Source organism: Felis catus, chromosome C1 (assembly GCF_018350175.1).
Source record: "Felis catus isolate Fca126 chromosome C1, F.catus_Fca126_mat1.0, whole genome shotgun sequence".
Taxonomy (NCBI): Eukaryota; Metazoa; Chordata; class Mammalia; order Carnivora; family Felidae; genus Felis; species Felis catus.
Genome location: NC_058375.1, coordinates 148,446,017 through 149,591,803, shown reverse-complemented (window position 1 = coordinate 149,591,803; position 1,145,787 = coordinate 148,446,017). Strand labels below are relative to the sequence as shown.

The window sequence follows — 1,145,787 nt, the reverse complement described above, 5'->3', positions numbered from 1 at the left end:
CCCTGGACACTACCAGTCACTTCCAGAGACTGGGCTCCGGAAAGCACAGATTTGACCCAAACACACTCTTTGGTGTCATTATCAACTTCAAGACTTCAGAAATCCCATGGAAATTCAAATTCAGTTTGAAATTTCAATCTGATCTTTGTAATATCTAGGTATGTGTTTTATGAGGAAACTTACTGCTCAAATAGTTTTGTTTTTTCAGCCTGAAATGTATTTACATTCATGGTCCTTGCATAGCAGCCAATCTTGTTTCAGGTCAACATCTAAAGATGGTACATCATGAAACTCCCTTATTTGTCAATAACTGATTGGGGGAAAAGTCACTAGGCTAATTTTTTCATCCAGTTGGCTTTGCTATACCTAATACAGGGGTGTGTGTGTGTATTAAAAAACAACTTCCTATTAAATAATTTTTATTTGTGTGTTGTGTGTATATATACACACACACATATAGTACATATATAAATACAAACACATATTTCTTATTTTAATAGATATATCTACTAGATTTATTTGTATATATTACTTATTGTTTATATGTATTACTATTTAAGATGTATCTATTGTTTCCAATTTTAATAGAGGTGTCTTATTATCATGAAATAGTTTGCACTGTTAATAAAAATAAGTAACCCCTACTGTTCAAGGACTTTATATACACTAACTTATTCAGAGCTCACAACCACCCAATGGGATGGTATTATTAGCTTCTCCTATTTTATAAATGAGGAAACTGAGGCACAGGATCAGAAGTAGCATAAACACTGCAGTGACATCATGAAAATTTAAATTAAGCTGTTACATGTATTTTATAGAGTGTTAGTGTATTGAATGTCTATCGCATTGATTTCAAGAAATGTTTCATATTTTTGAAACTTTTTTATTAAGAAGATGGAATTGGAGAAGAAAAAGATAAATAAGATTTAAAACGCTGAGCATAATAAAATATATGAATCTGTCATAGAGGCAGAAAAGAAAATGTAAAATGTTTTTCTCTGGGGCTTTTTTGATCATGTTCACTCATTGTTTGATTTAATCAAATCTATTCATTTTAAGAGATAACTAATTCATGCTTTAATAGAATTCTATGATTCATTCAAAAATCTGAAAATGACTTCAGTTCCAGATGGACACAAGAAAGCACACATTATCATTTTTATCCTTTCTTAGCACACAAAGCCACCATTTAATATCCCAGGCTTAGATTTAGGCACCAACAGGATGTGAATATTTGTGTCTTAACTTTACCTGCTGAGAAGTTCATAGGGAAGAGATAACAATCTGATAGATACTCCTGTCTTCAACCTGGTTCTGTGTTGTAAATTTAGTACATATATTCCCCGTATTTTCTAGGGCTCTTGTGAGAATTAAATGAAATAACATATTAAAAAGTTTGACATATTTGCTTAATATATGTTCAGTAAATGGTAGTTGTTTTTCATTAACTGAGTTCTGCCATCCAATAACTGCCCACTTAGTAAAAGAGCAGAGTATCCAAGGTTGGGGTCTAGATATGACTGGAAAACTAACGACAAATTTCAAGGAAGAATCATGAAGTTATGAAGAAGAATAACAAAGAAAGTCCTCTGATATCATGAGTTAGAATAAGAATAACCCAGAATAAGGGTCAAATCATAAGAGGAGAATGCTATTTCTGGGTATATGTGGTAACAGCTTCTTAGCCCTTAAAAGAATTCTATAGAAATTGAAGTCTAAACCTGTTAAACTCTTGGGGCCCACGCCATTCTATTGTGGTGCTGTGAAAGAGTGGAACACAGAAGAGAGGAGCTGCTTGCAAATGGCAAAGAAATATGGGCTCTGAAGGCAGAGCCTAAGGCTCTCGAGTAGAGGTGAGTGACAGCAACTGACCAGGTACCTGCCAGGGCTGTAGGTCGAGCAGAAGCCTAGAGATAGGCAGCAGCAGGGAACTTAGTGGGTGACAGGAGCCCCAGGTGGGGCCTGGAGGCAGATGCTCTGCTCAGGCAGTGGAATGTGAAGTGTTCTGGGCCAAGGCATGATTCCACGGAAACACCAAGTTGCCATAGGGTATGTAAGGCGCCCCCTAAAGATTCCAGATACCAGACATGAGTTTAAACCTCCGAAAGGGTCCATTAAGTCTTCCAGGTACCATAGTGAGGAATATAGCCAACAAAATTTAGGTCTAAATGTTAAAAAGACTTATTCATACCTTCTGGGTGCTAACATTTCACAAGTGTTAAGTGTTAACACTCAAAGGATAGACATATTTGATAAGGATGTAGATGAAAGAAAAGCCACTTGAAGCAACATTTCTCAAATTAACATTTGTGGCCCTTAGAGGACATTACTCAGTTCTAAGAATAATTTCACAATAATGTATCTTAGTCCTTTCCCTAACCCATCCTCCCAGAGGGATAGCCCACAAAAACAAATCACAGGCTTTTCTTAGAAATAGGAAAGTGGTGGGAAAACTGGGGGAAGGAGTGGAAGAATAATGTAGGTCATGAGGACCTCCAGGCAAAATTAACAATATTAATGGAAATAAGGCCACAACTATTTAATGGCAAACAACAAACACACAAGTGACAGATTTCAGATTTTGTTTTTAAGAAACTTGAGCTAACAAGCTAAAACCAGCTCAGATTTGGGCCCAGCCTTTTTTGAAAATAATTGCTCTTACTAACAAGCAGGAATTTGCCTGAATAGAAATTGCAAGTCAAAACATAGGAAGATCTAGTAAAAAGAGATGCACAGGTTTTCTGCATCTCACATAGGTTAGTCACACAATCCTTCAGGGAATACAATACAATTAAAGTCAAAGGACTAGGGAAAATCCAGGAGGATTTTCATCAAATGGGGAGTAGTATGGTATACAAAGTATGGCCATGCCACCTGGGTGATCCAGTTTAAGCACAGCATACCTTTAGTCAGCCCATAGACAGGAAGCGTGCCATCCCCAGAGTTGAAAATTAAATAGCTCTGAAAATGAAACTAGTAAAAATCAGCACAAATGGAGATGATTAACCCCTTGTAAAAAATAATCCAAGAGACTATCATGAAATAAATGATTCAGGAAGATGTGAATATCTACAAATAGAAGTGAGACAACTAGAATGGGGCTGGCATGTGATTTCTGTAAAAAAGCCATAAGATGACATTTGATGGTATTTTCTACTGTATGGTGTGAGGAAAGACAGTGTTAATGGAAACAACGATCATCATGGAGTCTAGGAACAGAAAGGTGAAGGAAAGACCCAGTCACTGTTTTTCTTATATTGCCTAAAATGAATAGGAAGCTTCGAACACAGGTGTGCCCTGCCCTGGAAATGGATAGCTGCTGGAGTGCAGAGATTGCTAACCAAGATTCTCAGTGAGAATGCCTAGTCAAATATCTTTTCTGTGCATTTGGATTAACACCTTATACCCCATTGTTAGAATCATTTATAATGTAAGAGTGTGGGTCTGAAGCATTCTTCTCAACTAAAACACAGACATTTTAGCCCAGAGACTTCAGTAACATGCTTCTAAGATTTTGTATCTAATTTGGCTACTCAGATTTGATTTGTTTTTTAAGTTTACTTTTTGGTTCTGAAATGTGGTCTAGCTAAATATGAAATGTATTTATGTACTAACAGTACACACACACACAAACACACACACCACAAACACTCCTTGGGAAAAACCAAGCAGAGTCATGAGCTATTGAAAAAAGTGTTACAGTACAAATTTCCAGAGTTCCTTATGCTTCTTCCCTTTCCTCATCAAAAGCAAGTTTGAAGATAAAATGCAGATGTGATTAAAAAAAATCCCTAAAAAATGAATAGGAGATTTCTGCTTCCAAAAAAGATGAAGTAATAGGAACCAAATTTGTTCCCCCACCTGTAACAACAACACAAACAAACAAAATACATAGAACAATAGTTTTCAAGACACTGGACATCAGGCATTAAAGGACAGTCATCCCTGAGACACAGAAAACAAAAAGGTGAGTCCTACATAGTCCCAGCTTATCTAATTGACAGTTGTAGAACATTCTACCCAACAATGGCAAAAGCAATTATCTTTTCAAGGACATACAAAATATTTAGCAAAACAGGCCATGGTCCAGGCCAATAAAACAAATCCCAATGCATTTAGAAAACCTCAAGTCATACAGAGTATATTCTTTGACCATAATGGAATTTTATTAGAAATCAATAGCAAAAAGATATCTGGTCAATTCCCAAATATTTGGAAACTAAATAACACACTTCTAAGTAACCCATAGGTAAAAGAAGAACTCAAAATGAAAATCAGAAAACATTTAAAACTGAATAAAAGCACAATACATCAGAATATGAGAGATGCCACTAAAGCAGTACATAGGGGTAAATTTGTAGCAATAAATGCCTATGTTAGAAAACAAGAAAAGTCACAAATCAATGACCTCAGCTTCTACTTTAAGACACCAGAAAAAGAAGAGAAAAAAAAAACCTCCAAGTAAGTAGAAGAAATAAATAATAAATAATAATTTAATAAATTAATTTAATTAATAAATAATAATAAATAATAAATAATAACAAATAATAATAATTATTATTATAAAATAAAGTAAATATATTTGTAATAATAATAATAAATAATAAATAATAATAATAAATTTCTATAAAGTAGAAATCAATGATAAAGAATACAGAAAAACAAGAGAAGATCAATGACACCCAAATTTTCTTTAAGGTAAATACAATAGGTAAACCTTTAGCCAGACTGACCAGCAAAAGAAAAATAGAAAACACAAGTTATCAATATCAGGAATGAGACAGGTGACATTACTATAGAGTCTACAGATATTAAATAGATAAATAAGGGAATATTATGAACAACTTTATGCCTATAAGTTTGAAAACCTATATGAAATGGACAAATTCCTGGAAAGACAAAAGAAATTGTTCAAAAAAATAGGTAATCTGAATTTTCCTATATCTGCAAAAGAAACTGAAGCATAGTGAAAAACCTTCCCACAAAGAAAACCCCAGGCCCAGATCGCTTCAGAGATAAATTCTATCAAATGCTTAATGAAGAAATAATACCTACAAATTCTACATAAACTCTTGCAAAAAAGTGAAAAAGGCATACTTCCCAATGCAATGTTTGAGGCCAGCATTAAGCTAACAAAACAAAAGACATTACAAGAAAACTAAAGACCAAAATCCCTCATGAAAACATAGATGGAAAAATTTTTAAACAAAACATTAGCAAATCAAATCCAATGCATAAAAGGAAAATACATCATAGCTAAATGGGGTTTATCCCAGTAATGCAGAGTTCATCTAATATACAAAAATCAATGAAGTTATCCACCACATAAACAAACTACAAAGAAAATCATGATCACCTCATAAATGCAGAAAAAATGTTTGACTAAATGCAACACCCCTTTCTGATAAAACCTTTCATCAAATTGAAAATAGAAGAGATCCTCCTTAAGCTGATAAAAGACACCTACAAAACCCCTATATTTAACATGAAACTTAATGGTAAAAGACTGAATGCTTTCCACTCATAACATTTCTATTAAACATATACTTTTAGTGTATGTCTTTATTCACAAATGACATCATTATCTATGCAGAAAAATCTATGAAATGTATGAAAAGTTAGTAGAGCCAATAAATGAGCTTAGCAAGGTTGCAGGATACAAGATCAATATACAAAACCAATTGTAATTTTATATACTGGCAAAAAACAATGACAGATTGAAAAATAATTTTAAATGCTATTTACAACAGCATCAAAAATATGAAACATTTAGGGATGAATCTGATGAAAGATGTAAAAGAACTTTACATTAAAAGCTATAAAACATTGCTGAGAAAAATTAAAGATCTAAATAAATGAATAGATATTGATTGTTCATGAGTCATAAGACTCTGTATTATTATGATGTCTATTCTCCCCAAATTGACTTATAGATTCAATGCAATCTCAGTTAAAATCCCAGCAGGATTTTTGTAGAAGTTAAAAATCTATTTTCAAAATTCAAACAAGAATGCAAAGTGTCGAGTACTCAAAATAACTTTGAAAAAGAAGGACAAAATTGGAAGGTTAAAATACCTGATTTCAATACTTATAACACTACCATAATTAAAACAGCGTGGAGGTACTGGTGTAAATATAAACAAATAATTAAATGGAACAAAAGAGAAAGTCTACAAATAGACATAATGTAGAAAACTCATTTTTGACCAAGGTGCAAAGGCAATTTAGTGGAGAAAGGATAATCTGTTCAATAAATGTGCTGGAAAAATTGATTATTCACACATTAAAAAAATGAACCTCCCAGTTTAAACAAATATTAACTCAAAATGAACCACAGACCTAAAAGTAAAATCTTAAAATATGAAGCATTTAGAAGAAAACATAGACTATCATTGTAACCCTGAGTTAGGGAAAGATTTCTAGATTTCAAAAGCATAATCCATAAAAGAACAAATTGATAAAGTAGATGTCACCAAAATCTAAAACTTCTGCTCTTAAAAGACAGTATTAACACAATGAAAAAATAAGCTACAGACTGGGAGAGTAAATTTGCAAATTATATATCTGATAAGAAATTTGTATACAGAATATATAAAGAACTCTCAAAACTCAGTAATAATAAAACAGTTTTTAATTTTTAAAAATGTTTAAAAAGTTTATTTATTTTTTTTAAGAGACAGAGAGAGAGAGAGAGTGTGCGCACAAGCGGGAGGTGGGCAGAGAGCAGACAGAATCCAAAGCAGGCTCCACACCATCAGCACAGAGCCTGATGTGGGGCTTGAACTTACGAACTATGAGATCATGACCTGAACCGAGATCAACAGTCAGATGCTCAACCAACTGAGCCACCCAGGTGCCCCAAAACAGTCAATTGTTTTAAATGAACAAAAGATTTAAACAGATACTTCACCAAAGAAGATATATGGATATCAGACAAGTATATGACGATTTTCAATACCATTAGTCATTAGAGAAAAGTAAATTTATTTATTTTTCTTTTTTTGGTGAAGTATAATTGATGAAATTATATCTATTTTAAGTACACAAAATGATGTTTTTATATACATATATATTGTGAAATGACTTGCATAATCAAATTAATTCACACAGCCAACACCTTATAGTTGCATTTTTTTTCTTTTCTTTTTTTTCCTTTGATAAAAATACTTAAGATCTACTCTTAGGAAATTTCAAGTATATAATATATATACTTATTAATTATAGCCACCATGCTGTATGAAAAATGCACATTTAAACCACAATAGAATACCACTATACACTATTAGAATGACTAAAGTTTAAAAGACTGACCCCACCAAGTGTTGGCCAATATATTAGTTTCCTAGGGCTCCCAGAACAAAGTACCATAAAGTAGGTGGCTTGAACAACAGTAATTTAATGTCTCACAGTTCTGAAAACTAGGAGTCCAAAATCAGTGTCAGAAGGGTTGATTGGCTCCTTCTGAGGGCTGAAAGGGAGAATCTCTTCCATGCTTCTCTCCTGAGTTGTGGTGATTTGCTGGCAATCTTTGGCATTCTTTGGCTTATAGATGCATCACTTCAGTCTCTGTCCTCTTTTTCATATGGTGTTTTCCCTGTCTGTGTGTCTGTCTCTGTGTCCCAATGTCCACTTTTCATAAAGGTACCAGTCATGATAACCTCATCTTAATTTGATTGTCTGCAAATACCTTATTTCCAAATAAGGTCACATTCACAAGTACTGAGGGTTAGAACTTCGAGATCTTTGGGGGATCTTTGAGGGAGAGAATACAATTCCAACCATAATGATATCTGGAGGAACTGAAATTCTCACATATGACTGGTGGGAATGTCAAGTGGTACAACCACTTTAGAAAACAATTTGGTAGTTTCTTTAAAAGTGAAACATATAACTACAATATCATCCAGTTATTCTACTTAGAGATATTTACCCAAGAAAAATGAAAAGATTTGCCCACACAGGGATTTGTACACAAATGTTCATAGCAATTTTATTTACAATAGCATAAAATTGGAAACAACCCAAATATCCATCAACAGGTAAATGGATAAACAGATTATCGTATAGCTGTGCAATGGAAAATTACTCAGCATTTTTTAAAATGAACTATTAATGCATGCAACCACATGGCAGTATTTCAAAATAATTATTCTGAGTGAAAGAAGCCAGACAAGAAAAGAGCATATACTATACAATTTCATTTATATAAATGCTGGGAATTTCAAACTAATCTATCATGACAGAAAGCAGAGCAGTAGCTGATTGGGGTCTGGAATGAGGAAGGATGGCAAAGAAGGTTTACCAAGGAACACAGTGAAATTTGTAGGGATTATAGATATGTTCACTACCTTGATTATAACAACGGTTTCATGGATATACAGATATGTCAAAAATTCTCAAATTGCACATTTTAAATTTATGCAGTTTATTGTTTTTCAATTTTATTTCAATGAAAGTACAGCAAAGGCCTTTTATAATTTTATAACTGGGGTATTCACTAGGAATGTACTTAAAATGTTATTTAACCCATCAGTCTTAGTTAGGTTTCTGGCCTTGTATTAATAAATTGCTCTTTTCAAGTAACAGAATGCCAGTAAACCCATTATGCAAGAATAAAACTATATGTTGATTTATAAATAAATGCAGGAAAAAATTAAGGTATATCATGGATTCCTGGTCATTTAACCATCCATATCTTTCCTGGTTACAAAAATCCATACATTTAACAACACTATGATTCCTGTTTCAAGCTAGAAAAGTAGTTAAGCTATGGAAAAGTCAAGTAGCATGCTTCGGATGACTCCTAGAAGAACTAGCAAGATCAGATTTTCCAATTTCCTAGTGTTCTATTCACTGAGCTTTTCAGGCTTTCTTCTTTGAAAGTTGCACTAAAGTCTAATATTTAAGCAATTAAACCTAAAAAGGGTAGGTGAAGACCTTTGTCAACAAGTTTATTTTCATAGCCCCATGACTATATCCTGTCTAATCCCAGTGATCTTGTCTTTTCTACCCTGAGGTTTAGCATTTTAAATTGGCTTAGAAATAAAACTTGACGATCTCCAACCCTACGCGTGTACATGATAGGGCAAGTATGAACATACCAGAGACTTCTTTGTCCCTGATCCATTAGGATCATTTTCCCCACCTCAGAATGCCTGCTGTGGCTATACTTCCGGAGGCCCTGTTGTGCCTGGCACTTGGCTCACATTCTCACAACAATCCTGTAAGGTAGGTTTTTATTGTTCCACATTTAGAGACGAAACTCAGCAAGATTATGTAATTTGACCAAAGTAACACAACCAAGAAATAATGGAAGAAGGATTTTTAACCCATCAGTTCCACCCTGCTCTCTAGCTGCCTCCTTCTCCCCTTACCTACTCCTTCAGGATGAGAACACACTCACAGACTCTGCCTGGATTTATCTGGGGAGTCTTTGGATAAAATTAAAAGGTGCAGCAACCCTCTTTTTGTTATTATCTTTGTTTAAAAGGAGCATTGGTGATGACAAAAACTATCTTATATACATTTCAGAATATCTAAATTACCAGAAAATGATTAACAGATGTTAAATAAACATTGATCACTCGCCAGCCTTTCTGCCAAAGTTCTAGGAAAGTTATAGCCCACAGGGTGACAACCAGAGCTTCAAGGCTTTGAGAAAGTCCTTCGGTAGTTCTGGTTCCCAAATGGGAGCTCCTAGGGTCAGGAAGTAGAATTCCCCATTCTCACATGACAGCCAGGCCATATCTGCTAAAGCTTCCTCATGCCTTGCTCCTCCCTTCCTTTGATTACAATTGGAAATTTTACCTTAAAAACCAGCCTCTTCTCCCCCAGCTGAGAAGTTTATTATAGATTTCGCTTCCTTTTTGTATCCCAAACATTACCTCCTGCCCTCCTCCATTCAGAACCCAACAGCAGTTTAGAACACAAACCCAGAAGTTCTCTACCCTAGCTGCACAATACAAAAACTTGGGAACTTAAAAACAAACAAACAAACAAACAAACAAACAAAATAGATGTTGTGGTCCCACCGCAGACCACTTGTATCAGAATCTCTGGGGATGGGGCCTGCATATTGGTTTTTAAAAACTCTAGGGGCACCTGGGTGGCTCAGTTCGTTAAGTATCGTACTTTGGCTCAGGTCATGATCTCCCAGTTCGTGAGTTCAAGCCCCGCTTCAGGCTCTGTGCTGACAGCTCAGAGCCTGGAGCCTACTTCGGATTCTGTCTCCCTTTCTCTCTGCCCCTCCCCTGCTCGTGCTCTGTCTCTCTCTCTATCTCTCAAAAATAAATTTAAAATGTTAACAATTTTAAAACAACAACAACTCTCTAGGTGGCCCTGACCACCATGAGAGCTGAGCACTCCTGGACAAGCTAGGTTGCAGAAAACATGTGCTGCTCATGAACATTCTTTCTAGAGGGTTCTCCTCCTGTTTCTACGAATGTACATCCCTTTGCCTGCTTTCTCTGCACATCCTCTCCAAGGTTACATGCAGGAGGCAGAAGGAAAGCATGAGCATGCAGAAACCAGGCTATGCACTGATAGGGCAGATTTCAGACACCCTGTGCAGACCTCATGGAGACAGACACTCAGTGGAAACTTCCACACGAGTGGAACTTCCTTTCTGGCTAAATACCACACACTGGGAAAGCCATTAATTGAATTAAATTGATACAAATTGTTGCCTGGACTAAGGTGAAAAACTAGTTCATTAACTCACTCCTGAAATTGGCCCTTAGCCCAGTGAATTTTCACTTATTTTCCCCCCTTAGTACTCCAGCCACTGCGCATGTTATTAGTTAAAATACCATGCTGCTGCTAAATCACAACATAAAGTGATATTTTGGACACATCCAGAAGACTTTAATAAATAACTCGGGGAAAGCTGCTAAAAATATATATTAAATAAAGTTAGAAAACTTCTGCCTTATATAAACCGATATTCCCTTTCATCCACAGTGTGGTTTCCTCTTAATGAGATAGGGTCTCACATGAAGTTAATGAGTAGCTCAGGGTAGGGCTTTAACAATAAGTCACTTAAACTCTCTCAGTGTCCTCATCTGTATATAATGACCATAATAATGGCTACCTTGTGATGTAACTGTTGTGGGTATTATCTAATAATTGTAGTTACATTTTATGAGGATTCATTACTTGCTAGATTATGGGTGCTTTCCACATATTAGGTTATGGAGTGGACACTCTTATGACCTTATTTTACAGAAAAGACACAGAGGCTGGGTGAGGCACAATGACTTGGCATAGTCACAGAGCAGATTTCCACACAGGCAATGTGACCTCTCAACTACGACACCCCAAGCAAAACCTGGCACGTAGAAAACACGCCAGAAAGGACAGCTACTAAGAAGAAAGAAGGACAAGAATATGGCTCTTCTCTCCACCCAGCAAGAAACTGAATTAATACTCATTCTTGGCCCAAAAATATCTTTTATTTGTTTCGAGTAACAGTAATTAATAATAAAAATGACTTTGCTGGGTACTCTGTGACAGTCATTGTTCTAAGCACTTTTCAGTATTAACTCATTTAATCTCTTGATAAATCAATGATATGGTACTCTTTTTATGCCAATTGTGCAGATGAGGTAACTAGGCACGTAGGGTTCATCAAAGCCAGAATCCGAAACTAACAGTCTAGCCCCAGAATTGCTCCTGCATACCTCTGCTTGCCCATCATGAAGCCGAGTCCTGTGTGACCCCACCAGCATCATCAACCTTTCTCTTGCCAATGTCTTCAACTCCCTTGTATGCAACATCCTAATTGAGTAGCATCACTCTAGATGAAGCCCAGGGCCCACCTTCTCTCTGCATGTACCTAGGCTGCTGAGCATTGTTACAAAAATACATGGTCCGCTATAAATTCATGGTCCTTGGCCACATCTAGGTCCTTGGCGATGCCCCGATTTCCAGATATCTTTCCACAGCAGCTCTCTCTGTGGACACCAGAACTAGCCCCACCTCCTTTCTCTGACTTGAGCTCTCTCCTCATTCTCACAGATGAATTCCCCTACTACACCACGGAGAAACTAGAACCTAGCAGATGAGAGAACTCTCTACCCTCAGCTTTCAGACTTCAGACTTAACCTGTGTCTACAACTTAACCTGTGTCTACAACCAATTTCCGCTATGATGGGAGGCATTGCCTTACTTTCTAAAGTGAATCCTTTTACTTTTTGTTCTGGAAACTTCTGCCTTCTCAGGGACCTCACTCTTTTTCCAACAGTAGGTATCTTTGACTTCTCCCTCTCTACTGGATCCCTCCCACTAGCATTCAGACATGCTCAAGTCTCTCACCTAAAAACCAACATAATAACAACAATAACAACCGCATTTGCCCTCATCCCCAAGCATGTATCCATAGTCCATGCAGTTATCTCTCCTTCACCCAACAACCACAAACTGCTTGAAAGAATTGTCTATACTTGGTGTCTCTGTTCCTAGGGATCCCCAAACCACTAATGTGTCTTCTAGCTTCAACCACTAGAAGCACTCTCCCCAGGGTCATAATTTACCTCCTTATATGTAAATCAGGTGGACTTTTCTGTCCTTGCATCCTCTGACCTATCCAGAGCACATGAAGCTGTTGATGGTTCTCTCAGTGAAATACTCCTCCCCAGCTTCTAGACACCTAAGTCCTTCTCAGTCTGCTTCTGTAGCTGACCCTTAAATTAAATGTTCTTGTTCCCTGTGATTCTTTTCTGGCATCTCCACTTCTATCCCAATCTCCAACAATCATATCTATGCCCATGGCTTTAATTATCAACCACAGATAACCTCTAAATCTATGTTCCCATCCTATTCCTGACTTTAATACACATATTTGCAACTGCCCCCTGGACATTTCCACCTGGATTTCCCATAAGCCTCTCAACATATTGCAAATTGAAATCCTACTCCTTCCCCAAATTGGTTTCTCACTGGATTGAGCCAGCAGATTGGTCATGCCAGAATTGGGACATCATTCTTGATAATTCCTCTTTCTCCCCAGTACACCTGGTCTCTATGATTCTTCCTCTTAAACATCTTGCAACATGTGTTCACTTCTCTCAATCTTCCACTATCTCCTTTCTAGTCCAGACAAGAGCCATCTCTTTATCTAGACTCCTGCAGCAGCCTCCTCATCCTTATAAAGCACACTCATGTCCAATCCATTCTCCATTCTATAGCAGGGATGTTCTCTCCAAAATATAACATGTGAATCTGGTCACAGTGAAACCCCTTAATAGCTTCCTGTTGGCTTTAGCAGAAAGGTTTTTAACATGACTTTGGACCTAGCCCCAGCTTTCCTATTTAGCCCCAATGCTTCCAGAACCTCCCATCTCCACACCCATTCCCTCTGCTCCACAATTTTCTCAAATACTTTATGTCCACTCTTACCTCTATTCCTTCTGTCTAGAATACTTGTCCATTCCCTTTTAGTTCAGCTAAATATCTCTCACTAACCCCCTATTTCCATTCCCATCTCCAGACAATCACTAATCTGCTTTTTGCCACCACAGATCAGTTTGCATTTTCCAGAATTTTATAAATCCAATGATGGATGTCCTTATAAGAAGTCCATACAAAGACACAGAGAGATACACAGGAAAGAAGGCAATGGGACAATGGACGTAGACTTTACACTGATGCAGCTATAAGCCAAGAATGCCAAGGGTTGTCAGCAACCACCAGAGGCTAGGAAAGAGGCCTGGAAGTAATGCTCCTTCATACCCAAGAAACAACCAACCTTGCCAATACCTTGATTTTGGACTTCGAGCCTAAAAAACTGGGAGAGAATAATGCCTGCTGTTTTAAGCCATCTAATTGTGGCAATTTGTTATGGTAGCTCTAGGAAACTAAGTAGTTATGCATTTTTTAAGACTGCCAAACTATTTTCCAAAGTGATTGCACCATTTTACAGACCTATCAGCAGTGTGTAAGAGCTCCAGTTTCTCATTATCCTTGCTGACACTTAGTATGGTCAGCCTTTTTAACTTTCACCACTCTAATAGGTATAGTAGTACAGCATTGTGGTATATATTTTCATTTCCCTAATGCCTAATGGTCTTGAAAATCATTTCATATATTTATTTACTGTCTGTATATCTTCTTGGGTGCAGTGTCTGTTTAAAGCTTTTGCCTATTTGTTATTTGTTTGTTCCCTTGTTATTGAGGGTGACAGCTCTCTATATGTTCTAGATACAAGTTCTTTATAAGATATATGATTTGCCATGTTGAAAAAATATTTTTTAATTTTGACTTTCACTGTAACCCAAACATTAAGTGAGTTTTAAATCCCTGAATCTTCTCCCATGTTTTCATTCAACACAATTCAAGTTCTAATATTTTTCTTGAGTTTCAAATGACTCCAAAAGCTATATTCCTTTCAATCTCATTCCTACTTCCCTTCATTCATTCACTCATTCAGTGAAAACTTTTTGAGAACTTACTAAATGCCAGGACATGTGCTGCCCTGCAGATTCACAGAGAAGGAAAATATAGTCAACCCCCCAAGGAACTCACATTCAAGTGAGAGATATAATCAAATAACTAATTCTTTCTTTTTAAAAAAATTTTTTAAAGTTTGTTTATTTTTGAGAGAGAGGAGACAGAGTGTGGGTGGAGGAGGGCCAGAGAGAGAGGGAGACACAGAATCCGAAGCAGGCTCCAGACTCCGAGCTGTCAGCACAGAGTCCAACATGGGGCTCAAACCCACGAACCGGTAGATCATGACTTGAGCTAAAGTCAGATGCTTAACTGACTGAGCCACCCAGCGCCCCTCAAGTAACTAATTCTAATTCTAAATGATAAATTGAGCAATGGGAAGATGTACAAAGGCCTGCAGGCACAGAGCTCCAGCCACCCCATTCCTAGCTGGGGTCAGGACACAGGATTTTATATCATTACAACAGGATTGACTCTCCCACAAACGAACATTCTCAGGATGCCAGACTCTGTGCTAAGCACTGTACATACTTAGCTCATTAAATACAGCAACACCATGAGGCAAACATGACCATCTGCATTGTACACAGAAGAAAACTGAAGCTAAAGAAGGCGAAGTAACCTTCTGGTAAGTGGCAGAGCACCTTTTAACCATTACATTACCCTGCCTCATAGATCTAAACCACACGCAAGACTTGACTATGGGAAAGAATACTTTTCTCAAGGCTAAAAAGCTCTTTGCCACAGATTTCCACCTCAAAGCCACAATACTTCAGGAAGAGATGAAAAACTAGCTCTTTTCTGAGTCTTCTAATTGTTGAATAGGAAATGTGGTGTTGGTAGGCCAGGAAGCTGTCATCACCATTCTTCATTACACTAATTGCCCTTAGATGAAATATGGCTTATTTCCTCTCTGTAGCCTGCTCCCATTCATAGCTCTGCTACTTTGGAATATTGTCTGCATTGGGTCAGGGAAGGCTTTCTCCTTTTTTCATCACACAGAGAGTATAAATGAAGCCCATGGCGGGTCACTCTCCCACCTGGATCCCACAGCCAGTGGGGGGTAGCCCAATGTCCCAGTGACTGACCTCATTTGCCACGGTGCCCCGGGAGCTGCCCTTTGCCCCACCCAGGCCCACCTACTCACTGTTGCTAATGCAAGCATTTCTCACTCAAATCTTCGTATGTTCTCTCACTACTTCTTTCAGTCCTGGCATAGCCTCTTGCTCCACCCTATGTGAATACATCAAACCCTGTACAATCGCTCTAGCTCCTCCTGGTCTCTCTTCCGTTCAATCTCCCTGCACTGCCCTTCACCAAAGATTGACATCGGTGTTGCACTTTGATACCTGACTATGCATGTGGATTGCACTTGACTGCTGCAGGAGATGCCAGCCCACTCAGGCCTGAATCATCTACTTTGGAGATATTCCCATAGCACACAATGTAGTCCTGAGGCCACAGAAGAAATACTTCATGATAAAAGTCTCTATAGTCAGTATGCTGAAAGCATCCCTTTTCTGCATGTTTCAGGCAGAGATGCTAACTTTTACATATAATGATATGCTATTGACTCAGTACACACATTGGAACCTCTCACATTCTCTCAGCCTCACCTCAACCCAACTGCCTCTGCAGCAGCCAGCCCTGCCTAGGCTTCCTCCAGGTTCCTTGTGGGGCAATCTGACAGCGCCTCACCTCTAGCCATGCCATGCACCTGCTGCTGCCCGCCCCTGGGCCTCTTAGATGCCTCAGCATAGGACTGTGCTTAAAGCTCACCACTGCCAAGGAACTGTGCAGGGGAATTAATAACCCCAGAATCACCACAACCAGAGGGAATGGTGAGCCTACAGTTAAATGCTTTCTTCTTTTCCCCAGGACAAACAGATTGGAGACCTTCTGAGGTTCCTGCAGGACTGAACACATGTTGCCACTGCAGTTCCCTATTTCACTCTGGTCTTTAATCCCATTTCCTGCCAGGGATCTCATCCCAGGTTCTGCTTTCTGGGGAACCAGGCTAAAACAGTTTATTAGTCTAGTTGCGCCACAAGAACAAAAGTTGCGTCATAGACTGGGTGGTTTAAACAAGAGATACTTATTTCTCACAGTTCTGGAGGCTAGAGAGTCCAAGATCAAGGTCCAAAATTTCATTTTTTGATGAGGATTCTCTTCCTGGCTTGCACATGGTTACATTCTTGCTGTGTCCTCAAGTGGCCTTTCCTATGTCACTACAGGTGGAGAGATGGCTCCCTCTTCTTCTAAGACCACTGATCCTATCTAGGACCCCACCCTTAAGACCTCATTAAACTTAATTAACTCTTAAAAGCCCTATCTCCAAATACAATCGCATTGAGATGTGGGGCTTCAACATATGAACTGGGGGAGGGGGATACAGTTCAGTCTATAGCAGACACCGTTACTCAGAAATATTGGTTTGGTCTTTGTCAATAGACAGCGGAGAAAGGACCTCCAAGATCCCACCACCTTCCTTTTTTTTTTTTTTTTTTAAGCTCCCTCCCACCCCCCCCCCCCCCTTCTTATTTTTTAATGAGGAAGGTCAAGGTCCTATTTTGGAACCATCTTACGTTAGCTTGTTCTCACGGATATTAAATGTTTCTAGTGTTCTGCTGGTTATTTGAAAGACTACAGTTAGAAGAACTACATTCTAGGCTTTTCCTACTTACTAATTTAGCTAGATTAAGGGGTGACCTAGAGCAAATAATTTTGCCTTTCCCGACGGTTTTTCTCAGCTATAAAGTGGGATAACCCAGCTATTTTGCTGGGCTAGGGGATCCAAGGAGAAGGAAAGTGGGGGATGGCATTTTAAAAAGGAAAGGAGCTCAACAATGGAAGAACCTTGGGGTACTTGGAGGGAAGAGCCGGGCGCACCCCAGAGACCTCCAATGGTTAACATTCCAGAGGAGAGGAGGTCCAGCGTGCTCCCAAAGGGCCTGGGTTCACAGCACAGCTCGATTTATTCTAAGCTGCTAGCTGCCAAACCCGTGGCGTTTACCAGAATCCGGGAGGTTTGCAAACCCAGATGTCAGACTTCCTGTCCCAGGGATTCTCAACTGCTCACCCCCAACTCCTATTCGGCCTCCCCCAGGAAAGAGAGAGGCTGCTGGAAGCAGGAGGAGCGTGCACGGGGTAGCCTCACCCCTCCTCTCTCCCCACCCCAAAGGCAGGAATTTCTGGGATGGGCAGATGGTCCACCTCCTCTTCCTCCTCCTTGCCCTAGCCCGAGTGGGTAGGGCGGGGAAAACCTCCTCAACTTCCCTGTCTCCGGCCCAGAGCCCCGAGCTCCCGCATATGATCGCGGCAGGGACGACCGACTGGGTCGCCGGGACGCAGGGGCAGCGAGGCCCCCGGAGGGGTGGAGCACTTGGAGGGTGGGGGTTGCGGTCCCGCCCCCAGCGCCGCATCCCCGGGCTCCCGCTGTGGAGCTGGCCGCCGCGACCGTCACCCCGGGCGCCCGGCGAGTCCAGTGGTTAGGGATGCTGTTGCTGCGGTCGCTGCCGCTGCTGCTTCTGCTGGGGGCGCCACGGAGCTTCACCGAGGGCGCGGCGACGGCACTTACCCCCGACTCGGTCCTCGAGTGGCAGGGTGAGTGTCCCCAGAGCCGATGGGACCAGATCGGCACATCGGGGGGTGGGGTGGTTAAGGCAGAGGAGGGAGGGGTGAAGCTGGGGGCAGGGAGGCGTGAGCTGCTAAGGAGCTAAGGCGGCCGGATTTACACGGTAGCCGCGTCTCGGTAGTCCCGAGAAAGCCGTGTGGATGGGCCAGTCCTGCAGCCGGACGGGCTTTGCACCCCACTCTCGCCGCCCCACACCCCCCTCCTCTAGCCCCCGCATCCTCCTGGCGCTAGCGGGCGGCGAGGCGAGGGGCCTGGCCTGGGCTCTCAGGCAAAACTTGACTCCGCTCTGGCCCGGGACAGGCCGGGCACAGAGGGTTAGCAGATGTTTCAAAATATAGTCTCCGAGAGTTGTTTATTTGGAAGGATCACCTCTCAGATAAATGATGGCAGAAAGATGTCTCATTTCATCCCCTCCCAAAGCAAGCTTTCTGGATGTGTGCCACCACTTGCCCAGTGGCCCTAAGCCAAGGCCTCTACCCCTCTGCGTCTGGGGAAAAGAATACTAAAGTCTTTTCTATTAATACCTTGCAGACCAAATGGGGAAGTGGAGCCTCTGTAGCCCCCATGGACCGTGTAAGCTGAGCAAATAACCCTCTTGGCTTCTCAGTTCCTCTCATCAGAGAAATGGGGTCTGTGATATCCAGAGGACCACCAAGGATTAAATGAGATAGTTTGTAAGGCATTTGGTGTGCCAGTGAGCCAGAGTTCCTTCAAAGTCACCACCCCCCCCCCCCCCCCACCGCCCCGCCAGCACAAGTGCACACTGGATCAATTCACCAAACATTTATTCAGCACCTAATACACATACGACTCATAAAAGATGTGTAAAGAGTCATGAGGAGAGGTTGTCCTGCAGGAGGCCTACTCTGGAGAATAACTGCATGGGTGCTTCTGAGGCAGAGGGAAGCTAGCGTCCAAAAGTGGAAGCCCCTGTGTGAAAGGAGGCAGGCAGGGCGATAAATAAACCAGGAGAAGCCTCCAGACAGCCTCCATCCTCTCTGCCTTTGGCAATAAATTTGGAAAGGAGATAAAACAAGGTGTGGTCAATGCCTGTGTTTTTTGTTTTTGTTTTTTTCTTTCTCAACATACTTTGCATACGTTTTTGAGATAATCTCACCTGGACTGTATTCTCTCGTACTCCCACAAGGCTTTATCTGGGACAGATTGAGTAATTCTTATTCTAAAATGGCCAAAGATCAGAGACCTCTTAACCCTCTTGGGAAGTTCAAAAGAAATGGTCCTGTGGATGTACATCTGACCCCAGGTATGACCCATCTCCACGAAGAGTTTACCATACAGTGCTTATTACTTTACGTTTAAAATGTGCCTAGTGATAGGTATCTAGAACAGGGCAGTAGCCCATAGGACAGAAGCTGGACCCAAGCCACACAGAGAAAATGCACTGGTGATCCTCTGAGCCAGCGTTAGCATAATGAGCTAATCCCTACTATATGTAGCAGACCCAAATCCTGGCCTGAGATAGTTTCTAATCAGCGCCTTCTTTTTAGTGGTCAAGGACACTCTGAAGTTAAAACTATCTGCTACCTCCTGGACACTCCAAGTGACAGTTTGCATATCTGAAGGCCTTTGACATAGTTGGCAGAGAGATTCTTCAGATATGAAAACGCTGCTACTGGTGTTCATGGAATGTGGGTCTTAGAGACTGTGTGGCAATGAATGTACCAAACCTTGCACAGGCTCCCCTCCCTGACTTCAATCCCCCACATCAGTGACATTTCAAGTATAATCGGGATCGGTTTGAAATCAAGTGTTTCCTGTTTATACAAAGATGGAAAAACAAAATTTTAGCATTGGAAGGGACCTGAGACATTGTCTACTCCAGCTTTCCATTTTTCAGATGTGGAAGCTTTTACACCATTTTTAAATCATGTTTTGGAGGTGCCTCAGTTTACTGTTGTGTTCCACACATGCACCAACCACACTGACTACTTCTAGCTATGATTGGTATCCACAAAGCAGCCAGGAGAAATATGCATGCATTTCAGTTTTATATTCACTAATAAGGGGTATGTAATAATGCAAGGCAGATTGTACATGTAGTACTTTTTCATCTGAGTTGTTTAATATGTATTACTGGTTGATCTGATATGTATTATAAGCATCTCAGCCTTGGGAGGCTATTGTATTGACTTTTCAATCATTTATCAAGAATTTTGTGTTCAAAAATCAGTAGATATAGTGTCATATAATAGTTAAGTTCATGGTCTCTATGCCAAACGGTATGGGTCCAAATCCTGTCTGTACCATTGTCACCTTGGGCAAATTACTTAACCTCTCTGTGCCTCAGTTTCCTCATATATAAAAATGGAGGTAATAACAGTACTCACTCAAGTGTTTTCCTTTGCTTTCAATATCACCACAACACCATCATCCTCTGGCCAATCCAGACTACTTTGACAGGTTGATAGTCCTTTAACGATTATATACTGCCCTGCACATGGCACTGTACTTGGCATGTCTGTGTTGGCTGTAACAGGGGCTTCACTGTGGTTCTAGAATCTGAGCTCTTCTAGTAAGTGCTGTGACTTGGTAACTTCATTCACTCAAGTACCCCCAACACTGGGAGGGCAGGTGGGAGAATGAAGAAGGGAGTAGGCACTCTGGGGAAAGGTGGACATAGTCTCTGTAGAGGTTGCTAAAGGAAATGAATGGGGGCAATAAAAGAATTTTAAAGCTATGTCGAGAATTGAAAATTATGTGAAATGGCCCCAACCAACCTAATAATAGGAGAGTTTTGTTGGCAGCACTTATCTTCCCAAGGACTGGAGGGGGCCCACAGCTGTGTTAGTCCTTGAGGACGGTCAGGGTAGGCTATTCCAAATGACCGGTGACCAGGGGAAGTGGGGGTGCTGTTGAGCCTGAGGTCAAAGTTCATGACCATGGAGCCTATTTGGAAGAAGGATGGGAACTGGGATAGAGGGGTAGGGTCAACTCTTGAAATCCTGTGCCAACAGGAAGAGGGGTAAGGTGCTGAAGGCTTCACCTGCTCATTCACTATTTGTCAAGCACTGTATGCTTTATCTCCCTTCCTGGTTTGGGTTCACCTGGAAGCAATCCCTGAAGCATGTATTTATCTCAATGTAAGTAGTTTATTTGGGAGATGATTGTAGAAGACATGATGAAGGAGTGAGGAAGTGAGACAGGGAAGGGAAGAAAACCATTATAGGCAACTGGGGCTCGATTTCACAGGAGCTCTTCTGAGTGACTGTGGAGAATGCAGTGGACCCAGTGAGGGGACGGAAACCGAGGTATTTCTCCTCCACCCTCCACTCCTTACTAATGGAAGGTCCTTCCTGGGGGACTAATCTCCTGGTCTTTGGCCTGCATGGAGCAATGTCAGGGTAGGCGGTGTGGGTAGGGAACCAATGGAATCTGCTACTCACCTCCAGACTGGAGAGATAAAAATATGAGTAGGATATGTCCCCAAGAGGCTGAGAGTCCAGAGACAGATACAGAAACACAAACAATTATAAAACAGTGCAGTAGATGTTAAAATAATAAGGAAGGAGCAAAATTCTAAAGGGATACAGCGAAAGGACTGGCTTGAGGAGCTGCAGACTCACAACAGGGCATTTATTTTCCTAAAGGATAAGTAGGTAGTTGCCACATGGGAAAAAGGAGATAGAGCATTCTGGAGAAAAGTACAGAATGTGTGCAAAGGCAGTAAGCTAAAAGTTCTTTCTTGGGCTTTTTTGGATGGAGGAAAAAGGGCCCACTGAAGGTCACTCAGGCAAGTGTGAGGCTCAGGCCTCTGGCAACTGAGAACTGACCGCTGAAATGAAGCAACTACTTTCTCTGTTTCTCTCTCAGGAGCTGCTTGTCCTGTTTGGTTCTCTTTCTGTGGACTGTTTTCTTCTGCTTCAACCTGCAGGACCTTTCACGTATAGCTCCCACAGCTTTTTTGGAAGAGTTGCCTAATTTTCTAGGAGAGGAATCTGGCCACATTCATCATAGCATGCTGGCCAGTCCCTGTGTTCTGCTCTTGAATTAGAGGCCTTCCCATGGCTAGTAGGATGTGATAGTGGTGTGAGATGCACACAGGGATCTGCCCTTCAAGGGCTGTGGATAGAGCAGATCCCCAGAATAGGGGTGTAGCAGGACAAGAAGCTGTGACATATCTGTATTTGGATGCATGCAAGAGATGAGGAAATGAAGAGTTTGGTTAGAGGCACTCTGCTGAAAGAAAATAAATTCTGGTTGGGTGAGTTGGTTGAGTAAATTCTCTGCTGAGAAGAGCCTCATGAGTCTGGACAAAGGGAATCAGGTCGCACTTTTACGTTTAGGAATGACATGGTCAGTTTGGGACTTGAAGAGGGTAATTCTGGAGGGTAGCAGAGACACCATCTGAGAGGTTAAAGTGATTGCCCATGAAGGAAGACATTGATGACCTGAGCTAAGCCAGTGGCAGCAAGAATGCTGAGGATGAAAAAGTTTGGATTCAAGAAATACAGGCTAAAAAGGAAGAAAAATAAAATTCATAAGCTTAGCAAAAGACACGGGAGAAATGGAAGAATAGGAGGGGCAGTGGTTATACAATGGGAATAACAAGTTTTGGAGATGGATCCATTCTTGGTATGACCAGGTCCATGGTGTGGTTGTAGGAGCAGTCGCTAAAGTGGAGAACAGGTGAGAGAAAGTTCTTGGAGCAGAGGAAGTTGAGGAACCCAGCATCCATGGCAGTACAGACATATGTGTCTGAAACAAAAGTTTAATTAAAAAAAAAATACCATTACCTAATACAACGTGCTGCTACTCATCTAGTCAGTTCCATTCCATTTCATTTTGTAATGTGGGTTATGACACACTACGCTGATATCATGACCCATTAATGAGCCATGATCTGTGGAGAAAACACTGGGTCAGAGTGTTGGAGCATCTGTATGGAAATTAAAAGCATTGAGGTGGAGAGGACAACAGGGAGCCCACTGGCATCAAAGTCATAGCAAATGCAAGGAAGAGATTCGGGGGTGCACCCTGGTGTTGAGGAAGGGAAGATGGAGTGCCATGTGAGAGAGGCTTCTGAAAGAGGATGATGAGAAGAGCCACCACCTAGAGACAGCAGTGGGGAGACACTGTGACCCTGAGATTTCCCCCATAGCTTTAATTTCTGATACAAAGGTAACAATGGCCCCCTTGACAACTCCTAATAGTATCTTACATTTGGAGGGTAACTACTGTGTGCTATTTTACATACATTAACACACTGAACCTTCACCATAGTGAGGTAGGTACTAATACCCTTACTATTACCCAACTATTCTAGGCAAATGTTCTAGGCAATTCCTACACCCCTGGGCAATGAGCCATTCTCCTAATCTGGAGATTTGGAATTTACATAAAAGCCTGATCAGATACTGGTTTAGCTGTCCTTCCCAGCCATCAGTCACTCCAACCCTCTGACTCTGTTTACCCATCTCCACTGTCTTCTCTCAGAATCTTTTCCACTTCATACTTTTCTCATTCTAGCTTCTCTGACTGGCTGTTTTCCTTACGAGTCTTTGAGAGTCAGCATAGACTTCCAGTTTTCCTGGTGCTTTACTTTTTCTCAGTAAGCTTCTAACAACCTCTTCCCATTCTTGGTTTCACAGTAACTGATATCACACAATGCAAGTTCCAAGCCAATGACCAGAACAGTTGAGTTGTGGAGAGCTCAGATATCTCCTCATTTCCCCGTCTTTTATCTAACAATTTGCTTATTTATATCCAGTTTTCTGAAGAAATGATTCCTTTGTTTTCCCTCTTCTAAACTCATCCCTATGCAATGAATCTTCATATGATCTATCAAAGTAATATAGTTGAGACATTTATAGATGCTTGCCTCCATTTTCGTTTAGAAATTATCCTTGAGGCACCTGGGTGGCTCAGTCAGTTTAAGTGTCCGACTTGACTCTTGGTTTTTGCTCTGGTCATGATCTCACAGTTTGTGAGTTTGAACCCTGAGTCAGGCTCTATGCTGACAGAGTGGAGCCTGCTTGGGAGTCAGTCTCTCCCTCTCTTTCTGCCCCTCCCTTGTGTATGCTCTCTCTCTCTCTCTTTCAGAAATAAATAAATAAACATTAAAAAAAAAAGAAGAAGAAATTATCTTTGAAAGCCTTTTAGGCTTTCAGGAGATGTTCCAATACAAAGCTAGGAACATAAATTATATTTCTTTAATTATTCAGAGTGAAAGGACATACAGTTCATAAAAGAAACAAAAGAATGAATGCCTTATAAATACTGTATTAAGTCATTTAGGGAAAAATATTTTATAAAGCTATTCAAGAAAAATGGAGGAATATTATTAAAATTTCTGTAAATTCAGTCTGTGATACAGAGCTAAACAAAACAAACAAGAAGTTTCTGCTTTCATGTGTGGCTATGTGATTTTTAAATTTATGATACTTTCCAGGCTACCACAGTTCCAAAGAAATATGTTAGCATGCAAAGCGAAATAAGTGAGTCAGAGAAAGACAAATACTGTATGATTTCATTCATATGTAGAATTTAAGGAACAAAACAAATAAGCACAGGGAGAAAGAGAGAGGCAAGAAACAGATTCTTAATTATAGAGTACAAACTGATGGTTACTAGAGAGGAGGCGGGTGGGGGTATGGGTGAAGTAGGTGATGAGGATTCAGCAGGGCCCATGTCGTGATGAGCACTGGGTGTTGAATATAAGTATCGAATCACTAAATTGTACACCAGAAACTAATATTACACAGTATGTTAACTAACTGGAATTTAAATGAAAACTTAATTAGGAAAAAAAAAAGTAAATGATTCACCTAAAAACATATTCAGCCTCCCAGGTAATAAACTAAACACACACACACACACACACACACACACACACACACACACACACACACAAAACAAGAAATATGCTAGTAAAAATGTTTTACTATTTCTGGCTTTTGGCATTCTGTTCTTGAGAACTTCCTTTTAATTATGAAAACATAAAGAGGAAATTCAAAGTGGTTATCTAACTGACAACATTGTCTTATTTGGCACTATCCATGCTCAACATCAAGATTTGCTTTGCTTTTCTTAGCATTTAGAAAGTGATCATAGTGACTGCGGTAATCCTTATCAGGATCCTATGAAGCCAGTGCTATTATTACACCCATTGTACAGATGGCACTTTAGCTTCAAGCAGTTCTACCCTAAAAGAAATGCTCTGTAGTTTGCCAAAGTCTTTCCCCCATGGTGTCAGCGTTTTTCAAGTAAGAACAGGGTGGGCTTCATAGGCAAGTAGCCAGTGAAGACACAGAGCCCCATGTTCAGCAGGGCAACATACTTGGAGTTCAATGTTCTGTGGCTTTGGGTCTTGGAATTCTTAATAATTTTAACCTTTGAATTTGTGCTTTGGGCCTGAAGTCTCATAGGACAGTAGACCATGAGCCAGAAGCTAGAAGCCTCAGCTTAGGCTCAGTTCCACCTGTGTCAGCTCCCTAGATCCCCTGGATGGGTTCTAAGCTGCCTGCACACTCCTACCCTCCACCCACTGTGCCAACCAGATGGTGTTTGGGTGACAGGAGGCCCAGGGATTGGTAGTGAACAGCCAGTATCATCTCAGGGAAGGGCAAGGCAGCAGCTGTCCCCACTGGGCTGACAGCACCCGGCGAGGACTGAGTGGGGAGCCTGTCATCTATTCCCAGTCCAAGGACTGAGTGTGATTCCAGCACTTTCTGGCACAGATGTTGCAATCCCTCCTGAACTCATGGGAAGTGGAGATTGACTTGACTTCCTTGCCCCAGGCAAGGCCCCACATTGTTATTTTACTCTTGGCCCTGCAAAGTAGGTAGTCAGCCTGAATCAGAAGCATGGGGACTACTATGGTTTTAATTGTATATTTTGAAAATTTGTATGTTGAAGTCCTAACCCCCATTACCTCAGAATGAGACATTATTTGCAGACAGGGCCTTTACGGAGGTAATTAAGTTAAAATGAGGTGATTAGAGTAGACCCTAATTTAATATGACTGGTAACCTCATAAGAAGGGGAAATTGGGACACAGAAAAATGCCCAGAGAGTAGATGATATGAAGAGGCACAGGGAGAAGACACCCATCTATAAGACGGAGGGAGCTTGGACCAGATCCTTCTCTCACAGACTCAGAGGGAGCCATTCCTGCTGACACTTTGATTTTTTACTTCTAGCCTCCAAATCTATGAGCCAATAAATTTCTATTAAGTCACTCAGTTTGTGGTACTTTGTTATCACAGCCCTAGCAAACCAGTACAGGGACTAACAGTATATCTACCATTAAAAGTTGCTTTTGTTTTTGTGTTAATTTCTGTCTCCCAGTTAAGTAAATGTATTTTTTTCCCCTAAATGGGTGTATTCTTAAAGCACCTAAGATGGAAATTCTTCTGATTCAGTAATGCCACATCATTTCCAGGGTTGTTTTGATTGTTGGTGGAGTTGTTTTCTGTTTCTGTTTGTTCTGATGACCTAGTCTTTGAATCATATCCCCAGGGCTTCAACATGCAGGCCTTTTTTTTTTTTTTTTTAACATGTATTTATTATTGAGAGACCAAGAGAAACAGAGCATGAGCATGGGAAGGGTCAGAGAGAGGGGGAGACACAGAATCTGAAGCAGGTTCCAGGCTCTGAGCTGTCAGCACAGAGCCCGACGTGGGGCTCAAACTCACAAACCGGGAGATCATGACCTGAGCCAAAGTCGGATGCTTAACCGACTGAGCCACCCAGGTGCCCCCAAATGCAGGATTTTTTGAGGAAAGTTTAACTATGTTCTTACTGTGTCTTGCCTTAACTTGCTCTTTGTAGTGAGGCTCCCCAGTTACTGAGGTGGTATATTTTCAACACCATATATAAGATGATAACAGAGCTGCTGTGAATAAGGATTTTTATACCAGCAACGTCTGTTAGGTACTTTTGAGTTAAAGACAAAATGATGGAGGAATAGACTAAAAGCTAAAAAGAAAAAAAAAAATGTTTTCAATTCAGTTGAAAAACTCATTGGTAACATACAGAGAGATACAGCGAAAAACTTCAGAAGAGATGAGATTTTTCTGTAAGGGTCAGCTACAGTTAGAGGAAGGGGCAGGAGGGAACCAGGGGAAGCAGGGAGTGGCAAAGACAATCTAAAAGGGTTAATCCACTTCACACAGGGGTTGGTAACAGGCAATTTGAATCCCCACAAAACTGGAGCCAAGCCAGAGGAGCTGATTAGCAGAGTTTCATGTTTCCCGCATGTGAGAAAGAGTATTATGTGCCCCATGGAATGGGAAGTGGTGATTTGGGAAGATTAGAGAGAAAGGGGGAGAGGACAAGTAAAAAGATTTAGGAAGTGGGATCCCATGGGCCTGTGGAGGTGGTGATTATCCAGGTTCAGAAGCTGCAGGAGAAATAAAGAACGCTGAAAATCAAGGACAGTGCTAGGGCAGAGAAAGAGACAGAAGTTCCGAGACAGGATAAGGCGATATTTTAAAATACATTTTACCTTTTGGTTGATTAATAGAAGGTTGATTAATAGAAGGTGGCTACAGGCTTTGTTAGGTGCTGTCAGATTAAGAGACCAACACCAAATCTCAGATGATTTGGGCTAAAATGCAATGTGCATGCAGAGAGAGCCAGGAAGGGCAGACACACCCTTAACTTTGTTCTCTGGGACTCTTTTTTCAAGTACAATGCACATGCTGCAAGCATCAGAAATTCCTTGCTTATTGGTTTGCAAAGTCATATTAAGAATCCAGATTTTCTGCACCATTCAGCCATGAACAGGACTGGATTCAGCTGCTTACCACATCCTTTCGTGCTACAGAGTAATCTAAGTAAGGAACATAATCAGATCTGAATCCATTGTTCACTGGACAGGACAAACCCATATTTGTGTAGCTGGAAAAGGTCAATACATCTCAAGAGAGAAGATGCTTACCTTCAGATTGGTTACAGGGGAGAAATGCCCTCCCCACTACCTTCTGGATCCCTTCCATGTCCAAACTGAAATAGAATAGGCCCCCTCTTATTCACGGGGGATACATTCCGAGACCCCCAATGGATGCCTGAAACTGCAGATAGTACCAAACCCTATATATATTATGGTTTTCCCTATACATATTTATGATAAAATTTAATTTATAAATCAGGCACAGTAAGAGATTAACCACAATAATAATAAAATAAAACAATTATAATAAACTATAATAAAAGTTATGTGAATGTGGTTTCTCTCTCAAACTACCTCATTGTACTGTACTTACCCTTCTTCTTGTGATGATGTGAGATGATAAAATAACCCGTGTGATGAGATGAAATGAGGTGAATGTCGTGGGTATTACAACACAGTGTTAGGCTACCTATGACCTTCTGTTGATACCTCAGAAGGAGGATCGTCTGTTGCCTGGGCACGGTTGAGCTTGGGTAAATTGAAACTGCGGAAAGCAAAACGGAAGATAAGGGAGGAGGGGGGCTGCTGTACTGTCAGAACAGAAAGGGACTAAACAGATTCAAGAGATGATACAGGGCAGGGAGTGCATGAGCCCGGCACCAGCTGTGTGGGTGGATACAGCAGAAGAGCTTTAAACCCAGGGAAATGGGGTGGGAGATTGAAACTGGATTGCATTTGGCAACCTGTGGCTTCCCAATAGCTAGTTGTCAGCATTGCACTTGATGTGAACCATGTATGTGAACTTTTCCTTCCAGTTCCCTTGACATGGAGGAGCATTGAAACCAACTTTCTATGTGTAGAAGGTTGGATTAGGTGACCGCTATCATGGTGGGCTTTATTGAATACCAGAAAGCCCTTTGCTTGCCTAAAATCCACCAGAAAAAGAGCTTCATTTTAGGAATTGTTGTTTTATTGCTTGTTTCAAGTGTTTTTGTGTGAAAAGTACAGAAACCTCATGAAGTCTTAACACTTCAAACCTTATCTTATTCACGTACTACTTCAAACCTTCAGCCATTTCTAAGAGCTGCCTAAAGCCAAAAGGGCACCACAAGGCAGGTGGAGGTCACGGGAAGGGGTGCTGAAAATGAAGTGGGGGGCCTCAAGAGAAATGTCCTACAGGTACCCTCAATCAGCACCGTTCAAACAGACAGATCAGATTATAATAGTAGCCCCAGGCTGTAGACTCCAAACTCATAGTGTCATAGAAATTGGCAGGCCTCTGCCAGCCACCTGAACACCTGAGCTAGAAAACAAGTCATTGCAACTACCTTTTCCAGAATCCTCCCATTCCATCTATTGCCAAATCTTGTCATTTCTTCCCTCCGTGAATTAGTTTTATAGTGACTGGAGTCTCACTACTCCCTCCTTTCCTTTCTCGCCACAACCAGCTGAATTGACACCTCGGTCCCCTTGCTGGATCATAGCAAAAGTCCCCAGATTGTGCACTGGTTCCATTCATGGACTGTCTCATCCCACCTAAAGGAGAATTCCTCCAGGCCAGGAATTTGGACATTTGCCTCACACCTATATTCTTAGCACCTGAAACAAGGCTGGGTACACAGTAAATGCTCAGTAAGTGTTTTTGCTGAATGATTCACCATGCTAATTCATCTACACCACAGCCTCAGTCATGCTTTCTATTATTCCCAATGCTCCCTCTCATCTGAAGAATAAAAGACAAATTTTTGAATAAAATTCAAGTTCTTCATAAAATGACCCCAACCACCTCTTTCCAACTTTATATTCTATAACCACCAGAGTCTTTTACATAGGTAGGCTCTCATCACCCTAGAGCTGATTATTTTTGTCACTTCTGAACTTTGGTGACATTCGCTCTGTGCCCCTTTGTCCCACTTAACCAGCTGTGCATCTATAGACCTCCTCCACTATTTGGAACTTTCTGTCTCTGCAGTGAGAACAGGTTACCATGTCTGGCCAGTTCACCAAGGTACCTCCGTGTGTGACAAATGTTACATCCCTAATAAATGACTGGTGAATGAAAATGCGTGTGTGTGTGTGTGTGTGTGTGTGTGTGTGTGTGTGTGTGTGAGAGAGAGAGAGAGAGAGAGAGAGAGACAGAGACAGAGAGACAGAGAGAGAGAGAAATTGAGAGAGATAGAGGGGGGGAGAGAGAGAGAGAGAGAATGAGAGAGAGAGAGAGAGAGAGAGAGAGAGAGAGAGAGAGAGATTGAAAGAGATTTTTCTGATAGGCTAAACCTATCCCTTCTAGCTCTGGCTTCCATGTCATTGTGCTTCTCTATACCTCTGATGTCAAAATATATCTTGACATTGTTATAGTTCTTTCCATATATTTCATGATGTACTCCCAGGGATTACAGCAACTCCTTGAGGGCAAACACTATGACATTTATACCCTTTTTTCTGCAGGCTTCCTAACACATACCATACTAGGGACTGAAAAAAATGTTTGTTTGAAACTTTAAGTCTTCTACCTCAAATTGTTTGGCAACAATCTGCAGCAGTTTATTTTCTACTTTATAGGTTATAAATTAATGTATGTAAATAAAGCTAGACCTAGACCTATATGGTCCTCACTCTGCATATGGATATTAAACCTCTAAGACAAAATACATTTGGAAAAAAATGTAAAAGAATGATTTGATTAAATAACCCTTGCAGTCCCAGCCAGCCTTAAAGTTCATGATTCTGGGTTTATGGATAAAGTCAGTCTCCTCCAGGGGGAGCTGAGTGGCTTAGTCGGTTGAGTGTCCGAATTCAGCTCAGGTCATGATCTCACATTCGTGGGTTTGAGCCCCATATGGGGCTCTGTGCTGACAGCTCAGAGCCTGGAGCCTGCTTCAGACTCTGTGTGTGTGTGTGTCTCTCTCTGCCCCTCCCTCACTCATGCTCTGTCTCTCTCAAAAATTAAAATAAAATAAAATAAAATAAAATAAAATAAAATAAAATAAAATAAAATAAAATAAAATAAGAAAATTTAGTCTCCTCCAAAAGGCCTCATTCCTTCCGGTGTTGTTCTCAGTCTCCTCCCTGGAAAAGGGGCAAGTGTGTGCAAACACACACACTCTCCCCACTCCGAATGATCTGATGAAACTGAGGAGTCATGCCCACCTTACACATGACAATAGTTGAGGATCCAGTCAAGTATTCTGAATTCTGGGCTATTTTCTTGTTCTTATTTTTCACCACTTGCTTTAAAGGGCTATTATTATTTTTTTTTTTTTAATTTGAAAGAGAGAGAGAGAGCACGAATGGGAGAGGGGGCAGAGGGAGAGACAGAGGGAATCTTTAGCAGGCTCCACACTCAGCGGGGAGCCCAACACAGAGCTCTATCCCACGACCCTGGGATCATGACCTGAACTGAAATCAAGAGTCAGATACTCAATTGACTGAGCCATCTAGGTGCCCCAGGGCTATCTTAAATGTGGTTACAATGTTTTCTTTGGCACTGATGGAACCTCCTTCTTTTCATTAACTAGGAGTATTCTCATGATTTCAGAAGAAATAGGTATACTTTTAAGGGACAGATACTTAGGCAAATAATTTCTCTATCTCTAGTGCCCTACACAGTGCCTACCACATGGCTAGCACCCAATGAATGCTTGTGGAATGAAGTAATTTTCTATATGCAGTCAAAAAAGGATTACCTTAAACTTAAATTCCACACTTGATCAAGGAAGCATTCTCCTCCCATTCCTTCGAAAAGTACATGTTAGCCTGTGGGGCAAAGGGTGGGTCTAAAATGATCTCCTCAGAGGAACCCAGAAGTAGAAAGTAGAACTGTCTTCCATGGATTTTATCCCATGGAATAAAAAAGAATGAATATTAGCTTGTAAGTTACTTCTAGTAAATCAATCCTTTTTCCCCTCTTAAACTTATAATTATGAAGGGAAGTATAATAACATTTTACTGCAAAGAGATTTAGTAATTCTGGCAGTACTTCATTAATCACTTAATCAGTGTTCAAGCAGAACTGATGTCCTTGACATATATAATCAATCTTGATTCCTCCCACATTTGATTTTCATACTTTTTAAAACCTGACTATAGACACTAAGGATTGGTGGCTTTTTTTCACATTATGTGTTTGTTACAGACAGCCTATATATGCATATAATAATGATCAGAATATTGATACCCGTATTGGGTCTCCTCAGAGTTTATTTGAAGGCAATTGTTTTCTCTTCAGTGAATTTATGGAGATTAATGGTGCCAGGACCAGATTCTATTATAGTTTAATGGGAAAATGGGATTGGGTCATTTTTTAGCTTAGTGTGGCATAGTATTCTTTTGGAGATGGCATATTTATTGTTATTGGTAAGCCAGAGCTACTTGTTTATGATACATTCTGAGGAACTTTTCCAAAGCTACATTCTAAAGGCAGCTGGGCATGAAAACATAATAACACTCCAAAAGTGAACAGCATGGGATTAGGTGTGTCTAATATCTTCTGCTTCAGGAAGGTATTTTTATGATCACTAGTGCAACTACAGAAGTTCTGATTACACCACTCCTTTTCTCTTAACACTTAATAATTTGAACATTTAAAAATATTTATTCATCCAAAATGTTAGTAATATATAATGTCCATGTTGACTTAAAGACCATCCATTTGCCTATCCATACACTGCTTGTCAACATTATGTGTTTTTCTCTTTCTTATAAGAGAACTGCAGTATAGACTTTACAGGTAGATACTAGTTTGGAAGATGAACAGATGGAGACTCTTAATTCATGATTGCACGTATGTTTGAACAAACAAGAAAAATATTTTGTTATCTTGATTTTGAAGAGTATTTTTCCTCCATAAAAGGTGATCTCAGGATCATTTAACACTAAAAAGTCAACACACACTGTGTCCTACAGAAGCTAGAGTAAAATGCATTTTTCTGCTAATGATAGAAGTCTTTGGGGGATGCTCATATTAGCACTCTTCAGTGTTCAACCAGATCTGCAGTTGCATTTGCAGACCAAGAATCAGGAAGCCAGAGGGATAATAGTAACAATAATAATACTAACAACTTGCTGAAGTCTTCCCATGCCAAAGTGGTGTGTGATGTGCTTTGCATGGGTAACTTAATGGAATGCCCTTAACATCCCTATGAGATCAGTATCACACATGCTCCCAGTTCAAAAAGGAAAGGTGAGGCTTACTGAGATTAAAAAACTTGCCCAAAGTTCCAGACTGATCTGCCTGATTCGAGAGCCCTCAACCACTCGCCAGGTAGGCTGTCTACCCATCTTAGGTGTATAAACTGAGGCGCAGAGAGCTGAGGTCTAGCCAGTAAGTAGGTGGATATATTTGAACAAGTAAATGAGATAGAAGCTAAACTACAGAACAGTTATAGTAAAATGATTTTCCTTTAGTAAAAAATTAATGAAACTCCGAGCTAGCTAGAAAGTAATTAGGAGATCACAACAGAAATTAAGGTTAACGTTCTACCCAGGCGTGAAAAGGTGAAAAGAAGAGTTGGAGAGAAGGTTAATTATCAGAGTCTACATCACATTGGCAAGGGGCAGATTTGATCTTGAATGACTATTACTAATAACCATACAGACATGGTCTTCATTAGGAAAACAAATTTCCTGATCTAAATGAAATCTCCCTAAAACCATTCATTCTCTTCCCCCACCCAAACACACACTCCCTTCTCTTTTGCTCTGATATATGATGATCAAAGCAATTTTCTGACAACTAATTCAACTCCTCAAATATATGCTTATAAGTAAGGTTATCAATTATTAAATGAGGTATAGCTTTCATTAATACATTGACAATCTTTTTTTTAACAATGTCTTAAGTGATTTTGGTTACTGTAAATCAATTCTCAGCCTAAGTAACTTAGGAAAAAACAAAAGAACTTTCCCCTTGTCCCCATGCACAAGGAAGCCCGTTCCATGCTGTTCCAAATCCCTAGAAGGCCTCTGCCTGTCACTTCTATACCCCTGCCATAGGACACGACTTGCCCTGAATCAGTCATTTTAAAGGGAAATTGATAATGTCCCTTCAGGTTTTTAAAGAATGGACAGGAGGTAAACTACAAGAAGAGAGAATAAAAGAACTCTTGGGCCTGACCAGACATTCTGAGCTGCGTAACTCAGGAAGCCTAGGCCTGCCTGCCTACACAGGCAGACCTGTACAGCTGCTAGCACATCTAATCAACGTCAAGCATTTACTCAACTTCTAAAACATGTTCAGTACACTCTGTGCTTAGACTGAAGAAAGTAGACGTGATTTCTACCTTCAGAAAACCTATGAGAGAACAAGTTCATAATTGTATAACAGGTATCTTCCAGGCCAGTGATGAGGTGTAGTCAGATGGCAGGCAGGTAGCTAATACCCATTCCCTGGCTGGGCCCTTCCAGTTTTTCCACAGGAAATTCACCCAAATATCTTCAGGGCGTTGGAGGTTCAGAGGTGCATCACAAAAGCCTACTCTCTCCATATCTCCCTGTGGCCTGTGTGGTTTTGCCACTGCCATGGTGCTCCAGTACCTCCCATGTGAAAATACACATGATGGGGGGGGGGGCCCGAGCGGGGGTCCTGGGCATCCACTTGCTGCTGGTACCACTTAACAAGGCTTCTCTAGTGAATAGGCCATCCCCACAGCAAATGTCCCCACTTTTTTACTCCACCTGGACTCAGCACAGAGAGCAAATTGGAGAAGCTTTTCTTCCCCACCAGCTTTACACCTTGTATCAAGACATAAAGCAACACTTTGCTTCTATCCTTTCGGTTTTCTGTAGGAATTTGATGGTAGAAGTTTTCATTTCAGTGGCCCTTGATTTGGCTGCCATGTTACTAATATTCAGGCGCTTGTCTAAAGAAAACCAAAAGATCCCCATACCTCTGGGCATGCAATGTCCCTCCCATTTAGCCCTGAGTATTATTACCAATCCTTGCTCTCTCTCCAGTTGTGGTGAGCTCCTTCACCATAGTACCTCTCCCCTGTGGATTGATAGGCAGCCTTTGCTACTGGCCATGGAGGTCTTAGATCACTTTCTCATTAGTTCCAACAAGTCCATTTATATTTCCTAAGAAACGCTTCTGTTCTGTGCAAATAAAGCCCTTCTGGTGGATCCATCCATCACCTCAGATCTGTTCAAAATGGCTGTAAATTGTCACATACAACATCTTAGACATGCACACCAGGATCCTCATGACACTAGTTAATGATAAATGAAAGTTCCATGCCACGTTTCCTATTTTGTTGTTTCAGATAAAGGAATATTCGTTATCCAGAGTGAGAGCCTCAAGAAATGCATTCAAGCAGGCAAATCTGCACTGACCCTGGAGAACTGCAAACCAGCAAACAAGCACATGCTGTGGAAGTGGGTTTCAAACCACCGCCTTTTTAACATAGGAGGCAGTGGTTGCCTGGGTCTGAATTTATCGAATCCAGAGCAGCTACTAAGCACATATGAGTGTGATTCCACTCACATTTCCTTGAGATGGCGCTGTAACAGGAACATGATCACCGGCCCTCTCCAGTACACGGTCCAGGTGAATCACAACAACATGCTTGTGGCCTCATGGAAATATCTTCATAAGTGGATTTCCTACATGTCAGGTGGTGGAAGCATTTGTGAATATCTGCACAAAGGTAAAAAATAATTTAAATGAAAGTACTTATGAAATCACATACTTAGAAAGATTATCCCTAAGTAAAGATTTGTAAATTATATGACAGCACCCAGAGCCTCAAGGGACTTCTGCTAAATACATTTTAGTTGCTACTTGCTTATCATAAAAGGATTATTGGAATCTTAGAATGAACTTGCTAAATTCAGCTAATGAAGCAAACTCAGAATTTAAAGGTTTTAGAGGAGCAAACACTTAAATAACTCAATGGAAAGGGGACGAAAGAACAAGTATAGGAGACAAAGAGAAAATAAAGGTGGAAGATAAAGTCTGTGAAGTAAAGACTTGTCAGGATGAATAGAAGAACCTCCCCTGCCACGGTTTCTATTATTGTACAAACTCAGCCCCAGATATGAGCATGTCTACGGAGCACCTCAATGCCTCCTCATGCCTGCCTGGCATCCACATGATGGTCACGTACAAGGCATTGAAAGATAAACCACACACGACTGTCAGGAACAATTGGCAAGTGTCAAGTGGTGGGAAGAATGGTTTCAGGAGTGGGGGCTTTCATCCTCCATAGCTCTATAATACTTGACATGTTAAGCGGGAAAAAAAAAAAAAAAAACATAAAATGGCGTAAATTCTGAAACTGCAAACCTGTCTCTTAGATTCTGTTCTGTAGCTTTCCTCATTCATTCATCCATCCATCACATATTTATTGAGCAGTGACTGTTTCTCGGGTGTCGGGCTGGGCATTTAATTTATAAAAGCTAACAAGACAGATGTGGCTCCTGACCTCATGGTGCTCTGTAGAATTATGCCTTAACAAGAGCATAGTCCTGTTGAGTCATGCTTAAGGCCAAGGATGCCCCAACTCTAGGAAGGAGAGCAAGGAACTCCTACGATCCAAAGCAGGACTTTCTCCTGTACCTACAAGAAAAGAATAAGGAGAGACAGAGCCAAGAGCAGGCCATTAGCAGGACTCACTACGATAAGCAAGTGCTGCAGGCCAGCACTCTGAATAGTCTACAGTCCTAAGGAAGAACTTAATATTTTGCTTTGTGTTAATTTTTTAGGCAGATACTCACATTCCTATGCACTCAAGTGAAGACTGAGCAGAATTCAGAGCACTGAAACAAGGGGATGTGTCCTGAAACACCTGTAATTCCTCAACAGCCCAAACTTCTAGGGCCAACGATGTGGGGTGCTCTTGGTCTAGCCCCTGCCAATTGTGGGGAAGGAGTGGGAGTCTCCACAGCTGGCCCTTCCACTCCAGGACCTGTTAACTTAATCGAAGGCAGTCCTTATCCCCCTCACCATTGAAAGCCCCTGCTGAGTCATGCTTAAGGCCAAGGATGCCCAATTATTGTAATACTCTGAGAAGGCAGCCAACAGGCCACCTCTTCACACTCCTCTCTCCTTGACTACGATAGAGGTCTCCTAGCTAGTCATCCCATTTTCCCCTCTCGCCATGTAGGTTCTATTTGCTACCCTGCACCCTGAGTTAGTCTTTAAAAATGGAAATCTGATCATATCATTTTCCCATTCAAAACTCACTTGGTGACTTCCCACTACCCTCAGGGTAAAGGCCAAAACCCATAATGTGGCAGAGCTGGCCATTTGTGAGCTGACGCTCCAGTACTTCCCCAGTTGCACTTCCTCTTGCACCTCCTTGCTCTTTCCATTCGCCCCACACATGTTCTTGTTACAGGCCCTTTGTATCTGCTGTTCCTCCCACCAGAACAACTCTTCTGCAAAGACCTGCACCCTTACCTCCCCCAGTTCTTACTCAGAGAGGTCTTCACTCACAACTCTATCCAAAATAGGGCCCCTCCACCCTTCAAACACACACACAGTCATTCTGTCTTCCTACCCTGCTTTGTTTTTCTTCATGACACTTACTGCTACCTGAAATTATGTGTTTACTTGTGTATTTGCTTTCTCTTTGTCTCTCCCCAGTAGAACAGAAGCTTCATATGAAAGGGAACATCTGCAGGTTTGCTCATTAGTACATCCCCAGAGCTGGGCACATTAAATGCTCAATAAATATCTATTGAATGAAAAAAAGTAATAGATGCCTATAAAACTCCTGAGGTTCAGATGCTGATCTCTGATGTATTTGGGGAGTGGAAGGTACTGTAAAGTAAAACTCAGGGCGGCTCAGTCGATTGAGCATCTGACTATCGATTTTGGGTCAGGTCATGAACTCATTATTGTGGGATTGAGCCCCAGGTCGGGCTCTGCGCTGAGTGTTGAGCCTGCTTGGGATTCTCCCCCTGCCCCTCTCTAGCTCATGTGCTCTCTCGCTGGCTCTCTCTCAAAATAAACATTTTTCTTAAGTTAAGAAGTAAATCTCCATTTAATTTTCCTTCTCATCCATTAACAAATACGTGTGCTACTGTCACAGGGGCACCACAGTAAATAAACAAGTAGATAATTATGTAAACAAGCCACTTATCAGCATGCTCTCTGAACCCTTGTACTTTTACATACACTAGACAGTAGGTCCTGAGTGTTCTCAGTGATATAGCAAGGGCCTCACCCATTGTAGGTTTTCAGTCGATAAAAAAGTGTATTCACCGTATGACAGTTTCCAAAGATAAAGCTGACGTAATACTTATTTGACTTTGTCTTTATCTTTCTCCTAGATTTGTATACAATCAAAGGGAATGCCCATGGAACACCGTGCATGTTTCCCTTCCAGTATAACCATCAGTGGCATCATGAATGCACCCGGGAAGGGCGGGAAGACAACTTACTGTGGTGTGCCACGACAAGCCGATATGAAAGAGATGAGAAGTGGGGATTTTGCCCAGATCCCAGTAAGAACAAAATCTAGGCTTCTCCATATGTCATGAATGAATCAAGCATGATTAGAAAGTTATCTGTATCTAAAGACAAGCACCAGGATTGAAATATTGAAGTTTGAATAAGCACTCTGATTCCATTTATCCAGATTTTGATTTTGTGTTTGTTTTGCCTTGAAAAGACAATTCTGATGTATACTCTTTTTTTCCCTCCTGTGTTCAAAAGATGTTAATTAGCCTTTCTTCACTAAGCTCAGTGCATAAGGATGCTTTAACCAGAATGAAATTATAACACTCCGTATGCTCATTAATCCCAGCTTCCGGGCAGAATACGTCAAAACAAACCTAAATGTGCATAAAACTCATTCTTTATATCTACTTTCAGTCCACCCCCCTCTTATAAGCTGCCTTAATTTCTCCATGTCCAGACTGCTTGTCTTGCCCATTGTCAAGTCCAGGCATCAGCTAGCTCCTTGATGACCTTTCTAAAATCGCTGTTGCCCTCATTATTTCTCAACAATGAGTTCTCATCTTGATTCCCTTTCCTTATTACTCAATTTCTAGCTAGAACTTCAAAATCTGACAGCTGCAATGTTCCAATTTTTTTCTCATTTAGTACTTATTTTATTTTTATTTAGCTAAAAGTTTTCCAATAGCTCCTAAATACTGAAGAATATGTATATATACCTTTTACTTTCTATATTCAATGTCCTTCACCTTGGTTCCTGCAAGTCAGAGTATTGCTCCTACTATCTCATCTTCGGGCCCCTCTCCTTCATATATTTAACAAAATGCAACAAATAAATTTGAAGCAAAAGCACATTGAAGAGATGAATTCCAAAGAATGTGATTTATAAGTTATCTGTAGAATTGTTTTGTAATCTAAGAACCAGTATGGTTTAGTGAATAAAAGAGAATATAGGCTTTGAAGTCAGACAGACCAAGACTGGGGTCCTTTTCCTTTTCAACGATGAGATCTTGAGTCTCAGTTTCTTCACCATAAAGTGGAGATCATAACAGTACCTTTTAGAGTTATTGAGATCCAATTAGATGATGCATCTAAGGCAATTATACTATCTGGCACATGGTAAGCACTCACCATGATTAGCCATCACCATCAACATGTATCATCATCAAAGATAACTTATCTTTTCAGTATGCACTTCTGAATCAATGACCCCTTCTCTTTATTGTCTGTCAACAGCACTAAGCCAGGCATAGCAGTGAATACCAAGAGTGTTAGGACTTAGGACCCTGCCTTCAAAGAACTTGACCTCTAGTGTAATACAGTACAGATTTGCTCTATGCTGGAAAATGCAAGACTATATTTGATATGATATTCTAGAATCACCTATGGCATAGGTACAAATACATATCCTGGCCCCTCTCTCAGAGATGCAGTGAGTCCAGTGTCTGGGATCCAAGGATCTGCATTTTTTAAATTTAAACTCAAGCTAGTTAACATACCATGTAGTCTTGGCTTCAGGAGTAGAACCCAGTGACTCATCTCCTACATGTGGCACTCAGTGCTCATCCCAACAACTGCCCTCCTTAATGCCCATCACGCATTTAGCCCATCCCCCTGTCCACCTCCCCTCCAGCAACCCTCAGTTTGTTCTCTGTATTTAAGAGTCTCTTATGGTTTGCTTCCTTCTCTGTTTTTATCATATTTTTCATTCCCTTCCCCTATGTTCATCTGTTGTGTGTTTTAAATTCCACACATATGAGTGAAACCATATGACATCTGTCTTTCTCTGACTGACTTATTTTACTTAGCATACTCTCTAGTTCCATCCACACTGTTGCAAATGGCAAGATTTCATTCTTTTTCATCACCGAGTAGTATTCTATTGTATATAAATACCACATCTTCTTTATCCATTCATTAGTCAATGGACATTTGGGCTCTTTCCATAATTTGGCTATTGTTGATACTGCTGCTATAAACATCGGGGTGCATGTGCCCCTTCGAATCAGCATTTTTGTATCCTTTAGATAAATTCCTAGTAGTGCAATTGCTGGATCCTAGGGTAGTTCTATTTTTAATCTTTTGAGGAATCTCCATACTGTTTTCCAGAGTGGCTGCACCAGTTTGCATTCCCACCAACAGTGCAAAAGGGTTCCCCTTTCTCCACATCTTCGCCAAGATTTGTTGTTTCCTGAATAGTCCATTTTAGCCATTCTGACAGGTGGGAGGTGGTATCTCATTGTGGTTTTGATTTGTATTTCCCTGATGATGAGTGATGTTGAGCATCTTTTCATGTGTCTGTTAGTCATCTGGATATTTTCTTTGGAAAAGTCTCTATTCATGTCTTCTGCTAGTTTCTTCACTGGGTTATTTGTTTTTTGGGTGTTGAGTTTGGTAAGTTCTTTACAAATTTTAAATACTAACCCTTTATCGAGTATGTCATTTGCAAATATCATCTTCCATTCCATTGGTTGCCTTTTAGCTTTGTTGATTATTTCCTTTGCTGTGCAGAAGCTTTTTATCTTGATGAGGTCCCAATAGTTCACTTTCGCTTTTATTTTCCTTGCCTCCAGAGACATATCAAGAAGTAAGCATCTGCATTTTTGACAAGTACCCCAAATGATCCTGTTGCAGATAATTCTTCATCAGACAATTCATAGCATGCAGATAATCCTGTGCCACATAGATCCATATACATAGGTGATATTAAGACATTTAACCACTAATATGTTATGTGCTATTGACCAATCCAAGTAGAGACTTTAGCATGGAGGTTAGGAATCCCAAAGGCCCAGTGCTGGTATTAACCCCTCAGCTGCTGGAATGTGAGGAGGTGGGATGAAGGAAAAGATGCAGGAGAGACTGGCACAGCAAGGGGCCCTCAGGGAGCTCAGGATGGTAGCTATTCACCAACCAGCATGAAAGTGTTTCATTGTTTAATAACTGCTTAGTCATTAACCTTCTCTATCTGAATCTGAATATCTGTATGTAGGTAGATGTATTTATAATCCCTATGCTCCTTAGATTCTTGAGTCAGATGTCCTATCATTTGCATTGTCTTCTCTTTCCATTTCTATCTCTCATAGATGTCCTTATTAAAAGTACCTGAACCAACACCAACAGCATTAACATGTATTTCACTGTATTCTTGAGGTTCTGTGAAAAGCCCTTTACCATCCTCTGTCTCTTATGCAATTATTATTTCCCAGATGGAAGCCTGGATGTAGTGGTGCTTGGGGCTTTTCACCCCCTGTGCCACCCCAGTCTTCTGATAGCGCAGAAGCTGCTTCTGCTTCTGCTTGACAGCCTGCTAGTCAGCTCTCCTGACCTTTACCACAACCAGTAGTGCATGTATATTTGTAAAGTGCTAAATTACAGTTCCAGTTTTCTTCCTTTCTTGTTACTTTTAGTTCCTGGTGACCAACATAACTCAAAATGATGTGTCAGAGGGTGAAATCTGAGCAAGCTGATGGCTCTTTCCACAGGAGCAACAAGTGGATAGAATAGGGAGGAGTGAGTGGAATAAGATTTGTGCTTCTGTATATCATCTTTCTTAATGGAAGTTTTTAGTATCTCAATGTAAAATGATGCTTCCTTTAAAAAAAAAGTTGATTGTAAGTGAGCAAAATTTAAATTTAATATTACTACATATACAAACACACTGGCAGTGAAAGATGCAATAAAATACCTATCACTATAAATTTTCAGGAACAAGGAGATATATAGAAATCTCTCTGGGTTTGTTTAGAGGCAATTCTTTGCCATCCTAAGTACCTCTTAATTGTGTGTTTTATACAGCTGGACAGTCATGCTTAGTTAGTTTGAGATATTTTTAAGATACTAACCTCTGAAATAGCCTGAGGATTGCCCTTGAACCTTATTCAGCTGATACAGGTTTTTTTTACCACTAACTTCAATGGTATAACAGAGCAGATTGGTACTAACACGGATGTATGATTGCAAACCTCACCTAAGCCTTCAACACTGGTTGCAATGCTATAGTCTTTTGTCATGCTGCTCACTTGCTCACCACAGTGACACTACCAACCTCTCTATCCTCCTCTAACTTCTTATCCTACCCCCGATTCTCCTTCCTGATTCTCCTGAAATGACCTCAATTCCTACTCATAATGAAAACAGGATCTATCAGAGGGGAAGTTTTGACAACTTCCTGGTCCCTAACCTTTAAACCTACTTGGGTCTGCACCCATCTTTTTTCCTCCATCCTGTACAATGGTGTTCCTCCTTCTACCCTAAGGCAAATTCTCCCCCACCCTTGGACTCCAGAGCCCCACATTCATCCTTCTCCAACCTGTATCTAAGTGTTTCTCAATGTGTGATCCCCATTCTGGCAGGATCAGCATTCCCTGCAGGCTTGCTAGAAATGCAAATTATCAGCCATAGCCCCAAACAACTATATCAGAAATTCTAGAAGTGCAGCTCTGCAATCTGTTTTAACAAGTCTTCTAAGTAATTTCAGTGCACACCACTCTACTGGATCCTTCTTCATTAGCAGTCAAACATGCTCATGTCTTAAAATAACATCTTAAAAATAGTAGGACACCTTCATCCCCACTTATGCCTCCTGAAAACACCCATGTCTTTCACCACTCCCCAACAGACAGTTCAAAAGAATTGTCTATACCTCTTCACCTTGCTTTCATTTTCTCTGTCTCTCCTTTACTTCTATGACAATGCATGCCTGATCTCCACTTCCACAAATCATTCATTCATTCAGTCCCACAAATTTGTATTGAACACCTACTATGTGCCAAGCTCACTGCTGAGATTACAGCCATGAACATGAAAGATGAAAGCCATAGTGCCTAATGAAGTTCGCATTCGAGAATGATACCCAAATTAATATATAATTACAATTTTTGATAAGTACTACTTTAATAAGTACTACAAAATGTTGTTATCAGTAAGAAATCTAATTTAAATTTGTGAGTCAAGGAAGGCATTCCTGAGTGTGTTGTATTTAAACTCTAGTCCAAGAGATGAGTAAGCGTTATCAAGATAGAAAGTGAGGGGATGAGATATCCATTCACAGGTGCATGGTGCAGCAGTGTACCAAGGAGGCAAGCTGAAAAGAAGCCTATAGGCCTGGTCAGCACTGGGTGTACCGGCAATAAGGGAATATATTGTTTGAATAGAACTGAAAAGAAATAATAAAACCAACTACAGGTTAATCTGCTTTTGACTCACCGTGCACATGCACTGACAATTCTAAACAACGTCCGTGATAAAATACTGTTACCTGTCGAGGGTGACTGCTTCCCCACCATCACTCCCAGCATGCCACTAGCCATGTGTCTGAAGGCTTTGAGGAGGGAAAGAGGTGACTGGTACTATCTAGGAAAGGCAATGTGGCAAGAGCACAGTGAGTAAGGGAGAAAGGAACAAGACATTCTGGAGAGGTTGGCAGAGGTCAACTCATGCAGAGGCAAGATAATTCAAGGTGTCCTAGGGGTAAAGAGTTACCTAATTCTAACTATAAATGGAAGCTATAAAAGGATCTTAAGCAGTGATGTGATAATGATTTACAAAATTTTAAGGGCCATTCTGACTCTTTATGGCAAATAGCTTAGAAGGGAGTAAGAGAGAAATCCTGGAGATCAGTTATAAGGCCACATCAGTAGTTGACCCAGGGATAGTGGTGACTTGGGTTAGGTAGCAGAAAGGGGATTGGAGAATAGATGTATTGAAGATCTAATTTGGAGATAGACTGAATAGGATGTGATTGTCAGGAACACAGCTGAGCTGGAGAGAAGGAGCTGAGCTGTCGGGTGCCTGAGTAGTTGATTCAAGCAACAAGCCAAAAATGAAAGAGTTAAGCCTTTCATCACTTACTGTCAGATGTAAGCAAGAGCCTAAAGTGGGAGGAAGCATCAACTCCTCTTGTTCCATTTTTCCTTATGAAATGGCACACTGGTTGAGGGTCAAAAGGATCAGAGGGCCCTGAACAAAAGCTTCCTCAGTTTTGTGGACTCTGGGATCAAGGGTAAGGGGGGGAGAAAAGCTAGTAGTGGAAAAGGACTGAGTGAGAGTCAGAGTGAGTAAAAGTGTCTTCAGAAAGTTCCCCCTCCTCCACCCCCAACCTCAGCAGAGGTACATGAAGAGGATATCATCCCAAGGCCGCAGATAAAGAGGCCTAGAAATGAAGGTTCCAGGGCTAGGAATGCAAACAAGTGAAGAGCATGATGGGCCAGGGGACCTGAGTCTTTGACTAAAATTCCCTTCAGAGACTTCAGTGCACTGGCTATGAACCAAGTCTGATGTGGGAGTGCATCCTTCCCCCATGACGTCTGCCAGGTAAAACCTTTGTAATTGCCTATGGTCAGGCCTGAAAAATCATATATAGATTTTTAACCAGGAGGTGGGACTCCTCACTGGTAAGGAGAGACTTAAAGGAGATAAGGGAGAAAATGAGATGTTAATTAAGACCCCAGGTTTCTGATATGCATAGCTAAGTTAATGGAGATACAGATTTGGAAGAGACAATCAAGCATTCAGACTGGAACTTGTTACGTATCAGTCAATCATGTGAGATGTGGACTAAGCAGTTAGACGTAAAGGCCTCTAAATATCTGAGAGTTGTAGTAATGGATTAGATAGTCTAGAGTATGTGTAGAATAGAAAGAAAGGGGTTCAGGTCCAAGTCTTAAGACCTAAACACTCAGTTTGACCAGAGAAGAATGAACCAGCAAAGGAGACTGAGACTAGGCGGCCAAAGAGGTAGAAGTGTAACCAAGCATGTAAAGTCAAGAAAAGAGAGTATATCTGCCAAGAGAGAAAGCTCAACTTGCCAAATGTGGCTGATGGGCTTGATTTGACAAGATCTGAAACTTAAGTGTTTGCTGGACTTGGCAACATGGAGGTCATTGATGGGCTTAACAAGATGTGCTTTAGTGGCCAGACTGTGTGGGTTAGAGAGTAAATGGAAAAACAGAAGAGGAGAGAACACTTCCTAATTCATTCTGTGAGGCCAGTATTACCTTGATATTGAAACCAAAGAAAGGCATTATAATGAAAGAAAACTACAGACCAATATTTCTCATAATGTAGATGTATAAATCCTCAACAAAATACTGGCAAATAGAACTCAACAACATACAAGAAGAATTGTATACCATGATTTATCCCAAGAATGCAAAAGTGGTTTAAAATCTGAAAACCATTAATATAATACCCATATCAATAGGAAAAAGGGCAAAAGCCACATGATTATTTCAATGAATGCAGAAAAAAAATATTTGACAAAATTTAACATCCCTTCATGGAATTAAAACAAAACAAAACAAAACAAAACACTAAAAAACCAAGAGCAGAAGGGAATTTCCTTACCCTAATAGGAGCATCTATGAAAAACCCACAAACAACATAATTAATGGTGAAATACTGGATGCTTTCCTCATATGATCAGGAGTCAGATGAGAATGTCCACTGTCACCACCTCTATTCAACATTGTACTGGAGGTTCAAATCAGGGCAAGTAGGCAAGAAAATGAAATAAAAGGCATCCAGATTGGAAAGAGGAATTAAAACTATCTCTATTTGCAGATGACATGATCTTGTACATATAAAATTCTAACGAATCCATTAAAAAAAAACAATTACAAGTAATAAACACATTCATAGGATACAAGATCAATATACAAAAATCAATTGTATTTCAGTACAGTATCATTGAACAACCCAGAAATTAAATTAAGAAATCAATTCCATTTATAATAGCATCCAAAAGAATACATAAAATACTTTGGGAAACATTTAACAAAAGAAGTGAAAAACTTATACTCTTAAAACTACAAAATATAGTTGAAAGAAGTTCAAGAAGACCTAAAATAAAAACATATTCCATGCTCATGGGGCCAAAAGACTTAATATTGCTAAGGCAGTATTACCTCAATCTCTTTAAAATTCTGGCTGACTTCTTTGTAAAAAGTGAAAAATTTATCCTAAAATTCATATGGAAATTCAAAGAATCCAAGAGAGCCAAAATGAAATGAAAAAGAGAACAAAGTTGGAGGACTTATACTTCCCAATTTCAAAACTTATGCAGAGGTATAGTAATCAAGACAATGTAGTACTGTCAAAATTGACTAGGAGTGCCTGACTGGATCACTTGGAAGAGCATGCGACTCTTGATCTTGGGGTTGTAAGTCTGGGTCCCACGCTGGATGTAAAGATTACTAAAACATAAATAAATAAACTTTAAAAAACTGGAATAAAATTGCAAGTCCACATTTATGGTTCATTAACTTTGGATAAGGATGCCAAGATAATTTAATGGGGAAAGAATAGTCTTTCAGCAAATAGTAAGGGAAACTGGATATTCACATTCAAAAGAATGAAATGGAACTCCTATCTCTCTATCACCTTATAAAAAAATTAACCCCAGGGGCGCCTGGATGGTGCAGTCGGTTAAGCGTCCGACTTCAGCCAGGTCATGATCTCGCGGTCTGTGAGTTCGAGCCCCGCGTCAGGCTCTGGGCTGATGGCTCAGAGCCTGGAGCCTGTTTCCGATTCTGTGTCTCCCTCTCTCTGCTCCTCCCCCGTTCATGCTCTGTCTCTCTCTGTCCCAAAAATAAATAAACGTTGAAAAAAAATTTATAAAAAAAAAAAATTAATCCCAAATAGATCAAAGACTTAAATGGAAAAGATAAAACTGAAACTCTTAGAAAAATATATAGGGACATAGCTTCATGCTTTTGAATATGGCAATGCGTTCTTAGATACGACATCAGAATTCAAGGAACAAAAAAATAGATAAATTGGAGTCATCAATATTAAAAAAAATTGTGCTTCGGGGCGCCTGGGTGGCGCAGTCGGTTAAGCGTCCGGCTTCAGCCAGGTCACGATCTCGCGGTCCGTGAGTTCGAGCCCCGCGTCGGGCTCTGGGCTGACAGCTCAGAGCCTGGAGCCTGCTTCTGATTCTGTGTCTCCCTCTCTCTCTGCCCCTCCCCCATTCATGCTCTGTCTCTCTCTGTCCCAAAAATAAATAAAAAACGTTGAAAAAAAAATTAAAAAAAAAAATTGTGCTTCAAAGGACAGTATCAAGAACATGCGAAGACAACCCATGGAATGGAAGAAAATATTTGCAAATCATATATCTGATAAGGGACTTTATATCTAGAATATATAAAGAATTCTAATTAATTCAATAATCAAAGACAAGCCAATTCAAAAATGGGTAAAGTATCTGAATATACTTTTCTCCAGAAAAGATTTACAAATGGCCAATAAGCACATGAAAAGATGCTCATCTTTAGCCATCAGGGAAATTCAAACAGTAGCCACGACAAGATGCCACTTTACAACCAGCAGGATGGCTACAATCAGAAAGACAGATAACAAGTGCTGATGAAGATACAAACTGAAGCTCTCATCTGCCACTGGTAGAATTGTAAAAGGGTACAGCTGCTTTGGAAAACAGTCTGTCAGTTCTTCAAAAGGTTAAACATCGAGTTACATGATCCTGCAATTCCACTCCTAGGTATGTATCTAGGAGAAATGAAAACATGTACCCATACAATAATCTATAAACAGATGCTCATAGCAGCATTATTCATAAAAGCCCAAAAATGGAAACAACCCAAATGTCCATCAACTGATCAAGGCATAAATAACATGTAATATAGCCATACAGTGGGATATTTTTGGGCAATAAAAAGAAGTAAAGTGCTGGTACATGCTACAACATAGACAACTCCTAGGAACAGTATGCTAACTGAAAGAAGCCAGTCACAAAAGACCACATATTATACAATTCCATTTATATGAACTGTCCAGAATAAGCGACAGTCTATAAAGACAGAGACAAGATTAGTCTGATCAGCCTTGGACTGAAGGTGGGGATAGGGATTGAGGGGGAAATGGAGAGTGACTACTAATGGGTCCTGAGTGATGAAAATGTTCTAAATCTAATTGTGGTGATGGTTGCACAATTCTTTGAATATACTAGAAATCATTGAATTATATACTTTAAATGAGTTATATGTCATGTCAAGTATATCTCAATAAAACTTATTTTTTGAATGAGTAAATGGGAGATGAGTAATTGAAGATAGAGTGTGTATAAAAGGATTTGACTAATGGGGGTGGAGAAAAGGCAATGACTGGGATGGGGAGGTCAAGGGAGGAAGTATTTTTGTTTCTTATTGTTTGAGGATGAGAGACACTAGACCATCTTTGAATACATGTGGAAATGATCTAACAGAGAGAGGTTGAAGATACAGCAAAGTGAAAGCAATTGACTGTGTATATATGATCTCTCAGAAGACAGAGGAATTAGGCTCTAGAACATAGATGGACAGACTGGCCTTGCATAGATGTAAGGACAATTTCTGAAGAGGGAGAGGGTGGTACAGGTCCAAGAAGCTTGATTGATTAGGTCATAGGAGAAGATGAGGAGAAACTGGTCCAGTGGCTGTAGACTTTCTCTCTGAAGAAGGGGAAGAAGGAACAAAAAGTTTGGACAACAGAAAAAGTGTGAAATGAGTATTGTGGCTGCTGGAGAGCAAGCTTACTAGAAAAAACTAGCAGTGCTTCCAGGAAGTATTGAGGGTGGTTGATAATCAAATGATCAGAATGACTTTTCTGTGCTCCCCTGTTGGGTGCAGGCATACAGAAGGCAAATGATTGGGCTCCTCTGTTGAACAGGGCTCCATGCTCACTTATGGACTCAGTCCTCAACAAGATTTAGCAACATATAACAAAATTCACACCATCTCTTTTCTTGGGCTTCCAGGACCCACATCTACTAGCTCTCTTCTTTATTTTGTGGCCACCATTTCTCAGCTTCCTTTGATAGTATATTCTCCTCTACCCAATTCCCTCTAAATGCAGATGGGTATGCTTGGGAAATAGCATGAAAAAGATGGAACATGGTACCTACTTTCCTGATACTTACATTTTATCAGGAAAAACAGAGAACTAATGAGAAAAATTAAATACATCATTTAATTTCAGTTGTGATCAGGGCTACCAAGAAGCCCTGTAAGGCATTGGGAATGTACAGCAGGAGGTCCTGACTTGGTCTGATATTCTTTTTACATGAGATTTACCAACACTTTGCAGAGAGCAGATATCCACCAACTATATGATGAGTAAATGAAAGACTAGGGGCGCCTGGGTGGGTCAGTTGGTTGAGTGTCCGACTTCAGCTCAGGTCACGATCTCACAGTTTGTGAGCTTGAGCCCTGTGTTGAGGTCTGTGCTGACAGCTCAGAGCCTGGAGCCTGCTTCGGATTCTGTGTCTCCCTCTCTCTCTCTCTGTGCTCCTTCCCTGCTTGCACTCTCTCTCTCAAAAGTAAATAAATATTTTAAAATAATAATAATAATAATAAAGACAAAAGAGAGAGAAAATAATAACTTTATAGCTTGGAGTTGCTCTAATAATATGAGAATTAATTTTTTTGAAGAACTCAAAAATTTTTTAAAGTGGCAAGAGACAGTTGACTTGGGACAATGGCAAGGCTGTATCCTTAGGGAAGAAAAAACAGCCATGTTAACAGAGGAAAGGAATGGCTGCATCCCAGTCAAAATCCATAAAAAAATCAGCGTTGACATGAATAGACTTCAGTTCATTAGAAGAGAGGTATACTTGGGGGAGGGGGAGAATCACCTATTTATAACATGGTGCAAAAATATTTTGTACTCTTTCATCAAATAGTAGGAGATACAAAGATATATAGGACACAGTTGCTTTCCTTAAGGAGCTCATAATTTAGTGACAGAAGAAACAGTATAAAGACAACCATAGATGCAAAGAAAAATAACAATATGATTCCAGCCCTTAGAATTTTTCAAGAATAATTAAATGCACCTGAGACACCAGCCTTCAATCTTGTGATTTTCAGTGGCTTGGGAAGAGAGACTATGTACGAAGAAGCAAGAAAAATAAGAATAAGTAAATGTTAATGCTCCAGGCCAAGATGGGAGCCTATGCCAAGTGGGTTCCTGGGAAGCAGTCTCTGAGGCAGAGATGAACAGCAGGTCTCTTGGGGAATGTTCTCAGGATCAATACATGTGGAAAGCAAGGGAAGAAAGTAGCATTGTGCAGGACTGTGATGTAGGCCTGGTGACCCCTAGACTGACTCTATGAGAAGTTCTCAGCCTGGAATTACTCCCAGTTGAAGTGAGAGGAGGGACCTATAGCCCTGCACGGACCAGTCATAGTTTGCAGGCCGCTTTTGGAAAAGGAGATATTGGGCAAAGTGACTTCTGCAAAGGCAGTCCTTGAAAAACGTCTAATTAATACTGGAATGTGTCTGCTGACAGCCTCAGAAATAAGGCCTTCGATCCTGAAGGGAAATCAGGACAGCACATCCCAGTGCCCAGGCCCAGGGTAGCACTTTCATCCCATTTTTTACCATACGACCTTCAAATAAGATCCGTGGAGTGACACACAGTCTACCTAGAGAAGAAGAGAGAAGACTTGTGTCTGACTGCACAGAAGTACAAATTCTTAATATTTTAGTTAAAACCAAATTTCAGGGACACCTGGGTGGCTCAGTCAATTAAGCATCTGACTTTGGTTTCCTCTCAGGTCATGATCTCCTGGTTCATGAGTTCAGGGTTCATGAGTTTGAGCCCTACATTGGGCTTTCTGCTGTCAGCACAGAGCCTGTTTCAGATGCTCTGTCCCCCTCTCTCTCTGCCCCTCCTCCCTCTCAAAAAAAAATCAACATAAAAAAATTCAATGACAAATGAACTTACTTGTTAGAAGAATATAGGCATCTGTTGCAAACATTTGACTGGAAGTTTCCTTTTGATTAACCATAAGAATTGGCACAGATAATCCAAACCAAGGACAATCTAACAAAACTGGGCTGTGTAATTTGAGCAGAGACAGGATCACCTGTAAGCCTCCCATCTCAACTGTGCAATGTATGGAACTGATGCAGGTTACTGCAAAAAGCTGTGTCTGCACAGCTCAGTCTATGTCCATTGAAAGGGCAGGACCAACTCTTGGCAAAAATAGGAATGAGATCAATTGTAGTGTCCTTCAGACCTTTACATGTCATGATATGGCTGTGGCCTGAAGACTTATAATTAGGGTTTATTATCGAATCTTTCCCTATGGCAGGAGATGAGAGGCAGGTACCCTATGTCCAGATCTCTCTTCCTGACATCCTCCCCCAATTTCCCCTTCTGGTATCTTCTACCTACATCTCTCCTCTCTGACATCCTACTATCTTCTAGTAGTAAAGGGCTACTCAGACCTGCAGGCACTCCTTGGGAAGTGCTTTACTTTTTTTCTTCCAAGTCAATATTTGCTGGTGTTTGCTTTGTGAACCACCTGGATTAGAATCAGAAATATGTTTAAAATGCAGGTTCCTGAATCCCACCTCAGACCTAATTCAGAATCCCTGGGACTGAGAACAAGGAATCTACATTTTCTGTACAAGCTACTAGATGATTTTTATGCAAATTGAAACTGTAGACACCACCCCCTACCCTTCTCTCATGGCCTCATGAGAGATGAACACCAGATGGACAGGGCTGAGCTTATGTCTATTATTATGTCTATTAACACTTACTGTGTTGTTCATCTCAGGGATGATCTAACATTCTAACTGAAGACAATCTCTAAAAACCCATTCTCAATGGGGAAATTTCAGACACCAGAGAAGAATGATTACTGAAATATTCCTCCTTCCTTTCTTCTCCTTTCCTTAATTTTTACTTGATGATAGCTTTGTCTTCTGCCCCTACTTGATGACAGCTTTCTCTTCTGCCCTCCTTCAATCATGGATCCTTCTATAAACTCATGTATCAGTCAGAAAACTCTATAGACAGCTTCAGAGTTATATGTGGTTTAATAACTTCTACTTAACTAACTCAGTTCTGGGGAAAGCACATTGTAATCAGACATGAAAACAAATTTCCACATTCCCAAGGGAACCATCTAAGTATTATGGAGAAAAGAAACAAACAAAAAAGATTTCATTGTTAAGTAAGTTTGAGGTATAACCAAATTAAAATTGAGCTGTTTCTTTACTACAGACCTTCTCAGAGCCTTTTCTATGCTATTGTACATTTTGAACTTGGAGGTTATATATGCATTATGTCCCAGCTCTTCTTAAAGAGTTTGTGAAGTTGTATTACTCTGTGGATCATACTTTGGGAAATAATGTTCTAGATTTTAGCAGATTGCCTGTCCATCCGTTACACTCATGCTGTAACATGTTTTGCATTTTCTACATTTTCACATTTTCTTCAAATTCTTTGGCTGAATTTGATTTCAGGTCATCACTATGGCTGCTTAGTTCATCTTGGGGACTGATTTAAAATTTTAGCAAAATCACCCAAAGTAGGTCTTTATTTTCTGTTATTTCAATAAACTTTAGATTTCAGATCCGCATTTCACACTTCATTAAATTTACTTTTAAGCATACTATGCAATGTTTCACAAGTGGATTTTCCTTCTCTTCCTTTTGGCTGAAAGAGTTTTATCTTAAATTGAGTATCAGTGTTCCTGTTCTCAGGGTTCATTTAAAAACTATGTTCATTTCAGACTCATATTTCTGTATCTCTTTTATCCCACCTAGCATTTTGGTATTTGGGGGAAAAGGCTTTTTGATACAACATTTGCATGTGTCTCAAATAAACATTTAAATGCTTTCAGTATAAAGCTCTAAATGACTGCTTTTTAAGGAACTCAGATGTTATTTTCACAAATACTTCACATCTATTTCCTCCTTTTAAAAATGCCTTCTCTTATTTTCCCAGAAGGGATTGGACCTTTTTTATTGATAATTTCTTGAATTTCCTTAAATCTTGAAAGAGTTGAACCATAAAGTGCCAGTGGGATAACAATGCATATTTCATCATAAAGACCTAATGAAGAATCAATAAGGCACTGAAGTTTTAGAGGTTGAAGTTGGAATCATTCCATTCAAATTCATTTTAGAAAAATACCTTGTTGCTTATATAAAACAGGATTATAGTTAATGTTGTAATGGACTTTGTTTTCAGCATCTGCAGAAGTGGGTTGTGATGCTGTCTGGGAGAAGGATCTCAATTCACACATTTGCTACCAATTCAACCTGCTTTCCTCTCTTTCCTGGAGTGAGGCACATTCTTCATGCCAGATGCAAGGAGGAGCTTTACTAAGTATTGCAGATGAGAACGAAGAAAACTTCGTAAGGAGTAAGTAGGGGGATGATGCACACTGACATTAATGCAATTAAAATGACTTGTTAACAGTTATGTCCAGGTATGCAAAAATATATTCTGAATAAATAAAAAGTCCCTTAAAAATATTTTTTCTTTTTGTTAATATGGTGCTGACTCACACCCAGAATTGTGACCTGTTTGCTGGGACATTCCATTTGCACCTGGGCATATATTCTTTATTTTCTCTCCCTTGGAGAAGAGGAATTGAGGCCCCAGCAAGGGACCCCGGAGAATTTGCAGCTCTAAAAGTGGATCTGGGAGACTTCTAAACTTACGTACAGATTCCTGCTCTGCTGGAGATCTTAGCTATTCAGCTTCTGTTAATGAATACGTCCTTTATTAATTTTTTCAATTTTTTTAATGTTTTATTTATTTTTGAGACAGAGAGAGGCATAGCATGAGCAGGGGAGGGGCAGAGAGAGAGGGAAACACAGAATCCAAAGCCGGCTCCAGGCTCTGAGCTGTCAGCACAGAGCCCGACGCAGGGCTCGAACCCACGGACTGTGAGATCATGACCTGAGCTGAAGTCAGACACTCAACCGACTGAGCCACCCAAGCGCCCCTAAGTCCTTTATTAATTAAACAAAATCTCACCTGTCAGTCAGTATGCACAGGTACATAGGCCTTCTCTTACATGACAAAGAACTTAAATTTAGTTGGAAAAGCAAAAGCACACACATATTAACTAACAGTATAAGACAATAATATGTCAAAGAGTTATGCTAAAAGGCTGGATCTTGGGTTTTACCTATCACCTAAACTCTCCTCTTACTTCTCCTTTATAGGTTAAATATGTTTGTAGATGTATACACACAGCTTTTAAAAAAATTTTAGAAACATTTGAAAATATCACAAAATTAGTCACTCATAAGTTTCTGATGCTTTTTTTCAAATTTTATTGCACATGTAGTACATGTTTATTCTAGAATAACTGTTTTTTTTTTGAGAGAGAGAGAGAGAGAGAGCATGAGTGGGGCAGAGGGAAAGAGAATCCCAAGCAGGCTTCATATTTAGCGTGGAGTCATGACCCTGGGATCATGACCTGAGCTGAAATCAAGACTGAATGCTTAACTGACTGAGCTACCCAGGCACCCCTAGAATATTCTTCAAATTTCAAGTATAAAGATAGAAAAGTATCCCATAATTCCATAATCCAGGAGCAATCATGTTTTTCTAAAAAAAAAAAAAAAAAAACCCAAAACATGTAAAGGCATGCATGCATATACAGTGTCTATGGAAAATAGTACTGAATAAATACAGGAGGCAGTTATTTCATGGTGGTTAGGAGCAGGAACCAGAGAACCATATGCTTGAGTTTGACTCCTGCCTCTACCACTTACTAGCAGAGCTCCTCCTACAAGTGACCTAATCTCTCTGTACCTCAAATCCCCCCCTATCAAATGGAAATAATAGCCATGCTACTTGTTAGCAGTACAGATTACACGTTATGATGCAGATGAAGTCTTAGAAAATAACAAACACTCAATGTGTGTTAACCATTTAACACCTATGCACACGGTTTGATAATATGCTTGTTTCATGCACCAGCATATAATGAACATCTGCCCATGTCTATAAATATAGGTCTGTATCATGGTTTTTAATGGTTACCTAGTATTATAGGTTACCAAGAATATATTTATCTAACCCCCTACTATTAGATAGTGATAGATAGGTAAAATTATTTATTTTGTTTTTATTTATTTGTTGCTCTTATAAACCATCCCTGCACTTACCTTTGGGCATAGATCCCCAATTATTTCTCTACAAGTTTGTGGAAGTGGATTCACTGGGTGGAAGATGAAGCTTTTGAAAGTCATCAATACCTTCCAGAAGGAATGTAACAAATGCGTGAACAGGGCAGATTTGCCCCTTTTGCCCACAGACAGGCAAAAGTGGGAAATTACGATCAAAACTGATTTCAGTGAGTCATATTGCAGGGAAAACACCAGTTTCTAATATCATTATTAGCCTGTAATGGTTTTTACAGAAAAATTTTGCATACCATTTATGAATTATACTTGTTACCTATCTTGACTGTCAGAATTTCTAATAAGAAGGTTTGGACTTACTCATCAAACTTGAATAATGATTAAAGAAGTAAGATATGTCAGAGACTTTGATTTAAATACCACAATTCTATAATTAGACTTCGGGGATTGTTTAGGATAACAGAAGTCTATTCATAAAGACAGAACCCTGTTCTGACCATGGTATTTTTTTAATGATGAGAATAGTCTAGTTTTTTGCTAATTGCTGGTGAACATTAATAGTTATAAGGAATTATCTAAGCTGTCACAAATGCCAAGAAATATCCAAAAGAATTTAGGTTTGAGTTCATTATTACAGAACTGTGAGCCGATGTACTTGTAAAGCTAAATAAACAGCTCTTGTAACCTTAAACACACATTATAAATTACCCAATGATTTTTGTGTGTATTGTTAAAACAACTGCACAGAGGGTATTTGAAATACCTCTAAGATAAGAATAATTAATATTTTAATATTTTAATTAGGTTATTTGAAAATACTGCTTGGCATTTGCCCTGATATGAAATGGGAAAATTTCTCTCCCTTGTCAATCCATCTTCCATGCCGCCTCCTGTCATCACAATACCCACTATTTAATCCGATAGTGTTACTGAAAGGACTAATCAAAATGACGTTAGAAAGAGACTCTGTGTAAATGCCGCAGGAGTTTGGAAAGGTGGGACCAGTGAATGGTATGCTGTTTCTGTTTAGGGGTTTCTGGGGTCTCAGAATTACAACCCCAGTTTTTCTCTTTCCTAAGTGGGTTAAGTTCTTCCAGTTTTCTACCATGTAACTGAAATGTTCAATCACAGAGGATGCTGCTGACTCATTTATTATGTGAATACACTGGTGTTTATACTTGGGGTGGTCATACAGTTGATCATTCAAACTGAGACTCTTTTTAGAATAAAAGGGGATGCGATTAGTAATTATTCTGAAACTACCAGCATAAACCATGAGTTTTCCTGACACAAGTCTTACCTACCAGGGCCTCAGTCTCAGTCCCCTGCATCTGGTTCAAATATATTGGGTTCCGATACAGATGAACCATAAGACAAAGAGAAAAGTGCTCCCTTTTATATATTAAAAGATTAAGTGGCAACATTTGAGAGTGTCACAAAATTAGTCAGTTTCACTGAGTCTCTGTCTCTTCTATTTTTTTTACCTCCATGATCTGATGAGAAATCAACTTTTACTAAGTTTCTGAGACTTGTTTAAAATGTATCCTATAATAAATTTTGTTGGATTTTAAAGGAAGTTCTTTTATTTTTTTAAAGCAAAATAACTGAAATATAATCATAAACTATAATATACACTGTGTAGATGATTTTGAAATTATTGTGGCTTTCCTTTTGGCATTGTACATGATCAGTTTGGTGAATCCATTCTCTTTTTGGGGAGCCATAATCCCCAAATTCAGAAATATTATTAATATTTTAATTTAGTAGGTTGCATTTTACTCTCAATGTCAATAAAATCTCTAATTATTTTAAATACTTTAAAAGCATCATTTAAACAACTATATAATGTTTTTATGCAATCAAAAATATCCATCCCTTAATTTCCATTACATACTTCTCCCTGGTTCGCCTTGTACATTTTGGGCTGGCTTTTATTTATTTTTATTTCTTTTATTTTCTTTTATTCTAGAATGCTTTTTTTAATTCAGGTAACAAAAGAAAAACCAAAGAAAACTTTCCCCTAATTCTCTAATTTTGAACCATGTTTTTCAGCACAGGCATACCAATATACATGTTTATACATAGCATCTCTAACAAAAATGGGGTTAAATTAAAATGTGAGGAGCTATGGCACAGCGGTTGGGAGCAGGGGCCACAGAGGCAGCCTGACAGAAAGCCTTCTCCCAATCCCAGCTGAAGATGCAACATTGTATGGCTCCAGCTTGGATTATGCTTCTCCTCTTGGTCACACAACTCCTACTGGCTCTCACACTGGACAGCCGTCCCGCCCCCACCCCCATTGCTGCTTGCTTTGGCATACCTTCTTAAATTTGAGGACTCGTCTCCATTCACTAACAATAATTATGTTTTCTCTTCCTTGCTAGATCCTGGTAAAAAAAAAGTTCTTTACATTGTTTAATTTTTTAACTGTGAAATACTTCAAAAATATTGAAAAATACAGAAAATTTTATGTGCACACACATATACCCATTATACAGATTTAACATCACTTCTTCCTATTCCCCTTACTTGAAGCCTATGGTAACCTCAGCAAACTGCAGTCCTGAGCCTCCAAGCCAAAGCTGCTACCAGGAACACATAGCAAGAGAGGACAGACAGAGGGGCACTTTCTGGAGTGGACTTCCTGGACACTTCCTCCTCCCCCATCCAAAACCCTTAATTGCATGAGTTCATGCAAATCAGATGGTCTCAGATGTGCAACCATGCACTCTTGGGTGGATTGATGATCCTTTAAAGGCAGCACTTCTGGATGCTTAGATTAAGCTCTTCACAGCTCAAGAACTGCTGTTAGTGAGCCTTTATAAGAATGCGGTGTTTCTCAAGATGCCAGAGCCTGACTTTGTTACTCTGAAGCATCAGAGTGGGGTTTAGTAGCACTTAAAACCCTTCTCTGTCATTGACTGCAATTCATTTATGACTACATCCTTCAGGAATGAGAAAACAAGAAAGAATTGTATCATTGTGGGGAGGGGGGTGTTTGTTTCCTTGTGTTCAAACTCTTATTTTTCTCTTCATTTTAGAGCACTTGGGCAGTGAAGCGGTGGAAATGTGGATAGGTCTGAATCAACTGGATGAAAATGCTGGCTGGCAGTGGTCTGATAGAACGCCGCTCAACTATCTGAACTGGAACCCGGGTACCTGCAATGTTTTATGTGCCTTTGATGGGTAGCATTATTTCACAGCCTTACACAGCAGCTATGTCCCACACATATAGAAGTCATGTTATTTTAAAAGTGGTTTATAAACATTTTTAAGCTTGCCTGAATTCCTATAAGGCAAGCTTTTCCAGACAAGAAAATGGAGGTCAAGAAGGTAAGCTGTTTCTCCAAGGTTGCAGGAGGGTTGGTTTAGATCCAAGACTCTAGTCAGCTGTTTTAAAAAATAGCAACAAACTGCAAATATTTCTTTAAAACAAAATCAGCTATTGCTATCTTTGAAAAATCATTTCATTGTCATGTCTGGACTTCAACTGCAAAATCATAGATATAATATAGCATCTTCTAGGATTTGTCACACATGCCAGAGAAGAGCTATCTCCTTGATGCTAAAACACCACACTTACATATGTCAAATATATCATACTTGAATAAATAAAATGACATCAATATATTTTAAACTAACCACTTTTGCCTCTAACATTAAACACACACTGTATTTTCAGAAATAAGTTTTGAGCCATTTGTTGAGTATCATTGTGGAACATTGAATTCATTGATGCCAAATGCCTGGCAGAGTCGGGATTGTGGGTCCACCTTGCCTTATATATGTAAAAAGTATCTAAACCACAGTGATCAAGAAGTGACTGGTAAGTGATTTTACTTTAAGTTGGCTTTATGAGTTGCTTACTTGTCATCTCAATGTATTCAAGTTCGTTTACATTTTTGCTAGTAATTCACAATTTAAGCAGCTAGGGCTGGATTTTATAGTTACATGAATAAAAATATGTAAGCAGATAATATCTGTTATTCCAAAGGCACCATGAATTTAACAAATGCATTTAGGTTTTTACTAAAAACCAAAGCAAAGAACCTAAGCATAGAAGACAATTTCTGCTGCTTTTTCTTTAATTTCTTCTAATTTCTTTAATTGAGTTGTTCTGCATTAGAAAAACAAGATATACTTCCTTTTCTAGTCTAGTTTTGAGTTTTAATGATGGTTACCTTAGAAATTAAATATAAATTAGAACACAGTTTTATAAAATTCTTTACTTCATTGATCTCCTACCATACTCTGAGTCTCTTACAACCATCCTCCTCAAAATAACATACAAACTTTTATGTGCAACTAAGACTTAAATACTACCTAATTACAATCTAATACCTAAAGCCCAATTATTTGTTTTTAAGGTCTCCTGGCTCTTTTTAGTTTCTGTGGGAGTTAATGTCTTAACTCAGAAAGTAGACATAAAAACATAACCATATTTAGAAGAATCATGACCAGCATAATTAGGAACTCCAGATTTAAAATAAAGAGAATTATCATTTTTATTTATTTATAAATTTTTTTAATGTTTATTTATTTTTGCAGAGAGAGGGAGAGAGAGACAGAGCATGAGTGGGGGAGGGGCAGAGAGAGAGGGAGACACAGAATCTGAAACAGGCTTCAGGCCCTGAGTTGGAAGCACAGAGCCCCACGTGGGGCTCAAACTCGCTGACAGCGAGATCGTGACCTGAGCCGATGTTGGACGCTCAACCAACTGAGCCACCCAGGCGCCCCTAGAATTATCATTTTTAAATATTATTCCTTACAATCAGATGTTAACTTTCATTTTCCTTTAAGTGGCTAACCCTAAGTGAATGGTGGAATCAGGGTGTGGGGTGGGGGGGGGGAGAAGCATTGTGCCATTTTTTTATGTAGAGTTTTCATTATGTCAAGAACATGCTGAAATTGCTATCACTATTTATGTCCTTCCCTTCCATCTCTTCCTCTCTTACTCGTTTCTTTCTTATGCCCTCCTGCCATCCTTCTTTTCTTCTCTTTTATTTACTCTAAGGTTCTACTAATTGAAGCCCAAAGACCACAAATGAGGGTAATTAAGCTAAATTAGTTTGGATTATTTGCCGTTGCTTCAGGTTTAACAAATTCTTTCAATGACCTAGTCCAGTGTCTTCAAACTGTTTCTGGGATCTGAAGGTTCTTTGCTTGGCTCCACCCTGCTTCAATCAGAGAAATTTCTCTTTTATCTTTTTATCTCACCCATAGAGCAAAGTTTATGGTTTTAATTTCAAAAGGGGTTCTATGACCCCTTGGTTGAAAATCACTGGGATAGATGATACCTAAATATTTAGATATCATTTGCGCTCAGCATCCCAGAGCAATTTTAAAACAATGTCTCATTTCCCAAATAGCAGTGGAGCTATATCTAACTAAATTAGTGCTTAAGGGAGGCACTCAGCTGTAGTTAATAAAATAAAGTAAAAATGCTAATTACCAGGTTGGGGACAAGCTTCTGGAAAGGGAGAGCCAAAAGTTCATATGCATACCACTGCCTTCCCTATTAGTGCCAAAGCATCCTGGAACTGTTCTGTAAGTCTAACCCAGGGTCCATATGAACCCAGAAGGACAACACAGACACTCAGACATACCCTAAAGGTGAAAGCTATTTGTCAACTCTGCTTTGGAGGAAGTAACCAGAATTTCAGGCTTTTTTTCAGCTGAGGATAAATATCTACATATTGTACATAAAATCTTCGGAATACCATTTATATTGTGTGTCAGAATACTCATTTTTGGTGTAAAAAATTTTTCTAAATGCAGAACTCTGACTGCTAAATTTTACATCTAGCCCTGACGGTTCACTTTGGCTTATGACCTTCACCAAGTCTCCTTACCTCTTTGTACCTTAGCTCATCTGTAAAATAAAGCACTGAGATCCATTTAATCTAGATCTAGATCCTATAGTGAATCCTTCTCAACTCTGAAGATGTAGATGATTTATATGTTATTGTTTCATATGTCTCTATTTTTCAAATTTTTAAAATAATCATATATTGATGGCAATTTCTATTAAGGCTAACAAGTAACATGTTAAAAATTATGGAAAATGACATTGTTTTTCATTGTTTTAAAAAGAAAAAGATGCTTGGAAATATTACACTACCTACTGTGAGCCTGGCTGGAATCCCCATAATCGTAACTGCTATAAACTTCAGAAAGAAAAAAAGACCTGGAAGGAAGCTTTGCATTCTTGCCAGTCTGACAACAGCACATTAATAAACATTGCCTCATTAGCACAGGTGGAGTTTCTTATAACCCTCCTTGGAGATGGTAAGTGCCACATGTCTTTGAACTAAGAGGTATGAAATATAATGTAGTCACTCTCTTTATTAGTGGAGTTGAAAAGAAGTTAAGCTATGTAAAAGTGATGATTTATGGTATATATATCTGAAGTTTCAAAAACATTAAAAAAAAAAACATGAAACTTAAACCTGTAATTTAGCTTTATGGCCACTAGATAGCAGTCATGTGCTATGGTCATGTGATCTAAGTAGTAATGGAATTCCTTAGATAAATAATTGGATTTTAATAACTGTAGCCAGTGAAAGGTTTGGTGGTTTTCAAGCTGTGTGCCATGGTTCAGGAATTCTGAGCTCCTGGGCCTGCACCCACCTTCCGTGCATCAGAGCAGGCCTCCCCCTGTGTCTTGTATTTGACATGGAATTCTTCTGAAAAACATTGAAATCACTGAGTTAGAGTAAATTTTTTTTTAATGAAAAAAAAAAATCTCCAGAGTCTACACTGGTGACTTTTTGGAAGTTAGGTTTTAGTTTCGAGTAAAAACAAAAATCCTCTCTGTCACTTTTTCTCACCTTCTGCATTTGAGATTAAAAGAATCCTGTGGCTGCCTCTGTCTCAATAGGGGCACTTGAACGTTTCTCTCAGCCTCCTAGGGTCTTTTCACCTTACCTGGGCTGTCAAACTTTATTTACTTTTCTGGCAACCCCATTGCTCCCATTTTAATGCTTCTAAGAGTTTCTGCTCCTCTTTTTCCCATGGCAAAAAAAAAAAAAAAAAAAAAAAAAAAAAAAAAGAGAGAGAGAGAGAAAAGTCAAGAAAAAATATATTGTAAAGATTTTTCTTTTAAAGGTCCTTTTCCTAATCCAATTGACCTTCCTATTTTTCCTTTATCTAGGCAAAAGCAAAACCATACTGATCAAATATACTTTTCATACAGTAGCAGGAACTAATTAGAGTCCCAGCAATCTGACTTGCTTTTAAGCTTTGTCCTTGCATTGGCTTTAGCTCATACTCTGCCCCACTTACAAGGTCTGAGTCAAGCAGATGGGATAGTATAGGGGGAACAAGTTTAAGTAGATATTTTATACTGAGACTTAAAAGGTTTTATCACGTGAAAAAATAAAGAAGAAATCATTTATAACAGGCCTGGTGCATTATCTCCTTTGCATTAATAGGATTCCTGTAGTTTACATTTCTCTCTTACAGAAAATGCATCAGAAACATGGATTGGTTTGAGCAGCAATAAAATTCCAGTTTCCTTTGAATGGTCCAATGGCTCTTCAGTCACCTTTACTAATTGGCACGCACTTGAGCCCCAAATTCTTCCAAATAGAAGCCAACTATGTGTCTCAGCAGAGCAATCTGTAAGTTGATTTGTTTGTTTAGTGCTCACTTTGCTGGATTTGTATTGAGGGCCACCTGCATCAGGGACTTGGGCTGTGGCAGAGACCAAGGCACAGTCCCTACTCCTCCTGGGGCTTCTACGTTAGGCAGTAAACATGCACACACAGGAGAAACATGGTAATTATAGTTGCGATCATAGCTTTGAGGAGATAGGTGATGTGATGGTGAACAACCTGGGTTGGGGCTGCTACTTCATACAGAATGGTCAGGGGATGCTCTCCAAAGAGGTGATGTTTAAGCTAGAACTTAAAAAAAAAAAAAAAAAAAAAAAAAAAACAACCTCTGGAGGAGCAGGGGAAGAACATTCCAGCCAGGGGACAGCTGCTAGTGTAAGAGCTCAAAGGCCAACCAAGGCTTGCCATGTTTAATAATCAAAAAGGAGACCAGTGTGGCTTGAGGGGATCCTAGGAGAGGGGGCAGGAAGAATGCAAAAATGTGAAGCTTACAGTCCTGGTGTAGAATGACAAAAGGACTTCAAGGAGATGAAGGGCATTGTTTGATTTGCATTTTATTTTATTTTATTTTATTTTATTTTATTTTATTTTATTTTATTTTATTTTATTTTATTTTATTTTATTTTATTGTGGCTCAAACACACAAACCATGACCTGAGCCAAAGTCAGAAGCTCAACCAACTGAGCCACCCAGGTGCCCCCTGATTTAGATTTTAAAAAATAACTGTGGCTGCTACATAGAGAGTAGCTTAGAGAAAGACAGAAAATGGAAGCAGAGAAACCAGTTTGGGGGCTACTTCAGTGTTGAATTGGGGTAGTGAATATAGAGACAAGGAGAGAAATTCAAAGATCCCTTGGAGGATAGGAATTGTTGCTAGTAGATTGGGGTGAGAGAGGAATAGGTTTTTGGCTTGAGCAACCACCATGTTTGTGGATGATGGTGCCATTGACCACAGTGGTGAAGATGTAAGGGGAAGATCTGAGGTGTCAGGAAATTACTCTAGAGGCTGATGATTTTTAAGCTCCATTATCCTATTAACATAAAAGGATTTCTACAATGTGCGTAACCTCATTGAAAACTGTGAATCAGGGGCGCCTGGGTGGCGCAGTCGGTTAAGCGTCCGACTTCAGCCAGGTCACGATCTCGCGGTCTGTGAGTTCGAGCCCCGCGTCAGGCTCTGGGCTGATGGCTCAGAGCCTGGAGCCTGTTTCCGATTCTGTGTCTCCCTCTCTCTGCCCCTCCCCCGTTCATGCTCTGCCTCTCTCTGTCCCAAAAATAAATAAATGTTGAAAAAAAAATTTTTTTAAAAAAGAAAACTGTGAATCAATGGAAAATCTTGCTCTTTTCCTCACAAGAATGTAATGGTCCCGGTGGCCTTAACATCACACTTATTTCTATGCCCTAATCTCTCATTTATCTAAAACATCTGATTTAATCCGAAGTCATTTGAAGGGTTTATTATATGTTTAAAGTAGACTTAATCTCTTTGATCAGATAGTTACTAAACTCACTGGCTGAGTTTTAAGTCATTAGGATTTGGTAGGCATTCTCACTCTTTCTTACCACCAGGAGGACACCATGTCAAGTGCAGTTAATTAAATGTTACTTAAGTAGCTGGACAAAGTAATGGCACCAACCAAACATAGAAAATTTCTAAGCACTTACTTTGATGGCACATTTCATTGTTTCCTCTTTTAGGTTGTTATAGATATGCTCAGTTACAATTAAAATGCCAAGGTAGTTCTCAAGTCACATTTGAAAAGGGACAAACAATGACCTCTCTAAATGTTTATCTTGCGTCTAACTCTTCTGAAAGCCATCACTGTTTATTCTACAATATTTGACGCTTTATTGGTTCATTGGTTTTGAGATAATTAAGATGACCTTCATTTCCTACTGACATTCTCCTTTTACATTTGACAGACATTGGTTATTTACTTAGCAAGTTCACAGAACAGGAGCCAACATTTGAACATAAAAATTATTTTTAAGGGAGTAAGAACAGGTATTAATACTATAGGATGTGTCAGGACAATGCTGCTGTAAGTGTGATACTTTGGGTCCTCCTTTCTGGCAGCTTAGTGGCTCCTTAAATAGTAAATGCATAAAAAGTAACATTCATTCCCAGGAAGTAGAACTCAACATGAATATGATTATTGTAATTAACAAGTTACCTAAGCATGGTTGATGCCTAATTTGAATGTGAGAGCCTAGGAAACTTTCTCCATTCATCCATCCATCCAATTGTTATTAAGCAAATACAGTAGGCCTAACAGTATCCTTTAACTGGATGGCTTGCTAGAAGACTCCATGATGGTGGGCTATAGGGCTGCTCTGTAAAATGAAGGTGTCAGCCTCCTACCCAGTATGTATATTCCCCTAAAAACCTGAATGCCTGAATTGTGTGGTTTTAGCCTAAAGGTCTGATTTGTGTTAACAAATCCTTTGGGAGGATAAAATTTTAATCTGTTAGCAGTTATTGTATTTCATTATTAATGTAGGTTGTTAGAGCAGCTATCTGCAGAACTAGAAGACGTGAAAGTATCCACCTGTCATATAAAGAAGAAATGGGGTGGGGCTTTGGAAACTTAGTGATAAAGAAGGACATTATGGCTTGAGCACAAAGTTCATCTACGATAATGTTATCTAGGGTGATTCATGGTAGCTTCCAGGCATTTCCCCAGCATTAGGTTTATATATGTAAGTAGCAAACATTCCACTTAATATTTAGAAGTGGTTGAAGAAAGGAAGCAGCAGTCTCACTTGGTCACGAGGATAGTTTCCAAAGTGTGGTCCCCAGACCAGCAGCATCAATCAATTGAAACCTTGTCAGAAATGCAAATTCTTGTGTCCTACCTGACCTGTGAAATGAGACACACTGATCATGAGGCCCCATCATCTGCACTTTAGTAATCCTTTCAAATAATTCTGGTGCACAGTAAAGATTGAGAATCCCTGCTCTAACCTATCTTTTTAAAAGAAAAATTGAGAGCAGCTTAATGTAAATCTAGGCTGAGCCTGGTATTAAATCCTAGTTTCCAGTTTTACTGACTATAAAACTTGGCGCAAAGTATTAAACCTAACCTTTAAAATAGGAATGATAAAGCCTACCTCACAGAAACGTTGAAATTATACATGAAAATCACACAATATTAAGCCTGGCACACTATCAAGAAACATTAATGGCCCCTCCCCTCCTATCCACCTCTCTGGGATTGCGCATCTTGTAATTGTTCACATGCTGGAGAGAGCAGGGCCTCCCACTCTCATGTAGAGAAAGTATCAACTCTTCTAATGACAACACAAGGTCCTGACCCATTACCCCATACTGAAACACTTATTATTAATCATATTTTTTATTTAAATAACTGAAACAATCCAGTGAAGAAATGGGTAGAAGACATGAATAGACACTTCTCTAAAGAAGACATCCAGATGTCCAACAGACACATGAAAAGATGCTCAACATTACTCCTTGTCAGGGAAATACAAATCAAAACCACACTGAGATACCACCTCATGCCAGTCAGAGTGACTAAAATGAATAAATCAGGAGAGTATAGATGCTGGCAAGGATGTGGAGAAACGGGAACCCTCTTGCACTGTTGGTGGGAGTGCAAACTGGTACAGCCGCTCTGGAAAACAGTGTGGAGGTTCCTCAAAAAATTAAAAATAGATCTACCCTATGACCCAGCAATTGTGCTACTAGGCATTTACCCAAGGGATACAGGAGTGCTGATGCATAGGGGCACATGTACCCCAATGTTTATAGCAGCACTTTCAACAATAGCCAAATTATGGAAAGAGCCTAAATGTCCATCAACTGATGAATGGATAAAGAAGATGTGGTTTATATATACAATGGAATACTACTTGGCAATGAGAAAGAATGAAATCTGGCCATTTACAGCAACATGGATGGAACTGGAGGATATTATGCTAAATGAAATAAGTCAGGCAGAGAAAGACAGATACCATATGTTTTCACTCATATGTGGATACTGAGAAACTTAACAGAAGACCATGGGGGAGTGGAAGGGGGAAGAAAAAAGTTACAGAGAGGGAGGGAGGCAAACCATAAGAGACTCCTAAATATTGAGAACAAACTAAGGGTTGATGGGGGGTGGGGGAGAGGGGAAAGTGGGTGATGGGCATTGAGGAGGGCACCTGTTGGGATGAGCACTGGGTGTTGTATGGAAACAAATTTGACAATAAATTATACTTAAAAAAAAAGAAAATAACTGATGTTGCCTATCAGCATCAATAATGAAGTTAATTCATCCATCTTGTAACATGTTTCCCCTTAGGAGGGGCACTGGAAAGTTAAAAATTGTGAAGAAACACTTTTTTACGTTTGTAAGAAAGCAGGCCATGTCCTTTCTGACACTGAATCAGGCTGTCAAAAGGTAAGTGCTGTTAACATTGCATTTAGGTGTATTGAATGCATAGCTAGAATAATTTATGCAACAGCAATTTAAACAATGTCTCCCTCTCATACCTACTTTTGCTCCCTCCTCCCTCTCTTTCCCCTCCCTCCCTATCACTTTTCTTTCTTTCCTTCCCTCCCTTTTTTTTTGTTTTTTTTTTTTTTTTTTTTTTTTGACTGTGGGCTACTTTTAACAAACCAAGCAGTTATCAGCTGGGAGCATATGAAGGGTTTACAGCCCTGCAAAGGATTGTTGTCTTGCCATCCTCTTCAACCTAAACTACTTTTCTTTTGAAATAAAAAATATAAAGGTCCTGTTATCCCATCTGTACAAACAATGACTGTCATGTGATGCCCCATCTCACAGGTGGTTTTCATAGTCTCCCAGTGACGACTGTCAGAGTGAAAAAAAAATGCATTCCTTTGATGGAGAGTGAACTTCTTCACTCAGACTCCTGACTTCCTTTTCACTCATCTTAAACTTAAATATTTGAATAGAATACAATAATGGTGAGAAGTGCATGTTTGCAATATATTTATTAGTTGGGAAAGAGATAATAAAAATACTTTAATATTTTAAGTAATAAATTATTTTTGGTACTTAACATAATTATTCTCAGTACTTAAAGTAATAAAAAATACATAACACTTCAGGTTTAAAATTAAAAGGTAGAAAGTTATGTTTTAAATTTCTTCAAATACATTCAGTATCCTTGAGTAAAGTTCTCAACACATTCATTCCCTGACTCTCTCTCTCTCTCTCTCTCTCTCTCTCTCTCACACACACACACACACACACACTAAACAATTAAATTTAAATATTGGATATTTGTATGCATCTCAAAAATTTCCCAAACCTGGATTTTTATGCAATTCTTAAATATTTTCTCTTCTAATCCAGGTATTTATGTTTCGATGAGGCAATGACCCACCTTTCCAAGAAACTGCATTTTATTCAGTAATCAGTGTAAACATATGAATTACTCTTCCTACTTTAGGTCAACAATACCTATGCCATAGCTGACATACTACCAAACATTTTATCTAATGATTACAGTTCCTGAAGTTAGAGCTGATCACTGATCTATAGCTGATCAGAAATATTGAAAAAAAATATTTGTCTTATTGTGGTTTTCAAAGCAACTCAACATGTTGTATTTGTGTTGAAAAGGAAATTAACTCCTTACACAGCAAAAACAGAACGGATGTTCTATTCAAACTTTTGTCACAGCTTCCCTTTTCTGGCCAGCATTACTAGTATTTAAGGTTCAGAGTAAAACTGGAGTTCAGATCCCGTTCTCTAACTTTATGGTGAAACTCTCATTAAGTTCTTTATGAATCAATCTGTGAATGTGGTTTCAAAAGTTTCCTTTCCTTTAGCCCACTGCTTCACTGCACTTCTCTAAACAGTCTGTATGTGTAAAATCAACTTATAAAATATTTCTCACACCACGCACAAAAATAAATTTAAAATGGATTAATGAGCTACATATGAGACCTGAAATCATAAAAATAGTAGAAGAGAACAAAAGCAGTAATTTCTCTGACATCAGCAGTCGAAACATTTTTCTAGATATGTCTTTTAAGGCAAGGGAAACAAAATCAGAAATAAACTATTAAGACTACATCAAAATAAAAACCTTTTCCACAGTGAAAAAAAAACATCAAAAAAACAAAAAAGCAACCTACTGAGTGGGAAAAGATATTTGGAAATGGTACATCCAATAAGGAGTTAATATCCAAGATATATAAAGAATGTATACAAGTAAACACCAAAAAAACACCAAAAAACAAAACAAAACAAAAAAAGGCCTCCAAATAATCTGATTAAAAATGGGCAGAGGACCTGAATAGACATTTTTTCCAAAAAAGACATACAGATGGCCAACAGATACATGAAAAGATGTGTAGCATCACTCATCATCAGGGAAGTGCATATCAAAACCACAATGAGGTATCACCTTCACCTGTCAGAATGGCTAATATCAATAACACAAGAAATAACCAGTGTTCATGGGGATGTGGGAAAAAAAAGGAGCCCTCATGAACCCATGCACTCTTAGTGGGAATGTAAATTGGTACAGCCACTGTGGAAGACAGTATGGGGGTTCCTCAAAAATTAAAAATAGGAACACCACATGATCCAGTAATTCCAATACTGGTATATTTACCCAAAGAAAGCAAAAATGCTAATTTGAAAGGATATGTTTCTATGTTTATTGAAACATTATTTACAATAGCCAAGATATGGAAGCAACCTAAGTGTCTATCAATAGATGAATGGATAAGGAAGATGTGTTGTACACACACACACACACACACACATTACACAACCATAAAAAAGGATGAGATTGTGCCATTTACAATAACATGAATGGACCTAGAGGGTATGATGCTAAGTGAAATAAGCCTGAGAAAGACAAATACCATATGATTTCACTTATATGTAGAATCTAAAAGAGTAAATTAATAAACAAAAAGCAAATCAGACCTATAAACACAGAGAACTGATGGTTGTCTAGCAGAGGGGGTGGGGAATGGGCAAAATGAGTGATGGCTGTAGCCTTCAGTTATGGAATGAATAAGTCACAGGAGTAAAACGCACTACATAAGGAAGAAAACTTTCTTGATAATTTCAAAGCAAAAAAAAAACCCACCCCCCGCTCTGAGTCATTTTTTGGGGATTGTATAATATGAGCAATTGTTTCAGTACGGTCATCATCATCATTTCATTTAAAATGAAATGGCACCTCATGTACAAAAGATATTCACAGATACAATCAATTATTCTTCCCACTTTCATTGTGTGGACAAAGGCTTGTAGTAAGGAGCCTTTGTTTTTCTGGTTATTACTATGCCACATCCCCCACCCGCTTTCCTAGAGTCTGTTCAGTTCTCAGATTTTTGGTTTTACTAAGCAGCCTGTGATCTGAAAACTACTAATGAAGAAGGAATACTTTGTTAGAAAGGTCAAATTGTCAGCCTTCCTCCGCCTGTCCTTCCAAATACAAAAGCAGTCTAACCTCCCACCCCATCTGGAGTGATCCCGGGGTTCTGGCTGGAGCTGTCAATTACTCACACAGATGAGGTTATGGGGAGAAGATCAGGGAGTGAGTTCAGAGCACATCGTGGCTGGCTGGATGTGGAACTCCTGTGATCCACACCTCATTTAATAATATGTTTTGAAAAAAATAACTGAGTTCTAAAATAAGGTTTTCTTTAATTTACTGCAAGACAGAGACCTTTTCTAAGAAATATAGCAGAAGTCATTTTATAACTGATCAAAATCTGGCAAGTATTGGCATGACACAGACACAGAATAAAGTGTATTTTAAAACTGGCAAATACATAAAAATAGATGTAAGTGATGTGATTTTATAATATTGAAAGAAAAGGGACTAAAATAACTCAGTGAAAATATAGAAGACTAATGAATACATGTCTCCTGTACTGTATGATTTTAAAGAACAGAGATACCCTTCAATGCTCTCGGGGCGGAGGTATGGAACTACACATTTATCATTTTTGTCTAAGTGCCAAAGCTTGCTTTCTTTCTGTCTCAAAGGCTAGCCAGTTGGTTTAGGAATAATTTTTACAAATATATATATTTGTTTGTATATATATGCATATATTTATATATGTTTGTATTATTTATATTTAAAATATACATACAACATATTGTATATATACATATAAATATATACATAGATAAATACACATATATTTATATATTTATGTGTATGCATATATATGTGTATATATATACATATACAAATACATACATATATATTTATGTGTGTATATATAATATATAAATGTATATGTAATATATATATTTATATAATATACATTTATATATTGTATACATTTATTTAGCCAGTCTCTATTTGGAAACCTTATGATCTACCCAAGACCATCCCGGATTACACCAGAATTGGGTTCCAGACCAGCTTGTCCACTAGCTTGTGACTTCATCTAGGTCTCTAACCTCAGTGAATCTCAGTGAGATAACATGAAATAAGCAATATGAAACAAAGTTGAAAAGATGTATACACTATTATCTAGATACATATGTCCTCTTTGCTCATATTGAGTTCCTGGCTCTATTTAAGGCCTCTGCCTGCATTGTCTCCCTTTGATTCTCAGAACAACTCCATGGACACTATTATTATCTTCATTTTACAGAGGAGAAAATTAAGACATGTAGAGATTATATAAAGTTGCACACTAGTAGAGCCAGTACTCAAACCCATGCCTTCTGCCTTCAAACCCAACAGTCTTGGTTTCTACCATCCTGTAGGAAGCATTTGTATGAAACTCTGTAAGTCTGAACAGAGAGAGAGAAAGAGATCTTGAGTGAGTGCTCCTTTATTTCATTTTAGATTTTAAGATTTCAAGTTAATTAAAACTTCCAGGTTTTAATAATTAATTAAATAAATATAGAAGTGGCTGTAGCTAATGGCATTACCAGGTAGAATACAAAGATTTCAAGACAGAAACTCAAGTTTTGAGTTTTGAGTGGGTCAGAGAAAGAAGTTATGTACAAGTAGTAAATAAGAATACACAAAACACTATTTTGCCGTTTAAATCATTTATGTCTTTAATTTTCTATTTCCTTTTTGAAGGGATGGGAGAGACATGGGAGATTCTGTTACAAAATTGACACTGTCCTTCGAAGCTTTGACCATGCCTCCAGTGGTTATTACTGTCCTCCTGCACTTGTAACCATTACAAACAGGTAAGATAGAAATTTTCTGTCAGAGACATGACTGTACTTTTTTGACAGGAGGGCTCCTGGGATGATAAAATCTAGCCATAATCAGTAACTTGTCAAAATCTAAACTGTACAGTAGAATATTAAATTATTTAAACTATTGATTGAGATGAATTTAAATCACACAATGTTATTCCTAAATCAATTTTTGAGTAACCGAGTAAAATTTAAGATGACTCTTACTTTCCATAAAGATTTATTAATTATTTAGTTTTGAATATATATTCAGTCAGATTTTATCTAAATGCATGTAATGGAAAAGAAATATGTTATTTAAAAACTATGTTTTTAATGTAATGTGTGTGAGTTATGTGAGGTTATTTTGAAGAACAAAAGTAAGTATAGCTAAACTGTGGAGTATTTTCAAATGCTTCCCCATTGCTTCTTAGCTCTATATTTGTTTAGATATAGACTTCTCTGTTCACAGGTGTCTTCTCCATAGTAACAGAGAAACTGCCCTTTTGACACTCCACAGAATTTGCAATATGCTATAGATTTGTAATAGGGAATAAAAGTACCAACAGCGGAAGTGACCTCAGTGTCACTATCAATGCCAGGAGAACAATGAGGGCTGGGAAAATGACTCCTCCAAACTGAAGACAGAAACAAGGTAGAACCCTTCTGTGGTTGCTTGGGAAACTATACCTGCAAAGCTAGTCATTTGCTTTTCTACTGAGGCTATTGCCTTTAAAAATATACACCGAAGACCAGAAACAAGACAATTGATACTATAGTCTTACCTAGAGACTCTTACCACATAGGTCTAACCTGTAGGAGGAATTATGTGCTTTCTCTGCTCTCCCCCCAGAGGAAGTCAACATGCAAAGCCACTAGTATTTCCGTTTCCTCTTATTTTCTTTCCCAGTCTTTCCTCCAAACCATGCACAGAATGTGTGTGCATGCACATGCCGACACACACACCCACACCCCCACACACACACGCACACACACACACACACACACACACACACACACACACACACACTGGATTGACAGCAGTTTCAAAATAAATTGCCTGGCAAACATTTTGTGCTCAGGAGTCCCTTCCTTCAGCAGTAGTACCACCCTTGATGTATCCCAGTGTTGTTTTTAGTTCTACCTTCCTCCTTCCCAGAATAGCTGGCAGGCAGAAAGAAGCCTTTATCCTCAACTTGCTCACCCACCCAAAAGATTTCAAAAGCACCTTGGGGTAAAGGTCCTCCAGTAAGTGAGCCAACACTGGACTTTATTCAGGAGCCTGATCAGTGAAGCTATCTATGCTCTTTTGTTAATTATAACATAATTATGTTTTTCACTAAAGAAAATTGTCTAATTGTTTCACCTGTTTCTTATGTCTTATTCTTTCTTTCCTTTTTTTTGTGTGTAATATTCATTGAATACCTGTCACATACCTGGCACTGTGCTAATTACTTTTCAAATGCTATCTAGACAATGCAAAAAAAGCAACAGTCAAGCATTTATTAGAAAATTATTTATTAAATATCTATATTGTGAGAGGCACCATATTAAACACTGGCATGCTGTACAAAAGAAATAAAAGGCATGTTATTATTGTCCTGGTGCCACTTGCAGGCCAGCAGCTAAATAGGTAGAATATAGAAACATAGTGAAGAAGATGGAAGAACACACTAAATGGATAAATTCGAAGTGACATTACAGATAACCTATAATGCCATAGTGACCCAAGTAGGGCAGAAATCTGTTAACGTTCAAATGCTTCCTTTCCTTTCCTTTCCTTCCCTTCCCTTTTTTTTTTTTTTTTTTTTTTTGAGAGAGAGAGCGCGCGAAAGCAGGGGAGAGGGGCAGAGGGAGAGAGAGAGAATCTTAAATCTTTTTTTTTTTTATTTTTTTTCAACGTTTATTTATTTTTGGAACTGAGAGAGACAGAGCATGAACGGGGGAGGGGCAGAGAGAGAGGGAGACACAGAATCGGAAACAGGCTCCAGGCTCTGAGCCATCAGCCCAGAGCCTGACGCGGGGCTCGAACTCCCGGACCGTGAGATCGTGACCTGGCTGAAGTCGGACGCTTAACCGACTGCGCCACCCAGGCGCCCCGAGAATCTTAAATCTTAAGCAGGCTCCATACTCTGTGCACAGAGCCCAAGGCAGGGCTCCATCCCATAACCCTAAGATCATGACCTGAGCCAAAATCAAGAGTGGGATGCTCAACCAACTGAGCCAGCCAGGGGCCCCCAGATACTTCATTTTCTAAGAATCCTGGAGATCTCATACAAATAAAGTGTCTGGAAATAAATCTACTTGGTTCCATTTCCCCCAAAACTGGATACAAGATGTTATAAATAATTTGTTTCTTTGATAAACTATATTCAGTAGTCAATATTAATTGACTACTGTATGGTCTAACTCCACAACAGAGCTATAGGATGAATAAGTTTGTTTTCATTCTATCCACAACCTTGTAGGCCCACTCAGGTGACTTTGTGCCAGAATGCTACTCAATGAACAGTCAAGATCCTGCATTGCTACCATTAGCCCCAGTGAGGCATCTCTCCTAGACAGTTACCACACATGTACACGGCCCTGCAAACATGTCTATATCCAAAGCAGTGACTCCAACACAGGACATGCAAGTTGAGGAAAGGAAGGGGCCCATGCTCTTAACTGTTATTCATTCAGATTCCATCAGGTAAGAAATAAAGCCTCACACTATACCCTACTCTTTGAGTGACAATGCACCACAAAATTTTTCAACAGCATCTTTTGTCTGAGAAGGTTGGGCAGCAGATGGAAAGTCTCCTCAAATCCAGAAGTGTCCACCAGCAGCCTGGATAATCATTTTCTTCCATTACTGATTTCCTGTTTGAGTTAAGACACTCCTGTCACTCACCAGTGCCCAACCTTGTAGTTGCTAATTGATTTTCCACTCTTCTGCACAATTGAGCCACAGATTCGATGGGCACAATTAGAACCACCTGCTACAAATTACTTATTTCTTTTGTTATCGGGCAACTGCTCCTGGTATTGGACTTTTTAACACTTTGTGGAATAGAGAGGGAAAGAAAAATAGACCCTTATTTCTGAATAACAGAATGTTATTTTTTTCCTGTTACAAAATATTTTCAGGCCTGGACACTCTACTTCCAGATAGGGCATGACTATAAATCTTGAGTTCCAGAGTTACCATGGATAATTGTCTAAATGCATGTGTATCTAAATTTTAAATCAATCAGCCATGGAATATTTAGTACAAAATAATCCAGGGCACCTGGGTGGCTCAGTTGGTTAAGCGTCCAACTTCGGCTCAGGTCATGATCTCTCAGTTTGTGGGTTCGAGCCCTGCATCAGGCCCTGTGCTGACAGCTCAGAGCCTGGAGCCTGCTTCAGATTCTGTGTTTCCCTCTCTTTCTGCCCCTCCCCTGCTCTCACTCTGTCTCTCTCTCTCTCTCTCTCTATCTCTCTCTCTCCAAAAATAAATAAACATTAAAAAATAAATAATAATAATAATCCAAATTACATTCAATTTTGTGAATTTTACCAATAGTAAGAAATCCTACAATATCTCATTTTCTGCTAGATTTAAATCTGCATTATTTCCAAGCAATTTTACAGCTCTGCTATTTTCCTGCAACCCCCACACCCTCTAAATACATTTGCAGTTAATTTTTTATTGTGATAAAACATAAAATTTATCATTATAACCATTTTTAAGTGTATAGTTCAACAGCATTAAGTACAGTTTTAATAGTGCACAATCATCACCACCATCCATCTCCCTAAATTTTTGCATCTTTCCAAACTGAAATTCTGTGTCTGTTAAATAACCACTCCCCATTTCCCCTTGCCCCCAGCTTTGGGGATCCATCATTCTACTTTCTGTCTATGAGGTTGACTAAAGTTAACTCGTAAGTGGAATCACGTAGCAGTCATCTTATTGTGCCTCGCTTATTTCACTTAGTCCAATGTCCTCCAGGTTAATCGATGTGTCAGAATTTTAATATGTGTCAGAATTTCCTTCCTTTTTGAGGCTGAATAATATTCCATTATATGTATGTGTCACATTTTGTTCAGCCATTCATACAATAGACATGAGATACTTCCACCTTTTAGCTATTGTGAATAATGCTGCTATAAACATGAATGTACAAATATCTTTAGAGTCCCTGCTTTCAATTCTTTTGGGTCATATACCCAGAAGTGGAATTTCTGGATGATACGATAATTCTATTTTTAATTTTTTGAGGAACATACTGGTTTCCATATCAGCAGCACCATTTTACATTCCCACAAGCAGTGCACAAGGGTTCCAATTCCTCCAGGTCTTAGCCATCATCTGTAATTTTGTTTTTGTATAATAGCCATACTGATGGGTATGAAATGGTATCTCATTGTGGTTTCAACTTGCACTTCCCTAATGATTAGTAATGTTGAGTGTCTTTTCATGTGCTTATTGGCATCTGTATATCTTCTTTGGAGAAATGTCTATTCAAGTCCTTTACCTGTTTTTTAATTGGAGTGTTTATTCTTTGTTGTTGAGTTGTAGGAGTTCTTTATATATTCTGGATATTACTCCCTTATCAGATACATACTTTGCAAATACTTTCTCCTACTCCATGGGGTGCCTTTTCACTCTGTTGATGTCCTTGGATGCACAAAGTTTTTAATTCTGATTAAATCCAATATATCCATTCTTTTAATTTATTTTTTTAATTTACATCCAAGTTAGTTAGCATATAGTGCAACAATGATTTCAGGACTAGATTCCTTAATGCCCTTTACCCATTTAGCCCATCGCCCCTCCCATAACCCCTCCAGTAACCCTCTGTTGTTCTCCATATTTAAGAGTCTATCCATTCTTATTTGTTGCCTGTGTTTTTGGTGTCATATCCAAGAAATCATTGCCACATTCAATGTCATGAAACATTTCCCCTATGTTTTCTTCTAAGAGTTTTATAATTTTAGCTCTTGTGTTTGGTCTTTGATTCACTTTCAGTTAATTTTTGTAAATAGTATAAAGTAAGAAGAGTCCAGTTGCATTCTTCTGCATGTGGATATGCAGTTTTCCCAACATTAATGTTGAAAAGATTGTCCTTCTCCCATTGAACAGTCTTGGCACCCTTGTGGAAAATCATTGGACTATATCTACAAGGGTTTACTTCTGGGTTCTTTTCTCTATTCTATTAATACATGTCTGTCTTTATGCCAGTACCACACTGTTTTGATTTCTGTACTTTCAACAAGTTTTGAAATCAAAGTTGTGAGACCAACTTTCTCATTAGTATACATTCAAGCAAGCCAGAAGAATATAAACTAAAAAATGAGAGTGCCCCCTCACCTGCACTCTTTCTCCCTCCAAACAATCCCACTCTTCTCCCATTGACAGTTAACAAAGGTAACTGCCATTAACAGTTTGGAATTTGCTCTTCCAGGTGCATTTCTTGTGTGTACGTTAAGTATCTTTTCTATCTCTTCTGTCTCTTGCAATAAATAATATCCAAAAACTTAAGACTTCTAGTTCTTGAGGCATGCCACCAAAAACTTCTGGTAATAATAATCATGATACACATCTCCCATTTTAAAACAATGATATTCTATTTCTATTCTTGATTTAAAAGAAAGAGAAGGAATTTATCATTTTTATGTTCATTCAGCAATAGAGTCAGTTATTTGAATATGGTATTAAAAATGTTAACAGTCATGTTATTAGAAGAAATCCCATTGCAATCACTCAGTTAAAAACTGAATACCTCCTAACTGTATCACTATATGTAAAGACTACCACTGTTTTTTTTTTTTTAATTGTAGTAAGTTCTCTAGTGAAGTTACATCCAGTTCATTACTTTTTTCAATCTCTTGTTTTAGGTAATACAAACATAATCATTAAGTACTGCTGTCTGCTAAGTATAGTATTACTTATAGACAAGAAACATCTTTCTTTTCAAGTACATTGGCTAAATGGATGAAAAAATATTTTCAGAGACTCAAATATAAAATATCTCTTTTGGGGGCATTAAGGAATCTACTCCTGAAATCATTGTTGCACTATATGCTAATTAACTTGGATGTACATTAAAAAAATAAAATTAAAAAAACAAATTAAATAAAATCTTTTTTAAAAAATCTCATTTTGAAGTATGCATTTTTTGAAATGCAAAATTTATTTTGAAATGAAAAAAATCATCAGTGTATGTATCCCAAAAATATGTATTACTGTCTTCAAATTGCATTATTTATTTATTTATTTATTTATTTATTTATTTATTTATTTTTTAACGTTTATTTATTTTTTAGACAGAGAGAGACAGAGCATGAACAGGGGAGGGTCAGAGAGAGGGAGACACAGAATCTGAAACAGGCTCCAGGCTCTGAGCTGTCAGCACAGAGCCCGACACGGTGCTCGAACTCACGGACCGTGAAATCATGACCTGAGCCGAAGTCGGCCGCCCAACCGACTGAGCCACCCAGGTGCCCCAAATTGCATTTTTTAATTAAAATGTAATGTTTAGCACCATCAGTAACAATTTGTTAACAAACATGAAATTCAAGATATATTTTTCTTACTTACATTGAAAAATGCATATTTGGTTTCTTAACTTTTTTAAGGAGCTGACTGGAAAAAAATTTTTCCTGATTTTAAGAATTATTTCCCTAAAAATTTGATTTTATAAGTAGTTACACAAACGCAAAGTGTTTTATCATTTGCTTTTCTAAAAAACAACAATATTTACTTTACTAAACTCTTTGGATATAATATGTTATCCTGGTTCAAATAATAAACTAAAAATCTGTACTTTTTGTTCTTAAGTCGTAACATTTGAATTAAATAATCTAGTGAAACCAGGCAAAAAGGCCAGATATAAAAAACTCTGGAATATTCGCAAATGCAGAATTCTAAACACAAGGCCAAAAAAGACTTTAAAAGATCATCTGCTCTATTACTGTAAGCCAGAGTTTTCACAACCCTTTTAAGTGTTTGGAACCAAATAGTGAGTGGTAACAAGTATAAAATATCCTCTTGTTTCTTTATCGGTTAGAAACAGACACTCAAATGGCTGCATGCTGTGATCCAGAGTTAAGTTCTTAGAGCACATAATTTAAAAGAAAGACATATTTGCTGAATTTCTATATTAACAATGCTATCTTCTAAACAGTACCAAGAGAACTAGAGTTCTGATTTGAAGGTTTTAGGATCTAATGTATGAGTATTATATGCAACTACTTAAAAGATACTTGCCAGTTTAAAAAGCACAGGGTTTCTATTGTTTTAAGCAATCATAGTGATAAAATAGCAAATCAGAGTGGACTAAATAAATCCAAAACCAACAGGGAACAAAAGGAAAATGTTGTCATGAATAATGGTACCAGTGGCCAAGTTTACAGACAATGTTATATCTCTCCATTATCCAATAAATGCCATAGTACAAGGTCATGGAGGAACCAGCAATGTCCCCTGGGTTTAGAACCAGCACAGTGAATAGTAGTCGGGCCATAGCCTGAACGATGCAGTGCCATGCTAGCCTCCTAGGACAGCAGTTTAAGGCACCAGCTGGGCATGATAACAATGCTCCTCTGTCTCCGAGGGGAGAAGGAAAAGCAGATTCTAAATTATGAGAGTATGAACCATTGGAAGCATGAGGAAAATTACAATAGCATCTAGACAGTGTTTAGTTTTATGTACGGTCCTTTTGAAGGAGGTTCTTTTACATTTAAAACATTTTACATTTACATTTTTTTACATTTACATAAAATTCTGCCACTGCAATCTGGTTAAAAAAGAACTTCTCTAGTTTTAGATGTGTGCTATATAGATTATTAATAGAGCACCTACAGAAAATAGTAAAGCATAATAAAAATCTATATGTCCTGCAAAGATGAGTATCATAGATGCCTAAGATTACTAAATATTGCTAGTGATGTTTATAAGGCAGTTAAAAATTGTACGTCTCCCCCCATTTCCCTTGAAGCTTTTCTACTCTTGAATGACCCCATTGCTTTTGTTTCCTTTAGCAACTTAAAGATGCATGGTAATGAAAAACTTCCAGAACTGGATGAAAAAGTTTAATTTGCTTTCTTTTTAGGTTTTCTGGATGATTTCATCAGGCCTTCCCTTTCTCATTGACTCAGCAGTTCTGGCCAAAAGTCATCACTGTTTGAAATGTGTTTCTTCAAAACTTCATGTGTATTGAAAATAAATTTTTCAAGCTTAGCTTAAAATTTCAACGCTAGTTAAATTTTAATACTCACGTTTTTCTATTAGGTATTCATGTGGAAGCATATACACAAATTTTCCAGATTCCGCTTTTGATGCATTCATGTTGGGGAAGGAGCACTGCCACCAATCACTGAACACTAATTCATTCAGCTGTGTGGGGAAAATATTGGTGGGTGTACATCCTTGGATTAGTTCCTAGGGTTTTAAATCTATCTTCAGTGAACATGCCCATCTGAACACATTTGAATAAGCCACGGACTCCATGTGCTTATGAACAAACTGATTTGGGATACATAAAATTGCTACTCCAATCTCTGTTCCATTCTCACTAGGCAAGTGTGGCGGGGGAGGGGGGTGCGGTACATGTGAACTCCATGTTGGCAGACACTCATTTCTTCCCCCCACTGCCAGTTCCCCCCTGCACGCACATTATAAAGCAAGGTATGTGCTGTGTGGCCTAATTACAAAACAGGGCACTTGCTGTGCCAAGAAATATATTGCTAACTTTATGGGCTTTACCACATATACTCTGAAACTGGAGCTGGACTCTATTCCTTGAAAGAATTAAGCCTTGTCTTTGAGACTCAAATTCTCCTCACTCATCTAATTCTGAGCATTGCAGTGACATTTGGCATGTATTAGTAATGCTCAGGGTCTATGAGTATTTTTCTGCTCCATGTTCTGAAAAATTCGTCAGAAATGCTTATTCTGGTGCCATTCTGTGCACCTCATTATGCTTTAATGACAATTTTTTATTGCCCAGGAACTTACTATAACCATTTCCTTTTTCTGTTTTTAAGGTTTGAACAGGCTTTTATTACCAGTTTGATCAGTAGTGTGGTAAAAACGAAGGGCGGTTATTTTTGGATAGCTCTTCAAGATCAAAATGGCACAGGAGAATACACTTGGAAGACAGCAGAGGGTCAGAAGTCTGAGCCGGTGCAGTACACACACTGGAATGCATATCAGCCTCGTAAGTAGAGAGAACTATAACATCACCCCTCCCTCCTGTTTCCTTTGCTCAAAATTCCTTCCACCCCGTGATCCAGCTCCTCTGGTGCTTCCTTAATGTTTTCTTAATGCCTAAATCAATTAAAACAATTACCACAGGTTCTCAGGGGGTGAAATATGGCTGGTCTTTTTTAAAAGTATGATGCATGTGACATTTGACAGGTCCAAAGTGTAAATTCATTGCTCAAGACCACACATGCCTTTATTAGCAGGAAGTCCAGTTTCTTCCTCCTTAAAGGTTTTTCCCCCTCCCACTCCCCCTGCCCTTGATTGTCCAAGAATATCAGGGGCTTACTCAGCCCAGACTAGTCTGATATACTTCAAAGCACAGTGAATGGGCACATATAGGTACATCTAATCAGTCCACAGTCACAGCCACTTTGCCATGGAATGCTGACCCATTACTTAGGTAACACTCTTGTTAGTCCATCTCCTCCATGGGCTTCTGTTATCCTTAGCCAGGATTTCAGAGTTGCTCTATTAGTTCATCCTCATATGCTCAGCTCTGAATCCCAAAACGTGGAACTGTGCCAGGTTAGTCAGTTCCAGAGAAACAAATGGCTTCAGCCACAAACTACCCTAGAACTAGCCCCTTTGGAACAAGCTTTAGGCCCTTCTTAGGTGACCAGCCTAGACCCAACACACCTTTACATCAGCATGAATTCCTATTTGGATGCCTTGGTCCCTTTCTTACTTACGGGCCTCAATCAGGGCTACCCTAAGAGATGATAGGCAATAAGATACCTCTAAATGTGTTCCTGGAGGAAATGGGTTAGGGGGCCTCAGGCTCTTCCCTGAGGAGAGATAGGTATTATTATAATACTATCAAAATAATTTTCTTATATCAAATATATAATGATAATAATTAGTCAAAGGACCAAATATACCAATTAAAAGACAGAGATTGTCAGAGAAGATCAAAAAACAAGACCCAACTGTATGTTGACTACAAGAAACCCACTTTTTATTTTTATTTTTATTTTTTATTTATTTTTTTTTAATTTTTTTTAACATTTATTTATTTTTGAGACAGAGAGAGAGCATGAACAGGGGAGGGTCAGAGAAAGAGGGAGACACAGAATCTGAAACAGGCTCCAGGCTCTGAGCTGTCAGCACAGAGCCCAACGTGGGGCTCGAACCCACAGACCACGAGATCATGACCTGAGCCAAAGTCAGACGCTCAACCGACTGAGCCACCCAGGCTCCCCAAGAAACCCACTTTTTAAAAGAAAGAAAGAAAAAGAAACCCACTTTAAATATAAAGGCACAGGTAAATTGAAAGTAAAAGGATGGACAAAGATATACTGTCCAAATACTAATCAAAAGAGAACAGGAATAGCTATATTAATGTCACAGAGCAGACTTCAGAACCAGGAAAGTTTTCAAGGATTAAAAAAAGTGACATTACATTATGGTAATGGAGTAGTACTCTAAAAAGACATAACAGTCCTTAATGTGTATGCACCTAACAACAGAGCGTCAAAATACATGAGCAAAAAAAACTGATAGAATTGCAAAGAGAAATAGATGACGCTATTATACAGTTGGAGACTGTAACATCCCTCTATCAGAAATGGACAGGGGTGCCTGGGTGGATCAGTTAGTTAAGCGTCAACCTTGGCTCAGGTCATGATTTCACAGCTCATGGGTTTGAGTCCCGTGTCAGGCTCTATGTTGATAGCTCAGAGCCTGGAGCCTGTTTTGGATTCTGTGTCTCCATCTCTCTCTGCCCTTCCCTGCCCACATTCCCTCTCCCTCTCTCTCTCTCTCTCTTTCAAAAATAAATAAACATTAAAAAAAATTTAAAAAAAGAAAAGAAAAGAAATGGACAAATCCAAGAGACAGAAAATCAGTAAGGACAAAGTTGAATTCGATAGTACCGTCAATCAACAGGATATAATTGATATCTATAGGCTAGTTAACCCATCAATAGCAAATTACACATTCTTCTCAAGCTCACATGAAATGTTCACTAAGATAGACCACATATGGCCAAAAAACATACCTTAACAAATTTAAAAGAATAGAAATCATATAATGTCTTCTGTTGGTCCACAGTGAAATTAAACTAGAAACCAATAACAGAAGGATAGCTGGAAAATCCCAAAATATTTAGAGATTAAACAACACATGTCTAAATAACATGTGGGTCAAAGAAGAAATCTCAAGAGGAATCTTAAAATATTTTAAACTAAATGAAAATGGTAATCTAAAATCAGCAATCTCTGGGATGCCTGGGTGGCTCAGTAGGTTGAGTGTCCGACTTCAGCTCATGTCATGATCTCATGGTTCATGAGTTCGAGCCCCACATCAGGCTCTGTGCTGACAGCTGGGAGGCTGGAGCCTGCTTCGGATTCTGTGTCACCCTCTCTCTGCTCATCCCCTGCTCACACTTTGTCTCTCCCTCTCTCTCTCTAAAAAATAAATAAATATTAAAAAAAAAACCCAGCAATCTAAGTATTAGAAGAGAAAATTAAATCCAAAGTAAGCAGAAGAAAATAAATAATAATAATTAGAGCAGAAATCAATAAAATTGAAAACAGGAACTCCATAAAGAAAATCAACAAAACCAAAACCTGGTTCTTTGAAAAGATCAATGAAATTGATAAGTTTGTAGCCAGGCTCACTAAAAAAAGAGAGAAGACATGGGGCACCTGGGTGGCTCAGTCATTTAAGTGTCTGACTTTGGCTCAGGTCATGATCTCACAGTTTGTGAGTTCAAGCCCCACACCAGGCTCTGTGCTGACAGTTCAGGGCCTGGAACCTGTTTCGGATTCTGTGTCTCCTCTCTCACTGCTCTTCCTCCACTCATGCTCTGTCTCTCTCTCCTTCAAAAATAAATCATTAAAAATTTTTTAAATTAAAAATAAAAAAAGAGAGAAGACACAAATTACTAACATCACAAATAAAAGAGGAGGCATCACTACAGATGCCAGGGACATTAAAAGGATAATAAAAGAATATTATGAACAACTCTATATCCACACATTTGATGACCTAGATGAAATAGACCAATTCCTTTAAAGATATAATCAGCCAAAACACACACAAGAAGAAAGAGACTATCTGAATAGGCCTACAGCTATTAATAAAGAAATTGAAACAAAATTCATAACTTTTCCAAACAGAAAGCACCAGGTCCACATTGGTTCACTGGTGAATTCTACCACACATATAAAGAAGAAATTATGCCAGTTCTCTACAATTTCTTCCAGAAGACAGAAGCAGAGGGAATACTTCCTGTCTCATTCTGAGGCCAGCATTACCCTCATACCAAAATCAAAGATGTTGCAAGAAAAGAAAACTAATGACCAATGTCTCTCACAAACAAAATAGCAAAATCTTCAATAAAATAATAAATTGAATCCAACAATATAAAAAAGAATTATACACCACAACCAAATGGGACTTATCCCAGTTATACAAGGCTGGTTCAACATTCGAAAATCAATTAGTGTAATCCATCACATCACCAGGCTGTAAAACAAAAGTCACATTATCATATCAATGGATGCAGAAAAATATTTGACAAAATCCTATACCTATTTATTTTAAAAACTGTTAGCAAACTAGGAATAGAGGGGAACTTCTTCAACTTTATATATTTAATTTTTTTAACATTTATTTATTTTTGAGACAGAGACAGAGCATGAGTACAGGGGGGAAGCAGATTGAGAGGGGAGACACAGAATCTGAAGCAGACTCCAGGCTCTGAGCTGTCAGCATAGAGCCCGATGCAGAGCTTGAACTCACAAACTGTGAGATCATGACCTGAGCCGAAGCCAGATGCTCCCTGACTGAGCCACTCAGGTGCCCATCTTTATAAAGAACATCTACAAAACCTACAGATATCATAATTAATGGTGAGAAACTAAAAGCTTTCCCACTAAAATCAGAAACAAGGCAAGGATGTTCCCTGTCAACAGTTCTTTTAAACATTGTACTAGAAGGCCTAGCCAATGTAGTAGGATAAAATAAAATAAAATAAAATAAAATAAAATAAAATAAAATAAAATAAAATAAAATAAAATAAAATATATACAGATTGGGAAGAAAGAACTAAAACTTTGTTCACAGATGATAAGATTGTCTATGTAGAAAATCTGAAAAAATCAATAAAAAATCACTTGAACTAATAAGTGATTATGGCAAGATTGCAATATGAAAGATTAATGAACAAAAGTCAATTTCTTTCCTGTATAACAGCAATGAACAAATGGAGTTTAAACTTAAAAACATATTATCATCTACATTATCACCCCCAAAATGAAAAACTCATATATAAATCTAATGGAATATATATAAAATCTATATGAGGAAAACTATACACTTTAATGAAAGAAATCAAAGAACAAGTAAATAAATGGAGAGATATTCCAAGTTCATGGATAGAAAAACTCGGTATCATCAAGATATCAGTTTTTCACAAACTTCCCTATAGATTCAACACCATCCCAATCAAAATCCCAGGAAGTTATTTTGTGGATATTGAAAAAACTGATTCTGAAGTTTATATGGAAAGGCAACAGACCAAGAATAGCCAATTCAATATCGATGTAGAAGAACAAAGTCAGAGAACTGACACTACATGACTTTAAGACTTAAAGCTAGAGTAATCAAGACAGTGTGGTAAGACAAGTCAGTTGAACATAAGAGAGCCCAGAAATTGACTGACATAAAACATAGAGCTAAATGTGAGTCCCAAAGCTGTAAAACCCTAGAGGATAACGTAATAGAAAACCAGATGACCTTGGGCAAAACAATGACTTTTTAGATGTAACACCAAAGGCACAGTCCGTGAAAGAAACAGTTGATTTGCTGGACTTCATTAAAACTAAAGACTTCTGCTCTGAGAAAGCCAGTGCCAAGAGAATGAGAAGACAAGCCACACACTAAGAACAAATATTTGCAAAAACCACATCTGACAAAGGACTGTAATCCAAAATATACAAAGAATCCTTGAAACCCAACAATAAGAAAACGAAGGACAAGAATTAAAAATGGACAAAAGATCTTAAATAAAGATATATAGATGGCAAGCAAGCATATGAAAATATGTTCAACATCATATGTCATTAGGAAATTATAGATTGCAACAAGATACCACAGCACACCTATGAGAATGACCAAAATCCAAAACACGGGTGAGGATATAAAACAATGGGGACACTCATACATTGCTGGTGGGAAAACAAAATAGCATCCCACTTTCAAAGACAGTTTGATAGTTTCGTACAAAACTAAACATACTCTTACCATATAACCCAACAATCACACTCCTTGGTGTTTACCCAAATAAACTGAAAACTGATATTCACACAAAAATCTACACATGGATTTTTATCGAAGTTTTATTCATACTTGCCAAAACTTAAAATTAATCAAGATGTCCTTTAGCAGGTGAATGGATAAACAAAATATGGGACATCTAGACAATGGAATATTATTCACTGCTAAAAAGAAATGAGCTATCAAGCCGTTCAAAGACATGGAAGAAATTTAAATACATATTACTAAGTGGAAAAGGCCAGTTGAAAAGTCTACAAACTACGTGATTAAAACCATAGGACACTCTGGAAAAGGGAAAACTATGACACAGTAAAAAGATTACTAGTAAAAAGTGGTTTCCAGGGGTCAGGGGGAAGGGAGGGATTGATAGACCGAGCACAGAGGATTTGGGGGGCAGTGAAACTATTCTATATATACACAGTGGTGTATATATGTAATTATACATTTGTCCAAACCATAGCATGTACAACACCAAGAATGAAACCTAATGTAAATCATGGATTTGGGGTGGTAATGATGTGTCACTGTAGGCTTTAACAAATGTACCATTGTGGTATGAGATGTTAATAGTGGGGAAGGTTTTACCTATTTGAGGCAGGAGGTATAAAGGAAGTCAGTACTTTCCACTGTTTTGCTATGAATTCAAAATGCTCTAATATACATAGTTTATTATTCTTAAAAAAAACCTATGCTTTAAAAAGATGACTGCAAGGTGAAGTTAAGACAAATCAGATTTTTTGTGTGTAAGCATCGGTTTAGGAAATGTGTATAGAAACTGGTGACTTGCATGGCTGTAAACGAGAAACATCATAATTCACTCAGTAAACAACCTTCTTATTCTACAAATCTGTGAATATTATTAAAATGCAGACAATAGTGAAGTTCCATGTCACACTATTACTGAAAAATAAAAAAAACCTCAGGCTTCATTTCTAATATACCTCGGAATTTTGTTAGGAATGTCTATACCTGTCAAAATAAATTAATACATTTTGAATAGACAAAATCTTGGTTCTTAATGTTACCTTCCTTGGGGCATATTTGGATGTCTAAAATCTGGAACTGAAGCAGAGCTCCTTGTCATTCATAAGTTTCTACTATAATTTATTTGAGTGGCACTACTCTTTTCCTCTTCTCCCTGAAGCAAAAATAATATCATGATGCTCAGTTTGGCTGCTCATGCTGACTGACATTGAGTAAATTGTCTCTGAATAAGATGAAAATGTAAATCTTTTTTTGAAGAAAATAGCAATATAAAAGCCTCTGTGTTTCCTTTTTTCTTTTAAATTGCAGTTTGCAGAAATGCCATCCTAAATCACATTTTTTCCCTGCCTGTCACAAAAGTATCCATTAACTTTGTCCTCATGTCAGAATCTTAATCCAGCCCAGACTGACTATATAAATTGACCACTGAATAGGAAGCCTGCAGTTTTTTTATAAACTTAGCCAAGACTCTGTCTTTATGTCATATCATCAAAATATTCAATCTGTGGGGGAATCACAGTTCTGCCACTTTTTTCAACATTGTATTATGTTCACCAGATAGTGTAATGACCCACCATATACCCATCACCCAGTGTCATCAATTACCAACTCACAATCTATCTTGTTTCATCTATATACTCACCCACTCTCCCCAACACTTCTAATATTTTGTCATAGCAAATCCCAAACATCATATTGTTTCATCCACAAATATTTCAATATCATCTCTAAAAGATAAAGACTTCTTTTTAAAAAATGTGAATATAAGACAATTATTACAGCTAAAAGTAATTAACTATAATTTCATAATATCATAAGTCTTCAGTTAATGCTCACATTTCTAAATGATTCATAACATTATACAACAGATTTTACAGTTTGTCTGAATCAGGATCCAAAAAGGTTTATACATTTGCAGTTGGTTGATAGATCCCCTAAAGTCTATTTTAATCTCTACATTTCCTTCTTCTTTGCCCCCTCCTATTTTTAAAAAATTTTATTTGTTGATGCAAGTGGGTTGTTTGTCCTGCAGAGTTTCCTACAGTCTGGACTTTTTGATTGAATCCCCGTATGTTGTTTAATGCGTTACTCTATCCTCTTTATTTTCCATAAAATTGACATTTTTATTTTTAAGAAGGTAGAATCAAAGGCATTATATAATTCAGATTTTCTTTTCTTTTGGAAAACCATTTCATAAGTAGTTGTGTGTTCTATCTTAAGGCACATAATGTTCACTTTTCTCACTTTTTGCAATGTTAGAAGCCGCTAATTATCAATGCCTAGATCCATTGATTCCTTAGGGGTTACTTCATAGCTTCCTATCTGGGATATCTTTAATTTTTTTTTTCAACGTTTATTTATTTTTGGGACAGAGAGAGACAGAGCATGAACGGGGGAGGGGCAGAGAGAGAGGGAGACACAGAATCGGAAACAGGCTCCAGGCTCCGAGCCATCAGCCCAGAGCCTGACGCGGGGCTCGAACTCAGGGACCGCGAGATCGTGACCTGGCTGAAGTCGGACGCTTAACCGACTGCGCCACCCAGGCGCCCCTGGGATATCTTTATAAAGAGATAGTTTCCTGCTATTTTACTAAAACAACAACAGCAAAGAGACTGTGGCACTTGGTATTTTAAGAGAAGTAACTATTCAGGTAAAACAGGAAAACCAGTTTTGATACATACTAACTAGTACCAGTAATTAAAGGGAAAAAATGGGGACTTTCTTATTTAGGGACACTAAATGGGATAACTCCAGAACATTAATCCCAGTTGTCCCAAGTCAATAGAAATCTTCTGCCAGTGACAAAGAAAATGGGATGCCAGTAGAGTAAATCAGATCTCTTTTTCTTGAAAGTGCCCTCCACATAGCAAAGAAAAGTCTGTCCAGCAGGTGGATAGGCTGATCCATTTTAACGCTTCCCAGAGTTCTGAAATGAGGACAAACATATTCTCATTTCTGGGCACTCTTTGGGTATTTTCATATTTTTTTTGTAATGATGTAAGTAACTGTCATACAAGGTAAAAGTGGGATCAGAGATCTTTACGGAAATGCTGTGATCACACACAGAAAAGAAACATGACTATAGAAAAGGAGGAACATAATTGAGGGGAAGATTCAATCATTGATTCAACAGCTATGTATTGAATGCCTGCCTATTCTGTACCTTGGCATTGTCTCATAGTAGACATAGTTAAATCTGTTTTCAAATTCTGCATCAAACCCCTCACTGTGTGGCCTTAGGCAAGTTACCAAACCTCTGTGCCCCAATTTTTCCATTGGCAAACTGTAAATACTGATATGATATCCATCTCAGAGTTTTTGAAGTTAAATAAAGACCATATAAAATACCTAACAGCATTACACGGAAGCTACCCCCATTGCATCACTTTTCTGCATGAAGATGGAGAAAAGGACAGAGAAGAAAGGTGGGTAGATCATATGATCATATGATTTTTTTTCTTTTAGTCTATTGATATGGTGGATTACATTAATTGGTTTTCAAATGTGGAATTATGTTTGCACACCTGGAATAAATCTCACTTGGTCATAGTAAAAAAAAAAAAATGATGGGAAAGGGTTATTGCAAGGAATGGGAAAATAACGAAACAGACTAAAGAAAAATAATTGTCCAGAGGCTCTGAAGGCCCAGCTACAGTTACCTCCTACCCTGAGGCCACAAATAGATTTTGTTTGTCTGCTTTCAGATATTTGACCAGAGAGGTGAAAAATGGAGGCTTTCTCACCTCAGTTCAATTTATATGGTTAGATAGCTTTGTCAAATGGAAGGGGCTAGAGCAGTGAGTTGGAATTTCTTAATTGACCCAAAGTTATCCTCTTCGTGTTTTTTTTAATGTTTATTTATTTTTGAGAGAGAGAGAGAGAGAGAGAGTAAGTGCGCGAGCAGGGGAGGGGCAGAGAGATGAGGGACAGAGGATTTGAAGCAGGCTCTGTGCTGACAGCAGAGAGCCCAATGCAGGGCTCTAACTCACAAAACCATGAGATGTGACCTGAGCCAGAGTCAGATGCTTAACCGCCTGAGCCACTCATTCATGTTCCATGGACAGAGTGAAGGGGGATAGACGGAGGGTAAGGCAGATAAGGAGAATCAGTTTAAATGTGAGATTCACCACTGAGAAACAGAATGATAATTTTTCTCCAATGGGAGATGAATTATTGAATTTGAGAACAATATCTCTGGGAGAAAAACCCCCTCCACTCCCACCCATACCCTACCTTTATTATTTGGCTTTTGCAAGCATGTGTACAATTTAGGATTATAAATTTGGTTTATATCTCCCTTATCCCAGTCTCCCTTTATTACACTGCTTTACTGCTTCTTTGGGGCTGAGACTCCAAAATTCGGGTCAAATGTTCCATTAAGTTAACCACTTTAGAATCCCAGTAACATTCCCACAGCACTTTCACCTTCATAGTAGTTCACAAACATCTCCTTCTCTACTAATGAAGATGAGTTGAGTATCTATAGTATCTAAAACCAAAGCTATTTAATCATTGTCTGATGTGAAAAAGTAAGACAAAATGCAAGACCAACAACAAAAAAAGTATATTACATTTTAAATTTGCTGAATCGAGCTTTTTAAAAATTCCTTGAACGTGCAGGCAGAACTCATGCCACAAAATCCCAGCTTTTGTAATAAACAGTCAAAAAAGAATAGAAGCAACATCTTAGGGCTGGTTTTAGCCCTTCCTATCTTTCAGGGTGCTTTTAAATACATTATTCCATTTGATCTTCATGAAAACCACTGAGGAAAAAAAGGAATTCTTATCCCCACATTTCAGACAAGGGTTTTTTTGTGTGTGTGATTAATTAACCTGTTTGAATTTTGAGTTACTAAATATTTGTGCTGAGACTAGAAGCCCATACTTCAGGTTCCAAGTCAAGGATGCTGGGGAAGGATGATGGAATTGAGAGGGAATGCATGTACCCAGCTCTCTCAACTAGAGCAACTCCATTAGCATATTATGTTTGAGGCTTTCATGTGGATTTCCATAGCTCAATTTCATTACAATCTCATCACAGGGGAGTATGCAACATCCCCTCTATTGTTCAGGACCCAGCTAGATTGTGAGATGCATTCCAAAATTACATTGAACAGGACTGCAAAGCTCCTGTTCAATTATTATTGCAGTTGCATGCTATAATCTTTTCCCCTTGTGTGGCCCCCAATCTTTCATTCATCTTTAACACTACCTAGGTGTTCTGGCCAATGGAGTCGACTAACGGCTTTTGTATAGACCAACTCTCTTTTGACTTTCTTTGCTTCTATACAGGTCATACTAGTCATGTTTTCTTGTTTACTACTGGACATTTTCACCTTTGTGGGTCTCTCTGACATATCAGCACACACACACACACACACACACACACACACACACACACACACGACTGTAGGCTTCTTGTGGATGGCCATGATGCCTGGTGTCTAACACAGTGTGTACACTCAGGATTGCTGAAGACACAAACACGGTTCTGTAGCCCCCTTATTCTTTCTCCTTTTCCACAAACTCTTCCATTCCTTTAGGAGAGGCTCCTTGTATGTCCTCCTCTGTCTTCTTTCTTCTCTCTTCCCCTCTTCTTCAACCCTCTCTTTAGTCTTTCTGTGAGTGTAAAATAACCACCCATGGCTGACAAGGATAAGTCCAGTTACCATGTGTTTAAAAAAAAATTGAAGCCATTCTTTGTGATGGAAATTAAGTAAAACACATATATAGTTCCAAGTAACTACATTTTTAAAAGTGCCTTTAGGTCCAGAGTCATCAGAGTCCTCAAATGCTCCATCTCTAATTGCTTGCTTTTTTTTCACAAGCATCCCTTGAAAACTCTTTTTCTCCTTTTCAGCCCTCAAAACACAGCTAAAATGTCAGTTGCTGCAAATCCTTTACTGATATCCCGAGGCATACTCCATCACCCCTTCTGAAATCTTCCACAGAAATCTTACTATAGTACTTCACACATTATGTTCAATGCAATTAATGTGTCTATGCCTCACACTAAAATAAGGGCTGGGGTTGTTTGTTTTATTTTGTTTTGTCCTCCTTTCTCTAGTAGCTAATATACAGACTAGCCTGGTATGTAGATATAGATGCACAATTTTGTTGTGGTTGAATTTGATTTAGATAGATGAATGATCACTTTGGCTTCAAGAAAAAAGGTTCATTCTTACTCAATTTTTATTCTATTTTTCAAATGGGATTGTTTTCTATTATTCACTGAAAATTGAGGGGTATTTTTTTTAGCTATCCTACGAGTTGTATAGAGCTAACAACAAACTTGGCACCTTAACTCAACAAAGAAATTGTTTCTATGGAAAAACATGGTTAATTTTCCAAAATGTTCAAACATACACAAAAGAATAGAGCTTCATCCAGAACTAGATGGTCTTTCCCTTTCCCTTAATGTCTGCCTTTATTCCTGCCCCCAGTTTTACTCCATACGTAATTTAGCTCATTCTCTCCACTCTCCCATGGTTGGCAGTTTGGTTTTCTGTGGTGTATCTTGCAGTCTGCCTTGAATCCATAATTTATGTATTTTCCTGGTCAAATCTATTTCTCAGAGGGTAAGCACTATGCATTTTTCATTGTTGATTTTTCACAATGGGGTATGAGAGCATGATGTACAGAGTAAGTGCTCAGTAAATGGTGGGCTAAACTTTTCTCTGCTCAGTTAAAAAAAAAAGCGCAATAATTGGAAGTAGAGGAATGTTGGCATTTGATTGAATTAAATTCTTTTTTTTTCAACGTTTATTTATTTTTGGGACAGAGAGAGACAGAGCATGAACGGGGGAGGGGCAGAGAGAGAGGGAGACACAGAATCGGAAACAGGCACCAGGCTCCGAGCCATCAGCCCAGAGCCTGACGCGGGGCTCGAACTCACGGACCGCGAGATCGTGACCTGGCTGAAGTCGGACGCTTAACCGACTGCGCCACCCAGGCGCCCCGGCATTTGATTGAAATATTGGGGATTTGATTGGCTATGGGGGATATTTCAGTCCCAGGTTAAACAGTGCCTAGTTTTCTATCATTTATCATCTGAGCTCAAAATGTCTAAATTTCAGTCTTCACAGGCTCTCTTCCCTCACTTTTTAATCTATTCTTTTCTCCAAAGATGAAGAGAAGATAGTCCTGTTAGTAAAGCATTCTTTCTCATCTTTATTGTTCTTATGTGGTCTCTTCATTATGAGATGTCAGTTATGCAACACTCCAAAGACCAGTATTCCAAGAACAAAATGTTCTAGTCATTCTGGTATTAAAAAGTGCTGTTTTCAGGGTGCCTGGGTGACTCAGTCTGTTAAATGTCTGACTCTTGATTTTGGCTCAGGTCATGATCTCACAGCTGATGAGATTGAGCCCCACATTGGGCTCTGCGCTGACAGCGTGGAACCTGCTTGGGATCTCTCTCTCTATCCCTCCTCAACTCACGTTCATTCCCTCTCTCTCTCTCTCTCTCTTTCTCTCTCTGTCTCTCAAAATAAATAAACATTTTTTAAGTGTTGTTTTCTGCTTTTAGGCTACAGTGGTGGCTGTGTTGTCATGCGAGGAAGGAATCCACCTGGTCGCTGGGAAGTGAAGGACTGCAAACAATTTAAGGCGATGTCCCTGTGTAAGCAACCAGTGGGAAATCAGGAGAAAACAGAGCAGGAAGAGAGATGGCCCTTTCACCCCTGCTACTTGGACTGGGAATCAGAGCCTGGCTTGGCGAGCTGCTTCAAGGTGATGCCAAGGGTATCTAGACATTCTGAATGGAACAAACGTTATTTCAGTTTTGTCCATGTATCTCAAATTCCTTTATTCCAGAGCAGTGCCTGGCACACAGCAGATACTTAATATTTGTTGGCTGCCTCTATCTTTTCAATTATATTCCAAAATTTTAAGTTGAAAGACTGACATATCCCTGGTGATACTGAAGGCCTCTTCACGAAGATTGTTATCCAGGCCCCAGTCAATGTTATTTTTGTTGCAATGTACTCCTCACTGGGTATTGAAATGATACAATTCCATATTGTTTGTAAGAATAAAGTATTTATTATGGAATACTATCATTTTGCTGCTAAGAATAGCTTTTGCAGCTTGCCAGACATCTGAGGATCAAACAAATTAATACATATACTTGATATGTGTGTGTACCTGTGTGTATGAAAAAAGTGTGTGAAGAAATGTCTTTTTGCAAATGAGCTTTAGATCCTAGATATAAATCACTACCTACAATCCTCTTATCATGAAATATCTGTGAGTGCACTCAATTTAATGTACACATGCACAATCCTACACTGAATTCATTGGGTAACAGTGACCTCACAAAGCAGTAAGTTAAACTTTACAAATGAGTAAACTGAGGCAGCAGGATGAAGTGATTTTCCCAAGATCACAATTATTTGTTGACAGAATTGGAATAAATTCCTGGTCTTGGGAATCCCAGTTCAGTGCTTTTTCTACCATATATTACCCTGACGTGACAACAAATGTAAAGGTGTGTTTGATGGGCATGGTGGTAGGATTGATGAATTTTAAGTGATTCAAGAAAAGGTTCCCAGAGGAGCTGAGTTTTGACATATAATTTAAAAGATGGAAAGGCTGTGCTGTGGCCCAGAGAACTGGGAAAACCATTCATTCTGGTCTCAGCAAATCAGAGCTTGGCGAAGCCTGGCCGCAGGGTGCCTGCCTGGCGTCAGAAACTCGGGAGCAGTGTCAGGCAATTAAAAACAAGGAGGGCACAGAGGCCCAGGATTTGGAGTTCTGTGTTTTTGGGCCCTTACCCTTGATCTTAAATAAAGTCAGGACCAGACTCTCCATTTGACTGACTTCTTCCTGCTACTGCAAGGACAGCTGAGATACAGCAGAGAATTTAGGCACAGCTAAAACCCAAAGAACTTAGTAATATACCTGCCCTAGGTCCCAGGTCTCATTTCTCATTTCTTGCTGTGGGTCAGCCAGATTCATGATCCTTCAGCCAATTCTAATTTGTCAGAAGGCAATCTGGTGGGATGGAAATTCATGGGCTCCTGCAGGAAGGAGTGCTGGATGTAATCCTAGTCCTGCCTATTTGTAGCTCTGTGACTGGAAATTTGTAATCTCTCTTAGCCTGACTCTCATTGTCTCTTGACAAACATTTATTAAGGGACAAGTATATGCCAGTTACAGGAAATTTAGAGGAAAAAAAAAAGGAACTCAAGGAGTTCCTTTATAAAACTGAGCTGATTCCTTCTATCATTCTGATGAATTTGTTGTGAGAATAAAATGAGATAACAGTTTTACGATGAGTAGACACATTCTAGTTCAATAAATGTTATTTTCCCCTACTGGGTCAAGCTTTTAATATAGATTAATGACAATTATATTACTGTTATTTTCTTGTCGAGAATTAAACAACCTCACCTTATCCATGATAGTGTCAACTTTTCTTTGCTTCTTACTAAACCAGGTATTTCATAGTGAAAAAGTCCTGATGAAAAGAACATGGAGAGAAGCAGAAGCATTTTGTGAAGAATTTGGAGCTCATCTTGCAAGCTTTGCCCATATTGAGGAAGAGAATTTTGTGAATGAGCTTTTGCATTCAAAATTCAATAGGTAAATACTTGTTCATTTTGAAAAATGCAATCAAATATTCTGTCTCCCAGTTATGAGTTCTCAGGGAAGAGTATCCCAAATATTTGTTTAAAATCTCAAGTATTTAAGCCTAAAAGCAACTAGCCATTAGTTGTGAAAGAAAAATACGTACATATACAGTTTTATATTTATATTGCACCCAGTTCTCATTACATAAAACAAAGAACAAAGTGATGATTGTTTTGATATTTGAAATTTTTTCTGTGTACTTCAAATCAGAATTTTAGAGCTTCTCTGCCAAACTCAGTAATTATCTAGCCCCGTGATTTTCAAACTGTTGCCTGGGAATCCCAAGAGTCCTGGAACTCAGGACTAGGAAGGGAACAAGGGACAGAAGTCCCGCTTCTGTGCTCACTGACCTACGAGAGCAGCTCCCACCAGCTCCTCTTGTATTTATTTTGTTATAATAGAGTCCATGTAAGATTTTGCTTGGAAAAAAAAGAAAGCCCTATTGATTGATTCCCAATTTTACATTTGAGGAACCAGGCATTCACTTGTTGACATCTACCTCGCAAGTTTACAGAATCTTGAACTGCATGGAGTTAGAAAATCAATTTAGTTTAAACTTGAAGAAACGTAAAAGGCTTGTACTATTTTCTACCCAATACAAAAATTCGTTCTGCGGTATTCCTGTGGTCATCTTCTGTCTGCACAATTCCTTTCAGAGTGCTTCTTATTTGGGAGAATGCCCGTTCCATTACTGGAGGGTGATTTCAAAGATCAACTTTCTAGTAAGCCAGAGCAATACAGATCAAGTCTACTCTGTTTTTGGTTATTTGAGGACAGCCATTATGTTCTCTTTTAGTGAGCCTTCTTATCCATTGGCCTCTTTCTGTAAAATGTTCTTGTCAACTACCATACATGTTTGGAATATCTTCTATGGAAGGGGTACTTTTATATGCATAGTTGGCTGGAGCATGCAATAGATAGGATGGACAAAATCTCACCCCTGAGAATGTTGTAGTCTAAGGGGGCCTGACTCCATGGCTCCACACATTTATTTAGTAAAAACAAATGTAACACCAAGTACTATGCTCTAAGCTCTGGAAATCTGGAGTCTCAATGAAACACTTGCTTGAATCACAGAGAAAAATCCAGAACAACTTTTTGAGGAAAATCCTGGTCTTCCCATAAGTTTCCTTTAGGATATTCCACAAAAAGATTAATATGTAATATCTATCAAATTATTCATCTCCAACATCAACAGTAATGACCTTAATGGTAGGAGTCGTTGACAACATCTCCCAAGGTGAGTTTCACAGAGCACTGTTGGGGGGGGAAAAGTAAAATATGTTTGCAAAACAAGGCACAAACTTGGAAATCTGCCATATGCCTTAGCATTGTAAAGGCTTCTAGAAGGAAGCACTTTCTTTGACCACAAATCTCCCTCTTTTTTTTTTTTTTTTTTTTTTTTTTTTTCAGAATACTTATCAACATTCCATGGAACTGCTAGTGTCTATGGGAAATGCTGACCTAAAAATCATGCTTCCCAAATTTGGCTGATTACCACACTCACTTGGGACACCTTATAATACAGAGCCCTCTGGTCTCACACCAGAGCTGCTGAGTCAGATTCTCTCAGACTGAAGAAAAGTTCAAGAAGCTTCCTGATTAATTGGATTTAATTGGATTGTTAGTCTGGTTTGAGGCCACAGATCCAAGGGATATGGGATTATCTCCATCCTTCTAAATTGTAACTTTGCTTCATGACTTTAGCCCCTTGCAAAACATCCTTTCATACTTGAGTATAGTGAGGTTTGCTATGTGAAACAAACGTGTGCAAACTGCTTCCAAATTTGCTGTGAGATCAAATATCATTATGTCATTTCTATTTCTATAAGTTCTCACACTTGAAATTACTTTAATATTAAGCATCTATCAAATTATTAATCTTTGGCACTTAATCATAAAAGCTATATAATATCACTTTGTGCCCAGACTGCCAGGGAGTTCAATAAAATTTCATGTTTGCTTAGAGCAAATAAACCAAATCTCATAGTTAGCATATATTCTCCTCCTTATGACACTGATTTTCTATTTCTATTTTATTATTTATTATATTATTAAAAATCATACAATTTTAGGAAATGGATGAAGAGAAAATTAATGCCAGTTCATTACCTAAGAGCCAGGACATATCAGGAAAAATGTTGAACTCTGTGAGTAAAGGAACAAAAAGTTCTCAAGGCAGGAGAGTGATATGAATTCCCAGCCTAGACCATTGATGTTAAGGTATCTGGCTTAACCTTAAGGCAGCATCCTCTGCCTCCATAACCTTATAAATTGTAAATTGTAAACTGTAATCATGGCAGTTGCCAGCCAGGCCCAGTGACCTCTCGGATTTCTAAGTCACATTTTACTTTCATTTGTATTGTTCAGGCACAGTAGCTCTCATATTTGAGAAGTGGATGCTTCAGAATAGTCTTTCTTCTCTGTACTAACGAAAATAAAGCATCTGTCATGATTTCTGAATCTTTTAAATCTTTAATTCTCCAAATTATTCTCAGAAAATTGTCTTAGTGAGATGGGTTATTGTACAGTTAGAATTTATTGGTTGATTTATTGAGTACTCTGTGGTTTGATGTATTTTTCCTCCACCTAATAGGAGGGAAGATGGTTCTCTGTGGGGTTTCTCACCACATCCAACCCAGTGGTGACTGCTGAAGTTAATCTACTGTGCCTCAGACTGATTTGCTATGAAATTATTTATGCTGGGATCTGAAAAAAACAAAAAAAACAAAATCTACTGTGTACCTTCTATTAAAGGGGGTGATGGTAATTAACCTTCAGAGAATACATGAACATTTGACCAAAAAAAAAAAAAAAGCAACAAATCAAAGCATAGTAAAGTAATAAATACATAGTGAAATAGTAAAAAGTCCTCTAGGGAAAAGATGCTCCAAAATTTCTTACCAACTTGCTTTCATGTGTTCTTATCTTGATTGAAAGGTGTTGCCACTCCTAATGAACATGAGAAAGCAATGTTCTCAATATAGGTTGACTTTTCCCCCAACCGCACGTCACCAGTGAGCGCAATAAGCCAAGAGAAACGGGAAGCCAGGCTAATCTTCTCTACATTCATTTCATAGCTCAGGTTTTGCATAAAGGAAATGTTCAATAAATGTTTGTTTGACTTGATCCATCCTGCCAGTAGTATCAGCTGTTTCCTACACACATAATTACTTTAAAATATTTCTTGAACCTTTTACATAATGTTATGAATTCAATAGGAAGAGCCAAGTTTTTGTTTTTCTATTCACAGGACAGAAGAAAGGCAGTTCTGGATTGGATTTAATAAAAGAAACCCACTGAATGCTGGCTCCTGGGAGTGGTCTGATGGGACTCCTGTAAGTTTTTCCAAACTGAAGAAAAGGAAATGAATTCAAAACAGGTGGCCCTGGAACACCTTGGTAAACCAGCCAACAGAAACTGGAAATAATGACTATATTTCCTGTGACTCAGACCCAGATCGAAAACTGCACCAGATCTCAGTACCATTAGAGTAATTTCTGCAAAGTCCTGGGAAACCTTTACTAGCCACATAGATCTGAGGCCAACTGTAGGATCTTATCCTGGAAAGGGATCAAAGATCTCTGAAATGTCCCCAGACTATCTCCCATGTGAAGTCTCAAGAAAGAAGCAACCATTGTTTAAAATAATATGAGGCTTTCTTTACCCCACCCTCCCTCTCTGGCTTAGTACCTAATTATATGAATGTGGGACCCAAGTCCAGATTACAATGGAAAAAAAACATTTCAGTTTATCTCTAAAAGGACAGACATGCCACACTTAGAAATACCATCTCCTCAACCAGAGCAAGTTATTCAGAAAGAAAAAATAATACTTTGCTTTTCATTCAGCCTCATGCTTGTAAAATCCTCTGTGAAGGAAAGAAAGAAGAAACTCCTCCCTATTACATTTTTTTTCAGGCGCAATGAGGAAGTCTCACATTTCCCTCAAGATGATAGGGAAAAAATGGAAGCAGTATCCCAGATTGAAATGGGATTCATCTGAGGCCCATGCAAAATCAAGTTATTCAGTTTCACCTGTGAAATGGGGCTACTAGCAAGAGTCGGCAGTGAGCATTTAATGCAGCTGCTATTTACTGAACCTGAATTATGTTCCAAACACTGGGTTGAATGTGCCACAGCATGATCTCATTTCCCCTTATGATGATTCAGCGCAGTGGTTATTAGAATGCTTAAATAGTTTGCCTAAAATAATGCTTCAGAGAGCCAGGATTTGTACACACGTTGTCTGCCTCCAAAGCTATGATGTTATAATGTCTCCCAGTTGGCAAAATATCAGCAGCCAAACTTTGACGTAGTAAAGATCAATAGAGAAATAAGATCTCTAGCCCCACTAGAGAAAATCTGTGGCAAGGAAAGGATCTGTGGAAAACTCTATGTGGGAAACAAAAATAATAAGGCCATGCTAGTTAAACATATATATATAGTGTATTTTCACCTCAGTGCTGCTTCTCTGAGAAGGATATCGGGACCAGAGAGTAGGAAGAGATCTTAGAGATCACGCAGCCCCACCCATCTATTTTGCTGTCAAAGAAACTGAGGCTCAGAGAGTGGAAGGAACTTAGCAGAGTCCGCCTGCTACATAAATGGCAGCCACCATATGGCACACTTGGGTGATTAATGTCAATGTGGCACTTGAAAAATTAAATGTGCCATGTAGAGGTTGAGAATGCTTCCTTTTGTTTTAGTAAAACAGTCTTGTTAGTAATAGAGAGGAACAATTTGGTTCAGAATAAATGAGATAAAGCCATGAAGCAGTGCACTGAGTTCCTCACCACCACTCCCTACTAGACAAAACAAATATTCAAAAGCACACCGTTGCCTGAATCTGAGCTTACATACATGTAAGCTAGATGAGTTATTGTATGATTGTGTACATGTTTGAAGAGGAGTATTACGTTTCAAACATCCTCTTTTTCCCAAATTTTTGCTCCAGTTTTACTTGTGGTCCATCCATTTTTCTGTCAGGTAGCCATTAAATCATTGAGAAGAATGAATCTTTACTTCATATCCCTATACACGATCATTCATGAAAAGTGTGGATCGTTTCCCAATTAAAGCCAGTGATGAATTAAAATTTAGTGACTGACGGGGGCGCCTGGGTGGCGCAGTCGGTTAAGCGTCCGACTTCAGCCAGGTCACGATCTCGCGGTCCGGGAGTTCGAGCCCCGCGTGGGGCTCTGGGCTGATGGCTCAGAGCCTGGAGCCTGTTTCCGATTCTGTGTGTCTCTCTCTCTCTGCCCCTCCCCCGTTCATGCTCTGTCTCTCTCTGTCCCAAAAATAAATTAAAAAAAAAAAAAGTTGAAAAAAAAAAATTAAAAAAAAAAATTTAGTGACTGAAGACGAAAAGCTTGGCATACATGCAAAAGAATCTACATCACAGAAGGGACTCAAATCTGACAGATCAGAGCCTTTCAGAAGTTTACCCAGGGTCCCAGGACAAGCCTATTGCAGCCAGTGAGACAACAGTACAACCTCAGAAGGGAGCACGCACCTGATTGTTCTCTCTGGAGAAAGGAATAGCATGCTTCTTTTTAGGAAAAAAGCATCCTTAAGGAAAAATGCTAATTTGGTTAGCTTGTTCTTTGCAAATGTGGGACAATCTTTAAATGCAATCTTTTTTTTTTTAATTTGTTTTAACGTTTATTTATTTTTGAGGCAGAGAGAGACAGAGCATGAACGGGGAAGGGTCAGAGAGAGGGAGACACAGAATCTGAAACAGGCTCCAGGCTCTGAGCTGTCAGCACAGAGCCAACACGGGGCTCAAACTCACAGACCACAAGATCATGACCTGAGCCGAAGTTGGCCGCTTAACCGACTGAGCCACCCAGGCGCCCCTAAATGCAATCTTATCCAGACATTTCTTAAGCTTCCTCCAGAAGCCTATTGTGATTTATTTACAGAGAAACTTTTTGTGGGGGATCATCATTAAGAAATAATGAACTTGATCTGCTGCAGGTTGTCTCTTCATTTTTAGACAATACTTATTTTGGAGAAGATGCAAGAAATTGTGCTATTTATAAAGCAAATAAAACATTGCTGCCCTTGCACTGTGGTTCCAAACGTGAATGGATATGCAAGATTCCAAGAGGTAAAAATAGTAATAAGATATTTACTATGTGTTTGCTTTCTAATAATCCATAGCACTTTTCCAAGTGAAGAGTTACAGAAATCTAAAATGTATGGGGCGCCTGGGTGGCGCAGTCGGTTAAGCGTCCGACTTCAGCCAGGTCACGATCTCGCAGTCCGTGAGTTCGAGCCCCGCGTCGGGCTCTGGGCTGATGGCTCAGAGCCTGGAGCCTGTTTCCGATTCTGTGTCTCCCTCTCTCTCTGCCCCTCCCCTGTTCACGCTCTGTCTCTCTCTGTCCCAAAAATAAATAAATGTTGAAAAAAAAAATAAAAAAAAAAATAAAATAAAATAAAATGTAAGCATCCTGGTCTACAGTACCAACAACCCTCGTGATGAACCAAATTGCACGAGTTGAGCAAAGGATGCATCATAGGGGAATGAGAAAAGGTGACACCACGGCAGTACGCTAATTTAGTTAATGGGAAATAAAGATAACCAACTGTATTGTGGAATATGATATTTTTCAAGTACAGTCTGGAAGAAATGTCACTGTGACATGACAAGCAAACCAAATCACTTGTCAAATGAGTAAGAGAAAACACCCGCCACAGTGTGTGCCACACAGTAGGCCCTTGACAAGTGCTCACATCCTTTCTTCTTTAATCAGAGGCCTCTCTTGAGCCTCCTTTTCAGGTTTGAGAACTAACCATATTTCAGACAGCACAAAAGTACCTGGTTTTTAAATGCTCTTTTAAAGAGCAAAGTCCAAGATGTTGTGTTTAGAGCTGAAGTACTTCAGAGTTGGCGCACTTGTGAAGAAATGTCCCTCAAGGTGGCTTGTTTTCACTTTGCAGATGTGAGACCCAAGATTCCACCCTGGTACCAGTACGGTAAGAGCTATCCTGGCGGTTCTTCAATTTCTAACTACCCGCTATCATATACAATTACTGTATTATTACAGTCCTCCAATCGAGCCTCTCTTTTCTTATTTCAATCCAGAACTAATTTGCTCAAAGTAACTAATAATCAAATTAATAAAAGTCATTAAATATGATTAAAGATTAGTATTATAGCTTAACATTCTTTTCATGACATGTGACTTTAAAATATGCATTTATCCCAGACCTTGGAATACAAATGTAGTTTTCTTAGCTATACCAAGGAAATTAAGCAAATTATATGCTGAGTTATGTGTATGTAAAAATATTTATGTATATGTAAACGCACACATTGTTTTTAATGCTAAGCAACTGAATTACAAATTTGGGGTCGATCATAACATATCCTATTAAGTCTGCATTATATCAGTCAATAGTTTTTGCATGATTTGCATTGGTTTTTGTTTTTTTGGTCTTGTTTTTCAGATGCACCCTGGCTCTTTTATCAGGATGCAGAGTATCTTTTTCATACCTATGCTGCAGAATGGTCCTCCTTTGAGTTTGTCTGTGGCTGGCTACGTGGTGATCTTCTCACAATTCATTCTGCACATGAGCAAGAATTTATCCTCAGCAAAATAAGAGCGGTATTTCAGTATAATTAACCATGAGAGATTCAGAGCTTAGCCCCTTCTTCGGTCTTTGGGAGGATTTTTTTTTTTTTTTAATTTCAGACATTTATTTAAGTTTCATTAAAAGCCACAGGTTTTTTAAGAATTGTTTTTCTTTTTCGTATAGGGATTAAGAGAAAATAATGGAAACACAGGCTTACTATGTTGGTCATCATATCACTTTTCTTGATTCTTAGTAGCGTCAGTATGAGTAAGTAGGGCTTTATTGTTTTAGTGAGGGTCATTCAGTCATTCTGGACATATTTATTCGGAGTCTACTCTTTAAAGGACTTGGGCTCTATCAGTGATTAAAACAGACCAAAATTCCTGCCCTTGTGAAGCTTATAATCTAGTCTGAGAAGAAAGACCATAATCAATATAATCACATAGCATTAGAAAATAGTTTAGAAAAAGACAAATAGATAAATGGAATGGGAGAAAATAAAGCACAAATGAGAGACATGGTATACTGGGGAGAGGGTGGGGAGAGCACATGGCTGATTTAAAGTTCTGAATTTTACTTACAAGAGTACAATATTTATAAGACTCTAAAGACTCAATATTCAGAAAACGATAGGGAGTGGTTTTCCATTTCAATGTAAAACAAAGGCTTAGACAATCTTTGAGGAGCTAGGCTAATTGGAAAGGCATCCAAAACCTGTTAAATAATGAAACAGACTGCCAGGAATAGTATATGTTTTCCTTGTGTTTCTTCACCAAGCATTTATTAAGGTAAGTGTTTATTAAGTATTTTTTAAGTATTAAGTATTTATTAAGGTAAGTGTCGGGGATTGTGATATTTGTCAAAGACATAATGTCAAGAACACAAAAATGAGATACAGACTCTGTTTTTAAAAAAAAACTTGGGGCGCCTGGGTGGCTCAGTCGGTTAAGCGGCCGACTTCGGCTCAGGCCGTGATCTCGCGGTCCGTGAGTTCGAGCCCCGCGTCGGGCTCTGTGCTGACAGCTCAGAGCCTGGAGCATGTTTCAGATTCTGTGTCTCCCTCTCTCTGACCCTCCCCTGTTCATGCTCTGTCTCTCCCTGCCTCAAAAATAAATAAAACGTTAAAATAAATAAATAAATAAAACTGGAAGTAATAATAAGTGAAAAGGGAGCAATATGTAGAAATTACCAAGGGGACATTAAGGGGAGAAACCTCACTCCCAGTTTTCCTTAGGAAATCTTTGAAAGTAAGGAAAAGACTTTTTTTCTTTTCCATAATTTAACATTATTTCATGATCACCAGGAATCCTTTGTTGAGCTATCATCTTTTCATATGTTTGTAAGTTGATTGTTAAAATGAAGCTCTATATTTAAAGCATCCTTGGGTTGTAAGAGAAATGTCTTCCCTTACAGCTCATGGAGCTTTTCCATTTCTATAATCCTGTTTGATGCACAGGAGCCTGTGAGGTGTACGTAGGTCAAGACCACTACTGATTTGTGATGGAAAAAGCTGAACAACAGGGATATTCGATGACAACCTCATAGTCCCACAGACTCAGTGATAGACCAATTGCTAGAACATGATGTTCCCCACTATTTTGTGCACTATTTTTACCACCTTTCCTCTCCCACAAATGGAACACTCAAGCCAAAACCATAATGTTAAGTATTAACATGATGTCATAAAATATGTTTGTTTCTTTAACAAGACAGCAGATTCCTGGTGGCAATAACAAGACATCAGGTCAATGTCTGAAAACCAATCCATCCTCTGACATGACAAAGTGTATGTCTCAAAGGGAACTGATATTTGGCCAGTACTTACTGTAACAGTGTCAGGCACTGTGCTAAGTATTAATGTTTAATGGCATTTAATCTTTCCAAGGACTATCTATGGGAAGTCTATTATTAGTACATTTTACAGATGAGGAAGCTGAAACTCCAAAGAGGTGAAGTAACTTGGTTACTTGCACAGCAGCTGAGTGGTGGAATCTGAAAGTGAACCCAGGCCATCTGACTTACGGTGTCATTTTAAAACCCTCTGCTTGCAGCAGAGCAGCACCATGGGAGGGATATAAGCGCACAATGTCTTCATTATATTAAAATGCTAGTTCTAAAATCCCTCTCCAAAAGATGGTGCCAGCTCTGTCTCAGACATGAGCAATGAAAGACTTCTTTGATCTTTCCAATGAGCTTAGCTCTCCTGGAAACATCTGCAGGTCTTCTACCTTCACCTTTCCCTTAATTCAACCTCCCAATTATTAGTGTTTGGGAAGCCAGTGGGGATGGCAGAGTTAATACCTCCCATAGAAGGGAATAATAAAACCCATCGGTTTAGCTGTTTGAGAAGTCATACCTAGCTCTATGATACTAGTTGAGGGCTAAATCTAGTGTGATCTCAAATCACACAAACCTTATGGTATCTTATATGGCAAAACTGTTACCCAGCCTGAGACCATGTTGTTATAAATTGCCCTGTCAGTATCACGGGTGAGCGGCTGACTGATCTAACACCACAAAAGAAAATTACTGGATGGTATAAAATGTGCAGATTGAAAAAGGGGCAAGAGAGGTAAGGGGAAAGGGTATCAATTTAAAAAGAAGAAAACTATAGGTTTCCAAAACAGTTCTTATTATTGCATAATATTGTGGCTGTGTTAGGCACTTTTTGGTGGTGGTGAGAGTAGTGGTATTTATGGTGACCATTTACAGTTCATGAGCGAGAAACTCCATATCTACAAAGGTCCTACTAGAAGGAGTCAGTTCAGAAGCTACTTTACTCCAGGATGGTGAACAAAACATGTCGAGGTCATACCACTCACTTTTGTGGCACACTCATCCTATTAGTGCAGGAAGAATCACAATACTAATTAAATATTTTTAATATTCCATATGTGTTGTATAGTTTCCCTAAAAGAGTAGTAACTTAGAAATGTGAAGAACAAAAATAACAATTGGAAAAGTAAAAGAACTATTGAAAAAGAAAGCTGGATACAGTTTTTAAAATCTGAAGAATTTTTTTTTACAGTGTTTCTATCTTGGAAATGTGGTTAGTCAGTATTTTCTCTTTGAATAACGGAATACCACAGGCATGATGAGAGTGAATTTTTGAGTACTTCTTTTTTGAACCATCTTGTTGGGTTAAATTAATGCCAAAAAAGTAAAAAGCCATAGCACTGTGGGAATTGTTTAACATGAACTACTAGCCAAATAGTCCACTCAGCTAACATTTTATGCTGTGTTGTGCAATATTTGCATGTCAAAATTGAAATTTACTCTTATTTTTATAAGTTCATGTCTAAATACTTCTAACAAAAATATATCAAGTCCATTAGTCATCCACCAAAATATGATGTTTTAAAACCTTAAAATAACTTGGTTTTGGTATTTTTGATGGAAACATTTGAAGAGATGACAGGCTATTCTTCCTTGTATTATATTGTAGATTAATTACTTTGTAGATTATATTAGCTGGTGCTGTATTTTTTTATAAGTATTCTTCCCATATGATGCTATCTATAATGGCTGTCACAAAACATAGTTGATGTTATGAAATCTGTGGTCATATCACATTTCTTTATAGGAAAGAATATTAATAAGTCTTCTATTGTTGTGAATTTATACCTAAGCTAAAATTTAAAACATCTATTTTTCACCATGCATTTTTCACCCTAGCTTCTAGCTTGTCCTTCTTGCTTGCAGCTCTATTCCGTATCCCAACAGGTTGTGGTGTGCCATATAGAGGATTACCATGCTGTAATTGAAGTGGTAATAAATATGTCACTTAAGATGCAGTAGGTATAATTTCTCTTTAGAGGTCCCTAATTGGGGCAGTGAACAATCAGCCTGTGATTTCCACTGTTGTTGCACATGAGACCTCTTTAGATTGAATGAAATTGTTGTGGTTCTCCCACTGAGTTCACAGCCAGTCTCAATGGACCCATTCCAAAGCTTGACAAAAGGAAGCTAAATTCAGCATGTAAGAACATGTCCATGAAACAACACCTCAGGGACCCCAAATTATAGTTGCTCCATCTTACATTATTCTCAAATTGCTGATATAGCAGACAGCCACACTATTCAAGGAGTAAAAATACCTGTTTATAAATTAGAATGTTAGAGAGTTGTTAGGTTCTGTTGTATGATGACCCAAAATTCTGTGGGAAAAAAAATATATCTTAAAGTGTATTCTCCAATTTTTACAGAAGAAATGAAGTGCAAATTTAAATATGCAATGCCTTCAAATTAACAGGCTTTTAGCTTAAAAATTAAGTTACATTTCACACACACACACACACACACACACACACACACACACACACTGAGCACACACACAATACAGTATATTGATTTAGAAGTCTTAGAGAAATTCTTACTGCCTCTTCCTCTTTTATAGTTAAAGAGGGAATTTCAATTTCCAGGGTCATCAGTCCGGTATTACATTTGCCATAATGTATGTACATGTCCATGCACACATGTGTGAACATGGGGTTTCATTTTAGACTTTAGTGTACTGGGATCTGTCTGATAAATAATGGTACAATATCATTAAAATATAGAAATAATTTTCTGATTGTGAAACACTGGAAGTTCTGTCAGATTCCTTTGTCCTATATTGTGTCTTTTTAAATGGGGAGCATGCTATGACTCAGTTTAAAAGCTTAACAATCAGACTAATGTCAAAAATTCAAAATCTTTTTTACCATTGATGTCTTTGCGCCTTGATTGTTTTCAAACAGCATGGCACAGGCAGTAAACTTCTATAAACTGCTGAGATGATAAAACACTAAATTTTTAGGGAAAAAAAGGAGTCCTATTTTACTTTACAATATTACTTTTTAAAGCCCTATTATTAAAGTTAGAAAATGTACTTTTAAATACATAGGGAAAGTTGTAAGAAAGATTTTCAATATTTGATTCCAATTTCCCTTCATAATGAGGAGAGAATATTTTAAGATAATGAAGTTTCAGGTTCTCTGAAGATGCTAGGCCTAGTGTACTCTTCTTTAGATAATTGGGTAAAATACTAAAGAATAGAAAGCTATTAACAGCAACCCCATTAATCTTAATAGTGAAAAGGGAAAACAAGTAGAATAAACGCTGACATTTTCTTTCTTTTTTTTTTTTAATAGCTATCAAAGTATGGTATAAATTGGTGGATTGGACTTCAAGAAGAAAGAGCCAATGATGAATTTCGGTATGGACCTAGATCAATTTGCATTTTATTTTGTTTGACAGGTTTTATTTGCAGAATGATTGGACTAGATCTTAGTGATCAATTTGTTGAATAGCCTTCAAACATTATCTTTAACTCATAAATTTTCATTTCTCTAACCAAAGACATGAGTATTTTTTTAATTTAGTAAAACATTACGCCTTTAATCCATACCCCAGGACTTCAAGAATGGTGTTTGGAGACTGGACATACACAAAAAGAGAAGACCCTAAATTTTTCCATTTTCCTACAGCTGGAGAGATGGAACGCCAGTAACATACCAAAACTGGGACAAGGGAAGAGATGGATCTATGAATAATCAGAGCCAGAGATGTGGCTTCATTTCATCCCTAACAGGTTATTTTACTCATCCATTTTGGGGTTTATAATACAAACTGATAGTTTTCAGGAGGCTTGAAGTCTCCTTTTCATTGCATTAGTTCAGTGAAAAGGTTTTATTTGGCTAATTTGCTTTTTAGTTGAATGTGTTTCGTTTCATCAGTCTTAAGGTTTAAGGATGGTCATCCCTACAGTTAATTCCATGTGTTCATGTTCTTGAAAATGAATTACAACCAGATAAGTCATTCCTCATGAACCAAAATGGCACCAGAAATAGGCCCATTGACACTGATCAAAAATATACCTGACAAATACTATTCTCTATAAAATGTCAATATGGGCTCATTTTTAAAATCTCTTCTTAATATTCAGTTTATATTTGGCCAGAACTTTACCCTCTATGAAATTTACTTCCACTTTCCCATTTAAGAAAGATTTTCATTGAATTCAGTATTTTTTTAATGCCTGTCATTAACTGTTTCTTGCCATAGAAGACCAACTGTCTCCAAGTTGGATTTAGAAATACATGTACGTTTAAGATGGGTGGGTTTTTTTTTTAATTTATCAGTACAATGTTATTTGGGTTCATTGTCCACTCATATTCACCCCACTCTTTCTATCCTATAAAAGGTAATTATGTTCCTGACTCTTAACAGATTCATAGTGAACCTGTGCATCAAGGCAGGAGAGGGATAAGCACGGAAAGCAATCCTTGGTGGAAGGGTGTCTGCAGAGAAAGGAAAGGAAAAACCACGTTGTTAATCAGCTCTCTTTTGCCAGCAGGTGTCACAACAGCCTACAGAAAAGCTGTTTTGTGATTCTGGAAGACTAGCAGCTACTCTGCATTGAAAATAGCATGCCAGCCCCTCCTTCAAAATGCCTTTTTTTTTTTTTTTTTTTTTTTGGTTCATATCCCTCACTAGAAAACTGAAACCTGCCTTTGCAATTTACACGCATCCCTGCCCTATTCTGGGATTTATAACTTGAATGCTAATGAAATGCATTCTATAACCTTTACTCTGAAAATATAGCTCTTCTAAATTAAAATACATTTTACAGGAGGCTAAGGACTTTGGGATGTATCTTCCTGAGGGCATGTCTATGTGTGCCTGTTTTGTTTAAGGGTGCGTGTTGAAAAGTGCTTCTTTCTTAGAAGTTACAGAGTTAATTTTTCTACATTGTGTATTTTCTAAAGAATTAGAAATTAGAAATGATCATCTATTGTTTTAGAATCTTGTTTCTCTTTATATTGAAATTGAATATTTTAAAACAAAAATATTACTCTACATTCTTCTGTTAACCAAGTTAAATATTCTCAGCACTTTAAGCAGTTCTGTGATTTCAACTGTAATATTTCAGTTAGTTGGGGCATTTTTTCTTTTTTTTGGCATTTGTGAAATTCCTACATTCTTAAATTAGAATTACTGATTTAGCACCCTGACCAGTTTGCTCTTGCCACGAGAGAACTCTGTTAGCAGTTTAGTCCAATTTCTAGATTAAAAAAATTATGATAAACCATTAGCAGTCATAAAAATGTGATACACAGAGAATGCTTACAAAGAGTCACCATTATTTCAGGTCATCTCTAACTCATTTACTCCTCCAGGACTCTGGGCTAGTGAAGAGTGTTCAGTTTCTATGCCTAGCATCTGTAAGCGAAAGAAGGTTTGGCTCATAGAGAAAGAGAAAGATATCCCAAAACAACATGGAACATGTCCCAAAGGATGGCTATATATTAACTATAAGGTAAACTCATTTTCAAAAAGTTGCCTGTGTTTCTCTCTTGTAGACATTTTAGAACGTAATTTAAAAAGTAGGTATGGCTTTGAAAAACCAGGAGTTGTCCATTGGACCTGGAATTTTTTTGTCACAGCTTTCAAGAGATTTGAGGTTTTCAAGGTAGGGGCAATCTCTGGAATAAAGAAACAGCCTTGACACCACCCTTCATTTGTATACTGTTTTTGCTCACAATCCTTCATTGTGCTGTATAACTGTTTCATTAGGCGTGATGCATATGAGTGTGTGTAACTGGGCCCTGCCCCCAAATGAGCTGTCAACTCCAGAGGGCACAGACTCCATCTTCCCTTTCTTTTGTGTCTTCCCTGCCTGGAGCTGGCATAGAGCTCTGCCTGCTGTGTGAATTGACCCACTAATAATGTCATCTTGAGCCTCATAAAGCTGGTGCTTCCGTGCAGAATTGAAATTTAAAAAAAAAAAATTGCCAGTGGGGATATTGTAAACCAGATTTATTATTTCTGATAATGCCTCCAATTAAGGCCAAGAATTTTTCTCCACTCTATTATGTTTTATAATAAAATAACTTTATAGGCCTTAGGTGTGGAAGTAATTAAAATGCATCCCAAATTATAAAAGTTTAATTCTTTGATAATGGAAAAACCCAAACTGTGTCATAATTTTATATGTTAATATGAAATTGCTCTTTGTTGACAGCCAGTTTTCAATCTGTATATTCAGTTATATTGGCAGAGCCTTCTCTCCTTTATGATCTTCCGTTCACTGTTAATTTGTGATATGGGGCCACTGGGATTTTACACGTATTTGTTGAACACTTACTACATATTTGGCACTGATTTTTTTAATTGTGGTAAAATTCATATAATATAGAATTTACCATCTTAACCATATTTAAGCGTTTAGTGAGGTAGTGTTAAGTATATTCACATTGTTGTGCAATGAATCTGCTGACCTTTTTCATCTTGTAAAACTGAAACCCTAAATCCAATAAACAACAACCCCTCATTTCCCCTCTCCCAGCCCCTGGCAACCATAATTCAGCTTTCTGTTTCTATTAATTTGACTACTTCAGACACTGAGGATAAGTAGAGTTGTACGTTATTTGATCTTTTGTGAGTGGGTTATTTCACTAAGCAGAACGCCCTCCAAGTTCATCCATGTTAGAGCATGTGTCAGAATTTCCTTCCTTTTTGAGACAATAATATTCCATTTTATGTATGTACCACATTTTGTTTTTCCACTCACCCACTGATGACATTTGGGTTTCTTCCGCCTTGTGGCTAAGAGTTTTTGCTGGCTGATTTAAAAGATATATTTCTTATTTTGTTCAATTCTTTAAATACACAGAATTATTATCCCATCCTATACACAAGAAGACCAAGACTGGTAACATTGTGTGCTTTTTCTGGAAGTTCACAGCAAATAAGTGTCAGGTTGAGAATCAACCTCAGGTTTTCTGACCTTGAGTCAAGTAGTCTTGTCTCTTTCCTACAGTTGCCACTTCACATAAGAATTCTTAAATTACTAGATCAGTTTAGCCCCATGATACAGTCAATCTGGTGGCACTGAGATATCTTCTAAAATATAGTGGTTTTCTAAAACTTTATATGGTATTGAGGTACATTTTTAATAGTTAATACTTTCTGCCTGATTCCTATTTTCCCAAACTATAAAATCTACCAGTTACAAGTAATTTATACATTTCAATATAAGAAACGTAGCAAGTATTCATTAGAACACTGAGTATAACTAAGTCTTTAATCAAAACCTTTGACAATTAGTTCTTTTTATAGCTATTCTACCATGGTAAAATATATTTAAAATAAAATATGCCATTTTTACCATTTTAAATGTACAATTCAGTGGCAATAATTACATTCACAATGTTATCCAACCATCCCCTTTATTTCTAAAATTTATCATCATCCCAAACAGAAACCCTGTAACTATTAAGCAATGACTCCCAATTCCCCATTCCTCCAGCCATGGTAAATTCTAATCTGTTTCCTATCTCTATGAATTTGCCTGTCTAGATATTTCATGTAAGTGAATTTAGATAGTATTTGTCCTTTTTTTTCTGGTTTATTTCTCTTTGAATAATGTTTTCACTGTTTATCCATATTATAATGTGTATCAGAACTTCATTCCTCTTTATGACTAATATTCCACACCACATTTTGTTTTGCCATTCATCTGTTGATGGACTTGGGTTGTTTCCACGTTTTGGTTATTGTTAATAAATTTTCAATGACCACTGGCATACAGGTATTTGCTGAAGTCCCTGTTTTCACTTCTTTTGGATATACACCTAGGGATGGAATTGCTACATCATGTACTAATTCTGTGTTTAACTTTTTGAAGAACCAGCAAAATTTTTTCACATACATGGCTGAACCATTTTACAAGCCTGCTAGCAACGTATGCTAGCAATTTCTCCACATCCTTAACAACACTTGCTATTATCTATCTTTTTATTATTGCCATCCTAGTGCGTGTCTAGAGTTAATCTCATTATGGTTTGATTTACATTTGCCTAATGGCTAAGGATGTTGAGTGTCTTTTCATGTGCTTATTGACCATTTATATATTGCCTTTGGAAAACATGTCTATTCAAGTCCTTTGTCTGTTTTCATTTGGGTTGTCTTTTTATTGTTGAGTTGTAGGAGTTCTTTATATATTCTAGAAATTAAGCCCCTATCAGATACATGTTTTGCAAGTATTTTCTCCCATTCTGTAGGTTGCCTTTTCTAATGTCTTTTGATGCACAGCAGTTTTAATTTTAATGAAGTCCAATTTATCTAATTTCTCTTTTTACTCATGTTTTTGGTGTCATATCTAAGAATAGTTTGCCAAACCCAAGGTCATTAAAATTTACCTCTTATGTTTCTTCCTAGAACTTTATGGTTTTAGCTCTTAAGGTTTTGGTCCATTTTTAGTTAATTTTTCTGCCTTGCAACTGTTAAACCAGATGCATCCTGGAGTGCTCTATATGGGACAGACACAAAGGAATGCATATCTTGTCTCAAAGTCACATTTTCGATGCAGACAGTGAGCAACCCCAAAGCATGCGGACAACTGTTCCAGTTACTAATCATAACTTCTCCCATGTACAAAGGAGGGTATTTTAAGGAAATTAACAGCAAATCAAATCCTTGGCACTAGAGAAATAATTCTTAGAAACTCTCAATATTTGTTTTTGGTTCAGCCCTTGGCTATTATCCTCCCCCCAAACTTCTTTATCTGCACAGCTTAACTCTAGTCGATGTTTTCTCCTGTGTAAACATATTGAGTATATATGTACAGAGGCATGGTAGCAGTAACCGGGGAACAGACCCAGGGCAACAGAGTAAGTGAATACTTCCTTTGAAAGGAATAGAAGGGGAGTGAGTAAAGCACAAACACATACATGAGAGGAGAAAGGCTTTCTGAAGCAGGATTGGAGCAGGATTAAAACATCCCTGTGTAGCTCAAAGTTAAAAAAAAAAAAAAAACTTTATTGATAACCAGCAGATTAGTGGTTCACAGCCCTGATCAAATATTTAGAATTGCCATGTTAGCTTTTTAAAAATGTCAAGGTGCAGGTGACATCCTAAAGATTCTGATTTAATTGATCTGCATTGGATCTAAGCATCAGTGTTTTTTAGAAGTTCCCTTGGTTATTCTAATGCACAGCCAATATTTGCCTAGCAATAGGAGAGCTGCACGACTTAGTCTTTGAATCATTCAGAGGAATTGACTAATAAAGATAATGTCACAGCAGGCTTCCTAAGAAAGGATCTTTTACAGAGTAACGTTACAGGGTGCTCAACTGCCCCCACCCACCACACCTTCCTTTGCATAGTAATGTCTAAAATCACTGAAGTCTCACTCCTTTGCCTTGACTCTTTATTTTTTAATTTTCTTTATTTCTGAGATTGCCTCATTTGTCATGTATGCCTTGGAATAAGTGGGCTTATCAGATCATTAGAAAAGCTGGCAATAGGAGGATTGATAATGGAGAGGAGGAGAGCCCTGTGGGGATGGCTTCCCTGATTAACAAAGTTACAGAAGGAAAACTGGGAGACAGCAATGACAGACATTACTCACTTCACAGTTCTGAATGAGCATCGATGTGTTATATCTCATTAAATTTTGCTTCTTGTTTGTCAATTTTCTTTTTTTTTTAATTTTTTTTTCAACGTTTTTTATTTATTTTTGGGACAGAGAGAGACAGAGCATGAACGGGGGAGGGGCAGAGAGAGAGGGAGACACAGAATCGGAAACAGGCTCCAGGCTCCGAGCCATCAGCCCAGAGCCTGACGTGGGGCTCAAACTCACGGACCGCGAGATCGTGACCTGGCTGAAGTCGGACGCTTAACCGACTGTGCCACCCAGGCGCCCCTTGTTTGTCAATTTTCTATGGCTCATTTTTATTGGTTATCTCTAAGAAAAAAAATCTAGTTGTTGACTATCCACCTATAAGAGGCTTGTTTGTTTGTTTTACTTTTATTTGCATTTATTTTATGCAGAATTAACTCCCAGCCCATTAGTTTTTGTGTCTTCACTTTCTTCTGGGATATCTTTTTCTTTTGTGCAACCTCCTCTTCTGGTTTAGAAACAAACAATCTGCTCTTTTTCAATAAAGATCATCTCAGTGTGGCAGGGAGAGCTCATGTACGTGTTCATCCATGAGCCCTGTAAGTTCTATGCCACATCTTGGGGGCTTTGTTCGCCTGGATGTGCTCAATGACAAGAGAATCTACATCTAAACCCTTAAGTTCAGCATTCCTCTCTGCATTTTTAAGCATGTGCAGCAAAAATTCTTTTTTGGGCCACTGGCCCTGTGTCCAGCCCCACTGTTTGGCCTGGGCACACCTACCAACTCCACAACTGTAGCATCGGAATTGAACACATTGCTTCTGCAAATACTTTTCAGATACTTGGTGGCTTTTCAGATATGCATACCCTTGATGGGCTGGGCAGTTGCATGTGTGTTCTTAAAGTGAACATGAATATTTGAGCCTCTTAATTTGCATGATTTTGTCAGATTGTCTGGGTCAAGTGAATAGTCAACCATTTTCAAAGATCACCTCAGGCAGCTTACAGGAAGAGGAAGTCACCTTTAAGAGTTTTAAAACTGAGATACCAGAAGTTAAGCATCTTTTCTAATGTTTTATAAATTATTTTCTCTGTGTTTGATGATATATGAGTCCTGACCTGGGATTACTTCCAGAAGAGTCATCGAAGATACTTGTCACAGCAGAGCTATAGGCAGGAAAAATTCTAAGTGTGCATGTGCTTGTGTTTATATTAGATTAATTCTTATGCTTCCACTCACACATCTTTATCCAGGGATCTGGGTCGAGTACTAATGCCTGCTTTGCACCATCTACTTTGGAATTAGCCAAAATTTGATTTCATGCACAACATAGCTTTTCCTTTAAAAAAGCACTCTCTTAATTATTAATATTATTAGCACTTTATTCATTCATTCACTTAGCTATGTTGGATGTTGGTAATTTTATGGTGAGGAAAAACAAACAAAATCCCTTCTCTTTTGGATCTTACGGACTAGAGAGGAAACAAACATTAGTAAATCACTCAGGAAAAGACCTCTAATTTATAACTGTGACACATATGATGAAGAAGACTTACATGGTTCTATTAAAGTATATAACAGGAGAACATGACTGACGTAGTCAGAAGGACAGGAAGCATTAAAAGCAGGGGAGTATAGCATGTGCTAAGGTCCTGTGGTGAGAGGGGATGTAATCTATTGAAGAAACTAAAGGAAGCATAAAGAACTAGAATGTGAAAAGTGAAATAAAAAAGAGTTTCTGGTTTTTATCCTAAGAACAATGAGAAATGCCTCAAGGGTTTTACCTAAAGAAGGACAGGATCAGGAATGAGTTTTGAAAAAGAATCATTCATGCTGCAATGGCAAAGACAGACTGGAGAGAGGCAAGGATGATGAAGGTTCTAAGGGTGGTTGGGAAGCTATTGTAATAATCCAAGGTAAGATAGTGAAGGCAGAGACTGTGAGGCAGTAGGAATGGGGGAAGGACATTGAGAAATGGGATGTCCAAATGGTAGATTGAAGAGGGGCTGGGGTGGGAAGGTGAGGAGACTCCCAGGTTTCAGGCTTATATAAATGTATGACTGACTTTGCCATTCAATGTCAGTAAGAATACTGGAAAAGGACCAAGTTTGGGGGAAAGATCATAAATTCCATTTTCAAGTTTTGAACTGGAAATGATTTTAAGGTAAGAATTTTGTATTCGAAACTCATTTGGATTACAGAAGGGTATCCTTAATTCACAGTAAATAATAAGTGATGCCTTAACCTTGATCACATTTTGCAAATTAGTAAGTAAATAAACAATTTAAAAGTGCTGTACGTCTTCTTGCTGCTTTGCTTTAATTACTAATGACAACCATTTCAAAGTGTGGTAGTAATTTTTTTTGAAACAATGAAGTGTGGTAATAGGAGGCTACACTCTCACACTCAAGCCAGTAAATCTTGGCTGAGGCAAATGTGGGGGGTTGGATGAGTTGGGGGATGGGATGGGGGCATGTGTGTGTGTGTTTTCTAGAAAGATTTATTGAGCTAACTAAACCAATGAGGTTCATTGGTATTTATGAATGGTTCATTAGTGTGACTATCTGAACGCAAGGTGAATTCACATTAAATGATAAGACTGCCTAATAATTAGTGTGTGCCACTGTTTGGAATTTGTAATTAGAGAGAAGAGACAAAATGAAAGGAAATAGATAAAAGAATAGTTGCTATAAAATTAAAATCCTTTAAAGCCAATTCCATTTCTTTGTGAAGCAAACAAGGTGACGAGGACCAGAAGAATTGAAAATGTATTTCCTCTCTTATTTGGTAATTCAACTTCAGGCTACATCAGATTTCTGGTTTTTATCCTAAGAACAGTGGAAAATCCCTTATAGTTTTTAGATTTTGATTTTGATTTTTTTGGAAAATCCCTAATAGTTTTAAACTAAAGAGTGACACGATTAGGATCAAGTTCTGAAAGGAATTACCTGGGCACTATTGACATTTGGGGCTGAATAATTCTTTGTTATGAGGGGCTGACCTGTGCGTTACAGAATGCTTAATAGCATCCTTATACCCTACCCACCAGATTCCAATAGCAAAGCTCCCACATCAAGCTGTGACAATCAAAAATGTCTCCAGAGATTATTGAATGCTGCCCTTTGAGAACCATTGGACTAAATCTAGAATGCCTGAGAATGTTGTTTGACAACTATTTTGGGGTCTATTGGCTTTTATAATGTTCCATAAATATTTATTGGGGACCTTCTTTGTTGTGATGTTCAAAAAAAGCAACATTTAGTCTCTGCTTTTTAATGAGTTTATGATGATGGGGAAAGGATGGGGGACTGACAAATATAGAAATTAAAGAATGAGGAAGGATGTCATTCCAAAAGGGGATGAGGAAGGATGCTCTCTCAAGTGCAGGCTTCCACACTAGCCTAGAATTATCTTGTAACTGGGATTTTCTGGGTGGTGAAATCTTGAGATCTAACCTATCAATGACCAGGGTTGCCTATGTTCATTGACAAGAAAATATTCAACACAGAATATTCTTTGCATACAGTTTCTCCTGACGTCTCTGGAACATTGCCTGATCCACTATAGCCTTTCTTTTCTATCTCTCTCTCCCCCCGACTCCACCTGGCCCTATTAACATGTTTAAATTTCACTGAGCTTTGGTTGCGGATGGGTGGTGTCTTCAACACTACCTGACCTGTGCAGTGGTTATTGTTCCATTTCTCGCTCCATAATGAGTAGCCCTGCCATGCCACAGACATGATTCTCTCATGAGTAAAAATCAGCCCTCACTGCAAAATCCCATAGCCTTCTTTTTGTGTCCCATTGACAGTGTTGGCCACCGTCCCATCTATTTCTCCTCCCTAGGTTTCTTTGGTCCTGCCCTTGCTTCTTTCCCAACTGGGCTCATTTTTTTCTTTTCTGGCTCTTCCTCATGGACTTACAAACCACATAGCTAACTCAAGTAATTAGTGAATTTAAGTCCCTGTTGTGGTTTGATTTCCCAGTATTCCCCTCTCACTTAAAGTGAGGAAATGTATTTGTAAATAAAATTGAACTAAGCTATTAATTGCTACCTACAGGATTTTTAAAAATTAAATCTACCACACTACAGGCTGGCTCCTTTTTAAAAGGAATACTGTTTTTCATTGAGCAAAAGACATCATTCTGATACCTTACAGAACAAAACACATCCTTGTTTCTGTTTCTGCCTGATACAAATGCATGCAAGATATTGACTTACCCTAAAAGCTGGTCTTCTGTTTTACTCTCCTATCTTTGGAGCAGCTCAAAGAAAAAAAAATGAGTCATTTCTGCTCAAGAAAATTATAAAGAATTCTAAAGACTGATCCTCAGTGTCTTTGGAAGGTTTTTAACTCATTAAGAAAAATATGGAAATGAATGCTTTTTTGGACATTTTTTTTAAAGTGCCTTTTGGTGAAAATCCCCAAAGACCCAAGGGATTGGAAGAACTGGACATCAGCTCAAGATTTCTGTGTTGAAGAAGGGGGCACACTGGTCGCCATTGAAAATGAGGTGGAGCAAGGTAGAGTATTCAATATTCAGTCGGGCAAAAATAACCATTTTTATTTCAATATCTACTAAAATGGGGGCACCTGAGTGGCTCAGTTGGTTAAGCGTCCAACTCTTGATTTCAGCTCAGGTCATGATCTCACAGTTTGTAAGATAGAGCCCTGCATCTGGCTCTGTGCTAACAGTGCTTGGGATTCTCTCTCCCCCTGTCTCTCTACCCTTCCCCCACTCGCCTTTTCTCTCTCTCTCAAAATAAATAAATAAACTTTAAAAATGTCCCCCCAGGGGCGCCTGGGTGGCTCAGTCGGTTAAGCGGCTGACTTCGGCTCAGGTCATGATCTTGCGGTCCGTGAGTTCGAGCCCCACGTTGGGCTCTGTGCTGACAGCTCAAAGCCTGGAGCCTGTTTCAGATTCTGTGTCTCCCTCTCTCTCTGCCCCTCCCCTATTCATGCTCTGTCTCTCTCTGTCTCAAAAATAAATAAACGTTAAAAAAATTAAATAAAAAATAAAAAAAATAAAAAATAAAATAAAAATGTCCCCCCAAAATGCTAACATTTCCAAATCAACATCATATGTATTATATAGCTGATGACACATACATTTTCAGTTTGACCTATAAGGTTTATATCATGACATCTGTAAAAGTTAGTACATTGCATTGCTTATAAACTGCTGATTTTTGAAGACTTTTGTCTCCCCAGTAGTAGTGGAAAAAAATAGGGCAGATTTATGATCTTTATTGCAAAATGGCTGAAATAATCTGAGGTACACTCTATAATAACTGCATGGTATAATTTTTAGATCCCTTTAGATTTACCTGCACACCTTTATTTGATATTTAGGCAATTGTATACTTCAGTTTAAGTAGAGTTGATAAATCTTCTTTCGTTTAGAAAGGCATTGAATGAACACTGGAAATAGTTTTGTTAATGATACGATGAAATCCCAGGCTTAGCTAGCTAATGTCTATCAATTAAACTGAAACAAAAGTGAAAGAGACTGCATTACCTTAGTAAGAACAAATTCCTACAATTGATTCATAATTAAGTTTTGCTGTCATCTAAATAAAATCATAGCTACAAACAGAATTCGATGATTACCCAAATGGTTTATATGGTATTAAATTTGATAATGTATTTCTATTTTTTAGCTTTCATTACTATGAATCTTTTTGGCCAGACCACTAATGTGTGGATAGGGTTACAAAATGGTAATTACGAAAAATGGCTAAATGGAAAGTCTGTGGCATATTCTAACTGGTCTCCATTTGATATAAATGTAAGTTTTCAGATTTAATTTTTAGAAAAAACTTTAGCAAGAGATCCTATTTAATACTTACTTACTAAAGTGTTCTTTTACTTCCTATACTTTATAGGCATAAATTTTATTAGTCTGTTATTATATTAATTTTTAATAATGTAATTATGTCATTTTCATGTGTTCTATAAATGATATTACTTATCACAATAATTATTTACTTGTCAGGTTATGAAGTGATCTGTAAACAGGTTTATTAAATGCAAATAAAGGGATAATAGTGCTTGAATTTTTAAATTGTTCTTAATAAAAATTTCAGTGTTATAATAATGTTATATGTTTCCATTTTTTTTTGGAAAACATATGTATCTTTTTAAAGATTCCAAGTCATAACATCACTGAAGTTCAAAAACACATTCCTCTCTGTGCCTTGCTGTCAAGTAATCCTAATTTTCATTTCACTGGAAAATGGTATTTTGAAGACTGTGGAAAAGAAGGTCATGGTTTTGTTTGTGAAAAAATGCAGGGTAAGAAATATTTGCTTTTTTATTCCTTTCATCTCTATGACCCACTCTTCTCTTCCATATTTGTTTTACACACTGTATAACTGTCATTTTCATAGCTAACAGTGTCAGGCACTTACTTTTTGAGCTTTATATATATTTGCTCATTTAATCTCTACTACCCCAGGATTATGGCCTTTAGTGGGGTTCTAAAGACTACAGAGACCATCTGAGAGATGACCAAGTTTATGCATCCATTTTAGCCCTATTAAGTGGCGCGCCTAGTGGGGCGCCTGGGTGGCGCAGTCCGTTAAGCGTGCGACTTCAGCCAGGTCACGATCTCGCCGTCCGTGAGTTCGAGCCCCGCGTCGGGCTCTGGGCTGATGGCTCAGAGCCTGGAGCCTGTTTCGGATTCTGTGTCTCCCTCTCTCTCTGCCCCTCCCCCGTTCATGCTCTGTCTCTCTCTGTCCCAAAAAATAAAAAAATAAAAAAAAAACGTTGAAAAAAAAAAGTGGCTTTACTGCTTTCTTCTGAGTTTATGTGTGTGTTCAGGGAATAAAAAAGGCTTTAAGAAAATGTTGTTAAATAAAGAAATAAACAAACTAATATTTCCTACTTTCTTGGAAACCTAAAAATGCCCTCTGTGACTAAATATGACATGTAGCATGTCTCTAGAGCTAATGATCAGAACCCCCAGTAACTTTTGGTGTGAAATACAAAAGCCATACTATTACACGTATTCAGTGGGGTTGATGATCAGGTCAAATGCACTGTAAGTGACCTTGACTAATAAAAATAAAAATAGCGACAACAAAAAACAATAGCTCCAACTTGTGCTTTCACCAAGTGCAAGGTTTCCCTGTATGATGCTACTCTAGAAGACCACAGTTTGTGTTTGGAGCTGGGTGCAACTCTAGGCAGCCTATTGTTTATATACTTACTTGGAATATGATCTATACCTCTTAGTGTTGCATGTATGTGAACACTTAAATGCACTGAGTATCTATACATCCTCAGAATAGCCCAGGGAAGCTATTTCCCTATTCACAGTTATCACTTAAAAATAATAATATTCAGGAATTGAAAGAAGATAATCAATTATAGCAAGAGTATTATGAGAAGAGAAGAGTCTTGTAGGGAAAGAAATAATATCAATACACCATGTATTTGCATACTTATGATATACCTGGCCCTGTGCCTTGGCTTCATAAGCAATAAGGCATAAAAACCTCCCAACAATGCTAGGAAGTAGGTAGAAAGTGTTATTTTACAGATGAGAAACTTGAGGCTTAGAAAAAATAAATTACATATTCAAGGTCACTCAGTTAAATACAATGATTCTATTCTGTGACACTGATGTTGATCTCTTCTTAAAATGGACTGCTCTCTTACCACTTTCTCTCTTTGAAATCTTTTGGGCTAACATTGTATATGGTCTTTTGGACATAGTCTAAAGTAGGGGTGGTTGGGAGCATAGGCACTGGAATTCATACCCCACCTGGGTTCTTTCCCCATCTCTGTAATTAAGTGTCAATGAAGTTTCTTATCTTTTTACAGATGTGACTTCATATCTGTAAAATGGGATAATAACTATCTCACTCTATGCACACACAGAGTCTATGCATATATAATGCTTAGCAAGTTGCCAGCATATTAACAAATGACAGCTGTTTATATTATTATTTCCAAAAAATATTATTCAACTACACAAATTCTCTTAGCCTACAATAAATGACCAAATTCTGCTCCACTTCTTTATCTGCCATATAAACAGCTGCTTATATTGGGCATAGAGTGCAAACTCTCTTAACTGCCTGAAAGAATAAAGATACCTAAATAAAAGGGAGACAGGAACAAAATCAAGACCCCCAATATGGGGCTTGGTTTCCAACAGATCCTTCTTTTTCAGGTCAATGAGTGGCAAAATCATGTTGCTCAAAATCACGTATGTTTTGAAGTTTGATGGAATCAATTACATATGAAGAATTTTATGTGTGTAAAAATACAGATATGTAATATAATGGGGGTAAATAGTAAAATTGGTATTTACGTCACATATATGAAAATATTTAGTTGCCTTAATTTTACTAGTTATCATTTTTAAATATCTACTATGGTATTATATTGTTGTTGTTTTTTTTTAAATAACATTAGACTTGGTATATAGACTGGCAAGTGGCCAACAGACCTCTAGTAAAGAATAAACAAATGTAAAAGTGTAGTCCATCATAATTTACTTGGTAAATAGGTTAATTTCACTTTTGTTTTACAAAATGTGCTATTATTATATTGAGGTAACATTTTCAGGTAAGAGTCAAATTCCCACTTTACCATTTTTACTTGGCATAAAGAACCAACATTTATTGAGCACCTGCTTTGTTCTGGGTACTACATTCCAAGTACTGTGTTCCAGTAAGTGCTCTGTGTGTTATCTCTGAATTCTACCCACACCCCTCCAAGGAAAGCTTTACTTCTCTCTTAAAGACCAGAAATTTGAGGCTTGGAGAGATTACTTGTTTTTCCAAGGTCACTTAGCCATGCATAGTCAGGACTGGGGTTGATTCACAAGTCTTCTGACCTATTCACACCTCACCATGTTCCTTTTCAACCCCAATTGTAATAAAACCAGTAAATAGAAAAATATCCCAGCCACTTTGGATAAGACAGTTCAGAAATTCTTACCTTGTTTTTCTATTTTAGGTTTGCTAAATTTAGCCTATCATAGTACACGATATAGTACAGAACAAAAAGGCAGTGCACATTTTAAAGAGGAAATATCCTGGATGTAAAACAAGGGGTTGGCTGTCACATGACCTGTCGCTCATGAACAAGAAGGCACCAGTCATCATGTCTGGGAAAACCTTGCCTTTTAATTTGTAAATCTTGACTCTGACAGATGACATATTAATAGAAACTATTTATAGAATGTGTGTATTCTGTTTATTAATGTAGTTTTTAAGTTTCTATTTAGAATTTATACATGTAAACATTAAACATGATAGCAACTATCATACAATCTCAAGTTTAATAAAGGGTGGTATTCGATTTAAAAAAGGGGGGTGCCTGGGTGGCTCAGTTGGTTAAGTGACTGACTTTGGCTAAGGTCATGATCTCACAGTTGGTGGGTTCAAGCCCCTTACTGGGTTCTGTGCTCACAGCTCAAAGTCTGGAGCCTGCTTCATATTCTGTGTCTCCCTCTCTCTCTGCCCCTCACTTGCTCATGCTCTGTCTCTCAAAAATAAATAAACATTAAAAAAATTATTTAAAAAAGGGTAGTATTTGAGAATATATACTTGTAAAATTATGTTTGCAACACAATATATGACTCCATAATATATGTCAATATTCTCTTAGTAAGTATTAAGTTCTGCCAGAGCAATGTGTGTTGGGCCGGGTGTAACTAGTGGAATAAAACCTGTCTGGGGCATCCTAAAAGCGGGCATCTTTTGGGATGAGCACTGGGTGTTGTATGGAAACCAATCTGACAATAAATTTCATATATTAAAAAAAAAGGAAAAAAAAAGAATGAAATCTTGCCATTTGCAATGACATGGATGGAGCTAGAATGTATTATGCTAAGCGAAATAAGTCAATCAAAGAAAGACAAATACTGTATGATTTCACTCATATGTGGAATTTAAGAAACAGAACAGATGAACATATGGAAGGTGGGGGTAGGGGAACAAGAGGAGAGAGGGAAATAAACCACAAGAGACTCTTAATGATAGAGAACAAACTGAGGGTTGATGGAGTGATGTGGGTGGGAGATGGGCTAGATGGATTAAGGTATTAAGCTATATAAGGTATTAAGGAGGGACCTTGTTATGATGAGCACTGGGTGTTGTATGTAAATGATGAATTACTGAATTCTACTCCAGAAACCAATATTGTGCTCTATGTTAACTAAATTTAAATTTTTTAAAAAAGGAGAAAAAGGGAGTAAAAAATGGGAAATCTTCTAGAAATCTTTTCTATGTATGTATTTTTTTTTAAAGAAACTCATGCATTAAACTTCCTAAGTTCTCATTCTTTAGCATCACCTATGCTTTCAGGTATTACCCTCATTTTGAAATAGTTCTGGGAAGGAAAACTGATGTTCATCACAGCATGGATCATTATGACATGGATCCATGCTAAGCTTTGCCTCTCCCTTTCTCAACCGGATGCTAAAAATGATTGTTGTTGTTGTTCTTGTTCTAGATACCTCTGGACACAGTGTAAATACATCTGATATGTATCCAGTCCCCAATACCTTAGAATATGGAAACAGAACTTATAAGATAATTAATGCAAATATGACTTGGTATACAGCAATAAAAACCTGCCTAATGCATGGAGCAGAATTGGCCAGCATTACAGATCAGTATCACCAGTCCTTCCTCACTGTTATCCTCAACCGGTTAGGACATCCCCACTGGATTGGATTGTTCACTGCAGATGTAAGTATCTTAAATCTCTTGGAACATCCCTGCATAACTAAGTTTCACATCTACTTCCTTAGTGGTATGGACACTGAAATTAACACAGAGAAAAAAAATTCCAAGAAATAATAGCAAATGTAACATTTAAGTAATTGGTTTATACAACAACTATGACCAACCTTACGAATAGCTTATGACTACAAATTAAAGGTATACACCTTTTTTTAGAACAAACATCTACTTGCCTAATCTATGGAAAATAATGCCCTTCAAAGGTTCTCTGAAAATTTCTGAGTATCTCTAGATACTGCCTCATGTGGGCAGTGGAACACATCTTAAACTCAAGCACCTGCATTTGGGCAATCTGCATTTAAGAAATTATCAAGAAAAATGGATCATGCTTCCTGTCTAGAAATGTGGTTATTAATTAATTCAGTACCACCTTGGAATTTAACACGTGGGTTTTCTCTCCCTCTAGGGATGTATTTTGGAGAGTAAGATTTTTTTCTTAGTTTTCTTTTTTTTTTTAAATAAAACTCTTATACACTTGCAGTAGTAAGAAGTAAACTCTATTCTGTCTCAACCTCTGGTTCTGTACCCCAGAGATAATCACTGTAAATATTTCTTATGCATCATTTAAAAATTTCCTACACATATTTACATAATGGGTAAATATGTATATTGTTTTTTAAATACAAATGAGGTTATACTACTTGTGCTGTCCTTTAACTTGTTTTTTGTTTAATATGCCTTGTACAGCTTTCCATGTCAGCACATAAAAATCTAACACATTCTTTGCAGCACCACATAAAGATATACCATACCACGCTCCTGTGAATAGAAATTTGGGTTCTTCCCAGTTTTTCACAATTACAAGTAATACACAACAAACAACCCTGTGTAAGTTGGATAAATTCCTAGAAGTTAAATTGCTGAGCACACTTTACATTTTAAGAAATAGTGCCATACTGCCTGCCAAAAGTTTACACTAATTTACATGCAAACAACTATGATAACAGGTAGTTTTTCATATCCTTGTCAATACTGGACACTGTCAAAATTTTAATCCTTGTCATTGGGATAGGTGAGAGAATGGTGTCTTATGGTTGTTTATTATATTTGTGCATTACAGAATGATTTAACTTCACGTAGTCAATTTTGCATTATGGCCTCTGGATTTTGTATCAGACTTGAAAAGATATTCCCCGCACCAAGAGTATAAAATATTTAGCCAAGTTTTCTCTAGCACTTTTATGTTTCCAATTCATATGTATGAATCTTTGACCAATCTGAAATTCGTTTTGGTGTAAAGAACAAGATATTAATCCAACTTCATTCTGATTGCTTACTTGGAAATTGTGGTGGTAGGGAACAAAGGATTACCCAAAACTAAAAAAGATACTGTTGTGACAGCTATTTCTTTTTGTCAGGCCACATTCACAAGCTATCCTAGACCCCCTGAAATAGAAGTCTAGATGTGGAAATACAAATCAGTGCGTGAAGTAAGGGCTGCTCAAATAGCACTGGGTGATGCAGTGCTAGCAAAGAAATTATGGCTGCATTTCCCTCCACAGAATGGTCTTAATTTTGACTGGTCAGATGGCACCAAATCCTCCTTCACTTTTTGGAAAGACGATGAGTCATCCATCTTGGGTGACTGTGTTTTTGCCGACACCAGTGGACGCTGGAGTAGCACAGCCTGCGAGTCATTTCTGCAAGGAGCAATTTGTCATGTACCTACTGGTAGGTTCAATTCTATTCAACTCAACAAATATGTACTGGCACCTACTTTGTGTAAGGCACTGTGCTAAGCAGGAGCTTTGAGTAAGGGTAAGAAGTATCTGCCCTCAAGAAGCCTCTGGTCTGGTAGGTGATGTTCAGACAAATAACTGTTATACCAAGCAGAACTACCAAATGATGGAAAAGAGGTAGTTGTGGGGTTAGCAAGAAAAAAGAACGTAACACATCCACTTGAGGACAAGTAGAAAGACTTCTTGAAGGACATAACTGTGTGACTGGCCTTGAAGAATAGGTAGGATGTAGTGAGAAAATGATTGGACATGGAGAGGCAGTCTGAACAGAAAAGCTTGGACAGGGGCATCTGGGTGGCTTAGTCAGTTAAGCATCTGACTTCGGCTCAGGTCACCACCTGACCACCTGGTTCGTGAGTTAGAGCCCCACGTTGGGCTCTGTGCTGACAGCTCAGAGCATGGAGCCTTCTTCAGATTCTGTGTCTCCTTCTCTCTCTGCCCCTCCCGCACTCACTCTGTGTGTGTGTGTGTGTGTGTGTGTGTCAAAAATAAGTAAATGTTAAAAAAGAAAAGAAAAGAAAAGCTTGGACAAAGACATGGAAGGAAGAAAGGTGTAAAGCAAAGCTAGTGTTGAAATTTGCCTTCATGGCAGTGTACCAGTAAGGAGAGGTGGGAAATCAGAATAGAAACCTGCATTAAGAGCATGTGTGACCTTGAAGGCCAGACTGCAAATTCACGTTTAAGTCAAAGACTAATAAAATTCTAGAGATGATGACGATGACGATAGTAATAATATTTATATTATATGATAACAATGATAATAATACCTCATTACTCTTAAAGCTCACCTGGCTCTCCCAGTTGAGCCAGGTGAACTTTATTTTAAACAGAAAACAAACTCAGAGAATGAAATAGCTTACTGAAGATCTCACAGATGTCCACCAATAGGACCAGGAGGAGAAGCCAAGCTTCCTTGCTCTTTGATGTGATGTTCATCCCATTACACCAAGTCCCCCTTCCCTTGATTGCTACGTAGAGTTCTTTAACACCAGCTGGTGTCTTTTAAAATCTCTCATTTAGTAAAAGTGCACATATTTGCTTACATTCTGGATACTATAAGTTAAACAGCATACACACTATGTAACTTCAGATCAAAATAATTCAGGATAATAATGTAAATAATAGCCACATACACTGGAAAAGCTAATTCTGCTACTAAAACACCATAAAAATTATTCTTCCCTTTTCAATAGCACTGCATTTATTGAGTGCTTAAGAAGTGTCAGGCACTAGCTCATTTAAACTCCTCACGCAGCAGCACCTGACTAGGTCATTTGGTAGAGCATGTGACTTTAGACTTCATGGTCATGAGTTTGAGTCCCTTGTTGGGTGTAGAGATTACTTAGAAGGGAAAAATAAAAACAAATAAATAAACTTCTCATGTAAAAAAGATGTTGTTTAACTCTCTTTTATAACTTTTTAAAAAATGTTTATTTTGAGAGAGAGAAAGAAAGCACAAGTAGGGGAGGGGAAGAGGGGGGGTGCGCAGAGAGAGAAAATCTGAAGCAGGCTCTACCTCAAGAGTGGAGCCCAGTGCAGAACTTGATCTCACAACTGTAAGATCATGACCTGAGCTGAAATCAAGAGTCAGACACTTAACCAACTGAGCCACCCAGGTGTCCTATTGGCTCTCTTTTCATTGATAAAGAAACCAAAGTATGAATATGATAGGTAACATGCCCATAGCCATACACCTAGGATCTCATCATGGATGTGACCTCTAAAGAAAAGTCTACCTGATATTTCCCTTAGTTATGTGTTATGTTTTGCTATGCTATGTTACCTTACCAAATGCATTATTTTCTCTCACAGGTTGATTGGCAGGTAAGGATTTGCTAAATCTGTAATATTCAGCACTGCATAGAACACATTTTGTACATTTGGAAGTGCTTTTTGCCAACTTCATTCATTTCTATGAATCACATCTCACAGTTTTTCCAACCTTTAGGATACCAATTATAAACATGAAAGACAGCCACCCTCACCCATGCAGCACCCAAACTAAGCCTAAGAAGCTATGCATGAATATACCCTGTTATGTGTAAGTAAAGATTATTTCTGCCAGAAATGCTACAAACCAGATTTGGTTTTCTGATCATTTATATTAAACCCACTCTTTCAGAGTATTATCATGAAAATCTCATTACACTATTTATCTTAGTCTGTCATAGAATTTAATGCAATGTTTATCCCAATAAATGAACCCAGTCACCACCCTAAAATCATAACTGATTTTTGTTCACAGAAACAAAACCATTTGGACACCCAGAGTTGTGCTCAGAAACATCTATTCCCTGGATAAAATTCAAAAGTAATTGCTACAGTTTTTCTACAGTCCTAGACAGTACGAGTTTTGAGGCTGCTCATGAATTTTGCAAAAAGGAAGGTAATTCTTTTGTGATGGTAAAATGCTTTCAATGCATTCCTTCTTGACGTTTCAGTAAACAATGTGGTTTTCTTCATTTGTCTGATTATTTAGTGACTTTAGGAGCAACAACAAAAAAAAGTAAATACTTTTGAATTGCTTGTTTGGGGATGGACTATCTATGAAATTCAGTGTCTGGTATAGAATGTGAAAACCTAATATGATATCTCAGAATACTACACTTTCACAGAAAATGTTCCTTTTGAATGCACCTGAATTATAAACTTTTAATGTTCTCTAAAATTAATATTGTATCCTTTAGCTTCTTAAGTACATGCTTGTCTCTTTTAATAAATGTAGTATAATTTTTAAATTTTTAATCAAAAATCACTTATTCACAATAGAAATGTTTGCTCTGCAAAGACTGAGTTTTACAAATTATTGTAAAGGAGACATTTTTAAAATTGAATTTACCCATAAACACAAATACTTGTTTATTTATTGTTTGTGTCTTTTATAGGATCTAATCTTTTAACAATCAAGGATGAGACTGAAAATTCATTTCTCCTAGAAGAGCTTTTTGCTTTTGGTTCTTCTGTCCAGATGGTTTGGTTGAATGCTCACTTTGATGGTGACAGTAAGTGATTTGGGTAAAGAGGAGACAGGATAAATAAATACATGGTGGCCAAGGCTAATGAAAATGACATCTACAAACCAGAAGGCTCTCCTTAGATATATTTGCAGTGAAAAAATAACAGTAATCCGAAAGCCACTTCCTCCAAAGACAATATTGCTAACCCTTTTCTATACCCTTGTGTCCTTTGAAATAATCCCAGAATACCAAACATAAAAAACAAGCAAACAAGTTTATCTTATACTTACCCTCACATCATGAAGGTTCTTGGAGAGAAATTTGTGTTCACAGACTTAGTTATAGACAACAAAACCCTATTTGTTTGAAAATAGCCCAGATTCCTCGATGTTATAAAAGCACAACAGAGTTACAGAAACGTTTCAGTGATGAATTGTGCTTTTAGAATTATTTGCTTCTCATAAAAACCAGGGTCAGTGATCAAATGAGAACGTGGTATTCTTTTCTCTATGTAATTGGTGGTTATTGAAAGTACTTATAAAGAAAAATATTTTAATTGGTACGGAGAACTTCTTACACTGGTGCCCCAAGGTGGAGGGTGGGTTCACTCTGACAAGGAGGAGTGTTTCAATCACAGACATTGTTTAGAATTTCTAGCCCATTGTGGTAATAAAAAGCTGACCGACTTTTAGGTACTTTTATTGTTGGTTTTAAATCCTTTTCAGACAATGCGTCTCCTCTTATTGCTTACACCTGGAGGACTCTACCACTGTCCCCACCCCCTCAGTCCCCACTGGCTTGCTTCTTAAAGAAATTCATTGTAAAATTATTTTAGAAAGAGAGTCATTATGCAATGATATAGATGGTAGGACTTCAAATGATGTCTTTAAATTGATTACAATTATAGGGAATATTTCAAATTCAAACTATTACGTTAAAAAAAGATGATATTTGGGGCACCTGGGTGGCTCAGTTGGTTGGGCATCTGACTTTGGCTCAGGTCATGATCTCACAGTTCGTGGGTTCGGACCCCGCATCAGCACAGAGCCTGGAGCCTGCTTCACATTCTGGTCCTCCTTTCTCTCTCTGCCCCTTCCCTGCTTGTCCTCTCTCTCTCTCTCTCTCTCTCTCTGTCTCTGTCTCTCTCTCTCTCAAAAATAAATAAACATTAAAAAAATTTTTAAGATGATATTCTAAATGAACTAAATTAGAACAATGTATCTAAAATAAATAGAGAGCTGTTCACAAAGCAACTTTACTAATACCTACCTTTTGATAATGACTTCATGACTGTACCTACTGAGTCGAATGTATCAGATAAAGAGACAGTCTCATTAAATTTAGGAGCTGCTTTTTTCAGAAAGAGAGAGAGAGAGAGAGAGAGAGTGCACACGAGCAAATGGGGGAGGGGAGAGAGAGAGGATATTAAGCAGGCTCCACACCCAGCGCAGAGCCCAATGCAGGGCTCGATCTCACAACTGTGAGATCATGACCTCCGCTGAAATCAAGAGTTGGATGCTTAACCACCTGAGCCACCCAGATGCCCCAAGAACTGCTTTTTATGGTTCATTCCAGTCTTAGTATATTTGATAATCATACATATAAGTCATAGTAAGTCAACAATTTTTCTACAGATGAAACCATAAAGTGGTTTGATGGAACTCCCACAGACCAGTCGAACTGGGGCATTCGGAAGCCAGAGACGGACCATGTCAAACCCCATCTGTGTATTGCCCTGAGGATCCCCGAAGGAGTGTGGCAGTTATCTCCATGTCAAGAAAAAAAAGGATTTATATGCAAAATGGAAGCAGGTGGGTAAAGTCAGAGGATAATTCTTCATTTTGATTCTACCCTGACTAATGTTGACCCACCTCTTTAGCATTTCAAGCATTGAAAATGCAAGTATTCGGGGAATATTCAGATTCTGACATTATCATCTTGTTCTACATCAAACAAGTCAGAGGACATTTCAGCTCCTTCTTTCTCTGATATCAACAAAAAATCATTATAAAGACTATGACTTTCCTGTGTCATCCTCCTCGTTCAACTAATGTGCAAAAAGCAGTTTAACCTCAAACAAATGGAACTAGAAATGTTAAAAGCAACTGCTACTGGTACTGCTAGTACCATTCTGGCAACTGCTACTCAGAAATGTTAAGATTCATCTTTGGTCCCAGGAAATATAATCAAGGCCTAGGTATTCTTGTTGTGGATTAATGGATGTGATTCTCTGTTGCTAGCCATAATATGTTATAAAAGTCATATTTTAACTTCATTGCAAGCTACATAGTTTGTGGTGATAAAAAGAAATAATAATTTTAGAAATCTAAGCCAGAAAATTCTAGTCAGTTGCCAATAATACAGAGATTTCTAAGACAGGATGTTAACAATGAACACTAACAGTGGAAAGGTGTTTTTAATAATAATCACAACATTTCTAGATGCCAGTGTTGCAGAGAAGGAGGAACCTGCTGATGAAGATTTCAGAGAGGAGATAAGGTTTTGGAATCCCAAAAGATGAAGAGAATAGAGGAGGGAAGGCATATTAGACAAAAGTCCCAGCATGACTAAAGCCAGTGATTGAGAATGAGCTCAGATTGGAGCAAAAGGCTCATATTAGGTGGTGATGAGAATAAAACTGGACAGTAATGTAGGATCCATTCACAGAGAGTATCTCTCTGTGATACTGTAAGAGTATCAGTTTAGAGAGCTGAACTTCATGGTGAACCTGACAGGGAAGCCCTATGTGCTCTGTAGACACTTGCAGTGGAATCACACTCATCTGGATATAAAGGGAGGCAGTTGTGATTTGAGTGACAGAACAAGGAACATGAGGAAGAATAGAAATAGGAAAAGAGAATCATCAGGATTTGGTGATCTGATTAGAGACTGGGTGGGAATGAAGGAGAAAAAACTGGAAGATGTCGGCACCAACATTCAAGCCCTAATAGTGTGGAAAACAGGACTGAGCCTAATAAGTAGTGTGCCCAAGTGATCAATAGCATTTAAGTATCAAAAACAAATCAGAAACACCTTGCGTCTATATAAGACTTTAAAGCTTCCTGTAATATATAGGATACCTCTTTCATCCCTCATAGCAATTTTTTTTAATTTTTTTTTAATGTTTATTTTTGAGACAGAGGGAGACAGAGCATGAGTAGGGGAGGGGCAGAGAGAGAGGGAGACACAGAATCTGAAGCAGGCTCCAGGCTCTGAGCTGTCAGCACAGAGCCTGATGCAGGGCTCGAACCCACGAACCGTGAGATCATGACCTGAGCCGAAGTTGGACGCTCAGCCAACTGAGCCACCCAGGCGCCCCCCTCATAGCAATTTTTAAAGCAGTGAAGCAGATACAATATTCCCATTTTACAGATGAGAAATGTACTTGATCAAACTGAAGCCCACAGTCCAAGTTTTTTGACTCTACATGGTCCTTCCATATCTGCCTACTGCATGCATCTTGAGAATAAATATTCTTTTAACAGCTTCTCTTTAAAAAGTATCTTCACATGGGACACCTGGGTGGCTCAGTTGGTTAAGCATCTGATTTTGGTTCAGCTCATGATCTCACCGTTAGTGAATTAGAGTCCCATGTTGGGCTCTGTGCTGACAGCTCAGAGCCTGGAGCCTGCTTTGGATTCTGTGTCTTCCTCTCTCTGCCCCTCCCCTGCTCGCGCACGTGCCCACTCTCTCTCAAAAATAAACCAACATTAAAAGCTAAAAATAAAAAAATAACAATAACTCTAAAGTTTCTTCACACACATATAACATATGTTTTTAATAGTATGATGAAAAATTATATAGTATTATTTTTAAATTGCAAAACAGGTTTTGTTAATGTGGTTTTGCTGTTGGTGACAATGTTAATGTTTTAAGTGTGTAAGAATGAATGGGCCTAAGGACTGCACCAGGGCACTTTCTCCACTCACAAATCATTTACTGATCTTTCTCTGGGTCATTCTCTACCTATTTCTCTGGATCTTTACCTAGAGGAAAAATAGCAGCGTTCAAACTTGGAGACAGAGTCTACTTGAAAGAGATACATTTTTACTGTAGAAAGTCGTCAAATGGGAACCCTCCAACTTTTTGAGTGGAAGAGCTATTTTTTATTCATTTTTCAAGATTCTTAAGATTGCAAAGGTGAGAAAGTGCTGAGTTTAGAATCCTTCCCTGGAGGTAAAGAGATTATCATTGCTGGACAAACTCCATCTCATAGTTTAACAAAACTGAGTTCCTTGCAGGCAGGGACTATATTTTATTCATATTTTTATTGTAGCATAGTGCTGAGACTAGATGGAAAATTTTCAGCTTAAAAAAAAGAGCAGTGTATGTGTTTGTGAGCAATAATAATGATTATAATAAATCAGGGGTCAGCAAAATTTTCTTGTAAAGGGCCAGACAATAAATAGTTTAGACTTTGGGGGCCATATAGTCTCTGTCACGCTGCCACTGTAGCATGAAAGCCGCCAAAGACAATACATAAATGGATGAGTGTGACTGAGTTCCAATAAAACATTATTTATAAAAACAGGCACCAGATCTGATCCATGAGCCATAGTTTGTTGAACTCTGCTACAAATAATAACATAATTTTGCTGAATTAAAAGAAAATTTTAATCTCAGGTGGGGTTTTTTTGTATTTGTTTTTAGATATTCACACAATAAAGGAGCACTCAAGAAAAGGTAGGTTTGAACATTTTTTGATGTCTCTTAGAAATAATAAAATAGAAAGTAACTGTGTGGCAGTATCTATCTTAATTCATTGTCATTGAACCCTTCCTTTTTTTCATCTTCTTTCAGGACCAAGTCACAGCATTGTACCTCTTGCGGTAGCACTGACACTGATAGTAATTCTGGCAATTTCTGCACTTTCCTTCTGTATATACAAGCACAACAGAGGTATCTTCAGGAGACTTGCAGGGTTTGGGAATCCTTACTATCCTACAACCAACTTTAGTACAGTACATTTGGAAGAAAACATTCTCATTTCTGATCTTGAGAAGAATGACCAATAACAATGAGTCCAGAAAATGCCACAGCCATAAGGATAATAAGACTATAAGGGGAGTCTCCCCTCATTTTCCTTACAGACCAGATGCCGCTATAATGTAAATTGTGTCACTATTTAATCACTCTTAAAGTGATTACTGGTTTTGAACTGTAACCAAATCAGATGTGTGTTGAATTACTCATTTCCCCAAACTGTGATCTATTCTTAAAAAGGGGAAGTTATACAATGGCTACTATTCAGAAAACAAGAACTATTAAAAATAACTCCCTCTTCAAGACTCTCAAACCAATGTGAATGGCTTACTGAAACTTTAAAAGAATTTTTAGCCTAATCTGGCATCTATTCAGACATTTACCCATACTCATTCCATTAAAAGAGAGAGAGGGGAAGTAAAACAAATTTCAAAATTCTAGACCTTATACAAGACAAAAAGTTAAAGGCTTCTGAGAAGTTTTCTTGTTGGTTTTTTAATTCAATCATTTTAACACAGGATTTAGAAAACTAATTTCTAAGCTTAAGACTCACACATTCTGGGCTCTAAACTAATATTTACAGTGATATTTGTTTTTATTAATTCTGAGTTCTCAAACTAAAAAAGAAAAAATTACCTGTCTTTAAATAGGAAAGACCTTGGTTAGCAGCACACTTTCATAAGCAACCACATGATGTGGCTTAAAATCTTCAATTACTGAATGATGACTACCTTTGATGTTTAAATATATAGCTAAACTTAAAGGAATTTATCAAAATCTTACTATTGTTAAAACTCATGGTTTTTATTGAAAACTAAATGTTAAAATAATATATAACTCTCTTAACAATTGAAAGATATAAAACATAATTTGATTTTAAAGGGGAAAAAATGAAGATCTGAATTACAGTCCCATTAGAACCACAATATAGGATATATTGAGAAGTACTAAATAAATTACTCTCCAATCATAATCTAGATACCTTTGTTATATAAATGAGTTTATTTGGGGTATTCTATTTAGTAAATTATGGTTCTTAAGAACCATCTCTGTGTTGGACTAGTTAGTGTAGTTGATAAATTATGGTTAATAGCATAACACTGTAAATTAAATATCACAGATTTGACTTTCCTACATGAATTTATGATATGGAAAAGTGCCTTCATAATCAACATTTAAAAATTTACTGATTACATCAATGTTTATTGCATTCCTACTAAGAACCAAGTACCATTCTAGAAACTAGACATATTGTGCTGAGCAAATTAATGCGAACTCTTGTTTTTATGTCACTTATTTTCTGAGAAAAAAGTGAGAGCAAGCCAGTAAAGAAATGAATAAGTACAAAATTCCAGGTGGTTATGAAAATTAAGTAAGGTCTTGTGATAGAGAGGAACTGGGGGAATCTCAGGGCCTCCCCTGAAGGTGCATTTTAATTATAACATCCAGTTGCCTTGAAACTAACTAGTAGCCACTAGTCATGAGGTGGAGCTCCAGGAGAAAGTGTGAGTGAATTGCTAAGTGAAAAACCATCATCATTAGAAATGTAATTTAACGAGCATACCCTAAGAATGGAGTCCTTGTGGCCTGAAACAATTAATACAGCTTCCAAAAGCAGCTCTTTGTTACCGCTGTGTAACTTACACTTTCGGACAATCTACTTCCATAATTTTTTTAAGTTTTAAGACTTGATTTTTTTTTTTTTTAATTTTTTTTTCAACGTTTATTTATTTTTGGGACAGAGAGAGACAGAGCATGAACGGGGGAGGGGCAGAGAGAGAGGGAGACACAGAATCGGAAACAGGCTCCAGGCTCTGAGCCATCAGCCCAGAGCCTGACGCGGGGCTCGGCTCGAACTCCCAGACCGCGAGATCGTGACCTGGCTGAAGTCGGACGCTTAACCGACTGCGCCACCCAGGCGCCCCAAGACTTCATTTTTTAAAGGATATTATATTGTGTGGCGGTTGAATATTTATCACTCATAAGAATAATTGGCTTGAACTAACCAGGTGGTATAAAAGCCCGATTTAACAATCTGTCAAATGAAATTAAAGTTCTGTTCTTTTCAGTGGGATTGGTAAAAACTGCTAATCAATTATCCTTCTAGTTGAGTTACATTGAAGTAGAATAGTCACATGTAACAATTTGACAAAGTATGTCATTAATAAAGTAGTTTTGCAGAAAGAGACCATACTTCTTGTCAATGCTCTGTACTTTGCTATTTAGTATTGAACTGCATCTCTGGGGAATCTGTCCCCATGGACAAGATCATGCAGTCCTTCCCATTACTGAAATAGAAAGTATTGAAATATTATGTTTTATTTATATATGTGCACTTAAAAAAGGTTTTCCACATCTATTTTTAATCTGCACTAGATTTCATAGCTATGGCATGAAAAGCAAAGAAGCATTAGGGTCACAAACTCATTCACACATAATTAATGTGCCCCCCTCCAAAAAAATCAGTTGTTATCCATGACTCTGGGTAATGGAAATCTTAGATTTTACAATTAAACATATCTTACGCTTTTCTAATTCCAACAGTCTTCTTTGAGTTTAAATGCTTCTTCAATTGAAAGTTCCACTTCCTACCAGGGGTGGGTTAGATGGGGTCTTAGATAAACAGTATTTTGGAGTTTCCTTTTCCTCCTCAAAATGGTGATGGATATATGAGAATTTGTGTCATTGTAGTACTCGGGGAAGAAAGTGATAACTTATTGTAAATGTGTGTTATCTCTGTCCACTGAGGGTAGTTGTCTGGCCCCATTCCTGGGAACAATGCAGGCATCAGCTATGAAGTCTGTAGTTGGTGCAACCTGCCATCTATTCTCTTAGATTTGGCTACATCCTGGCTCACTCCAGCACCGCCTTGTCCCTGGAGTACCGGCTGTGACTCCCATTCAATTCTCTACCTGAGCACTGCTGTTATACAAGGCCACTTCACATCTACAGTAGTGAGACGTATATAGCACCATCAGTTACTCTATTAGGGGAGGCTAAATGCTCTAGCAAACAATCCCAAAACCTCAGTGGCTTAACACACCAAAGGTTTACTTCTCATCCATATCAACAATGGGTTTGCAGGAGACAGAGAGTGACAGAGCATGAGCGGGGACATTGAATATTTTTAAGGAGTTCAGTTTCCAGAATCTTTAGCCTTCATATATATTCTTTCTTAGAACTAACCTGCATGCGAACACCTGTGAGATCATAGTGTCATGCTGGTTCTTCCTTTCTACTTCTCTTGCACAATGCACAAATGCTTATCACTACCTAAATAATAATAATAATATAAAAAAAAAAAAAACATGGCTTTCACTCCAAATCTTGCTATGATGCTTTATCTTGGAGAAAATCCTCCATGGCACCAAACAAAGGGAAAAAAACTTAAAGTCAATGAAGCTTCTTTTAATAAAGGAATTATAAAACCAGTGTAGAGCCTCATATCTTTCCCTGTGTTCATACATTTTTCTGTGAAGGATGAAGTGATGAGTGAGAAATTCCATGTTGCAATATTCTAAATTAATATGCATTATATAGTGGAACAACAGGAATGATAACTACTTTTGTTTAAGACTTTATCTCACCCAGCCCCTAACTATTGTCAAAGAAGATATTTCTGGAAAGAAATTCTGGTGAAAGCAAAGAGAATGTCGATATATATAAGAACCTAACATCTTACTTTACCCTGATGAAAAGCTTATGACAAAGACGTGTGCTTTCTCTGTATTAGATTTCTAAGTGAAGGTAAGGTAGAGATATATATTTTTTTACTTTTAAATTTAAATCCAAGTTAGTTAGGGGCGACTGGGTGGCTCAGTCAGTTGAGTCTGACTTCAGCTCAGGTCATGATCTCATGGTTCATGAGTTCAAGCCCTGCGTCACGCTCTGTGCTGACAGTGCAGAGCCTGGAGCCTGCTTCAGATTCTGTGTCTCCCTTCCTTTGCCCGTCCCCCGCTCATATTCTGTCTCTCAAAGATGAATAAATGTTAAAAAACAAAAACGCAAACAAAACAAAACAAAAAACATGCTCATTGAATTGAAAAATGGAATCAGATTTTTTCTGAATATTTATTTGTCTTATTTGGCTCAGGGATTTGACCATGAAGATTGGCTCACCAATTAAGTTTTATGATGAATATTTTTCATTAACTAAATAATCTAATTTGCAACTCTAGTGTCATGATTAAATCACATATTAAGATAAAAACATTTTAATAGAAAAATAGTACTGACAAACCTATAATGATATTAACAGTATATCATTTTTCCTAACTTTACTTGGTATATCAGATGAAACAACAGTGCCTATGAATGAACAAACCCCCTTTAATTCCTATCTACTTATATGAAGTTTATATGAAGAAAGTTTTTATATTAGTCAAGATAAGTTATGGGATGCTATGGAAACAAGTAAACCCTCTAATGTTAATGGTTCAAAACAAAACTCAAAAATTAATTTTCTGGTCATAGAAAGCCTGCTATGGTTCCATGGGTTCTCCAGGGAAGTTCACATCCAAGCAATAACTCAGAGATCCAGACTGCATATTCCTGCCTCTGGAACATGGGGCTTTTTCATGGTAGGAAAAAGCAGTAGAACTGTTAAGTTTCTGGGTCCTTGAGCAATACATGGCACTTCCACTAATATATCACTGGCCATACTAGTCACATGGTCCCACCTAACTGCAAGAAAGTCTGACAGGTCTCCCAGCGTGCTCAAGAAGGAGAGGATAACCAACAACTATGAGCACCAATAATCTCTACCAGAGTTTCTCAGCATGTATAGCTAAAAAATAACAACAACAACAACAACAATAGAATTCATGCTAAACCCTGAGTTATGCTAGCAATTTTAAATTAATAATAATTAATTTCATTGTGATATATCCATTTCATTAAGAGATATATTACCTATAATATTTAGTTTGATATAGGCTCATTATTAACTGCTGTAAATATTTATGTTGTTCTAACCAATTGTGTACTAATAAAAATTGACATGACAGCTCAATATAGAAGAAAATGTATAACACATAGAGCCTATGTTCTCATGGAAATTTTAAAAATAATTTTAATTTATATACATATTTTTTACTATAGGCCAATATGACATGGTGATGAGTAAAATATTTTTCAATATTAAAAATATATTACATTAGGATAAAATTCTGTGGGTAGATTGGAATGGAAATATAAGACTAAGGAGAAAAACAAAACAATGTCTCTAACTGCCAAGAGCTCGTCTGTGTGTATTTCTATTTTTAAATAGATTCTGATGGAATTCAAATCATTAAGGAATCTTCAGTCAAAGGAATTAGTGCTCCCCAGAGAAGTGGCTGATTCCAGGTCTGGGGCAGGAAAAATGCAAGATGAAAGTGGATTATCTTGTGGTCCCAGAAAGTAAAAAAATGCTCACAAAAAGATAAGGTCATGTCCAAAGGGCACAGGAACTAACCTGACAGAGTTCCCAATGGCTAACATTAGAACAATTTGAGTATAAAAATATTGATAGTATTTGATTGTAACTCATAAAATATAAGTCCATATTGATAAAAATAAACAACTGAATGAATAAATAAATTAAGGGGAAAACGATTCTTTTCTTCAGAAGAAATACAACTCATAAGTGTAGTAGGAATAAGAGAAACAAAAATCACCATTAGGCAAACACAACAGTAATAATTTATATAGGCAAGATCCACCAGTGGGTGCTAGAATTAGTGGGTGACCGTTTGCGGAGAAACAGGAATTTGCATAGCCTTAAAGTATTACCCCCAAGATAGTCACTAATTATAATGGGAAAGTACTAACTTTACACTACAGAAACCGCTTTAATCAAGTGATCAAGGTTAACATAAGCAGTAATTAGCCATTTCAGCATCAAGTACTCCCTAATATGATGTCCTCAGAAGGGCACATGACTTCCTTGGTACCCTCTTCAATAATGCATAATCTTAATTTAATAATAAAAAACATCAGACAAATCCAAATTGAGGAACATTTTACAAAATAACTGACCACTTCCAAAGTGCCAGGTCATAAAAGTTAAGGAAGACTGAGAAAATGTCACAGCTTGGAGGAAAATAAGGAGACATGACAACTAAGTGCACGGTGGAATGCTGGATTTGATCATGGAACAGAAAATGGACATCATGGAAATGTGAAATTACAATAAAATGTATAGTTTAGTTAACACAGTATTACACTAGTACTAATGTCTTAGTTTTGATGATTGTAGTATGGTTATGTGAAATGTACCATTAGGGCAAGCTGGATGAATGGTATACAGGAATTCTCTGTATTAAATTGGCAACTTTTCCATAAACCTAAAATCATTCAAAATAAAAAGTGAAAAATCTGCTATGATATGAGAGCCCCTTGGAGTGTCATGACATTTTTACTTTTCAATGCCATTATTTATAATATGCTGTAAATTGCATCTTACTTAAAAAACATTTTTAGATGTCAACTTGGAAATGTGGGAAGAGATGTACATCTTTTTTTCAAAATTCTTTTAGGAAGTATGCAAACACAAACATTGGAGGACTGCTACTCTTTGACGTTCTTTCTCTCCTGTCCCAAATAAGAAACAAGCAAAATCCATCTTTTCTTCAATCTGTCTGATAACTCTCCTACTGGAGGTTTTGGACCGAGATATGTCTTGCTGTGGGCTACATTTACTTGCATTTGCTCTCTTTTCTCCACACTCTTCCTCACTCCAGGTCTTTTTAGGACTTCTCATTCTCTCTCTCTCTCTCTCTCTCTTTTTTTAAATTTTATTTATTTAATTAATTTATTTATTATTATTTTTTAATTTACATCTAAGTTAGTTAGCATATAGTGCAATAATGATTTCAGGAGTAGATTCCAGTGATTCATCCCTTATATATAACACCCAGTGCTCGTCCCAACAAGTGTGTTCCTTAATGCCCCTTACCCATTTATCCCATCCCCCCACCCACAACCCCTCCAGCAACCCTCAGTTTGTTCTCTGTATTTAAGAGTCTCTTATGGTTTGTCCCCCTCCATTTTTATATTATTTTTGCTTCCCTTCCCTTCTGTTCATCTCTTTTGTATCTTAAATTCCACAAATGAGTGAAGGACTTCTCATTCTCTTACTACTCCTTATCCACTACCACCTCATGGTTTAGTCTTAATGACAGATATTTCAAAAATGTTATGTCCATCATAATTCTCATTGTCAACATTTATAAGAAACTTGAAATACAGTATTTATTACAATACATGGTTGGAATCTCCAGTCCCTCTTCTTACACCTCTCAAAACAGTGATTGATAGCAGAGATGGGCAAGGCCAAATCCAGAATGATGCCTGTTGTTGTGAATAAAGTTATTAGAACACAGCCATCCTCCTTCATTTTCACACCATGTATGATCACTTCCAGGCTACCACAGCAGAGTTCAGTGGTTGTGACACAGACCGAGTGGCCCACAAAGTCTACATTTACCATCCGGCCCTTTATAGGAAAAGTTTGCTGACCCTAACTAATATAAAGAATCAAAAACCTAAAATAGGTGATCCAACATACTTTGACATGTCCTAGCAAGCACTATTATATATATGGGCAGCACTTCAGCATATCACTAAGCAATTCTGATCAGTAAACATTTATTGAGAGCCTACTGTGGCCCAGAGAGGGTCTTAGGCTCTGGCACTGGAAATATGAATAAAATTGTCTCTGTTCTCATCAGACCTTAGGGGCAGAGGAATACGTAAATAATAAGTGCAATACGACGTGATACAAATAGTAACAGGAGGACCAGAATCAGAAAAAAAGAACACTGATTAATTCTGTCAGATAAAGAGGCTTAACACGGAGAATAATGCCTATCGAATAGGAAATTTTAGATGAAAAAGCTTTCTTTGACATCTTTTTTGAATTAGGAAAAAAGTTTTCAGTTTGGGGCTAACAATGAAGAAAAAGTGGACCAAACTTCTGTATAGCTAACTTTTGAATCTTCAGAAAAAAGACAGTCACAAGAATGGCACAGGTTACTACCTCTGTATTGTGGCTAAAGCCAACTTGTTTATAGTGCTTCCAAGCTATTACAAGAGTGAATTGGAAGATGTGAGTAAATATTCATTGCCCATCATACCACAGCATTCAAATACTAAATTCTGTAAACAATTTCAGGTTAAAAATCTATATATCATGTGTTATATGAACAAAATAATACCTACTATGGCTCTCATAATTCTTAGGCATAAAATTCATGGCTTACACTAAAAAAACCCTAAAGCTTTTATAATTGAACTTTAGAAATAAACATTTAAAAGTAATATATATTTTAGAAATATTGACTTAGCTGTTAATGGTTCTCAAAAGCCTGATAAAACTTATGATATCTTGGATTATTTACAAGAATTTATAGCATTTAGAGTTTTGCATCTGATGTTTACAACTGAATATAGAATGACTGAAAACTCAGATTTGTTCATTCTTTGTGTTATAAGTTTGAAGTACAATAGGGTATGTGGTTTTTTAAAATTCAGCTATGTTTATTGCAGCATTATTTACAATAGCCAAACTATGGAAAGAACCCAAGTGCCTATCAATAGATGCATGCATAAAGATGTGGTACACACACACACACACACACACACACACACACACACACACTGGAATATTACTTAGCCATACAGAGAACAAACTTATGGGTCCCAGAGGGGGATTAACAGTACACTATCATGATGAGCACTGAGTAATGGATAGAATTATTGAATCACTATACCACTATATAACTATATAACACTATATAACACTAATATAACATATAGTATGTTAACTATACTGGAATTACAATTTTTTAAATAACAAAAAAATTCAGCCACATTATTTAGTCTTACACAAATGGCCAATATTTTAGGTATACTTATAAATATGTTGAACCATATGTTTCATTTAAGTCAATTCCATTATTGTTACATTTTAAATCTTGTAGAGAAAAATCAACAAATATTCCTAAATCTGAAATGCTAGATAAAAAAATTGAAAATCTACATGTGCTTATAATGCCTAATGAAGAATTATAATTGCAGAAGAAAATCCATAACTAAAATCTCAAAATGATTTCCATGTATACCAGTGACCTTCTTTACTCAGAGTTAATTAACACAAGCACTTGCTTCTTGCAGAGCACTTTACTGTAATTTAGAACAAATTAGGTAAAAAAAATCATTGAAATGCTGTTTTCTTCACACCATGAAGTGAACATGGTGGGCCCAAGTTAACTCATTTAAAATATTGTCATCCATTTCTTGTAATTATGAATAGCAATACTATTTTTTTGCAAAAAACAAAAAAAGACATTCTGATCTATGCTATTTTTAATTTGTTTCCTGTGCTTCTATTTAATAATGGAAATTGATTTTAAAAACTAATATAAAATGCCTTTCTCCATCTCTCCCATTAAGTGTCTCATTTACATTAAATTCAAGCATGTATGTTTTCCTAGGCATTTTTCAGATAAATGTATTATGAATTAATATGGCAAATTATAAAGAATTTGCCCCTCTCCTAATCCTAAAATTGTGACTTTATTATTGTTTCCACATGGCATTTTGTAAATTAACTTGAGCTTCTTTAGCTCCAATTTAGGAGATGATGTCCCCAGGAGGTTATTTAAACTTTACTCTTTACCTTCTCAGAGAGCAGACCTGGGTGAGCTGGAAACCCAACTCAGAGATGTAGGAATCAGTGGGATGTTTGCCCCTGTAGACTTTGAGAAGACAGTGAGACCCAGAGCCAGAAGGCAGAACCAGGGAAAACTCACGAAAAGGGGAAGGGAGGGCTAGGGATTTAAAAGGAAGCATTACCTCACTGTCACCAATGACTTTGGATTTCCTGATTCAAAATGCGGTTCTATGGAGACTAATGAGAAATTTGTTCAAGAATGAGCATATCTGAAAGGATAAATGCACCTCTATGTTTATCGCAGCATCATTTACAATAACCAAATTATGGAAACAGCTCAAGTGTCTATTGATAGATGAATGCATAAAGAAGATGTGGTACACAAAGCAATCTACATATTCAATTCAATCCCTATCAAAATAACACCAGCATTCTTCACAGAGCTAGAACAAAAAATCCTAAAATTTGTATGGAATGAGAAAAGACCCCGAATAGTCAAAGCAATCCTGAAAAAGAAAACCAAAGCTGGAGGCATCACAATTCCAGACTTCAAGATGTACCACAAAGCTGTAATCATTAAGACAGTATGGTATTGGCACAAAACAGACACTTAGATCAATGGAACAAAAGAGAGAACCCAGAAGTGGATCCACAAATGTATGGCCAACTAATCTTTGACAAAGCAGGAGAAAATATCCAATGGAATAAAGACAGCCTTTTGAGGAAATGGTGTTGGGAAACTGGGCAGCGATGTGCAGAAGAATGAACCTGGACCACCTTATACCATACACAAAAATAAATTCAAAATGGATGAAAGACCTAAACGTAAGACAGGAAGCCATCAAAATTCTAGAGGCGAAAGCAAGCAAAAACCTCTTTGACTTCACCCGCAGCAACTTCTTATTCAACACATCTCTGGAGGCAAGGGAAAACAAAAACAAAAATGAATTACTAGGACCTCATCAAGATAAAAAGCTTCTGCAAGGCAAAGGAAACAATCAACAAAGCTAAAAGGCAACCAAAGAAGATATTTGCAAAAGACATATCAGATAAAGTATACAAAATCTATAGGGAACTTATCAAACTCAGCACTCAAAAAACAAATAATCCACTGAATAAATGGGCAAAAGACATGAATAGACACTTTTCCAAAGAAGACATCCAAATGACTAACAGACACATGAAAAGATGCTCAACATCACTCATCCTCAGGGAAATACAAATCAAAACCACAATGAGCTACCACCTCACACCTGTCAGAATGGCTAAAATTAACAACTCAGGCAAGACTGATGCTGGAGAAGATGCAGAGAAAAAGGAACCCTCCTGCATTGCTGGTGGGAAGGCAAACTGGTGCAGCCACTCTAGAAAATAGTATGGAGATTCCTCAAAAAATTAAAAATATGGGAATGCAAGCTGGTGCAGCCACTCTGGAAAACAGTATGGAGGTTCCTCAAAAAACTAAAAATAGAACTACCCTACAACCCAAAAATTCCACTACTAGGCATTTATCCAAAGGATACAAGTGTGGGTTGTGGGGGTTATGGGCTAAATGGGTAAGGGGGACTAAGGAATCTACTCCTAAAATCATTGTTGCACTTATATGCTAACTAATTTGGATGTAAATTTTAAAAAATAAAAAATAAAACAAGTTAAAATAAAATAAAATAACAGTTCCATATGGTGCTTTTGGAAATAGAAAAAAAATTAAAAATAGAATTACCCTATGACCCAGCAATTGCACTACTAAGTACTTATCCAAAGGATACAGATGTGCTGTTTCGAAGGGGCACATGCACCCCAATATTTATAGCAGCCCTATCAACAATAGCCAAAGTATAGAAAGAGCCCAAATGTCTATCGATGGATGAATGGATAAAAAAGATGTGGTATATATATAAAATGGAGTATTACTCAGCAATCAAAAAGAATGAAATCTTGCCATTTGCAACTATGTGGATAGAACTGTAGGGTATTATGCTAAGTGAAATTAGAGAAAGACAGATATCATATGACTTCACTCATAGATGGAATTTAGGATACAAAACAGATGAACAGAAGGGAAGAGAAGCAAAAATAACATAAAAACAGGAAGGGGGACAAACCATAAGAGACTCTTAAATACAGAGAATAAACTGAGGGTTGCTGGAGGGGTTATGGGTGGGGGGATTGGCTAAATTGGCAAGGGGCATTAAGGAGAACACTTGTTGGGATGAGCACTGGGTGTTGCATGTAGGGGATGAATCACTGGAATCTACTCCTGAAATGATTATTGCACTATATGCTAACTTGGATCTAAATTTAAGATACACACATACATACATACATACATACATACATACATACATACATACATAAAAAGAAGATATGGTACACACATACACACACAGAATGTAATATCACTCGGCCATACAAAAGAATGAAATCTTGCCATTGCAACAACATGGATGGAGCTAGAGAGTATACTGCAAAGTGAAATAAGTCATTCAGAGAAACACAAATACCACATGATTTCACTCATATGCAGAATTTAAGAAACAAAACAAAGGAACAAAGGAAAAAAGAGACAAATAAGCCAGACTCTTACCTATAGAGCAGGATGATGTTTACCAGAAGGGAGGTCGGTGGGAGGATGGGTCAAATAGGTGAAGGGGATTAAGAGCACACTTAATCATGATGAATACTGAGTCATAGATAGAATTGAGTCACTATATCATGTACCTGAAACTAATAATACTGAATGTTAATTATACTGGAATTAATATTAAAAAGAAAGAACAAGAATAAACATGTCTGGATAAATGTAGTGTTTACCAAGGCCATAAGCACAAATAGTCCTCAAGCAAAAATTCATCTGCTCAGACAAGAAATCATTTTACTCCTGTTTTATTCCAGATGACAACTAAAAGTGCAAAGGAAAACCAGTGTCTCACATGTTGGCCAACAGGGGGTGATCCGAATGAAGTAGTGCCTCCTGGCCACAGAGAAGGATCAGAGAGCTAGTGACATTGGTACTCACAGTAGAAATTCCCTAGAGTTGATACTACAACTTACACTTCCCAAAGGAAGTTTAGAGAGAAATACTGAGAAAGAAGGCCTACTCGTTTATGTATTGCCTTAGAAGATAATCTGTTATTGAACTGCATATTAATAAGTAAATGCAATGTTACACTTCAGTAATAAACTGCATTTGTTAAGAAGTATACTTCCATGGATGGCAGCCATCATAATTATCCTATTGTTGTTATCATTACTCATAATCCATTGGAAGCATTCTCATCTAACTCGGTTGGGATTTAGTCAGGGAATCAAAAATATCAGTTAAAGCAAGGAATCACAGAAACTGATAGATGCACACTTAGCATAAACATTTTATTTTCTACTAGAATACATAAATACACATTTTCCACAGATCTTTTGGTGTAGAGACAGTATCATTCATTTCAATATGGCTTCCTGTTGGTCTCATGCATAAAGCATACCCATAGGATTTTGTCCACAATCTCTAGTTTCAGTGTCTTTAGTGCAGTGAAAATTTAAAGATAGCTATAGGCAAATCTGAGTGCAAAGCTTTAAATTTTTGTAACTTTCCACAATATTTATAATTGTCTTGTTCAACAACAGAATTAGCTATTCACCTATTTTGAGTCTCCTCAAAGCTTTAGCTGAGTTTTCATTAGAGAATTTTCTTTTTACACTCATATTTTATACTTTTAAACTTATTTAAACTATAAAATTACAATACCTAGCACCAATTGGCATAAAAAGATTTGGGAACAAGCACAACCAATTCATGTTAAGCCAATGAAGGAACTGGTGGGAACATCAACCTTGCCCCCACCCGCCTTAAACAGCACATTTCACAGATGGCTTGGCTGATCCAGCATGGCGGCAAAGTTGCTTCTTCAGTGGTTAGTGACTGAGGTTTACCGCAGGCATAGGAAGACTTTCTCTCAGAACTTAACTCTGGAATCTACACAGAATGGATCTGAGCATAAATAAGCAAGTCATCTTAAAAGAGAAAATATCTTCCTAGGTTATCTGTCTAGATTGTAACTTGATTAAACATGTATGAGGAAAGAAGGCAAGAAGGTGCTGAGGAAAGTGGTAGGGAGGGGAGTCCGTCCCCTGTGGAACCAAGCTCACAGACAGATCTTCAGCAGTTTTGGGGAGAAAGGGACTTGGGTATTAGACAACGTGTATTTCCACTTCCAATGGCAAGGCTCCTGGGGTATGGCCCAAGAATTTTAGGGTTACAAAGGCATCCCTGGGTGAGATGAATATATTATTAGACCATCTTACCTTGTGCTATACGCATAACTTACTTTATTCCATTTCCATGCCCAAAATCTCTAGTTAGGATTTGGGTCCTCAGTGTAGGTTTGCCTACTAAGGAGAGAATGTCTGATCTCCCAGACTTTGAGTATGTTAGGCCCTAGAAGAGGGGTTGCCTATGATAAAAGAAATGGCTTGTGACTATGAATAAATTCCCATGCACTTGAAAGAAGGTGCTAATTGTGCAAGTACTCATCTTAAATTTCTAATTGTAAATTAACACACTGGCATCGTGATAGCTACTTCAGTCTCCTGTATGATCTTGTAGGATCAATGATGGCTCCAGATTGTCACTGTTGGAGGTGTTCAGGTGTGGAAAGGGAATCTTGACCCAAAGGACTTATCCTGGTGCAATGATGGAAGGAACATGTGCACAGTGCTTACTTAGATGGCAGAACAACCCTAAATTGGTATTATGATTTCTATCTTGGTTTTTGTGGGTGTTTAGTTAGGGGGAACCAAGGCATGACATCCTCTGGTCCCAAACAAGAGTGAGTTTCTCTTAAAATCAAGAACCAGATCCTGGAACACAGTTGTGATCTTCAAGGTCCAACCCATCTCCACTTAGCCTCCATTTTCTGTGATGACAACTAGGCCTCTTCCACCAGCTCTCATTCCATTTATCTCATGGTAGTATTTGAAGGACCACAGACCAAATTCATGCACCTTGTTTACCCTGGTTTCCAAATGATGAAAATAGGTTTAGAAACATTCTTCTATTTGACCACTGAATGATACATGGCTAATTTGTGGCAAAGTTGGATTCAGAACCTGATCTCATGATTACTGGTTCTGAGCTCTTGTCAGTAGTTTGTGCTACCTGCAGTTTGATTAATTACAGAGTGCTACAAGAAAGGTGGAGGCTTAAAGGAACTGGGGGCATGGTAGACCAAGGACAACTAAAGAGGCCATGCTATTGGGCCGTAAAATCAGAGATGGGCAAATAGGCTTCTCAGCTAACTCAGACAACTGGGAAGGTGACAGATAGTCGCAATTCTGCTTTGGAATCCAAACAGGTCTGTGGAGCAAGGAAGGAGCCCCAAGGAGAGCTCTAACAGTGGGGAGCTGAAGGAAAGAAGTATAAAAGAGGGAGAGTTAGGAACCCCAGAGGAGCGCTACAGATTACCTGACAAACAATTAAAAGCAAAGTTACCTATTTGCTTTTTCTGATGAATCTGACAAATGGCAAGACTTCCTCCTGCAGTCCTGGATAGTAGCAGGAATTGGGTTGTTTCTATCTTGTTCCATGTTCCTAAAGACTAATGCATTCTGGTTAAAAGCTAGTAAGCTGCAATCCAAACTGATTAAAGATATCAGACAAGCAGCTCTGAAAGTCACATAGCCCCAGGAAACAAGAGAATTTTGGGAAAAGCCTTTTTATTCGTAATGACTGGAAAGCAGAAGAATGGGAACTGGAAGACCATTGAGTGTAGATTCTAATAGGTCACAACTATATCAGATACAAATGCAGTCTCTTAGCATCAGTCTTGTTCCAGTCTTGTATGTGTGCTGGATATTCCTCCAAATCCACACCCCACCTGTCTTCACCCTGCTCTGTGCCTAGATCACTCAGACTTCCTTGTCCTGTAGCTTCTATGGGGTCCAGTTCAGTGGGACACTCCAAAAGGAAACTCAAAGGTAAGAAAAAAGAAAGGTTTGCATTTTAATCTCCTTGGCTCCCTCTTGTCTTGATGTAACGTAACAGTGGCCACATTCCTCCACTGGGGCCATAGCCCTCATTGCACTCTGCCCTGCGCCCCTCACCCTCCTCCCCTACACACACACCTGTAGTGTTTTCCAGACCCAGGAATAGCAAAACTACTTGCTTCTCCAGGCCTCGGTAGTAGCAGCTCCCTGCTGCATGGAGTCCCTGGGTGCTTCCTTTAACCTTACCACACCTTTATAAATAGCCCCTTTGCTAAATTCTCTTCAATTCCACATCTCATGAGCCACCCATTTCCTGGAGGGCCCTGATACAGCAAACTTGCAAACATGGGCCATGCTTTTGATATTGTAGTGGCTCACACTTTAGCAGTCTTTATTCTCCACCTTTCAGTTTCATTTTTGTGTGAAGCTTTTCCAAGACAACAACATAAAATTCCAATTAAACACATGTTCAGCCCTACTAGACTCTAAAAGCAAGCATGGTAAATCACTCCCAAGTAAGCCATTCTTGGGCTAAAATAGGAGTGGACACTGTCAAGGGAAAAAGGGTTATTAGAAGCCCAAACTGTTAAATTATACTTTCATGACTGAACACAACTGTAATCCATATTATTATTTTAAATTACACTATAAAAAGCATTCATTTATCGCCTTTCCAAAACATAGTGATAATATATTACCAAATTATCAAGGGTCCTTTATTAAAGCTCTTGAATTTGATTTATAATGCATGAGGTAGCGTATCCTTGAGAAAGATCTACTAAAAGGTATACTTAGTCTTAAAGCTAGTGAAATAAAATCTCCCTCTAATCAGCCACCAGAAAGCTTCCGCTTCAATGCTTTGTTGATACTGGTGTCAGCAGGACATTAAAAGCTTGAAGCTTTTTATGTTTGATCAAACACCAACATTATGCTGAAGCAGAAATATTAATTCACAGAGTGAAGCTTCCAAAACTCTACAATTCTCCTTCATCCTTTCAGACCTTCCTCCCACCAAAAAAAAAAAAAAAAAAAAAAAAAAAAGGTCACATCAAATCAGAGGGTTTGGTAACAAAAAAGAGATGGACATTTTGTGAATGTTAGGTATACACAAAACCACTCTAGAACCCAAGGGAGAAACAAGCGCTAAAATATACTTTTTGAAAATGCCAATCATATCTAAGAAAGAGGAAAGTAACTGGTCCCGGGAAATAAGATGGTGACATGGTTATTATTCTCATCCCATAATGAGAACTGGAGTACCAGAAGGGGTCAGGCATTTGCCCCAAACTTTCAGCTAGTGTTTGGGGCATGTGGGATCACTGTCAATCAGATCGTAACACTACAGTCCCTTCCTGAATAAAATCTCTCTCAACAAATAAATAGGAAGCCTCAGAGGTTAAAGGAAAAAATTATTTTTTTCCTCACAACTTTATTTTTTTTTTCATCACTGTGATTCTGAGCCTTCCAAAGAAAGTTTTTTATTATGCTGCCACATTCACAAAAAAACACTCAAGGGAACAAATTGAATTTTAAGTGTGTCTTAGAAGCCTGCAGCAAAGTGTCAACAATAAAAACAACGTTCTCAGAAGATTATTTACACAGAAGAGCCCAAGAAGTATTTACACTGACATCTATGCAGTTGCTATAAATACTAATCTCAATAACTTCCAATGGTTCTCTCCCTCTCTTAAATACACATACATCCCAAAATGTAGAATTACTGTTCTTGCCATAGTATTTAGACACTGTACAACCTGTCATATGCCTACCATTACTGTAATACTACTAAGGCATGCACATCCTAACAGATTAATGGATTTTTTTTGACAGATTGGTTAGGAAAATAAGATTTGGCACCGTTATTTCTAACAGGCATACAGGTAAGCTGGTGAAATTAATTGCTGACATGGAGGTACACATATGCACTGGGGAAAAGGAAGGAGGTACAAAAGGACACTTTTGTTTGTTTGAAAATAAAATTTAAGGGAGTTGAAAAAACAGAAGTTGTCTACCTCTTATTGCACAAGTCCTTATTGCCATAAATCTATTGGACGAGGCTAGGCATCACAGGAGTACTATACATCAGACCCGATGAGAAATGGAATTCACCATGACATTATAACCAAACGTCATTCTTAATGAAATATTGGATCTAACTGAATTGTCAATATTAGGGTCCTGGGGCAGATTTTTCCTCTGATCAAAAAAGGATTACAGCCCCAAAACCATACCTGGTAATTTGTTTTGCCATGCCCCTCCCCAAGTCAAAGAAAATGGTTTTCTAAACAGATGGTTTTCCTAGTCAGTAGATGCAAGGCTTGAAATTCAGTGCCCAAAACAACCATCAATGAGTAGCATCTCTTAGCCTAAAGATTTTGGCCCAAAGTTCATTTTTATGAAGTTTTAGAGACTGGTTTTGTTGATAGTAGACAAATATTTTGGCCACCTCTCATCTCTGAACACCTTTCCTGACAAGCTCACTCCTAGCCTCCCTTGCAGCTCAGGAGCAGGCCTGTGATGTAGGCTCCACCAATGAGATGCACATGAGTGAGACTTCAATTCAGAAGCAAACACCATTGCCGTAGGCTGAATAATGACCTCCAAAGATGTCAGGTCCTAATTCCTGGAACCTGTGAATGTTACTGTGCATAGTAAAGAACTTGTAGATGTAATTCAATTAAAGGTATTGAGATGGGGAGATTAACCTGCATTATCTGGGGGGCCCTGCATGAGTCACCTGTATCCTTTAAGAGGAGGATGGAGGAAATTTGATATACACAAAGAGGAAAAGACAATGTGAAGACAGAGCAGAGGGGGATTCAAAGATGCTGACCTTGAAGACTAGAATTTTGCAGCCACAAGCCAAAAAATGCTGGTAACCATCGCAATCTATAAGGGACAGGAATGGATTCTTCCACAGAGCTCTGGGGTAAGCACTGCCAACACCTTTCCTGATTTCTACCAGTGATATTAATTTCAGACTTCTGGCCTCCAGAGTTGTGACAGAACAAATTTCTTCTCTTTTAAACCACTCAGTTTGTGTTAATTTGTTACACAACAGGAACTAACACCAACATGAAGGAACAGGCCCTACATGGAACCCATTGTGGTGAGACTGGGCAGACACAGAGAGCTTCCAGAAGCAGTAGCGTCTGAAGTTCCAGGACTACCTTCACGTACAGGGTAAACTGCAGAATCGATGCCCAAAGAAGTGTGGATGAGGAGTCCTTTGGTACAACTTATGCACTGTGTTGGCTGTGTAGTCTCTGACCCTCTCAACAAGTCTGTGAGCTGTTTAACATGCTTTCATAAATTCCTTTTCTGCTTGAACTAGAGTAGATTAGGTTGTTGGCACTTAAGAACCATAGATATAACAATAATTAAATGAGATTATCTTAAACATGCTGGGTTATCCTTACCTACAACAGATCACATATGAAGCACTCTCTTCTTTCCATGTATCTATCCATGTAAAATCCAGTTAAGCTAAGAAGTGAGGGGAACCACTGAGTAGAAAAGAAAAGAAGATAATACAAGGAGCACATTTACTTCAGTAAGAATAAATTGGTTGAGTTACTGTACTCAACCAAAATAATGAGGAGCTAAACCCAATCCTTGTCTTTGAGGAGGCAAAAGATGTAGTTTAAAGATTATGGAATATTGTAAGTGAAATAACAAATATACAGTTCCTGCCTTGGTATCTTGCCCTATGGTTTAGTTCAAAAACATGCTTCTCTCTAGGGCCCTGCTACCCCAAGGGTGGTCCAGTACCCTCCAGCATCAAGGAGGAACTTGTTAGAAATATCAAATCCCAGGAGCTCCTGGGTGGTTTAGTCAGTTAAGTGTCTGACTCTTGGTTTCAACTCAGGTCATCACCTCACGGTTCATGAGTTTGAGCCCTCCACATCGGGCTCTATGCTGGCAGACTGCTTGGGACATTCTCTTTCTCTCTCTCCCTCTCTCTGCTCCTCCCTTAGAATAAAAATAAACTTAAAAAAATACAGAAAGAAATATCAAATCCCAGACTTCAACCTTAAGCAGATTTAATGAGTCAGAATCTGCATTCTACAAGATGCCCAGGTGACTTATATGCATATTAAAGGTTGAGAAGTACTTCAAATGGGGACTAGGAGGAGGACTTCCTAGAGGAGGTGGCATTTGATTTGGTACTTAAGGTAATGCTTAGGTTGAACTATGGAGAAAGACACTTTGTATAAAGAAAACACGAGGCTTCAACGACATGGAACATGATTGTGGTCATTAAATGTTAAAAAAGAATCCCCCATAAATGGGATAAATAAAGGGGAAGTAGGTTAGAATCAGATTGTAGGTGGCTTGAGAGTCAAGTTCTAGGGTTTTCTCATTAGCCTGGAAGCACTGAAGGGACATGAAGGGGCAGGAGAGAGGGATGATATAAGCAAAAATGTGTTTTAGGAAATTTAATCTGACCACGTGTCAAGTTGATTCAGAAGAACAACTAGAGGTACGAGCTCAGTAGGGAGCATGTGACAATTGTTCAGGTGACAAGAAGGTAATGACAGCATCAGGGAAAGGAAGAATATGAAATACTGGTCTTGAAAAACAAGAACTTGGTACTGTTAATTTGGAGATGTGAGGGATGGCATAGATAGAAAAATACAAAGTCTGGGTGTTCAGCAAGAAAGAGAGAAATTTAGAGGAGAAATGGATTTAGTAGCAACATAAAAGTTGGTGAGTCTGAGTTTTACTCTTGTTCACTTTGATGCATTAGAAGGACGTGCGAGGGTGTGCATTTACAAATGTGAACTTAGATCAAAGCTCAGGAGAGAAGTTGAATCTGGAAAACAATTTAGGAGAAATTGGCATAAAGGTGATTACTGACACACAGGCAATAAATAGTTGAGCTTGCCAGCAGAAAGTATGGATGGTAAGAAAAGACAGACATGGAAAGAGCCAGGAGGAATACCTTCATTTAGGGGGTGGAAGGAGGAAGAAAAGAAAATGTACTCGCCACAGATCTGCAGAGCAAACCACAGAACCCAACGAACTCTGCCTCATCTAAGCAGAAAAGGAGTCTGTTGACAGGATATTGGGCTTGCTTTCAGAGAGCAGGAACAGGAGAACTAGCCTCAGAAAACAAAAAGGAACCAAAGGAGGCCAGCAGCTGCTAGCCAGGACAAGCTCACACAGGCCACAGCAGTAATCGGTAAGAACACCAACGCAGTGCTGCCCGCAGGGCATGTCCAGCAGTGTTTAGCTGCACCATTGCTCTGGGTAGGAGACTTTTAGTGCTACTTCCACCTGTAGAAATGATTTCTGACTGTTGCAGGCAGGAGCCTCTGATTGCCAAGGCACAGGCCATGAGCCAGCACGCTAGCAGCTGGAGGGGTAGGGAGGAAGGGGAGAGTTAGGGCTTCCACCCCACCCCTGGGTTCTGCCTGCTTCCATACCCCTGCCCCAGCGATTTCTCCAAACAGACAGGGGTCAGGATGCTAAGCAGCCAAAAGCTGATGGATGTTCACTAGAGCAACCAGGAAGGAAAGGCAGCAGAGGAATCAGAAGTGGAGTCTCATACGACAAGAGAGAGCAGTTTTCACGTGATCACCAGTGGCAAACAACCAGGGATGTCAAAGAGGATGCGGGCAAACGGTTCCCGGAACAGGCTACTGTGGTCACCTTGAAGAGGAAACAAGCCAGACTTTAAGAAAAAAGAGGAGAGAGACAAGAGTGAAGTGACAACATGGAGGCTACATATAAACATATAAATTATTTGTGTGTGTGTGTGTGTGTGTGTGTGTGTGTGTGTGTGTGTGTGTAAAGATGGAAGGAAAGATAAACAAGAAAGGTAGTTGTAGAACAGGGGATATTTGAGCATATTTCAGACCACTATGAAGAAATCTGTAAAGAGGGTGATTGAAAATTCCAGAAAAAATACAAGAGTCAAATAAGATCCTAGAGGATGTGGGAGGGGTTCGGATTGAAGACAAGCTGGTGGTGATGGAGGGAGGTGGTTAGAAGAGAGAATGGAAACAGGGACAAGCAAATCTTGGTGCAGTTCCTTTACTTCAAGTTAACATTTATGATGTGTCTATCGTTAAGTGAAGTGTCATTCTGGGCATTGTGGCTACAGAATATTGGGAAGGCAAGCCATGACCTCAAGAAGCGGATAAGCTACCCACATTAAATGAGCCGTTATGTTCATTCAATGTTAAATATGCTGTAACTTTAATAGTTTTAACTGCAAATATCAATGAAAACAAGCTGGAATTTAATAGAGTCAAACAAGATACAAATTGCTAGAGGAATTCAGGGCAGGAAGCAGACACTTCCAGCTGGGAAGGTTTCAAGGAGGAAGTTGGCTCCTAAAGAATAAGTACACACAGCAGGAACGATGAGCATTTGGTGGGTCTGCCAGGCCAAAAAAAAAAAAGGGGGTCTACACCATAGCACACAAAAAACTGGATGTCAGAGTAGACATTTACCAATTATGAGGCTTCCCAGCTTCTGAATTTCTTATTTGAGGTTCCTTCACCTTACAGACAGAGCTGTCACTCTAAAGCTGGAAGTCCAGAGCCTCATTTTCCCTGCCACCTTTATATCTAGGGCAGAGGAGCATGGATTCATCAGTTAGGCAAACTTGCCTCTGAGCTCAGCAATGGCACTGCACTCGACTTTGTGGCATAATTTTTCTTGTTTCCTCTCCACTGTCTAGATCGATTCCCAGAGCCTGGTTCTCCAGCCTTCCTAGCAAGTCCACAAGCTATCTGAAGTCTTTTAAAGAAATTTCTTTTCTTTTAAAAGTAGCTATATTTTCTTGGGGCACCTGGGTGGCTCAGTCGGTTAAGCGTCCAACTTTGGCTCAGGTCATGATCTTGCGGTTTGTGGGTTCGAGCCCCGCATCGGGCTCTGTGTTAACAACTCGGAGCCTGGAGCCTGCTTTGGATTCTGTCTCTGTCTCTCTCTGCCCCCCTGCCCCGCTCATGCTCTGTCACTCTCTCAAATATATATAAAACATTAAAAAAAGTAGCTATATTTCCTTTATGTTGCTTGCAACCAAGAATCCTAATCAACAGCTATGATAATCCTGACTAATATTGATACGATCATGAAAAAGCTCATAACCTAGATTAAATGAAGAATGGGGTGGGGTGACATATTAGCCTAGGTTATGTCAGGAAAACAGAAAGCTCTCTAGGCACAAGTAAAAGGGGATTTTATTTAAAAAAAATACTGGATTATACAATCTCTTATGGTCCAGCAGAACAAAGGAGAGAAAAGACACCGCTAGAATTTATGAAATTTAGAAATGCATACATTGTAGAAACCACCACTGAGGATGTCAGCACTCAAGTAGATGGTTCACAGGAGGATGTGTGCCTGGAAATCCTGGCAAGGCTGCCTAGATGTCTGCTATCTGCAGATGCTCATATGCTTGTCTGGAGCAGCAGCTGAAGAAAAATGGCTTCTCCTCTTCTATGTGCAAATCTCAGCCCAGTGCCTCTCACAGGATTCTGAATTGAAACTCCACAGGGAGTCTGAGAAATGTAATTTTCAAATTTCCAGTGCTGCCATGAAGGAGAGCATTTAGAAGGATGGTCATTGGGAGGATGGGAGCTAAGTGTCCCTGCTGTGAAGGTTCAAATGCCTAAGTGCAAGTCTTTTATCCCTTTGAGATTTGGAACTCTCCTACTCTCCTACATCCGTCAAGCCAGTAATCTCATTGAGACTTCCGGGACTCTGATCCCTCAATTTTCTTCAGTCTGTCAGGTCCCTCCACCTTTCTTGCAATCTTTGATTCCCTTGCCGCCTTGTCCACCTTGTCTTTGAATCCCTTGTCCGTCTTGTCCATCACTGTCTCTCTATACAGAATAAAATTCCAAAACTGTACTAGCTCCCATTCCCCACAGCTATTGCTTAAAGCTTAATAATAGTCCTATCAGGTCTGACCATTACCTGTTTTCTCTCCACCCTCCACATACTCTAAGCAATGGCCTTGTCTCCTACTTCACAGAGAAAATAAATAATGTGAACTTGGAATCTCCGCTGCCTATTCTTCCTCCTCCCCACATAAAGCCTCCATACTTATTTGCACCTTATTCCAATTCTTACCACTCTCCTCCCCCTGTAGCGGAGGCAACCTCCTGCTGCTGAACTTCCCCCCTGTGCTCTAGATGCTTAGGGGTTTTGTCATCCTTCTTATCTCTCTTGCCTAAATGCCTCAAATTCTCTTTCCTGCCTCATTCCCCTCACCATATAAAAATGCTCAATTCTCACCCTACACTTGGCCATTTATTTACTTTTCTTTCTGCTTTTATCCATAGGCAAGATACCTGGCTTCCTGCGACAGTAGTTCTTTGCCCTCAGACTCCATCTCCACTAATTTGCCTCATGCCAGGAGACATTATTGCATGTTATTTAAGAGCTCAGCTTTTAAAATGCTCAACATGGCTCATATTTTCCTAGGGCCACTCAACTGTGTGACCTGGTACAAGTCACTTAGATTCTACAAGTCTCTGATTATTGTCTTAAATTAGAGGCAATCATAACTTCTTCTCGGGATTGTCTGAGAAGTTCTTCATTAGCACAGTGTCTGGTATATACTGAGTGTGCGTTTAATGTCACCTGTTGTCACTTACTCCCTGAACTTCTGTGATCTGGCTGCCTCTTCCACTGTTGACACTGCCTCAGCAAAGCCTCCAGCGACCAGGTTGTTAAGAGTGATGAACATTTTCCCATTGTTTTAAGATAATATTTTCTTTAATCTGTTCAAGGTGTCCCACTCTATTGACCCCTCCCTCTTAATTTAATCCCAATTTCCAAAGTGGGGCACACAAGATGATTCACTTAGGTGATAGAAGCAAACATCACAACTTTTATTGTTTATAAAATGCATCATATTTCCTTCTGTGCATCATATGCATAGAAAGAGAGACATTGCCAATTAAATATGACACAACTGTTTTGTTATTTTGAAGTTCAGTTAATATTTATTACAAGAACTCTTTTAGATTTAAACTTAAGCATTTATTTAAACTTACAAATAATGGCAATATGATTTGTTGTGACTGAATTCATGTATGTATAGACAGTGATGTCATTTCAGCTCCCTGATAGATATTAAAATGGGGTGGGAGAAATACGCATCTTATTTTATGTACATATATGTATATGTATGCGTGTGTGTGTGTGTGTGTGTGTCTGTGTGTGTGTGCGCAATGGAATATTATTCAGCCACAAAAAAGAATGAAATCTTGCCATTTGCAACAACATAGATGGAGCTAGAGAATATAATACTAAGTGAAATAAGTCAATCAGAGAAAGACAAATACTGAAAGACCCCTGCTTAGCTTAATAACACACCCCCACCCTATCTTCAGTTCCGTAACGCCTCACTTGCAGGGCTTGCACTTCCACCAGTTGACAAACAGGATATCTGCAGTTAGACATCCGTACCCTGGGAGAGCTGTACCCCCACCTTTCCCTACGCAAGACAGGAACAGGTTGTCACATAAATAACGATGACCGCTTTCATCTCGCTTCTGTAAACCTGCTTACGCTCCCAAACCGGAGGTCCCCTGCCGCTTCGCACCCGGGCTCCAAGTTGCATCTGCCGAGAGAAACTCCATTTCCCAAGCTTTCCCAGGACGAAATTACCCCCAACCCTAACCACCACCGAGCAGAGAGCCTACCACCAGCCTGTATGCAAATGTAACTCAAAATGGTATAAAAGACCTGTAACCCCGTATATCGGGGCTCTCCCGCTTTCTAACACTGGGGAGCCCTGGTGCACCAGTAAAGACTCTCTGCCGAAATCGGAGTGCCGTGTGGTTCTTTGCGCCAACTCTCATTCCATAGGGCCTAGGAGCTTGGCTCCTAACACACACACACACCAAAGGCCCCAGAAATCAACTCTTTCCACTAAGAGCAATGTGAGGTTGAACCACATTTAAGAACCTTACGAGTATTTCCTTAGTTTTCTATTAACTCACAAGGGAAGTCTGAACGCCCATGAGGCAAAAACTGATTACAGCTATTTACAAGATAGGAAAGATACACCTTTATTTATGGTTGTATTGTTTTTAATTTTTGAATTGTTAGGTATCTATCTCACACCTTGTAAATTGCATACAGCAACTTGTTAGATAATTTACAGACTATATTATTTTACTGTAAGAATAATAAAACACTAAAACATCCCTTAGACTCAATAACTACTTGACTCACACAAATGTCACAATATAACAGTAACACTACAAAACAGCCATACAATGAATGAAATCACAGAACATATAAGGCACCTTCAAAGGAACTGGAAATAGAAATAGCCATAAACATTCTACCCAAACTTTTTTGTGGTAACCTCACAAAACACAGGGGTCCACACTCTATCCACAAAAGGGGGGGTGGAGCCTCAGTGTCCTTTATTAAACAAATGAAGGTTTTAAGTTTTATTCTTGAATTGTCACCCATTGTGGCCTGACAGGATTCTTTTCTTTGCCTTAAAAGGAATTGTATCAGAGAGTAGGGAATGCAAATCATTAAGACTTGGTACCTGCTGGGGGGGGGGGGGGGGGGATGATGGCATGAACATAATTATAATACAAAGGAAAACCTATCAAGCACTCTCATTCAAAGTGAGGGATTGGGGTTGGCTTCAAGGAAGAAACTGTTTGAACTATACTTCAGAGAACAATACAATTTCCAAAAGAAGAGGCAGGGAATAGGAAGCTCCAAGGACTTTTTGTTGTGATTGCCATTTTTCACTACTACGGGTTAAAGTAACCCCTGCAAGTCTTAGCATCTTTCTCTTTCACAGCTTCCTACTGTCTTTAAGAAGAGAAGCAAAGGGGGACGCCTGGGCGGCTCAGTCAGTTGAGCCTCCGACTTCAGCTCAGGTCATGATCTCACGGTCTGTGAGTTCAAGCCCTGCATCAGGCTCTGTGCTGACAGCTTAGAGCCTGGAGCCTGCTTCAGATTCTGTGTCTCCCTCTCTCTCTGCCCCTTCCCTGCTGGCCACTCTGTCTTTCTCTCTCTCTCTCAAAAGTAAATAATAAACATTAAAATTTATTTTTAATTTGATGTATACATTCTCTGTGACCAAGCAATTCTAATTCTTAGAGTATACTCAAATGCATGCATTTGTACATCAGAATATTTGTTCAGTGATCAAAGTACCTTATTTGTATTTGTCAAAAACTGTAAACATGATCAAATGGATAAATTGTGGTGTGCAGTGTGTTCATACAATAAGATATATATAGCAACGAAAATGAAAAAACACAGGCATGCACAACAATGTGAATAAATCTTAAAAGTATAACATCGAGCCAAAGAACTCAGATACAAAAGAATACACAGATCATGAATCCATCTGTATGTTGTTCAAAAACAGGCAACATTAAGGGGTCTACTTGTTAGAGGTCCAACTGTATGTAAAGCAAGGACATTATAACCATAAAAGTGCAAACAGTGGCTGTGTTTAGAGAGGATGAAGGGATGTGTGATAAAAAAGGGACACAGTCGGGGCTTTTGGAGTACTGGAAATGTTATATATTTTCTGCTTAGGAGGTGGTTACATAGATACTCACTTTGAAATTTTTTTACTACACATTTATGCTTTATAAGCTTTTTTCATATACATTGTAGTTCAAAATAAAATATATATATATATATATATATATATATATATATATATATATATATATATATGATATCTCTACTATCAACAATATGAAAGTATTCCTGGGGGACAAAAACATACATATGTGGAAAAATTATTGAAACAATACACAACATATGACCAAATACCAAAGATAAAAGGTACTACTATAGGAGGTGAAAGAGGATAGGCTTTGAAGAGTTAAAATCTGCACGGAAGAGAAAAGTCAGTCGTGGTTGGAGGAACAACATGAACAATACTCCATATTCAAATTTTTATTTGGATCCATACATTAACTAATGGATGATAAGGTCAAATAGGTAATGTTCAGAATGACTTGGATCAGATTATTGAGACCCCTCCACATGATAACATGCCTACATGTGTTAAAGAAAACATTAAATATCAATAGCTGCTATCTATTGGTTGCTCATTTTGTGCTAGGGAATTTAAGGCTTACAGTAATCTTAAGACTAAATGTTGTTATTTATTCTTTTTTCAGTGAGAAAGCTGAGGCTCAAATTAAGTGTCTTGCCTAAGAACCCAGCTAGCAAGAGGTGGGGTAAGGACTCAAACCCACATGTCTGATTTCAAAACCCCTGATGGAAATAAGGGCCAACCTATCAAGAAGAGTACTCCTAGTACCCAGTTGTGGTCTCCACCATTTCCTACTAAAAAGAAGCAAACATATTTAGAGAAGTGGCTGATTCCAGGTCTGGAACAGAAAATGTACATGTGGAGACTGAAACATCTTGTCATTCCAGATCACAAGGAAACTGTGAAGACTTCTATGGTCATGTCTCCCCTGGCCAAAGTGGAGCATCAATATATATAATAAATGAAAGGGATTGAAAAGCACCAAATAGTAATAAACCATAATTAAAAATTAAAATCTCATTGGTCACCTTCAGAGGATATTATGAACCACCTCCTTATACTTTCAAAACTGATCAATAAAGGAAGAATCAAGTTTCTTACATGATCTGTAGTTCTGGGTAACCAACTAGTTGATAAGGAAAAGTTTCTCTTTAAAGAAGCAACCAACTAATAAATGAAGAAAAAATGATAGAATAGCTTTATTTTCTAATGCTTAGTGATCCCAGGAATGATCAGCAATGGCTGATAACATCACCAAACAATGAGAAAAAAATATCACATTATGGGCCTCCAGACAGAAAAGCACAGCACATATGAAATAGTACCATCAAGAATAAATTGAATCTGAGTCTCATAAAGCCTACTATTAATTTATAAGAGCTACAAGGGATAATGGAACATGTGAACACAATAGTGATGCAATAATCAAAATTCAGACTGAGAAATTCTACAAACGAGCCAGTTTTTTCTCACACAATTACAAGGGGAAAAAGAACGAAAAGACAGGGTGCCTAGAGATTAAAAGATACTTAAGAGAAATCTCAACCTGTGTCAATGTAAAAACCGTATTTAGATTCTGACTCAAACACATGGTAAAAATAAAACAAAACAAAATTTATAAGATAACTGGGGAAATGTGAACGACGATTGGATATTTAACAGTATTAAGAAATTATTGTCAGTGTTTTTAGGTGAGATAATGTGTTGTGGTTATGTCTTTTATAAGATCTTATCTTTTAGAGATGCATATTGACATATTTACAGATGAAATATTTGATGTTCTGATATTTGCTTCAAAATAATCTGAAAGGAGTAGAGAGTGGGTCAAAATAGAGATGACACAAGACTGACCCTGTATTGGTAACTGTTGAAGAAGGTGATGGGACCTATAAATTCATTATACTATGTTCCCTACTCTGGGTGCAGTTTTTATATTCTATAGTAAAAAAATAAAAACAAAAAATTCAAACATGCTCAGAGTCTCTCTTACTCTGATTCATGGAGAGGGAGAGACTAAAAATACCAAGGAGGGGAAGATTATGGTCAGGAACACAGAAGAATTTATGTTAAGAAAAGGAGGTCTGGGGCACCTGGGTGGCTCAGTCAGTTATGTGCCTGAGTCTTGATTTCGGCTCAGGTCATAATCTCATGGTTTGTGGGATGGAGCCCCATGTGGGGCTCTGTGCTGACAGCATGGAGCCTGCTTGGGATCTTCCCTGTCTCTGTCTCTGTCTCTGTCTCTCTCTCTCTCTCTCTCCTCGCCCCTCTCAAAATAAATAAACTTAAGAAAAAAAGGTGGGGGGGTGCTCACTTTTCCTCCAAAACTGAGATAAAGGTGAGTAACAGGAAATACAGAGACATGGTAGACTCACATTAGGGAGCATTAGGTTTGCCTACCAGCAAAGAGGCACATTTTGCTCCCTGGAAGAAGTCTACAAGGACATGGAACTGGGTCCTAAAAAGTAAAAGTTTAAACCATCTGCATCATGGGGATATTAGTGAGTTGACAAAAGGTGAACAGATGGTACAGTACTACCTCTCAGTACTAAAAATAGCATCATATCTCTCAGTACCTAAAATTTTTTTAGAATTCTCTCCATTACACTTCAAAAATGTTTCTAAAAGTCAATCAGCCATCATTCTTAGCTTAACCAAGGTAGATATCTTAACCTTACCCTTAACTAACAAGTTAGGTGGTCCTGAGTTATGAGTCAGCTTTGATGGAGACTTACATCACACTCTGACTTCCAAAGCTGGAAAACTTGACATTCACCACCTTCTGCTAAAGTCAGGAAAATAATTGTTCCAAAGTGTAAACCTGACCAGTTTCCCCGAGGAGCAAGGACTCCTGGGCTTTGATTATTTATCATTTGAACTATTGTTTTCTTGGAACAGATTTTGGCAACAGATTTAGTTATTCTGAGGAAAGAACTTCCAATCACATAAGTAAAAAGCAAACATATCACCCTAATTCTTGCCTCTTTGACAAAACATAGTGAATGCATGCCGATATAAAAACCAAATCCTTCATCACATTTCCCACATCCATAAAGTCATCTGTACCATTAAAATTATTTCCTTATTTTCCAAAGAATGCACCGTTGACAAAAATGATTCCTAGAGAATTCCCACCATGCTTGAGGTGTTACACTCCTGCTCAGAACACATTACTGATCTTTGCAACCACCAACTACACAAGTCTTACCAACACCAGCATCGTCTTAACCCATGACCCACTTTTTCATCATCACCTAGCACCTAAATTTCGCCACAACCACCCCCGCCTTCTATCAGACGCAGGTAGCCAGCCCTAAGGTGTTCTCACTGATGTTTTGGGAGTCTTCCCATGAATCTCAAGGGTCCACATTGAACCTCACTTATGCTTTTTATATCCACAAAGGTCACTGAACCCTCTGAGCTCCAGTTTCCTCATCCAAAATGTGAGAGGGAAGATGATGGACTCCAAACTTCTCTGTGAACTCATAATTCCATAGTTTCTTGGTGTCTGTGAATGAGGCTAAGCTGAGTAAGTGAATGAGTCAGCCACTCTGGCTCCTTTCCAGTCCCATATGTCAATGTTCTGTAGACATACTGATAGAACATTTCCTTATCTGAGAATTCTACAGTTTAAAGCCTGGTGGGGGGAGTGCCTGGGTGGCTCAGTAGTTTAAGCGTACAACTCTTGATTTCAGCTCACGGCATGATCTCATGGTTCGTGGGATGGAGTCCCGTTGTCAGGCTCTGTGCTGACAGGGTGGAGCCTGCTTGGGATTCTCTCTCTCCCTCTCTCTCTCTGACCCTCCCCTGCTCACACTCATGCATGATCTCTCTCTCTCTCTCTCTCTCTCTCTCAAAATAAATAAATAAACCTAAAACAGAAGTCTGTGGGGTAAATTCAGTTTATTTTAACAAGAGGAGTTGTTTAATTTTGTTTTTTTGTTTTTTAAGTGGATGAATTACAACCTTATATTGGCCCTTTGAGATCTATGTCCATGATTATATAGACCTCACGAGTTTAGTTATAACCAGAAATAAATGCAGATCTTTATTATCACAGTGTCATGGGAATTGTTTAAAATTTATTCTTAGACCAAGCCCTCACTTGGGCCTCCTGAGTCCTCCTTACTACACCGGGGACCATCTGTGGGCATCATCAAAACTGCAGTTTAAATGCATCCCACACTGGCTTTCTTTATGTCGCAACTCCTCATGCAGTTGAATATGCTCCATTTGTAGTTTTTTTTTGTTCACATCTCACTCTGTTTTGAATGTTGTCTCAGGTACAGTTCTTTCACATGTGGAATCAGTATCACCCAGGCCCAGTAAGGAGAACAAAATCCATAGCAGAAAAAATCAATAGAAATAGAAATAGAAGAATAGAAATAGAAGAAAAAAAATCAATAGAAGAAATTTAATATAGGGAAATAACTAGTTACAGAGATGTTGAAAGACCTAAAAATAAGTGCCAATGAGGCTACTCAGAAAGTAGCAATTACAAGAAGCTACTACTACCCCTGGGACCTGAGGAGCAGAGAAGGACAGTGTTATCTGAATAAGAGCCCAGGCCACCCTGTGGGAGCTAGACCCTTGGAGAAAGAAGCACTCAACTATGCTGGAATCACAGCACAGTTGCCTGGTAGGAATTGGACCACAAAGAATGGGGCTTCCAGACAGGAACTGAAACCACAGAAGAGACATAGCCACTGCTTGGCATGCTCCCAAAGCAGAGAGGAGAGAAAAATCTTGGATTCTCCCCACCCAAACTTCCATGTCCTACTCCCAGTTACTCCCGTTGGCTGAACCTAACCAGAAGGCAAAGGGAGCCTGAGAATGCAAACTAGGCCCTGGAGATTCAAAGCAGGGGAGTGCAGGGAATGGATCCAAGAGAAAACAGGCAAATAAACAGGCTATACACAAACTGGAAAAGGAAATACAAATAACCAATAAACACAGGAAAATATGTTCAACTGCATTAGTAATCAGAAAAATGCAACTTTAACCCACCCATAACTTTAACCCACCAAAAATGTTAATATGCCAAGTGTTGAAGATGTTCAGCAGCAGGAATGCAAACCTGGGAGTGCAAACTGGAAAGCATACAGGCATTGTCTAATAATGCTGATGCTGAACATACCCTGTGTTCCAGGAATGCCACTTCTAAGAATGCACTCTCAGGAAAACCTAGCCATGTGCACCAGGAGACATGTACAACAATGTTCACAGAAGCATCGCTAAGTGCAGCAAATTACCCAGCTGGAACTTACTCCAATGTCCACCAGCAAGAGAATGGATAAAGTATGTTTTATTCTTATAATGGAATATTGCATAAAATGAATAAATTATAGCTACACACATCAATACAGATGAATATCACAGGCATAATCTTTTTTATTTATTTTGAGGAGGGGCAAACAGGGGGAGGGGGAGGAGGAAGAGAAGAGAGAGAATCCCAAGCAGGCTCCACTTGATCTCACAAACCATGAGATCATGACCTTAGCCAAAATCAAGACTTGGTTGCCTAAATGACTGAGGCACCCAGGTGCCCCTATCAGAGGCATAATTTTGAGCAAAAAAGATAAGTGCCCAAAAAACCTTGAACTGAATCTACTTACATAAAATCCTAAAACATGCACAGTTATATAGTCTGTTTAAGGCATGAACTATATATAAGGAAGCTGTAAAGAAAGGAATGAGAAACGACTCCAAAGAGGTGTTACCTTTGTCTGAGAATAAGGTGGACATGATCAGTAGGAAGCCCACAATCCTAGCTACTCTTTTTCAGGTATGATGCATTTTATAATTAAAAACTTCACTTTGGAGATACCAAAAGCTCATGTTCCCACTTCCTAATTGTAACTAAGAATAAAATAATATGAATACTCTCATATATTCATGCAAGTTCTATAGTTAGATTTCCATCTTGGTCATCCTCATTTATGGCTATTGACCTTGGCCTAGTTATCAGTCTTGTCTATGTTGTCTCAGTTTCCACATTTGTAAAATAAGGATAATAATAGTTCCTTCATAGAATGACTATCAAATAAAAGAGCACATTGGAAACTGTCAGCACGATGGCCTGGCACCCAGTGGGTGGCAGATGTCTGTGATTTTGCTCACATCATTCCCTCAGCAATGGAGTATCCTCCCACCACCTCTATCTACTGAATTTTACTCATCGAAGGACATTCAGCTTGGTGCCTGAAGACCCTCACCCACCCACCACAGTTGATTTCTCCCTTTTTTAAATGCCCAGACTCCTGTTGCCTGCACTAGGCATTTGCCATATATTTATTTATTTATTCATCCAGCAAATTAGGAGATATTTACCAGGTATTTATTTATTCATTCATCCTTTATGAGGCACTTACCATATATTTGTTCAGGCATTCATCCAGCAAATTGTGGGCCAGGTGCCAGGAACAGAGATGTGTCTAAACAGACAGAGTCAACGCCGTCAGGGGTCCTGCAGCCTAGAAAGGGAGACAGACATTCAGCAAGCGAGCAAGTGCATAATTGTTTAATCCAGCTATGCTAAATGCTATCAAGACAAAGTGTGGGATGTACTCTGACCCAATCACAGAGGAAGTTGACCTAGACTGCAGAGTCAAGAAAGATTTCTTTGAACAAGTGACATTCAAGGTAAGACTTGAAGGATACACTGCTTTCTACTGTCACCATAGACAATAAATAGTTATTTAAGACATATAACCTAGGTGGAGTATCAGTACACATGTAACTTCAGAGCTTAATTTATAACTTGTAACTGTAAAACATAATTTATAAATTAGGTACACTAAGAGATTAATAATAGTAACTAATAAAAAAACAATTATAACAATATACTGCAATAAAGTATGTGAATGTGGTTTCTCTTCTTTCTCTCTTTCTTCAAAATATTGTACTATACTCATCGTCCTATTGATAATGTGAGATTGTAAAATGCCTACATATGAGATGAAATGAGCCAAATGATGTAGTGATGTAGATTTAGGTTACTATTGACCTCCTGACCACACATCAGAAAAAGCATCATCCGCACTGTGGTTGACTGAGGGTAAATGAAACCACAGAAAGCAAAACCACAGATAAGGGGGGATTACTCAAACAGCAAGAGGCACTACGTGTTAAATATGAAGTGAACAGAATGCATATTATCCAGATGTTTGGAATCCCCAAGGGTTAGTGTCCTTCTTAGAAATGTTTTATATAAAATGTGAGATTTGAGCACGGCCTTAACTGGAAGGGTAGAACTGAACCAAGGGAGAAGGAAAAGAAGCATTCTACATTGGAGAAAATATGGATATATGGGCAGAGATAGGAAAAGGCAAGACAGATTCAGACAGGTTGACTGAACCAAGGAATGACATAGGAAGGTAAATAAACATAAAGGGTCAGATCATAGACGGGCTTGCTTTATCCTAGATGAGTTTTCCTTTTGTATCACAGGCTTCTTTGAGACTCTCAGGAAAGCCCTGGACCTCTTCTGCTCTTTCTCAAAAAAAAATTTTTTTTAAAGTGCATTCATAAAACTGTATATAATTTCAGGCATTCACAATCCTCCTGAACTCCCACTTAGCACTGAAAGGATGTGAGCAGAAGAAAGGTCATATGTTCCAAACAGTGTTTAAGATTCCTTTGCCTAAGAGGACAATTGTTGGCAGGGAGGTCAACTGAGAAACTACTGCAACATAATGCAAGCAAAAGCTCATATGGCCCTATGCTAAGGTGTGGCTCTAGGAATTCATTTAGTAAGTAAACTATTTTTTTTTTTGAGAGCTTACACTGGATCGGGTCTGTGCTCAGTGTAGGAAGGTAATAATGAGAAGATAAGAGCACAACTGTCAAGTAGCTCCAAGTTGGGCAGGATCAGAAAGGCAAGCAACCACAAATGCAGAGGGAATCAGGGCAGTAGCAGATAGTCTTACTCAGAACTTTCCATTGCCCAGTTCTAGAGAATCAAGTCAAAGTCTTTGACATCATATTCAAGGCACTTCACGAAACTTCCACAAGTTACTTCTCTGCTGTCATTTTTCACTTAGGCCTCCACCACAACTACTTTTAACACACACACACACACACACACACACACACACGCGCGCGCGCGCGCGCGCGCGCTTGCGCGTGCGCGCGCACCCGGAAGGGCGGTCATACTGGACTGCTGTCCTCTGACCATGCTTTGCAATTTTCCTGCCATTCTGTTACTATTTTTCTCCAACCAGCTATGCATGGTCAAATTCCTACCCACTACCCAAGACCCAGGTTGAGGTGCTGTCTTCCTTGAAGCTTTGTCCAGTCTCCCCATTCATTCTGCCCTAAGTTAACTGTGTGTGCCTCAGTCTCCCCTAGTACTCAGTAAGCTTGAGCCCGCAGGGATGTTGTCTCTTTATCTTATCCTGGGAGGAGCCCCTCCCCATAATAGCAAGTGCTTAATATATTTACTGAACCGAAGGCCCCAAGTCGGGGGAGAGACCAGAGTCAAGGTTAGGAGTCATCAGCAAAGCCTTGGCAGTTAGAATCAGGAGAGGCAACCTAGATGTTCTTCTCCTCCTGGAAGCATTCACTCTCAGAGGACAGGAATGAAGGTGTTTCTGGGTACACACCATGTGCTTTTATGGGGTTTAAGAATATAGGACATTCACATCCAGGCAACTTAGGTCAGCCTATTTATAATGATTGCAGTTCCCACAGGGAGAGGATAAGTATCATTCTCACATTGCTGGTTTGGGGTGCACACTTCCCATTTCCACTGGATTATTATCATTAATTTTTAAGAGAAGAGCTTACTTGCAAAGGTGAGATAGTTATAAGGCCTAAATCGTTGAAAGTATTGATTCACTCAAATAGCTCTTGCTTTTTCATTCTTTAACAATTGCGGGTGAAACTGCAGAGTGCGATTACCTTGCCTTTGTTTGCACTATCCGAAAACACAAGACGCAACTAAGGACACCTGAATTCCTTGGCTTGATAGCAGCAGCAACACTACGGATGCAGACTTCCGCCTTTGGGGTATGAGAGGATGTGGGTGCCTCTCCAGCCCAGCCCGCAGTCAAGAGGTCCTCCCAGACAGGTGCGCTAGGCAGAGAACAAAGTCCTAAACGAACCCAACCCACACACCAGGAAGTTGCCAAGTCCCGGCAACTGCCGCGTCTCCTCAACTTTACTGAAGAAGAGTGGGGGCCAGGACCCCCAAGCCCGGTAGTCGGAGCGACACTCTGCAGTCTAGCTCCGCGCTCACTTCCCGTCTCCTGGCGGGTCGGTCCTCTAGAAGGTGCGCGTAACTTCGTCTTCCCGCCAGAGTCCACTCACTTGCCCCGCCCCACCCCGCCTGATTGGCCGAGAGCGGAGGGGGCGGGGCCGGGATTCCCCGGAGGCTCGAGGCAAAAGCGCCGGCCCGGCCCCGCTGGGCGCAGCGGGAGGGGTGGGTCCCGCGTGCGCCCGAGGACCCGGTTGGACTGCTGGGGCCGGCTCAGGATGAGGACGCGCTGGGCGACCCTTCGCCGCGCGGCGGGGCTCCTCTTGCTACTTCTCAGGTGCTGCGGACTGGCGGAGCCCTCTGGCCGTGCAGGTAACCGCGGGCGGGCCAGGTCGGCGGCGACTAGGGCCCTCGAAGTTGTCAGGTCTGCCGACTTTCCTCGGTTGGGGTTAGGGCGGCGCCCCGGGTCTCGTCACCTCTGCTTTCCTCGGGGGTCTGGAGTTGAACATGTGAGCCGAAGGGGAATTCTGGGGTAGGAGGAGCTCCCTGGCCCTCGGGCGCCTGGAGGATGGAGGGGTGGCGGCGGGGGGGGGGGGGGGGGCGGGGGGCAGGGCCTTTGTGGTGCTGAGAGAGAACAGTCCACCTTAGGGAAGGCGCATGACCTTTTCTGTACCGGTCCCCCGTCCCTTCCTCGTCCTGAAGCCTCCAAAATCTTGCCTCCTTAGAGTAAAGGGCTCTTCAGCAATCCCCACACCCCATCCAGCGGGTCTCGCCCCTCCTTCACCTCCTGGTCACCTTGGCCACTCAGTGTCTAGAGGAACTTTCTACCCATAGCGCCCAGAATGATTAATGATGCCCCAACTTAGCTGCACGTCCGCTAACGTGCACGTCCAAAAGGAAGTCAGGTTAAGCCATGTCTTCTAAAGTGACAATGATCATAACTTCTTTATGATGCCCTCCCCTAAAGCCTTGAGTGGCGATCTTTTCCCCTAACTGCCTTATCAGCTCCAAAACACCCCTGCGAGGCTGACGGTCCCACGTTGAAGCGCAGGTGGCTTGTCCAGAGACCTTCCTGCCTCTAACTGCGGAAGCAGGACCAGGAATAGACTTCCTTCGCTGATGCTCTGGGTAGTGCCAGCCTCACCATGCCCCCTGGCAGCAATCGGAGTTTGCTTTTACTTTCTTTTTGCCTTGGCAAAAGATGCCCCCGAGGACTTTCTTAGTCGGGCTGCATAGCGAGTGGTCAGTGGGCCGTCACCACCTACCACTTCTGTTCACTTTTCCTGTATGAGGAAGTAAAAGATGGGTAAGAACTTTTTTGAAAACCGTAGGCTGCTTGTGGTTCTTATTTTCCTGTAAGAGCTAAACTAAGTTACTGCCAGATTTAGACTTTTTACAGAGAGTGATGTGAAGAAGCTTCCCAGAGTGTGAGTGACATCACCCTATCTACAACAAGGACCTTTTAGTGAATGCTGATCTGATTCACACTTCTCCATTCTCCTTTGACCCTCCCTATTGGAAACTGCCAAAAGTCCTTTACTGGCTGTGAGAATTCTATTCCACCTGCCCACAATCCAGGTAGAAATATTTCACTGCCACAACTAACCACAGTCAAAACACCCTGACCTTTCTGTCACCGAAGACTTGGTTACCATCTACTTCTGCTTTAGTCTTATCTGTTTTTGTCTCCCCCACAGAACTCAAGATTTCCTTAATTTTTGCAATCTCTGCAATCCCTGGCCTTTCTCATCACCCCAAAGCAAAGAGCATCAGCTTAACTCCATTCTTCCTGCACTAGGTCCTGACAGGTATTTGATTTCCTGAATCCTTCTTCACCCTTAGTAGCTGCTCTGGTCTGTTTACTACACCCTCAGACCAGACTTGTGGTCCCATTAAGGGAAGCACTGGAATTTTGAAACCCTAGCCATTTGAGTAATTTGTTTGGCAGTGTGTCAGCTTCACGATGCTGGTAATGGCATGCACTCTGTCACATGTATGCCGTTAGGTTTGTGCAGGAGGCCTGTGTTGCTCAGGTGCTGAAACACCTAATTTCAACACCTAGTAGTTGCTCTGTGCCCTTGGGGAAATCCCAATTGCTTGGTTTACTTTTTGGCCTCCTGGGAGAGCTAATAGCTTGAAGTAAACCAATCCTTCTAGGACTCCTGAGGTTCTCACCAGCCCATAACACCCAATCTGAATGCCATGACTTCCTGACTCCTAGTAGATTGTCATGGACCCAAGGTCACTTCAGGACCTGTTTTTGAACTGACAAACCCAAACTTCTGATTCTTTCCTACTCCACATGTATGATCTGTGTACATGGTGGTGACTCCATGAAATTCTTAACACTGTGGCCTCTAGAAGTTCCCCTGAAGCTAAAAATACTGCAGTCTTCATCCTTCTTGCCTCTATCTCCGCCTCCATTTGTCTGTGATTATAAAATGTTGATGTCCAACTTCTCTTTGGAATGTGCAGACCTCTTTTGTTTAGGTAAGACAAGAATTACCTAATGATTAGGCAATAGGAGATAGTTTTCCTTTGATGAATGTGGAATACTAAAAACTCATTTTCAATATATGATAATACTACTTAGTCATTTCCTCTCAGATACCACTAGAATATTTCTATGAAATGAAGCATATAAAAATGCTACTAGGGATGATGAGGCTTATTTTCATTAACCTCTGCCGTTTAGACTTGCCCAAATATTGTATGTGGAAGTAAACATTAAAATTCCATTTAGGATATATTATAAGATAACGTAAATAAGATGCAACATAAGGTTGTCAATAAAGAATCTTTTATAAGTTGCTGTGTAATTACCTTTTCAAAGTGTAATATATTTCTGAAATATTTTATTTACCCTTTAACACATTTTATAAATAAGGAATTATTTTCACACTTCCTCAGTCCTTCCCACCCTTCAGCTCTCTCTACCATCCCGATAGGGTCACAAGACTGAGGCAGACTGAACTGCTTCTGCGAAGGGTAAGGAATGATATGGGGAAACATCATAAAAAGACAACTCTCCCTACCTTATATATTATGTATGAATGCTTACACATACATTATGTATGAAGGCTAATGGCAAGTTTCCTTAAATCATATCAATAATTAATGTATGTGCTAAAGGAACTCTATGGATGTCAAACATTGGTTGTAAATAGTTAAAAGACAGATTTAAAATGAGGCAAGTATTTATGATCATAGATGTTACAATTAGGTAAGAAGCTTGGCAACTCCTCTTTTACATAGCTTTTCCATGCCATTCCATACCTCTCTCTCCTGTAGTCTTTCAGAGTTCCTACAAACTTCTTCAGTCTATGGGTGTCCCAGAAGTAAAACATACAGTAAATGGGAAAGGGTAATTTTTTTTTTTTTCACTTCCAAAGAGTATTTATAAAGCATCACTGTTATCTAAGTGCACATACCTGATGCTAATGGGATTAGGATGACCTAAAATGCTACTAGCATTAGCATGACATAATAAAGTTGTGGACATCTGTTTAAGAACAATACACAATGAACTTGGCAAAGACCAGTAAAACCTGAAAGGCTAGGAAAACTTATCTTGTGGAAGCATAGGATATTAGTACTGAAAGTGGCTAAGGTATCTTAAACTTCTCTGCTTTCATCTACATTTGGAGATACGAAGACCCTGGGGAGATTAAGTGACTTCCCCAACATCTCTACCAGCTAACTGGTAGTGGAGGTAGGTCTTCAACCTAGCACCCCTAACTCGTATTCCACTGCTTGTGCCACTATACTAAGAGCTATAGCTAATCTATTGGATTCTGCAAAGGCAACTTGAAAGAACTTTGAAACACTGCAAAGATAGCAAAACTCCTGCTGGCCCAGCTCATCTATCTGGGATCAAAGGGCACAGAGCAGAGTGCCCACGAAAGAAGGCAGTGAGACCACAGGGCAACAGAGGGAAATGTTCCAGCAAGGGAGGTGGCAGCCTATTCTCCTGTAGAAGCAGACTTCTTTTTTTTCTCCAGTAACTCCTGATACTTTGGAATATGAGATTTATCTTGGAGAAGTGAGAGAATAGTTTGGGAAAAAAGTACCTCATGGGTCTGCGTCGATATTGAATATGTAGGAGAAGCACACTGGAGAAATTGTGAGCGATAATCTTCTAAGACAGTATGTTTTCCTCTTTTTGTTAACTATCCTCCCAAATGGTGTCCATAAAGCAGAGAATGGCAGAGAAATGTCCAAGAAGGAAGGGTGAGGGATGGAAGTTGCTATGACCAAGACACCTAGCTGCAGCCTTACGTAATATTTTAAAATACAGAGTTGAAAGCAGAAGTAACTTAAAGTTTTACAGGATTTTGTAGTTGTTCCTATTCTTGTTGCTGCTGCTGCTGCTATTTAAAGCAAAAAATTCTGTCCGAAGTTCAAGCTGAGATTTGACTTAATGGTATAGTTATTATTTATATGGTGAAATTTCCCCTCAAGTCCTTCGTATAAGAATTTTTAACTCTGAAAGCCTGTGAATTATTATCAGAAAAGGTATGTAGCGTTAGTAAAATCAATGGTTGTGAAGCTGGCATCAAAATGAAAGTGCCTTTTGGGAACTAAAAATTTATAGGTCCTTCTGCTGAACCCTTTGGTTCACTGACAATGACTGTTTAACTGTCTTTCAGCTTTCCTCTCAGCAACATGAACTTTTGTGCTATAACTTCAAAAAATTTTTCTTTCTAAAGCACTGGCCACATTGTTCAACTGTAAGTTGTTGTAACAGATGTGAATCCTGTTCCACAAGCTCAGGTGTGCAAGAAACCATGCATTACTTTATTTTCATAGAATCAGATTAAATTTTATTCTGAGCTCCCATTCCACCAAGTTAGCAGAACTTCAGTTTTTGTCATTACTCAGGTCTTCCCCGACTTATGCAAAAGTGGCAGGGAAGCGTTCAGGGAGGTCCCTTCGTTCGCCTTCAGCTTATGCTCATTACTTTGGAGTTTCCCACTGTCCAAACCTCCTGACTGTTGAATTCTGAATCCCAGGTGATTTCTGGAGCTCAGGCTCAGCCTCAGCCTCCGTAGGTGATCCACACAGTCAGCACTCTCCCGACCCCTCTCCACGGCTTCTCATCACGTTCCTGTGGGTGCTAAGGTAGAGCTGATCACAGTCCCTCCTACCCTCAGAATCCAGATCTTCATTTCCTCTCATCCCTTTACCCCACTATTCTACTTCTGCCCCCTCAGAAATCTCTCCATCTCCTCTGAGACACGTTCATGCCATGTAATAATTTACCCTGCCATAGTAGCTAATATAAGCAAGACAGAACTGTGGTCCTGAATAGGTTCAGGATACTTTTCATTGATCGTAGACCACCTCTCTAAGGAAGATGAAAACGAAGGAGTTTCTTCATCTCATTAAATAAGGGGGGGGGCAGATATTTCACGGAACAACAATAAAAATATACATACCATTCTAAGTGCTTTACCTGTATAAGCTCATTTTAACCTAATATCTACCATATGGAAGTACTATTTTACAAAGGAGGAAACTGAGGCATAGTGGTTAGATAACTTGCCCTGATCACATGGGTAATAAGTAGCAGAGGCAGACTATGAACCTAGGCAGACTGGCTCATGCTCTTAATCCACACTATACTGTCTCTCTGACTACCACTGTCCTCTGACCTTGTGTAAGTGCATTGCAGTTTATAGATGTTGGAGGGAGGGAGTAATCCCGGAGTGCTCAGACTCCCCTCAGCAAGCAGGGGCCAAGGCACACTAACCACACAGTTCAGAATCCTGAAATGTCTTCTTTAACTGTCTGTCTTGACTCAGGCAATGATCCATTCACCGTTGTCAATGAAAACATGGGCAAGTGCATCAAGCCACTGAATGACTGGATAATAGCAACGGACTGTGATGGAAGTAGGGACATGTTATGGAAGTGGGTGTCCCAGCATCGCCTCTTTCATTTGCAATCCCAGAAGTGCTTGGGGCTAGATATTACTAAACCTACAGACTCCTTGAGAATGTTCAGCTGTGACTCCAGTGCCATGCTGTGGTGGAAATGTGAGCACTACTCTTTGTACGGAGCTGCCCAGTACAGATTGGCTCTGAAGAATGGACATGCTATAGCAAGTACAAATTCATCTGACGTCTGGAAGAAAGGAGGCACAGAGGAAAACCTCTGTGACCAGCCTTACCATGGTGAGTATTGGAGAGGGACTTTAGTCATTTGCTGTTGGGTTTGGTAAATGTGACATTGAACCTGCACAACTGATCACAAATAAAGTCATGCGTTGGTAAGGGCAGTGAGCTAGCATTCAGTTTCAGGCACAGTGCAGTAACATTGGGCTACCCATGTGAGGTTGGTGCTGTTTTTCCTATTTTACAGAAGAGGTTAGGTACCTCGTCAGAGGTCACACAGTCACTCTGTAGTAAACCTAGGATCTGAAATCTCTCTGATGCTTGAGTATATGTATTTCCTATGATTACATTCTGAACTCCAGAGGGAAAGAAATGGTAGAGTAACAGGAAATTCTTCATACAGGATAAAATTCAAATGACCTAGTAAAATCAAACTTTTTATAAGTTAAAAAAGAAGAAAGAAAAAGAAAAGAAAAGAAAGAAAAAAGAAAATGTATTTCTCCTTGGCAGATTTTTATGTAATGGAAAAACTTAAAGACCTCGTGTGAGTGAGTTTATTTCTATTTTTGGCATGGCGGTCACACTTTAATGTTTGTGTTTATGATTCAGCATTTTAAGAGTGGACTTTTTCTCAATTGCTTTCAAAAATAAATACAGTTCACCCTTGAACAATGTGGGGGTTAAGAGCACTGACCCCCGTGCAATTGAAAATTTGACTCACCCAAACTTAACTACTAATAACCTATTGTTGACTGGAAGCCTACCAACAACATACACAGTTAACACGTATTTTGTATATGTATTACATAATGTATTCTTACAATAAAGTAAGCTAGAGGAAAGAAAATGCTATTAAGAAAATAATAAAGAGGGGTGCTTCGGTGGCTCAGTCAGTTAAGCATCTGACTCTTGCTTTTGGCTCAGGTCATCATCTCACAGTTGGTGACATCCAGCCCCAAGTCGGAGCCTGCTTCGGATTCTCTCTCTCCTTCACTCTCAGCCCCTTCCCCACTCATGCTCTCTCTTTTTCTCTCTCTCAAAATAAGTAAATAAACTAAAAAAAAAGAAAAGAAAATCATAAGGAATAGAAATACATTTACAGTACTGTACCGTATTTATCAGAAAAAAATCCACATATAAGCGGACCTGTGCAGTTCAAACCCATGTTATTGGAAGGTCAACTGTATATGAATATTGCCTATGACATAGCTGATCATGAACTTTGTTCTGCATCTAGAAACTGGATTATAACAACTTTCCAAGTCAGAAGGAGTAGATTTATTTTTTTTAAACCTCTAACTGTAATTTGGTATCACCCAAGCAAATCTTTTTCATCATCTTGTTCTGAATTACATCAAATGTTTATATATAAATATATATTTAATTATCTTATCTAAGGCTTAACCCTTATCTCACCTTTGCTCTTCTTTGTAAATTTATATAGCTTCACAGGGATTTTTCTTTTCTCTTAAAGCTCACTTAAGCTAAATTTGGCTTTCTGTCCTTCCCATAACACACACAAATTTTTCTCCTGTGGTAACCTATTTCTATTTCCTACTGAAGATGCATCTGCTTCTGAGATGTCAGGTTCTGCTATTAACGGGAAAATATTGGAGAATTAGATATGGGGTTTTCCTTTTTTTAATCCTCGATCCTTGAGTCATTGAACAAGTCTGTTTTTGCTAGCCAGCTTCCTCCTAACATTAAAAAGCAATTGCTAGGGGCGCCTGGGTGGCTCAGTTGGTTAAGTGTCCAACTTCGGCTTAGGTCATGATCTCGTGGTTCGTGAGTTTGAGCCCCGCGTCGGGCTCTGTGCTGACAGCTCGGAGCCTGGAGCCTGCTTCGGATTCTGTGTCTCCCTCTCTCTCTGACCCTCCCCCCATTCATGCTCTGTGTCTCTCTGTCTCAAAAGTAAATAAACGTTAAAAAAAAAAAAAAAAAAGCAATTGCTATTTGGATACCACTTAATGGCAAGTTTAAATTTTGTACTTTGAAAGCGTTTATCCAGTTTGGCAACTAAGAGAAAACATGGAATGACACAAAATGCCTTTTGAACTGGATTTGACTTGTTTCATCGAATTTGTTCAAAGATCAGACAGTATTATTTTCTCGGCAGGGCTCTTTCTGTCTCCTGCTCCTGATTCTTTTGAGGGATGTAGTTGTAATCGTAAATTCCTTAAGTACCCCAAGACCTTAATTTCAGTCTAACTGATTTTCTTTGTAATCTTATGGGGTTTATTTTATGCATTTGTAATATTCTTCTGAGAAGGGCACCTGTGCATTTCATATAGCTGCCAAAGTTATCAGGAGCACAAAAAAAGTTTAAGAACCCACTTGGGGTACCAACCCAGAAAGAACTAAGCAGTGCCCACAGGCACAAAGTGTTTCTTGACCTTACCAAATACAATATTTGGAACACTGGATTTTCAAATAAGAACTTTAGAGATTTCTGAGAAAAGGCTCTCATAGTTCTGACTCATCAGCACACACCTCAAGTTTTAATCTGGACAGAAGCCAGGGTCAAACCTACCTCCTCTTTTCTATTCCTTTCCAGATGATTGGTACCATCCAAGTCGTGTGTGTCAGGAATCTACAAGTCACCCTGGAATTGTCCTGCTTTCCTCTCTTACTACATTAATCACATATTAAGTCCTGGCAGTTTTACTCTTTTAAATTTATGTAGTCCCTTCCTGCTCTTAGATTAGAGACTACTGTCTTAAGGGCTTTCTCTGGCACTACTCTGTCAGACTCTGCATATTGGTCTCTGCCCTGCCTTTTGTCTAGCTAGCTGTCTAGAGATAAGAAAGATAAGACTTAAGAGTCCCAATAGAGTGAAGTCCAAGGTTACCCAAACTTGTTACAGCAAAGCAGTGCCCAACACCATAATTGAATTCCTCAAATATAGCTTTTTTATTTCTCCCTTGTATTTGCAATATAAATGTTTTTACTTATAATATGAGAAAAATTATTCGTCATTGTTTCCTGGGTTGCCTTCCTCCAACTCCCATCCCGTGTGAGTCATGTTCATCTCAGAGAAAACTTTAGTTGTATAAACTTTATGAATGAATTGCCTTTGACCAGCCTCCAGATAAATGTGTATATTGTTAAGATATCTTGAGCTCACTAGCAGCCTTCAAATTTTGAATATTTGGTGAATCCAGAGGAAATTGAATTTAGTGGAGAACTGTCTGAATTTTGAACAACTCTTGCGAGCCTGCCAACCTCTTTAACCATTGAAGCTATTTTGCCTCATGTTGCAGAAGAAATTAATGTTAGTTTTCCATGTAAGTGATTCAACTCACCAATTTGTACCTATTTCAGAATAAGCTGTTGTTTTGAGAGTGCAATCATCATAAATTCACACATTCAGAGAAGATTCTTCTCAGGAAAAGGCTGTCTCTCTAGGGAAACCCATAGGATTTAAGAGGTCCAGCAGCAGTGAAAAATGTGTGAGAATAAACCTCTTTGTGAACATTTAGCATAAGTTAGCTGCTACTGATGTGGTGGTTGCTATATCCTTATCATTCTTCAAACGATATTGTGAATAGGAGAGTTTTTTAATTGAAACCCAGCTTTAAGGTATGAAACAGAACTTGAAACCTGAGAAGGCAGCCATTAAAGTCACAAGTTGTGCTTAACATGTCAAGGACTCTAATGAGGGAGCCAGTTCCCATCCTTGTCACTTACAGTTTAGTGAATATTTTATTTAACTACATTGCAAAAAATGGAGATTTCACAAAAAAGTGTAATACGTGCCCTATAGATCTCATAGGTTTATGGTAAAGAGCAAGTAAAAGAAATGTATGTGAAAGCACTCTGTATTACAGAAACACAAGACTTTTTAAAAAGGAAGAAACTGAGGGTTCTACAAGTAATAGTTGCTGTGTTCAGGGACTCCTTTTAAGTACTACAATGTTGGAAGAGAAATTGTCATGAACTATTGGGAGCTTTGGTATCATTAAAAATAGAACACAGGTAATAAGCAGATTCGTTATAAAATGTAAGGCCAAATTACTCTTTAACAGAAATATCCTGTCCAAAATCATTTATATGTCAGAGGAAAATAAAACCAGTGTCCCTTAAAAGATTGTAAATAAAAGCGTCTGGATTATTCTTACTTTTTGCTGTACTACTGCTTAATATATTCTAAACTGTTAAATCAAGTCTCATACTTCAGTTAACTGAATATTTGAGAATGATAAAGGACGTGGAATCAAATACTATCTTAAGTACACTTTTAAGCAAATCTGTGAGACATTTTGATGGACCCTAATAGCCTGGTAAAGGGTGATAAGATCTGACTATTATGCTTTACCTAATAGCCACTATTTGATCTGATAATGACCTTGGTTTTAAACAAATTGAGGGTATGGAAAAAGGTGACCAAAATAATTACATAGCTAGCTGTTCTATAAAAGCCCTTTTCCAAGAGAACTGTTATCCGCATAAATATTGAGCACTTTCTTTAGTATTTCCAGGCATATTTGTGGTTGAAATAATTTTTTAGTTTTTATCCATGCACCAGGGCAAATTATTAAAATGAAACTCAACAGATGAACATAGGGGAAGGGAAGGAAAAATAAGATAAAAACAGAGAAGGAGGCAAACCATAAGAGACTTTTAAATACAGAAAACAAACTGAGGGTTGCTGTAGGGGAGATAGGTAGGGGGATTGCTAAATAGGTGAGGGGCATTAAGGAGGGCACTTTTTAGGATGAGCACTGGGTGTCATATGTAAGGGATGAATCACTGGGTTCTACTCCTGAAGCCAAGACTCCACTGTATGACAACTAGCTTGAATTTAAATAAAACAAAATGAAAACCTGGTACTAATACCTCTCTGGCCACCAGCCAGCCCCATGACTTCCCAGACGAAGCTGGTTCTTCTTTTATAACATGAATTACCGTGCCCCGCTCTTCTCCAAGAACCATCTCAGAGATCCAGCTGTTCTTTCTCCAACTTCCTCAAAACCCACAACCTCAGTTCTACCACCAGTCTGTGAGCAATGGGGCTATGCGTCCATCTGCCTAACTACACCTGGTTCCAAAGTCCACACCCACCCTCAGTGACTCCAAGGTATTTTTCTGGCCCCACTCTTACTAAATAAAATAATTTAAAATGTAAATTTAGTCTCAGGCAGAGATCCCCTTCTGGTGAAGTAGTCTTCCACCCATGGTAATCAGTTGATCCCTGCAGGATCAAGCCAGGATCATTTAGCTCTTTATCACACCATAATAAATGATGCTTTACATGGATTATCTCATTGAATCCTCTTGAATATACCTATTAGCTAGATACTATTATTCCTAGTTTGCAGATACAGAAACTGAGGCTAATAGAAATTAGAGAGCTTGCTACAGCCACACAGTCAGTGGGGGAGCCAGCATTCAAGTACAGATCTGACCAGCCAGCTTCCATGCTCTGAATTTCCACGCTGTGCAACCTACTTAGATACTGTATTCTCTTTTTTTATTATTTGTTTTTTTAAGTTTATTTATTTTGAGAGAGAGAGAGAACACAAACAGGGGAGAGGCAGAGAGAGAGGGAGAGAGAGAATACCAAGCAACCTCCATGTTCAGCACAGAGCCCGATGCCAGGCTTGAGCTCAGTCTCACAACTGCGAGATCACGACCTGAGCCAATATCAAGAATCGAATGCTTACTTCACTGAGCTACCCAGGCACCCTGATAGTGTATTCTCTTAAGCTCAAACAACAATCTTTCTTTCACAGAAAATTTAGGAATTAGTTAAATGAAGGTGATTATCCAGTTTTTAACTTTCCTTTCCTTCCTCCCCACACCACAGAGATATATACCAGAGATGGGAACTCCTATGGAAGACCTTGTGAATTTCCATTCTTAGTTAATGGGACCTGGCATCATGAGTGCATTCGTGATGAAAATCATGGTGGGCCATGGTGTGCAACCACCTTAAATTATGAGTATGATCAAAAGTGGGGCATCTGCTTAATACCAGGTATGTATGGGCTAACAGGCTTTATATAGAGAGAAACAATGGATACCATTTCTGTGAAGCAAAAGGGACAAAGAAGAGTCCAAGATGACTCACAAATGACTGCAACAAATATTATCCTAGAGAAAAATATATATATTTGAGGGAAGAGGGAAATAATGTGTAGCTATGAGCTTGCTTTTAGGAGTTGGCCAAGAATAGAACCAAGACAGGATGGTATCATGGAAGACAAAGAAGGAGGGAGTATCTGTAGCATAGATACCTCAGGAATAGGAAGTGGAAAAAGCATGAGCAGTTAGGAAATTGCTGCTGACCTTCATTAGAGCAGTTTCAAAAGACCATTGGTCATAGAAGCTAAGTTATAGTGGACAGGCGTGAATAAGAGAGAAAGCCTCTTAAGGTTTATGAAATAGAAAAAGAGCAAAGATGGTGGTTTGTGGGGTAGATAGGTTAAAGAAACACTCTTAGAATGATAGACACTTAAGTATATTTATGGCCTGAAGTAGAGAGTAGGGGACAAAAGAGACCCATATCCCTGGCCCTCTCAAAATTGGTGACACTGTTCCTTCTGCTATTTGTGTGTGTGGAGCAGAGCATTTTTTCTAATTGCTTCTTACTAGAAGCAAACTATTCAGGACATGCTAAAGAGTTCACTGTTCTTTAGAAAGAGAGAGAGACCAAAGGAGCAGTTGATTCATTATCTGGCATATAACTGAGACATATTTTATCACCAGTCAGGTGAGAGTTACAGGTGATCACAATACCTGACATGTGATAAGTGCCCCAGAAATATTTTTAAGCGGTCAGTAGTTTGGAAGAATATATAACAAAGAGAAAGGAAAAATCTCCAGACCTAGATAATAATAGTTAATGCTTTTAGGGCCTTACCAAGTGTCAGATACCATTCTAAGCACTCAAACTATATCAACTCATTCAATCTTCACACAACCTTATAAGGTAGGCACCACTATTTATCCCCATTTCACAGATGACCAAAGTGAGGCACAGGGGAATTACAGCACTTGCCTAAGGTCACATAACAAATACATTTCAGAACTAGGATTCAAATCTAGGAAACCCAGTTCTGAATTCCTTGACCCAAATAACTATACTATATCATGCCTCATTCAGTAGCCAGTCTACTGGTATTAGTAATTCTGATTCCTCTTTAAGGAAGCTGAGCTTCAAAATGAAGAGTTCTAAGCAACTAGAAGAGGTTATACTGAGAAAATGGTTCTGCAGCAGAATCACTTGGAAAGTTTGTTAGAACAAAGATTTCTGGAGCCCATCTTCAGAAATTGTAATTTGGTAGCTTTGGAGTGGGGCCCAAGAATTCACAGTTCAATGAGTTCCCAGAGGATACTGGTCTGAGGACCACACTTTGAGAATTACTATTCCAGGTAGAGGCATAGGCTTTTCAACACCCAGAACCTACTAAAAGATAAATGCTGATGTTTGCTTCAATTATAACTGATATGAGGCAGAGTTTGGTCAACTAGGCACTGATTTCATTTAAACCTCATTATAGTCTGGATCAGAAATTTTAGGTGTGAAAGGGAGTGTAGAGGTTATCCAGTGCAATCCCTCAATTCTCAGGTGAGGGGCGGCAGACCCAGATTGATGACATGATCTGTCAGGATCAGACCACATTCATATGGAGTCTGGTGGAGATTCCAGGACTCCTGACACTCATTCCCCATGTATTTATTCCACTCCACCTTGCTTCCTTGACTGTTATGAGTATCAGTGTCTGTAGCTTCTTTTGGGTGGTGGGGTGAGAATGGGAGGTATTAATGCATTCATATACCTCTCAGAGTTCTTTTTAGGGACGAAGTAAGACTGTGAGTTTCTCAAAGCTGAGGATTCCTAAACCATGTAGATTATATTTTATAGCAGACATACTGCTATCCCCTGGAAGCTTCCGGATTTCAGGCATAGGGCTCCAGTGGTAATAAGGAGACTTGAGGCAATGTACTTGCATATCTACCTATTTTGTTTTCACCAAATGTCACAACCACCTATATTGCTATTTAGGCCATTCAAAAGTGACTGAAGAAGCAGCGTATGCTGTTCAAAAGATCAACAAGAGTAGATTTAGAGACCAGTGCTCTGATCACAGCTCTGCCACAAGCACCTCTAGATCTTTGTTCCCATCTGTGAAATGAGAGCATTAGACAAGATGACCTAGGAGGGCCCTTCCAGCTTGAAAGGCCATGAGTCTAACATGTGATATGTGACTGATGATGGGAGGCTCTTTGCAAAACCCCCAGAGTGGAGCCTGGGACACATGCGATACAGCCTATATTAGGTTTCCTCTTCTAGACAGTATATGGGAGTCTCTAAGTATGTTTTTGAACCAGCTGTATCAAGATCTATATATCTCATGTAAGAAATAATTTGAAGGGTCTTTGTCTGGAATTGTAACTGCTTTTAGATATTTGGGGTTTTTTTAACATTTATTTTGAGAGAGAGAGAGACAGAGAGAGAGAAAGCAGGGGGAGGGGCAGAGAGAGGAGAGGAAATCCCATGCAGGCTCCATGCTGTCAGCACAGAGCCCAACTCGGGGCTTAATCTCACAAATCATGAGATCGTGACCTAAGCCAAAATCAAGAATTGGATGCTTCACTGACTGAGCCACCCAGGTGCGCCTAAGTATTTGTTGAAGAAAATAACATGCACATTATACAACGAACATGTACGTCTGTATATGTATGCACACACGTGTACATATACATATGTAATATTGATTGTATAATATTAATTATATGTCATATATTAAATCCTCTGTTAATATATTAAGGAAAAATTCAGACTGAGTTTTTTTTTTTTTTTTTTTTTTTCAACGTTTATTTATTTTTGGGACAGAGAGAGACAGAGCATGAACGGGGGAGGGGCAGAGAGAGAGGGAGACACAGAATCAGAAACAGGCTCCAGGCTCCGAGCCATCAGCCCAGAGCCCGACGTGGGGCTCGAACTCACGGACCGCGAGATCGTGACCTGGCTGAAGTCGGACGCTTAACAGTCAGGCACCCCCAGACTGAGTTTTTCAAATAAGGTAGTCACTTGGGTTCTACATTATGGGCATTTAAGCAACATGTCTGCACACACACATACATACAGGAGTTTCACTGCAAACTGTGGCAAACCCCTCTGCCATCTGCCGCTATCTACAAGTGAACTTGTTTTTCATCAGCTCAGGAGTTTAACAATGTGAACACAGTTGAAGACTCCTACGTTTAGGCAGAGGGCAGGCAGGGGCTAAAATATGGCATTGTAATTGGTAGGGGATAATGGGAGAGTAGAGGATAGGAGAGTGGAAGCTTTCATCAGCCAAGGTCATTTGGTTCCTATGACTTCAAAATTTCTTTGTGTAACCAAAGAATCAAAACGTGGTCATTTGAACAATAAACTTCAATTTTAGTATATCCTAAGAAGATGGAAATTGAATTGCAGTATTGGTAAACATTCTTAGTAATATAAAACATTATGCCCTTACTTCATGATGGCTAACATATCTTTTTATCAACAGAAAATGGCTGTGAAGATAATTGGGAAAAGAATGAGCAGATTGGAAGTTGCTACCAATTTAATACTCAGGCATCTCTTTCTTGGAAGGAAGCTTATGTTTCATGTCAGAATCAAGGAGCTAACTTACTGAGCATCAGTGATGCTGATGAATTAACTTATCTTAAAGGTAGGTTTGCATGTGGTAGACCAAACTGCCGGGATTGTAAAGATGCCATCTGTCTACCTCTATTTTCATACCTGGGTATGTTGATTTGTGTATATATCTTTCTGTCTTTTCTTGGGATCTAAACATCAACACTGAAGCCCTCAAGCAAAAAGGTATTAATAGAATCACATTCTATCCATTGAAACTGCATTTCATGTTGGAGACCGAAAAGAAGTTATTGCTCAGAAAATGGAGTGAGGTAGCAAGATTAAACTGCTACCCTAAGCCTAAGAGAAAAGGTTTTGTAAAAGGTGAACATTAAACAGTTTGAACATTGAAAAGTGGAGAACTCAAGGAAGGTAACGAACATGGCTGAGTCACACTAGATGGCCTCAGTGAAACGTTCTTGTGGTTGGGTAGAGGAGTGCCATACTCAAAGGCAAGGAGAGAATTAAGAAATCTGCAAATGGTTTAATGAATGGACACATAGAGTGGATAGGAGATTTTGTTTTATTTTGTTTGTGGGGTGATGGTGGTAATTTAAGCATTTTTAATTGTGAAAACTTATACATACAAAAATAGAATATAACCTAAAAGAGACCTGTATAACCACAGCCCTGACTTTACACACTCGTTGTACACTAACATTTGTCATATTGCATTACATGGATTGATTCCGTCCCTCTTTCCTTGCTTCCCTCCCTTTAAAGAAATAAAATGTTAATAGAGTTGAAAACCCATGACCACGTCTCAAAATAACCATTCTTTGAGTGCTTTTATAACATATATATGTATAAATACAGCATATGTTTTCATTATATAGATCTATAATACACAGATATGAAAACATAGATTAAAACAGATATAAAAACATATCTAGGTTTTTAAATGATACAAATACTTATTTACCCATATGTAAGTTTATACGTTGTCAACTGCTGCTGTTACCTTGTATGAATAAACCACAATTTATCCATCCCCCTATTGAGAAACAGGTTGTTTTCAGCTTTTCCTATTACAAATACCACTGTAAGGAACATCCTCATATGTGTCTCATGGGGTGGACATGTATGAGATTTTTACTTGAGTAGGAATTGCTTAGTCATGGGGTACACATCTCTTCACCTCTAATCAAAATTCCAAATTACTTTCCAAAGTGGCTGTATTCATTTACACCTCTGCAAGCACTTGATGTTGTCAGACTTAGTTGGCCATTGTGATTAATGTGAAATGGTTATTTCATTTGTCTTTTATATTTTCCTGATAATTCATGTGGTTTTGTGCCTTGTGTTTATTAGGCATTCAGGTTTTCCGCTTATAATCTGCCAGGTGATATCCTTTGCCTTCTTTTTGAGTTGTTTGCCTCCTTTTTCTTATTGATCTATAGTAATTCTTTATATACACCTATCTTTTGCTGTAGGATTACAAATATCTTTTCCTAGTCTTTGGTCTTTTCACTTTTGTTGCTTCTTATTATTTAAAAATATGGTACTTTTAATTTGGTCAGTCAGTCTCTTCCGTAATGTTTTGTGCTTATTTATATTATTTAGCAAATTATTTCTTAGCCCTAGTATGATAAACATAACTTCTCATTTTTCTTCTAAAGTTTTTAATTTTGCTTTTCATGTTTACATCCATAATCCATTTGAAATAAAATTTGTAGAGGTGGGAATCTAATTTGTCTTTCTCCACATGGATGTTAGTTGATCAAGCACTATTTATTTTACATTTTTCCCTAAAATTATTCTACCTCTAATAAATATAAACTCCCCTATTACATGTGGGTTATTTCTAGGTTCTCCATTCTATTCCTTTGGTCTACTTGTCTGTCTATGTGTCTGTTCCACACTGTTTTAATTATGCCAGCTGCATGGTAAATATGGATGAGCAAGTCCTCTCATTTTTTTTTTTCTTGAATTGCCTTGGCTATTTTTTAACCACTTATTCTTTTCTATGAATTCAAGGATCAGCTTATTAATCTCAGTGAAAAACTTTATTGGGACTTTGGAATTGCATTAAATTATAGATTAAAGAGGCACCTTTGTCACTACATTATTTATTAAGTCAACTCATCCATGAATATGGTATGCCTTTCTATTTATTTGGGACATCTTTTATGTACTCAGTAAACTTCTCTAACTTTTTCCATCAGAGCATTGCACTTCTTTTACTGAAAGTTTATAAACAGAAACTTTTTGTATTATTTTTAAAAATCATGAAGCCAAAGTTATTAAGTTTCTGATGATTTGAATGAAAAAATAATCATAACATATGACAGCAATGATGTTTTAGACTGAGTACTAAATGCTTTTCATACATTATCTTATTTAATACTATATAACAATACTATGTAGGTATTTTTATTAATAAGCCTACTTTGCAGATAAGGAATGTGAGGATCAGAAAGGAAATGTAACTTGTTCAAGGTCACCCACAAGTAATTAACAGAGCCAAAATTGGAACACAGTCAATCTGACTTGAAAACAAGTTGTATCTGGCATGTGTCTGCATTTACCTTTTTTTTAATAAAGAGAATTTGTTTTTGTTTTTTTAAATTTTTTTTTTTAACGTTTATTTATTTTTGAGACAGAGAGAGACAGAGCATGAACGGGGGAGGGTCAGAGAGAGGGAGACACAGAATCCGAAATAGGCTCCAGGCTCCGAGCTGTCAGCATAGAGCCCAACGCAGGGCTTGAACTCACGGACCGCGAAATCATGACCTGAGCCGAAGTCGGCCGCTCAACCGACTGAGCCACCCAGGCGCCCCTGCATTTACCTTTTTTAAGACTAGTTAAGTTCTTTGCAGGTATAGGTGGGTCTCATGGGTTGTTTTTTCCCTTTTGCGCAAAACTCTAAGCATTATTCCTATATATGAAACAAATACCTATTGACTAATTCAGATAAATCCCATCACACTGCTTTATAATAAGTGTTAATATTTGGTAAATTCAAACTATGAGCAAAACCCTCATGTCTCCAGACAAATTAAATAATTTAATTATCATTACAACCTCATAAGGTAAGTATTTTTACCCCCATTTACAGATAAGGCAATTGATGCTTACTTAGAAATAACATACCCAACATCACACACCTCAGAAGTATCAGAACTGGGATTCAAATATCAACATATATGACTCCAGACCCCTTACTTTTTTACTATACTACTTAATCCTCTTATATATATTTTTTTCTCTTCATCATTTCTTTTCATCATTAAAAGTCTACTAGTCTTTTGTCATGCTCTTTAGCTAAAACTTTGTTCAGCCCTCCTTTCTTACTTCCTTAGCTTCACCCTTTTCCTGTTTTGTTTGATACTTGAATAATCAGAGCTCTAGAAAGGAAATCTATCAAATAAGCCTGATGGGCTAGTGGTTGTCAATGGAATTCCTTTTCAGACCTCAGTGAACCTTATAACAAATATTGTTGAAAGTGAAAAGTACCAATAAATTTAAGCCTCCTGGAATATTGACATTTGGAAACTGATGTTTTCGGTGAAGGAGAAAAGTGTCCAAGTATGACTATCAAAACCCTAACAATCTAATGATGCATTTGGAGGAGTGAATGTTGCATGATTTCTTTATCTATCACTTTTATGTTATAACTCATAAAAGTGAGATAACATATTAAATGACCCTGCTGTTTCCTAGGCCAGACTCTTCCCACATTTCATATATAGCAATAATTTTAGAGGTAAACCCTTCTCTTTCACTGTGAATGCTGTTTAAGCATAATATAATTATTATAGCCTAATTATAACTGATAGTTTCCCAAGATTCAAGCTGTACTTTAACATCTGAAACTCACAGTATCAAAATCTTGAAGTTTCTCTCTTCACTGAAAACTATCACATGTAAATATTAGGCTAGGAGAGGGAGGCCAACAAAAGTGACTCAGAGATTTTGTGATCCAAGTGCTTGATCTAATTGGGGAAAAGAATTGTACATATGCAGAGCATAATGGAGAATGTTATTCCCAAATGATTTCTAGTTTGGTAGCTAATGGTAGACTAGGGAATCTACTGCCAGAAAAAAAGCAGAAGCAGCCCCTTGAAAATAAGTCCCATGCAATCTAAAAGAGCTTTCTTTTTCCTTTCTGCTTGCCCTGCACTTAGTTTTGTTTTGATTTTGTTCTTTTGGGGATGGGGGATTCTGGATTTTGTTTGGGAATCAGATCTCCCATGGTTCTAGCCTTCCCAGGGAACCTCTAACCACAGATTCATCCCAGAGTTACAAAAGAAGACCCAACAGTCCATTCTTCCTCATTTGTCTCCACCCTGAGAGGTTGTTCACTTAGAGTGGCCTCAACAGGTGCCCCAAGGCTAGGCTACTTCTAAGTGAGGGCCCCTTGCTGGTTTGACCTTCCTTATACATTAGAAGAGGTTCTTTTCTGGCTCCTTCCACATGCAATTACCATTATCAGGCCTGTAGTCTCCCTTGTGGGGAGAGGAATAGAAATAGAAGGTCAAGTCTGAACAGGTTTTAAGGACAGTGACAAATATCGACTTCAGTGAACTCTCTTGTTTGATTTGATTAGGTATGGGGATTTATGCTATCAATCGTCTGTTTCTTGATGGCAAAGATGGGGTGAGCAAAGTCTCAAATTGGTCAGCTTCTTGCTTGGACAGTATGGAGAAAAAAATCTAGCTTCAGATTGTCCAAGCCATAAAAGAAATACCTGCCTTTCATATTTGACCAACCCAGATTTTTAGAATCTATTTCCCATTCACATTCACCTGGCATAAAACACATAAAGAACATTCCTGTTTGTCAACACAGTCAGTTTTAAAATCCTATAATTCTATTGAAGAATAAGTCACCAATACAGCTCACAAATAGGACAGTGTAATTAAGCAAATTATAGGAACTATCAGCTTCCAAAGTTCATTTAGTTTCTTCATAAATATGTACTTCCCATGTGCAGGTAAGCAATAGGATTATTCAAATATCCTCCTGGGGATATCTGAAAAGTCTTCATGGAAAGAAGGACATTGAACTTGGGAAGGATGGGAAGGATTGGTCCTCCATAGTATCCCCATTAAAAATTAATAAAGGGAATTTGGAATATCCTGTAATGGTTGAGTTGGAGTGCCATAAATATGTCATAGTTTCCAGGACTTCTTTAGGAAGGCTAGAAAACTAATTATCCTAATGAGAAATTTACATTGGATTAAATCCTCAGTTTGTTTGCCAGCACTTATGCTAACAAGGTGAAAGAAAAGGATGAATCCAAAGTTCCCTTCAGTATGCTCTTCAAGCCATCTACCCAAATACCCACCTTTTCCTCCCTTAGAGAGTATCCTTACCATCTACTTCCTTGAGAAAAGTGAAGCAAACCCTTAGTTTCCCATCCTAGTACTTACAAACTTATCTGTATCTGTCATCCCTCCAGTTTGTTCAAGGTTAACTCCTTCCCCAAAGCTGTTTGTATCCACATCAGGTGTTTCTTCTCCCTCTTATATTTTCATTGATTCTCACTTCTACTGACTCTTCTCCCAACAGGCCATAAACTTATTAAAATTTCTACCATTAAAAAATATAGTTAGATAGGTGTACATACAGATATAGATACAAATACGAATATAGATATGGATACAGATGTAGATACAGATATAGATGTAGATACAGATACAGATGTAGATACAGATATAGATACAGTTACAGATACAGATATAGATACAGATACAGATGTAGATACAGATATAGATGTAATACAGATTAAGATGTAGATACAGATATAGATACAGTTACAGATATAGATACAGGATACAGATACAAATAAAGATATAGATACAGATATAGACACAGATGCAGATTTAGATACAGATATAGATACAGTTATAGACATAGATACAGGATACAGATATAGATACAGATACAAATATAAGTATATCTCTCTTCTAGATCCCAAAGACCTGCCTCTGTCACAAATAAGCTCCTGGAAGACACAGGGTATCTTTGTAATTCACTGCTAACTTCACATCTCGTTCCCAGTGGAGTGGTAATTGGGCCTTTGTCCCTACCACCCTCTTTCCAGACTCCTGCCCATCCCTTTAATGCTGGTGTCTGGTTACTGCTCTTGGCCCCTTTCATCTTTGCTGTTGCTATTTCTGCTCTACACAGAGGATATTTTCCATTTCCTGAGTGTCAGTTCTAGTGAAGTCACGTGTTTTAGGTATTCACATTCTCAAGGCTGCAGTAAGACAAAAATTGTGTACGGTCAAAATTCCCTCAAAAAACCCTTAAAATATGGATATGCTTTTCTATATGCAAATCATACAGATATATCTGATATATGTAATGGAACAAAATGATACATATCAGGTATATCTGTTTGATTTGCATATAAAAATCCATATTAGGGCACCTAGGTGGCTCAGTCAGTTAAGCGTCCGACTCTTGATTTCAGCACAAGTCATGACCTCACCATCGTGAAATCAAGCCCCGCATCTGGCTCCACACTAGTCATGGAGCCTGCTAAGATTCTCTCTCTCCTTCTTCCTCTGCTCTTCCCCTGCTCACATTCTCTCTCTTACAAAAAAAAAAAGAAAAAAAATCCATATTTTAAGAACCATTTCTTTGTATATAATATACATACAAATCATATAAAATATAATTATATTAATATGCATTTAATTATTTTATACATTTATAAATATTTATAATTTAAATTAAATAAATTAAATGTAATTTGAAATTACATTTTATAATTTATAAATTTTACATTAAAATTAATATTTTATGAATATTATAATTATGAATATAATTATATTTCAAATCTATATATATATACAGAGAGATCATTTATATAATATAATAATGCATCATACATAATTCTCTGAGAGGAATTAAGAAATTGTTATCAAGTGTTTTACTGCTGAGAATATATCAAATTTATAGGGATTCCAACCTATTAACTCTTCCTGTTGGTCAGCATCATCCTTGTTTTCTGTAGACCATTACATCAGTTCTTCTGTCTGTTCTATCAGGCCCTCAATATCTTCAAATTCTTTTTTCATGATGTTGATGAAGCCTTACTAGGTTGTTGAATAATTTTATTGACTTTCTTGATACTGGCATAAAAAGCCTTATAATCTTTTCATTCAGTTTACCATATGTTTATGGGCATATGCATATTGAGTGGCATATTTACAACTAGCATCACTACTTAAATTATCTCTGCTTTTCTTTCCCTTTTTTGCTGATGGCTTCTGGTTGTCAAATAATGAATTTGAATGATATATCTCCACTGTCGTGTGGGGTGTGTGTGTGTGTGTGTGTGTGTGTGTATGTGTGTGTGTGTGTGTCCTGTTCTGTGTCTTCATCCTAAATGTCTCCTTTGGACTCTAGAACTACATATTCCATTGCCTACCAAACAGTTCCTCTACATATTTCTGAAACAGTATGGGTAACACTTTACCTTTTGAGGGATCCATATCTCTTCCTGTCTACTAAATTGAAATCCTCAGAGAGGCATGGACTTTGTATTTTTGGTTTTTATATTCTTAGTACCAGTTAAACAATATGTGCTTAATGAATTTACACTGTCAGTCTGGAATACAATCAGTTCTTCAAAACTGAGATATATAGTGGAAATTGTTTTCTTCTGTATTAGTACAAGAGGGCTAAAAATAGTGGAACATCTGTTCTGAGAAGATTCTGTCCTTACCTTAGTAGACAGGGACAAGCTAATGGGAAAGCAGAATTGACTTAACGCATCACCTGCCTTTGTTGGATAAACAGCCTCCTGCAGGATTCCTGCCTCACAATCAAGGCCTTCAGATAATTTTGCTATTAGTAGAAGCTGAAGTCTGACTTAGGTAATAATTTAGGTAATTTTGTCACTTGTTAAAATTATGTGATTCTTACAGAAAAAGAGGGCATTCCAAGAATTTTCTGGATTGGCTTAAATCAACTATACTCTGCTAGAGGCTGGGAATGGTCAGACCACAAGCCGTTAAACTTTCTCAACTGGGACCCAGGTAACTGCTCCTTCTTCCATCTATTATGCACAGAGCAAAATCTTCAAAAAAGTGAATAAACAAAAGCATCCCACTCACTGAGAGCTTATAAAAATTTCAAATCTTGGCAGCTGTTATTATGGTTAATTCTAAGAACAATTTTTTCCCCTCATTCCTTCTTTATTGTAATACCATGATAGCCAAGTTGAACCATACCATGGAGAAGTGAGAATTTGTCTGTAACGTTATGGCAACCCTACAATTTTAGATAACAGCAGAATGAGCCTCATCCCACGGCCTGGCAGCTGTTCTGTATCCTTTAGGGGACTTGACATGTCTATGACTGACCAATGGTATTTCATCTGCAGCTCAACTCCAATACAGAAATATTCTCTCATTTTAGAACTCTTGGGGTCTCCTATAGTAGTGCTCAAGTACTGACAACCTAATGGTTATATTATATTGCATATGTAAATACCTTAAAGAAAATTTTATAGTGAATAAAACAAACAAAACCCTAGTTAGCCAAAATATTTTTCTTCCCAAAAGAAGTTAGATACCTTTTTATTCTAATTAACTTTTTTGAGAGAGAAAAAGTACGAGCAAGCATGAGCAGAGGAGGGGCGAAGGAGAGAGAGAATCTTAAGCAGTCTCCATGCCCAGCGCAGAGCTTGACACAAGGTTTGGACACAGGACACTCAACTGACTCTTGATTTCAACTCAGGTCATGATCCCAGGGTTGTGGAATCGAGCCCCATGTCAGGCTCCACACTAAGCGTGGGCCTTGCTTAAGTTTGTCTTTCTCTCCATCTCTCTCTCTCTCTCTCTCTCTCTCTCTCTCTCTCTCTCTCTCAAATTAAAAAAAAAATTAAATTTCAGCTTCTGACAAGTGTAGAATCTAAAAGTTGACACTAGCTTCAGTATAAACGTATTCTATACACACATAAGAAAAATGAGTTAAGTGCAATACCAATAGGTCATTTTAGTTTAATGAAATTTCATTATCAGTGAGTAAATTCTCTATCACCTCAGTAAATAAAATCTTTAAAGATAATTTAACCTTTAATTCAAGGTCTTAAGGGCATTACTGAACCACAAATCAGTATATCTATTGTATAGAGTAGCAGATTAATAGCTACTGACCATAGAGTAAGACACAGATATTGATTAGGGATAGAGGTTTGGTTTTGGTTTTTGGGTTTGGTTTTTGAATTAACTATAGTGTATTAGAGTGTTTCACCCTGTATCCTGTATTTTAGAAGGGAGACAGATTTAAGCACATGAGTGTCCATGGAGGCTTTAGTAGAAGGTTTTAACTATTTTATGAGCTCCCATAAAAGCAGAAAATTAGGAATACAAATTATCTTTTCTAACCACCACTCTGGCTCTAACCTCCTCTTTCTAATCATTTAAGATATGCCTAGTGCACCTATGATAATAGGTGGATCAAGCTGTGCAAGAATGGATGCCAGGTCTGGTCTATGGCAGAGTTTTTCCTGTGAAGTTCAACTGCCCTATGTCTGCAAGAAACCATTAAATAACACAGCGGAGTTAACAGGTATCTTTCTCATTTTCTGTGCAAGTAGGTGCAAGTAAATCCATTTCAGATATCTATTTCCACCTTTCCTTCACCCTATACTGCCAATGCCAAAAACTACTTTATTTTGATGCAGTGGTTAGATGTCATCAACTATATATGCATAAAGCTTTGGTTTGATATATCCCCTTAAGATGGCAGAGATATCCTCAGTGAGAAATATATTTCTATTCACAGGTGGTTCTTTTTTCTTTAGAGCACTGTTTCTCAGAGTGTGCTTCCTTAGACTAAGAGTATCGATATCAACCATACCTGTTAGAAATCAAATTGTTAGGACCCACCCCAGATCTACTGAATTGAAAACTCTGTGGACATCAACAATGTGTGTTTTAAGAAGACTTCCTGGTGATGCTGATGCACACTCAGGTCTTATATTTTACCTGCCTCTGCGAGAACTAAAAATGATGGATGTGGGAACTCTCCTCAGGTTTCCAGTTCCTACCCCACGATGCCCACCCCTGATCTGTCTTTCTCTGCCGGGCTGCTTATTTAGTTTATTGTGTTGATAAATCAGGTAGAAAAGGTGGGGTGCAGAAGGACGAAATGTGTACAAGTATGGTTTTTTTCCAAGGGGTTTCAAGGATAAGAGAATTGCAGAACAGTTGAAATTTCTGAGGTGCAGAGAAATTTCAGAAGCCTTTGAAAGAATAAGAGGAGTGTCCTTACTGTCTTGCACAGGACCCATCGTTTACTGGTATTTGATTAAATCCTCCTGAATAGGAAAAAGTAATACTCAAAACTAGGAGGGGAAAAAAAGGAGGTTTTAAAATGTCTTGCTTAAAGAATGTTGGGGGAAGGGAATAAAATTGCTTATCCATATAGGAACAGAAAGCTATTTTTTAAGACTAGAAAATAAATATATAGAATAAAGATTGTTGGGAGATGTCTATAATCATAGATGAAAATGAATATTCATCTTCCAGGTTGATTCAAACCAAATTTAGTCCATACAACAAAAAGCGTAATAGAAAAGACAGCACAGATGAAAATAAAACAGAATGACTGATGATAGATCAAGTAAATACCCTGTAGCAGAGTAGAATTATTAAGTAAATCATGATGTTCCCACATGATTGAATAATATGCATTTATTAAAATAACTGTGCCAGCAGGAAAATACCATAGCAGAACAAAATGATATGCCTACTTACCATTTTAATCTTGTAAAAATATGTATTCATAGAGACAAAGACTAGAATAGGAAAACATTTGTTCTAAGTTCAATTATGGGTGTTTTTTTCCTCTGTTCCTTTATCATAATTGTAAAATATAATAATAATAATACCATGTCTTATTTCAGAAACTGAAAGTTAGTTCAGTTCTCCTGTGTTCTCTTGTTCTCAAGTGTGAGAAGCTAGCTTGACCTGAATTTTATCTATCAGTGAAGAACAAGCTGTTCACATTTTTTAAGATGCTGTGTTTTTATACAACAGACATTCCAAACAGTTCTGAATCCACAAAGTCCGAGTAATTCAACTTAATTTCTAATTCTATTAAGAGGAGTAGAATTATTTTGTATGGTTTTATACCTCAATCTTTTCTCCAATCTTTCTTGACTATCGTTTGAGTGCGTTTTAACATGGTGCAAACAAAGAATCACTAATTCTATGAGGATATAGGTCTAGTGGAGGGAAAGAAAGAAGAGGTCCAGAGAGGCCCTGTGCCCTTTCCCTCCAGTACTATCCTCTCTTTCATGTGGAGTTTATAAATGTTTTACTCTGTTTCTTAAATCTCTGTATGTCTTTGTTCAACAGTGAGCATTAATTCACATCCCCTTGCTAATCTGACCATACACGAAAGGAGATTGGACTAAATAACCTCTCAAATTCAGAGACTGGAGGGGAACCTAACAAATCCCATAGCAAGGAAGAGATTTGTCAGCAAATGGCTTATCCCACACCATTCTTCTGTCTACTAGGACTAAGGGCAGTCCCTCCTCAATGAGTCAGAGCCCAATCATGTAGCACATTTGTATCACAATAAAGTCATATCATTACCTGTATCCCTAATAGTCACTCTTATGATGCTATGTAGAATGAGGCACCACATAAATCCATGTTCTTGTACTATTTGACATCACGTTCCCCAGTTTTCCAGAATCCTGATGATGTGAGAAAGAATTTAAAATGTTACTGATGTATCTTTACTGGAATATATATGGATGCTTTTCCCCCAGATGTTTGGACATATTCAGATACACGCTGTGATGCAGGCTGGATGTCAAATAATGGGTTTTGCTATCTTCTGGTAAATGAAAGTGATTCCTGGGATAAGGCACATATGAAATGTAAAGCCTTAAGCAGTGACCTCATCAGCATTCATTCTTTAGCAGATGTGGAGGTGGTTGTCACAAAACTTCATCATGGGGGTAAGTTTTTAAAATATCCTATTTGAAAGGTTTAAAACATTCTAAGTCACCCCTAATTTTCAGACTCTTTTTTTTGTTTAATGTTTATTCATTATTTTTGAGAGAGAGAGAGAGAGAGACAGAGAGACAGAGTGTGAGCAGGGGAGGGGCAGAGACAGAGAGGGAGACACAGAATCCGAAGCAGGCTCCAGGCTCTGAGCTGTCAGCACAGAGCCCAACGTGAGGCTTGAACTCACAGACCGTGAGATCATGACCTGAGCCAAAGTCGGATGCTTAACCGACTGAGCCACCCAGGTGCCCCCTAATCTTCAGACTCTTAGTGGGAATGAAAAGCTTACAATCATCCCTACAGATCAGCACTGTCCAACAGAAATTTCTATGATGATGGAACTCTTTTATAATCTATGCTGACCAATACAGCAGCCAGCCACCAGCCATTTGTGGCTTTTGAGCCCTTGAAATGTAACTGAGGAACTGAATTTTTACTTTTATTTAATTTTAATTAATGTACAATTAGCAACATTAGCAAGTAGCTACCAATTTGACTGTACGGGCAGTGATTGAGTAATTTCCCTCTTCTCATAAGATAAATACTATTTAAGTTGTTCCAGATGCTTAAGTGATGATTATTTCACTTTTGTAATTATTTAAAAGCTAAACACTGAAGAACAAAAAATACACTAGACAGGCAATATTATATCCTTCTCTTAGGATTCACTAATCACAATAACTAATAATAGATACCTATTCTGTATCAGCATGGTGCTAATTGTTTTACCTGGGAAGGCAGCATAGTCATTCCAGGGCAGTGATGGACATCACTCCTATTCTAACTGGAGTATCTATGATTGTATTTGTAGAATTTCATTATAGGTTCCCTTGCTATCCAAAAGTAGACTGTTCTTATGAAACCTTTCATAAACCAAAATGGCATAAAACGAAGAAGCAAATACAATTTCATAGAAGTGAAAATCCTCTTCAGATTTCTTTCAATTAGTGAAAACATGTACATATGTTTTTTGTAAAAGCGAAGTTGTGGAAATCTGTATACCCCATAAAGCAAGGTTTATCTAAACCTGATATCAGGAGCTCCTAACCTACAGATTATACATGGCTGTTCCACCGTGTGCTCTGCCTGCATAAGTACCCTAAAAAGCACTTGACTCCTGGCCTTCCTAACATCAATATTTTAATAGATTAATTGCAAATACCATCGAGGCTCTTAAAAGCCCATTATCAGAATGTAAAAATCAGTAACAGTATACATACTGAAGTATGTAATTGAGTAAAACCAAATAAATAAAACATTTTTCTTTTAGATGCCAAAGAAGAAATATGGACAGGTCTTAAGAACGAAAATATACCAACTTTATTTCAGTGGTCAGATGATACTGAAGTTACTTTAACATATTGGAATAAGAATGAGCCAAATGTTCCCTACAATAAGACTCCGAACTGCGTTTCCTATTTAGGAAAGGTAGGAAAACTTCTGTGGTTTATTTATATTCTTATTATATACTAAATAATAATATTAAGATGACTTGGGTTAGGATATTTGTGTATAAGCTGGGAAAGAAAATAAAACGTAAGAGCCCTGTAGATTGTCTTTCCAGTAGCTACTGGAAAAAAGAGGTAAGTAAAACAAAGAATAAATAAGCAATCCTCTTCCTGTCTAAGAGTATCTGCTCTGGTCTGAAACAGATGAAGAAAATCCTTTTAGAATTCAATTCTTCTTGTGTCATATTGGTTCTAATAAGCTCTTTCTCTCTGGACCATCATTATGATATTTAACATAAAGTCACATCGCTTCTTGGCCTTTTGGCTAAGATCAAGTGTAGTAACATAAAGTCACAACTTAAGCTGAGAAATACCATCTTCTGAATTCATGTTCAGATTAAGTTTTACATTAATCCTACTTTGAGAGTGAAAAAATATTTTTATTTAAAAATTAGGTCTAGGGGTACCTGGCTAGCTCAGTCAGTAAAGCATGCAGCTCTTGATCTCAGTGTTGTGAGTTCAAGCCCCACATTGGGTATAGAGATTAGTTAAAAAAAAAAATCTTTACAATAAATAAATAAATGGATCAGTAAAATAAAAAATAAAAATTAGGTCTAATGTTTTTCAGAGAACATCTTCTGTAGAATGCTTAAATATTTATTGACCATGCTTTAGTTAAGAATCCAAAATAGATTGTGTGTTGAGAGAAAAGACATGTGTATCTCTATACTTTGTATCGCTTTCCTGGGGACTCCTAATTGTTTAAGAGGTTTGTGTCACCCAAACTTCTAGAGAGACTTAAGTAGAAACAATAAATGATATGTGTATTTAGAAGTGTTTCAAGAGTAAAGATGTATTGAGAAAGTTGTCAAAGATTAATTTAGAAGTGTGTCACATTTGGTGCTCTGTTTAAAAGGACATTTAAGATATCTTTGCTAGAGTATCAAAGATAGAAGTAAGGTTCCATAAGCAAGAGTAAACTGATAGCATATCTAGATAGCATTCCAGTGCTTAAAACTGACCCTTATCACAATTGATTTATTGAAATTTAATTTGAAGAAAGCAGCAACTTAATAATTAAGCAAAATTAATCAGAGTAGCATATTTGAAAGAGAACTTTGAAATCTAGGCTGAAGTAGAGTTGGAATAAAATTTTGATTCTGTAATTCTTGGGGAGTAGCTGTTCTAACTACCATTTTACACATGAGGAAACTGAGACAGCATGGGTGGTTGATATGTCCAAAAGTTTTTAACCCATGCGCAAACTTTGGCCATACATATGGAAGAAGACAAGAACACTGTCAACTGTGTGTAGGCTGAGTTCTTTCCTCAACTTCTGTATTAAATGTGCTTTGATGGTTTTATTGTTCATCTTAGAAGAAAATGGAATTCATCTCCACTATGAACTTGAGATGGTTCTGAAATAACAGACTGCAAGCCATAACCTTGCAGGCCTGTTCAGTAGCATTTCCTAGGAGTATGTTCTCAGATTTAGTCATTCATTTATAGTCCTCTTCTCTTTCCCTCCCTCTCTCCCACCCCACCCCTTGCTCACAGTTTTGTGAGAAGAAACTACCTTGATTTAAAATGAGTTAGATTTCTCAAATTCCACATATGAGTGAAATCATATTATATCTGTCTTTCTCTGGCTGACTTATTTTGCTTAGTATAATACCCTCCAGTTCCGTCTATGCTGTCGCAGATGGCAAGATTTCATTCTTTTTCATCACCGAGTAGTATTCCATTCATGTGGGTGTATGTATATATATATATATATACATACACCACATCTTCTATATCCATTAGGGAAGGGAAGGAAAAATCAGATAAAAACAGAGAAGGAGCCAAATCATAAGAGACTCTTAAATACAAAGAACAACTAAGGGTTGATGGGGTGGGGAGTTGAGGGGTGGGAGAAATAGGAGAAATAGGTGATGGGCATTGAGGAGGGCACCTGTTGGAATGAGCACTGGGTGTTGTATGTTATTGATGAATCACAAGAATTTACTCCTGAAGCCAAGACTACACTGTATGTTAGCTAACTTGAGAATAAATTAAATAAATAAATAAATTTAGAGTTCAACTCTAAACATATGGCAAATAATTTCTCTGTGGAATTTTTTTTCTATTTTTTAAAAGCTAGGTCAGTGGAGAGTCCAATCATGTGAAGAGAAACTTAAATATGTATGTAAAAAAAAGGGAGAACAAATGAATGATACCACTTCTGATAAGATATGCCCTCCAGATGAGGTATGTAAAATCCCTGTGTAAGTTTTTCTAAGCAATATTACAATTTCTTGGCTAAGGATGGTAGGTAAAACTGAAACAATTCAGACTTGGAAAAATAGAAGAAAGGACTACCTCTGTTCATTTATGTTAGAACAAATCAGAGGTCAGTGATTCATAACATTTTGGCATTCTTACAGAAGAAAAAACATTATAGGAAAAGGAGTTACCTACTCATGAATTTCTATAAAAATGTATGTGGTTACAATTTTTAATGCTGATATCTTTACTTTCCCCCCATTTATATTTATCCTGTTCAAAAATAATGCGACCAACAACATTATAGTATGATGAGCTATGCCCTAGAGGTAAAGAGAATTAAGACACACCGTCTGTCTGACACAGGCTCACACTCTTGTGGGAATTCTCTGTGAAGTTGTATCCTACCTTCATCATGTGAACGAGTTTACTGGCCATGCCCTTAATTTCTCTAAGTGTGAGATTTTATTAGTGCGGCAGAACCTTGCTTGTCAGAGCAGGGACATCAAGTCTGAAAGACAGTGTGATGATATTTCTCCTTTGATTTAGGACTGGAAAAGACATGGAGAAACCTGTTACAAGATTTACAAGGATGAGGTCCCTTTTGGAACCAAGTGCAATCTGACTATAACTAGCAGGTGTGACCATCAGGAAACATGTACTGGTGAAATTTTAACTCTGGGTCCCTTTGCTAAATAAACTTCCTAAGAAAAAGACGCATCTTCAATTTATATAGTAATTCAGTCGTAAAAAACACCTACTGGTTTGACTCCTGTTTTGTAGATTTGAGCAAGAATACCTGAATGATATGATTAAAAAGTATACTAACTCTCCAGGAAAATACTTCTGGACTGGCCTGAGAGATACAGATTCACATGGAGAGTATAGCTGGACAGGTGTTGGTGGAGTAAAGCAAGCTGTAACCTTTTCCAACTGGAATTTTCTTGAGCCAGGTGAGTGCCTTAGCCTTTAAAGTAATGGAATCTGACGACTAGTGAAATGCAGTATCCCTCCCAGATGTGTTCTTCACTTACCTTGGAAATGTGAGGAAAACGATAATCTTCAGGATGACAGTCTATCTGTGGAACTATAAATAGAAGGAGTGAATATGTCTTCCTTATTAAATTCTTGTGAATAATCTAGTAAAAGGAGCTAAAAAACTCAGTTCTTGGAAACTACCTCTAATGGCTCAAAGCTAGAACCATCAGTGTGAGTTTTTTTTTTTTTATCTTTTCCATGTAAGTCTCAAACAGAATCTAGAAGATTCATTTTGAAGTGTTTTACATTTTCATCTCTCTGCTTATTTCTTTCTCCAAGATTGAATTTATGTTTCATAAAAACAAAATTGTGTTTGTTTCTATTATTCCCAATGTGTGGGAATTAAGGAGGCAATATATTGTACTTATTCTGAAAGTTAGTTCATCCTTCTTTAACCAGCTCAAAGCATTGAGCATAATTAGCCGTAGAATCAAAATGTTTTGAACAACAAAGGACTTCGGAAGTCCCTTCTCATTTTATAGTTGAGAAGACAAGAGAATTAGAAAGGTGACTTACTTGACAAATGTTACCTGGTTATTGACTTGCTAAAATTCAGATCCCCTGATTTATAATCTAAAATACGTTTTTAAAATACTTTTTTAATGTTTGTTTTATTTTTTTATTTATTTTATTTTTTTATTTCTTAAATTTACGTCCAAATTAGCATATAGTGCAACAGTGATTTCAGGAGTAGATTCCTTAGTGCCCCTTACCCATTTAGCCCATCCCCCCCTCCCACAACCCCTCCAGTAACCCTCAGTTTGTGCTCCATATTTATGAGTCTCTTCTGTTTTGTCCCCCTCCCTGTTTTTATATTTTTGAGAGAGAGCGCAGGGGGGAAAGGCAGAGAGATTGGGGGACAGAGGATCTGAAGCAAGATCCGCACTGACAGCAGCAAGCCTGATGCTAGGCTCGAACTCACAAACTGTGAGATCATGACCTGAGCTTAAGTCTGTCGCTCAACCAACTGAGCCACCCAGGTGCCTCTAAAATCTTTTTTAGAGGATTTTGGCTTTCTATAAGACTGGAATTATAAAGCATCCAACTTTTCTCTCTTTGGATTATTTGTATTTTTTTTTTGTTTTTGTACAGTGTGATCACTAAGATCACTCTTTATAATGCAGTAATTTGAACATACGAGTGTATAATGACACACAAAATTTGAAATAGATTCTCGCCACCACAAATGTGAATGGTATGGATAGCAAAGTCATCTTTTCACTTCTAGAAAATGGAGGATACAGGTGCCAATCCTGGTTAAATATCACCTTAAATTATAATGTTCTAATATATAAAACACCTGGGATTTCTTTTATAGACATTCAGATATCTTAGGGTCAGTGTCATAATCATCATAGATAAGCCTTAATGATTGGAGAGATGTTTAGAAAGTAGTTTCAATGACATTCTCTCAGTCTTTTGGCCAGAAAGACTACCATTAAGCTCTCTTTACCATAATTACTCCCAGCTTCAGCCAGCTTGGTCCATCATGGAGAAGGCATGGGTAGTGGGCTGAACAGGGTGGGGAATAGCACATTCATTCAGGGCAACATAGCATTTTTCTCCCAGTCCCTTGTTCCAATTGCTGACCATGTATGGGACATTAGACAATGCCTGCTTCGTGGAATAGAAATTGGGCCTATTACTTTCCAAACTATGCTCTTCTTATCTTCTGCCCACTTCAGGCTGTATGGTGTAATGTAAAAGGGAGCATGGCACTTTTCAAGTGCTGACTCTACCACTCACTAACTATGGTTATGGCAAGTCACTTATTCTTTATTTGAAAAATGGATCTGATAATACAAATTGTTGCTTAATGTTGTGAATAAATAAAATTCTGGCTGCCATAAAATAAATAGTAAACAACTGTATGTTACCAAACACCTCCTCCTACCTTTATTATACCAGCTCTTCCTTTGGATCTGAATCTGAAAGAGTTTTGTTTTGAGGGTTACTAAGTTGCCTTAAAACTGTTCAAAGTTGTTAAGCTAATATGAATATGAGCCACTTAGGCTACCCTGAGCAGCATAGTGGTTTAGGGTACAGCTCCACATGCAGAACTCCTGGGCTTTAATTCTGGATCAACCACTTACTAACCATTTACTTGAACAAGTCACTAATCCTCACTGTACCTTAGTATGACAACAGAACCAATCCTGAGGTTTGTTGTGAGGACTGATTCATTTAATCCTCTTAGAATAGTACTTAGGAAGTAATATACACTTCTCTTTATTATCACCATTGTCATCATCATCATCATTATTATAAACAATACATTTCTTTCGCCCATTTTCTTTTATATTCTTTCTCCAAACCTTGGCTCAAATAAAGGGTAAGGACACTAGAAAATGTTTGGACTTTAATTTTCAAATGTAATGTTTAATTAAACTTTCTGTTAACCCTAGCTTCTCCAGGTGGGTGTGTGGCTATGGCTACTGGAAAGTCTCTTGGAAAGTGGGAGGTAAAAGACTGCAGAAAATTCAGAGCACTTTCAATCTGCAAGAAAATAAGTGGGCCCATTGAGCCTGAAGAGGTAGCTCCCAAGCCTGAAGCCCCCTGTCCTGAAGGCTGGCATAGTTTCCCCTCCAGTATTTCTTGTTATAAGGTAAAGTAACATTTTCATTCAATTCCTCAATGAGGTTATCTTTCTACTATCCTAGTCCATATCCTTGTAGAAATTATGCTCCTCCCCAGACACATATGTAACCTACCAAGATGTTTGGGAGCACCATTGAACCTTTGTTATGAGACAGCTCATCCCCACATAAACTCACATCCTACCCAAAAGAACAAGGCCTGGGTGCCTGGGTGGCCCAGTTGGTTAAGCTTCCGACTCTTGATTTCAGCTCAGGTCATGATCTCACAGTTCATGAGATCGAGCCCCATGTGGGGCTCTGTGTTGACAGCGCAGAGCCTGCTTGGGATTCTCTCTTCCTCTCTCTCTCCCCTCTCACATGCTCATGCCCTCTCTCTGTCAGAGACATTTGGAAACTGATGTTTTCGGTGAAGGAGAAAAGTGTAAAAGTATGACTATCAAAACCCTAACAATCTAATGATGCATTTGGAGGAGTGAATGTTGCATGATTTCTTTATCTATCATTTTTATGTTATAACTCATAAAAGTGAGATAACATATTAAATGACCCTGCTGTCAGTCAGAACTGGCTCTTTCCTAGTGTTCTTTTGTTCTGAGAAGTTGAGTAAGCTACATGCCACCCTGACGCTTTGCTTATGATTCTCCTATCTCTCTAATCCTTGCTGTCAAATGAAGAATTCTATCAGTTCTTACAATTAAAAAAAATTATTTTAGGGCCCGTATCAGTCAGCTGATGCCATCCCCAGTGACTATGACAACAAACATTTAGTCTCATGTTCACAGATCTCTGGGTCAAAAGGGATTGATTGTTTTGGTTTAGGCTTGAATGGTCGAGCTCTGCTTTCAACTGTCGGTCAGCTGTGCTAGGCTCCAGACTCTGAGCTGGATATGCTGCCCTTTGATCTGGGTCTCAGACTTGAAGGGGCAGCAGCTGTCAGGGGCTTGTTCTTCTTATAGTAAATGGCTGGAGCCTAAGAGGCAAGCCTAACCATGTAAGCACATTTCAGGCCTCTGTTCACCTTACCTCCACTAATATGCCATTGATCACTGCAAGTCACATGGCCGGGCCCCAAATCAAGGTATGGGGAAGTATTCTTCCCCAACCAGGAGGTCAAGGCAAGAATGTACAGTTATATCACAGGAATTGAGACTGAAGAATTAGGACTAATAATTCAATCTACCATTGTATCATCTCCGTCTCTTTTTTTTTTTTTTGAAACGACTGTGGTTACTTTGCCATAAAATTAGTCATCACAAACCAAAGAAATAGAAATGGCAAGTTTTGTTTTGCTGACTTCTGTCAATGTTAGACCAGTGCAGTCAGCCCTTTGATTCATCTTCATCAGAAAATAGGCCTGTACTTGGGCAGGTCTCAGTGTATTATGTTTATAATTATTATTTTTAGCACATTTCCCTGCAGAAGTCCACTCCCAAAGTATTCATATATACCCTTTATAGCCTTACCTGCTGGTTCAATTTATTTCTCAAGGTCCTAGCAAAGCAGGAGACTATGGTGTCTTGTTGGAGCTGTTCCCCATACTGGCTGAGGAAGGTCATCCATCTGGCACCTGGGCTGGCCTTTAGTTGACATTTTCAGCGGGTCCTATCTGTGTCACGGTGTATGTTTTTTACCTGTTTTTATCACAGGTAAAAATAAAAACATTTCCTTTTATTATTATGCCTATAAGAATCCATTTCATAAGCCTACACATTTGAATTTACAAAACATAATAAATGAGCAAAGGTAAAAAAAGAGACAAACCAAAAACGGACTCTTACCGATACAAGAACAAACTGACAGTCACCAGAGGGGAGGTGGATGGGGAGATGAGTGAAATAGGTGAAGAGAATTAAAGAGTGTACTTATCTTGAAGAACACTGAGTAATGTATTGAATTATTGAATCACTACATTGTACACCTGAAATTACTATAATACTGTATGCTAATTATATTTGAATTAAAAACTTAATAAAAAAAGCCTACCATTTGGCCATAATTAATTTTGAAATTATGAATACTTTATTATTATGCCACAAAACAAATTAACATTGTATTTTGTTAAGCTGTTTCATATAGAAAGAATTGTAAGAAAAAGGAACTGGGAAGAAGCTGAGAGGTTCTGCCAAGCTCTTGGAGGACACCTTCCTAGCTTCAGTCATATGGATGAAATAAAGGAATTTCTTCACTTTTTAATGGACCAGTTCAGGTAATACTTTTAGAATGAGATCTTCCATGCTAAATTTGATGTCCTCCAGTCAGAAGTGACATGTTTTATTTTCTAAAAGAGTCATTCAGTGCTTAGCAGTCATTCAGCATCAAACATTTTTATGTGCAAGACAGTGTGAATGATTCAAAGGTGAGGAAGATAGACTCCCCATCCTTTATGTAGCATGACCAAGTCCAATAGTGGGGATAAGAAAAGTGTGGTGAAAAATCTAGCACAAAGGTAAGGAGGGGCCATGGGAATGCTAAGGACAGATGAAGTGCTTTGGGGAGGTATAACTGGGAAAAATGTTATGAAGAAGGATGGATCTTGGAAGGTGAGACAGTATTTTGAAAAATAAGATAGGAGAAGGTGTCAGAGACAACAGAACATTAGCAAGCTTACTGAGACCAGAGTGTACAGATACAGTCAAGGAGAAATGAGCCATACCACTTAGTTGGAAAATGAGATTTGGATATTAAAATGGAGCATCCTTGTTCGCCAGGGAAGGAATTTGACCTTAAGTCAATAAGCAAAAAAACCAGACAACAATGTGTGTGTGTGTGTGTGTGTGTGTGTGTGTGATACATATGTGCAAAGAGAGGAAGAGAGAGAGAGATTGAGAGATGGTAGGTACATGCAGGGCAAGTAATTCAAAGGCTATTACAGCCCTCATGTGGAAAACTACTTTGAGGATAGACAGTAAGAATGTGAAAATAGGAAAGTAATCAGAGGTGTTATAAACACAGAATCAATAAACCATTGCAATTTTGATGTTACAATGGAAGGATTTCAGGATGATTTTTTCTGATATTCTAAGGATGATGTGGAGAAATATGGGCCAAGTGATGCTATCAAAGCAAAAAAAAAATTTCTCTGAAGCTTTGGGAGCAATCATGAATATGAGGGCCTTCAACTCCACAAATTTATTTTTTTCTTCCCTAAATTTATGAACTGAAAAGAAGACCCAAATCTGTAAATCAAGGATTTAGGGCATACCAGGCAGAACCATGTCAAGATTACCACTTGGACATACCTTAGTGAATACTTGCCTTATTATTTTGACTCAAAAACCTCAAAGAAAAACAGCAAATAAATATAAATAAACAAACAAACATACAAAACAGGTACCAAAACACAAAATCCAACTAGCTTTCTTCTCTAGGACATTAAATGTAAGAAGGCATTTTAAAACTGACGTCTATTGGGGCGCCTGGGTGGCTCGGTCGGTTAAGCGTCCGACATCGGTTCAGGTCATGATCTCACAGTCCGTGAGTTCGAGCCCCGCGTCGGGCTCTGTGCTGACCGCTCAGAGTCTGGAGCCTGTTTCAGATTCTGTGTCTCCCTCTCTCTCTGCCCCTCCCCTGTTCATGCTGTGTCTCTCTCTGTCTCAAAAATAAATAAACGTTAAAAAAAATTAAAAAAAAAACCTGACATCTATCCTGAAACTAACTTTATACTGTATGTTAACTAACTAGAATTTAAATAAAAACTTGAAAGAAAAATAAAAACAAAAAAACACCTGACCTTTAAAGAGTTTTGAGGTGGAAATGTTTGTAATATATTAATTTTAGTTCTCAACTACATTGCTTTTCATTTGTGAAGATTATAATTGATATAACACTATAGCTTCTTTCTTGAAAAAAAATTCAAAGATACATGCCAGCTGAGAGATGAAAAAAAAAATCAAGAACACATGAATAGGTAATTTATTTTAAAAGAATTTGAAAGGGGGCGCCTGGGTGGCGCAGTCGGTTAAGCGTCCGACTTCAGCCAGGTCACGATCTCGCGGTCCGTGAGTTCGAGCCCCGCATCAGGCTCTGGGCTGATGGCTCAGAGCCTGGAGCCTGCTTCCGATTCTGTGTCTCCCTCTCTCTCTGCCCCGCCCCCGTTCATGCTCTGTCTCTCTCTGTCCCAAAAATAAATAAACGTTGAAAAAAAAAATTAAAAAAATAAAATAAAATAAAATAATTTGAAGGAAGAATATATAATGTAAAAACAGCCCCAGTCTACATAATGCAATATATATATATATATATATATATATATATATATATATATATATAATTATAAAAATAGAAAGAAATTATTCTAAATTCTGAAAGAAACCTAAGAATATTTTAACAAGACCAGGTGTTTAACTCTATTTATAAATAAAAACTGGGATATGCTGAGATAAATGGTAGTAAAAAATGAAAGTATAATAAATTCCTCATTTACCTAGAAGTCATATTTAGAACCATAGATTATGTACATTTTTAAAACAAACTGTGTTCATCTACTGAATATGTAATGGATGAAAAAAGGTTTATATAGCAAACTGTAAAAAAATAAAATAACAAAGCATGAAATCCAATAAAGCAAGGTGACAGAAGACCAAATTTATCCATTATCAGTTATATTTATGTCCAAAACTGCAAATTTGCTCAATAATGATATGCGATAATATGCTGTTGAAAGATACCTCATGCAACTCTTGCCATTCTACCCAGCCCAAAGAGTATAATGTTATTTTCCTAGAAGGAAGAAGCTACAAAGTATTTCAAGATAGAAAATTTTGATAAAAATCTGTATTTTTAACACTTCTTTAAAAATTAAACAATAGGACATGTCTTCATATTATAACAGCAATTAGTTAGTCCTGAGTAGCCAGTGACCCACCAAGATAGGGCATCACTGTCCAATTTGTGGTGGTCCTTAATTTATTACTTCTTGACTTACTTTACTTATATTCTTGTCCCATTTTAACCTAAATAGCAATTTAGTTAATGATCACGAACTTAATACCACAAATAAAATGGGAAAATTAAAAGAATGAGCAAAATTATATTGTGTAAGTGTGAACAAAACCTAAAGTCACAGTATTTTTAAAAAATTTTTAACGTTTATTTTTGAAGGAGAGAGAGAGACAGAGCATGAGTGGTGGAGGGGCAGAGAGAGAGGGAGACACAGAATCCAAAGCAGGCTGCAGGCTCTGAGCCATCAGCACAGAGCCCGATGTGGGACTGGAACCCACGAACTGTGAGATCATGACCTGGGCCGAAGTCAGACACTCAACCGACTGAGCAACCCAGGTGCCCCCTAAAGTCACAGTATTAATATTAGATAAAATACACTTGAAGTAAAAATGCATTGAATGGGGAAATGAGATCTATTTCATCTTGAATAAAGGTACATTCTACAATGAAGTTGTAGCAGTCAAAAACCATTACACATTTAAAAATAATAGCATCAAGGGGCGCCTGGGTGGCTCAGTCGGTTGAGCATCTGACTTCAGCTCAGGTCACGATCTCACGTTCGTGAGTTCGAGCCCCGCGTCAGGCTCTGGGCTGATGGCTCGGAGCCTGGAGCCTGCTTCCAATTCTGTGTCTCCCTCTCTCTCTGACCCTCCCCCATTCATGCTCTGTCTCTCTCTGTCTCAAAAATAAATAAACATTAAAAAAATTTAAAAAAAAAATAAAAAATAAAAAATAAAATAATAGCATCAAAATATATAAAGCAAAAATATTATATTAGTGAAATTGTCCAACAGATAACAGTAATGGGAGACTTTAACATTTGTCTCATTCATTAACAAGTGAGACAGACAAAAAGGAAATAATGTAGAACATGTGAATAGTATAATTAAGGTTGATTTAATAATATCCTCTTTGTTCCTACATTACAAATTCCATATATACTTTCTCTTAGAGCTCGTTGACTGTATCACTTACAATAATTGATATAATAGGCTAAAAAGCAAACCTAAAATTACTAAGTGATGAAATTATATAGGTAAATAAGAAGTGAAGTCAAACCCTTTTGTGGCAAAAAAATAAAAACTGTATAAATGACAATGACAACACTCATTCTGAAATTCATGGGATAGAGCCAAAGCTATAGTTGTAGGTACATTAATAGCTTTAAGAGCTTTAATAATTGGGGTGCCTGGGTGGCTCAGCCAGTTGGGCATCTGACTCTTGATTCAGTTGGGCATCTGACTCTTGATTCAGGATGTGAGATTGAGCCCTGTGTCAAGCTCCCATGTCAAACTCTGCATTGGGCTTTGCTCTGAGCATGGAGCCTGCTTGAGATTCTCTCCTTCTCCCTTTTCCCCTGCTTGCACTCACTCTCTCTAAAATTAAATTTAAAAAAAGAGCTCTAATTATTAAATTAAAATAAAGAAAATAAGCATTCACCTAAAATTAAAAATAAATTTCAACATAAATACAAGGAAACCATAAGAACCAAATAAGTAAATAAATACATAAAGAGAGAGAGATTTAAAATGAAGCTTTAGTAAGGGATTATAAAACTTACTTCATGGAGAAATTTTTAATTGGTAAGACTATGCATAATTCTATGCTGTTACAAATGAAATTGTTAAAATAAATAGTCTCCAGGGAAATACAAATTAGTATACAATTGATTTGATAAGTAGAAACCCAATAATTCAATAGCCATGAAAGAAATGGAAAAAGCTGACAAAGAATTTCTTCTAAGAAAGATAGGAAGTATAACATATGGTTATATATATGAATTTCTTTACATTTTATTTTTTTATTTTTTTATTATATGAAATTTATTGTCAAATTAGTTGCCATACAACATCCAGTGGGCATCATCCCAAAAGATGCCCTCTTCAATGCCCATCACTGAATTTCTTTACATTTTAAAGCAGAGATCATTGCCTTGTATTTCAGGAGTACAAGCAAGAGCTTATATTCCATTACATAGAAACTGATGCAGGCATCAGGTTTATTTAACAAACTAGTCTAATTCTGATATCAAAGACTATCAACAACAGCACAAGGAATTACAGACCAACCTCATGACTAGACTTGGAGAAGTAAATACTGGGGCACCTGGGTGGCTCAGTGGGTTGAGCATCTCACTCATGGTTTCAGCTCACGTCATGATCTCACGGTTGGGGGGTTTGAGCCCCACATTGGGCTCTGCTCTGACAATGCAGAACTTGCTTGGGATTCTCTCACTCTCTCTCAAAATAAATAAATAAATAAATGTTAAAAAAAGAGAGGGGCACCTGGGTGGCTCAGTGGGTTAAGTGTCCAACTTCAGCTCAGGCCATGATCTCACGGTTTGTGGGATCAAGCCCTGCAAGGGGCTCTGTGCTGACAGCTCAGAGCCTGGATCCTGCTTCAGATTCTGTGTCTCCCTCTCTCTCTGCCCTTCCCCCTCTAGCACTCTGTTTCTCTCTGTATCTCAAAAATAAATAAATGTTTAAAAAAAAACTTTTTAAAAATCAAACAACAACAAAAACACACACTATTGTGTTTTTCTCATTAAAGAAAGGGAATTTTCACTACTATGAGCTGGAAACCTGATGTAAAATACAGTACATGTGTTCCATAAATACTCACTTATTAAGCATCTGTTGTAGAAGTTCAGGCATTCTGGACTTCGTTTTCCAGCATTAGGAATTAATATACAAGATTTCATTGCACACTAACCTGAGCTAATTGGGATATACAAACTCTTAGTTTCCTTTTGGGGTTAGTGCTTCTTAGCTACTTCCCACAACCTTGTGAGTAGATTTTAATGAATACAAAACTCAGACCAAATCTTTCCACATATATAAACATTTAGTAAATAAACATTCATTGGAGCAGGCACAAAACATTTCATAGAATCTGTTTTGTAACCTTCCAACATCCCATCCAGTCTGTCCTTGGTGTTCCACCCACCATCTTACAAGGAAAGTTCATTTGAGGTAGATTTGACAGTATTCCAGAGACAGAATCCTATTCCCATTAATAGCTGGCATCAGACAGTTCCAATCACTTGACCCAATGACTGGACATGGGACCATTTAGAGATCAAGCCCCAGGTCCATTTCTTTTTTTAAAAAAAAAGTTCATTTATTTATTTTGAGAGAGAGATAATGTGAGTTGGGGAGGGGTAGAGAGAGAGGGAGAGAGAGAATCCCAAGCAGGCTAAACACTGTCAGCACAGAGCCCCGCAGGAGGCTGAATCCCATGAACCATGAGATCATGACCTGAGCTGAAATCAAAAATCAGAGGCTCAACTGACTGAGACACCCAGGTACCTCAAGCCCCAGATCATTTGTCATGGTACTGGCTACCAGCCTCAGCAGAAAGTAATAACCTTTTATGAAGGGTGAGAGTGTCCCTAAACATTTTAGCTATTCCCTATATCTTACATAATTTAAATTTCACCAATGAGAGACCATTTCTAACATCATGCTGGTGAACAAGCTTCTAATTTCTAATCAGATATACACTCATTTATGATATTCACTCTGCTAATAACCAAAACCTCAGGTGTAGCTTCAGATACCACACATCCTTGCAGTGGCCACCTCTAGAACATACTCTAATACCCTGATGATCCTCCCTGAAGTGAGAATTTTGATCAGGGCAACTTACTGACCCCTATATCTCAAGCTTGACATATACAATATCATACTGTCTAAGCTAAAGTATTTTTAAAGCAAAATATTGACATAAACAAACTGGGTTTTGAATAACACCAAGTAAGAGGTTAGAAACCTTTAATTGGAACAGGGAGCCACGGATAAGTAATAAGCAATGAGGTTATAGATATTTATGGGAATCAGTTGATGGAAAATGGAATAACATGTGACATAAGAGCTTCTAAATACAGAATAGATTATACTAAAAAGCAAAACTAAAATGCCAGAGGTAATTAAGGAATTTTTTTGTTTCTGATCACACTTGCTGAGTTTCCTTTCAATTAAAATTAATACATGCTCATTATGTAAGATTTGGGGAATATAAAAAATAACACTGAAAAAAATAAAAATCATCTCAAATCCTAGCTCTGTAAACATAGTTAGCATTGAATGCTGAACATAGCATTTAATGTGAATCCTTTCTACTTTCTCTCATTCCCATGCATATAGCTTATTTTCCAAAGGATGTACAAGAATCAATGTGCAATTTTTTTCTGACCACAGAAGTAATGTATATTTAATTTAGAAAACAGAAGAGCACAAAGAAACCCCACAAATCACCATAATCCTTTTGTTCATAGGGACCGTATTTTATTTGTATTCTTAAGCCAGCAGCTAATACATGCCATATTAAGGCAGACTGTGTTGTCTGCTTAATACGTGCTCCATTAATAAAGAGATCATTTGCCCATGTTATATTTAAAAATGTAACATACTCTAAATCCAATTCTGTAACCATGGGTTGAAGGGAAGGAAGGAGGCAAACCCATTTATATCAGAAAATGATTCTAAAGCTTACTCCTCGAACGCCTTACCTTTTTATTGCAGAAATTGACCTTTCTCAGATGTCCATTGCTCATATTGTGTGTTGCATGCCAAGGAGTTAAGTCAGATTACTGCTATACTTCTCACAATCTAAGTTCCACATCTCTATTTGTATTTCAGTGAAAAGGATTCATGGTGCACCAAGTCATTAAGGCTCTAAGATCTTTGTAACTCTTAATGGCAGCCCACCAGGGAAAGCCATTGTAGAGCAAAAATAGTTTTAGGATTAAAGGGGAAAGCCTTGTTTGCAATGCTGTTGCTGCTGTGTGTGCTACCTCCTGTGATGTGGCATGAATGGATTTAGATATAAATCTAAGGCTTTGCAGACTAAGCGCCCTCATCAAATAGTATTTATTGTGGTTTATAGCTGAGATACTGTTTTCCTTAGAAACCAGATGCAGCAGGAAATTTGATTGAGTAAGAATTTTAACACAGATACACATATTAACCTTTTGTGCAATGTCTTCTTAACCTAATACCCTAAAACCATATACTTAGTGCTTGTAGTAGAAGAAATTTATAAAGAGAGAGAGAAATTTTCCATTTGATTTAATTCTCCAGTTATGATCCATTTTTTCCCTCAAATTTTCTTTTTTTATTTAATTTTTTTATTTTCTTTAAATATTTTTTTTCAACGTTTATTTATTTTTGGGACAGAGAGAGACAGAGCATGAACGGGGGAGGGGCAGAGAGAGAGGGAGACACAGAATCGGAAACAGGCTCCAGGCTCTGAGCCATCAGCCCAGAGCCTGACGCAGGGCTCGAACTCACGGACCGCGAGATCGTGACCTGGCTGAAGTCGGCCGCTTAACCGACTGCGCCACCCAGGCGCCCCTATTTAATTTTTTTAAATGTGTCTTTATTTTTGAGAGAGAGACAGAGTATGAGCAGGGGAGGGGCATAAGAGAGAGGGAGACACAGACCAAACCAGGCTCCAGGCTCCGAGCTGTCAGTACAGAGCCTGAAGTAGGGCTCGAACTCACGAACTGTAAGATCGTGACCTGAGCCAAAGTCAGATGCTCAACTGCTCAACTGACTGAGCCACCCAGATGCCCCTCCTTCAAGTTTTTGAAATCCACATTGAGGTGTGCAATAATTAATGTGATTTCCCATTTATTCTTCTCCTTATCTGCCTATGGATAAACCAGGTCAAACCAGGAATAAGTTACAATTGAGGAAATATGTTCCACCTCTTACCACACGTGGAAAAAAAAACCAAGTAGCTACTATTTTCTATATTTATAACACACTAATGAATCTCTTGAAGTGGTAGCTGAAAACTATAAATATCTGGGTTGAAATGAAATTCAGTCTCAGAAAGTAGTGAATATTAAAATTTTTGGACAATGGGGCAAATTGTGTTTTCTAGGAAACTGTTTTCTGAGATGCTACTGAGGAAGCAAAAAGGAGCTTGAAAGGTTTCTAAGTGTGAAAAGTTGGGGCTGAGAGAGGACTGGGTGGAAACGTTAGAGATAAGATGTCTAAAGAGGATTTCTATGGGAGCTGACTATACAGTAAATGCAGGTGCCAAGTGATCTTTGACCATCTTCCTGGTTGTACTGTTGATTGTGAAAAGAATATCTAAGGCTTACTTGAGGGAAACACAAAATTTTGCACAAATTCCCCAGCCTCAAATATATTATGTGCAAAAATTTGAAAGAAATAAAGTCACATCTTCAAGTAAATAACAAGGAAGCAAACTTGATCTTCTCTTTCTGTTACCTGTCTGACTTTAATTATGTTGTATATGGCAATTATCTAGTCTCTGTGTTTTAGAAATTCAACATTTGGTTGGGGTGGCTCAGTGGGTTAAGCACCCGACTCTTGATTTCAGCTCAGGGGTTCAGGTTATGATCTCACAGTTCGTGGGATTGATGCCCCCACCTCCACCCACTGTCGGGCTCTGTGAGCACAGAGCTTGCTTGAGATTTTCTCTCTCCCTCTCTCTGCCCCTCCCTTGCTCTCTCTCTCTCTTTCTCTCCCAAAATAAAGAAATAAACTTAAAAAAAAGAAATTATACTGTTGGGATGTATGATAAATTTGGAAGCCTGTTAGAAAGCTCTGAATAGTTGAAGAGACAACTACAAATTCTTCTTATAGCTGCTAAATTCAAATAGGACTTAATTGTCTCCACTGGATTATCTTAAGTCTACAAATGTCTGTATGAAAGAAAACAGTATAACAATAAAGACTAAGGGGATTGTCCTCATATTCCACTGCAATGAGTTTAAAAGCTTAAGGCTGAAATGATGCAAAGTATTTCTTTATATTAAAGTATGAGGGACTCCCATCAGACGAGAGTCCAGGGCCAGATGGCTTTCCAGGGGATTTCTACCAAACATTTAAAGAGGAGTTAACACCTATTCTTTTGAGGCTGTTCAAAAAAATAGAGACTGAAGGAAAACTTCCAAACTCATTCTGTGAGGCCAGCATTACCTTAATTCTAAAACCAAAGACTATACTAAAAAGGAGAACTACAGACCAATTTCCCTGATGAACATGGATGCAGAAATCCTCAACAAGATACTAGCCAACTGGATCCAACAATACATTAAAAGAATTATTCACCACAATCAAGTGGGATTTATTCCTGGGATGCAGGGCTGGTTCAATATCCACAAATCAATCAATGTGATACATCACATTAATAAAAGAAAGGATAAGAACCACATGATCTTCTCAAAAGATGCAGAGTCAGCATCTGACAAACTACAGCATCCTTGATAAAAACCCTCAAGAAAGTAGGGATAGAAGGATCATACTGCAAGATCATAAAAGCCATATATGAAAGACCCACTACTAATAACATCCTCAATGGGGAAAAACTAAGAGCTTCCCTGCTAAGGTCAGGAACAAGACAAGGATGTTCATTCTCACCACTGTTATACAACATAGTGTTGGAAGTCCTAGCCTCAGCAATCAGATAACACAAAGAAACAAAGGCATCCAAATCAGCAAGGAGGAAGTCAAACTTCCACTCTTCGCCGATAACATGATACTCTATGTGGAAAAGATTCTACTAAAAACTGCTAGAACTGATCCATGAATTCAGCATAGTCACAGAATATAAAATCAATGCACAGAAATTGGTTGCATTTCTATACATCAATAATGAAACAGCAGAAAGAGAAATCAAGGAATCGATCCCATTAACAATGGCACCAAACACCATAAAATGCCTAGAAATAAACCTAACCAAAGAGGCGAAAAATCTATGCACTGAAAACTATAGAAACCTTATGAAAGAAATTGAAGAGGACACACAAAAAAAGGAAAAATATTGCATGCTCCTGGATTGGAAGAACAAATATTGTTAAAATGTCAATACTACCCAAAGTAATCTACATATTCAATGCAATCCCTGTCAAAATAACACCAGTATTCTTCACAGAGCTAGAATAAACAATCCCAAAATTTGTATGGAACCAGAAAAGACCCTGAATAGCCAAAGCAATTCTGAAAAAGAAAAGGAAAGCTGGAGGCATCACAATTCCAGACTTGAAGCTATATTACAAAGCTGTAATCATCAAGAGAATATAGTACTGGCACAAAAACAGACACACAGATCAATGGAACAGAATAGAGAACCCAGAAATGGACCCACAAACGTATGACCAACTAATCTTAGACAAAGCAAGAAAGAATATCCAATGGAATAAAGACAGTCTCTTAAGCAAATGGTGCTGGGAAAACTGGACAGCAACATGCAGAAGAATGAACCTGAACCACTTTCTTACACCATACACAAAAATAAACTCAAAATGGATGAAAGACCTAAATGTAAGACAGGAAGTCATCAAAATCCTAGAGGAGAAAACAGGAAACAACCTCTTTGACCTCGGCCACAGCAACTTCTTACTTGACATGTCTCCGGAGGCAAAGGAAATAAAAGCAAAAATGAACTATTGGGACCTCATCAAGGTAAACTATTGGGACCTCATCATAGTGAAGGAAACAATCAGCAACCTAAAAGGCAAACAATGGAATGGGAGAAGGTGTTTGCAAATGACATATCAGATAAAGGGCTAGTATCCAAAATCTATGAAGAACGTATCAAACTCAACACCCAAAAAACAATCCAGTGAAGAATGAGCAAAAGACATAAATAGACAATTTTCCAAAGAAAATATCCAGATGGCTAACAGACACATGAAAAGATGCTCAACATCATCAGGGGAATACAAATCAAAACCACAATGAAATACCACCTCACACCTGTCAGAATGGCTAAAATTAACAACCCAGGCAACAACAGATGTTGGTGAGGATGTGGAGAAAGAGGAACCCTTATGCACTGCTGGTGGAAATGCAAACTAGTGCAGCCAGTCTGGAAAACAGTATGGAGGTTCATCAAAAAATTAAAAATAGAGCTACCCTATGACCCAGCAATTACACTACTAGGTGTTTATCCAAAAGATAAAAAAATGCTGATTAGAAGGGGCACATGCACCCCAATGTTTATAGCAGCACTATTAATAATAGCCAAAGTATGGAAAGACCAGAATGTCCATCAACTGATGAATAGATAAAATGTGGTCTATATATACAATGGAATACCAGTGTACAATCAAAAAGAATGAAATCTTGCCATTTGCAACAATGTAGATGGAACTAGAATATATTACGCTAAGTGAAATAAGTCAAACAATGACACGTATCATATGATTTCACTCATATGTGGAATTTACGATACAAAACAGATGAACATAAGGGAAGGGAAACAAAACTAATATAAAAACAGGGAGGGAAACAAAACACAAGAGACTCTTAAATGTAGAGAACAAACTGAGGATTGCTGGAGGGGTGTTGGGTGGAAGTATGGGCTAAATGGGTGATGGGCATTAAGGAGGGCACTTGTTGGGATGAGCACTGGGTGTTATATGTAAGTGATGAATCACTAAATTCTATTCCTGGTATCATTATTACACTGTATGTTAACTAACCTGGATTTAAATTTAAAAAAATAAAAAGTATGAGGGAATATTGAATAGAGGAAAGAGGTAAAGAAAAGCAATTAGTTTATTAAAAAGTGAGAAATTCGGGGCACCTGGGTGGCGCAGTCGGTTAAGCGTCCGACTTCAGCCAGGTCACGATCTCGCGGTCTGTGAGTTCGAGCCCCGCGTCGGGCTCTGGGCAGATGGCTCAGAGCCTGGAGCCTGTTTCCGAATCTGTGTCTCCCTCTCTCTCTGCCCCTCGCCCGTTCATGCTCTGTCTCTCTCTGTCCCAAAAATAAATAAACGTTGAAAAAAAAAAGTTTTAAAAAGTGAGAAATTACTTGTAAAATAGTTTGCTCTACACTAGGTATTGTATGGAAACCAATTTGACAATAAATTTCATATTAAAAAAATAAAAATAAATAAAATAGTTTGCTCTAGACTTGATTCACTAGCAAATTCTTTGAATTGCAGACTTATACTTTTTAGCTATATATTCCATATATTCCATACATTCTATTGAGTTTGAGAGTAAGAATTAATTTTAGATTTGGATCCTATCTCTTCTCTAATACGTGTTATATTTATATGTATCTAACATTTATATGTATTATTATGCACATATAACATACACACATATACTGATCATATATACTACATGCAGTTAGAAGGTTAAATTATAAGGAAAGTAAGTAACCAACATCACCAAAAAAATTATATGTTTAGATAATAGTCTATTTATTAAGGCCTAAAAAGTGTAACATACTTTAGATAATATTTTCAAGTGGGGTGAGAGGTGAAGAAAATGTTTTTATGGTTCTATCACTTCTATTTACATTGCCAATATCTTCCTAGCCAGAGAATAAGTTTAATTGAGGAAAAGGATATTTACAATGTATGTCCCTGCTTCTGTATATTATTGTATATATCCTTCCTTGGAATGTCTTTCCTTTCTCTTCTCAGTCAGTTGTAATATTCGTATGTGCTAAACACTCAGATTATGACTCAAAAGAAATGTTAGCCATCCTTTGAAGACTATCTTTTGTTCTACTGACCTCACAAAATGTATTGTGACTTGCTGCAGTCCACAATGACCCTCTTTTTCTGAACTTTCGTAATGCTTAAAATTTATACAGATTTTACATCACTTGGTATCTTTCTAAATGGCCATTATTTTCTTTGTTCATGTATATATCATCCTCCTGACTAGTTTCTATGCCATTTGAGGATAGATACTAGGTCTTGTACTTCTCTGTGTCACCATGGCACCTAGCTCAATACCTTGTACATAGAAGTATAATAGTAATGAGTGTTAAATATAACCATTTAAATGACTTTAATTATATTGCTCTGGTATATTCATGGGTATAACCCATGAAGTTTGGCACTTAGAAGATACTTATACTTGATCTTTAAAAAAAGCAGGGGGCACCTGGTTAGCTCAGTTGGTAGAGCATGCAACTCTTGATCTCAGAGTTGTAACTTTGAGCCCCACATTGAGTGTTGAGATTACTTAAAAATAAAATCTTTGAAAAAAAGGGGCACCTGGGTGGCTCAGTCAGTTAAGCATCCAACTTCGGCTCAGGTCATGATATCACAACTCATGAGTTTGAGTCCTATGTCAGGCTCAATGCTGACAGCTTAGAGCCTGGAGCCTGCTTCAGATTCTGTGTCTCCCTATTTCTCTGCCCTTCCCCTGCTCATGCTCTCTCTTTCTCTCTCTCTGTCTCTGTCTCTCTCCTCTCTCAAAGAAACATTTTTTTAATCTTTGAAAAAAAAAGATATTTATACTTGTTTACTCTAAACTTAATGGGCAGTGGGAATAAAAATTTTTTTTAATTTAAATTTAGCCAAATGATTTGCACTACATTAAAAAAAAAAGATATCTAAATGTGTTATAAACACTTTAAGCAAATGCTATTGCTATCTTTGACTGTATCTGAAAACATTATCTAATATTGAAGCTCTCCAGTAAAAGTTTTAGATTATCATGCATTTTTTTTCCTCTGAAGTTCAAAATGGAAAGTTTTTACCTTTCATATGAAGAACATAACTTAAAATTTAGTTTTAAGAAGTATGGTACTTTTCCCATATTTAGGGTTCGGTTTCATTTCAAAAGATGTCTTTATAGAGCTTAAAATGGTGCTTTTCAGTTAGTGACAAGACAAACTTCTATGTCTTAAGCATTTTACTTATTTTTTTTATTTTTAATTTTTTAATGTGTATTTATTTTTGACACAGAGGCAGCATGAGCGGGGGAGGGGCAGAGAGAGAGGGAGACATAGAATCCAAAGCAGGCTCCAGGCTCTGAGCTGTCAGCACAGAGCCTGATGTGGGGCTTGAACTCACAGACTGCGAGATCATGACCTGAGCCGAAGTCGGATGCTCAACCGACTGAGCCACCCAGGTGCCCCTATGTCTTAAGCATTTTAGACATGTGAATACTAAATATTTTTGCCAAATCTGTGCTCACATTGTTTTTTAATACTTTCTTTTTACATAGTGACCAGCGTTGGCTGTGGATAGGTTTGAATAAAAGGAGCCCAGATTTACAAGGATCCTGGGAGTGGAGTGATCATACACCAGTAAGTTTAAACTTTCTCGTTTGGGTTAATATAAAGGGATTATTTGTTTCAATATCAAGTGAATTGATAAATAATACACCCATAGACCATACAAGTGTTAAAGTTATGAAGAAGTATCTTTATTGAAATGGAAATCCGTTCACATATAAGAAGCGAGGGGAAAAGTTACTAATCTCATTTTTATTTTAAAAAATAACCATATAAAGGCACCTGGGTGGCTCAGTCAGTTAAGCACCCTGGCTCTTGATTTAGGATCAGGTCATGATCTCATGGTTCGTGAGAGCCAGCCCTGCTTGAAGGCTCCACACTAACAGCTCAGAGTCTGCTTGGGATTCTCTCTCCCTACCGCTCACTCTGCCCTTCCCCCACTCATACTTTTTTCTCTCTCTCTCAAAATAAATAAACTTAAAAAAATTAGAATTAAAATTAAAAAATAATTTAGTTTCTCTATAGTCCAAAAAATATGGATATATAGATATAGCGGTCATCTTTGGATAGTAAAGTTTTTTCTTTTTCTTTGTGCTGCTTTTTATGTTCTTTATTCACAATGAGAAGCTTCTATTTTTATTAGAGTTACATAAGAGTTATGTAAAAGAGTTTTACTAGAGTTATGTAAAAAAGAATATGTCTTTATTGGGGGAAATAATTTGTTTGGGGAAACCTTAAAAAGACCTTAAATACTATTTCAAATGTTTATATTATCTTAAAGAGAAGTTTTAGGTAACATTTATAGGAACAAATTATTCTCAAATGTATTGAATATTGACTCCACATTACCATTGTGTCAATTCATTGTATATTCTTTCCAAATGTAAAATCCCTTGACTTTCATTTTTAAATGGGTGCATGTCTGAAATTAGTTAACTGAATAACTAGCATTTCAACAGATGCCAAAAAGAAAAAAGGTCTTTTGTAAACTCCTGATTCTCTGTGATCCCAGATGCAAACTTAATACACCGCTAACCTCCACTTCTGTAACTATAGCTTCCTTCGTTGGGAAACTGACGACAGTACGATATTTTCTAAGTCATCTGATGATTTAACATCCTGATATTAAAAAAAAGAGAGAGATGAAAAGTTTTCCTTCCATGGCATGTGAATGTGTTTGAGTTATTAAAGCTTCCTAAATTACATCTAAATTGCAAATATATATACATCAGTCTTAAGTTCTCAAGCCTCTCTTGTTCTTTAAGGTGTCTACTATCATCATGGAAAATGAGTTTCAGCAGGATTATGATATCAGAGACTGTGCTGCTGTCAAGGTCGGTACAATGCTGGAAAATCTGCATATTTAAAAAATAAATTTGACATTGTGTTCAGTCAGGCAACAGATCCACAGAGTGCCTTTTGTGTGTGGAGCATGATATTGGGTGCAGTGGAAGGTAAGAACCAAGCTACCTAACTTACACTTCATTTGAGAAGATAAAATTCATATTCAGGAAAGATGGCTTTTATTACTGTACAGTAATAGGCTCCAAGTGAATGAGCTGAGGAGCACTAATGAAACTCAGAAGAAGTGATTCCTATGGCCTATTTCCAGAAGGAGGTGGGACTTGAACTGTTGCACAGGTAGGATAGGGTAAGCCTTTCCAATGGGGGATGACATGAGGAGGTGGCGTAAAATCACAAGAGAGTTGAAGGGAGAGGCTAAGGCAGTGAGAACAGAATACAGATCAAGAAGGTTTCTTTGGTGCCGTAGTTGAAAACAAAGTTGAGGGGGTTGGTGCCTGAGTGGCTCAGTCGGTTGAGCCTCTGACTCTTGATTTTTGCTCAGGTCATGATCTCACAGTTTGTGAGATCAAGCCCCACAATGGGCTCTTCATTGACAGTGTGGAGCCTGCTTGGGATTCTCTCTCTCCCTCTCTCTCTGCCCTCTCCCTGTACTCGAGCCCACTCACCCTCTCTCTATCTCTCTCTCAAAATAAATAAACCAAAAAAGAAAAAAAAGTTGGGAAATTAGATTGATGGTAAGCAACAGCATTATTAAGGATTTTTGACAAGAAACCAAGGAGGGTGAAGAAGATTCATATCAAGTCAGATTTCAAGATGCAGCAGATAGGATCAGAAGGCAATAAAAGACCAGTTAGGTATCTTCCTTTGCAAAATTCATTCACTTATTGATTCCACTAATGACAGTCCAAGCATTGGATTAGATGATTGACAGTGGTGATAGTGATGATGGTGGCAGCAGCTAATACTTGTGGACTCATGAGCCAGGCACAGTGCTAGGCACGTCACACTTATTATTTCATTTAATGCTTACATGACCTTGTGAGGTAGGTACTATTACCATATTCACCTTATGAGTTCTGAGAAATTTGAGTAAGTATACATGATTATAGAACTGAAATTTAACCCCCCGTGTCTGGGTCCACCCTGCTATATGACTAGGCATTTATAGAAACAGAAAGGATACTGGCTTATGGAGAAAATACTACATTTTAGTTTAGATATTTTGAATTCAAGCTAGTAGTAAGAAATATTCTATAGAAAGTTGAAGTTAAGAGACTGGAGTTGAAGGAAAAATGTATATTAAAAAAGTATAAAGGGCCAAAAGTGGATTTAGGGGAATCATCAACACATAGAATGTAAGATGAGGAAGTAGGAGACCTATAAATGATATCTTTGCTATGCACACCCAAGAAAGAGATTCAAGAAGGTGATTGCCCAGAAGTGCTGCAGGAAGGTTGAGAAAAGAACTGAAAATGTCATTGGAAAACACTATTTTCTAAGCACCTGTTCTAGTAATAAACTATATAGTATCATGCCATTTTTATAGAATTCTATTTAACACATGAGAAGATGAAAACTTCAGAGAAGCTTATAAAGTTTCCAGAACACTGATGCAATAAACTATGTTCTATGTAAGTAGAATCCCTATGTGTGAAGAGAGTCAAAAATCTACCAAAGAACTAAATAAAAGAGACACTGATGCTACTAGGCCAGCCAGGGCAGTGTTCTGGAAGGAGAATCTCACCTAACCTGCCACAGTACCCACCAGAATCTTGGTCATAAGAGAGAGCAGTCCAAAGAATGGTGGCGGTTCCTCCCAGGTCATGCCCTCTCCTTTCCTTTCTTCTCTGCTTGCTGGCTGGGGTTTGTAGAGAGCGATCTTGGATCACATAGAAGAAGCTCACATCCTGGCAGTGCAGAGCAACACCACAGCAGGAACCTAGGCCCTTGATGTCAGCCTCTAATGTCACATTTCACAGATCTGCTTTCATCACAGTCTGCTATTTGGAAGCCACGGAAATAAGCATCTTTTTCTAGCTTGACCTTTCTCAAATTTAAAGGTGCAACCTACAATTTCGTATCAACAAGAACAGGAAAAAAAAAAGCAATAATTTATATTTTGGACATAAACATGACCTTATCATAAACATGACCTTGTTTCCTTTATCAGCCCCTTTGAAGGTTCTTGATTAGGCTGTTAACCATTTAAACACTGTGTTCATTCATTAAACAAATAACTTAGGTGCTAGAGCTAAAATAGATTAAATGCTATAGGGCCTAAAGTTTAGTGTTTTATAAAGCTGCATTGACTTCAGAATAGTCTGCAATCCTCTTCCTCCTTTAGGTCATTCACAGGCCAGGGCGAAGAAGCTGGTATTTCTATGATGACAGAGAATTTATTTACTTACGACCTTTTGCTTGTGATACAAAACTTGAATGGGTATGCCAGATTCCAAAAGGTAAGTGGTAGTTATTCCTTTTCACAATCTTCTCATGTGAACATTGTAAATGCTGAGCCTAAAGTGCCTAAGAGAGCATTTTAGTCTATAATCAATTTTAAAAAGCCTATAAAGACACAGTTAATACATTAAGCTCCATCCTGCTAGACTCCTACCCTGAGTACAAGGTTGGCTTATGAGATTAGATGGTACCTTCCTCTTTGATCATGAAAGAATGTGTATAGAAAATAAAATTTAAGTTGAATTTAGAGAGATTAGATTTGGAAATGAAAGATTAATTCAACTAAAAGAAGATATATAGTGGAGGGAATCATTTCAATTTTTATTTTGATGCAAAATGAAGATAAACTTGGGAAGAACGAGGCAGGAATCAAGAAATCAAAATTTGGCAGGTCCCTGTAACATGTGGAAGCAATCTGCACTGAACTCCCATATTGCCAATAGTTTATGGAATTCAAGTTCAAATCTAGGAGACCAGTTAGCTTGATAGTAGAGGCTTTGGTGACAAAAAGGAGAGAAAGGGGAATAAAGAGATACCTTTTTATTTAGCTTGTTACTAGGAAAATGTTAAAGAATATTAAGGAAAGTGTTAAGCTTTTTAACACTCAAATTGTTTTTCAGTAATTTTAAAATAATTTTAAGTAGTTTTATTGGATATATTAAATTAAGTAGTGGTAAATGCACAGAAAGCTCTAAAGGAAATTTCTGAACTGAATGTAAATCATTGGAACTAAAGGTAGATCCTCTACTAAGCTCTCAAAGAACCCAGAGTGTCCCTTCATGCAACTATCTATTAGAACATTGTTCTTTTTCCCTAAGAAGGCCACCATATTGCCTTTAAAAGAGCTTCAGACATGATATCCAGTACAGTAACTGGAAAGTCTCTTTCACAAAAGCAATTAATGGCAGGCCATTAATAAAAGAAGGAACTGTGTGTGTGTTGACAGGGTTTTTCCAATAGAGAAATTATACCTGAGGTATTCCTGATTATTTGATTAAACCTGCAAAGGAACAAAGGGAAGCCAATTTGGATACCCTTTAAACAAGCAGAGAAGTAACTAACATATATGACTAATTTGGATAAGTCTCTGGTTTGAAGCAGGAGTGGTGATCTTCCCATTAATCTTTAGCATTTGCTAACGTGCCACAGACAGTGTCATTGCTCCCTCCAAACTGTGTCCTCACTGGTATCTACTACCCCACCCCTGTGCCTCCTATCTGAGTAGTGGGGCAAACCCAAGAGTTCACACCAGCATAACTAGAGAAATTACAAACCAGTAAGTACAGAAAATATTAGGAAGAGCATGTAGTTTCTTTTTGTCTTTTTTATAGATTTTTTTATTTTAAATAAAAAAGAAGGGAATTAACAAGCTTAGCAAACATAAATCAATTAACTAACTAAATAAATCTTCTGAATAACTGTACCCCTGCTCTCCTCATGTAGAAATAAATTTAAAAACTAAAGAACTTCCTTAGTCTATTCACAATTGTCTGAAGAAATTAGTGATTGTTTGATCCAGAAGTTTAAATGTTAGGGAAACTTCCCTTTGATAACCCCTAAATTCTAAGTTATAATGTGTCATATTCACCTAGCTGTATGTTTTCTCAGTTAGTAGAGCAGCTAAAGTCTGCTCAACTGGATATTTCTGTATCAATCTGTATTTTTCTGGTTTTGTTAAAGCAGTTTATAAACCTCAGTAGCCTAAATCATCATACCTTTGCTCTAGTTCCTGCCTTTTTTTTTTCCATAAAGAAGTTATCCTACCTATTTTTTTTTAATTAATTAATTTTTTTTATTTTGAGAGAGAAAGTGTGGGTTGGGGAGGGGCAGAGACAGAGAGGGAGAGAGAGAATCCCAAGCAGGCTCTTCACTGTCAGCATGGAGCCCAATGTGGGGCTCAAACTCACAAACCATGAAACTGTGACCTGAGCCAAAGTCAGATGCTTAACTGACTGAGCCACCCAGGTGCCCCTGTCCTTTTTTAAATGTTTATTTATTTATTTTGAGCGAGAGAGTGAGTGAGCACACAAGCACAAGCCAGAGAGGGGCAGAGAGAGAAGGGGAGAGAGAGAATTCCACGCAGGCTCCACCCTGTCAGTGCAGAGCCCCATGCAGGAACTTCAAGATCATGACCTGAACCGAGATCAAGAGCTCGGCACTTAAGTAACTGAGCCACCTGGGTGCCCTTTGCTCCTGCCTTTTTTAAAAAGGTAAAAGAGGGGCGCCTGGGTGGCGCAGTCGGTTAAGCGACCGACTTCAGCCAGGTCACGATCTCGCGGTCTGTGAGTTCGAGCCCCGCCTCAGGCTCTGGGCTGATGGTTCGGAGCCTGGAGCCTGTTTCCGATTCTGTGTCTCCCTCTCTCTCTGCCCCTCCCCCGTTCATGCTCTGTCTCTCTCTGTCCCAAAAAATAAATAAACGTTGAAAAAAAAATTTTTTTTAAAAGGTAAAAGATTTATATGATCTGAAGAGAAACCAGAGTATTTGCCTTTTTTATTACCTGATCCAATTGTTTCTAATTAGTCCCCCCTTCTCTAAAAGGGATACTTTGACAACCTAGAAATTTTAAATAGCCATAGCCACTATAGATATACATAATTTTAAAATATTCTTTTCTTTAAATTGAGCAAATAGTGTCAAAAATAAGACTCAGGGGCGCCTGGGTGGCGCAGTCGGTTAAGCGTCCGACTTCAGCCAGATCACCATCTCGCGGTCTGTGAGTTCGAGCCCCGCGTCAGGCTCTGGGCTGATGGCTCGGAGCCTGGAGCCTGTTTCCGATTCTGTGTCTCCCTCTCTCTCTCTGCCCCGCCCCCGTTCATGCTCTGTCTCTCTCTGTCCCAAAAATAAATAAAAAACGTTGAAAAAAAAATTAAAAAAAAAAACTCATAAAAATGTCTTTAGTAAAATCATCTATAATGCCACTACCCAAACACAACAAGTAGTATATTATACTTCTTGATAACTTGCACATACATACGTAATCTTGTGAAGAAAAAGAAAAATTTGCATTCTGCTTTTCTCACTAATTTAAAGAAATTTCAAGGTTAGACATAGCTTCCCCCAAGACACAAATGAACAGAACTTTTTGATGAGATTACAAACAAGAAACTATGTATATTTTTAACTGATTTGACCCATTGTTGATAGAAATTACCCAGGATGCAGAGAACAACTCACAGAGAGAAACCAAAGATGTTAGATACATAGACAGTCCTTTAAGTAGGGTCATCTGTCCATTAGGCCCAGATACAACAGCGAAATTAAGAATAGCTATTTTGCCCTGTAATTTATAAGATTCATCAAATTATGTCTTTGCCTTGGAACGGCATGACATATGACCAACTCTTGATCTCAGGGTCATGAGTTCAAGCCCCGTGTTGGGCTCCGAGCTGGGAGTGAAGCCTACTTAAAAAAAAAAAAGAAAAAAAGAAAGAAGTGGGGGAGAAGAAGGCAACAAGCATTCTGGGGAAGCTACTCTGCCCTATAACTGTCTGGGTACTTTTGAAGGCGTGGTCTTAAGCTGATTTTCACAGTCTTTGTGAGTATGGTAGCAGAATCCTGTTTTTTTATTTATAGAGTAGAGAGTTGAGGCTCAGGGAGTTAAACAGCTAATCCAAAGTCCCACAGCAGTGAAGGGTCTGAGGGCATTTGGAAACTGACGCGCTCAACTTCAAAGACGAAAATTCTTTGTAATGTACTGTATTTTCTCTGTTTCCAACTAGGAATTCTGGGTGATTTTTATTATTTTTCTCCCAGTTTTGTCTCTTAAAAAAGCTTCTTAAAAAGTTCAGTACTGGATTACTCTAAACTGTTTACAAGGATATCCTAAGACAATGAACTCAACCAACCCAGGTTTATGGAACAATTACTCAAATTGCGTTGGATGGAGAAGTAGTTAGCTCCTGAATAATCTCATCCTACAATGCTAGACTTGGTGCCTATTCCTTACTGCTCATATGTAATGTATATGATATACTCATTTGCTTATTTATACTTTCTAATTATTAACTGTATCTTATCCGTCTAGTCTTCCTTTGTGACTTAGTGATATAAGGTAGAGAACTGCTAGTAATACGTTAATAGTAATAGATCTGCTTTTTTGATTGCCACTAAAGCAGCTTTAGCTTAGGCCCCACGAAATTCAAACTGAAGCAATCATAATATGAAAGGTAATGGTTTGGCCATAAATGGTCAAACTCAGCAATTCTGCAAGTTCTCTTGAGTTAGATTAAAGGCACTTACTGACATGATCTCTAATTGGATACTAATTTTAAGCCTTTTGCTTTCTTTCTTATATAGGCTTTACTCCAAAAACACCAGACTGGTACAATCCAGGTAAGCTAAGAAAACTAAAATTTAGCCAAAGCTGCTTTTACCTTCTCAATAATGTATTTAGTTCATTATTTCAGCCATGGCCTAAGTGCCAGCTTTTCTATCACATCTTCAATGGAGGTGAAGTATCTCCAGGCAGGAAAGGTGATTGGCTGATGTGGAATGAGACTTTGAGGCTGGATTTGTGCTTCTCTGTGAGTACAGAAGGCTGGCTGTATCTCTCACTGGCTCAACAATCCTTGGTGCCTTGGAGACAGCACTGCCCTGGCCAGAGAGAGCCAATAATCTAAGTGGATTACTATTTATAAGTAGTTTTGAACATTAATTTGTGTTTAGAGGCTGCATTTTGATTTGTACATAATTCTGATATTCTTCTTCTTTAGAGCGTGCTGGAATTCATGGACCTCCAGTTGTCATTGAAGGGAGTGAATATTGGTTTGTTGCTGATCCTCACTTAAACTATGAAGAAGCTGTGCTGTATTGTGCTAGCAATCACAGCTCCCTGGCTACACTGACATCTTTGACAGGACTAAAAGCCATCAAAAACAAAATAGCAAACGTAATTTGAGATAATATATTAATTTTTTTTTCTTATTTTCATTATTTATTCCACTAAAAAATATTTCAGCTTATTGGGGCGCCTGGGTGGCTCAGTCGGTTGAACGTCCGACTTCGGCTCAGGTCATGATCTCACAGTCCAGGAGTTCGAGCCTCGCGTCGGGCCCTGGGCTGACAGCTCGGAGCCTGAAGCCTGCTTCTAATTCTGTGTCTCCCTCTCTCTCTGCCCCTCCTCCACTCATGCTCTATCTCTCTCACTCTCAAAAATGAATAAATGTTAAAAAAAATAAAACATATTTCAGAAATCTTGCCAAAATCTACAAAAGTTAAATGTTCCTTTCAAGTAAAATTTGCCTAACAGCATCCAAATTCATCATTTCATGTTAGAAAAGTTAAATAGAACTGTACCATGTTTTAAAATATTCAAGATTAAATATAAATGTCAATTTATAAGATGAACATCAATAGATAATATAAATTACTCTAATTCTTTTATTTTGTAGTAAAAGTTAATTTTATAGTTGTGTTTCTGTTTCTTCTAATAACTAACTTTGCAAAATATCTTTGTGGGAAAAATAATTTTTATATTTTTAAATGTATAATTCCTTGTAGTATATCCTCTATATCCGATTAACATATGTCTGTTATTACAGTGACCATATTTTCTGTATGCAAAATAGCACATAGTGAATATACAGAAGTTTTCATCTACTTCTTTGGTAAAAGGACCTGGTGTATATAATTTAGAGACCAAGGAATGTCTGGAAATTTTAGTGGTTGTGGTTATGGTAAGATAGGGTATGTAAATCAAAACTCTCTTAAAAAAGTCAACACATGTAAGGATGGGTGATTTTGTTGGTTGGTTGGTTTGTTTTTCAGATATCTGGTGATGAACAGAAGTGGTGGGTGAGAACTGGCGAACAGCCCATAGATCGTCACTTTCTTAAGTATGTGACACAATTGATGCTGCCTTTGTAAAGTCATTTTAAGAAGTCCCAAATTCCCTTTAGAAAAGGGATTGATGGGGCGCCTGGGTGGCGCAGTCGGTTAAGCGTCCGACTTCAGCCAGGTCACGATCTCGCAGTCCGGGAGTTCGAGCCCCGCGTCGGGCTCTGGGCTGATGGCTCAGAGCCTGGAGCCTGTTTCCGATTCTGTGTCTCCCTCTCTCTCTGCCCCTCCCCCGTTCATGCTCTGTCTCTCTCTGTCCCAAAAATAAATAAACATTGAAAAAAAAAAAAAAAAAGAAAAGGGATTGCTATTTACAATTTGTTTTGAACATTAATCTGTGAACTGTGTAGACTAGAGAAACCAAGTCTTTTTGCATATTAACATTAAGAAAAAAGTGGTATAAAATAATGGCATAACATTAAATTTAGAAGTAAAATTACAGTAAAAAACAGAATGGAACATGTAACTACGTTATGAGCTGTGCAATCTCTCCTTTTCTTTCAGCTCACGATATCTATGGCATCACTTTCCTATAACATTTCGGGAGGAATGCTTGTACATGTCTGCCAAGACTTGGTTTAGCGGTAAATTAATTCCAAATCCTTTAATGTTAATTATGTAATATGTGAACTTCAGGTTCAATTACTAGCTTAACCTTGTTTTCCTTTTGATTATATGTTTGGTTGCTTCATCTTGTTTTGGCTTATTGCTAATGACTATGGCTCAAATTCCAAATGCAGATAAAGGTGCTTTTCACTGTGAATATTTTGACTTTATCCTAAAGCAGTTACTTAGAAATAAACTTACCAATTTCATAACTGATAAGCTTATAAACAAATTTGCCAAGATAAACAGGTAACAAATTCTAAATATAGTTTAGGTCTCTTTCCCCTTCATTAGCCTTCGCTTTCAACCTATTTTCTCACCATCAGGAACTGTGGTAACAGAGGTCATTATACCAAATGTGTGCATTTTTATCGGCAACACTGGTATACTATAACCTACTGATAATTATAGAAGATAGAAATGGCTAGAGGAGAAAAGGAATATATTGTAACTGTTTGGGAAAGAATGATTTGAAGAGATTTTCTTTACTACTGGATTGTTTTTAAAATTTGCTGAACAGAAAATTCTCACTACAGTAATCCTGCTTTTCATTTCTCAGACTTAAATAAACCTGCAGACTGTAGTACCAAGTTGCCCTTCATCTGTGAAAAATATAATGTCTCTTCGTTAGAAAAATATAGTCCAGATTCTGCAGCTAAAATACAGTGCTCTGGGGATTGGATTGCTTTTCAGAATAAGGTAAAAAGAGAATTGCTACATTGTACAAATGATGATTGCTTTCATGCTGGTTGTATGGCCTGTGGCAGAATGGCAGCCCATCAGATAACTTCACTAAGATAGCCTCTGCATATTTCAGTAACTCACCTGATCCCTCTGCATTTCAGAAACCAAGTTGACTCTCAAGTTAGGCATGCCTACAGGTCTTTCCAAGTCCTGTGTTCCTATTCTGTTGCTACTAAACTTAAATTGCTGATATTGATCTGTCAATGGATTGTAATACTTTAAATAGACTCTCTCTATAGCATGAAGGAAACTGACAGTTTCTGGCTGATAAATTTTCCCCCTGAAAGAAAACATCCAAGCAGTATCTGTCAATTAAATTAGACCAGCATTCCCCAAACTACTTTTTGGGAACTACACATATGCTAACAAAATGCTCATCATTGATCTTGCTTCCAAAGGGGGCATTCTAGATCTGCCTCTTTTGAGATTCATAATCTGTATTGGTATATGTATCTCTTCGGAAATGCTAAGTAGAGAGATTGCTATAGTATGTTAAAACATCTATCTGTTCTGTTACATAAGAGAAGTTTGATGATAAGCAGGCTGGGGTTGGTGTGAGAGCCCATGACATCTTCAAAAATGGCTCCTTTTGTCTTTTTGCTCTGCCATCCTTAGTGTAATAAAACGTCCAAGCTCAAGTTCAAAGTGTTCTCTCTCAGGTCTTTTCTAGAAGCCACCCGATGATGATGATTTATATAGCTCATTGGCCACTGCAGTCTGTAAGGAAGATGAACGAAACCATTTTGTAGAATATTTCAAGGAACGCAATTTAGAGCATACTACTCCGTACTAATGTGATCATAGTATCAAAAAGAAAAAGGAAGCTATGTGTCTGACAACTGAAAGCTCTGTACTAAAGCTAAGATATTAATTTTAAAAGTAGTACAATCTTTTTTCCCCAAGGTACTGGGACTAAATTAATTTACATAGTTGGTGTAATTTTGAATTAAAATACCCTGCCAAAAGAAACAGGGATGATTTGTTTTAAAATATCTGTTTTTATATAAGGAGGTGATGATTTGGAATGCAGCCTTTGAAGTCAGATGGAACACAATCTAAATGCTGACCATACCACTGTCTGGCTATTTCACTCATTGGAGAAGTTACTTAACTGCCCTGTGCCTCAGTTTCCCCCCATTTGTTGTGAGAATTAAATGAGATAATATTATGCAAACTGTTTAGCACATGGGAAGCACTCAATAAATGGGAGGTTTTGGGGCACCTGGGGGGCTCAGTTGGTTAAGTGGCTGACTTTGGCTCAGGTCATGATCTCGCAGTCCATGAGTTTGAGCCCCATGTAGGGCTCTGTGCTGACAGCTCAGAGCCTGGAGCCTGTTTCAGATTCTGTGTCTCCCTCTCTCTGACCCTCCCCTGTTCATGCTCTGTCTCTCCCTGTCTCAAAAATAAATAAAATGTTAAATAAATAAATAAATAAATAAATAAATAAATAAATGGGAGGTTTAAAAAAAATAGTTTGACTAATAGACCACTCTAGTTGCTTATATTGAGAGCAGAGATCTGCATTCATATAGTACTACTTTGTAAATTTCCATCTCTCAGAGACCAAAAATTAGCAGCCCTCTAAAAGATGAGGTGTTTATGGGTCACCTCGGTGGCTCAATCAGTTAAGCCTCTGACCTTTGATTTCAGCTCATGTCATGATCCCAGAGTCATGGGATTGAGCCCCGCGTCAGGCTCTGCACTGAGCGTGGAGCCTGCTTAACACTCTCTCCTCTCCCTCTGTCCCTCTCCCTGGCTTGTGCTCTCTCTCTCTCTCTCTCTTATTCTCTCTCTTTAAAAAAAAATAAAGAAAAGATGAAGCGTTTACCTACTATGTGAGCTTTCCTGTGTCTGGAATCTTATTCTTCATAAGAATATTCTTCATGTTTTTTGTTTGCAGTGTTTTCTAAAAATCAAACCCAAGTCTCTCACATTTTCTCAAGCAAGTGATACTTGTCATACCTATGGTGGCACCCTTCCTTCAGTGTTGAGCCAGAGAGAACAAGGTAGCAGAATTGTTCTGAAAACATGTTTTATTCTGATCTGGGGAGCCAAGATAGTTTGGGGAGGCCATGGGGAATTAGCATATTAAAAAATCTTATTAGGGGCACCTGGGTGGCTCAGTCAATTAAGCATTTGACTCTTGGTTTTGGCTCAGGTTGTGAACTCACAGTTTGTGACTTCAAGCCCCACATCGGGTTCCTCAATGACATTGCAGAGCCTGCTTGGGATTCTCTCTCTCTCTCCCTCTCCCTCTCTGCCCCTCCCTTGCTCATTCTGTCTCTCGTTCTCTCTCAAAATAAATAAATAAACTTATTTTACAGAATAGGTAAAAGACTATCTTTGTAGATAAGCAAGAGAGATTCATTAACATTTTTAATATATCTTTAATTTTAATAAGTCAAATGCTTTAAAAAAAATCTCTTTCTGACAGATTTTATTACATCCTTGCTTCCGGATATGGAGGCTACCTTATGGATTGGTTTGCGCTGGACTGCCTATGAAAGGATAAACAAGTGGACAGATAACAGGGAGCTGACATACAGTAACTTTCACCCATTGCTGTCTGGTTGGAGGCTGAAAATACCAACAAATGTAAGTTTTTTTGAATCAGAAATCTATATAGGTTTGTGACATACCCAAGTATTCCATAAATTACTAGATTAAGATAATAACAAGGGTCTATTGGGACACCTGAGTGGCTCAGGTGGTTCAGTGTCCAACTTCGGCTCAGGTCATGTATGATCTCACGGTTCATGAGTTCAAGCCCTGCATTGGGCTCCATGCTGACAGTGTGGATCCTGCTTTGGATTCTCTCTCTCTCTTTCTCTGTCCCTTACCCATGTGCGCGCACTCTCTCTCTCTCAGTCTCTCAATATAAATAAATAAGCATATAAAAAAAGAATAAAGGTATATTTTATGAGTCCACTTATAGGAAATGTGCAGAGCAGGCACATCGTTAAAGATAAAATGTAGATTAGTGTTTGCCAGAGGCTAAGGAGGAAGGAAAGATTGGGGGTGATGCCCAAAGGCATGGCATTTCTTCTTGGAGTGGTAAAAATGTTCTAAAAATTGATTGGGGGTGATGGTTACATAATTGAATATACTAAGAACTATAGAATGTGTGCTTTAAATGGGTAAATTATATCACCTATGAGTAATACGTCAATAAAACTGTCACAAGAAGAACAGGAGCTCCCCAGCATTCAGGCAGATGCCCCTGTTTTTCACAGTAGCTTCAGACTCCATGACACTTATTTTACAACCACAATAAGCCATCAAGGAGTGAGATGCAAATAGAAGCAAATATAAATGTTTTATTAACATTTTGGGATTTGGGGGCTGTCTCCTGGGGCCAAAAGTACAAAATTGGTGATTAGTGATCATTCTTCCCAAATAGCTACACACAAAGAAGCTATAGAAGGGAAAAAAGCATTGTGTTAACAATAGTTACCTTATACCATGATTCTGCTGCCCCCTGCTTCTGTCTTCCCTATTTGCTGGATATAAACGACCCTTTGCACAATGGCAAAGATTAAGAAATTAACTTTAAAGTCAAATTCCAAAGGTATGCCTAGACAACAGTCAGTTGATGTTCCTGATGCAGTATAACTTTGCTCAAGGTAGATGTTGGTGGCAAAGGGAACTCTGAGTCATATGTAATTATGTACAAAGTAAATATTAAAGTAATGCTTGGTTATCATAAAAAATCTGAAAGTTGTAGAAGAGTAAATGCAATAAAGAAAACTGTCAACCTGATTCTACTTATACTTAGGCCAGTAGCTTTCAAGGTTTCAACCATAACCCCATAGTAAGAAATACATTTAAATTACCATTTAGTACATGAATATAAATATAATATTGAATTGAAACAGATGATTCAAGAAACAGTACTTACCCTTACAGCATATACCCACTGATATTTTCTTTCTATTTTATTCTAGTCTAGTCTAGTCTAAGCTATTCTCCTTCTCCTATCCAATCCTATTTCATTATCACATATATGAGTCAAGATCTACTGAATTGATGTCACAACCTACTAAATGAGTCACAGACTATATATGAACCCACATCTAGGAAATCACAATAAGTATTTCAGCATTTTTCCTTCTAGGGCTTTTTCATATATTATCCTTCTGACATAGATAAAATCACAGTCTGTTTACCACTGTATACATACTATTGTATTCTACTTCCCTTATTTAGTATTATATAACAGTTTCTTATACCATTAAAAAATATACTTGAGGCGCCTGGGTGGCGCAGTCGGTTAAGCGTCCGACTTCAGCCAGGTCACAATCTCGCGGTCCGGGAGTTCGAGCCCCGCGTCGGGCTCTGGGCTGATGGCTCAGAGCCTGGAGCCTGTTTCCGATTCTGTGTCTCCCTCTCTCTCTGCCCCTCCCCCGTTCATGCTCTGTCTCTCTCTGTCCCAAAAATAAATAAACGTTGAAAAAAAAAATTAAAAAAATATATATATACTTGATAAGCATTTTATAGTTGCACAACACTTCATGATAGATATGCGAGAATATTTAGGTTGTTTCCATTTTTGCACAATCATAAATAGTGCTATAGTGAACGTTTATGTGCATAATCTTTGGTTATATTTCAAATTACCTCCTTAAGATAGATTTTGGAAGTCATATAGCCAGATCAAAAGATGTAAGTAGTTATAAAGCTCTGATCACCAAATGCTTTCCAGAAAGGTTTATGAGTTTATATTCTTATTAGCAATATATTATGATTGCCATTTTATCCATAGCAGCATATTAACAATTTCTAACATTTGTTGAGCATCTAATATGTGTCAGGTACTTTGCTAATGCATCATATACATTATTTCATTTAATCTGCATGACAGATGTGAAAAAGACTATTACCCCACCTCTATCTTAGAAATGTAAAAACAGAAGGAATCCTGTAACTTACCCCCAGTTGTGCAGCCATGCACATTTAAATGTGTCAGAGTCACATTTAAATCTACGTTCAAGATTCCACAGAACCAGTGTTCTTAGGTACTTTACTACGTTGCTTGTAAGGGACATTGTCTTTTTTTTTTTTTTTTAATATTAAATGTATTGTCAAGTTGGTTTCCATACAACATCCAGTGTTCATCCCAACAGGTGCAAGGGGCATTGTCTTTTAAAAATTCTTGCTAATTTGGTAATTTAAATATGTCATATTTTTGTTTATATTTCTCTGATATCTAATAAATTGTATATAGTAAGTTCTATAAGTTCAGTAGTAATTTGAATTTCATCAAGTATAAATGTTATGTTTTGCCAATATTTATCAAAGCCTTCATATATTTCTTTTTTCTTTCTTGCCTTCATGTGTTTCTTATGATATTATAACTGTAAATATTAAACATGCTAACTCTGTATTTCCTGTGTTTACTAAAAATATTCCAGTACATTTTTAAACTCTGAATACCAAAAATATTCTAGAAATAAGTATTGATTTTTTGCATGTGTGTATATTCAAATCTGTTTATTTCCTTTTTTTCCTCCATTTCTATTAGATTACAAAGCTCATCATGTAAATGTTAGTGAAATATATGCTTATATTTTCTTTGCCTTTTTTTTCCTGACAGCATGGTACAGCCATGGTATGTTGTGTATGTTGTCAGTGAATACTTAAGGCGTTTCCCTAGTCCTGTCTAACATCGTTTATTGAATATACTTCCATTTGTTAAAGACAATATAGGATGCCTCCTTTATTATATATTAAATGTGTGTGTATGTGATATGCTCTTACATAGCTATAACACTGGTCTAAATACTATAATTTTGCCATATTTAAAAAAAATAATAAGAATAGTTATCCTTTATGTATACCTTTAAACAATAGTTTTAGCTATTCTTGTCCATTCTTGCAAACTATATTATTTAGTAAATTTCCAACTAAACTAATTAAATTAAAATAGTTCTGATGAGAATTTGACAATATTTTAGGGAGAATTAACATCTTTTTATTAACCTTTCAATTTAAAAATATGGTGTACTATATCTCTCCATTTACTCAAGTCTTCCTTCAGAGCCCTCAGTGAAGTTTTTGTAATTCTGTCTCATTGCCTCTGAGAATGGCAGGTTTTTTCTTGTTTTTCTCACTGACAGGCAGAAAGCTATTATTTGGGTATATTTATATATGTATTTCACAGGCATCCATCTTCCTAAAAGCCTCTTATTACTTCTCAGAGTTTTTCGCTAGATTTTTTGGGGGGTTTCCTGATCAGATAATCATAATCTTCAAATACCTGTCCATGCTTCACCACATATGGCTGGACTTCCAGAACTGTAGTACTACCAGAAGTAATAACCACCAACCTAGACTTGCTCTGTATTTTCTGGACTGTCTGAAGTCTCTCATTGTTATACATGATGCCTACTCTTTGTTTAAGTTTTATCGTTCTAGAACTAGCTTATTTAGAACTTCTATTCAAGAATAAGTACGGAATTTTCTGAAGCTCATTTCCAGCATCTGCTAAAATCGTGGTATAGCTATAGTAAACCATTTTCATTTTCTTATCATAAAATCTAGTTGCTCAGAATGGATTATTATTTTACTACTATACTGAATTGGATTTATTAGAATTTTATTTGAGAATGTTTTCATCTCTGTTCACAGAGTTAATTTTTTATGCTATGTGGTCGGATTTTTTTTCCGATTACGTCAGCTTCGTAAGATGAACTGGGTAGCTTTTTGCCTTTATGTTTTGAAATTATGACTCAGCCTGGAGAATTTTCTTTCCCTGAAAATTTGAAGGAATTACCTAAAAAATCATGTGATGTTACTTTTCAGAGATCATTCTTTAATAATAAAAGGATTTGGTGTAGTGGTTGAGTGCTTAAACTCCAGAGTCACATTGTCTGCGTTTGAATTCCATCCAGCCATTTAGTGTGCCTTTGTAAGTTCACTTAATTTTTCTTAAGCCTCAACTGTTCATCTGTAAATTCTGACACTGTTACACCTACAATACAATGTGAGGATTACATAGACAATTCATTTAAAGCTTTTAGCTCTCTGACACATAGTGTTTAAAATGAACTATTAATATTAATTTTCAGTTTCCTCCAAAGTTACTGGTACATTTTGGATTTTCTGTTTCTCCTTATAAAAATTATGCTAATTTGTAGTTTTCAAGAAAGTTGCCTACTTCCTTTAGATTTTTTTTTAAGTTTTTAAAATGTATTTAAGTATTCCCTACATCCCACGTGGGGCTCAAACTCATAACCCCAAGATCAAGAGTCTCATCCTCTTCCAACTGACACAGCCAGGTGCCCCTCATTTAGATTTTCTAATGTACTAGAATAAAATTGTGTATACTATTATCTTTTAAAATCTCCATATCTTAATTTGATTGTGTTTTTACTTTTTCTTATTCAGATTTTTACAAAATTGGTGTGTTAATGGCTTCCTCTTCCCTCTTCTCCCCTCTCTACTCCTATTGCTTAAGATACATTTACAAATATTACTACATTTTCTATCCTGTTTTTCTTGGAGTTATATTTTTATTCATTTTCTTTTTTTTTTTAATTTTTTTTTCAACGTTTTTATTTATTTTTGGGACAGAGAGAGACAGAGCATGAACGGGGGAGGGGCAGAGAGAGAGGGAGACACAGAATCGGAAACAGGCTCCAGGCTCCGAGCCATCAGCCCAGAGCCTGACGCGGGGCTCGAACTCACGGACCGCGAGATCGTGACCTGGCTGAAGTCGGACACTTAACCGACTGCGCCACCCAGGCGCCCCTTATTCATTTTCTAATCTCCTGTATTCAATTCTTAGTTCATCTTTCCTTTAAAAACCAGAATACATTTAATAATATATATTTGCAGAATTCCACTATTGGGTATTCACCCAAATACCAAAACACTAATTCAAAAAGATATATGCACCCCTATATCTATTGCTGCATTATTTACAATAGCCAAGATATGGAGGCAACCTAAGTATCCATTGATAGATGAATGGATAAGGAAAATGTGGTACACACACACACACACACACACACACACACACAGAAATACTACACAACCATAAGAATGGATGAGATCTTGCCATTTGTGACAACATGAATGGACATAGAGGGTATTATGCTAAGGGAAGTAAGTCAGACTGAGAAAGGCAAATACCATTTCACTCCTATGTGGAAAACACTCATGTGAAAAAAACAAAACAAATGAATAAGCAAATAAAAAAGATAGTCAGACCTATAAACACAGAGAACAAACTGAATGTTTGTTCAGAGAACAAACTGATAGTTGTCAGAGGAAGCGGAGTGGGAGGGTGGGCAAATGGGGTGAAGGGAAGAAGATATAGGCTTCCAGTTATGGGAATAAGTTACAGGAATAAAAGGCACAGTATAGGGATTATAGTCAATGATATTATAAGTGGATTATATAGTGACAGATGGTAGCTACACTTGTGGGGAGCATAGTATAACATATAGGGAAGCTAAATCACTATGCAGTATGCCTGAAACTAATGTACCTTTGTGTGTCAACTACTCTCAAATAAAACACTTAATAATTATACACATTTGCCTCTGTAAAAAAGTTTTACACATATCCCAGGTGATATTATTCTTTCCTATAATTATTTTATTTCAGTTTTAGTTCTGTGTTTATTGTGTAATGTGTGTATGTGTTTTTATAAAATTTGTAATTCCTGGGATAAGCCTACTTTTCTTATTTTTCTAAGTGTGTGATATGTTTCAAGCATACAAAAAATATAAGAACAATATACTTCGAAAAAATTTTCATACCTAGTATTATTGATTTGTGATCAGAGAATGAAATCTAAATAGATGTTTATGGATGTTTTTATAGTGACAGATACAGGATCAAAGCTTTAAGGTGAGTACTCTGTTGTAGTATACAGTTTGTCAACATAAAAAATTTAAAAACATCTAATAAATTAAATTCATCATCATTACTTTTTTTGCTTTGAAATATCAAGAATGATAGAGTGTTAAATATTACTATAATTGAGTTTTAATCTTGTACCAGTTTTTCTTGATCTGTTTAAAATTTTTTTTAATGTTTATTTATTTTTGAGAGAGACAGAGACAGAATGCGAGTGGGGTAGGGGCAGAAGGAGAGGGAGACAAAGAATCCGAAGCAAGCTCCAGCCTCCAAGCTGTCAGCACAGAGCCCGACGCGGGGCTCAAACCTACAAAACTCTTCATAGAAAGAGTTTGGAAGTTTTCCTTCCATTTCTAGTTTTTGAACAGTTTCAAGAGAATAGGTGTTAACTCTTCCTTAAATGTTTGGTAGAATTCCCCTGGAAAGCCATCTGGCTCTGGACTCCTGTTTTTTGGCAGATTTTTGATTACTAATTCGATTTCCTTACTGGTTGTGGGTCTGTTCAAATTTTCTGTATCTTCCTGTTTCAGTTTTGGTAGTGTATATGTTTCTAGGAATTTGTCCATTTCTTCCAGATTACCCATTTTATTGGCTTATAATTGCTCAAAATATTCTCTTACTATTGTTTTTATTTCTGTTGTGTTGGTCGTGATCTCCCTTCCATTCTTGATTTTACTTATTTGGGTCCTTTCCTTTTTTGTTTTATAATTTCTAAAGTTAATTGCCCTTTTCCCATTCTTTGGAAGTTTTGGAGGATTTTCTTGTGATTTCACAGTCAGCTCCTTAATGAAATTTTTATAGGACGAAAAATCCAATTTGGAATATAAAGTTCTCTTGCTGGGATCTTCAGACAGGTAGTTTCATGATTATTTGTACATATTTGCCTTTTCCTTTAGATTTTTGAGGAAGAGTCCCAATACCACTGTGCTCTAATGCTCAACCTCGAGAAGTCGCCTTATACTGGGACATGGAATTTTACTTCCTGCAGTGAGCACCACACTCTGTCTCTCTGTCAGAGATATTCAGGTATGAATTATCATCTAGATAACTATGGTACTTTATGCTGTTAGATATATACACTACTTTTTCATGAAAATCTTATAAATGAATTAATATTAATTTGTAAACATATAGCTTCCCTAAATTTTCAACATGGCTAAACTCATATTGGTTCAGTGAGTCAGATTATCTCAAATGGAATGTGATTTTTTTTCAAGTGTCATTGCTTTACCTAATTAAATATCAAAATTAAGTATTGGTGCTGACAGCTCTGAGCCTGGAACCTGCTTTAGATTCTGTGTCTCCCTCGCTCTCTGCCCCTCCCCGGCTTGTGCTCTGTCTCTGTCTCTCAAAAATAAATAAATGTTAAAAAAAATTTTTTTAAGAGGTCCATATTTTCAAAAAGATGTTTTTCAAAAGTATCACATTGTTTTCATTGATCACAATGTTCTTAATAAATGATTAAAAAAAAAAAACCTTTGGGGACGACTGGGTGGCTCAGCCACTTAAATGTTCAACTCTTGATTTGTTCTCTGGTCATGATCCCAGGGCCATGGGATTGATCCCTGCATTGGGCTCTGTGCTGAGCATGGAGGCTGCTTAAGATTCTTATTCTCTTTCCCTCTGCCCCTCCCTCTCTCTCTCTCAAAAATAAAAATAAATAAATAAACAAAAAAAATAAATAAAATTTCTAAAAAGCTTTATCACGTAATGAGAACCTCAAGTAGATAATCCACGTACTTCTAAGGAACTTTTTGTTTAATTAACCTATGGTCATTTGTCTCATACTGTTTAGTAACTGCTTTATTCAGGGAAGTACTGTAAAATAATAATTCAATATATCCTCTTGTGGGTTGTTTTGTACATTTTTTTCATGGGAGCTCTCCCAGATTAAAACTTTGTAAGGAAATACCTAACACCTCCTCTTGTTAAAGGAGTTCAAACAAAGGAGGTATTTGATACCAATCTGAAATGGTAATCTCATTGTAGCCTACTTTTACTTATACCTATTTTCCTTCCTAAATCAGATTAACAAAAACAATTTTGTTCCAATTTTAGAAAAAAAACAGATGCGGCTCAAACATATTTGCCTAAGGTATACACCAAGCCATACCTAGTTCTCCCAACGAAAATCTAAAATAAATGAATAGATAAGTAATATCTAAAGTACTTATGGAGAAATGAAGAAATGTCCCGTGCCTTGCAGAGTGGGTGGTTTTTGTGTTTTTTTTTTCTTTTACACACAGAAATTGAAAGCAGACAGACCTTGCAGAATACTTCAGACACTATAAAGTATCTAAATAATTTGTACAAAATAATCCCGAAGAGTCTGACTTGGTTTGATGCTCTGAAGGAGTGTCAGAAAGATAACATGCACCTGGTGAGCATCACAGACCCTTACCAGCAGGCGTTCCTAACTGTGCAGACGGTCCTTCATAACTCTTCTTTATGGATTGGACTCTCCAGTCGAGACGTAAGTTTTCAGTCCCAACTGCCAGGATTGACTGACGAAACGTGAAATTTTTGTTGCACACAGCGTTTCTCATACCAGACCAAAAGAACCCAGAGGTTGTAAAATCTTACTCCAGTGAGTAAATTTCATGAAGTGTATAATTTTTAGTGGTAGTCATCTTTCCACTGTTGAAAGATCTGGTGCTTAATTGTTTAGATTAAGAAGAAGTTCTAGTGGACATATGTAGATGAGCACTTCTTTTTATTCTAGTAAAAGACTGAGCTAAAAGCAGGAACTGCCATCTCTCCCCAGCCAATGAAAAGAAGAGAGGAAGAGAAGAATTAAATCAGATGAGGTCCAGTGTGTAGAAGTACTGTGGCTTCTGATGAAGAGTCTTTTTATCCTTTTCAGAATCAGCAGAGTACAATTAAGCCTCTTTAAAAGTGGATTAGAGTAGTGTTTCACCACAGTTCAAGGCCTGATCCTGGATAGATGTCTTAAGTACTTCTAGTTTATTTCACAGCCCAGCAAAAAATACTAGTCTCCTGCTAATTCCCAGTGCTAAGCTACAAACATGTTACATAAACAGGAACATATATGCTTCTGAAGCATTTAGCTATAATTAATAAATATTTTTCTAAATAAAGGTATAGTAAAAAAATAATAAATAAAGCTGTAGTATTTCTGTCAGCATTGTAGGTCATTTTTGTCTCTGTTCTAGGCTCTCTATGTATGCCCACTGAGATGTATTGAAGGGTAAAATATAGGGCTGGTATGTGAGGCTGCATATATTATGCTCTGCATAGGGGGTGCCATTTACAAAGATTGTGATGTGAACTCTGCCCCCTGCATCTGCACAGTGCATGACTGGTGAAGCCCTTGTTAGATAAATGTCCCCTAAACCAGTATTCTTCACTCTCAGAGAGAAGGCAATTGACAGAGTAGGACAGAAGAGTACCTTACATTGTGAAGTAAACCTAAGTTATATATACCTTGGGGAAACCCTCAATATACCAATGTGGTATATACCAAGATGGTTTTAGGGCTGCATGGAAAAAAATGTGATTGAAAGTGATTTAGTCCTAGCACACACCCAGAGTTGAACTGGAGAATGGGTGAAAAAAACTTAAAATAGACTCAGAAGTAAACATTACCTTTGACAAATTTTGGATTCATTACCACCAGCATGTACTAGAAGCTCAGTTAAAACTAGTATTTAGAAATTGCTTGAAGAATGTTTTCTCTGAGACTCTCAGAGCCAGATCGTCAGCTTGAACTAGTTTTTAAGACTTACTATATCAATTCTTTCATAACATTGCTTTTATTTATTTCCTCTTCAGTGTTTGGGTTTATGTGAAACCCATCATTGTGTCTCTTGTGAGGGTAGTAATAAGTTATTACATTTCCTAGTTTCAATCACCTTTAACCTTTTGAAACAAAAGCAATACCATCCCTGTGGAAAATCTGTAAATTTATAGTAAATATTTTTAAAAGAAAATTAAGATCACCTATAATCCCAGTAACTAGTGATAAATATGATTTAGTAATCTGGCATATATCCCTCAAGTTTTTTCTATGTACACATGTATTTTTTTTTTAATGTTTATTTATTTTTGAGACAGAGGGAGACAGAGTGCGAGTGGGGCAGGGACAGAGAGAGAGGGGGACACAGAATCTGAAACAGGCTCCAGGCTCCGAGCTGTCAGCACAGAGCCCGATGCGGGACTCAAACCCACAAACTGTGAGATCATGACCTGAGCCGAAGTCTGACACTTAACCAACTGACTCACCTAGGTGCCCGCACATGTATATTTTTAAGATAATTAGAATCATACCATTTTGTAACTTTTTATTCACCACTGAAGGATTTTGGCCTTATTTCGTATCCTATTTTCAGTCTGTTCCTATGTTTCTCTTTTTTCTTTCACTCTTTAACATATTCTATGTAGCTGTTTACTATGTATTTGCATAAGCTGCCTTAAATCTTTGGAGCATGGACAGGATACATTTTACACTGAAAGCAATGGAAGGGTATTGAAAGATTTTAAACCTGGTAGTGACAATATCAGGTTTTTACTTAAGAAGAATTATACTGGCAGAGGGTGGGTAAGGAAGCGAGCAGTCAGGAGATTTCTTACAGAAATTCATGCAGGAAATGATGTTGGCCTGAACTAAGGCTCACGGCAGTTCTGGTTTATATAAAGTTCAGACTGTGGCGGTGGCAGTGGGTCACTCAAGTACACAGAAGTGGAAATACATAGAAAGAGAGGAAGTCAAGAAGGCTTGGGAGCTGGATGAATTACCCACATGAACATTAATGTCTGTAAGTCGATGGTTGGACCAAGAGGACAGAGCAAGACATGGGGTATCTCCCCAGTGAATATCAGGGGGGAATAAGGAGGCAAGTCCTCAGTGAATGTCAGAGAGAGCAAAGAATCTGGAATCTTGCATAAACCTCAAAGGAAATGACTGAAGGAGATAAAAAATAACCTGCTATCCCATTCTCATAGCCCTGCGGTATCTGAGAATGGAAAAATAAACAGCCTTCCCTTGTGGGTGTTGAAAGGAACTTATTCCCTCGGGAAAGGCAGGTTTTGATTAAGATCAATTAAGGTCAAGAATTTAGTAAAGAGACGCTTATAGTCGTAATAAAGAGAGATCACATTCAGCAGAGAGATAGAAGGTGCGGTGATTTATCTACGAGGAATAGAAGTTCCAAAGACCTGCTGTGAGTGCAGCAAAGGTGAAGAAATCCAGGGTAATAACCAAGTGCAAGCAACATCCCATGGCCAAAGGGCACATTTGAGGTCAGAGGCTTAGGCCACAAGGTTACAACTGGAACTCTGGTGGAGAACAGTTTTCAGAATGAAACAGTTGGTGGTATTGAAGCCTGAACATGTTTGTTATTTATGGTTCACTAAGGATACTGTGTGTGGCCTTTGCCCAGTATTCCAAATAAACCAGGGATGCAGAATTATCTTGGGCCTCAGGACAGCTTAGTTCATTGGGTCAATGTATAAGGGCTGGTGCTCTGACAGCACCATGGGGAAGCCCAAACAGGTCTGTACCCTGGACTTTTGTACCTATTCTGTAAAGCCTCTCTCAAGATAGGTGGGTGGTCAGGCCCTTGTCAGGATGTAAAGACAGATGTTCATAGACTTTTAGTGCACAATAGAGTTTAGTGAATGAGGAAGCTTTTCTACAAAGACAAGTGTAAAAATAACAGTGTGAGAGCCATAAGGCCTGAGTCAGGGTTAGAGGGAGAGAGCCAACACTTATGTAGCTCTTCCTGTGCACCAGCTGGCCATTGAGTTACATGTTTTATACATTACCCCACGAATTCCAGCCCTGAGAGGTTAAGTGTCATATCCGTTTAATAGATGAGGGGATGGAAACTTGGCAAGGTAAACTCAAAATCAAAAACTAATATGGGACTGAGCCAGAATTCAAAACTAGATATGCGTAGCCCCAGAGCCCGTGTTCTTTACACTACCACATAATTGTTTTTCTGACTTGCAACAACCAACAGTTCCAACTATGTGTGAGGCAGCCTAGCATAATGACTCAGGCCATGGACTCTAGCACCTGATGGCCTGGATTGGAATCCCAGCACTGCAGTATACATTCTATGTGACTTCGGGCACACTACATGCCTTCAGTTTCCTCATCTGTGAAAGAAATATAAAAGTTCCTATCTCATATGGTTGTTAGGAAGATTAAATAAATTAATCTTTGCAAAGCACTTAGAACAGTGCCTGGCATGTGGTAAGTGCTGTATAACTATGTGCTAAATATAAGATAAAATTAAAAGTTATTAGATTGAGCATGAGGGTTGAAATAATACAAAGGAGATAACATGAAGTATTGCCACTTGAATTGTATTTCGGCTGCTTACAGGATGAACTCAACTATGGTTGGTCAGATGGGAAACATCTTCAATTTAGCCGCTGGATTGAAAATAATAATCAACTTGAAGACTGTGTAATCTTAGACACTGATGGTTTCTGGAAGACATCTGACTGTGAGCATCAGCAACCAGGTGCTATTTGCTACTATCCAGGAAGTATGCTAATTTTAAATATTTTAATTTATGGGGGGTGGTTTTGTAAAATCTGGTTTTGAAATTATAATCACGTTCTTTTTCTACAACAAAATTTGTTGTGAAAATTCAAGTAGAATTATTATATATTAAATACTTTGTCATTGATTTGTTATTTTAGACATGTTATATCTTTATTTTTGTCAGCTGACAATGGTACTTGACCTTTGAGTTTTAACTCCCATTGGTCTCATTTTGTATGTATTTTGTGTTTATGTTCTATAGAAAACTCATATTTGTGAGAATTATCTCTTTGTAATTCTTATGATCAACAACTAATCTTTCTTTTTAAGAGTCACTGTTAAGATTCATTTGTTTGCCAGTAACAGTAACCAGCTCAAGCCAGCTTAAGCCAAAAGGGACACTTAGATCCTCAAAAATGAGGATATCGCTGAGCCTCATGAAGAATGGGAATCAGAAACTGAATGGAATCTGGAACCCAGAGATACTGTGTCCCACCTATCCTTTCTGTTTCTCTCTGTAGACCTGCACTCTTCTTTTTATATACTTTATGCTTCTCTCTGCGCATGGTAAAACATGGCAGCTCTGTAGCTTTCAATGATAGCCATAACTGGAGATGGATTGACTATCCCTAAATTATACTTTCCAAATTCTTAGAATCTGATGTACCTCGCTAGAGTAAGGTATGCAATCTCTAGCTCAGAGTAAACTAGTTTTACAACTGCCAGAGGCCCACATGTGTGTGTTTGCAGTAGAAAGAAAAGACTACTTCCCAAAGGGAGTTGTTGCAACCTGGGAGACATGCTGGATGGTCTCTACTGCATATTAAATCTGTTTGTTGACTTTGAGTAGAGTATATCTATATTTGCATCTCCTGGAGTCTATGTCTTTTTCATAATAAAAGCCATAATCACATTTTCAACTATTTCTGTTTGCTTTCATTAAAGCAACAACTTAGAACATCACATATTTCATTAAAATGTACCTTTAATAAATAAATAAAAATTAAAATTTATCTTTAAAATTAGAGAAAAGGGGCACCTGGGTGGCTCAGTTGGTTAAGTGTCCAGCTTCAGCTTAGGTCATGATCTCACAGTTTGTGAGTTCAAGCCCTGCATTGGGCTCTCTGCTGATGGCACAGAGCCTGCTTGGGATTCTCTCTCTCTCTCTCTGTCTCTCTGTCTCTCTCTCTGTCTCTCTCTCTCTCTCTCTCTGCCCCTCCATCGCTTGTGCTCTTTCCCTCTCTCAAAAATAAATAAACAGTAAAAAAATTAAAATTAGAGAAATACCAGTAACCAGAAACTTAAAGATGAGTTCCCAAAGTTATAGTTAGGTGCCTATTAATATCCTTGTGTAGTCTGTGAGGTTGCCCCTTGTATTTGAGGTTTGGTGATACAAGAATACAGAAACAACATTTAACCTAATAGGACCTATTGTTTTATATTCTCCCACTCACTGCACAGCAGGGGAAAGAAATTATGTTAAATAAACTCCTTCCTACAGAAACCCAGTTAAGAGGTCACATTATATTTGAGTATAAACAGAACAAGCATCATTAAGCTATTATTTATTGGCTTCCTGAATATTCCCTACACATCAAGTCTAATTACTCTGAACAGGATTTAACATTTACATCTAAGATTAGAATCCTTACCATTGTCATTTTTTCAGATGAGACTGAAAAAGAGATCAAACCGGTTGACAGTGTTCAGTGTCCCTCTCCCGTTCTGTCAACTCCGTGGATACCATTTCAGAACTCTTGCTACAATTTCATGGTAGGAAAGACTAAATATCATGCGGTAACACCAGATGAAGTTCATTCTAAATGCCAGAATCTGAGTAAGTATCTTAAGTGTTCTAGATAAGTGATTATTAAAATTATTGACTATTTTTTATTTAACAGATCCAAAATCACATGTTCTGAGTATTTGAGATGAAAAAGAGAATGACTTTGTTCTTGAGCAACTTATGAGTAATCATTACATTTGTTCATTAAAAAAACAAGTCTCACCTGAGTGTGTTATAAATATTTTTAATTAGCACTAGCGACTAGATTTCAAAAATACTCATCTCCTAATTTCTACATTATCAACAAAAAATTAAAATTTGTGTTTAGTTAAAAGGGAGAATATAGGAGCTACTCCTTTACCTATCCATTAGAGAACCAGTCTGTCTTTACATGTATGAACAAAATGAGTTCTACTTTAAAAGACACAGAAATGATACCAGCAAGCAGAGAACTGGATGTTCAACCAAGCGAGGCTACAGGCGAAGTGAAAATAGGCAAATTTGCATAGTTGAAAGCTCAGGTGAGTAAATGAAAGCAAAGAAGAGCTCTGCATAAAAGAAATGCATATTTCACACTTGTAGCTCTCAGGACTCTCCAGATATTGTCGGTGAGATCCACTGAGGCTTTATGACTTCTCAGCAGTGGACCTGGCAACTGTGGGAAGTTCTTATGGAAAATATCAAACCATTATTCCCAAAAATGTAGAAACTAGTCTTGAGAGATAGTCTACAAAAAAGAATCCTTTGAAAAAGAGCAAGGTTGAGAAACACTACATGCCATTGTCTCCTGTTAGACATTATCAAATATATATTAGCATATACTTTAAGAAGTACAGGCACAAATGAAGTAGTTTAACTTTGTTTAATTAATGTTTGTGACATTTTTATCCATCTAGTCTTTTTCTGAGAAATTCCTGCTGATTTCCTGAGGGACACCCTTTGGGAAATATTAAACTTTTATAATCCAAATATCAGAGTGATCTCTAAAGAAAAAGATCTAGCATATAGACCATCCAAGAGGTTATATTTATTATAGTTTTTGACAGTGTATCTTTACCAGTGTAAATTTGTACCAATTTGAAACAAGATTTAAATGGAGGAAAAGTGAAGCAAATCAATGTTTTAAATTCTCTACTCAGCTATAATTTTATACTAGGCTATAGGACATCAAAATGTTTGACCTCAGAATGTCAAAATTTAACATCAAAATGTTTGAAAACTTATTAATCTATTCATTTTCATACAATGAGATAGTTTTAATTTACACATCTGTCTTATTTTTCAATATTGTTTTAGAGTTTATTAAACTAGGAAATAAAATTTTCTAAATCTATCAAAGTGTTCTAGATAAGTAATTATTAAAATTATTGGCTATTTTTTTTAACAGATCCAAAATCACATGTTCTGAGTATTCGAGATGAAAAAGAGAATAACTTTGTTCTTGAGCAACTTCTGCACTTGAATAATATGGCTTTATGGGTCACATTAGGTATAACTTATGAAAGTAAGTTATAAATCTACTGGTTTTCTTTATATTCATACTTCATTATAAATTAATTATCAATGGAGCGCCTGGGTGGCTCAGTCGGTTAAGCGTCCGACTTTGGCTCAGGTCATGATCTCGTGGTTTGTGGGTTCGAGCCCCGCATCGGGCTCTGTGCTGACAGCTCAGAGCTTGGAGCCTGCTTCAGATTCTGTGTCTCATCCTCTTTCTGCCCCTCCCATGCTCATGCTCTGTCACTCTCTGTCTCTCAATAATAAATAAATGTTAAAAAAAATTTTTTAAATAAATTAATAAATTACTTATCAAGCTACAAAGGTATAGTTCTTCAACATATGTGTTTATCGATATACAAAATTATAATTATGCACTTAGCAGAACTTACATAAATACCAGACAGTTTTTGTATCTCTAATCTGCCATTAAAATGCCTTTACCACCAAGCTTAGAGTCAAATGGTAGAAAATAATTTCCTTTCCCCACTATTCCTTCTAGCAATTTAAGACTAACTAAAAATGACCACACTGTTACAGAAACCTTCGATATTGACTTTATATCTCTCCTAAGAATATGGGATGAGTGAGAATGGAATTATACTTGTATTAATGTTGCACCTTTCGGTTGACAGCATTGGTTTAGAGTATACGTTAGAAAAATGAGAAACAGTCTGACAGTGGGATAGAATATTTGAAATTGGGACTGAATACCACAAGTCCAAGGTATAATTGCTATGAAATTTTTTAAAGCAGTTTTGCTTTAAAAAAGCAGTTTTGAACTGTGCCAATTTTGAAAAAGTACTTACTTACAGATGTCCTGAAAATCATAGAAGTTTGGAATTAGGAAAAAATGTCACTCTGGGACATAATATATCAAAAGCATACATTTACCCAATAAGGGGGTGGGGCTTACTAGGAGACAAGGGACAGTGATAGCCATAGGCAGAAGCTAAATTACTCAAATATGACCTTTTTTTTAAATTTTTTTTAACGTTTATTTATTTTTGAGACAGAGAGAGACAGAGCATGAACGGGGGAGGGTCAGAGAGAGAGACACACACAGAATCTGAAACAGGCTCCAGGCTCTGAGCTGTCAACACAGAGCCTGACGAGGGTCTCGAACTCACGGACTGCGAGATCATGACCCGAGCCAAAGTTGGCTGCTTAACCGACTGAGCCACCCAGGCGCCCCTCAAATATAACCATTTTAAAAATAGTCTTCGGGGGCGCCTGGGTGGCACAGTCGGTTAAGCGGCCGACTTCAGCCAGGTCACGATCTCGCGGTCCGTGAGTTCGAGCCCCGCGTCAGGCTCTGGGCTGATGGCTCAGAGCCTGGAGCCTGTTTCCGATTCTGTGTCTCCCTCTCTCTCTGCCCCTCCCCCGTTCATGCTCTGTCTCTCTCTGTCCCAAAAATAAATAAAAAAAAAAAAAAAAAAAAAAAAAAAAAGTCTTTGCCTTGCTATCTAACCTGACTCTTTCTTAGAGTTGCTAAAGTTTTTCTTAAATATTTATGGCTTGCAGATGAGTTAACAAAAATCAAGCTACCAAGCAATAGGTAAGACTTAGCTTGCCAGTTGAAGATGAATTCATCATAGTAGGACTTACGTGCCCAAATCTTTTCTCCAATGACACTTGAATATCCTTAAAATTAAGGAAGGGGGAAAAAATGGAGAGAAACTAGGTGGAAAGTTCCCAGCTGTACATGAAAATGACTGAGGAAACTGATGCCATAGGAACCAGTGGAGATCGTACCCAGGATACAGAGAGTTCAATTTTACCTTTTGATATACCTTATTAGTTATATTACCAGAAACAACTGAAAATGTATTCTTTATTCCAAAAGCATTTTCAGATCTATAAACTTCCTTTTAATCATCTTAACTTTTTTTATAAATTCTATGAGTAACAGGATTTCTGACTAAAATATGTAGAAATATGAGTGACATATAGAAAGATATTTCAAGCAAACAGCAAATTTAGTTTAAATTTAATTCTTACTGGCTTGATTCACACCCATAGATTTGTTAAATTACTTTAATCTTAAATAATATTTAATTATATATACCACCTATACAAAAGATTTTGTTTTTTAAAAAGTTTGGACTTTTCGAAAATAGGGCCATGAATAGAAATTACTAAAAGAAGCCACTTGTCAACTAAAAGATACTTCAAGCCAAGTGAAAATGTGGCCCTTTTGTATAACAACTTTAGAAATATATCACTGCCCATCATATTGTCCGGAAAATTGTAACTTTAACATTTGGGGAGAAGGAAAGGGTGACTGGGAGACAGGAGGTGATGGAAAGCAGCAAGCAAGAACCAATCATATGTACAGTATTTCTAGTGTATCTTTGCTGCAGGCAGATATTTAGGTATCTCTCCTCAGAAGATGGTAATCAGGAAAGCCACAAACAACCAGGACAACAACGGGTATGCGTACCTTATAATTTACTTCACTCTTTATGCCAATTTATGATTTTAATAGGCCTAGCAACTTGTTTTTCCAAAAGCTTTAATAAGATATATTCCCATATCATACAATTCAGCCATTTAAGATGTACAATTTAATGGCTTTTAAGACAGTCACAGAGTTGTGCAGGTATCACTACAGCAAAAAGAAACATCGTACCCATTAGAACTCCTTCCTCATTCCTTACCCCTCTCCCAATTCCCAGCAACTACTGATCTATTTTCAGTCTTTAGAGATTGCCTATTCTACACATTTCATATAAATGAGATCATACAATATGTGATTCTTTTTGTGACTAGCTTGTTCTACTTAGCATTTATGCGTGCAGTACTATAGTGTGTATCAGTATATCAGTCCTTTTTATGGCTGAATAATATTCTATTGTACGGATATACCATATTTATCCATTCATCAATTGATGGGCATCTAGGTTCTTTTCACTTTTTTGGTTATGAATAATGTCGCTATAAGCATTCATGTACAAGTTTCTCTGTAGATGTATATTTTCATTTATCTTGGGTATGTACCTAGAAGAGGAATTTCTGGGTCTTTTTTTAACCCTTTGAAGAACTGACAAACTGTTCTTCTAAGCTGCTATACCATTTTCCATACCTTCCCATTTTTTCCATACGTATGCCAACACTTCTTTTTATCTCTCTTTTTTATTGTAGCCACCCTAGTAGTTATGAAGTGGCATCTAATTGAGGTTTTTATTTCATTTCCCTGATAACTAATAATATTAAACATAATTTCATGTGTTTATTGGCTATTTGTATATCATCTTTGGAGAATACATTATTCAGATCATTTATCCATTGTTTATTTTTATTTGTTTTAATACTGTATTTTCTTAAGTTTATTTATTTATTTAGAGAGAGAGAGAGAAAGAGAGTGTGAGCAGGGGAGGGACAGAGGAGGGGGAGAGAGAAAGAGAGAGAGAGAATCCAAATCAGGCTCCATACTGTCAGCACAGAGCTAGACTTGGGGCTCAATCTCCCGAATCTTCAGAGATCATGACCTGAGCTGAAATCAAGAGACAGATGCTTAACCAACTGAGCCACTCAGGTGCCCCAGAACCTTTATCCATTTTTTAATTATTTGTCTTTTTTATTGATCAATAAACATTCTTTATATATTCTGGATATAAGTTCCTTGTCAAATAAATGATTTGTAAATATTTTCTCTCATCACTTTATTTCTTTGAAGTAATCTCTACTCTCAATGTGGGGCTCGAACTCACAATCCCAAGATCAAGAGTTGTAAGTTCTACCAACTGAGTCAGCCAGGTGCCTACTACTACATGTACTACTACTACGTCACTTTCTAGATAGTATAATCTGTAGCACAAAACTTTTTAATTTTAATGAAATCAAATTTATCTATTTTTTATCACTTGTGCATATCTAGAAGACTTTGCCTACCCTATGGTCATAAAGACACACGCCAATGTTTTATTCTAAGAGTTTTATAGTTTTAGCTCTTACCTTTAGATCTATGATCTATTTTGAGTTCATTTTGTATATGATGAAAGGAAAAGGTCAAATATATATTAGATTGACATAAATGTGCACAATTGTGTATGGCTTAGGTCCGGAGAAGAGATTTCTGTCACTAGTTTTATAATATATTAATTTTTTAAGTGAAATAATTATACTAATTTTCATTGCAATTAAACATATATACAGTAAAAATGAATATTTGGTTAAAAATAGTAAGCATAAAGTTATTGCAGGATGGTGAAATTATAAGTAAATTTTAATTTTTATGTTTCTAATTTGTAATTTCCAAATTAAAAATAAACATAATTTACTGTTATAGTCAGAAAATATTTAAATATTTATCTCTTTATGTATAAAGAGATATACATAATTATATAACTTTTTAGAAAGCAGGTAAAGAAGAAAGAAAATTAGTTGAGTTTGAAATATTAACCTCATAACTCTAACTCAAATCTTGATTTAATCTCTAATTGTAGAAAAAATGTTTCTTCTCTAGATAATTCACTTCTGTGGTCTGATAAGACCATGCTGTCATACACAAATTGGAGAGGAGGAAGACCAGATATAAAAAATGGCAACTTTTTTGCTGGCTTGAGTACTGATGGCTTCTGGGATATTCAAACCTTCAATGCTATTGAAGAAATATTTTACTATAACCAGAACAGCATTCTTGCTTGTAAAATTGAAATGGGTAAGTCTGCTAATGTAGAATTTTCACTCCATAAGGCTAATTAGCTCCGCAAGTGGGAATCATGCAACTATATTTTTTGAGTGCCTCCTCTATTTTCAGTCCTGTGAGAGGTACTGTGGAAGTTACACAGGAAGGAAAAGATACAGTTTCCTGGTGTCATGGTCTTGATCTCAAGGAGTAAAATGTAGTTGGGGAGACAGCATGAAATTCTTTATCATTGTTTCATGTAGGTTACTTTTAGGTGATCTGGTACTGGCTTAAATTTGTTGGAAAGTCAAAAGGGATCAATGAAAAATAATGACAACAAAATGCTCTGAGAAGAAAGTAAAACTTGGTTGGGTTTTGAAGAATGGAGAAGATTTTTATAAATAAGAAAGTGTGTTTGGGTAGAGTTTTGACATTCTAGGCTGAAAATAAATTTCTCTTAAATTTGCCTAATTCCTTAAATAAATCTATTTTAAAATGCATATCAGTTTAAAATTTTTCACAGCTTAAAAACTGTTTTAAGTTTTAAGACCTCTGCTAACATCCAGGCTGACCTTCTCCCTTCATAGTACCACAGAATAACTTTCTGGAACACCATTTCCATCAACAATCTCCAGGGATTCCCTACTACCAATTACTTTGGGTCCATGTAAGCTTTTAAGACTTTCTAGAAACACTGTCTATCCTAAAATTCTAGGCTTTCTTCCAACCTTGATTTTCCCCCCCATTCTTGGCTCAATAAGGCTCTTTTTCTGTGAGGCTGATGTCTTAATTGTCCCATGTACAGTGTATGCTTATCCTCATTTGCACCTTTACTTACGGTTTTTTATTGACAAGAAGTCTTCCACCTTTGTTTTACTTCTTTAACAAACTTAGAATGATTTTATGTTTATAAAAAAAGTTACAGAGACAGTACAGAGAGTTCCCATATATATCATAACCAGTATCCCCTATTGTTGACATCTTGTGTTAGTATGGTACAATTGTCACAACTAAGAAACCCAATATGATGGATTACTTATTCACTAAAGTCTATACGTTATTTAGATTTTTAACATTTTTACTTAATATCCCTTTTCTAGTCAGGATTCTATACAGGGTACCATGCTAATATAGTCATCTTGTCTCCTTAGGTTTCTCTTGGCTGTAAAAGCTTCTTAGACTTTTCTTGCTTTTAATGACCTTGACAGTTTTGAGGAGCACTTTTTTGGTCATGTATTTTTTTGGTCACGTTTTTTTGTGGAATGTGTCTCCCTTCAGGTTGGCTGATGTTTTTCTCATGATTAAACTGGAGTTATGAGCTTGAGGTTTAGGAAAAACCACAGAATTAAAGTGTCATTTTCATCACATCATATGAAGGGTATATGCTATCAACACAACTTCCCACTGTTGGTTTTAACCTTGATCACCTGGCTCTAGGTGTTTGTCAGCTTTCTCCACTGCAAAGTTATTCTTTTCCCCATTTCCATGCTGCACTCTTTTTAAGGAAGTCAGTATATTTAGTACATATTTACAGGCTGAAGAGTTATTCTCTACCTTCCTGAGAAAGGTGTACGTATGTAAATTATTTGGAATTCTACCGCACAAGAGATTTTTCTGTTCTCTCCCATTTTAAAATTTATTCAGTTATTTATATCAGTATCAGTTCGTGGTATATATTTTATACTTTGGGTTATAATACGATATACTACATTATTTAATATTTTATTAAAATTGTTCTAGTTTGGGCCATTGGGAGCTCTTTCACTTGGCTCCTGTGCCTCTTTCAAGTACCCTTATCACTGTGCTTTTGTTATTGTTGTTACTATTGTCATTTTGTTACTGTTATATTATTCTTCATTTGCTTTTAGCTTTCTGATTACTTTATTTCTTTTTGGTCCTAATTCACCTCACCTAAACTCTGGAAACCTAATTTGATAAACAGGCTTTCTGACTCTCTTAACTCAGATGAGTCTCTCCTTCTCTACTCAGTCACACATATTAGAGTAGATAATTGTTTTGCCTGAATTTCAGGTATTGTTGTTTAATGTCTGCAATTAATATGTAAGTTCCTTAAATGAAAAACAATGTTTATATCTTTTTTTTTAATCAACCAGGCAACTATACTATTTAAGAACCTATTATATGTGTTGTGGCAATACGAAAAATAAAGTATGCATTTTACCTCCCTTGTTAATAAGAAAAATCCAGTTTTATTTAACTTTAGAAATGGTTGCATGTCCAGTCTTACCCAAAATATGTATTTTAAATAATTTAAATTTAATCACTAATACTCTTAATTTAAATATTATAGTTGACTACAAGGAAGAATATAATGCTACTCTGCCACTGTTTATTCCATATGAAGATGGTATTTATAATGTTATTCAAAAAAAGGTAACATGGTATGAAGCATTGAACATGTGTTCTCAAAGTGGAGGTTATCTGGCAAGTGTTCATGACCAAAATGGCCAGCTCTTTCTGGAAGATATCGTAAAACGTGATGGATTTCCACTATGGGTTGGGCTCTCAAGTCACGATGTAAGTCTTGTCTTGTTTTCCAGAAATTTTCCAAATGTGTTAGAAGGTTGGAAATTTGAGCATAAGATATTAATTCAGAGTATAACATCAGAGTAAGTCCTGGGACTCAATTTGCATAGCATAGTGCTTTCTTATCTTTTTACAACAGAAACTAAATAGGAAATTGTATTTGTAGAATGTAGTAGGGCAAATGGCCTGGACTGCAGCCGCCCTAGACACTGCCAGGCCATCCCAAGGGCCCAGTAGATTAATATCTCAACAACACCTCTCTGTTACCTAGTTGGGGCAGACTAATTGCAAAGCTGGGAAAAAAGAATAGCACCGAATCAGAAAAACCTGAGTTCTGGTATTAGTGGTAGGTCTTCCATTTATGCTTGGTGATCATGAGCAGGTCATTTAATCTTTGGAAGTTAATTTCTTCATTGGTAAAACTGGGGTGATAATATTTTCCTTAATATAGGATTATAGCGAGATTAACACAAAAATTTATATAAGATGTCAAATAAAATTCTTAATATTAGGACTAATATGTGTATTTTCTTCTCACTTTCACCCTACAAATGAGCACTATTTGAGATAATGTTTTGGTAGTAAATACATCTTTTGTGCCACTATTTGAATCCTATTAATTAGTATATTCATGTACCTATAATAATGTCCAGTTCCTGCCCCCCCTGCAAGAAATAGGCTACTATAGAGATTAGAATTGAAAACCTAATTTAAATAATCTTTAGAACAAAGTGGAGAAAATTTTAAAAAGCATGACAAATTAGGTTTATAGAATAAAGGAAAAATCAAAAGTAATCTTCCCATATGAATTTCTTGGGAAGTATTTTCCTCTTACAAACCCCTGCTGCTTGATGGCTTCTGTAGTAGGAAACATGTAGCCAGAGACACAAACCACAGAACTATAAAACATAAAAAACAATATTCAGAATAATATGAAGGTTGCTAATATAAATCTGTAATTGTGACAAATGGAAGCCATTTGCACATCACTTAATTTCAAGTATTATATAAACTCATCCTTAAAAAAAAATAATAAATCTAGGGACAGAGTATAGTAACTGTCTATAAATTTAAAGTCCTACTTAAATTGCACCAGAGTAAATGTCTCAAATCAATGCATCAAAAGTAAATCCCTGATTTTACAAATAGGTCCAGACCTATAACAATTGTAAGCAAATAATTAACAATCCATTCCAATATTTCTTAAAGTATATATATTCTTCCTACTGTTCTTTTTGAACATTCTTTTGTCTGGATTCAGGTTTTCTGTATTATTTTTTTTTAATTAAAAGCAGTTCTTATGCTAAAAATGTGCTAAGCTTTTTTATCTCTATTATTCTTAAAACAGGGAAGTGAATCAAGTTTTGAATGGTCTGATGGCAGTACATTTGACTACATCCCATGGAAAGATAAAAAATCTGCTGGAAATTGTGTTGTCTTGGATCCAAAAGGAATTTGGACACATGAAAAATGCAAGTCTGTTAGGGATGGTGCTATTTGTTATAAACCTACAAAATGTAAGACTTGATTTTGAATAACTATATTAATTAAAATATGACATTTTGTCTTGTGCACATGATAAATACTCAAAGGAATTTTTTGTAGGTTTTAAATAATGTTTATTCACACATCCTACAAAAATAAATTTGATACTTTGTGAAGAGAGATGAACATGATATACCCATTTAGGGTATGTATGTACCCAAAGACTTTCAGTTCCTCTGTCACCAGGTACATACTACTCTAGAATTTGTGAATTTTGGTTTCACTTAGCAATGTTCCTCAAAAGCTGACACTGCTTTTAAAAAGGAATTTGGGGTGCTTGACCAGCTCAGTCAGTTAAGCATCTGACTTCGGCTCAGGTCATGATCTCACAGTTCATGAGTTCAAAACCCTGTGTCGGGTTCTGTGCTGACAGCTCAGAGCCTGGAGCCTGCTTTGAATTCTGTGACTCCCTCTCTCTCTGTTCTTCCTCTGCTCATGCTGTCTCTCTCTCAGAAATAAATATAAATAAATAAATACAGTAAAAAAGGGTTCAAAAGCACATAAATTTGGGAAATACTTCAGGTCTGATTTATCATATTGACTGCTCTGATAGTTTCTGTAGTAAAGACAGCAGTTTAACTTTGTGTAACTCAGCATTTTCCAAACTTACATGATTCTTAAAATCTAAGGAAAGTGCCCCTTCCACCAGGGTTGGGCTCATCCTGACAGGTGGAGCCTTAATGAAGAACAGGAGAGCTAAGATGCCCCCCCCCCCCCCCCCGGAGCTGCAGGGCCTGCTGGACAAGCCAAGAGATGGTGGCGGTGGTGGTCTCTGAAGCCTCTGGCTCTCAGCACTTGCCTTGCTTCTGTTCCAAAGAATATTCTAGAGAAGATCCAACATTTGGAATTAAACAGATTCAGGCAGAAGAAAATGTGAAAACCTTATTTAGAGAAGCAAGTGAATACAAGAAAGGGAGAATGATATCAAGAATGAGAAATAAATGGATGATCAAAACCTGACATCCCAGGTGTTAGGTACAGAAAATGAATGTAATGTTTTAGAAAAACAATGAGGATACATGAGAAAATGGAAAGGACATCTGTGTTAGCTAAACAGACTTTATAGGATCAAGTTGAATGACATGAACAAATTCAGTGCCATATTGGGTTGAATAGTGTCCCCCCCCCCCCCCATATTCACATCCACCCAGTCTTAGAATGCAACCTTATTTAGAAATAGCCTTTGCACGGGGCACCTGGGTGGCTCAGTCGGTTAAGTGTCAACTTTGGATCTTGTCATGATCTCACACAGTTCGTGAGTTTGAGCCCCGTGTCAGGTTCTGTGCTGACAGCTCAGAGCCTGGAGCCTGCTTCAGATTCTGTGCTTCCCTCTCCCTCTCTCTCTCTCTGCTCCTCCCCTGCTCACACTCGTGTCTCTCAAGAATAAATAAACACTAAAAAAAATTATTAAAAAAATAAATTAAAAAATCGATTCAAGGGGCACCTGGGTGGCTCAGTCGGTTGAGCATCCGACTTCAGCTCAGGTCATGATCTCACAGTCTATGAGTTTGAGCCCCGTGTCAGGCTCTGTGCTGACAGCTCAGAGCTTGGAGCCTGCTTCGGATTCTGTGTCTCCCTCTCTCTCTGCCTGGCTCACGCTCTGTCTCTTTCTCTCTCAAAAATAAATAAACGTTAAAAAAAAAAAAAAAAAAGAAATAGCCTTTGCAGATGTAATTAGTTAAGATGAGGTAATGCTTGATAAGGATGGGCCCTAAATCCAATGACTGGTGCCCTTATAAGAGGAGAGAAGCAGACAGACCGAGAAGGCCATTTGATGATGGAAGCAGAAATTGCAGTGATGCAGCTACAAGCTAAAGATTGCCAGCAACCACCAGAAGCTGGGAGTTCTGACTCTCCTTCAGAGCCTCCAGAAAGTACCAACCCTGCTGACACTCATTTTTAGACTAGACTCCAGAACTGTGAGAGAAGAAATTTCTGTTGTTTTAAACCACCAAGTTTGTGGTAATTTATTATGGCAGCCCTGGGAAACTAATACAAGAGCAAACATTAAAAACTGAATCCTCAAAAAACAAAAAAGGAAAATAACAGGTGTTGGCAAGGATGTGGAGAAATTGGAGCCCTAGTACACTGCTTGCGGGAATAAAACATTGTGTGTAGCCACTGTGGAAAATGGTATGGAGATTTCTCAAAATTTTTAAATAAAATTACCATAGGATCCAGCAGTTCCACTTCTGGGTATATACTCAAGAGAAATGAAAGCAGGGACTGGAACAGATATTTGTACAACCCTGTTCACAAGCGTCATTATTCACAATGGCCAAAAGGTGGAAGCAGCCCAAGTTGTCCATTGACAGATGAATGCATAAGCAAAATGTGGTATATACATTCTGTGGAATATTAGTCAGCATTAAAAAAGCAGGAAATTCTAACACATAATACAACATGCATCGATGAATCTTGAGGATATTATTCCAAGTGAAATAAGTCAGACACAAAAGGACAAATGCCATATGACTTGAATTGTATGAGGTACCTGGAGTTGTCAAATTCATAGAATCAGAAAGTGCAATGGTAGTTTCTGGGGGCAGGCAGGAATGGGGAGTTATTATTTAATGGGTACAGAAGCCATACTTAGACTTTTTGTTTGAGACAGATTTTGCTGTGCAGATACACTGCACTGTGTAAACAAATTACCAAATTTTCACTTGTAGATGTGATTTTTAAAAGTTGTTCTTTACATGGCAAGGTAAAACTAGTTATATATTACCAAGATAAAAAGAAATCAAGGAAAGAATTTTAATTGTTTCAAAGTAGTTACAGGCCTACTCAGCCAGCCTGTCTTTGCTTCTTTTCTTATTCTGTCTCTCCAATTGTTTTTACATTAAGCTAATTGCATCTTAGAAAGCTAAATAGTTTCTTCTATTTTCTAAGTTAAAAATGGTATTCCAAAAAAGCTAATTAGAATGTGTATTCTTAGGGGTGCCTGGATGGCTCAGTCTGTTGAGTGTCCATCTTCAGCTCAGGTCATGATCCCAAGGTTCATGAGTTCGAGCCCCGCATCAGGCTAGCTGCTGTCAACATGGAGCCTGCTTTGGGCTCTCTGCCCCTATTCTGCTTGTGCTCTCTCTCAAAAATAAATAAACACTTAAAACAATGTATACTGTTAGAGTATGAGCTGTAGCTTTCTCTGGTGTGTGTATTGAGTTGAATGCTTTCCTACTCACAGGCACCACAGTTTCAAACGGGGTTTAGTGAGATTTTAAAAGTCAATCATTTTGTCTGTGCGTGTTTACAGTCATGTCTAACATTTTTATAGCTAAAGAGGTGTCTTCTCATACATACTCATCAAGATGTCCAGCAGTGAAAGGGAACGAATCACAGTGGATCCAGTACAGGGACCACTGTTACGCGTCCAACCAGGCATTGCACAGTTTCTTGGAAGCTGAACAGTTTTGTTCAAAACTTGGTGAGTTAAAGTCTGTTGATTTTCTTGGACTCAATAATTTAATCATTGGAATTTTTCCTAAGGATGTAATGATTGTATTTTTAAAAATATTTTTAAAACACTCTATATCTGTAATGACATTTTATAACCGAATTGCCCAGTGGTGGGAAAATAGTTAAGTATTTTATGAAGTATGAGTTAAGTGGAACATTGGAATAGCCATAAAAAGTGACCAATGTAAGAATAAGTACATGGAAAATAAAAGTAAGTGGGAAGAAGTAGAATAAAAAATTGCTACGTGAATTATTATGTGAAAATAAGGACAAATGAAATGGTTTTAAATATAGTTAGATATGCTTAGATGAAGGGATTAAAGGCAAATTTTTTTTTGAAGTTGGTTAAGTACTAAATACAAATTACAGATTTTCCCACTACTTAGTTATAAATAAGTAAGCTTATCACTGACCAGGGTAACAAAATCAAGGAAGCATGGGTTGTTCATCCATCCTGCAATAGAAATGGCCCATATCCTCTGAACATCATAAGGAACGGGACTTTTTGTCTTCAGATTTAACTATTTTAGAAAGAACAGCAATAACTGGATCTCTCCCATAATAAATTTACTCTATAGTCAAACTGTGAAATGACTTCTGGGGAGACCACTGAGAGTATTTCAAAGACCTGCATCCTTGGGTAGCAGTTTAGCCAGACTGGTGGCATATCTCTCATTTATTTTGCTAACTGTTGTGGAGTCATTTGCCTGATTTAAAAATCTCCTTGTTACTGCTTGACTACATGATGGAAACTTTTGTGTGGGAACTCCTCTGTGGTGTGTGTGTATACACACACACACACACACACACACACACACACACACACACACGATGGGAACTATTGTGAACTATGTATGTGTTCTGAAAGTGAGAAGCCTCTTGCTCCTACAGGAGAAAATAGGAAGGGTTACTGTCATTGTAGTGTGGGAGTTAAGTACTTAAGCCTTGGAGGCAGACAGGTCTAAGTTTTAAATCCTACTCCCATACTTATTAGCTGAGTGATACTATAGAAGTTACATAATTGCGGGGCGCCTGGGTGGCTTGGTCGCTTAAGCGTCCGACTTCGGCTCAGGTCATGATCTCACAGTCTGTGAGTTCGAGCCCCGCATCGGGCTCTGTGCTGACAGCTCAGAGCCTGGAGCCTGTTTCAGATTCTGTGTCTCCCTCTCTCTCTGCTCCTCCCCTGTTCATGCTCTGTCTGGCTCTGTCTCAAAAATAAATAAACATTAAAAAAAATTAAAAAAAAAAGTTACATAATTGCTTCTCTTTTCTCATCTGAACAGTGAGAATGAAAATAGTACTTATTTCAACGGTTGCGTTGTTGTAGGAATGAATGAAATGAGATAATATATGCAAATGTAGCACCGTGCCCTGCAAATAGTGAGCAAATTATTCTTATTATTAGAAAATATTGAGATTGTCTCTCTAAATTTATAACTGGTTAGCTGTATAAACCTGAATGATTAATCTCCTTGAGGCTCAATTTCCTCATCTGTAAAATAGTGATATCTTCCCTACAGGATTATGTAATATTAAACAAGCATGTGCACGCTGTGGTCTTCTATAAAGGAGTAAAGACTTGCCTTTGCCATTCTCCCAGTATCACCACCACGAAAGAAATGCTTTAGTTCAAGTGTAGATAGGCTTGTCACTGTTGGAGAGTATTTGATTCTACTTAGGATTTATTTCCAAGTCTAGTTATTATTTTATTTTTATCCCTTGCTTAATGATGGTGATAATACTATTTTCTCTGTGGGTTTAGGGCAATTTATCAGACTTCAAGAGTATTCAGTTCCATACTATATTTGGGAACATATAATGGGCATAACCAAGTTCATTTATGTATAAAATAATATTAAAGGAAACGCTAATGCTCCTCAATATCCCAAACCTGTTTGCTTTTATTTTCATTTTAATAGAAGCGAATTTAAAGCTGAGCTATTATATGGAGAATATGCTGATATGTCTTTTTACAATCACATACCCCACTTCTTCTAACTAGCTGTTCATATACAAAGGTCTCATTGGTAGGCAGTCCCAAGGTCAAATAATATTATCAGGTAAACATTTTAAAGAAACATAACATTTCTCTAAATAAAGTTTCAATCTAGAAATATGTCTAACTTTTTTGGGATCTATTAATGCTATTCTTTTAAAAATAAGACACAAATATCAGATTTAAAAAGTATTCTCTATGTAAAGCTTGAATTTCTCAATGATCTGTATCAAGATTGATTTTTTTTCTCAAATGGCTGTTTGAAAATAAGCCATTTACCTAGTTTGCATAAAGCTCATTAGTTTAGGATTTGTTTTCCTTCAACAGATCATTCTGCAACTATTGTTACCATAGAGGATGAAGATGAGAATAAATTTGTGAGCAGACTGATGAGGGAAAATAATAATATTACCATGAGAGTTTGGCTCGGATTATCTCAACATTCTACTGGTAAGTGACATATTCGTGTGGACAGTGTGCAAAGAGAGTTCCAATTTGTCCTAAATACCAAGTCAGCCTTGCTAAAGAATGTCAAGTGGTGGTTAATTCAAATGCTTCTTATTGATGAATAAGCTAGGTCTGCTGGCTGTTTTGGACATTTATAAAATCCTAATGAATATTCAAGTGATTTATTAGTACCTATGGAAAATACTAATGAAATAGAAAGTCAGATTAAATCAACTGGGGTGTTCTAGATGCTTAAGGTACTTGGATCAATAGCATATTTTTTCTCCTACAACGATATTTGTGCCCCCCATGTCCCACAAAGAACCCATGACTTACTTAACTTAGAGTTCTAGTGTCTATCAGTCGTATTTTTATAGCTTATAACTCTGTTATTCAGAAAGTTCTCTTCTTATTGTTCTCTTCCGTCTTGAAATATTTTTACCATAGAGAATAATTAATTCTTTTAAAAAAATTTTAATATTGGAGCACCTGGGTGGCTCAGTCAGTTAAGCGTCTGACTCTCGGTTTTGGCTCAGATCATGATCTCACGGTATCGCATTAGGCTCTGCACTGACAGTGCAGAACCTGCTTAGTATTCTCTCTCTCCCTCTTTCTGTCCCTTCCCTACTCACACTGCCTCTGTAATTTTTTTTTAAGTTTGTTTGTTGAGAGACAGAGAGACAGAGAGACAGAGCACAAGCAGGGGAGGGGTAGAGAGAGAGGGAGACACAGAATCTGAAGCAGGCTCCAGGCTCTTAGCTGTCAGCATAGAGCCAGAGGTGGGCTCCAACTCACTAACAGGAACTGTGAGATCATGACCCCAGCCGAAGTTGGACGCTTAACCTACTGAGACACCCAGGCATCCCAAGAGAATAATTAATTCTTAATGATGATTTTGTCTTTCAAACCAGCTTAGTAAAATTGCACAGAATTAAAAAAGATTTGTGGAAGAATTTCTCAAGGAATAATGGATTAATCCAAGCAGTAATGGGTAAAAAAGATTTTAGTGAATTTGAAATGGATAAAGAATGAAGAGTACAGATTCAATAGAAGAATAGGAAGTGTGTTTCACATTTTATGCAAAGTTGAATTCTAAATAATTGAAATACATGTGAATTCCAAAATATTAAGCACTTGTCAAAATGAATGGATTCAAAGTTGGCCATCTAAATGAGTTCTAAATTGTGTTTACACTATCACCACAAGGTGGTGCTACCTCAGCTGGAAAATAAAAATGGAGTCCTGGTGGGGAGACCCTCCTGGACCCTCTAGACCTTTCTTCCCCCAGCACATCTTTAATGATACGAGTTTTTTAGTAGGAGGTGAGGTTGCTGATGGAGATGCAGGTCTTTAGTAATCTATCCTTTCCACAATGAATGTGCAAGCATTCTACTTTTTAATCAAAACACCACATTTTGTATCAGTGCTGATAGAACTTTCCGCAAAGATGGAAATGTTCTATATCTGTGCTGTGTAACAGAGTAGTCACTAGCCATATATGGCTGTGGAGCACTTAAAATGTGACAAGTGCAACTGAAGGACTGATTTTCATTTAAAAAAAATATTTTCATTTTTAATAAGTTTCATTTTCAACAGTGGCATAGCATAGTTCTATGTAAATGAGTTATACGAGCCACATGCCTTTCTACCTTAGAAATTTAGAGACAATAAACTTAATTTCTTTCTTTAGATCAGTCTTGGAATTGGTTGGATGGATCAAAAGTGACATTTGTCAAATGGGCAAATAAAATTAAGAGTGGTGATGGAAAATGTAGCATTTTGTTAGCTTCAAATGAAACTTGGATAAAAGTTGAATGTTCACATGGCTATGGAAGGGTTGTCTGCAAAGCTCCTCTGGGTAAGTATGGAACCTGCCCTTAAGGAATATTTTTGCAGAACAGGTCAGGAAGTAAATGTACAACTCAATTATGTGCAATGTTTTGCACTTGCCTCCTGAAGTCCTTATTTAGTCCTGAAAGGATAACCAAAAAAATTGCTTAAGCTACACAGATGCTTTCCCTCAGAAAAATATATTGTAAGAGATAATAAATACCAAGATGTCTAAGACTCCCAGGTGAAACCACAAACAGCCTAAACTTTGTGTAATTATTTCCTAAGAAAAATAGAAGCTGCCAGAATATTAGGGAGCTCATTCCTTTGAATATGTTCTTAAGATATATTTGATTCTGTCGGTCAGATATGTAAAAGGTCAAGCTTGCTTCCTTTCTCCTCATTCCCATAAAACTCATGATTAGCTTAGCAACAGTGCAAAACTGGATTTAATTACTTAAAATTTCCTGGAAGGAACATCTGTAGAAAGTCATAATTCAAACTTAGGTTTCATCCTGAATTGATGCATAGAATAACCAGGAAAAATCTTACCTTAATTTCATTTCTAGAGAAAGGAGCTCTAAGTTTTTCATGGCAACATTTTTAAAGATTTAGCATAAAAGCGTCCTTTTGGTGAATAAATATTGAAGATAAATCGCCAATACTAAGTGATTGGTATCTATATATTCATGCATTGATTCAGCAAATATTTGGAGTGTCTACTGTATGCTGGGTTTTGTGTGCTGGGTATGGGGATGGCTACACTAGATTAGGTTATCAGGGAAGATGTCTAAGAGTAGGAGACACTGAAGCTGAGATTTGAAAGGCCAGCCAAACAAAGATCAGGGGAAAAGGCACGCCAGGGAGAGGTACCAGATGGAGCAAAAAGCCTCAAGCAGAACAAGCTTGACGAGTGCTCAAGGAAGAGCTGAAAGGTAGGCACGTTCCAGCCACCTAGGGCTCTGGAAGCCAGGCTGAAGAGTTCAGGTTCTATGCTGAGTGAAATGGAAAACAACTGGAAGATTATGGGGGGAGCCCAGGAGCAGGGTTAGGGTGATGTAAGCCGAGAGTTCTGATTTGGCATTTTGAACTGTCCATATGGAGATGAGATATTCATATGGAATGTCTAGCATGCAGTTGGACATATGAAAGAGAAGGGAGGTCAGCTTAGAGATGATGTTTAAAACAAGGGGACAGAATGAGTCCATCTGTGCAGCAATGTAGAGAAGGGGCCTGAGAGAGCATTTGAAATTGAATAGCTAGTAGCTAAATGAAGTCATCCTAAAGTCGTAAATTTGCTTTAAAGCAAATAACACTTTTTTGGCACTGGGTGAGTCAAACACAAAAATTTACAACTTACAGCAATTTGCTATCAAAGTAAGGTAACATACTGGGAGTAATGTTCTCAGAAAGGATGATGAGGAGGGAAAGTGAGAATAATGATAATGCTCTAAGTTCTTTAGAAGAAAATTGCTAAAACAATGAATAGGATTTGAATGAAAAGGAAAACAGTTAAATCTGTAAAGAAAATACTTGAGTGTTTGATGATGACTTTGAATTCTGTGTTAATGCTATGAAACAATCAAGTACTTATTGTGTCTAATTCGTACAGAGTTTACAATGTGACACACAGCCTAATGTATTAGATCAATAATGATCGCTTTTATATTCTCTCCTCCAATGTCAAACCTTTCCGTATTCTAGGCTCTGATTACCGAGGAATAACTATCACATTTGCTGTGCTAAGTGTCTTAGCTCTCATCAGTGCACTGATTTGGTTCCTCTTCCAAAGGAACCGTTTGCACTGGGCAGTCTTCTCTTCAGTTCGATATGAACAAGGAATGAATGAAGATGAGATTATGCTTCCCACTTTCCATGAGTAAATTCTTCTAAAAGTTTGTTAATTTGCACTAACATGTTAAGGAAAATGAGCCTTCTCAGATTTTCCCAGTGTCAGTATTTACTCTGTTCTAAAGTAGAAGTCATTAGTACTTTTTCAGTTGTTTAATTGCAGTCCTAGTATCTACAGTGAATTATCCACGAAATGCCATGTTTAAAACTTTACTTAATAGAATGGAAAAGAGCCAAAGCTGGGACTAAAGTCCAAGTTATTTGTAGGGTAATAAATTTCATGTAAGAATGTAGTTAGTAACTAGGATATGTATATTTTAATGGCATTTTAACTTAAAATTGGCATGTTAATAAGTCACAAGTCTACCTTTTTGCTTTTAAAAATATCCAGCCTAGGGGTGCTTGGCTGGCTCAGTCAGTAGAGCATGCAACTCTTGATCTCAGGGTTGTGAGTTCAAGCCCCACATTGGGTATGGAGTCTACTAAAAAAAAAAAAAAAAATCTAGCCTAATGCAAAATTTGTACCTCAAGGTAAAAACATAACTGTAAATAATATCAACATTGTTTTAAAATAGTCATTTGTAGCATTTAGGAGAAATTATTAATGAGATATGCTTACTTTTTTATACAGCAAAATAATGCTCTTGGCAAGATGCTTCTTATACTATTCCAAACATATTTCATACTAAAATTGATTAAATGCAAATATTTTGTTTTGTCATAGTTATTCATAAAATGATGGCTTTTAAAGAAGATTTAATACTTAACATTTTTCTAAAGTATACAGGAACATTGTTTTTAGATTGATTTAGGTATACTGTAGCAGTGTGGTTTTTGTCTTTTCTTATGTACAATATTTAACGCTTTCCCTCTTAAAGGGAATCAGCTAAGGATATAAGTTCTTGAAAATTTTGCAATTTTTATGCTTTATGTGACATGTCAAATTTTGACTAAGAAGTTTGTGTTACTTTAATGCCTTTTTCTGTGAGCTAAAGAGAAAAGGTGTCTATGTATACAAGAAATAGTGTATCTTGCATTTGTGAAACTGAAAATTTTATAATGAAACTCTAAACTTTGTGATTACTACTATTTTAAGTGATGAATAATTAAGGAAACACTGTTTGGTGGTTATCACTTTAAGTTTACCACCTAGAATATATTTTGAATGATAGTTTCCACTGAACATGGTGAATGTTTTATTCAGTGTTTATATTTATACTTTAGAATATTTTTGTATAATATCCATAGATTTATTTTAAAATTTTAGAGTGTTTGTACTATGATAAACTTATAAATAATTTTCAAAAGACAGTTTTAGTATAGTCTAAAGTATAGTATGGTTGTCCTGAAATACCTTTTACTGAATTTGTTAGACTAGGTCCTCTTACCCTGTGATCTGTACAATTTTAGTTGTTAAAGACTTTCTTCAAAGAACTAAACCAACTTGATGTGAAAACACAGCTATATATAGTAGCGATGCTATAATAAACTTGTTTCATTTTTTTAGTGAAAGTGTTGTTGATCCTTGTTGAAAAAATGTATCTCAAAACCATCTCTAGATTGGGTTTTATTATGTGAGGCATGTAGTATAAGAAAAGGTAAATATACAGCTGTTGTAATGTGAGGTATCCTTAAGATTTTGTGTACATTTTTTAAAGAATAAATACCATCCTGTATCTCTGAATGTTTGATGTGAGTCTCTTTTTCAGATGCCATTGACTCAGCAGTTCTCAGCAAGTCTTTTAACTATTAGATCAGCAGAAATTCCATCTACGATCCACTCTTACTTCTCATAGTGCTCCCTCAGGAGATTCTCCCCTACCTCCCAGCCCAAGGCATTCATCAGCCACTTCTAAGTCAGTAGATTACATATCAAGTTCCAGGCTCATATTTCTAACTCCCACTGGATAATCTACATGAAAGTCCTTCTCAGCATGACCACAACCGCCCATATGGTGTTCACTTCCTCATTTGACCAGTTGCAGATGGATCAATAGAAATGAAGACAGCCTTTTCCAGTCTTCCCTAGCTAATCCAACCCTCACATGCGGTCTGACAAAATTGATCTCTTGAAACCAGGTACCTAAAAAAGCAAGTAGATAAACCTAATGATCAGGTACAGGGGACAAATGTGGAAGTGATACCACTGATCATCCTCTTTTTCGTCCTTTCTCCCCACACACAGCATGTTCCCCTCCCCGATCCTGGGGCAGGATGTTGCCATTATCTGGCAGTTGTCTTCTGCAAATGACTACCATAATGTTGGTAACCCCAAATCCTCAAGCCACTGCTAAATTTATGCTACGGAAAGAGATTCACATTCCTTTATCTTAGGTTCATTTAATCCTAAAGCCCTCTTGGGGAAGTGAAGACTTAATTGTTATTAGTTCAATAATTCTATCTTGTTTAAGAAAACAAATTTTAGCTAGATGTCAAAGACTTATTTTGACTAGACCTCATCATCCATACAAAGTCACCTCTAATTCCCTGCATGTTCTAAATTAAAATGTTCTTACAATTATCTACATTTCAGCAAATTTAGTATATGTGTATTTCTCTTTTTTTTCCAAGCTAAATTAATCAGAAGCAGAAGTTTAGAAATTTTTTTTCCATTTCCCCTAAGTTTTCGTATATTCTCTTTCAATCAATATGAAAACACTACACTCCTTTTCCCCCAAGCTAGAAATTCAGAATTCATCCTCCAATCATCTCTTTCTCATCTCCCTAATTCAACAATTCAGTCAGTTTTATCTCAGGCTTCTCACAGAGTGGCTGTCTCCATTATCAGCTCTTTCAATTCAGGCCTTTATAATTTTTTTTTTTTCTCCCCGGATTGTTTGCACCAGCCTCTTCACTGGTCTTCCTCATCAACCTTTCCTCTTCATCCCATTTTCCCCACTCCTGAGCCTACAGGAGCTGAAATACAGAGGAGGACTCCCTCTGTGTTTTGGTCTAAAATTATCTAGGCCTCCTACCTATCTCAGGCCAAAAGGGATCTCAGCAATGCCCAGCCCAGGGACCTTCCCCAGGAACCTTATGTGGACTGACAGTCTGGGAAGCCCTAGGGTGTAAGTTCACTGGCCAAGTTCACCCTTTTAATGCAATGTAACATCAAGTCAATCCAAACCCAGTTCCTCTTTCTATGGGCTTAGACCTGCCCTTCTCCATCTTCCCCAAGATCTTCTCCCAGGACTCCATCTCTCTTCCAATTGCTAAGCAATAGAGAAACAAAGTCAGATAAAACTGGACTCCAGAAATTAGGAAAACACTGGTGATCTAAGCCAGTGGAAATGTAGCAGAGTGGAGCCAGAATCCAGAGTGAGCTGCAAAGTGAAAGGGAAATTAGAAAATGGGGAACGTGAGATTCTGAAAAGTATGGTGGAAAAGGAAAAGAGAGGGAGAAGGTGGGTTGAAGAAGGTTTTTTTTCCAAAGAAGGAGGGAAAGAGGTTCACAGATTAGAAACTGAGAGGAACAAAGCAAAACAAATCGAAAGATCCACAAAGAGTGGGCAGAGAGAAATTAATGATGCAGGGAAGAGAGATGGAGTCATAGGAGAAGATCTTGGGGAAGATGGAGAAGGGCAGGCCGAAACCCACAGAAAAAGGAACCGGGTTTGGATGGGACAGAGAAGACTGCCGTCCTCTCTGAGGCCACACAAGGAAGACCTGTGTGGAAGAGAAAGGGAGAGCAGGAAAGTATTTGAAAATTTTTGTCTAGACCTGATGGCCCCCCTTTCTCTATGGAGTAGAAGGCAAGATCTTCTACTGAGAAACATGAGTAGCAAATTGGGTCTCAGTTTGAAGAGTGTTAATAAAACATTTTGCAATACCCAATTAGAGGAATGGGGGAGGACAATGACCGAGACAAATAAAAGGATCATAGAAAAGGCATACAGGACCCAGATAAAATTAAAAGCCATATATTTGTACTGATGACAACCAGGAAAATTGATCGATTTCCTCTACCTGTCCTCAGTCACCTCACTGAAGTTGAGGAACAGGAGCCTGTGAAGGAGAAAGAAGAGGACTCATCCACAAAAAATTAAAAATAGGATTACCAGAGGCACCTGGCTGGCTCAGTCAGTAGAGCATGAGACTCTTGATCTTGTGGCCATGAGTTCAAGCCCCACATTGGGTGTAGAGCTTACTTAAAAAAAAAAAAAAAAAAAAAAGAAAAGAAAGAAAAGAAAAGAAAAGAAAAAATATATATAATTATCATATGATCCAGCAATCCCACTTCTGGGTGTATATTCAAAGGAAATGAGAACAAGATCTTGAGGGGATATCTGTACTCCCCTGTTCACTGCAGGATTATTTACAATAGCCAAGACATAGAAGGAACCTAGTTATTTGTCAATAAAGGAATGGATAAAATAAATTATGTATAGATGCTTGTATCACACATACACACATAGTGGAATATTTTTTAACCACGAGAAAGAAGGAAACTGCCATTTGTGACAACATGGATAAAACTTGAGGACATTATGCTGAGTGAAATAAGTCAGCATCACAAGCAAAAAAAATATATTTTTTTCTTTTTTTATATATATATTTTTTAAATTTTTTTTTCAACGTTTATTTATTTTTGGGACAGAGAGAGACAGAGCATGAACGGGGGAGGGGCAGAGAGAGAGGGAGACACAGAATCGGAAACAGGCTCCAGGCTCCGAGCCATCAGCCCAGAGCCTGACGCGGGGCTCGAACTCACGGACCGCGAAATCGTGACCTGGCTGAAGTCGGACGCTTAACCGACTGCGCCACCCAGGCGCCCCTATTTTTTTCTTTTTTTAAGAAAAATATGTATAATTATATATGGCAATGGATGTTAAGTAAACTTACTATGGTGATCATTTCATGACATATACAAATATAGAATCATTATGTTATACACCTGAAATTAATATAATGTTATATGTCAATTTATATCTCAATACAAAAACAAAAAAGTAAGACAGAAAGACAAATGCTGTATGACGTCACTTATATATGAAATAAAAAATAGCTGAACTCATAGAAACAGCAGAGTTGTGGTTACCAGGGGCTTGAGGGTAGAAGAAATGGGGAGATGTTGGACAAAGGACAAAAACTTCTAGTTATAAGATGAGTAAGTTCAGAAGGTCTAATGTACAGCATAGTGATTACAGCTACTAATACTGTATTATATATTTAAGGTTCTTAATGTCTTTTAATGACCTGATAGTTCATTTCTTTTTAGTGCTGAATAATATTCCATTGTATTAATGTACCACAGTTTGTTCATCACCTATTGGAAGACATCTTGTTTGCTTTCAGGTTTTGGCAACTGTGAATAAAGCTGCTATAAACATATGTATGCAACTTTTTGTGTGTATGCAAGTTTTCAACTTGTTCAGGCAAATACCAAGAAGCACAATTGTTGCATTGTATGGTAAGGATGGATATAAATAGTTCTGTTAAGAAGCTGCCAAACCGTCTTCGGAGTGGTTGTACCATTTTGTATTCCCACCAGCAATGATTCAGAGTTCCTCTTGCTCCTCATCTTCTTCAACAGTTGTTGTCAGTGTTTTGGATTTTAGCCATTCTAATAGGTGTATGGTGGTATCTCATTTTTATTTTAATTTGCAATTCTTTAGTGACCTATGATGTCGAGTGCTTTCATATGCTTTTCACCATCTGAAAATCTACTTTGGTGAAATGTCTACTCAGATCATTGGTACACTTGTAAATTGAGTTGTTTGTGTTTTTATTGTTGAATTTAGACTTGACTTTAAAGCAGTGTTTCACTGAAGACATGAGGCTATGTCTGGGGTTTAAACAAACAGTCTTACTTGGCTCTTGTTTGTGCTTTGTGTTATCTGGTTCTAGATGCCTCGCCAGTCAGTTCATAGCTGCTTAGATTATACTTACAGCAAGCACAGTTTTTTTGTTTTTGTTTTTTTCCTTTAAAAAGAAATTTATTGTCTCACAGTTCTCGAGGCTAGAAGTTTGAGATCAAGGTATGGGCAGCGTTCGTTCCTTTCAGCGGCTGTGCAAATATAGTTTAAAGTCCTCAATCCCTGAAGCTGATAACAGATGAAAGTTGTCTGAGAGACACAGTCCACTGGGAGGAGCCTTTGAAAAGGTTTCTGACCACTAGATCCAAAGGAGGAATCTGGCAGACACTTGGACCGAGTGTTCAAAATTAGCATCACCAGTGATAAGACATACTGACATGGTGTCTCTCCTGGGCAGGACACATCATTTCTGTGGTACTCTCGCCAAAGAAACAAAAACATAACCTGAATCCTGTTCTTCCAACTTCCCTCCAGAGGATACATGAGACACACCAAAACTGAAGGACATTCTACAAAATGGCCAGTACTCTTCAAACGAGATGGGGGAAAGACAAACAATGACAGAGGAACTGTCCCACATTAAAGGAGACTAAGGAGAGAAGACATCTCAATGCAATGTATAATGCCGGACTGGATTTTAGAACACAAAAGGACACACACACACACACACACACACACGCGCGCGCGCGCGCAGAACAACAAGGAAAAAGACCGTTAGAGGGACAATTGGCGAAATGTGATAAAAGCTGAAGATTAGTTAATAGCATTATACCAGTTTTAATTTCCCGGCTTTGATCATTTTACTGGAGTTATACACGTTGTTAACATTTAGAGAAGCTGGCTGAAGGGTTACGGAAATTCTTCGGACTCTTGCAACATTTTTGAGAGTCCGAAATTATTCCAGTTCAAAGGGCAAGTTCCAAATACAACAAGAGACTCCGCAGAGGCGGCGCACGGGCGGGCTCTCGCGGCCGGGTCAGCCCCCGGCGGGCCCCCTTCCGCCCCCTTGGCCTTTCTCCTCCGCCCCCTGCGACCGGCCGCGTGGGCGGGATTCGCCGCGCCCCGCACTTCCGAGGAGCGCAGCTGGGCGCCCGCACGCGCCGTCATGCCCCGGGCCGCGCTGCCGGCTCTCCTGCTCCCGCTGCTGGGCCTCGCCGCCGCCGCCGTCGCTGGTGAGCTGCCCCTTGCCGCGTCCCCTCCTCCTCCCGGCAGCCAAACCCCGAGCGGTAGCCCTCACCCCCAGCACGGTGGTGTAGCTCTAGCCGCTGGCCGCCCGAGGGTGGCCCGGAGGCGCGGCCTCCCGACCGGGCGTCTAGCCCTACCCTGCTCTGCGCGCCCACCCCGGGCACCCTCCTGCCTGCCCCCCTGCCCCGGGGCCCTGCGTCCGGTCACCTCCTGGCCCCCGCCCGGCGCCCCCTGGTGCAGCGGGTTCCGAGAGCGCGCCCCAGGGAAAGGCCCGTCGAAGACCCGAGCTTGCCCTTTCTCGCCCACCGTGCGCACAGCCTCGGCGCAGACCCCACTAGCGGGGAGGGGTTCCCAAACGGGGGTGCTGTCTGATGGCAGAGCAGAGGGACTTAGAGCCGCACGCCAGGGGAGCTTCAGGGCCATTTGGGGCCGAAATGAGAAGCGGGGAAGTCGGCTGCGGAGATTTCCCCTCTGCGCATTGCGGACGGAGGGTGGGGGCGGGAGGAAGCAGGCCCTCCCGTGCTCGCCGCCTTGTTTGTCCCGCCGCTTGGTGTTCAAGTTGTTGAAACAGGAAAACAGTTCAGCCAGCTAACCCCTGGATCGCGGTGGGACGTGAACAGGCTAAGCTCAGATTCGTCTCTTACGTCGTGTGATTTTAAAAAGTCTTTAAGTCTGCTCTGCTGTTGTGCAAGTGTCATCTGTAAAAATCACACGTGATTAGTCAGTCATTGCCAAAATGACTACGGAGGAAAATAGACAATTCCGTTGAATATGTGGGATGTTTGTTTGTTTACAAGCTTTTAGTTTACAAGTTTTTTTAATACAAGCATGTCAAAAAATTTGAATGGGGGGGGGAAGACTTCCATCCAGAAACACTATCGATTAAACAGTTCCAGGAATTAAAGAGCAAAATAAACAAGAACCAAGGGAATACTTGTGCGGGTTTGAATAAAATGCTTATGCAAGTGGGTTTTTTGTTTTTTTTTTTTTTTTTTTGGTTTTGTGTTTTGTTTTTGTTTTTGTTTTTGGGTTTTTTTTTCCCCCCTGAATTTCGCTCCCATTTTGTAAGTTCTTCCTGGAAGCCTGCTGACAGGCAGAAATAGTTGAACGGATCTCAGTGTTGGAGGCAGCTAGAGTAAGCAGCTCAGAACTTGCTCTCAGAATCAAAGCTCCTTTCCTGAGAGCCCTTGTGGATCAGCATTTAGGACTAGTTATGCCATCTGCCGCCTTTGGAGGGGCAGAAACAAGATGTGCCGATTTTCATACTTCACACTGAGCCTATTTTTTGAGTAAGACAAGGCTGGACTGTTTCGTGACCCCGCCCTCCCCTACACACCCTCATTATGTTCGCCAGTGAACATCTAAACGCCTGTGTAACCCACCCTCCGGGCTGCCATGCCCTCATACCTCATGTTAGTCAAAACATACTTTTCCTGTCAGATTTTTAAAACAATCTATTTCTAGATTTTGATATCTGTCTTTTCAGAGAAGTTGTTTTTGATCAGTAATAGAGGACAAGCTATCTTTGGAAAATTTTGTTCTTTTTTCCTTGTTAACTAGGCTTTTCCAAAGCTTAAGAAGGGCATGTTGAATAAATTAATGCTAGTAATTAACCAGCCTCTATCAGTCAGGAGGCTGTAAGGATTAACTTAGAAAGAGCATAAACTTTGGAGTTAGGTACAGATTGTATGGCCTTGATCAAGTTACCCAACTCATTGCACTTGGAGATAATACCCCGAACGACCATCATGAGCATTAAGTGAGAACTCGATGGCTTGTACCTATTGCAGGCATGGCAAATCTTGATTTCCTTCCTTCTGTTCTCTTCATACAAAATGAAGGGTAATTATTGCAACTAGAAAACATCATGAGTGCCACATTATGTGGGTTTGGATAGTTGTGGTTACTGATTACATTCACATACATGTTGATGATACAGGGCTGAAAAAAACCATGTTTTTCATCATACTTCACAATCTTCTATCCAAACACCATCAGAAAATTACATTAGACTTAGAACTAAGTCAAGAAAGAGCTTTTCAAGATTATCACAGAATTAGCTGAATGGCAAGATCTTAACAGAAAAGCACCTTTCATATTGCATGCAGTATAAATTTAATGTTGAGGTGGAAATCATTGTTATTGTTCTCTGTTATTTTGGAATTTATTAGTATAAGTGATCTTATGTTCTTAGTTATTATCTTGAAAATCAAAATAAATAAAACATTGTGTAAATTCCTGAGTAAGGTCCCATGGCATCCCTTTTAGAAAGTTCTTCTGTAATGGTGCTTTTTGCACACAGTACGTGATCAGTATATGTTTATTGGGTCAATGATTTCCCATCGGCGGTATGAGGTGAGTGAATAAGCATATTCGGAGTAAGTCCTCATTCTGTGGCCATGTGGATCAGTCTACATTACTAATTTTGAATTTCCATGGGCTACAAGCCCTCGATGAGGTGCCCGTGCCCCTGCCTTTCTTTTTGACGTTATCTTTTACCGTTCTTGCTGTTCACTCTGTTTATCCATACTGAGCCCCTGGGGACTCAACCACCTGCGGGCTCTTCTGCCAGACTGCCCTCCCCTTCCCCTATCCTTGGCATGGCTGCCCCCGCCCACGTCATTCAAATCTCTGTATGATCATATGTCACCTCCTCAGGCCTTCCCTGAACGCCCCACATTCTCAATATCACAACCCCATATTTTATCTTCTTCAAAGCGCTTAATACTATCCAAATGCATCTTGTTTACTCATCATCTTCTTGCTTGTTGTCCCCTTACTGAAGAAAGATACATAATAACAGAGACTTTACTGTCTTGTGAATTTTTGTTTTGAGTTGTGTCTCTGTACTTTTGTCTACTTTATAATAAAAGGACCAAAAATTTTAAATGAATGCTTTTTAAAAAGTAAGGGTGATAATGGGATTTCAGTTTCTTTCAAATTACTTTACCTCTTTCCTGAACTGATCCCATAATTGAATTCAAAGCATGAAATCATCTTCATGTATTGATGTGACTTTTTCTAATCCTTGTAGATGGCACAGCGATGTTTCAGGGGAAATTATCTCAGGTATATTTTTGTAAATTTTGAAACATTAATAAATGTTTCTTTTTCTTCTAAAAAGAAGAAAGTGAAATTACAGTTAGGTATTATTTCAAGACTTTTATCATTGTTGAGAAGCATTTAAAAATGTGCTTGTGTGTTGAAAACCAGTTTTGCAACAGGGTCATTGTCCACTTTTTTTTTTTTTTTTTTTGAGAGAGAGAGCGAAAGCAGGGGAGGAGCAGGAAGAGAGGGACAGAGGATCTGAAGTGGGCCCTGCGCTGACAACAGTGAGCCCAGTGTGGGGCTTGAACTCACAAACTTGTGAGATCATAACCTGAGATGAAGTCTGATGCTCAACTGACTAAGCCACCCACGTGCCCCGTCTACAGTTTTTTATGATACGTATCAAGTATTTTATTTTTTTGTGTGTGGGTTATTTCAGATTTTGAGAGCAAATCTTGAAACTGAATCTATAAGAAAATGGACCAGTGATGCCCACCGAGAAAGGTGCAGAGTAACACTGGCACCCCCATTCTATAAATAAATCTCATGACAGCTCTTCTGCGATGGGACTGGAGGGTGGATGATGGAGGTGGACATCTTGGAAGCTGGGTTAAGGGTGATATGGAGGCGGAGTCAGAGAGGCTGAATTTCCTTGTGATTCAGGGAGATCTTGCAGCCCAGAGTACAGCCACAGGCCCTCTGGGTTAGTCAGGGACTTGGAACCCCACTTCTGCCTTCATACATAATAAACAAACAGCTCCTCCTCTTTCTCTGACTCTACCACAGTTGCTCTTATGGAAGGTACGGAAGCAAGACTCGTATCCTAATGGAGAGGAGCAAAGGTCTTCTTATTGACCGGGGGGAAAAGTGCAGTCCTTGCCTTCACTTTGTTAATATTCAGAACAAGTATTTCCCAAGGATCACTTCCTCTTATGCTGTGCCTGGTTGCTTAAGAAGAGAAATTATAAGGGAACAGAGAGTTCTACTAGAACTGACTGATAATGCCAAATATTCCTGTAGATGTGCCATTTTATTGTCTTAGCACATGGTAATTTTAGGTAGAGGATCTATGTAGAAACTTTTGGAATCATAAGTACAAGCTGCTCAGGTTTTCATCAGGCTCCTAAATTTCTGTATATATTGAGTCAATAGAATTATAAAGTTATAAAATCCATAAAGAGTCACATAATAATATAAAGTTATTAATAACCTATCTTTCAAGGCTGTTGTGAAGAAGTAAGAGTAACAGAAAAGTACTTTGCAAAGAGCATTGTGGGCAGGCTGTGTGTGTGTGTGTGTGTGTGTGTGTGTGTGTGTGTGCGCATTGTTGAAATATATTTGTATAGAAAATATTACAGCATCTGTAATTGAAAACTTCTGGCAGTATTTTGGGGAGGCAGGTTTTTAATGATAACAGGGTTACTGCGAAGATAAACAGCATGGAAGAAGGCTTAGCTTAGCTTTCTGCTCATGAAGTGCTTAAACCTCAACAGCTTTCTGCATAAGAGCTATCCAGCCTCTGCTCGAACACCTTTCTTCTCAAAGTAAAAACATATCTCTTGGCGCTTAAAACGTGTTTCTGGGGCACACACTGACTTGTAGCATGAGAGGAAGGGTTCAGTGCTGAATTAACTGGGGTTACTGCTAATGCTGAAATGAGCCTGAGTAGGAGGCAGTTGAAAATTTTGAGGAAGTGAACAGTTTGTTTTCTATTTTTCTGTCTATAGCTTTCTAAATTTTTTGTTTTGCCATGTATTGCTTATGTAATTATTCAGCAGTGGTTTTTGAGTTGCTCCAGTTATCATTATCATCACTATACTCATTCCCATCTCAGGGGCCCATGTTTGCTATTCCCTGTCTGACCTAGATTTCCACGTGGCTTTTTTTCCTTCAGCTCATGCAGACTTTTCATATGTCACCTTTATAATGAGATCTTTCTTAGACTCCTTTCTAAAATTTCTAACCCCTGACCTACATTCAAGATCTTACTTCTCTGGTTTAGCTTTGCTCCTCCGTGCTTATCTCTATCTAGCTTCCAAGATGGCCCCAATGATTCTTTCCTCCTGGTATTCACAGTTTTGTGTAGCTCACCCCAGCACCGAATAGGGCTGACCTATGTAACCAATAGGACATTGCAGAAGTAAGAGTGTGACTCCCAAGGCTGAATTATAAAAGTTATTGTACTTCTCCCTTGTTCTCATTTGAATCATTTGCTCTGAGAGAAACTATCTGCCGTGTCATAAGGAGCCTCAAGCCACCCTGAGGTCTCTTCCCCACAACGAGCATCAACCCACCATCCATATAAAGGAGCCTTCTTGGAGGCATATCCTCCAGCCTCAGTTCAGTTTTCAGATCAATGCAGCCCTGGCCAATAGCTTGACCACATCTTCATGACAAACTCCAAGCCAGAATCACCCAGCTAGGTAGCTGCTTCCAAATTCCTGACCCAGAGAAACTGTGTGAGATAATAAAGGTGTTTTGTGTTTTCTTTGTCATTTTAAGCTATTGATTTATTACATAAAAATAGATTACTAATGTATCCTCTAAGTATAAAACATCATCTAACATATCTTGCCTTTGTGTATCTGCCTCAACTACCAGGATGGAAGGATTTTTTCTCCTTTTTGTTCACTGTGGAATCCCTAGCACCTAGAACAACTTTCCCACAATAACCCCCTGAGAGTAGGTACTGTTATCATCCCCGTTTTTACAAAAAAGGAGACTGGGGCACAGTAAGGTTAAGTAACATATCCAAGGTCATGCAGTCAGAACCAGACTTCTCCACAGCTTAATGTGCTTAATCAGAACCCTGCCCCGTCCTAGTTCCTTGCATGCTATCTTGTGTTACGTACAAGACACTATGATAGTTATTATTAAGGGTACAGTTAGATTTAAGAAGTGATCTCTGTTGGGCCCCCTGGGTGGTTCAGTCAATTAAGTGACTTCGGCTCAGGTCATGATCTGGAGGTTTGTGATTTCGAGCTCCACGTCAGACTGTGCTGACAGCTCAGCACTTGGTGGTGTGGAGCCTGCTTGAAATTCTCTGTCTCTGCCCCTTCCCCACTTATACTCTCTCTCTAAAGAAATAAACTTTGGGAAAAAATAAAGAAATGGTCTCTGTTGTCATGCAGTTAACAGTCCAATTGGGAAAACAGGGTAAATATCAGATAACTATCATACAGAGCAGGATTTGATCAGTGCTATATGAATGAGTGTCGGTCATCAAAGGGTGACAGCCCCTTTTTCCAAGAAGAATGGCTATCTGTAGTTCTTATGCGTAGGTCCCCATGTTTTGTGCCATTTTACCCTCACTGCCCTAACCTCAACTAATCAAAAGAGGTAATGAAGGATGACTATTCTAGGCTGGGTAGCAGCTCAAGGGAGTTCCTGGTATAAGAACCCTATGAAGCCTATTTGCTGAGATAGAATCTTCAGATTTCTTATTATCCCTTGTATCCTTATCATGTCTATCATTTGGGGTAACCTGAACAAGTCTTTTGTTCTTGAAACCAAAAGGGCCTCTCATATGTAGTGTAGTGCAAAGTCCTGTAGAAGTTCAGAGGAGAAAGAGGCTACATACAGGAAGATGAGGGTTGGACACTTCACAGAGAATTCACACATGAGCTGCCTCCGAAATGAGAGTATACTTTAACCAACAGATGATGTGGAGAGCAGAATTAGCATTTATAAAGCATAAGAACTACAAGTGTACAAAGAAGTAATTTGTAAACTTACATTACTGGGTGTTGATTATATTTTTGTGTACTTTAATAGAGTTCCTTTATTCCATATAAACAGTATTGCAAAAACTATTTTTATATTCTTGAGTTTATTATCAGTAGAAAATACTATGTGTAGCTTTGAGTAGAGAACTTCCAGTGATAGGTAAAGATCTCTCAGGTGTCATCAAATAGGGTAATGGAGTCTGTTTCCATTTAAGGTTGGTTTTTGTTTTGTTTTGTTTTGTTTTTGTTTTAATTTCATAAGGAGAAAGAAAGAGCAGCAAAAGGAATCAGAAGAAAGTAGGAGAAGGAAAAAAAAAGGGAAAAGAAAGTTAAAATTTGCATTTGATAGTACCTGCCCTTGTGACTTTCTATTTGAGTTTCATTCTGGAAATGACTGTTTTGTCTCTCATGTCTTAATACATGAAATATTATCTGGTAGGAGGGAGAGACCTGCCTACTTCATTAATTCAACAAATATTTCACTCCTTTACTGGGTGCTTTTTATGATATTCCCTTTATTTTCGAATTTCTTTCTCTTTTTCTTTTTGTATATGGCAAACTCCTTTATCCTGTGAGTTGTAGCTCAAGTTATTTCCTTCTTTTTAAAATGTCAATACCCAAGCTTCCCACTAGAGTCCTTTCTAGAGGAGGATAACATCATCTAGAGCCTCTGCTTTTTTTCCTACACAGTGTCTGGTAATTGATTTAAAAAATAAAAAACAACAACAGCAACAACAACAAAACACATCCAGTCATGTACCAAGGAATAAGAAACAGGCCAAAAGGGAAAAGAAACAAAAATAGACCAAGACGCAACCCAGAAATTAGAGTAATCAGAAATGGACTTTAAAATAACTGTAATATGTTTAAGAATATAGATCATAAAATTGAGAATTTTAACAGAGACCCAGAGTCTATAAAAGTATAAACAAATTAGAATTCTATAACTGAAGAAGCATTGACATTATGAACTCAATAGATAGGTGTAACAGCTGATTTGTTAAAACCTAAGGAGTAGATTAGTACACCAGAAAGAACAAGATTATAGTATGGAAAGCCAAAAGTATTAAAAATATAGAAAAGAGCAAAGGGAACATATGGGACATGGTGAAAAGTCTAACATAAACATAATTTGAGTCCCAGCAAGAGAGGAGAGAGAAAATGGAAGCATTATCTGAAGTGATAGTGGCCCAGAACTTTCTGAAAGAGACCATTGAAAATAAGCCATAGCTTCTATAAATGCAATGAAATGTTAGCAGGATTTAAAAAAAAAAAAAAAAAAAAAGAGGGGGATCCTAGGTGGCTCAGTCGGATCGGTCATGATCTCACGATTTGTGAGTTTGAACCCTGCATCTGGCTCGCTGCTGTCAGCATGGAGCCCACTTTGAATCCTCTGTCCCCTTCTCTCTCTGCCCTTCCCCTTCTCACACCCTCTCCCTCTCTCAAAAATGAATAAGCATTAAAAAATAAATAAAATAGGGGCGCCTGGGTGGCTCAGTCGGTTAAGCAGCCGACTTCGGCTCAGGTCATGATCTCACGGTCCGTGAGTTCGAGCCCCGCGTGGGGCTCTGTGCTGCCAGCTCGGAGCCTGGAGCCTGTTTCAGATTCTGTGTCTCCCTCTCTCTGACCCTCCCCCATTCAGGCTCTGTGTCTCTCTGTCTCAAAAATAAATAAACGTTAAAAAAATTTTTTTAAATAAATAAAATAAAATAAAAATGAAGCATACCACTGTCAAACTGCTAAAAAACAAAGACAAGATCTTGAACGCAGCCAGGAAGAGCAACAATCAGACAGCTGATTTCTCAATAGGAACGATGGAAGCCAAAACAACAAAATGACATCTTAAGTGAAAGATAAGCTGACAATCTAGAATTCCGTATTTGCAAAAATATCCTTTAACCATGAAGGCAGTATAAAGATATATTGACAGAAAACCCAAAAACTGAAGGAGTTTGTAATAGAATAGACTTGTAGTTAAAGAAACACCAAAGGGATTTCTTCAAACAAATGGAAAATGATTCCAGTTAGTAACACAGAAATGCAAGGAAAAAAGAGGGAGGAGAATCAAGATGGCAGAGTGGGAGGATCCGGAGCTCCACTCCGTCCATGGACCCGGCCCGGCTATAATGATCTACAGATCAGCTCTCTTTGAGCACGACTAGAGCTAGCAGAGCAGCTCTTCCACAGATAAAGATGGAAAGAAAAAGCCACATTGGGAAGGGTAGGAGGGGCAGAGATGTGGTCATCACCACTCAACCGGCCTTACAAGAAACCTTAAAGGGACTCCGTTAGGCAGAAAAAAACATAAATAGAAGAAGATTTTGAAAGAAAAAAATGCACTGGTAAAGGGAAACGTCTAGTATGGGTAGTGGATCAACCACTTATAAAGCTAGTATGAAGATTAAAAGACAGAAGTAGTAAAGCCAGTTATATCTACAATAATTAGGTAAGGGATGCACAAAATAAAAAGTTATAAAATAAGATGTCAGATATAAAATGTGGAGAGAGCAAAATGTAGTGCTTTTAGAATGTGTTCAAACTTAAGCAACCATCAACCTAAAATAGACTGCTGTCTACATAGGATGCTCTGTGTATGAACCTCATGGTAACCACAAACCAAAAACCTATAATAGATACACAAAGAATAAAGAGAAAGGAATCCAAACATAACATTAAAGAAAGTCATATCACAAGGGAAGGAGCAAAAGAAAAAGGAACAGAAAGAACTACAAAAGCAACCAGAAAGCAATTAACGAAATGGCTGTACATACATAGCTATCAATAATTACTTTAAATGTAAATGGTCTAAATGTTCCAGTTAAAAGACAAAGGGTGACTAAATAAATTAAAAAAAAAAAAAAAGACCCCTAGGGTACCTGGCTGGCTCAGTTGGTAGAGCATGCGACTCTTGATCTTGGGGTTGTGAGTTCTTGGGGTTGTGAGTTCAAGCCCGCATTGGGCATAGAGCTTCAACAAAAACAAAACAAGACTCATTTACAGTCTGCCTATAAGACTCACTTCAGACCTAAAGAAACATATAGACTGAAAGTGAAGAAATGGAAAAAGATATTACATGGAAATGGAAAGAAAGCTGGGTAGCAATACTTAGACAAAACAGACTATTTATTTATTTATTTATTTATTTATTTATTTAGAGCACACAAGCAGGGGAAAGGGGCAGAGTGGGGGAGAGAGAATCACAAGCTGATCCAGAGCCTGACATGGGGCTTGATGCAGGGCACAATCCCACAACCCTGGGATAATGACCTGAGCCAAAATCAAGAGTCAGATGCTTAACCGATTGAGCCACGTAGGCACCCCTAGACAAAACTGACTTTGAAAGAAAGACTGTTAACAAGAGACAAAGAAGGGCATTACATAATCATAAAGAGATCAATCGAACAAGAGAATATAACAATTACAAATATCTGTACACCCAACATATGAGCACCTAAATATATAAAGCAAATATTAACAGATATGAAGGTAGAAATTGACAGTAATACAATAATAGTAGGGGACTTTAACATTCCACTTATATCAGTGAATATATCATCCAGACAAAATCAATAAGGAAACAGCGGCCTTAACATATTAAACCACATGGACTTAATAGATACATACAGACCCAAGGGAAGAATACACATTCTTTTCAAATGCAGATGGACTATTCTCACCTTAGGTCACATGTTAGGCCACAAAACAAGTCTCAATAAATTTAAAGATTGAGATCATATCAAGGATCTTTTCTTAAATGTTTATTTATTTTGAGAGAGAGCATGTGTGTGAGCAGGGGAGGAGCAGAGAGAGGGAAGGAGAATCAATCCCAAGCAAGGTCCGTGCTGACAGTGGGGCTTGATCTCAGGAATCTTGAGATCACGATCTGAGCCGAAATCAAGAGTCAGCTGCTCAACTGACTGAGCCACTCACGCGCCCCAAGTATCTTTTCTGATAACATAGCTAGTATGAAACTAGATATCAAATACAAGAGAGAAAAAAAAAAGGTAAAAAAATCCCCAAGCCCCACAAACATATGGAGGCTAAACAACATGGTATGAAACAATGTCAATGAAGAAATCAAAGAGGAAATTAAAAATACCTTGAGGTATTATATGATTTCACTTATATGTGAATCTAGAAAAGTTCCTCTAAGAACCAGACTTTCAAAGAGGGCAGCAAAGGTATATAATGAAAGTATGATGGTTGAATACTGTTTCGTAGGAAGAGGATCTAAGGGCATTGCTCCTCCACCTACAGACTTTCAACCACACATTCTGTTTTCAGGTGTTCCCTGAACGCTTCCCCTACAGATGTGTGTCTGGCCTCTCCAATTCTTAAACCTTTCTGGACTTCTTGCTTTTTAACTCCTGAGATCATACTGCACATACAGTTTTACAGCCAGATTTTTTTTTATACTTAATGTTTCATTATATAACTGTTGCTAAAATACCCTACCAACTACCTTTAAGCCACCACAATGAGAAAGTTCTAGATTCCTACCAGAGTTCAAGCCAAGGTAGTCACAGGTGTCATGCAAGTACTTACAGAACAGCAGGAAGGAAAAAACCTGTATATAAAATAAATTGTATCTTGAGACACCTATCCTTATGCTAGTACATCTTGAATGATTTATTTTTTATTTTTAATCTCTACACTGAACCTGGGCCTCGAACCTACAACCCCAAGATCAAGAGTCACATGTTCTACCAACTGAGTCAGCCAGGCAGGCACCCCCATCTTGAATGAGTTAACTACTAAATGTAGCAGTATGAGGCCAGGAAAAATTCAGGTCTCACCATGGAGGCAATTTTAAGTAACCTGTGGTATTATTTAGAATATTGACCCAGATGCTGTACAGTGACCTGAATTAACAATGGCTTATCAAGATAGAAATTTGTTTTCTGTCTCGTAACAATCCAAGTGTGATATGATGGCTCCATGTAGGATCCTTCTGTCTTGTTGCTTTCTTCTTCTTAGGCTGTTTCCATTGTTCATATGATTAAAGATGGCTGAGTACACGTTAGCCAGTGGGAAAGGGGAAGTATGATCCAGGGAACACACTTTGAAAGTACTTTTAAAGGCAATTTTGCACCTTTCACTTCAGCTCACAGCACATTATCCAGAAGTTACTAGAAGACTGGAAAACAGTTTAGCTTGGTGGCCGTGTATTTTGTGCTATATAAGAAACTGAGGGAAATGAAATGAAATGAAATAATGAAATGGAAATGAAATGAAGTGAAATGAAATGAAATGAGACAAAATAAAACTCAATAAATACACCAGAAAAGAAATGCTGAGGTTAAGTACTGGGGACAGCTAATGGTCTTTGCTATATTCTGAGCTTAGTAAAGTCAAGTTGTTGAATTTAAATTAACATAGCTCTGAGGTTAAGTCCTGATCTTTGTAGTAAGGGATTCTTTTACTTGTGTATACCAAAATTACAAACAAAACTTAAAAATAAAACCAGGAAAAATCATAGTGATTTTCCCTATAGAGGCTTAAGGAAATAGGGAAGATTAATGCCTTATGCTTCTTTTATTCACTGGAATTCAGTAAAATCCTCCTCCGTTTTCTCCATTCTGGCCAGTGAAATCAAGCTCTTTTACATTTGCTTCTAATACTAATGAAATTCCAGAGCCAAGGTTTACAGATGTACACATTTAAATTTTTTTTTAACGTTTATTTATTTTTGGGACAGAGAGAGAGCATGAACAGGGGAGGGGCAGAGAGAGAGGGAGACACAGAATCAGAAGCAGGCTCCAGGCTCTGAGCCATCAGCCCAGAGCCCGACGCGGGGCTCGAACTCACGGACCGCGAGATTGTGACCTGAGCTGAAGTCAGATGCTTAACCGACTGAGCCACCCAGGCGCCCCCAGATGTACACATTTATAACGAACAGGAAAAGAGATCAAGAGACGAAAGAGGTGCCACTCCCCTTTGCAGCAATGGAGGAAGAGAGATGGTTCTGTTTCACAGAACTAAGTTCAACGAATCTGCTTTGATGAGGTGTTAAACTAAAAACATTCATAAGAACATCAATCTTGTTTTCCTGTGCAATATGAAAACGTGTCTGAATATTCATAATCTAGCAATTTGTTCTCTGTTCTTGGAAGTATAATTTTTAAGAAAGGTCTTATAAACTCTTGAGACTTTGAAATTGTTACTACATACTGCAAAGACAACCTTCACAAAGAGCTTGTATTTCTATTGGTTGTCTTTCTTGATAGTTCGTTGCCTTGGTAATAATGCTGTAATCTACATGTCTGAATTTCTAAACACCCTAAAGGCTTGTAACTTTGTTCTGTCAAATCAGAAGAGAATCATTGGCACATTTCTCTTCTTCCATATATAGAATGGAGAAAAAGAAATTCCCATCACAGTAGTCGATTTCTTTTGACAAAGACTGAGAGCTTTGTTGCTAAATTAACAAGGGATATTGCCTTTCTTTTTCTCTTTGAAAATTTAATATCTACTATCTTTAGGAATTCATGGAATTCTTTTCAAGTTATTTAACAGGGTTTCTTTTTTCCCATATAGACTGTCCTTCATCTACCTGGGTTCAGTTCCAAGACAGTTGTTACATTTTTCTTCAAGAAGCCATCAAAGTAGAAAGCATAGAGGACGTCAGAAATCAGTGTACTGATCATGGTAAGGAGTTCATTCCTTTTTTTTTCACAGTCTTTAAATAGTGTTGACTAATTCCTTGAAAAAATAGTTTTGTCAGGGCGCCTGGGTGGCTCAGTCGGTTAAGCTTCCAACTTTGGCTCAGGTCATGATCTTTTTGTCTGTGAGTTTGAGCCCCACATCGGGCTCTGTGCTGACAGCTCGGAGTCTCTGGCCTGCTTCAGATTCTGTGTCTCCCTCTCTCTCTGCTCCTCCCCGCTTGCATGCTCGCTCGCTCGCTCTCAAAAATAAACAAATAGTTTTGTCATATCTCGCTTTTACCTGGGTCCCTGTAATAAATGGACCATTTTTATTGTATAATACATAAGCCATAAGTGGAATTGGGCATATACTTAACCTTTGAGTTGGGAGACAGCTGTTAGCCAGTACTGTCCAAAGCTTTGTGCCAGAAACTTAGCCAACAGCAGTGTCCATTTAATGTGCATACTCTGTGCCAGGCACTGTGCTTAGGCACACCATATACTTTTACCTGGCTTTAATGAACATAACAAACCTATCAGATAGTTTTTTTATTATCCTCCTTTTATCAACGGGACAAACTAAGTGCAGTTTATTTGTTCAAGGTCACACAGGCAGTAAGTGACAGAGCCAGGATTTAAACCAGGGTCTAGCAAGGTCTAACAGAACACTCTGTTATTCTGCCTTGAAAGTGCTGTTTCAGGTATGTAGTGTGGGCAGAAGTCAAATGGGACCATGAAGTGAAACTGTGGTAAAGAAATGTATGTTAAACAAAAAGGAGAAGGGCGCCTGGGTGGCTCAGTCTGTTGACTGTCTGACTCTTGATTTCAGCTCAGGTCATGATCTCATCGTTCGTGAGATCAAGCCCCACCTCAGGCTCTGCGCTGACAGCTCAGAGCCTGCTTGGGATTCTCTCCCTGCCCCTCTCCTGCTCATGCTCTCTTTCTCTCTCTCTCTCAAAATAAAAAAAAAATAAAGAAAAAAGAAAGAAAGAAAAGAAAGAAAGAAAGAAAGAAAGAAAGAAAGAAAGAAAGAAAAGGAAAGAAAGAGAAAGAAAAAGAAAGAAAAAAGAGAAAAAGGCTATTTGCTAGCAGATACATTCAGTGTTCTCCAGAAAATATATTTACAACTTCACATTGTGAAATATTTTAAATAAAAATGGTATTTTTAAAAAGGTGTGCTTGGGTGTTCTTTATATGTTTGGCTGTTTGGCCCAAAGTGCATCCTTGTTGTTGTCTCTAACTGTTGTGATACTTGGAAGTTCAAACTGAAACTAGGATGTGAACTAGTAACTTTTTCAACTGAAATACCTGTGATGGTGATAGGAGAGTCCTTGATTCTTTAGAGGTATTTTTTATTACTGCATGAGATCTAAAATCTCTTGATTATTTCATTAAATTTTATCTTAGACTCATCAGTAACTCCAGCATTTAGAAATGCCTTTTACCTTAAAAAAAAAATCTAACAACCGACCAATACAACATTTTGGAAGAATATCAAATCATATTCACTTATCATAGAAGGAGTGAATGTAAGCATAGAGGTTTTTAATCCTGGTAAGTGCCATGTAGTACTCAATGCATATTGTTTCCCTTTGAAAAACTCATACCTGCCAAATGGTGTTGAACATTGGCTCTTTGAAAACAAGACATTTCGAATCTACCAGTATGGTTTCATTTTAAAGAAATTGAGAGCTGCCTGGGTGGCTCAATCGGTTAAGCATCTGACTCTTGATTTCAGCTCAGGTCATGAGCTCACGGTTTGTGAGTTTGAGCCCCGAGTCAGGCAGGCCCTGTGCTGACAGCGTGGAGCCTGCTTAGGATTCTCTCTCTCTGCCCATCAGCTGCTCACACACTCTCTATCAAAATAAATAAATATTTTTTCAAAAATTGAATAATAGGCATTTTTTCAAATAGGACTTCCCCTATAACAATTTTCTATCTTTTTTAAAAATACTTATATTAGGTATAATGTAGATTTCAATAACAGACATTATTTGGGAGGCTGAGAGCCTAGAAAAGACCTATTACACTCTTACTAGCCTGTATGAACCACTATGGCAGAATTCACTGTCCAGTTTTACTACTTATCTTTAGCAATTAAGCAAATGCTTACTTTACAGAGGCAAAATTACTACTGGTTGCCATTTTTCTTTAGCAAAGCAAAACAGAATTGGAAACAGCCAGAAACTTTGTGATTTGACCTTGATTGCTTGTTCTGGAGTCCATTAACTCTACTTGTTCAAGCAGGGCAGCCACTAAGGAATTTAAAATGTTTATTTATTTTTGAGAGAGAGAGAACACAAGCAGGGAAGGGGGACAGAGAGGAGGAGACACGGAATCTGAAGCAGACTCCAGACTCTGAGCTGTCAGCACAGAGCCCGATGCGGGGCTCGAACCCACAAACCATGAGATCATGGCTTGAGCTGAAGTTGGATGCTTAATGGGCTGAGCCACCCAGAGGCCCCAGGAATTTTAAATTGTTATATTCACATTTGCTTATAAAATTTATTTTGTGTCTAAAGAAAAACATCTCTTTTCTCCAGTTAAAAATCTATAAATTCAGTTTGTCTTACTGATTGGATTTTTAAAAATTTCTCATACATTTCTCTTTACCTTACCATTTATTTGAAAATCCTCTATATTTGTTTCTACTCTGGAAATACCCGGTTCATTAATGAATCAGAAAATTAGCTAAAATTAGTTAATAACACTGGTATTTATTTTTGGCTACACCAGTGTTTTGGTTAAGAGTCGTAGGTAGACATAAATTCAGTGTTTGCTATGTATGAAGAAGAAAAAGCATAAGGTATAATACTACAGTATTTACATTGGGATTTATAAAATCTTGCCAGCTATACAAAATCGTATGTTAAACCTGTCATTAGGGGTTTAGAAAACAAGTGACTTGTTACCTTTTGTGCTGCAGTGAGCTATCTTTAGAAATATTCCCAGTGTTTTGTATAATTTACTTCATATTACCTCTCCTTATTTTTGGTATCCTTATTCATTTAGGTAAATAATTGTGAGAGGCTAACATTTTTCTTATTTTGCAACATTTACCTTTAATTTATGTTATCATTATAATAGAAAAAATAAATATTTTCAATATTTTTTTTGTGATTTGTGAGATATGTTACTAGCTATAAAAAGAATTGAAGACCCATATTATATCTCAGCGGTAGTGTCACTGGTAATGCACTGTAAAAAAATTTTTCTTGAGCACATGCATTCTCCAGGGACTTACCCTGTCATTTGTTAAAGAAAATGAAAGTGTGTCTTATTTGCCTGACACAGTAATTTAAGTTTATACAGTATTTAATTAGATTACAATGTTAAGAATCATTAAAGTTCCCTTGGCTTCCACAAGGTCAAAGAAAAGGATGAAAAACTCCTCTCTGAACACTTAAGCCAAAACTATAACCTAGTTAAATACTTCCCTTGAGAATTTTTCTAGAGTGGTATTTTGGTCACATTTTACAAGTGAGTACAAGTATCAGGGTGAAACAAATTAAAAGTCTGTGTGACATTTAACAGGCAGGCAGCTGGAAATGATAAGAAAACCATCATAGAGTTTTTCAAAATGGAGATACGACTCAGAGAGCCTTGCCGAATCCTAACTTTGGATTAAAGTATTGTTATCTGATTTTTCTTTTAAAAGTTCTTTGTAATATGCACAATCACTATTAAAAAACTTAGAAAAATACATGAGCAAATATTTTAAACATATAGCAAAATCACCCTAAATCGCACCACCCTAATAAGGAAATGTAATGATTGTTAACATTTTGGTTAAATATCCTAGACATTTCACCCCAGGCAAATTTATATTAATACTTTTTTCTTTTTTTTTTAATGCAGTTTGTTAATGCATAATGTTTATTTTTGACAGAGAGTACCAGAGGGGGAGGAGCAGAGAGAGAGGGAGGATCCGAAGTAGCTCTGTGCTGTGTGTGCAGAGCCCTATGCAGGGTTTGAACTCACGAACTGTGAGATCATGACCTGAGCTGAAGTTGGGTGCTTAACCTACTGAGCCACCCAGGCGTCCCAGCTATTTTTTTAATATGTAAAAAAAGGGATCATATTTGGCAAACTGTCCCGTAATTTGCATTTTCCATTAAAGATGTCTGTGGCAGCAAAAATGTAATGCATATTTCCTAATAACTGTGTATTAATCCAGTATATAGAAATGCCATAATTGATTTAATTAATCCTTTAATATTGGCTATTGAATTATTTGCAATCTTTCAGTGTCACAAACATGTGATGAACATTAATGATTGTGTCTATTTGAGCACAGAGCCAATGATTGTTGGGTCAAATACGTGCCCTTTTAGGGGCTTTTTGACACATCTTGCCATATTGTTTCCAAGAAGGTTGTACTAATTTTTACTCCACCTAACCACTTATGAATTTCTGTTTTGTTATACCCAGGGCCAACACTGTTTAATCTAGAAGTCTGAAAGGCTGCTTAATTTAATTTTCATTTCTTTACCAGTGAGATTGCATTTCTCACACATTTCTTTTGTTAGATTTCCTTCTGTGAGGGTGAACTGTCTTTTACAGTCTTGAAACAATTATTTTTCTTCCATTAAGGTGTTGGCTTCTTTATTTATAATAGAGCTGCAGTCTGCCTGGTTTGTGATTTTCTTCTCTAACAATCCAGTAAGGTTTAGGGGAGACTTTTTGGCCCTATAGTAATTTTCTTTTCCCCTATTGTTAAATTTATTGGTTTTTTTTTTTTTTTTTTTGGTAAGCTTCTTTTAAGATATAAAAGTAATCATTTAATAAAAATTTTTCTTAGTATATCAGTACATAGTAGCTCTGTCTTTTCCATTTAACTGTTAACTTATTACAAAATATTATCAACTTTAGAGTGATGTCATAAATATAGTAGCCTACAATTTAAGCCACCTGTAATTCTCAAAGGATGGTCCCTGGATCAGCAGCATCAGCATCACCTGGGAACTTGTTGGGAATGTAAATTCTCAGGCCCCATCTCATTCCAGTTGGAAGCCCTCCAGATTTTGATGCATGCTCAAGGTGGAGAACCACTGAACTAAGACAATATTCTGGAATTTTCAGGAGACTTTGTTAAGTTTGGATGATTTTGGAAGAATGTAATAGGCAAGAGTACCTTATTTCTCCATGTACTTGCATTAGTTATAGTACAGAAAGTCTCCACACTGTAAAATATATGTAGGATCAACAACTTATCATTGGAAAATGGGAAAATTGTTACCTCTAAATTACTGAGGCTGAGAAGTCCTGTTTGTTATTTTTGTGTTATATTCCATATTTAGCTGAGTACACCTGAAAGGCTGTTACATTATTTTTTTTATTTTTATTTTTTTTTGTCTTACACCCAGGGATTAGATGTATCCTCCCTGCCAGCTTTCTGGCTGCTTTGAGCACAAGCCTTGATGTCATCATTTATTCAACTGTCTTCACTTGAAAAAACAGAATATCATGAAAGGAACTAACTCTACTAGCATTTTCTCTAAAGTATTATCCAATTAAGACAGTGAAATGCTTTTTAATTTGCAAGAGAATCTTTGTCTAGGTAAGGAAACAGGGTTAAATATCTCTTGGAAAAGTAGTTACTCCTGATATTTATAGGATGCTTGTATGTATATGTAGCTTATAGACTTTAAGAACCACAAAAGCTAATGTATGGGAGATATAAAATATAGATCGCTGCTGCTCTTTACTCTTGAATCACATGAAAGTGTGATTAACTATCCAATGATAGACCTCTTTTATTGATCATTTTCCTTAACCAGGAATTTTCTAAAGACCACAGAATATGTACATGTAAGGCTTTGGGCAACAGGCACACGAAGGCCAGTTAAATGAGGCAAGTCAGAGACTGTTGTTTAATTTCACGTCTTGCAACTGTTCTGGCAAGTTGACTTCATAGTTATCAGTTCTCCTAGATTTGGTCAGAGCTTCTCCTCCCTACACTAGTAAACAAAGGAGAAACCGTGGTTGCTTGAGGAAGAGGTGATGGGAAAAAGGAAAGTTGAGAGATGCAGAAAATATGTTCTATTGCTGAAGCCTCCCGTGATGTTTTGTTCCCTTGTCTGTAAATTACCAACTCTACATAAATGAAATGAGAATATAAAATTGTTGTGCTCAATTTATCACATCACTTTACTTTACTCATGAATATATTGTCTCTTCAAAATTGTGCATATTCTCAAGCTGAAACTTAAAAAGGTGTGAAAGTATAATACATTATGGTAAATGTATTATAATGCATAATTTTTATATAATTCCTGTGATCTGCATGGATTCTGGAAACATGGTAACTTTATTTCTACCTAAAAATAATTTCAGGAGCAGACATGGTAAGCATACATAATGAAGAAGAAAATGCTTTTATACTGGAGACTTTGAAAAAGCAATGGAAAGGCCCAGATGATATCCTACTAGGCATGTTTTTTGACACAGATGGTAAGTAATATTTACCTTGTAGGAAACCACTTTTTTTTTTTTTTTTTAATGGTAACAAAACTGGTAACTTTGAGATTCTTCAGTTCTGTAGTTCAAGTTGATGTTTCCTGTAGTCTCTGGGTATTCTATTTTCAGTGTGCACCTATGACCTACACTGCAACTCTTTCCTGAGCAGCTGTGTTTCTTTTGTCCGGATTAAAATATGGTTCTAGGCTCAGCATTTTTGTAATATGGTAGTGTCATAAATGTGTCAACTGTAGGATATCGCTAGATTGAACTATCAAGGTTATATTATGTAAATGTATTTATTGTCCCTGTAGGAAACAAAGTACATGCATTATTAATGAAATGAAACTACTAAGGTTACTATTAATATTTTAATTTTCTGGGGCGCCTGGGTGGCACAGTTGGTTAAGCGTCCGACTTCGGCCAGGTCACGATCTCGCGGTCCGTGAGTTCGAGCCCCGCGTCAGGCTCTGGGCTGATGGCTAGGAGCCTGGAGCCTGTTTCCGATTCTGTGTCTCCCTCTCTCTCTGCCCCTCCCCCGTTCATGCTCTGTCTCTCTCTGTCCCAAAAATGAATAAACGTTGAAAAAAAAAATTAAAAATTTTTAATTTTCTTGGCTATTTCCCCCAAGAAAATGTTTTTATTATTTTCAAAAACAGGATCTTCCGTAGAACCTCTTTGAGCCAGTACCTCTCATTTGCTGGTACACAAGATATATTCCTCCTAATTTAAATCCTACAACTAAAAGTTTTGAGCAGACATATCTTAGTAATTTTCCACCTTTAATCCCAGATCCTTTTCTTAGGCTTTCTTTTTAACTCCATTTAACACTGTCATAATGATAAAAATATTCTTAACTGACAGATGCAAGTTTCAAGTGGTTTGATAAGTCAAATATGACATTTGATAAATGGACAGACCAAGAAGATGGTGAGGATCTAGTTGACACCTGTGCCTTTTTGCACACCAAGACAGGTGAATGGAAAAAAGGAAATTGTGAAATTTCTTCTGTGGAAGGAACCCTTTGTAAAGCAGCTAGTAAGTATAACTGAAAACTTTTTTCCATTTCTAGAGGGGTGGGGAAAGTAAGGCTGGTTTTAAAATAAAAATTTTTGAGACAAGTATGCCTCAATAAATTAGAGGGAGTAAGAAAGACTTCAGAATATATTAATTAGGATGCTATGCTCCCAAATCTTTTGGAAGTCCAATATAATTCTCATGTGAACCAGGCATACTTTCATTCTATCTGCTTATTCTTAGAGCCTGCAAGGTCAGAAATTTCTTCTCTTGTTCAAAGGAATTATCATAGCCTCCTTGCATGTTATTGGATTAGCTACTCATGTCTGATTCCAGAGTTCTAGCTAATGTTTAAAGAATTTGACCTTGTACAGGTACTAACATCCTTTGTTTAGGCAAATGAAGAAAAACTGCATTGTAGTCAATAACTTACTCTGGACTAAAATGTAATTTTTCTTCTGACCCATCAGAATGCTTTTTCTCCCCACCGCAATCCTGAGGTGCAAGCTCTGAACCTGGCCCCTGCCCTTCCAACCACCACCCCTGGGCTCTGGCTGTCCCCTCTTCCCCTTCAGAATGCTTTCTAATGGACAAAATTATTATGTCCCACAACAGTATTTTGATGTTATTGTTAAACATCAAAGCATGTTCCAAGTTTCAGAAAAAATTTTTAAAAACACTTAAAATTTCAAAATATGATTTTGGGATACTTGAAACATGACAGCCATTTCTCCACTTTGCATCTTTAGTATTTCCCCCCTTCTACTTCAACCTTAAACCAAAATTATTTTCCCCTTTTGATTTTTTTGTATGCCTCAGCAGAGTTCTTAACTACAGTTGATTATATTAAATTTATCACAGTTTTATGGTAGTGGAATTCCACTTCCAATATTTATTGGATTAAAAAAAATTTTTTTTCATGTACTATCAGGGCACATTTATATAAACCGAATTTTTAATTAAACTATAACTGAAACATCAGAAATAGTGAGCAAATCCATACTAATGGGGTCACAGTTGTATACTTCAATTTTATTAGGTTTGTCTTCTATAGAGCCTCTAACAAAAATTATTTTCCTCACCTCATCACTTTGAGTTTCCTTATTATTTCTCCACCAACCAAGCTAATACACTGTTAGACCTCTACATCTTTAAAAAAAAACAAAAAACAACTTTGTTCAAAATGGAAAACAATTGACCAAGCAATAGAAATAGGGATATTAAGCTACTAAATTTCATTTTCAACTATTTTGAAAGTGTTTAAAGGCAAACTTAGAATAAAGTATACATGCTTGAATTTTAATTTTCATTTTCTTTTGCATTTTAGTCCCATATGAAAAGAAATATTTATCAGGTAAGTAACGGTGTTTTGTTAAAAATCTTCCCACAAGTAAAAATACATTAAGATTCTAATGTCAAAATATTCCTAAAGACCTCCTTAAAATTAATTATATAATTTTATAAAGTGGAACAACTTTTATAAGAATTTAGAAAGGTCTCAACTTAGTAATAAGACTTGACATCCTAATATGGTAACTGCAAATATGTATGAATTTTTTAAAATACCAAATTGTATTTGCCCATTGAATTCCCTTTTTTGTGGGAAATGAGTCTGCAATCTTTTGTTTAAAAAACTTTGACCTTATAATTATAGTTCTTTAAGGATCTGTCTTAGGGGTTTACTAAATGCATTTTTTTTAAAGTTCATTTACTTTGAGAGAGCCTGTGTGCATGAATGGAGGGGCAGAGAGAGAGGGGAGAGAGAATCCCAAGCAGGCTCTGCTCTGTCAGCAGAGCCAGATGTGGGGCTTTATTAGGAACAGTGAGATCATGACCTGAGCTGAGATCGAGTTGGACACTTAATTGACTGAACCACCCAGGTGCCCCTAAATGCATATTTTTTTGAAAGAACAGGTAATATATTAACATGGTTGAAAAAGCAAAATAGTAAAGCAAATGCTGAAAAGTCCGTCTTCCATCTTGCCCCTGTCTACATTATTCTACTTTTATCCTTATTGGGCACCAGCTCAGTTTCTTAACTGTGTTTCTTTTGCCAAGATCAGCAAATTGAGATATAGGACTTACTTTGCCCTTTTATTCACTAATAGATTCTAGGTATCGACAACGCATACTCTTCCGTATATCTCTTTATGGATATAAACCAGCTCCAGACCCTTATTGGCTGGTTTCCAAACATTACAGTGCTGCAGTGAATGAATCTACTTGCACAAATACATTATTTAAAGATTAGATTCCCTGAAATGCAAATGTTGGATTTGAAAAGTGGATGTAGAACTTTGATCGATAACATGGTTTTAGAATTGTACTATTTTGCATTCCCAGAAACAGGTCTATTAAAAATTCTGTATTTTTTTTTTTGCCAATTGGTAGCATAATTTTTAATCTCTTTGAGGTGTGAATAAGATGCACAAATCTTAAGTGTACAGTTTGATGGTTGCCTCTGGATATACCTGGGTAACTACCTCTCAAGTCAAGATAGAGCAAGAACATGTTACACCAAAAAATTTCCTTCATGCCCATTACCAATAATTGTATCCCCTACCATCATCTCTCCCAGAGTTACCCACTATTTTGAGTTCTATCACCATAGGTTAGAGTTGCTGGTTTAGAACATAGATAGAATTCTACTGGCTTTTTTCACTCAAGAATTTTTTTAGATCCATCCATGTTATGTATATATTGTACTTATTCTACTGTTGTATAGTACTTTGTAAATGTATCACAATTTGTCCAATTTCCTATTACGTATATATGCATCATTTCTAGTTTGGTACTAAAATGATAGAACAGCCTATGAACATTCTCATTTGGACCTATTTTCTCATTTTCCTTGTGTATATTCCAAAGAGAAGAACTGCAAGGTCAATAGGGTAGCTAATATGTTTGGCTTTATTAGAAACTACCAAGTAATTTTTCAAAGTGGTTGAACTGCTACATTCCTACTGCACATCCGTCCCATGGAAAGTCCCATCTAATTTCAGCCATTCAGGTGTGTGTAATCATTTTGATTTCCATTTCCCTGGTGAATAATGTTGAGCACTTTTATTAGCCATTTCATTGTTTTGTGAAATGCCTATTCAAGTCTTTTGTCCTTATTTTTTATTGGGTTGCCTTCTAAATTGGTAGGTTTTTTGTTTTTAAAAATTCTGGATTGGCATTGTCAGATGTAGATTTTCTAATTTGGGGCTTGCTATAACTGTGATGGAAGAGGAAAGGAGTGTTTGAGAATTCGTGTGTATATTGGAGAATTAAGTTCTCACTCTTCAATAGGAGGAATAAATACCTTAAAGTATCAACCAAAGGGGCATCTGGCTGGCTCAGCTGGTAGAGCACTTGGCTCTTGATCTCGGGGTAGTGAGTTGCCCCATGTTGGTACAGAGCTTAAAAATAAAATCAAGCAGGGTGCCTGGGTGGCTCAGTCGGTTGAGTGTCCGACTTCGGCTCAGGTCATGATCTTGCGGTTGGTGGGTTCAAGCCCTGCGTCGGGCTCTGTGCTGACAGCTTGGAGCCTGGAGCCTGCTTCCGATTCTGTGTCTCCCTCTCTCTGCCCTTTCCCTGCTCATGCTCTGTCTCTCAAAAATGAATAAACGTTAAAAAAAAAAACTAAAAAATAAAATCAAGCAGAGTACCACCTCACATCCATTAGGTTGGCTACCAAAAAAAAAAAAAAAAAAAAAAAAAAAATATATATATATATATATATAACACACACATACACATACACACACAAACATATATACACATAATAACAAAAAACAGAAATCAAGTATTGACAAGGATATGGAGAAAATGGAACAGTTGTGCCCTATTGATGGGAATTTCAAATGGTACAGAAAACAGTAATGATAAATTCTCAAAAAACTAAAAATAGAAATACCTACAATGCAGCAATCCCACTTCTGGGTATATACGCAAAAGGAATGAAAAGAGGTATCAAAGATTTGTACACTCATGTTCATAGCAGCATTATTCACAATAGCCAAAAAGTGGAAGGTGCCAACCCAAGTGTCCAACAGATGAATGGGTAAGTAGAACATGACATATACACTGTGGAACATTATTTAGCCTTAAAAAGGCAATTCTGACACATCCTACAACATGCACAAACTTGGAAGACATTAGTTAGGCTAAGTGAAATAAGCTGGTCACAAAAGTACAAATACTTGGTGATTCCAATGATCTGAGATACCTGGAGTAGTGGACCTACAAAAGGTAGAATGGTGGTTGACAAGGAATAAAATGAGGGAAGAATGGGGCATTACTGTTTAATACATAGTTTCTCAGGTTTGAAAGATGAAGAATTCTGTGGAGAAACAGTGGTGACAGCACATCAGTGTGAATGTACTTAACGCTATAAAAATGTGAACTTAAAAACGGTTAAGATGGTATTTTGTTATGTGTATTTCACATTAAAAAATTAAATCAAGAAAAGCCGTGTAAGTATGTTATTTATAAGTATGGAGGCAAATAATCTTAAAAGGAATGGCTTTGATGAATGGGAATTCAGGGTGAGTGGCAGTGGGACAGGAGGAGCACAGTATTTTCTGACACATATCTTGTAGAACATTTGCACGTGTATATTTGGGTGAGGGGGAAGGATATTTACTGAGTAGAATATAAAAGGATACATAGAGATTTACGTACAAAAGTGTATGTAGGTTTATGATGGTTCTCAAAATCTTATCAAGAGTTGTTGAAAGAACTAGCAACAAAGTTGTCTTTGAATTCATTAAAAAATAATATTTCATAAGACTGTGCAACTATTTGCCAGGCTTTCTTGATACGTTTTCATCTAAAGGTCCAACACAAATAATACACCCCAAAGCTTACCAAACTGTGACTGCTACAAACTTTAAAGATCAAAAAGGAGAGAATTTTCCTTTTAGTGGCCATTTTCTTCCTCGTAACTCCTAAACTGAGTTAATTTCCCTGGACTGACTGACTTACGGAAAGTTTATGAGGGTTTTCAGTAGCCAAGGACTGCAAGGTTGTAATTACTTCAGGAATACACATATACATATAGTTACTTGAATAGAAAAGGGAGATAATTCACTGCCATTCTTGTTTTTTCTCAGTGATAACAAATTTTAAATGCCAAAAGCCAGATGAACCAATAAGTTTCATTAATGTAAACAAGTATCTAAAGACAACTAGTCTTGAGAAGAGCAGTAAATAGGAAGTCTTAGACTAGGAAGTAAAATACAAGGAAGACACGTAGAACCGTGATATACCCTGAGTGTAGGTAATTTCCATTTTAGAATGGAGAATTGTAAAACTTAAAATCTTAAGAATGGCAGTCATTCAAGCTAACAAATACAAATCTGAATAAGTGTAATTTTTTATTTTTCTCATCAGTGTGGGAAATTCTAATAGGCAAATATTTACATGATGAAACTGTATTTATGTCCCCCCCCCCCCCAAGTGCAGTTCTAGCAACTGGGTGTCCTGATTTCCATATATATGTATATATATATATATATTTTTTTTCTTTTCCTTTTCAGATAACCACATTTTAATATCAGCTTTGGTGATTGCTAGCACAGTAATTTTGACAGTTTTGGGAGCAATCGTTTGGTTCCTGTACAAAAGAAATTTGGATTCTGGTTTCACCACAGTTTTTTCAACTGCACCCCAATCACCTTATAACGACGACTGTGTTTTGGTTGTTGCAGAAGAAAATGAGTATGCTGTTCAATTTGACTAAGATCTTGGAAATTTCAGATTAAGACATCAAATGTTGACAGCGATTTCCTGTACAGGATTTTAATGTAAAATTTGATGAAAATCAGTTTTCATGGTATATTTCCTTATTCCAGTAACATTCATTATTCTCGTAATCGTGACAAAAACTGATCTTTAGGTTCATCATAAGAAGTTTTTAAAAAGGAATGATCATAAATACAATTTGGTAGTTTTAACCACCTCCCTAAATGTACCTTTCACTTTAAAAAGTTTAAATAAAGCCCAAAGTAGTAAAGTAGATAAAAATAAAAACCCAGTCTACTGCTCTATCTTCCTTCCCATTTGGTTGAACCACCTTAGGTTAGAATTGGGAAAAAAACAAAAACAAAAATAACTCTTACCTACCACTGTAGTTTTAGCAATCACCAGGTCTTAACCAATTTCTAGGTCTTGCTCTTTTATTAACAAACATGAGAAAGCATACCTTTAAAAAGATCCTATACATTAAGACGTCACACATTACAATTTACTGTGGCAGACAATTCCCCTAATATTTTTATCTTCCCTTTTGAGTTAGATGTAGAAAATTTTTTAGATTTTAACCACCCCATATTCCACATTTTAAAATTTCATTACTTTTAGAACATCACTTTGGACAAGAAATCTTATTTTGTACTAATAACAAATGGTTAGAATGTCAATGAAATTTTATAAAGTTTTTGAAGCAAGAAGGATTACAGCCATACCAGGAAGGTGTGGAAGTGGATGGCAGTGAGGATAATGCTTTGATCACAGAGCCCCTTTATTTAAGAATATTTCTTCTCTACCTCCAGATCTGTTCCTATATAAGGTATGTCAATGCTCCCTGAACACTGATGAACTATCATTCAAGGACATGAAAACTAGGTTAGCAAAAACTGCAGAAAAACACTACATACTACTGTAGTTGTGATGTTCAAAGTTCTCAGTACATGTTCTGAACATCTTAAGACAAAGGTGAGAAGAATCTTTCTGGGGGTAAAAAATGAAAACGAGAGCTGAATCAAGAGTGACTTTCCTTAGCATTCTTTATAGCTTAAAAACACTAGAAAAGATAAATATATGGAGTTCACATAAAATTATATTTACTGTATTTAGAAACCCTGAAAGCTCAAAGTAGTAGTCTCTCTCCCTAACCAATGTCTCATCAATTATGGGAAAAACTTTTCTTATGGGGAGATACACTATCTCAAGCTTGACCAATGGCAACAAAGTCCCAGCTTACACGATGTGTCCACTGGCATTACGAATAACCTCCTTCATCACAATTAATGGCACTGTTGTTTAATGACATAGGAAAAACTACAAAGTGCTGACAAGACTATATGGTATGGCTGTGTGGTACTAAAAGAACAGATGTTACACTAGCCTTATTACACAAAACAACTACACTCTGTAAGAGCTTTACATTTCTAAGTTTTTGGATACTATTTTATTCCTGGTAAGTTATTAATAGTGAACAGATTGGAATTCCTTCCTTTTTCTATTCAAATTCTACCAGTCATTTAAAAACTAAGATCTTAACTCTTCCTTAAAACTTTCTCTAATAGTCACAGATTTCTACAGTATCCAATATGGTAGCCACAAGCTACATGTGGCTATTTATGTTAAAATTAAATATAAAGTTCAGTTTCTCAGTTGCACCAGCCACACTTCAAATGCTCAAACAAATGTAGCAGCTACCGTAATAGGCAATACAAATTACAGAGCATTTCCATTTCCATCATCATGAAGTTTTACTGGACAGTGCTGCTCTAGAATCTCCCCTTCCACTTAACTCCCATACAACTAATTTTCTTGTTCATTTTGATCACTTCTACCCAATGGCAGCTCTTACAAAACGGCTACATTAAACTGATTTAATTTTCCATATTTGATTGCACTTTTCAAGTAAGTCCTTAGAGGTCCCTGGTTAGTGAAGTGTTAAATCTTAATTTTCTTCATACATCAGAACATCTGTAACAGCGCCTTTGCATCTATTCAGTGGTCAACAGCAAACTGGGTCATTCAAGTCTGTATGTATATTTTTAATATTATCAACATAACCATGCTTATTTATATTCAAAATGTATAAATTGCTTTCTTCAACATCTTGGTTTTGGTTAATAAGGACAGTATAAATTCTTATGTTTGGCAGGTATCTAGAGAGAATAACATTAAACTGCATTTTCCTAGGAATTTGCATTCTCTGTAGTGAGTGCTCTATGGTCTATTTCTGTTTATATGGTTTTAAAAGTAATTCACACGTACAGGGTATCAGAAGTTTATGCAATATTGAAATATGAAATAGTAAGCGGTACTACGGAACTGAAAGTATACTATAAAGCTCAAGCCACTGTATCTCTGGCATTAAGCATTTAATATGACAATAAACTGCATACCAATGGAATGTTTTCTACTAAATAAAAAAAAAATAACATTTATTTTTGAGAGACAGCGAGTGAGTGGGGGAGGGGCAGAGAGAGAAGGAAACACAGAATCCAAAGCAAACTCCAGGCTGAGCAAGCTGTCAGCACAGAGCCCGACGCAGGGCTCGAACGCACAAAACAGGAGATCATGACCTGGGCCGAAGTTGGACGCTTAACCAACTGAGCCACCCAGGCGCCCCCTACTATTTAAATTTTTAAGTAAGTTTTGTGGGTTAAGTAGAAGATACTTAACTTTCATGCTGAGTCTATTAAAAGTGTAAATGTTTGAAACTCAAAGCACCCCTTAAGGGCCCACAGAATAGTGAAACTGGTATCCTTAATTTTGTATTTTTCCTTTAAGGCAAAGCAGAGATAACAGGTAAAAGTTGAGCAAATGTTTTACATTTAGGGGCGCCTGGGTGGCTCAGTCGGTTAAGCTGCCGACTTCGGCTCAGGTCATGATCTCGCAGTCCATGAGTTCGAGCCCCGCGTCGGGCTCTGTGCGGACAGCTCAGAGCCTGGAGCATGTTTCAGATTCTGTGTCTCCCTCTCTCTGACCCTCCCCCGTTCATGCTCTGTCTCTGTCTCAAAAATAAACGTTAAAAAAAAAAAATTTAAAAAAAATTTATATTTTTGTATGAATTGGGATTTTACTTCTTAAAAAAGCTTTAAGGTTTGAAGTCTACTTTGAGCACCACCAGTTCAAAAGGAAACATTTCAAACTATAAAGTAAATCAATCAGTATGCATTTTATTTCCAGCCAAGGTTTTACATTAAGACAAACAAACTAAGTGTGGCCAAACTGTTGACTCACATTTGAGAAATTACATGGTTTCTATTTAGGTTCTGAAAATGTAGTTAGTTGCCATAACATAAGACTATTTAAATCTGAAACCACCTGAAGGTGTTTAAAAGTATATCCTAAAGGGTGTTGACAGAGGAAATATATACAGTGTTATGAAACTTTATACACAACTCCTGACCATGGTGTAGATCTATTCACTGGTGAACAGGTGATGTTTATCTGTTCTCCAAAAGTGGTGAAAAATATTAAGTCAGTAAATAAATGCTCAGAATTACCAAGGAACAGTTAAAAACGACCAGGATCCAAACAGGTTATTTATATCATATTTATCTATAAAGAAGTGACAACACTAAAAAACACATTGAAAACCAGTGTTTTAAACTTTAAATGTGGGATTTAAAAATATTCCATTAACTTGAGATTGCAGTAATTTTTTTCCCCAAATAGCATTTGATGGGCAATTCCGATATAATTTACAGCTGTAATACCCCTAAAAGGAATATCTACATACTATGGCTTATCAAATATAATCTGCATTTTGCAAATCAATACAAAAATTTATCCATCATTTATACATTTTATATTTATATACTTCTTAAAAATTAGATTTTATTGCTAAGTGAATTTAGGATTCATATTAACTTTGGGAACCTAATATATAATGCTTTCATAACTTCCCAATTATTTTTTTTATAAACACTGGAAGCAAATGATCATGAAAATGAGACTGTAACTTAAGGCATTTTTGAAAAGAAAAATAATTAGGTGCCATTTTATTTCAAAAGCATATTTTGTCCCACTTTTTTCACTAGCAAGAAACTAAAAACATGAACCATTTTTTTTTCATAAATATGACTACAGTAATCAAAACACAAAAAAGGTCATCTGAATTACTTAGATATTTAAAACAAGGATAACATTTTCCCACTCACTGAAAAGAAAAATACTTTTGATGACCAGTTTATAAACATCAGATTCATTGGCCATGTTAAAAGGTCCAGGAGAATTTTTAATTCAGCAATACTTGAGAATATCTAAATATATATATATATATATATATATATATATATATATATATATATCCAATAGGCATTCCCCACAAAATTAAATCATACGTAATTGCCAGTTTTAATAAACACTTGTTCACAGATCATCCATTTGTCTTATATGAAGTTAGGCAATATCAAATGTTCTGTTATGGTCTCCATCTTCTTCGGAATCATCCTCTGAAGCTGTTGAAAGAAAACAGGATAATCAAGAATGATTTTAAGGGGGATGAGAATGGATGTGTAAATATGAAGCCAGAACAGCAATGACTCGTAAAATAAAAAAACCCAATTTAGTATTCTGTTTGGTCAAAATGATAAGTTATGACAGGGTTAGGGGTGGTTTGACTGTGGGTGATGCCCATCCATAATGCTCCCACCCCCACATCTTTTTATGTTAGTTTTTATAAAAATGAGAATGCTTAAAAATGTGCTTCAAGAACGTCTTCTAAAAAGCTTCTGAGATCAGCCTGTGTTCATAGTAGCTAATGATTTAGACACTAGAGAAAAAAATGAACTTAAGGCAAGTGCTCTCACACACCTGAGTAGAATCTGGTTTATTACCGCTGCATGTTTGATGCATCCGATGAGAATGAAAAAAAATGTACACAGAATAGGTTATGGGTATTCTTGCAATTTACATCAAAGCTATGTCTATACAATGCCAAGAAAAAGCTCTATTTAGTCCAAAAAGCTTTTATATAGACACAGCCTAAGTTAAAACAATTGGATTTAGTAAAAAACTTTTGAGATTATTCCTATGCCTCTACATTGTCAGAAACATCATGTTTGTAACATTTCTGACCTCAATTTAAGAGCCATTGTAGTAGCTCAGAAGTTTAAAATAAACATCCTGGAATGTCTATAGGAGGGACCTAAGTACAAAACTATGGATTCTCTAAACTGTTATGTGTTGAGGAAAATGGAATTCACTAAAATAAACACCCAACCAGCATTTCTCCTATTATCAAGGGCAGAAAGGTTAAACGTATACTCTTCTTGTATTAATATTAGACCCAATATTTAAGAGCACCCAACAAATGGAATCAACAAAAACATCCTACATGTATGGATGAAACTTAAGTTTTCATGTTTCAATTTATCTTGCAGAAATCTTCAATCCATTTTTAGTAAATGACAGCAAACATATACTTGGCTCATGAATGAGTAAATCCTATGGTTAAGTTTTATGCTATATTATGGAGAAATATCAAACTAAGAAATAAAACAGTTTTTCAGAGAACTTCTCATGTTTTCTATTCAATTAACTCCACAAGAGAAGAAAATTCAGTAAGAACCAACTTTTAGAATACATTAATATTCTGGTACTTAGGAGTAAGCTTGTAGCACCCACAACAGCTTTTACTCTCAGCTGAATCTGGGTATATTTCACCTCCGTCTTTCTTACATGTTGGCAGTAGACATTGCTATGTTTAGGAAACTACTAAATGTTAGTTTAAAAAAAAGTAAAGCAATCTGGGGAAAATATTACTATCAACTAAAACAAATTACTACCATCACATCTGGCAAAGTATGAATTATAATTTGCTAAAAGAGATCTTTGTGTTAGGTAACATAAGGGATGTGAAGAAGTTTATATAAAAGAAAAAAAAAGATGTACACCAAATGAATTCCCACTTTATATACCAGACTCCTTTATATACCATTTTCACACATACTAAACTGTGAAAAGGCATCTGGTTGTACCTCTAATCCTTTCAAAACTTACAAATAGTACAAACTTAATGACAACAACCCATGTCTTAGAATATTCTAGGAATTAAAAGGCTCTCATGAAGACCAAGTCCTTCTCAAACTTTACTTCAAAGGATGCTGAGCTTTCCCTAAAGGTAAAAAATCACGCACACTACAGGTGACACTCCACAAGTGTTTTTAAGACGAGTACAGAAAATAATCAAGTGGAGAATATATATTTTTAAAACACTTCAAAGAGTGTAATGGAATCTGATCGTGGGGAGCCAGTTGCTTTGGGTGAAAAAGTACAATAGGTAGGGTAATCTTGAATTCCCAGGAACTGTTTCAGAGCCACCAATATCTGTGCCCACCTGGTACGAAGCACCCTGGAGGTTGTAGGACTTTGAGGTTAAGCTGTGCAGATGCCTGTAAAGATTTGGGCATTAAGTGCCTTCACATGGGAGCCCAGGCAGAAGTCCTAATGCTGGAACGTGATCTTAAGAGATTGGAGTTGCTGTTGGAGCTGGCTGCCTATTAAAGGTCCATGAGGACCTGAACAAGGAGCAAAAAAAAAACTATGGCTTCTGTTACGGACTCAGAACTAGGAATCTTTCACCTCTATTTTCCTAGAACTATATACAAACCCAGGGAAAACTTTTAATGACCTAACAAAGATGAATAACAAAATTTCTCTCTCTCTCTCTCTCACACACACCTAACAGATTTAGAAGTGTGGTTTGACCAGAAGTTTTCTTTTTGATTAAAATTAAGACGATCAAAAATAAAAATTTTAAATAAAACACTAGTTAAAATATATCCTTCTGTACCTTAAAATTATTATTTTTTAAAAATAGGCTTTGAAAAAGGTCAGTTGCCCAACCCATCTTTCCCAAATCAGTTATTATGGTATTACTACGCCTATAAATGAAGCTCTAATTTGGTAGAAAGCGTATACAGTAAGGTTTTGGTCTGTGGATTTAATTTGCAAAAGAAATTCAACAAGTCTGGGAAGGGGAAATTCCACCTACTTTCGAGATCTTCCATATGTGCCTGAAGAGTTCTTGCAAGGTTAATAAACTAGAAACAATGCAGAAAGAAATATAGTAGTTTAAATGTTGCAAATTGATCTAAAAAGAGAATCAGTATAGGAGATTCATTTCTACTTTAAAAAGTCAACCACCATTTAAGCCTTTAAAATAGGGGTCTTTCTACCCCCACATCAAAAATTACAAGCTTAAAATATTTTTTAACTGTTTTATATAATCACCATTATATAAATGGTCATGTAGAAATCATGAATCACGTAGAAACTAAAAGCTGCTATAAGATAATTTTATCTAATGGCATTTCTGTCTTGCATAAATACAACACTTCAAAAAATTATGGAGAAAAAATTAAAACCATTACAATGTGGACACAAATGAACACTCTTAGTGGTCAAAAAAACCCAAAACAGGAACAATTTTATCTTCCTGTCTAAATTTGATAGCTCCAGATGTATTACATTTATTTCAATACTTAAAAAAAATTTGTGAAAATGACTTCCACTTTAATAATTTGTATCTTTTACAAAGGCATGAATTATATGCTTTATATAAAGGTTTATTCATTTTGAAAAGATAAGTTACCTTTTAGGAAATCATCTTATGGCATCTACTATATTTAGGTACTACGATTTCTAAAGTACTTAAAAGTCCAGAGATCTTTGCTCAAATTATAAATGCTCTTGATAGTTCATTTTCTTTTCTCTCAATGATAATAATCTATCAAATGGCTTACAGGAATGTTCACATGAGGATTACAGAAAAATGTTTTACCAATTTCCAAACTATATATATTTGGTAATTTTGATTATTTGGTTATTTGGTAATTTTCAAGATAAAACAAAAACATTACACCTCACCAGAAATTTGGCTCCATTTTTAACAAATTGAATATTTAAAAAATAGTCTGAAGTATATGTTTATGAACACATTTCAAGATATGAAGTGTTCACAATACTACAGTACTGATGCAGGCCCTAGCCCCTGCCACACAAATTGGGCAAGGCAGAGAGTATAAATTTCCTATGGTACACTGAGATAAGTAGTATCCTACACTCATAAGCACCTAAGAGACAGCCAGCTCAAGTGTTAACATTAAGGTAAGAGTGTACAGAGTAAACACACAATAGTCCATATCTTAAGTAGTTTCTAGTAATATGAATACTTAAAAATTAGTACACTGCTAATCTTTTACAGGATAGTAACAAATGAAATTGAAGTTAATTTCCCATACTCTTTTGGTTTTTGGAGTTCAATTTAATAATGAGTTGTTTTTTTCCCCTCCCAAATGAAAAAGAGCATTTTCCCTAGGTATTTTCAATTCCATCCCTGTTTTTCACTAAAATATATTCCAATTACCTTCAAGAGCTAGAAAATTACTTCTTTAAAAATAGCTTTTCGAAAAAATTAGCCTGCTTGATAAAGAAGGAAGAAAGCAATTCCTATTAAATCTACATTATCTTTATTTTCAAGGCACATTTTAATAGAAGAGCTCCCTAAAGAAAACAAAATGTAAACATGTAAGACAATCTGCTTTCCAAAGCAAACACTTGCTGCATCACACCCTCCCTGCTCCCCCAACTCCAATATTACTTACTCGGACACGTGTGCTTGGTTCATTTGTATTTCCCATCATATCAGAAAAGCTTTGTTCGCACAAGTGCAATAACACAACTAGGTAGAGACCAGAGCTGATAAACTCATACTCAGCCTTCAACAGGAAAGCAAACGAGAAAAAAAAAAAAATGAAGAATGAAAAATTAGTAGAGTTGAGATTGATACTTATAGCATACTGATAAACTAGAGGAAACGTATTTACATCCAGCTCCTAGGAAGAGTATAATGCCAATTATTGAAAAAGAAAGAGCTGTCTTTCATAGTTTCATAAAAGTTCACTAATTGCCATATAATGTATTCAAATAGGTGTGTGAATAACCTTTTCATTCTCATATAGTCTTCCTTTATGTAATGATTTATATAAAAGTGGGAAAAATCATTTGATGGTGGAATGAATGCTCTGGTTCCACATAAAGCTGAAAACTGATTTCATTACACAGATAGCTATAACTATTTGCTTAAAAATTACCATTTCATCTACAGCAAAAATCAATACATTATGTGACTAAAATCCTATTCTGACAGGTTGTTCATGTAATTTAATTAACTTAAAGGCAACACTAAATATAAAAATGAACTAAAAAAAAGGTAGTAAAGTAACTTCCTCATATCATTCACATAGAAATTTGCAATGGGTAAAAATAGATCTTTGGTTCAATGCTGTTCTGTTGGTTTTGAAGCTAAGAAAACAAATCATGAATATAGTGCTATTAAAAAATCTAATCTGTAACTGTTACACAGTGATCTCTAAATTGTATCATATTTTGATAACTTAAGAAATCTATGTTCTTAGTAGCAACTTCAGCAAGTAACTGGTTATAGATTCTTCAGAATACTCAACAAATTTGAAATTAAAAGTTTCTCTAAATGCTTCACTTCATTAACTTTGTTTTTAACTTAAAAGAAAATCATGCATCCAGAAGATTAAAATGTATTATAAACTAACCATTTAAAATGAGGGTATCTGTTAGAACACTAAAATCCATGATTCACTAAGAACAAAGATGTTAAAGCCAGAAAGCTTCATCAAGACTGTCATTTTCCACCTAATATTTCTCAGTGCCTCTCAATTATTTAAGAGGTGGATCATTAAAATCCTTGAAGAACAAGAAAAATACTCTTGGCTGTACTGAAAAGCCAAAGAACCACCTTCAAGAGACATGATGGATTACCTAAAGAAAGAATGGAAGGAAAAAAACCATTCTTTGAAACCTACTCTGATTTTGAGCAAAAAAAATAAAAATTTCTTTGCATCTTTCCATACTATTTCCTCTTGTTCTTTAAAATACCACTGTCTAGGGGCGCCTGGGTGGCTCAGTTGGTTAAGCATATCATTTCAGCTCAAGTCACGATCTTACAGCTTGTGAGTTTGAGCCCCTTGTTGGGCTCTGTGCTGACAGCCTAGAGCCTGGAGTCTGTTTTGGATTCTGTTTCCCTCTCTCCCTGCCCCCTCCTCCACTTGCGCTGTGTCTCTCCCTCTCTCAAAAATAAATAATAAAACATTTAAAACAAATTTAAGGGGGCGCCTGGGTGGCTCAGTCAGTTAAGTGGCCTCGGCTCAGGTCATGATCTCGCAGTCCGTGAGTTCAAGCCCCGCGTCGGGCTTTGTGCGGACAGCTCAGAGCCTGGAGCCTGTTTCAGAATCTGTGTCTCTGTCTCTCTGACCCTCCCCCGTTCATGCTCTGTCTCTGTCTCAAAAATAAACGTTAAAAAAAAAACTTAAAAAAAACCAAAACTTAAAAAACTTAAAAACTTAAAACTCTAGCTGTCTAGAGAGAGACTCCTTAAGAATTTAAGACAATTCCCTATTGAAAGTGGTACTCCTTTTGGACAACTGGCTTCATTAAGGAATAAAACAATAACTAGTATTAGAGTAGCATCTGTACTATATCAACTAATTTTTTTCATTCCTTAGATCAGTGATTCTTAACCTGGATCTAGGCAATTAGCTTCAAGAGATCTGGGAGTCCCTTAAATTATATGCAGATTTTGTGTCTATGTATATTTTGTAAAGAGTGTTCCTTGGTTTTAATCAGATTTTCAAAGGGTATCTATATTTGCACATTTAAAGAGAGTGTCCACAAAAGATCATATATTGCATGTTTCAATTTATATGAGATATCCAGAATAGACAAAGTCAAATAGAACACAGATTGGTGGTTGCCAGGGGATGGGAGAAGGGGGAAATAGGGATCCACTACTTAATGGGTACAGGATTTTCTTTTGAAGAGATGAAAATGTCCTGGAACTAGAGAGAGGTAATGGTTGTGCAGTGCTCAAGTGTACTAGTACCAATAAACTGTTCACCTTAAAATGGTTACATTACATAAACTTCACTTTAATAAAAAAGGGAGAAACGTGTCCAAACACTTCATTTAAAAGGTGTTTTTCAAGCATTCATGCATTCTGTCACCATCACCTCTCTTTTTATCACAAATATGCTAATAAGCACACTTGGATAGTATGGCCCTAGAGTTATCCTCATAATCTTTCAACATCTCCCACCTGAATTTTCCTTTAAAAAGGAAAAAATACTGAGCTCTAAGTTTCAAGAAAAATTAGTGATCCAATCAATGGGGGGAGAAGGGAAGGAGAGATCAATACATACCAAAAAAATCTGAGACATGAGAGGATAATATATGAAATAAAATTTTAGTATCATCAGAAAAATCCTGACATTATGTATTTGTAGTGATACAAATACTAAAGGAAAGAAAAACAATGTGAACTTGGAATAAATGATTTCACATAAGATAACTTGTTCAACATATAGATGGAAGCGGAATGGGGAGGGTAGAGGGAATCAGACATGAGGAAGAACAGGGCATCATATAGGCACATAAAAAATTATTCCTAACATAATAAAAAAACAGGATGCAGATCTGGGGTTTGGTGTTTCAATTATTTTCCAGTACTCAGAGGCATTCACAGTACTCAGAGACAGCTCTGGGGAGAGAAGGTTGGCATGCCTACTTTGGGACCCATTTCCTAAGCTTTCCTTATTTTTAGGTTTATTTAAGAAGCATATGATGAATTTTACCTTACACTTAAAATTTGTGACTTTGTTATGTGCCTTGTGCCTTAAAAAGTTAGGGGGAAAATGAAAAATTATCGAATCATATAATACCTAATGTGGTAACAGAATTATATTAAAAACATTATTATTATTATTATTATTATTATTTTAATGCAGGTTTTCTGACCATGATTTAATCTTTTCTTCAAGAGTTGTCCTTTAAGCATAGAACAGACACTTACCAAATTAGGCAAAATATACTAACTTGTTCATTTGCATGAGCTCTATGTAGTTCATGAATATCAAAATCCTCCAGGTTAAGCTGCAACTTCTCTTTACAGAGTTCACAGGTGGTTACAGCCTCTAATGAAGAACCTGGTAAAATTAAATGGAAAACTTACTTTGCTATGTCTCCACAAAATACTATTCCTTGTAAAGTTTTAAGCTTAGAATATAGAGAATCCAAAGGGAGAAAGGAAGGAAGATTGCATTACTGCCATAAACCGGTAAGGTCTCCTAAAATAACAACTGGTTAACACTAATGTGGCTTGTCAGGTCCTAAGCTTATATCCATTATTTAGGTGTCCATTTTTTTCCTTCCAGAAATGCATGCTACCCCATCCTTGATGGTGGGAAGCTGACAATGGAACATCATCTGTACTTCCCGCTTCTTATTTAAGTACCTTGGCAAGATGCCATGAACACAATGTTAAATAATGTAGTATCCCAAACAACTAGTTACCTATATCCAGGCCAGTATCTCTGATGTGACAATATACACCTAAGACCTTTTGTCCTCTAAGAAATGTGCATTCCCTGTAAGCTAGGAGGGAACAAAAGGAATCCACCTTTGTCTAGGTAAAAACAGCTCCCTTCAGTCATAAAAGGAACGAAGTCTTGATACATGCTACAACATGGATGAAAGTAAATAAGTTACCAGGGATTCAGGAGAAGGGGAGGTGGGAGGTGCTGCTTAATGGATGAAGAGTTTTTGTTTTGGGGTGGTAGTAAAATTTTGGAAGTAGATAGTGGTGGTGGTCACACAACATTCTGAACATACTCAATGACACTGAATTACACATGTAATCATGGTCAAAAGGGAAATTTTACTTTATATATATTTTATCACAAAAGGAAAAAGAGTTCTTTCTGTCCAATATGCAGTTACTGGTTACTCCTAAGCTTCTGGCTCCAATTAAATCATTGGTAATTTTGTCTAATTAAACATATAGCCATTCTACCCCATGCTTATTTTTAGACAGCTTTAAACTAAAATATACATATACATACATATATATATATATATATCCTAAAAGTGTGTGTATATATATATGTATATATATCCTAAAAAAAAAAAATATATATATATATATATATATATATACGTATCTTAAAAGTAGAGAAGTCATGTGATTAACAGGGTAGAAGTTTAGATTCAATGAACATTTGTTGACTGTTATATGCCAAAATTTAGAAGGAAAAAGAAAAGTCGCAACCTCTGCCTTCAAGCTCTTAAAGCTCTTAAAAAGTAAAATCTGGCATAAAGTCTAAGACAGCAGTAATTTATATGCATTTTCTTTTGAAAATAGTTGAACAGAAAGTGAGTGCTATTCTGAGGTAGTATGTTCTCTATTGTCTCAAAATGTCCTGTAGTCAAATTACATTAAGATAGTCACTGTATTTCCAGTATATGATTAAAACCAAGTTGTTGTTGCTGTTTTAGGAGTCTAACATACATAGAGATACTGAAATTAAAATGCATTGGAATATGTGAATTAAAGACAATTAATATTGTACCACTGAACTAAATTCAGGATAAGTCCATACTATGACTGATGGAAAACAAAGAACGTGAAAGACATTTATCAGACATTTGTTTTTAAAATTTTTAATGTTTATTTTTGAGAGAGAGAGACAGACAGACAGACAGAGAAAGAGGGAGACACAGAATCTGAAACAGGTTCCAGGCTCTGAGCTGTCAGCACAGAGCCTGAGGTGGAGCTCAAACTCACAAATGGTGAGATCCTGACCTGAACCAAAGTTGGACACTTAACCTACTGAGCCACCCAGGCGCCCTACATTTATCAGACATTTCTTAGAACTATTCTCTGATTCAGAAGCAGGAGAAGTGTGATTATAAAATACGGGCCTTTGAGATCATTTAGTACAAATTCTTTCATGTTTTAGTGCTTCATGTTTTTTCTTCTAGGAATTAAGTGACTTATAGAACAACGTTCAGTAGATCATATACAGCTCGGAAAAGCCCATTTATCCTACATGTTTAATCTAGGGCTCTTTCCATTAAGACCCCACCTCATTCAGTAGGCCTTGACTGCCCTGATTGCATTCGCCTCAACTTGTACTAGACTTGCTTTATTCATTTTCGCATACCCTGAGAGTTTAACAGTCCATACATGGCAGCTGCTTAATAAATGCTTAAAATCAATCTCTACCAGAATGAATCTTCTACTAGATGGGGTCTTTACGTAAGTATGAGAAAGCCTTTGTGAAAATTTATCAAGAAGGTTCAGTTCTTGAGATCTTTACATTCATCTGATCATATCTTAGAAAGCTTATTAATAACCTGGTAACACCCTCTAATTGAGTATTTACCACATGCCCAGTACTGTGAGAAACTATTTATAAATGTCATCTCATTTGACCTTCACAACAACCTTATGTGGTAAGAATTACTCAGTTTTACGCATAATGGATCTGAGGCCCAATCGCAGACCTACTTAAGAACATTCAAAAGTAGATCAAAGGCATCAATGTTTTTTAAAACTCTAAGGGATAATTTTGATCAGCAGCCAAGGTTGAGAACCAATGTTAAAAAAAAACTTACTCAAGATCCTTCAGTTAAGTTTTAGTGCCATTATTCCAATCTAGGCCTAACAATGTTCTTAACACACTGTATCAACTGTTTTCCTGCCTACACAACACTAAATGTCTAACTGCAAAGGTATTAGAAGGTGAGTCAACTTGTTTCTCATTTTGGTAATGGCTAACACATTGCTGGGCCCTTACTAAGTGTCAAGAACAAATGCTACCATGCTGAACATTCATTTAATCTTGATAATGGCCCAGGACATGATAAAGCCAAGAAGCTATCATACCACCTTACAGCTAAGAAGAAGCCGCAACAGGTGAGATGGGTCTTCCCCCACAGCACTGGGATCAGGCTAGTTTAAAAGAAAACATAACCTCCCTACCCCAAAGGAGGCCTTGGCTACCTAGCTACAAACAAATTTTTCCCAGGAGCCTCATAATCTCCAGCTTGAACAGGTTACCCAAGTCTTCCAAAATGATGATTAAAATCAGTATTAATGGGGCACCGGGGTGGCTCAGTCGGTTGAGCACCCCACTTTGCCTCAGGTCATGATCTCGCAGTTCGTGGATTTGAGTCCCGCATTGGGCTCTGTGCTGACAGCTCGGAGTGTAGAACCTACTTCTGATTCTGTGTCTCCCTCTCTCTGCCCCTGCCCTGCTCATGCTCTGTCTCTCAAAAATAAATAAATGTTAAAAAAAAAAAAAAATCAGTATTAATGCCATCCTACCTCACAAATTATTTTCCTGTCACCAACTATTATCAGACCATCAATCTCATACAACAGCATACACTGGTGTGCCTGGGTGGCTCAGTCAGTCAAGCATCTGGATCTTCTTATGAGCTCATGATCTCACGGTTCGTGTGGGGCTTTGTGCTGACAGAATAGGGCCTGCTTGGGATGCTGTGTCTCCCTCCCCCTCTCTCTCTCTCTGCCCCTCCCCTGCTTGCTCTCTCTCTCAAAACAAATAAATTAAACAAATTTTTTAAAATTGTGCACATTTACTAATCTCATCTAATTTCCCACCCTCTCACCTTAGGAGTCATTTTTACTTATGTACTCTGGTACTCATGGTCTAACAAATTTCTCTCAACTTTAAAATTAAATTTCACTCTCTCAAAATAAATAAATAAACATTAAAAAAAGAGGGGTGCCTAGGTGGCTCAGTCAGTTAAGCGTCTGACTCTTGATTTCAGCTCAGGTCAAGATTTCATGGTTTTGAGTTTGAGCTCTGCATCGGGCTCTGCACTGACAGCTCAGAGGCTAGAGCCTGCTTCTGATTCTCCGTCTCCCTCTCCCTCTGCCCCTCTCCAGCTTGCACTCTCTCTCTCAAAAAATAATTATTTATTTATGTTTATTTACTTTTGAGAGAGAGAGAGAGAGAGAGCGCGTGCGAGCGGGGGAGGGGCAGAGAGAGAGAGGGAAACACAGAATCTGAAGCAGGCTCCAGGCTCTAAGCTGTCAGCACAGAGCCGGATACAGAGCTCGAACTCACAAACTGAGATCATGACATGAGCCCAAGTCAGACACATCATCGACTGAGACACCCAGGCGCCCCAAAAGAAGTAATATTTAAAAAAAAAAACAGTACAATACATTAAATTTTGAAGCAAGATTAATGAAGTTCATTAATGCTTTTGCTTCAAAAATTAATTACCATACTTTTGATAAGAGTATAAATTTGACAATCAGTAAAATATAATCAGATTTGGTAACTAAAACGTATATGTACGTGCATCTCTTGGAAAGATTGCAAAAACAAAACACACAAAAAGGCAAATCTTACCAGAGTTAATTTTGGCCTGTAACCACTTTTTCATACAATCTTGGTGAACATACTGCAAGCTTCCTGTGCACTTGCACGGCTCTATCAGCAAGTTAGATGATGATGCAGCTGCCATCTGACAAATTCTACATAAGTCACCTTCTTCTTCTTCAGAGTCCTCTAAAAGGAGGCTAGAAAAGAAGGAGCATCTTGTAAATACAGCTATCAAAACTTATCCTGGTTGGTCATTTCAAATCATACATAATCTCAAACAATATTTTTGTTATTTCTATTCATGTTCTAAGTAGAAAAAAAGCAAACAACCATAAAAAACTCCAACCACCATTAAAAACCAATTCAATGAGAATGAAAATGACAATAACTGTTTTAAAGGTAAATGAAACAGAATATCCTATTATTTACCTTCAAAGGCTTTAAGTGATTTTGTCTTTGATATCACACTTATTTCGTATCACACCTTATTTTTCACAATCACTTTACAAATATCCCAAGAAATTTTAATTTCTACAGTATCGTAGACTACTTCAGTTCCAACAGTATAAAGGTAATGTACTTACATACTTAGCACTTTCCTCCCCCATCTCCAAAAAAACATTTAGGACAACTTCAAAAAATTAAATATGGGCTTGTGTTTTTTCACTTACATGCTATCAGAACCACATAGGGTTAAACTGATAAACTTTTTGTGCTAAATCACAGTAAAAAAACAAAGACTTTTATTCATTTCCCCCACCCCTAGCAATGTTATTTATTTAATCATCCTCATTTCAACAGAGTAGGCTTTTAAAGTGTGAAGCAGTTTTCATTAACCTATGTCCTCTAACAGGCCCACATGTACTGCTTAATTTAAATGCAGAATGATAGCCATTTATATATATTTTACAAATATTTAATGTTTGTTAAAGTGCTTATTGCCTTAGTCCACTGCTGGCATGAAAGAAGTAACTCAGTAAATTACAACTGAATGCTAAACTGTTACTAAAATATAACCTGGATGATACAGGTTCCTAATGAATTCAGCAAAAAGATGTATGGAAAGAGGATTAGATATGCAACTGTTAGGTGATTATCATGGTCTGGTTAAGCCAGAGATATAACCTCAAGCATAAATATTTATGTTTTACCTTCAGATTTAACTTTCTCTGGCTTATACTTTCAATTATTTTTACTTAAGAGTTTCAATTTTTTAGACTCGTATTAATTTACTTGTGGAGTGTCTTGAAATCACATATTAGCAAAAAATATATAACAGAGGAATACCCACACACTATTTCTATGACAAAATAACCAACAAATACTGCTTTATAATCTAACCAGACATGGTGGTGCTGGCTTAATTTGTTTCTCTTTGGAAATTACCAAACTAATGCTTTGCCCTCTGTTGAACCACTACCCTCAAATTAACCTAACTTTGAACACAGGAAATATAATAGTTACTACATTTATCAGCAGACAGCATATAATCAGAGGGAGTTACTATGACATTAAAGCTAAGACTACCAGGGCATCTTTTTTCAAGAAAGGAAAAATAGCAAACTTCAAATGCGGGAAGAGAATAGTCCCATGCTACAATCTGTCCTACATAAGGAAAAAAGGGAATGTAGTAGCCTAATATCCAACAACCCAGACTCTCTTTATCCCCAGAGAGTTACATTTTAATGTATTTCTTCTTAAAAAAATAAAAAAATCTAAAATAGTAAAAACTATGCTTCCCAACAATCCCATTACATTAGTTATTTATGAAGAAAAAGCAACAAGTTAAAACACCCCACAACCTTAGCTTTACCTAAGTCTTGTCTTCCTATATTTTACATAAACTATCCTAATCCATTTTACAATAAAAATTATTTTAATAAATGGAAAAACTAAGTACACTAAAATGACAAAATAAACAATAAAGTTGGGACTGAAATCTCTGATCTTTCATCTTTTCACTCTTACCAGAGATTTTTAAATAATCAACTGTACAAAGATTGTATCTGCATAAAAAGATTCTAAGTCCTATATTTAAACTACTATTTCTGTCAAATCAATACACAAAGAATATTCTGTGTACATGTACACGTCAAAAACAAAATTTGTGCAAATGATTTTATTTTATCTCATTCCAGAAGAGTCTGAGATGAGACATACAAATAAATGGTAAATAAATCTTAACTAAAGGTAAGACAGATAGTTTTGATAATTTATAAACCACTGGGGTCCCTTTATCAATTCTACTTAGCAATGGTCTACCAAGGAACGGGGTGAGACATTAAGGTTTTTTGCCTTTTTATGCAAAAAGCTGTATTGAAAGCTGGTTAAAAATAATCTTCAGACTATCTTGATGCAATCTACACCCCCAGTGCCTATCTTCATTATTAATTCTCATCCACTTTACCTCTGAGAATTTAACATCTTAGTGGGTATAAATCTTAAGGAAAGAAATTTCCGGTATGTTTCTTGTTATGAGAAGCCATTTTAGAAATAAAGATTCCTGGGGCACCTGGGTGGTTCACTTGGTTGAGCATCTGACTTCAGCTCAGGTCATGATCTCACAGTTCACGACTCTGAGTCCCACATCAGGCTCACTGCAGAGCCCCCTTCAGATTCTGTCCCTCTCTCTCTCTGCCCCTTCCCCACTCGCATGCTTTCTCCCTTCAAAAATAAAAAAAAGATTTCTTCCTCTAATCTGCTCTTGCTTTACAGACTTATGACAGGTATTCAAATTTACCTCTCTTTTATTTTCTGCAGTTTTTCTGGGTCTCTTGAAGGTGCACTTTTAGTTTTATCACTTTTTCCATCAGATGAACTCCAGCCTGAAGGAATAATATCTACAGTGATCATGACATTGTCAGTCAAATTATTTCCAAGTGCTGGGGGGACTGCAAATCGAAATAAAGAACCAGGAAGGATCCCTGTTATTCCTGTATTTCTTCCACTGTGAGCTGAATCTGATGTGGAGCCACCTGTAGCAGCACTACTCGATGCTGCAGATGCTTGTGATCTGTTGGCAGTAGCCCCAAGGGGATCACTCTGTGCTTCAAGGTGAACCACTTCATTTGATTCTCTTCTAAAAATATGATGAGATCTAGATGGTATATCAGAGGTAGGTATCCTTGAAGATTCATCTCGTCCCTCTCGTCTCCTTCTAGAGAACAAAGGTGTGCATCTATTTCTAAGTGAGGAAGATAACCATGGTCCTGTATTTCTACCTTCAGATTCTTGGTTAAAATTTTCTGAATCAGGCTCAGAGCTATGATTTTGGCTAAGAGAGGACAAACCCCATCTTCGCCTAAGAAATCGAAATCCCTGAGAAGCTTCAGATGCCCTACTATCGGGAACATCAGAAGCTGACGCTGCATTGCTACGAGACTGTGAAGCTGTCAAGATTCTTGGAGAAACATAGGAATTTTCAGAACTCAATGATCTTGTATTCAAGGAATCCTGACTAGATCTTCGGGGAAAGAAAGTAGATGACATACTAGAAGCTATACGTGACAGCAATCTTCTGGTTGAACGTCTACCTTCGTTGTCAGAAGATTCTTGAAATGATCTTTGAGATGAACCAACCCTATCTGAACTGCTTATGGTTGAGGCTTCATCTCTATTTGAAAGATAAGAAAATCCAGGCTGTGTACTGCTTTGGGGAGATTCCAATTCTCTTGGAGAAAAATTTGACCGTAGAGAATTTCTATTAGAGTCCCTAGAACATGGTACAGTCTGATGTTCAGAAGGCATCTGGTGGTTTGTGGATGATGTATTCAACTGTAAAGTGCTCACTGAGTTATCTTTTGGTCTTGCTCCCTGTGAATATGAAGAAGGAACTCTGTCTTGAATATCTATTTTTGAAAGAAAAGAAAGATAACCAATTACATGAAATATTTTGAGTATTAAATTTAGAATTATTAACTAATATTTGCAAAATGAAACACTGGATTCAAACCAATACTGCTATTATTATGAATACACAGCTTAACTACTATTACAGAAAAAAACATATATGTATTTCTCTTTTTATACTAAGTTAACACTGCAAACTGAAAAGAAAGAAATGTATCATGGCTAATGAGACAAACATCTAAATCTACTAAATTAAGGAAGGTATAACAGTCTGAATTTGTTAATCAGAAATTGATATGGTAAATATCTAACATCTAAATGGATAAGGAATTTTATTTTTAAATGTTTATTTTTGAGAGAGAGCGCGCGTGTGTGTGTGTGTGGGGGGGGGTATTTTTGAGAGAGAGCGTGTGTGGGAGAGAGAGGGAGACAGAGGATCCAAAGTGGACTCTGCGCTGACAGCGGAGAGAATGATGTGGAGCTCAAATTCACAAACCATGAGATCTTGATCTGAGCCAAAGTCGAATGCTTAACCGACTGAGCCACCCAGGTGCCTCTAAATGGATAAGAAATTTTCAATGAGCCAAATAATTCACTGTAAAGGACTCTTACAGTAAATAATGGCAAAATAATCCTAGGAAGACAGTGTTTTGGAGATTCTTCCTACACTGCAAGTATAAAAGTTATTTCATACAAATACTATCATCTTTAAAATTTTACGGCAAACCTTGGTTGACAGCTAAAAATTCCTCCAATCTTTTTTCTTTCAAGTTCTTATCTCTGTTACTTATCAGACATAACTCTACTTTTCAACACTTGCTAGAAGCTAGGAGTCAGAATAGAGCCCACTACTGGTGGTTCTACACCTTAAAATGGGATGAGAAATACTACAGCATTCCTTTATAAAGAATTCTCATCCACACACTTAGCTTAAAGAGTGAGATTGCTACTGTGCTAACACATGGACCTTCGTGAAGGGATAAACTGTTAGTGGCTAAATCTATTCTACCCTATACTTTTAGACGTTCAAACCTAGACGCCACTGATACTATATACTAGAGCTCATACACCTAAAACCAAACAAATAAAAAGAGGTCTTCATTGGTCATTGGTCAAGGCAAAGTCTGCCCCAATAACTTTATTTAAAATAACCTACACAGGGTGTGCCTGGCTGGCTCAGTTGACGGGGTTGTGAGTTTGAGCTCCAGGATGGATGAAGAGATTACCTAAAACAATTTTTTTTTTTTTTTTAGTTTATTTATTTTGAGAGAGAAAACACAAGCGGGGGAGGGGCAGAGAGAGAAGGAGACAGACAGAGAGCCCCAAGCAGGTTCTGTGCTGTCCACACAGAACCCAACACAGGCACTCAATCTCAAGAACCCTGAGATCATAACCTGAACCAAAATCAAGTCAGACACTTAACTGACTGAGCCACGTAGGTGCCCCAAACAAATGTATATTTTCTTCTGTGTAAATCAAACTCCACTTCTGCCTGCTAGATCTGTCAACTTCAATAAGCACTTTTTTTTAGTATTACTATTTTATGACATTTAATTTTGAAAACCTTAATACACTGACAGAAATAGTGTAGGTCTTTATTTCAACGGAATGAATAAAGGCACATTCATGTTAAACAAAAGTAATTCTAAATTATGCCTTAAAATGTTGATTTCAAGCTTTAGTTAGGTCAGAAATTTACCATTAAGTAGTTATTATACTATACAGTTAATCCCTGAACAACATGGATTCGATCTGCATAGGTCCACTTATCCACAGATTTTTCTGGTAAATACAGTAGGCATTATATACGTATTTCTCTTACGATTTTTTCTTTTCTTTTTTAACATTTTTAATGTTTATTTATTTTGGGGAGGGCGGGTAGGGGCAGACAGAGAGAGACAGAGAGACAGAGAGACAGACAGACAGACACAGAATTCGAAGCAGGCTCCAGGCTCCAAGCTGTCAGCACAGTGCCCGATGCAGGGCTCGAACTCACCAACTGTGAGATCATGACCTGAGCCGAAGTCAGACACTTAACCAACTGAGCCACCCAGGCACCCCTTATGATTTTTTTAATGACATAATTTATTTTCTCTAGCTTACTTTATTATAAGAATTCATTATGTAACATATACAGGTATATGTTAACTAACTGCTTACATTTTTGGTAAGGCTTCCAGTCAGCAGTAGGGTATGAGTAGTAAAGTTTTAGGGGAGTCAAAAGTTATGTATACATAGATTTTCAACTGCACCGGAGGAAGGGGCAGATAGGGGTCAGTGCCCTCACCCCTGCATTGTTCAAGGGTCAACTGTAGAATGCAAATGATATTGGGGTATGCTAAAATTATTTAGTATACTTTACAACACAGTTTTTAATAAAATATTTTTCAATATTTATTTATCTTGAGAGAGAAAGAGTGGGGGAGGGTCAGAGAGGAGAGAGAATCCCAAGCAGGCTCCAAACTGACCGCACAGAGCCCAATGCAGGGCTTGATCTTACGAACCATGAGATCATGACCTGAGCTGAAACCAAGAGTGGGAAACTTAACTGACTAAACCACCTAGGTGCCCCAACATATATTTTTAGAAAATTATAAGCAGGCAAAATCCAGATACGACTGTACATCTATTTTAAGCTTTTTATTTTTTAAAGTATAAAAACAAATAAGCTAGTATACAGTATAAAAACATACTATTTTGAAATCTCCGTAAGATGCACTTCATGTATTCGTTTCTACTGTCATTTTAATAATACATACACAGAGGAAAATGTAACATTATTAAGCTATACATAATAATACAATTTATACATACATGATGAATTTGTGAAATCACCACTTCGGTGGCTATAATCCATAAGATTACTAATGGAAGAATCTGTTCTTCTCTCTAAATCTCTTCTCTCTCTCATCAAGTCAGTTCCAAATGATCCAAGTACCATTGATGAAGATCTAGGAACTTGATTATGCCTCCAAGAAGATTCTTAAAATAATGGAAGAAATTTTAATTCAGAAAATGCTTTCATGATTTCTGATGACAGTTCTGTGGTATTATACAGGGAGGTTATCATGATTTGTTACATAGTTGCAATCAGAAGCAAAATTCAGCAAAACATAAAATTATTCACTAATGAACTCATCACTTATAAAATTGTTTCCTACTCAAATATTCTTCTCTAACACTACAATTTACCACCCATCCATGATGCCAATGTCTCAGTCACCTTCTAGAACACCTGACCATACCATGTGAGCTTGATGTAAAATAATTACAGAACAAAATGCAAAGCTGGTCAAAGATGCAGAATTTCCTGAAAAGTCAATGAAACTGATATTGGAGAACAGCCAAAATTAAAATCAAGCCATGTCAAAATGGAAGATGTTTTACTATAGCCACTGAAGGTATTTTATCAGAAATATTATCATTGCCATCACACTTGCTTCACTTATTGTAAAAATTAATGTACTGTTGCAATCATAATCTAAATTTTTAAATGAAATCATATCTAACAAAATAAATTAAAAATAAGTCTGTTAACTTTCCCCCCTAACTATTTACCTTGAAATTTTGTTTCTTCCTTTCCTAGTCCCAATAGCCTTATTGATTCCTCCTCATTAAGGGAAATGGCCCAGGGTATTTAATGCTATGCCTTCACAGAGTAGAAGAGACCAAAAGTATCTGTGCACAATGGTGTTTGTCTACAATGTTAAGGACAGTCTGCTCTTACCCATCACACTACTCTTAATATTCTTCAGATGGGCAGTGTCTTTCCCCAGGCGGTCCTGCCTATCAAAATAGAAAGGAATCGCTTACACTAATTCAAATGATAATACAAATGCATTTCAAGAATTTTATCTCCAATTGTGTCATCACAAACTCTGTCTCACCTTAAAACTATTTCAGGCATTTCCTAGTGTTTCATTTGAAGAGGAATCTAAGTGAGGAGGGAGCCTCCTCTGCCCCCTCAAGGAAAAGAAAAGATGTTTTCAATTTGTGCAATAAATGTATGTCTGTGAGTACAAAATACCATGCATGGAACTTTATGGATAAGTCATCTAAATCCCAGAATGGTTAAGTGACTTGTCCAATGCCATACAGAGGTCTAGAATTGAATCATCGCTTTCAGATTCCTTATATATAGAACTCCAAATAGAATACCATCAACTATTTTGTTTAAAGAATTTCTATTTTTTCTCAATATAAGTATATAACACAATATTCACCATTTATAAAAGATACGCTTAGGTTAGGGAATGTTAACGTATCAGTACATTTGGCTTCCCTAGTATAACAATTAAAAAAAAAAAAAAGTGACCTCCTATACAATAACCAGCAAAATACATGTCATTTTTACCAATTTGATTACCAAACAGATCAGCTATTCTAATTAACCAAAATATGTTAATCTTGTTTGTACAGGAAATTTGTATCAAATTTAGAAAATCCAAACTGAGTTAATTTTAGTTTCAGCACTAATAAGATTTTGAAATCTCCACTACATTTCTGACCCACTCTTGCATGCAGAACTTGTTTAGTAACACTAAGTTTTGGTAAAAGGGCTTTAGTCCATAGTGCATATATAATAACCCTTACACAAATTTAACTCTTACCTGATACAGCATTTAAACCATGTCCAATATTTCTCCCAGCAGAGGTAGATGTACAGTTTGTACAGGAAAGTTTAGGTCTTTTTGAATCATGATCCCGTTGCTGGTTTTGTGATCTTGAGCGTGCTCCCTGAGTTATCTCAGATTCACTATACCAAGTAGACTGAAATGGTGATGCTGATGCTGATGTAGACTATCAGTAAAAAAAAAAACAAAAAAACACAAAAAAACAAAAAAACGGTTGTAACGGAACAACAAAATGCTTGTATTCAGTCTACTAAATTTATTCCGAATTCAATTCATTCCTCACAAGCATACATTTTTCTACTATGTAGGTTTTTCATAGTTTTTTGTTCCTTTCTACTCACATGTCCCTTTACTTTATACTGTAATTATACTTTGCTAGGTAATCAATCTGATACAGATTAAATCTACTATGTAACTGTATATAAATACTTGTGTTAGAAAAAACTGAAGAACAAAATTCTTACAATCATTTTGTTTTCCTGATTTAATATTTCAAACTCCTGAGAAACCTATGTCCTTTCCTAAAGGTGAACAGAACACCAAGAAAATAATATATAAATAAATTATGAAAACTCTACTATAAAAACAAGATTTTTCAAATAATAAAAAATGCATCCTAGATCTAATGCCCAGAAATATTCTGTATTTTTCTCAGAATGTAAATGGTATTAAAAAAAAAAAATCCTAGTATCTGGATTTTTTTCATCAGTGAAGCAAGAAACAGGTAAACATATACATAGTAAACATAGTATATATTAAAACTCTTAGCTCAGGGTTTTCTCTTTGAACACAGAAATATACACACACAAGTTATAGCAACCTGTAATACAAAAATTACTCGGAATGTACAAACTATTTCACTTCCTCCTAATTCTTTAATTGGTTAAAGCAGTTTATTCTATGCAAGGCATAAAAAGAAAAAGGATTAGTCTATCCCTTTAAATATGTAGATTTAAATAATAAGAACACATTCCAACATAATTGTTGAAAGTGTCCTTTTCGAGGCGCCTGAGTGGCTCAGTCGGTTAAGCAGCCGACTTTGGCTCAGGTCATGATCTCGTGGTCCATGAGTTTGAGCCCCGCATTGGACTCTGTGCTGACAGCTCAGAGCCTGGAGCCTGCTTCTGCTCCTGTCTCTCCCTCTCTCTCTGCCCCTCCCCCATTCGAGTTCTGTCTCTGCCTTTCAAAAATGAGTGTTAGAAAAAAAATTTAAAAAAAAAAGTGTCGTTTTCTATTATGCTTCAATTACAAGAAGCATACTGCATGGTTTCAGGGAACTATATATTATTCGTTCAAGGTACCTGTACAGAATAAGCCTTGCACACATGGAAAAGTAGAAGATGCAAAGCTGAGTAAGTAGGAACAGGCCAGATCCAGAGTTCATCCATCCCTTGCCCATCCCTACTGCAAACTCAATGTGGCTTCAGCTTAGTACAAATTTGGTCTCACAAGCCTTCTGCACCAAGTCCTCCACAGAGCCTCAATGAACGAACAGGAGTAGCATTAGAGACAAAATTCATTAGATATTTCACAACCAAACTATTATGTGCCATCATCAGGGTATTAGGGACCATGTGTTATATAGACCACTGATTCTAAGACCTTTGGATTTCAGAGACCAAAATAAAGATGTTTTAATTTAAAATTTAGAAAGAATTGCCAGGCTGACAAGCAAGGAAATCTAAATTAGCAAATACCACTTAATCCCACTCCAACTTTTAAAAGGGACATTTTATATACTCCTCAAACATGACAACATAATAGAATAAAACAGACTTTTAAAGTGAATAAACTTTATTCGTATAAAATCTTTTCCTTATTTTTCTCCTCTTGCATGGACCAAATTGTTACTGACTGGCACTTCTGTAAATTGGACTTTTGTAACTACTAAAGGAGAAAATACCATCAGATCAACCACTTCTTAGATCCTTAGAGCATTGTGGAAGATGAAAAAAATGGAATAACAGAAAGTAGGAAAATCAACTATGAAGTCATTGAAATAGCAGGAAATAAGTGCTTGCAACAAAAGCAATGAGAACAGAATAATTATATGAGATGAAAACTCATCAAATTTAGAGACATTGTGAGAAATGAACAAAAAGTTGGATATCAATTCTGTTTTCAGGCACTGGCTACTGGTGGGAAAAGACACACTCACTGCTCAGGAAACAATTTTCATGACTTCCCACTCTAAAACGCAGCCCATGCAGCCTATATGTCATCCGAGAGACAAAAGTGCTTGTTAATATCAATACATGGAAAGGATAAACAGAGGTTCTGACCAGTATTTCTGCTGGTTTAAAATCAAAATCAAAACAGTTTTGGGCTCCTACCAACTTGGTCCACCGTTCAAATACCTTCAGTCTGAATTTTTTACCATTGTTAATTATTTTAACAATTTGGAACTATTGATGGGGAAATAAAATAGGAAATGAGTCTATCTCCAAAGCATACTGCCCTTCAGATAATGGATGCTTTAAAAGTAGTTTTGGGGTTGTTTCCATTTTTTTGACTATTATGAATAATGAGAAAAAAAATTTTGTTCAAGATTTCTAAGGTCCAAAAAACACTGCCAACACAACTGATCTTACTAAGATGGTGCAGTAAAAAAAGAACATTAATGAAAACTTATTTGTAAATCATATATTTAATAAGAAACTTGTATCCAGAATATTTTAAAAACTCTCACAACTCATAAATTAAGTCAATACTTAAGTTTCCAAAACAGGAAAAACAAGGCCCACATGGGTTCACTGGTGAATTCTACCAAACATTTAAGGAAGAAAATACAACAATTCTCTCCAATCTCTTGCAGAGGACAGAAGAGAAAATACTTCTTTATTCATACTATAAGGGCAGCATTACCCTAATACCAAAACCAGACAAAGACATAACAAACAACAAGTAAACTATAAACCACTATCTGTCATGAAGACACACAGAAGTCCTCAATAAAATACTAAAGCACTGAATTCAGAAAGTACAAGACAAATCATATACCACAATGAAGAGGGATTTATCCCAGATATGTAAGGCTGGTTCAACATTAAAAAAATCAATCCATGTAATCCATCACATTAAAAGGCTGAAGAAACAAAAATCATGTGACCAACAGATGAAAAAAAAGCATTTAATAAAATCCAACATCCCTTTCTGATAAAAATTCTCAGCAAACTAGAAATAAAAGGTAATTTCATCAATTTGATAAACAATTATCTATAAAAAAAAAATACAGCTACAAAGAGAAACTTAAAAAAAAAACCCATTTACAATTACACCCAAAATAATAAAATACTTAGGAATAAACTTAACCAAGGAGGTGAAAGACTGTACAATGAAAACTATAAAAACAATGATGAAAGAAACTGAAGAGGACACAAAGAAATGGAAAGATATTCCATGCTCAGACTGTTAAAATGTTCATAACAATCTACAGATTTAATGCAATCTCTATCAAAATGCCATTTTTCACAGAACTAGAATAATACTAAAATTTATATGGAACCACAAAAGACCCAGAATAGGCAAAGCAATCTTAAGAAAGAAGAACAAAGCTGTAAGAATCACACTCCCAGATTCCAAACTATACTACAAAGGTATAGTAATCAAAACACTATGGCACTGGCACAAAAACAGACAAATAAATGGAACAGAATAGAGAACCCAGAAATAATCCCATTTTTCAGGTCAACTGATCTATGACAAAGGAGGAGAGAATATACAATGGGGAAAAGACAGGGGCACCTGGGTGGCTCAGTCGGTTAAGCATCCAACTTCGGCACAGGTCATGATCTCATGGTTCCTGAGTTTGAAACCCACGTCGGGCTCTGGGCTGACAGCTGGGAGCCTGGAGCCTGCTTCGGATTCTGTGTCTCATTTTCTCTCTGCCCCTCCCTCACTTATGCTCTGCCTCTCAAAAATAAATAAAAGTGCAAAAAACAAATTTTTTTTTTTTTTTTTTTAAGAAACAATGGAGAAAAGACAGTCTTTTTAACAAATGGTGCTGGGAAAACAGGTAAGCTACATGCGAAAGAATGAAACTGGACCACTTTCTCACATCATACACAAAAATAAATTGTTTAAAGACCTAAAGGTGGGGCGCCTGGGTGGCGCAGTCGGTTAAGCGTCCGACTTCAGCCAGGTCACGATCTTGCGGTCCGTGAGTTCGAGCCCCGCGTCAGGCTCTGGGCTGATGGCTCGGAGCCTGGAGCCTGTTTCCGATTCTGTGTCTCCCTCTCTCTCTGCCCCTCCCCCGTTCATGCTCTGTCTCTCTCTGTCCCCAAAATAAATTAAAAAAACGTTGAAAAAAAATTAAAAAAAAAAAAAAAAAGACCTAAAGGTAAGATCTGAAACCATAAAACTCCAAGAAAAAAATACAGGCAATAATTTGACATTAGCTGTAAAAACATTTTTCTAGCTATGTCTCCTCAGGAAAGGGAAACAAAAGCAAAATTAAGCTATTGGGACTCTACCCACCCCTGCCCCCAAAATCACTTCTATACTTCAACAAAACAAAAAGGCAACATACCAAATTGGATATTTGCAAATGATGTATACAATAGGGGGTTAATAACCAAAAATTATATAAAGAACTTATTCAACCCAACACCACCACCACCACCACCACCAAATTAAAAACAGGCAGAGGACCTAAATAGACCCTTCTCCAAAGGAGACATACAGATGGCCAACAGGTGCATGAAAAGATACTCAATGTCACTAATCATCAAGGATATGCAAATCAAAACCACAATGGGGTATCACCTCACACCTGTCAGAATAGCTAAAATCAAAAACACAAGAAATATCATGTGTTGGGGAGGATATGGAGAAGGAACCCTAGGGCACTGATGGTGGGAATGCAAACTGGTTCAACCTCTGTGGAAAACAGTACAGAGATTCCTCAAAATATTAAAACCAGAAATGCCATTTGATCCAGTAATTCCACTACTGGGTATTTACTGAAAGAAATGAAAACATTAATTCAAAAAAATGTATGCACCTCTATATTTACTGTACCATTATTTACAATTGTTAAGATATAGAAGCAACCCAAGTGTCCATCAATAAAGATGTGGTGTATATACACACATACACCCATACATACATACATACAGGGGACTATTAACCATAAAAAAGAATGAGAGCTTGCCATTTTTAACAACATGGACAGAGCAGTGAAATAAGTCAGTCAGAGAAAGACAACTATATGATTTCACTCATGTAGAATTTAAAAAACAAAAGGGGATCAAGAGTACACTTATCTTTTATTTATTTTTTTTTTTAACGTTTATTCATCTTTCAGAGACAGAGACAGACAGAGCATGAGCGGGGAAGGGGCAGAGAGAGGGAGACACAGAATCGAAAGCAGGCTCCAGGCTCCGAGCTGTCAGCACAGAGCCCAGCGTGGGGCTTGAACCCACGAACGGCAAGATCATGACCTGAACCAAAGTCGGACGCTCGACTGAGCCACCCAGGCACCCCAGGAGTACACTTATCTTGATAAGCATGAAGTAATCTATAGAACTGTTGAATCATTATGTTGTATACCTGAGACTAGTAACACTGTACATATAAGGCAAGAATGTCCTCTGTGATAATGTGGATTATACTTTCAGTCCTACGTCACTCCCCAACCTCCAGAGAGAACGGTGAAGGTTTAAGTATATAATAGCAAATAGCTTAGGTAATTATGACTATGTAATGACGCTTCCATAAAAACCCAAAAGGACTTGGTTCAGACAGCTTCTAGATTGGTGAACATGTGGAGATGCAGTAGAGTGGCATGCCTGCAGAGGGCTTACAGAAGCTCTGCACCTTTTCCCCATCCGTTATCCTATTTATCTCTTCATCTTATTCATATTATTTAACAAACCGGTAAACATAAAAGAATTCCCTTGACTTCTGTGAGCCACTCTAGCAAATAAAAAACTTAAGATGGGGGGCACCTGGGTGGCTCTGTGAGTTAATCGTCCAACTCTTGATTTCAACTCAGGTGATGATCTCACATTTCGGGAGTTCAAGCCCCCACATCAGGCTCTTTGCTGAGAACATGGAGTCTGCTTGGGATCCTGTCTTTCCCTCTCTGCCCCTCCCCTGCTCTCCCTCACTCAAAATAAATAAAATAAAAAAGCAAAAAAAAAAAACTAAAAAAATCTAAAAACTAAAAGCTAAGGAGGTGGATGTTGATAGAACCTACAATCTGTAGCCTGTGACTGGCATCTAAAGTGGGGGAGTGGGTAGAAGGCAGTTTTGCAGGATTTCCACTAATCTGTGGAATCTGATGCTATCTCCAAATAGATAAGTGTTAGAATGGAACTGAATTCTTAGACACACCAATGGTGTCCAAGAATTATGTGGGTTGTGTGAGGGATCCCACCCTCTCCCACTTTGGAATTGGGTTGGAGAACCCAAGGCCCCCTAACATCAGGTATAAGGCAAAGATTTACCCCTCAGCACTGCTTATCTTTTTATATCCTCTTAAGAAAAAAAACAAACAAACCTTAGATGTAACTGCCATATAACATTAGTTTCAGATGTGTCACATGATTCTCTGTGTATCATAATGATGAATACAGTCATTCTAGTCAACATCTACTACAACACAGTGATAAAATTTCTACTCTTGTGACTGAGAACTTCTAAGATCTACCCCCTGGTATTATTAACTATAGTCAATATACTGCCCATTATATCCTGAGGACTATTTTATAACTGGAAATTTAAAATTTTTTTTTTCAACGTTTTTTATTTTATTTTTGGGACAGAGAGAGACAGAGCATGAATGGGGGAGGGGCAGAGAGAGAGGGAGACACAGAAACGGAAACAGGCTCCAGGCTCTGAGCCATCAGCCCAGAGCCTGATGCGGGGCTTGAACTCACGGACCGCGAGATCGTGACCTGGCTGAAGTCGGACGCTTAACCGACTGCGCCACCCAGGCGCCCCTATAACTGGAAATTTATACCTTTTGGCCACCTTCACCCACTTTGTCCAACCCTACCTCCCAGACTCTGGCAATCACCAATTTGTTCTCTTGCACCCATAAATCCAGAATTTTCTTTAGATTCCATACAGAAGTGAGATCTAATTAGGGATTTGTTTCTGCCTGACATATTTCACTTTGGCATAATGCCACCATGCTGCTGCAAACCGTAGGATATTTTTAATTTCTATGGCTGAATTATATTCTACTGTAAATATACACACAACATTTACTTCACCCATTCATCCATCAATGGACACTTGTTTCCATGTCTTGGATACTGTAAATAATGCTCAATTAACATGCAGGTGTACTTATCTTTTTGAATTAATGCCTTTCTTTCAGATAAATACACAGAAGTAGATATGTTAGATCATATGGTAGTTGATTTTAATTTCTGGAGGAACCTTCATCATGTGTGTGATAGTGAGTACACCAATTTACATTTCCACCAATAGTGCACAAGGGTTTTCTTTTCTCCATACCCTAGCCAACACTTGCTAATTCTTGTCTAGCTATTCTTGAGGTGATAGGTCATTGTCTTCTCTAATAAGTGATGTTGAATACCTGTTCAATGTACCTATTGGCCATTAATGTGTCCTTTTTGGGAAAATGTCCATTCAGTTCCTCTGCCAATTTTTTAAACAGTTCTTTTGTTTGCTACAGAGTTGTATGAAAATTTCTTTATATATTTGAGGTTAACCCCTTATAAGGTATATCATTTGCAAATATTTTCTCCTGTTTGGTAGACTGCCTTATCATTTTGTTTTGATGGTTTCCTTTGCTATGCAGAAGATTTTTTTTTTTAATTTTTTTTTTCAACGTTTTTTATTTATTTTTGGGACAGAGAGAGACAGAGCATGAACGGGGGAGGGGCAGAGAGAGAGGGAGACACAGAATTGGAAACAGGCTCCAGGCTCCGAGCCATCAGCCCAGAGCCTGACGCGGGGCTCGAAGTCACGGACTGCGAGATCGTGACCTGGCTGAAGTCGGACGCTTAACCGACTGCGCCACCCAGGCGCCCCGCAGAAGCTTTTTAATATGATGCAGTCCCACTTGTTTACTATTGTTTTGGCTGCCTTGGCTTTTGGTATGAAATCCAAAAAAATTGCCAAGTCCCCTGTCAAGGATCTTACAGTCTATATTTTCTTCTAGTTTTATGAATTCAGATCTAACGTTCAATTCTTTAATCCATTAACTTGATTTTGTGTATTGTGTAAGATAGTGGCTCATTTTAATTCCTTTACATATGGTTTTCCCGTTTTCCCAACACAATTTATTGAAGAGACTTTACATTCCACACTGCACATTCTTGGCTCCACTGTGGTCCATTAATTAACCATATACGCATGGGTTTATTTCTGGGCTCTTTACAGTGCTCCACTGATTTAACTGCTTTTTATGCCAATATCATAGTGTTTTGATTAGTCTTAGGATTGTAATCTAGTTTGAAATCAAGGAGCACAATGCCTCCAGTTTCATTATTCTTTCTCAATATTGCTTTGGCTATTGGGGCCTTTTGAGATACCAAACTTTAAGACTGTTATTTCTGTGAAATATACCACTGGAATTTTGGTAGAAACTACACCCAATCTGTAGACTCTTTTGGGGAGTATGGGATTTTTTTTTTCAATGTTTATTTATTTTTGAGAAAGAAAAGGGGAAGGATGGGGAGGCAGACAGAATCCCAAGCAGGCTCTGCGCTGTCAGCACAGAGCCTGACACGGGGCTCAATCTCACAAACTGTGAGATCATGACCTGAGCCAAAATCAAGAGTCAGACACTCAGTTGACTGAGCCACCCAGGCACCCAAAGCAATATGGGCATTTTAACAACATTAATGCTTTCAACCCAAGGGCACAGGATAGCTTTCCATTTATCTGTGTCGTTTTCAACTTCTTTCATTAATCAATGTCTCATAATTTCAAGTATACAACATTCACCCCCTTGCTCAAATTAATCCCCTGTATTAGGGGTAGGCTCTTCCCCTATGAAGGCTCTTCCTTCATAGGTGCCTATGAAGGCCCCTTCCCCTATGTAGGCTCTTCTTAATGTATTATTGAATTTGGTTTGCTAATATTTTATTGAGGATTTTACACGTGTGTTCACCAGGGATACTGGCGTATTTCTTTTATTATAGTATTCATGTTTGGTTTTGGTATTAGGGTAATGTTGGCCCCATAAAGTAAATTGGGAATGTTACTGTTTTTTTGAAAGTTTGAGAAGTTTGGTAAAATTTATACAAGTGAAGTGATCTGATCCTGGACTTTCATTTGTTGGGAGGTTTTGATTACTGAGTCAATCTCCTTACTCATTATTGATCTGTTCAGATTTTCTATTTCTTTATGATTCAGCCTTAGTGGGTTATGTGTTACCACGAATTTATTTCTACAGGTTGTCCAGTTTTTGGCATATAATTGTTCATAGTTGTCCCTTATGATCCTTTGTATTTTTTGGTATCATTTATTTCTGATTTTGAGACCTCTTTTTCTCTTGGTGAGCCCAGCCAAAGGTCAGTCTATTCTGTCTAGCTTTAAAAAACAAATAAACAAAAAAAACCCAAACAGCTCTTAGTTTCACTTATTTTTTCCATTGTCTTTTTAGTCTCTATTTTTTATTAATCTTTTTAATTTCTACCCTTTTAACTTTGGGCTCACTTGGTTCTTCTTTACACCACTCTTTCCTAACAGTGCACTAGAAGTTTTAAGTAGTGCAGTGCAATAAAGCAAGAAAAGGAAATGAAATGTACAGATTGGGAAGGAAGACATAAAAGTATCTTTATTTGAAGATGACACCCTCGGGGCGCCTGGGTGGCTCCGTCAGTTAAGCGGCCGACTTCGGCTCAGGTCATGATCTCGCGGTCCGTGAGTTCGAGCCCCTCGTCGGGCTCTGTGCTGACAGCTCAGAGCCTGAAGCCTGTTTCGGATTCTGTGTCTCCCTCTCTCTGACCCTCCCCCGTTCATGCTCTGTCTCTCTCTGTCTCAAAAATAAATAAACATTAAAAAAAAAAAAAAAAAAAAAAGATGACACCCTCAATGTGGAAAATCTTACAGAATCAACAACAACAACAAAATACCTTGTGGAACGAAAAAAGGATTACAGTAAGGTTGTAGAACACACGGTTAATATGAAAAAAAAAAAAAAAAAAACCTTGATCACTTTCCCATATGCTAGTAATGAAAAAGTGGAATTGAAAATAAAAAACTTTTACCACTCAATAATAAAGCAACAAATAACCCAATTAACAAATGAGCACAGGATCTGAATAGATGTTTCTTCAAAGATATAAAAGTAGCTAATTATAATTAGCAAAAGATACTAAACATCAAGAGTCATCAAGGAAATCTAAATCAAAGCTGCAATAAGATACTTCACACAGGACAGGATGGCTAGAATCAAAATGTAAGATAAGTGTGTAGGCAAAGATGTAGCAAGATCAGAACCCCATACTTAATTGCTGGTAGGAATATAAAATGGTCCAGCTGGTTTGGAAAATAGTCTGGCAGCTCCTCAAAAAACTGAACACAGAGTTATACCATATGACTGAACAATTCCACTCTCAGGTATATACCCAAGGTAACTGAAACCGTAAGTCTGTACAAAAACTGTACATGAATATTTATGGCACCATTATTCATAATAGCCAAAACATGAAAACACAAACGTCCATCAGTGGATAGATGAATGGATAAACAAAATGTGACATATCCACACAATGGAGTATTATTTATCCATAAAAAAGTATATCCAATTCAATGGAATATTGCTCATTCATAAAAAAGGAATGAGGTACTGATATATGCCACAACACAGATGAACCTTAAAGGCATGCTAAGTGAAAGCTAGTACAAAATACCATAGCGTATACTTCTATTTCTGTAAATGAAAGTCCAAAATAAGGAAATCTACAGAGACAGAAAGTAGACCAGTGGTTGCTTAGTGCTGAGGAAGAAGGGCAGTGCAGTGATAGCTAAAGAATCTAGGTTTTTTCCCTAAGGAGATAAAAAGGTTCTACAATTGATTGTGGTGATGATTTGCACAACTCTGCAAATATACTAAAAACCACCAAATTGCAGGGGTGCCTGGGTGGCTCAGTTGGTTAAGCATACAACTTCAGCTCTGGTGATGATTTCATGGTTTGTGGTTTCAAACCCTGCATCGGACTCTGTACTGAGAGCTCAGAGCCTGGAGCCTGCTTTGGATTCTGTCTCTCCCTCTCTGCCCCTCTCCAGCTCATGCTCTGTCTCTTCTCTCAAAATTAAAAATAAACATTAGAAAAAAATTAAAAAATAAAAACCCCCCAATTGTATACTTTAAATGAGTGAGTCATATGCTATGTGACCTATACCTCAATAAAGTTATTCTTGAAAAAAAGAACATTAACAATTGCTGCAAATACAATCAATGTCATCCAATGGACAATGCTTAATCATTTAATGCACTGTACCAGAACCAAGTCCAGAATGACTTGGCTCCTCATTTCCTCTTCCTTGGCTCCTCATTTCCATGAATCAATGCTATGACTGGGATGACTGCTAATTCCTGCTTTGAAAAATTTCCAGACCAAAATTATCTCAGCCGTAAGTAACAACTTGGGACTTTGACCTCTTCTAAATATTCATGTGTTAAGAGTATACATTGCCACACTAATGTGAAATCTCACATTCCAGTTTGTATTCTGAATGAGTAGTCTTCAATTTTCATAAAAAAGACATTAGATGATTTTAAGATTTATGAACTAATTCATGCCCAACTTTATGATAAATCCAGGTAAGAAATCTTACAGAATACAAAAAAGGATTTGGAGTCCACTGATCACGCAAAACTCCCCAATACCTATATGAAGACTACCAGAAAATTGGTATTTAGATCACTCTGTTGTCCCTTTATGGAAGTGATTTCACTGAGCTGTACTGTAGCATCACATCCTTTGCTAATGCTTAGGTTTACCATGAAACAACTTGACTAAACTAGGAATATACTAATAATATGAACACTAAAGACGTGGTCCACTGTATTATTCACAGTCCCCTTCCAAACCAAATTGCCAAGCACTGCTTTGAGGAATTGGTTACTTGTCCTTATGAACAAAACACCTTAAAAGCTGAAAGCTGACTGTATTTCCCTGTGACCTTTCTGAAGCCCAAAACAAGAGTCCAAGTTTAACATTAAAACACTACAGGACTTACAAATGCCTGCAGTGTTACAACTTTGATCCACTTTCAGTATTTTATCTGTATTTTTCCTGATTCCATTTTAAAACTATTTTCATTTTCTTGACTGATTATATGCATACTTGCATGTATTTAGTTCTCTGGAAGTGAACCTTGTAGTACATAAACACATATTAATGACCATTCTTTTAATTCTTGAGATAACATAGTATGCAAAATATGCAAATGGTACTGAGCTCTCTAAATTGATCTACAAACTAGAAAATATGTAAACAGAAAGCCTCTCATTTTATCGTTTCACATTAAAAGTAATCTCAAAGCTGGATGTTACAGGGGACGAATCACTAGAATCTACTCGAAATCATTATAGCGCTATAGGCTAAGTAACTTGTATATAAATTAAAAAAATAAAAATTTTAAAAAATTAAAAAAAAATAAAAATGAAAAAATAAAAGTAATCTCAAAGTAGAAGAAAGTGTAGTGGGATTATGGCCACTTAAATTGAGTTATAGAAATATACGTAAAACTGAGGCTCCTGGGTAGCTCAGTTGGATAAGTGTTGGACTCAGTTTCAGCTCAGGTCATCATCTCATGGTTTATGGGATCAAGCCCTATGTTCGTCTCCTTGCTGACAGCACGAAGCTTGCTTAGGATTCTCTCTCTCTCCCCATCTCTCTTGCCCCCCCCCTTCCCGCTCACATACCTGCTTTCTCTTTCAAAATAAATAAAAATAAAATAAAATAAAAAAAAGAAATATATGTGAAATAATTATTACATATTACAAAATGCTACCAAATTCTTATTCCAATATGAATTATAGGAATTATATTTTTTCAAAAATATTTAAAATTCTACTTACTGTTACCAAATAAATAAGATGGTCATTCAAATTGTTAACAAAAACTTCAAGATGAAGTAACAAAAATTTCAGCAAGATTCATGAAAGGAAGCCCAGCTTACAAATGGCTGAAAACCAAAAGATCTTGAGAAAATCAATTGATTGGAACTTAGAATCTATATTTTCCCAAAGAAACAATGCTATCCCTAAGTCTTAGATTCTTAGGTACACTATCCTAATCATGAGACTGGGGAAACCACTTCTCTTTCCAGATTGCAGATCTTTATGCATGAAATGACACAAGTATCCACCCTATGTAAATAAAGTTAAAAGGAAACATTATTCTATAAAATGTTAAGCACTATATAAGGTGTTTCCCTATTATTTAATCCTTAATGTAACTGAAATTGATCTATCATGCCTATCTTTTTGAAGCTTCAGCTTTACCAAGTGTCTGAGATAAGGGGAATGCTAGGTTGCAAAGAGGTGTGAGAAAACATGAGTAATTTTTTAAAATATTCCCTTTGATATTTACATGGAATGTAAATGTAAACATACATTTTGTTGAGTAGTATTAAGATTATATAAAACTAAATATATAATATGTAATTTAAATATTCTGGTAACATATTACACTGTACCTTAAGGGTATTATCTATTTAAACCAAAATAAAGCCAGGAAATAATGAATACAGTAACAATCACAAACATCATCATAAAATGGAAACAATAATCATTATAAAATGGAAACATTTGAACCCTAAGCTCCAGCCACAGTTGTTGTAAGTGCTTTAATGTGTTTTTTCTTTCACTTAATCCTAGTAATAATTGTGTGAAAAGCTATTACCACCATTTTACAGAAGAAACCCAGATAAAAAATAATTTACACAAGAACACAGAAATTTCAGTTTCTAAATCAAAGCTAAAGAGCAAAGCAGGCTAGGAGTAGTTGATTTAAGACTGGAAATGTTCCTATAATCCATTAGAAAAAAATGGATGCCACTTAAAGCAATTGAAAAACATTAAGAAAAACTCCAAAGCTGATTTATCTTATTAACAATCAATGAAAGATATAAGTGGTTTTTCATGCTTGCATTTGTTGAACTTCAACCATGAAAACTGAGACTTTTAGAGTAATCTAGTAGGACATTAAGAAAAAGAAGAAAAAGCCAGAAGGAACAGTATTGTAAATATGTTTTAAAGTGGATGTCAATAAATTTTCTAAATGTAGTTAAGACTTTACACTTAATATAATTAGCTATAACAATTATAATGAAAACAAATGTAGCAGCTAACATTTACATAGTGTTTATCATGTGGCAGGCACTATTCTCATTCAGTGTAATAATTCACCTAACACTAATAACCCAACTGACTGATATGGAAAATAAGAACAATGTAAAGTAACTTGCCTAGGTTGACACAGCTAGCAAATAACAGAACAGGACTCCAATCCAGGCAATACAGTATGGTTTCAGAGTCTTTGTTCCTTACTAACAAGCTATATGAAAAATTGGAAAAAAACAAATCTGTGCTCTTAATCAGTAACAATCATTTAACCCAGAACTTTCCTATAGAATGAAAATATACAATTCTGCACCTCTGGGCAAGTGTCCTTTTTGTCTAGCAACAGAATAAAAAAATACATTATCAACCAACATTTAAAATGAGACTAAGTTGGGGTGCCTAGGTGGCTCAGTCAGTTGAGTGTCTGACTCTTGATTTTGGCTCAGGTAATGATCTTACAGTTCCTGAGATCAAGACCTGCATCGGGCTATACAATGACAATGCAGAGCCTACTTGGGATTCTCTCTCTCCCTCCCCGGCTCATGGGTGGTGCTAGCTCCCCTCCCCCCCTTTCTCTCTCAAAATGAATAAACAAACATTAAAAGATAAAATAAGGGTGACTGGGTGGCTCAGTCGGTGAAGCATCCAATTTTGGCTCAAGTCATGATCTTGTGGTTCATGGGTTTGGGCCCTGCAACAGGCTCCATGCTGACACTGCAAGAGCCTGCTTGGAATTCTGTCTCTCTGCCCCTCCCTCACTTGTGCTCTCTCAAAAAAAAAACTTTAAAAACACAAATAAAATAAAATGAGAGTAAGTAAATAGTTCATAAAAAGTGAGGAAGTATGTAATAGATTAGGCACTTTAGAGAAATATTTTACTTCAGTCTTTCTCTGAATATTTTATAAAATGCTTATTACTATGTAGAAATATTTTAAAATGAGACTCTGTCATATAATACACATCACATGATATACATATTTTTAAATAACTTAAATGGAAATTCTCACTAAAGGATTTTTAGATTCTAGTTACCCAAACAGACTTTTGCACATCACTTATGATTTCATTAGCTGTTCAGACAATAATGCAATAAATTTAAATTTGAAAGATCAGCCATATGAATTGCATTAAACCTAGAAATCATGCCTTTTGAAATTTATACTGTTTTATACTACAACTACTGTGTTTATATCACTAATAAGCCCTTTCAAAACTCTGCTGTCAATCTAAAGGAAAATTAACTACATAAGAGTAGCTTATGTAGGTTTATGTAGATTATGAATCTGCAAACTCCTAACTAACCATAAAAATAAAACCCTAAAGTTCGTCTAAAAGACAGTCTGTTAACAATCACCTACCAATAAAATCAAAATATTTAAAAGCCATACTGTGGAATAAAAACACTTAACAATCAGGGGTGCCTGGGTGGCTCAGTTGGTTAAGCATCTGACTTTGGCTCAGGTCATGATCACACAGTTTGTGAGTTCAAGCCCTGCGTACAGCTTTGTGCTGACAGCTCAGAGTCTCGAGCCAGTTTCAGATTCTGTATCTCCCTCTCTGCCCCTCCCCCACTCACACTCTGTCTCTCTCTCTCCTGCAAAAATAAACATAAAAAAAAAATTCATTATTCCACCACTGCTTTGCGTACATGCAGAGAAAAGTCAGATGAATTCATAATATAATGTTAAAGAAAGGATGTAGTTTTTGGTCCTTTGACCAAATCATCCACATTGACAAGTTAAACTTACACTTAATTGATACTTATGTTTTTAAGTAAACAGGTTTCCAAGTCTTTGAAATACAGTAAAATTATTTTACATAAGAGCATCAAGGCCGCCTTTATTTTTTTTGAGGGGCGGACGCAAGGGCAGGCATATGAGAAGGGGAGAGGAGCAGAGGGAGAGAGAATCTTAAGCAGGCTCCTTGCTCAGCATAGGAGCCCAACCCAGGACTCGATCCCACCCATGACCTGGGATCATGACCTGAGCCAAAATCAAGAGTTGGATGCTCAACTGATTGGGCCATCCAGGTGACCCAAACCACAATGTCTTCTTCATAATTCTGAAGTCCACAAAGTTGGAAAAACACTGAGTTTTTAATACTTGGTGTAAATGGTCATTCACTTTCCTGCAGATATATTAATGGGTTTTATTACAGGATGTTTCAGATCCAGCTGAAGATCTTAAAATTACACTTTTCTAAAATCTAAAAAACATGTGGCCCCAGGAGATTTTGAAAAAGAGACTGTATACATATATTCTAAGTTACCTGATATTCAGAATCCAGTCTAAATGAAGAGTCTCTTGAGTGATAGGTATCATTTAAACTATTTCCTCTGCTTCCAGACATCATCCTAGCACTTAAAGAGCTGGATGGTTGAACAGAAATTCTTCTTGGGATCCTTGAAGGTTTAGACTCCATTCTTAAAGTTTCCTGCAAAATGTAAATTTTGATTAATTGTCTTTGGAAAATCATGGAAACCTTAGGTTCTTTCTTTCTTTCTTGGGGAGGGGTGGGGGGTGGGCAGTGAGGGGCAAAGGGAGTGGGAGAAAGAAATCCCAAGCAGGCTCGACCCTGAGCCTGATGAGGAGCTTGATCTTACCACCCTGAGATTATGACCTGAGCCAAAATAAAGAGTCAGATGTTTTTAACTGACTAAGCCACCCAGGAGTAATCATCAACTCAAATCAAGAATTAACCATGCAAATTAACTGTATCAGGCATGGGGAATTATGAGACTATCAAAACTCTTCTTCTACAAGGCAGGAGTCTACAGTCCATCAAAGGCTTCCTATTGCCCATAAAATGAAGCAAGCTGATAAAAGTGGGATGAGGAACTCAGGTTGTTGCCAAAGCTTGGGCTCTTTTCCTTAGTAATTTCTCTCTATAGAATCCTACACAAATCTGTAGGATTTTTCAAAAATGAGAATGACTTCTAAATTTTCTTTACTAAATATTCCTTAACCTACACCAAGAGTCCCAATAGCTATGCATGATCTTTTAACTATGCAGGTATCTCCTGCTTTTCAAAAGTCTATGTTATGCTACTTCACCTGTTTTCACTAACCAGAAGAAATCCAAAGAGAATTTTTGCTTTTATAAAAAGAAGGCAATGGGGTGCCTGGGTGGCTCAGTTGGATACACATCTGACTCTTGATTTTGGCTCAGGTCATGATTTCAGGGTCCTGAGATCAAACCCTGTATTGGGCTCTGTCTGTACTGGGGTGGAGCCTGGGTGGGATTCTCTCCCTCTCCTGTGATGCATGCACACAGGCACACTCTCTCTCAAAAACAAAAAAAGGTGAAAAGTGAAAAAAAAAAATTCAGTATTTGTTTTGCAGCAAGCCATTATAGAGGCAATGTGTACTGAGTAGTAAGTGACAACACCAACCTCCTTTCCCAGGAACTACATTCCTGGTCTTGGCATCGAGTTCCTGTAACTTTAAACTGTGTCCCTGAGTTTCTGTGCTTTATCTCAATGTATTTTATGCAACCATTAACAAGATGTGGCCTAAGGTGCCAGAAAAGTCTGACAAGAGGTTATTTTTTGGGCTGGGAACATTCAATAATTTTCTCACATAAACTAATGGTATTTGCTTCTTCTCTTTACACGAATTTCAGCTTACAAACAGTTTGACAGAAATGCTCTATTTTTGGACAGAGGTGGACACCTGTGTCTATATGAACAGAAACATACAACATGTACTCTTCTATGTCTGGTTTTATGTGCTCAATATTGTATTTGTGAGAGTCATTTGTGTCGTTGTATGTAGCTGTTGTAAGTTCACTTTAATTGGATTGTACGGTATTTTACTATATCAATACACGTAATTGATTTTCCTATTCTACTGTGGATGGACACTGAATTGGTTCCAGTTCTAGGCTATTACAAGTAGTACTGCTATAAAGACTTCCAAACATATTTTTTAATATTTATTTTTGAGAGAGACAGACAGACAGACAGATAGACAGTGTGAGCAAGGAAAGGGTAGAGAGAGAGGGAGACATAGAATCTGAAGCAGGCTCCAGGCTCTGGGCTGTCAGTACAGAGCTTGATGTGGGGCTCAAACCCACAAACCGTGAGATCATGACCCAAGCCAAAGTTGGATGCTTAACTGACTGAGCCACCCAGGCGCCCCTCACATTATTTTTATAAATTAATAAACTTTAAAAATTTTCTGGGGAAAGGATTTAGAAATCTAAATGCTCATTTAGAAATGAGGCCACTAGATAACTGAGAAACCACCAGTCTTGAGAGGAGAAAGAAGAGAAGGGCAAAAGAAAGTCACAAATAAGAAATAATAATCTCAACTTTTCCCTCATTTTCAATGTCAAAAATTCCCTTATTGTTCTGGTAATGGATTCAAATTAAAGCAACTATAAACAGATGCACTTCACTTTCCTGACATGCTGCTTGCATTTAAAGAATTTGCTTTACCAAAATATTCAAATTTAAACATTTAAAGTAAAAATACCTAATTTATTTTTGGCATGTAACCTTATTAACTTACCTACCTTGGATCAATCACAACTTTCTACCTTAAAAGTTACTACAAAAGAACTATCAACAATAGCCAAAGTATGGAAAGAGCCCCAATATCCATCGATGGATGAATGGATAAAGATGTGCTATATATATACAATGGAGTATTACTCGGCAATCAAAAAGAATGAAATCTTGCCATTTGCAACTACATGGATGGAACTGGAGGGTATTATGCTAAGTGAAATTAGAGAAACACAAAAATCATATGACTTCACTCATAGGAGGACTTTAAGAGACAAAACAGATGAACATAGGGAAGGGAAACAATAATATAAAAACAGGGAGGGGGACAAAGCATAAGAGACTCATAAATATGGAGAAGAGAGGATTGGGAGGGTGGGTGTAGGAGGGGGGATGGGCTAAATGGGTAAGGGGCACTAAGGAATCTACTCCTGAAATCATTGTTGCACTATATGCTAACTAATTTGGATGTAAATTTTTAAAAATAAAATTAAGGGGTGCCTGGGTGGCTCAGTCAGTTAAGCATCCGACTTCGGCTCAAGTCATGAACTTGCAGTTTGTGAGTTCAAGCCCCGCATCGGGCTCTGTGCTGACAGCTCGGAGCCTGGAGCCTACTTCGGATTCTGTGTCTCCCTTTCTCTCTGCCCCTCCCCTCCCCTGTGTCTCAAAAATAAATAAATGTTAAAAAAAATTGTTTTAAATAAAAAAAATAAAATTAAAAAATAAAAATAAAATAAAAGGTAACAGCACACAGAAAAAAATATTACAAAAGAAATTTCCTTTGCTGATCATATTTACTTTAAAAACATGGTATGAGGCAGTAACAGAAAAGATGAATAGAGGAAAAAACAGTAGGAAATATACAACAAACATGAAAACACAAATGCATGATCAATTAAAATGATTCCACTAAGAGTATCTAGCTAATGAGAAACCACAGTAAAAATTATACTGAGATATGATTAGATCAAAGAAAGCTTATCAAAAAAGGTCAGTTTTGAACTTTCTGTTAAAACATGACAGGTTATCCTAGGGGCACCTGGATGGGTCAGTAGGTTAAGCCTGGACTTTGGCTCAGGTCATGATCTCAAGGTTTGTGAGTTCGAGCACCACATCAGGCTCTGTGCTGACAGCTCAGAGCCTGGAGCCTGCTTCAGATTCTGTGTCTCCCTCTCTCTTTACCCTTCCCTTGCTCACACATTCTCTCTTTCAAAAATAAATTACTATTAAGAAAAAAATGACAGGTTATTCTTATGCATCTATTTGCCCCTCTTTCCAAAACCTTTATAAGACAATAATTGAAACCAAAAGATTTAACCATGAAAAAAAGAACAGGAAAGGGGGCCACAAAAAGCAAGAGATCTTTTTTAAAATTTTTTTAATGTTTATTTACTTTTGAGAGACAGAGCAGGGGAGGGGCAGAGAGAGAGAGAGAGAGAGAGAGAGAGACACAGAATCTGAAGCAGGTTCCTGGCTCTGAGCTGTCAGCACAGAGTCCAATGTGGGGCTTAAACTCACAAGCTGTTAAGATCGTGACCTCAGCCGAAGTTGGAGGCTTAACCAACTGAGCCACCTAGGTGCCCTGAAAGCAATAGATTTCAATGTGTATTTGGAAAATCTAGAGGAGAAGAAGAGGTATAATAATTAAACAGAGAAGATAAAACTATACCCTAGGCACTTAGAAAGAGATAGAAACTAAAAGCAAAACATTTGGCCTTAGCACACTAAAAAGAACCAAGACCTGAAAAGTACCATTAAAAAAGATGCATGGGGTTGAAAGTGAGCTGAATTAAAATCTGTAGCTGGAACGATAAAACTCCAAATTCTTCCCCTAGCTTCATTCTTCCAAAAGTCAGAATAAGGCTTCTTCAGAATAAGGATTTCACAGGCAATCCACCTCACTTAAGCATACAATCATCTTTACAGGGGTAAATGTAAAAAAAAAAAATACAACAAAATCTATACATGTTCAATATTGAGACCTGAGAACTTTTTCCTGGTCCTATTTCTACAATATTGCCATAAAATTAAGGGATTTTTACTGTTGGATCACCAAACAAAACACCAGAGCAGTAAGATTTCTGGACACTGACATTTGGACTGCCCCCCGTTACAAAGCTAGTTTGCCACATGAACATCCTACTCCACAGCAGAGTCTACTAGTCACCAAGAGTTTCTAATCAGTGGTTTTTTTGTTTTGTTTTGTTTTGTTTTTTGGAGTGAGGGAGTGGCAGAGGGAAAGGGACAGAAAGAATCTTAGGCAGACTCCATGCCCAGCGCAGAGCCTAATCTGGGCTCTATCTTAGAACCCTGAGATCATGACCTGAGCTAAAACAAGAGTTGGATGCTTAACCAATGGAGCTACTCAGGCGTCTCTCTAAACAGTTTTAGTGCTTCCTTCAAACAGATAAACAATAAGGATCACTAAGTAAGTATCCAAAGAAATCCTCCAATTTGAAAGAGACCAGAGTAAAAAAAAAAAAAAAAAAAAAAAAAAAAAGGAACTTGAAGAAAATTTAAGTAAAGGAGATAACTACCGTCCTCAAAGGGATCAAAAGACATCTATTCATTAAATAACAGTCCTTAAGAAAGCAATCAGATGATAATAAAAATCTTGTGTGGCCCATTTAAAATGGGATATGCTTTTTAAAAAATGTGATACATTAATCTAAATTCAATATAACTATTAAGAATAAATTGAGAAATCCTCCTAGAAGTAGAAAATACAACCTTAAATTAAGAGAATTAACCAGGCAAATTACCATCTGACTTTAACCATGGTGAAAAGAGAAGAAAAATTACCAAAGAAATAGGAACCTTTCTATTAATTTAAAGATATAAATCTCCACATTGAAAGGGCTCTAGATTACCCAGCAGGATCAAAGAAAAAAAGACCAACACTAATCACAATTTATCATCTTGAAATTTGAGAACACGAGAAATGAAGGGAAGACCCCCTACTGGCTTCTTAATTACAACTTTAAAAACGCTTAAGACAATGAAGCAATTGCCTGTAGTACTGAGAAAAAGGTTTAGCCTTGAATTCCAATCTAGCAACTAAGTGTAAGGTGGCGAATAGGACACATTTTCAGACATTCAAGATCTTTAACACAAGATTAAAAAAAAAAAAAAAAGAAAAGAAAAAAAAGTCAAAGGAAGCTAAATGAAGAACATATCCTAGAAAAATGAGAGTGTAAAGAAACAGACATGGAACCCAGGAAATTTAAGTAAAAGAAACTCCAGACACAGAACACAGGAAACAGTTCCAAAGATATATAGGAAGCACAGGGAACAGCTAATCCAGACTGGAGCAGGATCCCAGATAATGAAAGCAAAGTTCTAAGGGGGATGGAGGAAATCATAAGGAAACTATTTTGGCATGTGTCAGAGACCATTATAAAATTGGGAGGGGTGCCTGGGTGGCTCTGACTCTTGATTTTGGTTCAGATCATCTCATAGCTCCTGAGATGGAGCTGGGTTGACAGCGCTGAGCTTGCTTGGGGATTCTCTCTCCCCCTTTCCCTTCGTCCCCCCACCCCCAAATAAATACATAACTTAAAAAAAAAAATTAGTGGGATGCCTGGATGGCGCAGTCGGTTAAGTGTCCGACTTCAGCCAGGTCACGATCTCGCGGTCCATGAGTTCGAGCCCCGCATCAGGCTCTGGGCTGATGGCTCGGAGCCTGGAGCCTGTTTCCGATTCTGTGTCTCCCTCTCTCTCTGCCCCTCCCCCGTTCATGCTCTGTCTCTCTCTGTCCCAAAAATAAATAAAAACGTTGAAAAAAAAATTAAAAAAAAATTAGTTTTCTGTTAGGAAAACAGAGTTATTTTTCAAAAAAGGGGGTGTTTGGCAAAGTGAACCTTAAAATTTACATAGTTATAATAATGTAAACATAAACTACTGAATCAATAATTTTGCTACAAACATGCTGTGGAATACATGTGATTGGAGAAGACAAGGGTGAATAGGAAAAATACATATAATAGTGAAAAATTATTAAAGAGTATAAACACATTATTTAGAAATATGAAGATAAATTCTAGAACAGCTAAAAAGTTGAGGGTCAGTGCCTTTGGAAAGAGACTGGGAATGAAGGGTGGGGCAAAAGACTTCTCTCCTTTTAAGTAGGATGACCATATTTCCTGGTTTGCTTGGCATGGCCAGAAAAGTCCTAATTTGTGCTCATTATCCCAAGACAACTATTAATAGTCCTTGGTTTGTCTCTTAAAAGTGGCCTGGTTTGGATGACAAAGCATACAGTCACCTAACAAATCTTTTCTACCTTCAGTTTTTTATAAACCATTTACATTATACTACACAAATTTTATTAAAGACGATTATGAATTTGACCTTTAAAGAAGGTTTGCATTAGTAGTAAGAATATCACTGGTTAAATACAGACATTCAAAAACCCATAAATGATTTAACAAGTACCAGATTTATCATTTTATTAAGAAGTCTTAAAAAATACTAAACAAGGGACTATATTTGTGATAAGTATAGAGACACAAATTTTGTTTTAAGAGATACAGGCCTGCAGCCAGTTCTTTAACAATTATGCTTCTTAATCATACCTTATAGTTACTTTGTATTTATACCAATTCTTACTTGCAGACTTACTTGCAGAATGAAACTAACCTAGTAGGAAATCTGCTCAAAACAAACCTCTTGGGAGAAGGCAAAGAGGCAGAGTCCTCTGAGATATATAATTTATACTGCATAAAACTATTTTTGGCAACTCCTCTACATAAATTGATTGAATTCTGACAATGTAGGTGTTACCAGAAAACTTACATAACTTGGTTGCATAAGATGTAGGTTGAAAGCACAAAAAAAAAAACGTAGAAAAAAATAAAATGTGCAGGTCCTTGGAAGACTTCTACCAGACCACCTACAATGTGGACTGCTACCAGACCACATACAAAGTATTATGGAGGCATCTTTTCAAGCCTAGATGCTTAGTGTGTGTGCTAGGCACATTAACACTAAACAAAGGTATGCGGTCAGAGGATAACATCGAATATGAACACTGAGATAATGACTAAGAAGATGTTGTAGACAGGTAGAAAACAAACCACATAAATAACCATATAACTTAAATTGTTGTAAAGTGCTATAAAATAAAGGTGTAAACAAGAATGGACTATCGGAAAAAGGTATTTGAAGCTTTAACCAAAACTTAAAGAGTACAGCACAAGAAAGTTCATGTGTACAATCTTTCCTCAATGGTCAGTGTTAATAGTTTCTCAGGTTTTTCTAACACTATTATGCCTTTAAATCTAAATTTCTTTAGATTTGATTCCAGAGTTACACAGCTCTCTTTCTGTATGGTAATAAAATAAACATATCACCAAGGTGTGAGACACCTTTGCACAAGTATAGGACCCTGAAAGCTCTGATGCTGACACACTGAAATTCTTGATAATTTCATCCTCGAACTCCTGTTTTATAAGTGAAGTCAGGAGAGCAGAGCATGAGCGTGAGCTGAAGGGGTATGTAACTATCTGGAATACCTTCCTACTCAAGTTGCATACAGCACTGATGACTACTATGAAACTTCCACAACACAATTTATACTCTCTTTAAGCCCCATGCAAGTCCTAGGCATCACGGGTCTACCCACATTATGTGTTCATGTTCCTTATCACCATATCTGACTAGTAAGCTGAAGCACTGCTAGCTCCAAGGGGCTGATTTTCCATTTTCCAGACTTGGTTTGAATGCAGAAAGAAGGAAACGAGCCACAAAAATCTTTTGATCAATTTGAGACCTTTACTTTTTTGAACTTTTCAATTTTGGAAATCAGAGGTCTCTTAGGTGAAGATTCTCTGGAGCAGATATTTAACTGCTAGTTTACCTAATTAGTTGTGATTTTACCCTGTTAAGTGTACCCTCACCTTGAGGCATTTTAATAATGACTGACATAAGCAACAGGAGTGGAATACAGGTGTTCATATCAACTCCACAATTTATATAGTACGTTCATCTCATAAACCTGTAACTTGTTAGCTACTAGAAAAATTGACTATTTTTTTGTAGATAATATCATTCTGCTAGGTTTCCTAAGAAACTCTCTGAAGAGCTCTTTAAAATTTTTTTTAACGTTTTTTTATTTATTTTTGAGACAGAGAGACAGAGCATGAATGGGGGAGGGGCAGAGAGAGAGGGAGACACAGAATCTGAAGCAGGCTCCAGGCTCTGAGCCATCACCCCAGAGCCCGATGCGGGGCTCGAACTCACGGACTGCGAGATTGTGACCTGAGCCGAAGTCGGACGCTCAACCGACTGAGCCACCCAGGCACCCCTGAAGAGCTCTTTAAAACAAGTTCATGTTTTCCAGTGACCTGCTGAACATTTTAAAATATCTTTAGATTTTAAAAAAAAAATGTGTTTTCTACCTATAAACAGCACAATTCAAACCTATTCTGTGGCAAAAATAATTCCTTACACCTTCTCTTAGTTCAGATAAAAAGCCTAAAAGAATTCCATGTCATCACCTGACATGCAAAATTCTGTAATTCTGTATCTTGATGTTATCTGCAAATTATCAAGATCTCATAATCACATGTTAAATGCAACTGAAAAATTTTCTCACAACTTACACTGGAATACAAACAAATTAAAATTGAATTTTACAATGTTTACCAGCAAGACTTTACTTGGACATCAAGGGTACTCTGAGTAAACCAACAAAGTCTCTATAAATACCATAATAAGATCTGTCTAAAGCAAATTCATCATTAATCCACACACCTTCTTTTGTATTTCATTCTACTAGTAATGCACCATTTCCAACCAAACTTTTTTTTAATACCTTAAAAAGAAAAGCCTAAACTCTTTGGCTCAGCATCCAGAACTCTAACCTACTGTTTCCAGTTAATTTCCAATTACTACCTTAAAAAAAATTCCTAGTTTCAGTTCATTCAACTTTTAAAAGTTACTGACTACTGAGGCACCTGGGTGGCTCAGTCGGTTGAGCGTCCGACTTTGGCTCAGGTCATGATCTCACAGTTTTTGAGTTCAGGCCCCAGGTTGGGCTCTGTGCTAACAGCTCAGAGCCTGGAGCCTGCTTCGGATTCTGTGTCTCCTCTCTGTCCCTCCCCCACTTGTGCTCTGTCTCAAAAATAAATGTAAAAAAAGAATTTTTTTTTAAAGTAAGAATACTTTTTTTTCCCGAGTACTTTCAATATGCCAGGTGGGGTGCTAAATTCTCAAAATATAAAAAAAAACCTATCTCCTGAACTCATACTTAAGGGGTACAGGGAGTGAATAGAATAAAAATAAATAAATACATAAATAACTACAATAAAATACAAATATCAAAATATACAAAATGCTATGGAAGAGAATCATAAGTTCTTGATAGATTAATCAAAGCAATCTTCCCTCAAAACAATGAAAAATATTAGACTGAAATATAAAGAGCATCCTCTTAAGAGCAATGAAAGGTTGGCAAGATAATAAGGAATTACTAGGTCAACAATGAAGGGGATATGGGACTCTAAGAGATATGAAGATACAAAAGCTACTTCTGCCCCTGGGAGCATTTGTAAATTCCCCAAAATTTAATTTTCATTTTACCACTCTTGTGGAAGAAATCAAAGCCCAGGATACGCACAAGGCATGGTCGTACACATACTAATTTCACTAGTCTCCCAACTTTTCTCTGCTTATTTTTTAGTAAAGTTTATTTATTTGGGGGGAGGGGGCTGGTGGAGAGAGAATCCCAAGCAGGCTCCATGCTATCAGCATGTGCCTGACACAAGGCTCGATGCCACGAACCTTGAGATCATGACCTGACCTGAAATCAAGAGTCTGACACTTAACCAACTGAGATATCCAGGCACCCCTCTGCTTGAATATTGTCAAGAAAAGTCAAACTAATCAAATAAAATTGGGATTAAGTGTCCCCCCCGACTGCTTCATGGAAAGCCACAAGAGACCATCATTCCAACACCTAACGTATCAAGAATGAGCCAGATAATCTATAAAATCATTTTTCTTAAGTCCACCAAAGCTGAGGCTACAAGGCAAACAGACGAATTGAAATACAAAGAATGGTAAGCCCCTCCAAAAGAAATAAAACAAAGGAGGCCATCAAAAAAGCTGGTAACACAATAGCACTGCTAGGAATTTACCCAAGGGATACAGGAGTACTGATGCATAGGGGCACTTGTACCCCAATGTTTATAGCAGCACTCTCAACAATAGCTATATTATGGAAAGAGCCTAAATGTCCATCAACTGATGAATGGATAAAGAAATTGTAGTTTATATACACAATGGAGAGCTACGTGGCAATGAGAAAGAATGAAATATGGCCCTTTGTAGCAACGTGGGTGGAACTGGAGAGTGTTATGCTAAGTGAAATAAGCCATACAGAGAGGGACAGATACCATATGTTTTCACTCTTATGTGGATCCTGAGAAACTTGGTGGAAACCCATGGGGGAGGGGAAGGAAAAAAAAAAAAAAAAGAGATTAGAGTAGGAGAGAGCCAAAGCATAAGAGACTCTTAAAAACTGAGAACAAACTGAGGGTTGATGGGGGGTGGGAGGGAGGGGAGGGTGGGTGATGGGTATTGAGGAGGGCACCTTTTGGGATGAGCACTGGGTGTTGTATGGAAACCAATTTGACAATAAATTTCATATATTGAAAAAAAAAAAGGCTGGTAACAGCCAAAATTTATCAAATTCTTAAATACACAAAGACAAATATTTGTTAGCGTAAGACACTTTAGTAACTCTGGGAGCCTCAACACAAGGTTAAGTCTTTTACACAGGCCTCCACTGAGTGCTCATAACAAAGAATGAAGACAGACAGGAGACTAGAAAGTCTTACTCTGCAGCATGACGATGCACGACCTGCCTATGTTTAAGAAAATAAAAGGAGAACTTGAAGAAGCTCGTCCATGCTCCAGATCCTGCAGGAGTACAAGGTGCGAGTGGCTGTTGCTAATAAAGGGTATGAAACCCACTTCCAGTACAGATTCTAAACTGATACAAGGCTGTGGTCTGTATGTAGCTACTACAGAAAGACTATGAAACCTGCTTGCCCAAGATCCTCCATCAATACAAGGCAGAGATCAGTTGCTTTTGGGGTGGGGTAGGGGAGATGGCAGAGTTTGGCATGCACTCTAGACTCTAGAAGGCAGCAAGAAGGACAGAAATCTGAGGACCAGGCACAGAGAGCTTGTCTAAGATTAGAGAAAGATGTACAGAACTAAGTACACTTCCTTTTGCCCCAAGCTTTGCTCCAAATAAGAAAGGTAGCTTACTGCTGAGAGAGTTGTTAACAAATAGACCCCTTAATGCTAGATGTGCAGGGCCTGAAGGAAGTTGAGGCTAGTGAAAGAAAACTTATATCCTCTAGTATCCAAGGCCTCACACTAAGAACTATGTAGTGACAGTCTACTACTGGAGTACTCTAAAGGTAAATAAAGTGATAATAAATTTCAAACCTGACCCAACTACAGACTAAACCAACACAACCCATCACACTGTCTGATAAAAGTGGATTATGTCCAATGTCCACATTCAGGCTTAAATATAATTTATTTCAGTCTCTACTTTTCTTTTACTTACAATGTTTGGCATTTAAACAAAAGTTATAAGACACACAAAAATACAAGGGAAAAAAGAACCCACCGCTAGGAGATAAGAGAGTCGGACAGAACCAGATGAATATGGCTCCAATGTTAGCAAAGTGGAAAGCTGATGCATTTAACAATAAACTAAGCAAAACTAAAAACTAGGGAACTGGAAAATAGGCTAGAAGAAAATTATCAAGCATGAAGCATGGAAAAACAGATGGTGGTAAATATAGAAGAGAGGGCTTCAAAGATACTAAAAGAAGACTAAGGAAGTCTACCATATGTTTAGGTGGAATTACAGAAGGAAAGGACCAGGAGAGAGAGAGAAAAAAATTGGAGATACTGGCTGAAAGTGTTGCAAAAGTGACAAAGGATTAGAGTCAGAAAGCCCAGCAAATATCAACTAGAATAATTAGCAATTACATCAATACTCACTGAAAATTATGCTTAAACTGAACATATTATGCTCACTAAAAATTCTGCTTAAAAACAACAAAAACCTGAAAATGCCATGGGAGCACTGATTAGAAATAAACAAAAGTTCCAGATGAGAAAGACTTCAGAGAAGGGAACGTCTGTCTTGACCTTTGAAGAATAACAGAAAAAGGAGGATGCATAAAAATGCTAAAGCATGTTGAAGAACTGGAAATAGAAAATTATCTGAGTGCCAGAGTGAAAGGGATGGTATGGGAGAGATGAACAGAAAGGGTGCTAAAGGGAATTCATAAAACAGATTATATCCATACTGTAAAGGCAATCTTGTGTTCTCTGCTCAAGAGTTCGTACTTTAACAATACAATGGTTTTCAGGGAGCCTGGATGGCTCAGTGGGTTGTGTCCGACTTTGGCTCAGGTCATGATCTCCCAGTTCATGGGTTCAAGCCCCACATCAGGCTCTGTGCTATTAGCTCAGAGTCTGGAGTCTGCTACAAATTCTGTCTCCCTCTATCTCTGCCTGTCCCCTGTGCACATACACGTGCTCTCTCTCAAAAATAAACATTAAAAAAAAAATGATAGTTTTGAAGCTTTTACCACTAGTAATTTGTATATTATTTTTCTCTTAGGACCCCATAAATTATGTTCCTGACAAACAGAACTTTCAAAGATGAAAAAATTAGTAACCCAACAAAACTGTCTAGTTTTGCCTAGTCTTAAGAATAAATTCATAAACATCTTCCTGCATTTCTTATAATACTGAAAGTAATTAATTTTAATACCTTTGTGGAATAAGGGAGCACAATCTAATGCTATGGACTACAGGCTCGGGAGCTACTGAAGATTTTGAAATACCATCAGCTAAAAACAAACACCCCCCCCCCCAACAAGTTTCTCCCCAATTAAGGACACGTTATCAGAAAGAAACACTGACTCCAAGGCAAATTAAAGAGGATCCAAAAGTAAATGGATAGAAGGCATATTCAATACATCAAACAGAAAAGAATTCTATGGGGGGAGGGGTGAGAGAGATTATTCAGAATGATGAAAAACAAACATATTTTTCTTTTTTGGCAGGGAGCTGGGAGTGGTATACAAAAACAAACAAACAAACAAACAAACAAACAAACAAAAAAAACCACACAAGCTGAGTTTTAAAGAAATGAGTAGCCTGAAATATATGGAAGAGATCTAGAAGCACATTGGAAATAGTTTTGAAAACACAGGACAGCAGCCTGGGGTGATAAGAGATTTTAAATCACTTACACACTGATCTACTTACTTTTCCTCATACACATAGGCTATCTCCCTGCCCTCTGATTTCACTGTACCTTCTATATGGTAAGCCCAAGTGCTTGCCTCCACTAATTATGTCTAATAAGTAGAATTTGGGGCACTATGAAAAAGGAAACTGAAAAGCTTCAGGCAGTATAGGAAAACACTTAAGACCAAAGGAGTCCTACCTATTACCCTACTTAACATAAAGTTTTCTTTGAGCACTACCACAAATTGTTTACCAAGTAGGGCTTGGATTTTTGGTTACCAAAGTTGGAAAACTTACTAATTCCTAAGATCAGAGAAATGATAGCATAATGTTATAGTTTTTCACTGATTCTGCCTATAAAGGGATCTCTTAAATAGCATGTATTCTTTGTCACCACTCTTAAGATTATGTTAACAGTCTGTTCAGGATCTGTCAAAAATCACCAAGTAGTCAAAAACCAAATAACCAGACTAACATAAAGGCCCCAGCCTGATCTATATTAACAAAGTACAGCCCACACTTAAGACTTTTCCTTTCAGAAATCAAGATTAAGATACTAATTAAGATAGAAATAAATAGGAACCTGAGGCTAAGCACAATAAATTAAGCATTGCCCAATTTTTAGTATAAAAGCCAATTTCTAACTGTTTGCAGAAATATGGTAGTTAAGGGGCCTCTGGGTGGCTCAGTTGGTTAAGTAACTCTTAATTTCGGCTCAGGTCACGATCTCATGGATTGTGAGTTTGAGCCCATATTTGAGCTCCAGATTCTGTCTCACTCTATGCTTCCACCCCCAACTCGCGCTCTCTCTCAAGAAATAAACATTAAAAAAAAAAAAAGTTAAGAACGCAAGCTATGAGGTCTGTCCTTGGTGCGACTCTAAGCTTAATTTCTCTAATGTTTAATTCTTTATCTACAAAATGGGGATAATAATAGTACCAACTTCAAAGGCATATGGTGAACTTTGCTGGACATAATATGTATTCAGCAAATACTCCCCTATTATTGAGCAATGCCATCGTCTTTAAAAGATTTTCATACAGCTTTGTAGACATTCTGTTGGCTACTTCATTACTTGAACTTTGTTTTTAACACAGTAAGACTTTTAGTGTCATGCAGATTTATTACAGGAGGATAATTGCTACAGGATAAAGAAATACACTTTGCCCACTGGAGTATGTACATAAATATTGGGAAAAATAAGCATTATTAACATTTTTTCCTGTTATCTCTAACTGGGTTTTGTTTTCTTTATATTTAGTTTTCGAAATTAATGTACTTGCTCTTCCTTTTATAATTATGGGAAGCAATTATTTAAAAATGAAAGACATGTTTCTTTTTTAAATATAATAAACTCTAGAGAACTCCTAAGAATAATTCCCTAAATTGCAGCACTACTGGTCTACCCTCTTTAGTATCTACAGACCACAAAAAAAAATAAAAAAAAATTAAAGTACTATTCTAGTAATTACTAAGTAGAAAATAAGGTTAAAATCACTTCACAAAACATTTAGAACACCTGAGTATGCTTTAAAATTTTTACTATAAAAAATTTCAAACATATACTAGAGACAATAAACTTCCACATACCAATCAACAGTCTCCAATAATTATCAACATCTGACCTATCTTATAGTCTGTTTTACCATCCTCTATTTCTTTAACATTTTATCTTTAAGTAATCTCTGCACCCAACATGGGGCTTCAACTCATAATCCCAAGATCAAGAGTCCCACGGTCTACGCTCTACCCACTCAATCAGCCAGGCACCCCACCATTCTCTATTTTAAAGCAAATCCCAATCAAGATATCTATCTATAAGAGTGCCTATTCTTAAACTGTTCTAAGCAACCTGTGGTAAATTACAAAACATGGCTCTAAATCCCTCCAAGTATGCATACCTTCTTGCATTATCATGTTGCCTGTCTGCCCAGAAGAGGCAGACTCTTATTTTCCACATCCCTTGAATATGCGCTAGTCTTGCGAGACTTACTTTAAGAGAATGTAGTGTAAGTGACATCATATGATTTGCAAAGCTGTAAGCCTTACAACTTCCTCTCTCTCTTGGAATGCTGTCTTGAGACCCCCATGTCATTAAGATGACGACATGGAGCACAGCCTACCTGTTAACTGATACCAACTGTCAGAAATATGAGTGACACCACCTTGGACCTTCCAGTCTGAGAAATCCTACAGCTAAATACTGGTATGTAAGTGAACCCTAGCAAAACCAGAACTGCCCAACAGGCACATAGGGCTGTAAAACAGTAAACAGTAATTTTAATCCACTAGGTTTTGAGATGGTTTGCTATGCAGCAACAGAGTAAAGCTTCACAATTCATCCTAATTTCTATTTTGCTATAATTATCATTATGTACCCAGTTTCTATGAAAAATCTGATTCTATTACAGGGTCTAATTTAGAATTTGTCTTAAATATCTAGGGGAATTGAAGTTAGTGAATTATCAAGAGCACAGTATTACTACACAATAAATTCATGGCATGAAGGCCAAAGTTATCACACAAAATACCAATGTATTTCAATAGGCAGTAGTCTCACAGAATTGCATAGTTATAATTCCATTATTTACATCTATTTGGTATAGTCTTTTAATCAATCTGCTTCTGGGGAAAAAATAATTTTTTTTTGTAAGTGGGAAATCCTAGTGTTTTATGGGTTCTAGTGAACATGGAAATGTGGAAGCTATTTCATTCACACTGGGTGGTCACATCAGAAAGCAGAGAACTCTTTGGGTCTTTAAAAAACAAAACAAAAAAAAAACTGCCTCTGGGTTTGTAGCTGACAGATACTTAAGACACAAACATACCCACGTCTTAAAAAATAATCAGAAAAAGGTTTAACATCTTCACAAGAAAACGACTATAGTCTACATACTACCTTATGAAATAATCTGTTTTCCTTTAAAGTATGTATTTAATCTGCTGGGGTACCTAGGTGGCTCAATCGATTAAGCATCTGACTTCAGCTTAGGTCATGATCTCATGGTTCTTGGGTTCCAGCCCTGCATGAGGCTCCGTGCTGACAGCTCAGAGCCTGGAGCCTGCTTCAGATTCTGTGTCTGTCTCTCTCTGCCCCTCTCCCACTCATATTTTCTCTTTCTCTCTCTCTCTCTCAAAAATAAACATTAAGAAAAAAATTAAAATGTAAATATCAAGTTTCAATCTTCAGAGTGGCCACCATTTTAGTTATTTTTTTTTTTTTTCTGGAAGGTGAGAGACACATTATACTAAAGTGCAATAATAATAGATGAGAACCTAGCTTTTAAAGTTCAGAAGTTGCCCTCTTTTAAAACTGTTGACAAAACTGGGTGGAGAACAGTAGGTGATTTCAAAACCAGGTATTCAACTTATGTAGTCTAACTGGTAGAGCCACAGAGAAATATACTTGAGAGCAAGAAAAACCAGCTTTGATCGATGGCATGACTTCAGACCAGAATAGAAAAGTTAAGATCAATGAAAATTAAACCACAGCCAACTCTCAAATTATAATTTTATCCCTTGCCCTTGGGTTCATCTTACTATCAGCAACTTTTTAAAGACAGCATTTCTATAAAATAATGATTTGTGAGGAGATAAATTATTTCACTATAACAGAATTTTGCTTTAGTGAATTCAATAGATCTTACAAGTAATTCAAAATCTTACTCATTTCACATTGTAATCCTAATGGGATCAGTTGTTAATCTGTTATTTAGGAGTTAAAAGTTAATTAGTTAAGTTTAATTTGCTGGTTAAAAATAAGGTTTGATGCAAACATTTCACTGCCTTCCACTTAAGCATTTCCCACTGTTCTTTATTACTGACAATTATCTGCAGTAACAGAAAGATGCTGTCAGTAAAGGCAATCTTAAAAATTACTTTTATTGGTCTTAGGGACATAATAGCTCTCCATTTCCAAAGACACAGAGCACTTTCTCAAACAGTAGAGGTTTTTCAAGTCATCTTCCATTCAATTCGTTGTAGCTATGGGAACAAACTGTCCATTCCTAAAACAAAACGGGATACCATGACTTTGCAGTTTCCTTATCAAACTCCTATAGTCTTCTCCACATCTCAGTTCAAGCAATACTTTCTGTACAAATTTCCCCAAAGATTAAGCACCCCTCTTCTGTCCTCCCACAGTACTACTATGTACCTACACTAAGATAATAGCAGTAGTTGTTTATACATTAGTTTCATGACTAAACTGTGAGTTGTAGAGGGCAGATGAGGTGTCCAGCTCATTCTCGTAATGTGAAGCCCTGGTCTAGCAGCTGGAATACAGTAAGTTATCAAAAAATGTTTTACATAATTTGATAATTTTGCACTACCATTTTCCTAAAACATAGTATTAAAATGTGAGCAACTCTTGAACATAAGCCAGATGAAGAGTTGTGTAAAATGGATATAGAGCTCATTAGAGATTGGCTGCATGTGAGCCACGGATGAGGTCTCACTTGATTACCTGACATCTTCATGTACAACATATGTGCATGTCTATATAAGGGAATCTTTGTACTTTATCTTGGAAAATAAGCACTCTTACCAGCATAGCAGAAAAAGTAATCACTTGTATTTAAGTAGGAATTTTTAATCATTCTTATTCAAGACATCTGACCCTGTGTGCAACTTTGAGAAAAGCCAAGACTATGCATATCCACAGGCTGACATCTGAGGCATCATTTAAAGCAAAGGAAAAGCTGTAAAAAGTTCTTATCTAAAAACACTTGCAGCCATTTGCAACTACATGGATGGAACTAGAGGGTATTATGCTAAGCGAAATTAGAGAAAGACAAATACATGACTTCCTCATATGAGGACTTTAAGAGACAGAACAGATGAACATAAGGGAAGAGAAGCAAAAATAATATAAAACAGGGAGGGGGACAAAACAGAAGAGACTCTTAAATATGGAGAACAGAGGGTTGCTGGAGGGGATGGGCTAAATGGGTAAGGGGCACTAAGGAATCTACTCCTGAAATCACTGTTGCACTATATGCTAATTTGGATGTAAATTAAAAAAATAAAAACATTTGTATTATAGAATTTATATAAATACAGGTTACTGGGGGGAAGGAGAAATTACAGGCAGAGTAATATTTTAAGGTTATTCTGACTGGAATATAAACTGGACTTGTATCAATTCCAATTGCTTTTATATACATTAAAAATTCACTTTGAGAGTATTATGTCCCCTAGGTGTTGACTACTACAGGCGACCTCATCCACTTTGGTCCTCACATCAACTGTAGGAAAACTGATGTTTTTAAGGAAATCTGAAGAGATTTAAAATCGGCAAAATTAAGACTCAAATCCAGGTCTTCTGACTCTAAATGCCTCATACACCACAACTCTTTCACAAAAGGCTGTAGACCTGTAAAGGAAATACTGACCTCATTTCTGAAACAAAATCTTTATCTTCACCAAAAAAATTTCCTTACACTTTTTGTCTGCCTTGTTAACAACATACTGTTTGGTTTTTAAAACAAAAATTCATTTTTAACCTTACCTCTTAGTTGTAAACAGAAAGGGAGTAAGGGGAGGTTTAAGTAAAAATAAAAGTCCTACAAAAAAAAAAAAAAACAACAAAAGACACCTTACTAAATTCAATTTCACTTTGGCACATTTACTCTCAATAGTGCCAAACGACACTAGTGAGGAATCCATTACCGGGATAGATTTCCCCCGTATATTACTATCTATTTGTGTACGTACGAAAAAAATAATTGTAGTATTTTATGGTGCGTGTTTGTACATGTTCATCTTCACTACGCAGTTCCATCAAAATGAGGGAATATTCTACAAATCGTGCCTTCCATATTTTTACTTCTTCTACCAACAGGTTCGTTGTTTTTTTGTTTTTTTTTTTAATTTTTTTTAATGTTTATTTATCTTTGAGACAGAGAGCACGAACGGGGTTGGGTCAGAGACGGAGGGAGACATAGAATCTGAAGCAGGTTCCAGGCTCTGAACTGTCAGCACAGAGCCCGAGGCGGGGCTCGAACCCACGGACCGCGAGATCATGACCTGAGCCGAAGTCGTACGCCCAACCGACTGAGCCACCCAGGCGCCCCCAGGTTCGTTTTTTATACATACCACCAACTATTTCAACTCGAAGAACATACAAATTTATCACAACACAAAGCAACTCTCTAAGTATCACGATATTCAAGAAACAGGGCGATCAACGAGCAAAGCGCCACCGCAACTTAAGGGGCTTAGCAAAGTCCCTTCAATTCGAGACCGGGTTGGCAGAGGCCCAAACTTCCCCGCCTTCCACACCGCGCTCCTTAAATACTTCACTCGTGACACGCCCGGCCCGCAGGGTTCTGGAGGACCCTCCTTACCCCGAGTCAAGGGCAGGCCTCCAGAGGGCAAGATAGGGTCGAAACCCCCAGCCCTTGCTAACAACACGTCCTTAAGGAAGACGTACCATCTGCCCCTCCACCCGTCACAAACTCCACCACGAGATGAAAGACCACCGGCAGAGGCCTGCGCCCAGTCTCCCTTCGTACCCGTGACTCCGTATCACGATCCTCCGCCCCAAGTAAAGACGGAGGAAGCAGCCTCCGCGTCCCCAAGCCTGTACTTCATTTTCTCCCCTCCCCCACGCGGCCTAGGTTAGAACCAACTCCCAGAGAGAGAAAAGCCCGTGCGCCGCAGCTTATTACCCCTGCTCCCGAGCTGGCAACGAATAAGGCGCGTCCCTCTCGCAACGACCGCAGCACTGCCTTCCTCCTCGGAGTTCTAGGCCTCTAACTGAGGCAAAGCAGTCCGCAGAGAAGCACAATGGCGACCGCCCCTCTCTCAGATCCGGCGCAGAACCAGCCGCCACCGTTAAAAGCCCCTCCCTTCTCTTCCCCCCACTTCACGGACTCCGCCGACATCTCGCGAGAGGGGCGGTGCTGCCGGGGACCCGAGAGCTGCGGGCGGGCTCGACGTACCCTACCGCGGGGTGGTGCTCTGACTGCGGCAACCGTTGAAGGGCTGCCCCCAGGGAGGCAGCAAGGCGCCACCGGTAAGCAGCTGCGGCTGGTGGGCCGGCGGGCTGGCGGCTGGGCCGGCAAGGGTGCGGACGCCGGGAGAGGGGTGCTGGAGGCCCAGCCCTAGTTGGCCGCCTCGCTTACTTGGCTAGAGGCTCTAATTCAGCCTTGCCGGCCCCGGCGCCCGAGTCCACGCCATCGGCTCTTGCCGCCTCTGGCAAACCAGTTGGACCCACTGCTCGAAATACCGCCCAGTTCCTTTTTTTTTTTTTTTTTTTTTTTTTTTTTTTTTTGGCGCTTGGTAAGTGGCGCAGTGAATGTTTATTGACTTGAACCAAGCACTGCCTCTCCCGACCTCCCCTCCTCCCACTCTCTGCCGGTCCTGCCCGTGGTCTGAGAGCCCTCACCTTTCAGGGTAGGAGCCAGTTGCCCAGGACCGTTTCTTGCTGGTGGTCATTCAGCCTTGGTGGTGGTGTACTTTTACAGTCGTGTCTCTTAAAATCGTGATACTGATCTTTGATAGTGTAGCTACAGATTTTGCAGTAAAAATTCACTTGGAGGAAAATTTTAAGGTAAATGGTCCTGTGAAAATTAGGCGAAACATTTAAAAACCCTGTAAATGTGGTAAGCTTAGTATGTAAATGATTAGTAAAAAATAAAAAGGAGTAAGAGAAAACTGCAATTGATGTGGATTTAGATTACATTAAGTGGATTCAGGTGATATTGTACTTATTTTGAATGTATCAAACATAAAAGTTCTTTAACGGTAAAGATAAGTTACTGAGACTTGTAGACTTACTCAACGGCATCTGTTAAAGTGACTGTTTTATTAGGTTTTAAGCGATGCATTGTATTCAAATAATTCCAATACATGAAGTATGAGGTTTCTATGAATATCTTTGTCATTTCATCTGAAGGGAATGCACTATCACTTCTCATCCCCATTTCACTCTGGGAGACTAACAGACTATCCATGCTTCGTTCACTATTATAAATTGTAAAATATTGTAAATTTTAAAGATTCAAAGTTTATTATTTAAAATTGTCATATAAATGCCAGTCTAGCTTTTTAGGATTTGAGTTAAAGATTAAGCATGTGGTATGGGATAAAGTGAACATATTAGAGGAAATTAACTTGTCCTTTTTAGAAAACACATTTATTTATTTTTTTTTTTGCAGCCTAGTTGAGTATACTACTAGCATTGTAGTTATGGATATGCACATCTGAAGCACCAGATTGCATGAGTTCATATCCTAGTTCTGCCTCTATCTTACTACCTTTGTTGTGTTGAGCAACTTTTTTTAAATTTTATTTAGGACTTACTTATTTTTGAGAGAAAGAGAGCGTGAGTGGGAGAGGGTCAGAGAGAGGAAGACACGGAATTGGAAGCAGGCTCCAGGTTCTGAGCTGTCAGCACAGAGCCCGATGCAGGGCTCAGACTCACGAACCCTGAGATCATGACCTGAGCTGAAGTCGATCGCCCAACCAACTGAGCCACCCAGGGGCCCCAGCAATTCTTTAACCTTGATAAGCCTGTTTCCTGTAAAATGGGATTAATAACAATACCTGTATCCCACAGAGCTGTTGAAAATATTAAATGGGTGGGGATGGGAGGGAGGGGCGGGTGGGTGATGGGTATTGAGGAGGGCACCTGTTGGGATGAGCACTGGGTGTTGTATGGAAACCAATTTGACAATAAATTTCATAATAAAAAAAAGAGAAAATATTAAATAAGATAATGCATTAGTTCCTGGAACACAGTAAGCATTCCATAACTGTTAGCTATTATATTCTATGTCTAAACCACCACTAATATTGTCTTTTTGGGGCTTAATATTATATAGGTCCCTTAAACATCTTCTGAAGTATATTCTACACTAAGAGGAATGACTGCACCATTTTTCTGAGCTATGGCAGTCAGACCTGGTACCAGTAACTTCTCTACAGAACCCCCAAACCTGGCAAGAATGGATCAGATTTTGACAGATTATGGCTTCATCCACACCCAGAACTGATGATATCAGCAGAGGTGAGTGTGACACCAATTTTTTATGCTAAACATACTTTCCACACTCTATTACTGATGCTAGTAATTGCATAAAAACCACTGATAACTGTGTTTTTATTCCTTAAGAATGGTTAGTTTTCATTGTTTTTAAAGTACCTTCTCTGATTTGAGTTTCCATGAGTTTTTAATGAGTTTTCATTATCAAAAATTTTTTGAAATTTTCCTATGTTAAAGACAATTTGATAGAATTGTGGATACAGATGGGTAAAATGGTGACTATATTTTCTGATCTAAAAATCAGTACAAAATGATTTGACAGGAAAATATTTGGAATCAGAACTGTTCTAATCAATTTAGACTCCATAGTTGTTTTTTTGTGTGCAAAATTCCCCTAATTAGCCTTCTTTTGCTAAGCTGTTATCCTTACGACCAACTCTGACGTACCTTTTTTTATCTAAATATCTTGGGTCACCACTTGGCCCACACCACTTAAATTAGTTTCCATACTACTAGTAATTTTTCCCCTTCTACTTTGTAAATTTGCCTGTCATTTGGTCATGGTCATAACAGTCCTTTCCTCTTATGTTAATAGTTCTTCAACTAGCTGATAGCTTAGAGAATTCTCTTTCAGATACTGAATTTCAAAGTTCCAATTTTTCTTCCTTTTTTGTCATCCCACAACCTAACTTTCTAAGAAGCTTCTCTATGTAAAAGCAATCTTATAGATATTTTTCACTTTGCATAAGCTATGTGGTCTTTAAAAGGTGTGGTCAGGGGTGCCTGGGTGGCTCAGTCGGTTAAGCATCCGACTTCGGCTCAGGTCATGATCTCACGGTCCGTGAGTTCGAGCCCCGCATCAGGCTCTGGGCTGACCGCTCAGAGCCTGGAGCCTGTTTCAGATTCTGTGTCTCCCTCTCTCTCTCTGCCCCTCCCCTGTTCATGCTCTGTCTCTCTCTGTCTCAAAAATAAATAAACGTTAAAAAAAATAAAAAAAAAAAAAGAAGAAAAAATAAAAGGTGTGGTCATATTTGCTTTTTGTAAATCAAATCATTTTTAAATGCATTTTTAAAGTTTATTTTGAAAGAGAGAAAGAGAACGTACAAGTCGGGGAGAAACAGAGAGGGAAAGAGAGAGAATCCCAAGCAGGCTCTACACTGTCAGCATAGAACCCGATGCTCTTAACCAACTGAGCCACCCAGGTGTTCCTAAATCAAATCATTTTTAAATGTAGGTTATTTCTTAAGCTTTGACTAACAGAAGGTAATACCTGGGATGAGAAAAGAGTGGCTATAGAGACATCCCTGAGTTGCAAACAAAGGATGCCAATTTCTTCTCAGATGGGAATCTTATTAATCCCTGGAGAAGGGAACATTGTGGCATCAACCAAGTTTAGGATCTACTATTTAAAGTTATAGGTAATTTTAGGGGCGCCTGAGTGGCTCAGTCAGTTAAGCATCTGGCTCTTGCTTTTGGCTCTGGTCATGATCTCACAGTTCGTAAGTTCGAGCCCTGCGTGGGACCCTGCGCTGACAGTGTAGACTCTACTTGGAATTCTTTCTCTCCCCCTCGCTGTCTGCCCCTCCCCTGTTTGCGCATGCATACGCGCACACACACACACACACACACACACACACTCCCCCCCCCCTCTCTCTCTCTCTCTCAAAAATAAGTAGTTATAAGTAATTTTAAGTATGTAATAATAATAATAATAGTCTACAGATTGAGGACTCTTCCTTCTTAAAGATCCTTTGCTTTAAATCTTTGATATAAAGAATTCCATTCATTCCAAAAATGATAAGCCCCAGATTTAGTGATTTTTGTGAATTTTTCTCCTCTAATGAATGGAATTTTAGAAATTTGAGTTTAATTAAAAGGTGCCACATTTAATAAACATGCAAGACATCCGGTTGACTTGTGCTGCAATAATTTTCAATCCCCAGAGCCAATAGATGAAACAATATAAAAACAAAGAGAATACCATCTTGAATCCCTCTCTGAGAAACACTTTCTTATACCTAAGCTCACCTAGAACTCATTAGTTCTAGGAATATCATTCTTGCTCATTTAGCTCTGGAATACATGAGCTGAATAGGAGCAGTTCCCAACTTACAAGGCACTTGGAATCTGTATGTGAAGCGCATTTCACACTGCCTGAAACATAGTTTTAAATAAAAGCAGCTTTTATTATTAATAATACTAGGGGTTGGAAAAATATCGTACACAGGCCAAATCTGGTTCACTGTCTGTTATTGTAAATCGTTTTATTGGAACACAGCCAGACTATGTTTATGTATTGTCTGTATATTAGAGTTGGCCAGAGAAACAGAACTATCTATCTAGAGAATTGGCTAACATAGTTGTAGGGAGTGTTAACATTGAAATTTGTAGGGCAGGCCAGAAGGCTTGAAACTCTGATAGGAGTGGATAGTGCAGTCTTGAGGCAGAATTTCTTCTCCAGAAACACTGTTTTTACTCTCAAGGCTGATTAGATGGGGCCCATTGTATTATCAAGGATAATCTCCTTGACTTAAAATCAGCACACTGTAGATACTGAGCACATTTACAAAATATCTTCACAGCAATGCCTTAAATTAGCATTTGATTAAATAACTTGATGCTTTGCATTGGATAAGTTAACACTTAAAATTAACCATCACAACCTGTGAATGAGTGCCTTTACCCAACAGTGGTGACTAGTTGTGATAGAGACAATATGGCCCAAAAACCCTAGAACATCTACTGTTTGTTTTTTTACAGAAAGTTTGTTGACCCTTGGAGTAAACTGTGAAACCAGACCGAACTGACCTTGTTCTTTTAATAACAACCAAGCTAAACATACACACATCAGAATGATAATAATAGGCCTCCATGGCCACTTCAGATTACATTTTATGAGACTATAAGCAAAATAACATCCAATTACTGATAGAAATTCCTTGGGTATTCCCTCTGGCAAGTTTGGTTACTATACCTTTCTTAATTTTTCTTCATGTGCATGCTTTTATAACAATGTAGGTATGTGATTATTCATAGTAGCTATTTTAGTATTTTTTCCCTTTTCCTTCATAATTTGTCTCTCTTACCACGATACAAATATCCTTGCAAAATCAGTATCTTTCTGCACTTTTTTCTGCACAACTACACAGTCTTAAAAGAATAGTTCTATAATACACATATATACATGCACATACATGTGCACATGCACTCTCTTTTTCTCTACACACACACAGAACTACTTGGAGTTTTTTTTTAAGCATTTATTTTATAAAATAGCATCATATGCATCTGGCTTTTTTCAGCCAAAAGTACCTTTTACCTAAATCCCTATTTGTATTGATTATTTATCCTTTCTTTTCAATTTGTGATGGCTATTACCACTCTGTCCTGTCTTCACAGTGTTTTTTCAACTCTTTGATCTGTCTGTTGACTTGCCATTTAGTATCTTTTGCCAAAGATACGTTCATATGTTAAAATGTATCTGTGATTTCTTTTATGACTTTTGGGTTTATAACTTAGTTTAATAAATCTTAACCTCTCCCTGGATTGTATCATGTAGTATCCTAGATTTTCCAGATTATGTTTAATTAAACTCAGATTAGTTTGTGTGCTGGAATAAGATCATAGGATCCAGTTTCATGTTACATTCAATGGATAGCCAGCTGTGCTAGTAGCATTTCTTAAATAATCCTGTCTTTATGTATGACCTTTGTCACACACTGAATTTTCAAATTTATACGGATTTATTTCTGGATTTTATATTGTGAAAACTAGACTGTTCCGAACTATATAGAGTGCTATCGTTTGGGTCCCTTTTGAATCTTTTTCACATATTGATACTGTTCTGCATTTCAGTCACCTGCCTGTTTCAGTAATAAGAAATGGTAACTGTTTCTTCCAGAATCCCCCAATACACCTAACTGACTTTGTATTATACAGTGCATGTTATGCTACTAGCCTGCCTAGGAATTATCTAATTTTTTTCTCACTATTCTTACTTCCTTTTCTCAGCAGTTTGCTAAAGCCATTGAATATACTTAATTATTTAAAAATACCTTATTAATATTTTTATATATCATAATAATTTTTTTAAAATTATACATATAAATACATATATACTACTTAGCTTCTTTACCCTATTCCCTATCCAAGAGTCTTATCTCAATTTTCACTGTGTAGCCTTGTCCACTCTTGACAGCAAGTTGCCCATTTGTACCAAGGACAATACAGAAGAAATTCTACATTTTCCACTATTATGCCATCATAAATGTTATGATAATAGTGACATGCTTTAAGTATCTCATTTATAGTAAATGTTTGTAATTCTTAACTTTAGTATGGTACGCAAACAGTGGTGGTAGTTGTCGATTTTGTTGTGTCTTGAATATTATTCTCTTCAAAGCTGAGAACCCTCTAGTTTCAGTTTTTAGAGATACTAAATCAGTACTTTTTGTTTGTGTATAGCCAATTATGATAAATTATGGAAAGGCTTTTCTCAGGAAAGTGATTACTGTTTGGAACTCTATTAAGGTATTTTTTTAATCTTATGAACTTTATCTCAAATATTCTTGAATTGAAAGTTTTAAACATGTGTTTTCATATTAGGGTCTTAGGATGTGAATGAAAATAAGAAATACAATTTTAAGAAATATTTGGTTTCGTTTAACAGTTTTATAAATACATATATTGATGTGACTCTTTTGTTTTAGACATTGTTTCCTTAGGTTGATAACCAAATGTTTTCTTGGTACATAAATTTTGCTATTAGTCATCCTGTTACAAATTGCTAGAGTACTTCTAAAATGCAATTATTTTTATGAAATTATATATCACGATTTTAATAGGGCTTATTAACAATCTTTAATCTGAATAAATAAAACACTAATCAAATTATAGCATTAAGAAATTAATTGGGTAGATGAAAATTTATATCTAAAAAGTTTGAGTAAAGAGTTTAAATTTTAATAATTTTTTCTTACAATGTCCAGAAATAAAAACTGCTAGTGTTTAGTCTTATCGATGCTTGGAAGTAAGCCATATAAAAAACTATTAGCATTTATTCTCTTTAATGAAAGAAAAATGTGTAGAAAGACCTAAATATACTATTGCAACACTGCTTCTAAATCAAAGTGAGAGAAAATCAACTCCTAGGTGCCAAATAGAAGTTTTTAACACCCTTTTTAGAAGACTTTTGTTTTCTTGCTATCAGAACAGTGTGTAGAGTTTAAGTTTTATTCACATTAAAATTGGCATGAACTATATTTGCAATATTTCTAACTTATTTTGTTCAGGAAAATGTTGTGGAAAAGAAATGAACAAAAATTAATATAAGGTAGATTAAAAAATGCTTTTAAGAATAAAATGTAAATTCTTAAAATACAGAGTCAACTATTAAACATTACATTGTTAATTTTAAAGTAGGAATAAGGGAACATTTCCCTTTTTTCCTGAATTTACAAAAAAAAGTTAACTTTTTTAACATTTATTTTTGAGAGAGAGAGAGAGAGAGTGAGAGAGAGAATGCTTACAAACACAAGGAGAGGGGTGGAGAAAGAGACACACACAGATGGAATCTGAAGCAAGCTTCAGGCTCCAAGCTGTCAACATGGAGCCTGACTTGGGGCTCCAACACACAAACCGCGGGATCACAACCTGAGCCAAAGTCAGACACCTAATGAACTGAGCCACCGACGCACCCCCCCCCCCAAATATTTTTAAATTAGCATTCCATCAATTCATACAGATAAATAAACTACCTTTATTTATGAAAAAAATCAATGATATAGGCACTTAATGCTAAAGAATGGGACCATCTGTTCCTATTAAAGATCAATGACTGGTGGTTCCACTTTCTGGTTACACATTGAAAGAGCTTGAAAGTCCCTATTCCATCCTAACAACAAGTAAAAAGCTAAACAGACTTAAAAATCAGCAGCTGCTCTTGAATTCATAAGAGAGAGGAGGACACAAAACAAACACTATCCCCAAGATTGGAGAGACTAGCCAGACAAATACAGTGAGCTGTGGCTTATAGGAGTGGAGAATCAGGAGCTGACCACAGGAACCAGTGCCTGGGTAGTAAAACCTGAACTATAATTGATGAATTGCTGGAGGCTTAGTGTAGACAATTCTGAGACTTAAAAACTCCAGTGAGACCTATTCATGGGGTGGGGGGGGGGCACCACAATATTGTGAGATTCACTTTCAGGAACTAGACCAGATTCCCAAAGTAAGTATCAAAGAAAACTCTCTTTGGACTTCTGGCAAGGGAAGGAGGAAAGAAACCACTTTGAAATACACCAGATTACTCTGTTCTTAAGAAACCCTGCCTTCAGGGGAAACTACTTAACCAAAACCTAACCTGCTGAGGTATTATCAGAGCCTAACTGGTCTGGGTAAGAGAAGTCCCCAACTAGAGCAAGCTCTATCCTTCCTTGCAAAAGAAGAGCAGTGCCCAACTGTAGCCAACTCTAACCATCCTGTCCCACCTAAGGCAGTAGGGGGAAAAAAAAAAACCTGAAAAGCTATTGTGAAGTTCATAGTCCATAGGCATTGGCTCACTAAAAGACTGAGACATAATCATGGGATTATACAATGCTTCCCCTCCCCCCATATCTCACCATTATATCACTAAAAGTCTATTTTTAGCAGTTCCTTTTATCCCAATAAATTATGTCTGGCTATCAAGAAAAAATTAAAAAGCATAACAAAAAGGAAAAAAACATAATTTCAAGAGATAAAAACAAGCATCAGAGCCAGACATAGCAGAGATGTTGGAATTTTTTTGTTGCTCCCATCATATATTTATTTTTAACATAGCACCCCAGTTTGACACCGTGCACATTTTCCCATTTGAGATTCTTAACATACTATGTTCTTCATAGAATAGGAATTTACAACAACTATGATTAATTAATATGCTAAAGGCTCTAATGGATAAACACACAAAAATAGCTGAGCAATGTAAGCAGAATCATGCAAATCATAAGGAAGAACAATAACAAAAAAATGCTACAGGTAAAAAAAAAACACTGTTACAGAAATGAAGAATATCTCTGATGAGTTTATTAGATTAGACATGACTGAGGAAAGAATCTCTGAGTTAGAGTATATGGCAATAGAATTCATGAAAACCAAAAGTCAAAGACAACAAAAACTATCAAAAAACAACACATTTCCAGGGGCTGTGGAACAACTAGAAAAGGTGTAACATAGGTTGATGTGGCTATCTCAAAGAGAAGAAAGAAAAGAACAGAAGAAATATTGGAAACAATAATGACAGAATTTCTACCAAATTTTTGTCAGACACCAAACCAGATATCCATAGAACACTGAGCAGGATAAAATGTCCAAGAAAACTTACACTTTAGCATATCAGTTTAAAATTACAAAAAAAATCAAAGACAAAAGAAAAAATCCTGAAAGAGGCCAGAGTTAAAAATACCTTATCCAAATAAGAACAAAGATAAGAATTACACTAATTTCTCCTCAGAAGCCATGCAAGGAAAGAGAGTGAACCAAAATATTTAAAATGCTGTGAAAAAACCCACTAATGTAGAATTCTGTGCCATGTGAGATTCCTTTCAAAACTGAGGGAGAAATTGACAAACGGCAGTTGAGAAAACTTGCTGACAGTAGACCTGCTTTACAAAAATGTTAAAAGAAATTCATTACAGAGAAGGAAAATAATATAGTTTAGAAATTCAGATATGTATGAAGAAAGGAAGAACACCAAAGAAGGAAAAAATGAAGGTAAAATAAGAACTTTTATTTTTCTTCTTAATCTAACAGATAGCAGTTTTATTGTTCAAAATAATACCAACAATATATGCAATTATGTATATGTATATGTGTATATAAGTGCTTCTGTATACTTATAGATAAGCAAAATGACTAACACCAATGATAGAAGAGCGGGAAGGAAAAAAATTAGGATTATTTTGTTATTATAAGATACACTACTTGTGAAGTTGTGTAATATTATTTGAAGGTGGATTTGGATTAGTTGCGAATGTATAGTGAAAACTCTAGGGGCAGCCAGTAAAAACAGCAAAAAGGAACTAAGATTGATATGCTAAGAAAGAGAAAATAGAATCATATAAAACATTCAGTTAAAACTGTAAGGCAGAAAAGAGTGACAAAAATAGGAACAGAGAACAAGGGCAACAAAAAACAGTAACAAATGTAATGATAGTAATCCAACTATATTGGTAACTAAGTTGAATATCATTGGTCTAAATGTACCAGTTAAAGGACATCATCAGAATGTATGAAAAAATAAGATCCAACTCTATGTTTTCTACAAGAAACTCATTTTAAATATATATGTAAAATGTATATAGCAGACTTCAAAGTAAAGAAAGCTAGTAGGGATAAAGAAGAGCATTACATAATGATAAAGGGATCAGTTCTCCAAGAAGACATAACAATTTTTTAAACGTATGCATCTAACAACAGAGCATCGAACTACCTGATACAAAAATGATAGAATTGCAAAGAGAAATAGATGAATTCACTATCATAGTTGGAGACATCCATACTCCTCTCTCAGATGGGTTAATTCAGCAGATAGAAAATCAGTAAGGACATACTTGAACTCAACAACGTCTTTAATTGACTAGATATAATTGACATGTATAGACTCCATCCAAAACAGGAAAATTAATGTTTTCTCAAGCTCATGTGGAGCATTTGCCAAGATAAACTATATTCTAGGACATGAAACACATTTTAACAAATTTAAAAATAGAGATACAATGTGTGTTCTCAGACCATAATGGAATTAAACTAGGAATCAATCACAGAAAGACAACTAGAAAACATTAAAATACAGGAGATTAAACAATACCCTTCTAGACATAGGGGTCAAAGAAGAAATCTCATAAGAAATTTTAAAATATTTTGAACTTAATGAAAATACAACTTAATCAAAATTTGTGGGAAGCAGTAAAGCAGTGCTTAGAGGTAAATTTATAGCACTGAATTCATATGTTAGAAAAGAAGAAAAATATAAATTCAATAAGTTTGCACCTTAGAAAGCTAGAAAAGGAAGAGAAAATTAAGTCCAAAGTAAATAGAAGAAAAGAAATAGTAAGAATTATGACTAAAATCTATGAAATTAAAACCAGGAAGTCAATAGTAAAAATCAACAAAACTAAAAGCCAGTTCTTTGAAAAGATTGATAAAATCAACAAATTTCTAGCCAAGTTAACTAAGAAAAGAAGAAAGGATACAAATTAATAATGGCAGAAAACAGAGGACATCACTACAGATTCCATGGAAACTAAAAGGATTACAAAGGAATACTATGAACAACTTTATGCCTACATATTTGATAACCTAGATGAAATGGGCCAATTCCTGTAAAGACACAATTTGTCAAGGTTTGGTGGAAGATGGCGGCGTAGGAGGACGCTGGGCTCACTGCATCCTACTGATCACTTAAATTCCACCCACATCTGCCTAAATAACCCAGAAAACTGCCAGAAGACTAGCAGAACGGACTCTCTGGCGCCAAGTGTAGACAAGAGGCCCACGGAAGAGGGTAGGAAGGGCGGAGAGGCGGTACGTGCTATAGGGACAGGTGGGAGGGAGCCGGGGTGGCAGAGGGGCAGGCCGCCTGGTAAGGCAGAGCCCCCGAGTCTGGCTTGCAAAGGCACAGAGGTCAGATGGAGCATGTTCTGACAGCCAGTGGGACTTAACATCTGGAATATTAATAAGTCAACAGCTCTGCTCTCAGAGTGGGAAGGATGAGAGGACATTGGGAGGGAGAGTTGTTGAGTCGCGGAGGACAGAGCTCAGCTTGGCGGGGAACAAAGGCGCTGGGAAGTGCCATCTCCCTCGCCCATCCCCCAGCCAAAATCCCAAAGGGAACCAGTTCCTGTCACAGAACTTGCTTGCGCCGAGCAAACACCCAACTCTGTGCTTCTGTGGATCCATCCCTCCAACGGGTCTGCCTCCTGCCCGGTACCACAGGGCCCTTCCCGAAGTGGACCACTGAAGGCAAAGTGAGCTGAGTCTGCCCCTCCCTCCCCTGTGCACCTTGCGGATCCACCCCGGCTAATACGCCAGATCCCATAGAAGCAGCACAACAAGCCTGGCAGTGTGCTAGTACCCATACAGGAGCCACACCACTCCACAGTGAGTCCTGCCCCTGGGAGAGGGGAAGATAAGGTACACACCAGTCTGACTGTGGCCCCAGCGGTGGGCTGGGGCAGACATCAGGTCTGATTGAGGCCCTGCCCACCAATGCAGGTTACTCCAGACAGCACAGAGGAAGAGCCCTGCAGTTCCACGCTACTCAGGGACTATTCAAAATGATGAAATGGAAAAATTCTCCTCAGAAGAAACTCCAGGAAATAGCGCCAGCTAATGAACTGATCAAAAACGATTTAAGCAATATAACAGAAAATGAATTTAAAATAATAGTCATAAAATTAATTGCTGGGCTTGAAAAAGGTATAGAGGACAGCAGAGAATCTATTGCTACAGAGATCAAGGGACTAAGAAAACGGTCAGGAGGAGCTAAAAAATGCTATAAATGAGCTGCAAAATAAAATGGAGGCGACCACATCTTGGATTGAAGAGGCAGAGGAGAGAATAGGTGAATCAGAAGATCAAATTATGGAAAAAGAGGAAGCTAAGAAAAAGATACAAAAATCCAGGAGTATGAGGGGAGAATTAGAGAACTAAGTGATGTGATGAAATGTAATAACATACGCATAATTGGGATTCCAGAGGAGGAAGACAGAGAGAAAGGTGCTGAAGGTGTACTTGAAGAAATCATAGCTGAGAATTTCCCTGATCTGGGGAAGGAAAAAGGCACTGAAATCCAAGAGGCACAGAGAACTCCCTTCAAACATAACTTGAATCGATCTTCTGCACGACATACCATAGTGAAACTGGCAAAATACAAGGATAAAGAGAAAATTCTGAAAAAGCTAGGGATAATTGTGCTCTAACATATAAAGGGAGACCAATAAGACTAGTGACGGATCTAGCTCCTGAAACTTGGCAGGCCAGAAAAGAATGGCAGGAAATCTTCAATGTGATGAACAGAAAAAATATGCAGCCAAGAATCCTTTATCCAGCAAGTCTGTCATTTAGAATAGAAAGAGAGATAAAGGTCTTCCCAAACAAACAAAAACTGAAGGAATTCGTCACCACTAAACCAGCCCTACAAGAGATCCTAAGGGGGATCCTGTGAGACAAAGTACCAGAGACATCACTACAAGCATGAAACCTACAGACATCACAATGACTCTAAACCCGTATCTTTCTATAATAACACTGAATGTGAATGGACTAAATGCACCAACCAAAAGACAGAGGGTATCAGAATGGATAAAAAAAAAACAAGACCCATCTATTTGCTGTCTACAAGAGACTCATTTTAGACCTGAGGACACCTTCAGATTGAAAGTGAGGGGATGGAGAACTATCTATCCTGCTACTGGAAGTCAAAAGAAAGCTGGAGGAGCCATACTTATATCAGACAAACTAGACTTTGAATTAAAGGCTGTAACAAGAGATGAAAAGGACATTATATAATAATTACAGGGTCTATCCATCAGGAAGAGCTAACAATTATAAATGTCTATGCGCTGAATACAGGAGCCCCCAAATATATAAAACAATTACTCATAAACATAAGGAACTTTATTGATAAGAATGTGGTAATTGCAAGGGACTTTAATACTCCACTTACAACAATGGATAGATTATCTACACACAGAATCAATATAGAAACAAGGGCCCTGAATGATACATTGGATCAGATGGACTTGACAGATTTATTTAGAACTCTGCATCCCAAAGCAACAGAATATACTTTCTTCTCGAGTGCACATGGAACATTCTCCACGATAGATCACGTACTGGGTCACAAACCAGCCCTTCAAAAGTATACAAGAATTGAGATCATACCATGCATACTTTCAGACCACAATGCTATGAAGCTTGAAATCAACCACAGGAAAAAATCTGGAAAACCTCCAAAAGCATGGAGGTTAAAGAACACCCTACTAAAGAATGAATGGGTCAACCAGGCAATTAAGGAAGAAATTTTAAAATATATGGAAACAAATGAAAATGAAAATACAACAATCCAAATGCTTTGGGATGCAGCGAAGGCAGGCCTGAGAGGAAAATACATTGCAATCCAGGCCTATCTCAAGAAACAAGAAAAATCCCAAATACAAAATCCAACAGCACACCTAAAGGAAATAGAGGCAGAGCAGCAAAGACACCCCAAACCCAGCAGAAGAAGAGAAATAATGAAGATCAGAGCAGAAATAAACAATATAGAATCTAAAAAAACTGTAGAGCAGATCAACAAAACCAAGTGTTGGTTTTTTGAAAAAATAAACAAAATTGATAAACCTCTAGCCAGGCTTCTCAAGAAGAAAAGGGAGATAACCCAAATAGATAAAATCATGAATGAAAATGGAATTATTACCACCAATCCCTCAGAAATACAAGCAATTATCAGGGAATACTATGAAGAATTATATGCTAACAAACTGGACAACCTGGAAGAAATGGACAAATTCCTAAGCACCCACACGCTTCCAAAACTCAAACAGGAAGAAATCGAAAGCTTGAACAGACCCATAACTAGCAAAGAAATTGAATCAGTTATCAAAAATCTCCCAACAAATAAGAGTCCAGGACCAGATGGCTTCACAGAAGAATGCTACCAGACATTTAAAGCAGAGATAATACCTATCCTTCTCAAGCTATTCCAAAAAATAGAAAGGGAAGGAAAACTTCCAGACTCATTCTATGAAGCCAGCATTACTTTGATTCCTAAACCAGACAGAGACACAGCAAAAAAAGAGAACTACAGGCCAATATCCCTGATGAATATGGATGCAAAAATTCTCAATAAGATACTAGCAAATTGAATTCAACAGCATATAAAAAGAATTACTCACCATGATCAAGTGGGATTCATTCCTGGGATGCAGGGCTGGTTCAATATTCGCAGATCAATCAATGTGATGCATCACATTAATAAAAGAAAAAATAAGAACCATATGATCCTGTCAATCAAGGCAGAAAAAGCATTTGACAAAATTCAGCATCCTTAATATAAACCCTTGAGAAAGTCAGGATAGAAGGAACATACTTAAACATCATGAAAGCCATTTATGAAAAGCCCACAGCTAATATTATCCTCAGTGGGGAAAAACTGAAAGCTTTCTCCCTGAGATCAGGAACACGAGAGGGATGTCCACTCTCACCGCTGTTGTTTAACATAGTGTTGGAAGTTCTAGCATCAGCAATCAGACAACAAAAGGAAATCAAAGGCATCAAAATTGGCAAAGATGAAGTTAAGCTTTCACTTTTTGCAGATGACATATTATACATGGAAAATCTGATAGACTCCACCAGAAGTCTGCTAGAACTGATACATGAATTCAACAAAGTTGCAGGATACAAAATCAATATACAGAAATCAGTTGCATTTTTATATACTAATAATGAAGCAACAAAAAGACAAAGACAAAAAAATCCCATTCACAATTGCACCAAGAAGCATAAAATACCTAGGAATAAACCTACCCAAAATGTAAAAGATCTGTATGCTGAAAACTATAGAAAGCTTATGAAGGAAATTGAAGAAGATATAAAGAAATGGAAAAACATTTCATGCTCATGGATTGGAAGAATAAATATTGTTAAAATGTCAGTACTACCCAAAGCTATCTACACATTCAATGCAATCCGAATCAAAATTGCACCAGCATTCTTCTCGAAACTAGAACAAGCAATCCTAAAATTCATATGGAACCACAAAAAGCCCTGAATAGCCAAAGTAATTTTGAAGAAGAAGACCAAAGCAGGAGGCATCACAATCCCAGACTTTAGCCTTTACTACAAAGCTGTCATCATCAAGACAGCATGGTATTGGCACAAAAACAGACACATAGACCAATGGAATAGAATAGAAACCCCAGAACTAGACCCACAAATGTATGGCCAACTAATCTTTGACAAAGCAGGAAAGAATATCCAATGGAAAAAAGACAGTCTCTTTAACAAATGGCGCTGGGAGAACTGGACAGCAAAAGGATGAAACTAGACTACTTTCTTTTTTTTTTTTAAATTTTTTTTTTCAACGTTTATTTATTTTTGGGACAGAGAGAGACAGAGCATGAACGGGGGAGGGGCAGAGAGAGAGGGAGACACAGAATCGGAAACAGGCTCCAGGCTCTGAGCCATCAGCCCAGAGCCTGATGCGGGGCTCGAACTCACGGACCGCGAGATCGTGACCTGGCTGAAGCCGGACGCTTAACCGACTGCGCCACCCAGGCGCCCCATAGACTACTTTCTTACACCATTCACAAAAACAAACTCAAAATGGATAAAGGACCTAAATGTGAGACAGGAAACCATCAAAACCCTAGAGGAGAAAGCAGGAAAAAACCTCTCTGACCTCAACCGCAGCAATTTCTTACTTGACACATCCCCAAAGGCAAGGGAATTAAAAGCAAAAATGAACTATTGGGACCTCATGAAGATAAAAAGCTTCTGCACTGCAAAGGAAACAATGAACAAAACTAAAAGGCAACCAACGGAATAGGAAAAGATGTTTTCAAATGACATATCGGACAAAGGGCTAGTATCCAAAATCTATAAAGAGCTCACCAAACTCCACACCCAAAAAACAAATAATCCAGTGAAGAAATGGGCAGAAAACATGAAGAGACACTTCTCTAAAGATGACATCCAGATGGCCAACAGGCACGTGAAAAGATGCTCAACATCGCTTCTCATCAAGGAAATACAAATCAAAACCACACTCAGATATCACCTCACACCAGTCAGAGTGGCCAAAATGAACAAATCAGGAGATTATAGATGCTGGAGAGGATGTGGAGAAATGGGAACCCTCTTGCACTGTTGGTGGGAATGCAAACTGGTGCAGCCACTCTGGAAAAAAGTGTGGATGTTCCTCAAAAAATTAAAAACAGACCTACCCTATGACCCAGCAATAGCACTGCTAGGAATTTACCCAAGGGATACAGGAGTGCTGATGCATAGGGGCCCTTGTACCCCAATGTTTATAGCAGCACTCTCAACAATAGCCAAATTATGGAAAGAGCCTAAATGTCCATCAACTGATGAATGGATAAAGAAATTATGGTTTGTATACACAATGGAATACTCTGTGGCAATGAGAAAGAATGAAGTACGGCCTTTTGTAGCAACGTGGATGGAACTGGAGAGTGTGATGCTAAGTGAAATAAGTCATACAGGGAAAGTCAGATGCCATGTTTTCACTCTTATGTGGATCCTGAGAAACTTAACAGAAGCCCATGGGGGAGGGGAAGAAAAAAGAAAGAGGTTAGAGAGGGAGAGAGCCAAAGCGTAAGAGACTCTTAAAAACTGAGAACAAACTGAGGGTTGATGGGGGGTGGGAGGGAGAGAAGGGTGGGTGATGGGTATTGAGGAAGGCACCTTTTGGGATGAGCACTGGGTGTTGTATGGAAACCAATTTGACAATAAATTTCGTATTTAAAAAATAAAAATAGACATAATTTATCAAGATACATACAAAAATACAGATTTGCATGGACCTATACGTGTTAAAGTAATTTAATCAATAATTCATAACTTTCTGACAAAAATCATATGACTTCACTCATATGAGGACTTTAAGAGACAAAACAGACAAACATAAGGGAAGGGAAACAAAAATAATATAAAAACAGGGAGGGGGACAAAACCGAAGAGACTCATAAATATGGAGAAGAAACTGAGGGTTACTGGAGGGGTTGTGGGAGGGGGGTGGGCTAAATGGGTAAGGGGCACTAAGGAATCTACTCCTGAAATCATTGTTGCACTATATGCTAATTTGGATGTAAATTTAAAAAAAAAAGAAAATAAAATTAAAAAATAATAATTCATAACTTTCCAAAACAGCAAGCCCCAGGCTCACATGGGTTCACTAGTGAATTGTACCAAACATTTAAGGGAGAAATTACACCCAATTCTTTGCAACCTCAAAGGATAGAAGCAGAGGGAATACTTCTTAATTTCGGATCTGTGAAGCTAGCACTACCCAAAACCAAAGACATTATAAGAAAATAAAAACTTGACACCAGTATCTCTTATGAATATAAATGCCAAAGTCCTGAGTAAAATATTAACAAGTCAAATACACAAATGTGTAAAAAGAATTATACATAACAAGCAAGTGCAGTTTATCTCAGGTATGTAAGGCTGCTTCAGCATTAAAAAATCAGTTACTGTAATCTATTATATCAACAGGCTAAAAAATCACATGATCATATCAGCAAATGTAAAAGAAACATTTGAGAAAATCCAACACCCATTCATGATAAAGACTCAGCAAACTAGGAATAGTGGGGAACATTCTCACCTTGGTAAAAAGTTTACAGTCTACAACTAATTTTTTTTTAAGTTTATTTTTAAGAGAGAGTGCATGTGCAGAGGGGAGAGGCAGAGAGGGTGGGGGGAGACACAGAATTGGAAGCAGGCACCAGGCTCTGAGCTGTCAGCACACAGCCCAATGCAGGGCTCAAACTTACTGTGAGATCATGACTTGAGCCATAGTCAGACGCTTAACTGACTGAGCCATTCAGGCGCCCCTACAGCTAATGTTCTTAATGGTGAGAAATTTGAAGCTTTCCCACTACGTTTGGGTACACCACAAAGATGTCTCATCTCACCACCCCTTCTCAACATTGTACTGGAACTCATGGCTAATGCAGTAAGGCATTATTTTGATTCACATTATATACATATATCAAATCACCATGATGTACACTTTAAATATCTTATACTTTGGGGCACCTGGGTAGCTCAGTTGGTTAAGTGTTCAACTCTTAATATCAGCTCAGGTCTTGACCTCAGGGTCATGAATTCAAGCCTTATGTTGGGCCCTATGATGTTCATGAAGCCTACTAAAAGAAAAAAATCTTAAAATTTTATGCCAATTATACCTAAATAAGGCTGAAATTTGGTAAAAAAAAATTAAGAAAATGGAATATAGATTAGGAAAGAAGACATAAAACTGTCTATTTGCAGATGATATGGTTGTCTATGTAGAAAATATGAAAGAATAAAAAAGAACAAAAAAACTTATGGAACTGGGAGGAGTTAAGATGGCAGAAGAGTAGGAGGGCCCTAAGCTTGTCTCATCCCTTGAACACAGCCAAATATATGTCTAATCATTCTGAACACCCAAGAAATCAATCTGAGGACTGAAAGAACAAAACTGCACATCTACAGGTAGAATCATGGATGGTAGGAGTTGTGGAGAGTTGATTTGGGGAGATAAGAACTGCAGGTGCTGCAAGTGCTCTGGAGGGGAGGGAGCCCTGCTTCTGGAGACTACCATTAGGTATTATAAGCGGTGGAACACAAAATCTGAAGTTTTAGAAGTCCACCACCACTGGGGTTGTGCCAGTCTTAGGGGAAGGAGGGTGGAGGCCTAAGAGCAGACAGCACGGCCTAAGGGTCCCCTGGGTCACATGTGGAGACACAGTTCCCCTGCTTGGAGTACATTTGGGAGTGGCAGCGAGGGCTCTCTAGGGACAGAATAAAGTGTGGCACCAATGTGCTGCAGTGTTCCCAGACGTAGGAGTGGGGACACCAATTGAGGGCAGTGAGTCGTGCTGGTTTCTGCTCTGCTTTGCCATAACATCCAAGCTGCTGCATGGTTGTGCAACTGCTTTCCTGGCATGGGATGGCAAATGGCAAAAGTGCAGTGAGTGCACCCCCCAGAGGATCAACACAGGGCTGTGCTGCACAAGTCCCTAAAATTTGGAGTGTAGAAACCCAGCCACACACCTGATCTAAAACAGGTTGGACAAAAACAGGGTGAAGGCATGAATCTGATAGAAGCCCAGGACATAAGAGGGGTTGTATGAGGGCTTTCTAAAGAGTGGTGAGTGTGAGCTTTCTGCTATAGGGATGAGAGAGCGGGGTAAAGTCGTTTTGCCCTTACCCATCAGCACTGACTGACCTGAGTGAGATAAACAGCGCTGCCACTGAGTGGAGGCCAGAGCAGCTTGCACCAAACCCCACCTCCCTGTGCCTGGCAGGTGCATCTCTAGAAGGGCAAACCATCACGCAGAAGACCAGCACAAACCTCTTGCACTTACTCTTATTATCAGTAAGTCTATCTTATTATCAGTAAGTCTACTGATAATAGAGTGCCACAAAGCTTCAGCTCTAGGGGAAATAGGATTTAGCTTCCTTTTTGTATTTACTTTTTAAATTTATATATATATTTATTTTTTAACTTATAAAAACGTACATATATATTTTTTTACTTTTATTTTTTGGATCTAGCTTCCTTCAACGAGCAGACCAAAGACACCCAGCATCTAGGTTTGTTTTTTTTTTTTTTTTTTCCTATATGGTAGAATGACAAGATGGAGGAATTTACCCCAAAAGAATAGGAAGTGAACTAATGGTAGCGACTTAATCAATACAGATATAAAATGTTTGAACTAGAATTTTAAAAAGCAATTGCAAGAATACTAGCTGTGCTTGAAAAAAGCATAGAAGACAGTAGAGAATCCCTTACTGCAGAGATAAAAGAACTAAAATCAGGAGTGCCTGTATGGCTCAGTCAGTTGAGTGTTTGATTCTTGATTTTGTCACACGTTGTAATCAAGACGGTCATGGGTTCGAACCCCGCAATGGGCTCCATGCTGAGCATAGAGCCTGCTTAAAATTCTCTCTCTCTCTGCCCCTCTCCCCTGCTCATGTGCTCACTCTCTCTCTAAAATTAGAAAAAAAAAATAGAACTAAAACCTAGTCAGAATGAAATTGCAAATGCTATAACCAATATGCAAACCTGAGTGGATGTCATAACAACAAGGATGAATGACATTGAGGAATGAATCAGCAATATAGAAGATAAAATTGTGGAAATTAATGAAGCTAAGAAAAGGGAAAGAAAGGTATTGGATCGTGAAGGTAGATTTAGGGAATTCAGTGACTTCTTAAAGTGTAATAACATTCTTATCATAGGAGTCCCAGAAGATGAAGAGAGAGAAAAAGGGGCAGAAAGTTTACTTGAGCAAATTATAGCTGAAAACTCCCCCAATCTGGGGAAGGACACAGACACTGAAATCCATGAAGCACAGAAAACTCCCATTAAATTAAAAGCCTGCCATTGCCTAGACATAGTGAAATTCACAAAATAAATACACAAGGAAAGAATCTTAGAAGCAGCAAGAGAAAAGAAGTTCTTAACCTACAAGGGAAGATAGATCATGTTTGCAGGAGATCTGTCCACAAAAATTTGGCAGGTCAGAAGGAAATGGCAGGATATATATATATTCAATGTGCTGAATGGGAAAAATATGCAGCCAACAATACTTTATCCAGAAAAGCTGTCATTCAGAATGGAAGGAGAGATAAAGAGTTTCCCAGACAAACACAAACTAAAGGAGTTCATGACTACTAAACCAACCCTGCAAGAAATATTAAAGGGGACTCTTTGTGAAAAAAAAAAAAGACCAAAAGCAACAAAGACTAGACAGGAACAGAGAACATCACCAGAAATCCAGCTTTACAGGTAATGCCATGGAACTAAATTCATATCTTTCAGTAATCACTCTGAATATAGATGGACTAAATGCTCCAATCAAAAGACATAGGGTATCAGAATGGATTAAAAAAACAAGATCCATCTATATGGTGACTACAAGAGACTCATTTTAGAACTAAAGACACCTGCAGATTGAAAGCTGAGGGGAGGGGCACCTGGGTGGCTCAGTCAGTTGAGCGTCTGACTTCAGCCCAGGTCATGATGTCACAGTTCGTGGATTTAAGCCCTATGTCGGGCTCTGTGCTGACAGTTCAGAGCCTGGAGTTTGCTTTGGATTCTGTGTTCCCCTTTCTCTCTCTGCCCCTTCCCTGCTTGCACTCTGTCTCTTTTGCTCTCAAAAATAAATAAACATAAAAAATTAATTTAAAAAATTTGAGGGGATCGAGAGCCATCATGCTAATAAACATCAAAAGACAGCTGGAGTAGCCATACTTTTTAAAAAAATTTTTAAATGTTTTTATTTATTTTTGAGAGAGAGAGAGGCAAAGCATGAGCAGGGGAGGGGCAGAAAGAAAGAGGGAGACACAGGTTCTAAAGGAGGCTCCAGGGTCTGAGCTGTCAGCACAGAGCCCAATGCCAGACTTGAACTTGTGAACTGCGAGATCATGACCTGAGCTGAAGTCAGACACTTACCAGACTGAGCCACCCAGGCACCCCTGGAGTAGCCACACTTATTTAAGACAAACTAGATTTTTAATTTTTTTTTCAACGTTTATTTATTTTTGGGACAGAGAGAGACAGAGCATGAATGGGGGAGGGGCAGAGAGAGAGGGAGACACAGAATCGGAAACAGGCTCCAGGCTCTGAGCCATCAGCCCAGAGCCTGACGCGGGGCTCGAACTCACGGACCGCGAGATCGTGACCTGGCTGAAGTCGGACGCTTAACTGATTGCGCCACCCAGGCGCCCCAAGACAAACTAGATTTTAAAGCAAAGACTGTAACAAGAGACGAAGAAGAATATTATATCATAATTAAGGGGTCTATCCATCAAGAAGATCTAGCAATTGTAAATATTTATGTCCCCAAATTGGAGCACCCAAATATATAAGTCCATTAATAAACATAAAGAAAGTCATTGACTTTAGCACCCCACTTACCACAATGGACAGATAACCTAAGAGGAAAATCAACAAGGAAACAATGGTTTTGAATAACACCCTGGACCAGATGGACTTAACAGATATATTCAGAGCATTTCATCCTAAAGCAGCAGAATACACATTCTTTTTGAGTGCACATGGAACATTCTCCAGAATAGATTGCATACGGGATCGCAAATCAGCCCTCACAAGTTCAAAAATATTAAGACCATTCCATACATATTTTCAGAATACAATACTCTGAAACTTGAAGCAAACCACAAGAAGAAAATTTGTAAAGACCACAAATACATGGAGGCTAAAGAACATCCTATTTTAAAGAATGAATGAGCTAACCAGGAAATTAAAGAGGAAATTAAAAGTACATGGAAGCAAATGAAAATGCAAACACGGTAGTCCAAAACCTTTGGGCTACAGCAAAGGCAGTCCTAAGAGGGAAGTATATTATAATAGAGGCCTACCTCAAGAAGCAGGAAATGTCTCAAATATAAAACCTAGTCTTACACCTAAAGGAGCTAGAAAAGGAACATCAAATAAAGCCTAAAACCAGCAGAAGGGAAATAGTAGAGATTAGAGCAGAAATAAACAGTATAGAAACAAACAAACAAAAAAGCCAGTAGAACCAAACAACAAAACTAAGAGCTGAGTCTTCAAAAGAATTAATAAAATTGATAAACCCCTAGCCAGACTCATCAAAAAGAAAAGAGGAAAGACCCATATAAATAAAATCATGAATGAAAAAGGAGAGATCACAACCAATACCACAGAAATACAAAGAAGCACTTGTTATAAGCATTGTATGTAAGTGATGAATCACTGAATCCTACTGAAACCAGTATTGTACTCTATGTTAACTAACTAGAATTTAAATGAAAATTTGAAAAGGAAAAAAAAAAACCTCCTGGAACTAACAGGCAATTATAGTAAAGTTCCAGGATATAATGCTAATGTACAAAATATGTATAAGATCTGTATGAAGAAAACTTTAAACTTCTGGTAAACAAATCAAAGAAGAACTAAATAAATGGAGAGAAATTTCATGTTCATAGATAGAAATACTCAATATTATCAAGATGTCAGTACTTCCCAACTTGTTCTATACATTCAGTAAATCCCAGCAAGTCATTTCATAGATGCTGACAAACTGATTTTGAAGTTTATTCAGAAAATTAAGGGGCGCCTGGGTGGCGCAGTCGGTTAAGCGTCCGACTTCAGCCAGGTCATGATCTCGCGGTCCGGGAGTTCGAGCCCCGCGTCAGGCTCTGGGCTGATGGCTCAGAGCCTGGAGCCTGTTTCCGATTCTGTGTCTCCCTCTCTCTCTGCCCCTCCCCCATTCATGCTCTGTCTCTCTCTGTCCCAAAAAAATAAATAAACGTTGAAAAAAAAATTAAAAAAAAAAAAAAAAGAAAATTAAGAATAGCCAACACAGTATTGGAGGAGAAGAAAAAAGTTGGAGAACTGATGACTACCCAACATTTAGACTTACTATATAACTAAAGTAATCAGAGTAGTGTGATGTTGGCAAAAGAGTAGACATTGATGAATGGAATAGAATAGGGAGCCCAGAAATAGACCTTTGTATGTATATGTATATGTATATGTATGTAAATATTTACATGTGTGTATATGTTTGTATATACTTACATATATTTATACACATATACATTTATAGTCAACTTGAAAAAATTTTTAAGTTTTTTTAACGTTTGTTTATTTTCGAGAGAGAGACAGAATGCGAGTGGGTGAGGGGCAGAGAGAGAGAAGACACAGAATCTGAAGTAGGTGCCAGGCTCTGAGCTGTCAGTACAGAGCCCAATGCAGGGATCAAACTCCAGAACCTTAAAATCATGACCTGAGCCAAAGTCAGACACTTAGCTGACTGAGCCACCCAGGTGCCTCTGTAGTCAACTGTTTTTTGACAAAGTAGCAAAGGCAACACAATGGACACAGTCACTGCAACAAATGGTGCTGGACCAACTGGATATCGACATGCCCCCCCCCCCCCAAAAAAAAAATGAAACTAAGTAGACTTTACACACTTCATCAAAATTAGCTCAAAATGGATCATAGTCCTAGTATAAAATGCAAGACTATACAACTACACAAGCTAAAACAGGAGAAAACTTAGAGACCTTGGATATGGTTATGGCTTTTTTAAAAAAAGATTTTATTTTTCAGTAATCTCTACACCCATTGTGGGGCTCGAACTTAGCAACCCGGAGATCAAGTTGCATGCTCTCCCTGTTGAGCCCACCAGGAACCCCTGGTTATGCCTTTTTATTTTTATTTTTTAATTTTTTTTTTTACATTTATTTATTTTTGAGAAACAGAGTGAGACAAAGCATGAGCGGGGGAGGGGCAGAGAGAGAAGGAGACACAGAATCTGAAGCAGGCTCCAGGCTCTGAGCAAGAGGTCAGCACAGAGCCTGATGTGGGGCTCGAACCCACACACTGTGAGATCATGACCTGAGCTGAAGTCGGACGCTCAACCAACTGAGCTACCCAGGTGCCCCTCGTTATACCTTTTTAAATAAAACACCAAGAACATGGTCCATGAAAGAAATAATTGTAAGCTGGACTTCATTAAAATAAAAAACCTCTGCTCTGTGGAAGACAGTCAAGATAGTGAGAAGTCAAGCCACAGAGTGAGAGAAAATATTTGCCAAAGACACATCTGATAAAAAAACTGTTATCCAAGATATATAAAGAACACCTAAAACTCAGCAATAAGAAAATAACCTAATTTTAAAATGAACCAAGGGCCTTAACAGACACTTCACCACAGAAGATGTACAGATGGGAAATAAGCATATTAAAAGATGTTCCACATCATATGTCATCAGGGAACTGCAAATTAAAACAGTGAGGTACCACTGTGTACCTATTAGAATAGCGCAAATCCAGAACACTGACAATACCAAATGCTGATGAGGAAGTAGAACTCTCATATAATGCTGGTGAGGATATAAAATGGTATACCCACATTTGAAGATAGTTTCTGACAAATGAAAATGTTTTTTTTACAAAATGAAACATACTCTCAACCACAATATCCAGCAGTTGCATTACTTGGTATTTACCCAAAGGAGTTGAAAACTTTTGTCCCTTGAAAAACCTGAACATGAATGTTTAAAGCAGCTTTATTCTTGGAAGAAACTAAGATGTCCTTTAGTAGGTGAATGGGTAAATAAACTGTGGTACATCCAGGCGATTGAATATTATTCAGAGCTAAAAAATAAATGAGCTTCAAGTGATGAAAAGACATGGAAGAAACTGAAGTGCATATTGTTAAGTGAAAGCCACCATTCTGAAAAGGCTATGTCCGTATATGACATTTTGGAAAAGGCAATACTGGAGTCAACAAAAAGATTGATGGTTGCCAGGAGTAGGATTGGGAAGAAATGAATAGGCATACCACAGAGGATTTGTAGGAAGTGGAAATACTCTGTATAATGTTATAATGCTAAATATAAGTTACTATGCTTTTGTCCAAACATAGAATTTACATAGCAAGAATGAAATCTAAGGTGGACTTTGAGTAATAGTGAGGGGTCAATGTAGGTTCATCCCTGGTTTTAAAAAAAAAGTATATATATATGTATGTATTTGTGTGTGTGTATGTATACCCACACACACATATATATGTACATATACGTATGCCATTTTGGTATCTGATGTTGATAATAGGGGAAGGCTATACATGTGTGGTGACAGGATACATATGAGAAATGTTTGTACTTCTCTCTCAGTTTAAATCCTGAGACCAACTTAAAACATAAGGTTTTTTTTTTTAATTCAGGAATATATTAGAATAACCTTCATCAATCCTTAAAAAATTATTAGAGAAAAAATTGAAAAAAAAAACATTCTATGTATCTGTAACTGAATGTATTCTCTTAATATTTGCACTGTAAGATGTGTACATAAATTTTATTTTGTAATGTGTCTTTTTCATGGTGGCTGATGACTATGACATTAATCACATTTAGATTTAATTTATAGAATATTTTTGGTTTTTCTTTTTTTTTTTTAATACTTCATAGTATTCTTTTGGATTATCATTGATTAGAAATGTTTTAATTCTGTAGATTTTACTAAAAACTAAGCATGAATCTATTTAGCACATCAAAATGAAGTTTTGTAGTAATTTATTTTTATTTTTATTTTAGAGAGCTAGGGTGAACAAGTGGGGGTGAGGGGCAAAGGAAGGGAGAGAAAATCCTAAGCAGGCTTCACGATCAGCGCCAAGCCCGATGCACCCCCGATGCACTCAGCAGCGCCGAGCCCGATCCCACGACCATGGGATCATGACCTGAGCCAAAATCAAGAGTCAAACATTCAACCGACCGAGCCAGCCAGGCACCCCTGTAGTATTTTTCTTTAATCAAACTTTGTTTGCCAGTTAAATTTGCCCAAACATTTTTCATGATTAAATCGTGTTTAACCATGAAATCTATGTAACACATAGAATATATATAGGTAATATAAATTCTACTTGAACATAGTTTTTCTAAGAAATATTAGACTGTAACACTTTATGAGATTGAGAAACTTTTCATCCTGTCCATTAGTGTTATGCATTGAAATAAACATGTTTCCCCACCCCTCGCCCCAAATTCATATATTGAAACCCTAATCCCCAAAGTGATGATATTAGTGGTGGGAACTTTGGGAAATAAACAGGTTTAGTCTGTGTTACTATGGTGGGACCCTCATAATTGGATTAGTACCCTTGTAAGAAGAAGGAGAGAGCAATGTGAATACACAATAAGACAGCAGTCTATAAACCAGGAAGTGGAGCCTCACCAGTTACCTTCATCTTGGACTTCCCAGCCTCCAGAACTGAGAGAGAGATATGTTGTCTGTGATATTGTTATAGCAGCCCAGGTAATTAAATAAGATGTTATAAAATAAGTGGTAATAAGTACTAGTAATAGAAAATAAATAGTATAAAAAATTAGAAGTGGTATTTATAATTCGTAGAATTTACTCTTTTATAATTGCTTTGCAAATTGCATGCCTGATATTAGGAAAGTAGTATCTTTGAATTGCCAGACTTTATTATTTATTTATTTTTTTTTAATTTTAATTCCAGTATGTATAACATACAGTGTTACATTAGTTTCAGGTTACAGTAGAGTGATTTAACAATTCTATACGTTACTCAGTGCTCATAATGATAAATGTACTCTTAATCCCCTTCACCTATTTCACTCATCCCCGAACCCAGCTACCTTCTGGTAACCATCAGTTTGTTCTCTATAGTTAAGAGCATTTTTTGCTTTGTTTCTTTTTCTTGTTGTTGTTGTTGCTCATTTGTTTTGTTCTTTCAAGTCCACATATGAGTGAAATCATATGGTATTTATCTTTCTCTAACTGACTTTATTTTGCATTATACTCTATAGCTCCGTCCATGTTGTTGCAAAATGATTAGTTGATTTAAATATGATTAGTGTTTATGGTAGAAATTGCCGTCTACAAATAAATTGTTGAGTTTAATAGCAAATAAGATAAAATAAAATTATTCAAATATTTATATTCTACATGTTTGAATAGCAACTCATTGAGTTAGTTATGGTATCTTTCTATAATTTAAAAGGAAGAAATTGACATTTAAAATTTTTATAGATTGAAGAAGTATTTTAAATAGACTTGAAATATTTTCTATTTAAAAAGTCTTTTAATTGTTAAAAAATTAAAAATGGGAAGTAATGAAAATGTGACCACTTTCACATTTTCTCTTGATTCGGAAATATATAAGCTGTCAATACTATCTCTCATTGATAGTATAAATCACTGAACAAGTTATCCTAATAAAATTTTGAAAGTGTTTAAAACAGGAAATTGTTTTTTTTTTTAAACAGTCTTTTAAAAAAGTCTTTTAAATAGAACTGAAGATACAGTTCATACTCTAAATTTCTTCTAAAAAGCCATTATTATGGATTGATTTTTTTTTTTTCAGACGCACTATTGCTTCTTTTCCTTTCTTCTTGGGAGAACTGTACAGTATTTTCACTTTATTTCTTTATTTGTTTGTTTATTAAAGTAGAGTTAGGGGTACCTGGGTGGCTCAGTCGGTTGAGCGACCGACTTCAGCTCAGGTCATGATCTCACGGTTTGTGAGTTCGAGCCCCGCGTTGGGCTCTGTACTGACAGCTCGGAGCCTAGAGTCTGCTTCAGATTCTGTGTCTGCCTCTCTCTGACCCTCTTTCGTTCATGCTCTGTCTCTCTCTGTCTCAGAAATAAACATTAAAAAAATTAAAAAAAAATAGAGTTGGCATACACTGTTGCATTAGTTTCAGGTGTACAACATAGTGATTTGGTAACTCTATACATTATTCAATGCTTACCACAAATGTAGCTACTGGCACTATATGATGCTATTATATAGTTAATACCATTAACTATATTCTCTTTCATCCCTGTGACTTAATTCATTCCATAACTGGAAGCATGTACCTTCCGCTCCCTGTTTTTAAATACAAAAGACAGACTTTTCAAAAATATATGAATAAAACTTTCTATATGTTCTTCAAATTTTCATAGATGTTAAAATATGAGAAAGAAATACAGTATTAATGTCAAATTCTCAAGGCTTTTTAAAAGAACATTTATCTAAAAGGTGAATAGCCAACTCTTCTAGGATTGCTTATATTTGTGACTTATTTAAAATAAATTCATTATTTTGAGGCAGTTGGTAAGACAGAATTTGAAAACTTTATGCTCATATTTGGTGTGGTGTTGTAGTTTCATAATTTAGCATAGACATTCAGTATGCTTTTCATTAATATTTTAAAAGTATCTTAAAATAGTTTCCTGTTTTTTATTATTTTTTTAGTTTCCTGTTTTAAACACTTTCAAAATTTTATTAGGATAACTTGATTCAGTTATTTATACTAGCAATGAGAAATAGTATTGACAGCTTATATGTTTCAGAGTCAGAAAATGTGAAGGTGGTAACATTTTCATTACTTCCCATTTTTAATTTTTTAACAATTTCGAAGGATTCTTACATGTTTGACTGTTTCTACCAGTAAGGCATTTGTATTGTAATGCCATATGAGTAAAAGTCCCAGGACTATGGACTCCTATAGTGGAGATAAGTAACTAAGATCAATACATAGGTTGGAGGAGTTCTAAATTCATACGATGCAATGCAATACAGGATGAATAAAATCCATTGGAGTATTTTTGGATGTGGGATTACAACTGGAACCCACCATAGGGATAGGATTCAAATAGAAGTGAGGGGTGCCTGGGTGGATCAGTTGGTTAAGCATCCAACTCTTGATTCCAGCTCTGGTTATGATTCTATGGTTCCTGAGGTCAAGCACCGAGTTGCTTGAGATTCTGTCTCCCATCTTTGCCCTTCCCCAACTCACACTTTCTTCTCTCAAAATAAATAAATTTCAAAAAAATATGTAAGTGAGGGGGACCTTAACCTGGCTCAGTAGGTTAAGCATCCGACTTCAGCTCAGGTCATGATCTTGCGGTTCAGGAGTTTGAGCCCTGCATTGGGCTCTGTGCTGACAGCTCAGAGCCTAGAGCCTGCTTTGGATTCTGTGTCTCCTCTCTCTGCCCCTTTCCTACTTGCTTTCTCTCTCTCTCTGTCTCTCTCAGAAATAAATAAACAAAAAATTTAAAAAATACATGTAAGTGAGAAGCTATATTTGGGGTGACTGAATAATCAAAGCACAGAGACAAAATATTAATTTTCATCCACTGACATTTATTCTAAGTTCCATGAAGAATGAGAATTCAGGGTTTTGTTTCTAATCATGGCCTTTTAATAGTGATGTGCTTGGGCCAACTTAAATATTGATTCAATCTATAAGATCCAACAATGTCCTTTGGAATGGCATGCTCAGTTTAACAAGGGATACTTGTTCTTCAGTTGTGTGTCATTGTCCCTTCTGAGGCTACTGGGTATGTCTAACTCCATCCTGTATTCCTTGCTCTGTCACCACATGCTATTTCTAATATCTGAGATAACTAGAGACTGTATTTGTAAACCATGGGCACTCAGTAAATGTTTTTGTTTTTTTATTTTAGAGAGAGAGAGAGCTCAAGCAGGGGAGAAGGGAAGAGGGAGAGAGAAAGGAAGAATCTCAAGCAGGCTTCACACTCAGCACAGAGCCAGACTCATTTAAATGTTAAACAAAGGAGCAAACAGGGAAGTTTTGGGATTTTGTTTTTTGTAAGTTGCTTAAAATAGTTAAGTGGTAATTATATGATAGTAGTGTATATTCACTAAATATGTTTTGGACAGGTAGAGTAAATATTGTTGCTGAGAAATCTTCAGTTTAAGACACTAATTGCGTAAGACATGATTATACTCATTAGAAATATAAAAATTATTGTTAGTACTTTTGGATACTATTATAATATGGATAGAAAAATTTTATTGAAAAAATTTTTTAAAGTTTATTTTTGAGAACGAGAGAGACAGAGAGAGAGACAGACAGAGCATGAACAGTGGAAGGGCAGAGAGAGAGGAAGACACAATCTGAAGCAGGCTCCAGGCTCTGAGCTGTCAGCACAGAGCCCGACACAGGGTTAGAACCCAAGAACTATGTGATCATGACCTAAGCTGAAGTCGGATGCTCAACTGACTTAGCCACGTAGGCACTCCTGAATAGAAAATTTTTGATTTCAAGAGCTATTAAGAAAGAAAACATTGATTCAGGGCAATATTAAAAGTCAACTTACTGTTATATGGAAATATGGTGCAAAGGACTAATTTTATTTTTATTTATTTATTTATTTATTTATTTATTTATTTATTTTTAAATGTTTGTTTATTTTTGAGAGAGGGAGAGACAGAGTGCAAGTAGGGGAGGAGCAGAGAGGGAGACACAGAATCTGGAGCAGGCTCCAGGCTCTGAGCTGTAAGCACAGAGCCTGATGTGGGGCTCAAACCCACAAACCGTGAGATCATGACCTGAGCTGAAGTCGGATGCTTAACTGACTGAGCCACCCAGGCGCCCAGACTAATTATTTTTATTACGTGAAGTAGCAGTAGCTCCTATTAAAATATTTATTTATTTATTTATTTACTTACTTACTTATTTATTTATTTATATTTCAGAGAGAGAATGCCCACATGAGCAGGGGAGGGGACAGAGGTGGGGAGAAAGAGAGAATCTTAAGCAGGCCTCACGCTCAGTGTGGAGCCTGACATGGGGCTTGATCCCAGCACCCTAGGATCATGACCCAAGCTGAAATCAAGAGTCAGACACTCAACTGATAGAGCCACCCAGGTCCCCATAAAATATTATTATGTTAAAAAGAAAAAGACTTTATAATAGTATACCATGTATAGTATTTGATAAAAGGGCTAAATGTTCTTATATGTATGGTACAGCAATACCTATTAGTAAAATGATTTTATGAGAAAGAATGAAATCTTTCAATTTGAAACAACATGGATGGAGCTAGAGTGTATTATGCTAAGTGAAATAAGTCAGTCAGAGAAAGACAAATACCATATGATTTCCCTCATATGTGGAATTTAAGAAACAAAACAGATGAACATATGGGAAGGAAAAAAAGGAAAAAAGAACGAGGGAAACAAACATAAAAGACTCTTAAAAATAGAGAACAAACAGAGTTGATGGAGGGGATGGTAGGGGATGGGCTAGATGGGTGATGGCATTTAAGGAGGGCACTTGTTAGGATGAGCACTGGATGTTGTATGTAAGTGATGAATCCCTGAATTCTACTCCTGAAACCAATATTGCACTGAATGTTAACTAACTGGAATTTAACTAAAAATTTGAAAATAAAACAAGAAAGAAAAAAAAAGTAAAATCGTTTTATATTGAGGGGAATAGTAGGTTTTTGGGAGATATACTTAGTTTCCTAGGATACCGCAATGAGTGTTCTGGCAATGGTGGTTAGTGGAGTAATGTGTACTAGCCAAACTGATAATTATTGGTAATTTGCATTGACTCTTTTTCATTTGAATATTTAAAAGGATTTTGGAAACACCTAATTAAACCTTTCACAACCTCTCATAATAGATATTATCAAATAATTACGTATTTCATATGAAAAAAACAACAGTTGAGAGAAGCAAAGTTATTTACCTAAGATCACATATTGTTTAACTGATAGAACCTGAATAGTTTCAAATTCCCAGTAATCAGTTCTAACTCCTATGTAAAGTAAAATTAGTATAATAACACCTAAGTAATGCTTGTTGCAGCTCCAAGAATAAAAATAGTAAGTCACAGTAATTTAAAGAAACCTCTTTACTGGGGCACCTGGGTGGCTCAGTCAGTTAAGCATCTGACTTTTGGTTTCAGCTTAGGTCATGATCCATGGTTCCATGAGATCAAGCCCTGCGTTGGGCCTATGCTGACAGCGTAGAGCCTGCTTGGGATTCTCTCTCTGCCTTTCTCTGCCACTCCCCCACTCATTCTTTGTCTTTCAAAATAAATAAATAAACTTAAAAAAAATCTCTTTACTAAAATGAAATATCTTTTACTAAAACTAATTCCAGGTTAATTTCTATTAAGTATAGGTAAACATTCTTTAAGATATAAGGAGACAGTAATTTCATATGATATTTTTAATATCATGTTCATTAGGTTTTTCATGTGGGCTGTATTCTGGTAAGCAAAGCTCAAGAAAAGCCAAAAGTAGTATGGACTGTGAATCAAATGCTCTCTTATATAGACATTATGATAAACCTGTAATTTATTAAACCTGTTTAAGGAAAAATAATTTTCTAGTGGAAAAAGAACCTTAAAAGAATTTCCTTCTGTATGTAAGACTGTTGTTTTATTTTGCATTTAGTTAACAAGTTTTTCTTCTACAGTTGTCATTACTGATTAAATGCCACATAGTTTGTGAATTATTTTAATGCCATGGTAGGAGTACAGTATCTATAGTAATTACCTTTATACTATATTGACCATTGAGTCAGTGAAGATTAGTCAGTTGCAATATTGCTCTGGAGCAGTATTACCGTTGCAGTACTAGAGTACACATACCTCAGACCATTAAGAGCCTGACAGTTCTTCATCCAGGAAAAACAAACAAAATATTCACAAAAATATTAAAAGATAGACTGGATAACTGAAGTAACCGCAAATGCATGAATCTGAATCTCCATACACATCCTCCAAAAAACAATAAAGAACAAATAAAACTATACATAATCCCATGTTTTAACATAACTAGAACAAAGAGAGTATTCAAACTTCAGATTATCTGTAAATAGAAAAATGAATATCAAATCATAATAAGCCATCATTCATGCCTCTGTGGAAGCCACCACAGCAAGGGTGGTTTGGGAAAAATTGCACAGAACAAGAAAGGAGCTAGTGACATACTTACGATTGATTAAAATCACCTTCAGGAAAGGAAGTTCTTCCCTAAATACTGAAGTTTTGAAAAAAAAAAAAAAGCTTACTTATAAATCAGAGCACACTACAGGAAAGGGACTTACATGTTTGTAAAGGACACACAGAAGCAATTTTGGAAAGGCATATCTTTTGGGGAAGAAAGGTAAAAAATGATGGGAAATTGCCCTTTGGAAACTAAATAGTTAAAAGGAAAAAAAAGCAGGAGAGGAAAATTTAGGATCCTGCAAGACAGAAGAATATTTTTAAAAACAGAAGGGCAAATCCCTTCATGTTGCCCTGCCCCCCAGATCCAATCAGTAAAGAAATCATTCTTTACTAAAAGCAGAGGATATTCTATCCTATGTAAGATACAGGAATCTTATAAACTGCCCCAGTCAGTCCTGTTCACAGAAATGCAGAAGTGACAGCAACTTGAACTACATAAAACTAATTTCCAAAACGAAAGAGGAAATGAGGATAAAAAGTTCTGTTTCAGTTGATGAAAATGTCTATTACCCCTCACTCCCCCACCAAAAATAAACGGCATAAAGACAGACATAGTTCCATGGAATAGAACTGAAAGTACAAGAATAAACGTCTTTATGGTCAGCTTATTTTCACCAGGGATGCCAAGAAAACTCAATGGGGAAAGAAAACTATTTTCAACAAATGGTGCTGGGACAAATGGATATCAACATGTAAGGAGATAGAGAATAGATTTAGTGGTTGCCAGGGACTGAGGAAAGCAGAAATTGGGAGTTACAGATAATGGGTACAGGGTTATGTGATGAAAATGTTTTGGAAGTAGACAGTGGTGATGGTTGCATAAATGTGAATTGAGTGTTTTATGTAATAGTTTGCTAGGATTGCCATCACAAATACCACAGACTGGGTGACTTAAACAATGCAGTTTATTTTTCACAGTTCTGGAGGCTAGAGGTCTGAGATGAAGGTGTCAGCATGGTTGATCTTATTCTGAGGCCTCTCCTTGGCTCATAGATGGCTGTGTTCTCACTGTGTCCTTACATGATCACCTTATGGTCTGTGTGTTGTCTGTGTCCAATCTCCTCTTCAGATGAGGACCATTCATAGTGAATTAGGGCCCATCCATATCTCCTCCTTCTACCTTAATTACTTCTTTAAAGGTCCTGTCTCCAAATATAGTCACATTCTGAAGTACTAGATGAATTCAACATATGAATTTGGGATAGGAGGGTACACTTTATCGCATATTAGTGTAAAAAGGTAAATTTTATGATATGGGAATTATAGCTCAATTAAAAAAATATTATAAGAACCTCCTTTGCAAATCTCTTTTTAAATACAATTGAAAACCTAGTTGATAAAGGTAATTTCCAAGGTAAATATGGTTTTTTGAAACTGTTGGGGCACCTGGGTGGCTCAGTTGGTTAAGTGTCTGACTTGATTTCAGCTCAAGTCATGATCTCACACTTTGTGAGATCAAGCCCTGCATTGGGCTCTGCACTAACAGCGCAGAGCCTACTTGGGACTGTCTCTCTCCCTCTCTCTCTGCTCCCCAACCCCATCCCAGTAAATAAATAAATATTAAAAAAAAAAAAAACCTGGCACATTTGACATTTGAGATACTGTAGTTTCTGTAGAAGACATAGAGAAAGATAACAAAGACCTACTTTCTAAAAAAGCACCAGGCCCATATAGTTCCACAAGGATATTTTATGAAATATCTAAACACCAAATAGTCTTAGTGCTCTATAAATTATTCCAGACCATTGAAAGTGAATAATACCAATTCTTAAAGATAGTGCAAAAAAGAAATTAAAGACTGATAGCAACTATAAATAGATAAAATATTACTTAACAAATTCCTGTGCATTAAGAAAATAATATACCATGACAGTGTGGGATTTATTCTGGGAACACAAGGTTGGCTAAATATTAGGAAACCCATTAATAGAATATGCCATATTGTGTGTATATATTTATATATATATATATTTTTTTCATCTTTTTTTTTCAACGTTTATTTATTTTTGGGACAGAGAGAGACAGAGAGTGAACGGGGGAGGGGCAGAGAGAGAGGGAGACACAGAATCGGAAACAGGCTCCAGGCTCTGAGCCATCAGCCCAGAGCCTGACGCGGGGCTCGAACTCCCGGACTGTGAGATCGTGACCTGGCTGAAGTCGGACGCTTAACCGACTGCACCACCCAGGCGCCCCTATATTTTATTTATTTATTTATTTATTTATTTATTTATTTATTTATTTATTTATTTATTTATTTTTGAGAGAGAGAGAGAGAACATGAGCCAGGAAGGGTAGAGAGAAAGGGGACAGACAGGCCCAAGCTGCCAGCATCAAGCCTGACGTGGGGCTCAAACTCACATGAAATCATGGCCTGAGCCAAAGTTGGCTGCTCAACTCACTGAGCCACTCAGGTGCCCCTGACATGTTGTACATAAGGAAACAAATCATATATAGACACTTAAATGACCTTCAAAAATAAACACCTAGTAAAAACACTCAACAAAGAGGAATCAATGAATATTTTCTTAACATCTTCTTAATGGGTAACACTAAGGGCATTTTCAGTACTAACATTAGGAACAAGGCAAGGATATCCAGTAACACTATTAAACATTTTATTGGAGATATTAGGCAATGCAATTAAACCAGAGCAATCAGTAGAGTCATAACAGTTAGAAAATAAGGCAACAATCTCTATTTGCAGTTAAGGTAGTATACCTAGAAAACCCTAGAGCAGGGATCAGTAAAGGAACCCAGTAACCAAATCTAGTCATATCATTTTGTTTGTGTATTGTGTGTAGCTACTTTTCCTTCCACTGGCCCGGTTGGAGAGTTGTGGTAAAAATGGTCTGGCCCAACAAAGCTGAAAACATTTTAACATCTTATAGAAAAAGATTGTGTACTACTGACCTAGAGAATCATTAAAACTAACTCAGACAAAATAATTCAGTAACCACTAAGCTATAAAATTACCATTCAGTATAATTCAATAGAACCTAAAATCCTTTACATACACAACCACTTATCAGTTAGCAGATATAATGTTAGGGAAAACCCCAATTTAACACCAACAAAGAAGATAAAATACTTAGGAATAAATATAACAAGAATTATACAAAAGCTATTTGAATAAATCTTTAATATACTTCTTAAAGATACACAACTAGATTTGAACCAATGAAAAGATAGTTCTCCTTAATTTATAATTTTAATATAATCTTAATGAAAATGCCATCATGCTTTTTTATAGAGCTAGATGAGTTGATATGGAAGCCATCTATGTAAACATAGCTGGGAAATGTTTCAAGCAGTTAGCATCTATGGATCCTACCACTAATACATGAAGAGTTGACAAAGGAGGGTGGTTTTACCGTGTCAAAATACCTCCCCACAAGACACTTACTAATCACTGAAGGAAAAAAATTGCAACTTTACAGTATTTTTACCGCATTTTTACCAGGTTGTCAACATTATTAGTAATGGGACAAATAGACATAATATATTCTGATAGTATGTACTGAGAAGAGCATAATATCACTTCTGTGGTATTACAAAATATGTAACACGTACCACAATTCTATGATCAATTAATCCTTAACAATGGAGGAAAGAATATGCAACAGGAAAGAGATAGTCTCTTCAATAAATGGTGTTGGAAAAACTGGATAGCTACATGCAAAAGCATGAAAATGGACCACTTTCTCACACCATACACAAAAATAAACTCAAAATGGATTAAGGACCTAAATTTAAGACTTGAAGTCATAAAAATCTTGAAAGAGAACACAAGCAGTAATTTCTCTAACATCATCCATAGCAACATATTTCTAGATATGTCTCCTCAGGCAAGGGACACAAAAGCAAAACCAAACTGTTGGACTACATCAAAGTAAAAAGCTTCCGCACAGTGAAGGGAATAATCAACAAAACTAAGAGACAACCTACAGAATGGAAGAAGATATTTGCAAATGATATATCTGATAAAAGGTTAGTAGTAAATGAAATATCTGATAAAAGGTTGTATGCAAAATATATAAAGAATTGATACAACTCAACACCCAAAACACACAAAAAATGCAATTAGAAAATGGGCAGAAGACATGAGGCATTTCTCTTCTCTTCATGACAATCTGACAAACAGATTGTCAACAGACACATGAAAAGATGCTCAACATCACTCATCATCAGGGAAAAACAAAACTTCAATGAGATATCACTACCCATTTGTCAGAATGGCTAAAATTTACAGCACAGAAATAAGAGGTCTTGGAGAGGATGTGGAGAAAGGGGAACCCTCTTACACTGTTGGTGGGAATGCAAACTGGTGCAACCACTGTGGAAAACAGTATGGAGGTTTCTCAAAAAGTTAAAAATAGAACTACCCTATGATCCAGTAATTGTACTACTAGGTATTTACCCAGAGAATACAAAAATACTAATTCGAAGCACTCCAGTGTTTATAAAGGTGATGGGGACTAAGAAGTGCACTTGCTGTATTGGGGCACCTGGGTGGCTCAGTCAGTTGGGTGGCCACCTTCAGCTCAGGTCATGATCTCACAGTTGGTAGGTTCAGGCTCCGCGTCGGGCTCTGTGCTGACAGCTCAGAGCCTGGAGCCTGCTTAGGATTCTGTGTCCCCTCTTCTCTCTCTGCCCCTGCCCCACTTGTGCTCTGTCTAGCTCTCTCAAAATAAAATGTTAAAAAGAAAAGTGCACTTGTAAGGATGAGCACTGGGTGTTGTATGTAAGTGTTGAATCATTAAATTATACACAGGAAACTAATATTATACTGTATGTTAATTAACTGGAATTTAAATAAAAACTTTTAAAAAAGACATGAAGACACTTTTCTACAGAGAAGATATACAGATGGCCAACATCATTCCTCTTCAGGGAAATGCAAATCAGAACTACAATGAGATATCACCTCACACCTGTTAGAATGGCTGACATCAACAAGAAATAAGTGCTGGTGAGAATATGGAGAAAAAAGCCTCTTGCACTGTTGATGGGAATGCAAACTGGTGCAGCCACTGTGGAAAACAGCATGGAGGTTTTTCAAAAAGTTAAAAATAGAGTGCTTTCTTCAGCAGTGCATGTACTATAATTGGAATGATATAGAGCAGATTAGCATGACACTCCTGCACAAGGATGACACTCAAATTTGTGAAGTTTTCCATGTTAAATCACACTACTGGGTATTTACCCAAAACATACAAAAATGCTAGTTCAGAGGGATACATGTACCCCTATGTTTATTAAAGCACTATTTACAATAGCCAAAATTTGGAAGCAGCCCAAGTGGCCATCAATAGATGAATGGATAAAGAAGTGATATGTATATGCAATGGAATATATTCAGCCATAATAAAGAATTAAATCTTGCCATTTGCAACTACATGGATGAAGGTAGAGATTCTTATGCTAAGTGGAATAAGTCAGCCAGAGAAAGACAAATGCCATATAGTTTCACTCATATGTAGAATTTAAGAAACAAAACAAAGAAGCAAAGGAAAAAGAGAAAGACAAACCAAAAAACAAACTCTTAACCATGGAGAACAAACTGATGGTTCCAAGATGTGTGGTGGGTGGGGGAATGAGGGAGCTAGGTGATGCGGATTAAAGAATACATTTATGATGAGCACTATGTAATGTATAGAATTGTTGAATCACTAAATTGTACACCTGAGACTTGTATAACACTGTATGTTAGCTATACTGCAATTAAAATAAAAAAAGAAAGAAAGAAACTCTGGGCAGCTGGAAATGCGGGAGCCTTTGCCATATTGTCATCTGATTAGACCAGCTTGGCAGCAGAAACAAACACATGTGGGCCATACAGCGACCTCCAAAGGGGGTCTTTCAGAGAGAAACCAAAACTGAATGACTCACCTGGAACACCTGATGAATGGTGAAACTGACCCAGCCAAACAAATGCAAAACCCTTCTCATCCAGACCATGGAAGTGGAAACCCTGGCCCATCCTGCTAGTAGCACTGAGTGGATATCACTCTCATTTTCAGTGGATCTGCTTTCTTCTGTGTATACGTGTGTGTTTTATTTTTAAAGAGAAAATAAAATGCAAATGAACTTATAAAAAAAAATGTAACCTGAATTTAAACATGAAAAAACTTCAGTTAAACCCAAACTGAGGGATAGTTCACCAAAAATGGCCTGTTGTTTTAAAAAAATGTCAAGGTCAAGAAAAACAAAGAATGAGGAACTTGCTTCAGATCAAAGTCTAAAGAGACATGACAGTTAAATACAGTGTATGACACTGGGCTGAGTCATTGGTCAAGATGGAAAAAATTACTTTTATTTTATTATTCTATTTTTGTCATAAAAGATAGTAGTGGAACAATTGGCAAAATGTGAAGGTCTGTAAATTGGATAGTGCTATATTAATGGTAAGTGCCTTATTTTGATTAATGTACTTTTTGAGGAACTACATTGAAATATTTATAAAGGGGAATGATGTCTGCAACTTGTTTTCAAATTCAGAAAAGTCTGTAGAGGGGAGAGAAAGACACTGATAAAGCACATGTTAAGTTTGGGGAATCTGAATGAAGAAGGGTTTATGGAAATTGTATTGTTTAAAAAATAAACTTCTAAGTTTTGGAATAATTTCAGAGTTACAGAAAAGTTTAAAAGATAGTACACACTTCGCCCAATTTTAGTTTTCATTTTAAATTACCATGGTACATTTTTGAAAACTAAGAAACCAATATTGGTTCATTACTATTAACTAAACCCCTAAATCTGACTTTATTCAGATTTCACCTGTTTTCTATGAATTTTCCTCTAAACTTCAGACCTTAATCACATAATGTCCTTTTTTTTTTTTAAGTATATTTTGAGAGAGAGAGAGAGAGACAGAGCAAGTGTGTGCACAAGCGGAGGAAGGACAGAGAGAGGAGTTGGGGGGGGAGAGAGAGAGAATCCTAAGCAGGCTGCACACTGTCAGTGCAGAGCCCAATGCAGGGCTCAAACTCTCCAACCATGAGATCATGATCTGAGCCAAAATCGAATCAGGCCCTTAACAGACTGAGCCACCCAGGTGCCCCTTAATGTCCCTTTTCTATTCAAAGATGCAGTCCAGGGTACCACATTGCATTTGTTTGTCATCTCTGTTCAATCTCCTTTGGTCTGTGACAGTTTCTCAGCCTTTTTAAAAAAAATTTCATGACATTGATAGTTTTGAGGAAATTCAAATATCTTAGAAATATTTCTTAGAAATAATCTTAGAAATATTTCTAAGAATATCCCCCAATTTTGTTTTTTGTATGTATTTCTCATGGTTAGACTGGGGTTATGGCTTCTTAGAATACTACAGAAGTGAAGTACCCTTTCTGTCACATCATATCAGGAGTAGATGCTATCAATATGGTATCTCTGGTGATGTAAACCTTGATATCTTAAGGTAGTATCTGCCAGGTTTCTCCTCTGTAAAGTTCCAATTTTTCCTACTCTGTTTGGGAGGGAGTCACTAAGTCCAGCCCAGTCTCAAAGGCTGGGGTGGGGTGCAGGTTAAGCCTCACCTCCTGGACAGGATAGTTTCTATGTTATATCATTTGGATTCCTTTATAATGGATATTTGACTCTTTTCTGTCTATTTATTATTTATATTTCTATGGACTCAGCTGTATTTATTTCATTCTTTGAGTTAAATCTAATACATTATTTATTCTATCACCGAAATGGTTCCAGCTTTAACTACTGGAAATCCTGGTGATCTCCTATGGCCTTTTGATATATCCCCATCCTTTTGGTTTGTGAGCTTTGCCTTGCTTTTTGATATTTCCACATGCTTCTCTTTTATCTTGTATTTTCCTTGTCCCTGTCCTAAATGGGCTATTTCTCCAGAACCTTGTTCCCTTTATTGAAGAATAATATTTAGAAACCAAGATCTTGGTGCTGAGTGGTTTGTACTATTTTGTAACTTTATTATTATTATTATTTTAAATGTTTATTTAGTTTTAAGAGAGAGGGACAGAATGCAAGTGGGGAGGGGCAGAAGGAGAGGGAAACACAGAAACTGAAGCAGGCTCCAGGCTCTGAGCTGATGCAGCGCTCAAACCCATGAACCGTGAGATCATGACCTGAGCCGAAATCTGGCATTTAACTGACCAAGCCACCCAGGCACCCCTAACGTTATTATTAAATCTGAAGTCACTTCAACATAAAAAGTAAAAAAAACCCAAAGAGTTAAAAGTTGTAAGAAACATACCCTATTTGTTATTCTTAAGTGCAATACCTTAGTTTATTATGTCAGTTACCAAATGTTACCATTTAAAATTGGTTGATGCTTATTCTTTCTAAATAAAAATTATAGCTTACTTGGTATCTAGAAATTATTAATAAAATTATACAGCTGCAGTAGGACATTTTTGTACGTTTTATTTGCACTTCTTAAAATGTAAACACTTTCTCATATTTCTCACCTCTTATGAAAAGCATAAAGGTCTGTGATTAAATTCATGACACTATTTACATAACAAAACTAATAACTAAACAGTCTAGCTTAACATGCATACATAAAAGGGCATAGCAGGGGCATAAAGGAGGGAGATCTTGACATTACTCATAACTCTTTCAAGCAATAATACCTCCACCCTCAAATTCCACTTCAGTGAGTAAGAATGATGTAGACAGCTTGGCCTGTTTGACAGGAAATTCCATATAAAAATATAGGATTTCTTGTGGAAGTTTGAAAATATATCTCTTTGATCTGTGACATAAGAAGGTTACTACTCTACCGGATACTTCTGTTCTATATCTTGGAAAGCCGTTTTATTTTATTTATTTATTTTTAAAGTTTATTATTTCTTTCTAATAATGTCTACACCCAATGTGGGGCTTGAATTCATGACCTTGAGATCAAGAGTCTCATGCTCTTCCAACTGAGCCAATCAGGCACTCCCTTAAAAAGTTGTTTTAGAAAATATTTTATTTTGTTTTATTTTACTTTGTTTTATTTTTAAATGTTTATTTACTTTTGAGAGAAAGAGAGCAATAGAGAGAGAGGGAGAGAGAGCATCCCAAGCAGGCTCTGCACTGCCTCAAACCCATGAACCATGAGACCCTGACCTGAGCCAAAAATCAAGAGTCAGACGCTTAACTAACTGAGCCACCCAGGTGCCCCAAGAAAATGATTTATTGCTTCCAGAATGCAATTACAAGTAAAGAAAGTGCAAATGAGGATATAGGTATGCTTTAGCTCTTAGTGACACTAAGAACATATTAACAGTGTAAAAAAGACTGAATAAAGACAGCTACAATGTCTATTTACAATAGCATGGATGGAGCTAGAGAGTATTGTGTTAAGCAAAATAAGCCAGAGAAGGACAAATACCATATGATTTTACTCTTATGTGGAATTTAATAAACAAATGAGCAAAACAAAAAAGAGAGAGAGAGGCAAACCAAAAAACAGACTCTTAACTATAGAGAACAAACTGATGGTTTACCAGAGGAAAGGTGTGGGGGTGGGGGGGTTAAATAGGTGATAGGGATTAAGGAGTGCACTTGTGATGAACTCTGGGTGTTCTATGTGAGTGCTGAATCACTAAATTTTACACCTGAAATTAATATTACATTTATGTTATCTAACTTGAATTTAAATAAAATTTTTCTTAAAGTCAGCTACAATGTAACAAAGATATAATTTGTATGGTCTTATCACATTTTTGTATAAAATTTGTATACATGCGTAGAAAATTTCTAGATCATTTTTAGCATGCAGGTTGTTACCAATTGGTGTGTCATGAAGTTAGTTTAGTAAGTCATATTGTTTCAAGTTGAATAAAACAATAGAAAATGCCAGTACTAGTCACATAATATAATAACTATTACAGAAACCTTTATTACAGGTGTTTATGTGTGTGAGCAAGTGATTTGTGTATTGTAATGTAAAATACATTTCTTATTTTGAATCTAGGTCAAAAAAGGTATTTTTAAAAATACAGTTCTAGGATTATAGACCAAAAACACTTCAAGAGTGGACCTCCAGGGAGTAGGAGATGGACTTTTGCAGGAGAGGGATTTCAGAAGAAAAGATCTGGAAACTAACTTACTTATTTTTTATATAAACAATACAGAAAAGGGTAAAACCATGTAAAGTGGTGATTTAATTTGCAGTTTCCAAACAAACTTAGTATTATTCTGCCCAATCTTCTCTACTGTGATGTATCTCTTCATATCTCTGTAGAAGCTTCTGGAGCCTAACATCTACCCCTTTCACCTTGCTACTTAAGCATTATTCCTTGGGGTTGGCTAAATGCGCTAATGGAAGTCCTATGTAATGTATAGGAGGATATGAACCATATTAATTTTCTAACATCCTTCTTCCCCCTAAAAATCCGAATTCTGAAATATTGTTGGTCCCAGTATTTCACATAAAAAGTTGTAGATTTTTTCATTGTTGTCTAGCTTCTGCTATTGTTGGTTAAATATTTTATCAATCTTAATTTTCATTCTTTTAGGTAATTTGTTTATTCATTATGGTAGATTTAAGATTTTCTCTTTGTTCTTACTATCCTTACTGTTTTTATCATAGTGTGTCTGGGTAAGACTATTCTGTTTATGCATTATCAATCTGTGGATTTAAATATCTCCAGAATTTTGGAAAATTTTCAGCTGTTATTTATTGAATATTGTGTTCTCTTATTCTCTTAAGTAATTTCTGGAATTATTCTTAGATATATGTTAGAGCCTTTAGAAGTATCTGTCCTGTCTTTTAAATGTATTTTCCTATTTTTGTATCTATGGCTTTCTCTATTGAGAATTCATTGTTAGCACTTTCGTAAACAGTGTTGTCTAATCAAAAACTATTTCCTTAACGTTTTCTTTACGAACACTTTTTCTTTGTTTATGCAGTGGTTAACTATATGTGCATCAGAAAAGATAAAGGGGGTGGTGTGTGCCTGGGTGGCTCAGTCGGTTGAACATCTAATGCTTGGTTTCAGCTCAGGTCTCACAGTTCATGAGTTTGAGCCCTGTGTTGGGCTCTGCTTTGGCAGTGTGCAACATGCTTGGGATCCTCTTCCTCCCTTCCCTGCCCCTTCTCTGTTTACTCACTCTCTCTAAAAATAAATAAATAAACTTTAAAAAAAGATACAAGGGGTAGAGGTACATTGCAGCGCAGTTTGACAGTTTCTTAGAACGTTAAACATGCTAACCATACAAACTAGCATTCTTATTCCTAGGTAATTACCCAAGAGAATGAAACTGCTCCCACAAAAAACTGCACATCAGTGTTTTTATCAGCTTTTTTCATACTTGGCAAAAACTGGAAACACAAATATCCTTCAGCTTGTGAATGGAGAAACAAGATATGGTATGTCCATGCAATGGAATATTTATCAGTAATGCAAAGGAATGAACTACTGATTGGTGCGATGACATGGATGAATTTCATATTTATTATGCTAAGAGAGAAAGAAGCCAGACTGCAAAGGCTACATGCTGTAGTAATTGCACTTACATGAAATTCTGGAAAAGGTAAAACTACTACGGACAGATCTATCAGCAGTGGTTGCCAGTGGCTGGGTAACAGAGGAGTTGACTACTGTGGTACTCACATTCTAATTTCAAGAACCAAAAAATGTCACCTTATATGGCAAAAGGGACTTGCAGATGTAATTCAGTTAAAGATCTGGAGATGGGCAGTTATCCTGGGTTATCTGGATAAAACCTTAAATCTAATCACAAGAGTTTTTATAAGATGGAGGCAAGAGAAGGTGGCAATGGGACAACAAAGCAGAGATTGGAGTAATGTGGCCAGGAACCAAGGTATACGGGTAGTTTCCAGAAGCTGGATGAAGCAAGAAACAGATTCTTCCTTGAAGCCCTCAGAAGGAATTAGACCTGTCAACACCTTAGTTTTAGCCCAATAAAACTCATTTTAGGAGTGCCTCGCTGGCTCAGTTGGTAGAGCATTCAACTCTTGATTTCAAGGTTGGGAGTTCCAGCCCCATGTTGGGTGTAGAGATTATTTAAAAGTAAAATCTTAAAAAAACTCATGTCAAACTTCTTACATGCAGAAGTATAAACTTGTGTTTTTAAGGCACTAAATTGCCATATGTTAGCTATTGTAAATAATGCTGTACTGAACATGATGGTACAGATAATCTCTTTGAGAGCCTCTTTTCATGTCCTTTAAATATATACCCAGAAATCAGATATGGTAGTTCTATCTTTAATTTTTTGAGGAACTTACATACTGATTTCTATAATAGTTGTACCAATTTACATTCCCACCAACAGTGCACAAACATTTGCTTTTCTCCACTCAGTGATAGTCTAGCTAACGTTTATCAATTCTATTTATCTTTTCAAAAATGTAGGTTAGTTTCATTGATACATTATTTTTCTTGTCTCTCATTTATTTCTGCTCTGATATTTGTTATTTCCTCTCATTTGCTTATTTGGGACTTAGCTGATTTTTCTTTTTTAGTTCCTGAAGATATTAAGTGAAGCTGTTTGTTTTGAGATCTTTCTTGTCTTTTTTCTTTTCCTTTCTTTTTCTTTTTTGAGATTTTTCCTGTTAATGTAGGCATATAGTCTGTAAACTTCCCTCTTATAACTGATTTTGCAGGGGCATCTGGCTGGCTCAGTCAGAAAATCGTGCAACTCTTGATCTTGTCATGAATTTTAAGCCCGTTGTTGGGTGTAGAGAATACTAAAAATAAATTAAAACTTAAAAAAAATAAAGAACTGATTTTGCAGCATACCATAGGGTTTGATATATTGTGGTCCATTTTCATTTGTTTCAAGAGAGTTCTTGATTTCTCTCTGATTTAGTTTTTGACCCATTGGTTATTCATCAGCTTGTTGTTTAATCCCCACATATCTATGAATTTAACAGCTTTAATCCTGTTATTGATTTCTATTCTCATAGCACTATGGTCAGAAAAGATGCTTGGTATGATTTCAGTCTTAAATTTGCTAAGAGTTGTTTTGTGGCCTATCATATGATCTATCCAGGAAAATGTTCCTTGTGCATTTGTGAAGAATGTGTATTCTACCACTGTTGGATGGAATTTTTTGTGCACATCTGTTCCATTTGGTCTAAAGTATGGTTCAAGTCCAATATTTCCTTGTTGATTTTCTATCTGAATGATCTATTCATTGTTGAAAATGGGGTATTGAAGTCCATTGCTCTTACAATACAATGTCTGTTTTTCCATTCAAATCTGTTAGAGTTTACTTAATATATTTAGGTGCTCTACTGTTAAGTGCATGTATATTTCAGATTGTTACAGCTTCTTGATGAATAGACTCCCTTATCATTACATAATGACCATCTTCACCTCTTGTTACCATTTTTGGCTATAAGTTTATTTTGTCTGATATAAGTACAGTTGATTCTTGAACAATGTGAGATTTAAGGGTACTGACCCCCAACAGAATTGAAAATCCACATGTAACGTTTGCCTCCCTGAAAAGTTAACTAATAGGCTACTGTTGACTAGAATACTGTTGACCAATCACATAAACACTCAATTAAGATAATTTTGTATGTTATATGTATTATATACCATATTCTTACAATAAACTAAAGAAAAGAAAATGGTAAGAAATCATAAGAGAAACATATTATATACTGTGTTTGTAAAAAAAAAAAAATCACGTATTAAGTGGACCTGCACAGTTTAAACCTGTGTTGTTCAAGGTCAGCTCTATAGTCACCCCTGCTGTCTTTTGGTTTCCACTTATGTGGATTTTTTTCCCATCCCTTCACTTTGTGCCTATAAATGTCCTTAAAGCTGGAGTGAGTAAGCAGCATATAATTGGGTGTGTGTGTGTGTTTTGTTTTTTTTGTTTTTTTTTTTTTTTTTTGTCCATCCAGCCACTCTATTCCTTTTGATTAGAGAATTCAGTCCTCTTATATTTAGAGTAATTATTGAAAGATGTGGACTTGTTAATGCCATCTTATTGTTTTCTGACTGTTTTTTAGTTTTGTTATTCCTTTTTTCATTTCTCACTACCTATTTTTGTATTAATAATTTTCATTGGTAGTATGCTTTGATTTTCTTTTTATCATTTTGGATATCAACTATAAGTTTCTGCTTTGTGGTTACCATGAAGCTTATGTATCATTTTATAGTCTATTTTATGTTGATAACAACTTAACTTTGATCACATACAAAATCTCTTTTTACTCCCTCCCTTTTATATTTTTTATGTCATCATTTATATCTTTTTGTATTGTGTATCCCTTAACAACTTGAAGCTATGCCTGTAATCCCTTTAACAACTTGTTGAAGCTATACCTGTTTTAAATGCTTTTGTCCTTTAACCTTTATTCTAAAATTAAGAGGTTAATACATAACTATATTACAGTATTAGGGTATCTAAATTTGGCTGTATGCTTACCTTTACCAGTGTATTGTATATGTTCCTGTGGGTTTTTTTTTTTAAGTTTATTTATTCTTTTTTAGAGGGAAGGAGGGAGGGAGGGAGGAGGAGGGGCAGAGAAAGAGGGAGAGGGAATCCTAAGCAGTGCAGTGCCCAACATGGGGCTTGAACTCACGGAACCATGAGATCATGACTTGAGCTGAAATCAGGAGTCAGACGATTAACCAATTGAGCCAGCTGGGCACTCTTGTTCCTGTGTTTGCTTGATACAAATTAGCATCCTTTTTTCTTCAGGTTGAAGACCCCCTTACAGCATTTCTTGTAAGGTAGGTTTACTGGTGATAAATTTGCTCAGCTTTGTTTACTAGGGAAAGTATTTCACCTTCAATTCTGAAGGACAACTTTACTGTATAAAGTTTTTTTGGTTGGCAGTTTCTTTCCTATAGCACTTTCAATATGTCATCCTGTTTTCTTCTAGCCTACAAGGTATCTGAAAAATCCATTGATAGGTTTATGGGGATTCCTGTATAGGAGAGAAATTTTTTTCTCTTACTGCTTTAACACTTTTCTTTTTTCTTCAGTTTTAGACAGCTTTATTATTATGTATCTTGGAGATGATTGTTTTGTATTCAAATTTTGAGGCCACCTATTAGCATCATGAACTTTAATATCTAGATAAAACCCCAGATTTGGGAATTTCTCATCCATTATTTCTTTAAATAAGCTGTTTGCCCCTTTATCCTTCTCTTCCTTTTCTAGCGCTCTACTGATACACACATTATTTTACTTTTAGTGTCCCATTAGTACCAGATGCTTTCTTCATTCCTTTTCATTATTTTTTTTCTCCTTTGAATGGATAATCTCTCTAAATTTCTCTCCTGTTTGTTCAATTCTACTATTGAAGCTCTCTACTTGAATACTTTAAGTTTAGTCATTGTATTCTTCAGTTCCAAAGTTTTTGTTTCATTCTTTTTGTGTTTTCTCTTTGTTCAACTTCTCATTTTGTTCTTTTATTGTTCCTTTGATATTGTATAATTGTTTCTCTCTTGTAGCTCTCCAACCATCTGTAGAACACTTACTTTGAATTCTTTGTCAGGCAATTCCTGGAGGAATCTAACGTATTCCTTTGGGGAAGATAGATTTCCCTGATTCTTCAAGGTTCCTGTAGCCTTGCATAGGTATTTGTGCATTTGAAGAAGCCGTTTCTTTTTCCAGACTTTATGGACTGACTTTTTTAATTTTAGAAAGAGAGAGAGTGAGCTGGGGAGAGGGGCAGAGGGAAAGAGAAAGAGAGAATCTCCAGCAGATTCTATGCTCAGCCTAGATCCTGACATAGGGCTTGATTCCATGACCCTGGGATCATGACCTGAGTCAAAATCAAGAGTCAGACACTCAACTGACTGAGCCACCCAGGTGCCTTATATGGACTGACTTTGGTAAAGGAAGTCTTTCACCTTTGGGTGGGGACTTGCTGGATCATGTTGTCACCTTGCTTCTAGTGGTACAGGCTGCTAAGTGTGGGGGTATCTGCCAGTTCCAGGTCCAGCAAGGGCATGATGTCTCCTTGGTTCATTGTATTGACAACTGTGGTCCTTGGCAAGCAGTGGCAGCAAGGTCTATTGGAGTCCTGAGAAACCCTGATTTTGTTTATTTGAGTCCTCTTTTTGTTCTTCGGTGAGTTTGGCTAAAGGTTTATGAATTTTGGTGGTCCTTTCAAAGAACTAGCTCCTGGTTTCATTAATTGATTTAGTATTTAATTTATTTCTGCTGTATTCTTTATTATTTCCTTCCTTTTATTGGATTTGGGTTTTGTTTGTTCTTTTCCTGACTCCTTTAGGTATAAAGTTAGGTTTTTTTATTTGATATTTTTTTGCTCCTTGAGGTAAGGACTGTATTGCTATGAACTTCCCTCTTAGAACAGCTTTTTCTGCATCCCAAAGATTTTTGATCATTGAGTTTTCATTTTTATTTGTCTCCATGTATTTTTTGATTTCCTCTTTGATTTATTGGTTGATCCATCCAAATATTTAGTAGCATGTTACTTAACCTCCACATGTTTATATTCTTCTGGTTGATTTCCAGTTTCATAGCATTGTGGTCAGAAAAGATGCATTGTATAATTTCCTTTTGTTTTTATTTTTTTGAGACTTATTTTGTGATCTGTTCTGGAGAATGTTCCATGTGCACTTGAAAAGAATGTATATTCTGCTCTATTATGATTGAATGTTCTGAGTATATCTGTTAGATCCATCTGGTTCAATGTGTTATTTAAAGCCACTCTTTCCCTCTTGATTTTATTTGGATGATTTATCCATTGATAAAAGTGGGGTGTTAAAGTCCTCTACTATTATTGTATTACTATCAGTTATGTCCTTTATGTTTGTTCTTATTTGCTTTATGTATTTGGGTGCTTTCATATTGGGTGCATAAATATTTGTAACTATTTTATCTTGTTAGATTATTCCTTTTATGATTATATAGTGTCCTTCATTGTCTCTTGTGACAATCTTTGTTTTAAAAATCTATTTTGTCTGATACTAGGTATTGCTACCACAGTTTTCTTTTCACTTCCATTTGCTTGATAAATGCTTTTACATCCATTCATTTTAAATCTGCATGTGTCTTTAGGTTTGAAATGAGTGTTGTGTAGGCAGTATATAGATAGGTCTTGCTTTTTTTAATCCATTCTGTCACACTATGTATTTTGGCAAGAACATTTAGTCCATTTACATCCAAAATAATAATTTTTAAATGTTTCTTTAATCTTTATTTTTGAGAGAGAGGGAGACAGAGTGTAAGTGGGGGAGGGGCAGGGAGAGAGGGAGACAAAATCCACAGCAGGTTCCAGACTCTGAGCTGTCAACACAGAGTCCGATGTGAGGCTGGAACTCACAAACCACGAGATCATGACCTGAGCTGAAGTCAGACGCTCAACTGGCACCCCCATCCAAAATAATTATTGATAAATATGTACCTAATGCTATTTTGTTAGTTATTTTATGGTTGTTTTCATTGTTCTTCTCTGTTCCTTTGTTCTCTTGCTGTCTCACAGTTTTCTGGCTTTCTTTAGTGATATACTTGGATTTCTTTCTCTTTATTTTTTGCATATCTATTAATGGTTTTTAATTTGTGGTTACCACTAGGTTTATATGTAACATCTTATGCATATAGCAGTCTATGTTAAGGTGATGGTCACTTAAGTTTGAACCCCTTCTTTACTCCTTTCCCCGTCACATTTTAGGTACATGGTATCATACTTTACATACTTTTATTTTGTGAATCCTTTGACTGATTTTTATAAATATACTTAATTTTACTGCTTTTGTACTTCCTACTTTTTTTTATTCCTACTTATGGTCTTTCCTTTCCACTCAAGGAGTCTCCTTTAACATTTCTTGTAGAGCTGATTTAGTGGTGATGTATTCCTTTAACTTTTGTCTGAGAAACTGCTTATCTCTATTTTGAATGATACTCTTACTGGGTAGAGTACTCTTGGTTGCGAAGTTTTTGCTTTCAGCATTTTTAATAATTGTGCCACTCCTTGTACTGCAGTTTTTGCTAAAACATCAGCCAGCATTCCCAACGGGTTTCTTTGGTATGAAATAGTTTTCTTTTCTCTTGCTGCTTTTAAAATTCTCTCTTTATCACTATCTCTTTATCATTACTTTCTGCCATTTTATTTAACTTTGTTTTTAAAGTATTTTTCTAAAGATTTTATTCTTTTTTTTTTTTTAATGTTTATTTTTGAGAGAAAGAGTATAAGCAGTGGAGGGGTGGGGAGTGGATAGAGGATCCAAAGTGGGCTCCGCCCTGGCAGCAGTAAGCCTGATGGGGAGTTTGAACTCATGAACCGTGAGATCATGACCTGAGCCAAAGCTGGATGTTCAATCGACTGAGCCACCCAGGCACCCCTTAAAGATTTTATTCTTGAGTAATCTGTGCACCCAATGTGAGGCTCAAACTCAACCCTGAGATCAAGAGTTGTATGCCCCACAGACTGAGCCAGCCAGGTGTACTTACTTTCTGCCATTTTAATTACTGTGTATCTTGATGTTGTACCTCCTTGGGCTGACTTTGTTGGAGGCTATCTGTGCCTCCTAGATCTGGAGATCTGTTTCCTTCCCCAGGTTCAGGAAGTATTCAGGTATTATTTCTTCAAATAAATTTTCTGCTCCCTTTCTCCCTCTTTCCCTTCTGAGATCCCTATAATACGAATGTTATTACACTTGATGGGGCTGCTGAATTCCTCTAGTCTATTTTCATTTTTTTTTTTCCTCCTGTTAAACTTGATTGCTTTCAATTACTCTGTCCTCCGGGTTGCTAGTCTGTTCTTCTTTCTCTAATCTACCATTTATTTCATTTAGTGTGTTTTTCATTTCAACTGACCTCTTCATCTCCAATTTTTTAAAATATTTTGTTTTTGAGCGTCTCATTGAGGTCCTCCACTCTTTACTCAAGTCAAGTGAGTGTCTTATTTTTAAAATTAAACTCCACATCCAACATGGGGCCTGAACTCAAGATCAAGAGTCACATACTGTACTGACTGAGCTAGCCAGGGCCCCCCAGTGGGTATCTTTATGACCATTACTTTAAATTCTCTATCAGGTGTATTAATTAATCTCCATTTCATTTTGCTCTCTTGCTGTGATTTTGTCCTGTTCTTTCATTTGAGATATATTCCTCGTCTTCTCATTTTGTCCAACTCTCTATATCTGTTTCTATGTGTTAGGAACATCAGCTACATCTCTTGCCTTTGAAAGTAGTGGATTTATGGAGAAGAGGTCCTATAGTGCCTTTCAGTGCAATGTCCCTGGTTCATGAGAATCTGCCACTTAAGGGGTGCCTCTTATGTGTGTTGTGTGTGCCTTACTGTTGTGGCTGAGTCACATTTTCCTTCAGTCCAGTCAGTCATCTGCAGTGGCTCTCTTTTGCCTCTTGTGGGCAGTGTTTAGTTCCTGTGTTGTTAGTTGAGTTTCAGTTGAGTCAGACCAGATGTTTACCAGAGAACTTCAGTGCATTTTCCCTGTGTTAGAGAAGTTTTCTTTGGTGGGCGAGACCTGCAGTCAGACCAGGTGTCTGCCCCAGTGAACTGCTGGGGTTCACTGTGAACTGCTGGTGTTGTAGTTGTACTGTTATGAGTGGTTGTCTTCCCCTTTCCCTGGGGCAGGAGCGCTTTGGAGTGGTGTTGGCCCCTGTGGGCACTAGTTGCACACCACCAGGCTTGTGGCAGTGTTTTGAGTGGGCTCTGGCCAAGGGCAGTATTGCAGGGAGCAGATCTACAGGAGAACAGGTACAAGGCACTCAGTACCAGCACGTTCCACACTGGTCTACTGTGGGAGTGGACCTGCAGCCCACACCCACACTGCCCATACCCACAAGAAGGGGTGGGGTGCAATGTTAGCAAGCTAATTGGAGAGGGTAGCACTGTGCTTTTTCCTACAGGAGTATTTAGAACAAGGGATGGGAAAGAGAATTGGCATGCCCCAGCTCTTTTTTTCTCTTGGAGAGGTCTCCCAATGATCCCTCCTCTTGTAGCACAGGTTCTGAGATTAGTAAATAAATCTTCCTCCCATATACCCCAGGCATTTTTCAAACTGCTGATTCTATGTTGTATCTCAGCAAGTCCGTTTATTGTGCTTTCTCTTAATAACCTGCCCTCCCAGCTCTGCCAGAACTGAGTCCACTGATTTTTAAACTTTCAGATGTTAAGTCCCACTGATTGTTGGGACCCTCAGGTTTTCAAAGCCAAATGTTATGGAGATTTATCTTCCCAATGCAGATTCTCTGTGCCTGGGATGCTCGGTGTGAGGGTCTGTTTCTTTTTCCTCTCTGCACCTACGGTGTTTCTCCATCAGACAATCCCACTGGTCCTTTGGCTCCTGACCACATCTTTGCCCTTCCTATGTTTTTTTTATGTGGCCTCTTCTCTATATTTAGCTGTAGAGAATCTGTTCTGCCATTCTTTGGATCACTTTCTGGGTTATTTGCACTGATGTGGGTATTATCTAGTTGTATCCCTGGGTTGAGTTGAGTTTAGGATCCCTCTACTCTACCATCATCCTTGGAAGTCTCCCCTTTCTAGATTTTTTTAAGTAAATTATGACATATACTCTTATTTAAAAGAAGTTTAATTATTCATCCTTTCTATTTTACTTTTTTCATATATAAGCTGAAATAATTGTCTTCTTAATGCTAATTCCTAAATAGTGATGAAGTAATCTAGGCATGGAAAATATTTATTTAGGAGCACCTGGCTGCCTGAGTTGGTAGAGTATATGACTCTTGCTTGAGGTTGTGGGTTCAAGCCCCATGTTGGGTGTAGAAATTGCTTCAAAATAAAATCTTTAAAATATGGATGTTTATTTAAATTCTTACTTTTATGAAATTTGTATTTTCATGTCACATTCTTTATAAATAGTTGACTTACAAAAGTCTTCTAATAGTAAATCACCTACATTTATAAATTAGAAAAGAGCCTAAACACAAATGTTTATGAACTCTATTCACATTCACTCTGAAATAGAAACAAGCCAAAAATTCTTTAGTGGCTGAATGTGTAAACAAACTATGGTACTTCTTTTTATACCATGATATACTATACACTATCCCATATATTATGTAGAACTATTCAACAATAGAAAGGAGAAGGGGGTGAGGGATGGGTTCAATAGGTGATGGGGATTAAAGAGTGTAGTTGTCATGATGAGCATTGGGTGATGTATGGAATTTTGGAATCACTTTGTTGTATACTTGAAAGTAATATAACCCTGTATGTTAACTGAAATTAAAATAAAAAAAAAATTAAATTAAAAAAAAATAAAACAGGACTAAGAAATTGGTTTAAAAAAAATCAGGGCACCTGGATGGCTCAGTCTGGAACCTCCAACTCCTCTTTGGTTTTAGCTCAGATCATGATCTTACAGTTCTTAAGTTTGAGCCCCACAAACTCTCAAAATAAATAAATAAACTTTAAAAAAAAAGAAAAAAAAACAATTGAAAGGAATGAACTGAAAGTTAAATGAAGGGAAAAAAATTGAGTGAATGTCAAAGGGAACCATGAAATAAAGACACCATTCTCAAGCGGTTACATTATGTATGATTACCTTTATAAACTGTTTTTGGAAAGATAAACTTATATTCATAGAAAATAGATCAGTGGTTGCCAGAGGCTAGGGATTGTGGGAATGTGTGACTACAAAGATATAGTAAAAGAGATTTTGAAGATGGAAGGTGATAGAAGTGTTCTCTATCCTGATTGTGCTGATAGTAACATGAATGTGTACATGCATTAAAAATCATAGAAGTATCTACTTCTTCCAAAATTCAATTTAATATTAAATTTTTAAACAAATTGTAAAAAAGAATCTAGAATAGGACTTTTGAGTTGACCTTAGGTTGTACATGTGCTATGATATGAAGTGAAAGGAAAATTCTGAGGACTAGAATAAAAGAGCTAAGAAATGATATATATAACCCCCCCCCCCCCACACACACACATATTGTATAGCAATTTGGCAGTTGGAATTAGTATTTCGTGTCTCATGAACTTGATTTCTATTTTGTAATAGAAATGGTATAAATAAACATTTTACTTCAGGATATGTGTTTGCTTTAATACACAGCATTAAGTAAACTAGATGTTCTAAGAAAATGCTCCATTTTTTTTTTTTTTTCTGATGGCTTCACATAGTTTCTGGCATAGCAATACATTCCCTAATTGTAATAGCATGGAATTAAATGATCTAATAATACCTTTCCTAGCTGTAAAGTTTTGTTCTAATTTTAGCCAGATAACTTTATTTGAGTTTTCATGTTTTAAGTATTCATTTTTTAATAGCTATGATGAACAAAACTTTAGGACCACTAGGTGGGGATGTAAACAGTACGGCATTTGTTATTTCTCTTGTTCTTAGAAGTAACTTCATAGGTACAGCCATAAGGGTGATTCCCTGAAAAGAGAGAAGAAAACAAACAAACAAATCCACAAAAGTACTTGTTTTTATATTTCTAAATGTTATGGTAATCAGGATTTGGGCAAAATTAAGCTTCTGAAATAAAAATAAAGTTTATCTGTGCTCAAATAGCATATTCTGAAACCACTTTCTTTGAATGACTCTTCATTGCCACAATATGTGATACTTGTTGTTTATGGGTTTATTTTGTCCTGATACATGTTTCATGATAGATATGAAATCAGAAATAAAATTTAACAAGTAAGATGTATTTTAATTTACTGGTTTTTTTAAATTAAATTTATTTTACTTATTTTGAGAGAAAGACCATGCATGCATGGAAGTGGCAGAGAGAGAGGGAGAGAGAGAGAATCCCAAGCAGGCTCCACACTGTTAGCATCAAGCCCGATCGATGTAGGTCTCGAACTCCTGAATCGTGAGATCATGACCTGAGCCAAAATCAAGAATCAGACCCCCCTGAGCCACCCAGGAACCTCATTTCCTCTGTCTTTTTTTTTAATCCTTTTTTTGACACTATAAGAAAGAATGAATATCATTTATCTCTTTTTAAAGATATGTTTAAAATTATGTTAATTTCATGGCTTATCTACATATAATTATCAAAAACATAGCTACATTAAGAATATCTTTAGAAAATTGCTCTATAACAAAATATCATTGTGTTGTGTTGCAAATGGTCTTTTAAAGAGTACTTATAAAAAAATAGGAAATGAAAAGGAATTTTTTTTTTGTCTCTGAAATGAGGAGAGCTGTATATATTCAAGAGTCAGATTGTCTTCTTATTTCTTGAGGATTTTCTTTTCTCATACTGCATGTTTTTATTACTTTTCAGGCAAATACACATGATTTCTGATAATTATGTGGGCTTTGGTATGTATACATTGTATCACTCTTAAAGATTCCCTTTCAGCACAGTACAGAACTTCTATTGAATAAGGGCTGACACCTGTTTTCTTTCAGGAGTCCATCTTAGATTTCTGGTTGCTAGGTGCTTTTCATCAGTATTTTGACTCAACTAAAATTAAAAGACCATATGTAGTATTATAATTAAAATTATTTATTCAACAAGGAAAATATGGCAATTTCTAGCATAATGGGGATGAATTATAGATTATTATATATCTGTGAAATTTTCAGGTAAAATCTAGCTCAGAAATGGAGATGTGAGACTATAATATATTTAACATTTATATCAAATGTAGCAGTTTTTAAGGGAATAAACGTTCTTGTAAATGAATGACCATTTTTTTAAGATCGTGCTTAAAATATATATAACATACAATTTACCATTCTAGCCATTTAAAAAATTTGTAACGTACATAAGTTTTACCATTTTCTCATATACAATTCAGTGGTATTAATTACATTCATACTGTTGTGCAACCGTCTGCTAGTTTGCAAAACTTTTTTCATCACCACAAACAGAAACTCTGTAACCATTAAGCAATAACTCCCCAGCTACTGGTAACCTCTAAGCTACTTCCTGTCTTAAGAATTTGCCTTGAATAGCTTGATTTTAATATGATTTTATATTTTTAAATTTTTTCCTTAGTTGAAAAATATTTAATATGGTAAAGATCTATTATTGTCATTTGGAAGAACTAAAATATAACACTGAACAGTACTATGTACACATACACAGACACAGAAATAGCTGTAAATCATCACAAAGAAACAAGTTACTCATATGAGTAAGTTTACTAAACATCTTATTTATTCTTAGGATATCCTCAGTATTTTGAGGAAGAAGAGAGCTCACAACTCTTTATTTAATTCTTATGATGGGCTTTATATTAGAACAAAAGTCAGGGAATATACATACATACATATATAATTAAGATCCTCATTTTATTCACACCAAAGTGACAAACGAAGTAAAACAGTATGACATAGAAAATACATAGAGGTATATGAATTAGAAGGAAAAAAGTCTTTCATTTTAGAGGTTCTGTTTAACTGTTTCAAGTTCTATATAAGACGTATTAGTTCATAAATATCAACAGAAACAGCAAATAAGTGGTATAAAAATATTTTTACTAATTTTAAGAAACTGCTTCTCAGATAAAACTATTTTTAAAGAAAAGGTTTGCTTGCACTATAAGCCAAACATTGCCACTGGAGTTTTCTGAACAAGAGTAAATAGAGAACTTTAATGAGTGGTGTCAAATATTAACTGTCCACACCTAGAATTTTCTGAAGAGGACATTTAGTAGACATGATTCATGATTTAATAAAAGGCTTCAGATTTTGGTGTTGGTGAGTGGGAAGATACATGGTCAAAAGATAAATGGGCAGAATCCTTGTAGAAATTTCTGTACTAAAGTTAAGAGTTTAGTGGATGATGGGCCTTGAGAAGGGCACCTGTTGGGATGAGCACTGGGTGTAGTGTGGAAACCAATTTGACAATAAATTTCATATTAAAAAATAAATAAAAATAAAATTAAGAGTTTGATTCATGTCATAAGTAGGTATATTTAACAACATTGATACATAGAGGTAATTGAAGCCTTTCATTTAAGAAAGCTAAAAATTTTTTATATTCTCTAATAAGTCGATATGCTAGTAAATATAAAAATATAGTGGATAATAATTAAATACATTGAGGAAATTTGAAGAACCATTTTCTGTACATTTAGAGAAAACTGTACCTTAATTATCCCAGAAAAAATAATTACTTGATCTAATTTTTAATATCTCTTGAGATGGCCTTTCTTGGATTTCATAATTCTATAACTGGAAGGATTTTTCTTTTTAGTGTTTTACTTAACGTTGCTAAGACATTCTTTACCTTGAACTTATTCCCTCATATCCTGAGTAAAAATAGAGAATAATTCACTAATGCACACAAAATTTTCCTATCCCTGAGTGAGGAACCAGAGGGATTTTAGAGTTATTTAGCTCATTCACCTTCCCTTCAATTACATTCTATTTTGCCATCTTTTTTTTTTTTTTTTGAAGTTTATTTATTTTAAGAGAGAGAAAGAGCATGAACGGGAGAGGGGCAGAGAGAGGGAGAGAGAGAATCCCAAGCAGGCTCGGTGCTGTCAGCGTGGAACCTGAGGCAGGGTTTGAACTCAGGAACTGTGAGATTGTGACCTGAACCAAAATCAGGAGTCCATGGTATAACCAACTGAGCCACCCAAGTGCCCCCATTCTATAGTGCGTTCTTGCATTAAGGAGCCTTGAAACTAAAAATTGCATTTCCTGAATCTCTTGTTTCGCAGGTTCTGGATGCACATCAAGTCCCTTCAGTAAAATGCATTCCTGCAAAATCTGGAAGGAAGAAGTTAAGTGAAGGCTACTTTTCTCTTCCTCTTGGCTGTCACTACCAGGCAGCCATTTCAGGAAGATTTTTAGTGATTTTGTTCTGGAAGTCATTTTTAAAGAGTCTTTAGAGAACCTGTTCCTCCAGCCCTTCTTGCAGTTTTACATTCAGCTAATTCCCTGTGTTTAAGGTCTTTATTCATAGACAGTATGGGGCATCTAGCTGACTTTGTTGGTAGAACATCTGACTCCTTATTTCAAGATCATGAATTCAATCCCCATGTTGGATATAGAGCTTATTTAAAACAAAAAAGCAAGCAAAAGCAACAGTACAAACAATAGAAGCATTGCCACTAAGTCAGGAAAAGATAAAGATGGTTAATATTGCTATGGAAGTTTTAGACAAGACAAAGAATTTTCAGTCATAAAAATTGGAAAGGAAGAGGTAAACCACTTCTCTTTGCAGATGGTGTGACTCTATATCCAAAAATATCCAGAAGAAATGTGAAAACTAGTAAAAGCCATAAGAGAATTTAAATAGCAGGTTATAAGTTCAACATAAAAAAATTTACATCCTCACATAGACACAAAAGTAAATAGAAGATATAATGGAAGAGAAGACTTAATTTTCAATAACAAAACAAAAATAATGCAAAAAAATCTAGGCATAAATTTAATATAAAATGCCTAAAACCATATGAGTAAAAACATAAAAATTCCAAAAAGATCCCAAAGAAGACGTAAACTTAGCATTATGAAAAGGTCACTTCTTGGGGTGCCTGGGTGGCTCATTTGGTTAAGTGTCCGAGTTTGGCTCAGGTCATGATCTCATGGTCTGTGGGTTTGAGCCCTGCGTCGGGCTCTGGGCTGACACCTCAGAGCTTGGAGCCTGTTTCCGAGTCTGTGACACCCTCTCCTCCCTCTTTCTCTACCCCTCTCCCCTTGCTTCTGTCTCTCTGTCTCTCTCTCAAAAATAAATAAACATTAAAAAAAATTTTAAGGAATAAAAGAAAAATGATCCAGTTTAAAAATAGGCCAAAGTTTTGCACAGGCACATCACCAGAAAGATACATGAATAGGGAAATAAATAGTCACAAGAAAATTGTTCAACATCATTAGTCAACAGAGAAATGAAAATTTAAATCAAAATGAGACCCCTTTTATACTCATTAATATTGTTAAAGTTTAAAAGGTGTCAGTACTAAATGTTGGTTAGGATTTGCAGCAAATTCTGGTGGACACATAAAATGGTTTAGCTTAGCCACATCTGAAAATGGTTTACGGTTTCTTTACTTTTTTTTTTTTTTTTTTTTTTAGTTAACATACAGTGTAGTGTTGGCTTCAGGAGTAGAACCCAGTGATTCATCTCTTACATTTGACACCCAGTGCTTATCCTGAAAGGTGCCCTGCTTAATGCCCATCAACTATTTAACCCACCTACCCACCCTCCCCATCAATCCACATGACTCTGTATTTAAGAGTCTCTAATGGTTTGCCCCTGTCTGTTTTTATCTTATTTTTCATTCCCTTCCCTTAAGTTCATTTGTTCAGTTTCTCAAATTCCACGTATGAATGAAATCATATATCTTTCTCTGGTTGACTTATTTCACTTAGCATAATACCCTCCAGTTCCATTCATGTTGTTGCAAATGGCAAGATTTGATTTTTTTCATTGTTGAGTAGTACTCCATTGTGTGTGTGGGGTGTGTGTGTGTGTGTGTGTGTGTGTACACACACACACATCTTCTTAATCCATTCGTTAGTTGTTGGACATTTGGGCTCTTTTCATATTGATAGCACTGCTATAAACATTGGGATGCATGTGCCCCTTTGAATCAGCATTTTTTTTAATCCTTTGGATGAATACTTAGTAGTTCCAATTGTTGGGTCATAGGGTAATTCTATTTTTAATTTTTTGAGTAACCTTCATACTGTTTTACAAAGTGGCTGTACCAGTTTGCATTCCCACCAGCAGTGCAATAGGGGTCCTGTTTCTCCACTTCCTCGCCAACATCTGTTGTTTCCTGAGTTGTTAATTTTGGCCATTCTGACAGGTGTGAGGTGGTATCTCATTGTGATTTTGATTTGTATTTCCCTGATGATGAGCAATGTTGAGCACCATTTCATGTATCTGTCATCTGGATGTCTTCTTTGGAAAAATGTCTCTTCATATCTTTTGCCTATTTCTTCACTGGATTATTTGTTTTTTGGGTGTTGAGTTTGATAAGTTCTTTATAGATTTGGGATACTAACCCTTTATCCGATATGTCATTTGCGATATCTTCTCCCATTCTGTTGGCTGCCTTTTAGTTTTGTTGATTGTGTCTTTGTTGTGCGGAAGCTTTTTACTCTGATGAGCTTTTTACTCATTTTTGCTTTTATTTCCCCTTGCCTTGGGAGACATGTCAAGTAAGAAGTTATTGGAGCTGAGGTCAAAGAGGTTCTTGCCTGTTTTTTCCTCTAAGATTTTAATGGTTTCCTGTCTCACATTTAGGTCTTTCATCCATTTTGAGTTTATTTTTGTGTATGGTATAAGAAAATGGTACAGTTTCATTATTCTGCATGTTGCTGTCCAGTTTTCCCAGCACTGTTTGCTAAAGAGACTACGTTTTTTCTATTGGATACTCTTTCCTGCTTTGTCAAAGATTAGCTGGCCAAATGTTAACTAACTAGAAAATAAATTAAAAAAAAAAAAAAGAAAAGAAACAATAAACCATTTTCAGATGTCGCTAAGCTAAACCATTTTATGTGTGAGTCCATCTCTGGGTTTTTTATTCTATTCCGTTGGTCTATGTGTCTGTTTTTGTGGCCAATACCATACTATCTTGATTATTATTGCAACTTTGTAATACAGGCTAAAGTCTGGATTGTGATGCCTCCAACTTTGGTTGTCTTTTTCAACATTACTTTGTCTGTTCAAGGTCTTTTGTGGTTCCATACAAATTTTATTATAGTTTATTCTAGTTGTGTGAAAAATGCTGGTTCTATTTTGATTGAAACCACATTGCATGTGTAGATTGCTTTGGGTAGTACTGACATTTTACCAATATTTGTTCTTCCAATCCATGAGCATGGAATGTTTTCCCATTTCTTTGTGTCGTCTTCAATTTCTTTCATAAGCTTTCTATAATTTTCAGCATACAGATCTTTTACCTCTTTGGTTAGGTTTATTCTTAGGTATTTTATGGTTCTGGGTGCAATTGTAAATGGGATTGATTCCTTGATATCTCTTTCTGTTGCTTTGTTATTGATGTAAAGAAATGCAACCAATTTCTGTACATTGATTTTATATCCTGTGACTTTGCTGAATTCATGGATCATTTCTAGCAGTTTTTGTGGAGTCTTTCAGGTTTTCCATGTAGAGTATCATGTCATCTGCAAAGAGTGAAAGTTTGACTTCTTTGCCACTTTGGATGCCTTTTATTTCATTTTGTTGTCTGATTGCTGAGACTAGGACTTCCAACACTATGTTGAACAGCAGTGGTGAGAGTGGATATCCTTGTCATGTTCCTGACATTAGGGGGAAAGCTCTCAGTTTTTCCCCATTGAGAATGATAATAGCTGTGGATCTTTCATGTATGGTTTTTATGATGTTAAGGTATGTTCCTTCTGTCCTGACTTTCTTAAGGGTTTTTGTCAAGAGAGGATGCTGTATTTTGTCAAATGCTCTTTCTGCGTCTATTGACAGGATCATATGGATCTTATCCTTTCCTCTATTAATGTGGTATATCACGTTGATTTATTTGCAAATATTGAACCAGTCCTGGAGGCCAGGAATAAATCCCACTTGATCATGGTGAATAATTCCTTTAATGTTATGTTGAATTCACTTTGCTAGTATCTTATTGCAATGTTTGTATCCAGGTTCATCAGGGATATTGGCCTGAATTCTCCTTTTTAGTGGGGTTTTTGGTTTTGGAGTCAAGGTAATGCTGGTTTCATAGAATGAATGTGGAAGCTTTCCTTCTATTTCTGTTTTTTGAAAAAGTTTGAGAAGAATAGATGTTATCTCTGCTTTAAATGTGTAGTGGAATTCCCCTGGGAAGCTGTCTGACTCAGGGCTCTTATTTCTTGGGAGATTTTTGATAGCCGATTCAGTTTCTTTGCTGGTTATGGTTCTGTTTACATTTTCTGTTTCTTCCTGTTTGAGCTTTGGTAGTGTGTGAGTGTATAGGAATTTGTCCGTTTCTTCCAGATTTTCCAGTTTGTTGGCATATAATTTTTCATAGTATTCTTTAATAACTGAACTTCTGTGATGTTGGTTGTGATCTGTCCTCTTTCATTCGAGATTTTATCTATTTGGGTCCTCTTCTTTTTGAGAAGTCTAGCTAATAGGGGTTTATCAATTTTGTTTATTCTTTCAGCAAACCAGCTCTTAGTTTCATTGATCTGTTCTACGGGTTTTTTTGGATTCTGTGTTGTTTATTTCTGCTCTCATGTTTATTATTTCCTTTCTTCTGCTGGCTCTGAGCTCTATTTGCTGTTGCTTTTCTAGCTCCTTTAGGTATAAGTTAGATTGTGTATTTGGGGCCTTTCTTGCTTCTTGAGATAGGCCTGAATTACAGTGTATTTTCCTCTTAGGACTGCCTTTTCTGCATCCCAAAGGGTTTGGACTGTCATATATTCATTTTCATTTGCTCCTGTATATTTTATAATTTGTTCTTTAATTTCCTGGTTAACTCATTCATTCCTTAGTAGGATGTTCTTTAACCTCCATGTATATGGGAGCTTTTCAAAAGTTTTCTTGTGGTTGATTTCAAGTTTCATAGCAATGTGATCTGAAAATATGCATTGTATGATCTCAGTCTTTTTGCACCTGTTGAGGGCTGTTTTGTGACCCAGTATGTGATCTGTTTTGGAGAATTTTCCATATGCACTTGAGAAGAATGTGTATTCTGCTGCTTTAGGATGAAAAGTTCTGAATATATCTCTGTTAAGTCCATCTGGTTCAATGTGTCATTCAGAGCCGTTGTTTCCTTACTGACTTTCTGCCTAGATGATCTGTCCATTGTTGTAAGTGAACAGTCTCCTACAATTACAGTAATATTATCAGTAAGTTTGCTTATGTTTGTGATTAATTGATTTATATTTTTGGGATTCCTCACGTTGGGAGCATAAATATTTACAATTCTTAGCTCTTCTTGATGGATAGACCCCTGAATTATGCCTTTCTTCATCTCTTATTACAGTCTTTGTTTTAAAATCTAGTTTGTCTGATACAAATATTGCTACTCCAGCTTTCTTTTGATGTCCATTATCATGATAGATGGTTCTCCATCCCCTCACTTTCAATTTGTAGGTGTCCCCAGGTCTAAAATGAGTCTCTTGTAGGCAGCATATAGATGTATCTTGTTCTTTTATCCATTCTGATACCCTGAGTCTTTTGATTGGGGCATTTAGTCTGTTTACATTCAGAGTAATTATTGAAAGACATGAATTTAGTGCCATTGTATTATCTGTAGATTTCATGGTGTGGTGATGTCTATGGTCCTTTGTAGTGTTTGATGCTTTCCAGTCACAGAGTTCCCCTTACAATCTCTTGCAGGCTTGTTTAGTGGTTACAGACTCCTTTACTTTTTGTTTGTCTGGGAAAGTCTTTATCTCTCCTTCTATTTTGAATGACAGCCTTGCTGGATATAGGATTCTTGGTTGCGTATTTTCCCCCATTCAGCACATTGAATCTTTCCTGCCATTCCCTTCTGGCCTGCCAAGTTTCAGTGGACAGGTCTGGTACTCACCTTATTTGTCTACCCTTGTAGATCAAGGACCATTTGTCCCTAGCTGCTTTCAGAATTCTCCCTTTATCTTTGTATTTTGCCAGTTTCACTATGATATGTCATGGTGTTGATCTGTTTTGTTGATTTTGAAGGGAGTTCTCTGTGCCTCTTGGACTTGAATGCCTGTTTCCTTCCCCAGATTAGGGAGGTTCTCAGCTATAATTTGTTCAAATAAACCTTCTGCCCCTTTCTCTTTTCTTCTTCTGGAACCCCTATGATACAGATATTTTTTTCAATTCATGGAATCACTTAGTTCTTTAAATCTCCCCTCATGATCTAGTAATTTCCTTTCCTTCTTTATTTCAGCTTCATGATTTTCCATAATTTTATCTTCTATTTCACCTATTCTCTCCTCTGCTTCTTCTATCCTCAGTGTCACTGTATCTAGCTTATTTTGCATCTTATAGCATTTTTAAATTTATTTTTATTAGTTCTTAGGTTTTGTTCTCTGCAGCAATATATTCTCTGCTGTCTTATATGCTTTTTCAAGCCAAGTGATAAGTCTTATGACTGTCACTATAAATTCTTTTTCACCTACATTGTTTATATGTGTTTTGAGCAATTCTCTGGCTATGATTTCTTCTTGAACTTTCTTTTGGGGAGAATTCCTCTGTTTTGTCATATTGGCTAAGTTTCTGTCTTTTGCATGTTTTAAAAGCTTGTAATGTGTCCTGCACCTGAGAGTACTACTGTGTTAAAAAGGGGTCATACATTGGGGCACCTGGGTGGCTCAGTCCGTTGGGCATCTGACTTTGGCTCAGGTCATGATCTCATAGTTTGTGGGTTCAAGCCCCACATCAGGCTCTGTGCTGACAGCTCAGAGCCTGGAGAATGCTTTGGATTCTGTGTCTCCCTCTCTCTCTGCCCACACTCACTGCTTACACTCTCTCTCTCTCAAAAATAAAAATAAACATTAAAAAAAGGTGGGGGGCCATACACTGTCCAGGGCCTGGCACTTCAAGAAGTGTTTTTGGTATATGTTGTGTGCACTTTGTTGTTGCATTTTGGCTGCTCTATCCCACTGATCAGTCCCCTGCAGAGCCCCTCTTGCTTGTAGTGGTGGAGTGTTTGGACCTTCAGCCAGGTGTGCTTTGATTTGTTTGTTGAAGTAACCCTAGGGAAAAAAAGGAAGGTGGAGGAAGCCTGATACCATAAAAAGAGAAAAATGAAAGGGGAGAAAAGAAGGCCAAACAAAGACTAAAAAAACTATAAGTCTTAATCCAGAGAAAGAGAAAGGAAAATAAAGAAGAATAAATAGAAAAGGTAGGAAAAGAATAGAATAAAAATTCCTAGTCAGAAAAAAAGGGTGTGTGTGTGTGTGTGTGTGTGTGTGTGTGTATATATACATATATATATATATATGTATATATATATGCATGTGTATATGTATGTGTGTATATGCATATGTGTATGTATGTGTGTGTGTGTACACACACACACACACACACACACACACACACACACACACGAATTGACCAAAAACAAGTCAGAAACTATGAGCCTGATTCCAAAAGAAAAAAAGAAGCGGGAAGAAAGAGCAATAAAATAAAAATAAAATAGATTAAAAAACAAAAAACAATTTTCTGTTGGTGCCTAGGACTGATGACTGTGATGCTCTGGAGGAGAGGCCAGCTGCATTGGGTCAGTCAGTCTTGTCCAGTAGATAAGCACTTGCCAGGCATGGAGGGGCAGGATTTGTATAAACATGTCCCGCCTCCACTGGTGGCTGCTGTGCTGCTCTCTAAAGTCCCTTCAAGTTGGTGTTGGAGAGAAAAATGGTGACACCCTAATCTCTTATTCCCGGACTGTGTATCTCAAACCACGCTGTTCAGGCAGCTCTCACAGAATAACAAGGTTAGTCAGCTTGCCCTGCTCCACAGTTCTCACACTCCTTCTAGGTCTTTGGCTGGTATTCAAAACCTCATGTCTTAAAGGACCCCACACTGTGTGGACCCTGTTCTGAAGTAGAACCACTCTGCCCTTCTGATAAAGGTCTTTGGCTGGCACCTGCAGGGTCTTTTGTCCTTGGGAAGACAATAAACCCTCTTCCCAAATTACTCTCATAAGGGGACTATTCTTTCCCAGTGGGCCTCTAGATCGCTACACTGAGCTGTGCACTCTGGGGCCAGCTCCCTCCTCTCCAGGAGGGTGTGCCAAGGCTCAGGAGAACATTGTGCACTTCTGAACCTCTGAGTTTCAGCTCCTAAGGCTGTTTGCAAAAAAGAAACTGGCACTCTCTATTTTTCTTTCCCAGTCCATGGTGCAGAGAGGTTTTCCTCTTATGCTAACTTGATGCTGCACTTTTACAACCCCTCTTTCTCTACCTTTTGTCTCTGCACAGAAAGGTTTCTCTCCTCTCCGTGCATATGCCATTTTATCTCCCCCAATTCACATACATGCACCTCAATCCTGCCAAGCTGTCTCCCTCCAACTGTGGAGATCCTACAGCCATTTCGCAGATCGATTTCCTGGGTGTTTCAAGTGAAAACAATACAGCTGTGTTTGAGGGACAAGGAAAATCCCAGTCCCCCTACTTCTCTTCTATCTTAACTCTGTCCTCCTGGTTTATAGTTTTTTAAAAGTTAGCAACAAAATAAAAACAGATAAATTGGACTTCATCAATATTAAAACTTTTGTACTTCAAAGGCCAATATCAAGAAGGTAAAAAGACAGCCCACAGAATGGGGAAAATATTTTCAAATGAAATATCTAATAAGAAACTTGTATCTTGAATATGTGAAAGCCTCTTGCAACTCAATAATAAGACAAAAACCCAATTGAAAAATGGGCAACGTATCTGAATAGACATTTATCTAAAGAAGGTGTACCCTTCCTACTTCAGCTCAGGTCATGATCTCATGGCTCGTGAGTCCAAGCCCCATGTCATGCTCTGTGCTGACAGCTCGGACCTTAGAGCCTGCTTCAGATTTTATGTCTGTCTGTCTCTCTCTCTCTCTGCCCCTCCCCCACTCATGCTCTTTCTCTCCTTCAAAAATAAATAAACATTAAAAAAAATTTTGGGGGTGCCTGGGTGGCGCAGTCGGTTGAGCGTCCGACTTCAGCCAGGTCACGATCTCGCGGTCCGTGAGTTCGAGCCCCGCGTCAGGCTCTGGGCTGATGGCTCGGAGCCTGGAGCCTGTTTCCGATTCTGTGTCTCCCTCTCTCTCTGCCCCTCCCCCGTTCATGCTCTGTCTCTCTCTGTCCCAAAAATAAATAAAAAACCTTGAAAAAAATTTTTTTAAATAAAAAAAATTTTTTTTTAAGAAGGTGTACTCAATGGCTAATAAGCACACAAAAAGATGATCAGTATCATTAGTCATTAAGGAAATACAAATCAAAACCATAGTGAGATACCATTCATATTTACTAGGTTGGCCTCTGAACAAAGGATTAAGAAAAAAGCATTGGTGAGTTTGTGAAGAAATTGGAACCTTTCATATGTATATTGCTGGTGGGAATATAAAATGGTTCAGCAACTGTGGAAAACAGTTTGGCAGTTCCTGAAAAACTTAAACATATAATTACCATATGACCTAGTAATTTCACTCCTAGGTACATACCCTAAAGAAGTTAAAACAGATACTCAAACAAATACTGTACACAAATGTTTATTTTTATGTTATTTATTTTTTGAGAGAGAGGGTGCAAGTAAGCGAGGGTGGAGAGAGAGGAAAAGAGAGAGGATCCCACAAGGGGCAGACAGAGATAAGCAGGGCTCACCCAAAGCAGGGCTCATGTTCACCCAAAGTGGGGCATGAGCTCATCCGAAGTGGGGCTCGAGCTCACCACATGTGGGACTTGAACTCATGAACCATGAAATCATGACCTGAACCAAAGTCAGATGCTTAACCAACTGAGCCACCCAGGTGGCCTTGCACACAAATGTTTATAGCAGCACTATTCATAGTAGCCAAAATGTAGAAATAACCTAAGTGTCCATCAGTGGATGAGTGAATAAACCAGCTGGGGTATAGTCATATGATAGAATATTATTCAGTCACTTAGAAGAAATGAAGTAGTTCTCCTGCTCACACTCTGTAGCTCTCTCTTTCAAAGATAAATGAACATTAAAAAAAAAAAATGACATAGTGATACATGCTGCAATGTAGATGAGCCTCAATAACATTATGCTAAGTGAAAGAAGCCAAACACATAAGGCCATATATCTACTGTATGATTCCAATTATGTGGAATATCCAGAATGGATTAATCTAGAGACAGAAAGTACATTGGTTGGGGGGAAGAAACAGATTGGTGGTCACCAGTGGTTGGGAGAAGGAGAGAATATATAATAACTACTTTGTATGAGATTTTATTTTGGGGTGATGTAAATGTTTTCCAATTAAATAATGGGATGGTTGCATGATATTGTAAATGTACTGAGTACCACTGAATTATTCCCCTTAAAATAGATAATTTCATGTTCTGTGAATTCCCATAATAACACAAACATGTATAGAGATACCTCTATGGATACCTCGAATATACTTCGAATGGATAAAATTTACAAGCTTGACCATACCAAGTGTTGGCATGGTTGTGGAGGAGTTGGAACACTCATTCTCTGCTGATGAGAATGTAAAATTGTAAAGCCACTTTTGAAAACAGTTTGACAGTTTTTTAAAGAGTTAAACATACACCTGCCACATTATTCAACTATTCCACTTTAGGAATTTACCCAAGTGACAAGACCGTATGTCCACATAAATTCTAGTACTAGAATGCTCCTATCAGCTTTATTTGTAATAGCCCCAAATTGGAAACATCTGAAATGTTAGTGGATAACCAAACTGTGATGTATTTATAAAATGGTATACTCCTCAGCAATACATAAGGATGAACTATCAACACACATAGAACAATATGAATGCATCTTAAAATCATTTTGCTAAGTGTACAAATCTGGAGGTGGCGGGAAGGGAATGAATATATAAACTCTGGCCAAATCATTGGCTGACCACTAAGTTATGCCACAAAGGACGCATCATCTAGTAAGCCACATTACAAAATAATAATAATAGGAATGAAAAAAAACCTAGCAGCATTCAAGGAATATTATACAAAGGCTGTATCATCTCTGCCAGAAGACAGAAGCGGAAATAATACTGCCTAACTCATTCTGTGAGGCCAGCATTACCCAAATACCAAAACCAGACAGATAAGTTACAGGAGAAGAAATTGCAGGTCAGTATCGCTGAGGAATATAGATGCAAAATACTACACAAAATATTAGCAAATTGAATCCAACAATGTATAAAAAGAATTATTTAGCATGACTCTCGGATTTATTTCAGATATGTAAGGGTAGCATCAGTATTCAAAAATCAACTAATGTAATTCATCACATCAACAAGTGAAAGAAGAAAAATGATATGATTGTATTGATAGAGGAAAAGAATTAGAGACAATCCAGCACCATTCATAATAACTTACCAACTGAAAATAGAAAGAAATCTCAACTTCAAAAAGAAAATGTATTAAAAAACAAACAACCTACAGCTAACATCATACTTCATGGTGAGAAACTACGCTTTCCCACTAACATCAGTAACAAGGCAAGTATGTCCATTCTCACTACTCCCATTCATCATCATACTGGACAGTCTAGCTAATGCAATAAGACAAGAAAAGGAAATTAAATGTATACAGATTGGGAAGGGAAAAATAAAACTGCTTTTGTTCTCAGATCTAAAGAATCAACCAAAAAACTTTTGGAACAAATAACCAATTATAGCAAGATTGTAGAGGAGCACCTGGATGGCTTAGTCAGTTAAGCATCCAACTCTGGATTTTGGCTCACGTCATGATCTCACAGTTGTGAGATCAAGCCCTGCACTCAGTGCAGAGCCAGCTTGGGACTCTCTCTCTCTCCCATTCTCTCTGCCCCTCCCCCATTTTCACTCTCTGTGTCTCAAAATAGATAAAGTATTAAAAAAAAGATTATAGAGTACAACCCTAATATACAAAAGCCAATTGCCTTCTTATACAAGCAATGGATACTTGAGCTTGAAATTGAAAACACAATACCTTTTACATTGCTACCAAAAAAACATGAAATATTTAGATACAAATATAATATTTCACAATATGTGAAAGATGTATGTGAAAAAAAACCTATTAAACTCTGATGAAAAAAATTAAAGATGGAATTAAGTTGAGAGCTTGTTTATGTACATGGATATGAAGACTCAATATTGTCAAGATGTCATTTCTTCCTAACTTGGTGTGTAGATTTAATGCAGTCCCAATCAAAATACTACCCATTTTGAGGATATTGACAAACTGATTTTCAAACTTAAATGGAAATGCAAAGATTCAGAATAGTCAACACAATATTGAAGGAGAAAAAAGGCTAAAGGAATGATACTCCCTGATTTCAAGATTTTACTATAAGGCTGCGGTATTCCAGACAGTGCAGTATTGATGAAAGAAAAGATAAATTGTGGGGCACCTACCTGGCTCATTTGGTACAGCATGCAACTGTGGGTCTTGGGGTCAACTCTTGTTCTCAGGGCTGTGACTTCAAGCCCCACATGGGTATAGAGCTTACTTAAAAAAAAAAAAAAAAGAATAGATAAATTGTCAAATGGAAGAGAATGAAGAACCTAGAAATAGTCCCACAAAAACTTATTTAACTGAGTTTTGAAAAAGGAGCGAAGAGAATTCAGTGGAGGATAATCTTTATAAAAGATACAGGACAGCTGGACATATACATGCGCAAAATTTAATCTAGACACAAACCTTATAACTTTCACAAAAATTAAGCCAAACTGAAGAAAAGAGCTCAAAATGGTTCATAAACCTACATGTAAAATTCAAAAGTGTAAAATTCCAGGAAGATGACATAGGAAAAAATCTATGTAACCTTTAGTTTTCAATAAATTTTTAGGTACAACAACAAAAGCATAATCCATGAAACAAAAAATTGATAAATTAGACCATATTAAAATTTAAAAGACATTGAAATTTCATTGAAAATGAAAAAGACATTGTTAAGAATATGAGAAGACAAGTCACAGACTGTGAAAAGATGTTTATAAAACACATATTTGATAAAGTACTGGTATTCAGAATATACAAATAACTTACAAAAACTCAACAATAAGAAAACAACCCAATTAATAAATGGGAAAAATGCCTGAATAGAAACCTCATCAAAGAAGATATATATATATATATATATATATATATATATATATATATATATATGTAGGTGGCAAATAGGTATATGAAAAGCTGCTCAATATCATTTGATTAGGTGATTGTAAATCAAAACAATAAGATACCACTGCACACCTGTTATAATGGTCAAAATCTACAACACAAAGCAAATGCTAACAGGTATGTGGAGCAAGAGGAGCTCTCATTCATTGCTGTTGGGAGTTCAAATGGTACAGCCACTTTGGAAGATAGTTTGGCAGCTTCTTACACAAAACTAAACATACTCTTAATGTATGATTCAGCAGTCATGCTCCTTTGAATTAGTTGAGATTAGTTGAAAATTTATGTCCACACAAAAATCTGCTTTCAGATGTGTATAGCATTAAAAAAAATGTTTGAGAGAGAGAGAGCATGCAGCGGAGCAGCAGAGAAAGAGGGAGAGAAAGAATCCCAAATAGGCTCCACATTGAGAGAGGGCTCAAACTCATGAACTGTGAGATCATGACCTGAGCCGAAATCAAGAGTCAGATGCTTATCTGACTGAGCCACCCAGGTGCCTCTAGAATTTTTACTTATAATTGCCAAAACCTGGAAGTGACCAAGATGTCCTTTAATAGGTGAATGGACAAACTGGTAAATTCATACAATGGAATATTATTCAACACTAAAAGTAAATGAGCTGTCAAACCACTAAAAGACATGGAAGACACTTAAACACAAATTGTTAAGGGAAAAAAAAATCTGAAAAGACTACATACTATGTAAGGACAATTATATATGACATTCTGGAAAAGGCAAAACTATAAAAAGATTAAACAAAAAATTAGTGGCTGCTAGGGTTTAGGGAAGGAAAGCAGGGATGAATAGGTGGAGCATATGAGATTTTTAGGGCAGTGAAATTATTTTCTTTGATACTCAAATGGTAGATATATGTCATTATACTTTGTCAAAAACCATAGAATGAATAACAGAAATTGTGAACACTAATGTACTCTATGGCATTAGTTAAAAATAATGTATAAATCTGACTCATGAGTTTTAACAAATATACAATAGTAATTCAAAATATTGGGGTGCCTGGTTGGCTCAGTTGGTTTAGCATCTGACTTTACCTCAGGTCACAATCTCATGGTTTATGGGTTCAAGCCCCACATCAGGCTCTCTGCTGACAGCCCAAAGCCTGCTTAGGATTCTGTCTCTCTCTCTACCCCTCCCCTGCTGCTGGTGCTGTGTTTCTCTCTCTTAAAAATAAGTAAACACTAAAAAATTAAAAATAATAGATAAATTTATATATATGTATATACGTATATATAAATATAAATGTATATATATGTATATATAAAAAATAGATAAATTTATGTATATGTATATATGTGTATATATATGTGTATGCATATATATACATATATATGTATATATATATATACACACACACACATATATATATAATATGGGAAATTATAGAGGGATATGAGAGGGTATATGAGAACATGTGTACTTTATTTTTCTTTAAAACTGCTCCAAAACATTAATTTTTTTCTATTTGAGCAAAGTTATCAATGATATCCACTGATGCAGAGACAGATTCTGCAGTTTAAATCCAGGCAAGTTACCAAAACAAAACGTGTCAGTAAATAGAGCAGAATCCAGAGTTGACATATGCTCTCTAAAATGTTTTCAAAACTACTAGACATGCAAAGAAATAAGAAAGAATGACACGTACCAGGAAATAAGTCAATAGAAATTAACTCTGATAGACCCAGATGTTAGGTTTTACAGACAATGATCTCAAAGCAACTCTTAGACATAGCTTTTTAATATTTTGAAAATTATGTTTAAAGAACTAATGGAAAACATAGTAGAAATAACTCAATAAAAAGGGAATCTAAATAGAGAAATACAATCTATAGAAAAAGAACCAAATAGAAATTCTAGCACTTCAATGTATTGTAACTGAAATTAAAAATTCTCTAGATGGGCTCGATAGCAGATAGAATCCGTGAACTTGAAAATCATTTGTAATTACCCTGTGCATGGAATAGAGAGACAATGATTGAAGAAAACGAACAGAATCTCATATAACTATCGATGTGTGAAGTTCCCTATGTACATGTAATGGGCATCCTAAAAAAACAAGACAGGTGAGGGAGGCAGGAAAAATTAAAGAAATAACTAATGAAAATTTGATAAGAATATTAATCTGTAGGTTAGAGAAGCTCAACAAACTCTAACTGTGAAAAAGACATGGGGCCACACTTGGATATACTGAATGAAACTGTTTAAAGTCAAAGACAAAAAGAACTCTAGAAAGAAGCAAGAACAAAAACAACAACAAAAAACCCCAACAATGTACAAGGGAGCAAGGATACTACTAATAGCTGATTTCTCTCATCAGGAACAATGGCATTGAAAAGACAATGTAATGACATATTCAAAGTCTTGGGGTTGAATTTGGGTGGGGAACTGACAACAGTAGAATTCTCTATGCAGTAAAATTATCTTTCAGAAATTAAAGTGACATAAAGACATTCCTAAGAAAACAAAATCTAAGATTTTGTTGCCAACCGACTGGCACTACAAACATTAAGAAAGTTATTCAGGCTGAAAAGAAATAATACTTAACAGCAACTCAGATCCATATGAAGGAATGAAGAGCACTAGAAATGGTATATATGTGGGTAAACATAAAAGACTAATATTTTTCTTTGTTTTCTTAACGTATTAAAAAAAACCTTCAGAAAAGTAGTTTAAAGCAGTAATTTTAGTATTTTGTTGTTGAGTGTGTAACATACATAACAGTAATGTAATTGACATTAATAGTACTGATGATGATGGAGGACATGGAACATATAGAAGCAACTTGCTGTAATAGAATTAAGTCAGTATTTATCTGAAGTAGATTGTCATAAATTAAAGATTCATTCTGTAACCCCTAAAGCAATGACTAAAAAAACCTTAAAGAAAATGTGATAATTTAATCAAAAGTGGAATTACACTGTTACACTTAAAAACATACTTATTTAACATATAAGACCTCAGAGGAGTAATAGAAGACCAAGAAGGACATTTAGAAAACAAATATAATGATGAAAAAAGTACAACTGTGTCAATAATTATAGTAATTGTGAAGGGACTTCATTCAAAAGGCAGACATTCACATTTTTTTGTTTCTATGGAAGAGTATTTTTTCTTCCATTTACCCTTACAAATCCATTCTTCTTTTTGATCTACTTTGCTTTTTACCCTAGGATGCTGATTTTTATGCATTATATGGGTTAAAAAAACAAACCCTCTGGCACTTGATCAGTTTCCACCAATGAAGAGAGCCCTTCAAAAATATCAGAAGAAGGGTAGAGTATGTAGCCAAAGTATTTATCCCTGTGGCTCTCTCCCTATTAGACACCTTAGGCTATCTATGTCTGTATACTGAAGATGGATTTTTTCTACACTCTTCCCTTCTAATTACAGTATCTAACCTCCCTACTCAAACCTATGACTATAGGGACAGTAAAAGCTCTATTGCTATTAGCCCTGGGTTATTGTACTGTTCTTGTGGTTTCTGTTCACTCTTACTTTTATGAGTAGTACCTTTGTACATTAAATTTCTTTGAATTATCCCAAATTGTGCCATCTATGTACTGAGAGAAGAATCTTGGCTGATATATAGAGCTATTTTAGGTACGATATTCATTCTCTTTCCTTCATATCAACCATCTTCTCTTTTCCGGATTGTTCCATATTTATATTTTCCTTCATTCTAAAAAATATTTCAAACTATGTCTTTCACATCTTCAGATTTAGTCTGCCTGTAATGCATATTTTAATTATTTTTGTTATTTTTTATTAAGTAATTCCTTATATGGGCTAATTGCTTCTGAATCCATGTTGTCTCCCCCACCCCTACCCTTCCCTGTTGTCTATTTTGTCTGTGTTTCCTGTTGCATCTTCTTTGAGGTAACCAAGCAAATGAAACTAAATGTTTATGTTTTGTTCAGAGGAAACTATTTATAGAATGTATACATTTAACATGTCTTTTACTTTTGCTGCAGTGTTTTTTTCTTTTTTTTTTTAAGTCTTTTTCTTTTCTTTTCTTTCTTTCTTTCTTTCTTTCTTTCTTTCTTTCTTTCTTTCTTTCTTTCTTTTCTTTCCTTTCTTTCTTTCTTTCTTTCTTTTTCTTTTCTTTTCTTTTCTTTTCTTTTCTTTTCTTTTCTTTTCTTTTCTTTTCTTTTCTTTTCTTTCTTTCTTTCTTTCTCTTCTTGCCTGCATACTCATATAAGGCTATCTAGCATTCTTTTCAACAGATAGCAATGAAGAAAGACCCCTAGGCATCCTCACTTAAAACAATTGCTGGAAAATAGCCCTTTAAGCATTGACTTTGAAGCCAAGATTCTACTTCATTTTGCAATACCTATTGATACTTATCTTCTATGGATGAGTTGGCCTATCTTGTGATTTTTTCATTAATTATATTTTTTATTTTATTTATATATTTTTAAGTTTTTATTTTAATTCATTAGTTAATATACAGTATATGTATTAGTTTCAGGTATATGATGTAATGATTCAACCACTCCATACATCACCCTGTGCTCGTCACAACAAATGCATTCCTTAATTGTGATCATGTATTTAACTCATCCCCCACCCACCTCCTCTCTGGTAATCATCAATTTCTTCTCTATAGTTAAAGAGTCTCTTTCTCGGTGTGTGTCTCTCTCTTTTTCCTTTTGCTTGTTCTGTTTCTTAAATTCCACATATGATTGAAATCATACAGTATTTGTTGTTCTCTTACATTTCACTTAGCACTGTACTCTCTAGTTCCATCCATGTCATTGCAAATGGCAGGATTTCATTGTTTTTCGTGGCTGTATAACATTCCATTATATAATAGAATATTTATATATATATGGATATATATTATATATTTATATAAGCAGAGACATTATATATATTATATATGAATATATTATATATATAAATATGGATACATATTTACATATATATGGATATATTGTATATACACATATGGATATATATAAACATCTGCTTTATCCATATGTATATTATAAACATATATCCATATATATGTTTGTATGTATATGTACACACACACACACACACATACACATCTTCTTTATCCATTAATTAACCAATGGACATTTGGGCTACTTCCATAATTTGGCTATTGTAAATAACACTGCTATAAACTTAGGGGTGCATGTACCTCTTTTAATTAGTGTTTGTGAGGGGCCCTGATTGGCTCAGGCAGTAGAGTATATGACTCTTAATCTCAGGGTCATGAGTTTAAGCCCCACATTGTCATAGAAGTTACTTTAAAAAATTATGAATTAGTGTTTTTATATTCCTTGGGTAAATCCAGTGGTGCAATTGCTGGATCATAGGATAGTTCTATCTTTTACTTTTTGAGGAACCTCTATACTGTTTTCCAGTAGCTGCACCAGTTGGCATTCCCACCAGCAGTGCACAAGGAAAGGTTTCATTTTCTTCACATCCTCACCAACATCTGTTGTTTCTTTTATTTTTTATTTTAGACATTCTGACACATGTGAGGTGATATCTCATTGTAGTTTGGATTTGCATTTCCCTGATGATATGTAATGATGAGTATCTTTTCAATGTGTCTGTTGGCCATCTGTATGTCATCTTTGGAGAAATATCTCCTGCCCATATTTTATTTTATTTTATTTATTTTATTTTATTTATTTTATTTTATTTTATTTTATTTTATTTTATTTTATTTTATTTTATTTTTATATTTTATTTTATTTTATTTTATTTTATTTTATTTTATTTTTTTCAATATATGAAGTTTATTGTCAAATTGGTTTCCATACAACACCCAGTGCTCATTCCAAAAGGTGCCCTCCTCAATACCCATCACCCACCCTCCCCTTCCTCCCACCCCCCATGAACCCTCTGTTCTCAGTTTTTTTTTTTTCAACATTTATTTATTTTTGGGACAGAGAGAGACAGAGCGTGAACAGGGGAGGGGCAGAGAGAGAGGGAGACACAGAATCGGAAACAGGCTCCAGGCTCTGAGCCATCAGCCCAGAGCCCGACGCGGGGCTCGAACTCACGGACCGCGAGATCGTGACCTGGCTGAAGTCGGACGCTTAACTGACTGCGCCACCCAGGCGCCCCTGTTCTCAGTTTTTAAGAGTCTCTTATGCTTTCCCTGCCCATATTTTAATTGGTTTGTTTTTTGAGTGTTGAGTTGTATCAGTTCTTTGTATAATTTGGATACTAACCCTTTATCAGATATGTTATTTGCAATATTTTCTCCCATTCTATAGGTTGCCTTTTAGCTTTGTTGATTGTTCACTGTGCAGAAGCTATTTATTTATTTAGAGAGCGAGCAAATGGGAGACGGGCAGAGTGAGAGGGAGAGAGAGAGAATCCCAAGCAGACTCTGCACTGTCAACACAGGGGCTGGGCTGTGATACCATGTGGGGCTGGAATTCATGTATCATGAGATCATGACCTGAGTCAAAGTTGGCCATTATAACCAACTGAGACACCCAGGCGCCCCAGAAGCTTTTTATTTTTCTGTAGTCCCAATAGTATATTTTTGCCTTTGTTTCCCTTGCTTCAGGAGACCTATCTAGAAAAATGTTGCCATGGTCAATGTGAGAAGTTACTGTCTGTGTTCTCTTCTAAGATTTTTATGGTTTCATGTCTCACATTTGGGTCTTTAATCCATTTTGAATTCATATTTGTGTATGGGATGAGAAAATAGTCTAGTTTCATTCATTTGCACATTGGCTGTCTAGTTTTCCCAGCATCGTTTATTGAAGAGATTTCTTTCCCATTAAATATTCTTTCTTGCTTTGTCTAAGATTAATTGACCATATAATTGTTGGTTTATTTCTGGGTTTTCTATTTCATTCTAGTGATCTGTGTCTGTTTTTGTGCTAGTACCATACTGTTTTGATTACTACAGCTTTGTAATATAACTTGAAGTCCAGAATTGATACCTCAACTTTTTGTTTTTCATGGTTGCTTTGGCTACATAGGCTATTTAGGCTATTTAGGTTTGGGTTTTCTGTCTAAACTGGTGTCAGACCTCATTTTACAATGCTTTGGATATATGTGCTATATTCAAGTACACGTTTCCACCCTTTTTCCACTCCCAGTATGCATAATTTCATATATTCCCACCCTGTGCCCTGCTTCTTTATATATTTTATTCTGGCAGTTACAGACTCTGAAGATATTACAGAGAAAAGAAGCTAAGGTGAAACCTTTGGCATGCTTCTGATTCTGGCTGCCTCTGTGCGATTGGGAAATACTATATATTACAACAGAGTGTGTGTTGAGTTCTTTTCCTACTTGTGGTAGTCTGTGCTATTCTTGTTCAAGGAATGTACTTCTGATTCCATTCCATTGCTATAACAGAGACAGTTCGACAAAGGTTTTGGCTTTTATTATTTAAAGTTCCTGTACTCTTTTTTGTAGGTTAACTCCCAAATTCAGTTGTTAATGCTCTTTTGTACTCTACCAACTCCCAAAGAATTTCAGATGTGGAAGAATTTGCTAGATATTATCGTTAGAATTTTCCATTTGAGGGGTGCCTGGGTGGCTCAGTCAGTTGAGTGTCTGACTTCAGCCCAGGTCATGATCTCACAGTTGTGAGTTTGAGCCCATATTGGGCTCTGCACTGGTGGTGCGAAGCCTGCTTGGGATTCTCTCTCATTATCCTCTATCTCTGACCTTCCCCCCGCTCATGCTTTCTCTCTCAGAATAAATAAATAAACTTAAAAAAAAAAAAAAGGAATTTTCCATTTGGTCAAGATATGTCCCAGAGGTTAAGATAATATTCCTCCAGGGGCACCTGGGTGGCTCAGTCCACTGAGTATCTGACTTTGGCTCAGGTCATGATCTCACAGTTTGTGAGTTTGAGCCCCATGTTGGGCTCTGTGCTGACAGCTCAGAGCCTGGAGCCTGCTTCAGATTCTGTGTCTCCCTCTCTCTCTCCCCCTCTTCTGCTCATTCTCTGTCTCTCTCTCAAAAACAAATAAACATTAAAAACTTAAAAAAAAAATACAATTCCCCCATGAAAAACCAAATGTAATAAAATATATGCAGGTCTTCTGATTACCAGTCAATTGCCCTTGCCATTATTTTGTGCTTATTTTTCAGTGAACCCCATTAGAAGGAATACTGATATAGTGGTCAATATATGTAAATTTTAAATACAGATGTAGCACTAATTAAGTGATTTTGGAAGTCACTGAATTTTATTTATAATTACAACATAGAGCATATAAGCTGGTTGATCCAGGTTTTCTTTAAGTTTTAAATTTCAATTCTAAATTGTTCTGATTTATAAGACAACAAGCAAAGACTACTTTATATTTTGGTGAGAGGTACTAGGTGACATGAAGCCTGTAAACTATGATTCTTTCCGATTTTTTATGTTTTTTAAAGGAATTACAGAATATCTATTTCAGCTGTACACAGCTGAGTTTATGTACACATTTGAACAAATTGAAAAATAGTCTAATAGAAATCTTATAGAAGTGACATTTAAAAAACTAATGTCAAATGTTTATCAGGTTTTTGTTGAAATTCTTCTTGAATTTTTCATAAGGGGTTATTGTAGGAAGTTAGTTGAAAATGACATCTTGCATACTCAACATCATTAATCATGGGGAAATGCAGATCAAAACTACAATGAGATACCACTTTACACCCTTTATACCCACTAGATTTGGCTGTAATAAAAAGAAGACAGAGACCAGGAAGTGATGGTGAGGATACATTGCTAGTTGGAAAGTATAATGTATAGACACTTGGGACAACAGTTTAGTAGTTGCTGAAAAAGCTAAACAGGGAGGGGCACCTGGGTGTCTCAGTTGGTTAAGTGTCCAACTTTGGCCAGGTCATGATCTCACCATTCCTAAGTTCGAGCCCCGTATGGGGCTCTGTGCTGACAGCTCAGAGCCTGGAGCCTGTTTCAGATTCTGTGCCTCCCTCTCTCTCTCGACTTTCCCGCTCATGCTGTCTCTCTCTTTCTCAAAAATAAACATTAAAAAATTAAAAATAAAAGTTAAATATAGTTACCATATGACTTGTCAATTTTACTCTTAGTTATATACATCCAAGAGAACTTAAAACATATGCTCATACAAAAACCTGTATGCAAATATTTATAGCAGTAATATTCAAAATAGCCAAAAGGTGGAAATATTCCAAATGTTTGTTAACAGACAAATGGAAAAATAAAATGTGGTATATCCATACAATAAATATTACTCAGAAATAAAATGAAATGAAGTACTGATACATGGTACAGAACGGGTGAACCTGAAAAACATGATGCTGTGTGAAAGAAACCAGTCACAAAAGACCAAATTTTTGTATGGTTCTTTTTCTATGTGATGTCCAGAATACACAAATCCATAGGAGGAGATCAGACAAGATCAGGTGCGTTCAGGGTGGTATGGCCATAGACACAAATCTATAGAGAAAGTCAGCTAGTGGTTTCCAGGAACTGGGGGAGATTTGGTAGTGACTGTTAATGGCCATGAGATGTCTTTTTAGGGTAATGAAAATCTGGAATTATATAGTAGTAGGGATTGCACAAATTAGCAAATATTCTAAAAAACACTAAATTGCACATTTTAAAGGGGTAAATTTTATGGTAAATGAATTATATCTCAGTAATAAAAAACATCTTAAAAATGAAATCTTCCAAGCAACCCTGTCATACCTGATCACACAAGTATAACTGCGGAAATAGCAATAAATGAAAACCTACACTTCTGCCAAAAATTAAGATTGTCATTAGAGTAATTATGAGAATGTACAAGGTGTGTTCACTAAATCTAAAGGTAGAGCTAGAATGGGAAAAACAACTCACATACATCCTTTCATAAAATAAAAATAGTTGTAGTCATTGGGGAAAAATGTAAAACTTTTTCTCTCTACTATTAGTTCCCCTGCTTGCAGTGAGGGTTTTATTAACCAGAAGGCTATATTGGGGCGCCTGGGTGGCTCAGTCATTTGGGCTGCCGACTACAGCTCAGGTAATGATCTCGCAGCCTGTGAGTTCGAGCCCCACATTGGGCTCTGTCCTGAGTGCTCAGAGCCTGGAACCTGCCTCAGATTCTGTGTCTCCCTCTCTCTCTGCCCTTTCCCTGCTTGCTCTCTGTCTCTCTGTCTCTCTCTTTCTCAAAAATAATAAACAATAAAAAAATTTTTACAAATCAGAAGCCTATACAACCATTCCATTACTGTTTTCTGAGATCGCCATTATAATGCACCAGCCCTTTCCCATTTTTTTTTCCCATTATTTACAAAGTAGGTGACTGCTGGAATAAATGGATTGAATTTTTGGATATATGGTTCTCCACAGATATGAAGAAAGGTAGTACCCTGATAGCATTATGTGCTGGGGATTTAAATTCCTATGGTTTTTAGCAGGAATGTTTTAATAATTAAAAATAAATTAATAGGGATTTCTGTTCCTGAACAAGATGGAGTCACTGAACAAGATTTACCTCACAACCTGAAGTAAATGGAAAAAAGAAAGAATATATGAAACACGTGATTTTTGGGGGCAGCTGGCAGTTTCAGTCAGTAGAGCATGTGGCTCTTGATCTTGGGGTCATGAGTTTGAGCCCCATGTTGGGGATAGAGATTACTTAATAAAATAAATAAATAAATAAAGTTGAAAAAGAAGAAAATTACTGGGCATGCAAAGACGCAAGAAAATATGATGAATAATAAGGAAATCAATTAATTGCAAATGATTCAGAATTAACACAGATGGTAGAAATTGATAAGGAGATCAAAGTTATTATAAGTATATTCCATTTGTAAAACAAAGGTAGAGGAAAGATAAGCATGAAAATGAATATTTTTTCCATAGAATAATGGAAGATATAGAAAAGACCCAAAACGAACGTCTAGTGCTGATAAATAATACCTGAGATGAAAAACGCATTGGATGGAATTAACAGCAAAGTTTATGTTGCAGAAGAAAAGATTAATGAATATGATGATACAACATTAGGAACTATTAAAAATGACGGGGCACCTGGGTGGCTCAGTCGGTTTGGGGGGCCGACTTCGGTTCAGGTCATGATCTCGTGGTCCGTGAGTTTGAGCCCCGCGTGGGGCTCTGTGCTGACAGCTCAGAGCCTGGAGCCTGTTTCAGATTCTGTGTCTCCCTCTCTCTGACCCTCCCCCGTTCATGCTCTGTCTCTCTCTGTCTCAAAAATAAATAAACGTTAAAAAAAATAAAAAAAAATGAAACATAAAGTAAAATTTTTAAAAAATTAATAGAACATCATTGAGCTTTAGAATAATTTCAGATAGCCTAATAGTATATTTGTAATTGGACTTCTCCAAAAAGAAAGATGCAGAAAAAAATATTTGAAGAAATAATGGCTGAAAATTTTCTGAATTTGATGAAAGTTATAAACCTGGAGATTGAAAAAACTCAATAAAGCATAAAACCAGGAAATAAGAAAACTGCATCAGGGTAGGTCATCATGAAATTAATGAAAACAAGTAAAAAAGAGAAAATCTTGAAAGCAATTTGAGGGAAAGAGACACATGACCTACATAGCAACAAACAGAAGACTTTTAGGAGATTCATCATCAGAAATAATGTAAGCAAGAAGACCATAGATTGATATCTTTAAAATACTTAAAGAAAAATAACTGTGAATTCTATAGTTTTTATTATAGAATAGTAGAGAATTCTATACCCAGCAAAAATCTTTCAAACATGGAAATGAAGTCTTTTCTAGAAATACAGACAGAAACTGAAAGATTAGTGATTTTTGATAAAGGTACAAAGTCAATTTAATGGATAAAGGCTATTCCTTTCAATAGATGGAATTGGAGAAATCGGATATCCATGTACCAGTAATGGGTTTTCATCTGCACTTTGCATGATACCTAAAAACTAACTCAAAATAGAACATAGGCCTATATGTAAAACCTCAGCTATAAAGCTTCTAGAAAAAAAACATAAGAGAAGGTGAAATTCATCATGATTTTCCATGAAGTTTTCCAAAAGCTGGATCTATAAATGTAAAAATAGATAATTGTTTTTTATCAAGAAGAAAATCTTAGCTCTTCAAAATATACTCCTAAGGGAATGAAAAGACAGACCACACTCTGGGATGATACATTTGCAAATCTCATAAAAAGACTTGTATCCAGACTGCATGAAGAACTCTCAATATTCAGGAATTAGAAAATTTACAACCCAGTTTTAAAAAGGGCAAATGGGTGGCTCAGTCGATTAAGCATCCGAGTTTGGCTCAGGTCATGAACTCAGGAACTGTGAGTTCAAGTCCTGCATCAGGCTCTGTGCTGACAGCTCAGAGCCTGGAGCCTGCTCTGGATTCTGTGTCTATCTCTCTGCCCCTCCCCTGCTTGTGCTCTGTCTCTCTCTCTCTCTAAAATAAATAAACATTTAAAAAGGGGCGGGGGGCAAATGATTTGAGCAGATACTTACTTCATCAGAGAAGATACAAGAATGGTAAATAGGCATATGAAAAGATATCCAACATTATTAGTTGGAGGGAAATTCAAATTAACACAGACACTGTATACTACCAGGCAACTATAAGAACGACCAGAATTGAAAAGACATACCATCCCTTTGTTTTGGCTTAAATGTAAAAGATCTGGAGCACTCACACACTGCTGGTGGGAATGTAAAATGATACAGTCATTTTGGAACTTCTTACAAAATTGAATATATACCTACCACATGATCCAGTCATCCCACTCCTTGGTATATATTCAAAAGAAGTGGTTAAAAAAATGGTAATGTACATCTGCATACAATTTTGTATATGAAACTTTATAGCAGCATTGTTTGTAATAGCCAAAAAGTGGCTATTACAATCCAAATATTAACTGATGAACAGATAAATTGAACTTGGTATCCATAGAATGAATACAACTTAGCAGTAAAGGGAATGAATAGTTGATACATGCAACAAAATTGGTGAATATCAAAAAAATTATACCGAGTGGAAGAAGCCAGACAAAAAAGAGTACATACCATATGATTTTATTTAGATAAAATTCTAGAAAGTGCAAACTAATCCATTGTGACTGAAAACAAAGCAGTGGTTGCCTGGGTTCCAGAGTTGGGTAAAATGAAATAATAGAAGGGAGGTATTATAAAGGAGCATAAGGACCTGGTATATACGGAAGGCAGAGTTTAAACGCAGGTGGTCTTACTCAAGGACATATGCTATTAGAATTAAAGGTAACTGATAGCAAATCTAAATTAAATTATCAACTGTTAAAACAAGTAAAGGAGCATAAGAAATCTTTTTAAGGGTAATGGATATACTCACAACACTGATTTTGTTGAAAGGTATAGACATATAACAAAATGATCTAATTATAAGTATTAAATATGTACAACTTACTGTATGTACAAGAAGTCCTCACTTTGCATATCTCCAATATTTACAGATTTTTGCATATTTAATTAAATTATACCCACTCCTTAAAAACATGGTCTGAATTTAATTCATTACAGACTATTTCTTTTAAATAATTGCATGGATTACAAACTTTGCTCCTAACCCTTCAGCCCACAAATCACCATTTATTTAAATAACAGATGTGGGGTGCCTGTGTGGCTCAGTTGGTTAAGCATCTGACTTTGGCTCAGGTCATGATCTTGTGGTTCGTGAGTTTGAGCCCCACGTCAGGCTCTGTGCCGACAGCTGGGTACCTGGAGCCTAGAGCCTACTTCAGATTCTGTCTCCCACTCTCTCTTCCCCTCCCCTACTTGCGCTCTCTGTCTCTCTCTCTCTCTCTCTCTCAAAAAAATAAGTGAAAATGAATAAATAACAGATGCATGTCATGATAGTGACTAGTCACACTACTTTTTTTTCAAAGTTTGTTGATGATTATTCACTGCATATATAATAGTTCATGGACAAACAGCAAAGCACATAGTTGTGTTGCCTCCCAGTGATCAACCCTCATTACAATTTATGAAAATGGATAACTAAAAGAGGGAATTAGCTGACTGATATAGTTAATTTTATGTGTCAACTTGATAGGGCCATGGAGTGCCCAGGTATTTAGTCAAACAGTATTCTGTGTGTATCTGTGAAGGTGTTTTTGGATGAAATTAACATTTGAACCAGTACACTGAGTAAAGCAGATTGAACGACTATGTGTGTGGCTCTCATCAAGTCACTTGAAAGCCTAAATAAAACTAAATGGCTGACCCTTGAGTAAGAGGATACTCCTCCTGCCTGTCTGATGCACTGTGACTTAAGTCTTTTCATGCCTTTGGCTCTTCTTGAGTCTTGATCCTGTCAGCTCTTGTAGAGAAACTTACAACAAAGATTCTCCTGGTACTTTGGACTTCGGTATCAGTGTGGAACTACACCATTGGCTCTCCTGGATCTCCAGCTTGCCTACTGAAGTTCACAGGACTACTCAACCTCTATTATTATGAGTCAATTCGTAATAATAAACCTCTTTCTATATATATAGTGTTCTGTTTCTCTGGAGATCCCTGACTAATACAGATTTTGGTACCAAGAACAGGTACCAAGTGGGCTGCTACTGTATCAAATACCTAAACATGTGGAAGTGACTTTGGAACTGGATAATGGGCAGAAGCTAGATGAGTTATGAAGTGCATGCTAGAGTATGAACATTAAAGACAATTCTGATGAGGGCTCAGAAAGAAAAAGAAGAGCTGAAGAGAAGGTTTTCATCTTCTTAGAGAATATATAAATAATCATAAATACAATGTTGGCAGAAAAATGGGCATTAAAGACCATTCTTGGTGAGGTCTCTGACGGAAATGAGGAACAGGTTATTAGGAACTGAAGGAAAGGCAGTCTCTGTTGTAAAGTGGCTGAAAGCTTAGCCAAATTTTGTTCTTGTGTTTTGTGAAAGATAGAGTTTCTGAATAATGAAATTGGATATTTGGCAAAGAAGATTTCTAAACAAAGCATTACAGGTGTTGCTCTAGACTTTATTGCTTATGGTAAAATGTGAGAAGTGAGATAAATTGAAGACAGGATTGTTAAGCAAAAAGGAACCAGAATTTGAAGATTTGGTAAATTTTCAGGCCATCCATATTGCAAAAACTGAAAAGCTTGTTCTGAAGAGAATACTAAAGGTGTGGCTGAACAACCATTTGATAAAGATATCCTGGGTGCAATTTGTGGATTCAATCAGCCATCTAAGCAGAAGCCAGGAATAGAGAGGAGATTGTACTAGGAGAGACTCTATCAATTTGAATTCAAGGGGACAGGGAAAGCAGGACAGAATGAAAGAAGGCTGTAGGACTTTTAGATTCTATAGGACAGGACCATAGACCTATTCAGCTGTAAATGTATGCTATTCTTTTTTTTTTTTTTTTTAATTTTTTTTTCGACTTTTTATTTTATTTTTGAGACAGAGAGAGACAGAGCATGAACGGGGGAGGGGCAGAGAGAGAGGGAGACACAGAATCGGAAACAGGCTCCAGGCTCTGAGCCATCAGCCCAGAGCCTGACGCGGGGCTCGAACTCACGGACCGCGAGATCGTGACCTGGCTGAAGTCGGACGCTTAACTGACTGCGCCACCCAGGCGCCCCAATGTATGCTATTCTTAAAGAAAAATGAAGAATGACCCCAAAAGAGACTCAGAGTTTTTAAGGCTGCCACTCTCACTACAGGCCTAGGGAGCAAGGTTCTTTTCTACTTAATTTAAGATAGAGGGGCTCTCAAAGGGAGTCATAAGATTAGGGATTCCCTGCAGAGCTATCAGAGTGATTTTTGCCATTCTAGTGGGCCTAAAAGGTAGAATATTGAGCCAAAGATGATTATTTTCAAACCTTAAGATCTAATGGAATTTGCCTTGTTAGATTTTGGACTTGCTTGTGACCTATCACCTCTCCTGTGTTTCCTGTTTATTTCTTTTGAAATGGGAGTGTTTATCATCTGCATGTCCCACCATTGTATTTTGAAACTTGTCTGGTATCACAGGTTTACAGCTGAAGAATTTTCTTTCATGATGAATTACCTTGAATCTCACCCATGTCTAATATACTTGATATTTAGATGAGACTTTGGACTTTAAAGTTGATGCTGGAATGAATTAAGACTTTTGGGGGTTGTTGGGATGAAACAAATATATTTTGTATATGGGAAGGGTATGAATATTGGAGTGCCAGAGGTGGAATATTACAGATTTGATGTTTGTATCCCACCAAATTTCTTACGTTGAAACCTTAACCTCCAATGCGACTTTTATTAGAGATGAGGCTTCTTAGTAATTAAGATTGAATGAGGTCATAAAGGTGGACCCTTACCCAATAGGATTAGTGTCCTTTTAAGAAGAGATACCAAAGGGGGTTCCTGAGTGGCTCAGTCGGTTGAGCATCTGGACTTCAGCTCAAGTCATGATCTCATGGTTTGTGGGTTCGAGCCCCACGTCAGGCTTTATGCTGACAGCTCAAAGCCTGGAGCCTGCTTCAGATTCTATGTCTTCCTCTCTCTCTGCCCCTTCTCTGCTCATGCTCTGTCTCTCTCAAAAATAAATAAACTTAAAAAGAGAGAGAGAGAGAGAGAGAGAGAGAGAGAGAGAGAGAGATACCAGACATGGAGGAGAGGAGGCCTTATGAAAAAGAAAATACAAGGGATGCCTGGCTGCGTCAGTCAGTGCAGCATGTGACTCTTGATCTTGAGGTTGTGAGTTCAAGCCCCATGTTGGGTGTAGAGGCTACTAAAAAAATAAACTTAAAAAAAAAAAGAAACTAGAAAGCTTATTTTCTCTCTCTCCATTATATGAAGGCACAGAAGATAGCAGCTACCAATAAACCAAGAAAAGAGAATTCAGAATGAAGCCTACCTCATTAGCACCTTGACAAGGACTGAACTTTCCAACATACAAAACTGAGAAATAAATTTCTGTTGTTTAAGCCATCCAGACTGTGCTATTTTGTTATTGCTGAGCAGACTAATACTGACAAAGATGAAAGTGCAGCCAAAACCCCAAACTGTGATAGTGTTGTTAGTGAAATTCAAATCTATCTTAATTGGAGTTATAGATGAAATACCTGACCATGGGAATGTTGACACCATTGTCATTCAAAAGACTCTAGATATTAAGTCAGAGGAATTTAGTGAAAGTGAAGTCATCAACATAAATGAGGAAAGCGGTTGTGACAAAAAGGATTAAGATGTCCCAGAAGAAGTCATCCAGTAAAATTTTTCCAAAATAACTCTTAGGGATATTTCATGACATTGAAAGCACCAGGATGAAATGTTAGAAGCTGATCCTGACTTAAAATGCAGTATGAAATACACCAAGGCATAGAAAAGCTGCTCATTCTCTACCTTAAGTTATAGAAGGAAGAGAAAGCAAATACTGTTCAAACTACTCTTAATAGTTTTTTTTTTCAAAGAAGTAAGAAAATACTTTAATCTCAATGTGTTTAATGTTTAAAATTTTAATGCACTATATAATGTTGGTTTTAATATTTTTTTCATTTCCCTATAAATTTGTAGTTAGCAGTAAGAGAGTTTTCCATGTTTTGACAAAAGTTTGTAAAGGTTATGGAGCTTTCATAATTTTTTCCATTAATAAAAATCTTTACATGCTTCAGATTACACAGTCATTTTTACTCTCCTGCATTATTGTGCAAAGTGTAGATTGTATATCTCAATAAAACCACTAAAACTAGTAATAATTTAAATTTTTTATTTTTAATTTAATTGTATTCAAAGGCATCAGAAGGAAATATGAATGTATAAATTCACCTAAAAGGTTTCATTCAATTAAATTCAAGAGCTTTCAAAAAAATCACAGCAATAACATAAAGACCATATGATTATTTCAATAGATACAGAAAAAGCGTTTGACAAAATACAACATCCATTAATGATAAAAACCATCAACAAAGTACATTTATAGGGAACTTATCAACATAATAAAGGTCATATATGAAAAACCCACAGGTAACATCATACTCAACGGTGAAAAACTGAGAGCTTTTCCCCTAAGATGGGGAATAAAACAAGCATGTCCACTCTCAATACTTTTATTCAACATAGTACTGGAAGTCATAGCCACAGCAATTACACAAGAAAACAAAAGGCATCTAAATTGGTAAAGAAAAAGTAAAATTCTCACTATTTGCACATGGCATATTACTATATATAGAAAACCCTAAAGACTCCACCCAACAAATACTATAGCTGATTAATGAATTCAGTAAGGTCACAGGATACAAAATCAATGTACAGAAATCCATTGCATTTCTATATGCTAATAATGAAGCAGCACAAAGAGAAATTAAGAAAATCCCATTTACAACTGCACCAAAAATAATAAAATAGGAAAAACTTAACCAAGGATGTGAAAGACTTGAACTCTGAAAACTGTAAAACACTGATGAAAGATTTTGAAGACAATACAAACAAATGGAAATAAATTCCATGCTCATGGACTGGAAGAACAAATATTGTTAAAATGTACGTACTCCCCAAAGCACTCTACAGATTTGATGCAGTCTCTATCAAAACACCAACAGCATTTTTCACAGAACCAGAACAAATTCCTAAAATGTGTTTAGATCCTGAATAACCAAAGATCCTGAAATAGCCCAAGTAATCTTGAAAAAGAAGAACAAAACTGAAGGTATCATAGTTCAGATTACAAGTTTTATTACAAAGCTATAGTAAACAAAACAGTATGGTACTGGCACAGAAATAGACACATAGATCAGTAGAACAGAATAGAGAGCCCATAAGTAAGCCCACAATTATGTGGTCAATTAATCTTCAACAAATGAGATGAGAAGATGCAGTGGGAAGAAGACAGTTTCTTCAACAAATAGTGTTGTGAAAACTGGGCAGTTAACATGCAAAAGAATAAAACTAGACCACTTTCTCACACCATACACAAAAATAAACTCAAAATGGATTAAGTACTTAAATGTAAGACCTGAAACTATAAAAATCCTAGAAGAGAGCACAGGCAGTAATTTCTCTGACATCAGCCATAGCAGCATATTTCTAGATATATCTCCTGAGGCAAAGGAGATAAAAGTAAAAATAAACTATTAGGACTACATCAAAATAAGAAGCTTCTGCCCAGTGAAGGAAATAATAAGACTAAAAGACAAGGAATGTAATGGAAGAAGATATTTGCAAATAACCTATTTGATAAAGGGTTAGATTCTAAAATATATAAAGAACTGATAACAATTCAGTACCCCCCCAAAAAAAACCACCCAAATAATCCAATTAAAAATGGGCAGAAGACATGAAAAGACATTTCTTCAACAAAGACATACAGATGGCCAACAGACACATGAAAATATGCTCAACATCTCTAATCATCAGGAAAATGATCATCAAAACCACAATGGCATATCATGTCACACCCATCAGAATGGCTAAAATCCACAACACAAGAAACAATAGGTGTTGGTGAGGATGTGGAGAAAAAGAACCCTTGAGCACTATTGGAAGGAATGCAAATGGGTGCAGCCACTGTGGGAAAAGAGTATGGAGGTTCCTCAAAAAGTAAAAAATAGAACTACCATAGGGGTGCCTGGGTGGCTCACTTGGTTAAGCATTTGATTCTTGATCTCACGTCTTGATCTCAGGGATGTGAGTTCAAACCCTGCACTGGGCTCTGTGCTGTGTGTGAAACCTACTTAAAAAAAAGAACTACCATGTAATCCAGTAATTCCACTACTAGATATTTATCCCCAAAATGTGAAAACACTAATTCAACAAGATATATGCAACCCTATGTTTATTGCATCATTATTTACAATAGCCAGAATATGGAAGTATCCCAAGTGTCCATCAGTAGATGAATGGGTAAAGAAGTGGTATATACATACAATGGAATATTACTCAGCGATGAAAAAGAACTACATCTTGCCATTTGCAACAACATGGATGGATCTATGGAATATAATGCTAAGCAAAATAAGTCAGAGAAAGACAAATACCATGTGGTTTCTCTCATATGTGGAATTTAAGAAACAAATGAACAAAGGAAAAAAATAAATGATAGATTCTTAACTTTAGAGAACAAACTGATGGTTATCAGAAGGGATGGGTGGATGGATGGGTGAAAGAGTTGATGGGGATTAAGAGTACACTTATCTTCATGATCCCTGAGTACTGTATAGAATTTTTGAATCACTATATTGTTCACTTGAAACTAATATAACACTGTATTTTAACTATACTAGAATTAAAATTTTTTTAAATAAAATAAAATTAAAATGTTAAGCATAAAAACAAAAGCTTTGAAAAGAAATAAAAAATTAGCACAAACAATCCCAAATCAAAAATTTGTTAAAAGGAGTGCCTGGCTGGCTGGGTTGGTGGAGCATGTGACTCTGGATCTTGGGGTTGTAAGTTCAAGCCCATGTTAGAGATTACTTAAAAATAAAATCTAAAAGAGAATGTTAAAAAAAATTTTAAATATGTAAAAATATTTTTATGTGAAACACTGATCTTTTATTTTCTGAAATTTCATTATATTTTTATATGTTTTTTAAAAATATGTTAAAGCCTTTACCTTTGTTACTTGTGAATGAGTTTGATATATTTAACAAATCATTTAGTAAATTGAAGGTTAGCTCTTAGTAAATTGATTTTTGGTAAGGTGGCCTGATATCTAGAAGATTCTCACCACTTGATTAAGACCTGTTTGATACTGGGAATTAAGTGATAAACTATATACACTCACAAACTAAGATATACACATATAGGTATAATATATATACGTATATCCAGCTGTAATTCTGAGAACCTGTATATCACTGAAGTGTGCACAAAGAAGGTCTATGCTATAGCCTTATGACAAGCTCTAAGTTGTTATAGGTAACGCTTCATTAAGGTGAAAGAAAACAGAAAGAAGTCATTAAGCAATGGATGAAAAACATATTACAGAAGAAGAGCAAATATACATTATCCTCCAAATCAAGGAAAGAACATAACACTAAAACTTAAAAGAAAATTCTATAAACATTTTCAATATCTGCTATAAGTTAGAAAGTATGATTTTGATAACAGTTGAGCAGAAAACCCAAAGTAGAATAGAAAAATGTTAAGATTGGGTAAAAGGGAGTTAAGTAATATCAGGAAAGATTTTGAGGAAATTAAAATTTCTCTGATGGAATTTAAGTCTTTATTAGTGGCAATATGTACCCAAATGACCATGCAAACAAATCATTGATGTAATCTTGAAATTTCCCTGTAAGCAGAAGAAGAATATATGCAATGATATTATTTTTTAAACATATCCAACTTAGGTATGTTACAAAATAAGCAACTAGAAAATGAGCAAAAATCAAACATATTTATGAAGATTTTTAAATCTAAGAATTCCAGTTAAATAATTCAGCTAATCTAAGAAGAATCAACAGAGAATCGTTCTTTTTAACTTTTTTTAAATGTTTTATTTATTTTTGAGAGAGAGAGAGAGAGAGAGAGAAAGAGAGAGACTAGCAGGGGAGGGGCAGAGACAGAGAGGGAGACACAGAATCTGAAGCAGGCTCTAGGCTCTGAGCTGTCAGCACAGAGCCCGACGCGGGGCTTGAACCCACAGACTGTGAGATCATGACCCAAGCTGAAGTCAGACGCTTAACTGACTGAGCTACCCAGGTACCCCTAACAGAGAACAATTCTTAAATCCACCTGACTGTATTTTTGAATTATAATAAGAATAGACACTCGGAAGAGTCATGTTACCTATAAGGAAATAAAATTTAATTTCCATTAATTGTTAAGCAATCTTAGAGCACCTGGCTGGCTCAGTCAGTAGAACATGCGACTCTTGATCTAGGGTTGTAAGTGTGAGCTCCACGTTAGGTTGTAGAGATTACTTAACAGTAAAAGCGTAAAAAAATTTTACATGTTTCAGGCTCAATTGAATGGACTCAATTTTATAACAGTAAAATTCTGTAAGAAATAGAAAATTTTAAGGGGAAAAGATTGATTTAAGAATTTTGTGTTCAACTGATTTGTGTCTCATTTCTAAAAGAAACATAAACATATTCCCAGATTCTTTAAGAGCTTAGAAAATACTTCCCAAACCCCTGCGTTGTTGGGGGGGGGTACTTTATAAAGATGTACTCCTTAACTGAAAGAAGTTTCTAAAAAATCTTTCTAACCACTTCAGTGAAACAGCTATGATGCTTTGTTGTAAACCCAATTGTCAATATGTAATCTTTAGTTGACTTTGAGATTTTATTTTTATTTGAGAGAGAATCCCAAGTAGGCTCACACTGTCAGCACAGAGCCTGATGCATGGCTAGATCCCACGAACTGTGATATCATGACCTGAGCTGGGATGCTCAACTGACTGAGCCACCCAGGCGCCCCTCCTATTTACTGTTCTTGAACAAACTAAGCATGCTCTCACTACAGGACCTTTGCAAATCTCGTTCCTTCTGCCTGGGAAGCTCTTCCCCTATATGTCTACATGCCTTATTCACTCACTTCTTTTTAGGTTTTTGCCCAAATATCTTATTAGTGGGGCCCTTTTTCACTATTCCTAGACCTACTTATACATCTTGCCTCTACTATTTTTTCTCCATAATACTTGTTATAGTCATATATAACAGGAATCTGCAAAGTATGGCCAGTGAGTTAAATCTTACCGTCTGTTTTTGTACATAAGATTTTCTCAGGAGAAGCTATGCCTGCCTTTTTACACATTGTCTGTGGCTGTTTTTTTTAATTTTGATTTTTCACTGTAAGAGTTGGGAGATTGCAACAGAGATGCATGGCCCACAAAGCCTAAAACATTTACTGTTTGGCCCTTGATAGAGGAAGTTTGCTGACCCTGGTACATACTGTGTTTGCTTGTTTGTTTATTGCCTATCTCTCCTTACAAGAAAGTAAGCCCTATAAGGCAGGTTTACTTTTTTCATTGCTGCATCCCTAGCATCTATAATAATACCTGACATATAAATAGAATTTCAGTAAGAATTTCTCGAACAATTAAACGACTGAATGAAACAAAAGACGTGGTATGGTATAGTAATTAAAGGAGGTATGAAAAGATTTTAGTAGAGACAAAAATTCCTCTAGATATAAGCTTTGGTATTATGTGTCATACCATCTAAATATAACAAATATGCTTTCAATTAACTATGTTTTCAGTTAAGAGGCTTTGTGTAGGGGTTCTGGGTGGCTCAGTTGGTTAAGCATCCAACTTAGGCTCAGATCATGATCTTCTGGTCTGTGAGTTTGAGCTCTGTGTTGGGTTCTGTGCTGCCAGTTCGGAGCCTGGAGCCTGCTTTGGATTCTGTGTCTCCCTCTGTCTCTGCCCCTCCCCTGCTCACACTCTGTCTCTCTCTCAAAAATAAATGAACATTAAAAATTGTTTTAAAAAGAGGCTTTTGTGTAAAGATGGTAGAAAGAAGCCACAGAATTTCATTCTTCTGATAGTTAATGATATGAGCTACAACAATTTAAAAAAAAGCACCTGAGTGGCCCAGTCAGTTAAGCGTCCCACTCTTGATTTCGACTCAGGTCATTATCTCATGATTCATGAGGTTGGGCTCCACGCTGACAGTGCAGAGCCTGCTTGGGGTTCTCTCTCTCCCTCTCTGCTCTTGCGCCACTTGCTTTCTCACTCTCTATCAAAACAAATAAATAAACATTAAAAAAATGGAAGTAAGAACCAGAAGAAAACCCAAAACAAAACAAAATGTTCACTAGCAGTAACCAGAAATGAGAAACAGGATGGAATCTCATATCATACATTTCAAGAGATGATAGCAAGGGAAAGAAACAAAAGATTTGTTGAAGCACAGTGTGGTGCCCAACCTTACATCTACTCCCTAAAAGCTTCCCTTAATCTCAAGATTAATGATGATCTTGAGATTCATCACTGATACACTTATAATAGTAGAGAATAGATGTATAGTGTCTCAATATATTATTCTCTTTCTTAGTAAGCAGAAATATAAACAGCTGCTGGGAAGAGATGACTGAAAGGTGAAACGTGACGGATAGGGTAATTTTGAGGCAGAAACAGAGGCTTCAAGACTCCTAAACTAAAGGAATAATCTGAATCCTAAGGGCTGTGTCCCTCAGAATAAAGATATGTTTCCTCCCCTCAGTAGTGAAGGTGAACTTACAAGAAAATCTCAGTGAACTTGACTTAATTCCTCCAACAAAAGCTGCACATAAAAGCTGCAACAAAAGCTGTAGATGAGGAACACCTGACTGGCTCAGTCAGTAGGCCACTGACTCTATATTGGAGTTGTGAGTTTGAGCCCCACATTAGGTATAGAGATTACCTTAAAAAAAAAAAAAAAGCTCCTTCTGAATTGTCTCCCTCTCCTTATAGTTTAACCATAATAAATACCTCAGTGTTCATAATTTTTTCCCCTCTTTTAAAAGATCCAGCTTGGGGTGCCTGGGTGGCTCAGTCAGTTAAGTGTCCAATTTCCCCTGAGGTCATTATCTCAGGATTCATGAGTTTGAGCCCATATTGGGGCTCTGTGCTGACAGCTCAGAGCCTGGAACCTGCTTCGGATTCTGTGTCTCCCTCTCTCTCTGCCCCTGCCCTCTCTCTCTCTGTCTCTCTCTCTCTCTCTCTCTTTTAAAAATAAACATTAAAAAATTTTTTTAAAATCCAGTTTATATTACCTTGTTTCCAGGTGATTTCTGTCATTTGTTTTGTATCTAAGGAGGATAATTTCTCTCTCTCTTTTGGATTGTCTTTCTTCAATAAAGAATGGAAGAAAGGTTATAAATATATAGGGGGAAAGAGTGAGATCATAAAAAGTAATTTGAATTCATTTGGGCTAGGGATATTTTAATATCTTTGACTCTTTTTAAAGAAAAAACAAACTAATGACATTTTTTGTAAACTATTCTGGAAAAATAGTAAAAGCTTCCCAGAATAAACACAAAATATTACTTTAGTAAGTAAAGTGAAGACACTCTAAAAGTGAAGACACTAAAGCTAAGAAAGTATTAATTCAGTGTTGCACTCCTCAGAGCAAAAAAGCAGTTATAAGCCACACATTTGCCAAGCTTATTAAACAAGCAACAAAATAATAAATATTATGTCTGGCAATAAGTCAGAATGAACTTTTGGCAATATTCCTTTAATGTGATACATTTGGACACTGTACTATTAATGATATACAGTATGAATGCACAGTTACTCTAACATGTACATGCTAATAGATACTTGGCTTTACAGTTGGATGAAACCTTTTATGTGAAGAGTATGAATGAGCTTTTTACCTATATGCAGTTCACTTATGAGAGTGAAATGCTTGACACCTTTTTTAAGGTCAGTGAAAATCCATGTTAAAGGGGAAGAAATTGAAAAAATTTGGATCACAATTAGATTTTGAGCCAAAAAAATGTCCTGGAAAAGGTGTGTTGGAATCTATATTGATAGACTGAAAGCTGTAGGACAAGGAACAACATTACTATACTAGTTAAAGAGTTGACACTTGAATATTATTTCTCATATTGCATTATTCCCAGGGCACAATTGTCTGTAAACAATATGGACTGATCTGATTCAGTTTTTATTGTTTTTATTTTTTTTTTATTTTTTCATAAAGTAAGTTCCATGCCCAGCATGGGGCTTGAAGTCACAATCAGGAGATCAAGAGTCATATGCTCTATTATAACTGAGCCAGCCAGGTGCCTGTTGATTCAGTTTTTAATAGGAGTGAAGGGGACACCCAGTTGGCTCAGTAGAGGATCCAACTCCTCATCTCAGGGTTGTGAGTTCAAGCCCTATGCTGGGCATGGAGTCTATTTAAAGAAAAATAACAATAATAAGATAACTAACAAAATATAAGGGAAGTAGTGAAAATTATGCTTAGGATTGAATTTTGGTCCTAGAATATATGTTTCAGGATGCTGTGAAAATAAATGAGGAGTGAATATAAAACCCTGGTTTTCAAACTTGAAACCTGTTGACCGTAAGTTGGGAAGGGAGTCACATGAATATTTGAAATCAGATAGGATATAAAAAATATTTCTTCCTGGGGCGCCTGAGTGGCTTAGTCGGTTGAGTGTCCCAACTTGATTTTGGCTCAGATCATGATCTTATGGGGCATGAGTTCCAGTGTCATGTCAGGCTCCACACTGGTGGTATGGAGTCTGCTTGGTATTTTCTTTCTCTCTCTGCACCCCACCTCAAAATAAATAAAAAACTTAAAAAAAAAATTTCTTCCTGACCCAGAAAACACTACTTCTGTGATTTTTAGAGGGCTTGCCCAAATGGCATGTGTCAGTACCTTGAATACTTTGAAACTATCTTTCAGAGCTAAATTACAAAGTTTAATGCTGAAAATTATACATCAAGATAAACTGTAATGCAAAGAAGGCTTAATTACTATGAGATTGACTCATACACATTTTTCTTCCCCATCTCTACCCAGAGAAAATATTTAATGTGCACTTATTTTACTTTGAAAACCTTTGTTAGATTATTTATCACATTGTATCAGATATTTTAGATTATTGATTCTCTCAATTGGATTGTACATTCCTCAAGGGCTAGTAGCCATTATGGTCCTCTCCAACAGAGATGTGGTAAATCTGGGAAAATTATTTGAATAAATTTCAAATAATAAAATATATAATACTGTATTGTCAAATAGATATAGCCAAGTTTATTTTCACAGAATGCTCTCATTGATTTTACCAAACTCTTGTGTCTGTAGCCAACCTGGAGTTGAAATTGCTGAAGAATGTAGTTCTGACATAAATGGCCATTGATACTTTTGTTTAAGTGAATAAGATTAAAAAAAAAAAAAACTTGTTCACCAGTGATGTGAGTGACTTCTTGCTAACTTGTTAATAGTTTTCAAATATTAGAAGATTGTTATTTTCCCATTTTTTCTGTTATTCCAATGTAACATTTAAGTTTAATTTGCATTAACATTTTTCCATTAACTTCTTAAGTCTAAACTTAGCAAAAAAAACCACATTGTTACGCACTGATATGTTGTGTTTGCCAGTTTCCATTGTGTAAATGTTCCCGTCATGGTCCATCTCAAGCTACCAATGTGCCATCACTGAACACAGAGTTGGGAAGAGATGAGAGGTAGCACACAACTACCTGTAGTTTTTGTTGTTGTTGTTGTTGTTGATTTGTTTTTGCTGTACTACAGCAAACATAAATAACCTGAAATACACCTATGATAGTAAAGCATGATAAAATAAGAAGTGATGAGTTTTGAGTGTTTGTGTTTAATATTATTTATTTGATTTTTAAGTTTGAAAATACTTATTTTTGGTAATGACTGTGTTGAAAAACCAACTTGCGGGGCACCTGGGTGGCTCAGTCAGTTGAGCATCCAACTTTGGTTCAGGTCATGATCTTGCAATTTATGAGTTCAAGCCCCATGTCAGGCTCTGTGCTGACAGCTCAGAGCCTGGAGCTTGCTTCAGATTCTGTCTCCCCTTCTTTCTGTCCCTCTCATACTCATGCTCTCTCTCTCTCTGTTTCTCAATAATAGATAAATGTTAAAAAAAAAAATTAAAAAAAAAAATAAAAGAAAACCCAAGGTGCAAATTTCCTGAAAAGTTTACTTTGATTGTCCTGAGTTGTTATGAGTTGGATTCAACATGTGGCGGCCCCTGGAGTGCTGCTGGGCATAATATATACAATCTTATATGATTGACTTGCATGAGCAAGAGTCTAACTGAATAAATTCAATCAACTTAATTATATTTATCACTACACCCTTGGCCTTCCTGGAGGACTGCTATGGAAACCATATAAATATTGTTTATACATTCGTTATAAAATTTTGTTTGATGTTATTCCATTATTTTAAGTTCATCTTACTAAATTGGTAAGAAACTAGAACAAACAATCCTAAATTTGTATGGAACCACAGAAAACCCCAAATAGCTAAAGTAATATTGAAGAAGAAAACCAAAGTGGGAGGCATCACAATCCCAGACTTTAGCCTCCACTACAAAGCTGTAATTATCAAGACAGTATGGTATTGGCACAAAAACAGACACATAGGCCAGTGTAATAGAATAGAGAACCCAGAATTGGACCCACAAATGTATGCCCAACTAATCTTTGACAAATCAGGAAAGAGTATCCAATAGAAAAAAGACAGTCTCTTTAGCAAATGGTACTGAGAGAACTGGACAACAACATACAGAAAAATGAAACTAGACCACTTACACCATACACAAAAATAAACTCAAAATGGATGAAAGACCTAAATGTGAGACAGGAAACCATCAAAACCCTAGAGGATAAAACAGGCAACAACCTCTTTGATGTCAGCCACTGCAATTTCTTACTCAACACATCTCCAAAGGCAAAGGAATTAAAAGCAAAAATGAACTATTGGGACTTCATGAAGATAAAAAGCTTCTGCACTGCAAAGGAAACAGTCAACAAAACTAAAAGGCAACCAATGGAATGGGAAAGATATTTGCAAATGACTTATCGGATAAAGGGCTAGTATCCAAAATCTATAAAGAACTCACCAAACTCTACACCCAAAAACCAAATAATCCAGTGAAGAAATGGGCAGAAGACATGAATAGATACTTTTCTAAGAAGACATCCAGATGACCAACAGACACATGAAATGATGCTCAGTGTCACTCATCATCAGGGAAATACAAATCAAAGCCACACTGAGATACTACCTCACACTGATCAAAGTGGCTAAAATGAACAAATCAGGAGACTACAGATGCTGGAGAGATGTGGAGAAATGGGAACCCACTTGCACTGTTGGTGGGAATGCAAACTGGTACAGCCACTCTGGAAAACAGTGTGGAGGTTCCTCAAAAAACTAAAAATAGAACTACCCTATGACCCAGCAATAGCACTGCTACGAATTTACTCAAGGGATACAGGAGTGCTGATGCATAGGGGCACATGTACCCCAATGTTTATAGCAGCACTTTCAACAATAGCCAAATTATGGAAAAAGCCTAAATGTCCATCAACTGATGAATGGATAAAGAAGATGTGGTTTATATATATAATGGAATACAACTTGGCAATGAGAAAGAATGAAATCATGCCATTTGCAGCAATGCAGATGGAAATGGATGGTATTATGCTAAGTGAAATAAGTCAGTCAGAGAAAGACAGATGTCATATGTTTTCACTCATATGTGGATCTTGAGAAACTTAACAGAAGACCATGGGCAAAGGGAAGGTGAAAAAAAAAAGTTACAAACAGAGAGGGAGAGAGGCAAACCATTAGAGACTCTTACATACAGAGAACAAACTGAAGGTTGATGGGGGTGGGGGAGAGGGGAAAGTGGGTGATGGACATTGAGGAGGGCACTTGTTGGGATGAGCTCTTAGTGTTGTATGTAAGCCAATTTAACAATAAATTATATTTAAATAAATAAATAAATAAATAAATAAATAAATAAATAAATAAATAAAATAAGTTGTAAGTTTCTTATTTACCAGATAAGGAGAATGGTATTATATTTCCTCGTTGTTTTTTCTGCCTTGAAGCTCACAGGTTAATTGTATACTTGAACAGTAACCATTAGTACAGGCCAATAACATTTTTTAACAATGTTTATTTATTTATTTTGAGAGAAAGAGTGCAGGATGAACAGGGGGAGGGGCAGAGAGAGAATCCCAAGCAGGCCCCATGCTGTCAACATGGAGCCCAACATGGGGGGGCTCCATCCGAAGAACCGTGAGATCATGACCTGAGCCAAAATCAAGAAACAGATGCTTAACTGACTGAACCACCCAGGCACCCAGACCAGTGACATTTTTAAGCTTCTTTTGTAAAAAATGAAATCCAATGTTGAAATCTTTGCATATGTAGACACACACATACATTCAGATATATAGCAGTATATATTGCAACACGATTTCAAATTAGATTCCCAAAGGCACATTTGGTAGGAAATGTTGAATAAATTCTTGTTTCCTTTATTTACCAGTTTTCAAAATTATGAGTTGGTTCCTGGCATCCTTCAAAGATGAAAAATGAGATTTTTAAAAGAGTATCATTATAAATTTATATATTAAGATATATTTATGTTTCATTCCATTGTAGTTGTTCATATTGTCTCATCTTTGGCCAGTGGGAGTCACTTCTATTTGTCCTCTTTAAATTGTTTCTCTAGTCCTTTTAGCATGAAGCCAATAATCTGGATAGTTTCCATGCTTAATGGTGTAATAGGGTATTCTAGGCTTATCTTGGACATTTCCTATCCTGAACCTGGAATCAGCCTTGACATTAAGGAATTCTTTTCAGGGCAAATGGTGTTTAGAGACTATAATATGGGTACACAGGTGTGTGCTTGTTGCTTCTGCAATGGTCCCTGTTTTTAAGGCTTTTACAGTGAGCAAAACTAAGAAGTATATATTTTTAAATATAAAATATGTAATGAGTTCATTTATATATCCTAATTCAGGATCAGAGTTCAAATTCAGGATCAGAGAGTTCATGTAACTCATTCATTTTATATGTTTCTTTTTTGTCCCGTAGCAAAAATTAATTTTTAAAAACACTAACTTTGCTGTTTGCAAAACATCCATTTGCTTTATCTCAGACTGTGCATGCAACAATATTACAGTAACAACACCAGTTCATACCACAAAAATATGGTTAGTGATAGCAATTTAAGTTCCTGTTTTGTTGCTGCTTTAAAGTTATTTTTTAGTTTATATCCTATGAGGGATATGCTGTTAAATTACTGTTTGTGTGTGGTTTTTAAAAATTATTGTATGTAGGGGCACCTGGGTGGTTCAGTCAGTTAAGTGTGAGACTTCTCTCAGGTAATGATCTCATGGTGCGTGAGTTTGTGCCTGCACCAAGCTATCTGCTTCCAGCACAGCCCCTGCTTTGGATCCTCTGTCCCACTTTCTCTCTGCCCCTCCCCCACTTATTCTCATTCTGTCTCTGTGTCTCTCAAAAATAAATAAATAAACTTAAAAAAATTATTGTATGTAAAGGCACTTGAAATATTCTCTGTATGGAACTCCATATGCAATCAAGTTCATTCATTTCATTAACTTTCATTTAATGGGAGTGTTTTTAAGTTTAATTTGTTTTTGTTTTCTAATTATGTAAATTACTTTATATGGTTCTAAAATCACATCTACAAAACAAGTCTTATGTGAAAACTTCCTACTATTCTGTATTTTCTACCTTGTTCCTTTTCTCCTTATAGGTGATCATGTTTTTAAAGTTTTGACTTTTTTCCTTTCATTTAAGAAATTAGGTAAATATATGTAAGAATGGTAGCATACCATTGATGTTTTTATCCACCTTGCTTTTTTTTTTTTTTGTTTTACTTGACAATATATTCGGTAGGTGTGAAATACTTCATACTATATGCATTCCTTCCTTATTTATTTTTAAAAATTGCATAGGGGCACCTGTGTGGTTCAGTCTGTTAAGTGTCTGACTTCAGCTGAGGTCATGATCTCACAGCTTATGGGTTTGAGCCCCACCTTGGGCTCTGTGTTGACAGCTCAGAGCCTGGAGCCTGCTTCAGATTCTGTGTCTCCCTCTCTCTCTGCCCCTCCCCCGCTCATGCTCTGTCTCTCTTTCTCAAAAATAAACATTAAAAAAATTTTTTTTTAATTTAAAAAAATTGCGTAATACTGTGCATGTACCATAATTAACTCAACCATTTCCCTGTGATGAACATTTGGGTTATTTCCACACTTTAGCGGTAACAAACAGTGCTTCAGTGAATATCTTCTTATATCTATTTTTTATTTTTGTCAGTGTTGATCAGATTCTTGGAAATGGGTTTTGCTAGTCAGAAAAGAAATGCATATGTTACTTTGCTAGATACTGTCAAATTCTCTGTTGTTGGGGATTTTACATCTTTCACTCCAATAAGCATATTTTAGAGGGTCCTTTTCCCCATAAGTGCCTTTCTAACAGTTGTGAAACTTGGATTTTTGCCAATTTGTTGGGTGCGAAATAGTATCTCGGTGATTCTTCTTCTTCTTTTTTTTTTAATGTTTATTTTTGAGAGAGAGAGAGAGAGAGATGAGCGGGGAGGGGCAGAGTTTCTCTGCTGCTGACAGCAGAGAGCCTGATGCAGGGCTCAAACTTAGGAACCATGAGGTCATGACCTGAGCCAAGTCAGATGCTTAACTGACTGAGCCACCCAGACGCTCCTATCTCAGTGATTCTTAATTTGTGTTTCTCTTATCAGCGAGGTTGAGGATATTTCTGTGTAAGGGGCATTTGCGTTTATTTTTGTTAAAATATCTGTTCATATCTCTTGCCATTTTTCTATCAGGGTGTTGGTCTTTTATTCATTTTTAGATACTCTTTATATATAGGGTTATTCCATTATCTCATATAAGTTAAAATATTTTTTTAAGCTTCTCATTTGTCATTGTTCTTGTGGTATTTTTTCTTTTCTTTTTTTTTTTTTTTTGCCATATAAAACCTCTTTCTTTAAGTGCCATATAAACCTTTTTAGTTTCATGTATTTGAATGTATTTTATGTATTGCCAGTATTTCACATTATTGCATTTAGTTTTAACCATTACTAGAGATGTTTTCCCTACCCTCCAATTATAGAAGGATTGACCCATAAATTCTCCTAGTACTGATGTGGTTCAAATTTTTATATTTAAGTATCTGTTCCTTTTAAAACTCATTTTTAGAACAGATCCCAATTCATCTCTTATGACTACCCAGATATCCCAATACCACTTATTAGGAAGTCCATTTCTTCTTCACTGCTTTGAGATTCAGCTTTTATCTATGTTAAATTTCCATATGCACCTGGGTCAGTTTCTCAATTTTCTATTACGTTTCATTGGTCTTTTTCTCAGGTGCCAAGGCCAAATGTAAATTATAAAGGCCATATATATAGCATATTTTAATATCCGATGTGGGACCTCCACACACACTTTCAATGCTCTTCTTTTTCAGGGCTTTTTTTTTTTTCTTCCAACTGAATTTTATAATCAATTTTATAATACTGTTCTTAATTAGGAGTGTTTATCTGAAGCACTGTCAGAGTTCTTTTAAAAAGGAAAAGAAATACTTGGTTTCCACCCTAGACCTACTGAATCTCTTGATATTGTCCCTGGGTATGTACATTGAAAAAACAACAACAAAAAAACCTTTGCAATGGATTCTGATAATTCCATTAAAAATGGCCTTACAAATGACTCTACCATTTATCCGGTTTTTTAAGCCAGAAATCCCACTAGTCTTCCTTCAGTCCTTCCTCTCCCTTAACTCTGTGTGTTTTCAGTTGGTCACCAGATCCACATTTTACCTCAAAAATATCTGACTTTGAATCTCTAATGCCACTGTCTTTTACCGTCTTTCTCATGGATCGTTAAGCACTTCATACTACAGTCTATCATTTGCACTAGACAATGCACCTAGACAGTTGCTGCTCCCTAAAAACAAGGTTGATCATGTCACTCCTTTGCTCACCTTTGTTGGCGCTCAGAATAAATTCAGCCATCTTACCATGGTATGTATCAGGCCTTTCACTCTCAGATCCTACCCTCCTTTCCCTACTTCATCCTTGATACACCTCACACTGATATTCCTGTTGCACTGGTATTCTCACTAGTGGATGGGCAGCAGACTTAGTAGCTCTTTGTATTTAAACTTATGGTTTCTTTTACTTAGGATCTGCCCCTTCTCGAATAGGGTAAGCTGTCAGTTTTTGAGATGCAGTTCAAATGGCATCCCTTTGATAAAGCTCTTTTTTAGACTCACAGTCAGAATTAGTTGCCCCATCCTCTTTATTCTAACAAAACTTCATTATTTGTATCTTTATAATATGATTTATGTGAGTCTCTAATCTCCCAGGAATTTCACACTTTCAACATCAACCAGAATATGAGCTTTTCATGTTTTTCCAGCCTGTAGCAGAGCGCATAGCATATAGCGAGCACTCAAATGTTTGTTCAATGAATGAAAACAAATAACTCTTCATTAGTTTGTACTGATTGAAACTGAAACAAGACATGACAGTGGCCAGCTTGTTCCACTATTGAGATCTCTCATTCGTTTGGCTTTTTGTAGTCAGACTTTATAGACTTTGTTCTCTGTACATGTTAATTCCTTACTCTTTGAAGATCCATGTATTATACCCATAGTAATAAATTTGATACCTGATCATCTTTATCTCTGTATCTACCTATTTAAGAAGTTCTATTTTGATCCTAAAAATAGATGCTACTTTACAGAAGAAAGTGCAAAATTTACATCTAGTGGTGGCATATAGTGGTAGCATGGGTTAGGTATGTATCATAGATAGAATTTCAGAAATAGTTATCAGTAATATTAGAAAAGATGTGTTTTCAATTTATTTTAGAATTCTGAAGATGAAGTACTAATTTAGATGATGATCTTAGGCAAAGAACTAAGTGCTACTGGAGCCAAATTATTTTATAACTATAGTAATTATCTCCCCACCCCCCAACTCTGTGACTGTGTTGTAATCTCTGAAACAATCAAATGTGATAACATAAAAAAAGGAAGGAATCATTAAAAATAAGCACAACTTCATAATAAGAGGGTATCAAATACTGGCATAATCCAGTTTTAAATTTCTAGTATGCTGTTTTTTAAAAAATCAGTTTTAAATGTATAAATTAGATAATATATTTGAACTCCCAAAAAGCACCAAATTATTTTAAATATAAACTTAAATATATAAATTGAAGCTTTTTTTATTGAAATGTAGAAATTCATCTTATGAATTTTAGATGTTAATCTGAGTTTTTCGTTTATCCACTGTTTTGTTAATTATTGATTTACATTTAATTGCATTTCAACTCTGAGCATTGCAAAAATATTTTCCAAATTATATAATAAAAATATATAGTTTTGATAATAAAATATAAAATATACAGTTTTAAAATATTTTGTAGGCAGTAAAACCAAGTTCTGTATTACCATTACTTTTATCCTTTTTTCTAACATTTTGACAACACTTAGTCTTATTTTGTGTAAGTTACTTCCATCATTCAACCAAGGAAAAGCTTTGTGTTGTATGTGATGGCAACTTGAGATTATATATACATAGTCTTAAAACTTTTTTTTTTTGGATTATGGTTTTAAAATCAACCAGAGGAATGATAGGAATTTTTAATATGAGTTTTGATTTTTATATAAGTTAATCATTTTTATTAGAGATGTATCAGTCTTTTCTGTTGATTAGATATATATTCAAAGTAATAAGTGAATTATATCAAATGTTTTTCCCACAGGTTTCTTCTCTAAAAGCAGGCAATATAAATTACATATCCGTATAAAACCTATTGTTTGGAAAACCAATGTGCCATTTTCAACCCACTATCATTTCAGAATATTACTGTAACCTAAAATTGAAACCTACTTTGCTGTATATTGTTTTTGAAGTATTTAAATATCCTTTGTTATCCAAATTACTCAAGTGTGCCATTTAACTTTAAGAGAAATGTTTAAGAGAATTCTGTATGAAAATTGAGGCAACTTAAATATAGCCCTTTTAAAAAAAATGTTTTCAAAATTGAATACTTTCTCAATAGTAAATCTAGTGATTAAACTGTCAGAAATGGATTGTTTTGAAATATCAATATTATAATTCTTTATATATAGAATTAGTGAGTTGCTTGGTTTCCTTCCACATGTTTTAAAATACTGTTTATTTGAGTAATGATCACTATTATTTAAAATTCATGAACTTTTTTGCATATTAATTTGGCTGGAATATCTAAATGCTAGCATTCATACTTGTATTTTAATCTATATTTTTCTTCTGGAACATTATTGGTAAATTTTGAGATTGTAGAACTCTTGACCCAGTCATACATGTACAGAGCTTGGCCTCTGAGTTAATTAAATATGAGTTAATAATATATTATAAGGAAATTATTGTCCTTATTACAGTTATTAGGTAGTTACTCAAATTATAGCTTCAAAGGAATGCAGAGCATGGAAAACTCAGGATTAAATTATGCATTTGAACCTTAGGCCAGCTTTTACTGTAGAGACAGTTTTCTGCTAAGAGAGAAATTGTATGTCATTGAAATTAAATGCTTTTCTGGGGATGGAAGGTTCCAGTTTTTAATGAAATTACTGAGTGTGGTGTAGTGAAATGATTAAAATCTGTATTCCGGGAATGTGGCAGGGAAAAAAAATCAATAAGTGCTAGCGCAGCTTTGCTGCTCAATGTGAATCCTGAGAACGAAATAAACTACTACAAAAATAATAATTAAAAACATATCAGCACATTAATTTATTTAGCATCAGTCTCCTGAGACATCATCTTCACTAATTTTTAGCATACATTTTACTGTGTAATGAGCAGCCCTTTTTTCAGATATCCCTATTAGACAGGCAGTATTTCTGCCCTTCCCCCAGTGCTCCTGCATTGCAATCATTGTACTTGCACTTATTATGTTACAAATGACCGAGGTAAGGCTGACATTCTCAGTGCATGCAAAAAGACCTAGTCTGCCAAGCTTTTTTTTCCCCCCTAATGAAGCAGCTTTGTGAAATCTCCCCATGTGTTAATACTAATGAAGATCCTCCAGCACAATTAAAATCACAGCCAGTGGCTGAAGAGGAAACATAAAACAATAGCATCTTTTAAGATACATTTATCCACAAATGTATGTACAAAATATACATATATGGTCAAATTATTCTTCCGTAGCTTGCCTTTCACTTGCTCTTCATCCTGAAAATTAACTCACGAAATTTTTTATTATATGAACTTTGAGATTTTAATGTGTTGTGGGGAAAAAACACTACCTCAGTGGGAAAAAAATATATATATATCTTCCTGTGTAATAAAACATTAGCCAAAGTTAAGGCTTTTTAAGAATCATTTTTAGGAAGCTATGCGGTGGTGTATCCAGGAGGGAATAGGGTGTGCTTCACCTTTATTTCAACTTTATTGGTTTCAGGATGTTGGAATTGGGGGGTGAGGGAGAAATGGAAGGGTAAACAGAAAGTTGGGAGGAGATTGGGGGGTAGACATAAAGCATACCTCCTGTGTAGTTTAAAAATGGAGCAATGAGCTACCAGTCTTAACTTGATTCTTCAAAAAATGCTCAATTCCTACAATTAGTTCCCTCCCCCTCCACTTTTTTGACCTCAGAAATTGGAGGGAAAAACTACAATTGAGATTACCCTTTACAGTTTTAATTTATAACTTTAAAACGACTTACTGTTTTAACGTTTTATTTAAATTTATTTCAGTGCATCAACACTACAGCTAGTTTAATTTGCCCGTGTTTGGGCAATAGCGTTTTATCCCGGACCATCTTGCGTCCTGCATTTTGAGTTCCAAACATCCATGAATTCTTGGCATATTAATTTAGTTGGTTTACAGACTTCAACCGAATTATGAGTTTACGAGAAAAAAAGTTTAGGTGAGAATGATTAATTTATGCTCCCTATTTTCCAGTTTACGTTTTTTAAAATTAGGTTTTCAATCCTATTTTCTGCCCTACTTTTGAAAGCAAAAAAAAAAAAAAAAAATTAGTTTCTTAACTTTTTTCCTGGGACAAGGAACGGTTGCAAACTCGAAGCTATAGTATTCTTGGAGAAAGAAGCAACCCCCCTCCCTCCCTTGGCTCCTTTAGGAGCTGATAGGTCATTTATTATTGGAACTGAAATGGTATAAACAATTCTCTCTCTTTTTTCCCTTGTTAACAGCAACTTTCATTGTTAGAGAGAGGAGAGAGAGAGAAGCCTTGTTGGTTGACGTCACTTGGTTCATGAAGCCTTCGCCTAGAAGTGAAGCTGCTGAACAAACCTTGAGAAGAATCATCTCCTGCTTCAATCTGCTGCTGGATAGGAACTAATCAGAGAGAGGCGGAAGGCGGAGAAGGAGGGAGTCAAGGGCTTTCCCGATCACAAATCTCACCTCCACTCCAACTCTCTTTATACTTTTCTTGCAAAAATAATAATCGAGATAAGGAGGTGGTAGGGTTTCCAAAAACAAAAATCGTAACCTTCAACCATCTGGGGAAGACAAAAATCCCACCCACCGCAACTCAGTTCGAAAGTAAAGGTGAGTTCAAAATGTTCGGGTGTGAGGGGTGCGGGTGAAGTCGAAAATTGCAAATGTTACCGAGCCGGCTGCAGCCGAACAGGAGAAACTACGCTCCTGCGAGCGGGGACTCCGGAGTTGCTGGTCTCGCGGCGCTCGCCCTGCCCGCCCTGCTCGCCCTCAGCGGCTGTTTACCCTCGCCGGTCGGTGTGTCTCTTTGTTGTGCTGGCTGGAAGGCTGGGGCGGTGCTCGGGGTCCCGAGCGGAGTTTGGGGGAGGAGGACGCGGTCCTGGGTGGGAGGTGGGGGGTGCGGTCTCCGGAGAATGTAAACTTTATTCCTGGCTGCCGGTGCGGGACTTCGGTGCAGCAGGGCCGCGGGCCGCCGCCGCCGCGAGTCCGCTTCCTTTGTGCCGGCCGCCCAGCCTGGCCGCCGGGGCTGCGCGCCTCCTCCTCCTCTCGGCTTCCAGAGCTCGGGGGGCCGCCAACACTTTTGCTTCTCAAACGATAACCTCTGTCACTGTTGCGATCGCCGTTCCTACGAGGGAATATACGCTGCTCCCCCAATCCCTGTCGGGGTAGTTTCAAGATACCCCCCCCCCGACCCCAGTCCGCCTACTGCTGCCCCTTTTTGCCTCCGCCCCCTCTTCCCTTTAGGACCGATGAGCTGCGCCCCCCCACTCCCCAGTTCGGGCCTCTTTAGCTCTCTCTGGGTAGCTTTGGAGCTCCAGAGTTTTCAGAAAATGGGCTGAGGGCGCGGGGCGTGTTATGGGGGCAGGTGGGACTGGGAAAGGATCTGGATACTTGGGAAGATGTACGTCTGTACACAGAGGTTAGAGGAGCACAGCTTTCCCTACAGTAATGTCTGTCTCCTAGCAGTTCTCCCCGAGAACAGCCGCCAGCCCTCAACTCTTCCTCGCTCTTTTAATCTTCTTGTCGCTCCCCTCCCCCCTTTCTCTTTCGCGTCAACCCTCCCCTTAAAGTAGTTCCATGAACCCCAGAATTGGGACTTGGGAAAGGAAGGAAGTGTTTGCAGAGTAAGAGCTGGCCCTGCTATTTGGGAGATTTTTCTCTTCTTTTCTCTCCCTCTGTATTTATCTTTTGTGTGTTGCTTCCTTATAAAGAGAGAAGCAGCTGCAGTCCTTGGCCGAGTTGTTGAAATTTATCCCTTTGTGTATATTACAATATCCTCCATTTTTTCCCCTGCCCTCTAAACAACAAGCGTTTCGCCATCTTGGGCAATTTTTATTCCCAAGTCTCCCCTTTTTTATTTTTGAGAAAGGGAAAGAAGGCGTAGAAAGGCAAAAAAGTGTGTGTGGAAAAGACTCAAAGTTTAGGGAATGTTCAGGGGGCCCAGTGACGTCATGTAAACTTTATCGAGAAATTTTCCCAAGAGTCAATTTTTCGCTTAATTTTTTCCCTGCTTTAAAGGACCGTGTAACTTACTGGTTAGAGAAGTTGTGCTGCTTATTTTTGGGTTCTGCTCTCAAAATGAACCCTCAGCGTCTATACGTTTTGTTTTGGTAACAGGTGGAAAATGTGTAAAAAAAAAAAATGGTATAAACTTTTATAGTGTCATTGATACTCACCTAGCTTTTGTCTACGTGTTGGTTTTTTTTTTTTATTCTTTAAAGGTTTCAAATGTTATTTTTAATCAGCATATTCCCTTTCTCATTTACTCCACTCTACTGTGGATTTTTCTTTAATCAGCTTGGTTAACATTTTACGTATAATGACTTTAGATTACCTAGATCCCCTTTTGTAATTAAATTATTTTTTACATATTTCCTTGCATTTTGCAAAAACAACTATGAAAATACCTGGAGATACTGGATACTTTTAAAATTTAGTAGCAGATATTAAATCAAACGATTGGTAAAAATGTAGTTAGTATTTAAAAGACAAAATTTATTTTAAAATATATTTTATAACCTCAAGCTGTAAGCTCCTTGTCAGCCATTATGAAAAAATAAACAATAAAAATAGTGTTGTTTTAATTTGCTTGTCTAACGTAGTTTTTCACCTCACAGAAGTTCGGTGGGTCACATGACCAAACTTAATGATACACTGACTGGTATATAAATAAAAGCACTGTAAATTGAATGGGAAAGTGGAATTCTGTCTCCTGTAGTCATTTTCAGTCAGCATATTTACTTCTCTTCTAACAAGGACATGAAACTGTCTGTATTTAATTTGCATTCTCTTTGTCTTCTGGGTTGGGAAAAAACACTGACTACAATTAACTAAAAAAAAAAAAAAGTAATAGAAACAATTCTGAAAAGGTTTGTCTAACACATAAGAACTTACATTGTATGTAGTAGTATGTTTTTATCTCTGTAGCAGTCTTCTTTGGTGTTGTTTGCTATGCTATTTATCTTGGAATTTGCTTTATGTAAAACGCTATATAGAAAGCCTGACTGAATTGAATGTCTGCCATTTATGTGAATTGTAGGTAGGTGAAAAATGTTTAAATAGTTAAAAGCACATAGAACAGATGGTTTTAAATTATACATGCAACAAAGGACTAGAAGATTTGGCAGATTATAAATGGCAAGCAACAGAGGATAAGTAGTTTAAGAAAATGGTAGTTAAGTACATTTGATGTCTCACACCTATTGTAAACACTGTACATATTGTCATTGTGCTGCATAATCAATAATTTAGACAACATTGAGGCACTTATAAGTTTCAGATAGAAAAAAGTAAAATTTTACAAGTGTTTGAAATGAATGGCTGTAATCAAAATTATTTTCAGCCTGTAATGGCAAACAAGAAGAGTCTTTTGGGAGGGGGGGAAGTGATCAAATTGTATGCGTTTAAAAGAAAGTTATTTATCAGGACTTAATATTGTTTGTTGTCTTCATATAATGGTTTGGAGAAAAGTAGGAGTAGGTACATATTTTAAAATTCAGAGAATAGTATCTTTACTGGTTTTATATGTTAAGCTATTGCTGAACTGTAGTGGCATTTACTTTTTCAAACACTATTTAAAATATTTTTTAGAGTATTCAGTCTTGGAAACGCATTTGACATAATTTATTAAGTACTAATTGAATGAAGGATATATTTTGGTATCATTTTTTGAGTTTTGTACATAACATTATGATAATGATTTTTCTTGGTGAACAAGTTTACTCTCAATTTTTAAAATGAAATGATTTTTCTGTAGTTTTTGCCTTTCCAGAAGAATCTGAGTAATTACATTTAGCATTTTTCAAGATTTAAAATAAAAGTATTCAAGTTGGCAGAAATTTGTTTTTATTTTTATGTCATTTATTTTAAATGCGTTTAAGACTGTAATGGAAACCTTGGAATTTTAATTCTGTTGCCCTTTCTCTCATTTCTTTGTTTGCATGTTTATTATAGAACTGCAGTGTAAAGGAGCAGATGTTTTGCCAAACATCCTGATGTGTTGCTTTTTCTTATGGGAGTGCATAACTGTTCCTTCTGATGCATCAACTTGACAGCTGGTTGATTTCATGGAGCTGCTAAGAAGCCATTAGTGGTGTCATTGAATTGAAACAGAACAGTCACTCCCAGCTTGAACTGCAATTGTTAATGTCTTTGTTGCTACTTTTGTGTTACTATACAAGATGTAGGATATCACAGTTGCATGAAAGTTTCTGTTTTCTGTCTTACCTCCTTGAATTAGTGAAAGAATGTGTTAAACTTGAATACTTTTGGTTTAAAGATTTCTCAAAGAAAAAGATTTTAAGTTGTAATTTCTGAGTTTCGGACCTACTCCTAGCTAGGACTACTAAAAGAAGTGATTTAGCACGAACAAAATAATGTGATTTTGATCCCTAGTTGAGATTATATCATCTTAATGATTTTTAATATACTTGATATCCTGAGGGATTAATTAAATTACCTAGTTAGGTATTTTAAGAGGTTTTTGATTATATAAAATTAAGTATTTCATACCACAAGGTTTTAAAAGATTGCACTTTATTTAATAAATACTGACTTGTTTGATTAAATATTTCTTTAAACTTTTGTTGCAGAAGGTAATCAGAAGAGAAAAGAATTGCTGAGGAAAAGGCAGTTTTATGTTTAATTTTCTGTATAAGAAGGTGAAGATAATAAATAATTGGTGATCATTTAATGATTTTAAAATGGGAATTTTAGTTTTATTGTACTAATAACTTTTATTGATAGTTTCAACTATCAGACTATGGTACTAAATGGTGTCAAATCATCCCATTGGTGCCTAAGTGTTTCCTACTTATTTTATTTATTTATTTGTTTATTTGTTTATTTATTTATTTAGTGGGAGAAGAGATAGAAAAGAGGAAGAATAAAGTGATTATTCTAAAAGAGAAAACATTTTATGAAAAATTGTGTAAAAAATCTTTAGGATAATAAGTTTAAGGATATAATATACTTTATTCACTATGTCAGGAGATCTTTTGTAGTTCCAGTATTTATTCATTTTTAATTTTTAAATCTTTAAAACAGTTTTTCAAAGAGCATAAAATTCATAACATTTAAAATAGGATGCCTTTAAAAATATTAAAATGTGAAATTGATGATGCAAATATATGATTTGCTAAGTTAAATAGCATTAGAAGGATTTCCTATACAATATAAACAAATTGTAAGCACTTTTAGTACATGCTGAGTGATACCAGAATTATGATTTCCTGAAATTATAAGTTTATAGAGATGTTTTCCTTTTAAATAGATCACACATTACTAAGATTTCTTTCAGGTAATATGCTTTCTCAACTCTTTTTATGTAATAGCTTTACAATTCCTTAAAAAGAAAAGTATTCTGTTAACCTTAGCCTGTGATTCAGTTTTTAAGAAATACACTTACTCATAAGATGTTTGTGTCAAGGCAGATACTCATATAAACTGGATTAAGGTAAAGACATTAAATGTCAACTTTTTAAAAAAGGAATCTCAATGCTTAACTCATTTTTTACAGGTAATGTAGTCTTAATTATTAGTGTAGTGCAAATCAGCATTCCCTTGTTTAAGCAGGAATTTTCCTACATTGGGTAGAGGGCAATTCTAAACAGAAGAATCATAAAAAATTTAAACTTTCATTCATGAGTTTTTCTGTTGACCATATTAGCTTTGAAGTTACGGGCAATGAGTATAATTTATAATTACATATGAAATTATAAAATATTGGCAATATCTTTGCTGAAAGAAAACCAAAACAAGTTATATGACTTTTAAATCTATTTTGAATGTTATGTAAATTGTGGTAATTCATAATACAGTTTGAGGTGTAAAATATTAAATGGTCCTGATATTGGTAGATTAAACATGGAGTTTTTTAAATGAACAGGCTTTTATAAGAGTATGAGGTGAAAATAAAGTTTTTATCCCACATATCTAGAAATTTACTATATAAGATAGGGTGTTTTCTATCTTTTTACATTAATGCTTTTAACATAGTTGTTTTTATAATCTATGAAATTTGACTTGTACCTTGGTTTTTGAATGTCTTTCATTCAAAAAAATGTTAGATATAACAGTGAAAGTAATACAGATAAGAACCTTTACTAATTTTGTGTGTGCACATGTGTGCATGTGTATGTAAGGAAAAAGGAGTATTTGTTTTGAAGATAATTATTGCATTGGTACTTCAGCTATGTGTAGACATAATTGTGTGTTTTTCCTCTGTTTTCTCCTCTTAACACTTTTCCACAAGCATGCACTCATTAATCAAAGACGGTGCACTCCTGCTGAGGGCAGAGAGGTTCATCAAATTGGCAGTCAGTTTGGTGTAAAGAACGGTGTACTGAAGCTCTTAACTCACTGGGACATAAATAAATCTAAGGTCTTTGTATGCAAACCCTGGAGGTTAATACTGTATAATTCAATGTCCTGTCTTTGTTTTTATGATTGATGTTTTTAAATGTTTCAAGCTTGATGCAAGTCTTCTAGTAGGTCAGGTCTGACATTCTGATTGGCTGAAGTAAGAAAGCATTAGGTTGTCAGAAGGACTTTGAGTATGCTGCAGAGATTTTGATTTTTTTTCCTACGAGATCATTGTCATATTGCCTGAGCTGTTATAGGAATGTACCAATGATTGACATCCCCTGCTGTGATAATGGACCCAGTGCATGAAATGCCAATAGTTTGGTCCTATTTGTTCGGAAGCTTACTGCTATTTGTATCCTTAACAGAGCTAACATGTAGAACAAGCAAAACTACTGGGATTTCTCTGTAGAAATAGTGCAGGGATTTGGCTTTAACATGAATTGGTTGCATATTCATAATTTAAGAACAGCTGGTTACAGCAAGCACATAGTCATTTGCAAGCTATTATAAACCATTCCACTCACACATGGAGCCTGTGCTTGGTGATTTTTTTTTTTTTTTTTTATTGATCTACCTGCATTTAAAATCTGGTCACTGCTGCTACAGAAGCTCTTCATTTTAGCTATGTCTGCAACATAGAACAGCTTCAATTTTAAATATTTAATTTAAACTAAATGCTGAATAAAATGAAGAAGCTTTGAAAGAACCAAGTGTAAAAGGTCAATAATATATTACCCATCATATATCTCATCTTGGCCAGAAAGGAAACAAAGCTAGATTACACCACCATTGTAATTTTTGGAAAATATGTTTTATAATTTTTGTTCATAGATGAGTAACTGAATTATCTCTGATTTGAAAATGTTGTTAATTATATTTTGCTAGTTATATGTAGATTTAGGTAACAACACAAGCAATAGATTGTGCTTAATTAGCCTGTAAAACAATTTCACATAATACATAGAAAAGTGACAATACTTTTAGTTTATGAGTGGTGGAAGACAAGATAGGAAGATCAGCAAGACATTATGCTTTGATTAGAGTAATGCTAATCCTAAAACCAGGAAGTTACTTTAATCTTTTTTTAGAAGAAATCTAATGAGTCTTTTCTGCTTTTTGGCTCACTTCTGGAATATTAAGCACAGCTGCATTCCTACAGTATTTAAATGATATGTATAAACTAGTCCACCTGTAATAGTTTCCTGCAGGTTGTGCTGCCTGGTAGTGACTGAAAGGAGAGGGAAAACCTGTGAATCCCAAGTTTTCAATGAGAAGAGTGGGAGGAGAGGTGTTAAATGTGATTTCCGCTCTCCTTGTAGGAAACACAGGGAGCTCTGCCTTGATTTGTGTATGTTAAAATAAGTGGATACCTGAGTGATTTACAAGGATGGTGATTATATTGAGCCTTCTACACAACATAGTGTTATGTTCACATGTGCATGCATGTGTTTGTCCCCATGCTAGATGATGAAGTAGCTTTCAGCACTTCAAGGTTGAGTACCACTCCTAAGAGTGCATTTTACTCTTTCTTGGTTTCACAAATGGCTGGATGTGTTGGTAATATAACAGAATATATGGCCAAATTTAATCTAACAGATAGTAGGCTGTACTTTTTTCTAAATAATAAATTCAGAGGTTATTAAAGGACGATGTGTTATGTTTTAGTTTTGAGTTGCATCGGATAATAACTTTATATACGCAGTTAATTTGCCATCATTTGAGGTTACATTGATCATTTCATGAATTATTATACATCTTCTTTTTGTGTGTGTGCCTTTTGACTGCTGTCTGTTGTGTCTTTTGACTGTTGTCTGTTCAGTTATTTTCCTGTTTGGAATCTCATCACAGAATAAGCTGAGGAAATAAAAGGAAGTAAAATTCAAATAAGTTTTCTTTCCCTTCCTCTCCCACTTCTTGATAAATCAGAAGGAAAGAAGTTCTTACATTTTCACCAAAATGAATGTTTGGGATTTTATTTGTCTACGTTTTTTGGCTCTCATTGCAACAGATGATTATATTTAGATAAAAAGAAAGATGAGGAAATGGAGTGAATTTTTAAAATATTAATAACTCAACAAAACAGTAGAAAATGTAGCCATTGCTTGAAAAATGAGTTGACTCAGTAATGACAACCACAGGGGAGTCAGGTATTTGATACACTTTTATTGTTCTAGTACTAATAATAGGGGGAAAAAGGGGAGAACTACCTTCATTCATCAAGTTTATACTGAATGCTGTATTCAGTATTCTTAAAAAGCTATGGATGACAGTTTGTGAAAGCTTAGAATAGGGGTGACATGACTTCTGGTTGGAATCATTAGAAAAGATTCTTTGGTTAGGTAGCATTGAATTTGACCTAGAAAAATGAGTAAACTGAATATTTAGGAATTAGGAAGAAAGCATGCAATAAAAGAAGGGCATTATGAGCCCCACATAGAACAAATAAATTAAAGCTAGGTCTATTAGGTGTCTGGAGTAGTTGGGCAACCTTCTTGAGGTTATCCTGAAGAAAAGGAAATGTTTTGGAATCCTTTTCCTCCATTGCTTTCAAAAATGACTGCTCTGCTTTTTCTGGAGAAGATGGGTTAATCAGTTTCAAATCATCCCTTTCAATGATAGGTTTGTTGTTTGTGGAAACCAGTTTAAAATTGACAAAACTGTCCTTTCTGATCAGAGTTATTGAAATATTGTGTTTCTTGTGAGACTAATCAGAACCATTCCTTTCTCCTTCATTCTTTCCTGCTGCTTTATAAGTGGTTTTTGTTTTTGTTTTGAAACATAGTGCATGATTTTACTTGCTAAGAACATTGAGCAAGAGAGGGCATCTGTTTTTCTCTTTTCTCCATTTACTGGTGAAGAACTAGCTTTCCAAGGGGATTTGATGACTGACTCAAAAAACACTTTTACCTCTTGTAGTTACTGTGGATGAATAAAGAAGATGGAACTGTCTGAACTGCCAATAATAGGAATATCCATAAGGACAAAAAGAAATTTATAACCCCTACTTGTAATTACATCAGTACTGAATTACACTAATAGAAATACCATTAAAAATAGAGAGTATGATTGGGACGCCTGGGTGGCTCAGTCGGTTAAGTGTCTGACTCTTGATTTTGGCTCAGGTCATGATCTCAAAAGTCATGAGATCGAGCCCCAGGTCAGGCTGGGCATGGAGTCTGCTTAAGATTTTCTTCCTCTCCCTCTGCCCCTCCTCTGCTCGCATGCTTGTGCCTATAAGAGCTCGCTCTCTCAGAAAAAAAAAAAAAAAAATTAATGTATGAAAAGGAAAGATTCAAAAAACTTCACGAATGTAAAACCGCTTAATTTTCAGTGGTTAGACTTTTCCTAACTTCATTATTGCTGCACTAAGACCATGACATTTATTTCATTTTCCTTATTTACAATGTTGTGATGAATATTTACTTGCAGGAGACAGGTCAGAAGAAAACCTTAAAACTTTTACATAAGTATTTCTTGTATGATGATGTGTTTTGAGATAAATTAGAGGTGGAAATGAGTGGAAATAGAAGGCTGTCTAGTGACTGAGTTTAGAGAGAAGCCTCGCTTAACCATCTTTTTGTGGTTTCCATGATAACATGGTTATTGAAACATACTTCTGGACTTCCTTGGAAAAAGGATTACTATTGACATAAACCATTATGGCAACATATGAAGCAGCAAAGCCAGTCTTGAGCATCTGAAAAAATCAGGGAGCAGCCCGTAAGTCACAGGATGATATGTTTCTCCTTTTATGGGTTAGTGTAGCATAGTGGAAGAAATAGGGTCTGCCAGGCAACAGTAACAGACAGAGGTTGTGGGTCAAAACTCTTTATTTTAAAAGAGAGGTTACTGCAGAGCTAAAGGAAGTGTTGTTAGGAGGTGGATAGTAACAATATCAAAGAGAGGAGACAGCTTTAAAGAAGCTTTTAAATGGGGTTAAGAGAAATGGAGCATTGTTATGCAATTGAGTCCTCTTGGAAAGTCTCAAGATTTTCTCCATTGTGGCCTACGTACTGTAGCATTAGATTCTTGTGCAATGTCATTAGTATTTTCAGCAGCTTATTGAGAAAATAACTCTTATCTATAATCATACCTTAGGGATTTGAAGTAGGAAGTTGAAGGGTAAGGGAAGGGCTGTGTAAACAATAAACATTCCGTCCAGGAAAAGAGCATATAATACTTTGGCCAGTTAGGTGAAAGCTTTCTTTTCCCTTTCCTTTCCAGAAAGATTGTTCATAGATGTACAGCCAAAATTCAAAAGAGAAGAATTGGCTTAAAGAATGTGTAAGTGCTTTTGTACCACGTGTGAAATGGGAGGATAGCACCAAAGCATGCTGGGGATCAGGGGAAGGAGAAAGCCAAATAGAATGTGACTAGAATTTTCCAGATTTGGGGGTTTTTTTGTGTGGTTGTTTTTAATGAAATGTTCTATTTTTTAATGTATTTTATTTTATTATTTTTTTGAGTGAAGAGTGAGCAAGCCAGGGGAGGGGCAGAGAGAAGCGAGAGAGGATCCCAAGCAGGTTCTCTGTGTGCAGAGCCCCATGTGGGGCTCAAACCCACGAACTGTGAGGTCATGACCTGAGCCAAAATCAAGAGTTAGATGCTTTACCAGTTGAGCCACCCAGGCACTCCTGAAATGTTCTATTGACATAGTACCTTGAATTTGACCTTTTTCATCTTAATGGGGGACACTTTTTGTGAAATAGGTAATTTTTTTGCAATTTATTGCAAATATTTTATGCTTAGTAGGTAGTATTTGGTATGTTTCAGCTTCAGTCCAGAGGTACCAACTAAATTAATTACATGTACCCAGACAAAAATGCATGTTTATTTTTGTATTTGTTACTCTCAGGACTTCACAAGAGACCTAAAAGTAGTCCTGTAATTGCCCATGGAAACAAATAAAAATCACTTATTTTTTCATGTTTCACACTATTGTGATGTGCTAATAGTCTCATATTAGGCAGTAGTTATTAGTGAAATAAATTGATCATTAAACTGAAAACAAGAATTAGGCCAGCATCTATTTCTTAGTAACTAGAAACAATTCAAGGTGCTCAGAAATAAAATGCATATGCTCAAGGAGGTCATAATTTACTCAGAGTGAAAGGATGTAATGTACATAGAGTACAGTCTCATCTTTTGTGGTTTTAACCCATTGAAATTCAACTGTTTATGTTAGGAAAAATTGAAGATGGGAAAGGAAAAACAATTTCAATAACCATCATTCATTCAGTAAAGGTGTCTCCAGGCAGGATGCCAGAGTCAGGTACTCTCTATTCCTGGGTAGCTCTCATAGTGTGGCATCTTACACTAAGTGTGGCTCTTATGTCTTAATAGAAAAAAATTTTTTTTTTTGGTATATCATAGCTCCTAAATTCAGGCCAGCTATGTGTTTCTGGAACTCAACTAAATATCATAGCTCCTAAATTCAGGCCAGCTATGTGTTTCTGGACATCTGTTTGAATGCTGGCAAACTGGCTGTGTTGGACTTATTGAAGGATCATGTATCTGTCTCCAGTATGGTTAATGTCAAAGATAATGTTTGCTATATTTTGATACAGCTTACTGACTAGGACCTACCCACACTCCCCAACCCCCAATAAGATGAGTCTTTTGTATATATTGAAGGTAGCATGGTTCAAGATACTTTATATACTTAAGTATTGCTATTGATACCCCAAAATGGAAAGAAAGAAAGGAAGAGAGAGAAAGAGAAAGAGAGAAAAGAAATAATTGGTCTAGAATTAAAAGGGTTCAAGGAGATAGTGACTCTTCAGTTGGGTTTTGAAGGAAGTGGTAGATATTTTAGAACAGCAACCTGAATGAAGGAGAGGATGGAGGGAAACCTAACTAAAATTTGTTTGAAAATAGTGGGAGATAAAGTTACAAAGGGGAGTTTAGGTTAACTAATTGATTTTTTTTTAAGTTTGTTTATTTTGAGAGAGAGCACGTGAACAAGAAGGGGCAGAGAGAGAGAGAGAATCCTAAGCTGGCTCTACACTAACAGTGACATGTTTGTGAGATCATGATCAGAACCACAATCAAGAGCTGGACTCTCAACCGACTGAGCCACCCAGGCACCCTGTTAGCTAATAGATTTTTAAGCAGAGATATGATATGATTAAAAATTTAGAAAGATAGATTTGGAAGAAATCGGTTAAATGTACAGAAAGTAGAGACTGTTAAAAGAATGACCAGTGACTTACTGCAGACATTCCAGTGTCAGGTGGTAGTGACTAAACGAATAGAAATAGAATGGGCAGAAGGATAAATATGAGGTACATGATAATTTAAAGGAATGGAGTTGAACTAGTTTGGGGAAGTTGGAGATTGTATTACCTTCATGCAAATCTATTTCTTATTACCATAACAGTAATTTGATGTAGTTGAACTCTTATTTCCTCCATGCCAGATAGTGAAGGTAAGAACAAAAGAGATTGCCTGTAGCTGATCACTTGACAGTAGTTAGATATTGTTTCTAATATCATAACACTCTCATGATGAGTTTAGCTTAAGATAAAGCCTCATGTGTTTTTAAAAACCCTTCTACTTTCCTCCTGCTGTATCACATTATATGAAGATGAATGCTCATATCCAGTTAGCCTAATATCTTTCATTTTTGTTTGTATTTATTGTTCAGTATGTGGTTTATTTTTCTTTTCTTTTTTTTTAATTTTTTTTAACATTTATTTATTTTTGAGACAGAGAGAGACAGAGCATGAACGGGGGGAGGGTCACAGAGAGAGGGAGACACAGAATCCGAAACAGGCTCCAGGCTCTGAGCGGTCAGCACAGAGCCCGACGTGGGGCTCGAACCCACGGACCGTGAGATCATGACCTGAGCCAAAGTCGGACGCTTAACCGACCAAGCCACCCAGGCGCCCCAGTATGTGGTTTATTTTTCACATCTTTTTTTCAATGTGAAATTTATTGTCAGATTGTTTTCCATACAACACTCAGTGCTCATCCCAACAGGTCCCTTCCTCAATGCCCATCACCCACTTTCCCCTCCCTGCCACCCTCTCATAAGGGAAATACAAATCAAAACCACACTGAGATATCACCTCACGCCAGTCAGAGTGGCTAAAATGAACAAATCAAGAGAGTATAGATGTTGGAGAGGATATGGAAAACGGGAACCATTTTGCACTATTGGTGGGAATGCAAACTGGTGCAGCCACTCTGGAAAACAGTGTGGAGGTTCCTCAAAAAATTAAAAATAGATCTACCCTATGACCCGGGAATAGCACTGCTAGGAATTTACCCAAGGGATACAGGACTGCTGATGCTCTGTATGTGTTTAAACCACTGCTAAACATCACTTTCTGAAAACTGGGAGGTAGGAAGCAGCAGGTTCTAAACATACTACAAACAAACCATAGTGTTTATGGATCCCTGAGGATAGACTTTCATGAATCCACGATTTTGCACATGATGTTCCCTGTATGCAATTTTTATTCCCTCTCTTTCTGCTTGGTAAAATCTGCTTCTTTTCTAAGACTCTTGTGAAGAGTTATGTTTTTGAAATCTTCTCAACCCTCTGCCTCCTCACATGGTTATCTGATTCTTCCCTTGTGCTACAGTGGAATGCTAATAATGGAGCACATGGTTGTGCATACAGATGGATTGATTCGCTACTTCCAACCTTTATAGATGATGCTTCAATGAACATTTTTATGCAGAGTACTTTTATTTGTGGCTGTGTGACATCATTTCATAAGATAAATTCCCAAAAATGCAATTACTGGATCAAAGGCTGGGAATGTTTTAAGGCTCAATATATGTATTGTGAACTTGGCTTTTAAAAGGATTGTATGGGTGTACAGTATCTCACTAATGGTATATGACTGTGCCTGTTTTACTAACACCTTCATTGGATTGGGTTATATTCATCATTATTAGCCATTGCCAATCCTATTGCAAAAAAATTGTACCTTATTTAATCTGCATTTCTGTGACTGGTTACAATGAGCATTTTTTCAGTACTTTAACCTGTTTCTCTTTTGTGGTTTGTCTTTGACATTGCCTGTTACCGCCCAGAGGTCTTAACATATTTATTATAACCTATTTATAAGTTCCTAATATTAATGATATGCTTTTATTATATTTATTATAATTCTTCTGCTTTTTAATAGTTTTTATTTACAGAAATATGAAATACTGATTTATTACTTCTTCATATATTTTAAACATTCTTTCCATTTTAAACTTAAAAAAATCCACTCCTCCCCAGGGGTTGTTTTTGTTTTTTGGTGTGTGTGTGTGTGTGTGTGTGTGTGTGTGTGTGTGTGTTTTAGTTTATAAATATATTTATGCCATCTCTACACCCAACATGGGGCTCGAACTCACAACCTCAAGTGAAGAGCCCCATGCTCTTCCAACTGAACCAGTCAGGCACCTCCGGAGTTTTTATAGTAACTTCTCATATATTTATTTTGTTTTTTGACATATAATTCTTCTCATTCTTTTTTTTTTTTAAGTAAATTCTGTGCCCAATGTGAGGCACGAATCCTGACCCCAAGATCAAGAGTTGTATGCTCTACTGACTGAGCCAGCCAGGCACCCTCTTCCCCATTCTTTTTGTAGTAAAACTACCCTTAATGCCCAAGGTAAGGGCCCAACTTTCCTTCAACACTTAGAGTATAAAAAAATCTCTATTATAAGGAACATTGAACTAGATAACTAAGGAGTAATAGAATTGCTTCTAAAAATATTAATTTTATTAGATAATACTGAGTGTATTAAAATTAATTTTCCTTGATAAGGTAGGGTTATCATCCTGGTACATAATTCTGTTACACTTATCAGATGTCTGAATTATGACTATTTGAGAATACAACTTGAACCTTTAAAAACCAAACAGATCTTCTATTATATTTGTGCTATATACTTATTTATGATAAAAGTGAATTGTACATGCAACTCTACAACTTGCCCGTTATTCCTTCTTACATTTTAATTGTCCTTTGATTATTTTCTTTATATTCATTTTGTTGTTTATTTGGTAACATTTTTTTTATATGAAATTTATTGACAAATTGGTTTCCATACAACACCCAGTGCTCATCCCAAAAGGTGCCCTCCTCAGTACCCATCACCCACCCTCTCCTCCTTTTTTAAAAGTTGAGGGTCAATTGGCATATAGTTATGTTTTAGATATATAAGGACTTTTCTTTTTCAAAATTAAAAGTGTAGTTTTCACTAATAACATTCTTAAAAGTTTTGAAAAATACAGAAAAAGTATTAAGATAAAAATTTCAAATGCCCAAAACTCTATTACTTGCATTTTTATTTTATTTTATATTGAAGTTTATTTAATGAAATGAAAGTCTTCATAAATGAAAAAACAGCAAGTGTGTTCCATGAACCTCACTTCTAAGAAAAAAATGAGGGGAGCAGACATGGAGTGAAATGTTTTTGTGGTAATGAGTAAGAACAAATCAAAAAAATCCTATTGAATTAGGCAAAAAGGACAGTGGTGACTTTGGCCATAATAGTTTTAGTCAAGTAGTTTGGACTAAAGCTAAAGAAATAGGAACATGGAGTTTAGATAGTTTTCTGTTTTTTTGTTTTTTGGTTTTTTTTTTAAGGGAAAGGAAAAGAAATTGGGAAGTTTCTAAGAAGGAAATGTGGCTTGAAAATGACTTTTGTAATGATAAGAATGAAGGTGTAGGGGCAAGGGATATAATTCAGAAATTCTGTGAGAAGTGGGAAGACAGGGGTTCCTTACCCATATGATACTGATTAACATTAACTAGAAGGAGGGGTCGCTCTGTAATTAGAGGGAATGAGAAGATGTGGGTATGTACAGCAGTGAGACTGGAGCTTTGACAGAAAGAAATTTCAGAGTTTAACTTACAAATATCAGAAATTCTTCAACTAGAAATGCCTTTTTGCTGTTTTTTTCATAAAACAAAGTTTTAATTTCTGATTTTTTAAAAAAATGTATTTGTGTGTGTATTTTTTTCTTTTCCAGAGTAGCTATTATACATGTAGTTTTTCATTCTGCTTTTTTTTTTTTTTTACTTCATTAGTTCTTTTTTGGATTATATCATGAGCATTTTTTCTCATGTCATTAAATATTTTCAAACAGTATATAATAATTTATTTAACTACCCAAGTTTGGGGCATTTAGATTGTTTTTGATTAAGATATATATAATGAAATAATTTAACCTCAAACATCACTAAGCCTTTTTTCATAATCTGATATATTTCAGTAGGAAACGTTCCTGGAGATTGAATTGCTGGGTCAAAGTATAATGAATGATTTACATATATGCAATGGTGTTCTGGTAAATATTAACAACTGGTTTGTGTGCCTGGTGGTGGGAGCCTTGATTTATAGTGTGTGCTCTTTTCTCTGGTGTAAGAACTCCTGACATGGCCTATTTCATTCCAACAACTTAATACCCCTGAGCAGAGTTGAGATGTGCAGGCATACAATTATTACACAGTATCTGTATCAAACTGATACAATAGGTGTAAATAACCTCAACAGCATAGAGATTAATAAAATGTGGTAAGATAATTAGGAAGTGATAAGTTTTGAGTGCTTATTACCTTATTTTTATTAAAAAAAAAGTGTTTAATGTTTATTTATTTTTTGAGAGAGACAGAGACAGAATGCGAGTGGGTTAAGGGCAGAGAGAGAGGGAGACACAGAATCCGAAGCAGGCTCCAGGCTCTGAGCTGTCAGCACAGAGCCTGAAACGGGGCTCAAACTCACGAGCTGTGAGATCATGACCTGAGCCGAAGTCAGACGCTCACACAACTGAGCCACCCAGCCACCCCTACCTTATTTTCAAAATAATTTATTGAATGGTAAGTTTATATAATTTAATTTTTAATAATGACTGTTTAACAACTGCAAAATTCCTGAAAATTTTAACAGTTGACTCTTGTAAACTTCTATGAGCAAGCCCTAGCACATTCTGCTAGGTTAGTTTTTTCTTTCTCCTTTCTTCTCTTTTTCCTTTCCTTCTTCTTCCCTTCTTTTCTGAAATTTATTGTAGAATTTTCCCCCCAAGATTGTTGTTTTCAGGACAGGAAGAAGTATAGGTATTTAGAAGACCAATGTCTCATTCCTTTTTGTGTGTAGCTTCAAGGTTTGTTTTGCTTTACACCAGAATGTTTATTGTAGATGGAATCTATTTAAGTGAAAATAAGGTGTGAACTCCGAGCTTTATTTTTTTTTCCCACAAGACTATTCAGTTTTCCCCAAACTATTGTGGAGTAATTCCTACTGGCTATTGATTGAATTACTCAACTTTCTCTTTTTTTTTTCCTTCCTTCCTTCCTTCCTTCCTTCCTTCCTCCCTCCCTCCCTTCCTTCTCTTCCTTCTTTTTCTTTCTTTCTTCCTTCTCTTTCTTCCTTTCTTAATTTCTTTCTTTCTTTCTTTCTTTCTTTCTTTCTTTCTTTCTTTCTTTCTTTCTTTCTTTCTTTTTTTTTTTTTTTTAACATTTTATTTTTGAGACAGAGAGAGACAGAGCATGAACGGGGGAGGGGCAGAGAGAGAGGGAGACACAGAATCCGAAGCAGGCTCCAGGCTCTGAGCCATCAGCCCAGAGCCCGACGCGGGGCTCAACTCACGGTCTGTGAGATCGTGACCTGAGCTGAAGTCGGACACTCAACCGACTGAGCCACCCAGGCGCCCCCCTTTCTTTCTTTTTTGAGAGGGAGCGAGAGCATGCATGAGGGACAGGGGGAGAGGGAGAGCAAATCCATGCTGGGCATGGAGCCTGTCACAGGACTTGATCTCATAACTGTAAGTTCATAACTGGAGCCAAAATCAAGAGTCAGATGCTTAATTGACACAGCCACCTAGATGCCCCTGAATATCTCAGTTTTCCTATTGTTTCTAATAATTTTTCAGTTGATTCTCAAGGTTTTCCAGATACGTAATCATATCTTATGCAAATAGTTTTGCTGCCACACTTCTGATATTTATAACTTTATTTTTCTGTGTAAATAAAATGAAGTTGACTAGTATCAGTGTTAACACTGAGCACACCCTTATTTTTTTTTTCTGAATTTTGAAATGCTTCAAATACCTCATCATTGTCTGTGATACTTTTGGTTTGTTACATATGTTCTTGAAAATCATGCTAAGCAAGTATTCATCTATTTTTATTTTATTAAGACTTTTAAAAAATTCAGGGAGGAAGTTGAAATTTATTTAAATGAATGGGCAACTTGGTAATTCTTTTTTTTTTTTATGAAATTTATTGACAAATTGGTTTCCATACAACACCCAGTGCTCATCCCAAAAGGTGCCCTCCTCAATACCCATCACCCACCCTCTCCTCCCTCCCACCCCCCATCAACCCTCAGTTTGTTCTCAGTTTTTAAGAGTCTCTTATGCTTTGGCTCTCTCCCACTCTAACCTGTTTTTTTTTTTTTTTTCCTTCCCCTCCCCCATGGGTTCCTGTTAAGTTTCTCAGGGTCCACATAAGAGTGAAACCATATGGTATCTGTCTTTCTCTGTATGGCTTATTTCACTTAGCATCACACTCTCCAGTTCCATCCACGTTGCTACAAAAGGCCATATTTCATTTTTTCTCATTGCCACGTAATATTCCATTGTGTATATAAACCACAATTTCTTTATCCATTCATCAGTTGATGGACATTTAGGCTCTTTCCATAATTTGGCTATTGTTGAGAGTGCTGCTATGAACATTGGGGTACAAGTGGCCCTATGCATCAGTACTCCTGTATCCCTTGGATAAATTCCTAGCAGTGCTATTGCTGGGTCATAGGGTAGGTCTATTTTTAGTTTTCTGAGGAACCTCCACACTGCTTTCCAGAGCGGCTGCACCAATTTGCATTCCCACCAACAGTGCAAGAGGGTTCCCGTTTCTCCACATCCTCTCCAGCATCTATAGTCTCCTGATTTGTTCATTTTGGCCACTCTGACTGGCGTGAGGTGATACCTGAGTGTGGTTTTGATTTGTATTTCCCTGATAAGGAGCGACGCTGAACATCTTTTCATGTGCCTGTTGGCCATCCGGATGTCTTCTTTAGAGAAGTGTCTATTCATGTTTTCTGCCCATATCTTCACTGGGTTATTTGTTTTTCGGGTGTGGACTTTGGTGAGCTCTTTATAGATTTTGGATCCTAGCCCTTTGTCCGATATGTCATTTGCGAATATCTTTTCCCATTCCGTTGGTTGCCTTTTAGTTTTGTTGGTTGTTTCCTTTGCTGTGCAGAAGCTTTTTATCTTCATAAGGTCCCAGTAATTCACTTTTGCTTTTAATTCCCTTGCCTTTGGGGATGTGTCAAGTAAGAGATTGCTATGGCTGAGGTCAGAGAGGTCTTTTCCTGCTTTCTCCTCTAAGGTTTTGATGGTTTCCTGTCTCACATTTAGGTCCTTTATCCATTTTGAGTTTATTTTTGTGAATGGTGTGAGAAAGTGGTCTAGTTTCAACCTTCTGCATGTTGCTGTCCAGTTCTCCCAGCACCATTTGTTAAAGAGGCTGTCTTTTTTCCATTGGATGTTCTTTCCTGCTTTGTCAAAGATGAGTTGGCCATACGTTTGTGGGTCTAGTTCTGGGGTTTCTATTCTATTCCATTGGTCTATGTGTCTGTTTTTGTGCCAACTTGGTAATTCTTGATGGCTTTCTCTGTTTACCTTAGCATTTTTTAAGTTTGTTTTTCATTTTATAATTGGGGTAGATAGAGGTTTAGATGTTGATGGTTTTTAACATTTCGGATAAGCAACAAGATGAACTGGCAACAAGATATATAGTTTTCTCCTAGAGCTTTTTTGCTGAACCTCTTGAGATCTGTGTTGTGGGTATACCTGTGATCCTATGTTTGAGAGTCAACCTTTGATTTTAACAGTTCCCCTGCTTCAGGGAGAGCCTGGCATACCTGTGGATGGGGAATATCAGCACGGGGATAATGGCTACCCTGTAGTACTGTGGATTATGAGGTTTGTATGGCGAGTTAGCACTTGTATCTGCTTAGTCAGATTTCATCATCACTTTAAAGCTGTTTCCTTTTCAAACCTAATCACAGGTTGAGGAAAATTAAAACAATGAGGCCAAAAGGTAGCCCTTGATGTCTTTCTGCAATGTGAACCTGAGTGTCAAACTCTGTGATTCCCACTTCTCTTACAGGCCTTCCATATCTCTAAACTTTGATTCTACAAGTTATGGGTTGGGACATTTCAGAATATTCTTATTTCCTAAAATCTCCACCTTTTATTCTTGGGGCATATGTGTATAGAGTCAGAGTCTTCTTATAGTGTTGGTATTTTTCCGTACTTCTTTGATGATGGCATTTTTTGTACTGGTTTTAGTCCTTTTGGGTAGATTTTTGGGAGGGATTATGTGAATGAATGCAATTTTATTCAGATTTTAAAACTTTCTTTCACATATTCATGAAATGCTCCTCAGGAGAAAATGTACTATTTTATGCTCCTTGCACTGGACTTTGATAATTTTTTTTATTCTTTTTTAAAAGTGTATTTTTTGTCAGGGGGGTTGCTGGGTGGCTCAGTCAGTTAAGTGTCTGACTTTGGCTTAGGTCATGATCTCGGGGTTCATCAGTTTGAGTTGTGTCGGGCTCTGTGCTGACAGCTCAGAGCCTGGAGCCTGCTTCGGATTCTGTGTCTCCCTCTCTCTCTGCCCCTCCCCTGCTTGTGCTCTCTGTCTCTCAAAAAATGAATAAATGTTAAAAAAAAATTAGTAGAAGTTTATTATTATTATTTTTTTTTTTTACTAATCTCTATACTCAGTGTGGGGCTCAAACTCACAACCCTGAGAACAAGAGTTGTATGCTTTTCCCACTGAGCCAGCCAGGCGCCTTTTTTTTCTTTTAATGCTTATTTATTTTTGAAAGAGAGAGAGAGACATTGAGATTGTCAGCAGGGGAAAACAGAGAGAGAGGGAGACATAGAATCTCAAGCAGGCTCCACGCTGGCCAGCACAGAGTCTGACGCAGGTCTCCAACTCAGGAACCACAAGATCAGTACTCGAGCTGAAACCAAGAGTTGGATGCTTAACCGACTGAGCTACCCAGGCGCCTCCAGGCACCTATTTTTTTATTGTATTCTTTTATCCAATATTTTTTATTTTGAGAGAGAGAGAGAATGTACATGAGCAGGGGAGAGGGGCAGAGTGAGAGAGAGAGAGAGAGAGAGAGAGTGTTGGAGAATCTTAAGCAGGATGCATGCTGAAAGTGGAGCCCAATGTGGGGCCCGATCCCATGACCCTGGGATCATGACCTGAGCTGAAATCAAGAGTTGGACACTCAACTGAATGAACCATCGAGGCTCCCCTTATTGTATTTTTAATGGGAATAATTTTAATTTGTGTATTCTTAATTTTTATAGATAATCATGTTTCTGTTTACTAGGGAATCATATTTCTATTTGAATTGTTTAGAAGGAATGGTTTTGCTAAGATTTTTGAAGGATGATCATAATAATCTTAAAGATTTTTCTTGATTTCCCCCAAAAGTCTGGTCCAGCCTCCTTGAGTTTATTTGGTAGCGATAGTAGTTGGACAATAAGTGTATAGACTTTACTAAGACATGCAAAAACAAACTCAAAGAGGCTGGTTAACATTCTTGCCTGCTCCTATGAAAATAATCAGCCATACCTCATAGTAAGACCAGTCTTTTGGGGGTAATCAAGAAAAATCTTTAAGATTATTATGATCATCCTTCAAAAAGGATACCTGGATGCCTGAGAAACAGTATTTGGTTATCTATTTGATCAAAGTAGCAATAAAAATAAACATAGAAAGGGTGCCTGGGTGGTTCAGTCAGTTAATTATCTGGGTCTTGGTTTTGGCTCAGGTCACAATCTCACAGTTCATGGGTTTGGGCCCTGCGTTGAGTTCTACACTGACAGTGCAGAGCCTGCTTGGAAGTCTACCTCTTTCCCTCTGTCTCTCCCCCCCCTCCCCCAAAAGAAATAAACTTTTAAAAAAGTTAAATAAACATAGAAGATAATACTTTTGCTGATTCATAAGTGAGGAGGAATCTTTATTTTTTTCATTTTTCTTTATATAATCAAGGACTTAATAAAGTCAAATAATGCACAGAAAATTATTCTGGTAAAACATAGCATTTCTGATGTAGAAGGTGTAAAATAGCCTTTCATATGAAGATGAAGATATTAATAATTACCCCAAGGAGGCAAGTCCATCAACATTGAGTGTAATTTACTAAAATTTAAAATGTTTCATATCTGTTGTTCTGAGTTGGCTATTATCGATCAAAACCAATAAGGTTCACTTTCCAATTTAGATCCTTTATTTATTGTCTTTCATATTCTGAAATAAATGGACACTTTACTACAGGTCAGTGGTTCTCTTTAAGGGGATCTATGAGCTCAAAACTGTCTTCATTCATCATTGCTGTCTTCAAATATATCAATAAATATTTAAAATTATTTCTCATTTTTAATTTCCAATATGGTAAATTTCAATAGCTATATTCAACATAAAATAAAAGTTCTTTGAAGTCTTCAATAAGTTCTAAGAGTAGAAAAGGACCAGGAGACCGAAAAACCCGAGAATCCCTCCTTTAAGATAAAACTTTTTTTTCTTTTTTTTGAGAAATAAATGCACATACCCATTTGTACTTCTCTGTCACTGTTACTCCTAATGTAGTCTCAACTACTCATTATTGACTGTACCTTTTAGTCAAACTAAGTGATTTCTGTTTCACAGTGAAAAGTTAGGGGTGAATAATTGAGAACTGTCTGCCGTGTGCCACCATCTTAGCAGACTAGGCAGAGCTCACGAGCATGTGCAACACAACTTTTTACAGCCACACATTCATCCATTTTATACCTCAAAGTGGCAAAAATGAACAGTTTCATTAACATGACTCAAAACAATAGCTTATCAATATTAAAATAAGAAGCAAAAGTATGTAGGGGTGCCTGGGTGGCTCAGTCAGTTAAGCCTCCGACTTCGGCTCAGGTCGTGATCTCACGGTCTGTGAGTTCGAGCCCCGTGTTGGGCTTTGTGCTAACAGCTCAGAGCCTGGAGCCTGCTTTGGGTTCTGTGTCTACCTCTCTTTCTACCCTTCCCCTGCTCACACTCTGTGTGTCTCTCTCTCAAAAAGAAATAAACATTAAAAAAATTTTTTTTAAAAGAAGCAAAAGTATATAAGCATACAACTATGCTTAGTAATTGATGTTTCAGTATTTTACCTTAGAAATTATGTATCTAATAATCATCATTTAATCAACTCAAAAATTTTTTAAGTTATCTTAAAAGAGATTTTGAGCTGCGGAGGAGCAGAGAGAGGAGAGAGTGAGAATCCCTAGAAGGCTCTGCACCCATACAGAGCCCGACACAGGACTCAAATCCACTAACCATGAGATCATGACCTGAGCCAAAGTCAGACACTTAACCAACTGAGTCACCCGGGCATGCATAATCAACTCAATTTAATACCACTCCGAGGTTTTTGATTACCTAAAGATCTTGAAAATTACCTTCATGGGAATGCAAACTGGTACAGCCACTCTGGAAAATAGTGTGGAGGTTCCTCAAAAATCTAAAAATAGAACTACCCTATGACCCAGCAATAACACTACTAGGAATTTACCCTAGGGATATAGGAGTGCTGATGCTTAGGGGCACATGTACCCCAATGTTTATAGCAGCACTTTCAACAATAGCCAAATGATGGAAAGAGCCTAAATGTCCATCAACTGATGAATGGATAAAGAAGTAGTGGTTTATATATACAATGGAGTACTACTTGGCAATGATTAACAATGAAATCATGCCATTTGTAGCAACATGGATGGAACTGGAGCGTATTATGCTAAGTGAAATAAGGCAGTCAGAGAAAGGCAGATATCATATGTTTTCACTCATATGTGGATCTTGAGAAACTTAACAGAAGACCATGAGGAGGGAAAGGAGGAAAAAAAAAGAGGGAAGGAGGCAAACCATAAGAGACTCTTAAATACAGAGAACAAACTGAAGGTTGATGGGGGTTGGGGGAGAGGGGAAAGTGGGTGATGGCCATTGAGGAGGGCACTTGTGGGATGAGCACTGGGTATTGTATGGAAACCAATTTGACAATAAATTATATTAAAAAAAAATTCCCTTCAAGCTGCCAAGCTACAAAGCATAGTTACTGTTGAAATAAAAATTTGCCAGAATAATGATTCAACTTAGTTGAACATAGGAGTTTATATTTTTCAAAATTATAAACATTGTATGGATTAATGTTAGCTTGTTTGGTTAACACCATAACTTCTTTTAAAAACCAAATTTATTAAATTAGTCCAATTTGCCAAATATTTGCCTGAATTATACAAACTGGGGTTCTTAAAATGTCCTGACTTTGTGGCACTTTGTGGTCCTGAGATTTGGGGCGCCTGGATGGCTCAGTTGGTTAAGTGCCGACTTTGGCTCTGGTCAAGATCTCACAGTTCGTGATTTCAAGCCCCACTGTATGCTGACAGCTTGGAGCCTGGAGCCTGTTACAGATTCTGTATATCCTTCTCTCTCTCTCTGCTCCTCACCTGCTTGTGCTCTGTTTCTCTCTCTCTCTCTCTCTCTCTCTCTCTCTCTCTCTCTCTTTCTCTCAAAAATACAATAAACGTTAAAAAATTAAAAAAAAATTTTTTTTTCAACGTTTATTTATTTTTGGGACAGAGAGAGACAGAGCATGAACGGGGGAGGGGCAGAGAGAGAGGGAGACACAGAATCGGAAACAGGCTCCAGGCTCTGAGCCATCAGCCCAGAGCCTGACGCGGGGCTCGAACTCACGGACCGCAAGATCGTGACCTAGCTGAAGTCGGACGCTTAACCGACTGCGCCACCCAGGCACCCCCAAAAATTTTTTTAAAATAAATAAAAGATTACAAGTTTAATTTCTTTATTCTCTGGAAATTTTACAGACGGTAAAAGGCCTGAAAATGGGTGGTGGTAATGGTTACACAACATCGTGAATGTACCTAATTTTAAATTTGAAATGCTTAAATGTACATTTTAAAATGGTTATAATGGTAAATGTTATGTATATTTTACCCCCCCCCCCAAAAAAAAAAAAAGAAAGGCACTGATAATTTATTATGATGTCCTGGATAGGCCATCTGTAACCCTTTTTGCCTTTGCTAAAGTCTTCTACAATTTTTTCTCTTAGGAACATTCTTTTTTTTTTAGAATCTGATACTTTTTACAACTGCAAAAGTACACATCTGAATGATACAGAAGTTCCCAAATTTAAAGGGCATTGCTGTACATGGTGAAAACAAACCTCTTGTCAACAGAATGCAATTTCTACTAACCCTAAAATTTGATGGCACTTTTGAATCTGCCTATTTTCAAAAGTTATATATTTATGTATAGATTATACATAAAAAGCCTAGAATGACATGCAGCAAAATGTGAAAATGTGCTTATTGGTAGTGAGCTTATTTTGTGATTAACTACACCTTTTGACTTTTCCACAATGTGCACATGTTACTTGAATAAAAATATAATTTTTATGTTTTCCATGCTTCCATATTTGACCTTCTTTGTTTCTTTTTTTCTTTTAATTTAAGTTAATTTAATTTATTTTTTTAAATGTACATCCAAGTTAGTTAGCATATAGTACAACAATGATATCAGGGGTAGATTCCTTAATCCCCTGTACTCATTTAGCCCATCCCCCCTCCCAGAACCCCTCCAGTAACCCTCTGTTTGTTCTCCATATTTAAGAGTCTCTTATGTTTCATCCTCCTCCCAGTTTTTAAAAATTTTTTTTTTAATGTTTATTTATTTTTGAGACAGAGAGAGACAGAGCATGAACAGGGGAGGGGCAGAGAGAGAGGGAGACACAGAATCAGAAACAGGCTCCAGGCTCTGAGCCATCAGCCCAGAGCCTGACACGGGGCTCGAACTCACTGACCGTGAGATCATGACCTGAGCCGAAGTCGGACGCTTAACCGACCAAGCCACCCAGGCGCCCTTCCTCCTGCCAGTTTTTATATTATTTTTGCTTCCCTTCCCTTGTGTTCATCTATTCTGTGTCTTAAAATCCTCACATGAGTGAAGTCATATGATATTTGTCTTTCTCTGACTAATTTCGCTGAGCATAGTACCCTCTAGTTCCATCCACGTAGTTGCAAATAACAAGATTTCATTCTTTTTGGTTGTCAAGTAATACTCCATTGTCCATATATGTGTGTGTGTGTGTGTGTGTGTGTGTGTGTGTGTGTGTGTGTGTACCACATCTTTATCCATTCATCCATTGATGGACATATGGGTTCTTTCCATACTTTGGATATTGTTGATAATGCTGCTATAAACATTGGGGTGCATGTGTCCCTTTGAAACAGCACACCTGGAATCCCTTGGATAAATACCTAGTAGTGCAATTGCTGTGTTCATAGGGTAGTTCTATTTTTTAATTTTTTGAGGAACCTCCATACTGTTTTCCAGAGTGGCTGCACCAGCTTGCATTCCCGCCAACAATGCACAAGAGATCCTCTTTCTTCGCATCTTCGCCAACATCTGTTGTTCCCTGAGTTGTTAATGTTAGCCATTCTGACAGGTGTGAGGTGGTATCTCATTGTGGTTTTGACTTGTATTTCCCTCACGATGAGTGATGTTGACCATTTTTTCATGTGTCAGTTGGCCATCTGTTTTTCTTCTTTGGAGAAGTGCCTATTCATGTCTTTTACCCATTTCTTCACTGGATTATTTGTTTTTTGGGTGTCGAGTTTGATAATTTTTTATAGATTTTGTATACTAACCCTTTATATGATATGTCATTTGCATATATATTCTCCCATTCCATTGGTTGCCTTTTAGTTTTGCTGATTGTTTCCTTCACTGTGCATAAGCTTTTTATTTTGATGAGGTCCCAATAGTTCATTTTTGCTTTGTTTCCTTTGCCTCTGGAGATGTGTTGAGTAAGAAGTTGCTACGGCCAAGATCAAAGAGGTTTTGCCTGCGTTCTCCTCAAGGATTCTGATAGCTTCCTGTCTTACATTGAGGTCTTTCATCCATTTTGAGTTTATATTTGTGTATGGGGTAAGAAAGTGGTCCAGAATCATTCTTCTGCATGTCACTGTCCAGTTTTCCCAGCACCACTTGCTGAAGAGACTGTCTTTATTCCATTGGATATTCTTTCCTGCTTTGTCAAAGATTAGTTGGCCATACGGTTTGTGGGTCCATTTCTGCATTCTCTATTCTGTTCCATTCATCTGAGTGTCTGTTTTTGTTCTATAAGAACATTCTTAATAGAGAGGTAATATTTGGATGCATAGAACTAAACAGAGGTACATTCCAAATTGTCTGTAGATAAAGATGAAAACATTTGGCCAAAGTTTGTATGTTGACTCTGGAAAATAGTGGTCAAAATGTAGATTTTGGACATACTTTGTTTTCTGATGTTTACAGCTTAGCAGTTGATGTATTTTATAAATGAACATTTACTTTTTATTATTTAGTTCTCTCATAGAGGTAAGGGCTTAAAGTTTGCTTCCCTTAGTAAGAGCAAGCCCATTAGGTATGAATTTTGGCCAAACTGCATTACATCTTAATGCTTTACTTTGTCCTTTACTTATTAAAAGTATTTGCTGTAGGCAAGGAACTCACAGAGTTGGGGTGGGAGGAAATAAAAAGATGAATAATATCCTATTGATTATCAAATTTAGCAAAATACTCATGTTTAGTAGCATTATATGGCATGTTTGAAAACCTTACATATCATTATTCTGTATGTATCATTTTCCAACCTGCTTTTTCCACTAATCTTTGTATTTTAATTTCTGTGGCTCAGGAAACTGGGATTGACTTAGGTTGTTTTAACTCAGCATCTCTTTTGAGGTAGCTATCAGGCTTCCAGCTGGGACAGCAGTTACCTCAAAGCTCTACTGGTGCTGGAGGATTGGATGCCAAGCTCACATTTTTATTGACAGTTCCTTGTTGGCTTTTGGCAGGCGGCCTCAGTTCTTTGCCACATGGTCATTTCCATAGTGTTCCTTCTGACATGGCTTTTTGCTTCCCCCAGAGTAATGAGAGAGAGACAGAGACAGAGACAGAAATATAGCCTCTTCGGAATGAAAATGTTTTGAGAGAGGAAAAAGAAAAATTTGAACTTAAAGCAACTTAGAAAAGAAAAAACAGTTGAGAGGATTTAACTAATTCAGGATTTTAGATACTCACAAACTTAAGATGATCCCAGAAATATTTAGAAACTCTGCTAGAGAAATTCGTATTCCATATAAATATGTATTTCATTATATGCATATATATGAAAGATTCATACCAGTATTAACAGGTTTGTTTTCACTCTTAAATATAGTTGCTTTGCTTAAAAATAAAAGGTCATATTAGAATCAGCTGTTTCAAAGAAAATCACAGTCTAAAATGGAGTCCTAGTTAAGATCACAAAATACGCTATCATATTTTAAAGCCTTCATGCTAGTAGTATGAGTTTTGTGGTAGAAAGTAAATCTGGACACTTGGTGAGTTTAGGGTTTTGTTTTTTTGGCCACCCATAGTGGGAGTGGGACCAGATTTTTTAGAGAAGTTAAATGAAAATGAAAATATTTTTCTGTGAAGATAATCAAGGAAAAAGTACTGGACTGGTAGACTCCTTTTGAGTTGCTTTTAGATTAAAAGAACTGTGATTTCCTTCTTCCTTTTCATAGTTTAGATTATTTCTTAAAATTAAATTACTGTATATGCCATTCAGTACTTGACTCTCCCCACATAACTGTTAACTTAAAATATTTGCTTCTGCTTCTTGAGTCTACCTTTGTTACCATAGAAACAGAAGTGGACTAGGGAAATTGGCAAAGCAGCCATCAACTGAAATTAATGAGGAGTCTAATTCTTTACCTGTAGTTGTGTTTAATTTACAACTCCTGTTTTAAAGATATGCAGTGTAAGGTCGGTTGACTAGGAGGAAAAATAACCTGAAACTTAACTCTCATTTGCTTCAGACTTGTTCATTTGTCTAAAAAGCTATTGAGAAAGAGCCTTTCTAACAGCTTGGAAAAGAGCTTTTCATTGTTGTGAATGGTTAGACTACTATCTATTCTGTGCTGCTGTTTATAATGTGCTTTTCATTCATAGGTATTACAATAACACATGTTTTCTAGGGAATGAGATTTGATATTATGTGATATAAGCCTACTGTGGTCAATATATTTTCACACATACTATTTAAGTGAACCCTGAAAAATACAGATCTTAAATTCTGAGAAGGTATTGAAAATATTATTAGATGTAGTTAAGACTGTTACTTATCATGTCAAGAAATAAATGTTTTAAAATAAGCTTTTATTTTAATTTAATTTTTTAATGTTTACTTATTTTTGAGAGAGAGAGAGCATGAGAGGCAGAGGGGCAGAGAGTGAAGGAGACACAGAATCTAAAGTAGGCTCCAGGCTCTGAGCTGTCAGCACAGAGCCCCACGTGGGGCTTAAACTCACGAGTTGTGAGATCATGACCTGAGCCGAAGTCTGATGCTTAACTGACTGAACCACACAGGTCCCCCTAAAATCAACTTTTAAAATGTAAAATGTTGGGGTGCCTGGGTGGCTGAGTCAGTTGAGTGTCTGACCCTTTTTTCTTTTAGAAGGTAAGCGATTTATTTATATTTTTTAAATGTTTATTAATTTTGAGAGACAGAGAGAGAGAGAGAGCATGTGAGCGAGCAGTGGAGGGGCAGAGAGAATCCTAAGCAGGGATTAACTTAACTGATTGAGCCACCCAGGCACCCCGAGCAACTCAGCTCAGGTCATGATCTCATGGTTCGTGGGATGGAGCCCTGAGTTGGGCTCTATGCTGTGAGCTTGGGATTCTTTCTCTCTCCTTCTCTCTCTGTCCTTCCCCTACTTGCACACTCACACTGTTTCTCTCTCTCCCTCTCAGAAGAAATAAACATTAAAAAAAATAGTAAGACTTGAATGTCAGAATTACTCCTTGATCCATTGGCTACAGAATGGATATTGTATTAGCAAGCATGACAGCAGCATGAGAGCTCTGTAGTGACCAGGTGCATGGTCAATGAGCAGTAATACTTTGAAAAGAATCTTTTTTTTGAGGAATAGTTCTCAACAGTGGGCTTAATTCAGTACACAATGTTTTAAACAGATGTGCTATCATCCAGGCTTTATTGTTTCATTTATAGAGCATAGGCAGAGTAGATGTAGCGTAATTCTTAAGGGCCTAGGAGTTTGGGAATGGCAAATCAGTATTGGCTTCAACTTCAAGTCACCAGCTGTGTTAGTCCCTAACAAGAGTCAATCTGTCCTTTCAAGGTTTGAAGCCAGATATTGACTTCTCTCTAGCAGTGAAAGTCCTAGATGACATCTTCCAATTGAAGGCTATTTGTCTACATTGAAAAATATGTTGTTTAATGTAGGCATCTTCTTTAATTCTCTTAGATCTTCTGGATAACTTGCTGCAGCTTCTACATCAGCACTTGCTGCTTCACCTGATGCTTTTATGTTATGAAGATGGCTTCTTTCCTTAAATCTCATGAGCCAACCTCTGCTAGCTTCCAGCATTTCTTCTGTGACCTCCTCTCCTCTCAGTCTTCATACAATTGAAGAGTTAGTGCCTTGCACTGGATTAGGCTTTGGCTTAAAGGGATTTTATGACTGGTTTGATCTTCTGTCCAAATCACTAAAACTTTCTCCATATCAGTAATAATGTGGTTTCACTTCTTATCATTCATGTGTTCTTTAGAGTAGCAGTTTTAATTTCTTTCAAGAACTTTTCCTCTACATTTACAACTTGGCTGTTTGGCACAAGAGCCCTAATTTTCGGCCTGCCTCAGCTTTCAACATGCCTTCATCATTAAGCGTAATCATTTTTGCTTTCAATTTAAAGTAGGAGACATTCCTTTCCCTTTAACACTTAGACGCCATTGTAAGGTTATTAATGGTCTAATTTCTATATTGTTGTGTCTTGGGGAATAGGCCCAAGTTGAAAGAAGGAGACAGGAGTTCTGTCCATCAGTGGAGCAATCAGAACACATCCAACGTTTATTAAGTTCATCATCTTGTATGGGCATGGTTCATGGCACCTCAAAACAATTATGATCATAACATCAAAGATCACTGATCACAGATCACTATAACAAATACTATGATAATGAAAAAGTTTGAAATAGGGTATTTACAGTGGGGCGTGGGCTGGGATCTTCCACTTGGGTCATCCTTTGTGCCCACACGTGTCTATGGCCCCGATGTTGCCTCTGCTGTACTGAGTGCCTCATGATCTGGGCTCCCTAGCGTTCCCAGCTTTTGGGGGGGGGCTCTGTGACCAGCCCAGCCCCTCTGCCTTGGCCTCTGCTGCAGCCATGCCTGGCCTTGTATGGGGCACTTGAGGCCTCCTCACCTGCAGATGGGCTGGATCAGCAGGGCCTCCTAAGCTCTCCGGGGCCCTGTGGCTGCAGCTGCCGCATGCTGCACAACCAGGAAGACAAAGCTTTTGTTGCATCCCTGGATGATGAAATTAAGGAGAAAAAAGATACAGAAGCATTAAGTCCCTCCCCAAGATGTCTGGAGGTTAGGAGCTTGGAAGTGAATGGGACAGAAGTCAAATTAATGTGGAAAGTTGCTGAAGAAGAGATCACTGTCACTTTCAACATTAACAATAGCATCCTGCCAACATCTGATGGGGAGGAGGATCCTTCCCTGAGGGAGAAGGTTGAAGAACAGGAACCTGAATTGTCCACTCCTAATTTCATGGTTGAAGTTATAAAGAATGCTGGTAAGAAGGCCCTATTCCTGGACTGTCACTATCCAGAAGATGAGGTTGGGCAAGAAGAGGAGGACGACGGCGACATTTTCTCCATCAGTGAGGTGAGCTTTTAGTCCATTGGCGAATCTGCATGGAAGAACACAAATTACACACTCAACACCAATTCCTTGGGCTGGGCCTTATATAACTACCTGATGGATTTCGTGGCAGCCAGAGGGGTGGATAACACTTTTGCAGGTGAGTTGGTGGAGCTCAGCACTGCCTGGGGAGCACCAGGAATACATTGCTTTTCTCGAAGGTCTCAGAAGTTTTGCCAAGAGCCAGTAGAACAGACAAGACGTTGAACATCTTAGATTTATAGTAGGCTTTGGCCAGGAAACAAACCTACTCTGAAGTCAGACACACACGTATTCTGAGATGGTTTTCATCTCATTCATTATCACTGAAAATAATTCGAACTTAAACAGTCTTGTAAATAATTACAGTAGAGGATGATAAATGCATCAGAAAAATTAGATTTAATGTAAAGAGGTAGCTCTGAAAAAGGTAAATGTGAGATGGGTAATATTTTAGGGAGAAAGTCACCATATTGTTCTACTCTGAAGGCAAGGGCTGCATTTTATCATCTAAAAGTTACATATTTATAACACATAGCCCTGGACCTTAAAATTGGTAATATAGTTGGGGTACCTGGGTGGCTCAGTTGGTTGAGCATCTGACTTCGGCTCCGGTCATGTTCTCACAGTCTGTGGGTTCAAGCCCTGCATCGGGGCTGTGCTGACAGCTCAGAGCCTGGAGCCCGCTTCGGATTCTGTGCTCTCTCTGCTCCTCTCCCACACATGTTCTGTCTCTCTCTCTCTCTCTCTCAAAAATGAATAAACATTAAACAAATACTGGTAATATAGTCATAGTCAATAAATATTAGTGATTAAACAAGTTGAAATCTTAGCAGATTTTTGAAGAATTAATTGAAATATGTTCACGTGGGCAAAATGGGAAAGCACAGTGCTAGCAAATAATATTGGAAAATCAGGCTAGCAAGTGATGAAGAATCTTGCAGGTAATGGGACATTAGTGAGGGTTTTTTTTTTTTTTTTCGTTAAGTTTTTAGAAAGGAGGAGAGGGACATGATTAGATTTAGTCAGGTTTAGGCTTTAGAAAAGGATCTCTACTGGCGTTGTGGAAGATGTAATTGAGGGAAAAGAGAGAGGGAAGTTATCTTTTCTTAGTAATGAATTTCAACACGTAAAACCTTGTAGGATCAAAATTTAACTGAACATCTAAATTCAAGCTTTTACACATTAATTTATATTATTTAGTTTTAGAGTTTATATTATCCCAGTCTAAATATATTTTATGTTGAATAGTTTTAATTTTTCAATATATTTTTAGTTATCCTTATGATACGTTTTAATATTCAAAATGATCAATTCATATATACTAGTGGTATTTGGATACATATCAGGGAGAATAGTTAGTGAACTTGCTTATTTTTTTTTTTTTTTTAAGTAGGAAATTTATAAGCCTGAAGTTGATGAACTTGTTCAGCTGGAGATTAGTTAACACCTTTAAGGTAGCTTAATAATAAGCTTAGCAGCAATTTGCCAAAAAAAATTCTGAATTGTATGTAGAATTAGGTGATTTGATTACTTCCATTCAGCAGATTTGTATATAGTCCAGCACCTTCCACACACACAAAAAACAAAACAAAATGAAGGCAGATATTTTCAAGGTTTAAGTAATACTTTTAGTCTTGATCTTCACAAATCCTTTTTTGCTGTAGCAGATGTAAACTTCTAATCATGCTATAATTACCACAAACTCTAGATCATCAATAAATTAACAATTGGCAGTGGGTTTTCAAGTTTAATATGGTATTTTAATAATAAGGCTGTAATTGTGAAATAAGTATAGTATCCTAAAAATAATAACCTGCATCTTTACCACACATAAAATCATTTATTAAATATATTTAAATTCTGGGTATTAAATCTGCTTTACTCATACTTAATTGAGAAGTTTGTGAGTGAACAACATAAGGGTGACTTTTGCTAAAAATACAGAATGAGTAGGCATGCAAGGGAAAAAGTCATTTATTTAGGCCAAGGTTTTGAAAAGACAGTTATTTTTTTTTAAGTTTTTTTATTTTTTTAAGTAATCTCTATATCCTGTGTGGGACTCAAACTCACAACTCCAAGATCAAGAGTCACATGCTCTTCAGACTGAGCCAGCCAGGCACCCTTAAAAAGATTAATCTTAAGTAAGCATTCAGGTAGCAAGCAGGTCACAAGTGGTAAGATTTCTGATAAGAGAGAGACGAGGAAAACTGAAAGAAGTCTTATTGCTTCCATTAAGCACAGGGACAAAGTCTAGTTCATTTAATTCGGACATCACTTGTACTACAGTTACAAAACTAATACATAGGAAATACCTAATTGATTTTTTTAGATGATTCTGAGTATTAGGAAAAAAGACAGAGTCTTATTGAAGGAGGAAGGGAAAGTATGTTAACCATTTTATCTGGAATATTTCTAATATGGATACTTAAATTTTAAAAAATGATTTCTAATTATTATTTGCTGAATTTACAGTAACAGAAACTTCTTATCCAATGCAAGTTGGAGGTGATAGCTATTCATTTAATCAAAACAGTCAAAATGGGAAATCATTAAAAATATATATACATATATAATAGACATTTATTTTTTTGAAATTTTGTTTTAATGTTTATTAGTAAGAGACAGAGTGAGCACAAGTGGGGCAGCAGCAGAGAGAGAGGGAGACACAGAATTGAAGCCTGCTCCAGGCTCTGAGCTGTCGGCACAGAGCCCGACGTGGGGCTCGAACTCATGGACTGTGAGACCATAACCTGAGCTGAAGTCGGATGCTTAATGGACTGAGCCACCCAGGCACTCCAAAACATTTACTTTTTTCAATGTAAGCTGTTAATAACTCAAACTTTCACATTCATTTGTGATTTCAAAAAAAAATTTTTTTTAATGTTTTTATTTATTTTTGAGACAGAGACAGAGCATGATCAGGGAAGGGGCAGAGAGAGAGAGAGAGAGAGAGAGAGAGAGAGAGAGAGAGAATCCTAAGCAGGCTCCAGGCCCTGAGCTGTCAGCACAGAGCCTGACACGGGGCTCGAACTCATAGACCATGAGATCATGACCCTACTGACTGAGCCACCCAGGTGCCCCAATTGTGATTTTTTTTTTTTTAATCTGTCTGTTGGGTGGGAGGAGAGGGAGTAAATTTGTACTTTTTATTTAAGGATTGATTCCCTAAGTGGAAATCATTGTCTTTCCTGAACCCACGCTTCCAAAATAAAAGTTTATTATCAGATTCTTTAAAGTAGAAAGAACCTAGATACTTTTTTTTAAATTTTATTTTAGTTAACATAGAGTGCAGTATTGGTTTCAGGGGTAGAATTCAGTGATTCATCACTTACATTTAACACCCAGTGCTCATCACAAGTGCCCTCCTTCATACCCATTACCCATCTAGCCCATCTCCCACCCACCTACCTCACTCTATCAACCCTCAGTTTGTTCTCTTTTATTTTTTGTGGTTTGTTTCCCTCTCTCCTGTTTTTCTTCCCTCTTCCCATATGTCCATTTGTTTTGTTTCTCACATTCCCCATAGGAGTGAAATCATATGGTCTTTGGCTTTCTCTGATTTATTTTACTTAACATAATGTTGTTATGAATGGCATGTCGTTATGAATGGCAAGATTTCATTCTTTATGATCACTGAGTAATATTCCATTGTATTTGTATACCATCTCTTTATTCATCAGTTGATGGATATTTGGGCTCTCTCCATAGTTTGGCTACTGTTGGTAATGCTGCTGTAAACATTGGGGTGCATGTACCCCTTTGTATCTGTATTTTTTGTGTTCTTTGGGTAAATACCTAAGAGTGCAATTGCTGGATTGTAGGGTAGGTCTATTTTTAGTTTTTTGAGGAAACTCCATACTGTTCCCTAGAGTGGCTGCACCAAGAACTTACATTCTTACAAAGCTTTCTGGGTGCACAGTCCCTATATATATTTATGATGTTTTCTGTCAGTATATATGCTTATCTTACCTTGTCTAATTAACAGTAACTTTAAGAAAACAAATATTTTTATCAAGTTTTTCAGAAGCATTCAATTTTCAGGGAAATAACCTTTTTTTGCACTCATTTCATTGTTTTATGTTGTAATTAATGAAATAACATAAATACAGTATCAAATATTACTAGCCTAATACAATTCAGAACAAACAAGATTTCCTAGGTATGCAAATCAAATAGTGGGAGCAAAAATACGGCCAACTAGAAAGAGAAAGAAATAGTTGCCGGTAAGATTTTTGCTTTTGCAAAGCTTGTTTGTTCCATGTACCTAGTATTTATTACGCAATCCATCATCAAATCAAATAATCTTTGAGACGTATCTCAAAGAGATCTGCCCAGAGGTAGGTACACTTGCCTTTCCGCTCCCCCATAATCCCTCTTGTTTTCGTATAGTTGCTTCATATTACTCACCTGTCTCCCTCTTGAATCATCATGTTTCCCCTTCTTGGATTATTACTACAACATACTAGGGAAAAAAGATACTTCTTTTCATTTCTTTCATTATTTACATAAATTCTCTGCTTGTCACTCAGCTCTCTTGAATTTGCTACCTATAATGCTCTCCTGCCATTCTTCCTTATTCTGGCCTTAGTCATGCTTTTGCTTCACATCAGCTCCACAAAACTGTTATTGCCAGTGTTCGTGATGACTTCTGTGACTTCAGTCAGTTCTCAGTTCTCACTTTTTAACAAGACTTGTAGGATTTAACAAAGTTTGTCACTCTATCCTCCTTTAAATGTTCTTTTTCTTTTGCCTTCCACAATTTTCTTATTTTGTTTTTCCTCCTAGTTTTCTGTTTTCCCTTTCTTTGCTGGTTTCTCTTCATCTCTCCACCCATGCCCCAGGCCTCACTCCTTGCACAACTTCTGTTCTTTCACTGTAATCACTTTCTTGGTGAAATAATTCAATCCTTGGATTTAGATAGCATTGAAATGCTAATGACTCCCAAAGTTGCTTATTCCATTTTTTGAGGGGAGTTTTCCTATTGAAATATAATTGATGTATAATGTTATATTAGTTTAATGATACTTATGTATGATGTGAAATAATTACCCCGTTAAGTCTGGTTAACATCTATCACCGTACATAGTTACAAAATGTTTTTTCTTGTGATAAAAACTTTTAAGATATATTCCCCTAGCAACTTTCAAATATGCAATATAATTTACTATCTATAGTCACCACGCTGTATTACATCTCATGACTTACTTATTTTGTAACTGCAAGTTTGCAACTTTTGACTTCCTTACCCATGTCACCTATTCCCCTCCTGCCACTGGCAACCATCAATCTGTTCTATCAGCTTGTGGGGTTATTTGTTTGTTTTTAAGATTCTACATGTCAGTGAGATGATACCATATTTGTCTTTCTCTGACTTATTTCACTTAGCATAATGCCCTTGAGGTCCATCCACTTTGTCACAAATGGCAGTATTTCTGTTTTATGGTGGAGTAATATTTCCTTGTACATACGAACATTTTCTTTGTCCATTCATCCATCGGTACATACTTTGGTTGCTTCTTGACTATTGTAAGTAATGCTGCTGTGAACATGGGGGTGCATATATCTTTTTGAGTTAGTATTTTTTACTGTCTTCTAATGAATACCCAGAACTGGAATTGCTAGACCACATGGTAGCTCAATTTTTCATTCTTTGAGGAAGCTCCATACTGGTTTCCATAGTGGCTGCACCAATTTACTTTTTTTTTTTTTTTTTGTAAAGTTTATTTATTTATTTTGAGAGAGACAGCACTCGAGCAGGGAAGGGGCAGAGAAAGAGGGAGAATGTTAAGCAGGCTCCCTGGTATCAGCACTAATCCCACACAGGGCTCAAACTCACAAAACCCTGAGGTCATGACCTGAGCTGAAATCAAGAGCCAGGCTGTAACAAGGCCACCCAGGCGCCTTGCATCAATTTAAATTGTTAACCAACAGTACACGAGCGTTCCATTTTCTGTTCATCCTTGTCAATACTTGTTATTTCTTGGATTTTTTGGATAATAGCCATTTTTTAAATTTTTTTTTTTTTTTTTTTTTTTTTTGAAGGAGAGAGCGACAAAGCATGAGTCGGGGAGGGGCAGGGAGAGAGGGAGACACAGAATCCGAAGCAAGCTCCAGGCTCTGAGTTGGAAGCACAGAGCCCGAGGACGCGGGGCTCTAACCCGTGAACTGTGAGATCATGACCTGAGCCGTAGTTGGAGGCTTAACAGACTGAGCCACCCAGGCGCTGCTCCTTTTTTTTTTTTTTTTTTTTTTTTTTTTTTTTATGTTTGTTTATTTTTGAGAGAGAGAGAGAGAGACAGAGACAGAGACCCAGTGTGAGTGGGGGAGGGGCAGAGAGAGAGGGAAACACAGAATCCAAAGCAGGCGCCAGGCTCTGAGCTGTCAGCACAGAACCTGACGTAGGTAGGGCTTGAATTCAGGGACCACGAGATCATGACCAGAGCCAAAGTCGGCCGCTTAACCAACTGAGCCACCCGGATGCCCCCTGATAATGGCCATTCTAACAGATGTGAGGTGTACTTCATTTTGGTTTTGATTTGCATCATTCTGATGATCCTTGATGTTGAGACACCTGTTGGCTATCTGCATATCTTTTTGAAAAAAATACTCAGATCCTCTGCCCATTTTTTAATTAGATTTTTTTTTTTTTTTTTTTTTTTTTTTTTTTTTTACTATTGAGTTGTAGTTCTTCCTATATTTTGGATGTTAACTTCTTACCAGATATATGATTTGTAAATATTTTCTCCCACGCAGTAGGTTGCCGTTTCATTTTTTTTTAAAGTTTATTTATTTATTTTGAGAGAGAGTGTGGATGGGGGAGGGGCAGAGAGAGAGGGAGAGAGAGGGTCCCAAGCAGTCTCCGCTCTGTCAGCATGGACGAACTGTGAGATCACAGCCTGAGCTGAAACCAAGAGCCAAAGGCTCAACTGACTGAGCCACCCAGGTGCCCCCTCTTTTTTTTTTTTTTTTTAATGATGGTTTCCTTTTCTGTATAGAAGCTTATTAGTTTGATTTAGTTCTATGTGTTTACTTTTGCACCTGTTGCCTTTGATTTTGGTGTCAAATCTAAAAAATGATTGTTAAAGTCAATCTCAAGGAGCTTACCACCTTTGTTTTCTTCTAGCACTTTTGTGGTTTTAGGTCTTATGTTCAAGTCTTTAATCCATTTTGAGGTGATTTTTGTATATGTTGTAAGATAGTGATCCAATTACTTTCTTTTGCATGTAGCCATCCAGTTTTCCCCATACCATTTTTTGAAGAGATTGTCCTTTCCCCATTGTATATTCTTGCTTCCTTTGTCATAAATTAGTTGGCCATATATGCATGAATTTATTTCTGGGCTTTCTATTCTGTACCATTGATCTGCGTGTCTTGGTTTGTTTTTAATGTCAATATTCTACTGTTTTGATTTCTATAGTTTTGTAATACAGTTTGAAACCAGGAAGTGTGATGCCTCCAGCTTTGTTCTTCTTTCTCAAGATTGTTTTGGCTATTTGGAGTCTTTTGTAGTTCCATATGTATTTTAGGATCTGTTTGTTCCATTTCTGTGAAAAATGCTATGGGAATTTAAATAGGGATTTCATTGAACTGCAGGTTGCTTTAAGTAGCATAGAACATTTTAACAATATTAATTCCTCCAATCCATAACTATGGAATATTTCTTCCATTTATTTGTGTCTTCTCCAGTGTCTTACAGTTTTTAGTGTACAGGTCTTTCACCTCTTTGGCTAAGTTCCTTGGCTTTTTTTTTTTTTCTCTTTTATGTAGTTGTAAATGGGATTCTTTTCTTAATTTCTTTTTGTGATAGTTTGTTATTTGTGAATAGAAATTCAACAGCTTTTGTATATTGATTTTGAATCCTGCAACTTTACTAAATTTATTTATTACTTCTAGTAGTTTTTTGGTGCAGTCTTTAGTGTTTTCTATTTATAATATCTTGTCATCAGCAAATAGAGACAGGTTTACTTTTCCATTTCCTATTTGGATGCCTATTATTTCTTTTTCTTGCCTAATTGCTCTGGCTAGAGTTTTCAAACTATGTTGAATAGAAGTGAGGAGAATGGTCATACTTGTCTCTCTTTTGCCTTGTTTCTTTTTTTTTTTTTTTTTCTTTTGCCTTGTTTCTGATCTTAGAGGAAAAAGTTTTAGCTTTCACCATTGAGAATGATGTTTGCTGTGGGATTGTCAGATATGGCCTTTATTATGTTGAGGTACATTCCCTTTATACCCATTTTGTTGAGATTTTTTTAATCAAAAATGGATGTTGAATTTTGTCAAATGCTTTTTCTATATCTATTAAGAGAATCATGATTTGTATCCTTCATTGTATTAATGTGGTGTATTATGTGATTGATATGTGAATATTGCAGCATCCATGTATCCCAGGGATACATCCCACTTGATCATTGTGTATGATCCTTTTAATATATTGTTTATTTTGGTTTGTTATTTTTTAAGTTTATTTGCTTATTTATTTTTATTAATTTTATTTATTTTTTTAAATTTACATCCAAATTAGTTAGCATATAGTGCAATAATGCTTTCAGGAGTAGATTCCTTAGTGCCCCTTACCCATTTAGCCCATCCCCCCCCTCCCACAACCCCTCCTGTAACCCTCTGTTTGTTCTCCATATTTATGAGTCTCTTCTGTTTTGTTCCCCTCCCTGTTTTTGTATTATTTTTGTTTCCCTTCCCTTATGTTCATCTGTTTTGTCTCTTAAAGTCCTCATATGACTGCAAGTCATAGGATTTTTGTCTTTCTCTAACTAATTTCACTTAGCATAATACCCTTCAGTTCCATCCACGTAGTTGCAAATGGCAAGATTTCGTTCTTTTTGATTGCTAAGTAATACTCCCTTTGTGTGTGTGTGTGTGTGTGTGTGTGTGTGTGTGTGTGTGTGTGTGTTTGTATACACCACACCTTCTTATCCATTCATCCATTGATGGACATTTGGGCTCTTTCCATACTTCGGCTTTTGTTGATAGTGCTGCTATAAACATTGGGGTGCATATGCCCCTTCAAAACAACACACCTGTATCCCTTGGATAAATAGCTAGTAGTGCAATTGCTGGGTTGATTTTGGTTTGTTATTGTGTTGAGGATTTTTGCATCTCTGTTCGTCAGATATATTGGCCTATAATTTTCATTTCTTCTAGTGTCCTTGTTTGATTTTGTTATCAGGGTGATGCTGGCCTCATAAGATGAATTTGGGAGTGTTTCCTCCTCCTCTTCTATTTTTTTGGAAGAGTTTAAGAAGGTCATTTTCTTTTTTCTTAATGGAATAAATTTATAAACCTGGAGTTTTTTCCCCCCTAAACTGAAACTCTCATACCAACTGCTTTCTTGGCACTTATGCCTTCATGTTTATGAGGCATCTCAAACTTAAGATTCTCAGTGTTAAAGTTGGAGGACTGACATTACCCAACTTTAATACGTATAATAAACCTACAGTAATCAAGGCAGTATGGTATTGGCACAAGAATAGACAGATCAGTGGAACAGATTGGAAAACCCAGAAATAGATCTACATCAGCATAAGCAATTGATGTTTGACAAAGCAAGGCAGTAATAAAATGACGCAAAGATAGTCTTTTCAGAAAATGGTGCTGTAATAACTGGACATCCACATGCAAAAATGAATCTAGACACTGACTTTACATCCTTTACAAAAATTAACCTAAAATGAATTACATACCTAAAAATTAGAAGGCAGAACTCGGGCACCTGAGTGGCTCAGTCAGTTAAGCATCTGACTCTTGATTTCTACTCAGGTCATGATCTCATAGGTTTGTGGGTTCATGCCCTACATCAGGTTCTGTATTGTCAGTGCAAAGCCTGCTTGGTATTCTTTCTCCCTTCCTCTCTCTCTCTCTCTCTCTCTCTCTTTTTCTCTGCCCCTCCTTGGTCTCTCTCTCAAAGAAATAAACTTATAAGAAAAAAGAAAAGAAATGAGTTTGAGTCCCATGTCGGCCTCTGCACTGATGGCACAGACCCTGCTTGGGATTTTCCTCTTCCCTCTCTCTCTCTCTCTGCCCCTTCCTGGCTTGCTCTCTCTCTCTCTCTCTCTCTCTCTCTCAAAAAAAAAAAAAAACATAAAATAAATAAATAAATAAATAAATAAAAACAAAAAACAAAACAAAATAAAAAACCTCAACAATAAGAAAACAACCTAATTTTATTTTATTTTTTTTCAAATGTTTATTTTTGAGAGAGAGAGTATGCGAGCAGGGCACAGAGAGAGGGAGACAGAGAATCCAAAGCAGGCTTTGTGCGATTAGCACAGAGCCTGATGCAGGGCTCAAACTCACAAATCATGATACTGTGACCTGAGCCAATGTCAGACACTTAACCAACTGAGCCACACAGGTGCCCCTAAACAACCTAATTTTAAAAGAGCCCAAAGATCTTGAAGCTCACCAAAGAAATCATGGTGGCAAATAAACACATTAAAATGCCTACATCATATGTCATCAGGGAAATGCAATCTGAATCAACAATGATATACTACTACACACCTATTAAATTGTCCAAAATCTAAACACAGACAACATCAAATTATGGAGAGAATTTGAAGCAACAGAAACTCTCATTGATTGCTGGTGGGAATGCAAAATGGTACAGCCACTTTGGAATACAGTTTCACAGTTTCTTACAAAATTAACCATATTCTTACCATACATTTTAGCAATCACTCTCCTTGGCATTTACCCAAATTTGTTGAAAACTTATGTCCACAAAAAAGCCTGAAGTTTCGTTCATGATTGCCAAGACCTGAAAGCAATGCAGATGTCCTCTAGCAGGTGAATGAATAAATAAACTGTGGTACATCCAGAAATGGACTGTTATTCAGTATTACAAAGAAGTGAGTTATCAAGCAATGGAAAGATATATATGGAACCTTAATTGCTTATTACTGAGTGAAAGAAGCCAATCTGAAGAGGCTGCAGACTGTATGATTCCAAATACATGACATTTTGGAAGAGGCAAAACTGGAGATAGTAAAAAGATCAGTGTTTGCTAGAGGTTAGAAGAATGGGAGGAATGAATTAGGTGCAGCACAAAAGGTTTTTAAGGCAGTGAAACTACTCTGTATGATTTTATATTGGTAGACACATGTCATTATATATTTGTCCAAACCCATACGATGTATATACCAACAGCAATCCCTAATGTAAACTGGACTTTGCGTGTTCTTAGGTTGTAACAAATGTACCACTTTGACTATGTTGATAATAGGTATGCATGTTTGGGGCCAAGGAAATCTCTGTACCAACCCATGAGTTCTGCTGCGAACCTAAAACTGCTCTAAAAAATAAAATCTGTAAAAGCAACTAACCAATCAACGAACCCATACATATAACCAGAGTTTTTGCAGTGGCCTACAAGGCCCAACCTGATCTTCCTTACAGGGCCTCATGTCACTTCTTACTACATATACTCTGTATAGTATACTCTGGGCCTAACTACATTAGCCCCCTTGGTACTTCTTGTATAGGTAATAGGTAAAACATTTGCATTTATGGAGCTTCTGGGTGGCTCAGTCAGTTAAGTGTCTGCCTCATGGTTTTGGCTCAGGTCACAATCTCACAGTTTTGTGAGTTCAAGCCCTGTGTCAGGCTCTGTGCTGACAGTGTAGAGCCTAGTTGGGGTTCTCTCTCTCTCCCTCTCTCTCTTCCCCTCCCCCACTTGCATTGTCTATTTCTCTCAAAATAAATAAATAAACTTAAAAAAAAAAAAGAAAAACATTTGCATTTGCTATTCCTTCATATAACCATATGGGTTGTTCTCAGCTCTTTCAAACAATTGCTTCAAAGTATTCTTCCACATGATTCTTTTCTTTAACACCCTAACCCACATTGCAAACTCTCCACCCTGCATTCCCTATCCCTTTTTTGCTGTATTTTTTCCTTTGGCACTTAAGGCTTTCAGATATTTTTATTGTAGTTTTCTTTCCTGAAGAAACCAGAATTATTTTTGTTTTTCTTTCTACCAAAAAATAGCATCTAGACAGCATTTGGCATATGGTGTGCCCTGAATATGTTTTGTGTGTGTGTGTGGGGGGGGGGAATACATGAATCTCATTGTATGATTACTATTGATTTACTCGTCTTTATTCCACTTGACTAAAGCTTCCTGAGAGGCCAGTGCTGCAATTTCTGTGTCTATTTCTTCAGTGTTTAGCACACATTGTTGTATTACATATGTTCAGTTATTAAAAGAATATACTTCTCACTTTACACAGGTATAATCATAACAGAATTACACATTGGATTTTTTTCTTTATGTTATAGGTACATTTTTGGTTGTTATGTGTTCTGCATAATTATATACATTATTTTGTTAACTTTCAAAACTCGTATGAAATCATGCAGGCAAGTCATAAAATAGATAACACTGAAAAATTTTATTGGGTTGATACTCAGTATTACAAGCATTTAAGTTTTCTAACTTGTATTTTTAAAGGCAAGGTCTCAGTGAATATCCTAGTAAATCTTTAATTCAGTGACCTAGAGATGCATCATGTTATAAAAAAAGGCATGAAGTTTAATATTTACAAAAGAGCCAATATATCTCCGTTTTGAAAAGATCCACTTTAAATAGTGTGAACTACTCTAGTGCATCTGTATTTTTTTCTTGGCTACTTGTTTTATTTTAGAAAGGTATGTTTGTACTGGAAAAAGTTAAATCTGTGAAATGTATTCCCCTTCACCCTGCCAATTGCCATTTCCAGGATCACTCTTAAAAACTTTGCTGTGTGGGGTGGTGCCTGGGTGGCTCAGTTGGTTGAGCACCCAACTCTTGATTTTGACTCTGGTCATGGTCCCACAGTTGTGGGATTGAGCCCTGCAGCATGGAGCCTGTTTGGGATTCTCTCTCTCTCTCTCTCTCTCTCCCTCTCTCCCTCTCTCCCTCTCTCCCTCTCTCCCTCTCTCCCTCTCTCCCTCTCTCCCTCTCTCCCTCTCCCTCTCTCCCTCTCCCTCTCCCTCTCCCTCTCCCTCTCTCCCCCTCGCGCTTATGTGCTTTCTTTCTCTGTCCTCCACTCCTGTGCTCTCTCTTTCTCTCTCTAAAAAAATAAAAACAAAAAAGTTTGCTGTGTATTCTTTCAGAACTTTTTGTATGCATGTGACTACGTATATACAAGAACTAAAAAATCTAGCATATATATGTATTATTCTGTAGTTTATCTTTTTAATCTTGTGTCACAGAAATCTACTATATCAGTATATAGAATGTCTTCTTTATAAAGATCACACTATGCTGTATAATTAATTATTCCTCTATTGACAGACATTTAGTTTGTCTCTAATTACGAGAAATGGTGGTTATACAAAGTTACATACTTTCTTTTCTGCAGTACAGTGCATTATGATTCTTCAGAGAGGTAAGTGGTGTGCAGAATTTCCTGAACTTACTTCACCAATAGAACCTTTAGTTTCATGGAGCATGCAATTCTTTCAAAGAGCCTGTCATATCACTGATGCTCCATTAAATATATTTGGAGCTCTCGTCAATCTTCTCATTTTACTTATAATGAAATTGAGACTGAGTAAATGGAAAATTGGAACCATACCCTCAGTTTCTTGACTGTTGTTCCGTGTTGCTCCTGATGCTTTAAATTTAATCATCATTTAGTACTTTTTCCTGAATTCAAATAGGAAAGTTAAGCACTAGAATTTTTTGTAAGGGAAAAAATAGTTTTCATGTATTGATACTAGGAAAAGTTAACATTTGTATGTCCTTAGGTTTTTCTTTATATCAGCATGGGATATCTTAGTAGATAATTAGTGACAAGTGAAGACAGGTTAGATATCGATCAGTTTGATACAGGTTTTCTTAAATAACTTAAAGTCCTCTGACATAAATGGACTAGTTCCTTTCTCATGTTTGAATAATTCTTTAAATTACTTGAAAAGTAAGAGTCACTTGAAAAGCAGTGTTAAGTTTGGTTGTGCCTAGTAAATTTCTTAGCTCTTTCTTTTGCCTTTCTCTTCCTCATTCAGGTTCCTAGTTTTATTTCTTGTAGTATATAAGAAGACTGTAGTCATAATGTTGGATATGTTTTATGATATAGATAGTGTTGAATCTTTTTGCCATAATTGGTCTGTCTTACTTTTCCTTTCCTTGAGTTGTCAGGTTCCTCTAATCTTAGGGTACATTCAGAGTATGTTTTCTTTTCCTTATGTAATAATGTTTGTTTGGATCAGTTCTTTCGTGCGGTGAAAACAATCATTGGAGGAGGAATTTATGTTCCTCTTTCAGTAATTGTTTATAAAATTATTTGAATAATGAAAATAGATTTTTTTCTGATGATAAAGGTAATGAATACTCATATAGAAAGTTTAAGTAATACATGAAGAATTTATGTAAGGTAGTTAAGTCACTTAAAATCCTATCTGGAGGTAAGCACTTTAACACTATAATATTGAACTTTCTTCTCTATAAGAATACATAACACATTTATAAATATAAGGTCATACTCTGTTGGCTTGTAATTTTCTCTTTTACTCAAGAAAGTATGTTGTGGAGCACTTTGCTTCTTATCAATATAGAGAATATAAATCACTTCTTAATGACTACAAAGTCACTTTATGGATATACCCAAATTGCATTAATGCTCATTAATAGACATTTATTTATTTATTTATTAATATGAAATTTATTGTCAAATTGGTTTCCATACAATACCCAGTGCTCATCCCAACAGGTGCCCTCCTCAGTGCCCATCACCCATTTCCCCCTCCCTCCTACCCCCCATCAACCCTCAGTTTATTCTCACTTTTTAAGAGTCTCTTATGGTTTGCCTTCTTCCCTCTCTGTAACTTTTTTTCCCCCTCCTCCTCCCCCATGTTTCTCAGGATCCACATAAGAGTGAAAACATATGGTATCTGTCTTTCTTTGTATGACTTATTTCACTTAGCATAACACTCTCCAGTTCCATCCACATTGCTACAAAAGGCCATATGTCATTCTTTCTCATTGCCAAGTAGTATTCCATTGTATATATAAACCACATCTTCCTTATCCATTCATCAGTTGATGGACATTTAGGCTCTTTCCATAATTTGGCTATTGTTGAAAGTGCTGCTATAAACATTGGGGTACATGTGCCCCTGTGCATCAGTACTCCTGTATCCCTTGGATAAATTCCTAGCAGTGCTATTCCTGGGTCATAGGGTAGATCTATTTTTATTTTTTTGAGGAACCTCCATACTGTTTTCCAGAGTGGCTGCACCAGTTTGCATTCCCACCAACAGTGCGAGAGGGTTCCCATTTCTCCACATCCTCTCCAGCATCTATAGTCTCCTGATTTGTTTATTTTAGCCACTCTGACTGGAATGAGGTGATATCTCAGTGTGGTTTTGATTTGTATTTCCCTGATGAGGACGACGTTGAGCATCCTTTCATGTGCCTGTTGGCCATCTGGATGTCTTCTTTAGAGAAGTGTCTTCATTAATAGATATTTTGAATGGCTTCAAAATTTTCCAAATTATGAGGAGTTCCCTCTTAAACATTTTGTAGATTTGGCTTTATGCTCTTGTGGTTATTTTTATAGTGTAATTCCTAAAAGACAAATGGCTGGATCACAATTTTGGTGATTGTTACCAAACTACTTTCCAGACAATGGTAACAATTTATACTCTCTCTAAAATTGTATGAGAGCATACTTGCTGCTACACCTTCAAAAAAAAACAAAACAAAATACTTTTTGTGGGGGTGTCTGGGTGGCTTAGTCAGTTAAAGTGTCTGACTTTGGCTCAGGTCATGATCTCATGGGTTTGTGGGTTCAAGTTCCGCATTGGGCTCTGTGCTGACAGCTCAGAGCCTGGAGCCTGCTTCATATTCTGTGTCTCTCTCTCTTTCTGCCCCTCCCCAACTCATGCTCTGTCTCTCTCTCAAAAATAAATAAACATTAAAAAAAATTAAAAACCAAACAAAAAGCTTTTTTTTTTTTTTACCCTTTGATGATCTGGTTGGTCCATAATGATGACTCAAGATTGTTCAAATTTGTATTTCTTTGATTATTAGTCAGATTTAATATATTTGCATGTAATGGACACTTTTTTTTTATAAGTGAACTCTACACCCAATGTGGGGCTTGAACTCACGACTCAGAGATCAAGTGTCCCCTGTTCTACTGACTGAGCCAGCCAGGTGCCTCTTAAAGTGGCCGCTTTTATTTTTTCTGTATATTATCTGTTAGCATCTTTTACTTATATTTGTATTATACTATTAGGACTTGGCATATATTTATTTCATCCTCACAAGAATTCTTTGAGGTAGGTTCTATATCTGTTCTGTTTCACACTTGAGGAAACTGAGATGTGGTTAAATAACTTGCCCAAGATGACAGAGCTAGTGTATGGTAAATGCAGGATTCAAATCCATATTTTCTGTACTCTCAGTAAGGTCAGCCAGGTTTACTTGAGATTCTGAATATATTTCATGATTATAATTTAATTTATGAATTGGTAATAATTTGAAGCTATTTGTTTTTCAGGAATTTAGTAAGCTTCTAGATCTTAAAGGAAAAATATTTTGCTAATGTTTGTAAGTTTTGGTCCTAGCATTTTAGGCTGCCATTTGTAGATTTAGCTTAGTGTCCTCCTAACTTTATATGGTCTAAAAACAATTCCTATGAATGAAGGAAGATGTAGAGATTATTTTCCTAGATCTGGATGTATTTTTGAAGCTTTTGTATCTAAAATACATATTACATATCCATATTATAATATTTTTTTCTTTTGAAATTTTGATACCTTAAGTACATACTGGTTCACTATAAGGGTTTCATAATCATCTTTTTATACTTTTTGTAGATTTGGATCTACTGTCCCAATTTCTATTCTGTTAACGTGGTTTTGAGTCTTAGAATTTTAGAAGTGAAGGATCTTGAGTCTGCATTCCTCATTATACAGATTAGGAACCTTAGACATAGATTTATAAATTAATTAGTGGCAAATGCTGTGGTTCAACTCTAAACAGCAATTTTATTTATCTCATTTGGGGCTTTTGGGTCCTTGCTTCTTTTTGGCTGAAGACTTATTAAGCATTACCAAGTTAATTAATACTTCATTCTATTTGTATTCTTTTTTAAAGTTTTTTATTTATTTTGAGAGTGACAGAAACACCACAAGTTGGGGAGCAGCAGAGAGAGAGAGAGAGAGAGAGAGAGAGAGAGAGAGAATGAATTTCAAGCAGGCTCTGCACTGACAAGGAGCTTGATTCTACCATTTGTGAAATCATGACCTGAGCTGAAACCAAGAGTTGGACACAACCAACTGAGCCACCCAGGTGCCCCATATGTACCTTTATATTATTTTTTTTTAATTTTAGAACATGAGTGGGGGAGAGGGGCAGAGGAAGAGAAAGAGAGAGAGAGAGAGAGAGAGAGAGAGAATCTTAGGCAGGCTCCACACTCAGCATAGAGCTGGACACAGGCTCAGTCCCACAATCCTGGGATTATGACTTGAGCCAGAATCAAGAGTTGGACATTCAACCAACTGAGCCACCCAGAGACCCCTATTTACCTTTATATTCTTAACACATAACTTCGTGCCTAGAATATGAAAAGCACTTGGTAAAATGCCTATTGAACTGAGTTTTTTATTTTTGAGAGAAAGGTGAGGGGAAAAGGGAAGAGGGGCAGAGGGAGAGAGATTCTTAAACAGGTTCCATGCTCAGCGTGGAGTCTGATGCCAGGCTCAATCCCATGACTCCCGGATCATGACCTGGGCCAAAGTCAAGAGTCAGATGCTCAACCGACCTAGCCATGCAGGTGCCCCTGAATTAAATTTACTTATGTTTTTTTTTGTTTCCATTTTTATTTTATTCTGTCTCCTCTTGAATAATTTAAATTTGTTTTCTACTGCATTTTCTTTAGGTTTTATTGTGATCACTCCTTTTATTTCATAGCTAATAGGTACTCATATACTGAACAAGAACATAGGTGTTCTTCCTGAGTCCAGTGTCCTTCTGGAATTCTATGCTGAATTAATAAATGCAGGTGAAAACTTAAATAGTATTGCATCAAATTATAAACATGTAGATTTTTAGAATCTGAACTAAGATGCTATTTAGTTCAAAGGTCTCATGTAACAGTATAGGATAGAAATGACAAAATGGCAGAAATGTGTAAATTTGTTAAGATTAATTTGGCAATAATTATATAGCTTTGTAGCTGAACGAAATTTCTCAGAAATTGGTTTAGGCAGGCTTCAAGAAGGAAGGCAGTTTATAATTTCTGGAAATATAATATAACCGTTCAGAACTTTCTCATGAAGATCAATGCTGGTGGTTCAGGAGCTTTATACAACGATAGTCTATGTAAAACATCATGAAGTCAGTATCAGAGGGGTTTTGGTAGTTTGCTTAGTCTCAAGTTTTAAGAATAGATAGGTAACTAACCCATATTCCAGTGATCATTCACTCATTGTTAGTTTTTTAACTTCATTGCCAAATCACGCATGCATACTATTAATTGAATTCTTAGGAATACACAAAAGACTGAAATGCTGACAGCCAATCATGGAAGTTGATTACCTGTGTGCAGATAGTCTTGAAGTAGAAACTAATAACCAATAGAAAACGTAGTCATTCTTTGCTTAGTTCTTTTGAATTCACTTTCTGAACTTGTTCTTTTTGTTTTAGAAGTGGTTCTGACTTATCAGTGATTTAGAATCACTGATTTAGTGACTCTAAATCACTTTGTCACTAAATTCAGAGTTGTAGGTAGTTAGCTGGTTCCTAGGCTCTATGAAAGATACTATGCTTATGAGTCTTGAGAAACAGGGGCACCTGGGTGGCTCCTTGGTTAAGTGTCTGACTCTTGATCTCGGCTCAGGTCATGATGTTGCAGTTCATGAGTTTGAGCTTTTGTCAGTGCAAAGCCTGCTTGGGATTCTTTCCCTCTCTCTCTACCCCTCCCCTGCGTGCACACATGTGTGCTCTCTCTCTCTCTCTCTTAAATAAACTTTGGAAAAAAAGACTCATAAGAAACAGACATGAATGACTCTATGATTGATAGCAAAGACCATATAACATGATGGACATTATAGAAATATAAACAATACACTATTTATATAGACACATAAATAATAACCATAAATATCCATAAATAGATATGCTAAGTATTGCAGAATGCCAGAGAAAGGAGTGGTTAATTTTGACTGAGTAAATGGATGCATAGATGGATGTGTAGACTTAGACTTTGTGGTCCGTGATAATAGTCCTGAGGAATCTTGAAATCCTGTTGAGTTGTAATAGTAGTTCCTAGAGTTTGGAAGGGTTTAGGGATAGAGATGCAGGAAAACTTGAAATTAATTGTTGCTAACCCACTCTATTACAGTATGTCTTTTACTCCCATCACTCCAGTGAAACTGTTCTTCTTGAGGAAGATCACTAACAATTGTTCATTGCTAAATTCTTTGTGGGAATTTTTCAATTCTCATGGGTGATTTCTCTGTAGAAATTGACATATTGATATGTCATTACTTCTGTATTTTTGTTTATAAGTGAAAATGGCTTTTTTCCTTCTATATTTAAGAGTATCTTATGTTCTTTGTTTAAAAAAAAAAGTTCAGGTAATACAGAAATCTCACCATCCAGAGATAATTAGTAAATGTGTTGGTGTAAATTATTACACTTATTCCTGTACCAGTATATACAAATATCCTACTGAGCATTTTATTTTGGGAACCTGTTTTTCATTCAACTATATGTCATGAATATTTCTGTATCATAACATATCAAACTATATCATTTTAATGGCAGCAGAATATTCTGTTTTGTGGATATACTCTAATTTGTTTAACCAACCTCTTATTTCAGGAAATGGAAGCTTCTCGTTTTTTACTATTACAGAAATTGTTGAGAAATATGTTTGTGTGTGTGTGTGTGTGTGTGTGAGTGTGACCAGTTTCTTAGAAAATAGTTATTGGATCAAAGAGTATGTACATTAAATTTTATCAATTTTGGTAGATTATTCCTGTACAAAACTTGCACTGATTTGTATGAGAGTTCCCTTTTCCTGATACTTTTAATCCTTACCAATCTAATAAGGAAAAAGTTGTATCTTACTTAGATTTGTATTTATTAGGTAAAGTATTAGAGGTAAATAATAGGGCTGTTTTTTTGGGTATGTATTTTCTCTGGAATTGTCCACACATATATTTTGTCTACTTTTCTTTTGGGTGCGTGTCCTTTTTTTATTTATTCATAGGAATGAAACTTTTACCACATATGTTGAAAATATATTTTTAACAATTTGTTCTTTACTTTTTAACCTTGTGTGAATAATTTTGTATACATTTAACTATATACATTTTCCATGTGAAAAAATTTTATTTTGTAAGTGCTACGATCTCTTTCTTTTCCTGTATGGTTTATAGCTTTGGTATTAGAATACAGGCCAACCTGCTAGAACAAAGAGACCAAGGCTGCAGTGGCTTAAATGAGATAAAACTTTATTTTTCTTCCATGTAACAGTTTAATAGGGAGTGGTCCAAGAATGGCTTTGACACTCCTACTGTGTGAATTCCATCTGTGAATCCAAGGCGATGGTATTAGTTGTCACTTTCTTCCAGCATCAGGAAGGGAGAAAGAAGTGGAAGGTAGACCTGTTTAAAGAATATAACTGGGAAGTTGCACATGTGACTTTGTTCATATGTGCTTGTTTATAACTTTGTCACAACATTGCAAGAGAGCATTGGGGAATGAAACTGCTAGCTGAGGGGGAGGTTCCCAGCTAAATCTGGGTTTTTGTATGATTCTATCCTCCAGCTAGAAATAAGAGAATGGACATTGAGGGATAATGAGCAGTGTTTGACACAGATGCCACCTCTAGAAGGAGGCCATTCTCTGTGTTAAGGTGATAAAAATATTCCTGCTGATATTTTAAAATGTCTTTTTTGGTCTGATTTGGAAATCTAGAATTGTGAGTTATAGATCATTTAATTTTTCTCCCAGATTTTTAGCCCATTATCCCAATATTATTTATTGAATGCTTGTTCCTTTTTTCACTAATTTGAAATATCACTTTAAAAATACATATTAAGGGCATAGCACTGGGGTGGCTCAGTTGGTTGAATGTCTGACTCTTGATTTTTTTTTTTTTAATTTTTTTTTTTTCAACGTTTATTCATTTTTAGGACAGAGAGAGACAGAGCATGAACGGGGGAGGGGCAGAGAGAGAGGGAGACACAGAATCGGAAACAGGCTCCAGGCTCTGAGCCATCAGCCCAGAGCCTGACGCGGGGCTCCAACTCACGGACCGCGAGATCGTGACCTGGCTGAAGTCGGACGCTTAACCGACTGCGCCACCCAGGTGCCCCTGTCTGACTCTTGATTTTGAGCCAGTTTATGATCTCATGGTTCGTGAGTTGAAGCCCCATATTGGGCTGTGTGCTGACAGTACAGAAAGTGCTTGGGATTCTCTGTCTCCCTCTCTCTCTGCTCCTTGCCCACTTGCTCGCTTTCTCATAAAGAAATAAACAAACATAAAATATATATAATATATATACATATATTTGGGGTGCCTGGGTTGCTCAGTTGGTTGAGTGTCCGATTCTTGATTTTGGCTGGGATCATGATCCCAGGGTCATGGGATCGAGCCCCACATTGGGCTCCATGCTGAAGGTGGAGCCTGCCTGGGATTCTGTCTCTCCCTCTGCCCCTCCCCTGATTGCCTGCGTGTGCACACACACGCACTCTCTCTAAAATTAAATAGATAAAAAATAAAATATATATTAAACTCATTAGGACTCATTTTGTATTCTTTGAATTATGTCTTTCATATTCTTCTGTTTTTAAACATCGCAAATAAGATTTCTTATTTCTCACCATTAAATGTCTAAATTTTGAATTCTTGGAGTGATGGCTCATGTTTATCAACATGGTCAACTGTAGCACCAGTCTTATAAACAGTAGCTTTTCCAGAGGTACTACCTTCACAATGAAGTGCCATCAGCTTTCCCAATTCAAACTTAGGCTTCTTTAGCATTTTTACTTCTCTAACAAGGACATCATGGAGCAGATAAATAGACTGACAAGCCTTTTCTTTCCTTTTTTTTAATGTTTATTTATTTTGAGAGAGAGAGTGAGCCTGATTGTGAGTGGGGAGGGGCAGAGAGAGAGAGAATCCCAAGCAGGGTCTGTGCTGTCAGTGCAGAGCTGGACGCGGGGCTCGATCCCACAAACTGCGTGATTATGACCTGAGTCAAAACCTAGAATCAGATGTTCAACTGACTGAGCCACCATGGTGCTCCTGGCAAGCCTTTTCTATGTCTTTTCCAATTGTTAGGGTCAGGCGCAAGGCAGGGTAAAGATAGTAGTCAGAGGCTAAAAAGTTTTAGCAATCAAAGGCTTTATTTGGGAACTAAGGTCTTGGGCGAGGTTTTGTGACTCAGGGAGAGAGAGAAGAGTCAGGGAAGTCGCCCCCAGGTGTGGTGGGGTGGGGTTTTTAAGCTGCAGCGGTTCAGGGTTTAGGTCCGGGTGGGCCTTTTTCCGCGTCAGGTCGTGCTGTCGCTCGGTGATTGGTTGACCTCCAATTCGTTCTGGCAGCTACTAGGGGCTTTTCATTGGGTTGAGCTGGCAAGATGGCCGTCCCCTCTACTGTGGTTCCAAGGACATCCTAACACCAATGCTGTCTGGAATCGAGTTATTGACCATGACTATTTCTTTCAGTTCACCTGTATGCACCTCTTAGGTCATGATTTCCATCATCTTTTTCCAAATTTGTTGGTGCTGAGCATAAAAAGTCTTGTGAATCTGATTGTTGCATTTTTTAGTAAAACCAACACAAAACAGACAAAATAACTTTTGGGAGTATTGACATCAAAACATGACCTTCAGTCATGTAATGCCATATTTTGACCATGGAACACATTTTTTTATAGGTAAGATCCATGCCATGGAAATTAGGCAGTTTTTGCCCTGAACATCCTCAGTTCTAAATGTACCTTCATCATTCTGCAGGTAAGCAAGGCTTAATTCATAAACATGACACTCAAGGCCATCAGATGCAATTTTGGTTCCTTGAGCTTTTGTAATTAGTGTGTTTTCAATATTACTTTATCGAACATAGCTGGTGCTTTCACATCATACCAATCTTTCTTAGAAGATGGAGCAACCACTTTTTTCTTGGCTCCTTTTTTGCTGCCTTTTGTAAGGTGCTTGTTCTTGCCAATTGCCATGGCACTGCTCATGGAGGCAGAAGGGTTTCTTTCATATTCTTACTTCTTCCTCAATACCTTAATTTTAATTGTTAGCTGTATAAGTTTTGGTATTTATGTTTTTTTAAGATTATTAACTTATTTTGAGAGAGAGCTAGAGAGTGCATGAGGGACAGAGAGAGAGAATTCCAAGCAGGGTCTGCACTGTCAGCACAGAGCCCAACAGGGGGCTTGAACCCACCAAATGTGAGATCGTGACCCGAGCCGAAACCAAGAGTTGGACGCTTAACCAACTGAGCCACCCAGGCGCCCTAAGTTTCGATATTTCTTAGGACAGACCTCTCATCTTTGCGCACTTATTTCAGAATTCTTATGTTAGTTGCTTTTCTCAGGTATGTTTTGACCATTTTTGTCAAGTGACAGAAAATAATCCCGTGAGTTTTGACTAGAGTTGAACTAAATTCACAAATTTTGATTCATTCTCTTTTTATTTCATTTTATAACTTACTTTACAGAGAGAAACTTTCCTGGGTGTAGAAAGCAGTCTTTCATTCTTGTTTCCTGGTATATGTCTTTTTCATTAATCTTTTACCTACTGTCTTTATTTCATACCTTTTAATGACAAAATTTTTGCCTGGGGTTTTCTTCTAGATGAGTCATCTTCATATAAGGGCAGATTTATAAAGAATTACTATTTGCTTAACAATATATAGGTAGATTCTTCTTGACTTCCTTCTCTGTTTATCTGTATACTGTTTTGTATCCTGAAGGCTTTGATACTATAGATTTATTCAGTCATTTAGTTATCATTCAAAAACCTGAGAAGTTAGGGAGGGAACTGGTCTTTGTTTTTGTTGATTGTTATTTTGTTTTCTTTGTGACCATTGCATTCATATGTAGACTCCTACCTTTGGTAAAACTGCCTGCCCAGGTCCCAATTCTGTTTTTACTCCATTTTATTTTCTTTTTAAAAAATATTTTATTTTAATTTTTTTAAATAATGTTTATTTTTTCATATGTATTATTTTTATTTTAAGGAACTTTGTTGTTTTTTTAAATAAATTTATTTATTTATTTTGAGAGAGAGAGAAAGCATGAGTGGCGGGGGGGGGGGGCAGAGAGAGATGGGGAGAGAGAGAATCCCAAGTAGGTTCCACACTGTCAGTGCAAAGCCTGATGCAGGACTCGAACCCATGAACTGTGAGATCAAGACCTGAGCCGAAGTCAGATGCTTAACCAACTGAGCCACAGGTGCCTTTTTTTTTTTTTTTAAATTCTCAAGTTAGTTAACATACAGTGTAGTCTTGGCTTCCAAAGTGGAACCTAGTGAGTCATCACTTACATATACACCTAGTGCTCATCCCCAGAAGTGCCCTCCTTAATGCCCATCACCCATTAACCCCCCCCATCAACTCTCAGTTTGTTCTCTGTATTTAAGAGTCTCTTACGTTTTGCTTCCCTCTCTGTATTTATCTTATTTTTCCTTCCCTTCCCCATGTTCATCTGTTCAGTTTCTCAAATTCCACACGTAAGTGAAATCATGTGATCTCTGTCTTTCTCTGACTGACTTATTTCGCTAATTATTCCTCCAATTCCATTGTGCAAATGGCAAGAGTTAATTCTTTTTCCATCACTGGGAAGTATTCCATTGCATATATGTGTATGTGTGTATATATATATATATATATATATATACACACACACACATACACACACACACACACACCACATCTTCTCAATTGATTCATCAGTTGATGGACATTGGGGCTCTCTCCATAATTTGGCTATTGTTGATAGCACTGCTATAACCACTGGGGTGCATGTGTCCCTTGGAATCAGCATTTTTGTATCCTTAGGATAAATTCCTAGTAGTGCAATTGCTGGGTCATAGGGTAGCTCTACTTTTAATTTTTTGAAGAACCTCCATACTGTTTTCCAGGGTGCCTATGCCAGTTTGCATTCCCACCAACAGTGCCATAGGGTTTCCTTTTCTCCACATCCTCACCAGCATCTGTTGATCTGCAAGTTGTTAATTTTAGCTATTCTGAGCAGTGTGAAGTGGTATCTCATTGTGATTTTAATTTGTATTTCCCTGATGGTGAGCAATATTGAGCATCTTTTCATGTATCTATTTGGCATCTGGGTGTCTATTATGGAAAAGTGTCTATTCATGTCTTCTGCCCATTTCTTCACTGAATTATTTGTTTTTTTGGGTGCTGAGTTTGGTTAAGTTCCTTATAGATTGTGGATACTAACTCTTTATCTGACATGTCATTTGTAAATATGTTCTCCCATTCTGTCAGTTGCCTTTTAGTTTTGCTGATTGTTTCCTTCGCTGTGCAGAAGCTTTTTATCTGGATGAGGTCTCAATAGTTCATTTTTGCTTTTACTTCCCTTGTCTTTGGAGACATGTCAAGTAAGAAGTTGCTGTGGCCAAGGTCAAAGAGGTTGCTGCCTGTATTCTCCTGTAGGATTTTGATGGTTTCCTGTCTCACATTTAGGTCTTTCATCCATTTTTGAATTTATTTCTGTGTATGGTATAAGAGAGTGGTCCAGTTCCATTTTTCTACATGTTGCTGTCGAGTTCTCCCAGAACCATTTGCTAAAGAGACTCTCATTTTTCCATTGGATATTCTTTCCTGCTTTGTTGAAGATTAGTTAGCCATGTATTTGTGGGTCCATTTCTGGGTTCTCTATTCTGTTTCATCGATCTATGCATCTTTTTTTTGTGCCAGTACCATACTGTCTTGATGATTACAGCTTTTAATACAGGTTAAATTCTGGGATTGTGATGCCTCCAGCTTTGGTTTTCTTTTTCAGCATTTCTTTGGCTATACAGGTCTCTTGTGGTTCCATACAAATTTTAGGATTGTTCTAGCTCTGTGAAGAGTGCTGGTGTTATTTTGATAGGGATTGCATTGAATATGCAGATTGCTTTGGGTAGTATTGACATTTCAACAATATTTGTTCTTCCAATCCATGAACGTGGAATGTTTTTCCATTTCTTTGTGTCTTCTTTATTTTTTTAAATAAGCTTTCTATTGTTTTCAGCTTACAGATTTTTTTAGCTCTTCCTTTTTAAAATTTTTTTAACGTCTATTTATTTTTGAGAGAGAGAGACAGAGCATGAGCAGGGGAGGGGCATAGAGAGAGGGAGATACAGAATCCAAAGCAGGCTCCAGGCTCTGAGCTGTCAGCACAGAGCCCAACAGGGTTGAACCCATGAACCATGAGACTGTGACTTGAGCGGAAGTCAGACGCTGTTTTATCTCCCCCCATTCACATACACGCACCTCAATCCCACCAAGCTGTCTCCCTCCAACTACGGAGATCCTACTGCCACTCCGCAGATTGATTTCCTGGGTGTTGCAAGTGATCTGACCTCAATACAGCTGTGTTTCAGGTATGAGGAAAATCCTAATCCCCCTACTTCTCCACCATCTTAACTCCCTGTTTGTTTAGAGCATGAGGGGGGGGGGTGGGGAGAGAGAGAGAGAGAGAGAGAGAGAGAGAGAGAGAGAGAGAGAGAATCCCAAGCAGTCTCCACACCTTCAGCCCAGAGCTTGATGCAGGATTCAATCCCATGAACCATGAGATCAGTACCCAAAGTCAAGAGTCAACACTTAATTGACTGAGCCACCCAGGTTTTCCTAAAGGTTTTATTTTTAAGTAATCTCTACATCCATCATGGGACTTGAACTCACAACCCTAAGATCAAGACTCTCATGCTTCTCAGACTGAGCTAGCCTGGAGCCACTTTACTCCAACTTTAGATTGCCTACATGATGAATATTTGAATATTTGCCTCACTGGCTAAGGCAACTTTGAATATTTGCCTCACTGCCTAAGAACATTTTATCTGATAAGACTGTATCCTTATATACTCCCAACTCCTTACCACCCCCCCACACCAATTGCAGCCTGCGTTCCTATTATTGTATAGCTGTGAAAAAGCCCTAAGAAGATTGGTGTTTATTTTAACCTGTAGTGTTTCTCCTTATATATTACCAGTTTGAAATAGTCTCCCTCCAACCACATACCAAAATCAGAGCAAGCCTTGACCACTCTTTGGAATCTGAGTCAGAGGTGAATTTTGAGGAGTGTCTATGTTCATTCTCTTCTAGCTATGCTTTTGCAACAATGCTTTTGATCAAAGTTTTTGCAAGGGTAAGAATATCCCTGTGTAGTGAACCAGTCTTTTCCATGGCTCCCTTCAGTCTTCAGTCCTTGTTTCTAACACATTTGATCCTTTATTTTATTGGTTCTGGATTATAATTACAATGATTCAGGCTAAAAAAAACTTCTCAGTGAAGAGCTTATCTTGAAAGAATCAGAACTGATGTATATTATAACATTATATACTATTTGCTCTCCTGTTGGTTCTTTTTTATACCTGTCCCAAACAAAAAGCTTATATATTTTTTTAATTTTTTTATCTTTTTAAAATTTTAATTCCAGTATAGTTAACATACAGTGTTATATTAGTTTCAGATGTAAAATATAGTGATTCATGATTGCGTATATCACCTAGTACTCATCACAACAAGTGCACTCCTTAATCCTCATCACCTATTTCACCCATTCCCCCTACTTGCCTCATCTCTGGTAACCATCAGTTCAAAACAAAAAGCTTTTAAAATCACTGTCTGAAGTCTAAACATACACTGACATAGGCCTGAGTAGACAGCATGCTCCTAGAAAAAATCTGGTACAACCACTGGCAATGGGTGTGGGCAAGACAAAGAAAGAATCATCAAACCACTGAACAATAAGATCTACTGGGGATATTCAGCAATTTTGGTTGCTGGTTTATAAATGTAAAATATACACACTATCTTCTATAGATTAATTGCTCGGGCAAGAAAGCTGGTTTTTGCCCCATTTTATTAAAAATAAATCTGCCATGTGTGTAAAAAAAAAACAAAATTAAATAAATAAATAAATAAAATCACTGATTCAGTGGTTCTGGTATAGTAGAAATTTTGGAAGTAGGACATATTTGCTCATTGCAGAGCAGACAAAATAAAGTGCTGAGGTATGTATGGTTCTATGAAGTGTCTAGCAGATATTATAGAGATAATCTTGATGATTTAGATCAATTCACACAGTGCTGCTTTTGGTTCTGCATAGCCACTTTTGTATTTCTTTTCACTTGCTCCTGTGACATGACCAAGAGAAGTTCTTCTCATTCTTTAGGCTAGGGACATGTTAGTGTTTACATCCTCTAGTCTGCTACTTTGCTGTCTATGTAATTTTGGTAAATCATTTAATCTGTCTATAAACTTCAATTTTCCTTTCTGTGATGATACTTTCTCTGTGATTTATGGTTATGTTACAAGTATATATCTTATAGTGTAAGATAGCTTAATGCATTAATACGTTAAGAAATATGAAAAAATATATAAATTATCTTTATAAATTATAAAATTTCATAAAGATAGGCCAGATTTGAGCTAGTATACTCTAAAGCAATCATAGGACACAATGTTGGATTTCTGTCAGAAGATTCTTTCCTACCTGTATCATTTCTGTAATAAGCAAAGGACATCAAGCCCTTCCATAAATATAAATTCTAATTTAACTTCTTGTAATATGTATTGTATTGTTTATAGAATTATTAATAGTTATATAAGGCAAAAATCAATGATGGTAAATAATGTGAGAAAGCAACATTGTTTCAGCAGTCTAAATATGATATCTGCACAAGTATAGTAATATTGTAGAAGTGAGTTTTTGTCTGAATGTATAACTTCTGATATACTAAATCTCAGATTTTGTAGAGACTTAATATAGAAATGGATGGAAAAAAAGGATTCCAATTCGTATGTTCATAATCTGTGTTATCCATATATAATGCTTTCTTCTTATTGGTGTAAACTGAGACTCATATAATAATAATAAATAAGATAAAAATGACAATTGAAAGGAAAATTAAGATTAAAAAATATGAAAGATAAAACAAAAAGTCTACTGAAAAATTAAAACAATGAAGCAGGGGCACCTGGGTGGCTCAGTTGGTTGAGCATCCAACTCCTGATTTCAGCTCAGGTCATCTCACCATCATAAGATAGAGCCCCGAGTCTGGCTCTGTGCTGGGCATGCAGCCTGCTTAAAATTCTCTGTCTCCATCTCTGTCTCCCTCTCCCTTGCTTATGTGTGCACATGAGTGCTCTCTCTCTCTTGCAAACAAAACAAAACAAAACAAACAAACAAAAAACAATCCCAAAACAACAACAACAAAAACAGCAGCAAGGAAGTAAATCAGAAGTAAGAGAAAATAGTTTTAAAAGGATAGAATAAAAATAAAGCATTGGTAGAATCTTGTAAGTATCAGACACAGAAGTTGACATTTTATTCTTTCTGGTATTATTGAATTATGTTTGTCAATCACTGCACTGGCTGAGTCAACAGAAAACTCATTCTTTTTGACCCATTAAATGTTAGTCAGTGAAGACTGAATTCAGTGATGCACAAAAACCTGTTTTCAGCATTAATAATATTAATAAACATTGCTAGAGGTAATTTCCACAATTTCTGAATCTTAATTGAAATTTCTGCCCATATACAGAATGTCCTGATATAATTGACCCCATTATATTTATCCAGTTTCATGAAAGACACAGATCTGTCATTGTTTACAATTTGGGTGTGATAAACTGACAGTGCTTTGAAATTACATGTATTTTTGTATTTTTACATAATTACTTGCTAATAATTGCTTGTATTCTTTAGTGTTATCAATTAGAATTCCATATGTAGCTTCTATGTCTTAGGCACAACTTTTAACTGTTTATTTACATAAATTTCAAGCTGCAGTCAAGCTGCAAGAATAAGAATAGTGTAGAACATCCAGTATAGCTTTTATCCCTCTTTCAAAATTCACCGTTTGCTTTTTCATTCTGAACCATTTGAGAGTAAACTTTGTTTATTTTAACACAATTTAAAAATGGGGAGAGAAAAGAACATATGATAGACCTAGGTTTTATATTTCTTATGAACACAGTTGCCTAGAAAAAGTCCTATACATATAATATGTCCTTTAAAAAGATTTGGTAATTGTTTTATAATTATTAGCATCATTATTTTAATTAGTAAATAATGTAGTACAGGAATAATTTTTTGTTTTTAGAGAAAGTGCACACATGTGGGTGTAAGTAGGGAAGGAGCAGAGGGAGAAAGAGAGAGAGAGAGAGACAGAGAGAGAGAGAGAGAGAATCTTAAGCAGGCTGAATGCTCAGCACATGGAGGCTGTCGCAGAGCTCAGTCTCACAACCCTGGGATCATGACCAGGGCAGAAATCAAGAGTTGGACGCTTAACTAACTGAGCCACCTGTGTGCCCCAGGAATAAATTTTATTCTGTGTGTGACTTGCTTTTCCTATGATGGTGTACTATTACTCTTGTTTACTTCCCACCTACCACCTTGCACCTTGCAGTTTGGAGTTTTAGTCCTCAACATTCTTAAATTGTTTTGATATTTTCTCTTGTGTCACGATAAAAATCAAAAGAAAAGTGATTTAATAAATTGCTGTACTTTAAAATAGAATTTATCCTAGGGTACCGGGCTGGCTCAGCCAGTAGAGCATGTGACTTTTGATCTTGGTGTTGTAAGTTCAAAACCCACATTGAGTGTAGAGTTACTTAAAAATAAAATCTTAAGAAATAAGCAAACAAAAAACTCATCCTGCTCTTAATGTTCCAGTCTTATCAAAATGCATATGAAATATAATAAACTCAAGGCGACTGGGTGGCTCAGTCGGTTGGGCTTCCGACTTCAGCTCAGGTCACCATCTCCTACTGCGTGAGTTCAAGCCCCCCTTTGGGAGCTCTGCTGTCAGCACAGAGCCCGCTTCAGGTCCTCTGTCCCGCTCTATCTCTGCCCCTTCCCCCTCTCAAAAATAAAAAATAAGCATTTAAGCAAAAAAAAAAAAAAAAAAAAAGAAAGTAAACTCAAAATAGTTGATAACTTACCTTTGAGCGTGGCCTATATTATATGGATACATAGGATTTTTTTGAATTATACTTGCTCCTTTGTTGTGGTATTATCCCTTAGTAGAATCAGCCACATTGTCTCTAAATATAAGAAATCTAAACTAGATAATTATTATTACCACATTTATAAAAAGTAGTTTGTCTTCTCTTCCTACCACTGTACTGAAATAGTTCCTTTGTGCATCATGAGTTATATTCTCCTTTTTTTTAAATCCAGTAACCTTGTCTCAGTCCTCATCATCTCATTACCTGTAGTATTAGCAGTGAATCTTGGCCTCTTGAATCATAATTAGTCCATGAAGTGTGAAATTCCCATATATAAAAATATTTTTATTACATTTTAAAGAGCTGTCTGTTGGTCTTCTATCTTCAAGAGAATTTTAGATCCAAATGATTGGCTTACTGCCTGATATATTAGGGGAGAAGTATTAAAAGTCGAGCTCCTGAGGATAGTAAAGTCTCTAAATAATTTCCAGAATCTTAAGCTGAATGAGCTAGTTGGTCTGACCCACAATAGTTGCTTTGGCTGTGCAGTCTGTTGCAGAGATTTTGAGACTGTGTCTGTGCTAGGGGCTAGATTCATTTCATTCATTTAACAAATAATTATTTATTGAACATCTCTATGGATTAGGTATTGGGAAAACAGTGATGCATAAAACATTTCCTGCTCTCAAAAAGTAGGAAGGGTTACTCAAAATACTTAAAAAACCAAGTGATAACTATAAAGCTTAGACTCCAAAAGTCAGAGAGATGAGGTACAGGTTCTAGTTGCTATTTAAGTGTAAGACTATTACAAAAAGTGGAATTTTGTTTTTTAATAACTTCTAACCATTTTCAATAAAGCATAAAGTTACACAATAATTTTGGAGTCTAGAGTTTGAAGGACCTAAGCAGGTTTTTACAGATCTCCTTTAAACTGTGTTAGTTAATAAAGTCAAAGCATTTTCTATTCAGATATGTATATATTCAGAATCCTCTGCAATTTAATTACTATATCTTTTTTAAAATTTTTTTTTTTTTCAACGTTTATTTATTTTTTTTGGGACAGAGAGAGACAGAGCATGAACGGGCGAGGGGCAGAGAGAGAGGGAGACACAGAATCGGAAACAGGCTCCAGGTTCTGAGCCATCAGCCCAGAGCCCGACGCGGGGCTCGAACTCACGGACCGTGAGATCGTGACCTGGCTGAAGTCGGACGCTTAACCAACTGCGCCACCCAGGCGCCCCTAATTACTATATCTTTGACAAGAGAAATGTCTTCTAGAATAGAGGTAACTGTAAAAGTTGCTAATAGAAACAAAATATTCTTTTGTGTAAATTTATATTATGGTTTCATAGATTTTTGGGTGTTTTTTTAAGATTTTATTTTTTAAAGAGTCTCTACACCCAACGTGGGGCTTAAACCTACAACTCTGAGATTAAGAATCACATGTTTTATCGACTCAGCCAGCCAGGCACCCCCAGAGATTTGTTTTTGATTATTTGATAACTGTCTCTTTATTTTGTAGGGCAGAGAAATTCAAGTAGAATGTTTCATAAATAGACATTATTAAATGTATTAAGGGAACATCTGTTTAAAATGGCACTGTTTCGAATCTTTTCATAAATTGCTTCCATGTGATCCAATTACTGTATTTTTACTGGCAATTGTATCACTCATTTCTAATAAACTGAACTTAGTACATTTTCCACAATCAAGATTCCACATCTTTTCACTTTCTCAAGCCTCCAACCTCTCCATGGTCCCTTGCAATGTTTTTTTAAGACTTAAAAAACATTTTAAAACATTGCAGACATACAGACTATAAAATAATACAATGTTTGTACTGTACCTATCACCTTACTTTAATAAATGTTAATCTGTTGCCACATATGTTTCAACTTATTATACATAAATAAAACCAGGTACACTTGAAACCTTATATGTAACTACCCAATCCCATTCTTTCTCTTCCTTTTCTTCATAGAAGAGAGATTTGTGTCAATCACTCCTAAGAAACTCCTAAGAAAGTGTACGGATTTGTACCATATATGTATATGATATGCAGTATTGTTTGGCATGTTTTAAAACCTTATTATATAGCATTATACTGTATGTATCATTTTCCAAACTGTTTTTATCACTAATCATTGTTTTTCAGATTTATCCGTGTTTATTCATGTACTGTAAGGTATTCATCTTCATTGCTGAACAGTATTTCTTTGTATGAATATAATGCAGTTAATTTATCTGTTCTCCTAATAGTTGATATATAGGGTGTTTATAGTTTTTCACTATAAGTGTTAAAAGGGATATTCTTCTGCCTGTCTTCTTAGGCATAGCTGTGGGAGTTATGAAGGGTATGTATCTAGAATTGTATTTGTACCTTGAAATGCGTATCTAATGACAAATGGCTCTCTGATAGTTGTACATTAACATTCCACAATCCCTAGGTCTGTGTTGTGATTTGGGAAAGCTCTGACCTCATGGCTGGCAGCAGACCACATCCACGTGTCCCTCAGGGTGTCCCCTTCACTGCTCCCAAGTGATCGCTGAGGAATGATGTCTGTACATCTGGAGAGTGGGTTCTGGGAGCCGCTGTCCCTGCCATACATCCTTGGCTTTTCTGGATAACATCATCATGCAGGGGACAGTTGCTATGACAAAATGCATGCCAGATTTCCATATCTTTTGATCCTTAATGAATTTGATATTATTAGACTTAAAATTTTTACCAATCTGACTGGTTATTAAGTGGTTCCTAATTGTTATTTTTATTTCTCCCATTGCCTGGTTAAATATCTTTTATATGTTTATGATTCATCTAGGTTTCCTCTTTTGTGGTTTGTTCCTATTCTTGGCCCATTTTTCAAACTTAGGCTGTCTGTTATTCTACAGTTATATGACTTGGCGATATCTTCTCTCAGTGCCTTGTCTTTGGTTAAAAGGTCGTTGTATAGAAATTTAAAAATTGTTAGTTTTTTCTTTTATGATTATGCTTTTTTAATTTAAAAATCTTTCCCCATTGTTCCAGTGAGTAACCCAAAATTTAGTGACTTAAAACAATACTTATTTTATTATATTTTACGGTTTCTGTGTGTTAGGAATTCAGAGTATAGCAGGGTTTCTTTGTGTCTGCTCCATATGCCTCGGATGGAGTCTAGGGGTGGCTTCCCAGCCGTAAACTGGAATAATCTGGAGATACCTTTGCTCATGTCTTACGGTTGATGCTCATTTGTTGACTGGGTTTTCAGCTTGGCTGCCAGCCAGAAATCCTATATTCTTAACTTTCTTTGTTGATTAGGAACTAAAGGACAATATTAAATGGAAGTGGTAACAACAAACATTTAGTTTTTTTCTTGACCCTATTGAGAATGCTTCTTCATTTTAATTATTTGTTACTACTAATAGTAAGTTGTCATGTTAAAGAAATTTTCTACTTTTGAACTAAGTTGGTGAAGAGTTTTTACTCAAAACTTATATTTGGATTTTATTGAATACTTTTTTTGCATTCTTGAGGAGATACTGTAATTTTCTCCTTATAATTCATTATATTGTGATTAACATTAATAGCTTTTCAGAAATAGAGCTATCCTTGTATTCTCTGAATAAAAACTGCTTAATCATGATTTATTAATAGTATTTTCATATTTTGCTATATTTGATTTACCAGTGTGTTTAGGATTTTGCAACTGAAATTGGTTTGGTTTTACTTTCAAAATTAAACTAGTTTCATAAAGTGAGTCTTTTCCTCTTTATCTTTTCTCTTTTCCATAATAAATAAATAAATACTTAATCTAAAAGAAGTGAAGAAGGAAAAGGAAAAAAGTAGGATTGATAGGAAACAACTATCATGATGGTAGATTTAAATCCAGCCATATCAATAATTATATTTAATGTAAATGGTATAAATACTTCAATTAAGAGAGATCGGATAAAAATGTAAGAACCAACTATATGCTATTGAAGAAAAACTCATTTTAAATATAAAGACATAGGTAGATTAAAAGTGAAAGGGTATAAAAGGTATACCTGACAAATCAAAAGAAAGCTGGATTGATTATATTAATTTCAGGCTGAGTAGATATCAAAGCAAGATATATTATCAAGGACCACAGAAATTAATAATAAGGGATTGCTTTCATCAAGAGTTACCAAAACATAAAAAAAAATCCTAAAATCACAGGCACCTAAAAAGTAACAAAATAAAATGAACAACTTTATGTGAAATTTGAAACCTTATGTAAAACAGATAATTTTCTAAAAGAACTTAAAGTATCTATACTTCAAAATTGCTTCAGGATTTTTAAAAACCCGAGTAAATGAATAATCAAGAAAGAAACAGTATCAACAATTAAAATTGCCCTCCCCTAAAATACGAAAAAATAAACAAGCTAATCTTTAAGGAATGATTGTATTTTGTATACAATTTCTCAGTTTTGAAGCTATTACTTCATTGTGTTTTGTTTTCTCTTGTTGCTGAGGAATAGTCTGTCGGTATTCCTTATGAGGTAATATATGTCTTTTTCTCTTTGACATCTTTTGTGATTTTCTGTTTATCCTACCTAATGTTCTGTAATTTCATCTTGATGTTTTGTCTAGATGTGGATATATATTTTTTTATCCTTCTTGGGACACAAACTATACTTTGAATGTGAGAAACGAATTCCTTCTTCAATTCTAAAAGATATTCAATTGTTAACTCTTCAAATGTTGCCTCTTTATAACTCCATCCATTTTTTAGGACCTACCTATTAGTTACATGTTGGAGCTTCTCAGTATTGCCTACAGGTCTCTTAACTGTTTATTTATTTATATTTATATATTTTTTTTATCTGAGAGAGAGAGAGACCGTGAGTGGGGGAGAGGGGCAAAGGGAGAGAGAGAGTATCCCAAGCAAGCTCCATGCTCAGGATGGAGCCCAATATGGGGCTCCATCTCACAACTCCGGGATTATGACCTGAACTGAAATCAAGAATTGATGGGGCTGATTGGGCCACCCAGGCGCCCCTTAACTGTTTTTTTTAAACTAAGTTTGTTGATACATAATTCACCTGTAAAATGCACCCTTTTAATAAATATACAATACAATTCAATGGTTTTTAATATATTTACAGAGTTGTGTACCATCACTACTATATAATTTTATGACATTTTTTTTCACCTCATTAAGAAATCCCATATATAAACTAGAAGTCACTCTCTATTTCCCACTACCTGGAAACCAGCCCCTAGAGACCAGCAATTTAATGGTTTCCCACTGCCCTGGGCCCGAGAAACCAGTAATTTCCTATTCTGGAAATTTCATATAAAAATGGAAATTTATAGTATTTTGCCTTTGTGATTGACTTCTTTCACATAACAGTGTTTTTTAGGTTCATCCATGTTGTAGCATGTATCTGCACTTCCTTTTATTTTATTGCTGAATGATCTTTCATTGTAGGGATTACCACATTTTGTTTGTTTATCAGTGATGGACATTTGAATAATTGTGAATATTAAACAATTATGAAAAATGCTGCTATGATCATTCATGCACAAAACCTACACAAACATGTAGATATTTGTGTGACATATATTTTCAATACTCTTGGGTACATAGGAAAGGAATTACTGTATGATATGGTAATTCTGTTTAACTTATTGAGGAACTATCATATATTTTCCAAAGTGGCTGCAACATGCAATCGCACCAGCAATATTTAGAGGCTTCAGTTTCTCTGTATCTTCACCGACACTTGTTATTTTCTGTCTTTTTCATTTTAGCCAATCTAGGGGTATGAAGTAGTATCTCATTGTGGTCTTGATTTGCATTTCCCTGATGGCTAATGTTGTTGAGCATCTTTTTGTGTGTTTATGGTTCATTTGTATATCTTCTTTAGATACATTTCTATTAAAATTCTTTGTCCATTTTAAAATTGCATTATTCGTTTTTAACAAATTGAGTTTTAAGAGGTATATTTATATATATAATGCAATTTCTTTATTAGACAAATGCTTTGCAAGTATTTTCCTTCATTTCTGTTGTCTCTTCACTTTCTTGACAGTGTCTTTTGAGGCACAAAAATTTCACCTTTAGATAAAGTTCAGTTTATCTATTTTTCTTTAATTGCTTGTGCTTTTGACTTTGATTGCCTTCACTTTTGACATCATATGTAAGAAATCATTGCCTAATCCAAGGTCAAGAAGATTTACACCTATATTTTCTTCCAAGAGTTTTATAATTTTAGCTTTTTTTTTTTTTTTTGATTTTTGATCCATTTTGAGTTAATTCTGTGCATGGTATGAGGTAAAGGTCCAACTTCACTCTTCTGCATTTGGATATCTGGTTGTCCTAGCACTTTTTTGTTTTAAAGGCACCTGTTGTATTTAGGCACTCTTGTCAGGTATCCATCAACCACACAAGTAGAGGTTTGCTTCTCGATTCCCAGTTTCATTTCATTGATATAGAATTCATTTCAATATCTAGTATTGGGGCACCTTGGTGGCTCAGTCAGTTAAGCATCCAACTTCGTGCTGACAGCTCAGAGCCTGGAGCCTGGTTGGGATTCTGTGTCCCTCTCTCTCTGCTCCTCCCCTGGTCGCTTTCTGTCTCTCTTTCTCTCAAAAATAAATAAACATTAAAAAAAAAATAAATATCTAGTATTAAGCCATTATCACACTGCTTTGATTGCTGTAGCTTTGTAGTAAGTCTTTAAAAAAAATAAGTGTTAACTTTCCAGCTTTGTTCCTCTTTTTCAAGATTGTTTTGGCCATTTTGGGTCCCTTCCAAATTTCTGACAACAAGTTCTCCTTTCATGACTTACCTCTGTGAGGGCTTGTTAAAGATTTTTTATCTGAAATTATTTTCTTGAAGATTACCCAAAATATACTTTGGCCAAATTCAGTATTCCTCTCTCCTGTTATGTATTCCTCTTTTTTCCAGTTTTCTAGGAAGATCTTTTCCCTCTTCCTTTCCAATTAACAATCCTTTTCTGACCTTTTTTTTCCCCTTACAATATTTCTTTTTCTTTTTTAGCTCATGAGTACACTTCATGTCCTAAGCACTCTGTTAATCTCTGGGAAAGAAAATTCTAATTAAACACAATCTTTATTCTCAAGTTGCTTATGATAAATACAATAAAATAAGAGGCACGTAAGTCTGTGCTAAATTCTCAGTCTTTCATAAAGGAGAAATTAACTTTTTGGTTTTGATTTTGATTTTGATAATATATTTTGGTTTAAGTTTTGGCAAACTTGAAAGCAGTATTCAGTTTAAAAGAGAGTATTTATGTTAAAATAATTATAAGAGAAAAAAAGCAAGCATTGTCTATGTAGAGAAATTAAATGTAAATGAATAGCAATAAAGGAAAAACAAGCTCTAAAAATTAATGTAAGAATGACTATAATGTGAATAAATTAATATGCTTTACTTCTTTTTATTTTTTTATTTTTTATTTGAGAGAGCGAGAGAGAGAGAGAGAGAGAGAGTGAGCAAGCATGAGTGAGGAAGAGGGGCAGAGGGAGAGAGAATCCCAAGCAGACTGACACGGGGCTCAATATCACAACCCTGGGATCATGACCTGAGCCGAAATCAAGATTTGGATGCTCAACCAACTGAGCCACTCAGGTGGCCTGGTTTACTTCTTTTTTTATTAACTTTTCACTCATTTATTCATTTTCCCAAAATAAATGTATTGAGTATTTTTTCCCAAAACAACAAATTCATCAATTCTCCAACACCCAGTGAGTCTCTGGCAATTTAATTCAATTCTGACACAGTGCAGATCCCACAGGTTAAGGGCTCACTCCCACAAGACTGCCGCCTGCTTCCAGTGCCAGCTGCAAATGGGGTCCCTAGGCTACCCACATTTCTGTCTGGCCAACTATAAATCATGGGTTCCCATGACCCCCTGCCTGAGGACTTAATCGAACTCAAGAAAGTGTTCTACTTACTGTCACAGTTTATAATAAAGGATACAGATGGACAGGCACAATAAGAAGTATATTATAGGGTGATGTCTAGAAAGGTCCTGAGCACAGGATCTTCTGTCTCCATGGAGTTAGTATATATGATGCTTTTGGCATATGGATCTGTTCACTAACTTGTAAGCTCCCTAACTCCTATCATTTAGGGGTTTTTATGAAGGTTACATAGGTATCATTGATTGGCCCATTGTTGACGAATTGAATCTCAAATCCCTCACCTGTCTTCGGAGGTAGTGGAGCTGGAAGATCTAACCCTCTAATTGAATGGTTGGTTTTTCTCTGGTGACTGACCCCCATCCTGAAGTTATCTACCTACCTTCCCCATGAGTCCACTCACCAACGTATAGACGTAGTAAATTTAAATTCCAGAACTTTTTGGAGCTCTGTGTCAGGAACCAGAGATAGAGACTAAATATTTATTTTTTATTATACTACAAGTATCTGTTATATATTAGATTATTTTTTATTGTACTACAAGTATCTGTTATATATTAGACATAACCATTACTTTTATGAAACTTGGAGTCTAGTGAAAGGAAACAGATTAATAAAAAGAAGATCCTAACAATAGGAATAAGTTAATTAGTGATAAAGATATGCACAGCATCTGATGGGGTGTTAAGATCACCACATTTATCTACAGGGTGTAGGGAGTGCTGGAAGTTGGCACTGGGGTCAGAGGAGAGATGGCAGAAGTTAGGAGAAGTTGCTCTTTTCTAGACAAAAGGAGAGAAGACAGAGAAAGGGTAAAAAGTGTCTGGGGGCTAAAAATGACAGGAAAATTTCATTTAATGGGGATCACTTTTTCCTCAGGATGATATATTGGAGAGACTTTCAAATTGAGTATTACTCAGCTTTTTAATCTATTGCCCTCTTCTACAGTGAAATCATATTTAAATACTGGAATGAGGGGTGACTAGGTGGCTTAATTGGTTGAGCAACCAACTCTTGATTTCAGCTTGTGTCATGATCTCACGATCTGTGGGATTGAGCCCTGTGTCAGGCTCTGCACTGACAGCGTGGAGCCTGCTTGGGATTCTCTCTCTCCCTTTCTCTCTGCCCCCCCCCCCTCTTAAAATAAAAACTTAAAAAAAACTCAAGTGTCCTTTAAAAAAATTTTTAAAAAGTAAAATACTGGAATCAAATTGTCCATATTCTAAAGTAAAATTGATTTCTAAGTAAGAACATTCTAAGTTTTTTTTTTCTTGTTTCAATATTTATTTATTTTTGACAGAGCACAAGCTGTGGAGGTACAGAGAGAGGGGGGGAACAGAGGATCCAAAGCAGGCTCTGTGCTGACAGCAGTGAGCCCGATGTGGGACTAGAACTCATGAACCGTGAGATCATGACCTGAGCCAAAGTTGGATGCTCAACTGAGTCACACAGGTGACCCAGAACATTTTAAGTTTTAAAGTTTCAACTAAAGATCAGAATCTTTATTCTCTACATTCTGGTATTGTATATCAGAGGAAGTTAAAGCACAGATAAAATATACAACTTAGTTTAGTAGACGTGCATTGAAAACCTATGTATCAGACACTCCACAAGGCTTACTGTTGTATCATGGACCTTCTTTTTTTAAGATTTTATTTTATTTTTTAAAGTAATCACTACACCCAACACAGGGCTTGAACTTATTTACAACCTGGAGATCCAGAGCTGCATGCTCTACTGACTGAGCCAGCCAGGCACCCCTGTCATGGAACATTTTTGTATCTTTTTTTTTTTTTAATTTTTTTTTTTAACGTTTATTTATTTTTGAGACAGAGACAGACAGAGCATGAACAGGGGAGGGTCAGAGAGAAAGGGAGACACAGAATCGGAAGCAGGCTCCAGGCTGTGAGCCATCAGCCCAGAGCCTGACGCGGGGCTCGAACTCACGGACCGCGAGATCGTGACCTGGCTGAAGTCGGATGCTCAACCGACTGCGCCACCCAGGCACCCCACATTTTTGTATCTTAATGAACTGACCTGCTTTCTTTGGATTAAGTTAAAGCACAAAAAAAGATAATCTCCCAGGTGAATTAATTGCTGAAAATGGTGAAATTTTAATTCATATACATTTTTGAAATACAGTGACTATAAAGCAATTAGAAAAGTGAAGTCATTTTTAACATATGGAGTCAAAAATATTTTTATCATGAGAAATGTAAGCATCTTTTTTATATATTTTTGTTTTAAAAAATTCTAAATCTACCAACTTAAAAAAATGCAAACATTTGCATCTTTTCATACTATTTCTGCTTAATATTAGAAAACTTGCTGATCAAGTGGGTAATTACAGAACTTCAGCATTAAACCTGTTTTCATGTAATGAAACTTCTTTACCTATTTTGTTTAAGTATATGATAAGAAAAGGAAGAACACAGTCTGCACATTTTGTAGTATGTTGGTTATTCTTTGGGTTGCTGTAAAAACAATCATTGTTTAATCTTGAATAGCTCACTTCTCAATATTTTTTAGAAACTGAAGGCAGCTGTTCCCTTTGAAATATTCCAATTTTTATGTTTGTTTAATTCATTAGCAGTTTGAGAATTAGAATCATTTTTTAAATTTAAAGCTTTATGCATTGTTTTGAGAACAAGGCTGGGTGACATTAATGCTGTGTATCATTGATAATATCACACATATAGATTGAAATTATAAGTCAGGACATAATTGGTTATGGAATAGATCACATACCTTAATTGTTGCTTGATAAATGCTGCCTGTGCATCACTGGATAGAACAGAGATCATGCCAAGTAATGTTAGGGGGTAGGTCACGAAAATCCTATAAGGAAAAAAATAGTAAATGGAATAATAAAATTCATTTACTATGGCAGTAGTGAATTACAATTATATCTAATAGAACTTAGATATTGAAGTGGTGAGACTTATTAGGAGCGCTCATGTTCTTGCCCTCTTCCCCCAGCAAAGGCAGTATTATATTTGTTTCAAATTCCATCCATAAGAATCGCATTCTTAAGAAACTCAGAAGTGTTCTTTTCACCATCCTTCTTACCATAAATTTAAGCTTGTGATTGCATTTGGTTAACTAGCTTGATGGTCAGTATCTTCCATTCCTAGAACTTTAAAGAAAAGTGTTGCCTATTCAGACCAGAGTGATCCAGACACTGGAATAAAATCTTTGGTCACTGAAAGAGTCAAACTAGCATTGCCTTTAAAGCTACAAATAAGAGCTATTAACTTTTTTTTTTTTTAAAGCTTTTAAGTCTTCATGGAGAACTCAGTGAGCATGCAAATATTACATGCTTTACTTTTTCAAGCTGTAATCTATTTATTTGTTAGTTTCTTTTGAAATGTTTCAAGCTGTCTTAATATCCATCTTTTTTTTCTAATTATTTGACAATTGCCAGTTTTTGTTGAAATGTTAAAACAATATGCCTCTTCATGGATACCAACTGTTCATTAACTAGGCAATACATTTGGTATTGAGGAGGAAGAAAATACACAAGCAGTGCAAGGATTTGTGTTGATATTAGTAACTATTATACAGTAGTTCCATGCAATATGGAGATGTGTTTTCTGCCTCAAAGTAGTTTTTTTAAATGTTTATTTATTTATTTTTGAGAAACAGAGAGCAAGTGAACAGGGGAGGGGCAGAGAGAGAGGGAGAGAGAATCCCAAGCAGGCTCCATGCTGTCAGCACAGAGCCCGATGTGGGGCTCGAACCCTCAAGCTGTGAGATCGTGACCTAGCTGAAATCAAGAGTCGGACACTTAACCAACTGAGCCATCCAGGTGCCCCTGTCCTAAAGTAGTTTTGATCTTCTATCTTCATTTGCACATATTATAATTTATTTTATTTTTTCACTCCTAATCTGACAACTGGTAATAGATGAAAATCCTTAAAAATTCATTGTGAACAAAACTTTACAACAAAATGATAAGGAAGCCAATTAAGGAATAGGCAAAGGATTCGAACATTTCTCCAAGAAGATATACAAATGGCAATAAGCACGTGACAATGTGCTCAACATCATTAGCCACCAGGAAATGCAAATTAAAGCTCTAATGAGATAATACTTCATATCTACTAAGATGACTATAAAAATAATGGAAAATAACAAGGGTTGGCAAAGATGTGAAAAATTGAAAATCTCATGTACTGCTTGTGGGAATGTAAAATGCTACAGCTGTTTTGGTAAACAGTTTGGCAGTTAATAAGTTAAATATAGTCACCATATCACCCAAAATTTCTGTTCCTAGGTATTTATCTAAGAAAACTGACACTTTTTGTACACAAAAATTTGTATATGAATGTTCATAGCATTATTTATAAGAGCCTAAAGGTAGATACAACCTAAATTCCTATTAACCAATGAATGGATAAACAAAATGCACATACAATTGACTATCATTAATACGTATATGAGAATGAAGTACCAATACATGCTATAGTATGAATGAGCCTTGGAAACAGTATGATAAGTGAAAGAAGCCACACAGTAGAGGTCAGATATTATATGATTCCATTTATGTGAAAATGTCCAGAATAGACAAATTCATAGAGACAGAAAGTAGATTAGCGTTTGCCAGGGCCTGAGAAGGAGAGTGGGGAGGAGAATGGGCAATGACTGCTTAATTGGTATGGTGTTTCTCTGTGGGATGATGAAAATGTTCTGGAATTCAATAGTAGTTGTACAACATTGTGAATCTATTAACACCACTGAGTTATATACTTTAAAATGGTGAATTTTATGTTATGTGAATTTTATCTCAAGTTTAAAAATTAATTGTGATTTCTAACAATATATTTTGGGGAGGAATATCTGTAATAGGTAGAATACTGCTCTGGATATTCCATATCTTATCCTTGAATTACAGTTGTGTGTGACATACTTGAACCCTGTTTAGCTGCTGAAAGACTCTTAAGTACTATGCCATTGGCCAGTGTGGGAGGAATGTTAAAGAAATCCTTGTTCAAAAATGATTAGTTATTGCTGGAATATTTTTGACAACTTAATAGAATGACTTTTCTTAGGTCTCAGTAACAAAAAGAGCTTTCTTCAAGAAAATGATTTAATTTTATGAGTACTGTGAATAATATAAATCAATAAAAGCTGCCTATGACAGTCATTTCTCCTTTGCATTTGGCTATCAGGAAACTGAAACCCCTATCTTTGGTTGCCCCTTTCGCCTACCATAACTAAGAGTACAGGGCTTTGTGGCATGCATTTTTGAAACTAACTTTATTTTTGGCCTAATGTTATTTTTCTCTCACTCAATTTCTTATTTTTATTTTTTTTATTATGTACGTAAGTGTATTATCTCATATCTTATGTTTTAACAGGACAGAATATAAAAATAAGAAGGAATAAAAAATCTTACAATTGGAGGGAAAAAAGCTTAAAATGCAAATGTGTTTGAATAACATATTAATTTACACTAATATGTCCTCGATGGTCTTTATAACTGTTGAATTCTTTTTATTTTAAGTTTTTATTTAAATTCCAGTTAACATGCAGTGTAACATTAGTTTCAGGTGTGCTAGATAGTGATTCAGCACTTCTGTACAACAGCCAGTGCTCATCACAGCCAGTGCACGCTTTCATCCCCATCACCTGTTACAACTGTCTAATTCTTAACTTTTTTAAGGAGGCAAGGGAACATTGCAGAAAATAATTAATGAGCAGAAAGAGGGGAACTCTGGAAATGATGAAGATTTGTGTCAATGATTGATATGAGTATTGCTTTCTGTTTTGAGTAGAGTGGTGAGTTACAGAAGAGGGTGCTGGAAGTCCAAAAGTGGAAATGGGTCAATACAGAGAAGGAAAAAGGGAAAGTACAATGGAGATGTTTTTAAAAATTGCTGGCTTTACTCTTTATCTAATGTTGATCCTATTTAAGCCCCACTGTGCATAATCAAATAAAAGCTGTGTATGGCATTATTTTTATACTGTGCAGCTGCATGTGTATAGCTTAGAAGGACATTGCTGTCACATCATAAAATGATCAACATTGCTTTGCATAATCTTTTTAGCATGACAGCCTCTATTATAAAATAATACTGTTTCTAAGGGATTTTTAATTTAATTATGTATATACTGTATTCCCCTCTGATTTTCAATATAGTTTCCATATAATCCTTAGATTAGTTACATGTTGTGTATTTATTATCTTTGCATTTCTAGCGGCAAAGGACAGATTTATGCATTTATTTGATGCTTAGTAATCATTGATTTTGCTTCTGTAATTTTCCCTATCATCATTCATTTTTTTCTCATCTCATCAGCATATATACATGCTGTACTGTTCCCTCATTTTAATACAAAAGCATTTCAAGATCCCACATCCCTCTTTAGCTATAGTACTATTTCTGTAGAGTCCTTTATAGCAAAACTCCTTCAAAGAGTTGTCCGTATATGCCACTTGCATGGCCTCGTCACACTTTCTTTGCTTTACTTGTTTTATTTATGCTTTTGTCTTCATCACTCGACTGACAGCAGTCTTGTCATGGGCACCAATGAATTTACCTCAATAAATCCCATGGTCATTTGTCAGCCCTCAGATTAAGTGTTGTCCAGCACCATTTGTCACAGTTCATTGTCTCGTCTCTCCTGAAACTTTTCACTTGCGTACTTAACTTTGCCAAAACCAAATTCTTGGTTTCTTAATACTGTCACTAACAACACCACCAAACCTATTCCTACCCTAGTGTCCTCCTCCTCAGTGTTTGGCAGCATTGTTCACCCAATTGATCTGATCAAAACCTTGGAGTCATCCTTGACTGTTAATGATGCTTTTTTTCTTAGTCCATCAGCGACAAATATCCAACCACTTCTACCATTGACATGGCTACCATGATTGTCATCTCATTTCCACCTGAATTGCTACAGTTGTTCTCTAAATTTTAATCTCTTCCTCTCCTATCTCCAAGATTATTCTGTATAGAGTAATTAGGGTGTCTTTGCTTGTTTTAATCAGATCACTCCCTTAGTGAAAGCATCCCATGTGGCTTTCAGCACACCTGGAATAATATTCAAACTATTGCTGTTGCTTTTCAGGCCCTCTGTGATCTGCGCCTAACTCTCTTACCACTGACTTATAACTTACTGTGCACCAGCACTGTGCCTTCTTGTCATTTAAAAAAAAAATTTTTTTTTAACATTTATTCATTTTTGAAAGACAGAGACACAGTGCGAATGGGGAAGGGGCAGAGAGAGAGGGAGACACAGAATTTGAAGCAGGCTCCAGGCTCCAAGCAGTCAGCAAGGAGCCCGACACGGGGCTTGAACTCACAGACCGCAAGATCATGACCTGAGCCGAAGTCGGCCTCCCAACCAACTGAGCCACCCAGGCGCCCCTCATTTTTTTTAAAACACCTAAGCCTTTCCGCTTTAGGACCCTTGCACTTGCTATTGTCTCTACCTGAAGTGTTTCTTCTTACTGCATTCTGGTGTCTGGGCAGTAATCTTCTCTGAGAGGCCTTCCTTGCCACCACTCCATCTCTTTACCCTCCATTGTAGTACTTGTCACTATGAGAAAGGATAAAATTTGTCTTTTTTGTTGTTTTGTAGGCCTTTACTATTTCTGCATAAGTTCTGTGAAGACAGAGATTTTGTATTTTTCACTGCCATATTTCCAGCACAGAGAACACTCTGTGAGTGAGAAACACTCAATAGTTAATGAACAAGTGAATTGCTTGATATGATTAATGTTTTAATGTGTGTATTAGTGAAAGAAAATTTTTAAGATTGGTTTATGATTTATATAAGATTTCCACTTGTTAATTTTTTATTATTGTGGCAAAATATACATAACATTAAATTTAATGTTTTAACTACTTTTAAATATACAGTTCAATGGCCTTAAGTACATTTACATTGTTGTGCAATCATCACCACCATACATCATTCATCTTCCAAAATTAAAACTGTGTACCCATTAAACAATAACTTCCCATTTGCCCCTCCCCTAGCCCCTGGCAAATCACCATTCTACTTTCTGTTTTATGAATTTGACTATTCAGTGTACCTCTCATATATTGTCTTGTTGTGATTGGCTGTCTTAGTCCTGTTTGGATTACTATAACAAAGTACTATAGACTGGGTGGCTTATAAACAATAGAAATTTGTTTCTCACAATTTTGGAGGCTGGGAAGTCCCAAGATCAAGGTGTGGACAGCTTCAGTATGTGGTTAGGGTCTGCTTCCTGGTTCATAGATGGCTGTCTTTTTCTATAATTTCACATGGTGGAAGGAACAAGGAAGTTCTATGGGTTCTCTTCTATAAGGGCACTAATTCCATTCAGGAGCGTTCGACTCTCATGACCCAATCACCACCCCCCCCTCCCAAAATCCCCACCTTCAAATGCCACCACATTGGGGGTTAGATTTCAACCAATGAATTAGGGGACAGGGGATGGACACAACCCTTAAAATAAGTCAATAAGCATTGCCTTATTTAATTTAGCATAGTGTCTTTAAGATTCATTCAGACTGTGGCTGTTAAATGTTTGTAAGTTGCATTTTTTCATTAAGTACATGCAGTTAGATATATCAGTGCCTTATCCATGTCTTTCATCTGTGTATGTCTAAAAATTTTATAAGCATAATTAACTAAACTTCACAACCTTGGTGTAAAGTAGATAATTATGCTATGGCAAACTAAAGTTGTGAGATTGCCCAAGGTATATAATAAATATATGCCAAAATTCTAAATGAAGATGAAGGTTATGTAATGTATTGTTGAAAGCAGCAGACCAGATTTCTTGTTAATGATCAAATCATTCAAGGTTTCTAAGAAAAAATAGCAGTAATAATTATTTAAACTCCCTTAACATTCATGGCAAAGTTTTAACAGAAAGAGGAAAATATATGCTATCTGAAACCTAGTTTTTGTTATTAGTGATAGCATGTTTAGTTATTGGATCTAATTTTTTTTAAGTTTATTTATTTTGAGAGAGAGAGTGTGGGGCGGTGGGGCGGGGGGGTGTGCGGGCAGAGAGTGAGGGACGGAGAGAGAATCCCAAGCAGGCTTCGCATAGTCAGTGCAGAACCTGATGTGGGGCTCAAACTCACGAACCACGAAACCAGAACCTGAGCCGAAATCAAGTCAGATGCTTAACTGACTCAGCCACCTGGGCACCCCAAACTTATTTTTTTAACTTGTTACATTGCTAACTGCCTCACCAGTCTTCATAGTCTGAATTGGATATTTGAAGGTTTGGATGGGAATAGTTTCATTTCAGTCTTTTAGCTATGGAACATGAAACCCTTAAAAAAAAAAAAGCTGTGAACTTAGGTGCTTGTCTTAATTATTGGCTTGTTCAAGTGAGATGTTTCTGTTTTGCTTTTTTTAAAGGCAGTCTTGTAAGTGGCAAATTTTCGATTGGCATTTGTTGAGAGGACTAAGATGCACTCTGATTTTGATAAAAAGTGAAATCTCCCCGGGGCGCCTGGGTGGCTCAGTCGGTTGGGCGTCTGACTTCGGCTCAAGTGATGATCTCACAGTCCCTGAGTTTGAGCCCCGCGTTGGGCTCTGTGCTGACAGCTCGGAGCCTGGAGCCTGCTTCAGACTCTGTGTCTCCCTCTCTCTCTGCCCCTCCCCTGCTCATGCTCTGTCACTCTCTGTCTCAAAAAATAAATAAAAAACATTTAAAAAAGGTAAAATTTCCCCATAATTATATTCAGATAACATGTTTTAATTTAGTTAATAGTAATTCCTAAAAGCTTTGTCTCTTTGTGTTGCTATAATTTGAGTTGAATTTCCTAAAGAATTTAGAGATATAAAAGTACAGCCAAAACAGCATATAATTTTTCTCAAGTGAAGCTCTTCTTTATGTTACTTCCCCCAAGTGATTAGTTCATTTTTGGATATTGTGTATATATTAACCTCAAGAATGTTTCAATACCGACTAGCAGTCTACCACTTTCTTCCTCTGCTGGGTGACCATTTATGGCTCTAAAGCAGAAACCTATGAACCAGTGAGTAAAGATTTTGAGAAGTGCTAATTAGTGTTGAAAGAGTGGGGTGGTAAAGTTGGGGAAACCATGCAGCTTACATATACTTACATTTTTAAAAGGTTTCACCAAGTCTAACAGCCGGTTGTGCTTCATTTGCCTGGTTTTTATTATCAACAGAATTACGAAGTTACCATCTGAGCTGTAGGGAAACTTCATGTAATCGGGCTTATGTTAGTTGTTTAAAAATTTTGTGAGTTGACTGAATTAAAACTTCTCTACAGAAGTTTCAATCATACATAACAATAAGGACAAACATTTCAAATAAAGTAATTCGTTTTGAGGGGGTGATAGGGTTTTGTGTGTGTGTGTGTGTGTGTGTGTGTGTGTGTGTGTGTGTGTGTTTTGCAGTAAGGAAGGTGAAATTATTGATACATTTTAGTAACTTATGGAAATGTAAATTTGTTTTATAAGAAATGTGAAATCATTGACCATACAAGAAGTGCTTTTTAAATGACCTTTGTTTTATTTGGTTTTATCTCAAGTAGTAGTACTGACAATGAGTTGTTTAATTGAAGAGACTAGTGACTTGGAGAGGGTGACGAAGATTTAGAATCCTGGTAATTCATTTTTAAGGCTTTAAAAGATTACATATGCTTTTTTGTTTTTGCTTTTGGTTTTGTTTAGCATTTAAGGAAGCTCTCTTAAGGGAAATCTCACTTCAGCTCTACGTTGTATATGACAAAGTGAGAGGTTTTAAACTGAAAAACTGTAATTTGCTTTATTCCTAGCCTTCATCACCTTCTAACTCTCTGAGTTTCTCTGGTGTAGATAGGGGCCTTCTGGTTCTTTCTAACAGCAGGGATTGAAATAATCAACAGCAGGTATTGAATTAGAGGTCTACTTAACCTACCAGAAAGCCTGATGAGATCTCCAAAGCCAAACAGTGCCAGCATATAGAACCTAGGCATTAATAATCTTGCTTTTATTGATCAAAAAATTATAAACATTTGGGGCATCTGGGTGGCTCAGTCGGTTAAGCATCTGACTTTGGATCAGGTCATGATTAACACGGTTCATGAGTTTGAGCTCGCATCAGGCTCTGTGTTGACAGCTCAGAACCTGGAGACTGCTTGGATTTCTGTGTCTCCCTCTCTCTCTGCTCCTCCCCCACTCATGCTCTGTCTCTCTTCCAAACTAATTTAAAAAATTACAAGTCAAAATAAAAACTGATGACTTTGGATTGGTGAACCTGTAGGACTCTCTTTCAGTTCTGTAAGTTGTGTGAACACTTTATTTCAGGGAGTCTGTCAGTTGTCAGTTTTAAGGATAGGAAGTTCCATCATTTTTACTAATTCCAGTGTATTTTAGCATGCATTAATGTGCAGTTGCAGAATAATTACAGCTACTGCCTTCATATTCTCTGTGAACAGCAAGGAAAGAAGCACATCAGGTATTTTACTGCATGCCCTGCTTAGACGCAGTTGAAACCGAGGACAGGAGGCATTCAGTGAGTACGATGCACCAAAAATACTGCTTGGGATTGGAATCCATATTTATTCACGCTGCTGTTTTCCTTTCTTTTTCTACCTTGGATTTAGAAATCAGGAAAACAACTTTTAGCCCGGATACCAGTGTTTGCACAGATCAGGAAATTATTTCTATCACTTTATTTGCATGTAAAGTAAAAGTAAATATCTAAATTGATCAGTGCCTATCCAACTTGAGAAAGCTGCTTAACGAAGTTTATATTAATGTTATATAATGTCTATTTTTTTTAACTTTATTTTTTAATTTATTTTGAGAGACAGAGACAGGGTGGGCAGAGAGAGGGGGAGAGAGAGAATTCCAAGTAGGCTCCAAACTGTCAGCATAGAGCCTGATGAGGGGCTTGAACTCATGAACTGTGAGATCATGACCTGAGCCGAAACAAAGAGTCAAATGCTTAGTCGACTGAGCCACCCAGGTACCCATAATGTCTTCTATTTCTATACTCACTTTAGACTAGATAGCAGGCTTTTTTCATATACATTACATTACATGCTCAGTAAAAACTTTTTTTAAAAGTATGTTTATTTATTTTTGAGAGAGAGAGAGTGAGTATTTGAGTTGGGGAAGGGCAAGAGAGAGGAAGAGAGAGTATCCCAAGCAGGCTCTACATTGTCAGCTCAGAGCCCGATGCAGGGCTCGAACTCACAAACTGAGATTGTGACCTGAGCCAAAATCAAGAGTTGGACTCTTAACTAACTGAGCCACTCAGGTGCCCCTACATGCTTAGTTAAAACTTTTGTCTTGCTATTAAGGCTTGCTCATTGTTTTTCTTAAAATAATAAACGAAAACAGTTGATAGCAAAAGAGGTTTGTAAGGATCAAGGCTATCAAAGTTGTTAATAAAATAAATTTCTTTTTTTCCCTATCTTCTGTTGAGGTTTTAGTTATAATAGTACATGTTCTACCCAGCTGAACAAAGTAAATTGAAACTTTTAAATAGCAGGCAATATCAGTGCAATCTGAAAATGTTTAGAATACAGTTCTCCAAAACCCAAGACTGTTTCCTTGTATAAGCCCTATGATACATTAAGGATGGTAAAATAAATCTTTCTTTTTCCCCCCCCCACCAAACATAAACTTGAAAGTTACTCAAAGATAAGATAGTTCCCCTCCAAATTTGGAGCAATTTTTCTGAAATGAACATACCCTATACAACACAGTTGAGGGTTTTTTTTTCCCATTTCTTTTTATTTTTTTTAATTTTTTTATGTGTATTTATTTTTGAGAGAGAGGGAGAGACAGAGCGTGAGCAGGGGAGGGGCAGAGAGAGAGGGAGACACAGAATCTGAAGCAGACTCCAGGCTCTGAGCTGTCAGCACAGAGCCCGAACTTATGAACCATGAGATCATAACCTGAGCCGAAGTCAGAAGCTCATCCGACTGAGCCACCCAGGCTCCCCTTTTTCCATTTCTAAAAACTAGAGAAAAACATTTTCAAATATTTAGAAGAATCACTTACAGTTCAGTCTTGATATGGTGCTCTAATATGGTAGCCGCTATCTACCAGTGGTTATTTAAATCTAAATTAAAAATAATTAAAATTAATTAAAATTTAAAAGCCAGTTGCTTAGTCATAGTAACAATATTACAAGTGCTCAATAGTCACATTTGGCTGTGGCTAGGTATTGGACAGCACAGATACTGAACATTCCCATCATTGCAGAAAGTTCCATTGCACAGCACTGGATAAAGTATTCCATTGGTGGTGATGACATTTTTACCAGTTTCCTCAGTAGTTTCCTTGTATTTACAAGTATTTTGTCCTTACCTTCTAAAAAAAGGTATTATTATCAAAGCCTGTGGATTTTTTTTTTTTTTACTTATCAAATAATTTCCCTAATTAAAAAAATAATGGTCAGGATTTGAAATAGCTAGATGATGGTAGAAACATGTTTAGATTTTTAAAAAAGTTTTTGGTAAACCTTAAAAATGCATGCCAAAAGATGTGTAGTTGTGAATCTTTAGAAAGAGAATGATAGAAGCAGGCTTTCCATGTGTGCAGTCTAAGACTGCCAAAACTGAAACGGCCTACAAGTAGCATATGACTTGTGAGATTATTTTTCTTCTCTTGTTTTTTCTTTTTCTTTCCTTTCCTTTTCTTTTCTTTTTTTTCTTTTTCTTTTTTTTTTTTTTTTTTTTGAGAGAGAGCGCATGTGTGCACACAGGGGAGGGTCAGAGGGAGAAGGGAAGATGTGGGGCTCAGTCTCACAACCCTGAGATCATTACCTGAGCTGAAATCGAGAGTCAGATGCTGAACCGAGTGAGCCACTCAGGCTCCCCATGTGAAATTATTTTTCTTATGTAAATTTTAGAAATAATATTATAGGGGCACCTGGGGGGCTCAGTCGGTTAAGCGTCCGACTTCAGCTCAGGTCATGATCTCGCAGTCTGTGAGTTCGAGCCCCGCGTTGGGTCCTGTGCTGGCAATTCGGAGCCTGGAGCCTGCTTTGGATTCTGTGTCTCCCTCTCTCTCTGCCCCTCCCCCACTCATGCTCTGTCTCTCTCACTCTCAAAAATGAATAAATGTTAAAAAAAATATATTTTTTATTGTATAACCACACCTTGAAAAGAGCATAGAACACAGCAAAAACATTAAATATTTAATGACTATTGTTTAAGTGAATTTTAGAGTTAAGCAGCATATATTCCTATCTTCAGTTTGAGTGAAGGGAGAAAAAGTAGGTATTGTATCCATTTATTCCTTTGAATCTTTTCAATACGCTGGGTGGGGATAGGAATCCTTACTTTGTGTATGTTGAGACTTTTGTGGTGCTGTCAGGTGAAGGTTAAGACTTGAGTGTGTTAAAATCAATTATATAAAGAAAGACTGTGTTTTGGGGCAGAAGAAGAGGAAAAATAAAGACAGTTATATGCTAATTACTTGAAAAATGTTTATATAATTGTATATCTTGACTTATCCCACAGTTTAACACTGGCAGGTGTTTTCTGGGGGTAAATTTGGTTGAGATTTTCTCTGCATATTTACTGGAATGGTGACTTGTGGAGAAAAAGCACATAACCAATATATTAGTTGACTTATGTTTTCATAAAATTTAATATTACTTTTTATATATGAATATGCATTGAATATATTTCCTAGTTTCAAGATGATTTTAAAGAACTACCTTTCCTTGTAAAAGCCACTTAGGGTTTTTATGAGAAGCTTTAAGGTTTGTCTGATTTTATCTGGTGTTATTTTAACTTCATGTACTTTTTTTTTTGCATTTGCAAGTACCCAGTAAAACGTATATATTTTTTAAGACAATTTTTTTAATGTTTATTTATTTTTGAGAGAGAGAGAGATAGAGATAGAGTACAAGTTGGGGAGGGACAGAAAGAGAGGGGAGACACAGAATTCAAAGTAGGCTCTAGCTCTGAGCTGTTAGCTCAGAGCCTGATGTGGAGCTTGAACCCACAAACCATGAGATTATGACCTGAGCTGAGGTTGGATGCTCAACAGACTGAGCCACCCAGGCGCCCTCACTAGTTCTTTATAGATAGTCTTAATTACCTTGTATTTTTTCCCCCAAGAAATAAAAAATAAAATGGAACATTTATCTTTTATTCAATCACAAATATTGTTTGAATGTAACTTTAAAAAAACTTTAATACCTTTTTGAATTACAGAGTTTTATAGAAAGTATAATTGCTTCTTTCATAAGACTTTTTGTGTTGACACATTATCATCACAAGACTGGCTTGTTTTTGGTTTTGTTTGTTTGTTTAAAGTGGGGCTTGGACTCAGGACCCTGAGATTAAGAGTCAGTTGCTCTACTGACTGAGCCAGCCAGGCTCCCCATAAGACTGCTTTTTATATTGATTTAAGTTGAGAGCATAATGCTAGGAAGTAGCTCCTTGAAGGCAGGTCTTTGGATACAGAGGGTAATGTGTTTGTTGGCAGAATGGAATGGATAAAAGGTGTGAGGTAAAAAAGGAACCAAGGAAACTCAGTTCTGTGTGCTTGGACAAATCATGTATACTGTCTACCATCTATTTTCCATGAGTGTATAATAAAAAATATCTCTTTCCCACTACTTTGAAGGAATTGCTATGAGGATCTGATGAAATATTATATGAAGGCCCGTTACGAATATTAGAACACCATAACATTGTGTTATTTTTTAACATGAAACATTTAAAAGCTTGCCTGGGGCACCTGGGTGTCTCTGTCAATTAAGCGTCCAACTTTGGCTCAGGTCATGATGTCACATTTTGTGAGTTCAAGCCCCGTGTCAGGCTCTGTGCTGACACCTCAGAGCCTGGAGCCCGGTTTGGATGCTGTGTCTCTTTCTCTCTCTGCCCCTCCCCTGCTCTTTCTCTCTCTCTCTGTCTCTCTCAAAAATAAATAAACATTAAAAAAAAACTAAAAGCTTACCTGAAACCATGCCTTACTAACTGAGAAATTTCTAAAAGCTTTGATTTTACAGAGATAAGAACTCTAAGCTATCTACAGTTCAGGAAATAGTTTCACTTGTAACTTCCTTGGGATTTATAGTGTATAGTTGTTTCCCAATGATATTTTCAGTCTTTACTAGTTTTGTCACTCTTCATAAGGATGAGCATAAAGCTCTTTCTCCTATTAATTGATAATAAATTGATCACATTCTAGCCATAAAATGAACTGCTAATCTGATCATAGAGAAAAAGTTATCTATAAACAGTAACACTCTTTTGCTTGTAGTATATTTAACACACTGTGATTCTCTTCTTAGTAAATATTTGAAAACAAATAAAACTAACCCAAATGTCCTATAGGGTATTACTAATACGTTACATTATGGTAACCCTGGGGTGTTGCTGATTATAAACAGAACATAATTTACCATGCTATAATAAATAATGACCTATAAAAAAAACCGCAAGTGCTTCATGCTTTATTTGTGCCATGCCAATTGTACTTTCCCTGCCAACTTTAGATTAATTTAAATATGACTTATGGCATCAAGGAAGACAAAAATACTAAACTAACATTTTAGTTTCTGAAATTACGTACTCAAATATGATTCAGCTGAATGCTATTTCTGTTTTCCTATTGCAGATTTCTCAACAGTGATGTCACAAGATTGACCACATTGATCACAGTAAGACTAAAACAATAATTAAGCTTTTAAGGATGTTTTGTTTTCTCCAGAATAACACTTGAGTTGGAAATTATTTATAATTTTAAATTATTATTCTTTCGGGGCGCCTGGGTGGCGCAGTCGGTTAAGCGTCCGACTTCAGCCAGGTCACGATCTCGCGGTCCGTGAGTTCGAGCCCCGCATCGAGCTCTGGGCTGATGGCTCGGAGCCTGGAGCCTGTTTCCGATTCTGTGTCTCCCTCTCTCTCTGCCCCTCCCCCGTTCATGCTCTGTCTCTCTCTGTCCCAAAAATAAATAAAAAACGTTGAAAAAAAAATAAAAAATAAATAAAAAATAAATTATTATTCTTTCATTCAACAGCCAATTGAATGTTTACATTTTCAATGAACCACATCTCATGCTTGTAGTTATTTAAATACTTTTAAAATATTGCTTTAAATGATTTAAAAACATTTAAAATGAAAATTACTTTTAATTTATACCTGAAATGTGCTCGCTTCGGCAGCACATATACTAATTTATACCTGAAATTATGTGCCTAATTATATTAATGTGTTTCAGTGTGAATCATAATCTGAACATCATCTTTTAACATTTTTTTTACTAAAAAATAGCAGAACATTTAAGGTGACTCCACATTAGGAAAAAAATTACAAAAATAAAGTTACTTGAGACTGTAATCACAAGACTGTGAAAACAGCCTTGAAAGGATTCTTAGGCTTGCTTAAATTTTTCATTGATATTTGAATGACTTATAGAGAGTCTTCCAAATATGGAGAGTTGTTGAAAACAGATCTCATAAGTAACTGACACTTTTCCTCTTTAATTTTAAACTGTTAATTTCTACTATATATAAGGAAATATGTTTCTTAATGAAAAAACTTTATCCAAGGCCATGATCCACATTATTGTAAAATTGTAAATAGTAAAATCTGAATTACAGTAATGAGATTTTATAGTATTTTTGAAAAATTCTTTTAAATGACAGAGAAATAAATTTAGAGTAAATCATTTATACAGTCTGCTTCTTTAATCCTGTTCTAATTGTTCACTAATTATAGAAGCAATAATTATCAGAAATGTAAATTCATGTGTAATCTTTGTGTTTATGTTTTAGCACTTATTTTGAAAACTGGTTTGTTTTTTAAGGTTAACATTTTTCAGAGGCCACGGAGAATTTTATTGTATTTTTAAAGACTTTATCATCATCGAGTATACAGATGTTCAGATGTTTACGGAATGTTCATTTATTTTCCTAGGGGATCAAGTTGGCTATCTCTGATTTGTAGCTCTTTCCTTGTTTGTTTTTTCTTAATCAGAACTTTATTATCCTAACTGAATAGTTTACAACAAGATATTAACATATTTCTGTAGTAACCTTCTGTTTATATCTAGTACTTTACAATCAAGGAGATTAACATTAGAATCAGATGAAAAAGGTTTTCAATTTGAAAATGCTGACTTTTACTGTACATTTTTAGGGTAATATTAAGAGAGTATGTAATTGCAGCTGTTCTAAATTCAAGAATTTCAGGAAAAGAGGTACTATCCAATATTATCAAATATTAAATAAGTTAAAGACTAAGAAGTATTCATTTGAGATGTTCATAAGTGACTAATAAGAGGAACCCTTACTTTGTAATAATATCAGGACTTTGAGGCCTTCTCCAGCCCCTTGAGTCAAGAAAAGAGGGTAGATTTCAACACTGATTCAGGCTTAGGGGACTATGGACAGAGTAGTTCAAGTATTGACCATGGGATAGAAATAAAGTGAGGCCGGGGAAGGGCTGATATGTTCAAAGAAAATGGAGAGGGTAAGGGACTAGTCAGAAGTAGATAAGCTGATGAAATCAGATGATAAAGTAATAGCTAAAAGAATAGAATATTGTGGTTAGGGAGGGGTATATTACAGATTGTTTCAGAGTTGAAGCTGTAATGAGTTTTTATATATTATATAGTATACATCTTTTATACTTTTTTCCCCAGAGAATTTCTGTTTTTCCCATGTTGTAATTCACAGAAATGTCCAAATCTAATCTCCCATCTTCCTGGCCATTATCAATTCCCTTGAAGCCTATACATCTCAGTTTAATCTTACTAAAACACTGCTCTCTTTCGTTTCTCTGCTTGAAGATGTTCAGTGACTTCGCTTTTCCTACAAGATCAACTCTAGATATTCTAACTTGGTATTTAAGCTCCCTCCTCAATTTGGCTCTAGCATATTTCCCAGCCAAATATCCTATTATTCAAGAAGAAGAATCCTACACTCTACCCTGTGTGGACTCTACTCCATGTTGAATATTCATTTTGGTTCCATACTTCCTTTTCCCCAGAATATTCCTTTTGTTTTTTTTATTTTATTTTTAAGTAATCGCTACACCCAACATGAGGCTTAAACTCACAACCCTGAGATCAGGAGTTGCATGCTCTACCAACTGAGCCAGCCAGGTGCCCCTCCCTAGAATATTCTTTTCCTTTCAGGCTTTTAATTTTTTCTGATGATTTCAAACTTCTCTTCTAATGCCCTGTCCACATGTAATCATGTGTTCGAGGCCTTCCCTAATCATCCTAATTGAAAGTGATTCTCTCTCCTTAGTAGTTTGGTAATGCTTAATTTTTTATTCCTATGTTACTGATGATATATATTCTCTTGTATTTTACATATTTTAATACATTTATTCCAGCTGTGCTCACTAAATGAGTATTCAGCAAATGTTTGCCGGTAATCAAAAATGCCTAAGAAAGAGCTAAGTTAAATCGTATCTTTAGTTTTCCTATATTAAAATAGAAATAAGTATATTAATATATGGATATCCAAAATTGAACCACAGGAAGCAAGGTGGATGGGAAAGAATGTAGATTTTAGAACTAGAAGGAGTTCAAGTACTGATGCAACTGTATACTAGGTATGTGACCTTCAGCAAATCAGCCTCCTTGTGCCTCAGTGTCTTCACCTCTAAAATGTGTTACATTTAAAAGGATTACTATGCAAAATGTAAATATAATGTTCATTAACTTTCCTCCCTCTTAACTTTATATATGTCTTCTTGACATTTAGATAAAGGTGCATAAAATCAGCTGTAAAGATCAGGGATATACCCCAAACATCCGAATTTATCTTACATATTGTGGTCCTTTTTTTTTTTTTTTTTAACTTTTTAAAGCTTATTTATTTATTTTGAGAGAGACAGAGAGAGTGCGAGCAGGGGAGGGGCAGAGAGAGAGGGAAAGAGAGAGAATCCCAAACAGGCTTGGCACTGCCATCGCAGAGCCCGATACAGGGCTCAAACCCACAAAACCATGAGATCATGACCTGAGCCGAAACCCAAGAGTCAGATGCTCAACTGACTAAGCCACTCAGGTGCCCCAATATGGTGGTCCTTTTTATCTGTAAGTAAAAAAAAGTTTTTTAAATATTTATTTTAAGAGAGAGAGAGAGCACACACAGGGGAGGGGCAGAGAGAGAAGGAGGCAGAGAATCCCAAGCAGGCTGTGCACTGTCAGGGCAGAGCCTGATGCAGGGCTCAAACTCATGAACCGTGAGATAATGACCTGAGCTGAAATCAAGAGCCCGAGGTGTAACCAATTGAGCCACCCAGGAGCTCCTTGTCTGTAAATTTCAATAAATGAATTTCTACTTTCTATGTTATATATATTTATAACTTAATTGACATATAAATTCCTGGGAGGAGGTTGATTAGATGTTTTGATATGATGTGGTTTTATTTAGGGAAAGAGAGTCAGACCTTACAGGATACCAACATCTTAAAAGGCCAGAAAGGATTTGAGAATGGTTCAGATTGTGCTACATTCCCCTTATACACAGTTGAGAAAACCAAGGTTCACAGAATTTGAAGGGAGATAATATACGAAATGGTAAAGAACATGAACTGAGGTCAGAAAAACCTTTGTTTAAGTTTGCGGTCTGATACTTCTATAGCTGTTGTGATCTTGAGACAATTACACACTCTTAAGATCTAGTTTTTTCCTCTCTAAAGCAGAGATAATATTTATATCTCTAGGACTGTTGTGAATATTAAGTGACATAATGCTTAGGAAACATAGCACAGAGGCTGATACGTATTAGATTCTTTTGACCCCTCATCATAGACATCACCTGTGAAGTTACTTTACCAGAGTCACCTAGTGTGACATCTTGGCCTAAACTTGCTTTTGCTTTCTTCCACCATACTTCTTTAGTGTTCTGTTTTGTGATCACCATTACTTGATTAAAAAATATCTGTAAGCAGCATTTATAGGAAGTAAGATAAAATAACTCATATATTTTTTTCTTCTTGTATCTTTCCAAATTCTCCCTCTTCTTTGGGAGTATTTATGCAATTTCACTTACATGCAGTTTTGTTCATATGTACTTTCACTAATACAGTGGCTTTATTTTACTTTTCACTTCACATTTTACTACATGTTTTAATCTGTTACAAAGCAACTTTTAAAATAATTGAAATGGCCTTTTCTGTTTTTTATTAATATTCCTGTTTTTCCCTTGGTAATTTTATTATAAATATTCCTTAAATTTTATAGAGACAAATATCTACTAATAGAAATGTTTCATTTAAAAATTAACATTTAGAAGGAATTATTACATAATTTTTAGTGTACACACTTAGAAATATTGGTGGTAGATAGCAAATTTAAAATGTCAGATACCTATGACAGATAAGATAAAATGAAATACAGCAGTGATTGTTAGTTGTTCCCTAATGTTGATTCCCCTCCCCCTTTGCACTAATGTTTTCCCCAGAATATCAATACCTGGAATAAAAATATCTCCCAATTTCCCTTGCATCTTATTCATGTGACTAAGTCTTGGCTAGAGATAAGTAAACAGCAGTAATGTGTGCAACTTGAAAAAATAGTCTTAAAGGAAGAGGTACATTCCCTCTTTTTCCCCCCTGTTCTCCTTGCTGGCTAAAATGTGGACATGATAATTGGAAGTGAGTGGAAACTACAAACTAAGAATAGGCAAAGCAAGGACGCTTGGTTGGCTCAGTCAGTTAAGCGTCCTACACTTGCTTTTGGCTCAAGTCATGATCTCACAGTTCGTGGGATTGAGCCCTGCATTGGGCTCTGCACTGACAGTGTGGAACCTGCTTGGGATGCTCTCTCTCTCCCTCTTCCTGCCCCTCCCCCAATCTCTCTCTCTCTCTCTCTCTCTCTCTCTCTCTCTCTCTCAAAATAAATAACAAAAAAAGAAACAAAGAATGGGCAAAGCAATAAGATAGAAAGTTTCTAATATGTTCAGTTGTCATTGTGTCTACACTAGCCTGTCTCCATCTGGGCTTCCTTGACATGACAGAGATATGCTTTTTTTTGTAAGCCACTGGTTTTGGATTTTCTGTCAGACATGGCCAAAACTAATCCTGACACACCAAAATAATTTGACAAAGTTCATGCCGTTTTTAAATGTCTTTGATTTGTTTATATTTTATTTATTTTTATTGAATTCTGCTGCCTTGTTAAAAAAATTTTTAATGTTTATTTATTTTTGAGAGAGAGAGATAGAGAAACATAAAGTGTTAGTGGGGAAGGGGCAGAGAGAGGGAGACCCAGAATCTGAAGCATGCTCCAGGCTCCAAGCTGTCAGCACAGAGTGGGTTGTGGGGCTCGAACCCACGAACCGTGTGATCATGAACTGAGCCAAAGTCAGACGTTTAACCAACTGAGCCACCCAAGCACCCCATTTTTGATAGCTTGATAGAAAATAGAATTATTCACTGTGTCTAGGAGACTAAAGAAACCTTTACAGAGAAGAGGATGACATAGGGCTAGATGTTTGAAGTATGAATTAGAAGAAAACACTAATTCCAAAAGATATATGCACCTGTGTTTAATGGAGCATTATTTACAATAGCCAAGATACAGAAGCAACCTAAGTGTCTATTAATAGATGAACGGTAGAGAAAATTGTGTCATATGTGTGTGCATGCACGTGTACACACACACACACACACACACACACACACACCACCACCACACTCCACTGGGCTATTATGCACCCATACAAAGGATGAGATTGTGCCATTTGTGACAACATGGATAGACCTAGAGGGTATTATGCTAAGGCTGAGAAAGACAAGTACCATATGATTGCACTTATATGTAGAAAATACTCTCGAAACAAAACAAAACAAATGAAAAAACAAAAAGTAGATCAGACCTATAAATACAGAGAACAAACTGGTGGTTGCAGGTGGGAGGTTGGGGGCGGGGAATGAGCAAATGAGGGAAGCGTAGTGGGAGACATAGGCTTTCAATCATGGAATGACCAAATCACAGGAATAAGAGGCACAGTTTAGGAGTATAGCCAGTGATGTTATAATAGTGTCATATGGTGACAGGTGGTAGCTACACTTTGGTGCATAATGTATACACTTGTTGAATCGTTATGTTGTACACCTGAAACTAATGTAATATTTTGTGTCAACTATACTCAAAATAAAAAGGTTTTTTTTAAGGAAGAGAATCCAGAAAGAGGAAATATGCATATATATTTGGAAAGGGCATATGTTCAGGGACACGCAAATATTTGGGTCCAATACTGTTGAAATGTAAAATTTGAGGAAGTAACTGAGCCTAAAGTTTAGATCTTGTAGGAATTTACTTACCAAGATGTTTGGTAAATGCTAGGTATCTAACAAAGATTTCTTTTAATATTAATCATTTTAATATTATACATGGTTTTTCCAGGAAATATTTTAAGATGTTTTAAGTAATCTCTACACCCAACATGGGGCTCAAACTCACAACCCCAAGATCAAGAGTTTTATGCTCTACTGACTGAGTCAGCCAGGTACCCCTCCATTAAATATTTTAAAGATAAATATATTTTATGTAAGTGTTGAAGAAGGAAGACCAAAACTAATATTTCTTTATTCACTGCTTTTTAAGATGGTAAGTGCTTTCTATTTGAGCCTTTAACAATTTTAGAAGACCTGTTATTACGTTTTACAGATAACTAGACTATGACTCAGAAAGGGCAAGAGTCTTTCCCAATGTGATTTATTAGTTAAGTCATTGTTTGCAAAGTACAGAAATCAACCATTTCTAGAGCAAGTCTGGTATGTATTAAGTGACTTTTATTTTTCTACTTTTTTAATACCAAAAGTAGATGTATGTTTGGGTAAAAGACTCCTCCCCCGAGATGCATCTCCTGCAAACTTGTACCATTATACCATTAATGGAGCTAAAAGCATGCATGATGTTCCCCATGTGAGTGACTGCAGGTATAAATGACACCATGCTGCAGAGACCCAAGTCAGCTTCTTTGAACAAGAGGAAGTGTGCAGTGTTACACACTCACTTGGTTTAAAGATCAGTTCTCACTTGAAAATTCTAAATGAGCTACTGCTTAATTTGCCTAAAAAAAGAAAAAGGCAGTAACTTAACATAGTCTAGAAGTAATCATGGAAGCATGAGAGAATATAAAAGAGTTTTCTGCTTTGGTTTGGTGGTTTTTTGCTATAATCAGTAGTGAGTATAGAACCTAGACTAGGTGAATGTTTTCTGAATGGAAGTGACTTGAAATTTAATCTTGTTAGTACATCATTCTCTTCGCTCACGCTTTCTAGAACACCAGTGAAGACTTCCAAATGTTAGTCAAGGAGCAGATAAAATACAAATATAATCTTCAAAAACTTTTTAGATTTGAGAGAGGACTGTTGTTATAGACTGGATTGTGGAATTATCAAATTTGATTCTTATTACTTTTCTATACATATACAAATAAAAAACTGTAGAAGAGAAAAGATTTTGATAAAAATGGAAAATTCTTATTGTATATAGCATCAAAAAGGCCCTAGTTAGCATGTCAGGGATGTTAAGAAAACAGTTTAACTCATACAAATATTCCTGATGCTGTCCTTATATGAATGCATTTTTCAAACGCATTTTAAATACATCAATAGGTGTATTTCCATCATAACATAAAGTAGTACAAGTAGTACTGCGTGCAAAGTATGCCATCTATTTTGTGAATAGCACATCTAATATTTATAATTTTATTCTCTGATTTGCTTTCTTCTCAGGAAAAACTACTCAACTTTTGTTCATACCATTCATGGCTTTTGTCTCTTTATTGTCCTGATTACTGAATATTTCTGGGTGTCTTTTTTCTTCTTCACTCTAGTTGTTTCATAGTTTTAGTGTCAAACCTACAGAAAGGACATTTGAGAAAACTTACACATTTGGCAGTGATCTCAAATGTCACGGTTCCCCTCAAATGTTACCTCCTCCTTAAAACCTCTGGATCCATTTGCAGTTGGAATTAATATCCTCATCGTTTCTGCCTTTCTAGTATTTGTTACTTCTGTCACAGCATTGTTCTGCAGCACTACCTTGGACCTGAGTATGTAGATATATTTTCTGTGGAGAGAGAGAGAGAGTTTGCTACAATAATTTACAAATGTTAATATAAAAGAAAATTAACACAAGCATTTTTTTTTAATCACCTGGGATACTTACCTTATAACCAATTACTACCAGTACTTTCAGGACTAGGACTGTCTTTAATTATGTCAGTCTAATGAGAAAAGAACAAAAATATATTTGACATGTGCAAGTGGTTTGTTTGTATCAAGTGAAGGCCAGATGACATCGGAGGGAACTAAATTAAAGCTTTGTAGCAGTTTGAGTAGAAAGAAATGGTGGGAATATTAAATCATTCAGGGAACACTAGATTATAAGATAGGCATGCCAAACTCAAATGTAACTAGAAAATAATGGGGAAGCAGCAGTCAGTACCATATTCCATCATGTTGAGTACAATGATTTTATTTTAGAAGAGACATCATATGATACCAGTTAGTTTTATAGTTCTTATGGGCACACTTTGTAAATTTGTTTTGGTACTATGTTGAATTAGATCTAGTAGCAAGAAGAGTTTATGCTTATTCATAGTTTTTGTTTTCTCTGTATTTCAGTAATATAAGATTTAGTTAATTTCAGTCTACCCGTGTGTTCAGAAAGCATTTTTTCTCCCTTTGTAAGGGTCTATACATAACTTAAGCTTCAGAAACATTCTTATAAAGCTCTTACCTGCCTTATGAGTTGTATGTTTGGCTATTTCACCTGTTAGACTGTAAAGTCCTTACCATCTGGTAAAGGCATTGATTTTTATTCATTCTTGCAGTTCCCTTAGAGTCTGTTAGAATGCTTTGCTTCCAGTAGTGGCACAGCAAAAATGTATTCAGTAAACTGTCCTATGTTAGTGTGTCTCTTAGTGTGATCATTTCAGATTGAACTGGAATGGATAAATATATAGAAAACATATGGAGACCATGCACTTTGACAATTTGAAAGTCATACAAGTTAGTAAATTCTTCTTTTTTAAAAAAAAATTTTTATTTCAACGTTTATTTATTTTTGGGACAGAGAGAGACAGAGCATGAACGGGGGAGGGGCAGAGAGAGAGGGAGACACAGAATCGGAAACAGGCTCCAGGCTCTGAGCCATCAGCCCAGAACCTGACGCGGGGCTCGAACTCACGGACCGCAAGATCGTGACCTGGCTGAAGTCGGACGCTTAACCGACTGCGCCACCCAGGCGCCCCTAAATTCTTTTTTTTAAATTAAATATCCCCTAGGATTTTGATCGCTTACCGTGTTGCATGAATTACTTTGATTTGACAAAGGATCTCTAGGGTAGTAGGGGGAGAATGAAAGATTACATGGCAGGTTAGAACTGAATGTGAAGATGTAACCAGCATGCTTCAGGGAATAAGATGATGCATCATTGCAAAAATGTAGTTTTATGTAGTTAGGGCAGCTTGAGAACATTGGTTTCCCAAGGAAGAGGAGACACAGGAGAATGGAATGGAAAGGGATATGGGAAAGCGCCAAAGATGCCATCTTGTACTTTTGGGGTACTTCCTGAAGCCACAGTACCTAGGCAGTGTTCTCTTTAGCTTAGGTGGAATTAAAACTGGCATAAATTTTAAATCCTCTAGGGTAGTAGAGTAAGTACATTTTCTACCTTTCTAATTCTCTTATAGTAGATTTTTGCATCATGTTGCCACAACATAGAGTTTAGTCATCTTACTAACATCTTAAGCATCTTCCCATTTTCTACTTAAATTGAATTACCTATTCCTAAATTATAGAGCCATTCAAAGTTAGCTTTGTTCTGTCTATGGAACTTTCCAACACACAGATTGTTTTCTATTCGGAACATTCTTATGACCAGAACATACAGTGATGATTTTTTCTGTGTGCCTTTTTCCATACATCATTTCCTTTGCTTGAAGTGTTGTTACCTCTCTTTATCCAATGCCAATTCATTCCAGGAGTGGTCTTCTAGTCTTTTATGAAAACTCTGACCTTCACTGAGCTCCCTTTCCTCTCAACATTTTATCTTTATTTCCTGCCCACAGACTTCTCTTTTAAATTTTAGAACCCCTGTTTCCAGTTCCTTGCTATCCCACAGGCACTAAATTTAACATTTCTAAACTTGAACACATTCTCTTCCAATTTCCCCAAAACCTTTTCCTTTTTATATACTCCCTGTGTTGGTCAGTGACATCAACATTCACTCAGCCACCCAAGCCAGAAATACTAGTTATTCTTAACTACTTCTTCAAAAATTCCTTAAAAAAATTTTTTTAATCTTTGTTTATTTTTGAGAGACAGAACATGAGCGGGGGGTGGGGGCAGAGAGAGAGGGAGACACAGAATGTGAAGCAGGCTCCAGGTTCTGAGCTGTCAGCACAGAGCCCAACATGGGGCTCGAACTCATGAAACATGGGATCATGACCTGAGCCAAACTTGAACGTTTAACCAACTGAGCCACCCAGGTACCCCTTTCTTCAAAAATTCTTATCTTGTTTAATATCAAATCCTATTGATTGTCTACAGGCAGTATGATAATAAGAGCCAATGTTTATGGAGTGTTTGCTGTGTTCCAGGTACTAATTTAAGAATTTGATATGTAATAACTCATTCAGTCTTCCTAACGACTTTATTTATTCCTGTTTTATGTAAGAAAGACATCTATTAGCTAACAAAAGTACATACCACCACCATGAAGCTGTCCATCCAATTTAAAACAATAGGAAAAAACATTGAATATGATTAAGAAATAGTAAGGGCTGCATGACATATTAAGTGACATCAGGGAGATAAAATTAGAATAAGTTCACACTGGCAAGCTCTAAAAGACAAAATACCTATTTTCTTCAACTAAAATATTAATGGCTTGGGGATGTGGTGGAAGCAGTTACAGATTAACAGAGTTTGAAAGACATATCAGCCAATTCTTTTTTTTTTCTTTTTTTTTTATATATGAAATTTATTGACAAATTGGTTTCCATACAACACCCAGTGCTCATCCCAAAAGGTGCCCTCCTCAATATCCATCACCCACCCTCTCCTCCCTCCCACCCCCCCATCAACCCTCAATTTGTTCTCAGTTTTTAACAGTCTCTTATGCTTTGGCTATCTCCCACTCTAACCTCTTTTTTTTTTTTTTTTTCCTTCCCCTCCCCCATGGGTTCCTGTTAAGTTTCTCAGGGTCCACATAAGAGTGAAACCATATGGTATCTGTCTTTCTCTGTATGGCTTATTTCACTTAGCATCACACTCTCCAGTTCCATCCACGTTGCTACAAAAGGCCATATTTCATTTTTTTCTCATTGCCACGTAATATTCCATTGTGTATATAAACCACAATTTCTTTATCCATTCATCAGTGGATGGACATTTAGGCTCTTTCCATAATTTGGCTATTGTTGAGAGTGCTGCTATGAACATTGGGGTACAAGTGCCCCTATGCATCAGTCCTCCTTTATCCCTTGGATAAATTCCTAGCAGTGCTATTGCTGGGTCATAGGGTAGGTCTATTTTTAATTTTCTGAGGAACCTCCACACTGCTTTCCAGAGCGGCTGCACCAATTTGCATTCCCACCAACAGTGCAAGAGGGTTCCCGTTTCTCCACATCCTCTCCAGCATCTATAGTCTCCTGATTTGTTCATTTTGGCCACTCTCACTGGCGTGAGATGATACCCGAGTGTGGTTTTGATTTGTATTTCCCTGATAAGGAGCAACGCCATATCAGCCAATTCTAATGTATAGATTATATTTGAGTCCAAATTCAAACAAATAATTTAAAAATATTACAAGACAAAGAAATGTGTATACTGATTCAATATTTAATATTAAGGAATTATTGTTAGATAGTAGTGTTGGGCTGTTTTTTAAGCAAAAAGCATAAGTCTATCCCTAAAGACATAAGCATCTTTGTCAGAGGCTTGAAAAAAAGTGCTTTAACCAATCACTTTTTTTTAACTTGGCCTCTGAAAAAGGGGGTAATAAAATATTTAGTTCAATACCATTTATTAGAAAGAAAATATAATTTTGTGATTAAAAAATTATTTTAGAGAGAGAGAGAGAGAGTGCAAGTGGTGGAGAGGGGCAGAGGGAGAGAGAAAGAAAATCTTAAGCAGGTTCCACACTCAACACGGAACCTGACACAGAGCTCCATCTCATGACTGTGAGATCATGACCTGAGCTGAAATCAAGAGTCAGACACTTAACCAACTGAGTCACCCAGGTGCCCCAACAATTTTGTTATTTCACTAATGCACAGTTCTACAGAAATTTCACTATTTTATCATGCTTTCTCAATATTCAGTATTTGTTTTACAAAAATATAGGTGGTTGAAAAAAATAAAAATGAATATTTCTAGAACTTCTATAACAATGATGATGATGATGATGATGATGATGATAGTCAACATCTGAGTGCTTAATTATGTATCACATACCCTTTTATGAGTTTACTGTTTTAACTTCTTTTATCCTCCTAACTTCATGAGGTAGGTATTGTTATTATCCTCATTTAATAGTTGGGAAACTGAGCTGTAGAGAGGTTAAACAATTTGCCCAGAGTTACATTGTTATTAGGCAGTGAAGTTCAGAGTTAAAGCCAAGGCAGTTTGACATGGAGCCTGTGTCTTTACTGTGCTACATTGTTTCTCTTTATGCCATGGTGCTCTTAATATTTATCTCCTTTATTTCATTTATTTGGGAATGTTTTAATTTCTCCTTCATTTTTAAAGTGTAGTTTTGCTAGATATAGAATCCTTGGTTGACAATTTTTTTTTAATTTTTAGTTTCTACCACTTCACATATATCATCTTACTGCCTCTGGCTTCTATACTTTCTGATGAGAAATTGGCTGTTAATTTTATTGAAGACTCCTTACAAATGACGAGGTGCTTCTGTCTTGCTGCTTTCAAGATTCTGTCTTGTCTTTGTCTTTCATCAGCTTGGCTGTGTGTCTCAGTGTGATTCTCTTTGTGTTTATCCTATTTGGAGTGCACTGAGCTTGTTAGATGTGTAGATTCATGTTTTTCCCCCAAAATTTGGGAAGTTTTCAAGCATATGTCTTCAAATATTTTTTCTGCCCTTTTTTCTCTTCTTCTTTTGAGACATCCATAATACATCTGTTCACTTCTCCATACTTTTTTTTTTCTGTTCCTCAGACTAGATAATCTAAATTGACCTATCTTCAAGTCTGTTAGTTCCTTCTCATGTCTGCTCAGATTTGCTTTGAATCCCTCTAGTGACTTTAATTTCACTTCTTGTACTTTTTAGCTCCAGCATTTTTATTTAGTTCCTATTTATTTATTTATTTATTTATTTTTAAAATGTTATTTATTTTTGAGAGAGGGTGAATGGGGGAAGGCAGAAAGAGAAGGAAACAGAGAATCTCAAGCAGGCCCTGTTAGACAGAGCCCCAAGTGGGGCTTGAACTCACAAACCGTGAGTTCATGACTTGAGCCGAAATCAAGAGTCCAGTGCTTAACCAGCTGAGTTACCTGGGTTCCCCTACTTCCTCTTTATAATTTCTATGTCTTTATTGATATTTTGCTCATGTATTATTTTCCTGGTTTCTTCTTATTCTTTGTCCATGGTTTTCTTTAGCTCTTTGAGCATATTTAGGAGTATGTTGGGCTAGTTGACCTGCCCTGTAAGAAATGGTAAAAGGAATTCTTCAGGCTGAAATGAACAGACATAGACAGTAACTAAAAGCCATACAAAGCAGTATAAAACTCCAGTAAAGTTAACTACTGTGGTTCCTGGGTGGCTCAGTCGGTTACGCATCAAACTTCAGCTCATGTCATCATCTTGTGGTTTGTGAGTTCAAGCCCTGCGTCAGGCTCTGTGCTGATAGCTCAGAGCCTGGAGTCTGCTTCAGATCCTGTGTCTCCCTCTCTATCTGCTCCTACCCCACTTGTGCTGTGTCTCTCAAAAATAAATGTTAAAAAAATAAAAAGAGGGGCGCCTGGGTGGCGCAGTCGGTTAAGCGTCTGACTTCAGCCAGGTCACGATCTCACGGTCCAGGAGTTCGAGCTCCGCGTCAGGCTCTGGGCTGATGGCTCAGAGCCTGGAGCCTGTTTCCGATTCTGTGTCTCCCTCTGTCTCTGCCCCTCCCCCGTTCATGCTCTGTCTCTCTCTGTCCCAAAAATAAATAAACGTTGAAAAAAAGAATTAAAAAAAAAAAAAAGAAATAAATAAAAGGTAACTACATAGGCAAATAGGTAGGGAACATAGTGCTTTGAAGGGAAAAAAAAAAGGTCAGTGTAGCTAGAGTACAGAGAACAAGGATTATGGTTTGAGACTAACAACCAGAAGATAAAGGGCATTGTAGAATAAGATGAGGTGTTTTCCCCCTTTACCTTAAGAGCAAAAAGAAATATTTGAAGTGTAAATTAAAGCTGAATTGTCAACAACCCAATATTATTTGAGGCTTACAGAGGTTGAACAAGTCACCTAAGATCGTACAGTGATCAAGAGGTACAACAAGTAACATAATCTAGGATTGCCTTGATCCAATACTTTGACTACTGCATTTCTTATAAATACAAATGTAAGAAATATTTAAGAAATTTATAAGCTTGTGGGGCGCCTGGGTGGCTCAGTCGGTTGGGCGTCCGACTTCGGCCCAGGTCATGATCTCACGGTCCGTGGGTTTGAGCCCCGCGTCGGGCTCTCTGCTAACAGCTCAGAGCCTGGAGCCTGTTTCAGATTCTGTGTCTCCCTCTTTCTCTGACCCTCCCCTGTTCATGCTCTTTCTCTCTCTCTGTCTCAAAAATAAATAAATGTTAAAAAAAAATTTTAAAAAGAAATGTATAAGCTTGACATTTCTGTGACCTGAAATTGTTCCTTGTTATTTCAATAGATGATAACAAAATGCTGACTATGTTTGGGGGATATGATTTTACTTGTTTCAAACGCAGTCATGGTTATATTATTTTTTTTTAGCTCTGCTTGTGACCTGTTGCTTTTCAGTAAGTAGGTGAACCCATGATGCTCAACAGGGACCGTTAGAACAAACATATATTTGATCTGTTGCTATGATTTCTTCTATTTTCATCTCCAGCCCACTAACAGAGAGTTAACAAAGGCTAATTGTGTGCCAGACAGATTGCAAGTTTCATTTTATCTTAGTCTTACTGATAATAAGCAACTGTTCCAAGTTGACATAATTAGTAATTGGTGTAACTGGGATTCAAATTCATACTTCTCTAAAGACAATGATGTTTCTACTATAATGTATTGCTTCAGAAAATATTCCCTATGAAAGAATTGTGAGCCATTCATTCAGACAATCAATGTATTATGTGCTTCACATTCAGTCACTCATTTATTCATTTATTTAACAAACATTTATGGAATATTGACTTACATGCTTCCCCCATCTAGCTATTGTAGATACTATGTAGATACTATGTCAGACAAATTTCCTACTGTTTACTTTTATTAAGTTTACTTTTCGGTAAGAGAGCAGAAGTAAATTAATACATAAAATATTTTGGGGGCGCCTGGGTGGATCAGTGGGTTAAGCATTGGACTTTGGCTCAGGACATGATCTTGCAGTTTGGGAGTCTGAGACTCTCATCGGGCTCTCTGCTGTCAGCCCAGAGCCCACTCTGGATCCTTTGTCCCACCGCCCCCTCTGGGCCCCTCGCCCGCTTGTGCTTACTCACACACATGCTCTCTCTCTCTCTCTCAAAAATGAATAAACATTAAAAAATATTTTTAATAATTGATAAGATCTCCTAAGGAGAGTGAAAGGTAAGAAAAATATGATAGCATATATGGGGGCAGGGTAGAATTGAGGGCAGTATACATATAAAAGTTGGAGAAGGCCTCTGTGAGGAGGCAACACTTGTATCGAGAAATGCATCACCAGAGGGAACCAGCTGTTCTGAGGAAATAGGAATCACAGTGCTGATGAGACTAGACCATTGCAAACTGTGGAGAAGGGGAAGGCATATGTCATCAAAACTAGTTAGAACTTCTTTCCAATGTGAAGAGAAGCCACTGGAAGTTTTTTTGGTTGGCAGTGGATTTTATTTTCCTTCATCTCATGTTTAATTTGAAAATGTTCCAAACTCAACTTTTCTCCTATTAGAGGCTTTTAAAGAGGAAGTCATGTATATATAGTACATTGGTGGCATTAAAGTAATAGTATAAATTCTTTGTGATATTTATGAATTTATATTTTTGGAGGTATTCTGTTTTCTTATTCTTAAATTATATAGTATTGCTATCATAGTTAAGAAGTTTCCATCATCTTAAAAGAAATTCATGGATATGCACTCTCAATAAACATTACATTGTGTCTTTTGAATTACTTAGTAAATTTATAAAGATGGGAAATATACTGATTGTATTCCCTTCTTTAGGAGTGTAAGATATAGTGAAGAAACAGACACACAAACCAGTCATTATGGATGTGATAGATGCCATGAGAGATGTATATATACCATGTTTTTTGAATATAGAAAGGATGGTGTAATCCCTGGGGGTGGGAAAGGCCTCATCAAAATTTTTCATTCTACAAAGTTTTCCCATCTTGCTTTTGAAGCATAATAGGGGCTAGGTATTACTATTTGAAAACAGATGCGTATGCTGCAAAAAATCTTTAGGATTTCCAGCTATATAGCAAAATAAATAAGTGGTACCTGACTTCATATATATGAGAAAGTTGAATTTCTTTTCACAGTAGAGCGTGTAAAAACATTATAATGCTCTTTGTTACTGCTGCCCTTTTCCTGTTCTATTCTCTCTCACCCTTTATCCTCCAGTTTTGTAAGTGTACTTGAGGTGGGAATAAGATGAAATGTTAAAAGTTTTGAAGGAAGGCTTCATATTCATAGCAAATTTTGGGAGTTGTTTTTGAGGGGGGAGGTGTGATTGTAAAAAGGGACCTTACTTTTTTTTGAGCTGGTGATTTTGAGCATTTGCTGATGGCCCTGTACTGGGAGCTTAGATCTTTCACCCACTCAAAATCCCAGCTAGATGTATAAGGTTTCCCACCATAATATTAAGCAGGCCCTCTTAGAAATAAACTGGCCAGGGGCGCCTGAGTGGCGCAGTCGGTTAAGCGTCCGACTTCAGCCAGGTCACGATCTCGCGGTCCGTGGGTTCGAGCCCCGCGTCAGGCTCTGGGCTGATGGCTCAGAGCCTGGAGCCTGTTTCCGATTCTGTGTCTCCCTCTCTCTCTGCCCCTCCCCCGTTCATGCTCTGTCTCTCTCTGTCCCAAAAATAAATAAAAAACGTTGAAAAAAAAATTAAAAAAAAAAAGAAATAAACTGGCCAGAGTGCCATGGGATGAATGTCAGTACAATGGGAATGAGCAACATGTCTATAGCGAAAACTATGTGCTTTGTAAGTCTGTTGGTCAAGAATTAGAGGAAGGATTCTTAGAAAATTAAATTGTATGAAACCTAGGGAGATGCCTAAAGAGAAAGTACAAACTTAAAAACAAATGCAGAGTACCCGCATGCCAGGATATGAAGAGAAATGAAACCAGCACAGTGTGATTTAGAACATAAGTATACTGAGAGAATTGAAGGAACTGAAGGAGGCAGTGTTATTTCCTTCTTAGCAGTTAAATGTTCAATCAAAACAGTGCGGTGTTGTACAGAGTGAATATAAAAAGAAAAGTTAAAAGAAAAATACAGCAGAACTTCACGAAAGGGTAGCCAGCCTTTATCTAATAAAAAATGACCTTTAAAATTAATTGCAACAGAGTAATTCCCCCTGAAACCAGTATCTTCTTATAGAAGATGATTTTTAACATAGAAAAAACTTCATTAGACTGAGGGAAGACGACAATAGGTAGCTTGAACACATATAATATACTTAGCTTGCTGAGCATGGGTGGGCTAATTGCTGAGGGCCCACTAATTTGATAGAAAAATGCATTTTAAGAAAACATAAGCAAAGAAATAGGAGAGGGATGAATAGCAACAAAATTCTGGGATCAGGAAAGTGGATAGATGAGTAGTAACCAATTTAGCAGAGTGCGAGAACTGAATAATCAGCTAACAATGAGGAGAGGTGGAAAAAGTGCAGTTTATACCTTTGGAAACCTTGAACACTCAGAATTGGTCAGTTCTAGGAATCTCTGGAAGGGGCAGCAGTAGTGGTGGGGTACAGTTATAGATACAAGTGAATCTTTAAATACAAAGACTGTATGAAAATACAAAATGTTTATTAAACATTCATTAGACATAAAAAAGTCCATTTAACCAGTTATATTCCTCAGATCTCCTGTACTTAACACAGTTGGGTGCCTCCTTTACTCACTAGAAGATTGGAGGTTTATTGTTTATTCTCTGGGGTAGATAAAACTGAGGGTCTTTGGACTTAGGTAAATGAAACACCTTTGTGGGCAAGGGTATGGTAACAAAATGGAGTTTGAGTAAAGGCTTATTATATACTGAGTATTGTGATCTCCTAGTCACCTTTGCTAACTTGGGTCTTAAAAACCTAAAGATAAAAACATCAAAGGGATTCTCAAGTGAAATGGCTTAACCAAGTCACCCTATAGTGAAATCCGCAGTTGATAAGCCTCATACAGCTTGACAGAGTTTCCACTTAAGGTTTTAATGTTCCATTCTATGATTGGATAGGCAAGGGTCATCAGACATTTGAGGAAAGCCTGTGTTAGAAATGACAGAGACCTAAAAAAGATAAGTAGGAAAAAAATGAGATGAAACAGAAACTCTACAAGAGGAAGAAAAATTAAATAATTATTATAATGAATATTTTTAGAGAAGTAAGATAAAATAATATATCCATGTTGCAAGAGTTTGCTATAAAAAAATGAATGGGCAAAACCCAGAAAGCTCTCAAAAGTTAAAATATCAAATGAAAAGCTTACTTAGAAGGATTAGAGGATAACATTGAGGCCATCTCATAAAAAATAGATAAGAGGAAGTAGAAAACAGCAGAGAGATCATTGTAGGACCAAGACAGAACGTATAATATGAATTATAGGAGAGAGACAGAGAGAAAATAAATAATTTACATATAATATGTACACACATATATAGAGAGAGGGAGAGAGGGAGTAAGAGAAGAAAAAAATTGAGGATGATATCTGTAATAAGTAATTATAGATTTTTTTCCCTCATACTAAAGAACTTTGGCATTTTTAAATGCCTGGTGTACCCTGGTGTACTTTTCTCTTTTTTTTTTTTTTTAATTTTTTTTTTCAACGTTTATTTATTTTTGGGACATTGAGAGAAAGAGCATGAACGGGGGAGGGGCAGAGAGAGAGGGAGACACAGAATCGGAAACAGGCTCCAGGCTCCGAGCCATCAGCCCAGAGCCTGACGTGGGGCTCGAACTCAGGGACCGCGAGATCGTGACCTGGCTGAGGTCGGACGCTTAACCGACTGCGCCACCCAGGCGCCCCTACTTTTCTCTTTTCTCCTTGGAAAAGAACTTAAGTTCTGTTTGCCCTTTAAAAAAAAAAAAACTTTTTATTGAAGTGAAATTCATATGACATAAAATTAACCCATTTACAAGTGGACAAATTAGGGGTGCCTGGGTGGCTCAATCGGTTAAACATCTGACATCCGCTCAGGTCATGATCTTGCAGTTCATGAGTTCGAGCCCCACATCGGTCTCTGCTGCAGTTCAGAGCCTAGAGCCTGCTTCAGATTCTGTCTCTCTCTCTTTCTCTGCCCCTTCTCTGCTTGTGCTCTCTCTCTTTCTCAAAAATAAAAAATAAAAAATAAATTAAAAAACGTGAACAATTTAGTGCATTCACCATGTTGTATCCTGTCTATGAATTCACCTATTTTGAAGATGTAAGATAGAATAATACATATATGAAGCCTTTGGTTTCTGGCTCTGTTCACTTGCCTTGAAGGTTCATCTACCTTGTAGTAGATATCAGTTTTGATTGTTATTTGTATCTGAATAATATTTTATTGTATGTGTATAGCACATTTTTTCTGTCTGTTCATTGATGGAGATTTGGGTTGTTATCACTTTTTTGAGTACTGTGAGTCATGCTGCTGTGAACACATGCATATACTTGCACTTGAGTGCCTCTTTTCAGTTCTTTTGAGTATATATCTAGGAATGGAATTGCTGGGTTAGATGTTAATTCTTTGTTTAACTGTTAGAAAATCCACCAAATCGTTTCCCCCCAGCTTTCCTCCCAGCAATGTATGAGATTTCCAATTTCTTCATTTCCTTGTCAATATTTGTAATTTTTAGTATTTATTTATATAGTATTACAGCTATACTAGTGGGTGTGAAGTGGTTTTGATTTGCCTCATTGTGGTTTTGATTTGCATTTCACACATTGCTAATGATTTTGAGTGTCTTTTCAAGTGGTTATTGGCTATATATATATATATATATATATATATCTATATCTTCTTTGGACGTTTATTCAAATCCTTTGTCCATTTTTTAATTGGGTTGTTGTCTTTGTGTTGTTGTGTCTTTGTGAGTTGTAAGATTTCTTTATCTATTTTGGATATTAGACTGTTACAGTTATGTGATTTGCAAATATTTTTTCCTCTTCTGTAGATTTTTTTCACCTTTTTAAAAAAATATTAATTTTTTTTGAGAGAGAGAGAGAGACACAGAATCTGAAACAGGTTCCAGGCTCTGAGCTGCCAATACAGTTGTCAATACAGGCTCGAACTTACAAACCATCAGATCGTGACCTGAGCTGAAGTAGGATGCCTGACCAGCTGAGCCACCCAGGTGCCCTATCTTTTCACGTTCTTAATAATATTTGATTTATCTCCCAGATTTTAATTCTTTAAAATCCAGTTTATTTTTTTTTCTTTTTTGTTTGTGCTTTTGGTATCATATTTAAGAATCCACTGCCAGATCCAAGTTTGTGAAGATTTACCACTATGTTTCTTCTAAGATTTTTTTTTTTATTATTTCACTTATGTTTAGGTCATTAGCCCATTTTTTATACAATTTTACTTTTAAATATCTCTACATCCAACAGCAGGGGCTCAAACTCAAAACCAAGAGTCACATGTTCTACCAACTGAGCCAGCCAGGGTCCCCAATCTATTTTGAATTAATTTTCATATATATTATGAGATAGGGGTCCAACTTAATTTTTTTGCATATAGATATCCAGTTTTCCCAGCACCATTTGTTGAAGAGACTCTTCTTCCTCTCACTGAATGGTCTTGATGTTGTTGTCAAAAATCAGTTGGCTGTAGATATTTGTGTTTACTCAATATGTGTACTTTTAGTTTTATGCCATTGGGTCTATATGTTTGTCCTCACACCAGTGCCACACTGTTTGATTGATGTAGCTTTGTAATAAGTTTGAAATTGGGAAATGTGAGTCCTTCAACTTTGTTCTTCTTTCATAATATTACTTTGGTTATTTGGGGCCACTTGCAATTCCACATAAATTTGAGGATTAACTTTTCTATTTCTGTAAGAAAAAAGTTTTTGGAATACTGGTAGTAATTGCATTGAATCTGTACATCACTTTGGGTAGTGTTGCTATCTTAAAAATACTAAATCTTAAAATCAAGCATCGGATGCCTTTCCATTTATTCAGGTCATCTTTCATTTTTTTTTAAGCCATGTTTTGTAGTTTTCAGTGTGGAAGTCTTTCCCCTCCTTCGTTAAATTTATTCCTAGGCATTTTGTTCTTTTGGATGCTATTGTAAATGCTTTCTTAATTTCTTTTTTGGATTGTTCATTGTTGGTCTATAGAACCCAGCTGATTTTGTGTGTGTGTGTGTGTGTGTGTGTGTGTGTGTGTGTGTGTGTGCACGCACGCATGTTTGTGTGTGTTCATCTTGTACTCTGTAAAATTTTGCTGAGTTTATTAGTGCGAGTAGTTTTTTTTTCTTATCTTTGGGGTATTCTGTCTTTGGGAACATGTCATCTGCAAATAGCGACAGTTTTACCTTTCCAATTTGGGTGTCTTTTCCTTCCTCCCTTCCTCTCTTCCTCCCTTTCTTTCTTCCTTTCTTCTTCTTTTTTTTTTTTTTTCCTAATTATTCTGGCTAGAACTTCCAGTTGTGAAAGCAGTCACTCTTGTCTTCTTCCTGATCTTGGGGGGAAGGCTTTTGGTCTTTTATCATTTAGTTTGATATGAAAAACAGGATATGAAGTGGCCTCTGTGCTGATGCCCCCACCTAAAAGACATCTTTTTTTTTTTAATATAAAATTTGCCATGCTAACCATTTCTAATTGTAAATTCAGTAGTGTTAAATATATTCACATTGTTTGTGCAACCAGTTTCCAGAACTTTTTCATTTTGCAGAACTGAAACTCTGTACCCATTAAAGAAGTTTCCATTTCCTCCTCCCTGCATTCCTTGGCAACCACCATTCTACTTGCTGTTTCCGTGTTTTGACTACTCAAAATACCTAATATAAGTGGGATTATACAATATTTTCGTTTTGCTGAATTATCACTTTATGCCCTTATGTATGGCATAAGAAAGTGGTCCAGTTTCATTCTTCTGCATGTTACTGTCCAGTTCACCCAGCACCATTTGCTAAAGAGACTGTCTTTTTTCCATTGGGTATTCTTTCCTGCTTTGTCAAAGATTAGTTGGCACTTGTTTGTAGGTCTGCTTCTGGGTTCTCTGTTCTGTTCCATTGATCTAGGTGTCTGTTTTTGTGCCAGTACCATACTGTCTTGATGATTGCAGCTTTGTAATATAGGTTAAAGCCCAGGATTGTGGTGCTTCCAGCTTTGGTTATCTTTTTCAACATTGCTTTGGCTATTTGGGGTCTTTTGTGGTTCCATACAAATTTTATGACTATTTGTTCTATTTCTGTGAAGAATGCTGATGATATTTTTGATAGGGATTGCATTGAATGTGTAGATTTCTTTGGATAGTATAGACATTTTTACAATATTTGCTCTTCCAATCCATGAGCATGGTATGTTTCTCCATTTCTTTGTCTCTTCTTCAGTTTCTTTCATAAGCTTTCTATAGTTTTGAGCATACAGATCTTTTACCTCTTTGGTTAGGTTTATTCCTAGGTATTTTATGGTTCTTGGTGCAGTTGTAAATGAGATCAATTCCTTGATTTCTCTTTTTGCTGTTTCATTATTGATGTACAGAAATGCAACCAATTTCTGTACATTGATTTTATATCCTGCGACATTGCTGAATTCACATATCAGTTCTAGCAGTTATTTGGTGGAGTGTTTCAGGTTTTCCATGTAGAATATCATGTCTTCTGCAAAGAGTGAAAGTTTAACTTCTTCTTTGCCAGTTTGGATGCCTTTTATTTTGTTTTGTTGTCTGATTGCTGAGGCTAGGGCTTCCAGTACTATGTTGAATAATAGTTATGAGAGTGGCCATCCCTGTCGTGTTCCTGACCTTAGGGGGAAAGCTGTCAGTGTTTTCCCCACTGAGGATGATATTAGCTGTGGGCCTTTCATGTATGACTTTTATGATGTTGAGGTATGTTCCTTCTATTCCTACTTTCCTGAGGGTTTTTTTTAAATTAAGAAATGATGCTATATTTTGTCAAGTGCTTTTTCTGCATCTATTGAAAGGATCATATGGTTCTTATCCTTTCTTTTATTAACGTGGTGTATCACATTGATTGATTTGCAAATATCAGGAGCCCAGGAATAAACCCCACTTGATCATGGTGAAGAATTCTTTTAATGTATTGTTGAATTCAGTTTGCTTGTATCTTGTTGAGAATTTTTGCATCTGTATTCATCAAGGATATTGGCTTGTAGTTCTGCTTTTTAGTGGAGTCTATGTCTGGTTTTGGAGTCAAGGTAATGCTGGCTTCGTAGAATGAGTTTGGAAGCTTTCTTTCCATTTCTATTTTTTGCAACAGTTTGAGAAGAATAGGTATTAACTCTGCTTTAAATGTCTGGTAGAATTGCCCTGGGAAGCCATCTGGCCCAGGACTCTTATTTGTTGAGAGATTTTTGATAACCGATTCAATTTCTTTCCTTGTTATGGTCCTGTTCAAATTTTCTGTTTCTTCCTGTTTGAGTTTTGGTAGTGTGTGAGTGTCTCATTGTTTTTAATCCATTTGCTTTGTCTTATTTTAAGCATTTTATTGTGGTTATTTTTGAATACTGAATATTGGACTTACTAGGCAAAATAAAGGTTTATTTTTAGTCTTCATACCCTTCAAGTAAAATAAAGATGTATTTTTTTAAAAAAAGATGTCATCTTGGAGATCAAAGTCTGTGAGTACATGGAAGTATTTTTCCAAAGAATAAAAATTTATCATACTCTAATATGTGCAGTACCTGCTAATTATATTATATCTTCAGTTGACTATAATGTTAAGTATTAAGAGTAAGAAACTCTGGGGGCCCAACTGGCTCAGTTGGAGGAGCATGCAATTCTTGATCTTGGGGTCGTGAATTTGAGCCCCACGTATGGTGAAGAGATTACTTAAATAAATGAAACTTAAAAAAAAAGACTAAGAAGCTCTGATATGCTGTTTTAATTATTTTTAAAATTTATTTATTTTTTAATGTTTATTTATTTTTGAGAGAGACGGAGACAGAATGCGAGTGGGTTAGGGGCAGGGAGAGAGGGAGACACAGAATCCAAGGTAGGCTCCAGGCTCCCAGCTGTCAGCACAGAGCCCGACACAGGGCTCGAACCCACCAGCCACGAGATCGTGACCTGAGCCAAAGTTGGATGCTCAACCAACTGAGCCACCCAGGTGCCCCTTTAATATTTATTATAAGCACACTTAATGGAAGAAATGAGGCAAGTTACTAGAAATTAAGTTCTCTCTTTTGTATGTTTGTTAAATTTAACTACTTTCTTGAAAAAATTAAAATTGTTGGTAAATTTTAAAATTTGTTTTGGAATACAAATTATTTTAGAATTTGATGTAAATTGTAATTTAATGTTTAGAGAAAAATTTGTCTCTTTTGTTTGTTTGACACCTTCTACTAGGAGTAAATTTTATAAATCCTCCATATATTTTGAGTCATGACATCATAATAAATATGAAGTTTTTATTGAAATTAAAATAATTGTGCAAAAATAACTATGAAAAAGGAATAAAAATTTTAATTTGATTATGGCCTCTCTTGTTAAAGGAAACATTCTAAAAATATTTTCTCCTTTAACCAAATTTCATATCCATTACATCTTTCTGTTTATGCTTAAGGATTTATCTTCCTTTGAATTGATGTTAAGGAATGAATTTTTTGGTATGTGGGTTAGTCTGCATCAAAAGGCAGTTTTTAATTGTTCACACAAGTTCATTTTATCTCATTAATAAAGTTATTACATGCTTAAACATGGAAACTGTATCTTCTTTTGCCTTTCCCTTAGTGCCTAGTAAAAGGTATTTAATGAATGTATTATCTAATTATTAATTCAGGATCAAAACTGCAGGGTTCTGAATTTGCTTCTTCTGTCTTTGGTTTTGGGGTGGTTGTGTCTGGGGTTGTGGGGTTGTAACTGTTAGGTGGAAATAACCATTCTTATTATTTTTGTATGAAGTACTTTTATTTCATATGTAAAAAATGCTAAATCTTCAATCAGTTAGGATTAATACTATTACAAAAGATTGCTTGCCTCTACAACTTCAAGTTTGTTCAGAAATTAAGATGCATATTATATACAAAACTGAAAAGCATCTTAAAGTCATATTAAGTCTAGTGCTTTCATTTTGCAAAACCAAACCTTAGAGCGACTGGTCTATGTTACACGGCTAGTTCATGGCAGAATCCAGCATCAGTGTCTAATTCCCAGCTCAATGTTCCTTTTCAATAATTAGATGACTTTATTTCTTTTTAATGTATTCTATTTTTTTCCACATTATTTTAGAAAGAGGATCACATTTCAGAGTTATTTCTGTTAATAGTATCACCATTTTCCACATCATTGTATGAATCCTGGTATCATGTTGGATCGTTCTCCTTCCTCTGACTCTAAATCAAAACTTGAAAGTGACTGTGCTCTGGCTTCATTATGGCCTGTACCCTTTTGCCTTTTTTGTTTTCCTTGTGTTCCCACCACCACCCTATTCGGTCATGTTTAGATGTTTCTCTAGCTTTTCTGTCTCCAGTATCATGTCTCCTCTTCTCACTCAATGCAGGGACCATTGCCACATTAACACATGGGATATCATGATTTCTTTGTCCCACCTTTATTTATGCTGTTCCTTTTTGGGGAAGTTTCTTTTTCTAAGTCCGCATATATAGTTAAATATTGCACATCCTTCAGTACCAAACCCAAATCTCATTTCCTTTTTTTTTTATTTAAAATTTTTTTTTCAACGTTTTTTATTTTTATTTTTGGGACAGAGAGAGACAGAGCATGAACGGGGGAGGGGCAGAGAGAGAGGGAGACACAGAATCGAAAACAGGCTCCAGACTCCGAGCCATCAGCCCAGAGCCTGATGCGGGGCTCGAACTCACAGACCGCGAGATCGTGACCTGGCTGAAGTCGGACGCTTAACCGACTGCGCCACCCAGGCGCCCCACATTTCCTTTTTGATATGAGTCACATCTACCTAAATAGAGTGCCACTTAAAATCTTGGGCCAGTTAGTGTCTGTAATCATTTGACATCTAGACTAATGGATCCTGTTATAGAGTGCTAGAGCAGCAAGAGACTTTGAGTATTACCTAGTCTAGTCACCTCACTTTAAGTTGGGTAAGTACTTTGTCTAGAGTTAAATGGTTAATATAAGCGCTTGGAGGGTTCAGAGCCAAGATATAAATAGACTTCAGTCTCCTAACCTGTAATCCAGAATTCCTTCCTGTGTATCACGCTTCCTCTCACTCTAAAGTACCTTGTCTTCTTAGACGATTTTTTTATGAGTTCATTTATAATTTCCCCTTCTTGAGCCCAAGAATATTACTTGAAACTTTTTTGTACTCCCCTTGATGTTTTGCGTATAATAGGCCTTAACACAATCTTTATTTTATAGAGAATTATATTCAGATAAAAGTAATATTGTAAATAAGGTTATTTCCATTTTTATACATGTTAATGACCAAGGATTATACTGCTTTTATTTAAAAGGGACGGAAGAAGAGTTTTGAATAGTTCTTGGAAGTTTGCATCTATTTCTAATACTTTACTAAACAAAAATAGTAAGAAATAGCAAGATATAACTGAAAAATTCTCTGGGTCTCTTTTAATTGTTACATAGATGGGTTTCACTTGTTACAGTGTGAAGAACATTGATTTAAGTACAAAACTAGAAATTTTATCAACATTTCTTCATTGCTTTAGTGTTTTCAGTTTCTAAGGAAATATTTTATGTGAAGCAATTTTATAGCAGATTGTATTAGGTGTAAATATGATGTAGTTTTGTTGTCTTAGTTAGTAAGCCATTACTGAACACTCCCTAGCACAGCCTTTTCAGGTTTTAAAGTTTTATGAATATATTTGATTTAGAACAGGTAAGTAAAGCAACAAAAATTAGAGCAAATATATACACTTTAAAATTCTCTTCAAGTCTGCATAAATAAAAATGGTACATTAGAGGGAAGCTTAAATACCTATCAGGTGAATAAAGCATGGGCTTCATGCTTACAGTTGGGGATATATGTATCATTTGCTTTAGATGTATTACAGAGGTGATGTCAAGGTGAAAGCAGGCTTGCAGAATAGTCGGAAATCATTGATATTCTGACTTAGAGGCTGTAAATGGCTCAGTGGCAGATGGAGTCTTTGTCAAGGAAGAAAAATGGCAGCTTTGGAGCATCATAGATGCTTTGCTAGCAGCTCAGCACACAGGCTGTGACCTTCTAGTGTTGAGGCGTCTTTCTTATGCTCTAATAAATTGTCCTCAGCTTTTATTCACCTAAAGTAGATAAACAGTACTTATCATATTTCAGTACAAATTGAGGTGTTTAATTATAGAGAGACATAAATATGTTTTATTATCTAGTTTTTAAAGAAGTAGCTTTTAAGGGAATGTGCATTTCTTGCTATCAAAAGTATTTCTCAGTTAACAAGAAGAAAAACAATAGCGATTAACAGGAAAAACAATTTTATAGGGTCATAGAATATTAAAGCTAGGAAGTATATTAAAAATCCTAGACAAACTGTCATTTTACAGATGAACAGACCAAGTCTCAGAGACTGTGATTTAACCAAGGTAACCAAATGAGTTCATTAAAAACACTAGGTAACTGTTAGATTATTTCTTGTATACATATAAAATACCTTTCATTATGAAGGTGAAAGAAACTACTCTCTCTGAAGAAAACTTAGAATACCACAACATAGGGGCACCTGGGGGCTCAGCTGATTGAGCGACTGACTGACTCTCGATTTCAGCTCAAGTCATGATCTCACGGTTTGTGACTTCAAGCCCTGCAATGGGCTCTGTGCTGACAGTGTGGAGCCTGCTTGGGTCTCTCTCCCTCTCCCTCTCTCTTTGCCCCTCCCAATGTTGTACCTTCTCTCTCAAAAATAAAATAAATAAACTGAAAAAAAAATCACAACATATACCTATTTACTCATGACAGCTGTGTAAGAGTACATAATTTTAGAGACTGTTATTTACTATTCAATTGCACATGTTTTCATTGGAAAGAATTCAAGTTTTGTGATTTTTAAAAAAGATTTATGTTGAGGGAGATAGAGAGAGCGTGTGTGCGCAGGAGGGAGGAGAGGCAGAGGGAGAGGGAGAATCCCAAGCAGACTTCACTTTGACAGTGCAGAACCCAACCCTGGGCTCAGTCTCACTAACCATGAGATCATGACCTGAGCTGAAATCAAGAGTCGGACTCCTAACCGACAGAGCCACCCAGGCACCCCTATAGTTTTTTATGTTAGTCTGCATCACTAGATTGAAGTATAGAAAAATTTTAATTGAATGGAGAGTTTATACTGGGTTATAAAGTTATATATGCATGAAATATCTTCTTAGTCCTTAATAAAAACACATTTAAACAATATTTTGTTTAAACCAGAACCTATTCAAATATATTTTTTGTGTTGACTTGAGTATTTTTAAAAGTCTGTTCTGTTAGAGATGTTGCATTTGATATTGAAAATATGAATATTATATTAAATATTAAATATTTAAGGTTTTTATAGATTTTTTTTATTGAGATATTTTGAAAAACTGTTGCATGTATCCATGAGAATTTCTTCTAGTTTTAGTGGAATATATATATATCCATGAGAGTATTGTCATGTATAGTATGTTCAATTGGACAGCTGGCCTATATTAAAGTGTACATCATGACTAAAATTACAAGTGGAAGCATCACACACCTAAAACCTACCAAAGCATTTGACAATTGCTAATGTTATAGAAATGAATTACTGTATATTACAGCAGAAAAGGACCCTTTGCTTTAGAGGGTCAAGGTTGCTACATTCAGTGCTTCCAGTTATAGTCTTTTTTAAGCCAGTATCTAAAGAAGCACAGTTAAAGAGAAATTTGACAGCAATTATACAGAATGATGCCTGTGCATTTTCTAATGATAAAATTATACAACAACTTTACAGATGTGTTTGGTTAGTAGAAAATTTTTAAAGGTTAGTGCTGAAAGCTGTGAGAATCTTGAATAAGTGTTTGGTTTTATTTGTAAGTTTTGTTTGGATAAAACTGCTCAGACCTTGTAGATAAAATGTGGACATGAAAAATATTAATTGTTAACATCATAAAGAAGAATACTATTCCTATTTTTTTTCAATATATGAAGTTTATTGTCAAATTGGTTTCCATACAACACCCAGTGCTCATCCCAAAAGGTGCCCTCCTCAATACCCATCACCCACCCCCCCCTCCCTCCCACCCACCCCCATCAACCCTCAGTTTGTTCTCAGTTTTTGTTTTTTTTTCAACGTTTATTTATTTTTGGGACAGACAGAGAGAGACAGAGCATGAACGGGGGTGGGGCAGAGAGAGAGAGGGAGACACAGAATCGGAAACAGGCTCCAGGCTCTGAGCCATCAGCCCAGAGCCTGACGCGGGGCTCGAAATCACGGACCGCGAGATCGTGACCTGGCTGAAGTCGGATGCTTAACCGACTGCGCCACCCAGGCGCCCCATGTTCTCAGTTTTTAAGAGTCTCTTATGCTTTGGCTCTCTTCCACTAAAACCTCTTTTTTTTTTTTTTCCTCCCCTCCTCCATGGGTTTCTGTTAAGTTTCTCAGGATCCACATAAGAGTGAAACCATATGGTATCTGTCTTTCTCTGTATGGCTTATTTCACTTAGCATAACAGTCTCCAGTTCCATCCATGTTGCTACAAAGGGCCATATTTCATTCTTTCTCATTGCCACATAGTACTCCATTGTGTATATAAGCCACAATTTTTTAATCCATTCATCAGTTGATGGACATTTAGGCTCTTTCCATAATTTGGCTATTGTTGAGAGTGCTGCTATAAACATTGAGGTACAAGTGCCCCTATGCATCAGTACTTCTGTATCACTTGGGTAAATTCCTAGCAGTGCTATTGCTGCATCATAGGGTAGGTCTTTTTTTAATTTTCCAGAGTGGCTGCACCAATTTGCATTCCCACCAACAGTGCAAGAGGGTTCCCGTTTCTCCACATCCTCTCCAGCATCTATAGTCTCCTGATTTGTTCATTTTGGCCACTTTGACTGGGGTGAGGTGATATCTGAGTGTGGTTTTGATTTGTATTTCCCTGATGAGGAGCGACGTTGAGCATCTTTTCATGTGCCTGTTGGCCATCCGGATGTCTTCTTTAGAGAAGTGTCTATTCATGTTTTCTGCCCATTTCTTCACTGGGTTATTTGTTTTTCGGGTGTGGAGTTTGGTGAGCTCTTTATAGGTTTTGGATACTAGTCCTTTGTCCGATATGTCATTTGCAAATATCTTTTCCCATTCCGTTGGTTGCCTTTTAGTTTTGTTGGTTGTTTCCTTTGCTGTGCAGAAACTTTTTATCTTCATGAGGTCCCAATAGTTCATTTTTGCTTTTAATTCCTTTGCCTTTGGAGATGTGTCGAGTAAGAGATTGCTACGGCTGAGGTCAGAGAGGTCTTTTCCTGCTTTCTCCTCTAGGGTTTTGATGGTTTCCTGTCTCACATTCAGGTCCTTTATCCATTTTGAGTTTATTTTTGTGAATGGTGTGAGAAAGTGGTCTAGTTTCAATATTCTGCATGTTGCTGTCCAGTTCTCCCAGCACCATTTGTTAAAGAGACTGTCTTTTTTCCATTGGATATTCTTTCCTGCTTTGTCAAAGATGAGTTGGCCATACGTTTGTGGGTCTAGTTCTGGGGTTTCTATTCTATTCCATTGGTCTATGTGTCTGTTTTTGTGCCAATACCATGCTGTCTTGATGATTATAGCTTTGTAGTAGAGGCTAAAGTCTGGGATTGTGATGCCTCCTGCTTTGGTCTTCTTCTTCTAAACTACTTTGGCTATTCGGGGCCTTTTGTGGTTCCATATGAATTTTAGGATTGCTTGTTCTAGTTTCGAGAAGAATGCTCGTGCAATTTTGATTGGGATTGCATTGAATGTGTAGATAGCTTTGGGTAGTATTGACATTTTGACAATATTTATTCTTCCAATCCATGAGCACGGAATGTTTTTCCATTTCGTTATATATTCTTCAATTTCCTTCATAAGCTTTCTATAGTTTTCAGCATACAGATCTTTTACATCTTTGGTTAGATTTATTCCTAGGTATTTTATGCTTCTTGGTGCAATTGTGAATGGGATCAGTTTCTTTATTTGCCTTTCTGTTGCTTCATTATTAGTGTATAAGAATGCAACTGATTTCTGTACATTGATTTTGTATCCTGCAACTTTGCTAAATTCATGTATCAGTTCTAGTAGACTTTTGGTGGAGTCTATCGGATTTTCCATGTATAATATCATGTCATCTGCAAAAAGTGAAAGCTTAACTTCATCTTTGTCAATTTTGATGCCTTTGATTTCCTTTTGTTGTCTGATTGCTGATGCTAGAACTCCAACACTATGTTAAACAACAGCGGTGAGAGTGGACATCCCTCTCGTGTTCCTGATCTCAGGGAAATCTCAGTTTTTCCCCATTGAGGATGATGTTAGCTGTGGGCTTTTCATAAATGGCTTTTACAATCTTTAAGTATGTTCCTTCTATCCCGACTTTCTCGAGGGTTTTTATTAAGAAAGTTTGCTGAATTTTGTCAAAGGCCTTTTCTGCATCGATTGACAGGATCATATGGTTCTTATCTTTTCTTTTATTAATGTGATGTATCACATTGATTGATTTGCGAATGTTGAACCAGCCCTGCGTCCCAGGAATGAATCCCACTTGATCATGGTGAATAATTCTTCTTATATGCTGTTGAATTTGATTTGCTAGTATCTTATTAAGAATTTTTGCATCCATATTTATCAGGGATATTGGCCTGTAGTTCTCTTTTTTTGCTGTGTCTCTGTCTGGTTTAGGAATCAAAGTAATACTGGCTTCATAGAATGAGTCTGGAAGTTTTCCTTCCCTTTCTATTTTTTGGAATAGCTTGAGGAGGATAGGTTTTATCTCTGCTTTAAACGTCTGGTAGAACTCCTCTGGGAAGCCATCTGGTTCTGGACTCTTATTTGTTGGGAGATTTTTGATGACCGATTCAATTTCTTCGCTGGTTATGGGTCTGTTCAAGCTTTCAATTTTCTCCTGATTGAGTTTTGGAAGCATGTGGGTGTTTAGGAATTGGTCCATTTCTTCCAGGTTGTCCAGTTTGTTGGCATATAATTTTTCATAGTATTCCCTGATAATTGCTTGTATCTCTGAGGGATTGGTGGTAATAATTCCATTTTCATTCATGATTTTATCTATTTGGGTCATCTCCCTTTTCTTTTTGAGAAGCCTGGATAGAGGTTTATCAATTTTGTTTATTTTTTCAAAAAACCAACTCTTGGTTTCATTGATCTGCTCTACAGTTTTTTTAGATTCTATATTGTTTATTTCTGCTCTGATCTTCATTATTTCTCTTCTTCTGCTGGGTTTAGGCTGTCTTTGCTGTTCTGCTTCTATTTCCTTTAGGTGTGCTGTTGGATTTTGTATTTGGGATTTTTCTTGTTTCTTGAGATAGGCCTGGATTGCAATGTATTTTCCTCTCAGGACTGCCTTCGCTGCATCCCAAAGCATTTGGATTGTTGTATTTTCATTTTCATTTGTTTCCGTATATTTTTTAATTTCTTCTCTAATTGCCTGGTGACCCATTCATACTTTAGTAGGCTGTTCTTTAACCTCCATGCTTTTGGAGGTTTTCCAGACTTTTTCCTGTGGTTGATTTCAAGCTTCATAGCATTGTGGTCTGAAAGTATGCATGGTATGATCTCAATTCTTGTATACTTATGAAGGGCTGTTTTGTGACCCAGTATGTGATATATCTTGGAGAATGTTCCATGTGCACTCGAGAAGAAAGTATATTCTGTTGCTTTGGGATGCAGAGTTCTAAATATATCTGTCAAGTCTATCTGATCCAATGTATCATTAAGGGCCCTTGTTTCTATATTGACCGTGTGTCTAGATGATCTATCCATTTCTGTAAGTGGAGTGTTAAAGTCCCCTGCAATTACCACATTCTTATCAGTAAGGTTGCTTATGTTTGTGAGTAATTGTTTTATATATTTGGGGGCTCCTGTATCTGACGCATAGACATTTATAATTGTTAGCTCTTCCTGATGGATAGACCCTATGATTATTATATAATGCCCTTCTTCATCTCTTGTTACAGCCTTTAATTTAAAGTCTAGTTTGTCTGATATAAGTATGGCTACTCCAACTTTCTTTTGACTTCCAGTGGCATGATAAATAGTTCTCCATCCCCTCACTTTCAATCTGAAGGTGTCCTCAGGTCTAAAATGAGTCTCTTATAGACAACAAATAGATGGGTCTTGTTTTTTTATCCATTCTGATACCCTCTGTCTTTTGGTTGGCGCATTTAGTCCATTTACATTCAGTGTTATAGAAAGATAGGGGTTCAGAGTCATTGTGATGTCCGTAGGTTTCATGCTTGTAATGATGTCTCTGGTACTTTGTCTCACAGGATCCCCCTTAGGATCTCTTGTAGGGCTGGTTTAGTAGTGAGGAATTCCTTCAGTTTTTGTTTGTTTGCGAAGACCTTTATCTCTCCTTCTATTCTAAATGACAGACGTGCTGGATAAAGGATTCTCGGCTGCATATTTTTTCTTTTCATCACATTGAAGATCTCCTGCCATTCCTTTCTGGCCTGCCAAGTTTCAGTAGAGAGATCGGTCACGAGTCTTATCGGTCTCCCTTTATATGTCAGAGCATGTTTATTTCTAGCTGCTTTCAGAATTTTCTCTTTATCCTTGTATTTTGCCAGTTTCACTATGATATGTCGTGCAGAAGATCGATTCAAGTTAAGTCTGAAGGGAGTTCTCTGTGCCTCTTGGATTTCAATGCCTTTTACCTTCCCCAGATCCAGGAAGTTCTCAGCTATTATTTCTTCAAGTACACCTTCCGCACCTTTCCCTCTCTCTTCCTCCTCTGGAATACCAATTATGCGTATATTATTTCTCTTTAGTGCTTCACTTAGTTCTCTAATTTCCCCCTCATACTCCTGGATTTTTTATCTCTTTCTCAGCTTCTTTTTCCATAATTTTATCTTCTAGTTCACCTGTTCTCTCCTCTGCCTCTTCAATCCGAGCCGTAGTTGTCTCCATTTTATTTTGCAGCTCGTTGATAGCCTTTTTTAGCTCCTCCTGGCTGTTCCTCAGTCCCTTGATCTCTGTAACAAGAGATTCTCTGCTGTCCTTTATACTGTTTTCAAGCCCAGCGATTAATTTTATGACTATTATTCTAAATTCACTTTCTGTTATATTGTTTAAATCATTTTTGATCAGTTCGTTAGCTGTTATTTCCTGGACTTTTTTCTGAGGTGAATTCTTCCGTTTTGTCATTTTGGATAGTCCCTGGAGTGGTGCAGACTGCGGGGCACTTCCCCCGTGCTGTCTTGAATAACTTGCGTTGGTGGGCGGGGCTGCAGTCAGACCTGATGTCTGCCCCCAGCCCAACGCTGGGGCCACAGTCGGATTGGTGTGTGCCTTCTCTTTCCATCTCTTAGGGGTGGGATTCACTGTGGTATGGTGTGTCCCGTCTGAGCTACCTGCACACTGCCAGGCTTGTGGTGCGAGGATTCTGGCGTATTCGCTGGGGTGGATCGGCAAGGTGCACAGGGGCGGGAGAGGCAGGCTCAGTTCGCTTTTCCTTCAGAGATCCGCTTTGGGCAGGGCCCTGCGGCACCAGGAGGGAGTCATACCCGCCCGAGGGATGGATCCGCAGAAGCACAGCTTGGGTGTTTGAGCCGTGCAAGCAAGTTCGCTGGCAGGAACTTGTTCCCTTTGTGATTTTGGCTGGGGGATGGGCGAGGGAAATGGCACTGGCGAGCGCCTTTGTTCCCCGCCAAGCTGAGCTCTGTCATCGGGGCTGAACAACTCTCCCTCCCGTTGTCCTCCAGCCCTCCCGTTCTCCGAGCAGAGCTGTTAGCTTATAACCTTCCAGATGTCGAGTCCCGCTTGCTGTCGGAACACACTCAGTCCGGCCCTTCCGCTTTTGCCAGCCAGACTCGGGGGCTCTGCTTGGCAGGCGGGCCGCCCCTCCACCCCGGCTCCCTCCCTCCAGTCCGTGGAGTGCGCACCGACTCTCCGCCCTTCCTACCCTCTTCTGTGGGCCTCTCGTCTGTGCTTGGCTCCAGAAACTCCATTCTGCTAGTCTTCTGGCGGTTTTCTGGGTTATTTAGGCAGGTGTAGGTGGAAGCTAAGTGATCAGGAGGATGCGCGGTGAGCCCAGCGTCCTCCTAGGCTGCCATCTTCCAATACTATTCCTATTAATGGATATGTTGATAGGTAGCTATTTTACCTACTATCTATTTTTAATTTTAATTATTATTATTTTTAAATAATCTCTACACCCAACATAGGGCTTGAATTCACAACCCTGAGATCACAAGACATCTGTTCTACCAACTGAGGCAGCCAGATGCTCCCCCATTATTTTTTTTGTTATGAAGTAAATAACCTATGGGAGAGGTTAAATGATGATTAGTGAATTATTCAATAGTGAATTATTGAGTGCTTAGTACATGCAAGTGCTGAGGATAAGGCAGTGAGCAGAACAGACTCTGCACTCATGGGGCTTATAGTCTATGAGCAAAAGGGATAGTGGCTAATAAGTTGATATTTAATATGTGAGATGACAACCAACACTGAAGAGAGATGAAGCAAATAACGGGTCATGAGTGCAAGGGTTGTGGAATTAGTATTTCTTTCAGGGTGGTCAGTGAAGCCCTGTCTAATAAGATGACAGTTTAACAAGGATCATAAGAACGTTTGGGGAGCAAGTCATGCATATATCTAAGTGAGGACTATTCCAAGGAAAGCAGTAAATGCAATGACATTAAGGGAGACTATGTTGGGCATATTTGAAGAACAATAAGGAAGCCAGCATGACTGAAGTGGTGTGAGCCAATGGAGAATAATAAATGAAGTCATAGAAGTTTAACCTAAACCTACATTTGAGATTTAATTCTTTTTTTAAGGGAAGACTTAAAAAAAATTATGTTCTAAGCTTAACCAAAGCCCACATTGTTGCTAAACCAGCAGTCCCCAAAGTAGTCTCAGTAGAGCATTGGTTGCATGGAGTGAGCATTGCATGAAAAACAGTTCCATGGTCAAATAAGTTTGGAAAACATAGGGTTAATGTTAAAGTTACAAAATTCATTTTAAAAGCTGTTTCTGTGCATCTTTTAATGTGCTAATAAGTTTTGTGAATCTAAGGGGTGCTTGGATGGCTCAGTCCTGAAGCTTCCAACTTTAGCTCAGGTCATGATCTCACGGCTTGTGGGTTTGAGTCCTACATCAGGCTCTATGCTGACAGATCAAAGCCTGGAGCCTGCTTCAGATTCTGTGTTTCCCTCTCTCTCTGCCTCTCTCCCAGTCATACTCTGTGTCTCTGTCTGTCTGTCTGTCTCTCTCTGTCTCAAAAATAAATAAACATAATTTTTTTAAATTATATTTTGTGAATCTCCAACTCATTTGACCCTCCCTTCAAAGATCGTCTTATGGTACTAGTGTTTTTCATGCCACGGTAAATACTGTGTTATCTAATACTACAGGTTAACTATGAGTTAACTAAAAGTTAATAAAAGCATTTCTACAAATGCTGTTTCATAACTTCTCTGTTTACCTTAAGTCAACACCTCTCCCTGCCTGTTTTCATAACGAAGACTATAGTTCTTTTTTTTTTTCTTTAAATATTTCTCAAATCCATCCTTTCTTTTCTATTTACGATGCTTAAATCTTTAGGTAGGTTTGCATCATGCCTTACTTAGGATGTCACTATCGCCTCCCAGCTGGTGGTTCAGCCTCTAGTCTTGCTGTGTCCAAATTCATCATCCTCTCAGTGACAATTTAATTGACATCACAAATCTAACTAGATTATTCACCTACTTAAAATAATTTACTAGCTTCCCATCAAACAGAATAAAATTCAATCTAATTTGCATGGCATATGAAATCTTCCATAATCTGTCTCCTGCCTACATCCAAAATTTTGCCTAAATCTCCCATACTTAGTACTCTCTAACTTTAAGACCATGTATACTTCCTGAAGCATGCAGTGGACATACAGTTCTTTTGCCTTTGTTCAGTGCTATTATCTCTTCCTGACACAGCCTTCTTTTGGTGAGTAGACTAATTTTTCCACTCTTAAAGGTTTAGAACAGCTGTAACAGGTTCCCCCAAGAACACGTACAAGTTCTTCCTAAGTCAGGTGCACTGATGTATAATTCTGACAAAGCACTTGTAAGAATAAAATAAAAATATATGTTGTATCCACTCTTTAGATCCTATACCTTGTATGTATCTTAAGTGTTTTGCTGTAATAGGATACCAAATAAATGTTGAAATTAAGTCTATTAAGTAGTTGAAAACCTTCTGATAGACAGATTTATCATTTTCTCTTTTTTCTAGTTTAAAATCTGTTTGGATTATAAAATTAAATGTAATATATAAAACTTTTAGAAGAAAACATAAGGGAAAATCTACGGGACCTAACTTGGTGAAGAGTTCTTATACATGACACAAAATCCACAAAATCCATAAAAGAAAAAAAAATCAGTGGAGATCAGTAATTTGGACTTTATAAAACTTAAAACCTTTTGCTTTCCAAAACACAAGCTACATACTAGGAGAAAATATTTGAAAACCACAAATCTGACAAAGTACTTATATCTCAGATATATAAAAACTCTCAAACTCAACAGTAAAAATGCCAACAATCCAGTTAGAAAATGGCTAAAAGAGACGAAGAAACATGTGACCAAAGAGAATGTACCGATATCAGGTGAGTACATGAAAAGACGTTCAACATCACAAGCCATCAGGGAAATGCACAAATGAGCTATCACTACTCACGCATCAGAACAGCCAAAATAAAACATAGTGACATACGTCAAATGCTGGCAAGGATGTGGAGAAAAATGGAACTTTTATACATTGCTGCTGGGAATGTAAAATGGTACAACCACTCTGGGAAAGAGTTTGACAGTTTATTTAAAAAGAAAAAAAGAAACAAACAAACAGCTAAACATACCCTTACTACATGACCAAAACACCACCACACTCCTGAGCATATATCCCAGCAAAATGTACATATTTGTTCATTGCAGCTTTATTTGTAATAGCCAAAGTTGGAAACAGCCAAAATGTCTTGCAATAGGTGAATGGCTAGGGGCCCCTGGGTGGCTCAGTCGGTTAAGCGTCTGACTTCGGCTCAGGTCATGATCTCACAGCTTATGAGTTCAAGCCCTGCGTCGAGCTCTGTGCTGACGGCTCGGAGCCTGGAGCCTCTTCAGATTCTGTGTCTTTCTGTCTCTCTGTGCCCTCCCCTGCTCACACTCTGTCTCTCTCTGTCTCTCAAAAATAAATTAAAAAATTAAAAATAAATAAATAAAATAAATAAGTGAATGTCTAAAGACAGTATGGTATGTCCATTTTGTGCAGTACTACTCAGCAATAAAAAGGTTCCAATTATTGATACACATAACAATTGGATAGATCTCAAGGGCATTAGGTTGAGTGAAAAAAGCCAAACTGAAAAGGTCACTATGATTCCACCTATATAAAGACGAAATTATAGAGTTCAAGAACAAATTAGTGGTTATCAGGATTTGGAATGCTGAAGGGGAGGTTTGGGTGTGACTGTAAAAGAGTGTCATGAGAGAGATCTTTGTGATGATGGGATAGTTCCATATCTTGATTGCAGTGTTGGTTACATGAATCTACACATAGGATAAAATGACAGAACTATACATATACATTATAGTTAGTTTACTGGTTTTGATATTGTGCTATAGTTATGTAAAGTTTTGCAACTTTCTATACATATATAGTTATTTCAAAATTAAAGGTTAGAAAACTATGTTTTTTTTCTTCTTCTACCTCTCCACCCATCTCTGAGAAAAAAAGTTTGCCTGATACTCCCATGTTCATTGCAGCATTACTTATAATACCCAAGACATGGAAATAACCTAAGTGTCCATCAATGGATGAATGGGTAATTATATACAATGGAATATTAGCCACAAAAAGAAGGCAATCCTGCTATTTTTGACAACATGGATGGACCCTGAGAGCATTGTGCTAAGTGAAGTGAGACTGAGAAAAACCAATACCATGTGATCTCACTTACATGTGGAATCTAAAACAAACAAAAAAAAACAAAACCCCAAAACACACACAAAAGGAACAAAAATTGGGACTCATAGATACAAAGCATAGATTGTTGGTTGCCAGAGGTGGGGGATGGGCAAAATGAGTGAAGGTGGTCAAAGGTACACACTTCCATTTGTAAAATAATAAGTCCTGGTAAAAACAAACAAAAAACCTATTTCCCCTCCACACTAAACCTAAGAATTTATTCATGTTTTTTTTTTTTAACTTTTTTCCCTTTTCATTGTCCTCCAGAGACTGGTTTCATTGATCATTCATAAAACAATTCATCTTCTCTTATTAAAGATATATAACTATGTTAAAATGTGTAGCTCTAGGTCATTTAATTCCTCTATACTATTTCATTATATAAACATTCTACAATCTTTTAATTTATTCATTTTCCAATATTTCATTATAAAAATAGTGCTGCAAATTACATTTTTGTATATGCTCCTTTATGCACATGTGTGAGTTTTCTGGGTTATTTATGTAGAAGTGGAATTACTGTGATATAGACTATGTACAGCTTTGATTTTATAACATATTAATTTTTTCTAGCTGGTCATACCAGTTTACACCAGTAGTGCGTAAGAGATTTCCTGTTTTACATTCTTGCAAACTTTTGGGATTTCTTTACTTTTTCCCTTCCCACTCCCTCTATATAGAACCTGCTATGAAGTCCAACAGGTTTTACTTCTATAATATAAATTAAAAAAAATTTTTTTTAGTGTTTATTTTTGAGAGAGAGAGAGAGAGACAGCATGAGCAGGGGAGGAGCAGAAAGAGAGGGAGACACAGGATCCGAAGCAGGCTTCAGGCTCTGAGCTGCCAGCACAGAGCCTGACTTGGGACTCAAACTCACGGGCCGTCAAACTCACGAGTGTGAGATCATGACCTGAGCCAAAGTTGGACGCTTAACCAACAGCCACCCAGGTGACCCTATAATTTTTTTATTTCTTGCTCTACTTTGACTGCCTAATGGAAAAAAAATTGATTATTCTTGTCTTTCATACTCATCTTTGTATTTCTGATTCTACTCCCACAACCTCTTGCCTAAACTATTGCAACAGACTGAACATTTCAGTATCCCTATTGGAACTCTCTTCCTGTCCCAATCCATCCTACTTAACACTGCCAGATCAATATTTCTAATGCAGGTGGCTTACCATTGTTTGCAGCATTAAATTTAAGTACTTAATATAGTATTCAGGGTTCGTCTCCAATAAGGTCATAAACTACCTTTTCAGCCATATCTCCCACTATTTTCTACATATGCCATATATACTAGCCATAGTAGATTACATTCATTCATTGATTGATTAATTCATTCAAACAGGTATTTAATGCTCTTACAGGACTATACAGGTATATTAACACTTGAGTTCTATGGGTGTTACTGTCATAAAATGAACAACTCATGATTCTTTTTTTTTTAAGTTTCTTTATTTATTTTGAGAGAGAGTGTGTGTGCACCGACAAGAGAGGAACAGAAAAAGAGGGAGAGAGAGAGAGAATCCCAAGCAAGAGAGGGAGAGAGAGAGAATCCCAAGCAGGCTCTGTGCTGTCAGCACAGAACCCAACACAGAGCTTCAGCTCACAAACCGTGAGATCATGACCTGAGTGGAAATCAAGAGTTGGGCACTTAACTGACCCAGCCACCCAGGCACCTTAGATTCTGGTTAGGGAGCGTACAAGCTGCCTCAAGCTGTTCTTCAAATATACCCAGACCTTTTCAGCTTCTGCTTCTCAGCATATGTCTTCTCTCCACTGAAGATGCCATTTTTTCAGGACACCTAGGTGGCTCAGTCGGTTGAGTGACTGACTTTGGCTCAGGTCATGATCTCACAGTTCGTGAGTTCCAGCCCTGCGTCGGGCTCTGTGCTGACAGCTCCGAGCCTGGAGCCTGCTTCAGATTCTGTGTCTCCGTCTCTCTCTGCCCCTTCCCCGCTCATGCTCTGTCTCTCTCTGTCTCTCAAAAATGAATAAACGTTAAAAAAAATTTTTTTAAATGATGCCACTTTTTTCTAGTTCCTCCAACACAGCCACCTTTGCCTTTCAAAATCCTACACACTTTTCAAAGTCTGCTTCAGATGTCACCTTTCATGAAGCCTTTTCTGAGGTCCTCAGTTAATTATGTTTCCATAGTTATATTGCTTTTATGGCACTTGTTATATCCCATATATTTGTCTTAACCCTTCCAAGGTGATCAGTAGAATACTTGGTCCATTCATCTATGTTGCCCTTGTAGCACTTCACATAATGTCTCGTATAATGGTAGGCATACTATTAACTAAAATAATTAAATTAAAGATCTCATATTAGTGGAAATCTAGCTGCGCCAATTAGAACAATTTGGGGAAAGATCAATTTGAGTAACAAAAAAATGCTTTATTATGTAATTCAATCTAGTGTTCTTAGTTTAAAACACCACAGAATAAAGTAAACAGGTTTCTCTATAGTATAGTGATCTTTAAGATTTTACTTTGATGAACACCAAATTTTATTTGTGATCAGTATAACAGTTGTTTAGTTTGTTTTTAGGCTCTCAAGTAGTTTCTTTAAGTCAGAGTTTTTCAAACTGTACTCTGAAGAAACATATGAGGTAGTTCTGTTGAGATGCCTTGGCTACTGCTGGGTGCCTCCTTGGCCCCAAAGAGTAGGCCTTCGTTTATTTTTTACTCTGTGGGGCTTCCTCACAAGATTCTATTTAAGAAATAACTCTTCTGTTGAAAAATTTAAAATAATTGCTAAGGATATGTAAATACTGCTGTTTTACCATTTATTTAATATTTTCTAAGATCTTACATCAAAGATATTTTTCTTGCCCCCTTATTCTTTTATTACCACAAATGTCAAATCAGTAGTCAATAGGAGTATGAAACTTATTTTTTTATATTAAATATAATTTATTGTCTAATTAGTTTCCATATGAGTATGAAACTTCAAGTCATTAAGCAAATGCTAGGTAATGGACTTTGAGTATGACAAGTAAATTGTTCATCCTCTGAATGTTCTGCATTTTACTGTGGATTTTTGAGGAGTTGTTAGAATATCAGAAGTCACTGGAATTGGTATACAAATTCTTAGGTAGGCTGAAGAATTTTCTAGACCATGGCTTCTTCACTTTTAAGGTACATAAGATTCTGATTCAGTAGGTTTGGGTGGGGGCTTGAGAATCTTCATTTCTAAGAAGCAGCTGGAATGTTGGTCGTCTGCGGACCACACTTTTAGTAGCAAGGAGCTAGATGACCTTCCAAATCCCATGACTACATTTTAGGATTGTATCCTTTGCCCCTTTGCCTGAGTGAAAGTAGGTTTTCAGTATTGCCATAAATATTTGTCTCAACTGGCTGTTTCCCTATGGTCGTCTTCATATTTTGTCATTTTAATAGAAATTTCTGGGTTTTTTAAAGAAATACTTTGTGTGTGGATTAATGATTGTTCTGTGATTATGTGTTTCTTTGCTTAAAATCATCCTTCATGGTTTTTAAAATAGTCTGGAGAACTCTTCGACTATCAGTAGCAACTTTCAGACAGTTTAAATTATAAGGAATATTCAGTTTACTTTTACAACAGATATTGAAGGATATTGTTTGAGGTTAGATATTAAGGTACTACAAAAATAAAAACAGAGAACTTAATTTTGTTTGACTAAGGCTGTTTTAATTGGTATAAGTATTGCTATTTTTAAAAGTTGTTATTATGAATTAGTAGCAATTATATGCCACAGCAGGTTAGTCTGTTCATTTTATTTGTAGCACACATGAATTGAAAAACCTAATTGTGTAAACAGTCAACCAATAGGATAGTCATTTAGTTAAATAGCTTATACTAAAAAAAAAAAATTAATTATGAGGGACATTAGTGCTTTTTTAAAAAAGATATATAATATCAAGTACTTTCATAGTCTTTTGGGCCTTTACAGAAATATGTAATAACTAAATCATAAATTAAAATAATAAATTTTTAAGAAAATTGTCAGAATTATTTACTTTTGATTAATGGAAATTGTTGATTAACTTTGTAGACCAGGACAGCAGAGCATTTTTGGGGAGAAAAATTATGATTTTAATCTAAAAGCATTAGAATAATTTTCATGTTGATAGTTATTCTATCAGCCCCACATTATTTCACTTAATAACTCTCTGTAGTAGAAATTGCTGGAGGATTTATATTATTACAAAAATGACTTCAAAATATATTCTTTTTTAAATTTCTTTTTACATAAGCAAGCACTAATATTGCTCTAAAAATTGTTATGTGGAATTTTATGTCAAGTCTTGAAAAAAGTTTTTTTCAGATCTGATCCAACTATTTTGTATAGAAATAAACCTCCTTTGTTTCTTCTGGTAGCATCCATTGATTTTTTTTTTTCGTAAGGTACATTAATAGTGCTGATAGAAGCAGAACAATTGGAATTTACATTAAAAATAAATGTGATGAATAAAAAGCATTACACTATGATATTATAGTCTTGATTTTGCTTTACCAAAGTTCCGAAATCTAAAGGACAAAAATACTGACAAGGTCAAGAAGAAAATGAAAGAAAGAACAAACGATGCAAAAAGAAAATGACACTGAGGTCTTGGTTTAATACATATGTATTCCAGGTTGATGGTTGATTTCATTAGCAAATCTCATTGTTATGCAATGTCTGTTCTTCTGCAGCAAAATGAATATTGTATTCTCACTGGCTCTGCGTGTATCTATTATGTGGCAATAAATGAAAAAATATATATTTGTAGCTTCCTTTGGTTTCTTCTTTCCAGTTTGCTTTTTAGGAAAAGAGAGAAAATTGGATTATATTCTTTCTTTTGTTGTTTAGTTGGTTTGAAAGCTTTTCGATTTATTTTAGACATATGTTTTCTACTTTTGTTCTTTGAGGTAAACAATTATAAGGCGGTTAATATTGTGACCATTTTAATTATCCTATAACTTTTTAAATGACTAGAATATAATCTTGATTGATTTAAGCTGCTAATTGACATGAGCTTCTTAAGCATATGCTTTCTAACATTTTTAAATGTTAGAAGTGCTTTTTATCGCAAGAAAAATGTTAAGCAAGTGTACACATTATGCCAAATGTAAATACCGCTACCTTTTGCAATAGCGAAAATTGAACATTGAGATTATCTATATACTTAGATTGAATTTTCATAAAAGAGGAAATTCAGATATAGCACATTTTAGTGGCTACCCATTGAAAAAGTTCATTTAATAAGGGAGTAGGCTGCCTAACTCTTTGGGTTATGTATATGAGTTCAAATATGGACCAAACTATATTAGACACAGTTGTTATTTAATTTTGGTCATTTTTAGGTCTGACAATTTTATCAAATCTGTTCGATTTTTGGCAGTGTTCTCAAAAGTTGTTCTTACAACTAAAATTCCTTAGACCATCTTGAAAGTAGAAAAGCCTAAGGTTTGATTTAATATGGGTTGACTGTGTACACCATTTAGAAATTACCTATATAGTAAAAAATGGCCTCTGGCTTACCTGATGCAATCTTAATAAATATCTTGGTCATGTTGGACAAACATGAGCTGTAATAAATATGTACAGCAGTTTATTAATGCGTAAGTTAATTTGTACTTAAGGTGTTTGCATCTTATGATTCACAGTCAGTAATATAGAATAAGGAATTTCCAAATTTAGTAAGGGAGATTCCTAAAATAATTAGAGAATAATATAGAGCTAAATCAAGTAGAGAAAGAAGGTTTCATGGGACCAAATAGTCAGGCTGTGAGAGAGGAGAATGCTGAAAGTGATAAGGTCTAAGCTGATAATGAGGTGGAAAAGCAATGGGAAACAGAACATAAATTTGGCATCTTGGGGAGACTGAGAAGCAACCAACTCAGCTGTAATGGAAGATGTGATTTGCCACATGTGAAAATCAGATTGTAACATTGTTAAATTTTAGTGGTATTCAGTCCAGATATGTGGTATTTTGAGATACTACCATTGCCAACTTTGTTTTTCTTGTATAATAAAATGAGAGATAGGAATTCTGTTTGTATTAATTTCACTACTGTCTTCCATTCCTCACCCAACCAAGAATATTAAAAGCAAATGCTGTAAAAGCACTCAAAAATCATGCTCTAAAATGAATCTAAACTGGTGCAGACTGAATGACAACTTAGGGATCTAGAAACCCTAAGTCAGATTTCTTTACCCTAGTTGGAAATACCAAACTAAGGAGCAATAAAAGTCATCATAGATTGGGCTCTCAGGCTGTTGGATTGAGCAGGATTATGGAAAGTCACTAACAAAGAAGAGAGGAACTATTGTAAGTAAAAAAAAAGAGAAGTTCCCTTTTAAGTATCTAGATTTACCTAACTACCAGTGTCTTCCCTTGTCTGATGTGGAACCACAGTTAGAGCTTGCATGCCCTGTTTTTACTTGCTCATCCAGCAAAAGAACCTGAATTTAGAAAATAAAGTATGAATTTGGAACATGAGAGTAGACTGTGAATTTAACAAGAGATCCTTGGGGATGGTTAGTGTTTGTTTAAAAAAAAAAAAAAAACAGATTAGACAAATTACAGAAGCTTTCCTAGCAAGATGGCTTATTTTCTGGGTAACTTTTCATTGTGTTATGACCTCAGCTTGTGCTAAGGAAATGTTAAAAGAAACTTTCATATGAAGTTTGTTATTTAATTTCTGTAAAGATGCTGTGGGAAAAAAAAATTTGAATTGTCCAGTGTTACTTTATTAAAAAGTATAAAAAAGAAATTTCTCTCAATTCGGAGTGCTAGGAAAAGCCTTGGTGCTGGTTTGTAACACATCTTACAGAGAATTAAAATTTTGTAATTTGATCTTGTTTCCCACGTTACTTCCATAGCTAGGTAGCTCAGAGCTGAACCACCCACATCTTAGAATTGTGTAAGGCAACTGTGATAGGTGTTTCTGTGTTTCAAGTTTACCTTGTGTTTCATCTTCCTTCCTCTTATTTTTCCCTTTATTCATGTTAATTTATATTTTGAAAGCATCTGTTCTACTACTCATATTTCTGTAAGTCACATTAAATTATTTTGGAATAAAATGGGATATAAATAACCAATAAAAGCTTATTTATTGCCAGCAGAAGACAAGCAAATAAAAGCAGGAACCTTTCTCCCTGGTGTCCCCTCCCCTGTCTCCTCTTTTCTTTCTGTATAAATTTCTTAAGTCATGGATGACTAATCTCCTGTGTGGTTTCTTAGACTTGCCAGGGGGGCAGGGGAATCCTTTCTGAAGCTTTTTGCCTGTACAGGGCTACCAGGTATAGCTCATTGTGCTAAGTGTGCCTACACAAGAGTGCCTGACTTGAGAGAAACAAGTAAGGCTGAAATACATCCTAGAGGAGGAAAGGGTGCCTTTTTCTCATATGTGAGCTCAGAGGGGTCTTTTTCTAGCTCACAGAGGACCACATATATTACCCTGGTTTTTGCCCCAGCCCTTTCAGCTGAATTGTAAATTCTTAATACCAAAACTTGCTGCTTGTTGGTAAAAGCCATCTTGAATGAAACAAAATTTCAAATTTATCTTCGTTACCTTTATTTTTATTTCATTGTCCTCTAAATTTGACTTATTATAGAAAGCTAAGATAGTCGTGGATCTTTGAATTAACTGAACTGATAATTTTCTAATTTAAACTTTACTTTTGTTTTGGTATATGAATCACAGTCAAAGCTACATATTTAATTATGAATTATATATTAAATTTTCTATAAAGGGAATAAGTAAGGGCTTTGTTTTGTTTTTCAGGTAACTGTAGAATATTTGAATTATTTCATTTGACCAAGAAATTCAGCTGGACTTGTTAACTCCTTAGTCATAGTTTTCTGAAAATTTGCTGTCTATTTCATGTGTCATTGTAGTAAAGGTGGTGATTAGCGACTTGTGTTAATGTTTAATATTGAATACACACTCCTTTCCAATGACACATATTGTTTGTAAATGAGACCCATTCTGAGTTTCTGTACTCTCAGCACAATTTTCTATACTTGGGTGTTCTGTTATTAATTTATTTTGATTTCTATTTCAGTACATAAGAATTTTATTTGCAAATAGAGTAAATATGATTTAAATAATATAATTTAATGCCGTGATATGATTATATTGTTGTAAAAGGGTCATTAAGAGCTTTTTGCCTTAAAATCAAAGCAGTCTATGTTCTTAGTAGTTAGGAAATAGATGCATGCATGGCCTTGGTATAAATAGAATTAAGATAAATGCAATTTTGTAGATTAAGAAAAAAATCGCCTAAATATTTTTAAAGTAGTGAATTAGTTTATCATGTTGACAGAGTATGTGTTTGTTTGTTTTATACCCTTAGGTAATTTAAACCAACCCTCGTTCACCTATACTAGAAATTTCAGACAGGGAAAAAAACAGCAGTTTTGGGGGAAAAAAACTAGGGACAAGAAAACTTAGTCTTCAAGCTAACAATATTTTTTTGAGATGCTCACAGATAAATATTTTCAGTTTTGTTTTCTTTTTGAAATATGAATTTTAAAGGATGCTGGGAATAGCTTCGAGTTGTGTAAACTTTTTGATTCAGATAATTGAGATAGTTTTTTTCAAAGACTGCCACATAAATTATAAAGTAATATTTTTGTAGGAGCTTGTCCTGATAAAAATAGGTTTATGCTTTGACTAAAATTTAATTATAACTCAGAAACTTCTTTTATCTACTTTCTTGAAGCAGTTGAAATTTAAAGACTTTTCTTTATATTTAGCAGGTGTTTGAACAGTTATTCTTAGTTGTTGGTTTTTTTTTTTTTAATATACCTTGTTAGCATTGCCTTGTCTTTTACAATTTACTTGCCAGAAGTAATTTTCAAAACCTACTTAAACAGATTCATTTTCAAGCATTCCTTATTATAAACTGTGCCTATGCATGTCAGGAATAAACCCTCCTTAGAAAAAGGAAGAAGGAACTCTTTATTGTCTGTTTTGACGTTAATAAAATTAAGAAAAGAGCGATTACTTGAGACATCCACCTTACCTGGCTTAGTTTTGTCACGTGAGCATTCACGTTTACTGGTGATCTAAGTGCTCCACCTGCCTTTCAGTTTGTTTACCAGGAAATCAAGATGTGTAAACTGCAGGAAGTACTATTTGACCCTCTCCGACAGTATCTCATTACAATAATTGCTAATCTCTGAATAAGACAGCCATGTTTTGTGAGTAACTGAGGGAGAGAGGTTGTGTTAGGTAGATTTTAGGTGTTTCAACAAATAGAGCATTGTAAATGCTTACTTGGATTATGTTTTCATGATAGCTTTTGATTAAAAGACATGTGGTGACCTTTGGGGTCAGCAAAGCTAGGACACAATAGTAGGTATTCTTTCATTCCTTTTAACTGAAAAATACCACGGCTTGTTGTTTTGGAGTGCTGTCACTGCTCTGAATCGAAAGGATAATGGCTACTTCCTGATTAAACCCACTCTCCACAGTAAGCTGTTAATGTTATACTGTATGTCTTTTTCTCTTGTAAATGCAGTAGTATTTGGTGTTTTCTTTACTTTTTAGCATTGTCTTTTCATAGATATATGTGTTATAAATATATCCTGAAGTTTAAGTTTACAATTAGAGTTGAAACTAGTGTTTTAAGTTTGGAGAATTGTTTTTTAAATGAAGAGTATTTCTGTGTGGTCTCATATACTCATTGTAGATTTTGGCTCAAGAAATTGGTTTTTTAAAAAGACATTGAAATGATAAATTATATTCGACTGCCACTTTCTTGGCTCTCTAAGGAAAAATTTAAAAACAACTTATGTGGTAAATCAGGTTTTTTCAGGGAATATTTGGATAAATTAATTTTACTTTTGTTTACTAGATTTCATAAATCTGTTTACATTTGTCGTAATTATTGTTGATAATTGTTTTAATTATTAAATTATTGTTTTTAGATTAGTTAAGAGATCCTTGTGATGTAAAAACAATATTAAGTACTCGGAATATAAGAAGGGAATAATGAGCTTCTTAGTTTTAATCCTAAAGCTGGCAGTCACTCCATCTGTGTTCTTGGGACAATCATCTAAACTGCTTACCTCAGTTTTCTTGTCTACTGCCCATATGAGTGTTTAGTAAAATGTGTATGTTTGTTTATTTCTTTGTGTCAGTACAAACTATAAAGAAAATTAGTTTTCACAAGTATTTTATAAAATGGAGAACTGACTCTGGAGATAGAGTAGGAAAACATTTAGGAGTCACAGTAGGCAGGGAAATAATAGAAAAATTATTTCTATTATAAAACAGTAGAAACATTTTTATTATAAAATAAGAGAAAATAAGGTTTAAAATAAACACCATAAAATTGGTCTTTTAATTTGGACTGAATTGTTAGTTTTGCTCAGTTCTTAATATAACATTACCAAAAGATTATATTTATTGTTGGATACATGACTAAAATGAGAAGTGAAAACCTTGGAGGTGATTTAGTAAAGAGTCACAAATGTACTTAAATCTTTTTCTCAAAAGTCTCATATCTGGAAATGAGATTATTCAGAGTAGAAGGAAGAATGTGCATATATATTAAAGGTCTATAAGCATAGTTTATCTAAATAGTAAGATATTTGATTAGAAAAAAATTTTTTTAATGTTAATTTATTTTCAAGAGAGAGAGACAGAGACAGAGCATGAGCAGGGGAGGGACAGAGAGAGAGGGAGACACGGAATTAGAAGCAGGCTCCAGGCTCCGAACTGTCAGCACAGAGCCCAGTGCAGGACTCGAACCCATGAACCATGAGATCATGACCTGAACTGACGGCAGCTGCTTAACTGACTGAGCCAACCAGGCACCCCAAGTTGTTTTATTTTTAAACTCTAGTAGTAGGTATCCTGGCCATTTAAAAGAAAACATTATGAAATTATTAAACATTAAAGGCAATTATTGAATATAGTTTAGGACCTAACATCTAGAAATACTTAAAAATATTCTGGGATAATATAAATATAATTCTACTTTTGTTGAGTTAATGTATTTTCTTTTCCAAAATGCTTATCAAAATTATTTTAGGTAACTCAATAATTTTTAATATATATTATTGGTGCTTTCTAGGAGATTCTAAAGATTATATTTAGTGAATATTTTAGCTTAGTCAAGTTATTGAAATAGGACTTATAATAGTTCCTCTATTTAATTTGTAATAACAAGTAATAGATTTCAATTATTGACTGCTTAGTATGTACCAATCACTGAGCTAATTCTGTTGTAGGAGATAGAAACATTTACCTTTACTCTTTTAGAGTTATTTTTGTCTGGGCCTGAAAATTAAATGGACTCAAAATAGATCAACAGGACAAAAGCATACACATGTATTTAATAAAAGTTTTGTGTGACATGGGAGACTGCATAAGAAATGATGACCCAATGAAATGGCAAAACCTACTTGTTTTATATGAAGTTGAACAAAGAGAGGCAATTGTGGAAAAGTGACTAACCTATGTGCAGAGGCCAAAGGGAGAGGGTAATTATTTTTAACAAAGTCTGTTTGTGTAGGATTAATTTAGTCTCAACTTTTTGTCCTTGATGATAAGAGTGCTACTTTCCTTCTGGTATAGGGAGGACATCTTTCATACAAGAATTTCAGTTTTTGCTTTTAAGAAAAAAAAAGGAAGGTCATCTGCTTTCCTTATATTTACTGTTTTTCAAGAGCCTTTAACTCAAAATAGTCAATATGCTAGTGTTGCATGTTCCGAACTCCTTCACTATTACCTGTATTTTATATTCATGATAATCACTTGAGGTTTAGATACCATCATTACTCCTATTTGTACTGATAAGGAAATAGTGGTAGGGAATTTGAATAATTTCAACAGTGTTCCTTAGCCAGTAAGGGCCAGATTCAGACCAAAGACAGTAACAGAATCCAGAATCCAGAACTCAGTCTTCGGTGTCATGCCTTTAAGCATTGTGTTTATATTTTGGAGATAATAAGGTGCTTACACCTTGATTTAGATAGTTTTTTTTTTCCCATCAATTTATTAAATAATGCAGAGTACTTACTAAGTGTCAGGCACTATAAGGAAGTACTAGCAACAATAATGGAAAACAAAATAAAATTCTTTGTTTCAAGAAACAGTTTAGTTGAAGCGGCAGAAAAATTAACGGGCTATTACATATTACAGTACAATGTGATAACATATAATACTAGTCAGTGCAGGATGTAGGCAACACAAGAAGTATCTAATGTATTCTTTTTTTTTCTTAATATTTGTTTATTTTTGAGAGAGAGAGAGTGTGCGCGAGAGTTGGGGGAGGGGCAGAGAGCAAGGGATACAGAGGATCTTGCTGCGGGTCTCAAACTGACAAACTGTGAGATCATGACCTGAGCTGAAGTTGGATGCTTAACTGACTGAGCCATCCAGGCATCCCTCTAATGTATTCCTTTATTCACATATTTAATTTGCATTTGGTGTGCTGTTCTAGGTACATGGGATATATCAGTAAATAAAACTTTCAAAGCTCTCTGTTCTTGTGGAACATATAGTGGGGTAGATAGAAACAATAAGCATGATAAATAAAGTGTATAGCATGTTTAAAGGTGACAAGTGTTATGGAAGATAGAAAAAGTAGAGCAGAATAAGGCTTTGGTGGTGATGGGTAGCAGAGCCTGAAGAGGGATTTACAGAGAAGGTGATATTTAACCAAAAACCAAGGAATTGGTTAGCTATGTGGAAATCTTTAGGAAGAGTCTTCCAGGTAGAGGGCTTGAGGCAGGAATATATGTCAATTGTTCAGAGTAATGAACAGAAACCATTGTGATTAGAGCAGAGTGAGGGGGGAAGGAGAGTAGGTAATGGGTAGAAGGGTCATTTCATATAGGACTTTACAGACCACTACAACGACTTTGAGGAGCCATTGCAGGGCTATCAGTAAATCTGTCTTATATTTTTAAAGGATCACTCCAGTTGCTGTTTTGAGACTAGTGGCATTGACCACTAGTTAGAAGGCTAATAGAATAATCTGACTGAAGTTGGTAGCAAATTCTGGATGTTTTTAAGGTACAAGCAAAAAGGTCTTTCAGTGGATTGGGTGTGGGATATGAGAAAAAGAAGACAAATGACTCTAAGGTTTTTGGCTGAGCAACTTAGAAGGATGGTGTTGCCATTGGCTGTGAGATGGGGAAGGTATTCAGATGGAACAAGTCTGGGATAGAGATGGGCATTCAGGACTTCGGTTTGGGATGTGATAGATTTTTAAGTGTCTGGAAGATATGCAAGTAGAGATTGTGGGAAGGCTTTCCAGAAGAGATACTATCTAAACTGAGGCTAAAGAATGAATTGGACTTACCTGGTCAAAGAGGTGCCTTATGATGAGATTTGAGAGCATTCTTCATACACTTAAATGAATCTTGGCATTTTCTACTTTATGTATTTACAAACTCCAGAGTAACATCTAAAAAGTTATAATGTTTGGGACGCCTGGGTGGCTCAGTCAGTTAAGTGTCTGACTTTGGCTCAGGTCACTATCTCCCAGTTCAGGAGTTCGAGCCCCGCATCGGGCTCTGTGCTGTCAGCTCAGAGCCTGGAACCTGCTTTGGATTCTGTATCTCCCTTTCTCTCTGCCCCTCCCCCACTATCGCATGCATGCTCTCTCTCTCTCCCAAAAATAAATAAACATTAAAAAAATTTAAAAAGTTATAATATTTTGGAAAGCAATAAAATTGTTTTTTTCAAAGAACAATTTATTCTGGATAGTTAAATTTTCAGAGTATTTCAGTGGCTACTATATTAGTCAGTTGTACTGGGTGCTATTACATATGTTAATTCTCAGTATAGTGCCATAAAATAAATATTATCCCACTTTATGCTTGGAGAAACTGAGTCTGAGGGAGATTCTAATTGCCTGAGGTCGTTGATATATTAAGTGATGGGTCTGGGTTCAAATCTAAATCTTTAGATTCTATTGCCTATGCTCATTTTAAAAAAGTCTGATATATTAAACTTCAAACATTTGTTTAAGGTTTCATGGAGTTGTCTTTTTTTGTTACCCTGTATTGTAACATAGGGATACCCTTGGGACATAAGGCTTATAGATTCTCCATCATAGAATTAAAGCCATTTGTTGATGCTGTTTTGGGGGGTTTTGTTTTGTTTTTCTTTTTAATTTCTGCACGACTTTCATACAATTACCTACTACTGACGGTCCCTCCACCCTCAGCCCTGTCCCCCTGCGTAGTGCTTAATACACGCTTAGAAAAATTACAGCTGCTATCATTATCATCTTTATCCCTCTTTCTAATATGCTGTGACCTTGAAATCACAATCCAAGTTTGTTGGAGTCATGTGTAAATTATAAAACCTCAGAGATTAAGGGCATGAGGACTTTTTAATTAATATAGAATGAGTTTAACTCATGTATTTTATCTGATGGAAACCTATTTTTGTTTCCTTCCCTTTATTGGCTGTTTTATGGGGAAGTGATTTGATAAATAGCTGTGTTTCTGACTGGAAAAGCAATATTCTCTGAGATGTCAGTGGATATTTTCACTGTAAAAGTGAATATAAGTCATTCTACTTCAGTAAAGAATAGAAACATACTTGTTCATTGGAACAGATTTACTTTTGAGGTACTGATGCTATACTTTAAAAGCTTAAACATTTGCCTTTAGATCAAAATATAATTTATATAATTTATGATATGTTTTTAAAAGCACACTTAAGAGAAGGTTATTCAGACATTCTGTAGAAAAGAAATATTTTAACAAAAGCATTTTGCACATTTTTAAAAGTACCAATTAAAAACTCCACTGTGGATTAAAATAGTCTGTATGCCTAACAGGTTATTTTAAGCATATACTAAAGACATATGTAGGAAATTTACCTAGTCTTTATATGTCTGTTCTATAACTATATGACTTTATTCCAAGTGCACTGTTTTATATATTTCTCAAATTTTTATGCTATTTTTCAAAGGAACAAGAAAAAAAAGATATTTATCCTTCCTATTTCTTTTTCTAAAGTCTACCTTCTTTTTCATTTTATACCCCAAAATACTTATGTATAATTTAAGACTGCTATAATTGTTTTTTAATTTTTTTTCTCATTTATTTATTTTTTGAGAGGCAGAGAGAGAGAGAGAGAGAGAGAGAGACAGCACGAGTGGGGGAGGGAAAGAGAGAGGGAGACACAGAATCTGAAGCAGGCTCCAGGCTCTGTCAGTGCAGAGCCCGACATGGGGCTCAAAATCACAAACCATGAGGGGCGCCTGGGTGGCGCAGTCGGTTAAGCGTCCGACTTCAGCCAGGTCATGATCTCGAGGTCCGTGAGTTCGAGCCCCGCGTCGGGCTCTGGGCTGATGGCTCAGAGCCGGGAGCCTATTTCCGATTCTGTGTCTCCCTCTCTCTGTGTGCCCCTCCCCCATTCATGCTCTGTCTCTCTCTGTCCCAAAAATAAATAAACGTTGAAAAAAAAAATAAAAAAACAAAAAAATCAAAAACCATGAGATCATGACCTGAGCTGAAGTCGGCCACTTAACTGACTCAGCCACCCAGGTGCTCCAAGACTGCTGTAATCATTAAATGAGCTTTTTCAGTAAACAAAAATTTTGGTTGGCTGTTGTAACTTAATTATCTGTATAATCTCATGTTTTAGTTAATTCTTTTCAGGATTAGAAGTTTATATCCTAAACACATCTACTTAGGCATAAAAAATATTAGCATATATGTTAATGTATATTCCTCACCTATTTTGTTTTATTTCTTATTTGTATAGTGTCTTTGGGGAAAAAGAAAAATGGTCAGTCAGAAAATTTTCTGGTGAAAGTATCCTATTGCCTATTTTTAATAATTGTACTGAACTAGGGGCGCCTGTGTGGCTCAGTCAGTTCAGTGTCTGACTTCTGCCTCAGTCATAATCTCAGGTTTCATGGGTTTGAGCCCTGCAGTGGGCTCTGTTTTGACAGCTCAGAGCCTGGAGCCTACTTCAGATTCTGTGTCTCCCCCTCTCTCTGCCCCTCCCGCTCTTCTTCTGTCTCTCTCTCTCCTTTTCTCTCAAAAATAAATAAAACATTAAAATAAATAATTACTACTGAACTAAATCTGTTACATCCTTGATTAATTGTGGAGTGCCCAGCAAATGAGTATTCCAATCATATTTTTCTGAGACTGCTTTCTCTTAACATTTGTTATTGAAATTTTTACTCTCTATATTTGTGCAAATGTAGTATTATTTTTTTGAAGATTAGAAGATGGCAGAGAACTACTGGTCCTAATTTGACAATTTGAGCTACTACTAATCTTGTTTGGTAAACAAAGTACAAACAGATATGAAATATTGGTCTTGATTTGATAATATGAGCATCTAATCTTGTTCTATAAACAAAGCATAATCAAATCTTAAATGTATAACAGTAATTTTAAAACACCAGTGATGCCAAAAAGAGGATAGGATTAATTGCTAAGTAAGTAATATAAACAAGTGAAATATGATTTGAGAACAAGAGAAAGGTCACTAAAATGACCAAGGAAGTCTGGAAAAAAGGAAAAGGGACCTGAACTTCAAGCATTGAAGAAAGACTTCAGACATTAATTTTATAACATATTTCCTGAGATATTTCACATACTGCAATTTACAATTTATCCATTTAGGGTGTATAATCCAATGATTTGGGATATTCAGTAGTACTAAGTTTTTTAAGTTGTGGAAAAATATATAACATAAAAGTTGCCATTTTAAACATTTTTAAGCGTACAATTCATTGGCATTTACATTTACAATGTTGTCTGACAGTCACTGCTTTATTTTCAAAACTTTTTCATTACCCAAATGGAAACTCTGTAACCATTAAGCACTAATTAATTCTCCATTTCCCCCTTTCCCCAACCCCTGGTAATCTTGAATCTACTTTCTGTCCCCATCAATTTGTCTATTCTAGATGTTTCCTGTAAGTCAAGTCATATAATATCTGTCCTTTTGTGTCAGGTTTCTTTCACTTAGTATAATGTGCCAAGATTCATCTGTGTTATATCATGTATCAGAACCTCATTACTCTTTAGGGCTCAGTAATATCCCATTATCTGTCTATCTATCACATATATGACATACATATGTATGTATATATTTATGTATATATCACATTTATCCATTCATCTTTTGATGGATGTTTAAATGTACAAATATCTGTTCAGTACTCTGCTTTCAGTTATTTTCAGGGTATATATGTACCTTGGAATGAAATTGCTAGGTCATGTGGTAATTTGATGTTTAGCTTTTTGAGGAATCTGTTGTCTTCAGTGACTGCATCAAGCATTAATTTTTATTCTATCATACTATATAAAGAGGGGCATCTGGGTGGCTCAGTTGGTTGAGCCTCTGACTTCAGCCCAGGTCATGATCTCATGGTTTGTGGGTTCAAGCCCCACATCGGGCTTCCACTGACAGCATGGAGCCTACTTCAGACTCTCTGTCTCCCTCTCTCTACCCCTCCCTGCTCATGCTCTCTCTCTCTCAAAAATAAATAAACATTAAAAATAACCTTTTATTATGCTATAGAGTATGTAAAAGATTAGACTGAATACTGGCTTCAGCACATAACATATGCTTTTCTTAAAAGGAAAAGAAAAGAAATGTGTACGTGTAAAAAGCCACCTCTTAAAGTGAATTTTAGTAATTAAGCCTACTGGTAATGTAACTTCAGTGTAATTCTGCCCAAGGCTAAGATATTTTTTAGTTGCCTTTTCACATTATAAAGTAAAATCCCACTTAATTATATCTAACTGGAAAATACTCCCAATACATTCTTTTTAGTCATTTTATATTTATTTATTTCAGTTATATTAACATTTTATGCCTTTTTTTTTTCAACGTTTATTTATTTTTGGGACAGAGAGAGACAGAGCATGAACGGGGGAGGGGCAGAGAGAGAGGGAGACACAGAATCGGAAACAGGCTCCAGGCTCTGAGCCATCAGCCCAGAGCCTGACGCGGGGCTCGAACTCACGGACCACGAGATCGTGACCTGGCTGAAGTCGGACGCTTAACCGACTGCGCCACCCAGGCGCCCCAACATTTTATGCCTTTAAGTATTGAGAGAGACGACTGGTTTTTGAGATGACTTGTGAAAGTATAAATTCTAGAATTCAGTGTGAGTTAGTAGAACAGTGTTTACCTTTTTTAGATCAGTGAGGAGCCACTAAAGCCAAAAGACAGACTTATTTCACTGGCTTGATAAGGTCATATAACTGAGGAAATGGGAAGGGGTATTGGAATAGGGAAACTTTTTGACCTAATTGCAACTTCCCTAGGAAGTATGTATAATAAAATAAGCACATAAACAATAATGAATTACTTGTGTATTCAATATGGTAATAGTAGTAACAGATATAATTGGTCACCCTAATAATATTGTTTAGGACTTTAGAGAAGTAATTTCTGGAAATAAAAGGAAGAGCAATCAGAAGCTTCCTTTAAATTTCTTATCAAAGGGTGTACATGAGAGTATTTGATGAATAGGGAATTTGAAATAGCCAGCAATTTTGAGAAAATTGACACAGGAGAACTCACAGAATCTTCTTTTTTCCTTGTTCAAACCTCTGAGGAAAGTTGCCTTAGTAGTGATTTGAGCCTAAAGTCTTTCCACAATTAAATAGGAACTGAGAACGAGATTATAGAGTCTCTACGTCATCAATAAAAGTTAAACTTAGAGATAGCTTTTGGGAAAAAAGTTTCCATTTGGTTAAAACCAAAAAGACAATATTTAAATGAACACAGAATTGTGGTAGACTTAAATACTTTGAATAAGCTAGTGAAAATTAAATAATTAGATAAAATATTTTAAATGTTCTTATTGTGGCATTGTCAAAATGGTAAGAAAGTAAAGAATTTAAAACGATCAAAAACTAAGTGAAACAGAAAATTTAAAGAGGAGGATTAGAAGACACTATTGTTAAACTTTCCATAGTATTCAAAGTGGTCCACAGATTCAGTACAATCGCTATCAAAATCTCAACAGCACTTTTTACAGAAATACAAAAAACAATTCTAAAATTAGTGTGGAACCGTAAAAGATCACAGATAGCTAAATCAATCTGTAGAAAGAAAAACAAAGATGGAGGCTTTGCACTTCCTGATTTTGAAATATATTATAAAGACATAGTAATCAAAACAGTATAGTACTGGATTGACATATAGACCAATGAAATAAAATAGAGAGCCCAGAAATAAATCTATGCATATATACTCAAGTAATCTTTGAAAAGAGTGCCAAGAATACACAGTAAGGAAAAACTAGTCTGTTCAATAAGTGGTAATGGAAAAACTGCATATCGATATGCAAAAGAATGAAATTGGACAACATACATGAAATATACTACACACAAAAATCAACTCAAAATAGATTAAAGACCTCAATGTAAGATGTGAAGGTGTGAAACTCTCTAAATAAAACTGAGTGGGAAAGCTTCGTGACATTGGTTTCAGCAACGATTATCATGGATATCACACCAAAAGCATAGGCAACAAAAACAAAAATAAATGAGACTACATCAAGCTATGAATTTTCTGCACAGCAAAGGAAATAGTCAACAGAGTGGAAAAGCAATGTATGGAATGGGAGAAAATACTTGTAAACTATATATCTGAAAATAGGTTAATCTTTGAAATATACAGTTGACCCTTGAACGACAACAGGTTTGAACTGTGTGGGTCCATTTTCACATGGATTTTTTTTTTTCAATAAATACAGTACAACATTGTAAATGTATTTTTGCTTCCTGATGATTTTCTTCATAATATTTTCTGTAGTTTTTTTGTAAGACTACAATATATATAATACATATACCATACATATGGTATATGAATTACCATACTTCAGAATTACCAAGGTATTTTCTTCATCTAATAATAGCTAATTGAAATGTACATCATTACTCTCTGAAAGCTGTTCTAAGTCTTTATTTAAGTAGGATCGGTTTGTTGTAATCTGTTTATTAATCATTCCTTAGACATGATATTGAAGGTGAACCTTGTGGACATCCGGTATCCAATGTGGCATATTACAACTCTGAGAATGCAGAGTTGGGATGGTGGGTCCATTTTTAGGTCCAGTTCTGCTTTCATCATGCTGCCTTCCTCTGTGCAGGGGTGAGGTGGAGCCTCAAATAGTGATAGATCATTGTAGGGGTTACCTGGTAAGGGATTTCTGGCTTGGTGGAGGGCTTTACTCAGGTAGTCACATGTCCTCATAGAAACTTTTTTGGAGGTATAGCAGTCGTATTTTCCCTTCTGGCTCTCAGTATACCTACTGCATATGTAAACCTTGGTTTCAACAATCTACTTATAGTAGCCCTTATACGAGTTCTTTGGGAAGAGGCAGAAGACTCCTGGAAAGTACAGATCTTTGGTTCAGATTGCTCTGTCCTTGTTATGACAAGAGGATGACAGAGTTCTCACACCTGCCGTTATTACCAACCACCTTGAATGCTATGAGTTTGGAGTGATAGATGAAAGGAAATGTGTAGGCCATGCTGGCTAGCATTTTGCCACTTCAGGAATTGAAAATTGATAAGTAGCTTGTTTGGTTATTGACAAGTGTGTTTATGAAGACTTATTTTAAAGTTATTTCTACGTTAAAATTTTTATAGGAAATAGAGGGTTTTTTTCTATATCTTAAGTTTCTTTTTCATTCTTTTAAACTGACAATTGGTGATAAATATTAAAGCGGAATTCCTCATCTATAAAATTAAAATAATACCAAAACTACCTACTTCAAGATTTGTTCTTCGGGTAAAATGAGAATATGTGTGCAGTGGTTTTTTGTTTGGTTTGGCTTGGCTTTTCCAAATTACCAAGTTACATATAAATTTTAATGATTATCATGCACTTTGAGTCAAAGCCTTTTATTAAGATCTTATATTCTAGATTATAAGGGTTTAAAGATGATAAACAATAGTCCATGCTTTCACAAGGATCTCACCATTTAGTAGGAAACAAGATATCAAAACAAAATTGTTGCACAGTACAGTGTTATAAGTACTTTAATTAGTAAGTATATAAGAGCAACAAGAAAGGAGTACCTGTGACTTCTTCAGTGAATCAGACTGGCTTCCCAGACTAAGTAATTAATGAGATGAGACCTAGAATATGTATAGGAGTTTGGCAGGGATAAAGGAAGGACATGTGAGGAACAGTGAACATCATATACCAGATACATGGCATGGATGCAGGGGAGACGTGGGCATATTTGGGAATGGCAAGATGTTTGGCCACTGAGTGTATGAGAGGAGAGTGAGACCAGAGAGGAAGTCCGAAGCCTCATTAAGAAGAGCTTCTTGTGCCAAACAGAGGACCTGGGATTTTACCATACATATGATTCAGAGATACTGAAAGAGTTTTAAGTAGGGGAGTAGTAGGATCAGGTTTTTGTATTAAAATGATTACTATTTTTTTTGGTAGGATTACTGTGGCTGTGTAGAGAAGGATTGGGGAAGAGAGAAACAGATCTCTTAAAGAAGTCTATAACAGTATTTTCAGTAAGAACTGATTTAGGATTGTACTAAAATGATAGTAGGAATAGAAAGAAGGTATTTAGGAAGCAGGATCAGCAGAAGAGAGTGAAAAGTTTATGTGGTTTAGAATCTCAGGCTTATTTTTCTTTATTAAATCCCTCTATTATAAAAATCTAGCTAGTCACATGACCATTGGAATGAAGTTGTACAACAAGTCTGGTAAGTACTTAGAAACTTAATAATGTTGGATAAACCTGTTCAGTTTCTAAACTGAGTTAATACAGAGTTAGCAAGTTTATATATATGTACACACACACACACACACACACACACACACACACACACACACAGATGAGAAATTGACTAAATGGTGAGCTCCTGAGAGAATTTGATACAGGAAAGGTCATTCTAGGGACAATTCTACATTCAGTCTTAGATACAGAGACTGAAATTGAAAATACTAACTTTAAAATTTCAGTAGAGAATGCATTATGTCAAATAGCATCTTATCAACATGAGACCCAAATAGTCTCTTTTTTTTTAATAACCAGCTTTATGGACATATAATTCACATACCATACAATTCATCTATCTAAAGTATACAGTTCAGCTTTTAGTGTATTCAGAGTTGTGCAACCATTATCACAATCAACTAAAACATTTTTATCATCCCCAAAAGAAACTCAGTACTCGTTAACAGTAATTCCTCATTCTCCTCTAACCTTCCCACAGCCCAAGGCAACCACTAATCTACATTCTGTCTCTACATATTTGCCTTTTCCAGACATTTCGTATTAATGGAATCATGTATTATGTGGTCATTTGTGACTGGCTTCTTTCACTTTGCATGTTTTCAAGGTTCTTCCATGTTGTAGCATGTATCAATATTTCATTCCTTTTTATTGCTGAATAATATTTCATTGTGTGGGTCTACTGCATTTTATTTATCTGTTTATCAGTTGATAGTCACTTGGATTATTTCCACATTCATACACAAGTTTTTATGTGGACATATGTTTTCATTTCTCTTGGGTATATAATTAGGAAAAGAGTTGCTGGGTCATATGGTAACTCTATGTTAGCCTTTTGAGAACCCAAGTGTTCTTAACTTTTGAACATTTGAAGTGGAATATTTAGATAACCATTTAAAGCACAGTTTTGTAGTCTAAATAACTATATATGGTTCTATCATTAGATTGCATTTATTTTAGTAATCAGTGAGCTATTTCATTTTTTTATTTTATTTTATTTTTTTATATATGAAATTTATTGACAAATTGGTTTCCATACAACACCCAGTGTCAGTGAGCTATTTCAAAAGAATACTTAATTTTATCATTTCAATGCTCACTTTTAGAGTGATTTTATTATTGAGTTGACACTTTGTTTTAACTCTGCAGAAAAAAGTCTCATAGTTACATTCATTATATCACTATATTTAACTGTTAAGTAATATTTTCATGTATTTAGCACAGGTCATGTTGAGACATGTTTGAGATGTATACTTAAGGCCTTTTATTATGAAGGTAGGCAGTTAAATTCTCTCTGAGCAGTATTTTGAAGGGTCTTGATTCTTCAAATACAAAGTTGGAGTATTAATTAATATTTGGACCTGTTGGTACAGTAAGAAATGTAAGAATTATATGCAATACTGAAAATAATAAAAAAAATTAAGAGGAAAAGAGAAGATACCTATTTGAGAAGATATTAGTACATAATTTGACTGAATTTTGTAGTTAAGAAAATGGTGAAGGGAATTATTGTAACTACTTATGAATCTCTTGACATTATCTGTGTCATAAAAGAAAAATTTGATCCCTCAATTACTGAGAAAAGGGAGTTATAGTCTGAGCAAATTAATTTTTTTGAATAATGAAAGTTATAACATTCTTGGGAAATCCTTAGGTATTCTTAGGAAAAAGCAGTTTTACTCTTTGGTTATCTAAAAACTAGAGGCGTCTGGATGGCTCAGTTGATTAACCCTCTGACTTTTGATTTTGGCTGAGGTCATGATCTCATGGTCTGTGCTTCGAGCTCTGCATCAGGCTCTGCAGTGTCACAATTCTTGGCGTTCTCTCGCTCTCCCTCTGCTCCTCCCATGCTTTCTCTCTCTCTCTCAAAATAAATAAACAACAATAACAAAAAACTAAACTGAAAATGTTATTGTCACCAAAACCCGAAACTTTAAATTATACTATCATCCATAGGTAAAGTAATAATAACACTGTTTGAGGGGCATGTAGACAGGGGATACCCAATATATTTCAACATCTATTCAGGTTTACCTGTGAAAGAAATGTGCTTAGAAGTGAAAATGCTCTTGACGGTTTTCACATAGTTTTGTTCACATTTAATTTATGAAAGAAATAGTATTAAGTTTTAATCAACTTTTCCCCCACTCTTGTATATTTAGTTTGAAGAAAATAAAGATATTTTCTTCTGAATTTTGGCCAAACACAGAAGAACAAAAGACCTAGCAGGAAGTGTGCTAGGCACTCTCTTTACAATAAGTCTTTGAAGTAGGTGTAATTAATCCCATTTTACTGATTCAGAAACTAAGACTCAACAGACATAATGGCTATGTTTTGAATAATACAGTGAATTTATAACATAAATACAGAGCAGTAACAAGTCAATATAATTAGCAGCTTCCTGGGTAGAAGCTAAAGTGCTCTGTACTTCAAAGATGGGAAGTTGTGACCTAGGGTTAGTCAGAGACAGCTTTATGGATAAAGTGACTCTTGGGCCTATATTTGAAAGAGCACAGCATTTGGATTGTTGGAAAGGAAAAACAGATTATGTCTCAGTGGTATAAGTAGGATGAACAAGGATGAGAAAAGACAAGACTAAATGTGACATTTGTTAGGAGGTTTTCTACCAGTGTCTTTTGGTTGCAAGTAACAATAACCCACTAAAACTCATTAGAAGGATGGGTATTTAGAAGGCAGGAGAGGAGCATCTGGGTGGCTCAGTTGGTTAAGCATCTGACTTTAGCTTAGGTCATGATCTCACGTTCATGAGTTCAAGCCCCGTGTTGGGCTCTGTGCTGACAGCTCAGAACCTGGAGCCTGCTTCAGATTCTGTGCCTCCTTCTCTGTCTGCCCCTCCCCCACTCACAGACTGTCTGTCTGTTTGTCTCTCTCTCTCAAAAATAAATAAACATTAAAAAAAAATTTAGAAGGCAAGAGAGAAGTCATAGGGAATACAAGAAAAACAAAAAGGCAGGTCTAAAGAAAGGAACCTGAGATTGGCAATATTTTCATTTTCTCTCTCACAGTACCACTTCGCTTCTCTGTATATCTGCTCTCCCAACATTTTTTCCAACCAACTTTTCTTTAGTTTGTATGTTCTTAGGGCTTCATGATTTCCCACTCAGCAACAACTTCTGTTTTTATTAGTTAAAATGTCTATATCAGGGGCGCCTGGGTGGCGCAGTCGGTTAAGCGTCCGACTTCAGCCAGGTCACGATCTCACGGTCCGTGAGTTCGAGCCCCACGTCAGGCTCTGGGCTGATGGCTCAGAGCCTGGAGCCTGTTTCCGATTCTGTGTCTCCCTCTCTCTCTCTGCCCCTCCCCCGTTCATGCTCTGTCTCTCTCTGTCCCAAAAATAAATAAACGTTGAAAAAAAAAAATTTAAAATGTCTATATCAAAGATAATCTGATTAAATCGTAGAATCTTTTAGAGGCAGCTAACACATGTCATAGATTTCTGGCTAGCCATTGTCTCCTCCAGGTCATTTCTGGTTCAGATAGCTTTGACCATGGGAGTGGGGTCATGATGCCCACTGTTGAGGGTTAAGGATTATATCAGTAGCAATAAGCCTTATTTGGTGAATTAAATGTTTTTATATGGGAGAAGCATGAGAAAAGCACAATGCGACATGGACCTTCCTACTTCCTGGATGGGAGTGAAGGCTAGAATTTTACTTTCATGAAAACTGTCATCATTTAAAAATTACTTCAAGGCAAAGATCTTTTTTTTTTCTTCCTGGTAGGCTAGTCTACCAGTGATGTCGCATCTCTTCAAATTCCTAGTCTCCTTTCAACCTCCTTATCCCTCCCAGCCCCTAGCTCTTCTTTCTGACTCTTCCTCGTTTCTGGTCCTAAAGATGAGGAAAGATTGGATAGAAATCTTCAGTTATTTCAAGGTTAAGAGAGAACAATAAGACGCACCTTAGTGCCCAACACAGGTTTAAGACTTAGACGTTATATATGAGGAGGTGGATTTTTTAAAAAAATTTTCTCCTGTATTTTTAAAATACTTTCTGAATTTAGTAAAGTGAACATATACATTTCTGTTTACTAGAAAAAATTCTTTAAACTTTGTAGTAATTTACAGGGGTGCCTGGATGGCTTAGTCATTTAAGTATCTCAACTCTTGATTTGGGCTCAGGTCATGGTCTCACAGTGGTAGGATCCAGCTCTGAGTTGTTGGGCTCTGCACTGGGAATGGAGCCTGCTTAAGATTCTCTCTCTTTCTCCCTCTGCCCTGTCCTTGCTTGCACATGTGTATGCACACGCTCTCTTAAAAAAAAAAAAATTAAAAAAATTTGTAGCAATTTAGATTTGTGTTAAGTTGTGGCAAGAACAGGATGAAATGAAAAAAATTGAGAGAAAATTAAAAAAGGAAAATTATTAGATGATGAACCTCTGTAAGGCAAAGACTGTAACTTATCTATATCATAAATGTAATCATTAAAGAATAATTAAAATTATGTAATGTCTTATGTATTATAAAACAATATAAATCTGTCCTTACATTCTAAGATGGGAATTTGTTTTCAGACGCATTTTAGTTTTTCATACTAGATGTTTTTATATATTTGACTAGGAGAAAATGTGTAACTTTTAATATAGATATCCCTAATCATTAACAAAGTAAAGAATGAATGTAATATCTTTCCAATGTATATAAAACTTATTTTCTACTTTGTTTTTGCTCATTTACATATATGTCTCCCCAAAAGGCCACTCAATTTCCTAAATGAATACTATTTTCCAATACCTGGTATCACCATGACTGTCACTTAGCTCAACTTCCTTAGCAAGGAAAAATCTGTTTAACTCAGTTTTGATCAAGTTTTCACCATTGCTCCAGTCTACTAAACTATGAACCCTTGAGATAGACTACTTAACCTACTTGACTTATTCATTATATCCCAAACACCTAGCATGCTTCATGGTTTAGTAAATGTCTTCTGAAAGGTTGAACATATTATGTTTTCATACATGGTTAAACTTTGTATAATTGGTGTCCTTATAGCGTCTGAGTGAAAGAACTTTGATCTATCTTTAATTAGCTGAATATTCAAAATTAAGAATCTAACATTTACGTGCCATCCCAGGTGTCCAACTAATATAATGTCCCATATTTCTTTGTCATAGATTGGAAAGTTAGGAGTACAGGTCCCTGAGTTCTAGAGGAATTCTAAGAATTTTGTACAACTGCTCTTACTTTAGTGGACTGTGTGCAAAAAGCATGGATTCTGCTAGTGTAGCAGTATACACAATCATGTGTATGTGTGTGTGTGCACACGTGTGTGTGTAAGAGTAGTAATCCTAGTAGTAGTAGTAGTAGTAGTAGTAATCATTCCAGTATAACAGGTAGTATGGTTAGGTTTTTTTTGTTTTTTTTGTTTTTTTTAATAATAGTGCCTACCTCAGAGGGTTGTTCGTATTTTTTTTTTTTTTTTAGTTTTTATTTAATTATGTTTGAGAATGAAAGAGAAAGGGAACAGGGGAGGGGCAGAGAGAAAGGGACAGAAAGAGAATACCAAGAAGGCTCCATACTGTCAGTGCACAGACCAATGCAGGGCTCGAACCCACAAACCATGAGCCAAAACCAAGAGTCATATGCTTAACGGACTGAGCCACCCAGGCATCCCGGGTTAGGAATTATAAAATCCTTCTGTGCTTCCCCATAAAAAATATACATTACTGGGAAACCAAGGAGATCAAAAAAGGATATCTTGTTTTTTATGACATTGACATGTTGATTTCATGACCTTCCAATAAATGAGTCACAGTTTTGAAATTTTTCTGTAACTGGGACTAAAGAATTCAGTATCATAGAAGTGACTTAAAATTTTAGGGTTCAGGGGTGCCTGAGTGGCTCAGTTGGTTAAGTGTCCAACCCGATTTCGGCTCAGGTCATGATCTTGTGGGTCGTGGGTTCAAGTCCCACACTGGGCGCTGCTCTGACAGTTCTTAGTCACTTCTATGTCCTTTGTAAAAGGACAAAGCCTTGGGATACCAAGACTTTAGCTTTTTTTTCACCCTTGAAATACCTATAGAGAGAGTGTTGTCAGCATCAGTAGAGGGTCAAAGGGAAACCTATGCAAAGAAATTCTGTATCTACTCCTGTTTTCTGAAGCCACCCTTTTTTTCCTCCTATTAAATTCTAACTAAATGCATTGAGAACGTATAGTAAGTTTATGTATATGGTCTCTTCTGATAACAGTACCTGAACCTATAATATTGCAAATAGAGCAAAATTTGTGATTTGTGCTAGGGATATTTTGATGGAAATGTTAAGAAGAAACACAAGTTATAACAATAGAGTTATTTGAGATTACCTCCTAAATGAATAGTGCAAGGTTTTAAGTGAATAGTTTACAAATAGCTAACCTCCACCTTAAACAATCTACAAATGATTTTAATGATATTCCCATTATTTTGGTAATGGTAAATATACTCTGTGAAGCAGTCATGATAGCATGATAATAGTTTCAATTTCTTCATGAAGGTAACTGCTGTCCCAGATAACTTCTTACACATCAGCCTTCCTTAAAAAAAACTTTAATAGGGTAGTATCTGCCCTAAAGCTGCCAACTCATGCTTTAACAGTTTTAACAGCTCAAATTACTCAATATGAAGCAGGCTACCTCACTAAGCAAGAAAATTTCAATGTCTGAGAGAAGAGTATTATTTAGACCCGTGCTATACAATAGAACTTTTGTAATGATAATGTGATAGCTGTTGAACACTTGAATTTTGGCTAGTGTGACTTTTAAATTTTATTTAATTTTAATTAATTTAAATTTAATTATCTGCATGTTGTTGGTTAATAGCCACCCTATAGGACTGTGCAGATTGAGACCTTGCTTTTGATACATTGGTCTTTGGTTCATCAAAATTGCTTGCTGTCTAGTTGAATGCTATCCTTAAAAATTGGAATGAAATGTAATGAAAAGACTTGACTTTTTAAAAATGTAGTTGAAGATGTTACCACACAGAGAAGAACTATTTTTTTAAATATTGTAATTTGGCTGTATATCCTTAGCGGACTACATGCTAAAGACCAAATTAATTGTGTTTTCGGTAACCATATTCTTGTGTTAGTGTTCATTTTGTTATTGAGGTTACTGTTTGTATATTGTGTCATAAATTACATGAATAATTCTCTGCTGCATACTGAAAGTGTCAAGAACTGATATTTGGTACAAGGACTGAGAATTTTTGGCAAGTGAAAAGAACTACAGAAGTAAAAATGGATATGGTATGATAAAAATCCTGTACTCTTAAGTTTAACTTTAAAGGTCATGTTGACATGACCTTTGTCTTTATTTATTGTGTTTTTTTTAATGTTTATTTATTTTTGAGAGAGAGACAGAGTGCGAGCAGGGGAGGGGCAGAGAGAGAGGGAGACACGGAATCCAAAGCAGGCTCCAGGCTCTGAGCAGTCAGCACAGAGCCTGATGTGGGGCTTGAACCCATGGACCAGACTGCAAGATCATGACCTGAGCCAGAGTTAGATGCTTAACCAACTGAGCCACCCAGGTGCTCTTACATGACCTTTGTCTTTAAAGAATGAAATACAATTATTTTTAAATTTTATTTTTTTCTATATTCCAGGGGGCCTGTTACCTAACTTCTTATACTCACAAGTGCAGCACTGCTAAGCCTTGCACTTCCCTCATGAGGCTACATTCTACCTTCTCACTCCCCACAGTTATGAGTATATTCTTGACCCCTTATTATGTCTGGCTCCCTCCCCCCTTTTTAAAACCTTTTGACCTCCTTCACGGAGTTTTCCCACCCTCTACCTCCTGCCTCTGGCAATCACCAACTGTTCTCTGTGAGTTTGGTTTTCTTTTATTTTTTCTTCCTAATTCTTTTAGATTCCACGTATAATAGAGATCAAACAGTATTTGTCTTTCTCTTTATGACTTACTGCACTTAGCATAATGCCCTTAAGATCAATTCATGTTGTTGCAAATGGCAAGATTTTACTTTTTAATGGTATGCACTATTTCTTTATCCATTCATCACCAATGAACAGTTAGATCATTTCCATATCTTTGCTATTGTAAATAATGCTGCATTGAACATAGTGGTACACATCTTTTTGAGTTACTGTTTTTGTTTCCTTTGGATAAATACAAACATTTTTAGTGTTTTTGAGGAGCCCTTCATACTGTTTCACACCAATTTATATCCCCATCAACAGTGCACAAAGCATTCCCTTTCCTCCATATCCTCACCAACACTTGTTGTTTCTTGTCTTTTTGATAATAGCTGTTCTAACAGGTATGAGGTGATATGTCATTATGGTTTTGATTTACATTAACCTAATTATTAATAATGTTGAGTATCTTTTCATGTACTTGTTAGCCATCTGTATGTTTTTTGGGGGAAAATCCCTACTTAGATCTTTAGCCCAGTTTTTAATTGGATTGTTTTGGGATTGTTTTGCTGTTGAATCATATGAATTCTTTATATATTTTGGATATTAGCCCCTTATCAGATATATGATTTACAGATATTTTCTCCCGTTCAGTACGTTGCCTTTTTACTTTATTGATGGTTTCCTTTGCTGTTCGAAAATATTTTAGTTTGATATAGTCCCATTTGTTTATTTTTTGTTGTTGTTGCTATTACTTTTGATGTTGGATTCAAAAAATCATTGCCAAGGCCTATGTCAAAGAGCTTACCTACGTTTTCTTCTCGGGCTTTTATGGATTCAGGTCTTAAGTTTAAGTTTTTAATCCATTCTGAATTATTTTTTTGTATGTAATTTTGTGTATGGTAAGATGTGGCCAGTTTCATTATTTTTGCATGTGGCTGTAATTTTCTTGACACCATTTATTGAAGAGACTGTCCTTTCCTATTGTATATTCTTGCCTCCTTTTTCATAAACTGATTAACCATGTATGTATGCATGGGTGTGTTTCTGGGCTTTCTGTTCTGTTCGACTGATCTATATATCTGTTTTTATGCCAATCCCATACTGTTTTAATTGTTTTGGCTTTGTAATAGTTTGAAATAGGAGAGCATGATTCCTCTAGCATTGTTTTTCTTTTTCAAGATTGCTGTGGCTATTCAGGGTCTATTGTGGTTCCATGTAAATTTTAGGATTGTTGTACTATTTCTGTGAAAAGTGCCATTGCAATTTTGATAGAAATTATGTTGAATCTATAGATTCTTTGGGTAGTATAGTTATTTTAACGATATTAATTCTTCCAATCCAGGAGCACAGAATATTTTGCCATTTACTTGTGTCTTCAATTTTTTTTCATTAATGTCTTATGGTTTCCAGTATACTGTTTTTTCACCTTCTTGGTTAAATTTATTCCTAGGTATTTTTTCTTTTTGATGCAGTTGTAAATGGGATTGTTTTCTTAATTTCTCTTTCTAATAATAATTATTATTGGAAACATAACAGATGGGGCACCTGGCTGGCTTAGCTGGTTGAGCATCTGACTCTTGATTTTGGCTCGGGTTATGGTCCCAGGGTTGTAGGTTGAGCCCCACATTGGCTCCGTGCAGAGCCTGCTTGGGATCCTCTCTCTCTCTCTCTCTCTCTCTCTCTCTCTCTCTCTCTCTCAAAAACAAAGAAAAGAAAAGAAAAGAAAAGAAAAGAAAAGAAAAGAAAAGAAAAGAAAAGAAAAGAAAAGAAACAACAGATTTTTGTGTGTTAATTTTTATATGCTGCAAGTTTACTGATAATAGTTTTTGATGGAGTCTTTAGAGTTTTCTATATGTAAAATCATGTCATCTGCAAAGACAGTTTTACTTCTTCCTTCCAATTGTATGCCTTGTATTTCTTTTTTCTTGCCTAATTGATCTGGTTAGGATTTTCAATATTATGCTAAATAAAAGTGGGGCAATTAAGCATTCTTGTCTTAATCTTAGAGGAAAAAGCTTTTAGTTTTTATCATTGAGTATGATGTTAGCTGTGGGCTTGTTATATATGACCTTTATTATATTGAGGTACATTCCCTCTATACCTGCTTTGTTGAGAGTTTTTATCATAAATGAATGTTGAGTTTTGTCAAATGCTTTTCCTACATCTTTTGAGATGATCATATGATTATTTTCCTTCAGTTTTATTAGTGTGGTATATTGCATTTACTGATTTGTAGATGTTGAACCAACCTTGTATCTCTAGAGTAAATCCCATTTGATCATGGTGTATGATCCTTTTAACATATTGTTGAATTTGGCTTGTTAATATTTGGTTGAGGATTTTACATCTCTGAACATCAGGGATATTGGCCTGCATTTTTTTTTTCTTGTGGAATCAAAGTAATGGCCTCCTAAAATGAGTTTAGAAGAGTTTCCTCCTTTTGTACTTTGTGGAAGAGTTTGAGAAGGGTTGATATTAATTCTTCTTTGGATGTTTGGTAGAAATCACCAGTGAAGCTATCTGGTGCTGGACTTCTGTGTTAAAAAGTTTTTCAATACAGGTTAAATTTCCTTACTAGTAATTGGTCTTCTCAGGCTTTTTGTTTCATCATGATTCAGTTCTGGTAGCTTGTATGTTTCTAGGACTGTATCTGTTTCTTCCAGGCTGTCCAATTTATTGGCATATAATTGTTCATAGTAGTTTCTTATTATCCTCCATGTTTCTGTGGCATAATTGTAACATCTGTTTCATTTCTGATTTTATTTGATGCTCTCCCTTTTTATCTTGGTGAGTCTAGCTAAAAGTTTGTCAATCTTGTTGATTTTGTCAAAGAACCAGCTCTGTTCATTGATCTTTTCTATTTTTAGTCTCTTTTTCTGCTTTAATCTTCTACTTCTACTAACATTGGGCTTTGTTTATTCTTGTTTTTCTGGTTACTTCAGGTTTAAATTTAGGTTGTTTATTTGAGACTTCTTGTTTCTTGAGTGTAGGCATTTATTGCTATGAAATACCCTCTTAGAATTGCTTTTGCTGCATCGCATAAATTTTGATGTATTTTCCATTTTCATTTGTCTCAAGGGATTGTTTTTGTTTTCTCTTTCAGTTTTGACCCATTGGTTGTTCAGTAGCATGTTGTTTAGTCTCCATATACTTGTGAATTTTCCAGTTTTCTTCACATAATTCATTTCTAGTTTTATTTCATTGTGGTTAGAAAAGATGCTTGATATGATTTCAGTCCTTCTAAATGTATTAAGACTTGTTTTGTGGCCTAGAGTATGAATTCTGGAGGATGTTCCATGTGCGCTTAAAAACAACGTATATTCTGTTGCCTTTGGATGGAATGTTCTGTGTAAATCTATTAAGTCCGTCTGATCTAACATGTTGTTTAAGGCTGATGGTTTCCTTATTGATTTCTGTCTGGATGTTCTATCCATTGATATATTGGGTATTAAAGTCCTCTACAATTATTGTATTGCCATCTATTTATCCCTTTAGGTCTGTTAATATTTGCTTATTTACTGAGACGCTCCTATCTTGAGTGCATAATACAAATGTTATATCCTATTGTGGATTGAATTCTTTATTATTATGTAATGCCCTTCTTTGTCTCTTATTATAGTCCTTGCTTTAAAGTCAATTTTGATTGATAAAAGTCCATTTTGATTGATCTAAGTATAGCTGTTTTAGCTTTCTTTAGGTTTATATTTGCATGCAATGTCTTTTTCAATCCCTTCACTTTTAGTTTATGTATTTTCTTACATCTAAAGTGAGGGTCTTGTAGGCAGCAATACAAATTGGGTCTTGTTTTATTTATTCATTTAGTCATTATAATGAAATACAGTAACTTTAATGAATTATTTTCTTTGAATTGTAAAATATAAAATGTGACCACCTACTATCTTTCTTTTGGGGTAACATTACAATAAGATAGAATTAATACTTTTTAGCTGTATTATCTTCACCCTCTAAGCAAGTTACTCTTAGGTTAATAAAGAAACATTTTTATAAATATGAAAGATCTTTTTTCTTTGTTTATAATGTTGGGAATATTACGTTATTTTAGTACCAATTAAACTCAAATCTGTCCCAGTGTTTCCAGGAGTACCTATGATTTCTATGCTAGAATTTTAAAATAATTATTTTAATATTCCTTGTGATCATTTTGAAACAAATTTGATAGAGTGCTGGCTCTAATATCCAGGTAATACAATTTGATAGTTATAGCATTACTGTTTTTCTTGCCATATCTTTGTGGGTTTTATTTATTTATTTACTTACTTACTTACTTATTTTGAGAGAGAGACAGAGAGATCAAGGGGAGAGGGGCAGAGAGAGGAGGAGACTGAATCCCAAGCAGGCTCCAACCTGTCAGTTCAGAGCCTGATGTGGGGCTTGAACCCACAAACTGTGAGATTATGACTTGAGCATAATGATGAAGAGTCAGAGGCTTAACCTAAGAAGCCATCCAGGCACTCTTCTTTATTTTCTTTTTGAATAGGACCCATCAATTTAGGTACATAAATAATGAATTTTCATTTATTCGACAAATATTTAATAAGCAAATATTTTGGGCAAAGTACCCCACTAAGGCTCTGTAGGAACTGTAAGATACTAGAAACCTGATTTCTGCTACCATAATCTTTTTTTTTTAAGTTCATTTATTTTGAGAGAGAGAGAGAAACAGGAGTGGAGGAAAGGCAGAGACAAAGGGAGAGAGAGAATCCCAAGCAAGCTTCACACTTTCAGTGTGAGATTATAACTGCATAAAAGTAACTGTAGTACATAATGTACTACTGTAATGAATTTGTAGCCACCTCCTACTGCTATCACAGCGAGCTAAAGTTTTGCGAGTATCTGGTTAAAACGCTGAGTGATGCTAATCATCTGTGTGAGCAGTTTGTCTCTCTAGTGAATTGCATATCGCAGTAAAAAGTGATCGCTCTTGGTTCTTGCATACTTTTCATATTGTTTAATGCAATACCATAAATCTTAAATCACATCTTGGGACCCATATGAAGTGGATGATGGAAGTGCTCCCAAGAAGCAAGAGAAAAGCCATGACATTACAAGAAAAAGTTGAATTCTGTGCTGTGTACTGCAGCTATAGTTGACTGCAATTTCAAAATAAATGAATCCAGCATAAGGACCATTGTAAAAAAAGAAAAGGAAATTCCTGAAGTGGTTACTGCAGCTACACCCACAGGCATGAAAACTTTGCACTTTTTGTGAAATACCTTTTTAATTTGTACCAAAAATGTAGCTTTTATGTAGGTGCAGGATTGCTATAAGAAAGGCTTACTATATACCTATAAACTCCAATACGATTTGAGAAAAAGCAAAATCATTTTGTATGGCAAAGTAAAAGGAGGGTGAAGGATATAAAGGTGGAAATGTTCATGCCAGCAATGGATAGCGATAATTTTAGAAAGAGGTTTGACTTAAAACATGTCAAGATAACAGAAGTAGCTTCTGCCAACCAAGAAGCCTTAGACAGGTTCCCAGGTACCATTAAGAAAGTTATTGGGGCGCCTGGGTGGCGCAGTCGGTTAAGCGGCCGACTTCAGCCAGGTCATGATCTCGCGGTCTGGGAGTTGGAGCCCCGCGTCAGGCTCTGGGCTGATGGCTCAGAGCCTGGAGCCTGTTTCCAATTCTGTGTCTCCCTCTCTCTCTGCCCCTCCCCTGTTCATGCTCTGTCTCTCTCTGTCCCAAAAATAAATAAACATTGAAAAAAAAAAAAAAAAAGAAAGTTACTGAGGAGGAAAGATACCTGCCTGAACCAGGTTTTTTCTTTTTAAGTTTGTTTTTTGTTTGTTTTTTGTTTGTTTGTTTGTTTGTTTTGAGAGAGAGGGAGACCATGCAAGTGCATGGGGGGGGGGGGCAGAGAGAGAGGGAGAGAGGGAGTCCCAGGTAGGTTCTGCGCTGTCAGCACAGAGCCCAACTCAGGGCTCAGTCTCACCACAAACTGAGAGATCATGATCTGAGCTAAAGTCAAAAGTTGGTTGTGTAACCAACTGACCCACCCAGGCACCTCTGAACAAGTTTTTTAATGCAGATAAAAATGCCCTATTCTGGGGGGAAAATGTCACAAAGGACATTTATTAGTAAGGAAGGCAAGCAAGCACCAGGATCCAAGGTAGGAAGGGATAGGCTAACTCTACTATTTTGTACAAATGCAGTTAGGTTTTAAGATTGGGACTGCCTTTATTTGTAAAGCTGCTAACCTTTGGTTAAAGGAGAAAGGTAAATTCTAGCTGCCAGTCTTTTGGTTGTACAAGAAGGCCTGGACAACAAGAACCCTTTTGCTGGATTGGTTCCATTGATGCTTTTGTCCCTGAAGTCAGGAGGTGCCCTGCCTTTTTAAAGTTCTTTTGATATTGGACGATTCTCCCTGGCTACCCAGAGCCCCATGAGTTCAACACTGACGGGTGTTGAAGTGACCTACTTGCCCACAAACACAATGTCTCTAATTCAGTTTCTAAATCAGAGGGATCATAAGAACCTGTAGGGCTCATTACACATGGTGCTCTATGGAAAGGTTTGCCAATGCTATGGAAGAGAACCTTGATAGAGAAAAACACCATGAAAGACTGGAAGGATTATACCATTGAAGATGCCACCATTATAGAAAATGCCTTGAAAGCCATCAAGCCTGAAACAAATTCCTGCTGGAGAAAATGTGTTGTGCTTGACTTCACAGGAATTACAAGATAGCCAATCAAGGAAATCATGTAAAGATTGGTACAAGGGAGGTAAAGGGGTTTCAAGGTATGGATCTTGGAGAAATTCAAGAGCTAATAGACACCATACCAGACGTATTAATAGAAGATGACTTGGTAGAAATGAATGCTTCCAAACCGGTGCCACGTGATGAGGAAGAAGACATAGAAGAAGCAGTGCCAAAATGACATTAGATGATCTGACAGAAGTGTTCTAATTACTTAAGACCGTTTTTTTACTTCTTTTATAATATAGACTCTTCTGGGGAGCCTAGGTGGCTCAGTCGGTTGGACATCTAACTCTTAATTTTGGCTCAGGTCACGATCTTACCATCTGTGGGGTCCAAGCCCTGTGTCAGGCTCTAAGCTGACAGCATGGAGCCTGCTTGGGTTTCTCTCTGTCTCCCTCTCTCTGTCCCACCTGTGTTCTTTCTGTCTTTTTTTCCTCTCTCAAAATAAATAAGTAAACTAAAAAAATGGACCCTTCAGAGATTATGGGCACTGAAACTAAAACAAATGGTAGAAAGATTGGTATTGTACGGAAGTGTTTCTAGAGAAATTGAAAGCAAAAGGGTCAGAAATTACAATGTACAGTATTTCTATAAAGTTACACCAGGTGTGCTTGCCTCTCCTGCCTCCCCTTCCACCTCCTCCACCTCTTCTACGTTTATCACCCATGAGACAACAAGAGCAAGTCCTCCCCTTCCTCCTCCTTCTCAGCCTACTCAATGTGAAGATGGTGAGGACGAAGACCTCGTGGAAGTGGTGATTTATTTCCACTTAATGAATAGTAAATAATCATCATGCTGTACAGTTAATAAGCTTATCTGTTGTGTATGTCTTGATGTGAAAATCTAATAACTGTATAGCAAGAACTGAATGTTTTTGTGTTATTACCATCATTACCCCCTAAGTTTTCATCATGTAGAACATTATGTGAAAGATTTGTATGGAAGTGGATAGCCTATACTTAACATAGGCATAAGGTGAATGATATTTACTATATAATCAGTGTATGGGGCACTTGGGTGGCTCAGTCGGTTAAGCATTCGACTTCAGCTCAGGTCACGAACTCACTGTTCGTGAGTTTGAGCCCCGTGTTGGGCTCTGTGCTGACAGCTCAGACCCCGTAGCCTGCTTCAGATTCTGTGTCTCCCTCTTTCTCTGCCCCTCCCTGACTTGCGCTCTCTCTCAAATAAACATTAAAAATTTTTTTTTAAATATATAGAATCAGTGTATTCATTTTCTTACCATTTTGTAACCTTGCTTTCAAAGAATTACATTACTATATAATATGCCTGTCTCTTATAATTGGAGAAACTGTGTATCAGCCTATCTTCACAGGTGTTTTTTTAAATGTAACAGTGTTTCTAAAACTGTATTACAAATGGAATTGCAATACTATGGAACCATTAAATTTTGTAACAATTTACTCATTAGTGAATGGGCTTGGTTACTTGAAGCGATTGTATCCATTATACTAGGCTATCATAAAGCATTCATATTGCTACTTTTTCATTACCAATGCATGAATCATTATACTTATAAATAAACATGAATTTTTTTACATTGTCTTTACATTTTTGATATCTAGTGTTGATAAAACATGTAACATCTACATAGGGTTTTTTTTTTAATAATTTTTTTATAACATTTTCTTTTCTCTAGTTTACTTTATTGCAAGAAGACATATATAATACATATATAAAATGTGTGTTAAACCACTGTATGTTATCAATAAGGCTTCTGGTTAACAGTAGGCTATTAATAGTTAAAATTTTCATGAATCAAAAATTATGCAGATTTTTGACTGCACTGGGGTGGGGGGTCAGTGCTCCAACTCCTGCATCATTCAAGGGCCAACTAATATACTTGCTTTCTAGCACATAGGGACATATTCAAGTTTTAGAAAGCATTAAACATCAGAAATGCACATAATTGCTTACATTTGGAATGTTTGAAATCACCTTTTAAACCTGTCTATAAATATATTCTGTAAGCAATTTGGTTAGATTTATATATTTTAAGCTTGCTTATTGTTATCAATACCCAACTAAAGCAGAGGAAGACATGGTATTAATGTTGGTAGGACAAAGCTTATTTTTTGTGAGGGTGTTTTTAAAATTATTTTAAGGTTAATGTGGCCCTAAGACATATTACACAGATATAAATTGTATAAACTTAATAGTGGCCATGAATAGATTCCTACAAACTTGTGGGTTTTTATAGATCATTATAACAAGCTATGGAAAAGCTATTTTTTGAAAACTTTTCACGCATACTGAGGAAGGACAATATTATAGGTGCAGTTTTTTTCGTGATCTTATCTTCATTTATCATAAACCTCAGAAAGTGAAATCTGATCAAGCATACATATTAGAGCTCTAGAGGTTAGCATTGGGCTAGCCAAAGGACTGTTTAGTGTGAAAAATGTGAATTGCTTCATTTGTCTCTTACAGACTCTGTGACAAGGGTTGTCAATATTAACTTAAAATTCCTCAAGGTATAGGGGCACCTGAGTAGCTCAGTTGGCTGAGCATCTGACTCTTGATTTCAGCTCAGGTTATAATCTCAAGGTCCTAAAATTGAACCCCACATCAGGCTCCATGCTAAGCGTAGAGCCTGTTTGGGATTCTCTCTCTTTCTCCCTCTGCCCTTTTTCCCCACTTGTACTCTCTCAAAAAACAAAAATTCCTCAAGCTGTATTTTTGAACTTATCAGTCTTGCAGGAATTAATATGAAATAAGACTATAATCCTAACATTAGGCTTAGGTTAGATGAGCCACACCCATGCTAGTAAACTCCCAGGATGTTGGACAGATTCTATTGCTGTTTTGGACTTGTGTAGTATAAAATGTTGTATAAATTAGTTGACCATTCTCTAAGTCTTGTATTAAAAAGTATAACAAGATTACACATGATTAGTTTACATGTTTTATGTATATATTTTATGTATGAGTTGATCCAGGTTTTTTAAAATTTGTTTTTTACTGTTTATTTATTTTTGAGAGAGAGGCAGACAATGAGTGGGGTAAGGGCAGAAAGAGAGGGAGACACAGAATCTGAAGCAGGCTCCAGGCTCTGGGCTGTCAGCACAGAGCTCAATGTGGGGCTCAAACTCAAGAACCACTAGATCACGACCTGAGTCGAAGTCAGAAACTTAACTGACTGAGCCACCAAGGTGCCCCTATCCAGATTTTTTTCATTAAAGATTCATAATCATAATTCAGTATTCACATGAAGAATCAAAGCATGGGTTTTGCTATATTCTGTTGGACCTTAGCATTAATAAAATTTTGTTATAAATTTAGGAAAAAATAATTAGCAATATAGTAAAATAGTAATCAGAAGCAAAATATATCTTTCCAAGAAGTCAAAGCTTTTGACACAGACTAAAATGAAGGAATAGGAAAGAAACAATACAATTAGAAATTTCAGCTTTCAGGAAAACAGTGTTTTTCTGGTACTTTCCTAAGAGGGAATTCTTAAAACTTGAATTTGTTTGGCAAAAGTGGTATACTTAGTTGAAATATTGTCCATTTCTATCTAAATCCTGATTTTTCTTTGCATTTATCCAGTTTCGAGTTTGCTCAACCTCTTGAATCTAAAGTGTTATGTCTTTTATCAATAGTGGAAAGTTTTCAGGTATGATTTCTTCCAAGTAATTTTTCAACACCACATTTTCTTACCTCTCTTTCCATGACTCTGGCGACACAACTATTTAGACCTTTTGTTGCTATCCCACATGTCCCTGAGGTTTCATTATTTGTTTTTAATGGTTATTCTCTCTGTTGTTCAGATTGGATAATTTCTGTTGATCTGTCTTGAAGTTCATTAATTCTTTTATCAGCTGCATTCTAGTGCTGAGTCCATCCAGTGAGTTTTTAAATTTTGTTATTGCATTTCATAATTTTAAAATTTCCATTGGTTCTTTATATCTTCTACCTCATCATTTAGTCTGTTTTTCCATTTGTTTCAAGCATGTTCATTATAACTTGTTCAATGATCAGCAGCTCATTTATGCTATGTAATAGGCATCTAGAAATAAGAATTTGTCTATGGTTAAGTAAACTATTATAATAGTGAATACTATAGCTGACAGGAAATTGGTTTTATGACTTGATCTAGAATCTTGCATTTGGGTTAGTGAACAGTTAAGTAGTCTAAACCAATAACAGTAATATAGTGCTTTTCAGAATACATGTAGTTCTTTATGGAATAATTTTTTTTAGTATCCTTTGTAATTTTGGACTCTTGGTTAATGGTAACTGGAAATGTGGAGTTTGTGACTAATTTGTCTCTTGAACCATGGTAGGGCAAATGGTTGTAGGTCCTCTTCCTAAAGTACCCTCAAGGACAAATTTTGCATCTATAAAATTACTTATTATATTCTTGATCAAGAATTTTTTCTATACCAGACTTAAATTTTAAGATTATACTTGACCCTTGAACAATAGAGGAGTTAGGACCTCCCACCCCCCTATGCAGTTGAAAATCTGTGTATTAGTTTTTATTCCCCAGAAACTTAACTGCTTATAGCCTACTCTTGGCCAGAAGCCTTACCAATAACATGAATACTCATTTAACACATATTTTGTATGTATATTGTATACTCTATCCTTATAGTAAAGTAAGCTAGAGAAAGGAAAATGTTATCAAGAAAATAAGAAAGAGAAGATACATTTTTTTTTTCAACGTTTATTTATTTTTGGGACAGAGAGAGAGCATGAACGGGAGAGGGGCAGAGAGAGAGGGAGACACAGAATCGGAAACAGGCTCCAGGCTCCGAGCCATCAGCCCAGAGCCTGACGGGGGGCTCAAACTCACGGACCGCGAGATCGTGACCTGGCTGAAGTTGGACGCTTAACCGACTGCGCCACCCAGGCGCCCCGAGAAGATACATTTAAAGTACTGTTCTGTGGATCATCTGGGTGGCTCAGTTGGTTGGGTGTCCAACTTCAGCTCAGGTCATGATCTCAGGGTTCATGAATTCAAGCCCCGTATCAGGCTGTCTGCTGTCAGCTCACAGCCTGCTTCAGATTCTTTGTCCCTGCTTCTCACAGCCCCTCCCCCCCTCATCTTCCTCTCTTCTCTCTCATTAAAAAAAATAATAATACTGTACAGTATCCAAAAAATCACATATAAGGGAACCTGTGCAGTTCAAACCTGTGTTGTTCAAGGGTCAGCTGTATTTCTACCCCTTTAAAACAAATGACTGTGTTTAATTTTTACGTAATAACTTTTAATGTACAGATTGGAAGAGATTAAAAAGATTAAAAGAAGTAGAAGTCACTCAAAATTCCACCATTCCAAGATAACTATTAACATTTTGGTGTATGTCCTTTCATTCTTTTAAATTTTATTTATACTTATATATCTGTACTTTTTAAAAGTTTATTTATTTTTGAGAGAGAGAACATGTGAGCAGTGGAGGGGCATAAAGAGAGGGAGAGAGACAATCTTAAGCAGGCTCTGTGCTGTCAGCATGAAGCCCAACATAGGACTTAATCACACAAACTGTGAGATCATGACCTGAGCTGAAATCAAGAGTCATGAACTTCACCGACTAAGCCACCAAGTACCCCTGTACTTTTTTTAAACAAAATTAGATCATACTTTATGTTATATATATTGCTCTTTTCACTTAGCATTATACCATGAATGTTTTCTTGTGTTAAATAGTATTAGAAATTAAGATTTTTAATGATTGTGTGGTATATACTTTACTAAATATTTCAGTTTACTTATCTCTTCATTTTATTTTGTTGCAGTATAGAAATTCTTTCCAGATTTTGATAGGTCATCAACCCTCTTAATTTTTTTTATGCTATTACATTTTCTTTTTCTGGGTTTTATAGATATTTAGGAGGGAAAAGAAAAAGGCTGAATCAGAGACTTTTTTAGATTCTATTTTTTTTTTTTACTTTTTATTTCATTCTTTCCTTACTTTTAAGTGGTTTTTCTAATGTATTTTTTTAGCAATCTCTATGCCCAACATGGTGTTTGAACTCACAACCCCATAATCAAAACTTACAGGCTCTTCTGACTGAGCCAGCCAGGTGCCTTTACATGCTTTTTCTAAACCAGTACTTTTTTTTTTCAACGGTTTTTTTTTTTTTTTTTTTTTTTTTTTTGGGACAGAGAGAGACAGAGCATGAACGGGGGAGGGGCAGAGAGAGAGGGAGACACAGAATCGGAAACAGGCTCCAGGCTCCAAGCCATCAGCCCAGAGCCTGACGTGGGGCTCGAACTCATGGACCGCAAGATCGTGACCTGGCTGAAGTCGGACGCTTAACCAACTGCGCCACCCAGGCGCCCCTAAACCAGTAGTTTTTAAGACTACAATTTTCATTCTTTAGTCTTCTTATTTTGGACCTACCTAAAACTTTTTTTTTCATTTTTAAAATAAAATTTATTTTCTGTCACATTTATTTCTTAAAGTGTTAAAAAATATAGTGTCCACAACTTAACCTGTTCCTTATTAGTTCAGATCATAATGAAATGTCTTAAATACCAAGAGTGAGGTCAGACTTTTGTCTCTGACACTTAACACCTTTGTCAATGGCACGTTGCTTGATTTTTCTATGCCTGTGTTTCCTCATCTGAAAATTATTGTTAATGATGACAATAATACATTTGGAGAGTACTCCAAAGAGAAAATACTTATTAACATAGTGCCTAATGTAAATACTGGGCTCTCAAGAACTAATACGATGATGGTGGAGTTATAATAGGACTATAAGTGGTGATGATACTGTCAGTAATAGTAGAAATGTATTTAATACATTGTCTCAAGTTTTCCCACCCTGATGTTCAGTTTTAAGGTAACTTACTTGTTATGTAATCTGACCACTTCATTACTATTATTATATTTTTTTGTTCTGTTTCTTTTTAGTGGTTTTTTTCAATCTTTTATTTGTGGTACTTTTGGTTGTTTATACAACTTTGAACCTATTCCTTTTGAACGGTGTGTTTTACAATATATCTGTTATCAATTTTATTTTGCCTACAATAAAATTAAGTGATTTCACTAAAATTGTTTTACTGAAAATTTGGTGAATGTATTTTTAATTCCTTTCCAGATTACTAAATATATAAACAAAAATTTAAAAGGGTAATAACAGGGTCAGCATTTAAATATCTTCCTCATCCTATTTTTTTTCACTTCAAACTAGTTTTTCACTTAACTAAGTTTTATTAGAGTTTAATGATAAGAACGTCAAAGAAACAGTGGTGACTATGAAAAACGTCTCTATAATTTCTCCTCATGTTTTATATTTAGCTCATTCAGCCAAAAAATACTGAGCATATACTATGTATGAGGCTAAAGGGATAGACGGAGGAACTTCGTGGAGCCTGTCAATGATTTTATACTTTATCTTAAATATAACTGCAGTGTTATTGAATACTTTAAGCAAGGAAGTGCCACACTGTGAAGAATGGATTTTAGCAGGAATGATTAGGGTATTGGGACAAGTTTGTTTCTAGAGGAAAATTATTAGTGACATGGATCAGGGTGATACTGTGGAGATGGAAAAACGTAAATTGATTTCAGATTATGGTGGAAGTAAACTTGAGAAGACAAGGCGATGGACTCCATTCGGGTGTCAGGAGGATAGATACATACATGCTCATCCCCCTGTATGGTACATAAATTCCATGCTTTGCATACAGGGTTTCTCTCATGACTTGGCCTCCAACCTTAATGATACTGTTGTCCAAATTTTTCCATCGATTTCTTTGCATTACCCCAGTCAGATTGCTGTCAACTTTTACTATAAAATTCTTTTTATCTCCTGGTTGATTTCTGTATTCTTTTTATAGTCTTTCTTTCTGCAGGGCCACAGACTCCCCTAATTAGATTTTGCTTAGCTTACATGTGTTGTTTTGGCAGCGGGATCCCAGCACTCAAGTCATACTAATGATGGGCCAGACTAGTGTGAGTGAAGTTATGAAGGGCAGGTAAAAAAAAAAAAACATGGAAGCCATAAATATAGACAATTTCATTGTAAATAGTCTTGGTTGAAAGTGAGAGTATAGGGGTGCCTGGGTGGCTCAGTTGGTTGGGCAACTGACTTCAGCTCAGGTCATGATCTCACAGTTCGTGGGTTCGAGCCCCACGTCGGGCTCTGTGCTGATAGCTCAGAGCCTGGAGCCTACTTCAGATTCTGTGTCTCCCCCTCTCTCTGACCCTTCCCTGCTCAAACTCTGTGTCTGTCTCTCAATGATAAATAATTGTTAAAAGAATTTAAAAAAAAAGAAAGTAAGAGTATAAATATGAGATGGAAAAATAGGGATGAGTGGTCAAAGGAGAATTTTTGTTGTTTTTAAAGATGGAAGATAATGGAGAAGAATCTAGTAGAGGGGAGATATAGAAAAGAGAGGGAAAGATCAATTGAGCAAAGTTCTTGAAAACTGCAAAAAGGTGATGATAAGTTTAAGGGAATGAAGGAAGTCCACCTCCATTTTAACAGGAAGGAAGGAAAGGATTAGTCATTAAGTTTTAAAATTTCTAAGAGGAAGAAATTGTTTTATTACAGTGTTGTAAATCCATCACTTAGTTCCCCCTAACCTCCAATGGACAGGTTACTAAATATTAATGTCAGTTGAGCCAAGCATTCTATTCTACAATTACCTTATTTTGTTCTTATTCTTTTTGATTTCCTCTTTTAAGCAAATGAAGATAGAAAAGAGAGGACTGAGTATCCAGAGGGATATTGACAAGGAGATAGTAGGTAGATAATAAGCTATGTCACTTACAACTTCCCCAAATGGGTGAATGGAGTCAACCTGCCAGAATCAGGGTATTTGGGATGCTAAATTAGGTGGGTATTCTTCATAGGGGAATGAGATCTAATTTGAGGACAAATTGTGCAGTGGCTTGAAATTAGGATTTAAAGACCAAACAAGAATGACAGTGCCTCCTACCTCCGGCTGAGGACTCAGATTTTAAAGTCACAACAAATAGGATTGGACAGATGGCCACGTTGTGAAGAAGTGATATGAGACATATCCTTTAGACCAGTGATTTGCAAACATTTTTTAAGGCAATAGGATCCTTTTTTTCAAACAAAATCTCATGTGGAATCTCAATATACAAAATAAATGAGAGGACTTTTGACAGAAGCCAGTAGCATATGGGCGAGAGACATAACCTCTCCTTCCTCTTTGTGCCATATTCCAAGACGCTTAAAAGATACCTAAGATTCTGCAGAACATTTTTAAATTCAAGTTATTTAAATCAAAAGAATACAGAAACAGTTCACCTTTTTCTCTCACTGCCCCCCCCCCCCCACAGTCTCTGGTAATCACCAATCTGTTCTCTGTATCTATGAGCTTGATTTTCTTTTATTTTTAGTTCTAAACTTTTATTTTAGATTTATACACATGAGAAAGATCTTACAGCATTTGTTTTTCTCTTTGGGACTTACTTCATGTAGCATAATGCCCTCGAAGTGCATTCATATGATCACAAATAGCAAAATTTCATTCTATTCTATGGCTGAATAATATTCGATTATATGCATATACCACAGTTTCTTTATCCATACATCAATTGGAGGTTGTTTCCCCATCTTGGCTATTGCAAATAATGTTGCTATGAACATGGAGTTGCATATTATCTTTTTGAGTTAGTGTTTTTGTTTTCTTTTGATAAATACCCAGAAATATAATTACTGGATCATATGGGCATTATATTTTTAATTTTTTGAGGAACCTCCACACTGTTTTCCATAGTAACTGCACCAATTTATACTCCCACCAACTGTGCACAAGGGTTCCTTTTTCTCCATACCCTTGCCAATACTTGTTATTTCTTATCTTTCTGATAATAGCCATTTTTACATGTGTGAGGTGTTATCTCATTGTGGTTTTAATTTGCATCACCCTGATGATAAATGATACTGAACATCTTTTCAGGTACTACCAGAGCCAGGTAATCAAGGGGTGTTCCCTGGGTGACAGCTAGAAAAACCAGGCACCAGACATAAAAACCAGGATACCAGATGCGTGTAAAGTCCCTCTGTAAGAGACACTAGCACTCTGGAGTGTGACACATGGTGAACTCCAAGATAGCACCCACCCTCCAAGGTATCTGGAAGATATTACAGCCCCTCAATGTATGTTTAATTAGCTGCTTGCCGCTCAAGTCAAATTCATGATGATTAGCTAATAGACCCCCTCACAGAAAGATCAGTCTGTGTGTCTGTTGCCTCTTGCTGTGACCTGGAGATGGTAGCTGGTTAAGAACCTTTCTCTGCTTGTAACAATCCTGTGGACCCATGAATGTAAGCCCCACTAGCCAGCAGAGCTGAGTGATATACAGGTGCCCCTTGAAAGCAGTCATAAAAATTGGTGTTCTAGAGAGGGATATGATGATTACAGTCTGTAGGACCAGGAAGACAGTCTCCCCTGGCCTCCATAGCTAGGCAATCAAGAGGTGTTCCCTAGGCAGTGGCCCTCAAAATTGGGGCACTAATTGTATGTAAAAGCTTCCTTCTGAAAGGCACTGATGGTCTGGAGCACAGCAAAAAGGAAAGCGTGAAGATGACATCTTCTAGTCTCCATCCCAGGGGAGCGTTCCAGCAGGCTCCTGGATGTGTGTGTGAAATTAGATGCTGCTCCCTCTTGCCGATGCTTTAACTTAAGTAGGTGAGCCTTCTTCACATTAGGTCTGGGCACAATTGGCTGCCTCTGAGTTGGGTCCTGCGGTGGGTGAATCTGAGCATGAGTCCCTTAAAAGCAGTTTCTCGGATCACTATGGTCTTGTAGGTCTTGGGGTGCAAACCTTGTTGTTTTTCAGAGTTCATTGTTTTGGGGGCTCATCTCTCAAGTGTGTGTCATAAAAGTTGGGGTGCCCAATGTGGGGCCTGAGCCCTTTGCTCCTCACGGAGAACTTCTTAGATTTTGAGTTCCTTCCTGGTGATGAGTCTCTATGCCAGGGAGTGGGATTTTATAGCAAGACTGTCCCAGCCTCTTAACTGCTTTGATGTGGTTTTCTTGTTTGCCTGATATCATTACTCAGCCAGACTTGAGGTGTTTTTTTGAAAGTAAATTGTTTCATAGGTAGCTGTAGACTTAGTGTGTCTGTGGGAGAAGGTGGATTAAGGATCCTTATGCACCACTATCTCGAACTGGAACTCACTGTAGAACATATTGGAAGGTAATTTTGAGTAATACCAAATCTTTAGAAATCTTTTTTTTCTATTAAATTAATTGTCATTAATACTAGCACATAGTAAAAAATATTCAGGTGGTAGAAAAGATATATGGTGAAAAATAATTCACCTATCCTAGATGCCAATTCCTTAGTCCTTTTACCTAGGTGTAAATAGTTACTAGTTTCTTACATATGTTTTGGAAGTATTTTGAGCATACAGATATAAGAATATACTCTTTTTTCTTCATCACACATGAGATCATTCTATTTCTATTCCTCCCAGTTAACTGTTTTCATTTAATTAGATTATCTAGTATAGGTCTACCTCATTCTTTTATAATAGCTGTATAATATTCTATTAAAATGATGTAGCATAATTTAACAATTACTAATTGATGGAATATTTTGCTCTTAAAAGTCATTTACAATTAATATGTGTGAATATATTTCTTGGATAAACTGAAGATTTTGAACAGGAGAGTGATAATATAGAAAGACAAACCTAATGTTAGGATTACCAGAACAAAAGCATGATATTCACAAACTGTGAACCTCATTTTATTCTTTAAGAAGTATGTTTTTCCCGCTAGGTTAGCTCTGCTTTTTCCCCACTAAAAGGGAGTTTTTATTCTACTTCATCAGACATGTAGTACTTGGCGGCTTTCTTTCTTTGTATGTGGATACACTTCTGTTTGTTACCCTGCTTTATTTTTCTCAATCTCTTATTCGTCATCCCCAGTTACTCTCCAGAAATATCTTAGAAATTTGAGTTAATGCAGTTGTATTTCCTAGGTAAGCAAAGCTTTAGGTCTTTTGCTTGTACTTTGGGACGCCTTGCATTTGTAGATGAAAGGAACAATTAACTAGATCTTGCCTCTCCTTTTATCCTTCCAACTTTTGTATCCTTGTTAGAAATTTGTTTTAAAATTTTTTAACGTTTATTTATTTTTGAGGGAGATTGAGATACAGCGGGAGTAGGAAGGGGCAGAGAGAGAGGGAGACACAGAATCTGAAACAGGATTGAGGCTCTGAGTTGTCAGCACAGAGCCTGACATGGGGCTTGAACTTGTCTGAGCCGAAGTCGATGCTTAACCGGCTGAGCCACCCAGGCACCCCAGAAATTTCTAATTCTGGTCAATTTTCAAATTCATATACTCTATGTATAGTTTAGCTGATCTATACATGTTAAATTTTATTCAAATCTTCTACAATATTCTTTTATATCTTAGGATAACCTCTTCCTCACAGACGACTCCTTGCAAAGGAACACTTAATCCTTTGGATGGAAAAGGATACTCTGATTAGATATTTACTGAATAGTATGAAAATCAGTGCTTTACTCTTGAATAATTTTCTTATCAAATCTCTTGAGGTACAAATAAGATGAACAAATCTTTAAAAATTTATAATTTACATTTTAGAAATTTATAATTTAGCATGACACATGTTTGGAGATGGAACCAAGGCCAGTGAAAGGGAGGATAAGGAAAAAGTGGAATTAAATTGTTAAATATTTTAACACAATGTGAACGTTTTGATTTGTTTGTTGTTGTTTTTTTTACCATCAATTTGATAAAACTGTGATAGGGACTTGAGGGCTAGTTTATTAAAACCTATCATTTTTCAGGGAAGGAAACTAGTCTTTAGGGTGTCTGGGACTTGCCCTGATCACAGGTTATGACACAGAGCACCTGATTGCCAGCCCCCTTTTGTTTGAGGATATAACTGTTTGACTGTTTACAGTGGTAGTTAAAATGTGTGTAGCAGCAAAAGAAATTGATTCATTTTATGTATTCACTTTTTAAATCACAATATACATACTTAATGACTCAAAAGAACTATTTTTTTAAATGTAGGCAAATAAAAGTTTTGTAAATAGAATGATTTTCCTTCAAACCATATTATGTTTGGAGAATGTTTGAGGTTTAATAAGGTGTTTCTGTCTCATCTCCTCTTTCACAAAATCTCTTACCAGAAAAATGTTTGTGTATTCTTGACTTTGTTTTTGTTTTGCTACTTAATATCTTGAAATATTATTTGTCTACGTGTTCAGTTACCTGGAAGTTATGTAAAGAAATAGTTATAGGGGCTTCCGGATGGCTCAGTCATTTGAGCGTCTGACTCTTGATTTTGGCTCAGGTCATGATCTCGCAGTCCTGAGATCGAGGCCCCTGTCAGGCTCTGCACTGGGCTTGGAGCCTGCTTAGGATTCTGTCTCCCTCTGCCTCTCTCCCACTTGTGCGTGTGCTCTCTCTCTTTCAAAAAAATAAGTAAATAAAAGAGTTATATGAAATCCTTTTTCAAAACTTTTAGAAAATGATGGACGTGTAAATCTACAGTTAGTGGTTCTACTAAACCTAAAGAAGCAGCATAGTGACTTCCTCCTAATACTATTCTTGATGATTGTGTTTCGCTCGAGTTTATAATGCATTGAGAAGTAAACTTTCGCCAAATCTACTTACGTGTTTTGAGTTCTCACAGAGAACTTTTGGTGTTTTTGGCAACAGTAAAGGCAGAACACCTCTCAGGAGAAAACCTACATCTGTTTTTATGTTTACTATCTGAATATTCAGTCTATTCTATCCCTATGCTTTCAGTACTAAAGAATCGCGTAGCTGGAACAAGAGGCAGCTGATCACGTTTGCATTTCTTAGCCAACATGTCTTGCCCTTCCCTATTAGCACCTGTTCAGGTTTATGCCTAGCAGCTGTCAGTGTTCATAAACTCAGATTACACAAAAGGGAAGTTTGATATGCCTGAATTTGAACAGTATTATCAGTAACAAGCGATCACTGGATCTTTCTGAAGTATAGAAAATCGTCATTCAGGGAGGAAGTTGTTTGTAGTAATTCTGATTTTTGTCTATTCTCAGAATTGTTACTGGTAAATGTCACATTTTGTTTTAAGTTTATTTATTTTGAGAGAGAAAGGGAAGTGGGGAGGGGCAGAGAGAGGGGAAGAGAATCCCAAGCAGGCTCTGCACTATCACCATGGAGTCTGACTCGGGGCTTGATCTCACAACCATGAGATTGTGACTTGAGCGGAAATCAAGAGTCAGATATTTAACTGTCTGAGTCACCACCCTGGCACCCTAGTAAATATCATCTTAATAAAATATAGTAAATTCATGTTATCTAGGATGAGCAAATATTCTGATATCTGTTAATTACATATCCTACATTAGGATTTGTTTTAAACAATTAGGACAAAATGTAAAATACAGACCAGAGCTTGGCACAAAACCTAGTTGGATATAATGTTTAAATCAGCTTGAATCATCTTATAACAATTACGTATAATTACTACCTTACAGAAAGTTTTAGTTAATTGAATTCCAGGTTATACAATTTTTGATACTTTAGATCAGGATTTCTCAGCCTTAGCACTGCTAACGTTTTGGGCCAGCTAATTCTCTGTGGAGGGGATGTCCTTTGCATTGTAGGAGTTGAGCAACATACCTAGACTCTATCTCTGCACTGTCAGTCGCATGCTCTCAGATGTGGCCATCAAAAGTGTCTCCAGACTTTGCCAAATGTTTCCTAGTGGCCAAAGAGGGCATTATAAAGTCACTCCTGGTTGAGAGCTAGTGCTTTAGACTATGGGAAAGATATGTAATGAATCAAATCTTTTATAATCTCTTCATCACCTTCTGCACGTTTTTCTTCCATTGTTCACATCAACAAATTTATTTTTTACTGTAGTATTTTATGTTAATTTTCAGTTGTAGTAATCTTTACCTTACCTTGGTTATTAACTTTGCAAATAAAGAATTCTGAAGTTATACATTAAAAAGTATATTCATAAATGGCCTTAAGCTAGAAGATGCACCTACTAATTGATATTCTTCCATAGCTGAGTGTGTGCGATGGCAGAGTCATATTATGATATAGCCCCTTCATTTTGATCTTATGGTATTTGGGCTGTTTTTGGTCACAGAGAAGTTTGTTGGTAGTGGTTTGAACCTGAGATGAAGGTGGTATCCTTAACACATAGAGTCAGAATGAGAGGCTGTTATAGGATTGCCAGTATCAGATCTGGATGCTCTGGCCCTAACAGAAATCTGAAAATATGTGCTTCTGGGACACCTTAACCATTTTTATTTTAATGAATATATTTTTCTTTTATTTAAATTATTATTATTTTTTTATTTAGAGAGAGAGCATGGGGAGGGGAGCAGAGGTTGAGAGAGAGAGAGAATCTTAAACAGGCTCCATGCTAAGCATGGAGCCCGAGGCAGGGCTCAATCCCAGGACCCTGGGATCATGACCCAAGCTGAAATCAAGAGTCGGACACTCAACCCACTGAGCCCCCAGGAGCCTCTGAATATGTTTTTCTTAAATGATTTGAAGAGATGGGTTTCTGCCATTTTTGTGTAATATGCTTAAATAATGAATAACAATTTAGTGTAATCATAATTATATTTTTTCAACTGAAAATGTATTAATTTTCACATATATTTGTGTTCCACTTTATTTTGAAAGTTTTAAGCAAAACATTTCACCATTCATACTTATACAGTTGCAAGACATTTATTTTAAATTCTTTTTTTTTTTTAATATATGAAACTTATTGTCAAATTGGTTTCCATACAACACCCAGTGCTCATCCCAAAAGGTAAATTCTTTTTTTTTTTAATTCTTAACACAAAATTTATCTGGCTAAAAAATGTAATAACATGCTAAACATACATATAACCTTAAAATAGATATGACTCTGAAATATTTACTTGAAATGAATAATCTAAGATACCTTAAGGTTTCTTTTACTGCCACATACACATGGGTAATTATATACACAGATATGCACTTATTAAAAACAATAGCTAATAATTATTAAATGGTAGGTATTCAGCACTTTACATGCATTATCTCAGTTAATCCTAATTATATCATCATCATATTACTCATGAGGGAATTGAAAGTTCACTGAAGTTATATAATTGGTACAAGGTCACAGCTGATAAGCTCCAGATACTGTTTTTGAACTCAAATAGTGTCTGTTATCAAATGTCTTGTTGACATAATGCTGTAATCCCAATGTAATCTCTGTCTTCATTTCTTCAGTGTTTAGATTTGTATTCCTCAGCCCCAACCCATATGTATTTTTTTGAGTGCCTACTATGTGCCAGACTGTTTTTTGTTTTTCTTTACTTTTCATTTAGAAATAATCTTAGACTTAAAAACAGTTAAAAAACAAATACAGAGCATTCATATATATTTTTTTACCCACATGTATATATTTTACCCACATATATATTTTCCCCCTAATTTTCATAATTTATATAACCATAGTACAGTTATCAAAATTATAAAAATCAGAAAATTAACACTGGTACAACACTATTAACTGAACTATAGACTTTGTAAGGATTTCACTAGCTTTTCCATTAATGTTCTTTTTCTGTTCCAAATTTCAGCCTAGGATCCAACATCACATTTAATTATATCTGCTTTAAGTCTTTAACCTTTGGCTGTTCTTTAGTCTTTCCTTTACTTTCATGAGCTGGACACTTGGTGAACACTAGTCAGTTTTGGTTTGTCTGATGTTTTCTCATGATTCGACTGAGGTTATGTGTTGTCAGGAAGAATGCCACAGAGGTGGCATGTGCCTCTAAGGGCATCAGAGGGCACATGATATTTTATTTCAAGTTGTATAGTTTCTCCACTGTGAAGTTAATTTTTTGCCATCTGTAATTAGTAAAAACTTTGGAGCAGATACTTGGAGACTATGCCAATATCTTGTTTCTCCTCAGACTTTCTCCTGGTTTCTCTGCTCTATCCTGCTTTTTCCAGACTTTCTACTGCTTTTAGTATCCCTCCGTACACATGTATTTTAAGTCTTCTTCTCTGAGTAGTTCTAAAGACCTGTAACTACCAGCTATAGTTCCACTCTTTCTTATTGCCAGGTTTAAATTTTATTTTTAAACTATGTTATAATAAAGAACCTACTAGTATTTTATTACTACAGAATAGATTCTCAAAAATAGATTGTAAGATCCAAGTGTATGTATATTTTTAATTTTAATAAATATTTCCAGGAAAAATGATCTCCAATAAGCAATATGTAGAGACTGCTTGTTTGACTTTCTGGATTTTATTTGCTTTAGTCCCAAATCAAGTTACAGCAACAGAAAGAAATACACCTAGAGCTTATAATTTATTATCCTAAAAAATTAACAACTATTATTTATTGAATTCTTTTATGCCAGATACTCAGCTAAAGTGCTTATCTATGTTATATCACCAAATTATATAGTACAAAAGCAAATTAAAAAAAAAAAACAACTTTCCATTTTTTTAAATGCATTTAGGCACAGTGAAGTTACCAGCTATAATTTTTTTTAAATAGCCTTTTTCTATAAACTCTAGGTAAAGGATTCATATTTTTTGCATTTAGTAAAATGAGACTTGTTGGTGAAAATAATTTGTAGTGAAAGATGTCAGTAGGGGCCTCGGCTCAGACCAGCCTCATGTTTCAAAGTTTGTTGGTGACTGCTTGATGACCCAAAACCTGCCCTGTAAGCATTAGTTTCATGTAACCATTGGTACCAGCTACGCCTTTCCATGATGAATGCTGAAAAAAAGAAAGAGAAGTTATTTAAGAATATGAACATACTCATTATGGCATTATCATCTATAAGGTGATTAACAGCAATACCAGAATATGAACAGAAGGTTTTGAATTGTGTATGATTGGAAAACTTATTGAATTGGTTACTAATGATGCTATGTGTCAACCAGAGATGATAATCTTTACTATATGTATCCATCTTAAGAGGAAAATCATCTAGATACCATATGGATTAAATCAACATTTAAATTTTTTTTTTCAACGTTTATTTATTTTTGGGACAGAGAGAGACAGAGCATGAATGGGGGAGGGGCACAGAGAGAGGGAGACACAGAATCGGAAACAGGCTCCAGGCTCTGAGCCATCAGCCCTGAGCCTGACGCGGGGCTCGAACTCACGGACCGCGAGATCGTGACCTGGCTGAAGTCGGACGCCCAACCGACTGCGCCACTCAGGCGCCCCTAAATCAACATTTAAACATTAACTCTGCGTTATTTTAATTGGACAGTATTTTTAAAACAAACGCTTTTTATTTGAATTGCCTGTAGAATTCCATACAGAAATCTTTTTTATGGTTAGATTATTTCCATAGTGAAAGTTTGTGGTGGATTGTAAATTCAGTTTTAAGTGAGCAGTGCCTTTATTTTGTTTCTTCCTGTAAATTGTGTACTTATTAAAGCAGTTGGGAAAGTCATGATTTTCTTGCTTCCTTGTAGGATCACTGTATGCAGAGAGTATTAAAATAACCATTTTAATATTCTATATTTTTAAAAAAATATTGGGATACAATTGACATACAACATTTTATATTCGTTTCACATATACAACATAATGATTTGATAGTTTGTATGTATTGCAAATATTTGTATGTATTGCATAATATTTGTATGTATTACAAAAGTATCATCATGATAAGCATACTTAACATTCATCACCACACAGTTACAAATTTCTTTTGTGATGAGAACTTTTAAGATCTACTTTCTTAGCAACTTTCAAACAAAACAGTGTTACTAACAACAGTCACCATGCTGTACATTATATCCTATGACTTATTTTAACTCCACCCATTTCTACTCTAAATTTTTAATATCAGCATTAACTGTTACAGTAAGACCAATGTAAGATTACACCTGAAATAGCTAAGCAAATAAATATAAATACATATAAGTGGCTCAGTTATTATAAATGGGTCATATTAAGGCCATTTTAATTGTAGTTCATACTTGACATGATTAAAAACTGTAAAATGGATTTATCTTTTTGGTGAGGGAGGAGTGCTTGCTCTGTTGGGGATTACCAAGTCAGATTCTTGGATGTTTAAGACTTTCAAGACTTGGGTTTGGAAGACAGGGTTACAACGCATTCAAATGTGGTGTTATTTTGGGGGCACTTGGGTGGCTCGGTTGGTTGAGCATCCGGCTCTTGGTTCCATCTCAGGTCATGATCCCAGGGTTTCTGGATCAAGTCCCACATCAGGCTCCATGCTGAGTATGGAGCCTGCTTGGGATTCATTCTCTCTCTCTCTCTCTCTCTCTCTCTCTCTCTCTCTCTGCCCTTCTCATCCACTAGTGCATGCTCTTCCTCTCCCTCTAAAATAAAATTTAAAAAACACACACAAAAAGTAAATCTGGTGTTATTTTCTTGATTCGTTAAGATAATATGGGTGTTATATTGTAAGTGAATAGACGATGAAGTGATTTAGGAAGAATAAGAAGTTAATATGTTAATTTTTCTAAGATTGTGGCAACACATTTGTATGAAGATATATGCAAACCACTGTTAATGTTTTTTTGCTATAAGGAAATTCTGCAAGTCTATTAAAAGAGGATTTGGTATACTAAACATTAAACTTATTTCATAAATTGGTATTTTAAATTATACTTATTTTGTTTTTATTTATTCCATATTTTATCTTTCTGAAGAACATGTATTTTGAAACACTTTCATATTTTAAAAAATATGCCTAGATGTTTGAATTATTTAAATATGTTTAGTTCTTTGAATAATGCCACCATCAGATACTGAGAATTGATGTTTTTCTCCCTCTCATAGACATGGAGTCTGGAGAACGGTTACCATCCTCAACAGCCTCCTCTACTACACCTTCATCTTCAGTACCTTCTGTGGCTTCATCAGTTTCAAAAGGCGGCCTTTCCACGGGAGCTGCTTCCCTGAGCTCTACAATCAACCCATGTGGTGAATACCCTTTATTGACTCAGTTTTAGAATACCTTCCATTTATTAATTTGCATTCATAGTGTTTTACTGAACTCTGAGTAAAATGTTTTCATCATCTCTCTTGACCTGTTGAACAATAACTAGGTTTCTGCTTTTCCTGGATTTTGCCAGCACACTGAGGTGTCACGCTGGATCTTTCATGCTTTACTTGCTTATGAGAAGCTCTCTTCATCTTGTCTTAATTTGACCATTTCAATTAATAAATGAGTACATGCAAAATATTTTTAAGCAATAAACCCATGAAGAAGTGAAAGAAATACAAAGGAGTCCTTGGTGGTAAGATTAGATACCAATGCCATGGACCTTTTGTTCTAAATTTGCTTCTGCTATTTGAAATATCTTTCACCAAACTCCCAACTACCCCAGTTCATGATGTGTACTAAAGGAGATCATCTACTCGATGGAAAATATTCTAAAAATTAACAGCATGACAAGTTTCTCTTAAACATGAACAAAGTTCAGACTGCTAAAAAGACAATAGTAAAAATTCGATTTCAGAAGTGAAAATATCATAAATTTCGATTAACTTTATAGAAGGTGTTTTTAATTACTGCCCAAAATCATTGTTTGCCCAATCGCAGATTTGGTAGAATACCTCCTTTTTTTTTTTTTTTTTTTTAAAAAAAAAAAAAAAAAAAGGAAAATGCTAAAGGGTTAACTCATTCCTTTATCACTAGGAAGGTTTTAAAGTTAAATATTTTTTTATCATATAGATTATTTCATATGTTTATAAGCCAAAGAACTAAATGATATCTTTTTCAAAATTAGATTTATAATTTTGGATAAATATGGAATGTTTGCTAACAAAATACCTTAGTAAATTGTCAAATATATATTTATTCAATTATTTTGATTTCTTTTAATCAATGGAATAAGAAGGATGTCATTTTGTCATTGATTTATCAGAACAATTTTCTAGAATTTTCGTAGGGATTACAAAATAAGTAAGATAAAATAGCCTTTTATTTAAAACTAATAAATGAGGGGCGCCTGGGTGGCTCAGTTGGTTGAGCAACTGACTTAGGCTTGGGTCATGATCTCGCAGTTTGTGAGTTCGAGGCCCGCGTCGGGGTCTGTGCTAACAGCTCGGAGCCTGGAGCCTACTTCGGATTGTGTGTTTCCCCCTCTCTCTACCCTTCCCCTGCTCATGCTCTGTGTCTCTCTATCTCTCAATAATAAATAAATGTTAATTTTTTTAAAATAAAAAAAAATAAAAATAATAAATGAAATCCCTATCCTGCATCCTGTACAGTCTTGGTTGAGTCAGTTCACAACTTCATGCACACTTCCCTTATATATAAAATGATGAATGCCTTTGACAATATGCTGTGTTCAAAAATAGTGATGCTGTGATTGGCATTTTATCTTAGTTTGTCTAAATGATTGTACACAATTGTACTTTTGTAATTATTCTTTCCTGCGCTTTATAATTCTTCTTATTTCCTTTGTTGTCGGCTCATTTCAGTGTATCTTCCAATCTGCTTGTCTTACTTTGTATTAGTCTTTATATAGTGTTTCTAGAGATTTTTTTTTTTTTTAATGTTGAAGGTTTCAATTCTTGAGTACAGAGCTATGAGTTTTCTGGACACTTTGCTGTTACCAATTTCTTACTTAGTTTTCTGAATTAGTGACAAATTGCTTATAACTTTGGACACTTACAACATGTTGGGCACTATTTTTTGTTAGTGGTGGTTGAGAGTTGCAAAAGGGGTGGGGTATGCTGAGTTGCAGAGTTACATCAGAAATTCCCTTATCTAGGAAAGAATTCACTTTTTACATTATTTGCCAACTTGAAAGTGTCAGACTTTTTATGTTGAGTTGCTTATGTTGAATGAAGGCATATTTTATTTCTATATTTATTCAGAAACATATTCGTTATTAACACATTATACTTTATATACAGCATGAATTTTTTTCATTTTCTACGTCAGAAATTTTGTTGTCTAGAAAAAAAAATCATTTTTATCATTTATTTACCAACTTGAAAGTTGTAGAATTTTTATGGTGAGTTGCTTATATTGAATGAAAGCATATTTTACTTCTATGTTTATTCAGACATATATTAGTTATTAACATATCATACTTTCAGTATGTGCAGCATGAGTTTTTTCAGTTTCTAAGAAAATGCTTTTTTGTTTTTAGCTTTCACAGTGTTGTGGTTTATGTTTAAAGTAAAGCCTTATATTAACTTACAACCGATGGGTTGCATAAGAGAATGCTCAGTTGTCCTGCATAGCTCTATTTATCATATTTTCCTATCTTCCCTTATTTGATTCATTGTTTTTGGCCCATTCATTCTGATAATTCTCTTCATTTATAACAAGATCATAGAATGTTAATGAATCTAGACTCTTTGTCTTAAACAACTTGAATCTCCTCAATTTATTTGATGTATAGCGACAACAAAACCATTTTCATTTTTAAAATGTCAAAACCTCACCAGTTCTTTAATGGATCCTTTGAGGACATTCTGTTGATTTAAACAGTTATTTTAATTGGCCTTTCTCCATCATCTTCATTAATGGTATGCCTGTAGGAATTCCTCTGAGTTACAAAGGATGTAATTCAAACCTGCTTTCAAACTTTGAATGATCAACTAATTTTTTTGAGTGAATACCTTGTTGGGGTTTGGGACTAAACCCACCTCCAAATTAGCCTGTCCCTATTGTGCATGCTGGCAGAAGACATGAGACTCCTGAGTCAGACATTTTATTTCTTTCGCAGCAAATAGCATGAGTATCGTGTTGGCCTTGGCTCCCCATGCCTCCCAAGTCCTAAAGAGGCAACACAATGGCCCAGTTGAATCTTATAAATCTTATAAGTGTGTTTGTGTTGCAGCTGAGGAATACCAAACTTGGGGAATCCAATGCTTTCATATTAAATGAAGCAAACCTGCTCTGTCTTGAAGAAGATGCTGCTTCATCCTTCAGGGTTGCTCCCTGCAAATGCAATCCTGAGAAATGGTCTGCTTAAAGAGTGGTCAAGGCTTTGCATTCTTGGCATACCCAGCAATAATATGCAGAGACCTGGGAGGATCGCCTCTCACAATACACCTTCAATTTTATTACAGTAACTATGATAGAAAACAACATCGCAATAATGATTGATTAATCTAAGGGTATCTGCATATGGGTTTTTGTTGGTCATATCAGAAGAGTAATATTTCTTTTTCCTTTAAGTTATAATTTTTAATAAAAGAACTTACCTATTTCTAAAAAATAATTTGAGACAGCTTTCAATAAATGTATTGGCATAATAAGCAAACACAAAATACCTAAAATATCAAAGAATCGGCTCTAAAAGGTAAAAAGGTGTTAGCCAAACAAAGCCACTGATATTGGACCAAAAAACTTACCAAACTAGTCGCTAAGAATAAAAGGAATACATAATGTGTTACATGACTCATAACCACTGTTAGTAAGTATATCAGTTCTTCAGAAGAAAAATAAACCTTTTTTTCTAGCCCTGAGTGGTATGTGGAATATGTCAGCAGAACTTTTATATAAAAAAACCAAATAGTACCTACATACCAATTTCACAGATATTCAGATTATTCCACATGTTGACTCTTGAGTAAAAGCTAAGAGAATAGTTCCACAATTAAACTTTATCAAATTTGTATGAGATTTGTGGTCATTGACCTAACACCAAGATAAAACTTTGAGAAATTTCAGTAATAGTTGCTGAATTTCAACCCATTTTTAAGGGTAGAACCCTTAAACAAAAGCTTATCAAAACGCTGAATACACAAAACAAATAAATGGTTTAAAAATTCTCTGGCTTAAGCCAGAGTATTACTTTTCCTTTAGAAATTAAAGACTGGAGGGGCGCCTGGGTGGCGCAGTCGGTTGGGCGTCCAACTTCAGCCAGGTCACGATCTCGCGGTCCGGGAGTTCGAGCCCCGCGTCAGGCTGATGGCTCAGAGCCTGGAGCCTGTTTCAGATTCTGTGTCTCCCTCTCTCTCTGCCCCTCCCCTGTTCATGCTCTGTCTCTCTCTGTCCCAAAAATAAATAAACGTTGAGAAATTAAAGACTGGTTTATATATGTGTCTTACTTGCAGGCCACCTCCCTCTACAGAAGTGTACCAAATCATAATATATCGAGGAAATTGCAAGTTGACCAATAAATACCTGAACTTAGGGTATATGTCAGTTATGACAGTGCTTAACTGTGAGTAGGAAAACATGGCAATTAAACATGCAAGCCCGTAGAAAGGCAGTCCTGGAGTGGGTAATGCCATCACAGACTTGGGCTTCTAATTTTATATTCTGTCTTTTAGAGTATGGGGCTTTCATGCTCACATGTATATCCCATGGCTGTAAGAGAGCTGATTTCTGTACAGCATAATTTTCTAGGAAGGAAGAAGATGGGGTGAGGGTGCATCAAAAGTTGCATACTAGCTTGCTTTGACCCCTGTTAAAGAGCTTTCCCAGAAACCCCATCCAGAGATTTCCACTTGTATCTCTTTCCTCTGAATCATAACCTCAGCTTCTGAAAGGTCAGGAAAACAAGTTTTTAGCTGAGGATACTGCTTTCCTGAAGAAAATAGAGGTTACTAGTAAGGGATAGGCAATATCTACCATGGTGAAATGGAAGCAAGAGGAACAGGAAGTCAAGCTGGGGAATAGGCTACTGTCAGATCATTTAGAACTTCATGTGCGATGCTTAGGAATTTAGGCAGAGTCATGATTAAAAGCAAAGATTTTGCAATTGAAATAACTTGAAATTGAATCTTGGCTTGTTCACTTATTAACTTTGTGAATTTGGGTAATTAACTTATGTTTTTATTTTTTTTAAGGAGAGAGAACATATGTGAGGGAAGAGAGAGGCAGAGAGAGGGAGAATGAGAATATCAAGCAGGCTCCATGCTCAGCAGGGAGCCTGATGTGGGGCTTGATCCCATGATCCCGGAATCATAACCCAAGTTGAAAGCAAGAGGTAGACATTCATCTGACTGAGCCACCCAGGGGCCCCATTTTACCCCTTTCAAGCTTTAGTTGCCTCATCTATAGAATAGATATAACATCACCCATTTTGCAGCCTTATAGGGATAAATGAGATAATGCCTGACATACAGTGGGTGCCTAGTAAATTATAACCATTATTTTTATTCATACTTCATCCAAGTATAAGGGTTTTATCATCACATGGCTTTGAAAATGAAAGCTTTAGCAACATTTGAACATCAGTTTGCAGTGGGAATCAGACTAGAGGCAAAGAAGACCTTTAGGAGTTAGTTGTATTTATCTGGGTGAGAAATTATATGGGCTCAAATTAAGGAGTTAGAGAAGAAGGGACATATAGGACATAATGACTATTCAAATTTGGCAAGGCAATGTTTAGAGAGAGAGAGAAGCCCGGACATGACTTGAGTAACTGGGTCAGGAGTGAGGTAATGAGAAATGTGGAGGAGGAATAAGTTTTAAAAGAGAAAAGGCTCAGTTATCCTTTTGCATGTTGCACTTAATAGAATATACATCCATATTCCTGTTGGTGGACATTTGAGTTGTTTCCAACTTTTGCTAATTACAATGCTAGGACCAATAAACAAGGATCCCAGTGCATATAAGCATACATTTCTGAAAATGTCTTCCAACTTACCAGTAGTACTAATTTCTTTTCCCACCAACTGTGTATTAGAATCCTGAGGCTTGGGGCGCCTGGGTGGCTTGGTCGGTTAAGCGTCCGACTTCGGCTCTCGGGTCATGACTCACAGTCCGTGAGAGCCCCGCATCGGGCTCTGTGCTGACCGCTCAGAGCCTGGAGCCTGTTTCAGATTCTGTGTCTCCCTCTCTCTCTGTCCCTCCCCTGTTCATGCTCTGTCTCAAAAATAAATAAACGTTAAAAAAAAATTTAAAAAAAAAAAAGAATCCTGAGGCTTGTCATCCATGCTAACACTTCCCATTGTCAGCCTTTTTGATTTTTGTTAGTGATGAATATGAAATGTCTCACTGAGGTGCCTTTTTATGTTTTTAGCCTTTTGGATCTTCTTTCTTGAAGTGATTATTTAGGACTTTGGTACATTTTTCCATCAGATTGTGTATCTTTTTCCTATAGATTTAGGAGTATTTTATATTTTGGATGCTGGTCCTTTTGTTAGTTATATTTGTGGGACCTATCTTTACCCAGTCTGTGGTGTGTCTTTTTTTATTCCAAATTGTCTTTTGATTAATAGAACTTCCAATTTTAATGTAGTCAGATTTCTCAATATTTTTATTTATGGTTATCCTAGTTTAAGAACTCCTCTTTAGGGTTGATGGGGAGTGGGAGGGAGGAGAGGGTGGGTGATGGGTACTGAGGAGGGCACCTTTTGGGATGAGCACTGGGTGTTGTATGGAAACCAATTTGTCAATAAATTTCATATAAAAATAAAAAAAAAATAAAAAAAAATAAAACTGGAAAAAAAAAAAAGAACTCCTCTTTAGCCTTCAAGCACATACATTTTTAAGGATTTCACTTTCCTTTCCTTCAGTATTACTTTGAAGAGTCCTTGGTAATCAGATAGCAGACCAGTTGTGATAGACTGAATTGGCTTTTTGGTTTTGAAACGGTCACCGGTTGGGGTTGTTGGTTGATATTTCAGCCAGTTCAGCTCACGATAACACTAAAGCTGTTTTCAGCAGAAAGAGATTTAATATAGGGAATTGGGTACTTATGAAATTATTGAGGAGCTGGTTCCCTCGTCGTCATGCATGCTTTCAGGGCATTACTACTGAATTGGCCTGCTTAAGGGTCAATCAGGACACCACCGTTCCAGCTAATGTCTCCATGGATCATACCACGTCAGCTGCAATCCAGTGTTTGGGAACCACTGACATAACTGCCTCCAAGGTTGTTCTGTGTTGCCTCCTAGGTGTACACCCACATCAAGGATACACATTATGTGCTGCTAATGTGCCAGATTAACTCAGGTTTTAATTCTTTTCAAACATATCTGATTGGCAGAATCTAAACTATATCCATCCTGGCTGCAGGAGAGACTGGTAAATGTAGATTTAAGCTGCCCAGCTTCTGCATCACAGGAAGGTACACTGAAAGGAGGTTAGAACTAATGTTAAATGAGCCAATTATCTATGCATGTCAGCTCATCTGGTGATAGGCCCTCTGCCATATCTCTCAACCTGTGAAGTGTAATAAACTCCTGATGTATATATAGATGAACTTGATACCAATTTCAGCAGTTTTTTTTCTTCAGAACATCTAATGGCTCATGTGTACTTATTACAAATTTCTTTTGATATATTATTCCATACAACAATGTAAATTAAACCAAATGGAAAAAATGCTTCACTCAAAAGATATGGCTCTTAAGCATCACAGACAATAGCAAACACCTATTGCTTTTTAAAAAGATGTTTAAAAGACTTTTAAGGACTTCATTCCTTCTATACAATATCATTAATTTTTCTGTGTTTACTGGATCATGTCACTCAATATAAAAGCATGCTGTTAGTATCTCCCATCCTAAAAAAAAAAAAAAAAACACATACCAAAAACCTTCCTTTCATCTCAACTATTCTTCTGGTCATTGCCCTATTTTCTGCCTTGCTTCACAGGCAAATTCCTCAAAAGACAAAGTTGCATATGCTTTCTCCTTTTTCTCACTCTTATGTACACATCAACCCGTACCTGTTACTTTTCTATTCTCATCTCAGCCTCTTGGCAGAGTTTACATAGTTGACCTCTTCCTCCTTCTTGAAAACCTGTTTTTGGGAAAAGTTTGTATCGAATTGGCATTATTTCTTCCTTAAATTTTTGGTAGAATCCACCAGCGGAAGTCATCTGGGCTTGGAAAATTTGTTGTTGTTTTAATTGTTGTTGGAAGATATTAAGCCATGAGTTCAACTTTTTACATATTGATAGAGAATATATTCAGCTTATCGTTTTTCGTTAGTGAGCCTTGGTTGTTGATGTCTTTCAAGGAATTTGTCCATTTCATCTAAATCATTGGCTTTATGAGCACAAAGTTGTTCCAAATAGTAACTTATCCTTTGAATGTCCTCTTTCATTATCGATATTAATAATTTGTGCCTTTTTTTTCTTTGTGACTAGAGGTTTATCAATTTTATTAATCTTTTTGACAAACTAGCTTTTGGTTTCATTGGTTTTTCTCACTTTTGTGTTTTATTTATTTCTGTCCTTTATTATTTCCTGATTTTTTTTTCTTTTGTGTATGTAATTTCTTTCTTTCTTTCTTTCTTTCTTTCTTTCTTTCTTTCTTTCTTTCTTTTTGGTAACTTCTTAAAAGGAAAGCTTAGGTCATTTATTCAAGACCTTTTTCTTTTTCTTATGTATGCATTTAATGTTATAAACTTCTTGGTTAACTACTGTTGTAACTATATCCCACATATTTTGATGTTTTCAGTATCATTCTAGTGAAAATATTTTGTTGCCTTTTGAATTTTTCTTTCACCAATGGGTTATTTGGAAGTCAGTAATTTGACATCTCAAGTTTTTTTAATTTTATTTTTTATTTTTTAAAATTTACACCCGAATTAGTTAGCATATAGTGCAACAATGATTTCAGGAATAGATTCCTTAGCACCCCTTACCCATTTAGCCCATTCCCCCCCCCCCCACAACCCCTCCTGTAACCCTGTTTGTTTTCCATATTTATGAGTGTTCTATTTTGTCCCCCTCCCTGTTCTTATATTATTTTTGTTTCCCTTCCCTTATGTTCATCTATTTTGTCTCTTAAAGTCCTCATATGAGTGAAGTAATATGATTTTTGTCTTTCTCTGACTAATTTCACTTAGCATAATCCCCTCCAGTTCCATCCACGTAGTTGCAAATGGCAAGATTTCATTCTTTTTGATTGCCGACTCATACTCCATTATGTATGTGTATATATATATACATATATATATATACCACATCTTTATCATTCATCCATCGATGGACATTTGGGCTTTTTCCATACTTTGGCTATTGTTGATAGTGCTGCTGTAAACATGGGGGTGCATGTGTCCCTTTGAAACAGCACACCTGTATCCTGTGGATAAATGCCTAGTAGTGCGATTGCTGGGTTGTAGGGTAGTTCTATTTTTGGTTTTTTAAGGAACCTCCATACTGTTTTCCAGAGTGGCTGCACCAGCTTGCATTCCCACCAACAATGCAAAAGAGATCCTCTTTTCTCCGCATCCTCGCCAACATCTGTTGTTGTCTGAGTTGTTAATGTTAGCCATTCTGACGGGTGTGAGGTAGTATCTCATTGTGGTTTTGATTTGTATTTCCCTGATGATGAGTGATGTGGAGCATTTTTTCATGTGTCGGTTGGCCATCTGGATGTCTTCTTTGGAGAAGTGTCTATTCATTTCTTTTGCCCATTTCTTCACTGGATTATTTGTTTTTTGTGTGTCGAGTTTGAGAAGTTCTTTATAGATTTTGGATACTAACCCTTTATCTGACAGGTTGTTTGCAAATATCTTCTCCCATTTTGTCGGTTGCCTTTTAGTTTTGCTGATTGTTTCCTACGCTGTGCAGAAGCTTTTTATTTTGATGAGGTCCCAGTAGTTCATTTTTGCTTTTGTTTCCCTTGCCTCTGGAGACTTGTTGAGTAAGAAGTTGCTGCGGCCAAGATCAAAGAGGGTTTTGCCTGCTTTCTCCTCGAGGATTTTGATGCTTCCTGTCTTACATTAAGGTCTTTCATCCATTTTGAGTTTATTTTTGTGTATGGTATAAGAAAGTGGTCCAGGTTCATTCTTCTGCATGTCGCTGTCCAGTTTTCCCAGCACCACTTGCTGAAGAGACTGTCTTTATTCCATTGGATATTCTTTCCTGCTTTGTCAAAGATTAGTTGGCTATATGTTTGTGGGTCCATTTCTGCAGTCTCTATTCTGTTCCATTGATCTGAGTGTCTGTACTTGTGCCAGTATCATACTGTCTTGATGATTACAACTTTGTAGTATAGCTTGAAGTCTGGGATTGTGATGCCTCCTGCTTTGGTTTTCTTTTTCAAGATTGCTTTGTCTATTCGGGGTCTTTTCTGGTTCCATACAAATTTAGGATTATTTGTTCTACCTCTGTGAAGAATGCTGGTGTTATTTTGATAGGGATTGCATTGAATATGTAGATTGCTTTGAGTAGTATTGACATTTTAACAATATTTGTTCTTCCTATCCAGGAGCATGGAATCTTTTTCCATTTTTTTGTGTCTTCTTCAATTTCTTTCATAAGCTTTCTATAGTTTTCAGTGTATAGATTTTTCACCTCTTTGGTTAGATTTATTCCTAGGTATTTTATGTTTTTTTGTGCAACTGTAAATGGGATCGATTCCTTGATTTCTCTTTCTGTCACTTCATTTTTGGTGTATAGGAATGCAACTGATTTCTGTGCGTTGATTTTATATCCTGCAACTTTGCTGAATTCATGAATCAATTCTAGCAGTTTTTTGGTGGAATCTTTTGCGTTTTCCAACATCTCAATTCTTTATTGATGTCCATTTTAATGTCATTGTGGTCAAAAACATACTGATGATGATCTATCCTCTGTTTTTTGACTTTCCACTGTTGTTGTTGTGTTTTTTTTTTTGTGTTTGTTTTTGTTTTTTTTTTTTGTGGACTAACCCCTGCTGGTTTCTTCTGTGCCTGTGAAAACTGTTGGGTCAGCCAAGTACTTAGGCAGAGATGAGTCTCTTTCTCTCTGTGGTTTCCTTGCTTCTAAGATTACCCTCTACTTTCCAGCTGCTGTGCTAGCTTTGGACTCTGTACTCTGACACTTCAGGCTTTCTGCTGTCTAAGCTTATCATGGTGAGGGATTGTACTCAATAAAGAAATACATCAAACTCAGCTGATCTGCCATGTGTAGCTCTGTCTTTCAGGAGTAGATTTCTCTGCATTCTCTGCTAGCTATTTTGCAGTGCCCTGAAATCCTTCCCTATTCATGTACAGTGTACTTGTAGCTAGGCATTTGGATAATTTAAGCTCTGAATTTGGGTCTCATTCTTTCTGTGGTTTGCTCATTGCCAGAATTTCCCCTTTAAATTTCCTGATGTTTTCTCAGCCCTGGATTCTGACCTCTGGCACCTTCAGTTGATAAGCCTGATGTGTTTTCTTCCGCTCTTTTCTGTAGTTATACCTGTGAGGTTTAGGCAGCATATCGGACCAGAAAGCCACAAAGTCATACTTCTTACCCCCTTCTCATTACGATTTTTCTAGATTAAACTCTCCCTTGGCTTTTCTTAGCTTTTGGTTGCTTTTCAGTATTTTTAACTTTGTTGTTGTTGTTTTAAATCCGATTTTTATAATTATTTTCTATGGATGGTTCATGTGACCTCTTCACTACTACTACAGTATTGCCTGAAGTTGCCCCCCCCAGAACAAATCACTTAAAAAAAATTCGCCTAAGACTCCAGGGGTGGTGTGTTACCCAGTCTAGCCAATCCAAATATATTTCTCAGGCAGTAGTAATTGGCTAAGGAATAAGGGCCACATGATGTAAGTCAGAGTAATCAAAGACAAAGGGATTCCATTCTGGGATTGTTATTCGTGAGAAAGGATACCCTTTTGTCCCACAAACCTAGGAGGAATGGCCCATTTGAGGAAGTAGAACCAAACGAAGAAAGATAAATTAGATACTGGTAAACTTTCAATCAATCTCCCTTATTTAAAGTGAACATTTTCCAAAGCTTTTACATTATGTGAGTTAATACATACACTTTTTTACTTTAGCCATTTTTGAGCTGGGTGTTTGGTACCTTTTGACCTAACACCTAACACCCTATACCCTCCATGATCAAATCTCTGACTACATCTAATTGATCCGGTACTGTTCTCACTCTGGTCCCATTATCTTTCAGCCTCCTAAGCCTTTCACTTCTTCAGATATAAAACATTCTTTCCCAAATCAGGATCTCAAACATGCTTCCCCTGTGTCTGGAAGATCTTCATGTGGCTGATTCTTTCTTATGGTTTGTCTCAGGTTAAATGTCCTAAGACACTAATTGGAGAATTCTCCTCTGTTCATAGTGTCTATGTAATTGTCCCACTATTATATATTTTTGCCCCTAATAATTTCCTCCATCATACTCTTCACAATCTAATTATACAGTTGGTGTTATTTAACTTACTTGTCCTTTTTCTGTGTTTAAAGGACAGGAACTATATCTGCTTTTTTTTAATCCACATTTATCCATTCAGGGATTGGCACAAAATATATGCTCGAGAAACAATTTTTGAAGAAAGGAAGGAGATGAACTTGCAGGACTTGGACATGAAAATTAGATGATAAATTAACTTTAATTAATACATTTTCTAGATGATGCTATATTTTGTTCGGTAATACCAAACGGCTATGCAGATTTTAGCTGGGGATGGGCATTATAAGCCACATGGTAAAGAATCTTAAAGTATCAGCTGACCTTGCTGAAAACAGAAGGAATAAATAAAACCCTGCAAGTTCAAAGTTGTTATTTTATTCGAACTTCTTATTTAGAAGATACCCAGGGCTTAAGTTTACATCACTAGTGAATCATCAAGGGAATGAGATAGACCTATTCTTATGGGTTTAGGGATACAGCCAAAGTTTCATCCCAGTTTCTTTGAATATTTACATTATAGTATAAACTATCATTATTTTCCTTTTTAGATGATTTGTATATGTTGTAGGTATCTACAAATTTCATAAATAAAGGCCCTCAAACTTTCAAGTATCTAAACTTCCTCCAACTTAGTGGGTTTATTTAATGACGGATTTGATCACAAAGCACCCGATATTTTTGAAATATTATTTTACCTAACTTTTATGAGTAGAACTTTGTAGTTTTAACTTAGAATTTTAACAGTAAATTACTAAAGTAAGGTAATATCTTAAAATCAATTAAGTACTCATAAAAATAAACCCAGTGCTATAGATTAAATTTTGTCTCTTCCCAGAAAACATACTGGAGTCCTAACTCCCAGTATCTCAGAATGTGACCTATTTGGAGATAGAGTCCTTACAGAAGATCAAGTTAAAATGAGGTTATTAGAGTGGGTTTTAAACCAGTATGACTGGTATCCTTATGAATGAGGGAAATTTGGACACAGAGACATGCACAGAGAAGCCCATGTAAAGACCTACAAAGAACACCTAGGTTACCAAAAGCTAAGAGAGAACCATGGAACAGATCCTTCCTTAGAGCCTCTTTGATTTCTGACTGCTAGCCTCTGAAACTGTGTGATGATAAATTGTAATCAGAGGCACTCAGTTTGTGGTACTTTGTTATGGCAACCCCAGCAAATTAATACACTTAGTATGTTTTTCAAAGCTGATTTAATAATTTTTGCTCATTGTAAGTATTTTTTATTTATTAAAAGATAGGTAAAGTAAGATTTTGGAATTCGATTATTTTTAGTTTTCCATTTCATTACTAAAATAAGTACAGTTGGATTTGAAGATAAAAGTATATATAAAATATTGTATATTTTTAGCATTTTAATCCGTGAACTCTAAATCCTTTCATCGGATCTAACAAAAATGCTTATTACGAAAGAGGAACTGCTCCTATCTTTTAACAACAGTCATTTACTAAACTGAATCAAAAGCTGTTTACCATGTTCAGTGTTAGAGAGTGGCAGCTTTTGTTCCCAAGGTTACCTAGGCTGTTAATGACTTGTTTTCTAATTTTATAACACCACAACTATGTGAAAGGAAAAATAGTAATTTTACATAAAATCCAGGCAGATCACAACTTAAATTGAGTGATGGAATTAGTCTCTCTGGTACACATAGCAACATCTTGGGCCCCAGATATGTTGCACCAAGGAGGGCACATTGGTTACCCTACCCAATGATGCATAATCTCTTCAAATTGAGAGAAAGCATTAAAGAAACCACATTGAGAGATGTTCTACAAAATACTGAACCAGTACTCTTGAATGTGTCAAGGTCCTGAAAGACAAGTCTGAGGAACTGTCACAAATCAGGGAAAATTAAGGAGGTACAGCAACTAAACCTTAAAAGATCTGAATAAATTTTTAATTTTAATTAATTAATCAAGGTTAACTTCCTGGTTTTGAAAATTATTTTTTGTCATGTAAGATATTAACATAGGGGAGGTTGAGACTCTGCTGTTTTTGCAACTGTTGTGAGCCCTAAAATAATCTCAAAATAAATACTTAAAAATTAAGACTTTATTTCCATGCCATGCATCATTTTAAATGTTAAAATATAAGGGTTAACTGGCTAAAAACGTTTTGAGACTGCAGGAATGAAATGAAGTTTATATGGGGAAATGTTTTATCACCATTAACTATAGAATTCTTTCTGTTTGTTCTCTAATCAGAGATCAAGTTTATATAGTTTACACACTTTGAGTTCTAGAGTATTTGAAGATTAATATATTTAAGGATTTTAATATGCGAGCCAATCATTTGAGCATTTCTTGAATTTACAGTGATTTTGATGACGTTCAAGTTGTTTTTACACTTAGTCATTACTAGTGTTAAAATACGCACATAACCTTTATTTCAATGTGCTGCCAGTTTTGATGATTATGCAGAAGTAAGCCTACCTGTATAGCAGAGGCTGATTATGCAATGTTGTAAAATTATGCTTATAATTTTAAGTAAGTGGAGACAAGAGTTTGAAGACATGTTGCAACAAGTTTGGGAAGCATTGAAAGATTAAAGACATTTTTATTTCTAGTGCACAAAAGGCAACATTTGTGGAGTTCTCTCACAGTAAGCAGTCTCCTTGATTTTTAAAAAGATTAAATGCTTTAGCATACTTTTTATGATTATTTTTAAACTATTTTTTTAATATTTATTTATTTTGGAGAGAGACAGACCGAGTGTGAGCGGGGGAAAGGCAGAGAGAGGGAGACACAGAATCTGAAGCAGGTTCCAGACTCTGAGCTGTCAGCACAGAGCCCCACGTGGGACTCGAACTCATGAACCATGAGATCGTAACCTGAGCCAAAGTCAAATGCTCAACCAACTGAACCGCCATGCAGGCACCCCTAATTATTTTGCTTCAATTGGCTATCAGGACTTTTCTAGTAGATAGGAGATTTTATTCAGTGGTAGTTTAGGTTCAAGGCATTAGTACAGTATTTATACTATTTTGTTCTCATGGGGGGAAAACCCTTATTGTGTTCTGGCATGAAATTCACCAACATTAATGAAGACACTTGGAGTTACCATGCCTTGTTAGTTACCATGGCTTGTTAGCAAGACACTGGCATTTGTGTAACTTCTTTAAATTACTTATACATAGATTGGCTAGCAGAATTTAAGAAGCTCTGCTAAAAAATATTGAGCTTATTATAATGGAAGTCAGAACTTAAGTATTACAGATGTATATTAATTTTTATTATTCAAGATGTGCGCATTATTATCTACCACTTAAAATAGAAACTAAAAGTTGCATTCATAATATTGAAACTATGTTTGAATATTAATATCTGTTAAAAAGAATAATTGTAGTCTTCTAAAAGTATGTTCATCTTATGACATGATTTATCAGATTGCAAATGTTTTCTCAGAGCAAAATTTAAGAATTTTAATCATAACAAGTGTTTATTTTGGAGGATCTTCTGACATCAGGTATATTAATGTAGAAAAAAATACTAATCCAAAAATGGAACATTCTAATATCCAAATAACTTTATTTTGTAGTCATGAGGTTAACAGAACCTGTTTGACTCATGTTGTATTTTGCTTCATGTAAGAAAATTATTGTGTTATTTTTATTAATACAGAATATGCTTTGTTTTAAATGTAGTTATGACATTCATTGAGCCACCACCATTCCCTGATAAAAAGTCACTTTATGAACAGGAGCTTGAAAATTCAATACAGCTAAAGGCTAAGGATATTGTTCTGGTGATGGAATCAAGGGTGTAATATAAACAGCACCCCCTGCTGTATAAGAAGATTAAAGCCATAACATAGAGTCCTTAAATCTGCATATAATTTCCCAAAGAGCTTTGAGTAACTTTGTGAATGCTTTTTATAATTGGAGGATAGAAAAAGTGAGATATACAGTTGTTCCTTGAACAACACGGTTTGAACTGTGTGGGTCCCCTTATACAGACATTTTTCCCCCAATAAATACCGTTTAGTACTATAAATGTACTTCTCTTCATTATGATTTTAACATTTGTAATATTAAAAAATTTTTTAAAATATTTATTTATTTTTGAGAGAGACAGAGACAGAATGCGAGTGGGTTAGGGGCAGAGAGGGAGGGAGACACAGAATCCAAAGCAGGCTTCAGGCTCCAAGCTGTCAGCACAGAGCCGGATGCAGGGCTCAAACCCACAGGCCGTGAGATCATGACCTGAGCTGAAGTCGGACATTCAACCAACTGAGCCACCCAGGTGCCCCTTAACATTTGTAATATTTTAATTGTAAGAATATTGTATAGAATATAGGCAACATACAACATATGTGTTAATTTTGACTGTTACGTTGTCAGTAAGGCTTCCAGTTGACAATAGGCTATTAGTAGTTAAGTTTTGGAAGGAGTCAAAAGGTATAGGTGGATTTTCACCTGCAGGGGGTGGGAGGAGGGGTGGCACCCCTTACTTCTATGTTGTGCAAGGATCAACTGTATTTTCAGTCATTCAAATAATTCCTGGTTGTTCTAGCCTTTTAAAAGAAGAAGGAAACAAAGAAAACAACCATTTTAGCTGTCTGTATGCAGGTATTAGGAAGCATTGCCCTTGCAACTGTTAACAGTTTGTTTTATGCAATGTTTTAAAGACAGTAAAAATGATTAAAAGATGGCTTTTTTCTTTATAACTTTACATTCTAGAAATGTAGTATGGTAAAAGATTGCAAATAATCATGAAAGTTAAAAAAAAAAAAACCCAAAACATGTCTGGGAAATTCAGGAATACTTCTTGGGCAATATGTTTTTGAAATAGTTAAGACAGATAAGATTATAAAAGGCAAAAGAAGTAAAAAAAAAAAAAAGTTACGTAGGTGGGGGATGTGAAGTAAAAGAAATAACGTGACCAAAAATACAACATGGGAAACATTTGTTACTTAAGTACCAATTATGTTTCACACATGCCAGGTATTAGGGATACTGAGATAAATGAGATTCAGTTTTTGTTCTCAAGGAGCTAAAATCCTAGTTTACCAATTATTTGCATAGAAGTGATAGTTAAAACAGTGAAAACACATGAATAACTGAGAAAGAAAGAATACAGGGGAAAAAAGATAGCTGGACAAAATCTTTAAGAATGCTTACAATTAGAAAAGAGAATCCAATAAAGCAAACCAGAAATATTATTAAAAGATACAGTTAAGAAGATGATTAAAACCATTCCATGACCTGGAGCTTAAGGGTGAACATGGATTGTGTGTGTATGTGTGTGTGTGTGTGTGTGTGTGTGTGTGTGTGTGTGTGTGTGTTTTAAGTCCCCTCCCCTCCCTCACTCCCCTGAATGTGGGTTTTAATAAGGAAGAGGCACTCAGAAAGGCCAGATTTATACAGAGAGGTTAAAAATGAGACATGCCAAGATTAGACATCATCATCATCCCGATGATTAGGAAAACTTTAGTAACTTTATAGACAAAATGAAAGAGAGGCTTGAGGTTTGGCACGAATAGTAAAGATCGCAAGAAGTGGGGAGGGAACAGACATACAGGTAAGACTTTTATTTCAAGGTTAACTCAGGAGAGATGGCGATGAGATTGAGAAGGAAGAATGGATAGGGTCAGTATGGTAGGAGATTGGGAGAGTCATGCTAAGAAGTAAGGAAATGGTAATGTGGAAACTGTGGGTAGGGTGCAACTTAAGAGTTTAAGATGTTTTGAGGTGATAGAATTTTGAATGATCAAAACCAATATGTGACCTAAATGGAATCAAGGAGGAAGTGGTAATTTAAAAAAAAAAAGTCAGGGTTAAGTGTCCGACTTTGGCTCAGGTCATAATCTCGTGGTTTGTGGGTTTGAGCCCCGCATTGGGCTCTATGCTGACAGATCAGAGTCTGGAGCCTGCTTTGAATTCTATGTCTCCCTCTCTGTCTGCCCCTAATCCCTGTCTCTCTCTCAAAAATAAATAAACATTCAAAAAAAAAAAAAAGTCAGGACCAGGGGTTGGTGAAGTAAGGCAAAAGAAAGCTAGGAAATATACTTGTAAGTTTAAATGATTCATCAGAACTTCCTGTTCTGATTGAGGGTCTTTGAAATAAGTCCCATGGATGTACTTTTCATGAATAGTGAATTAATTTGTTCAACAGATATTTACTGTATACTTTGTATGAAACACCATTTTGGGGTGTTTGGAATCTATTACTAGCTCCTATATATGAAAGTACCAGTTTAAATAATATTGAAATATTAATTAACTTGTTTTAGACAATGTGGTGTAAAAAATAGTTCAATAGTATTTATGTTCAACTATGAGTTTCTTGAGGTCAGGGATTATGTCTCATTCTTCCTTGTATGCCAAATACTAAACATAGCACCTGACACTTCATAGGTATGTTTATGAAATGCCTGAATTACAGAAACTTTTGAATAAAGAACAGAATAATTCTGGAAGATTTTTACATGGAATTAGTATCTGTGTATTTTAAAAGGTGGTACAAAAACAATACTGAAATTACATATAATGTTAAGAGATTTTAATGAGAAAGCTATTTTTTATATCATTGACTTCTAGATTCTTGCTATAAAGGCAAAATACAGTAAAAAATATGAAATGCATTATGAAATCATTTCCCTTCTGTGTACAACTGTATCCATATATGGCAGAGGAAATCTCGAATGTGTATTTTTGATAACGCATGGCATCACTATAATCATTATAATGTGGTCCTAGTGTTTTTTACTAAATACAAAAGTGATAGGCCAATAGGGAATAAACCCTAAAGATTCCATTGTCACCTGGGTGTTTTCTATGCTTTAATTATCTTCACCAAGAGTTTTACAAGAAAGAGTAAAAAAAATAGAGTAAGTTAGCTTCTTTGTAATGTTGCCGGGCATAAATGTAACTCTGTGTACAGGACTGTGCTTTCTTTTTTCCATTTGAATCTATGGTGAGTGAAGCTCATATTTTGTTGAAATTCTAGATTCACTTCCTTCTAGATATCCACTCTTTTTAGAGTTAAAAAAAAAAAGAACATTTTTGTTATCAAATTGTGTATGATTGGTTCTTAATTACTGCTGCAAGAGTGACTTCATTTAAGTATTGTTCATGTTTTCTGTTCACGAGACTCCAAGATTTAGCTCATTTACTTCTTCACAAAAATAAAATTGATCTTTTAACTATGCATCTAGGAATGTTTACTACTAATGCATTAGCTGTTATGAAAGTATTTCGAGCAGTTTCTGACCCTTAATAATTTCAATCTGTTCTGAATTTTTATAATATTTGTGTAGTTTTGAGTTTACCCCACAGATTTTTTTCATATTAAATCTTTGTTACATAAATAGAGTTGACAAATATAATTTAAGAATTATTATTTTATAAAATATAAATGAAAAGTGATTCTAAAATCCTCAAACTGGAATGGTTAGTTTAACTTGCTTATCAAGAAAACTGATGTAGAAGGAAAGGTAACTGATCGTAGTATGTTTATAAATGAAACATTTGATTAAGGGCATCTGATTGATGAAGTTGAAATGATTGGTAAGAACCAGGGATTTTACCTGTGAAAATAAATACTAGTTCTTGATGTTACAGTTCATTTTTTAGAAAAACTAGCTGGGTTTTTGAGAATTTGCAAAAAAAAAAAAAATTTACACAATCTTTCTGGTGACCTGTTGCTACTCTTAGTGATTTTGAATGACCTTTTCTTATAGTATGCCCTATTTTTGTTTTGACTCAACTTTAGTGCTAATGTGGTCTAGAATTCTGATAACACAAAAGTACCAAATTCACAAAATATCTGTTTAGGCTGTGATGAACAGAAACAGAGATTGGCTGACTTAGAAAGGATACCCAAGTCTGTCCTTCCCTTGTCCTCTCCCTTACAGTTTGTTTGTGGGCCTTCTTGCAAAGGCACTTTGAGGATCTTCCCGTGAGATCCAGTTACTGTGTTGTTATAATGGGAAATTCACCCTCAATTGGAACATTTTACCTGATAAGCTGATATAAGATATAGTTGATGCAATTTATTTAAATCTTACTACTTCAGTTAAAAAGTGTTGTGTTATTTCAGTAAATAATACAGAGTTTATATTAATCTCTGAAGGTGGACTCTGACCTTTTTGATGACTTCCTCTTGGTTTTCAGGAATAAAAAAAGCAGAGGAGATATTTCTTTGATAACTAAATGACAACAAAAGTTTATTTATTTTTTTAACTTACATAATTACATTTCTCAAATGTATTATTATGTTAAACCTAAATTGCAGTACACAGTTAGGTATGGTATAAGCAGGAGATAATAAGGAAGACTTACCCTTATTTTGACACAGAGCATAATAATACCTTTTACACAGTAAATTCTTAAAATAGCCTAGAGTGTGGGATTTGATATTCTGTTTTCATAGTATCAGGCCAAGGAAACTTAATTATTTCCTGGAAGTTAAAGGAAGGTTTCCAAGTATTAACAAATTTCTTGCTATGTCTCTTACAAAATATGAAAAATAAGTCATGGTTTTGATTGTGTAACATTTCAAACTGGAATCATGACACTCAGAACTAGATTCTCTTTAGAGTGGAAATTGAACAGTCACACATTTGAATTGAACATGATCTTTCCATCACAAAGTTCAAAATGACTTTTGTATTGATAACCACCCTTAGATGCATTTAGAAATATCTTAGTAGGTTTATTTATTAAATCTTTACATTGTCTTTTACATTGCTTTATTAGGCCAAAATATAATCTGTTTTTGGTATGCACACTCCTCACCTCAGAGGTATTGGACAGAGGCCATAGCTTCACTTCTAGTACATGGAACTGGGAATGCTTTGCCCAGAGTGTATGAGAATCTGAGTAATGGTTGGTGACAAATCCTGGACTGACTTCATTGGTTTTCAACCTTATGTTAATAGAACGTTTTTATTTTCATTCTTACGAGTGTAAAATTTTGCTAAGAATGTAATGCATTAACAGAAAGTTCACTTCAGCAGGTCAAACTATATAATTAGTGAAAATTATGTACCTGAAACATTATTTTTCAAATCTCAAATTCAAAGTAAATAAGGTTATACCACTCATTTTGATATTTAGAGTACGTCAATATTTCTAGAAATATTCTATAGAGTGTGAAGAGCAAAAATACAAAAGAAAAAAGTGTAAAATAGAAATTCAATGGATAAGAAATTTTAATTATGAACGCTGAAATCAGATAAATCTCATCTGTTTTTATAGTACAACTTTAAGTGTGTTTTTTTCCCTCCCAGGACATTTATTCAGAGCAGCTGGGGATCAACCGTTTAACCTGTCCACAGTGTCGAGTGCCTTCCCAATGGTCAGCCACCCAGTCTTTGGTCTACATTCAGCCAGCTCAGGGCATTCAGAATTTGGTGGTTTGGGGACACTTGGTACACCCACAGCCTTAGCCGCACATCCCCAACTAGCATCTTTTCCAGGTAAACATCTGTTACAAACAGTGTTCAAGGAGAGGAGGAAAGCTTGAAAATGTTCAAGCGGTAATTTGGTTATTAAATTGAACAAAAAGAGTAGTCTAATGCCTGATATATTAAAACTCTTATACAAGAATTGGCTCTGTCCTATTTACCATGTGCAAAAAACCCCACACGATTTGTGCTAGGTGGCAGTGCAATTATAGATATTCAAGTGTTTAGAGAAGGGGGCATCTGCCACAAAAGTGAACAATTAGGCCATGTTTTTCTCATGCCTTTTATTGAAATATAACATGCAGGGAGGTGTAAATATCTTAAGTGTAGAGCTTGATGAACTTTTCTCAGCTTTATTTGATTTTTAAAAATTATTTAACAGTGGAAAGTACATTCCAGTTCTTACAATTAATATATCTATACTTTTATTTTGAGTTCTCACTTCCTAAGGAAGATGAACTTAGCTCTTAAATTTCTATATTTTTCCATATTTGATAAGAACAACTATAGATTTGCACCACTTGCATAGCAGCAAGACCAGAATTATCCCAATTCTATAGATGAGAATTCAGGAGCTCCGTAGGACATCAGTTAAAGCTTAAATTGGACAAACATGCTATGATTTGTCTCATTATGTTATTTTGAAAGTCTAAACTTTAATGTGTTTCTGGTGATTGATTTTACTGTAATAAATTTTAGTAAGGGACGCATGGTTCAGTGTTACATAAAATAGCTTAAAAATTAGAGCATAATTCTAGAGACAAATAGACCTGAATTTAAATGTGACTGCTACCTTGAACAAGTAATATGACCACTCTGCCTCAGTTTTCTCATCTGAAAAATGAAGATAAATAATAGTACCTGCCTCTTAGTGTTCTTGTAAAGATTAAGGATAAGCCATATCAGTACTGATTGCAAAGTTTAGCATATATAGTTAGTACATAATTGTAGTTATCATTATTATTTCCTCTTGCCCACTTTAATGGGTAAAAAATTGTCAAGTGCTCCTTTAAAAGGAAACAAATATCTCATTTTAACTATATACAGAATGGAAAGATGTTTAGATGTATATTTCAAGTACTGTTTTTTGAGTCATATTATTCCTTTAATTCAGTTGTTTGGGAGAGAGGAGCTGAAGGGGAGGGATAATGTGACTGCAAAGTTAAAATGAAGTCTTAAACTAAGTTTTAGCATTTGCTTTAAAAATACTGATAGGAATTTATTTTGGCCAGTTTCTAGCATGGTTGCTTAGCAAGATGATCAATTCAGTAGATATTTGCTGAAATCTAGGATTTCTGAACAAAAATCAAAATAGATAGTAGGAATATAGTTACTAATTATCTTAAATTTTTTTTAATCATTTTATCATAGTTATCAGACCCAGATTTATCTGGTATGTAATTTGAGGAAATTCTTAGATGGTAACTTAAATTATCATACCATACATAGCTTTTGAGTATTACTAAGCCACGATATAATTATTATATTATTAAAATCAGATACTATCTGCACTGATAGTTACCAGTGATAATGAATAGTTTATCACAGTGATAAATGATAGTTATCGGTTGTAAAGAGTTACTCATCTGGGTTTAAATACTGTTGATAACTTCCACTGTACAGAAAAAAAGTTAATAACTTCTCTAGCCTACCTGGACGATTCACTCATTCATTTATTGTACAAAGTTCTTTGAGCATCTGTCATGTTCTGTGTGTTGAGGAATACACTCACATTGTATGTGTTGTTTACAGTTTTTAGGAGGTAGGTAAACAATTACAAGCAGTCTTTAATGGTGAAAGTATTGTCTATATAAGCATACTGTTTTTGCCAAATGAACAGAGACTATGCCCAGACCCAGAGGACTCATTTTTCAAGTTGTAGATTTGGTATAATTTAAATTTAAATTCTCTATAATTGCCTTTATTTAAAAGAATAATCATTTAAATGCCAAATTTCTGAAATCACCTTAAAAAATAAGACACACAAGGAAGAAATTACTAGAAATTTTAAATAAGGAATAATTTATTTCAGATGATTGAATCAATGATGCAAAATAATTTCATGGATATTAGTGTGATATTATTTCTTTTTTATATTGAAATAGCATTTCACAGTAATCTCTTTTAAAATATTTATAATTTTTGATAATTATATTTTTGTATCATCATGAATTCTGTGAAGCATCTGGCTGTATCAAGTACAAAAGATTTTACAAGTCTGCTATATTTTCTAGGTTCAGTATCATCTAAAATATTAAACTCTTGCAGTTGAATATGATTAATATTGCCAATATGCTGTTACCTAATTTAAATACATTTGGAAACTCATCATGTGCTGGGTTATGTACTCCCTATTTTGTATATTTTATCTTATCAACAAGCTAGTTTGTGAGTGACTAAATTTGCTTTCTATTTTCTTAAATTTGGAAGATAAATAAGCTTGTCGCTTAACAAAAATTATATTATTTCTTATGAAATATTAGACATTTGAAAAGTTTAGTCAGAAGCTTTACCATCTTCATATTTTTATTTGATTTATTGTATTTACTTGTTTGTTTGTTTTTTTGTTTGTTTGTTTGTTTTACCTGTAGTGTCAGTTTAAATATACCATATTCATTTTCCAATTTTTTTTTCTATTCCCCATTGTGTACATATTTTATAGTAATGCTCTAAAGTACAGTGTTATGGTTATGTTTTTTTCTGGGGTTATATCTAAAGTATTTGAATCTTATACTTTGATTACCTTACTGATTTGTTGGTTATTTATAAAGTCTATACATTCAGCTGGAATGCTTTAATTATAGACTCTATATTAAATAATATAAATACCTTTAGGAAACCTCAGTCCCTTTTTATTATCTATCTGGTACCTAGGTTTCAAACCTATAAATAATAATAGATTGCAACTGTGCTGATACAAGCTCCAAATACACAGTTTTTCTTCCCACCTACATACACTTCTTTCATCTAAACAATGGATAAATGATTAATGCCTTTGTATAGTTATTCTTGGTTCAGTTTCTGTCATTCAGGCACTGCTAAATATGCATTGGTGTCATTTCACTAGCAGCGCCTTCCTGCAGTGCGGAAGAATAGTTTTTGCAGTTTTCTGCTTATGCTGTCTCTTAGACCTTTTAGAATAGCAGCTACCATGAACATTTCACTTGGCAAAATCTGATGATGACAGTGAACATTGCATTACATTCTATTTTTAATGAAGAGATATTCCTGCAAAAGATTTAAAGATCACACAATACCCTGACGAATATTGAATGTTTCTTATACTATATTATTGGGGTTTTTTTTCTATAATTTCCTTCTGGTAGTTACAATCAAAGAAAAATATAGCATATCTCTTTGATGATTAGCCTCAAAGATAATAAATGATTTGTTACTCTAGCAGGTTAGCCAAGTGGAAAGATTATTTCTGAGATTTTAAATGGGGTAATACAAGACTTTCTTTTGGATTATTTTCAAATCTCTTCTTAATCTTCACCCTTTTTGGAAAATATATTCTATAAAATTTGGCTTCTCTCCTTTTCTAAAAGTTTAAGAGCCACTGTTTGAACATTTAAATTGCATTTGATGGTTTTCTACCATTGAGTCATTTTACATTATTAAAACAATCATCGTTATCTGTAATTATGAGAGAAAATATAAACAAAATCCAAGTTTTCTTCATTAAATTTATGGAGAGGAATTTTATAAGCCTTTCATATTTTAATATGACTTGTTTTAGAAATCTTTGAATGCTTTTCATTTCTTAGAAAAAAACCCACGCTGATTTTGATATCTTTATGTTTTTGTTTGAGTATAGAATATTTTCTTTCATAAATGCATTTGAGGTATACCGGTTTACAGTAGCAGTCTTTGTATTATTATTTATGATTTATCAGACCCAGATTTATTAGTATGTAACTTGAAGAAATTCTTAACATAGGTTGTAGATGGTAACTTAAATTCTAAGGTTTTAAAATAGATTAGTGTATTCTTTAATATTGTTTCTTTGCTAATTTTGAAAATTATGGTTTAAGTTATCAAAGAGTCAAATAGTTCTTTAATATTCCAAGTTTTCCATTTTATTTTTAAAACCATAGACTGCCTTTATTCTTCATAAACTTGAACTCAAGGAGCTGCTAAGTAAAGATCCTTGGATATTTATTATCTTAATGAGAGGAATGATGAGTGTACAATATCTAATCAACTATCTTATAGTTAGATGATCAGAACTATGTGTGATTCAGCAATTTTGTTCCAAGATGAAACTTGAAAATTACAAGAATTGTTACATCAACTAGAAAGTTAATTCACGTACTTTTGTTTGTTTGTTTGGTGTTTGGTTTTGAGGTGCAGAATGGTGGCGAACAACAGATGTTCATACTCGTACAGGGGCGACCTTCTTTCCACCATTGCTGGGAATTCCACCGCTGTTTGCTCCTCCAGCCCAGAACCATGATTCTTCTTCCTTCCATTCAAGGACTTCAGGAAAAAGTAATAGAAATGGTCCTGAAAAAGGTATTTATATTAACTTAAGTGAGGTCCTACAAGTGCTCCATTTCAGTACCTATTTTCAGTAGAGTTTAGATTTAATGACATTTATATAACATTGTACTAGACACCTTTTTCATACTGTCTTGCTTAATCTTACAATGATGACTTAGATTGGAAGTATTCTCATTTCTCATCCAAGTTTAAATAAATGATTCAAGGACCACTTACATGTAAATGTGGCATGGGCAGGACTTGAACCCAGGCCTTCTAACTCCCAGCTCCACTGCTTTTTCCTCTGTATCTCATTACCTCTTTTGTGTAACCCAAAATAAGATATTACTTCTTCTGTAATTCAGCATTAAATTCATCAAAATTAATATCCAAGTCCTCCTTTTTTCTTTTAACTGATTTTTAATATTGCTGTAGTTGATAACTGTTGCTAGAAGAGCATCTACAAATTATAATAGCATTTTAGATGGTTTATTATTATCTTTTTTTACTTGAGTAAGAGTTGTCAGTGGGTTTGCTCTGAAAGGGGAAATATTTGCATTTAATTATATTTATTTTTTTCTTTGTTTTTAATTTTATTTTTAATTTTTTTTAATTTACATCCAAATTAGTTAGCATATAGTGCAACAATGATTTCAGGAGTAGATTCCTTAGTGCCCCTTACCCATTTAGCCCATCTCCCCCTCCCACAACCCCTCCTGTAACCCTCAGTTTGTTCTCCATATTTATGAGTCTCTTCTGTTTTGTCTCCCTCCCTGTTTTTACATTATTTTTGTTTCCCTTCCCTTATGTTCATCTGTTTTGTCTCTTAACGTCCTCATATAAGTGAAGTCATAGGATTTTTGTCTTTCTCTGGCTAATTTCATTTAGCATAATCCCCTCTAGTTCCATCCACGTAGTTGCAAATGGCAAGACTTCATTCTTAATTATATTTCTAAACGTTATTTTAATTGAAGTGAAATTCAGATAAATATAAAGTTACCATTTTAAAATGAATAATTCAGTGAAACTTAATGTATTCACAGTACTGAACAACCACTACCTCTATCTAGTTTCAAAACATTTTCATCACTCCAAAAGGAAACTCCATACCCCTTAAGCAGTTTCTCCTCATCCTTCCCTCCCCCAGACCCTGGCAACCACTAACTTGTGCTCTGTTTCTATGGATTTACCCAATGTGAATATTTCATACAGTTGGAATCATCCAATATGTGACTTTTTGTGTCTGATTTCTTTCACTTAGCATAATGTTTTAGAGAGTCCTTCATATTGTAGCATATATCATTACTTCATTCCTTCTTATGACTGATTAATATTCTTTTGTATAAACATGTTTATTTTTATTTTCAAGGTGTAAATGGGTCAATAAATGGAAACACTACATCATCTGTATCTGGTATCAACACACCTGTACTATCCACTACTGCTTCAAGTTCTGTGGGACAAAGTAAAAGTATAAGCTCAGGTGGAGGAAATCGAAAATGTAATCAGGAACAAAACAAAAACCAGCCTTTGGATGCTAGAGCTGACAAAATAAAAGATAAGGTAAGTTACTCTTCCTTCTAGGACAAATATACAACAGATCATTCTAAAGGTCAAACCACCTGACTCCGTGGAATCATTTCTTATGAATTACCAACTCTTATTTTTACACGTTTATTTTTATGGTGTGATGCTAATATTATGTCTCTTAAAAATTCAAACTCTCAGCACCAGTATAAATAATACAAATAGCAATAATAGCTAAGATTTATGGAGAACTTACTACATACCAGCTCTACTCTAATCATTTTGCATATCACACCTATTTTAATCCTGTCTATATCTCTAATGAGCTAGGTATTGCAATTACACATGGGGAAACAGAGCCTCAAAATAGTTGGCTGGTAAGTGGCCAGGATTTGAAGTCAAGCAGGTTGACCCCAGAGCCTATGTTTTTAGGAAAACAAAAATAAGAAAACATTATGGGAAGTTTCAAATATATAGAATAGACAGAATAGCATAATAATCTTGTGCACCTATTATTCAGTTTCAGCAGTCATCCCCTCATGGCCAATTTTATTTCATTTTATCCCCAACTATGCAGGTTATCAATTTATGCCTTTCAGCTCTATAAATTCACCCTCTTCTCCTTTGCCAATTGTCACAGTGTTAGACTTTGTCAGCAGAGGATCTTGGAGAATCCCTGGAAGAGGAAAGGGCTTCTGTTTCTGTTTCTGGTGTTTTCTTCTTGCTCTTATGCCGTGGTTGCCAGTGGGTAGCTTTGTCACCAGCTGGCTGCTTCTCCATGGGCTCTGTTCAGGAGAACTAGTAGCACACCCATTCTAGTGGGTTTCATGGGCATCCCAGCAGGGACCTTATTAGTAAGTTTTACCCAAACAGCAGTGGGTGGCTTTCTAGCTAATTTTACTGGCACCGTAGCTCGGAGGTTTCCAGCAACTTTTCCTGGCACTCCAGCTGGCATGTTTTCTATTTGCCAGCCTGACCTGTGATACCTCAGTTAGCTTTTCTGCCAGACAGTGGGCAACAGCCACCTCCTCTCCAACAAAGTCTGAAGTTCAGCCTTGGGTGAATGAGGTTGGAAGAGAGAGACTGTCTTCCAAGTTTACCTTTATTTTAGTACTGTACCTGTGCCCTACAGTAAGTGGCTACTCCATACATCTGCTATTTCAATATTCTTTTTTTTCCCCTGTTAGGGCTGCATTATTTAATGTTCGGATAAGTCAAATAAGCCAGTGCAATAGGGCATGAATATTAAAAAAGGGGTATAGTGATGGAGAGGAAGACAGGTTTATCATTATTTGCAGATGACAGTATCTATTATTATTGCTTTGCTATTTGACAGTTGCAATGCCTCTTTAATATAGTTTTGTGATTTAGGTCAATTTTTAAGGAGGTCTTCAGGCATTTGTTAAGAGGCACAGACATAGGGAGGTGAATATAGGCAACATTTAAACTTGGGCAGCTCTGAAAGTTATTTTTATGTGCTCACTGCAATAATCCTAACTGGGGGGAATTTTAGCCAGTGACTTACAGAGGCCATATTTATTTAAAGGGTGGGCTCCTAGGATACCAGGCAGTGATGTGGGTGGAAGAGGCCTTTCTCTACCTGCCTGTCCATGAGTTTCTTCCACCTCTAGAGCCTTTCAACAAGCTGGGACCCTAGTATTATATGCAAGGCAGTCAGCTGTAATTAACTGCACAACATTGGGCCCTCACAAGGCTGCCTTGCCAAATAACAGCAAACCACATTGTGGTAAACTCTCTCCTCTCGCCAACTCTGGTTATGTGGGACTAGAGCCCTTCCAACAGTGGCCTGCCCACAGCCAGAAATGCATCAGCAGGCTGCACAACGAAGTGCCCTCAACAGGGGAGCCCTGGCCTGGGAAGAGAGTGATGTGCTGGCTCCCTGTGGTTTCTGTATCCTTGCTCTCCCTACACCCAGCCATGTAAGTCCCATTTTCTTTCTTTCTTTTTCTTTTTCTTTTTCTTTTTCTTTTTCTTTTTCTTTTTCTTTTTCTTTTTCTTTTTCTTTTTCTCTTTCTTTCTTTCTTTCTTTTTTTTTCTTTCTTTCTTTCTTTTTTCTTTTCTTTTCTTTTCTTTTCTTTTTTTTCTTTCTTTTAAATATTTATTTAATTTATTTTTTAAATTTATATCCAAGTTAGTTAGCATATAGTGCAACAATGATTTCAGGAATAGATTCCTTAATTCCCCTTAACCATTTAGCCCATCCCCCCTCCCACAACCCCTCTAGTAACCCTCTGTTTGTTCTCCATATTTAAGAGTCTCATGGGGCGCCTGGGTGGCGCAGTCGGTTAAGCGTCCGACTTCAGCCAGGTCATGATCTCGCGGTCCGTGAGTTCGAGCCCCGCGTCAGGCTCTGGGCTGATGGCTCAGAGCCTGGAGCCTGTTTCCGATTCTGTGTCTCCCTCTCTCTGCCCCTCCCCCGTTCATGCTCTGTCTCTCTCTGTCCCAAAAAAAATAAATAAACATTGAAAAAAAAATTTTTTTTAAAGAGTCTCATGTTTTTGTCCCCCTCCCTGTTTTTATATTATTTTTGCTTCCCTTCCCTTATGTTCATCTGTTTTGTCTCTTAAAGTCCTCATATGAGTGAAGTCATATGATTTTTGTCTTTCTCTGACTAATTTCACTTAGCATAATCCCCTCCAGTTCCATCCACGTAGTTGCAAATGGCAAGATTTCATTCTTTTTGATTGCTGAGTCATACTCCATTGTATGTGTGTGTGTGTGTGTGTGTGTATATATATATATATATATATATATATATATATATATATATATATACCACATCTTTATCCATTCATCCATCGATGGACATTTGGGCTCTTTCCATACTTTGGCTATTGTTGATAGTGCTGCTGTAAACATGGGGGTGCATGTGTCCCTTTGAAACAGCACACCTGTATCCCGTGGATAAATGCCTAGTAGTGCAATTGCTGGGTTGTAGGGCAGTTCTATTTTTAGTTTTTTGAGGAACCTCCATACTGTTTTCCAGAGTGGCTGCACCAGCTTGCATTCCCACCAACAATGCAAAAGAGATCCTCTTTCTCTGCATCCTCACCAACATCTGTTGTTGCCTGAATTGTCAATGTTAGCCATTCTGACAGGTGTGAGGTGGTATCTCATTGTGGTTTTGATTTGTATTTCCCTGATGATGAGTGATGTGGAGCATTTTTTCATGTGTCGGTTGGCCATCTGGATGTCTTCTTTGGAGAAGTGTCTATTCATTTCTTTTGCCCATTTCTTCACTGGATTATTTGTTTTGTGGGTGTTGAGTTTGAGAAGTTCTTTATAGGTTTTGGATACTAACCCTTTATCTGACAGGTTGTTTGCAAATATCTTCTCCCATTCTGTCGGTTGCCTTTTAGTTTTGCTGATTGTTTCCTTTTGTTTTTGTTTTGTTTTTAAATATAATTTATTGTCAAGTTAGCTAACATACAGTGTATACAGTGTGCTCTTGGCTTCGGGAGTAGATTCCCATGATTCATCGCTTACATACAACACCCAGTGCTCATCCCAACAAGTGTCATCCTCAATGCCCGTCACCCATTTTCCCCTCTCTTCCATTGTCCCCTCCCCATCAACCCCCAGTTTGTTCTCTGTATTTAAGAGTCTCTTATGGTTTGCCTTTGTCTCTATTTGAAACTATTTTTTCCCCTTCTCTTTTCCATGGGCTTCTGTTAAGTTTCTCAAATTCTGCATGAGTGAAAACACTGCTATTTTGTATTCTTTAGAGGTCTGTTTCTCTTAGCAGTTCATATTCTGTTACTAGTTAATAATTCTTTTTTTTAAGTTTATTTATTTTGAGAGAGAGAGTGAGAGCACATATGTGAGCATGAGTGGGGAAGAGGCAGAGAGAGTGGGTAAGAGAGAATTTCCAAGCAGACTCCTCACTGCTAGTGCAAAGTGTGCTGAGGGGCTCAATCCCACAAACAGTGAGACCATGATCAGAGCTGAAATCAAGAGTTGGATGCTCAGTCCTGTAACTGAGCCACCTAGGCATCCCACTAGTTAATAATTCTATATAATAAAATTCCCCTGTTCAAATTGCTGATGTGTTTTCTGCCTTCTGACTAGACTTTATCTGCCATAGAAGTGATGTTATTAGGAGTAGGGTGGATATGCAGATTGCATATGGTAAATTTACTCCAATATTCTGGTTACTCAAAGCCTTTAGATTTCTTCTTCCATATCATACCAGGGAAGCTGTGACATTTCCACGTTATTAAAGGTAGGCAACCACTGAGTCCAGGTTTCATGCATCCAAGCAAGTAAGCTGAGATAACTCGAGCTATACAAACTAACACATTATATCTGGAAGTTCTAGTAAGTGCACCCATATTAGTGAATTTGGTCTACTCTCATTTGTATTTCCTCTTCAGTGAGGGGTCTTGGTTTATTTTGAATTAAAGTCTTAGCATCAACTGCAAACATTTTGGAAACAAAGATAATAACTAGAGTGGTGTCATGTCTAAATTTTATAAAAACCACGTTCAAGGCCTGGTTTCTGGGGGAACAGAATCAACAGTTTGTGATTGTGCACACATCACTTTCTTCACCCATTTAGCTGTAATATCAAGGGGACTAGGGAGTTCTGACACCACAGCAAAATATAGGTGATATTGGTCCAACCTTAAATCTTCAGATTTCAACATGCCTCCCAGGTTCCAACTTTAATCTTAAAGAACTATTTTATAAAATTTTCTTTTGTCCTTTTTCAATACAGCGTCAAGCCCCGTATGTTTTCCAGGATCAATTGAACAAATAAAGATTTCTTTCCTTTTGCCCAGAATATTTCACAGAAATATTTCCTCTAGATCTTTTAGTTTCCTTTTCAACAGAAGATAAATGTTTTCCAGAATACAGTAAAACATATGAAGGTCTGGAGAAGGTCATATGGTAAAGCCAAAAGTCTAATGGTACTCACCACAAAACTCAACAGAACTGTACTTAGGCCCCAAACAAACACTTTCTTTCCTCTTTAAGCCACCCCACTGAGCAATTGTGATAAAAGACTCTTGTTTGTTTCCTTCCAGGGAGATAGGTTTCAGGGTCATATTCTCTACCTGTTGCTCTTTAACTGCTCTTCAATCTTCATCTTATGATTTGTTTCATGGGCATTCTCATTAGTATGAGCTCCAAGGAGCTATGTCCACACTGCTGCCCCATCTCTGCATGCACTCCTTACTCCCATAGTGTTTTTTTTAACATATAAAACTAGTATTTTTAACTGAAAAATATGTAATAAAGCTGTTTTCACCTTTTTGGAGAAATGTTCTTTTTTAAATTCAAGTATCATTAACATACAGTGTTATATTAGTTTCAGATGTACAATGTAATGATTCAGCAGTTCTATACATTACTTAGTGCTCATCAGGATAAAGATACCCTTAATCCCCTTTATCTATTTCACCCAGCCCCCACCCACCTGCTTTCTGGCAACCACCAATTTGTTCTCTGTATTTAGGCGCCGATTTTTAAATTTCTCTCTTCTTTTCTTTGTTCATTTGTTTTGTTTCTTAAATTCCATATATGACTGAAATCATATGATATTTGTCTTTTTCTGACTGATTTCACTTAGCATGATACTCTCTAGCTCTATCCATGTTGTGGCAAGTAGCAAAATCTCATTCTTTTTTATGGCTGAATAATATCTACTGTAATATATACATCACATCTTCTTATCCATTCATATATTGATGAACGCTTGAGTTGCTTCCGTATCTTGGCTATTGTAAATAATGCTGAATAAACATAGGGGTGCATATACCTTGTTGAATTAGCACTTTCATTTTCTTTGGATAATACCCAGTAGTGCACTTACTGAATCATATAGTAATTGTATTTTAACTTTTTGATGAATCTCCATGCTGTTTTCCAGAGTGGCTGTACCAATTTATATTCCCACCAATAATGCATGAGGTTTTTTTCTATATGGCCTTGCCAGCACATCTTATTTCTTTTATTTTTGATTTTAGCCATTTTGACTAGTGTAAAGTGATAATTTGTTGTGGATTTGATTTGCATTTCTCTGATGAGTGATGGGTGATGTTGAGTACCTTTTCATCCATCTGTTGGCCGTCTGTATGTCTTCTTTGGAGAAATGTCTATTCAGGTCCCCTACCCATTTTTAAATCAAATTATTTGGGGTTTTTTTTAGCATTGAGTTGTATTAAGTTTTTTATATATTTTGGCTATGAACCCCTTATCAGATGTACCATGAGTAACTATCTTCTCCCATTCAGCAGGTTGCCTTTTTTGTTTTGTTGATGGTTTCTTTCACTGTTGCAAAATCTTTTTACTTGATAAAGTGCTAGTAGTTTAATTTTGCTTTTGTTTCCCTTACCTGAGGAGACACAGATAGAAAAATGTTTCTATGGCTGATGTCTAAGAAACTACTGCCTGTGTTTTCTTCTAGAAGTTTTATGGTTTCATGTCTCATATTTAGATCTTTATCTTGAGTTTATTTTTGTGCATAGTACAAGAAAGTGGTCTTGTTTTATTCTTTTGCTTGTAAGTGTCCTATTTTCCCAGCACCATTTGTTGAAGAGATTATCTCTAACCCATTGTATTTTCTTGCCTCCTTTGTTGTAGATCAATTGACCATAAAAGTATGTTTATTTCAGGCTTTTTATTCTATTCTGTTGTGCTATGTGTCTATTTTTTGCCTGTAGCACTCCGGTTCTGTTTAGTTTTTTGTTGGTGTATTGTTGTTTTGTTTTGTTTCATTTTGTTTTTTAGAGAGAGCGAGAGCATTAGCAAGGAGGGGCAGAGGAAGAGGGAGAGAGAGAATGTTAAGCAGGCTTCATGCCCAGCAGGGAGCCCAATATAAGGCCTCACAGCCATGAGATCATGACCTGAGCCAAAATCAAGTCAGATACTTAATTGATGGAGTCATCTGGGTGCCCCAGTACCACACTGTTTTGTTTACTACAGCCTTGTAGTATATCTTGAAATCTGGGATTGTGATACTCCAGCTTTGTTCTTCTTTTTTTTTAAAAATTTTTTTCAACGTTTTTTATTTATTTTTGGGACAGAGAGAGACAGAGCATGAACGGGGGAGGGGCAGAGAGAGAGGGAGACACAGAATCGGAAACAGGCTCCAGGCTCCGAGCCATCAGCCCAGAGCCTGACGCGGGGCTCGAACTCACGGACCGCGAGATCGTGACCTGGCTGAAGTCGGACGCTTAACCGACTGCGCCACCCAGGCGCCTCTGGCTTTGTTCTTCTTTTTCAAGATTAGTTTGGCTATTCAGAATCTCCTGTGGTTCCATACAAATTTAGTAGTATTTCTTCTAATTCTGTGAAAAATGTTGATATTTCGATAGAGATTGCATTAAATCTGTAGACAGCTTTAGGTAATATGGACATTTTAATAATATCGGTTCTTCCAGTCCATGAGCATGGAATATATTTGTATTTGTTTGTGTCCTTTTCAGTTTCTTTCATCAATGTTTTGTAGTTTCCATATACAGGTCTTTCACCTCCTTGGTTTATTTTTAGGTATTTTATTATTTGGGTGCAATTGTAAGTGGAATTGTTTTCTTAATTTTTCTTCCTGCTACTTCATTATTAGTGTATAGAAACGCAACAGATTTCTGTAGATTAATTTTGTATCTTGCAACTTTACTGAGTTCATTAATCTGTTCTAGTAGTTTGTTGGTAGAGTCTTTAGGATTTTCTATATATAGTATCATGTCAACTGCAAATAAGGAAGAAGTTTTACCAATTTGGATGCCTTTTATGTATTTTTCCCCCCTTCGGTAATTGCTGTGGCCAGGACTTCTAGTACTATGTACCAGGACTTCCATTATAAAAGTGGTAAGGATGGACATCCTTGTCTTGGTCCTAATCTTAGAGGAAAAGCCCTCCGTTTTTCATGATTAAATATGATGTTAGCTGTGGGGTTTTCATATATGGCCTTTATTATGTTGGGATATGTTCCCTGTAAACTTACTTTGTTGATAGTTTATCATGAATGAATGTTGTACTTTGTCAAATACTATTATGGATCTACTGAGATGATCAAATGTTTTCTATCTTTTCTCTTATTAATATGATGTATCACATTGATTTGTGAATATTGAACCACCCTTGCATTTCTGGAGTAAATCCCACTTGATTGTGGTGAGTGACTTTTTTTGGATTCAGTTTGCTAGTATTTTGTTGAGGATTTTTGTAATGTTCATCGGAGATATTGGCCTGTAGCTTTCTTTCTTTTTTTTTTTTTTCTTTTTGTAATATCTTTATCTGGTTTTGATATCAGGATAATGTTGGTCTCATAGAATGAACTTGGAGGCTTTCCTTCCTCTTCTATTTATTGGAAGAGTTTGCAAAAAGTAAGTATCTCTTCTTTAAGAGTTTGGTAGAATTCACCTGTGAAGCCATCTGGCGTTTGTTGGGAGCTTTTGATTATTGATTCAGTTTCATGACTAGTAATTGATCTCTTCAAATTTTCTATTTATTCTTGATTTAGTTTTGTAAGATTATATGTTTCTGGGAATTTATCCATTTCTTCTGGGTTGTCCAGTTTGTCGGCATGTAATTTTTCAGAGTATTCTTTTATAATCCATTGTATTTCTGTGATACCAGTTATTATTTCTCATCTTTCATTTCTGATTTTATTTATTTGAGTCCTGTATTAATTTCTTGATGAGTCTGGCTTAAAGGTTTATCAATTTTTTTTATCTTTTCAAAGAACCAGCTCCTGGTTCTTTTAGTCTCTTTCATTTATTTCTGCTCCAATCTCTCTCATTTATTTCTGCTCCAATCTTTATTATTTTTGTTCTTTTACTGGCTTTGAGCTTTGTTCTTTTTCTGTTTACTTTTGGTTGCAAGTTTAGATTGTTTATTTGAGATTTTCTTGTTCCTTTAGGTATACCTGTATTGCTATAAACTTCCTTCTTGAACAGCTTTTGCTGCATCCCAAAGATTTGAGACTGTTGTATTTTCATTTGCCTCCATATATTTTTTGATTTCCCCTCTGATTTCTTAGTTGATCTATTCATTGTTTTGTAGTGTGTTATCTAGACTTCATGTAGTTGTGTGCTTTCCAATTTTTTGGAATTTTGTGTTTGGTTTCTAGTTTCATACGTTGTGGTTGGAAAAGGTGCATGATATGATTTTAGTCTTTTGGAATTTATAGAGGCTTCTTTTGTGGGCTAACATGATCTATCCTGGAGAATGTTCCACATGTACTTAAAAGAATGTGTTTTCTGCTGTTTGGGGATGGAATGTACCTCTTAGAAATAGTGCTGAAATCTAGTAACATCTGTACTCTCCAGTGCTTCCACAGTATACAAGGCATTGAGCAAGACTTTAGCAGCATACGTATGAAATAGATTCTGTCCTTAGCTTTAGTAAGGAATCTACATCGACATTTGTAAGCAAAATCAGTGCTATTAAAGTAAAAAATATTTCCTGTAGCAAGTAGTAAAAACTTACAGGGGCACTTTTTTAATGATATAAAGTGTTGGATTCTGAGGTACCGTGGTGGTGTCTGTAGGCATCTATGTTGAAATGACACTAGAGAGAGGTTGGTTATCAAAGTGAGGGATACTAGAACTTAAAATTTCAGAAAAAGAGCGCTTCTGCCTCTGGGTAAGTCATTGTCTGGCATGAATTTGTGGTAGTAGGTTGTCAAGTAAAATGGGAATGAAGGACATTGGAACTAAGGAAGAAAATCTTATATATATTTTTTGTCCAGTGTTTTTCCTTTTTAAAAGCTTTTTAAACATTGCTTCGGTAACCTTTTTCATGTGTAGTTTGAAAAAGTGTTCTTCAGCTAATTTCGATAATTCCTTCTGGGGGTTGCTATGTCAGTAGTGTTCATTGACAATCATTAAGTCCAATTCCCTCATATAGAATGTGTGATTATTTAGAATAAATGTAGATATTTCAAATTAAACAATATAAGTCACAGACTAAAATACATATACAGCCTGTTGGGGGGGAAAAAATAAAACAATTCAAGTTTAAATAAGTTCCACTCCTGCTATTACAAGTCAGTAACAAGCTACTTTTTACATGCAGACAGTCTTCTTAAAAACATGAGTTTTTGTGGTTTTAAAATAATTTTATGTTATCACTCCTTCCAGTGTTTCCTATCCCCCTCAGACTAAAATCCTTGTCAAGTCTTATAAGACCCCATATAATCTGACCCCTGCCAGTCCATTCAACCTTGTTTCCTGTGGCTCTTTCTCTCTCTGGCTCCCTGTGCTATAACTGATAGCTGACCTTTCCAAGTCTTTGAACATATCAAACTTATTTCATGGCTGTTGCCTTTGGTCTTTCCCCTGTGTTGAAAGGCTCTACTTTTATCTTCATGTGAGTGTTTCTCACTCTCCATTTAGGTCTCAGCTCAAAACGGTCTTACCTGATAACTGCACCTAAATCTTTATGCCCATCCTCACCCCCAGCACACACAATCAATCCAAGAATCCTATTTTAGTTGTGGTATACATCACTAAAAACACCTAATTATATTGTTTGTTGATTCTGTTCTCCCTGTTACCACTAGGGCAGAGTTGCTGTCATACCCTTGTATCCCCAGAGACTAGAGCAACTATGTCTGGTACATAATAGCCTTGAATTTGTTTTGTTATTGAAAGAAAGAAGTATACAATGAAATGAAAGTTCAAGGAGAGGATTCTTAAAAGCTTTCCTAGCTTGGAATAGGGTGCGAATGGTGGTTAATAAGCTCTTTTTTGATCACTTTTTGATAACTTAAGAAGATTCATTTTTAAAATGTTTAAGTGACAGGAAAGAGACTTACTACTTAATTGTGTACTTAATTGTGTGTGACTACAAAAGACACACACACACGTAATAGAGATTAAGGAGATGAAATTGATAGTACTGAAACTTATTTTCTCTTTTCCTCTAATACCTCAACTTGTCTATTAACTTCTATATATATTTTATTTATTTACTTATTTATTTATTTCAACGTTTATTTATTTTTGGGACAGAGAGAGACAGAGCATGAACGGGGGAGGGGCAGAGAGAGAGGGAGACACAGAATCGGAAACAGGCTCCAGGCTCCGAGCCATCAGCCCAGAGCCCGACGCGGGGCTCGAACTCACGGACCGCGAGATCGTGACCTGGCTGAAGTCGGACGCTTAACCGACTGCGCCACCCAGGCGCCCCTATATATATTTTTTTAATATGGGGACTAAATTTGTTACATTATAGAGGCACAGACTCTTTGTATACTGTCAGTGTATGGTCTGCAAAGACCACCTGCATCAGAATCACATTAAAGTGCTTGTTAATGTAGATCCCTGTGTCCTGTTTGGAATTGGGACTCCAGAATCTGCTGGTTGTTGCAAGTTCAGCAAGTAAATATTTTGCACATTAAAACTTTAGAACCCACACCTCTAGACCCACTCTTGAGGCATGTAGACTCCTTTTCTCGTGCCACCTTTAAATTAAAAACTATACAGATTACTTGGGTATTGGAATAGGAGTTTATTTTTCTCTGGTAAATTACTGTATCTCACTTTTTCCTTTCCTTTTTTAGCCGCTAGTAAAACCCAAAGTGATAACTTCTGTTTAGACTCCATGATTTTCATAATCTTGCTATACATGCTTAGAAACCCCTAATAGATTTTGGTTACAATGAAGAAGCTGTTTCTCTGCCAAATAAATGGTAGACTTAATTTTTCTATATTACTATTGTTTCCCTTTAATCTCTACTTTGGTCTTTTTCATTCCGTGTTACCCACATTATTTCTCATCACTCTTGCTGTACTCTGAGAGAAAGAGATAGTTCAAGGAATAATGGTAACCGGTATTTGGCTTATTGTATTTCCAGAGGAAGCATTATGGTTGCTAATTTGGAGCAGTTAATACAGAGTATCATTGCATGCAGAATATCTCAACAGGAATGACTCTCTTCACTCATATGCATTTTATTTTATTTAACTTAAATTTCAGAAAGCAAAAAGGAAAGAGTCCTAATTTGCAGTCTATAACTATCACTTCAACCTGGCTTCTTTTTGTGGAAGTGTATTATTGTCTTTCATTCCCCAAACTCATTAGTCATGACAGAGTATATTTCTGTTAAGACCATAACTTTTGTAATTCATTACTTTTGTAATTTATTGCTGATTTTTCTATATTTTTTTCTTTTTTTTAATCTATCAGCAAATCCTACTGAAATGTTCCTATGTAACTTTGAATTATACTCAATCTATTCCTGTACCTTGTTAATATTTCTTCTTTTCAGTTTTCCTGTTGGCAGACTTTTAACTTTTCCATTGTTATATAGTTGTTTAGTTATAATTCATGTCATGATTTTCCCTCCTTTTTATGCACTACCATTGTCTGTCCTTTAAACACAAAACTTTTTTAATGTGACCTAATGTCACTTTGTATCAATTTTGGATTTTCTTCTTCCTGTAGAGCCTTAAAGGTTCCAGAAATTAATGTCTTTATCATATTTTCTATCTTTTGTAAAGTGAAATACAAAAATTAAATTCCTTGCTAGAGCAGCCCCCTAAGTCTTTTGCTACCTATTTTATTTTCTCTACAGTACTTACTACTATATAGAATTTTTTTGCTTTTATATTAGCCATTTATTTATTCTACCACCGCCAGCACTAGAATGTAAGTTTCTTGAAGGCAAGGGCTCTGTCTTAAACATCATTGTTGTCCAGCACCTGGAAGGGTATGTTTGGCATGTTATATGTAAATATTTGGCTACTGACTCACCATCTGCATAAAAAAGAAGACTAAAGCTAAATAGAGAACTTCAGTGTCTGTAACCCTTACAATAATTGGAATTATTATTTTGTAAATTTCTCTTTTTAATCTGTCATACATTTTGAAGCATGGCCGTCATATGAATAGATCTATATATATGCTAGATGTTTCTAATATTCCGTACATGCAGAGCCTGTATTTTTTATTGGAGAATTCCTATCAGATAAGTTAATTGGATTCATTTATTGAATAATTGCCCTTACAACACGTGACTTTTTTCCTTTTTTCTAAAGTGATATTTTGAAATTGAAATACCACTTGAAAATTAAAAATCATACCTCTTAGTGAACTTTGAATTTTTTCCAAAAATGAAGTCTTGCTAAAAATTTGTCTTTATCCAGAAGCCAAGGAAGAAAGCTATGGAAAGTTCTAGCAACAGTGATAGTGATTCGGGTACATCATCAGACACCTCAAGTGAAGGCATTAGTAGTAGTGATTCAGATGATCTAGAGGAAGATGAAGAAGAGGAAGATCAAAGTATTGAAGAAAGTGAAGATGATGATTCTGATTCAGAGAGCGAAGCACAGCATAAAAGTAACAACCAGGTATAAACAGTTTCATTGGCAGTATCCACACATTATGCATATTTAGGAATTAACTGCTTTATCTTGACTGTCAGAGTCCCTAAAGTTTAAAGCTAATCATTGCTGTTAGTTCTTATATTTGCACAAGAAAGAATAGGAGATGGAGAAACATTTTTAAAGGGACATTTGGTGTATTTTTTTAGTGAGCTTTATATATCTATCTAAAGTCACTAGAAAAACTTTTTAATTTTTTTTTAATGTTTATTTATTTTTGAGAGACAGAGAGAGACAGAGTGTGAGCGGGGGAGGGGCAGAGACAGAGAGAGAAAGACACAGAATCTGAAGAGGCTCCAGGCTCTGAGCTGTCAGCACAGAGCCCGAGGCGGGGCCCGAACTCAAAAGCCGAGAGATCATGACCTGAGCCGAAGTTGGACGCTCAACCGACTGAGCCACCCAGGCGCCCCAAAAAACTTTTTAAAGTACCCTTTTTCTCCAGCTGCTTGATGTTCTTTGTTTTAATAGCTACTGAGAAGTTGCTTTTTTATTTTTATTTACAGGTGCTATTACATGGTATTTCAGACCCAAAAGCAGATGGACAGAAAGCAACTGAAAAAGCCCAGGAAAAAAGAATACAGCAGCCATTACCTCTTGTGTCTGAGTCCCAGACTCACCCATCATTCCAATCCCAGCAGAAGCAGCCTCAGGTTTTGTCACAGCAGCTTCCATATATTTTCCAAAGCTCTCAGGCAAAGGAGGAATCTGTGAACAAACACACAAGTGTAATACAGTCTACGGGATTGGTGTCCAATGTGAAACCTTTATCTTTGGTAAATCAAGCCAAAAAGGAAACTTACATGAAACTCATAGTTCCTTCTTCTCCTGATGTACTTAAAGCAGGGAATAAAAATACCTCTGAAGAATCTAGTCCTTTGACCAGTGAAATGCGATCCAAACGGGTGAGTTAAATATTATTTATAAAATAATTTTATTATTAGAAAAAGAGCTTTTATATAGTCTTACAATATGCTAGTTTAAATGAAATTCTACTCTTATTTTCATACTTTATTAGTTACCAGGAATAGCATGTGCACATCAGATTTCTCTGATTTTATATTTACATATACATCTGCTTAATGTATTTTTGGCACACAATCGTGTCATTTTTCCTGAGGTTTAATGATTTAGCAGAAAGGGGAGAAATACATTTGAATAAGATATACTCCAAATTACTTTTCTTTAAGATCAATGTCCTTTTTTTCTAATATCAATATATTCTTCTTTAAAGAAATGAACTTGAGTCATTTACCTCTGTAGCCCTATACTTTATCAACCACAAGCATAAAAATCCTTTATGAAGAATCATTTATTTTAATGTTATTTATTTTTAAGAGAGAGAATGAAAGATTTTATGAAGAATCATTTATTTTAATGTTTATTTATTTTTGAGAGAGAGAACGGTTGAATGCCCAAGTGGGGAGGGGCAAAGAGAGAGGAGGACAGAAGATCTCAAGCAGGCTCTGCACTGACTGCAGAGAGCATGATGCAGGGCTCAAACTCAGGAACTGTGAGATCATGACCTGAGCCAAAGTCGGACACTCACCTGACTGAGTCTTTACTTGTTCTAAATAACAAGTAAAGAGCAGAAGGATTTTAAACCAAGATCATTCTTGTATCAAATCCCATGATTAAGATGAAATAATTTGGTGTTTCTGAAATGATAATGGTAGTTGATGGGAAATATTTCATGTGAGTGGACATTCACATTAGACTCAACTATATGCAATATAAAATATTTTGAGTAATTTTTATTTATACAAATACCAGAACCAATAATCGGAGAATTTTTTCATCTTTATTTTCTTGCTATTGATTTTATATTTCTACATAGTCTACATTCATATGTCTAGTAGAATTCTAGTAATTAAATGACCAGTGCCTTTTATTCTAGAACCAATCCAGAGTAGAGAAAAAATATGTTTGAACAAAGTATCCTGTCTTTTGATTACAAAAATTATCATTAGACCTCTTAATCCCATTAGATAACTTGTAAAGCTCTTGCTGTTTGCCAGCTGTTGTTTTAAGTGCTGAATATGCATTTACTCATTGGACACTAACATCTGTAAATGCTACTAATATTATAATGCCCATTTACAGATAATCAAATTGAGATTCATAAAAAATAACTCTCCCAAGATCACACTGCTAGTTAGTGACAGAGTTAAAATTCAAATCTAAGCAGTAGTACTAGAATCCTTGTTCTTAACCTCTGTAATAGCTGCCTTTCTCAAAAAAGTTACAATGTCCTTGTCCATTAACTCTTACTGCACTGAGAAGAATTTAAGAACAGGGTCAAAGTAAAATTACGTGAACAAATCAGGCTTTGATGAGAATCTAAATGCATACTTCTCAAGCCTAAGGATACATTAGAATTACTTGGAAAACTTAAAAAAAGGAATAATACCTTAGAACAATTAAATCAGAATCTTAGTCTGTTGAGACCAAGGTATTGCACATATCAAAAGCTTTCAAATGTATAGCCAGATTTGAAAACCGCTGATCTAAACAGAATGACCAATGGTATAATATCATGCATATGATAATTTGTGATGCTAAATCAGAAGGAGTATTATTTCTGGCATCACATTATTGCCTATGAGTAAATTAAGCAAACTAAAATTTACACTGTTTGGGTTATTTTAATTTTTAATTAATGTGTATCCTACTTTAAGATAAATTATAGAGCATATTAGGAATTATTTGTATTTTGAAAGGTTTCTTAATTTTCAAAGAGTTTCTTAAATGTTTCTTATTTAAAGAATTTTATATGACTGCCTGTTAGAAAGTCACTTATTAAACACTTGCTTAATAAATGTGGCCAAGCCACACTTCCTACACATATGATCTTATGTGATGCTTACAAAATTGTGTGAGGTAAAGAAACTAAAGCTTAGAGAGATTAAATCCCTCGCTAACATTACATAACAATTAAAGAACAGAAGGATTTTAAACTAAGGTCATTCTTAAGGTCATTCTTAAACCAAGCCCCTGATTAAGATGAAACAATGTGGAGTTTCTGAACTGATAATTGTAGTTCATGGGAAATATTTTATGTGAATGGACATTCACATTAGACTCAACTCTAAATGACTTTGTGTACTTTTTCTTGGTACCTAGCATTGAGTTAAAGGGTATTTTATAAATATTTTTCTTACATCAGCTCTCTTTCTTTATATGACAGTCTAACATACAGAATTTTGGTTTATTCCTATGATAGTCTCAATTATTTCATGTTACCTGCCATGTATCTGCCTCCCCTACTAGTCTATGATTTTTTTTAGTATTATTTAATCATTGGCTCTTTCTATACCCTTATAATATAGACATTTAATTCAAATCAATATACATTAATTGGATATAGATACCAGTAGTGAATATTCTTTATCAAGTTTTGCTTAGATTTTTTTTTTTTTTTTTTTTTTTTTTTTTTTTTTTTTTTTTTTTTTTTTTTTTTGTGGACTGCAGACTCAGGTAAGGGCTGGGGGAGCAAAAACTTGGAGGAAGCACGGAGCTTCAAACCTGTCTTCCCATACTCTCGTCATCTAAGTGGCTGTCTTAAAGCAGCAAGACATTTGCTGTTGTGCAGTTCTCAATTCCCCCCCCTCCCTTTTTATGTACCACCTCTAATATCAAAAAGGACAACATGTTTGCTTTAAAAGAGTAACTGATATGAGTCTTAGGGTGAAATACAGTGATCTTTGGGGTTTTTTTGAAAACCTTCAGGTGTCAATATATGGAAAGTGATTCTTTAGAATTAAGTCAAAATGAATTTCAGAAAATTAAAATATAAAACTAAAGGACAAGGTTTTGTTTTCATGACTGTTTTGATCCTATGTATTTAGAAGGAAAATTTACTACCTATAAAAAAGAGTACAAAATGATTATGTGACATAATTTGGTTCTAAGAAATGGAAACATAGTAAATTTTTCTGCTGAAATCTCAGTACATATTAAATACTTATATATAATATACAATATTTTATATTGAAACAAGTAAAATTAAATATATTAATGCATTTTTACATAATGTATTTTATATAAGAATTTTGCCATGAAGTTATTTTTAAAAGGTAAATGCAATTATTTAGTATAACTTCCCATATTTAATCACTGAGTAAATGCTAATTAAGCACGTTCTTTTTGTGAAGCATCGCCTTAGGTATGAATATTATGTGCCAGTCTTTGTTTACAAAGAATTAACTTAATTTTCTAAACTAATACAGTGAGGATATTAAATAAGATAAAGAAGTTTATGTAGGAATTGCATACTGCTTACTAGCATTGCTTCTGTAAAAGATTTAATACGTTATTCTATATTGCATTCCATCTGCATTTGTACTCTGAAATGCCCACCACAAATTTTTGCTGGCTAGAATGTTCAGAGCCCAGGTTCAATGCTGACAGTGCTACCGATTTTAATTCTAAGGCAACCATTTTCGTTACAGACTTTGACCTTCTGAAATTCAACACTACTTAAAATACTTTAATCATTCTACTTAAGTTTTTTAATTTTTTTAAATGTTTATTTAATTTTTGAGAGAGAGACAGATCATGAGTTGGGGAGGAGCAGAGAGAGAGGGAGACACAGAATCTGAGGCAGGCTCCAGGCGCTGAGCTGTCAGCACAGAGCCTGACACGGGGCTCAAACCCACGAACCGTGAAATCATGACCTGAGCCGAAGCCGGATGTTTAACCGACTGAGCCACCCAGGCGCCCCTCTACTTAATACTATTTTAATTATACAAATTTAATAAAGTTCATGTGGTTTTATTCTTATCAAGATTCTGAGAGCCAAATAAGTTTTTATTTCTTATTTACAGATGTAAATTTTATAGCTTAATGGTTTACACATCGTTTTTTTCCAAGTAAAGTGTACTTTTTCTAAACTGTTTTATTATACTCTTTCTAATGCTAATGTGCTAAAGGGACTCCAAGGTAGACTCCACACACTGTTGAGCCAGCAATCCCAGCAGCTTCATATCATGCATACTGCAGGTAGTATCCGGTAACAAATAAGAGGTAATGGGGTTCAAAGGATAGAAGTCATGAGTGCTTCTGGCTGGAACAAACATGGAAAGCTTTTTGGGCTGGATTTTGAAGGATGAGCAAGATTTTGTCAGCTTGCGATTTGGAAGAGGAGGACGTTTCACACAGAGAAAAGGATTATAGCAAAATGCGGAGGTGGTGGAAGTATGACATGAACAGGGCATGGCAAATAGTACAGTTTGACTAGAAAGTTATAATTTGAAAAGTAACTTGAGGCTCAAAATTAAGTATTTAGGCCTTATAAAGTTGTCAGTGACAGAGAAGACACTAAAGCTTTTGACCAAGGCGCTAAAATAGTTTAAATTAAGATAAAAATGGCATGAGGATATATATGTTGGGAATTGTGTGGGAAGAAATGATGGTATGGTTTATGTATGAGCAATATTCTGATGAAAGAGTCCAAAAGACATAGGAATATGGCTGACTTGGAAGAAAGAAAAGTAAAAGATGTTTTCAGCATTTCAAATTTAGATTATTGAGACACAGGGGACCATAGTAATGAGAGAGGGGAAACCTATATTTTGAAGGGATAAAGACTAACTGAATTTTAAATATATATTATGTCTAGCCAAGTTTCAGCAACCAACTAGTCATCACTGCCACTAATTTTAAGCACTTGTATATCATGATTTAAATTTGTATATGAGTAGCCGTTGTCAGATATGGAAGGCAAATACAAGTAATCTTTGTTTTTATGGTACATTGTTGTTTTGTTTTTTAACTTTTGTTTTCACAGGAACAATATAAACAGACATTCCCAGCACAGTTAAAGAAACAAGAGTCATCCAAGAGCTTGAAGAAGGTTATTGCAGCTTTGTCAAATCCGAAAGCAACCTCTAGTTCACCAGCACATCCAAAACAGACGTCAGAAAACAACCACCCTAATCCATTCTTGACAAATGCACTTTTAGGTAATCACCAACCAAATGGAGTTATTCAAAGTGTCATTCAAGAAGCTCCTCTAGCACTTACTACCAAAACTAAAATGCAGAGTAAGATTAATGAAAACATCGCTACTCCAAGCAGCACCCCTTTTTCCTCACCTGTAAATTTGAGTACAGGTGGGAGAAGAACCCCTGGCAGTCAGACAACTGTAACCCCCTCCGCCTCTCCCATACTGCATAGTCAAGGGAAGGAAAGAGCAGTTAGCAATAATGTAAACCCAGTGAAAACACAGCATCACCCCCACCCTGCAAAATCTTTAGTGGAACAGTTCAGGGGAACAGATTCAGACATTCCCAGTAGTAAAGATTCTGAAGATTCAAATGAGGATGAAGAAGAAGATGATGAGGAAGAAGATGAGGAAGATGATGAAGATGATGAATCTGATGACAGCCAATCAGGTTATTTTTTATTTTTAAATTTGAAGTATTTCTGTAAATGCTATCTGAACCAAAACATTTTAAGGAGGATCTTAGTTCACAGACTTATAATCATTGTCATTCACTGTGTTTCCCACAGCTATGTGCCTTTCTGTAATGAGCTGGTAAAATATAGGAGGAACTGAAATTGGAAATCCTAGTTAAATTCTCAGCTTTGTTGTTCATTTAACATTAAACAAATAACTTTAAATGAATATAAATGATGCAGGAATTAAGAAATCACAATCCTGGCTTAATTTTCATTTAATTCATGACCACTCATTTGTCTTTTCTTTTTCATCTCTTCTGCTACCTGTTTAAGTGTTTCAGCAGGTATTTTCACTGAGGTACAATTGTAGTCACAGTCATTTAGAAAGTGCTAAAAACCTAAATCCCTATGATTGTCCATTAGCAACACAGAATTTGTATAATAACAAGTAGAGTACTCCTTGATTTTATTTTTTAATTCACTTTCTAGTATTTTTTAAAACTTCTTTCTGTTTTTCTTCCCCTTAACTCTCCTCCTTGTTCCACAGAAGATTGGAAGCATAAAATATAAGATAGTTTAAATCTTAAATACAAAGATGAAATACATATTATAAAAAATATTTGGACTTATTACTGACCCTCCACAAGTCCAATGGTAAATTTTCTAGCTACCAATATAAATAGGAAAATATAGTCAGTTATACAACTTAAAGTATCTAAAGTCGCTCAGTGTAAGAACAGCTTTTCCTGACAATATTTTTTCCTGGGATTCCCATAAACACAACTTTACATGATAGAATATGACTACCATTATTAATAACTTTCGAAGACAGTTTTTATAACAAATTTCAACATAGGCAGATTCCACAAAAGCTGTTATTCTGGGAACCTTTAAGATACATTCCAAGCATCAGACCTGTGTTTAATCAAGTTTAATCCAGGAGTAGATTATACATACCTATAGGAAGAGATACTTTTATAGAACTACATTGCTAGAACAAACTTAAATTATTAAACCATTAAGTGATCACACATAATTATATCTGTAACCTGGTCTTTGGTGAAGCCTGATGAAATCGTGCACCTAAATAGAATAACTGCAGCCTGAAAAGTCAAGACTCTCTCAGAAAATGGTTTTCTTTTACCTCAAAGTCCAGATGAAAGAATGATGGTAGTTCCAGACTTCTCTTCCTCATACTGAACCTAGTATACTTCTAAAGCTATTGGAATCTATTAATTTAAGTAATCAATTCTATTCCCTCTATACCTTAGTTTCTATATTAAATTATAAGTGAAAAAAAAAAGTGATTTTGAAGCCACTAAGCAGAACTCATCATGGGAATAGTGCCATGTGGGAAGAACTGTTTTATGATTAAAGAGTTGAGTAAAGCTGATACTTTTAATGAATTTTGAGGATTTGTAGTCTGCATACATTGTACTCAAATAGATTGTTAGATAGTAATTTTTACATTAAGTCTTTAGGAAAGTTGCTCAGTTGAGTTCAATCACAGATTCTGATTCCTAAACTATCCCATTTAGATACAAACTGCAAATGTTGGTGATTATCTAGTTATAATATACAAATGCTTCTTTTACTTCCCAGAATCAGATAGTAATTCAGAATCAGATACAGAAGGATCAGAAGAAGATGATGATGATGATAAAGACCAAGATGAATCAGATAGTGATACTGAAGGAGAGAAAACGTCAATGAAACTGAATAAAACAACTTCCTCTGTCAAAAGCCCTTCCATCAGTCTCACTGCTCACCCAACACCTCGTAACCTCCACATAGCAAAAGCCCCAGGCTCTGCTCCTGCTGCCTTATGTTCTGAATCCCAGTCACCTGCTTTTCTTGGCACACCTTCTTCCACACTTACTTCAAGTCCACACTCTGGTACCTATACTTTATTTTTATTATTATAAAGTAGAAGTCAAACCATAGCAAGAACTCTTATTTATACAGTTTTCTGGGGATGATCTCATTGGAATCAAGCATGACAGCTAGATTTGAGGTTGGCTAAGAAAGGTCCATGTGTATTTTCAAAGGATATAACCCATTACCATTTTTTTTTCTGTGTTTCCAATTTAAGAACACGATTGATGACAGTTCTTGATTTTGAATACTTTCCTGCTTTGGTATTCAGTTTATGCTTCTAGAATTTAGAATTTGATGGATAGTTGGACTTTTTTTGTACTTTATAAAAATGAGCTCACTTGGTTACTTAAGATACAATTGCATATCTGTCCAACATATAGCCAAATATCATTTGTATTAGTGAGTAGCATTATTATTTCATTAACATGCCACATCTTTTTTTTTCTATTTGACCTTTTATAAACTTCCAGAGGTCTTCATTAAAAGTTTTTACATGAATTCCAAAAGGACTTTTTATTTCTATTTTGGTAGCTAAGGAAATATAGAGATATATAGTAAAATATCATGTTGTTTTATTTATTTCACTCTTTTCTTACAAATGTCTGGTTTTGCTTTCATTTGCCACAGTCCAGTATGATAGTCTGCTAATTTAAGAGGCACGTATTTGCATTTGTGAAACTTAGTCATTGTCTATAAAGAATTTTACATGTAATCATAATCCTATTTGTCCCTTAGGTTTAAAGACCTGGTAGTAGTTTTGACTATGGATTTATACGAACATAGATGTATAGTATTTTTAAGTGTATGAGCCAGCTGTTGAAATTTTTCAGCATCTTAAAAAGTCATATTCTCAAAGAAAACAACTGTATCTGGTTTTCTGAAACCTCTGTCTTCTATTTTCCTCTTCCTTCTTTAGCTATTTCTTTAAATACAAAATGAGAGGAAAGCTACGTATTTTTGTCTTCCATTGTATTTTCTTTAGAAAGACCAGTTATTCTGTCATGCAGACCAAAGAAGGAAAAAAGGCCTCTACTTGATACAGTGTTTTATTGAAAATCATCTAAAAATAACCTACAAGTTGCAGAAAGACATTAAATGATTCAAGTCATTAAGATATATTATTTAAAGAAAATTTTCAAAACTATCAAAAAATTATCATCTGTACAAGCTAATCTGTTATGTTAACTGGCTGAATTTTCTTGAAGGCACTTCCAAAAGGCGAAGAGTAACAGATGAGCGCGAGCTGCGTATTCCTTTGGAATATGGGTATGCAAAGTAGGATTTCTCTCGTTGCCTTTCCTCCACATATGTGTGCATGTTTGATTTCTCACTCTCTGCTGTTAGTAAAAGAACTGAATAGACTGCATGGTATTCTTTAGAGCAGAAGAGCCAGAGCAAAGGGCAAAGAAGTTAATATATTAGAAAACTGAAATTCATCCGAACTGCAGTGTTTAGGTATGGCGCATCTGGAATGGAATCACACAGTCAGGTGGGAATAGGACTGAAAAAGAAGCAAGCAAGAGAGAGTCATTGGCACAGGGCTGGGACACAGTTAAGAGTATGAGAGGTTTTTGTGAAGATGGGGGTTAAAGGACAGTAAAAGCCACTATGGCAAAACTGGGGGGACTTGCCCAGAGTTTGGCTAAAATGGTTTAGGTGGAACTGAGACTGTTTACGTTAGAAGTACATGATCCCCGAGGAGCAGAGAGCCAAGTTCACTTTACTCTTTCCACTTAAAGCTTTTCAGGTGTAAAACATCAGTACACATTGACACATTACTGAATTGGTCCAAAAACCCAAAGTAATACCAGTTAACGATTTCTAAGAAATTTAATGGAGTTTAATATTTGTAAATTGGGTCTGATTAATTTTTCATTGAATTACTTAGTTAATCAAAATAATGGTAAATGTATCTGAGTCGTATGATTAGGGACTTATATTTGTTTTATTTGTATTTTTCCTGCTGTCTAAAAAGCATGTGTTCTTAATTTTTTTTTAAAAAAGCTTTCTTAAAATTAAATATGTTATAACCCTCATTTCTGTTATGTGTAGCTGGCAAAGAGAGACAAGAATAAGAAACTTTGGAGGGCGCCTTCAAGGAGAAGTAGCGTATTATGCTCCATGTGGAAAGAAACTTAGGCAATACCCTGAAGTAATAAAGGTACATACTTTTCACCAAATAACATACATTTGGTGCCTATTACGCATGTTTATGGGAAAGAAAAAGTGCTCTCCTTTCTCAGAAATTATTCTCTTGTATGAGACTAATGTACTTAACCTAAAGGGATCTTCTCTAAACCCATAGCCCCTTGCTAGAATATGCAAAACATTAGTGTCCTGAAGAAAGCTATACATCAAAGCTGGGTTGTAATTATTAAAACCTGAAGTGGAAAAATATGTGATTTTTTCAGTATCTCAGCAGAAATGGAATAATGGATATCTCAAGGGACAATTTCAGCTTCAGTGCAAAAATAAGAGTGGGTGACTTCTATGAAGCCAGAGATGGACCGCAGGTATCCACTTTTTAAAAAGTACAGTCTTTAAAACAAAACGTAGTACCATAACCTAAATGAAGTAAATTTCACTACACTCTGGAGCATTGACTTTTGTTAGTTAATTCATACAGCTATACATATAACTTTGTGGTTAACACACACCAAGGCTTCAATCCACTATATTCCAGTAACAAGGAGCTTTGACATAACAGATTTCTTTTTCAAATTTTTTAAGTAAACTTTTTCCTGTTTATTAATTTTGTCAACAGTTTTATAATTTATACAGGTATAAAAGTATCTGCGTGTTTACATGAAATATAGGAAAACATTAGTTTCCTGAAAGGTAAACTGACTGAAAGGTAAATTAATTTGAATAGGAAAAACATGCTGTTGGAAGTCAGTCCAGAAGGGAATAAAAATATGCCTTAGTTTTTTTGAAAGATCTTGTCCATCTGATTATGCCATGCTACATGATCCATTTTCACGGGGCGGGTGGGGGGGAGGGAGGGAGGGAGGTTCCTTAATATTAGGGATGTAAAATTTCTGCTTTTTACAGAAATTTAATTTTTTAGTTAATTATATACATTTCTGAAAATATCACCATAACTCCCTTTTTGCTTATGAGTTAAGTATACAGCCTTACCAATCAGCACAAAGAACCCACTGTAGAGACCTCATTTCCTATGTTTCCTTTATTGTTTTGCTTTTGTTTCTTACTTGGATTCAGCTGCATATGGTTAACTGTTCGCTTTAACTTTATCGGCTCCATTGAAAGAGGTCCTAGTTAAGGAATGAGGAGACCATTCTTGTTCACCCATGAAATAGTTCTGTGATTTCAAACAACATCAGAATAATGCCCCCTTTTCCTCAATTTCTTTGTCCACAAAATAAAGGCAATAATAATTTTACTTCTGCCTCCTGGGATTATGGTGAGGTTAAATGAGATCATATGCATGAAAATGTTTCAAAAGGTTAAATTGCTCAGCCAACTGCAGTTGATATTTTCTTTCTTGATTGAATCTTTCTCCCTTTGGTCCATTATAATGCACAGAAAGAAATTTTTTCTGGCAATAAATATTTTCTAGTGTGAGTGGGCAGTTTTTCCATCGTATCTTACCCTCTAATTTTATAGTTAGAGAAATAAGAAAGGCCTTCCTAATTCTGCAGGAGATTTATTTTGAGAGCTCAAAGATTAAGGGAATTTTCCAGGATCATACAGTCTCAACCAGGCAGAGACATAACTAGAACTCAGCGTTTCTAACAGTGTTCTTTTGCATTCAACCTATTACCTATTTTTTATTGTCCATGACTTTTTAAGGGACAAGTTATGTCCAAGTCCACTTGTTTCTTTCCTGGTAATTCTAAAATGCCAAAATAGATTTATTTGAGGTTTAGCTTCTTTACTGAAATATATTCTAGAATTTTTCTCTTTTTATTTTTTAAACTTAAAAAAATGTTTAACTTAAACTAAATCTGTCACCAAACAGATTTTCAGAATTTTGGAGTTATTTTACCCACTTCCATATATGCTGGATCAGTTTCTTGTCACAAAAAAATGTTAGAAGACAATAATGTATTTAAAAATTCGAATCATTCTTTAATCTTTTGGCTCATGTTATCAAATCTTTACTTGTGTTATTTCTGCCAAAGATATCCTTATGTTTTTAAGTTAAATAGATTTTTGTTCTGAGAGAAAAGCTAATTACTGTTCAATACATAAAGGATTTTTAGTTTTGTATCAGTGATAATTAGACTTAATCTATAAAGCCTCATTAAGCAGAGTAAAATGTTCTTTGACATCCATTCACTTTTTATTAAGCATAATCAGTGTTTTCCAAATGCATATTGCTTTGTTGAGAGATCAATTCATGAAGGAAATATGATGAATTGCTAAATCTAGAATATGTTAAGCTGCCAACATTTCAGTAGATTGCTCAGGGAAAATATTAGCAATTTTGAGAGCACTTCTGTCAGTTTAAAAAAATTTGTAAGTTGGATTCGTTTTAAGATACTTTCAGAGAACAAAAATTAAAGGTAAGTAACCCAAAAAAGTTTAGTTAATTAATTAGAGATACATATAGTACATACAGTTGTAAACCGTATACATTTCCATATATGATCAAAATGTATAAGATATAGGTAATTAGAAATGTATATAATTATGTAAAATTTTCTATGAAAATGAACAAAGATTATATATTTTTGTTAGAGAAACTATGATCTGTAATAATTTGATATGCCTAAACTTTGTAGAAGATATAAAATATAGTTTGTCCAAGCCACTGTTGCTATGCAGAGATGATCTGTATGTGTTTACAATATGTCTGCCTTTATACAAATTGTAGAAAGGGAATGATGACTGTATATATACTGAAAAACAAAACTGCATGTTGGAAGGACTGAGAAGAAATGTGTCAAAATTTTAATGATAGATGTAATGATTGGTGATACAATGGATCATTTTTTTTCTTTTTACTTCTTACAAGTTTCACATTTTCTAAATTTGCTTGTATTACATACAACGTGAAAAGCAACTTTCTATTAAATAAATACATATGGTGCGCCTGGGTGACTCAGTCAGTTAAGTGTCCGACTTTTGGTTTTGGCTCAAGTCATGATCCCGTGGTTTGTGAGTTCGAACCCCATGTCAGGCTCTGTGCTGTTAGTGTGGACCCTGTTTGGGATTCTCTCTCTCTCTCTCTCTCTCTCTCTCTCTCTCTCTTTCTCTCTTTCTCTCTCTCTCTCTCTCTCTCTCTCTCTCTCTTTTTTCTTTCTCTTTCCTTTTTCTTTCTCTGCTCTTCCCATGCTCATGCTCTCTCTCTCTCTCTCTCTCAAAATAAATAAATAAACTTTAAAAAAATAATAAATCCTTCAATCCCTTCTAATAAAGCTAAGCATTCAGTTTTCCAAAGGCATGGAAGTTGTACATAATGATTTCAGATATTACTGCTACAGTTTTCCAAGCCCCATTTATCTATTTTGGGTGTTTAATATTTGCAGATTCATTGCTATTCTTAGTCCCTTTCCTAAACATTTGCATTGGAAAAATAAACTTTCTCCATCATATTTTTCCTTTTCCTCTTAAACTTATCAAAAGTATCCAATATTAGTTCTGTAAGTTGTTTTTTTGCTCAAGGCATTTCAAAAATTTCAACAGTGGTAATGCAAAGCTCTATATTTTTTTTACAAATGAAATTAATGGAGTTTCTACTAGAAGGTAATTCGAGTCTGCAGTAGAGAGCCATGGTTTTTTTGTAGCAGTTATTTTTCAACTCAGGATTATTTCTGAACTTAAGAGAGAGTATGCATATATTTATTAACAGCAAGCATCTGAAAATATTGACTAACTTTGGATATAATACAGTGGGATGAGAGGTATGAAAACTTACATTTATTGAAATTTAAGTAAATTCATCATTAAAGGACAATCTAATGATTACTTTCAAAAATAAGAAAGCAGGGTGCCTGAGTAGCTCAGTCAGTTAAGTGTCTGACTTCAGCTCAGGTCATGATCTCACTGTTTGTGAGTTTGAGCCCCATGTTGGGCTCTATGCTGACATCTCAGAGCCTGGAGCCTCCTTCGGATTCTGTGTCTCCCTTTCTCTCTCTGCTCCTCCCCCACTTGCACTCTGTCTCTCTCTTAAAAATAAATAAATGTTAAAAAAATATTTTTTTAAAGTAAGAAAGAAAAGCCTTTAATTCAGAGTTGACACAAGAGATGGTGAGAAAAGACTCTATTCATTATCAGTGTTATTTATTTCAGTCTATAAATGTGGTAAATATTTATAGAATCAGCTACTTGTCAGTATCTATTGATACTTACATGTCAAACACTGCCTACAGGCTTCTATAAAAACTGTGATTTTAGGGATAATAGGCTTCATGGAACAAAATGAACAATATTATAAGGCCATGGTTTACTAGCTGGCTACCTTCTATGTTAGTCAGTGAAACCCTTTTGGAAAGAGTATACGGTAAATAAATTTTTTATAGATTTCTGCTTCATCACATTATAAAGAACCTATTGAACCTAACATTTGTCATTGTTTTCATTTTATTTTGGTTTTGGGTGTCAGGATAATAAAAAAAGTAAGGATGAGCTAGGTATACGTTGGTAAATATAAAATAAGATTATTTTTATTTACCTAAATATTATATTTAGGTAAAAGAGTATTCATATTTTATTAGGAATATATGAAGGCTTCACAATAATTTATTAATGACATAGATTATTTGAAATATATGATAATCTACTTTGAAAAGTATTGTTGTGAACTGCAGAGAAGAAAACATTTAAGCATAAATATAATTATAAAATTTATTTTTCAACCAGTATGTTCACATGCATAGACTAATGAATGTTTACTGTATTCAGGCTGTAAAAAAAAAAAAGAAAAAGAAAAAGAACAATGCACAGAAGGAACAAGTTAAAAGTGACTTAGAAAATACTGCTTTTTCTATTTGAGATGTATATATTTTTAAAAGATATATATATATTTTTTAATGGCATAAGACCATGAGAAAAGAAAGATATTTATTGTTCTTACTGAAAAGAACCATTTTTCTTAGTCATTTAATCAATAAATATTTGTGGCAAATACTTAACGTGCCAGGCATTTTTCCCCAAGGTAAATTTTCCTTGAAGGCATTTACCATAAAGAAAACGGTGAACACATTTCACTACAGAAGTGAACTTGAAGGCCTGGCTTTGAAAAAACAAAACAAAGCAAGTGTTTGTAGAGAAACTAAAAAGTACAAAAGAAATAAAAGTTATGATTACTGGCTTAAAGAGGTAAAACACTAAGTACAATGCTATCAAGTTAAAATCAGGGTTTTATTAGTAAGGAATTTAGGGACACTTCACAATAAAGCAGACAACATACAGTCTCTGGCAAAGATTATAATGCTAGTAATTATTTCATATAAGTAAAGAACAAAAGATTGGGAGTCAGCAACCAGGGTTCTAATTCAACTCTGCTGTTAACTGTCACACCTAATGCAACATAGCTGTGGGGCTGTGTGGACACTGAGAACATGAAAGATCAGTACCAGAAAACTAAAATACTGAAAATTTATGTCACTAATCTACCAGGTAGGATTTCTGATGGCTAGGCAAGGGCCTATACTAAGAGGCCAACCGTATGAATCCAAGTGTGGAGTTAAGGAAGTATTTGAAGGTCGTGACTCTTAGAGGGTAACCTACTGTGAGTAACTGGAAAGCAGGGCCAGCCTTGTGGAACAATTGTATCAAACCACATCTTTCTCACTGGTTTTTAATAGGTGATACCCATCTCCCAGGAGATAATCTTACTCTTTCACATCTTTGAAATGCTATTTAGTATATGATATTAATAAACTATATGATTACAGTGGATTAAGAATCCCTAATGCTGTAAAGTTCATGGTACATAAAGTTCTCACTACCTGCTTCTGGCACCATAAAGTAGCCAAATATAGACATAATGCTAAATTATGAAATAAGCATAAGGAAATTCAGCAGAAGTTTGATTTTTCTCATGATACGAGCTTTAGTGTTTTCTTAAAATAGGAAGTCCTGTCAAAAATATTTGATGCTTCACTTTGCCTGTGCTCTTAAGATTTTTTCTTAGACTCCTGTCAGGATAATTCAGCATCCTATGTTGCTTTGAAAAACTGAAACCTACTTTTCTAGGCCTTAGTATCCTCACCTGTGATGTGCAGTATATATACCATAGGTCTTTAAGATCAATTCCCTTTTAGGTATCACATTCTAAAAGCTTTTTTATAAACTAATTATTGGGAAGTAAAGTATTCTGAAAGTACACTTACAAAGAAAAAGTAGTGAAAACATCAGTTTTGTTTACTTGAACTGTGGTTAAATTTACTGAAAACTAGCCTGAAATCAATTTGGTAAATGATCAATTCACTGAATGACTGACTAACAAACCTAAAATTGACAGATCAAATATCTTACTCCAGCTTTAAAATCTTCACCTCAGCTGTTTTACTACCAGAGTCAAAGACTGGAATAGAGAAATAGGTCCCAATCCAGAAAAATAAGAGTAAAATTTATCCATTCACTTAGATAACATTGAGCATTGGAGAAGTATTAGGCATCTCCAATATTAACATGGGAAATAGACTTTTAGTGGCCCAGCACTGCAAATCCATGCTGAAATTGCTGCAGCAAAGTCTTGGTGATATAAAAACTTAAAAAAACAAAAACAAAAACAAAAAATCAGTGACTTGGCCAGTAGATTACTCGGTGAATTGACTTTTGGTGGACTGGTTTTCTTCTTTTACTTACATACTTTTTATCCCCTAAATAAGTCAGCCTACAAGTATGTAAAATCAAACAAAATGGGAGCAACAAAACAAAAATAAAGATAAACTCTGATATAAAATTGAAGCAGGAATGAGACTTGAGAATACATTTCATTAAAACTTGAACATATTGCTGGTAAACTACAAATTGACATTAGCTGCCAGTAAAATGTAGGATCCTAGTTAATTACACAATTCAGTGTAAAGGAAAAAATGTGTAAATTGCTCATGAGATGTTCAATAATACTTTGGAGTATCATTTATGAAGAATAATGGAAATGTTGAAATACAAAATCATATGTAGATTCAATTTCATATAATTTTTGAATTTCTGAATATAGAAAACATTTTTAAATTATTCATTTAAAATAAATGTTTTTTTAAAGCTCTATTTAGTTTTTAAGATGTAAAATACCTGAGAGTAATGATTTTATTTGCAGGTTTTCTCAAGTATTTTTTCATCCTGTATCTTCAGTTCAGGATGAAAACCTCACTATCATTTCCCTTTTCCATGTTACCTAGAGACCCCTCCCAACTTTAATCACCTCTCTGGTCTCCATTCAGACTTTTCTCTTTCATATACAGGTAGTCCTCCCTCCTGAAAGACCAATGTAATCACCTTTCTTTCCAACTCTAATTCTCAAGCCCTAATTCAGAGCATCATTATTTTTTTTAAGTGGACAATTCCGACAACTTCTTGTCCCAACCTCTAAACCCTTTTTCAAATTTATTACAACTCAGCATGGTACATTAGAAGATTCTCATTTACCTTCAGAGACTGTTATGTCTTGTACAAAATAGGTGCCTCAACACAAGTTTATAAAACCTTACAGTCTTTTTAAAAAAATTTTTTTTAATGTTTATTTATTTTTGAGAGAAAGAGTGAGACAGAGCATGAGCAGGGGAGGGCCAGAGAGAGAGGGAGACACAGAATCGGAAGCAGGCTTCAGGCTCCGAGCTGTCAGCACAGAGCCCGACCACGAACTGTGAGATAATGACCTGAACCGAACGAAGTCAGATGCTTAACCAACTGAGCCACCCAGGCACCCCAAAACCTTACAGTCTTATATTTTACTTTCATAGTGCATTGCAGACAATATGGTGTAGTATGCTTATTAATTATTTTGTTTAGTCTTCTGAAATAAAACATAAATCTTTTTTCTTCTTTGTAGTATTTATAGAAATGAAGGTGTTGCTGCTAAAGTTTGAAATTAGTAACTCTTGAAAGCAGAATAATAATGGTAAAATAGGCAATCTGTCACCATCCCCATCATGTTTATCATCTGTTTTCTTTGTATTCATGTCTTAGTCAAGAAGGATTATTTTCAGGAGCCATTTACTATGTTAGTCTTAGAAATTAAGAAAAAATAATATGTTAACTCTCTTGATGCATAATTTTTTATTGACAGAAAAGCTTATAGCATATGAATCAAGTGATATAAATTCTGTTTCCTTTTTCTAAAGAAACATTCATCGAGAAAAATACTTTTTCTTTTTCCTTCTCACTTATTTTGACGACTCCATGAATTAAGGATGTATTTTAAGCTTCAGGTTTTCCTTACAGTCTATTTCTCATTTTCTGAAACCCAGGAGTCAGAAGACTGTATATGCAGCACAATATATGCAGTTCCCTTAACAAGTATTTACTTTATAAATGCCAAGGGTGGGGGCGCCTGGGTGGCTCAGTCGGTTAAGCAGCCGACTTCAGCTCAGGTCACGATCTCACGGTCCGTGAGTTCGAGCCCCACGTCAGGCTCTGGGCTGATGAGCCTGGAGCCTGTTTCCGATTCTGTGTCTCCCTCTCTCTCTGCCCCTCCCCCGTTCATGCTCTGTCTCTCTCTGTCCCAAAAATAAATAAAACGTTAAAAAAAAAAAAACATTATAAATGCCAAGGGCAAAAATGTAAATGAAAATGTCACTATATTTGGTAAATTTTGGACACCAACATAATCTATTCCTTTCTTGACGTAGGTATGTTTTCCCAGCTGAATAAAACATAACTATGTAAAAATTGTAACTGAATAAAAAAAATAAATTGATAAAACCCTTTAAATTTTGGCTTAAGTTGACTTTATGATTAATAAGATAGTTTAAAAACTGAATGTAGATTCCTTTACAGACTCTTTTATTAGTCTCTCTCTTCTCCAAGTGTCACAAATGTCACTTCTCTATTTTTCAATTTATGTGATGCATACTGCCTTGGTGCCTAAAAGCATAACAGAAAAATAAAAATTTAAACGAATCAAAAGCTTCCCATACTGGTAAACATAAAACTGTTTTGATGACTTTCTTCTCAGTGGTTTGTGGCATTAAAATGCAGTTCGTAGAACTGTTGCTCCTATTGACTTCATTTGAAATCTGAGGAAAAAATTTTTACTTCCTTCAGAATTACTTTATAAAATTAGGGGTGCCTGGGTGGCTCAGTTGTTTAAGCATCCAACTTCGGCTCATGTCATGACCTTGAGGTCATGCCCCACATCGGGCTCTGTGCTGACAGCTCAGAGCCTGGAGCCTGTTTCAGATTCTATGTGTCCCTCTCTCTCTGCCCCTCCCCCACTCACTTGCTGTCTCTCTCTCTCTCTCTCTCTCTCTCTCAAAAAATAAACATTAAAAAAGATTTTTTAAAATTATTTTTCACATGAGAATTACTGCAAATAATTAGTATAGATATTATTTTTAACATACAAATATGGATTATGTTCATTTGGGTTTTTTGACACAATTCTTCTGTGACATAATCTTGGTCATGCATGCTTTCGTGGCTGAATATTGTTGTCAGTCACTTATCAAATATAAAAACATCTTTGTAACATCAATCAATTACATATAGAGGTTAAGAGCCCAGGTTTTAGAGTGAGATAGTCCTAGGTTCAAAATACAGTTCTATTCCTTGTTGTCTCTGTACCTCAGGAAATTATTTAACCTTACTGGATGTGAATTCCCTCAGTTGTAATGTTGGAACAATAAAACCCACCATATTAGAAGTGTTGTGAACATCAATGTATTGAAAATGCCTGGAACAAAGCACAGTGCTTGCAATGTGGGATGTAACTCTCATCCAGGATGGTAGCAGGAGTAGTATTTGTATTTTTAATACCCATTGAATGAGATAATCAAGATTTCTTGCCCCAGATTAGGAATCACGGAATAAAAAGTAACTCAACAACTTTTTATTGCTTTTGGTTGCAGAACTGACTACAGTGGTTCAAGCTAAATTCCTAGTTTAACATTCTTTTAAGAAGAAAGCACATTTTGAAAATTTCCTTAACCTTCATATTAAAGGAATTATCTCTCTCTCTTTATTTATTTATTTTGAGAGAGAGAGAGAGAGCATGTGCAAGTGGGGGCAGAGCAGAGAGGGGGGAGAGAGAATCCTAAGCAGGCTCCACACTGTCAGTGCAGAGCCTGATGCAGAACTCTGAACCCACAAACTGTGAGATCATGACCTGAGCCAAAGTCAGAGCTTAACTGACTGAGCCACCCAAGCACCCCTAGAGAAATTATCTCTTAAAAAATCAAGTAACAGGGGCACCTGAATGGCTCAGTTGGTTAAGCGTTCAACTCTTGATTTCAGCTCAGGTCATGATCTTCGGCTGTGCTGACAGCACGGAGCCTGCTTGAGATTCTCTCATACTCTCCCTCTGCCCCTTCGACACACACACCCACACTCTCTCTCTCTCTGTCTCTCTCTCTCTTTCTCAAAATAAATATTTTTAAAGAAGAAGTAAGAAATAAAACTATTTTAAAAGGGTGCCATTCTTCTATCTGAACATATTACTTTAGACAATAAGAAGGTAATATAACAGTGTATTTGTTTTGATTGACATATTGAGGATAATTAAAACCAGACTCAGATTGTATCTATGCACTGAGCAGTATTATTCCTATAATGCATTAGCATTATGGTAGTTTATGTGTTTCTCTTGGTGACTTATAATGGGAAATCTCAAATATGTAATATATACGATGTACCCATCATCAGCTTTAGAAATCATATAGCCAGTATTGTTTTACATATGTCCCCATCTGCTTCTACTTTTCCATTTGCTGAAGCAAATCTTACACGTCTTGTTTTATCTGTAAAATATTCAATATGTATCTCTAGAAGATAAGGACTCTTGTTTTTTACAAGAGTACCATTATCACACTTTAAAATTATAATTTCTGGATACCATCAAATGTTAGGCATTGTTCACAGTTTCAGTTCTTTAATTATTCTAATTTTCTGAAGGTTTTATATTTGAATCAGTATTTAGATAAAATGTATTTGATACATCTTTTAAGTCTCCTTTAATCTTACAGTTTTTTTTCCTTAAAATTTATTTCTCAAAAAAACTGAGTAATTTGTAGAATTTCCTACAGACTTAATTTTGCTATGTAGTTTAACATACACTTCTTATCCTATTTTTCCTGTAAAGTTATAGTAATTAGGTCCAGAAACCTCATCACATTTAGGTTTGATTCATTTGGTAGAGGGCAGGATTAATTTATAGGTGATGGGGTGAACCCACATTAGAAGGCTGATGTTTACCTAGTGGTCTCTCTTTCTGGTGATTGACAACCATTCAGGTTCAATGCTTAGATCCCTGAATTCATCAGGTATTACATTCCTTCTTGATTTATTATCTGTAATATTTCTTTTTTTTTATTTAATGTTTATTCATTTTTGAGAGACAGAGCATGACGGAGGTGGGGGGGTGGTGGGGCAGAAAGAGAGGGAGACACAGAATCTGAAGCAGGCTCCAGGCTCCTAACTGTCGCACAGAGCCCAACTGGGGCTCGAGCCCATGGACCATGAGATCATGACCTGAGCTGAAGTCAGACACTTAAGGACACTTAATCGACTGAGCCACCCAGGCACCCTGTAATATTTCTATAAAGAGAAACTTCCTTCAGTTATTTGGATAGCTTCATGCTTGGTTGAACTGATAATACAAGAAAACAATCCATAGGGGTGTCATCACACAACTAATATTTTCAAATATCTGTCAACTTTATGGTCATTATAGTTTGGAAATGTGATTGATATATCTCTATTTATGGGTTTATGGATACATATGTTTATAAATATATTTTTATAGATCTAGATCTCTATTTAAAGTTGAAGTCATGAAAGTAAGAAAACCAAAGATATGCCAAAGGCCATGAACAATTATAGATATAAATTTAATTAAAAATTAAAATTTCTAAGCTTTATACTAGCTTTATAAATTTCAGAATATCTGAATTTACATAGAATTTTCTGACACATTGATCACTTATGTTTATTTTTCTTTTAATATAATATTTCTGTAAAATGTTAATTAAAAGGGAATGCAGTGGTGTCTTTTGAAAGAAGAGGATGTCATTCCCCGTATCAGGGCAATGGAAGGCCGTAGAGGAAGACCACCAAATCCAGATAGACAGCGAGCAAGAGAGGAATCCAGGATGAGACGTCGGAAGGGTCGGCCTCCAAACGTGGGAAGTGCTGAGTTTCTAGACAACACAGATGCCAAATTGCTAAGAAAACTGCAAGCTCAAGGTAAGAGATAGAATGACATTGTAGATCATACTAATATGTCTACGCATTTCTTATGTTTTTGAATATGAATGATACTGCTCTCACTTTCTGAAAAGTAGATATTTGTGTTAGAATAAAAATGAGAAAATAAGGAATCTCACTGGTAACTGGAGTTCTTTGATTAGGTAAGCTCCTTTCAAGAGCCATACTCATAAACACATCAGATCTTGTGTGTTTAGAATTACAAAGGTGGGGGATAAGCTTTAAAGGCTTGCACAGAAAGGGAATCACCCAGCACTTGGCACATGCCTTAAGGTGGTGCCAACCTTCTGGAAATTCTCATTTTAACAGCTCCCGATTCCTTGAGGTGGTACAAGGGAATAACTCCAAAATATGTGGATCTGTGGAGTAAATTTTCAGTCAGAGAACTCCAATTACTGGTAAGTAACCCCAGTCTTTTTAGTTTGGGTTCTTTGTAGTCTGGATATATCACATATATTTTCAAAATGGACAACTAATAGATTTAAATCATAATTTATTTTAAGATCACCAGAAAGTATTACTTTTCAAGCACAAAGTGCTCATAATAACCTCAAATGTATTGTAACTGAAAGCTACACATAAATTATCAACATGAAATTACCATGCTATGTCTGACACAGAAAGCTGACTAAAATAAAAGAGTTCTGTATGAGTTTGATTAACTAGGTACAAATGTGAAGCCTCTTAAGGCTATCTGAATATACATCAAAAGAGATGTATTGGTGTCTTATATTCACAAGCATATATAAAAACATATAAATCAATATAAAATAAAAGCTTGATAATAAAAATTGACTTGAAAGACTAACAGGATTTTACTTCTTTGCGTGTTTTTTTCTTTTTCCGGAAGAAAATCTTGATTTATTTCTCTTTATTGTAAACACTATCATAATATTGACTTCTTTGGAGCTGTTTTGTTTTTATTATAAAATAAACACCCACAACAAAACTCAAAGAATAGAATGCTTTACAAATAAGACACTTGTTCTCACTCACTTTAAAATAAAAGACACTCATGAGCAGCATCATTATTAACAGTTTTTTATAAATCCATCCAGAAATGTGTACACACACTCCTACATACACACACACAGTCATGTGACACAATATATGTGTACATATACATATGTAATATATTGTATCATATATATCTTTTCATTTGTAAAATAGATGGGCTTAAGTACATCCTATTCAACTTGCTTGATTTATCCACTTAATTTATTCCACCTAATTTATCTCGAACATATTTCTATATCTGCACTTAAAAATCAACCTTAGGCTTTTACTAGCTGAATAGTAAAGTGATGCCACATATGGCTCTACCATACTTCAGTTAATCAGTCTCTTTTGATGACTATTTGAGCTGCTTCCCAATCATTGCTACCACAAATCGTCCTGCAATAAACACATATTACACATTTATTCATATCCTTCTATAGGTATGGCTATTTCATAGTATAAAATTGTAGAGAGAGAATCTTTGAATCAAAGGGTATGTGCATTTTCAGTTTTGGAAGCTAGCAGGCAAATATTGTCTCCAAAAAGGTTGTGCTGATTCATAGTTCCACTGATGGCATGTAAATTAACTATCTGGCATGTAACTTAATGTCATATAAGTTTTTCTCTCTTGTATGTTAATGAATTTTTTTAGTTTGCTTGTTTATGTGTATATGTATGTATGTATGTATGTAATCTCTGTACCCAATGTTGGCCTCAAACTCATGACCCCAAGGTCAGGAGTCACATGCTATTCTGACTGAGCCAGTCAGGAGCCCCAAGAGTGAAAATTTTTTATGTTATTTTATTTGGTTTCTGTTATGATTTTTATTTCCCCTAAATAGTTATTAGTGAAGGTTGATAAAAAGTTAATATATTAAGAGATACAGCTATAAATGATGGGTTTTTAAAATTAACATTGTCAATAAACCACTGACTCTTCTGATGAATGTATAATAGTGATGAGTGTGCATTATTTGCATAAAATAAGAAAGCTTGAAATTAACGGATACCCAAAGCATGGGCTCTCCATGCATGTCTTGAATATCTACTACAAATACTATTAATACTTAGTACCTAAAATGGCAGCTTTATATATGGAAAATTAACTAAATTTTATTTTAACAAAATAAAAGGCAATTATTGAACTTTTACCCAAATGTTTTTTTCTCCCTTGAGATTTCAAATTGGTTTGTATTCTGTTACATAAGTCTCCCTTGTTGTATTATGTTGCATTTTGCAAATTCTGTTACCTTTCACAAGATTATGTATATGTTTTTTCCTCAACATGTATATAAATGTTAAATATTTAAAAGTAAATTATTAATATTTACCAGCATATATGGTAAAATATTCATTTTTTTTTCTTGGGAAGAAAGGAATGAATCACTTTATCACTCCTTTTATTTCTAAAAGGCTTCTACATTAACAGGTTGAGGGGGTTATTTGAAGGTATTCTAGAAGTTTCTGTCATATTATCCTACTAGGCCTCACCTAGACTGAAATACTGGACTTAATTTGAAGTAAAGTTCAGAACAGCAAAAAAATGCAAATTTTGAATGTACACCCAAGCATTATGACAAGAGAATTCTCTAATTTCTCTAGAAAATAAAGAATCTGGCAGTTTTGATATGAAAAGGACTATTGACCTAATAAATAAACCTGCCAAAACTATTAATACTTTAAATTTTCTAAGATATGAAATAGTACCTCTTCCTTTCGTATGTCATAGAATCTGAGATGCCATAGTCATTGCAATGTACCATTATTTCAAGATGTACCACTACAAAAGAAAAGTACTGCCAATTGTCACACATATTCTGATTTTAGACTGTGTTTAAAAATTGCATCGTAGAACCAAAGAAAATGTCGTATATCTAAAATATCCCTAATTTTGTGTGAAAATAAACTATTTCAAAAGTAAACTTTTATCTTTAAATTAAATGGATAGGTAATTTCTTAATCCATAAAAGATCTTTTTCAAATTAATATTTCAAAAGTTATTTATGGGTTATTGGAGGATTGGAGATATATTTTAGCATCATCTTCCATTAACCCTTCCAGTTTACTAGATAAAGTTAGACGCTTTACATCCCCTCCCCTTTTTTAAAGTCTTATTAATAGAAAATCAGCCATAGTAACCAATGTCACTTCTGCTGTTACAGGACAGAGGGTTAAGTTCTTATCTAAAATCTCAAGGCACTCAACTTTTCTTAAAGGTTTTTAGAACTAGGATCATATAAACTGTGAAGTCAGAAAGACTTGGGTTTATATCTTGGCTTTGTTATTTAACCTTTGTGAGCCTTAGTTATTTCTTTTGTAAACTGGGCATAATGTTGCCTATCTCATAAGATTGTTATGAAGATTAAATAAGTTTATGTAAATTTAATACAACAGTTCAATAAATGGAAAAAATTAGTAGAACTCCAGTAATTAATATTCATTATTCAATATAATATATAGATTTCTTAAAACTCATCTGCTACAAAGTTTAAAATAATGTCTAATGTAAGGTGGTATTTTATGAGTGATACTATGATACAGCACTTTATTTATTTATTATTTATTTATTTATTTATTTATTTATGTTTAACGTTTATTTATTTTTGAGACAGAGAGAGACAGAGCATGAACGGGGGAGGGTCAGAGAGAGAGAGGGAGATACAGGATCTGAAACAGGCTCCAGGCTCTGAGCTGTCAGCACAGAGACCGACGCGGGCCCAAACTCACGAACCGTGAGATCATGACCTGAGCCGAAGTCAGACGCTCAACCGACTGAGCCACCCAGGCACCCCATACAGCACTTTTATAGTTAAAAATATGCTGACAAGGTTTGCCAGCAGAAGAAAGCATGACATGCTTTCCATGTCAGTTACCTGTTGCCATAGTAATGTTGGAAAACAACCAACCACACAATTTCAGTAATTTATAACACTAAGCATTAATTGTTGCACAAATCAAAGCAGCTGGAGGTAAGTTAGGCAGCTCTGCTGATCTTGGCTGGGTGTTTTCACACACGTGAAGTCATCTGACTCCATGTGTCCCAACCTTCAGCAGCCTCGCCCAATCATGTCTTTATAGTAAAGGGCAAGCAAGGCACAAGCGAAGAAATAGAAAGAGTACAAGTATATTTTCAACCTTCTTTGTGTATCACAACTGCTAACATCCTATTAGCTAGTGAAGATCACATGTCTGAACTCAGAATCAAGGGACAAGAAGATAAATATATGTCACCTCTTGATGAGAGGAACTGCAAAGTCACATTGCAGATGACATGGAAGAGGGAAGAATGAATAGTTGGGGCCACTCGTCATGTCAGTCTATCCCAGTTTCATGCAGTTGTCCTTAAAAATTATGAGAACTAAGTTGTCTTTAAAACCCCTTGACATTCTGTACTTTTTATTTAGGAGATTTAGACCCTCTCCTTCATAAATGAAAATGTCACTGGATTCAGAAACTACCATTTATATAGCTGATTGTGATACTGAGTTTTGGAGGCTTTGCATTTGTTCTATTTTGAGTCCTTTTTCCTTTTCATGTATTTTGTTAAGACCAAAGCTAAAGCACTATTTTTGCATACTAGCTACTACTTTCCTACGAAGTGGGGATTACACAAAATGTGAAAAAAAAAAAAAAAAACTGATGTGCTCAGATTACCCTTTGTGAAGAGAATTAAAAGAAGTATCATTTTTGTGTAGTTCTGTGTGTGGGATCTTCTTTGGTGAAATAATTTAGCAGTTTCTAGGGAAAATAAACATGAAATTTGCTGCCACACCATTCTCTCAGTTGGTATCTAACCTTAGGCGATTTTCTTAAAAATTATGTCTTTTCATGATGATACCAGTTTCACACAGTCATTGTTTCTAGGTTAACATTTATGTCAAGTTGTTAATAATATTTCTTGAAATGTTGTGTTTTTCAGAAATAGCCAGACAAGCAGCGCAAATAAAGCTTTTGAGAAAACTTCAAAAGCAGGAACAGGCTCGGGTTGCCAAAGAAGCTAAAAAACAACAAGGTAGGTGATTTAAATGAAAACATAAACATCAAGAGTGAGTGTTGGGGAATTCTATAAGAAGTTTCTCCTCTTTGTTTCCTTGCTGATGATATCTGTGCTTCGGTTTTCACCACAGCAATAATGGCTGCTGAGGAGAAGAGAAAGCAAAAAGAACAAATAAAGATTATGAAACAACAGGTACGTTTATGCATTAGAACTGATTTTTAAAGCACAAGTGTTATATTGAGGCTTTATTGGCATATGTAGATATGTACATTATTTTCATCTTGATTTCTGAAATAACCACATTTCACATTAATATTATGTGAAATCACTTAGAAAGTTGTCATCTTGCATTAATTAAAATTCACCTCATTTTTGAACCAAGTCTCATACTTCCAAGTTTTTAAAGCTTACCAAATAGTAGATTTGTATAAGTATTTTTAATATCCTGATAGACTTTGAATATAGGTTGACATCTGAACAGCTTTCAAACTTTTAAAATTAATTATCAATAAATGAAGGCTATTGCTTAAATGTTTAGATTTTAGTAAGAGAAGCTTCTTCTTCTGAAATACATAAAATATACATAGAAAGTTAAATTCAAGTTTATAGAATAAGGTTTGTCTCCACTGCTTCTGAATGCTTAAATATTCTTACTGCAAAAAAAACAAAAACAAAAACAAAAACAAAAACAAAACAGAACCAAGAATGCACTATTTCAACATATCCAACATTCTATCTTCTATCTATAATCTCTCTCCCCTATGTAGTTTTCAAAATTAAGTACAGGTAGGTGAAATGATTTTTAAATTTTTATAAGTGAATTAAGAATTCATGCAATGGCATGACAAGATATTGAGCATTTAAGATGTGAGGGTGTGAGCTACTCTCCCATCTCCATGTATTCGTATAATCATTAAAGCAGAAAGGAAATGAGGGAACTACTATTCATTTAATATTTTGAACAGCAAGTAGTTTTTTCTGAGTATGAAATGAAGTAAACTGTGTTATTATATAAATAGCTGCTAAATAAATGGCTTGGGTTGGATGTGATGTGGGATTAGAGACAGTTGATGTGGAATGGGGAGTCAGAACTTAGTCTGTAGTCAGGCAGCCAAGAGTTGAATATGGGCTCTGCTGCATAATATTTTTGTCATCTTAGATGAATTATCCTCTTTGTCTCTATTTCCTCCATGGTAAAAGGAAATAACCTCATTATCTAATGATTAAACGAGATCTTGGAATGTAGCATATATACCACAATGCCTGGCACAAACAGATGTTCACTTTTTAAGAGACAGATATTAAACACCAAACTATATGGTATACTCCTCACTGTAATTTAATGTGGTCAATTGTAAACTCAGATTCATTCCTTAGTTTGTTGATTGTAACTGCTAAAGGCACTGTATATATATTTATCAAAATAACATAAATATTTATTATATATTCCATGTATATGTAAAAATAGTCTATATTTTATTTTAAGTGAAATACTAATTTTTTACAGCTTATCCTATTTCCTAATGCCTAGAGATGCACCAGATTTCATCAGCCTCTGAAGTTCAGTTTTGTGTTCCTAAGCTCTTAAAGTGGCTACACCTTAAGCCTACATAGTTTTTGCTGCTCATCAAAAAAGCATTGGGGTCCCAAGGTTCCAGCAACATGAATACAAATGAACTAATCTTAGATATTCATCAAGATATTTGTCTGAGACTAGTCTTTTAATACCACTTGACTTATTCGTTGTTGCCAACAAAGTGAATCAAAGTCTAGCATGGGTTTACTCACATAGTCACAATGCCTATTTTAAAGTCAGCATTAGATCTAGGATTAAATAGTATCACATGCTTCTTATCGTCTGGATTCTTTATTCCACCTAGTAGGCCCCAATATATCAGCATATAGTCCTCAAAGCAATTTTCAAGAGACTTGCAGAAGCATTATTATGAAGCAGAAGGAGCAAAAGCGTTGGAATCTAACCAGGTCTCTATATTTAGTATTTGATGTTAGGCAAAATATTTACCCTCCAGCAATTTCAATTTTCTCTTAGGTTAAAAAAAAAAAAAAAGATAACCACAACTCCTGTGTTTTTGTTTTTGTTTTTTTAAAATATTTTTACATTTATTTATTTTTGAAAGACAGAGAGAGAGAGGGTGACAAATAATTCGAATCAGGATCCAGACTCTGAGTTGTCAGCCCAGAGCCCAATGTGGGGCTCAAACCCATGAACCATGAGATCATGACCTGAGCGGAAGTCAGATGCTTAACTGACCAAGTCACCCAGGCGCCCCTGTTGTTTTTTGTTTGTTTTTGTGTTTTAAAAAAAAATTTTTTTAACGTTTATTCATTTTTGAGACAGACAGAGCATGAATGCGGGAGGGTCAGAGAGAGGGAGACACAGAATCCGAAACAGGCTCCAGGCTCTGAGCTGTCAGCACAGAGCCTGATGCGGGGCTCAAACTCACGGACCGCGAGATCATGACCTGAGCCAAAGTCGGACGCCCAACCGACTGAGCCACCCAGGCGCCCCATGTGGTTTTTTTTTTAATGATCATAAGATATTTTAAGTAAAGTGCCCAGTTCAGTGATTGGGTACTCAATATTATAAGGTGAACTTATATTATAATAATTTATAAACAAGGTTTATCTCTGCTAATGCTAATGACAGCACTACCAAATATATGTACATATATATGAATCACTTGGACAGCTAAGATAAAGCTCTGAGTTGAACTTAAGCCCAAGATTCCATACCTATCTCTGTGCCTAAGAAAATAATAAATCACTTTTGCTGACTTGAGAATATACCATTTTATAACCTTATGATTAACAAGAGCAGGAAAATTAAATCACAAGTGTGCTTTACTTAGGTCTCAAGTTCTAAACTAAATAAATATATCAAGTGTGGATCGAGTACAGCCTTCTCTAAGACTGGAATGAAATAAAAGATACTCTTGGGTTTTTATGTTTGGCAAGCTATAATTAATATTCAATACCAAGTAGGATCACCAAAAACAAAATTATGGAATGTAATCAGTCTTCTAAAATCAGAACAGTAATTTCAGAAATCTCCTTTTCCTGCAGTAGAGAGCCCTGCAGGGAATCAATAACATTAGTATGAGGAAAAAAAGGAGTAAGTTTAAAAACATGTTAAAGCAGCCATTCACAACTATGTGGATGGAACTAGAGGGTATTATGCTAAGCGAAATTAGTCAGAGAAAGACAAAAATCATATGACTTCACTCATTTGAGGGGTTTAAGAGACAAAACAGGTGAACATAAGGGAAGGGTAACAAAAATAATCTAAAAACAGGGAAGGGGACAAAACAGAAGAGACTCATAAATATGGAGAACAAACTGAGGGTTACTGGAGGGGTTGTGGGAGGGGGGATGGGCTAAATGGGTAAGGTGCATTAAGGAATCTATTCCTGAAATCATTGTTGCACTATATGCAAACTAACTTGGACATAAATTAAATAAATTAATTAAATAAAAATTTAAAAATAAAAAAGAATTGTAATAAAAAAACAACATGTTAAAGCATAGCTTCAAAAGGTACACTAGCATCCGGAGATTGGAGTAGGTATTGTAATAGAAAGCAGTGTAAAATGGGTTGGTTCTAGAAATCCTAGGAACAGTGCAATTTGCAAGCAGGACAATTGGGGTTGGTGGGGTTTTTTTTTGTTTGTTTTTTTGGTTTTTTTTTAAACTACATATTCTTATCAGGGCCAATTTGGGAATTTCAAAGGGATTTATGAACATGAAATTGTTAACAATGTGCTTATAGCATATGGCATCATTTTAAATCAGCTGTAAAATTCTTATCAAAATTTACATGATCACTGAATTCTAAAACAATACCTAGAACATTAAATTTAGACAATGTGAATACCTAGTATGTTGTGTGAATTATTCCTTACAATGTTAAATTGTAGTTTACCCATTTTAAAATAATGTTAGATTACTTCTGAATTTAGCTTATTGTAATGTGATGTTATCATGTTATTCACTATGTGAAATAAGAAATTATGGTATGGAAAAAATTGTTAACCTATTACAATTGTATAGCACTATACACTTTTTTAAGAATTGTAATTGTGTCATGACATAGTGAGTAAAGGGTAAGCACTTCTCCCTGTTTTATACAAGAGTGGTTATATGTTCAAGATCATGTAATGAATGACAGTAACTCAGAACTAGCTTTAAGTTTTCTGATTCTTGATGTATTATTTTTTCTGATCATTCTGACCTATATTTATTTCAAAGTAGGTATTACTTATGCTTGCAAACAGGCTAAATGAGTTTAATTACTTTGGTTTACCTGGCTTCTATATACTTAGTTAGAATTTGTATTTTATAAATTGTTTTGAGAAATTTTGTAAAATCCTATTAAGACATGAATACATATATATATATATATATATATATATATATATATATATACACATATATATATATATTTGTGATGCTAAGCTAAATCATTAAGTTTTAGATCCAGCATGGGCAACCTTTGGTAAATGTGTACTTACCTTAAATTAATTTCATTCCGCTTAAATGTGTTCATCTACATATTTATTGTCTTAAATTATAACTTTTTCTACAGGAAAAAATTAAAAGAATACAACAAATCAGAATGGAAAAAGAACTTCGAGCCCAGCAAATTCTAGAGGTAGAGCTCTTAAATTTGATATAATATATCTTAAAGTTTACAAAAATAAAAATTTTACCCACATATTCTCTCACTCATACAAATTAATACATTCATCAGAAATTCTCTTTAAAAGTAACGCAGAGTAAGATCTTATCTGAACCTTATTTAAGTAGCAAGCTAATCTAATCCTAATTAGTCTAATAAAAACCCAGAAAATAAGACAAAATAAAGAGGAAACCTCTGAGCAGACAATATAGTTGTCATAAAGTTCATGTGCTAAAACTCATACTCTTTACTTTTAGAAAACTCATTCGGACATATAGTTAGATATTTATTTTTAATTTAGAAATAAAACATTACAAAAGTAAAAGTAAATTTTAAATGTAGAAACAGTTTAACTAGGTTGATTTTCTGGTTTCTATTATATCCTTCCCCTGAAGCTACTGGAATAGGGCTAAAGACATATGTTGGCAACAGCAGAAGTAATAGCCAAAAGACAGCAAGGGAAAAATGCAGAAAAACTCTAACCCGCATATATAGGAATTAAAAAACCTAGCAAGAGCATGTAATTTTTAGTTGAATAGCAAGCAATTTTCAACACCTTAATGGCCAAAATACATTACTCTATTGAACTGTGTAGTATAATAACTGATGTTCAGAACAATTGTCCTGAGTCATCAAGAAAAAGCTAAATTATGTTTAGTGGTACTATGTCTAAACAGGCATAGGTCTCAAAATTATTTTCATCCATAAATGTAAAAATAAACTTTTAATGTTTAAAATTATTATAACCTCTCAGCTATTCAGAAACTATTGCTATGTAAAACAATTCTGAGGACCCCAGATAATTGAGGTTTTCTGTTTGTTTTTTTCCATCCAGAAATATACAGATATTTCCTTAACGCCTTCAAATTAATTTTAAAACCTCTCAAATAGTAAATATGCTTATCTTAAAGTAAACTGATAATAACTACTAGATAGTTATAAAACTACAAGATAGTTAAAGACTTTAAGATTGTGAAGCTCAAATTTGATGGCACAATCTTAATAATCAAAATATGCTTCATGAAATATGTTTCCATCCTATTTAAAAAAAAAACCTTTAATTAACCACATTGCACAGCTAGGGAAACTGAGATTTAATGTGTCATTTAAATCATCTGAGGAACAGATTTATCTCAAATTTCAAGTGTTGAAGAAATTTCAAATAAAGTGGACGGACATGTGCATTTTTATGTTACTGATTTATTCATAAAGTAACTTTTTTTTAATTTTTTTTTAATGTTTATTTATTTTTGAGACTGAGAGAGACAGAGCACAAGTGGGGGAGGGGCAGAGAGAGAGGGAGACACAGAATCGGAAACAGGCTCTAGGCTCTGAGCCATCAGCCCAGAGCCCAACGCGGGGCTCGAACTCACGGACCGTGAGATCGTGACCTGAGCTGAAGTCGGACACTTAACCGACTGAGCCACCCAGGCGCCCCTCATTAAGTAACTTTTTTATCAGTTAAAATCCACCCCATTTTCTAAACTTTCTACAGCAATCATGTTTTACTTTTAAAAACTATAAAAAAGACAATACATGCTACAAAATGTTTTTTTCTGTGTTTAAGTGTTAAAATAACATCAATGCTTAGTAATTTCAGACTTTTAACAGAGTTTGAAGAGGAAAAGCTGACATACTTTTATACATTTTAAAACTTTTTTTATATCTTAATGCTAATTATACATTAAAAATGAGATTAGTATGTTAAATGTAATGTTAACTGGTGGGGGGTATGTAATTGTCTACATATATGTTACATATTGTTTTGTACCTGTGAGGCATGTAGCTCCATTTTTAAGTCTGAGATTATTTTCAAGTTGTAGTGGTGCTGTTGCATGACTTTGAGACCTGTTTTGCATGCACAGGCTAAAAAGAAAAAGAAGGAAGAAGCAGCAAATGCCAAATTATTGGAGGCCGAAAAACGAATAAAGGTTAGTTTAGATGAGAACCAGTTTTTATTTTTCAAAAATAAAAACTATACGCTATTACACCCGTATTAATTATACAAAAATAATAGCTCTCCTCAAAACAATTATCTTAAAATGTTTAGCACAGATACAATATGTGTATAATGTGTGCTTTTATTGTATGTATATTGTATGTATATGTTTTTTTATTTCCTTATACAGGTTTTATGTGATGCTTTGAGCTCTTAAGTAGCAAACATCAAATCAGAAATGCAAACTATTACATAATACCTGTATATAGTTTTGCTGAATCAGAATGATCTTCCCAAAGCTATTTTGTGTTGTTGATGTTTTTGTTTTAAATTGTGTTCCAAATCTGATTCTCTACTTACATTACAAGTTTATCTTGGTTAATATCCAGCAACTATTTTAACTATTAAAAAGTGAGAAGCCTACAGAAATAAAAATCTAATTTTAGCAACTGTTACTTACCAATAATAAAATTAGCCGTTGTTAATTACTATAATGTTTTGGTTTTGATTTTCTGTTGTGAAGCATTAGAGAGTTGAACGCCGCCCCCCCCCCCACAACCCTCCCCAAGACACACATACAAACATACACATTCCACCCCTCACCTTCCACTTTTTCTCATAATTGATTACTGAAAGGACTGCTGAGTGAAATGAGGCCCTACTGGTTCCAGGAGCAGACACAATTATATCTTATAAAGCCAGGGAACTATTTGTTACCTTTTCTACATAGACTCTGTTCCTTTTTTCTTTAGAAAAAAGATATTAATATCATGTAGATTTTTACCTTTATAAGAATATTTAAATTGATGATATTCATAGAATTGTTTGCATTAAGCCTCACCCCCTTGGGGTAGTACCCTGCATTATAGCTGAGCATGAAAATCTGAAACTGATCTCTTAGTCTCTTGTTACTTTCATTCATAGATAGTGTATAGAAATGATATAGATGCTTTTAATATTAGAGTTTATTTGGGAATTTGTGTTCCGAATGGACAGAGTTCTAATCAGCTGGATTTGAAGGTTGCACTACATAATGTATTAATTTTAAAAGTCCACGTGCCAGTTGTATCTTATATGATCTGACCATCTAGCTAATCAGTTCCGTGAATGTGCTATTGAAATGTGCTATTAGGTTATTGTATTTTAAGTTTAAATGGGTACTGAATAATATCCTTGCTACTGTTATATAATCTTTCTGTATTATGTAGAACCATATGAAATTGCCACCATATAAGTAAAAAATGATTAAATATTTGCAATTTCATATGGTTTGACCTAAGGGAGGACTATAAAACCTCAGAAGAGAAACTTTTAATATTTGTACTGTGTTCTAAATCTTACCTAAAAATTGCATATTAAAAGTTTCTTATTTTTAAGGAAAAAGAAATGAGAAGACAACAAGCCGTTCTTCTGAAGCATCAGGTCTGTATACATACAGTTATGCAATTGTCAAAATGTACATTTTATGATTTTTCTTAAATCTGATTTGGGGACAATCTTCAAAATATTTTCTTAAAAATTTCCAATTTAATTCCTGCTTAAGTTTTTCCTTCATCTTACAGTTTATTGCCTTGCTTTGGTATTGGTGTCTTTTGGGGGGTTAAAAATTGGTTTCATGACTCTGTGATTTCTGTTTCATAATGTTGTGCCAACTCTTTCTACCAGGAGTTGGAGAGGCATAGACTAGATATGGTATGGGTATGTTTATTTTTGTACATCTAACACCGCATTGTGATTTGGTTGTGATATGGTTGTCATAGCAATGCATAAAGTGTAGCACTGGCTGCTGTCATATTACATACTGCTGCATGGCTTTACAGCACAGTGCATTGCATACATCTGCTTGTCTGTCTATAAAGAAGTATGATACATCTCCAGGATTTTTAATTGATTTGTGCAAGCCTTATATAAGGCTGCTGTCTAAAAATTTACATTACTGATGTCACAATGAAAGTTGGATCACTATACAATTAGATGTGATAATGACCCATATTCTCCCATCAATTCTAGATGCAAAACTGCCATTGAATACAATGGGAATTTTGAGTTAGGTTGATGAGAGAATATGAAATATATTCCGGTTTGATAGACAAATTTTAGAAATAATTTTAGAAACATCCCTTTGGGAGGACCAAATACTTTTAAACAAAAAGAAATGATTAGATATATAACCATCTGATTTTTTATTTTAAAATAAAATGAGATTATCAAACAAAACTAGTGCTTACCTTGTTTTCATACTGTGCCTTTTAGATTCCATTTATTAGCCCATGGTGCAGCTTTTATGGTCTTACCTAGCGCATCAGGTGGCAGACATCAGTAACCAGGAATACCCCATTTCATTGGTGCTTGTATATGAACCACGACTAGTTTAACTAAATTGGTATAAAAGCTTTAAAAAACTCTTTGTAATTTGTCGGTGGCTTATTGAATTTACAAAATGATAGCGTACTTGAAATAAAAATAACTAATTCTAAAACCATGAAGTGAAAGTGATTATAAATTTCTGCCTGATCTAAAAATTTAAGAACAATACAACCTTTAATTTAATTGGCCTCTAGTACATATTTGTGGCTTTTCTAATAGCAGATGTAAGGTAACTGACCTGTTCCAGCCAACCATTATGCTTTTTGTTCTGCCAGCTTTTGAAGGAGCATCACAACTGACCATAAGTAAATCTTGTATGCTTCTGTTTACACTGTCTCCATGTTCATTGCTTTACCTTTTTGCTTTTGATTGTTCTTGTATTTGCTTTCTAAACCTGAACTAAAACATGCACAGACTGGCCATTCTTGTCTTATATTTAGTATTTACTGTGACTTGTCTATAAATGCTAAACATGCTATACTGAGTTTTGTTTTGTTTTGTTTTGTTTTTCCATTTCAAAATCAAACCATTAACTAGAGTTATTTTCCTAATTTTATCTGGCCTAATAGGAACGAGAGAGAAGACGACAACATATGATGCTTATGAAAGCTATGGAAGCTCGTAAAAAAGCAGAAGTAAGTTCATGTTTCTAGAAAAATATCATCTAAGAAAAAAACCTATTTTTTCCTAAAGTAATGGTCTTTCTAAATGTGAGTTTTTCAGGACATAGGTTTGTCGTGATTTAATGGCTTTCATAAGCAAACCAAATGTTAAATAATAACTGTTAGAACATGAAAGAACGTAAGCAGGATTCCGATGTATGTGTTCATTTCCTCGGCTGAGATTTTAATTATCTTTTTTTAATGTAGTGACCGGCATTCGTTTGGATAAAAGTAGTTATTTAATACTGTAACTAGAGTTTCACAAAATTAATATTACAGCATGCCTGAACAAGTCCTAACGCAAACCCTAGTCAGATCAACCGTGGACTTATGCTTTCAGAATTATTCTTTACTCTTCTATGTATAAAATTGGACCTAAGTACTTTCCTTATTTTTTTAAAGTTTTATTTATTTAAGTAATCTCTACAACCATGGTGGGGCTCGAACTCATGACCCCAGGATCAAGAGTCACATGCTGCTCTGACTGAACCAGCCAGGTGCCCCCAAGTACTTTCCTTAAAATAGACTTTTAACAGACAATTAAGAATAAGAAAAGTATTGAAATAAGTCAAGATGAGCTTATTTAGAACATAATAGAAATCAGTTAAAGGTTAAAATATATATTACAAAGGAATGCATTGTATCTTAAAGTAGTTAAATAGAGGTATGGCACTATATCCAGGGCTTTGGAGTATGAGAGACTCAGATTTCCCATGCCAACTCTGAACCAACTTGCTTTACCTCTTGAGGCTATTCTTTAAAACTGAAATAATGATACCTACCTCCTAGGATTATAAGATTATCGAGTGAGATAAGCATTTAATAAATGACAATTAATGAAAATGACACTGTTTGATCTAGAAGTTGAGAGGCCTGTATTTCAGTATTTTGTCCTCAGCTCTGGCTTAAACTATCATTATAGATTTCTAATATAGAAAGGCAACATGCCAAGAATAATATACCAAGAATAATATATATTACTTTATAAATATAAAGTACTAATATAAAGCACAATAATGCAAGAAACCTGCCTTCCCTTGTTTTCATTCTTGGTTTCCTCAGTACTCTCTAATGTATTCTCTACAGAGCAGCCAGAGTGATCTTTTCAGAAAGGAAACCAGGTTACATCTTAACACTCTCCAGTGGCTTCTCATTGTCATTGTAATAAAGTCCAAATTCCTCACCATGAGAAAGCAGTCCCACATGTTCTGACCTCTCATTCCAACTTTACCTCATACAGTTTGTCTCTTAAGTACTGTATTTCAATCATTTTTGGTTTTTATTATTCTAGACAAAGGGTTTTTACCATTGCTGTTCTTGCACCAAATATTCAAGTGGTTCTTATTTGCTGTTTATTTATTTATTTATTTTTAATTTACATGTATTTATTTTTGAGAAACAGAGTGAGACCAAGCATGAGTGGGGGAGGGGCAGAGAGAGAAGGAGGCACAGAATCTGAAGAAGCCTCCAGGCTCTGAGCAAGCGGTCAGCACAGAGCCTGATGTGGGGCTCGAACCCACGAACTGTGAGATCATGACCTGACCCTAAGTTCTCATGACCTGAGCCGAAGGTGGATGCTCAACTGACTGAGCCACCCAGGCCCTCCTCATTTTCTGTTTAGTTATAGATCAAATGTTAACTTGTCAAAGAGGCCTTCCTAGAACACCTAATGTTGCCTTTTTTATATCCCATTTCTGGACCTCCGTTCCATCATCTTACTTACTTTGCACTTGTTTATGGTCTGTTTCCTCCCAGGAGGGTAAGATCTGTGAGGACAGGAATCTTGTCTGTCTTGTCTGCCACTGCATATATTTGTATGTTTGGAGCTTAGAAAATTATAGTTGAATGAATGAATGAATGAAATAAAAATGAAAGTAGCAGCTAAAGAAAACAAATTGACAATAAAAAAATCATTAAAGAATGAATACATTATTATGTTTTCTGTCAGTATAATTCTCTTTATGTAATAACAGTAAAATCTTTTATTTTACTCTAGGTGATTTTCCTTCTTAAAGCTAAACATCCAAAGAACCATTATTTAAAATAGCAATAGAATAACATATATCACAAATAGTCCTTTATTGGAATATATGAGAGAATCCCATAGGTAAAACTGAGCTCCTAAAATGTTGTTATCCTGGGGCATGTGGGTGGCTCACTCAGTTAAGCCTCTGACTTTGGCTCAGGTCATGATCTTGCACTCTGAGTTTGAGCCCCACATCAGGCTCTGTGCTGACAGCTCAGAGCCTGGAGCCTGCTTCAGATTCTGTGTCTCCTCTCTCTGCCCCTCCACCTCTCATGCTCTCTGTCTCTCTCTCTCTCAAAAATAAATAAACATTAGAAAAATTTTTTTAAAAATGTTGTTAGCCTCGGGGCGCCTGGGTGGCGCAGTCAGTTGAGCGTCCGACTTCAGCCAGGTCACGATCTCGCGGTCCGTGAGTTCGAGCCCCGCATCAGGCTCTGGGCTGATGGCTCGGAGCCTGGATCCTGTTTCCGATTCTGTGTCTCCCTCTCTCTCTGCCCCTCCCCCGTTCATGCTCTGTCTCTCTCTGTCCCAAAAATAAATAAAAAACGTTGAAAAAAAAATTAAAAAAAAAATGTTGTTAGCCTCTGATAACTAGATAATTTTACCAGTTATTCTGATTTGTTCCTCTACTGAATGGTACCTATAGATCTGTGATCAACTAAATATTTTTTTTAATTTCTTAAACTATTATTTTGTGGACAGCATTAGATTAGATACTGCAGGAAAAACAAAATAAATATTAATGATGTTTTTTTAGCATATCGGAGAGATAAAACTTTACAGTGTTAACAGTTAAGCATTTACTAGGCATATGTTTTTACTGGCAATCCAAATCTTCGTCAAATCTTTATAAGAACTTGCCACCTCAGTGAATATTAACAAAATATTCCTATAGGCACTTATCTATTTCCTTATTATTACTTAACATGCAAAAGATGTAACTTTAATGCCAATAATCATCATATCTTGGCTTCATATTCTGTCTCCTATTACCTATATATTTTTTTTCCATTTTTAACTATTAAAAGAACAAATTTTTTACAAAATTAAAGTCATATGATACCTAGGCAGAGCCAACGAAAAATTCTCAACTGGAGGGCATCTTGATGGCTCTATCAGGTGAGCGTCCAACTCTTGATTTTAGCTCAGGTCACAATCCCAGGGTCATGGGATCGAGCCTGCCTTGGGCTTTGTGCGAGCAAGGAGCCTGCTTAAGACTGTGTCTCTCTCTCTCTCTCTGCCCCTCTCCCCTGCTTGTAATCTGTCTCTCTAAAATAAAAATATAAATAAATAAATAAATAAATAAAATTTAAGGAAATATTAAAAAATTCTGAACTGGCCAATATGTAACCCTTGATTCTAACATTTAATTATTACATTTAACATTTAATTATTGTGAAGAAATAAAAATATAGAGGATAAACAAAATTGCAAATGCTATGATTAATGTTTAAAGACTTGAGGTTAAAAAAATGAATTACTTTCACCTTGTTAGTTAAAAATCTATAACATCTGAAATTATTCCAAGAAATTCCCTATATCCATCAAAGTAAGAAGGTAACACAAACATCACTTTTATGTTTCTCTGTGTACACTACAATGATCTTACTTTTAGATTTAGTATTAACTCAATAAATTTTTACTAAAGTAATCCCAATTTCTATAGATTTTCCTTAATATACATCTGCAATTAGTAAGAATATTCAGACTTCTGTAAATTATCTTACTTGTTATTACTCTCTTATTAATTTTAAAGGGTCATGAGCATACCATCATAGTTTATAAATATTTTTATAAGAAAATGTAAGAAAGAATAGTCTCATGAATGAAAAAGGTTTATTTCTTAGTATAATTCAAGTATCATATGAGACCCATCTGCTTTCATTATTACTAAGCACCAGAAAGAGGTTGATTTAAGCAATGTGACAAAGTAGCTCAAAATCTCCTGTTTCATTTATTAAAACTTCAAATTATACCAGTCACAAATTTATAAATATTTTACTCATATTAACTGAATAATCATAGTAATTATTAGTGTCTTTTGTATGTCTCCCTCCAAGGATCAATAAACTATAAAAGGTTTTTAAACATACAGCTATCACAGAATGACTGTGTCAGCACTTTAAGAAGCAAAACCATAAAATAGAAGAGAATAGTTCAGGTTTCAGAAGTTACCTAATAAACAATTTAAAAGCAGAAAACAATGTATAACCCCTCCCTATCCCCTCCCCACCCATGATTCAAGTCATGAGACTATTTTATAATCCTATATTTATATTAATCATGAGTTAGTGAAAAATGAAAATAAAAAGTAGAATTGTATATGCAGGTGGGTTTGTTTAAGCAAACCCATTTTTCAGTTGAAGACATTGTAAATGTATGGTGTAAGTGTATATTGTACTTATACAATGTACTTATAATGCACTTTAATTTTAAAGTTAATTAGTCTAAAAACAAATGTGAAATGATTTTATGTTAACTGCACAATAAAATACTAAATGTCATATAACAAATTTAATTTTTGAGAAATTATTATCAACTTAATTTAGATATATTAAAATCTGATTATCTGACTCAAGAATTATTAACAATTTTGACTTTAACTTAGGAGACATTTGTATAACAGAAACTATTCTATACAGTAGATACATAATCTAAAGTAAGTACAGACTTCTTTGTAATACTGTGGTGGATTTTGAGAAAATACAATAACTGGGAGGTTTTATTCTTTTTAAATACCATTATATTACACATATAAAGTAAAATTATTATTAAAGTATAAAATGTAAGAGTCTCTTCAGTCATATGATTCATAAGTTTTTCATTTGCTTAAACATAATTTTCATAATATTTTAAATGTAAAAATAGTCCCCTTTAAAAAAAAATTACCTGATTGTTCTTCACATTCCATGTTACCATAAAACAATATTCTTTTTAATCTTTATATCTGTCTTCTATAAATGGCTTATATTATTAATCTTATTTATACTTGTATTCTTCCTGCACCCTGAGGTAAACCTGTGTCTCTTAAATTATATTTATATCTTTGAAACTTAAGTGCAAATTGCTGTCAAAAGAAATGTATTCTCCCAATTATGCCCAGAACAAACACCTAAAAGACCCAGTACCATCGTAAAATGCAAAAAACATAGGCATCTTTGCAACATGGTCTCTTAAAAATGTCCTATTTTGCAATCTGATAAGTTGTAAAAGTTTACAATAGCAGGTCATTCTACCACATCCATTGTTTGGTTTTTAAACTTCTATAATACTAAAATAGAATAAATTTATTTCATACATTTATTGTTGTGCTACAGATTTCTGTAAATACTGTCATTTATGCCTTGAGAGTCCATAAAGTAATCTTTTTATGTGAGTAAAAAACTGATTTTGAAATTTTCACCCTATGTATTTTGGGCTATTTAGGATAATCAAAATTTAATGCGTTTGCTATGAAAAGGTGTTTCAACTTTGAAATGAAATTTAAAGGACTTCTTAACTAAGATATCAGTAATATTTTGATACAGAAAATTCCATTACTATAAGATGAACAAATTAATATTTTATTATACATTATTTATATTCCAAGAATTCATTTACTTCAAGAATGTCTACATCTAGGGGCACCTGGCTAGTCAGTTAAGCATCTGACTTCGGCTCAGGTCAAGATCTCACAGCTTGTGAGTTCAAGCCCCTCATCGAGTTCTGTGCCTGGAGCCTGCTTCAGATTCTGTGTCTCCCTCTCTCTCTGGCCCTCCCCTGCTCACACTCTGTCTCTCTCTCAAAAATAAATAGACATTAAAAAAAAAAAAAATTTCTACATCTAGAAAACTAGAGGGGGTAGGAGGATGAAGGCCAAAAAAAATTAAGAGAAACCATACTAATGTTTATCGTCATTGACAGTCAATCTAAAATATAGTCAGGAGCTATATTTTTTAGTCATTTGTAGGCAATCTCAGTTATTTCCCTAAAGTCTAACCAATGTTAATGTAAAATACGTTTTACCATTCCTTTCATATTGTGATAGGTGTATTAAGTCTTCTCTGCTAGGTCAAATGGTTTGTTGTGAAATGTCCTTGCAAAATCAGAAAGTTCCATTATGAAATCCTAGTATTTGACATAGCAACAAAACATAATATTATATCATGAAAAGGCTTAGGTGAAAAGTTGGTAAATATTTCTCTTTCAAACAGTATATCAGTTCTAGAAGAGAGAATACTACACAAGTTTAAACATCTTTAAATTTGGCCTAAAATAGCACACCCGCTTTAAACTTTAGTTTCTGGAAAAAAGTATCAGATAATAAGAAATCTATTTAATTTTGATATGGGGAAGGTGTATTTGCAAGCACATCCAATCATAATGTATGCAATTAAAATGATTAAGAAATTAATAATTTTGGAGTAGATGTGGGAAATATGTCTTAGATATTTTGAAATTTGCAAATATAGGTAGGATATTATTAATTTGTATTAAAATCTACTTTTGTGTATAATTGAAAATAGAAGACATCAGTTATGTTTGTCCACAGAATGAAATATAAAAAATAGAGGAAAAAATTGACCATCGAATATGTTTAATGACTAGTACAAATGTTAACATCATTATTTATATGGCATTTGTGGAATTAATCATTCAGCAAATTAATCAATGTTTAAATAATTTTTATTTGCTAAGGCACACTGAATATTTCTGTTAAAGACATATGACAACTATTGTAGATGGAAATAAGAACAGTATTGAGACCAGTGGGAGAGGAAAGTTGAACTCATACACGCTTGATCGGGAGAAAGATAAAATCATTAAAAACTTCATTGAAGTGTCTGGCAGATTGTACTCCTGGGAACTGAATAGGTCCGTAAAGAAATAGGTGAATAAGTTTGTTCCTCTGACCTCTAGAAGCTTACACTAAAGCGGAAAAGATCAACTTTAGACAAGTAATTGTCACACAGTGCAATAAATGCTAAGTTATATGGGAGCCCCCCAAAAGAGAAATATTAAAATGCCTGAAGTAGTTATGAGGAGAATAAAAACCAGGCTTTATTTCTGTGTTAAGGAAGAGAAGTTCTATATTACAGGCCAGAGGAGATGGCGTATACAAAGGTACAGTGTTGTAACTCAAAATGACCTGTGGGGCAGAGAGGAGGAAGGTGCAAAGAGAGAGTTAGTTTTCACCATATGTATGCACCTACCTTGGCTTTGTTGCTTTTCTCCTTCTTCTCCTTTTCCTCCTCTTCTCTTTACTTCTCCCCTTCCTCCCTGTCCTCCTCCTTGTCCTTTTTCTTCATCATCATCATCATCCTCCCCCTCCTCCAAACAGTGCCTCAATCTGGTTACATTATCTTCTCAACACAGGTGTATCACACAATGTAACCAGAGCATGGGAAATGAACTGGGAATTATGACATAGGAGACCAAAACTTGTGTGGGACTAGATCGTGACTGTCTTTATAAACCATTTTAAATTTTAGTTGATTGTTGAGGGGACCCAGAAGCTCTAGTTCTTTGAAAGTTATCTTGTATCTGAACCACAGGATTTATATTAGTCTTATACAGTTCATTAAGGTTCATTAAATAAATTAGTGAGTAAATTCACCAAATTCAATGCATTTAGAAACTTCATCTTGCCTGAGAAGTATCCCTAATACTTCAAGATAAGAATGGATACCTGTCTTTAAGTAATAAAGGTCCTACAAATTTCTAAGATTTCTTGAAAAGCTCTCTTTAATCTTAAAAATTGATGTCATTTTACTCTCTATTCCATATTATAGCCGTGCTTTTAACTGGAAAAAATACTGCCTATCACTAGCTAAAACTGGTATTCAAGAATGTCAGGCATATTTACCTCATGACAGGAAATGCGCTTTAACTCATTGTTGATGTATCATTGAAGTGTTACATACCCCCAGATTGCCACCCATGTGAAGTTGGCACAACAAAGAGAGCATTAGGGTCACACATGCCCTTTCTCTCTTTTTGAAAAGAAATGGTGACCATTTTCAACAGTTTTTAGTGAATTTTAGTCTCAATTTTTAGTTTTGTAATTACTGTTATGAACATCATTAAGATTCTTAATGATTAGAAATCTGGGTTAGTCCTATATAGTAGAAAATTTTACACCAGCCACTTTGAAATCTATGAGACATTTGTTTTTCCTGTTGGTGATTATAATTCATTATTATTCTGTTGAGTGACCAAAAAGTTTTCCCTTCCCTGGAAAAATTCTTAGAGCAACATTTCATGTGTTTATAAATTGAAAATCCAACTCTGGGAAAAAATTGTTCTACCAATGATAATTTGATTTGAAAAATCTATACTGCATTGTGGGAATGTTGCATGTTAATTGTGTATATTTTGTGTCATTAGACCCTCAGAAACTTTTAGTTATAATCAATAAGATTAGTTGTAGCGCTTTTTTGGTGTCAATAATCTCACAGAGTAGCTTCCTTAACATTTTCCTTCCAAATGCCTGCTTGAACCAGTAACCCAGAAATTTAGAGGCAGTATAAAAATGAGCAGTGACGTGAGCATATCATAAAAAGGCTCTCATGACCCAGCCTCTGGCTCTGTATCATGATACTCAGCAACTGTTCAACCTGCAACCTACACTCCACCCTGGAAACTACTAGCAATTTCTCAGATACACTGTGCTTTCTCTACTCTGCCTGGAATATATCCTCTCCAGTCCTCTCTGTCCCCCACCTACCCCTATTCCTTGTGGCATAGCACTCAATGTGCTGTCTTAGCCATGATAATGGAAACAGAGATAGCTAGAATATGGGCAAAAATGCTACTATAGAATAAGAAGCAGTAAGTGCAATGTTAAAATTATAGGTTGGGCTATGAGAATTAAGATAAATTGATAATAGAGAAGAGGTGGTAGTGTTTAACTAGGATTCAGATCCACTAGGTGGGAGTAATGACCTTCCTGATTGGAACGCACCAATATAAGAAGGTAAGGAAACAAGATGTTCATCAGGAATAGCAAATAGTTGGACTAAATCCACATAAACTACAAAAATGGGAGATAAGATTGAAAAAGAAGAGTTTTAATTCAAAAGTAAAGAGTTGGACTTTATTTTGTTAAAAATTTAAAACAAAATTGAAAGATTTTTAATCAAGAAAGAGACATGACCTGCTTTACAAAAGTAAACCCATCATTAATGTGTCAAATGTGTGAGGTAGTAGGTTAGAACCGCCTGATGATTCTACTGTTATTTCTCCTCTAAATAAGAATTGTATTTGAGGCATGGCAATAAAATAATGACACTAATACTATTAAAGAAAATATCGTGACTTCTTCTTCCAGCAGTGTGTCATCTCCTACAACAGGGAGACAGGACAGTTATTTCCATATTATTGTCATTACTGAAAATATTTTTTGAATGCTTTTGGCATTGCCTTCAGAATCCATTTTACATTCCCTTAAGTGTTGTTTATAGTGGCAAATAATATTTTGATTTTGTTACAGGTGCTATCTTAAGACTAGCTAATGCACTTTGAAAGAACTGCTTTTGCAATTCAAGCATGTTGCTTCTGCTTTCATGTTGTAAATCCTCCCTTGCTTCCTAGAGCTACACAAAAACCTATATTAATATTAACTAACCATATTTTTTATTTATTTAGCCATGTGCATTTTATATATCTGCTCTTATTAATAAGTATTTCATTCTCTTATTGTAACCTGGGGAAGGATTGAATAAATTCTGAATAATGGAATAATCTGAGTTAAACTAGTATCGATAATATAAACACACACACACACACACACACACACACACACACACACACAGTCATAAGACTATTTGAAATTCAAAGGGCGAAAACACTAAAAAGCAAAATAAGTCATTGTTTCTATGTAGTTCAAAGTCTATTCCTAAATCTCTTAGGGGAATTCTGTTTGTGGAAATAATAACACTTTGTTAACTTTTTAAATGTTAACTGGAGATTTTTCAGACACATCCAGTGATTAAAGAGACTTTTGGACATGGTTTTATTTTTAAGGAAAAAGAACGGCTGAAGCAAGAAAAACGTGATGAGAAAAGATTAAATAAAGAGCGTAAACTGGAGCAACGAAGATTAGAATTAGAAATGGCAAAGGAACTAAAGAAGCCTAATGAAGACATGTGCTTAGCAGACCAAAAGGTAATTTATTATGTAACCATTTCATTAATAAATTTAATTTTTCTGTATCTCACCTGATTCCTTTGCCAGAATTGCCATTATGAAAGCCTTTTGTTTTTAACCAGAGCCGTACATTTCCATGTCTAGGTCAATCTGTGTTTCCTGGATGGCCACCAGTAAACCTCTCTAGAGCTCCTGTACTAATAATGGTACTTCTTAGTACGTAAATGGAACACTGTAAATCTTTTTATTTTTATTTTTGTAGGTTTATGTATTTTGAGAGAGAGAGAGCATGCACCAGGGAGGGGCAGAGAGAGGGAGAGAGAGAATCCCTGAGGTGGGCTTGAACTCACAAACCATGAGATCATGACCTGATCCCAAACCAAGAATTGGACACTTAACCCACCGAGTCACCCAGGCTCCCCTAAACCTTTTTAAATTTAAGTAGAAATACTGAAGAAATCCATAAAGATGAATTATAGAAGTAGATAGGATTTCTATGTGTCATTTGATTCTTTCCAGGCATTTAGGTACAGAAATCTCTAACTCCTCACCACGCCCCTATAGATATTTACATAAACTAAGGTTTATAATCTATAATCTCCTTCAATGCTTTAGTAATTATAGCTAACTTTTGACTATGTTTGCTACATGCCAGGCAGTGTGCTAAGTGCCTTATAAATTCTCTCATTTAATCCTCACCATAGTCCTGTGGAACTGGTATTTATTATGGCCATTTACAGATGGGAAAACTGAGACACAAAGAGGTTAAGGAACTTGCCCAAGATCAAACATGCTAATAAATGGCAACTTGGATTCAGTCTCTAGTTTGTTCAATTCCAGAGTTCATACTGTTTATTACACTGAAAGCCAGGAAGTATATCCAGCCAAAATACCTCATATGTGTTTTCTCCTCTATCATGCTTCACAGACATGTAATGTGGCTAAAATATATTCATATATATATAATAAAGTAAACATATATAAGTAAACATGTGGAAAGAGCAAAATAATCTTGGTATCGGGCATGATTTCACATGTTTATGAATAGAGATCCATTTTGTTTGACTATAGCTAAGAAGATGGTATTTCTGGAGAATTATATCGATACTGCATATCATCTCTACAATATTATCTTAATACTATTATACTTGATCAATAGCATCTATATTTACTTATATGCCATAGCCATCTGATATACAAATAATGATTGTCTCTTGATTTGTGCAGGCTCTCTTCTCAAGTGCTTAAAGTGGGGCGCCTGGGTGCCTCAGTCAGTTAAGTGACCGACTTTGGCTCAGGTCATGATCTCACGGTTCATGAGTTTGGCCCCTGTGCTGACAGCTCAGAGCCTGGAGCCTGCTTTGGATTCTGTGCCTCCCTCTCTCTCTGCCTGTCCTCCACTAGCACTGTGTCTCTCTCACAAAGATAAATAAATATTAAAAAAAAAACCTAAAAACAAAAACAAAATAAAGTGCTTAAAGCAAACTTTTAACACTCTAGTGAGGATTTAATTGTATTAATATTCTATTTATTTACTTAGCATAAATGCTTGTAAATAAAAGTGAAAGTATACATACTAGGTTTACTCAGTTGGATGTTGAAAATTTCCTAAGCCCAGAATGGGAATATACAGTAGTTAACAGATTTAATAAGCTTCATAGTGAGTAAATATTTTTTAACATCAAATGAGCTTTATCTTCCTGCATCTTTCTTTTTATTTAAATCCATATGCACTGTATCAAATATATGTTCATTTTAAGCCTTACTTTTGTTAGCTTTGTCATACACATTTTTAGAATCATATGGAAATGTGTGTGTATGATAAGATTCAAGAAAAAAGTCTCTGAATTAAATGTTTCTTTTTTTTTAAGTTCATTTTTATTTGTTCTGAGAGAGAAAGAGAGCAAGTGGGGGGAGGGGCAGAGAGAGAGAGAGAGAGAGAGAGAATCCCCAGGTAGGCTCAATGCTTTCAGCACAGATGCGGGGTTAAAACCCATGAATCATGAGATCATGACCTAAGCCATGATCAAGAGTAAGTTGCTTAACCGACTGAGCCACCCAGGCACCCCCAAATTGTTCCTTATGTTATCTAATTTTTGCTCCAGCTATATAAACTATGTTTTATAAATATGTAAGTTAATTAAAGTTAGTGTTCTCTTTTGCAGAAATCTAAGTTCATGTTGAGTTCACCCAAAATTTATTGTTGGTTACTTGCAATCAAGAACCTATCTATACTTAATACCATGGGGTTGTAGAAATGCCCCCAGGGGATTTAAAATCAAGAGGGAAAATCACTGGTATAATACAGGAAAAAGAAAGATAGCAACCTGTTTTACCTCAGAAGATATAAAACCATGGCTTTTAAATTATTTATTATTTATTTTATTTTATTTTATTTTATTTTCAGCCTTTGCCAGATTTGCCTCGTATTCCAGGACTTGTTCTCTCTGGAAGTACATTTTCAGACTGTCTCATGGTGGTGCAGTTCTTACGAAACTTTGGTAAAGTTTTGGGCTTTGATGTGAATATTGATGTTCCAAACCTGAGTGTTCTTCAAGAGGGATTGCTAAATATAGGGGACAGCATGGGTGAAGTACAAGACTTGCTTGTGAGGCTCCTCTCAGCTGCTGTATGTGATCCAGGTCTAATTACAGGATACAAGGTAAAAAAAAACAAAATATAAATTTTTTTAAAATTTGTACTATCCGTGAATTGTTAGCTGGTGTTAGCATATTAGCAGAAGGTTGTATAGACTGATCCAGTTTTTTCCCACATGTCTCACCGAGTTAAATGTAGATTTGCTTCAGGTTAAATTGGTACAAACCTAGAAAAATCTGATTCACAGAACCTAAGGAATATAGATCATTCCCAAATTCCTCTTTTTCTCTAGCTGACAGCAAAAACCAAGTTGACTTAAGGAAATACCCATGTGATATTAAACAAAACAGGATTCATAATTCATAAAGCAATTAGAACTTATGCGTGCTTTCCACAACTATACTGTGTTCTCTCTGAATCACTGTGAATAACTCAGGCTAATCAAAGCATCTACAGACCAGCACATGAAAACTCTGTAGTGCTCAGTGGATACCCAATACATTAAAATTTATCTTAATTTCAACTAAGATACACATTTGATATGTTGTACAGTGAGAAGCTCCCAGATGTGCCTGTTAATTACTCCTCCATTTCCCTATCCATTCAGTATAGCAGGCAATAGAACCCGTGACACCACAGTACTAGTGCTCTGGAACCTACTCCCCACAGCGCTACTGATCGAATGTGAATAAAGTCCTTGTCAGTAATATCTATATCATGTGATATCGATATTTTAAAATCTTACTGTTTTTATGTTACGAATGGCTACGATCAATACTGATAAAAATGCCAAACTTTTATAGGCCAAAACAGCTCTTGGAGAACATTTGCTGAATGTTGGTGTGAACCGAGACAATGTTTCCGAGATCTTGCAGATTTTTATGGAAGCCCATTGTGGACAAACTGAGCTTACGGAAAGCCTGAAAACCAAAGCTTTTCAGGCTCATACTCCAGCACAGAAAGCCTCAGTCTTGGCTTTCCTGATCAATGAACTGGCATGCAGTAAGAGTGTGGTGAGGTAAGCATATACCTAGACTTTTCTGTTGGTGATTCTTTTCTGTTTTGAGTTTGTCTAATCACACAGTAATACAAATTTTCTTACAGAAAGTTTGAAATTACAGAGTAACACAAAGAAAACAATTACAGTTAATCTTACCATTCAGAGATAATTACTGCTAATAATATCTTAATGTATTTCTTTGAAGTCTATTAAAAAATTGGGATCATACTGAATATAGTCTTTGTTTATATAATAAACTATTTTAAACTATATTTAAAAGACTATAAATATAGTCTTTTGTTTATATAATAATTTTGTTAATTATATATGGAAATGTAAAAATGTTTTGTTTTGCTTTTTTAATTTTTGCTCTGGTGCCAGAATCCAGCACCAATGAAAGAATCCAGAATTTTTCTTTTTTTGACATCTTTCAATCATAGATGACTACCTGATTTTCCTTAGTAAGGCATTCCTAGAATTACCTGGCTACTTTTTATTTTATTATGTGCTAATTTAATATTAATAATTTTAGTTTATCAATTTATTTGTGCTTTTTTTTTAAAGTACTTAACCTCATTCAACAGTCAAAGTAAGTTCTCCACTCTCGTATTTCAAGATTTGGTGAATGAATCCATGTTCATCTTGTTCTTGCTATTTGTTATTTACAGATTTAAATATGTTAGTTTTAGTCTTTTACCTTTGTATGAAAAGGATCAATCAAAATATTTTGGAGCCATGCATTTCTACCATTATTGGACATCTTAAGTTTTCTCTATGTCTCTAAGCTATGATAATATATTAATATAATTTTCAATTATTTTTGCCTTCATAGGCAATCATTATTTTTACTAACTGAAAAACTATCAATTTGCTTATTACAAAATCAAATTATCAAAGTGTCACATAATTGATTAATTTATGTCTTCTAATGAATTTTTGCATTGACAGTGAAATTGACAAGAACATTGATTATATGTCAAACCTGAGGAGAGATAAATGGGTAGTAGAAGGTAAACTTCGCAAGTAAGTCCTGTTTTATTAAAATTAGTTTACTGGTTTTCATTTGTACAAATTCCCCTGTAAAACATAGAAATTGCAAAGATAGAATTTGAACTTCATCTAAGAATTAGAAAAGTTACAGCTTAATTAAGATGAGATGTGAAATTAATGAAACTCAGGGTCAGAATTTACAATGGACAAGAGATATAATGAGATTCATTAAGCTCATATTCTTCAAACTTAGAAGACAGTCCATTTATCTTTATTTCAAAGAAGTCAAACAATCACATTTTCTAAGATTGTTGTTGCCATCCGGTTGCTTTTGTCATAAATAGAATCTGTTTGGAACTACTTCTTTTTAAAAATTGCTTTCTAATTAAAGTTTGCTTTTACAGAGCGTCTAACATATCCAAATGTATTCAGCATTAAAACCTAATTAGCCTCCTGCCAGGAAATTATGCAACTTCTATGTTAAAAGGGTAGTTTCTTTGCAGTAATTTGAATTGAAATTTATTCAGTCTGATAGTATGAGATCAGGAATTATCACTTGGCCATTGCTAGAGTTAATCTTTTCAGCCTTCTAAGTTTTATTTTTTTAAATGTGTTCTAATTCCAAAGGGATATCCTGAATAATTCTTGAAAGTTAATATATTCTATAATTTCAGGAAACATATTTGTTAAATTTCCTTAATTCCAATTTTCACTGTCATTGATTTATTCCTTACTGGCAAAAATACCTTATGGTATTTTTATTTAAAACTCATGTTTTTTGGGGCGCCTGGGTGGCGCAGTCGGTTAAGCGTCCGACTTCAGCCAGGTCACGATCTCGCGGTCCGTGAGTTCGAGCCCCGCGTCAGGCTCTGGGCTGACGGCTCAGAGCCTGGAGACTGTTTCTGATTCTGTGTCTCCTTCTCTCTCTGCCCCTCCCCCGTTCATGCTCTGTCTCTCTCTGTCTCAAAAATAAATAAATGTTAAAAAAAAAAAATTAAAAAAAAAATAAAATAAAAATAAAACTCATGTTTTTTAAAAAATACAGAGAGAAGGCTTTTCTTCCATATCATCATTTTTTTTCGTATTTAAAGGCTCAGAATCATTCATGCTAAGAAAACAGGCAAAAGAGACACGTCAGGTGGCATTGATCTTGGAGAAGAACAGCATCCATTGGGCACCCCCACACCAGGACGCAAACGAAGAAGGAAGGGAGGAGACAGTGATTTTGATGATGATGATGACGATGATAGTGATGAACAAGCTGATGAAGATGATGAGGATGAAGAAGATAAAGAAGACAAAAAAGGAAAGAAGACTGATATCTGTGAAGATGAGGTAATCAAATTAGGTTGATTTTAAACTCAACTAATATTGCACAACATATTGGGACAATAACACAGAATTTGGAGTCCAATGGATTTGTGTTCAAACTCCATTTTGACAATTACCGGCCTCAGTTTCTTCCTCTGAAAACTGTATGTTACAATATTCACCTCACACAGTTTTTTGTGATAATCAGGTCGCTATTGAATACAGTGCCTACACATAGAAGGCACTTATACTGAATAAAAGAAGTGAGGTTTTTCTTTTTATATAATGATTTGAGCATTCTCCAGAGAACTAGGCGGATTCTTAATTTCAGGTATTCTCTTTTATCTATTAGCATCATATCTTACATTTGTAAAATTCTTCATGCCTTAAAAGTGTTGTCAGGTTTAGTGAGATTGATATATTTCTTAAATACCAGTTTATTATGTGCCTAGCTCTGGCCACTTTTGACCAAAGATGATTAAGACACTGAAAATCCCCTCTCATTTTATGTTCTCATTGAGGAAGATTTGCAGTAACCAAATGTAATGTGTTAAGTGTTCACTGATTTGATAGCAGTATTTACAATGTACTATACAGTACAAAGGAAGGGCATTTAACCTTTGGAGGACTAAATTCTCACAAAGGCTTTGTGGACTCATTAGCTGAGGCTACAAAGTGGGCTCCATGTTGCCTGGGGAAGAATCTGTAGAAATGTTCCAGGCAGAGAGAACAGCATGAGACAGAAGCCTGAAACCACAACATGCTTTTTTGCTTTAAAGGAATTACAAGTGCTTCAATGGTACTAGACAGGCTCCTATCCAATAGCTGTGAACTAGGCTTTTATACTTTTTTTGGTGATAGGAACCATTGAAGGGTTATAAGTGAAGCAGTTGCATAGTCAGACTTGAGTTTTAAGTGACTATATATAGTGGAATATAGATATAGATTTGGGTAGGGCAAGATCAGAGGTGGGAAGATCAGTCAGGAGATATTGCCATAGTTTAGATGAATTGTGAGGGGGTCTGAAACTAGACCAATGGTAGTTGGGATGAAGAAGGAGGAAAGGACTCAATAAATACTCAGTGGGAAGAATGAGTAGTATTTGAAGATGGGCTGTGTAGATTGACAGAGGGGAAGGATTGATTCCCAACTATCTGGCTTGGGAGACTGCATGATATTGTTGCCATTAACTGAGAGAAATCAGGAGAAGCAGAGTAAATAGATGATAGAGGAGGAGGGGAGGAAGTACAGATAGTTGAAGATAGAAAATGATGGTAGGCTTATTTTAGATATGTTGAATTGGAGGTGCCTATGCAGAACTTGAGAAGTCAGTTGGATTTAAGAATCTGAAGCCCAGGGGTACCTGAATGGCTCAGTCAGTTGAGCATCGGACTCTTCATTTCAGCTCAGGTCATGATCTCACAGTTTGTGGGTTTGAGTCCCATGTCATGAGGAGCCTGCTTGGGATTCTCTCTCTCTCCGTCTCCTCTCTCTGCCTCTTCCTCCTCTCTCTCTCTCTCTCTCTCTCTCTCTCTCTCTCTCTCTCTCTCTTTCTGTCAAATACATCAACTTAAAAAACCTGAAGCCTGAAGAAGTTAGTCTTTAAAATATAGATCTGGGAGTTATTAGCATTTAAACAATAATTTAAAGTCATAAGGTAGATAAGTTTTCACAGGAGGATTGATTTAGTGAAAAGAGTAGTGGACTGAGGTTGGAACCCCAGGGAACGTCAATATTTAAGATCTCACAAGGCTTTTTGCTGAAGAAGGAATAGTCAGTGAGGTAGAAGACTTCTAAAGGGGGTCAAGGATCCCCAAGACCACCTCCAGAATCTGTGATTCAGTAGGAGAGCTCACAGAACTCAGAATCTAGTCATGCTATGCCTATGAATTCTTACAGCAAAAGGAACAAAGCACAACCAGCAAAGAAAAAAGGCCATAGGGCCAAAATCCAGAGAAAACCAGGCTCAAGTTTCTAAAAGTCTTTTCCTAGGGGAGTGACACAGAATGGGCTTAGTTCTTCCAGCAATAAGTTGGGACATACGAGAAATATGTTATATACTAGGGCAGCCCATTAGAGACTTGATGCCCAGTGTTTTTGCCGAGGCCTGTCACATGGGCACCCCCTGCATAGCATGTGCCAAAATTCCAGACTCACAGAAGAAAAGTATGACCCACATTGTTATATCAGTTTAGTGAGCCAGTCTTATCAGAATGAAGGAAACCCTTCAAAATCCAAGTTCCCAGACACCAAGGGCCAAACTTGTGAGCATCCTTTCAAAGGATAGCAGGCAGACCCATAATGTTAACTCTTTTCTAGTCATGTAGTAATAAAAGCCCAGAAAATTAAGCATTTCAAAAAGGAGGGAGTGATAAACAGTGTTAAGGCAGCAGGAATCTAGTGCTGTTAGGACTGAGAGTGTTCTCTGGATTTGGTAACATAGATGCCATTGGTAACCAAAGCCAGCACAGTTTCATTAGAGGAATGGGAGCAGAAGCCAGGCTGTGACTGAGAAAAATTAGAAAGTGAGAAAGTGAATATGACTGCTTTAAGCATTGTGACTTAGCAGAAAGGGTAGTTCCTAAGACCAAGGATTTTTCAGATGTGAAAGACATGAGATAATTTTTGGTTGAAGGGAAGGAGTCAATAAAATGGGATGGGGGGTTGAAGAATAAAGAGAAGAAAATATTTAATGGTGTAAGGTCCCTAAAGATTTTGGAGGGGATTCAGTCAAGGTGGTTGGGCTAGCTTTGAAGAGTTGCCTACAGAAAAGAAGGCAAGGCCATAGAGGTGTGTGTGTGTGTGTGTGTGTGTGTGTGTTTAAGGGAAACTACCATAAGCCACAGAAATGGACATGTATAAGAGGAAGATACAGGTTGAGGTTTACCTTTTACCAGTAAGGAATGCTAGAAATATTGATAAGGCTGTAGAATGGCACTCAAAAAAGAATTTACCATCAACCATTCCTTCTGCCCTCAATGTCAGGAGTATTTAGCTAAGAAAGTCTAGAAAGAACTATTTTCCTTTCCTGCATCAACTAAGTACTGCTGGAGAATTAAAGAAAAAAGACTTAGAGGGATGAATTTATTAATGGAATGTGTGAAAATAATGTCTAATCAAGACCAATGATAAATTACTGAATCAAAATTTTGACTGCATCTGGATAATGTGGAGGAATTAACAAGATGATGTGCTATACAGTTCCCTTAAGTAAAAACAGCATACATGCAAAATGTTTTCATAAATTCTTCTCCATCTTATATTTAAACCAAAATGATAAAAATCACTAGAACAAGCTTTACTTCTTTGAGTACCAATCCGGAAAAGAGACTGCATTGAGATTCCTTGCATAAATCAATTATTTCATAATGTTGTAGTTTTGAAACCACTTGATCGTATGTTTCATGCTGTGACAAATAATGTGAAGGGTATATAATTTGGATATCAGAATTGTAATTACTCAAACAAAAGATACCATTTATGACCAATCTGCTTCATTTGCCAGGTGGAGCTGTCTCCATAGCAGGAATTAAACCTTTCTGACCAATATTAATCACCTTTTCATAGAATTAGTATCACTCTTCAGCACTTAATAGTATAAATTGCTTTACAATGTTAACTCTCATAAATTTTAAAATTCTCTAGTGGGATTTCAGTGTATTCTACTGGGTAGTTATCCCACTAAATTAGAGTTTATTTACAGAAATTATTTGTTTTGTCTAGCTTTCTTTTCTCACATGGAAAATTAACAAACTATCCATTTCTTTTGTCTTTAAAGGAGGATTTAAAAATCATTATTAATTATTTAAAAATCATCATTAATGTTTTTTAGACCAGATGTATTATTTAAAGTAGTACTTTATTTTTTTATGAGTGTTGAATTATAGAGTTAATTAGATAGTAAGTTTTCATTGATCAAAACCCTGGAAAATGTATATCTTGTTATTCATGTGAGAAAACAGTTTAAAAGCTTTTAAAAATAATAAATATTTTAGGACCTAAGAAGCCAAATTAGCATTTCCTTTAAATGATTTGAGAGCTATTCTTTATATTGAAGAACTGGCAGCCACTTATCAATTTCCTATTTAATAAAAGTTTAACTATTTAAGTGAATCTGACTGATAGGCACATTATTCCTCCAAAAACGTATGTGGCCTCTTATTTAAAGTATAGTTCATGTCAGTAGTTATACTCCTTAGAGGATTAATTGCAGAGGCCCACATGACCTCTTTCAGTTAGAAAATCCTGCCCTTGACTAAGTCATAGAAAATCCTGCCTTTTGTCTCAGCTATGATTCCCTTTTCTCACTCTTGATTCCTTCAACACATGGAATATCCCTAATACTTAGATTTGTGTTGAAACCTTTGTGAACTTTAACCTCACATTTTAGGATGTAAGGTTATGTGGACAATTAACCTTCAATATATAGGGACAAATAATGGCCCTCTCTTTGGATAAAAAACCATGGAGAACCATGGCAGGGATAGATTCTGTGTTCTTAATTTTGTCATTGACTTTCTCTCTGGTCTTTCAAGTTCCTTCGTGTCTATTAAAATTATAAGGACTATTAGCCAAAAGCTCCTTTAAGTAAAACTTCAGTAGACAGTTTACTCCCTTTTCATCATAGGAAGAGTCTTAGAAATAGCAGTTAGTTAATTTGGCTGACAGATAGCTACTTCGATGTCTTATTTCAAATACCTATTGATTGAATTGTATTTTTACATAAGCACATTATCAAACATTTATCCTCTGGTCAAAAGATTGATTTAGAATTATATAGATATGTAAATATGTCTCTGAGAGTCAAGATTTAAGGATTTTAGGTTTCTTTTAATCCCAAATAGAAATCCTGTTACTATTAGCACAATTAATATGCCTAAATGCTTCTATAATTTGGTTCACTTGATTTGGATAAGGGGTGGATAAATGATGGGTAATGGTAAAACTAACGTGATTTTCCTTTCACTTCCTTGTATTGGGGAGATAACCATACTGGTCTAGAAATATCTGTTCATGAGTGGTTGGTGACGGTGTACCTTTGTAAAAATGCTTATAGAAAGTGAATATCAAAGTGGTTTTTTTTTTGTCCTAAGATGTATCTGCATCTTCTCATTAAAGTACAATTTTCAGAAAGAAGGAAAGTAACTGTATTTATTTATTAGATGCCAGGAACTATGCCAGTTGTTTCAGATCTGTTTCTTGTTTAGTTCTCACAAAAATCCCATATCACGGATAATGTTATCATCAATTTACAGATTACAGGATAGTCTTTGAAGAGTTAAGTACTTGGCCTACATGAAGTAGTGCAGCTGAGATTCAAAGAAGCACATATACCTTCTATTATTTCATGCTTTTCCTCTCAAACATATAATTTGGGGCAAGTTTTCCTATATTTATTTTCTAGAATGAAAGAAATTCATAGTCACATATATACTTCCCATTTATGAAATTATAGTAGAGATTATTTTTCTTCTAAAAGCTCAATGTGTTCAAAATGTAACATGCCTTCTTTGCTCTAAAAATGACTTGATTAATGGTACTAAGATTTTTGCAGTCCCTAGATGTAAAGCAAACATCATAGTTTACTCCTTCCTTCATCTCCCTCACCCTTCTCTGCCTCCTATCCATGACTTGTCAGGACTTAGCAGTGTTAATTATGTAATGTCTCTTATATCCATTTGCTTTTCTCCTTTTCTATTTCCTTGACCCTAGCAAGGCCCACATTCTCCTTCCCTCTTGAATCATTGCAGGAATCTACTAATGAGATTTAACAGTTCTAGTCCTTTCCCTGCTCTAGGCCATCTCGTAACTGTTATCAGATTAATCTTTATAAAACATAGTTCTGATATTTAATGGCCCTTGAGGGATATCATTGTCCATTGACAAGCATTTACAGCTCTGATAGGTTAGCCCTAAACTCATCCTTTCCTCATCTCCCACCTTATCTCTTGATGGACCTTTGAGGTCATGATATGCCAGACTTTTTCTGGAATGCCCTGCCCTTTTTTCTCTGATCAGTCAATTCCTAAGTATTCTTCAGTAGCTGATTAAAACACAACTTCTTCATTCTTTCTCATTGCCAAGTAGTATTCCATTGTGTATATAAACCACAATTTCTTTATCCATTCATCAATTGATGAACATTTAGGCTCTTTCCATAATCTGGCTATTGTTGAAAGTGCTGCTGTAAACATTGGGGTACAAGTGCCCCTATGCATCAGCACTCCTGTATTCCTTTTGTAGCAACGTGGATGGAACTGGAGAGTGTTATGCTAAGTGAAATAAGTCATACAGAGAAAGACAGATACCATATGTTTTCACTCTTATGTGGACCCTGAGAAACTTAACAGAAGACCATGGGGGAGGGGAAGGAAACAAACAAAAAAGTTAGAGAGGGAGAGAGCCAAAGCATAAGAAACTCTTAAAAACTGAGAATAAACTGAGGGTTGATGGGGGTTGGGAGGGAGGGGAGGGTGGGTGATGGGCATTAAGGAGGGCACCTATTGGGATGAGCACTGAATGTTGTATGGAAACCACTTTGACAATAAATTTCATATTAAAAAAAACACAACTTCTTAGTATAGATTCTAAGTATAGATTCTTAGTATAGATTCCCACTAGAATAAATCTCTCCCTCCCCTGAACTCCATGACTCTTAATCTCTACCTGTCTTGAGAGCCTTATAGCTCCCTACTATTTGGTGGTTTTCATTTTTTAGTGTTAATGTTTTATTTGTCTCCCTACCAGATTATTAATTTATAAAGAACAACAACTGAATCTTACTCATTTCCATATACATATAGAAGACTTTCATTATATATTTGCTGACTGATTGATTAAATAAATCTTAAAAACAGGTAAATGATATGTATTTTGTTATGTATAGGATGAAGGTGACCAAGCAGCAAGTGTTGAAGAGCTAGAAAAACAGATTGAAAAACTGAGTAAAGTAAGCACTTTTCAGATTACAGTTAACATCTTTTTTGCAGTGTTTTAAAGATCCACCTTGTATGGGATTAGTTTTTCTGGCTGCTAACATAAAAATAAGTTTTTTATAAATAAGTAAAATGAGGAGCTCTAGAAACATTCTCACAATTAAACCTTAAAAGTTTAATAACAAGGTTAAAAGCCTAAACTTAACCAGGGCCTATATTCTTCAGCTCTTCATCTAAATACAAAATAGCATAAATGCATTGTTTTATTTCTTGAAAGTAATTGTTTTTAAAATTCAATCAAATGTCATGGTAATAGTTTCAGCATCTTACGTTTTATTCTACATTACTATATTTGTGGATTATATTTGCACTGGATTTATAAATTACATATTTACATACTTATGATTTTAAAAATTCAATTGAAAATTGAATTTCAGTAGTATTAGTGAAGTTTCAAATGGACTTCTGTAAAAAAGATGTATTTTTAAAAGTATTAGTATTATGAGATTAATGTTATGAGATACCTGTATATTATATCAATGTTAGATTCATCCCAAATTTATCCCAAAATTTAGCAATTTGTTGCTTAGGTTTACAGTACGAGTATAAAAATAAGCAAATACAGATACGGTCAATTACATATGTTGTGAGAGTTATTTGTTATACACTATATACTCAATAGAACTGAGCCAGTTTGTTCTGGCCAGTAAAATAGTTGATCACATTGTTTACTACCAAGCTTAAGATTTGCTTTACTATAAGATAACTGGTAAAATAAAACATCTTTTTAATCCATGGTAACAAGACTATTCCAATTACTTTCAAAATAATTACTAACTATATTAAGTGTTACTGAAATTGAAGTCAGGCATAGAATATTTAGCTCTTTTGCTGTCTGTCCCCAGTAGTGAAATTTATCTGCTTAGTAAAGGCATAATAAGTGTAAAGTCACTTTTATATTAATTTTTAAAGCACTTGACACCCATAGCTTAATTATATGCATCATTTTTTAACAGCAACAGAGTCAGTACAGAAGGAAGCTCTTTGACGCTTCTCACTCTTTGCGTTCGATGATGTTTGGCCAGGATCGTTACAGACGCCGGTACTGGATTCTTCCCCAATGTGGGGGGATTTTTGTAGAAGGCATGGAGAGTGGTGAAGGTAGGAACTATTAATCTGTTACAAAATAATATCAAAAACCATACTTTGAAAAACCGTGTTACTTCTTCACTATAGTTTGTGCTTCCACAATCAAATTTGCTTTATGGATAAACAGTGTAAAACCTTGATTCCCCTTCCTTTTGAACTCATGCCTCTTTCACTGATAAATATTTCCTCTGTGTTCATGATTTCTCTTCTGTCACTCTTTCTGACATCACACATAAACTGTTCTTTTCTTACTTAGTGGACAAAGATCTTTCCCTGTATTTTCCTTTATAGCTGCTTCTCTATTTTTTCTCCCTTCCCATTGTCAATTTTTTTAATATGTGGTTTATTCTTTAACCTTTGCAAAAAGTGTCCATCCTGCCAGTATCCCTGGAAATAACTCCCTTAAAGTAAGACCCTTATCATAATCTCATTCATCTTGAAATCTTGTTCATGTCTGAAATTTATGATCACTTCCTTCTCCATTAAACCTTTTTCTTTCTTGAGTTTTGTGTTAAACTACACAATCCTTGATTTTTATTATTTATTTATTTATTTATTTATTTATTTATTTATTTATTTTTACCTTTAGGCTATTTTCTTGCTGTCTCCACTTGTGTTATATTAACTAACTCAGTACCCAGTGCATTTATGTGCTGGATAAATGGTCTTGAAGTGAACTTTTCAGAACTATATGTTTGAGTGTTTCCAAATGTTTGAATTCTGATGGCACTGAGAGTATTATGCCATTGCTTACAAGTTTCAGGATATAGCTATGGTTCCATGGTGATGCATGCAGGCCAAAACTTCTTTTAACACAATTTTTTTTGAATACCCATTTAATGCCAGGCATTTATAGGCACTGCAGGAGGCTGAAAGATAGATAAACCAAAATCCATGCATTGTAATACTTTAACAGTCCAGTGGAAAGAGGGGTTTGATTAATCACAGCGATGTCCAGACCCAAAATTTTATAAAGTAGTTGTTTTAGCAACAACTTTTTAAAATAAAAATCTTTTGCAGGAGGGCAGTTAATAATGCGTGTAAAGTACTTAAAGTTGTGGCTGGCATTTAAGCATTGTTGGCATATAGTAAGCAGTGTTTTACACAGTAATATATTTCCTATGGCTTCAAATTACATGAAGTAAGAGTATAAAATCATGTATTGTAATTATATGTGAAAGTTACCCCTTGCCTTTCCAGGGCAGGAGTTGCTAATGGTATCAGGGAGGGTACATGGAAGCTTCAATTGCATTGTACTTGTTTTTAAAAATTGATGTAGATGGGTCAGCCTGTTGATTCAACAGAATAGTGTGATGGGTTCCTTTTTTAACTGTCAACATAAAATATTTTAAAATAAAAATATTTTAAGCATGGAAAAAATAGTAATAAGTAAGTGGGACTACATTGGTCTAAAAAGTTATTGCACTGCAAAGGAAACCATCAGCAAAATGAACAGGTAATCTACTGACTGGGAGAAGATATTTATAAATCATATATCTGATAAGGTACCAATAACCAAAATATGTAAAGAACTCATATGACTCAAAGCAGAAAAATGACCTGATTTAAAAATGGGCAGAAGATCTGAAGAGACATTTTTCCAGAGAAAACATACAGATGGCCAAAAGGCATATGGAAAGTGCTCAACATCACTAATCATCAGAGAAGTGCAAATCAAAACTGCAATGAGATCTCACCTCACACCTGTTAGAATGGCTAGTATCAAGAAGACAAGAAATAACAGATGTTGGTGACAATGTGAAAAAAAGGGAACCTTATGCACTATTGGTAGAGATGTAAATTGGTGCAGCCACAATGGAAGAGAATATGAGGGGTCTTCAAAAAATTAAAAATGGAACTACCATATGATGTAGCAATTCCACTTCTGGGTATTTATCCAAAGAAAATGAAAACACTAACTCAAAAAGATATATCCACCCCCATTTCACTGCAGCATTATTCACAGTAGCCAAGATATAGAAACAACCTAAGTGTCCATCAGTGAATGAATGGATAAAGATGGTAGGGTCTACATACACACACACACACACACACACACACACACACACACACACCTCATGTAGAATATTACCCAGCCATAAAAAAGAATAAAATCTTGCTATTTGCCACAAGATAGATAAAACCTTGAGGACATTATGCTAAGTGGAATAAATCAGAGAAAGACAAATACCATATGATCTGTCTTATATGTGTAATCTAAAAAAATAATAAAAGGAAAAGAAAACCAAGGTTATAGATACAAAGAACAGATTGGTGGTTGCCAGAGGTTAGGGGGAGGGGTGGAAGAAATTAGTTAACTGAGATTTTATTTTTGTTTTTGTTTTTGTTTAAATAAATTGTTTAAAATTTTACAAATCTTATGCAGAACCCCAATATCTAACAAAACCAGAATTGTTCTGGTTGATGTATTTGGGGAACTCCTAGCCTTTACAGTTAGACCTATATCCTATACACTTGTTTTTCATTCCAGGGGTGGCCCCAGAGGCAACTCTAAGAAAAGTTAGGACTTTGCAAACCAGAGAGTGAATGAAGTTGGAGGTAGTCAAAGGAATAAACACAAAGTGCTTTAAAATACTCAAACCAGGAAAATGTTATATAGCCTACTTTAATAATTTACAATTTTTGACATACATGGCCATTTCTGGCACTACACTGTGAGGTCTTGAAGGCAGAGAGTAATATAGGCAGGGGAACTATGCTAAAATAAATAATCTGGAGCAAAGTACACATTGGATTGAGGAGAAAGGGGGCAGAGAAATCAGTCGTGGGATCACTCTAGTAGCCTAGAAAAAAAGTAGGGAGGCTCTAAGCTCAAGTACAAACAAGAAACATGGGAAGACCATGATATCTTTTTTTTTAATGTTTATTTCTTTTTGAGAGAGAGAGTGATAGGGAGGGGCAGAAAGAGAGGAGGACAGAGGATCCCAAGACAGCTCTGTGCTGACAGCAGGGAGCCCAATGTGGGGCTTGAACTCACAAACCGTGAAATCATGACCTGAACTGAAGTCCAATGCTTAACCACCCGGGTGCCCCCAGAGTGTGATATCTTGAAGGTAGAATTGCTATAAGAAAGATTGAATGTGATGTAAGAAAAATGAAATCAGAGAAAAATTGGATGAATTAATCCTTAATAGAAAAATTGTGATATTGGGGTGCCTCGGTGGCTCAGTCCATTGAGTGTCCGACTTCGATTCATGTCATGATCTCGCAGTTCTTGGGCTCGGGCCCCGCGTTGAGCTCTGTGCCGACAGCTTGGAGCCTGGAGCTGCTTTGGATTCTGTGTGTCCCTCTTTCTCTCTGCCACTTCCCCACTCTCACTCTGACTCTCTCTCTCAAAAATAAATAATAAACATTTAAAAATTAAAAAAAAAAAGAAAAATTGTGATATTTTAAACTGAATCAGAAAAGTCAAGAGGAGGATCTTGTTAAGTATGAAATTAAGTAAAAGTTTTAGTGTAGAAATCTATTTTTTTATTTAAGTATAATTAACATAGTGTTTTTAGTTTCAGGTGTACAATATAATGATTCAACAATTCTATAAATTACTCAGTGCCCATTAAAATAAGTGTACCCTTAATCCCCTTTATTTCATCCATCCCCCAACCCACCTCCACTCTGGCAACCACCAGTTTGTTCTTTGTATTTAAGAGTCTAGGTTTGTTTGTTTGTCTGTTTTTTCCTTTGTTCTTTTTTTTTTTTTTTTTTTGATTCTTAAATTCCACATATGAGTGAAACCCTATGGAATTTGTCTTTCTCTGACTTATTTCACCTAGCATTGTACCTTCTAGGCCCACCCATGTTGTTACAAATGGCAAATTTTCATTCTTTTTTAATTTTAATTGTAATGTTTTTTTTGAGAGAGAGAGACAGAGCACAAGCAGGGGAGGAGCAGAGAGAGAAAGAGAGAGACACACAGAATCTGAAGCAGGCTCCAGGCTTTGAGCTGTCAGCACAGAGCCTGATGTGGGGCTCAAACTCATGAACCGTGAGATCATGACCTGAGCCAAAGTCAGACACTTAACTCGACTGAGCCAACCAGGCGCCCTAGATTTCATTCTTTTTTATGGCTGAGTAATATTCCTGTGTGTGTGTGTGTGTGTGTGTGTGTGTGTGTGTGTGTATGTGTGTGTGTGCGTGTGCACATGCATGTGCACATGCGTATGTATGCATAGCTCATCTTCTTGTCCATCCACATCTTCTTGTCCATTCATCTATTGAAGGACACATGGATTGCTTCCATATCTAGGCTATTAAAAATAATGCTTCATGTAAAAGAATGAAACCGGACCACTTTCTTAGACCATACATGAAAATAAATTCAAAATGGATTAAAGACCTAAATGTGAGACTGGAAACCATTAAAATCCTAAAGGAGAACACAGTCAGTAACCTCTTTGACATCAGCTTTGACATCAGCTTTGGCAACTTCTTACTAGATATGTCTCCTGAGGCAAGGGAAACAAAAGCAAAAGTAAACTATTGGGACTTCTTCAAAATAAAAAGCTGCATGGTGAAGGAAACAATCAACAAAACTAAAAGGCAACCTACAGAATGGAGAAGATGTTTGCAAATGACAGATCTGATAAAGGATTATTATACAAAATATATAAAGAACTTATAAAGCTCAACACTCAAAAAACAAATAATCCAATTTAAAAATAGGCAGAAGACATAAATAGACATTTTTCCAAAGAAGACATACAGATGGCAGATAATGAAAAGATGCTCAGCATCACTCATCGTTAGAGAAATGCAAATCAAAACTACAATGAGCTATCACCTCACACCTGTCAGAATGGCTAAAATTAACAAGAAACAAGTATTGGCAAGGATGTGGACAAAGGGGAACCCTCTTACACTGTTGCTGGGAATGCAAACTGGTACAGCCACTGTTAAAAACAGTATGGAGGTTCCTCAGAAAGTTAAAAATAAAACCACTGTGCAATCCAACAACTGCACTACTAAATATTTACCCAAAGAATACAAAAATACTAATTCGAAGGGATACATGTACCCTGATGTTTATAGCAGCATTATCTACAATAACTAATTTATGGAAAGAGTCCAGGTGCCCATCAACTGATATATATATCACTTCTTTATACATACACACACAAAATGGAATATTAGTCATACGAAAGAATGAAATCTTGCCATTTGCAATGATATGGATGGAGCTAGAGAGTATTATGCTGAGCAAAATAAGTCAGAGAAAGACAAATACCATTCACTCTTATGTGGAATTTAAGAAACAAAACAAACGACCATGGGGGTGGGGGGGGGAGAGAAGCGAACTAAGAAACAAACTCTTAACTATAGAGAACAAACTGATGGTTACCAGAGGGAGGTGGTTAGGGAGGTTGGGTTAACTAGTGATGGGGATTTAGGTGTGCACTTGTGATGAGCACCAGCTGTTGTATGTAAGTGTTGAATCACTAAATTATACACGTGAAACTAATATTACACTGTATGTTAACTAACTGGAATTTTTTTAAAAAACTTTAAAAAATGCTGCAATAAACATAAAGGTGCATATATCTTTAGAGATTTAATTTAAAATTATAAAATTACAGAAAAAAATATTGTAAAATTGTGAGTCACTGAGGTGCACAGCCTTGGTGAAGCTTAAGAGCAATAAAGTGCCCCATGACTGACTTGACCTTAGCTACAAGAATCAAATGAGAACCTTAAAAAATCACAAAACCTGAGCCCTACCCCAGACCAATTACATATTGTTCGATTTGACTAAGGTCCACATTAATCTCAGTCACCTGAGCTTGTAAAGTTGAAGTTATCTAGGATGTCCGCTTTCCCTTCAAAATGTCCAAAGTCAATCTCTGCAACACTGCTGAAATCAGTTCTTTCTTAATATATATGTGGATTATTACAGCTGCCCCCAACTTCTCTCTATACAATCTCTTCCTTCCATTACATTCTGTCATCATATCATGTCTCTGCTTCAAAACCTCGAAGGACTTCCTACTGCTTATAAGATGATGTAATAAGTCTTTATATAACCTGGCATACAAGCATTCATGGCCTTCTATAAATCTGACTTCAAAATTCATACTGTTCCCCAATATGAATTTACATAGACCAATCTACTCACCACTGCTTAACACATGTGCATTCTTCCTACTTTGCATACTTTGTTTTGCTGAGTTCTGTTCAATATAATGCTAATTTGCCTTTTCTTTAATCATTTTAAATTTCACGTTTCTTGATCCAGCTCAAGTTCTAGCCTTTTTATAAATTCTTCTCCAGCTTATCTGTGAACTCCTAGAAAACCAAATAATTGTATCATTATCTTGGCAATTGATATACATTCAGTTTATTTATATTATTTAAGTTTTATAGCCCTTATATGTACAACTTTTGATTCTACGTAGTGTAAAACATTGTACTTTATATATCACAGGCACATTAAAAATACTTTAAGGAAGTAAGTAATTAAATGTCTTTATCAGGTTTATAAGAATAGCTTACAGGAAACTTTTTAATTTGAGGCCTCTCAAATTAAATAACATTTATTGAATTTATAGTTACTGGACCTCAGTTTCTGTTCAGGTCCCACAATTTAACCTCTCTGGACTCTGATTTTTCTTTCTACAAGAGAATTGTAATAGGCTCTGTATAAATTCTTTGGTTATTATCATGTCAAATAATGAATTTAAAAGAGCTACAAAGTGATATATAAATATTAATCATACTTTATACTATTATTTGTGGTCATTGCATAGTACAGCGGAAAAGGAGGAATAAATTTTCACTTAAAGGTTTTCTCATAAAGGTTTTATTAATTCGCTGATAAATGTGCATCTGCTATATTATTCTAAGTGCTATGAAACTTATAAAATAAATAACAGATGTAGATTCCTTCTCTTTATCTTACAGCTAATTAAAGTAGAAAAAAACCTTTATGATTTTAATCAAGTGTTTAATCTGCACTTGTATTGTGCCTTGTACTAAGTACTATGGAGATACAAAAGAATCAATTAACCTGTCTCCAGAAAGAGCTCACAACCTAATTGGAAAGATATACCATATATGAGGACAAAGAACAAAAGCATATTAATATGTAATATAGACAAGTACTATATCTGGGAGGCAAGGCTGATAAAGATGAATAAGTACCAACTAGTAGAAACGACCATAAAATATTGGATATTAAAAGTTAATACAGGGGACACCTGGCTGGCTCAGTCAGTAGAGTACATGACTTTTTATCTCAGGGTTGTGAGTTCAAGCCCCATGCTGGGCATGGAGCCCACTTTAAAACAAAAGTTAATACAATATTAACAATATGCAATATTCTATTCCTCTCATTTGTCACTTTTTAAAAGTTACCTAAAAACACCATCTATTCTTAATAAAGTTAGATTTAACAACATTCATCTATTTAAAAGTATAAATGCACAAGCTTTAAAAAATAAATGTCCAAGTTTATTTAAAAATCCCTAAAATTATCTTTATCCTCAATATTATAACAAAAAAGAAATCAGATCTGGGATTACCTCCAAAGAAAATTATTAATTAAATTCAGGGTGTTTGTGCAAGATAACCCACACCATGAGTGAAACACATGGTGCTAATAACAAAGTTTATCAGTATGGTAACTCAAGAGTAGAGCACATAACAAAGCACACAGGTACTTCTAAGCCCCCATGTTTGTTCCACAAGAGTGTCGTCCAGTTGCAGCCTAGACAGGCAACAAGAACACCCAAAGAGAGAGATGCCTTCTTTCACACTTTATTTTTTTAGCTTAGTCCAAGAGGAGGTAGAAAACCCTTTGTTTCTCTAAGGAACAACATATTAGGTGTGTGTGTGTGTGTGTGTGTGTGTGTGTGTGTGTGTGTGTGTGTGTATAAAACATTTATATAGGTCCTATATATATAGGAATTCTGTACCTGGGAACAGCAATAGGGAGTATGACTACAAAGGGCAGGTTCCACATACTGAGGGCCTTGGGAACAGTGCCAACATCAGCCAAAGGCCCTACTGTCCATCTGCAAACCAGCTCAGTGACTAATCTGGCTTTCTGTTGGGCCTCTGGGAAGAGAGAAGGAAGAGAGCCCCTGTAGCCATTTAGCTAAAACTGAGGGTTTATTCCGCTTCAGTCTACCCTCTGACCCTTGTGACTCAGTAGGTATATGCCTTCACTAGGTGGAACAGTTATCAGTTGGATTTTAAATGGTGCCTTCTGAAGGAGAAATCAGATAAGCCAGAGAAATTCCAAAACAAACAATATTGCACAACATCAATTACTCTGAGCAATCTGCCTATAGTATATTCAACAAATGGTCCAAAGCTATGCATTTATAATATTACTCGGGTCAAGGAATCAATGCTATTTTTGTTCAGTGATAACAGCCCAAGCCTTCTCAGTGGTAGTGTCCCTCAGTGTAGATGATTTGGGGTCATACCCTCAGCTTCATGGGTGCCTATTCAAGGAAGGAGCCCTTGTGCAAAGTAATGAAAGCTTGTGTCCCTACATACCTGCCATCTTGCAGGTAGGTTTGATGCTGACCCTAGAGATCACAGCTGGGAAAGTTGCCAGTGCCTTTTAGATTTTGAGTCATAAAACACCACACTCTAACCAAATGAGCTAACCAGCCAGTTAGTGCCATTATAAAAGGTCTCATAGTTATTCCCAAAGTATGTAGACAGTGTTATGTCCAGACAGGAAGCAGGAAGGCCTTGCTTTTCACATAAGAAAACAAGTTCCCCTGGATCACAGAGAGTGCCAGCCAGTCTGGTTCAATGCTACATTTTGTATCTATGTGGCATTTATGTTTCCCTGGGGTTAGCACACTGCCAGTGTGCTGTTAGCCACACTCAACTGTAGGTCTGAAGTGGGGAAAAGTGCTACCAGGTGGCCCTGATGGATCACTGGGAGCTGAGATGTCAGGATATGAGTGTCCTTCTGCCTCTAAGAAGATAAAGGGAGTTTTACACAGCATAATTAGTAAGGACAGAATTATGGATAGCCCGAACAAAGGAGGACTCTGGAGTAATGAGTAATTCCTATGACACTGTCTGGGAGTGGAATGCACAGAATGTCCTCCATAATTAAGAAGGTTGAGGATGACAAATACAACATCCTGATAGCTTTGAAATAAGTGTTGTTGTGTGGGATAGCTGTAGAGGATTATTCAGCATAGTTTGTTAATATCTGTAAGAAAGGCAACAGGAGAATTATTCATGCTATATTCACCCTCTCACCTTCTGTGGTCAGTTATGTTTATGCCCATGCCAAGTCCATCATTATCTTCAGTGGTGATCTATATGGACTGTCCTTTTTTTCTGGAACAGTAAGTTCCACACAAAACCAGGAGGTGCCATTTTCCCACCAAAGATGTCCTCCAGACAGAATATATTGTATGGGTAAAAGGACTACAGCAAAATCTCCTGCCTGTAGAGTGAGTGCACAACAAAAATTTAAAACTGTTGTAACAAAGACAGAATAAAAGTTACCATTCCTCTGGGTGTAACTTGCAAATGTCATCTGAAAAGTAGGAGAATATTGACATTTGTATCCATCCATTCATCTGTAATATGAACAACAGGAACTTCCCAGCCACCTGTTGAAAGGTGCCAAAAAAGGAGAGAAATTTTGAGGTATAAAAAACTCAGGGTCCTGGCATACCAAGTATATTCTCCATTTCTGCTCTTCAAATCCAATATGCCAAGGAACTTCACCACAGTGTAAGGACCTTTATGAGGTATGAGAAGTGCTCAAAGTATAAACGGAAGAGGACAGCCAGACTGGACAATGTACGGAGGTCACCATGGAGTGGTGTTGGTGCACCCATCTTTTAGAATATCATTCCAGCATTCTGTACTGCCTGTAGAGAAGAGGGAACACGGACAAGCCAGCCACTCAACACTATGTTGGCAAGCTTTGGCAACAACTGTGAAAGGCATTCCAATTGTTTGTATTATTTCTGGAAATCTTACTATGTGATAAATATGCTTCAGTCTTAATAGTATTATATGGTCCACACATGGAGAGACACAGTATCTCTATATCCAGAAAAGGTGTATATACCATTCAGTAGCTAGAGGAAATGAGATATTCAAAAGTTAACAAATGTCATCAGAGTGTCTTGACTTCAGTCATAGACACTTACAATGCTAGTGTCAAACAGCGTCGTTAAATAGTGTATTGGTGTTGTTCAGTACCCCTATCTGAATCTATTCTTGCATGAGAAATGCAGTCTTTCTCCTCCAGGTATGTAGCACTCTTGTACAGCCATGGCAGGCCTGGTCAGTGTATCTGGGTATTGACAACATGCCTGGCCAACAGTTACCAAAACTGCCAGTAGAAGTCACAACAAATATGTCCCACTGATATGTGGACATGCTTGTGCAGGACTTAAATACAACAGTATTTTCATGCCAGTTATGCAGTCTGATAAAGGAACAATTGGAGTTCACACAAAAAGGTCCAAAAGCCTTTACATTGATTGCGATTCTGGGCTTTGAGTCATAGGTAACACCAACTCGCAGCCGCAATACGGGAACTTGTTTGCCCAGGCTGTTTTGCATTCTAGAACAGTAGACACTTGGGCCCTCATTTCTAGCAAGCCCATAAATATTTGAGGCTCTTCTTTCTAGCATAGTGAACTGAGAAGTGTGGTTAGCAGTCCTGTAGAGTGGGACCCAGGGATAGAGCCCAGCCCTGGTCCTTCTTAAGTTTGAAAGAGCCCAGATCAGGGAACAAAGAAAGCCTGGCTTCTGGAGTTGAATCAATTTCATAAAGTAGAGCTGATGACTGTGAATGTTCCAACCCATAATCCCATTTCAAGAGTTGAGATGATACAGGGTATTTCCCTTGGTTCTGTTCTCCAAATCCTTTCCTGAAGAGTCTAGAGACTATGAGATCTTACCAGATGGTGAATGTGGTGAGGCTCAGCCACTGTAATGTCTGAGGGATAGTCCTCTGCAGGGACTCTCTTCACCTAATCTTCTGGCAACTCCCCCTCTCCTAACAACTCCTCAAGCCAGTGGCCATTGGATCTTCTGTGTCTCATCCCATGGGTCTCTTTTCCACCTTCTCAGATTTTTGAAGTGGATAACACTTCCATACTCTGAAATTATACAACACATCACCTCTGTCTTATCATTGCTTCTCTCTATGAGCAATACCAGAAGTCTAGCCTATCTTCTTCCTTTGTACCTTTTTTCTTTTTATTTTGTATAGAAACCTGTGCCACATTTTAGGCTCTCACTTTCCATTTCCTTCCCTGAAATGAGGCTTGTATGACCCAAAAGAACATTTCATTTCTAACATTGCCTCCCAGGTGAAGGAGTAAAATCAAAGCCATTATCCACATACATGGACCTGTTCTGATTTAGTCATTTAACATTCTTTATACCAAGGGCATGTTGTCAGGCCCATCCCCTCCCAAGCCCTGGGTTTTCTTAGAATTATGGTAACGTAGCTAGTGTCTACATCTGCTGTGGATCAAGTCCAGTTCACATAAAGAGTCTCGGGAAAATCACCCCAACAGGGATCTATTTTACCAAAGCTACCAAGCATCCAGTTTGAAATTGGTGACAATGCCTGTCCCAGCACTACGAGTTAACCCAGACTGCTTATTTTGTAGCGAGGGCATTCCCCCTACTTCACTTGTTTTAATACCACTATTGTCCCTTCATCATGCAAACAAGCAATCCAAGCCTCTAAGGATCCTTCCAAGTGTTTATGGTAGTTTGAGAACCCAGCTCTTACTTTGTTTATTGATGGATTTCCTTCTGCTGGGATTCCCATTCAGGTTCCTATGGAGCATGCCTCACAATAACTGGGTTCATATCATAGGGGATAGTTCACATCATAACAGGGGAGTTAACATAATAGTGGGAGTTTGCCCCACTTTCTCTCCTAAAGGGGCTCCTATCACTCTTTCTAGTTCACTCTCCCACTTAGGGCTCACGAAAATCTCTAAGCTGGTAAGGAAGGAAGGACAGAACTGAATTTCAAACCACCTTATCACCACTAGTCCCCCTCTTTAGTATACACTGTAGTGCTTCTTTCATCCTTGGGCATAGCTACTGAGACCTTCCTAAATCCACCAAGTGAATTACCACTGACCCCAAGGAGAAATTCTTCCACCCCTGCATGCTTCCCTTCCAAATATCCATGACATTAAACTTGGTTGGACACCAACTGTTGTACAAGATGTACAGTTACAAAACCACTAATGACACACATAGTGCTAATAGCAGCAAAGTTTATTAGTAAAGGCAACTTACAAGCAGAGAAGGAACAGTACAAAAGATCTCCCAGCTCCCATAGTGGTTCCATAGGACTTGGATTTGTGACAAAAGCACTCCAAGAGATAAAATACTGTATCCTATGGCTTGCTCTGTATTTATGGGTTAGTGTGAGAAAGGGTAGAAAGCACTTTGTTTCTCTAACAGTAAATGTATCAAGGGAACTTCGGGTCTAGGAACAGTGCTTGGGGGTAGACACACCAAAAAGCAAAGTCTACACATGTAGGACCCTGAGAACAGTGTTGATATTAGCTGCTACAAGGCTGTAGTGTCCTGCTGTCCCTCAGCAAAGTGGGAAGGAAAAAAGCCCCCATGGCCACCCAGCTAAAACCAAAGATGTGTGTGTGTGTGCGTGTGTGTGTGTGTGTGTTTGTGTGTGTGTGTGTGTAGGGGTATGTTAGATTATAGATAATTTATTTGGTATTGCAACAAAATGAAACAAGTTTGTTGTTAATTATATGTATATACTATGATGTGAATGTTACTCTTCTATTTTGTATTAGGATATGATTACAGCATTTGATCTAGAAGTGTAAATAAAACATAATTCCTGTTATGGATATGTGGGGGACTCTCATATGAAGGGAAAGGGTATTATGGTATCAATCATCTTTTTTTTTAATTCCTGAATCAGACTGGGAAGGAACAATCCTAGAGAGACAAATGATGAGAATCTGCTTCCTTTAGTCTTCTCCACAGTAATAATAGCAAGAAATCTCCTGGATGCTGGGTCATGGGAGCTCTCTCAACATGAAGACAACTAAAAATCAGTGAGAGTACTTCTGGAGAAAAGTGCCTTTGAGCCCTGGGAGGAAGCCACTGCACAGGGACCTGTATTCTAAATGCCAGTGTTTTTACTTTTCTTATGTTCTCTATCTGTGTTTTACTTACAGTGTAGTAAAATTTATTTGAAAATTATAGTTTGCTTCAGCCTAACTAAAGAGAGCAAAGGAAAATTTTTCACTTGAACTCAGAGTGGTGGACACCTAGTGTCCAATGGCAACTGTTAGGTGAACTGAGAAGGTTCAGCGTGATTCTGATAAAATTCAAGAAGACATCGTCTCTTTCCAGTAGAAAGCATGTTATTTGTTTAGGATTTGTTTTAATGCGAAATGGTATTTTCTTGGTTATGATGCACTAGCGTTTACTACCAGGGAAATGAATCAAGTGAACAGCATTCCCTGTTTCATCTCTTGCCTTCAATCTGTTTTGAAGATATTTATTAATACTTATTGACACATGTCAGAAAAGTAAGAACTGGAAGGAACCAGGGGGGTTGTATGAGATAGGAGATAGAAAATTATTTAAAATTTAAAAATCTCTTTATGCTAAACATCCTGTGTAAATTAAATAATTTACATTAAAATAATTTTACATTTTAATAAGAGGTTTAACTGTTCATAATTAAGTAATTTGAATACCAAAGTTGAAGACAACGATGAATGGGCTATTAAAATGTATCATCAGCTCCATCTACTTTATTAGATATAAATGGGACATCATCTACTAGTCTCAAGCCAGTAAAAATTGGTTGGTTGGTTGGTTGGTTTTTTGGTTTGCCTAATCTGTTTTGGGACATATGACAGCAGTCGTTTAAGATACTAGTTCTCAGAATAAATCAAGAACAAGTAGTAGTACTTACTAAACAATAACTTGAATAAAGCACAGTGACACTTTCCACATGTGCCTAATTAGGGTGATATAGTAGGGTTTTCTTAGAATAAATGTGTACAAAGTGCATAGAGATTATATGAGGCATAAGATTTTTTGTTACCTGCCTTTTAGATTTTCTGTGTCCGTTGGTGTTAAACAATTTGATTGTATGTCTTGGTGTAGTTGTCTTCATGTTTCTTTTCCTGGGAGTTTGCTGAGTTTCGTGGGTCTGTGTTTTATAGTTTTCACCAAATTTGGAATTTTTTCAGCCATTATTGTTTCTTTTTTTTTAATATAATTTATTGTCAAATTGGCTAACATACAGTGTGTAAAGTGTGCTCTTGGTTTTTGGGGTAGATTCTCGTGATTCATCACTTACATACAACACCCAATGCTCATCCCAACAAGTGCCCTCCTCAATACCCATCACCCATTTTCCCCTCCCCCCACCCCCGCCATCAACCCTCAGTTTGTTCTCTGTATTTAAGAGTCTCTTATGGTTTGCCTCCCTCCCTTTCTGTTTGTAACTATTTTTTTCCCCTTCCCTTCCCCCATGGTCTTCTATTAAGTTTCTCAAGATCCATGTATGAGTGAAAACATATGATATCTGTCTTTCTCTGACTGACTTATTTCATTCAGCATAATACCTTCCAGTTCCATCCACGTTGCTGCAAATGGCATGATTTCATTCTTTCTCATTGCCAAGTAGTATTCCATTGTATATATAAACCACTTCTTCTTTACCCATTCATCAGTTGATGGACATTTAAGCTCTTACCATAATTTGGCTATTGTTGAAAGCGCTGCTATAAACATTGGGGTACATGTGCCCCTATGAATCAGCACTCCTGTATCCTTTGGATAAACCTAGTAGTGCTATTGCTGGGTCATAGGGTAGTTCTATTTTTAATTTTTTGAGTAACCTCCACACTGTTTTCCAGAGCGTCAGCCATTATTTTTTCAAATTTAATGTCCTTGTCTGCTAATTCTATTGTGTTGTTAGTTTGAGGTCAGTTTTTATGATTGATTTTTTTCTAATTATGCATCGTGTTTTCCTGTTTCTTTGCATGCCTTCTAATTTTGATTGGATGCCTGACATTGTGAATTTTATCTCATTTGGCACTGGATATTTTTTAATTCCCACAAACATTTTTGAGCTTTGTTTAACTGAAATATTGTTGAGGTACTTGGGAAAAGTTTGATCCTTTCAGGTCTTGCTTTTAAAATTTGTTAGGCAGGACTAGAACAGTGTTTATTCTAGGGCTAATTATCCCCTAACTACTGAAGCAAGATCCTTGAGTATTCTACCTGATGCCTGTGAGTTTTGAGGTTTCCAAGCCTAGCTGGTAGGAATGGGTCCATTCCCAGCACGTGTGAGTATCTAGCACTTTAACCTCTAATCCTTTTCAGGTGGTTCTTTCCTTGGTCTCAGGTGCATTCATGACACATAGCCACTTATCATTATTTAGCTGAACACTCAAGGGGTCTGTCCACTCATCTGTGGAGTTCTCTCTCCAGGCAGCTCTCTCCTCTCCAGTTCTCCTTCCTGAGCACTCTAGCCATTTGGGTCTCCCCTGGACTCTCAGTTCCATCTCCTCATCTCAGGAGTCTTCCAGCTGTGTCTGGATTTCTCTTTCTGTGATGTAGCCTGGAAACTATCCCAAGGCAGTAAACTAGGGCAATCATAGGGCTTGCTGCTTTTGGTTTCTCTCATTGTCACCTGATGTCCAGTTTCGTACAAACTGTTGTTTCATATATTTTGTCTGTTTTTTGGTTGTTTCATGCAAGGAGCTAAATCTAGTCCCTATGACTCCTGATTGGCCAGAAGCCTAAGTCTGAGTTATAGACTTTTAATTTGGGGTAGAAATGAATTTCAAGAGAAGCATAGAAGAGCTATTTCAGACATTAATAGAATTGGTTAAATAAGTCATGATATACCTAGATAATAGAATGTTATGCAGCTGATCAAGTATAATTATGTGTTCTGCCATTGAAAGCTGTTGAAGGTATATATATAGTGAAAACATTAAATTCATTATTTCATCATTCAAAAAATATTTATTGAGTTTCCATTTGATAGCAGCCATTATGTTAGGCATTTGGGATCCAATAATAAGCAAGATAGACATTGCTCTACCTTTAAGCAAACTTGTTGATTTAAATTCTAGTTTGTGGGTGAGGGGGTGTAGAATAGAAAATAAACACATTATTATGTCTAATGGTAAATTCTGCAAAGTAAATATACAGAATGATATTCTAAGGTGAATGGGTTGGGGCCCCTACTTTAGATAAGGTGATCAGAGGGTGGCTCAGTTGGTTAAGCACCAGACTTCATCTCAGATCATGATCTCACGGTTCATGGGTTCGAGCCCTGCGTCAGGCTCTGCTGACAGCTCAGAGCCTGGAGCCTGCTTCGGATTCTGTGTCTCCCCTTCTCTCTCTGCCCCTCCCCCACTCCCGCTCTGTCTCTCTCTCTCTCTCTCTCTCTCTCTCTCTCAATAAACATTTTTTAAAAATTAGATAGAGAAAACTTCACTGAGAAAATGACACTTAGTTTGAAATATGAGGATAAAGTTACAACAGTATTCTACGCAGAGGAAATAGCAAGTATAAAGGCCTCAAGAAAGGTCAGAACTTAGCATGTTTGAGAAGCAAAAAAAGGGAGAAAGGAAGAACAAGGACAATAGTGGTCAGAGGTTGTGGAGTTTTTCAGGAACTAGATCATATACTGTTGTAGGCCTTGTGTAGGAGTTTGGGTTTTATTCTAAGTTGCAGAAAAGTGAAGAGTAGTATCTCATTTATGTAATAGTGTAAAATGATGGTCACATGTATGCATGTAAGATCTCCAGAAGGATCTACAGGCATAATTGGTTAACCATGGTTACCTATGAAGAGTAGAAATAGGGATTGAGGGAGTAGGACAGAAACGGTTTTACCTTATACCTCTCATTACTAAATATTTTACCTTGAGCACATATTACTTCTCAAATAAACTAGTATATTTATATTTTTAATGTTTTTAAAAATTATTTTTGAGAGAGAGAGAGACAGAGTGTGAGTGGGAGATGGTGACTGGGGAGAGGCAGAGAGAGAGGGAGACACAGTATCTGAAGCAGGCTCCAGGATCTGAGCTGTCAGCGCAGAGCCTAATGTGGGGCTCAAACTCATGAACTGCAAGATATGACCAGAGCCAAAGTCGGACACTTAACCAACTAAGCCACCCAGGTGCCCCTGTATTTATATTTTTAAAAGGGTGTTTATGAATTATTTTTTTAAAACATTGGTCGAACATATGAACCAGAAGTCCACAAAGGAGAAATACCAATAAACCTATGAAAAGATAATCTTACGTAGTGATCATTAAAAAAGTACAATTTGGACTTTCACCCCCCAGATATTGGAAAAGACAAAAAATATGAATAGTATTCAGTTTATTTGAGGACTAAGGGAAATACATGCTTTTGTGTACTTCTGGTGTTAATGTGTATCAATTTAGACTTTCTAGAGGGGAGTAAGACAATTATACTTCAAAAATTCTGAAAAGTACCTATCTCAACATTCAGTAAGGTTTTTTCTAGAAATTTATGCTAAGGAAGTAAATCAGAAAAAAAAATTTTAAAGTACAATGATACAGATACTAGATCATTCACCATTTACAGCATTGTTTATAATAGAATAATTAGACCCTAATAATAGCTATCAGTAGAAGATTGATTATTTAAATTAATTGCATTCCATTGAAGATAGCCATTAAAATTTATGGTGCAGTTATATATTTATTGATATATCAGGATGTTTACGGAGTATTATTCAGTAAAACATGTAGGTTAGAATATTATAATAGGATTTCCTTTTTTTCTTTTCACTTTATAGGCTTAGGTGTATATGTGTTTGCATATAGAACTCCTAGAAGGATTTACAAAAAAATGTTAATAGTAATTTTTGTCATGTATTAGGGCTTTTAATATGTTAATATTTTAATTTTTTGTAATGATTAGTTACAAAATTACATTAATTTTCCAATGAGCAAACAAATCTAGCCTATAAAGAAAGGGAAAAAATGGAGAATATTAGTAATCTAGAAGTTTGTTTAGATATTTATCCATATAACTTGATAAATAGTAATAAAATTCAATTAAAATACTGGTTTGATAGAATAACTGACCTTCATACTTTTCAATTTTATAGGACTAGAAGAAATTGCAAAAGAAAGAGAAAAACTAAAAAAGGCAGAAAGTATCCAGATCAAAGAAGAAATATTTGAGACTTCTGAAGATACTTTAAATTGCTCAAATCCAGATCTTTGTGAGCAAAAGGAAGATCCTAAAGAAAAAGATAACACAAACTTGTTTCTTCAGAAACCTGGCTCGTTTTCAAAATTAAGCAAGCTTTTAGAAGTAGCTAAAATGTCTCCTGAGTCAGACATAATAACCCCCAAACCAAATAGCAGTGCAAACGGGTGTACATTGTCTTATCAAAACAGTGGAAAACATTCATTGGCCAGCATTCAATCAACAGCAACACAAAGCAACGTGGAGAAGACAGACTCTAATAATCCATTCAGTCCTGGTTCAAGTGGTCCAGGGAAGTTCTACAGCCCTCTACCGAATGACCAGCTGTTAAAAACACTGACTGAAAAGAATAGACAGTGGTTCAGCCTTTTGCCAAGAACCCCTTGTGATGACAGTTCACTCACCCATACTGATGCATCAGCTGCTTCTGTGGTGACTCCTCAGTCTCAGCCACCATCCCAGTCCCCCTCCCCTGCTCCGGCTCCCCTCTTGGGGTCATCTTCTGCTCAGAATCCTGTTGGCCTAAATCCATTTGCTGTATCACCTCTTCAGGTTTGTACTGGTCATTTTTGTGTTGCTTTCTTTAATCTTTGACCCCATGAAGATGGGGAATCCATTGAATATTTGTATGGTCACTGCCACCGTTTGAAAACTGGGAAAAGTCAGAATTGCTATTACCAAGCTTCATTACAAACCTATGCACTTCTAGTCTAATGCAGAGGCGTATTTAATAACTTTGTTTTCAGAATTTAAAAAATAATTTAAGATGCTAAACATTTTTCCTAACTTTTTAGATTATTCTACTTATGAAATGTTTTGTTTTTTGTAGATGAAAAGTGGAGTATCTATGATGGGACTCCAGTTTTGTGGATGGCCCACTGGCGTGCTTACCTCCAATATTCCATTTACGTCACCTTTACCTAGTCTGGGATCGGGGTTGGGATTATCTGAAGGAAATGGTAATTCGTTCTTGACTCCCAATGTTGCTTCAAGTAAAAGTGAATCTCCAGTCCCGCAGAATGAAAAAGTCTCTTCAACTCAACCTGCAGCTGTTGAAGTAGCAAAACCAGTAGATTTTCCTAGTCCAAAACCTATTCCAGAAGGTGGGTACATTGAGATGGTGTTTAGTCACTTACATTATTTCACTGTTAATAGAATCCTGTATTATAACTGAATCTTTGATGGTTATATATGGAGTTATAAATCTTTTGATTTGCATTGTGTCATTAATTTGTATTCAAGATATTTTTAAAAGTTCTACATATTCATCTTGACTTAGAAATGCAGTTTGGTTGGTGGAGAATTATTGACCCAGAGGACCTAAAAGCTTTGCTCAAAGTGCTGCATCTCAGAGGAATAAGAGAAAAGGCATTACAGAAACAAATTCAGAAACACTTGGATTATATTACCCAAGCTTGCATCAAGAATAAGGATGGTATGTATCTAAAAGAAATTTCTGCTCTTTTGCTTACTTATGAAGATTTTACTAATTCTTTTACCTTAGGATATATTTTAGTATGTCTTAATTTATTACTAAAAGGCATCTTTTTTTCCTGTTTTACTCAACAAACAGTAACTATTTACATTCCTTGAAGTGGTATTACTTACAATTTTTTACAACCTGCAGACATATTGTATTGTTTCTTAAAAAAGAATATTCCTGCTTTTAAAAATAAGCTGCCTGCGTATGCACAGGTGCATTTGTGTGTGTTTGATTACATGCATGAGTTCCCATGGAATTTTGTTTACTTTCCGAGAGAAATCACTGAGGAGTAAAGTAGATTTTAAAATTAATTTCTTTTCAAATGTAGTTGCTATTATTGAATTAAATGAAAATGAAGAAAACCAGGTAACTCGAGATATTGTGGAGAACTGGTCAGTAGAAGAACAAGCAATGGAAATGGATTTGAGTATTCTTCAACAGGTAGAAGATCTAGAAAGGAGAGTTGCATCAGCAAGTTTGCAAGTAAAGGTAAAATTGGCTTGAAATAAAATCTGTTTTTAGGATAATGGAAGGTAACTAACATTGATTGTATGCCTGATATATGCCAGTTCCTGTGTTGAATGTTTTCATTTTATCTCATTTAAGTCTCCATACAATCCTGAATTAATTTCTCCCATCGCACAGGTAAGAAAACAGGCTCAGAGTAAGTAACCTGCCAGTAGTCTTAGAGTAAGTGGCTACATGTGGGTTCAAACCAAGTCACTCTGTCAGTCTAACTCCAGATCCTATGCTCTTTTTATTAAACCTCACTGCGTCCTTAATGACAATCAGAAATCTCATTTCTGGTATGCAGTTCTTTACTGCAAGCAGACTTTCACAGTTTTACCCGTGATAATATAATGCTCTATTAAACTCCTACTGTAGTGTTTCATATAGGACCAGGAAGAACCTCTATACAAGCCATGTTCTGTGTCAGACTTTCACTCTATATAATGTAAAATTGGAGAATGTAGCTATATCTGAATGTATGTTATATTATGGTACTCAGACACGCATAACCTACATATTATGTAAGCTTTTAATATATGTATTTATCTACTGGGCATTACCATGTCACAAACAACGATCAGAACTGGTTTCCAGTGGAAAGGCAAAAGAAAAGCTTTATCTCTGTGTAAGACTTTTTTGGTTTTGTAAAGAGTATAAAGGTCCTCTCAATTGATAATAAGGTGAGGTCTCTGAGGATATAAATGGATTGATGATGAATAAGTGTGAGACATACACCTGAAAAGGTTTGGAAAATGTAGTTTCCATGTAATTCGATTTGATATTTCATGTTTTATCCGGAATGAGAAGCTTATGCCATAATACTATCCTATCCGATAATTAAAATATTTCTTCAAAATTACTTTAATGCTGGCATTCAGAAACTTTCAGGGATCTCCAAAAAATACCATTTTCCAGAGCCAATAAAATATCCTTTTCTTGCCACAAACATAACTACCATAACTACTTTGGGAAGCAAAAATGTATCATTTACTGTAACCATTGTCCTAGCCAACTATATGAATCTTCTTCCTGGTACTGTAATACAATATAAAACTGACTCATTTATCTGGAATCTTCAACAAATGAACTCTTCTACACAAATTAATTTTCTGGAGAAATTATAATTATTCCTTTTAGTGGCATAATTTTTTAACATGTTTGTTAGGTCACTTATGCATTACACTACCTTCTTAAATTGAGAATAATGAGTTTGATTTAAATTATATTGGTGACATAGTATCTTCAGTATGAAGACCAATTGTTAGGTAATGATTCCCTCAGGAAATGTGAAGAGGTTTTACCCCTACATTAAATGATCCTAGTGTGCTTTGCTTTTTAAATGACAATATCTGCTTTCTATAGTCTGTTTTCTCTCATGGTCAGTTGTTACTACTTGCTGGTTTAAATTTGATTGGCTCTAAAATCACGAAAACAAAAACAAAATAAATAGATAAATTTGGTTCTAATAGCCCTATTTTCCTCCAGCTTCCCTCCCTCTATCTAATTTTCCAGTTCTGATTGGCTATTGGTTGGCAAAGCATATCATCATGCTTTTCTAACTTATGTATAAAGTCAGAACATGGACCTGAAACATTTTCCTGGAGACACACTCAGGTTTTAGTGCACTGACCCTTTCACATTATTGGCTGCTTAGATGTGTTTGGCTGTGTTTTCAGTAGCTAAGTGGAAATTTTTTCTTAAGTTTACTTATTTATTTGGGGGAGAGAGAGAGAGAGAGAGAGAGAGAGAAAGAGAGAAAGCGCAAGTGGGGGAGTGGTGGACAGAGAGAATCCCAAACAGACTCCCACTGCCAGCAGGAGCCCAAGGGCTGGAACTCCTCAATCGTGAGATCATGACCTGAGCCCAAGTCAGACACTTAACCGACTGAGCCACCCAGGCGCCCTGGAATTTTTTTTTTTTAAGTGGGATATAGGGTTCCTTTCAAACTATAAGAATGAGGCCATTTGAGGAGCACCTGGGTGGCTCAGTCGGTTGAACGTCTGGCCTCGGCTCAGGTCATGATCTCACAGTCTGTGAGTTTGAGGCCTGTGTCGGGCTCTGTGCTGACAGCTCAGAGCCTGGAGCCTGCTTTGGATTCTGTGTCCCCATCTCTCTCTGGTCCTCCCCCACCCTTGCTCTGTCTCTCTCTGTCTCAGAAATAAATAAACATTAAAAAAAATTAAAAAAAGAATGAGGACATTTGACACGAGTTGTACCTAGTGCACTTATGTGTACTATTCATAATTTCACCCTTTCTAAATATAAATGTCCTTTCTAAATATAATGAGGAAGGGGCGCCTGGGTGGCTCAGTCGGTTAAGCGTCCGACTTCAGCTCAGGTCACGATCTCGTGGTCCGTGAGTTCGAGCCCCACGTCGGGCTCTGGGCTGACGGCTCAGAGCCTGGAGCCTGCTTCTGATTCTGTGTCTCCCTCTCTCTCTGCCCCTCCCCCGTTCATGCTCTGTTTCTCTCTGTCTCAAAAATAAATAAAACGTTAAAAATATTTAAATATAATGAGGAAGAATTCATCCCAATATATAAGACAAGGTAATTATCTCTAAAGAGATTTAATAAAAAGGATAGTGTTCATTTTGTTTTTTATTTACTATGTACCCATTCCACATTAGTCAGTGGACATCACAAAATGGGATAAAAGGTGGTTTCTGCCCTCAGAAAGCTTGTCATATAATAGGGAGACAAGAGATGTATACATCTCTGCAGAATCTAGTAACTGACTACAGGGAAGTATACAGTCATACATGAATTTAGTAAAAGAATATATGACTTCTGGTGGTGATATGGGAGCGATCAGGGAAGATTTCATGTAGAAGTTGAGTTGGAACTTGAGATGAGGAAGCTTTTGACAGTCCCGGAATAGGGAATGCCATACCAGGAAAAGTGAACAGCATGAATGGAGCACAAGGATCAGGAAGCTCAGAACATATTTGTGGAGTGACAGGTCATGGATTTTGACTGCAGTGGGGGATGCATAAATGGGAACATGAAAGAAAGGGTAGCTCGAGGTACTTGAATGTCGTGGTAAAAATATAGGGAATAGTTAAATAGTAGGGAATCTTTGAAGGACTTAGAGCTAGAAGGTTGATATAAGCAAGCTGAATTGTAAGATCATTTATTCAATCGACATCTCTATATTAAGTGCCGTCTGTTTGCCTTCACTATGCTGGAGATAAAGTGACTGAAAGCAGACATGGCCCCTGCCCTCATAGTGTAAAATTGGGACTATCACAAGGCTATGGAGTATTTTGTGGTTCTGTGAGAGCCTGTAATGGGGAGACTTCACTTCCTAAAGGACATCAGGGAAGAATTCCCTGAGGAACTAAATTTTAACATGAGAGTTACAGGATGAGTAGAGTTAGGTAGGTAAAGAGAAGAAGGAGAAGCCATACAGACAAATGTAACAGCTTCGGCAAAGCTTGTGTGGCTGAAGCAAAAATGGTAAGTACAAGGATCTGTATGGAAGAGTGGTGGAAGGAATGAAAATGGAAAGGAAGAGCAAAGTTTAGAGACTACTGAGAGCTTTTCATTTAAGTGGTCCCACGAAATCAATAAGCATGTATTCTCAAGTCCTTTGGAATATTTGCTGATTTTCATTATACCTTTCATATCAAAAGTTACTAAATTTTCTTCTTCAATCCTTCCTTACACCTGTTTCTTTTAATTTTCTGTTTTTGTCTCTACCTAGCATTAGGAAACACAAGGTAAAAATTTTCAGTAAAGATCCTTGAGATCAGCTGGTGTCTGCTGCTGTATTTTAAGTACAGGTAATTCACCCATCAGGCATTTTAAGAGGAAACCATAATAACATTATTCTCTTGATATATAGGGTTGGATGTGTCCAGAGCCTGCATCAGAAAGGGAGGACTTGGTATATTTTGAACATAAGTCATTTTCTAAGTTGTGCAAGGAGCATGATGGAGAATTTACTGGCGAAGAAGAAAGCAGTGCACATGCACTAGAACGGAAGAGTGACAACCCCCTAGATATAGCTGTAACCAGGCTGGCTGATTTGGAGCGGAACATTGAGAGAAGGTATCTGAAGAGCCCCTTAAGTACCACCATTCAGATCAAACTGGATAATGTGGGCACAGTTACTGTCCCTGCTCCTGCACCATCCATTAGTGGTGATGGTGACGGGTAGGTTATTGAGATTAACTTGAAAAATTATTGTGCTTCTTTGCTAATTGGAGCCTATTTTCTATTGCCTGTTATCTATGTATCTTCTTGTATGTCTGTGATCCATATGGATCATGCTATTTGCATGGTGCTTTGTAAAAACATTTTTTTTTTTGTTATGTGCGTTGATAATCCTGCAAAGTGATCTTACATTTACCTGGTTGTGACTAAGCTTTGAGGCACGTAGCCACAGTCTGTGCACTACATCAAATTTAGTTGCTTAAACCTTATTCTTATTGGCTGTTACATGTTTTTGTCATTGCTTGGCTTTCAGTGTGATGATTGTTTCACATTCAGTGACCATAAATATGGATATGACCTACTTAATTTTTCTATATTTCAATGCAGAATTGAAGAGGATATTGCTCCAGGGCTCAGGGTATGGAGAAGGGCATTGTCAGAAGCTCGCAGTGCTGCACAGGTAGCTCTGTGCATTCAGCAGTTACAGAAATCAATAGCATGGGAAAAATCAATTATGAAAGTTGTAAGTGTTTTCATTTAAGAAATACTATAACTAATTTACTTTGTCCTGTTTTTCCCAACCTCTAAATCTTTCTTAACTGTACATTACTTATTGTCAAAATAATGTATGCTTTACTTGACACTTTGCTTAATTCTTAAATACTGTATTAGTGTGATACTTTTTTCCTTATTTTGAGCTCTCTGAAGGAACCTACCAAATGTGTTCTCTTATTTTTTTTTAAACCTTGATTCGCATTCCATTGAATATCGTTTATAACTCTGACTGAAGTTGTTTTCTGTATTCTGTCAACATAATAGCTGTTAATCTAAATATTTTGAAGACCCTTTCACACGTGTAAACATTCCAGTTGCTAACATTATCTGCTACAGACATTCACGGCATTCTTTTTTTAATATATTTTTTTTAATTTTTAATGTTTGTTTTTGAGAGAGACAGACAGACAAAGCATGAGTGGGGGAGGGGCAGAGAGAGAGGGAGACACAAAATGTGAAGCAGGCTCCAGGCTCTGAGCTGTCGGCACAAAGCCCGACGCAGAGCTCAAACTCACAAACCGTGAGATCATGACCTGAGCTAAAGTCGGACGCTTAACTAACTGAGCCACCCAGGCACAGCCATTCATTGCATTCTTAAAATGTCTTTATATTTCTATCAATTTTCTTTTTCTTCTTTTGTAATGCTGAGAAATGCTTAGATTAGTAAATACAGGATAAGCAAGAGCTCTTAGTTTGTGCACTTGATGTTGTATATTTGACATGGGATATAGCTGATGAGAAGAATAGATGTTTTATTTTTTCCACTCACAGTTAAAAACTAGTTTTTCACCTCTTTGCTCAAGCCCAAGTAGTTATTATCCTGTAGTGGCCTCTACTTTGTACCAGGCACCAAATACAGTATACTCAAAATGAAAGCTATATTCCATGTATCTTCCAGGGAAGTACTTATTTTAAGTCATGTTCATGTCCCTCTTGCTGCTTATATATCGTATATAGAAATATTTATAATATGTGAAATTTTATGGCTTAATTTATCATTTGCTTTTGAATTACAGATTAGCTTTAAAATCCAAACATTTGAGATATGTTTTTATTAATGACTTTGAAAGAAAAGAAGTGATCCTGAAATAATTTAGCATTCCTGCCCTCATTTTCATCTCTAAGTTCAGACTACTTAATTCATTCCTACAAATAAATATGGTTTTTCTTTACTTCTGTGAAGAAAAAAATGTGTTTTTTTTCTTCTGTGGTTTTTCCCTTCTTCATAAAATATCCATGGAATAATGAATCTGCAGTTTTCACAATCTTCTCAAATTTAGGTCTTTTCCAATCCATATTATGATTTACCATAAACTTTAAGGCATTGTTTTGTTCATCTGGTAGCATTTTTACCAGGTAAAAAGAATTTTTCTTCTAGAATTTAATATTAAAACCAGTTTTAAAATCACCTTGGAGAAATCTATTCAGTGAAATCTAGGCTGTAATGATTAAAAACAATTGAATTCCTACATCAAACCATTATTTTTCTCATATGCACCATAATAGTCATTGCAGTGTGGTCAGTTTTGTTGTAATTTATATATAGAAACCCAGAGCTTGTTACCAAAATCTGCCTTTACATTAGTATATGTACTGCAATTAAAAGCTTTATGTCATTTTTAGCAAATTCGTAAACTGTTTTGCATGTTATTAATATACATTTATTATTTAATTTTATGTTATAATCTTCATTTTTTAATATTTAATAATACATTATTTTCTATGAAACTATCTTTGAAAGAAGGCATAGTTTCATTTTCAAAGATTAATGAGCACTTTTTAACTGTTAACTAGTAATGTAATAGTGCCTATACTAATCCTCATAACAAGTCCTAACAAAATTAAAGTATTCAGTTACCCTTAGATATTCCTCATTTGTCAGAGATCAGGCTTACCAAGGAAAGAAGAAGCTATCATAATCTGCCTCTAGATAATTCTGTGTCCACAGTTTGCTTTCTATTGTTGGTAATGTTAAGCATACGCAATACCTACTGTTTATGCTCTACATTTGCTGTAGCATATTATGAGCCACTGCTGTGATTTTTCAAGTGTTATAAGCTTGATACCTGCCATCCTTTCTTAATAAGTATCAGAAAATAATTTTATTTTTCAATCATAAATGTGAGATGTAAGACGCACTTTATAGTATTTTTAGTTATCTGTTATAGAAACAGAATTTACTTAATGTTCGTGAATCTGATGTTTTAATTTTACTGTTATAGGGATTTAAATATAACCTTCCAAATGTTATTTTGCAATGAATGTTTTTACAGTGGAAGTTTTAAAGCTGTAGTTTAAATTTGGAGAAATAATACCATGCTGAGGTATTTAGTGATACGGTGTTAGGAAAGGTCATAAAATAAATACTTACTGTTGGAATGTTAACCTCTGCTGTTTTTGCTCCTAGCACACATGCCAATTTTAGTGTTATGTATTTTACATATATTTGATAGATTTTTAAGCTGAATAGTGTGTATCTGCAATTTGATAAAATTTTTAAGCTATCATTATTGTACATATTGAGTTATATAACACTATTTTAGACTTTCCCAGTTTAAGGTTTACTGTTATATTGAAAATTTTAAAAATAAGTTTGAGCAGTTAAGCTATTTTGTTTTTAAGAGTATAAATATATAACTTTAAATTGGTATGCTTTAAAGTTTAAATGTTTCCATTTTTTAAAATATTGATTACAAGACATTTACTACAAGACATTTACTACTGTGACTGAGAATATAAACTAAAGGTCAAAATACAGTTTATAAAGCCATCTTGAAAGTTCTTCTTATCTGACTTTGTTTCTTTCCCTTTGTGAAACTTGTTATACAGAATATGCATGCATGGGGGGAAAACTCTCCTTATAGATTTTAAAGTTCTTAATGACATTAGAAACTTTTTCACAGAGAAGTAATTTTATTTTGTTCTACAAAATAAATCATAACTAATTAAATTATTTGATTTAATTTATTGTATCACTTTTCTCCTCTTTACATTTTGTGGGATCCATTTTCTGCACTTGTGACACATTTGTTTGATTTGGGTTGAATTCCAAAGTTTCCTGGTTTGGACACATTTTTTAATCAATCACAAAAAATAGATGGATAACTTAGTCAATATATAGGGTCATCTTTTTATTACCATATGTAATTTTGATACTAATACAAGTTTCCTAATTTTTATCTTAAAAATTACTCTAACTCTTACTTATTTCTTTCTCAGGATATCATGAGGATACTAAGATAAGCAAAAGATGAAATACATTAAAAATTAAAACACCATGTATTAAAGCTACTCATTGCTTTATGTGCTCTAATGTCATGTTAATTATTTCATATGTTAATGTGTACATGCTTCTGAAGTGTGTGCAGGCATTCAACCTCTAGCTTTGTTCTTTGCAGTGTACCCGAAATGTGCATTTACCCCAATTGAACTGCTCACCCGTCATGTGGTCCATATCTGTGTAATGAGAGATACATAGATGTGTATGGCTACTGTATATTTGTTAGCAAGCGGAATGTTTGTTACTAATATAAATTAGGAATTATGGTGTGTTTAATATCCCAATAACTCTTCTTCATAGCAGAGAGTTAATTTTAAATGATTTCTCATGTATTATAGTACTGCCAGATCTGTCGAAAGGGAGATAATGAAGAACTGCTCCTCCTTTGTGATGGTTGTGACAAAGGCTGTCACACATACTGCCATAGACCCAAGATTACAACCATACCAGATGGGGACTGGTTTTGTCCAGCTTGCATTGCTAAGGTAAGACTGATCTAACACTAAAATTTTTAATTGCCAAATCAAAATGCAGAGTCGTATGGAGATTTTTTAAAGATATAATTCATAAGTCATAAAAATCACCTTTTTAAAGTATACAGTTCGGTGGTTTTTATAATATTCACAAAGTTGTACAACCATTGGCACTATTTAATTCCACAGCATTTTCACAACCCTAAAAAAAGTATATCTTTGTACCCATGAGCAGTCACTCCCCATTCCTCGTCTCCCCTTAGCCTTTGGCAACCACTAGTCTACTTTCTGTCTCAGTGGATTTACCTATTCTGGTCATTACAATATACTGCCTTTTGTGCCTGACTTCTTGCATTAGCACAATATTTTCGGGGTTCATTCATGTTCTAGCATGTATTAGTACTTCCTTTTTACAGTCAAATGATAATCCATTATATGGATATACCACGTTTTGTTTATCCATTCTTCAGTTAGTGGTTGCCATGGTTTGGCTACCATGAATAATGCTGCTGTGAAACATTCATACACAAGTTTTTGTATGAATAAATGTTTTCACTTGGGTATATATCTAAGGAGTTAAATTGCTAGGTCATGGTAACAAGAATATATATATTTAAGTCACTTTCTGGTCACATTTAAATTAGAAACCTGTGGACACTCATACCGATTGATTAAAGAGAAGCAACATGATAATAGAATTAGAAAATAAGAAGTGTGAAAGGGTCAGTGTGTACTGAGGGCCAGAGTCTTTGTTAGGTGTTTACTAACTCAGGCACTCCCTTCCCATGTTTAATCTCTTGACCACTAGCTATCATTAATCATTACCAGTAACTGCTGCCTCTCCATAAAGTAAATTCCAAACACGCATCTGTTCACCACCTCCTTTCTCTTCTGTCTACCCCCTTTCTCACTCTAACTCCAACAGTCCTTTGGCCTGCAGTCCGTTTATCTGAAGACCTTTTCACCGTTTATCTGAAGACCCTCTCCCCCTTCAGGTCCTTTCTTTTCTCCTAACCTAGCTTGTAATGTGTCAACATTTCATTATCATAATCACTGTATCCACCTTTATCCCCTTTGCCGCTCTCTCACTTAGGAAAACCATGATTCTGGCTAATCCAACTTTGACTTCTCCAGCACCTATACTTTTATATCTGAATGTGGTTGGAATAAACACCCAGCCCTTTAAATTCAAGTCATTAAGAGGGCCTTTAATGGTGCCTGATGATTTACCTCCAGCTCTGTCTCCTCCATCTGTATTTTCAACTGATGACCTTACTTCCATTTCCCTGTGAAAATAGAAGCCGCCAGAAGAAAAGATCGTAAGAATCTGCCACTACATCCACCATCCTTCCTGTATGTGTGCTTACATACCCTCCCTTCTCTCCTGTTGCCATGAACTACTAGTGGCTCTAAGTTGGTTTGAGGAACCCATCCCCTCTCTCTTCCTCCTCCTCCTCCTCCTCCTCCCCCTCCTCCTCCTCCTCCTCCTCCTCCTCCTCCTTCTTCTTCTTCTGAGAGCGAGAGAGAAAGATAATGTAAGCAGGGGAGGGGCAAAGAGAGGTAGAGGGAGAGAATCTGAAGCAGGCTCCATGCTCAGCTTTGAGCCAGTGTGGGGCTCAATCTCATGACCAACTGTGAGATCATGACCGGAGCCAAAATCAAAAGTTGGGTGCTCAACCAACTGAGCCACCCAAGGCACCCCCCCCCCCTCACTTTCTTAGGAGTATGACCAACAGTTCTCTCTTCTCCTGCACCATCATCAGTTTTTCTTTCTCCCCTGGGTTCTTCTCATCAGCCTACTAAAATTCCATCCAGCCTCCTTCCTTCCATCTTGAGAAAACTAAACAAAAACCCTCTTCTGGCCTCACTTCTTCCTTGTTCCACTGCCTCCATTTTCCCCCTTTTCTTTATAGAAGAACTTGTGGAAAGTTTTCTGTTCTGGTTCTCTCTGATTTTTCTCCTCCAAATCACTCTTGAACTTACTCCAGTAAGATTTGTACTTCCACAGCTTCTCCATAAGTGCTCTTATTATGACCACAAATGACTTCCACATTGCTCAACTCAGTGATCAGTGCTTTGACCTCATCTAACCTATTAGTTACATTTAATAGAGTGGAGCACTTCCTCTCCTTAAAACCCCGTTTCCACTTGGCTTCTAAGATACCATACTTAACTGGTTGTCTACCTGCCTTTGCTCTTTTTCGGTCCCTTGGTGGTTTTTCTCACCTCCCTGATTTATAAACATTGGACCACATTCTTAGCTTCAGGGTTATCTGTAAAATGGGATAGTATCTAATTTATAGAGGTTTTTGAAGATCAAATATAGTCATGTGTGTGAGAGTTTTTATGACTTTAAAGTTTGGTGACATGTGTATATAATACTTTATTACGTTTTATTTGTATTATTTATATTTTATTTTTATTTTATTTTACTTTTATAATATATATTTTATTATATGTTTATATTTTATAAAACAGCAGATGGTTCTGCCTGGCATTATATTCGCTAGTAATCACTTTTTAATTTTTCATTACTTGATTATTTTATCCTACCTAGTTAAGTGTAGTTCAATAATAATTTTCATTGGTTGTACATAAATTATGTTTTAGCTTCTTAACTGTCAACTTATAGAAATCTTCTTTAAAGCTTCACGAATTACTAACAAATTGGTGTGTTAATTCTTGTTAATCATCTGGTAGACTATAGGAGGTTTTATTTTCAGTAAATTTGCTTAAATTATATCACTCCATTCAAGCAGTGGTCTAAGAATCCTAAACCCTATGATCTAATCCAAGTGCTTTTATGTAATGCAGGTTTCTAAGCCTCTGCTCTCTTTGTTTATTTAATGTAGTGAATTAGATGTTACGTTTCTTATAGCAATAAAAATATTAAGCATTTGATTTTGATGTAAAAAGACTTTTTTAATGTTTATTTATTTTTGGGACAGAGAGGGGTACAGAGGATCTGAAGTGGGCTCCACGCTGACAGGAGAGAGCCCAATGAGGGGCTCAAGCTCACGAACCATGAGATCATGATCTGAGCCGAAGTCAGTTGCTTAACTGACTGAGCCATCCAGGCACCCCGTAAAAAGATTTTTAAAGTTAATGTTATTAATATACATTTATCATTATTTAATTAATTTAGTTAATTAAAGATTCTCTCTCTCCCTCTCCTCTGCTCACTTGCATGCGGTCTCTCTCTCTTTCTAAAATGAAAATGTAATATATAGATATATATGTGTGTGTGTGTGTATGTGTACAGTGTAATGAGGCAAGCTGATAAACATTATTTATTAAAGAAATGTATAAACTTCATTGTCTTTTTGAAACATCACAAAAACCTTTTGATTCTGTGATTTAAGTTTCATGTTTTCCTACCGTAGTTATGAGTAATTAGAAAATTATCCCAAGTAATAATTTAGTTCACATAAAGAACTAGAAGTTTTGGCCCGTATTCATGAAATATTGTCCTTGTTAAGTGGCGTAATTATTCAATCTAACTTAATTTAATCTTCATTAAATGGACTTTTTCATCAGTATATTAAGCATCCTCTTTCTGTTTTCTTATGATTTAAGAGTGCTAGAAGCTCAGGCTATATGAAAACTCAGAATATCAGATATTAGTGAATAAAAATTAATAAACTAAATGGAAAGGAGACTTAGTAAAACATTTTAATTATTTTAGTGACAAGGGGGTAGTGATTCTTTGATATGATATGGGGAAGGTATCAGATTGATAGTTTGCTTTCTTATTTTAGGCAATTAAAATATCTCCTTAACTATATTTCTAACTTCCCAATAGAGAACCAAATAATTTTAATTGCTTAAGAGCAATTATTTTAAAATGTTAATAGCAGAGTTCATGAAATTGTCAAAGAAATTAATATGAAATACTCCAAAGTAATGTTTTCAGCCAACTGTATTTCAAGAATAGAGCCAACTTTAGATTAAGGCTAGACCAAATATCTGACTCTGCGGTCTAAGAATTTTTAACAGTCTGGGTAGGAGAAAAAATCATTTTTAAAAAGAAGGTTAGCACTATCCTGGAAAACCAAAACAAAATCTTGCATTACCAGTGACTGCCTATCTCTCTCCTAGGATCCATTATATTTATTATAACATTTAACTGTCAAAATACAGACTTGTTTCCCTATTTCTAGATGAAGGACGGGGGCTCATTGTTACATCAATGTGCTGTCTACAGTTGTAGTGACATTGCAGAAGGCCACACTGAGATTTTTGTTCATGTAATTTTAGAGCTAGAATGACCTTACCAATTGTGTGGCTTACTTTTCTAATTTTACAGATGACGAAATAGGGCCTCACAGACATTTTTGTGCAAATTCCATAGCTAGTCACTGACAGAGCTATAGCTAGAATTCGTAATCTTAAATTTCAAATGTGATCTCTTTTATACTATGTCTATTGTTTTCTGCAAAAACAGACATATCTCTCTCTCTCTCTCTCTCTCTCTCTCTCATTTTTCACAATTGCTTTATTCACATATGAGAACCACAATTTTATGGAGCTCTCTTTTCATAGCAAATGTTTTTTTTTCTTTATCTTAAAAAAACAGAGATATATCAATTTCCAGTAGATTTAATCACATATAAAGGACTTTTCCTTTATTTGACACTTTCTGAGCTATTTTTCATGTTTTAGCCTAGCTTTTCAACTACCTCTTCAAGTATCTTATTAATAAGGTCTATATTTTTGTTCATTTTCACCTTTGTTCCTAACTGTGTTCTCAAAGATAGTCCTTTTGTACCTTTAAACTCGTTTGGTTAGTGACTACACTAAAGGAATACTGCTAAGTTCTTTAGTACCAAAGATAGATTACCATAACATCAACATCTTCGAATTTTAAGAATTCTTAAGATAGATTTTTCATGCTTTATTAGATTTTAACCTTATGGGAAAACAAATTCATAAATCTCTATTAAAAATAAAATTATCAGCCTTCTAGATCAGAGATAATATTCTTTTTGTCCTGTTAGACTTACATAATTTAAAAAAAAATTTAATGTTTATTTATTTTTGAGAGAGAGAGGGAGAGAGAGCATGAGAGGGGGAGAGGCAGAGAGAGAAGGAAGACACAAAATCCAAAGCAGGCTCCAGGCTCCAGGCTCCACGCTGTCAGCACAGAGCCCGACACGGGGCCTGAACCCACAAACAGATCATGACCCGAGCCAAAGTCGGATGCTCAACCAACGGGGTCATCCAGGCGCCGCTAAAGTAATAAAAGGTCTGTAGATGGTTATTTTCTTATTTATTTATCTATTTTTTTAATTAAAGGCAAGTGGTCAAACTCTAAAAATCAAAAAACTTCATGTCAAAGGAAAAAAGACTAATGAGTCAAAGAAAGGCAAGAAAGGAACTTTAACAGGTGATACTGAAGATGAAGACTCTGCATCTACAAATAGTTCACTGAAAAGAGGAAACAAAGACCTGAAAAAAAGAAAAATAGAGGAAAACACTTCTATTAACTTGTCAAAACAGGAAAGTTCTACTTCTGTTAAGAAACCTAAAAGAGATGACTCCAAAGACCTCGCTCTTTGCAGGTATTAATTATTTCAGACACACGTACTCATTTTTTTTGTTTAGAAACTTTCTACTGTATTAAAGGTGACTTTTGGACAACTTTTGACAGATAGGAAAATGTACAGTCTACAATATCAGTAAATGTATTTCATCTCTTGTAATAAATGAATTTGCGTTGTTTTTACTTGTAGGATTATAAAAGCTAAGTTTTTAATAAAAATAGATAATTCTAAAGCATAGATACTGACTTCAAACATTATTTTTTTTTTTAGTATGATCCTTACTGAAATGGAAACTCATGAGGATGCGTGGCCTTTTCTACTTCCTGTAAACTTGAAACTCGTTCCTGGTTATAAGAAAGTTATTAAGAAGCCTATGGATTTTTCCACAATTAGAGAGAAATTAAGTAGTGGGCAGTAAGTAAATCATTTCAATTCAATATTTATTGAATGCTTAATATGTGTTGGGTAGTCCTCTAGTGAGCCAAAGACACATTAAATAAGAGCCCTACCTTTGGAGGGGTGTGTGTGTATATGTCTGTCTGTATGTGTGTTTGGTTAGACAAGTCAATTAAAATTTTTTGAACAATGGAAAAGCAGTGTGATAAAGCTGCTTTTGACGTTGAAGGCCACCTGACCCAGCCTAAGAGGTAAAGAGAAGTAACAGGGAAGTCTCCCAAAGTAAGTAAATAACATAATCGAGAGCTTTTATCATACATCAGCGGAATATTGATAACATCTCGTGTGGATTTAATAAAAATTGACTGTAATATTTTCAGATTGTTATAATGTAGAGATAGAAGGTCATTGGAAATTTTAAATATTAAAAGTTTTCTTGTGAGGTCTTGGAGAATACTAAAAATTTACTTACTAAAATATGAAAGAAAACTACCGTTTGCTCTTCTCTACCACATTCTCTTTGTGATCCTACCCAAAGAATAAAGTGACTTCCTGGCCACAGTTAATGATATTGGTTAGACTACCTCAAATTCCTACCAGCAAGTAGCAGCTGTTAGTGGAATTGAGTTGGTTCTGAACAGTGGCCCATTTTGCAGCCACAAAAATGAGACTGTTCACTTACCAAATAAGCCCACACAAAAGCATCCCCCATGTAAGTGGCCAGGAGCTGGGAGCTTGTGTGTTCTCTTCTCCATTCTTCTCTGCTCCTCTTACTCCTTCGTACTGGTTTAGCTTAATCTACCCTGTGACCGTAATTTCAGGCAAGGTCACAAAAAATATGGAGAAAGAAGGAATTTTACATTGAAAGAATAACTGTAAGATAGATTTTAATCACATTATTGTTGTTGTTGGTGGTGGTGGTGTTGTTATCCTTACAATGCAATATGTTGTTTAGTTCCTCCTAAATGTTCTTTTGGTGAAAATCACTGTGCTCCATAATTTACATTCAGTGTAGAAGAGTTAAGTAGAATTTAACCCTAATAATCAGTGTCCTTCTCACATGTATGAAAGGATTTAAGAGACTGATCAAATGAGTAGCTCATTTCTTTGGAGACTGAAATGTCAGCCTTTCAAAAGATTATGTCTGTTTTGTTTTATTTTTTAAAAAATTATAGAAGGGATCTGCCCCAAATCAGAAAACATTTAAAATTATTAAAACTATCGGTTCTAATGTGAACCAAAAAGCAATGGCTGCTGTCTGGATATAAACTAGTTCTTTTGCTTTTTCTTTCAAAACATGAGATGTTTAGGTGGGCAGCATCATGGGCTGTATGGTCAACATGGCCACGACAAGACTTACACAGAAAGATTTGACATGTGTCTCCAATTCCTGGATGGAGGATCAACCTAAGCCTCCAGATCCCCAAAATAAACACCAAGGCAGAGCGTAGACATTACCAAACATTAGCACACCCTTTTAAGATTGAGGCCTGGTGAATGGAGGAAGTCACAGCAGAAGCAGGCAGAGAGAGGGAAGCAGTTCTCTATAATCCTGTTGGTGATGCCAGCTGTGTGGGAGGCAAAATTTAGTGGATTCAAACCCTTCTAAATCCAAGTTGTTTGATTAAATCCAAACTAATAAGTTGGAACCAAAACTCATAAACATTATTTCAAATGTTTAAACTAGAAATGTATAGAGTGGAGGAAGTACCTACTTTAGCGACTCTTTCTGGGTTCCATATGCTGCTCCATCCTTCTGTAAAGGAAGAGGGACAAGACATAAGAATAGTATTTGTTTCACCTGGATTCTAGTCTCCCCAGCAAAAATCATTAACCTTCTCTTACAGTAAGGAACAGTCTAAAGAGGTAAATATTTCTCAAAGTAACCTTAAAATATTTTATAAAAATTATTCCCACACATGTCATATGATTCCGTTTATATTAAACTTCCAGAGTAGATAAATCCACAAAGACAGATTAGTGGTTGCCAGAGACAAGATAGGGAGGGATGGGGATTAACTGCTTAATGGATACAGGGTTTCCTTTGGGGATAATGGCAGTGTTTTGGAACTAGATAGAAATGGTAATAGTAAATGTCGTGAATGTACTAAATGCCACCTTAAAATGGGTAACTTTATTTTATGTGAATTTGCCTTCATTAAAAAATAATCCCCAGAATAACAGGAAAATGGGTGAGGTGACATAAGTTCTGAATTAATTTGGTGAGCCCATTGCAGATAGAGAAAAGTTACTCCTTTTATTACGGCACATAGTAGAATGGAAGAGGGAAGGAGGGGAAGACTATACAAGACAGTCCATCAAAGAAATAATTCTACTTTCCCAGGTCTCAGAGCTTCAGTGTGTACTTCATGGGTATTTCTAATAGGTAAATTATTTTAGTAAGCTAGAATTAATTTAAATTTCCAGAAGCCGTCTTGTGAGCTGTATTGGTTTGGCTTCAGTTGGCTTGAAACAAACCACTCTTTTTTTTTTTTTTTTTTTTTTTTTAACTAATGAGTTTAGGCAGATTCATTCACCTTTCTGTTCTTTTCTCCATGTTCTTACAGAGAAAGAGGATTGGACTTATTCTGCCAAAAAAGAACTTGAAGCCACAGTGCTTCTTATGGAAAGGCAGGTCCTCATAATGTTACCTCTGATGAAGGGATAACACATACTTTTTTTTTTTTTTTTTTTTGGCTTGTTTTGACTATCACACTCCAGTGCTTTAGCAAAAGAGCACATTTGAAGAGAAAAGAACAGAAATGGGAAATGGGGCAGATTTAACACAGAGCAATATATCCTGAGATGTGTGTAAAGGCTACAGGGCAAGTATAACGTTTACAGTGCATAGGAAGTATTTACATTATTGCGACTAAATATTTTTTTTATGTTTATTTATTTTTGAGAGAGAGAGGGACAGAGCGTGAGCAGGGGAGGAACAGAGAGAGAGGGAGACACAGAATCTGAAGCAGGCTCCAGGCTCGGAGCTGTCAGCACAGAGCCCGATGTGGGGCTCGAACTCACGAGCTGTGAGGTCACGACCTGAGCCAAAGTCAAATGCTTAACCAACTGAGCCACCCAGGTGCCCCACAACTAAATATTTTTGAATATGAATGATAGGGTACCACAGTTGGTCAGAGGAACTAATAAGTCATTCAAGTGGGATGAGTCTTGGGATAGAGAACTGTGTACAGGTCAGACAGGAAATTGGATGTGGGAAAAATGCTAGTTAGTTGAAATATATCTTGATCTTCAGAGAAATGTTTTTTTTTTCCATTTAATCTTTTTAAATCCTACATGGTTCAGAACACATGCAATTTTTTAAATGTTTATCTATAAAAAAGTATAATATGTTTTCTGTCAGTTTAAATGTAGTTATCCTAATCTTTTTTTCTTTCAGTTTTATTTTTCCTTTTACCTTTTATTACATCTTCATTTGTTGATAAAAGAAAGCCACCCTGTAAACACAATCTCTAAATCATGTGTTTTCTTTCAGATATCCAAACCTTGAAACCTTTGCTGTAGATGTCAGGCTTGTTTTTGACAACTGTGAAACATTTAATGAAGATGATTCTGATATAGGCAGAGCTGGCCACAGTATGAGGAAGTATTTTGAAAAAAAGTGGACAGATATTTTCAAAGTGAGCTGAAGTTATAATAACCTCTCTTTTTTTTTCCTTTTAAACAAGGACAAATGAGACCAGCAATGTGAACTGTATTTACATAAATGTGCAAGGCACATACATAATGACTTTTTTTTCCTTAAAATAAGCATCACAAAAAAACAAAAAAAAAAAGTATCAGAAGAATGATACCATTTTTAAAGGCTTCACTCCTACAACAACCAAGGCCCTTGGTTATTGGTTTGTGTGATTTATCAGCTAACTTAGGTAGAACAGGGAAGCACACCCAAAGAATTTTCAAAGGAAAGGGTGTTATAGTGCAATAGCAATTAAAATATATCAAATCGCACTGAATATTCAACACCAGAGCTCTAATGTGGGAAATGGTTCTCCTTTCCCTCTCAATAAATATCTATTTTTCATTTTTTTACTTTGTAGTTTATTTTTTAGTGAATGTATTTAATTTTATGAATTATTTATGATTAAACCACATCCAGAATCTTCGTTTTCTGTGAAAAGGAAGAACTAGAAAATTGCTTTAAATCTTGAAAATACAACAAGGAATGTTTTAAAATATAAAACAAAGCCAAGTTAAACTGTTTACACTGATGTGCTATAAAGCACCAAAAATAAACTTTACTGTAGAGTTACAAGTACATTTATATATATATATATATATATATATATATATATATATATATATATATATATGTTGCTGCATCACTTGTGTAGTTAAATTGTATTTCAAGACAGTGAAGAAAAATTGACATGTATATACTGTTCATTATTGTTTATATTAAGTCTTGTTTTAAATATGTATTATGTGTATATATTGTTTGGAGACATTATTGTTTATGCCTTAGAAGGATTGTAGCATTTTATTTTAGTCTGAAGGTAATTATAGCTATACAGCTTGTACAGTAATTATCCTCTACCAACACTGTGGCGTCTCCTTGATCTTGGTAGTGCCTGCCTTTGAAACAGGGTGTAGGGGATATTAGTTTTCCATTTTTCTATTTTGTTATATAATTTTAAGCCACCAGGGCCTAAATTAAAGTATAATCATTTGTATCCATGTGGAATAAAATTGTGACAATTTCCTACACACACAGTATTTTTTCATAGAAACATTTCCTTCCCATTTGCCTTGCCTCAGAAATAAATTTAAAAGACATTTGTAACCACTGTGTTTTATCTACTGTGTGTTGTGGTGGCCTGTTGGAGGCAAATAGATCAGAATTTTTTTTGTACCTATGTAAGAGTACTTGAAGTTTTATTTAAAATAAAATGTTGTGAAAAAGGTAGCATTCTTTTTTTTAGGAGTGTTATTTTTCACTACTATGTGTGGCACGGATACAATAAAAGACTTTTACAAACTAGTTTTTTAGTTTTTCTTAATGAGCCTGAAAATGTTCATTTAAATTTGATTTTTTCAAAACCATAAAGGAGGAACAACAGACTGTAGCTCAAAGGACAGTGGGCTGGATGGAGGAGGGTGGTTTTAAGTCAAATGTTGTGGCTTTCATCTCTGAACAGCATTTTATTGTTTGTTTTTTTCATATTTTCAATATGAAAATTTTAGAATACATTTTAAAAGTCTTGTTCTGAATGAGAAATGTCTCTACTGGTAGACATATAACCCAGTTGTCAATAAGCAAAGTTGATCCTATGAATTAGTCTAATAAGTCGTGAGCTACCAATTCAAGCATTCTTGAAATATGATCTGATGCCTTGCTGGGCTCTGAGGAATCAGTGGTGAACGAGACAGGCACAGACCCATCGTGGAGCGTACAGCCTAGTGATGATGTGGTCCTGAGACGATGTCCTTAGAGAATGGTTTTAATAGTGAAGGAAGAGTAGAAAAGTTTTGAAGAAAATATTACTAACTTTAAAATGCTTCGAAGCCACTGAGTATTTTCCAAAATTTCTAGATTGTTTGTGGAGACTTCTATGAAAATCAGCTGTTGTTACGTAAATATGTCAGTTTTTGTTAACCATATACTGCACTGATGCCTTAAGGGGCCGGTGCTTCATCAAAAAGACTATGTGAAGAAAAGAACAAGGTGGTGCTGTAAATAAAGTGTCTGGTTTCTGTGTTTATTGAACTGCCGGATGCTCCATGGGGAGTCTTCTTCATGGGGGTGTTGTGCCTTAGGGATGATACATGCTTACGTTAATTTATATTAGATGGTATATAAGCAGCTTGATAATAATATGTCTGGTGTCTGAGGAGCTCATAAATGAGAAATAAAATACTTAAACACACAAAGTACAATTTTTCAAGAGTGATAATTTTCTTTTAAAAATAAATGTCCCTGAAAAAAAAAAAAGGAAATCTTGGTAAATACTGGCTCCTTTATTTATTTTTTTAAGGTTTATTTACTTTTGAGAGAGGGAGAGAGAGAGAGAGAGAGAGAGAGAGAGAGAGAGAGAGAGACAGTGTACCAGCAGGGGAGGGGCAGAGAGGAGACACAGCATCCAAAGCAGGATCCAAGCTCTGAACTGTCAGCACAGAGCCTGACATAGGGCTCAAACCTGCAGACTGTGAGATCATAACCTGAGCTGACATCAACCACTTAACCAACTGAGCCACCCAGGTGTCCAATAGTGGCTCCTTTAGATTAGTGTCTTCATTATTGTTACTCACCAAGGGTAGGCGTTCAAGAAGTGGACATGATTGAAAAAGGGCAATTGGTCTGGGTAACTATTGTTACTATAAATTTGTGGATCCTTTGTTTTGTGAATGAATCTTGCACTGACAGTACCCTGGGTTGGGTATATCTACAATAAACCAGTATCATTTTTTCACTTTAAATATAATAACATTTTCCTTACCCTCTGCTGTCACACAACAAGTATACGCAACATACTTTAAACTAGGCTTTAAACCTGAACACTTCTCCACTTTAGTTTTGATGGCTCTGTAAATTATATGTGGCTTCCCCACATATTTAGATTTAGATTATCACTCAAGGAGTAACCAACCAAAAATAACTGAGTAATAGAAACACAGAAAACACAGAAAATAGTCATCAGTTTGAAATCTGTAAAGAATAATTCAGTATTTATTTAGTTGTTAACCGTCGTGAAAATTGAACAGTGAAAATTTATCTATGGGTACACGTTGAACTCATAATAACTAACTTACTGTAAATGCAAGGTGATTGTTTTTTCTTGTTTCAACCCCCAAACGAAATTTGTTAAAATCACCAATGTAATCAAAATTATGAGGATCTAATCTGTCCTTGGTATCTTATGCACCCCCTCTGTGTTCCTTCTCTTTCCATCACCTCCAACCTCATCCCCTTTCAAGAAATTTAAAATCCTATTCATTTAGCCACCCGTAAACACATTCTCAACCAGGAAATTTGGTATCAATCATTTACTCCTCCTGTGAATTTTATTTGTGGGCTCCCTCTCTTCAAGGTCATTTGTATCTTAAATATGTCCATTTGAGAAATGAAAGAAGTTTGTGTTCTGTTAAAAGAATTTCATGCCAACAAGGAGACAGTAGGTATTTTTAAGAGAATCAAAATTTCCCTTCCATAGGATTATGACTCATAAAAAAAAAAAAATACAACACTGGGAAACTAATAGAGCCTTATCTACTAGGAACTTGGCTCTAGTGAGAGATCTCCCAAACCTGAGTGGGCTACACTACTATACCTTAAAGAAAAAAAAAAGTTAAGCCTCAGCTGTATACAATGAAGGTAATTTCTCTCCTCGATTCTTGTCACATCCTTCACATTGTTCTTGCAAAGACTTTCTTTTATTTTTCTAGTTCTTCATTCAGCAACTCTTCAATTTCCTTCCCCCCACGTACAAATACTTTGATGTGTCTTTCCAATTAGCCTTTTACATATTTATTTAGCTACATGTGTATTTTTACAAATATACAGTGTGCAAAGCATAGTGTTTTTTTAACTTTATCAGTTGCATTATGCTATAAATTTGTTTTTCTTTTGAGTTACAAAAAGTAATGTGTACATCTAGTTCACTACTTTTGATTGTTGCAAGGTGTTCCGTCACAGGCTCATACCATACTTGGTTTCAATTTTTCTACGAATGAAAATCTAATATTGCAGTGAATATTGTCATACATATCTTCTATGGGCCTATGTGTGGAAGCCGGTTTCCAAGATGTTTCCAAATGATCTCCACTTTCTGGTATTCATGCTCTTGTATAATCCTTTCCCACATTGTATCAGGGTTAGCCTGGGTGACCAACATCATATGGCAGAGTGATGGCCTGTGCATTCCCAGACTAGGTCATAAAATACATTGCTGCTTCCACCTTGTGTTCTTGGATCACTTGCTCTGGGTAAGCCCAACTATTGTGTTATGAGGATACCCATCTGGAACAGCCAATAGCTAGCACCAGCTTGCAAGCCAAATGACTGCAGCATCTTAGAAGTGGCTCCTACAGCCCGAGTTAAACTTTCAAATGACTGGAGCCCCAGCCAACATCTGGACTACAGTTTCATTAAAGACCCTGAGCCAAAACTACCCAACCAAGCTACTTCTGAGTTGTTGCTTTTTTTTAATTAAAGGATAGTTTACATATTAGTGTCAATTGTACATCATAGTGATTTATTTTGTATATACTATGAATTGATCTCCATGAGAAATGTAGTTACTGTCTACCACCATATGAAGTTATTACAATATTATTGACTCTGTTCCTATGCTGTACATTATATCCCCATGACTTTATTTTATAACTGGAAGTTTATACCTCTTGATTCCCCTGCCTATTGCAGCCCCCCTCAAACCCTTCCTCTTCTGGTAACGGTGTGTTTCCTGTATCTATGAGTCTGTTTTGCTTGTTTTGTTTCTCCACATATAAGTGAAATCATATGGTATTTGTCTTTGTCTGACTTATTTCACTTACCATAATACCTTCTAGGTTCATCTATATTGTCACAAATGGCAAGATTTCATTCCTTTTTTGTGGCTAATACTTCGTTGTGTGTGTGTGTGTGTGTGTGTGTGTGTGTGTGTGTGTGTGCGCGCGCGCACAACGTATCGTCTTTGTCCATTCATCTGTTGACAGACATTTAGGTTGCTTCTATATCTTGGCTGTTACAATGAACATAAGGGTGCATACATCTCTTCAAGTTGGTGTTTTTGTTTTCTTCAGATAAGTACCCAGAAATGGAATTGCTGGATCCTGTGGTATTGTTTTAATTTTTTGAGGAAACTCCATACTGTTTTCCATAGTGGCTGCACCAATTTATATTCCCAACAGTATATAAGGGCTCCCTTTTCTCCACATCCTAGCCAATACTTGCTACTTTATGTCTTTTTGATAATAACCAATCTAATCAGTATGAATATCTCATTTTTGTTTTGATTTGCATTTCCCTGATTAGTATATTCAGCACTTTTTCACATGACTATTGGCCATCTGTATGTCTCCTTTGGAAAAATTTCTATTCAAATCCTCTGCTCATTTTTTATTTGGGTTGTTTTTTGATATTACATTGTGTGAATTCTTTATATATTTTGGATGTTAATCCCTTATTGGATGTATGTCTTGCAAATATCTCCTCCCATGCAGTAGGTTGCCTTTTCGTTTGTTAGTGGTTTCCTTCACTGTGCAAAAGCTTTTTAATTTGATGTAATCCCATTTGTTTATTTTTGCTTTTGTTGCCTGGAGAATGCTCCAAAAAATATTGCTAAGATTGATGTCAAACAGCTTACTGGCTATGTTTTCTTCTAAGAGTTTTATGGTTTTAGGTCTCACATTTAAGTTGTTAATCCATTTTGTAAATTTTTTTGTATATGGCATAAGATAATGGTCCAATTTCATGATTTTTCATGTAATTGTCTAGTTTTTCCAACACCATGTATCAAAGAGACTGTCTTCTCCCCATTGCATATTCTTGCCTGCCTAGTCATAGATTAATTGATCATATATGCATAGGTTTTATTTCTGGGCTCTCTATTCTATTCCATTGATGTGTTTGTTTTCATGCCAGTAGTATACTGTTTTGATTACTATAGCTTTGTATTATAGTTTGAAATCAGTAAGTGTAATGCCCTCAGCTTTGTTATTCCTTCTCAAGATTGCTTTGGCTATTCCGGGTCTTTGTGGTTCCATACAAATTTTAGGATTGTTTGTTCCTTTTTTTGTGAAAAACGCCATTGGTATTTTGATGAGGATTGTACTGAATCTGTAGATTGCTTTGGATACTAAGGTCATTTTAACAATATTCTTCCAGTCTATGAGCACAGAATATCTTTGCATTTATTTGTGTCTTTAATCAATGTTTATAGTTTTTGGTGTACAAGTCTTTCACCTTGGTTAAATTTATTCCTAGGTATTTTATTCTTTTTTATGTCATTATAAATGGGATTATTTTCTTAATTTTTGTTCAATAGCTTGTTATTAGTGTATAGAAATGGAACTGATTTCTACATGTTACTGAATTATTACAGAAACTATGAGATAATAAATACTGTTTTAAGTCACTCAGTTTTGAGTAATTTGTTACATAACAGTAGAAAACTAATTGCGATAAGAATTTCTCTAGGATCTATACAAGTTAGGTATGTGCACGCTTTCCACGTTTTTGCCATATTACTCTCCAGATGATTGCACCAGTTTACACACCTACCAGCAGTGAAAGAGGACTCTTCCCCATCTTCCAACAAATGTTCAATTTTTGTGTGTATTATTTTTCACTAACAATTTATTATAGATATTGAATTTGAATATCATGTTTTGAAAAGTATCAAGCAATTTATCTAAATCATATTAGTAGCTTCAACTTTGTGTATGTTTGAAGTTTTTTTTTTTTTTTTTAATGTAACTGTCATATCTAACCCTATCTGCTTTCTAGGGATGGTAAAAACTGCACCAAATTTTATTTCAACCAAATTTTATTTTCAAATTGATATTCAGGAGATGAAACATTTGCATTTGCTCTAGTTAGTTGGCTGATATTGCTAAAGAAAAAGCTCAGGTATATTGAACAGAAAATATTGAAAGTTCTTAGGTATTCCTGGGTCCTGTATATATTTATGAGTTAACTACAGCAAAAGTAGTGCTTGGAGGTGTGGTGGGTAAGGAGTTGGCTACATGCAGGGTTACAGGAAAAGCTAATTTGGATCCTCTGGATCTTCAGTCGAAGAGAATTTTGCACCTTAGTGTTTAAATCAAGAGAGAGGCAGTAGCAAAATATGAGATCTGTTTCTTTACCTTGATCATACACGTGAAAATCATTTGGGTTGTTCTCATTGGATGACTAAATAAAAGTGTTGTGGGGTATAAATTGTAGATAGTTCATTCTTGAACTTAAAAAAATTTCTAACTTTTTAACTCAAATAATTTTTGAGAGAGAGTGAGCAGGAGAGGGGCAGAGAGAGAGGGAGACAAAGGATCCAAAGTGGGCTCTGTGCTGACAGCAGAGAGCCAGATGCAGGGCTCAAACTCAGGAACCGTGAGGTCATGGCCTGAGTTGAAGTCGGAGGCTTAACTAACTGAGACACCTAGGTGCCCCAAAATTAAAAACATTTTTTAAAAATAAGTATCAAGCTCGATTTCTAAGGGTATTCTTATTTTTAATTTTTTTTAACGTTTATTTATTTTTGAGACAGAGACAGAGCATGAATGGGGGAGGGTCAGGGAGAGGGAGACACAGAATCTGAAACAGGCTCCAGGCTCTGGGCTGTCAGCACAGAGCCTGACTCGGGACTCGAACTCACGGACCACGAGATCATGACCTGAGCCGAAGTCGGCCCCCCAACCAACAGCCACCCAGGCGCTCCCATTTCTAAGGGTATTCTTATGCTCCCAGAACAGATTCCTTACCATCCCCTTTAATTAAAAAAAAAAAAAAAATAGCCCTAATAATCATGGTAGTGGATATCAAAGAATATGGTGAATATTGAGGGGGAATTCAGTAGTGAATGATAGAGGACTAAGGCTTAGAGCCCTTTGGGAATAAATCTTGGGCTCTGAAGTGAAAGGAAAGCTCAATAAGTTCATTAGATTACCAAAGGTTAGTGAGACACATGATGTAGGTTTGTATGGGAGACAGTGTGATGCCTTGAGAAGCTATCTATATACGTATTCTAGTGATTCCTCCAATTGTCAAAACATGTTTACAATTTCTTTTTTAATATTGCTTTCAGCATTTGTGATACGCTTTTCTGAATATTTTCATTGTCGCAAAGCTAAAATTCTTTTGAATATAGAAGTGACTTTTTAAAAATAGATTCTATTCAGCCATTAAAAACTATCACGTAGATCTATATCAATATTGGTAAATGTAAAAGGTGATTATACTATAGAATGTATAGTAATTCTGTTAAAATATATTTAATGCACTTAGTGTGGGGAAAATTCTGAAGGGATGTATAAAAATGTTCACAGTGGTTTCTTCTCTGGTTGGTAGAATCTAAGAAGACTAACATCTCTGTCATCTTCCTTATCCATATATCATAATTATCTTTGTAACAAATGTGCATTATTTTCATTTTCACATTTAAAAAGACACAACCAAGTATGGTAGATTTAGGTGGTAAATACAATGTGAATATACTGAGTAATACCATTTCAGGATTAAAGATTGAAGCATAACATAATTGAGATGTGACTTTCACATCTATTCTCTTAAGTTAAATACATTTCTATTGTATAGATATTTTCCATGTGGAAGACACTTTAACTGTATTCATTTGCTGTTTCCTTATTTCCTTCCAGCATCCACGCTTGTAGATATTGGTTGGCCATGTGCTTCAGGGGAAAGTGGGCCCTTTTTCAGCCCCAGGAATGTAAATCTTAATTAGTACACCAAAGTGGCAAGTACACACCTCTTGAAAGTGCTTCACAAATGGGCAAGTGATACAATTCTGGGCAGTGACAGATGAGAGAAAGTCTACTAGGGGACTTCTGGAGAATTTTCCAGAGGAGTACTGTCCATAAGGGACATCGTGTCCATCACATTTTCTTCTTATGTAATAAAAAAACATGAATCTGAAACCAAAAATGCGGTGTTTTTTTCAAAAATGCACTTTTAACATCTTGAATTCTCTTAAAGAGCGTTAATAAAAAGACATTAGAAAATAAAGAACTGAGAAAATGACACAGGAGAAATAAGAAAAGTTTTTAATTAAATTATGGTACTTAGAATTTAAAAATCCATAAACAAGAAAAATACTTCTTGTACTAAAGAAGAGGAAAGGGCAAAATGAAACAACCCTAATACATTCCTGAGTAGTTACTGTGGAACTGGGTAATTTCCTAAGCTCATTTCTCAGCTGGTCCAAACTTCAAGCTAATTTAGGACCCATTCCTATGCCCACCTGTTCTAATCACTCCACCTCCTATCATGTCTCCCTCCTTTGAGCTCTTGGCTACCCTCAACCATATATTTTTGTACTCACTGACTGATTCTCACCCATTCCATTGCCATTGCAATTGTATTTCGAGAGCATTTATTGCTAACTATTTAATTGCAAAGTTAGTTTTTCTTTATATCATTTTATTTTTTTTTCAACGTTTATTTATTTTTGGGACAGAGAGAGACAGAGCATGAATGGGGGAGGGGCAGAGAGAGAGGGAGACACAGAATCGGAAACAGGCTCCAGGCTCTGAGCCATCAGCCGAGAGCCTGACGCGGGGCTCGAACTCCCGGACCACGAGATCGTGACCTGGCTGAAGTCGGACGCTTAACCGACTGCGCCACCCAGGCGCCCCTCTTTATATCATTTTAAAAGTTCTTCTATGTTCCTTAAGTAGCATTATTACAAGGAACAACTAGAAAATAAAGATAAAATAGGATTATTGCTCACAGTTACATAATTAAAGAAAAATGCATAAAATTTGAATCTTTAAGATTCTAAGTTGAAGTTCCAACTATTTTGAGACCCTGTCCTGTGAGAGAAAATAACCAGTCACTTATGTGATCAATGATCTCTACGAATTGTTACAATGTTTCTCTAGACTATTGGCAAGATACTTTAATATCTCACAAAAGTGCAAACTCATAGACTAGAGAACAGCTACAGCAAGGCATCCGTCTCTGAACTTGCCTTTCCCTGCAGCTAACCATATTGGTCTCAAGGTCTCTGTGCTGTACTATGTCATGTGTAGACAGGGGGTTGTTTTACATATTTTACTTACAGAATATTATAACCAATTTGCTCATCAAATTAGTGAAGATTAAATATTACTCAAGTCTGTCAAGAGTGTGGAGAAACAGACACAACCACATGTTGCCTAAAGTGCAAACCATACAGCCCCCCTGAAAAGCAAAATGGCAGTATCTATTAGGAATTTTTACACCCTTATGCCCAGGAATTCTATTTCTATTTAACAATTTCCTTAGTAAATGTTCATGAATGTGGATAAAGGTTTATGTACAAAGCCGTCTAATCCAGTACTGTTTATAATCACAAAAATACTGAAACAGGGAAAATGTTAAATAAATTGTTGCTGGAAATGTGAACTATTATACAGAATAATAAGCTACTGGAGAAATTTTAGGCATGGAAAATACTCAGGATATAACTTTAAGTTTAAAAAGGAAGTTTGCAGGACTTTGTAAAATTATTGATATTTATATGAATGAAAGACTGAAAGGAAATATTATCTCTGGGCTTTTTCTTTTCTTTTCTTTTTTCTTTCTTTTTTTTTTTTTTTGAAGTGTAGTTGACACACAACATATTAGTTTCAGGGGTACAACACAGTGATTCAACGTTTATATACATCATGAAGTGATCACCATAAATCTAGCTACCATCTATCACCATACAAAGCTGTCACATTTTTACCTATATTCCCGATGCTGTACATTGTATCCCTGTGTCTTATTTTATAACTAGAAGTTGTATCTTTTAATCCCCTTCCTCTATTTTGCCCATCTCCCACCTTCCCCCACTCTCTGGCAACCACCAGCTTGTTTTCTGTACCTGTGAGTTGGTTTCTCTTTTGTTTTTTGGATTGCACATATAAGTGAAATCATGTGGTATATGTCTTTCCCTCTCTGACTTCTTTCACTTAGCAGAATACGCTTTGAGGGGGTAATCTTTGAGTGATGCAATTATTAGCTATTTTTCTTATTTATATTTCCTTTATTTCCTACAAAAAGCTCTATTATTCATACAGTCACAAAGTTGTTTTTAGAAACATACTATTTTGGCAATACTTTGGCATGTAATTAGGTGTCCAAAATCTCAGTCATGATGCACCCCTTAGTTAAAAAATCACAGGAGCATCTCAAAATCATGAATTTTGATTGTCCCTTTTCTGTTTGTCTTTCACATTACAAATAATTTCCAGTGATCTCAATTTCATCTTTAAAATGAGCATTTTAGGGGGGACTGGGTGGCTCAGTTGGTTAAGCATCCGACTTCGTTCAGGTCATGATCTCACGGTCCGCGAGTTCGAGCCCTGCATCGGGCTCTGTGCTGGCAGCTCAGAGCCTGGAGCCTGTTTCAGATTCTGTGTCTCCCTCTTTATCTGACCCTCCCCTGTTCATACTCTCGCTCTCTCTGTCTCAAAAATAAGTAAACGTTAAAAAAATTTAAAGAAAAATAAAATAAGCATTTTAGGTGCTAGGTCAAATATATGACTTTGGTTTCCTCATTTTCTTTTTATAATGTTCCCTCATTACACTCTAAAGTTGCATGGATTAAAAATAAAAGCTATCTCCTGATGGCTGATTTTATAAAACAATTCTTAAAGTAGACTGTATTATAGAATACCTCCCTCACATAACTGCAAACTGGGTATGCTTTTATTTTTATTTTTTAATTTTATTTTTAAAAATTTACATCCAAATTATTAGCATATAGTGCAACAATGATTTCAGGAGTAGATTCCTTAGTGCCCCTTACCCATGTAGCCCATCCCCCCACCCCACAACCCCTCCAGTAACCCTCAATTTGTTCTCCATATTTAAGAATCTCTTCTGTTTTGTCCTTCTCCCTGTTTTTATATTATTTTTGTTTCCCTTCCCTTATGTTTATCTGTTTTGTCTCTTAAAGTCCTCATATGAGTTAAGTCATATGATTTGTCTTTCTCTAATTTCACTTAGCATAATACCCTCTAGTTCCATCCACGTAGTTGCAAATGGCAAGATTTCATTCTTTTTGATTGCCGAGTAATACTCCATTGTATATACATAGCACATCTTTATCCATTTATCCATCGATGGACATTTGGGCTCTTTCCATACATTGGCTATTGTTGATAGTGCTGCTATAAACATGGGTGGATAAATGCCTAGTAGTGCAACTGCTGGGTCATAGGGTAGTTCTATTTTTAGTTTTTTGAGGAACCTCCATACTGTTCTCCAGAGTGGCTGTACCAGCTTGCATTCCCATGGATATGCTTTTAATTCAAAAATAAAACAAAAAAGTCTGATCAACAGAAAACAAAAGACTTCTCTTAAAACCTTTGTTTTGTAGTATTACTTCAATGATTTACCAGAAGAGAAGCTTCAGTTAGGTTCTAACAGCCTCATAACTCTATTCAATATGTAACTAATCTTCCTTTTAAGGAGGATAGTCTCTGTATTATAGCAATAGCAATAGCCAGTGTAAGCTGATATAGGACTGGATAAGTACCATTGCAAAAGGCAGCATGTATTCTGAAACAAGAAGGTGTCCTGTATATGCTGCTTAGTTTGAAACTGATCTAAGTTCTAGGATTGTAGTGGTTTATTTACAATGTGCCCACAGTGTCACTGGCATGAAATTATGTGTTTTGATTGACGTTACTACAATTAAGTTATATAGCAAAATTATATTTATGTGACTAAACTATATTGACTTTTTTTCTTAAAGGTTGCTAATTTGCCAGTATATACTTACTAATAACTAGCAAAATCATTAGCAGCTTTCAAAGTTTCAACAGTTCACTATATTCCTTAAATATTAGTTTTAAAATTTTTACAAAGAAAATTTAAAAATAAAAGTTGTCTGTATCTTTGATTTTGCATCTGGGAGCCCTATAATGTCACGTACTTATCCTGTACTTGCACTTGGTTAACAAGCATTAGCATGCTTAGGAACGTTTTTCTGCACAACCTTTTAATCTCAAAAGTGATTGGCAGGACGACTTTGTAGTCAATTACACGCGAAACCACGGTTCATTCGTGAGCCCAGGAGACACACTCAAAAAGGTCGGAGGAATGAACATCGGCTTCAAGGTGATACCAGGATATCCACAGGGGCCTGTCCAGTGAACAGCAGGAACAGCAGGAATCGCAGGAACCGCAGGCTGCCCTGAAGAGATGTAGGAAACCTGAGCACGAAGACAATGACAGAAAACACCAAGTCATGGACCGCTGAGAGCCGAGCTAGCCTAAACTGAAAAGAGAATCACGGAGGTCAGAGGAGAACAGACAATACACACGAGAAATGAGAAAGGAAGAAGCTTCAAAAACCCTGAACTGCAATAACCAGACAGTTGATACAATCCCACCTTTAAAACCGTATTTCAGGCGCTCGTTAGGCCTTGGGACTTCAGTTTCCTCAACTAGGAAAAAAAAACAAACCTGTAAATAAAGGATCTTCCCCAAACTAAAGTCATCTGGAACTGGCGCCAGAAGTGAGGGAAGTCCGCAGCGAAGGGAGGGAATGCACGCATGCGCCGCGGCGAGGGGCGGGCCCGGGGGCGGGGTCCGTTTCCATTCTCTTTGGATTTCCGCGTTTGCCAGCCCCGCCCGCCTCACCTGCTTGTCACGTGGTCCGCGCCGCTCCGAGGGCACCTGAGGGCGGATTCCGCAGGCCCTGGGTCTTCCAGGTGGAAGTGGCCGCATCCGTGGACAGGTTTAGCAGCGACAGAGGCAGGTGAGGGAGCATGGCTGGGGTCAGCCGGCGAAGCCTCCCTACTCGGGGTGTCTGAACCTCTGGTCCTCGGAATCTGGTTCCTAGCGCGCGACAGGGGCCAGCCAGCACCTGGACCGGAGCAGGGCGCGTCCGTGCGACCCGGGCCGGGAGCCGGGCGGGGACTGCGGGCGTTGCGTGGAAGCCGCAGCTGGGCCGAGTCAAAAGCCGCCTTGCGCCCCGGAAGGCCTGACTCCCCGCCGGCCAGCCGGCAGCCCTCCTTCCTGGGTGGCTCAGTCCGCTAAGGCCTGGCAGGCTCTCAGATTAGGGCACACTCTTGGTCCCTACGTGCAAGGGGAGTAAGTCGCGGGCTTTATTTGGGGAGACTTGGGGCATATCCCCGGTTTGCTTTGAATTAGATAGGGATGCGTGTGTTGACACTGGCGAGTTCACCGGCCGGCCCGGGGATGGAACCTCTGGAGTGACAGCTGAGCCCTGAGTGGAGACGCCCACACCCGGAGGCAGGAAGCGGTAGGCTTGAGAGAGCTCTTCCAAACAGGCTGTTCTTTCAAGTGGTAATGTCGCTATTTGGTCTGGAACTGCAAAGGGAGCTGAGTGCCACAAGGGTGTGGAAGCCAAAGTTTATTTGCAAGATTACCTATGTGCAGTTGGGATTTGGGAGTTCTCCCAGAAATCACCGCATGATCTTGCTTGTTTTCAGTGCGCTAGTACAGGTGACAATCTATCAGGACATAATGTGGTTTGCTTTTTTTTTGTTTTTGTTTTTTTTTTTTTAAGACTTTATTGAAGTTTATGCTTGGAAAAATGCTGAAGTTTGGACTATGATAAATATTGGTAAAGCTATGCTCCATATGTTTGTAAAGAATTCTGTAAGTAACATTTTAACAAGGGATCATGAATTACAATCTAAGAGTGTTTCAGCGCCGATTATTGTTTCATTTTGCATTATTTTTTCCCCTGCTGGATTTTTTTTTTTTTACTATTGGTAGATTTATTTTAAAATTTCTAATAACTTTATATTGTGTTCATATATGATACTTAAAGGTAAAACTCAAGTGGATTTGGGAAAAAAATATGCAATAAGTATTTATTTGAGCATGTTAGGTGCCTGACACTGTTTTGTGTGCTATGGATATAGAAATGAGCAAGATGGACAAGATCTCTATTCCCTTGGAATTTACATTGAGAAATAAGATCCCAAAAGCAAAGGGAAGAGAATTTCAACATGGAAAAACAACTTTATGGAGAGCTAGGACCAAATCCATTTGATCAGGGAGGCTGGAAGGAAATGAGGGAAAGGAGGAGTGGCAGGACTTGAGATCTGAGAAGCAGGCAAGAGCCAGATCATATAACATTTTGTAAGCAGTGACAAAGGGCTTGGATTTCATTCTAAATTTGTAAATTTGTTCTTAAGCGCAGTCTGGCTAAGTCCTTATTGCCACTTTCTCTTTGGTTTCCTTCTCTTGGTTTCCTTGACTTATTAAATTGTTTCTTCACCTCAAGTGTTCGATATCATTTTATTCTTTATTAAGCAAGATGGTGGACCACGAGAGCTTTCAACACTGCCAGTGAAATTTTGAATGAAACCGTTTGTTAGTTTTTATGAGTGAACCGTGCAGTTAAATGCATCTTAAAGGTAGAGCTTTAGCCTTGCCTCCATCCTCTGCAAGGAGCAGCCGAAACAGTTTCTTAAGAATGGAAAATCTTTTTGAGTTGAGAGTAGCCAATCTGGAATGAGGCATCTTTGAGAAGTAATTAGTTAAGGGAAGGGCTTCAGAGGTGAAATACATACTCAAGGTTTTGGATGTTCAGTATCAAATCGGTTTGAAGTTACACAACAAGGTTCTTTTTCAAGAGTTATGGAACTTTATTGGTGTGCCGGTTGTGACTGTGATCATCATTAGAGTTTATAGTCTTATTGGCATTTTCTCTCCCAATTATTTTTATCTCAAGTATAATAGTTTGTCCTGTAAAAATATGAATGTAGGAGCCCTCTCTGAGAAAACTCTTGAATTGATTTTGACTCTTTTATGTGGACTTGAGTTGTATTTATTTGATTCCGACGATGAAGTAATCTTTATTTAAAAATTGCAGGACATTTTACTTCAAATAAGAAACATGGTGAAACTAATCCACACATTAGCTGATCATGGTGATGATGTCAACTGCTGTGCATTCTCCTCTTCCCTCTTGGCCACTTGCTCTTTGGACAAAACAATTCGCCTGTACTCCCTCAGTGACTTTACTGAACTGCCCCACTCACCATTGAAGCTTCACACCTATGCTGTCCACTGCTGCTGTTTCTCCCCTTCAGGACATATTTTGGCTTCCTGTTCAACAGATGGTACCACTGTCCTATGGAATACTCAAAATGGAGAGCCTTTGGCAGTGATGGAACAGCCCAGTGGTAGCCCTGTGAGGGTTTGCCAGTTTTCCCCAGACTCCACTTGTTTGGTGTCAGGCGCAGCTGATGGAACGGTTGTTTTGTGGAATGCTCAGTCATACAAGTTATATAGGTATGAACGTTTAAATCCTTTCTGCTTTAATATTTAAATTAAAATATTACAACGCTCAGTCGTACAAGTTGTATAGGTATGAATATTTAAATCCTATTAACAAGTCTACCAAAAAAATAAAAATAGAAGGCAGAATATTTTGATGACTTGAAGAAGCAGATAATTTTCAAACACCACAAGGAATAATGTTTTGACTTGATTTCTGAAGGACATAAAAACAGATGTGTAAGTGGTTCTTAGAGTAGATCTGCTTGGCTCTGAGAGTTTTATATTTCCAATCTTTCTCTTGTAAAATAAGGATTAATCTGTTAGACTTTTATGGATTTTGACTTTAAGAGCTAGACGAAGAAAATGGCTTTTGAATAAGGTTCGGTAATTTTAGGCTTTATTTTTGTCACTCATGACCCAGGTGTTCTCAATAATAGACTAATGGTAGGTAAGTCTCACCCAAAGAGACACAGCTATTTTCCTGACTAGGATTCTTGCTGGGTGAATAATCAACCCCAACCCCAGATGAAAGAACCTTGTGATTAGTGTAGTGTTGTGTTACATTAAAAAAAAAAAACAAGCAAACGAAAAACAACTGAAAACTCCTTTTAGATAAAAATACATCAATTATGTTACACTGGTAATGTTCTGTTGCAACTTGCCAACATGAAAGCTATGTATTTTTATGTATATTGTGGTGAAATACATATAACAAAAAGTTTACCCTTTGAGTATTTTTTTCTTTCTTTTTTAAAAAACATTTATTTTGAGAGAGAGAGGGAGAGAGCTTGCATGCACTAGCTGGGGAGGAGCAGAGAGAGAGACAGACAGACAGAATGCCAAGCAGACTCCATGCTGTCAGCGCAGAGCCAAAATCAAGTCACACGGACGTTTACCCGACTGAGCCACCCATAAACTTTTCAATATTACCAAGTAAAATAGCCCAGTATACTTTCTCCTCCCTGCCCCCCAGCATCATTCAGAGCACATGCCAGCTGGTAAACAACTGTTGCTCACTAGATTTAGGTCTTTTGATTGAAGAAGGTCATGTGTTTTAAACTGTTAATGAATAATTTAAAGAGAATGCGCAGGAGGAATGACATCTTTTTTATTTTTTATTTATTATTTTTCCAATATATGAAATTTATTGTCAAATTGGTTTCCATACAGACATCTTTTTTACTTGCGTGAAATATAGAGGTCCACTAAGGAATTTTCCTTTTCACTTATCAGATGATGACTTCTGGCCCTCTGGCATTATGACCCTAATGTATGTTGTAAAATGATACACTGCAGATTTAAGTGCTGGATGGGACACTGCGCTAATTGTTGGGCTTTTACCAGGTTTTTTTCCTCATTGAGAAAATAATTAATATTGTCAGCACAGTGCTTCTTTTTCTTCCCAAGATAATTTTCTTTTCATAAAGAATTCATACTTGAAAATAAAAGATTTCACTGTTGCTTCTTTTAATACTAAAGTTGAAAGTACTTTTGACCCTAACAACATGTTTTTCAGTAAGAATAGGTTTTTAAGAAATATGTGGCCATGGTTGATAGTGGTGGTTGTCAGAGCTTTTTTTAAGTTTTGTAGATTTTAACCTGTTCATACAGACCTGCCATTTGGAAAAATACGAAGATACATGGACTTTGGTTTAGATCTGTATAGCTTAGGCTTGAATTTGTTAGTTAAGATAACATTTAGAGCCTCTTTTTTTTAAGTGTATGATTATTTATATAGACATCTGCCCTTTCTAGTTCTCAGATAGCCATTTTTCCTGTTTTTACTATATCAAGCTGTTGTTAGAAATTGTAATATAAGGTAAAAGAGACTCTGAAATGAAAACTTCCCCCTTCTTCTTCTTTTTATTTATTTATTTTTTTGCTTTTATTTCAGGTGTGGTAGTGTTAAGGATGGCTCCTTGGTGGCCTGTGCATTTTCTCCTGATGGAAACCTCTTTGTCACTGGCTCCTCGTGTGGAGATTTAACAGTGTGGGATGATAAAATGAGGTGTTTGCATAGTGAAAAAGCACATGATCTTGGAATTACCTGCTGTGATTTTTCTTCACAGCCAGTTTCTGGTTAGTTATTTTACTCTTTTAAGCACTAGTGGTTCCTATTTGTAATTTGTATATGACTTCTGGTTCTTTATTCATTTTCATTTCACCTTTAGTAAAATGAGAAGCCCCTTTAATTCATTCCTTTTAAGGAAATCATTCTCCTTTCTCTTGATCAAAATGAAATCACAAAGAACATGATAGGGGAAAATCAGGTTCTTGAATATATGTTGGGGATGACTCAGCTTTGTACAGTACATCTGGATTCCTTGGATATGGTAATTTAGAGGACTTGACCCTATTTTAAAATACAGTATGTTAATATTCAAAGAGAAATGTGAAGTTAAAAAAAAAAATTGGAAACAGAAGCTAAATTTTCAAAAGTTTACTAATTTAATCTTTGAAGCAAAAGCTAAATTTATGACATGTTTAACAACACAATTAGCTTTTAGAAGAAGTACAGACTCCTGAATATAGATAGACTGTTGGTTTTAAATAGATAGCAGTGAGTTGGGAAGCTTTCTTCTTCTGTTTCATCCCCTGTGTTGGGATGGGAGTTCTGCCTTTGTTGCTTCCAGTCTTGTTACACCACCAGTGCTGTCCTATTAGCAGTATAATGGGAGCTACGTTTGTAAATTTAAAATTTTTTAGTAGTAGGTGACATTAATTTTAATGATATATTTTTTTTCAACGTTTATTTTTTTTATTTTTTTTATTTTTGGGACAGAGAGAGACAGAGCATGAACGGGGGAGGGACAGAGAGAGGGGGAGACACAGAATCGGAAACAGGCTCCAGGCTCTGAGCCATCAGCCCAGAGCCTGACGCGGGGCTCGAACTCAAAGACCGCGAGATCGTGACCTGGCTGAAGTCGGACGCCTAACTGACTGCGCCACCCAGGCGCCCCTAATGATATATTTTAATTGTACTCAATATATATTAAATATTTCAGTAATCGATAGTAACAATAAGATATTTTATTACTTTTTGGTGCTAGGTTTTTGAAATCTGGTGTGTGTATTATGTCACATTTCAATTTATACTAGCCACATTTTAGGCATTCAGGAGCCACATGTGGCTAGTGACTACCTTTATTGCACAGCCCAGGGCCAGAAGGTGGGCAGGATCATTTTGGCACTTCCCTATTTCAAACCTATCAGTGAATGGTTAAAATAAGTTTAAGGTAAGAGAAAATGCCAAATCCAAAACATAAAGCCTGACACACTCTGTTTCCCTGCCTCTTAAAGCACACTTGGCCTCATGCATTCTCTTGCCACACTGGTCTCCTTTCATTCCTTGAATGTTTGTAAGATTTTTCCAAGTGTTTTACATGTGAACCCTGGTTACTCTTAGATATCCTTTAGATTTCAGGTAAAAATCACTTCAGATGAACCTCCCCTGTGCTTACCCATTTAATTGTATCTTAATACATATCCGAGCCCAAACTTCCTTTGATGAAGCTACATGTGTGATGATGTTGGGTGGAACTTATGTAAAATTGAGTTGATTTCAATATTTACATTACCAACAGGTATTTAGGAGCTTATCTAGTGTGTATGTAATTATACACTGAAATTATCTCACTAAACATTACAAACTAATGGATTTTTTTATGACACCAAATTTACTGATTACTTTCCCTAATTTGTATAATTTCCACCAAATAAAATAGACCGAGTTAATGTTATTTTGGATTCATATAATTCCAGCATTTGTCTTGATTAAATCAAATGCAGGGAAAAATCTCATTATTATTTCATGTGAATTATAGACTAAGCTTTTAAGAAATGGGTATGTTCTTGGGGTGCCTGGGTGGCTCAGTCAGTTAGGTATCCGACTTCAGCTCCGGTCATGATCTCAGGGTTCGTGAGTTTGAGCCCCGTGTCGGGTTCTGTGCTGACTGCTCAGAGCCTGGAGCCTGCTTTGGATTCCGTCCCTCCCCTACTCACACTCTGTCTCCCTCCATCTCTCAAAAATAAACAAATGTTAAAAAAAAATAAAAAAAAAAAAAGAAATGGGTATGTTCTTTAAAAAAAAAAAACGTTGGAAATAATTAAACATTTAACACTCATAACTTTTCTTCCTAATTTTTCCCATCAGTGCTAGCCTCATAGACTCTAAAATTGGGCTGGAAAATTCTCTAGGCTTAGTGGCTCAATATTGGCCCATGGAGCCTTGAGTTACCTTAATGGAAGGTAAATAAAAAAAGGTGTTTTGTTGAAGCAACTTCAGGGGTTGGAGTCCTAATCTTCTGAAGTACCTTGTTGAAAATAAATTCTTTTTTTTTTTTTTTTCCAACGTTTATTTATTTTTGGGACAGAGAGAGACAGAGCATGAACGGGGGAGGGGCAGAGAGAGAGGGAGACACAGAATCGGAAACAGGCTCCAGGCTCTGAGCCATCAGCCCAGAGCCTGACGCGGGGCTCGAACTCACGGACCGCGAGATCGTGACCTGGCTGAAGTCGGACACTTAACCGACTGCGCCACCCAGGCGCCCCGAAAATAAATTCTTATACCATAGAATGAAATGTTGGTTAAAGTTAATATCTCTTGTGAATATGGTTTAAATGAATAGAATTAACATCTCGATATAGGAAGTTGAAAATTTTTTAGTTTAAATGTTTTATCAATTCTTGTGTATTTATTTTTAACAAATTTTACGTTTTTAGATGGAGAGCAAGGTCTTCAGTATTTTCGATTGGCATCATGTGGTCAGGATTGCCAGATCAAAATTTGGGTTGTTTCTTTTACCCATATCTTAGGTATGTATTAATTAGTAGTTCTCTAAAATTATTTGTAGTCAAGATAGAATTTCTATATGAATGATTATTTTTACTTAAGGAATTCTGGATATCTAGAAGTGATTATAAAAATATGCTTTAATAAATTTTAATCAGAGAAATTACATATACATGATTTAAAAATTGGATGCTCATCACTGATTATGACCTCAACACCATCACCACACCCATTTCTGCTGACCAGAGGTAACCACTTTGCACTTTATCTGTTTGCAATTCTTGGTGGTTTTCACAGTTTCTGTGAATATTGTTATGCCACTATATTTTAAATGTATTCACTGTAGGGATTGTTATTTGATAGTGTGTGGGAGGTCGTTCCTCCCTGTGTTGCACTATTCCTTCAGGTGACCCTTCAGTCAAGAAACTTACATTATTCAGTTTTGAAAAAGTGTTCCTTTAAGTTACTTCTTTAATAATTTCTTCCCCATGTCCTCTCTTTTAATAACTCTCATCAATAGAACGTTGGACCTCCTAATTTCATTCCCTATGGAATTTTTTATTCCATCATATTTTCAATTTCTATTAGCTCATATTATTTTCTGTTTCTTTCTGTTACTGTTTTTATTTTATGAATGCAAGATCATCTTAAAACTCTCAGGGTATTAATTAGAGGCTTTTTGTTTTGTTGTTCCCTTCGGTTTCCTGATTATCTTTGTTTGCTCTTGGGCCTTTTGTTTGTTTACTCTGATCTTTCTCTTTCATATGGTTACCTTCTTCAAATGTCTGGTGATCCTTGTTTTCCATTTACATTTAATAACTAGGCAAAAATAAGGTATTTAGAGGGTCTATGCACACAGTGGTTTGTTGTTGCTGGCTTCCCTTTCGATTAAAGGGGTGGGTTGTTGGCCCTTACTGAGGAGGATTTAGGGGCTTAGGGAATTGCCCTGGAGCTGCCAGGGAGCTCCCCAGAAAGCTGTTATTTTCCCTAGAAATATTTTGCTCAGAAAGCAGTATCAGGCTTTCGTTCAGTATGCTATGGGTGGGACCAGGGAGGAATTAAAGGTAGACACTGTTTCATAAACAGGCTTTTCACTAACTTTTTTGTTTTCAGGTCAATGTCTGTGTCATTCTGACTTTCCTTTTCATTAGCTTTTGATAGTCCTAAGTCTTTTGGGGTATTCTTAGAAATAGCCCCTCCTTTTGCACTCTGGGCTGTTACTTTTTCCTCCTCATTAGTTAATTTGCTTTCTGACTTTCCAAAATTGGTTTGAATCTTGGATTGTTGATACCTGTCTTTCTATTCTCTTTGATGTGATTTTATATCTTTATTAATTCTTCCACTATCATTTCAATGAGGACTCTGAAATTATATGGTCATTTGGCCATCTTGCTTCAGATGCCTAAAAATATTCTTATTTGATTATTTGTTACCTAATAAGCTTCAGTTAAATTACAAACTGCAAATATTTTTTCCTACTTGTTGAAACTTTTATCTGCTCTAATGACTTTTTGTTTAATTAAATGCTTAAGAGCCATTAACACTTCAAAAAAGTTTTCATTGGGTCTGAGAAAATTAATAGATTTCACTTATTTCCTTATCTCCTCAGGTCAGCTTCCTAATAATTTTTATAGCTTGTCACTAAAATGTATTGAATTCCCTGGGTTTACCTTTAAAATAGTTGTGCTATTTCTTTTCAGTAATTATAGAAGGTATGAAAAGGATTTTAGTGTTCCCATACTTTGTAGGAGTATTATATATTAGAATTATAAGATGGATAAATTACCATTGATTATTTTTATTTGTGGAATGAGAAAATATTTTTTTAATATCATATTTTGAAAACTGATCTTTGTTTAGGCATTTGAGCAATTTGATTCCTTTTTAGGCATTTGGGCAATTGTGTGTGTGTATATGTACATATGTATGTGTGTATGTATTTTTATTTTTTTTAACATATATATACTTTATAAGTAGGCTCCATGCCCAGCATGGGGCTCAAACTCATGACCCCAAGATCAAGAGTTACATTCTCCACTGACTGATCCAGCCAGGAACCCCAAAATGTATATTTTTTATATTTTTTAAAATTAGATACCAAGATTGTCTTATACTGTATTTTAAAATTTTATATTAGTTTAAAATTTCATATTTTTATGTATTTTATAGAGTTTAACATTAAAAATTTTTAAAGCATTTGATCATTACAATCCTCTGCACCTTTGCTGAGTGCACCATTTACTTTATCCATTACTGAACTTCTGAAACCACTTAATCACACTGCATTCCAGTACCTGAGTTGCAGGGGGAGTTTTTTTCATTTTTGTACTGTTTAGGCACTTAAAGATTTGTTTATTTATTATTTAATATTTATTTAATTCATTATTTATTATTTAATTATTTTTAATTTTTTTATTAAAATGAATAAGTGAAATAGTTTTGACTTAAATTCTAAGCACAGTCAGCTTGCTAATTTTTCTCACCTTGTTATTTGCAGGTTTTGAATTAAAATATAAAAGTACACTGAGTGGGCACTGTGCTCCTGTTCTGGCTTGTGCTTTTTCTCATAATGGGCAGATGCTAGTCTCGGGGTAAGCTTTTTAGTTTAATTTCCTTACACCATTTTCATATGAAATAGGACATACATAAAAGTACATAAAACATAAGAGAATAGCTCAATAAAGTTATACACACCTGTGTAACCACTACTCAGGTCAAGAAATAGAACATCACTGGTTCTGCTCTGAAAGTCCTCCCCTTCCAGGTACCCCTGTAGGGTGACAGCACCTCAGGTCATATACAAGATTGCTTTTTTCTTTTAAACTGATTTAAAACAAATCATGCAATGTGTATTGTTTTGTGTCTGGCTTTCCTTAGTCAGCGTGATGTTTCTGACATTCATATTAATGCATACAGCTGTGGTTGGTTGATTTTCATTGTTTATATTATATATATATATATTATACATATATATATAATATGAATATATAATTATATATATATATATATATATACATATATATATATATGCTCTCTGTATTTCAGTATATGAGCCACTTATTGGTTGTATATGTTACAAATATCTTTTCCCTTCTGTGGATTTGCCTGTTCACAGTTTATAATTTTAGTGTACTTAGTTTTTTATGTTCTGAGTCATAAAGGTATTTTCCCATATTATCTTCTAAAACCTTCATTATTTTTCTTTTCTCAAATTTGATATGTCGGCATCATGTGCAATAGGAATCCAATATTCTTTCTTTCCATGTGGATAGCCAGTTGTCCAAGCACTATGCATCGAAAATACCATCTTTTCTCCATGTTGTTCTGCTACCTTGTGAGAAACCACTGACCATGTGTGTGTGGATCCGGTTCTCAGCCTGCTTTTTTTGTTCTAAATAATAAACTTACTATTTTTTTCTGTTTATCCCTTCTCTAAAACCATTCTGTCTTTCCAAGGCTTTGTATTTTAGCTATTCCTGAATTTTGACACTTCCATATAAATTTTAGATTTAGCTTGTCATATTGCCTCTAGTTACTCTCTGTATAGCCACAGACCTGTTTGGATTTTGATTGTGGTTGTAATGAGTCTGACAAAATCAGAGATAATTGACCTCTTTATGATATTGAGTCTTCTAATCCATGAATGTGGTATGTTTCTCCATTTATTTTTGTTTTGATTTCTCTCAATAATTGTCTTCTATGTAGAAGTCTTCCTCATCTTTTATTAGATTTATTTCTAAGCACTTAATTTTTTTTGTTGCTATTATAAAAGAGATGGCAAATGTAGGGAAGTAAATATGGGAAAACCACAGATTTACCTGTAAAGATCTTAAATTTTGTGTTTTTGATAACAAAAATCAATCATATCACATTAATAATGATGATTTTTGTTTCTTCCTTTCTAATCATTGTACCTTTGATATCATCTATGTGCTGCTGAACTGGCTGACACTACCAAGATAATGGAAACAGTGATAACAGCCATCCTTTGGTTCCTTTTTGCAAAGGGAAAGCTTTCATTATTAAGTATGATCATATAGGTTTTGGGAAGATAAACTTTATTAGCCCCTCTGTTCCTTCTAGCTTATGAGTTTCTTTTTTTTTAATCATGAAGAGGTATTATGATTTTAACTGTATCTTTTGAAATAATCATATGATTTTTCTTTTATTCTGTTAGGGTGGTAAATTATATTGACTTTTCAAATGTTAAACCAACCTTGCTTTGTTGGAATAAATACAGTTTACTCAGGACTTGTATTTTTGTGTATTGCAGTAGAGAAGTCTGATTCTAATTGTTACTTCTTTGTAATTTGTATTTTTTTCACTGGCTGCTCACAAAAATGTTCTCTCTGGTTTTTTGCACTTACTTTGTATTTAGATTTGGATTTCTTTTTATTTAGTTTGCTTTGGAATTCACTGAGCTTGTTAAATATGTAGAGTAATAATTCATCAGTTAAGGGGAAATTCTTATTATCTCTTCAAATATTACTTCTGCCCTTTCTCTCCTCTAAATCTCGGACTCTAATTAAATGCAAAATATACCTTCTTACTATAAACTTTGTATCTTTTTTCTTCTGTATTTTTCATTCTCTTATTTCTTGTGCTGTATTCTGAATAATTTCTCCTTTGCTGATGCCCTCCTTAGCTTTATCTGATATGTTACTTTAAACTGGTCCATTGATGGATCTTTAATTTTGGTTATTTTACTTTTTGGTCCTGGCATTTCTATTTGGCTAGTTTTTCCAGGTCCACTATGTCACTTTTTATGATCTCTAGTTCTCTGTTGAAAATTTTAATCTTGGCTTCTATTTTCCAAAACTTTGTTCTATAAAGCAATTGGTTTGGTACACAGTGGTATGATTCAGTTACTTCATATTCTCCTATTTGTGTACTTTGGTATATTTTCTCCTTGCTGCCATTGGATTTTTGCAAACTTGCCTGTCTGATCTCACAGGTCATAGCACTGAAATGCACATTCATAGCTCTTCACAGCAGCTTTTGCTCCAGCCACGATATTTGGGCTCCTAACATTCACTTAAAATATTCTGGACTGAACCTGATAGTTCTTTTCCCATATTCTCTAATCCTTGCCAGATAAAAGCCAAATAATTAGTTATATTGCCATCATTTTAGATTGACTCTTTCATCTCAAACGATGAAAATGGCTCATCAAAATGCTCATCAGAAAAGCATTTATAGGGGTGCCTGGGTGGCGCAGTCGGTTAAGCATCCGACTTCAGCCAGGTCACGATCTCGCGGTCCGTGAGTTCGAGCCCCGCGTCGGGCTCTGGGCTCATGGCTCGGAGCCTGGAGCCTGTTTCCGATTCTGTGTCTCCCTCTCTCTCTGCCCCTCCCCTGTTCATGCTCTGTCTCTCTCTGTCCCCAAAAAAAAACAAAAACAAAAACAAAAAAAAACGTTGAAAAAAAAATTAAAAAAAAAAAACGCATTTATAGTAATTCTCCTTTGACCTAGGATTGAAATCAGTGGAAAGTTTAAACAAATAAAGTTGGATTTCCTTCTGTTGTTTGGGGGGGATATATTGTGCATTTCATTTTTGAGAGGTTAATTGACAAAATGATGGTATGAAATCAGCAAGTATTTATGACTCTCTTATGTACCCAGGTCTCTGCCATTGCAATAGGGCATGTAAAAGGAAGTATAAGACAGTGTGCCCTTAAAGACGTTTTGATTCTCTATCTTGATGTTCACATGATAACCTAATAATATTACAAGATCTAACATGTCTTTGCTTTCTGAATCATGAAAGAAGTATTAAGTGATATTCAGTATAGTTTTTGTGTTACTATTTGTGTTATAAAAATGGCATTTTATAGCATACTTCCTTATATATGTCATTTATAATTAGTATTTTATGTTAACTAAGATAGACCTTTTCAGTCATTCTGGATTAATGGAATTTTACATTATTAAATACTTTTTGGCATATGTGCTCTAGGTCACATTCAGATATTTTTCTGAATATTCTTAGTTCATTTGGATAAATATACAGGCAAGTGAATTGTTTGGAAATGTAAAGGATGGTGAAAGATAAACATTTAGTCTTTTAGGAGAATTGGGACATATGTTTTAACTATATTTCGTGAGTAGATAAAGAACAAGTTAATTGGTTGATAATAGATTCCATCTGCAACTAAGAATCATTGGTAAGATGGAATGGATACATCTGCTAAAGAGAGAGTAGGAAAAAAGTGAGTAGGATAAAAGATTTTTGAATACAAGTGGCTACATAGGAAAAATGAATTGACCCCAGAATGGGATTATAGGTCAGGTGTGCTAAGGAAGTTGTATAGGGGATAGATACAGGGTAACTATGTAAAAGGCATTATGGAATTTATGCAGATATGGGAGGATTGGGGAAACAGGGCATTCCAAGAGGCAGGAAATTCTTGAGTGAATTACAATGTATTATAAATGGAGAGGTGCCTGGGTGGCTCATTTGGTTGAGTGTCCAACTCTTGATTTTGGCTCAGGTCATGATCCCAGGGTTGTGGAATCTAGCCCTTGTCAGACTCTATGCTGAGTGTGGAGCCTGCTTGAGATTCTCTCTCTTTCTGTCCTTTAGCCCCTCCCCAGCTTGCTCGCTCTCTCTCTCTCTCTCTCTCTCTCTCAAAACGAAATAAATCTTAAAAAAAAAAAAAAAGTATGATAAATGTAAAAAGGAGTAATGGGAATTGAGGCTGGAAAAATAGATTGTAGAGATGAAAGAGAACTAGGATGTTGTTATAACTTGGTATAGATTTAGGAAAACAATTAACTTTGAAAGCATTTCTAATATGCATCTCCTAGCTATAGGAGAGATGGGTGTTAAAGGTTAAATAAAGAAATTAAACTATGATTTAGGTCAATCGTTCTCATACATTTTGGTTTTAGGATTCTTTGACATTCTTAAAAGTTATTGACCTCAAAGAGCTTTTGCTTATATGGATGATATATATCATATATATGCTATATATATGATATCTATATATGATATCTATATATGATATCTATATATGATATATATAATATATATGTATATATTACATGTATATGTGTGTGTAATATATATATTACATGTATATGTGTGTGTATATGTGTGATATGTATATTACATATATATACATATATATGTATATTGCTATTTACCAAAAATAAAACTGAGAAAATTCTAAAATATTTTTAATTCATTAAAAATATATACTCATTGCATGTTAAGATTTTTTTTCTTAGGAAAAATAAAAAGAGTGGTATTGTTTTACATTATTTAAAATCTCTTCAATATCTGGGCTAGCAGAAGATACATGGGTTCTCATGTCTGCTTCACATATTTCATTAGTTCTCAGAGCTATGATGGCATCACCCACGATGGAACAAAATACGTAGGAATCTATTCCATCTTTCTCTGCATCTCTCTTCTAATAATTTTCCTCTAGGCCTTTGGCAGAATTTGTCTTTTGTTCTACCCTACTTCTCTTGATCAACCAGATAAAACAAACATATAGCTTTTGTTCAGGCAGGAAAGATCAGTCTTCCTAATTCAAATAGGGCTGCCACTTTCCATAAATTCTCAGTTCTAGTAGGTAGGATTCCTTGGAAACCAATTTTAAAATGCTCATTGTTGTTAGAGTTCAATAGATAAAACCCTCTTTTCTTCTTTTAAAAAAAATTTTAAAATGTTTATTTTTGAGAGAGAAAGAGCATGAGCGTGGGAGGGGCAGAGAGAGAGAGAGTGAGACAGAGACAGAGAGAGACAGAGAGAGAGAGAGAGAATCATAAGCAGGCTCTGCACTGAAAGCAGAGCACCCAGTGTGGGACTCAGACTCATGAACTGTGAGATCATGACCTGAGCCAAAGTTGGATGCTTAACCTACTGAGCTACCCAGGTGTCCACCCTTTTCTTCTTCTTGAGTCGGAAACCAGTGACAGAGAACTACAGGACAGACTGGATGACATGTCTGTAGATTTGCAGCTGACTTGCTCACTGCTCTTGGGCAGCCAGCACCACTGCAGACCTCCCCTGCAGAGGCAGATCAGGTAAAAGAGAAAATCCAGAAGAGGCTGGGCCAAATGGCCTAATGTCTTCCCCCAAACTTTCCAGTCATCTGTCATTCTTTTTCTGCTAAGCAGGAGAGGAATAAGACCAGGAACCTTATTCCAGAAAGGCTGAGAAATGTACCCTTTCATCCAACAAGATGTTTGTTTATATTTTATCTATTTTGTAAATGTAAAGGATAGAGTTTTATTGTCATGAATTTGGAGTGGCAACCTTCTTGCTCAGTAATGACTAGAATAAGGCTTAAGATCACTCTTCCAAAATCATCTTTTCCCCTCTATCTCTTTACAACATTGTTTATAATCCTATAGAACAGGTCAGTACATTTAGTAGCCTAAAAGTGCACGATGGCGATTTATCAATAGATAAATAAAGATAAAATTATATATTGCATTGCTTTAAATTAGATGTCATGTGAAAGCTTTAATGAAATATGAATGGCCATGTCATCTGCCTTATGTGTTTTTAGGCTGAAACCATCCCCATTATGAATCAATTTTAATGTTAATACATTCATGGGGGATGATGTTCTAGGAAGTAAAATGCAAAAAGTTGGGTTTTGGGATCACATAGAACTAGTTTTCATTCCAGTCCTGCCATTTACTAGCTGTGTGACCTTGAACAGTTTCTAATTCCATATCTTATCTCAACTTCATTTCTCTGAATTATAAAATAGAGAAAATAATAACACTTTCCTCATAAGATTGTTATGAAGCTTAAATAAGAAAATGCTGGGGGCACCTGGGTGGCTCAGTCAGTTGAATGTCTGACTCTTAGTTTCTGCTCAGGTCATGATCTCCTGGTTCATGAGATTGAGCCCCGTGTCAGGCTCTGCACTGATGTGTGGAGCCTGGTTGGGATTCTCTTTCTCCCTCTCTGCCCCTCCTCTGCTGTGTGCTCTCTCTCTCAAAATAAATAAACTTAAAAAAAAAAAAAAATTCCAGCAAAGCATTATTTATTTTGGGGGCATAATAATTGTTTATTAAACATTATGTATATTATTTTTTGTGTAATATAAAACATTGGGCAGTTATATAACATAACATTTTACTTCCTCATTTTCTGACTTCTGCTTGAAGTTTCAACCATTGGCCTATACTGAGGGGTATTATAAAATAAATGTTTGAAATTAACCATGTTCCTTTGAAACAGTTGTTGAGGACTTTTTGTCATAGTATCCTCTCTGTAAACATCATGGGGAAAATAGTTCTTTCAGGTCTCAGTCTGAGGAATTGATGTCTCTTTTCCAAACTTTGAGTTTGTGTTTCTACATTTTTTTAATTGCTAAAGAAGCTCGGAACCAAACTTGCAGCCCTCCTGTGGCAAGGTGGACTGGATTTTATGACATATATTTTTATTTTTAATCTTTATCTTTATTTTTCTTCCCTACCTCGTCTTTGTATTCTCTTCGTCTCCAGTTTCCTCATATAATTTTTACCTTGTTTTTGCTACATCTTGTAAGAGACTTCAAATACTTCATGAGTGAGAAGAAACATAGATAATTACCCCTCCCTTTTTTTGAGAGAGGGAGAGAGAGAGAGAGAGAGAGCAAGTGAGCATGATTAGGGGAGGGGCAGAGAGAATCCTAAGCAGGTTCCACGTTCAACACAGAGTCCAATGAGGGGCTTGATCTCACAACCCAGAGATCATGAACTGAGCCGAAATCAAGAGTCAGATGTTTAACTCACTGAGCCACCAGGCACCCCCATAGATAAATACATTTAAAATAAAAATGCTTGAGTGTAAAATAAATCTTTAAAACTTAGGAACACACTTGACCTAAAGAAATGTTGGTAATTTCATTTGATTAGGGTTTTTTTTGCCATTGTATAAAGCTAGTTTAGATTAAAATGCTTTGGTGATTTCTGATATGGGTGGCTATACGTCATAATGTCACTGATCACCTATGAGTCTATGTATGCTCTTCAATATCAAACACATAACAATATGTATTATTGCTCTCACCCAGTAACCGTCTATATATAATTGACATGTTTGTCTTGTAGTCTTGAGTGAGCGGAGTTGAGGTTTTAGAGTGCCACAAAACTGAAGGAATGCAGTATCAAAAGGCTTGAAAACTAATACTTCCTTTATAAGGAAACCTGGGCTTAAAGTGACAGGGCAGATTGTGGTGGGATGTAGATATGAAAAGTTGGGGAAAGAGTTACATAAAGCAGGCAGGAAATGTATAACCAGGGGCACCAGACAATTGGACTTCTTGTTCAGTGTTGGTTCAGGTTCAATTTAGGGAATATTTTGAGGTTTTATATTGCTTGAGTGATTTCAAAATATTTTATTTTGTGTCTGTTTACAGTGGTTCTGTTATTCTCCTGGTCTTTCCAACTCAAATCTCAAATATTAAAAACTATTATTTTTTTCCTAACTCTAATTTCCTTCCACGAAATCTAATCAGCTATCAAATCCTATGGTATCTTTCTTTGAATCCCATTAGTCAAATTAGAGGTTATAGGAGGTGAGTTGACAATCTTTTCTATCTTCCTAAGTCCATACATCTTCATTCATAATTTCTATTCTTCTTGGTTGGATGTTTAGACTCTTAGGAGATCTTAATGTTTGGCCTTTTGCTTCTCAGATTCACTTTTTTTTTTTTTTTTTTTTTTTTACCTCAATATCAAGTGAACCTATTCCATTGCCTTCATGGCTGACTATCCATTGCCTACAGGATTGCCTACATTTCTTGGGTACTTTGTATTTTTGTTCTAGTGTACATTTTCGGCCTTATTTCATGCTGTTCTCGTATGTGAACTCTTGCTTGTTGTCCTTATTTCTGTCTTCCCAATATTAGATGCTCATAAAGATTACTAATGATGATCCAGCTTTTCAAGTGCTATAGTATTAGGATGAGTCAGTTTTAATTGCACTACATGTAGTTAAGAAGGTGGAATTTCCTTTTAGTTTTCTTTTTTAGGCTGCTCAGAAGTAAAAGTTTTCCCTAAGAATTTTATATATTCTGATAATCATACCTTGTACCTTGAGGAATTTAGGACTCAATAAGAGTATCCACAAATTATGTTTAGTATATATGTACTCAAATAATGTTAGCTGCTAATTAATATTTTCAGTGTTTTTTGGCTGGAATTTAACATTTAATGCTGTAACTGTTTTTTACATCCAGAAAGCATTCTGTGTGCTTCCCACTTTCTTGTATTTTATTTTACATTTGAACATTTAAAGTGTAATTCTTATTTTGAACTTATAACAAAGATTCTGCAGTCAAAATCCATCCTCTACCATGGATAACTTACACTAAACAAGGAATTTTAAGCCCTCCAGTAGGTATGACTCCTGTGGTCTCTTATCAGCTATATTTTAATAATAATAACTATAAATATTATTAAAGTTGTACAGACATTAGTAACACTTATATTGTTGTATTATCTTACCTTGTAGCATATATCATGTAGCATATAGCATATATGTAGCATCATATGTATTTTTAAAGAGGGAAGATACTATGCAGAAACACATTTATCTATTGTTAATTATGTACTTTGTTACAGTGTTTGCATTTTTCTTTGTTGGATGATTTTCTTTTTACCACCAGAATAATCCCAGATGGCTGTTTTTAATTTTATACTATTAAAAGAAACCTTGCAGAGTTCATACCAAGTTTAGAATTACAGTTTTCAGAAATGAGTCACAAGACGTGTGTGTGTGTGTGTGTGTGTGTGTGTGTGTGTGTGTGTGTATGTATGTGTAGAGAGAGAGGTTGGTAATTAAGTCATGGCTATATTAATGATAAAGAACAATGATGTTTGAAACAAAAACCAAGTAACAAGTATAGTTTACTGTTGAACAACATGGATTTGAACTGCATGGGTTTACTTATATGCAGTTTTTTTGGTACAGTACAGTATTTTCTCTTAAGATTTTCTTAACATTTTATTTTTTCTAGCTTTATTGTAAGAATACAGTATAGAATACATATAACATACACAATATGTGTTAATCAACTATTTGTTGTTGGTAAAGCTTCCAGTCAACAGGAGGCTTAGTGGTAGTTAAGTTTTTGAAGAGTCAAAAGTTATACATGGATTTTCTTTTTTCTTAAATGAGATTTGAATTGTAGCTCATAGTATCATTTTTGACAAGAATATTTTTGTAATTCATACATGTATTTATGCATATATCCATATAGCTAGATATATATTTGCACATAGTTTTTATTTTTAAATTTTTGTTTTTTATTTCAAGTCTTTATTTAAATTCTAGTTAGAAATTAACATATATGGTAATATTCGTTTCAGGTGTAGAATTTAGTGATTCATCACTTACATATAACAACCAGTGCTCAACACAAGTGCCCTCCTTAATACCCATCACCCATTTAGCCCATCCCCTGCCCACCTCCCTCCATCAACCCTCAGTTTGTTCTCTATAGTTAAGTCTTTTATGGTTTGCTTTCTTCTCTCTCTCTGTCTCTCTTTTCCTTTCCCCTATGTTCATCTGTTTTGCTTCTTAAATTCCATATATGGGTAAAAATCCTATGGTATCTGTCTTTCTCATACATAGATTTTCAACTGCATGGGGAAGAGGAGAATCAATGCCCCTATCCCTTCATTGTTTGAGGGTCAATTATAAATAGCTTTCCCTTATAGTGTTTTTTCCCTTTGAGTTATTAACTTGATATGGGATTATGTCTTATTTATACATCATAAATGCTTACTCTGTTTATGGCTAGATGGTATAAATAGCATATACTAGTATTAATAAAGTATTAATAAACTAGTATTTAATGAAGTTTATAATTTTCTGAAAAATTTTATATGTGGCATGTAGTCTTTTGAATAAAAGTTCATACATATGAACAAAAAGCTTGCATTCTAAATGTTTGTATATCAGTATCTCAGCCTTTTCTAAAGTTATTTAAATGATTTAAAAATATTAATAACTACCTGGTTTTTATAGAACTTATCACCCATAATTTCCTTTTTCTTTTAAAGATCAGTGGATAAATCTGTCATAGTGTATGATACTGTAAGTATTTCAAAATCTTGCATGTGTGATATGCGTAAATTATGTTTATTAGGGTACTGAACTTCAAGTTTTGTTAGGCAAGATGGATAAAATACTTTCTTTTCTTTTTAGAGTGCCTAAGAATATACATTTTCAAAAGTGCTAAGATAGTTATGCAAGTTATTGGTTCTGGGACAGGCCCTTAAATATTTCAGTAATGATTTTAAGATGGATAGATGTCTAAGGTAGAATGATTAATCTGATCAAAGAAAATACAGATTTAAAGAGCACCAATATCCAAAAAAAAAAAAAAAAAAAAAAACCACTTCAAAGTGATTTTTCTTAAATTTTTATACCAGGTTTCCATAATAGCAAAGAATGAATATTTACCCCAGGGTTGTGGATGGGTGTGCTGAAAGTGGCCTACCACTGGTAGAGATCTGGCTGGCTTTAGAGACTGATAGAAGGAAGAGTAAGTTTTAATAGACTTGGGAAAATGGCAGTTTTTGGTAGAGCCATATGAATAAAGACCGAGTTGCATGAGTATGAAAAAAAAACATTTTACATGTAGCAAAGATGTGGTTGATGAAAATATTCTTCAAGAGAAATCCATGTTGAATGGAGCCTTACAATGATGGAGTTCAGGCTGCAGCGTGCTAGCAAATGAACCAGAGATGTTAATCATCAAAGTGTAGTCGGTCAAGCAAGGAATCTAAACTAGTCTTCTATGTGGGAATTCAAATCGTGGAGTGCTCTGGCAGGAGATGGAAAAGAATACAAACTGGGTGAAGTAGATCCTGAATGTTTCTCAACAAATTTGCTTAAGATTTTACATTCACAAGAATAGCTAGAACACTAAACTTCCTCCATAAAATATGTATATGAATCTCAGCTAAATACAACTAATTGTACATTTGAAACTAATATAACACTGTTAATTATACTTCACTTTTTAAAAATTAATAAATACATCTAGATGCTAGATGGCCAGCTAAGTGTACTCAAAATCTAAGTGACTAATTTCTTTTCACCGGTCCTGCAGTTGGGTACAAGTCAAATGCCATAGCAAAAATACAGGTCATTTCATGTAGTAGATGTTTAGGCTACTGTTAGTAAATTCAAAACCATCAGCAGAAGCCCAGGATCTATTATACTAAAAATTTCTAGGAGGGTGGTCAGCAGACAACAGTGCTAATTACTGAGAGTGAAATAAGTACCTGATAATATTATTATAGAGGCTGTTCTCTTTTTATTGGGTAAAGTTTCAACTTACATTAGTGACTAATTATAATAAAATACTGGTATCATATAAACTATTTATGTCAAATGAGCCTTTATCAGTAACTTTACTCCTGCCTGAGTAAATATAAAGCTGTTTTTATTGTTTTTCAGAATACTGAGAATATACTTCACACATTGACTCAGCACACCAGGTCTGAACTTAACCTCATTTTGTATTAATATAATAAAAAAATTAGTCTGAAGATACATAATAGTTGTCTTTATTAACTAGGTATGTCACAACTTGTGCCTTTGCACCCAATATCCTTTTACTTGCTACTGGTTCAATGGACAAAACAGTGAACATCTGGCAATTTGATCTGGAAACACCTTGCCAAGGTTAGTAAGGGCATCATATTTAACCCAGTTCAATCCCATTCACCATTAAATTAAAAAAATCCTGTAATTTTTGGGGGCACCTGGGTGGCTCAATCAGTTAAGTGTCATGATCTCATGGTTCGTGAGTTTGAGGCCCAAGTCAGGCTCTGTGCTGACAGCTCGATGCCTGGAGTCTGCTTCAGATTCTGTCTCCCTCTCGCTCTCTGCCCCTCCCCCATTCACACTCTGTCTTTCTCTTTCAAAAATAAAAAAACATTAAAAAAAATTTTTTTTAAATCACGTAAATTTTTAACAAATTACTCACTTTGCTTTTTCTCGATATGAAGTGTATATCCGAATGTATAATTTAAAAATAATTTTAGAGAATCTAGTGTTTCAAGTAGTTTATATATGTTAAAGCTGTTGGTAAATCCTTTGAGGAGCACATTCATGGAAATCATACCTCCCAATTTTTTTATAAGCTATTTATTTGTACGCATACTGTTTTTTCAGATAAATATAGCCTGAGAACAAAATGGAAAGCAGAGTTTTACTTTGTTCGTTTTATTTTTGGCCTCATCAAGCAATGTCGACACATAATTTAGGAATTTTACTTTTATTACTGTCAGAGTTAACCGAATAGTGGTGCTGATATGCAGACGATAGAGCACTTTTGCTGATACGAATTTTATATAATAAAAAATTGTTTTTCTAGACTGAAAAGTTCCAAGAGAGTAGTATTTAATATAGTATTAAATAATATTGTAACTGTACATAGTGTTATTTGATTTTTTTGAAATTTCTTAAAAGGTTGTTAAAACACAGCTTTAAGGAAATTTTATTTAGTTTTTAATTCTCAGTGAGAATATTCATAAAGGCAATACTTTCCTTCATTGTTATTTTACCTGCCTTTCTGTTTGTGGGTTTGTTTTTAAGCAAGGAGCACAGAAGACGAGGCGAAGCAATTTCCTGAAGACTGGTCAGAGGATGATGTTTCAGTGTGGCTTTGTGCCCAAGGTTTAAATGACCTTGTTGGTATTTTCAAAATGAATAACATTGATGGAAGAGAATTGTTGAATCTCACCAAAGAAAGTCTGGCTGATGATTTGAAAATTGGTAAGATTAGTGGAAGATGGGCATTCTTAAAAGCGACTTTTAATAATTTACTCCGAAATTGGTTTCAGTTGTATTAATGCTTTCCTCTTACTGTTCTGGCACAGTAATTATGCTGGTATATTTCTTTGTAGAGAAGGATTATGTAGGTTAGATTATGGAAAAGAAATGCTATGTGGTATTTCTTTGAGTAACTAAAGCCACCATGTAATTAATTTTCAAAATGTATTTATTTTAGAAATTGAGATGTAATTCACATGATAAAACTCACCCTTTTATAAGTGTACAATGCACTGATTTTTAGTATATCCACAGAGTTGTATAGCCATCACCACTGTCTAATCCCACAACATTTTCATTTCTTCAAAAAGAAACCCCATGCTCATGAGCGGTCACTCCTCTTTCCCTTTCTTTCTAGCTCCTGGCAACCGCTAATCTGCATTTTGTCTCTAAGGATTTGCCTCTTCTTGACATTTCATAGAAATGGAATCATACAATATGCTGCCTTTTCTGGCTTAGCATGTTTTCAGAGTTCATCCATGCTATAGCATATATTAGTGCTTCATTTCTTCTGATGACTAATATTTCACAGTATAAATTTATCACTTTTTGCTATCCATTTATCAGTTGATTGAATTTAGATTGTTTCCATTTTTGACTATTGTGAATAATGCTGCTCTGAACATTTGTGTACACGCTTTTGTGTAGTATCTGTTTGCAGTTTTCTTGGGTGTATAATTGGGAGTGGAATTGGTGGGTCATATAGTAACTCTGTGCTTACATTTGAGGAACTGCCAGACTATTTCCAAAGCAGCTGTGCTATTTTATGTTCTCACCAGCTATATATGAGTATTTCAGTTTCTTTTCTTTTTTTTAAAATTTTCTTTAATGTCTGTATATTTTAGAGAGAGAGAGAGAGACAGTCAGTGCGAGCAGGGGAGTGGCAGAGAGAGAGGGAGACACAGAATCTGAAGCAGGCTCCAGGCGCTGAGCAGTCAGCACAGAGCCCCCGATGTGGGAGTTCAACTTGTGAACCGGGGATCATGACCTGAGCCAAAATCAGACACTTAACTGACTGAGCCACTCAGACACCCCAAGAATTTCGGTTTCTCCACATCCTCATCAACATGTGTTTTTTTAATTATAGCCATCCTAGTGGTTTCTCATTATGGTTTCAGTATACATTTCCTGGTGACTGGTGATGTTGAACATCTTTCCATATGCTTGTTAGCTATTTGTAGATCTTCTTTGTGGAAATGTCTGTTAAGATCCTTTGGCCATTTTAAAAACTGGGTTATTTGTCTTTTTATTATTTTTTATATAAATTTGGGTATGAGGCTCTTATTAGATATGTGATTTGGAAATATTTTCTCCCTTTCTGTAGGTTAGCCTTATACTTGCTTGATGGTGCCCTTTGAAGCACAGAAATGCAAAAATTTTGATGAAGTCCAATTTATCTTTTTTCCTATTGTTGCTTAGGCTGTAGGTGTCATACCTAATAAACTATTGCCTAATTCTAAGTCTCAAAGATTTAAACCTGTTTTTCTTCTATGAATTTATACGTCTAGCTCCTACATTTAGGTGTGTGATCAATTTTGACTTAATTTTTGGATATGGTATGAGTATAAGGGTCCAGCTTCACTCTTTCAGATGTTGATATCCAGCTGCTGTCCTAGCACGATTTGTCGAAAAGACTATTCTTGCCTTTTGGGATTGTCTTGGCACCCTTGTTAAAAATCAATTGACCACAAATGTGAGGTTTTATTTCTGGACTCTCAATTCTATCATTGACCTATTTGTCAATTCTTATGCTCACACTGTCTTAATTACTGTAGCTTAGTAGTAGGTTTTGAAATTGAAAAGTGTGGGTCCTGTATTTTTTTTTCTTCAAGATTGGTTTTGTTTTTCTGGGTCCCTTGCATTTCCATATGAATTTTGGAATCAACTTGTCAATTTCTGTTTAAAATCAGGTGGATTTAATTAATTAATTTTTAAGTTTTAATTTAAATTCCTGTTAACACAGTATAATATTAGTTTCAGGTGTACAATATAGTGACTCAACATTTCCATACAACACCTGGTGCTCATCAGAAGTGTACTCCTTAAAAAGCCACTTATTTTGCGGTTGCATGGGTGGCTCAGTTAAGTGTCCAACTCTTTTTTTTTTTTTTTAATTTTTAATGTTTATTTTATTTTTGAGAGACAGAGAGCACAAGCTGGGGAGGAGCAGAGAGAGAGAGAGAGGGAGACACAGAATCCAAAGCAGGCTCCAAGCAGCTCTGAGCTATCAGCACAGAGCCTGACGTGGGGCTCAGACTCATGAACCACCAGATCATGACCTGAGCTGAAGTTGGACAGTTAACTGACTGAGCCACCCAGGTGCCCCAAGTGTCCAACTCTTGATTTCAGCTCAGGTCATGATCTCGTGGTTTGTGAGTTTGAGCCCCGCATCAGGCTCTGAGCTGACAGTGCAGAGCCTGCTTTGGATTGTGTTTCCCTCTCTCTGTGCTCCTCCCCCACTTGCTCTTTCTCAAAAATAAACATTAAAAAGAAAAGCCAATTTGATAGGGATTATATTGAATCTGTGAATTAATTTGGGGATTATTGTCATCTTAAGTTTTCTAATCCATAAGCACAGGACGTTTTTCAGTTTATTCAGGTCTTCTTCATTTCTTTTAAAAATGCTTTGTGGGGCGCCTGGGTGGCGCAGTCGGTTAAGCGTCCGACTTCAGCCAGGTCACGATCTCGCAGTCCGTGAGTTCGAGCCCCGCGTCAGGCTCTGAGCTGATGGCTCAGAGCCTGGAGCCTGTTTCAGATTCTGTGTCTCCCTCTCTCTCTGCCCCTCCCCCGTTCATGCTCTGTCTCTCTCTGTCCCAAAAATAAATAAACGTTGAAAAAAAAAATTAAAAAAAAAATGCTTTGTCATTTTCAGTATACAAGTCATTTTTCCTTAAGTGTATAATTCAGTGGTCTTTAGTGTATTCATAGAGTTTTATAACCATCAACAACACTGTCTATTTTCAGAACATTTTTATCCCCTCAAAAGAACCCCATTCTCTCTCCCTAGCCTCTGGCAACCACTAATCTACTTTGTCTTTATGGATTTGTCTGTTTGGGATATTTTTTGTAAGTGGAACCATACAGTAGGTGCCCTTTGTATCTGGCTTCTTCTATGTAACATAATGCTGTCAAGGTTCATCCATGTTTTGTATGTGTAAGTGCTTCAATATGTTAGGTGTCCAGTTTCTTCACCTCTTTCTCAGTACTTGTTATTACCTGTCATCTTGATTATAGCCACCCTTGTAGATGTGAAGTGGTATTAGATTGTGGTTTGGGTTTGTGTTTACCTAATTATATGGAGTATCTTTTCAAGTTCTTATTGGCCATTTATGTATCTTCTTCAGAGAAATGTCTGAGAAGTTAAAATTGTTAAAAATATTTTTAAACTGGTTTATTTGTCTTTAAGTTGTTGAGTTGTAAGAGTTGTTTATTATGTTCTGGAGACTAGATCCTTATCAAAAATAGTTTGAAGTCTTTTTATTTTTTTATTTTTTATGTTTATTTTTGACAGAGTGAGACAAAGCGTGAGTGGGGGAGGGGCAAAGGAAGGAGACAAAGAATCTGAAGCAGGCTCCAGGCTCTGAGCAAGCTGTCAGCACAGAGCCTATGCTGGGCTTGAACCCACGAACTGTGAGATTGTGACCTGAGCCAAAGTCGGGTGCTCAACCGACTGAGCCACCCAGGCGCCCCTAGTTTGAAGACTTAATGTCATGCTGTAATAAAACTAATAACTGGACACTACTATTAACATGCTATAATGAAATCCTACTGAGAAAGCATAGAAAATAGGATATCCATAGTGAGATTTATTGTTAATGAAGAGTCAAATAACAAAAAAAAATATTAAAACCATTTTGGAGTATAGTGTTACACTTTCCTTATATGGTAAATATAGCATATGAGTGTATTTAAATCTCTTGAAATCTTACGGCCTTTAAAAAGTTAACATAATGATGATTTGTGAAAATACTTAGGGTCAGATGGTTTTGTACTCCGGCCATATTATGAGAGCTGTTTTTGTATTTCTAATGACTTATTGCCTTTATAATTTATTCTTTCCTCCTGAAAGTTGGTAACAGTGTAGGGTTGTTTGTTTGTTTGTTTTTCTGCTGATTTTTGCATCTTCATTAGTTGATTTCTTATTACTCTCTCACAATAAATCTTAACAGTACCTTATCATTTAGAAGCACTTAACACTATAAAACAATAATTTCAGATTTCAACAAAGGATGTTTGAAAACAAAAGAAGCATAGTAAAAACAATAGGAATAGAATTCTATTCTGATAGATAAATAAATAATAAGAAATTCTTATAGGATTTAATAAATGATTTGAAATAGTTTTTGAAGGATGAGTCCCAGGATTAGTAGTTACAATCATTTTAAACTTCAGTGAAATAAGTTTCAGCACTATCAGGCCCAAGCCAAAATTGAAATATAATTTAACTTGTATAGTGGTCTAATAGTGGAATTAGGAAAATTATTACTATGAATGGAGACAAAAATGTTAACATTTTCTAGTAAATAATCTATTCTGTGTGTTTAAGATTTGGAAAGTTGGCAAATTAAACAGAATAAATTAGTAAATGGGCTAGGGCATTTATTTTTTCACATAATTCTACGGTACTTGAAAGTTTTTATAGAATTATAAAGAATTATAAAGGATCAAGAAGTTAACTTTAATCTTCTACAAGTACTACTTTAAGCTACAGTGAATTTCTTTTAGTCTTGAATTTTAAGAAAAGCAGATTCTTAAGATAGTATATTGGCATAATAGAGAATTGAAATTGAGTCTAAAGAAAAAATGTGCTAAGAGGCAAACTGATGAGTAAATGATAATGAATTTTATTCTTTAGATGCATAACTCTCTTGCTTTTGACTTGTGATACAATTGTTAGAACAGTTCCCAAGTCAACGCGAGTAAGTAGGAATTTGTGTATTCGTCATATGGAGGAATTGTGCAGTAAAGCACATTGGGGTGTTAGAGACCAAAGTATGTGTATCTATTATGTTTGACACTTAAAAAGTTACTTTTTAGGAATCAAGCAGTCTATGAAATTTTCTAGTGAGCCTTTTATAAATATATAATAAAGGAACTTTCTATAGACTTGAATATCTGCTGGAGTTTGATGCTTTAATCTAGGATAACCATCCTTTCTTAGGATTGTGTTAATGGAAACCAGGGTACACTAGCCAGTTGTAACTAGAAGATAACTCTTTGTATTTAGTCTCACGTTTGCATAAGAAATGTCCAGACAGATTAAAGGTACAAAAGATCCTTGACGTTGAGAGAGAGAGCTGTCTTAAGACATTTGTGAATCCACGAATTTGTGAACTCCACTATAGTATTTAATCTCTCATTCAAAAGTCATTAAGTATGAAGGGTGAAGAGCGAGAGTCTCTCGCTTCTGAGATGTGATAGTAGCAAGCAGTAAATCTGGCCACATGACTTTCATCTGCACCTTGGCTTCAGTTTATGTTTGGGTCTCAGAAATTTTAAATTGCTGCCTGCCTTGGAGTGTGGAATTGCTATAGATGATATAGTGGTAGAAACCTGGAATGACAAATGCCAAAGAACTATTCTATATCATGTCAGTCCTTACACCTACATTCAAATAATTATCAATCATAGAGTCCTAATTGGGAATGAAGTTTTTTCAAAAGGCTTCTTCTACCTTTTGCTCTTGTCTTTCCAAGAAACCATAAAGCACATGAGACATTTTTATCATTTTCTAGCTTAAAATTATAATATCAAATTGTTCAATCAGATGCTTTTTCAAACTTTATGCAGCAACTGAGCATCCTTAGATTTTGAGTTTCTTCAATTCCCAGAACTACTTCCTTATGTAGATTTTCATTTGTTGCCTAAGTGAACTATCATGAACTACTGGAACATTCACTGTTTTGTTGTTGTTGTTATGCACGATTAAAGTGACACAGTCCCTTTAGTTCTGGTCTAGTTACTGTGAGCCTGTGCATGGACCTGCTGCTGGACTGGGCAGTTCAGTTGCTGCTCTTAAATTGGCCCACCACACTTTCCAGTGGGAACTTGTGGGCATTTGGGGGGGCTCCTTTCCTTAGGCCGGTCAGATGTCCTGTTACTTCCACACAGGTGTCAACCACAGGTCTGTGGAGGTTGGTGGTTTGTCCTCGCCTGCTTATACGGTGGGGTTTGTGAGACACCTCGCCACTTTACTTTGTTGCGGAGATTGTCTGTGGGATTTGATTTTGCTCTCTCACTCTTTTTTTATGTGGAGATTCGGAGAAATTAAAAAGCTATACTGCTTCTACCACCGACTTATCCAAATCCTTTTGAAAAAAAGCCCTACTTGTATCTATCATCATGTTTCCCTTTTCTTTTCCTATCGTTTGTACGTCTTTGTTTTCCCTTGACCATTCTAGTCAGGAGTTGTTTTTTTTTTTAATAGTTTTTTTTTTTTTAAATATGTTTTTGTTGTTCTGTTCTTTCCTGAGAAACTGGCTTCTGGTTTTGTTGTTCTCTCTCTGGGCAGTGGAGAGGTGATGGAGTGACCAGCCTGATGAGCTGTGTTTCTTAGTTCTGGGCGACAGCTCTGTCTTGTTATGGTGGCTCCAGCCATTGCTGGCCTTGCTGCTTCAGCAGTGATCCATACAGGACACAGCTGGTAGAGAGAACGGTAGAGGTATCAAGGTCTCTCTTCCATTCGTGTACACGTATCTCTGCTGTAAGTGGCCATCTTCCGTCCCTCACTCTGGAACCCAGTTACCTCTATTTTCTTAGGGGCTTTTCAGAGTTTTGTTTTATATCTTTGGTTGTTATTTGTGTGTAGACTCCATCAGTTCTCAATTATGTAGCATTTTCAGGGTTGGAGAAGAGAGTACAGGAATTGTTGTCCTATTTAACTTGACATCTTATTAAGAACCACATGCCTTTTCAGAGTTACAATAAATATATCCAGATAGTTCCCATTACCCATACTAAGGGTTTACTAGCCATCAGCTGGTAAGGGTCTTTTCTTCCTGAGCAATTAAATTTAATAATACCCACTCCCAACCCCCAGTCACAAAAGGAGATATTTGTTTCTGGCTAAGCTCTGGGGATATCACTTGGTAATTGCTTCCCTGAGGGCAAAGTGAACTGATTCCACTTTTAAATGACATTAAAATTGGACACGGATAACACCCAATTTAACTTTTTCTTATCTGGGGGCATTTTGAAATAGGTTTTCTGTGTTCTCTATTATAAAAATCATAAGCATTCTAAATATTAGCACCCATATTTTTTGACAGGGAAATATATATTTTTCATAATATTAAATGCTTCTGTATCTTTTTCTTGTATGTTGTATAACTATCCCTTTAAATGAGATGACTTCTAATTGTAAACATGTTGTGGTACTTTTAAAAAACTGTTTAAAAACTCTTCAATTTGGTTTTGGTGAATTACATAGGAAAGAATTCCTAGGAAAGCAGTGCCGTAGTCCCTAAGAGGCAGGCGGCTGCTAGGTTGACTTGCCACACTTCCGTAGACTGTGGGCAACGAATCCGAATAGATTTAAACAGTGTATTCCTCAGGGCACAGCAAGCAGCGTGAGCTTCAAGGTTTTTCTTTCCCCCCGAAGTCTTGTGAGGGCAGTTTGTGTCTGTGTCATAGCGGAGATACCCTGAGCTCACGAAACTCTTTCATCTTTTGAGGGGATTGCTAGCAAACCTAGCCCAAGAGTCATTTTATCTTTGTACCTATCACAGAACAAATCTGCCCTCTGACTGGGAGGGACACAAATTACTGCAAAAAAGTCATCATAAGGGGTGTATAAACACCCTGAAGAATTGCCTCCCAACAAAATAAAAAGCTGATTTGGCTTTTCATGAAAACTGTGAGGTGTTGTGAAATGTAATTTTTTTCTTCTACCCACCCCCCTACCTTCACATGTCTCTGTCTAAAGTAGAACTGTCACTGGGGCACCTGGGTGGCTCAGTCGGTTAAGCGTCCGACTTCGGCTCAGGTCATGATCTCGCGGTCCGTGAGTTCGAGCCCCGCATCGGGCTCTGTGCTGACACCTCAGAGCCTGGAACCTGCTTCAGATTCTGTGTTTCCCTCTCTCTCTGACCCTCCCCCGTTCATGCTCTGTCTCTGTCTCAAAAATAAATAAACGTTAAAAAAAAAAATAAAAAAAAAATAGAACTGTCAGTTCTAAAAAGGTAAACAGCTAATAACACTAAACCTCCTACAATTAATTACTCTCAACTTCCAGAAGCTGAAAATGAAGGTAATTTTTAAAACTTGATAAAGTAAAAATGCAAATGGGTGAGTTTAACTTGTGTGTACAGTCTGGGACAAACAGATGAGCTTCATGATTGTGTTTCATATGAGATCGGCCAATAATATTTCAATTTCAAAAATGTTTTACATATAAGATGGAATTTTTCCATTATTAAACTGAAGATGTTTAAAAATTTTTCTTAGGAAATTTTTTGCTTAAATACATAACCAATAACAGCAAGCCTTTTCTAAGGTTGTGCGGTATATTACTATTCAGCAGTCTGAAATTCTCAAACTTTTAGAATCTAAGCTTGTTTAGAATAAACTCACCATTAGTTGCTGATTTATTTTAACCAAATGATATTCTGTACTATAAATATTGGTTAAAGAATTTATAAAGAAAACCATTGCGTGTGGTCAAACAGTACGTGTGAAGATTTTGGGTTGTAATAGATAACCTCTCTATTTGCTAAAGACGTGCAGAAAGGTTACCAGAGGTTCTCCCACCCTAACAGAATAATTTCTTTCCAGAATCTCTAGGGCTGCGGAGTAAAGTGCTGAGGAAAATTGAAGAGCTCAGGACAGAAGTGAAAACCCTTTCTTCTGGAATTCCTGATGAATTTCTATGTCCAATAACTAGGGAGCTTATGAAAGATCCTGTCATTGCATCAGGTATGTGTGATGCTTTTGTAAGTTTGAGGGCATGTTGTGTGCTAAATGAATAAATGATGTAGATAGTTTACAGAAGTTTGTTTAAATGTGGAAAGTTTTTTAAATCTGTTTTATAGCTCATAAGTTTTTTTAAGTCATTTAATCTGAAGTAAACTGTTGAACATTATATATTTCTTTTGTTTTTAAATGTTTATTTGAGAGAGTGTGTGTGAACCAGTTGGGAAGGGGCAGAGAGAGAGGGAGAAAGAGAATTGCAAGCAGGCTCCATGCTGTCAGCACAGAGCCTGACATGGGGCTCCAACTCATGAATGGTGAGACCATGACCTGAGCCGAAATCAGGAGTTAGACGCTCAACTCACTGAGCCACCTAGGTGCCCTGAACATTATATATTTCATAATAAAACTGGATGGAGTAGGTTAGGACAAAAGGAATAAGTTTTACAAGCTTTACTTAAACTTGTGAAATGCGTGTTTGGTTACAAGAATGCAAGTTAAAATACTGTTTTTGAGATAGACTGTTGAGATCTCTTATGTTTATTTTGTCTACCATGAATTTAAACAACCTTACAGGAATAAGATTTATAGATTATGAAGTTGCATCATTCCACATTAATTTCTAATCTTTGTCAATAGACATAGGCATACATACTTTATCTAGTTGTAATCAGTGAATCCATATTTTTTTTATCTTTGTATAAAACTTTATACACTTCTAAATATTGACTTAGCCTAAATAACTTTATTCCACTGTGGCTCTATGCTACATTTTGACTCTTGCAAACACATACAGACACCAAACAGTAGAAATCTTTATTTTGTAAATATCATGGCACTGATATCTTAGTACTTATTTTTTTCTATTATTACCCATTACTTAGGGTTATTTTTATGGTATGTGTGCTCCAAAGCAGAATTAATCAATGAGAATATTTTATGAACATGAAAAAGAACAATTTTGACAGTTTTTGTTAGGATATTCAGTGGACATTTGAAAAGTGTGTGGTCTTTCCCCATTGTATGGTCTTGGCATCCTTGTTGAAGATCATTTGACCACATATGTGAGGATTTATTTCTCGGTTATTTCATTCCATTGGTCTATATGTTTGTCTTAGTATAGTCAGTACCATACTATTTTGATTACTATAACTTTGTAATATGTTTTGAAATCAGGAAGTATGAGGCCTCTGGCTTTGTTCTTTCTCAGGATTGTTTTAGTGCTTTAGAGTCCTTTGGGATTCCATGTGAATTTTAGTATGGCTTTTTTTCTATTTCTGTAAAAAGTGTCATTGGGATTTTGATGGAGGTTGTGTTGCATCTATAGATGACTTTGGGTAGTATGGAATTTTAACAACATTAACTCTTCCAATCCATGAATACAGGATGCCTTTCCATTTATTTGTGTCTTCTTTACTTCTTTCCACAATGTTTTGTAGGTTGCCAGGAATTTGTGTAAAAGCTTGCCAGGAATTTGATGAGAATGGTGTTTAATCTATAGAGCAATTCAGAATCGACATTTCCAACTCATGAATATCACACAGCTCTCCATTTATTTAGGTCTTTATATTTCAGCCTGTAGGTTTTGCCTATACTTTGCTAATATTGTCCTTAGGTATTTACTATTTTTATGACACTATAAATACTAATTGTGGGGTGCTTCAGTGGCTCAGTCAATTAAGCATCTGACTCTTGATTTTCACTCAGGTCATGATCTCACAGTTCATAAGGGTAGCCCATGTTGGGCTCTGCACTGACAGTGAGGAGCCTGCCTGGGATTCTCTCTCTCCCTCTCTCTGCTCCTCTCCCATGCATGTGCACATGCACACCCTCTCTCTCTCTATCAAAGATAAATAAACTTTTAAAAAAGTAGTTTTTAAAAATTTTCAATTCCCAATTCTTCATTGCTTGGTATTCCACAGTTGATTTTGTAGACTGACTTTGTATTCTGTGACCTTGCTTAGTTTATTGGTAACAATAGCTCTGTCATAGATTTTCTTCATACGTGATCATATCATCTGCAAGTAGGGATTTGTATTTCCAATTTGTATGCCTCCCTCTGTCCCCACCCCTTTTCCTGTTTCTTGTTACACTGGCTAGGATTTGCAGTGCAATGTTGAACAGAAGTGGTAAGAGTAGATAGTCATACCTTAATCTGCTCTTGGGCGGGGGGTGGGTGGGTGGGGGGGGGAGCATTCAATCTTTTGCCATTAAGTATGATGTAAGCTGCCTTCTATCAAGTTAGAGAAGTTTTCTTCTATCTCTAATTGCTGAGAATATTTAAAATGTTTATCCACTGAAATAAGATGGTTTTTCTCCTTTATCCTGTATTATGATTGATTACTGTATTCGTTTCCTGTTGCTGCCATATCAAATCATCACAAAATTAGTGGCTTAGAACAACATTTCTGTAGGTCAGAGGCCCAGTACATTCTCACAGGCTAAAGTCAAGGTATTGGCATGTTCTGTTCCTTGCTGGTGGCTGTAGGGAAGAATCCATTTCTTACTCATTTAGGTTGTTGGTAGAATTCAGTACCCTGCGATTTTAGGACTGAGACCTGTATGTTTTTGCTGGCTATAAGCTGAGGGCTGTTTCCAGCTGTGGTAGGCAGAATGTCCATGTCCTAGATCCCCAGAGCCTATGAATGTTACAAGGCCAAAAGGGTTTTGTAGATGTGATTAAGGATCTTGAGATGGAAGCGTCTCCTGTATTATCTGGGTAGACCCAGTGTAATCACAAGGATCCTTATAAGTGAAAGAGGGAAGCAGAAGAGTTGGGCAGAGAAGGAGATGTGACAACAGGATAGAGGTTATTATCTAATACCAGACAATGAGCTAAGGAATTTAGGCAGCCTCTAGAAGCTAATAAAGACAAGGGAAGAGATTTTCTGTCCCCTGGAGCCTTTGGAGAGAATGCCACCCTGCTGACACCTTGATTTCAACCCAGTGAAACTGATGTCATATTTCTGATTTGCAGAACTGTAAGATAACAAATTGTGTTAAGCCACTAAGTTTGTAGAATTTTGTTCTAGAGGCAATAGGAAACTAATACACTGGCCTCTTGGACTGTTTCATTTCTTGGCTTGGGGCCTTTTTCCATCTTCAAACCTAGTGACAGTATCTTTCTTGTATCACATTGCATCTCTTTGACCCACCTTCCTACCTTCCTCTTTGGCTTTTAAGAACTCATGTGATACGATAATTTCCTTTCTTAAAATCAGCTTATTAGTGACCTTAATTCCTTTGCAACCTTAGTTCTCTTTTGCCATGTTAACATAACACAGTCATAGGTTCCAATTAGGATGTGGACATATTTGTGAGTCATTATTCTACTTAACACAATTAGATTCATTGATTTTTTTTTATTGTGATGATATACATATATATAAAACCATTTTAACAATTTTTGAGTGTACAATTCAGTGGTATTGAATTTGACTATTCTGGATACCTTATAGAAGTAGAATCATGGAATATTTGTCTTTTTGTGTTGACTTATTTTACTTAGTATAATGTCTTCGGGGTTCATGCACACTGTAGCATGTGTCACAATTGCTTTCCTTTTTAAAGCTGAAAAATATTTCATTGTGTGGATATACCATATTTAGTATATACATCCAGCCATGGACATTTGGGTTGTTACTCCCTTTTGGCTATTGTGAATAATGCCACTGTGAACATGAGTGTACAAATATCTGCTCAAGTCCCTGCCTTTAGTTCTTTTGGGTATATACCAAGAAGTGGAATTATTAGGTCATATAGTAATTCTATATTTAATTTTTTGAGGAACCACCATACCATCTCCACTGGCGGCACTATTTTACATTCTCACCATCAGTGCACAAGGGTTCCAAGTTTTCTACATCCTTGCCAGGACTTGTTATTTTCTGGTGTTTGTATTGTTTTATAATAGCCATCCTGATGGGTGTGAGGTGGTATCTCATTGCGGTTTTGATTTACATTTCTCTAGTGATTAGGATGCTGACCTTCTTCTGTACTTATTGACCATTTCATATGTCTTCTTTGGAGAAATGTCTATTTAAGTCCTTTGCCATTTTTCAATCTGTTTTTGTTGTTTGGTTATAGGAGTCATTTATGTATTCTGGATATCAATCCCTTATCAGATATGATTTAGAAATGTATCTCCCATTCCACACGTTGCCTTTTCACTTTGTTATGGGGCCCTTTGATACACAAAAGTTCTTAATTTTGATGAAGTCCAGTTTATTTTTTCTTTTACTGCATGTGTTTTTGGCGTTATATTTGGGAAATCATTACCAAATCCAATGTCTTGAAGCATTCCCCTGAGTTTTATTATCTTTTGTGTATGGTCTACTTATCCTTTTGTATGCAGATACTCACTTTACCAACCCCGTTTGTTAAAGAATGGTCTTGGCACCCTTGTTGAAAACACTTGACTATGTGGGGGTTTGCTTCTCTTATATTCTATTGGTCTACATAGCTGTCTTTATGCCAGTACCATACTGTTTTGATTACTGTAGCTTTGTATATAGTAACTTTTGAAATCAAGAAATGTGAGTCTTCCAACCTTTTTTTCTTCAGGATTGTTCTGGCTCTTTAGGATCTATTGCAATTCATACACAAAATGTCTTTGGGATTTTGAGAGGGATTGCAATGGGGATCACATGGACTCTGTAATTTCTTTAGGTAGTATGGGAATTTTAACCACTGTATTCCAGTCCATGAGCACAGGATGCCTTTTTTGTTTAATTTCTTACAGCAATGTTCTCTAGTTTTCAGCATACAAGTCTTTCACCTCTTTAAGTTTATGACTAAGTATTTAATTCTTTTTGATGCTATTTGTAAATAGAATTTTCTTAATTTCATTTTTGGATTCTTTATGGTCAGTGTGTGGAACCACAGCTGATTTTTATATGTTGATTTTCATATCCTGCAGCTTTGCTGAATTGATTTCTTAGAACTTTCTTTTGGAATCTTTAGGGTTTGAATTATCTTCTTCACTTATTGCTGGATTTGACATGCTAATATTTCCAGCATTGTTGTATCTGTGTTCTTAAGAGATATTGGAGTTTCCTTGCTTTACTATAGAAAAGTTTCTTTTAATTATAATTCCAAATCTAGCTTTTAATACGTAATTTCATCAAATTAGATTTCTGAATATTCTCTCCTCTTGGAGGTTTGCATTTTCTGTTACCTTAAAATATACTTGTTGGCATCATTTAATATATTTTTTGTTGAATTGTATCTCATTTGTTTTAATCTTGATTCTCTTTTTGTTTATAGTTGCATAGTTTTCTTTCAATCTACTTTTAAAATAAACGTAGTGTACATCTTGATGTAACTTTATCTAAATTGAATCATAAAGTAGGTCTTTCTGGAGTTCTTAAGCTTCTGAAGCATTGTGTGATTTATCCATGTTGTTGTACAAAGCAGTAATTTGTTAACTTTTATGTGTCAATATACTATAAATTATCCATTCTGTCATTGTTACCTGCCATGAATCTTTATTCATGTTTTTTGGTGAACACACATATGCATTGTTATTGGGTATATTCCATAGAGTAGATATGCACAGGTTATTATCCAGAGTGGTTGAAATAGCTTTACCCCCTCAAGCAGTGTATAAGAATTATAGTTCCTCCATAGCCTTACTTCTATTTGGTATTGCCTGTGTCTTCCACATGCAGTTCTAAAAAATGACAGGTCTGTACACGGTCCAGTTACCCCAGTGCCAACATTTTGCAAAATGATATATCACAAGTAGGTTAGATTTCCCCAGCTCCATGTAATGTGTATTAAGTTCTATAAGTTTGTCCCTTTTGGAAGTTTGAGCATCAGCCACCAGTCAAGACAGAACAGCTCCAAACCTCTACACACCTTCTTTTGTCTTTTTCTAACTATATCCATCACCTGCCTGCTCTCTCCTCATTCTGTTCTCCATTTCTTTCAAAAAAATTTTTTAAACATTTATTTTTGAGAGACAGAACACGAGTTGGGGAGGGGCAGAGAGAGAGAGAGAGGGAAACACAGAATCTGAAGCAGGCTCCAAGCTCTGAGCTGTCAGCACAGAGCCTGACATGGGGGTTGAACCCACGAACCATGAGATCATGACCTGAGCTGAAGTTGGACTTAACTGACTGAGCCAACCAGGCGCCCCTCTATTCTCCATTTCTAAACTTTGTCATTTCAAAAGTACCTTATGAATGAAATCATATAGTAAATAACATTTGGGGATTAGGTGTTTTCAATTAGCATTATCCAGGGAGAGTTGCCATTCATTTATTTTTAGTCTTCCTGTGTTACTTTTAGAGGTGTTCCCTGTGGAAAACATACAAAAACATACATATAGTTGAAGTTGAATTAAAATCTCAGTCTTCATCTTTAGTGGAATTGAACTGATGGCTTTATATTGTGATTGATAAATTTGGGCTAATTCCTGCCAACATATTTCCACTTGATTCTGCTTTCTTCTAGCTCGTTTCCCCCTTCTTTCCTGAATTTTTCTGAATTAATCACATCCTTTTTGGTGTTTTTCCCTTGATGTTTCAGAAGGCCTCTATACCTTATCTGTTAAACTAACTGCCTCAGAAGCATTCTTACAGAGTATTTTTAAAAAGCAGCAAGCAGGGGCGCCTGGGTGGCTCAGTCGGTTAAATGTCCGACTTCGGCTCAGGTCACGATCTCGTGGTCCGTGAGTTCGAGCCCCGTGTCAGGCTCTGGGCTGATGGCTCGGAGCCTGCTTCCGATTCTGTGTCTCCCTCACTTTCTGCCCCTCCCCCGTTCATGCTCTGTCTCTCTCTGTCTCAAAAATAAATAAATATTACAAATTTTTTTTTATAAAGCAGCATGTGATTGGTGAAAAACAAGCAATAGAGAAATACATATTTTGAAAATGTGGAGGCTTTGATATATCCATCCAGATATTTTTCTATTTATAATTTCATCCTGTGACAAAGCAATATGATACAATCTTTTAAAAAATTGCTTTCATTTACTTAATATATCAGAGAGTATTTCATGTTAGTATATTCAGAACTACCTCATTCTCAACTACATGATGTATTTCATGGCATGACTGTGCCATAAAGTTTTCCAAGTAATTCTGTAGAAAAAAATCCTTAGTCATGTAGTATATACAGGTACACTTATTTAAATGTAACTATTGGATAAAAATCTTAATATTGATAGGTACTGCCATACTTTAATTATGCTCATCTTTCATTCTTTTTAAAAATTGGCTTGCCCAATTTTTGCCCATTCAGACCTCCTGATGAATTTTAGAATCATCATATTAAACAAAAGAAAATCTAATTGACATTATTATTAGAATTACAGAAACCTAAAATCAAACTTAATTTGGGGGTGGAGTGGGTAGTAGAAATGAAAACATTACACTAGTCAGGTATTCCTGACAATGCTTTTGAACAGTAATTATACACAATTAGCTGTGTGAGTATTAAATACTTCAGAGGATATTGTTTCTTAGGTTCATTCCTTAGAAATATTCAGAGCTTGTATCTGTTTTCACTTTCTGATGTTTGTGGGATCCTAATTCTGTTCTTTGTTGTCTGAGTATTCAGTCAAGTATTACCTGCGGAATTTCAGGGCAGGAAGAGGGCATTTAGCTCCAGAGAGGTGTTGGAGACCAACAGGGGACAGAGCAAGCTTTTTTCTTGGACAAAGACAATATAAATTAAAAGCCCAGGCCAGTTAGCTAATATTTTTCACTTGAACTTGGAAGTCAGCTATACATGTAAAAAGATGGTTCCTTTTTGTTACATTTCTAAGTATAATGTAGCAAGAAATATAAGGGCTCACTTAATCTGCTTTGTTACCAGAAATAGAAGTCTAAGAAACAAATCTTCAAAAGGTATTGTTACTTTCGTATTTTACCAGAACCTCTTCATCTGAGTATATTAAATTATGAAATAAAGTTTTGTGAGTGGAACTTATTAAATATTGCTTACCTCTTAGAACTAGCTGGTACAGTTCTTGATTTGTCAACTTGATATCCTAATTTATAGGAAAAGTCAAATGGTACCATTTGGACAAAAAATATTTTATTGAAGGTTTTAAAATTTAAGTCCGTTTTAAAAAGTAGTAAAAATAAGCAAACTTAGTTAATACTGAATATGTACATATATTCTTTTAAATGTTGTCATTTGTCCCCCTGGCAACATGTTTGATTTCAAATAAGCTAACTCTAATTGTAGTAAACTTCATGCATGAATTTTTCAAAGAAACCAGGAGTGTCATTAATACAAATTATAAGCTGCAAATGTTTTTAGTTATAATAATGCTTCAGTGACTTTTCATTTATGCATGAAAGGCTCTATGTATATGTGTGGGTGGGGATGTGGCCTTTGCTCTGTAGCTCTAATAATCCCTCTGCTCTGGGATGAACTTCAGGAGAATAGTCTGAAACCTTATTAGCAATGCTATAGATCCAACCCAAATTCCTGATTTTCCTATTTATCAAGTATTTGTTACCAGTAGAAAACTCTTGGTATTATAAAATAGTGATTCATTAGAATAACCATGAAATGCTGATATTGGACTTTAGGGTAAACTATGGCCAGTGTAACTGAGTTACAGTAGGAAGCCTGTACCTCCATAGACTGAATGATTTGACATGTTACACACTACTACCACCCAAGCAGGCAAGGAAAAATTATTCACTTAAGAAAATTCAATTAAAGGTGACAAAACACCGTGTGATAACATTTTCTAACAGTGCAGATAAAATATATATTAAAAGTGGAGAGTAGAGAATATGAAAAATTGAATATGCTCACTGATTATTAACTGATGGAAAACGTATTTGAAGTTTTGAGTACTACTTACTATAAAGAACCAGTGGATGCTAATAGTATTCTTGGTCTCTTTTTAAAAGATATTAGTGTAGGGGTACCTGAATGGCTCAGTTGGTTGAGTGTCCGACTTCGTCTCAGGTCATGATCTCATGGTCCATGGGTTTGAGCCCCACAGGGGGCTCTGTGCTGACAGCTCAGAGCCTGCTTTGGATTCTGTGTCTCCTACTTTCTCTATCCCTCCCTGGCCTGTGCATGAGTTCTCTCTCTCTCTCAAAAATAAATAAACATTAAAAAAAAAAAAAGATATTAGTGTAAAGGTAACCAAAAAATCAAAAATACAAACCTCCCTAAGCATTAAAATTGGTGAAACTAGCTCCTATAGTGAAAGTTTATTTATGTGATATATAAAAAGAATAAGTATTACCAATTTATTGCTCAGTAATTCTACCAGTGGATTTAATTCCTCCCTAAAGAGAAAAAAGATTTGACATTAGCTAGCAAAGCATAATCCAACCTAAAAGCAAGGACTCAGAGAGGGTAGAAATAAAAGGATAGGCAAAAATGACACAGTTGCAAGTAAAAGTAAAGAAGGGTTACATACTTGTCTGCAAACATAGACCTCAGACCAAAAAACAAATTTTTAAGACACACAAAGATACCATGTGATACTGAAGATCAAAGCTCTCAGTGAAGATAACCATTATGCAGTCTCAAACAGCAACAACTTTCTTAAAGTAGAAACTACAGTGTGAGGAAAAAACACAGTAATAGGCTTGATCGTATCTCTCAGTTGAAAATAGATCTGTGTATCAAACCCTGAATGTTCAAAATAGAAAGTACGCTTTTTAAAACAGATATGGGACATTCATAAATATTAACCATATTTAAGCACCGAACACTATCACTACCAGAAGTAACACAAACAGCATTATCTCTCCACAATGGAACATAACTAAGAAATTAATAACAAAAGTGGGCCTCTTTCATCTGGAAGGTCAAAAACATTCTTTTATCAGATTTATGTAGCCTCGTGACACATGAATTAGCTGTTAATTAACTCATAAATGTTCCACATCGTAATAATATTAACATGCACATCATTTATCAGTAATAGGCCAGCGTGATGGTACTACATAAGACTGAGGTTCATTATACTCAATTTTTTTTGGTTTGGTTTTTAAGTCGGCTTCATGCCCAGCATGGAGCCTAACACAGAGCTTGAACTCACAACCCTGAGATAAAGACCTGAGTGGAGACCAAGAGTCAGATGCTTAAACAGCTGAGCCACCCAGGTACCCCCATTATACTCAGATTTTTATAAATAAAAATTGAATACATTTTCCTGCAAACTATTCCTACAATTCAACAGTAAGACAAATAATCCAATTAAAAAATAGGCAAAGGATTTGAATAGACCTTTCTTCATAAGAGATCTACAAGCAGTCAATAAGTATTAGATGTCCAATATCATCATGGAAATGAAAATCAAAACCACATTTAGATACCACTTGACACCTACGGCAAAAACTAGAACCTAACATGTGTTGGAAGCATGTGCAGAAACATTGCTGATGGAAATGTAAAATGGTACAGCTGTTGTTGAAAACCGGCACTTCCTCAAAAAGCTAAACACAGTCACCATGTCTAGCAGTTGTAGATCTACATCTGAGAGAATTGAAAACATTCATACACAAAGTTTATGTGAATACTCACAGCCTTATTGATATGCCAAAACACTGATATAGCCAAAACATGGAAATAACCCAAATGTCCCATCACTGAATAAATGAATAAAATGTGATATGCCCATACAATGGAATACTGATCAGCTAGAAGGACAAATACTTCTACATGCTACATGGATGAACCTTGGAAACATGCTAAGTGAAAGAAGCCAGAAACCAAAGACTACATATTGTATGATCCTATTTATAGGAAATGTCCAAAATAGGCAAAGCTACAGAGACAGAAAGTAGATGAGTGGTTGCCAAGAGAGGGGAGAGTGAATGCTAAGGGGTACAGGACTTTTCTGAGTGATGAAAATGTTTCAAAGTTAGTATAATTCAAAGTTAAGCAATCATCACCACCAAGAACCATTAAACTGTATACTAAAAAAGGGTGGATTTTGTGGTGTGTAAATTATATCTCAAAAAGGCAGTAACAGTATCTACAGAAAGCATGTACCATCTCTAGGACTCTGGGGAACACAAGCAAGTTGAGGTTATCAGAACCTCACATAGGTCTCTCAGAACCAGAGTTCAGGCCTTTAAAGAAGGGGTACTACCCAACTGGTGCCTCTAAAGGGGTAGGATAGGACAAATTTGGGCATACACCTACAAAGAAGCAAGCAAAAAAATCTGGAGAGTATAACCAACTACCCCTGCCAGATGAAGGGCCATGGCCCGGCACAACAGTGATAGGAGATTTCACTCTGTTTTTGTCTTCCTCTAGAAGATTCCTATTGCAAGATCTAACAAGGAGTCAACTGACAAAAGCAGAAATGTGGTTTGCATTATCCTGGCTCCAGCATGTTGAATCCCCAGTATTGTGCATGAATTTGGAGCTTAGCGACAATAGCTTAATAAGTCTAATCAGCATTTAGCAAGTTAAATCAAAGAGGAATCAATAGCCTTTCACTTGTGTGTAAATATATGTAAACAAAAAGCAGTTAAAAGGCATAACATTGCCACAACATGGGACTGAGAGTATATTATGCTAAGTGAAGTCAGACAAAGAAAGACAAATATCATATGATTTCAGTTGTATGTGGAATCTAAAAAGAAATAATAAAAAGCAGAAACAGATCCATAAATACAGGGAATAAACTCATGATTGCCAGAATGGAGGGGGGTAGGGGAATGAGCAAAATTGGTGAAGGGGAACAGGGATACAGGCTTCCACTTCTGGAATAAGTCAGGGGGATATAAGGTACGGTATAGGGAATATAGCCAAGAGTATTGTAATACCATTGTATGATGACCAATGGTAGCTACACTTGTGAGCACAGCACAATATACAGACTTATCAAATCAGTATGTTGTACAGCTGAGACTAATGTAACATTGTGTGTCAATTTCAGTAAAAAAAAAATAACAGAGGACAATGTACCAGATCAACATAAAGAAGACTATAACACATCCCTACAAAGTAAACTTGGAACAAATGGAAAGCATACCCCACTAATTTGAAGATACAGTGTCAGCAAGATGCCACTATTAGATTTTTTTCCTAGTGATACAGATGACGATGATAGATTCCATTGGAAGGACCACACAAAAATAACCTAGAAAATAAAACAGTATCGCTTAGTCCTATCAAATATTAAAACATGTTTTAAGCCTCTATATAACACAGTACGAGATTGGCACATGAATAAACAGAATGGAAATACTTTTTTTTGTAATCGAGGAATTGATACAAGTGCATTTGGAAATCATTTAGTGAATGATAAAAATGGCGTATGTTAAGTCAGTGGTAATAAATACTTTTAACAAGTGGTATTCTTACAACATAATAACCATATGGAAAAGGGTAAAACTGGCTTCATCTTATACTGTACATGTAAATTTCAAATGGATTAAACAAGTCCCAGAAGAAAATGCAGATAAATTCCTTGATAATCTGGAAATAGAGACATTTCCTAACCTGGACTCAAAATCCAAGAGAAATCTCTGAAAAACTGAGGAAGTGCCAGTATTCCAAAGGTACAAAAAATATTCATGGAATACCAATCCTTCTCAAACTTCCAAAAACTAGAAAAGGAGGGAGCACTTCCAGACTCATTTTATAAGGGCAACATTACCCCGATAGCAAAACCAGACAAGGACATTACAAGAAAATTACAGACCAATATCCCTGATGAACATAGATGTAAAATTCCTCAATTTTAGCAAATAAAATTCAATACATTAAAAGGGTTACACACCATGATCAAGTGGGACTTATTCCAAGGATGCAAGAATGGTTCAACCTCTGTAAATCACCATCATATATCACATTGACAAAAATGAAGAATAAAAAATCCTATCTTGATGCAGAAAAAGTCTTTGACAAAATCCAACATTCATTTATGATAAAAGCACTCAACAAAATGGGTACAGAGGGAATGTACTTCAACATAATAAAGGCCATATAGGACAAGCCCACAGCTAGTATCAGTGTCAGCAGTGAAAAGTTGAAATCTTTTCCACTAAGATTGGGAATAAGAGAGCCTAGTCTCATTACTTTTTTTTTTTTAATTTTTTTTTTCAACGTTTATTTATTTTTGGGACAGAGAGAGACAGAGCATGAACGGGGGAGGGGCAGAGAGAGAGGGAGACACAGAATCGGAAACAGGCTCCAGGCTCTGAGCCATCAGCCCAGAGCCTGACGCGGGGCTCGAACTCACGGAACGCGAGATCGTGACCTGGCTGAAGTCGGACGCTTAACCGACTGCGCCACCCAGGCGCCCCTAGGCTCATTACTTTTATTCAACATAGTACTGGAAGTCATAGCTAGAGCAGTTAGGTGAAGCAAAGCACAAAGAAAAGACATCCAAATTGGAAAGGAAGACATCCAAATTGGAAAGGAAGAAGATGACATGTTTTTATACATGGAAAAGTGTAAAGACTCCACAAAAACACTGTTAGAACTAATCAACAAATTAAAGTATTAGGATACAAAATTAATACACAGAAATTTGTTGCATTTCTGTACACTAGTAACAAGCTGTCAGAAATTAATACTCCCATTTACAACTGAATAAAAAAGATACCTAGGAATAAATTTAACCAAGGAGGTAAATAATCTATAGACTGAAAATTATATTGAGAAAAGAAAGTGAAGAATACATGAAGAAATGGAAAGACATGGATTGAAAGAATATTGTTAAAATGTCTATACTACCCAAAGCAATCTATAGATTCAGTGTAATCTCTATCAAAATTCCAATGGCATTTTTCACAAAAATAGAGCAAACAATCCTAAAATTTGTGTGGAAGCACAGAAGACCTTGAATAGCCAAAGAAATCTTAATGAAAAAGCTGGAGGCATCACATTTCCTGATTTCAGACTATATTACAAAGCTATATATAGCATCAAAACAGTATGGTGTTGGCATAAAAACAGACATAGAATAGAGAGCCCAGAAATAAACCCACACATATATGATCATTAATCTACAACTAAGGAGGCAGGAATATACAATGGGGAAAGGATGGTTTCTTCAATAATTGGCGCTAGGAAAACATGAGCCGTGTGCAAATAGAATGAAATGGGACCTTACACCATATACAAAATCAACTCCAAATGGATTAAAGACAGTGTAAGACATGAAGCCAAAAAACTCCCAGAAGAAACATAGGTGGTAAGCTCCTTGATATCTGGCTTGGCAATGATTTTTTTTTTTTTTTTGATTCCACACTGAAAGCAAAGGGAACAAAAGCAAAAATAAGTGGGACTACATCAAACTGAAAAGCTTCTGCACAGCAAAGAAACCATCAGCAAAGTAAAAAGGCAGCCTACAAAATGGGGGAAAATACTTACAAATCACATATCTGATAAAGATTAATATCCAAAATATATAAAGAACTCCTATTAACTCAATAGCAAAAAATGAATAAAAGATGAGCAGAGGATCTAAATGTACATTTTTCCAAAGATGACCTACAGAGGGTCAGCAAGTACATGAAAAGGTGCTCAACATTACTAATCATCAGGGAATTACAAAACCACAATGAGCAGTCACCTCACACCTGTTAGAAATGCTTATTTAAAAAAAAAAAAAAGTCTGGGATTGTGATGCTTCCCGAGTAATATTGAAGACGACCAAAGCGGGAGGCACCACAATCCCAGACTTCAGCCTCTACTACAAAGCTGTAATCATCAAGACAGCATGGTATTGGCACAAAAATAGACACATAGACCAATGGAATAGAATAGACTACAGAATTGGACCCACAGAAGTGTGGCCAACTAATCTTTGACAAAGCAGGAAAGAATATCCAATGGAAAAAAGTCTCTTTAACAAATGGTGCTGGGAGAACTGGACAACAACATGCAGAAGAATGAAATTAGACCACTTTCTTACACCATTCACAAAAATAAACTCAAAATGGATGAAGGACCTGAATATGAGACAGGAAACCATCAAAACCCTAGAAGAGAAAGCAGGAAAAAACCTCTCTGAGCTCAGCCACAGCTATTTCTTACTTGACACATCTCCCAAAGGCAAGGGAATTAAAAGCAAAAATGAACTATTGGGACCTCATGAAGATAAAAAGCTTCTGCATTACAAAGGAAACAATCGACAAAACTAAAAGGCAACCGGCGGAATGGGAAAAGATATTTGCAAATGACGTATCAGACCATGGGTTTAGTACCCAAAATCTGTAAGAACTCACCAAACTCTACACCCAAAAAACAAATAATCCAATGAAGAAATGGGCAGAAAACATGAACAGACACTTCTCTAAAGAAGACATCCGGATGGCCAACAGGAACATGAAAAGATGCTCAACGTCACTCCACATCAGGGAAATACGAATCAAAACCACACTGAGCTATCACCTCATGCCAGTCAGAGTGGCTAAAATGAACAAATCAGGAGACTATAGATGCTGGAGAGGATGTGGAGAGACGGGAACCCTCTTGCACTGTTGGTGGGAATGCAAACTGGTGCAGCCACTCTGGAAAAGTGTGGAGGTTCCTCAAAAAATTAAAAATAGATCTACCCTATGACCCAGCAATAGCACTGCTAGGAATTTACCCAAGGGATACAGGAGACGATGCATAGGAGCACTTGTACCCCAATGTTTATAGCAGCACTTTGAACAATAGCCAAATTATGGAAAGAGCCTAAATGTCCATCAACTGATGAATGGATAAAGAAATTATGGTTTATATACACAATGGAATACTACTTGGCAATGAGAAAGAATGAAATACGGCCTTTTGTAGCAACGTGGATGGAACTGGAGAGTATTATACTAAGTGAAATAAGTCATATAGAGAAAGACAGATACCATATGTTTTCACTCTTATGTGGATCCTGAGAAAATTAACAGAACACCATGGGGGTGGGGAAGGGGAAAAAAAAAGGAGGGAGGGAGGCAAACCATAAGAGACTCTTAAAAACTGAGAATAAACTGAGGGTTGATGGGGGGTGGGAGGGAAAATTGGGTGATGGGCATTGAGGAGGGCACCTGTTGGGATGAGCACTGGAAACCAACTTGACAATAAATTTCATATTTAAATAAATAAATGAATAAATAAATAAAAACACCAAAAAGAGACCAAGGGGTAGAGAATACAGTAACTATGGGTCCACATTCTCTCAAGGGAGGCAGAATAAAAAAAATAAAATATATAAAAATAAAAAATATAGTGTTGGTGAGGATGTGGAGAAAAGGGAACTCTTATGCACTGTTTTGTTGGAATGTAAGTTGGTGCAATCACTATGAAAAATATGGAGATTTCCCCCCCCCCCAAAATTAAAAATAGAACTACCTTATGATCCAGCAATCCCCTTCTGGGTATTTATTCAAAGGAAGCAAGTCACTAACTTGAAAAGATATCTGTACCTCCACATTCATTGCCAATATTTAGAATAGCTAAGACATAATAACCCAAGTGTCCACCAGTGGATGAATATATGAAGAAAATATATATGTACACAATGGAATGTAACTCAGCCATAAAAAAAAAAAAATCCTGACATTTGTGCCATCATGGATAGACCTTTGAGGGCATTGTGCTAAGTAAAATAAGTCAGAGAAAGAGACTCATTGATCTCACTTACATGTAGAATCTAAGACAAAACACTGAATTCATGGATATGGAGAACAAATTGGCCCCCTACCCCCCATCTCTGACAACCACTGAAATGTGAAGGTAGTCAAAAGACACAAACTTCCAGTTATAACATGAGCAGTCCTAGGGATATAATGTACAGCATGGTGACTATAGTTAATAATACTGTATTGTATATTAGAAACTTGCTAAGATTTTTAAAAATTGAAGTCTACCTGACACAGTTTGTGAGGCATAGTGATTGCAACAACTGTATGCATTCATTATGCTCTGCTTACCACAAATGTATATAATATATATTAAACATAATGTATATATAATATATAATGTATTACATATATATTACATAATGTATATACTATACAAAATGTATAGTATATATATTATATACATTTGTGGTAAGTAGAGCATAATGAATGCTATACCATATATAATATATACTATATTCCCTGTGCTGTACCTTTCATCCCCATGACTTATTCATTCCTTAACTGGAAGCCTGTACCTTCCTCTCCCCTTTAACCGTAACAGAAATCTTAAAAGTCTCCCATCACAAGAAAAAGGAAAAAATTGTACATCATGATGGATGTTTATGAGACCTATAGTGATCATTGCACAATATAGTGAAGAATTGTGCATCTGAAACTAATATGTCAATTATATCTTAATGTTTAAAAAGGAAAAAATCCTCCTGAGTCAAGGTCAACTCGATGGAAAAATGGGCCAAAACCAAAAATATTAACAGTTCACAGGACAAAGAAAAGCAAATGGCTCTTAAATGTAAAAAAAAAAAAATCTAGCTCCCTCAAAATAAAGCTACCTGACATCCTATAGCAGTGTTCATGAGAGACTGGTAAAAATCCGATTTGACAACATATTCTTTTGATGAAGCTCTTGGGGGGAAAAAGCATTCTTATTAATGTTGCTAGCGAAATTATATATACTCTTATCTAGTGAATATCTAGCAAAATTACGTATACCCTGTAATGCAGCAGTCCTACTTCTGGAATCTCTCCAAAAACAAGACTGTCCATCGCAGCACTATTTGTACAAGGCAAAGGTTGGAAACAACCGAGATGCCCATCAATGCCTCCATACAGTCCATCCATACAGTGGACTACTGTGGGGGGAGGGGAGGAATAAAAAAGTTACAGTTAAGTGAAAACGAAGCAGGTACAAAGTAGTGCACAGTAGGCTAGCTCTCATGTAAGAATGTTTGTATTGTGTGTACACATACAGTTGCTTATATTTTCAAAAAACAAAAGGATAAACAGAAGTGTACATAGTTCCCTGTATGGGAAGGCAGGGAACAGGTGTTGAACAGAGACTGATTAGACTCCTCCGAATGCACCTTCTTTTATAGTTTTTACTTGGAATTCACTTAAGTGTTTTACAGAGATAAATCATGAAAGACAAACCAATCTAAAAAGTGAGAGGATAAAGAGGGAAGCAAATGAACATAGTTGTATGTCAAAGTGGTGACATAATGAAATGGAAGAATTTTTTTTTATCCCAGTGATTTTCACAGTATTTCAGTTAGAAGCCCTACCGGATCTATTTTTGGTGACACAAAGAGCCAGAAAGAAATCCGCAATTTCTTTCAGTCTTATGTTAGCAATATATTGGCACTGTTAGTTTGAAACTGTTGTACGCATCATAAATTAAAGCAAATAAATGTGTAAATGTAATTAGGAAGGAAGATTTTGTGAAAGAGCTAAAAGTATATACATATATAAAAACAAAGCTTTACCTTTGCTATACATATAAAGAATTTTGCACAGATGTGGTATTAAGCACATGGATTAGCCAGTGGAATTTTTTTTTTTTTTAATCACAAATCCCTTTACTGTCAAGTCCTTAGTGGGGTGAGTTTTATAATCTCTTGGTATCTGGTTCCCTGAGTTTTCAGTATGTCAGGGTTTTGCTGAGTTACTCCTAAGGCTCTTCTCTTTAGCCATATTAATTTTCACACGTCGCTAACAGCTCTAATGAAGCCATTTATCATCACCACCACTCACCTTTCCCTGGCTCTTTTCCTTTCTTCCTTTCTGCCATATCTGAATTTTGGACAGGGTCTCTCTTTTTTTCTTTAATACTTTTTGTGTTCAGAATCATCCGTAAAATATTGACACTATTCAAGGTAATGTATACAATCTCAATGCATCTTATAAGGAATATTTAGGGTGTTGTGGCAGAAGTATTTTAGGAGTAGTGATACAAGACTCCCACTTAAATCACAGTGATGGCCTTGGCAGTGGAGCTGGTATACCCAACTCATTTTAGTAAATCCCAGCCTCCCGAAATTGCAAATAATTTGTGTTGTTGTTTTTTTTTTTTTTTTTAGACGGCTATTCATATGAAAAGGAAGCAATGGAAAATTGGATCAGCAAAAAGAAACGTACAAGTCCCATGACAAATCTTGTTCTTCCTTCAGTGGTACTTACACCAAACAGGACTCTGAAAATGGCCATTAGCCGATGGCTGGAGACACATCAAAAATAAAATAGTTTATATTGTATATATTTTTCAGTGATCTCATTTGAATGATTTCAAGGTAAATACTAATCATATATTAAAGCAAAACAGGAGAAAAGTGAATTTACTTACCTGTAAAAACTTATTCTTTGAATTATATGGACAAAATAACATATCTGACCTCCTTTCCTACTATAAAAGCCTTTTTTGTACGTGAAAGATAATCTGTGGAGAAATAAAGTTTTACTTTGACTTAAAATTGCAATATGCAAAATTGATTCTTGCTAGATGTAGGTCATATTCTCATTAAAACCAAACATCAGAATAATCTAGAATATAACATTAAAATCCTAGTTAATAGCCATTAATTTGATAACTCTTTGGAATCCTTCTTGAGAGAATTTGTAGCAAAATAACTAGATTTATGACTAAACTGGGAAAATCACCTGGACATGTTTAATGAGCAGTTTTATTGGATTCTAAATTTGCAAGGTGGCAGTGATTTTTCCCTGCAGTCCAAACCTGTGTACAAGTTAGATGGAATCAATTATCATGAATATGTCAAGTTGACTTTGTTGAAATAAAGTACTAAATTGGCCTCCTTTTTAAAGTTCAGAATCCTTAAAGTTCTCATATATCCTAAGCTAAGGTAACTATACATTTTTACACAATACGTTGATATTTAATACAACATCCTGATAAGCGTTCACAAGAAGAAAACTTCCAGTTCACAAAGCTGAGGTGGTATTGACTTCACATACCTTTTGTAAGTTGTTTCCCAGAATGAAAGCCATTAGTGGGAAGGCTGGTCAGAACTCAACTGGAACCAAGGCAGGAACCAAGATTCTGTGTTTGCCCCCAAAACCCTTATTTTAGCTGTTCTAAAATTCAAAAACTCAGAAATGAGAGGGGAAGAGTGATGTAATTATGTATATATTCTTTTCCTATATTTTATAAATTTACAGCTAATATGCTACATGTTTACAGACGTGGAAAGCTTAGCTATCACAAAAATCTCCCAATTATCTTTTAACTGCTTTGTAAAATTTCTGTCATCCTAATGTATTACTGAATTTTATTTCCTTTGTGTCATAGCTGGGATTTACAATCTGTGATTCTACAAGAGGATTTTCTTTTTCATACCACCCATGCTGCTTACATTCAAGTGAAGACCAAAAAAAAAAGTTGGAACAGGCATTAGGTGCTTTTAGTATGTTAACCTAATTTTAACAAAAGATTTTAATTCCTAGAGTCCACTAATGGGCCAAATATTTGTATTGGTAGACTTATTTTCCAAAGGAGGCACACTGGTTTTTTACATAAAAATTACTAAAAATTATTGACATCATTGATAGAAAACACAATAAAAGACTGGTTATCTCAAATGTGTTAAAGGTGATTTTCTTTTCTACATTTCACCATCATGGTTTCCTGTGGCTGAGAACTAAGATGCCAGTAACTTACTAAAGTGAAGTACTTCTAGTCATGTACGCAAACCAAAGCCAGACAGCGCCTCCTCCCCACTCCCACACCAAAATCCAAACCCATCCACAGGAAGGGACACCACAAGGCCCCTCGACTACACTCCCAGGCCCAACTGTTCACTCAGGTGTTCGTGGGAGCAGCGCTCACTGGCTCTCAGAACTGACCAGAGCTTCCCAGGAAGACTTCACTTCTTTCTGGGGGAACTGGACCAAATATCTTTAAGACTATGTCAAAATCAACGTAGTCTATAATAAATTTCCGTAGTCACATCAGCTTCGTAGCAAAAGTCATTCAACATTTATGGGCCAATAATGCTTTTCCTCCCACCTGTTTTTGTTTTTGAACTAGTTTAATATTTAGCTTTAAAGAAGGGCTGCAGATACCCAGCCTTGATGTAACAGCCACACCCAGACAGTACCTGAAGCAGTACCGGATTGCATATTAGGGTTTTATACCAGTACAACCCAGTTTGATATTCATTTATCCTACCCTGATACAGAACTATGTGGATATAAAGACTAACTGAATGATGATACAAACGTGAAGAACGTTCATCATCAACACAGAGTTTGGTGTCTGACCAAAGTGTTTGAGAGTGACTGACAGTACTAAAGGGATCCTGTACCCTGTCAAAACAGACACCAAGATTTCTGGAACAGAGAATTACAGAATGCTCTTCCTAGTTCAGGCAAAAAGATTCATGTTAACCACTGAGTATTCTGGGATCTCTTGGAGCTGTCACCCTTGTTCTGAAATTATTGAATGACAGTTAATATGCATGTGGTAGTATTACTATAAAAATAGACTTTTCACTCTTTTCTTGAGGGTAACAAGATCCCCCAGGATTAAACCAAGGCAAAGCATTGTCCTCAGGATAGTCTCTACTTATCCACTGTTTCATTTAATACAAAGCAAATTCTATTAATACTCTTTATTCCATATGGAAAAGTACAGTAGTTGTGCAGAAACAAAACTACATAACAAGAGTAAGACTTTCACAAATATTAAAACAACAAACAATAAATAAGCCAAAGTACTTCTAGCAGAACTCAGGGAAAGCCTAGAAAAATGATAAAGCTGTACAAAGTACACCGTTCACACTCAGGCACAAATGTTGAAGAATGACACCAGATTTCCTGTTCGTACAAAACCATAATGATGCTCAGAGGAACGTCGTTACAACGATTCATTTTTAAAACTTTCTGTAAATATAGAACTTCCTTCTCCCCAATTCTAGAAAATAAATTTCACATCCCGCCATATAAAACAACTATTCTCCCTACCTCTCTCAAACTAGCATTTTAACATCTTCCAATAGCACACCATTTTCATATAAAAATACCTTTAAACCAAGGCTCATTGCTGTACCTTATCTTTACAAATGAATAATACATCAGTTAGGACTTAAGTAGCACCTCAAAGGTGTTCATATAAATGAGATAAAGTGCTGTTACTGGTATACTGTTAACATGCCATAGTAATATATCGTTCAGTGCAACAACCAGCATGAATGAAGCTTACAAAGAACATGCAAATATATGAGGTTTTTTTATGATTAACTACTTGAAATAGTTATATTTACAAGTCAGAATACAACTTGGCTATTTAATATGTACAACATGTGACTATAAAGTAATGATTGTATAATGAAACAAAAGCAACAACTAACCATATCTTAACTATCCAAATTAAATACTGTCCTTAAAGGACCCTGGAGGGCTTGTTCCAGGAATGGTATCATTGTTAAAAGCAATTTGGGAACCAGCTGAGAGCGAATTTACATATCGTAAAGAAAGCTGTATCCTTAGTTTAGTCCAAATCCAACTTGACCACCAATCCTGCTTCCAAATGGCTTTATACTATTTCCAAATATTATAAACACCTTGAAGTGGGAATATAATTCCAAAAAGGTGCTATAAAAATGTTTTTAGTGAGAACCCTAACATGGAAATAAAAGAGAACTACTATGAAGGTAACAATACTTGGATATTCTTGTATTTTGCTTAAAAAAAAAATGAAAAGAATCAGCTGTATAACATTTATAGTCACACATGTTCAGCCAGAAATTTTTATATGTTTATATGTAAAAACTGGGATTTGACTCAATGGAACGGAAACTTGAAGATTCCATCTTTTCCAGAATACATCATCTGGATATTGGTCATAAGTTAAACCTATCACTTAGACATTTACATTCTCTAAGAAATATTATGATTTTACCACATAGCAAACTCTAGGAAAAAAGTGGTAAAAACCAAACAATTTCATAAGAGAAAACCATGAGTTAGTGTCTTCTTGGTGGTCTTAAATTTTTTAACTTAATAGGCATAACTAATTATAAATTTTCATTCTGGTTAGCATTCTTATTTATGGTGACTCCTAGCTATTTATCAAAGAAATTTTATCCCATATTTTATATATATCAGTGGCATCTGACCCACCCCCAAGGAATAAAGAAAAAAAAATACATGGCTACAAGGTAATTTTTCTCACGAAAAACCTCTGAATCACCACCAGGAGGTGGCACACGGTTTCCCCAATCCCACATATGTGTCTCTCTTAAGGCTCACACATTTGACTCTATGAATGATCGCTTTGGTTTTGCTGAAGGGAGGTGACTCCTGTGAGCTTCATTACTGACATGAGGCTGCTGTTTGGAGATACTTTCCTGATACAGATGAGAAACAGTCTTAGTGATCCTGCTATCTTGACAGTGGACCGGAATTTGGCATTTCTTTTCTTCTAGCTCCTTCACCTGTGACCCATTATGGACACTTCCACCCAGGGTAGAAACAGCACAGGTTTTGGCTTGGCTACTATATCCTCCTGCTTGTTTGAGAGAGGGCTTCTCAGAGTTCAAGGATTGCAAGCCGGCTGCAGAGGACGTGTTCAGCAGTAGCCCCTCCGGCACCTGACAGTGCCAGGTACGGTTTGGAGGATTGTTCTGCTGCTGGAACCTTGCAGTCTTATCCATGATGCCCATGAACGGAGTACTGCGTGGTCTGTGCTCGGCTGTCCCACTTTGACCCTGGCTAACAACCTTGTCTTTAATGCGAGCATCCGGTCCTTGGACTTTGAAGCCATCTGAGAAACTGCTGCTTGAAGTCAAACTACTGGTTGAACTTGACATCTTTATGCTGCCAGACGGAGAACCAGAAGAGCCTGAGCTGGTGAGGGAAGCCGGGTGTCGCCCGTCACTGCAGCTCACCGGCCCGCCCTGGTTGAGAGGGGCTACATCCACGGCTACGGAGGCGTGAGACAGAAGCCTCTCTGCAGTCTTTACCTTGCTCGGTAAGGGGTAGGCAGCACCGCCCTCGCTGTGCTGCAGCTGGACACCGTGGCTGGGGCCCAGCCTCTCTCCAAAATGGCCAGACCCGGCGCCCACAGTCAAAGTGCCCGTGCCCTCCAAACGCTGGGTTCTGCCACCACCGGGAGCTGCAGGGATCCCACCTGGCATAGGGCTCGGGGGAGGATTCTGAGCAGCGACCTGCATTTTTGTGCTGCCGTTTCTCACGCCGGCCTGTCCAGCACCCAGATGTTGGTTGGTCTTCACGATCTGTGCCTGCCGGGTGGGCTGCAGGACCAGCCCGGGCGGAGCTACAGCTTCCCTCGGGGCCTTACCGATGCCTGGCCTGTGCTGCGGGGACACCGGCCTGACTTTGGACTGTAACCCTTCTTGAAGGTTTCGGATATACGGAGAGGGGACACAGGAGGATGGCTGAGACCTGGGCGGTGGGGAAACAGACTCTTCCTGGGAGGAAGTTTCTTCTTCCCCAGCCTCCTCAAGATGGAAGTGGTCGTTTAACCCAGGGGTCGGAGCGTCCTCCTCGTTGTCGGAGTCATTGGGTGGGGCTGGTGCTGGGCACTGCTGTTTCTGCTGCTGGCTCCTCTGGAGCTGCTTGTATTCCTCCTCCACGCGGGCCACCAGCCTCCTGATTTCCTGATTGGTGGGACAGAGCTTCACAGCTTCCCGGAGGTCAGCCAGAGCCGCGGCAAACTGCCTATACGTGAAAGCAGAGGATATGGTTAGGAGCCACGTAAGAGCATGCTCCCAATGTAAGTGTTCATAAAACAGTTCTGCTGAAAAGAAAGAGAAGGGGAGGGGGGCGCCTGGCTGGCTCAGCTGGTGAAGTGCTCAACTCTTGATCTTGGGGTTATGAGTTTGAGCCACACATTGGGTGTACAGACTACTTAATAAAATCTTAAAAAAAAAAAAAAAGGCAGCTGAGTGAGTTTGGCACACCTACTGTGGTGGACAGGAGCTATTCTACACGAGCTTAGAGCTACTCCACTAGGTAGGAGTGAACTCTGACCCACACCTGCACCATGCCAGGGCCCATACATCTCTAACCACCACTGGCCCAGGAGCAGGAACAGACATAAACCAGTAGGTGTTAGAATCCTCTTAGTTTTCTTCACCATTGCCTCTCTTTGTGTCCATCTCTAACCCAAAAGCCTTATAGGACTCTCTTCCCTTCCCCACCTCCCCTGCTCTAATGTTTCTAGCTGGCAGGTTCCCTGTGAGCACAGACTAATAGGGATTCTGTGTTGCAGCAAGTGTGCAGGGAAGGAACAGTTACTGGGATGTTAGGAGAAAACAAAAGTCTAGCCATCACTGATAATATCCACTGCTGTGCCCCTTGGAAGCTACCAATTTAGTGTCAAAAGGGAGGAGAGTCATTAGAGCAATGCTGGTGAATCAGAAACTCCCAAAGTCAACAGCAGCTTTGATACCAAAGAGACACAAGAAGGCTTCCTTAGTCATAGATCAGACCCCAGACAGTACCTGCTATTTCTCTTCGCTCTTGCCCTGGCATAAAAGGCTTCATAGGACTTTGGTTTCAATTCGAGAGCCTTGGAAGCAAATTCTTCTGCCATGCCAAAGTCCTGGTGTCAACATTTAAATACAGGAGTCAAAAGAAGCACTGAGACATGAGTACAGACATCTTTTTAACAGATTTCCTCTCAAGGTTAGCAGAGAACTGGGACGTAACTGAATAGGTAAAGGGCAACATAAGTTTTATTTATTTTGTTTTAAAGTTAAGGAGTTTAAAATAAGTAAAGTTAGGAGATAGTTAATGCTTTTTCATATTTTAAGAGAAGAACCCAGTAGAGAAGTAAAAACGGACGACTCGGGACAGCGGGTAGAAGCAGCGCACCAGAAGGCGGGGAGCATGCAACGCGCAGGCGCAGGGAGGGTCAGCTTCCAAGAGCGACGGAGACGCCCACTCACTGCAACCGCAAGGTGGGCCGCATTCGCGGGCACAGAAGCAGGCGGTCAATGGATTCGGTGGTGAGAAGATGAAATGAACAACAATAGCAACAAAAGGCAGGAGAAAGAAGTACTGAAGCACATCTATAGTTTCTGTTTACAAATTAACTATGAGTTAACTACTGAGAACTACAAATTAACCGGTTACTGGCATACGGATTATAACACATCCTTGAACTTTACAGCACCCTTTTGAGTCTGGGAAGGGTGGCCCGTGACAGAAGTGCATGTTGGCAAGGGGAGGAGCGGCAGCCGGCTCGCCTGTCACTGCTGAGGCCGAGGAAAGTGCCTTCCAAGTGCATTCCCTCAGCACTCTAAGGACGCAGTGACGGCCATCACGTGACGGCCACCTAAGGAGAAGCAGCCCCCCACACGCCAAGTTCACAGCACCGTGCAAACAAACCACACAGGAGGCTCCGTGACTCCGTCTGCATAAGGGCTGGCCTTCACCGCTAGAAAACACTCTACTGCTAAAGGAACAGACTAAGGTAAGGGCCCACAGCTTACATTTGTTTTTCTTCGGCAGCGAGACAAATTGAGATAGAGGGAAACTCTTAGCTCATTGAATGGTCTCATGTCCTCTCCAAATCCTTCCCGCGGAAACTTCCTTAAGGCATACTGGTACCTCTGGGCTGCCTCTTTCATCTTCCCTTTCTAGGAATCAAAAAAAGCACAGAAATTGATCCTTTCCCGGATGCTTCAAGATGAACAGCCTCCTGCAACTTGAAGACCCTGGTGAGGTTTCCGCGTCCCTCTCATCCCGCAACAGAAACCATCCGAGCACATGGAAGGGTCCTGCAGAGGACACAGCGCCCTGACCAGCATGAGCCCGCACAGCCTCACTGCCCGCATGGACTTCTGCACCACGTGCTTCACGGGGAAGGCACAAACTGGTTTTCCAGGAAACAGTCTGTAAACTGCCTAATTGATAACCATCAATCTTAATACATCAGATTATCCTCTCTGTTCTATATTTTTGAAAACCATTTCAGGAATGATCCTTCCTCGACAAATACTTTAATGCTAACTGTAACGATAGAAATCAGATAAAGAAATGATGCCCTTCCCAAGGCAAGTACAGTCTTGTGGAGAAACCTAGAGCTTGCTGTAAAATAATCATTTGTGAGAGGAACTAAAGTATGGGCTTTAAAAACTGGAACAGCACCGCACATCATTTTCAAGGCTAAAGAAATCAATTTGCTCAGTCAGTTCCATAGCACAGCAGGTGTGAAGTCTGCTGAAAATGGCTTGATATTTCTAACATAATTGCCTACCAAAATTCATATTAAAACCACTTCAAAGCCACAACAACATATACTCTGAACTCAATTTCAAACGGATTACAAGTCAGGAACCCCGCTGGGTCGTGCTTTTGCCTACATATTTGTTATTATTAAAAAAAGAAAAGGGAAAAACTAAATGCAGTCCATGCAGCAGCCTCCTGATAAAAGGATTAAAATGGTCATAATGCAGTTTTTTGTTTTATTTTCAGAACTTTTACTTCTGTCTAATTACAGACCTGGAAAGAACAGTGAACTAGGTCTATGGCCTAAGCATCTATCTAAGCCAGGGGTGGGCGCACTACAGCTTCTGGGCCAAATCTCGCCTGCCACCCATTTTCACAAATGCACTTTGACTGGGACATGGCCACACCCATCTGTTCTGTATCACCTGCGGCTGCTTTCATGCCACAGCAGCAAAGCTGGGGGGCAGTGACAGAGACCATATGGCAAAGCCTATTTCCTTGTCTGGCGTTTTACAGAAAGAGTCTGCTGACCTCGGATCTAAACTAATAGCTTATTTTGGAAATTTTACTTCAAATTTTATTTAAAATGTTTACTTTTATTAATCTTTACATTTCCATTTCTAAGGGAAAATGGGGAAAAAATTATCTCCCCAGTAACTGAGTATTATATATTCCTTGACTATCTTAAGTAAAAATATCTCTAGAAACTGTTTCAAATTGCAGAAGCTTACAACTATTAAAAATAAGATAATAAAGTCTTAGGAGACTTAATGATTCTTTTCTTCAGAAAATGTCTCCTGAGTGGCCCTTTCCTGAATTAAGGAATGTCCTGCTTGAGGCTACTCTACCTTCACACCAAGGCTTCAGGCCATACGTCACAGTCATAGCTGTGAGGATGCATTCAGAAATAACAGTTCTCAACGACAGAATAGTGCCTTCCACCTTGAAGGCTCTGCTGTGGAGACATGAAAGCCTGGGCACGAGGCCAGGTGTGCATCTCCCAGAGCGTCCACGGAAGCCTGGCTACAGGTGTGGTGGGCAGGAGCATGGTCCCGCCCGGTCCACACCAAACTAAGAGGTTGCTCGTAGGCTGTCACATCCCAGAAAAGGGCGATACCACTTACTTTGTACATCACGTTTCCTTCCTCCATCAATTTCTGTAAAAGTATAATCAAAATATCAGGTTTGGAAGTAGCCATCGCCCAGGCAGCATTTCCTGCAAAACAAACATGCATTCAGAGGCACGTCAGTGCTCCGGGAGGGAAGGAGTTTACTGCTGCTGGGGCCAGATGGCAGCCCAGGTCACAGACAGCAGCATACTGTGTCCTGCAGCCTCCAGATAACAGTACAAGTAAGGACAGGGAGCAGGACCCCCAGGAGTTGGTCTCCCTTCCAATCTGCCTCACGCTGAATGAGGCTCCTGGGAGGAGGCTGTACCCCGTGCACCTGTTACTCTGATGAAAAGAGTGCTGGGAAACCAAGGCGTCAGAGCAGCCAGGCCCATCCCTCCCTTCTGCTGGGATTTTTGGGGAAAATCAAACATGGCTTCTGAATAATCTCCTTAGCTTCCTGCAGGGCCCATGTCTGCTGGTGAGTGAAGGCACGTGTTCTTAGCAGCCTCTCACTCTCTGCTGCAGTCTATACTGCATCTGCCCAGACAGGTTGGCTCTGGCTAGTCCGCCCTCTTGTCACAGCTCATGTTTCTCTAGCCGCCAGCCCCACTTCTGAGCACGTGCAGGGAATAATGCTTAAGAGAGGACAGTCTCAGAGTCAGACTACTCTGCTCCACTGACTCTGCTGATTACCATGACCTTAGGGAAGCTATTTACCTCCACTGTGCCTTGGTTTACTCCTCTGCAACATGATGGTGTTATCTCTACCTACTTAGAGGGTAGGTGAGGATTAACTATGATAAAACATGAAACTGCTCAGAATAATTCCTGGTACTGTGAACTGCTTAGTAAGATCAGATCTGTTCATCTTTGCCACAGTCCCCTCCTGGGGGCTGCCGCTGGCCGAAGGTCTGGCGTATTAAACTATGAGAGCCATGTTCTTGTTGCTCTTTACCCACACATTGTGGAGTGGGGGCTCCACGCTCCGACCAAGCACAGAGAACGAGGCTCTTCCTACTCTGAGTCCCCTCTGCCCTGTCATTATCCTTCAGTGACACCCCTCCCCCATCTAGTTTCCAGTAAAATCCCATGAACTTTCCTTCACAGAAACTGCTGGAGTTGTGGCTACCCTACCCGACTAGGACTACTCCAGAACAGTGGTTCGCCAATTCAGCTGCTCAGCAGAGCCACCTGTGAGCTTTCTTAACCACATAACCAGCCTCCCCCAAAGAGCTGAATGGAGCTGCTCACTGCCGTGGCTCCCGGGCATCCCTAACACCCTACAATTCTAGACTGGTCTTCAACATTGGCCACTGCTTTCTACCCACACTGCAGTGATAATGTCATGAGTTATTTAAGCATTCTGAATGACTGTGTTTAAATGAGCCTTGTAGAGGACAGAAAAGAAATCTCTAGGCACCTGACATCTTCTTAACCTGGGATCAGGTAAGTCTTTATGGCCCCGGACATACTCTAGAATTTGAAGTGAACCTCCCTCTCCCGCTGCTGAGATGAGGTGTTCACTGACCTAATTTGGCTCCTTTTCTCAGCAGTGTAACCACTACAGATGTATTTCGACAACCAATGGCTCTATCCAAGGGGCGCATGCCGCTGTGGTCCACGTGCTCAATCACGGCTCCCTTCTCAACCAGATACAGTACCTGCAGGGAGAGACAGAGCCCTGAGGGGTGGCTGGTGGCAGAGGCGTCACACCCCACCCACCTCTGCATCCTGGGGTGGAACTGGCAGTCTTAGCTTTACTGTGATCTTCAACGCTTCTGGCCATGAAGGGTCCTGATGGAAATGAAGCCAACGGGTAACCGAAAAGAGGGTTATAATCCATAGCTAAAGTCCACTCTGCCATCAGCAATGAGGGAGGCGGGTGAACACTCCTAGGGAGGGACATGTTATGTACATGCATTCATATACCACAGAGGAGTATATGCATATCAACTTCCCAGACCACAGGGATGGCCACAGTCATCTTTTCACCTCCAATTACTTAGGAGGCAGACGTCTACAACAGCTCCTACATACTGGCAGTCTACAGCAATGGGACCTCTGGAAACACTCAGACCCACACAGCCTGGGTATAGCAAGCTAGAAAAACTAGCAGCTTGAGATTAGAAAAAAAAAACAATTATTACGCACTTTAAGGCTTAGGAAAGAGACTCAAATATTGGGTATGTAAAGAGGCAAGGTTTGAGACCATGGTACATAGCTTGATTTGACGTGGTATGACAGCAGTCACTCAGAAATGGAACACAGAGGAAAAATCACTTGGGCCACTCAAATTGCTGAAAAGAAGTCACCTTAGATTTTCATGTGAATCTGACAGTCCACCAATTATTCAAAATGACACTGGAAGGATTAAAATCCATAATATATAAAGAACTCCTACAACTCAACAAGAAACCCAAATAACCCAATCTTAAAAAGGATATGAATATACATTTCTCTAAAGGTGATATACAAATGATTAAGAAGCATATGAGAAGATGCTCAACATTATTAATCATTAGAGAAATGAAAATCAAAACCATGAGATTATCACCTCACATTATTAGGATGGCCACTATCAAAAAAAAAAAAAAAAAAGTGTTGGCGAGGATGTCAAGAAATAGGACCCCTGAGCATTGCTGGTGGGAATGTAAACTGGTGCAAACACTCTAGACACAGTATGGAAGTTGCTCAAAAAATTAAAAATATAACTACCACTTGATCCAGCAATCCCACTTCTGGGTATATATCCAAAAGAATATAGATAAATCTTGAAGAATCTACAGGATCCTGAAGAGATATCTGCATAGCCACAGTGGACTATTGTAAATTGTGACTATTCATGATAGCCAAGAGGTGGAATGAACTCAAGTTCACTGACAGATGAAATGATTGACACAATGTGGCACAGACATACAGTGGAGTATTATTCAACCTTAAAAAAGGAAATCCTGTTACATGCTACAAGGTGGATGAACCTTGAAGACATTATGCTAAGTGAAATAAAGCCAGTTTATAAAAGGAAAAATATTCTATGATTCCACCTGTATGAGGTACTAGAGTGGTCAATTCACAAAGTAGAATGGTGACTGTCAGGGACTGGAGGAGAGAAACAGTCTTATTTATTGGGTACAGAGTTTCGGTTTTACAGGATAAAGTGTGGATATTAGTTGTACAATAATGTGAAGTGTACTTAGCACCACTGAACTCTTCACTTAGAAATGGTTAAGATGGTAACTTTTATGTTATGTGTTTTTAAATCACAATGAAAAAAAATTACCCTAGAATGCTAAGCTCCTTCACTCTTCCTAATGCTGACAAACTAGGATTTGGTAAGGTAATAGAAGCTGAAAAATAAAAGTATGGATATGTGAGGTTTAAACAGCTGTTTTTGAAAATCAACATTAAGTACAATTTACACTGTCCAGGAAATTGAGACCATTTAACACGAACATCACTGCCTTCTAAAAAGCATCAAGGCCCAGACATGCAGAACAAGGATGGCTTTTGTTCTAAATTCCATGGTTTCCAGAAACACAGTATCTCTCTGGCTAATTTGCACATTAGACATATTTAATTCTTCAAAAATGGTAAGTCTGAAGGAGCTGAACATTCCTTTAACACCTGCTTGGTGCCTGGGATGTGGAACTTGACAAAGACATGGTTTCTGCCCTGAAAGACATTTTGTAGTTCTTATATTACTAATATTTTATCCCTTCTTCTCTCAATTAAACATTTGGCAAAGGGATGAATATAGTGCCCTAAATATTTTATATTATTTGTATATTATTTATATATATATTTTATCTATATAAATAATGTGACATTATATCTATATGCATCTATATAATCTATATAAATAATGTGGCATTGTCTAGAAATAATATAAACATATATATGAGCAGTTACTAATCAGATAATTATCTGGTTTATTTTTAATAAATAAAAATCAGCATGGTCTAGAAATAACAAATAATACATAATCTATATATAATATATAGATATATATATTTATATCTAAATATTATATATTTATATCTAATATATATATTTATATCTATATATTTATGTTATGTTTTATTTATGTTATTTATTTTTTATTTATGTTATTATTTACATTATTTATGTTATTTATGTTGTCTAGAAATATGTCTATAATATATAGATATAAATATATATAATATGTATATTATATATGTAAATATACATAATACAGATATATTTAAATTATGTCTATATGTCTATATTATGTCTATATTATAGACACCATATAATCTATAGATATATATATTATATATATTTATATATATTATTTATATTATTTCTAGACTGCCACATTTTTATTAAAAATAAACCAGATAATTATCTGATTAGTAACTGCTCATATATATAAAAAAGTGATTTTTAAATGCTCTGTAGAGGAATTCTATTTATATGGGTTACTAGAAGAAAATAAAACTACACACGCATTTGTGTGTATATATATATATATATATATATATATATATATATATATATACACACACACACATATACATATGTTCAACATATGTTTGAAGACACAGTTTGTAATCATGTATCTTGAAAGTTTTAAGAGTCTATTAAAATCTTTACTAAAATTCTGCCACAGACTGAATGCCAGAGAATTAGAGAAAAATGAAAACCACCCCACAGCACACAAGTCCACACTGACCACACTCAACACGGCCTCACATGCACTCTGGGAATAATTCAACTCCTGGGTTTCGCTGCAGCACTGGCCTGGTGTGCAGGTGGAGTGTGTGACCACCTGCGGGGTACCTACGGTCTCTGCGTCACCGTAGAAGGCGGCCAGGTCCAAGGGAGTGCGGCCATTCTTGTCCGTCTGGTCTATCTCGGCTCCTTCCTCAACCAGAAACTGGACCACTGCCCTGTGACCCTTCAGACAAGCCCAGCTTAATGCTGACAGTCCCTCTTTGTCCAGAGAAGAAAGGGCAGCACCTGAAAGAAAAGCCCATTCGCAAAACATGAGCTCGGTAAGACAAAGCCCAGAAGCCAATCGATTCACATCTGCAAACACCTGGCCTGACTGGTGGCAATCAAGCCTGTGATATCTGAAGCTGGCAAAATGGTCACCACTGCTGAAGCTGAGTAATAGGTATGTATGTCTACTACCTATTCTTTCTACTTGTGTGTGAATCAGAGAATGTCCGTAACAAGAAGACTTTTCAAACTTGAATTGAAAAGCACTGCCAGTGGGTCTACCAAAGCTCTTTTCTTTGTCCATTCCGAAGAAACCTCTGCAGGGGCTCCCATGCTGCTACCTTTTGAAAGGAGAAATTCCACGGTGCTCAAGTGTCCTTCACAAGCAGCCACCATGAGGGGCGTCCGGCCCTGCTTGTCACTTAGGCTCACATCACAGCCACGGTCCAAAAGTAATCTAACGATCTGAAAGAAACATTGGAATTACAATCTCCCTGCTCCACTTTCAATCTTGTGCTCTCTACCCAGGCAGGTTTTCCACACTTAAAAGCAATAAAGGATTCCTTCTTCAAATGCCTCCCTACACTGTGTGATTTGTAGGGCCCGTGCCATCTTTCCATTGTATTCTTTTGAACAGAATCTTCTTCCAAATATGTACTTTTTTCACATACTCAATTACTATAGCTGTAAAACATGCACATACAAGGCATGAACAGTAGTAACGTGGAGAAGGGGAGATACCAGTCACAATCAAGTCATGACCAGACAGCCACAATGCGGCTTATGGGATCACTGGGCAGAACTAAAGGAAGGGGCAAAGGTCCTGGGTCCCGGGGTGATGATCCTGCAGCTACACTCCCGTAGGAGGGTGGGGGCTGCAGGAAAGCATTCACCCACCACACCCCCAAGCAATCTGCTTTTCTAAGCCTCCTGGCTTAGTGGATGGCTTGACCTTCTCAGAAGACAATTTTTAGCAAAGCTTCCTGGAAGACATTCCCAGCCTCAGCTCTGTGCCTTCAACCAGTGCATGGCAATAAGACTGGGGAACACAAACAAAAAACCACAGAGGTGTCTCCTACAAATACCATCACAGTGAGTGCCCTCTGGCACAGCATTAGTTATATGGCGACAACAGAAGGTGGAGTATTCCCACTGCTTTCTTGTTCTTGAGACACTGACAGATGCTTTCCAAACCTCCCCATGACTTAGGAAGTACTGAGATCAGGAGAGAGGATTAGCTAGGGCATCAGATAGACATTATGAGGAGGACAGGACGCAGATGGTACAAACCAAGCTCTTGGAAATGGAACTGAAAAGCCAATCTTGGTGGAGAGCACTGGTAGCTCCTAACAATTGCACTAGCATCATGATTCCGTGATGTAAACTTGGATCTAGAAAATTCTTCCTATAATGTATGTAGTAAGATCCATTTGTGTGCAGCTTGAATGTAACCTCATACCAGGCATGGGGTGGGTACGTGGCTACTATTTGCAAAATGAATAAATGAATAAATGACTATTCTCGAAGATCTCCTATGCCCCTCAATTAGAGGCAATGGGCCACTCCTCACAAAAGAAACCAGGCTGAATCACAGTCCTAGACCAGAGAGAAAATGTTTCCTTTTCTAAAGAGCACAAGAGAACCACTCTTCTTCCAAGTGTGCTGGACAAATGGGTCACAAAATCACGACAACAAGTATGTTACAGCAAGTCTTCAGTTCTCATGACAGAAAACTAACCCTCCCTGGTTAAAAGGAGGCAGCCGCTGGTCTCCCCTGGTCACCAGCCTTGCTCCCAGTTAGGTTACCAGCCTACAATGGCTGACTGCGCTAGCCCGTCAAATGTTGGCAGTTATCGAGTAGAACTGACAGCACAAACAGCAGCCAAGAATGTGAAAAAGACAGGGTCAGGGGAGCCGCATGTGGCCCCTGGGGAGATGGGCGCTAGTGAGCTCTATCCCACCCACGGTTTCTGAAGCCTTCGGGGGCCCACTGGGTACCTGCCAATGCCCCTGGCGTGCTGCACAAAACAAAGGTGGGACTCCTCTCCTGTTAGTCTGAGACACAGCAGCTCCGTGCTCCAGCAGCAGCTCGCACACCTCCAGCTTCCCTCTTCCAGCAGCAGCAGTCAGGGCTGAGGGAAGGTCACAGGGCAGAGGGAGTCTGTTAGTGTGTGGTAGCTGAAGGGGGCCACAGATTCTTGGATAGTCCTCCCACTGCCAGGAAGGTGGTTCTGCACCCTTCCCTGCGTCCCTGGATCTGGGTGGGCTCTGTGACAGCTCTGACCAATGCAACCAGAAGGAATGACGACATGCCAGTGTCTGGGCCAGGTCCTGAGATGGGAAACTTCTAGTTCTCCTCGGAACACTCATTCTTGGAACCAGCTGCCATGGTGGGAGGAAACCCAAGTGGCCCTGTGGTGACACTCACAGGGAGAAGCACCCAGGCCTGTGTGTGGTTGACAGTCCCAGGTGAGCTCCCAGCAGCCAGCCAGCAACAAACTGGCAAGCATGGGTGTGCACCATCCTGATAACGGATCCCCAGCGTCTCACTGCACCAGGTAAAGCAGGTGAGCAGAGGTGAACCATCCCTACCAAGCCCAGTCCACACTGTAGATTCAGGAGCCACTATGTTTTTATTTTTATTTCATTGTCTTGTTTTGCTTTTTTTGTCCCTCCACCCACAGCAAGAGATAATCAGAATATAGTGCAACACACACACACACACACACACACACACACACACACACACACACACAATCAGTAGTATTATCCAGTCCAGCCTCTTACCTTAAAGTCATAAATTTCAATCAGCAAGAACTAGTAATTACTGAGGCAGTCAAGGGCATATCAAATCATTCCTGTCTATACAGAGCTTAGAATCTCTATAACCAGTCAAGATGCTGGATTAAGAATGTCAAGAAAGCAAGAAAAGGGAATCTGATTGTTGGGGGCCTCGAGTGCTCAGGTAAATAGCCTAGTGCAATACTGAGCAGCAAGTGGCCGCTGGTAGTAGTGATGTTCTAGGAAAGTCAGCCAAGGATAAAACAAAAATAGAATGGAGGGAAAGAGAATACATTGGAAAGGTTCTCATGATGCCCCCACTTCAGTAACTATGCCTCCTCACCCCCGTCCCAGGCCATGATTCCTGATGAAGAGTAGTAAAAAGAGGGGTTTAATTGGATGAGGGTCCTCTGCTATGTCACATGAATGATCATCTAGAGGAAAGGATGGTCACAGATTCCAGGGACGATCCCAAGCCAGGACAACAAGACAAGTTTCAGTGGAGGACAGGACAGGAAGGCGCTGGGGAGGAACGACACCTCAGGAGGGAGCACTGACAATGCAGATGAGGAAGGAGAAGGTTGAGTGTGGTAATGTGGCTCTATTCCTGCTGCCTGCCTAAGACAACATTGTCTCAGCCTCACACTTACACATGCCCGACTTCCAGAAAAGATCCAGTGTTGCTACAAATCAGTAAGACCTCTCAGTATGAAAATCAGGAAAACAGTACAAGGCCCTTCACCAAAGGTGAAGTCCAAGTGATAATGAACTTATGAAAAGTACCCAGCTTCGTCAGCAATCCAAGTAATTGAGAAATGGATACACTCACACACACTGCTGGTTGGAGTAAAGATATCCACATCCCATCGCACAGCAACCCCACTTGCAGACACGTGCCTGGAGATGCCCTTCTAGGGCACTGAGAGATGTAGTGACAACAGCCACAACTGAAAGCAGTTCCCATGGCCATTAACAGTGGGGTGCATCGAAGTACGGTGCAGCCCAACAATGGAACACCGTACAGCAAAAACGACAAACGCCACACCACTGAAGGCAACACAAGGCACCAGTATCACAAACTTGTCATCAGTTCAAAGAAACAACATACAAAGGAACATGCACGGTGACTTGGTCATACGTAGCACACATACCCCACCGCAGCAGGGCACCTCCTTTTAGAGGGCAGCCTGGCTCCACTGCAGACCGCAGGGTCTGTGTCCCATTCTCCTGGGCACCTAAGGGAGTCAGGCAGGCCTAGGGGAGCCAAGTGCTCACAAACCCTGCTTTCTACATGCATATCTCCATCCTTCTGTCCTCCTCAGACCCCTCTTGGGACAGACAACCACACCTACTCCACCTCCAGTCAGCCTGACCACAGCTCAACCCCAGGAGCCACATGTGCACAAGCATGTAAACCTGACACCTGGGCCTGATCTGCCTGTGAGAAGAACAGTTCTTCCAAGAAACAAAGAAGTCTCCTCGGACTGTTCCTGAGACAAAGTGCAGTGGGGCCAGAGACTTTGTTCACACAGAGGTGCCACAGCTGCTCAGCAGATCACCTGAGTTTCCCATCCATCCCAGGGACCTGTGCCCCAGGAAAGTGAGGAAGATGGCAGGACTCATGAGCAAGTGAGCGAATGTGCTAGGCCGTCCTACTCTCGGGGCCCTAAAGATGTGAAGGTCAGGCTGTGGAAGGTGGTGTAGAAAGCAAGCCCTCTCTTTCCAGAAAGCAGTGAGCGCTCACTTTGCTTCTGGCCCTAAGTCCCCTGAGGCAGGGAATGTGTCACCAGAGCAGCTTGTCACTGGGCAATCTTAATAATGCTTTCCTGTCATCATCCATCCATTCAAAGAATTTCTTCCAACTCTAGGAAGGGCCACAGTTAGCAGCTGCCATCTGCACTGCTGATTTTCTCAAGACAGAGACGAGGGTCTCGACTGCAGGTGCCATTCTTACCTGGGTTACCCTAAGAGGCTCACTGCCACTGACCATACATCTAAACTCATAAGGAATTTGTAAATAAACACCATAAAGAGAACAGTATTTGTATCAGTTTTATATACTGATGCCCTGGGGTGGAGGTGAGGGTTCCCATACCCAGAGTATCTGAAAACCAGTGCCCAAGGGGATCCTGTCTATACTATAGAGTCTGAACTAGCAGGCCCTGGCCCCAGCTGTCCCAGGCATGCCCAAGATAGTCCGTTCCTGCCATGGTGTTAACATTAATGATTCCTAAATAACACAAGCTTTGGGGCACTTTTTTAAGAGTGTTATCTGGATGGATTAGAACACAACCAATGAGTGGCTCAAGAGATGGAAGTTCTGGGGGCGCCTGGGTGGCTCAGTCAGTTGGGCGACCGACTTTGACTCAGGTCATGATCTCGCAGTCTGTGAGTTTGAGCCCCGCATCGGGCTCTGTGCTGACAGCTCAGAGCCTGGAGCCTGTTTCAGATTCTGTGTCTCTGGTCTCTCTCTGACCCTCCCCCCTTCATGCTCTCTCTCTGTCTCAAAAATAAAGAAACATTAAAAAAATTAAAAAAAAAAAAAAAAAGAAAAAAAAGAGATGGAAGTTCTGGGCAGTGAGACACCTCTTGGACCTGCTGACCTCTGTAAGCCTCCTCCAATTAGGGATCTCCTCCTCTCCCCTCCTCTGGTCACAGCTGACCACTGCAAGGAAAGAATGAACGAAGGAACGAATGAATGAATAAATCCACACATACACCGCAGGCAGGGTCATGGCCAGCAGATATGCAGGACAGCCTGGGAAGGAACAAACTCAAGGCACTTCTGTTTGATGAGGTCCTGAAGCAGCAGGGCCTCACTAACATTCCATTATCTTCTATTTAGTAAACAAGTTTCATCTGTATTGTAAATGGGGCCTTTAAATCCGGATGTCTGGTGCAGCTGCTACTGAATTTTTGCAACAGCAGCACATCAGAAATGACAGCCCAGCACTAAAAATAGGGCCGTGTGTTTTATGGAGGCGCCAGAGAAGCCAGAAGTTGGAGCAGCTGATGAGCGGATGAGAGCGCCACCCCAGGCCTGGCGACAGAGCTGGATTCCCTTCTCTTCCTTTACAGCCAGACCTGCTGTGCATTTGGTGATTAACTTCCTTTCGAGATAAAGCACCTATATGCACAGGCTGAAAGAGTGTCACACAGTCTGCTCTGGCCTAACACCGCCCACGCTGTGCACATCAAGTCCTAATGAGGTGCTCTCCTTTTCAAGTGATGTAGGTCAATAGGACCTGTGTTTCCCTTTTTTACTCCTGTGAATACTTTTGGCCTCATCACTCAAAACCCCTGAGGCTAGAGGGCACCTCAAGTTCCAGCAGCCACAGATTTAAGGACACCAGATTGAGAAACAAGCAAGACTGAAGAACAGTCAACCACATGCTGAAACAAACAAAATCAGGCAAGACTCTGCTCAGGAATTCCAACTATTCTGCTGAAAAGGCTGACCTCTGAGCTGACCACCAGACTCTAATGAGGGTCAGTGCACTCTGTGTGGCCGGAAGAAAAGAGGGGTGGGGGGAGACAGGAGGAGCGGGTGAGGCTCTGGCAGTGGGGAAATGCCTGTCTTCTGGCCAAAGAAATTCGGAGACGAAGGTGCGAAAAGACCTGGCACGAAATGGAGACTCTAAAATCAATGTGAGTGAACACATGGCACTTTTTATGACTCAAATTGGACACAATTTCTTTTACTTGCAAATTCCTTAACAAGATGGCACTTTTCTAATTAAATTCCCATGAAAGCATAGATCGTTTCTGGAAGATTCTGAATAACTGTACCTCAGCAATACTGTCCTGTCTTCAGAACAGGAGATTTGTCACAGCAGACATTCCTGTTAAGAAGACCCAGTTGACGCTCAATATTACGAGCTTCCTGAAAACATCAGTTTAGATCTGGTTCTTTGTAAAATGGATCATTTCCAGGAATCTTTTACATATTCAAGTTCTCTGGGCAAAGGTCTGATTTACAAACACTCAATTGTCAACTTGCCAGGAACGCAGTCATTCCACAAACAGGGCTGTTTATAACATTTTATGGCAGATCTGTCACTCAAATACACAGGCACAGGATGGCTGGCTTGAGGGTTTTAACAATGGATCATTATTCCCCTCCTCAGATGTTTCTGTCCCTAATTTAGAGACCTTGAGAGAAGGGTGACAGGTCAGTGCACACAGTGGCGGCTCCCACTTCCAGACAGCGGCCTTTTCAGACACTCCTTACACATTGCCATGCCACCCTCCGAGGCCGGAGTGGAACATGTGAGCCCAACCGTCTGCACCTGCAAAGGGGCAGTCATGCTGGCCCAGATGGCTGACAGAGGGACATGGGCAGAGTGGCTCTGCTTTGCTTATATATTTATGTTTACTGGTGCAATTTATTTCCTAATATATTGACTTTTCCTGTCTGTCACAAAAGTGAGTGGGAAAAAAAAAAAAAACCAAAGTGCCAACATTTATAATAAGCAGCAGGATTCTCATAAATGTCATCTAGTTGCAATCAAGATGGAAACTATTAGATGTGCCACAGGCAGTGATGTTTGAACCTCAGCTGGAGGCTCTCTGGACAAACCCCACCCAACTGCAAAGGAGGAGAACAAAAGTAAAGAGTGTGCATGAAATGCTGGAAAATTCTCAGCTATTTTATCTAAGAGGTCAAATGTAATCAGGAATTTTATGATTTAAAAAAAAAAAAAATTCTTTGGGAATGGCAGCCTCTCTCCCTTGAATTCCAAAAACTGACTGGTTTAGAAGTTGTTACGGAGGAAGTTGACCCCTGCTGTGTTTGGCTTTGTTTTCTTCTGAGTATGGGCTGGGCTGGGCGGCCACCCTGAGGGCCTCTGACAGGCTAGCCCCAAAGTTCTCTGCCCGAATGAATGAAAGTAGCACTAAACCCCAAACAAAAGGCAGGCAACACCCCCTTATCCACCTGCTAGGAGTAGGGCTAAGATTTATAAAAGCCAAACCCCACAGCCTTGCTCTGTTAGGCATTTGCTTCCTTTGTTCAGGGGATGGGAAGGCTTCCCTTAGACAGAAAAACAACTTCCTACAGCTATAAATTCTTCATCTCCACAGGGACCAGGCAGTTACTTAATGTAATTCTCAACAACGTAAAGGGTAAAATGAAATGCAATAAAGAGTGATTACTCTTTACTCTTACTGAGATCTCTTAGAGATTACTCTTTACTCTTACTCTATTACTTACTAAAAAATATCACTGCATTGAGGGATGAACCCCTCAAAAGTCTCTAGCACTCCCAGCCCTGAACAAAGCCCCGCTGGGTGGGCTCCGTGACCTTATGAACGGGAAGCCAGCACCACCCAGATGCTCAGAGAGTCTCCCAAGTAATGGCTGGGAACACCGTCCTAGGTCTGACCCTGCCTTAGTGTTCTCCATTTGGCAGAAGTCCCCCAGGAGGGCCTCGGGGATGGAGGAAAGGATGGATGTTACCAAGCAACCGGCAACAACCGAGCATCACATGAAACGGTGACTCCCCATCATATCACGCCAGCTCCCAATGACCTACCTATGGAGGTTAAAACAAGGCAGGGGCCAAATCTAAGGAACCAGGACACTCCTGACGTGTGAATAGTTCTGTAAAAACATGCTGTCAATCTCTGTGTGATAATTAAAGACTAATTAAAGACTAAACATGAACCTCAAATTGCCAAGGAATTCATTACAGAAATAAAATTTATAATTGCCACTAAACAGGACTTCACATGTAACCGAAAGTCATTGTTGTCCTTCGTTTCTGTAAAGTAACTGCAAACTAAGGTTCTATCACTTCAACATCCATTTCAATACTCTATCCAGACCAAATGTATAGTATAACTATGTAACATTCAATAATTAATACTAATTTATCACAACCCTAGCAGCATACTGCATCTGTTGAACACTTAACAACTGCCAAGCTCTGGCTAAAATACTATGGGTGAATTTTTATTTAATCTTGATAAGAATCCTTTGAATTCAGTGACTGTCCATTTTATTGAGGTGAAGGAATCGAGTCACAAGAGTTACATGATTTTCCCCGAGCCCACAGCCAATCAATATCAGTCAGGAATTAAATCCAAACAGCTGAATGAATGAACCTGGATTCATGCTCTCAATCAAAACAGGAAAATCCTAACATATTTTAACATTGTATCATGATACCTATAAAATGCTTCCTACACTGACACTTCATGGCCCTTTAAGTTCACAAATTCATTTAACATACAACTAACTTTTATGAGGTAAGTATTGCTCATCCTGGTTTTATAGATGAGGAAAATAAGGCCCAAAGAAGTTAATCAACTTGCCTAAGGTCACACAGTTAGTGGGAGGCAGAGGTAGGATTTGAAATCGGAGATCCTAACTCCTATGTTGTTGCCTCTGGGATGTTCCCCTGAAAAATATCCAACTAGGGGCACCAGGGTGGCCCAGTTGGTTAAGTGTCTGACTCTTGATTTGGGCTCAGCTCATGATCCCAGCGTTGTGGGATCAAACCCTGCACTGGGCTCTGTTCTGTGCATGCAGCCTGCTTGGGATAGATACTCTTTCCCTCTCTCTCCACCCCTCCTTGCCCCTCCCACCACACCACACACTCGTGCACGCACACTCTCTTAAAAAATATATATGTGTCCAACTAATCAAACAGACTATGAATGTTGTTTTAGATAAGAGTACCAGAAAACACTTTTCTTCTCCTGAAGAACTGTTAAGCCTTCTCCCACAGACAATAAGAATAATCTACAATGATTATGTTCCCTTCCAAGTCTGGTCACATGGTATCCTAAGACCAAAACAGCTCAATCTAATGAACATTTAGGACACAGGAGCAGGAATATCTGTGCAAATCCTTGTGTCCTATTCCTGACATTATTTTTTCCCTATTCTTTTATGTATTATTTCAAATAAGTCTCTGCAAATCCTTTGAGGAATAATATGTACTATAAATAACAAATTCAATTTAGGAACAATTTCCTAAAACACGGACAACATAAATCACATTTCATACAGACTTTGTCCTAAAAAAAATCAGAACACAGCTTTTCACAGCTGTCATTTCTAAAGTGTGATGACAATGCTCACATTTTTGATAGACCCTCTTACACACCACGTTATTTAAAGCATATGTAATGTGTGGTTCTTCCTTCTCTCCTTAAAGGGCTGAGCATGCCCGAAGGAGGACAGTTATGTGCAGGACTCCATGCAAGGGGTCAGGGTTAAAGAGGGCATTTCCACAGATACACTCTATGCAAGTTCACATTCAGCCCAGAAGGATGGAAGGAAGGAAGGAAGGATCCAAACACTTCAATAAGAATTTGAAAGAAACAATTATGATTTTTCTGAGGAAGAGCAGATGAACCACACATAGTTCTTCCAGGAGTGACTGAAATAACAAGCAACAGTGTTTGTAAGTAAAGGTACTCTAAGCTACTTATATGTAGAGGAGTACAAGTTTTTATTGCCGAAGGCATCTGTTGTCTTTTAAGGAACAGTAGGGAATTACTCACAAGAAGGATGGACTCTATGCACAGCAAAAGCACCATGAACAGAGTTCCAGTAGGTAAGTGGCCAGGTTACCGGTTCATTTGCAGCGAGATGCACTCTGTGGGTTTTCAACTTGCCCCACTTCTTGCCCCAAGCCAACAAGTCCTGCAGGGCAGGCACACACAAGTCAGCTGATCTCTGCTGTCTTGTCAGCAGAGAGGAATGGCTCTCCATAGCACACCTACGCCGCCGGGGCAGTGAGGTGGGGATGGGCGGTGCAAACCCCAGGGGTCTGCCAGAACAGTAAAAAGACAGGGTGCAGACAAACCCAAACCCCTTAGTTCTTACCCCCAAATCCGTCTCTACTTGAGGGTGACCCTCACGCCCATCTCTGTCCTTGCAGAGCCTGGGTTAGCTAGCCCCTCCTCCCTACATTCCCCCACTTGGTTCTTCCCCTTACAGGGTCCTAGGTTACCCCACCCCTTCTGCACCCCTTCCCCTTCCCTTCCAGGTCCTGAGCTACCCCCTCTCCCATATCCTCCAGGATCCTGTATTACCATCCTCATCCTGAGTTATCCCCTCCTTCACATCCTCTAGAGTCCTGGATTACCCTTCTGTCATGTTTTGAGGTCAAAGACAATCAAGAACTACTTTTGTTTGGATTGGCAAAACCTGGATTTCTACTATCTTAGATACTTTCTTAAACACCAGTAGAAGAAGGGATGCCTTGACAAGGATTTTCCAACAACAGCACTGGTGAGATACAGAGAATCTCCAAAAATTGAATATCCTAGGTATACAATAATAAGTCACTTTGCTTTCCTCAGCAGGATATGTTTAGCAAATTCCTTAACATAAAAGTTCTCCACATGCCCCAAAAAGCAATGGACAAATGCTTTTTCTTCCAGTCTCTCGTCTGAAAATCTGCTCTGAGATGCCCATACATCTCAGAATGTAGTCTGAATGCCAAAGTCAATACTTACTGGAGTAAGTATTAAATTTGCTTTAAATTGTTACCATGTGATAGCATGGTAACTCTCTCTAAAAAAGCAAAGTAAAATCTGACCAAAGGGTCATTTTTCAACCAACAATAAGTCATCCTGTTTCCTGGGGTGCATGCACCATATTCTGTGGCAGCCTTGAGTGTGATAGGCTCAGCCGTCCATGGCCTGGGTCCACCTGCAATTCAGAGCTGAAGGACACCCCACCTCCGGGAGGGTGGGCAGAACCACAGAGTGGGAAATTAAAGCAGTTCCATGGAGACAAGAGGGCAACATCAAAGATGCAATACGACTCATTACCCCGGCTGCACGGTCCAGTAAGGAAATTAGTGTGAGCACCACCCTCCCCCAAGATGGGCCTGGAAACGCTGCACCCCAGCTGACAGGGCCAGGCCTCAGATTCAAGGTCCAGAGGCAGCGAGGTCCTACCCAGAATTCTGTCCAGAATTAAGAAAATAGTGAACTTTGATTAATACACATGCAGAACTAAGCTGCCCCCACCTGCTAGGAAAAGGGAGGGCCATGGAGCTGAATAATCTACTCAATCTACAGTGAAGTAGATTCTGCTCTTCTTAGAGAGGAAACTAAGGGGTTTTAAATAACTTTGACATTAAAAAACCATGGTATTTACAATGACTAAACTTCTTTAGGAAGTACTAACTAGCCAACTAAAGTATTTTGCCAACTGCAATAGCATGAGCAACATAAAAGACACTTTAGAGGAGGTATTTCAGCCAGACTTCTCACTCCTCCTGACAGAGCATCACCCCCTTGCAGAAATTAGGGCAGGGGAGCCCTGGGAGCAGTCAGCCCATGGGCATGACAGCATCCTGTCTGGGCATGAAGCCCAGGGCCCCAGGCCTGCTGACAGACCAGCCAGCGAGCAATAAGAAGGACTTCCCAGGGAACAACAGTATGAGCACACAGCACATCCAGGGTGAGCAGTCAGGCTCGCAGTGCAGGGAGGGGGACATTAAGCATGGGCTGGCACAGGCCACTCTGTGCTATCAGCCATGCCCACACCACGTCTGGCTGTTAACAGTTATGTCCCCAAAGGTGCAATCCAGCACCCAACTACACCCTCAGCACACCTGCGGCACCAGTGACTCAGACAAGAGTTTCTAAGCCAGCCTGGAATCCAGCAGGACACGGTCTGTGCTATGACAGACACAAGGAAACCAGAAGATTAGCGCCTTATGAGCCGCCAGGCTCCTTAGCCCTCCCCACCCCAACAACACAATTTCTCCCAAATTATTCTGCAAGGTTAATGTTACTTGCCCGAAAACTGTATGTTTTTTTAAAAAATTTTTTAACTTTTTTTTTTTTTTGAGAAAGAGACAGAGAGAAAGAGAGAGAGACAGACAGAGTGTGAGTGGGGGAGGGGCAGAGAGAATCCAAAGTAGGCTCCAGGCTCTGGCTGTTGGCACAGAGCCTGATGCGGGGCTTGAACCCACAAACCATAGCATCATGACCTGAGCCAAAGTTAGATGCTTAATGGACTGAGCCGCTCAGGCACCCCTGGTTTTGTTTTCTTTAAACCCACTTGTTCACTCAGCCAACACCCATGTGACAAGCACCCAAAAGGCCAGTATCTAGTGGCTACCAGGTTTTGAGGCACAGAGTACATTTCCAACACCACAGGAGGTTCGGTTAGACAATACTAGATTAAATAGTTGCTGTTCACACAGGTAAGCACAAGAGACAGGAAAATTTCTGCTCTCCTAAAGCCTACCATTTGGGAAAACCCACCTCTGACCAAATCAACATCAATAATCAAATTCATAAATGGTCAACTGTAAAGTGACCCAAAACAGTCACGGGTGGGGAAGGCCCTGCTTACAAGACAGGCACATCTGCACGTAAAATGGCAAATGCTAACATAGAAGAGCCTCTATCTCCCTATAAAGAATAAGAAATTCCGACCAGAAACACAGACAGTAGGCTCACAGACTTGAGAGTTGCCTGCAGCTTGGAAACACAGTTCCTCTGACAATTTGCAACAGCATGAGGTCACCAGTTAGGCATCTCTGATCATTTCAGTTTGGGCTAATCCACAACAAACATGGATATGGAAACAGTAACTTAGGCCGGGACTTTGTGGGAGCGATTACTTGTCATGGCTGAGGAATGCCTGAAACAGAGATAACACAAGCATCTGATGGGTTCTTGTCATCTTCCAGGCTGCCCTGGAAGCAGGGCCCTGAGATGGCCTGGCCACGCCTGGGAATGTCATGGAGCAAAGGGGCTCCGCAGCCTGGAGGGCAGAGCTGTGGGTGGCCGCACGCGTCAGCAGCCCCATCCTCGGTGGCTTGGTGCTTTCTGACAAGTCCCACCACTTCTTCCACCAGAGGGGAAGTGCTAAGAAGCTACCAGACTACACAGCAGGTTTTCCAAGGGCTGGACCCTATAAATAGCAACCAGACAGGAAAAGCAAATGGCCCCAGATGCTGGTGAAAGGGGGACCTACATAAGTTAAGCTCTCTATTCTCTAAAACCAGTAGAGATATCCTTTTTAAGTTTTCTAAAAACTGCGGTTTACTACAATAAACCTCCAAATTAAATATTGTTATTATTTTAGATGAGCATCTTTAAAATCTGTTATACTTTCTTGTCTCTTAAAACTCAAGATAGAAACCATGGGCACCTGGGTGTCTTGTCCCGTTAAGTGTCAGACTTTGGCTCAGGTCATGACCTCACGGTTTGTGGGTTCAAGCCCCACCTCGGGCTCTCTGCTGTTAGTGTGGAGACAGCTTTGGATCCTCTGTCTCCCTCTTTCTGCCCCCCCCCCCACTCTCTCGCTCTCAAAAATAAAGATTAAAAATAATAATAATGCTAAGATAGGAACCATCCTCTTCTGTGACGACATTTGAGGACTGTAGGTCATCAGCAGGGAGATGCTCAGGGTACAGAAGGCATAGGACTGTCCCTACTCCCACCAACCCCACAGGGACTGGCCTGAGTGACCAGGGGTCTCTATGGGTCTGTTGTTCCCTGTGTTCCCTCCTCTCTGGCTGTCAGCTGTCATCACCTGTCACCGATGACATGCAACTTCTAATCAGCAAAAGGCATAAAAATGACATTTTTGCAATATAAAGGAGATACACAGGGAGCACAAGGGTCTCTCCTGGCAGAAAAGTGGGGAAGGATTTTGTGCACAGATTTAGCCCTCCCACTTCTAGAACTGGCTGTGAGAGAAGGACAGGTAGCTGCCATCTGCAAACAGGGGGGTGTCAGTGCACAGAAATAGAATGGGAAGGGGAGCCAAAAACAGACCAAGGAGACCCTCCCTGGTTACCCCATCAGCTGGTATTTTAAAGCCAAGCTGTTCATAACTAAATGTATACTCAACAGACCTGTATAAGCTTCTACAAGGGTTCAAAGAGAAATACTGAACCACTTTATTCATACGATGCTTCCAGTTTTTCTGTCATCTTCCCACACCCCTGACAGGCTCACTCACAGGATCCTGCCCCCGGGCTGTGGCTGGAGACAGACAAGCTTCACGCTTGGTGCTTTAGACACAGAGCACCACTAACCACACCCAGGAATGAGGACCAAACAAAACCAGGAAGCAAAATAACTGCTTTTACTTCCAAGGGTCCCAGCAAAGAGAAACAGTGCACACAGTGGGGCAGTCCACACAGTCTGGGGACCTGCCTGGTTGCTGCTTGGTAAGAACAAGGAACAGGAGCGGACCCACACACACATGCTATCGTTACCAGGGCCTTCTGTTCCAGAAGGCATTCGGGGTCAGGTACTGTAGACACTTCGTGGCCAATCCCAAACACAGACCACCCAATCTGGACACGTGCAGATGTGCCCTCATCTAAAATATCCTCTGCAAGATTCCAAAGTATTCTTTTGACAAGCACAGACCTGGAATTGGGAGGACCTGGGGTACGAGACATTAACGGTCATTTTTGAAGGAACACAGGAGAAAGATCCCAAGGAGAAAAATGGAGCAAAGGCAAGACTGGTTTTATTGACACACAGTCTACACACAGTCACAGGGTCCCCCTGAGCCTGAGAAACAGTGCTTAGCTTTTTCTTTGGTTTAAATTTAGTTTTAAAAAGTCTCTCAAACTTTTGGCTGATGAAATTTCCCCTAATGCCCGAGGAAGAGTGTGAGCTGCTTCTCAGGCTGCAGAGTGATCTGAGCGCTGGGCACCAGCCTTTGGAAGACACTGGCTGAAACATTACTCATCTTCTCATCAAGGCTGATGGGAGAGCTGTAGTTTCTCTTAGGGGTCTCCCCTCAGAGTCCCACGGGGGAGAGCAGAGCGGGAAGAATACTGAAATTCAGGACTGGTCATCAGAGACAAAACAATGCTCACACAGCACCCTCAAAGGCAGCCCTTCTCAGGAAAAAAAAAAAAAGTCAACGTTAAAGATCACAGATTCCGTTTCTCCTAAGTGAGTGCCACAGTTACTATTAGCACTCAACCCCATCGCCATCATGGGTACTTCTCACGTGTCCCATCCCCAAGTCAGGCCCTTTAGACAACGTTCTACAGAGGTTCTCTTCTTGCCCTGAAGCCATGTCACCTCAAACGCTTGTTTGAGAAAACAAGAAAAAAAGAGTCCCAGTCTCATCCCAGAACTAATGAACCAGAATTTCTAGATGCAAGTGAATCATGTCAGGCTGGGGGGGGGGTGTCTTATCACTGGGTACATTCATTTGGGCAAGACTGCCTTATCTCATTTAGTCTTTGCCCCAATCCTAGAAAGCGGGTACTATATTTACCTCATTTGACAAGGAGGCAAAGTAACTCATCCGAAGTTATTTAACCAGGCAATTGAAGGGCAGGGATTCAGACGTTCTGGCTCAGCACAAAGCAGGGTCATGTACTGACCTGATCTGCTACCCACAACACAATATGGAAGTGGATGGACACTTTTCTTTTGCCAAATTACAAAGCAACCTGTGCTATTTAAATGGGTGGAGGAAACACTCTGTGGAATCAAGAGTATTTAATTTTAAATTATTATATATATATATATATAATATATATAAATATATATATATAAATAAATTTATTAATATTTAAATCTATACACGTTGAGCCCAAGCATAATTGAACCCCATTTGGGGTCCTGCCCTCTCCTTGGAACCATGGCGCAGGCCACCCCCTCCCGACGTACCACAAACTAGCTTTATAAACCACGCACACGGCAGCAGCCTCAGAGAGAGGGCACCAGGAGGCTCTGAAGTGCAGGCCTGTACTTCCTGCTGGGGAACTCTGAGGTGTTTCCAAGTATGAGTTACCTGATAAACTCGACACACTACCATTTGGCTTGTTAGGAATAATTGAGAAGCATCTGGAAATAATTCTATGCAGGCAGAAACAGAAGTCATACGCAGCCATCCTTGTGTTATTGTACTCATTTTATTGTACTTCTCATATACTGTGTTTTTTACAAATTGAAAGTCTGTGGCAACCCTGAGGTGAGAAAGGTTTGTTTTCATAGCAGTTGCTTAGCTTGTGTCTCTGTGTCATGTTTTGGTAATTCTTGCAATATTTCAACTTTTTCATGATTATATTTGTTATGGTGACCTGGGATCAATGATTATGACTCCCTAAAACCTTAGAGGACAGGTTTTTTTTTTTTTGCAAAAAGTATTTAAAAGAATTTTTTTAATGTTGATTTTTGAGAGAAAGAAACAGAGTATGAGTGGGGGAAGGGCAGAGAGAGAGGGAAACACAGAATCTGAAGCAGGCTCCAGGCTCCGAGCTGTCAGCACACAGCCTGACACGGGGCTCGAACCCACAAACCAGGAGATCATGACCTAAGCTGAAGTTGGATGCTAAACCGATGGAGCCAGCCAGGAGCCCCTCAAAAAATATTTTTAAATTAAGGTCTGTACATTTTTTTTTACAACATAATGCTACTACACACTTAGTAGACTACAGTCTAGTGTGAATATAACATTTTATGGACTGGGAAACCAAAAAACTCATTTGACATGCTTTATTGTGATATTTGCTTTATTGTGGTGGTCTGGAGCCAAACCTGCAATGTCTCCGAGGTATGCCTGTACACTAGGCGTGCACACACACACACACACACACACACACACACACACACGACACAGCCCAGAAATGCATTTAGCACTCTTGGTTACATCTATTAAACAACAACTCATAACTTAAAGTCTTATATTTTGAATACCAATTCGGTTAAATGGAAAATTTCAAAGCAGCATTAGCTGTGTTAATCTGACAAATAACCAACTCAGATCTTCATTATGATGCACTCACCTGGGGCTCCCCTCCCACACTTCAGTTAAATACATATATCCACGCCAGCGAAAAGGGACCTGGCAGCTTGTATTCAGGAGTTGAGAGAGGCCCCACAAGGCTGGAGTCCTGCTCTCATTCTATAAGGCAGGCTGCAGCCTTCCTTGCTGAGCAACTTTGACTCATCTGAATGTGAGGCTCCTGTCCTGCTCATACTGCATTGTTCATAGGAAGACCACATCAGGAAGGATACAGAAGACTCCACAAAGCGGAAACTACCATCTTATTTAGGTACTTCTAACAGAGATTCGTCAGAAGTGCAAGAACTAATAGTCAAATTCAAAACTATTCTGATTTGCTTCAAAAAAAGTTTTACCTTATTTGGGAAGTTTTAAAAGCTCTAAACTTCAAGTGCCTTGTGATAAAATAAGAATAGGACTAACATGTATCTCAAGTGATTCTTAAGATAACTTAGGCCAAAATGGGGGCTAAAACATTAAGAAAGCTGGCCCAGACTACAAGCAGTGGAATCATAATTACCTGTTTCTCCCCACAGCGTGTCGGTGCCATTGACGTCTACCTCATGTTCCTTCTCCAGTCCCAGCAAGCACTGGACCACCTGTCAGAAGTGGCGAGGTGATTTAATGAGTTCTCACAGCCATATGTGCTTATTATATCCCATGTATCAAAGGAGAAAGTGTGTTGTTTTTTAACCATAATTATCTCATGCTACACAAGGAGACAAAATATAATGAAAACTGTTTTCAAGCATAATTCATATGCTATTCACATTTTCACTTTGAGAAGAATAAAAAAACCTCAGTGAATTTCAGCAACATTGTTCAGGATTACTAGGTACTCAGAATTCTAATGAATTCCAACATGACCCAAATATGCCAGCCTAATCAACAAAGGACACGGGAGATCATACAAAGTGCAGTTTCTGCATAAATCGCAGGAAGATGGTGAATCCGTTTTTTCACAAAGATACAAAACAAAGCAATATATACCTTTTCAATAAAATAAAATAAATAGTATTGTCCAGAAGATATTTCTACTGACAGCATCATTCTTCTTTTCCCTAGTTCTTTTCCCTTCTTCCCCATCAAAAAGAGCTTGAGATCACAAGTATGGAGGCAGGAGTGCTGGCTCATGGGGAAAGAACACTATGTGAGCCCCGAGCCAGCATCCACCCTGTGCAACAGCAGCAACAGGAGAGCATAATGAAGCCATTTCCCAGTCTCCCAATCCATACCCTATGGGTAAACTGCATAACAGCCCCAAGTATGATCACATCGTCATCCCCAAAACCTGTGAATGTTACCTTATAGGACAAGAAGAAATCTGCAGGTGTGATTATGAATCTTGAAATGAGATGATTATCCTGAATTACCCATGTGTTCATCTCATACACCTGACATAATCACAACTGTCTTCAAATGAGGGACAAGAGGAATCAAGGTCAGAGGAAGAGACGGAATGACAGAAGCATAGGTTAAAGTGACGCACTTTGAGGGGCGTCTAGGTGGCTCAGTCGGTTAAGTGTCTGACTTCAGCTCAGGCCATGATCTCACAGTTTGTGGGTTCGAGCCCCACGCCGAACTCTGTACTGACAGCCGAGCCTGGAGCCTGCTTCGGATTCTGTGTCTCCCTCTCTCTCTGCCCCTCCTCCACTCACACTCTGTGTGTCTCTCTCAAAAATAAATAAATGTGAAAAAAAATTTTAAGGTGACGCACTCTGAACATAGAGGAAGGGCCATGAGCTAAGGAATACAAGGCTGCTAGAAGCTCTAAAAAAACAAGGAAACATTCTCCTATAGAGCTTCCAGAAGGAACACTGGCTTTTGGACATGTTAATTTTAGCCTTCTGGCCTCCAGAACTGTAAGAAAATAGATGAATGTTGTTTGAGCCACTGTAGTTTGTGGTCACTTCTTATAACAGCATTAGCAAATGCATACACCCTTCAAGGCTTCTGGTGAATGAGCCCTGCCCTTTTCTAGGAGACAGTTACTGGCCCTGCTGAGGCTGCTTTGGCACAGCATTCCTCCCAGCCAGCTTTGAAACAGGTTGAGTTTAACAGGAGTTGAGAAAAAGGTCACATGTGAATGTGGCATTCACTGTCCTCCCTGTGACGATTTTTCACACTTTGCGTTCCCATGCAGATTTAGGGAGCACTTTAAAAAAGGAAAAACATCTCCATTTGCTTATTTGTGTATTTAACATGCTCTCTGTATATGAGTATTTAAAAAACACATTTATAGTTCTTTTTTAAAGAAACAATAAACCTATTACACAGTAACATTTAACATACTGTTATGAAATATGTATTTTTTAAGTGAAATTACTATTTTTTCCAAAACTAAAACATATAGGGAGGTTGGCTGGCATTGTTTCCTATTTTTATAAATCTCTTTTATGCCTGTCTTAAGAGAAGACAGCTGCATTCTCTTATGTTTCTGTAATTAACTTGTTGCAGTATATTGTATTGGCTTAAATATCGTATATGTGTACTTTTAATGTTTTAAATGCCAAATTTAAGCCAGCTTTCAGTATGTATGTGTACATGCACGTGTGTGTGTGTATGTGTGTATACGTCCGTGTCTGCCCTTGTGTTTTAAATGCCAAAAAGTCAGCCAGCTGGCTCTGTACCCAAATTCACTATAAATCATTGTGGGTTCCAATCTTACCAAATACTGGCAACTCTAATTGCTTGAAGATAATACAGAGTAAGAAACAGGTGGAAGAGAACGGGTAAAAATGTTATTAAATCCTCAGACACATGGGTCAGGAGATTACAATTAAATCCTCAAACTAAGGGGACGCCTGGGTGGCTCAGTCGGTTAAGCTTCTGTCTCTTGATGTCAGCTCCGATCAGAAGATCCGGGTTCATGAGACAGAACCTGGTGTGGGGCTCTGTGCTATCAGCACTGCTTGGGATTCTTTCTCTCCCTCTCTCTGGGCCCCTCCCTCGTTCGCTCTCTCTCAAAATAAATAAACTTTAAAAAAAAGAAACTTAAAAAAAAAATCCTCAAACTGAGAAATACTGACATCCACCAAAAATATGTGCTCTATTTAGCTACTGCAAGAAGCTTTCCTTCAGCACAGGAACTGTGAATGACAAGCATTCTTACATGCTACCAGAACTTTGAAGTCCTATTTTTAAAAACCCTTCAAATACTCAAGAACAATTTTAGCATTAGTATTCCACATGATTATTTTTAAAAGATCACAAGGACAAAAGAATGAATCAAAGAGAAAAAAGTGCAAGACAGCTGAGCCGGAGGGTAAACGTGGAACAGAGGAGAAACTGGGATACTGCCAAGAGAGAGCCCCCCCCCCCCACCCCGCCCCGCCCCGCCCCCAACTGCAGGAGTCCACATGGGCACGAAGACCCTGGACACCGAATTCTCTCACGCAAAGGGTGGGATGTCAACAGAAAACCTAGACACGTGGTCAAACCAACTTCCATTTCTTGAAATCCTCCTTTTCTTTCATTCCTAAAGTGCATCATGGGCTAGCAACTAAGATAACTAAAAAAAGCACCTGAGGGGCACCTGGGTGGCTCAGCAGGTTAAACATGGGACTTCGACTCAGGTCATGATCTCGTGGTTCATAAGTTCGAGACCCGTGTTGGGGTCTGTGCTGACAGCTCAGAGCTTGGAGCCTGCTTCAGATTCTGTGGCTCCGTCTCTCTCTGCCCCTCCCCCGCTCGTGCGTGCGCGAGCGTGTGTGTGCGCGCGCGCTCTCTCTCTCTCTCAAAAATAAATAAACATAAAAAAATTTTTTTAAAGACAAAGCACCCAACCCATATTGGGCTATGGCTTCCAATTTCCCAAGAGTATCCTCTCAGCGCCAACTCACCGAGCTGTGGCCCATGCTGGCGGCTGCTGTCAGCGCCTGCTGCAGGGCTTGGCTCTTCCTCAGTGCACCTGGCTGGGGAGGGCCTGCCGACCACTCACAGGTCAGCAGGTACCTTAGAATGTCACCATGGCCCCTCAGTGCGCTGTGCACCAGTGCGCACTGGCCTTTCTTATCCAAGTGGTCCACCTAGAGGGCAAGAGAAGGTCATGGTTTAGTATCACATTCCAAATGAAGTGCGCAAACCCAGTATCACTGCAGATGCTTGGGGGGGGGGGGGGGGGTGTTCACATTCCAGTGCAACTTTCTCTAGTGCACCAAATACCCATCTGAATTACTTCCTTGTAGTGAATCGGCCCTAAGGCCAAGGGAACCCTTTGTAGATCCAGCAAACACAAGGCACCCTCAATTCCTGTCTCTTTAGCAAAGGACTTAAAGCTCCAAGTTCTCTGGGAAACATATGTGGGGACACAGACCAAAGCCTCAGCCAAAGCTCTGTGCTTCCCAACGCTGCTGGTGAGTAGAACACTCTAAATCTGCTGTGACAAGCTAGGATTTGGGGAGAATAAAGCAGTTCTTTAGTCATTGAAATAGGGGAGCCAGCAAAAGCCAGGGATCTGGAAAATCTAGCTATAACCAAGAAAGGGCAGGAAGGGACTCTGAAGGCCTTCTAACTGGGGAAGGAGGCCATGCACAGTCAGGTGACCTAGGACATGTCAGCATGTAAAGTGGGGCCTCAAAGCCAGGAAGGCCAGCTGTACACAAAGTTAGTGTCTAAGGGCTGCTTACTTCTAAAGGTCCAAGCACCAACAATGGGTTGCTGTCTAACCCCAGGAATACTGGACTGGAAGAGGAACTCAGGGCCCACCCTCACCTCACTTGCAAATTCTGGTGATACTCTGCACCCTCACCCAGAAGCTTTGCAGGAGACACCTGCATGACACCCAGCCTCCTCCTACAGAGCTTTTAGCGGTGATGGGAGGGGGCCTGCTAGCCTCCACAGAAAGCTAAGCCACCATTTAGATGTAGAAATGAAGGCATGGAGATGTGCACTAATGCACCCGCCGGGAAGGCTTAATTGCAACATTCCCCTTTTTCCATGAGCTGAAGTCCCTTTACCCCAAATATTGTATTTTTGAGGGAAAAATTAAAAGGCTCTCATAGTTTCTATAAACCTAATTAATGTCTTCCTGTTGAAACTTAAATATCCTAATTAACTATAAAGACAAATACCAGCGATTTATTTCTATTTTTATTCAAAAGCACATCCCCTCTCTCCCAAAGAAATGCTTATAGCAAACCTAAAGAGAGTTTACTGTGAGCTTGGCACTGTTCTCATTTAATCTCTCAACATTAATGGTCCTAGAGTAACTTGTTTAATAATATAGTTACATTTATTTAATGCTCAGACAACAGACCTGTGGTAGATACTGTTGTCATAATTATTTTACAGATGAGAAGCCTGAGGCACACAGACTGGACAGTGTGCCCAGCATCCTAGCTGGCAGGTGGAGAAATGAGGATTGTGGGCTGTCCAGCTCCTGCAGCCATATGCTCAAGTACATGGCTTCTAAGACCCATGGAACTCATTTTATTGTTAAAAAAAAAAAAAGACATGAAATGAAATAGGACAGGCAGAAAAGAGGCAAAAAACCCTCCTAAAATCTTTTAAACCAATCTAGTGCTCTGTTAAAATCTGTGATTGATGGAGTTCTAGGTCACCATTTCCAGGCTTTTGAAAGGATGACCTCTACTCACGCTGCTGTTGGCCTAGGGTCTCCTTGGTGTCCTGCCTCCCCATGGGTAGTATTAAGGAGAGTTAAAAGCTTATGAGCAAAACACATGACGCCTCCTCTCCAAGGCCGCACAGCTGACCACCAACATCAGGCACCATCATGCCCTGACCGAAGCAGGCAGCTCACTCTTTCTGTTTAGGTGGCGATTTCTATTAGTTGCAATTCGACAAAGCAGAGACAAAAGGGAGGCTGGCCCAGCTGATGACAATTCTAACAAGGCTATGAAGACATCCTCCCCCTCTCTCCACTGGGGAATGCTACCAGCTTACCCTCGCCCCCTTCTTGGCCAGCAGACAGACCAGCTTCATATGGCCAGCAGCTGCAGCATAGCAGAGGGCGGTCATGCCATTCTCTGACATTCCCTCCAGGCAGGCGCCAAATTCCAGGAGCAGAGTGACCACTTCCTCATGGCCAAGGTGAGACTGGACGCACAGGATTGGGGCATTATTTAACACTTCTGTTCTGTAGTTCACGTTGGCCCCTCCCAAAATCAGGAGACGGCTGACCTGTTGAATAATATCCCCCAACAAGATGAATTCTCACATAAACGTCAGTCACAACAGCATTTGTGGAGATGGGCAGTATCCTCATTCTAATCCAGGAGTTCCAAAACTAGAGTGTGCAACAGTACTATCTGCGAATGCACTGAAAATGCACATTCTTCATAGTGGAAAACTAAAAGGGCAGCTGCTTGGAAAACAGTGTGGAGGTTCTTCAAGATCTAGCAATCCCATTTCTGGGAATATATCCAATGGAAATGAAATCAGGATCTCGAAGAGATACCTGCACCCCCATGTTCACTGCAGCACTATTCACAATACCCCAAAGATGGAAACAAACTAAAATGTCTCTCGACCCATGAATAGAGAAGCAGAAGCGGTATGCACATATACAATGGAGTATTATCCAGCCTTTAAAAGGGAGGAAATCCTGTCACATGCTGCAACATGGATGAGCCTTGAGGACATTAAGCTAAATTAAAAAAGCCAGTCACAAAAAGACAAATGTATGATACCCCTTACATGAGGTACATAGAGAAGTGAAATTCAAGAGAGACAAGTGGAATCGTGGTACCAGAGGATGAGGGGAGGTGAAAAGTTTTCTTTAACGAGGGTAGTGTTTTAGTTTTATGAGAGGAAAAAGTTCTGGAGAGCTATTGCACAATAATGTGCAATAATGCATTATTGCAATAATGTGCAATAATGTGCTACTGAATTCCGCACTTAAAAATAGTTAAGATGATAGGTGGCTGGTTGGCTTAGTCAGTTAAGCATCCGACTTTGGCTCAGGTCATGATCTCATGGTCCATGAGTTCGAGCCCCCGCGCATTGGGCTCTGTGCTGACAGCTTAGAGCCTGGAGCCTGCCTCAGATTCTGTGTCTCTGTCTCTTTGCCCCTCCCCTACTCGCACTCTATCTCTCTCAAAAATAAATAAATAAATGTTAAGAAATTTTTTTAAATAGTTAAGATGGGCAATTTTATTTTTTTTTTAAAAACCAAAATTAAAAATTTTAAACACCCTGAAAAAAAACCTTAAAATGCACATTCTCCGGCTCCACTTTCAGATTTCTGATTCAGCGGGTCTGGAGTGAGGCCTGAGACTGCTTTTTAATAGTTCCCTGATGATACGGATACTGTTGGTCAGTGGACCACACTTTGAAAAATCACTGTTTGGGGCGCCTGGGTGGCGCAGTCGGTTAAGCGTCCGACTTCAGCCAGGTCACGATCTCGCAGTCCGGGAGTTCGAGCCCCGCGTCAGGCTCTGGGCTGATGGCTCAGAGCCTGGAGCCTGTTTCTGATTCTGTGTCTCCCTCTCTCTCTGCCCCTCCCCCGTTCATGCTCTGTCTCTCTCTGTCCCAAAAATAAAAATAAAAACGTTGGAAAAAAAAAATCACTGTTTAAATAAAAATAGAAAATTCATTTTTTATGGCAATGAAATAATCACGGGATTAAATAATTAACAGTGAGCTAACAAAGACAAAAGTAAATGCAAATACTCTTTTTTTTACAGGACACGTTCCTACAAGAAAAAGTAGAACACGTTAAAATGTTCCTGTGCCTCTGGGATTGTCAGCAGCATAAGACTCCCAGAAAATAATCTGTTTTTTCTACTGATTACCACACCCACCACCCACTAAACTTGCTGTGTGATTTTCAGAAAATTATTCAGTCTCTCTGTGCTTCAGGTACCTCCTAAGAAAACCCAGCGGAATGCCATCCCATGCTACCCAATAGGTACTCTTGGTTAACAACGTTGGAAGGTGCGCTTTTAGTACTTCCTCGCCGACCACCTTACAAGACTTTACCTGGAAGGTATGTGCTTAGAGGCAGAACTTTCCTAAAGATGTCTGTCGTTAATTAATACTTCGTCTGCTTCTTGGAAAAAAACATTTCCTTTGTCAGTATAATGCTGCTGGTATTTTCACCACTTAACCCCCAATCGGTTTGTGGCTCTTCCCCCAGCCCACAGTTCTTAACCCTGCTGCACACCGAAACCACCTGGGAGCTTGAAAGTTTCCAGTGCTGGAGCCCCACCCTTGGAGATTCTGACTTGGCCACGGTACCAAGAGCTCCCAAGTGACTGCCGTTGGCAGCCAGGGATGTAAACACATCAGGTGATAAATGCAGCTACAAAGCATGGGCTTGCTCGGAGCCAGGCACCCTCCAGCTGTGTGATTTGGGGCACGCTCCAACTGCCCTCGGCCTCAGTTCCCTCATCTGAAAAATGGAGATAACAGTTTCACTTCACTGAGCTGTTGTGAAGATTAAAAATGAACATGCCACCCACACATACATACAGCACTTAGCACAGCCCTCAGCATCTCGTAAGTGCTAAATAAATATTGTCATGGTCACAGTCATCTTTTGTAAAATCCTCAGAAGGGACAAGACCCCAGGCCCCTGACAAGCACAGTAGGGAGCTCTGCCCCGCTGTCTGGCAACCCAGGTCTCCCTACCACCTTCCCCTGCCCCTGCTATCACTAGCACAGAGCAGTAGGGAGATCTCCCACTTATTTGAGGGGAGACATAGGTAGCTCCTGTTAACAGCCACCAAACGGCACATCCAGAAGTTCTCAGGTACCTACAGCAAAGTCACAGCTCCCTGAAAGTAGGTAAAACCTAGTAAGAACAACTCCCTTGACCGTTGTGAAAAAGAAAACCACAAGCCCAAAATGGTGTTACTTGGGCCAGGCCCGGTCACCAAACTGGGGCTTTTAATACCTAACCTGACTGCAGTTGCAACTTCTTCCAAAAATAAGTCTTAGTCTGTCAATAGGGAATTTTCTGGTCAGCACCAAAGAGGTAATTTGTCACAGGGCCCTTCTCTACCCACCAAAAGAGAATGTGCATAGTAAGACCCTCTGCCCTTTCCCCTCGGGGAGGGTGATCTTGTCTGGAATAATCCTTTCCTTACTTCTGCTTATAACTTTCTTGCCTCACTTCTTGCCTCACTTTCTTGCCTCCTTCCTATAAAGAGCTTCCATTTTTAGTGTGCCTTGGTGGCTCAGTCAGTTAAGCATCCCACTCTTGATTTCGGCTCAAGTCATGATCTCACGGTTCCAGAGTTCGAGCCAGCCCTGTGTGGGGCTCTGCGCTGGCAATGTGGAGCATGTCTGGGATTCTCTCTCTCTCTCTGCCCCTCCCCATCCCCTCAAAATAATAAGCTTAAAAAAAAACAACAAAAAAAAAACCCTTCCATTTTGTACAACTCCTGAGGGTGCCCCTCTACTTGCTAGGGGGGATGGTGCCCAATTCACGAATCCCTTAATAAAGCCAATTAGATCTTCAAACTTACTCTGCTGAATTTTGTTTTTTAATACCATGCAGAAGATGCCAAGTGTTTTTCCAAAAGCGTTAACATCTCAATGAGGTTTCTGATCACTCTAGGAGACAGGCTCTTTTGTGACCTCCATTTGGCAGGTGAGAAAACAGAAGCTCAGAGGGGTAAAGCACAGATTAGCTCTGGGCACAAAGCTAATTACTGTCACAGCCCAGCGGCTGCAGCAGCTCTAGCTAACATTGCTCTGCCTTCAAGGAAGGGGTTAATGGTTCATCCCGTACATTTATTCCTAACCACATGGAAATTTCCTGATTATCACCACCGCATAAGCTCTCCCTGGATAACATTTGGAAATGGCAATGTTATCTATAAACTTCTGGGTTTAATGAATGCAAGAAAATTTAAAAAAGGGGGTCCAGAGAGACAGTTGAAGCATGTAATCACGAAAACAGAAGCGACACTGGAGTCTCAGTTTTCCAAGCATACTGGAGGTTCATAGCAACACAACCGTTTCAAATGTGTATCGCCTATCATGTAGAATATGACCGGATCCTTTCCACCAAGAGAAGTCAGGCCAAAGTCCACGCCTAGTTCCTGTCTTCTCCCCTCCCTGCCTTTGGCTGAAAGAAAAATTCTCCCGAGTCCACAGCCTTGGGAAGGACGCCCACGGCCGGCATGCACTCCGATGGTACAGTGTGAACAAAACAACCCGCTGGGTGGGAGCCTAGAGGCACTGGCAGCAAAGACCCTAGTGGGCCGGCATGACCCTGGCCTGGTGAGGGGAGACGACAGTGTTAGAAATCACTGGCGCGCCAGTAAAATTAAAATTCATCTACCAAAGTCATCATTCTGGAGCAAGTCACTTTAATTTACCAAAGTGGCAAACTGCAATTGCTCAAAATGACATTCATTCCTGTATGACAACATTTAATACTCTCTAAAAAAAGTTCCCTAATTGCATGCATAATTTTAAATTACTGTAATTTGTTCAAGATTCTGTGAAAACCTTTTTTTTTCCTTGAAAGATAAAAGAAACAGAAGGATAATGGAACGCCTTAAAATTCTATAACCAAGTTATAGAATTTTGAGCACAGTGTAGAAGCAGATGACACTGGGGCTCTATAAAACAAAGTAAAGACAAATAACTCTTAGAATTGAAAGTATGTTAAAAGTAAAGTCTATGATCTCAGGAGGGTCAAGCTCATTACATTCTTATGCTGTACCTTTTAATTTACTGTCTTAAAAACATTTGTATTTAAAAACCCTGTATTTGACAGGGTATAACGCTTTCCATTTACTTTCCTCCACTTTAAAAGAGGAACTTCTGGGCCCATAATGCACTAGTGAAAACAGATATTGCCGCATTTTTATTTCCTTCTTCCTCATCATTATAGAATGTTATTAATTGTGGAGAATTCAAAAGATATACTTTTAGCTGAGAGGAAAGATGAAACCATGTTATTGTAGTAACCTCAACTCTCATTTCTATAAAATCTAAGTAAAACAAAAACTCTTAATATGACTTCCACTAGGATCATCCCTGTGATCAGTAGAAGTTCTCCTTAACTACTAAAACCAGCTTCTCTGTAAAACATGCATGTGGGTTCAGCCTGGACACAGCACTCACACCGAAAAGTCTGGAAACTGGGGGAGTGGGACAAAGCACAGGGTTCTTATGAGTGGCTCTCCACTGCTGCTTTGCTGCGAGGTGCCCCGCCAAGAGGGGAGTCAGGCTGAAATCCATTAAGCCTAGGACCCTAACAGTGGGCTGAGTCTGCCCACAGAAGGCTATGCTTTTATCCTTGCAAAAACCCCGTCTGCATCCATGGGGGAGCAGTGGCCTTTCTCCAACCAGCACCGAGGTCCTGCATGGAGCACCAGGGCTCTAGGGGACTTGCTCCAGAGTTGGGGGACTCCCATATCCTTTATGACATAGGGGCTCCTCTGTGTGCTCATTCTACCCTCTCTACCAGGAAGCCAGAGGAGAGAGAAAGGAAGCAGAACTATGTCTACCAAGGAAGCGCTCTGCAAGGTCCACACTCCCAGGCACACAGCTGAGTGGCAGGTGCTGAGGATGAGGTGTGCACACAGTGGGGGAGAAGAGGTGCAGGAGTCCCCCAAGGGCACTCTTTCCAGGTGGGTCTGATGAACTGAAGTGAGGAATAGGGAACAGAGATGCCCAGAAATCTCCAGGGCTTCGAAAGTCCTTCCCTGTATGACCACTTGCTTATACTCACCCTTGATGCTGCTGAGCAGGCAACAGGTATGATTGTGTTCATGGAGGTGTTGGAAGGGGAGGACCTGGCTCCTTGGGAAACTGCCTCAGAGGTTCTGTATGTAGCAGGGCACGTCAGGGCCTGGGGCTGAAAGGCCTGGAGCTCAGCTGACATATCGAGTGGAAGACACTTGTGATCTTTTTACTACATTGCATTGGATAGGATGGTTGTATGCTGCTAGAACATAAACCAGTAATTCCCACAATCTTTGTGGGAGTTAACCCTCCTGTGTTGCCTTAAAAGACACTTGGCCTTCATGTGTTTTAGATTCTCAGACTTGCTTAAAGGAGGAAGGGAAACTGACTCTAAAAAGCACAGCAGTGCACTGTGACATGACAGCCACTGATCAGGAGGGAAGAAGCTCCTGGCCCAGTAGCAGGTCGACCCCCCTACACTTTCCACAGTCATAAATGCACACGCACACACAACCTTTAGGTAACACATTTTCTCTGTGCAACCATCGCTTTGTTGTCACTCATCAATGCTTAATTTCCTATGAACCATAAAGAGATAGTCCAGATTAGAGACCCAGGACAGTTTAAAAATCAATTTTCCCTAGAAATCTCCCTTTGACCTTTGGTTTCCTTTGTGAATTGCTTCCTTATCACATCCTCTCTTAGACAGTCCCCACGTGCTCACATGGCAGCCCACGTTTCCCTGCCCAGGAAAAAGCTAAACTTCTACAAGAAAACCAGTAATAGGGCATTTAAGCCTGTGTGATTTGTATCGGGGGGAAAAGCATCATTAGAGGCTCCACCAGCTCCTGTGGCTGCCACATGGTACAGGGGACAGCAGGGCTGCTGGAGGAAAGGTGGTGGGGGCTGGGGCCCCAGCTTTCCGGACACAGGGTCGCTCACCTTCACATTGGGGGTGTAGAGATTCCTGAGAGAGGCGAGGGCGGCAGAGAGGCCCTCGGTGCTGTACCCGATCCACAGGGCTTGGAGGTGGCTTGAGGAGATTCCTGTCTTCTTACTGAGGCCCTGGAAGCAATCAGAGACAAGTGGGCCTCATCCTCTCCTTTCCCAGCTGCGTCAGGCTGAAAGGGGTAGGCCCGGGAGGGTGCAGACCTGCACTAACTCAGGGAAATGCCGAGGCACAGAGAACGCTGGACATGTAAGCCGTCCTTCCCACCCTAAAATCAAGAATCAAGGAACTAGCCCACCCTTGCTACATACACGACGCCTGAGGAAAGACATGGCAATGAAGACCAAGTTTCTTCTTATAGAAGTTCTCCAGTCAAAGGAAGAATAAAATTTGGAATATCACCATCCTGTAACCCTTAATGCAGAGTCCAGGCAAACATCAGTAGTGACTGATAATACCCCACTAAGAGAAGCTAACATGAATTCCTTACCTCCTGATGGAAGAAAAACCCTACAGACATATAAAGAGTTTAAACTCTAAGTATAATTGTGACACCCTGCAAAAACAAAACAAAACAAAACAAAAACAAGCAACAACCAAACCCGAACCTGATTAAGCCTCTACATACAACTAGCAAATGACATGGGGCGCCTGGGTGGCTCAGTTGGTTAAGCATCAACTCTTGATTTCAGCTCAGGTCATGATCTCGAGGTTCACAGAGCCTGCTTGGGATTCTCTCTCTCCCTCTCTCTCTGCCCCTCCCCAACCTGCACTCACTCTCACTCTCTCTCTCTCTCTCAAAAGAAATAAACTTCAAAACAAACAACTAGCAAATGACAGGAAATCCAGAGGAAAGAGAACCATGTTAAACTAGACCATGAAAAATAAGACCGCGATCAGAAAATCCAGGCTGTATGAAACTACACAGGTCACGTAGCTCACGTTCTTCAGCAACTAAATAACCAAGAAACAAAAGGGAACGAAAGAAATGGAAACTTTAGGTGAAGAGGAACTTTTTAAAACAGATGTTAAGGGGGAAAAAATGGGGCTCATGGAAGGCTCTGAGAGGGTTGATAAAGCTGTTGAAAATCTCCAAAACCAAACACTCAAAATGACAACAAAACTCTTCTTCAAGGTGGCGCGTCTCACCTTGAAAATGTGTGCCTTCAGGATGTGATGGCCAAGCTCCATGGTTTGCTGGCGATTCAGCTTGCCCTCTTGTCGAGAGAACATGAATGCCAGGAGAGCGTGCCCATTCCTGGAACAAGAAACACAAAGCTTAGGAACAAAAGACTCCATTCCACGAACTGTAGGCTCTCAGGTGTGAACATCTCCACACGACTCTGGACTATTCTCCTGGTGCTTCAGCATCGCCAAACAAAATGAGTCAAAAATTGCCTCTTTACAAAAGATGGCCAATGCTATTTATTCTTCAAGTCATTTTAGAATTTCTCTGGATTCCCCTATCTCTGTGGAGTGACCCAGAAAGAAGCTCTAGGACAAGGCAGGTCTTTACCTTTGGAACCATCCACTCTCTGTCCCTCATCCATCATTCTTCACCTTGTTTATTTATTTAGGTCTGTCACAAAAATGTCAATTCCATGGGATTAAGGGTCTTGCCTATGGCACATCAATAGGCATAATACCTAGCAAATGCCTAGCCCTTAGCAACCACTCAAATATGTATTTCTTGTATGGATGAATGAACAGAGGGACAGGTGGAGCAGAACCATCACTGGACCTGGCATTCAGGTCTCCCCCGTCAGTGTACTCACCACTGGGAGTAGACCTGGCCAAAGGATAAGACCTGACAAAGAGAACAAAACAAAAACCAAGCCATGCAAAGCAACAGCACATACTCAGAAATACCTAGAATTCTAGGCTCGGATGGAACACAGTTCCTTTCTGGGTGGAGAAAACTAAGATGTACAAGCAGACTTGCTGTGTCTGGGCACATGGTGGACATTCAACTGACACCACCAATTAACCCCTCACTAACCCTTTCATGAAGAAGCCATCCTACCCATCACCCTCTCCACATCTGCAAGACTCATTCCGTCTCCTGTGGGATCCATGCCTCTGTCTGAGCCAATTTGTTTGGGAAAGATGTTAGGGGCTGCTTATTCCAACAGCAATGACTTCTGTACAATGTGAATTATTTTTATTTCTATCAATCTGACAACTCTGAGGTGCTGGATTTTTTGTTTTGTTTTGTTTTGGAGGGAAAGCAGGTAATGGTGGAGAAAAGGAAGCATTATGGGAAAAAAATGCATTCTCCCCAATGTTTTCTGGGAGTTACTAATCTAGATGAGTAAAATCATGCATCATTTAAATAGTGTTTAGCTATCCAACTGCCTGCCTGTTTTTCAAATAGGTCATAAACTATGTTAGAGATGAAAAAAACCAAGGCAAGTAGAGACCAAGAGATTGCTTTTTATACTTCAGGGGAAGGCATGACTTAAAAACATGCTGACACTGAGTGCCTTGTCCAACATCTCGTAAGGGATTAGAGCTCTTCCACAAGCACACAGTCTGTACTTCTTTGCACACATTCCACCTCCCACACCTCAAGCTTGGGTTTTTCCCTCTCAGATGAGATTCTCCCATGTTCCCACCCTTCCTGCTCCCTCCCACCTACCAGTGGTCCAGGCTCTATATCCTCCCTAGTTCCCTAGTCCCTAGCCATGGGCAGGTCCCAGGGTTCAACCTGGCTCGCATCTCCCAGCCATGGCCTAAGCCATCCTTAGTCTCCCAGTCTGCTGAACTCAATGGCCACACCAACTGTGTCCACCACAAAGACATACTAGGCTAAGTACCATGGCCACACCCCTAATGGGGAAATGATCATGCATCCTTCAGTGGCTTCTAGTGATCTCAGCTAAGCACGTGGCCTCCTGCCTAAGGAGACAATTCATGTAATCACTAGATAGCTGTGTTCCATTTCTCTATATCCCATTTACTTTTCTTCCCTTCCTCCTAGATCCTGCAGTGCTTTCTAAGGCTACCTGCACTTATAATTCTGTTCATTATATACCAGATGCAGAAACTTAGCTGAATTGTTTCACTAAACCGTACAATCCCGCAAACCACTAAACAGTTTGTTTACATGAGGAAACAGAGGCCTGGACAGGTCAAATGATTTGCCCAAAAGATCAAATAGCTGGTGAACAACTGAGAAGAGATTTGAACTGCAGTCTACCTAATGCAAGCACCTATGCTCTTTATCAGTGCACCATGATTTCTCATTCATTCACTCATTAACATCCACCTTGTAACTAGCACCATGCTTGATATGGAGGATTCCACAGGGAACAATGTGAGGTGCTTCCCTGGAGGAGCTCTCAGCTACCAGAGGACTATAAACAACATTCAGCAGAATGGTGCCATGAATCACCTCAATGGGAATACAGAGGAGACAAGTGGCCTGTGCTCTCTGCCCCTATCCCCTTGCATTTCCAATGTCTCCTTCTTCATGGATCAGGTTTCCCCACATTAACCCCACACCTTTCCAACAACACCTCCAACTCCTGTGTTTAAAAAACAAAACAAAACAAAACAAAACAAAACAAAACAAAACAAAACACCCTTTCCCCACAAACAAACCCAAACCTCTCCACCCTTACACTTCTTATCCCAGAATTTTGGCGCTCTCCTCTTCCATCCCTCACAGCTGGATGGAAGGAATCTCTAACAATGTGGGACCTTCCTCCTCTACTGGGAAGCCAAACTCCCTCTTAGTTATCATCTTCCTTCACCTCTCAGCAGCTCTTGCACCCCAACCTCCTTCCTGGAATTCTGCTCCATACCCCAGAAGTCAGAGCTCCCTTTCTGCTAACTACACTCCCTCATCAGGCCCCTCCACCACTTCTCCATGAATGATGCCACATCTTCACCTCCAACTTCCCCACCATCAGACTTCCCCCCAACTTGAACAGGCAGTTCTGCCAACCCCACCAGCTCAAGCTGCTATAAGCAAAAGGCATCTCATGTCCTGCAACACGTGCTCCACACCTCCTGCTTTTCTTACCCTTCCTAAGAACAGTGCCACTCCTAGCTTCTGTGGCTTAACACCCTGATGTCCTCTACAGCTCCCCCTTCTCCTTGACTTTGCTTATAAGGCCAAGCTGTGCCCACCCATCTCATGTTAGCAGAGCCAGTCTCAACCCCTCTGCATCCCGAAGCCAGGTCCACCAAGTCCCTGCTGCTGTCACACAGGATCTCATGGTCCAGCCCTCTACACTCCTGCCAATGTAGGTAGTCTGCACTTTCGACCTGCTCAATTGAGGGCTCTCCAGAGATGACTGATTAAAGTCTATTCTCCCTAGCACATCCTTCTGTTAAGTCTTCTATCCCAAGACAAAAGCTCCAGCCAAACTAGGTTTGTTGTTGCCAAAACACAACCTGCCATTTGACATGATGACTTGGACAGCTCCTTCTGTCTGCAATAGCCTCTTTTCCACCTACTAAAATCCTATCTGTTAATTCCTCAAGTCCATGACATGACAGCAGACAGGAGGTTGCTCAAGATTTTAAAACTCCTGATGCAACCCTAATCAACTGATGGATCCGGGAAATAATCATCAGGCCTCCGAGAGACATTAAGACATTGTGTGCCTCCTGATGGAAGCAGACCTACTATCTATTAAGTATCCTTGCAAAAAATATTTTAAGATAAAATCTGACCAATTTCAGGAAATAGAGGTGGTAAACACAGTAAATACCATGAGAATGCAATCAGCAAAATTCAGATTATGGGAAACCATATAGGACAAATTACTCAGTTATTCTTTTTAAACAAATAAAATGCAAGGACAAAGGAGAAGCAGAAGGAGAAGCAAATCTATAGATTAAAAGAGGCACTGTAAAACGCATTTTCATGATCTTATCTGGATCCTGATTCAAACATACTAGCAAAATATGAAGGAAGTAAAGAAATTTGGTCACAGCTAAATGTGTGATAATACCGATAAATTAGTCTTAACATTTTAGGTGTGGCAATAGTGTTGTGGTTAAGTGTGAAAATGTCTTTTTAAGGTACATAATCAGTTACTTGGTAAAATGTCGTGGTATCTACAACTTGTTATCGGCAAAACATGACAGATGTAGTAAATATTGCACAATGTGAATTATGTTTCAGTCTAGGTGATGTGCAAGAAGACTTTAAGCAACTTACTCATCTTTTTAATTCTGCTCCTGTAATTCTAACATAAGGAATAATGAAAACAAAGAAGAAAATTCTATTCCTTTCCTGAAAAGCACCAAGACATGCACAATAGGTTGCTTTATTTATAAATAACCCAGAAACAACTGCAAGGCCCCACAGTAAGGGTAAATAAAGTACATCATTATTCGCCTACTAGGAGGTTTGCACACCCATGAAAAATGATACTTTGCTAAGATTTCCAAACTGCTTGCTAAGCTATCCATGATGTGTAAGCAAAAAAAAAAAAAAAAAAAAAAAAAAAAAAAATACAGGATAGGAATTTTAATATAGAAAAGATGATTTGGAGAATGTTTAAAATGCATGGCAAGAGACAGAAATAAAAAGTGAGATGTCATTGACTCTGGGTATTGGATTCTTTTTGCTGCTTCTCCCTAATTAGGGCAAAATTACAACTAATTAGGGTGGGAAGAGAAATGCTACCCATCTTTCAAGGCCCAGCCCAAATGTCCTCATGTATGTGAAACACTTTCCAAAAACGGTCTTCCCTAGCTGGAAGCCTCCCTTTCCTAAAGTCCACGTGCAGTACTTTCTTCCCACATGGTCACTTCCTCCCTCACTTGCCCCCTTGTGTGGGAAGCCCTTGAGAGCTGGGCCCTTATCCCAGGACTCTCTGAATCTGCCACAGTACCCTGCATGTGGTGGGCCCGCAGAGACTTCTGCTGAAATGCATCCAGTAGTGTCCTTTCACTAGCCTTGTCTGCTGAATGAAATTCCAGAACTAAAGGGGTCTTGGGTAAATGCTGATGTGCACAATGCCAAATAGGAACTCCTTATACTTTGCACCCTGGATGTCTCTCTTGTCCTGGTCCAATCCTGGTCCTACCCTGGGTAATTCCCCACACATGCTTCTTGGAACACATCAGCACTCAGGAGCCCAACATTTCAGGTACACGTCTGCTAGTCATTGCACAGTGAGCTCTGCTCCAGGCTGCATTACCTCAGTGCTGCCCACCACCCAAAGCAGAGCAAGGCTCTACAGTGACTACAGTTCAACTTCCTCTGCTTCAAACCCTAATGACAAGTCTACATCCCCTGTTGAAGTTTCTCAACTTGTTTTTATGTTTCTACAAACTCGACTGTAGCCTATCTTCCTAGAAAATGATCCAACTTGGCTAAGTATGTCAAATATATGGTACGCATATCACCTCGTTACTTACAGTCTCGCTAAATAACCTGGGAGTTACAGTTTGTTGCCTCAAACTAGACTCAAAAGAACACATTTTTAGCCTGGTGTTACCTCAGAAAACAACAGTACCCCCAACATGAAACAGCCAGACTCCCATCTGGTCAATGTCAAATCAGTACTCATGGGGAAGAAGGTGGTGCAGCTTACAAATGCTTATTTCACCTCTTCATTCCTGGACCCCAGCATCTGGTCACCTGGCCAGTGCAGCTCATAGGGAACAGTTTAGCAGCTTGCTGGACCTGGTACCGAGTCGGGGGCAATTATGACTCACAGACAGCAGAAACCATTCAAGACAACAGTGATGCAGGCCAAGGCCAGGGCCAGGCAGAAGTAGTAGACAAGAACCCACCCTTATGGACACAAAAGCATCTGCACCCTCAAATTCCCTGACCTCTCACTCTGACTAGCATGAGGCCACATGAGAGGCAGGCTTACCGCCTTCCCTCCCCTGAGCAGTGCAGAGAGCGGAGTCTTGGCCCCACCCTGCTGAGACTCCTCAGTGGAACCTTCCACTCCCTATATGCAGCTGCCACAGGACCATCTCATAAATGGGGCATCTGAGGTCTGAATCTGAATCCTGCTGACCCCAAGCCTGTTACACTGCACTGAAGCACAAATGCAAATAATCACAACCAGCTGTGATCACTGTGCTCCATTTGGGGCCTGCAGGCATATCTGATCCCTGGGACAAGATGCTGTATGCCCAAGAGGGGCAGCAGTGATGCTAGGGGTCCAAGACAGTGCACAGACTCAAAGTGAGGAAGCTGAGCTGAGAGTGGCTTCTGGAGAAGCCCACTGTTCCCTGGAGCATGTACCACACTGTGACTCCCTTAAAGGGGACCAAGGTCTGGAAGAGAATGGACAGCGAAGAAAGGTCACCAAGCATTGCTCAGCTTCTCTCTCACTGGATGTACTCGCATACAAATTTCTAGCAATTAAAGGATGGAAGTTTTTGTTTGGCAGCAAGGTTTTCCACGGCCCTCCTGAATTGTTCATCATGTGTTGCCTTTCCATTGAGAAGGGTGAACTGGAGAGGAGGGGAAAAAAGGGTGAATTGTGTTTGGAACCCCTTCTCCAATCGCACATTAGACTCCCTGCAAACAGCAGACAGGAAGCGGCCTGCCATACCTGGGCTCGCATAGGAAGGCCGTGTTTTCACCATCTGCTCTCCAAACGAGCCACTCCCGGAAGGACGGGTGGCAGAACATGCGGGTTTTGTCTCGCCTCTTAATGAGGAAGCAGGAGAGAGCATCCATCCTCTGCTGGAAGTCCTCCCATCCCTGCTCCCCTTGTACGTGGCCCGCGTTAATGGCCTGAAAGATCTGCTCATCCGTCATGGGGTGGAGGGATGCGAGGGCCACATTTAGAATCGGAAGTGCTCTCTCGAAGGCGGACTGGGTCATGAACTTCATGTTGCACTGCAGCAGATAGAGCTCAGACAGAGACACAGGGACCACCTTGTAGCTGGCACTTTTGATGACCAAATGTCCCCTCTGGAAGAGGTCCAAGGTGAGTTTGAGGTACAGGTAGGAGCCGAGGCTCCGCAGCACCAGGTGGCTGCTCACTTTCCCAATAAGGGCGGCGTCGGCCTTGCCGTTCAGGGAGATGTTGCTGAGGATGTCCTGGCTGCTGTGGACCCTGTGCTGGACGTAGGCATGCAGGTCACTGTGAATGTCTTTGTTGTCCGGAAAGTCATCTAAGGAAAGCTTGACGAATGGCAGCGTGCTCACAATTTCCTGTGGAAAAAAAAACGCCAAAAACCCACAGTGTCAGTCCACAGAGATTTCTTTTTTATGTCAGCTGCATTTCAAACTAGATTCACTAGTTTTCTTTCAAGGAGGATTTTCATGGATTACAGGGACTCATTGTTTTGTATTAAAACATGTAATAGGATAAGTTGAAGATAAAAAGCTTATGTGAAAGAAATCCTGATGCGAGATCGAATCAGTAATGGCTTTCCCGAGGCCCTCATCTGAAGACTCAGAAACGAGCAAGATGTAAGAGCCCCAGGCAGACAATGGCAAGCTGGCCATTCCAGCACAGGGGCAGTGAGACCCTGAGGTGACCCAATACTCATAATCCTTACATTGTGCAGAGGTTACATAACAAGGACAGACACAAACCAGCACTGTGTATCTAAGAACACGGCCAGACACCGAGATAAGAGGCATCCCTCTCTGTGCATCAGATACTGGGACTGTATAACCGAGCCAGGAAATCTGAAACGGCCCCTGCCCCCTGGCAGGCTATACCGCAGCCACAGCATGCCTTAATGAAGGTGCCGTACTTCAGGATAGCCTGCTAGCATTTTTTTAACTGCTGTTCATTCCAAGTAAACTTTTAAGTTCAAGTATAACATACAAACCATAATTGCACAACGTCATTAATTTTTACAAAGTTAAATACATCTGTGTAACCAGCAGCGAGAAACAACGTCACCAGCTCTCGGAAGCCCTGTGTCCCTTTCCATCCCACCCCCATCCGAAAGATAAGCACTCTCCTCACACCTAACAGCAGAGAGGAGTTTTTGGTTTTTTCTTTAAGCTAACCACTATCTGGGGCGCCTGGGTGGCTCAGTCAGTTGAGCGTCCGACTTCGGCTCAGGTCACGATCTCGCGGTCTGTGGGTTCACGATCTCCCACGTCGGGCTCTGGGCTGACAGCTCAGAGCCTGGGGCCTGCTTCATATTCTGGGTCTCCCTCTCTCTCTCTCTCTGCCCTCTCCCACTCATGCTGTCTCTCTCTGTCTCTCAAAAATAAACAAACACTAAAAACAATTAAAAAAAAAATAACCTAACCACTACCGTTTCTGAAGAATTTGACCCATGTCCTCACTGAATATAATAATTGCAGGGGGCAGGCTGAGTATAATCACTCCCATTTTACATGGATGGTAACCGAACCCTGTGAAAATTTAAACAGCTAGTACAGAAAATATAGGACTCCTATTCCTTTGCTCTATCGATTACCAAATTCTGCTTACTGTGTGATAAATGACTGCAAAGGGTAGAAATCAAATGGCCATAAAAACAAATGTCAAGTGAGGCTGAGGCCTAATGCCACTTTTAATGAGAAAAGAAAAGAACCCAATGCTATTTTTAAATAGACATCATCACAAAAGGGCAAAAATCAAAATCTAAGAGTAATGTCTTTACTAAAAAAGGACAGGGGTAGAGGGAAGAAGTCAAAGGTTGGTAAGATATAATTTGGGTTCAAATGAGGGGAAAGATGAGGAAAAGAATTAAAAAAAAAAGCACTTCATTTTGCTACAAGTGGAATCTTATGTTGAAGTTTTATGAAAAAATAGACCTTATTTCAGAATTAGCCTTAAAAATCTTTTCTTCCTTGAAAGAAAGGAAGAAAGAAACAACAAGACAAAGAAGGAAGGAAAGAAAATAAAAGAAACAAATTCCCACTGCAATTCCACACAAATAACTACAGGAATAACTTTAAACTCCAGTAGATAAACTGAGTTACTTCCAGGGCTGGACTCTTGTATTTTGGAAGTGCAGGGACAGTGCAGTGCTAAGAGGAGACTTTCCTGACATCTTGATTCATGGAAGGTAAAAAGGTCAGAGTTTCACTCATTTGGGGCTTTGTGGACTAAATATATCAAGTCCTAATGTAGTTTTCAATTAAGCAGCTAAACGCTTTTTAACAGTTTATGTTGTTAATCACTATAAATTCTGGGTATGAGGTCTTGGAAAGAGACTGGAGAATTCTTTCTCACCTGAAAATTTGCTCTTACAGTCACAATCAGCTTCAACCAGGCAGGAAACTTAGAAATAATTTTGGTAATAAATGAAGAAAGCGTATCTCCATAATCAGGCTTATGAAACTCCGCTTCATTTAAGCCATCTATCAAAATAATATATTCTTCTTCAGGAATTTTCTGCTCTAAAGGATAAAATAATTTTTTAATTAAGAAATTATACATTTCTAGAAAATGGCACCACCCAGTGAATTTTAGTGTTAGGAAAAGCTAAAAAGGTTTACATATTGCAGAAGAAACGGTTTTCAGAGAAGCACATTTTCTATTAAATTTATAATGAAAACCAGAGCAGACAGCCAAGAGAAAAACAAATCTTATAAAACAGTTTTCAGAAACATATTGCATTACACACATTAGCGGGATCTCACCCATGTATATGATACAGTTAGCTCTTCATACACTCCTTTCACTGGGGTGAGCTATAGCTAAGATAACTGGCATATATGGACATTAAATCTGGAAAAGATGCTAGGTCCTCCCCATAGAATCCCCCCTGTCCTGCAATGGATGTCTGGGAATGAAAAGGGACCCTCAAAAGCCAAGCATCTGGCCCAAGGCACACAGCCAGCCAGTGGTGAGAACCTCACTGTTACAGACTCCTAGAACAGGGCTCTTTCCCACAAGCCTGAATCTAGTTTTCCATTTATTAGCACCAACTTTCTGTCCAAGAAACTGAGGACAAATGATGACAGATCTGTTTCCATCCCAAAGTGCTATGGAGGCAGGTAAACTAGCTTAAAAGGTGAGGAATGAGGAGGAGAAAGGATAAGAAATGAACAGCCCATAATAGCATTAATGTCCCCTACCTTGTCGAGTATTTCAAGGGGAAAAAAAAAAAATCAAATGAACACTTCTAGAAAAGCCTTTAGGATCAACTCAACTGAGCAGAGCCCCTGAAAAAAAAAATAGCTGGCAAGTTCTCCAATCAACCAACTTGTTCCCCCACTAGGTAGGAATATAAAATATGCAGGCAACAGTTTCTAGGGCATAAGTCATCTGTATAACCTATGGTTACAAATTAGCTACTTTGGAAATACTCAACGGGGAGTGAATTCTTTATTGGAGGCATTTCTTTCAAAACTACACCATTCAAGAAGCAAGCAGGGACCCTAGGGAGATGGTCCTGAGTAAGGGAATGAGCAGTGCACACATTGACCCACATCCTTGCCTGGCGCCCACCCTCGCCCCCATCCAAGTGCTTCTGAGGACCGTCCCGGGGACTCTGGACTAGAGAGAGAGGGTGTGGGTGGCTGCTCGGAAGTACCATTTCTCAGGCTTGTGAGCGGTTCCAGCACTCCTCTCCTGAAGGCGGCCACTGGGTCCTGCACGCAGGACCGGAGGCTCAGCATGCTCTGTAGCTGGGGCTCCCTGATCAGTAGGTCCCTGTAGGCGGCCAGCTGGTGGGACCGGCACAGCAGAGCTGCAATGCTGTGCACGAACTCGGGCACCAGGCACGTGTACGTGTTGTCAGCTTGGCAGTAGTGGTAGGCCACGACCTATGCGGGAAGCAGAGCCGTCAGCACCCCTCTTGACATGCTCCCTCCGTGATCTCAAACACATGCGATGCCCCCTCTGCCACGGGAATGAAATACGTTGTTTCTATTCCCCAACACTGAGTCATTATTTAGCTTAATTGTTTCAGTTATTCTTTCATTCATTCACATGGTTTGCCAAGTTCTGGGCAGACTCTTAATTGCAGCCGCAAATCCATCTTGATTAGCACTAAGATCAGCACAAGGTACTCTGTATCAAAAATAATGAATAAGCCTCATTCATAAAACCTAAAGCCAATCCTGGTTTAGAGTATCTCTGAATAATCCCAATGTACTCAACATCCAGAAGTGCCACATTCACTTCATTCCTACTTTCAAAACAGCAGCATTTCCTTGGGAAACTCGTGCTGCTCCCCAAAAGCAGATAAAGTTGGTGGGTAGGAAAGTGGCTCAATCAGTTGAGCGTCTGACTTTGGCTCAGGTCATGATCTCAAGGCTTGTTGAGTTCGAGCCCTGCATCACGCTCTGTGCTGACAGCTCAGAACCTGGAGTCTGCTTCAGATTCTGTGTCTCCCTCTCTGTCTGCCCCTCCCCATCTTGTACTCCGTGTCTCTCTCAGAAATAAATAAACGCTAAAAAATGTTTTAAACATTTATTTATTTATTTATTTATTTATTTATTTTTAAAATGTTTTTATTTTTGAGACAGAGACAAAGCACGAGCAGGGGAGGGGCAGAGAGAGGGGGAGACACAGAATCTGAAGCAGGCTCCAGGCTCCGAGCTGTCAGCCTAGAGCCCGACGCGGGGCTCAAACTCACAGACTGTGAGATCATGACCTGAGCTGAAGTCGGACGCTTAACCGACTGAGCCACTCAGGAGCCCCAAACATTTATTTTTGAGAGAGAGAGAGCACAATCCTGCACACACATGGGTGCATGCATGCAGGGGAGGGGCAGAGAGAGAGAGAGAGGGAGGGAGAGAATCCCAAGCAGGCTTCAGCACTGTCAGTGCAGAGCCCTTGCAGGGTTTGATTCCACAAAAGGTGAGACTATGACCTGAGTCAAAATCAAGAGTCAGACATTTAGCCGACTGAGCCTCCCAGGCACACCCACGGCTGCTTCTTTTTCCCAGACAGGAGGGCCAGCAGCCTAGCTCAAACCTTTAGTCTCCTCCCCGCACACACACCTGACACTGGAGATATTCAACAACACCAGGGTTTGAAGGACCAAAATGAGAAATTACCAAACGTCTGCCTATAGCGTGAAGAGACACATAGGAGAGAGGTTCCTTCCCAAGCACTGAGGGGATAAGGAGTGTTGCCTTTGTTGGGATGGATTTGAAGGGGCAGCAGGCTACTCGTTAGAGTCCAAGGAAAGTGCCAGGTGCAGAACTGTCCTGGGAGAAGAGCTCTGTAGATGTATGGAAACTCTGATACATTCCCACATGAGAATACAAGGAGGAACAGGGAGTATGAGAAAAGGAAGGTGAAAAAAGTAAAAATGTATGTGTGCAAAGTGCTTTCTGTTCTCCAGAAGGGTCTGAGTGCCTGCTGTTCCCAGAGCTCCTCACAACCCTGCCTCACCAGGTGTGGTTCACAGCTGCGGACTGCACACAGGTTAAATGCCTCACCAGGTAACAAGGGCAGGCAGTGGAAGCTCTGGGATTAGATTCCAGGTCTGTAGACTCTTAACAGCAAGTGGCAAGAGCAGACATGGCCAATTTGGAACTGTTGTGTGACTTCTGTTTTAGATTAAAATTATCCACACTCTGAGGAAAGCTGATTGCTCTTCCCCTTTGCCCTGGAAAGATGAGCAGGAACACAGGAGGACCCCTAAGCTTGTAGAAACCACCAATAAGACAGGCAGCACCCCGGTCTATGTCAAGCACCGTGTCTGACCGAAGAAGCCTGTCAGCCCAACAGTGGGTCATGAAACCAGTCTGGAGCCACAACAACTTGTTTTCATTTCATAAAGTTGGTTATATAAGGCTGCGAGAATACCGTGATGCTTTTGCTTCAGTTGTGTTGTGAGTACGTGCACAGGTCTTCCGGGTAAAATATATCTCTTATTACAGGTCACAAAGTGGTTTGAAAAATCACTATAGCAGGGTGGCTTTGAAGTCTGCACTATACTCTTCATCTCAGATCGCTCATTTCTGACTAGAGGACTGTGGCCAATCAGTGGCCGGAGCTGCCTACGCCAGTGAGGAGCAGCTCTCACCCGAGAAGGAGAAGCAAGGAGCAAAGATCTGGGCAAAAAAAGCCTTCTTTTCAGTCCCCTGCACCAAACTCACCCTCAGAGCGTTTCCTCTGAATCCAGGGGCATTCCTAGATGCCCCTGGCACCATCCACCTGATGCTCCCCAGCTCTGCCTGCCCCACCACTGCTGCCCAGGGAGACCCCAGCAGGTCACTAGGAGTGAGAGACGTAACTGTTCTAATGCACAGGGTGGCTTATGAACTTGTCACAGATGCTGAGCAGATGGAAAATTTCAGAAGGACCCTGATGACCGTGAATCTATCAAGAGAAAGTCAGCCAAGTCTCTTTTTTAACCTCACAAGAAACCTCTGACAGAGGGATGCAGGGAACCAAAGTCCCCAGGCAACAGAGAACAGGCGTGGTGAACTGGATCACGTTCAAGGCTCCCAAGTGAAGGACAGCACATGCTTGTAAGGATGGATTTGTGGCACCTGTGACACCACCTGCTACTTTGAGGAATTCTTTCAATCCATTTTTTTTAATTTTTAAAAAATTTTACAATGTTTATTTATTTATTTAGAGAGACAGATAGAGTATGAGAAGGGGAGGAGCAGAGAGAGAGGGAGACACAGAATCTGAAGCAGGCTCCAGGCCCTGAGCTGTCAGCACAGTGTCTGAGGTGGGGCTCGAACTCACAAACCACGAGATCATGACCTGAGCTGAAGTTGAGCGTTCAACTGACTGAGCCACCCAGGCGCCCCTCAATCCATTGTTTAAGATGAATCAAAGTCCCCTGCCAGTGTCTGGAGATATTTATTTTCATTAATACCTTTTACTTGGAGTACTTGATCACTATTTTATCAAAAGGTACCTTTTTACATTAAAGAACTATCTCTGTTTCAAGATCCCTTTTTCTATTCCTTTCTCAGAAGCCAAACTAACAAATCTTGTTCTCTTTCTAGAAGAGTCCCCTAGAGCAGGAGCAGGTTACCTTAGAAGCGAGGTATTTCACTGCATCCTCTCTTGGTCTCTGGTTCTCAGGAGTATCAGACCCAGACCCAGGGGGTGTTTTGGCCATGTTGGTAACAACTGCAGAAGAGCTCGGTGAAAGCAACGGAGTGAAAGGAAGATCCTGGGAGGAATCCGAAGCTGCCGAGAAAGAGGCCAATTTCATCATTACAACATCAGAATAGGGGTATGATGAGATAGTGAACAGATTGCTTGAGTAGACCCAAAGAGTACTTTAATAAGTAATGAGTGAACAGCGTTCCAAATGCAAAGGTCCAACGGAGAACACAAAGTATCCCTCTCAGCCCTGCCCCCCATACACCCAGATACCCTCCCAGGAGCAGTGCCCTTTCTGGTTTCTTTCATTTTCTTTATATAAAGTCTTTTCGCTATATATATATATGTATATATATATATATATATATATATATACACATATATACATATATGTATATAAATATATATAAATAAATATAAATATGTGTGTGTGTGTGTGTGTGTGTATATATATAAATAAACTTTCATGGCTCACTGTTCCTGTTCACCATGTTAGAGACACTTCCTTTTAATGGGTTTATTATACATACAATAAGATGCGATTACTCAAATATTGGCTTCTATTTTAAGTTAGTTTTTATACTATGAGTAAACCCAGCACAGAAGACAAAGGCTGTGGAGAACAGGGTACAAAAGAATTGTGCACAGACTCCTCCTGGCTTTTTCTGCCAGGAGCCGAACCCCCTTGGTTTTAGGACCCGAACTCTCCAGGGCACCTGATCAGGCCTCACAGGCCCTACAGCTGAGACAAGACCAGGGAAGGCTGTTCTCATCCCAGGTGATGGCTTCCTGGGTGCCAGGATAGATGGAAGGGTTCAAACAGGTTTCCCAATGTGCTGGCAGACCAGGTACGGCAGCTAGAACAACTTGAGGAACATGGGGACTGTTTATCCCACAGCAATGTCCCCCATCTACCTGACACGAATATCATAAACTAGATGAGTGGTTAAATATGCACATACTTTTTGGTGGTGAACTGGGGCTGCTGGAAGCAATCTGCCTCATGCGGCTTCCGTGGCAGCTAAGTGCCACCAACTTAGAAATGATTGCGGTCTTCCCAAAGCCCACGTTTCCAACCACCACGGCTCCTCTATTTTCTGTCAGTTCTGTGTTCCTCAAGTTTTCTTCTATCTGGTGAAACAGCCAATCCCTTCCCACAAACACAGAGTCCGTTGTTATGCTTGGTACTTCAAACAACAGGGGTTTCAACAAAATGTCCTGTGGCTTGTAGGGAGCAAATCGTGCTTAGAAAAAAACAAAAAACAAAAAACAAAAAACAATCATTACTTTAGAAGAATGTCATAATTTTATACACTGATATACTTAGTATTAGCCTAAATTTAGGTTTACCCTACAAGGAATCCGTATTTCCAGTCTGGTTCTATGCATACTTCTGTAATAACTCATTTATAATCCCCTGTTGGTTTTACAAAGGGTCCTATTAAAATGACTTGCTACTTCTTTAATCATGACTCAGGGCAGACACCAGAGGATTAGGAAAAGGGATTCAAGTGGCCAAACCAGGCCTCATCGGTTTGTCTGCAACAGTGTTTAAGATAGGCTCCTTCCACTACTGTGTTAGTAAAATGGAAATGTTTTCCTAGAGACGGGGCCCCAGCTCTCATCTTGGTGTGATGATGAGTGGTCCCTTTGGCAAGGTTCCCGACCACCCTACTGTGTGTCATGGGTAGACTTAAGAGGTGACCAACAGCCCAGGGAAATGAAACAAAGCTGACTCTTTGTTGGTCACAAAAAATATCCCGTGAGTGTTAAATTACTCCTCATTCCAAAATAATATACTGCAGAATTATTTTCCAACTCCAGAAACGAGTTCATCACATATTTTAAGGAAGAAGACCCAAACCACTAAAGGACGGCCTCCTAGCACATTTAACAAACTTTTAGCACACACACACAATTCATGTCATGGTTTTAAATGAGCTGGCTTAAACGCTGGTTATCCCAGATCCTCAATGTTGAGTGAATGTGCTCATTATATCCATTATCCCAGCAGATGCAAAGATAAGTACCTTTAACTTCCTGTGCCCTACCTCCGGCTGTATTGTGCCACGGCAATCTAATTGACGTTCGAAGAGGGGCATTTCTCTGCCCGTCTAAATAACTCAGATCCTCCAACTTGGTTGAGCTTGTTGCTGTAATATTAAACTGAAGTTTAGTCTTTTCAAAGTTGATTTTAATATCATACCCAAACTACTACAAATTATAAATTACTAAGCAATTCCGTTCAGGCTTTCCATTCACTTCAAAGTAACTTTAGTTTTGTTTGCCCATCCCAGCTTATTTTTCCAGCAAGGAGTTCACCGAAAAGTGGCAAAAACCAAGTGTCTCTCATTCTTAAAATTGTGCTGCTATGGTTTCCAGAATTCTCCACTATTCCTGGAAAGACACAGACTTCACCAACAATTTTTATGAAGAAACTTGACCATCACGTGTCACTCAATACAGCTGCAGTACATACTGCAGACACAGAGCACGTCCCAGAGGTCTTTCGCTGCAATTCTGGACAGCCTTCTGCTGTTGCTGGAATCCCAACCTTGTTAATTCAGGGAGCAGATTCTGCTGTACAATTCCACGGTGCTCAGAACACTAACAGTCAGCTCAGGACAGTGAAAGGAGCCATGTGGATTTCATCAGAAATAAACATTCCTAAGCTTTACATTTTTATGTATATGTTATATGCTATTTTATGTGTATTTTTAAAAATTCTAAAAACAAGTAATATTTACCTCTGATCAAATCAGTAAGTCACACCACACAGGTACCAGTTAAAATGCATTAAGGGTCTATGCGAGCATACATACAAGTTCGATTATAAAAACAACCAATACGGGAGGGGAAGGAAAAAAAAAAAAAAAAAAGAGGTTAGAGTGGGAGAGAGCCAAAGCATAAGAGACTCTTAAAAACTGAGAACAAACTGAGGGTTGATGGGGGGTGGGAGGGAGGGGAGGATGGGTGATGGGTATTGAGGAGGGCACCTTTTGGGATGAGCACTGGGTGTTGTATGGAAACCAATTGGGCAATAAATTTCATATATTTAAAAAATTAAAAAATAAATTAATTAATTTAAAAATAAATAAAAAATAAAAACAACCAATACAAAATAATGTTGCTAATTCTTAGCAAATCTTAACAAATACACAGTATGTTTTTACCCTAAAAGAAAAAAAGAAAAAAAAAGAGCCTCCTCTTATTTACATATATATCCTAGGTCACAATGAGAGAATTCTAAATAGGATTAACCTAATTTGTTTGTGGGTTGAGTGACCCAACATTAAGATACTGCTGATCCTACACGTACAATTCTCTTCCAGGATAATAAAATATAGGCATCATTTGAGGGCAAATGAGTGGGGAACAGGAGTTGCATTCTAAGGGCTAGGGCTTCTAAGGACTGGTAAAATCATTAGCGGGACCAAGTTTTGAGGGAGAGAAGTCAAGTTGGGCCATCTGTCTGCCGAAAGCCTTCTGGCTGCACAGCATCCAGCCATTGACCAGCACCATCTGACCAATCTGGGTCCTCCCCATTTCCCCTCCTGGGGCTTTCATCACTGTTAGCACCACCCCCCTCATTCCATTCAATAAGCACCTGGGCGGCTCCAAGGCCTGGCTCTGTGGTGGCATGTCCCCTCTTGCCACGTTCCCCAAAGGGCAATCCACCCCATGCTCTACTCACTTTCCCAGTCCCAGGAGAGACATCTGACGCCTTGACTTCACAACAACATACACGTATACTCCTGGATCCTTCTGGTGTATATCCACAGCCTAGGTACACATCGTGTGCACGCTAATGTCAATATTCCACACCAATCTTTCCCATTAGAAACATTCGGCTAAGTCCTTATGTAGGACTCCCACATAAGCCTAATTTATGGGAATCCAATGGCAGCCTCTAGCTTCAATCTCAGTCCTTCACAAGTAGGGTGTGTGAAACTTCCAGGAGGGCCACCAGGACCAAACTGATTACTCTGGCTCCCTATGATAATATCGCTTGGAACATATAGTTCTAGGTTCCTGCCTGGGACCTGGGACTCTGACCCAGGCCTCTGCAAATGCCCCCTTTCCTCAGCATGCCTCACTGTGGACACATCACATGTTGGAGGCTGGGGGGAGAAGGATCAGCCACAGCTGTAACCCATAAGCCAAGTTGGGTTTGGAGCTGGAACAGCCACAAATATCTGGCCTGCTGCTTCAGCCCTAGAGAACTCAAAGACACTTGGAGCCTCCAAAGGGCTTCCTATTTCTCTTCTTCCCCTAACCCCTTAGAACATGACATTCAGTTTATAATTTTGTGACAACTAAAAGGACTAAGAATAGGAGAGTATACAAAGGGCATTCCAAAGAGAGGATTGCAAATAAAAGCCCTAACTTGACACAGATGCAGGAGATGGTGAGGCTTCAAACACCTCTGTTTTCAGATTTACCGTCACTATAGCTCTGGCTCCAAAGTGTGCAACAAAGTGGCCTCACCCTCTCCGAAGCTCTGATTCTCCATTGCAAATGGGATTAAGATGCAGCGAAACAGACCGTGGCTCAGTGGGGTTGCAAGACAGGAGCTGCCAGCTACCACTGCTTCCTACAGCGTTGTCACGGCCACTGAGAGAGACTTGAGTTGGGGCAGTGAAGCTTTAGGTGCTCCCCACCTACCAGAGCAAGCGACCTGGACCACGTGTTGCCTTCTCACACATGTGTACAGTAGAGTTTCAGATATTACCAGCACAAGAGTTAGACTCACTTCCAGTATTTAACGATAACTGTTTTCAAAATCCTCAACACAACTCAGGGCTGAGAAAAAGCAGAGGGAAAACAATAATTTTATGCTGCCGTAAACCTACAGCTAGTAGCTCCATGGTTAAATTACACACTTGTTGCATACACACACATCACATCGGCCATCTGAGAAGGGTATTTTAAGATGCTGCAGGAGAGTTTTTTGAGGGGGTGGAGTGGGGTGGAGGGAGCAGAAGGAAAATTATCTAATTGGAACAAAAAGAAACATCGGTTGAATACCATGGACTAACCTATCAAAGGTAAATACTATTAAGTCGAGGCAATGACCAGTTGGAATTTCAAGAAAATTGGCTGGTAATTCTGTTTGTTGGTATTCTAGAAAACTAAATACAGTGTCTGCGATCCACTTAGCAATTCAAAAGAAAAAGAAGTTAGTCAAAAACAGTGGAACCTAATTACCCAATTTCTAGATTATCTAAGATATCATGTTAAAGGCTTCTCCTCCTGTTTCCTAATAAAGGAATGAGGTGCCCATGCCACACATTTGATGTAGTATAAAGTAATAACCTGACTGCAGCATTTTAAACCAATTCCGCTCCAACAGATACCTTTACAAAGAAAATCTCTGTACAGTGAAACAATCTCCAAACCTAGCCAACTTATTTTTATAGTCTTTGACGTAAGAAGTTTACTGATTTCATTGTATTAGACACAACAGTGAACAGACAACCACAGTTCTTTGTAACAGGCTCACTGACAGTAAAGGCTGGCAACCTCAGGAACTCACTTCCATAGGCTCACTCCCTGGGGGAAGGGGCAGGCAGGTCCCTTGGGGCAGCTGCAACCAGAAGCCTGGTATCGCCCTTCCTTCATCTGCCAGTCCTTACTCTTGCCCTCATGTGCCAAATGTACTCACTTGATGTTTCCCAAATGGCAATTTGTGTTTGCGTGGATCTTCAGATGCAAATAATTCCCAGGGACTGCAATATATGGTCTGTGACATATTATTTAAGGCCTTCTAACATTGAGGGTTGTTTACTACCCTGTTTGTAACAGCTGGCCTTCTAATCACTAGACAAAGTGCTACACATGGTCTATATGACCTGAATCTTTTCTTTTCAATGATACTGGAAAAGTCTTGCCATTACTTTTTATTATTATTATTATTTTGTTTAATATGAGTTGCCATTACTTCTTAACTAAGGTCCAGTTTCAGGGGTAGGAAGGCAGGCAGTGAAGTTTCTCCCAGACTCCTGCTTGTTAAAAGGTACCATGAGGTAAGGAACTTGCTTATTTCCTTCTAAAACAAGCTTTCAGTTTATAAAATTTGCAACACAGAAGAAATGAGCAAACCCATTAGGCCAGGCAGCCACGCTCAAACCCAGAGGTAACACCCTCCCATTCCACAGGAGGTCTAGCTCAAGTGCGTACAGAGACGCTAATGAATAAGCACAGCAGAAATCAGAAAGCGCTGCTCTATAATCACCGCAGTCTCCTGGAAAAACTCAGCTCACACCCACTGTCACTCCACATGCCAGGAGATCACATGAAAGAACATCAGGCAGAAAACATAACCCCAAATGGGGTGCTTCCAACACTATTAATGTATTAATGCATTTACTAATTTTAAAATAGCTTGATTAAATTGAATGCAAGTTTGCTATTCTGTTGAAGTCAATAAAACTATCAGGTTCTGGGATCATATAAAGGAATCGTTCATCATAACTAGGTAGATAGACACAGTCTAAAAGGCCTTGGGTGTAACACACTTTGCTGTATGTAGCAGGATAGTGGTGGGAGGGCATAAAAGCTTTCGGAAGAACCATCACTCAATACGCATAACGCTCCCCAGTATTTCTCTCTGGCAGACGTGCCAAATCCCTCTTCTGGAACAAGGCCATTTACTTCCTTTGAAAGTGAATTAGAGCTGCGCCTCAGAACTTTTCCATTAGGGCCATTTATGTATCAGCTGCTTCAGAGTTCCACTGAAAAAAGAATGCCCAAGAACAACCAGTCTGGCTGGCCACATCCCCAAGGAACAGTAGAGAAAAATCGTTTGATGCAGGGAGACAGAACCTGGGAGTGTTAGTAGAGGGGGAATTTTAGTGCTATATTGGTAACAGAGAATAACTGCAACAAGGTCATCTTCTAAATTCAACCCAGGAGCGTGGAGTTTAGAAACTCGGGACCATCAGAGCAGGCAGGACAGCTTGGATGCAGAGTTCCTGTCTTCGCCCATCCCAAACTGCTCTCCTTGTCTGAGGACCCCGATTGTCAACTAGCAACAGTCACCCCTTTTGTATCCCCTTCTTGTTCCAGCTGACCCCATTCCACTAAGGAGTGCCTGTCTTTCCCGTTTTCATTTCCTTGACTGACAGGCCGCACTTGGGCTGCTTATGGCTCATGCTGTGAGCTCCTTTATAACTGAAGGATACAGCAAGAGGACCTCCTATCTGTATGATGAGCCTCGATTATAAAAAAATTAGTTTGAAAGTTGGATTCAAAATTCTTTGAGTTGGTATTAACAAACTCACTGTAAACGACCCCTGTTTACCAACATATAATAAGAAGGTACAAATTCACTCAAGCTTCAAGTACCAAAAACAAGGACAAAATTTTTGGTACTTTCTTCCTTCATACACGAAGTGCCATAGAGTCTAAATATTAGATTTAAAGAATTCCAGAGTGGAAGGATCAGTTAAAGACTATAAGGACAGCCTTATCATGTTTACAGGTGGGTAAACTGAGGCCTAGACAAGGTAAGTGCCTGACCCACGATCACAAATCTGGCTTGTGTCTGGACCAGATTCCCAAGTGGAGAGGGTGAGCATGGGGCACCTCAGACCCAGTGAGATAACCCTTCTGGAGAGAGGCATGACCTTACCTGCAACTGAGTTGGGCCGTGGCATTACTAGCGAGCTGGAGCTCTGAGAATAAGGGACTGGACCATCTCCAACTGAGGCTTCAGTTTTGGGCAGCACGCTCTCCGCTGACCCAGGGGGCTCCTCTTCTGCCACTGGGGAGCAATTATCTGCCCTGCGATCATGAAGCACTCCTTTCTGTACCCCTAACCTTAGGCTTCCGTCCTTATTCCATTCCAAACTGGAGCCACTCCGGTCATCATTTTCGGATGAACTTGTAATTGTGGCTGAAATGAGAGACCAAAATACTTTGAAGGAGGCCAGGCACAGCTGGGGCTGCTGAGAGTTAACACAAGCATACTGCCCTCCCCGTGATCAATGAAACTTTTCCGGTCCACACAGATTTTTATCAAAGTTATGTTTCATACAATGTATTTTGGTACATTAGAAGAATGTTGCTTATCACGGGAAATAAACTAAGTCATTCTACCAGGGAACAAAGGCTGGTAAGATAATGAAAAAGCTGTCTAAAAGTATCTGAGAGTTAACAGTAAACCTATGTAATCTAGAGATGATATATCCCCTCTTAAAGATAAATTTCTCACAAAAGAATTCATATCTCATTAAATTCCTTTGAACCTATAAACATTTTTTTTTCCAAATTAGCATTTGTATATGGGGCAGAGGACACGGTGATACAATGGTTAATGCAGAAAAGATGCGGGAGAGATTCTAGAAGAACAAAAATACAATTATAAAGTCAAGCAGAGAATTTGATCCTTAGAATTAAACTTTATAGCATCTGTTCAAGATGAATCAGAAAGAATGACATGATTTTATTCTCCTTTAGCAGCATAGAGTGGAAAACCTCCCAGCACACAGAAAACACAAGCATGGGAAGGGATGCTTGACTACAGAATTTAACCTTGAAGAAAGAAAACCAGCATGGAATACCATCTTGGCAAAAGAGGAGGAACATGATGTAAGAAAACAGCAATATTCACCCTACATGGCTTCTACCAATAGCCACTTCTAATTTAAAGACCTGAGCCCCTTGCGAGCACAGGTTACTACAGACCCAACACTGGCTTGTGTCCTAGAGAACAAGGGCCATGTCCTCTGCTCCCTTTGTGTTTCCTGTTTGGATCTACACAGTCTAGGCCCGTAAGTGAGAGATTCAATGGGATGTGGCAGATCAGAGTGTGGTATAATAGAACTCAGCCACCTGGATTAAGTTACTTCATCAATATAACCCGGATGATACATACTATCAGCAGGCTGGTGAATGAGCTGCAACAGGCTTATCTAGGATCAAAGGGTCTGAGAGAGTTTTGTTTTGTTTATTTTTACAACACTCTTTAAGGTTTAGAAGACAAAATAATTTCCTCGCTGTGACAGAAGACATTCTGTCACGATTCTAAAAAGTCCTTTAGTCCTGCTGCTCCAGTGTGGACTCATTATCCACTGCTTGTCTCCCTATTTAAAAACCCCTCCTACACACTGGAGCCTCAGAGTGTCTACCTCCCTTTTCTGAAGAGCACAGCCCCTGGCACATACTAAGCGCTCAATGAATAAGCAAATGAACAAACTTCTCCTCCAGCTGTGCTCAGAGACGCTACATTTAATCTTACGGTTATTGATTCAGGACTTGATTTTCTGTCTCCAACAAAAATCTAAGCTGATTTGGGACAGGCCCACCCCAGGGTGTCTGCCATTATTCCCAACATTTCCAAGTATTCTATCCACATTATTAAAACTGGTATCTCCATCTATTTGGAATCAGTCACAGCCCTGTGTGTTTTTTTAAATGGACCATTCATATGCACATAAGTATGGCAAGCATGACTCTTTCCACCCTGAAAATGCTGGTGATGATCGTAATAGCAGCCACTAACATTTATTTCAGGTTACTATATGGCACGGAGTGTGCTAATGCTTCATAGGAATACTCTATCAGTGAGATCATTGCTTATTAATTATTATTAACTGTAATCTTGTTAATAAGCTGTGATTGTTACAGGCCTTCCTTTGTTAGCCCACTGTTTGGGACTCAGAATGCTCTTGCTGCAGACATAATTAGTTAGGTTCCCAGGCTACCCCAATATCTAAGTTACAGGAACAGTGACGGGGTGGGGGGAGGGGGACAGCAGGGGTGGAGGTGATTTGTTTGGTTTTATTTTGTTGCTGCTTTATTTGGGGGCACATACTCTTAAGGTCAAAAATACAAAGAAAGTCAGAGTGAGGTTTCTCCTCATTTGCTTTCCCTAAGCACAACACACATCAGAGTCATAACCCCAAAGGTCTGAGTCCTAACTCAGTCCACAAGCAGTGTGATCAGGGACTGGGATGTCCCTCGTTCCTGCTACCATGACAGCACCAGAGGCAGCAGAACAGAACAGGGATGACCTGGTCAGGGGTCCTAGATTGCAGGGACAGGCTGGCAGTCCCATTCTCACTGTTCAGCCACAGGTGCCCAGGTACTGATGAGTGGCAGGAAAGTGGGTGCAGGAGGAAAACACTCAGCTGCAGGAAGAGTAGCTGAAAAGGGAAGTCCAAAATGGGGTTGCCATTTCAAAATGAGGGTAAGTTCATAATGTATTTCTAAGTAGGAGACTCTCCCAACTGCCCTCATAGTGTTCAGCTAAGACACACATTCCACCGTGCAGGCAGGCAAGAAGTTCTCCAGCCACAGGTCCTCCCACTAAGACTGCCCCCCTTCACAGTATTCCTCCCTACGTTGCAGCACCAGATGCAGCCCACACAGCTTGAAGCCCCACAGTGTAGCCCCACAATGAAGCCCTGACACAGAGACAATGGGGCAGATCCAGGCCCAACAAGAGCAGTTTTCCTGTATGACCCAAGAAGCACACCGGATAGGGCAACAACAAAGTCGCCAAGAAAGAGAAGCTGGTTCTTACAACAAATGACAGTCTACTCAAAAATACCTATTTTTCTTCCAGGCTAACAAATTCAAATGCCTCATTAAGTTAATCAGTCACTTTCATGTTAACAGGCGCACACACACACACACACACACACACACACACCCCTATGGCAGCATCTCCACTCTGATGACTTTACTTATTTGCTTGAGCAGCAAGCAAAAGTTTATTAGAGTAAAAGATTAGAAAGGAAGAATAGTAGGAAAGCTCTCTTTACAGAGAGTGGATACCGGGAACTAAATGCCCACTATGATGACTTAAAAAAAAAAAAAAAAAGCACCACCTGAAAAAAAACTAAGTGACATTTGATATTTTCTGGAGATTTGGATCTTTCAAGTTCCCTAACAACTCAAAACTTCTAACATTTTATTTCTTCAACTCGTACAGATGCCAGCTTTTGTCAATTAAGACTGGCCATTATCACTCAGACAGGGTCTCTACCATTCTTCCAACACAGAGTATTCTGTTAAATGAGTGATTTCACAGAATTCTGTTAAATGATTAAACCTCAAGTTTTATCAAGCTAGGAGATTAGACTTTGCTTCTCACAATTTAGTATTAAATTCGGTTTGGTCCTGCTCACTGATTCAACCGTGCTACTTCTGACTCTGCACACCATTTGCAAACGCCTTTTAACCAGGGACGGCGTGTTCTCATTCCTATGTAGTAACAGCACTTTTAACCAAACCTACTAGCACAAAGGGCTACGTGACTTCAATGCACACTCAAAACATGTTAGGACATATACATGATCACCACAGCGCTTAAGAAGGGGTGGACAGGCTAAGAACCATCAACCCACTTTACAGATATGGAATGCACTTGGGAAAGACTAATCTCTCCTTCTCCCCCCCCCCCCCCCCCCACCTCTCTCACACACAAACACACACATGGTTAGTGGTAGGTCTAACACCGGCCTTTCTGACTGCCTACACAATATGTATTGAAACTCCCCTTGCCTGACACAGCTCTCAATAAGCAAAAGTTCTCTAAGTGTGCGTGGCTAAAAAGTACTTTGCAGTTCATGAACTTTGCCTTGTTAAAAACAGTAGCCCTCAGGCAGGGGCTAGCAGAGAGAAGCCAGTCATGGGCACACGGCAGCCAGGAAGTGGAAGAGACATTAAATGTTTTACTATATAAAGTACTACAATAAAACTGTATTCCTTTCCCTTCCCAGCTTTCCTGCACCCACCCTTTTCTTTGCCTATTGAAGGTTCTTTGATATATTGAATGTACACTTAAAATAGAATTTTAAAAAAATCAGTGTTAAGTCCAGGGCCCAGTAAGTAGTTCAGATGGATCTAAATCAAGTTACAGTTTAAAGGAACAATAAGAAGAAAATTAAAATGACTATAGCATTAGTCCAGAATTGTTGAGGAACTAAAGGCCATATCAAACAAGTGTCCCAAACAGCAGAATTTGTCTCCCTTTGAGGTGGAGAAAAGACAAGATGTGAAAAGTGCAAAGGGCTTCGGTTCAAATTCTCCCCTTCCGAGGACCCATAAGGGGTAAGCACCTCCAGGCAGAGTACTAGCGATGGGCACATTTTTGTCTTTACCTTACAGACATCATAATTAGGTATCTGACTGTGTCTCTTTGTACAGGCTGCTAGGAATCCTAAACCTTTCTGCCCACTGAGAAGCAAAACGAATCAAGTCTTATGAACCTGACTCCTGACTTCACCCTTGTTTTGCATTTTTATTTTTTTAAATTTAAGTATAGTTGACACACAATGTTACATTAGTTTCAGGTGTACAACGAAGCAATTCAACAACTCTGTATTATGTTGTGCTCGCTGCAAGGAAGCGTGGCTACCATCTGTCTCCATATGCTGCAATACGATTGCCTATATTCTCTGTGCTGTGCCTTTCATCCTCATGACTTATTCAGTCCTTAAATAGAAACCTGTATCTCCCATCCCCCTTCATTCATTTCCACCCCCCCTCACCTTCCCTCCCTTCCACTCTTTCACTTGCTTTTATTTTCTTTCCTCAGCTCATATCATCATGGGGAAAAAAAATCTTATTTTACTAAATGTCTATTTGTAAGCATTTCAAATCCACTGGGGAGGGATTAAGTATAAAGCAGCCTCAGGAAATAACAGCAGTGGCTAACAGAAATATAATAGTGCTTACCATGTATGGGTTCTAAGACCTTATCATATGTCAACTCGCTGAATACTCCTAACAGTCCTACAGGCAGGAAAGCTGCATACGGCCTGAAGCCTTGTCATGGTGCCCCACGCCGTTCTGATCATGCCACACTATCAGAAAAACTGGAGCATGTATCCCAAACCCATGTATTTACAAATTATGTACATGCATCACCCTAATTTATTCTAATACAATCATACACCAAAAAATATATTTTGAAGAGACTTTTTAAAAAGCCCACAAATTGACATTTGTTTCAAGCACTCCACAGACGGTCTTGTGTTCTCCAATTTTCAAAGCCAGGGCTCTATAAAGAGAGTCCTTTGTCCTTCCTTGGGTTGTGGACAAAATCAGATATAAGGACATGTATGTAAAGTGCCTCACATATCATGAATACCCAAGAATGTTTTCCTCCCTACACAACTGAAAATAGAGTAGCATTGAAAAAACAAAGAAACATTTTCAACTCCTATATTCACTATGATGATTGACACAAAGTTTAAAAGTTAAAACGCTCGACCAATGAATTAAAGATCAAACAAGAAAAAGACATAATGGTTGCTTAGAAAAGTGGGAGGCGGGAATGAAAAAAGAAAATCCCAGCTATACTATGGATACACCACCTCCTTTGACCTGCCAGCATGAAGATCACTAACAACTTTGGAAAGAGAAACCCGAGTCTAAATCAGACTGGGTGAAGGGCAGAGAGAAGAGTCGAGGAAGCACACGGTGCCCAACGCCCTGGTCCTCCTGGCCTGACAGGATTCGCTTCTTCCCTTGCTCACCCCCAACAGCTTACACGGTTCGCAGCTGCTATGCTGTATTTTGCATCTCCCCAGGTGACAAAGGGAAGGACTGCATGGATGAAACCAGCCTGCCTGAAACCTTCGGACCAGAAACACCAGACTGGGCTTCTCCCTCAGCCCCACCTGCAAAGTAACCAACCACACAGCGAACAGAGGCAGCTCACCTGGAGTGACTGCTTTTACCTCCCTCAGCCTGGCGAGGAGAGGACTCCAGGGAAGGCACTCAACCTAACTCGTCCTTGCCTGGAATGCCACAGGGAAGGTGGCCTGAGTTACCTTTGGCTCTCAGGGACTTTCTGGCTTCTCCTTCCACAACTTCTGATGGACAACGGCTTGGCCTGTATAAAGCACTGCAGAGCCCTGCTCCCCTTCTGGATTTGCACACCGGCACTATGCTTTGGCTTGTGGCAGACAGATCTCCGTACCAAATCTCCAGCTCAGTGCTCATGGCATTGCGCAAGGCATGCTCTGTTATGACACGCAGGAAGGCCAAGGACCCAAGCCATGGTTCACAGCTGTATTTGTGAAGTCCCTTAGACTGTGGAAACACCTAAAGGATCAGTGGGCGCAGGGCACTGGCAGAGTGGAGGACAGACCACACTGCCTAAACACAGTCTGACACAGCAGGTGACAGACTCCAGAGAAAAGCCTGTGGATTTAAACACCATGAAGTTTTCTAGCGATAACACCCAATGCCATGCTTAGGTAAAGCTTCACCTAACCTGCATACTGAAGGCACAGACACTGGAGCTTCTGACATAGTCCAGTGACTCCCCAGAATTGTGGACTCTTCCAGAAAAGAGCACAAGGCACCACCAGTAGTTGCTATTATTATGCACCTACAGCATACATCTTCCATCAAGAGGTGTCAATCACTGCCATGTTTTAAACCCTTTTACAGTAATTGATAACTTGCCCAGGTCTCCAAGGGCGGAAGACCACTCTTTGGTTCCACAGGTGGACAAGTTTGGAAACAGATACTGTACCTGGGCTTTATTGTAACGATGCTGAAGAAACTTGCTGCTGGTACACAGTAGGTGCCAATAAATGCCTGCTACACCAACAGAACAGCCTGAAGAATCCAACTACACTGTGAATACAAGTACTACAGCAGGCATTCTGCTGCCTCGAATCATCACGAAGGATTTCTTTCCCACATTAAGTATATTACCAAATTATATATGTAAAGGCAAATTTTCCTCCTTCACCCAGGAGATTAAAAAGAAAAAGCTTCTATAATTAAGGATGATTTTTTAAATTGCAGGCAATGTAGCAAAATGAATATTAACACACATCTCAAACACTCTAAATAGTTATTACCAAATCAATTTCAAAGCATTTCAATTTAGTAGCAAGCAGGGCAATACAGGTGGCAACAAAGCAGTATTAGCATAAAATCAAAAGGGCAGGATTTACAACAGGTTAAAATGAAAATAAAATACAATTAATTCCTCTTTGTAGGCCTCTCTATGCATATGATCATCTCCCTTGGGACACAAAGTCCAGGAAATAAAAGGAACAAAAGGTCTCTAGCTACCTCTGGAATCACTCTCATTTTACAAGCCTAGGAGGGAGTTGAGTCACAGGAAGATAAAAGTCAGCCCACGAGAAACTTTTTTTTTAAATATACTAAGCTACTGGGCAGAAAACAAATATTATCAAACTCTAGCAAGCACCAGCAGGATACTAATCAAGTACCCAGTATTTCTTGCAAGCCACGTTTGCAAAAGAAATGTTTCTGTGAAGGTATGCCCCTGCCTAAATTTACACCTGCCTTCTAGCTTCAAAGGGAGAAAGAGCAAAAACAAGCTGCACCACACCTCCCCGCCAGAGAATGGGGAAAGGCAGCAGGAAGAGCCTAAGTTCTTTACCCTTTTCATATTCTGAGCACTTAATCTCTTGAAAGCTATCTGGCCTGGTGGAATGTGGTGGCTCAGGTGTTGGGAAGCTGGGCAGGTGAACAACACACCTGCTCTGTGTGGGACACATGCCCAGTGGGGGAGATGTGGATGCGGTCCACTCAGAATAACCCTCCTCCTTCATGGAGCTGTCCTAATACCAACTCTCAACAGGAAACAGATCTGGGATACTACGAAAGTAATTCGGAGACTATAAATGTCAGCAGGTACAAGGAGACAGCAGAAGAAGGGCCTGGAAGGGACAGATGACTAACTTTTAATGGCCTCTTACTCAGCCAGAATTTTTCTAATTGCTACCTATAAGTCCTTCTCCTGGGCACATCTATTATTAACGCATAGGAAGGATTATTATTTTGTTTTTAAATCGTGATAGGAAAGCTGGGTTTTGTTTCTCCTCCTCCAATATGCATTCACTTTCTTCCTAAAGAGAGAAATAACCTATTTTCTTGAAATACACACACACACACACACACACACACACACACACACACCACTGATCATGATGTGGGCACAGACAAAAACTAAACAGTATGTTTAAATCAAAGTGCTTGTTAAAAATAAATAAAAAATAAAAAATAATCAAACTGGTATTCACACGCATTCCAGTGAATACACCTACTTCATTTTTTTCTGAGCTGAAATTAACACAGTTTGCAAGTTCCATTTGTTAACAGTGGAAGTAAATTTATTCAAAGGAGTGTCACTAAGAAAAAATGTGTTCTCAGGCACGGAAGAAATCCTTTAAGAGCCACTTCTTTACAGAGTTTTCCCTTTAAAGCAAGTTATTAAAAAGTTACCTTATGCTGATTGAGTATAGTTTCACATTTAGAAGGTCTTCACACTGCAAATTTGAAAAATCAGACACTAATTTCTAGGTAACGCTAATGATTTTACTATCTACAGAGTAGGAAATTTTACTTTAAAAAATATATGTGTTTGTAGGGAATTCAGTTACTCCCCATCCAGCTGTCAGAGACAGGATTTGTGCATGACAGAATTATGATACTTCTAAAGAACATCATAAGAACGCGGGGCACCTGGGTGGCTCAGTCGGTTAAGCGTCTGACTTCTGCTCAGGTCATGATCTTACGGGTCATGGGTGCGAGCCCCACGTCAGGCTCTGTGCTACCAGCTCGGAGCCTGGAGCCTGCTTCAGATCCTGTGTCTCCCTCTCTCTCTGCCCCTCCCCTGCTCATTCCCTCTCTCCCTCTCTCTCTCAAAAATAAATAATAAAGATTAAAAAAAATTAAAAAAAAAAAGAACATCATAAGAACTTGGACCTCGTCAAAGTAGGGTGAAGTGAGACTCCCCTCTGTAGGACACAATAAAGCTGGAACAGAGGGCAGAGGATCTGCTACCCTCTGACCTCCACACAGAAAGATTGGAAGGGGTCCAAGAAATTCTCCTAACGGTCATTATTCTGCCCTCTCCCCCACTAAGCTGTTCCCAAAAAGAAACTTCTCTTCACCCGCAACATGTCAAAACCAGCAGAAGCAGAAGGACACCCCACGGCAGCCCTCACAAGGCTGTGTGAGCATGTGGGAACGGAACCTTCCCTTCATGGCATCTGCTGAGCAAAAACATGTAGATTAAGTATAATCGGCAAGATGGAAATCAGCTTACACAGTAAGAGGAGGGCCAGGAATTTCTAAGGATGGGTTAAAACTATTTGAAATTTCCCCTAAGTGCCCTATATAAACCGTGCTAATACTGTGCATACAATTCTGAGCTCCATATGGGCGCCTTATTAAGTATAATCGGCAAGATGGAAGTCAGCTTACATAGTAAGAGGAGGGCCAGGAATTTCTAAGGATGGGTTAAAACTATTTGAAATTTCCCCTAAGTGCCCTATATAAACCGTGCTAATACTGTGCATACAATTCTGAGCTCCATATGGGCGCCTGCAGCTACCTTAAACTACACAATGCCACAGCAACTGTGTGCACGGGCTGACAAATCTTAAACAATTTAAAGTGGAAAATTAAATGGAAATTTCCTCCCTGCTCTCTCCAGGGCCTATGGAACTTTAGAACAGGGATCCCAACCAGCCCATGACAAGCAGCTGCCAGGCCTTCCAAAGCAGGAAGCCAAGGTAGCTCACCTTCATCATTACCCATTCAGATCACTGTGTTCTTGAATATTTTACTCTGTTGAACACTTAAGATGCCTAAAGGCTGCTGTTCCCAGGCTACACCTTATAAAAACAGTCATGCTCCTCAGGTAGATAAAGCACACACGCCACCCCCAGCAATCACAAAACCACAACTGAGTCACAGATCCCTGCTCTGTGATGAGGCCATGAAACCTGCATACCCTGAATTAATTCAGAAGGAAGCACTCTGCCTCCTCTGGCCCCACCAATCCTGCCTCTTCAAAGAGGTGTGGCTAGTCTGCCTAGAGAGGAAATACTTGCTTTTTTCCCCCTTCTCCTCCCTACCACACCCTCTCCTATATCCCTTGGCAACAGGTTCTAGTTCTGCAGGTCATGGAAGGAGAGTGAACAGAGGAACATTGTCCCCAGCAGTGTTTCCCTCTCAGCCGCCTACAGTCCTCACTCCCTGCAGAAGATCAGCTAAGGCAGTAAGAAGCACAATTTCCAAAGCTGGGGGTCTTCTGTGAAAAATGGATGTACACTGCCTAATGACTAACACTTCATCTCAATGGTCACCATTTTTCATGCAAAGCTGAGTTAAGGGAACGTGTCTGACTGGAGCCAAGGAATGAAGGACAGCCTCAGTGACATGAAACGTGTCATTTAACTTTAACGACAAGACAAACATTAAAAGATGTGACAATGCCAACTTGGAATGGGAATACTGCATAGCTTCTTTCAAAACCAATTAAACATTCCTTCCTTTGATGCAACTTGATAGTGGCAACAATTCTTCCTTAAATTCTCATTCCCAACACCATGCTAGGAGCCCAGTAGACAGCCAGAATAACATAAATAAGGACCACTCTCCATCCATATGGAGACAAAAATAAACAACAAAACCAGAACAAGTAAATTAAAGGAAAATACTGAGGTGCTATGGAGAGCATATGATAGGAGGTCTAACCAGTCTGGGATTGGATAGAACTGTACTTTTGCAAGTACTAATTAAGAGCCTTGGTATTCCTGCAGCTCAATTTCTCAATGACACGACAGAAAACAAAACCAGCAACTTTTCTTTCCACTCTTTACAACACTTTTAGGGGCACCTGGGTGGCTCAGGCAACAGAGTGTCCAACTCTTGATTTCAGCTCAAGTCATGATCTAACAGTCCTGGGATCGAGCCCTGTGTGTTGGGCTCTGCGTTGGGCGTGGAGACTGCTTGGGATTCTTTCTCTCCTTCTCTTTCTGCTCCCTCCCCTGCCCACATGTGCATGACCCCCCACCCCCAAAATAAAAAAACCAAAAATAGAACACTTTTAAAATTGCACCACTGTATCTCAACAAGAGAGAGAGAGACAGAGAGCAGGAGGAATGAATAAATGAATGAAGGTCATTTTCTGTCACTGAAAAAGTTTCTGTCAAAACAAGAAACTGGCTTGGTTATAATTAGAGGCATGTAAGGCCAAAGGCAGATCATTTCATGAAAAGAGAAAGGCTATCCCAAAAAACTGTAGCACTGACCAACTCCTCTTCTGAAGGAAGGTAAACTATGGATGAGAGGACATTTCAGAAGGGTGAAGAATGCTGTAAAGGAAGTCAACTGGCTACCGCAGAATACCAGAGACCCATTAGTGATGGACAGCGCAGAGAGAGGGTGTGAGGACAGAAGTAACACTGGGGAAAATTAGTTGACCTAAACAGTAGGTGGGGAAGTGGAGTGAGGAGAGAACAGGAAATCAGTAGAATAAGCTCACTGTAAGGGCTTAAAACTGAGTGAAAGAATGTAAATTTGCTACAGAAACCTCAAGCCCCCATTTTATTTTTTATTTTTTTAATGTTTATTTATTTATTTTGACATAAAGAGAGAGAGAAAGAGAGGGAGGGGGAGAGGGGCAGAGAGAGGGAGAATCCCAAGCAGGCTCTGCATGGTGCATGGGAGCTCAGAGCCCAATGCAGGGCTCAAATTTGTGAGATCATGACGTGAGCCGAAACCAAGAGTCGGACGTTTAACGACTGAGTCACCCAGGTGCCCCATCAAGCCACCATTTTAATGAAATGTCCAGAACTAATCAACAGAGACAGAAAGCAGACTACTGGACAAGTGAGGCTAGGGGTGTGGAGGAAATGCAGTGTGACTTCTAATGGCTACACGGTTCTTTTTGGGGTGAGAATGTTCTGAAATCAGATGGTGGTAATAGTTGCACGCCTTTGAGCAGACCTAAAACTGTTGAGTGGTCTAAATGGGTGAATGCTATGACATGTGAGTGCATCTCAGTAAGACAATTAAAACTGCAGGAAATGAAAACCTACTGGAGAGCCTGAAACAAGTGAAGACTGAGGGCACGGGCTGCCGTCCTTATGCAGAGGGCCCCTCAGAAAGCTGCAGTGAGGTCTACATCGGGGATCTCACAGGTCTTCTGGGGCAATCTCCAAAATATACAGTGCATGAACCTGCAACTTGGTTTTGCAAATTACACTTGAAAGAAATAGAAGGTGACTAAAGAAAATAAAGGAGCTCAAATGTCATTCCCTTTAATTATATTCTAATGTGGAAGTAAGTGAGGTTCAGTCCACTTACTTAAAATGCAAAATACTCCTCAAAGACATGTGCGTAACTCAGAAAAAGGGAAGGAACTGAATGTTCAGTAGAGCTGAATATTGTTCAACAGCAGCACAATGCTGGAGCACAGGAGGGCCCGGACAATCCATCCAGTGGTCCCACATGTCTGTTATCTGAAAGGCACCAAGCTGGACACCTGAGACACACAGGTGTCCAACCCCAACTGCAAAAACATAAAGGCACACTTGTCTGGGGTAAGATGTAAAAACAAGGGCTCTTAAATTCCCAGTTGATTCTAATGTGCATCTGGGACTAGAATCTACTGAACTAATCAGAATCCTTACTTTTACAGAGAAGGAAAGAAGTGTGCAAAGAACTCAAATGTTATGCAAGTGATTATCCAGCTAAGCATCCTAAGAGTCAGTACTAGAATCTGTGTCTCCTGACCCACAGTTTAGGACACCCATACCTACTGTGTGGGTGTGTGGGGCACAGGATGGATATCCTTACAAAATTCTGGCCTCAAAACAAGCGGTCAGATACCATTAAAAGAAACTAAAGAACAAACGCCTGGAGATAAGTGAGGAAATAAATGACCTTGAGATTGAGGTAGGACGACGCCTCAATATGCAGGGATTTTATTGCCCTGGTGTATGTCTTCGTGGGATGAGATCCCCAACAAATGGAATTAATTGATGAAGAGGTAAAATTTTGTAACTTCACAGGCCAGATCTGATCTGGAAATTTTTTAACCAAATGAACCCAGTGTTATGAAAATAAATAAATAAATAAACACCAAGGAATGTAAAAGCTGATGCTTTATCCTCTCGGCTGCACATGGAGCCAGCGCGGTCTGTGAAGAACAAGGCGGGCCCTGGCAGACTGACCTTCACAGACCACGCTAAAATCCTCTTAAGAAGTGCCCGGTGAATGCTCTGGCTGACGTACATGGAGCCATTACATTACCGAGTCGTGTGCTTCTTACCTATAATTCCACTGTCCTTGCTTTCCAGGGTGGAACTAGGGCTGCTAATGGTCTCACAGGGACTTTTGTTGGCTGCAGTCTTGCTGACACAGCTATTCAAGGTTGAGCAGGGGCTATCGGTGCTAGGAGATGCGGTGCTGCTTGTTAGTGTGGAGCAAGGACTGATGCCTTGGCTTAGAGCTGTGCACTGCAAGACGAACGGAAGGAGGAGTTAGCACGGCTTTACACAGGATGCTGCTACACAGTCTTTTGTTTCTGGTGCGACAGCGATAAAACTCAAAACAGGAACACGGAAAACAGCTTTTTAAAACTAGGGAGCTTAATATGTATGTGGTCTTCCAAATTTTAGAAGAGAAATATTCTTGTTCTGTCCCCCTCCCTTGTGATTTCTTTTCTTTTTTTTTTTTTTTTTTAATTAAAAGGGCAGTCTTAGAAATAATTTAGTGGGAATGCACATTCATAAAACAGAAATAGCAAGCAGGCAGACTTCCTTTCATTTAAAGTCTGCAGAAGACAAATGGGTTCTTTGACCTCTGTACGGAAAATCTGGGAACTCTGTTTTTGTAATGTTTCACGAGCACTGCAGCCTGATTCAATTCCTGAAGATTTATGGGCTCTGCGGTCAGGGCAAGGAGGCTGATGGCCACTGCAGTCTCAATCAGTGTGTGATACCCTGGCAGAGACCCTCCCAGGGGGCAGAGGCTCTGGCCCCTCACGGCCATGCAGACATATACATCTCGAATGGGAAGCGGCAGGCTGCCATTCACTAGGATGCAGCGTGCTCTCCCATGCAGGAACCATTTGATCTCCTCTTATTTTGTCTCTGCCTCATCTCCTACAAATCTTTTCCTCACCCCGCTGACCCTCCAAAACCCCCACCACGAAAAAGCGCAGGAAAGCACATCCCAAAGCAGCCAGCTGAGAAGAATGGTGTTATAAAGATAAAAGTAGTATCATGACTAGGAGATTCTTGCAGCCACTTAAATTCATTTAGCTACCCTTGCCTGGGTAGTGACCTGAAGGTTAATGTGGATATTTTCTTCAGTTCTGCGCCCTTCTGCCTCTCCCCACCTCCCCACTGCAGAAATCACAAACTGTCGAAGTAAACTTCAATACACAACAGCCCAGACTCATGGACTGAACAAGGACTTCCTCACTCAGGGAGGGGGAGAAGACGGTTATGCCTTCGTTCATCCTCTGAGCAGGTAGGACATGCAGGGTCTTCCTCAGGCATTACCATGGTTTCATTTTTTTCTTCAATGGTTATGTGTGTGGCACTTGGGATCCCTTCTCCCAGTAAAAATCCCAGCCTTGTCAACAGTTCTTGAGCTGCCGGCGAACAGCTCGGTTCATTATCGGCCTTTGCTTCTGGAACAAAGAGAGAAAACAATGAAGATGCCCCTCTGGGGAATTTCAGGTTTGCATCTGGAGGAGTCCGCGCTGCAGCTGCTTGTCTGGGGCTTTTGTGTATTTTTATAAAATGCACAAAGTTTGACAATGCTGCCTGTCCTCAAGCAATACATTCTAATTAAGAGGCTGTGACAGGTTAAGAAAACAGTAAAAGAGAAACTCCAAGTGCAAAGAGTGAAGTATTTGACCTGAATCAGAACACAGTGTGATTACAGGATAGCAATTCCTATTTCCAGGTCCTGTGAAAAAGGGATACATCAGACACTAAAGGCAGAAAGAGGCCTGCCCTTCATCTTAACTCTTTAAAAGCATAGGGTGGCCAACGCCCACAGGAGGCTGAAATAAAGTTAAACCCCAGTGGCATACTGGCAGAGACCTCGGCTACTTAAATGTTGGGGTACACCTGAAATCTCAGCTCTTATTAACCAAGACAGGGGCATTACTACTTTGGTGGAAATGTCCTGTGCATACCCCATTCCCACCACAGTCAAAAGTCAAAGCCAGAACTCCAACTCAAGGGTCAATTGTCAGGAATCCACTCTGAAATAAAGATTTTAAAACCCAGCAAAATGTGTCCCAGGGGACCAGGCCCAAGAATACACTCTGCTGTTTACATGGGGATGTAGAAAAATCAGGCTGTGTTCTCAGCACACTCCACAGTAATGCTGGAAGCACAGTTAACCTGAAGGTCACAGGGCATGCTTAGAACCTGTCCTTCCTCTGGCCTCCCTGACCGGCTGGCCATCTTATTTTTCCCACTTAAACACATTCTGTTGTTGGGTTTAAATGTTGAGCTACAGGTTAACCTTGTATCCAAAGGCTTAAGGGAACTTAATTAAGGGTGACGAAATGATATTCACACCATTCTAACACCTTTCCTGTATTTTTAAATCAGCATCCATCAGGGTATTAAAAAAACAAAAAACATATAAAGCAAACTCTGCTTACAGATGTTAGAACTTAAAAAGCAATATGCAACCTGTAATACTCTCACTCAATGTTTTGTTCTTTTCTGTTAATTGTCTAGAGACTCAGACCTATACATTCATGAACCAATTTTTCCTAGACGTGGAAATCTGCAGGTGAGTCTTAGAAAGATAACATGAGGAAAGAACAAAACAGCAGTGTTACCTTTGAGCTACAATTCCACCACCAAAGTTCAATGCTAACTTTGCCTTCTTTAAGGAACCGCAAAAATCAAAACAAGTAGAGCTGAGAAGACCATCTGTATTATCCTCACTCACATATCAGTTTTGCTCAGTCATGCTCCCAGGATAGCAGCTACAAGGAAAACCAGGCTGGTCGTATCTTCAAGGAAGGAAAAGGATCCCACCCCTTGCTTACTCTCAAAACTCCCAATGTGTGTGGTAAGAATTGCTGTTTGCCAGCCTAGATGTTTTTTAGTTGCTCTAGAAAACCACAGGGGTAAAAGAACCAAGGCTGACTGTTCTGGGTTAAGAGTGCCCGCATGTTTCTGGATCATTTGTGTTAAACCTGTAACAGGAAAGGGCAGCGGCCACAAGCCAACGGAGTAAAAGAGCACCCCAGGGTGGGTCAACCACACCCAGAAGGCCACTCTACAAAAGGCCCCTTCCCACCAGAGATTTCCAACCACATTTTGATTCCCAAGGCACTTGGGCATTTGGGAAAAGGCGGCAGGAACTAAACCAAATCAGTAAAACCCAGGCACACCCAAGGGCTGAACCACTTCAGAACAGGATCAGAACACTTCAGAACAGCCTCGCCCCAAGGCTCAGACAGGGCAGCTATTTTATCTCAGGTGGCAGCTGGACCAAAGGGAGAGAACAGGATGCAGATGGAAAGGGAAAGAAGAGGGTAAGGGGCCAGAACTCAGCAGTTTTTCTACTACACGTCCCCCTTGCCTTTCAAAACAATCTCTATACGGCTACCAAATTGTGACTGTGCCCTTGAATGTCTGAATGTCTAGCTTCTGGTTCGACCTGAAACTCCAGGGAAAGTGCCAGAAACTACTCCCAGTTGGCAGCTGCTGTGGAGGCACAGAGAACAGCTGCACAGGCTTGGCTGCCACAGAATTTACCCTGACGACAAACAAGGCCACGGCCTATCGCTCACGTGGGGCTCCTTCCGAGACCCTGTAACCCATGTAGGTCCTTGGCAGGGGGGGTTACCCCCCGAGGAGTCAATGCTGCCTCCACACTGTGTCTGTAGACAGACACCCCAGACTGTCAAGGTTTTCATTAAAACATATGTATTTATGCAAAGACAATTAACTCCTCATCTAAACCTTGACCACAAGCTGGGAGCTATGGCAATTCCAGGTTTAATGTCTAAATTGACAGGACACCTCCAAATTCATGAACAACTTGTTCTCCTAACCGTTCAAACTGGATTTGAATGCCCCTAAAGTTCTCAAACCTGACCTGGAGTCGGGATGAATAGATGTCCTTTATTTCAGGTTTAGCATCCAGTAAGCCACTGCAATTTCATTTTGTCCAAAAGCTTCCCAACCGTCTCTTCATATAATTCTCTCTTCTCAAATGTCATTCTAGTGACCTTCCCCTCAGAAGCCCTCTTCAGTCTGAATTCCTCAATCCATGTCAAGCCGTCTGCATTTTCCCCTCCCTAAGGCACAGAGCTTTCTCTCTGGCTGAACTTTTCATTCTGGCAGAAGGACCCCTGGGTGAAGAGTGACGGTGCCATTTTGGGAGAGAGGAGTTGCTGGGAATTCACGCTGGTATACTAGACTGTGAAATTAAAATGAATTTCTACTTCCACAGCCGATCACCAAATACTGAGATCTGAACAGTAAGGTAAGATGTTCTTGGAACTAACTCTTACTACAAAATTATCTCCAAACCAAAATCCAGTGGGATACTCTAAATGGCAAGTATTTTCATTCATGTAGTTAATACTAAATCACTCATCAATAATAGGTGTACCTTACCCAAAACAAGTGGGATAAGTACTAGAGAGACATCATCTCTTAGCAATACTTTATATCTCACAGATTTAAATATCCAAGGAATTTATGATGGCTGCATTTGGAGTTGAAAGGATAATTGGCCTCATACTTCCTGGGACTCTATTAGACAAATGGGGAGTGATATTCCTTCCCAGTAATGTTTTCATGGAATCTTCAACAGGACACCATTATGAAATAACCAAGTGGAGGAAGGCAAAGAGAATTTTTCAGGTCACTTCTTGTCTCTTGTTAACTACCCACACCTTGTTGGACTACGTTTGGGGCACCAACCCTCAGGTATGGTCCATAAATGGACCACCTTCCCAATTACCACCATCCTCACTTCAAATCCACTTGTGCCCCTTATAACCATCCCCTTATCCTTCCCTACAGTCTCAGAAGAAAGGACTTCTCCTGGCCAAAACTATTCTGGACCACTTACAGCGTGAACTTCTGTAACCCTCAATTTCTTCATGAGGGAAGTAGCCATAACCCACTTCTTATAGGTTGTGAGCTTAATAATAATAATAATAATAATAATAATGATAATAATAACAAAGAAGATGAAAAAAATGAGAAAATACCTTACACACCAAGCATCTTTGAAATAAGATGTGATATCAAAGTTGGTCATTATTTCTACCAATTTTAACACCAAGAGCCCACTTTCTCACTATTATTTCATTTTCTGGTGTCATGGATTCCTATCTATATTCAACGTGCTTGTATTTTTCTTACCTATTAAACATAGTTTTTTATGATTCTTCTGCCTTATTTAACTTTCTATGAACTCACTATTCCTTCATGACAACAAATTTCCTTCCTTTTTCTAATTATCAAACTGTTCCACGTTGGCCCACACTTAACTGCTTTCATTTTTATTTTTAAGTTTATTTCAGAGAGCGAGAGAGAGCGAGCACACGCATATGCTTGTGTGTGAGCAGAGAGAGAATCCCAAGCGGACTCCACATTGTCAGCACAGAGCCTGACATGGGGCATGATCCCACAAACCACGAGATCATGACCTGAGCCAAAATCAACTTACAAAATTGAATTTACAAAAACAGTTATTTATAGAGGAGCATCTATCCGTGAACCTGAGCTGACTCTGTCAATAATTGGCTTCTAGTCCTTAATACAAAAACATAGTTATTGCACAAGTTGTCTTTAAGCACTCCACCTCATTCACTCCTTAAAACTGTCACCAAATCTTACCACTTCCTCTTTCAAAATGTCTCCTGAATTAGCCTTTTTCTTTCCAGTCATACTGCCACTTATCAAGTCCTCATCCTCTCAAGTCTAGATAACTATCGGACTCTGGATCAATTTTCTCATCTTTTTAAAAAATTTTCACCGTCTTCTTTTCCTTCCTCACAGCCAGTGGTTCTCAAACTTTTTGTCACACTCTTAAAAACGAGGACTCCAAAGAGCTTTGGCATATACGAATTATTGATGTTTATCACATTAGAGATTAAAACTAAGAATTTTTAAGAATCAATGTTAAGGGGCGCCTGGGTGGCGCAGTCGGTTAAGCGTCCGACTTCAGCCAGGTCACGATCTCGCGGTCCGGGAGTTCGAGCCCCGCGTCGGGCTCTGGGCTGATGGCTCAGAGCCTGGAGCCTGTTTCCGATTCTGTGTCTCCCTCTCTCTCTGCCCCTCCCCCGTTCATGCTCTGTCTCTCTCTGTCCCAAAAATAAATAAACGTTGAAAAAAAAAATTAAAAAAAAAAAAAAGAATCAATGTTAATCCATTCTAAGTTAGTAAAACTTACATGTTAAACATTTTTAATAAAAAATATTTTGGGGGGGGGCACCTGAGTGGCTCAGTCATTGAAGCATCCAGCTTCGGCTCAGGTCATGATCTCGTGGTTGCTGAGTTCGAGCCCCACATAGGGCTCTGTGCTGACAGCTCAAGAGCCCAGAGCTTGCTTCAGAGTCAGTGTCTCCCTCTCTCTCTGACCCTCCCCTGCTTGTGCTCTTTCTCTCAAAAATAAATAAAAACATTTAAAAAAATGTTTTCCCAAAGATTTTAATCTCTACACTCAACGTGAGGCTCACACTTATAACCCAAAAATCAAGAGTCACATGTTCTACTGACCAAGACAGCCAGGCACCCCCAAAATATTTTCAAAGTCAAGAATGGCAGTGTTTTACACTTTTGCAAATTCTTTTTCAAGTCTCATTTAACAGAAGACAGCTAGATTCTCACGTCTGCTTCTGCATTTAATCTGTTGTGATATGTTCTTTTGGGTGAAGCATGTGAAGATGTGTGGCCTCAGAGAGATATGCAGCTGGGAAAGGGAGGAACCTTCTCAGTTAATTACATTCTTCTCTGATACCTCACCAAAACTTGACAAGTAGCAATTTCTTAAAGGTTAGTTCTAGTTTTGACTTTGAATCCGTATCAATATACTTTTTGCACTCTGTTACAATAAAAGTCCATGATCTGTTATAAGCTTCAAATGGACTTAGTTAGCCATGCATGATTTCTTAAAATCATGCATTGGGTGATTTGGAAAATATTAGTTTCGCAGATCCTATAAGTGCTGACACATTTATTATACAATACCAAAATATCACATTCATTAATATCTCATCTCAAATGAAAAGTCCCGAGAAGCCATCAAACTCAACGTGACCAGTGCAAATCCCAAAAACCTGATTTTTCACTTGAAAGGTCAAATTTTATCATTGGCAACTAATCCCTGTCAGTTTTATTTTTTAATTGAAAGGACGTGCTCATTTTGTTCTTTTTTGAGAAAATGTTGTGTCAAATACCCAATTCTGAATAACTCTGGCTTGCCAGTCATTCTTTCAAGTAAAAATGGTGTTCCATTAAAAAAAGTGGCTAGGTCAGCTTGCAATTCAAACAGCCACACAAGTGGTTTTCTCTGGGACAACCATCATACTTCAGCATGCAGCAGACTTGCTTTATGGGGACTTCCCATTTTATCACATAGACTATTAACAAGATCAGTCAAGGTCAAGATTTAGTAACATTTGTTATTTTCAGTGCTTTGTCAGGGATGTTACCCTGCGAGTTATTATTTTTAATACTAATGCATGGTGGTGAAAAATACCACTCCTAGCTCTAGTACAGCAGGTGGCCCTACCTCGATGCACACTAAGGCATCAGAAGTCTCATCAATAATTGCTTTTGTACCATCAGTGCCCATGTCAATGCAAGAGAAATGGAAGTATATTCCTAATGTCATTATGGAAAGAGTTTTGACTTCATAGACCCCTGTAAAGGTCTTGGGGATGCTCCTAAGTCCACAGCCCATACCTTGAGAACCTCTACTCTAAGTCTTCAACTGTACTAAGTTCTCCCTTTCCTTTAAAATCAGTAAAAACTAGTGTATGTACGCCTCTCAACCTATTAACTGATCTCTCATCTTCCCTTACTTGCTCAAAGCCTTGGGGTAAAAAGGCAATGGTTTATCCTCACCAACTGCATTTCCCTTTCACCTACCTGCAACTTAAATTCACTCACCTTCACAAGCCTCCTGAAACAGCCCTGTAAGGCACGGTAATATTTTTCTTTTTAAATGACCAATCTCCTCTTTTGACTTTTCTATAATTTTTGACCTTGCAAATACTCTGTCCTCCAAGGAGGAAAGTGGCAACTGTCGTAACAGACACTCAGAGAGGAAATCCATGGTTTTCAGAATTACTGTGTGGTCCTGAGGATTCTTATCCTACCCTTTTGCTGATGCCTCTTTCAGCCAATTCACAGCTCATGAATAAAATACCAAAATTTCTCAGTCCTCTCCTCTCAGTGGCCTTTTTCCCAGTCTAACGCATCTCGTTCCATCACATTCCCTCCAAACAAAAGGAAGTCCAGCTCATACCCAGAACTTTTCCTTGAGACCCAGTTTGAGTTTCCAATCATTCAGTGGGCACCGGTGCCTTACCTGTTCCACCAGCATCTCAAACTCAACGTGCCTGAAACTGAATTCAAACCAAAACAGATGGTTCCCTCTCTTTCAGTGCCATCTTAATGTCACCTCAAAGCCTTGAAGTCATCATCTTTGTGTCTTCAGCTCCCAGGTCCATGCAATTTCTCAAGAATCTTCCTACTCATCTTCCCTTCTTTCCTGATCCTGTTCTCATTTGAGATCTTGCTCTGTCTTACCTAACTAGTGACATCTCTTCCTAACCATCTCCCTGACCCTAGTCTCTTCTGTGCCCCACTGCATTCTATACTTTGTTGCTAGGTAAATCTTAAGGCAATCAAGTCCTTCCCAGCTCAGCTCCCCCACCGGCACCCAACACCAGCTTGGATTAGTCAATACTACTTCCCTCTCCTGTTACAGTCACTCTGCGTATATAGGTCTTTAAACCCCAACCAGACAGACTCTAAGGCTCCATGAACAAAGAACCTATGCTTGATAGCCCATCTCAAAGAGCATCCAACATAGTGCATTTCACAGCATCAGAATTTAATTAATATTTATTTAAGGAAATGCAGAATGAATGGATACTCTACCGCTAATCTCTCTTCCATAGCACATACAAGGCACATCTACCTTCTATGCTTTCATCTAACTAAAACCTTATTCAACTATTGGTCAAATGGCCTACCACTATTCTAAGAGGCTGAAAATTAAATTAGCAGAAGCAAGGTTACCTCTTGGTAAAGGAAGGGGAATATGATCAGGAGGAAATATAGTTATGTTTTATTTCTTAAACTGAGTAGTAGGTAGACAGGTGTCATGTTCTTTATAGCTTTTCATTCTCTACATCTTTTTGAACATCTGAAATAATCAAAAACATCAGGCACCAGTATTTAAACAAATCTAAAAAAAAGCCTTACTCCCCCCAAGATAGTTGTGCATGTAATTATTCTGCTGTTTCATACATGCTCATTTTACTTCCTAACTATACTGCCAGGTGAGAAGTTTCATCATGTTTTGAGATTGATCTTCACCAAGCAATGACTCATTAGACTAAAATTTTCTCACCCCTCCCCATCAAAGCTTGCTCAAGTAGCTAATGACAGATGGAAGCAAACCTAAACGGATTATGGTTGCCCCTAATTCAAAGAAACATAGCTGTGAATCCTATTATAATATAATAATCCTTTCTAATTTATCTGGGGTTTATTTCCTCCTTAAGGCAGAAGTATTGTCTTGTGGGTAAATGACATTCTCCCCGTAAACAATATGTTGGTTTAGCAATAGGAAGCTTATTTGTAAAGACCATATTCTGTATGACACACACAGGTTATTAGAACCATTTGACAGGAAAAAGGGGATTGTATTCTGTTTGAGGAGCTCATTAAGTCACTCTTTTTTCCCAGAGTAGAAAATGCTATTTTTCCAAAATATTTTAAAATATTAAATAAAGTATCTTTTTCTAAAGATGTTTCCAGGTGAATGTAAACTTTAATAGATTCTTGGTATATAATAAAAATATTCATCTGTCCATATCATATAACCCACTCCCCAGGTAGCTAAAATATGCAATTTCACATAATTATAATTACTTACAAGTTAATGAACAAATTCAAAGTGCTTGTTGGTTTTGTTTTACTTTGATTTAAATTTCAAACAGCTAAGAATCAAGAATTTATGTAGCTAAACCATAAAACGAGGCAGCTTAGTCTGGGAAGGGTATTTCAAATATTCAGTAGTAACCTGATATTTCATGAGCCTATGGGAAATTTCAAAACCATTTCACAAAGAGCTGTTTGTTATTAACAGCGTCCAAAAACGCATTTTAAGATATTAAAAAAAAAATCCCAAAGAAAATATGAAAAGTGTAAGAGCAAGTTTTGAATTAAAATTTAAGTGATGATGTTTGATATTAAACCCTAGAAATTAGGGTTTGTCCACCATACATCAGTACATGCTTGGGTTAATACCCAAACTCAATTAGTTTTAGTTTGCTCCAGCCTCTCCTTTAGGTTCACTGACCTGGACATAAAATTTACACTTTAATATGGCAGACTTAATTAACGCTATTGAAATGTAAAGGATTCCATGGGGATTACAAAATACACCATCCTTTACTAATTGCCAAGCTAAATTGTGTTAAGCGACCACTTTCTCAGGAACCAACAGCTAACTGCTGGGGCTTCCACCACCTTCATGGCTATCCACACAAGACCACATGATTACAAACATCAACTTTACCTCTTTCTCTTTTTCTGGACACTTAAAAAGAAGAAAATGTACCCTACCTGTAGACAAAACTTCTGGTCCATGTTCACAGCCACTTGGTATGTCAAAACTTCAGCCCACTAGGAGACTGACGATACTGAATCTGAGAGCTAGGGTCTCAGCAGTGAGGGCACATGCAAAATGCAGGCTGCGGGAGCAATATCAATCTTTACGCTTGAATTAGCTCACCTGGCAGCCAGGCACGAGAATGCCTCCTCCCCCCAAGAATGACAGCCAATTCTGCCTTGGGCAAGAGGAGAAAAGTTGACAATGGGAGCTATTTATAACATCTTTTCTTTGTCCAATACAATTCTTAAATTTCCCCTCCATTCGTGTCCCAGAAGGAGTCCTAAACTCTCAACAGAACAGGACCTCCGCGATATTCCCCACCAGGGAGAGAAAGGTAACATCATGGCCGTGTTTGGCCAGCCAAAACACCAAGGGCATAAATAACCAGAACTTCAAAGGCTCTGGAGGGTGGTGATGAGGGTAACGGGAGGCTTATTTTGAAATGGGCAAACAGCTTGGCAAATTTGATTATTGATATTCACTTCAAAGGATCAGGTTTTTATTTTCCTTTCAACCCCCGAACAGAAATGACAGAACAGATCTAAAAGTAGACACCCTGCACACGTGAATTCACCACCAAGAGAGTCTTCATGTCTGTAGGATGGCCATCCTAACCACACACCACTGGGGACTCTCCCCTCTTTACCACCACTCCCGTGGCACCCTTGTCCCTCCTCAGCACAAGTCTTAGTGTAAACCTCTTACCCAAACCAAACAGCTAGATGTCTGGACAGAAGGGAAAGGGTAAAATTTCTCATGCTAACACACAGGCAGCAGTATCTCTTCCCTGCCCAGAATGCCCAGCTCCTGGCCCTGTCTCATCTCCCACCCATCCTAAACTCTTCTTATTTTTATCTTCTGCCAATTCCTCCTCTTAGCTCATTTTTAGGTTTATTTTCACCACCATCCTATTCCATTTTCCTAGCATATCCTCCTCTGAACCACTCCATACTATGTATCAGCAGAAACACAAAATGCACACACAGCAGTTACAACTTCAAAGAGCTATATTCCTGACTACCCACAACTGGGGCAAGGAAAATGCCAGATGTCCCATAGTAGAAATATGGGGGAGTTTTCTCTTTCAGCATTACTACACAAACTATTGATGTTGTATGACATTGTATGATAAAGTATTGACATTGAAGATAGAATGGGCTTCTCCAGACGGGCCAGGATTCCTAACCACAAGTTTCTGCAGGAAAATGAGATACAAGTTCAAAACATTCAAATTAAAGCCCACAGAGTTGTGACTTGGGGAGCCTCTGCTACCCCCAGAAAAGAACAAACAGGTAAATTCCCAAACTGATTAAAAAAAAATAAAGAACTCTTGATACATTTATGAAATGCTATCATTTGTAATGTCTGTTAGACATGTTTCCAGATCTAGGAAAAAAGAAATATATAAAATATCTCTACTAAAGATTTCAATTAATTTGGATTTTTTTTTTTTTTTTTGGCTCTTATTTCAACATTCCCTGAAGAACAACTTTAGATCTAAAAAAAAAAAAAAACCAAAAAAAAACCCACAAAAAAACCACAAAAAACAAAACAAAAAAAACTTTCAAAAGCTATCAAATGCTTTTAAGAAAGCTAGTTATCAGAAACTTGTCTAGTGAAAGTGCTAGCTTTTCAGCCAAAGCCTGTTGAATACTCTAAAACGACGGAGTAGCAAAAAAAAAAAAAAAAACAAAAACAAAAAACAAAAGAGCGCCGGAAGCAATCTTCTGGCGGGCTTTCCTTATTCCCACCTACCCACCCCCCTCCCAAGACGGGGAGGTCAAAATTGAGAGGAAAGAAGACTCAACCCTTAAACAATGCATATGCACCCACTCAACTATTCCTATACTGTGTATATAACTCCAAGAATTTACATTAGCTAAACAGATCTGTATAACTGCAAAAGGGGAAAAAAATCTCCCAAATACATTCAGTTTGGCAAAGCTTCCTCCTACAAGAGGCACTCAAGTTTCACTCAGAAATGGAGTGTCATTATGTAAAATCTTTAGGAGGGGGGAATTATTGAAAACACATTCTTACCATTCTCATTGGGCTCTGCTGCCTTGGACACTTCTCTGAATGGTATTATAACTGCATCTCCAGGCACTCTGGGGCTTTCCACATACTTGGGCTTCCTGACGGGTCCTGCAGTGGAAAAGATCTGAGTGTGGCTAATTTTTTCCAGACGCAAACAAAGCTTCAGAACGTACAGTGTGTGTCCTCACCAGGACCCAAATATGCCTAAAGGAAGAGCCGGCCCCTTCTCCTCCCTTGAATACACACACGGTCATTTCAGTACAGACACGGGAATGTCCAGTCTGAGCTGCCAAAGAAGAAATGGGTAAGCTCAGTTTCGAGAATGTAAACTCTGACAAAAACAAAAGCCGCTCTTTTGCTATGAAGTTTCTACAGCTGTCGTTGGTGTACATCAAGTGAGTGATTTTGACATGTTCAAACCTGGACAGCTTTTGGCAAAGGGTTTTTTATTTGGAATTTGTCTCTAACTGGGACAAAGACGGTTGGGTTGCTTGGTATCTCCAAAGTCAGGAGGCAAGGATTACTAACAGCCAGCCTGAAAGATCAACACACTCTGAGCGACCACAGAGAGCAGGCATTTTATCAGACTGGTGACGCACGGCAATTGTGTGGGGCACAGAAGGCGATGGTTTTCTTGGCACATGACAGAGGCACCTTCAGAAAAGCACAGTGGCCAGTGCAGCAGGCAACTGGGGACACAAGAGAGCCCGTGAGTCCAATCTCTTACCTCCCCCTCAACCTCAACTTATCATCAGAAAATCTGGAATTCTCAGTAAGAACGGATAGACCCCCTCACACACATTGGTGGTGGCAATGTACAGGTGCAGCCACTTTGGAAAACAGTTTGGTAGTTCCTCAAGAAGTTAAACAGTTATTGTATGACCCAGTAATTCCACCTCTATGTTCACACCACGTCCACACAGAAGTTTGTATACTTGTGCGCACAGTAGCACTATCAATAGACAAGTGTCCATCAACTACTTATAAAATGTGATATCCCATACAGTGGAATCTTATTGGGCAATAAAAAGGAATGGAGTACTGATTCATGCTACAGCATGAAACACTATGCTAAGGGAAGGAAGCCAGTCCCCATAGATCACATATTGTAGGAGTCCACTAGTGTGGAATTATCCAGAATAGGTAAATTTATTTATTTTTTTAAACTTTTTTTTTTTAAGTTTATTTATTTTGAGAGAGAGAGAGAGAGAGAGAATCAGTGGAGAAGGGGCAGAAAGAGAGGTGGACAGAGGATCTGAAGCAGGCTCTGTGCTGACAGCAGAGAGGTTGATGCGGGGCTGGAACTCATGAACCACAAGACCATGACCTGAGCTGAAGTCGGATGCTTAACTGACTGAACCACCCAGGCACCCCCTGAATAGATAAATTTATAGAAACCAAGTATGAATGGTTTTCAGGAGCAGAGGGATATGCAGGCTTGTGGGCTAATGACTAAGGGGTATCAGACTTCTTTCTGGAGTGATAAAAATGTCCTAAAATTAGTGGTGATGGCTGCATGACCTTAGGAATATACTAAAAACTTCTACAGGGTACACTTGGAGTGAATTGTATATGTGAATTATATTTAAATAAAGCAACTTAAAAAAAGAGTGCCTATTTTATTCTTTTCAAACATCACATTTGTTCCAGAATCACCCACTTTACTCTCATTTTCCTTGGTTGCCTTAAAGTGTGCTTTTAACAAGGCCACAAAGGCAGGGAACATTTCACACCAGTAAGGGACAGGATGGTGGAAAGAGTGGCAGATGGGTCGACAGCCCTCCCTCCTGCTCAGCCCTGAGCCATAGCCCTGACTCTCTGGGGTCTCGGCTCTGTCACAGCACACTGAGGTGGTGAATCGAGCACATCCTGAGCACCCTTCTGTGTCAAACATCTTAGGAGTCTGAGGAGTTCTGGTCAGAATATGGTTTGTGGTGAGAGATGCTGCCATCTAAAGGCTTACTGCAAGAGCATCTACATCAGTATAAAAATAATCCAACTCCCTGCCACCTACAGTGTACTACAGATTAAAACAGGCTACGTTATCAAAGAAGCTTATGGTACTTGACAAATAGGGCTATTATTTCAAACTTTAGAAACCATGGTTTTTAAATGGCTAACACAGCATTTAATCACATGGCTATCTCCATAATTTATGTAACCCTGTCAGAAAGAGGATTTTTCAAAGGTTAAAATGGAATGCTTATGGGGGAAGAGGGAGGACCTGCTCACAATATGAATGGAAGATGTAGGCTATACAACAGAATACAAAGCATCATTCAGATTTTATCTAAAAATACACATATCTGTACACAAATATGCATGGAGAGAAGACTGGTAGGGAAGGAGGGCGGGGAGGGTAAGGGGATACTAAAAAGTATTTGCTATAGAGGAGCCAGAAACTAGAAGAAAGGGCCCTAACGGGGCAGGAAGAAATGGAAGCAGGACAAACATGAGAACCTTTCTACACTTTTGGTTCCTGACCTATTATCTACGGTAAAAGAGATGGCTGGCGTCTCTTCCCCCATCATCTGCCCTAATAAAGAAGTAAAGCCCTTTACTATTATTGTCCAGTGATTCAAACTGCCCCAACCAGCATGCCATTGCTCAAGAGACACCTATAAATTTCTGCTCACCTTAACTCTTCAGAGTATAAGGAACAGCAAATCTAATCAGATCTATTTCCAGGCTCCAATCTACCTACCCTGCATATCCTTCAAAAATATTTTCTAACAGGGGCACCTGGGTGGCTCAGTCAGTTGAGCGTCCGACTTCGGCTCAGGTCATGATCTCAGGTCCGTGAGTTCGAGCCCCGCGTCAGGCTCTGTGCTGACAGCTCAGAGCCTGGAGCCTGCTTCAGATTCTGTGTCTCCCTCTCTCTCTGACCCTCCCCCGTTCATGCTCTGTCGCTCTCTGTCTCAGAAACAAATAAACATTAAAAAAAATATATATATATATATTTTCTAACAGTAAGTACTCTCTTAAAATGTGGGCTACAGTAAGTACTCTCTTAAAATTTCACATGGATGAAATATGAATGGTTTCACGTGGATGGTTTTATGAATGATTGGAACATCGAACCCCAACGTCACCCAGAAACATCATCCAGAGCCTTCAGAAAGCATCCATGCCCATCCTTTCAATTGTCTAGGACTGTATTTTGTTCATAGGTCAATTGCTAATGATAAGAAATACTTAACATTGAGGAGTGAGGGTATTAGGAGCACAGCGTCTGGAATTGGGCAAACCTGGATTCAAACATGGTCCCTAGCCTCCCCCAACTTGGACCTCAATAATACCCCAGAGCTAAAAGATGAACACGTAAGCCTCCTGCTCCAAGGGGAACATCCATGAGAGCAGAGACCAGGTGGAACGGATTCCCAGGATTGGCACAGTGCCTGGCACAGTAAACAGGGATGCAAGATAGGAAAGGAGACACAGAATATACCAAAGGAAATAAAACGTGTATTCGGTGGACCCACAAGGCTAAGCACTAACATACATTAATTCATTCAATGGTAATAACTTTGGGAGAAAAGCACTATTTCCATTTTTAGGTCAGGAAACCAAAGCTCAAATCAGTTAAACAAGTTGCTCATAGCCCATACATGGCAAAACAGGAATTCAAATAGTTCTGTGGTCCATGCAGGTTTGAAGCCCATGTACTCAACCACTCAGTACTTACAAAAGTGGGAAACCCAGATAAAACATGCAGTCCTAGAAAAGGCCAGAGCAGGGGAAACTTCTACCATCACCTGGTCATCCATGGACTTAGCAGAGTCAACAAATATTTTATTCATATTTATTTGTCTCTGATCACCCCTTTTACTAGGAGTTGAACATTATGAAATGAATACAGGCTTACGTGAGATAGTGCAGATCTTGCAATAAATTGAGTCAAATGAATTTTTTGTTTCTTAGTGCATATGAAATTATGTATACACTGTAGTCTGTCACATGTGCAATAGCATTATGTCTAAAAAACAATGTACATACCTTAATTAAGAATTACTTGGGATAAGCACTGGGTGTTGTATGGAAACCAATTTGACAATAAATTTCATATTAAAAAAAATTTTTTTAAAAGAATTACTTTATTGGGGTGCCGGGGTGGCTCAGTCCAAAGCATCTTTTGACTTCAGCTGAAGTCGTGATCTCACAGTTTGTGAGATCCAGATCCTGCTTGGGATTCTCTTTCTCTCTCTCTCTCTCTCTGCCCCTCCCCTGCTCACACACATGCTCTCTGTCTCAAAATAAATAGTGTTTTTTTTTTTTTTTAAAGAATTACTTTACTGTTAACAATGTCAACTATCATCCGAGCTTTCAGTGATTAGTAATCCTTTTGCTGGTGGAAGGTCTTGCCTTGATGTTGATGGCTGTGGACAGATCACAGTGGTGGTTGCTGAAGGCTAGGATGGCTTTGGCGATTTCTTAACACAAGACAACAATGAAGTTTGCCACATCAATTGACTCTTCCATGAATGATTTCTCTATATGTGATGCTGTTTAATAGTATTTTACCCACAAAATTTCATTCATAATTAGAGTCAAACCTCTAGCAGTCAAACACTGCTACTACTTTATCAACTAAGTTTATGTAGTATTCTAAATCCTTTGTTGTCATTTTAACAATATTTACAGTATCTTCATGGGGAGTAGAAACTGTTTATCCATAAAAATCAACTCCTCATCCATTAAAGTTGTATCATGAGATTGCAACAATTCAGTCCCATCTTCAGGCTCCACTTCTAATTCTAGCTGTCTTGCTGTTTCCACCACATCTGCAGTTACTTCCTCTACTGAAGTCTTGGAACTCTCAAAGTCATTGCTGAAGGTTGGGATCAGCCTCTTCCAAACTCCTGTTCATGTTGATATGTTGACCTCTTCCCATGAATCACAAATATTCTTAAGGACATCTAGAATGGTGAACCCTTTCCAAAAGGTTTTCAATTTATGTTGCCCGATCCATCAGAGGAATCACTATCTGAGGGATTGATAGCCTTACAAAACATATTTCTTAAATAAGACCTAAAAGTTGGAATTACTCCTTGGTCAGGCTGCAAAATGAGCACCATGTTAACAGTCATGAAAACAACATTAAGCCTGTTGTACATCTCTATCAGAGCTCTTGAGTGACCATGGGAATTGTAAATGAGCAGGAGTATTTTGAAAGCAATCTTATTTTGAGCAGATCTCAACAGTGGGCTTAAAATATTCAGTAAACCAAGGAGCCTGCGTGGCTCAGTTGGTTGAGTGTCTGACTTTGGCTCAGGTCATGATCTTGTGGTCTGTGAGTTCGAGCCCCTCATTGGGCTCTGTGTTGACAGCTCAGAGCCTGGAGTCAGCTTTGGATTCTATCTGTCTCTGCCCCTCCCAGCTTGTGCACACTCTGTGTCTCAAAAATGAATAAACATTAAAAAAATATTCAGTAAACCATGTCGTAAACAGAAGCAGAAGTCCTGTCATCCAGGCTTTGTTGTCCCACTTATAGAGCACAGGCAGAATACATTTAGTATAATTCTTAAGGACCCTAGGATTTGCAGACTGGTAAATGAGCATTGGTTTCAACTTAAAGTCACCAGCTGCATTAGCCCCTAACAAGAGTCACCCTGACCCCTTTGAAGCTTTAAAGCCAGGCATGGACTTCTCTTCTCCAGTTATGAATGTCCTAGGTGGGATTTTCCAATAGAAGGTGATTTCGTCTACACTGAAAATCTGTTGTTTATCGTAGCCACTTTCAGTAATGACCTTAGTTAGATCTTCTGGATAACTTGCTGCAGCTTCTACATCAGCACTTGCTGCTTCACCTGATACTTTTATGTTATGAAGATGGCTTCTTTCCTTAAATCTCATGAACCAACCTCTGCTAGCAACAAACTTTTCTTCTACAGCATCCTCACCTCTCTCAGCCTTAACAGAATTGAAAACAGTTAGGGTCTTGCTCTGGATTAGCCTTTGGCTTAAGAAAAGGTGGTGGCTAGTTTGATTTTCTATCCAGATCATTAAAGCTTTCTCCCTATCAGCAATAAGGCTGTTTTTGCTTTCCTTTCATTGATGTGTTCACTGGAGTAGCACTTTTAATTTCCTTCAAGAACTTTTCCTCTACATTCACAGCTTGGCTAACTATCTGATGCCAAAGCTAGCTTTCTCGGTTTTTGATATGTCTTCCTCACTAAGCTTAATCATTTCCAGCTTTTGATTTAAAGTGAGAGACATGTGACTCTTCTTTTCCCTTGAACACTTAGAGGACATTATAGGGTTAAATTAAGTTGGCCTAATTTCAAAACTGTTGTATTGGTGCAACATTCAGAACACACCCAACATTTATCAATTAAGTTTCTGTCTTATATGGGTATGGTTCGTGGCACCCCAAAACAATTACAATAGTTAACAAAGATCACTGACCACAGATTCACAATAAGACAGTAATGGAAAAGCTTGAAATACTGTGAGAATTACCAAAATGTGACACAGAGACATGAAGTGAGCAAATGCAGCTGGAAAAATGGTGCCCACAGAGTTGCTGGAGATAGGGTTGCCACAAATCTTCAATTTGCAAAAATGCAACATCTCCGAAGTGCAATAAAATGAGGTATGCCTGTATAAACAACTGCTCTCAACATGATCCTTTTATTTAAAGTGCTTTCCACAAACAGCTGAACCTCAAAATGCTATAAAATAAGAAAAATTTATAACTATAGAGGTTTTGTTCCTTCCTCCTCTCAACTGCTCATCAGAGAATCTTTGCACACTTTCCATTAAACATAGCAGATGAACACTCCTTTTCAAAATACCATTAAAGTTGCAGTAAAGGGATCTGAGAGACCAATGGGAAAAGGAGAACACCATAGGCAAGAAACCAAACTTCTGAAAGTGGGAAACCACTTGCCAAGGAGCAGTGAATTCAGCAGACTAGAAAAGGTTAGCACTGGAGGAGGGGACAGGAAGGCTCAGCCTCAGGGACACAAGGCACCTCTGAAGGCACACAAGATCAGGTCTTGAGAATCTACTGAAGGGAGAATTAGACCCTCAGAACTAGGAAGCATTCTCTCTCTCATCCTGGAGGCTGAGGTTTTCCTCTGGAAAGGCTGAATGCCAAGACCATAGAGACTCGAGCTAAACTCTTAAGTGCTAAACTAAAAAACTGGGATTAAGAAAAATTCCACATGCAGATTGGTAGGCCCCAGATGCACCCCTGCGTTTAGCCATGAAAACACAGGCAGTGAGCACTCACACGTGACAGAGAGAGACATTAGAGGATTCTTTTCGGGAGAAAGTCACCAAGAGAAAAGACCTGTAGGTAACCAGTTGGGGACATCTCCTGAAAGAAATGGTAGATCCCTGGGGCTCCTAGGTGGCTCAGTCAGTTAAGCAGCCAACTTCAGCTCAGGTCAAGGTTTGTAGGTTCGAGCCCTGCATCGGGCTCCACGCTGACAGTTCAGAGCCTGGAGCCTGCTTTGGATTCTGTACCTCCCTCTCTCTGTCCCTCCCCTGCTTGCACTGGCTCTCGCTCTCTCTCTCAAAAATAAACATTTAAAAAAAAAAAAAAAGCAAGAAATGGTAGATCCCTGACCACTGTATTACAAAGCCTGTCCTCAATACCTCAACACCTATCCGGCACTTTCAATCAGCTTCTTTGTTCCTCCCAACATACAAACTAGAATCAGAAGGTCAAGGAAAGGTCCTGAAAGACACCAACTGAAACAAGAAAAGGACTCTGAGGAATCAGACAAAACAGGAGGAACACCCTCCAGAATGAGGAGAGTTACTGCTTCCACTACCCAAGGGGCTACCACGACAAAGGGCACCTAGGATCCATGTGGTGGGCAACTGATAAGAATGACTGAAGGATGACGAGAAGAGAGGCTACCCCACTAGGAGGCATGTGATCACCAGACACCCATCTTACACCTGAATTGCTGTCTATTAAACCACAATGACACTGATTTCTATGCCACTGAAACAAAAAAACTCCCCCAAAATGAAGTGGCCGCATTCCTTGTCAACAGACCCAAATTGAGAATTCCATCTCCCTACTACCCTCTTACTCAAGGATATTACTACCCAGCTGCCTTCTACACACAGCTTTTTAAAAATTTTATTTATTTTTTTTTTTGAGAGAGAGAGAGAGAGAGAGAGAGAGAGCGCGCGCGCGCTAGCCCAAGTGGGGCAAGGGGCAGAAAGAAGGGGACAGAGGATCCAAAGAAGGCTCTGGGCTAACAGCAGACCTCGAACATCCAGGTACCCCTACAGACAGCTCTTTGTTTAAAGTAAAATGCTCAATGTTCCCAAGCATAAACTACCTTAAAGTAATCTCCCTTGCCCTTCCCTATCAGGTTAATCCCTGCAAATTAGCCAGAATATAATGCTACATACTAATTACGCAGAAAGCATGGTACTTTGGCTACTATGTTTTAAGGCAAGAGTTCCTTAGAAATGATATGATACAAGACTGTCAGGTATTAGCTTGAAAATCAGCTAAGGGTGCCTGGCTGGCTCCGTCGATACAGTATGTGACTCCTGATCTTGGGGTTGAAAATTCAAGCCCCACATTAGGTGTAGAGATTACTTAAAAAAAAAAAAAACAGTAGGAAGGGTGCCTGGGTGGATCAGTTGGTTAAGGTTCAACTCTTGATTTTGGCTCAGGTCATGAACTCATGGTCTGTGAGATCAAGCCCCATGTAAACCAGTGTGGAGACTGCTTGCGATTCTCTACCTCCCTCCCTCCCCTCCCTCTCTTTCTGCTCCTACCCTACTCACCCTCTCCCTCACTCTCAAAATAAATGAACTTTTTAAAAGATACATAATTTATTGTCAAATTGGCTTACATACAACACCCAGTGCTCATCCCAACAAAATAAACTTCTTTAAAAAAATGAAGATTCCGATATACTTACTAGGTATGGCTGGGACCATGGCCATGCTTTGGTACCAAGAGTATCAAGTAGAAAAGCATAGGCTACCATGGGCAGGGCCCCTAAGGAGGACCAACCACCCTTCTTCCCTCAGGTCTAAGCAGAGTCTAGGGTCATGGTTGGGGTACCAATGGAGAATGTTCTCAATCATAAATGGGAATTGTTCTCAATTATAACTCACTTCATAGTAACTATGGATCCTTTACCTCATCCAGATTCCCCCACCCCCCATTCCCATTCTCTACTATGTGATACAAGGGAAGGGTCCTTTAAAGGGAGCCTTTAAAGATAAAGGGCTCTTAAGACAAAGAGACACAGATTGTGCCCCGAAGAGGTTAAACAGGCACCCAGTACTCAGCTTGCACAAGAAGAGCTCCTGCCATCTCCTTTCACAGTTCAGCAGGACCTGTGTCAGCCTGGGAGGGGGATCAGCAGCCCAGCCTTAATCACTTCAGTCTCCAGCCTCAGAGGCAGGCATGCTTCCCATTCAGTCCTCTGCCTATGGAAATCTCCAAATGTACTTTTCCCAGCGGCCAGTTTTCCTACTCTTTTTGACATTTTAATCACATAGCTGACTATTCTGCTGCTTAGAAACTGCCATATAAGGAATATTTTTAAAAAGGGATGGCAGAAATAAACCAAACTGGGCTTTATCTCCAGGCAGTGAAAGACAGAAGGGCAGGGGTTACTTTACATTTCTGAGTGTTTCAGTTAAAAATAATTATATATATGAAAGCAGTATTTGGGATGTGGAACACCTGAGGCTATTTATTGCATTTAAAGCAGTCTTACATTTTTCACATCTGGAGACTATGAAAAGTGGAACTTTGTATTATCAATCATTTTAGAGGGTTTTGTTTTTGTTTTCTTTTTTAAGCATCTTGAACTTTTACAGAAAAGGTTCCTTTCAATTTTATCTGGTCTGGGGTTTTCATATTACATTGGGAAATGTCCACAACAAGAGGGGAATGATAAAAAGGATAAGTAAGAGAATCTCCTTTGGGGGAGGGAAGCTTTATCACTTAAGCAAATGTCATTAATTAGTCAGTTCCCAAATGGTAAACTCTGGTAAACGATCAGATCACAGTCGGGATTTTTAAAGGGCACAATACTTAGCGCTTTCATTTGACCCTCTCCCTCCTGTGCCCCAAAAGGAAAGTGTTGGAGGGAGGAAGAGACACAGTCCGAACTGAGAAAGGGAGGAATTTGGCCTGAGGGCACGATGGGAACACCAAACACTGTAAATGGGATGAAGGTGTCCTCTCTTGTTGCTTTGTCCTGTGCTGAGTTGAGGCAGGTCAGGTGAGCTGGTGGGACCGCCCACAACCCTACCTGGGAGGAGTGAGAGCTTCTTGGAAGGATTCACTTTGAGGGAAGGAGCCAGACAATGAACCAACCCCAGTCAGGAAGCCTCCACCCAAAGTGAGGGCAATTTCAAGCACAGTGTGCTGTCCATCACTTGGATTTCTCCTACAAGAAGCAGGGGAGAGACCGCATATAAAAACCTAAAATGCTGCTGGAGATGGCTCTACTCCAGGGATGGACAAAGGCAGCAAGAGGCTCCCCAGCCAGCTCTACATCTTGGGTACTGGAAACTGATGAAAGGCAAGGCTTCAGGGGAAGTGTATCAGCAAGAACTTCTCTGGTCTGCCCCTTGGGGGGGCTTCCAGAAACTTCTAGAAACACTTTTATGACTGCCTGGGGCCTTGTGTAGGGAGAGGAGGACAGTAAGTCAGTGCAACCTGAGTTGTTACTACTGTATATAACCTCCTCTAAAGACAGGTAAGGTCTGGGAAAATGCAGGCTAATTCTACGGAAGAAAAAACTGGTGAGAGGAAAACAATGGGCCACCTGCTAATGATGATTGAAATACGAGAGCTACCTAACATTACTCTCAATAAGCCTCCTTTTTCTTATTTCAAATACCTTATTTTTTTAAGAGTGCATTGAGAAGGGTAGACAGCCTTTATTTATTCACCCAATGCACAAGGCACTGGGTGATATAAACGTGCATTGCCATTCAGGCACTTAAATCTAGTAGGAAAACAGTGTTTCAAGATGGAGCCACATTCCTTTCAATATATCAGCTTTAAAATAAATGTTGACAAAGATTTTCAAGTCTCAGTTTATAGTGTGCATGTTTCCAGCACTGTGAGTACAATAAACCCCAAGCTCAACAAAATATGTACCCTGAGTAATGTTGCCACCTTCTTCCAATGCAGTTTGCTGTTCCTACACTGTACTGTCTTTATATACCAAAGCATAGAAATGCATTAATTCATAAAAATTAATAAAGTAATTAATTCTTTATTTACTCAAGTATCCACTGGCATCCACTGCATGCCAGGCCCAGGGTGAGAACAAGAAAGATATCAACATGCTCTCCTAAAGCTCTCAGATGAGGGAACAAAACTCTTTATCACATTGCCTAAGTTTTATTTCCAAACACTTCAATATAGTTAATGTGATATAAATGTATGTCGGGTGCCTTTAATCTACTGCGTAAAAGCAATTAGTTGTCTTAATCTGGAATACAGACCCCAGAGGTTAACTAGCCTTTAATCATAAGGCCACACTCAAGAGCAGACCATTCACTACTAGTCAATCAGCTAGCTATCCCTACCACAGCCACCACAGTAACACAAGTTAGCACGCTTGAGGTCAGAAATGGACTTCCACACTGGTGAAGTTCCTGATTTTGGTAAATCATTATTATGTAGTTGGAAATTTATCTGCAGTGGTAAAAGTCATATTGAGTTAAGAGGATTGACCAGAAACATCCCGGAAACTCTCTAGCCCTTGTATGACCCCAGTAGAAACTCTAGCAGGCCTGCAGAAACGTGTCCTAGCTTAATAAGGAAAAGGTCCAGGTCTACCTGCTGATTCCAGAGAATTATCTGGCCCCAAGGCAAAACGACAGGATAAGTGGAATTCTGTCTGTGGTAGGTGGAACCTTGTAAGATGTCACTCCAAGATTCCTGTCCCCTGGTTACCAAATGAAACACAATCTGGGTACGGCTGTGAAGGGGTCCTGCAGACGGAATTTAGAATTAAGGCTACAGGATGGCAGCACACAAGGCAGTGAATGTCTCTTGGGAAGAAAAAGCCTGATCCTTCACCCCCTACTTGGGGACTGTGTCGCTTGGATTCTTCTTTGTACCTGTTCCTTTCCATTCGACTTGACCTTCAGCCATCTTGCCCTTTCCCTGGCCAGATAACCCTCTCGAGCCCAAATGTTCCTTGTACTACAGTCTTCTGGAAAGCAAACTCACCTCCTGCTATATGATCTCTAACATTTACATGGGATTGTTTTTGCCGTAGCTTAATCTTCCTGAGCCGGCTACCACCGTGGTAGTAGGTTTTAGGTGGGGTTGTAGTGCCTTTGATTAATGTAAATATCTCATTTTCATCTTTCTCCCATTGATTTGGCCTCTCCAGTGACCTGAGATTTCTGTTAAAAAGATTGATGTTACTGTTTACTGTCTCTTGTAGAGGAAACTAATAAAGTGTCTTTGTGTCGGGAAAAAAAAAATAGAATTAAGGTACTAATCAGCTGACCTTAAAATAGCCTTACAAAGGATAGACCCAATGTAATCACACGAGCCCTTAAAAGCAGAAGAGGAAGACTGAAGAGTCTCTCTTCAGCTCATTAGCACATGTGACGTGCCCCTGGGGGTCTTCCAGAAACACTTTTACAAGGGCCCAGAGCCTTGTGTAAGGAAAGGAGGGTATAAGTCAGTGTAATCTGAGTTAGGTATAGATAAGATCACATTAATAATAAAGAGTATGAGGTAAGGGGCGCCTGAGTGGCTCAGTCGGTTAAGCGTCTGACTTCGGCTTAGGTCATGATCTCACGGTTTGTGGGCTTGAGCCCCGTGTTGGGCTCTGTGCTGACAGCTCAGAGCCTGGAGCCTGCTTTGGATTCTGTGTCTCCCTCTCTCCCTCTCTCTGCCCCTCCCCTGCCCACACTCTTCTGCCCCTCCCCTGCCCACACTCTGTTTCTGTGTCTCTCAAAAATAAATAAACATTTAAAAAAATTAAAAAAAAAAAAGAGTATGAGGTAAGATAAGGCAGAAGTTGGGGGAAGCGGTCAGAGAGACTCAAAGCATAAGAAGGATTCAACCCTTCTGGACTTGACACGTTGTGAGCGGTAAAGATGGAGGAAGGGGGCCACAAGCAAAGGAATGCAGCCAGCCCCAGAAGTTGAGAACAATCCCAGCCAAGAGCCAGCAAGGAAGTGGGGACTCAATGCTACAGCCACATGACACTGAATTCTGCCACTATAAATGAGCTTGGGAATGTTTCATCCTCTCAGCCTCCAGAGAGGCTGAAGCCTGGCCAACATCTTCAGTGGGTCTTGTGAAATCAAAGCAGGGAAACCAATTTTGCCATGCTGTGCCTGGACTTCTAACCTACAGAACTATGAGTAATAAGCTTTTAGTTTTTTTTTTTTAATTTTTTTAATGTTTATTTATTTTTGAGAGAGAGGGAGAGACAGAGCATGAGCAAGGGAGGAGCAGAGAGAGAGGGAGACTCAGAATCCAAAGCAGGTTCTGGGCCCTGAGTTGTCAGCACAGAGCCCGACGCAGGGCTCGAACTCGCGAACCGCGAGATCATGACCTGAGCCAAAGTTGGCCGTGTAACTGACTGAGCCACCCAGGCGCCCCAATAAGTTTGTTTTAAGCTTATACGTTTGTAGTAATTTCTTAGGGCAACAATGGAAAACGAATGTATTGTCTATGAAATCCTGGAATACTTGCTACCGGTAACACTAAATGCAAGGTGCTGTCAGGCACGGGCCCCCTAAAAGAACTGAGCTGGAACTTTACTGGGCATACAAAACAGGTAATATGGTTGCACTGAGGTAGCCTGCTAATGAATCTATGTATAGACAGAGAACTCTGTCTGAGCCTTGTTTTCATTCACACCTGAGTTTATAGGGGGACCTCTCTAGCCCTTACCTCCTCTATTGGTAGTAATTATAATTTACCATAAAGATCTAATGCCTAAAGGTTGTTTTGTCATGCTGGTAATAATCATTAACCAAAACATCACAAATAAATGGCTAACCACAACCTTGGTTTTAAGATGTCCCCTAGGGGGGAAAAATTCTGACTCCTTCCTGGAATGGTAATTTCAGAGTTTCCCTAAAGAACTAGGGAAGAAGCCCATAAGGGAAAGGGTTCTCCTGTTATTCACACAAGCAGGAAACAAACCCAAGCTCTGCTGCATGGTGAAGTAATGACTTCGAAAAGAGACAGGGAGTATCCCTGAGAACTTTCTTTCCCTGAAGGTTCAGATCAGTATGCTCAAAGTAGGTCCCTAGACCAGGAACAACAGCGTGACCAGGGATCTGGTTAGAAATGCAAATTCTCAGCCCCATCCCAGACCAGAGTGATTCTGCTGTGTCCTCAGGTTTGAAAATCACTGGGTTACCCAGTCCTGTGTAGCTATGTAAGACCTTGCCCATGTCCTGAAACAGCTTACCATCAAGTATAAAGATTAGACAGAAAGAGCCACCATGGCCAGTGTTAAGTGACTTGGGGAGGACAGCAGCAGTAGAGGCAAGAGGCAGGACCTAAGCTGGGTGGGAGGCAGGGGGCAATCACACCAGAGAGCGCACAGAGGTGGAATGAAAGCAGCTTAAGGAAGAGAACTTTGCCTCTTGTTGGCTCCCTTAGAGCACCGTGTACTCAAGGGGTGCACAAATACTAATTGTGACAACCAAGAGTTTCTGCTCTTTAAATGAATTACAACTATTGGCTTTAATCACTTTTAAGGAATTTCCTGATTTGGGGCTATTTTTCAAATATTCAGCACAGTAGCTATTATGGAATCCTGTTCTAACCTCCATTCATTCCTCCTGTCAAGGGTGGGAGATTTAGGGGTAAGGGAAGAGGTGGGAGGGAAAAGCATGAGTCCCAGTCTATCCAGAGGTCCCACCTGTTGGCGGGACTTAACTATCTGGGAGAGGGCAGGAGACGAGAGGTCCCATGGCCCACTCATCAGCTCCCCTCCCATTCCTCCACAGTGACCAGGCCAAGACTTCTCCATTCACCTCAAACCTCTGATGCACACACATGCATCAGAGATGCACCCCCCCCCCCCCCCCCCCCCCCCCCGCCAAAAGGAAACTTCATGGCCCACATCAGAGATAAGGATATAGAAGGAAACACCCAAAACTTTGTTCAGCTCCATCCTCACACCTACTTGCAGTTATACTAATCCTGTCACACCCACATAAAACTAATCCTTCTCTGCTCATGGTGACAAGATCAAGACCAAGAAAAGGCAAGAATGCAGACTCCAACAGTTTCTATAGAGAAATATCAGAACTGTTGCTCTGGATAAGAGGGTTTATAAGCTTAATAAGATTAGGTCGAAATATTAGCAATGGATATTGTTACAACCTAGGTTGCACTGAGACCAACAAAAAGGGCGTAACTTGGGCAATGGGCCACCACTACACACATAGTAGAATAGTAAAATTTAAGAACAACAACAACAAAAAAAGATGGAGGAGTAAAAACTGATGGCAAGCACGCAGATCAAGGGGAACTCTCCTCTGTTGCTGGTGGAGATGCAAAACGGCAAATCACTTTAGTAAAGAGTTGACATTTATATATAAAATTAAACATACCATGTGACCAAACAATTCCACAACTAGATACGAACCTCAGAAAAATGAAAATGTTAGCCCAAAAACCTGCATGTACATGTTTATGGCAACTTTATTCATCATCACCGCAAAGTAGAAGCTACTGAAATGTCCTTCAACTGGCGAATGGATAAACTATAGTATATCCATGCAACAGAGGGATACTCAGCAATAAAAAGGGGTACTGATACCCACTACAAAGTTTTGAATTTCAAACGTACTTATTATACTCAGTGAAAGAAGCCAGACTCAAAGGTTAAGTACTGTATCGTTGCATTTATATGACATTCTAGAGAACACAAACCATAGATTTAGTTGTTCCCAGGAAGTAAGGGTTGACTGCAGAGCAGCAGCCTGAGGGAATATTTTGGGGTGAGGAAGCTGTTCTGTACTTGACTGTGGGGGTGCTGAAAACAGAACTCTATGCATTTGCTAAAGCCTATAGATCTGTACAACGAAAAGTGAACTTTATTGTAGAGCTATAAAAAATGAAAAAAAAAAATTTAAAAGGATGGCCTGACTTAGGGTGTCCATCTGTATAGGGGAGTATCAGTAGTTGTAGCACACCTCCATTCTAGGCAAATATCTCTGACCTACTGAGAGGCAGAAATAGCTGGAGGCTAGTCCCAGCATCCACCACATCTCCTTCTACCTTGGTGTTAAAAAAAAAAAAAAAACAAAAAAAAAAACCTAATTTTTAACTGGTCACTATTTTAAAAAGTACCCAATACTTAGAGGCAAAGAGGGGTACCTGGGTGTGTCGGTCAGTGTCCAACTCTTTCTTTCTTTCTTTCTTTCTTTCTTTCTTTCTTTCTTTCTTTCTTTCTTTCTCTCTCTCTCTCTCTCTCTCTCTCTCTCTCTCTCTCTCTCTCTCTCTTTTTAACGTTTATTCAATTTTGAAAGACAGAGAGAGAGAGTGCAAACAGGGGAAGGGCAGAAAGAGAGGGAGACACAGAATCCGAAGCAGGCTCCGGGCTCTGAGCTGTCAGCACAGAGCCTGACACATGGCTCGAACTCACAAACCGTGAGATCATGACCTGAGCTGAAGTTGGACACTTCACCAACTGAGCCACCCAGGCACCCCAAGGGTCCCACTCTTGATTTCAGCTCAGGTCATGATCTCACCGTCTTGACATTGGGATGGAGCTCCTCGTCAGTCTCCAAGCTGAGCATGGAGCCTGCTTAAGATTCTCTCTCCCCCTCACCTTCTGCTCCTCCCTCACTAGCATGTGTCCATGTGTTCTTGCTCTCATTCTCACTCTCAAAAAAGAAAAAAAAAAAAAAAAAAGAGGCCAAGAGATTATAGAGTATCCCTTGAGTGGGGTGGTAGGGGTTGTTTTATGTAAAGCAGACTCTCCAAGACCATCTCATTCTATATTCCTGACTGGCTTCCTAGTAACTGGACTATTTTACGGCTCTGCACGTTTCCAAGAGCTTAATAGCAATGCAAATGATTCCTGTCCATAGCAATGTAAATGAATTTTGTGTGGCAGAGAATATAAATCTCTGTAATCCAAATTCTCATTTAAACTGGTCTTAACATCTTACTCGCTCCCTCCTTAATTAATGAGCTAAATAAAATTGTTGACATATGACCTTTTATATTTGCATGTCCTATTTTTGCTTTCTTGAAAATTATACTTTAGCAGCACAGGGCATTAAATAAATCAAAGAGTGCATTTTCCAGCCTCCTTGGCAGCTAGGTAAGTGCAGTCAGAAAGGAAACTGAGTATTAGGTGGGATTTCAAGGATGAGTGTTTAAAACTAGCCAACCCAGCTGAGAGGGGCCCCTTATTACTCTCCTCACTCTCTTCCATCTGATAGGAAATCTTGACATGCTAGCTGGTACTCTAATAATCCCATGGGACCATGAGGTGACCTTGTGGTAGGAAGGTGTCGCAGGCTGATACTGGCACCCAAAAGTATGTCCATGACCTAATCTCTGAAACCTGTAAATGTTCTTTATTTAGAAAAGTGGTTCATGTGGATGTGATTAAGTTAAGGATTCTGAGACACAGGAATCATCCTGGACTATCCAGCTGGGCCCAAAATGTCATCACAAGTATCCTGACAAAAGAGGCCAGGAAAAAGGAGACCAGACGGCCACACAGAGAGAAAGCCATGTGAAGACAGAGACAGAGTGGAGGGATGCAACCACAAAAAAAAATGTCACGGGTAGCCCCCAGAACCTAGGACAAGCAAGAGCCTCTGGAGGGAGTGCAACTCTGCTCATACCTTAATTCCTGAATTCTGGCCTCCAGAACTGTGAGAATGAATTGCTATTGTTTTAAGCTACCAAGTTTGTGGTACTTTGTTACAGCAGACCCAGGAAACTAACACAGAGAATGGACACAAGTCAGGGGCCTGGTCCCCTGATGACAGACAGGTTGAAGTCACCTCAGCCCTGCACCATCTAACTCCATATTACTAACAGGAGAGAAATAAATTTTTATTTTGTTGAAGCTATTATGTATTTGATTGTTTTTCCTTGAAGCCAGACCTAATCCTAATGTAGCAACATACTGTGATTATGAGTTATTGGCCCTAACCTCAATTTGCCTAAGCTGATCAATCATATTGGTTCTCCACAGCCTCAGCAAGGTTGAGAATTAAATGAAGAGCTGAAGAAGGAAGTCAGCCCCAAATAATTGATGCAACTGTGTTACATTTAGAAATAAGTTTGTGTAGAGGCACCTGAGTGGCTTAGTCCGTAAGTGTCTGACTTTGGCTCAGGTCACAATCTCATGGTCTGTGAGCTCAAACCCTGCATCAGGCTCAGTGCTGACAGCTAAGAGCCTGAAGCCTGCTTCAGATTCTGTGTCTCTGTCTCTTCCTCTCTCAAAAATAACATTAAAAAAAAAAAAAGGAAGTAAGTTTGTGGTCACTGGGTATAATCAGGAAACATGTCTAGTAGAGAATTTCTTGTATTTTTTAATTTTTTTTTTTAACGTTTATTTATTTTTGAGAAGAGAGAGACAGAGCATGAATGGGGAAGGATCAGAGAGAGGGAGACACAGAATCTGAAACAGGCTCCAGGCTCTGAGCTGTCAGCACAGAGCCCGACACAGGGCTCGAACTCACAGACCGCAAGATCATGACCTGAGCTGAAGTCGGACGCTCAACTGACTGAGCCACCCAGGCACCCCTAGAATTTCTGACATTTTTTAAATGTAGGGGCACCTGGGTGACTCAGCTGATTAAGCGACTGACTCTTGATTTTGGCTCAGGTCACGAGTTCATGGTTTGTGAGATCAAGTCCCACACTGGGCTCCACACTGACAGCACAGAACCTGCTTAGGATTCTTTCTTTCCTCCTTTCTCTCTGTCTCTCCTGCACTCAAGCGTGTGTGTGTGTGTGTGTGTGTGTGTGTGTGTGTGTGTGTGAACATGTGCTCTTTCTCTCTCTCAAAATAAACATTTAAAAACTAAATAAAACAAAACATGGCCTATTGGAGTTTCTGACTGATTAGCTTTGTGATTCCTATTCAAAATATCTAATTTTTAGCTTTAAGTGAAAATCATTTTAAATGTGTGATTTTAAATTAGATTATAAACATAAGATTTGTAAACTGAGTTTAAAGGCTATGGAAAGCCACGTTTAAAATTAACAACACTACCTTGAACAGTAATTTGAAACTCTTATTATCATCTGTATACAAAACGCTGCTCTCAGACATCAAAAGGCTCATTTTAACAATGGTCTCTCCACAGTATAGTCAGTCTCTCACTTGTAAAATGCTCAGAGGAAGAAGTTCAAGATGGAAAGAAGGAAGGAGGGAGACAGGAAAAAAGGACCCCCCAAAACTCCCTTAACTCTGTCTCCCACAGCCCTTAGCCAGCCAACAAAGATAGCCACTTCATTTCTGGTCCTTCAGCTGAATTCTGGAACCTTCCATGTGCAACCACAGCCCCCATGGTCATCGTGGTATACTTGTCAGCATCCCCCAGAGGACTCACTCCTCCATGTTCCTGCTGTCTGTACAGAGGGAGACACTCTCTCTGAGGAGTCAGGAGCAGCCCATGGTGTTGCTGTACATGGTCAGAGGTTGGTGCATCAGGTCAGACACAAGTGGCCTCTAATGATCCAAAGAGTCCCAGCACAGGCTCCTTGGAGACTAAAAGCAAGAGCAGAGCAGAGGTTGGGCTTGTGAGCTGGAGGCAAACATTCCTCTCTGACCTCTTGGGTGAGAAGCTCACACTCTGAAGCATGTGATTGCCATTATCTGAAATACCTCTTGGAAGCCTCAGGAACCTAAGAGAGCAGCAGCAGACTGATATCTACAGGCTTAGCTGTTATCTCCTTCGAGTTTGAATAGGACAAATTGCACTCAGAGATGACATAGGTAACCCATGACATCACTGACAAGGAGCCAGCTGAAGAGCCACTGGCAGACCACATCTCTGTCATGGTCACGGGCAGCCCCTGCAGTGACCCAGCCAGTCAAAACCCTCCTCCAGCAACATCTGACTTTCTGTGCCCTGACCTCAGGGACTGGGTTTGCACACAGAGTTACAGTCTGGTCCTTTAGCATTTTTATTTTTCATCAAAGCAACTACAATTTTATCTCACTCTCAAAAGCTGATCAAGATTAATCTGCAGCTTATAATTCCTGATTCCATAATGACTTATTACAACAAGAGTGGCTGCTTGATTTTTTTCCTTTAAATCAACTCTAACAGGCTGTCACGCTGACCTCCAGCTTACCATTTCTACCAGTCACCAGGTCAACCACAAGGCCCTACGAATTACCCAACTAACTCCCCGACCTCTCCCTTCGCGAAGACTCCTCCTCCTGTAAACGTTCCAGTCATCCCAGCCCACCTCACATTCCCACACACCATGGTGGGTGGGACTGTCTGTCTGCTTTCCACACAGGCTCAAACATCTTTAAACCTTTGAGCAAAGAAGAATGAAGCTATTAAAGTAAGTCCCCAACCTGACTAAGCCAAAGAAAAACAGCTCCAGAAGTTCGAGTTTTCATCCTGTTGCACTTTTACACCTCAGCTATTAAACAATTTTAAATAATATGAAAGAAAGTTTACCTTAAGATACCTAGACACCTTTTGGTCTGGGTGACCAAAGTTAGCAGTTACTATGCCAAAAAGAAAAAAAAAAAGAACTATGGGAGATTTCAACCTTCCAGTGTTTACTTTTTATGTAACCTGGACATGTACAAAGCTGAAGTCAGAAGGTAGCTTTTTAAGAACCTGGACCAGAAGAGTCCCAGAACTGCACAGAAACTATTCCTAGAATACACTGATCCTTCAGCATTTACCACACGGTGGCGCTGCTTCAATATAGATTTCAGACAGAATCCACAAATGCATTTCTTCACCATCAGGACAAAAATGCTTGTACCCATTAGGAATTAGAAGCATGAAGCCCAGAAATGCTTCTTCTTGATGATTTCAGGGAACATGGTTCAGGAATTAAACTGCAGAGACAGCAACTCTTTGCTCACGTTTTATGCTACACCTAACATGAATTCTGATAACTTTTGGCCCCTTGCAAAGAGCTTCACTTCACTTATAGCCCACAAGGCAACATGTGGGGCAGAAAAGTGGAGTGTCTGAGTTGGTTTGTCTCAGTGCAACCTAAAATGTCCTCTACCCATGAATCTACACTGATACAAGTATCTGAATGGGGAAGAAAAGATGAATCTCTCACGCAGAAAATCTCACATCGATGCAGATACCCCACTGTCAAGGAGGGGGAGGAGAACACCCCACCCCGCATATGTGGGCTGCTCATAGCACCTTCCCTCCAGAAAGTAGGACGTGGAGAAGGGCATAAGAAGAAAGAGTAACTTGACTATGGAGAAACCCGGAAACCACTACCTTGGCCGGGTGACCAAAGTTAACGTAAACTGTGATAAGTCACATTGTTAGTATTCATCATCAACACAATGTGGTAAAAAGGGCACTTTACCAGGGCGCCTGGGTGGCCCAGTCTGTTAAGCATCTGATTCTTGATTTCAGCTCAAGTCATGATCTCACAGTTCATGAGTTTGAGCCCCACATCAGGTGCTGCACTATCATTCTCTTGCTCCCTCTCTCTCTCTCTCTCTCTCTGCTCCTTCCCTGCTCACGCTCTCCCTCTCTCTCTCAAAATAAGTAAACTTAAAAAAAGGGGGGGCATTTACCTCTATAGTCTTCCTCTCCAAAACCCCTTAAATCCAGTCTAATCATGAGAGAAGTATCAGACAAATCCCAACAGGAGGACATCCTACAAAACACCCTAACAGTAAGCATCAAAACTGCTGAAGTCATGAAAACCACAGAAAGTCTGAGAAACTGTTACAGCCAAGAGGAGCCTAGGGAGACATGACAAATAAATGTAATGTGGTATCCTGAATAAGATCCTGGATATTCGTTGTAAGCTAAAGAAATGTGAATGAAGCATTGACTTTACTTGATAACAATGTATCAGTATTAGTTTATTAATTGTGACAATAATGTACTATGTTAATAATACAAGAAACGAGGTATGTGGTATATGGGAACTCTGAACTATCTTTGCAACTTTTCTATAAATCTAAAACTAAAATAAGTTTATATTTTTAAAGTTCATCCAAGTCTCAAATGGTAACTAAGAGACACCTTCACATACCAGAGAATGCCTTTATCTTCTACATTAAGGAATTTAGGCTCTGTTCCTGATAGTCCCTTGATAGCCACCACAGAAGAAGAGGGTTGTTACAAGCTGAATGGGGTTCTCCCAAATTTCATATGGTGAAAGCCCAACTTCCAGTATCTCAGAATGTGGACTGTATTTGGAGACTAGGCTATTTTAAAGATTATTTATTTTTGAAAGAGAGAGAAAGTGTAAGTGGAGAAGGGGCAGAGAGAAGGAGAGACAGAATCTCAAGCAGATTCCACACTGTTAGTGCAGAGCCCGATGTGGGCTTAAACCCACCAACTACGAGATCATGACTTGAGCCGAATTCGGATGCTTAACGGACTAAACCACCCAGGTATCCCAGGAGACTAGGCTTTAAAGAGGTAATTAAGGGACACCCGGGTGGCTCATTCGGTTAAGTGTCTGACTTTTGATCTTGGCTCAGGCCATGATCTCATGGTTCTGAGATGGAGCCCCACATAGGGCTCTGTGCTGACAGCACAGAGTCGGCTTGGGATTCTCTCTCTCTCTCCCTCTCTCCCTCTGCCCTCCTCTGCTAGTGTTCTTCCTCTCTCTCAAAATAAATAAACTTTTAAAAAAAGATTTAAATAAACCTTTTTAAAATAATAATAAATAAAAAATAAAAAGGTAATTACGTTAAAAGAGGCCCCTGCTGTGGTCCCTAATCCAATCTGAGTGGTGTCCTGTTTAGATGAAATTTGGACACACAGAGACAGGAGGACAAACACAGGGAAAAGACCATATGAGGACACAGTGACAAAGAGGCCATCTGTACACCAAGGAGAGAGGCCACTGGAGGCGGTAAACCTGCAAGCACTTTAATCTTGGAACTTAAGCCTCCAGAACTGTGAGAAAATACGTTTTTGTTACTTAAGCCACCCACTCTGTGGTACTTTGTTATGGCAGCACTAGAAACTAATAGGGGGGTGAGGCAAAAAAAACATGACACCACTGAAGGCCATGGGACTAAAGAGCCTGATGGCTTCTGTGCCATCTGCACCTACTGAGAGGAACCTAACCTAAGGCTGCTGTTCTGGTCAGCAATGAGGTGAAATGCAAATGTCTAGGGCTTTGCAATCAGGCTGATGGAAGTTCAAATCCCAGCCAGGCAGTAACTAGCTATGCAACCTTTAGGCAAATTATCTAAACTCTTGGGTCTCTCCATCAACAGTAAATGGGGTGGGTGCCTATACCTCAGGGTTAAATATATTTATAAGATATCTAGTACACAGTTAAGTACTAAACAAATACTAACTTTCCATTCCTCACTTCCTTTCCTTTAAGCTGGCAAACTATGGTCTAGGGGTGAAATCTGACCCATTTCATGTTTTTATAAATAAAATGTTAGTGCAATATAGATAGCCATGACCATTCATTTATGTACTGTCTATGGCTAATCTGTGCTACAATGAAAAGGCTGAGTAGTTACAACACAGACCGTATGGCCCTCAGAGCCTAAAATATTTACTATCTGGCCCTTGACAGAAGAAACTTGTAAATTCTACTCTGTCAGCAACTACCCTATTTCCAAAAGTGAACACTTTCCATTCCTTATTGTACTTGAACTTCCCAGTCTCTCCCACAGATGCCATGTCTTGAAATTCTTCTGAGCTCAGGCTCTGCACTTTCAACTCCCCAATGTTCTTCACAAACAAGGCTCTGTGGAACATCCAAGGTTCAAGATATTCAAAGTCAAACTTTGCACCCCTCCCAACCAACCTGTTTCTGTAATCCACACCATAGTTAATTACACAGCACCTACATCCAGGGCAGGACAGAAACAGCATGACTTGAAATCCCACAACTGGAGCTGAAATTCCAATCATCAGAGCCTTACCTAAAATACGAGACTAATAATCACCTTGGAGACACCCTGATAATTATATAGGAGGGGAGGGTAAAACCACAAGAGCAACAAATTTTTTTTTAATCTGAACCCACCTAGAAAACCAAGCTAGAGCCCCTGGCAAGCTTCCTAACTGGTTTGCAAAGAATGAATGAAGTGCGTACAGAGATATGGATCCCTTAGCTGTCAGGACTGCTGGGAAGTCTGGGGCAGCACCCCAAGGGACAGTCCATTTACCCTCGTGGCTGGACAAACATCTCCTACGTGCCATGATATGAAAAGAGATAGCAAGCCCTGGCCCAGAGCCATTCTGCATTTGTCTTCCTTCCCTCATTCCCATGTACAAATAGGTCACCGCAACCTATAGATTCTTTTTCCTACAACTTTCTTAAGCAGATTTCCCCCTCCCTCCATTCTCTCATCAGTGCAGAGGCTTCAGTAACTATACTTCAATTGAATCATTACCAAAGAGGCCCAACCAGTCTCCCCAGTTCCAAGATGGCCTCTGTAAAATAGTTACCATCCTAAATCCTTTATCTATTCCATGTCTCTACTTAAAGACTAAAGGACACCACTGCCAAAAGACTAAAATCAGTCCTGGCTCCCACTGAACTTCCACACTTTTCTCTAACACTACCTGCTGCCCCACAATGCCTTGTGAGCTCCAGCCAGTACCTTCCAGTCACTCACCTGCCTGCATGTTCTCCAGATTTCAGAGGGGGCTGTCCCTTCCCTACAGAACAGTCCTTCTGCCCAGCTCAAACCCCATTAGCTATGGACCTCCTAATTCATGAGTTAAGAGTGCCTTCCAGTGTCACATGCACTTGGCACATTACCAGCTGCCCCCAGAGATTCTTGCTCTTTTCCATGGCATCACAACTTTGTAGACACCGCTAAGCATTACAAGTTAGCACCTCTCTCACTAAACCGGGAGGTCCTCAAAGCTTGGGGCCAAGTATTTATTTACCTTCCTATCTACCTCACCTCTATCCCAGAGCCCAACATACAGCTCATGCTCAATAAACCTTTAGAAGACAAATGTTTATGGAGCCTCATGAAATCACCAACTAAAAGAAAGACTGAAGCAACTCAGAGTGCCTCTGAGGCCATTCGGAAAAATAAAGGTCACCACCAAAAAAAGTCACATCCACCTACACAGTGTCCTCTTACGATGAAAGGGATCCTGGAAAAATCTCTTGACAACTCAGCTGCCAGCGAGTCCAGGAGAGCTGGGGGAAGCAAGAGCTCAGAAGAGCAGTAGTGCATAAAGAGGGACTATTTTTAAAGGCCAAAGGGCACACGAACTAAGAATTTCCAGTTTGAAAGGAAGAAATGGAAAGTAAACCACAAAAATAAGAGTATCCAAATGCAAATTAAAAATCATTCTCTTGAGCAGTCTGCTAGGTTTCTTTCTCATTTCAGGGAAAACATATTGGGCTCAAAAGGTTTTATTTTTTCCTTTCACTATATCGTTAAGAAATCTACAAGCAACAGTGAAAAAGTCAAGGTGACTCATGCGTATGAAGCTATAGTAAGGTTTTTCCTGCCCTAAAAGGACCTGTTCTTCCTCAATTGCTTATTAAAACACCACAAACTTTTGGGGCACCTGGGTGGCTCAGTCAGCTAAGCATCTGGCTTCAGCTCAGGTTATGATCTCATGGTCTGTGAGTTCGAGCCCCGCGTCAGGCTCTGTGCTGACAGCTCAGAGCCTACAGCCTGCTTCAGATTCTGTGTCTCCTCTCTCTCTGCCCCTCCCTGGCTCTCACTCTGTCTCTTTCTCTCTCAAAAATAAATAATAAAATTTTAGAACTTTTTAAAAAAAATTTAAAAACACCACAAACTTTTTGAAAATATGCAGCAAAACCTAGTATCAAGTAAATATCAAGTCCTCAGAAAGTGTTTAACGTGTGCTTCCTTGACCTGGTCTGTTGACATCATTTCTTCCTGAGAGTCTCACATGGCTCACATTGTGAGGGATCTTTCATAGCTAGGCAGAATAAACCCTCCCCTCAAGATGCTGGGTGGTTTTCCTACCCTCACCCCAAAAACTTTGGTATCACCTTGCTTCCTTGTGAACTGCTTCTCACACTCCTCCAAATCTTGGCTACTTGCATTCTCACTGTTTGATCTTTACCGCTTTCAATAAGAACTACAATAGGACCAAGAATAAATAAACAAGGCATGTGACTGGGAGCAATACCTATTACAGTAAATGAACAGCAGCCAGAGAGCTGACCAGACCCTTCACAGAAGCTGTCGGCAGGTCAGCTCCTGTGCTTATAGACCCAAATCCAGGTACCAACAGTAAGGCTTCAGCGGTCCTTGCACTGAGGCAGAGGTGTCTTCCTCACTGTCCAGGTCAGACAAACTCAAGTCATAAGAGGAGGAAGTAGGAGAAGCCAACACATGGAAAAAGGGGCAAGTTACCTAGTCTCAGAAGTTATAGGTGGCAGCAAACTTCTTGAGTGTGTTTTAGGAGCCAGGCATTTACCAGCATCCTCTCCATCCTCTCAAAGAACTATATGGTAGATCATTCATTCTCCAGTTCAGATGAGGAAAACAAGAATCAAAGAGCTTGTCAAGTCACTTCCAAGGGCACAGAGTTGCTAAAAACAGGGACCTTGGATTTGAACCTCAGGTCTATCCACCTTTTAGGGCTAGAAACTAACCACAGCACTACATGCTTGGATAGAATTTCCCCATTTAGATGACAGCAAGGGAAACGAAGGATTTACAAGTTCATCTTCCCTAATGTACATAAGATCTGCTTAAATCACACTTCTAAAAAAATCATGCATTCTCAGAATCTTTTATATGCATATACTCAACTTTTAATGCATGTATGAGTACATATATACATTCATTCAAATACAGTACATATACCTGGCTCTAATAAGAACTCTAGAACCGGAAAAAAAAATGCTGTAAATTATTTTGTAAAAGTAAACTACCTTTAATAAAGAAAATTTCTATTGAATTTTTGCTAAAGATCTCAGTCTACAATCTTCTGATTAAAATAACAGGAGATTCCTAGCCTGTGAGCCTCACTTCAAGACCTCTAATTTCTGTATCAAATATTAACACTAGACCCTAGGATGTGCACAGCAGGCACATAATTTCTTTTGCGTACTGAAGCCTCACATCCAGAGTCCTTGTGAAATATCAAAATGCCCAAGAGAGAAGTGCCCATAATACCTCCTATACTCTCAAAATGACAGTGTTACAATGGAGTTGTAACCTGGGCACAATTACTTCACTTGCATTCAACCGCATGTGCTCTGCTAGGCAGGAGACACACGTACCTACTGTTCCCTCAGCCACTCTCGGCCCTACACACCCTCACATAATGGGATTCTGTGTGTAAGGTACACATTTCTGGTACCAATCAGACATGAGTACAAGCGTCCTACTTCATCTGGTACATCCAAATAAACAACAATCTGTGTCAATGGCAGAAGAAAAATGTGCCATCCAGAGGCAGTCTGTCTGCATATGGCATTTAGGAGCAACTTAAGGGGTATTCAAGGGTAACCTGGCACAAAGACTTCTGTCTTAAATGCCAATTTTATCACTTACCTGCATAAGGAACGATTCTGTAACTATGCTTGCACGCACACCTTCACACGAGTAACTGTCTGCTCAACTTCCACTGAAGTTCTGCTCTCATTGCCCGGTGAGCAAGTGTGAACCACTTTGGAGCGCTTACTCTCCATCAGCTTCAGGGACCACTTCTCCTGTTCATAAAGAGCTCACAGGAGCTTCACAAGTCATTGAGGCAGGGGACCACCAGCCATCCTACCTTTGCTTCGCCCAAATTTCTCTTTTCTGCTCAGAACTTCTTTCTTAAACCTTTGCACTTGCATCACAGTTTACAAGGCAATTTTACAGACATCATTTTAATCACTTCACACAAATCGCATGCAAACCAAGAGATGAATAATACAAGTAGTTGGTGGGAAAGCTGGAATTGGAACCCAGACAGTGGGCCAGCCACTGCATTATGCTGCTTTCATGTCCTGTTCACAGACAATAAAGCTTTGCTGCACATCAAAAAGACATATGCTTGCCAGAAAACACATATGTCTGAGGATGAAATCCCTCTGGGGGGCATCTGGCTGAGGATGGGGAACTGAGAAGACAGATACTGTGGGAATCCATTCTAGGCCACTAAGTCAGATGAAGGAAGATGAAGACGGGCTCCACAACTGATGGCTACACTAAGACAGCAACCACCACAGAAAAGCTGTGTATCAGGCCCTATACTTCACCGTCTACATCTCATTTAAACTTCAGTTACCCTATAAAGAGAAGCACCATTATTACTCCCATCTCCCAGATGAGGAAACACCTATAACCTTCCCAAGCCCACCAAGTGGGAGGTGAATCCAGTTCCAATCTGCCCAAGACTGAGACGGATGGAGACAGTTGCAACTATCAAGATCATTAATATTTTAGTTAACTAAAACCAGGGTCTCACAGATTTCTGACTTCTGATGGATAATTTATTCTCCTAGGCTTTTCAAACAGTGAGCTCAAGCTGAATAGGCCTATATCTGTTAAAGAAATTGAATCAACAAATAACTTTCCAAAACAGCACCAGGCCCAGATGGGTTCATTGGTGAATTCTACTAAACATTTAAGGAAGAAATCATACCAGTTGTCTACAATCTCTTTCAGAGGATAGAAATGAAGGGAATACTTCCTAACTCACTGAGTTTATGAAGCCAACATTATTCTAATGCCACAAGCAGGCAAAGACATTACAAGAAAACTACAGACCAAAACTCCCATAAATACAGATGCGAAAATCCTCAACAAAATATTAGCAAATCAAATTCAAGAATGTATAAAAAGAATTATATATGACGGTCAAGTGGGATTGATCCCAGATGCGCAAGGTTGGTTCAATAACAGAAAATGTAATTCATCACATCAGTAGGCTAAAAAGTGAAATCACATGACCATATCAATAGACATTGACAGTTCATGGCAAAATCCAACACCCATTCATGACAAAAACTCTCCGTCAACTAGGAAAAGAGGGGAACTTCCTCAACTTGATAAAGAATATCTACAAAAACTCTAATATCGTACTTATGGTGAAAACAAGCTTTCCCACTAAGATCAGGAATAAAGCAAGGATATCCCCTTTCACCAACTCCTTTCCATTATTACTGTGGAAGTCCCAGTTAATGCAATAAAGTAAGAAAAGGAAATAAAAGGCACATAGATTGGGAATGAAGAAATAAAACCGACTTTCTTCACAGGTGACATGCTCATGTATGTAATAAATCCAAAATAACTGACCAAAAAATACCTGGAACAGGGATTATGGCAAATTTGTAGGATACAAGGTTCATATATAAAAGTCCATTGATTTCCTATATACCAGTAATAAACAAATGGAATTTAAAAATTAAAAACAATACCATTTGCATTTGCACTTCAAAAAGTGAAATCCTTTGGTATAAAAAAAATATGTAAAAGATCCACATGACAAAAACTACAAAATGCTGGTGAAAGAAATCAAACAACTAACTAAATGGAGAGATATTCCATACTCATAGAAGGGAAGACTCTACCTAGTCAGGATGCCAATTTTTTCCCAACTTGATCTATAGGTTCAATGCAATTTCAATTAAAATCCCAGCAAGTTATTCTGTGGATATTAACCAACTGATTCTAAAGTTTATGTGGAAAGGCAAAAGATCCAAAATAGCCAAAATAACTTTGAAGGAGAAGAACCAAGTTAGAGGACTGACACTATCTTACTTCAACATCTACCATAAAACTAAAGAAATCAAGACCATATAGTATTGACATAAGAACAGACAAATAGCTCAATGGAACAGAATAGAGAGCCCAGAAACCCACATAAATACAGTCAACTAATCTTTAACAAAGGAATAAAGGCAATATAATGGAGCAAAGTCTTTTCAACAAATGATGCTGGAACGATTGGACATTCATCACATGCAAGAAAATAAATGCAGACACTGACTTTACACCCTTCACAAATATTAACTCAAAATCGATCTCAAACAAAAATGTAAAAGGCAAAACTATGAAACTCCTTGAAGGTAAGAGAAGAGAAAACCCAAAGACCTTAGCTATGGCAATAACTGTTTAGATACAACCCCAATTTATGAAAGAAGTAACTTATAAGCTGAAATTCATTAAAACTAAAAACTTTTCCCCTGAGAAATACACAGTCAAGAGAATGAGAAGACAATCCAGACAAATCCAGACAAACTGGGAGAAAAAAGATACATCTGATAAAAGACTATAATCTAAAGTATGTAAAGAACTCTTAAAACTCAACAAGAACACAAAAAACCTGGGTTTTAAAATGATCCGAACCTTAAGAGGTAGTTCACCAACAAAGATATACACATTGAAAATAAGCTATGAAATGATGGTCCACAACATGTAATCAGGGAACTGCAAATCAAAATAAGAGACCACCATTCACCTATTAAAATGGCCAAAATCCAAAAAACTGACAACACCAAATCCAAGTAAGGATGCAGAACAACAGGAATTTGTTATTGTTTTGTTTTTTTTGTTTTTTTTTTTTGTTTTTTTTTTTTTTTAAGAGAGAGAGCATGCATGCCAGCATATGTGAACAGGGGAGGGACAGAAGGAGAGGGAGAGAGAGAATCTTAAGTAGACCCCATGTCCAGCACAGAGCCTGACGCGGGACTTAATCTCACGACTGTGGGATCATGACCCGAGCTGAAATCAAGAGTCAGATGCTTAACTGATGGAGCCACACAGGTGCCCCTAGAACAACAGGAATTCTTATTCATTGCTTGTGGGAATGCAAAACGGTACAGCCCCTTTGAAAGTTTGTCAGTTTATCTTAGAAAACTAAACGTATTCTTATCACATGATCCAGCAATCATACTCCTTGGTGTTTACTCAAAGGCATTAAAAACTTATGTCCACACAAAAACTGGCACACAGATGTTTACAGAAGGTTTACCCAAAACTGCCAAACCTGAAAACAACCAAGATGTCCTTCGGTAGGTGAAGGGATAAATAAACTGTGGTACATTCAGACAATGGACTATTATTCAGCACTAAAAAGAGATAGGCTATCAAGCCATGAAAAGATGTGAAGGAACCCTAAATGCATACTAAGTGAAAAAACCAGTATGAAAAGACTACATACTATAGGATTCCAACTATATGACCTTCCAGCAAAGGCAAAACTATGGAGTTTGTAATTGCAAAGGTGAGTAGTTGCCAGTGGGTGGGAGAGATGCAATGGAGCACAGAGGATTTTTAGGATAGTGAAAATACTCTGTATGATACCATAAAAATGGATATGTCATTATACATTTGTCCAAACTCACAGACTGTCTAATACCAGAATGTAAACTTTGGACCTTGGGTGTTAACGGCATGTCAGTGCAGGTTCACAGATTGTAACAAATGTACCACTGTGATGAGAGATGTCGATAACGGGGGAGGCCGTGCATGTGTGGAGGCTAGGGGTGTATGAGAAATCTCCGTACATTTCACTTAATTTTGCTGTGAACCTACAACTGCTCTTTAAAAAATTCTATTAAAAAAAAAAAAAAGTGGGAGGGGGGCGCCTGGGTGGCTCAGTCGGTTAGGCATCCAACTTTGGCTCAGGTCATGATCCCATGGTCCATGGGTTCGAGCCCCACATCGGGCTCTGTGCTGACAGCTCAGAGCCTGGAGCCTGCTTCGGATTCTGTGTCTCCCTCTCTCTCTGACCCTCCCCCGTTCATGCTCTGTCTCTCTCTGTCTCAAAAATAAATACAAAACATTTAAAAAAAAATTAAAAAAAAAAGTGGGCTCATCAATTGCCACATAAGACCTCTAACCAATAAAGGATGACTTACTTGGTGATGGAAAGGATAAGAAAGTCACACCTCCTTGGAAGGGTTTTCTAAATTTTATTTCTCAGAACACTTGTGCCAAGAAAGGGTTCCACGTGCGACTGTTCACTAGCTACTCTCAATAAGTCCCCAGAGACAAAGCTTACTGGTTTAACATTCCAGGTGTGGACAATGAAGATTTTCCCTGTGGTCCCAGTTCTCCCTTTGTAAGGCACCCTGATTCTTACTGAGCTCTCCTCTAGAGATCACCATTCCGTGTTCACTTCAGCTTCCCAACTCCAGGCTTTGCACACCCTTGCCCCTCCACCTGGAACACAGCCAGCCATTCCTGCCGACACACAGACTTGTTTCACAACAAGCTTGAGGATTCGAGCTGGAACATCACTCTTTTCCTCCTGCCGACTTCTACTTTACAATGACGTTCATCAATGTTACTTACAAATACAGTAGGTTCCATGAGCTTCTGTGACTTCTGTGTTTCCCTGAGAATCAGAAAGGATCAGAAAGAAGAGATTCCCACCACTGCTGTCCCTGCCCCCATCTGTCTTCTTGAGGTAAAAAGACTCCTTTCTGAGCATGGCACTGGGTTTGTTCTAGCTGCCATCTGACACCACCACAGGGTGCAGCTGACGCTGCTATAAAGCGTGACTGGATAAAGCCTCCAGTCATCATTAACCGCAGGCAGTGGGAAACATGCAGCAAAAATGCCAAGAGCCTGAGAAAATGGAAGAGTGACAGGAGGGAGCACAGAAAAGTAGGATTGAGAAGACCCCTGACAAACCCAGCTTAAAACCTACTCCCCTTTGCTCACTGCCTAATGAGAGCAAAGACCTGAGAGAGAGGTAGGGCGTTAATTAAAGAATCAGTTCTCTGTGGATATGGGGGAAGGTATGTTTCTAGCCTTATAAACACAAGGTCATTACACTGAAATTGCTTATTAGTATTTTCGGCCAATCACATGGAGCTGATGACCATCAATTACTAAATTCCTATTCATTTTAACCAGTAGATACCTATGCCCCCTCACCAGGGTAACCAACGGAAGTGATTACATCCTGTTTTCAAGGCTTCCATGGGGAAACAAAGACAAGAACCAAAGACAAGGAGCTCATGGACTGTCAGGGCAGAGACAAGCAATGAGAGGCTGTGCACAGGGAGGAGAAAGCACAGGGCTACAGGTATTTGGAGCGTGAAGTTTTTTCTCACACAGCGAAAAGGAGAGACACGAGGGAAGTCTGGATGAAGCAAAGAAGCAAGTCATACACGAGGTCAACTCTAACAGAGGAAGTTCTGACCTTGGGCATGGGAAGGAGGGACTAAGCAAAAGGGAAAGCAGAACAGCAGGGCTGGTTTAGAGCATAGAGATGACTTGGTCAAGGCCACTCACCGTTTCAGTAAACAGTGCTGAGACAATTGGATAACTACATGTAAAAGAATGAAGTTGGCCCCTACCTCACATCATGCATAAAATTAACTCAAGGGTGTCCCGGGTGGCTCAGTCGGTTAAGCATCCGACTTCAGCTAAGGTCATGATCTTGCAGTTCCCAAGTTCGAGCCCTGCATCCGGCTCTGTGCTGACAGCTCAGAGCCTGGAACCTGCTTCAGATTCTGTGTCTCCCTCTCTCTCTCTCTGTCCCTTCCCTGCTTATGCTCTGCCTCTCTTTCTCTCTCAAAAATGAACATTAAAAGTATTTTTTTAATTAACTCAAAAATCAGGGCACCTGGGTGGCTCAGTCATTTGAGCATCCAACTTTGGCTTAGGTCATGATCTCGCAGTTCCCGAGTTCGAGCCCCACACAGGGTTCTTTGCTGTCAGCATGAAGCCCACTTGGGATTCTCTGTCTCCCTCTCTCTGTCACCTTCTCACATGTGCACACTCTCTCTCAAAAATAAACATAAAAAAATTAACTCAAAAGGGATCTTGATCCCTTTTTTCTCTTAGGAGAAAATATAGGCATAAACCTGAGTGACTTTGGATTAGGCAATGGTTTCTTAGAGCATCAAAAGGACAGCAACAAAATGAACTGGATTACATCAAAATTAAAAACTTGCACTTGAAACAACGTTATCAAGAAAGTGAAAAAGACAACCTGAAGAATGGAAGAAAAGTTGCATACTACAGAACTTGTAATTAGAATAAAAAAAGAATTCTTACAACTTAGTAATAAAACTATGGTGAGACACCAGCTCACATGCACTAGGATGGCTATAATAAAAAAGACAGACAATGACAAGTGTTGGCAACAATGTAGAGAAACTGGAAATCTCACACTCTGCTGGTGGGAATGCACAACGGTGCAGTCACTTTGGAAAATATTTTGGTAGTACTTTCAAATGTTACATATACAGTTGTCGTATGATCCAGCAATTCTACTCCTAGGTGTATACCCAAGAAATGAAAAGCTACATACCCACAAAAATGTATACACAAATGTTCACAACAGCATTATTCGTAAGAGCCAAAAAGTGGAAACCCAAATGTCCATATGCTGAAGAATGGATTTTTAAATGTGGCACACACATACCACAAAATATTAGGTAATAAAATGGAACAAAGTACGGATACATACTACATACAACATGGCAAACCTAAAGAACACTGTTCTATGAAAGAAGTCGGGTCGGTCATGGAGCCCACATGTTTCAAGATTCCATTTATATGAAATGTCCAGGAAGGGTGATTCACAGAGATAGAAAGCAGATTACTGTTTGCTTAGGGCTGCAGGATGGTGGATTAGGAAGAGGGGGAGGGAAGTAGGGAGGAATGTGGAGTAATTGCTAATGCAAATGTTTTTTTTTTTTTTTTTAAGGCAGATAAAAAGGTTCTAAAATTAGATTGTGGCAATGGCTGCACAACCCTGTGAAAATGCTAAAAATGTTGAACTGTAAACCTTAAATGGGTGAATTATAGGGTATGTGATACATCACAATAAAGCTGTGTTTTAAAATGCAACGGGATAAATCACAATGGAAAAGTATGTAAATTTAAACTGAGAGAACAAAAAACACTTTAGTGGGTCATAAAACACTATAAACCTAATTAAATGGAAAATGATCATCTGAGAAAATGTTTTAGTGACATACATAACTGATGGCCTTAAAACAAACAGCAAGAAAGCTGTGATGATTTGATAAGAAACACCCATCACCCAAGTAGAACAGAGGGCAAATGCCACAAAAATCCCCCCCACCACACACACACACCAGAGAGTAGAAATGACAAGTATAGAATAAGCCACTCTCAACATTCATTACATTTTCACCCAGTAATCCCACTTTCAAAGTCTATGCAATGAAAATATCAGAGATGGCCTTTAAATACTAATATACGAGAATGTTCTTCCACTGTTCTTTATTTAGTGGAAAACTGGGAGCTTCTCACATGTCCAGTGCTCAGGCAAATGGGCAAATACATCACTGTCATTTAGTGGTACACAACAGGGCAGGAAAGACATTCAACCAAGTGTCAGAAGAAGTTGTCTTTCTGGGGGCATGAGGAAACCAAGATTTACTGTATCTTTAGTACATTTTTGTAATGTATTTCCCTCCTCAAATATGATTTCTAAAATTTAGAAAATAAAGATACCTGTGTATTTACTTTCATTAAAAAAGAATATGTGATTATCTCATCTAATTCCTTATCAATGGTTCTCAAACTTTGCTACATATTAATTAGAATCATGTGGGAAGCTTTTTCTTTTTAAATCTTAAATCCCAATGTCCAGGCCATACCTCATATGCATTATATCAGAATCTCTGAAGGTAGAATTCAGGCATCAGCAGTCTTTAAAACTCTGGGGTGAGTCCAAGGTACGGACAAACCAGGATCAAGGGTGGGTTAGTCAACGGCACACAAAAAGGTTCGCAGCTTCACACAGGGGAGCAAAGGCATGTACATGAGTTCTATGTGTAAACACCGGACAACAGAAAGTGTGTGTCTGGGTCACAGCTGGGTGTGGCAGTGAGGCACAGGCAGCCACCTACTTCTAGGAGGAGGCTATCAAATAACAAGTCTCCAGGAGGAAACAAAGAATGTTTTCCTATTCACACAGCAGGAGGAACTGTCCTTGATGAAAGTCAGAGCACTGAATGTGGCCCTGACCACTTAGGTGAAAGCAGGGCCTAGCACTCGCTGGTTCTACAAGCAGGCTTGTACTGGGACTGTGCATTTCCTGTCACAGATGCATGTGGACACATAAGCTTATGGCCTCCCTGTGTGCATGCAACCAGAACGCAAAGCCACGTCATTTACAGCTCATGTGTCAACAATGTACAGGGAGAACAATGCAGAGTGGACTAGGAGAACGTACTAGGGACAGAGCAGGGGACCTGGGCTAAGGCCAAAACTCTATCAATAACTTGCCCATTGGGGCAAGCTCTATACCTTCCATCCCTTCCATATCTGCAAAGAGGCCTTGCACAGGTGGCCTGGCGACCTCTCCAACTCTAACATGTCTATCATCTTCCCCACATAACAGAGTGTGGCTGTAGCTAAAACTGGAAGCCAGCTTTATGTTTTTCTGACCATGAACTTGATCTGACTCAGCTGTGATAATTCCCCTGACACAGTATCGTGGAAGGAAAAGAAAGTGAGAATTTCCTGAGAGGTGCCAATAGAGGGGAGTTCAAAAGAGGAAGGTGACAGGAGGGCTTCTCTCAGCCCCTTCTAACTAATTCTGAGTAGTCCACAGCTAGCCTGGACAAAGCACCTCACCAGCAGTATCCATCTAAGACAGTTCCCAGAAGACATTAACTTCAAAAAGCAGCCTCTCAAAGAATGCTGGAGGGAATGTGAAATCAATACAGCTTTTCTGGAAAGTGACTGGGCAGTATGTATTGAGATTCTTTAAAAATGCAGTCCATTTTGTTCAATAATTCCACTTCTGGGAACTTGCCACTCTTACGAGATTGGATATGTGTAAAAATTACTGGACAAAACATTCACATTAGGAGTTTTATTACAGACCGGTTGCACAACAATGTGAATGTACTTAACACTATCGGACTGTACATTAAAAAACGGTTACAATGGTAAGTTTTGTTATGTGTATTTTACCGCAATTAATAATTTTGAATTCATAGGCATTTGACAGCAAGAACAAAGCAAAATGTCTGGGCTTATGCTACAATTTAAAAAGATCTGGGGGCACTTCAGTGGCTCAGTCAGTTAAGCGTCTGACTCTTGATCTCGGCTCAGGTCATGATCTCACGGTTTGTGAGTTCAAGCCCTGCACTGGGGAGCCTGCTTGGGAGTCTGTCTCTCCCTCTCTCTGCCCCTCCCCTGCTCTCTCTCAAAAATAAATAAACTTAAAAAAAAAAAACCCACAGTAACAAAGTAAATAAATAAATAAGCCTGAAAAAATAACAAATATCCAACAACTGGAAATTAGTTAAAAATCATGGGGCGCCTGGGTGGCGCAGTTGGTTAAGCGTCCGACTTCAGCCAGGTCACGATCTCGAGGTCCGTGAGTTCAAGCCCTGTGTCAGGCTCTGGGCTGATGGCTCGGAGCCTGGAGTCTGTTTCCGATTCTGTGTCTCCCTCTCTCTCTCTGCCCCTCCCCTGTTCATGCTCTGTCTCTCTCTGTCCCAAAAATAAATTAAAAAAAAAAAAAAGTTGAAAAAAAAATTAAAAAAAATCAATCATAGAGGGGCGTCTAGGTGGCTTAGTCAGTTGAGCATCCCCGACTTTGGCTCAGGTTATGATCGCGTGGTTCATGGGTTCGAGCCCTGCATTGGGCTTTCAGTGCTGACAGCTCAGAGCCTGGAGCCTGCTTCAGATTCTGTGAATCCCTCTCTCTCTGCTCCTCCCCCACCCCACTCTCTCTGTCTGTCTCTCTCTCTCTTTCTGTGTCTCTCAATAAATAAAACATTAAATAAAACATATAAAAATTTTTTTTAATCAATCATAGGATATTGAAACAACAGACATTAAATCTCAAGTTCTTCAAGCAAATTGGAAATTGTTCATGATATAATATTAAGTGAAAAAAAGCAGCGCGAGTGTGGTTTCAGGTCTAGATGGAATAGGTAAAAATATTTTTTTTAATAAAAACGCTAAGAGTAGTTCTGTTTCTACCCTGGGATCTCCAAATTTTCTACAAGAAACACTCTTAGAGGGTGAGGGCCTTGGCAGAGAATTAACTTACGGTCCAAGAATCAAAGGGTAGAATGACTTCCACTTTACAGGCTGTCAGCTTTGAGGTTTCTCCCTTAAAGAAACAGACAGCCAGGAGGGTTTTCACAATTGCTACATCAGCTCTCTGACAATGGAGACAGAACTAGAACCGGAAGCAGCACAGGTGCAAACAGCCAGCACCATCCAGTCTCCCCGTATAAGTGAGGATGAAAAAAGCAAGATCACCCACTTTCCACCATCTGCTGCTGTACCCCCATCACAGTATTTTAAAAGCTTGCTTCTCGTTCATGCCCTACCTTTTGAGTGTTTCATAATAGGCACAAAGTGATCTGGGAAATATAATCCAACTATAAAGTAACTAATGATGTTACTAATAAATAAACCACGGGAAATGGGCTTTGCTCTTCTCTGGAAGACAAAAGGATACATTACAAATATTAATGACTTCTTAGTCCAAAAAGGCTTGCAACCACCACAAGACTATAAGGGATACTGGTCCTTGTTTTCTTTAGCCACAATGTAGTTATCATTCAGAAAAAAAAAAAAAAATTGCAACAATACTCAAAAACTGCAGCTTCAGACTAAATAATAGAAAAAATATAAATATATGGAGCAAGGTAGTAGGAGAGTAAATAATATTAACTAGCAATATAAGTGGAATGTAAGAAACTCAACAATGAAAAATGCAGGGTCACATTATTGCAAGGTTAATGAAACTCTCTGGCCCAGAGTTCCCAAGGCCCAGGAGCTAATCACCTATTGTATTAAAATACAAACTTTCATTAATACAGGCTATGCTGAGTGCCTATTACAGGGGTTTATAGTATTTGACCTTTGCCAAAATAGTTTCAGTCCCTGACAGTTTCTTAATTAGCATCAATTAGTAAAGAGTTTCTATCCAAACAAGTAAAACAGATTTAGGTTTTCTTTCCTTCCTTCTTTCCTTCCTTCCTTTTTCTTTCTCTTTTTTTTTTTTTTTTTTTTTTTAATGTACCTTCTTAAGAGAGAGAGAGGGTCTTATCTTAAAAATGAGAACAGAAGTCATCAAGGTAATTTCAGAGCTAGGTCTGAAAGATGACAAGATTCTGAAGCATAGCCCACTAGTGCAGGCCTCAATACTTAGGGGTGTGGCACACACAATGTATTTACTGTATCATTAGCAACAGTGCTAGCTTTTTAAATAGAAGGCTATTTTTAAATCCAGTGCACGTTCACAACCATATGTCAACTTATTTTACAGGCAGGTAGAACAGTAGGTCTCTGGGTACTTTTCTAACAATATGGCTTGAACAGAAACCTGCCTGTGTTAGACACTGTAGAAAAACATTGTTTATTGTCTGATGTACTCTGAGTCACGCCATTTTTAAGCAAGCATCTCTGCCCTTAGCTTCCCTTTTGAATTAAAATTGCCAAGATAATGAAGCCAAATTACCACTGTGAGACACTAATTTGCTGCACAAATTTAGGCAACGCACAAGCATGGCTCCGTTAGAGGAGAATCTGCTTAGTGTATTAAATTTGGACCCAAAGCATCTAAATGGAGAGTATTTTCTTCAATCCATTAAAAAGCTGAATGTTGCAAAACTACTCTCTTCTATTCATAAGGCCTTGCGAAGAGTTTAGCAGAAATAAATTTTATTCCCATGGAGAAGAAACAAACTATAGGATATTTTCTCAACACTAAGGATATCAAATTTGGTCAGGACACAGGAGACCAGGGCTCGTCAGGGATTTCTGGCCAGTGAGCCTATAGACTCTGAGACACTTCTGGATAGCCATACTTCCCATGCTTGCCATGCCATTCATTGCTACCTAACATCCCACTAAAACCTCATAAAATAAACAAATTATAACTATATGAGGTGACAGATGTGTTAATTAACCTTAATGTAATCATTTTGTAATATACACATGCATATTCAAAATCACTATGTTATACACATGAAACACACACAGTGTTATGGGTCAAGTGTATCTCCATAGAACTGGAAAGAAATCAAATTAAGAAAAATTAAAAAGATTGAAGTTCCACTAAAACAAACCTTTAATTTGTTAATAAAATCCTATCTGAAATGCATATTTCCTAGTCTCTTAGGCATTCACCAGGCCTAAGGCCCAAGAAGCATCAATTCCTTTGCAGCAGCACAGGCTATATAGGAGGGCAAATTCTCCTAAAGGTCGTATCTCTGCACTTGGCACTTGCAAGTACTATTCCCTTAGGAATCCAGATAGGTTCAGAATTCTATTATCTGTTTTTTATAGATGAGGTATACTTAAAGAAGACATCGTGCCTGTCTATGCCCACCAGACACAGGATGCACATGAACACACTGATTCAAGGAAAAAGGGCAAATGACGTGGCTGATACAGAAAAAAGTAAAACGCTATGTACAATTTGCATAGTCATTCCAATGGGGTAACCAGCAAGAAAGGCAGTGTGGGAACCAGGATTTGAAAGAAGAAGAGAAATCTGACAGAGATACAGTCGTAGGGAAAGGCAAAGAGAAAGAAGGACATTCCAGGAATTTCCCCAAATACTGATAAACAGGTCAAATTCCTTGGCACAGGAAATTGCTTCATACCAAAAAGGTTTCCAAGTTCCAGCTAATGACTGGATTGTAAACAATGTTGTCCAAAATAAGAAAGCTCTAGGACAATAAAAGATTTTGGACACTTACCAATTCATAGCATCATTTCTAACATTCAAAGCGTCAAGGTTTGTCCTCTTAATTTTGTCACCACACAAACTGCAAATATCCACTAAATGATTCAGAAATCATGCCTTTCACATCTCAAATAATACAAACATTTAGGAAACAAGAAAAACAGATACGAATTTTATAGGCCCAGGACACAATGTAGACCAATCCCAAACACATTCATGGATAAATGAGAAGAATCCTTTCACTGGCATATGATTGATCAGTAAAGACCCCAAACTATCCTACCCTCAGAAAACAAATGCTCAGCAAACATAAAAGAAGATCAAAGAACTTTCATGATTGTGGGTATCAGCATTCTGGAAAGGCTTTCCTCACATCTGATTCATAACCTCTCAAAGTTAACTAACGTTTGTGTTTTCATTGGTAATGTTAAGTGCAAAAAGTTGGTAATGATGAAGGAAGCCAAAATACTTTAAACAAGTAATCCATGAGACCCTTGTTCCCACCCCTTTACAAATCTGAATTTTCAAATTGTACATCTACTCAAATGCTGAGTGATGTAATCAAGGAAAGTATATTAGTATATAACACTTGGCAGTAATAAATGGACTGCTGTCAGATTACACTTGCCAAAATCCAAAATCTTTAAATGCACCACAGTGAGTTTAGATTATAGCATTTCCAAATTCACCACCAAGAAAACAAGACCAATGATTGATTAACATTAATACTGATAACAAGATCCTGAATCTTGGTAAAAGTCTAACCTAAGCTATCAAAATAGTTTGTATATAGGCTAAACTAAAGAAATTAGTCTAAATTCAAATCAAAACTTTGTTTTTTAGAGATTTTCTTCTTCCAGAAGTTACTGTAACAAAGAAAAAACCTCCCAGGAAATTTCTTACAAGCACTAGTTCTGCTTAATCTCAATACATGCCTTACATATATAACGAAGACAGTTAGGGTGCTGTTTTATTGCTTACTTACCTGGGGATTTTTTATTTGATCTTGATTGCACCGAATGAGACTGTCGAGGCAGCAGAGGTGATGAAGGCAGAGACATTGAGACACCTTTGGCCAAGCTCACCCTGTACGTGTCTTCTGCCACAGGAACGCTGCTCACAGACAAGTCACCACCATGGCCAGGGGGCAGGACTGGGGGAGAAGTCTCTGGACCAAAGTCACCTCCTGGAGTGAAAAGAAAAAACCATAAATTAGGTCATCCATTACAGGTAGATTAATTCCTAAGAACTACATCCTTAGAATATAATTCTCATATGTCACCTACGTATGTTGTTTTTTAATGTTTTCTTTTCTTCTACCACTCTTATAACTTTCTCTATGTGAGAGAAAATTCAAGTTTCACCACTCAAGTATCAATGAACTCTGCCTCATACACCATTCTGGACCATATCAACTGGCCCAGTTTCGCTCCTAACAATGGGTCCAGAAAGCCACCAATCTCAGATTAGATTAAGACCAAGTATGAATGATTTACATGAAGCTGTGATTTCAGATTTCAGCTGAAGTAGGGGAGGGAGGTTATTGGTCTTACCCAAGTATCTTAGAGTAGATTCGAACACCCAGATTCATTCCAGAACTCCGACTTCACTTCTCTCCAATAAAAGACTCCAAGAGAGGGTCTCTCTACTTCAACATTCCTCCCCAGCACTATCTCTCTTCTCTCATTAGATCCACTCCATACTCCCCATGGCACAGGGTCCACCCTCCTCCAATTCGACCAGCCCAACCCTTAGTCATGAGACTAGAAATATGGCTTACTGATGAAGCTGATTCTTCTTGGTATTCAGCTTAAGAATAAACAAGCTTACTATTATGAAATCAGATATTCTAGGGTAAGCAGATCCAACAACAAAATACAGAGGAAGCAATTACAGTATAGAGAGTACAAAAGGAAGGGAGTATGGTGGTGAGGATTAGCCTCTCTGAAAAAGATACAGCTGGTCCTCAAGTATTCCGATAACAAGCTCTCCTCTTATTATTCCTCCCCTACCCATTACTTCCCCCCCTCTAGTGTGTACTATGAAGCAACTGAGGACAGGTAAAGAGGGAAGGTAAATCATTACCCTGATGATTAAAACATCTACAAGCTCTAATTTATATACAGAACTGGAAAGATATAGAAAGTTTTCCATAAGCAAACTAGTCTCTCTGATAAATACTACCCAAATGGTCCTTATCAGGCCTTCCTGACTCTGAAAACTCAAGGCCTGGATTTGAATCAGAACTCAACTTGTGAAGATCTTTGTGCGCAAGACTCAAAAGGGATGTGATCCAAACCATCAAGTTCAAATTGCATCGCTGTGCTTGTTTTTCATGTTAGGAGGCACGGTGAAATATGTAGTCACCCCCTCCACACACTGGGAGTTTGGGGGGTGGGGGTTAAAACTGGCAGACAGGCTCATGCTTGATCCTCAAAGGCAGCTCAAAACCAGTAGATCTGTGAACAGAAAAGCCGTGGGTCCCACAATGGATAAGTTGGCAACATCAGAAAGGTAATTTTAGTCACACCTGGGCCAGCTATGCTTGAAGGATTTTAACAAACTTGGACATTTAGTGATAAATCTTGAGTTTCCTAAGTGACTGGTATTTGAAGAAGAAAACAATTACCAGGAAACCTTCACCAGAATTTTCAAAAAAAAGGAGCATTCACACAAATGTTCTGTCCCTGAGGGAAGGAAGCAAGAAGGAATTTCCACTAGGAAATCTTTACGTCCTAAATCTATGTGAACAGCGAAGTCACCCACACTGGTCCTCCTATAACCCTCGTTCACCCTGCTTTATGATGTGTACCGTGAGATACCACCAATTCCCAGGACCCAGGAGCTACTCTTACACCACTGTGGATAAAGCCAGAAATCTTTCTGAAACCACCTGTCCTTGAGGTCTTGAGCCAGGACATAAAGTTTCCCAGGTGCCTCTCCTTTGACTATCTGTCAATGAAAGAGATCTTAAGGCAGAGCTGGGGGTATACTGCAATGCCAGTGCCCATTGGGGCTAAGTGCCTCCCCGACTAAGGAGATTTGAGAAGATAGAGGAAAAGAGAGCTGTTTTCTCCGGTCTTATATCTGGTGCTCATGACCAGTCCCCACTATCACATTGGTCTCATCTAGGGAATGCAAGCAGGTGCTATGCCTACAAGAATGGTGCCTGGTCACCTGACTCCTGGCTATTTGGCAACGAAACTAGGAGATGTAGAACTTGGAAAGCGCTGAGGCCACAGCCCCAAGGGGTACATGCACAGGATGTGCAGGGGACCTTGAAGAGGTTGTCCATGTGGTTTGAAAAGAGCTATATCGCCCTGTGGCTAGCCCTTACACCATCCCAATCACCAAGCTGGTAGTCCAATGTCTAAACTGGCCTGATAGGAGCAGGCACTGTGACAAGGTATGGTCTTCCCTACTCAAACAGAAATATTTCTAACCTTTACAATAAACAAAACAAAACAAAACCCAAACCAGACTTCAAGTCCCTTAATTTGGATGGGGACACAATATTAGGGAGAAAGGCATCTATTCTAACAACACCAGAAATAAAAAATAAGCTCCTTACTGAGAAAGGGTTTATTTTCTTAAATACTTCATATTCTCCAATGATACAAACAAAAGGGGGGAGTTAAGGATAAAAGAAAATTAAAGGGTTTCCTAATTATAAAATGTGCCCATAAACTTTGTTTATATCAAGCAAAGCAAATATTTTCATTAACTGCAAGTATGGTGGGGATGAGTTTCCAAAGCAGGCTGTAACCATGAGGACCTTCAGCCTTCTGAGCAGCTGCACTCTGACACTCTGATTTTATCTGGTCTGCAATAAAAAGGGACTCAGAGACGGGGCTCGGGAAGGAAGGGTTTCTATTTCAGGATTACTTGAACATCTTACTATATTATCATTCCCAAACATTTTCTGTTGGTTTGTCCTTCAGACACAAAGACCCCTAACTTCCAGTTTCCTTTTATTAGAAAGGCACAAAGCAGGGAGAGAAATTTTATGTATGAACAGGCAGCATGAAACAAGTGGGGTGATTCAGCAGCTTAGAAGCTGGAGGCAGCATTCCGGAGCCTGGTGCTTTAACTACATGTAGGCAAAGGGGTTCAGGTCAAAGTAAATCTCGAGAGCATCACAAGGATGCAGACGACGCCAGGGGCAGAAAGTGAAAATCTCCTAAGGGTATCCACAAGAATTATACAATACTGGTTCTGGCAACAGGACACCAGAAATTCTCTGGTTGATTTAACATTCCACAGCAGATGCTTAAAGAGGTTTTAAGAAGAATTAAAAACATTTCACTGCAATAACCAGCACTGTGGACACATTTCCTTTAGCTCCAAATAGTTGGTGTCCTTTGAACTGTGACCTATTTTATTCCCACCTCAATTAAGTGGTAAGATACACTTTGATCACCATTCCTGCTACTCCAGAAATGCCAGGCTAGGTAGGATGACCATGTTATCAACCACCAATGATCTATCAGGTCCCCTCCTTTTCCACTGGCAGGTGTTTCCCATGAAACATTCATACACCACAGATACATGCATCCACCCCACCATGCTTTTAATCTCGGAGAGTATCTAGTTCAATCACATTGTTTCACAGACAGGAAACAATGGGACATAGGGGTTGAAATTGACGAGCAGGGGTCAAACACCTAGAATGACCTTCTCTCCCAATTCGTAAAACTGGCCAGCTCAGGCTCTAACACACTACCCCACACGTCTGAGGGGTGCCTAGATGGCTCAGTCGGCTGAGCACCTGACTTCGGTTCAGGTCATGATCTCACAATTTGTGAGTTTGAGCCCCGTGTTGGGCTCTGTGCTGACAGCTCAGAGCCTGGAGTCTGCTTTGGATTCTGTCTCCCTCTCTCTTTGCCCTTCGCCTGCTCTTGCTTGGTCTCGCTCTCAAAAATAAACAAACAGGGGCGCCTGGGTGGCGCAGTCGGTTAAGCGTCCGACTTCAGCCAGGTCACGATCTCGCGGTCCGGGAGTTCGAGCCCCGCGTCGGGCTCTGGGCTGATGGCTCACAGCCTGGAGCCTGTTTCCGATTCTGTGTCTCCCTCTCTCTCTGCCCCTCCCCCGTTCATGCTCTGTCTCTCTCTGTCCCAAAAATAAATAAACGTTGAAAAAAAAAATTAATAAAAAAAAACAAACAAACAAAAAAAAAGACCTGTACTTTGAAAAAAAAAAATGGAGGTACCCAAAACAGACACATTTTTAAGTAAAAAGTCTATAAAGGGTCAGCACAGTTTTGCTTTTAAAGTTTAGGCTTTGCAGATCACATACAGCCTCCAGCACACGCATGCACACACACGCACACACACGCACATACACGCACACACACACACACACACACACCACAAACCCACACATACTTTTATTTTAAAATCACCACTTCTTTGAATTCCAAAAATAAAAGACCATAAATGGCATGGGGGCATAAGGTTCTTCCTATTTGTAATACATATAACTAAATATGTACATATGCACATATGTATAACACAAAGGAACTATAAGTCCCAGTCATAGTTTGCCAAGATAATGGAATTATCAAAGGGGATAAAGCCATCCAATAAGGCATTTTAAATTGGCAGAAATGGCTTTTGATAACGCTTCTTTATTTTAAATTTTTTTTCTACTGTTATAGACTGTGAAAAGGGATTTAAGTTCATAATGGAAGAAAATGCAAATCTGGGAGATGATGAATGTTTAAAGGTGTCTATGCAGAATGGCAATGTCCAACATTACAGATTAAAGTAAATGGAGTGCAGGATTAGAGAAGGCTTAAAAAATGAGGGCAAAGAAGCCAGGGAGATGAAAGCAAAATCGCATTTCAGAAAGAGCAGACCTGAGAAAGGCAAGGGTGAGCTCAGACATTCAGGTAAATAGGTCTGCAGATGCAGGAAATAAGATTTCCATTTATTGTGCCATTGAAATCACTAGGTGGGGGGTGGGGAGGGTCAGGTGAAGGGGGGAGGATGGAAGCTCAGAATAGAAAGAAAGAATGTTCTGTTTATCCAGTTCCAGAAAACGGGACTTGTGCAGTACATTTAACTAGGGCATTAAATGTGTTAGGGCATCTTTTGTGCAGTCCCCGCCTGGGAGTGCATTAATGTTTCTTAAACATATTTTCCATCATAAGGTTTTATAACCACATAACTCATATATATTTACAGAAACCTAGAAAATTGGAAGATTTCCTCCCACAAGATCCAAGTATCATTTTGGGAGCCTTTGGAAGGCTCCCTCTGCAACCGAAAGCATTTTAAACCGTTTTATGTCTTATAGGATCTCCCCAAGTAACCAGCCAAAGCTACTGATTGTTAATGTACATTTTCAAAAAGAGAGTCAAGATAAATGTATCCAAGAAAGCAATTTTCCAGAACATTATTCACAGAGTCGTGACTAAGACTCAAACAATACTGTTAGGAGGCAACAAAGCAGCTAACTTCCACCCCCACTCCCCAGTACAGAAAAACCTGGTCAACAGGACAAGTTTATCCTTTTGTCTTCAAAAATCCACGAAGCAGATTCTACATGGAGATCAGTAAATACTATCCTCACAGTTTTATTCTCAATACTCAGTGGTTACAGAACCAGACATACTTTACCCTGACACAGACGTTGAGGAAAGAGACTGGCATTTCCTCTCTTATTGTCAAAATTCTCCTTTAAGGCAGGTCCACCAGGCAAGAGTTTCTAAGCTTAAAGAATACAAGACCTCAGAAAAATTCCTACCCCCAAGCCCTAGAGGGGTGTATTTCAACACAGTAAGTGCCTTCTTTGACGTACTATGTGTTAGGACAGGGTTCGTTGGAGACACTTTATACCCATTATCTCATATCCTCACAACGACCTCATGAAGTGGGTGTTGTTTTTAATACTCCTCTGACAAGGAGTCTACCACACAGAAAGTACCCAGCATCTTGCCCAAGGACACCGACCAATGGCAGGGCTGACTCTGAATCCAGGCAGTCCAATCCAGAATCCATTCCACTACCCTGAAAAAAGGGTACTGAGCTATGCCTTTCAACATTACGTCATTTTGAATACTTAATAGGGAATGCCAAAAATAGTATATGTAGGTCTATGCACAGTACCAGGCCACTGTGAAAAGAAACCTGTTCCCTCATCTATTTTCACTTTTCGTGCAGGCTGGTTAATTAGCTCCACAGCACTCCTGGACCATTCCATTTGGGAGGCACCCGGTCTCAGATCATTAATTTTCTTTCAGTCAGTCACACCTTATGCTGTCACCATGCAAGCAAAGTGGATCTGAGTTAGATGTTTAGTAACCAAGCACCTTAAATAGTTTCTTCTCCTTTCCCTTTGCACTGTAAATTCATTTAACTCTTGCAGCATTGGGCCCTGCTCTCTCTGCCCAGGGTGGATGTGCTGAGTGTCATTCTCGCCTCATCGAACCAAGAATGTGGCCACTCTATCCGGCCCAGAGGAAGAAGAAAGCAGTGGGCCGGCTGTGGTCAAAGCCGCCTGGTAGGATTTATCCTCAATCTACATGGAATCCGTTATTCTGTATTTCCTTGTCAGGTACACTCAGTACTCGGGTCCCTGAGTCCACTGGGCCTGCTGCTCCTGCACACGACTAAAGCTGTAGTGCCCAATCCCTGCACACAGGGAAACATGAGCCCTTCCCAGCGGCTGTTGTAACTGGTCTGGGGTATGGTTCAGGCACTGACAGTTCTCCCCCAACTGATTCTCAGGTGCAGCCAGGATTGAGAACCACTGAGGCAGGAAGGTGGTCAAAGAGATCCAAAATGTTTATGCTCCTATTCCAAGACAGAGGTGGGAGAGATGAAAGGGGAAAGAAATTGGAGAACACCATACAGATGATTATAACACAATGTACATTCCTTGAGTGTGTGTGTGTATGTGTATATGTGTGCCTATCTGTATACACATCTGTATATACACTATAAACTTATGTATATAAATCTGTGTAAACATACACAGTTGTACATGTGTGGGGTCTCTAGAAGGACACACAGGAACCAGCAGCAGTGGCTGACTCTGGGAAAGGGAAATGACCAGTTGGGAGCATGGATGAGAGGTGTATACTTTTATATGGTTTACATTTTATGTGCATATGTTTCCTGTAAATATTTTATATTTGCATCCCCTAGGATTGAGCCTTGTATGGACATGAAGATCTTAAGTCTAAATGGGCCACCCACCATGGCCTGACCTGGCAAGTGGATGAAATGAAGATCTGTTCCACAAAGATCATCCAAAGTGACCGTGTTTGGGGCTGACCGCTAGAGGAGCTTATGTTCTACTGACTGAAGTGGACGCAGTACAGGACCCTGCTCTGAAGAAGGTAGGATTCTCAGTAGCACAGAACACACGTGCTCCCGTCATCGATGGGCTCTGTGTAGGCACACGTTTCATTTCTTTTCTGCCCACCCTGCATTCCGGCTCTCTTCCAGGTCCTGGGCGTCTCTGCTGCTGGTGGTGGAGTGTGGGAACACCTGTGGTTGCAGCACACACAGGAAAATCCAGAGGTCTGCCAGGAAGAGGGCAGGAAGAGAGACAGACTTGGCAGGGGGGTAGAGGGGATGGGGAGGAAGCAGAGGCTGAAAGGGCTAGGAATGAAACAGGCAGGACCAAGGACTATGGAAGTACAAGGAAGAGGGGGGACAGCCCATAGTACAGGGGGTGGGGTGATGGTAGGCTAAAGGTGGTAATTCCTGTTTCACTTAAAACATCTCCCAAGACCCTGATAAAATACTTGTAACTACAAAGTAAGAGGCAAGCTCATAAATGCAAAAAGCATATGGAAAGATAAGGGAGTGTCAGAAAAGGAAAGAACTTCCAATAATGTAAGGATAGTAACAGGGCATCTTTTGTTCTTATTGAAACAACCAGGGGCCTAAGCACACTTAGCCCACCAGGTCAGAGAGCTATCCAGGCCCTTTCCTGGGCATCTGCTCCTGTCTTTCCCCCACACCTACCAACAGGAACCAACAGATCAATCCATGTAGGTAAAACAGGGCTGACTAGGGGCACCCGGGTGGCTCCATTGGTTAGGAGTCTGACTTTGGCTCAGGTCATGATCTCACCATTCATGAGTTTGAGCCCCGCGTTGGGCTCTGTGCTGACAGCTCAGAGCCTGGAGCCTGCTTCGTATTCTGTGTGTGTCTCTCTCTGCCCCTCCCCAGCTCGTACTCTATGTCTCTCTCTTTCTCAAAAACAAAACAAACAAATCAAAATAAACAACAACAACAAAAAACAGGGCTGACTATACCTTTTCTCTTTGATGAAAAGCCTCCCCTACAAACACCCCCAAAATAATAAATGATGGCAGAATGAGCAAACATATAGCTTATGAGAGAAAGGAAAAGAGTATCTTCTCGAAGACTCAAAAAAAAAAAAAAGACGGAGAAAAAAAATTCAGTGAATTGCATGGCACCCTCAGTAGAATACAGGATAATATGGCCTCTATACCCTTCATATGCTGTGTTATTTTGATTATTTCATCTATACACTAGATTCACACTAAAAATAAGGGAAGACAAGCAAGGAAATTTAAAAAGCAGTAACCAGATTTCGATCCAAATTTCAGGCATAAAGAATAAAATTAACACTATAGAAAATCCACTCGGTGATAAAGAACAAGCTTGAGGAAGTCTCCCCAGAATCAGAGGAGAAGGGCAAACATTTTAATGATGTGAGTAAAGATTATAGATATGAAAAAACAAAAGGTGTTTTTGAGATGAAATGAGGACATGATATTTTAAAAACTAAAAACAAACAAATCTTGGGGCACCTGGGTGGCTCAGTGAGTTAAGCATCTGACTCTTAATTTCAGCTCAGCTCATGAGCTCACAGTTTGTGGGTTCAAGCCCTATACGGGGTTTCATGCTGCTAGTACAGAACCTGCTTGGGCTTCTCTCTGCCCCTCTCTGCTCATGTGTTCTCTCTTTCTCAAAATAAATAAATACACTTTAGAAAAAAAGAAAACAAACCCAACAGGGTACCTGGCAGGCTCAGTCAGTTAACATCCGACTTTGGCTCAGGTCATGATTTCATAGTTCTTGAGTTCAAGCCCTGCATAGGGCTTTCTGCTGTCAGCACAGAGACGGCTTCAAATCCTCTGTCCCCCTCTCTCTCTCCGCCCCTCCCCTGCTTGTGTGCACACACACATGCTCTCTCTTTCTCTCTCAAAAATAAACAAACATTAAAAAAATATTTTTTCTCAATTAAAGTATGCAGATAAAAAGAACCCACCATACCCCAGGCTGTTTCCCTGAAGGGACTGCACCTTGACTCATCTTGGCAAAACTAAGCTGATAATTTTTTCTTTATCACAAATATCCAGGTAAGGAGACAAAGAAAGAAAAGAAAGAAAAGAAAAGAAAAGAAAAGAAAAGAAAAGAAAAGAAAAGAAAAGAAAAGAAAAGAAAAGAAAAGAAAAGAAAAGAAAAGAAAAGAAAAGAAAAGGAAAAGAAAAGAAAAGAAAAGAAAAGAAAAGAAAAGAAAAGAAAAGAAAAGAAAAGAAAAGAAAAAGAAAGAAAGAAAGAAAAGAAAAGAAAAGAAAAGAAAGAAAGGAAAGAAAGGAAAGAAAGGAAGGAAAGGAAAGGAAAGGAAAGGAAAGGAAAGGAAAGGAAAGGAAAGGAAAGGAAAGGAAAGAAAGAAAGAAAGAAAGAAAGAAAGAAAGAAAGAAAGAAAGAAAGAAAGAAAGAAAGAAAGAAAGAAAGAAAGAAAGAAAAAAAGAAAGAAAAAAAAGTAAAAAAAAAAAAAAGTTTAATGGGCTACAAAACCACAGAGACTTTCAAAGGAACCAGAACCCAACTCCCCTCAGACTGCTTATCTTAGTTTCTCAGGCTGCTGTGACAGAGTACCATAAACTGGGTAGCTTAAACAGAAATTGAAGGCTTCAAGTCTACAATTTAAGGGTTGGGCAGAGCCAGGCTCTCTCTGAACGCTCCAGGGGAGAATCTAGTCCAAGCCTTTCTTGGTTTCCGGTGTTGCTTGTTATCTTTAGCTTGTAGACACATCAATCTCTGCCTGTGTCATCACATGGCCTCCCCCCCTATGTCTGTGCTTCTTTTCTTCTAAGGGCAGTCATAGTAAATTAGGGCCTACCCTACTCCTGTACAATCTCATTTTACCTCAATTATGTCTACAAAGACCCTACTTCCAAATAAGGTCACCTTCACAGGTATTGAGGGTTAGAACCTCAACATTTTTTGGCGGGGACAGAATTCAACCCACAACACTTCTCCTCTCCAACCAATACCAAAAAAACAGAAGTCAAAAGCAACACCCACAGAATTTGAGGGAGGGAATAACAAGACCAAACCTTATAAAACTATACCAAGTTTTCCATTAAGTACAGTATCAACCAGAAAAAAAAAATTATCAGAAACTCAAAGGCTCAGAAAATGCCCAGCCCATTTATCCTTCTTGAGAAAAAAAGTTACTTAAGAACTAAAATTAACTACTCAATACTGAGGACATTACCATTAAAAAAAAAAAAAAAAAAAAAGACAAGACAAGACAAGAGAAAAGAAAAGAAAAGAAAAGAAAAGAAAAGAAAAGAAAAGAAAAGAAAAGAAAAGAAAAGAAAAAAAGGCAATAAACTCTAGCCCAAGCCCAGCCTCCAAACACCTCATTCAGCTGTCTCCCTCTTCTGCTTCCAGTCCCTGCTCATTCAGGAAATGTGGTTTTTGAACCATATCCTTCACCCCTTAGTGCAGAAACAATCTCTTACCTTATCTGGCAACCTCTTAAAACAATAATGCCCTGTGCCAGAACTTGCTAACAATGGCTAACATTTTTTGCATGGTTGTGACACTGGGCAGAGAGAGCTCTCCCACACCACCGCCCCACCATTTCCTAAACAAGCAGAGGAGTGCAGAACACCACAACAACCATTTTCATTGCCAAGGAACTGAAATTACGAAAAAGAAAGATTTGAGTTTGCCATATGATCAACTTTAAAAAAAAAAAAAACAAAGGGAGCAACATTTAAGCCAGTATACACAATTTTGTATATGCTGTATACCAATGGGAAAAGAATACGTACAACCAAAAGCCAGAAGGTTTGATAAAATGCTGATGGTTATTCTTAAGGGGGTGGAAGCAGCAATGGTTTTTCCCTTTTACATTTTTCATTTGACATATCTTCTGACATTTTTATAATGAGAATGTTTTATAAGAAAACACACTTGGGACTTCTGGGTGGTTCAGTCAATTGACTGTCTGACTTCAGCCCAGGTCATGATCTCACGGTCTGCGGGTTCGAGTCCCACATCAGGCTCTGTGCTGACTGACAGCTTGGAGTCTGTGGAGCCTGCTTCAGATTCTGTGTCTCCCTCTGTCTCTCAAAAATAAACATTAAAAAAGATTGTTTAAAAAAAGAAAAAGAAAACACAATTTATTTTCCATCAAACATTTATTTGAAACATAAATTTGTACCTATCTCTTTCTACTTCTGGAGGTTTCCCAGTAAGCCCCTGATGGATACCTGCCAAGTTATTGCTCTTATGAATACCCTTCTCCAGGAACAGAGACTCACTTTTCCCTTATCCATGCACCTCCAACTATGCCTACTCAACCACCTGGCTCAGACTTGCCCTTGTCCATGTAGCTTAAACTGTCTATGGTCCTCTTTTCCCCAAGTCTTACAGACATCAAAAAGTCTTCCTTATTGGTTGATCTCACAGGGAAGGTCTGTTCTGGCTGTATTCTATGGTCATTGTGCAGTCCAAGATCCAGTTCCTTGTTCTATATACTTCAAAGTACTTAATAGAACCTCACTGCCCCAGCTCTGTCTACACTCTGATTTCTCTGCTTACAACCTCCAATCTCCAACCAAACTTCTCTTAACATTAAACTTTCTCAAAAACAATATCCTGAATATGACTTCTGATAACATAGAAAACTCCACTTTTTCTGTAGATCTTGAGTGTGATGTGAGGAAGAATGACAGTAGGATCACTGTGCTGCATGTCTCACATCTATTGTGAATGGTGCCTTGGAACTGCAAGGAGGCAGCCCTGAGGACTGCAGCTACCCATTGAATATCCAACTCCTCAAGCTATTCTCCATCTCAATTACACGCTTAGCCCCACTATGACTGCTGGAGCTCACTTACCCTGGAATTTCACATTGCAGGAAGTACCCAAGTAACACATCAGGATTTACAGAGAGTTCTCTGCTCTAACTAGATATACATGTTCATCAAATGTAACTGTCCTAATAATAATGAGGGTGATTAAGTTAGCAGTAAAGGCCTTACTTTGTGTACCAGACATCTTGCTAAGCACTGTATACACGTTAGCTTATTTATTCATCCTATTCCATTTGGTGGCATTGCTCCTGAGCTATAGCTGAGAAAACTATTGCTTAGGGAGCCTACTAAGTGAGCTGCCTAGGGCCCCACAGCCTGTAAGTGCTACATGTGGATTTGAACCCAGGCAGTCTGACCCACAGAGTTCTGCATCATGGCTTTACACTGGCCTGCTTCTGTGTACACCATGGATCTCCTAGCCAAGGTGTGTACCAAGCATGGAATGCTTTTCAGTGCTTAAGAAATTCTGACTGTCATCCACAGATAATTTAGCAAGTCATGTTTCCCTGAATGATAATCACCAGGAACATTCTGTCATATTGGACACGATGACATTTTGGGGGTGGAAAAGTAAGTGGAGGGAAAAAGACTTTTAGAACAATACCATAACCAGCACACCACCCCCTCACTGACTACTCAAATCCAAACCCTGGCAGGCCCATCAGCAATACTCCTGCCAACAGGCCTTGTTACAAGAGAAAGGAAGGAGAAGAGGGAGCTGCCACCATTTATCTCATTTCAACTCCTTACAAGGAAAATGGGATCTATAAACATTTGGGGGGAAATGCCTCCAAGTTTCTAGGCAGCCCTGAAAGTTTCTTCCCTACAAAAACATGTTAAAAATGCAATGTAACCAATTCAGCACACATCCTAGAAAAAAGCAGACTAAATCAATTGTGTACATGTGGCTGTTTAACAAGATCCTTTTCAGGCCTGTACTGCGGGGCAGGGAGTGGGAGAATGAGAAGACATTTTCTGCATCTGTTATTTTATTTGCTATATTCCTGCTTCACCAGCACCACCAGCACCACAAATTGGGGCAGGGGAGGGGGGGTGTTGGGGGGGGGGAGCATCACTCAGTTTCGGAAAAAAAGCAGCCTCAATGACATGTCTGGTACAATATCTTAGCAACAATGTCAATATTGTCTCACCACAGCTAACCATATTCACATTCCACTCTAATCATGATTTCTCGACTATAAAATGGAATGTGAGCTACTCCATTCATTCTCTGAGCACTGCACTGGGAAACACAGCCCTCTAACAACTTCCATTAAGCTGCATGTAAATTAAATATCAAAATTACATTCAATAGCTATTACTTCCTGTATATGTAACTTCGAACCATGAGAATAAGCAAATATTGATGAGGCATCGACATAAACACAAGACCCAAATAAAATATAACTAACAAATTAATTTGATGAAATCCTGTCCCTGGTTATTTCTGGAATGGAACCCTTATCACTCACCTGCTTGTAGACCTGTATTTCCAATTCATCTTTAGAGGGCTGCCAAGAATGGGGTTGATTAGATAATGGGGAAGTTCCTTCCCCCAAGACTTTGCAAAGTCATACACACACACACACACACACACACACACACACACACACACACACACACTTCTGCCATAGCTGGCTGGGGGTGACCCTGCATAGACTCAGAAACAAACAGTATCCTAGTGACTCTCAAACCTGGCTAACCATTCAAAAGCCATTATAGGGGCACCTGGGTGGCTCAGTCAATTAAGCATCTGACTCTTGATTTCAGCTCAGGTCATGATCTCATAATTCATGGGATCGGGCCCCACGTCGGGCTCTGTGCTGACAGCATGGAGTCTGCTTGAGGTTCTCTCTGCCCCTCCCCACTCACACACATGTGCACACACACTCTCTCTCAAAATAAATAAATAAACTTAAAAAAATTACAAATACAGATGCTCGGGTCCCACCACTGAGGAGTGATTCAATACGCAGGATGGGAATTTAACTCACAAATGCCTCCAGTGAATCAGCCACGTTTGGCAATTAATGCACTAGACAATTATACTAGAGCACACTCTTATAAAGGCAAGGTGAACACCAAATCATGCAGGCACTACACCTTTGAGTGCACACACATCTTCTCTTGGCAGATAAAGAGGCTTCTGGTGGCGGGTCCTTGTGTTTGGGGCTCAAATCCTTTCCCCCTTCCCTGTCCTAGCCAGCACATGCCATCTCAGACTATTTACAGCAACTGCCCCCACAGCACTTCGCTAAGGCCAGGCCCATCACCACGGCTCTCCTCCATCTGCACCAGATGAAACGGCCAGGGCTGTGTCTGCCACACAGGCAAAGAAACAAAAATATCCAAGAGGCTGCCACTTATTAAATGCTAAAGGAGGAGATTAAGGGGTGGGGGGAAAAAAGAACCAGAATGATACAGAAAGTACCATCAATTACAATAAGAGCAAGCCTAAAATGCTCACTATGGTCCAGGCACCGTTCTAAGCCCTTTAACTCACTGGATCATCAGAAAAACCAACACCCCTAGAAGACAGATACTGTTGTTATCTCCATTTTGCAGATTTTAAAACGGAACTGAACTTAGGCAACCTGGCTGCTATACTAAAGAGAACACAGCCTTTGGAGACAAACTGGGTTCAAATCTTGGCTCTGCCACTTAGTAACTGCACAGTCTTAAATCAGCTCTTTAAGCTCTACTTAATACCCCATACATGATATGGCATAACTGTTTATAAGCATTTAGCACACTGTCTGATACATAATAAGTACTCAAAGAGCAACTTTTATCAGTGCCACCATATCCTCTTCCAGGGGATTCACTTCCTAGTTTCTTTAATATATGTGAGGAAGAAAAAGAGGTATTGCACCCCTCCCTCACAACACTTGAGTATCAAAAACTCCTGATATAAGTTTAAATATTCATATGAGTGTATTTTATTTTCTCACTTAATGGGCATTTCCCCCAAACCAAGAATACCATGTGGTTAAAAACAAAACAAATTCCCCACATCACCAATATTACTGCGCCAGAAGTTAAAACAAACAAAACAAAACAACACAGCTTCATCTGACCTTCACAATTAGTATATGACAGACGATTACCTTCATTTTACAGGTAAGGAAACAGAGCTTCAGAAAAGTGAAACACTTGTTCACAGAGAGCTAGTAGCTACATTAAACCAGAACTCCAAGTTTCCTGAAGCCAAAGCAGCAGAGCATTGTTCTTCTTGGAGACGCCGCTTCCACAAAGCACAAGGGATTTGAAGCATGGTTTGCGAAGTCCAATAACCATGGAAACCATTTAATGGATAAAGGGGGAAAAACTCGAGAACCTCTAATCTTAACAATCTTAGAGCTAAGGATGTAGCTTTAAAAGGTTTAATCAGATTAGCGCATCAAAACTCTCACACAAAGCAGGGAAAGAGAGAGAGCTGACCTCCCTGAAATAATGATGTGTAACCTCTCAGTCAGTTTTCAACACCGAACTTACAGAATTAAAACAAAAGCCTTCACTTAATCCTACCAAAAACGAAGGATGACTTGTATGAATCCTTTTAGGGTTTATAGTTCAAAATTAAACAGGACACGTGTAACTTGCTTAGAACTCCAGCTGGCAAACAATTAATGGTTCACCACTTACCAAATTTTAAAACAAATTTAAAACAGTGAACCCAACAGAAAAATAGGTAAACATACAGGCAAGAGAGAAAAAACTTAAATCTTTATGACAAATACTCATATAACATATACTATATGTCAAGCACGGATTTAAGCCCTTTATAAATATTAACTCATTTAATCCTCATAAGTGACCCAGGAAGCACAGAAAGGTTAAGTAATTTGCTCATGTTCACACAGCTGGCAAACTATGGAGCTAGGATACAAATCCAGGCAGTAGGATTTCAAACAGCCAATAAACAGAAAAATGTGTATGAATTCATTCTGAAGAACCGCATAATTAAAACAATGAGATACAATTTTTGCCTATCACACTGCAAAGATGAAACAATTTGATTATAACCCATGTTAGTAAGTGTATAAAGAGACATTTTCATATATTGAAAGTGGAACTATACATTTTTATTTTACAGGTTTTAAGTTTATTTATTTTGAGGGAGGTGGGGCATAATGAAAGGGAGAGAAAGATACCCAAGCTGGGCTCCACACCAAGCCCAGATGATCTCATGATGGTGAGATCATGACCTGAGCCAAAACCAAGAGTTGGACACTTAACCAATTGAGCCAGCCAGGAGTCCCACAAGTGGAGTTGTAAATTTAATGCCATCTTTTTGAAGGGCAATTTGACAAAAATCTAGGAAGTTTATAAATGAACAAACTTGTTAACTAACTTTTTCTTATAGTTATTTTTATGAAAGCGCAGGCAGGTATGTACAAGGAAGTTCAGTCTAGTACTAATGATAATGACAACAAAAGAGATACAACCGTCAACAGGGGAATAAAGAAACCACAGGCTACCTGTCCAATGTAATAAATACTGAGCAACTTTTTAAAAGCCTATATATTAGTGTGTGCTAATATGAAAAAGGTCTAAAAACACAATCAACAAATCTGCAAAATAAAACACTGTAAAGTCTGGATTTTCTTAAGGATCTACACATGTACATATGTGTGTACATATACACATATATGCATAGAAAATACTTAGAAAGATCAGGGGCGCCTGGGTGGCGCAGTCGGTTAAGCGTCTGACTTCAGCCAGGTCACGATCTCGCGGTCTGTGGGTTCGAGCCCCGCGTCGGGCTCTGGGCTGATGGCTCGGAGCCTGGAGCCTGTTTCCGATTCTGTGTCTCCCTCTCTCTCTGCCCCTCCCCCGTTCATGCTCTGTCTCTCTCTGTCCCAAAAATAAATAAATAAAAAAAAAACGTTGAAAGAAAAAAAGAAAATACTTAGAAAGATCAATTAAACTATGAATGTTAATTGCCTTTAGGGAGTACAAAGGAAAAAGCAGAGAAGAAATAGGAATGCTGTCTATTTCTAATACCATTGTATAGCTTTTTAAAAAATAATTGCATTATATTTAACTATTACATTTACGGTATTTTAATGGCTTTACAAAAACTAAATAGGGCTGATCTGTAACAGTCTCAAAGACACCAAGCAGAAATGGTCCTTAAGATAAAGAAAAAGAAGACATATCACTCACAGTTACTGGGTCTAGATAAAGACCACGTAAGAAACTCAGAAATAATCCTTTGGGGCTGGGGCAGGGTGGAAATCAAAATAATCCCTGTAGAGAAAAATTATAAATATATAGGAAATCTATCTTCTGTCTCAGGGACAGGTTTTCTATTTATTCAGTGCTAGAAACAAAAATAATGCAGCTAGCCAGAGACATAGAAACTGAACTAGTCTGGAGTCAGAAACTACACTTGGACTCCATGTTTGTTTCAACTAGCTATATCTCAGTGCCTCTTTTCCAAATATTCCTCAAAAAAATGAAGACAGTGAATTTCTTAAGACTCCTCTACATCTAAATCCTTTCATTATTTTACCTTAGTTTGAAAAAGAATCCCTATACATAACAATCTAAGATTTTGAACCATGGATGAAAACTTTTACACTTGAGAATACAGCAATTTATTAAGGAGATGCTAATTATCTGGAACTATCCCTGCCTGCTGTCAGCAACTCACCGGGAGTCCAGCTTTGGGCACCTCCAGGTGGTAGGAGGTATTTAGACTTTTTGACTGTGCACAGAGACAGAATGCTATCAAGTACTGTGAAAAACTTGATGATTCATTTTGAGTTGGTTTTATGCTTTTATTTTGGTTTCTCTATAAATTAAATAGAGCCAATCAGACTAACATATCTCCAGCCTCAGCACAAACTGAAACTTCAACAATGCAGGGGACACTTCTACCAATGGAACACAGGCAAGTTTTAGTAAGTTCAATAAAAATTCTTCGGTGAGTGACTTTATAAAGAAACCCTATTCTGACATACCAGGGGCCATACTAGGAAAAGGGAAGAACCAGAATGAAGAGCCTCTCACATTCCCAACAGATAAAAAAAATCAACAGTTGATTCTTGAACAACACAGATTTGAACTACATGGGTCCACTTAAGTGCAGATTTTTTTTTCAGTAAATACAGTACAATACTGTAAATATTGTAAATTTTTCAGTAAATACAGTACAGATTTTTTTCAGTAAATACAGTACAATATTGTAAATATTGTAAATATTTTCTCTTCTTTATGATTTTAACCTTTTTTTCTCTAGCTTATTGTTTTTTAAGAATACAGTAATAAATATACAAAATGTGTTAATGTTTATGTTATCAGGAAGTCTGGTCAAAAACAGACAATTAAGTTTTGGGGAGTCAAAAGTTATACTCGAATTTTTGACTGTGGTAGGGAGGGAGGTGGAGGGTTGGTGTCTCTAACCCCCATGTTGTTCAAGAGTCAACTAGACGCGGGCATAAAAAGACAATAAAGAGAAAATATAAATGGGCAGTAAATACTTAAGAGGTCTACCAATCTAAAAAAAAAAAAGCTAATTAAAAGCAAATAACATGTTTTAAGTTAGAAAATTGGCAAAGATTGTTAAAACCTACAAATACCCAATACTAGTAAGAGTCACGCAAGCAGGCACATGCACATACTGCTTACACAGGTGGCAATCAATACAATCCTCCTGGAAAACAATTTGGCAAGAGGTACGACCAGCTTCTGAAAAGTTTGCTTACTTGCACTATTAATTCCTTGCCTAGAAACATTCTACTAAAATAATCAGAGATTTGTATACAGATACCTATTTTCCAGACGTTGTTTCTGTTTTGTTTTCAATGAATGAGAAAAGCACATACCCAAGCAAAATCATGGTATATGAGTTCAATAAAATATTAGGCATTGATCAAAGACTAATGGCATTGGAGAGGTAAGGCAAAAGACGAAGAATATCCTGGGTTTTTCTTTATTCTTATTAGTATTTTCCAAATTTTTTACAATAAACACATGCTATACTGGGCATAGATTCAAAGACCTATATTTGTTTTCACTACCAAAATGTATGTTAACAGTCGATGGCATCTTAAAAATCACTATCAGCCAAGCAGTGAGTGTAATGTGGAGGCCACTGACCACAAACCTAGGATGACTAGACAATTTTAAGCCTTTCCAGGTTTCAGTCAACAAAGCACTTAAGATCAACTGTGGAATGAAGAAGAACCTGGATTTTATCTGAAAACTTTCCATTAAAATCTCCTTTGGAGATCATGAAAGGATAGTATCAAATATGCAGAATGAAGATCTTCAGCTTGGAAGAAAGCCCTGGAGAATATAGTAACCGACTCAAAAAACACTCTATCATTAATGCTCTCAAAGGCAGATAAGATAATATAGTGTGTAGAAAAATGGATGGTGACAACTAGGTTAAAAAAAAAATAAGGACTTACAAAAATAAGGCTCTGAATATAAATTAGAAATGCCTTAACCAACCTGTTTATATTTTCTTTCAGTTTTATGAAAAAGATTAAGATATGTAAAAATAACTCTCTGAAAAAGGGAAAACTTAAGTCAAATGAACATTTTAATTAATAAAGTATTATGTCAGTAGGTCAGTAGGTCTTTCTTCCTTAGAGGTACATGAAATAATGGTGTGTTTTATAATCAATGAAATACAATATTACATTTGTAATTAGAATAGAGACAAGTGCTGTGGGCTGAATTGTGTCCCCTGAAAATTCATTTATTGAAGCCCCAAATCCCCATATGATGGTATTTGGAGATGGGGCCCTTGGGAGATAATTAGTTTTAAATGACATCACGAGGGTGGGGCCCTCATGATGGAATTAGTGTCCTTCTAAGAAGGGGTACCAGAGAGCTTGTGGTCTCTCTCACCATTTGAGGACACAGAAAGGCAACCGTCTACAAAACAGAGTCTTCCCCAAAACCCAACAATACTGGTGCTCTGGTATCAGACATCTGGCCTCCAGAATTGTGAGAAAATAAATTTCTGTTTTTTAAGCCACTCAGTCCATGGTATTTTGTTATGGCAGCATGAACTAAGACAATAAGAAAACATACCATCAAACAAATATATATATTTTTAATATCTGACACTTGGAAATAAATTTTCTATATAACTCAAAAGTTATCTACAAAATTTTATTGGGGGGGGCGGTGAGAGGTAAGGACAAAGAAGCCCCTTTTAAAGTTTATTTATTTAATTTCTGTGAGAGACTGTTAGCAGGGGAGGGGCAAAGACAGAAGGAGAGAAAATCCCATTGTGACTATCACTGTCAACGCAGAGCCCGATTTGGGGCTCAAATTCATGAACCGTGAAATCATGACCTGAGCTGAAATCAGACACTTAACCAACTGAGCCACCCAGGTGCCCAAAGACAAAAATTATTAACATATAAATTGCTCAATTTTGAGAACTGAAATAGAAGTGCAATCATCAGAAATCAGCAGTATACAGGTAGCTCTCTCCCATCCTTACTCAGGAGTTTGCATCCAGGCTCCTAGCCTCTGCTGCCGGTCGGCTCCTTATCTATAAAAACTCCAGACAAGTGCTCAAACTATTACAGCCACCTATGTATGTATCCCCTATCAGAGACATCATCCTTCCTAAGTACTCTGTGTTCCAGGACAGTCTCAGGACACAAAGACCGTCATTATATACCAAATCCAGTAGTTTGGTGTCCCCAAACTCCCTTAAAGATGGGAAACTTTTGGGGCGCCTGGGTGGCTTGGTCGGTTAAGCATCCGACTTCGGCTCAGGTCATGATCTCACGGCCTATGAGTTCGAGCCCCACGTCGGGCTCTGTGCTGACCACTCAGAGCCTGCAGCCTGCTTCGGATTCTGTGTCTCCCTCTCTCTCTGCCCCTCCCCTGTTCATGCTCTGTCTCTCTCTGTCTCAAAAATAAATAAACATTAAAAAATTAAAAATTAAAAAAAAAAAAAGATGGGAAACTTTGACATAAATAAACTTGAAAGTAAAGAATTAAAAACCAACTGCTCATGTCTTATTTTTACCCCTAAAATAGTGCTGCGGTCGCCAAAACTTAAAAATTCTCCAACTCTAGGGGCACAGCTGGGTGGCTCAGTTGGCTAGGCATCCGACTTCAGCTCGAGTCATGATCCCACAGTTCATAGGTTCGAGGCCCGCATCAAGCTCTGTACTGACAGCTCAGAGCCTGGAGCCTGATTCAGATTCTGTGTCTCCTCCTCTCTCTGCCCCTCCCCCACTCACACTCTCTCTCAAAAATACATAAACTTTAAAAAAAAAGAATTCTCTGAGTCTACACCAGCACCTTTAATGGCTGTTTCACAACTAGCCTGCTACCAAAGCAGGGAGAAATGTGGGATAGAGACCTACTTTCCAATGCCATGATTTCAGATGTGAATAAAGGTTTCTCAATTTAAAGCTCTACACCAAGGCTAGGGCTACCCAACTGATTACCCCTAGGGGCCATCCATCAGCTGCAGGACAAATGCAAGGTCAAAGCCTCATCCTCCTAAGAGGAATAATAAGTTCATATCATCCTTCACAGAACAAAAAGAAAAAAAAAAGTCAATCTAGATCAAATCTTTGGTAGTTTACCTCCCCCCTCAGACTATATTTTCCAGTAGATTATATGAAATCAAGATTTTTATATTCCTGTAGAATAGAAATAAAACCTTGGAATTCTCCTAGAAAATGCAAATTGGTCACATAAAAATTCAAATATAGAGCTTCTATGAGAATTAAGAAATTACACATGACAAAGTTCTTTGAAAACTCGATATATAGAAAATAAGACCATTGTTTGGGGGGTTTATTTGTTTACAGAAAAGCAACTTTATTTTTTAAAAATTATTGATAGGGGCACCTGGGTGGCTCAATTAGGTATCCAATTCTTGATCTCAGGGTCATGAGTTCAAGCCTTGCATTGGATTCCATGCTGGGCATGATGCCTACTTAAAAAAATAAAAACCAGGGGTGCCTGGGTGGCTCAGTCGGTTGAACATCTGACTTCAGCTCAGGTCATGATCCCACAGCTTGTGAGTTCGAGCCCCACATCAGGCTCTGTGCTGCTGGCTCGGAGCCTGCTTCCGATCCTGTGCCTCCCTCACTCTCTGCCTCTCCCCTGCTCACGCTCTCTCTCCCTCAAAAATAAATAAACATTAAAAAAATTTTTTTAATAAAATAAAACAATAAATAAAAACCAGGGGTGCCTGGGTGGCTCATTCGGTTAAGCAACTGACTCTTAATTTCAGCTTGGATCATGATCTCATGGTTGGTAGGACTGAACCCCATGTCAGGCTCTGCTCAGACAGCACGGAGCCTGCTTGGGATTTGCTTTCTCCCTCTCTCTCAGCTCCTCCTCCACTTGCACACACACACTGTCTCCCTCAAAGGAAGGATTTTAAAAAATTAAAATAAAAAAATAACAAATATTTAGGGGCTCCTGGGTGACTCAGTCGGTTAAGCATCCAACTTCCACTCACATCATGATCTTGTGTTTGTGGGTTCGAGCTCAGCATCAGACTCTGTGCTGACAGCTCAGAGCCTGGAGCCTGCTTCAAATTCTGTGCCGCCCTCTCTCTCTGCCCCTCCCCCACTTGCACTCTGTCTCCCTCTCTCTCTCAAAAATAAACATTAAAAAATTTTTTTAATATGGTATTTATAAATGAAATTAGATTTGACCCAAAAAACCGGACTCTGAGTTGTTACTTTGTATTTCTCTATTAAGTTTCCTACTACATTTACACATATACAGTTGGCCCTTGAACAACACAGGTTTGAACTGCACTGGTCCACTTACACGTGGATTTTTTTTCTTCAAATACAATCAGTACTGTAAATATATATTTTTCTCTTCCTTAGGATTTTCCTAGCAAATATTTTTTCTAGCTTACCTTATTTTAAGAATACAGTATATAATACTATGTATAAAATATATGTTAATAGACTGTTTATGTTATCGATAAGGCTTCCAGTCCAACAGGTTATTAGTAGTTAAGTTTTGGGGAGTGAAAAGTTACAAGTTGATTTTCAACTATGTGGGGGTCGGGAATCCCTAATCCCTGCATTGTTTCATGGTCAACTATACATGCAAAGAAGGACCCAAGTAAAAAAGTGCTGTTGTTTGAGAATTCTGCCACAAACTTTATGATGGAAGTCTTGGAAGTCTTACTGGCCAAAAAACAAAGAAGATCCAGGCAGGGTCTTGATTTCACTTTCTGTGTCCAGAGCTTTCACTAATTATGCCCTTCACAGGAAACAGGCTGTTCAGGATGAACCAGCTTGGTCCATTATGTGTAGGCACCTAACACATGATAAATGCTAAGTATTTGTTCTCTTCCTTCTTTCTTTCATCCTTTATAGTTCCCTAAAACATATGGAAAAGGTACAAAGAGGATGGAAGGCAGAGCCTTCTAAACAGGAAGATCTTCATTAATTAAGGATGTGTTGAAATGAAACATCTCAGAAACTACATAAACTGTACTCAGAAATCTATTCTTAAAGCTGCTCGCTGACTCCCAAAATCTCTTTAAGCAAAGGAAAGAGGCTTTTCATTTAATTTCACAAAGAAAAAGGATAAAATGGCAGTACTTGATATAGGGTAAAGGTAAAGGACTTCTAAAGAATAGACCACCATACAACAGAAAAATGACTCAGCTTTCTCAGTTTTATTATGAGGGAAAGGGTAAAGATGGCACAAAAAGACTTCAGTGTGCAAAGACGATGGCAGAGTATTTGGAAATGGGAAGTTGTGGAAAGAAGCTTCTAGAACATCACTCCTGAGAGCAGTCCCACCTTCTCTTCAAGGAAAGAACAAGAAGCTTTACAAGGGTTTTGTTTGTTCTTCAAGGCACCACACAGTGTTCTAAGGAAAGCAAAGCTCTACTGAATATTTAGCAGAAGCCATGTGTCAAGTGAGACTTCTGCAAAAAGGTCCTTGTATTTAACCCTGACAACATCTCTGTAAGGTAGCTTAGTGAATAAATTTGTCCAAATTCAAGTAAACTAGGTGATCAAGCTGGGATTTGAATCTGTGACTTCTAATTCCAAAGTCTGTGCTTTTTATAGACTTTGAGACATGTATAGACAACAAAGAAAAAATGGTGAAGGAACCAATCAAACCAGAGGGAACAGCATTCCTGACTTTACCAAAAACCAACCTAGCTTCTATTCTGTTTTATATCATGTCCCAATATTTTACAGAATTTTCTTAAGTGCCCTGGTAAAGAGAAATACAATACCTTTAGATTGAACTATTTCTGCCTGTTTTGTTGCTTGGGAAACATTTTTGGAGTCCGTTAACAACACGATACCATATATCCATAGCTCAGCAAGACAGTCACTGCACTAAATTCCTAAATAATAGTCCACAACCACAGAAAATGGGCAATGCAGCACAGAATAATCAAAAGCAGCTTCATATTTTCCAGATAAAACAAAGCATCGTTTGTATGGAGGCATTTTTAGAAGGTACCACTGAAAACCAGACTGCAGCCTGGAATGGCTTAAAATACCACATTTAACAATCACATCAGTGGCTTTTAAACTTTAGAGGCAAACAGCTTCCTTTTACTACAAATTCAAAGTGAAGGATTAGATGCAAAGCTAACAGATTAATTCAGTACACATTCAAGTTTAGAGACTATCCAATGCCTTAATTAACACCATTACAAGTGCACTTAGCCGACCAGCTGGGTTTTAACGATGAAAAGGTGAAGGTCAAATGTGTTTTTTTTTTTAATAAATTGCTTCAAACTAAGCCTCCCTGCTGAAAAAAAAGAACACAAATAATTAAACTGAAAGGAAAAGGCTAATAAACAATTATTTGGGCATATTAAGCAACCCTTCTTTACTCAGTCTATATTTTAATTGAGGCAGTGCTTCAATTAGAAGTTCACCAAACTTTGTACTTCTTCCTCAACTTGGAGCTTCTTCCCCACCAAAACAGAACAATTGCAAAAGTTGAATAGGGCAAAAAGACTACGGTTTCAAGCTTAGCACAGAGCAGAAGGGAGGGATACAGAGAGAGGGACGAACCCTCTCTAGGAGGGCAACAGGTCTTGCCTATTGCTTCCAGAAGGATGCCACTATCTCCAGGATTAAAAGAAAAAACCCAAACTGCTAGCAACTGTAAGCTGCAATTATATCAAAGATGTTAGCAAAAAATTAGGTTTCATTTCCGGGAGCCCAATAGGAAAAAAAAAAAAAAGTCCAAAAAACTAGCCAACTCATTTATTCACTCTGGAAGTGGCAGCTATTCCAATGAGCTATCCTACAGATTTGTGCTTGGTTTCTGAAGTGGAGGGGACCTGCCAATGTCTAGGACAGAAGAATCCTCTTCAATGCATGTCTCAGTGGGAGGTGAAGTCCACCCTGTAAAAGTTAAGAAGTCAAAATACACACCTGTCCCACTTCTGCAGCTAGAACCCAGCATGGGAACCAGGCTCAGTCATTTAGATACACTTGCCCCACACTTTCAGTTATTCCTTGGCTATTTTTAACCATGTTTTCTCCCAGATGAATTTTTAAATCAATTGGCTATGTTGTGTTAAAAAAAAAAATGACAGGATTTTTTTGAGCAGTGAAAATACTCTGTAGGATACTATAATAGGTACAGGTCATTACACATTTGTCCAAACCCATAGAACGTACCACATCAAGAGTGAACCCTAATGTAAACTATGGGATTTGGGTGATTGTGATGTGTCAGTGTAGGTTCATCTATCGTAACAAATGTACTACTCTGGTGGGGGTGTTGATCACGGGGGAGGCTGTGAGTAAGTGGGGGCAGAGGATATATGGGAAACCTCTGTACCTTCTGCTCAATTTTGCTAATGAACCTAAAACTGCTCTAAAAGAACCATGTCTTTAGGGCACCTGGTTAAAGTATCTGACTTCGGCTCTGGTCATGATCTCACAGTTTGTGAGTTCAAACCCTGCATCAGGCTCTCTGCTGTCAGCACAGAGCCGGCTTCAGAAACTGTCCCGCTCTCTCTCAGCCCCTTCTCAACTTGCATGCATATGCTCTCTCTCTCTCTCTCAAAAACAAAATAAACAATGTCTTTAAAAATAAAATAGGATTTCATTAGTGATTAAATGAAATGTATAGGTAATTCTATGAGAGTTAATCGGTTTAAAATAATGCCTTTGTCCACTTGGAAAACACAGTATTTCTTTCCATTTATTCAAGTCTTCCTGTAAGTGCTTCAGCAAAGTTTTATTTTATTTTATTTTTTTTTTTCAATGTAAGGCTTGTACATTTTTTCTTAGGTTGATCTATGAAAGTTTTTCTTTCTATTATAAAATGGGACTTTTCCCTATTGGTTTTCTAAACAGTGCTGTTCTATAGAAAAAATATTAATTCCCTACATTGCTCTTTTATCGACTCTAAACTCTTACTTGGTCCATACTTACAACAGAATACTCTCAATATACTCACAGCAATTATGTCATCTTTAAATTAAGTAGGTTTAATAATAGTAACATGAAAGTTTTTTGATAGCAAAGGTCACTTAAAAAGACGTGGTCGCTCCTCTCTGGAGAGCTTCAAAATAAATACATTTGCTTTAGATCAAGGCCTTAACATAAGAGCAGGGAAGGGAAAAAAAAAATAGATGCCCTCATCTAGCTCTCCCCACGTTGTGGTTTAATATTGATTTTTGCTCCCTCGGGCCTAACTCAAGGTCAAGAGAAATACAGTACTCATTTGCACTGATGGAATGGTGGGGACAAAGCAAATGTACTTTCCCAAAAAACATTTTCAAGTTTTTAATACTGCATTCTCTGACACAGTTCAACAGCCTCCAGAAAACACGTTTTGCTTAGCTATAAGCATTCCCTACATTATAAAAAGCATAATTAAAAAAAAGAATTTCACCATTTTCAGAGTTCACCCAATGGCTTTTAACAGTTTAATACTCAACATACATTATTTCAAATACCATTATATACATATAAATTTCAATACCTAAAATTTTACCAATAATTTAAAGTACACATATGTGATATTTTCTTTTAGGGATAGGAACTGAGGATGTAATGACTTTTCAATATATATTTCTGAAAAAATGTCTGCTTTCTTTTGAAGAATACTAAATTTAACTCAGTGATTATGTTTTCCAAATTCTTAAAGCTGATTCGATTAAAAGAAAAAAAGTATAGTTCAAGATTGTAAAAACAACCTACAAGACACGTATAAAAAGCAAAGCTCAGTACTTTAGACATAAATATTTCCTAAATTTCTGTAATTGTGAGTTCAAGTACATAGAAATGAATTTTCCTTTGTCTTTGCAACAAAGATTGGTTTTAATTGGAAACAGGAGAGCAAAATTTTTCCATTTGTAGGAGATATTATTACCCAAGTCTCAGAGCAGTCTCCATAGATTAACCAGCTTTAATTTACAGAGAAACTTAGCTATGATCTACTTATATAATGAGAGTTGGCACTGAACTTAACATACGAATGGTCAAATTCCAAGTATTTTCCTCAATCATCTTGTGACATAACTTCATCAAGATTTAAAATTCCATCTTCTTTGTTCCCCAACTACCACAACCAGATTCTAGTTAAGAGAAAAAAGGCACATACCATACAGATGTTTTATGAGAAATGTTCCCATTGCTTTTTCAAGTTGGTTTGCATTAGTGAAAAGCCATAGTGTGGGAATTATTATGAAGAAATGATTCAGAAAAAAACAGTAGTTGCTCTTAACAACCAGAGGGGGAAATGAACCCAAAATCACATGCTCTAAAACTGGAAAAGTTACAAATGCAAACTATGTTCACGGTCTGGCCCTTCTGAAAGGCAGGGTGCCCCACATCATTACTGTACTGTTATTTTACTGGCACTGGTCAAAGAGCATCGTGGGTCTGCTGTGAAAGACTCCATTACAAAGGAGGGAGTTTTGGCTTGGAGATCCAGGCCAGTGGTTGGGCAGCTCCAGCTAGACAGACGGCTTAGGACCCAATTTCATGCTGAAAATTCCAAAGGCATGTAAAGAAGCAACTAACAAAGTCCCTAGCATGAGTGTCAGACAAGCCAAAACTGGGGAGGGAAATTTTTTTAAACAGCTTTCAGAGAAATCAAAAGCAGGATATTTTGGCCTTGCCCCAGCAGAGGGTGAATATCCTCCTGGACAGAAATCATGTGTACTGAAAAATCTCTATAGTAACCATTCTAATTAATTATTCAAAAGGTAGGGATTGGTTTTTTAAGATTAAAAGCAGAATATGGTCTCTTGTTTCTATCGTTAAAAACTGGTTTCTTTTTTTTGTATCTGCTATACAGGTATTAATGAGAAGCTTCTAATAGAATCTTAACAGTAACTTTACAATAAAGGGTATCTTTTTTTAAATATTTATTTGAGAGAGCGAGCATGAGCAGGGGAGGAACAGAAAAAGAGAGAGAGAGAGAGAGAGAGAGAGAGAGAGAGAGAGAGAGAGAGAGAGAATCCAAAGCAGGCTCTGCACTGACAGCAAGAGAGCCGGATGCGGGGCTCGAACTCACAACCGTGAGATCATGACCTGAGCCAAAGTCAGATACTCAACCAACTGAGCCACCCAGGCACTCCTAAAGACTCTACTTTTAAAGTAAGTTTGACATTTTGCAGACTTTTTGGTTTAAGGGTTAATTAATAGAAAATGTGTCTAAATTCCATAACTAAAAAGTTTAAGCCCACCTATTCTCTTAAGTACAGAAACAACACATATTAACATGATCCTTAACATTACATAACATACATTATGAATCACACACACATATTACATAGTAACATTATGTAATAAAAGCTATTGCAACATCTTTTCTAAAATTTTTTTTTAATTTTTTTTATTTATTTTTGAGACAGAGAGAGACAGAGCATGAACAGGGGAGGGGCAGAGAGAGAGGGAGACACAGAATCGGAAGCAGGCTCCAGGCTCTGAGCCATCAGCCCAGAGCCCGACGCGGGGCTCGAACTCACGGACCGCGAGATCGTGACCTGAGCCGAAGTCGGACGCTTAACCGACTGAGCCACCCAGGCGCCCCGCAACATCTTTTCAATTGAAGAGTTAACTATAATTCAGTGATGTTTTGGTAATAAGTGTACTTATTTATACTTTAATAGAAATTACAGGACACCTGGTGGCTCAGTCAGTGAAGCGTCCAACTCTTGATCTCGGCTCAGGTCATCACCTCACCATTCATGCGTGAGACCAAGCCCCGTGCTGGGCTCTGCACTGTGAGCATGGAGTATCCCTGCTTAGGATTCTCTCTCCCTCTTTTTCTCTCTCTCTCTCTCTCTCTCTCTCTCTCTCTCTCTCTCTCTCTCGCTCTGCCCCTTCCTGGCATGTGTGCGCACACAGATGCTCTCTCTCTAAATAAATAAACATTAAAAAAATAGAAATTAAAACTGCAATGTTATTCAGTATACAATAACTCAGAAAACCAGCCACTCTCCAACTCCAGATCATCGTGAGTTTGCAGAGTGAAATAGCACATCTTGGGGAAATCAATCAATGCTAACACATTTTTTATTGTACAATAATGGTAAAAAATATGTAATTTTCCTAGCAAAAGAAACAGACCACTAGTGGCCACCAAAATAACCTTAGAGGAGTTTATCACATGGAATGCAGTGAAGAGTCACAATGACTACATATGCACCAGAACTCTATCAACAGGAATCAAATCCAAGGCAAATTAAGTAGCTCTCATCATAATGAAAACTAGCAGTCTGGCACTGAGTGAGGCTACACCTGTTAGGCGGAAAATCTGATACTCAAAAGAGGAGGACCAGTCAGCCAGCAGTTGGTCAAACATATAAAATGAAATCGTGTGTGGGAAAAGGGAAAGGGCTTTCTAGAAATCAAATTCCTGGACACACCTGCTATCCCTCCATGTCTTAACTCTGACTGCCTCTGGATCTGAATGTTCTGTTAAAATTATGAACCTTCCAAGCGTTCTGCGGAAAGGATTTGGTTCGTAACCCAAACTCAGTTTTCAAAGTCACTTCCCATAAAAGAGCTCAGAAATGTATTTAATTTCTCATGGCTTCCAGGATTATGTGCATTCTCACCCAGAGCACTCCTTGGGACCCATTCCCGATGCAAGGGCATCCGTCCAGCCTAGAGTGAGCAGGTGTTGATGTCCCATACCCACCTGCTTGTTCAGCTCATTCCTGTACGTACCTGTCTCCTTCCTGCTCCCCTTTCCTCCCTCTCGGCTCTTTTTCAGCACAGCCTTTAACATTTTCAACACTCTTTTGCTTCTAAAGAGAAAAGGAGGGGAGGGAAGAGGAATTAAGGGTTATGAGTTGGAACATAACTTGCATACTGACACAAAAGATAACCTGTGCCCTAACACATTGCTTAGGAGAATATAAAGGTACCTTGAGTTTTACATTATTTTTCTCTGAAGAGACTAAGATGGGAAACTAAATGCTAAAGACACAAGGAGTATTTTATAACATTTAATGAAGTGATCAGAAGTTCACTGTCTTGTTATAAAAGTTTAAAAAAAAAAAACTCACACCAGGGCATTCTCAGCATTCCACATCTAATTAAGGTTACTAGGCTAAATCTGGGCACGTTACTGTAAGATGTTTGGCACAGGAATTCAGGTCTCCTAACCCCAGTTCATCAAAAGAAAACATTAGAACAGAGAATCAACAAGATAATGGTTAAGAAGAAAGCTACATGTTTAAAGGCACGTTTTGCAGATGCTACTGATTATATAACCACAAGGAAAACGTTTTGTAAGTTTATCAGATTAAAACATAACCTTATAAACATTTATAAAATAAATACAATGGAAACACATTTTAAAGCTGATGTCAGGGGACCCAATCAAACAGCATACATTACAGTGGGTTTTTACTACATATAGTTAGGACTTGGGGTAGGGGGTGGGAGGGTTGGGGGTGGGGAAGAAAGTAGAACCGTCTGTGGTGCTACAGCTGAATCCTTTAAACGATAAGCTGCATTTTTAAACAGGGTTGTACTGAGCATGTAAAAACACCACAATGGCCCAGGCCTAAGATGAAACCTAAAACCATCCCTATAGCAAAAGACAGACAAAGGGCCATTATTTCATCGCTGAGTCTCCAGTAGCTCTCTTCCCTCCAGGAACTCAGAGGAGATGGCTGGACAACTCCCAGTGGTCATGAATCCGAGTAGGTTGTGTTACCCATCACACCGTTGTTAACGCACTAAGGACAGGAAGGTGGAAGGCAAGCAGGTTGGTCTTGGAAAAAAGGAGACAGACAGAGAGAGAGAGAGAGAGAGGAGAGAAGGGAAGGGAAAGAGGGAGAAACTGCTGGGGAGAAGAGGGCTCCACCTGCCTAGTGAGCTTGAATGCTTGAAATGGCCTCAATGTAACTAACACCCCGCACAACTGCTCAATCCCAGAGTGAAACAGAGCCTTTGTGGGGACCACGGAGAGCCAAGAGTCTCAAAGTGCTGCCATTCACAGAGTCACACAACATAAGCACACAGCATGACCTTCTATCATTTGGTCCAGGCCTGTATTTATTTTTCCAAGCCCTTTGTTTCCCTGACGAAGAAACAGAGACCCTGGAAGGCTGACTGCCCAGGGTCACACAGCTAATTAACAGCAGGGCCAGAATCCAAATCTGCAGGCCCCCAACAAGGGTCTTCTCCTTCCAACACTGCCTCTCCTCTCAGAAAGTGAAAGGGCAAGAGCAATCAAACCAACAAACAAAAATCAACAACAAACCAACCCACCCTAGAGATACCAGGAAGACAGTATTTTCAGCAGAATTTGGAGAAAGCTAAAGTTTAATGGAGTTAAATCACTTTACAAAACAAGTCTCCACACACAAAAGGCTTACAGCCTAATTTTTTTTAAAAAGTCTGCTTCAGTGAGGGGCACCCGGGTGGCTCAGTCAGTTGAGTGTCCGACTCTTGGTTTTGGCTCAGGTCATGATCTCACAGTTTGTAGGTTCATGCCCTGCATCAAGCTCTGTGCTGACAGCATGGAGCCTGCTATGGATTCTCTCTCTGCCCCTCGACCCCACTCAGGCACACCCAAGTTCTTTCTCTCTCAAAATAAATTTAAAAACTTAAAAAAGTTAAAATGCTACTTCAGCAAAGATTTGGGTTTCACCTGAAGGGCAAGCACTGAACCTGGGAAGACCACCAAATTGTGGCAACACCAATTTCTATGATCATGCTTAAAAGAAACACTGAAATATGTTGTGTAAAAAATGGTGGACAAAATTCAATAATAGATGCCTGCTAAGCTTAGATTTTTTCTTTTCCAAATCAATCAACCTTCAAGGTTTGTCATTTAACAAAGACAACATACTTCAAAAATAAAAGAAAATTATTGATGGAGTCGTGCCAACAGAGCTTGGCTATGGTCCCTTAGTGAGCTCTCCCAGAGCCCTGTACTTCCCTGGACCACAGACTGGCTCAGGCCCCACCATGGCAGTGAGGCTGCCCCTGATTAATCACCCTGGTCATCTCCAACCCACAGCATATCTGCTTTGCCATGGGAAAGACATGTCCCACAGGGCGAGGACTAGGAGACACAGGCTTGGGCATCTCATCCCAGACTCCCTGGATGCCTACTTTGGGGAGCTCAGCTATTTTCAGGATAGTCACATCTTCCACATCAGTGGTCTTGAGTTAAGTGAAAGAGGCTATCAGATAGCCACTGTAATTTTTCTTCCCAGTTCCTGCTTTCCTCCATAAATAGCAAGTCAAGGGGGAAAGCTTAAATTTTTTTTCCAAGACTTATTCGAACTATGACCTGGAGAAACTTTAACTGAGTGTACCTGAGTACAAAAGTAACTTCAGCTTCTATTTCTTTAAATTATATACTTTCGAGGAAGAGAGAAAAGACTAGCCCCTAGATCAGGCTCTGAAATTCTCTAATGGGGTAAAAGTTGCTATAATTTTCATTTAAAAGAAAATAAAATGTGAATAAATAATGTTAACCCTAGACAACCAATGACCTGAAGTGACCTCGATTTCCTTATTTTCCTACTATCATTCAACGTCTAAGTTTCCCAAATACCATAGGTTCTTCCTTTTAAAATGCCCAGAAGTTAAATAAACTACCAAGCTTACTTTCACTTTTTGGATTTCTCCTTTAACACAAAGTCTTTGGGGATAGGCACAACATCTCCATGTTATGTGTTAGCATTCTACACAGTAATTACAATGATATGCAAATTATAACAAAGATCACCCTAAGTAAAAGAGGGAGGATTTAAATGCAAGACCAAATCTGTTCTGGTTTGCAGTCACAATGGCAGCATCGTAACCATGACCACCTTGTCTGAAATCACAGAGTAACATAGCGTTAAAATTCTCCTCTTCTGGAGTGCCATACTGCTTGTTTACACAATTCCAAGTAGAATCTGTGAGCTGAGGGCAGGGACTATGCTAATTCTTTAATACAAACAGAAGCCAGAACACAGGCTTCGTACCCACTCTGTTCTCCGTATTTGTTGACAGATTTAACTAGGCTGCAATGAACACAGATGAGCGACTTCCTCCAAATCAAGCAATTAGCCAACATTTATAGCAGTTTATAAGTTACAAGGAACATTCCTATAGATTTTCATTCACAAGAAACACAGAAACAGAAAACACAGTTAAATTCATGTGACATCAGGCAATGAGACAGTAGGGAAGGAATGCTACATTTCCTAATACCCCTTCAAGTCAACACCTGAATTAACCTTAAAATCTCCTGGTAACAAAATCTTATTATCCAGTTATCCTGAGTTTGTATGCACTCCACTAGAAGGAGCATCTCCCATCAAACCATATATCTGACCTCAAAGCAACGCTGTTTCTGAAGGTGGCTCCCTTTTGCCAAAATTAAGCAAACCAAAATAGCAATATTTACAAGTGAAACACTGAAAACTAAGTTGTACATAATTAAGGATTTTTTTTTTCCCCAGAAAAGGGAGAGACATCAAAAATATCCTCACCTTTAAGGGTTTGAAAATATTTTTCCACCCTCCTAAGGTCTGACTTATCGAAATAATAGCCATGTCCTCTGGTGTGACTACCTGTGGAACTTTCTTTGCATTAGCAATCCTCAGTGTTTATTAAAAGAAAGGAAATGTGTGGTGGCAGTGGGAGGTCTGAAGCACCCTTCAAGATAAATAATATATAGAACAGGGCAAATTAAGAAAACAACGCAGCAGAGACCACAAAAGGAAACAAAGGGGCCTGCTAGCTGGGGCACTGGCCCTTGGCTGGAAATTCACGGAAAATTACATTATAGAAGCTTCCTGAAAGCAAGAGTCACATCTCAACATTCTTTTAGAGCTCCCACGAAGCTGGGGAAAAAACAACCCCTGATGAATACTTGAAATTCCAGTAGGTCTCTCTCCCTGCTCTGGCTCCTGGTGCCCCGTGCCCCCTAACCCCAGCTTTTTTTCCCCCTCTTATAGTAGAAGCCGCCTAAGAATCAAGAGACCTAATCCCAGCTGTGGCCCACACATTGTAACTAGGAACAAGTCACTGAACTTCTCCAGGATTCAGATGCATCAGCCAGAAAAGGTGGGGGAGACACTGGGCTATAATTTATTTCCCAAGACACACAGGCCCAATCACTCACTCTTCTTTATTCAAAACCACTCTACAAACTGTACCTCTAATTCTGCTGTTCTTTTCTTTAGTTAGGCTGGTCATAAGCAAAAAGACTTCTGATTTGAGTATGAGTTATTAAATGCATAGTAAATTTACAGTCCCACAGAATGTGAATTTAAAAGATCTATGGGCATGAAGTCTCAACTCAAATGTTTAAATTCTGATGCACAAATTAAGTGGAAACTATCAATTAGATTGAAATCACTTTCAACCCATATTTTACATATTCTGTAGGAAGGTATACACATTGTTTGGGGAAAAGTTTCTTAAAAAACAAACAAACAAACGAAAACAAAAAAACAAAAAACCTGACTCTCCTAGAGCACCTGGCTGGCTCAGTCAGTAGATCATGTGGCTTATGATCTCAGGGTCATGAGTTCAAGCTACACATTAGGTGTAAAGATTCCTGAAAAATAATAAAATCTTTTACAAAATTAAGAAATTAAAAAACCTGACTCTCCCAAGCTGGTATTTCAAATTACTAGACAATTACTATATGCAAGTTTGTTTAAAGAAGTTCACATTTTGTGAACTAGTTGGCAAAAAGAAATTTTCACTTTAGAAGCAAAACAAGGCTAAGCTACTTCCTTCTGACTGCAGGAGCTTTTTTATTTTGTGAAGAGATTTGTTCAGCCCAACTTGTCTACCTCTTCCATAAAGCCTTCCCAGGCCATAGCCATAAAAAGTTATCTTTAGGGTTGCCTGGGTGGCTCAATCAGTTAAGTATCTGACTTCAGCTCAGGTCATGATACGTTCAAGCCCCACGTCAGGCTCTGTGCTGACAGCTCAGAGCCTGGAGCCTGCTTCGGATTCTGTGCCTCCCTCTCTCTCTGCCCCTCCCCTGCTCATGCTCTCGCTCTCTCTCAAAAATAAAGAAACACTAAAAAAATTTTTTTTGGGTTATCTTTAATTCCACATCCCACTTTGTACTGATATATGGTTATGACACAAAATCATGCTGAAAAATGTTAATTCTACAAATCCCTCTCAGCACCTTGTAATGTACCTTATACATAATCAACACTAGGTACATTTTTTAAATGAATGAACAACAGGTTGTCATGGAAGGGAACTCAAAAATCAATGGCAAGGGGTGTGGACTAATAATTTAAGATTTTTTCCAGTACTAACCACTGGTTTCCAAGTTTATGGTCAAAGTTATACATTTCCACAGCAGGATCTGTTCTTTTATCAGGCCTTCAGAAGGTCACAGGGAGGTTTTATTTTGGTATTTCAAATATGCATACAGCAGGAAAAAGTACAATGACAGAAAAATCAAACCCTGAAATCAATACATTCTCCTCCAACCAGGAAAAACTCAGATGGGAAGATAACCAAGGGCAGCACTTCTGGCAATAATCTTTATGCCTCCTGGGCCAATGGCTGTTGTACAAGATTGAGCACCAACCTTACAGAAAGCCCCTGCTCACCCAGAAGCTGTCTTCGGTTTGGAAGCTCCCAACCAAGCACATACCTCCCTACTCCAATAGCAATGCTCCTAACTAGAGCTCCTAACTAGAAGACAAAGTAACCACCATATCGCTACCACCACCACCAGCCAGACATTCATAGATATGTAGATCTATTTGAGAAAGCATAGGCATTTCCCCCGAGCCCACTTCAGAAGCTACCTCAAAGCCCCTCCTACTCCTGAGGCCTTCTTACCCACCTGCTTCCTCCTCTAGGTCTGATGGTCAAACCCTGCCCCACTCCCCACATCAGCACAGAATTTGTATGGTCACTCCAGTACCACTGGATACGTTGGGGAGGAACAGAATTTTATTCCATCTGTAATTCTCCAAGGGAAGGGTTGTATCTCAAAATAGACTGCCATCCTTTAATAAATTTAAATAAACGTAATAGTGTCATTTAGAACGCAAGTCCTGGGGCGCCCGTGTGGCTCGGTTGGTTGAGCATCTGATTTTGGTTCAGGTCATGAGCTCACAGTTCGTGGGTTCAGGCCCCGCATCCGGCTCTGTGCCAACAGTGCTGAGCCTGCTTGGGATTCTCTGTCTCCTTCTCTCTGCCCCTACCCCGCTCACACTCTCTCAAAGATCAGTAAACATTAGCAAAAAACTTTTTTTAATAAAATGCAAGGCTCTGAGGATTAGAGGAAATTGTCCTGACTCTCCTGGGCCAGCTGGCAGCAAAGAGAGACAGGGTTACAACCTGATTTTCCAATTAAGGAATCAGCCCTATGCTTGGAGTTTTTCATTTTATACACTCCTAAGTATTTGTACCAAGCAAAGGATGCGAAGTCAAACATAATATGATGGAAAGGGAAGAAAATGATATTAACAAACATGGGCAGGAAGCTAGGAGTTCATGCCTCCATTTTCTCTATAAAGTAAAAATAAGGTATGAAAGGAGCAGTGAAGGTTGAAAACAGCCCTTGCAGAAGAGAGGAAGGTAAGCACAAGATTAAAAGGACAGCTGAACAGCTCTGACTGCCCAATCTAGGCTGCAGAGCAAGCCATGGCACCAGATCAGAGTGTGCAACTGTATCCTCATGCTCAGCCCTACGGACCACCCAGAGGAGAGGAATGAGCCAGCAAATGAATGTCCAGCACAGGAGCTCCAAGACTCAGAAGGGTGCTCTTGTGATGTGCTGAGAGTGGTACACCATGGAATGAAGGCTAGACAGGGAGGGAGGGAGGCCCCAAGAGGTCTGATAGCCAGACAGAACAGGGACTGTGTCTCAAGGAGATCAAAGAACAAAACAGTCACACTAAGTGAATGAGGAAGTTGAAAAAAAGTCCAGTCCTTCAGAATAAACTTTTAAATTTCGGATGTGGAACAATTCCAGACAATGATAAAGGTCACATGACGGCCAACAGCACTGTTTGGTAAAGTGGAATGTCTTCAAGCCCAGGTTGCTGGAAGCAAAGAAATCATGGAACTTGATTCCTGGTGTATGGAAGGGCCATTCAGATGCTTATTACAGTAATGGAGGCAGCATTTGGGATATCAACCATCACCCGAATAGCTAGTATTTACTAAGTTTTACTATATACCAGGTAAAGTGAAGAGTTTTACATACATATATAATCTCTTTTTATCCTCAAAAAAAAAAAAAATCCTGTGAGATAGCTTACTGATTTTTTTTTTTTTTTTTATAACCAAAAGAAGCAGAAAGGCTTAGAGAGATTAACAACTTTCTCAAAGTTACACAATGTGTAAAGGTGGAACTAGAACTTGAAAGCTCAGGCACTGACTGGCTGACTCCAAAGTCCTCAATGAACTGGGGGGAGGGGAGGAGGGGGACAGGGAGGTGACCAGGAGAGTGCATAATACAAGCTTCAAAGACAAGGTGGCTTTTGCATAAGGGTGAAAGTGTAGTTGTTATGGGTCCAGCCAAGGAGAGCTGGGAGAAGGCCAACATCAAGCGTGAGCCCCACTGGCCATGAGGTCAAAAGCCCAAGGTCAAACCCAGGGTTTGAATATGAACCACAGTCTTTGAACATGCTTCCTTCCATCCTCTCTCACACAACTCTGTAGAGGATGTAACTAGGGTCACAGGATGCTCCCCTGTAAGGTTTACAGCAACTGGAGACCCAAGCCCTGTTCCTCACAATGGCAGTTAGCTCTATAACAACCACACTGATTACATTTTCTTCTCTTTTCCCTTCTCCTTTCTGGGAAGTTTTCCACTTGTGTCATTTAACAGATCTATGAGCTCCCAGCTTACACTGACTACCTTCTTGATGTATAGCAACTACAACTCCCTTAATAAGGATAGAAGGCATTATGTAAACAAAATAACTTTGGGCTAGTTATTTCCCCTTTTATGGACTCCTGTATCTAACAGGAATACTGCTCCCTTTCTGGCTTGACTGGACAATCAGGCCTCTTCCACCTACAGGTGCTGTAATTTCACAGGGAAAATTTTATTTCTGGTTCATAAGACCACTGTAATCATAGTAGCTGGTAAACCATCACTGCTAAACCATCACTGCAGATGAAAAAAGAGCCCCTCATTGGAGTCTATGGCATGGGTGATAAGCCTTTATAGGAAAGGAGAAGAGACCTTGAAGACATGTCAGAAAGTCCATTTTTCAAAAACTGCTAAAAGGTAATCAATCAATGCCAGCTGAATGAAGTCTGGTATTATAAATCTAAAGAAATTAAATTTTTTAAATTGCACTGCATCTGGCCTCAAAGTGAAAAAGGTCAGACAACTTCAAAGATGCTGTGAAAGGCAGCTATTCATTACACAAAGATCTCTTGCTTATGTAGCTGACAGATGGATCCTTCACTTAAAGCCCTACAGAAGACATCAAAATCCCTCCTCCACTCCTGTCAGTGATGTGCTAGGATGCTCCAAACAAGGTTATAACCTCCCCTCCACCAGGTCCTAATTTCATTAGCATGGGAGTTCCCAACACCCAGTGTCATTTTTTTTAAACTCCCCTAGGTGATTCTAATGTGCACCCAGCAACACTTATTTAACACTAACTACATACCAGGCCTTGCTCTAAGCACTTAGCCTACATATATTGTTATTTAATCCTTACCACCACCATCCACAGAAGGTACTATTAAGATCCGGATTCTACAAAGGCAGAGAGAAGCTAGTGATTTGCTTGGGGTCACACAGCTCAAGGGAGCAGAACCAGGGTGTGCATCCAGATTGTCCTGCTCTAGAGCCTAACTATATAGTCCCTCCTATGCCTACTTTTTTAATTAAAAAATGAGACAGACTAGCTCCCAGGGGCCTGATGAGATGGACAGACAGAAAAAAACTGCCAAATAGGAGGAAAAAAAAAAATCATCGTTGGACACACACACACACACACACACACACACACACCTCCATCCACAGAGCAGCATCCCAGGTCTCAAACCTATACTGAAAAAGAGTCTGGCTCTATTGAGAGACACCTACTGTCCACTTGCTCAAGTTCTGCTAGGCATCCAGGAGTTATTTCAACCACCAGTGTTGTCAATATTTGTGACCTGGAGGTGTCATGCTACAAAATACATGCTAGAATAAGCAAGTTCTTCAATTCCTGACCTCCCAAAAGAACAATACTGGAAGATGGGCCATATTGCCAATGGGGGAGAGTATTTGGGATAGAGACCTCCATGTCACATGGGCAATGCTTCCCCTATTCCTAACATCCAGAAGTTAGGAACGGGGTATTCAAAAGGATCTCAAAAATCCCATCCCATTTCTCACTGAATGAATTTCATAAAACCTGTTAATAGGAGATGGGGCAAGGAATGGCCTGGTGCCCAGCATTTCTCTGGGCAGTTTTACACAGTCCAAATAGACATAATAAGGTTTTAACTTTGGATAGAAAAGTTCTAAAATAAACTAGGGTATGCCTGCCACAATAATGCAATGGAGAACTCACTGAAACTAATACAAGTCACACAACATCACCTTTTCCATAGCTACAGCAAATATCAACACACGGAGCACTGTGTATTCTTTTCTGAAATTTGTAAGGGAAACCATTGTTGGCCATAAACACTCGTTGTAGTAAGCCGTCTTAAGGGGGACTGCTACAGTGGGCCCTAAGAAAGGTCACCTGGAAATAGGGGATGGTCTTATTTTATCATTCACCCCAAGAGCCCCAAAATGGGGGGAAGTCAGAGCTCCAGATGATAAAACTCAAAGACAACTAGGAAGCAAAAGCCGAATATGTTAAGACTTTTTTTTTTTAAGTTAACTAATCTAGTCTCAAAGCAAGATGAGAAAGACACAAGGATGCCATCCAAGGCAGAAGCTTATGACCTTTTAAGGGACACGGACTGCTTCAGCAATCTAGATCCTCTCATGAGAATGTTTCTGAATGATTCTGATGAAGAAAATACGCTTACAAAGAAAATCAGTTACGCTGAAATGCACATATAAAACTATTTAAGAAGCAAAGATGTGATAATAGTGATGTGTGCTTAACACATACATAACAAGACACAGCAGCAGGGCTAACAGCTACTGTAGTTTTCTAAGCAATGATGGGCATAAACGATGGTTTAAACTATTTCCCACAATGTGATACCAAAATCTGATTTCTACTTGCCAAAGCCACAGGTGCTACTGTATGCTGCATGTTTTCATGACTTAAGGAAAAGCCACATTCTGGTTAAAGGTTGTGAAAATAAAGATGCAAATTTTTTTCTCCATCCATCCACATTCACAGAACCCCTGAAGTGCATCCAATGATCTCAGGATTAGGAACCCTGACTCAAAGAATCAGAGTCAGACTCAACAGGACAATTACTCAGACTTGCTAAGTGGTCTGCTAATAGCCCAGGAGCTTCCAGACAAACAGTAGCTCAGTTTTATCCCACTAACAGAACCACTGAAATTCAGAAAATTAAACAGCAATTTACTGACTGGCACACATTAGCAAGATGGGGTATTTCACGTATGCACCACTCCTAGCAATTAAATGCCAAGTCCCATGATTAGTGTTCATAGTAATCTATAAAAGTTCTACTTAACAAGAAAGTCCATCACCACCAAATTACTAACCCACCCACAATAACCAGCCTGGCACTGCAGGAGAAAAAGACCTGTGGGGATTTACACCGTGAGACAATATACAAAAACAGGAAAGCCAGGTTGGATATATGGGACAAGTGTATTTTATTATGGTGTTGTTTTCTTGGATGCTCTCCTTATCCTTTTTAAAAGTGTTTAAGGTCCAGCAAGTATAGTCTTCCAATTAACTGGATCAGGCTTCCTAGTTAAGGGTGATACCCAAGGCTTGGCTTCTCCCACGCGCCCTGCCTCATACGGTCAGGCCATTCCCCAGCTGTGTGCCCTAAATCAGGGGATACCCATATGAAGATAAATATAATTCAGAGTCCAAAATACATGGACTTAACATTGGGCTATTGCCAGTTTCTCATGGATCCTGGGTAACTGAGACGGTTTTTGTTTTCATGGCTAGGACCTACAACAACAGCTGCAGGAGCGTAATACTTTTTCTAGACTAATAAAATTACCTAAGTCTGGCTCACAGTTTCAGCTCTGGCAGCAGCCAAATTTCCCAGGAAGATGCAAGCCTTGTGTAGCTGTAGAAGAACCAGGAGGGTAGCGCTGGGCTAAACTGGCAGCATTCAAACCCGACCCAACAGCAAACACTTGGGCTAAATTGTGAATCCCAGAGTAATTCCCTATGCATAGAGATCACAACTGTTATTATTTTTAGGAGTCCCACAGAAGTTTGGTCAAACCTATGAAGTTCAAGCTTTACACGTGAAGTTATGTGACATGCTACGTATGAACATCAGATTGTTTTCCCTCTAAAATGCAGTGAAAGGTTCAATTAAAGTCCTTAGTAACTCTGCAGTGAAACCTTTGATCGTGGATTCTGTCGCCACTTCTCTTAACACATACCAACAGTATGAAGCATATCTGAGACCTAAGGAACAAAATCACTATTGTGAAGTCACACATGCACATACCTATATATACACAGACAGATCCCTTTTCTTTGAAGCTGGGGGAGGTGGGGTGGGAGGGTGAGTTTCAGATTCTACAGTCTCCAAACTGAGAAGGTTCCTTGTAGTTGCAGCACAGTTGACAAAGTTATTTCCTAAATAGAAGTGTGTGGTCCCTTTAAGGAAAAACATCCCAATTAGAACCCAGTGAAAAACAGGAACACATGTTTCTTGAATGACTCTGAATTAGAAACAGTGGATGTGAAATTGTTCTAGATATAATGAAGATGTTGCACAGATGTACTAACTTTCCGTGGTCTCAGGGAAACATCTTTCTCGTACAGAAAAATATGTGAGTCTACAACAAAGCTGGATATAGCTTTTTAACTATCTGGTCCTTGTTTTTATGCAAACTTCCCAAGCCGACTCCCTTCTGCCTTCTCACAAACCTAATAAAACACATATTTCAATGTATTGATAATTCACTGAAAACCACAAAGCCATTCATCTCTGATTCAGACTTACGACTTTTTAAAATCATCTCAGTACTTAAACCAATACTGTAAATTTGTTACAAACATAAGACCTTTACTCCACAAATCCAACAAAACATCATAAAAATCACAGCCCAAGTGGAGACACAAAAGCACCCTTCAGCAGGCACGGTTAAGTTTTTCCACAGTGAGGGGTCCTGTTTCGTCCTCACAGCAAGAAGGTAGAACTCTCCTTGTTCTCTCTGACACATAATGAGGCTGAGACAGAGAAACTCAGCGGCCTGCCCCAGGCCACCTTCGCTCTGAATACGGACTCCACAAGAACCTTGCCTTTGGCACCCTAAATCTTAGATCCCCAGATTAAATGATGTCCAAGATCAGCCTCTATTGCACAGAATGGGGCCTCTAAAGATAGCATTATGAAACACTCCAACGTGTTTGTGATAATCTGGTTTCATTTAAAACTATTATCATAATGTATTCCTCAATATTTCTACTTATACTGCCGAAGGAGAAACTGAATGCTATTATCGCAAACATCCAGTTCCAAACCCATCAATCTCAGCTCTTTTCTGTGCACCATTTTCCTCGGAAAAATTATCTGAATACCCACTTCAACAGCTGCCTTCACTCAGGCAGCTCACAAATACGGTTTCCCCATTGTTTTACCTGTGCTGCTGTTCCAGTACTCTATTTCCAACTTGCTGACATCAACCCTGGCAACACAAACTCAAAGTGTCCCAAACTAAACTCACCTTTCTCTTCCCCTGACCTCCAACACCCACTCACCAGGCTGGGCTCCAGGTTCCTGTTGATAGCACCACCCCCGCTTAGTCTACCAGACTCAAGCCCCCTACATCCTCATGGCCTCCTTCCTGGTCTGATCAATAACCAATCAAATTACTAAGTCTCACGAGTTCCAGCCCCTCTCCACTCCCACAATTCTGGGGAGGTCTTCACTGTATCCCCCCCACTGGACTACTTGGGGAGCCTGCAGCCTAATTTTTCTAACTTCAGGTCAGTTAAAGTGCATCAAAATCCCCTCTAGGGCTTGCTAATAAGGCAATTGTGGAGTCCCACTGCCACTGATTTTTAGGTCTGGTTTGAAGCTGAGACATTATATTTCTAGTAAGTCTGAGCTTGTGAAGACTCTGCTCCTCAAGGTCCAACGCCTGGGAACCACTGCCTTAGACTCTCCTGACTCCCTTCCCATCTCACATCAATCCTTCCCAAATTTTTTCTTCATGGACCAGCAAAAGCCTTTTTAAATCTGAAACTGTAGGCTTCTGATAACTAAGTGGGTACAATAGGAGCTACTATTCACCGAGGACCCACTATGCTTTAGGTTACCTCTGTTATATTCTAGTTAAAACAACCCTACAAAATACAGCATTGCCTCCAAAGTTACAGGGCAACTTTGTTAAAAAAAAAAAAAAAAAAAAAAGGAGAGAGAGAGACTTTGAAATGTTAAGCAATTTTTAAATTCTACAATGACAAATTGGTTTTGTGTATTTATTAAAGGGGACACTCTCCTTAGAAAAACTTTTGTTATCAAAATTTGATGCAAAAGGGAGAAGGATGATGGAAAACAAAAAGTATTTCCTTCTCAGGACAGGGCAAAAGGAGAGACCTATGAGGATACAAAGTATAGAACCTCCTCTCCTTGATTTGGAGTTTGCTTTAGTATACCACAACCCATGTTCAAATCCAGCCTCCCAAGATCAATTTAACTAAATAAAAAATGTCAATAGACTCTGTTTAATTCACCTGCCTCAGGGTGCCTGGGTGGCTCGGTCGGTTAGGTGACCGACTTCAGCTCAGGTCATGATCTCCTGGTTTGTGGGTTCGAGCCTTACATCAGGCTCTGTGCTGAACACTTGCTGGGAGCCTGAAGACTGCTTCAGATTCTGTGTCTCCTTCTCTCTGCCCCTTCCCTGCTTGTGCTCTGTCTCACTCTCTCAAAAATAAATAAATGTAAATCAATCAATCAATAATTCACCTGCCTCTACTTACATACGTACTCTCTCTGGTTTTTGTACCCTCACCTGTTCTAACACAGCTAAGCTTGAATAACTAGATCTATGTATGCTATCCTTATCCACAAAGTCTTTACTTGAAAGGGCTTTTTCTGCCTACATTATGACCAGCATGTGAATGAGTCAAACAGCATGACCAGAGATTCAGAAGAATCTACATTTTCACATGCTGTTATTTAAAAACAAAGATAAAAGCTCCAAGGCTCCACAAGAGATTAATTTCAAACCAACAGGCACCTGCAGATTGAAAGTGAGGAGACGGAGAAATATTTATCATGCAAATGGATATCAAAAGAGAACTGAGGGGCGCCTGGGTGGCGCAGTCGGTTAAGCGTCCGACTTCAGCCAGGTCACGATCTCGCGGTCCGTGAGTTCAAGCCCCGCGTCAGGCTCTGGGCTGATGGCTCAGAGCCTGGAGCCTGTTTCCGATTCTGTGTCTCCCTCTCTCTCTCTGCCCCTCCCCTGTTCATGCTCTGTCTCTCTCTGTCCCAAAAATAAATAAACGTTGAAAAAAAAATTTTTTTTAAAAAAAGAGAACTGGAGTAGCAATACATATATGGGACAAAATGGACTTTAAAGCAAAGACTGTATTTAAAGACAAAAAATAACACTATATAATAATAAAGGAGACAATCTAACAAGAAGATATAATATTAATATTTAGTATTAATAATACTATTAATATTTATTTACCCAAATGGGAGCACCCAAATACATGAAACAGTTAATAACAAACATAAAGGAACTAATGGATCAAAATACAATAATAGAAGGGGACCATAACATCCAGGACAGATCATCGGAGCAGAAAATTAACAAGGAAACAACGGCTTTGAATGACACACTGGACCAGATGGACTTAAGAGGTATATTCAGAACATTTCATCCTAAAACAGCAGAATACACATTATTTTCAAGCGCACATGGACCATTCTCCAGAATAGAACACCTACTAGCCCACAAAATAAACCTCAACAAATTCAAGATCAAAATCATACCATGAGTACTTTCTGACCACAATACTATGAAACTAGAAGTCAACCATGAGAAAAAACCTGGAAAGACCACAAATACATGGTGGTTAAACAACACGTTACTAAAAATGGATCAACCAGGAAATAAAATTTAAAAAGTACATGGAAACAAATGAAAATTAAGATAGTCCAAAATCCCTGGGATGCAGCAAAAGCAGTTCTAGGAGGGAAGTTTATAGCAATACAGGCCTACCTCAAGAATTTAAAAAAAAAAAGTCTCAAATAACCTAACCTTACACATAAAGGAGCTAGAAAAAGAACAAACAAAACCTAAAGCTAGCAACAGGAAGCAACTAATAAATATTAGAGCAAAATAAACAATATAGAAACTAAAAAAGGACAATACAACAGGTCAATGAAACCGGGAGCTAGTTCTTTGGGGAAAAAAAAAAAAATTCAATAAAACTAATAAAACCTCTAGGCAGACTCACCAAGAAAACAAAGATAAAGTACTCAATAAAATCACAAATGAGAGAAGAGAAATAACTGCCAACACCACAGAAATACCAATAATCGTAAATATATTATTCAAAATTATATGTCAACAGGTTGGATAACCTAGAAGAAATAGATCAATTCCTAGAAACATACAAACTACCAAAACTGAAACAAGAAGAAAAAAAAAACTTGAACAGACTGATGACCAGCAAAGAAATTTAATTTTTTAATTGAAAAAATTCCCAGATGACTTCATGGCAAATTCCACCGAACATTTAAAGAAGAGTTAATGCCTATTCTCAAACTACATTTAAAAAAACAGAAAGGGAAGGAACACTTCCAAATTCAGCATTATGCTGAATGCTGAATGCTGAATGCTTCCAAGGGCAGCATTATTCTGATACCAAAACCAGATAAAAAGTCCACCAAAAAAGAACTATAGGCAGTATCCCTGATGAACATAAATGAAAAAATTCTCAATAAAATACTAACAAACTGAATTCAACAGTACATTAAAAAAAAAAAAATCATTCACCACAATCAAGTGGGATTTACTCCTGGGTTGCAAGGATGGTTCAATATTCTCAAATCAACATGATACACCACATTAGCAAAAGAAAGGATAAGAACCATGTGATCATTTCAACAGATGTAGAAAAAGCATTTGACCAAGTACAACATCCATGTGTGCTCAAAACCCTCAAAGTAGGTTTAGAGGGAACATACCTCAACATAATAAAGGCCATATATGAAAAAAAGCATAGCTAACATCATCCTAAAGGGGGGAAAACAGAGCTTTTCTCCTAAAGTCAGAAACAAAACAAGGATGTCCACTCTCACCACTTCGATTCAACATAGTAGTGGAAGTCCTAGCCACAACAGTCAGACAACAAAAAGAAGTAAAAGGAAACCAAATCAATAGAGAAGAAGTAAAACTTTTAACTATTTGCAGATTACAGGATATTGTATATACAAAACCTAAAAGACTCCATCAAAAAACTGCTAGAACCAATAAACAAATTCAGTAAAGTCTCAGGATACAAAGTCAATGTACAGAAATCTGTTGCATTTCTATACATTAAAAATGAAGAGTAAGGAATCAATCCCATATACAATTGCTCAAAAAAAAAACAATACGATACCTAGGAATAAACCTAACCAAAGTGGTGAAAAAACCTATACTCCGGAAAGTATAAAATACTGATGAAAAAAAACTGAAGACAAGGCGAAAAAAATGGAAAGACGTTCCATGCTCAAGGACTGGCTGGCTCAGCAGGTAGAGCATGCAACTCTTTATCTCAGGGTTGTTAAGAACCCCCACTTGGAGAACTACAGGCCAATATCCCTGATGAATATGGATGCAAAAATTCTCAATAAGATACTAGCAAATCGAATTCAATGGCATATAAAAAGAATTATTCACCATGATCAAGTGGGATTCATTCCTGGGATGCAGGGCTGGTTCAACATTCGCAAATCAATCAACGTGATACATCACATTAACAAAAAAAAAGAGAAGAACCATATGATCCTGTCAATCGATGCAGAAAAGGCCTTTGACAAAATCCAGCACCCTTTCTTAATAAAAACCCTTGAGAAAGTCGGGATAGAAGGAACATACTTAAAGATCATAAAAGCCATTTATGAAAAGCCCACAGCTAACATCATCCTCAACGGGGAAAAACTGAGAGCTTTTTCCCTGAGATCAGGAACACGACAAGGATGCCCACTCTCACCGCTGCTTTTTAACATAGTGCTGGAAGTTCTAGCATCAGCAATCAGACAACAAAAGGAAATTAAAGGCATCAAAATTGGCAAAGATGAAGTCAAGCTTTCGCTTTTTGCAGATGACATGATATTATACATGGAAAATCCGATAGACTCCACCAAAAGTCTGCTAGAACTGATACAGGAATTCAGCAAAGTTGCAGGATACAAAATCAATGTACAGAAATCAGTTGCATTCTTATACACTAACAATGAAGCAACAGAAAGACAAATAAAGAAACTGATCCCATTCACAGTTGCACCAAGAAGCATAAAATACCTAGGAATAAATCTAACCAAAGATGTAAAGGATCTGTATGCTGAAAACTATAGAAAGCTTATGAAGGAAATTGAAGAAGATTTAAAGAAATGGAAAGACATTCCCTGCTCTTGGATTGGAAAAATAAATATTGTCAAAATGTCAATACTACCCAAAGCTATCTACACATTCAATGCAATCCCAATCAAAATTGCACCAGCATTCTTCTCGAATCTAGAACAAGCAATCCTAAAATTCATATGGAACCACAAAAGGCCCCGAATAGCCAAAGGAATTTTGAAGAAGAAGACCAAAGCAGGAGGCATCACAATCCCACACTTTAGCCTCTACTACAAAGCTGTCATCATCAAGACAGCATGGTATTGGCACAAAAACAGACACACAGACCAAGGGAATAGAATAGAAACCCCAGAACTAGACCCACAAACGTATGGCCAACTCATCTTTGACAAAGCAGGAAAGAACATCCAATGGAAAAAAGACAGGCTCTTTAACAAATGGTGCTGGGAGAACTGGACAGCAACATGCAGAAGGTTGAAACTAGACCACTTTCTCACACCATTCACAAAAATAAACTCAAAATGGATAAAGGACCTGAATGTGAGACAGGAAACCATCAAAACCTTAGAGGAGAAAGCAGGAAAAGACCTCTCTGACCTCAGCCGTAGCAATCTCTTACTCGACACATCCCCAAAGGCAAGGGAATTAAAAGCAAAAGTGAATTACTGGGACCTTATGAAGATAAAAAGCTTCTGCACAGCAAAGGAAACAACCAACAAAACTAAAAGGCAACCAACGGAATGGGAAAAGATATTTGCAAATGACATATCGGACAAAGGGCTAGTATCCAAAATCTATAAAGAGCTCACCAAACTCCACACCCGAAAAACAAATAACCCAGTGAAGAAATGGGCAGAAAACATGAATAGACACTTCTCTAAAGAAGACATCCGGATGGCCAACAGGCACATGAAAAGATGTTCAGCGTCGCTCCTTATCAGGGAAATACAAATCAAAACCACACTCAGGTATCACCTCACGCCAGTCAGAGTGGCCAAAATGAACAAATCAGGAGACTATAGATGCTGGCGAGGATGTGGAGAAACGGGAACCCTCTTGCACTGTTGGTGGGAATGCAAATTGGTGCAGCCGCTCTGGAAAGCAGTGTGGAGGTTCCTCAGAAAATTAAAAATAGACCTACCCTATGACCCAGCAATAGCACTGCTAGGAATTTATCCAAGGGATACAGGAGTACTGATGCATAGGGCCACTTGTACCCCAATGTTCATAGCAGCACTCTCAACAATAGCCAAATTATGGAAAGAGCCTAAATGTCCATCAACTGATGAATGGATAAAGAAATTGTGGTTTATATACACAATGGAATATTACGTGGCAATGAGAAAAAATGAAATATGGCCTTTTGTAGCAACGTGGATGGAACTGGAGAGTGTGATGCTAAGTGAAATAAGCCATACAGAGAAAGACAGATACCATATGGTTTCACTCTTATGTGGATCCTGAGAAACTTAACAGGAACCCATGGGGGAGGGGAAGGAAAAAAAAAAAAACAACAAAACAGGTTAGAGTGGGAGAGAGCCAAAGCATAAGAGACTGTTAAAAACTGAGAACAGGGGCCCCTGGGTGGCGCAGTCGGTTAAGCGTCCGACTTCAGCCAGGTCACGATCTCGCGGTCCGTGAGTTCGAGCCCCGCGTCGGGCTCTGGGCTGATGGCTCAGAGCCTGGAGCCTGTTTCCGATTCTGTGTCTCCCTCTCTCTCTGCCCCTCCCCCGTTCATGCTCTGTCTCTCTCTGTCCCAAAAATAAATAAATGTTAAAAAAAAAAAACAAAAAAAAACTGAGAACAAACTGAGGGTTGATGGGGGGTGGGAGGGAGGAGAGGGTGGGTGATGGGTATTGAGGAGGGCACCTTTTGGGATGAGCACTGGGTGTTGTATGGAAACCAATTTGTCAATAAATTTCATATTAAAAAAAAAGAAAAAAAAAAGCCCCCACTTGGGTGTAGAGATTACTTACAATCTTAAAACAAAACAAAAACAAAACAAAAAAACCCCCCAAAGTTGTAGTAATCAAAATAGTATGGTACTGGCACAAAAACAGACACATAGATAAATAGAACAAAGTAGAAAATCCAGAAATATACCCAAAATTATATGGTCAATCTTCAACAAAGCAGGAAAGAATATCCAATCGGATAAAGAAATTCTCTTCATCAAAAGGTGCTGGGAAAACTGGATACCAACATGGTAGACAATGAAATTGGACCAGTTTCTTACCCCATACACAAAAATAAATTCAAAATGGATTAAAGATCTAAATGCGAGACCTGAAACCATAAAAATCTTCAAAGAACACAGACTTAAGTAACCTCCTTGACATCAGCCCTAGCAACTTCTTTTTCAATAGGTCTCATGAGGCAAGAAAAACAAAAGCAAAAATAAACTAATGGGTTTACATCAAAATGTAAAGCTTCTGCACAGCAAAGGAAACAACAAAAATAAAAGGCAACTACAGAATGAGAGAAGATATTTGCAAATGACTTAACGCAATACAGGGTTAGTATCCAAAATATATAAAGAACTTCTACAACTCAACACACAAAAAACAAATAATCCAGTTAAGAAATGGGCAGAAGACAGGGTGCCTGGGTGGCTCAGTCAGTTAAACATCTGACTCTTGGTTTTGGCTCAGGTCACATTTCGCAGTTTCATGAATCTGAGCCCTGCATCATCAGGTTCTGTGCTGGCAGCACAGAGCTTGCTTAGGATTCTCTCTCTCTCCCCTTCTCTTTCTACCCCTCCCCAACTTGTGCTGTCTCAGTCTCTATCAAATAAAGAACAAACAAACAAACAAAAACAAAAAAAGGAATGGGCAGAAGACATAAATAGACATTTCTCCAAAGAAGACATACAGATGGCCAACCCATGAAAGAATGCTCATCATCACTTATCAGGGAAATGCAAATCAATAAGCTATCACCTCACACCCATCAGAATGGCTAAAATCAACAACACAAGAAACGACAGGTGTTGGCAAGAATGTGGAGATAAAGGAACCCTAGTGCACTATTGGTAGGAATGCAAACTGGTGTTGATACTGTGGAAAACAATATGGAGGTTCCTCAAAACTTTTAAAATGTAACTACCTTATGATCCAGCAATTGCACTACTGGCTATTTACTCAAAGAGTACAAAAACACTAATTCAAAGGGATACACACACACCTATGTTTATATCAACATTATCAACAATAGCCAAATTATAACTGATGAGTGGATAAAGAAGATGAGGTTATGTATACATATATATATATATATATATGTATATGTATATATACATACACCTACATATGTATATGTATATACATACAACAGAATATTACTCAACCATAAAAAAGAATGAAATCTTGCCATCTGCAACAACATGGAGCTAGATATTAAATTGCTAAGCGAAGTAAGTCAGAGAAAAGGCAAATATCTATGATTTCACTCATATGTGGAATTTAAGAAACAAAAATGAGCAAAGGAAAAAAATGAGAGAGACAAACCAAGAAACAGACTCTTAATTATAGATAACTGATGGTTACCAGAGGGGAAGTGGGCTGGGAGGGGTGAAAGAGATGATGAGGATTAAGGAGTGCACTGGTAATGATGAGCACCAACCAGTGTATGGAAGTATTGAATCACTATATTGTACACTTGAAACTAATATAAATACTGTATGCTAACTAAATGTAATTATAAAGTAAAAACTTAAAGAGAGACTCATCTGAGCAGTCAATTATTGACATCCACAACTGATCATTTCCCCCAAAACACACCCAAATTTTAGAGCACTTTTTCTTCTGCTATCCCACCTGTTTCTCATAAGAACTCTGGGAGGATAAGCAGCATGATCCCACCATCCTAACCTCGGCTACCTAGCTAATGCACATCTAAGAACCAGGAACTGAACCCAGATAAAGCCACAGAAGACATGGTCCATGGCTTTGCCATTAAGAATCTTGTCTTTAGCAGTGCCTGGGTGGCTCAGTTGGTTAAGTGTCTAACTCTTGATTTCGGCTCAGGTAAGGATCTCACCGTTCTTGGGATCAAGCCCTGTGTCGGGCTCTGCACTCAAAGCACAGATCCTTCTTGGGATTCTCTCTCTCCTACTCTCTCTGCCCCTTCCTCGTTTGTGTGTGCACTCTCTCTCTCAGGATAAATGAATAAACACTTTTTTAGAAAGTCCCCATTTAAAAAAAAATCTTGCCTTTAGCACCTACTATTATGAAAAAAATATAGGACACACAAATTTGAATAACACCCAGTTCCTCAACAAAGTCAACCTACCAACCAGAGGTCTACAATGGCACTGTGGCATTATGGAAACACAGCAAGACAGAGTGACATGGTGTTAAAGGCTTTGGAGTCAGGCAGACCAACCCACAGGTTTAAAATCCCCCCATCCCCACCCCACCATGCTTTACTTGCCCTGTGATCCTAGGCCAGTAATTTAATCTCTCTGAACCTTAGAGTCCTCATTTATAACAGAGATAATATGCCACGGAATAGTTGTGAAAATCAGAAATAACATGACAACATATGTAGGCCTACGCTGAGCATAAAATGTGTATTATATAAATGGTCACAATTGTCTCATGTTATTCTATCTGCTTATATAAACCAAACTGCAACTTTTAATACCTATAATATTTAAATGTCAGTGGACTGGCCTTTTCCTTTATTATTTAGGTTATTAAAGTGATAGAACTTAATTGCAAATTAAGATATGGGCTGGCTGAGGGAGGATGAAGGATGAGTCACATTTCTGGCTTGAATAGTGCCAATGACCAATGTGGGAAAAGCAGACAGAAGCCTAGAGATGAGGTGCCTTGTAGAGGCAGGGGAGGGGGCAGGGATGCAAATGTCAGAAATGGTGCAAAAGGGGCACCTAGGTGGCTCAGTCAGTTGATCATCTGACTTCAGCTCAGGGCATGATCTTACAGTTCATGAGTTCGAGCCCTTCATTGGGCTCGCTGCTGTCAGTGCAGAGCCACCTTCGGATCCTCTGCCCCCACTCCTGCCCCTCCTCCACTCGTGCTCTCTCAAAACTAAAGAAGTCAGTAGTATCAAGTGCTACAGAAAAGTCACGCCCAGAGTCCTAGCAGAGGTCATTTGTAACCTTAACAAGAGCAGTTTCCATGAAGTTGAGGCAATAAAAAACAGATAATAGGCCATCTGTGAAGTCCTACTAAACAGTAAGATTCTTTGATCTTGAAAAGAAACCTATTTTCTGTCAAATCAATTAAACTATTAAAACCTCAAGTAACAAGTTGCAAGGTTTTCTTCCAGAGAAAGGGAATTTGCAAAAAAGACATAGTTAAAAAACATTTAACTTGATCTTTGCTATTAAGCTCCTATCTACTTCCTGAAGATGGTCCCAGGGAAGGAATAAAGAAAAATTAGCTAATTCTCTACCACCAAGAAACGTCCCGGAAGGGGAAAAAAATGTATACCTTACTAAATAAATTTCCTGTCAAATAAATCTCTAAGGGCAATATATTTAAATTGCTATTTCAATATTACTTTGAAAAAGGTGTCACCACAGGTCAAAAAGCTTTGGTTTCAATATGCAAATCTCTGCATACTTTGGGTGAAATTCCATTTAAGCAGATTCCCACCTGGATTTCTAAATAAGCCCTAACTCTTATTAAATTTAGAAAATTGTTCTTCAATGTCATTTTTTCTCGTTCTTTGTACACTTACAACCATAGAAAGTGTTGTCTCCCAGGCAATTTTAACTTAAAGTTATAAAATGGTTCTACAATACAAATTATGGCACAACAAGGGAATGTTTGGCTTGGCTGTATAAACTGGTTAAACTAGTTAGTAGAGTTCAAAAATAATTCCCCCAAACATCTGCTCAGCCTAAGAAAGAACTTCTTTGTTTTTAAGTCTACTCCACATACAAATATTTTTCAAGAAGTTATACACTATCACCTCTTGAGGAGCTTTTAAAAAAACAAACGTAAATAGTAAGGACTCCCTCCCCATCCCCAAAATTCTAGCTTAGCACACCTGGGGTGGGGGGGAGGGAGTCCCGGTATTCTAATTTCTAAAGCTTCATGTTAGATTCTGATGTGTATTCCCCAGCCATGCTCCTTCTGACAAGCTTTACTTTTTGTCAGGATCCCCCAAAGTTTTAGGGGCAATGTGACCACTGTGTTCTTCATGGAAGAGTGAGGCATGGCAGGAGGGGTGAGTACAGGATATGAAATCCTGCCAGCAAGCCACACAAGACAGATGGCATAGTGCACCTGCACGTTGCATGCACGTTTCGAGAATTCACAGAAGTTTGAAGCAGCTTTAACCTTGACCCTCATCTCCTATGGGGGCCCCTTCCACCACTCAGAGAAGAGAAGGAATATGGAGTGGTCTTCAGAACCCTCAGTCAACCACTCTGTCCTGGACCTCCTAGGGATTCCTGCTCCACGGTCTCAACTGTGAGCAGTGGAGGATAAGTAACAGCCCTCCAAGCTGGGCTCACTTAAGATGGGATTGAAGATTCTGTTCTCAGCCAACTCTCTTCTTAAAGGAAAGAACGATTATTTGAGCCCTACTAACTGCTACACATTAGAGATAGGGAATATAACAATGTGAACAGAACAAAAGTTTTATATATATATATATATATATTTATATACACATATATATATATGTATATATATATATATGTATTTTTTTTATCATTTATTTTTGAGAGAGAGATTGAAAGAGAGTAAGAGAGGAGCAGAGAGAGAAGGAGACAGAGGATCCAAAGCAGGCTCTGTGCTGACAGCAGAGAGCCTAACACGGGGCTTGAAATCACAAAGATTTCATGCAAGATCATGCCCTGAGCCAACGTCAGACGCTTAACTGACTGAGCCACCCAGGTGCCCCTGAAAAGAACAAAAGTTTTAGCCATCGGGAGCCTCCAGCCTCACCAAAACCCTTGAGGTAGGTATTTTTGTTTCAAAATTTACATATAGAACTGCAGTACAGGAAAACCATAGTACAGAAGTTTCTAAAGGAACACAACTAAACAATCCTCCTTAAAACCCAGAAAAGAGAAGAGACACAACTCAGAATAACTTAACAGGACTTCTGTATTTGCAAACTGTCAGCCCTAAGGTATTAAGCTATTCACACAACACGTACTAAATGTTTTCACTGGAAAAGTACCATGCTAGGAACCATAAAGAGAGACCCAAAAACTCAGAAAAGTTCTGGAAAAAAATGTATTGAAGCATCCCTATTAACAAGAGTGTTTTCACCTAATAATTAAGACACCAATTTTAAAAATTTCTTCTTAAATTTGACTAAAAACCCAATTTACTTCCAAAGTCCTCAAACTTTTCAGAGAATAACCAATCTTGGAAAAGGTGGTCTGTCAGAGGATGGGTTTTCCATGGATCTCACTCACCTTGCCTCACCCTAGACTCCACTTGTTTGCAACAGAAAGAAGCTGGCTCACTCGGGGTGCACCCAGAAAGTTCCTCGGGACAAGTCAACCACAGAAAGCTAGAAAGAGAACTGGAAAAAAGACAACATGTGAGCACATTCACCCTAGGAGATGAGAAGCAAAGAGTTTATAAAACCAGCCACAACTTCCCTGAAACTCCCGACCAAGCCATGAAAAGAGACGTCAACCCATATACATACTCTTAACAGAGGGGAAAGCAGGTTGAGGGGATGGCAAAACTGAGAAAATTTGTTCTTTCTTTTGATGCCCTCTATCCAAGCTGACCGGGGACATTTACTGAAAGTTCCTTGTCTTGAGCAAGGTACTGAAGTATCTGTTTACTTCTCCTAGCTCAGGTTTTAAGTGAGGCTAATCGGTTTGCAACCCAGTACACAAAGACATGTTTCAAAGGTTTGAGATAAGGAGCCCAGAACCTCTCTAAAACACTCAGGGTGCTGAAGTTCCCACACTTCCTGCCTCACTCCTCACAGGTCCCAGCTCTGGACACAGCTCACTCTGAACACACTGCTCAATTTCACACCTCTGCTCTCCCGGGTCCCTCATCCTGAAGCACCTCTCCTGCACTTTGGAAATTAGTCATCCTCCACACACAGCTCAAACGCCCCCATTGCATGCCCTGCCCCACCCCTACAGCATCCCACCAGCCCCTCCTCTGAGCTCAAAAAGGCTCTCAGGGATCTGAGTTCTAGCATCTGTTTCCTTCTGCCTTGACCTCCCCTCCTACCAGTCTCCCAGAGCTGGTGTTACCTGTCACCCCCTATCCCAACCTCCTGTTCTTGTCACAAGAAGATGCCGACCACAGGCTTGTTGAAAGAAGAACTCCAATAAGAGGTTCCCCATGACTGACTCAGTCTCTTTCCCTGGGAAATGCTCTTCTACAAGGGTGCTATCCATGCTTAACCACACCAGCCATCAGGCTCAGTCCAAGTCAATGCCTTCCAGGCTTCACTGCCTAATAGGACAGAATCATGTGTAGTCACGTTTAGGCCAACAAAAGCACCTTGGCAGGGCAGCAGAATATAATAGGTTTGTGCATGCAAAGGCTGGGTGGAGGCCTTTTCTCCCCTTTAAGTCTGTTTAATGAGGAGCTCTAAAAGACATGCCCCCCTTGCCCACCAGGACTTCAAAGATGAGAACGGAGCACAGGAGCCTTTCTCTAGGAGGAAACCAGAGACAGAGGCAGGGCACAGGTTCATGTCTTCCTCCGCTTCAGAGACAACAGATATCTCACTGAAGCAGAACGTGGAGGAGAAACCTACACGAACCAGGTGATCGCGCTTGGGTCAGATGTTTCCTCCCAAAGAGTCTCATCTCACGTCCAGTGACAGCCAACAAATGCTACCAAGTCTTCCAGGCACCCCAGACCTTTCTTCCACCAGGTTGCTGACCTCACTTGTAGTATTTAAGCATTCACTGCAGGACAGCACCACCTGGTGAACAGCAGCTCAAATATCTCAGGGCGTCTTCCTATTATTTGCCCACAATAGGGATCACCTGCCTCTTTACGGAGGGTTCTGGCAGCTAGGGAGGGAATCCATCTCACAGCTGGTGTGAGTACTTCAGCCAACCTTCTTTCTTAAAACACACCTCAGCAGAAAAGGCAGGCTTCTCATCTGTCCCAACCACACTGACACACAAGTATAAAAGAATATCCATCACAGCCCAGACATGCCGGCTGTCAGGCAGACCTGCCCAGAGGACCCACAGATGTGTGGGCACCCTTAAAATTACATCTATAACAGGTTATGCACACACTTTCCCTCTGGCCCCTTCTCCACCTAGAACAACCCATCTGTTACACAACTTCTGTAAGGACAGGGGGAAATGCCCTTTCTAAGTTCAAGACCACAAAGGCACCACTATAAATTATGGAGTTACAGTGGTCCCAAAGGGAGGCGGCTTCCGGCGAGAAGGAGGACTGTCCCTATAGTCTGTTTTTGTGGTGATGAGATCACAGAGTTTAGATTCTGTATTTGGCCCTACATGGGTTTTCAGGGCCATGTTCAGTAATTACAGAAAGGAAAAAGGGAGGTCAATGAGACCAGAGGAACTCTGAGTGGTGTTTGAGAAGTTACTTATAACTGCAGTTACATCACTCACCTACCCAAACTCAGAACAGACCCTATGCCTGGACTTTTCACCTTTTGTCCTTCAGAATCTGTATTAAAGTGGAACTGTCTACTTGCTACTTGTTTTTGTTTCATTATTCCTCCATTCAAAGGGATTCATTCATTTTCAATGCATAATCTGAAATTTGGGCCCAAGAAAGTTTTGAAAACCAAGCATTATGTGATAAAATATTCTCACGTAAAATCCAAAAGACCACAAAGTACACTTATTGGGAAAATTTTTATGGAACATAAAACATGGGACTTTAGAGCCCAGGTGAATGATAACCCTCAACTGCCAATCACTAGTTTTTACTTTGCAGATCTAATCTCCAATTGGCTCCTAAAAAAATCAAACAAAAATAAAACAAACAATAAAACTTAAAATGCTTTTAAGAATTTTTAGGGTTTACTTCCTGCCAAACTTTTTTACTCGCTTTCAAGGATGAACAAAGAGACTCCCAAGTTGTTCATCCAATAGAAGTTAAGTATTCATAAAATTTTTTTTTTTTACCTCTCAAGTTTCTCCCCCAACGCTAGCAGTGGGCCTCTTCAGCCGACAAAACAAGGACTACTGTATGTGTTCATGGACTAAAGTGTGTGGCCACTCGTTCGTGTGACAGTCCACCAGCCCTGGTTGTACAGGGTTCTGCAGCCCCGAATGCTGCTCCATTAGAACATGAGGCCCAGAGAGGTGATGAAGGTCACAGCCTGCTGGGTCTGAGAGTTCACAGAGGTGCAAGTCACAATCAGCTAGCTGCATGGACAGAATGGAAAACAATACCACAGAAATGCTAAAGCAAGGAAAAGAATGTTCTCGGGTTTTTTTGTTTTGTCTCATTTTGAATGCTGGTGCTTAATAGAAAGCAGGCTTATATAAAGGAGGAAGACAGGGGGAAGGACAACCTGGGGACTCGACATGCATTTGAAACACGAGCAGCAAAAAGCATTATTTTAAAATACTACCTATGTTCATTCTAAATCCTGCAGCTTCCATTTTCCTTAAGACACATGTACAGCTAATATCATTACATCTAACTCACAGTGAGGTGGCCACCAGATCAGAATCTCCTGGCAAGCTTTAAAAGTTCTGACGCCCGGAAGAATGGAAACGGAATCTCCGGGGATGAGGCTCAACTGTTGATACTTCATAAAGCTGACCTTAATGTATAGCCAGGACTGTGAACCACCGCCCCTGCCCTATCCCCAGAGTGTTTTCTTTTTTCTTGAAGGTATGGGGGCAGCAGTAAATATTTATGCCTAAAATAAGGGGTAGCAAGACAAACGGACCGGGGAGAGGGCTGGAGGAAGCTGAAATGAGTAACAACTTGCAGCTGGTGATCACTAAAGTGAGTGCAAGGTGTGCCTGCAGGGAACACTCCCTCAGGGAGAAGACATGGGGAGGGGGGGAAGCCTGGGTCATTCCCCAAGTGCGCTCTGGATGGCCCTGCCATGGGGATGACAAGAGGTAACAATTCAAAGCTCATCTGTAAAGAACATCCCTAGGTTAAGCGTCTGCTATGTAAGAAGTGATTATATAACATGATGGTTTTCATATGTGAAGAATCAACTAAACTGTATTTACCACTATGATTTCTCCTGGTCCTTTTGCTAACAGTATTAACAGGTTTGTTGTTTTTCTTTAACTGATGATGCTTATTTCCTTGCTCACCAAATCTAACAAAGCACATACTCATTAAGAGATAACGCCTGGAGTTATAGCACCCAAAAAACAGAACTTCCCTAGACAGAAAACCAGCTGGCTCATAAGGGGCTGAACCCAGATGTGATTTCAATTAGCATCATTATGTTCTATGACGTGACAGTGACTGGCTAGGGAGGAGAACGTGGGTATCAGGGTGAAGGGTGAGGACGGCAGGAACACTGTCTCCAGTTGAGGAGCTTATTCTCACGTCCATGTTCCTTAATTCTTAGGACAACCTGCTCTCCATTCATCCTTCTGAAATAGTGACAAAAATCAGGCAGCCCAGCTTGGATGCCTCTTTCCCAATTCCTGTGTCTCATGGAGGAATTAATCAGCTTTGCCTAATTCATCCTTGACCAATATTTCCTAAAATATGTCCTGCAGGCCAGTGTACCCGAATGATCTGGGCCATCCCTGGAGACCACCCCAGACCACATAAGAAGGGGATCATACTATCTGGAGTAGTGCCCAAAAGTCTACATTTTAATCAACCACGCAGACACAACAGTGAACCAAAAACTCTCCTCCATTTCTCCTTTGAAATGGGTTTACCAGATGTGCTGCTAAACCTCTCCATAACCTCTGCCACTTCCTCACTGGGGTTACATTCTCCCAGTGTAGCTGTTTTCTCCAATGTCACTGCATGGCCACTTTCTCAGATACCGCTTGGACCCCAGCACAGCCAGCTCAAAGTTCCTGACTCAAGTCACACCCGACGCAAAACTTCTCTAGTACTTTCACTTTAGGATTTCGGGTCTGTTAGTTCTCTCTCCCAACTACACATTCAGCTTCTTGAAGGCAAGCTCCACATAATCCCTCAGTATCTTCCACAGAGATCAGTCCATCTTAGGTTTCAAGAATAATGGTTGACAGACAGACCAATGGTTGACAGACCAAACCCTTGCCTCAGCCCTGGGTTTTTCCTTCATTCACCTTCTCATTTTCCCTGAGAAAAATTCATTCTCTCCTCTCCATAATAAAATTGCTTCAGGCACAGGTGGGGGGAAAATTTTACACACTATTGGGGGTAGTAGGAAAGGGACAGAAGTCATAAGCGAACAACCTCAACTATCCAGCAAACAGCTACAAACCAAAATTTAGTCTTTGCTGCTGCCAAAATCTGTGAATAAATTCACACACAGCTCAAAAGAGAACTCCCCAGCCTCTCCCCACCTTGATCCAGCACCTTTTTCGCAGGCCCTCCTGAGAGCTATTTTACTCCTCTTTTAGATAGGATTCTAACAGGAGGAAAATATTTGGTTTCCCCGACCACTGTAAATCAACAGGGTGGTTGGTGACTGCTAGATCAAGGCATAATGACAGCCCTGAGAAATTATGACTGACAGGAGAGAATTTATAAAATCCCAAATAGTAGATTATAATTTAAATATAGTTATAGTTTAAATAGCCTTTCAATCCCCAAAAGTGTCCAAGGACACCAAAACAAGGCATTCCAAAACAGCACAATCAGTGGCCCTGAAAGATTATGCTGGGCACTAGGAAAAGGTTATTTCACTTTTAGTAGGTCTACAAGACACTCTGTTGAGGAGAGAAGATGCTCACATGGTCACCCTCTGTCCCTAAGACCCATGTGTTCTCAAAAATAAGAACGGGCACTGTATCCAACTGCAATGCACTGTCTCTATGCGGTCTCCAACAGCACTGAACACCAGGACAGACTTTCAGAGGCAGGAACACAACCCTCAGCATTGCCATTCTGATCAGAAACCTTCCATCTGGCTACTCCCATACTCTCCACACACTAGTCACTTCTCATCTACCTTTTCTTGTATTTGTAAGCTAAGCACCTTACCAGATTTAAGCATCCTTGAACAGGGGAGTCTGGGTAGCTCAGTTGGCTGAGCGACCAACTTCAGCTCAGGTTATGATCTCATGGTCCATGGGTTCAAGCCCCGCATTGGGCTCTGTGCTCACAGCTCAGAGCCTGGAGTCTGCTTTGGATTCTGTGTGTGTGTGTGTGTCTCTCTCTCCCCCTCCCCACTTGTGCACTCACGTTCTCTCTCTCTCTCTCTCTCTCAAAAATAAACAAGTCTTAAAAATTAAAAAAATAAACAAGTCTTAAAAATTAAAAAAATAAACATCCTCGAGCACAGGAACACCATGTATGGACACCATGCCCCCCACCTCTGCATCTCACAGCTGATGCCTCCTGACCCTGTGTCGGTTCACTTAACCTAGAAGCCCTATAGGCCAGATAATCTTAAGGAAAGAGGGATTTAAGTAAGTGTGTTTTAAGATAGCCCAAGCATCTTTCTTTTTTTTTTTTTTTTTTAATTTTAATTCCAGTATAGGTAACATAAGCCCTAGCATTTCTACGGTCTTTAAAGATACAGATTTTCCTGCTCTCTTAAGGAGCTAAAAAATAAAAGCTTAAATGTTAGGATTCAACAATGGGACAAGCTTTGGTTTATCTTGGAATCTAATCCATATGGGATATGGAGCCAAGGAATAAATTCTGCACCACTGCATGTACCTATCTGAACCACAAAGGTGAGGGTGAGTTTTTCCTTCATCTAAAAGCAACCCAACCTCAAATGGCTTCAATTAGTTATCTATTCAGAACTGATCACTGGGTAACTTCCCATTTTTGTCTTAATAAGTAATAGCACTCACAAGTACTGATTTGTTTTGGGATTAGTAAAGAGAGTACTTTAACGAACTTATTTTGTAGTTCCATAAATGAAAGGTTATGATTTACACTTTGTTCAAGGAATTTTTTTATCTAAAGTTAACTATCTACACTTAACTCTAAACTGAGTTAAAAACTAAATCTATTTCCAGATTCACAAAAGCAATTCTCAGTTTTGTTTCAGGCTCATTGTTGAATATGTCCCTTACACTCAGACCCATTCATTGTACAAACAGGCTACAATGACCTACCAGGGTACTGACGATCTATTTTAGGAGGGTGGAGGTCAAGGTTGTCAGGACATCCAGGCCTAGTCTGCTGTTTTCAGCTTCTACAGCCCTTCCTTCCCACAGCTGAAGCCTCTTGACCCCTGCCCCACCCTCCCTGGCTGGCTCAACCCAGCGGGAATTTCTAGAATAGAGATTTAAACAGTTTGGGCCAAGTTGCTTTTGCTGCTTAACAGGCCCTGACCTTGTGTCTAGTGACTCGACTTCTTTCTCCCGCATTCCACAGGCCTAACTCACCCTCTAGCTCAGTTCTGATAAACTGCAAGACTCTGGGGGCTGAGGTGCTTCCTTGCTCTTGGCAATCATCCAGGGAACCAGAGGTCTTCTCTGAACCCACGGGGGGCATGAGTACCCATGTCAGGAGACTCTGATGTTCTGGGCCACTCTAGACCACTGTCTCCCAGACCACTAGCACTAAAGACCCCTGTTCTTTCCTCCTGGTACACTAGACTTCCTCCCAGCTGCACAGTAGGTCTGTTGCCTCCACTACATGTCCCCCACCACTAGGCGTGGAGTTTCAGGCCCAAACCGGGCCTCAGAAGGAAATTACTCGGATCACACAAAGCTGAGGGTCCCCTGGCCAGAACACAAATAAGTCACAAGATCTGGATCTTAACCTATCAGAAATTAAAATCCCAGCAACAAAACATCAACAAAGCAAGAGAAAACAGAACATGTCTTTTTCTATTAAAATATAGAATAAATGCGTAAAAATGCCCCCATGCTGACTACGGGTATGCTGAAGCCATAACACCTTCATTCACTAATTCTAAGGTGAAACCTGAGGAAAATCAGAGAAATGGCAGCAAACTGCATCTTCCCTGGATGGAAGGGAGCAAAAAGGCTTCTACAAACCACTCCAAAGCTAACACCGGTGGCTACTAAAATTACAAATACAAAAACAATGAGGTAGGTCTTCTCTCCACAGAAATCAAGTCCTGTTCTAAAACCCTGTTAACAAGGCTAAATTTATATATACATTTTTATCAACATCTTAAAAAAAAAATCCGACATTAAAAACTCTAGCTGGCTAAACTGTATTCCAATTCAAAATAACATGAAAAACAGCAACCTTCATTTTCTGGTCAAAGCTTATTTTTGTAATACCTATCATTTTCTACAGAATTCTAGCATTTTCTGCTTTCCGCCACCATTTTATAGAAAGACTTTTCCCTCTTGGCTTTATAACTTTGCTTTTTGATCTTGTTAACAATCCTGAAAATTCCAACCTTGCAATTTTTTCAGTCCTGGGAAGCAATAACACACGGTCATTTAAAAACCAAAAGCAGTGTCAACACTTCCTCAATGACACAGCTGCTGTGACTGACCAGTGAAAAAAAGCTTGTTTTTCTTTTTTTCTTTTTGGAAAATGATGACTTTGCCTCAAAATAATTCTCAAAGTTACTGAACACATGATCAAAAACAGTAAGGCATTAGTAAAGCAAAAAGTACTAACTACCTATGATAAAACACAGTGAAATAAATACATGAACAAGAGGGGCTGTGGAAGGGAACAAAATTGTGTGTGTGTGTGTGTGTGTGTGTGTGTGTGTGTGTGTGTGTGTGTGTGTCATATATTCCAGCATTCCAGCAATCCCACTTCCAGGTATTTATCCATAAGAACTGAAATCAGGACCCAAAGAGAGATCCACACTTCACCATTCATTGCAGTGTTACTGATAATAGCCAAGACTGTAGAAGCAACCTAACTGTCCCCTGACAGATGAATGGATAAAGAAACTGAGGTACAGACACACATAGACTATTACTCAGCCCTAAAAACAAAAATAAAATAAAATAAAATAAAATAAAATAAAATAAAATAAAATAAAATAAAATAAAATAAAATAAAATAAAATAAAATAAAATAAATAAAATAAATAAAATAAATAAAATAAAATAAAATAAAATAAAATAAAATAAAATAAAATAAAATAAAATAAAATAAAATAAAAAGGAGGGGCACCTGGGTGGCTCAGTCAGTGGAATGTCCTTCACTCAGGTCATGATCTCACGGTTTGTCAGATCAAGTCCTGAATTGAGCTCTGCACTGACAGTGTGGAGCTTGTTTGGGATTCTCTCTCTCTCCCCCTCTCTCTGCCCCTCCCCCACTTGCACACGTGCTCTCTCCCTCTCTCTCAAAATAAATAAAATAAACATTAAAAAAAAAGAAGGAAATCCTGTCACATACTAAAACATGGATGAAACTGGAGGGTTATGCTAAGTGAAATAAGCCAGTCACAGAAGGTCAAATACTGTGTGATCCCATACTAGGTATCTGAAGTAGTCAAACTCACAGAGGCAGAAAGTAGAATGGCTGGTTGCCAGGGGCTGAAGGGAGGGGGAAACAGGGAAATGCTGTTCACTGGATATAAAGTTTCACTTGTATGAAATGAAAAAGTTGGAGAGATCTGCTGTACAACACTGTGCCTATAGTTGAGAATACTATAAAGCACACTTAAAAATTTGTTTGTTTAAAGAGTAGATCTCATGTTATGTACGTGTGGGTGTTTTACCACAATTTACAAAAAAAAAAAAAAAAAAAGAAGAAGAAGAAACAAGCTCAGCAATTCAGATTATGCTGGCTTCAAAGTTCCCATCCCTTCTACTGCTTCATACTGCCTTGATGCAAATGAAGTATATAGGATATAGATTAGCATATAATTAAAGGCCAGGAAGAATGGAGAGGGGACAGAGAACCAAAGAAGGCTCAAGTAGTTGAGGAAAGCATCAAAATGGAGGGTAACTCAGGCCAACCCCTGGAGGATTAAGCTGAGCCTGTGGAGCCTGCAACGAGCCTGGCATGTGAATCTGGACAGACACTAAGCTGGTCCAAGCCAAGAAGGCATGCTAGGAAAGAGCTTTCAAAGGCTGCGGGGGTGATACTATGTAGCACGAACTCCACACTTCCAGCCCATGAATTAGTCACTGACAGCTAGAAATTGAAGCAAAACCAAAGGAACTGGTCAGAGTATCCTAAGCCATTTATAATCTAGCTCTCAGAGTCTGAGTTTTTCCAAATCCTGGAAAAGTACGTAATATAAAAAAATCATAAGACACAGCTCTCCAACAGGGCCAGTCTGAGTTAAAATGATCAGAAGACCAAATAAAGTGTATAACATTTCTTAAGAAAGGAATAAAAATATGGCATTAGAGTAATGCCCCATTTATCCAACATCTCTGAAAAATTAGGTATGCTAAATAAAGTCATCTTTTAGATAATGAAATGGCTCCCTTTAAGTATAAAACCTGTATTAACAGGGAACATCTGCATGTGGACTGGTGTCGGACAGATATTATGGAAATACCCTTATTTTATTGTGTGATAATGGCATGGGGGGATCTTATCAATTAGAGATGCATACTGAACTCTTTACAAGTAAAATTACATAATGTCTGGAATTTGCTTTTAAAACGGTCCAACCATGGGCGCCTGGGTGGCTCAGTCGGCTAAGCATCCGACTTCGGCTTACATCATGATCTCACGGTTTGTGGGTTCGAGCCCCTCATGGGGCTCTGTGCTGACAACTCAGAGTTTGGAGCCTGCTTCAGATTCTGTGTCTCCCCCTCTCTCTCTGCCCCTCCCCTGCTCACATTCTATCTCTCTCTCTCTCTCAAAAATAAATATTTAAAAAAAATTTTTAAATAATAAAATGGTCTAACCACATAAAAAACAGTGAAGGGTTAGTAAAACAAGACTGGCAAAATAGTAGTGTTTGTGAAGCTGGTTGATCGGTATACAGCAGTTCATTATTTTCTCACTACTTGTATGTTTTTGATGATTTTTATAATAACTTTTAAAAGCCCCAAGTTACGCATTTGGAATAGAATTGTCTCTAACATTTATAACCCAGATTCTAGCCACCTTATTAGTGTACACAGGTCTCTCTCAACCTGGGGTATCTTTTTAATCCACTTGGACAAATCCTATTCACTCCCCAAGACCCCATCACCTTACGTTCACTCCAGAGTAGAGGTCTCAATTTTCCCTCTGCTCCCACTATATCCCATTCATCTCTACTCTGTACCCCTTATTATACTGTCTTGTATTTACAGATGAAACCATCCACCCTCGTAGCCTGTAAGAAAGGGACCCTAATTTATCATCATACGCCCAGAGCTTGGCACATAGTACACACCAAATAAATATTTGGGAATATAACAAGACCTAACCTGGAGTCATCACAAAAACCCAGTTACCATCCTGCCAAGGGATCTCAGAAAAGCCTGTCAGGCTGCACAGCATGTGTTCTTCCCAAGCTGATGTCCTTACACAAGGATGTCAAGCATGTCTACAATTTCCAGACTGTCATTTCTATGGAAAGAATCCCTGAACACATTTCAATGCTCACAATTCAAATGACCTCCAAATAAAAGAGCTCCTGGACTCAGGAGATAGGTGCATGTAAACTCACATGAACTACGTATTCTGGACTGCTCAGAGGGCTTTTCTGCTTAATTCCAAAAGTGTAACTGTGTTCAGGATAACTAGACTGCCAGGTGATACATAACTGTTACTGTGCAGTATCTACATCTCCTGCCTGAGTGTAGACCACTAAAAACGCCAAGCTGAGAGAGGGTGGTACTCTAGCCACTCCCTTGACAAGCAGTATCACCTCAATGGAGTTGTGTCATCCCCACCACCCAACCTCCACCACCAGTAGACTTCAAGTCTTAATGATCCAAGAAGAAATACCTCCAAAGGCTGTTGTGAGCAAGTAACATCACATATATCCATCCAGGGTTTTCAAACCCATTTTGACATAGCAGAACTCTTTTCTTGTATAATCTTGAAATGCCGAAAAAAGACACCGATTAATTTATCTAGGAAAAATTTTCAGCTTAAGTTTTTAAGTTTAAACATTTAAAAATGTTTATTTATTTTGAGAGACAGAGAGAGAGAGAGCGTGCACACATGAGCGGGGGAGGGACAGAGAGACAGAGAGAGAGAGAATCCCAAGCAGGCTCCTCACTGTCAGCACAGAGCATGTCGCAAGAGATGCTTGAGATCACAAACCTGAGCTGAAACAAAGAGTTGGATGCTTAACTAACTGAGCCACCCAAGCACCCCTCAAGTTTTTAAGTTTTTTAAATGGGAGTTTACAAGTCCCCTTTCCAGTCCTCAAACTTTGACCCAAGGCCTGTATCACATACTCTAGTCCTTAATTATATGCCACTCCATAGTGTTTATCCTTCTCTTGCATGTGGACCATCTGGTAAAGTAGAAAAGACAGGAATTCTGAAGTTAAAGTAATCTAGGTTCTTGTGCTGGCTTGTCAATATCTTTCATATACTTTTTTTTTTTTGTTAATTTTAGAGCAATATTGTTGGGGTATGTGCAGGAGACATTAAATTTGAAAAAAACATTTAAGTTCGGCAATTCCTTCAGTTTTAATTTCAGTTGCATTTTGTTCCATTTAAATAAAACTAAATTTACCGTCTCATTTTATTTTATTTATTTATTTATTTTTTAAATGAATGGCCATGGCTATCTGTACTGATCTAGAAGCACATGACACAAGATTACATTTCTTTTTTTTCTTTTTTTTTTTTAACGTTTATTTATTTTTGAGACAAAGAGCATGAACGGGGGAGGGGCAGAGAGAGAGGGAGACACAGAATCGGAAGCAGGCTCCAGGCTCTGAGCCATCAGCCCAGAGCCCGACGCGGGGCTCGAACTCATGGACCGCGAGATCGTGACCTGAGCTGAAGTCGGACGCTTGCTTAACCGACTGAGCCACCCAGGCGCCCCTACCATCTCATTTTAAATGTGTGCAGTAAAGCTCTGAATGGTAAAAATTACTCTTCTGTCTTTCCTCTTTTTTTTAATTTGTACCAAAAGCATAGATTACTTTTGTCATCAGGAAAATAACTTAAAAAAAAAAAAAAGCCTTAATATTTTTCAGTTGAATGAGAGAAGTATCCAAGCCCCGCCCTCCAGCTTCAAATGCAGACTTGAAAACCACAGACACCTACCGAGTATGGGCAAAGGATCAAATATTAGATTAATGTGATGAATACTGTATCATCTGTAAATTACCTGTTGTAAGTTAACCATTCTCCTTACATTCTCATTTACAGTATTCTCTGTGGGATGATCAGATATTTCAGTTTAGGGTCCTGTGCTAATTAGGTAAGGACTTGGGTATCTTTTCTTTCTTTCTTATTTTTTTTTTTTAAGATTTTATTTTTTTAGTAATCTCTACACCCAACTCGTGGCTCGAACCCACAACCCCGAGATCAAGAATCACACGCTCCACCAACTGAGCCATCCAGGCAGGCACCCCCTTGGGTATATTTTCTTAGCCTCATGTAACTCCAGACTCCAGGCATCTCACAAAGGCACAACAGATGATCCAAAACCACATCTGTACTAACAAACCATTTCAAATACCCTATAACAATCCATAGCTCAGAAGCTATTTATAGGAATGATAACACATTACACTTTAAGTTAACAAGCCCTACTTTCCCACAGATGACAGAAAGATCCAAGTAGCAGTACTATGGTGTCTAGAAAAAGACCATGGAACCAGAGGTCAGGAAGAAGGAGACACAGGCTACAGCCACTCAACAGACATTTATGTCCAAAAGGGTTCTGGCTATACCACTCAACAGATGTATGACCTTGAACTAGGCTCTTAAATTCACTGGCCCTAATCAGCTTCATATGCAAAGTCAGCAAATTGGATTAGGTATGTACAACCACTTCCAATTCTAAAATTCAACCTAAATCCAAATTCTTAACCGACTGAATGTAAAGAAATAGGCGTGTACAATCCTTAACATTTTGGCTAGCTTACAGTAAGCATGTCAAAAATGCTAGCAGCTGTTGTTAGAATAAGGAGGTTTAGGTTTATGTGTGTTGTACACAGCATATATTTGAATTTCTCTGGTGTGATTTTCTAAAGGAAAAAAAAAACACTTTAAAGTCTTATTTTAAAGTCTTATTTTAATCAGCACTGTTAAGTCAAAAAAGCCCAAAATGAAACAATAAACTATGAAGCTCTACAGGAAAGGACATGAACCTCTCAAAATCGACTGGCTTTGTTTTGTTTTAAATTAGACTTTCAGTGAACTCTTGCGGCACGCAGGAAGAAATCGTGAGTGCTGTAGAGACTCACTCAGCGCACATTCACCAAACATTGCTCTACGAAAGTTGCAGCTGGGGAAGCAAAGATCAGCAAAGACCTGCCTATGGGTCCAAACGATGGCAAGTGTTGACAGTGCCAGAGACACTCTGTTGAGGGGCCTGGACAAGTAAAAGGTTATCCAGAAACCTCCAGTAGCAGGCTACAGAAATTCTGTTCTGCCCACATGCTTTGTTTTTGTTTTTAATCGAGTTAGGTTGCCAAGACCGAGGAATAGCAAGGTCGTACCTAAAGAAGGGATTCTGGCTTCTCTTGGAAATTTAGAAGTGCCAGCAGTACCGAGCTCACATTCCCACTCAGCAGCATCTCCACATCTACCACTCCCTTAATTAACCCCAACACAGAAGGGTTAAGAATCAGATGCCATCTATGGTCAGCTCACTCTGTCCCAGGCTCAGGATTCCATTTTCCTTTGTCCATGCCACCTGCACACAACAAAGGAGCTTCTTAGGAGTCCAGGCTCTGGCACAGAGACTACTGAGCTGAATCTCCGCTCTGCCATATATGAGCCAGGTCATTATCTCAGACAAATAATTCATCTCTCAGTTTCCCTCTGCAAAACTGGGATATGAATAGTAGTTACCTCATGGCGCTGGGGTGAGGGGAGATATGTAGTCACCTGCAAAGTGCTTAGAGCTGTACCTGATAGACAGCAACTGCTTTATAAATATCAGATGTTACTACTGGCTGGCCCCTGAAGGCATATGAGTTTTGAACTTCTGTCCTACAGCTTTAATATCCTCAAGTTATCTACTATATTATTTTATGATCAAAGAGAGAATGGCATATGGTGAAAGCTATTCAGATACAACTTAAGAATTACCAAACCTGCCAGATACAAAGGACAAATATTATACGATTGTACTTACAAACGGTACCCAGAATAGAGTCAGAGAGTCAGAAAGCAGAATTCCTATTAGAGGGGCATGGGGAAGGGGGAAAGGGGGGAATGAGGGCTTAGTGCTCAATGTCACAGCAATGTTAGAGTTTCTCTTAGGAATGATGAAAAAGTTCTGGAGATGGAAGGTGGTGATGACTGGGCCACAATTTGAATGTTCTTGATGCCACTGAAGTATACACTTAAAAACGGTTAAAATGTCAATTTTGCTGTGTATATTTTAGCACGATTTTTAAAAATTAATTATTAGAGGGGTGCCTGGCCAGCCCAGTAGGGGAAGAAGCATGCAACTCTAGATCTCAGGGTTGTGAGTTCGAGCCCCACGTTGGGTGTAGAGATTACTTAAAAAGAAAATCTTTAAAAAAAAAAATGAATTAGCAGAGCCTACACAATTTAGTCTGCTGCTATTTGCTAGAATTAAATTGTTAATGATCTCAAAGACCCCAAATGCACTCTAAGTTCATGTTCTCAAAAGCCAGATACTGTATTTCCCATAATAGTTTAGGAAGAACAGCATTAACTATTTTAACAGCTGTACTGCACAAGAGTGGGCTTTCTCTCAATTTGGTGACCTCATGGGAATGCATGTGCAGCACATACAGTATGAGGCCGGTGGGATAGGCTTTTAGTACCTTCCTACAGCAGTCGGGCTGGTCTTCCCTCATTATAAAATGCTCCACATAGATGCCTCGTTCTCTCTCAACAAATATACAGAATGGGAGGCTTCCTGCCAAGCACTATGTTACTGGCTGCCTTTGAACTCCGGGATACTGGGCAACAGTGACAAGAGGTTTTGATCTCCACGCCTGTTCTATAACAGCATTCAAAACACAGACACACACACACACAGACACACACACACACACACACGAGTCCTGCCAGGCTATAAATCAACATGCAGAAGAGAATATCCTAAACTGTTTCAATCAGGGTCTTATTTTTAAATTTCAACATGCTGGTATCTGTTCTTCATTTAAAAAAAAAGATTTAAAATATAAGCAAACTTAAAACTACTTTGAGAACTGCATTTAACCTGTGTGTGCACACACAATACATCCAGTATGTGTTTGTAGTTATCTGATTCAGAACCACTGAAAATAGTTATTTCCTAACATTTACAGGGCCATTTCCTATGAATTTACAACCCTGAGTCAGACAAACTGGGCCTATCTCTAAGGAGAAACTGCATGACACTCGGAGATTTCTTAAATAAACTGATACCTTTTGGGCAGGAAAGATCCCTGGATTTTTTAAAAAAATTTTAATGTTTATTTATTTTTGAGAGAGAGGGAGTCAGAGCACAAGCAGGGGAGGGGCAGAGAAAGAGGGAGACACAGAATCTGAAGCAGGCTCCAGGCTCTGAGCTGTCAGCACAGAGCCTGATATGGGTGGGGTTCGAACCCACAAACCGTGAGATCATGACCAGAGCCAAAGTCGGACACTCAACCGACTGAGCCACCCAGGTGCCCCTGATCCCTTTAAATATTACTGAAAATTCAAAGTGAGAGGATATATTTTATCTTTTAGATATAATATTCTGAGTACCAACCCAAACTTGGAGTGGGAGAACTATCTGAAACCTTGATTTTTACTGACACCTGGTAGTTAAAAGACCAACCATCCAGGTGGCTGCGTGTCCTATATATAAACCCTCAAACCCTGGAAATCATTTTCCCCTGCTAAGAGAAGAAAAAAAAAAAAAACTAAAAAAGAAAAGATCATAGGCAAAGTGCACATATATTGGTTTATATGTCTTAAACTGATGTGTACATTAAATGACAAGAATTTTATATTCCAGGGATCTAGAGGGAGAAGATATATGTTTTTAAAACACATTAATAAACAGCCTCAAGCAAAACTGCTGTGATCTAAGAAATGACTTCTATCTATAAACCAGCATATCAGGGAACCACTGAAGAGCTGGCATTTCTGTGAGTAGAAAATTTGGCTTTCCCTGTCCAAACTGCATACAAGCCAATCAACAAATATTTATTAAACAGACTGAGAAAGTTGCTGGAATTCAGAGACAAAAGGAAAGTGTGATCCCAAGATGTGCTGCTATTATGAACTGAATCGTGTCTCTCCAAAATCCACTATAGTCCTAACTCCCAGCACCTCAGAAGATGAATTTATTTGGAAACGGGGTCTTTATAAAGAGGTAATCAAGTTAAAATGAAATCATTAGAGTGGGCCCTACAACGTGACTGGTGTCCTTAAGAAAAGGAGAAATTTGGACACAGAGACAGAGATGCACAGAGGGAGATGACATAAAGGCACACAGAGAAGACAGTCCTCCATAAGACAAGCAGGGACGGCCAGGAACAGATCCTTCCCTCCTCACAGGCTTAAAAGGAGGAGGCTTAAAACTGCTAGCACCTTGATCTTCGACTCCCAGCCTCCAGAGCTGTGAGACGATACGTTTCTGTTGTGTAAGCCACCCAATTTGTGGTACTTTGTTACGGCAGCCTTCCCACACTAATACAGCTAATACAGACTAATACAGCTTCCCACTGTGTGGCCTCAGACTTCACAGAACCCAGTCGTCGGGAGCATCTCCATTCAGGTGCACATAAGACAACATCCATGGGAGTATCCTGCAAATCTGCAACTGGCTATGTAGCTAGTCAGCGCTGTGTCAGGCACAGTGGGTTATCTAGAACTCTCTCTACCCTCTCCTGCAAAGATCTTACCACCTCACTGGCACAACAGGATGTATAATGCATTGTAAATTGACCATGCTGCTATAAATCAAAGCCAAGAATGCATTTTTAAAAAAATCAAATTCTTTACTTATCAGCTAACAACCAAAAAATCCGAGGTAATTTTTAAGACCAGATTTTTGCCCAGGACAAATGGCAAGCATGTTATAAAAATTCCCATGTTCTGTGAAGTTTGGGTACATCACGAGGTGTTATCCTTGGTGTTTCACCCCCTTGGGACACAATCTTACTGCAGGAATATGACGTAACTGCCCTGCTTTGTCCACCAAACAGAATACAATATGCCTTCAATATGTCAGCCCGTTTCATCTTCCTAAATACATAATTGATTTTCAACATTTTATGCTCCAGTTACTGCCCAAAAGCAGACTGGGACAAGTTCACATGTCAATGCTCCTTCCTTTAAAGTACAAAAGGAGTGATCGGAACAATTAACAAACGGTCTTTAATTTTTCTGGGAGGAGTCATGTGTTTATTACTCTCTACAGTTTCTTTCTCACTCACAGATATACCCCTCATGTATCAGAAAAGATACAGAACTTACACAACCTGGCTAAAAATCAGAGCCACATATACCATGAGAAACGACCAAAAAAACAAACAAACAAACCACACACATACACACACACAAACAAGAGAGGAAGGAATTTTATTTATTTAGAACACTGAAAGGCTAGCTTCTTACATTCCCAATAGAAACAGAATTAGGACCAATGTCAAGCAAAAATTAAAAGCTTAAACTTCCCTTAAAAAAAATTAGAACTATATATTTAGGTCATTTTATTTTTAACCACAGTCTTCTAGATGACCTGAATATCCTAACATCCACTCTAAATGACAAGTTTTATAATTCCTATGAATAATTTAGTTGGGCAAATTTGTTTTACTTGTTGAATAAAAATGTTACTTTAGAAAATGGCAAGCCAGTTGCCCACAATAATTTTCAGTCTGAGTATGTTCCATTACTCTTAGGAAAAAAACAGTGTGTGAGGGGGGAGAACAACATTAAAACTGGGACTCCTGCACAGCAGAGACTTTGACAAGCCATACGGAAAAGGGTGGCTTTTGTTTACCTGAAGTTTTCCATCTATTCACCATCTCCCAAAAAGAATAGAAGCACCAAAGTATTTTAAAGTTCCAAAGGCATGTGTTTGAATTCAGTTCCTGAAAGACACTTCTATTAGCACAATTACAGGGACTTTCTTAGAACATGGAGTGAACAATATACCGGACAATAGTTTACTCTGACTCCTACTAAAATGGAAACCAGAGCAGCTTGCCTCAGCAACAACACAGGTAGGGGTTTTTTGTTCCGTTTTGTTTTGAAATCCAATTTCACTTTTACAAAAGCCAGTATCTCAAGTAGAAGAGAACAATTTATCCAGAATGTTGTTGACTTTGGGAAACAGAACAGCATTTATTATGGGGGGGGGGGATACCTGGTTCCCATTTCCTTTCATGTGGAGAGCAGGCCTCCAGCTCCCATCTGGGCCTTCCCACTGGCCCCTCACTCACTCCCTCCTAAAAGCCATGGTGATTTATCTAATCCTTGTGGTTTGGAAACAATAACTGGGGATGAGGACCCAGCCCCTCCCCTCTTCCTCTCCTTGAGTGCCAAGCTACTCTCTGGAGACACACAATTAAGTCTTCTTAAAATTCTGGCTACATGGGAGCAGGCCTCCATGTCAAGGAGCCTCAGTGGTCCAACACATATTCGCCAATATCAGTTCTATCAGTAAAAAAGGGTGCAGTGTGAACTCCCAATGTCTTCTTCCCTCTTGTCCCTGTCAGAACTGGGTCAGCTCTCAGACTGACAGGAAAAACTGGGATGAAGCTTATTGCCCCTCCCCATATCCCAACAATCCAAAACATGAGCTTTTCCTCTTTGAGGGGTGGAATTTCAGATCTTGCTGTTTTTTTTTTTTTTAAGTTTTTACTTTTTTCTAAAGGTTTATTTATTTTTGAGAGAGAGAGAGAGAGAGACAGCATAAGCAGGGGAGGGGCAGAGAAAGAGGGGAACAGAGGATCTGAAACGGGCTCTGTGCTGACAGCAGAGAGACCGATGTGGGACTCAAACTCACAAACCGTGAGATCATGACCTGAGCTGAAGTTGGACACGTAAGCGACTGAGCCACCCAGGTGCCCCTAAAGATTTTAGTTTTAAGTAATCTCTACACCCAGTGTGGGGCTCAAACTTACAATCCCAAGATCAAGAGTTGCATGCTCCAACTGACTGAGCCAGCCAGGCACCCCAAGATCTTGCTATCTTTAAAGAGCCTGTTTTACTTCCAGGTAACCTCTGAGAAAATAGAACAATTCCAATACCCCACTTTTTTTTTTCATTTCATTCAAAACTTATGATGAATCACTGTTACTATTATTACCACCATTTCTCTCTGTATTCTAGCTCAGCCACATATTAGTGGTGGCCGAGTGACCTTGTCCACGTGACTCACACTCATTTGTAAACTGGGAATAATGATGTCACTACCTCACGGGTAGGATTTAGAATGAATCAAGGATGAGGATTAAAGGAACTTTTATACATAAAGCACCAGGAACGTATGTAGTAGGTAGTGTTAAATGCTACCTCTCACCCTCAGCTACTCAAAATGGACACATATTTAGAAGCAGAAGGGACTTTCAGAGACTATTTCAATAAACCTCTCTTTTATCTTTAGAGGAGGAAATTGAGACCCAATGTAAACAAGTGATGTACCTAAGGTTACTCAGAGAAAAATTTTAAAAGCTTTTCATTCATTTCCTCAAACAGTTCTGAATGTTATCCCCTTCCCACATCCTTGAAATAGTGTTTGGCAGATTATAGAATCTGTACACACTAGAGCCACACGTTAGTATGAATTCCGTTACTGTCCGAACAATGGGTTTATGGGCACCCCTGCAGTAAGACAGGATGCTCCCAGGAATTCTCATTCAGAGAGGAAGGGCTCGGTTGCATTGCCCTAATGAGTAATGTTTCTGGAATCAATATAACTTTCCTTGATTCACTTCTTTAGTGAGGTCACCTTTCTCAAGGACTCCCAGCAACCCCAAATCCTTATTTTATCAGTTTCTAATTCTATTCCTGGCACTAAGTAGTTGCCAACTATCACAGTTTCTCATATTCCCCATGAAGCCACAAACACACCAACCAGTAATTTATGAGTGACTAAGGCTTTTTTATGTAACATTAAGGACAGGAATGTTCTACGAATGTTCTATGAATGATACTGGGTTTTTGTTTTTGGGTTTTGTTTTTTGTTTTGTTTTTGTTTTTTTGAGAGAGAGAGAGAGAGAGAGAGAGAGAGAGAGAGAGAGAGAGCAGGGGAGGATCAGAGAGAGAGAGAGACAGAGAGAGAGAGAGAGACAGAGTCTGATGCTGGGCTCCAGGCAGACTCTATCAGACTCTATCCCATGACCCTGGGATCATGACCTGAGCTGAAATCAAGAGTCAGATGTTCAGACAACTGAGCCACCCAGGTGCCCCTAAGAATGCTATTGTAACTATCATTTTAAAAAACTTCTCCAGAGCCGAATGCTGCCAAAGACTGGGTCCCTCTATTTATTTTGTCTTTCAAAGAAGTTCCGAAGGGAAAGGAAAGTACCCTTCAGTGGCCCATGTTGCCTTTTCCTCTGGTTCTTTAATATCTGGCCCACCTATTTCCAGAAGAGGCTTTTTTCTCTCTTGTTGTAAAATGCCTCTCCCGAAAATATTCCAATAATACTCAAGTATTTTATTTGTAGATAATGAATAAAAGAAAATGAAGCTTTGGGTAATCAATCAGTTATTTCTCCAGTCTGCTTTTAGTCCTTCAAGAAACAATTTGAATTCTCTGTCTGCATTTCCCCACTTATCCCAGTAGTGAAACCCAGTCCCAGAGATTAACAGAAAACTAGGTGATCAATCTGCCTCAACCATCATCTCAAAAAAATTCATATTCATTACCACTTGTTGTTGTGAAGCACTTACCAATGTTGCCAGGCTGACGACTACTGCCATGGAATGCTACTACAGGACTCTCCCCAGATAAGCAAACAACAGTTTGTTAACTTGACAGCCTCCCTTCCCTATGATCTTTTTATTTCTTTTATTTGAGAGGGAGAGAGAACAAATGTGTGTGTGTGTGGGAGAGATGGAGAGAGAGGGAGGAAGGGAGGGAGGGAGAGAGAGGGAGGGAGGGAGGGAGAGAGAGAGGATCTTAAGCAGGCTCCACACTCAGCATAGAGCCCAATGCAGGGCTCCATTCCATGACCCTGGGATCATGACCAGAGCTGAAATCAAGAGTCAGTCACTCAACCGAATGAGCCAGCCAGGTGCCCCACCCCACCTCCATGGTCTTTAAATCCAGAAACAGGTAAGGTATTTGACAATCTTAGAAAATGTTAATTTGTGGGGAAACTACGACTAATTTACCAGCAGATATTCCATAATAACCACAGTAAGTGCCCCACTCTCTGCTCTACTCCTGCCTTTCCAGAGGCCTCAACAGCCTCCACCCTGATCTCTCCTGGAGCCACAATCAGCACCTCCTCACTACCCCTCTACCCACCCACACCTCTTCCCAAGGTCAGGTCCAGTGATTTCATCTTACTCCACTTGCTCACTTGCAAACAATTAACTTGACTTTCATACTACTCCATTCAGGTCTATTCCTTAAAAATAGTTGAAATACCTTTCAATGAGGGGTGCCTGGGTGGCTCAGTTGGTTAAGAGTCCAACTCAGGTCATATCACAGTTCATGGGTTCCAGCCCCTCATTGGGCTCTGTGCCGACAGCTAGCTCTGAGCCTGAAACCTGCTTCAGATTCTGTGTCTCCCTCTCTCTCTCTGCCCCTCCCCAACTCGCACTCTGTGTCTCAAAAATAAACAAACATTAAAAAAAAAATTTTTTTAAGCAATTTTGCAAACCTTAGCGTATGAACTGTACTTTTTCCCTCTAACTCAGCGAGTCTAGCATAAGCAGTTATGAGGAAGTGATGTGACCATTCTAATGGGGACACTTTAATCCTCAGGAGTTTAGTTTGTGACCACCTCACCAACATTTTCAAGCAGATGGCCAGGCACAGTGTTCTGGTTCACTCTGCAAAACATCCTACACTCAATCTGCCTGACAGTTTACCTCTCTGTCAATTGCTCATCCCCACACCACTCCATCCAACAGACCCTCCTTCAGAAAATGCTATGTGCTTTCTCTTCTGGATTACTTTCAGTATTTCTAAACCGGATCAGATGTGGAAGGTGCAAGGTGACCTCCTGGACATAGAAAGAAAACATCAGAATGTTTAATCATGTTTATTTGTCTCATTCTTTTATTTTTATTTTTGTGTGTTTTATAATGACTATAATTCATAGATATACAAATGTTCTAGCTGTGACCAAAAGTATTTTACTGATAGGTCTCTGTGTCAAAAATGTTTAGACTATCAGGCTCAACAATGACACATTCTTCTAAAATACCTTTCTTGGTGCTCTACAGACTACTCCTACTAAAATACTGTATTCTAGTTGTTTGGCTAAGAAAATATTTTGTATTCATCTTGTGTTTGGATGGTAACATAACATTGTTATAACTAAACTCAGACCTCACTCCTGGCTTTCCTATAATGTCTCTGAATTATATTTTCTCATGCAGATCTACCTTTAAAGACAGTCCCCATTGTGAAAAAAAATTATTTTTTCTTTACTTCAAAATTAAAACCAAGTGAACCATCAAACATCCTTTAAAAGATAAAGGATCCTCAAGGCAAATTTTCAAACACAATGAGCGTGTATAGTATAGGCAGTGTTCCAAGTTCTTTCTCACGTAATCTTCATGTAAGCAGTATTACAATTATAAAATTATATAATTACATTTATTATTAATAAAATTAATTATAAAGATTAGTTTTTAATAGATGGATAAATTAACTTTTGTAAAACCCAAGACACCTCTGTGACCATAGTAAATAATATTTTCAATCAAGAGGTTTCAAAGATACATTATTATTTTCTGTGCCTTCCACACTATCAACCTATTCTCAAAGAATCTCACTTATTAATGGTGTGGCCTTGGGCAGGCAATTTACCCTCTCTGTGCCTTAGAATCCTTATCTGTGCTAAATTCATCCACTGGAGTGCTTCCTCTGTGCCAGGCACTGTTTTTGGCTGGAGGAATATAGCTGTGAACAAAAGACATGATCCTGTTCTCAGAGAGGCTTTTAGATAATACCCGGAAGGCACTTGGCCCAGAAGATAACCGCTCATTATAATGTCAGCCATTATTATTTCCCAAACTAAGGGCTACCATCGTTATTGTTATTTTAGTCCTATTTTCATTCTAAGGTAAATCCCATTTGCCTTCTTCTACCTGGCCCCCAAGTGTTTCTTAGCCAGAGAAAAAGGGCAGCAAAGAGGACATTTAAATGATTCATCAGAGTTTGGCACCAGCAACCATATAAACTCTCTACTTCCCTTGAAAAGAATTGTTGTAAAGGTCTGTAGATCCAGCCAGCTATTGGGCGTAAAACATATCACAGCCAGGAACAAGGTTCTGCAAATGACTTTGGATGGATAGCATCCTGCTGAGCTCAGATCCTCCCAGCACTTTTCAACGATGCTGATGAAGGTCTGTTTACACCTGGAGGTTAGGGTTGACATGCTGCGGCACCTCTGACAGCTGCAAATTTTAACTGCAGTGCAACTTAATCCCTTATGATGCTGGCTTCCAGGCTGCCCTTGCAGGACCTGTCATGAGAACATCTCTTTATTTATTCAAAATTATTATATAATCACAGGCCACGCTCTCCACGGTCACCACTGTTACACAGACAGCATTGCTCAAGGAGCCTGTCTCTCGGCACAGAATTGAAAACCACCAGCAGGAGAATAAAAGAATTCTGCTGAATCCAAAGTAAGCGCGTGAAGTAAAATAATAACAGGAACTCTCAACAGAGCACTTCCCTTATAAACAGCTCAGATCACCTCACAAACACCTCGCCGAATCCAAATATCTGAGATAGAGTCACATCTCCACCCTGGGATCACAAATGCCACTGGCCACCACTGAAGCCAGGATACACGTTAGGAGTTTCAGGTTACAACCTCAAAAACTTCGTGAAGAGGCAGGTATCTCTATTTCCTGCTATATATATTTCACACCATTCTGTTTCAAAGAAAGAAAAGCTGCAGCAAAACTTTTGCAGTTTGCTGATCAGCTACAAAGACAGAGAGCTGGCCATGATTTGACCTCACCCTTGGTATTTGCTCTGTCAGCATCAGAAATATAGCCAATCCTTTCCCCTGTCTCCACCACCTCCTCCTCCCTGCGTTCATGCACCTGAATTCAACATCAGGCTGACTTCAGATTCAACAGGCAGTGTAAAGAAGTTCAGGAGGAAAACGGTAAGTTCAGAAAGAGGGTACAGGCTGAGCCCCGTCTCTGCACTTCCCACACCTCCAGCCCCTCCTCCTGCAGGTCCAGAAAGAACCTTCTGCCAACAAAACTGCAGATGGCAGACACCTCCCTCCACACTCTGCCCTTAGCACTCTCTGCAGCCCCAGCCCCTTCAGAGACAGGTCAGTATTGGCCGGCCTTTCCACAAGTTCTATCAGGGCTCGTGTCCAATCTAGACACAGGAGTCCTTGCATCTAGCCTCCCATCCCCATGGTCCTACTGCTCTCCCTCCTTGCCCAACCTCATCATCCAGCATTTTCCTTATTCTAGTCCCCCTCTGCCAACAACCCTCACCCTCTCCACCATTGCCTCTGGAACCATCTTTCCATTGTTCAATTCCCTAGGGGTTAATGGCAAGGGCTTTGGAGTCAGGGGGATCTGGTAGTGCCTGGCCTCTGCCATTTTCTGCATACATGAACTTGGGTGAGTTGCCTAGTTTCTTCAAACCTGAGATTCCTCATCTGTACCACAGAATTTACCTCACCTCTGAAGTTGGATTAAATAAAACTACACGTAGAGCACTTAGCAGAATCCTCAGCATACATTCAAATATTAAATGCATCCATCTTATACTGGGGAAATCGTTAAGTGGTAGCAATTATCATTTTCTCCTTTCACCATCTTTTTATTTTTTATTGTGACAAAACATACCACAACATAAAATTTACCATTTCAGCCATTTTTAAATGTACACTTCAGTGGCATTAAGTGCCTTCACATTGTTGTGCAACTGTCACCATCATTCATCTCTAGAACTTTCTCAGCTTCCTCAACTGACATTCTGTGTCCATTAAACACTAACTCCCCAGCCCCCTCCCCGCCTTTGACAGGGCCCCTCTCCACCAGGAGACACTGGCCAAACCCATTTTTCTTACAAACTCATGTTAAAAATACACACTTCTTTGAGTTTGTCCCCCTCTTGGAGACTCACTACCCACAGTCACACCACCCTCCACTCCAATTCTCAGCTGTCACCTACCTGGTTTTGGTAACTTCTCATATACTAGAAAAAGGAGGAAGGGATTTGGCTCTTTGGCCAAAGGTCAGCTCCTAAAGGAACGACAGCATAGGAGTTTGGGGGTGGAGGACAGACAACCTACAATAGAACCCCATAATCTATTAACTGTGACCTTGACCAATTACTTATCGTCCTGGGGGCCTCCCTTTCCTATGAGTGGGTATAATAATGTGCCTACTCACAGAGCCAGCATACAGCACTTAGTAGTTGACCTGAATTACCCTCACTGTTACTGCACTTGGGCTTCTAATCCTTGGCTCCTGACTCTAGTCAGCCATTCCCAGGACCACAGTTTAGAGTCAGAGGTCACAATTCAATGCTCTGGCATGATGACCACACCTCTTATCCTTCCAGTTCTTACATCCCCTCACTCCCAGGATATGTGTTCTTTGATGCCCTGGAGTGTGTCCTCTTCTTCCTTCCTTGATAGCATGGACCCCACCGTTGATCATCTGACTTACCTCCACAGCCACACCCTCTGTTCTCTACAACCTTCTCCTTTTACCACATCCACGGGAATCAATACCACAGCTCTGCTTCCCCATACCTAAACTCTGGGCCAGAAATCCCTGAAGAGAACTCACACCACTCACAGAAAGATGCCGCCAAGTGCATCAAATGTCTTTGACCCTGAAAAGCTCTCAGCGGCTTTTTTAAAAAGTCCCAACCAAGTCCCCTCAACAACTATCTCAAACTTTTATCATCATTCTCCCCAGTCCTGCTCTAGCAAACGACCTTGCCTCCCACTTCACCCAGAAAACGGAAGCTGGCAGGCTTGACAGGCTAACACCCCAATTTCCTGTCCCTGACCTTACCCACTGGCATCTGCATGCAATTCCCTGGCTTTTCCTCTTGGCTCCTTTTCCAAAGCAACCTTACATGGACCTCTCCTGAACTTCCCACTGAACTCCATGTTCCCTCCACTTTGTTCCTACACACCATTTACCTTTCTAATTTAGTCCTCTCCATTCAACCCACACCTCACCTGCCTACTCCCCTGAGCTGTGGCTCAAGAATCATCTCCTCCAGGAAGTCTCCCCTCACTCCTCCTCTGACTTCTTCACTGGTCCACTCATACCTCTGCAAACTTCACTTTGCCATTTCCTCTGTTTGTGTCTCTCCCTGAGAGCAGAGGTTTCATGGTCCACTGTGAATCCTCAGCGTCTGGCACAGAGCTGACAACTCCAAATAAATCAAAGGATGGGTACAGGAGACTCTGCCTTCTGCTCTCAAGTGTTTCATTAAATGTTTTATTAAAATGTTTTCTTGAAAACATCACCAATTAAGACTCATAATCAGCCACTTACATATGGTGCCGTACATTTTCTTCCTCTGGTCTAGACTGAGAAACATCCCTTCCCCCTGCTTTCCCAGAACAAATATTCCTTTGATGAAAGAAAAAACCAGAAACAAAAACACTACTTCCTCCTCAACCAAAACAGAAAACCCAAAATAGCAAGACAGTTTATGAAAAATATCCAGCTGACACTGGCTTAGGTGGGGATAAGTGCAGTTGTCCGCACTTAAGAGGAGAAAGGGAAGTTTACTTTGGATGGCTATTGGGAGAGGCAATGATATTCAAGTACTAAACAAGAAAGTTGACCAAATAATAAGTCTCAGGTCTATTTATAAGGCAAGGGAGGAAGAGGGAGTGGGTAACTCCAGTGGAAATTTCCTTCCTTTGTCTAGTTTTACTACAGGTATGTCTTCCATACTAATTTCTCAATAGTGACTTACAATGATTTAATTTATAGGAAGCAATTTCGAAGGGTCCCAGGGAGCTGCAGATGGTACCTCGGGGGCCCATCTGTTTGAGGATGAAAGCTTGGCACACACCATTACATCACCCTGACCTTCCTCAGCAACTTCCTATCCAACAAAATCTAGATGTTTGCTCTGTCAACAAGATATTTGTGTTTGTCCCCCCTGCCTCCGGCTTTGGTTCCTGATTAGTTTAAAAATCATTATGCACCCAAGCTGAATAGGGCTACTGTTAGCAGCTGTAAGGTCCTCTTCTGGGCAAATCCCCAAGTCTGTGGCCTTCAGGGAGTGATTTCTGTCCTTTCCACATAATTACACACTCTCCTGATTGATGAGCTGATCAGTCCTCCTACCCCCGTTCAGAGCTAAGCCTCTCTCTTCCCGCTCTATTTATTTTCCCAGGGGACCAGAGAGAAGGGAAGAATGGCATGGGCAGGGAGGCCTTGGGCTCTCCCCAAATAAATGCTCAGGCGCTATACATTCCCACCTGAGCATTCAACACGGTCCCACTCCAGACCCGCCTTCTCCTCTAGCTATCCTGTGAGCTGTGATCTTGGTTAAGATCATGTGAGGTATTGGAAACATGTGGCAGGAAAACAGCTGCTATTTCCTGGATACTCACAGGCCCCACAACGCCTCCGTGCCCACAAGCACAGATCCATTTCAGTCCAGCATGGCCTCCTAATCACACGCTACTGTGATCACCTCTGGAAAGCGCCTACATAACCTACAACTTCTCTAACCTTTCATCCCCCTCTGGGCACAACCACAGACATAATGTCAACTGTGAGTGCTGGTAGGTACCGGACAACAACCTTGGCAGAAATTACATTCTCACCAAGTTTGGGGTTTTTTTTCTGTGGCAGAGTAGGGCGGGGGGAGGTAACGTGTACTGATGTTTGCAACTTACTGTGAAATACTTTAAATTGGTGGGTTAGGTATGTAATAAAGCAAAGACCACAAAATCTTAATTGTAGAATCTAGTGGGTATGTGGCTGTTCACTGTACACGTCTTTCAACTTTTCTTTACATTTATTTGAATGTTTTTATAATTAAATGTTGAGAAAAAAATTTTAATATCTTTTGAAAAAAATTAACCAAATTCCAGACCTCATTTGGGTTTTTCTAATTTTTCCACTAATGTCCTTTTTCCACTCCGCTTTGTAATTATTCATGCTATCTACTTAGTCTTGTCTGTTCCATCACAGTTTCTCAGTCCTTCCTTGTTTTTCATGACTTTAACAGTTTTGAGGAATACTGATCAAGTACTGTGTATTAAGACCCTAGTTGAGATTTCCTGATGTTTTTCTCCCAATAAGACCAGGGTTCGGAGGGGAAACCAGAGAGTAAAGTGCCCTTCTCATCATACGATAATAAGGGCGCATGCTAACACTGGTGATGTCAACCTTGATCACTCGGTTAAGGTAGTGTTTGTCAGTTTTCTTCACTATAAAATACCTTTCACCCTTTCCACACTGTGTCCTTTAGAAGTGAGTCACTAAAGTCAGCACACTTTCAAGGGAATGAGGAAAATTAAGCCGCAGCTCCTAAAGGGGTAAGTGTCTACATAAACTATTTGGAATTCTTCTATGAGGAGGATGTCTCTTCTCCCTGTACAAACTCATGCTTATTTATTTATTTTATACTCTGGGTTATAATGCAGTACTACACTATTTTGTTGCTCAAAGTATTCCAGCGTTGGCTATTAGGGGCTCTTTGAGTAAGGCTCCTAAGCCCTTTTGACTTTTCTGAACACTTTATAATTTTCTCATAATACAAGATGCTCTAAACCTATAATTATCCATGTTTCAAGGAGCCCTGGTTACTTTTATTAAAGAATGGTATTTAGAAACAAAAATTTGGGAATGTTGCTACTACTGGAATGTCATTGCTTTCAAGCCCTTGCAGTGGATCAGATCTAGGAAATACATGCATGTATAAAAGTACGCATATGTATACACATCTATAATTTCTGTGTCCATATTAATCTAAACATAAGTTCATACTGACATCTCCAACTCCAATCCAGTACCACACGGTTCACTGTATCCTTGTGCCCCTGCTTATCTGTAACTTCCCTCTCCAGCAGCAAGAAAATCTGGGTCCCAGCATCCACCATCATTTATTTGTTAGACCCCTGAACACATGTAAAGCAGTTCATAATTGCTAACCTGTACTCCATGAGAAACAATCTTACCAACTACAATAGTGTCTACTCAAAACACCATCTTCCAAAGCTGTCAGGTCTATGCTTTTTGTCCCTCATTCCTTTCAGTGAGGTTATATCATACAACTATAATACAGGTAGATTCTTTTGTCAAAGTCTACATTCACGCTGAGACACATACCCGCACACACATGCACAGTCCTCTTTTTGTTCTTTAATGTGCATACAATTCCTAAATAAAATTATTTTTCTTTTCTAGCTGTACTGATACCTGACAAAACTGTAAGACATACATTGTACACAATGTGATGTTCTGATATACATAAATTATGAAAGGATTTCTCCCAAGTTAATTCATATATTTGTCATCCCAGGAACGCTTGGGTGGCTCAGTCAGTTGAGCGTCTGGCTTCGGCTCAGGTCACGATCTCACGGTTCGTGAGTTCGAGCCCCGCATGGGACTCTCTGCTGGCAGCATAGAGCCTGGAGCCTGCTCCGAATTCTGTGTCTCCCTCTCTCTGCTCCTCCCTCTGCTCATGCTCTCTCTCTCCTTCAAAAATAGATAAAAACATTAAAAAAAATTTTTTTAAAAAATAAAAGGCTCCTGGGTGGCTCAGTCAGATGAATGTCTGGCTTCGGCTCAGGTCATGATCTCACAGTTTGTGGGTTCGAGCCTCACATAGGGCTCTGTGCTGACAGCTTAGAGCCTGGAGCCTGCTTGGGATTCTGTGCCTCCCTCGCTCTCTGCCCCTCCCCCTCTCATGCTCTGTCTCTCTCTCTCTCCTTCAAAATAAGTAAATAAATAAAAATATTAAAAACATATATATATCTGTCATCCCACATAATTACCTCTTTTTTTTTGGTGAGAACTTTATGTTCTACTTTCTTAGCAAATTTATTTCATTAGTTTATGCAGTATTACCAACTATAGTTGTCCAACTTCAACTTCAATTACCAACTTGTGTCCTGAAGGTCCATGTTATATATCAGATCCTCAGACTTTATTCATCTTATAACTGAAAGTTTGTACTATTTTACCAAATTCTATTCCTCCCATCCCCTGTTCACTATTTTTCTACTTTCTTTCTATGAATTAATTTTTTTTTTTAATGATTTCACATATAAATGGTATCATGCACTGTTTGTCTTCTTCTGTCTGGCTCATCTCACTTAGCATAATGCCCTCCAGTTTCCTACATGCTGCCACAAAGACTACAATTTCCTTCCTTTTTTAGGGCTGAATATTATTCCATTGTGTGTGTGTGTGTGTGTGTGTGTGTGTGTGTGTGTGTGTATTTTTTTCTTTATCCATTCATCCACTGATGGACACTTAGATTGTTTCCATAAGTTCTTTAGTGTCTATTTTATATAAACAGTTTATTTAAATATGTGACATCCCTTTCTATTAGTATATATGTTTTATTTGATCCTTCATTCTTTAATACGTATTTCTGAGTGGACCCCACAACAACTAGAACAGTTCCAGACCATGGAGATTACTCGGATACTAATACAATAAGCAGATTCTACAAATTTATCTTCTTAAACTACTATATTGATGTTAACACAGGAGAATGTTCACTACAGTGTTATTTAAAATTCAATAACAAGTGGGGCATCAGTGTGGCTCAGTCAGTTGAGCAACCAACTCTTGATTTTGGCTCAAGTCATAATCCCAGGATTGTGGGATCCAGCCCTGCGTGAGGCTCTGAGCTGAGCACGGAGCCTACTTGAGAGTCTCTCTCTCTCTCTCTCTCTCTCTCTCTCTCTCTCTCTCTCTCTCTGTCTCTCTCTCTGTGCTTCTGCCTCTCCCCCATTCGTGCACACTCTCTCTCTCTAAAATAAGTAATAAGTATTTTAAAAAATTATGTTACGCCTATAGGCTGGAATATGACCAACACACAACCATTACAGATCATTGGTAAAATACATATTAATATGAGATAATATGCACCATATGTGTACATAAAAACAGCAAACTATACAAAAAGTACAGCATGTAATTTAACATATATATCATGTGCATGTATGCCTATGAAAAGAAAACACTGAAGGAAAGAGCACACACCAAAAAATTATTTTTTAAGTTCCTTCTTGTCTTTTTTTTTTTTAATTAAAAGTAAAGAAGAGAAGACTTTGCTGTGTGGAAAACTTTACAGAGGATTTTTCCAAGACACAGGTGTTGGGCCAAAGAGGAAGAAACAAAATCAGCAGCTGTGTCCTGAAGGTCCACATTGCATCCAGGTAGGAGATGTAAATAAAGAAAAGCAAGTAAAAGGCATGGCTCTGGGTGTCCCCAGGTCAGTCATAATCTCAGACTAACAAATAAAAGGCAGGGACAGTGGTGTTTGCGCTAATATGTTCACTACAGGCAGAAGTACAAGAGTGGAGATGAGAGAAGTCTGGGAAGCATCCTGAGAAATGTGGGTGCTGGATGAAGCTTTCAAGGGCAGGAAAGATTTACGTGAGAGGAAGAAGGGAGGTGGAGTGTGAATGGAGACAGGTATTAATAAGTGCACCTATCTGGAAGTTTTCTCATTATCTCATTCTATAAAAACCCAAGGAAGATCCTAAGCAATGGCAGCCATTTGGGGAGCTTCAGTTTCAAGTGTCTGACCCTCTGGCTACCCGCCATCTGGCCAAGTGCTTGGGGGTGGGTGGGGAGGATTACCCAATAGGATCTGGTTAGCCTGTAGCAGATTTGATAACACTCAAGTGGCTGATAACAGGAACCTAGCTCTGGGTTTTCAAAGATTAACATTTTTACATTGGAATTTGCACTCCATCCCTACAATTTTTGCTTTTTAAAAGGGAGTAAGACAAATAAACACTGGTAACCAGCCATTACACTGGAAAGTTCAATGGCAATAATGACCGAATTTCAGCTTGTCATAATTTTTCAGTGCACAACACTGTGCCCACCACCTAGCCACCTCTAGGGCCGGATCACACACGGCGTAAACACAGGGAGAGAATCTTCATCTCAACTTCAAGAGCTCAGGAGGAACTAGTATGTGCCGGACGTCTAACTGGACAAGGCAGCAGATGTTTCACACATTGTCCCTCAGTCTTCACAACCAGTGAGGCAAGGATTAGTCTTGGAAATTGCCACTCGGTGTGGAAATGGCAGAATAAATTCACACTCAGCTCTGTCCAGCTCCAAGCCTGTCATCTTTCCACTTAGACTGGTGTCAGGTGTTTCAACAAACTCGAAAGCAGACTTAAACATACCTTTAGTAGCACTCTTTTAAAAAAAAAAAAAAGAAAAGAAAAAAAAAACAGTTTTCCAATCCATTTTTCCCTCAAAATAATAGTTCTTTTACAATATAATTCATATACAATGCAAAACATTCAATTTTAAAATCTAAAGCATATTCTCAAACCCCAATAAAGCTAACCAGTTATGATTTAGCAAAATAATATTTTACAAAGTCCACAAGTAAGTTAACTTGATTACAAGTTTTTTAAATGATTGCAAACCTAAAATATTAAAAAGTCAACATTTTTCAATATGAAGGTCTCACATTGAGCCATGAACATCAGCACTGATGTTTTCTTCCTTCTCAGTAAGGACTAAGGTAGTTTGTGTTCTAAAATATATTACCCAATTCCTCTCTTTACCCTTTCTTCTCCCCTTCCACTCACTCTCCCCTCCCCACAAAAAGAGATCCTGCTCCTACAGTTAACTGCAAAACAACCAATCTATTCTGTGATCCATAAACCACAAAATAGGGGCTCCTGAGTAGCTCAGTCGGTTAAGTATTTGACTCTTGATTTCGGTTCAGGTCATGATCTCATGGCAGTGGGGTCAAGTCCCATGGCTGGCTCTGCGCTGGGCATGGAGCCTGCTTGGGATTCTCTTTCTCTCTGTCTTCCCCACCACCACCAGTAAATAAAAAATAAAAAAAATAGGGGCGCCTGGGTGGCTCAGTCGGTTGAGCATCTGACTTCGGCTCAGGTCATGATCTCACGGTCCGTGAGTTCCAGCCCCACGTCGGGCTCTGTGCTGACAGCTCAGAGCCTGGAGCCTGCTTCTGCTTCTGTGTCTCCCTCTCTCTCTGCCCCTAACCCACTCACATTCTGTCTCTGTCTCTCTCAAAAATAAATAAACATTAAAAAAAAATTTTTTTTAAATAAAAAAATATAAACCTGAAATAAAAAAGGCTAGGACCCACTGATAGTTTAATCTCCAATGTCCTGAGACAGAAACCTCCCTAGAAAGTTTAAATGAGGTATGTCAAGTACACTAGAGTTCCTTTGTCCAAATCACCTGAAAAATGTTTCATACTAAAATGATTTAATTTCTTAAGCACTCTTTAAATGATCAAGAGTGATAGTGTCAAACACACACTATAGACATTTGGAATATCACTGCCAAACCGTAGCACATAATTCACACAGGAGACACCAAATCCTATTTGTTATGGAGTAAAGTGCAATTCAGGACAAAAAGCAGTGTCTTCTCTTTAGACAAACCAAAGGAGAACTTTAGTAACTAACTTTCTAAAAGTTTAAGAAAAAAGTTTAAGGGTTCAAATTTGGAGATGGAGAAAAGGGCAATGCCTGTGTTTTTTATTTTTTTTAAGAGCAGAGGAAAATGCTTTACTTTTTTTAATATGGTTTATTAAAGTAATACATAAATGAGGAAAAAATAGTATAAAAGTATTTTTTAAATAGGGAAAACTGTTCAATCTTACCACCCAAAGTTCTTTAAGACTTTTCTACGTACACAAACCTATTAAAGGAGCCTACAACCTCCACATAGAGCCTTAACTGTGTCAAACAGTTACATAATGCATACTTTGAAGAAAAAAAACATAAATGCAATTACAGCATGCATACTATGCTGTAACCTGTTTTTCAACGTCACAGTAAATAGAAGACCCCTTTCCACATCACCCCACTCAGTTTTCTCTCACCCTGTACAAAGCTGCTTATTATTCCATTGTATGGGTAACCAAGTTTTTCACCGAGCTCCTTTTCAGGTAAATATCTGGTTTCCCCACTTTTTTGCTATTAACCAATATTGTAATGAATATCCATGTAATGAAACTGTATTTATACAATTATTTTCTTCATTCTAATTTCTAGAACTAGATTTTCTGGGTCAAAGAGCTGGCATGTTTTAAATTATCACATTGAAAGGCTGCCCTCCAGAAGAGTTGTCCCCATTTATTCTCCCAACACTGTATGAGAGTATTCATTTCCCCATCACTCTTACCAACACCTCAAACCATAAGGGAAAAAAAGTTATATTCGCATTGAATAAGCCCCTACCATGTGCTGGGCACCACCTTAAAAGCTTTACGTGTATTCTGATAGCCCTATAGAGGTAGGTGCCCACACTCTTTATACCTGCCTCACTAATGGGAAACTAATGCCCACAGATGTTAAGCAACTTGCCCAAGGTCATACCACTTGTCAAACAGGCTGCTGGGGTTTGAACCCAGTTCACCCATTGCCAAAACACACACCAGAGCAATTAAATATCTCAAAAAGATCAAAATCCTCCTCACTCATTCTAAATGGAACCCAGCCATCTCTTTCCCCAGCAAAACCTACTGAAAACTCTGACTTCAAGAAAAGTGGAAAGGCAGCTGAGATCAGGAGAACCGAATTCAAGACTGAATTCAGCCACTTTACAGGTTGCTGTTGCGTGAGTCTGGGAAGACTGCTTAACCTGAATCTCTTTCTTTGGCTGAAAGCTGCACATATCTACCATCTCTACCTTCACTGCTGTTGTAAAGCCCAAAAGGAACATCCACCCTTTCATAACCACTTGCTGAGGCCTTTCCCTGTGCAAAGGGACCATCCTACCTCTGAGGGTCTAGGAAGAGATGAACATCAACTCAGAAAACCAACACACCTATTCAGAGAGCACTCAAGCAGGAGTGAGTCACCGGGGTCACAGGGAAAGGAACCACAGCATTCCACAAAAAAGAGCAGCTATTAGGGGCGCCTGGGTGGCGCAGTCGGTTAAGCGTCCGACTTCGGCCAGGTCACGATCTTGCGGTCCGTGAGTTCGAGCCCCGCGTCAGGCTCTGGGCTGATGGCTCGGAGCCTGGAGCCTGTTTCCGATTCTGTGTCTCCCTCTCTCTCTGCCCCTCCCCCGTTCATGCTCTGTCTCTCTCTGTCCCAAAAATAAATAAACGTTGAAAAAAAAAATTTTTTAAAAAAGAGCAGCTATTCAAAAAGATAAGAAAAACAACACCCAGGAAAATACATGAAATCGTACAAACAGAAAATCCTCTAAGTAAATGTACATTTTATTTAGTTGTATTTTTTACAAAGGCATATACAAAGAATAGAAGGGAATCAAATCCTGGACGCTGCATCAAGCAAACAGTATTTATTCTTTTCTTTCCTCTTCCAAACTAGCATTATTTAACATTTATAATCCTTAAAACATTTTAATTGCTGTGAGAACAGATGAAAGTGATTAATTCTGACTGAAATAATGTATGTAAAAGTGGGAAACTCTAAAACGCCCCATGAATGGTATTATTGTCAGAGCATGAAATAATCTAGCATTCTGCATAATAGCATTACAGTGCGGTAGCCCAAGTTATTTTTACACTGCCGCTTGGTTTCCGGCTCACCTGATAATGTACATTAGTCATTTCTTTACAGTATTTTTCTTTTTTAAAGAAATGCATGCATGTGGGAAAATGGCCCAACGGTACAAAAGGGTCTGTAGTAAAATGTAAGACTGCCCTCTATTCCAGACCTCCGCATCCCTCCCAAAGGCAATCACCACTTCTATATACTGATATGTACTTCCAAAGATACTCTACGCATATATACCTTTTGCATTTAACAATATTCTTGGAAGTTTTTCCTTAAGAGCACATATAAACTGACCTCATTCTTTTAACATCTGCAGATCACTCTCTTATGTGGATACACCATCATCTATTTAACTCAGACTATGCGCTATAAAAATGCCTGACTGGGGCGCCTGGGTGGCTCAGTCAGTTAAGCATCCAACTCTTGATCTCAGTTCAGGTCTTGATCTCAGGGTTACTGAGTTTGAGTTCAAGCCCCGTGCTGGTCTGCACTCAGCAAGAAGCCTACTTTAAAAAAAAAGAAAAGAAAGAAAAGAAAAATGCCTGACAATGTTATTAAACACTATTAATGTAATTCTTTCTCCTTATATTTTGATTTTTCATCCTAGCAAATTTCACATCTTCTAAGTTTTTCAGCAAGGCCCATCAGGCCCACCAGTACCTTCCCAGACACAGGTTCTCTGGGCTCCTTCCCCAGTATTTCCTGCTTCCAGCCAAACCCAGGCTGCATACAGTTCTCCCAAATGCTCCATGCATTGCTCATGCTGTTGCTTTAGCTGCCACCCATTGCACCTTCTTTTGCTTGGTTAATTCTTATTTAATCCCTTCAAGAGAGGCTTAGGTATAACCTTCCAGAAAAAAAGGCTCTCCCACCCCTCTGGGCACCTTTTCTTGGCCTCCACCACAGCCCAGGGCTTGCACTTAACCTCCTCGTGATGAATCTGTATGTGTCAGCCCTGGCCACTAGCTTTTAAATTTCTCCAGGAAAGAAACCATTTTATTAATCCTTGTGCCTGCCAGAGTTTAACATAATATCTGGCACATTAAATATATTTAATACTGTTGATTCAAGCTAGAATGAATAAGGAAGCTCCTTAAAACCTGTTAGGTGCCAAGCCCTACTTTAAATGTACTGCACAAACATTATTTCTCCCTGAACACAATGATACCCAGTTTACAGATGAAGAAACCAAGGCCCTGAAGTTAAACTTGTCCAAAGGCAATAAGAGAGGGCTGAAATTTGAAGCCAAGTCTATTTTATTCCAGAGTCATTGATCTTTCCATTATGCTGTCGGCCACAAGATCTGATGCTGAAAGTTCAGTGAGGAGGTGGAATATGCAGTCCCGAAGGGCAGGACATCTTCATAACTGTTGTGGGTAATCCAAGGGCACTACAGTCCCCCCAAAGAAGCCAGCCAAATGGCACTAAACGGCAGAAAACAAAAAGGAAGTTATGAACAAGCAAATCTTGTCTATAGCATCCACAAATGTGCACGTAGCACACCCTGGCAGTCTTTCGGGAGCCATTCAAAATAAAGAAGACAAGCCGACTTAAGCAGCCGCGATATCCCTGCTTAATCCCACCAGCTCGCTCTCCCAGTGAGCACTGTCTGTCACAGTACATGTTTTTCTTCCCACCCCGAACTCCACAGCATCCACAGTCCTCATACCACTTGCTAAAGGTGATCTTTGGGCCTGCACCTGTAAAGGATTGAAAAGTTCACCAATCCTGCACAGACAGAGCCACCCCTGGAAAGGCCCAGGAGTGGGCGAGGGGCAAGACAGAGGGCAGCACTACAGGAGCAGGTACCAGGGCCCTATAAACCTGCTAGGCAACCTACCGTCAGATACGGACCCTCATCTGCAAGGTGAGCAAAGTAAGAATGCCCGCTCCTTTCTTACGGCCTTTGAGAGTATGAAATCAGACCGTCTAAGAATAACCACTTAGCACAGAGCCTGACACCTATTCCATGAATGAACAAACCAACCAGGGAACAAGCCGACCCCCTCCTGTCCTCCGCGCCAGGACAGGGATAAGGAAAATCGGTGGGGAAGCCCTGTAACTAACACAGAAAGTATAATGGCATTTAGCAAAGGTGGGGACACAAGAGGAAGCTGTTCCTCCTTCTCACACATGATAAAAATGAACCTTCAGCAGCAAGCAGTTAATGAACCCAAACCTTACTCATTAGGTGAGACAAAGCAACAAGAATTATCCCAAGGGTAACCAGACACCAATACAAAAGGCACACAGGTTGAAAACAAAAACCAAAAAACCCTTTCTCTCCTATTATAAGCCACAACCAAACAAAAATGCCTCCTACCTCTTTAGGAAAGGTAGAATACGGTAGGTAATGTTGTAAAGAAATGCACTGCAATCAGCCCTCAATACACAGCGGAGTGGAAGAATTAGGCACTTAACATGTGACGAATAAAGCACATTCCCAGGTCTGACTCTCCCTCCCAAGATTAAGGGAGTAAGGCTGGGTTTAGACCTAGGTGTTTTGACCTTATATCTCTCATTTCCCAAACAACCTTCAGAAGTACTCACATTCCAAAGTCACAGAAAACAAGGTCATGGAAGCTGGGTAGCATGCCAGGGTCACACTGAGATAATTCACAGTCAGGTCACATTGAGGTGAGACCCAAACCCAGTCTGTTTGGCTTCAAAGCCTTCACTCACCCCAACACACATGACTCAGGGGATGGGCAATGTGAATTAAAGGGGGTCAAAAGGTACAAACTTCCAGGTATAAAATAAATAAGTCCTCGCGATGTAATGTACAACATGGTGACTATCGTTCGCAATACTGTACTGTATACCTGAAAGTTACTAAGAGAATAGATCTTAGAAGCTCTCATCACAAGGAAAAACTTGTAGCTATATATGGTGATGGATGTTAACTAACTAGACTTATTGTGGTAATGATTCCACAACGTATACAAATATTGAATCATTATGTTGTATACCCAAAACGAATATAATATTTTATATCAACTATATCTCAACAGAAAGAAAAAAGACACAGTGACAGAGAGGAAAGAGGGAGGAGATTAGGCCAGGGTCATGACCAATAACAAAGAAATGGTCTAATGACCAGTTGGTTGACCATGTTTGATAACATTTAAGATCCACCCTCTTAACAATTTTCAAATATGTAATTTTATAGTCACCATGCTGTACATTAGGTCCCCATTCAGTGACTTTCTGATCTGTGACCACCTAGGCCATTCCCAGGCAAACCAAGAGCCCCAAGGCACTATTCCTCATGCTCCACATGGCCAGGTTCCCTCTTCCAACCTCTTTTTCATAAGCAAGGAAAATACTCATTATCTAACTTCCCTAGAAATCTCTTGCCAAAAGTCCACTTAAAAGGCAAGCCAAACCTAATATTGGGGGCTTGCTACTTTTGAGCATTAATCCAAAATACTAAATAACTAAAAAATGACCTTGGCAAAATTAAATATGAATGTTAAGTTCCTAAAAACAAGCAATTTTCCAAGGTGTCGGTTCTTACTAGAGATTAACATCATATTAGGGTGCTATCGAAAGCCCCCCTGAAAGAAATGAAGTTAAAAGACAGCCTAGACCACACACAGCCAAATATTCTCAACAGTATGATGCTCTTGTTACCTGTCTGGCTCAATCCAGGATCCCAGGATCTTACTATAAATGCAGACTGCCAACTCACTCCAGACTAACTGAAACACCAACAGGCAGGGCCTGGAAAGGGCCCTTCAGAAGAAGGGCAATACAACACACTTTAGGACTAGGGTCTATGGGAGGAAGGGCTCATTACCCATCCCCCCCTACACAAGTTCTAGTCCAAGCCTACCCGGAGGACTTCAAGGAGTTCCTACAGGGAGGCTGGGAAGGGCTTCAGGAACCAAATCTCCAACTGGCTACTGGGAATTTCCAAATGGGTATCCCAGAGGGGCCCCAAACCCTGTCCATCCCCTCCTCAGAGAGGCCTCTGAGGGGTATCACCAATCGTGCACACCTCGATGCCGGGCCTGGACACAGCCTTGCCCTCTACCTTTAGTCAGCCGCCAAGCAGCCCTTTCTATTCTGGAAGGAGCTTCCACTCTGCTGCACAAAGCAGCTCCCATGAGCACCCTTCTTTGTGTTCTCATTCCCTCTGTCGTAAAAGCACAATGGCACTGGACTGTCCAGCTGAGTTCAAACCTTGGCTGAGCCAGGTTACTCTGAGCCCCTTTCCTTCTCTGCAAAATGAGGGTGAGGACAACAGGACTCTGTGAACAGAGTTCTGCGACAATGAAATGAGCTAATGCATCCTAAATGCACAATAAAAGGTGCTGAACTGACATTAGTTCTCTTCCCCCACTAACGCAGGCCCCAAACATCATCTCTCACCTGACCTACTTCAAAAGCCTCCTAACAGAGAGCCCTGCCGCCCATCTGTCCCCGATCCAGTCTCTCCTCCATACCACCGCCGCCAGAGCTTTTCTCCAACACGCAGCTCTGATTACATCATCTCCCTGCTTTCAAACCTTTGACAGCTATCACTTGCTTTACAGGATCAAGTCCACACTTCTTAGCCTAGCATGCAAGGCCTTTTGCAATCTGGCTCTCTCTCCTCCCTGCCACTGTACCCAAATGCCAAGCACCATCTGTTCTAGTAACAATACTCCAAACATGACTTGTATTTTCACGCCTCCCTGCCTCTGCCGGTCATGCTCCCGTCACGGAGAGCCCCTCACCCCCTTCCCCAGTTGGCAAAGTGCAACGCATCCTTCACCCCCTCCCTGAAGTCTTCCTCAGCCACCAGCTCCTCATCTGCTTCCTCCTCCTTCTCCCCTCCCCTTCCTTCTCTACTCTCCTGCTCCACACCTGCCTTCTAATATTTGTACTATGTATGCACTGGCCTCCTCAGACTGAGGCACAGAGCTGGGCTTCAACCTCAGAAGGGCACAATGGCAGCCCTCAAAAAGTATTTGTTGGAAAAATTATTGCAAGCCTTCCACCAAATGAAAACAGTTTCTGATTTGTCAAACAGTTAACACCTTCATGGTAACTTTTTACTTCTAAAACTCATAAGGATATTATATTCCTTGAGCTAAGATTGCTCTTAATGAAGGAAGCAAAAAAGTGCTGTGTAGATGAATGTCTTTATAAATTCCATCTGCTTAGAGCTCAATCACTATCCCTCTAGAAATGATATCTCCTCCCTTTTGCCATGATGGGAGAGGGAAATCACATTCTCTGATTCTTCCTGGCTTGACTTTCAGTATGTGGAACTGGACAGCTTAAGGAGTCCCTCTTACTTAAGCAAAACATTTCAGAAACGAAGGGATAAACAAAACTTACTTAATGGTAGGAAAAAAAGTGTAAGAAGTTCAAGTGCGCTGGACCTGTGTGCCCTTGGGGAATCCGGTTCATTCTCAGAGAACAGGTGTCACCTGGGCAGAGAACAGTGTGAGTACTGGTCTTCCTGGGACCTGCTCTTGCACAAGCCATTAACAAAGTCACATGTCCTAAGACTCAGAAACAGCTGACTGGAAAAGAACACTTCTTGGTTCACCCAAAATGCCAAGGAGTCAAGCCCCATAAATGTCTATTTATGCTGCCTCCAAAACGTGTTCCTTGACTACTTTCCATTTGAAAGTTAAGATATATTAACTGTCTCTTTACGTGAGTCTTTAACAAGGCACAAGCCAGGAAGGAGAATCTCTCCTCCTCCCCACTGTGAGGCTCCTGAGGCCCTTCAGGGATTCAGGGAAGCACTGACCCCTCTCCTCCGCAGGAAGGCTGTTCTCCTGGTTTGGCAACAGCCCTGTTCATAAACCCACACAGATGACTTGAGTGTGGTGCTACAGGCTTACTTCATCTGGGTAAAAGAAAGCGTGTTATTCTACCCGACACTCAAACAACAGTCTACACGAGTTTGCAGAGCTTCTCGTGTTCTCACACACCTTAGTAAATAAATGGATTTTTAAAATACTGATTTCCATTAAAACCAGACAGTTTGTTAGCAACAGCTTCATGCCAACAACAAAATATCATTTTTTCTCTGGTTCCTTCTCCTAGATTACCACCTAAAAATATCCCACTTGTTTGCCGAAAACATTTCATATAAACATCTAATTGTTTTAATACAAACAACCAACCAACTTATAAAGATTATCTTGAAATTGGTGTCTTATCTGGACTTCTATAACAAGTACCTTAAAATTAGCAATTTTAAAAATACTCAGAATAAGCAAAAACTTCCATTCAATTACTGATCCAGAATGCTGAGCTTAAAAATATGGTTAAGAGGAAAAGAAGGAAGAAGAGGACGTGTTTTCGGCACCTATAAGCCAAGCCCAGTGCTAAGCGTGTTATATAGGTTCTCACCTGCATCTTGGCAGGAAGCCTATGAAACAGGATTACTACCCCATTTTACAGGCAAAGAGACAGAGGTCAAGTAAACTGTCCAGAATCACACACAAAACCACAGTTCATCTGACTTCAAAGATCATGCTTTTTTCACTATACCCTATTTATTTGTATTTTTAAAAGAGAAGGAGAAAAAAGAGAGTGCTATGTGTCTATTTTTAGTATATTACTATAGTTGCAAAGTACTTACTGTCCAAGGTACCTCATCTACAACAAGCAAATTTCAATATATACAACAGTATTCCTACCCTCTAAGGGATTAAACACAAGAATGTGCTGGGAACCACCTATGATAGCTATCATTCTTCACACAAAGTTACTTTATATATGCCAAAGTATTCTTCATTAAGACACACAAAATTTCTGATTTTAATTTTTCCCAGACATACAAGCACTTGGAAGGATATCAAGGGAAAAAACTTAAATATCAAATTAAGTTAGCAAAGTCAGCTACAGTAGGAACTTTTATTTACATGTCCGAGTTTCCAAGACAATGTATGTATAAAATTATTACCCTGAGAGTGTCCTTAGATTTATGGCTGTACCTGAAATTAGCATAAGCATTTATCAGAATGATATTGTTAAGATTTATCCAACAGAAGTAGAATTAATGCATATTCTTAATTAATGTGCTTAGAATAAATTTTTATAGAATAGTGTTTTACAATTACAACTCAGATATCTTGTCATTCTGAATAAAACCCAACCATCAAAATGTTTAACACTCAAGCCATTTTAACCAACAGGCTCATGGTTTATAATCTTAAGATACACTGAAAACTTATATCCATTTAACCAGACCAACTATTCAGAATACCACCATGTTTCCAACCACAACTGGAATAAATTAAATTTGCATCCACTTGTTATACTAATAAAATTAATTTCCAAACTCTAAGCCATTATATATATATGTATGTGTGTGTGTGTGTGTGTGTGTGTGTGTGTGTGTGTGTGTATATATACGACCTACTTATGAATTGCTAAATTAAAATGCCTGTTCTCAAATCATAGGAGAAAAGCATAGTTTAGGACCTGTTCTTGCCCAAAATATTTAACCTAAATTTAAACCATGCCTTGAAATCTAACCTCGAATTTATAAGAAATACAGAGGGCAGGGGCGCCTGGGTGGCGCAGTCGGTTAAGCGTCCGACTTCAGCCAGGTCATGATCTCGCGCTCCGTGGGTTCGAGCCCCGCGTCAGGCTCTGGGCTGATGGCTCAGAGCCTGGAGCCTGTTTCCGATTCTGTGTCTCCCTCTCTCTCTGCCCCTCCCCCGTTCATGCTCTGTCTCTCTCTGTCCCAAAAAATAAATAAACGTTGAAAAAAAAAATTAAAAAAAAAAAAAAAAAGAAATACAGAGGGCAAAGGACAAGGTACACAACACCACAAGGAAACAAATTCAGATATAGGACGTCCTACAAGTTATCTTCTAAAAGTCAGGAGGGAGAGGGAGGGGGTAGTGAAACAGCATTTTTCTACATTTAAAAAGACTAAAGGTGGGGGCACCTAGGTGGCTTAGCTGGTTAGCGCCCAACTCTTGGTTTCAGCTCAGGTCATGATCTTATGTTCATGAGATCCAGCTCTACATTGGGCTGAACACTGACAGCACGGAGCCTGCTTGGGATTCTCTGCCCAAGGATTTCCTGCTCCTATGATTGCGCTTGCGCTCTTTCTCTCTCTCTCTCTCAAAATAAAAATAAATAAACTTAAAAAAAAAAAAAGACCAACAGGCCAAATCAACAAAAACACACAGTGCTATATGTAAACTTCATCTGGCTCTTGATTTCAGCTCAGGTCACGATCTCACGATTCATGGGTTCCAGCCCCATACTGAGCTCTGCACTGACGGTGTGGAATCTGCTCTGGATTCTCTCTCCCTCTCTCTGTGCTCCTCCCCCACTCACTCTTGCTTTCTCTCAAAATAAATAAACTTAAAAAAAAACTGACACTAAGAAATCACTGTTAATTTTATGAAAAGTGATAACAAGGTGGTGGGTTGTTTTTTTTTTAAGTCCTTAGTTAGAAATGCATACCAAAGTTTGTCAGGTGAAATTAAATGATGTCTGGGATTTGGTTTAAAGCTATTTGACCATACCAAACAACCCAACATTGTTCTCTGGCAAAGATGCTTTGCAAAAAAGTTTCTACAACTCAATGCATTTGGGAAATGCTTAAAACTTTGGTTCCCTCCAAGGAGATTTACAATAAATATTAAAAATAATGGTGCTCAAAAGTCCTGCAGCTAAAAAGAAAATTACCAAGGCCCTTGGTAGTTCAGTCAATTAACCATCAGACTCTTGATTTTGGCTCAGGTCATGATCTCAGAGTTGGTGAGATCGAGCCCCACTGTGGCCTCTGCACTGATAGCATGGAGCCTGCCTGGGATTCTTTCTCCCTCTCTCTCCACCCCTCCTCCGCTTGAGTTCGTTCTCTCTCTCTCTCTCTCTCTCTCTCTCTCTCTCTCTCAAATGAGTAAATAAATGTTAGGGGAAAAAAACAAAAATACCTATTTTACTTTGGTTAACCCCAATCTTCCCACTTATTTGAACATAGAACCTTTTTTCAGTGCATAACATCTACTAATTTCCTAAGAATTGCATTTTCCTTGGAAACTCCTTTGGGAATTGCTGCTTTATCTAGCTAAATCACTCTGCGGTAAGGCTCTCTTAAGTCACATACATGTTCTAAGAACCCTGAATAATTAAAAAACTCACATACTCCAATAATAAAATAATAATAGTAAATAAATAATAAATAATTCACAATTTTATTTGCAACGTAAAAGCCTCTCACTTTCTCTGTCTTTTGCATCCATAAATAAGTACATGTGGACTCTTTAAGTTAGCATGTTTTCATTTCTAAATCAAACTCTGATTTTTTTAGTGTTTATTTTTGAGAGGGAGGGAGAGCGAGAGAAAATGTGAGTGGGGGAGGAGCAGAGAGAGGAGGAGACAGAGGATCTAAAGCAGGCTTTACATTGACAGCAGAAAGCCCAATGTAGGGCTCAAATTCACAAACCGTGAGATTATGACCTGAGCCAAAGTCTGACACTTAACCTACTGAGCCACCAAGTTGCCCCTAAATCAAACTCTTTCTACAATACAAAATTGCCACTACAAAATTTCCCTCAAGTGGAGTTAAATTTTACTTATTCAAATCTATTTCCTTTTGAAATCTACAACGGAAGAGATTTCAAATTCATAAGTTGTCAAACCACACCTAGTTTTTTTCACTTTCAAAATGTCCCTGAGATATTTCTTTTTTTCTTTTAAGTTTTTATTATTTATTTTGAGAGTGAGTGAGAGTGCATGGTGGGGGAGGGGCAGAAAGAGAGAGAGAGAGAGAGAGAGAGAGAGAATCCCAACCAACCAGGCCTCTTGCTGTCAGCACAGAGCCCAACATGGGGCTCGATCTCATAAACATGAGATCATGACATGAGCCAAAATCAAGAGTCAGCCACTTAAGCAACTGAGCCACCAAGGTGTCCCTGCCCTGAGATATTTCAAAGGCTCCTCAAACCCTCTCCAACGACTCCTCAAAATAAGTTAGTGGTTTCACAGTAACAAAACACAAACCAAACCAAAACCAAACAAAACAAAACCTGAAATCAAAACTCTCTGACAGTCTTTCAGGTAGTTCCTAAGGGCTTCTAACAATTTACCTCAAAGTCCCCCAGATTCCCATCTTTCTGCACCAGACGTGGTCCCATTCTTATAAATGATCTTTTGAGTACTTGAACAACTAGATCCCTAGACAGATTCACCTTACCACAAATTCTATCTACTCCACGGCCAAAAGTTTAAAAGCAAGCTTTCAACTAATATCTGCAGTTCATTTAAGAAAAAAACGTGTCCCATTCCATTTAAGAGCCTCCACAGTTAAAAAGTCTTTGGAAGTACACTTTAAAAGAAGACAAAAATTGCTAACACAGAAATCTGAGCTAGAAGTCACTGCTATAAGGAAACAATAAAATTTGATGTATCCCTTGCATCTAGGAGGCAATTTACAATGTTCAAAAGCCTTTCATACGCATTCTGTCATTTGACCCTCAAAACCCTGGAGAGATGTCTGTTTTCCATCATGATAGCATATATCTAACATGGCTCAACTTGAAAGCCGACAACTTGTCAACCTTCAATTATCCTTACCACAGAGAGAATAACGGCATATGCAATCTGACTCAGCTGAACCACGGAGAGGCCATCACCTCCAGCTTCTCAAAGGGGACACTCAGGCCAAATCCTACTGTGGGAGTTCCCCCATGATTTTGTTTGGTGCTACTTGCAGACAGCTAACTGTCCACAGGCATTTAGGTTGTCACACAACCCATGCTCCAGGCCTTGTCTTTACTCCACAGGAGAGCGGACTCTCCTTTGAACTGACTGCACCTGCCTAGGATTGTCCAGGGAGGTTTCTACAGCATCAGCCCACCGACCTCCCCATTTTTACCCATGTCAGTGTTTCCACATGAAAGAAGAACAATGTTTAACTGTGCACAACACATGAGAGGGCAGACAAAAAACCTCTGGAATAAAAATGTCCTGGGTTTGGACCCTGGATCCTCCTGTCTTGGCCGTGTGCATTGCTTACCCTCAGATCCCTTACATGTATATGGAGCACTCAATCTCCTGAGCCTGTTGAGAAGTGGAGGAGAGAGAAGCTCCCCACAGTAACTGGGTTCTCCACCTGCCTCCCTTTTCTCCCCGGAAAGGGAAACAAGCAATTTAAAAAGCTGACTCAGGCAAGACAGGACTCCAACCATCAAGAAGCTATAACCCATAGGCAAAGTAAGCAGGCCAAAAACTTAATAATAAAAGGCAAAAAGAAAAAAAACAAAACATTGTAATTGTTCAAGTAATGTGCTGGGGACTAAATAGAAGCAACCATGTAAATGCAGAAGGGGGAGATCAGAAAAATATTAATAAGGAAGCAGTATTTACTTGAGCTAGTTCTTGAAGGACAATGAAAATGTAGTGGGGGGGGGGGGGGAGAACAGCCTCCCCAGAGGCAAAATTTATAGAAAGTATATGACAGTTATGGAATGGGCCCCTAGCTGAAGTGTCATTTGCAGAGACACAGAGAAGACAACTGGGTCTGGAAAAGAAAGTTATGAGCCAGATCATGGAGAATCTTGAAAGCTACGAATAAAAAGGGAACAGCCATGTCTCTCACCTGACCTTGAATGGGTTGTGCCTTCAGCTACAAGTAACAAAAATTACATAACTACAAGTGGCACGAAAACATGGTCTCAAAACTTTTTGGATCATGTAGCCCTAAAAGTAAAAAAAAATTTAAACATGTACCCCCAACATGTTATAAGTTGCATGTAATTTATGCATAATTAAAACACTAGACTTATGAATTACAGGTGTATGTAGTATGTACATTATAAAACATCTATTAAAAACTTTTTAAAAGATGAGAATGATTCAAATAGCATTTGCAAGTTTATTTTTATTAATACAAATTCATATACAATTTTTGTACCAATTTACTAATCTGATTTAAAAGTCATTTCCAGGGCGCTTGAGTGGCTCAGTCAGTTAAGCATTGGACTCTTGATTTTGGCTCAGGTCATGATCTCACCATGAGTTCAAGCCCAGCATCAGAGCCTGCTTGGGATTCTTTCTTCCTCCCTCCCTCTCTCTACCTCTGCCCCTTCACCACTCCATCTGTCTCTCAAAAATAAATAAGTAAACTTTAAAAGTCATTTTTTTAATCTCACAATAAGACATTTTCTTGTTCCTATAGCCTCAGATCATTATCATTAAACTTTCTTTGCAAGAATCTTTTTAAGCCACTTGCCCATTCTGTGGGAGTCGATTTACTTAAAAATAGATAATATAATCCATAAACCCCTTTACACAGATAAAGTACACCAAAGGCAAGAATGAGAGTACCACTGGCCATTCCACCAGGTTGTAAAATGCCAACTCGTCCCTCATGTAACCTAAGTAACAGGAGACTTTCAGACATGGCAAACAGTGTCAATCCATCTATTAAATATTAGTAAAGCTTTTTCTTTTCTGGATAAAGTTCTAATATTTTCTTCCTTTCCATACTGGATGATCTAGCACACTCTACTTGGAGATAACTGCCTCAAACAATAACAATAATAAAAAATAATGCTCCCATAAGAAGTTCTGAGTCACAGTGGTTTTAGGGTTAGTAAATTCAGCAGCTGAAAAAGGTCACTGTGTTCTTAGGCACCATCTATCCTTGAACTCTGTGATCCTCACAGTATCAACCTGTTCTATTTTGCTGACCACCTTTGGTTCCTAATATGGTGGTACCCAAAAGGTGTCACATAAGTATTCATTAACCAGTCACTGGCAACAGGTATATTACTAAAGTTGACTTGACAAATCAAGATTCACTCCCTCAGGCAAAGGACACACCCAACTTACCTTGAAGTGAATGGCCAATGGAAAACTAATCAAAAGCAAGATTATGATACCAAGTAATGTGGAAATTATTATAGCAGTGGCCCTTGCAAAGAATCATGTAACCACCAGGGCATGAGTGAGCCTAGGCCCAGGCGGAAAAACCACCCAGCTGAGCCCAGCTCCAACTTCTGAATCCCAACCAACTAAACAGTAGTTGGTTTAAACTATAGGAAGGAAAGGAGACCAGGATGGGGAGTGCTGTGGTTTAGCCATCCCTGATATAACACTCTGCATGCAGGATAATGGGGGAAGAAAAAAACTATACTGTTTCATTGCCACAGATTTTTTTAAATTCAAACATCTAGTTCAGTGTAAGCAAGCACTCGATAAACATTAATAATTGATGTTACTCACCCCCAAGCAAAGAGAGGGGAGTATAATGGGATACATGATAATAATAACCAATTCCCGACTTTTTTGCAGTAATTCACTATTCTGTTACACGAGTGCCTGTATATGCAGCAATTCAAATCTCCACAGAATGTGGAAAAGTCTCAGACTGTGGAGTGTATATCACAGGAGCATTAAAAATGTTCTTACCCTCTGACACATTGGTATGTTGTTATGACCAGCAATACCACTTTTGGAAACATATCCTACATTAAACAGCTAGCTCTTTTTGTTTAGCCGGTTCCCTCCCTCTTCCATTAACAATAACCTCCTTCTTTGTGGGACACTTTGTCTCCCCACAGTCCCATCTTGTGGGTCTAAATGGAGACTGCCGACCGTAACTCTCCTTTGGCTGGCATCAGGCCAATCTGAGTTCTCTCCAGGGTTTTCCCAAATTGGAACTAAGAGCAAAGAGTCAGTTTCTTGATGATGGGAGGTTCTGAAGCTACCAGCAGCCAGGTGCCCCTATGTGGGGCAGTGTGCTGGACCCTATAATTTAATGAGTAAATCAGATCTGAGCCAAAGGGCTCTTAATGCCTAAGAGGTATTTCTTTTCAACACACCTAAACGTCCAAATGGACTGGCTAAATAAATTATGGTAATGTAGGTAATGGATTTACCAAATAGCCATTAAAACAGTGCCAAAGAATTTACTGATATGACAGGGGGAAAAAAAGCACATTATACAAGTATATACTGTACTCTAAACTGTGCAGATATATGCACCCTTGTATGTCAAATCTTTTTCACATCTCTTCAAAAGCACATGTAATAAAGGACCCTGTTTGCATGAGTAGGTATGCATGAAAAGAATATAACCAAGTGTTTCTTAGAGACTGCCCTACCCCCACCTGGACTTACAGAGGTAATAAGTCACTGTTCATGATAGGCAAGTAACCCTCGGTGTGCTGGGGTGGGGCAGGAAAGGTGGTGAGTCACTGTGGCTCTGGGCTATACAACTGAACATACTGGGTTCAGATCTACGTACAACTGTGGCCAGAAGATTTTTACTAATGAATTCCTTCACAGTAGTGGCAAATATCTGTGCTAAAATCCAGGGACCATGCCATCCTTCTACAACACTCTTTTAGTCCTTGACATTCTTGCCTATGGGACTCTTCTTTCCAGAATATTCTTCTTGATTACACACACCTGCCAGAGCCCTTAAAGACAACGTCTACTGTAGAAGAGCAAACCCCATCAATACCGCAGCCTAGCCAAACCAGAACCCCTTTCACTCTCCACAAGATATTTCCTGATAGCCTTCTTTATCAAAAGTCTTCCCCTATCATTCAAAACCCAGTCTCCTGATAATAAAAAACCAGAAGCTATTCTTCTGCTTTGCTGCTCTTGTCCCCTTCTAGTACACTGATAACAAAGTCTCCAACTTCACTAGCAAATACGGGTTCATAATGCTCTCTCTGCTCACACACACAGAAATGGCAGCCTTTACAGTCAGGCAATCGATACTTACTGGTACACACTCTTTTTTGAGGTTTAAACCCCACTGCTTAACTTTCTGAAGAGGCAGTCTTCGGAGAATAAGTTTAAAAAGCTAAAGATGGACAGGCTGCTCAGACATAAAAGAGCCTATAGCTTAGCACATAATTTTATTTTAGAACCTTTTAAAGAAAATCCATACCAGCTTCCAGATGAGTGTCAAGTTGCACTCAGTGCTCTTAAACAGGCAAGCAAGACACAGTACAAACATTTAGAGTCACGGTGAAAATGGGTCACCTGCATCCTACTACTTACTTCTTTACCATTAAACCAACAGCATAAGGGAAGAATTTATGTAGCACAAAAAGAGCTGCAAAATTAGACTTATCCAGACATCAGTAGAAAGAGCCCAAAAACGATGACACCAAAAAAGGGACATTTATATCCAGGCTATATTATTCCGCTGAGAGATACCAAGATGAAAAGCAAATGATACGTTCATTTCTTATTTTAAAAAAAGACATACAGATTTGAGGATTGACTTCCTTAAGAATGCTGTCTGGGTTACTAGTCTGGATTATAAATCACACTAGACCCCGAAGCCTACTTAACAAAAGAAAAGTTGAAAATAAACAAATGATTAATTTGAGGTATGTGAATTTCTGAAACTCTCTTGGGGAGAAAGTTTTATTACCATTATTACTGGTCTGTTTTTAATCTCTGACATCAAAGCATAGATGTTAACCCTGGAGTTCTGAAACCAGAATAACCTATAAATGAAATACTGTGAGAAACTGCCACATACTAACATTAGTCTGTTTGTCAAGTTTTGGCCAATTCTCAGGTGTCTCCCTAAACAAAAGGGGTGGAGAGGAGGGGGAGAATCCGAGAACCTAGGTTCAAGTTCAACTCCACCGTTTGTAGATGACATCTAGCAAACTGATCTAACTTGCTCAGCCTCAATTTCCTAACTTGAGAATTAAGGGTTAAAATTATTTAAGTAAAGCCCTTTGTAAATCCCAAAACGCTGTGCTAATATTACAGCACAGGTTCCAGAATGCCTATATTTCTCAAACTCTTGGAAAACTTTAGGGCTGAAAGATAATCCCATTTTAGAGATGATAATGATGAGAAAATCAAGACCCAGGAAGATGTTAGAGCCTTGTACAAAAACACTTTTGTAAACTGGTTGGGAGGAGGTTCTAATTTTCCTCCACTGAAAAACACATTTAAAAGACAATCAAACAGGGGTGCCTGGGTGGCTCAGTCAGTTAAATGTCCAACTCTTGATAGCAGCTCAGTCATGGTCTCCCAGTTCATGAGTTCAAGCCCTGCATCAGGTTCCAACTGACAGTGCGGAGCCTGCTTAGGATTCTCTCTCTCCTCTCTCTCTGCTCCTCCCCTGTCTCTTTCTCAAAATAAATAAACTTAAAAAAATTTTTAACAAAATCTCTCCCAGCAACACACACACACACACACACACACACACACACACACACACACACACACATCCTCTGCTTCATTTTGCCTTTGTAAACTTTACTCCTATAACAAGTTAAACTAAACTTTCCATCAGAAAGATAAAAATAAAGCCATTTCTCTTACTGTGAGGCTCACAGACAACTTTCACCCCAACCTAGACAAAACCTTTACATTTGGGCTAGAAATGGCTAGAAGAAACATTGACATAACATTATAACCTCTAGCTAAGCTGATAGGCATCATTATAATATGGATTATAGTTATACCAGGCCAGAGATACTGGTTTTAATGTTCCCTGGGAGATAAAGAATTAATCAGCAACTCTGAAGGGGCTGTTGCCTAAAAAAGGACAATTTAATGGAGACAATTTCATTGTCTTTAAAACTGTGCCCTCAATCACCCAGTATCAAAAACCCACTATGGCACCAAATAAATTGAGTGTGGTGAAAGAGACAAAATGTTCTTTTTTCTACAGGCTCTTATGGGAAGCAGAAAAGAGCTGACTATGAATCAGTTATGCTTTAGTTCCACGATGGACATAAATTATGATGATTTGGGCGTTCTGGTGGTTAAACCAGGAAAGCAGGAAAAACAGTGCTTCCAAGTCCCAGCAAAAGTTAACTTTGTGGCATCACAGCTGAAAGCCAGGGTCATGAAAAAGTAACCTTACATTTATTTCTGGACTTTCCTGCCCCACTAAAATGGATGACACTATTTCCCATCCCTTATTGTCAAATCACAACAGTCCGGAAGCCTGGACCAAGTTCACTTGGCAGGTAACAGGAGCAAGGCTAGGAGGAAGTCCTGAAGGATGTCAGATACCACATTTCCTTTACTGCTGCATACTTTTCATCTCAGTACCACCAGGATACATTTACCATGAGTTCTGACTAACACCCACCAAACATTCTGGCTGACAAACTCTGCAGAAGCTGGCATTGTCTCAAGAAGGTCCCTCCTGAGATCCTTAAGTAGATTAGATGAGTAAAACATTCAGACTACTACTATAATGACCATCTCTCAGTCACTCATAAATTCTCTCATTCCCAGCAATCAAGAAGCAGCTGTTAAAATCCAGGAATCTTCCTAGTAGCAGATCTAAAATACCTCCAAGCTGGCCAGTGGAGCTTCACAACTGCTGCTTCTCCTTCCCCTCCCCCATCCCGGAGTGCCAGCCTGGCAGAAATAAAGATGACCCAGGAAGGAAAAAACAAACAAACAAACAAAAAACCAGAGTAACGGATCTGGTGAAAGCAGAGATGCAGACTCCCCTCATTTTCACTACAGAGAAATACCAACTTTCTGTACCAACTAACCAGGTTTCCCCTCTCCTCTCCCATCCCCACCCCCTCCAAACACATCAACTTCTGCAGTCTGGTGGTCTGGTATTTCCAGAGTTAGTGAACTCAGCAGCCCTAAACCCTTTCTCAAAGATTCTGGACAAGGCACTTCCTTTCCGTGCCAGAGTTCGAGGCCCATCCACGGTTAGATTCAGCTTGCCTTTACCTTGCAACCTGCCCAGACGGCGCTGCTCCTAGGGTCAAGTTCAAGATGAAGGTGCCCTTCCACCTCCCCTAGTTGACTCTAGCGGGGACAGCGCGACCGTTACGAGTCACCGGAGGCACAATGATCTAGGGCTGTCAAGAGTGGGCTGGAGGGGAAGACTGTGGCCCAGCCCAGCGTCCTCTCAACTCCTGGCCACGGCGCGGTATTTCTACCCGGGCACCGCCGCATTTCTTCCCCGAGCCTTACACAATAAGTCAAGTAAGTTTTGAGACTGCCGATCCTGAGACCTTTCTGTCTGCAAATACGCCACACAATGCCTAGGGCTTCCTTCCTCGCCAGCCGTTCCGGAAAGCTGCCGCGCCAAAGCGGGGAGCCCCCCAAACTCCCAGCGCTGAGCGCCCGCACCCCCAAAGTCTTCCAGTAAGACGCGAGCCTTGCCGTAAGTCCCCCCAAAAGTGACCACTCTCCACTATCCAAGAACCGGGGGATTCACAATCCTGATACAATCATCGTCTTTTTCAGCTCCCCCTCAATGTCTAATCTTACCCTCCCCCACACACACACAAAAAAGAACGTGGATATGCTAATCGCGGTGTTTTGGAAAGGAAGCAATGGACTTTTAGCCCAGACTGGGGCAATACCACAGCACCCTCCCCACACACACACACACACACTCCGCTCTCCGGCTTAAGTTCACCCGGCAACTTCGCGACTCGCGCTCCCCTACACTCCGGGGGGCGCCCTGGACCCCGCGGTGCCAGGCGCGCTTCTCCTCCGCCTCCCCTGCCCCAGGTACCAGGCGCAGCCCAAGCCCTTGCCAAGCCCGCGGGCTACAGAGGAGGCGGGAAAGGGGGCGAGGAGGCGCGCCGGGCGGGGGTGGTCCCGAAACTCTAGCGTGCTGCCGCGCGTTCCCGCTTGCCCCCGCACCTCAGTCCTGCCGGGGACTACTCGGTCCAGCACGGAGGGGACCGCGAAGGGAAGGCGCCGACTTTCCCGAGCCGGCAGGACCAAGGCCCGGGGCGCCCAACATGTCCAAGCCTATCCCCGGAAAGCTCCCGGGTGTGCCCAGCCAGAGAGGGGGTGGGGAAGAGAGGCTCCAGAAACTTTCCCACATGCTTTTCAACTCTCCCCATCTCCCTCTCCTCCTCCGCGGGACCCTCTCCTCCCCTCAGCACCGCAGCAGCTGGCGGTGCCCGGGACGCAGGGAGTCCGGCGGCGTCGCCAGGGCGGCGGGAGTTACCTGCCGGGAAAGTTTCCAGCTCCTCGGCGCGGTTCCCTACCCCAGGGCCGGGCCTCGGGGCGCGGCCAGCTCGGCGGTCCGCGGCTGCCTCTCCTCCGGCTCCCGACGCGGCCAATGCTCCCGCAGCTGCCACAGCGAAGGCTGCGTTCTGGCCCGTCCCCCCGCCTCGCGCGGCCCACACCCGGGCCTCATTGGCAGCGCGAATCCCCGCCCTTGCGCGTGTTCCCGAAGGCACCTTCCTCTCGCGCGCCCGCCCGGGCCGCGCCTCCCGCGCCCCTCCCCGCCCCGGGCTGCGGCGGCTCCCGGGACCCGCTGGGGCGCAGCGCGCGAACTTTCCGCCGGGCGCGGGCGCAGCGCCTTCCGCCCCACCTCTCCGGGGCCGGTCTCCAGCGCCCCGCCAGGGGGCTAGTCTCCTGAGGCTGCGCCTGGGGCCCTCTGGGCCTGGATCAAGATGAGTAGTCGTTTTCAACTTCTTTAAAATCAGTGACAAGGCGTCCCCCTCCTTGCTGCGTTTTGAAAACAGTCGAAGACGACATATGGGAGCAATTAACTAAGTGAAGTTTTGGTGGATGCTTCACGGTGACTTTTGTGGCTTTCTTGAATTCTCTCTGCCTCACTTAACACACACACTCAAACACTCGCTTTTTGGGGCAAGAATGAGCTAGGGAAGATGGAAGATGTAAAGAGCATATCCCCTGCTGTCTTTTTCTTTCCCAAAAGCGAACTAGGGACGTTCAGGGACTGGTGATTGTCCGGGGGTCCCCAGGGCCCGGTGTCGTCAGCCTCCTCCTACCGGGGCTGCAGCCTCCTCCTACCGCTGCTATATCCACGGAGGGCCAACATCATGTTTCTGTCGGTGGGAGGAGGGAGGTCGGGAAGGAGGAGAAACAAAGATGTTATTATTGTTTCGGTTGGTGGCAGTAAATTAAATTCCCGAGTTCCCAAAATGTTTTGTTATTTCCCAGCAGAGTGAAAGCCAGGATAGGGCCTACGGATTCTGGGGTCCTGGGTTCAGCCAGCACCCCGCAGGAATCTGAGGCAGTCAATTCAAGCCAGGCGCGGGGGGGGGGGCACATCTCAGCCCACTCCACACCCCAAGCCCTTTGGACCAGCCTTGGTCACAGAAAGATCAACTAGGACTGCTGCTGCCTTGTGTGTCCTGCGGAAACTGCACAAGTCACCCCAACTGTGTGTCTGGAACTGGGAATACAGAAGTTGCTATAAATGGATTTATTGGCAACCCCTAACCTTGCTGTGGCAAACCGGCCTTTAAAGACAACTGTGTTTTAAGCAAGTTCCCCATAAAAATTTCAACCTCATGCAGAGCTTCCCAATATAAAGATACCTCTAGAGATGGGTGTCCATATTTAGAGTTCTTATGAACAGGGACAGGAAGCAAAATGCCAGACAATCTACCTACATAAATAAAAGACAACTGAAATTGGCTGGATTTTTCACCCCAACTTTCAAAGGCCTGATTATTACTGTCCTGATATTTGAGCAGTAAACATATCAGCAGCCTTGAGGTCTTCCTCAAAGAAATCAGGATCTGAATATTTACGATAAAATGTTAACTTATTAAATCAGAAATTTATTGACTTATTTCTTCACTCCAAAATGTCTCATCGCTGAAAAATATGGTAATATGCTTTATTTAATTTCTCTTGAAATGAAATGCATAAAAGTTACCAATCTTTCAACAGATGAAAAGGCAGACAGCCACCTTAGAAATAAAAGACTGACACAAAAGAAAAAAACTCCACAGTAGTTTAACTAATCTGAAATACTGAGATATAAAAGAAGCAATCGTAGGGAAACACACTGGTACAGTTCCCTGCCTCAGACAATGGGTGAAATGTATAATGGATGAAATTTACAATTTGTATCAGGTTCTTCTGTTTTTGGCTCTTTTAAGCTATATTCTCCAAGTTTTTGATGAAATTGCTTAATTAAATTGGGCTTTAAAGACAATGAAATTTATTTTCCCCCCTCTATCCCCAAAGCTCCCTAAGTAGCAACTAGAAAATCACATAAAGTAAATATGTTAATTGTCAGCATCGTCTTTAAATTATTTTTAGTTGAAAAATTTTCGTCTCTATAGTTTCAGAAGTCGCAGTCACTTAGAAGTAACTTCATCACTGCCTAGTTAGGAGTGTTTAACATTCTAAACAGGCATACAGCTAGCAATCTGAGATTTGTACACAGAAGGGCCCTGTCTCCCCTTCTTCCTGTAGTGTTTATATAATCCAAACTACATATGTTATTATGCACAATCTGATCTCCAGCTTTGAACAGCTAACATTACATACAGTATGTCATACTAAGAACATCAAAGCTGTCTTAAGCTGTGAGTGAAAATGGTACATTTTCTAGAAGACGAGCCCCAAAACTCATAGTAATCACAATTCATGGGAGGGGATGAAGGGGGGGGCATTAAGATTAAGTCTATAAGAGAAAGACTTAAACATTTTCTAAGAATCTAAAAATGTGAAGTATTAGTTTAAACACACGTTCAAAAAATGAATTTCGATGCTTTTTAAATATCTGCCTTTCCCTTAAAAAAATAAAAGATATTTTTAGTTAGTTGTTAGGTGATTGCTTTTATTTTTAGAGGTGGGGGGTGAGCAAGAATCACCTCTTGCTTTCCTTATGGTATTTCTGCTCATCCCATTGAATTTTAAAAGCTCACTCATTACATTTCTATGGATTCCAGCTGAAAAAAATAATTAAAAGACAAATATACATCACATTAGTGTTGTATGTTTGAACATATTCACCAAACATACATACAATATATTGGATTCCGTTTTAAAATGTTCTGTCAGTTTGCCAGCAATGTAGCTTTTCTCAGCAGAGTGAAAGAAAACAGCAAATAATAAACTGGCTATTTTAATGTACAATTTACTGCCCAGGGCAATAGGCTGAGGAAGGCGTGAGAAAAGAATGTGTGTCATGAGTGTTAGTATGCTTTTTTCCCCTTGCTCAGATTCTTAAGTACTTCTATTTTAAATCAAGCCTAAGTTAGGATCAGAGCCAGTGTTTATTATGGTATGTCTAGTATAGAATACATAGTGAGAAGTGAAATGTTTAAAACAGTGTAGTAATTAAATACAAAAACTGAGAAGGGACCAAAAAAAAAAAAAAATAAGGCCAGGTAGGAAATCCAGACTCCAAATAATTCAGCCCACAAATGCTTTTTCGCCTATCTTGGAGTGTCTTTTCAAGTTTACATAATTCATTCTCCTTTAGTCCATTCATTCTTCCTTTCCCTTTTAACATTTTCGGGGGAAAAGCATTTTTAAGGGCATGGGGAATACTGAAATAAACTGGGTTATAGTTAGAAATCCGCTGGGAAAAGCAATTAAATTACATACCCTACACAGTTCCTGGGTATGTAACAATTCATAGTCACACACTTGTATCAACACCATGGTCAGAGGTAGGCTAACAGCAGACATTCATCCTAGGATGTCAAAAACTGCAGTTGTATACAGTTAGCCAGGCAGTCAAAGTAAAAGTCATCTAATGGAACATATAACCCCCTCTGTAGGTCTAGCACATGCCCTGCCAATATTGTAAAATCTCATCCAATAGGGGCGAAGCAGTGAATTATTTAAACTGATAAGGAATCCACAGAGGGAAGAAAATAAGGAAATAGATTCAGGGGGTCACATTTCCCTATAATAATAATGGAGTAGCTAAAATCCCGGGAGAATTTTTTTTAAGATGGTACGCCATCTGAATAACATTTTAAACATAGCTTTAGTTCAGTCTTCTGATGGTGAAATGGTCTATAGGGGGAAATAGAAATTTTCCATGTTTAGGAAGGCTGAGGTAATGCAATCAGGTAGTAATCCCTCCAATAAATGTTGTTGAGTCTGGTTAAGATGGCTTAAAAAGAAATGTGCTGTTAACTTTAAGTATAACAAATGCATTTTAATATTCTCTACCTTGGAGGGGCGCCTGGGTGGCTCACTCACTTAAGTGTCCGACTTCAACTCAGGTCATGATCTCAAAGTTCATGGGTTCAAGCCCCGTGTGGGGCTCCTGTGCTGACAGTCAGAGCTTAGAGCCGGCTTTGGATTCTGTATCCCTCTCTCTCTCTCTCAAAAATAAATAAACATTAAAGAATTTTTTTTTTAAATATTCTCCACCTTGGGAGTGGTACTTTCCCTCTTCTCAGCAAGTTGTATAAAAGGCACTGACACTAGAGTTATAAAATCTAGATCCCAGTGCTGACTTTGGCAGTTACTGTTTGTGATTCCTGGCAATTCGTTTAGTCCTTTTAAGTCTCTGGCCTCTCATCTATGAAATAAGGAGGATAGAATCTGTTCCTCACAGGTTTGTGGTGAAGATTAAACGAAATATGGTAAAAAGCACTTAATGAATTAGAAAATGCTCTACAGAAAGTAACTTTTATTTAGTAGACAATAAGCTATGCTTTTGACTGCCTCCCCCCCCATTACCTGGGACCGTTTTGGTTGGAATAACAACCTAAAGTCTGATCAGAGAAGTCCAGAATGCCCACATTTGCCAAATGTGAAGGAAGAGTGCCTTAACTATGATTTAGTAGCAGATAATAACTCCAATTAAGCTCTCAGAGGCTCATCTGGGGGTAAATTGACAATTCTTTTCTCAAACAGAAGCAGTCAGGAGCCATCTACAGATTTACATTTTTCTCCTGTGTTAGTTTTAAAGAGGGAAAATTGCAGTATATATACAATATAAGAGTACCTCACTTTATGCAAAAATATATGGAAATTATTTTTTGAATTGTTTTAATGTTTATTTAGTTTTGAGAGAGAGAGAGAGACAGAGCGTAAGCGGGGGAGGGGCAGAGAGAGAGGGAGACACAGAATCCGAATCAGGCCACAGGCTCTGAGCTGTCAGCACAGAGCCCAACGCAGGGTGCAAACCCACAAACTGTAAGATCATGACCCGAGCTGAAGTCTGACACTTAACTGACTGAGCCGCCCAGGTGCCCCTGGAAATTCTTAATTACACAATGTATTGATTTAAAGGAAATGTTTCCTTCAAAAAAATTCTTGCTCAGATTCTTCGCAATTACCATTACAATCTTACATCATTAATTACTGAAGATCCTTTCAATTCTATGAAAGAGTACTGATCAACACTAATGAAATTATGAGCTCGAACCCATATAAATATTTTCTGTAAGACCAAGCACTAGTCAAAACTCCCTTGCAGGTGCATATTTATTTGAAGAAATATAAATCAGGAAATAGCACCTACCAAAAGATGTGGTTTAAGCTGGGGAAGGGGAGGGGGCATAAATACGGAGAGACTAGCCAAAATGGAAAGTTTGGTTTTATTTAAAAATCAGTTTGCTGTTTTCCCTTTGATGATCAGACAACCTACTACAGAAACAGATGAGGAATATTGATGATGATGATGATGATGATGATTAGGATGATGGATGATGTTGACAATCAACTTTCTAGAACTGAGAGAGGTTTCTCCCCTAAGAGACAATACAGAATAGGCGGACTCGCCTTCCAAGACAAAATGTGCTTAAAGCAGGATTCCTGCATTTAGGAAACTTTTAAACTAGTCTTGGGATTTTAATACAATAATTAGAAGCTCTATCTAAAACAGTCTATTAAAGATCTGAACATTTTAGATTTGGGGCAGAAATGTTTAAATATAAACTTTTGCTCTATCTTCCGTGTGTGTCATGTCTAAATGTTTCAGTGGCTGTGACGCGAGTCATGTCTGCCTAAGAGAAAATAGGGCACAATGTAATTATCACAAGAAATTAAACCACTGGGCTTCATTAGAGAAGTCACCTCTTACCTAGAGCATTTGCTCTAAAAACCAGCTACTTAGTAAAGATTGATTTGACTACCTAGTGAGCTGTAGCTAAAGCCTTGCTACCTTTCAGTGGATTCAGAGCTCTTACTAAGCCTCTTTTTGCTTTTACAGCTCATCTGTTGCCTCTCTTCAAGGTTTTCAGTGCCTTTGAAAAGATCTCCTGAAGGGAGAGAGATTACTGATACAATTACAATAGAAACAGGTTAAAACAAGACATCAGCAACCCAAAATAAGACCACAATCACTGAGGGTTAAAATTAGATGGTGTCCTCATCAGCTCTCCATCTTCTTTCTAATTCTTCATGCCCTCATCCTACCCCTAAGGGCCAATCAAAATGCTAGACGCCTAAATCTTGTTGACAAAGAATTGGTACCTGCAATGGGGGAAAAATATTTCTAATATTTATCTGGAAAGCTATATTTAACTTACCATTCAAGATCAGGTGGCATGTGGAGAAACTGAATCACTCATACATGGCTGATGGAAATATAAAATGAAATAGCCACTCTAGAAAACTGTTGGGCAATTTCTTTCAAAAAAAAAATAAACATGCAAATACCATATGACCCAATAATTGCACTGCTGGATATTTATCTCAGATGAATGAAAACTTGTGTGTACACAAAAACCTATACATAAATGTTCATAGCAGCTTTCTTTGTAATAGCCAAAAATGGAAATAATTCAGATGTCCTTCAACAGAGGGATGGTCAAACTGTGAAATGTCCATAGAATACTAGTCAGCAATAAAAAAGAATGAACTATTATTGATGCACACAACTTGGATGAACTTGCAGAAAATTATACTGAATAAAAGAAGCCGATTCTAAAAGGTTACAGAATGAAAGATCCATTTATATGACATTCCTGAAATAACAAAATTATAAAAATGGAGGGCAGGTTAGTGGTTGCCAGGAGACAGGATGGTGTGAAGGGCAGGGAACTATAAAAAAAAAATCAGAAGAGATCCTTGTAGATGGAAATGTTCTATTTCTTGACTGTCTCAACATCAATATATATCTTTGTGGCAGTACACGATATAGCTTTGCAAGATACTATTTGGGATAAACTGGGTAAAGGTACAGGCGAGTTCTGCATCATTTCTTACAACTGCATGTGTTATTAACAATGATCTCAAAAGAAAAAGTTGAATTTTTAAGAAATCAGATGGGAAAAAATACTCAGGAGGTTGAAAACCAATACTTGTAAACAATAGCCATTAAAAAAAGGTCCTGTGTATCATCAGTTAGAATGACAAATGTATCAAAAACAAAGAATGGCTGCAGATGTTGATTGAAACATAACCTCCAGAGGCCCTTGAAAAGAGCAATAATGCCTGTAACCAAATGGCAGAGTGGCTTAAAAGCTGATAGCTTTTTCTGCTGGAATGTGAGCTCCAAAAGGACAAGGAACATGTTGCATGATTGAGTGAATATAAATTCTGCATTTTTCCAAGTTGTCTATTGCTGTGTGAAGAACCACCCCAAACTCAGTGTCTTTGTACAATAATGATCTATGGTCTGACTGAGTTCAACCAGGCAGTTCTCAGGATGCCTCATGCAGTTGCAGTCAGAATATAGCTCAGTGAGTTCTGGCACTTGGACTGGGAAGGCCCAGAAGAGCTAGGGCTCCTTAGACATCTATCTGTCTCTGTGGTTTCTTCACATGGTGGCCCCAGCATAGCCAAACCTCTTAACATGGCAGGGAGCTCACAGAGGAAGTTCCCAAGAGCAACAGCAGAAGCTGCATGGCCTTTTCTAAGACTCAGAAGTCACACAACCTTTAATGCTCTTGTTGAGAGTTGCCATGGTGTAAGAAAAAGGCCTTAGGGGACTCCTGGGTGTCTCAGTCCGTTAAGCATCCAACTCTTGATTTTGGCTCAGGTCATGATTCCACGGTTCGTGGGATGGAGCCCTGGGTCAGGCGCTGTGCTGACAGTGTGGACCCTGCTTGGGATTCTCTCTCTGCCCCCTCTCTGCTTGTGTGTGCACACGCTCACATGTTCTCTCTCAAAATAAGTAAATAAACTTTAAAAAAATAAAATAAAAGGCTTTAGGCTTTAGAGACAGGCAGACCTGTACTCACATCCCAGTTCTGCTCTTTTTAGCTATGAGCCCTTGACAAAGTAATTTAACCTCATTGCAACCCAAGGTGAAACTGTTATCTTAATAACTGGCATCAGAATTCCCCTTTAGAAGATCTTTACTGGGAAAACATTTATTGGGTCAGTAAGTGAGACCTTTGGTCCCATGTATGAGTTAAGCAGCAAGGTATCACAGACAAGGGCCAGACTGCTCTGTGACAAGGAGAGAAATTTGTGTTTGCTTCTAAGAAGAGGAGGTAAGAGGAAACAGTAAAATAGCAAAAGAGTATGAAGCAATGTATATAGGAAGAACCACACCCACTCCCGCCAGAAGTGCCCTGCAATGAGGGTATGAAGGAATTTTTTGATTTTATTTTTTTATAGAACCCCTACCCCCAGAGTGGGGCTTGAACTCACAACCCTAAGATCAAGAGTCGCATGCTCTACCAACTGAGCCAGCGAGGTGCCTCCCAAGGAACATTTTAAGAATGAGAGTGCCTATTATTAAATGTAAAATCATGGCGATGTGTTGCTTCTGTGTGTCCTTCTGTGTCAGTCTACCCCTCTCTGCAGCTGACATAGCTGTACTTCTTCTGACTGTGATTGTAACTACTTTTCTTTTTGTTGTTGTTTTTATTTAAATCCCATTTGGTTAACATACAGTGTAATATTAGTTTCAGGTGTACAATATAGTGATTCAGCAATGCCATACAACACCCGGTACTCATCATGACAAGTACACTCCTTAATCCCCATCACCTATTTCACCCCGTCTCCCATCCCACCTCCCCTCTGGTAACCATCAATGGCTTCTCTACAGTTAAGAGTCTGTTTCTTGGTCTGTCTCTCCCTTTCTTCCCCCGCACCCTTTGCTCATTTGTTTTGTTTCTTAAATCCCACGTATGAGTAAGATCATATGATATTTATCTTTCTCTGACTTATTTCGCTTAGCATTATACTCTAGCTCTATCCATGTTGTTGCAAATGACAAGATTTCATTCTTCTTTATGGCTGAATAATAGTGACTACTTTTCAATATAATGGCACACAGCAGATAATAAATGGTAACAGGTGTTACAGTTATTGATCAAAACTTCAAATTTGCAAGTCTTAATAAAAATAATTAACTATTTCTTCATACACCAGTTAAGGCTAGGATCAGAAAAAAACTCAGCTTAAAAAGACTTAACCAATAACAGCATTCCCCTTGACAATTCCCCTTGACAATGTAACATAACTGCCAACCTCAACTGGCTGTGTGCTTCCTTGTTTACATCCAGTAAGAAGGAATACATATTCCTGTCCCAACATTCCAAGCCAGAGTCCTGAAATTAACCTTGATTGGACCATCCGGTCCAATGCCCTCTTCTAAACCAATATCAGTAAATGGGGCTGCAATGTGCTGACTGCCTAAGTCAACTATGGCCTATCTCTGGCATTAGAGGAGACGTTGGTTTGCCTTGAAGCATGTGGGCTACATGAAGAAAGGTAAGTTCCCAAATGAATATCTGATTAGGGAGTAGCAAGCCAACAAATATCCACTACAAGTGGCAAATATAAGTTAAAGACAAAAATCCTTTAAGTTGTGAACTAAAAGGGTCGGGTGGGGGTGGTAATAATCAAGGGGATCTTTGGTGATTAAAAAACAAGCGTGTGTGTTTTACTAAAGTTAAAAAAAACAGGTTGGGAATCACATGTATAAGAAGAAACAAAAGAAGGGGAGGAGAACAGGATAATAGATGGATCAAAAATTAAAAAAAAAAAAAAAAGGATTAGAAGGAAAAACACACAGATGGTCCCTGACTGATAGTTTATTTACAGTTTTTCAACTTTATAATGGTAGGAAAGTGATATACATTCCATAGAAGCTGTACTTCAAATTTTGAATTTTGATCTTTTCCCAGGTGAGTCCTATGTGGTACAATCCTCTCTCCTGACACTGGGCCATGACAGCAAGCTGCAGCTCCCAGTCAGCCACGCGATCACGGGGGTGAACCACCGATTCACTTACTACCCTTCTGTACCCATTCTGTGTTTCACGGTGTTTCACTTTCAGTACTGTATTCAATACTTTACATGAAATTTTCCACACTCTTTAAAAAAAAAAATGGGCTTTGTGTTTGATGATTTTGCCCAACTGTAGGCTAATGGAAGTGTTCTGAGCATGTTTAAGGTAGGCTAGGCTAAGTGATGCTGTTTGGTAGGTTAGGTGTATTAAATACATTTTTAACTTTAAGGTATTTTCAATTTACAATGGGTTTATTAAGACGTAGCCCCTGTAAGACAAGGAACATCTGATAGACAAAGATAAATTAATTATAATAGTCTTGGCTCAATAAAAAGCTATTAGGTTTTTTTTCCCCCTTGAATGTGAATGACACAGAGGCCTAATTATCAGGTTTATTAGAGTCATCAGCAAAATGGAACAGAAAAGAACAGAACAACTTGTAATAAATCTCACCTAAAAAAGATGGGAACAAATACTAAATAAGAGATGGTTACAAGTAAAGAAGCATCTGAGACCCAATTATCTAATCAAAATAGGTGCTCGTTTTCCCTTTTAACATGTACATACTTTGAATACTACAAACAGAATAAAGAAAAATAGTTTTAAACAATAGATATTGAAATTACATAATATTTGTGTTAGTTTCCTGTGGCCACTATAGCCAATTGCCACAATCTCTGTGGTTTAAAGCAACAGGGATTTCTCCTCTCACAATTCTGGAGGCCAATAGTCTAAAATAAGGGTGTCAGGAGAGCAGGCTTGCCTGCTCCCTCCAGAGGCTGTGGGGGAGAATCCTTTCTTACCTCTTCCAGCTTCTGACGTCCCAGCACTTCTTGGCTGTGGCCCCATAACTCCAGTTTCTGCCTCCAACTGCACACGTCCTTCTCCTCCTCTTCTGTCTGGCCCAAATCTCCCTCTGCCTTTCTTTTACAAGGACACTTGGCATTGGATTTCGGGCACCTACCCAGACAATCCAGGATGATCGAATCCCCAAATCCCTAATTTAATCACATCGACAGACCCTTTTCCCAAATAAGGTAGCGTTCACAAGTTCCAGGTATGTGGACATATCTTCTAGGGGCCACCATTCAATCCACTGTAGTATTTGTTAAAACAGAAAAATAAACTAACAAAATTGCATAAAGATTCTAAGACTAGATTTAAATCTACAAATCAATTATATTTGCTAATGAAATGTGTACATTTTTTATTTTCTCAGTTAAATGCAAGTACTTGGTCGTATTTAAGTAATGCACGTATATGTAGTCATCTAGAGATCCTTATCATTGTAGAGACATGCAGAGCAATTAGGTTGATGACAAATAGGTGAAATGTTTACAGTTTTAAGAAAATCCATTTCCACTAGGAAATTTTAAAAATGAAAGTAATACTTTGGGAGCCATCATACACATATTACCTTAATAAGATATATATTAGAATTATAAGACCCATCTTATAAATCAGAGCCTAGTCAGGAAAATAGAAACCAAACTAGGGGGGCACCTGGGTGGCTCAGTTGGTTGAGCATCTGACTTCAGCTCAGGTCCTGATCTCGCAGTTCATGAGTTTGAACCCCACATTGGGCTCTGTGCTGTCAGCGCAGTTTTGGATCCTGTGTCCCTCTCTTTCTCTGCCCCTCCCCCACTTTCTCTCTCTCTCTGTGTCTCTCTGTCTCTCTCTCAAAAATAAATAAACCTTAAGCAAGAGAGAGAGAGAGAGAGAGAGAGAGAGAGAGAGAGAGAGAGAAACCGAACTAGGAATTTCAAAGAGACAGCATTTAATATAGGAAATTATGTAGTTGGGAGAGCTGAAAGGTCAAAAAGGGAAAGGTAGGTAACTGTGAGATTAGTAAGCACAGAAAGATAGACAGCAGCTGAGGGAACAAAAAGGAGGAGGTAGCATTATAGGAATAAGACTGCACTTCATACTGTGTCACTGGGAATGCTAAACAGGATGCTGGGAATACCAGGGAGAGGGCATCCAGAAATGAAGTCACTTCCAGAGATACTGCCAGAAACAGAAAGAAAGAGAACTATGACTTTTCCCCTCTTTCCTTAGAATGCCTCCTAATTTTCTGCTGGAACCTTCTATTGGCAGAACCTAACAGAAACCCAGCTAGAAATAAAGCCTGGGAAATGAGGTTTGCAGGCTCCTGTCCCCAGCATTCTGAAGCTGATTGTGTGGAAGGGTAGATGCAGGGCTAAGAAAACAGCAGGCAAATAATCAGCACACCCAGTGATATGGAAAAACAGGTGTGTTCTACATTGCTGATGATGCTGTAAGTCAGAGCACTGAAACAAGTAACTCTTCATACCCATTGACTAAATAATACCACTCTGGGGAACATAACCAAAAGAAAGAAAGAAGTAACCTCAAGGAAAAAAAAGAAAGAATTTATACGAAGATGTTGGAAGTGGCATCATTTATAACTGCAAAACCATGAAAATGGCCATATGCTCAACAATAGGGAGATGATTAAGCAAACCCATAGCAGACTGATGTTAACAAAATACTCTAAAGCTTAAAAAAAGACATATATATTTCAAATAAGTATGAAAATGTTCATAAAAATACATTTATGTGAAAAAATAGAACCAAGAATTGTAGGTCTACCATAATAATTACAATTGGGTAAAAATGTATGAAAGAATCTGAACAAAGATCAAGAGAGAACTGGATTCATGGAACTAGTTTAGAGCTTAATGTTTCTTAGGCTTCTTTTCTTCTATAATGTTGCTTAAGTTCTTAATTAAAAAAGAAAAGTAAACAAATCTTTATTTTTAGATTCCAAACCAACTAAAAATTGTGTGTTTCATGTTAAGCTGCTTTAAAGAAAAAAACCAACACACACACACACACACACACGTGCGCGCACTACAACCTGGCTAACCATTCCCACCATAGCACTTTTTACAACTCTGGCATTAATCACTGCCATGGCCGGAGGCCAGTGTCCGATTGGTCTAGAGATTTTATTTTACAACCTGAGAACACTGGCTGGCTCCCAGTGTCTCTGCTGGCTTGCCCTGAGCTGAGACTTTTTTCTGTTGCTATACTTCACGTATTTTACTACAGGCCAGGAGTTGTTAAAGTTAACTAAAGCAATGAATAAAGATAAAACAGGGCTAGTACAAACTGCCCCCCACCCTGCATTTTCATGACTATTTAAGTTTTTGTCGATATTTGTTGCTTCAAAATGATTTGTTCTCTCCCTGAGCCCAAGTACCTTATACCATTCCTGAACCCAAACTCCCTAAACCCAGAGGGCATTAGGCCACACCTTTGAATCACCCCTCCCCCAAACCATGTTGCTTCCCAGAATCATGATGTGCCAAGAAGTTTTTTGCACTCGTGAACTCTGCCTCATTAGCAGGCTCATACTGATGCTTGTCACAGCTGCCTCAAGACTGTTTGGAGTCTGAGGGTATGTGGTTACATCAGGGAAAGTATGACAGCATAACTGCCTCCCATAGGGACCTGCTGGCAAATTGCCCAAGAGACCTTGGCCATGCCCCGAGCTGGCTCTCTGTGTGATTGATTAAGCAGTGAGAGGACTCGCAGGAGAACCAAGCTCCAAACTTAATCAGCTTGCCATCTTTGCCTTTTGTGAGTGCTTGAGAATCCTCTTTCATATTCCAGTTTTACCACCTACCACCTGTGCAACCCTAGGTAAGTAACTTCAGCCTCTGTGCCTCTATTTCCTAGTGTTTAAAATGGAAAAATAATAGTAGCTACTTCATAGTTTCTTGAAAAATCCGGGATAAAGCCCTTGAGGCTTAATGGAGGAATTGCTAGTTGTTTACCCAAGATCCATTCTACCTTTCTTTTTTTTATTAACAGAAACATGATTTCATTTGGGGTAGCAATATGCCCAGCTAAAATACTCCCTCCACAGACTGCCTTACAGCTATGGTGACCATATGTTTCTGTTCTATAGGGAGGGGCTCCCAGGAAAGCAATAGTTTCTGATTAAAAAAAAGGGGGGGGGGGAGGGAAGAGAGAGCCAGCCAGGATGTGTATTTTGCTTTTTGCTCTTCCTTTTTCATTCTGGACAAAATGAGAATACCTGGGAGAAAAGCAGCCATCTTGCAACCAAGAGAACAAAAGCTAAGGATGGTAGATCAGGAAGCTAGGAGGTTTCTGGGTCCTTAAGATTTTCTTAAGCAGCTGTGCCGGAAGTCAACTACCTACTTCTGAACTTCTTGTTACATGGAAAAATGAACTCCATTTGGCCAGGCCACTGTGGTTGGGGTTCTGTTGCATGAAGATGAATGCAATCCTGATCATAACACTCAGCATGGGGCATCTGGGCGACTCAGTCATTTAAGCGTCTGACTCTTGATCTCGGCTCAGGTCATGATCTCACAGTCCATAAGATCGATCATGGATCAATGGATCAAGCACCACCCCCACCCCATTGGGCAAGCAAGGAGCCTGCTTGGAATGCTCTCCCTCTCTCTCTGCCCCTCCCCTGTTCACATACTCTCTCTCAAAGTAAGATAAACTTAAAAAAAAAAAAACAACTCAGCATACTGCCTGCCAATAGTAATACCTTAATAAAGGTTACCTTTTATTTTTCTAAAAAGTATCATGGTTTTGAATCAGCTGTATTAACATTGAGCACTAAGAGAGGTTCACCATTATTAATTTGGAATTTAGTTAATAGGTAAATAATGCATAAAATCCTCCATTATCAACAAGGGCTGGTAACATTCTCATTATTCAGAGACACTGGCTGTAATAACGTTTGTTAAAATAAAATTTGCCAGTCTATTGCAGTTTTTTTTTTTTATTGCTACGAGGCTATATTCAACTATCCCTCTGAAGAGATGATTTTATTGATAAATGTAGTAATTGTATGGAGGGGAAGGAAATAGGACATTTAAATATTTTGGCTAACATTTTTTTTCAAAATTAAATTTTATTTTGTTAAAAGAAATGTTCCTTTCCAAGAGATACTGTCTTTATTTTATTTATGGATATAATAGATTTGTTTCTTTGGAACTCAACAACATTTTAATGCTTTTTTAAAAAAAATTTTTAATGTTTATTTATTTTTGAGAGAGAAAGAGAGACAGAGTGTGAGCAGGCAAGGGGCAGAGAGAGAGGGAGATACAAAAGCCAAAGCAGGCTTCAGGCTCTGAGCTGTCAGCACAGAGCCCAACGCAGGGCTCAAACCCACAAACCATGAGATCATGACCTGAGCCAAAGTTGGACATTTAACTGACTGAGCCACCCAGGCGCCCCATTTTAATGTTTTAAAAAACATTTTTTTATGTTATTTTTGAAAGACAGACAGACAGAGGAGCAGAGAGAGAGAAAGACACAGAATCCAAAGCAGGCTCCAGGCTCTGAGCTGTCAGCACAGAGCCAGACATGGGGTGCAAACTCATGAACCACAAGATCACTAGCTGAGCTGAAGTCAGATGCTTAACTGACTGAGCCACCTAGGCGCCCCAACATTTTAATGCTTTCTAAGGAAGACTGGCAGTAGGGGTAGGAAGAGTACAACCTTGTTGATTTGCCCGTAAGTAAACGTGCAATACAGAAAAGTCCTAGGAGATTTCTCAAGATTTCCCCAAGTGTCAGTCCTCAAAGCTCTGCTTCCTCTACTTGGACTGAAACATGGATCCATCCCCAACACCAGAAAAGCTATTTCCAGCTTCAGTCTGAAAATACAATTTCTACATAAGACCAGGGAGAAGTCAGAAAACCTGTCAGACATCTCCACAATCCTAAATTATGCTCCTCTCAGTTTTTCTACTTTGTTGTTCAAGCAGAGGAAAGCAACAAGACAGGCTGGCTTATGATGCAGTAATAATACCAAAAGTTCAGTGGCTAAAATTGCCAAAATTTGTTCCTTGTTTATTCTATTCACCCTTGATGGGTCAGCAGGGACATTCTTCTCATGATAGCCATTGAACCCAAGCTGTGAGAACAGCCTTCACCTTGAACATTATCTGTCACCGTGTTGAAAGGAAAGGGCCTTACCCTGGCAATTTCCAATATGCGTCACTTTTGTTCACAATTCTTAGCTAGAACCAGTTTCATGCCCCCATACAACCAAAAGTGGGCCACGAAGTGCAACCCTACCATGTGCTGGCACTAATGACACTAGAGAGAGAGTATTACTGACAGGACTACCCGCCTACAGCTGTGTGTTGTATACCTGTCGTCTAATTCTCACAATAAACCTTGATATTGTTTAACTTTAGTTTTCAGATGAGAAATCTGAGGCTTACACAGATCAAGTAATTTTTCCAAGAATCCCATTTAATGTGTGGACTTGATTTCAGTTTCGTCTGATTCCAGAATCGGTGCTTTTTCCATTATTTCCCTAAGCCTCCCGATATAACATGTTCAGTTGCTTACAACCTCCAAGCCTTGGGGGCGGGGGGTCAGATGGAACAGGAGAACAGAGAGCGAAGAAAAGATTTATTGTTAAGAGATATTTCTCTCCACAAAGCCAAATTGTCCATACTTCTGTGGCCTCATTCTTTGTCACAATGAGGTGACAAAGTGAACTAACCTGACCAAGGATCTGCAGCTCAATCCCACAAGACCAGAAGCCGAAGTTACTAAAATTAGATTATGGAGAAGGAGATATTAGGGACGCCAAGTGGGTCATACAGACATTGCCATAAAATTGACAGGCAGCATTATGCTATTTCTGTTCCTTCAAGTAATCACTCCAGAATGCCTCCTATTACTCAGGGTGATGCCCAATTGCTTTAGAGGGCTCTATTTGCTACTACATAAATCTTACTCTTTAATCCCTAAAGTGGGAGTAATTTTGTTAAGTTCATTATAAGCATTATATATTTTTTGTTACCTCTCTGAATATAGTAATTTTGGGAAGGACTCCCATTTTGCAGTGAAGTATGCACTCAAGCATGCCAGAGAGGCTGATTCAACCTAGAAGTCTCAGGCAGAGAATGATGAGCTGACCTGGTTCTTTGAGGGCTGTAATTTTCAGCAAAGAGAGGATGATCCTTTAAGCTTTTAAAATAGTTTTCACATTGTGTCTCATTTCTCCTACATAGCTAACCATAAGACCTTAAGTATTCAACCAGAGTTGAAGCTGTTGATATAATATAGCTAGATTTTGACTTTTCTAAGCACACTCTAAAAAAAAATTATAAACCTGAAGGAATATCGTTCCTTCTCTTATGAAGACTTTACTTGAAAATGCTTGTCATAAAATGTTACATGTAAAAGGCAATCTGTACAGTTTTTCAGAGGCTTTGGTTCTAGGGCTGTTAAGCAGCCAGTATGCACCAGTTTCAATATACCAACCTCGATGTGCTTGGCTGGGTCAAGACCCTACCTCACCTCTAGGGTAAGTCTCTTTTTAGCAGCACTTGTATTTGAATCATTACAGATGATTTCTCCCCTCTACTTTTCAATTTGTCTGATAAAATTTTTTTAGCTTAAAGAGCGTTTACAATATGAGTTCAAATACTTCAGATTACACACTCCTATATTCCTATAGATTTTTTTAATGGAAAACACTGTGAAGATAAAGTATCAAAGACTCAACTAGTAGTCTTAAAATAATCATGAAAGTAAGCCATGAAAGTTAAAACTCAATTTGAAGAAGAGTGTCCTAGAGTTGAGGGTCAACCCCTCCTTATAACAGCCAAAATTTGAGTCACCTGAATAAATAGAGAGCCGAGAGGGAAAGGGCACTCTGAACTCTGCAACCTCTCATATTTAAAAGAAGAAACAGAAGAGGTAATTCCAATTGACCCTTTGTGCTTTATGGGTTTTGCATCCCTGGGAAGGTTAAGATGACAGCTCATTCTAAATACATGTCCATTTACATTAGCAGCCTTTTCTATGGGTGATTTAAGTGTATATTTGAAACATTCCAACAGAGAAACAAAAAATACATCAAAGGACCAAATAAATCCATACAAGCATGGGGATTTGAGAGTCAGTTTATTTGGACTTCATCTCATTCTTATTTACCCACCATAATCCAAATGATACCATAAAGGAGTCAGTATCCAAAAGGCCTGCTTTCCACAGTCAAAACAGTAAAGATCTCCACTCTCTTTCGGGAATGTTATAGTGGATGCTTTGACTATGTTAGCAAAGAGGTGTAGGGGAGGATGTCGGGACAATAATTTTACCAACATATTTTAAGTGACTCAAATAGGTGTCAAGTTCCTGCCTGAACGCTAATTAGGCCTGGATACTAAAAAAAAACAAGAACAGGTTGAGAGCAGTTTTTGTACTACTTGGGTGGTTAGTTGGAATAGCCATGACTGGAATGTCCTGAGCACCCCAACTTGGGTTGATGATGTAATTCAAGTTGAACAATTACTTTAGCTTTTCAGACAGTCAGGCTAGGTCCAGATTCCTTTGTCATAGCCTAACATTCTCTTTTTAATGACTTTTCCCCTTCTTCTCTTACACTCCTTTCTCCCTTGATGGTATCACTACATATGGAAAATTGCGGAGGTTTACAGAAAAGATTAACACTCACTTTTTAAAAAATCTGGTACATGAATAAAATCCACATAGCAATACATACAATACTCACATACAGAACTCTGGGGCCCTTAATCCTAGTAAGCGCTAAAGAATGTTTTTAAGTGGAGACAAAGAAATGATGGGAATATTTGCCACAGGATGCAGACATCAGTCCCCTGGTGCCATTAGCTCAATAGGAATTAAATGTAACTATGAACAGGAGAAGTCATTAACTCAATGGTTTTGCTAGGGAGTCTTTGTTTTGCAACATGGCTGGACTGATTTGTTGGGTTTACCCAAGGAGTACAGAGATAAAATAGTTAGGAAGAAGAGAAGAAATGATGTGAGCAAAAAACATACTAAAGTTCAAATGGGTAGAACCCAGAGGAAGGCTATGGAGGTGATGAGCTAGTGGCAGATGTTAAATACTTAACTTTTTTAACTGGCGTTTTAACTAGGGGCATTAGCATTAAAATCAAAGAAGCAAGTTTAAGTACTGGTTCTCTAAGGAAAAAAATCAGAAAGGGGCTCTTTGTCCTTTGTTAACACAAGCACAAACATTTGTACAACAGAGAGAAATGCTCTTCTGTGGTTTTCTCCTTTGCAAGTCAGGGATGACGGGGTAATTTTCAAGCAGAAAAACATAATAATGACTGATCACTGACAAAGTCTTATATTTTACATCACTAGAAGCAGATATTTTATATTTTTGGCCCATTTCTCTACATTATACAGTCACTTCTGCTAGTCATTGAAAGAGTTTCCAACATGTTTTCTGAAACATGTATTCTTTCTAGGTCCAGCAAATGATGGGCTACTACTTTTCCTTAAAGGTTGCCTTTTTTAACTTAAAATGTTTTTATTTAAAAATTACAAATGTTCATTATAAAAATGTAACAATGAACAGGAATATTAAAAAATTATTTTAATATAAAAAATTTTAAATAATGTTATTCCCTCCCCTTCTCTTCATACTCATTTTAGTGACCTATTATTGCATAAAAAAACTACCCCCAAAACTTAGGAGCCTAAAGCAATAAACATCTATTATCTTTCCAGCTTCTGTGGATCAGAAATCCAGAATAGCTTAGTTGGGTGGTTCTTGGCTCAGAGTTTCTCACACATTGCCATGAGGATGCCAGCAGGGATTGTAGTAACCTGAAGGCTTGCCTGGGGTTGAAGGGTCCACTACCTAGGTGGGATCTACTCACATACCTGGTTGTGAGTCAGGTTGGTTGTGTTGAATCAGTGCTGGTTGTTGGTGGGTCTCAGTTTGTCAATACCTCACCTTAGAGCTGCTAGGTGTTTCCATAAGGTAGAAGCTAGCTGTGTCAAGGGCAAATGATCCAAAAGACAGAGTAAGGAGGCAGTCAAATGTCTTTTACAACCTCATCTCTGGAATCATACACACTAAATCCGGCCACATTTGAGGGGATGGAAATTGGGCCACACCTTTGTAAAGAGGAATAATGAAGTACTTGTGGACATTGTTTAAAATCACCACAGTGCTACTGATATTTAAAGTTAATCACTATTAATAGATTAATATGTAACTTTCCGGGCCATTTTCTATGTACATATAAATATATATAATGAACATATAAATTTTTATACACTAGATATGTTTATATACTTACAGTTATTTTATAAAACCCAGAAAATTTATGGATATTGTTGGCAAATTATTATTTACTAATATATAAAGGACACAATTTATCCTCATACCCCATAGCTTGTTCTTTTTAATAGTTGCTAGCATTTCATTGGATACTTACAACCTAATTTATATAAGCATTTCCCTAAAGATGTACCTTTCAGGGGTGCCTGGGTGGTTCAATCAACTGGGCATCAGACTCTTTTATTTTGGCTCAGGTCATGATCCCAGGGTTGTGGGATAGAGCCCCACATTGGGCTCCGTACTGATTGTGGAGCCTGCTTAAGATTCTCTCTCTCTCTCTCTCTCTCTCTCTCTCTCTCTCTCTCTCACTGTCTGTCACTCTCCCCAACTTGTGCTCTCTCTATCTAAAAATAAAATAAAGATGTACCTTTGAGTTATCTTTAGTTTTTTGTTACTGTGAATATGTTGCAGTGGACATCCTAGTACATAAAACCTTACCTGCTTATTTAAGTATTTCTGTATGATATATTCTCATAAATGAAATTGTTGCACCAAAATATTTCTGCTTTTACTATTTTGATAGGTTACTATAAAATTACCCTTAAAAGTATAACATTTATCTAGTCATCATATTGGGTAGGGTAGGCTAAATAGAGCTAAAAATTTTCCATGGTTTAAAGACAATAAGTTCATGGGGCACCGGGGTGGCTCAGTCGGTTGGGCGTCTGACTTTAGCTCTGGTCATGATCTCACAGTCTGTGGGTTTGAGCCCCGTATTGGGCTCTGCGCTGACAGTGAACCTGCTTCAGATTCTGTCCCTCTCTCTCTACCCCTCTACCTCTTGTGCTCTGTCTCTCTCTCTCTCTCTCAAAAATAAACAAACATTAAAAAAAATTTTTTTTTAAAAAGGACAGTAAGTTTCTTTCTGTTCTGTCACAGTTCAAAGCAGATTTCCCTGTCAATAGTGGTGGGACTAGAGGGATGGGAAGTGTTTACCCACATAGCCCTTATCTACAGTTCTTCAGGGATTCAGGATTATAGGGTCTCTGCCATTTGTATAATATCCTAAGGTGACTCTGGTTGTTGCCATCACCATTCTAAGCAATGAGGAGGGAGGAGAGAGCATGAGGGGATAAGCCTGGAAACTTTCATTGGCCAGGCCTAGGAGTGGCATTCATTGCTTCTGCTTGCATTTCATGTAAGAGACCTGCAGAAGATACTGGGAAATATAGTAAAGTTGAGAAACTATAAGGCCAGCTACAATTCTCTGCCACAGAGACTTTAAAATATTTAAAGTTGGTGTGTCATGGATGTCAAGTAATCAAAATGGTTGCTAATCAAAAACAACCAGAAGAGCCCAGCAGTACCTACCAGCTAAACATTAATCCTATTACACTGCCATGAAAAATTGAAAATAAAAATCTCAATAATATTTTTCATGGACTCAAAAGTGTATTTTGTTTGTTTTAATGTTTATTTATTTTTGAGAGAGAGAGAGCACGCACAAGAGAGAGCAGAGGGAGAGAGAGAGGGGCAGAGAGAGAGAGAGAGAGAGAGAGGGAGAAAGAGAGAATCCCAAGCAGGCTCCAAACTGTGGGACTCGATCTCAAAAGTGTGAAGTGATCTGAGACAAAATCCAGAGTCAGATGCTTAACCAAATGGGCCACCCAATCACCCCAAAAGTGTATTTTGTTTTACAATTTAAATGTTTAGCCTCTCCAGGAGCACCTGCATGGCTCAGTCAGTTAAGCTTCCGACTTCAGCTCAGGCTGATCTCACCATTCATGGGTTTGAGCCCTACATCCAGCTCTGTGCTGACAGCTCAGAGCCTGGAGCCTGCTTCAGATTCTGTGTCTCTGTCTCTCTGCTCCTCCCTCGCTCAACTCTCTCTCTCAAAAATAAATAAACATAAAAAAAATGTCTAGCTTACCCAAATGAGAAAATTTTGAAAAGGAAAAATAATGAGGATGTTCTTGTGTTACTAGATATCAAAGCATAACATGAAGGTATAGTAATTAAGATAATGAAATACAAAGGAATAGATCAATGAGAATTTATAAAGCTACAAATTCTGCCAAACTCTCAACTGTATTAATCATCATTTTTCTGGAGACCACCCTCTCCAAGTCTGCCATCATCCTGCTTCAAGGTAGAGTAATTGCTCTCTAGGTGTCCCCCATGCGGGGGGATTCCCTTTGTGACTTCTGTTTCCTTCCATGCTATCTTTTTTCTTGGTCTACACACTGATTTTGCTGGAGCCCAACCGTTAGTGGTTTCCTGAGACAGGGCACCTGGAAGGTGAATCTTTCAAGACCTTCTATGATTAAAGATACTAAAGATACTCTTATTCCTCCTTCAAGTTTGATTGACAGTTTAGCTGGAAGTTAACTGATATATTTTGTGTATATATATATATATATATATATATATATATTGTCTTCTGGCATCCAGTGTTGCTGTTAAGAGGTTTAGTGCCATCTCCTACCTGTTCCTTTGTGTGTCACCTGGTTTCTCTTTCTTTAAAAGAAATTTTTTTTAACATCATTTTTTGAGAGACAGAGAGAAAGTGTGAGTGGGGGAGGGGCAGAGAGAGAGAGAGAGAGAGAGAGAGAGAGAATCGGAAACAGTTTCCAGGCTCTAAGCTGTCAGCTCAGAGCCTGAGGCAGGACTCGAACCCATGAACCATGATATCATGACCTGAGCCAAAGTCGGATGCTTAACTGACTCAGCACCCCCAGGCATCCCTGTTTTTTCTTCCTTAAAGCTTTTAGACTCTTCTCTTTTTCCTTGGTGTTCTTGGCCTATGTGCAGATATGCCATACGTATCTCTCTTTTTTTAATCTCTCTTTCCTATTAATCAGATGATAGACTTCCTAGATTGATTCTCTAACTTTCTCATCATCCGTGTTACTTTCCATCAGTACTTTGGAAGAAAGGCTTTCCTCTTGTCATCTGATAAGATATATTAGTTGCTATATATATAGTAGACTCAGGCTTCCTTGATCATTGTCTTCACAGCTTGGTCATCTGCTCAAACCTTGCTTGTTTGTTTTTGGTTTTCAAGGTTTTGTTTATTTTTATTTGAGTAGTAGTTTGTAGCCATCACTGAGAGACAAGGAAGGGAGAGGAAATTCTTGGATCTGTTTTATTTATTTTTTTAAGTTTATTTATTTTGAGAGAAAGAAAGCACGCACATGGAAGTGTGCAAATAGGGGAGGGGCAGAGGGAGAGAATCCCAGGCAGGCTCTGCACTGTCAGCACAGAGCCCAATGCGGGCTGGAGCTCATGAACCAGAAGACCATGGCCTGAGCCAGAGTCTGATGCTTGACGGACTGAGCTACCCAGGCGCCCCTCTTGGGTCTATTTTAGAATCTGAGACGTGAGGCTGAAGTGGGTTCCTGGCAGGGTCAAAGTCACACTAGTAGAGAAGACAGCTCTGAAGCTGCATGAGGGTGTGTTCCAAGCGACAGCAGGTGCCAGGCCTGCCCCACATAGCCATGCACAGAGAGGTGTGCCCCAGCCTGGCTGGACACCGCAGACCCCTCCCACCCGACTAGTCCACACCCTCTGAGCTGTGCCATTCCTGGTCCCCGGGAGAGCCCACCACACAATAATAGCTGAGATGGTGGCTCCCTGTGCACATTCACATAAACATACCCACCCTCTGTGCACACAGCTCCAGGACAGGCAGCACAGGCAGAGGCACACAGCTTTCTCCACGTATGCCCAGCATACCCACACTCAAGCTCCCTATGGAACTCAGGTCCAAGCAGAAATGCCTGTGGCCATGCCCATCATGGGCACAGTGTCAGGGAAAGCGGGGGTATCCCTGGGGAGGCCAGGCAAGTGGCCATGGCCACTGTGGCAGCCTCACTAGTTGGCCTCCACTGCCTGATGTCACTCACAAGGCTCTGGGCCAGACCAAAGATCTGGAGGAGGGAGATGCTCACAAAGAGCCCAGCCACGACGATCAGGTTGTTCTGTGGCCGCTTCTCAAATTGGCCGATGCAGCCTTTGGTATGGACGGAGCTCTGCTGCTCCAGCTCCAGTCTGAGCAGTACATCCTAGTCACACTGTACGTTGAGGACATGTTCCGCAGAGTCCCTGATGCAGCAGGAGAAGGGCACCTCGCAGCGCTCCTGGCTGGGGTTCAAGTCGGTGCAGTTGAAATAGATATTGAGGTTCCAGTCATTAGGCCCTCGTGCTCTACAGCAAGACCAATATTCCTGAGCAAAGTAAATGAGGTTCTGGAGATCAGTGTTGTCCCGATAGGCCTTGATGTTTTTGTTTACGAGGAAATCGAGCTGGTCTTGAATCCAGTCCTTGAAAACGAAGGCTAGGATCCCTGTTTTCAGCTCCAGGAAGAAGATGGGGACTAGGAACGCAGAAAAAGTTGAGCAGGAAGGTGCTCTCCCGCAGTGCCCGGATGCAGCGGGCGCAGCCCACTGCCATGACGCCTCTAATCACTACAAACAGCCACACGGAGTGCAGGCCTCCCAGATCTGTCAGCACCAAGCTTTTGGAGAGAACCCACTTCTCACCCCTGGCCCAGAGGCTGTTGCCCAGAACCAGGACTTCCAGCACCCGGAAGACAATGTTGAAGCCAAACAGGAAGAGCTACCTGTAGCAGCCCATCTCGGGGCCCTGGGGGTGCTGGTGCTTGTCAGGCTCGGGAGGCAGCCCGCTGCCCGGCCCTCCACAGGTGGCCCTGGATCAGAGCCACCGGGGGCCCAGCGGGGTGGCAGTGGCTTCCGGGCACCAGAAGTACAAAGTTCAGATCTGACCTGCCCACGTCTGCTCAGTCTTTCAACAAACAAACAAACCAACCAACAACAAAAACGAGAGGGAACTGAACAACAGAGGCCTGAGGAAGTCCACCTGGCAACAAGAGTGTTGCTCCCCATCATTATGGGAACTTAGTCCACTGAAATCTTTGTTTCAATGTTCCTGCCAGTACCATTCAAGTAACTCGTTTTCTGTTGGTATCAAATAGATAATTCATTTTCTGTTCACAGTCAACGTTACTTGTACTCATACTCCCTGTTTATTGATGATTTCTACTGCCTAATGGTATCTGTGCACAACTTTCTCATCTCTGGGGTCTTTTAGCTTTTTCTATCATAACAACGGCTTCCTTGTATTTTTCACAAAATGTTTCTGACATAATCTAATAATCTATCTAATCACCATCATTCCTGTTTGGGCAGGTCTTTTCTCAGGCCACTCTTCTTCTGGCAAAATCAGCGGTGGACCGGGAGTAGGGGGTGGGTCGGGAGATAACATCAAACAGACTTTGCCTGAGGAACCACACAGGGTTTCTTTTCTGCCAAGTGGGCTTTGGGTACCGCAAGCATTCAGAGGTATGGCTAGCCCTTTATAGTGATTTCAGATAAGATACTGAAACCTTAGGAGCCTCAATGGCCTCTTTGAGAGTGGAAATGATTGGATAGCACTCATTTATTTCATGGGATTGTTATGAAAATGAAATCAAATATTGTGAATTAGAAGGCATTGCACAATGTAAACAACTAGCAGAATGCCTGGCATGCAATAGATGTTCCATCAACCGTGTATGAGTGTAACAGGATGCTATAAAGTGCCCAGTACCAAAATGGGCTCTTCAGGTCCACTGCTGAGAACTACAACATTAAGCACTACACAGGTCTTAGTCCAGCACTTTCCGATACGAGGGCTGCCTGCAGTTGCTTGCTGACAATGCCTGTCAGAAGAGCCAGCAAGTCTGCCCTCATTCTTGCCCAGAAGGCCCTGGAGGAAGAAGTGGGGAGCTTTTAGGACATGCCTTTGGGGAACTGCAGAGTTCTTGAGGAAAGGCTATTCCCTCTTCTTGCCAACCTGGTACAAAGGAGCAAAGGTACTTCCTCTTCTTGAAGCATAGGGAGGGAAGCTCCTGCGTGTGTGCGTGTGTGTGCATAACCACATCCACTCCCGCTCCGCTGAGTCAGGGGTGTATGAGAGTCTCTAGTGTGAAGCTGCCAGCGCTGGAACTAGCAGAGATCCTGCTGACATCCCGTGTGGAGAAAGGGGTGGGAGAGGGATGATGGAGCTGGGAAAGAACAGATGGTCTTTAAAATTTTTTTTTAATGTTTATTTATTTTTGAGAGAGGGAGACAGAGCATGAGCAGAGGAGGAGCAGAAAGAGAGAGAGAGAGAGACAGAGAGAGAAAGAGAGACAGAATCTGAAACAGGCATAGGCTCTGAGCTGTCAGCACAAAGCCCGACAAGGGGCTCGAACCCATGAACTGTGAGATCATGACCTGAGCCGAAGTTGGATGCTTAACTGACTGAGCCAGCCAGGCACTCCAAGAATAGATGGTCTTTTTAAAAAGAAGTTTCTCCTAAAGCTACAATTTTTAATTAAAAAGACTAATTTTTTTCCTTTTTAAAATGCCCTTTTTATAGTAAAATATAGCACACAGAAAAACATAAAATGTGCAGCCTAATGAATTATCAAGGCAATACCTGTGTAGCCACCACTAAAGTCAATAAATTAAACATTGCCAGCACCTCAGCAGTCTCCACCCGTGTCTCTTCAAAATCAGAAAACAATCCCTTCCCACAAAGGTAACCATAACTTGATCTTTATCACAATCACACTCTTGCTTGTTTTTTTTTTTTTCTCTCCACTTTTTTCATCTAAGTATGTGCCCTAAAGCACTACACTTTAGTATTGCTTGTTTGGGGACTTAATGTAAATGGAAGCATATCAATTTGTTTATATTACTGTTGATGGCATTTGGTTTGTTTCCAATTCAGGGCTATGATTAACATACTGGTATGAACACTCTTGTCAATGATTCCTGGTGTGTGCATGTATGCCTTTCATTAGGGTGTACAGCTGGGAGTGGAAATGTTGGATGACAGAGTATGTGAATCCTCAACTTGAGTACAGAATGTTTTCCAAGTGGATTCTCAATGTACATTTGGGAAGCGGTTCTCCTTGCTCCACATCAAAAATGATAATTTGTACTCTGAGATAATGTATTTCTATACAAAAAAAGGCTTTCAAGAAAATGAAAAAAATAATGGTGGTAGAATTAACAGGTTACTCTTTTTGAGTGACTTTACATGGCAAAATAAAGATCTAGTAGTTCCACTTTGGCCTTATTTTTCCCTTGAAATTCTACTGGACCATGACATCTCAAATGCTAGGAAACCATTGTCCTACACAGTATGCTAGAGATTGTTCCTACTTGTCTTAACATCAAAAGCCATTCGATGCATATAGTATCCAGCATCCAAGGTGCCCCTAATTTACCTTCTCTCTTGGTATTTATGCCTTTGTATAGACTTCCTACACTGAATAAAGGCTGATTTTTTTGACCAATTAAAGTGTCAGTGTATGAATTCACAAACTAGTTAATAAAAGACATTGCTGCTTCAACACTGGTCTTTTGGATCAGTCACACTGGGGGAAGTCAGCCACCATGTTGTCAGGATGCTCAAGCAGCCCTATGGACAAGCCCACATAGAAAAGAACCCATTTACTAACAGCAACTTGCCAACCAAGTGATTGCACCAGCTTGAACAAGGAATCTTTGGACTCAGTCAAGCCTTTGGTGATTTCAGTCCTGTCTTTGGGTTTTTCAGCTAGACCCCAGAAATCATTAGGCAGACAAGCCATCCCCTGCTCTCTGTCTGAATTCCTGATCCACAGAAGCCATGAGATAATAATGTTTTAAGCCACCACATTCTGGGATGATTGTTACACAGCAAGAGATAATAATGACACACATGACCACCTAGGAAGTATCCTTGCCAAAAAGTTGAACCTGAATCTGAATATGCCTGTGTATCTAACTACAGGTTTAGAAGAAATAGAAGGACCAAGGATGCCCCACAAGGATGAGATTAGCAGAATCCAGAATCCAGAAAATTCTACAGCATAAATGACTCAATTCCTTCAACTAGTAAATTTCAGGGTGGAAGGCAGTGAGGAGAATATAACATTAAAAGGGATTTAGAAGGTATGATAGATTGCATTATTCCCAATATATGTGGCCCTCTTTTTTGGCAGAATTATGCTTCCCTTTTCCACACTGACATCAGCTTTGGCCATTTGATTTTCTTGGACCAATGAAATGTGAGCAGATGTGATACTTGCTACTTCTGAGCAAAAAACATTTTTAAGGTTATTTATTTATATTTGAGAGAGAGAGTGAGAGAGCAAGCAAGCACAAGCTGGGCAGGGGCAGAGAGAGAGAGAGGGAGACAAAGAATCAGAAACAGGCTCCAGGCTCTGAGCTGTCAGCATAGAACCCAACGCAGGGCTCAAACTCACCAACTGTGAGATCATGACCTGATTACAAGTCAGACAGGGGACCTGGGTGACTCAGTCGGTTGAGTGTCTGACTTTGGCTCAGGTCATGATCTCACGGTTCATTAGTTAGAGTTCTGCACCAGGCTCTCTGCTGTCAGTGTAGAGTCCGCTTTGGATCTTCTATCCTCCTCTCTCTGCCCCACCCCTACTCACTCGCTGTCTCTCAAAAATAAATAAATGTTGAATAAATAAGTAAAAGTCATTATGTTTTAACCATTTCTCATTTCCATCTGCCAGGCAGTGAGTGTTTCCCAAATAGGGACTATTTCTTCAGCCCAGGGCCTGGAGTGAAGAGTATGTGAAGCTGACTTACAGTGGAAATTCACGTGAGGAAGAAATAAATCTGAGTTGTAGCAAACCACTGTGATTTTGGAGCTGTCTGCTACCACAGCGTAGCTTAGCGTAATCTGACTCATGCAAGAAATGTTTCAGTCAAATAAAACAGATAAATCTCATTAGCATCTCAATTTATGAAACCATTGTAGAAATTTGATTACTACAATTTGCAATTTTCCCATAGTAATAAGTTAACAAAAATAGTCTATCGACTTGAGTCCCAGAGTTGTCCCTTGACTCTCAGAGAGGTACAGAAAATATGGGCGCTGGGAGGCTGGAGCTGAGCAATTCAGTTAGTGAGTTAGTACACAAACGAGGTGTTTGAATCAGGTCTCAGGAAGAACACATCAAAACTAATCATTTCTGACGAGAAAGATTTTTCTTCAGGAGCATTTTAACAATTCAGAGCAATATCAGGGCAAGATTCAGAGCACTGGAGAGATGTGGGGAGCTCTGGAGGTGGTAGCTTCTGCCTCAAGTGTGAAAGGGAAAGGTGTGGTTTAAGTAGAACCATTATCTCTTCTGTGCCTATTAGCTAAAATCAAAAGCAGTATCTCTTCTCACCAATTAAAAGCATCCGATGTTTTCTCTGCCTGTACACTGGGCATTACGTTACTGCTTACAATTAGGAGATGGGTTGGGCGCTTGATCTATCCACTCCCTGCCTCAGTCCAGAACTGCATTACTTCTAGGAATGATGCATTCCTTTGAGTTAATGACAGATGATTTTCTATTGTTCCCCTTGTCTCCTACAAAGTGCTCTAATTCACTCTTCACGAGGCTCCAGACTGCATTTCCACCATTTGTCCTGCAAGGATAGAATTTCCTGTAAGTGGAGTAGACAAAGTAACGGCGCTTGAGCCACCTTGCCAGTATCACGTCCGAGAGAATATTGTACAAGCAGACCACTTGGGTAGGGAGAGGCCTGAGCTGAAAGAAAGAAAAAGAGGCTGAGCCTGAGTCAGACCCCATGTCAAGAGACTATGTGGCAGCACATGTGATCCCCTGGAGGCGAAAGATGGGCAGCTGTAGTGGGGAAGAAAATCTGTGGACATTTAGAGAGGCAGCAGCAACCTTGATGGGTTGACTCCCAAAGGAGTCAAGTAAAGAGATCCCACCTCTCATTCCATCCCCTAAAACTAAGGTTGTCCTCTCTGGGAAAGAAGATGGGTGTATGAAGGCAGACACATGTCCCACCCCCATTCCCACTAGATTGACATTGAAGCTTTGTGTTGTTTTGTTCTTGAGACTAAAGTTGAGAAATGAGTAGGACTGAGCATTAGCAATGAGGCTGGGAAGTTTTACAATTGGATGGGGACGTCACTCAGATATGAAGGGAACCCACTGCTCAGGGATTCCACCAGAGGAAGCTGGAAACAGGTAAACAGCTTCATGCTTCCACCACAATGAATTGTTATGGCTCAATAATTAGGTTCCTTCATTAACTCCTAACAATGCAACAACAAAAAGCAAAACCAAAAAACTTTGGTTCAGATTTTTAGTGATACACCATTCACTTCAGATTTTTTTTTTTTAAGATTTTCCTTTTTTTTTTTTTTTTTTTTAAAGTAAGCTCTATACCCAACATGGGGCTTGAACTCACAACCCTGATATCAAGAGTTGCATCCTTTACTGACTGAGCCAGCCAGGGCCCCTATGCCATCTGTTTCAAACTAGACAAATCTTGTCTTTGGCAATTGCCCTTCTTAATCTTTCCTCCCTTCTGCCTTCTCTCCCTTATCCTGCAGAAAAGCTGTGCCCCCCTGCTGCCCTCTGTGCAATTAACTAGAGCCAAACTTATGTACCATCAAGGACACTAAAAATAAATATCTATATTTTCTTTTAATATTTTGCCTACTGTGACCTACTTTTAGTTCAATTTCAAAAGCAAGGGAGTGAAGTGTGTCCTAAATAAACATGGCATTGAGCTCTGTTCCACCGTTTTGGCTGCATGGCTTTTTACCATAAACCAAAGTTGTTCTGTAGACAGTAAAAGTTTAAAAGATCTTCTGTGTCAATACATTGATATTCAAGTTCCAGAATTCCACTTGCTTCATCAAATATCTATTTCTTTGAGGGTCACTTCCCACTGATAATCCTGGTATTAAAGAACTCTAGTTAGTGTCACCTCTGAAGTGCCTGAATCACATGTAGAATTGCTTCCAACCCACCCACGTGTCTGAAAACACATTTTTCAGTGATTATAAAATCAAAAGCTGTGAATATTTCTTGCAAAGAGAGTATTTCATCAGCTAGTGTTATTTTAATTATTCATCTTTAATGAGGAATCTATGAATTGTCTTCAAAAATTCAGAATTAATAGGTAGACTGTCACCTAAAAAAAAAAAATCAAGTTTTGGTCTGAAGGTTTCACAGGCATTTAGTGATTATTATCATAATTTAAATACTTCAGTTTAGGCAGCAAGATATATGTGAGTACTTTAAAAATTAGTTTGAATATTCACCCTAGGATCTGTTAATGAACATTTTAAAGTGCTCTAATGGGGAATACAAACACCAGGGGGTGGTTTTGTGAGCACCAAAGGGCTCTAATCAGAACTTGGACTTGGAATCTGTGGCTACTACAGCTCCTTGAACTATTCATTTCTGAATCTACACTAGAGGATTTATTCTTTAACATAAGAGATGCTAGAAATAATTTTTATTAGTGAAACACATGATTTTTTGAGGTACGTGTACTGAACAAGAATCTCACCTGTATTTAAAAAAAATTTTTTTTAGTGTTTATTTATTTCTGAGACAGAGAGAGACAGAGCATGAGTGGGGGAGGGGCAGAGAGAGAGGGAGACACAGAATCTGAAGCAGGCTCCAGGCTCTGAGCTGTCAGCACATAGCCTGACGCGGGGCTCGAACTCACAAACTGTAAGATCGTGACCTGAGCTGAAGTCGGTAGCTCAACCAACTGAGCCACCCAGGAGCCCCAAGAATCTCACCTTTAAAGAAATGGGGCATAAGTTTTGGATGAGTCCAGAATGGTGCTCTAGGTTTGGGTGTTTGTTTAGTTCTGTGCCTGCCACTTAATGCAGGATTCTGTCACCTGAGTCAGTAAGAAGTGTGGCTGGATCCTGATTTAGGACGACATGATATCAGGTTCAAGTGCGTATTTTCATGCAAGGTTCTAATCAGGAGCCTTGAGCTCAGGGCATATATAAGGACTCTTTTGCTTGTTTGTTAATCAGTATTTGCACATGGAATTTGGTGAAACACTGACTTTCATCAATTTCACTACCCAGTGGCCCTGTGGAGGGTGAGAAGGCCCAGGCTCTATGGGCACAAATTGGCAGAGGCCCCACCTAGACACTGACAATTGTGTGCTACCAAAACAGGCTTAGCCAGTGAACATTTGGTCCACAAATAGTTACCATGAGATGTATTTAATGAAAAAAAGATAGAGAGAAAGCCAAATAGAAAAAAGAAAATGTACTTACAATTGCAAAGATTTAAGGAAAATTCCTAGAGAAAAATGTATTTTGTCTGCATAACAATAATAATGTAAAAAAATGATATAGGAAATTACTATATAACTTATATGTGTTCTAAACTCTCCCTATATATAAACATATACATATATTCATTTAATACTTGCCCCAACTCGATGAAGAAATACTATAATCATATTCTTAACTCCATTGTACCAACCAGAAAACAGGGGCACAAAGTGTGACCTGCCCTTGATCATACAGAGCAAGTAAGTGGACAAGCAGTGATTTGAACCCAGAGAGTCTAACTCCAAAATCCAGGCTCTCACTGTTCTAGAAACCAGAATTTCCTTTCTGAAAAATAACCGTCTCCATGTAAGCAGGAGCCACAGGAGTCTACAGGGTTAAAGAAAACTGGACTTGCTGTAAGAGCCCAGGGGGAAAACTAAGGAATTCTGAGGTTTTCCTTGGCTTGAGAAAAGGCCCTTACCAACAAGAGATTTTTCTGTCAGGCATCATTTGGGCAGCAGGGCTTCTGCGATGAATTAAAAATAAAGACCTGTCACTTGGTTGATGATGTGTATAACAGTTCTCCTAGATGCAACAAAGCTGCCGAGTATTAGGAGACTTTGAAGAAAAAGGCAGGCAGCAGACAAGCTGTTTCTCTCTCTTCCACATTTGACTTCCTTCCTTTTATATCTCTCTCTATCATCCCATACTAGAACAACTGTTCACACATGTGAGGTTACTGATCTCAGTCACTGCAAAACCTTCCTTCATGAAGCCATATTTTTCTCTATTCCTTTCAATCCCTAAGGCAGGGCAAGAGCTGGATAATCCAATCACTCACACAGTTATTTGGTAAACTCTCTATCTGCAGCTATAAAACTGATCTTGCATCTTGCTTTTGCAAAGTTCCTCTTTGGTCACGGTTTTTTGAGGGCATAGAAACCACCAGCCCACTGCCAGCAATCTATGGATGCCCTTTACCATTTACTTTCTTTAATTCCTGAAACATAATTTTACCCACATCTTATAGAAGTGAGTGTGTGTAGGTCTACTTGGGGCCTTTTTCCATTTCCCTGTCATGGAGGGAATATGGTGTGTATCTCCTATTATCCTCTGTTTTCAGCCTAGCTCTGTGTTTACTCAGGATCCTGGCAAACCACTCACTCAACCACATCACAGGACTATAGGAAACTAACTGTGAGCTCAGCAGACTAACATAATGGCTCTGGGGGCCGCCAGATCCACAAACACTTCAAGGGTCTAGGATTTTTAGGGTTCTTATACCTACCCCTTGGCAAGTTGCAAATTCTTTTTTAAAGAATCACCAATATTCACATAATCAGATTGATTTTATGTAAAAATATGATAACTAATTTATTCATCAAATTTGAACTGAGACCAAGAATTGAACCCAACACTAGAAATTCAAGAGAAAAAAGATATGGATGCTGCTGATTTGTTGGGAGTTGTTTTGCTTGTAGTAAGTTGCTTGTAAGCAACTTAAAGTAACTTAAACAAAAATGAAATT

General features: G+C 37.9%; 5 protein-coding genes, 2 long non-coding RNA genes, 3 other non-coding genes and 5 pseudogenes across 69 annotated transcripts; 8 read left to right on the top strand and 7 right to left on the bottom strand.

The window, feature by feature from the left end:
- The first annotated feature begins 17,505 nt into the window (after positions 1–17,505).
- PLA2R1 (phospholipase A2 receptor 1) lies at positions 17,506–136,524 on the top strand. Of its 4 annotated transcripts, XM_006935305.5 has the most exons (30): positions 17,512–18,048; positions 35,192–35,575; positions 38,205–38,378; positions 53,317–53,490; positions 58,271–58,384; positions 58,912–59,055; positions 61,323–61,517; positions 62,694–62,851; positions 67,154–67,252; positions 71,898–72,010; positions 81,017–81,189; positions 94,030–94,232; positions 95,941–96,086; positions 99,388–99,472; positions 102,113–102,245; positions 103,079–103,114; positions 103,589–103,746; positions 108,847–108,911; positions 109,183–109,286; positions 110,875–111,014; positions 119,509–119,626; positions 120,764–120,891; positions 121,250–121,397; positions 125,574–125,812; positions 127,369–127,537; positions 129,851–129,991; positions 130,491–130,607; positions 132,197–132,373; positions 135,213–135,245; positions 135,363–136,524. In XM_006935305.5, exons 1-30 carry the CDS (start codon positions 17,940–17,942, stop codon positions 135,575–135,577), a joined length of 4,392 nt encoding a protein of 1,463 aa, XP_006935367.4. In that variant the 5' UTR covers positions 17,512–17,939; the 3' UTR covers positions 135,578–136,524. The 4 variants fall into 4 exon arrangements, with proteins under 4 accessions (XP_044889789.1, XP_019693708.3, XP_044889790.1 ...); XM_045033854.1 differs by lacking the exon at positions 53,317–53,490 and having other exon boundaries at positions 17,506–18,048; XM_045033855.1 differs by lacking the exon at positions 135,363–136,524 and having other exon boundaries at positions 17,508–18,048; positions 134,553–135,239.
- TRNAQ-UUG lies at positions 82,346–82,430 on the bottom strand. The gene has a single exon. It is a non-coding gene; the product is annotated as a tRNA-Gln (tRNA).
- LOC109502706 lies at positions 115,400–116,335 on the bottom strand (annotated as a pseudogene).
- A 35,542-nt stretch (positions 136,525–172,066) lies between the features above and the next one.
- LY75 (lymphocyte antigen 75) lies at positions 172,067–307,823 on the top strand. Of its 2 annotated transcripts, XM_003990798.5 has the most exons (39): positions 172,074–172,262; positions 177,695–178,066; positions 183,813–183,983; positions 187,510–187,674; positions 195,524–195,634; positions 197,028–197,171; positions 199,387–199,578; positions 200,898–201,055; positions 203,215–203,325; positions 203,890–203,978; positions 204,124–204,293; positions 206,784–206,983; positions 209,039–209,181; positions 223,874–223,955; positions 225,149–225,217; positions 227,533–227,647; positions 231,946–231,981; positions 232,362–232,537; positions 233,416–233,483; positions 233,989–234,068; positions 234,650–234,789; positions 236,735–236,840; positions 237,269–237,429; positions 244,596–244,725; positions 245,946–246,172; positions 250,049–250,214; positions 251,883–252,050; positions 253,387–253,503; positions 257,962–258,156; positions 260,435–260,661; positions 262,019–262,187; positions 265,493–265,642; positions 267,998–268,120; positions 269,808–269,975; positions 292,110–292,220; positions 298,553–298,669; positions 299,540–299,713; positions 301,020–301,046; positions 305,215–307,823. In XM_003990798.5, the coding sequence occupies exons 1-39, from the start codon at positions 172,169–172,171 to the stop codon at positions 305,415–305,417; spliced, it is 5,625 nt and encodes a 1,874-aa protein (XP_003990847.1). In that variant the 5' UTR covers positions 172,074–172,168; the 3' UTR covers positions 305,418–307,823. The 2 variants fall into 2 exon arrangements, with proteins under 2 accessions (XP_011283657.1, XP_003990847.1); XM_011285355.4 differs by lacking the exons at positions 292,110–292,220; positions 298,553–298,669; positions 299,540–299,713; positions 301,020–301,046; positions 305,215–307,823 and adding an exon at positions 271,652–273,482 and having other exon boundaries at positions 172,067–172,262.
- On the top strand, positions 201,381–201,584 carry LOC111561987 (annotated as a pseudogene).
- LOC109502707 lies at positions 235,035–241,629 on the bottom strand. The gene is made up of 2 exons (XR_002161488.3): positions 241,091–241,629; positions 235,035–235,551 (listed from the first exon to the last, which is right to left on the bottom strand). It is a non-coding gene; the product is annotated as an uncharacterized LOC109502707 (long non-coding RNA).
- Positions 307,824–308,572: 749 nt separating the features above from the next.
- On the bottom strand, positions 308,573–367,043 carry MARCHF7 (membrane associated ring-CH-type finger 7). Of its 10 annotated transcripts, XR_006583737.1 has the most exons (11): positions 366,884–367,043; positions 330,111–330,300; positions 329,388–329,463; positions 329,228–329,286; positions 328,315–328,482; positions 324,392–325,499; positions 321,679–321,848; positions 317,330–317,439; positions 314,029–314,142; positions 310,235–312,465; positions 308,573–309,879 (listed from the first exon to the last, which is right to left on the bottom strand). XR_006583737.1 is itself a non-coding variant. In XM_003990797.6 (9 exons), the coding sequence occupies exons 1-9, from the start codon at positions 346,835–346,837 to the stop codon at positions 309,821–309,823; spliced, it is 2,121 nt and encodes a 706-aa protein (XP_003990846.3). In that variant the 5' UTR covers positions 346,838–346,849; the 3' UTR covers positions 308,573–309,820. The 10 variants fall into 10 exon arrangements, 2 of the variants coding, with proteins under 2 accessions (XP_003990846.3, XP_044890784.1); XR_006583738.1 differs by lacking the exon at positions 329,388–329,463; XR_006583732.1 differs by lacking the exons at positions 329,228–329,286; positions 329,388–329,463 and adding an exon at positions 346,685–346,849 and having other exon boundaries at positions 366,884–367,042.
- BAZ2B (bromodomain adjacent to zinc finger domain 2B) lies at positions 366,271–866,830 on the top strand. 33 transcript variants are annotated; one of them, XM_045034827.1, is made up of 51 exons: positions 367,098–367,230; positions 369,041–369,225; positions 477,433–477,790; positions 532,260–532,338; positions 564,967–565,009; positions 661,011–661,154; positions 682,486–682,674; positions 687,010–687,177; positions 688,514–688,707; positions 701,790–701,993; positions 702,530–702,928; positions 707,812–708,418; positions 710,028–710,321; positions 711,509–711,569; positions 712,356–712,464; positions 712,715–712,816; positions 724,412–724,622; positions 729,562–729,654; positions 729,770–729,831; positions 734,243–734,308; positions 736,201–736,266; positions 737,652–737,696; positions 737,940–737,972; positions 739,211–739,276; positions 749,334–749,474; positions 751,864–752,118; positions 752,858–753,072; positions 754,003–754,077; positions 755,136–755,379; positions 762,242–762,304; positions 763,307–763,451; positions 781,578–782,233; positions 782,511–782,784; positions 782,961–783,116; positions 783,493–783,653; positions 787,518–787,828; positions 788,216–788,351; positions 792,002–792,148; positions 797,432–797,697; positions 797,950–798,093; positions 801,572–801,716; positions 817,596–818,017; positions 819,900–820,084; positions 822,728–822,820; positions 825,295–825,388; positions 835,816–835,849; positions 837,221–837,261; positions 837,342–837,448; positions 838,364–838,543; positions 847,373–847,513; positions 866,435–866,830. In XM_045034827.1, the coding sequence occupies exons 6-51, from the start codon at positions 661,013–661,015 to the stop codon at positions 866,590–866,592; spliced, it is 8,100 nt and encodes a 2,699-aa protein (XP_044890762.1). In that variant the 5' UTR covers positions 367,098–367,230; positions 369,041–369,225; positions 477,433–477,790; positions 532,260–532,338; positions 564,967–565,009; positions 661,011–661,012; the 3' UTR covers positions 866,593–866,830. The 33 variants fall into 33 exon arrangements, 32 of the variants coding, with proteins under 32 accessions (XP_023115121.1, XP_044890762.1, XP_023115119.1 ...); XM_023259353.2 differs by lacking the exons at positions 367,098–367,230; positions 532,260–532,338 and adding an exon at positions 366,271–366,289; XM_023259351.2 differs by lacking the exon at positions 532,260–532,338.
- On the top strand, positions 406,333–406,439 carry LOC111562068. Its single transcript, XR_002745127.1, has one exon. It is a non-coding gene; the product is annotated as a U6 spliceosomal RNA (small nuclear RNA).
- On the top strand, positions 507,353–510,054 carry LOC101096087 (annotated as a pseudogene).
- Positions 531,215–532,556, bottom strand: LOC101095842 (annotated as a pseudogene).
- Positions 866,831–868,966: 2,136 nt separating the features above from the next.
- On the bottom strand, positions 868,967–1,112,244 carry TANC1 (tetratricopeptide repeat, ankyrin repeat and coiled-coil containing 1). Of its 15 annotated transcripts, none has more exons than XM_045034837.1 (27): positions 1,058,008–1,058,026; positions 1,056,689–1,056,798; positions 1,031,337–1,031,416; positions 1,001,074–1,001,274; positions 959,361–959,465; positions 947,972–948,102; positions 946,735–946,921; positions 933,298–933,561; positions 927,695–927,817; positions 926,627–926,908; positions 925,591–925,748; positions 922,174–922,405; positions 920,868–921,034; positions 918,267–918,874; positions 911,878–911,986; positions 910,722–910,844; positions 904,077–904,313; positions 902,015–902,200; positions 898,693–898,771; positions 882,641–882,774; positions 880,984–881,107; positions 880,485–880,660; positions 877,209–877,341; positions 875,693–875,784; positions 873,830–873,976; positions 872,837–872,937; positions 868,967–872,051 (listed from the first exon to the last, which is right to left on the bottom strand). In XM_045034837.1, exons 3-27 carry the CDS (start codon positions 1,031,395–1,031,397, stop codon positions 870,617–870,619), a joined length of 5,595 nt encoding a protein of 1,864 aa, XP_044890772.1. In that variant the 5' UTR covers positions 1,031,398–1,031,416; positions 1,056,689–1,056,798; positions 1,058,008–1,058,026; the 3' UTR covers positions 868,967–870,616. The 15 variants fall into 15 exon arrangements, with proteins under 15 accessions (XP_044890772.1, XP_044890773.1, XP_023115138.1 ...); XM_045034838.1 differs by lacking the exon at positions 1,058,008–1,058,026 and adding an exon at positions 1,043,202–1,043,353; XM_023259370.2 differs by lacking the exons at positions 1,056,689–1,056,798; positions 1,058,008–1,058,026 and adding an exon at positions 1,112,117–1,112,244.
- LOC123379348 lies at positions 872,051–877,857 on the top strand. The gene is made up of 2 exons (XR_006583740.1): positions 872,051–873,810; positions 873,981–877,857. It is a non-coding gene; the product is annotated as an uncharacterized LOC123379348 (long non-coding RNA).
- A 23,496-nt stretch (positions 1,112,245–1,135,740) lies between the features above and the next one.
- LOC101095598 lies at positions 1,135,741–1,137,886 on the bottom strand (annotated as a pseudogene).
- A 3,439-nt stretch (positions 1,137,887–1,141,325) lies between these two features.
- LOC123379721 lies at positions 1,141,326–1,141,518 on the top strand. The gene has a single exon (XR_006584608.1). It is a non-coding gene; the product is annotated as a U2 spliceosomal RNA (small nuclear RNA).
- Positions 1,141,519–1,145,787: the final 4,269 nt, after the last annotated feature.

Coding starts and splice junctions, on each gene's coding strand:
- LY75 (XM_003990798.5), top strand. CDS start 172,169: ATGAGGACGCGCTGGGCGACCCTTCGCCGCGCGGCGGGGCTCCTCTTG. Junction 209,182..223,873: donor TTTTTAATGGACCAGTTCAG/GTAATACTTTTA, acceptor CTTTTTACATAG/TGACCAGCGTTGGCTGTGGA. Junction 250,215..251,882: donor TATTTGCTACTATCCAGGAA/GTATGCTAATTT, acceptor TCATTTTTTCAG/ATGAGACTGAAAAAGAGATC.
- MARCHF7 (XM_003990797.6), bottom strand. CDS start 346,837: ATGGAGTCTAAACCTTCAAGGATCCCAAGAAGAATTTCTGTTCAACCA. Junction 317,440..321,678: donor ACAGGCCAAAATTAACTCTG/GTAAGATTTGCC, acceptor TAATTTTACCAG/GTTCTTCATTAGAGGCTGTA. Junction 314,143..317,329: donor GAGCTCATGCAAATGAACAA/GTTAGTATATTT, acceptor TTCCTGTTGAAG/GCTGAGTATGAGTTTATCAG.
- PLA2R1 (XM_006935305.5), top strand. CDS start 17,940: ATGCTGTTGCTGCGGTCGCTGCCGCTGCTGCTTCTGCTGGGGGCGCCA. Junction 111,015..119,508: donor GGCTATATATTAACTATAAG/GTAAACTCATTT, acceptor TTTTTTTTAAAG/TGCCTTTTGGTGAAAATCCC. Junction 130,608..132,196: donor TGCTCACTTTGATGGTGACA/GTAAGTGATTTG, acceptor ATTTTTCTACAG/ATGAAACCATAAAGTGGTTT.
- BAZ2B (XM_023259353.2), top strand. CDS start 661,013: ATGGAGTCTGGAGAACGGTTACCATCCTCAACAGCCTCCTCTACTACA. Junction 708,419..710,027: donor ATCTGATGACAGCCAATCAG/GTTATTTTTTAT, acceptor TTTACTTCCCAG/AATCAGATAGTAATTCAGAA. Junction 783,117..783,492: donor TTGCATCAAGAATAAGGATG/GTATGTATCTAA, acceptor TTTCAAATGTAG/TTGCTATTATTGAATTAAAT.
- TANC1 (XM_045034835.1), bottom strand. CDS start 1,002,406: ATGCAATTTGAACTTGATGGTTTGGATCACATCCCTTTTGAGTCTTGC. Junction 926,909..927,694: donor TAGGGCACAGGAAGTTAAAG/GTACTTATCTTT, acceptor TTTTTTTCTAAG/CACGATTTGCTCCCTACAAG. Junction 882,775..898,692: donor CACGCTGTGGGGAGAAACAG/GTAATTATGATT, acceptor ACCTTCCCTCAG/CCCTGACTGCTGCTGCTGGA.